Source organism: Neovison vison, chromosome 13 (genome assembly GCF_020171115.1).
Source record: "Neovison vison isolate M4711 chromosome 13, ASM_NN_V1, whole genome shotgun sequence".
Taxonomy (NCBI): Eukaryota; Metazoa; Chordata; class Mammalia; order Carnivora; family Mustelidae; genus Neogale; species Neogale vison.
Window position 1 is genome coordinate 92,908,041 of NC_058103.1, and position 1,153,433 is coordinate 94,061,473.

At 41.1% G+C, this 1,153,433-nt stretch overlaps 17 protein-coding genes, 1 non-coding gene and 4 pseudogenes across 22 annotated transcripts; 14 read left to right on the top strand and 8 right to left on the bottom strand.

Moving 5' to 3' along the window:
• The first annotated feature begins 9,195 nt into the window (after positions 1–9,195).
• On the top strand, positions 9,196–524,670 carry RYR3 (ryanodine receptor 3). The gene is given in 102 exon segments (XM_044230143.1): positions 9,196–9,222; positions 169,674–169,793; positions 203,100–203,207; positions 232,052–232,126; positions 234,427–234,505; positions 238,328–238,440; positions 239,324–239,423; positions 242,747–242,840; positions 247,350–247,424; positions 249,975–250,131; positions 261,175–261,348; positions 264,997–265,118; positions 277,210–277,378; positions 278,780–278,915; positions 281,186–281,281; positions 285,041–285,159; positions 293,068–293,201; positions 295,154–295,395; positions 304,438–304,630; positions 316,032–316,248; positions 321,160–321,264; positions 323,238–323,341; positions 323,608–323,691; positions 325,358–325,517; positions 327,080–327,227; positions 328,136–328,341; positions 328,913–329,087; positions 336,536–336,744; positions 338,361–338,536; positions 339,644–339,680; positions 341,121–341,284; positions 343,811–343,976; positions 350,245–350,331; positions 350,742–350,968; positions 352,591–353,386; positions 356,445–356,645; positions 361,795–361,897; positions 363,017–363,154; positions 381,079–381,352; positions 383,117–383,231; positions 384,841–384,970; positions 386,124–386,227; positions 390,281–390,416; positions 403,745–403,925; positions 405,109–405,214; positions 407,681–407,801; positions 413,289–413,458; positions 415,975–416,195; positions 419,060–419,150; positions 420,761–420,901; positions 422,145–422,308; positions 424,553–424,631; positions 428,303–428,392; positions 429,366–429,512; positions 429,699–429,761; positions 430,881–430,956; positions 431,084–431,207; positions 433,886–434,001; positions 434,556–434,623; positions 435,641–435,762; positions 439,269–439,318; positions 439,721–439,781; positions 441,801–442,039; positions 443,435–443,516; positions 452,183–452,313; positions 458,224–458,544; positions 460,859–461,099; positions 468,079–468,166; positions 468,269–468,361; positions 475,569–475,739; positions 476,057–476,116; positions 477,789–477,920; positions 478,359–478,510; positions 481,332–481,428; positions 483,066–483,172; positions 483,580–483,631; positions 484,516–484,572; positions 485,512–485,611; positions 485,765–485,844; positions 487,300–487,376; positions 489,907–489,980; positions 490,670–490,750; positions 491,199–491,287; positions 492,245–492,373; positions 495,805–495,909; positions 497,611–497,692; positions 498,345–499,675; positions 501,720–501,778; positions 502,630–502,801; positions 503,816–503,902; positions 505,185–505,385; positions 508,285–508,415; positions 512,957–512,999; positions 513,474–513,601; positions 514,020–514,080; positions 514,392–514,538; positions 518,248–518,382; positions 519,402–519,558; positions 519,968–520,032; positions 520,430–520,530; positions 522,742–522,793; positions 523,721–524,670. Coding segments are annotated over 100 exon segments (14,373 nt in total). The 5' UTR covers positions 9,196–9,222; positions 169,674–169,793; positions 203,100–203,171; the 3' UTR covers positions 523,817–524,670.
• LOC122894868 lies at positions 259,839–259,944 on the top strand. Its single transcript, XR_006381875.1, has one exon. It is a non-coding gene; the product is annotated as a U6 spliceosomal RNA (small nuclear RNA).
• Positions 524,671–524,808: 138 nt separating the features above from the next.
• AVEN (apoptosis and caspase activation inhibitor) lies at positions 524,809–679,769 on the bottom strand. Its single transcript, XM_044230142.1, has 7 exons — positions 679,693–679,769; positions 677,145–677,229; positions 669,034–669,211; positions 533,546–533,616; positions 528,686–528,781; positions 526,111–526,471; positions 524,809–525,319 (listed from the first exon to the last, which is right to left on the bottom strand). The coding sequence occupies exons 1-7, from the start codon at positions 679,752–679,754 to the stop codon at positions 525,204–525,206; spliced, it is 969 nt and encodes a 322-aa protein (XP_044086077.1). The 5' UTR covers positions 679,755–679,769; the 3' UTR covers positions 524,809–525,203.
• Positions 541,968–542,099, top strand: LOC122894806 (annotated as a pseudogene).
• Positions 636,686–637,816, bottom strand: LOC122893251 (annotated as a pseudogene).
• A 43,412-nt stretch (positions 679,770–723,181) lies between the features above and the next one.
• CHRM5 (cholinergic receptor muscarinic 5) lies at positions 723,182–724,780 on the top strand. The gene has a single exon (XM_044230439.1). It carries the CDS (start codon positions 723,182–723,184, stop codon positions 724,778–724,780), a length of 1,599 nt encoding a protein of 532 aa, XP_044086374.1.
• An 18,581-nt stretch (positions 724,781–743,361) lies between these two features.
• EMC7 (ER membrane protein complex subunit 7) lies at positions 743,362–756,157 on the bottom strand. Its single transcript, XM_044230590.1, has 5 exons — positions 755,869–756,157; positions 751,744–751,863; positions 747,878–748,016; positions 746,233–746,313; positions 743,362–743,833 (listed from the first exon to the last, which is right to left on the bottom strand). The coding sequence occupies exons 1-5, from the start codon at positions 756,099–756,101 to the stop codon at positions 743,681–743,683; spliced, it is 726 nt and encodes a 241-aa protein (XP_044086525.1). The 5' UTR covers positions 756,102–756,157; the 3' UTR covers positions 743,362–743,680.
• A 34,507-nt stretch (positions 756,158–790,664) lies between these two features.
• KATNBL1 (katanin regulatory subunit B1 like 1) lies at positions 790,665–828,171 on the bottom strand. Its single transcript, XM_044232270.1, has 10 exons — positions 828,040–828,171; positions 803,792–803,922; positions 802,848–802,888; positions 801,225–801,504; positions 796,605–796,723; positions 795,624–795,674; positions 795,449–795,538; positions 795,046–795,135; positions 794,140–794,233; positions 790,665–792,388 (listed from the first exon to the last, which is right to left on the bottom strand). The coding sequence occupies exons 2-10, from the start codon at positions 803,906–803,908 to the stop codon at positions 792,356–792,358; spliced, it is 915 nt and encodes a 304-aa protein (XP_044088205.1). The 5' UTR covers positions 803,909–803,922; positions 828,040–828,171; the 3' UTR covers positions 790,665–792,355.
• Positions 828,172–842,026: 13,855 nt separating this feature from the next.
• EMC4 (ER membrane protein complex subunit 4) lies at positions 842,027–847,573 on the top strand. 2 transcript variants are annotated; one of them, XM_044230187.1, is made up of 5 exons: positions 842,027–842,229; positions 842,538–842,652; positions 846,301–846,454; positions 846,768–846,928; positions 847,168–847,292. In XM_044230187.1, the coding sequence occupies exons 1-5, from the start codon at positions 842,144–842,146 to the stop codon at positions 847,201–847,203; spliced, it is 552 nt and encodes a 183-aa protein (XP_044086122.1). In that variant the 5' UTR covers positions 842,027–842,143; the 3' UTR covers positions 847,204–847,292. The 2 variants fall into 2 exon arrangements, with proteins under 2 accessions (XP_044086122.1, XP_044086123.1); XM_044230188.1 differs by lacking the exon at positions 846,768–846,928 and having other exon boundaries at positions 847,168–847,573.
• Positions 847,414–938,293, bottom strand: SLC12A6 (solute carrier family 12 member 6). 4 transcript variants are annotated; one of them, XM_044230183.1, is made up of 25 exons: positions 936,822–938,292; positions 894,194–894,238; positions 879,076–879,170; positions 877,564–877,695; positions 876,139–876,285; positions 874,116–874,170; positions 872,781–872,911; positions 871,679–871,920; positions 869,475–869,689; positions 868,357–868,515; positions 868,082–868,180; positions 867,777–867,834; positions 864,436–864,610; positions 864,013–864,131; positions 862,731–862,829; positions 858,458–858,577; positions 857,350–857,454; positions 856,774–856,942; positions 855,257–855,452; positions 854,447–854,616; positions 853,062–853,193; positions 852,363–852,470; positions 851,977–852,161; positions 851,461–851,594; positions 847,414–850,496 (listed from the first exon to the last, which is right to left on the bottom strand). In XM_044230183.1, the coding sequence occupies exons 1-25, from the start codon at positions 937,090–937,092 to the stop codon at positions 850,405–850,407; spliced, it is 3,453 nt and encodes a 1,150-aa protein (XP_044086118.1). In that variant the 5' UTR covers positions 937,093–938,292; the 3' UTR covers positions 847,414–850,404. The 4 variants fall into 4 exon arrangements, with proteins under 4 accessions (XP_044086118.1, XP_044086120.1, XP_044086119.1 ...); XM_044230185.1 differs by lacking the exon at positions 936,822–938,292 and adding an exon at positions 918,756–919,015; XM_044230184.1 differs by lacking the exon at positions 894,194–894,238.
• Positions 938,294–940,531: 2,238 nt separating this feature from the next.
• LOC122894135 lies at positions 940,532–941,024 on the bottom strand (annotated as a pseudogene).
• Positions 941,025–943,137: 2,113 nt separating this feature from the next.
• On the bottom strand, positions 943,138–943,953 carry NOP10 (NOP10 ribonucleoprotein). Its single transcript, XM_044230140.1, has 2 exons — positions 943,825–943,953; positions 943,138–943,523 (listed from the first exon to the last, which is right to left on the bottom strand). Exons 1-2 carry the CDS (start codon positions 943,876–943,878, stop codon positions 943,383–943,385), a joined length of 195 nt encoding a protein of 64 aa, XP_044086075.1. The 5' UTR covers positions 943,879–943,953; the 3' UTR covers positions 943,138–943,382.
• Positions 943,954–945,916: 1,963 nt separating this feature from the next.
• Positions 945,917–955,410, top strand: NUTM1 (NUT midline carcinoma family member 1). The gene is made up of 7 exons (XM_044230316.1): positions 945,917–946,001; positions 947,692–948,391; positions 950,517–950,645; positions 951,743–951,882; positions 952,383–952,672; positions 952,915–953,031; positions 953,389–955,410. Exons 1-7 carry the CDS (start codon positions 945,986–945,988, stop codon positions 955,408–955,410), a joined length of 3,414 nt encoding a protein of 1,137 aa, XP_044086251.1. The 5' UTR covers positions 945,917–945,985.
• Positions 955,411–956,604: 1,194 nt separating this feature from the next.
• LPCAT4 (lysophosphatidylcholine acyltransferase 4) lies at positions 956,605–963,523 on the bottom strand. Its single transcript, XM_044231114.1, has 14 exons — positions 963,380–963,523; positions 961,973–962,115; positions 961,427–961,647; positions 960,939–961,051; positions 960,761–960,821; positions 960,415–960,473; positions 960,191–960,225; positions 959,608–959,662; positions 959,354–959,436; positions 958,977–959,102; positions 958,498–958,630; positions 957,602–957,700; positions 957,109–957,265; positions 956,605–956,889 (listed from the first exon to the last, which is right to left on the bottom strand). The coding sequence occupies exons 1-14, from the start codon at positions 963,491–963,493 to the stop codon at positions 956,735–956,737; spliced, it is 1,554 nt and encodes a 517-aa protein (XP_044087049.1). The 5' UTR covers positions 963,494–963,523; the 3' UTR covers positions 956,605–956,734.
• Positions 963,524–1,002,827: 39,304 nt separating this feature from the next.
• Positions 1,002,828–1,003,766, top strand: LOC122893195 (olfactory receptor 4F3/4F16/4F29-like). Its single transcript, XM_044230063.1, has one exon. It carries the CDS (start codon positions 1,002,828–1,002,830, stop codon positions 1,003,764–1,003,766), a length of 939 nt encoding a protein of 312 aa, XP_044085998.1.
• Positions 1,003,767–1,024,382: 20,616 nt separating this feature from the next.
• Positions 1,024,383–1,025,354, top strand: LOC122893132 (olfactory receptor 4F3/4F16/4F29-like). Its single transcript, XM_044229970.1, has one exon. The coding sequence runs from the start codon at positions 1,024,383–1,024,385 to the stop codon at positions 1,025,352–1,025,354; it is 972 nt and encodes a 323-aa protein (XP_044085905.1).
• Positions 1,025,355–1,041,325: 15,971 nt separating this feature from the next.
• LOC122893233 (olfactory receptor 4F3/4F16/4F29-like) lies at positions 1,041,326–1,042,261 on the top strand. The gene has a single exon (XM_044230115.1). The coding sequence runs from the start codon at positions 1,041,326–1,041,328 to the stop codon at positions 1,042,259–1,042,261; it is 936 nt and encodes a 311-aa protein (XP_044086050.1).
• A 12,037-nt stretch (positions 1,042,262–1,054,298) lies between these two features.
• On the top strand, positions 1,054,299–1,055,403 carry LOC122893214 (olfactory receptor 4F6-like). The gene is made up of 2 exons (XM_044230085.1): positions 1,054,299–1,054,332; positions 1,054,475–1,055,403. Exons 1-2 carry the CDS (start codon positions 1,054,299–1,054,301, stop codon positions 1,055,401–1,055,403), a joined length of 963 nt encoding a protein of 320 aa, XP_044086020.1.
• Positions 1,055,404–1,064,654: 9,251 nt separating this feature from the next.
• Positions 1,064,655–1,065,593, top strand: LOC122893288 (olfactory receptor 4F15). The gene has a single exon (XM_044230199.1). The coding sequence runs from the start codon at positions 1,064,655–1,064,657 to the stop codon at positions 1,065,591–1,065,593; it is 939 nt and encodes a 312-aa protein (XP_044086134.1).
• Positions 1,065,594–1,084,424: 18,831 nt separating this feature from the next.
• Positions 1,084,425–1,085,363, top strand: LOC122893203 (olfactory receptor 4F3/4F16/4F29-like). The gene has a single exon (XM_044230071.1). The coding sequence runs from the start codon at positions 1,084,425–1,084,427 to the stop codon at positions 1,085,361–1,085,363; it is 939 nt and encodes a 312-aa protein (XP_044086006.1).
• Positions 1,085,364–1,107,742: 22,379 nt separating this feature from the next.
• Positions 1,107,743–1,108,681, top strand: LOC122893217 (olfactory receptor 4F3/4F16/4F29-like). The gene has a single exon (XM_044230089.1). The coding sequence runs from the start codon at positions 1,107,743–1,107,745 to the stop codon at positions 1,108,679–1,108,681; it is 939 nt and encodes a 312-aa protein (XP_044086024.1).
• Positions 1,108,682–1,128,259: 19,578 nt separating this feature from the next.
• On the top strand, positions 1,128,260–1,129,226 carry LOC122894593 (annotated as a pseudogene).
• The last annotated feature ends 24,207 nt before the right edge of the window (positions 1,129,227–1,153,433 follow it).

The following is a 1,153,433-nucleotide window of genomic DNA, read 5'->3' on the forward strand; positions in this document are numbered from 1 at the left end:
GCAGCAGCTTTCAACCACTGACTGACTAGAGATAGCATGTAAATACCCCAGTTTCCTTATCCTTTTGGGAGGGGGTGACTCTGAAGCGGGTGTTCTTCACTGACCCCCCAGAGTTCCCTAATGAGATTAGTCTCTACTTTCTCACAGTGGTGACTGGCGTGATACCTCACCCCTTGCTGACTTCCCTCCCTTCCCTGTCTCACTTCCCCGTTACAAGTATTTCCTGGGATCATCTCCCAAAGCCTTGACTCGGGGTCTGCTTCTGGGGAAACCAGAGAGTAACTCAGCATCTGTTCATTACCAATCATTATTCTAAAAGTTTTGCAGCTATCGACTATTTCAATTCTTCCACCACCCAATTACCTGTTTTTCATTTTATTTTCATTTTGCATAAAAGGGAATGGAGGCAAGGAAAGGTTAATAGTATTACTTGAGGTCACAAAGTTAATATGTGTTGGTGGCAGGACTCAAAGCATGGGTTTCTCTGCTGAAGAGACTGAAATTTATTGATCCACGTAGACACGCTGCCCATTTTATAAGAATCACAGCTGCCTTCCTTGGCAAAGCTCATTTTCTTTCATTAACTCCTGAATCCTGTCTTTGCTTTTTAGAGGTGACTCTTTATTGGAGATATTACTTGTTTCTTATATCTCAAATCAGTCTGGAGGCCAGAGCAGAGGTGGCGTGACTGGGAGAAGCAGTGGTCCTCCTATTTTTACGGAGTGGTGCTCAGCATTTCTGCTGGTTCCCTTGCCCATGTCCCTGGTTCCAGGCATTTTTCCTCCATGGATGGCCATACTGATAACAGAGAGAGACAGAGAGACATCAGGAAGAAGCAGCAGCCAGTTGGTATGGAAAATGGGGTTAGTAGAGAAGGCTCTCTCTTAGGTAATGACTTCTGTTCTAGTCATGTTGTATTTGAGGAAATGGTGACACACAGTTGGAAATATTCGGCCTAAAGTTAGGAAAGTGACTCTGGGACTTGGAAGAGCTGATAATAAAGATGAGGGCTTAGAAGTGGTGGTGGTTTGAGGTAGTGATCATAGGAGAGGAGAAAATTTGAGTTTATAGGGAGTGAAGGTTTAAGGATGGAATTTGGGGAATGTCTATTGTCTGATGTCAGAATGAGGAAGAGAAGTCACCAAAGGAAGAGAAGTAGAGAAGTAGAAGGAGAGCCAGTTGGTGCTCCCCAAGAGTGGATCCCAAAGTTGGGGAGTGGTTCCAAGGGATAGTAACTCATAAACAGGGCCTAATACCCCAGGGTCAACTTGGAGAAGGAAGACCAAAATTAAAATGTAGTGCTTAGGATGTGTCTCTTAACCTTTGAGGCCAGAGACAAGAATGTGGATGTAGACACTAAAAAGAAGAACGGTATGGAAAATGGGAAGTGTGGTGTGTAAATCATATAACTTAGTGACTCAGACTTTTGCTTTTGTGAAGGGGATTCTAGAACCACCACAAACTGTGGACTCCATCAGCCCCCAAAGCTCCTCAACAACACACTGTTTAAATGTACCATAAATGTTTAATGACGAATCTTTATGAATGACCTCAATTTTAACTTTCTGGGTTTGTTTGTCGTCATTGGTTTTAAAGACTAGTAGATAAACAAGTCCTTGAGCTAGTCACTAAAGAATCTTCTTACACGTATTGTGGTTTTTTAAAAGGTGAGAACACAGCACTTCACATCACCACTTTATAGAAGATAGCATCATTGCATTTGGTGATTAAGAAGACATTCCAGGATCTTGCTATACCTCTGGGCCATTACCCTGAATTCCATTACAAAGAAGGCAGAGCAAATAAATACTAGACAAGGAGCCAGGAGATCTGGGCTCTAGTCCCAGCTTTCATTAATTCAGTTCACCTCAGAGAGCCTCGGTTTCCTCATCTTAAAATGAGGAGGTTCACTTATTGGTGATTCCCAAAGCAATGCTGATCTCTGATGATGTTTTCAATCCCTTTGCAGCAAAGGAAGGAAGCAAAGGGAAGGAGGAGGGGGATTATGTAGTGAGTTATTAAAAAAGTCAAATTTGTTTATTTTAAATTCTAAGACTTGTGCTTTTTAGGGGCCTCTGGGTGGTTCAGTCAGTTAAACATCCAACTCTTGATTTCAGCTCTGGTCATCATCTCAGGGGTATGAGATTGAGCTCCTTATCTTTGGGCTCTATGTTCTCTCGGGTGTCTGGTGGAAATTCTCCCTCTCCCTCTATATCTCCTCTCCTAAAAAAACAAAAAACAAAAAAAAAACAACAAAAAAAAACAACTTGTCTTTTCTACTGTTAGAAATAGACATTATATAGATATTATTATATAGAATTAGAATTTTATAAAATTCTTTTATAAAACAATGGTGATAGGCACCAGCAGTTGGATTTTTAACATCCTTAAAACGGCAAGTAAAAAACTGGCAAATTCCTGGTACTGCTGAAACTTTTCTCTAAGTTTCTGCTGGTCCATGGCCTCACTGGACTCGAAGGCTTATTTCCTCTTCAATTCTAGATTGAACATGGCGGGTAGAGTTTAAAATGTCTGACTTTTATTTGGATCTCAGATGAGAGTGACAGGTCACCCCGCAGCATCATTCTTGCTAGAGTTGGGGGGTAACCTGTCGTACTTGTCAGCCGCAGCGACATCATGCATAAAGATTTCAAAACCGGAGCTCACATCCCAGGACACTGGGGCTCTGAATGCCAACAGCAAATTGTGCATCCTTGCAGTGTAATGAGAAAGACGCTGTGCTTTTTTAAATCCCTTGACTCATTTGAAAGGACGTTTCACCAGCTCAGAGATACTGGAAATGAAATCTGCTCAGAAGAGCCTGGAGAGAAACTGAACCCAGGGTTGGTCGTAGAAACATACTCTAGCACCAGAAGAAACATCATTTATCTAGATTTTACCTACTGCAAGGGGGGCCTCACCCTGGCACCTGAAATAAATGACAGCGATCTCCCTTCATTTCCTTTCCCACTATACCCCCACCTATTTTACAGGAACTATGAAAACGGTAGCGGGTCAGAGAAAATTGTGGCTGGCAGAGACTTCAATAAATCTGTGCTACTGAACTGCAGGACAAATTAAAATGCAGAAATTAGAAATCAAAGGCACTGAGTTTAGCGTGAGACTTATCTGATTAAGTGTAGTTTCATAAACCACTAGATCTCAATCTCATAATGCCTTGGGGAAAACCTGAGGCAGGTGGGCACTGACAATTCCACCTTCCAGAGGAAGGCATGAATTTCAATATGCCATAGCAACAGAATATATTTCTCATTAAAGATGCAGACATAATAAAGCCCAGAATAAAATTCCCTAGGAGACAAACACCAAAAGGTGGTATTGGTGTTCACCATTAACTTGCAGCTTGCAAGGCATGAGATATTCCTAGAATGTTTTGCTTATTGGGGCAGGGGATTGTTTCCTGAAATCAAAGGCATTGTGTCTTTTTGGGGGGGGGGTGTTAGTAAAGGCCTCAGGAAGAGTCAAATGAAAATGGAGCTTTAAGAGGGCAGAAACACAAGCAGACCCAAAGGGCAGTCATTGGAAACCAGTATGAAGGAGGAGGAAGGGGACAGAACTTCAAGAGCTATCTGGGGATTTTATGCTGAGCACTTTTACAAGCCACTCTGCTAAGCATTTCCTAATCATGAAGTCACTTAATTCTTAAAATAACCTGGTGAGGGCACCTGGGTGGCTCAGTGGGTTAAAACCTTTGCCTTCAGCTCGGGTCATGATCTCAGAGTCCTGGGATCGAGCCCCGCATCGGGCTCTCTGTTCAGCGGGGAACCTGCTTCCCTCTCTCTCTTTGCTTGCCTCTCTGCCTACTTTGCCTACTTGTGATCTTGCTCTCTCTCTCTCTCTCTTTCTCTCTGTCAAATAAATAAATAAAAACAAAACAAAACAAAAACCTGATGAAGTAGGTATTTTCACCACCACTCTTCCCCCCCACCCCACCCCACTCCATTTTCCAGAAGATGAAATAGGCTCTGAGAGTTGAAATCACTCACTCAGGTGCATGCAATCCTTAAATTGCAGAGTCTTAATCCAGGACTCAAATCCTCAGCTATCTTCTGTCCAGGTTTGTGTGATACAGTGGCCAGAGTACCAGTGAGAGGTTAAACAGAGGTTGGCCTGGAGGTAAATGCAAATGAGCGATCATACCACTGCCTATTGTTTTCACAAACTGTTCCAAATGGAGATGCCCTGAAGATGAATCAGCTGGCTGATGGGTCCGGGAGAGGATCTCCCTCCCAGGCTCCTGCAGGTGTGCCCCCTGGCCTCTACCTCTGCTAAGACTCAGAGGCTGCCCCCTCTTCCCCAGTTCGAGTGGTTTTGTTTCAGGAGCCTTCCACCAGCATGGTGAACTTTGACCTCGTTACCTAATCTTCAGATCTTCAGGTGTCAGGGAATAAAAAGGGACGATTCCATGTGTTGGCCTGCAGGAAGTGCCCTTAACTGTGGATCCTTGCCTGTTGTGAAGTCTGTGGCTTTTCGGAAAGCGAAAACAGCTAACATCAGGAAAAGAAAAATGTTTTTCTGCACCGGTCCCCTCCCTAATGAAGAAAGGAATTCAAGTCAAGGCTTTTTTAGTATGGTTTCCATTTCTTTGGGCCAAAAAAAATACATCAGTTTAGTAGTTTATTGCAAAGATCTTGGGAACTAATGATAACTATTTCTTTTTTCTTTAAATAAAGATTTTATTTATTTATTTGACACACAGAAAGACATAGAGAGAGGAAATACAAGCTGCGGGAGTGGGAGAGGGAGAAGCAAGCTTCCCGCTGAGCAGGGAGCCTGATGCAGGGCTCCCTCCCAGGACCCTGGGATCATGACCTGAGTTGAATGCAGTTGCTTAACGACTGAGCCCCCCAGGTGCCCCTAATGATAATCATTTCTTAACGTTAAAAGAAAAGACTTCTCTAAGTGTGTATGCCATCCTTCCTCTTAGCACCAAATCAAAAAGCAGGTGTCCTTTTAGGAATTATTTCTGTTCATGAGCTTAACTGTTAACAGTACCTTGTTGCCTTATTACCAATAACAGAGCTTTACAATCGAAACACTTGAAGGAAAGGCTCAGAAAGGTGGGGTTCTTTTTCTTGGCTTATGGAAAAATAAATAAATCTTTAGTCAATATATGGATATGGTAATGTGTCGAAAAAGACGGCAGCTAGCGGAGGTGCGCTCCCTCGACGGAACACTTCTTTCCCCGTTGCCTTTTATACTACCCCTAAGTGGGACCTACGTCAATGCAGACCAAAGCCGTGAGTGCAACTAGCTGAAGAAATGTATTTTCAGCAAACAGACAACTGTTGTCATTAGGAGGTAAGGCCGAAATGGACATTGAAGACAGATTCAGTGTTGTGTAGATTTAACATAACTCTGACAATATGGGTGAAGGTTCTTTTTTCAGCTGTGGACTCTTAGCCTGTGTGTCTCCAAGCATGGTAGATCTCAATGAGTCCCCAGGCTGGGGCCCGCATTCCCTGCGGAGCAAAGGTTTGAGGCTCTTGGCCAGAGTGAAGGGGCCAGGATTTTTGGTCTGCAAACGGAGTGATGCTAACTGGCTCTCCTGCAATTGAATCCACGGTCCTGGCCTCATTAACAGCCGTTGGACGATGGGCCACCGCGAGAAAGCACAGAAAATGACATATTGAATTATGTGACTATGACCACGTTAGTATTTTAAAGCTCTCTCCCTCCTGCTGGTAAAGGACACATTGGAAGCCCTGTTAGGTGAGAAAATCCATGGGACCAAATACTTCCTTTGAGAACCTGTCAGAGAAGAAAATAAATATGAGAATTTCATTTCAATAATCAGGCTTCAGATTTTGTCAGGCCTTTAAAAATTATATGTGTAAAAGGTATGGAAGGGCTGAAAAGACAAAAATGAAAAATTTCTCCTTTGGCCCCGCAGGCAGGGGTGGTTATGATGTGCTTTCCAGCCGCTATGGATATTGGCTGCACAGCACCCCAGCATTCAAATGCTGCTGGTTGGCAGGGCTGGCTTGGAACGACTCAAGCATCCCCAAAATATCTTATGGCTCTGTGGGCACCTCACTGAAGGTGAGGGCTGATGGCTACCATGGCTGATGGCTTCCTCTATCAGATAAAGCGTTTAAAATCTGGGCGGCCAGTTTTTCCAAGTGGACTATAGTAGCTGCTGTATCCTCTAAGACCTACGTCCCAGTCCTTGGTTGCCTACAAAGAATACCTGGTTGAGGGGATACTCAATTTAAAATACAGGTCACGGAGGAGCAAGCCCAATATGTGGGGGGGCATGGGTAGGGGGTTGGGGAGGGGTGTATGAATGTGACCTGCTGTCCTAGAAGCAAGGTGGTATACTGTAAAATGTACTGAAAAGGATTAGTCTTGGAGTTAGGCAATCCAGGCCCAGATGCCAGCTCTGCCACATACCAGATGTTTAAATTTAAGCAAGTAACCTAATCTTAGTTGATTCTGTCCTGGATTTGATGGGACACCTAATAACAAAACAAACATCAAAGCCTAGGGTCTGTAATCTACCTATCTACTTACCTACCTACCTATCTTACCTGTCCTACTTTCCTTTCTTCCCACTCTTTCAGCTATCCCCTGAGGTCAAGGACGTTGGCTGTCATAGTCAATGTTACCTCTGCAGGCCTGGATGAATTGAGCTTTAATATGGTGATGTAATTTCATCACCTGAGGACAGCATCATTGCTGCTGAATTTGGGGAAAATCTTAGAGAATGAAAGAGGATTTCTCATAGAATGTCTCCCCCCACTTTAAGATGGAACCACACGGTGAGGAACTACAGGCTGAGCCCCAGAATAAATCCTAGAGTGAGTAATTCAACAGCTCGTGTTTGAGCACACCAAAGAAATGCAAGGATCATCAGGAATACAAGTAGATGTATAATGGTGTTATATGCTCCTTTTCCACTTCCTTTTTTGTGGTGGAGTTATTGGATAAAGCAAATAGTATCCCACCGCATGGATCTTGATTTTGATAAAGTATGTGAAGAAAGCTTGTGTAATCTCCTCATGAACGAGAAGAAATTTGGACTACAAAATAATATATTGAGGAAGCTTCTTTACCTATTAAGTAATCATAAACGAAAGTATAAAATTAACCCGAGAAGGGGTCCAGTGGTATGCCAAAGGTATGCCATTTATTAGTTTAATGATAATTTACACTTTGGATGGCACAATATAGATCCAAAAATATCTTAAAGGACCACATGTAGACAGAAACTAATAAAATGAATTATTATAAGAAGAACTATTTTTTAAAGTTGGTGTATGTACTTGGACATGGCCAAAATGGCAAAGACTTCACTTTGGCTTATGGAGGGAGAAAAGAAAAAAACAAGCCTAGAGATTCTAGTTAAATGTAAAACTCATAGGTACCACTGGTGCTGCTTTAACGCCAATCCCCTATTAGGCAGCAAGCACAGACTGTCCAAAACCAGGGAGGAGAACACTGCAATTTAGGAGGAGGAAAACAAACTGGAATGCTAATAACAAGGCCATTAAAGGTGATGTAGGCTCTGAAAACCATGTAGCCTGTAATGGTGAGAGGAAGAGGACCTATAGCCAGAAGAAAGGAAGAGTGGACTGTGGGTCACAGAAGCGAGCATGACAGGTGCCCTCCAATATGTGAAGGGCCACAATGTGCAGATGATTTGACATATTCTAGGCAGGCTTCTAGGAGGAGGCACTAGGGCCAAGATCCAGCTCTAGAAGGAAGCAGTTTGAGTACAACATAAGAAACACATGATTTTTCTTAGCATTTTTATTTTCCTTAACATTTCTGATGTCCAGTAGAAAATGTGAGACTAGAGTTCAGCAAAGGTCTTTAAGGCAGAACCAAGAGAGAGCTCCTCCACAAAGCAGCTATGGAATCAATTGGGTTTCCCCTGTCCTCTGTTACCATCAGCCCCAAATTTTTACCCATACATCTTCTGGATTACTCTTCATCCCAATTTTACATCCTTCCTAGTGTCCCCTCCCTTGAATACCTCTCTTGCCCTGGAGCTTCCTGGCCAGCCAACAGATGGTGGCACCCTGTACCCTCACCTTCAGCAAGGAACAATCCTACAGTCCCCAGCCCTGGAAAACGGCCCAAGGCTGGATGGGATGTCAGCAGCCCAAGGACCCAGAAGGGGGTCTCACTGTATATACTCCTCTATCCCTTTTAGAGTCCACAGGGCTGCACCCTAAAGTTTAGACGGGGGAGGGGCTCTGCAAAAGAGAAGCGTTCTGATGCCACCTGGCCTCTGAATTTCGAATGGAATGGGGAGCCCCCTTCCTGAGGTACAGGGCGCTGTTATTCTGTCCGGCAATAATAGAGTCGAAAGGGGTTAGTAAAACGTATGGACTAGATTTGAAGAGGGGAAGGGGCTCTTTTAAGGTGAGAAAAGGGCTATCCAGGGAGTTGCAAACTTTGTTAGGAAAGGACAGTCCCCCTCCATCCTCACTGCACGGGTTCTCCCAGCCGCTCTTTAAAACACAGGCACACCCCTCTCTTCCTCGGTTGTGGGTCCGAACAAGGCAACTGACGTCGGACGGAGCAAGGTATTCCGGTCCCAAACACAAACATACACCATACACACACACACACGGGCACGCACACACGCTCGCGTACACACACACACACACACACACACACACACGACAGCAAAGTGGGCACAGCGAGAGGGCTCTGAAGCCCAATCTCAGCATGCTGAAGCTAAGCCACTGGCCTTTGTTTGTGAATCGGAGCAGGGTAGGGGGCACCCTCTCGTCGCTGCGGAGCGAGCGCCTCGGCTGGGTGTGCGGCGCGGTGCGGTGGTGTGCGGGGGAGGCCCCACTGCACCCCACCCCCGGGTCCCGGCGCCGCCCCCGCCCGCTCGGCGCGCCGGGCGCTGCGCTCTCTGCCCGGCCCGCGGTCGCCGCGCACTTGGCTGGGGCGAGAGGCGAGAGGGGTAGGCGGGCTGCTTGGTTGGCGTTGGCGCTCTGCAGTGCAGTGGAGTGTTAGCCCAGCTCCCTATATGGTCGGGGATTAGCTCGGCGCTGCTGAGGCTGAGCCAGGAGCCGGAGGAGGAGAAAGAAGAGGAGGAGAAAGAGCGCAGCAGCAGCCAGCGCACGCCGAGCGGCTGCCGGGGGAAGCAGAGGCGCCCGAGGCTTGGGCACCGCCGACGCCTCGGGAGTCATGGCCGAAGGTGGAGAAGGAGGCGAGGACGAGATCCAGTTCCTGCGGACTGTGAGTCTCCGCGGCGGGGGCGAGGCGGCGGGCAGGTGGGGAGGAGCGCGGAGCCGGGCGAGGAGGGGCTGCGCTGCGCCGGGTGCCCGCTGCCGGGTGCCGGTGCCCGGCGCGTTCTCCGCACCCGCCGGCTGCAGAGGCGGACCAGCCACCCACCCGCGGGGCCGCCAGGGGCTGCGTGGGAAGGGACACCTTCTCTAGCCTGTCCCTTCTTCCCCTAACGCCGCCCCCACCCCAGACCCCCACCTCCACCTCCACCTCCACCTCCACGGCTCTCCGGGCAACTTGCTACTTGATCTGAAACCTTTGACGCCCAAACTTCCAGCCAGGGTTTGCTCGCTGTTGCCCTGACCTGGAGGATCCGAAGTGGAAGAGCTCGCCCCAGAGTCGGTCCGCGCTTTCACCCCTCAGCACTCCACCACAGGGAGGTGCCCCCTGTGCGCTGGGGAACCGCCTGAAAGAACCAGCGGGACAGGGGCGAGCGTGGGGAGCCGAGTGCTAGAAGCGGGCGCTGGCGTTCGGTCCCGGTCCTGGGATCGCTCGGAAGGGACTTCACCCAGCGCTGCCCCTCGCACGTTAAGCCCCAAGCCGGCAACTGCTGCTGGAGCGTTACTTGACTGCCCCGAGTGTAAGAGCCGCGGCTTCTGCCGCTTGCTCCCCCGAGCCCCGCAGGACGGGGGAAACCCCGGTCTGTGGCTCCGCGTCACTCAGGTCCCCTTCCTGGCACCGGAGGGCGCTGCTCCGCCCCAGATTTTAGGGCAAGTGGCTGGGGGGCAGGGATCTGTTGTAGTCACATCAACCTTGCCCCTTAGGTGTTAATGGAAAATCTTTCAAGGTGGAAGACAACCGGGAAGCGTGGGAGGGCATTGGGGGTGCGTTCCAGCTTCGATTTCAGCCAGGTGACCTTGAGCAAGTCGCATAATCCAACCTTCCTAGCCTCAGTTTCCTCTTGTGTAAAATGGAGAAAATATAACCAGCGTTTCAGGGTGATAAGGATTAAATGAGATAGTGAATGTCATAATGTTTTGTAAACTGTAAATTGCTCTCTAAGTGTTAGATCATTTTATATGCGCTGTTTAGCTCTCAGGAATTAGGATGAAATTCCTTCTCTCCCTGTCTCCTTCTCTTTAAGTGCCCCCTTTTGACCTGGTCTCTAGAGATCACAGTTTAGGTCTTGTGGTTCTTTTACACCATGTCCTCCCCTTCTCCAAAACCCTTGACTTTCTCTTCTAAACATGGTTCCTCTGTCAGGGCTGGGACTTGGGTCTCATTTGGGAGATACAGAGGGACGTGCCCCCCTTCTGATATGACCTTCTGATATGACAGAATTATCTATTTCTTCATCCTGCACCGAGACCCCCCTCCTTCTCTCTCACTCTGCACTCAAGAGCTCAGAATGGCTTCACCCTCGCCACTCCTTATAGCCTTTTTTGTTGTAAAGCTGCCTGTTCTAACCAAAGCCCTGTGGAATCCCTAAGCTTTCCTTCCAACAGGTGTCCTTGATATTGGATGGGTGACACCAGGCACTTCCTACCTTTTGCCCTCCTTGATCAGTTGTTTCTTCTGCTTATTAGTAACAGTCTTCTAGGCATTACTGACTAATGAAGTCCCCTTCTGACGGATTGGGTCAGTGTGGAATTGATGACTCAGGGTTGACGTGAAAGCCTGGTGGTTTTGTTTGTGTTTCTCTTGGCTTCTGTGGTCGCCATTCCTGACTTCTTCTCTCTATCAGGCAGTGTAAGTGTTTTTTGGTACCCCTGTAACAAAAGCTTAGGGTAGAGCAGTGGTTCTTAAATTCTGTATGTTATGGGTGTCCTGTCCCAGAGATTAGAGTAACTGGACTCTTTTTTAAAGCCCACCCATGGCCCATGTAGGGTTCAAGGACCCAGGTTAAGAACCTCTGTTGCAGAGATACTGCATATCAGTTATGGCTTCCAGGGAGCGCTGGAAGTGACCATGGGGGCAAGTGGCTCCCCATGTGGCATTATTATTGCTTCTGGTCATCACCTGAGTGTTTTCTAGGTGTGTTCTTCAGTAACCCTGCGGGCATCTTCATCTCTGGTTTCTTGGGGTGACGGATAGGTGATGAAACTGAGGCATAGGAAATCAAGTGACTTGGTTGTGGTCGCCCAATAAGTTGCTGATGATTGTCATTACATAATGACTAATTTAGATGCCCACCACCGGCTGGCGTGAAGCGCTACTCCAGAGGCTCTGGTCTTCCTGATCTATTGCCATGAGAGCTGCTGCTTTCTGACCTGTGACACTCTCTCCATATCCATGAATTAGACACAACTATTTCTGCAAACCCAGTCACCATAAATTTTGATTTGCACAGAATTTTGACTTTATCCTGCTGTTTTTAGGGGAGTCAGCAATCACAGGGCTGTGCTTGAAGTGGGGTTTTCTCACCTTCGAATATGCCTGGATTGGAGAAGCTATTGCAGTTTGAACTCCCCCACCCACCTTTGCCTTAGGGTCTCTTGCTTTTCCCCTGAGAATATCTTTTAAAGCATTTTGGCCATGTGTCGGTCATGGAATGCCTCCTTGTCCTAACATTTAAGGTGTTTGGTATTTGATGATGGAAAAGAACCTTATCTTTGCAACCGAGAACTTTAGAGGATTGCCATTCTGGACAGCAGAGGCTTTTAAACCTAGTTTTACAAAATAGACCAAAGAATAGCACTGTGTTGAGGATCCTTGTCAAGCTGTCGGTGGTTCTAGTATCCTGTTTATTATGAGAGCGACAAAAATAAAAGCAGCTGGGACGATCGGTAACATGAAATGGGCCAAGCTTACTGCAGTGATCACCGTAGGTGTGTGTACCGGGGCTGGAGACACTTGCTAGGAGGTGGTGTTCATGTTGGTTGTGTCCTCTGATACATGTCAAGCCCATCCTCTCCTAAGTAGGGGCAGTGCCCACTCAAGGGGCTTGGAAGTGACACGTCGTGTCACCTAAATGCTTTCGTACCCCAGACCTTAAAATGGCAGCGTAAAACTACATATCCCCTCTGGCCTTCTCGAATCACCGGCAGTTATTTCAGTCAATGAGAGAGAGAGTCAGCCAGACAGATAGCCTCAGAATTTTCTTTAAGGCAAAAATTTTCCCTCCCACTGCTGCTGGCAGTGGCATCATCCTGCCTTCCGATTGCTCTTGCTGACGTCGTCAGTGTCACTGACGTGATTCGAAGCTGCTCAGAAGCAGATAAACCTGCCAGCCACTCATCTGAAAGCAAGAAGTTACAGCGAGAGGAGTGACAATTACCCCGTCTCCAGACGGTTGGAGCGGCTGGCACCGCACCCCGCTCTGAGAGTGCCAGGGAGTAGCTGTTTCTCCGCCCCCGATTTCTTTCCTTGTGGCTACAGCATCCATTGAAAAGGAAAGAAAGGAAGAAAGAGCTCCAAACCTCAGCTTACTGTTTTTAAAAATACCACAGCCTTCTCCTTGCCAACCCCCTCTCCACCACAAAGTTAATTGAAACAGAACTCAAAGTGAGGTAGATGTTCATTTCTATTAGTTTCAATTAAAGACAGGTCAGAGATGCCCACCCCAACCCTTCTTGTGGAAGGTTTCCCCCTGTCTAAATTTGCAGCTCTTGAGGGACGAGAGAAGGCACTTGGGCTAAGAATCAAGACTGCCAGCCTGGTCTGGGGTCCTCCCTGGAGTCTGACCAGGACAAATTCCTGAATATGTGCTGTGGCACTAAGGTGAGCCCAAGTCCCCAAGTCCCTCCAGGGCACGTTGTCCCAGGTTGGGAGGTCAGTGAACGTGCACTTGGTGGTTCCTTCCTTGTCTCTGCCCTCAGCAGAGTCCATTTACGTGACATCGGCATGATGCCCCAGCTTGCTTTTGGTTGTTTTTTCTCAAGGAGGGAGGCAGACACGAGTGACTTCTTTCTTCAAACACAGTGTTTCAGGATGATCACAAGTAGTAATGGAAGGAGTGCTAGAATGCAGACTCCGATACCCAGGCATATGTTGGTGATACCTGGGCCGTCCTGCCGAATTAGGTTTGATGTTTAAAGTGACAAAACTCAGACTGTCCCAATGCTCTGGGCTTCCCAGTGTCACTTCCCATCTTCTCAGTCTCTTTTCCTTTGGATCCAGAGAGCTGATCTCAGTAGGAGCTGTCTCAGAATAGCTGGATGCCCCATATCCCCTCCTTTCCAGGGCAGTGCCCCGGGGGGTGGCTAGATCCTTCTCCCGAAGACATGAACTTGCGTCTGAGAGACTGTGTCGGTACTAGGGGGTGGCTCCCACCTCTGAGACACTGATGACACACGAGCAGGTTTGTCCTGAGGGCTCTGAAGACTGCTGAGCTCCAGGGTCACAAGGTGATGGTGACTGTGAACTTGGACATACTGGAATGTGTTGTAGCCCAGTGTAAGAGAAGTGAGACCAAGAACAGGTGAAGAATGTGTGACTGATTGAAGGTGAAGGTATGTTTGATGTCTCTTGATATTTTTTCTTAGGCTGATTTGATTTTTAAGCAGGATGAGGACACTTCAGTGAAATAGGGTTTTTAAGCAATTCTTCATTCCTTTTCCAATATTGATTTAGGAGAAAAATAAATCTATTTCTCAGATTCCTTAGGACAGAGGTGAGGGGGAAAATGTTGAAGAAAGGGTATGAGGAGTTTATCTGGAGAGCAAAATACTCTGATAGTTATTTAGAAAGTGTTTGTATCAAAATAGATCGTATTATGTCTCTCTGTGTTTATTTGCTTCTTCTGCTTGTTTTGTGATAATTTGTTTCGCTCCTTCCTGGGAAGGATTTTTTATTTCATAATTTGGGTTTTCCTTTACCTCACTGTTTGAAGAGTTTTGAGTCTAAGAAGCCACTGGCTCCATCTTTTTCTAATTGACTTGGAATCCTTTGGAATGCTTCTTTCCAATATCATGTATAGGCTGCGAAGGTCTCATGTCTTCAGAAACCAATATTTTAGCTCATTTTCCACAATCCCCCATCCATATAAACTCTTCTATATGAGCTTTAGCTTATATAGAAGAGGTCTTTAAGCTACCCTTGATACAAGGTTTATCCAGTAGGAGTGAAATGTAATAAAAGATAAAAAATTAAACTCAGAAGCAGGAATTCTTAATTCTAGCCCTAGCTCACTGTAACCTTGAATGAGTCATTTAAGAAAATAGAGGTTTCCTCTCCCCCACTTCAGGGAGATAGAATCTGCTTTAATGGCTTCGCAGAAGTGTAATGAAAGACAACAGTAATTCCAGCAATACCCCAAATGAGAGACGAGCTGTGTTTTGCAGGGTATTATCATTGTGTTTCTCTTGCACAGGATGTCAGTCCTGCTTGTGATGGGATCTCGTTGTTGAAAAAAAAAACACCACATTTTCCTTTTCTCTAATGTGTCCCCTGCCACAGGCCTGAACCTTCACCCCAGGCTTATGACCCTGCCTCCGTGTTGGTTCAGCCCCAGTGCTGAGAAGTTACTTCACTAAAGCCAACACCAGCTCATCTCACGTTGTTTGACTGAAAGGCTTGATTGAGAAGGATAGTCATGTGGTGTCAGAGCCTTCAAAAGGCCAGGCAGGCCCCCAGGATTGCAGCCACCAAAGATAATAGAGTTATTTTTTGTCTTCTCAGAAAATTACCAAAGCTTAACTATTTCCCATAGGACCCCTTTCCTTATTAGATCCCGTTTCTCTTCCTTTCAAAGCTACCCTCCTGTTTCTTCCCTCCCACCTCTTTTATGAGCCCATTCTTCCTCCCCCCACCTCCCCACCCCAGAGCACTGGGACCAGCTTTTCTATAAAGCCAGCCCTGCTTTTTCCTCCCAGGGATTTTGCTGCCTCAGTCACATCTGTCTGGGGACTCAGGGCTTTTGCAGAGCCCCTTCTGGTCGCACCTGGAAGAAGCAGATGCTTCTGTGGTGGGATCTTCACAATGCTGAGGCTGCAGGCCCTCCTGTCTCCCCAGGGAACCTCGTCAGGTCTTCCTGGCTTCAGACTTCTGGCTGGTGTCCTCGCAGCCATCTTCTTGCTCCGAAACTGGTGGGGTATTTTAGGGACAAAGACATTTCCAGCCACTGCAGTTTCCCTGTGCTTCGGTGAGTTTTGCCATCATAGCACCTCTTCAGATCAGGGAGAGGGAGGAAAAAGTGCTGGCACCTTGCTCCCGATCCGGCTACCGGGAGGAGCCTTGTGAGGCGCCAAGATTATTTTTCCCCCTTCTTCTGTCATTTCTGATTTCTGATTGTTAGAAAACAAAGTTCAGATCAGATCCGAGATTGATGATGCAATATTCAGAAATAAAAGCTGGGCCTTCTCTCCTCACACGGACTTCTTCCATCGTCTAGCCCAGGGCACATTGCTGACTCCACAGGAGCTCACTGGGCTGTTGTCCTCTCCGGTGGGACACAGCCCTGGAGGGGGAAGCACTGAGACAAAAAGCCTGCCCGGGCTTCCTTTCCCCTTTTACCTCATTGAGCAAAGGATTCCTAATTGATTTCAGGCCCCCCAACGCCCACACCAGCTTGTCCACTTGGGAAGGTTGAGGCCTCCTTTATCGGACTCAGTGCCCAAGAAGAAGGAAAGCAAACATTCCCTCTTCAAATCAGACTGCAGAGAGATTCGGAAATGTCTCTCCCCCTGAGCCACCACCCCCTCTGGGGTGACAGCTGCTGGCTGCGGCTTACTTTAAGAGCGCAAAGGAGGCAGGAGAGAGCTCTAGAGACAGAACTGCTGTGCAGAATCTCACAGGCCATCAACAGTTTTTCCGCTGAGTTCATTGTCTCTGTGGTTTTGATGCCACAGGAGCCAACAAGGGTGATGAGTACGGCTTGAAAGAAAGTGTCAGGGTGACAATCTGGGTTGGTGTTAGTGTCGACAGGACCCATGCACAGAAGGCCATCTTTCTTAGTCGTCTTTTGCAATAAGGCATTGACTCAAGGAATTCCTCTGTCAAAATACAGATCTGTGAAATGGTTAGCTCAGTGGGTACCATTCATGATTAGCATCATTAACGGCTGAATAGAGCCCGTTCCTGAAAGAACAGGAGTCGGACTGGTGAAGGATGAGGGCGTTTGGGAATATTATTGAGAGGGGCAGGCCTCAGTGAGCATTGCCGGGACCTTGGGGAGCCCTGAGCAGACAGAGGAAGCATCAGGGCACAGAAGTCGGGCTCTGCAGCTGGTGACACAGAAACTCTCATCTCTATCTACTTATGACCTTTGATCAGAGAGGAAGCCTTGAACTACATGGGAGAAGGGGGCCAGCCTCTTTTCAGGCACTGGAGAGAGCACCACTTGCAGTCACGACTGATGCTAATACGTACTGTGTTTTACAGAGTTCAGAATCGGAGACAATGGTTAGAATAAGAAAGTCTCAGATTTTTACACTTGATCTTAGCCAAAACAAGGTAACTCTTTGTCAAAGTGAGAGCTAAGGGTTGCCTTCCTGAAGTAGAAAAGTGTTCAAGCAACAAAAGTCTATTATCGGTTATCATGTTTGTTGATAGGTTACTCACTGTTATCCCAAGGAGATGGCCCAGAGTTCCTAAAGCTAACTTAGACCCATTCCTACCGAAAAAGGGGAGAATGCCCAGGAGAGCTGCCTGGCTCCCAGTAGAGCAAATAAGAAAGGCTCTTACTGGAAGGTACGTGCTTCTTAACAGACCAGTGTCAGGGCCCGGCATTCACTTTCTGATAATTTCACAGTTGAGTTCTCTAATGGGCCTGAGCCGAGAGAGCTCGTCAGTGGGACTATGGGAAGAAATGGAAAATTCTCCATCAGTGGCACATAAATGTCCACACTGTAAGGAGTATTTATTGGACAGTGGCATTCTATGCTATGGGCCAGATCCAGACTGTAAATAGTACCAGAGCAGCACAAGGGATCCAGCGGGCCACACCGTGCATTGATCCGAAAGCTGAATCCAGAAGGTCAAGTCAGAGTAGGGCAGCCACACCTGGAGGAGTGTGAGCCCCTCATGAAAGGTCATCTGTCTGTGATCTTCATCACCGATCATTCAGGACACATGGCTGTTGTTCTGACCCATAGCAGTGATCCACCCCTAAGCTGACCTCTCTTCTGTCTAGGCTGGCCAGAAAAGGGGAGTCCAAGAATAAACTCTAGGAATATCTTGAACAAACCTCCTTTCTTTCTAAGAGGGATTTTAAGATGAGAAACATAACAGAGAACATACTAGGCAAGTAGGTAAATTGCGAGCTAAAGCATTTTCTCTCTTCTGTAGCATTTCTGTCAGATGTCTTTAGGCATTGTCTAGGCGGATTGTCTGCCCTTTCCTTGGTTTTAGTTCATCCATTTGTAAAGACAGAGTAGTAATGATTCTATCTCAGGGATGCCTTGAAAATAGGAGTGAAGGGACTCCACGTCTCCTCGTGGAGATTAGGAGAATTAGGTATGCGTATATGGAAGGACTAGCTTGGGAAAAAAAGTTGTTTCATTGCCCAATCACCTAAAAAGGTTCCTATCAAACTAAAGCATGAGACATAGATGATAAACTCCAGGACTATGATAGCTTTCGATTCAATCTACTCTGAATCCCCAGCTACCTGTATATTGCAGGGCTCACAAACTTAAACACTTTTGGGGCCAGACAGGTAACTCAATGTGTGAATCAGGCTTTATTTGCAAAGAAAGGTGGGCCCGATGGACACCTTCAAACAAAAAAGTCTTAAACTCTTCCAGCCGAGCCAAACACCTCTGCAGCAGTGCTGTGAGCTGCCTTCCCATTTGCAGCCATGGGTGAACCCTCACATTTCAAGTGCATAAGCTGCCTAGAAGGCATGAATATTTTTATGAGTAGGATCAGGCTCACAATACACATCAAAGTCCTTGGATGAAAATGTCAACAAAGAAGACAGTGTATCATTTATCACAGTGTAGAAAAGACAGATTGGCATGCTGACAAATTAATAGGCTTCATAAATGATAGACTTGATCATCAAAATGAATCCAGATTGCGCTAGCCTTTTAAAAACCCTTTCAAATTGTCACATAGATACAGCTATTGTGAAAGTTAAAGAAAACAGGGTGTCCATTCAACATTTACTGACCAAGTACTCTGTCGCTGGCCCTGGCCAAGTTGCTGGCAGTGACATAAATGAGTAAGGACATTTTAACATCCAGTGCCCCCCTAGTGGCTGAGGGTCAAGAGGGGGCTCAGTCTTATTTTGAGATAGCAGAGATATCGGTCACTTCAGTGAACCTATAACACTTAATTTAACTTTTCCGTACTTCCATGGTACAAAGGTACTTTTATTTATTTATTTATTTGGGCGGGGGCTTGAGTTGGGAGGGTGGGGAGCAGCAGTGGGAGAGGGAGAAGCAGGCTCCCCACTGAGCAGGGAGCCCGATGCAGGACTCCATCCCAGGAACTCAGGATCATGAACCAAGCCAAAGGTAGATGCCTAACCGACTGAGTCAGCCAGGAACTCCAATAAGCAATTCTTTTTTTTTTTTTTTTTAAGATTTTATTTATTTGAGTGAGCAAGAGAGAACACAGAGGGAGAGGGTGAGGGAGAAGCTGACTCCCCTCTGAGTAGGGAGCCTGATGCAGGGCTCAATCCCAGGACACTGAGATCATGATCTGGGCCGAAGGCAGATGCTTAATCGAATGAACCACCCAGGCACCTTGCAAAAATTAATTCTTATTAAAATATGTGCCCTTGGGGCAGTTTCTTCACTTCTGTGCCTGTTTCTTCATGTGTTAAATGTGAGTGATAATAGTGTCTGCCTCAGATGGTTGTAGCAAAGATGCAATGAGTTAATCTGTGTTAGGTGCTTGGAAGAGTGCCCAACATATAGTAAATCCCCAATAAATATTAGCTACAGATACCCTCTCAACAAATAGCATAAACATTGACGTTAGGCACACTAGCTATTCCAAATGTCATTGCGCATTTATTTTATCTTTGAAAAGTACAAAAGGACAATGCCCTGTGATTATTCCTTAGTTTTGATTCCTGGTATTCTGCTTAGCTATAATGTGACCAGGCCTTGTGACTGGAAATGAATCTGGAATGGACATGGCCTCAGGAGCTCAGATTGATGGGTCATTTCATAAGTGTCTACTTTGCAAAGCCTTTTGATATAAATACTCATTGACTTTTCCTCCAGCAATTTTTGATTACTCCTGTCAACGGATGGGCCACACTATTTGGAGAATCCTAAACATAGACAATTTGTCCTTCATTTGGGGAGATTTCTTTCTCAACCTATGTTTTAAATATGGAAATTTGACTTTCTGGGAATTCATTGTATTTTTAGCAACACAAGGTCATCCTGCGGTAAGGATCTTGTTATGCACTTTCTTGAATCATTCTCTTGACTAAGGATGCAAAGCATGTTCCTAAAGTAAGGCTTGTTTCTTGTTACACGCTTTAGTGCCCTTTCCTCTGGGGGTCCTGTATGGGCCTCTGATTCTTACCCCATCTCTCAGTCCAGTGATATGCCCATCTTTTCCCTTTCTGCTCTCCATGGAATTAAACTGGATAATGTTAGCCACGTAATCCCAATTAACAATTTTCCTGTCCCTGGCTGAGAGTAAATATTTAGTTAAAATATTGTGCTCCTTGCCAAGTGACAGGTGTATAGGAAGTCTAGGCACATGGGTTAGGTAACGGTGCCTTCGTTTTGAATAGGTTTTATTACCCTACTTGGCTCTTTATTTCACTCAAAAAGCAGGTCCCAACAACTGAAATCTTAACTGGGCTAAGCAGTTGGGGAATTTAATTAAAAGAATTAAACCAGCATTTTCCCAAATAATAGAGAATGGTTGGGCTTGTGATTTCCTTGAAGTAAGGAGGCGATTTCTCTTGGTGTTTAATCTCAGTATTTCAGTAGCAATACATTTCACTTTTTAAATTGTGAATAAAAACTAAACTATAGGGGCACCTGGGTGGCTCAGTGGGTTAAGCCGCTGCCTTCAGCTCAGGTCATGATCTCAGGGTCCTGGGATCGAGTCCCGCATCGGGCTCTCTGCTCAGCAGGGAGCCTGCTTCCTCCTCTCTCTCTCTGCCTGCCTCTCTGCCTACTTGTAATCTCTCTCTGTCAAATAAATAAATAAAATCTTTAAAAAAAAAACAAAAAAACACTAAACTATATGAATGATATATTTCATATATTCCAGCCTCAGTTTTTTAATCTGTGGAATGGTAAAAACCATAACTAATTCTCAGGGAGGGGTCAGGATGAAATGACCAGATTCCAACATTCTCCAGAGCAAGACCATATTCTATTAGTATTAGCTGCCTCCTTTCCTCTAACATCTGATACTATCTGGTACTTGGAGATGTCCTCAGAAAGCATATTTTTAAAGTATAAAATGCTGTAAGGTGTCACACGTGCATATTAGAACCTGGGCAACAGTGAAGTCTGTTTATATATGCATAGAGCTCACTATTATAATCAAATAAATTTAAGATCAAAGTTAATCTGACTTATTTATTCTTGTACATAAATATTATACTGGCTCCTAATTAGGCATAATTGTACAAATCATGGAAATGACTGTAATTAGTATAAATTTTCCCTAGCCAAACCAATCTTTTTTTAAAAAAAAGATTTAAATTTTTTAAAAAAAACCCTGAATATCTTAGTTCTCTCTTCTTATTGACCTTGAATGTGATGGATTCTCTGGTACCACATGCCATGTCCAGACCACCCTTATCACTGTTGCCATCACTGCCAACCCCGTAACCACATGCAGCGTCTCCTACGAGAGTGGTTAAGGCTCAGGGAAAGACGGCAGTGTGAATTCTAGATCTGTTATGTATAAGCTATGAGACACTGACGGTGTCTTCCTATTTAAAATAGGGATATTAATAAATTTTAAAAAATAAATAAAATAGGGATATTAATAGCATCTGATGTGACTGTTGAGACAAATATGGTGGTGTTTGTAGAACCGTAGTCAGCACAGTACCTACCTCATACTGTGGTATGACATAATACGTATTTGGATGGGAGGTCTTATCGCCCGGGGCTCCCTTCGCAGTCCTCCCAGCAGACGCCCAGCCTGGGCTTCTGTGAGCCACCTGGGATCCTGCAGCACCTGCTCTTTCATGATATGGGAACTGTTCAGGGGGTGGGGGGCGGGGAGGGTAGGAAACGTGTTTAAAACTCTTTATTTACTACAATTTCCAACTCAATTAATTGGGGGAAAATCTAAGTAGCTCTTCCACCTGCTTCTCAGAAGCCTCAGCCAAATGAAAACCGGTGGGTGTGCATGTGTTTCTGCTTGATTTTCTGAACACGTGAAGGCTGCAGTCCCAGCTCGAGCGTCCGACCAGCAACGGGAACCTGTGCCGGACCCCCAGCTCTCTGCTAGATGATGATGAATATGTTGACTGATTCCCCAGGCTTTGCTCTGGTCTCTGGCTGTGCTAAGTGCATGTCCTCATGTTCATGATGAGGCCCTTAGAACACACATAGAGAGGCAAATATCTCTCGAAGCCAGAGAGGCTCCCGGATCTGGTCTAAACTCTTGAAATCAATTGACAATTAAAAAGCAGGTTTATTGGGGATTTAGAGTAAAACAGACTTAGGGTTAACCTCTCTCTAGCCCGTAGGTTAAGTATCATATGTCATTAGGGAGAATATGATCCCTTTGCTCCAGACATCTCTCTCACGTATGACAAGGTACATGGAATTCCTGACATTCAAGATGCTCATTTAGATTAAGTAAGGCATTATCTCCAAGACGGATTTGTTTAAAGTTTGCTAAAAGTTGAGTGAGGAATATGACTGCCAAGTAATTGATAATTATTGTTGTCTGGACTAATTAAGCTGGCACTTGATCATAGTACAAACTTTGTTTTATGGTACATAAATCTCTGTTTCCCCTGCAAGACTGAATAACTCTCTGGGGCAAGGGCTTCCGTATTTAGTTAGATTTCTTAGGATCCCAATCAGTGCTCATTCACGTACACAGTGGCTCAGTGATTTCTTGAGTGATTTTTTGATTCGGTGTTTCTGCAAGTCCTCATTACTTAGACTAGGTATTCAGCACACCCAAATGGACTGTTCTTACCTAGTTACTTATAACAAGGGACTTCAGATTCACAAATTGTAGGTTCCGTTCTGAATTAGTCAGTGAGAACTTCTTTTTTTATATATTTTATTTATTTATTTATTTGACAGAGAGAGATCACAAGTAGGTAGAGAGGCAGGCAGTGGCGGGGTGGGGGGGGAGAAGCAGGCTCCCCACCGAGCACAGAGCCCGATGCGGGGCTTGATCCCAGGACCCTGAGATCATGACCCGAGTTGAGGGCAGAGGCCCAACCCACGGAGCCACCCAGGCGCCCCAGTAAGTGAGAACTTCTAATGGGACTGACTCTTTTTCCATAAAGTATAAAAGGGGTGTGTGTGTGTGTGTGTGTGTGTGGTTAACTCAGAGGCTTTGGGGTTTTGTTGTTGTTTCTGGTGTATGCCCAATGGGCTGCCTACCAGAGCCTATGACATGTGCTGAATAAACATTTATAGATCAGCCTAATAAAGCAACATGGAGAAAACAGGAGGAAACATGCATTTATTTGAAATCTGATCCCTCGTGTTTTAACAAAACTCTGCCTCTGGTGTCCACCTATGTAGTGTCATCGGATTCCCCTGTGTGGAGTGTTGTCATGGCTCTGCCCGTGAACGCCCTTATCTTTCTAGAGCGCTCCATCTGTCTATTCTCAGACTTACCGTTGTTCGCTTGCACATCTGTTTAATGCAGAGGGCCATGCATCAGAACATCTTTCCTCCACCCAGTCCTCCGTTATCTGCTCTTGGACTCCTCCCTTCAGGTCTCAGGTCCTGTGCCTCCCTTTCGGATGAGGCTTCTCTCTCCTTCATGTACACGGTGTCATTAAAGTGAATGCCCCAGGTAATCCTCTCTTTGTTTTCATCAGGAGTTTCATTACAGGTTTGGGGACATTGCACGAACGTGGTTCTGAGTACATATATTTCCCATGGGTTTTAGTTAAGATGGATCTGCAGCTTTCTTCTCCAGATGTTACAGAGGTGTCATTGTCGTCTTGGACTTCGCTTCATGGATCTAACGTTGCCATTCCAACGCCTGAATCGCTTTACAGCTTTTTGATAAACCAAGATCTGGCATCCATTCAAATGTATCTAAACCTGTAAGCCTGCTTTTTTCCCTCCTCCTTCTCATGCTTACTTATTCTGTCTTCCTTCATCCCTTGCTCACTAATCTTACATTTTTTTTCCCCTCACTCACTCGTTTTCACCTTCTCCCTCTCCTCATTTCTAGCTTTCCTTTTCTGGTCTTTCTCTGGAAATATAAATAAGTACAGGTAAAGGTTAGTCCTGGAATAAGCATGTAGGCCAGCAGGGTTCAGTGAAAGGAAACACAAGGTCAGGACAATAGAAGTTGTTCCATTAATTGGCTTTTGTAGTTGCCCACCAAATCTCGTTTACCAGCTCAGGGACTGTCTCCTGCCTCTTCTTTCTCCCCATGCCCATTCCCTCTCCCTGACTTAGAGACTTCTGGAGGAGTGTCGAGCTCCTGAACTGGTGAATATTCTTCTCTATGGGTAAGAGCTGTTATTGCAGTTCTAGGCTAGATTTCCATGAGTGGATCAGCATCAACTATTTAAGTTCATTCCCTAAGAAGCTACAATTTTCATGTTCCCAGGGAGGTACTGAGGGACATGAGTGATGCTAATAAATATTCCAAGAGATTTATATAAAAACTAGAAAATGAGGGGCGCCTGGGTGGCTCACTGGATTAAAGCCTCTGCCTTCGGCTTAGGTCATGGTCCCAGGGTCCTGGGATCGAGCCCCACATCGGACTCTCTGCTCAGCCGGGAAGCTGTTTCCCCTCTCTCTGCCTGCCTCTCTGCCTACTTGTGATCTCTCTCTCTGTCAAATAAATAAATAAAATCTTAAAAAAAAAACAAAACTAGGAAATGAGGTTTCAAAACTACCAGGAAAATACACTTGGCTCAAACTATTATATAGGGTTTTAAAATTCATGAAGGTGTTCAATAAGTGAAGAATTAATGGTGACAAAAGGAAATTGATGTTTCTGAAAGGACACTTGCATCAGACTCTCTCATTTTAGTGGATGGAGAAGTATTCCTCTTTGGTACATTTTGATCAGAAGTGGAACATGTATTGTGTATAAGAAGCTGGAGCCACACTAGCAAATGCTACTCTGGTTCTTAATATTCTCAATATTCCTTAACATCAAAATCTTTTGCCATCACAGCATGATCTCTTCTTACAATTTGACACATGATAGTCTATTTTTTTATTCTGATCTTCTGTCCATTTTTAAATCAGGTTGGTTCTTTTTATTTTTTAAGTTGTATGGGTTCTTTATATATTTTAGGTATTAGCCTCTTATCAGATATGTGACTTACAAATATTTTCTTTCATTCTGTAGTTTGCCTTTTCATTTTGTTGTTGATTTCCTTTGCCGCACGAGAGCTTTTTAGTTTGATGTAGTCCTGCTTGTTTATTTTTGCTCTTATTTCTTTTACTTTTGTGTCAGTTTCAGAAAAACATTGCCAAGACCTACATTAAGGAGCTTACTGTGTATGTTTTCTTCTAGGAGTTTTATGACTTTAGGCATTATGTTCAAGTTTTTAAGCCCTTTTGAGTTAACTTTTTGTGTATGGTGTAAGAAAGTGGTCGAATTTCATTCTTTTGCATGTGGTTGTCCAGTTTCCCCAAAACCATTTGTTGAAGAGAGTGTCTTTCCCCGTTATTCTTGGCTCCTTTGTCATAAATTGGCAGTATATTTTTGGGTTTAGTTCTGGGCTCTCAATTCTGTTCCATTGATCTGTGTGTCTGTTTTTATGCCAATATCATACTGTTTTAATGACTGTAGTTTTGTAAGATAGTTTGAAATCAGAAAGCATGATGCCTCCAGTTTTGTTCCTCTTTCTCAAGATGAAAATTGGCTCTTCAGTGTCTTTTATGGCATCACTTTGCTTTAATATGTCTGTTTGGATTTGGGCTTTATTTTAGGTAGAGGAGGTTACCTTTGAGGCTTTAAAGCATTCCTATTCACCAGTCCTCTGTAAATGCAAGCACCTCACCTCCTTTCCAGGTAGCTGCTCTCCCAGAAGCAGAGCATTTAAGTGACTGAGACCTTTGAAGTTTTATGAGAAGAGTTGAGAAAGCCTATTTTAAAGGTTGGCGTTCAAGGTTTTCAGTCTCTTCATCCTACTGCATTTTTTAAATATGTTAGAGTTAACAGCTTTTTTCTAGATACATATACTTTGGAACCTTTGGAAGGTTCCAAAGATTTGGAAGAATAATCTTTTAAAATTGATTCACTCTTTCAAATATTGACTTTAAAATGTTCTTGAAACTAAATTATGTGTCAGCTGTACTCAAATAAAATAAAATAATGAAATATTTACTGAAAACACATACACACATGCAAATATTCTCGATACCTAGGATCTTAGGGTACATTCACATAGTTAAAGCAAAATAACCTGTCCTTAAATTCATCCCACCTGTTATCTTATAGCTGTTTTAATTTGCTGATGTTCTTATAAAGTAGATCACTTGCTAATTCCACATTTAGGAAGATGTACTGAAGCATAATCTGATTTAATTAAGTAATTTTTGGTAGCAAATTAGAAATAGACTCTTAACTAGAAAATAAAATAGACTCTTAATAGTTTAACTCTTTGGTAGCAAATTAGAAAACAGACTCTTAGTTTCCTTGATTCACCTAGTGATGATAATGCTTCTAGTGATTTTGCTGTGACAAAAAATATACAACAATATATATATTTATATACCAAATATAATAATTATGTAATTTTCAAAAAGATTTTTATTTATTTATTTGACAGAGAGACAGAGATCACAAGTAGGCAGAGAGGCAACAGAGAGAGGGGAGGAAGTAGGCCGATCGAGCCCAATGTGGGGCTCGATCCCAGGACCCTGAGACCATGACCTAAGTCAAAGGCAGAGGCTCAACCCACTGAGCCACCCAGGTGCCCCATTATGTAATTTTTAAATACATGTATACTAAAATAATTCTGTTGTGATAAAAACATCCATATAGTATATATTTATGTATTAAGTGCTAAAAATAAGATATCCAGTAAAATGATCTTTTAGGATTGAAGACTAAATAGAAACCTTTACAGACAAAACAAATCTAAGGAAGTTTGCCACCAATAGGACTTAACTAAGGGTTCATACATGAGGAATAAAAATGATCCCAGAAGGAGGGTCTGAGGAAAAGGAAGAAATGGTAAGAAAAACAAAATGAAAGAAAAAAAAAACAAAATGAAAATGAAATTAAAACAAATAAAAATGGTAAACAGGTCTCCATGAAACAATAATATTAAGTTTTGTGGTTAAAAATTGATGTATATCCAAAATTTTGAGCTATAATAGCATATAAATTCATTTTTTATTATAGGAGGGTAAAGATTAATTTTAGACTTTCAGTTAAATATGTAAGTTAAAATTTCTAAATTAGCTAGTAGATAAAGGAAAGAAAATCTCTATAGAAGAAGAAGAAAATGTAGTGGGGGAAATGTCAATCAATCTAAAAGAAGAAAAAATTAGAAATACAAAACTAGAGGCTCAAAATAATCCAGATATAACAATAATTACAATAGACTAAATGGACTTACCATCCAGCTAAAGTCAGGATTCTCAGAGTGGATACATAAACAAAAACTCAATGACATACAGTTTATAAGAGATACACTTTAGACATAGAAAAAGTTTAAACAAAAATATTATCAGAAGTGAATTGGGACACTGCTCATCTTCCTATGAGAAATTAGTTCATCTGGAAGTTATTAAAGGTTTAATTGATATATATCTGAAAAGATAAAGCAAAAATGACCAGTCTATAGGAGAAATTGATAAATCTACACTTTAGTGGAAGACTTTACCACAATTCTCAATAATTCATTGATAAAACAATTAATAAGGATCTGAAAGGTTAGAAAGGTGCAAGTAATGAGATACTACATCTAACAACTACAGAATACATATTATTTTCAAACACACATTTAAAAATTTAAAAGGTGATCCTGTACTAGGCTAGGAATAAAAATTTCTAAAAATTTTAGAAAGTATCATACTACTCTGTCTACTACAATCTACTTTCTGTCATCACAGAAAAATTTAGATTAGAAATCAAGTACCAAAACATGGCCTTGGGAAAAACTCATGGTTGGAAGTTTAAGGCCCATGCATTCTAAATAATCTGTGGATCAAAGAAATCATACCAGATATGAGAAAACACTAAGTTCAGAAGAGTTATGAACATACCAATAGAAATGTTCATGTGATATAACTCAAGCAATACTTGGAGAAAAAATCTCTATTCTTAACGTGTAGGTTAGCAAACTTTTTCTATAAAGGAACAGATAGTAAAATACCACTATTTACCATCACAACATTGGTGCAACAACTCAACTTTACTCTCATGGCACAAAAGCAGCCATGGACAATATGAAAATGAATGAGTATTACTGTGCTCTAATAAAACTTTATTTACAAAAACAGTCAGTGGGCCAGTTTTGGCCCACCAGTCTTGGTTTGTTGACCTCTGCCTTACTGACCCATGTTGGAGACAGGATGGTTGGAATAAATGGCTAATCATCTAACTTAAGAACTTACAAAACCAGAAGGCAGAATAAACCTAGCAAAAGGAAGAGGAAGGACATGATAAAGATAAGAGCAGAAATAAATTAAAAGAAAGATTCTATAAAACAAAGACAAAATCTGTTTTTTTCAAAGACTGCTTTAGTCCTGGTACTCCAGAAAGCAGAATGTTAGGTCGAAACTAAGGTTTTTCTCTAATACTTTTTGATTTGGGAGGTACAAGCCCCAGACCAAGAGAGTGAGATAAAAAGAGTAGCAAAAGCTCAGTGAAGTGTCAGAGAGCACAGCGTGTTTCCTGTCAGCAGGCTCACTCAGCAGTCTTCTGGGTTTGACAGTGGAAGGAGGCTGCGTAGGTGGGCTTTGTCCAAGAGCCAGAGAGAACCTGCTCAAGGGAATTTAAGAATGCACATAAAGTTTGTGTTACAGTACAAAAACTCACAAGGCTTCTCAAAATCTGGAAAGGCTGTCGTACAAAAGAACAGAAGGCACGAGTAAACAGTATGAGGAATATCATTTTTGAATCTGATCCCGCAGAGATTTAAGAGATTATGAACCACTTTGGGCCAATAATTTTGAAAACTTAGGTACCACGTCAAATTCTTCACAGTATAAATTAGCAACACTGATTCAAGAAGAAGAAAAAGGAAAATGGGTCACTTCTGAAAACTATTAAATGAAATGAGTCAGTATATTAAAAAAAAAAAGTTTCAGGGCATCTGGGTGGCTCAGTCAGTTAAGTGTCGTTGACTCTTGGTTTCGGCTCAGATCATGATCTCATGGGTCTTGGGATCAAGCTCAAGTTGGGCTCCACACTTAGTGGGGGGTGTACTTGAACATTTTCTCCTTCTGCCCCTCCCCACACTCACACTCGCTCTCTCCTTCTAAAATAAATAAATCAATCTTAAAAAAAAAAAAAGTGAGTTCCAAAAACCCAGGGTTTAGGTAAATTTTGTAGGCGAAATCTACAACAACTATAAAGAATCAAGTAACTGAATATTCTAATCTTGCAAAGTCTTTTAAAAGAGTAACAAGAGAAGAAACACTCTCAAGTTAATGTGAGGCCAATACAAATCAATCACAGATTATTTAAGAGAGGAAAATTACCAAGTTTTCCTTGGTAATTGGTAACAGTAATTATAATAGACTAAATGGACTTACCATCCAGCTAAAGTCAGGATTCTCAGAGTGGATACATAAACAAAAACTCATGACATACAGTTTATAAGAATTATAATTTTTGAATAAAGGTGCTGCATCTTAAAAATATCTGAATTTATCAACAGGAAAATGTTAATACATCATGACTGACCATTGGTACAGCCACTTTTGAAAACAACCCGGCATTGCCGGTTGACATGGTACAGTTAAATTTCCAGACACCCTGGGGAGCAGCAGTTCCTCTCGATATAACCTCAAAATTCGTGCATGAAACTCACGTGTTCAAGCATGTTCATAATACTGAGCAGCCTGAAATAGCCCATCCACAATAGAACAGAAAAAGTGTGTTTGCCCTGTATCTTCATGTACCTTTATAGGTAACAGTGAAATGAATTAGCTACAGTTACCTGCAACAATGTGGGTAAATGTTGTGAAGAGAATGGTGAAGAAAGCAAGTCCTTGAAAACTACAAACATTTGGTTTCTCGCAAAAACAAGCAAAACTAAACAATATATTATTTATGGGTAGTACATACGCAGGTAGTACAACTCTGAAGGAAAACAAGAGACTGAAAATCCGGCAGAGCAAGGATGGCTGCTACCTCTGCCGATTGGAGGAGGAGGGGAGGGAGGAGATGGCTTCCTTCCTAAGAGTAATAATATTCTGTTTTGGGGCACCTAGGTGGCTCAGTTGGTAAGCGGGTGACTCTTGATTTCAGCTCAGATCGTAATCTCAGGGTCCCGGGATGGAGCTCTGAGTCATCCAGCTCTACGCTCAGCAGGGAGTCTGGTTCACCGTTCTCTCTCCCTCTCCCTGCCCCTCTGCCCAGCTCTCTCTCTCTCTCTCTCTCTTTCTCTCTCAAATAAGTAAATGTTTTTAAAAAATAACATTCTGTTTCTATATTCGTAGGGGGAATATGAGGGTTGTCATTATCATCCATGACATTTCACACACACACACACACACACACACACAAACGGCATTTTCCAGAAGGTGTTAGGATTTCTGCACACCGGGAACCAAAGGGCTGAAGGAGCAGGCTGGATCCAGGACTAGAGAGGCATGCTGCTTGTCAGCCTGGAGAGGTGCTGGGGTATGTCCAAGGGCCAGACTGGAAGGGCAGATGAGCCCAGAAGAGCCTTGTCTGAGATTGGTGTTTTGAAGGGAAGATTTATGACCATGTTTTGGAGAGGGCATTCCAAGAGTTAAGCCAGTGGCCAGAGGTCCAGATACAAGCCTTCAGGTTTAGTCCAGCTAAGAGATGATACAGGTGTCATTGAAAGTAGTGGCAGCCAGGTAGAAAAGAGACAGAAGATGAAAGTTACCTCAGAGGCAGAATGGACAGGACTGGGCTCTCCCTGATGGATATAGAAGATGAGGGAATAAAAGAAAGTCACAGGGGAACTTAGGGGTTCTAGGCAGCATAATCAGAGGGATAAAGGTGTCATTACCTGAGCCATGGGGCTCCTCAGGAGGAGGAAGGATTTGTGGCCAGATGGAGAAGAGAAAGGAAGAGGACAGGCTGAGCTTAAGGTGTATGTGAGGCCCTTTTCACTGGATTTGGCTTGTCAAAGGACATTTGGTCACTCTCCTTCCTAGAGACCCATCCCAATATTACCGCCTGGTTCTTCTGGAAAGACAAACAGCACTTACCCTGTGTTACTAGTCTTCCTTAGCTTCTCCTGACTTAGCAGCCCTTTTGAACCTTATTATGAAGGGCCACAGCTCCCCCATCACCACAGCAAGACCACTACATGGAGAACTTACCTTCTGGGCTGCATCTGACTGTGCACATACATAGCCTGGGGCTTGAGCTGACAGAACGGCCATCCTAGAGATTCCATTCTCTCTTTAAGTGTTGGAGGCTTGTTTCAGAATTCCAAAATCACTTAATTAAATTAAAATATTCCCGTCTGGAGAAACAGAAGATGTGATGTATTGGGTGGCTTAAATAGCAACCATTTATTTCTCATAGTTCTGGAAGCCAGAAGTCCAAGATCAGGGTGTTGACAGGTTTGGTTCCTGTGAGGCCTCTCTCCCTGGCTTGCAGATGGCCCTCTTCTTGCTGTGTCCTCACGTGACCTTCCCTTCATGTGCACACATTCCTGGTACCTCTTCCTCTTCTTATAAGGATGGTAGTCCTGTTGGATTAGGGTCTTACCCTTATGGCTTTAAACTTAATTATCTCTTTAAGGCCCTGTCTCCAAATACAGTCACACTGGGGGTTTGGGCCTCAGCATATGAATTTGAAGGGAGGAAATACTTCAGTCTGTGACACGTGAGTTCTAATCAAGGCACTGGGGGTATGAGCTTAGGTAAGAGACATTTCTGTGCTCCTGTAGTCCTCTACTGAAAATGAAGGTATAAGGACTAGAACAGTGGTTTGAAAATCCTAGGATGTGTTAGTATCACCTGAGTGGGTTTTGAACCAGATGCTGAGCCCCATCCTCAGACTTTCTGATTCAGGGGACCAGGTGGAGTGAGACTTGGCATTCAAACAGGTTTCTAGATGCTGCTGCTGGTCTGGGGACCACACCTTGAGAACCACGGAAAAGCACGATTTATTCAGCCCTTTTAGTGTTATCATTCTCTAATAGTTCTGAGGTGATACCTTACAGCCTCTCTCAACTGGGGTTCCTCATCTAAACCGCACAACCCGGAAAGTGATCTGAGTGGCTGTTTGCTCAATTCTAAGGGTTGTATGTAACCAGTACCATCTAGATGCATAGGAGGGAATTCATTTATCACAGGGAGGGGATGTCATAGGTCATTAAAGCTCACTTCTTTTGTGGAACCCCCATTGGAAAGGCTGATATTAGAAGCCCAAGCATGCAGAAAGGACTGCAGTCATGAAATTTACTTCCTCAGTGAGGTACCCAGAGTTTGTAGGAGGGCAGAAACTCTTACTAGTCACTGCTTTCTATCCAAAAAGGATTTTAAAAAATAAAAAGACATTAGAGCCCTCTTTAAAAAAAAAAAAAAAAGATTTATTTATTTATTTGAGAGAGAAAGTGAGAGCAAGAGTGCTGGGAGACGGGGTGGGGGGGCAGTGAGGAAGGGCAGAGGGAGAGAGGGAGAGACCGTTCTAAGCAGACTCTGTGCTGTGCCCGGAGCCCAACAAGGGGCTTGATCTCAAGACCCTGGGATCACAACCTGAGTTGAAACCAAGAGTCAGGTGCTTAACCAGTTGAACCACCCAGGCACCCCTAGAGCTCTTAACTATAGAGAACAAACTAATGGTTACCGGAGAAGAGGTGGATGGAGGGATGAGTGAAGTAGATGATGGGGATGAAGGAGGACACTTGTGATGAGCACTGGGTGATGTACGGAAGTGTTGGATCACTATATTATACACCTGAAACTAATATTACACTGTATGTTAACTAACTAGAATTTAAATATAATCTTCAAAAAAAAAAAAAAAGGATCTCGAGCATGAAGAGATTGTAAGTCATTTCTAGACCCAAGTCATACTTCTTTAGAGGAGGAAACTGAGGTCCCAGGATGACCTACCCAGAGCCACACAGCAAATTAGTGGCAGGGCTGGAAGCAGAATTTAGGTCTAATGAATCACCTGGCTAGTCCAGGTGCATCGTCCCTCCTTAGCATGATAAATAAATGATTCAGCAGGGGAAGTCAGAGAATCAGCTTGGGAAGGGATGGGCAGGATCCTTGCTTTCCAGTGGAGCAGGAGGTCCTGCCCCCAGAGCTGCCGGGAGTGGATTACTTCAGCATTTAGGAAGGGCGGCATATGCTACCTCTGGTCCTGCAAGGGAGCTTTTGCTGATTCCTGGCCCCTCTGGCTGCAAGTTTCTCTAGTTTGAGGTTTAGAAAGCTAACAATTTGTTGCATGGTCTCAAAACTCAGTTTTTCTGAATTGGGAGTAAAATACAAGGTAATGAATGTTGCACTCATAAAGGAAATTCTTCTGCCTATTTTAGAGTTGCGGCATGTTTGTTCTTCTCAGCTTAATTGGGATTTAGTGTTCATATCTTAATACTGAGATCTCAGCCCTCCATGGCTGAGCCCTCCATGCCTTTACGTATCTGTTTGAGGAGGTGATAGCCACTGTCTAAAGATTGAAAACGTATTCACAGGTGGAAATTCCATAATGTGCAATAGTTTAACAAATCATTTTCAAGGGAAGCAGGTCTCTAGTTTCATGCACACCGTATCACCAGCGATCTTGTTGACTGTAGTTAAAGCCAATTTGTATCAGTTTCCTCTTTCAGAACCTTCCTTTGCCAGAATTCAAAGTCAGAAACAAAGATGTCTTTCTTCAGAACTGCATGATTTTTATTTATTTATTTTTTTAACATTTGCTCCAGGTACCTGAGTTTATGCCTCAGATTTCTGGTTCACCTTGCAATAGCAACTGTAAATTTCATGGCCATATTCTGAGACTTAACCTCAAAATCTAAAGGAAATGGGCATTTCTTGTTGATATTAACTCATGGCTCAGAAGGTGTTCAAACTCTGTCCCCTAGGTCCCTCCTCATAGGTAATATTATAGGAGGACAAAATGCCATCTGGGACAATTTACCTAGCTACAGTCCCTCATCTCATGGGATCCTAAAGGGGGAGAAGTAAATATAAGGCTTTGAACAGAGTGGGTTGTTTTTAATTGCTCCAGTAAACTGAGACAGAAATGAACATCCATAGCAAAGCTCTTTTTGATAATTGAAATGGGAAATTGAAATGAGGGAGCATGATTTTTTTTTTTTTTTATCTTCTCACCACCAAAAAGCAGCCACCAGCTAATATATTGAGCTGTTTTTGATAAGAGTACAATATTTTGCAGCATCGTCATGGTGTAAGTAAAGAGAATCTGTTCCCACAGGCCCTCTGAAAGTTATGAGTTCCTTAAAATCATGGGGGTGGCTCTTTGCTCCCCCCGTCCAAGGTCCCAGTTTCCCTAACCTGCCCTTTGCTGTAAATGCAAAATAAAAACCTTTATCTCTTATTCATTTTCTCTTTTACAGTCTAACAAACCCTGCCCCCCTTGTGTTTCTCTTTGTACTGTCTCCTTTGTGGAACCTCCTGCTGAATCATACAAGAGCATTTATTTTGGGTGTTTTGTCACTATTTTGTGCTTCCCTCAACCCCTCATTTGACTTTCCAGATGCTCTCACTTCACCATGTTTTGAATCTTTTGAATTTCTAGCCCTTTCCATCTTCAGAGTGATTTGTGATCAGGCTTGCCTATTTTTCACTGTCTCAGAGAAAGAGATTGTTCCTATCCATGGAAAAACATTTCTTTTCCTTTAGTATTATTTCCTATCTACACATCCTGATATTTTCAAAATAATTTGCCATGCATTATTATACTCAGTCCCCACTGTTTTGATTCCATTTTTCAGATGAAGTAAGGTAAGAATAAACTGGGAAGTGATCCATTCCAGGAAGGGAAGTAGGCTTTTGCTTTGGTCTCTGATTATCTAGCCCAGTTCCAGAGAGCTTGATTACTTAGTGATCCAGGAAGATGTCTTGGGTATTTGCATTTTTCCTCTGTAGTAGTAATTCTTTTTTTTTTTTTTAAAGATTTATTTATTTTTTCTTGAAGAAGAAGGAAAGTTTCTTTTTTTTATTTTAAAGATTTTATTTATTTATTTGACAGAAAGAGAGGGAGACACAGCAAGAGTGGGAACACAAGCAAAGGGAGTGGGAGAGGGAGAAGGAGGCTCCCCACGGAGCAGGGAGCCCAGCCCGGGGTCGGTCCCAGGACTCTGGGATCATAATCTGAGCCGAAGGCAGATCCTTAACAACTGAGCTCCCACAAGGCACCCAAAGATTTATTTATTTATTAGAGAGAGACAGAGAGAGAGAGCAAGCACAAAGAGAGGGGTGGAGGGAGAGAAGCAGACTCCCCTAAGCATGGAACTTGACGCAGGGCTCGATCCTATATCCCGAGATCACGATCTGAGCTGAAATTAAGAGTCGGATGCTCAACCGACTGAGCTACCCAGGCACCTGTGTAGTGGGAATTCTTGATCTCTCTGGCTTTGGAGAAATTATTAGTAGAATGGAGAAAGGTTAGGGTCTCCAAATAGGGCAGCTTCTGGCAATCTTATTTATTTTTTCTTTTTAAAACATTTTTATTTATTTATTTGACAGAGAGATCACAAGTAGGCAGAGAGGCAGGCAGAGAGAAAGGGGGAAGCAGGCTCCCTGCTGAGCAGAGAGCCCAATGCGGGGCTCCATCCCAAGACCCAGGGTTAATGATCTGAGCCGAAGGCAGAGACTTAACCCCCTGAGCCACCCAGGCGCTCCTGGCAATCTTATTTTTAAAAATTCAGAAAATTCTCTGCCAGAGGAGAAACCCTGAACTGCTGTTGCAAGCTTAAATTCGAAACTCTGCATTCACTTGCTGCAATTTTTGTTTTTGCTGTTTGCAAAGCAGTATTACCGCAGAGTAATAAGAAGTTACGTGTCTGTGAGCCAGAGAATGAAACTCTTTGCTCTCCCTGAAGGTGAGGCTCCAGTCCATCATGTGACCCCACATTGAAAAAGAAAACTCCTCTGTTGGCTTCACAAAACAGCTTGTACCTGGGACCATAATCCACCCAAAGGTTGAACAAATGTGTTTTGGTAATATTGACTTGAGTAACGAAAAGTCATTTCTTCCCAGAAAACATTCATATATATATATATATATTTTTTAATTTCTTTTCAGCGTAACAGTATTCATTGTTTTTGCACCACACCCAGTGCTCCATGCAATACATGCCCTCCCTAATACCCACTACCTGGTTCTCCCAACCTCCCACCCCCCCGCCCCTTCAAAACCCTCAGGTTGTTTTTCAGAGTCCATAGTCTCTCATGGTTCACCTCCCCTTCCAATTTCCCTCAACTCCTTTCTCCTCTCCATCTCCCCATGTCCTCCATGGTATTTGTTATGCTCCAGAAATAAGTGAAACCATATGATTATTGACTCTCTCTGCTTGACTTATTTCACTCAGCATAATCTATTCCAGTACTGTCCATGTTGCTACAAAAGTTGGGTATTCATCCTTTCTGATGGAGGCATTATACTCCATAGTGTATATGGACCACATCTTCCTTATCCGTTTGTCCATTGAAGGGCATCTTGGTTCTTTTCACAGTTTGGTGACTGTGGCCATTGCTGCTATGAACATTGGGGTACAGATGGCCCTTCTTTTCACTACATCTGTATCTTTGGGGTAAATACCCAGGAGTGCAATTGCAGGGTCATAGGGAAGCTCTATTTTTAATTTCTTGAGGAATCTCCACACTGTTCTCCAAAGTGGTTGCACCAACTTGCATTCTCACCAACAGTGGAAGAGGGTTCCCCTTTCTCCACATCCTCTCCAACACATGTTGTTTCCTGTCTTGCTAATTTTGGCCATTCTAACTGGTGTAAGGTGGTATCTCAATGTGGTTTTAATTTGAATCTCCCTGATGACTAGTGATGATGAACATTTTTTCATGTGTCTGATAGCCATTTGTATGTCTTCATTGGAGAAGTGTCTGTTCATGTCTTCTGCCCATTTTTTGACATGATTATCTGTTTTGTATGTGTTGAGTTTGAGACGTTCTTTATAGATCCTAGATATCAACCTTTTGTTTGTACTGTCATTTGCAAATATCTTCTCCCATTCTGTGGGTTGCCTCTTTGTTTTGTTGACTGTTTGCTTTGCTGTGCAGAAGCTTTTGATCTTGATGAAGTCCCCTGTATTAACCACTTGACAGTTTAAGGATAAAATTAGGAAAATTAGGAAAATAGACCCCCCATAGCTGTATCCACACAGGCCAGTGTTTCCCAGTAAAGCTTTTAGCTCATTTGCATGTGTTATATATTAGTTCTTAGCAGACAAAATACTTTTTTTTTCCCCCAAAAGTAGTTCTGGAATCAGCCAGTTCATATAGGGGAAAAAAAAAAGTGTTTATTTTCTCAGGTAGAGTGTTTTTTCTGGGTGGTTCTTAAGCCTACTGCCTTCAAAACGTTTCTTAAATATTTCTATTCCTCTCTAACTTTAAAGAGTGGTTCTAAGTGAAAAAACACTTTTTAAAAAAGATTTATTTATTTGAGAGAGAGCGAGAGCGTGCAGGGTGAGGGGGTGGGGGGGGGAGTCTCCAGCGGGCTCCCTACTGAGTACAGAGCAGTACTGGTACAATCCCAGGACCCTGAGATCAGTTTCTGAGCCAAAATCAAGAGTCACATGCTTAACTGGCTGAGCCACCAGGCACCTCTGGGTGAAGAAAACTCTTCATGAATATAACAATATAAACATTTTAAAGATTGCTTCTGTTGGACAAAAAATATCTACTTGCAGTTCATTCTGCTTTCAATTGCTTTATTAAATCTCCAGCCACTAGAAAGCTGAAGTGGTGGGGAGGAAGGAAGTGTGGCTTAATATATAAAATAGGAGACCAGAACACAGGAGTCCTATATAATAAGTTAAATAGGAAAGCCCTGGGCTTAGGCACGAATACTCAAGGGATGGCAGAAATCTTGCTGCTCTTGCTTATTTTCAGATTTTTACTGGTGCAATCTACCATCCTATTTCCCCCCACATTTTGCTGGTAGGAAAAAGGAGTTCAAAGTTGTGAAATGATTTTCCAAATTTGCACTGCTAATAAACAGCACAACCAGAAACAGGATTCATGTTTCTCAGTTTTGAGTTCATTGCTTTTTTATGAGTTCGGTATAAAGTAACTGTGTGATGTCATGGCTATTCTATAATTTCAAGCAGCATTTAGAATTTCTTTTGGATATATCCAAAAACTCTGAGGAATATAATGGTTGTCGTGAGGTAGTGTGTTCTCTGTGTCTAACCAGGCCCTACATAACTGCTAGGGAGGATTTAGTCTAGCATTTCTATGACGAGACGGTTGAGTGAGGTGCCTTGAAGGTTCTTCACAGCTTCAAAGTCCTATGGTTCTTGGAAAAGTGTGTTTTCATGACACAGTGTTAGGTACGGATTGAGCACAGGAGAAGGTAACGTGTAATCTAAGTTCACCCGTGGGGCTACAGAGACAGTCTCAGATTCATTCTCTGTCGTGCATGGGCCCAGCCTGGTTCCTGGCAGCCCTCTAAGGGAGAGGGGACACAGCTCAGCCCTGAACTGCCAGCACCTCATTGCATCCGGCCACATGATAATCAAGAGGAGATACACAAACATTTTTTAATATCAAAAAATGTTCAAATTATGAAATTAACCTGCTGTTTATAAAAATTTAAACATTACAGAAATTCATACATGAGAGTAAAAAATCCTTTATCACACCACACCTCTCTAGAGCAATTTAGAGTGCATTTCTCCATAGTTTACTCTGAAAATGTTAACATATGACATTTTTTTTTTTTTAAGATTTTATTTATTTATTTGACAGAGATCACAAGTAGGAAGAGAGACAGGGGGAGGGGGTGGTGCTCCCGCCAAGCATGGAGCCTGATGCGGGGCTCGATCCTAGGATCCTGGGATCATGACCCGAGCTGAAGGCAGAGGCTTAACCCACTGAGCCACCCAGGCGCCCCATGTATGACATTTCTTAATAAAAATCAAATTATGAAAAAAAAATCAAATTATGTGATATTTTGCAATTTTTTAAAACTTAGATATTTTTCCATGTTAGTGTATTTGTTTTAAAAAGGCTATATAGCATTCCATTGAATGGGTGTTTCATGATAGTAAACCATTACTATTTTCTACTTCTAAAATAATATTATACCAACTTCTGAATGATGTTGACCTTTCTGTTTAAGATAAAGGTGACAGGTAATTCTTGGAATATGAGAGAGATAAAAAACTGTGCGTGTACGTGTGTGTTTGTGCATGTTGGGGTGAGAGAAACATTGCTGATGGGGAATTAGTCATAAAAATGTACTGCAAAAAGGGAGATTAGGGGCATCTATGTGGCTCAGTTAGTTGAATGTCAACTCTAGATTTTGGCTCAGATCATGATCTTGGGGTCTTGGTATCAAGCCCCATGTTGGGCTCCATGCTCCAGATTCTCTCTCTCCCTCCCCTCTGTCCCTAACCCCCTCCAAATAAATAAGTAAAATCTTTTTTAGAAAGGGAGATTACAATTTCTCTACAGACAACATTATGATATTCTGTTGTTCATGTATATTGACTTCGGTGGTTTCAAAGCAGTGCTATTGAAACAAAGCGGCAATATGGTCTTCTATTTACTTGAATCTCCATGTAAAATTGGCACCAAAAGTATGGCAGTAACCCATGGACGATAGGACCAAGGACCCCAGACCATTTGCAGGGGAATATGGTGGTTTGTACTTGGCTTTACCTGGTAATTTAAACAGCTGTAACGAGGGAAATGTTTCAAATATCTATATCCACATATAAGAATCAATTTACAGGGGCTCCTGGGTAGCTCAGTGAGTTAAGCTTCTGCCTTCAGCTCAGGTCATGATCTCAGGGTCCTGGGGTTGAGCCTCGCATCGGGCTCTCTGCTCAGCAGGGAGTCTGCTCCCCACCCCCTCTGCCTACTTGTGATCTCTCTCTCTGTCAAATAAATAAATAAAATCTTAAAAAAAAAAAGGAATCAACTTATAATCTCTACCTGCTTTAACAGTCCAAAATTCTTCATAATGCCCTGTTCGGGGTGGTACCTTGCTGTAATTAGAAATCCTGTTGACATCAGAAAAACTGGTGAGCAAGGTTCTCCCGTGACCTTCTCTTTATAGGACACCAGAAGGAGCTTGAGGCAGCCAACAAAATCTTGTTGCTTTATTTGTAAAGGTGCTAAAAAATAATGCATTAGAACACAAATTAGTGTTGTTGATTTTTTTTTTTTATCAGTAAGCTTTATTTTTTAGAAGAGTTTTAGAATTACAAAACCAATTGAGCAGAGTACAGGCTTCCCTTACGACTTCCCTCCCCATCACAGCTTTCCCTCTTATTCCCATTTTAGGTAGTCTGGTCCATGTGTTACAATTAATGAACTGTACTGACACATTATTATTAACTAATTTCCATAGTGTATTCAAATTATCTTGGGTTTAAACTAATGTCCTCTCTCTGTGCCAGGGTTCCGTCTAGAATACCATGTTAAATTGGGTTGTCATGTCTCCTTTGCCTCCTCTAGGTTGTGACAGTTTCTCAGACTTACTTTGTGTTTGATGACCTTGACAATTTTGAGGAGTACTTGTCAGGTATGCTGTAGAATGCTCTATTAGAATTCGGTTGAAGTTTTTCTCATGATGAGGCTGGGGTTCTGGGTTTTGGGGAGGGAAATCCCAGAGACGAAGTACCATTTTCATCACATTATATCAAGGGTACATACTACCAATGTGATTTATGACTCTTGGTGCTGACCTTGATTACCTGGCTGATGGAGTGTTTATTAGTTTCTTTCCACAGTAAGCGTGTTTTCTACCCCGCTTTCCACACCATTCTCTTTGAAGGGAAGCTAGTACACACAGCCTACACTGTATGTGGGGGGTTACATCCTACCTCCTTGAGCATAGAATAGCTATATAAATTATTTGGCAGTCTTCTGCATGAGAGATTTGTCTTTTCTCCCCAGTTACTAATTTATTCATTTATTTAATATGGTATGGACTCCTGGATATTCATTTTATGCTTTGAATTACAATCTAATATCACTTTATTGTCTTGCTCATATAATTCCAGCTTTGGCCACTGGGAGCTCTTTCGGTTGGCTCCTGTATCCATTTGACATGGTTCTATCATTTCTTTTCCTTGTACCCCCATATTTCCTGGCACTAGCAGGTGCTCCAAACTCATCTCGTATATTCCCTGCCCTAGTCCTAGAATCCGCCATTTATTGGTATAAGAAACCCAATTTCTAGGTGTTGGTTTGCTTGTTGCTACTGGCATTTTGCTCATTTCAGGTCCTTTATACAGACAGACAGAGCAAAAAAAAAAAAAAAAATATATATATATATATATATATGTGTGTGTGTGTGTTTACTAACCTTCAAATGTACATATGCCCATATTCTGTATATAATAATCTATGTTTATGTTAATATTTAAATCTAATAATATAATCTATATTATATTATATATTATATCCATATAATAAATCTAATAATATAAATCTAATAATTTAAGTTAGTTGTTAAGTTAAACATAAGTGCTTCTTGGTGTCTACAAATGCATTACCACTTGGACCTTCCTAGGCTCTCCCCTTGCTTATCTGTACATGTCACCCCCACTGTGCAAAACCCGCCTCCATCATCACCATCCATGGACTTAATGGCTCTGGGCTACGTCTTCAGTCCTCAGTCCAGTCGTATATGGCAGAATGAGAATTGTTGACCCATACCTGAAGCGAATGAATCAGCTTAGTATGGAGAAACCACTTAATGATCTGGAGCACAGGTGCTATGTGTAGTTCATTCTGCTTTTAGTCTGACAGACTTCATTCATTTCCATGTTATGTCGTTTAACATCTTTTCCTCACTCTCTTCAGTGAGGTCGTTTCATATGGTTGTAACACAATCAGATTCTCTTGTCATTGTTGTCAATCTCTGATCTCCTAAATGATTTTTTTAACATGTGCATACTAAAGTTCTCTTTTGGTGGTGTGAATTTCATCGGGTTTGGACAGACTCATAGGGTCCTATAGCCAGCATTATTGTACCATACAGAATAGGTTCACCACCCTAAACATGCCCTGTGCTTCATCCCTCATCTCCTCCCTCCAAATCCCCTGACAGTAGGTGATCTTCTCACTGTGTCTATAGTTTTGCCTTTTCCAGCAGGTGATATAGTTAGAAGCGCACAGTAGATCGTGTTTTCATACTGGCTTCTCTCGAATGGCAGTATGCGCTCACGATTCCTCCGTATCTTTTTGTGACTTGGTAGCTTGTTTCTCTTTTCAGTGAATAATACTCCATTGAGTGGATGTGTCACAGTCCATTCTCCTACTAAAGGACATCTTGGTTGCTTCCAGTTGGGCAATGATGACTAACATAGCTCTAAGTAATACTCATGTGCATGTGTTTGTGGAGACAAAGTTTCAACTCAATTGGGTAAATACCAAAAAGTGTGAATACTGGATTGTATAGAAAGACCATGTTTACTTTGTAAGAAGCTGCCAAACTGTCTTCCAAAGTGGCCGTACCAGTTTGCATTCCCAGCAGTGATGAAGGAGAGTTCCTGTGGCTTGGCATCCTTGCCAGCATTTGGTGTGTCCGCTTTCTGGACTTAGCTATCCTAACAAGTGTGTGGTGATGTCTTATTATTGTTTATTTTGCAACTTTTGGTGACAAATGATGTCGAGCATCTTTTTATATGCTTTTTGCCACCTATATACCTTCCGAGATGACTCTTCAGATCTTTCATCCATTTTAAACAGCATTGTTTTTTTTTTTATTTTTATTTTTGTTCCCAATTTATTTATTTTCAGAAAAACAGTATTCATTATTTTTTCACCACACCCAGTGCTCCATGCAAGCTGTGCCCTCTATAATACCCACCACCTGGTACCCCAACCCTCCCCCCCCCCCCCCCCCCCCCCCACTTCAAATCCCTCAGATTGTTTTTCAGAGTCCATAGTCTCTAAATAGCATTGTTTTTTTATTGTTGAGTTTTAAGATTTCTTTTCATATTTTGGACACAAGGTTTTTTTGTTGTTGTTGTTGTTGTTTGTTTTTTTGTGTTTTTTTTTTTTTTTTTTTTTTTTTTTTTACCAGATATGTGTTTTACAAATGTTCTGTCCCAACCTGTGGCTTGTTTTTTCCTCCTAACAGTGTCTTTCATGTGTTGTTAATTTTATCACGATTTCCTTTACTCTCATTGAGTCACTTTAGGGTTGAAGCCTTCTGGTGGTATCCAGGATCAGTTGTTCAGATATAATCAGTGCTTTCTTCTTCCCCTTCCTACTTTTATAAATGTTGCTCTAGATTCTCATGGGCGGGTACCACACTTTGGATCCTCCCCTTGTTGGCTTAATTAGACTGAAGCAGAGGGAAGTCAGGGCATAAAAACCTTGGAGCTTTGGGGGTTAGGTCTGGCTCTACTTCTTACCTGTGTGTGTGTGTGTCTTTAAAAAGGTAAGGGTACTGTGTTTTTCTGTGTCTGTGTGTGTGTGTGTGTGTGTGTGTCTTTAAAAAGGTAAGGGTACTGTGTTTTTCTGTGTGTGTGTGTGTCTTTAAAAAGGTAAGGGTACTGTGTTTTTCTGTGCCCAGTTACTTTGGATCTAATATTCTTTAAGCTAATAGTGCGTGGGATATTATTCACAAGCAAAATCTTTAGTGTCAAAGTATTTGATTACTCTCACTGAGTTCAAAGTTGGCTGCTACAATTAGCTTTTGAAGCAGAAGCCTATTCCCACTTCTGGTGGTGATTTAGAGAGTCACTGTGAAAGCTGTAACTGGACCATTTCTAGAAAATAAGTATAAGCAATTACAGAAGTCTCACTTAATGTATAATGAATTTATGGACCTGTTTGCTTTTCTTTTAGGATATTATATTTGCTATAAGCTTTGAAATCTTACCTAGACCTAACAAGAGCTCTTATTTTGAAAGTGCCTCCCCAAAATGGAGAACCTACCATACAACATCCTCTTCCGAAATTTGTTATATCAAGTAAAAAGATTTAGAGCAGCAAATCCGTTGTTGTTTCATCTTTTTTACTCCCCTAAGGTATGTGAATGTATTTTTTTATTTCGTTTGGTTTTTTTAGTGAGAACAGTCTAAGTTGGCTGTGGGGAAATAGCAATGAGGACCCAAGTCTGGTTTTTGCCTTGGTAAAATATATCTATGTTATTCCATTTGCCAGAGGAAGCCACTGAAATATTTTAAGGATGATATCAGTGTGATTTGATTTCTTTATTGAAGAGATTATTCTTTTTTAAAAAATTTTATTTAATTGACAGAGAGATCACAAGTAGGCAGAGAGGCAGGCAGAGAGAGAGGGGAAGCAGGGCTTCCCCTTCCGATGTGGGGCTCAATCCCAGGATCCTGAGATCATGACCCGAGCTGAAGGCAGAGGCTTAACCTACTGAGCCAACCTAGGCACCCCTGAAGAGATTATTCTTGATGGTGTGTACAGAAGAGATTTTAGGGGGACAGGTATGAAAGCAGAGAAACATTATTAGGGAGGTGGTTTTTTTGTTTGTTTGTTTTTTATTTGACAGACAGAGATCACAAGCAGGCAGACAGGCAGGCAGAGAGAGGGAGAGGAGGAAGCAGGCTCCCTGCTGAGCAGAGAGTCTGATGCGGGACTTGATCCCAGGACCCTGAGATCATGACCTGAGCCGAAGGACGTGGCTTAACCCACTGACCCACCCAGGCGCCCTAGGGAGTTCTTGATAGGCCAAAGCTAGAAAATAGCTTGAACCACGTGGCAGCAGTTTGGCTGGAGAGAAGACATCAATTCGAAGCGCATTTACGAGGTTAAGCTAAGCAGACATGCTGATAGATTGAAACTGATTGGGGGTAAGACAATGAACCGCACTGGTTTGCCCAAGACTGTCCCAGTGTTAGGATGGGTCAGGCTGAGAGGATTACCCACTCTTTAAACAAATCAGGGATTGGAGCCACATAACATGAAGGTTCTTCTTAGCTCTAAAGTTCTGTGTTGCTGTGATTCTGTGCAAAACTCTCACAGAGCAATTTCGCCCCACTTAATGGAAGGACCAGTAGCGATCTCGGGTGTTTTTTCTGGCAGGACCAGAGCAGGCACCTCAGAAGAAGGCATCCTCTATAAGAATAACACAGCCCATTCTTATGTCTATGTGGAGGAGATTGCTTTCCCAGTAGGGGAGATTTAGCTTCTATAAAATAAATAATTTTCTAGCTCTAGCCTTGGGAAATGGAAAACTGTAACTACCCCCCCCTTAAAGGTCATTGAGAAGGAGATTGGCTGTCCATTCATCTGAAGGCTTTTCAGAGTCAAAGGAATGGTTGATATGACCTTGTGGGGGTCACTTTGATGACTCTAGTAAGTGGTTTGATTTCTATAACAAAAGGAATCTGTTAATGTAAAATTTAATGAGTGCTTATTGTCATTACCTAAGATAAATATTTAACATCAGGTTTTCTCAGATACAGGTGTCATTAAGGAGAGTGCCTTAGAGATGCATTTGACCTTGCAGCTATTAAATTCAGCCTCTGCAGCACCTGCCCAGTGAGCCCGTGCAAAGGATGCCCATTTGTTAGCATTCCTATCAGCTCAGTTCTAATTCTTTCTTTGGAATCAGGTCTGCCCTCCGCACTTCTGCTGTAGCATTGCCTCCTATTTGCTTTTCTTTCTGCAAACTGCACACAGTAAGTGCAAACATTTTGACGAATGCCACATATAAAGTCCTGAACCTACCCGTGGGGAAATATCAAGAGTCTTTTCAAATCCTATAAATGAGAGCATCTTTACAAAAAAGAAAAACCTGCTAAGTGTCAAGTATCACTTCATAATGCAGCCCTTGACTTCTTATTATTCAAGAATGCCAGACCTTTCATCTACTTTGCAAACTGCTCTGGAATTGATACAATCAGCTTTCTGTGCATGGTGGGGAAATTGTGGTACAGGAGTAAGGGTAGGGAGTAGATTCGCCTCGAACTCTCACACATATTCTATAAAATAAGGAGATCTTTCTTCTGGGGAATTGTTTATGGAGGCTTATCCCGAAGCATACCCTTTCCCAGATCCCCAAGTTCCTTGGCAACTTACAAGTCAGGTTGTTGGACTTCTTGGCCTGTCTGTGCCAGAACCATCTCTCAGCAGCACTCCCCATACACGCTGTCAGCCATCATCATGTCATTAGCTGCTTTGGGCAGGCTTGTCATCCTTAGATCTTCCAAATGAAACATGGCATTAGGGAAGATTGCATTGCCAATATTCAATTATGAAGGTTTCTAACTTGCAACCATTTCATGGCAAGAAGACTAAAGCTCATGATTATAATAATAGCTAATATTTATTTAGCATCCTACAGGGCCTCACTTAGCAGCATTCTACCAGGTCTCTGAGGAATATTTTATTATGCCCATTGAATAGATGAGGAAACAGGTTCAGGAAATTTAAGGTGTTTCGTCCAGAACTTTCACGCGAGCGGGGTCCCATTGCTGGTAAACATTCCTACTGCTGTGGGTACCACAGGACAATGAAAGCAATGTGTTTATGTTCAGGCTTCTCTTCCAGCATATGTTCTCATGGAATCTTAAGAACTAAGCTTTACTCCAGTTTTGGAGCCTCCAGAGTGTCTAGGCCTCTCAGGATGGTGCTGCTCCCCGTCCCTGCAGCTGGCCCCATGTGGGCCCTTTATCACGCGAGCTGCCTGGAGGACATGGCTGACTCCCACCCCTGTTCCCCTGGTCGGCACATCACGGACACCCACAATACTCATCTGGGAGCAGAGGAAGAGAGCTCGCTATCTCCCCGTACCTGTGCTTGCCTGGTTCCCGCGACATCGCTCCACTCCGTTATTGTACCTTTTCTCCTTTTTACTTTAAAATCTTCTTTTATTCAAAACTTGTTACTCCGTGTCAACTTCGTGCAGGAGCCTGTTGTAGACATTGTGAAGAAAACAATAGAAGAAGACCTTCAGCTAGGACATTCAGAGGAAGATGCCCTACGCAGGGAGAGCTGCTTTGTAGTTGAATCTGGGAAATAGATAAGGGCTACGAGTGTAGATTTCTGAGTCATGCATTTAATGAGCTTCGATGAAGCCAAGTGAAGCAGCATAATTTATCAGGAAGAGCCTGGAATTTGAAGAGAGAAGGCCTGTGTTCGAGTCTCGTTTCTGCCTCCTACGAGATGCCTGACCTCTGGCAATCTCCATTACCTTAGCTAAACCCAAAACCTATATCTCTTAGAGCAAAATAACTGTCCCTCCTTCACGGTATTATCACAAGGAGAGCCGTGAAGTGTTCTGACATGCTTCTTCATGTGCTATCAAAATATCAGTTACTATTGTGACTGCTATAAACAAGACAGAAAAAAACAAAAGTAGGGGGCGGTAGAATCGTGGGGACTTGACAACCGTGGTTACCGGCCGCCACTTGGGAGATAGGCTTAGAAATCTGAACGGGACTTTGTGGACCTCACCTTGTGGACAAATGCAGTGGCACAGATGCAAGGGACAAATGATAGTTAAGAACATCTCAAGATTGGGGCACCTCAGTCAGTTAAATGTCCGAGTCTCAATTTAGGTCCAGGTCATAATCTCAAGGTTGTGGGATTGAGGCCTGCATGGGGCTCAGTGCTTGTCAGGGAGTCTTCTGGAGATTCCCCTCTCTCTCCCTCTGCATGTCCTCCCCCGCCATCTCTCTCTCAAATAATTTTTTTTAAAGGAACATATCACAATAAGTAAGACTATATATAAAGAAAGGTTAAGATGCTTATTCTGAATGTTGGTTTTTTCCTCAGTAAAATGGAAATGATCATATACATATCATATTTTTATCCTGAGGATTAAATGAGATTTAAAAAAAAAGACACGAAGTTCCTCACCATAGTTTGTAGCGCAGAATAACCATACAAGAAGTTGACCCAGCGACTACTGAGAAGCAGCCTAATTTTTTCTTTTGAAGATTTTATTTATTTATTTGACAGAGAGAGAGAGTGTGTGTGCACACAAGTTGGCAGAGCAGCAGGCAGGGGAAAGAGGGGGTGTAGGCTCCCACTGAGCAGGGAGCCTGATGCAGAACTCGATTCCAGGATCCTCGGGATCATGACCTGAGTCTAAGACAGATGCCCAACTGACTGAGCCACCCAGGTGCCCGGAAGAGCAGCCTAATATTATGGCTACTCAAGTTTTCTACCCTCTTCCCTCCTGCCCCATAGGTAGATGGTTTATTCTGACAGTGGCTGGCACAGTTAACATCCAATACATGGTAGGCATTATTAGCAGTGAGTTTGTGTAATGAGTTAGTTGTGGAGTTGAGACCATGGAAGCCAAATATTTAGATCCATGAGACCAAATAAGAATATTCTATCTTCTTCTTTTTCCCGTTAGCCAGTGGTTGTCTAGACTGGTGGGATGTTAGGGCCTCCTTCTAAGCATTCTGACACTCAGCAGATCTGAGGATGAAGGACCCAGAAAAGGCACAAGGATCTGGAATTGCCATAGCTGAACTATTTATAGGCAGTGGTGAGAAGCAGAAGGAAACATCAGGTGAAATTACTGCCCAGCCCGTGTAGGGAAAAGAAGAGATCAGTTCATTTCACTCACTTGAAAGAATAACAGGCTTACTTTAGAAATATGGGTCCTGTTTCAGTCCACCACTGTAAAGCAAATATTGCCATAAGGTGAATATTATAATAAAATGAGTCAAATGATTTTCTTTGGTTTTCCAGTGCATATAAAAGTTATATTTATACTATATTCTATTTATACTATTTATAATATATAAATATATATAAGTATGTATATAGATATATATATATATACTCTATAGTCTGTTAAGTATTCACTAGCATTATGTCTAAAATAACTATGTATGTAACTTAATTAAAAATACTTTTTGCTTACATTTCTAACCATCCTCTGAACCTTCAGCAAGTCATAATCTTTTTGCTGGTAGCTGGTCTCGCTTCGATGTCGATGGCTACAGATGGATCGGGAGGTGGTTACTGAAGGTTGGGGTGGCTGTGGCAATTTCTTAAAGTTAGACAATAAAATTTGCCTTTCATGAAGGATTTTCTTTCATGAAGGATTGATTGACTCTTCCTTTCATGAAGGATTTCTCTGTAGCATGCAGATATTTGATATTGAAATGCTATTTGATAGCATTTTACCCGTAGTAGAATTTCTTTCAAAACTGCATTCAGGGGTGCCTGGGTGGTTCAGTGGGTTAAAACCTCTGCCTTCAGCTCGAGTCATGATCCCGGGGTCCTGGGATCAAGCTCTGCGTCGGGCTCTCTGCTCAATGGAGAGCCTGCTTCCCCTGCTCTCTCTGCCTGCCTCTCTGCCTACTTATGATCTACTTGTGATCTCTGCCTACTCTGATCTACTTGTGATCTCTCTCTCTCTCTGTCAAATAATAAATACAATATTTAAAAACAAAACAAAATAAAATAAAACAACTGCATTCAATCCTCCCAAACCCACTGCTGCTCCCCCACCCCACGGCTGCTTTACCATCTGAGTTTATAGAATATTCTAAATCTTTCATTGTCATTTCAGTGATTTCACAGCATCTTCACCAGGGGTAGATTCCATCTCAAGAAATCACCTTCTTTGCTCATCCATGGGAAGCAACTCTTTATCCACCCAAGATTTATCATGAGATTACAGCAATTCACTCCCACCTTCAGGCTCCACTTCTCATTCTAGGTGTCTTGCTCTTTCCACCTCATCTCCAGTTACTTTCCTCCATTGAAGTCTTGAACCCTCTAAGTCACTCACGAGGGTTGGAATCAACTACTTCCAAACTGCTGTTAATGTTGGTATTTTGATCTCTTCCCACGGATCACGCATGTTCCTAATGGGATATAGAATGGTGAATCTTTTCCAGAAGGTTTTCAACTCACTTTGCCCAGATCCATCAGAGCAGTCACTATCTATGGCAGCTATACCCTTATGAAATGTATTTGTTAAATAACAAGACTTGAAATTTAAAATTACATCTTAATCCCAGGGTACAGACAGGATGCTGTGTCAGCACGCATGAAAACGACATTCATCTCATTGTTAGAGCTCTTGGGGGAACGGGTGCATTGTCAACAAGCAGGAACGTTTTGAACGGAGTTTTTGTTTCTGAGCAGTACATCTCAACTCTGGGTTTCAAGTATTCAGTAAACCATGCTATAAACAGATGTGTTATCATCCAGGCTTTGTTGTTCCATGTACAGAGCACATGGATTTTGCATAATTTTTAAGTGTCCCGGGATTTTTCAGAGTGGTAAATGAACATTGGCATTAACTCCAGGTCAACAGCTGCATTAGCCACTAGTAAGAAAATCTGCCTGTCCTTTGAAACTTCGAAGCAAGGACTGTCTAACTATGAGAGTCCTACATGACACCTTCTTCCAGTAGAAGACTGTTTTTTTGTGGGTTCGGGTAGTCATCCTCATTATTGTAGGGAGCTCTTCTGGGTAACTTGCCTTGGCTTCTACATCAGCACTTGCTGTCTCGCCTTGCACGTTGGTGTTACGGAGATGGTTTCTTTCCCTAAACCTCATGAACCAGCCTCTGCCAGCTTCTAGCTTTTCTTCTGTGGTCCTCACCTCCCTTAGCCTTCACAGAATCAAGAGAGTTAAGGGATTAGGTTTTGGCTGAAGGGAATGGCTTGGTCTTCTATCCAGACGAAAACTCTCCTTACATCAGCAGTGATTTGCTTTCTTATCATTTGTGAGTTCACTGGAGGAGCACTTTTAATTTCCTTCAAGGACTTTTCTTGGCGTTCACAACTTGGCTAACTGGCAAAAGAGGCCTAACTTTCAGCCTGTCTTGGCTTTCGACATGCCTTCCTCACTCAGCTTAATCTAGTTTTGGATATAAAGTGAAGGAGGTGTGTGACTTTCCCTTCACTTAGAGGTCTTTGTAGAGTTACCAGTTGTCCTAATTTCAATATTGTTGTGTTGCAGAGAATAGGGAGGCCCAAAGAGAGGGAGAGAGGTAGAGGAAGGGCCAATCAGCAGAACAGTTAGAACACACACATTAAGTTTGCCATCTTATATGGTTGTGGTTTGTGGTTGCCAAACAATTACAGTAGTAACATCAAGAGCACTGATCACAGATTGTGTTAATAAATATAATAATAATGACAAACTTTGAAATACTGTGAGGGTTCCCAAAATGTGACCGAGACACAAAGTGAGCCGATGCTGTTGGGAAAGTGGTATTGATCGACTTGTTTGACACAGAATTGACACAGACCTTCAATTTGTAAAAATCTGCAACGCACAGTAAAGTGAAGCACAGAAAGCAAGCTATGCCTGCCTAACCAGATATATGATATTAAATTTATGGGCTTATGGATTCATTAACATTGGTAAGCATCTTGCTTAGGTTGTCAAAGAACCGAAGCTGTTAATTCCAAAACAATAATTGGAATCACAGATTGTTCTAAGTCACAGTTCAGCAAAAATAATTTATGAAAGCTATTGTTTTAAGTTTATGTAAAGAGTCTTTTGTTGTATTCATTATATAAGAAGCACTAGGGCCTTTTGTGGGAGCTTACTATTAACAAATCTGAGAACTTTTTTTGTTAAAATATGGTAATTGGTGATCTTTGAAATTTAAATATGCGGTCGGATCTGGACTTAAGTGAATAAATGATTAAAAATACCAATAATCTGTAAACCTCATCTGTTTCTGTTTCTGTTTGTTTTTTTTTAAGATTTTTAAAATTTATTGGACAGCAAGAGGGAGGGGCAGAGAGGGAAGCAGGCTCCCTGCTGAGCAGAGAGCCCAATGTGGGGTGTGATCTCAGGACCCTAAGATCATGACCTGAGCCAAAGGCAGACGCTTAACCAACTGAGCCACCCAGGTGCCTTGTTTTTGTTTTGTTTTGTTTTGTTTTGAGAGGAAGAGGGGATGGGAAGACTCTAGTTCTCCCTAACCCATCCAGATTTCTGAACGTGCTGCATTCTTGTCGTTTGGGTTATTTTATAATAGCTCTTTAAAATGAGCAATAATCTTATAAATATGCTAGAAAATGCAGAATTCACTTATATATTTTCACTAACTTTTAATTACCATTTTAAAACAAACATGCAGTATTCTCCCCACCCCCACTCCCACCATGGAACCAAGTCCTGTTTTCCGTCTTTCAGAGAAGTGCTTCACATGAATGGCAAACTTGTGTTGGACCAGATGGGAAGCTTCGCTAGAAAGAGGGCTGTGTCCAAGATCTTTTTATGCCAGTGCAGCCAGTAAGCCCTATTTGAAACTGTCAGAGGCAAAAGACAGCCTTACTGCCATTTACCTTAGCAACAGCATCAGGGGACTCTTAGCCTCTGATTACTTCCTTTTATGCCGGCAGATGAAAGTAACGGAAAGAGGGTGGAGTCAGATTGGGTCCAGATCCTGGCTGAGGGACCACTGGCAAATTAGACATCGGCTCTGAGCTCTGCTTTCTTCCTTGGTACAATGCAGATAATAATGTCGACTTCGTGGACTTGTCCAGACTCACCACAATGGCCTCACTACCAGGCCCCCAGAAGGTGCTGGTGGGAGAGAGCATTACACAGCCATTGCCCTGGTGCTGGCCACACCAGTGGTTGGGGTACCACTCCCTCCTGTGAGCTCCGTCTAGGGAAACATGCCAAGGTTTCGCCTCTGGCATATTCTCTCTGCCTCTATTTGGCTCCCTTAAAATTTTACAGCACCTCTAGCTGACCCATAAAGAGAGGGCTTTAGACAAGGTTGAAATGCGTCAAATTCAGTCCTGTCTCCACAAATAAAACTCTTTGTTGTGCTCCTGTGAAAAAAGCCTACAGGAACATGGTGACTTGGCTTGATTCATTCCAGGATCCAGACAGAGCTGAAGTCCTTCATTCCTGCCCCAGAGAAACATTCATGAGAATCTTTACTTAGTCTCCTTGCTGTGACTGTTGAAATAAGGGCAATGGCATTGTTGGGGGAAAAGGACTTGTTTTAACACTTTGGTAAATTTTGTTTCTGTTACAGCCCCCCAGCCCCTTAGCAGTCATTAAACTTGTGGAGATGAGTCCCACTCACAGCTCTTTGGCCAAACAGAATGGAACACTTCCTTCTCCCAGGGAAGGACGACTGTTCTCTTACCACACAGGAATGATAGCCCTAGCTCACAGGGCTGACTACTTCCTTACGAGCCCGGTGCTTTTCTAAGCACTTCTCAGGGCCTTAGAATATTCTAAGCACAGTTCTATTTTCCTTAGAATATTTTTTAAAAAGATTTTATTTATTTATTTGAGAGAGAGAAAGAGAGACAGCGAGAGGGGGGACTTAATCAGGGGGAGTAGGAGAGGGAGAAGCAGGCTTCCTGCTGAGCAGGGAGCCCAGTGCAGGACTTGATCCCAGGACCCTGGTATCATGACCTGAGCCCCGAGGCAGATGCTTAACGACTGAGCCACCCAGGCGTCCTCCTGAGAATATTCTAAGACTATTTATTCTAAGCATTATTTCGGGTGCTTAGAATATTCAGGGTGTTTTTTTTTCAGGTATTTAGAACCTGCAAGGTAATTTTCCATTTTTCTGCAGAGCCTAGGAAATCTTTACTCCCCAAATTTACCCTGACCACCTTCTTCTGCCTCCACCGCCACATCCTTGTCCAGGTCCCTGTCCCCTCTTGCTTGGTGCTGCAGGGCCTCCTAACTTCCACTTGCGTCTTTACCCACTCCTGTCTCTTCCACACAGAGCAACCAGCTCAATGCTTTTGTTTGTTTATTTAATTTTATTTTTAAAAATATTTCTTTATTTCAGAGAGAGAGAGAGAGAGAGAGAGGCAGACAGAGAGTGTGGTCAGGTGGGAAGAGGCAGAGAGAGAGAGAGAGAGAGAGAGAGAGAAACCCAGGCAGATCCCCATGGAGCATGGAGCCAGATGCGGAGCTCTATCCCAAGACCCTGAGATCATGACTTGAGCCAAAACTACGAGTCGGACACCCAACCGACTGCACTACACAGTTCCCCCCAGCTTGATGCTTTTAAGACATAAATCAGATCGTATCAAATCATTTTCCTTCTCACTAAAAGAAGACAAAATAACAACAGCAAACAAAAACCTCCACTCACTCTCCAAGATACTTTATTATGAATTCCTGGCACAGTCTTCCAAGCCCCTACAGGATCAGGTCTTCAGTCTTCCCCTCTCAACCTTGCTCACTTGGCTTACCATCCCAACACCACTCTGCCTCAGGACCTTTGCACTTCCTGTTCAGGTACTTGGGATACTCTTCCCCAGACGTCCTCCCCACCCTCTTCTTCTTTTCCTCCTTCTTCTCCTTCTCTCTCTTTGTTTCACTTCATTAAAGTCTCTGTTCAGATGTCTCTTCAGAGAGATCTTCTCTGACCCTGTATCAAAAACAGCATCTCTATCTCTCTCTATCCTTTTACCCTGCTTTATTTTGTTTATGGGGTTCATCACAATGAAGTGCATCTATTTTTACACATGGATTAATTGTTGTTTCACTTTAGAAAGTAAGCTCATTGATGGCAGGGACTTTGTTTTGTCAGCCCCTAGAACAGTACCTGGCACAGGGCAGTGCCAAATGTAAATAAACTTCACTGAGATGTTATTTAAATGCAATAAAACACACCTATGTAAATGGACAGTTTGGTGTATTTGACAGATGTAGAGCTGTGAGTGATATAGAACATAGATCCCCCTGTCTTATTGTGTGTACCCGTAGTTTGTTCCTTCTTAGTACTGAGTAGCAGAGCATCGTGTGGAGGTACCAGAGGTTATCAGACTCCCCTGTTGATGGATGTGTGGGCCATTTAGAGTCATTGACTGTGATGAATAAAGCTGTTATGAGCGTTGATGTACAAGTCCTCTTTGAGGATATCTATTTTCATTTCTCTCTTGTTAACATTTAGGAGTGGCTTCACATATATTTGAATGAATGTCACAAATGGGAATTAGAGCCTTAGAAAAGACACATGACCTTCACGGTTTGCCCATGGGGCGTTCATTTCCAGAGTGCCTGGGTTTTGAGTCTTTCCTTGGAGGTTTCTATAGCCTATGGCAGCTAAGGAGCCTCATACATGCCCCAGAGTGGTCAGCTCTCTGCTCTTAGGGCCAGAACAGTAGACTGGTGTTGATCCAGGGTTGGACACCCACTATCCTCCTTGATTCCTTTCTCTTTCTACTCCCCTTCCTGCTTCCTTCCCCAGCTTCCCCTTTGAGCATAGAGCAGCAGTGGCTATATTGGGAGAAAAGCTACAGAGCACGTGTTTTTTTTTATTTTTTTAAGATTTTATTTATTTATTTGACAGACAGAGATCACAAGTAGGCAGAGAGGCAGGCAGGTGGGGGGGTGCGGAGCAGGCTCCCTGCTGAGCAGAGAGCCCGATGTGGGGCTTGATCCCAGGACCCTGGGATCATGACCTGAGCTGAAAGCAGAGGCTTTAACCCACTGAGCCACCCAGACGCTCCAGAGCATGTGTTCTAATTGGAGGACGTGGCACGTTCCCCGCTAGCAGGAGGCCTCTTAGCCTGTACACACGTGGGGTCCACCTTGCTCCTGGACTTGGTTGCAAATTGTCGGCTGGGCTGCCGTAGCTTTGCCTTCCATGTATGTGGTGAGAAAAAGACACTAGATCTGCGTTTTCCTGTTTGGTAAGAAGCCTTTCTCTTCCTCGCCTGGGACTCTCCACCCAGTGCTTGGAAAACGGGTAACATGGAAGTAGTACAGGGGATAGAATCCCTCAGCAAGCTACAGCCTAGTTGGAAGGGGGACAAGCAGATACACACCAATGCAGCTTTTGTGGAAACATGACAGGAATAAAACTACCTGTCCATGTGTGGCTCTCCCCATTCTAGTAGTGTGGGAATTACTTGGGTTATCGATAGGCCAGACCTAAGAGAAGAAGGTGAAGAAGAATGAATAGCAGGCATGTTTGGCATTGCACCTTTCGAAGAGTGGAGCCGGAATGTAGAAAGGTAAAAGAAACTGTGAGGAAGCAGGGGCCCAGGCCTCAGGCAGCACCGTAAATGTGAAATACAGGTTCACCACGGAGTGCAAAGGACTTGCTTCCCTGTGTAGTTAACAGCTGTCCAGACTTGAGGAACCCCTTTGTTTTGTGCTTCTCCCTTCTGAGGTAGGAGTGGCCTGGCCAGTGTATGAGCCAGGGGTACCCAGTTCCTAGTAAGTGAGGGATAACCCTATGGTATATTAAAAACACAGATTTCTAAAACCTATCCCCAGTGATCTGGAGCTGATCAGTCTGGGAAGGAGCCCAGGAATCTGCATTTTAGCCTTTCCCAGAGGATGCAAATGCTGAGAAGGAATAATGTTAAACCAGCCTCTTCCTTGTGAAGAGTGTTCCATGGGAGCCAGGAAGGGAGGTGACTGACTGGAGGGAGGCTGAGGCATGCTGGGTCTAGGGAGGAGCACCCCAGCCACCTGCTGTTTCTTCATACCACGCCTCACCATCTTGGGATCATCTTCATGGTACTCCAAGGGAGGTGAACCCAACAGGTGCATGCTGTGTTACTTATAACCGATCTCTCCCGCCTCTTGCTGGGTGTCACCTTTTATTTTTTGTACCTACTGAATGCTCTAGAACTCTTATAAATGTGTAAGAATTCCCTTTGGCTTGTGTTATTGGATTTATTGTTTGGTACTGCTGTTGTCTGTTCTCTTTTGTCTCACCATGTTCCAAAATGAAGAGCTTGGTGTTTCCCTTCTCCTCTATATCATGGGGTTGTTGGAGGGATTAAATGAGATATTGTTCGTGAAGCGTCGCCGACAGGGCCTGGCACACATAATTGCTCAATAAATGTTTGTTGTTGCCCTCATTGTCATTATCATCACCATTTCATCAGTATAAGCCTGTACATTTGCATAAATGCATACATATGTCTACAGCCTGTGTTCAGATGCCTTTATGGCTCCCAGTGTTCTTCATGGAGCCTAACTCCCAGCCTGGCAGCCAGGGCCAATCTCAGCCTTCTTGTTGAATCTTAGTTCTCTCTTTCAGCCATACGGTGTTTTATTGACTTGAGATTCTCAGTGTTCCCTCCCATGTTTTTCCACGTGTCTTCTTACACTGGACTTCATGTCCTCTCTGAAAATATCATTCACTATGACCATCCTTCAATGTCCAGGACCAGACACTAAAATCATCCCCTCCCCCAACATTCCCTCAGCCTTTCTGGTCAATATTCATATTTTCTTCCTGTGAAATATCAGGGTGTTTCCTGTATTATTGATCTCACTTCCCTTATGCTGCCTCTGCTTTCTCTCTTGTGATGGAATCAGAGAAGAAAGGCAGTGGCTTTAGGACAAGGTGTGAACTGAGTACTTCTTTGTGTCCTCCCCCTGTCCCGAGGGCCCTTTCCCAACATGGTGATCCACATGTGGTGTGGTGGCATCTCCATACGCACTGGTTGAATGGATAAATAAAAATATAACGAGCATTGCAAGGGTGCAGGGTTTATCAGTCTGCCCGAGGCAGCAGAGAGAAAGTGAGCAGCTAATGGGGTTACTGCTGTGCTCGTTCATGGCTTCGTCTGTTACAGACGAGCTTGGTTAGCCTGTGTGGCCTCTGCTCCCAGATTTCTCTCTTATTCTCCCTCTTGCATTCCAATGAAAATGCCTTGGTTCTGTGTTAGATTGTTGGCTGGCTAACTGAATAACTAATTGTTGTGAACATGCTAAAGGTTGATAAAAGCTGGAGTTTTCTCTTGCATTTGAACCAGTACAGATTGTTAATGCCCACTTTCGGGGTGCAGGGGAGCCTTTGGCCAGTGGATTCTAGCTGGTGGCATGAGGTCTCCTGGGGTGTGGCTAGAGTGAGTTAGTACAGAGGGTTTTAAGATCCACATGTGTACTAAGGATTATGTGCTTCTTTTATAAAAGCAAGTACACTCTCTTGAGGTACTTGTGTTGTTTTTTCTCCCCAAAATATGCAGGCATTACTGTGATGGGTAAAATGAAATTGTTTAAAAGAATTGCTGAATCCATCACTTTTTGTCAAATTTATGTTTTCTAAATCATGAGATGTTGGCTTAAAAATTACTATCACTTGTTGAGTCTAAAGAAACTCTTGCTAAAAGAGGCATTATCACACTTAGAATCTCTATACTGTGCTGTCCAGTTTGAGACCCACTTGTAACTAGTATGCACTTGAAATATGGCTGGTGCAATCAAGGAATGAAATTTTACAGTTTCGTTAACTTTAACTAATTTAAATTTGAAACCTAGAACTGGATCCGGCCATTAGAAAAATTCAAAAGTATGTTTGGAACAACTTGGATCTAACAATCTTTTTTCAACTCTAAGTTTTATGAAATCTAAATACAAGTCACATATTTCTGATGAAAATGTAGCATCTGAATTGAAGTGTGTGGGAACAGTACACCAGATTTCAAAGAATTATTATAAAAATGTATAATATCACACAGTAATTTCTCATACCAATTACATGCTGAAATGATAGTATTTTGATCTATTGAGTTAAGTAAAATGTCATTGAAATTAATTTCACCTGTCTTTTTCTACCTTCGTTATTATGGCTACTGGAAAATTTACATGTGTGGTTCCTGTTACGTTTTGATTGGACAGTACAAGACTAAACCATACCTCTCAGTGGCTAACTGATTCTTTTCAACATAAACCTGTTCCCTCTCCTTAGTCTCAGTATTTCATATAGAGCAAAGGGGATCTATGACTATGTGAAAACAGGTGATTAAGCAAAATTACTAACTTCCATGCATAACTCATGAGCACATCTTTGCAGGATCCCTGTGTTTCCCATCTGTACCTTTCCTCTAAATCCTCATTTTAACCAGATCATGGTTTTTATTAGCGCCTGGTGATACCATGGACATGGACTGGGAGAAATGCGAGACAGAGTAACACTGGGTGACTTCAAATATTTGGGCCTGTGTGGACAGACTCATTCATCTGAAAAACAGATGCCAGACACTACACTGACATGCTTTGCTGTAAAAGTCATATCTAATGGGGCGCCTGGGTGGCTCAGGGGGTTAAAACCTCTGCCTTCGACTCAGGTCATGATCCCAGGGTCCTGGGATCGAGTCCTGCATCAGGCTCTCTGTTCAGCAGGGAGCCTGCTTCCACCTCTCTTTCTGCCTGCCTCTCTGCCTACTTGTGATCTCTGTTAAATAAATAAAATCTTTAAAAAAATCATATCTAAGATATAGAAGAAGTGATGAGGTGGATAGAATTCTGTCCAATAAGGAAGACCCAGATTGATGAGCTAGACGATAATGCATTCTAGAAGAAAGTGATTCTATTCTTAGAGTTCATCAGAACAAAATTGAAGAAGCCTAGGCAGAGGGTCCCTAGACTTGAGCAAGGCAGGCTACAGAGAGGTCAGGAAAAGCAGTAGTTACTATACCATAGCATCCAATTTTAGCATGAAGAAGGGCTCAGAGATGTTAGGGAGGTCTCAAAAAGTAACTCAAAAGAACAAAGCTTGAGGTATCCTGCTTTCTGCTTTCGAATTATAATGCTATACTATAAAAGTGCCCTGTACTACAAGCTGTAATAATCAAAACAACATGGTATTTTCATAAAAACAGACAGATCAGTGGAACAGAACAGAGAGCCCAGAATTAAACTCACATATAAATGGTCAATTAATTTATGACAAAGAAAGCCAGAATATACAATAGGAAATGGACAGTTTCTTCAATAAATGGTGTTAGGAAGACTGGACAGCCGCATGCAAAAGAATGAAACTTGACTACTATCTTATACAATACACAAAAAAATTAACTCAAAATGAATTAAAGACTTGAATCACAGCCCTGAAACAATAAAAATCCTAGAAGAACACATGGGTGGTAAGCTTCTTGACATTTGTCTTAGTGATGTTTTTTGATCTGACTCCAAAGGCAAGGAAAACAAAAGCAACTACATGAAACTAAAAAGTTTCTGCACAATAAAGGAAACCATCAATAAGATGAAAAAAACAACCAACTGGATGGGAGAAAATATTTGCAAATTATATATCCAATAAAAGATTAATATGCAAAATACATAAAAAGCTCATGCAATTCAGCAACAAAAACCAGTCTGATTAAAAAAATGGGCAGAGACTCTGAATAAACATTTTTCCAAAGAAGATACAGAAATGGCCAATAGGCACATGAAAAGATATTAATTATCAGTAATCGTCAAGGAAATGCAAATCAAAATCAGAATGAGATCACCTCACACTAGTCAGAATGATTATTATCAAAAGACAAGAAATAACCAGTGCTGGCAAGGATATGAAGAAAAGGGAACACTTGTACACTCTTGATGGGAATGTCAGTTGGTACAACCGTTATGGAAAACAGTATGGAGTTTCCTCAAAAAGTTAAAACTAGAACTACCATATGATCCAGGAATCCTACTTCCGTGTATTTTTCTGAAGAAAATGAAAACATTAATTTGAAAAGATATAGGGGTGCCTGGGTGATGTAGTCAGTTGAGTGTCCCTTTTGGTTTCAGCTCAGGTCATGGTCTCAGGGTCATGAGATTGAGCTCCACATCAGGCTCTGTGTTGAGCATGGAGCCTACAGGAGACTCTTTCCCTTTAGCCTACCCCCCCCAAATAAACAAATATATTTTTTAAAAAAATACATTTACACCCCCATGTTCATTGAGATATTATTTGTAGTAGTCCAGATATAGAAACAACCTGTGTCCATTGATATATGAATAGATCAAGAAGTTGTGGTATACATATGCAATGGAATACTCTTCAGCCATAAAAAAAGAGTGAAATCTTGCCATTTACAAAAGTATGGATGGACTTTTAAGATGCCGTGCTAAGTAAAATAAGTCAGAGAAAGACAAATACTGCGTGATTTCACTTACAAGCAGAATCTAAGAAACAAAACAAACACACAAAACAAAACCCAGACTCATAGATAGAAAGAACAGAGTAGTGCTGGCCAGAGGGGAGGAGCTTGGGAGAGGGTGAAATGGGTGAAAAGGGGTCAAAAGGTACAAACATACAGTTATAAAATAAATAAGTCATGGGAATGTAAAGCACAGCTTGGGGAAATAGAAATATTGTATTAACTCTATACTGTGATAGGTGGTAAGAAGACTCACTGTGGCGATTAGTTTACAATGTACACAGATGTTGAATTGCAATGTTGCACACATGGAACTAATACAATATTGTTTGTCAGTTATACCTCAATTTAAAAAAAAAGTATTTCAATTACTTGCAAATGAACTCAACAAGGAAGAAAAGATATTTTTAAGAATATTTAGAATTGTCTCTTCTTTCTTTCATTATTGAGATCATTTGCAATTGAGCTGTGAATGCTCTGGGAGCTTCCTCAAGAACTCAGAGACAAAGAGAACATGACCTGAGCTGAAGGCAGCCACTGTGGACCAAAGGACGTGGAAGCAATGAGAGTATGACAAAGTAGCAGCCATGTGTGGGAACCGCACCCAGAAGGCTGAGGGTTCAGATCAGCTGATCCTGGTGAAAACTAGTGGCATCACTAAAAGCCAATTTAGTTAGGCTGGGAAAGAAAGAATAATAAAGAGGGATGGTCTCAATAGACCACCTCCTTGGGGCCACAGTGCTTATCTTTGTCTTAAGATTGGGAGAATGAACTTTAGTTAATAACAGGGAATTGAGAATTCATGGATTCTAACCTGGATGGGTTCATCTTGTGGGCTCCAGAACCAGGCAGTGCAATCACTGATTTTCTATAGAATTTTTAAAAGACAGAAGGGCAAGAGAGGTGCCTAGGACTGAGGAAAGAAATATACAGAGTTCCAGGTGTAAAAAGGAAGGAAGTAGATTGTAAAGATTCCATGGTACCGAGTTCTGTATCTGTTGCCTACCTTACTTTAGCATAGATGAAAAGGCTGGTTTGTGAAAATAAAAAAAAAAAGTTAGTGATAAATCGGAGCCAGTTTATATTTACTCAAAATAAGTCATCTCAGAGAAGTTGATTTTCCTTAATTTTTAAATATTTAAATATTTTTAAACATTTGGATAGTACTTTCCATATGTATCTACAGTTCTTGAGGCATTTACTAAGGTCTCGTAGGAAAGTGTCAGCAAGCGGACTGGGAGATGTAAGATGAGTGAAACCAGAATTGTGCTTGTAACTAATGCCCATAAATAAAGGACATGGATCCAGAACAGTCTGATCAGTGAAGTAGGTAAAGTCTTTGAAAGTGCACTTTTCAATTTGTAGGTGTCATGAAACTTTTAGGAGTAGCTAATATACTGGATGGCAAAACAAACAAAAAAACAAAAACAAAAACAAGACCTTGACATTTGGGAGTAATGGACCTCATCTAAGAAGATAAATTTCAATAGGCACTATTGGGGGTTCCTGCCTTTAGTCTTAAAAGACTTAAGAGAACCAGCAGCAGTAGTAGGGTTTTAAACTGACAATAAACTCAATACAAGTCAACATCGTGGTGTGCCTGATGAAGAGCAAATGTGAACTTGGACTCCTTTGACATAGGCATAAACCGGGGGAGGGTTCTCCTAGGAAAATGACTGGATGTTGAACAGCTTGAACATTGTGAGCTACAAGAAACCATTGGATCCAGGGGAGCCTGGAACCTGGAGACACAGTAGATGCCATTAACAACTAAAAATATGGGAGAATCTTCTGATATGACAGACTTGCCACGCATGGTCCAAATGGGGAACAACAGGAACATTTGGCAGAAAATGAAGGAGATGGATTTGAGTCCCAAGAAAGGAAGCATTTTTTCTATTAGCTGAGATGGAATAGAGTATCATCAGAGGAAATAAGCCACCCATCTCTAGAGGGATGCAAGAATGTCTGGATGACACCAGAGAGGTCTTTCGAGCACTGGGAGTGTAACATTTTATTCTTTCATTCATTTAAATGCTACTGACGACATTGCAGATGACTGAGGAACTGTGAGAAATAAGTAACAAACATGATTGTTATTTTTGTAAGTAAATTATTTTCAGCAACCAGAGACTATAATACCTCCCAGTGGTGATCATCATCAAGTCGGAAAACGTGCAGTTTATGAGCAGATGTTAAATTCTGTCACATTGCATTTCTGAAAAAAGTTCAGAAAGTATAAAGAAAATAGATAACCATGAAAGAACTATGGAAACCTTGTCTTTATCCCCTTTGAATTCTCCCTTTTCCCATTGTCTTCCTTTTTTCCATTGTACCTCCCTGCCCCTGCCTTTTTTCCCTAGGATAATCGTCTTCTGACTGTGTTGTCACCTTCAGACCTTTTAGATAGAGCTGATTTAATTTGTTCTTAAAAATTTATTTATTTTGACCTAAAAGATTTAAAAAAAAATTTTAAGTTTAAGTTGTACAACACGATTTTGATATATGTGTATATTGCAAAATGATCACCACAGTAGGGTTAATAAACACCTCCGTTTCCTCACATACTTACCATTTCTTTGTATGTATGGTGATAACATTTCAGATGTACTCTGTTGACAGCTTTCAGGTATATAATACAGTGTTGTTAACCGTAGTTATGTGCTGCACACTAGACCCCAGAACCTAGTCATCTTACTGCTAAAGCTTTATACCTTTTGACAAGTATCTCCCCGTTATCCCCACCTCCTAGCCCCTGGTAATCACTATTTTACTATCTATTTGTGTAAGTTCAGCTTTTTTACATTCCACATATAAGTGAATTTCATTTGTATACACACACACACACACACCACATTTTGTTTTATCCACTGGTCCATTGATTGACATTTAGGTTGTTACCATATCTTGGCTATAGTAATGCTGCGGTGAACATGGGGGTGCAGATACCTCTTTGAGATAGGATTTCATATTTGGATATATACTCAGAAGTGGGATTGCTGGATCAGAAGGTAGTTCTAGTTTTAATTTTATGAGGAATCTCATACTTTTTTCTGTAGTGACTTAGTTTACATCCTGAAAAACAATCCACAAGTGTTCCCTATTTTCCATATCCTTGCAACATATGTTATCTTGTCCTTTGTTCATTCCAGTATAGTTATATTAGTTTCAGGTGTGCAATATAATGATTCAACCCTTCCATACATCACCTGGTGCTCATCATGACAAGGGCACTCCTTAATCCCCGTCACCTATTTCCCCCATCCCCGCACCCACCTCCCGTCTAGTAACCATCAGCTTGTTCTCTATTGTTAAGAATCCATTTCTTGGTTTCTTGGTTTCTTTTTTTCCCCTTTGTTCGTTTGTTTTATTTCTTGAGTTCCCCATATGAGTGAGATCTTATAGTATCTGTCATTCTCTGATTTATTTTGCTTATTAGCATTATACTCTCTAACTCCATCCATGTCATTGCAAATGGAAAATTTCATTCTTTTCTATGGCTGAATAGTATTCCATCATGTGTATGTGTATGTGTACATATATATATACACATACACATAACCACTTCTTTACCCATTTTCTATCAATGGACAACTTGGGCTGCTTCCATAGTTTGGCTGTTGTAAATAATGCTGCAATCAACATAGGGCTGCGTGTATCCCTTTGGATTAGTGTTTTTTTTTGTTGGGTGTAAGTACCCCATAGTGTGATTACTGGATTGTAGGGTAGTTCTATCTTTGACTTTTTTTATTTAAGATTTATTTATTTATTTATTTATTTGAGAGAGAGAGAGAGCCTGATTGGGGTTGGGGGGCAGAGGGAGAGGGAGAGAGAGAGAATCTCAAGCAGATTCCTTGCTGAGCGTGGAGTCTGATGCAGGACTTGGCCTCACCACCCTAAGACCATGACCTGAGCCAAAACCAAGAGTCAGACACTGAACTGACAGAGCCACACAGGCGCCCCAGGTGTTCCTTTTTGGGGAACCTCCATACTGTTTTCCACAGTGGCTCCACCAGTTTGTGTTCCTGTCGGCAGTGCAAGAGGGTCCCTTTTTCTCCAGAACCTCGCCAACACCTGTTCTTTCTTGTCTTTCATAATAGCCAAAACCTGACGGGTGTGAGGTGATTCCTCATTGTGGTTTTGATTTGCATTTCCCTGATGATTAATGATACCTGGTACCTTTTCATGTTCCTGTTGGTCATGTGTTTGTCTTTGGAAGAATGTCTATTCAGATCCTCCACCCACTTCTAATCATGTTGTTGTTATTATTATTATTATTATTATTATTATTACTTTGCTATTGAATTGCTTTTGTATTTTGGATATTAACTTCTATCAGATAGATGCTTTGTGAATATTTTCCCCAGTTCATAGGTTTCCCTTTTGTCAATTGTTTCTTTTGCTGTATTTTTACATTTTTACAAGCTTTTTATTTGGTACAGTTCCACGTGTAGAGTTTTGCTTTTGTTGCTTGCAATTTGGTGTCATAACCAAAAATCATTGCCAAGGCCAACATCAAGGAAACTTTTCCCTATGTTTTCCTCTAGTAGTTTTACAGGTTAGAGCCTTATATTTAAATATTTAATTCATTTCAAGTTAATTATTATTAGTGGTGTAAGTAAGATAGGGGCCCAATTTCATTCTTTTGCATGTGGATATGCAGTGTTCCCAGCACCAGTTTATTAGAGAGACTGTCCTTTCTCCCACGGACTGTTACCCTGGAGTTTGGGTCTGTGGGGCTGGCCTCGTGCTACAGTAGATGGGGAGACTGTGTCCGTGGGATCCGGTTGTAGTCTAGTTCTGTGGGGACTAATTTGGCAGGGGCCTTGGGCCACGGTGGTCAGTCTGGTGCTGGGCTTATCTGGGTGCCTGCACTCATGGATGCCTACTTGGAACCCGGGTTCGCAAGAGCTGATCGAGGACCTGGAGCCACAGGAGTCGCCCATGACATCAGGCCAGTGCTGGGATGCGTGGGGGCCTGTGTTCAAAGGGACACACTGGGAGCCACTTGGGGTCTCTGGAGTCAGCCTGTCAGTGGGATGGGCCAGTGCTGGGGTCTGCAGTGAACACAGGCACTAACTTCACTCTCCTTTTACAAAGAGGGTATCCCTCTCAGAGCTGGGCTTCCCAGGCTTGGAGGAGGGGTGTTGGGTATAACGTAAGTCTGTGTTTTCTACCTTCTTCAGTGTGCTCTTTCTTCTTTCTGTGCTTCATCAAAGTGCCATAATTCCTCACCTGGAATCCTTAAATCTTGTGAAAGTATTTTTGTGCACGGATAATTATTCAGATTAGTGTTACAGGGATGGGAAAGGCTTTCGAAGTGCCTATGCCACCATTTTGTTGGTATTACCTCAGTTGATTTAATTTAAATGGTGGGGAATTCTGTTTGAATTACTAAAAAAAATCTGAACAACAGGGCATTCTGTGACAAACACAGCTCTCCCAGTCCCAAGAACATGAACGCAAGATAACCCTGTGGCGAGAAGAAAGAGAGAGTGAGGCCCTAGAATCCTACCCAAGCTTTGGCTGCATGGGAACCATCTCTAATGAGCACAATTACCGGCTTGGTACTAAGGTCGTTGGTAAAGGGATTTGCTCTTAAGTCAACCAATGTCTTCCTATACGGTGATTTTCAAACAAAACAAAACAAAGCCCTTTTCTTAGATGCAAGTGCAATATTACTAATTTCTGACTGCTTTGGTATCCCTGAAATTACACTGAGTGATGCTGTTGGTGGATCTGAGGACAACACGTTCTCCTAGTTCCTAGACTCTGTGTGTTGCAAAGGCACCTGGGGATCTCCCAGTTCAGCCTCACCATTTTGCAGATGGGAAAATCGAGGCTGTCAGAGATGACTGGCTCCTACACAGTTGTGTGTCTTCTCTGAAGTGAATGATCCTCTACCTCAGAAGCTTTCCTTCACTTTGTTTATAGGACATGTTTTCCACAATAAATGTATCCGGGCAATGTTGCCAGTGTAGACGGGAAGCGGAAAGATGCATTGCTCCGTGCCAGAAATTACTTTACACGCGTGAATTGTATGAAGTCATTTAATCCTTAAACTGAACTCTAGTCATATTCATATTTTGTTATTCTGCCAGTAAGTTGAAAAAACCCCTTAACATTGCTCACGCTGCCTCATCATTCCGCTTTGGAGATCCGGCCTCGCCCCCAATTCACAAAGGTAAATCACAAAAAGATGTGAGGATTCAGCCTGAGGAACAAACTCCCACTGCGTCGGAATTACCTCAGCTCATCCAAATATATAAGTTGGTTTAGATTCTGGGTCACAGTCTGGTTTTGCAGCTCGAGAATGGGAGTCTGGTCTCTCTGTGGCAACCTCTTCCTGTCTCTCTTTTTCCCACGCTGCTCCTTCCATTGTAGCCAAACCCACCTCCTTCTAGCGTCCCCAGGCCCTGTGGCTCAGAGGGAGCAGGCTTTTGCTCCGGGTGGTCCCCATGCTGGTCGGTGCAGCCCACGGCTGCCGTCGGGGCCTTTCTGAGGCCATCTAGCTATGACTGCGAAAGTGGTGAGACGGATAGATGTGCTTCCTGGTCCCCTGTTAGTGGTGGTCTGGTCAGAGATCACGTGTGTTCTAACATGGCTGCCCCATCCCAGGGACGCATGTCACTCCGTGGAGAAATGCAATGCGTTTCTGGTGCCAGTGCACAGAATGTATGACATTCCTCCCATGGCAGTGGCTCGGCTCCTTCCACACTGAGAGCAGCTGCAGGAAGGCTGTGTCCGGTGGTGGGTCTAGTGCCTGGAGATCCGGAACATAGGCATCAAGGTCCCAACTGGCAGCAAGGTTGAGAACAGAAGGTTTAATGTCCTGAAAGTCTTTTTTTTTTTTTTTTTAAAGATTTTATGTATTTATTTGACAGAGAGATCACAAGTAGGCAGAAAGGCAGGCAGAGAGAGGGGAGGAAGCAGGCTCTCCACTGAGCAGAGAGCCTGATGCAGGGCTCGATCCCAGGACCTGGAGCGGAAGGCAGAGACTTAACCCACTGAGCACCCAGGCGCCCTGGCCCTGAAAGTCTTAACCTTCCTCCATCCACCTCCAAATAATAGGGTCTTTTAGTCATACCAGGGACATTTCCCCAAGGTTTTTTTTTTTTGTTTGTTTGTTTGTTTGTTTTTTTGCCAGGGGGCCTGAGTGAACGTTTGCTTTCCGCCAGCACTGTGAACTGGGCCCTCCCCAGAGCAGCCCCTTTCTGCTGAGTCTTCACACGCCTTGCTCGGTGCCGCTACTACTTTACACATTGAAATTGTAAAATCATTTAATCCTTAAAATAACTCTCGAATCCCCAGTTTGCACAGAAGGAAACAGAATCAATGAAAAAGTTAAGTCATTTGCCAAAGGCTGGGTCCAAACCAGGCAGGCTGGGTGCAGAACCAGGTCCTAATCACTGTGCTCGGCTGTCCCAGCTTTGACCTTGATGGCTTCCTCCTTCTAGCATGCTCCTTGTGCTGTAGCTGAACCCAGCCGCTCTGCCCCTCCGGAAGTCCTACTGGCACCTTCTACCCTTGGGCCGGTGCTCAGTTTCCTATCCTTGAATGTCCTTGATTCTCTCCCCATTTGTTAACATCAACCCGTCATCCATGGCTGAGCTCCCATGCTACCTCCCCCACGAAGCCTACCCTTCTCCTTCCAGCTAGAATGCCTTTCCTACCTGTTGCTCAAGAAGCACTTTTATCAAAGAATCCTATCTGTTACCTTCATGACAAACACTGCTTTGTAATCCTCAGTCTGTCTACTTATTTTTCTATCTATCATCCATTCATCCATCTATCCATTGGTCATCTTTTGATTATCTGTTGATCTTTCATCATCATCGTTTATCTCTAATCTATCATCTGTTGCTCAGGTCTCTCTCTGCCGTAGTCTGTAAAGGAAGGCATCCTGTTTCTTCTTCTTATCACTGGATGCCCTACACCTATGAGAGAGCTTGGACTCAAGTATTTTTTGAATAAATGAGTGAATAAATGTATAGATGTTTGTACCTTTCCTTCCATAACTCTCTTGTGAAGTGTTTCTATGCCAAACTTGATTATAAACCCATTGGGCCGTAAGGCTTAGAGCACGGACAGCATTGTCTTCCTGCCAGCATCCCTCCTGCACCCAGCGTCCGGTGCAGCCCGTAGACAGGCCCATCCGTCTGTGCTTGTTCCCTTGAGTGGAGGGGGCCTCATGGCTCTTTCAGCCATCCCACTGCCATTTATTTGAATATTTCAAACAGTGCTTGAAAAATGTATCTTTTTTCCCCCATGTAGGAGCCTTGGTACCATGGCAACCAAATTGGTTTGACTTGGAAGTGTGTCTTAGGAGCTAAAGCCTTTTCCTTCTACCTGCTGCTATAAAAACCATGCACTGAGACACTTTCCAAAAATGGCTATTGTTTCCATCTGAGCAGATTTGAGTAGGTAGAACCCTTCACCCCGCACCCTCTGACGCGGCTTCCCACTGGTCCCTCCACCTCCACCTCTCACCCTGTTCCTGACGAGCTATTCTGAGGCCTGCAATCAGGATGTCAGAAAACCAACAGCGATCATTCCCTTGGTGCTGTCCTTGGCCCCGAACTCTGAAGTCCAGACCCGTGGTGCCAGATGTGCTGAGAAGGGCAGCAGACAGGGCACAGCTGGCCATCAAGAGTTCTCTCCGTTCTTGGCCAGGGCACTCCTCTTTCACATAGGTAATCACTTTGATGGCCTGTGTGCAAAATAAACTTTTCGGAGTCGTTCTCTGTGCCTAGTTTTCCATTTTCCAGCTGGGCATTTTATGGGAGTTGTCGTGCCAAGATGTTGGCAGCTTTGGTGCAAGACAAGCAAGGCTGGGAGCCAGGATAGAGAGAGAATCAAATAAAGCTTCCAGAGGGACGAGGAGGAAATCTGGAACCCAGGCGAAGTCCAGGTTTAAGGCAACTTTGGAAAGGCAGGGGAGCAGACATCTGACCCTGGAAATGGAGATAACTGCTAACAAGAGTAGTCGCTAGGGACAGGGTGCTTTGCCACATGCTGTCTCTACCATCCACATCCTCGGGAGATAGAGGCCCAAGAATACAGGTGCTGCGGGGCAGGGATTCTGTTCTGTTTTGTGTCCTCTTCCATCCTTGGCTCCAAAGATAGTTCCTGATGCATGGAAGGGTGAATGTTTGATCAATAAATATTTATTTTTTGATATTTAATCAATAAATACACGGATCTGGGATGGACAATTATCTTTTATTTAATATTATTTTGTAACTCATTTTAGCCCAAACAATCACACATCTCACCTCGTGTGTGATCCTGTAGCAGCTCTTCTCGGGGCCGGGGGTGGTGGGTAAGGGTATACTAAGCAGTTTGATGAATGGGGGCACAGGCAGGGAGTTCAAAGGGCCAAGGCCGGGAGCTTGCTCCGCTGGAAATGGCCCTGCAGGGCCTCAGCCTACAGTCCAGAGCTCCTTCTGCTCCTCGGGGTCGGCTGCCTCTCGGCAGACAAGACACCAGGGACATGGAGAGCTGGGTGCTGATACCTAGCAGAAGGATGCCTGTCTTTGTTCTGGGAAGCAGTCACTGATTCTCCCACTGGGGCAGCCCAGAGCCGGACTCACGGCAACTCCTGACGCCTCCGGCTGTGACTAGCAGTTCCCCGGGGTTCTAGATGGTTGCCAGCAAGCCTGTGGCCCGCAGTGACGGGGGGAACTCGTAGAGGGCTCGTGAGCTGAGCCAGCGTGATGGCTGGTTCTCTGCAGCCCTACCGCGCAGCAGTTTGTTGATTGGGCATTTCTGCCAAGAAGCAGACGCCCAGAAGGCTGCAGTCGAAGCAAACTCACCCTAGAGGGCTGGGCGTTGGCCTTCCCGAACCTGCTCTGCCCAGGACAGCTGACACTTGCTGACGCACACCAGGTGCCAGATGCTGTGTTCACGGCTCCACGTGAGTCGGTCCGTTCTGTTCTCATGACGGTGCAGGGAAGTGGTCCTATTGCTCTTCCTTTACAGCACGTTAACAGCTTAAAGGGCCTCCCCTACCTTTCAGTGTGTCTGCTGCTTCTCCCCCGACACTGACAGACCCAGGCTGTACCCCAGACGCACCCTTTCTCTCTCTTCTCTTCATCACGTGGCCTGCGCTCACCTCCCACCAGCAAGGCCCTCTGCTTTTTGTCTCTACTCAAGACTTAGAGCTCTGCTCAAGTTTCACCTCCTCGTTGGCCCTCCTGAATCTTCCAGTCTTCTCCAAACCCTAAGAATTTTAGCTTAGCACCTTAGCCACCCGTGCCTTAGTCACCGTCTCTGGGTTTATGTTGGCACCTCGCCTGCAGGAGGGACACTGCCTTGGTCTGCTTGGGCTGTCATAACAAAGTGTCATGAACTTGATGACTTTAAAAATGGACATATTTTTTTTTTTCCTCTTCCAGTTCTGGAGTGTAGAAGTTTGAGATCAGGATGCCAGCGTGGTTGGTTCCTAGTGAGAGCCCTCTTCCTGGCTTGCAGACAGCCATCTTCTGGCTGTGTCCTCTCATGACAGGCAGGGGACGGGGCGACAAGGGAGAAAGAGAGAGAGTCCTTGATTCTCTGCTCTGGGGGCACAGATCCCATCATGAGAGCCCTATCCTCACAACCCCACCAATGACCTGCAACCTAAGACCATCGCACAGGGGTCAGGGCTTCAACATGGGATTGGGGGAACAGAACTGTCAATAGCAGACCTTACCTCATACTTCTCAGGTGTCTGTGTGCCATTCTCCTACCATCGAATTGGCTGAATGCCCCACGCACGTGCAGTTTCCCAGGGATGGTGGATTTACGCGGATCACGTGGGTCCTCTCCTTCCTCTCGTCTTTTGAATTCACCAGTCGGCATCTGCAGGTGGCTGGTTGACAGAGTCCTGTTCCTCCACTTCTGCCATAGGAACACATTGCCATGTGGTGTTCTTAGATCCCTGCTTGTTTCACTTTCTACAGTCTCGGTGGAAATGCCAAAGAAGGTCCAGACCATGGGATGTGTTTATTCCCGGCTCACCTAGCATATGACAGACTTTCAGCAAGTGATTTAATCTCTTTGAAACTTATTTCTGTGTCTGTAAAATGGACTTAATATGTATTTCGTAAGGTTGCTGTGAAAGCCAGCTGAAATAAAGCAAAGGGTCTGGTGTACAAAATGACCTTTTTTAAAAAAAAAAAAAAATAAGGAAAAATAACAGTCAGTGATACACCGTGGAGCGGAGTCTCCATATGTGTTTCTGGGCATTTGTCAGATACAGATGCAACAGCTGCTCTGTGTTGTATTTTGTTTTGTCCAGAATAAATTTCCAGGAGCCGACTTGCTTTTTATATTCTTACATGTTTTATGTTACACAGAATCTTAGTAAAAGGTATCATGATGCTTAGTTCTGCCGCAGACCCACTACAATTAAATTTCATGCCCTTGAGTAGGTCCAAAATGATGAAATGGAGGGCTGTCAGAAGCAGTGAACGAATGTGGGTGAGAAAAAGGCAGGGCCCTGTCTCATTTGTCTCTTGGCTTCGTGAAGGTGTGGTTGGCTTCGGGATTGGCACAGAGACCGAGAGAGGGGGCTGTGTTCTCTAGGACAGTGCGGCCCAGCCCTGTGAGCTGTGGGGGCACTACCTTCTGCTGCGGGCCCTCACTCCCGGAGCAGAGGACGTCCTGAGGTGCCCTAATGGCTTCATTCATAAGCAGATTAAATGGTTTGTGGGGCTGAAAACAACATATCCTTTAAAAATAGCCACAAGTTCTGACATTACAACCTTTAAAATACAATCTGCATCTCAGGGGGATTGAGCAAACAGCAAGGGATTGGGTCCTACATGGTGTCTGTTTCTGACTCCCAGTACCAAGGGATTAAGACTTAACACAGGCCTTTTTGCCAACAGCTGCCAATATTTATGGTATTTTGTAAAAGTACGCGGCAGATAGAAAAGTTAATACCTTTTTTAAAATATGTCGAGGTAGGAAAAGACAGAGACCAGACACTATAAAGGTTAATTAAAATTTACATATAATTAAAGAAAAAAATCTCATTTTAAATTGACGGTTCACACAACCCTCCTCACAATGCCTTGAATCAGAGATTCTGTCAGAGAACAAAATTGGCTGGTTTAATTCGTTATCTTTGTATTTTCTCTGTTAAATCTCCAGTGAAGCTGCTGATCAGTAGTGAAATGTTGAAAAGATAGGTAGCAAGAGCGGAAAAGATAAGTAACAACAACAACAAAAAGAAATTAAAAGTGGAGAATTGAATAATTCTGAATAATTGAGTATCAGCTGTGGCCACTTGACCAGCAGAAATGTATCTAGATCTAAGCTCATCCCTCACTTAGCCACTCGATTCCATAGCATCTCCCTCTCCCCATATTTATATATATCATATATATCCTATATATGTTATATCACACACACAGAGCTATATCCCATCCTTTGTGAGTCATGGTCAATGCCATCTGTCTTCGTTGCTTAGAGCAGCCCCTAATAAAGAGAAGTGGAAAGCATCCATATGTAATGGCATCAAGGAAGATTTCTCAACACACCAGATCAAACATGCCTCTTTGAGATGGTTTAAAGTTGTATCTGGTGGCCTGAATTGAATCTCATTGGGATTTTAAAAAAATCAACAGCAAATCCGTGCTCTGAATGGTAATGAAATTATAATGTTGTAATTGAGAGCAAGTGAAGTATATTGCACTAAAGAGTCAATGAAGAGAAATGTGATTGTGATAGCATGTGTTTGGGGGCATTTTGGAAGTCTCCCAGAGCCCTCCAGAACATTCAGCAGCTGCAGTCTGCTGTTCCATGGCCAAGACCTGAGGTGGGCTTTACCCAGCCTAAATCAAAGCTTGCAACTTGGTGTTAACTTATTTCTAAACCAAAAAAAAAAAAAATTGCTGCTGTTTATTTTTAAAAAGTATCTCAAATATTTATTATAATTATCACATTATTGAAAGTACAGCTATCTTTTTGTTCAAGGAAGAAATATTTGATTAAATATGTGTTAAAAGCAAATAGTGCCTCTTGGAGAGGATCCAGCCTTTGGAATCAGAGTCGGGTTTGATTTAGGTTTTTCACTTATTGGCTCTACGAATATGGATGAGTCACAAAATTTCTGTCTGTTTCCTCATCTGTAAAATGTGGATAATACCTACTTTTAAGGGGTCGTTCTTTTTTTTTTTTTTTTTTTTTTTTTAGTAGGAACTCACTAGTCTTTTATTTATTTTTTTTTTTCCCAATTTATTTATTTTCAGAAAAACAGTATTCATTATTTTTTCACCACACCCAGTGCTCCATGCAAGCTGTGCCCTCTATAATACCCACCACCTGGTACCCCAACCTCCCACCCCCCCGCCACTTCAAACCCCTCAGACTGTTTTTCAGAGTCCATAGTCTCTCATGGTTCACCTCCCCTTCCAATTTACCCAAATTCCCTACTACTCTCTAACGCCCCTTGTCCTCCATGCTATTGGTTATGCTCCACAAATGAGTGAAACCATATGATAATTGACTCTCTCTGCTTGACTGATTTCACTCAGCATAATCTCTTCCAGTCCCGTCCATGTTGCTACAAAAGTTGGATATTCGTTAAGGGGTCGTTCTGCTTTTAAATGAGATGATGTACATGCTATAGACTGAATATAAATGTTTGCTCTAATTCAGATGTTCGTACTTTCAATGTTGATTAGGAGGCGGAGCCTTTGGGAGGTGATTAGGTCGGAAGGGTGGGGGTGATCACCAATGGGATTGGTGCTCTTATAAAAGAGATCCCAACGTACTTCTGCTCTCCTCCCACCCTGTGAAGTTCGAGGGAGAAGGCTGTCTGTGAATCAGGCAGTGGGCTCTCACCAGACACCAAATCTCTCAGCACCTTGACCTTGGACTTCCCAGCCTCGAGAACTGTAAGAAATAGATTTCTCCTGTATATTAGCCACCTAGTTGATGGTATTCAGTTGTAGCATCCCAAAGAAAGACAGCAAACAAAGCATTTAGAACCCTGCTAGACCTCCAAAGCACCCAAGAAAAGGGCAATTGTTATTGCAGTCATTCAGGCTACGAAGTCCTCCATGGTCTGCGGATGGAAGAGAGGTTGATCTCTTGGCTGGCAAAATAGTGAGATGGAGAGCCTAGGAGGAAGGAAGCTCTCAACCTTAAAACTCCAAAATGGAGGAAAATTCAGCCAGATAACATGTAGGAAAGAAAGAAGGGAGCGGGGCCGAGGTTCGGGGAAGCCAGATAGAGGAATTTCAGGGCTGGAGATTTGAACATGCGAGTTGTATGAAGAACCACTCTTTAAATCCGCTGCATCGAGATTGACCGTGATAGAGAGCCTTGCATGTGTGTTGGGGTGAGAGAACAAGCTGATGCCAGACAAACATGATTTTTCACTGAGATACAATCTTCATAACATGAGAAGTACAGAGCTTTGGTGTATAGTTTGATGAATTTTGATAATTGATGGAACAACCATTCCAATTAGGATCTAAAACATCAATGTCAACCCAGAAATTCATTTTTTGTTACTTTTTGGGAAGCTTCTGCCTCCCCACCCCAGAGAAAACAACTTTCTAATTTCTAGCACCAGAGTTTTACCAGATCCTGTATTTTATACAAATGAAATCCTACCATATGTCCTTTCACGTGTCTGGTTCCTTTGGCGCAATCTAATGGTTTTAAGATCACCTGTGGCATGGGATAGGTCAGTAGTTTGTTGCTTTTAATTGCTGAGTGCTAATCTTTGTGTGATTATCTCCCAATTTGTTCATTCTCCTCTGATGGACCTTTGGGTTTCCGTTTTGGGGCTGTCAAGAATATGTCCACTACAGACATTTGTGAATAAGCCTTTTTGTGCACATGTATTTCATTTCTCATGGGATAGCCCTTCACAGGTGTCCCAAATGGTGGCAAAGGCGCAGGTCCTCATATCCCTAGTCATTGGATAACGGTTGCCTCTAGGGACAGAATGTAACTGTGAGGCAGATCTTTTTCACTGAGGGAGACATTTGGGGAGAGCCTCAGCTGTGGGGCTGAGGGGAATGAAGGTCTTGGTCTGACGCAGGGAACCTGGGCGGTAAACCACAGCATTCGCTAGCCCTAGTTAATAAATTCTCTCCTACTCCAATGTCCTGTTGTCTCCTAGCAGTTTTGTGGTTCTTTTATATTTATGTCTATGATTCACCTCAGATTTATTTTTGTATATAGAGTGAGTTAGGACTTGAAGTTCTTTTTTTTTTTTTTTTTTTTTTACCATATAAGCAGTTCTAGCAGCATTTGTTGAAAAGACTTTCCTTCCCCTATTGAATGTCTTGGTGCCTTTGTTGAAAATCAATTGACCACGTATGTGTGGGTCTATTTTTGGACTCTCTATTCTGTTTCATTGATCTATTTATCCTTACATGAGGCAGTGTTTTGAAAGAAATCTGGCAGAAACAGCATTACCCTTTCGGATCAAGAAGGTAATTTGGTAGCCTGGGGAGGCAAGGAAGGGAGCATTTGAACGTGCAGGTTCATTTAGGCAGATGTAGATAATAAGGGCCCCAGTGATTAAAACCTGAAGTAAATTGCAAGGTATGTGCTCAGAATTGGCTAGGCTACACCACAGTTCAAAACCAACGAAGTTTATTTCTTCCTCGTGTCACCACCTGGTGTGAGGTGAGTGGAGCTTCTGCGAAGCTTCTCTCTAAACAGTGATGGGGACACCTGAGCTCCTTCTGTCTTAACTACTATGCTGTCTGGAACTTATACCTTCCAAGGCTCCATGGATGGGGAAGAGGAACCTGGAAGGACTACACAAGACACTTAAGTATGTAGCCTGGATGCACTCACATCAGGGCCACACCTTGTCATGTGACCCAACCTAACAGCAAGGAATGCTGGGAAATGTAGTGTTTGGTCAACATAGACCTTGTTTCTGCCACAGGTGAGCCTGGGTGGTGATGTGGGACCAGGGTCAAGGTAGAATCTGATAACTCTCGCTGTGGGAGGCTTTATAGCAGAGTTAAATGCATGCTGTCTAGCTAAATTCCCCTAGGTTCAAGCCCATCCCTGACCCTGACCACATGAATGACCTTGAGCAGGTCCCATACATTCATTACCTGACACCTCGGGTTTTTTATCTGTGAAATACGAAGGACAGAATACTCAAGGGGTTGCCATGAGAATTTGAAGAATAAGTATATAGGTAACAGAGTGTATAGTGTGGATATAGCTTATTGTAGTGCTTGTCATAGAATACACATTTAGTAAATTGTGGCTGTTCTCATGGACATTCATAGGGGCCTGTAGGTAGTCCTTGGAAGGATTTAGATTTGGGGCACCCAGTCTAGCTCAGCTTCTTCCTGCTGTATTCAGTACTCTGTTCCACAGATCCTGGGAACTCTTGGAAGGGCCAGAACATCGGCACTGAAACAGCTCTGTGCACCCTCAGCCCATCTCCAACACACTGCTTTATATTATAAGTGTTGTTTCCTGGGAGAAATGTCAAGTAGTCAGAGGCCATACACAGAATTTTTTTTTTTTTTTAAGATTTTATTTATTTATTTGAGAGAGAGAGACAGTGAGAGAGAGCACGAGCGAGGAGAAGGTCAGAGAGCAAAGCAGACTCCCCATGGAGCTGGGAGCCTGATGCGGGACTCGATCCCGGGACTCCAGGATCACGCCCTGAGCCGAAGGCAGTCGTCCAACCAACTGAGCCACCCAGGCGTCCCCATACACAGAATTTTTAAAGGATTTCTAGCCTCAAACATCTTGGATTGTAGGTATTTACAGCCTTTCTCTTCCTCTTTGACAGAGGCTAATGTGGTTGGTGATCACTGGGTTGTGGGGACAGCTGAGGAAACCCACTGTGTAAATGAGAAGCAAATGAAAGATGACCTAGTGTTTCCTAATAGAATAAACTAGAAAGGTGTGTAACCAAGTGTTTGGCCTGTCAGAGGTTAGTACTAGAAAAGAAAGTAGATTGAAAATATTTTCTTATTACATTTAGTCCAAGTGAAAGTCTTGTCCTGGTGACTATAAAGGTTCCCTTTTTCTTCTAACTGACTGAATAAAAGTACCCCCCCGAGTGTCCATCTCTCCACACCCATATAAGATTGAGATAGTCAAAGACAGCACATTCTGGTAGTCTTCTGGTCAGGAAAAGAATGAGAACAAGCATTTCTACTGCTCCTTGGTAATCACATCAAGCTGAAATTCCTGCCCATGTCCTTCTAAAACACTGTGGTTTCCAAGAATTTGAAAGATTGCTTATATAATATTCTGAAACAAAAATGGAGGTGACACTTGACTGTTGATGCCCATTCATGTGTCTGTTCCTTACTACAGTCTAGAAGGAATAGCACTGAAGGGCCATGATGTGGTATTGGTCTGAATGGATGCTGAAATTGGGTTTCGTTTTGTTTTGTTTTTTAAAGAACAGACTTTTGTCTTTATTTGTTTAGCGAAGTCCACTTGACTTTGACTTGAACTTTCCCACTATCCTAGCCTTCATCACTCTTCAGTTTGTTATTCACCTAATGGAATTTATAAGTCAAGAAGACTGAGACTAAGATGGGAGTCATTGAATTCTGTTCCAATTTCCACATTGGTGACTTTTGCCCCCAAAGACCTTATATAAGGTGCTCCCAGCACCCCAGGCTTGGCGGGAGGACTGGCCTGAGAGTATGCTCTTGGAGGCAAAAGGTAGAACTTGAGCTGGGGTTACTTAAATGAGTATCTATCACTTGTTCCAGGGGAATCCTCACACCGTTCTATTTTTTAAGGCATCTTCTGGCAAAGAACATTTATCTTTGAGTGACTTCTAGAGTTATTTTAGCCATGGGAAGGCTGAACTGGAGAAGGCTGAGTAATTAACTATGAGGGTGATAAGCACTCTAGCATTTTCGAGGGAGAGGTCTAAAAATAGAAAATTCCACATGTTGTGTGTACTATCAGAATGCTGGGGAGAAAACTCATGTTACCTGTGCTTCATTCATCTTGGACAGTGGGCCAACCACACTTGTATGCATTGTCAAGCCATACCCCACATAGTGGTTCACAGCTGGTATGGTTGAATGGTATTCTGGCAAACACAACATTCCTTTGGACAAAGTACATGTACACTTAAGCCCAGAAGCCCAGTCTTACAGAGATCCCAAATCACCTTGAGCCTAAATCTCTCTCCAGTTCTGCTGATCTTTGCACCATGCCAATAAGAATTTTATAGCCAGCTACTTACTAGAGACGATATTTTAGGAAGAAGTGGCTTATTTGTGGTTTATCAAATCTGTGCTATTCCCTATGATTTGGAATCTTAGGGTTTATGTTTGAGCCTCATCACTTTGCAAGGATCAGTTATCTCCTAAACCGTTTCCAGCCTCAAGCTTTCTTCAGCCTTCAGTTGATCAGACCAATCTTCCTACACCTCGTCAACCTTGAAAGTGTTCCCTGTAGACAGATCAACAAAGGTTCCCTACTGTCCAGATGGAGGCCACCTTCCTCAGCTCACTATCCTGTGGCTCCAACATTTCCAAGCTTTTCCTATGAATCATAAAATATTGGAGAGCAAAGTAATCCAAGAAATACCCAAAGTCCCAGTGTTATGGATATAGGAGGCAGGTGTGCAGGAGGGAAGTGATTTCCTCAGTGTTACATAGGCACTTAGCACCCTTAGTGCCCCTGGAATAGAAGCTCCACAAAGTCAGATTTTTGTTTTGTTTACTGCTCTGTCACCAGTGCCTAGAACAGCCAGAGATTCAATAAATATCGATTGGGTTAATTTATGAAGGAGCCAGGCCTAGACCACCTGTCGCCAAAATCTCAGCCCAGCGCTCTTTCCCCCATCTGTCCATTCCTCGCCAAACCTCAGCTACCCCAGCCTAATAGTCCTCCAGATGTTAGCTGAGCATATTTTTTACTCTGACGCCCTTTCAGTGTCCTTCCTCCTTCAAGGCTCAATGCGATCCTCCTAGTCCTCGAAATCATTCTTGACAGCCTCTTGTTCCTTGGCCTCCTGGCATGTCTGCAGTGTTCATGGCTCACTTGACCTGGGCTGCTGTGTATTGATGTTTGTCTCCCGTGAGCACACTCTACTGTTCGCCCACTTTAGCACTTTCTGTCCTGCAGGAGCTCTGTTGGTTGGTGGCGAGCATGACCGTGCCATGGCCTGTCCTCCTTGATTTTCACTCAAGCCCTTAGAGTCCTTCTCTTTTTTTCACATCTCTATTAATTTCCCTTTGTTATAGGTCTGGCTTCATCCATCTCCTGTCTGGAGTGCTGGGGCTGTGGTAGGTGTAACGATTATTTCCAGAATGCTTGGAGCACAACATAGCACAGGAATCAACATGAGTTCAGAAGGGGAAGGAGGGGCAGCATAATTAGAATAAAGTTTGAGTACCTTTGAAGGATTGGTGGAAGTTGGCCAGGCAAAGAAGAGCAGGGGGGATGTTGCAGGCAGATTAACCTAGCAGGATAGTGTTTCTTTGGAAACTGCAAGTAGCTTGGTATGGCCAGAAGGAAGAGGAAGTATGGGGAAGTGGAGGAGATGAAGCAAAGTATGGCGGCAGCAGCTGGTTCCTAAGGGACTTGTCTGCTCAAGTGTTTGAACTTGCTTTTGCACTCATTGCCGTTTTGAGAGTAGAAGACTAAAATACGACATAAATCTTATGGAAAGGTACTAATTAAATAAATTATGGTTTAAATTTTCAACTGAATACCATGCGAAAGAATAGAGAAGGTCTATATATGTTTACAGGATCTAACCTTCAACATAAGTTAAAAAATGTAAAATTATACATCTCGGTGTGTATATATATATGCACCCATGGAAAAATCTTATGATACATAGACTATTAATAGTAGGAAGTCTCAGGGTCTAGGTTGAGTAAAATTCTGACACTTCATTGTATATCTTTTGGTAATGTTTAAAAATTTCGACTTGCATCTGTATTACCTCGACTTAAAAAATCTTAATGAGAACATGAACAGATCTTTATTTTTTTTACTGTTTTAAAAAGATTGTATTTATTTGGCAGAGAGTGCACAAGCAGGGGGTATGGTAAGTAGAGGGAGAAGCAGGTTCCCCAATAAGCAAGGATCCCAGTATGGGGCTCACTCCCAGGACCCTGGGATCATGACCTGAGCTGAAGGCAGTCGCTTAACTGACTGAGACATGCAGATGCCCCATGAGCAGATCTTTAAGCCTAGAAGCACTTGCACCCCCAACCCCAAGGTTTTCAGTAAGGAGGTGTATCACATAGCAAAAAATATCATAGGACCAGGACCATAGTGGGAAAAGGACATGGAAGAAAGACCTGATGGAGGAAGGGAGATCAAGTGTGGTTTGTTAAATATTGCAGGAATCCCAGGGAGAAGTGACAGAGATGCAGGAATGGGGTCAGATCAAGTGAGGGGGAAAAGTGAAATGAGCATGTCAGAGACTCTAGGACATGGATATGAAGAGCAGGGAGGAGGAGGCAGGCTGCCAGATGTGTACTATAGGAATGGTTATCTGGTGTTAACTGCCACTAAAGGGGAGATTTAGCAAGAGGATCCCTCGCCCCCCAATGGATGCATTTCAAGATTGGTCACAATTGGGATAGATCCCATTCTAGGTACCTCTGTTAGGCAGCTAGTGTCCTTTGACCAGGAGGACTGCTGGTCCTTGCTGGTGTCTTCTAAAGATTTCCCACTGGAATTCACACCCAATCACTTGGGTTAACAGGCAGCATTTTCCTGGAGTCTACCGTGTCTAAGTCTTGCCTTTCAAAATATATGTATCTACGTAAGCCTCTAGATACGTAACTGCATGAGCAGAAAACCAAAGCCACTTTTGCACTGTGACCCTGTTTGATGGAGAAGTTCCATGTCCTAGGTCTTAAGTCTGGGTCTCCCTTGACAATCTTGACTTTGTAAGAGTGTGAGGTACAATTTTTAGATCCAAACTAAAGAATGATGGCTTGGCTGCTCATATTCCTTTTTTAAACCTTCAGAGAGCCCACCAACCCAGATCACTTGCCTTCCTAGACACTTGAAAGGATAAAGTGAGGGAAAGGGCCATCATTATACTAAATAATGCAGGCCATGGGTATCAGGATGGGTTTGGCCTTAAATATGTGAATAATTTCTTTGATCATCTGATTGTAAATTCAGTTTTCTGGACACAAATTAAGAACTTTGCATTTGTCATTTTCACTAATGATTTTCTGGGGGTTGGCTGGGGGTAGTGTGTGTTTAAATTTCCAGTAAGCATTTAAAGGATAAGGGGAACTACAGAAGGAATAGTAAAATGTGACTGCAATACATTAGCCTTGATGGTTTTTCTTCTCCATCCTTAGATGGTCTCCACAGGGATAGAAAGGAGAAAGCAACACTGTTTCCTGGGAAATCTGTATAAAACTAGTTGCTCAGCTATTCCCTTATTTTCCTTCCTTTTCCTCTGTATTAAAGGTTGTTTATTTTCTGGATCTGTATAACACTTGCCATTTTACTCACAGAAGTGGGATACTACATGATTAGTTAATAAGCATTTATTGATTACTTCTGGGCCTCTTGGCAGACTTGACTTCGAGCCAGGTGTCGCTATTCCTTTGTGTTCAATGGTAGTATTTTTTGTTGTTGTTGTTACCTTGTAGAAGATGAAGGATTATGTTCCCTTTGCTAATAGTAGTGACAATGGAAACATTCTTTTTTAATCCCTGTAAATGCCACCATACGTAAGCTTGGCTGATTATTTTTAGGTGAATATTGAATATTAGGATCCAAGTCATTTTGTAGCTGCCCTACTACTACTTTTGTGTGTTCAGTAAGGAGATCTTGAAGGTAAAAAAATGCCGACCTTTCTTCCTACATTCAAAAACAAAAGGAATAACTTGCCTTTAGATCAAGAATTGTCAAGAAATGTGATGATGGGGCACCTGAGTGGCTCAGTTGGTTAAGCAACCAGCTCTTGGTTTTGGCTCAGGTCATGATCTCAGGGGTTGTGAGATTGAGCCCCGCATTGGGCTCCATGCTGGGCCTGGAGCCTGCTTATGATTCTCTCCCTCTCCCACACCCCTCCCCACCTCTAATTAAAAAAAAAAAAAGTGACACCAAATAACTCCATGTTTTCTCATCTCTATGATTATCTACTTTTGTAAAACAAAACCTTTTCTCCAGGAAAAGAGAATTTATGGATTTAAGACTAAAATCCTTAGAAGATTCTTTTTACCTTCTATGTTAATTTTTCTAAATTGATAGCATTTCATTTTATTCATACAGACTGAAACTTGCTATACCAGCACCTCCCCCCCCCCCGTTTTGGTGCTCTGTATCTTTATAGAAGAAGGTATGAATGAAGAATCTGAACACTTACGTTTTGAGCAGTTACTGTAACTTCTTGGACTTTCATTCCTTGATGGCTCCCTTATCTCATAATTAGAACCATTTCCAACTACAGAACACCTTGTAAAGTGTCAGGAATCCCATTCTCTTGGAGAGAAAGGTTTCTATGAATGCACGATACTAATATGTCATATGCCAAATGGATAATATTGTCATGCCATGGTCCAACTAGGGTCCTACCAGCATGGGCTGAGATGCTAATTACTGGAAAGGCGAGGGGCTAGGTGGGATCCCTGTGCTTCTGCTGCAGTTCCCCTGTGTTTGTTTTTCAAATGCTCATAACCATTTTAAAAAGTATATTTCAATATAATTAGGCATATTCCCGGAGTTGTGCAACCATATCCAGAAAGTTTCCATCAGGCACAACTGAAACCCTCTGCCCATTAAACAACAATCCTCCTTTCCTCCTCCCTTCAGCCTCTGGGAGCCAACATTCAACTTTGTTTCTATGAATTTGACTTTTCTACTTACCTTATATAGTGGAATCCTACAGTGTATGTTTTTGGGACTGGCTTATTTCACTTGTGTATTGCATCAAGATTCATTAATGTTGTAGCATGTGTCAATTTTCCTTGAAGACTGAATAATCTATTGTCTATACATATATATACATATATCCTATATATACATATAATATATACAATAAATATAATACACATATACAATATATGCAATACACACACCACATTTTGTTTATCCATTCATCCAGTGATGGACACTTAGGTTTCTTCTACCTTTTGTCTATTGTGCTGTGAACATGCAAGTACAGACAACTCTTCCAGACCCTCCTTGTGGTTCTTTGGGGTACATATTCAGAAGTGGAATAGTCAGACCATAAGATAAGTCTTGTTTTTGAGGACTCATAAGCCATTTTTCATGGCAGCTGCACCTTTTTACATTCCCACCAATAATTCACAAACATTTCAGTGTCTCCATATTTTTGCCAATATTTGTCATTTTCTATTTGTCTGTTGGTAGTAACCATCCTGAAAGATACGCAGTGACTGAGCTTTTTATTGCTTAATTCTTACATGGGTAAGCAAGAATAGCCAGATACTTGAAGAAAGTCTGGGGGAAGAAAATGAAGAGACAGGGGGAAATGTCCATACAAAAAAAAAAAAAAGAGAGAGAGAGAGAGAGAGAGAGAGAATAAGTCAAAGAACAAGAGAGCAGGTGTGTTTTTTGTTTGTTTCTAATTATTCTCAGAACCATGTCAATGGATACCATATCCATAAAAAAAGATGCTCCAGAAACAAAACCACAAAACATTTAAAATAACTTGAATTAAGGAAAAAATACTGAAAGCATTAAAGATCATGTTAAGGTGATTTCTTATGAAGCTGAATAAACCAATACAGTGATGGAAAATAGGAGAGAAAGATAAGTCCTTAAGGATAAGTCCGGGAGAATTAGAACAGAGAAAAGAGGAGAAAATGATCAAATATTTTAAGAAAATTTCCTAAAATTGGGGGCCTGAATAAAAGGAGTCACCAGATGTCCAGCACAAATGAATAAAACATGATCTGTGGAGAAAATCCATGGTTTCTGAGAATTTTGAATACCTGAAACAGAGGGAAGTTTTTATGGGCCTCTTAAGAAAGAAAACAACAAACAGAGCTGGCCGCCCACAACGGAACAGGGATCCTAGCAACAAGGGATGTAGTGCTTTGAGTAAAATCTCAAGGTTTTGAGTACAAATTACTTTCAATTTAGATTTCTCTGCTCAGAAAAACTATCAGGCAAGTATAAATGTAGAATGCAGATCTTTTCAGATATGTTCTAAGAGGAAGGAAAATGTAGAGTCTTGGAAATAATTTCAACCCAAGAGTGTACTACAGAAGACTTTCAGGACTACCGCTAGGCTGTACTGACTGGTAGCAATTAGTCATTAGTGGAGCAGGAGAAAATACTGCTTTCGGAAGGAGGTATCCGAGTAGGGACGGTTCAGGGAAAGAAATTCCACAGACACATCACTCCTTTAGATTCTTTAGACAATAAGAGAATGTGACCTAGGAAAACACTGCAAGAGAGAAAACAAAGGCAACTAGAAAAATAGCCATACAGAACAGAAATGTAATCACACTGTATCATTTGGCTGTAAGAGTGAGCAATATTTATGGAGGCATCATTACCTACATTTATTGGTTTTAACTTTTAGAATTAAATGATAGAGAAAGCATAGAGGACAGTCCTGGGTACAGAACCTCATGTAAAAGGTCTGAGCAGAAGTTCAGAATCAGAAGTTGGGGAGAAGTGAAGGGGAGGATAAAGGGACTATTCCTCCTCTCAGAGTAGGAAATTAAGCAAGTATTATCTCTAGTAGATGGACAAGAAATGGAGAGACAAGTAAGGTATCTATTTAGAGAAAAGAATCAAGGCTTTAAAATACTTGGGGCGCCTGGGTGGCTCAGTTGGGAAGATCTGCCTTCAGCTCAGGTCATGATCCCAGGGTTCTGGGATCAAGTCCCACATTGGGCTCCCTGCTCTTCTTGTCCCTCTCTCGCTATCCCTCCCTCTGCCGGTCAACACCCCTCCCCCCGACTTTTGCTCGCTCTCAAATAGGTGAATAAAATATTTGTTTTCAATCTAAATAGGCAATATCCAAAATAAAATGAGAACAATATGTGTTATTTAGTGAAATGGAGATAATTAGTGGAAAAATTTAAAACAGGAACATTTAAATAAAAGTGGGTGGTACTGGGGAATAAAAATAGCTGCGATATGGTAGGATGGGGGCTGTAACATTTCGTTGTAATTGCTTGACTATTTGATTTTAAACAATGTGCATAGACCATGTTTAAAATTAATAATTCTTAGGGGTGCCTGGGTGGCTCAGTTTAAGCATCTGCCTTCGGCTTAGGTAATGATCTCAGGGTCCTGGGATGGAACCCCACATTGGGCTTTCTTTTTTTTTTTTTCCCAATTTATTTATTTTCAGAAAAACATTATTCATTATTTTTTCACCACACCCAGTGCTCCATGCAAGCCGTGCCCTCTATAACCAACCTCCCACCCCCCCCCACTTCAAACCCCTCAGATTGTTTTTCAGAGTCCATAGTCTCTCATGGTTCACCTCCCCTTCCAATTTACCCAAATTCCCTTCTCCTCTCTATTGGGCTTTCTGCTCAGTAGGGAGTCACTACTTCCTCTGTCCCTCCTCCTGCTTATGCTCCCTTGTTCATTCTGTCTCTCAAATAAGGAAATAAAATCTTTAAAAAATAAAAATTTTAATAATTTTTAGAAGAAATATTAAAGCTATCCTAGAATAGCAAATAATTGAATGAAATAATGACATCTATAAAGAAACATGGAAAATACTTGTCATTTTTTGGAAACCCATTAAAATAGATATGCAATATGATTATAATTTCATAAAATATACAGTCTAGAAGGTGATATGCAGGTAAAATAGGTGTTTTGTGTGAAACTGAATGATTCTCTGTAAAATTTTATTTAGTGTATTTACATTGCTTTTTCAAGGATATGGTTTGGTATTTATAGGTTATCATTTTATGCAGCTATTTTACCTTTCAGGAATATTTATGAAAATGTAATGTGACAGTGAATTACAAGAGAAAACAGCATCCTATAAATATGCTGCCGTGGCACTGAGAAAGGTCACTTTGGCTATAAAAGAGTTACAATGAAGCGGGCCCTTTATTTAGGGTTTGCTGATCAGTTTCCAATTTCTCTCATTTCAGATATGTAAATTGCTGAAAACACAGTTTGTTTGTGGTAAATGGATTTTATGTCACTGGATGAATTGGCTTTTTTGCTGGAAATCTGTACTTTTATTCCAAGCAGAAGCTCACTGTTAGGAGACCAAAGATGTAATCTCGGTTTCTAATGTGCTTTTCCAAAGAAAACCATCATTAAATATAGCCTCTTTGTATTGTCTGTTGGACTCTCAGAAAAGAAGTTTTTTGGTGGACTTGTTTTCTGGCTGGGCCAGGACTGGCTTCAGTACCTGCATAATTGGGGGGTGCCCTAGGTTTATCTGAGCTGCTCAACACTGAGTTCTCGAACCATTCAAGGGACCAAGGTTCTGCAGAAGAGAATTCCCGTAAAACTCCCTACTAAGTTGCTTATCTTTATCTGTTGATCTTATGATAGTGAAAATAAAATTTAGTCTGTTCATCTTCACAACTTCTCATTTCCAGTGGGGGTGGTAGGTATTGAGAAAAGAATGAAATAACAGACCTTCAGACTTCTTTAGAAGAATTGCAAGCCTGGCCCATGGATGGCATTTGGAATTTGGACTTATTCCATTCTCTGAGAGATAAGGGTGGTCCTAAGTTGTTTGCCTAGACAGTATGATTGTACCGAGCACATGCTTGCTTCTGGGAATGTAGAATAGTGGTAGACACTAGAAGAGGGTGCCCGTGTGACCTACTCCTGTAAAACCCTTGGGTCCTGAATCCCTATTGGGGTCCCTGGGAAGCAAAGTTACTCGTTACATTGTTCGTTGTTGGAGAAAGGAGCATGCTTGTGTGTATCCCCTCAGAAGAGGGAGAGGGTGAAGAAGCCTGGCATTGATTTTTCTGCCTGCATCTTTTTCCTTTATGATCCAATTGTGTATTTTTACTATGTGGCTAGATTAAATCCTGGACCAGAGTACAACTGTATGTTTTACTCAGAGTCCCACACATCCTTCTAGTGAGTCTCCCAGTATTAGTGGCGAGGGGTTGGGGAGGGTTTGGGACCCACGAAACAGTAGGAAATAGATTAATCATGCCCCTTTTCTCTCAACCCTCCTTAACCACCTGTGTCTCTTCCCCACCACAAGATGAAAAATTTCTGAGCCGTTCTCACACCGAGCTCCTCTAAGAAAGTTCTAGACGTGAACTCTTCTGAACCAATTACACCTCCACCAAGAGTTCACTTCTTGTGTAGCCAACTACTTTGACTTATGAACAGTGTGGAGATTTCCTAGTTATAGGTGCAGTTTAAAAGTAACCAAATTTTGGGGATGCCTGTGTAGCTCAGTTAGGTGAACATCTACCTTCGGCTCAGGTCATGATCCCAGGGTCCTGGGATCGAATCCTGCCTCCAGTCCTTGCCCAGGGGAGAGCCTGTTTTTCTCTCTGCCGGCTTGCATGTGTGTGCACACACCCTTTCTGACAAAATCTTAGAAGAAAAAAAAGTAACCAAATTTCTGAGGGCTGCACCAAGCAGGTAGAATTTGTCATTTGTTAGAGGAGTTAAGTAATAGTGTGTGGAGTTAAAAGAAAAACTTTAACTCCCAAGTGAAATTAAATGGTCCTTTCCATTCCTTGGGGTCCTTGGTCCATTCGGTGGAGTTACAAGGGGTTGGAAGAGGGTATGAGGCCTCTGGATTTTGCTGCAGCCACATCTGTTTTCTCTCCGCAGAGCTATTTCTTTAAACCTCAAGGCTTTTTATAAGTGTCCTGGCCTCTGCCTGGGACACTGTTCCACCCACTCTTTACCTTGCTTTGCTCCTACCCACACTCTAGCCTTTGGCTAAAAGCTGCTTCCTAAGGGAGCTCTTCTTGCAGACATAGATAGGTCTCATTCTACGCTCTGGCTGTGTTCTGTACTTTGTCCTCATAGCTTCCCTCAATTAAAATCTAGCTTGTTTGGTGTCTGTCTCCTCTGTTAGACAGTAAATTTAATGAGAAAAGGATAGTGTCTTCCCTGTTAATTGTTGAAGCTCTAGAACCTAGCTTGGGGCCAGGCTCAAACAAACCAAAAGCAAAGCCAAAACCACCTTCCTATTGAATAAAGGAATGAAGACACTCCATCCGGTTGCTATAGGGAACATTTTTGGTCTCCCTGCATGTGTCATTGTCTTAGGGTGGACTGACCCATGAGCCTATCTTGAGATAAGGTTGGAGTGCAAGTCCTTTCTTTGGAAGGTGATCCCCAAAAGTGTCGGTAGCAGGGAGGGGAAACCAGAGATGTCAAGGAAGTTAATCCAGGAAGGGCGAATAGTAGGTTGCCCCTGTGGGCGCCTGGGACTCCATCCTTCTTAGGGCCTTGGGTAGGACTCAGGAGTTGTTCTGAGAGGTGAGGAATTGGATATTTATTCACTAAATTCCCTTGTCTTGTTTGAAGGCTACTCCCTGACTCTTCCAGTTTTTTCTACTTAAGGTCCTAGCGGGGTCCTCTGGCTAGAGGTGCTTCTTAGGCAAAGAGTAGAAAATGTTTGCTGTAGCAAGACCTCAGCTTCTACTGGAATGTTGTTGCGAGGCTATGAGTGGGCCACCAGCAGCGTCTGCTATTGTCAGAAACCCCACTGGATGAAAGGGAAGCAATGAGAATTTATACTCAAGTCATATGTTGCAAATAAGAGGAAAAAAATAAATGCACATTTATGCAGCTCTTCTTACTCAAGCATGTTTTAGTACTGTGCAAGAGCCGTGAATTGCATGGTACATAGATGTGGTAGTAGGAAAACTCCTGATGCCTGGAGCTGTAAACTGGAAACAGGTTTCTGGAAGGGCTGTGTGAGTGGCTGGTACCACCTCTCACCTCTGTCACCGGGAGTCAGCTCCTTCGAGAGGGGGATGTTGACGCAATTGGTCTTGGAGGGTGTGGTTTTGTCATTGCTTAGGTGTTTTCAAGAAGTGATTCTGCTAGCTGGATAGTAACAGGTGGACTCTAATAGCCAACTTGACTTAAACCAGAAACTGAAACACTCTAGAAATGAAAGAAAACTGGAATATTGTGTCATCATTACTTGTTTTCAGCAGCGTAACATGGCAAGAACTTTTTCCATACCCACTGACCTGGTGTGGGTAGTTTCATTTTCTGTGGCAACATTGCTCTAAAGACCATGGGAACCAGGATGAAAGCCTGCGTAACACACGTCCAAATGGCAGCATTCTTAAACCCATCTTTGGGAAGAAGGAAGCACATATTAAAACACAGAATCACTAGGAGAGGTTTGTTGCTTATAGGGAGGGAAGCGGTTACATATGCTGGGAACATAATAAGGCGCCTATTCAAACCCACTGAGGGACAGGATGAGATATTGAACAACAGAGTGACTGGTCGGTAGGACTCAGAATTAGGAATTCCCCATTACGTCATTTAGGAATCCTACATTTTCAGTTTGGTCCTTCTCAGGACCTCTGTTGGACACTGGTGCAGGATGATAAGCTTGAATTCCAAACCAGGCAAAGTCCCACTCTTGGATCCTTGGACCTCACACCACATGGCTTTTCCTGTTGTGTTTCCTGGTCTGTCCCAGGCGGGAGAACAAGCAGCTACCGGGCCAGGACTGTGGGCTGGACATAACGCTGGGTGTTCACTGTAGTATCTCCCAGATGACCGTGGTGGCAGTGTCCTTTTCAGAAGGGGAAACTGAGACCCAAAGAAACAAAGCAGTTTCCCCAAGATCAGCCAGCTCCTAAATGGCAGGGGCAGACTCTAATCTGGTTCCGTAAGCTGTGCCTTTGTGCTCCTTCCTAGGGCACAGGGTACCCCTCCACTTGCCTGTGACTTGGGAAACTAAGTGAAGTGTTTTTATCCTCATTTTCCACATTGGGGACTATGAAAGGCCACACGTTTAATACCGCGCATCAGCATCTCCTTCCCAGAGCAGAGTCGGCATTAGTGTGAGCATGGCGGCCACCTACCGACGGGCCAAGATGGTGGGCAAGGATGAAGGAATTACAGGATGCACAGATGTTTCGCTGTGGTCAACATTGCTTACGATTTTTCCACAGAGCCCAGAAAAGACATGGGGGCATCAGCATGTCAGACCCTGTGGATATCTGGGTCCGGTGGTGAGAGAAAGAAGAAAACCTTTTATTTTACCTTCCAAATTGTCACGCAGTTTAGGAGGCCCAGATTACAGATCTTTTGTTTTTAGGCCTGGGGGCCTGGTGGGGAATGGGAGATATTTTGGTTTTTTTTCCATCGTGTTGAGTCACATGTTGTCACTTTGGCTGCTGAGCTGATTTTCTCCGTAGTGTCTCTTTGGGGTGTTATCCTGTGAAGTGAATGTGATTTCAGTGGAAGAATTCTTTTCTTCATTGCATGAGATCCTTGGCAGATGCCACAAACTAATTTGATTCTGAAATGATGCTGTATAGAAAAGCTCATCTTTGAATCTCTGGGGCTTCCACCAACCAAAGATGTGCCGATGCTGGGATGTTGTTGTTGTTGTTGTTGTTTTGTTTTGTTTTGCAAGTCAAGCTAATTTCCAAATAATGTAGCCCCCAGTTAGGGCAAAAACAAGAGGGCGGGAAATTGGTTTTGAAAGCCAATTCTGAAAGATTAATGGAAACAAATTTTGAATTTGAAAGGGAGGGAGACTCAGACTGGTGTATAGTAAGCCACTAGTCATGCAGAATTTTTAAAAATTCTGTTGTCTGGGTCTCAGAAGGTCTGGTAAAAATTGTCTGGTACAGGGTGCACTTTGGCATTGAGATTTTGCAAGCTCCCCAGAGTTTGAGAACCACTGGACTAGAAAATGTGTGTACTCCAAGGATTGTGGTATCAAGGTACTTTTTAGAGGAAAGAAACAAGAAATTTTTCTCAAATGCATAAGGCAGCTGGCTTGTAAATTCTGATTATGAGAAACTAGCTTTTACCTTCATAGTGGTGCCCACATCAAGGTGTGATCTTTCCTACCCCTGAGGCACGAGGATCAGGCTGGAGTGGATATCTCAAGCAGTGGAGGGATTACGGGAAGGAAGTTCTGCAGAGATATTTTTACTTCTTTCTCAGGTGTAGGTTTGTGATAGTTTCTTTAAAAGAGAATCTTAAAAGCGCCATGGATGACTTCCATTTTTATCTCCAGCAACACTGTATAATGCAATGCACCGGGGTAGTTCGACTGTGGCCATTTCTGAATGTCGGGCCAGGCTCTTGGTGACTGACAGGCAAACCCAGAGAGATGGGCAGGACATTTGAGCTGGCACTAGAATCCAGGCCAGGCTCAGTGGCTGACGGGCTGCCAGTGACATAGGCAAGAGCTCTGCTAAATCCTTCCTCTGAGCTGGAGCCTGTGTTGGTCAGAGATCCTAGAAATCCAATCTGGCAACTCTGGGCAGTGCCCAGCGTGGATGTGGTTCACTCCAAGGGTCCTGCCTGCTGCATCTCCTCTGGTTAGCTGGGTGGTTTATCTTGGAGGCCCGCTGGCCTTTGAAATTGAGTTCTTAACTGTCCCACTGGGCCTGTCCCCTGTGGATGTCTGGCCTGAGGGAATGAAACGGATCTCTGTCCCCTTGTGTTGTCCTGCAGGGACGCAAACACTGAGAATGTGTGACTTTCCACGGACCTGGAGGGGATGCCGGGGTGGTCTAAAGTGCTCTCCAAGTCCTTTGTGACCTAATTTTCAGAATTACCTGAGTAATTCTGAAAACTGGACTTACTCTGGCCTAGAGCAGCACACATACCTCAGAGTGCCCTGCACGGGCCCTTTTTGGGATTGCCCTCAGTCAGATTAAAAGTCAGAAAAGAGTCAGCCAGATGGCTGGGGAGTAGAGCACTGTCCAGCTCCTTCTGTTTCTGTGGCTGGCACCTTGAGTGGCATGTTCGATTCCTGCTCCATGGGGGACAGGTGTGCTTTTCACCTCTGGGACCTTCCTCCGCCTTCTGTAAACCTGAGAGCCATTTCACCTGCCCTTCAGTATAGTGGTGGGACTTGATCACAAGCTCTGCAACTCAACCCCTCAACTCTTCTTCCTCGAGGTCAGAGGTCATGCAGCCAGGATGACACAGGAGGGACAAAGTCCAGTGTAAGAGATACTGGGTGTGCTGGGAACCATAGTAAACTGGAGGACAGGTGCCCCACTTGTGGGGAACCCCTGCTACTCTGCTCCAAACCGTTGTTGCTGAAAGGCACTCAAGACCAAAGCATTTCAAGAGAGACTGTAAATACAGAATATTATATGAAATCTTGTGATTTGATATTTGTTGACCACAAACTCAGATTTTTAAAACGCTGAGACAGATGTAAATTTTGGCGTGTCGCATAGGGTCTGGGCTGCCATTTCTGATCTGTCAGAAGTCACTTCTCTCAATACCTTTGGCTATTTCTAGTCCCCAACCCCCACCTCTGCCCATCCCTGCCCCCCAGTTCCATACATGAGCATGTATGTGGGATCTAGCCCCAATATGGTGTCTCAGTGTTATCAGTGAGATCACAGATGACCTGATCTAGAGTCCTAGGGAGGTTTTTGCCTTTCAACAATAGATAACTCATTTCACAGGAAATAACAGTTAAAGAGGCATCTTCCTCCTTTAGTCCCCTTTTATAGACTCTGAAACCCAGAAGAGTAATGCTTATGTGGCCAAAAACACAAACCAACCTCTTTATTTCCTTGGTCAAGAAACTAAGCCTGATATATTTTATTAATACTACTATAATAGGGTGAGGAATAATAGGGCAAGAGAAATTGGAGCTTCTCTGTCCAGGGAAGGGAACATAATATATTTGACTTTAGTGATATATAAAGAGCCTGCCTGGCATATCAAATATGGTATCTATATAATTATTCCAGTTCATTCTCTAGTGTCCCTTCAAGATAAAATATTCAACTTAAGGCTTTTAAAAGAATGAGCCTCTAAAAGATAAGACTGAATGAAGTAACTTTAAGTAGCAAAGAAATTGAATCAGTAATCAAAAAATTTCAACAAGTAAATTTCAAGACCAGATGGCTTCACAGGTAAAGTCTACCAAACCTTTAAAGAAGAGTTAATACCTTTTCTCAAACCATCCCCCCTCCCAAAAAAAGAGGAAGGAAAGCTTCCAAATTCATTCTACGAAGCCCACATTTCCCTGATACCAAGACCAGATAAAGATACAAGAGAAACAGAACTGCAGGTCAGTATCTCTGATGAACATAAATGTAAAAAATCCTCAAAATTATTAGCAGACTGAATCCAATAATACATTGTAATCATTCACCATGATCCGGTGCATTTATTCCACAGAGGCAAGGGTGGTTCAGTACTGGCAAATCAGTCAACGTGTTACATCACATCAATAAGAGAAAGGAAAAGAACCATATGATCATTTCAATAGAAGCAGAGAAAACAATTGACAAAGTATAATATCCATTCATCAAAAAAAAAACTTTCAACAAAGTAGGTTTAGAAGAACATACCTCAAAAAATAGCTTTAAATTTGAGACAAATAAAGTGTGCACAGAAACTATTGAGGAAGTACCTTTTTAAGTCTTTAGAGATGTATAGATCATCTAATAGTGGCCAAAGCAAAGTTGATAGGTTTTTTTCTATTAGAAACTGTTATTCATGCATAGTGTGGATATCAAGTATACTACTGTACTTTGGTGTAATGGCAGAGAGAGGAGCTTGTAATTCTGTTACAGCTTTACTCTCAAGAACTTAAGTTGTGTGGGCACCTCGGTGGCTCATTTAGGCATCTGCCTTTGGCTCAGGTCATGATCCCAGGGTTCTGGGATGGAGACCCACGTCAGACTCCGTAGGGAGTCTGCTTCTTCCTCTCCTAGGAGCCCTGGGAAGCTGCAGGAACCACAGAGCATTGTGGGGCAGGGACCACAGGCTGAAAGTGTGGGGGATGGTACAGGCTTGACTTGCATGCCTCAGTCCAAGGACAGTGAGACCCAGCCTTGAGAGGGGGGTTCATTCACACATGATGGTATGGGTATCTCTGGTGACCTGTGTCCATGAGGACTGTCACCTGCCCACAGCATGCTAAGAATAGACCTCTCAGATGGAGCTGACTTCACTTAGTTCTCTAGGTAGAAGGTTGAGGTTCCCCAACCGCAGCATTAGGTATAAATCCAGAATCATGAGACCTCATGGTATAGAGCCCCGACTTAAAACCAACCTGTTACACCTGGAGCCCCTTTCTTTACCTGAGAAAGAGTCACACTGTGGCGAGACTTACGTGACCCCATTCATATTTGCTTGTTAGTCAGTCTAAGGACAGTGTGTACAGCGCTGTTAAGAATTTCATCATTACAATTTAAAAAATGAGTTGATCCAGAATGAAGCTCTCTTTCCCTGTGTTCAAAAGGTAGGTACCCTGAATTGCTTGTGGGCCACAGTTTGCTTTATCTGTCTCTTCCCAACCCCATAGGCAAGGAGAGAAGTGACCTAGCAGCAGATCCTAAAGAAAACCTGAGAGAAATCTGCATCTGTGGTTACCGTTGGTTACAGCTGTCGCTATAGAGATATGTATAAGGATGTGTCTGCATACATAATCCAATCATGAGGCTTCCTTTTTATATAAACTTCTAGAATTGAAGTATGACAGAGACATGCTCATATAGTAACAGTATAGCTCAGTGAAATCCTGAAGTCCAAATACCACCCAGGTCGAGAAACTGAATATTAGAATGCCCAAAGTCTCCCTGATTTCCCTCCTCTTCCCTTCCCTTCTTAGGCCATCCCCTAAGGAAAACTCTAACCTACACTGTGGATAAGTTTTGCATGTTTCTGAATTTTATTCAAATGGAACTGGGTCCATATTCTTTTGTGTCTGAATTCTTCCACTCAAGAGTTGTATCTGTGAAATGCCAAGACATTAATGCAGATCCCAACACTTAAGATAACCATATGTAAACTGGGACCCATCTGATTTGTGTTACTGTCTTGTAATTATTCATAGTTCATCTCTTCACTCTTGAAAATGATCTCATATGGGGCTCAGCATGGCTCAGTGGGTTAAGCATCTGCCTTTGGCAGTTCAGGTCATGATCTTGAGGTCCTGGGATCGAGCCCTGCCTTGGGCTCCCTGCTCAGCAGAGTCTGCTTTTGCCCCTTCTTGTGTGTACATGCATGGTTTCTCTCTCTCTCAAATAAATTATTTTAAAAAAAGAAGAAAGAAAAAGTGTCCTGATTTGTGTAGTATATTGCATGAGCAACCCTACCTCCCACCGAGGCAAAGAGGTAGAATCCTTCCTTCCACACACCCTATGGCTTGCCCTTTTGCATCTTTTCCTCTGAAACTCATCCCCAGGGATAAAGGTAATTGATTGGACCTGACACCCTTGTGTTCAGGTGCTGGGAAAAGCAGGCAAGCCTCTGAGTGAATTCTGGGGGTCTGTGACAGCTGTGGAGGGCTGAGTTCTATCCCCAGTCTGAGCTTCCTTCATGGAGATTGCCTTCCTTCCTGGGGAGCTGGACACAACAAGGTAAGGGATTGGGACAATTTTGTAAGGTGCTCCGGTAAGGATGCTTGATTTTCTTAATCTTAAAGGGAAATGGCTTTCATAGTAAGCTGCCTGAATTAGCCTCCACCAAGGAGTTGTACTGTTAAGTTACCACACTTTCCCTTCTTCCCCTCAGCTCCTAATTCAGCCTATTAAAGCTTTGACCCTAAGGAGAAAATACTCTATGAACCTTACTTGCTGAATTTTTACTACCCTTTCCTTCCTTCTGATCTCTGAGCTGCTGTTGGGTCAATCATAGTCTCCTAGAACGCAGGCAGACTGGGCAGGGACATTTTACATAAATGATTTGCAAGGCCAGCAGCATGCCTTCAAAACTCACCATCATCGGGTCACCCTGAAAAAACTGTTGGTTCTTTAAGAGAGATTTTCTGGCTACCAGGACACGTTAGACGTATTAACAACGCTGGGCCAGATATGAATTAATGCTCTTATCTGCACTGTGTGAGATGTGTGTCCCTAGACAATCTCAGTTAGCAAGTCTGTTGCTGAGCTATTACGAGGTTTTAAATCTAGTTCTACCTTGTTGGGGCAGCTGTTCACCCCTGACCCATCCATATCTCTAGCAAATACCAATCTATTCTCTATTTTTTTGTTTGTTTGCTCAGATAAGAGAGATTATACTGGATTTGTTTTGTTTTTCTGTTTTCTTAGCTCAGTGCCCTCAAAGATCCATCATGTTGCAAATGACAAGTTTTCATTCTTTTTTGTGGTTAAATATTTTTGTGCGTGTATAACACTCACATATATATATGTGTGTATATATGTTTATATATGTTATATACATATATATAACTTCATTTATCTATTGATGGACACTTTGGAAAGTACACTCTAAAGAGGACTTTAAACTTCTAAAGTTCATTCAGAGAATTATCTTTGCAATGATATTCTTGGTTAGGATGAGTGTAACTTTCTGGTTGTCTCAGGTGTCTGACTTTACAAGTACACTAAATATATTGCATGAATTTAAGCCATCTGATAAAGATCCTGCAACAGTCCTTTCAAAGATTATATTCTGCTCTGTCCATCAACCAGCTGAATGTTGTATAGCCACTAAAATGATGCTGTAGAAATCCTGGAAATTCTAGAATTTTGGACATGTAGCATAATTTTTTTACATGAAAAATTGTTCACAATATTCAACTCAGAAAATTAAGGACAATAAAATTACAATAAATATTATAACTAAATTACAGAAGAGTTAGTATGATGCCACTGGTAAATAAGATTGTCCTATTTCTTTTCTTTCTTTTTTTTTTTAAGGTTTTATTTATTTGACAGAGATTACAAGCAGGCAGAGAGGGAGAGAGGAGGAAGCAGGCTCACTGCCGAGAAGAGAGCCCGATGCGGGGCTCGATCCCAGGACCCTGAGATCATGAGCTGAGCCGAAGACAGAGGCTTTAACACACTGAGCCACCCAGGCATCCAATGTCCTATTTCTTTTAAGACAAATTCTTTTCCATTGTTAACATTTTTTTTTCCAATTTATTTATTTTCAGAAAAACAGTATTCATTATTTTTTCACCACACCCAGTGCTCCATGCAAGCTGTGCCCTCTATAATACCCACCACCTGGTACCCCAACCTCCCACCCCCCCACCACTTCAAACCCCTCAGATTGTTTTTCAGAGTCCATAGTCTCTCATGGTTCATCTCCCCTTCCAATTTACCCCAAAGCACATACCCTCCCCAATGTCCATAACCCTACCCCCCTTCTCCCAACCCCCCTCCCCCCAGCAACCCACAGTTTGTTTCATGAGATTAAGAGTCACTTATGGTTTGTCTCCCTCCCTATCCCATCTTGTTTCATGGATTCTTCTCCTACCCACTTAGGCCCCCATGTTGCATCACCACTCCCTCATATCAGGGAGATCATATGATAGTTGTCTTTCTCCGCTTGACTTATTTCGCTAAGCATGATACGCTCTAGTTCCATCCATGTTGTCGCAAATGGCAAGATTTCGTTTCTTTTGATGGCTGCATAGTATTCCATTGTGTATATATACCACATCTTCTTGATCCATTCATCTGTTGATGGACATCTAGGTTCTTTCCATAGTTTGGCTATTGTGGACATTGCTGCAATAAACATTCGGGTGCACGTGCCCCTTTGGATCACTACGTTTGTATCTTTAGGGTAAATTCCCAGTAGTGCAATTGCTGGGTCATAGGGCAGTTCTATTTTCAACATTTTGAGGAACCTCCATGCTGTTTTCCAGAGGGGTTGCACCAGCTTGCATTCCCACCAACAGTGTAGGAGGGTTCCCCTTTCTCCGCATCCTCGCCAGCATCTGTCATTTCCTGACTTGTTGATTTTAGCCATTCTGACTGGTGTGAGGTGATATCTCATTGTGGTTTTGATTTGTATTTCCCTGATGCCGAGTGATATGGAGCACTTTTTCATGTGTCTGTTGGCCATCTGGATGTCTTCTTTGCAGAAACGTCTGTTCATGTCCTCTGCCCATTTCTTGATTGGATTATTTGTTCTTTGGGTGTTGAGTTTGTTAAGTTCTTTATAGATTTTGGACACTAGTCCTTTATCTGATATGTCGTTTGCAAATATCTTCTCCCATTCTGTCAGCTGTCTTTTGGTTTTGTTAACTGTTTCCTTTGCTGTGCAAAAGCTTTTGATTTTGATGAAATCCCAAAAGTTCATTTTTGCCCTTGCTTCCCTTGCCTTTGGCGATGTTCCTAGGAAGATGTTGCTGCGGCTGAGGTCGAAGAGGTTGCTGCCTGTGTTCTCCTCAAGGATTTTGATGGATTCCTTTCTCACACTGAGGTCCTTAATCCATTTTGAATCTATTTTTGTGTGTGGTGTAAGGAAATGGTCCAATTTCATTTTTCTGCACGTGGCTGTCCAATTTTCCCAACACCATTTATTGAAGAGGCTGTCTTTTTTCCATTGGACATTCTTTCCTACTTTGTCGAAGATTAGTTGACCATAGAGTTGAGGGTCTATTTCTGGGCTCTCTATTCTGTTCCATTGGTCTATGTGTCTGTTTTTGTGCCAGTACCATGCTGTCTTGATGACAGCTTTGTAATAAAGCTTGAAGTCTGGAATTGTGATGCCACCAACTTTGGCTTTCTTTTTCAATATCCCTTTGGCTATTCGAGGTCTTTTCTGGTTCCATATAAATTTTAAAATTATTTGTTCCATTTCTTTGAAAAAGATGGATGGTACTTTGATAGGAATTGCATTAAATGTGTAGATTGCTTTAGGTAGCATAGACATTTTCACAATATTTATTCTTCCAATCCAGGAGCATGGAACATTTTTCCATTTCTTTGTGTCTTCCTCAATTTCTTTCATGAGTACTTTATAGTTTTCTGAGTATAGATTCTTAGCCTCTTTGGTTAGGTTTATTCCTAGGTATCTTATGGTTTGGGGTGCAATTGTAAATGGGATTGACTCCTTAATTTCTCTTTCTTCTGTCTTGTTGTTGGTGTAGAGAAATGCAACTGATTTCTGTGCATTGATCTTATATCCTGACACTTTACTGAATTCCTGTATAAGTTTTAGCAGTTTTGGAGTGGAGTCTTTTGGGTTTTCCACATAGAGTATCATATCATCTGCGAAGAATGATAATTTGACTTCTTCTTTGCCGATTTGGATGCCTTTAATTTCCTTTTGTTGTCTGATTGCTGAGGCTAGGACTTCTAGTACTATGTTGAATAGCAGTGGTGATAATGGACATCCCTGCCGTGTTCCTGACATTAGTGGAAAAGCTTTCAGTTTTTCTCCATTGAGAATGATATTTGCAGTTGGTTTTTCATAGATGGCTTTGATGATATTGAGGTATGTGCCCTCTATCCCTACACTTTGAAAGGTTTTGATCAGGAAGGGATGCTGTACTTTGTCAAATGCTTTTTCAGCATCTATTGAGAGTATCATATGGTTCTTGTTCTTTCTTTTATTGATGTGTTGTATCACATTGACTGATTTGCGGATGTTGAACCAACCTTGCAGCCCTGGGATAAATCCCACTTGGTCGTGGTGAATAATCCTTTTAATGTACTGTTGAATCCTATTGGCTAGTACTTTGGTGAGAATTTTCGCATCTGTGTTCATCAAGGATATTGGTCTATAGCTCTCTTTTTTGATGGGATCCTTGTCTGGTTTTGGGATCAAGGTGATGCTGGCCTCATAAAATGAGTTTGGGAGTTTTCCTTCCATTTCTATTTTTTGGAACAGTTTCAGGAGAATAGGAATTAGTTCTTCTTTAAATGTTTGGTAGAATTCCCCCGGGAAGCCATCTGGCCCTGGGCTTTTGTTTGTTTGGAGATTTTTAATGACTGTTTCAATCTCCTTACTGGTTATGGGTCTGTTCAGGCTTTCTATTTCTTCCTGGTTCAATTTTGGTAGTTTATATGTTTCTAGGAATGCATCCATTTCTTCCAGATTGTCAAATTTGTTGGCGTAGAGTTGCTCATAGTATGTTCTTATAATAGTTTGTATTTCTTTGGTGTTAGTTGTGGTCTCTCCTCTTTCATTCATGATTTTATTTATTTGGGTCCTTTCTCTTTTCTTTTTGATAAGTCTGGCCAAGGGTTTATCAATTTTATTAATTCTTTCAAAGAACCAGCTCCTAGTTTGGTTGATTTGTTCTATTGTTTTTTTGGTTTCTATTTCATTGATTTCTGCTCTGATCTTTATGATTTCTCTTCTCCTGCTGGGCTTGGGGTTTCTTTCTTGTTCTTTCTCCAGCTCCTTTAGGTGTAGGGTTAGGTTGTGTACCTGAGACCTTTCTTGTTTCTTGAGAAAAGCTTGTACCGCTATATATTTTCCTCTCAGGACTGCCTTTGTTGTGTCCCACAGATTTTGAACTGTTGTATTTTCATTATCATTTGTTTCCATGATTTTTTTCAATTCTTCTTTAATTTCCCGGTTGACCCATTCATTCTTTAGAAGGATGCTGTTTAATCTCCATGTATTTGTGTTCTTTCCAGACTTCCTCTTGTGGTTGAGTTCTAGCTTCAGAGCATTGTGGTCTGAAAATATGCAGGGAATGATCCCAATCTTTTGATACTGGTTGAGTCCTGATTTAGGACCGAGGATGTGATCTATTCTGGAGAATGTTCCATGTGCACTAGAGAAGAATGTGTATTCTGTTGCTTTGGGATGAAATGTTCTGAATATATCTGTGATGTCCATCTCATCCAGTGTATCATTTAAGGCCTTTATTTCCCTGTTGATCTTTTGCTTGGATGATCTGTCCATTTCAGTGAGGGGAGTGTTAAAGTCCCCTACTATTATTGTATTATTGTTGATGTGTTTCTTTGATTTTGTTATTAATTGGTTTATATAGTTGGCTGCTCCCACATTGGGGGCATAGATATTTAAAATTGTTAGATCTTCTTGTTGGACAGACCCTTTGAGTATGATATAGTGTCCTTCCTCATCTCTTATTATAGTCTTTGGCTTAAAATCTAAGTGATCTGATATAAGGATTGCCACTCCTGCTTTTTTCTGATGTCCATTAGCATGGTAAATTCTTTTCCACCCCCTCACTTTAAGTCTGGAGGTGTCTTCGGGTTTAAAATGGGTTTCTTGGAGGCAACATATAGATGGGTTTTGTTTTTTTATCCATTCTGATACCCTGTGTCTTTTGATTGGGGCATTTAGCCCATTAACATTCAGGGTAACTATTGAGAGATATGATTTTAGTGCCATTGTATTGCCTGTAAGGTGACTGTTACTGTATATTGTCTCTGTTCCTTTCTGATCTACCACTTGTAGGCTCTCTCTTTGCTTAGAGGACCCCTTTCAGTATTTCCTGTAGAGCTGGTTTGGTGTTTGCAAATTCTTTCAGTTTTTGTTTGTCCTGGAAGCTTTTAATCTCTCCTTCTATTTTCAATGATAGCCTAGCTGGATATAGTATTCTTGGCTGCATGTTTTTCTCATTTAGTGCTCTGAAAATGTCATGCCAGCTCTTTCTGGCCTGCCAGGTCTCTGTGGATAAGTCAGCTGCCAATCTAATACTTTTACCATTGTATGTTACAGACTTCTTTTCCCGGGCTGCTTTCAGGATTTTCTCCTCGTCACTAAGGCTTGTAAATTTTACTATTAGGTGACGGGGTGTGGGCCTATTCTTATTGATTTTGAGGGGCGTTCTCTGAACCTCCTGAATTTTGATGCTCGTTCCCTTTGCCATATTGGGGAAACTCTCCCCAATAATTCTCTCCAGTATACCTTCTGCTCCCCTCTCTCTTTCTTCTTCTTCTGGAATCCCAATTATTCTAATGTTGTTTCGTCTGATGGTGTCACTTATCTCTCGAATTCTCTCCTCATGGTCCAGTAGCTGTTTGTCCCTCTTTTGCTCAGCTTCTTTATTCTCTGTCATTTGGTCTTCTATATCGCTAATTCTTTCTTCTGCCTCATTTATCCTAGCAGTGAGAGCCTCCATTTTTGATTGAACTTCATTAATAGCTTTTTTGATTTCAACTTGGTTGGATTTTAGTTCTTTTATTTCTCCAGAAAGGGCTTTTTATATCTCTGGAGAGGGTTTCTCTAATATCTTCCATGCCTTTTTCAAGCCCGGCTATAACCTTGAGAACTGTCATTTTGAACTCTAGATCTGACATATTACCAATGTCTGTATTGATTAGGTCCCTAGCCTTTGGTACTGCCTTTTGTTCTTTTTTTTGTTGTGAATTTTTCCGCCTTGTCATTTTGTCCAGCTAAGAGTATATGAAGGAGCAAGTAAAATACTAAAAGGGTGGCAACAATCCCAGGAAAATATGCTTTAACCAAATCAGAAGAGATCCCAAATCGTGAGGGGGGATTTCTCCTCCCTCACAATTGGGTGAGGGATCTCCTCTGATTGGGATCTCCTTTGATTGGGATCTCCCAATCTCTTCTGATTGGGATCTCTTCTGATTTGGGGATAAAAAGAGGTTCAAAAAGAAAGAAAGAAAAAAAATAAAAAAAGAATTAAAAAAAAGAGATTGAATTAAAAATTCAATCAAGAATTTAAAAAAGAATTAAGAAAAAAAAAGATTGAAGAGATTAGGATCTCTTCTGATTTGGGGATAAAAAGAGGTTCAAAAAGAAAGAAAGAAAAAAAAGAATTAAAAAAAAGAAAATGAATAAAGAAAAGTATAAAAAAGAAAAAAAATATATATATTAGATAATCTAGTTAAAAAACGTTAAAAAAGAAAAGGGTAAAAGTTATAAAAATATTTAGCAGAAGAAGTGAAAAAAAAATGAAAAAGAAAAAAATTAAATTAACTGTAAGACTAAAAAATCACAGGCAGAAAGCCATGAGTTCTGTGGTTTGTTTTCTCCTCCTCTGGAATTCTGCTGCTCTCTCCTTGCTATTGAAACTGCACTCCTTGGTAGTTGAACTTGGTCTTGCCTGGATTTCTTGTTGATCTTCTGGGGGAGGGGCCTGTTGTAGTGATTCTCAAGTGTCTTTGCCCCAGGCGGAATTACACCGCCCTTACCAGGGGCCGGGCTGAGTGATCTGCTTGGCTTTGCTTTCAGGAGCTTTTGTTCCCTGAGCGCTTTCCGTAGAGTTCCGGAGGACGGGAACACAAATGGCGGCCTCCTGGTCTCCGGCCCGGAGGAGCCGAGAGCCCGGGGCCCCGCTCCCCTGCGCGCCCTCAGCGAACAGCTCCCAGTAATTCGCGTCTGCCCAACATCCGGCCGCGCTGGGAGCTCACCGAGCCTGCGACCGGTTCAAGGCAACTCCGAGCTGCGAGCTTACCGTCGGCTCCGTCTCTGCAGCCGGCCCTCCCGTTCCAACATCCGTAAGCTCCGCGACACTCAGACACCCCCCGATCCCTCCGTGACCCCACGGGACCTGAGGTCACGCCGACCCCGTGTGGGCTTCCCCCCGGTTCAGCCTCGGGAGCGATGTCCCTCAGCAGAGCAGACTTTTAAAAGTCCTGATTTTGTGCTCCGCTGCTCCGCCGCTTGCCGGGAGCCGGCCCCTCCCCCCGCGGTCTATCTTCCCGTCGCTTTGGATTCACTTCTCCGCCAGTCCTACCTTTCAGAAAGTGGTTGTTTTTCTGTTTCTAGAATTGCTGTTCTTCTTCTCTTCGATCTGCCGATGGATTTGCAGGTGTTTGCAATCTTTAGATAAGCTCTCTAGCTGATCTCCTGCTAGCTGAGGTAGTCTCAGCCTGCTACTTCTCCGCCATCTTGACTCCTCCCCATTGTTAACATTTTTGACATGAGGGTACATTTTACAATTTGTGTCTCATGCTGACAATTTATATGGATAGTAGATCTTATATTTGATAGTATCTTATAGTTAATTATTGTGATCTCTCTTCCTCTTTCTCAAATCTGTCTAAATAATTTAAAGGATATATACCAGAATGATAATAATGATTATCTCGGGGTGGGGGAATATGGTGATTTTTTTTCTATCCTTTGTTTCCCAAATTTTCTAAATGAATATTAATTTTAACAATGTCCTTTTAAAATGGAACTCAAGGCCCAAGTATATCCTGATAAAGATCAAAATCTTCCCCATGATTATTATAAAGTAGTGGATGGAGAAGCAAAATGTCTACAAAAGTATTCTACAGAAATGGCTGAGATATTTAGGGAGACGCTAATTTCAGGGAAAGGGAATAGAAATGAATTTTAGGACATCTGGGTGGTTCAGTCATTAAGTGTCTGCCTTTGATGCCAGTCATGATTCCAGGATCCTGGGATCAAGCCCCACATCGGACTCCCTGCTCAATGGGAAGCCTGCTTACCCTCTCCTGCTTCCCCTGCTTGTGTTCCCTTTCTTGCTGTCTGTCAAATAAATCTTTAGAAAAAAAAATTAGTTTTAATGTTTTTCAAGAAAATTTTCCTGGTTGCAGATACTTGTATACAGAATATCAGGAAAGAAATTAGAAGATACTAATAAATTCATACTTTGTGGTTGATTGGTTCACAAGTGTCATCCTAATGGAACACAGACTTTACGTTTGCATTTTATAGATGAGTAAGGGCAATGAATAGCCCCATGGAAATGGTATGATTAGTAAATGAAAATGGAATTTAGTTCCTAATTTGATTTTCATTTCCAAAATATTGAAGGTACATGGGCGGCGTTCATAAGCCGGTTGCATCAACTCTCTGGAAAGTGTTAACCCGCCCGGTGGTGTTTGTCATACTTGTCACGTAGCTTTATAGCCTGCCTTAGGTAAATATCCTTTATTCATTGGCTTAATCCAGATCTCTACTTTAGTGCCTGATTTATGTTGGAAATACAGACAGGCTGCTGTTTTTGTTAATACTAGGCTGAACTTCACATGTTAAACAGCTTTGCTAGATTTGAAGCTTTGAAGACGATCTATTTGGTATAAACCCTGTGCACGGGCGGAGCGGCCAGTCGGGACTGTCCTTAGGAAAGGGGCCCCCTAGGGACTACTCACTACTCAAGGACTCCGGAGACTCGCTGCTCATCTATCAAGTTTGTGTTTTGTCATGTCCTGGTAAGACTCGGTGCGGTTGTTGCTATGAAATCCTATGCCCCATAGGGCTGAGACTAATTAGGCTGACCATGTGTCAGCTGCACAGATGCGCATGGATCTGGGTGGGCAGTGCTGGCCGCCGCCGCCGCCCCCACACCACGAGTGACCAAGTCCACCAGCAATGACAAGAGGCAGAACTACTTAATGGCCTTTTACCCCAGTGTTTGATTTTAGATTTGTGTCCGTCTTGAGTTGTATAGAAATAAGAGGCAAGCCAGGACGGCTCTTTGGGACATGAGGAATCTTAAAGACTCCGTTTCTTCACCGGGACTCTATAAAGAGGTTTGAAACCCATAACCGATGCAAGAGCTTTTTAGCATGTCTTAACTAGTGATGTTGTTATTTATTTCATAACCGCGTAGGTAGCCAATTGAATGGATATGCGGTAATGCTTTCCTGTTTTTTTAAACTTGGAGCTAGTATCTTAATAAAATATTTGGGTTTGTGAAAATAAGCAAATCTAGATTCTAGGATATATGATTATAGCCATGAAGCTAACTCTGAAGACTACACTGGGAAATGCTGACTTTGTTTTGTTGGGTTTTTTTCTTTTTCTTTTTTTTTTTAAACTATTGGTGAGTGTCAGATGGTTTGAACAATCAGAGATGAATTAATGCTTTGTAAGTGTCAACAGTACGTTTTATCCAGTAAATGTATATGTCTGATACATGTTAAATATAAACATCATTAGTATATGCATATATGTGTATATACATATTCATAAAAAGTCAAGATCTGAGTCTTTCAGTGTTGACAGGCTTGAAGAAATCTCTGAAGATTCTTCTAGGTCACATTATAAGTTTCACTGTAGAATAATAATTCTGTAACAACAGAACTCTGAACAATGAACACTGTATGATGCGTTGATCTAAAGTAGTGTGCTTTTAGAAACTATAAAATAAATCTTTTTCTTGGGGAAGTAAAGTTACAATTTTGTGTCCCATCAGCTTCCTAGTTGATCATTAGATTCAAATATTTCTGTGCATCCATGACATAACGCTGAACTTGTAGTTAAGTGGACACTATCTGTGCGTAATCAAGTGTGTTGTTTTCTCTAATTTCTTCAAAATATCTTAAACTTTTGTTGGATTTGATTAACTTTTTTCTTTAAATAAATCTTGGATGGTTTCCAAACTTAAAGCCAGAAGAAAGACTCTTAGCCATAATTTTAGAGGAGTTGTAAAAAATAAAAGCAATTGCCAAAAAGCATATGGGATATCTTGTCAACTCAGAGATAAACAGTTGTTTTGTATGGCTATTTCTCCCTTATAATAGCAGACCACATGTTCCTGTTTTTTTTCATGAGTGTTTTTGCCTTTCCTTTTTAGGGGTGATGTGGTTGTAAAATAACGGTTAGCGTGCATCTGGAGTGCCGCCTTTTATTAGTAAAAATGATGACAAGATGTAAAATCAGAATATTGCTTGCGCTGTTCTTTGTGTACTCTGTTGACTATAAATGATGAAACCTATTGGTGATCTTTAAAGGGAAGGAACTTGCTTACTAAACATTTCCATGTTCATGTGCTCATTTAATCTTCACAACAGTTCTAAATGATAAATATTATTCCTTTCTTAACCAATTAAAGAAATGGGCCTTAGAGCTGCTAAGAAACTTGACCAAGGTCACACAGATGGGGGCGGCTGTGATCTGAAGCTATGAGTGTATCTGATCTCAAAGCTCAGGTTCCTTGGGCTACATCATTCCCTTTAGCCAGCTGGTTGTTCATAGCACAACTACTGTCATGGAAATCGTCTGTTAGCACAATCAGCATAACAAGAAAATGGAAACCTGTTTATGATTTTAAAGAAGAATGACAACTTCCTACAGCTTGTTACTTTTAACTGCCAAAATTAGAAACTACTAGGCTTGAATCACTGTTAAAAGTGTACAAGTCAAATTATCAGAAAAACAAAAAGCATTAGGTACTATATCAAAAATCTTAACACAAATGGAAAATAATTAAAAGTTTATTATAAATTCATAGTAAATGTATAAACAGGACTGAGACTAGAGTGATTTTTGAAAGCCATAGACTAATTTTTGCTCTTCACAGATGGAGTGTATACATTTCATCTGTACTATAGAATCTTTGTTTTAAATCTAGTTTCCTGTGGGGTTGATTTTGTTTTGGTTTGGTTTGGTTTTGGGGTTTCTTGATAATAGACATTAAGTAACCTAGGAGCTCTATCCTGGGAAGACTTGGAAGCAGAATGAAAAGAGCATGAATCTTTAAGTCAAGTGACCTGAGTTTAAGTCCTGGGTTTGCCACTACAGCTCTTTGATTTTGGGCAAGTGGCAACCTTTCCACAGGCCTCAGTTGTCTCATCTGGAAGATAAGAACATTAATACTTCCAGGTTGCTTTAAAAGCCCCAGTGAGACCATGTTTATGGATATATTGTAAATACATAACATAATGTTCTCTGAATCAAAGGTAGTTTTTCTTTTGCATGTTTTACCAAAAAAACAAAAACAAAAAACAAAAAAACAACAACTCTGCTTGTCTTGGGGGTGGGTATTTTTAGGCTCAGAGGTAGCTTAGCAAGCTGAGTAAGCAGCCAATGCTGGTTTTCATTCTTTTTATTTATTTATTTATTTGACAGAGATCACAAGTAGGCAGAGAGAGAGGAGGAAGCAGGCCCCATACTGAGCAGAGAGCCTGACTCGGAGACTTGATCCCAAGAGTCTGGGATCATGACTTGAGCCAAAGACAGAGGATTTAACCCACTGAGCCACCCATGCACCCCTGGTTTTCATTCTTTAAGACCACAATCCTGGCATCGGAGGCAGAGGCTCTAAACCGCTCTGACACACTAAGTATGTGCCTCCGTTTAACTGGGTAAGATGTAACCTTATAAACTGTCTTGTGTCTACTCTCTAGGGATGTCCCTAGGCCTTTTTGCTGAGTTATTTGGCTAAGTTTGTAAACCAAAGAGAAGATTCTGGGACCATGGGAGGTTTATCTTGGTTTTCATTGTAGAAATCAATAGGGTGGAACCAATCTGGAGAAACATGAAATCAGTCTGTCGTGCAGGTATATTTTAGCCTGTATATATCAAATATCAAATAGATAAGTGCTCTGGTAGAAAGCATAGTGGTCAGCTCCTTTAACAGACTGACACTTCTCTGGTACTGACAAGTGCATAAGGCCTGGAGGTCGTAATGATGGATATTAACAATGTTCCCTCAGTTGCAAGTGCCAGAATCCCAGCTCAAAGAAACTTGCAAAGAGGGATACTTATTTGGTAGTGGAACCAAGTAGTCCAGTTGATGGAATTGGCTTCGGTTCCAGCTGATCTGAGGGTTTAGCTGATGTTATCAGGGCTCTGCCTCCTGTGGTTGGCTCTGCTGTCCTCTGCTGCATAGCTAGGCAGGTTCTTTCCTGCGCAGCAAAGAGGCCCACAATCGACTCTAGGCCCATAACCTTCTTACCCCTATATATCCTAGGGAAAAGAAGGTCTCTCTCACTTCTCTAGTATTTACATTCTGAATACCAATTCCTATTGGCCTTGCTTAGGCCAAGTGCCCATCCACCCTTGAGCTAGGAGGATGTGTTACTCTGGCAATCAAGCCTGATTTGCCTGCTCACCTCTGTGACTGGAAAGGCGGTCCAATGATGGTAGGATGTTGGAATGGAAAGAATGTCAGTGACTCAGAGCATGTTCTGTGCTTTGTAATAGATACCTGGAAATAGTAATCCCATTGGATGCCAAAGAAATGCTTTCTTATTCCTACCTTTTCTGATTGGGTAGGTAGTAGGGGAGGAATGAACTTCAAAGAGTGGATCCATTGGTGACAGACAAGTTAGCTCCCCTTGGCCAGACAGTGGGAACTTTGGATGTTCCAGCTCCCTCTCAGGAATCCTCCAACTGTTTTCCTTACCTCTGGCCTCCCCTAACTTCCATAAAATCTCTATGTGAACTATTCATATCAGCCTGACAGTGAAAGTGTTGAGCAAATGAGATTTAATTGCCCCCCCAAGAATATGGACACTGGAGATTTTTTTTCCCCAAAGATAAGGTTTTAAGAGTTAATTAAGAGGAATTAAAAAAATCACCATGAAATAGTGGACAATGGTTCTCTATGTGGGGGTCAAGCAGCCCTGACCCTCACATCCTCAAATAATGTAGGGGAGGTAGCCACCTTCTCTGCTTTAGGCTACAGTCTCTGGCTCTGAGTTCTGAAGAATGAGTTTGGACGTAGCTGAAAGCTCGCTGTCGGGTGAGAGCACTCCAGTTGGAGAACAACCATTGATGCCTTCAAGAGGTTGACTGACTTGCAAATAAATGCCCGGTTTGAGTCTAGGTTCTGAGATTATATCCATGAAAAAAAGCAAAGTTCTTGCCCTGTTGTATATTTATTTTAGGACAGGAGGGGGAGTGATAATAAATAATTAAGCCAGTAAATATATAGATGTCAAAAGAGAATTGGAACAGAGTAATGAGAATAGGTGACGTATGTGGTAAAGAAGGCAGCTCACTGGAAGAAAAAAGGGAGTGAGCCTTAGAAATGCCTGCAAGAGAATTCGAGGCAGAAGAACAGAAAGTGTGTGCGGGGTGTGACAGAGGAACCGCAGATATGGTCGTGGGCCTCAGAGGCCACCGTGGGGACCTTGGCTTGTACCCTGAAGGAGCTGGGAAGACACCAAAGAGCTGACATACATTTCATCTGGTGCCAAGATCTGTGTTGAGTAACCTTGATGTCGGGTCATTTGATGGAGTCAGGTAGGACTCCCATAACTTCATTTTGGCTAAAGAAACCTTTGTCCGCGGCAGCGGGAGACTGTGAGTACAATAGAGATGGTGGAGTCCAGTGAGAAGAGGAGCTTAACTTCTAGAGAAAGACCTTCGCTCCTCAGGAACTTCTAAGTATATCCCAGATGCTCAACACCATCCTGTATTTTAGCTGGCAAGCCCTCTGGGTAGAACATGAACTTCAGTATCTCAGGTATGAGCCTCAGTTCCTGCTTCTGTAGACTGGAAAATGGATCCTTAATGTGTATGTATAATCATCTACTCAGAGTTATCTATGCCTGGACTTCTCCTCACCAATGTGACAAAAATTCACTCCCCACATGTATATTCAGATGGGAGTTAAAGGAAAAAAAAAAAAAAAAAAAAAGCCCTAAGCATCACCTTTAAACAGTTTGTTGTTGTTTTTTTTTTTTTTTAGAGATTTTATTTATTTGAGAGAGAGTGCGTGCTCGCACCAAACACAGGTTGGGAAGGGAGGAGCAGAGAAAGGGGAAGAAGCAGGCTCCCCACTGATTAGGGAGCCCGGTAGGGGGCTTGATCCCAGGACCCCAGGATTCTGACCTGAGCCGAAGGCAGACACTTAAACAATTGAGCCACTCAGCTTTCCCAAAATCATTTTTATAATGCACTTGTGACTCACTTCTTGATTACTAACCAATGGCCTTTCTGTCTCCTAACACTGATTAGGAGAGAATTGCTAGTGACTCAGGTAACTGCATTCTGCTTAGAAACATGGGACAGGCCTTCCTGGTCAGAACACTGGGCAGCATCCCCTCCTCGTGCATCCCTCTCCTCCCTGGCACTCTGTCCTGTGAACACTGCTGCCTTGGTTTCCCCAGATTCCCAGCTCTGTCTCCTGTACTCAGGCTTCCCTGGTTTCCTGCCCCATGCTGTAGGCAGAAAGCCAGGCCGGCTGTGTGACTCAGCTTCCTTCATTAACTGATATCCTATGTCTTGAAAACCTTTGATCCATACACAATAGTTTGTACTATTTTTTTTTAAAGATTTTATTTATTTGATAGAGATCACAAGTAGGCAGTAAAGCAGGCAGAGAGAGAGGAGGAAGCAGGCCCCCCGTGAAGCAGAGAACCCAATGCGGGGCTTGATCCCAGGACCCTGAGATCATGACCTGAGCAGAAGGCAGAGGCTTTAACCCACTGAGCCACCCAGGCGCCCCTGTACTATTTTTTTTTTTTTTCTGTTTCTGTTTCATGTGAAAGGGTGAATCTCATCCTTTTATGTCATCTGGACCAGAGGTGAGTGGACAAATGAGAGTACCGTAGGAGTTTCTCCCTCCTGGAATTTTAGCTATGACTGAAGAAGCGCTAAATTAAGACCCACATCTGGGAGGGAGTTAAGAATTTATCTTATTGATTGAAAAAGCTTGGATTGGAGGGTTACAACCTGAGAGATTGCTGAAAGAAGCAGGTGCCAGTGATCCTGGGATTCTGATCATTTCCCTGCTAGTTGAGACAGTCCAAAGTAGGTATAAACCCCCAAAATGGTGAGGTCAAGTTAAGAGATTCTCTTTCCTTGTGGTTTTTTAATTTCCATCATTTGACTTTGAACATGGGAGAATTCTATATCCCCCTGCGTAAACACGATCTGGGGCTCCATGTACAGTGATAAATGATACAAGAGGGACAGGCTCATATAACGCAGTCACCTGGGGAATGCTCATCGTGTCACTGATGACGCAGATATTTGGGCCTGACCTGCTCGCTTCTCAGACTCAGTGGCATCATGACTCCTCGTGGGCCTTTACCTGGACATGATGCTTTGCTTCTTCAGAACATGTGACTTGAGAGGCTCAATGCTCCCTGGCTTTGTGCTCACTTTGGCAGCATATACAGTAAAATCGATGCTCCCAGGTTTGGAATCCTCTGAGATGAATTGAAATGAACAGGCAGGTGCCCTGCAGAGTGGAAATTCATTATTCCCTACATTGTCAGAATGTTGGAAATGATCTGTTACAAGTTGAGGCAAACTTCTTGTCACTAAAGTTCATCCTCATTATTCAGGCTCCAGACCAGCCATCCCTCAGGTTCGAAGGGAAATGCGTGTCAGGTGAAGAAAGCCAGCCACTCAAAAAGCAATGAGTGGTCTGCGTTCGGCTGCCTTTTTTCATCTAAGGGTCAGAGATGGTTGGAATTGAGATGCAGATATCTCTCAGAAGTTCTCCTCTGTGAATCCTTTAGCCTGGGAGGGAGAGGAGGGGTGTGGGTGCCGCACAGCATGGCAGTGGGTAGAGGGCCTGGCGGGATGACATGGCCACTGTCTGTCCCTGGCTTACCGGCTGGCTTCCTGCGGGTGTCTCACTTCTCAGTACCCCACCCCACCCCCTGCCAGACCTTGTTTTTCCTGCTCAGGCTGTTAGAAAGTCTGCTTCTCAGGGGCTGGAGTTGTCCAGCTGAGCCCCTGAGCAAAGTTAGGAGAGAAGCAAACTAAGCTTAATGTATTGTTGTGTCTACACAATGCTTAGCCATCACCATGGCATCTTTGAGGTATAAGTGATGGAGGCAAATGTGCTTCCTGCCTTTAAGAATTATGAAAGCAGATGTCTGTCATTGTAAGGATCCAAGCAAACAAATGTGTATATTCCATTGAAATGTACATAGAGAAGCTGATGTGACCACATGGGAACATGAGAAGAAATAAGGTAAAAAAGAAAAGACGGGTTTGGAAAGGATGATACAAGCAGGGGGATTCCCTGGGCTGCTCTGTCTTTAAAGTGATTCTTTTCTAGTTATGTACTGATTGGGCACAGCTGTCAAAATCCGAATCCCATCGACTTTACCTTGAGTTTGTTTCCCTTACTGCCCACATACATGAAGTCATGAGGGCATCCGTGGGATTGCGTTCTCTGAGCAGCTGTGTCTTCATTAGAAGATCTTGTTCTGTGCAGGTCTCATCCCTTCGGTGGTTTGGCGAGGGTTTTTCCATTGCCTTGGCAATAAGCATTGAGAATTAGGGAGAAAACTATCAGAGGTTTTGCAGATGTCTGGTCTGGCCTATCTTTTGCCTGTTTTCTGTAGTAATCAGCTCCACAAAGACCTCTGAGGGCCAAATGAACCCCCAAGAAAGAATTTGTCACAGTTGTCTGTCAAGAAATCTCCTATTACTGTGACTGTAATATCAAATTTATGCTTCCTGTGTGTCAGCTACACCTGCTGTTGCCATTCACTGGGCTCCGTGGTGATTAGTTTCTGAGTTACTTAGAATAGTCAGTTAGGCAAATGGATTTAAATATGATCATTGACATGAAACAAATGCCCTTCCCTTTCAGACAGTTATGGGCTGATCGAGTTGGTAGTTTCTGGGGACGGAATGTAGCTTTTCCATCTCACAGCCTTTTTGGCTGAGGTTGGGAAGGCCACGAGGCTGTTCTGGGCACTGACTTGCTGGTGACCTCTTCCAAGTGCCAGAGGTATGTTCCCAAGTTGGGTTGGATCTGGTCTTTGATGCCACTCTTCCAAAGGAACAAAGCTGACTGTGGAACCCCTGGATCTCTTTAAGGCTTTGGGAGAGGCAGCAGGTGGTGGTATGTGAGTTGTCATCAGATTACTTGGTCATCACCAGTGGAATCACTTTGCAGCCACCCCAACCACGTGCCCATGTTCGTTGGCAGAGGTCACCCTTTGGGGAAAGGAGAGGAAAGCCTTCAGGGCCTAGCGTTTGTCACCAGGGCTCAAGGGGATGGGGCTCGAGGTTTTTCCTGCACTACTGGGGATGCATGGCTTTGGTAGTATCTCTGAAGCTGAGCAGTGTGGCTAAATCAAGCTCCCACTCCACAGATGCATTTCCAGAACTGTCCTCCGCCTTGCCTGTTTCACACCCTCCCACTTTGGCAGCTTCCTGTTTGCAAACAGATTTGCTTGTTAAATGGAGAAAACCAAGTTTGTATGCGTTTGTGTCAGGGAAAAGAGGAGGAAAGCCAGTCTTCCTGGAGGAAGGCAGCTGGGGTTGTCTTGATCAGGAGAATCGGGTTCTGTTCAAGAAAAGAAGATTCTATAGGTGGGTTGCTCCATCTTTTTTAATCACTGTTTTCCTTTGAGGATAGGAATGGTTTGCCCATCTCTGGGCCTGAAAGACGAGTGTATCATCTTGATGATATTTCAATACCAGTGCTGGTATTTTTTTTGGTATATAGGATGACTCTTCCAAATAAAAAAAAAAATGAGGCATTCTTTCAACATCTTGAATTCTGGCATTTGTGCTTCTAGGAGGGGTCTTGGGATGCCCTTTAAGAAAAATGAGGTAGCTTGCATTTCCCAGGAAACTTGGTTAAAACACATTTATATTACCCAAAACCTCTACTTGCCGATGTAGAGGATTCTCAAAAGATGGATGTCTTGGGCAAGAGTTCATCATATTTTAGTCACCTTCTCCAAGGATGAGCATTAGAAAGAGATGTTATAGCAAGTGTGATTTCCAAAAGGACATGAAAGAACTTTGAAACTGGAGTAGAGAACTGTTAATTCCTAGTGGAGGAGCCATGCTATTTGATAGATGAGATAGTCTCCTATTAAAAAAAATCCTCACAGTGCAGTATGTTCAGTGCTGTAATAGAGGAGAGTACAGATGCTGTAGGAGTACAGAAGATGCAAGAGCGGGAATGAGCCCCTCAAGCCAGAGGGTGGGGAAGACTTCTGAACTAGACCTTGAAGGAAAAGTAAAAATAGAGCTTGTGGAGAAAATGGGAAGAGCATATTCCAGGTACCGAGAAAAGCATAAAGGAAGGCAGCAAGACATGAAAGAGCTGGACAGAGTGGGTTCCAGCGATAGTTGAGTGTGGCCAGAGGTGGGAGCAAGTACAAAAAGACAGTCCTGGAAAGGTAGTTGGGGAAACTGAACTTTATCCTACAGGATATGGCCCATGGAAGCCAGCCTAGACGGATACTTCATGGAAGGTTTTTGAACCAAAAGGTGATGTCAGATTTGTGTTTTAAAACAACTAGCTCTGGAAGCATTATAATTTGCCAGGAAACAGACCAAAGCCTCCAGGAAAATCAGGCCTAAGGCCATCGTCAAAGACACAAGGGCCTTAACTTCAAACACTGCGGGTAGGGATAAGATAAGGTGCCACATTCACCAAGTGTCTGAACAGTATAGAAAACAGACTTCGGAACTTGAGTTGCTTGGCGGAATCAGGGCAATCTGTTTGCACAGTGAAGACAGAAGCCAGAAAGCTCTGAATTCGGAGGTAAAGAAGCAGCAGCTACAAGGATAGATGACAGTTTATTTCCAGTGGCTTGCAAGCCCAGGAAAAGACAGAAAGCTGAGTAGCCTTTCTGGTGGGAGGACATGGGGATGGGGCATAGCCATTCTGCTGTGTGTGGTTCGCTGTGAGGGAAGCTCAAGCTGACGGTAGGCAGGAGGGTAGGACCAAATAGAGAACAAGAAGAGAGATAGGAGCAAGGGGATGATTAGTGGGAGCAGGTTCCTGAGGAGACATGGGGCGGACCCCACAATAGGGTAAAGGAAAGAAGTCAAATTTGAAAAAGCCATTGTGGAAAAACTGAGGTCGCCCATATTTTCTTTTCTAATCTTTTTTTGTAACAGAGGCCCAGCAGACTTTAAATTCTTCATCTTGCAACAGGGATCTCAGATGTGTCAATCCTGTGCCTGCTGGCCAGCAAATTTCTTAGCCTGGGTGGGGAAGCCATGTCAAGCAGGAAAGTTGGTATTGTCCACTGGAGGTAGGCTCTGTGCCACGAAGCAATCAGCTGGATGTTGGAATCCACTACCTGTCATTATAAACATTGAGGTCCTGTACTCCCCATTTTTAAAAATAGATGTGCTTTCCTTCGGACTTTGGTTTGAAAATATGTAAGGAAATTAAACTATCTTGATGGTGAAGGACTCTATCAAACTTAATGGAAATAGTACCTTTCCCTGACAACATGATCACGTGAAAATAAACTGGCAGGCTTGATTTTCTCGATCTCTAAAACTTAGGCATGAGAATGGGTAATTGCTAAGCCTCCTTTTAATTTTAGAATTCTGGGGTGGTATGGATCTAAGTTGAGTTGGTGCCCATTCAGTCAACAAGATGTGAAACAAGGAATAAGCGATTCAGTGTGTGCCCATCGGTGAAGAAGCTGGTGTCGGCGGACTACAGATGTAGTAAGTCCCCATGTCATTATGAGGCATCTGCAACACAAGGACATTTTGCCTGCATAAGCAGCGATGTTTTCGCTCAGAATATATGCCAAGCACACTTGAGAACCTTCGTATTTCGCAGCTGAAGTACAACACAGCTGGCCTCCTAAATGATTGAAAGTCTTCCTCTCCACCAGCAAAATTAAAACTAAAAGACTGTTATGGTGCCTCTAAGAGAATGGAGAAGCAACCTATAATTAGGAATTTATCAGACAATAGGTGACTTTCCGCAGCAATCCTTAATGTATTACCCTAATCACACTTTCTCCTTTGGGGATTCCTGCCCTGTTTTCAAGAATTTGAGTAGCATGGAGGATGGAAGAGGAGAAATGGATGTGTTGTTCATCTGTCAAGGCTGGAATAAGAAAATGTAATGGGTTTCCTCCTTGCCTGCATCTGAGAAACCAAGAGATAGAAGAACCAGAGTTAAGGGGATGGGTGTTCAGCAGGTGATCTGGGTGTCTCGAGCTCAGGGCCCTGTGTATATGTCCCTGCAGAGCTTAATTCATTCTGCTTGTACTTGTATTGGTGTTTACTTTGGGATGATATTTTTCTATTGACATAGAAGAGCAAGGCAGATTTCTTGTAGGTCGTTCTTTTTAGAGTCATGGTACCTTCACATCTCTTATTTGTTCTTGCAACATAGGATAAGGTAGGCTTTGTCATCCTCACTTTGCTCGTAAGGAAGTTAAAACACAAAGACATTTCAACAAAGGAGGTCAGGGACGGGTGGCGTGCTGGGATCAGGACTCTAAATGTGTACAGCGTGTTCCCGTCCTTCTGTTCAGAAAGAAAAAGATTAAATTTAAAAATTAAACTGATGTCTGCCTAGTATTTGCCTACCTTATAAGAAGGGAATCTCTTTGCTTCTGGTCAGGCCCCATGATGAGGTGTGTCCAGACAGAAGAAATTAAAAAACAAAAATATTCTGGGTCAGTGTCCACTATTGGTAAAACAGAATCCCACCATGCCAATGGCCTGTATGTTGCAAATGGCAAGCTGTCATTCTAGAGTATTTCGAAGCACCCTTATTGTGCCAGGAGGTGTGCTGGAGATTGAGGGTATCAGTTGAATGTCATGGACAATACCTCTCACCCTATCATGGTGAATGACAGAATAGCACCTGCCATCAGAGCTCACAGTCCAGTGAGAGACAGAAGAAAGTAAACAGAAGATTCGAGTTACATGAAAAGTGCTGTGATCACAGCAGTATGAGATGTTATGGGAACAAAAAAAGAAGAGCCGCTAACCTTCTCTCAGGCGTAGGGCTTGGTTAGGGAGAATTGCCTTGAAAAGATGACCAGGTGACTCACCCTGATGGGTTAGTAGAGGGCAAAAAGGGCAAATGATTTGGGGAGGTGGAGAAGAGGCACTCAGGGGTTGTTTATTCTGTGCAGAACAAAGGCCTGGTTGTAAGCAAGATCCTAGCGAACTGGAGGAGACACACGTGAAAGCTGATGTCTGAGCGAGCACGGTTCCTGGAGAGACTGGGGTGCGGCAAGAATCTGGGTAGGGCCAGGCTGTGTCAGGCTCCCCGAAGGGCCCACACCCGGGAGTGTGACTGAGCAGAGCTCTTCTCAGCCAGTCTCTGTGGGTCTAACACCAGGTTGAAAGGAGCCAGGACTAAGGGCAGGGAGACCAACTTGGAGCTAGTTCATGCTCCAGGTTAACACTCAAGGCCTGGACGAGGAGAATGGCACTGAGGGTAGAAGTAAACCGGAATGGTTTGGGCAAACATTAGCAGGGTTTGGCCATTATTGGATGTGGAGAAAAAGGCAAAGGAGGGAGGCTCCTAGGATGAGGTCTGTGTTTCTGGTCCTGAGAGCTGGGGACGTGTGAGAACAACTCTGGAGGAGGCGGCTTTGAGGGATGACAGGAGATGACACTTTTAGCTTTAAATTCTCTATAGGAAATTCAGAGAGATGCCAGGGAGCCTATAGATGTGAAGTCCAAAAGTCCAGTGCAGAGATCTAGGCTGGAGATCAAGGTCTGAGGATTCCAAGCCTTTGGACTGAGGGGATGAGGTTCCCCAGGCACCCAGCGGAGAGCGGACCGAATGGAGGACCTAGGGGAGATCCCTAAGGTGTGCACAAGACAAGGGAAGGAGAGAGGGAGAAGCAGCATCAGAACCAGACACAAAAGGACAAATACTGTAGGATTCCACTTCTATGAAATGGCCAGAATGGGCACATGCCCAGAGATGGGACATAGGTTAGTGGGTGCCAGGGGCTGGGGAGAAGTGGCTGCTAATAGGTATGACATTTCTTTCCTTTGAGCTGATGAAATGGTTTTAAAAGTAGACGGTAGTCAAAGTTGCAGTTTTTGTGAACATACTGAAAACTGCTAAACTGTCCACTTTGAAAGGGTGACTTGTACGGCATGTGAATTAAATCTCAATAAAGCTGTCCTATTTTTAAAAAAAAAAGCGTCAATAAATCTGACACTTTAATTACAGGAGGGCTAGGGCTCTGGGGGTGGGTGGTGGTATAAATTGGTGTCGACTTTCTCCTGCTTGTTTCTGAGGCCTCCGTGATCAGGCTGAACCTCTCTGCTTCACAGAATTGCTGTTTCCTAGAAGATTATGCTTACAATTCAGTAAATTAAGAATAACAGACTAACATGAGGAGGACCTCTCATTTTGAAACGAGGAGATTGTGAAAAGTGTTTTCCTTGGTAGGAGAAGCCCAAAGCAGCCACAATGCAAAAGGACTTAGAGGCATATGCGCGAGGCTTTGACTTATCATTATTTGTGTCAATCCTGAGAGAATCGTGTTACCTTTCCTATTTTTTAATTTAACCACAGAATAAACAGAACCTATTCTGGCAAGAATGACAATTTAAAATCTTTTAAGTCAAGGCGGTCATTCCCCCTCCCACCCCCCATCACTGCTTTTGGGGGCCTGACCTTGGCTTTCAGTCCCTCTGGGACCCTGCTGAGAGGAACACTCCTGGTTGTTTCTGGTTTTGTTTTGTTTTGTTTTTCCAGTTCTCCAGAGCTCCGCAGAGATCTAACGGGGTTAAGTTAACATGGAAAGGACGCAGGGAGAATCCAGTCCACCCAGTAGGAAGAGCAAGGGTATGGGAGGGCCAGGCCTGTGAGTCAGTCTTAGTAACTAGTAAAAATGAATTTCTGGCCCTGATGTTTGTAAGAATTGCTTCTTAGTAGTACTGTTACATTTTGGTTTTTGTGTTTTTTTGGCGAACTTTTTAAAACACAAAGGATTTATATGCAGGTATGAAAACTGGGGACCCAGGCTCAGAGGAATGAACAGCGATCCCACTTTGGTATGTGGGAGTAAGTCAGGGAGCCAGAGTTGAAACCTCTGGCTTGAGTCCTGCTGGAGACCTCACCGTCTTGCCTTTTTGAAGGGTCCAGCCTTCGGGTGTGAAAGATGTGGAGCATCTGAGGAATTACAAATGGGACTTGCTGAAGGGCAGATGTGAGCCTTAGGACCAGCCAAGCCACGTCCTTCTGAAAGGAGCACATGAAAAGCCTCTTTGAGGTTCTGATGCAATGTGAAATGACCTTTAGGTCAACTTCCCAGCTGGGCCACTGGGGACTCAGTCATGGCCGAGTCCAGCTTGTTCCTTTCTGGAATGCTCCAAAGACCAGCAAGGGAGCTGCTGAGGCGTTCGGTGGTGCCTCCAGGAGAGAAGACCAAGAAGGCCAGTCATGTCCAAGCATGGTCAGAGGCTGAGGCTGCCTTAATAAAGCAATGGCTTAGGCTCCATCGTAGCTTATTGGTAATAAGACAGAAGGGCAAGATTTTGATATTCGTGTCGAATTCTCTGTCGGGTGGTGGACCCAGCATGCTGGGAAGAGTAGAGTCTTGTTAAGAGGACCAGAGTAGCACAGGGTGAGAGGAGGCAGGGGCAGAAAGTCAGCAAATACATCCTCCGTGGGGATTCCTGATTGATCAGATCACGGGTTCTAAGTAAGCTCTGATTTACAAGTGGTCAGAAGTTCACTTTAAAGCTAGCTGTTAGGGAAGTGGAATGAGTTTTCCCAAAGAAATAGTGATAGAAATGGGGATTGTAGGTAATAAAAATTGGATAGGCCTGGAATGAGCTAAATGATGAAAGGGGAAATCTAGGGAGTACAACAACCAGACCGTTCCTTGGATGGGGTAGAAGGAAGGAGGTGCCTGGGAAGAGGTCTGTCTTCATATAACCCCCATTCTAGCCACAAGGAGGTAAGTCTGGACCGTACTATTCCTTCTTTTTTTTTTTTTTTTTTTTGACAGCGATCACAAATAGGCAGAGAGCCTGATATAGGGCTCAATCCCAGGACCCTGGGATCATGACCTGAGCCGAAGAGAGAGGCTTAACCCACTGAGCCACCCAGGAGCCCCAGGACAGTACTATTCCTAATGTTGGAATGCTGAGGACATACTCATGCTGATTAAACTCAGGGGAGTTTAATAGTATTAGTTTGCAAACATTTTTTTTTTTCTTTAGAAACCAATCTTTCTAGTGACTGGAAGACCCTACATTTATATCATATCCACTGGTTAGGTAGAGTACTATAGAGAACCCAATTATCATATGTATTCAGAAGTAGAACAAATAATTTGGTGGGTTTTATTTATTTGTTCATTTTTTAAAGATTTGACTTAATTATTTGACAGAGAGCACAAGTAGGCAGAGCAGGAGGAAGAGGGGGAAGCAGGCCCTCTGCTGAGCAGGGAGCCCGATGTGGGGCTCCATCCCAGGACCCTGAGATCATGACCTGAGCGAAGGTAAGCGCTTAACACTGAGCCACAGAGGAGCCCCAATTTGGTGGATTTTAAAGGAGTTATTTAGTCAAATAAAATGTGGGAGGTCCTCTCCTAAATGTTTTGCGACAAAAGTAATCAAATTACCCACTTGAGGTTAGTGGTGTTAGATAATTACTAACATTTTTCTTTACCTTTAGATTTTGTTTCTCTTTGTTGTAATACAACTTGAGTGCATCTTTATAATAGACAAATTTCACATGAAGCACATTTTCAATAAATTGATTTTCAGTTAACTTCTCAGAAAATTTCCTCAGGTTCCAAATGGTGTGGATTTCTGTCCCACGGGTGTGGGTAGTCCTTTTCAGCTTTTCTGGCTCTGTTCTGTTTTACATAATACATGGTATTCATACTGAAACTTGGAGTCCGTTGAAGGACATTGGAGAAGTACCATTGGTCGACTGCTCCTTAAAGTTTGGGAGATCAAGTCTACTCCCCAGCTAAGTGCTGGGCTCACTGTCTTGCCCATTTATTAAAACACCATTGATGGGGGAAAAAAAAAAAACCACACCATTTATGGTGTTAAGCTTCCTGTAGAGAGCAATGAAATGACCTATTTCTGTGTTCAACAGAATAATAGTCTAGAATATAGACATGCAAATAAGCAATTGGAATATTGTAACTGCCATTGCAGAGGGATCAATAGTTAATGGACCATAGGTAAAGGAGCCTCAGAAGTCTGAGAGAGGCTTCATGGAACAGAACTTTGTTGAGACTGATGAGACCTTTGCTAGATGATGAAAGGTGGGTTGGGGGAGTGAGCCCTTGTAGGCACATGGAGCAGCATGGGAAAACAAAGGAAGAGAGAGCTTGGAATGCCATGGAGCTGCAGAATAAAAGTGGTAGAAAGCAACGAGAGGTAGGCTATGAGCTTAGACTTGGATAGGTAGTAGGAACCAGATTGGGAAAGACCTTGCATCCTCTGTGAAATAATTCAAATACTAGCCTGTAGGTGGTAGGAAGCCCCTGAATTATTTTGAATAGCACAGTTTGAAGGCCTCTGGTTCTAGATTCATTTGTATATATTGTCATTCTGACCAGGATGGGAGTTCAGTTTGACCTACATCTATAATAAGGAAGTTTGCATTTATTCCCTCTGGCAATAGTTAAGATAACTCTGCACATCGCCGCCCTCCCCCCGCCCCCAGCCTTTTGGGGGTAAATTGTTTGTGGTTTTATATGTGTAACATGTATGTATAATATAAATAAATATATAAATATATATACACACACATAAATATATATAATATACATACATTCATATTTATAATATGTATTATAAAATATATATATATTTATTACCTATATATATATATCATAGAATTTACCATTTTAACTATCCTTAAGTGCAATTCCATGGCATTAAATGCCTTTACAATGTCGCATAACCATTCCCACTATTTTCAGAAAACTTTTCATTATCCCAAAGAGTGATTCTATTCTCTATCTATGAGCCCATTAAGCAAAAACTTTACCCTCTTCCCCATCCTCTGGTAAATTATTTCCTGTGTCTATGATTTTGCCCCTTCTAACTATTTCACATAAGTGGAATCTAACAGTTTTTTCCTTTTGTGTATAGCTAATTTCTTTTTAAAAAAAATTTTATTTGAGAGCACGGAAAAGAGCACAAGCAACGGGGAGGGGCGGGGATGGGGAGCAGCAGCAGAGGGAGAGGGGGAAGCAGACTCCCCGCTGAGCAGGGAGCCCAACGTAGGGTTCGATTCCAGGACCCCAGGATCATGACCTCAGCTGTGAAGGCAGATGCTTAATGGACTGAGCCACCCAGGCACCCTTGCCTCTGGCTGGTTTCACTCAGCAGAATTCTTCCAAGGTTCATTTGTGTTGCAGCATGTTTCTGAACTTGATCCCTTCTCATAACTGAGCAGTATTCCATGGTATGCATGTACTACCTTATGTTCATCCATTCATCTGTTGACAGATACTTGGGTTGTTACTACCTTTTTGGCTATCGTGAATAATGCCGAAGTGAACATTGGCCTACAAGCATTTGTTTGAATCTCTGCTCTCAGTTCTTCTGAGTATATACCCAGAAGTGGAATTGCTGGGTCACATGATAATAATCCATTTTTAACATTTTGAGGAACGACCAAATGTTTCACGTAGTGGCTGTATATTCTCATGAGTATATAGGCATTCTAATTTCTTCCCATTCTTGCCAGCCCTTATTTTCCTTTTGTTGTTCTTGTTTTATTATTATAGCCATCCTAGTGGGTATGTAGTAGAATTATGTTGTGGTTTTATGCATGCTACTTTTGGGAAATGCAAAGGTGTTCTTCTAGTGCATAATACCAAACTTAGAAGACCATTTGTTCAGGAGGCTTCTTGAAGGAAGAATTTCTGTGTTTGCCATAGAAAATGACGTTTGATTGTAGACTTGCATTTCTAAGTTAAGGCTTATAGTTGGAGCATTCTTTCCAGTTTTTTAAAGTAAGAGAATCCTTGTCACTGTAATACCATTGAATGCATTCAAGATCCATTTACTGACAAACTGCAGTTCCTGGCTGTCTCATTGTGGCTCACTCAACAAGTCCCACTTTCCTTGCCCTTGTCTCTGGGCTGGACTGGGACAGTGACTGTGATCTCCTTTCCTTCTAGTTTTAAGAGCACACACATCAGAATCAGGCCCTGTTCTGAGTCTCCGCTTGCCCCTACCAGCCAGGACATCTCTGACAAGTCATTTCATCTCACTAAATCATGTTTCCATAGCCATAAAACAGTGCCTCCTTGACCGGCCTGTTGTAACACAATGCATGGTGAACCCTTGGTACCTTGCCTGGTACATAGGGCATGCCCAGGCATTATGAATGTGGACTCCTGTAACTCAGCCTGCAGACTTATTATTTTTTTTTTTTAAACTGCATTATGGAACTCCTTTGCTTGAACTACTTTGGATTTTTACTTAATCAAAACAAAGTTCAGCTATCTGGCAGTCTATGCAAAGGCCTTTACAGTCTAGGTTACTAGCTTTATCTGCTGTCTCACCCCTTTTCCTCAGCCTGTCTAAGCCAACAAGCCCATATAGACCAGACATGTTCATGTGAACAGCTTCATGCCTGCTCTTTCCCTCTGTGATTGAGCCTCATATAAAGAACTTGTCCTTGACTTACAAGCCTGTAGAAGGATCCTTTTCCTGTGAAACCCTGCCTTGCATGCCAGGCTGGGTCATGGTCTCTCATCTCTGTTGGAGAGATGAGACACACAAGGGGGGGACAATCTGTTGTCACAAGGATGTTTTTGCATTCACTTCCTCTTATTTATCTCATTACCATATCCTGTTGATATCTTGCCTAGTGTAGGTCTCAATTAAGATGTGAATAGGGAATTACTTAATCTATACAAGTCATTTACAGAAACCAACCCTTTTGCCTGTTCTCTGGCTTGACGTGGTTGGTGGGTAGAATTTCTGCATCTTAAAGCTTCCCTCTCTTTTCATATGGTCGTGGAGTCATCAGAAGAGACTCCTGAAATGTGAAGCATGGGTGAATCTTATTTGCTGCTGTTGATCTTGATAGTATTTTATTTATTCAACAACTCTATTGAATTCCCAGTTTCTGTAAGTCACTTAAAAGTCTCTGTAAGGAAGATCAAGAATTGCCTAAGCTGTTTCTGTTAATGAGGCTTCTCAAGATAAATGTTCTTGCTTATCCTGTGGCTTTGAGGAATGTAAAAATCTGGTAGGAGGAATTGTGGTCTCTATCCATTTTCTGGAAAGGCCTTGGGAAATTCTGGTTCTTCACAGCATCATTTTATGTCCAAAATAACTCATCCTTCTCGGTTGGCAGATGGGGCCACTTGTAGTCCTGAGTCAGCTGCTGAATTTCTGGTGAAATCTGAAACTAGAGAGACAAGAAAAGTTCTGCTTGCAAAGAAGTCAAGAGGGGGATCACAGTAGGATGCAATTCAGAAGTAAATGCTCAACAAAGTAACCCGTTGTTGTCTGCAGTCTGCAAAGGGCTTTCTGACTGTTTGGTCTGAAGTTCTACTACCTTGAGATACAATGTTATTTTTTATGTTTAAAGAAAGTGCGTTGATATATTCCTTCATTGTTTATAACCTGCCTCCCCATCTCTCTGATCCTATAATGAAAGCTGCAAATCCAGTAGCATTCTTATGAAAGAGGGAGGAAGAGTGAGTCAGGGGAAAAGTTAAAAAGCTTTGGCTAAGCATTCTTTTTTAAAATCAGGCATAAAACTTTGTTCTGAGCTTCTTGACAGTTAAAGCAAAAGAGGATAATAAAGGAATAGGAGCTGAATTATCACTTGGGAATACTATGATTTCAGACCTTTGAAATTACTTAGTTGGAATTTTGTTTTGTTTTGTTTTTAGTTTTTTTGTTTTTGTTTTGAAAATGTGGCATTGTAGACATCTTGTGAGGATGTGGACCCTAATGTGCTTCAGCCTTGCTTCAAGATTTGAGAAGATGTTGGATCTAACCTTAGAAGTGAGGATGGGCTTTTGTTCCTGAGTTCAAAAGATAGCAGGCTACAGGCAGGCTGTTCCATGGTTTTAGTCATTAAAAATGTTGCTCCTGGAGGTGGCACCTTGCCCCCTCTTAGGGGTGCCCCCTGTTAGTTGGAAGGGAGCAATTTTTGTACTAAAGGCAGCTAAAGGTACAAAAACTATGCAAGAATTGCACAGTTAATTAAATGCTTTTACATGTACCTAATTCCATTTAGTCCTCCCAATAACCCTCTATTGTTTGCTTATCATCAACAATTAACAAGGATAAAAATGAGACTCCTAGAAGCTGAGTAAATTAGCAGCTGATGGGTGGCAGAACCAGGATTAGAAACAAAGTCCTGGGATTCTCAAGCATCATATTTTTTGTTTTTAATTCAATCATGTTCAACAGTTATTTGCTGTGTTCCACAGTTACTGGCTAGATAGTGCCTCTGATGGATACAAGGGTGCAGAGGAGAATATGCCGTGAATTTCTGAACTGTGTTAAGTATATGGTTATATGAGTCAGTAGGTATTCATTATAAAACTACAGTAGTATCAAAATTTAATATTCTACTCCTTCTCAAATTTAGCCCCAATCCCCTTTTACAGAGCTGATGTCAAAAAATATTTCTGATAAAGGCTTTAAAAAGATTCAACTGTGATGATTAGTAGTTAGCTTTGGAGAACTCTGCACATAACTACAATTTTGTGTGTTTGAGTGTTTTCTTCAGTGTATATTTATGACTTGTATCCTTTCTTTTTTAAAATTATTTTGGGATAATGACTTAAAAATATTTGATTTTATTTTCTGAAACTGGATACAGCATGGCAATGGGTCGCTGAAAGTTTATTCATGGCTCTCTGGAATGAACACTTAGCCATCTGTGCAAAGCTCCTTTCACAGCTCCAAATAGGATGGGTCAGCACTCACTGACATCACAATGAAAGGCAGAGGTGGAAGGCGAAGGGTCTAGATTCACTAATCTACAACATGAAACTGGAGTCTGACATTAAGAACCATGGCTATGGGGCGCCTGGGTGGCTCAGTGGGTTAAGCCGCTGCCTTCGGCTCAGGTCATGATCTCAGGGTCCTGGGATCGAGTCCCGCATCGGGCTCTCTGCTCAGCAGGGAGCCTGCTTCCTCCTCTCTCTCTGCCTGCCTCTCTGCCTACTTGTGATCTCTCTCTGTCAAATAAATAAATAAAATCTTTAAAAAAAAAAAAAAAAGAACCATGGCTATATGTCCCTTCCCCTTCTCCTGCTAGAGAGTCATTCTGGCTTGATCCAAAGGAAGTAGCAAAGGACATGTCTCCAATAGATGAGAAACACTCATGTAGGAAATGCTGTCTTGGGGAAACCTTTCTGAAATTCCCTCTTTCAAGCCAAAGAGATCTCTTCCTCACCTCCTCCCCTTTGTCTGCCTCAGCCATCAGGTTGAACTGTATAATAAGCCCCACATATTGCCCATTAGCTTTGTATGGTTAGCTCCCTGAGGGAAATGTTCATGTCTTTGACTTACAGTAGGAGAAGGCCTTCCTGTTACTTCTGAATAATCTGGAATTTCTAGGTAAGCCTATTGTTCATCATACAGAACCATGAAGTATTTCCTTCTTTCCCTACATTTATCTCCCATCTCTTGTGTTGCTTTAGAGTGAATAAGCCGATTGTATATCAAATGACACTTAGCCTGTGAATACTAGGTAATTAACAATGTGGGGAACTATCTCAGGTTTAAAAAAGCTCTGCTCCAAGAAAGATCTTACTTTCTCTCCCTTAATTTCCTTTATGAAAATTGTCTTTGTGGGTTTAGATATTAAGATGTATACTTTGAAGATTTTTGTAATCCTTACCCAAATATCTTGGATAAACAAATCTTCTATGTTGCTGAATAAGCAACAAAAACAAAACATCTCCAATCTATGTTATCTAGTTTCCTATATCCATTTTTTAACCTTTTTTTTTTTTTAAAGATTTTTATTTATTTGACAGCAAGCACAAGCAGGGGGAGTAGTAGGCAGAGGGAGGGAGAGAAGCAGACTCTCCACTGAGTAAGGAGTCTGATGGTGGGAGTTGATCCCAGGACTCTGGGATGGTGACCTGAGCCAAAGACGGACACTTAACGGACTGAGCCTCCCAGGTGTCCCTATTTTAGGGCAAAATAAAATGGCCACATGGAACCAAAACTTTATTTAAATTTATTCAGGGATTTTTCTCTCTGCTCTTTGAGAGGAGGATGAGCAGGAAAACTTCTCAGATCCATTCAATTCTAAGATTATTTGATTTCTTATTCTTTTCTAGCATTCACACAATCAGACCAAATTAAGTCAGTTTTTCCTGTGACTTGATTTTTTAAACATGAATAATAAGGACTTGTAGTTTAGAGAAAATATTTTAATAAAAATGTCAAGAGTTTAATGTGATTCTGTAGAATATTGTGTTAGGTTTCTCACTGAGTTTTTTAAAATTGAGATATAATCAACGTATATTACTTTCAGGTGTACCATGAGTCACTATGTATACATGTGAAATGATCAGCACAGGAGATCTAGGTAATATCCATTGCCACATGTAGTTACACATTTTTTCCCTTGTGATCGCTTTTAAGAATTACTTTTAGCAATTTTCAATTACACAATATAGTATCATTAACTATAGTCACCATGATGTACATTACATCTCCATGACTTTTTTTTAAGCTGTAAATTTGTGCTTTTTGACCACCTTTACTCATTTTGCCCACGCTTTTTGTAACATCACTCTGTTCTTTGTACCTATGAGTAGTTTTTTTTTTTTAAGATGCCACATTTAAGTGAGATCATACAGTATTTTACTGACTTATTTCAATTAGCGTAATGCCCTAAAGGTCCATCTGTTTTGTTGCACCTGGCAAGATTTTCTTCTTTTTTTTAAAGGCTGAGTAGTAGTCCATTGTATACACATCATTTTCTTTATTCCATGCTTAGGTTGCTTCCATGTCTTGTTTATTATAGATAATACCGTGGTGAACATGGGAGTACAGATATCTTTTCAAATTAGCATATTTGTTGCCTTTGGGTACGTATCTGGAAGTAGAATAGCTGGATCATATGGTAGTTCTAGTGTAAGTTTTTGAGGAACCTCCAAATTGCTTTCTGCAGTGGCTGCACCAGTTTACATTCTCACCAACAGTGCATCCTCTACAACCTCACAAACACATGTTATCTCTTGCCTTTTTGATAATAGCTGTTCTAACAGGTGTGAAGTACTATCTCCTTGTGGTTTTGATTTGCATTTCCTGGATGATTAGTGATGTTGGGCACCTTATCATGAACCTGTTGACTATCTGTATGTCATCTTTGGAAAATTGTCTACCCAGGTCCTCTGCCCATGTCATTAATTGGGTTATTTGGGGAGGGGGGGTTGGTTTTGAGTTGTCTGAGATTTTTATATATATTGGATATTGAATTCCATCTCAGATACATGATTTGCAAATATTTTCTCCCATTCAGTAGGTTGTCTTTTCATTTTGTTCATGGTTTCTTTGCTGTGCAGAAGTGTTTTAGTTTGCTGTAGTTCCTCTTATTTTTTTTAATTCTATCTTTTTGCTTTTGGTTTGAGAAAATCATTACCAAGACAGAGGACAGGAAGCTTAGTACCTGGGCACCTGGGTGGCTCAGATGGTTAGGCATCTACCTTTTCAGCTTGGCTCAGGTTGTAATCTGAGTTGAGACATCGAGCCCGCGTCAGGCTCCACGCTTATCATGGAGTCTGCTTGTCCCTCTTCCCCTGCTCCCCCTCTAGCTCCTGCACACACACACACTCTCTCTCTCTCTCACTCTCTCTCTCATAAATAAATAACAAATAAATATATATCTTTAAAATAAAGATGCTTACCACCTAAGTTTTCTTCTAGAAGTTTGATTTTATGTCTTACATGCAAGTCTTCAGTTTATTTTGAGTTGGTTTTTGTGTATGGTAGAAGATAGAGGTCGAATTTCAACCATTTGCATGCGGCTGTCCGCTTTTCCCAGCACCATTTATTGAAGACACTATCCTTTCCCCATTGTATATTCTTGGTTTTTAGTCATAAATTAATTGGTCACATATGTATGAGTTTATTTCTGCAATTTCTGTTCTGATTACTATAGCTTTATAATGTAGTTTGAAGTCAGGGAGCATGGTACTTCCACTTTTGTTCTAATTTCTCAGGATTGCTTTAGCTATTCAAGGTCTTTTGTGCTTCTGTATAAATTTTAGGATTATTTTATTTCTGTGAAAGATGCTACTGGAATATTGATAGGGATTGCATTGGATCTATAGATCGCTTTGGTAGTATGGACATTTTATCAATATTCTTCTAATCCATCGAGTAACATGTAACTTTTATTTTGTTGTCTTCAGTTCCTTTCATCAATGTCTTAATAGTTTTCAGTGTTAAGGTCTTTTACTTCCTCGGTGAAATTTATTCATTTTCTTTTTTTTTTTTAATATTTTATTTATTTGACTCAGAGAGGTAGAGTATAAGCAGAGGGAGAAGCAGGCTCCCCACTGAGCAGAGAGCCCGAAGTGGGACTCAATCCCAGGACCCTGAGATCATGATTAGCCGAAGGCAGACAATTAACTAACTGAGCCACCTAGGGACCCTCTTCATATTCTTTTTGATGCAATTATAAATGTATTTTAATTTCTGATAGTTCATTATCAGTGTATAGAAATTTAACTGATTTTATGTTTTAATTTTGTATCCTGCAATTCTATTGAATCTGTTTATTCTGATAGTTTTTTGGTGAAATTTTGCGGGTTTTCTATGTAGAATATCATGTCATCTGCAAGTAGTAATAATTCCACTTCTTCCTTTCTGATCTGGATGCCTTTTATTTCTTTTTCTTGCCTAATTCTCCTGGTTAGGACTTTCAGTACTGTGTTGAATAAAAGTAGCAAGAGTGTGCATCCTTGTCTTGCTCTTGATCTTAACGGAGAAGTTTTCAGCTTTTGACTCTTCAGTATGATGTTGGTTATGGGTTTGTCATATATGGCCTTTATTTTGTTGAGGTACCTTTCCTTACTACCCACTTTTTTTAGTTTTTAATCATAAGTCAATGTTGAATCTTATCAAATGCTTTTTCTGCATCCATTGAGATGATTATTAGCCTTAATTTTGATGCTGTGTTATCCCATTGATTAATTTGCAGATATTAAACCATCCTTGCATTTCTAGAACAAATCATGACCTTTTTAACATATTGTGCTATATAATATATATGCTATATATAATATATATATATATATATATATATATATATATTAACATTATATCATCAGGAATATTGGCTTGTAATTTTCTTGTATTGTCCTTGTCTGCTTTTGGTAGTAGGGTAATGCTGGCCTTATAAAATTAGCTTGGAAATGTCTTTTCTCTTTTTTGAACAAGATTTTTTGAGGATTGGCATTAATTCCTCTTTAAATGAAAGAATTCACTAGTGAAGCCTTCTGGGCTAAAGTTAAAAGTAAATAAATAAAAACCAAAAACTGAGATTATGGGGTCTTATACTTGAGTATGATCTGAACATCTGGTGATTTCTCATCATTTAAGCTAGAATTAAGCTTAAAATTCTTTACTGTTGAAGCCTGAGAATTTCAGGAGAAGCACCTCTACAAGAATCTTGTCTTTCACTTATCAAACTGATCAGGGGCTTCAACATCTTAAGACAGAAATGATACTTTGTTAAGGATGGGACACTGAAAGAATGTCTCCTTTTCTCCCATTCCAATCCTTCTTGTTTTCTAACATTCCCTTGAGATAATTACTGAAACAGGTGATGTAGGAAGCCTAGGAGGGTAATTTTTCAGTGTATCTAACTGTTTCTAATTTTATTTATGCCCAGTTATCATAGGTTGGTGTGGAAATTTACAAGGAAGCAAGAAAACATTTTTTTCTAGTCCAGTGAGTATACCACCTTACTGAAGTGTAGGAGGCACCAAGGGTTGTCATGTAGCTCAAAGAGATTTAATATTTTTTGTATAAACTACTTTCCTTACAGTAAAAAATCCAGCCTTTTCAGGGAAAGGTGTAAAAATTGGAGGTACTAAATCACAAGATGTAGTACTACCTGACACCTCTTTCTTCCTCTTATGGGAGGCCAACCCTGATGATCAGATTTGAGTTTTTAATGCTGATTTCTAATTTACTGGTTAAAATGTACCATTGATGTGGCTAATGTTATCACGGTGCTTTAATGAAGCTCTTGGAAGAGAAGAAACACTCCTCAGAACTCTAAATGCTTTCCCAACACTCTTCTGCATCCCCTCTCAAAACACTATTTTTTTTTTTTTAATTTGACAGAGATCACAAGTAGGCAGAGAGGCAGGCAGAAAGAGAAGGTTGGGGGGAAGCAGGCTCCCTGCTGAGCAGAGAGCCCGTTGTGGGGCTCGATCCCAGGACCCTGGAATCATGACCTGAGCCGAAGGCAGAGGCTTTAACCCACTGAGCCACCCAGGTGCCCCTCAAAACACTATTTTAAGGGACTTATTCCTTTGTGTGTTTTGGTTAACTTGATTTAGTTGAGAACTTTTTGAGGATGCATTGGAAAATCACAAAAATCCAATGAATAATTTAGAAAGCTATTATTGACCGGGCTGCTCTGACGGATTTTGGAAGGGCAGAACTGTATTAAATATTGTATGACATACATAAGATTTCTTTGCAAAAGGTGGTTCATTAGTAGGGTTTTATTCAGGAAATAGAAATAACGGCAATGAGATGAAAACATTTCTATGGCTTTCTACAATACCTTCAGCCAGAAGTTCTCTGATGCACACAGGGCTTTCCGGCTGGAGACACCTAGAATTGGTATCAGGTGAGAGGGGTGTGTGGGCAAATGAATGAGTGAGATTTCCTGCCAGCACCAGGAAAAACAAGGAAAGAGGAGGCGTAGATTTGTTTTGAGAGCTGCGCCTGCTAGAAAGCTCATCAATGGTTGGCAGCCAAAGAAGACCGTATAAATTACTTTCTTACCTCTTTATTTTCTTAGACCCACCTTCCCGACTGCTGCCTAGAAAAATGGTTAAACTCAGAAGCCAGAAAAAAAGAGTAGGTCAAAGTGAACTATCTTAGAATGTCGACAGTGCCACAAGTAGGTGGGGATGTGGGTTAACTGGGCCTCTCTCACATGCCCATTAGGACTATTTGCTACACCCCTTTGGAAAGTGAGTTGGAAATTTCTACCCCACCAAGCATTTCCACTTCAGTATACCTCACAGTAGGCATAAGAAGAGTGTTGATTACCATATAACAGAGGTTACTTTCGTACCGTGGGTGGCTAACTATGAAGCAGTGAAAGGGCATGAGCCAGATCTGTTCCAGTTCAACACAGAAGAATCTCCAAGGTGCCCTGAGTCTTTGTGTGTGAGTTGGTGGGGGGAGGGGAGGGAGTCGACATATTTATGCCTTTTATGAGATACCACGTAATTTCTGTTGCTGCATTTACCTACAATCACACGTAGATCTGAGTGTATGTATGTGTTAGGTACATCCGAAAGGAAGCAGGCCTTTTTTTTTTTTTTTTTTTTTAGTTGTGGGAAGGGAGAGGAGACAGGAATGGAGAATGACTTAACCTTTTCTGAAATGCCAAAAAGGCTCAGTATGTGTTCATGTTTCACTGACTTAATTTGAAGCTTAAAACAAAAAACACCGCCCCCTTTGTGGTGGGACCAGGAAGTTTATGGAACCAGGGGAAGTTTCCTCATCAGTGGCCTGTGAGCGTGTTTTAGATAACAAACAACTCAACTTACTGGACATAGGAATTCTCGGTATGGCCAACTCACCGAGTTCTCCTCACTCCGTCCGCTTGCCCTTGCCTTCAGATCTGGCTCCTTGTAAAACACGAATGTCACAGCTGACTCTGGTTCAACTCCTAGATGCCTCACCAATATTAATTATGCAGTTTCAGACGAGAATAAGTTCATGTTCTCTTCATGGCTGAATGAGTTTTTCGAGAAAGCCGAGATGAGTGTCACAAGTAGGCCCTGTGAGGATCATAAAATTCATGGGTGCTGATGTAAAAGGATGACTGGAACAGCAGGAAGAAAGCCAAGTGTCTGCTTTTAGTTCAAGGAAGAACAGCTTGATATCTTGGGAGCACAAGGTATTACTGAACTACATAAATGTAGTTTTCAAAACAATACACCTACATTTGACCTGCCAGCCCTCTTCCTGTAGCTGCATCATCTGTTGGAGGAAAATTGCTGTTCTAAGATTTTTTTCTTCCCTCTGGGCTGTGAAAGCTCCCTGTCACTTAAGGTTCCAACTCCTGAGCTTTGCAACAATCCTTCAGGGTTAAGCCAGGTTTTCACGCGACTGTGGAACTAGTTTTGGCATAGAGTCAACCATCTCACCTGGCAAATCGTCACCATACAAACCACTTAGATACTACTAGATGTGAAGCTTTATGTAGTCCTGATAATTTAACTTTGAATTGGTTTTTCAATGTCTAGCTTATATCAGATGAGGGTAGAAAACTCAATAGAATCCCAATTCTTTGGCCTAAATTAATCTTGCCTTATAACTCTGGAAATAATGTCCATCATGTGTTTGCTGCATCTAATTCATTGATTGATCCAACCTTTTCATTTGGTTTGTCCATTGCCCCAAACCCATATTGGCCTTTTTCTTCATCAATCTTGGACCTATGCAAACATCGTAGAGGAAAAAGAAAGGGGAACTTTTTTTTTTTTTTGAAGATTTTATTTATTTATTTGACAGAGATCACAAGTAGGCAGAGAGGCAGGCGGAGACAAGAGGAAGCAGGCTTCCCGCGGAGCAGCGAGCCCAATGCAGGGCTCCATCCCAGGACTCTGGGATCATGACCTGAGCCGAAGGCAGAGAATTTAACCCACTGAGCCACCCAGGTGCCCCAAAGGGGAACTTCTAAGACATTGCTATCTGCTGTATAGATAAGTGTTTTATGTTGTATATACTCAGGTATGCATTATCTGCTAGTGTGGTCAGAGCATAAAAATGCCACTGGGATTGGACACAGGAGCCCCCACCCCAGCCCCAGACAATGCCCATCTTGTTGTCTTCCACAGAACATCCATAGTTATGGAAGAAAACCTGTGTGTGAATTTTTTTTAAGGATATAAGTATCAAGGGTCAAAAATATCCTCCCAGGGGCGCCTGGGTGGTTCAGTGGGTTAAGCCTCTGCCTTTGGCTCAGGTCATGATCCCAGAGTCCTGCATTGGGCTCTCTGCTCAGCAGGGAGCCTGCTTCCCTTCCTCTCTCTCTGCCTGCCTCTCTGCCTACTTGTGATCTCTGTCTATCAAATAAATAAATAAAATCTTTAAAAAAAAATCCTCCCAAACCCTTTATTCTATTATTAGACCACAAGTGCACATTTGGAGTTATCTAAAGCTATTTTTATAATTTATCATTTCACTTAATCTATATTAAGTGCCCAAGACTTGTCAGGTACTTTGGACATAAAAGATGAAGTAATTGTACTCATTAAGAGTTTAAAGGACAGTATAAGCAAAGGTAAGAAAAGGTAAAAAGTTATTTTCATGTATTTATTCGGTAGCATCTTTTGGAGTTTTGAGTTTCACACGATTGCTCTCTACAAAAATTCTTCTTTCAAAAAATAAAATGCAGGGGCACCTGGGTGGCTCATTGGGTTAAACCTTTGCCTTCAGCTCAGTTCATGATCTTAGGGTCCTGGAATTGAGCCCTGCATTGGGCTCTCTGCTCAGCAGGGAGTCTGCTTCCCCACCCCCCTCTCTCTCTCTCTGCCTTTCTGCCTACTTGTGATCTCTGTCTGTCAAATAGATAAATAAATTGAGGGTTTTGGAGGGGAGGAGGGTGGGGATTGGGTGAGCCTGGTGGTGGGTATTATGGAGGGCACATATTGCATGGAGCACTGGGTGTGGTGCATAAATAATTCTGGAACACTGAAAAGAAATTTAAAAAAACACACAAGAAAAAATCTTTAAAAAAATAAAAATAAATAAAATACACAATAAAACTCGTATGTATGGAAAAAGCACCACACTTAGTCACTGAGTAAGGCTTTTGATGTAGGTTGGTTTCCCCTTTCTTATCGCAAGCTTTGAGATGTCTCATTCAAACCTCTGGAAAAGTTAATATATTTCTGTTATATTCCTTTGGAAATCTCATCCTCCAGATGGGCAAACTCCTATTTTATTGTGGACAGAACCTCTTGTTGACTCTTTTCCAGATGCGCTATCTTTTTCTTCAAGCGCAACAATTTGAACGGCACACGGTGTACCAAATGCAGATGCAGACGCACCCTCTTCTCCAAGGTCATTGGATGATAATTTGTGCCTTTTCTGATGATAGTTGACATTTTACTGGCCATTTTCTTAAGCAATAGTACACTGGCTTAGTGTCTTTAAACATAGTTTGTATTGTAATCAAGTCCTCTTTCCTTTTTTTTTTTTTTTAAGATTTTATTTACTTATTTGAGAAAGAGAGTGTGAGCAAGAGAGAGCAGGAATGCAGGGGGAGGGACAAAGAGAGGGAGCCTGCCTGCTCCTCACTGAGCAGGGAGCCTGATGCAAGGCTCCATCCCAGGACTCAAGACCCCAGGATTATGACCTAAGCCCAAGGCAGACACTTCACCGACTGAGTCACCCAGGTACCCCATCAGGTCCTTTTTTCTAGGTTGTGCCCGAGAGGAAGCTCATCAGACAGCTGGTAGAATATGGATTTTTTTTTTCCAGTAAAAATACCATCTTTTGCTTGCCCGTGGTGAAATTCACACTTGTTTATTGTTCAGCAGTCACAGCTTCAGGATTTGTTCGGCACATCGTCTCCTGTGTGTTAGTAGTTGGTGGTACTTAAAGCTCATTTCAGCTGCGGGAGCTTTGTGTCATCTGCACAGTTAAAGATGTCAAAGTAATCTTTCCGAAGGTGTTAGGACTTGGGTGAATTCATTTATGCTTCCCATATTTCTGTGTTTCTAAAACTACCTCCTCTAATAATAAGAGCACTGACCAATTTCATGGCAAGATTTTTGAAATTAGAACTTGATGTGGAACCTTGGGAATTTTATGAAACATTTTACTCGTATAAAAATATATAGCACCACTGGGCGTTATACTTAACTGATGAATCATTGAACATTATATCAAAAACTAATCATGTACTATACCTGACTAATTGAATATATATATATATATATGTGTGTGTGTGTGTGTGTGTGTGTGTATAGCCTATCTGTAAGGTACAAAACAAAGATAATAGATAAAATGAACACACATGGGGCACCTGGGTGGCTCAGTGGGTTAAGCCTCTGCCTTCAGCTCAGGTCATGATCTCAGAGTCCTGGGATCAGAGCTCCACATCAGGCTCTCTGCTCAGCAGGGAGCCTGCTTCCCCCCACCCCACCTCTCTGCCTGCCTCTCTGCCTGCCTCTCTGCCTACTTGTGATCTGTCTCTCTCTGTCAAATAAATAAATAAAATATTTAAGGAAAAAAAGTGAACACACATATTTACTATTCAGCCAAAGTAACAAGACCTTTTCTCTCTCTTCTACCCGGTGATAACCTCTGACCAAAATACTCTTGTCATTCTCTTACTTCTCTTTAGGGTTTGTTACATATATATTTCTCTAAATACTAAAAATTATTTTTTTCTTTTCAAAAATTTATATATAGGGGCACCTGGGTGGCTCAGTGGGTTAAAGTCTCTGTCTTCAGCTCAGGTCATGATCCCAGGATCCTGGGATCGAGCCCTGCATTAGGCTCTTTGCTCAGCAGGGAACCTGCTTCCCCCTTTTCTCTCTGCCTGTCTCTCTGCCTACTTGTGATCTCTGTCACATAAATAAATAAAATCTTTAAAAAATTATATGTAAATGGCATCATACTCTATACTTTTGGGTTTATTTTTTGTTAACATTGAGAGTTTATGTGTGTGTGTGTGTGTATTATCAATTTTCAACTGTTCTTTGGTATTCTTTTGCGTACTTTTATCACAATGCATTCTGTCAGTGGAGAGTGGGATTTTCATTTGTGGATAGGTGTGCTATTTAAAATTGAACTACTATGAACATGAACATTCTGGTACTTGGGTGAGAATTTCTACACAGTCTATACTTAGAAGTAAGATTGATAGGTTAGACGGCTGTGTGCATCTTTATCCATATCCTATAATGCCAATTTGTATTATAGAGTGGTGCTTATACCAATTTACATTTGACCCATCAGTGTCTAAGTGCTCTTGTTCTATGCCCTTGCTATACTGGTTTTTCTTAGGTATTTTTGCAAATCTGATACAGTAAAATGGTGTTGCCTTGTTTCCTTAATGTTTATTACCACTGAGGTTAGGGATCTTTTTCCTATATATAAAAAATATATATCATCTATAGCATATATAAGCACATATATGTATATCAGACATCTCTGTTCCCTTTTTCTTTGAAATGCCTGCTCATGGATTTTTCCTATTTTTATACTGGGTTACTTTGTTTTTAAATAATTTGTAAGAGTTCTTACAGAGTCTATTAATAGTCATTAAGCTATTGGTTATATGTGACAAAGATGTCCCAAATTTTGGCATATGGTTTTTTTATTTTATCTTTTAATGAAACAGTATTTTTAATTTTAATGCAATCTGATGTATTAGCCTTTCAAGATGTGTGATTTTTGTTTTTTATGTAAGTGATCCTTATCTACATTGTGGTATCTACATTATGGGCTTCCAGGTACAGCATGAATAAGTCTCAGGAATAGAAGGCAAGGCACAAAGAACACTGTCAATGATATTGTAATAGCATTATATGATGACAGATGGAAGCTACGCTTGGGGTGAGGACAGCATAACGTATAAACTTATTGAATCACTATGTTGTACACCTAAAACTAACAGAACATTGTGTGTCAGCTATACTCACATTTTTTTTAAACTTTAGGAAAATATTTAATCCACTGGAATGCTATTGTTGAGTTGTGAAGTGGGGAATCTAGTTTTATTGTTCATGTGGCTAACCAGCTGGCTTAGTATCACTGATGCTCTGTCAATATCAAGATTGTATGCATGTGCGAGTTTTACTTCTGTCTAAGGAATAGAATATTTTACTACAGTGGCTTATTGAACAAATGGGATTTATTTATGTCCTCTAGTGAGTAGAGGTGGGAAAAGTAGTTCAGGCTGACACAGCAGTTCAAAAGTATAACCAAGGGCCTGGACTGTTTTCACATTGCAACTCTGCCATCCTTAATATTTTCCTCATGTCCACAAGGAGGCTGCTGCACCTCCAGGCATCGTATCTGTGTTCAAATCAGGAAGACGAGGGGGAACTGTAAAGGGCAAAGACCCGATCTTTGGAGTTCATTCCCTTTTAATTTTTCAGGAAGAGAAATTTCCCCCAATGATTTATGCCTTAATCTTAATATGTGAAACTGTTAACATGTGCCACCCTGAGCTAGAAGGAGGTAAGGGCTTGGAGTGTTGAATTGAGTAGCCTCCACCACAGATAAAATCAAGAGGCAATGGGATTGAAGTTTGTGGCAGGTACTGTAAACTGGCTTAGTTTACAGTGCCTGCCACAATGGTCTACTCCTGAACTATACTTTTCCATTGATCCAGATACTTACCTTGGCCCCAGAACCACATTATTTTACTAGTACTTTAAGAGTGTTTTTATGTGGTAGGGCACATCTTTCTCCCTTACTCCCTATCATTCTTCTTCCATGTATATCAGCTCTTCTTTTATCTTCCATACACGTAATTTTTTAAATTAACTTATCAAGTTAAATACACACATCTGCTTATTTTTATTGTGCTGGATTTATAGATTAATTTGAGGACATTGACATTTTTTACAGTCTTTTTTATCTTTGATCATGGTCCATTTATTCAGGTCATCTTTAATGACTATAAAGTCTATGATTTTCTCCTGAAATTGATAGATTTAAAAACACAACTAAAAGAAAGAATGGAATCCATAGCACATTACACTTTATGTCAAGTAAGTATAAACCCATGCACATAAAACTGTAGTCTACACTTTACAAGGACTCCTACAAACAAAAGGATACAAATCAAGCACATTAGGTGGTCTTTCTGTGGGTGCTGTGGAATTGAAGTAGGAATGCAAGTGAACAGGCCAAGTATTGATACATATAAGTCAAGAGGTAAAGCTCAAAGTTTAAAATTTAAAAAAACAAAGGTCCTTTAATCTTTAGTTAATCTTTAATCTTTGTTTTCCCTCCACCACTTGTTATGCTATTTTCTCTTATTTATTTAAATCTTATTTTTTTAAACTTTGTTTTGTAATCCTTTTCAGCCGGGTTATAGAAATGCTCTTACTTTTTTTGGATGTTGATCTTAGAAACTAGCCACCTCATAAAATGCTTAATATTTCTCTTGGTCTTTGGATTCGTGTATTTTCTATACAAGAAATTAAACAGACTGCAAGTGATGACAATTTTTTAGAAGTTTGCATTTGAATTCCAGTTGACATAAGGTATAATAATTAGTTTCAGGTGTACAATAGTGGTTCACCACTTCCATACATCACCCACGGCTCATCACATGTGCCCTCCTTAATCCCCATCTGTTTCACCCCTCTCCCACCTCTCCTCTGGTGACCATCAGTTTGTTCTCCTAGAGTTAAGAGTCTGTTTCTTGGTTTGCCTCTCCTGTCCCTCCACTCCCCCAATCCCCCCCCCCGACTCCTCCCACTCCCCCACCCTGACCAGTAGCAACCAGACTTTCACCTGTGTTCTTTGTTTTCTTGTGGTGATAACAATGATTTTTCAAGTCACTTGCCCTTGTGTGGCTGTGGTTACACGCACAGCACAGCTGAATGATTTCTGTCATTACCTATCGCTCTTTGCTCAGCCAGCCACATCTTCAGGGTCCCTTCAGTGATGAGACTCTGCCATCATTCCAGGCAGGCTGTGAGAGAAGCTGCATGCTATGGATTCAATTTCTCACGCTCGTCACCAAATTTATTTATTGCAGCCCTGTTACAGTTGGGGTTAAGAATACCTAGAGGAAATTGTACACCATTTTATTCTCTTGGCCAAATTGTTCATTCTGGCTTTCTGGCCATCTATTTCAGCAATAGCATTAATGAATGTCACTTTGACCAAAAACCCATTTGTAGAGATTATCTTTCTATAAAAGGTGTTTTAGCCAATCCTTTGGTAGCACTTAAAAATTTCTAGGAATTGGCCTGAATATTTTAAATATATCAGCTGATTTAATTTGCATAATGATCTGATGAGTAGGTGCTATAACTACCCACATTTTTTCGGTGAGTAAACTAAGGCAAAGGAAGATAAGCAATTATCCCATGGTCACATAAGCCAGTACAAATGGAAACTCGGACCCCCATGTTTGGCTTCCTGAGCCCATGCTGTCAGCCACCTGCCCAAACCAACTCTCATATATTCTTGAAACTCTGTAATCATAGAATTAAATGTTCATTAATATGCTCTTGCAATGGAATTTCATTGTTTAGGGGCACCTGGGTGGCTCAGTGGGTTAAAGCCTTTGCCTTCAGCTCAGGTCATGATCTTAGGGTCCTGGGATCGAGTCCTGCATTGGACTCTTTGCTTGGCAGGGAGCCTGCTTCCCTTCCTCTATCTCTGCCTGCCTCTCTGCCTACTTGTGATCTCTGTCAAATAAATAAAACTAAAAAAATCTTAAAATTTTCATTGTTTAAAGACTTCTGCTTTTAACTGAATGCTCTGCTTTAGACATGTGGATTTTTAATTCTACTATATTTCTGAAGGTGTCCTAAGGACCTTATTAGTCTTGGTCATGAAATAGTTATTCTAGATCCTTACATGGTCACCACACGGGATTACACACAGCCTCTTGCTAGAGACCAATTACTATTTCCTTGAGAGTTGGAGAGAACAGAAGAAAAGAGAAATTAATTATACTGGAAGGAAGTAGTTTTCAGACGTATCACTGGAATATCATTCAGCAAATTAATTCTTAGTTACCACTCCTTGGATTATACATAGGAATTCCCAAGTTTCATTTTTTTCTCCTACAGTGTCACAGGAGGGAGGATGGAACAAGAAAGAGGTCAAAGCCAGAACCAGGGTTAGTGGCAGTGAGTTCCTCTAATTGTGTCCCAACCAAATAGAAAATTTTAAAATTTCAACTTGGCATTTCATGTCCCTTATGTTTTTATTTGAAAGTGGAACATAAAGTAAGCAATATAATAAGTCACCTTGGTTTTTGTGTTTTGTTTTGTTTTGTTTTTTTTAACTGAAGAGCAGAAAATGTAGCTAAAAGATGTTTGTGAAAGTAATATTAGCCAAGCAGTGGGCGTTTTCTACCATGAATTAATTACATTGTTTCACATCATTTCATTTTTATATTCTCCCAGAACCAAGTTAGCAGTGTTCATGCAACTTACCTTTGAACCTTTGTGTTTAATTTTGGGAATTTATTTTGCTCAAGATATTTAAATGGATTTGATGCTTTCTTTGCTTCTAAAACTTTTAAGTTTCAAAAAAGGATTAGATTTGAGGATTTCAGTATGAAATGGTTTCCTGTGATGCTTCTAGCCGAAGTAAAGAGGGGGGTTAGTTTGCAAAGAAGTGACATTCAGTAACAGCGATGCTGATAAGAAAGACAGCACCATACGTTACACCCACCTGGTTCTATCAGCAGATTGGACATGGCATGGAAATGTCATATTTTGTTTATTTCCTCTCCTCAAGCCCAATAGGTTTTAGATGGAAGTTTCAACCATAGCGGCACTTCATTTATGTGGAGGTCATGTATCCTGTGTCTGTGGACATCTAAAATGCAACAGTTGGTAATCTAATAATAAGCAAAGGTCTTTACACAGCCAAAATAGAGGGTACAAAGCCAAAAACACCAAGTTCATGTATTTATTCACTGAAAAGGCCATAATCCAAGTGTATTTGTTCTTAAGTCAAAATTGTTCTGATTGTTTTGGTAATTAGGCTTTCCAGACTGCAGCACATGATTAGAAGGTGGGAGAGAGGCAGGAATTACAAACTGGGTAAATAAAAGCAAAATATTTCTAATTGACAGCTAGAAAATGAACCAAACCCTGGAAGTCAGAAAAATTGAAAGAGTGGTGCCCTTGAGCTGTTTTAAAACAGGTCACCAGACACATTAAGGGCACAAGAAAAAAATTTAACTTGATTACGATGAGCCTACGTTATTAACAGTGGGCTAAATTATGTTCAGTATAGGCTGTTTAATAAGGCAAAAGTTGATAATTCATTTAAAAAGATATTAACCCATTTTTTTTTCCCTGAGAAATTAGAGACCAGCTCCTGATAATGTGATAATATCGCATCGGAAGTGCTGCTTACCTAAGGTGAGAAGGGAGGTTTTGATGTTGTTGAGAGTCCTTGCCTCTCTGTCAAGTCCTTTATTGTTTTATAAGACGTGGGGACCCCAGAGTCTGGAATTGATGGAGCAGACACAAAATGAATGTGCCCACCTCGCTCGTTCATTCAGGAATTTACTGGACATTCCTTATCCGTCTGCACGCAGCAGTGGGATTCTCTTTATTACATTTTCCTGAGGATTCCTCCTTTTTTTCTGCCTTCATTTAGTTCTGCCATCATCTTGGGTGATTTCAGCCTCTGTTGACAGTTCACCCAGGGTTCCATGTCAGACAGCTTGAAAACCTGTTCCGTTCTAACGCGCTGCAGATACTGGGAGAGGCAGCCCTTGCACGAAACTGAGTTATCTTCTACCTGCAGGTTCTCTTGGCGCGATCATTGCAAGGTGCCCGGTGTGTCTGAAATGAATTTGAGGGCTTTGTGGTTATCAGTTTTGGGAATTACATTTTCAGTTTGGAGAACCAAGCTGGGACTCACCATAATAATAAAATTCTGGTGGGATTTTTGCTGTTTCCTGGGCTATTATGGGGTTTGCGCTTAAAGCCGAGAGCAGGAGGCTATCACAGACCTAGTATAGATAGGTAAATAACACTAATTATTTGGCCTTGGGCGCAGGAAGCTTATTAGAACAGGAAATTTTCTTAGCAGCAGCCCCTCAAATTAAGCTGATCTGCATTTTAATTTGCTTTGTGAAAATCAGAAATTTTAGTTTTGCTAATTGCAATGTCGGAGCAATTGGAAAACGCCTCATTAGGCATTCAGTGTGAAAGAGCCACGGTCCCCACTCCGGGGTCATGTTTGTTCAGTGGCTGTTTACCGAGCACTGGCCATGTGCAGAACACCGTGGTGGGAGGTGGAGGGATGAAAAAGAGAGAACCTTTGCCTGCCCTCACGGGGCTCACAGGGCAATGGGGAAGAGCCCAAGAAAAGTGCACATGAATTAATACAGACTGTGGCAGGTGCTCTGATATTTACGAATGGTGGCAACAGAGAGAGAAAAAGGGCGAAGGACTCTCTGCACTTGCATTCCAGCCTTAGACCTGAGTGGTGAGGGAGCAGCCAATGCAGGAGCTAGCAAAAGAGCCTGTCAGGCAGAGAGAACCGTCTGTTCGGCAGCTCTGAGACAGGAGGGGTTGTCACTTTCAGGGAACTGATGAAAGGCCAGTGTGAGTGCCAGGGAATGACAGCAGTTGAGGTGGACATGAAGTGGACGGTTCATGTTGGGCCTTGTAGGATACAACAAGGTGTTTGGTTTATCCTGAGAAAAACTGGACACTCGTGAAAGGCATTTAGCAGAGGAGAGGGATGATCTGTTATGTCTGGAAAAGATTTTGTCTGACTGCTGAGCTGTTAGCCAGGGTGGAGAGCAGAAGGGAGCAGGGGGCTGAGTTGAAGCGGCAGCCAGCTGCCACCTGAGCAGTGGTGGGAGAGCTTGGGGGGGACTCAGCAGGGAGGGCGCAGGGTGTGTTTGTAGGGAGCAGTGATGGGAGCTGCTGTGGGAGTGATGGTGTAGGGGTGAGGGAAGGTGGACTCAAGAATGGATCTTAGAGGGCCACCGGGGTGGCTTGGTCAGCATTTGGCTCAGGTCATGATCCCAGGGTCCTGGGATGGAGTCCCGCATCAGGCTTTCTGCTTAGTAGGAAGCCTGCTTCTCCCTCTCTCTCTCTCTGCCTGCTGCTCCCACTGCTTATGCACTCTGTCAAGTAAATAAATCTTTAAAAAAATGAATCTTAGATGAAGGAATCTAGAGTATACTTATGATGAGTGCTGAGTAATGTTAGAGAGCTGTGGGATCCTTATACTGTATATCTGAAACTAGTGTGATGCTGTATGTTAATTACGCTCCAATAAAAAAAAAATGAATCTTAAGTTTGAGGTTTAAGCACCTGGGCAAATGATGATATGTACAGTATTGAGGAAGACAGGAAGAAATGAAAAGATGAGTTTTTGGCCTATTCTTCACACTGAAATGCCCATAGCCATCTAAGAAGAGGAAAACATCTACTTTTCCTGATTGACATCCCCTTTAGGGAAGGTGGCAGACATGGTAGGTTTAGGGTTTAGAAAACACTATTAAATTTCAGAGAACGTGCCTCTTAGTCTTTCAGTCTCAGATAATGATGTCAATTCTTGTCTTTCCTTATCTCATTTTGCCACAAGAATAAATACACTTAAACACACACACACACACACACACATACATATGAGTGCCCTTTGAGACTCAAGAGAAGAAATTCAAGGGAAGAATTCCATGAGTTTTGTTTTGTTTTAATGACAGTTAAGTCAACTTAATTGATCTTATTTTGTGCTGGGATACTGGATCTGTACACTTTATAGCCAAAGTAGAATGTCGGTATAATTTTTTGTGCTGTCATAAATAACAGTAAAAAGTGTTTTAAGTTATGTAATGAGGATGAGCCTTGAGGTTCTGAAAGTTCTGGAACTCGGAGGCACCTTACTTAGGAGGTGTTGTAGACTTGCTTCTCTTAAGCTGGTACGCGTACTCTGTAGTAGCTTCAGTAGTTGTCTGGAGTGGAGTCTGCAGGATAGGGAAGCCAATTTCCCAATATTCCCACCCCTAATTATTTCCTCCATGAGAGCCTTTTCAGAACAGGAACTAAGAATAACCTGGAGGAAACAAATGCCTTTAATTTCTACTGGCCTCACTAACTTCTACTTTCTTGACTCTCTTGTTCAAATTAGTGTTCTCATGAGGACCAGGCAAAAGAGATTAGGGTAGAAGATTTTCTTTTTAAATTGTAGACATGAGAAAACTTGAGCATTTCTCTCCCAGTTATGGAAGCTTTACAATAACCACCACCATCAACTTATATGGGTGAAAATTGGTGTAAAAGTAGACCTAATATGTTTGTATTCACATGCTAGGGCTGGTTATAACAAAGGACTACAGACCAAGTGGCTTAAAGTTAGTTTCTCGTGGTTTGGAGGCTGAGATCAAAATGTCAGTGAGCATGATTTCTTCTAAGGTCTCTCTTCCCTTGGCTTTTATATGACTATCTTCATCCAGTGACTTCACATGGCCTTTGCTCTGTGCTTGTCTGTGCCCTAATCTCCTCTTATAAGGAGACCCATCATCTTAGATTGGGGGTCAACCCAATGACCTTTTTTAATCTTGATCACCACTTTATGGTTCTCAAAATACAGTCACATTTAGAGGTACTGGGGGCCAGGACTTCAGCATACAAGTTTTGGGGGATACAAGCTCATACAGTATATCAATCTTACTAAAAATCCTTTGTCATAAAACTCTCTAATGTAGAAGCTTCCAGACTTTCTTTTAGTACCTTAATGTCGTTAACCATTGCTGATTCCTCTCCACCACCCTCTCCTCTCCTCTGCCCCCCTACAACACACTGGTGCAGATGTCTCCTGGCGCATCCCCATGTCTTCCCCTCCTTCTCATCATCTCCCATACAAGAGTGGAGAGCTCAGACACCCAAATCTCAATGTCCCTTTCCTACTTGACGTCCTTCAGTGGTTTCCCATTTTCTAGGAGATAAAATCTGAACTCCCTGGAATGGTCTTTTATGTTCTAACTCCCACTTACTTTTCCATATTCCTCCCAGATTTAGCTCCTAAGTGCCAATCATGAATCATTGATCCTTCTCAAAGGTGTCAGGCTCTGCCCATGTTTCTTCATCAGGAGCACCCCTCTTCCCACACACACTTTAAGAAGACAAATTGTGCTGTGTCTTCATGACTCTGCTTAGCTGCTTTTCTTTGTCTCTGACCAATTCAGTCCATTACGAACTCTTTAATGCACCTATTGTACTTCCCACCCTGTACCACAATTCTTTACTTGCATCTCTACCTTTGACTAGAATGAGGGAAATGAAGTCAAGAAGTAGGTTTAACTTGGTGCTGTAGTGTTTACCTAGCATACAGTAAGTGCTTAATAAAGCAAAGTATATAGAGGTGTTAATATTGGCTTGGAGACAGCTTGCATTTCACATAGCATCAAAAAAGGTAACCTGTTCATTGCTTGGAACTTGATATTCATTATTTTAAATTCCCATACTTTCATTAGCTTCACACAGAGCATCCCCTGACTTCATCTAACCAGTAGCTATTAGGGTGACTGGAGATGAGTCCATGATGACTGGGTACAAATAACCGGTATTCTTCAGAACAACTGGAACTGAATAGCCTGTCAATCAGAGGTCAGACACACTCTTTTCCTGAAAGACTTCCCTCTCTATCCCATGCCCATTTATAAAGGGCTTTCCTCTGAGCAATTTGGGGCTCTTGGGCTCCTTAAGAGGCCAGAGTTCTACTTTGTAGGGTTCTCTGGTCAGTGTGGACAATGTACATGTGCTCCTTCATGGATAAGACATTCTTGTGACGCTGCATTGTCTGGTATGGCAGCTACTGGCCACATGTAACTGATTGAAATTAACTAAAATAAAAAATTCAGTTCCTCAGGCTAACCTCACATTTCAAATACTCAGTAGCCAAATGGCTAATGGTTGTCATATTACACAGCACAGATTATAGAACACTACTATCATTAGGGAAAGTTCTGTTGTTCAGTGTGGCTCTAAAGCTTGGATCACAACTTCCTCTTCGTTATTTACTTCAGTAGATAATAATCATAATAGGCCACATTTAGTATGCTCTCACCGTGAGTTATACTCCCTATAAAATCTCACTCTGGATATGTGGAAGCAGAGGCTCTGGGAATGAAGTTATGTGCCCAAGATCCCCAAATTAGAAAGTATCAAAAGAAGGGATAAAAATGAAAAAATATGTATTTTTAGAAATTTCACTGATAGAAGATGGTCTGCTCTGTAGTTTCAACTTGGTTGTCTTGGACAGAACTAAATAAGGTAAAACTAGTCCTATGAGGAGGTGTTCCTCCTCCTCAACTGGTTTCAGGTTCCTGCTGCCTGTCTTCTCTTGGTTCCCAGTGCTTGGAGACGGCTGAGCCCTGACTTAGGGCAGCTCCTCTCAGGGAAGCAGAAGTCTGCCCAGCTGCTAACCAAAGGAGAATGTAGAGACCATTTTCTATCCTAACATCTCCTTTAGAGGGAAAGGCTTGAATTTCAAAGGCTTGAATTGCTTGTTGTTCCCCCCTCCTCTTCCAGACCTAACTCATGTTATTTGGGACTGAGAATAGGTAAGACTCCATAGCAGACCCTTCCCTCTGAGGCGACCCGATCTGCCATTGAAAAGAACCTTGGAAGACATCAGGAGTCCATTTTTAAATTCCTATTTCTATGTGAGTTATAAAACCTCCTGACAAGGGGAGACTATTGTTGACTTCCTAGAGAAAGAGATGAATTTTTTGAAGAAGGGAACAAAGAAAAAACATAGCAAGTGAGATTCAAAGGTGGCTGAACATGAGTGAAATAAGGAATTTACATTAAATTCTAATCCTGGATATGTGTTTCCATAGACAACTGCAAAGTAGTGAAGGATCTTTTCCTGTTAGAGCAAAGGGGAAGTTATCTAGAAATCAATTTTTTTAATTTGTCTTCTTACTGCCTCAGTGTAGTTAGATTCCTAAAGAAAAGCAGAGCGTGGGAAGAACCAAGGTCTTGGGCAGCTGATTCTTGGCCTCATTAGTTGACTGAGGTGACAGTACTTTTCTCACAGAACCAGAGCCTGAGGAAACATGGCTGTATCTTGGTTGTCCATCTCAGCTGACTGCAGGTGGCTGCCTCCAGTGTGAGGGGAGAGGGTAGTGACAGGGGAGCCCCACCTTCCACAGGTCAACAAGGTAAATGGTGGTATAGAGGTGACTCTAGGTCCTGTGAGGAACATCCCAAAGAGAGTTTTAGGGCTCAGAACTTCTGATTCAGAGTAATTAGTTATCTGTTGATGTATAATCGAGTAGCCCAAACATAGTGGTTTCAAACAACATGTATGATCTCCCAGTTCCTATGGGTCAAGGATCTGGATGCAGCCTTACTAATTCCTCTGGTTTGGGGTCTCTCACAGCCTGAATCATGATGTCATGAGGAGCAGTAGTCATTTCAGGTTTGGACTGAGGGAAGATCCACTTCCAAGCTGACTCACCAGGTTACTAGCAGCCTCTTGTCTTGCTGGCTATTGGCCACAGATCGCTGCTCCTGACCACAAGGATCTCCGTGTGGGGCAGCTGGAATCCACCAGAAAGAGCAACACAGGATGCATAACATGGAATGCCCAGGTTCTTTGTAACCTAATCTTGGAAGTGACATCATAACTGTTTTTTGCTGTATTTTTTGTTAAAGATTTATTTATTTACTTGAGATATAATAGAGCACACGTGTGTGGGCACAAGCAGGAAGAGGGGCAGAAAGAGAGGGAGAGAAATCCCCAAGCAGACTCCCCACTGAGCAGGGAGCCTGACGTGGGGCTTAATCCCAGGACCCTGAGATCACGACATGAGCTGGAAACAAGAGTCAGGCACATACCCAACTGAGCCATCGAGACGCCCCTGTTTCATGCTGTATTCTTTTCATCAGAAAAGAATCACTCGGTCTATCCAAATTCAAGGGGCAGGGAGGGATGATACAAGGGTATGAATCACTGGAGGCCATTGAAGCGGTTGTCTGTAGCATATCGTAGTGTGAGCGGGGGAAGGTTATAGAACACGTTGCAGAAATACATTTGCTTTCTTGGTAACGTATTTGAAAATGCAGCAGTGTCGTGTGTAGTCCCTATGTATAAAAATAACTCCAGTGCCATAATGAAACCTGGAAGCGTCCTGACAGTTCCTGAAATGTAATCAGATTGCTTTTTGTGATAACACCGAGAGCCTGAAAGATTTGACCATGTGTGCAGGTCTAGGTCAGTAACTTAGGAGCATACATCTCTGCTCCTAAGAGGGGTGCCCATGCTGGAATGAAGGGAAGGTGTTTGGCCAGAGGGAAGCATGAAGACAATGAAATTCTGGGAGGAGAGAGACAAAAGGCTGTTGAGGAAATGGAACAGGTTCTAAATGAGGTGGGAGAAGATCCAAAAGGAAGTTGAAACCTATTTTGAATTGTTGCTTTGGGCAGATCTACTAGAGAGCAGATTACCCATAAGTTGGTTATTTCCCTCCCTTCCATCCATTTCCACTACCCTTATGATGACTGAAGCTTTGAGACCTGGAGAGAAGATGAGGCTGCAGTAATGAGCTAGTTCTGTGGACCCTTAGCAGGAATGTTCTTCAAATGGAAGAATGTCAGGGGCATCCCTTGCCCTGCTCCCCACCCAAGCAGAGGTTAGTGAGTTCAGGCATCAGATCAAGAATCTGACATTCTGAGCTGTCCTTCTGCACAGAGAACACATCTTACTAAATAATTAGTTCTTGAGTCTATTGGTTGTACTTTATTTGGGAAAACAAGAGCCTGATCATGAGTTTATAATGCATAATTGGTTCCTAAGGCTAGGTGAGAGACAGAAACAGACGGGATTGGATGCCACCAAGCCACTCATGGTGGCTGGGCAGGCAACAAAAGCACTGGTCTCCTGCCCTCCTTTCAAGCTGCCCCAAGTCCAGTGTTGCTGCCAAGAAGTTGAGAGCCCGGAGGACTGGGATGCAACTGTTGGGAGCAGAGTGCCATTTTCTATTATGGGACAGAGCTCTCATGCTCCCTGGTCTTTGCTTGAATACAACGTCCATTTGCGGACTATATATGTAGACTTTATTCAGACTGCTGATCCTGCTGGCCTTATCTCTGCAGCAGCACGCAGTCCTGGCTCCCTGATTTTCCCAGCGAGCAGACTGTGGTCATGCCCAGTTCACATGTGTGTGCACATGCCAAGAAGGAGACGGATTTCAGAACACATGCTCTGAGCCACTGGATACAGCAGTGCTCCGTGTCTCCTCCAGTTGCTTCTTACCGCTCTGGGGTAGGAGGCCTATTTAGTGACTTTCCAGCTTACAAGTGCCTCTTCCCACTCCCTCTGAACTTTATAAGTGATCTCCAAAAGCAGCAGAAATAAGGTGCCCCGTGGTCCTTCCAGGAGACATCTTGAGGCGGATGAAACAACCCAGTGTTGGCAGAGGCAAAGTAAAGATGCGATGACATTTCACTTCGTCCATTCTGGAAGACCTGAATTTTCATTTCATCTCTACCTCTGCGTGGCTCAGGGTAAATTACATGTGCTCTGGGCCTCATGAGTTTCTCAGTTGTAATGTGCGTATGAGTTTATTGTCAAGATTGAATGAAGGACTGTATTTGTTTTTAAGATGTTATTTACTTGACAGAGCATAAGCAGGGGGGAATGGCAGGCAGAGGGAGAAGGAGATGTGGGCTCCCATGCAGAGTAGGGAGCCCTAGGTGGGTCTCTATCCCAGGACCCAGGGATCATGAACCGAGCTGAAGGCTTAACTGAATGAATGACCCAGGCACCCATGAAGGACTATTTATAAGATGCCTAGCATAGAACCCATACATCATAGGCACTTGGTAAGTGGCACTTGGTAAGTTTTTCTTTTCCCCAGCAGATAGCAATGGCTGCCAGTCAGTCCTACACACTATTCTCCTCTCCCTTCCTTCCCACCCCCTTATACCTTTAAGGATAGTAGTTCCTGTTTGCCTAGTAGAGGCTCAGAAATATAAACTGAATGGAAGGAAGAGAGCACCCACTCGTTTAGAGCTCTATCAGAAGTTGTCAGGATTGGTGCTCCTATATGGCTCAGTTGGCTAGGCACCTCACTGTTGACTTCCGCTCAAATCTTGGGGCCATGGGATCGAGCCCTACATCAGGCTCTATGCTTAGTGCCAAGTCTGCTTGAGATTTTCTTTCTCTCTCCCCTCTACTTGCCTGCTTGCTCTCTCACATGTGCGCTCGCTCTCTAAATTAATTAAAAACCTTAAAAGCTGTCAGAATCGTCAGGGGAAAGGAGCCCAAATTAAAAAACCAAAAACACTAGAGAAAAATGCACTGTGTATCAGATGACTTGAGCTGGACAAGTAGGTTACATTGACTGTGGGATTATTAATACACCTGTGGCACCTGCAGTGGCCTGCCGGGTTTTGACCAGATGGACAATAGTCCAGAAGGTATAGAAGCCAGAGGTACAGTCTGGAGAGGAGCTTGGGGGGCGACACAGCAAGGATGATGGAGTCCCATGCACATAGGGAGGCTAAAAAATAAAGGCTGAGATTTCGGGTCACTGGTATTTGTTGTGATTGTACTGTCTCCCAGTTATAGAATGCGTCTGCTTGCACGATTCTGTCACTTTTCACAGTCCTTTCTGACTAGGATGTTATTAACTTCATTTTATAAATAAGGCTCATAAAAGTAAGGATTTACCCAAAGCCATGCTGCCAGTGAGGAATCTAATCAGCTCTCAAATTGGGGACTTTGGAATCTTATTTTGGCACTGCTCCTGTGAAATTACCATCACAGATTTAATCAAACTGTCTAGGGCCTTGGAAGTCTGGTTGAAGGACAGGAAAGGGCCTCCTTATCACAGCAACTAACTAGAACTTGAGAGAGAGGCAGAACCCTGTGGGCCAGTGCACATTTGCCCATTTCCCAGTATTAGAACTGGTTTCAAAGAATAGAAAAGATCCAACCTTTATGTGGAGGGAAAAGGCAAGCTCACTTGTGGGGATGGCTTGGGGCAGAAGGTTAAGTGGAACAAGTTGTTTCTTGTTGTTTGGGTCAGTCTTTGTGATCACTGAAAGTGTCGAGTGATTTTTTTTTTTTTTTAAGATTTTATTTACTTATTTGAGAGAGAGCAAGAGAGTCAGGGAGAGCAGAGTGGGAGAAGCAGGCTCCCAATGGAGCAGGGAGCCCAACATGAGGCTGGATCCCGGGACCCTGAAATCATGACCTTGGCCAAAGGCATTTGCTTAATCCACTGAGGCATCCAGGTATCTGAGTGTTGACCATTCTCGGAAGGACAGAAACAAGGATATCTTTCCTTTAATCTACACCTTCCAAAAGTAGGACTGATAGTATGGGTTTAGATTACTAATCTGTTGGGACTTTTTATTATTTAGGTTTAAAGTAACATCTCATTTGTCCAAAAAAAAAAAAAAAGCAACTAACACCTCCCCATCCACCCCCCACTAAATCAGCTCAGTTTCTTTCTAAATCATGCTCTAACTTTGGAGACATCAATGATAGATCTGAGAAGATCAAACTATTCTATTGAGATAAGGAGACCTAGGCAATTGAATGTTGGTAATTCTTAAGGGGTTTCTTAAGATAATGGTATTTTGTTAATTACAGTTGTCTAGTAAATGTTACTACAGTACTGTTTCAGGGGTTTTATATTTACTGATTCAATTAACCTCAAACAATGCAAAAAGAAGTCATTACTGTTCTCATTTCACAAGCAAAAAAAAAAAAAAAAAAGTTGAGGCAAGAAGGTAATAAAATTTGTCAAATACCACATAGCTAGATTCAGAGACAAGATTCCAACCCAGCCCATCTGATTTCAGGGCCTGGGACTCTAGCCCCTCTCTGCTGCGATGGATTTATATGAAAATCAATCAAAGCACAAGACAGGCTTAAAAAAAATCTTAATGCTTTAACCGTAATTACAGAAAAACCTACAGCAATAAATTAGTTGCCAGTAGAGGTTTTCTCTCTCCAGATGTGTAACTTGTCAGATAAAATCTCCATTATAACAAAACCAATAGCACTCTGGCTCTCTGCTTCCCCTATTAAAAAAAAAAAAAAAGACTCCAGTGAGGTTCACTGCTATTCAAATTTTCTTCTTAGGGATGATGACTTGAATTGTGGGTTATAGCTTCAAAGAAAATATAGTGAAGCAACAAGTTCTTTTTCTAAGCTTTAAATAAACTAAGACCTTTATTAAAACTTCCATTTGTCCACTTAAATTGGAGAAATCTGAGAAGGTTAAGTGTCCTCTTAAAGCAAGATTTACAGAAAAACAAACCTTAACTACTACTTAGATGGCTTTTAGGCATTCTTTATCCATTTATCTCTGATCCTTGCCCAGATACAGCCAATTCCAAAAGCTTTTTCCCTCTCTGCTGGTGGTTACCTTAGATACCTGGGGGCTTTTATACATTACTCCTCTAGAGCACTCTCACCATGAGAAGTCTGGCATTGCATGTGGGAGAAAGAGACAACATCTGCCTCCATAGTGGCCTGTAGGTTTTATGCAAAAAGGACCACCTGGTATAGCATAACAAGTGACAATTTAGCTTTCCTAAAAATGGGGATCTGTATACAGATGTTGACTATGCCATCATGCCCCAAACCCTATTGTACTTGGGAAATGAGTCGGTGTCATTGCTTTGTCTTTGTGTTTCTGCAAGAGTCAACACACAGGTTTTAGTTTATGATCTTTTTAATCAGAAGACAAAGAAATGAAGATGTTTTTTCTAAAGGAAGTATGAGCCTCAGAGGGCCAAACATATGGTGAACTTATGAACAAAGGAGCCCAGATTGCACAGCAAATGGTCAACAATTTGACTCAGTCGAAGAAAAACAGTGAGTCGCACACAGCCTTCCTTTTTTACCAGGTCCTTTCTGAGACTCCACAGGTAAACAGTGGACTCATTTTAAATTAGGAGTTGCTGGGTTCTTTTCAGGCTGTGAGTTGGGTTGAATTTCTCCTGAAAATTGGCAAGGGTACAAAATCTGAGCAGACAGAGTAGGATTCTGACTTAAGGCTGGAGGACATCCACCCTGGTCTTTTCCTTCTGTCTGAGCTTGGGTCGGGTGGTACCCTTGACCCAGTCCTGTGGAGATATGAGAGCACTGAGAAAATGGCTCTGGTATCAAGGAGCTTCCAGTAAAGACAAGACTTGAATGCTAAGAAACAAGGAGTTAAACTGTTGCTGAGAACTCTCAAATCAAATTATCCAGACAAGGCAGTTGAGGCACTTGCTCATAAGACTTTGTTTAAGCCAGCCTGTGACTTCATTACTTGTAAAGTTGGCCTCTTCTTTTCTCTGCTTTCCCACCCGTTGGCCTGGCCTAACAAATAAAAGCTAGGAAACTGACTAGTGTAACACCGGGTTTAATTTAAGACTCTGGGCTAGCTAAGCTCAACCACCCACTCGTGAGACATTTACTGGGTGTGGCCACTGTGCAAGGCTTTGTTCTAGACACACGGATGAATTGGATGTAGGCCTCACCTTCAGGAATCTTTCAGCTAGCACAGGGAGGCAGACAAACTACAGTTAGGGTACAAGCTAATCAACGCAGTGCCAGAGGGAGAAAGGGAGTATGGAAGCACAGTGGAGGGCAGGGGGGAGCTTTGCAGACAATGGGACATGTATGATAAAACTTAGAAAATGAGGATCATGATAGAAATGGACACTCTAGGCCAAGTAGAGGCCCAGGGGTGAGCATAAAGCATGGTCTCTCTGCAGGTAGTTCCAGGGTTTTGTTTTTTGTTTTTTGTTTTTTTTAAAGATTTTATTTATTTGACAGATGGAGATCACAGAGAAGCAGGCTCCCTGCTGAGCAGAGAGCCCAATGCGGGACTCGATCCCAGGACCCTGGGATCACGACCTGAGCCGAAGGCAGAGGCTTTAACCCACTGAGCCACCCAGGCGCCCAGTTCCAGGGTTTTGAAGTTCTGTGTTTGGGAAGGGTTTGTGGAGAAGGGTAGGAACAGAGGCTGTAGAGAAGCCAGGAGCCAGATTAGGAGGTTGACCTTGAACTCCATGAATCTGAAGGTGCTGGGGAAACCATCAGAGAACTTTAAACAATGGAGTGAACACCTCAGAAGTCTTCTGGGAATGTCACTCTGTCAGGAACATGGAGGGTTGATGGGAAAGAATGAAACAGAAAGCCAAGTGCAGTAAGGAGGCTACTGCAGTAATCCTAGGGGTGTATACTAGGCAGAGCAGTGGAAATAGAGAAGAGGGAAGAAGAAAAGAAAATTCCGAGTGGGTATAGAAGGGAGAGGAGTTATGGGTGGCCTCCAGGCTTCTGCCATGGGTGTGTGGGTAAATGATGACCCCTATCTCCCATGCAGGGAGTGCAGAAGGAACAAGTCTAAGAAAGGAGGGATAGTAAGAGGAGTTTTGGATGGATTGCAGTGGGACAAGAACCTCCAAATGGGGATGACCAGCAGCCTTCATTTTAACATGGGGACTGGGCTCAGGAGAGACTGAGGAGTCACCAGTGAAAGAGGTGCGAATTGAAACCAGTGACTTGGATGCCGTCCCTTGGTGAACACCTCAGCAGAGGCCCGAGGACAGAGTGTGAGCTCCCAAGGCAGAGGGTGACTGAATGGCATGTGAGTCGACGGGACTTAAGCTGGAGGCACAGTGCCTTAGAAGCCGGAAGAGAGGATCGTTTCCAGAAAACATGAGGGGATTCGCAGTAGCCATTGCCACACAGGGAGGTCAGGAAAGATGGGCTCAGAAAATGTTCCCCAGATATGACAAATAGGAAGTAGCTGGTGACCTAAAGTGAGAGCACTTAGCTGCAGAAGCAGAGATAATATCACACATCATCGATCAAACGGACGAGCCCGTGTCACATCATCATAGGGACAGACCCCAAGAATCCTGGATATTGGTTCTAGAGAAAAGTAAGAGGCAAAGCTATTTGCCTTGTTAGGGAGCAGCAGAAATCCTTTACTGCCTGTTTATTTGCACGTAATGCCATGCTAAACAGAGTAGAGGGAAAATTAAACACCGTTTATGCATTCATGGAGCTCAGGCTCTTTATTGGGCAACTATTGAGACTCAAACATTGGGTAAATTGACCAAAAATAATCTTTTTTTTAAAATGGCTATTTCCATAGAGTGTGTTCTTACAGAATTCTAATCACAAGATAACTTTCAACAACCCAGAGAGGGGAGTTCTGTATTCTGTGTGAAGAAGCTGTAATCTGATCTTGATAATTCATGGTGGTGGTTAACCCTTGCTTCTCGTAAGTTCTTTCTCATAGCCCATTTCAGTCTCTTCTGTTATATTTTTGGGGCTAGCCTGTCTTGTTCTGACCTCAGTGGGTAACAGATGGTTGCCATCTTCCATATATCAGTCCTTCTCGTATTTGCAGATGAATAATAAATTTCCTTTCTGCTTGGAACTCCCCGGGCTACAGAAGTCTGATAAGGTCTAGAGAACTGATCTTACAGAATATGAGGATTTCCTCCTTAATGAACAGACTGTTGGTAGGCAGAGCAGCCAAGCACATGAGAGGAAATTTTTAATCAGAAAGAGAATCACACCTTCTAGTTGGTTTTCAAGGTATTTTTTCATGTATTTCATGGTTTTCATTTATTTCTTGGTGCTTTGCATGTGAATTTCTACCCTGATAAGGAGAGAGGTTGGAATTTCGGTCTTGATGTTTGTGTGGACGAATTCCCAGCTTTGGATTCAATAATTCCTGAATCCTTTTTCTCTAAATTTTCTGTGATCCCATGTACACCATTTTTCCTTGTTTTATCTTGGTTTAGAGGTATCTGTGCACAGAAGAACCTGATCATGGCAATGCAGGAAGATTGAGATCATGAACTCTTGGTTAAGGTTTTGCTGGTAGAGATGTATACTGCTTTGGGCTGTGCTAGTATGGTCTGCTGTGTATGGGGGTTTTGGGGGGTTTTGGGGGAAGCGTGCTTGAGTGGGGTGGAGGGCTGCAGAGCAGGGGAGAGAATCCTAAGCAGGCTCCACACCCAGTGCGGGGCCCATGGGACCCAATCTCATGACCCTGAAATCATGACCTGAGCCAAAATCAAGAGTCAGATACTTAACCAACTGAGCCACCAGGCCACCTCAGCTCTGTACTGTTTTAGTCAAGGCTGACTCAAATCATCAGAGCCACCATTAGTTGCACCTGCAGGATAAAATAGAGGCCTTTCTTTATCCTTGATCTGCTTTATACGTAAGAAACAGATACTGACGCTTGATTCTAAGTTGACTCAGGGTTTACAATCTGAAGTGATAAAATCCCTGAAACCATAAGTGTTGCATAGTGACTCAGATTTTGCTTGTGTGTGTTCAACACATGGAGAGCTACCTACTGATGAAATATGACTTCAATTTTTTTTTTTGGAATACACTTGCTTGTAAGTCACATGAATTATTGAACGTTGTAGGATACCAACCATACATATTCCCCCATGTTTTGGAAGGAAGACTAAAATTGCTTTCCCTGTTTCCAGGGAGAAAATACATGTCAAAGGTAAAGACAGACAGATACATATTAGCTTTGGGACATTGTTTAGGTATTCTGACTCCTGCCACTGAGATGGAAGTGTGCTATTATAGAGATAGAGAGACCTGATTCTACTACCAAGTTCTGCCACTCCACAACTACGAACCAATCCCTCATACATTTGAGACCTCTTATTCTTGGCTGTAAAGCACTTCAGTTTCTTTAGGGAAAATGAAAAGTGTCACTCATTCAAAATAGTTGTATGTGCCTTCCTCTGAATTTACCAGAAAGTCATTTACCCTGGTCATGAGAAGGGTTTGAGAGTGGGCTGGGGAAGGGAAGGAAGGACCCACAAGTACCTATGACATAGAGAGTGCCAGGTAGATTGAAATATTCAATAATTACTTGCTAGTTGGTTGGCTGGTTTTCCATTTTTTTAAAGATTTTATTTATTTATTTGATAGACAGAGATCACAAGTAGGCAGAGAGGCAGGCTGAGAGAGAGAGGAAGGTAAGCAGGCTCCCCGCTGAGCAGAGAGCCTGATGCGGGCTCGATCCCAGGACCCTGGGATCATGACCTGAGCTGAAGGCTGTGGCTTTAACCCACGGAGCCACCCAGGTGCCCTGGTTTTCCATTTTAAACTTCTCAGATGCCCTAGTTTTGGAGAAGTGAGATATTTTTTCCTGGTGATTCTCTTATAGCTGGAAGATTGTCTTAGTCCCTACACTCAGATGAAGAACTCCCATGAGGCAGTATTACAAATGCCTAGAGAAAAAAGGCATCCCACCGTGTTCTAGAGAAATACACCTAATGGAGGGCCCACAGATGGTCGCCTTTGGTGACTGGAGGGTCTTGAATCGACAGTGACCTAGCCTTTGGATTGTTGATTAAAAGAAAATGAGAACCCCAATACTGATCTTTCCCCTTTCCTTCCGTCCTATCCCAAACTCACTTATTTTCTCTTGTGATTCCGTCCCTGTGTCAGAGTATCTGCCAGCCTCCTCTGACTGCCCCCTGCAATCCACTCTGCCCGAGTCTGTGGAGCTGTTCTCCACCCTCGGTGTTCATCCGTCACACAGAGAGACCTTCAATGCCCACGCCCAGCACCCTTCCCTAGAGCTTCCCTGCATTTGGAATGGGTCGGGACTCCAGCACCAGGGTATTTTAAAAGTATCCCAGGTGATTCTTATGTTCCATGTGGTTGAGCCCCACTGCTTCATAGCAGAGTCAGATTTTTTTTCCTACAGATGACTCAAAATGACAGCGATCCAGGAAAAAAATATCACATAAAAATGAATTAGTTATTTCCTCCTCTTCTTTCTCACCAAGTCAAGCAAAACTTTGGGTCTTGGAAATCAGGGCTTCCTTTTGCCCTGAAGTGGTCTGAGACTTATTTCCCAAATTCTCGTGGAGGTGAGAATCTGGGTGATCCTACTAGGGGATGGGCCCTAAGATTTGGACAGGGTGAGGCTGAGAGACAAAATCTAGGATAGTCTTGGGTGCCTGGGTGACTCAGTCGGTTGAGCGTCTGCATTCGGCTCAAGTTATTAACCCTGGGATCCTGGGATCTAGTCCTCCATCGGGCTCCTTACTCAGCGGAAAACCTGCTTCTTCCTCTCCCACTCCCCCAACTTGTGCTCTCTCTCTCTGTGTCAGATAAATAAATAAAATCTTAAAAACAAACAAACAAACCTAGGATCATCTTACTTTGGAGGCTGCAGGGAAGGGGATGGGAAAGGGCTTCATGGGTAAATGGGCAAGGCTATAGGTCTCTCTGAGAGTTGGTAGAGTAATGAGGTCAAGATACTAGACCCGAAGTGCTAAGACTTTGGGGACCACAGTGTCCATGGTTAAGAAGGGTAAAAAGTAGCAGATAGGGGCGCCTGGGTGGCTCAGTGGGTTAAGTGGGTTAACCTGAGCCTTCGGCTCAGGTCATGATCCCAGGGTCCTGGGATCGAGTCCCGCATCGGGCTCTCTGCTTAGCAGGGAGCCTGCTTCCTCCTCTCTCTCTCTGCCTGCCTCTGCCTACTTGTGATCTCTCTCTGTCAAATAAATAAATAAATAAATTCTTTAAAAAAAAAAAAAGTAGCAGATAACTGCCATCAAACAGATCACACAGGCTTAGAGAGTGAGCATGTTGGCAGGTGTCTTGATGGACTGAAAACCAGTTGCTTTACTCCAAATTGTTTGGACTATATAAATCTCCTTGGATTATTATACAGAACTGTGAAGGGGAAAACTTCTTTAAAAAGGAGCAAGATTGAAATGATTGCAAGTAAGGATTCAGAGCCGGACATTACTATATTCCGGGGGGGGGGCAATATGGATTTTTGTTTTTTTCATCTGAGGGATATGGAATAAACTCGAGTCTCTGTAACAGAAGGAATTAAGCAGTCATTCTCAAATAAATTGAATAACCCATCTTGCATGCTTTTAATTTTATTGGGTTTTCATTAGATTTTGGTTTGGCTGAGAACTCTGAGGACTTTGCTGCAGGACAACAGTGCATTTTCTAAGCCTGTTGATAGGGTGTAGTAGAATTTTTACGGCAGGGTGTAGGGGCAGCACTGTGGTGGTACTGTTTGGGGCATGGACAGGAGAATTAGGGCATGGTGGACGGAGAGTGGCCTTGGAGCTTGAAATGGTGTTTTCATTTGATAGAAGATCCAGAAACAGTTGGTTATTTGTATCTTATCTAAGAAAGAGAAAACTACCCCTTCAATTAAAGCCTTCCAGCTACAATACTCACCCCCCACAAGACCCTACAAGGTGAGACATTGAAAAAGCAGCAGCAGTTAAATGGGAACGGTGTCAACTATTAAAGCTACTGAAATGCTCTCCACAAAGTGATGCAGTGAGAAGAACTTGGGCTTTGGAGACCTACAAAACTGGATTTAAATTCCCGCTTGCTAGCTTGGATGTATTTTTGTATTCCTGGGACCTAGCAGTGCATGGCGTGTATAATAGGCCATAACAACAAATACGTCATAAATGAGTGAATAATGGATGAACAAAAGGAATAGCCACCGATTCTGAGCAGTCACTTAACACATCTGAGCCTGAGCCTCACTGTGTTTGATTGTAGAACAGATAGACTGATAACTAAAGATATATTTTTTAAAGATTTTATTTATTTGGCAGAGAGACACAGCAAGAGAGGGAACACAAGCAGGAGGAGAGGGGGAAGGAGAAGCAGGCTTCCCGTTGAACAGGGAGCCCGATGCGGGTCCGATCCCAGGACACTGGGATCATGACCTGAGCTGAAGGCAGACGCTTAACGACTGAGCCATCCAGGCACCCCTGATGAGTAGAGACTTTTGAGGCTTATATGAGCTGTGAAGTGCTGAAACCAGTGCCTGGTGGAGCTTCCTTATATTTGAGCTGCCTTCTTGCACAACACGCCTTCCCTGGGTGCTGTGTCTTCACAGATCTGGGTAGGAAGATCGTTGCCGAACTGAAATCCTCAGGGGTGGGAAACTTTTGCACACAATAACCAACTTTTAACCCCAGATTTGACTCTGAGAGCTGAATTCTGAGTCCTACCACCAGAACATGTGTCAAGGAGAATTCTTGTTAAGAGAAACCAGTTTTGCTTGATTTCCATGAGTCCTCTGGGTGTTCATGAGGTGTGTCTTAGGATTTCTAATGGCATCTGTTTGTTTGTTTGTTTGTTTAATTGTGGTGTAACTAACATACAGTGTAATATTAGTTTCAGGTATACAACATGATTCAACACTTCTATACATTATTCAGTGCTTATCGATATTACTGTATTACTGACTATATTCTCTCTGCTGTAATTTCCATCCTTATGACTTATAACTTAGAGTTCATACCTCTTAATCCCCTTTATTTCACCCAGCCAGCCCCTTGCCCTGCACCTACCTTCTGACACCACCTGTTTGCTCTCTATACTAAAAATGTCATTTTTTATTGATTTCTTTGTTTATTTGTGGCTTTTTAGATTTTGCATATAAGTATAATCATATAGTATTTGTCTTTGTCTGACTTATTTCACTTAGCATAGTATGTCACAAATAACAAGGTATCATTTTTTTGGCTGAATAATATTCCATTGTGTAGATATATTCTTTGTGTATATATCTTCTTTATTCCTCTACCGATGGACACTTGGGCTGCTTGCATATCTTGGCTATTATAAAAGGTGCTGCAATACACATAAGCATACATGTATTTTTCAAAGTTAATGATTTTATTTTCTTTAGGTAAATACCCAGTAGTGAGATTACCCGATCATATGGTATTCTATTTTTAGTTTTTTGAGGAGCCTCCATTCTGTTTTCCACAGTGGTTGTACCATCTGTGGAATTCCCATCAACAGTGCATGAGGGTTCCTTTGTCCTCCACATCCTCACCAACACTTGTTTATTTCTTGTCTTTTTCATTCTTGCCATTCTGACAGGTATAAGGTGATTTCTCATTGTAGTTTGGATATGAATTTCCCCAGTGATGAGTGCCGTTGAGCATCTTTTCATGTGTCTGTTGGCCATCTGGATGTCTTTGGAGAAATGTCTGTTCAGGTTATCTGCCTATTTTTTAATTTGATTATTTGTTTTTTGGTGTTGAGTTGTAGAATTTCTTTACATACTTAAGATACTAACCTTTTAATGGCTCTATCATCTGCAAATATCTTTTCCCACTCAGTAGGTTGCCTTTTTATTTTGTTGATGACTTTCTTTGCTGTGCAAAACTTGATATTTTGATGGAGTCCCAATAGTTTATTTTTGCCTTTGTTTCCCTTGCCTGAGGAGACCTATCTAGAAAAATGTTGCTAAGGCTGATGTCAAAAAATTACTGCCTATGTTTTCTTTTTCTTTTCTTTTAAGATTTTTACTTATCCACCTGACGGAGAGTAGCAGGCAGAAGGAGAGGGAGAGGCAGGCTCCCCATTGAGCAAGGAGCCTGCTGCAGGGCTCTATCCCACGACCCTATGACCATGACCCCAGCTGAAGGCAGATGCTTAAACAACCAAGTCACCCAGGCACACCTGCTCTCTATGTTTTCTACCAGTTTTATGGTTTCAGAACTCACATTTAGGTCTTTAATCCACTTTGAGTTATTTTTGTATATGATGTAAGAAAATGGTCCAGTTTTCATTCTTTTGCATGTAGCTGTCCAGTTTTCCCAGCATCATTTATGGAAAAGACTGTCTTTTCCCCATTGTATATTCTTGCCTTTTTGACACAGATCAATTGACCATGTAAGTGTGGATATATTTCTGATGATATCTAGTTCTTTCCCTCTAAGCAGAAAAAATTCTGGTAAGAGGGATTTAGATAAGAAATCCAAGAGTTACAATGCAGAGAAGTGAGGTTTATGATAGAAACATACACAGAAGCTAATCCTGGGGCAGAGAAAGTCTCAGAAAAGAAAGAGAAGTCACTCAAACATCCCTGGGTTCTTGTCTCTGTCCCACTCAGATTCTTCTGGTCCTAGATTATATCCTATCTAAACCACTGTCCCCCAAAACCCATTTGTGACCATGTGTACTATAGGAGAGTCATCAGCTTACAATGGGACATCCAGGAGGGTAGATGTGTGGCCTGACTTGTTCACCTTTGCACCCCAGGCCATGAAACACAGTCCAGCACACCAGTAGACACACAGATGTTTCTTAAACAAATGTATGACTTAATTCTGCATGGAACTTGGAGAAATGGATGGGTTTATTCATTCTTTCTTCCTCTTTTGTCCATCTGTCCTTCCTTTCTGTTCTTTTTCTCTTTCTTTCTTTTCCTCTTCCTTCCTTAACTAGTCCTGGATAGTTCATTGGGCTTTATGTAAAATTAAATTATGAAAACACTTCTTTTGCTTTTAAGTGACCTATTTTCAAAGACTTATTTAAATTTCAGCCCATAAATTTCATTACAATCTACTAACTTCATCAGGCATCCTTTCTGAAAAAGGCACAGTGTTCCCGCACTATTAGATTTTGTATGGAAATTGCTAAATACTTTGTCGTTGCTCTTGGATTTTACAACATCTGTCATAAATTGGATTGATTATGCATAGAGGCAGAGTATTTGGTTGTGTCCTTCATGTTGGACATTTTAGTTTGTCTACTTTCTCTACAAATCTTAAAGATAAATATTCTAGAAAGTACCCTGTCTGAGGTACTCTGTTACACTAGTAGAAGGAATCTCAATACTTAGTTTGTTCTCAAGAAACAAAAGCAGGTACTGTGGCCCTCTCCCCTCACTGGAGGTCCTATTAGAACATCTTCCTACAAGTGGGTGGGCTGTCATGGGCAAACTGCAAGACCCAGGGAAGGTGTCATACCTCACTTCAGAAGCCAAAGATCCCAGAATCAAAGATAAAGGAAATAGACTTAAAAATAAAGAATGGATATAATAACATAAAAATGTGACTATCATTGCACAATTCGTCACGGTCTTGAATAAACCATATCAACAATAAACCATATCAACTTTGTTGCTTGGGATCCCGAAAATTCCATTTTACTGCATTTTTGCAACTATCAGTGAGTAGTAAGGAAGGAGAGATGGGAACCATCCCTCATTTTTGAGAGATTTAAAAAAAAATGAGAGTTCCAAAGGTGTAATCATACATCAAAAACAGACAACTGCAAGTGAGAAACTGTTGAAAGGTTGTCCCTAGGGACGCAGTATAATGTCATCTTCTATTAGTTGGACATTGAACTAACTGGTCTCCTCCCTCAGGCGATAACCTTTAGCTTCAAAACTTTTTAAATGGGATAAAAAAGTATTTGTCCCATGGGGCCATTATGGAAGCAGGGTATCCCAGTTCCTTCTACATAATCTCCACTATTCCCATGTTGGTATTCCAGACCCTACAAGTAAGAAAATGAAGATATTTATATGCAAAATTTATGCATAAGCATTTTTGTTAATAGTTGTTTTCAAAGTATATAACTTGTTCAATAAACTCACAAACATTTCGACTTTGCTGCTCTGTGCCAGGGACTATGCACAGCACTGAGGCTTTGCAGGGAAACGAGAGGCTCTTGCCTCCAAGGAGCTTAGAGTCTAAGCAAGCAAATGTCCAAATGATTGATAATTAGAATGCAGAGATTATGCTGAGTGAAATAAGTCAAGCAAAGACAGTCAATTATCATATGGTTTCACTTATTTGTGGAGCATAACAAATAGCATGGAGGACATGGGGAGATGGAGAGAAGGGAGTTGAGGGAAATTGGAAGGGGAGGTGAATCATGAGAAACTATGGACTCTGAAAAACAATCTGTGGGGTTTGAAGTGGCGGGGGGTGGTGGGAAGTTGGGGTACCAGGTGGTGGGTATTTTAGAGGGCACGGATTGCATGGAGCACTGGGTGTGGTGAAAAAATAATAGTGTTATGCTGAAAATAAATTAATTAAAAAAAAGAATGCAGAGTAGGCTACTACCATTAATCCTTGTGAAATAATTGAGGGATAGGCTCATTGTCTCAAGAGTCCACTTATTTTTCACTTAAGAGATGCTTTGGGGTAAAGCCTGACAATGAGCGCTCTCACCCATGTCTGCATATATTAAGCTCAGAGCTCTAACTGTTTCAGTTTCCTAACATAGTGTCTGATGTTCAAGATGAGTGGCTGGGACACATCTTCCTTTTTAAAGCAATAAATGGTTATGGATTTTCCTCTGCAGTAATGCCTGCACTTAGATGTGGATGGTGAAATCTGCTGGCCTGCACTCTGTCCCACGCGCTCCCTGCTCATGAGCTTCTTGGTACCAGTGATGTGCAGATCTAACTATAGGGCTGTCATCAGCTGCCTAATGATCTCCCTTAAATAGGACCATCAGCCATTTTGTTTCATCCCAAAGGGTTCTTTGCAAATGACCCAGGGAGAAGAGGGGGAGCCAAGGTGCCCCCAGCCATCGAAAGAGCTCCAAACATAGTTGTTGTCACTCTTGGGCTGGGAGCCAGGGTGTGAGAGAGAAGCAGTAGGGATAGAATAGGCAAGCTCCATTGGTTTTCAAGTTCAAGGTCCTTCAGCTGGAGGTGAATAGAAAGAACTTTACTTTGTCAGAGATGACCTGTTATAATATGAAATCTAAGCCAAGAGAGACAAAGCTGTGTATCCCTGTTCAGGGACAATCACTCAACACCACTGCAAGCTGAATCTTTGACAGGCATAGCTGGCACTTATGAACCACATGGCTTGGAGGGATGCAGGCAGATGACAGACCTTGAATATGATCCTTCCTCCCTCTCTCTTACAAGTTTGGGGGCAATGTACACCCCTTCCTGTGCTAGAGTCATTGGGCACAGAAAAGTTTCTTTATTATAATATATTATTTTTGCTATTTATTTTATTGTTTATTTATATATAAATATATCTTATACATTTAAATATTAAATGATATATTTAAAATATTGTTTATTACTTTATCATTATAGTTTATTATTATTCAGCTCTCCAGTTCTCTCTGGCATTGTGCTCTGTGATTGGGTTACTTTTCAATGTTGTACAGCCATGTGAGGGGGCTGGGAGTTATCTGTTTTTATCGACACTACCCTGGGTCTTGAAGTCAGGGAGATGTGAATTCAGACCTTTTACTAAGGTCAGTCTCTTGGGAGACTTTTGGGCATCATGGTGAAAAGGTCAGGCTCCTGATTGGGAAAGTCCCAAGGTTCAAGGTTAGAATCTATTTTTGACATGCTGTGTGGGGCTGGGCAAAATAATTAGCCTCTCTGTGCATCAATCTTTTTATCTACGAATAGAAAGGATATTAGTATCTACAGGGTGGTTATAAGCACAAAACTGAGATGCTGTGATATGGTGGCTCATAATGACTGTTCATTAAATACTCCCTGACTAACATTGCCTGATTCCTAGGACCCTTGGTATCCTCATTCTTAAAGCGATTGTGTTGTTGTTAATGTTAAATAACCTGGGGGGAAATCTCAGCAGTGTGGTGTGGAATGAATAGTTGATAATGTTATCAATAATAATAACTGAGTAACAGAAGTGAAAAAAACTCCTGAAATGGACTTCAAAGTCTCATTATTATTGCTTATTCTCTACTTTTTTATGTCAGCATCTGTTCTCATGAGATTATTCAGTTCTGACTCATTAGTGAAAAGTAACCCTTTCTGCAGTAATTATTGTTACATGGGTGAGATTAGACAAATCCCTTTTTAAAATTCTGATTCTGGGGCGCCTGAGTGGCTCAGTCAGTAGGCATCTGCCTTCAGCTCAGGTCATGATCCTGGAGTCCTGCGATCGAGCCCCACCTCAGGCTCTCTGCTCAGTGGGAAACCTGCTTCTCCCTCTCCCACTCCCCCTGCTTGTGTTCACGCTCTCCCTGTCTCTCTCTGTTAAATAAATAAATGAAATATTTCTTAAAAAATAAGATAACAAAAATCTCAGTCAACATGCTTTTACCAAACACATTATGTTCCCAGCTTAGATGGAGAAGCAGTTTTCTTCACTGGATTTGTAATTAACTAGGGTTACAAAGCCAGAAGCATACACATTCAATAAATTATAATCATGTGTATGTTGTGTGTAAGGCATTAAGCCAATGAATATCCTGACAGGTATAAAAATGAACCCAGTGTGGGTCCTGCCTTCAAGGGGTGGCAAGCCAGCTGGGAGGGCTGAAAGAAAGAGCATGGATGCAGACTCCCCGGATCAGGTTCAAGCCTCTACTCCTCTCCACCGTGAGACTGGAGGCAGGTTACTGAACATCTGTGCAGGAGCTCCTCCTTTGTCAAGTGCAGGTGACAATAGTACCAACACCATAGCGTTGGGGTGAAGCTCACCTGGATTATTATACATAGAGCATAGTGCCTGCTGTATAGTCTGAGAACAGTAAACATTAGCTGTTTCAAAACACATAGCTGGGGATAAGGCATGCATGTAAACGAACATAATGCAGGAGTATGGTGATGTTGCTATGGAAATTTGGATAAAAGAGAGATGATGTAGGTTTCGTAAAGGATTGTGGTATTCGAGCTAAGCTTGGAAGGATAGGTAATATATCCACATGAAAAAATATGAGGTCATGGAAAGAAGTGTCCTCAACTCAAGCTGAGGAGAAAATTCTACTTTCACCCGTTCCTGAAAAATCTGGTCTGTGACACACTCCTGTGATTTTTAAATGCCTGGGTTTGGTGGTGGTGGTGGTAGTGGTGGTGGTGGTTGTTTTCGCCGGTGAGTTGTGTGTAGGTGGGAGATACTTAAATATTCCTCAGTAGGGGGTCCTCTTGACATTTTGGACAGAAAAATTATGTGTTTGAAGGACTGTCATTGCTGTACAGACAACATAACTCCTATGACCCATTTGGCAGTGCACAGAGCGCCCCAGTCATTTTGACACCTGAGAGGACTCCCTTGTTGCCTGTGCCCCTTGGGAGGATGTGATTACCTCCGGTCACCACAGGAGCTGGGGGAGGCTCCACCTGAGGGAAAACTTCATTCTCTCCAGAGAATTCCCTGAATCCACATTCTGAGAGCATAGTGCTATTCTGGAGTTTTGTTCCATCTCAACTCAAATGAAGACCATGAATGCTGACTTCCCTATCAGCAGAGGTTTTGAATTTATTACTGACTGAATTTAATGATAAACAGTGATGTTTCTGTGCCAGTGAAAGGGTGGAGTTCTCCCCGCGCCCCCCAATCTTTTCATATGTCTGTGATTTGTGGCTTCTCCCATTTTTCCTATAGCCCCTGACCAGTCTCTTGGTACCAGCAGACATCTTCTCTGGGGATCTCTTACTATTGAATCTCTTATATTCCCATCAGGTGGAAGGATTTTACTTTTCCATGTGACTCCATTTCTGTTTGGTCTGCCTGTCTGGTACTCCGGGATGTACACTAACAGCAGGGGGGGTCGGGGTGAGATGGGGGAACAGGAAAGCCTTTGCTAGGGAGGAAGCCCCCACCTGGACCCCTCTCATTGCTTTAACTCAACCACACCTGCAAATGTTTTTGGTGTTTGAAACCCAAAGGTAAAGTTAAGTGATGGGGAGAGTGGGGGCATAGACTGACAGATTAGAGGGATGGTAAGGAAAATGCTTTCCTCGGTCTCAGGCAGGGCTGTGCAGGAGGTAAGCACGTAAGTGTAAATAGAGGTTGGCCTCATTTCTGGACCATCAGTGAGAGGATTGCTCTTCAAACAAGGTCTCTGAAGACGCAGGGGGGTTGCTTTTGAGAGGGATGCATGGAAGAGAGGTCCCCCTTCTTTGGAATTCCGAGTGGTTCCCCTCCTTGACCTTCAGCCCCTCCCCATGTGAACCCTCCAGGCTTCTCTCAGCCATCCTTTCCCAATGTCTAGGACTCATTCTCCTATCACCATCCCCAGTGTCCTGCATCCCTGACAAATATGTTACCCACAACATGCACCCCCATCCCCGCCCCCCCACAACATGGCTCTTGCCTCGTCTGAGCCTGATGCCAAGTGGACCTTCCCTGCACGGATCCCATCTCTGCCTCATCTCTGCTGTTGTCTCTCTTCCCCTCGGTCACATCTCACTGCCCCGTTTCTGTCGTTTATCTGGAGATGGCTTCAGCTTACTCTCATGCACCCACGTGTGGAAATTGTCCGCTCACCTGGACTGCGTGCCTTTCCCATGTTCCAGCAGTGAGGGTCACACTGCAGTGAGGGTCCCGCATACATGGACCTGCTCCCGCGGGCCCCACCCTGGAGCTAAGAGTTCTGACTCGGGGGAGGCGCTCAGCAGGGCCATGTGAAGAGCAGACTCCCCTTTCCGGTATCCCACGCAGAAGCCTGCACCTCCCGGTGTACCTGATAACGATAGAGCGAGGTGACTTGGGGACCTGGTTCCCTGTGGGGAGGTGACTACCGCTGGCTCACACGTGTGTCTCTGTTCTGCTGGCAGGAAGATGAGGTGGTTCTCCAGTGCATCGCGAACATTCACAAGGAGCAAAGGAAGTTCTGCCTGGCAGCCGAGGGCCTCGGGAACCGCCTGTGCTTCTTGGAGCCCACTTCCGAAGCCAAGGTAAGATCGATCGCCAACCCTGCCCCTTCTCCCCTCGGCCTCCCGGCAGTCGTTCCGGGGAAGGAGCTGCAGGGAGAGAGGAGGAGGAGGAGGGTGATGGGGAGGAAGTGAGAAAGAACACCTTTGTTTTTAAAAGGGGAAGTAGATGGGGTTTAAACCATACATCTGCCCAATCCTGCTGCAACCTCACTGCAGTAGGAACCCACAGCAGCGAAGAAAGAGTGGTACCTCATCTGCCGGACACCAGGAATGTCTTGCGGCCAGCCCTCACAGAAGAGGGTCTCCTCATCCTCCCAGAACACCGTTTTGTATGAATTCCTAGAAGCCCAGGCGCATGTTCTTTACTCTCAGGTGGCATTTATGGCTCCAAGGACTCTCCAGGGCTTGGGCCTGTGTTTTGCAGCAGGCACACTGCTCTCCATCTTCACTGTGCTGAGGGCACCACCCCCGGCCTGTCCACTCTCACTTGGGGCCAGAGAGGAACGTCTGCTCGGGTCCCTGCCTGCGTCAAGTGGCATGTGACGTCCCCTGTCTCTTCAGCCACACTTCCAGGCTGTCCCGGCTTTTCGTCATCTGTATGTCAGGTGGACCTGTGCTCTCAGCATGATCACAGTACTTCGCAGTCCTGGACAGACCCTTGGACCACTCAGGGTTTCCAGCTGTTTCCAGAGAAACAGCTCTCTCTGTCTCTTGAGGGGCCGATGGTGGGTGGATTGAAGATATTGTCTCTTGCAGTTATCAGGGCTGGCAAGTCTGAAGTCTGTACTTCAGATCAGCAGGTTAGAAACTCAGGTAGAAGTTCATGCTGTCTCGAGGCAGAATACTTTTTCTCCGGGAAACCCCAGGTTATTTTTTGAAGACCTTCAAAGGATGAGCTGAGGCCCACCCACAGTCTCAAGGGTGACTTTTACTTGAAGTCAACAGATTATAGATGTTAATCACATCTCTCAAATACCTTCCCATCAAAACCTGGATTGCTGTTTGATTAAATAATGGAGTACTATAGTCTAGCCATGTTGATGTACAAGTGACCATCCTACCCTCCAAGGTCAGTTTTCTCACAGAACCACGTATTTTTTGTTTATTTTTTTTTAGTTTTTTAAAAGCAGAACATGGTTAGTGTATTTTTCAGTAGACCCACATGATGGGCATGTCATTTCTCCACAGGACTCTACACAATCCACAGACACACATGTGTAGTTCACCCGATAGAACACCAGACACAGACACATACCCGTAGTTCATCCTAGAACACTAGATATTCTCCATGTTGGCCATATCTCCCAAATGCCCCTGTCCTCTCCATCATGTTTTTGCCCTCCCATGGGGGTCACCAATTCCCGAGTACAAATGTCTATCTGTGACAATGGCCAGGGTGAGGACAGGGTCCCATTAAAGTAAATGATAAAGAGAGGGTCACTGGGTGGTTCAGTTGGTTAAGCCTCTGACTCTTGATTTCAGCTCAGGTCTTGATCTCGGAGTCCTGGGATCAAGCCCCATGTCAGGCTCTGAGCTCAGTGGGGACTCTGCTTGGGATTTTCTCTCTCCCTCTGTCCCCACCCCCATAATAAATAACTCTTTTTAAAAAGGCAAAAGAAAAGGAAGATCTTTTTTTTTTTCCTTTTAAAGGTTTTAGACTTGATTTCCCTGAGGTCTTCTTCATTCACTTTTGTCCTAAGCTAGATATTTTTCTTTTCATTCCCAGCAGTCTGGGATAATAGGAAGATCACTGGAGTAAAAAATCAGGGATCACTGGAGTGGAAATCAAGAATTTAGTTCTCAACCCCTAGCTAGTCATGTAGCTATGGGTGAGCCACTCAAAACTTGTCTTCAGTTTTCTCATCTGCCAGATGAGGTATGGTCCAGTGCACTAGGAAGAACATTGGCCTGAGGTGAAAACCAGTGGTCCATTTTCTGGCCATCCCCTGCATAGGGCTTGGGGCAGTGGTTTAGGGCATGGACTCTGGAGCCAAACTGCCAGAACTGGAGTCCTACCTCTTACCACTCACCAACTAAGTCAGGATCTTGGAGGTACTCGAGTTTTCTGAGCTTAGTTTCCTCATCTGCTTCATGGGAATTTAATAGTAACTACCTAAAAAGGTTGTTGTGAGAATTAAGTGAGTTAATACACTCGAAGTGCCTAGCACATTGTAGAGTCTGTGTAACCATGGGCTACTATGATTTAATCATACCTAAACCAGATGAAAAACAACTGTATATCCAAACCCAAGAATATTTTGTGTCCCCTAGGAATAAAAATAACCCATAGCACACATAAATGCATTTGAGGATGAGAAAATATCCTTCCTAACACCCACCTGAATAAGTGTTCTTATTTTATTTTTTTGAGAGAGAGAGAAAACTGCGTACATGTGCACAGGGTGGGGGGGCAGTGGAAGAGGGAGAGAGAACCCAAGCAGATGCCCTGAGCACTGAGCCTGATGCAGGGCTTGATCTCATGACCCTGAGATGACACCTGAGCCAAAAATCAGGAGGCAGACAGTTAACTGAGCCCCCCAGGCTTCCCTAAGTGTTGTTATCATTTTAATTTTTCATTTAAAATTTAGAACAAGGGAATTAGCGTAAAAAAGAGATGTAACATCATAATTTTATCATCTTGTCACAACTGTTTTCATTTGTTTTTCATTCGGTCTTTGTCCACATGTACCTGCATGTTTTCAGTATTGTACTTGGAGTGGATATATAGGCATTCTGCTTTCTTTTCTTTGACCCTTTAGCCCATTCCATAATGCTCTGTAGCCTTCATGGGTCTTAAGAAACATGTATATGGCTTTGCTAGTTTACTTTTGCTTCTTAGGGAGAAGAATGACCGGTGTTAGGAGCATGAACAGTATTGGGCTGCTTTTCCCCAAAGGATACAGCAGTTGTCACAGCTGACATGCCCACTATTGTTACATGAGCGGTTGTCCCTTCCGTATCTAGTATGAGGAAAGGCACCAGGAGTGCTTCTCAAAAAAACAAAAAGGGTGAAATTCATGGAAAGGATAAGTTCTCACAACTTCTTGTCACCATTCCAGGGAACCGCCTGCTAGCCACCATTTTCTGAGGCTTCAGTCTTTTCTGCAGTCCGCTACAACTATGGCGCCTGTCCTCACCCTGCCCATGAACTATTTCCCATAGTTCCCTGCCGCGAAATTTCTCAACCACCTGTGCCATTCTTAGGTTCTCGGAAGCTAACGTAAGGCGTGCGGTGAAATAGGAAAGTGTATTCCCAAGCCTGGCACTGAGGGTGAGGCACGTACCTCAAACGCCACTTTTAGCACCAGCTAAGAGCTGCCCCTGACCTTGGCATTCCCAGTCAAGGGTATTTCAGGCTAGTTGAGACCCAGAGAGATAAAATTGAGATAAATTCTAGGGAGAAGACAGACCTCTGAGAAAGAAGAGATGAGATAAGGTTCTCAAAAGATATTCTTAGTATACAAGCCCTAAGAGGAGGCGGTCACCCTGAGGCGAGGAGTGAGAAGGTAGTAGAACGAGAAGCAAAAGTATGCCAACATTTGCTGTAGACATAGAGACTATTTCACACTTTGGAGAGCTCTTGTGACTTTCTGTTTGCCATGGCCCACTCTTCTCTGAAGGTCTTCTGAAACTGCAAATGTCAGCAGATGGGAGCACTGTTATTCAGCTTCCGTTTCAAAGATGCACAGCTCCAGGAATGAAAAGGGGTCTTGTTTTATAAGAACGACTTCAGAATTACAACCAGAGACCAGGAAACATGGAAAGAAATGTTGCTTCTTTTTAAAATCAATAACAGCAGATACTATCTTACTGTTATTTAAAAAACAAATTCTTTTAAGATTTTATTTGACAGACCGAGTGTGCAGCAGAGGGAGAGGGAGAAGCAGACTCCCTACTGTGCAGGGAGCCCGAGGCAGGGATCCATCCCAGGACGCTGGGGTCATGATCTGAGCCAAACGTAGATGCTTAACCGGTGGAGCAACACAGGCACCTTTTAAGGTCACTTTTAAGTGGAAAACTTGTTCACAGGAATTTACTATTTTTCCTCTGGCCCATATTATCTCATCTGTTTTGAACTAATAGTACCAGCTGGGGAAAGGGGTGGTGGATCTTACTTGGTTTAACTTAACGTCCAAACTCCTGAGACTCTCCTCGACTGCTTGGCACTAGTCTGTGCAGTGGGACCGGAACCATTTACCCACTGGGACGTGTCAGGCACACCTTGGGGGAATCCTTGCTTCTGAATCCCCACCCCAGGTGACAGCTCAAATACAAAGAAACAAGGTCCACTTCAGGCAGGTACCATGACATACAAGCCTCATGTACTATGGGATCCAGGGTTTCTTCTAACAACTCTGTAGGCCTAACTTTTGGGGACCCCACAAAGGACATCTGCCCCCAGCTGGGAGAGTCTTATGCTTGGGGAATTGTAAAGATAAGGCTTCTTCTGTGGGGTATTGGTGTCTTCTCGGTACCGACTCAGGCTGCCTGTCAGGGATCTTTTTCACTGTAAGCAGTGTTCCCGAGTAACATAATTCACATATCGCCAGCTTGTCCTGAGAACAAAACTGGGCAGTTAACTGAAGGTCCTGTTCTCATGCAGAGGGAGAAAAGAATTTTGTAAGCCTTATTCCCCCAGCAGTCTTCATTGAGGATGATTATTTAACTGCTCGGGCCTTGTCTGATGTGGCTGGAACCCCAGCACCTTTCCAAATCCTCACTTCCGCCTTCCCTAATTTCACATCATCAAAAAGTAAGAAGCATTTGGGAACTTTCTGTTGAAGATCAGTTTCAACAGACCAAGGTTTGTTGTTTCACTGACTTTAATGAGGATGAAATGGAAATTGTGAAGTGAAAAACTTAACCCTTGTGCCTTTTAAAAAAGTTTTTTTGAAGATTTTATTTATTTATTTGTCAGAGAGCACAAGCTGAGGGAGAAGCAGGCTCTCCACTGAGCAAGGAGCCCAATTCGGGACTCAATCCCAGGACCCTGGGGTTATCATGTATCATGACTTGAGCCAAAGGCGGATACTCAACCGACTGAGCCACCCCAGCACCCACCCTCATGCCCTGTAAAAGCCAGTGGCATGTCTGGAATCTTCAGGCTCCTGGTGTCTCGGAATGAAGTTCTGCCTCTCGGTCAGGGAACACGTCCTGGTCATGGTAGATTCAAAATGAACAATCCAATTTCAAATCCAGTTTTCAAACTGAAGTCCTGTTCCCCTCTACCTCCTCTTTTGAAAAATAAAAATAACAGTCTGCTGTGGTTTCTGAGAGGTTGAATAGGTTCTGAGGACCCAGGATTAAACATCTGCGATCGTGCAGACATCATTACGTAGATGGCATAAATCAGGAGAGAATTCCAGGCTAAAAATAACTTAGTTTCTATTATTTTTATTATCTTCAGCAAACAGAATTTTCTATTATTTTTATTATCTTCATAAATTAGGAGAGAATTCCAGGCTAAAAATAACTTATTTTCTATTATTTTTATTATCTTCAGCTCAGAATAGATTTACTGTTGTCTTCTACAAACCTAAGCCTGTGCACATTGGCAGAGAAGGCTCAGCCTGAGAGTGTATGCTTTTCTTTGAACTTCTGAGCAGTAGTCTCTCAGACTTACAATCTTATGAAAAGCCAAACTATTATAGAACTTAGGTTTTTTTAAAAAAAACAAAACAAATCAGAACTGCCTTGTCACATGAGAGAGTGATAGGTGGAAAATGTGACCCGTTTTGATCGTTTGGTTTCCATTTATCAGACGTCACGTGCTGATTGCTGCATACTGTGCGGGAGCCTTCATACTCTCATTTAATTTTTATCATCCTATGGAGCAAATACTGATCTCATTTACAGAGAAGGATACAAGAATTCAGATAAAGTTAAGTAAATTCCTGAAGATGATTCATTCCAAACTTGTATGACTAATTCTATAGTACTCAGCAATTAAGAGTATCATGGATCCAACTTACTTAAAGACAGAGAAACCATATTTTTTCATGTGGTTAACTTTTAAGATCACCTGGGCAGATCTCCAGACCCTCTCCCACAAATTTCCTGCATCTGTCCTCCGAATGCCTGACATTCCAAAGTTAGAAATAGGTATTTTGCTTAAATCAAGTAGAAACTATTAAAATGCAAATGTTTCAAGAGAGCACATGAAGCAATGTTAAATTTTCATAGTAATTTTTTTAGTATAAATGACATTAGGTATTTTCTTAAAAATAAGTTTATACAGAGGAATAAGGCAGATTAAGTGCCTCTGTCTTAAGATACAAGGCACAGGAATCACTGGGAATGTGGGATCAAACGTCTACTGCACTGAATTTGGATAGTTTACTTGTCTTGATGCCTCCGCTCCACGAGTCTTGAGCACTGGTGTGAAGACCATGGTTAAGACACATGACTGTGGACCATGGAGCAAGACTATTTGAGCTGGTAATTCAGGCTCCACTACTTAATGCCTCTCTGACCATGGCTTCCATGACTTCACCTTTCACTGCCTCAGTTTCCTTGACTTGAAAACTGTATCCACCTTATAGATTATTATGAAGATTCAGTTACATAAGTTCCTAATTATAAAACACTTATAACAGTGCTTTACACACAACAAAGTGTTTTTTATGCAGTAGCCCTTATTTTTTTTTTTAAACAGAATTTTTTTTTAAAGATTTTATTTATTTATTTGACGGAGAGAGATGACAAGCAGGCAGAGAGGCAGGCAGAGAGAAAGGGGGAAGCAGGCTCCCTACTGAGCAGAGAGCCTGATGCAGGACTCGATCCCAGGACCCTGACACCATGACTTGAGCCAAAGGCACAGACTTAACCACTGAGCCACCCAGGCACCCCTATAGTGTAGGAGTTTGGTTTTTTTTTTAAGATTTTTATTTATTTATTTGACAGACAGATCACAAGTAGGGAGAGAGGCAGGCAGAGAGAGAGGAGGAAGCAGGCTCCCGGCTGAGCAGAGAGCCTGATGTGGGGCTCGATCCCAGGACCCCGAGATCATGACCCGAGCCGAAGGCAGTGACTTAACCCACTGAGCATCCAGGCACCCCTGCAGTAGCTCTTATTATCCCAGGTATGGAGTCAGACACTCGTTAGGTCATCAGGAACCATTGCTTGATGAGTGACCCACATAGTGAATTAGTTAAATGAGTTAAATATTTACTTTTTAATCCCAGTATAGTTAACATACAGTGTTGTACTAGTTTCAGGTATACAGTATAGAGATTCAACAACTCGTTGCTCATCATCATAGTGCACTCTGAAACGCCTTCACCTGTTTCACCCCTCCCCCACCACCTCCCCTCTGGTGACCATTGGTTGTTCTCTAGAGTTCAGAGTCTGCTTTTTTGTTTGTTTCTTTTGTTTTGTTTCTCAAATTCCACATATGAGGAAGTCATAAGGTATTTGTCTTTCTCTGACTAATTTTACTCAGCAGAATAGCCTCTAGTTCCATCCACATGGTCACATAGGGCAAGATTTCATTCTCTTTGATGGCTGAATAATGTTCCATTGTGTAGGCACACCACATCTTTATCCTTCTATCAAAGGGCACTTGGGCTGCTTGCATGTCTCAACTGTTGTAAATGGTGCTGCAATACACATAAGCGTACATGTATTTTTCAAAGCTAGTGTTCTTATTTTCTTTACGTAAATATCCAGTAGTGGGATTACTGGATCATATGGTATTCTATTTTTACTTTTTTGAGGAGGCTCCATTCTGTTTTCCACAGTGACTGTACCAGTTTACGTTCCCATCAATAATGCACGAGGGTTCCTTTTTCTCCACATCCTCACCAACACTTGTTATTGTCTTTTTCATTCTTGCCATTCTGACAGGTATAAGGTGATCTTTCATTGTGGTTTTGATTTGCATTTCCCTGGTGATGACTCCTGTTGAGCATCTTTTCATGTGTCCTTTGGCCATCTGGATGTCTTTGGAGAAATGTCTGTTCATGTCTTCTTCCCATCTTTTTTTAAGTAGGCTCCATATCTAGTGTGGAGCCCAAGGCAGGGCTTGAACTCATGATCCTCAGATCAAGACCTGAGTCAGATGCTTAATCAACTGAGCCACCCGGGTGCCCCTCTTCTGCCCATTTTTTAATTGGATTATTTGGGTTTTTTGGTGTTCAGTTGTAGAAGTTCTTTATTTTTAGATACTAACCCTTAATCAGATATGTCATTTGCAAATATCTTCTCCCATTCAGTAGTTGTCTTTTGGTACTGCTGATTGTTTCCTTCGCTGTGCAGAAGCTTTTTATTTTGATATAGTTCTCATAGTATTTTGCTTTTGTTTCTCTAGCCACGGGAGGCATAACTAGAAAAATGCTGCTGCAGCCAGTGTCAGAGAAGTTACTGCCTGTGTTCTCTTCTAGGATTTTTATGGTTTCAGGTCTTGAATAAGGTCTCTAATCCATTTTGCGTTTATTTTTGTGTATAGTGTAAGAATAAGTATTTTATTTGGACTTGTTGGATTTGACCATCAGCAGGACATTTACGACATTTAAAGTAAAATATGAATGAGAGTCAGAGTAAGTTAAATGAAAAGGATTAAGCAATGAGTGAATAGTTTTAAAAAATAAAGTGAATCAGTGGGATGTATGTTTTTATTATTATTGATTTCTAATTTAATTCTGATATGACCAAAACCATGCCTGTAGATTTAAATTCTTGGCAATTTATTAGGACTGTTTTATGGCCTAGCATGTGGTCTATCTTGCTTAAAATTCCGTGTGTTCTACTTTTTAAAAAGATTTTATTTATTTGACACAGAGAGATCACAAGTAGGCAGAGCAGCAGGCAGAGAGAGGGGGAAGTAGGCTCCCTGCAGAGAGCAGAGAGCCTGATTCCAGGTTTAATCTCAGGACCCTGAGATCATGACCTGAGCTGAAGGGAGAGGCTTAACCCACTGAGCCACGCGCCCCCCGTGTGTTCTACTTTTAGAAGTGGATCTTTTTTGGTTTTTAGCTAGTGTTTTATGAATATTAAGATGGTTCAAATCGTGGTGTTCAAATCTTCTCTTCTTACTGTGTTGTATTTATATGCTCTATCAATCACTGAGATGGAGGTATTAAAAACTATGAAGATTTTTGTATGTCTCCCTTGAGTTCTGTCAGTTTTGTTTCAAGTATTTTAAAGCTCTCTTCTTAGGGGTGTGTGTGTGTGTGTGTGTATGATTTTTATTTTCCTTTTGAATTAATCATTGTGTCATTATCAACTGCTCCTGTTTACCCTTGATCTTATTGTATACTTTGATATTAACATAGCTGTAAGCTCTCTTATGCTTACTATTTTGTGGTATATCTTCTTTTTCTATTTTGTTTCCAACTTGTTTTTATATCTTTGTATTTAAGGCATGTCCCTCATAAACAACATGGAGTTACATGTTACTCCTCACCCTTTTTTACAATCTCTGCTGTGTTATTGTTCAGTCCCTTAAATTTATTGTAACTTTTGATACCATTGAGTTTTAGTCTACCATGTTGCTATTTGTTTTCTTTTGTTTCCTCTGGTTTTTATTCTTGTTTCTCTCTCTCTCTTTTTAAACTTCCTTAGGATAAATCAAATATATTTTAGTATTCTATTTTGTCTCCTGAGTTGACCTTTTAGCTCTATGTCTGTGCATTATTTTTTAGTCATTACTTTAGGGATTGCAGGATAAATCCTTAACTTCTCAGAGTCTGTCTGGAGTAGCATTATACCACTTTCCTTTAATCCTTTGTGCTAGTGTTGTCACATGTTTTATTTTTATGTTACATAATATGCAGTACTTTCTTTTTTTTTTAATTATTTTTTAAATTTATTTTTTACTTATTTTCAGCGTAACAGTATTCATTGTTTTTTGTACCACACCCAGTGCTCCATGCAGTACTTTTTTATTTTTGTTTCAAAGTTAGTTGTCTTCAGGAAATTAAGAAAAGGAAAAAAATCATCCTTTTTTTTCATACACATTGAAAGTATTATTTATTTGGAAGAAGAGTATCTCTCTTTTTTTAATTTTTTTTATTTTCAGCATAACCGTATTCATTATTTTTGCACCACACCAAGTGCTCCATGCAATCCGTGCCCTCTATAATACCCACCACCTGGTTCCCCCAACCTCCCACCCCCCCACCCCTTCAAAACCCTCAGGTTGTTTTTCAGAGTCCATAGTCTCTCATGGTTCACCTCCCCTTCCAATTTCCCTCAACTCCCTTCTCCTCTCTAACTCCCCATGTCCTCCATGCTATTTGTTATGCTCCACAAATAAGTGAAACCATATGATAATTGACTTTCTCTGCTTAACTTACTTCACTCAGCATAATCTCTTCCAGTCCCGTCCATGTTGCTACAAAAGTTGGGTATTCGTCCTTTCTGATGGAGGCATAATACTCCATAGTGTATACCCAGCTTTTATTTCACTGACAATGTCTTTATTTTGTCTCCATTTTTGAAGGATATTTTCTCTGTAAATTTCTTGATTTTTTTTCTTTTATCTCTTTAAAAATGGTGTTTTACCATCTTTCAGTCTCCTTTCTTTTTTTTTTTTTTTTTTTTAATGAAAAGTGAGCTATCATTCTTATGATTCCTCTTTATGTAGTAAGTCTTTTTTTGCTGGCAAGTTTTAAGAATTTTCTTTATCTTTGATTTTAAACATGTTGAATTCAAAAGTACTGTAAGACATCCAAGAAGACATTTTGATAGGCATCTGAATATATAAAACAGAAGTTCAGAAGAGAAGTTGGGATAATCTTTTCCAAGATTCAGAACATCTTCTTGCTTTTTAGTTTGAGTGATTACATTTGAGGGTAGTTTTCTTTGCATTTATCCTGCCTGGGCTTGGCTGAGCTTCATGGATCTTTTGGTTATTGTGGTTTAATTTGTGTTTAATGAAGTTTGGAAACTTGGGGGCCATTACTTCTTAAAATATTTTTTTCTGCCACATTTGTTCTTTCTGAAATTCCAATTACTTATATATTAAACTGTTTGATAGTGTTCTATAGGTTTGTAAAATGGTTTATTTTTTTCAACTATTTTTCTCTCTGTGCTTCAGTTTGAATATTTCCTTCTGGCTTGTCTTTATGTTAATTGATACTTTTACTTAATACAAATGTACCATTTGGGGCACCTGGATGGCTCAGTGGGTTGAAGCCTCTGCCTTTGGCTCAGGTCATGATCTCAGGGTCCTGGGATCCAGCCCTGTGTTGGGCTTTCTGCTCAGCAGGGAGCCTGCTTCCTCTTCTCTCTGCCTGCCTCTCTCCTTACTTGTGATCTCTGTCTATCAAATAAATAAATAAATAAATATTTAAAAAAATAAATAAATGTGCCATTAACTCCCAACAATGAATTTTTTTCTAGGTATGTATTTTTAAATTCTGAAATTTCCATCATTTCACTTCTAAGGTTTTACATAGTAACCCCAAATTCTCTTTTGCCATTATTCCCATTTTTTCCTATAGATTTATTAACATATTTATAATACTTATTTTAAATACTTGACTATTAATACCAGTATCCAGATTGTCTGTAGGTCTGCTCTTACTAACTGAGCTTTCTCTTGATTATGAGTCACATTTTCCTATTTCTTTTGATATCTAGTGATGGTGTACAGAACATTGTAGGTGGCATTTTGTAGTTCTCATTTTTTATCTTCCCTGAAGAGTATTGTATAATTGTATATTGTGTAATCTAGCAGGTGGTTAAATTATTGGTGGACCTCCTTGATCTTATGGAGGTTTAGTCTATTTTGGTTTGAGTTTTAGTCCTAGAATATAGTCCTTGTTCTTGGGATTCAAGCCCTTCTGAGTTTTTTTTTGTTGTTGTTGTTGTTTTGTTTTGTTTTATAATTTTTAATTTTTTAATAAACATATAATGTATTATTAGCCCCAGGCGTACAGGTCCGTGAATTGCCAGGTTTACACACTTCACAGCACTCACCACAGCACATACCCTCCCCAATGTCCATAACCCCACCACCCTCTCCCTACCCCCACGCCCCCTGGCAACCCCCAGTTTGTTTTGTGAAATTAAGAGTCTCTTATGGTTTGTCTCCCTCCCAATCCCATCTTGTTTCATTTATTTTTTTTTCTAAACCCAAACCCCTTCCTTTGGATCCTTGAAATATTGCCCTGCATTTGAGTTGGCCAAACAATTTGAAGGACATTCGTGTGCTGATCTTTAAGTTTTCATCTGTGATGGTTCTGATTTTTCCAGCATTCTCCTTTTTAGTTTCCTGACATTCTGACAGCCCAGAGTCAGGCCTCTGGCTCCATAGCAGCTTTTTCCTGAGGCTTATCCCCATGAAGCCCATGAACAGAGGACGCACCCTCCAGGGAAAATTTAGTCAAATGTAGATATCGCTTATTGGGCTTCCCATCTTTCAAGAGTCCTATTCCTTCCAGCTTTAGGTTACTCTCCAGTGCCTTCAAAGAGTTTTTTGAAATTTTTGTTCAGAATTTGTAACAGTTGTCAAGAGAGTTATTCTGCTATAAGCTTCTCTGTTGTTACCTGAATCAGAACTTCATTATTGAGTGTTCACCACTCTTTGAAGCAGTTTAATGTTAAAAGGAAGAATAGGGGTGCCTGGGTGGTTCAGTCAGTTGAGACTTCTACTCTTGACTTTGGCTCAGGTCATGATCCCAGTGTCATGAGATCAAGCCCCACGTCAGGCTCTGTGCTGGGTGTGCACCCTGCTTAAGGTTCTCTCCCTCCCTCTCCTTCTGCCCCAACCACCCAAAAAAGGAAGAAGCAAAAATAGTGTTGAAGCAGAATCCAGGTTATAGAGGGGTTTCCACAGTGACAAACACAAACACGTTTCCAGGCAGAGAAAAAGGCTCTAGAGGAGGAGAGATTGAGGTTGCAAAAGAAAGAACTAAGAGATGGCACTATTAGTGAGGGGATTAAACTGAGTGCAGCTTTGGCATATGCAAAAGGAAAGAGAGGAGGTGAGGGGATTTTGAAGTAGCAAGGATAAGAGCTGAATGTGAACAGGAATGTGTTGTCATAGGAGAACATGAACTTATGAAAGCTGTATGGATTCTTCATACAAAAAAGGGAAGTGAATAGACAGGGTTTTTTTTTTTTCTTTAGTGTTTTATTTTTTTGTTTTATTTTTCTTTTATAACTTTTTATTATTCTTTTTCCTGTATAATTTTTTTATAATTTCTTTTCAGTGTAACAGTATTCATTGTTTTTGCACCACACCCATGCTCCATGCTATACGTGCCATTCAGATATGACTAACAGAATGCATAGGATGGCTAAAGAATGAAGATGGGAATAGTCAAGTGTGACCCCAGAGGTAATACTTCAGCTGCCTATAGAGGGCATTTTATTTAGTGAAAGAAATTTATTTGGAAAGGCATAAATCAGGCCAGAGGGTGGTGGTAGAGCTTATGAATTAAGGTTTGGACATGTTGAGTTCAAAAGGCCAGTAAGAGACACAGGGAAAAATTTTGATAGACATCTGGACATATGGATCAGGACTTCAGAAGAGAGGTTAGGACAGAGGTAATATTTAGGAGATAATGGCTAAAAGCTGGTAAATCAAGCTGTGAGAGTGAGTGGCAAATAATGGATTAAAAAACAAGACGGCCTGGAAAATGTCAATATTTAAAAATGAGTGGAGGAAGAGGAACATCAGAATGAGAAGGAGCACCCTGAGAGCTCAGGGAAGAAGAGTCATGGGTGGTGTTCTAGAAGCCACAGGAAGCAAAGGCAAGAGTACAAAGGAAGGGGTATTGTCAGTAGGGTAGAACGCCACTTGGAAGTCAAGTAATTTAAGGTTGGAATGTGTCCATTAGAGGTAGTGACATGGAGACCAGCAGCAGTCTTGGTGAGTCATCAGTGGGGTGGTGAAGGCACAGGCCGGTTTATAGTTTCAGAAGCTGATTTAGAGGAAGCGAAGATTGAGAAATAAAAAAGAAAGGCAACCTATGCAGATGATCTCTCAAAGAGAGAGCTCAGTGGCTGGAGAGTGTTGGAGAATGGAGGGATTTTTGTAATTGGAAAGACTTCAGCACGTGTAAGTGGTCATGGGAAGGTGCACGTGGAGGAGGAGGAGGAGAGAAGATGCAGGAGAGGAAAGAGATGGCTGAGTGTGAAAATGGCTGGCGTAATGGAAGGGACTGGGGTTAGGAACAGAGGAGGAACTAACTTTAAAGTAAAGGAGGAAATTCTGTGCCATTGAATGAGAAAACAAAGGTATGGATAAGAGTAGTTGGGTGGGTTCTGTCCATTTGGAGAGAGAAGAGTGTGGGATTGCTGAGCAGTGTGTGGTCCCAGCATCGAGCGCCACTTGACGTTAATGAGCATTAATTTTAGTGCTGTCAGTTTTCTGTGTTCTCCTCAGCAGTGCCTAGTTGTCCCAGCACATGAAGACAGTGGATAGTTGATTCAGCTAGGGTCAAGGTGTTGCAGGTGACTTTGATCAATGATAAAGGGGCAAGAGAGTCTGGGACTCTGATCAGTGAGTTCTTGGAATTTAAGCTGAGTGCAGGCAAGAAGGAATAAGGATAAAAACAGAAATGAGAAATGAGAGCAATTGAGTGTATAAGCAAGCAGGAAGATGGGTGGACGGTGAGACAGTAGGCTCACTGGAGGTTTCAGGGTGGAGTGGTTTCATTGAAAACATGGTTCCAGAGTGTGAGCATGAGACAGGGTGGCTGAGCTGGAGAATAGAAGATCATTGGTAAAGAAAAAGCAAAGTCACTGAGAGGCCATAGTATGTGATGGATTATTCATATAATACATTAGTTTCCTATGGCTGTGTAGCAAATTATCACCCATTAAGTGGCTTTAAAAATAACAGAACTTGGGGCACCTGGGGTGGCTCAGTGGGTTAAAGCCTCTGCCTTTGGCTCAGGTCATGATCTCAGGGTCCTGGGATCGAGCCCCGCATTGGGCTCTCTGCTCAGCAGGGAGCCTGCTTCCTTCCTTCTCTCTCTCTGCCTGCCGCTCTGCCTACTTGTGATCTCTGTCTGTCAAATAAATAAATAAAATCTTTAAAAATAACAGAACTTATTCCCTTGTAGTTCAAGAGGCTAGAATCTGAAATCAAGGTTTTGGCAAAGACATGCTCCCAACCTAAATCTCTGTGGGAGGATCCCTCCTTGCCCATTCCAATTTTAGGTAGCCCCATGTGTTCTGTGGTTTATAACTGCATAACCCCAATATCTGCCTTCATCTTCACATGGCCCTCTTCTATGTGTGTTGTCTTCACATGGGGTCTCCCTCTTATTATAAGGACATCAGTCACATTGGATTGGGTCTCACCCCACTGACCTCACCTTGACTGGATAATCTTCAAAGACCTTATTTCCAAATATGGTCTTATTCACATATTCACCTGACCCTGTGGGGTCAGGTCTTCACATGTTTTGAGAGGACATAATTCAACAATTTTAGTGTTTAGTGTTTAGTGTTACAGGTATTCAACAATACATGTAATAGTGTGAATGTTCAAATGACCAGGAGTAGGAATGAAAAGGAATCTGAGATTTCAGTGAAGGGCAGGTCCAGGAAATACACAAAGAGCAGTGAGGGAGGGAATGGAGAATGAGGTTACCAAGAGTAGGAAGGTTAAAGAAGAGGAGTTAACTTGTGGAAGAGTAATGATCTGGAGATAGCCTTGATGGGAGAAGGAGATGCAGAATCCACCTCCTAACCTTCAGTCACACAAGGTGTAAGAGAATGAGCATCCTGTCATTGAGAGGTCCCCAAGGGAAGTGGGGTCCTCTGGGAGGAGTTGGGTTTCATCTGTTCAGCTGGTGTTCAGGCAGAATGTAGAGAGCAGATGAGGGGACATGTTGATCATAGAGTAGGTGTTCTGGAAGGGAGAAGGGGCTAAGTGAGGAGATTGGATGGGGAGAGCATTAAGGAAATGACCACACAGAAGAGGAAAAATAATGGGACAGAGAATTTACACAGTGGAAGTTTTCCAAGAGAAAAAAAGGTAATAGCCTTTATGGGCTTAGCCTACAGTCTTCTGGGGGATGGCGGCCATGCTGTGGCATGAGGAAATGGAGACTGGATGGTCATTCTGTTAGACAAGATGTTCTTTTTCTCTTAGCTGCCGGAGTTCCTGTTTGCATGTCCAAGGTTTGCCGTCCAACGTGTACAAGTGAACAGAAATGGCTAGGAGTGTTCTGTACAGTCGTGCCAGCCTGGTAAGCTGGCCCTCTGGTGCAGTCCTGGGGAACCGGGTAGGCTCTCTGCACTGAGCAGCTACCCTGCCTCAAGTTACTGTGCATAGTGGACCAGACACTAGTATTGCTTTGCACAGGGAGGGAAAAAAAAGGTTCATTTCCCGTTGGTCAGTATGTGAATTCACTAAGTCAGGGGGCTGGAGTTTAGTTCTAGCTGCCCAGATTCTGAAAGACACGGCTTTGGTTCTTCTCAATTAGCAGCTCGACTGTTTTCTTTCAGGAAGTTTTATTCTTATTTCTGCATCCACACAGAGCCTCATGCTTTGCTATTTCTGACTGTCAAGAGATGAGAAGGGAAACAGCTATCCAAAGAAATAACATAAAATTAAGTTTAACACATGTCAGGGTTTTTTAAAAAGATTTTATTTATTTATTTGAGAGAGAAAGAGAACAGGAGTGGGGAGCAGAGGAGCAGAGGGAGAGGAAGAAGCAGCCTCCCAGGAGCCTGAGGGACAGGTGTCGGGGGATGGGGCCTCGATCCCAGGACCCAGAGATCACACCCCGAGCTGAAGGCAGATGCTTATCCAACTGAGCCAGCCAGGTGCCCCTCGTGTGTCAGGTTTTTCAATGCATTTTTCATTTGCTGTGTCTGAAGACCTAGTTTTTTTTTTAAAAGAAAAATTGTATCTTTTAACTCTGAGATCTTCCCTCTTCTGTATTGTTCACCTTCCTACTTGAGTTATTAATACTCTTGTGATAACTTATCTGCTTAAGGCAACACCAGTCTCCTCTTTTTATTTAAAGACAGTCTGTACCTTAGTGGTGGGAATCTTTACAAAGAATTTATTCAGTGTGTAAGGTGGCACCATAGCTCTGCTGTTCATTTGTCATTTACTTGTTCGCAGCAGGCAAATGGCCCCAGGTGAATTATGAGTAGGTATGATTCATACCCGGGCTCCTCCGCAGTCCTGAGCACTTTTGCTCTTCAGACCTAATGGCTGCTATTTTGATCTCGATTAGCAGGATTTTTTCTTCCTCCATCAACTCCCGAACTTCCTAATTATATCACAAAGACTTGCCTTCTTTTCCCCCGTGATTACCTCTTTTTCATTTGTTGCTTTTACGTGGAAGAAACATGGTGTACTGCATTGGTGTTAGAACTTGAATCTTAAGAACGCAATTCCTGTCATGTGTACCATTTGTATTCCTCATGGGTATTTTAAAACCTGGGAGTAAACTTAAGTCATGATTATGAACTTCTGTGTAATCTGTTGAAGTTACGTGCATATTCATAATTCACAGATCAAGCTGTTTCTAAAGAACACTGGACAGTGATGTGGGAAAGTTCTCTCTCCAGCTTGCTGTAAAATGTTACACAGGATAACCTCTCAGGTCTGATTGTGACTGTCCTGTGAGGAGAGTTTTGTAAAGGAAATGTTTAATCTTGATTTTGAAGTTAAGATTTCCAGACATTTAAGTTAATACCTTCTCCTTTTCAGTAGTTCATTCAATAGTTTTATTCTTTAAAATTTCCTACTTTTTAAAAAGATTTATATATTTATGAGAGAGAGAAAATATGATGGGAGGGACAGATTCTTCAAGCAGACTCCCCAGTGAGCCCAGAGCCCAACTCAGGACTTGATCTCATGACCCATGAGATCATGACCTGAGCTGAAACCAAGAGTCAGAGACTTAAGTGACTGAGCCACCCACGTGCACCTAAAGCTTCATTCTTTTTAAGAGTGACCTGAACAAACTACATGAACTGAAAAATTCCTTGAATCCTTTGCAAACAATATTTTGTTTGTTCTTCATTTGCTGACATGCAGCAAATAGGTGATTTAAAATAATTCCAGCACATTGGAGAATTAATTTGTTTTTGCTCATGCACATTATATTTCAGGGAATGCTTACAAAGTGTTCTTAATGCAGTCATTCCAGAATTGAGCTGATTTCTCTATTAGGACATTTTCATATAATTTTCCTCTCAGTTCACTTAAACTCAACTGAGCCTTATCCAAAGCCTTTAGAAGATGCAAACAGCTGGTTGCAAGAGAGCTATCTGTAAGCCTCTCTCAGACAGTTGTTTGTGAACTGTAGAGTGGTTGGCAAAATTTAAAACCCTTTGACCTAATGATCCATTTCTTCTTGGAGCACTTTCATCAAGGATTTTTGCCTCAAGCCCCGCTTGAGCACTTCTCTATACACCCCAGGATATTTCTACTTCCAAACAGAACAGACTGCTCTCTCTTTGGGGAGATTCACATACACTGCCGCATAGAAGTGGAGGGAGGGTGGGATCACTGATCTCCAAGCTGCCTCTTTCATCCCAGAAGCAGTCCCTTGAGACTTGAGTTTTGAATTGTTACCCCGATTAGCTGTGGAATTGGGGTTCAGACAGCTTCACTTCTTTCACCCAAAGATGAGGTGTGTTTTTAGTAATTAATGCAAGCTCTGAGACCGTGTCAACAAAGAAGCCATAGTGTTCTCATTGGCAGAGCCTCTAGTAAACAGCCAGAGAGTAGTTTGGGTGCAAAATACAGCTAAGAAAGAGGAGAACTTTTGTATGTTCATGAGAAAGTTTCTGCAGTCTTCTCTGATTTCCGTTCAAGCTGAAAAATAAGTTGTGTTTGCTCACTACTTGGTTTTCCAAGTAAGTCATGTCAGAATGTTTTATCTTTAAAGATGATAAGCCTGAGCACCTGGGTGGCTCAGTCAGTTAAGTGTCTGCTTGCACTCAGGTCATGATCTTAGGGTCCTAGGACCAAGCCTGCATTGGGTTCCCTGCTCAACGGGGAGCCTGCTTCTCCCTCTCCTTCTGCCGCTGCTCTCCACCCCCCAACTGGTGCGCACACATGCACTTGCTCTTCCTCTCTCTCTGTATCTTTCTTTCTCAAATAAATAAAATCTTTAAAAAACAAAATAAGCCTGGCCAGCATCTAGGGGCTTTGGCCCAGAGCTCACCCGGAAGGACAGTGCTCCTCAGAGTGTATTCTCTTATGTCTTGTCTTGGGTGGGGCCAGAAATCTGCTTTTTCTTTCTTTCTTTTTTTTTATGATTTTATTTACTTATTTGTCAGAGATCACAAGCATGGGGAACAGAAGGCAGAGCAGGCAGAGGGAGAACCAGGCTCCCCACTGAGCAAGAAACCCAATGTGGGACTTGATCCCAGGTCTCTGGGATCATGACCTGGGCTGAAAGCAGATGCTTAACCAACTAAGCCACCTAGGTATCTCTCTTTAAGAACCAAAACAAAACAAAACAAAACAAAGCAAAAATGAATGTATGATTCTTATACAGGTACTCCTCAAGCCACAATTTAGAAATTGTCGCATGGTTGAATTTGCAGTCATCAGCCTTTGACACCTGTTTCCTTGTTTGACTAAGGAATGTTAAAGTAGCTAGCCAGCTTAGGGGTATAGATGTCCTCACAAAATGAAGCAAAGCTACGCCCTTGACTTGATTAGCATCATGTTCAAGCTTCCATATAGCCTGTCATGGAAAGTTCCCAATTGCTATAGTAGTGAATGAAGTTGCTTCTTTCCCAAAATGTAGAAGTTTAATAAGACATGAAACATGCCTTTCACCTCTGTCTTACTCACTGAGGACATAAGGACAGATGTCCCTGGAGAGCAGCTGGGTAAATTGAAGCATTTATCTCTACAGGGTCTTGACATGCTTAGGTCACCATGAAGAAGGACTTTGCTTTTTCAGGTGTGTCATTGCTCCGTCAGTTTCCATCAATGTGTTCATTCTCTCTCATGGAGCCAAGTTAACTCAACCCTTCTTTGGTAGAGGGGGGCGCCTGGGTGGCTCAAGTGGCTTAAGTGTTCAACTCTTGATTTCAACTCAGGTCATGATCTCAGGGTGTGAGACTGAGTCCTGTGTCCAGCTCCACACTGGGCTCAGAGCCTTCTTCAGATTCTCTCTCTCCCTTTACCTCTGCCCCTCCTCCCTCTAAATCATTATTTACTGGAGGTAACTCCTCATTGTCCAGGAGAGGAGGGGAAAGAAAACTCCGTAATCTGTCTTCGAACGTCTATTCTCTGGCCTCATTATTTTTTTAATGATTTGTTTATTTATTTATTTATTTGACAGACAGAGATCACAAGTAGGCAGAGAGGCAGGCAGAGAGAGAGGGGGTAGCAGGCTCCCTGCTAAGCAGAAAGCCCCATGTGGGGCCCGATCCCAGGACCCTGGGATCATGACCTGAGCCGAAGGCAGAGGCTTTAACCCACTGAGCCATCCAGGCGCCCCTCTGGCCTCATTTTTTGATGGTGAACTTCAGTAACCTGGGTTAGTTACTTAGTGGAGCTGAGAGGAAGGGAGCTCAGGTGATGGTCCAGTATATGAACTGGGGTAGTTGGGCAGAGGAAGTATTTGACATGTATTTCCTGGCCGGCTTCACTAGATGCTGAAGTGATGCGTTGGGTTCAAGTAGGAAGAGACTAACTCTCCTTATGGTTTCCTTGCATTGCTCAAAGCCGGTTTATGCCCTGAGTGAAAAGGGATTGGTGACTTCAATGAAGAAAGCTGTGGAGAGAATGGGATCCAACTGGTCTTTACAGATAATTGTCCAACTCCATACTTAAAATGTTTCCTGGTAAGAAAGACATTATTGAAGAGGAGCTAATTGAAGTAGGTCATAGGTCTCTCTACTACCACTCCAATGAAGCTTTCTTTATTAGTAGCCCTGTGACTTACTCCATGACTAGACAGCTCTATGCCCCACTCCCCTTTTTGCCTATCCCTTCTCCTCCCATCCCACAACCGTCGGTTCATTCTCAGTACTTCTGGGTCTGTTTAGTTGTCTGTTCTTTTGTTTTTAGATAATGAAATCATAAATTTTTGTCTTTTTATGCCTTATTTCACTTAGTGTAATAACCCCCAGGTCCATCCATTTGTTGGCAAAGGCAAGGTGTCGTTCTTTTTTGTTTTTTTAAAGCTTTTATGTATTTATTTGACAGAGAGCACAAGCAGGCAGAGAGGGGGAAGCAGGCTCCCCACTGAGCAGAGAGCCCAATGTGGGGCTCGATCCCAGGACCCTGAGATCATGACCTGAGCCAAAGGCAGAGGCTTTAACCCACTGAGCCTCCCAGGTGCCCTGGTCTCATTCTTTCTTATGGCTGAGTAATAGGGTGTGTTTGTGTATCGCATCTTCTTTAGCCATCCATCTATGGGTGGACGCTTAGGTTGCTTCCATATCTGAACTATTGTAAATCAGCTGCAGCAAACACAGGGGCACATATATCTTTTCAAATTAGTGGTTTTTGTTTTCTTTGGGTAAATACCCAGCACTGAAATTGCTGAGTCATATGGTAGTTCTGTGTTTTTTAATCTTTTGAGGAAACTCCATGCTATTTTCCACAGTGACTTTACCAATTTACATCCCCACCAACAGGGCACGAGGGTTCCTTATTCTCCACATCCTCACCAACACTTGTTACTTGTCTTTTTGGTTCTAGTAGTCTGACAGGCGTAAGGTGGTATCTCATTGTGGTTTTGGATTTGGATTTCCCTAATGATGAGTGCTGTTGAACATCGTTGCACGTGTCTTCTGGTGATCTGCGTGTTGTCTTCAGAAGAATCTCTATTCATGTTTTCTGCCTATCTTTTAGTCATATTAATTGGGTTTTTTTGATGTTGGGTTGTAGAATCCTTTTAGATATTTTGGATATTAACCCCTCATTGGATATATAATTTGCAAATATATTCTCCCTTCCAGTAGGTTGCCTTTTTGTTTTGTTCCATCTTTGCTGTGTAAGAGCTTTTTATTTTGGTATAGTTCCAGGAGTTTATTTTTCATTTTGTTTTTCAAGCAGTTCTTCTTCTAAGTGAATGTCTCTAACTCCTGCAGCTACTGATGGACAGTGCTGGCTCCCTGCTGTCTGTACATGTTTTAAAATCTGTGTGATGAGTATTATACACCCCCTTGTAAATGGGGTTGCTTAGTATTAACCCTTGCATGCAGTGCTAATCTTTGTAAATGTAAGCATCTGGTGGTAATAGTTTGGCTCAGAGTCTATGAGGCAGTTAGAATGGATGAGGTCTAGTTCTCCATATGGGTGTAAAAGTACTTTTTCCATATTGGCGAAGAGTATTTATGACTGTTACTTATCATCACAAAGGCTTTTTCATAACTGCAAATTTTATGAACATCTGTCCATACACTCCTGCCAAAATATTTTTTGATCCAGAACTTAGTTTATAGTGATACGCTTATTTCTGTCAAAGCAAAAACTTCATGGGGTGGGCAGAAATAAAAATGCATTTCCACATTGGAATCTGGATGCCATTTGAGAGTGGGAAGGGGTCACTGGGGGGAAAAAAATCAGACCATTTGGAAGCCAAGCTGTTGTCCTTGCCCTTCATTGCCACGAGCTCTGTGTTGACCTGAGATCCCGAGTCCACAAGATTTGTGGGGCTGGTGCTACAGTCAAGGCAGGACCCCCATACATTGGAGCTTTCCCCCTAAAGAGATGAGTGATGCTAATGACAAGTGCACCATACAGAACAGCACTGCCTTTGAGCACCCAGCATCTCTGTTCTCTCTGGCAGCCTTCAGCTCTAGCTCGGCGTTTTCTCCGCTCTCCGTGGTTCCCCATAATGCTTTCCTCAATCATCAACTTCCTGGTGTGTAATGAAATGGCCAAGAGACAAATTCTGTCCTGCAGCCGCTGAGTACCTCTGCTTTGGTGATAGTGAGCAACCTTACCATGGTTTCCAAGTTCTTTGACAACCATATCATCACTTAAAAGGGAGAAGAGAACACTTGGACAGTGCAATGCTGGTCCATGTTCTTAAACCAACGCTCAAGTCAGTCAAGCTGGAGACTAACACATAAATGTTAGGTTGAGCTAGACTTTACCAGCCCACCCCTCTCAGTTTTCACCTCATCCCTTGGTATATCTGCCCACCACACCTCCTTCTAACTTCATCGTCTTGGACCCTGTGCTTTTCTAGCCGGCGTTCATGCTCCTAACACCATCAGGGAATCTGGGACAGGTATGCAGGGTCCATCTCCCTGCTGACATGTTGCTTAGCCTCTTTCCTGAGCTCTACTCTTTTTCAGATACACAAACTCTGCAAAATAACAGTTGGTGTTGGGATCTTATTATATATCCACAGAGCTTGGTGTATTACCTGTGCCCCTCATTAAGCTAAGCTTTTATATGTAGCCATCTTTTTAAAGGACCATATAAAGAGTTGTTTTAGATATCTCTCTCCATAAATAGTAGGTACATTTTTCTGCTTTGCCACTCAGCTTGTTTTTTCGAGATGCAAGTGTTCCAAGTTTAAGCCTTTTGGCACCTTCCTTACTTAACATGGTGGCCATGCTGGGCAGGGCGGGGGGTAGGGGAGGGTCGATGGGGGGATCTTGGCTCAGTCCAGAACCAAACCAGCCATCTAGCCTGTCACTTCCGCTTTCTCCCAGCAGGCAGTTTTAGCCACCAGCTGCCCAGCGTTTTGTCTCTGCTTCTTTGGCTGCCCTTTCTTCTTATTTTAAAGAACACCAGCTTCGTAGCACTAATTTTTGCCAAGCCCTTGGTAACATTCTTCCTAACTGTGCCAGAAACACTGATGCTTGGCAGAAAACTAGGTGTCCCGGACACCTAGATGTTACTTTTGGATGGGATCATTTTAGGCAAGATTATTAAAAACAATGGTCATGTGGATTTCACATTGGGGGATTATTCATTTGAAAGAAAATTTTATATTTTAATGAACTCTTTAAGGAAGGATCTAGAGTGAGAATCCACTACTTTCCAGGATCCTGAATTCATTTGTCTGGTCCAGTTGCTCTGCAGTGTCTCTCAAATTGGGTTCAGAGACTGCCTGCTTCAGAATCATCTGGGATAGTCTTTGAAAGTAGCTGCCTTGATTAGGGCCCCAGGAATCTGAAATATTAGCAGTCTTACCCAGGAGATTCTCGGCCCCGCCATATTTCTCCATTCATTCTTCCAGAGCAAGCTTATTTGTAGTAGCTCTTGTGAGAAATCCCTGAGGATCATCAAAAGGGTAACTGATGTTGCAGGTATTGCTCTCACTTGAATTAACAATCTTCCCCCCACCCCCAGGAGAAGTCAGTGTCCATTAAATAACTGGTGTCTGGGCATTTCACAGGTGAAGCATAGGAACTATGACTGTGGGTGTTTTTAGTTCTTCCTCACTTTTGGTTGGCATTTCTCAACAAGACTTTTGTCAAAGGATATTTGTCCTGAAGTTTGGACTTCCTGCTTCTTAGGTGGCCATGGAACCTCCCTTGCATAGAAAATGTTTCACTGGGGCATCTGGGTGCTTCAGCTGGCTGAGCCTTTGACTCTTGGTTTGGGCTTAGGTCCTGACCTTATCCACATGACTGATGGGGCTCTGCTTATCTCCCTTGCTCTCCACCCCTCCCCTGCTCATGCAGGCTCACTCTCTCTCTAAAATGAGTAAACCTTTTTTTAAAAACTTTCAGCAAGCGTTGAGTAATTATTTAATAATTATTTAGATTCCTGGTAGTAGAAGTAGTTTTTATTTTTTTCTAGAATCAACACCTTTTAATAACTTAATAGCCATCTCCCTTTTCCTTGCATGGGATCAGCTTATTCCATGCCTTTCCTTGCTCTTGTCTTGTAGTAAACCTCAGGCCAGCATGGCATCAGACACTGCCCTCCCTTGCCCATGGTGGTGGGTGCTTCTTCTTAGTAAGTCTCTTTGTGCTGTGGCAGTGATTTTCAACAGCTGTCAGTTTTTCCCGAACAACTCCCTCATCCTGCAATGGACATGCACCTAGGGGTGCCTGAGTGGCTCAGTCGGTTAAGCATCCAACTCTTGATTTTAGCTCAGGTCATGATCTCCGGGTCTTGAGATTGAGCTCCACACTGGGCATGGAGCCTGCTTGAGATTCTCCCTCCCACTCCCCCCTCACTTGCACACACCTATAGACTGCTGGATGCTGAGGGTGTGTGTTCTTGTAACTGACTCCTCAGGCATCGATCAGAAGGGACCTTCGTCACTTCCTTCTTTCAAAGATAATGACCTCTTCCTCCTCTTCTTCCCCAAAAGAATGTTTTCCAGCTGTGTGTTTAAATTTTGTGACGGGTGCCTGGCAGGCTCAGTTGGAAGAGCGTGTAACTCTTGATCACAGCTCAGGTTGGGAGTTTAAGCCCCGTGTTGGGTGTAGAGATTACTTCAATAAATAAATCTTTAAAATACATGTATACCACACCACTTATATATAATGGCTTTTGTTGGCAACAGTGTAAGCAAAAATTGGAACTCAACTGTTGTGAATAGTGACTGTCTATACTTTCAGAAAGACCCTCTATCCTTTATCATAGCAGAGCATTAAAACATAAAAAATTAAGCAAGTTTTTATACATCTTCAAACTTGTTTCATGATAACTGCTCTTAATACAGATAAGCAAAGTCTCTTCCCTCAAAATGTTTACCATCTGGATAGGTACATGTTTCAAATCTACACATGTCTATCTTTGGTGGAAACCTGTCCCATCTTGCCCAGAGTTAAATTGTCTCTTGGAAGAGAGCACTTATGTGGGAAGTCCATCTCAGATGTGACAGCCTGTGTGATCTTGCTCGCCAGAAACCTCAATTTTGTGAAGTTCTTCATCTCTGATTGTCTCACTTACTGCTGTTGTAGCCGTTATATTCCCAGTGGCTCTTCCAAAATAGAGAACTCTAAGAGAGTCAGGAATCTCATATGAAACCCTTAACTTGTCATTAAAATATAAAACTTGAGAGGAGGCAGCCTAGTAGTTAGAATTCTTCGAGCTTGGGGTAGGGATGAGACCTTCAGGAGTACTGACACAGGGTCAATCAGAAAGAGCTGAGCTTGAAATTCAGGATTTAGGTGTCATTTCCAGATGTGATTGTGAGGCAGCTTTTTCAGCGCTTGAGTCTGTTTGCTCATCTGTAAAATCGGCTTAGTATCTCTTCCCTAAGGGTCAAGATTAGTGTTAAATGGGAGAATATTTATAAAGAATTCAGCACAATACCTAGTAAAATTATATAGGTCAGTAAATGGATGCATTTAAAATGTACATATGGGTTCTACTCTTGTTTCTCCACTTGCCCATCTAAGTTTTACCCAATTCCTTTGTACCTCAGTTGAGTTGTCTCTCAAACAGTTGTAGAACCATCCTATATCTTTACAGAAATCCAAAAGCTAGGCAACATCTTCATATTTAAACATTCAGTGTATAACTTTATTATAAATTTATCAAAAACTTAGAGATGACAAAGGTAGGTTTAAAAAATACTTAACTGCATAAATATTTACATAAAACCTGGTTGGGACAAGATGTGGGTATTAGTTTGGTTAATGGCTGGTTCTGCCTTTTCAGCATAAGCACGATACAAATAATTATGTATTATCAATAGGAGAGGAAGTCCACAAAATGAGCTCATGTCTGCTGTATGGAGGTGAATGAGATAATGTCTGTCAAATGCTTAAAGCTCCTGAAATTCAAGTCACACATGCCATCTCCAGCCATCCTAATGCTATCCTACATGGAAAATTGGTCTTACCCAATAGCACTGTGTACCCAACTGGAATATCTTCTGGAGGAGAGATTAGGTTTCTGTGCCGGGAAGCTTGGGAAGCCTTCTTGTCCATGGTCTTTTAGTTAGGACTACATCAAGCCATCACAGGGTGATGGTTATGTCTTTTCTTTGAGGTGGTATAGTGAAATAGAACAAACACGATGCATCTAGAAGCCAGGATTCAGAAGACTGAATCCATCTTTGCCTGTTACTAGCACATGCAGTGCTTCTCCCCAGATGCCGGGCATTAGAAATGACCTCACCTTGCAGGTTAGACTGAGTCCTGAGTCCATGCAAACGCATCAGCACATAAATATAATACCGTGTCAGTCACATACATGCACCTACTTGCTCAGACCTGGGGCTGGCGTGGAAGGTATAGGTAGAAAAATTAGTAAGCAGAAATTGTTCTCTACCTTCTCCTTTCTTTGCCTACTCCCTTTACTGACTCGTGACACTCACAAGTGCTTGAACCTTTTTCTTGGGGGAGCTGGATGAAAAGGCAAAGGAAAGTAAGGACAAAGGTTCGGTGAAGCTCGTAACTTAAAAATGCTGCTTCAGGGTACCTGGGTGGCTCAGTGGGTTAAGCCTCTGCCTTCAGCTCAGGTCATGATCTCAGGGTCCTGGGATGGAGTCCCCCATGGGGCTCTCTGCTCAGCAGGGAGCCTGCCTCCCCCCCCACCCCCGCCTGCCTCTCTGCCTACTTGTGATCTCTCTGTCAAATAAATAAATAAAAATCTTTAAAAATGCTGCTTCAACTAATGGAATTTTAAACAGAAGGGAAGAAGACACAAGAAAATGGAATGAATAACTCCCCCGTCTTGTTCATTCATTAAACAAAAATTTGAGTTCTTTTATGTGCCAGGAACTTCTTGTTCACATAAACCTTCTTGAGGCCAGCTGCCAGCCTGGGCTATGCTTTCCTGATCACAACATTGCTGAGAGGGCTCTGTGTCCTGCAGGACGTAGAACTCCGACCTCTCCACTGAGGACCGAATATTCTCTTTTGCGTTGTTCTATAATGTCTTTAGTACAGTAGGTTTAAAATTTCTTAAAGGACAGGGGCGCCTGGGTGGCTCAGTGGGTTAAGCCTCTGCCTTCAGCTCAGGTCATGATCTCGGGGTCCTGGGATCGAGCCCCACATCGGCTCTCTGCTCGGCGGGGAGCCTGCTTCCCCCACTCTTTCTGCCTGCCTCTCTGCCTACTTGTGATCTCTCTCTATCTCTCTGTCAAATAAATAAATCTTAAAAAAAATTTTTTCTTAAAGGACAGAAGCCAGGCCTTTTCTTTTGTTCCCCACAGCAGCTAGGGCAGTACTGAATGTGCATTGTGGTACTCAGATACCTGGTTGGTACTCAGAAACCTGGTTGGGACAAGCCAGAACAGAGTGTGGTTCACAGGGGAATAGAGGGAGGACAGACTCTCCCCCACTTGGAACTGACCTGCTTAATGGACGTGGAAAAGGAAAGTAAGGTTAATTGGGCTGACTAGAGGCTGCATCTCCAGGAACTCTCTTATTATGGAGAATATGCGTCATCTTCTCAGATTCCCACTCTTTTCTCAGACGAGCCTACCTCTGCTGACATCTGAGGGGATACCCATACATAGTCACAGAGACCTCCACTCTCTTGTCATCAATCTGTTGGCCCAAATGTGAGGTTCCGGTGGATAATTTGCCAAGTACAATTATCATCTCTGTGGTCCTTTTGATATATGGTATGGCTTATTCTTACTGAACCCCAGCTTTTTTGCACTCTTTTCCATCCTGGTCATCTTCTTCATTTCCTATATTCCATTAATTGCCAGGTCTCACCTCTCCTACTTTCTCAAGATATTTCAAATTAATTCTCGTATCTCCACATTCAACTCCATTACTTTAATTCATGCTATTGTCACCTAATAACAAGCGCATGGCAACAAACCCCTAATTTGTTTCTCTGCCTTGGTCTAGCCTCCTTCAGAATGGACCTACAATGATCTTTCAAAAATACAAATTGATTAGACTAATTCCTGAATAACTTCCTTTAATGATGTTCTCTTGCTCTGAAGATAAAGTCCAAACTCCTTGACAGGGGACTCAAGACCCTCTCAGTCTAATGCCTATTTCTTCTTCAACCTTGCTTCTCTCCTCCCTTTACTTGCTTCCCTCTCTTTTCCCTCTCTTGCTCCAATCTTCCCCATCCTCCTACCCCAGCCACGTTCAATTCTGTATGCTTCCTCATTTCTTACTCACTCTGAGCCTTTGGAAGCATACTTTGGAAATTGTCCATTTGCTTCCCTGACATTGCACTTGACCACACAACCTTAAAGGCTGGGGAATTTGCTTTATCCTTACACATAATAAGAACCTCAAAAATACTAGATCTGTAAATGAACATATAAGTGACTTATTGATGTTCTGATTTCAGTGCTCTGTGATGGATAATATCTGATTGGTTTCTAGGTACCAGACCCTATTTTTAAGTTCTTACACATAAGAACTGTCTCTGCTGAGAAGTAGACACTATTGTATCTCTATTTTATAAATAAGGAAACTGAGACAGAGACTAAGTTACCTGCTTATCCTCGTTCATCTAATAAGCAGTTGAGCAGATATCGGACCTCATGGAGCCCAATGTTAAAAGAGTATTCACACTTAACTAACATACCCAATATTGCTTTTAATTCAAAGCTATTGATACACTTAAGTGGTGTATCATTAAGGCTTGACTGTGTGAGATCCAGATAGATTAATGGAGAAGTGGAAGGAGACCCACGACGGGGCCCTTTGAATCGTAAACAAGTTGGCGAAAGGGCCCAGCCAGCCAGGCAAGTGCTCGCTCCAGTTTGCCTACAGCCACAGCCACCACCAGCCACATGCTCTCAGAGAGTCTTCTAGAACACAGAGTCCATTCAAGAACACTGGAGCTGAGCACTTGCTGTTCTTTGTACTGGGGATACCCAAAGTAGAATGACACAGATTTTTCAGGATACCCACACTCCGAAACAGACTGCACCGCTTGAGAATTAGCAAAAGCCAGAACAGAGTGTGGTTCACAGGGGAATAGAGGGAGGACAGACTCTCCCCCACTTGGAACTGACTCCCTCTTCCTCTCCCCCAAAGCCTGGCTAGTACAAGCCAGCACAGTGCTGAGAGCGTCTTGTGAGGTGCTAGGCAGAAGGATGCTACGTGAATTTGACACCAAGAGCATCAGATGCCCACCATCTTGCTTTTAGTAAGCCTGAAAAAAAGCACTTTTGGTGCAGTGAGGAAGAAGTTACGTGGATTTATGGACCATGGGGAGTCCACAGGCCCTCCCTTCTACTTCCCACATCATGGAGCTAAATGAATACCTAGCTCCTGGCTTTTGCAGGGCCCTGGAATCTCAAGGTTTTCTGGAGGGCATTCGGGAATGTAGCACTTCTCTAGGTGGCGGACGGGGCTGGGGAGAGAGATGAAGAGCTGTGTCAGAACAGATGTCAACAGAGCCCTTCTCTCCATGCTAAGAATTGGTAAACATGGGCCGCATGCCTGCCAGGCAGAGTGACTGAGGCCCAGGCTCCAGAGCCCAGAGCGGATGAGCCGCCCTCCTGGGGGACTCTCGTGCTGCAAACAAATTAGCTTTGATGGACGAGTGGCCTTTGCTCATTCTTGAAGAACGGAGAGGAGGGAGCTCAGGCCTGTGTGGACTTTAATTAAGACTGGCAGCAGGTGTAGCAGGTCAGCTGGCTCTGGGCTCTGCTCTTTGTTTATGTCACAAGGTACTACTTGCATTTTGTCCTTCTCCGGATACTCCTGTTGCCCTGTCTTTTCCCTCGCCACCGTCCCTATGTTGTTCTGTGTGCTCTTTGGCTGGTGTCACCTTATCCCCAAGTACTGGCTCCAGGTGAGGACCATACTCCAGAGGTAGAAAAATTAAACTGTAAGGAAACTGTGTAAACCAAGAAGAGGTACAGGGCTTTCATTTGAGGGGTTTTCTCCCACAGCCGTTGTCTCCCATTTATGTGTGCTGTTTGTACCAGTAATGATGTCATGACTGCCTTGGGACTTACCTATCTGGAAGAAAAAGACAAATATGGTTGGAGCATGTCTTGTGTCTCTATTACTGGTGGTCCTCCATCAGGATGGATGATGGTGGTGCTGGGGAAATGTTCCTTTCTTCTGTCCAAGTAAACCAGACCCAGGAAAGAGAGAAAAGTGGCTTTGAATCACACAGTCTCATGCCATGGCAGGATATCTAGCCCTGGGGCCCGTCTACAAGACTTATGTCTACAGAAGAATGGACTCCATAGGATTTTTGTAAAAGTGAGCACGAAGGCTGAAATCATTCAGTTGGTTAGCCAAAAAGTACCCTTAGGGGCTCCTGGGTGGCTCAGTAGGTTAAAGACTCTGCCTTCGGCTCAGGTCATGATCCCAGGGCCCTGGGATAGAGCCCCGCATCAGGCTCTCTGCTCAGCAGGGAGCCTGCTTCCTTTCTTCTCTCTCTCTGCCTGCCTCTCTGCCTACTTGTGATCTCTGTCAAATAAATAAATCTAAAAAAACAAAAAAACAAAAAAAACTTCCCTTTAAAGTACCAACCATCACTGCAGACATTCCTGAATAAAAAATCTCCAAAACACCTGCTTTCCTGAAGTGGAAGAAGAAGAAACACACAAATTCTGTCTCTTTGGCTTCCTCTTCTGGTGACATGAGATCCAGATAGACTAAGAAGTGGTGGGAAGGAATCTCTGACATTTTCTGTGAAGGCATTGCATTTGGGAAAATGGAGTTAGATGATATGTTTATGGTGTAAGACCTTTAGGGAAGTGTTCTGTCATAGTGTATGCTACTTAGAACGATGCTGTATATGATCTAGAAACATTTCCTGGATGTGACGATCAGCCTGGCATTAACAGCTGTTGGCTCCCTCAAGTCCCATACAGATGAGTTAATTACCTACAGCAAGAGCAGACTTTGAAGACAAAGCAAGAAATATACAAAATAAAAGCTGTTGTCTCTTGATTATAGTTTCTCCTATAGTCTTTTTCATAAAAAGAACCAGGAAATCGTATGTTATACCAGAATTCTAGGAAGATTGGGTTTTTAGGATTTTGGACTGTGTTGACCCTGAGTGGAAACATGCTTTGTAGAAAAGTCCTCAAAATTTAAGTGGCCCAGAGGTCCTTAACCCCTGGGATAGGATTACCCATCCTTGACTTGGCAGTCTAAAAACTTTAATAAAGGGAATTAGTAGGTCCAGCAAGTAAAACATCATTTTATTTGGTGGTGTTGAGGTTGGCAGGGGGATAAATAATGTATGAAACACTTCAAAATTAAAGGACACTTAGAGATTACCCATTTCATTATTTTACAAATGAAAATGTTGACATCAGAGGTTATCTGTGCCTGAGCAGTGGGCTTGCTTTGGCTTTTAAATTGGAGATCCATGGAAACCACTTCACCTGTCTCAGAGTGTTAGATATAGCTGTTGGTGACTTCTGGCCCTCATTCCTCAATCTTGTTTTCTCCTAGTGACCATGTTCTCCAGTGCCCCATAGGAAACAAAGTCTTGGTATGTAAGTTGGTTATAAGCTATATTCCCAAGGAAATTGGCATATCATGAAACTAGAGTCTAAGCTCCTATGAAACAGTGATGTGTGTCTTCATATCTTTCTCACGACCAAGCACTGTATTTTCTATAAATGTAATATTTAAATATTTGCTGACTGAAAATATTCTAGTTGTGAAAAATAGCTTTAATATTTCCATCAGTGGTCGGAACAGTGTAGATAGAATTAAGTAGATAGACTTTGGCTTTGAATCTGACTCAGCCAAATAGAAGCCATGACCTCAGGCAGCAGACCTAACTTCTCTCTGTCTTCTCTATGCCTGTTTCCTTGGCTATAAACTGGAATGTTAATAATTCCTGTCTTACAGGATGGCTATGAGGATTAAGGGAGTTAATATATTCAAAGCACTTAGAACAGTGCTTGGCGCAGAGAAAGTACTCAGTGAGCATTAGCTATTACTAGTCAGTGTGCGCCAAAGGCTCTCTTTAACTATTATTGACAAATATTCTAGAACAAGCATGATAATTATTATGTTACCTGAGCACATAATAAATTAGAGTGATTGTTGTAGGGGTCTTCAGTTCTTATAATTCTGGACACTTCTTTGTTCAGAACTATATTTGTACAGCTCTTAATTCCCTCTATTGCCTCCAAGTTTTCTTATTAAGTAAATAGCTTCCCCATCATGGTCACTATTGCCCAGAGCCACACTGTGGTCTGTCCATTGCCCTCTTACAAATTATCATGGATGAGGTCTCAGTGGCTTTGTTCCTTTGGTCCTACCCAGGCATCAGTGTTGATTAATGTATATTTCTTTTCCCTTATTCAGCAATGCTGTGTGTGTGTCCTCTCCTGTATGTACCACCAGCTGCACTCAAGTTGGTCCTAAAAGCTTGGTCACTGTTTCCTTGAGACTTAGGGATTTTCTTCTTCTCATCCTTTAGAATCCTTCCTGAAACCCACCTTAATTTGAATAAGAGAAATCTACCTTTTATGTTCCTAGTCATCCATCCATCCACCTTTCACTGGTTGATAAGCTCTTTGCCCTTGAGATTGTTATTGTGTGATCTATCCCCAACTGATATGAGAAGGTATCCTCATTCTTGTTTTATTTCCACAGTATGTTCCTCCAGATCTCTGCGTCTGCAATTTTGTGCTGGAACAGTCCCTCTCTGTGAGAGCCCTGCAGGAAATGCTTGCCAACACAGGTGAAAATGGTGGTGAAGGGGTGAGTACCTGATTTATGTTGTAGGTGGGGATTGGGACACACCACAGCCCAGAAGTACATACTTCATTTCATTCCTCCAGTTTCAAACCATGAAACCTTAAGATCCTTGACTGATCCATATAGAGATACTAAAACTTTCTGTCTGTGTTTGATTCTTATAACTGAGCAACCTTAATCCTGCTTCCTTTGGATTAATCAACTTCCATCATAAAATGGAAGAGATCACCCTTGATGCTGAATGAGCAGAATATAGGTCATTGAATCTACTCCCCTTCCCTAACCCATAATCCACCAGAATGTGAGGAGGGCATTGAGATGGAGGGTGCCTATTAGATGTTCTTTTTTCTTGGAAAATTCTCATCAGAAATTTATGACTGTCCCAATGAAGTACAACTAGGTTATAGCATTTTCGTGAGGATTTTTAGTAGAGTTCATTCTTTGACTCCCAGAACTCCACAATTTCACTCATGATGAGAAAATGTAGAGCAGTCTTGAGTTTCTATTGTTACTAGAATGGTCCTAAGTATTAAACTGAGGACTTATGCTCCTAGCTCCCAAGTCTTTAACCAGAGACTTTTAGAATAATTTTGACTTTCTTTCCCAAATGACATACATCTATTTATATCCATTTATCATCAGGCATTTTGACTCTATGGCCTGAATATCTCAAATCCAAGCATCTCTCCCTATCCCCCTTAGATACCATACTAGACAACTATCCTGTCTTCTGGGTTACAGCAACAGCTTACTAACTGCTTTGATTCCTTCTATACTTACCCACCTCTGCCGCCATTTTTTTTTCTTTCAGCTATTATAATGTTCTTTCCAAAATGCAGATCTAATCTTTATACTTCCCTGTTTTAAAAACCCTTTGTCTTCCCACTACCTTGAGAAAAGTTCCAGATTCTTAACTAGATATAAAGCCCTTCAGGATTTGTGAGTCCTGCTCAGCTTTCCTGTCCTATCTCTCACCACATCACCCCAGGCACTCGGTGTTCAGCCATATTGAATTCCTTTCACTTCCTCAAACATGACAGTGCTCTTTTGCCTGTGACCATGTGTGTCAGCTATTCCCTCCATTTAGAACAGCTTCCTCCTCCTCTCTATCATCCTCTGTGTAATTTCTACTTCTCCCTCAAGGAACCAGTTTAAATACCAGATCTACTGAGAAGACTTTGTTGACCCCGCAGGTTTGGGGTAGGTGTCCTTGCTTGAGCAACAGTCAGTAAATAGTTTTCCTCATTCTGTACTAGAATTGCAAGTCTAATTTTCTGCATCCTATATGGGGGAGTAAATCGCATAAGGGTAAGAACAATTTGTAGGACCTAGCACAATTTATTCTCACTTGACTCAAATGAACTCATACATAAGAAAGAAATGTCTCATTTGTGGTGGAAGAGCTGATGACCATGGACTCAGGAGAACCAGTATTTACATGTAGGTCATCTTCCAGCTCGTAGTGTGATCTTACATGAGGCTTATTATCTCTTGGGGTGTTCTCACCTATAAAATTAGAATGTTTAATTAGTTTTCTAGAGTCTTTAACACCAGTGTTTGTGATTCTTCGCTCTTCTGGTTTAAAATAATATGCTTTTTCAGCCACCTGAGAATAGATTTTTTTTTTGTACTGCACAGCATTAGCACAGGTGAGTTTTTTTCCTTTGGATGTTCATTGCAGTCTGTGTCTGCTTCCGCCTTGCATTGACCTCAGTACCAGGGCTTTCCTCCATAGGCATCTACCCATCAGCTCTGTGGAACAAGTCTATTTTTAACTCTTCATTCTTTTTCCAAAACCAACAACTCATTATTGATAGACTCTTTGGTGAGGGGGAGCTGGTTGATTTGGAATATTAGCACTTTCAGTTTCAACCAAGACCAGCTAGATTCTGCCTACTTATGGCCCAAGGATAGAAATTGGGAAGATAGAAGCTATGTTAACTGGAGGACTATCTCTTGGGCATTCTCTTACCCTGTTTTGCTCAAAAAGTATATTTGAAATGACTTCATTTTCATTTAGCTTGAGTGGTTCAGGAAGTTCTGTACACAACAAAGTAGATGCAGAAGCTCTGGTTATAATCCTTGCTCTTCTTAATTGCCATGCACTTAAATAATAGTCTTAACTTGGTTTGTCTTAAGAATAAATAGCCATCACCCTGTTACCCCAGTTGAGTACTGGGTGTTATACACAGCTAATGAATCATTGAACACTATGTCAAAAACTAATAATGTACTATATGTTGGCTAATTGAACATTAAAAAAAGCACAAGAATAAAAAAAATAATAAATAGCAAGTCATTTTCCAAAGAGAATGTGAAGACCAACTTGTAAGAGTGAGTACTTAGTTTGGAACATACAAATAAGACCTACCTTAAATATCAGCCATGTTGGAGGAGAAGGTTACTCAATATAATTATATATTTCAGGGGCCATCTTGAATTTGCTATATTTAAAAATCAGTACATTAAATCTTATTAGGCAATTCATTCTCTTTGAAAATTGAGTCCAAAATAAATGACCTGTGACATGTTTATTAAGTATTTATTGGATAACAGTAATCATTACATGGGTCGTGTTGCCTTTTTGTGCTATTTTACCAAAGGTAAGAGTTCTCATCTTGACACATATCATCATCATCATCATTATCATTGATGAGTGATCTTAGAACTAGGAGGAAGGGACTAGGAAGGAGAGCTGGAATCTTCTGAAATTATTAAGATGTTCCTTTTTGGTGGTTCTATTAACTAGACACCTGGCTAAGAGCTTCAGCTACTGTAACCCTCTTGCAATGCTCTCACAATTCCATCTGGGCTCCCGATCTTTACTGTGAGAAATAATATTTTTATATAACCTCTTGAGTCTGACTGTTTTGCTTTCCTGAAGTGATTCCTGTGCACATTTACCATTAGTATTTAATTTGATTTTAGACGATAATATTCAGCAGGGAAGGAAAAGGGGAGGGGGAGGAAGTGAGTTAACATGACAGACCATAATGATTCCCTGGGAAGCCTGAGGATGTTTGAGTGGGATGACGCTTCTTTTGTATGCCAGTCTATTCTGTTTGGAAATAGGCATTTACTGCTTTTAAATAGATATTACTTTCACTAATGATCATGACTGCCACCAAATGGGATGCTTTGAAGAGTGTAATTTTTCCTTCTAGCCATCAATTGGTCCTCATGTAGTGTGTCTGTTCACTGCTGTGCCGCAACTGAACATGTTTAAAAAATGACTTCAGTGGTTTGTTTATTCACGTGATCAGGGTACAGAAGTCTCTTTGCAAGGCTTTACAGTTCTGCAGCAATTCCCCTTGCTAACGGAAAACAAAGGTGTCCAGCTTTGTTTAACAACAGAGTTTGTTCTTGAACTGTCCTTAGCTATTGCAAATAGCTTGTGGGACCCAGCTTTATGTTGAAAAGGAGAGAAAAATGAGTCCAAGAACGTGGGGTGCTCCCCAGAGTCTGCCCTAGCTGAGTTCATCTCAGGGTCAATTTGACTCTGATTAAATGCTATCTGATTTTATTCTGGAGAAAATTACCAAGAGATAGATGTTTGGCACTGTAGCCAGTTAGACTGAAGTTGGAAGTAAAATCCCTGCATACAAACATTAAAATATTTTCACATTTTTGATTGATTGGACCTACCATATGTGAAATACTCAGATGCTTTCAGCAGGATGTGGTGTGAAAAGAGATGTTGGCCTGTCCCTCCGAGCCCTCACTCCCACCATCCCTTAGAAATGACTTTGAAGAGAGAGCAGGCAGCATCTGGCGTGAGAAAAGCTCTGCCTTTAGAGCTGGGCAGATGTGTTTTCAGTCCAGGCTATATGCAGCAGGTGACCTCTGGGGCTTATTTTTCCTTTCTGTACCTTACTTTCCAAATCTTCAAAATGCAACCTACCTCATGGTGTTGGGTAGAAGAAATTAAATGATAGAAATCTCTACCAGTCCTGAAAAGATATATTGGTTCCTCTTCATCTCCTCTCCACTCCCTCCTTTCATAGTCAAATGCCTCACAGGAAGGAGAAGTCCACGCTGTATGACCAGGTGCACAGAACTCCAAGCGGGTTTTGATGTGAATGGGCATAATGCTTCTAAAACTGAAAGGCCTTGATTAACACAATTACCAGCTGTACTTCTTCTGATAAGGGCTCCAGTTTTCTCTAAAACTTGACTGAATCATGGTTAGATTTCTACCACTTAAAAAAAAAGCTACACATATAAAATGGATTCATGTTATGATTGCCCTGTTAATGTTATACTTTATATAAGACAAAAGAACAGATAACATCATGAGCACCTAAGATCGTGCTTCACTTTTGTTGCTAGAATGTCCAGAATGCTAATACACAATCAGCCTTTTAACCTTAGTTGGGAGATGTGACCTGGAAAGCTATTACATCTGCAAGAGCTCTTCTCATGGCTAACCTCACGGAGAGGTAGTTCTTTAATTTAACCTATTACTTTTGCGATCGTCCTACTAACCCACAAAGGAGCATCAGACGCCTTTCATTTTTCCCTATCTTTAGAGGGGGAGTACAATATGCAATAAAGCTGCAGGAAAAATGCACCTGTGTGGTCTACAACACAGTTGCCTGAGGAGGAAGAGCTGTGCCCCCTTAGAATCTAGGGATTGTTCCCTGGCACTATGTGGCCTTCGAACTGGCATTGAGACTTAATCTCACATTATGCTGTATTTGTATAAAGGTCATTAAAGTACATGTCATGAGATCCTTACCTTGTAGTCAAGGTCAGGTCACTCACCCATTTTATAAAGCCACAGAAAGGTGGCAACAACATTTAAAAAGAATGCTCAGAAGATACATCTACCCTGAGCTTGATAGGTAATGAAGAAATCAAAACAGGTGATGAGGAGGAGGGTTAGAAGCCGCTTAGCTAAAGTTTGAATTCAAGCTGTACCCAGATGTAGAGATCTTGTATGAACTCATCCAGAACAAAGAAGGCTGGTAGCATCCTTACCTCTTTACTCCTTATCCCCGAGTTCCCATTTCTATACTGTAGAAGAGATGGGATACCCCCTCATCCAGAGTTAGCCTCTCAGTCTGAGTTTTTTTTATCTTCCTTTCTCAGTTGTCAGCAAAGAGCCAGAGTGAGAATTGATTTTGGTATGTGTGTGGAAAGGGAACATGACTGATGGAGGAACTATGTACCCAGTTCTAAATAAACCTCATCCCCATTGACATTTTTTTAAGACTATATTTTTTTAAAAGAGAAATCATTTAATGAATCAAATCTAACAGTAGGTATTAACTACACCTTTAGAATAGTACATAAGATTTCCTTTGGAGAAAAACTAAAAAGCCACTTCTGCATGAATTATGCTATAAGTCCTAGGACCTGCCCACATATGCCCTAAAGCCAGGACACACCAAAATAGCCCCATATAGGGGTTCAAGTTCAAAATTTCCTTGCCCTTGTTGGTAAAAGCCACTACCTCAGGCTCTCCAAGTACCTAACCTCAGTGCCCACACTCAGGAGCCCCTCCCCCCCAACATGGTACAGGTGCCTGTCTGGTGGTTCTACCTGAGGATAGTACCCCTGCTTCATGCCTAATTAGAGCAGGATGCCACGGCATCCTTGACTTGACTTGGCCCTGCTTTTTCTTTTGAAGAGGAGAAAAATAATATTCCGATTTTGGACGCTGCCCTTTCTGTTTTATCTTATAGCTGGTTATCCATACCTGCTAAGAAAATAGTATTGTTGTATTTAAAAATAATTAAACCTATTGGTGAAATAGTTCTTACACGTAAAAGCTTAGGCGAGGTTATGTGTCAAAAGCCACTTTTTACACTCCTTCCTGTGTTAGAGTTCACTCAGGTTGGCTCATGGGAGGCAGCCTGTTTGAGGGATGAACCTGGGAGGCCAGAGGTTAGGGTTAGTCCTGACGCTGCCCACTGGGGGTCTGATTGTGCCAAATCGCCTACTCCTCTGGGATTTGGTTTCACAATCTCTAAATACAGACACCACGTAGATGGAAAAGAACTTTCTCCTATGTGTGAAGGTTCCCATGCACCCAGTTAAAAAAGGAAAAACGTCACTACTCTATTGTTCTTGTGTGTAGCCCGTCACTGATTAGGTGTGGAAATGGTAGCCTGTTTGTGTTAGCCACAGGTCTCGAGATCCTGGCTCCCATAATTTTAGGTACAGTTGAATCAGTGTATTTATTCTCTTTCTACCTTGTTGTGGACAAGGAATTCCCCAAACTCAATCTAAGATGGAGTGATGACTATATAATTTAAAAAAATTTTTTGAGACCTGAATCCTCTATAAAGTTTTTTGTAGGAGAATATGGGATGTATTGGATATGTTCTGTAGCTTTGACAGAACTTTCTTCAAGGAGCCAGATATCATTTTTAGAAATTAACTAATCATGAGGGGCCTCCACATTAAGGTTTTCAGTGTTTTTTCACAGACCAAATTCTCATTAAACATCTATCCCCTTTTGTCCTCCTTTCTTTCCCCCTTCTTAGAGTTCTCTCACATGTTATGCTATGATTTTAGGCATTTATGCTGATAATAATGGATTTTAATGTTTCTGATAAGCTGACATTTATGAAAATATATGCAGGTAACTCATAATTCATTTTTGAGCGGGCCTTTTGATAACATATCCAATTAAAATATGCCATCTGGAAGACCTTAGTTCATGGTAAAAAGCTACCTCTTCAGTTTAAAAAAAAAATCGAAATGATTGTTTGCAGTATTTCTAAGAAAAAAAAATTCCAAGTTTGCCTGATGTAGTTATGGACCATTTTCTTCGGGTGGATTTTCTTATATAAAGGTAATTATGAAAAGTGCACACAAATTTAGGCGGTAGCGTGCAGCTTTCTTGTTTCTTGATTACATCAGCACTGTACTGGGGGGAGAAAGTAGAAACAAACTTTTACATCTAATGCCACTGCTCACGTCTCACTAAAATAACCACATGCTCACCAGGTGGGAAATCTACCCTCTTCATTCTCCTTGGGATTTTCCTCCCTACAGTAAGCATCAGTAGATAATTCAAATTACTTGAAAGCTTTCAGCAAGACCTGCATCCAATAAATATCCACTTACTGTCTTGTTTTTGATTTTGCTAGCTCAGTGACCTATCGGAATGGGTATGTTATTCACTCCTTTAATATACATGTACTTTGCATGGACAACTGACTTCAGCTTACATGTACTGAGCCGGGCTTCTCATGTGTGAATGTCCGGGCAAATTTCCATTCTTCGTGCCTCTGCAATGAAAACAAACAAACCAACAAAGAGCCCTGCACCACACTTCAACCTCATGGAATTAGACGGGGCTGCACACTTAAAAATTGGTTGCCAGGCAGCTTGTTAAAACTGCTACTCTGCAATTAGAAGAATGGCCCGCCTGGGGAGTCCTTTCTTCCCCCCACCGTGAAGACATTGAAAGTTTTTCGAGTCTCTTTTTAAATTCTGCATGTGGTCTGGATGGCTGGTGGCCTTAGAGATGACCTTGGTAAAATGACAGAAGTGTGCAGCCTCGCCTTCGCCCCAGCTTCTCAGTGCTCCCACCCTCTCCTAGTGCCATTGTGGGATCCCAGCGCTGCTCTTCTGTGGGGCTGGAATTCATCATCAAAATGGAAAAAGCTAGTTAGTCTCCCCTTCTCATCCAACATCCCTAAAATGAACTAGCAGAAGAAGGAAATGTTACATGCAATCATTAAGAATAACTATGAAGGTTAACTAGCTTTTTACATTTCTTCATATCCCACGTAGAAACATTTTCAAGTGAAAGAACCCATAGAGTGAATTTTTAAAGCTCCTGATGATCCAGTCCGCTCACCTCCTCCCTGAATATAGTGTTCCAGCTTTAGTGAAATTGCCTTTTCTTTGAGGAAATGTTTTCATTCTGAGTCGGGTGCCTCTTATTTAAAATCGATATGGCTTTGTGATTCTGGTGGTGTTTTGCAAATGTGGTAACATTTAGCCTTGCTAATGTTACACAAACCCTGGAGTTCTTTCCTTTCTTGCTGTTGACCTTCAGTGCTCTGTTAGTCTCGTCTTGCCCTAACAACCTCAGCATCCTAGAAAGCTTGAGCTTCTTTCCTGTGGCTGGACTAAAGGCAGTTCCTTGTGCTGTTTTGGTTTTGACATTTTAATTGCAAAAAAATGTAAATATTTTTATTAAGGTTTCTTAGAGGAGTGAGGAGGGATTGGGGCCTCTAAGCTTTATCGGGGGTGAGGGGCATATTGATGAGAGATCTTTCTGAATTTAAAAAAATTAACTGTTTAATTTTGGGGGGGCACAGGGGCAGAGATGGGTTATAAAACTGGATTCCAGCAGCAGCATTTTTAAAAATGTGTTTTAATTCTAAATTATAAGCTATTTGAATTTAGGTGAAATCTTTTGTGTTAAAACCCTTGCTTACCTTTTAAAAATGAAGTACATTTGGAATTCAAGAAATCCTGGGAGAATAGAAACCTTTCAGTTTATTAGACTTTGCCTTTGATCGTGTAATTTACTTTTTAACAGCTACTAGCGTTTAAATTATGTATTTGTAGGGAGAATTGAATGAACTAGAAAAAAACTCCCAACTTATTTCCATTTCATGAAAATTTAATGAAAGCACCTATGTGGATATTCTGGTGAACAAAAATTAACTTGGTGTCAAAGAAATCCTGGTCTCAACTGACGTTTCAATCCTCAGTGGAATAAAAAGCCTGTGGCTAGCACCCCATGATTACTACTATCTGGTTTAAGAATGGAAGACCCTGGGGGTGCCTGGGTGGCTCAGTGGGTTAAAGCCTCTGCCTTCTGCTCAGGTCATGATCTCAGGTCCTGGGATTGAGTCCCACATTGGGCTCTCTGCTCAGCGGGGAGCCTGCTTCCTCCTCTCTTTCTGCCTCCTCTCTGCCTACTTGTGATCTCCATCAAATAAGTAAAAATTTTAAAAAAAGAGAAAGAGAGAGAGAGAGACTCTTAATCTCAGGAAACAAACTGAGGGTCACTGGAGGGGAAGGGGGTGGGAGGGATGGGGTGGCTGGGTGATGGACATCAGGGAGGGTATGTGCTACGGTGAGTGCTGTGATCTGTGTAAGACTGATGAATCACAGACCTGTACCCCTGAAACAGATAATACATTATGGGTTAATTAAACAATTAAAAATTAAAAAATAAAAGAATGCATGAAGGGCTGTTCCCATGTCTGTGGGGTCAGCAGCGCATGAGTTTTAGCTGAAGAACAGCCTTTGGGAATTGGCTTGAGAAGGTGTTTCCTCTTCCCCTGAGTCCTGCCAACTGGGCCAGGTGGGACCAGTGATGGAAACTCATGGCAAAGACTGTTCCTGAAAGACCTCTTCTCCTGTCTTGGGTGAGATATTAGAAAGGTAAGTCGAATGCAGTACTTTAAAAAAACAACAGTTAGAAAACAAATAACTATTTAGATATATACACATTAAATTTACATGACTTGGTCTTAGGGATTTCCAGAATTATTGCTGGGGTACTCAAGGCTTCAGGTTCTGTCTTTTCAGTGGGTGAGGGTAACTGGATTGGGATTGCTGAGGCGCCTTGGGTCAGTCCAGTGGAGTTGTGATACTGACTCTGAAACTGAAGGTAGCACTTCGTGTTTGTGTTCGGGCCCAGTTACAGGTGCCAAAGAAGATGGCATGCTGCCCCAGTAGTCCACAGAACTGTCTCCCTATGATAGGACTCTGCCAACTTTATGTCCTGCCCCCAGGTTTTCATGTGCCAGCTTGGGAAAGGGATTTGGGGATATTGTCCTAAGGTCTTATCATTAGGATTCATATGAATTTTGGAAATAATGACCGGACACGGAGAAATATCTCCAATGCCTATTCCTTCTCTCAGCCTTGAATGGATCCAATAGCTTGTTTCTGGGGATTTCCAACAATAGGAGAAAGGGAGGGTAAATATTTAACAAGATGCATTTTAGAATCTCTTGCTCTACTCAGAGTTGTGCATTTTGTGGCAGAATGGATTGCCTTTTCGCCTCCCACCCCCGCCTCCCACCCCCACCCCAGCAGGCCCTCCCACTATCTCCCTGCAGCACCCCAGGCCCCAGGGGGGTGCAGAGGGCCCTGGGGGGCAAATCTAAATGTCGGGAATACAATTCTCTGATCTCAGGCAGTGGAACTGGGTCACCTGGAGGATGAGCAACGGTGGTTACCCTGTTCCGTGTTCCTTGTTGGCAGCCACTTGGATGTGTGAAGGGTGAAGCACCAGGGATAGACAGATCCCTGGTTTATGAGCTGCACTGATTTCTGTCAAAGTAAGTGAGGGAGGCACGAGGACGGCCATACTCCTGCGGCCTCTAGAGAATGTGGTCTCCAGCTGGCCTGTTTATATGGAACTCCGCTTCTGGTCTTCTTACCTACAGCACACATCCCTCAGAAACTCCTTGCCGTCTCTCTCCCCAGGTGGAGTTACCTAGGCTGTGGTTGCTTCACCTCTAACATTATTTACTTCGTTTGCAACTTTTTATTCGATTTTGTTAGCTTGAACTGTTCCCATGGCAACCAGGAGCGGCAAATTCACTCTGCTGAATTCTGGTCCTGACGGGTCCAGTTCCACCTGCCTTCCTCTCACCTAGTGTTTTATGCTCACAGGAATTAGAAAATCCTCCTCAGATCCGCAGGCCTCTTTCCCTTCTACATCTGTCTGTCCCTAAACACTCATTGACTTGTGTCCTTTCCAAATGTATTTTAACTTCATTTTAATTTTGTTAATGGACCTTAGTGTTTTTCTTTCTTGTGGAGAGCAGACATCACTCCGCATTTTCCACACTTGCACTTGTCTTTCCAAATGCATCCCCTGCAAAAGAGGAATCTATCTGTCCTTTATTTTCCTCTGTAGTGGTCTACTATTAAAATATTCCAACAGAAGCAAAACAGTTTATTGTAATTTCTTGTATTAAACTGTGTTAAGAAGCTCCAAGTTCTTCTGAACAGTGATGTCACAATTGTTGTATTTTGAGAAGTGAAAATAATCAAGACATTTCCATATTTGACATTTATCTATGTCTCATCCCATAAGAGCTACTTCCATTTGTCTTCAGATCCTGGCATAAAGCGTAGGTATATCCAGCCCCAAATGATCCTGTTTTAACAAACATGAATGTGTCTAACCCTCCAAACCACAAGACTTTTGCATCTATAAGATCTACTCTAAACACACTCACTTCATCTGGGAAAGGAAGGTTGGGCTGAGTCCACCTTTTCCCCACACATCCTATTGGGTTCCAGAGCAGAGGCAGGTGAGACAACAACCTACCCCTTATGTCCCCAGCCTCCTTGAAGTCAGGGTCACCTGGCTCCAGAGAGCCCAGTTTGTAGCCTATGAGATCCTGCCCTGCATTCTGTCCCAGATAGAGTTCCTACAATTTTTCAGACTGGATTTTTTTTTTTTTTTTTTTACAGTCATCCTCATGACAGTTCACTAGTAAGGGACAACGGGGTCACCATGATAACAAATCAGTGACAAGAGCTGAACACATTATCCAGAGTTCTTCTACCTGCTAAATAGCCTCTCTAATGTACATCCTTGTTTTATAATCTAGGGATTGAAAAATAACATCAATATAAGACAATCATAATTTGAACTGAGAAGACTTGAAGACTACTGGGAACTGGACTTTGCATTACAGTGACCTTGCCCACACTGTGTCACCCCATTCCTTGCTCTAGTATTACTTAGACTCTCCTCTCTTTCCGAATACCCTGCACATTACAAAATACAGTCATCGTTTTCTCTGTGATGCCCAGATCCCTTGTGCTTGGTCAGAGGGAGTGCATGGGAGCCTCCTGAAAGTCACTGCTGAGGTCTTTGAGAGCATCCTTGCTCCAGTGTGGCAACAAGACAGCCCGGACTGATCGTAATTCTTCTGTCACAAACATGAACTTGAACAACTCTGGTTCCATTTCATGGAGAATAAGTCAGAGGCAAACCTCTGGTGTTAGAAATGCATATGCCATAGCCTCTGCTATGGCTAATGGAGGAGAGATGAGCAGGATACAGAGGAGAGGTTATGTCATGCACTTTAGGGATTCTATATTTTTATGAAGAACGTAAAGATCCCAATGATATCTCTGGTATAATTTCAGTATCATTCAATTTTTCCTGTCTTTATATGAGCCCTTATTAAGCTTTTCTTTTCTCTTTGAGATAACAGATTTTTTGTGGTCTTTAGCTATATTGTATTATGCTGTGCCTTCTCCATTTACTTAAAAAGCACTTTTGGAGAACCTCCTGTATGCTGTTTCCATCTTCTGGCTTCATGGCACCGTTTTCTAGCATGTTAAGGAAGATCTTCCTTGATTCTTCAAGCTGCTTAAACAGTGATGGTTCAATATTGATTAGTAGGCATTAATAGGTTACCAGGAATTTTTATAGTGGCCTTGGCTTAAGTCAGTCCATCCCTCCGGCTCTCCCTCTCACTTTGGACTGACTCTGTTAGATAACCCGTTACCTTCTTCCGGTTCCTGGGGATCATTAGCAGCAGTGTCTTGCAGAGTAATAAGCAGAGATCAGCTATAGTGTTTTCTTTTTTTAAGCTCTGTTGAGATAAAACTGACATATAATACTTGTGTAAGTTTAAGGTATGCAGCGTAATGACTTGACATTCATATACTGTAACATTATTACCACAGCAAGTTTAATTAATAACTACTATCTCATGTAGGTACAAAAATTTTTTCCTTATGATGAGAACTTTTAGGATATACTTCTAGCAACTTTCAAATATACCATAGATCAGTGTTATTTCTCATCCTCAATCATGTTATACATGACATCCTCAATACTGATTCATAACTACAAGTTTGTCCCTTTCGACCACATTTACTTAATTACTACTTCTGGTAGCCACAGATATGATCTCTTTTCCTATGACTTTGCCTCTTTTTAGATTCCATACATAAGTGAGATTATACAGTTTTGTCTTTCTCTGTCTTATTTCCCTTAGCATAACACCCTCGAGGTTGTGACTGAATAGTATTCCATCGTGTGTGTGTGTGTGTGTGTGTATACACAGACCTATCATACTCTTCTGTCACAAACATGAACTTGAACAACTCTGGTTCCATTTCTTGGAGAACAAGTCACAGGCAACTTCTTCATATGTGTATACACACACACACACACACACACACACCACAAACTTCTTTATCCATTCATCTGTTGATGGACACTTAGATTGTTTTCATGTCTGGACTATTATAAATAATGTTGCATGAACATGGGGGTGCAGATCTCTCTTCCATACTAATTTCTTTTATTTTGGACAGATACCCAGAGATGGCATTGTTAGATCATATGGTGGTTCTATTTTGAATTTTTTGAGGAACATACATATTGTTTTCCGCAGTGGCTATATCAATTTACATTGATAACAATAGTGCATGAAGTTTCCTTTTTCTCTATATCTCGCCAGCTTTGTTATCCCTTGGAGGTTTTTTGTTTTGTTTTTTTGCGGGGTGTCAGGGGAATGATCGCCATTCTGACACATGTGAGATGACATCTTATTGTGGTTTTAATTTGCATTACCTGATGATCAGTGATGTGGAACAACTTTTTGTGTATCGCTTGGCCATTTTCATGTCTTTTTTAAGAAAGATGTCTATTTGGGTCTTTTGCTTATTTTTTAATTGGATTATTTAAGGTTTTTTGCTATTGAGTTGTCTGAGTTCTTTATACATCGGATATTAATTCCTTATCAGATAAATGATTTGTTAATATTTTCTTCCATTCTGTAGGTTACCTTTTTACTTTGTTGTCATTTCTTTTACCGTGCAAATTTTTGGTTTGACACAGGCCCACTGGTTTATATTTCATTTTGTAGTTTGTGCTTTAGATGTCATCTTCAAAATAATCCATTGATAAGACCTATGTCAAGGAATTTTCCCTGTTCTCTTTCCCCTGTTCTCTTCTAGGAGTTTTATGGTTTCAGGTCTTACATTCAGGTCCTTAGTCCATTTCAAGTTATTTTTTGAGAGTGGTGTAAGCCAGGAGTCAGTTTTGTTCTTTTACATTTAAATATCCACTTTCTCCAGCATTGTTAATTGAACAGACTGTGTTTTCTCCATCAAGTATTCTTGGCTCCCTTGGCAAATATTAGTTGACTATGTATGCGTAGGTTTATTTCTGAGCTCTTGATTCTCTTCCATGGGTCTATGTACATCTGTTTTTATGCCAGTACTATACTGTTTTGATCCCTTTATCTCCATAATAAAGCTTGAAGTGTGGTGCCTGCTGCTTCGTTCTTCTCTCCCTCTCCCAGTATTGCTTTAGCTTTGTGGGTCTTTGTGGTCCTATATACATTTTAGGTGGTTTTTCTACTTATGTGAAAAATGTCATTGGACTCTCAACAGGGATTGCATTGAATCTATAGATGACTTAGTATAGACATTTTGACAATATTCTTCCAATCCATGTACTTCTCAGTATAAAGAACTTTCATCTTGGTTAAATTTATTCCTAAGTATTTTATTGTTTTTGGTGCTATTGTAGACGAGATCCTTTTCTTTATTTTTTAGCTAACTCATTGTTTGCAATGTTATTTTCAGTACCAAGTCACTATGTTACATTTTTTTTCAATTTATTTATTTTCAGAAAAACAGTATTCATTATTCTTTCACCACACCCAGTGCTCCATGCAAGCCGTGCCCTCTACAATACCCACCACCTGGTACCCCAACCTCCCACCCCCCCGCCACTTCAAACCCCTCAGACTGTTTTTCAGAGTCCATAGTCTCTCATGGTTCACCTCCCCTTCCAATTTACCCAAATTCCCTACTCCTCTCTAACGCCCCTTGTCCTCCATGCTATTGGTTATGCTCCACAAATAAGTGAAACCATATGATAATTGACTCTCTCTGCTTGACTTATTTCACTCAGCATAATCTCTTCCAGTCCCGTCCATATTGCTACAAAAGTTGGGTATTCATCTTTTCTGATGGAGGCATAATACTCCATAGTGTATATGGACCACATCTTCCTTATCCATTCATCCGTTGAAGGGCATCTTGGTTCTTTCTATAGTTTGGCGACTGTGGCCATTGCTGCTATAAACATTGGGGTACAGATGGCCCTTCTTTTCACAACATCTGTGTCTTTGGGGTAAATACCCAGGAGTGCAATTGCAGGGTCATAGGGAAGCTCTATTTTTAATTTCTTGAGGAATCTCCACACTGTTCTCCAAAGAGGCTGCACCAACTTGCATTCCCACCAACAGTGTAAGAGGGTTCCCCTTTCTCCACATCCTCTCCAACACATGTTGTTTCCTGTTTTGTTAATTTTGGCCATTCTAACTGGTGTAAGGTGATATCTCAATGTGGTTTTAATTTGAATCTCCCTGAGGGCTAATGATGATGAGCATTTTTTCATGTGTCTGATAGCCATTTGTATGTCTTGATTGGAGAAGTGTCTGTTCATATCTTCTGCCCATTTTTTGATGTGTTTGTCTGTTTCGTGTGGGTTGAGTTTGAGGAGTTCATTATAGATCCTGGATATCAACCTTTTGTCTGTACTGTCATTTGCAAATATCTTCTCCCATTCCGTGGGTTGCCTCTTTGTTTTTTTGACTGTTTCCTTTGCTGTGCAGAAGCTTTTGATTTTGATGAAGTCCCAAAAGTTCATTTTAGCTTTTGTTTCCTTTGCCTTTGGAGACGTATCTTGAAAGAAGTTGCTGTGGCTGATATCAAAGAGATTTCTGCCTATGTTCTCCTCTAGGATTCTGATGGATTCCTGTCTCACGTTGAGGTCTTTTATCCATTTTGAGTTGATCTTTGTGTACGGTGTAAGAGAATGGTCGAGTTTCATTCTTCTACATATAGCTGTCCAGTTTTCCCAGCACCATTTATTGAAGAGACTGTCTTTTTTCCACTGTATATTTTTTCCTGTTTTGTCAAAGATTAATTGACCATAGAGTTGAGGGTCCATATCTGGGCTCTCTACTCTGTTCCACTGGTCTATGTGTCTGTTTTTATGCCAGTACCATGCTGTCTTGGTGATCACAGCTTTGTAATAAAGCTTGAAATCAGGTAAGGTGATGCCGCCAGCTTTATTTTTGTTTTTCAACATTTCCTTAGTGATTCGGGGTCTCTTCTGATTCCATACAAATTTTAGGATTATTTGCATTACTATGTTACATTAATGATAACTACCAACCCCACTGGGAAATGATGGATTGACTAATTTTTCTCCAGCCATTGAAGGAGGCAAATATCAGCACAACTGAAGTTTAGTTTTATTTTGGGGTTCGGATTGTGAACTGTACTCCATGTTTCTGAGCTTCTTCCCTCCTCCTCTCACAGATCAGTGTTGCTAATTTTAGTATTTCCCTCACTCAACAAAGCTTTCCTTGCACCTCAAGGGAAGTTGGGTTTTCCTGTCAGTCTTAGTAGGTTATCCTTCCAGTGTCAGGGTGATGAATTTACTCTCTGCACAGTGGGGAGAAAAACAGATCCAATGGTGCTTTGCCCTACCCATTCCCTGGCTTCCATTCACAGATCAGCAGAAAAGACTTCTTTTTTTAAAACAAAGAAACAAAACACTGTTATTTTTCTCTTTGACAGAGAGCTGGGTGGGAGCTGGAACACTGAGACCTAAGTGAGGCCTCTGAAGGGTGGGTCTTTGAAAGCAGCCATGTGAAGTGCCCTGATTAAACATTAGAGGATTCAGAACACCTCTAAGAGACCTAAGCCTTGCAGACAACAGAAAAGTAGAAAAAATTGTTCGTTTTAAATTGTAAAAATTGCAAATCATTAAATTGTAAATTGTAAAAGTTGTCAATAAAAATGCAGAGTGCTGAAGTGTAGCCTTCAGGGCAGGGGTCCTAAGAAAGCACAGAACCAGAGTGAAAACGGCAGGGATGACTGAGTAGGGAGAGGAGTGACCCAGTAGTAACGGAGAAAAGTAAAAGACCTTCCCCCTAACCTGCTCTGTTCTTTGCCATAAACTCTATCTTTTCCCAGGCCCAGTGGAGTCTAGGTTGGTGGGGAAGGAGGTCCAGAATATGGACAAGGCAGCTCAGGAAGAGTCTAGCTTCCCTTCAACATGGTGAAGAGGAGTGGGTCTGGGGGTCGTCGTGGTGGGACTCACTACATATATGTGACAGTAGGGATTTTGTCTTTCCATCTGTCACAAAGATGCCAGTAGAGCTCAGGGACAGAGAAGCAGAGAAAGTCAATTTTTAGTTTGACAGCTGCCAAGTACAAGGGGAAGCAACCATATTTGTTCTTTGCATCATGGGGGTTCTAGAGAAATGCTAAAAGGTAACATCAGTCACTGGTCCAGAAGGACAGATCTGAGAACAGAGAAGTACTTGCTAGCTCTAAGTATCCTACGGATGACCTGGATGAGGTCTCCAGTGGGGTTGAGGAGTCCCAGAGGGGTGATTCTCCAGACTGGCTGTATATTGGAACCACCTGAGAAACCAGGCCCCATCACAGACCTATAAATGAGCAGCTTAGGGAATTGGCCCAGGCTTTACTGCTATAGAGGATTTGTTTTGCTTGTTTTGTTTTTATTTTTAAGGCTCTACCAGTGATTCTGATAGATCGCCGAAGCCTGCTTGTCTACAGTCAGTCCATGAAATGTTCAGAATGATTGTGCTATTGTATTGTAATGATTATAGCTATTGTATTGAGCAGAATAGATAAAAGTATTAGGGGCACCTAGCTTCCTTACACGGGCCCATAGGTATACAGAATCAGCTTCTCCACCCAAGGCCACTTCTTGTACTTCAAGGAAAGATCAGGCTGTGTATTTGTTTTGCTCAGATATATGGCCCCAGGCTTATTGTATGGATATAGAAAGAACAGGATGAATTTATGTCTGTCCAGCAAGATCATAATTGGGACTGGTATGAGGAATGAAAGAACATCCAGGAGAGAGAAAAAATAGGTTAAGGAGTGCAGGAGAAAGGAAGGCGGGTCAAAGATCAAAATAGAATCAATATCATTTTCTGCCTCATAGCCCACATGGGTAAATGTGCTTGCACACAGTAGGACTCAATGGCAGTTTTATGATAAAAACTTACTCCTATTTTTATTATCTGTAGAATGAACAGGGATTTTTTTTTCCTCCTAGAGAAATAGTAGATTACAGACAGTGTTTGATTTTTTTCATGTCAAGGTAATCTGACCTTTCAGATGTTAAACTCTTTGTAGAAAATATTCAGTGTATGTTAGCTTGGATGAAAGGCCAGGATTGGGCAGAGTGCTTAGTCTTGACCCTATGAGGCTGCTGGTCCACCGTTTCATCAAAGGCCTGACAAATGATGAGTATGGGTGGTTCAAATCATAACCAAAGCAGTAATTGGAAAACAAATCCGGCTGCTTGGGTTCTTCTATGTGATGAATGAAATGGGCAATGTCCGATTCTTAGAAGTCTGTTAGCTAGCTATGGGACAAAGGGGCAAACATTACTGCGGAGAAAATAATTGCTTCACCTCTTTCTGAAGTATACTTGCCATCAATCTAATTGTCATTACTACCCTGACAAATATCTCCTGTCGTTTTGTTCTCTTCAAAGATGCCATAAAAAGAAACATGCGTTAGAACTCCCATTCTGGCTGTCTGGTTTCTCTGGGACATCTATGTTCAAAGGAAAGCACAGATGTTTCTAGAATGACCTTGTGCTGAGTTTGGAGGCATCCCAAGAGCCAGCTCTTTCCCCACCATGGAGAATGCCTATCTTCCTGTTTCAGAATCAGTGTTTGTGAGGGGCCTCTGTTGGCTCAGTTAGCCCCATATCCAGAGGGGTAGAGGGAGGGAGAGTGTCTCTGCTCAGCAGGGTGTTCGCTTCTCTCCCCCCCTTTCCCTCTGTGCTCTTGGTCTCAAATAAATAAATAAAATATTTGAAAAGAAAAAATCAGTGTTTGTGAAATCCTGGCCCTGGTGGGAACCTCCAGAGTAACTTGATTTGTTCCCCAAACTCTATGGATTAGGAAAGGGGGGAAGGCAGATGCTTGCACCTGTCTACATAGATTCTCATGGATCAAAAACTTATTTTTAGAGACTTGAAAAGAGATGCCTCAGTTGCCTTTAGCTATGCATTCAGGATTTAAGTCTACACTGTGCAAGGACTCTTCTTTCTCATGGATTTAAGCGTTTCCAAGAAAGAATGAATTCCGGCTCACCCCCAAAGCTTTTCAATCCCAGCTCGTCTGAGCCATCTCAGATTTTACTTCCTAAAATCTCTGTAAGATCTGGGCCAAATCAGTGTAGGAGGGGCTTCCTCCTGGAACAGAACACCTCCCTGCTGTGCAACTTTTGGTTATAGACGGTGCTCATGACCCAGAATTTAGTTTCTCAAATCAGGCTGTGGCCTTTCATCCTTTTGTCCTAAAATACTTGCATGTGGCTGAGGAAGTTATGACCTGAACAAAAATGAGATGGCCAGAGTCTTCTCACCCAGGGCAAATAATTGGAGGTGCTTCCAAGAGGGTGGGTTGCCTGAATCGAATGAATTATTAGCTGTGGGAGTGGTAAATCTGGCATTGGTGGTAGGTGGTTGGGGATGGATTGTTGGCTTTGTTTGTGTCCTCTGTACTTTAAAAATGAAAGAACAGAGAATAGCCTGTTGTTAAGCATAGCTTTTGGGCCATTCCATTCTTCAGTCCTGTGGTAGGAGGTGATGGGAGGGGAAGCACTGAGGGTATGGGAGGTGGAGTTCCCTGGGGTTCCATCCCCCTGCTTAACTTGCTGCAAGAACATGTAGCAGAAGGAACAGCGACTGCCATAGGCCTTCAGCCAACCCGAGTCAGCCTTTTCTCTCGGGGGTCCTATTGTGCCTCACAGCCTCTGTCATGTGGGCCTGTGGTATTGGAAAGGCAACTGGGGAGACTGCCATGATCACTGAACTTGGGGAAGTGGGGCTGTTAGGTGGCACACCTTCCTCCTCTTTTCTAAACTTTAAAATTCTATTTTGTTATTTCCATTTTTAATGATATCCCAAGAGGCCCATCAACGGTGTCAAGAATGTGGCCTCCTTTCAGGTACATTTAGCTTAAAGTCCTGCACTGTCCTCGTTGAGGTGCCCCAGATTCTCTTGAAGGATTTCTTACAGGAGAAACACCTTCAGGGGATCCTGTCCTGAAGGTGTGGCTCTCTGTAGACATTGGTTCAGTTACTTTAGGAGTTTTAGGTCCATAGTAATCATCCTATTACAAATAGAAAATCAAGGTGTCAAATTAGAAGAATGGCCCCTTGTGCTTCTATAGTGTTTTATATCCCAAGAGGGGGAGCCCAGGAAAAGTTGAATTTGGCAGTTACCTCGTTGAAGAGTAGAGTACCTGATTCAGAAAAAGTGGTGAAGAAAAGTGTGTAGTGGTCTGCATTAGGCCCTTGGGGATGTCCCACAAAGTCAGGGAATTCACATGACTAGAATGTGCTTATTTTTGTCCTGTTCCCTGATTCTGACTTCCGAGCACAAGTCAAACTAATCTGGGCGTGTGCGCTCCCACCCCTGGTCTACACTTTTTAAATTTCTGTGGCCTATGTAATTCATCGTTAAAGAAGAAAAATCATCCCTGCTAGCAGGAGTTTATCATCCAGACCTCCTTGGAAAATGCCCTGTCAGTTCCTTTGTTGCCCTTTGAGCTGGGGAAGTATAGTCTCATCTTCCCACCCCTCTGAAAAAGTGTGGACGTGGGTGTTTGACCACAGCGGGCTATGGGGCTGGCCTGTAGCAATAGGGGAGGTGGACCTCTGGAGTCTAGCAGCTTGGGGAGGCAGCCTTGAAAGCATCGAATAGTGGAGAAACCAAGTCTCCAGGAACAAGGATGGGACCCATGGTGAAGGGTCCTCAAAAGACAAAAGAACAGTGTGTTTGGGATGCCAGCAGGAGCGAGTTTCTGTGGTAAGAGATTGTTTTCTTCTGGAGTGTGGAGCAGGGTCTGAGGAAACTTAGGAGGGGGTCAGAGCCATCCTGGATAACGACTGGCTCCCTGGGGTTTCCACTTATCACCAGGAAAGAGCCATACTCTGGATCAATGCCAAAACGAAGGCATACTGCTATGCCTTGCCATCAACGCTTCAGGCAGGGAAAGTCACTCACTGAGGATTCTGGCAAGCATATGACATCCTTGAGCAAATGCAGTGTCAACCAATAGACAAAACACTTTTAGGGCACTCCACTTCTTTAAACACATTCAACAGTTGTCCCCAACACGCTTGCTTTTTTTTTTTTTTTTTAATTGAAATGACGTGATGGTAGTGTTGAAAATTTGGAAAACTCTCCCTTGGTTTTGCAGTCAACCAAATGTCTATTGCCTTTTTATAGGTTGCTTTATCATTCTTGCATATATATAACAGTTGAAAGCATTTTGCATTCTGCCTTTTCACAGTGACAAGTTGCAACACATTCCTCTGTTTCTTGTAGCCTCTGTAATTGACTTCTTTAATGGCTGCAGGATAGAACATCCCAAAGAAGCCCATGATTCCTAGACAGCATTTTTCTTTTGAACATTTAGACTCCTTCCAGGTGTTTCGTTTGCCTCCATTATAATTCTCTCATCACAACAGTGTGCATACTTTTTTGCTTTTCTCGAATTACTTCCAGAAGTGGAATTACTAAAGCAAAGGTCATGGACATCTTTGCGGATCTTTAATATATTACCACATTGCCATGCCAAAGAGTTGCACTCAGTGTCACTGTGTGGGGGATCACACCAGCTAAATTGCAGCTCTGACAGCATTTTTCCCCCTATTCTTTTGCAGATTTAGTTGATGTAAAATGATGTATAAAAATTGCTTTAGTTGTCATTCCTTTCATTATGAGAAGAGATAAAAATCCCCTCCATATGTTTTAATTTCATTCCTGCTAGGAATCCTTTATTCATATCCTTTGCCTATTTCTTTACTTGAGGCTTAGTTTGTTTCTTACATTTCAACAAGATGGAAACCCCTGTGTCATAGTGATGCAAAGTATTCTGTAATTTATTAAATGTTGTTTCCAGTGTTCTGAAGTTCAGTGATCTTGCTACAATCTGATCTGGTTATTGTTTCCTTGGAGTGCATCTATTACTTCAAAGCATGGATAAATATTAAGTCTGTAAAGAATGTGGGACCATTCTATTACATGCTAGTTGTTCAAGAATTTAATTTTAAAATGAAATAGTTGATTCTGTTATCCATACAAAATCTTTTATATTTCCTGCGGATCTTCCTGAATGCTTTTTGATTTGCTGTCCACCTATCCTAGTGACATTTGCTTAATAATACTGCCTTCTCCCCACCATCGTACTAAAAATCTGCTTTATCACATGCTATATTTATATTTGTTTATGAGCTGCCTATATCGTGCTACATTCTTCTTTTTGAACCAGTACCAGAATGAAAAAATTAATTTTATTTATTTATTTATTTATTTATTTATTTATTTATTTATTTATTTGAGAGAGAGAGACAGTGAGAGAGAGCATGAGCGAGGAGAAGGTCAGAGAGCGAAGCAGACTCCCCATGGAGCTGGGAGCCTGATGTGGGACTCGATCCCGGGACTCCAGGATCACGCCCTGAGCCGGAGGCAGTCGTCCAACCAACTGCGCCACCCAGGCGTCCCTGAAAAAATTAATTTTACTTCATAATATTCACAAAACTTAGTTCCCTTTCTGAATAAAAATGTCCTAATGTTCATATTTCCAGGTGAATTTTATAGCAATTTTGCTGAATTCCAAAATACTCTATTGGAATTTTCATTAAATCTATAAGTTAAATTTGGCAGAAAAAGCATTTACAAATATTGGTATTCTTATTCTATATCAAAGTACACCTCTCTATTTCACAAATCAAATTGTATTTTATAGAATAAAGGTTTGCGGTTTCATTCTGAAGGTTTAACTCATCTAAGTTGCTAAAAACTGAATATTTTTCAGTTGCGGATAGAATCTTTGATTCTGTTTTCTAAGTGAAAATAGTGAGTTACCGGCCTTTGTTTATATCATTAGGTGTTACTGGGGTGTTTTGTTTTGCTCTATTTTGTTTTGGTTTTGGTTTTTACTTATGGCCTCCTTATCAGTTGTCACTTGTATCAGAAAAAATGCAGTCCTCCTGAGCAACGTAAAAGGGCCTCTAGCATGTTGAGGAAATAATGCTTTGCGACCTTCTAGAAAGGTTTCTTTCTTTCTTTGATAGACTAAAAGAACAGAACAGAAGTACGGTAGGGAAGGAAAGGAAAAATGAAAGCATGTGCTTATAAGCCACATCCAGCCAATGATTTCATGCCCTCCAGGCTCTCCCAGGAAGGTGGCCTCTGAGGCATTTAATGGGGTGTGTTACATTCACCAAGGAGCCTTCTCAGAGCCTGGGACCCCTGGAGAGGAATTGGGGTTCCAGATTATAAAAGAAGGTAGCTTAGAGGTCCAACAGTCTTGAAATACTTATGTATGGCTGGAGAGAAACACTGTTACCCTTTGTCTGTTGCCACATCATGTTTCCCTTACAGGGAGGCACTGTCTTCTGATAACCACCAAAAGAAATATCAGTGATGGAATTAATTTTAAAATTACAGTCAACATGATGGAATTAATGATCTGATGGAACATGTTTCCGCTGAACCTGGCAGCAGGTGCTTTTACCAGCTTTGCCCTACCCCACTCACATCCTTGGAGGTGCTACCTAAGAATCTCCTGCCAGTGGTGCCTGTGGAGGTCACTTGTGGAGGTACAGGACTGCCATCCCCATGAAGCCTCACAATCTTGAGGTCTGGATTTCCTGTGAACAGGCCTATGCAGTCATCTGTATAGCATATCACATCTTTCCCGGAATGTTCTTCCAGAATTAGAGTCAAACTGTGGGAAGAGTTAGTAGAATTTGTAGTACAGGTTCAGATCCAGGCTCACTGCTTACAAGCTGAGTATGGGACAGTTTTTCTTTTTCCCATCTGTAAAAAGGAGACAAAAGGATCACTTTGTATAATTATTATTTATTCATCCAGGAAATATGAATGTGAGTGCCTCCTCTTTGCCAGGCACTGATAAAAGTGATGTTGATATGGCAGAAAACACAACAGGCACACGGACCTTATATCTTTGGGAGTGGCAGAAGATATATATCAAAAATAACATGAATTCATGTCAGTTGATACTAAATGCCTCAAGAAATAATATAGCAGCAAATTATGACAGAGTAAGGGTGATTTTTCTTTCAGAAGGAGTGATCAGAGAAGGTTTCTGTAATGAGATATATAAGCACAGAACTGAATGGAGCCGGCCCTAAGCCATGAAGATATTGGAGGGAAGAGCATTCCAGGTGGAAAGGAACACATGCACTGGGGTCCTGTTCTAGGAGGGAACAGCCTAGTCTGAATAACAGAGGGAGCCCAAGTGGCAGGAGCAGAGGTGGTGATGGGGCTCACACTCATGGTAAGTGATGACGTCAGAGTTGGAACTAGATCAGGGACAACAAAGATCAGCAACCAACACCTGGGGCCATATCCAGGCTGTGGCTTATTTAAGGACAGCTCTCTAGATAAGAATGGTTTTTAAGTTTTGAAAAAGTTAGTTGAAATAAAAAAGACTATATGACAGAGACCACGTGTGCCCTGTAAAGTCTAAAATCTTTACTGTCTGGTCTTTTACAGAGAACATTTGCCAAGTTCTGATGGAGGGTCTTGGAGGCCATGGCGAGGACATTGCACGTCTAAGTGCAAAAGGGAGCCATGGTGGGTGGCAGGGGAGTAGGGGGAGAGCTGAACAAGAAGGTAACACGATGTAACTAACAGCTGTAAAATGTTGGCTATGGCTGCCATGTTGGCTCTGACTACAAGAGGGAGTGGGAAGTAGGGGTGCAGCAGGTAGCAGAGTTAGGAGGCCATTACTGCCATCCAGGTAAAATAGGCAGTAGGCTGAACCAGCCTGGCAGCAGCAGGGTACTGAATACTTGGTGTAGAATGCATTTCGAAGGTGGCACCCGTATAGAGCCTGAGCGGGAGGAAGGAGTCAAGGATGACACCAAGGGTTTGGTCCACACTCTCCTGTTGTCATAGAAACAAAATGAAAGAATGAGGGTTTGACGCCTCCAGTTCTTCCACCATTGTGCTGTCAGGGTTACCTCCAAAGGTGCATTTTGGATTGCGACACTCTCCTTCTAAAAACCTACACTACTAAGAAAAACAAACACATAAAACCCTACACCAGTGTCCTGGTAGCTGTGGAACGGTCAGTCATCGTCCTCCATAATCTGACTGCCCCATGTCTGTGCCCTAACTTTTTTCCAGATGTTGCCTCTCCTTGTAGCTGACCCCAGTGCTAGTCAGTGAATTATTGACTAGTCCCCACGTGGGCTTTGTACTCTCCACCTCCAGGCCTTTGCTCACGTGGGTTCCTCCTCCTAACTCTCACTGACGATCAACACTTGGACCCGTCATGGTCTACCTTATCAATAAAGCTAGATGTCCATCAACAGATGAATGGATAAAGAAGATGTGGTATATATACACAATGGAATACTATGCCATCAAAATACTATACACAATGGAATACTATGCCATTTGCGATGACATGGATGGAACTAGAGGGTATCATGCTTAGCAAAATAAGTCAATCAGAGAAAGACGACTATCATAGGATCTCCCTGATATGAGGAAGTGGAGATGCAACATGGGGGGTTAAGGGGGTAGGAGGAGAATAAATGAAACAAGATGGGATTGGGAGGGAGACAAACCATAAGTGACTCTTAATCTCACAAAACAAACTGAGGGTTGCTGGGGGGAGGGGGGTTGGGAGAAGGGGGGTGGGGTTATGGACATTGGGGAGGGTATGTGCTTTGGTGAGTGCTGTGAAGTGTGTAAACCTGATGATTCACAGACCTGTACCCCTGGGGATAAAAAAATATGTTTATAAAAAATAATTTTAAAATAAAATTTAAAAAATTAAATTAAAAAAAGCTATTTCTCAATGCCCTTTTTACCCTCCTGGTCTATTCCAGTGCTCCTTGTTTTCATCTGTGTTAATAGGCAGATTGTTTCCTATTTGTAACATTTTTTTTTTAATACAAAAGTCTTTGTAGATTTTCTCATAGACCAGACTACTGAGAAGGAGACAACGTAGCAAATGGTTAAATCCCAACTCTGCCCTTAGAACCTGTATGACTTTGAGCAAGTTATGTAACCTCTTGAAACCTCAGTTTGCATTGCCATAAAATGGAGATAATTACTCTAATTATATCACCGCATTAATGGCAAATATAAAGTGAGATCATGCACATAGCACACTTGGCATGGTTCTGTGTCTGCTGGATGCCTAGTGTTCACTAAATCCCAGCCATAAGAGTTCACCTTCATTTAGGAGCTGAGGAAATATGTCCATCTCCTGCTTCCCTGGTTACTTTGTATAGTGGTTTTGTACATAGTCGGCAAATAAAGATATTACAGAAACCAGAGCGAAACGAGTTCTGCAATGAACTGTGAGTTCACTCCCCACCCCCCACCACATCCAGCCCTATGATAGATGGCAAGATACTTACCCTTTTTGAACTTCAAACTCCTCACCTTATAAATGGGAGAAATTATTCCTACTTAGGAAACTTAGGAGGATGAGCTACGATGTTACGTAAAGCGCCTACGTATAGCCTGTGCCCAGAGTAGCTCTCCCAGAATGATGAATATCAAAGCTTCTGCAGGAAAAGCTCCTCTCCTCTTCCAAGCACTGAAGCTTGATCGTTCCTTAAGCAGTGGTTCTCAGGACCAGGAACTTCATCATCACAGGACCAGGAACTTCAGTGTCATGTCCCTGGGAACTTGTTAGAAATGCTAATTCCCAGGCTCCACCCCAGGCCCTAGCGAAGCAAGTACTGCGGATCAGCGTCCAGAGGCTTAGGTTGTAACAGGCAGACATCCACCCGCAGAGAGATTGTAGCCCTAGCAGAGGGAGGAATCGGGCTGGAAAACCTCCTGGGTGCAGCACAGTGCTGTCGCATTCAGTCCCAGTGGGGCACCTGGACTTCGTCTCTCTGCTTTTCTCTTGGCACTATAATAAAGGACACGAGGGCCAGGAGAGGTTTCCAGCAGTGCCAGAGAAGAGGAGGAGCACGGACCTCTCCCGTGCCACTTTCTGTGGTCAGCGATGCTGGACTCTTTTTAAGATTACTCGCTGGGTTGATGGGAACAAAGACGGGGGTGTGACCCATGGTTAACACCAGGACATATTACTTAGTCAGTAGTTTAGCTGGAGACATGGCACCGTTTTGGAAGCACACACCCACGCCTAAGTCATCATGCGCTATCAATTAGCTTCTAATATTGCAGGTGTGCCGGGAAAATATCAGACTGACAGGATGTACAAATTATTTGGTGTGACTAATTTTAACATAGCTGTTGACACATTTGTTAATACAGCAACTGAAGTTAGTTCGAATGATTTCAAGAAATTCGGAAATAGCACAAAGAACATTTAATTCCTCCATCGTATTGAAGCCTGAGAAGCCCTTAAATCTCTCCAAGCTCTGAGGAGAGTACAGCCCCATTTATATATGGTTATCTGCTTTTCAAAAAACATGATACCACGTCTATCATTTTTCTTTTCTTCAGCCTCCTAGTATGACAAGAAAAGATTATCTCTTTGACAGAGTGATTCTTTTAATCCAAATAGAGTTGAAATAAAATGACTCTAGACCTTATTATTCAGACCTGCACCTTCTCTCCATACCCCCAGCTTTCCCCTTTGTTGCTCATTGCTCTGAGGGAGGGTAGGCACAGGAGAGGAGCAGAACCTCAGACCACCTCTGGGGCTGCTGGTATGTGGGTCTAAATAAAATAAGGGCCATAAGAGGTGCCCTTGGCATAGAGAAGACAAGTGTTAGAATATCTCTTTAGGATTCATTTTCATCTCAGCATTTGGATGCTTTTTTGTGTGCTAAGGATGGGGTCCTCTGCTCAAATGTTTTTATGCATTAGGGATGGGGTCCTGTGCCCAAATATTTTTTTCCTAAAAGGCATGTGTGATCAAAACTATTTGACTGCCTCTGAGGGGGTAGGAATAGGAATAGGATAGGAAAGATAGGATAAGAAGAGATTTCGGTAAAAGGTTGAAAAGGTTGATGCCCCAAAATTGTAGGATTTCTTCTAGATTTCAGTTTTTTCTATAGTAACAGTTTCATCTCTGATCATGTGCTATTCAGTTCAGATAGTGATGTGTGACTCAGACTCAGGGGAAGAGCAGTATTCACAGTGGCTTTCTGGTGGGCTGCCTCTCCTCTTGAGCATCTCTTGCTGGTTGGCTCCCAGTGAGTGAACAGCCCAAGTAGGGTTGCCCAGGGAGGCAGAGAAGGAACCAGGTGGTACCTCAACCAATGGACCTATTTCTGCATTACTGGTTGCCCTTTGAAAGTCCTAGGTTTCAGAGCCAGCTGGAATGGTGAGATCTGGTGAATAAGACCCATTTAACTGATTGGGTAGAAGGCCAAGTGCCTTGAAGGGGAAAGACCGCAGGGTACAGAATGTGACCATATGCTTATCCCGCAAGCTGCTTTTCTGTCGCTAGGCTAGAGTGACATCACATTTGTTTCTCTCTCTCGCTCTGAACGCTTCTGAGAAGTTTCAAAGGAAGGTAAGCAGTACATATCTCATTTATATGCTTCTCTGGTGGAACAGCTTGGGGTTTCTGCTGATCCCAGGCAGGGGACATTTCCAAAAGGAGGTTTGGCCTCACACATCCTCTCCCAGGGATGTTGCATGGCTGTGGTCACGCGTCTCCCCCATGCCTGTAGGCTGGCCACTTACTTCTAGAATGAATTCTTTGGGAGCTTTGCCATGGCTCTTTTCTTTGTAGTCTGTCTTCCAGAATTCTTGTCATGCTTTGCTCTCAGAGGAGCCACCAGCAGCCGGTGCTGACATTTTTCCTTGTCCTTTCCCACAGGCAGCACAAGGGGGTGGCCACAGGACCCTGCTATATGGCCACGCGATTCTCCTGCGGCACTCCTTCAGCGGAATGGTAAGCACATCGGATGTCTGCTTTCACCATTCAAGGAGGAGGAAAAGGAAGGGATAAGGTAGAGGAAACCAACAAGCCTGTAGATTATTAACAGCAGAAATTATTTGGAATGTAAATAATTAGAACACTGACTTTGCGTTTCCTTCATATAACTTATCTCATTTTGCAGTTACGTATTTGCTTAATATCTGACTACCCTCCTCCTCACTCCACAAGGCAGAAGACCCTGTCTTTTTTTTTTTTTTCACTAAACCTAACTCCACTAAGGACTGTGCCTTGACATACTAGGTGCTCAATAAGTATTTGTTGACTTGATGAAGAAATAAATTGTGAAATGATAGAGTTCTTGAGCATATAAGGATAGCCAGGATAGAAGAAAAATCAATCAGATGAGATTTTTGTGAAGTTTCAACTTTTTGACTAGCTGCAGGGAATGGGATTGTATGCATTGCCTTCAGTCCTGGAGTCATTTGAAGGTATTACACGAATCCAGAGGCAGTAGGAAGACATGAAGCAGAACAGTCCCAGAAAGCTCATTGGGCTATAACCAGTTAGGGCTCTAGAACCAGAATCAACCAAAATGGGGAGAACTCAATGTAAGCTGAGAAAAAAATTGTTCAAGTTTTAAGTCAATGCAATTTGTAAAGCAGATAGAGGGCAGGGCATCTTAAGGAGGATAATTGTGATCCCAATCGAATATGATACGTGTCAGCTCTCATCGTGTTTGCTCCTGTCCCTGCATCTGTCATCGTCATTTGCTCTCAGTGTGAGGAAGGCTTGTTGTCTTTGTCTGGCCCTAGTGGAAAATGTTACATCAATTCCAGACTTCATTTCCACACGTGTACACCTGCAGTATGCTACAAAGTTCATCTCGAAGCTTGAACTGTCACACTGGCAGTGGCGGCAGCAGCTGCCTCTTAAATAATTTATTTATTGCAGCATTTTTTTTCCCTGAGCACTGGTAAGAAGTTGACCTTTTCAGCCTCAACATTTGTCTATGTAGTCTTTCGTAGCAAAGGACAGAGAACAAAAGTGACCAAATGGAAGGTTATTGGAGCGGGAGATGGGGACATTTAGGGAGTGGGAAACTGTATCTGATGATGTCTAGAATCGAGAAGGGAGCATGTATCCTTTGGGACCTGGTGCTTATCCATAGGGTAAATCAAACCTTCATATTTGTTTTTTTTCCGACATAAATAGACCCAAACCTCAAACAACATGTTTCTTTTGTCTTTGAAAACTCAGGCCAACAGCATGGTAGAGAGCTGAAGGATTATGTTATTTATTATTAGATTTACTGTCCTGACCCTCCCCCCCAAAAAAATTCAACTTATGGTTAAGATAAACTCTATACTAGCTAGTTCTTTTTAAGAGCAGCTCTGATAATGAAGCTGGTGACATAGGACTGTGGACAGTGGGGTGATTCTCCATTTTCCTGTTGCAGAGAAGTAGAAGAATAACTCAGAAAATAACTTTCTAAGCGCGTATCTGCCAACTGGTCTAAATCCAAGATCAGCCGCTGTGCCTGTCAGTAAAGGAGGCGAGGAATGGGCCAGGGTTTTTTTTCCCCCATTATTAAGTCATTTTAAATATCATTGTTAAGTTTTACATGCACATGTATTTTACAGTTAAAAAAAAAAAAACATAGATACTTAGAAGTTCCACAGCTCATAGAAAGTTTGAAAAACAAACTTGGTAGAAGTGGGGGAATCATCATGGTATCTCTCACTGTCCAAAGAGAACTTCAGTTATCAGTTTGGTGTAATTCCTTTTAGCATAGTTGCCAGGTATTTAAATTTTGCATACCTGTTACCTGTGCAAGTGTACTGTGCTGTATATGTTCCATGCTATTACACACTCATGATAAAAACTCTTAATGATAACATATTTCATAAAATGAAGTACCAAAGTTTATCAGCCTTTCCATTATTGTTAGTTGTATATGTTCCACTTATATTGTCTCCAGTGTAAGAGTTCCTCAGTATTTTTGAACTCATAAAGCATATTTTGAATTCATAAAGCATATTATTGAATATGTTCAAAATAATAATTTCAGACTTATTTCTGTAGCGTATGGTCCCAGAAGTTAAATCACTGGGTCATCACATAAGAACATCTTTGAGATTTTAAATATACTACAGAAGTATATTTTGGAAGTGTTATATATCACTGACTACAATAAACAAGCCCTTTCTACAGTAATTCAATGTCAAAATTGAAAAGTGGAAGCCAGCTAGTGGAGAGATGCCAAGACCCAGTAGAAGAGCATGACTTCACTAGCATCTGCTCTTGTTCCACAGTATCTAACATGTTTGACCACATCAAGATCCCAGACAGATAAACTTGCCTTTGATGTAGGTCTACGGGAAAATGCCACAGGTAAGTCAATATTCCCAGATCTCCTGCTCACTGGGGTCTTGTGCTAAGGGCTTAAGGGTACTGAAAGGGTTCTTCATTTTGGCTTCCACACCATCCAGCTGGTGGGGTCAAGAAATAGGTTTGATAGAATTTAGGTGAATAAGAAGGAAACAATGTGTGATAGGGACATAGGAACTAAGAAAGGAGGAGAGCATAATGCCTTCACCACAGTCCTATACCTGGGAGACACTGGCTTTTTTGTGTGTTTTGAGTTCAGTCAAAAATATTGACAGGAGGTGGATCCTGAGAGAGGTGGTGACCAGGATGATGCAGTTTCTCCCTGGAAACCAGAAATGAAGAACAGAGGATCAGTATAACTATACATACTCAGTTATAGTATCAAAGAAGGGTCTGGCTTGCTGTGGGTTATTCCATAAACCAAGGGAGCTGTAGTTAGAAGTTGAAAGGAGGCATACTTCATCTCAATGAAGAAAACCATGTTGCAATAGCTGCAATTATCCTAACAGCTGGCCTTGGGGTGTAAGGTGCTCTCTGTGGCTGGAAACATTCATAGATAATCTGACCATCCATCGAGGACAAGTGTATGGAATTTCTGCTCCATTTACAGGTTGGCCTATAAGTCAGGATTCTTGGTTGCAAATGGCAGAAACTAATTCAGGTTCACTCAAGCAGTATGAGAGTTTACAGGGTGAAGGATGGGTAGAACCTGCTCTAAAGTGGAAAACCCAGACTTGGAAAATGGACAGGAAAAAAGAGAGGTCAGAGAAAACATCCTAGGTCATACTATAGGATGATTCTAATTTGAACACAATCTTTACTATCATGACATTTTCCCCAAATAAGAAGGGAAATTCCATTGTTGGGTAGTCAAAGGACAAAAGTCCATGTTGTTCCAAAACTGTGTCAGTTCTTAAGGGGATGATTCAAATTGTCTGATTTTACAGAGGATCTAGAGGATAAAAAAACCAAAACCAAAGACAAAAACAAAACACAAGAGATTAAACCCTGGGCACCTGCCATCTCTGCATTATGCACAGGGATATCTGAGAATTCCTGAGGAGAACCCTCTGCCTCTCCTCTTCTCATTTTTGTTAAAAGCAGGAGAGTGGGTTTGCCTCCACCCATTAAGTTTTTTCCCTTAAAATAAGATTATATTTGCATTGGCTTTGAGGTTGATGTGCTTTCAGCTTAAGTGTTATTCTTAAAATACAATTTCCTCTAAGGTGTTGACAACCTTAGCTGACAATTTACAAAATGTGTGAAGTGTCACACTCACCATTGTGAGTTGGCCTCGAGATATAAACCAGGGGTCTGTCTTAGAGCACATAACCGGGAAAATCCCATATGTTCATTCTTTTTACATCGGTAAAATGACTTTAGACTTTTTAAGAGTTGGAAAAAAAAAAATTGTTCACTGGATTTTCTGTGATCCAGTCATTCATTTCAAACTGCCCTGTAGAACTGAAACTTTCCTGTGATCAGATTCATTCATATCACCTGTTCTGTTAGAATCTTCTTCTTGAAACATCACCATCATCCAGAAAATTTCCTTTGTCTCTCTTCTAGATTCCATGTTTCCCAGATCTCATGTTTGTTTGTTTTTTACCCCCCTCATTGGTTTACCACATCACTTTGGTGGAACCCCATTATCTAATAGCTTTTACAGAAAAGATCAAAGAGAGGTAAACTGTCATCTAAAAGTTCCTTAATTCCAGCTTCACAAGTAATTCATGGTATTCTACATTGGAAATATATTTTGTCCGCTGCATCATGAAGGTTTTCTTCGTTTTCTTCTAGCTTATGGCTGGCTATTGAGACATCTACATTCAGATTCCCGATCTTTTATGTAAGGCATACTTATATTTTCTCAGAACTACTTAGGTCTTCTCTTTTGCCCTTCTGTCTGAAATTCCACAGTGATAAATCTGGGCATGGATCCTATTTGTTCCAAGGCTCATGAGAATGGACCCTGGTGTGGGTCTCTCTCCACTGTGCTAGGGAAGCTGTGGGCCTTTTCAATCTGAATTCTTGTCTTCTAGCTTTGGCAAATATTTAATACTATCTCTTTGTTAATTCCTAACTTTGTTTTCTCTGCTTATGCTTTCTGGAAATCCTCTAGATCGGTTTTCCATTTTTCTCTTCACTCGTATTTCTAATCTGTTTCTCTTCGTTCTTTGGGGAGATTTTTTTCAACTTTATCCTATAACCCTTTTGTTTCTTTCTTTCTCTTTCAGGATTGAAGACTTTTTCTCCAAAGTGATCATTCATGGGTATTTTCATTGCTGCTTTATGAATGTAACTTTTTCTTATCTCTCTGCAATTATAAATTATATGAATTTTTAAAAGTTTTCTTCAGCTCTTCATAATCTTTGCTTTTTCAAGTCTCTTTCCCCACTGTTTTGTTCTTGCCGTTTGTGTTAGTGCTGTGGCTTGGATATCAGGTCATCCTTGGTCTTCCTTCATTTTTAAATCAAGTCAGTAAAAGTTGACCAGAAACCCTGAGTGTGTGGCCGTGGCTTGCCATCTCTTAAGCCTCACTTTTGGCTAACCTGGCAAGGACTAGGCATTTCACTGGAGATACCTGGACAGAAGTATATTTTATCTTGGGTAGTTTGGCTCCCCTAAATAGGAATCCTTAAATGTGAGGGAGGAGGAGATTTAACATCCCAGCTAGTATATGAGGCATAGAGGCAGAGGGAAAGGAGCTGGGGTTTTACTTACAAGGACATAAAATTTTAATGATTCTCTATTTTTTGCAGTACTTTTCACTTCCTTGTTTGACAGTCGTTGGTATTACAAAACCAGAACTTTTATGGTTGGTCATTCCACGGATGTAACTCCTAATCTTTTGTAGGGTAGAGGAGAAGGAGTCATCTAGCCATGCAGGGTACAGGAAAGGATGCCAGGAGATAAAATTCCCTTAATAGCTTTTAGTCAATTCTATTTTCAACCTCATCTTCTGCTGCTACCTTTATAAGTAACTTACCTCCAATTCCAGAGACTTCCTGTGAAACATGCAACAGGGATCGCCTTATTTCTTGAGAACTTCTCCTCCATTTTCTTACTTTCATAAAGACTTGGGTTTTAGCTTTCTCTTCACTGAAAGCATCTATCTGCTTTCCTTTTTCCAAATTGTCCATTTCTCTTCTCTGCTATCAACTTTCCACCTGCTGTCCTAGTCTTTGTAGATTTAGGCCTTTTGAAAATCTGATTTTTTTTTTAGTAGAATTACTTATGGTTTTTAAAAATATTTTATTTATTTATTTGACAGACAGAGATCAAAACTAGGCAGAGAGGCAGGCAGAGAGAGAGGAAGGGAAGCAGGCTCTCCGCCAAGCAGAGAGCCCGATGCGGGGCTCGATCCCAGGACCCTGGGATCATGACCCGAGCCAAAGGCAAAGGCTTTAACCCAACTGAGCCACCCAGTTGCCCCAGAATTAGTTAAGTTTTAATAGAATTTCTTGGAGAGTGTGGCAAAAATAAAAGTGTGTAAGTTGTCAGTAGACCAGCGAAGTCAATTAAAGATTTGTAAATGCCTTTGAAGAATGAATTTTTCTCTATGTCTTAAAAATATTCAAAGGCTTCTATAGTTTCTGACCTCCAGTACTCTCTCCCAAACACTGTCTTTCTGTTGCCAGAGAGGACAAAAGTGATGGACATAGTCAAGTGGATATGGGGCTAAATAGAGACCGAGGTCTGGAGTGTGGGTATGCGTGCGCCTGCGCACTGGAGGGATTGTTACCAGGAGAGGGAGAATGAGGGACAGAATTAGGGACACTGATTTCCATGAAGCAATGACTAACTCAAGGAGCATTTGTGTAGGAGAAGCCTGTTGGTGGACCATACATCCGGCTTCCAAACAGAGATCTGAGGGAGAGAAAGTTCGAATTGGTGATGACCTCATTCTCGTCAGCGTGTCCTCTGAAAGATACCTTGTAAGTACCTCCTAGGAGGCATCTTTTCACTTTCAGATTTTTCCTTTAGGACCTCATGGTTGAGGCAAACTGTGCCACAGTAGGTTGGGTAGGATAAGAATCCTTTGCACAGTATAGGGGAGAGGTAGGTTGTTCAGTTCTCTCCCCTTCTCCATTATCATGGGGCCTGGAATTTAACTGTTAGTTGTCCTTTCAGATGAAGGTACTGTGCCCAGCAACTCTGCTAAAATGCTCCAGGCCCTTCCTGAGAAAACCACTTCTACATTAGCTTCCACTACTGTGAATTTCCCACACGGTTTAGCTCTTGTTCGGCAAAGAACAAGGCAAAAAGAATAGGATACAGGGAAATAAACTGATATGGGAGAAATGGAGAATTTAAAATGTTTCGGCCAATGGCATGTCACAGTGCTTGAGAGATGCAGGTAAGATCTTTGCATCTTGGGATGGGGCACTGGGCTTCACTGACAGCAAGCCCTAAGGTGTCCGAATATCAGAGAAGTGTCAAAAGTTTTTAAGCTTCTCAGCACCAATCCTGCAGGCAATTTATTTTGCCTAGACCAAATGCCAAAGTCATTTTTGCCATTTGTGAATTCCCTTCTAACAGGATGAAACATTTTATGACTTTCTGTTGAATCAGGGATCCAGCTGAGGGGAAGGAGTCAACAGTCGTCTGTCACCTCTGTGGCTGGAAACTTCTTCCCTGAATAGTGTCCCACTTTGAAGCTGCTTCTAGAATGGGCGGAGCAGTCTCCCACGGGCTGTGTAGAAAGAGCTTGATGACAGGGAGACTGTTTTATTCAATCCTTGAGATTCTAGGCTGAGCTCCTTCTGTCAGGACTGGCCTGGTGATTTAAAGAATGTCTCATTTCTGTTTCTGCTGCAGCATCTCTCAGTGTCAAACGGGAACGTACAAGTGGACGCCTCTTTTATGCAGACACTCTGGAATGTACATCCTACATGCTCAGGAAGTAGCATTGAAGAAGGTGGGCTTTTTCGTATGCATTCAGCCCTCAGCCGTCCAGTCTGTCTTGAGCTGTATATATTGACATTTGCTGCTGCTTCCCAGCTCCCGCTTCATGTCTTGCTATGCAGCCAGCATGATTTTAGTTCCCCTGAATCTCATTCCCTGACGTGGGTATGGATTATTTTCTGTCTTGCTTTCTGATGACAGGGGTGTTCCTGACAATACCTTTTAATCCTTCAGAGCCCACTTTTAGGGTACTGTAGGCATGCAGGATTTGGATATGCATTCTCCCTCCCCCACTGACTTTTCCTTTATATTTATGATTACTAGTTAGAAGTGTATAAGCCTCGGCAACTTCGGTCTTAGAAGAGATTATTTTCTGAGAAGGTGATGCTGGTACTCTTTCTCCCCAAAGCATCTCTCCATACAGGTGGAAGAAAGACTTTATATAAAATTGTGTCTGGCCATTTGTTTTTACTTGTATTTATGGAGGGCCATTGAACAGTAATCAGTTTTCTCAGTAGTCTATTTTTCCCGTGAAAGTAAGAGCATCAAAGTTGGTTCAACATACCCTAATTCTTGGAGCCAGGCAAAGTCAATGCACCTTTCAAGTTAGAAAATAAAGATACGGGACTTACCGTACTCATGGGTAATGTTGCAGCTGAAAAGAGTAATCGAATGCCAGTTACTGCTCTAGGTTATCATCTTACATTCTAGCACTTTACAGCAAGGTCAGCATGTTTAAAAAGTTACTCCTACCACAGCTTTAACCAGATTTTTGATCTTGAGCCCAGTAGTTTCAAACTGGAAATGCCCTTCTGTGATAAGATGTTTGAAAATAGAGGGGAAAATGAGGGCATCAAGGTGTTGCCTTAGTTTCAGAAGACATCAGAACAAAGCTGAATTGTCAGAAAATGACAGACTTTTTAACTCTGTCAGCAACGTGTGGAAGGCTTTAAAAAGGCAGGTGGTGTTTCGCCCTCTTCTGTTACACCAGAACTAACCCACCACCTTGAGTCTGTTATCATTCTCTTTCTGTCAGGAATCAAGAAGCTCTGGGTTTTAGTCTTCCCCGGGGGGGGTTTGGACTGGATCTTCCCCATGTTAAATTTTTCATTTTCACAGTAGGAATAAAATGATCCCCCAGTCCCAACAGACGACTTGTGGAAATAATTAAGAAGTGTTTGCAAATCACGTCAAAAAGGTTCTTATCGATGTGTTGAGTGTCCTTGTAATTCAGCCTGAATAGCTCATCTCTTGAGTCGTCCACCCAGGCAGAAAATGCCCTCTCAGCATCCCCTCATGAGAGCCCACTTCAGCCCTGAGAGCATAAGTGAGCCTCATAACGACCCTTTTTCCCCGAACATTGCCCAGCTAGAGTTCAGTTAGGAAGGGCTGTGATACGCCAGCACTTGGCAGTTTTCTCTCCATGATTAGAATATTGATTGGAAGAGCCTGAGGACCGCAAACGATGGATCCAAGTGGGGCATGACCTTGCCATCATGAGATGACAGAGTTGAATCAAGAGCAGGATTGGGGAAGGTTTTAGTTTTTCTAAATAAATTGGCTGTTAAGAATTCCCCTACAGTATATCATGAATGATTTTAATGCAAAGAAAGGTATACAACTGGAACTGTCAGTACAGTAAAGTAGAGGAAAATTGGGAAATGATTTCTGACTATTTGAGAGAAGTTTAAGAAGAATCTGCCTCACCTGGTTACAAAAAGAAAATTAAAAATGGGAGTATCACACTGCCCCTATACAAGATGTAATGATAAACATCCTTTTCTCCTCTGGCATGATTTCATTTCATCATTCTTACTGTTAATTCAATACCCAAGATAGTTTGGTAGCCCCTAAAGTGATTTAATTATGTGACTTTTTTTAAAAAGTCCTGATGCAGACATGAATGTATTAAGTCCATATGTCTCCTGAGAATAGACTAGTCTAGAGAATTCTTTTTTATTCAAAGCAATATAAATCCCATTTCTTCGTACAAGGTAAACTTCAGCCTGGAATCCCTCTCCCAGTATGTTCTTTGAATTAAGGCTCAGAATTTATTTGAAGACTAATGGGTCATCATGTCCTTGAAGCTCATTTTTTCCCATACATCTCGCAACTCCATGGCTATTGAGATTGCTTATGGTGAAAGTTAAGTGCTTATTGATAGTGGCTCATAGGCTTTGGGATCCTGGAATGATATTTTGCCTCCCCTTGGTGCTGGAGGCTGAGCATCCAGGTTTGATCTGTGTTTGTTAAATGCATTCAAAAGTAGCTTCCCCTAAGACAGCTCTTAGTAACACTTTACTGACCTCCTTCCCAGCATCCTCGTTCTTCACCACGACTGCGGTTTGCTTGGGGTTTTGCCACAAAATATACACATAGAGAATGTAAGCACTCACCCAGGAATTTCATGCTGGATATATTTTCATCCGAGGCAACTGGAAAATCCTTATCTTCCTCACAGTAGCAGTGTCATTTTCCTTTTAATGATAGAGCTGACACTATTTTCTTTTTTTTTTTCTTTTTTTTTTTCCAATTTATTTATTTTCAGAAAAACAGTATTCATTATTTTTTCACCACACCCAGTGCTCCATGCAAGCTGTGCCCTCTATAATACCCACCGCCTGGTACCCCAACCTCCCACCCCCCTGCCACTTCAAACCCCTCAGATTGTTTTTCAGAGTCCATAGTCTCTCATGGTTCATCTCCCCTTCCAATTTACCCAAAAGCACATACCCTCCCCAATGTCCATAACCCTACCCCCCTTCTCCCAACCCCCCTCCCCCCAGCAACCCACAGTTTGTTTCGTGAGATTAAGAGTCATTTATGGTTTGTCTCCCTCCCTATCCCATCTTGTTTCATGGATTCTTCTCCTACCCACTTAAGCCCCCATGTTGCATCACCACTCCCTCATATCAGGGAGATCATATGATAGTTGTCTTTCTCCGCTTGACTTATTTCGCTAAGCATGATACGCTCTAGTTCCATCCATGTTGTCGCAAATGGCAAGATTTCGTTTCTTTTGATGGCTGCATAGTATTCCATTGTGTATATATACCACATCTTCTTGAAGAGCTGACACTATTTTCACCCGACATTTTGATGACGAACTTGTTCATCTCTGAAATCCTATCTAACTTTCAATGTTAGAATTGTTTTGACTATGTTGTCTGTTCTTCCTCAGTCCAGAATTCATGGAATCTGACATTTTTCCAAATGCTTCTTCCTTGGTGTTTTCCATAACTGACTCAGACTTGCACAAATTTACCCTTTTTAAACTCAGTGTTGTCATCATTAAATTTCCCATAAGTTCACAGTAGAATATAATTCTCTCACTAGGATACCTACTTGGTGGGCACGTAGTACGTCTCTTCCATGGTCATGATGAGTGTTTGACGATACCATCTACAGACCAGAACGATGCCCAGCACAGGTAAGCCCATAATGTCGTCGTCCTCCCCGCCGTCTCCAGTCTCAGGTGCCTCGGCTAAAGAATTTGCATTCGGGCATGGCCACAGATGAATTCTGTGAACATTGGTCAGTGGACAGCCATGGGATCTAGTTTGTGAGACAGGAATGGCAGTGCACTGGAACTCGCTCACAGGGGTACCTGGATGCACATGCTGTTCTTAGGCAAGTTGTTCCATAATGCTTCCCAGTACCTTCCTTTTCTTTGATTTCTGCTCTGCATAAGGAGTTTCTGGTAGCATTTATTGTAGCTAGAAGCACCCATTCGGTGACAGAAATCAAGTGAGTCATTCTGGAGAGTTTGTGTACCTAAGATATTCACCATCAAAGGCAGAAGGGCAGATCTCTCTCCACCTCCCATGTGTGAAGTCATTTAGGTGGCGTTGGGTGATTTCATTTTGCTTATTACCAACTAGGATTGGAGAAACGGGAGCTGGATGTTGCCAAGGGCAACATTCTGAAGATACTTCCAAGGGTAGTGCTTTCTGTGGTCCTCTGCTTGGCTACTCAATGGGTGCTTTTCAAAAATTCAAAACCAAGAGATGGAAGATACTAATCCAGACCTTAAACTCACACTGAAGGGTCCCTCAGTAGTCTGTCTCACATCAAAGGAATGGAGTATAAAGAGCTTGGCCCCTGTAATTATAGAAATCTGATAAATATTTTTTAAAAATGAAACTGGATCGGCATTAAGCTGAACTTGTAACAGCAATGGGCATGATCTCCCAGAGGTAATATATTCTTTGTTTTTCTGTAATGCCTATGGGAACCTTGCTAGCTACATTTCTTCTACTTCATTAGATACATGGAATCACGTCCTCACAGCTAAGAGAGCTTCTAGGTCAGGCTCCTGCCAAAGGTCATATACTGGCTACTTTCAGATGGCAGCCTAGAAACCACGTGGCTAACTCTCCAGCCATGGCTTGTTCCTTAAATGATGAACTAAAAGGACCTTAAGGAGCCGAGCAGTGCACTTGAATGTGTTAATGTGTGTCTTAGAAACCATGCATTGGCAGTCTGTATTCCTGTTGTTCTGAGTCTCTTCCTACTTGTTCTGTCCTCTGAATCTCTCTCCATGGGAACCAGATGTGACCTAGTACACATAAAGCACAGACCCATGGCAAGTGCCTAATTATTTCACTCCCTGACTCCGTGACACTGGTCCAGTAAACTGACAGTTTTCTCTGAGGAAGGGCATTAGGCTGATCTTAGAATTAAGGATTCCACACCCTAAATAATGTCATGTGATCCTAGTCTATTGTGATTTTTCCTTTCCTTTTTCTTTGAAACAGTAAAATTATGCAAGAGCTCATGTACTGTCTCTTTAATATCATATTATGCACTAAAGGGAAGAGTTGCAGGTAGATAAAGACCTAAAGTTTTATGAATTTTGCAGTTAGCTACATCTAAGATGGAACACATTAAACACGCTAGTTCTTTCTTCCCATTCCAGTTCTTCTTTGAAGGGCACGAATTTGGAAAAAATGAAATGATAATCCCGTGTATGACCCTTGACCTGCCCTTCCCCATCCTACACACACACATACCTGTCATTAAATTTAGAACCAAAATAGAAACATCCTGGGCAGAAACTCTGCCTGGAGAAACTTGTCATTCAGTTGCATTCCTGTCAAGTACTTGAACAAGAACCTGAATAAAAGGAAAGACTGTGCAAGTATTTGAAAGGAGGTGCTAGGGAGAGTGAAACAGATGGACAGGAATTCCCCAAATGGGCACTGTAAAGCAGGTATTGCATGCCATCATTGAAATATGGAAAAAGTGACCTTCCCTTGGTGGAGGGTTCCACAAGATCTAATTTGTCTCTGGGGGGAAATAAATTCACATATGAAAAGCCTTATTCCTTTCATTTATAAGGAAGCATGAAGGGGTTTAGACTTTGTAAGGCAGCATGAAGGGGTGAGTAAGCAGCTGTTCATTATACTGGACCCTGCATTTCTGTATCAGCTGGTCTCTCAATCCCAGGAGGGTGCCATGGCATTGGCCGTCTAGGTGAGGCGAGTGATAAGCCCCCTCATTGTCTTGTGTCTTCAGATAGATCCTCCGAACTGGCCAGGATGGCCAGGAATACTGAAATCTGGGAGAACTCAAAAGAATAGGAAATCAGGAATGCACTAAAAGAGGCCAGCAGCCCTTCAGGCATGCAAGTGATACCACAGGGAGGGAGCTGACTTTCCAGAGGAAATCATTTCTATTTCTTCTAAAGCCTGAAAGCAAGCCAGGTGGAAAAGGCCAACTGTCCCAGGGTGTAAACCTGAAAGAAGCAATCTAACAGCCTGAGCTCTGGTCCTTGGCTCTGTCTCTGGCTTGTCAAGCCCCCTGGGGTAAGACTCTGAACCTCTTGCAGCCGAGGGTGAGCTGTCAGCCCAGCTCAGCTCACCACCCACTCTACTCCTCTCCTTGGGTAATTGTTTTAGAGAACGAGAACAGGTTGTTTCAACCTCTGTAACCTTACAAGATTAAAGGGAGCTAGCTGCCCGCATTTCCCCGGGTGGGAGGGACAAACCTTCGAGAATTCCTCAGATGTCAGAGGGAGAGAGTTCTCTACTCCTGTGACCTAGGGTGAGCTGTTCCACCCTCTTTACCTGAGAGGCCTTTCCTGTTCTCACTGAGTGGGGAGAAGCAGGGGTGAAAACCTCAGCAAGTCTGCATGACCTGTGAGTTATCATTACTGTTCTAGACCCAGCACAGGGACACTGCGCAGTTAGAGCTCCCGAGCTACACAGGATTTCTTTCTCAACATTTACTGCGTGTTTGCTGATCACATGTATGTTTGAAAAAGATTTAGAATGTGTTCTATCATCCCACCACCAGGAGGTAGCCACTATGAAGGCAATGTTTCATTGTGTTTCTGTGTCATGTGTTTTTCTATGCATGATAGAAACATCTGTATTTAAACAAAGTTTGGATAAATTCGGACCACACAGTGTTTTGTACATCTGTGAACATCTTTGTGCACGTCAAAAAAAAAAAACAAAAAATGCATTAACTTCTCACAACCATTCTGGGACTTATGTAACTGAATTAGGCTCATTTTACAGATGACAGAACCACGTACACAGCTGTGAAGGGACCTGACAAGATCACACAGCTCACAGACTCACACTCGAGTCTGCCTGACTGCCAAGCTGGTATTTTCAACCAACTCCTAATTATGGAACTTCTTCAGATAAAAAATAAGAACTTCACATTTTCTCCTCACCTCTATTGATTACCTGTCTCAAAATCTAGATCAAGATTCTTCTGGGGCTTGAGTGATTCAGTTGTGATATATAAAAATCTTCTGTGGTGGGATTTTAAGTTCGTGAAATTGGTCAAATTAAATGCAGTTAAGTGATCTGTCTTGATCTAAGGTCACAAAATTCTCCAAAAGGATCTGGATTCCATATACTAGGTAATCTGGGACCACTCTTCATGAGATATACTCTTCAACAAGATTCATTCGCTTACATAGGTAGGTCTATCCCTATTGTGTGGAATGAAAAACAGAGTTTGCTAATCATCAGGTAAACATCAGGACAACCCAAATCAAGGGCCATTTTACAGAATATCTGACCACAACTCCTCAAAATTGTCAAAGCCAAGGAAAACGAAGGAAGTCTAAGAACAGACCAGAGGAGACAAGGGAGACAGGAGAGTTAAATGCATTGTGGTATTCCGGGATTAGATCCTGGAATGGGAAGAAAAATGCTAATGGAAAGTTGCTGAAATCCAAGTAAAGCCTTGAGTTTAGCTAGTCATGACCTAACAATGTTGATTTCTTCATTTTGACAAGTGTGGCATGTACATCTTACCTATAATGCAAGATCCCATGAGGGGACACCGAGTGAAAGTATGCGATTCTTTGTACTGTCTTTGCAACTTCTTTGTAAACCTAAAATTATTCCAAGATAAATATTTTATTTAAAAGTATATTTAAAAATTAAAAGATTTTCCTTATGCAAGAACAGTACAGTGATAAAGAAAGTTATGAACACTACAACAGCTGAACATAAAGCTTTGCTTCAGACTTCCTAGAATAATGGAAATGAATTCATACTTTTTTGCCTACATGTTTTAAAAGGACAGATACGTTTTTGAAAAGTACAGTTATATTTTTGAGAGATGTAATACTACAAGGCGCTTAACCTAAAAGAATCGAGCTTTTAGTATCTGCTCTGATAGTATTTGATGAGGCTGTTTTGATTCCTGATGTGGAAATGGGGACAATCCTTTCTGTTCTACACCTGATGGTCCACGAGTGTCCTTGATCCGTATGTGGTGAGCACTTCCCTCCCCTCTAGAACCTTTTTTCCCTCTTAAGAGATTGAACCTGGAAATTCCTGCTTCTCTTTGACTCATGCTCTCAGTTTTGCTGACTTCGGGAGGATTTGAATAGCCCCTGCAGGGAGCTGTTCCCTCCCCAGTGCTGATCAGTGTCCTGCTCAGTGGAGCTCATCTCCAACTCTGCTCGCAGGAGGATATTCTATGAAGCCGGGGGAGCTGGGACACGAGCCCGATCTCTGTGGAGAGTGGAACCCCTTCGGATAAGGTAATGGAGGGTCAGGGTGCTGGTCTTCTCAAGATTACTTTATTTTCCTATACTGCCCATTCTCTTAATAATTTCATTTATTCCACATCACCTGGCAAACTCAGAAGTTTCTTGGCCCAGAATGAAATTTTGAAATTTTCCTGGCTTTGATTTTAAACAATAGCAACACACAAACATACACAGAGAGAGAGAATATGAGAGAATTAAAATTTCCAAGACTTATGTTTTGATTCTGAAGCCAGAGGGCTTTGTGGCCCTGCGCTCAGCCCCTGGCTCCTGCCCCCCCTTCCTCTGGTGGCAGCCAGGCTATAAAAGGCAAGCTTGGATATGTCTGCTGAAAGCCATCAAAGTACTTCTCCCATTTGTTTTCTTAAACAGATTCTCTGCAACCCAGCTAGTGTTTCTTTTCTCATAATTGTGTCGGCTCCAGTGGAATGTTAGCTTTAAATGAAACTAGCGGTTGTGGCAGAGATTAAACCACCATGAGAGAGGTAGCCATGTGGGAAACCGTATCTACCGGACTTGTCAGAAACCATACTGTACCTGGTTGAAAGGAACAGGAGGCTGAGACTTGAGCTGTGTGCTTGAGTAAAAACATGTCTCCAAATGTCACGCTACGAAGGGGGATCCAGAAGCTCTGAGCCATTATTTTGCCGAGAGGGATTGCAAGTCAGGCGAGCTAAACTAAATGCTTGGGATAACAGAGGAGGGACAGTTGTTTACTTTTCCTTCTCTGCTCTTCCTGCCAGCTCTCTCAGCCTCCCTCTGAATGTATGTTCACAGTTTATGTCTCTCTCATGAGGGTGTATGCCCCCAAGGTGGGCTCCATTATAGATCAGAGGAAAATACTAGAACTTACATATATACACCTGTAGGTACATATACGTTTTTTACTGAGAAACTCTTTGGAGGTTACTGGTTTACAGAATACTGCTTTTAAGGAATAACCACTTGGTAGCTGGCTTGGAACATTTATAGTCTCTTTCTAGCCCTGTTAAAATGCTTGCTCTGACATGCTCCTGTTCTCAGGATATTAAACCTTGCTTAGTGGACTTTTTTAAAAAGTCAAAATGCGTATGTATGTATAGTTCCAGTTATGGTTGTTCATTTCCCCAGAGGCCTAACCATGAGATTTTATTCTAACTTAAAGATTTTATTCTAACTCAAAAGAGAATGAGTTTCAAGTTATTCGGTGGATAATTTCTCCTCTAGATAATGTCTGTTGAATGCCAACAGTTTGATGTAGCACCACTGAAAGGTTGCCACTCAATGGGAAGTCTCCCTTATCTAGATCACCTTATCTTGCTTCACTTTTTTTCCACAGAATGGATCACCCTCTCATACATATACATACGCATGCACACATGTGTGCACACGCACACTTCTTTATTATCTGCGTCTCCCTGGCGAGTGTAAGTTGCATGAATATTTTTACCATTGCTCTTGAAGATAGCATTCTTTGTAGTAGCAAAATGTTTGAGTTGAGATAGTATGTTAGGGATGGCTTTGCTTTTCCAGAAACAAGTTTCCCTTATAAGGCATTCTTTTTTTGTGTTTGTTTATTTGTTTTATATCAGGAAACTAAAGTGGAGTGAAGGGAAAATTGGATGGTTGGGACTTGCCATTACATTAAATCTTTGACTTGTCCCAGGATCATCCTCCTTGTTGGTGTTCCTTTTTTTCCCCTTTTAATTTTTATTGAAGTATAATTAATACACAGTGTTATATTAGTTTCAGGTGTACAATATGATTCAAGACTTCTATACCTTTACTCAGTGTTCCTTTAGATAAGTGTAACATAATCCCCTTCATTTTACCCTTCCTCCCATCCAACTAGCTCTACCAGCCACCAGTTTGTTCTCTGTATTTGAGTCTATTTTTCGTCTTTTTTGTTGTTGTTGTTCAGTTGTTTTCTTAAATTTCACATGTGGGGAAAATCATAAGGTATTTATCTTTCTCTGAGTGACTTATTTCACTTAACATTATATTCTCTGGATCCATCCATGACAAGATCTCATTCTTTTCTGATAGCTAAATACTAGTCTGTTGTGTACATGTATGTGCCTGTGCACACACACACACACCATAGCTTTTTAATCCATTCATCTATGGTTGGAGACTCAGGTTGCTTGCATATCTCGGCTCTTATAACATAATGCTGCAGTAAACATAGGGGTGCATTTATCTCTTTGAATTAGTGTTGTCATATTCTTTGGGTAAATACCCAGAAGTGGAATTGCTGGATCAAGTGGTAATTCTTTTTAATCTTCTGAAGAACCTCCACACTATTTTCCACAGTGGCTACACCAGTTTGCATTTCCACCCACAGCGCACGAAGTTGCCTCCTTGTTGGTGTTGAGAGGCCCCAAGAGAAGTAAGTACCACACTGAGTTGTCAGGACACCTGAAATCTTAGAGCAAGCCAGGAGACTATGCCTTTGGCCCTTAAGAGGATAAACCACAGAGGGGTTAGAATTCTGCTAGCATGTGGAAGAAAGCCCAGGACAGACATTGAAATAGACTGAGTTTCCCCGCTGTTTTCTCTGCACAGTTGGAGTGGCAGTAACATCCGATGGGGACAGGCTTTCCGGCTCCGGCATATCACCACAGGCCACTACCTGGCCCTGACGGAGGACCAAGGCCTTCTACTGCAGGACCGGGCGAAGTCAGACACCAAGTCCACGGCCTTCTCTTTCCGGGCTTCCAAGGTAAGGTGTGAGGAAGTAAAATTTGACCTCATTTCAGAAGTGAAATCTCTGAACCCTCCAGGCAGAACTGTGATGCGTGGACTGGAACAAGATGGGATTGGAAACTAGATTTATGATAAACACTTTATTCTTCTATCTTTTCAATCGAGTTTATAGGGAAATGTGGACCTTGGAGGAGAGCTTAAATCTTAAGAGAGACTTCAAAGAAGAGTGGAAGGCCCCAGAAAGTACAAGGATCACAGAAATGGGTTGTGTAGAGATTAATGAAAGATGATGCTGTTGCTTAATATATTCTGCATAGCTTTTAATACCTTAAAGCCTATGCTTCAGTCCTATAAAACAATAACGTAGAGGCATGAGTTTCAGTGCTACATGGGTTTAAATCAAGCAAGCAATTTCTTTCAGAAAGATGCAGGGAAGACATCATTCTGAACATGTCATCCTCTAGTGATTTGTATTATACAGAATCACCAATACCTTCCTCTCCACTCCCTACTGGTCTCTTCCTTCCATTTCCCTTAGCTCTCACCCATCCATCTCCAGCCGTCATTCAAAGCAGACCGTGGGCTAGTTAGGTTAATCATAAACCAGTAGCTTTACCTTTTGATGTGTATAGAGACAGCAGTTTCTTAAAGTCTCCTACCTTTAACATGCAGTCAGGCTTTAACTCCGCATCACTCGGAGCCGGATATAGTTGAATGGTCCGCATTGCATGCTGAGCTGACTTCTGACAGGGTCGGGTGCTCTGTCACTTTATGATGGTTCTGGAAAGATCACCCAAGCGTAGGAAAGTCTGTGCGCAGATGCAGGCCTAGTTATCGGGGAGTCTCTGCCTCCTAACAGGACAGTTCGACATCTCCTTTGGGGGTTTCATCTCTAGTTTCATTCTTCTTTGCTCTTTTCCAGAAATAGATCTTTCTTTGGGTTCTCAACATGATTTCAGGCAAGGGTTATTGATGATTCCATTCGTGTGGGCCTCGGTGTGGAGCTGACGGCTGAATTTTCTGTGGGGCGGACAGTCTTCCAGTATTGCCCTTTTTTGAAGCAGGGGGCTCAGACTCCTTTCTTTTCCTTTTTATGGTCCCAGAGTTTTTCCTGGCAGAGAATCTCTGGCATATCAGTCCTCCCCCACCCCCCCGGATGACTACATATCAGAGTTGAGCTATTTCCACACCTATATTTCAGACATTAAAATATATGAACTTCCTACCCTAAATTCTTTTCAAACACCGCCTCTCATCTGCTTTTCTTTAAAAGGTATACTGACTCCTTGACTTCATTCTGGTTTTTTGAGCACATCTCCTTTATGTTCCCTTCACTTTCGTTTTTTAAGATTCCCAGAAAAAAGAAACATTTTAAAATACAAACAAGTATCTGTGGAGTAAAACATTTTGGCCTCCATGAAGTGGTTTACTGCAGTGTTACGTGGGAAAAAAATCAGTGAAACAAAGTAACAAAAAAGTCCAAAGAACAGAGACAAGCGAGATCACATTCTTCCCTAAAAGACAACCTGGACATAGGGTGCTGGGGGTGACAGCAAGTGTGGAAGGGTAAAAAGAGATGAGAAAAAGAAAAGAAAAGAAAAGAAATGATTCCTTATGGCTAATGACCAAGTAAATGCCTTTCTAAGAATGCCGGCTTGGCTTTTTCTTTCTTTGAGTGCTCCCTGCAGCCCACTCTGGATCTGCTGCCCTGGGATGGATCTGTGACCTTGCGGTCTTTCCTAGTTCACAAAGGGGCTTCTCTGATTACAACAGGGACTCAGGTGGCCTACCAGGCAGCTGGCAGGATCCTGTTCCAAAGGGAATCTTGCATTCCATTCTTTTCTTGGCTCAGCCTTGTGGAGGATGGCTTAATGCTTATGGTCTCTGGGGAAAGCCAGAAAAACTCAGAGCACCATGGAGAGTACTTCCACTTGGCACCGCTTCTGGCCTGTGAGCACACTTACCCTCCAAAGGCCCATTGCTTATCTCCCCAAGTTCCTTCCTCTCCGTGCACATGGAGGCAAGCAGCCGATCACTGAAAGTCATCGAGGTACCATGGGACAGCCAACATAGCAGAGCTGGATGTAAAAGTCACCCATGAGGCACATTGTCCTCTGCACTTGGCAGTGATGTTACATTTCACTAGAATCACTACGTCAGAGGTTTGACATAACTCCCAGGGCCGCAGTATTTGGCCCAGCTGTGTTCATTTCAGTGTGGAAGGAACTGATATTAAAATGACCTAGGCTCCATGGCAGGCCAAGAGATGGCTGTGTTTCCCGCAGGAAACTGGGGCTTCCCTAGGACATTGTGTGGGCAGAGCATCTGGCATCTTAGAACGTGAAGCTACACTGAAAGCAAGAATGTATGGAGAACGCATTGCTCTGCCACACACAGCCCAAAGAGCTCTTGGGAGAATCACGATAGAAATTCCTTGAGAGTTCTGGGACTCCAGATTCCTCCCTAGTAAATGTATGTTTACCTTGCTAGAGGCAGGCTCTTCTCCATAAATGCACACTCCAGTGTGCCTGCCCTCACCGGGGAGTAGTGAGGTTCCCCAGCAGAAGGAGATTCTTGGCTCTGCTTTTCCACAGCAGGAGAGTGTCGAGTCACCTGGCCAGCTCTCGTCTGTTATAGGTGTTATGGGATGGAGCAGATGGCAGAGAGCAGTCAGTGGTACCATTTCAGAATCCAGGTGGCAGTGCAGGGGTTGGGGGAACTCAGTGGGGAGGCTGAGAGGTGGAGATAGTGTGTCTTTTGTGCCTTTGTGATTGGCGCTGGTGGGGGGATGGTATTCATCTTATTCTCTCTATATGATGGAGAACACTCTTAGGGCTCATATATTCAGGACAGCACTGGGTTAGCTGGGATGTGGGTCATCTGGCACTAATGGGCTTCCCACTCCGTGTTCCTATCTGGCTGCATCAGTCTGTGACAGGCTGCCCTTACGAGGAAGCAGCAGGTACCCTGTGTGAATCTTGTACACATGGATTGGACCGGGATGTGACTAAGCCTTCATGAAAGGGGGTCAGAACTCACCCCTGTGGCAGTTGTGGGCCTGGGATGACTCAGATGAAATCAAACCAAGGTCTTTGAGCAAGTACAGAAGCATGTGGAATAATGAGCAGGGAGTGATCTGGGTCAGTTTTTATTCCTTTCCTTCAGCAGGGTCATCCAAATCAAACTGGAGGTCTGGGATGCCTTGTTGCCTCTGAACTATAGCATCACACCTTATTCTTTTAATCTGAAAGTGGTATTCGATAGAGCGCCGTGGCTTCCCGGTCACCTAGATCTGGCCTTGACTCCCATCTGCTCTCTGTGAGACCTTGAACACAGCTCTTAATCTGGTCGCCCCTCATTTGAAATCTGTCATAAAAGGTTAAATCCGACCTCAGCCTGCCCTTCCATCCTCTCTGTGTCACTTGCTCATGGTTGCCTTGAGCTCCGGCTTACTAAATATTTATCAGCCCTTGAACATATTCTTTTTTCTCATTGCTAAACCTGTGCCTAGAATGCCTTTTACCCCTCCTACACACCTCCACTCATGAACTCCGGCTCATCCTTCCCGACTAGTGTCTGGTGCCCTTTACAGGAGGAGGGCTTTTACATGGGCCTCCAGCAGGGTCCTGTCCATGCTTCTGTAACAGCCATCACTCACTGGACCTGGAGACCCTACATGACAAGGACCACACATGCCCCCCTTTTGGTACCCCGGCACCTGGTATAATGTGTGGAGGGCAGTAAGTGTGGGAGTTGCTTAAGGGATGTAGGAATGTGATCATACATTAAAATAGCCTCAAATCCATTTAATTTTAACCCCCATCATCTTCAAAGAAGTATCCTATCATCCTGTGTAATCATTTTGGATCCTAATACTTAGCTGCCTATCAGCATTCAAGGAGACAGATTTATTATTTTGAACATCAAAGTTAGATTTCTATGAACTTGATTTCGAATCATTTTCCCATTGTCTTGACATTGCAAGGCCATTCCCCAAGGATTGTCAGATAATGTGATTTAGTATTGCTATGCCAGAGTAAATATTATCTATTTAGAAGTCATGTCTCCCTATCAGCTCCCGGTGTTGAATTCCTTTCAGGGAAGAGTGAATTAGTGATGTTAAATCAAGGCTTATCTCATGTAGCCATTTATTTTATAGCTATTTCTCATGACTATACCATAAGTCTTGAATGGTCGAGATAGAATCTCAAGGTTTGCTTATTTTATTGCAGTAGGACGTAGAGCTATCATTGTTCGCAATGAGAGAAAATTTTTCCTCAGTGTGTAAAAACGTTACGTTCAGTTGAGTCAACAATTATCATATCTAATATGTGCTAAGCACTTGGTCAAACCCTAATTCCCTGCCTTTTAAAAGCTGTGCACTGCTCTCTCTGCTGTGCATGGAAAGCATCTCCTTAGACTGGCCTCACGTGCCCTTTAACCTTAGCAGCTCCTGGCAGCCAGAATCAAGATGGCAGCTGGGCTCATGGGCCATCCCTTAGGAAAACATGGGCTCTGTTTGTGCCAGCCCCCTGGCCTGCTCCACTTCCTCACAGAGTTCTCAGTCATAGAAAGGTACAGAGGAAAGAGGGGGAAAGGAGAGGACAAAATATCTACCATGAGATTCAAGCATTTAGAGACAACAGTTTTATTTCATTTCTAATAAACTTTATATAATATTCTTTATTGTTTCATCTTCCAAATTTTTATTTAAATTCTAGTTAGTTAACATACAGTGTAATATTGGGTTCAGGAGTAGACTTTAGTAATTCGTCACTTACAAATAACACCTTGTGCTCATCACAAGTGTCTCCCTCACATCCACCAGCCATCTAGCCCATTCCCCACACACCTCCCTCCATCAGCCCTCAGTTTGTTCTCTACTGTTAAGAGCCTTTAAGGTTTGTCTGCCCCTCCCTTTCTTTTTTTTTTTTCCTGCCCTTCCCACACATTCATCTTTTTTGTTTCCTAAATGCCACATGTGAGTGAAATCATACAGTATTTGTCTTTTTCTGACTGACTTATTTCACTCAGCATGATGCCCTCTGGCTCCATCCATATCACTGCAAATGGAAAGATTTCATTCTTTTTGGTGGCCAAATAATATCCCATAATATGTCCATTTGTTGATGGACACTTGGGCTCTATCTATAGTTTGGCGACTGTAGACATTGCTGCTATAAACATCGGGGTGCATGTGCCCCTTCAAATCTGTATGTTTGTATCCTTTGGGTAAATACCTACTAGTGCAATTGCCAAGTCATAGGGTAGCTCTATTTTTAACTTCCTGAGGAACCTCCATACTATTCTCCACGGTGGTTGTACCAGCTTACATACCTCCAACAGTGCAAGAGGATTCTGCTTTCTCTGCATCTTCACCAACACCTGTTGTTTCCTGTGTTGTTAATTTTAGCCATTCTGACAGTCTACACAGTATTTTTAAAATTTAAATCAATGATTCTCAAGTCTTATTGTTCAAAGTGGATCAATAGAGAAGAAGTCAAGGAAAACCAAGAGCTTTGAAGTAGAGGAAACCTGAGTGAGAATCCTGGCTCCCCATTTGCTGGTCAGCCTTAATGTCTCTCTCTCTCTCTCTCTCTTTTTTTTTTTTTTTTTTTGTTCCAAAAAATGGGGATGAAGAAGTATGTCTGGAAGAGGTGGTTATGACTCTTCCTATTATGAGACAGGAAGATGACCTGGGAGTGTGTCTCCTTATCCATGAAATGGCAGTAGCGCTGTCTACCTCACGCTGATGGTGTAGGAAACAAAGGAGAAAGATGGAGAGAAGAGCCCACTGGAGAAGTGCACCTTCCTTCATGTAGATGAGTCTGGTCCGCCAACACACAGTAAACAGCAAGGGGTTTTCCTTGGCCTCCCATCCAGCCAGGATTCTAGCAATGTCTTGCAGTGCATGACTTCTTTAAGGCCATTCTAAGACCTCCTATTCTAGATTAGAAATTCGGGAAAGGACTATATTTGTGGGGAAGTGAACCTAAAGGCTGTTTCTCAAGGTTTCTCCAGAGACAGGAAGGTTTCTCTAGGAAGGGACGGGCTAACCAGGCCTTTCTTGATGGCCTACCCCAGTATCCATGAATGGTTCTCATCTTCCCGTGAACATTTACCCCTGAAACATTTTTGGGTGCTTACAGTCTGTTGGAAAGGTACTTTGCTGTCCTCTGTGGACACAGGCAGTTTCAATGTGTCAAGTAACAAATTTCACTCTAATTAATAAACATGAATTAGGAGCTTCTCCATTCCAGATACACGAGGTACTGGTATCATAGCTTAAAAATCACCTGTCTCTGGCCTTGTTTCTTTTCAATCTGTAATTCACACTGCTGCTGGAACAATTATTCTAAGACACAGTCCTGTGTTAGCCCTCTACTTAAAATTCTCTATGGCTTTCCATTGCCAACACTAGCTTTTCCCAAGAGGTATTCCAAACAATAATTTTATAAATTTTTTAAAGCAATTTGGCTGCACTTGCTGCATTATGCAGAGTTCAGCAGGTTTTATTTTCTTCTGTTGTTTTGTTTTTTATTATAGGACTCCTAACAATCCATATTCTTTAAGCCCTAATGTTCCCTTTGACTCCTGGAAGAAGATAAAGAACTCGTCCAAAGTCCCCTTTTCCCAAAGTCTGTTAACATTTTGAGTTGGAGAAACTTGTACAAAGTTTAGAGTCCTTGTCGTTCAAATCCCTTCCTGGACATCAACCACTCTCCTTGCCACACAACACCTGTCTTATCAAAACCAAGTCACCTTCCTTCTTTCCCTTCTCACTTCTCACTCCTAGCCAAGCTCATATCAGGTGTCTGTCTTGTAAAAATCATCCCCAACTTTCAAACACAATAAGGTCTTCTCTCTCCCGAACTCCAGTTGCCCCTTGAAGATAGATCATGTCACCCTGCTGTCATTATTGGTTTGTATGTATGACCCTGATGTTCTATGAGCCCAGAGCCATTATTTCATAAAATAACTGCATATATTTTCAAACTTTTGGCCTTTTCTTCTTTGTAATAGCCTTAAAACAACTGAAACACTAATATAATTAATCCTCAACTGTGCTAATGAAAAACATTCAGAAAACCATGTTCAAATGACAAATGGGATTTGGAATTCTACTTTATTTTGGATTCTTTTTCATTATTTAGCTACAGGACTTTGAGAAAATTACTCAAATTCTGCAAACCTCAGTTTTGTTATCTATAGAGTAAGAGAACTGAAGACAGAAGGATCATTAAAAGGTTGAGAGAAAATATTCTTTTTTTTTTTTAAAGATTTTATTTATTTATTTGACAGAGAGAAATCACAAGTAGATGGAGAGGCAGGCAAAGAGAGAGAGGGAAGCAGGCTTCCTGCTGAGCAGAGAGCCCGATGCGGGCCTCGATCCCAGGACCCTGAGATCATGACCTGAGCCGAAGGCAGCGGCTTAACCCACTGAGCCACCCAGGCGCCCTTGAGAGAAAATATTCTTAAAGTATCATGCATAATATATAGTACTTCGTAGGTCTCTGGTAAATTCACTGATGGTACTGCCGTTGTAGAGTATTAAGCAAAATACTTTGCTCTGAGTAGGCACTAGACAGACCCTAGTTGCAGTTCCCTTCCTTGTCCTCCTAGAAATCTTAAATCACTCTGTAGAGCAGCAACTTAATCGTCTAACCAGATATTTATTTGATGCTTGTGATATGGTCATGGCCATTTCATAAATTCTCTGTGGAGACAGGAGATGATGATTACACTTCAACACCAAGAATCCTATTCCCCCTTAGAATCCGCTAATCATCTAACATAGGGAAGGTCGATGGAGGTTAAAAAAAAAAAAAGATACCCACAGAACAAAAAAACAAAAGCAGATTATTTACAACCTATTTTAAGCAAAGACAAGCAAATCCAATTTTTGTCCTTGGAGAGTTTTCAATCTGGTAGGGGACAGGAACAATGCCAGCAAGGGATTCCTATCCCAGAAGATGGTAAAGAGCTTGAGAGAGAAGGAAAGTGCCACAGGATCAGGGGAAATGCAAAGGTGGATCTGGGAAAGGCTTGCTGGATGACATATAAAGATGCAAAGATGAAATAGGGGATTTCCATGCAGAAAGTGTAGTGTGGGTAAAGGCCCAGAGGAAGGGAGCCTTAATATATCAAAGAAATATAGTCCAATTTGGTTAAAGCATATTTTATATATGAACCTCAGAAATGAAAATTGTATCTTCTAGGAATTGGGGAGTTAATGGAAGGGAGTAATTGGATTAGCCCTACCATTTAGAAACAGTCCATTTCTAGCAATAGAGTAAGTGCTTATGGGGTCATATTTGAGTGAACACAGAGGGGACCATTAGTGCTCAGAAGTCAAGGTCACCAACCTGCCATCAGCCGAATCTGGCTTCTCTATCATGGACCACTCTCATTTGCTTAGTGTATCCGTGGTGGTGTTTAGGTTCGGGTTGAGTAGGCTTTAGTATTGGTTTGTCTCCATGTCTTAGTTTCTTTTGCTGTTGCTCCTATTCTTTGAAATTGGAAGTGGCCACTGCAGTAACCATCAGAGAGTTTTGGGAGTGCATACTGTTTTGTAAAAGCAAAGACACTGAGAGATACCCCATTCTATAAACAGTCATGATCCATTGATTTCAGGCTCAAGAAAAATACATCCTAGCATTTCTCTTCTTCTGGCCAAGTCATATTTAAATAAACAAAATTGGGAAAATAAATGGAGTGTAGTCATTGATAGTTTGTGTGCATGCACTATTTTAACTGTGAGCACTTGGCAATCAGTGTAATTATTCATATTTAACAGTTGCAGTATGTATCTTTTGCTGCATTGTCTGTGGTTTAAAGAACAGGCTGGAGAGAAGAACTTTGGCACATTTTAAGTCCTATTACTGGCCTAAGTATCTTCAGGACGGGTATTTTGGAATGAAAATCAAGTATCCATCGTCCTGTGAAATCAATGCAGTCTTGACCACCCACCTACAAAGAAGATCTAGTAGATCAAATTCTGTTTTCCATTGGCTTTTGTAATAAAACCAAAGATAAGTTCTTTTAGAAATATTCATTTTGAGAAATGTCATATTTAAAAATCCAGCCTATGTTTCAACATACATTTAAAATAAGAATTTTCTTGTGAAGTATTAACATTGCCCAAGAGGATCCTATAAATGCACACAAAACAATTAATTTTGCTGTTTTGAAGGTTTGAAGGAAATCAGAAATGAAATGAAAAAAAGTATTCAAAAGAAAAAAAATAACTTAGCCAAATATATATGTTTATTAAGTAATTGAAAGGCACCTGATTCTCTGTATCAGGAATCCAAAATTAATTGAAGTCTGGCCCATGCCCTTGATTATCTTTTTTAGTCTGGCACAGGGAAAGAGTCCTATAAACAAGCCCATTTACGCTATGATGTGCTAAGTGCTCAATGAAGGAATGAGAGTGTGCTGGGGAAGTCCAGCGGGAGAGACTACTCAGCCCTTACAGGGAAGGCAGCATTTGAACAGGGTGTTGAAGGGTGAGTAGGAGTTCAGAGCAGGGGAAAGAACAGTCTCTGGACTTCCTGGTTGAAGTCTTAGCTCTTTGATGACTTCTTGAAGGGACCTCGGGCAAATTGCTCATCCCTCTGTGTCTTCATTTTCTTTTCTGAAAAACTGGGGTCGTATTTGCTGTTGCACCCAAAGCTGTTGTGAAGAGTCAACCCATGTAAGAAACTTAGAACACTGCCTCGTGTGCTCGCTTTGGCAGCACATATACTAAAATTGAAACAATACAAGAAGATTAGCATGGCCCCTGTGCAAGGATGACACGCAAATTTGTGAAGCGTTCCATATTTTTGTGGGAAAGGAAAAAATGAAAGAAGATGGGATTGGGAGGGAGATAAACCATAAAAGACTCAATCTCAAAAAGCAGACTGAGGGTTGCTGGGGGGAGGGGGGATGGGAGAGGGTGGTGGGGATATGGACATTGGGGAGGGTGTGTGCTATGATGAGTGCTGTGAAGTGTGTAAACCTGGCGATTCACAGACATGTACCCTGGGGATAAAAATACATTATATGTTTATTAAAAAAATAAATTAATTAAAAAAAAAAAAGAACACTGCCTTGCACACAGTAAGAGTTCAGGAGGTGTGCTGCTGCTGTTGCATCATCGGGAGGGAGAGTCACATGGTCACAAGCAGAGGGAACAGCATGCTGCATTTTTTTATGCTGTAAAAAATTGAAAATGCTGTCCAGCTAATGGTTTTTACAAGTGAGAAATTTAATGCAAGATGTAGAGAAGGAATGGAAGTAGAGTCAAACCTTTCAGAGGCCCTGATTGATGAGAAAAGGACAGAGTTACCGTGCGCCCCAGGTCGGCCTTCCAGCTCACTCCATCCCAGGAACATCAGCGTGTCCCCAGACACCCCAGATGCGCAGCCTCTCCTTTTTCCATCCTGGAGAAAAGCTGTAGTGAAACAGTAGCAACTGAAGAATGAAAGCCATTGACTGCAACACACAGGCGAGGAGGCCGTGAGAGACATAGACTCCGATGATTGCGTTTCGCTTCCCGCACTGTGGCCCCTACCTGATCCACGGGTCTGCTCTCTCTGATGATTTCTATGAAAGAAATTTATGTATTGTTAACAGATACACTTAATGCCTCCAGTCAGGGAGTTTCTATCAGATAACCGTTAAAATTACAGAAGATACCACTTGCTGAAAATAAGTTAATTGGCCACTAAAGTGTTGATGATTATTAAGGGGGCTGAGTCAGGATGAGAAAACTAGAAAAGGTAACAGAGAACTATATATGATCAGAACCAAAAAGAGACCCTACCAACTGCCTCCTTCCCCCATAGATGTAAGTAATTGCTAAAGTGGCTGAAACTTGGAATCCATTGATTTTTACAGTTAATGGCAGATAAGGGAAGCAAGTCTTTCTGAAATCCTGGCTTGGACAGGCACATCATGAAGATTTGGGTAATGGGTTCTGGGGCTTACAAATTCTGCACAGGTGATTTGTTCTCTATATTGCATTTCTATTTAATCAGATGTGCCCATGTTTGTTTCATTTTCTGTAACATAGGAAATCAAGGAGAAATTGGATTCCAGTCACAAGCGAGATATAGAAGGCATGGGCGTTCCAGAAATCAAGTATGGAGATTCTGTCTGCTTTGTGCAGCACATAGCCAGCGGTCTGTGGGTGACCTACAAAGCACAAGATGCCAAGACCTCCCGCCTTGGACCTCTGAAAAGAAAGGTGGGGTCAGAGAGGCTGTCTGAAATTGTTTTACCCCGAAGTAGGAGCAGCTAGGCAAGAAAAGTGATTATGAGAATAAGGCAAACATGATGTATGTTTACTTCTTACTATTTTTGCTATTCTGAAGAGTTCTCTTGTGACAGGTTTTACTCTTTCATTTGGTTATTTTGACCCCAATTTCAGTGCAAAAGAAAAGAAAAAAAAAGTTAAATACATGGCAAATCTGAGGAGGGGATAGAATTTGTTCAGTGCACTCGAAAACCTGAAATAATAACTCTTAGTGGTATGCTGTTTGGGGATTATTCACACCATTGCTCTCTTCCTTTAAGTGGATAATTGAGTTACTGTGTGGTTTTCATAATATAGAGACTAAATAGAATTGCTACAGAGAAAATGCAGATTGCATGATAACAAGCCCACAGGAACCAAAGTACAGAAAGATGAGATATTGTGTGTTGATGCTACATCCACGGAATGGACATGATTTGAGTGGACCATCCCAGCCAGCTGCAGTGGAAAACTGGCTTGGAGACACACCACATCTTTTTGCCAGAAAAGTAGTAGTGTTTCTTTTGATAAGAACCAGAAAATAGATGCTAGGGGCATGATTTCCTTTGGAAAAACCCTTACAAAACACCGTTTTGGGTAGTCAAGGAACCCTAGGAGAGGGTTCTGGGAGCCATTGTACCCTGTAGCTTGGGTTTAGCAGCCTAATATGGAGGTGATGGAAAGTTCAGAATGCAGATTGTTGTAAGAAAGGAGCATGGGAGCAAACCATAAGGTGATAGCTTGCTTTTGTGTAAGTAAAACATACCCAGGAAAGTATCCAGAAATGGGAAACTGAAATCATGAGAAGGAGAGGGAAAATAAAATAAATAACAACTACACTGACTAAACTATAGCCCATTCTCTTCCTCTATAAAGAGTTATCAAGACTGGATAAAATACAAAAACAAAAAGAAAGAAATAAAAACCAAAACCACTGGATGGCTTCAACAACCAGGGTATGCCTCTAGGACAGAAGTACTAAAGACCCCAGACAGAAGGCCAGTGCACTGACTAAGTGAGCCACACCTTGGTCTCTACCTGCCGCTCAGCATATTGGCAGAGTTACAGCACCAAGGAATGGGGTCTTGTGTTAGCTTCACTGGGCTAGAGAGACAGGTGAGAGATAAGGTTGGCCAGGGTTTCTGGGACTTATGGGGCCACGGTTCTAGAATGGAGGGAACTGTAGAAACATGAACCTGAAATTCTATATACAATTTCCCCTTAAGCTGACCGGGGGTGGGCTTTGAAGCCAGGATAGCAAACAGAAAGCACACAGTGCTTCTCTAATGGAGAAGAGCAAAGTGGAGATGTCAATAGCATGACAATCCTAGGGATAATAAGATTGGAGTTCGAACAGCCCTTGAAAATATAGTAGGCTTTCAGTTAAATCCCAAAAGGGCTCTACCCTAGGAGTATGAACTACCCCTGGAAATAAGGACAACTTGAAGATAGGCTGGTAGGATGGATGGATTTTTGGCATCCATCAGAAGAAAATTAAATCCTCTGTAGAGTACAATGGTACCATCTAGAGTCTCCACAATATTCCATACCTCCTAAGATAATGATGGCATTTAAAGAGGTGGAATTGTGGATCTCGGCTCTCCTCTTGGGAGGAGACACACTAAAATGACCCTGTTGACAAGGAGAAGTCCCACCTTGTGTTGCTGACTTCTGCCTGTCCCTGCCTTTCTCGTCCAGGACTATAGTCTACATATTCCTTTAACTGCAGCCATGTGCATGTGAATCTGGAAGGTCCTTTCAGAAACTCTCTAAATGATGTCATGATGTTCAGCCTCTGACAGGGCTGCCCTGCTCTATTTTGTGAGAAGCAGGTTAAGTTTCTTTCTAAAAATACAAAGGATGTTCAAATCTGTTTTAAGCATTTTATAAAACAAAACAGGGACCTAGAAAAACCAATGGAAAATAGACACTGTGAAAAACCTAATGGTAACTCCCTTTAAAGGAAGCACTCTCTTTGCCACTCCTGTCCCAGGCTTCTGCTGTCTTCTCTTGAATTATGGGAATCCTCCTAGAGAAAAAGTGGGCTGCGGTGATCAGTAAGGCCCATAATAACAGGGTCCTAACAGCTGCATTCCCCCTACTTCTCATTACTTTCCTGTTTGGCTGGCTGGTTTGAATGTGTTATCTGAACAAGCAAAAATGTCAGGATTTTGGTCTTTAGGGGCCCAAATACTGGGACTGGGGCCAGAACGAACCTAATAGCATTGCATTGCCAAATCTCAATGCACCCTTGTTAAACAGTTGCTGGGCAGTTCTCACTGCCCACAATGGTTCTGAAACAGTTGGTGAATCCAGTACTAGGGGTATCCTGGGCTAACCCTTATGCTACAGTATGCAGATGGGGTGCAAGGTCATTGTCAAAACTGAATATAAACTTTGGCAAGCCAGTGTTCTACTTCGTGTGTGAACTCATTATGTTAGGACACAATTTCAGAAGAATAAATAACCAGAGATTTTTACACGGAAAAGAAAGGAAGTTTCTTTGAGCTAAGAACAAGAGAGACTGGAACCCCTTTTCCTAAAGATATTTGCTGAAACCTGGTTTTATGTAATTGACCCCACCCCAGACCCTGGCACCTACAAATGGTCTCTCTTCCCTTAACTCACTTCAAGAGGAACCTTGTCAGGAACTTGAACGAGGGTTTAAGTCTGACTAACCAGCCTCAAACCACCCTAGATGGTATATGCATACATTTGACCCTTTCAAGGGAAGAAACCCACTGACCTCCATATTCAAAGCTGGTAACCGTGCTCAAAACTTATACCTTGATGTCACTGGTGATAAATACATATATTTAGCTTTTAGATACTATGATTTGAGATCAGTAATATACAGCCCCTTATAAGAAATATTCACTGAGTACTTCCTAGATTCTGGGAAACATGGTTAGTGATTGATATGAAGATCATTTAATCCTCAAAATGACTCTAGATGTCCATTTGGTGGTGAATTGGAAGCAAAGAGAAGTTAAGTAACTTGCTTGACGTCACACAGCTAGAAAGTAAGAAAGTAGGACTAGAATCCACGTCAGCTACTACCAGAGCCTGTGCCTTCAAACGCCCTTCTCAGCCTCCATGAGAAGAGTTGCTTCCCCAGTTGTACGTTCAGCAGGAGCTGTCCTTCAGGAGAGAAACCCAAGCCCAGTCCCAGTAGAGCATTTTTCTTTAACTTGCTTTTCTTGCTCAATTTATCTCTGGAGGAAAGGCTCTGAACAAAGTGACTTTCTTCCATTTCCAGGGGTAAAGTTTTGTTCATTTCAAGAGAAAAATCTATTACAAAATATGTTTGCCCCTTTTCAAATGGGCCGTCTAAGCCTAAGGAATTTACTGTAACTCATACCACAGTGGCACATAAAATTTCACTTTCATCAAAACACTGTGTCTCAGGAATGATTCATAGGTCAGTAATGGGGAGTGCAGGCAGAATAACTCCGTTAATGGCCCATTTTCAAGGGGGCATGGGGGAACTTGGTTGGGGAGAAGGAATACAAGGGATGGGGGGAATCTGGCAAGAAATGGTGCCTGTCCAGCTATGAAGTAGCGTGTAACCGGATGCGGTGTCCTTGGCTCTGTGGATAGGTCATACTCCACCAGGAAGGCCACATGGACGACGGGTTAACACTGCAGAGATGCCAGCGCGAGGAGTCACAGGCTGCTCGCATCATCCGGAACACAACCGCCTTATTCAGCCAGTTTGTGAGGTACAGAAGCTCCTTCCTTCCTTCTGTTAGTTTCTACTTTGGGGCCATCCAATCCCACCTCCCCATCCCCTTTTGATACTACAAGTTTTCAGGTAATTATTAAACATCAGCAAAGAGTTTTATCACAGAGAGCTTGGGACTAAATAGTCTTTCTCAGGAGATGACCTCCTAGCTGTACCCTTGGCCCCACACATGCTTATGCCCCCCACTGGTGACTCGGGTTGGCGTCAGGAATACCCAGGCTCTCCTCCCGAAAACTAAGTGATGAGTGCCTGGAGCACTGCAGGTCCCTTTTGGATTCGTATGTGAAGAGGGAGGAAATGGATCCACACCCTTTGTGCTGTTTTGCCCTGTTTAGAAAAGCTTTCTCCATCATTCAGAATCGTTGCTATGGTTTTGATCCAAGTGGATTTGCATTGAAAGCCTTGGGTTACCCACCTGTGGCTGGGACTTAAATGGGAACAGTAACTGAGGTGCCTGCGTGGGTCATAATCCCCTCAATGCCTAAACAGTGCTGCCAGAGCAGAACACTGTGGACTGTGTTCACCAATTACCGGGAGAAATGGATTCTGTTGTAAACAGTGCAGTGTTCCAAGTCATTCTTCTTTTGTAGGAAAAGAGCTCTAATGCTGAGGGGCCTTAAACTGCGTGCGTGAATTTGCATGAAATGAGAACAATTTTGTTTACCTTGACTTTTCCAGTTGGAATACCACGATCCAAGTAATGTGTGTTAGTTAGGATATAGGCTAAGCTGTCGTTACAGTTCAAGATACATTTATTTCTCATCTAACTAAGAATATAAGGTAGCCCAGGTTGGGCTACTGAGGCTCAGGGTCCTTTTATCTTGCTGGTTTCTTAAAGAGTACCTGGACCAGCACAGTAGCATCACCTGAGAATGTGTTAAAAAATACACATTCTCTGGTGTTGCCGAATTAGACACCTGGAAGGTGATATTCCAGGAAATCGTGTTTTGATAGGCCCTCCAGCTGATGCTGAAGCATGCTGAAGTTGACAAACCATTGCCCCGGAGGAGGGGGTCTTACCTTTGGCCACATGTGAGATTCATCTGGAGAGTTGGGTTTTTTTGACGTTGTTTTTAAGATTTTATTTATTTGACAGAGATCACAGGTAGGCAGAGAGAGAGAGAGGAAGGGAAGCAGGCTCCCTGCTGAGCAGAAAGCCCGATGCAGGACTCAATCCCTGGACTCTGGGATCATGACCTGAGCCGAAGGCAGAGGCTTTAATGTGCTGAGCCACCCAGGCGCCCCATGGAGAGTTTTTAATACCCTGATGCCTAAGTGGCATCTCATACCGATTGCATTAGAATTTCTGTGGTGGGCCAGCTGGGTGGCTCAGTTGGTTAAGCATCCAACTCTTGATTTCAGCTCAGGTCATGACCTCAGAGTCGTGAGATTTGAGCTCAGCCTGGAGTCTGCTTGAGATTCTTTCCCTCTGTCCCTCCCCCCAGCTTGCTTGCTCTCTCTTTCTCTGAAATAAGTAAATGAATCTTTTAAAAAATACAAATAGTAAAAAAACAGATCTCTAGAATTTCTGTGATGGGATTCAAACACCACCTTTTGATTCAAGCTCCCCAGGAGATTCTAATATTCAACACCACTGAGACCAACTATCCTGGTATATTTTCCTCATGTACATGATCAAAAATAACATGCTAGCATCATTTCTCAGATCTGTACTTCGAGAAAAAAAAAAGGGGGGGGTAGTGGGGTGGGGTGAGGAAATTGGGAGTGGTGGAGGATAAGTGATTTCTTTTGTTTAAAAATATGACCTAGAAGTAGATCGCTTTTCTTGTACTCAACTAATTAAAATCAGTCAGATGACCACATCTAACTGCAGGGAGATTGAGAAATATATTGTCTGGTTGGTAGGCTGTGTTCCCAGTACCACTCAGGCATCCCATTACCAAAATAGAGAAGGGAAAGTAGACAATAAGGTATTCCTACTACAGAATGGAACTGGGGCCTACACATCAGCCATTCCACTATCACTGGTTTCCTGTGATCCCCAAACAAAGTGCTTCCTCCTTTCTGTTCCCCAAAATGTCCAGACCTGCTCCCCTTCTTCAGAGAAAGGATATTAGAATGAATAGCTTGGTACAGGAATTAAAAGATGGCTGTGTACAAAAATGAGCTTTTCATGTAGTCTTGACTATCTCCAGAACCATCATCCTAGAGGTGGAATGGCTTTATTTTTTTATTTGGTTCTCAGTTCTCTGAAACACTGCCCTTGTGCCTGTCTTACAAGTCAGAGGCCCCTGCCTCATAACTATATAAAAATGAATTCAAAATGGATCAAAGACCTAATTATAAGACCTAAAACTATAAAAACTAGGGAAGAAAACATAGGCTTGAATTTTTATGACCTTGAATTAGGCAGTGGCTTATTCAATATGACACCAGAAACAGAAGCAATAAAAGAATATATATAAACTGGACTTGATCAAATTAAAAAGGTTTTTGCTGCAAGGGGAACCATCAAGAAAGTGAAAAAACAACCTAGGTGATGGGAAAGAATATTTCAAATCATGTATCTGACAAGAGACTTGTATCTGGAATAAAGCACTCTTACAGCTCAACCTTAAAAAGACAAATGGACCAATTGACAAAATGGGCAAAGATCTAAATAGACATTTCTCCAAAGAAAATACACAAATGGCCAATAAGCATATGAAAAGACAGTCAATGCCATTAGCCATGAGGAAAAATGCAAATCAAAACCAGAGTGAGAGAACTTTACTCCCACAGGGATGGCTATAATTAAAGAGACTTAATAAGAAGCGTGAGACAGGATGTGGAGAAGTTGGAACCTTCATATATTGTTGGTGGGAATGTAAAATGTTGGCAGCCATATTGGAATACCATCTGGAAATTCCTCAAAAAATTAAACATATGACCGAATTATTTCACTCCTAGGTTATATACCTAAGAGATATGAAATATGTCTACTCAAAAACTGGTACAAAGATGTTCCAAACAGCATTATTCATGTTAGCCACAAAGTGATAACAACCCAAAAGACCAATGATGGTTGGATAAACAAAATGTGCCGTTTTCATACAATGGAGTATTACTTATCCATAAAAAGGAATGAAGTATTGATAGAGGCTGTTCATGATAGGATTCTACTTACATGAGATATCCAGAATAGGCATTTCCATAGAGACAGAAAGTAGATCAGTGGTTGCCCAGAGGGGACAGGGGCAGTGACTGCTAATGGGTATGGGATTTGGACGGAAGCTGATGAAAAAGTTCAAAAATTGATTGAGGCAATGGTTGCCAAACTATAAATATACTAAAAACCATTAAACCACTGAATTGCACCCTTTAAATAGATGATTGTGTAATATGTGAATTATATTTTAATAAAGCTATTACTTTAAAAAGTCAGTGGGAGTTACATACCTGACAGTGGGAAAATTATTTTTAAACAGCTTTATTGGGTTATAATTTACATATCATAAAATCCATTCTTTTGAGTGTGCAACTCAGTGAATTTTAATAACTTTACTGAGCAAAGCAACTATCTCCATAATTTGCTTTTCAAGCATTTCTATCACCCCAAAAAGATCCCTTATGCCTATTGTAGTATATATTATTTCCCGCCCCCAGCATTAGACAACCAATCATATAGTCTTGGTCTCTCTTGATTTAATACCTTTATAAGTTGATTCTTACATTATATTGTCTTTTGATCCTGGCCTTTTCCCTTAGTATTACATTTCTTGAGGTTCATCCCTATTGTACTACAAGTATATATACTGTGTATATAAATATATTATACACACACACACACACACATATATATGATTATGTGTGTGTTTGTGTGTGTGTATACCCATGGTGTATATAGAAAGATCTAGAGAGAGAGAGAGACGGACAGGTATAGATATACCTCGCATTCTGTTTGTCAGTTGAGAATCAGTGGGTTTTTTTCTGTTTTTGTTTATTATCAGTATTGGTTCCATGGATATTTGTGTAAAAGTCTTTGGGTATGTATTTTCATTTTTCTCGGGTAAATACCAGGAAGTAGAATTGCAAAGTCATATGTAATTTGTTTAACACTTATATGTATTTTTTTTAAAGGATTTTATTTGAGAGAGAGTAAGCGAGAGAAAAAGCATAAATTGGGGGAGGGTAGAGGCAAAGGGAGAAGTAGACTCTGCTGAGTGGGGAGCACAATGTGGGGCTCAGCCCTAGGACCCCAGGATCCTGACCTGAGCCAAATGCAGACATTTAACCAACTGAGCCACCCAGGTGCCCCAACATGTTTATATTTTTATGATAAAATATACAGAGCATAGCATTTACCATTTCAACCAGTTTTAAGTGTACCATTTGTGATATTAACCAAATTCAGATTTTTGTACAATCATCACCACTGTCCATCCCCAGAACTTCTACAACATTGGAAACAGAAATCTATACCCATTAAACAATAACTCTGCCTTCTTCCCCACTCTCCACCAGGCCCTGGTAAACATTATTCAACCTTTCTGTGAATTTAATTAATTTAACCAGAATCATACAAAATTTGTCTTTTTGTGCCTTGCTTATTTCACTTAACAAAGTCCATTGGATATTTGGGTATGCCTAATTTTTTAGGAAACTGGAAGCCCTCTTTCCAAAGCAGATATGCCATTTTATGTTCCACTCAGATATACAAAGTTCCAATTTCTCCACACCCGTATTGTCTGTTTTTGATTGTAGATATTCTAGTGGCTTATGAAGCAGTATGCTGTTATGATTTTAATTTGCATTTCCAAAATGACTAATGATTTTGCATGTCTTTTCATGTACTTATTAGCTATTCATATATCTTCCTTAGGAAAATGTAATCAAGGCTTTGCCTGTTTTGGGTTGGGTGGTTTGTCTTCACGCTGACATTTGACAATTCTTTGTATCTTCTGGTTGCAAGTTTTCTATTGCTTCATAATTTGAAGATATTTTCTCTTAGTCTGTGGCTTTTTTCCCCTCCTTTTCTTAATGATATCTTTGAAGCACAAACATTTTAATATTGATGAAGTCCAATTTAACATAACTTTTGTTTCTGGATTGTGCTTTTGAGTGTCCTAAGAGCTCTTGCCCAACCCAGAGTCACCAGGACTTTCTCCTGTGTTTCTTCTGAAAGTTTTGTAATTTAAGGTCTTACATTAGCTCTGTGATCCATGTTGAATCTGTTTTTGGATATGGCCTGATGTAAGAATTGAAATTCCTTTTTTTTTCTTTTAAAGTGGATCATTTTGATACCTCATTGTCCTTGCCTAATTCTTTGAAAGGCTCTTTCCTCCATCACGTTCCCTTGGCACCTTTGTCAAAAGCCAAGTGACCATAAATTTAAGGGTATGTTTCTAGACCCTCAATTTTATTCCACTGGCTTACATATATCTCAAAACAACACTGTCCTCATGAACATAGCTTTATAGTAAGCATTGAAATCCGATAGAATCCTCTAGTTTTGTACTTTTTTTTCAAAATTATTTTGGCTTTTCTGGACCCTTTGAATTCCCATATAAATTTTAGGGTGAATTTGTCAACTTTTGCTTGCCAGGATATTGATAGGAAATGCATTGAAACTTTAGATCAATTTGGTGGAAGAACTTTTATCTTAATTGTACTGAATCTTCTAATTCACGTAGAATATCTCTCCCTTTATCTTTTCTTCTTGAAATCCTTTCTGCAAGATATTATAGTTTTCAGTGTTTGTCTTAGGTGTCTTCTTTTTTTTTTTTTTTCTCAGCATAACAGTATTCAATTATTTTTTCACCACACCCAGTGCTTCATGCAATCCATTCCCTCTATAATCCCCACCACCTTGGTACCCCAACTTCCCACCCCCTTGCCACTTCAAACCCCTCAGATTGTTTTTCAGAGTCCATAGTCTCTCCTGGTTCACCTCCCCTTCCAATTTCCCCCAACTTCCTTCTCCTCTCTAACTCCCCATGTCCTCCATGCTATTTGTTATGCTCCACAAATAAGTGAAACCATATGATAATTGACTCTCTCTGCTTGACTTATTTCACTCAGCATAATCTCTTCCATTCCCATCCATGTTGCTACAAAAGTTGGGTATTCATCCTTTCTGATGGAGGCATAATACTCCATAGTGTATATGGACCACATCTTCCTTATCCATTCGTCCGTTGAAGGGCATCTTTGTTCTTTCCACAGTTTGGCGATCGTGGTCATTGCTGCTATAAACATTGGGGTACAGATGGCCCTTCTTTTCACAACATCTGTATCTTTGGGGTAAATACCCAGGAGTGCAATGGCAGAGTCATAGGGAAGTTCTATTTTTAATTTCTTGAGGAATCTCCACACTGTTCTCCAAAGTGGCTGCACCAACTTGCATTCCCACCAACAGTGGAAGAGGGTTCCCCTTTCTCCACATCCCCTCCAACACATGTTGTTTCCTGTCTTGTTAATTTTGGCCATTCTAACTGGTGTAAGGTGATATCTCAATGTGGTTTTAATTTGAATCTCCCTGATGGCTAGTGATGATGAACATTTTTTCATGTGTCTGATAGCCATTTGTATGTCTTGATTGGAGAAGTGTCTGTTCATATCTTCTGCCCATTTTTTGATGTGTTTGTCTGTTTTGTGTGTGTTGAGTTTGAGGAGTTCATTATAGATCCTGGATATCAACCTTTTGTCTGTACTGTCATTTGCAAATATCTTCTCCCATTCCGTGGGTTGCCTCTTTGTTTTCTTGATTATTTCCTTTGCTGTGCAGAAGCTTTGGATTTTGATGAAGTCCCAAAAGTTCATTTTCGCTTTTGTTTCCTTTGTCTTTGGAGACATATCTTGAAAGAAGTTGCTGTGGCTGATATCGAAGAGATTACTGCCTATGTTCTCCTCTAGGATTCTAATGGATTCCTGTCTCACGTTGAAACTCGACCATTCTCTTACACTGTACACAAAGATAAACTCAAAATGGATAATAGACCTTAGGTGTCTTCTATAAAATTTATCCCTAAGTATTTTTGATGCTACTACAGATGGAATTGTTCTCTTAATTTCTTTTCAAATTGTTCACTGCATACATAATACGGAAGGAACAGAAATTGAGTTTTTTAAATATCAATCATGCGTCCTGTGACTTATTTGAAAAGTTTATTCTAGTGGATTTTTTTTTTTTTTGGTGTGCATTCTTTATCTACAAACAGGATCATGTCATTTGTTAATAAATTTCTGGTTTTTTTCCTTTACAAAATGGATACCCTTTCTTTCCTGTTCCTTGCCCCCCCTTGATTGCAGTGGCTAGAACATCCATTACAATGTGAAATAAAAGTGGAAAAAACATATATCCTTTTCTTGTTCCTATCTTAACAGGAAAACACTCAGTCTTTGTTTATTGAATATGATGTTAATTGTAGGGCTTTTGTAGGTGACTTTAAGGGGTTGAGGAAGTTCTCTTGAGTTCCTGTATTTGTTAAGAGGTTTTTTTTATCTTGAATGTGTTAGATTTTGGCAAATTGTTTTTCTTTGTCTATTTGGATGATCATGTGGTTTTGCCTTTTATAAACTAGTTACATTAGAAGATGTTATGTTAACTGAGAATAGGGTGTTTAATCTCTCACTATTAGGCTGAATTGTCTGTTTCTCCCTTGGTTTTCCCAACTTCAACTTTCATGTATTTTGGTGTCTGTTTTTGGGTGGTTATATGTTCATAACAGATATATCTCCCTGATAAATTGACTTTTTTATAATTAGAAAACATTTCCCTTTTTTTCTCTATGAACATTTTTTATCTTTAAGTCTAATTTGTAGAGCCACTCCAGAGGTCTCACATACAGATCGTGGTTACTGTTGGCAAGGAATAAGTTCTTCACGCCTTTTACTTGCAACCTGTGTCTTTGAATCTATAAAGTGTATCTTGTACAGAGGATACATTGAATCTTGTTTTCTCAATGTACTCTGACAGTCTTCTCCGTTTATTGGTGTGTGTAATCCATTTATAGATAATGTAATTATTTAAACTGTTGAATTTATGTCTACCATGTTGCTATCTGATTTTTATATATCTCATGTTCTTTTTGTTTCTGTCTTCCTCCTTTATTGCCTTCTTTTGTTTTAGATATTTTCTAGTCTACCATTTTAATTGCTTTGCTGAGGGATTTGGGGTTTTTTTTGTGTGTGTGTTTTGTTTTTGTTTTTTTTTTTTACTGCTGTCTTGAGTTATATTCTTAGTGGTTGTTCTAGGCAACTTGGTAGGTGTTTAATTTGTGACACTCTACCTCGAATTAAAACTAACTTAACATGTAAAACCAAACAACTTTGCTCCAGCATTTCATTCTCGCTTTCCTCCTTGAAATAATACTGCTATATATATTACATCCTCCTTTGGTATAAGCCCAGCAGTACAATTTTTTTTACAATTTTTTTTTACAATTATTTTCTTATCCATTCATTTTTAATTTTTTAATTATATTTTTAAAGATTTTATTTATTTGACAGAGAAAGACACAGCAAGAGAGGCAATACAAGCAGGGAGAGTGGGAGAGGGAGAGGCAGGGAGCCTGATGCGGGGCTCAATCCCAGGATAATGGGATCATGACATTAGATGAGAGCCGGCACTTAACGAGTGAGTCACCCAGGTGCCCCATCTGTTTGTTTTTTAAAAATATAAAAACAAAAGAGAAATGAACATATTTATACCATATTTTATATTACCTACATAATTACTTTTACTAGTGCTCTTTATTCCTACATATAGATTCTAGTTACTATCTGGTGTCATTTTCTTTCAACCTGAAGAACTTCCCTCAGTATTTCTTACAAGCTCAGCCTGGTCGCCTTATATTTCTTACAGGTATTTGGTGATGGGCCTGCTTGTGGGTTAGATAACACATTCAGAGTTCACACAGTTTTAGGTCTGTCCTGGATTTCGCTTTCTGCTTGCCCACAACCTCAGATAAAGCCAGAGATAAGTAGATGGCTACATCCCTCTCCAGCTCTTCCTGAGTACATGTGTGACCTTGCTCAGGGTCTGCCCCACCTTGTTAGAACTCCTTTGATCTAAAGCTAGAGGTGGGCCTGAGGACAGCCTCAGGCTGAAATACCATAGGGTTCTACATCTCTTAGCAAGGCTCATTCTTTTTTTTTTTTTAATTTTTAAAAATATTTTATTCATTTATTTGAGAAAGAGAGAGCATAAGCAGGGGGAGCAGCAGGCAGAGAGAGAAGGAGAAGCAGGTTCCCCACTGAACCGGAAGCCTAATGTGAGGCTCTATACCAGGACCCAGGGGTCATGACTGGAGCTGACGGCAGGCGCTTAACCAACTGAGCCACCCAGGTGGACTCACCAAGCCTCATTATTTAAAACAAAGAAACAAAACAAAACAAAAAAAACTCAATTTGTTGTATGCCTTTGGTCAATTTCCAGAGTCCTTAAAAAAATTGTTTAGGATGATTTTGCCCCATTTTATCATCATTTTTGTGAGGGAGAGGATTTCCTGAGTTCCTCAGTCAGATGATCTGGATGTTCCCCTGTCGGTTGGGGAAATTCTTAGCTGTCTGAGCCACAGGATGTTTTAGAAGAAAGTAGGACTGCTGAAAAATAAGCCTGTGCAGCAGGGATGGGGGCTGCAAAAGCCATAGTACTTGGATTTTGCAAGAGCTGGGAAGTGAAAGACTTTAAAAAAAAAAAAAAATGGTAAGGAGATTCTCCCCTCCTATCTTTTTTGAGAAAATGACAGAACATTCTGTGTACAATGGAAACCAGAAGGAGGGGGGTGGCCTTCTGAGAAAGCAAATTAAAGTTAAATGAATAGGGAAGAAAGAAGAAAGAACAATGCGGAAGAAAGGTTAAAGTTGGCTTGTGCTGTCTCATCATCCTGCTCATCATCCCAGCAGCTGCTGGGAGCTGTCCAGTAAGACACATGAAAGATGTGAAAGGTGAGGGAGTCTCAGAAATCCTGCTGACGAGTAGATACTATCCAGCTGTCCTGAGTTTAACCTTAGGATGGAAATATTACATAAATAATTGTGTTATGGTAATAGTATGGTAAATATTCAGAATCCCCTGAGATCTTACTTGAATTAAACAAAAGAAGTCCTTGCAAAGATCTGGGAACATAGTGGGGCAGTGGCTCAATCAGAGAGCAGAAAAAAAGTAAAAAGCTGGGATGACTAAGGTACCACTGTAGTTCGTTCTGAATTGAGACACCATCTTGTCCCTATCCTGGGTGCATCTGGGTCTCCCCCAAGGTTCTGGAGTAGAAGGTGATCACCATGAAGCCATTCAGAGGTCATGTCTGTTTCCCCACTGTCCCTAGTGCCAGGCCTGTGGGTGGGATGTGTTCTGCTTTGAGGGAAAGAGGGATCTGCCTTTAGTCCAGTGGAATACTATCATATTGATGGGTTTCGAAGGGACAAGATGAAGCAATCTAGCAATGAGAACCCACAGAACAAAATTAGACCCAGAAGGACCCTGGCAATAATAAAGGTTGTACCGTTCCTATTTTCTAGGTGGAAAACCAAGCACAGGAGGTTTAGAGACACTCCAAATATCATAGGTTCATGGCAATGACTATAAATTGGGTTTTCTGGCCCCCTGTATAGTTCTCTCTTCAAACTACAAAAATGCTAAAAATGTCTTTTATCTTTTCATCATATATATATTATATATCTCCAAAGCAACACTATTTACTTAACACATGTCATTGTTTCTAGTAAACTCAAATTTTTTCAAAAAGGGGGGCAGGGGTTGGGAGAATCTGCATCTGGGCCAAACCAACTGGAGATACTGTATTCATTTTTTCCTTGAATCTAGAATTAGGAAGTCATTCCTGACTGGGTTTTGTCTTCCCAAACCTTCACTTCATGTCCTCACAGCATTCTCTTTCCCACGCTCTATATCCTGGAGTATCTCGGATAGTCATAAAGTGAGCATTTCCGTAGCTCTTCCCGTAGGCCAGCGCCCACCCTGGTGAGAAGGCCCTCCGTGTCTGTAGTCCACTGGGGTTCTGTCCACATCTCATTCACTTGGCCTTTTTTGTATACAAAATTGGAATTGTCACTTCATAATCTGAGTGTTCTTTGGGCTTGTTAAGCCTTTGCTTTAGGCCTGGTAAGTCTTTTCTTAGCATGTGTCCAGACTATTAGGTAACCAAATATCCTGTCAATGCTGAGGAGAACTCCTTAGAAATTGACCCAAGGAAAAGTTCTGAGGTGATTTATACACTCTGCCAGTTCCCAGTTCCCTGGGGCAGTGAGGCAGTTTCACAGGGGATGGGTCTGTTTTCCCCTTCCTCCTTATAGCCTTTGTTCTCCAGAAGGCTCACCAATGTACCCATCAAGGGGATGGGAAATGGCTTCTTTTTCCCATCTGTGGAGATTTGTGGTGTCTCTGTATTGATGGGATTTAATCACAAGACTTTTTGAAAAACTCTGACCAAGTTGGACAGAAACAGACATTCAGGATAGGAGGGCCACAGCAGAGAGAACAAGAGAGGTGGTGGGGGAGGGAACACTGAGGAAGGGTCATGAAGACAGAGAGGAAGAATGCGGAGAGAGGGGGTCGATTGCTGAGAAAGAGTGCGGAGGCCACACAGAGGAAGTCAGGAGGAGACCTCCACAAAGGGGGAAGAGGAGCTCATGTGTACATGCACACACACAAAACCTTGATGAAATAAAACCCATGCAGAGACATGAAAACCGTGAAGAGAGAAAGAGACAGAAAGGGAGAGAGGAGGCAAAAGCACAGATGGAGTTGATAGAAACCCTTCCAACCTAATGTTTTAACCTGTTCCAAGAGGAATCTGGGATCATTCGAAAGAACTGTGATTTAGTAAGTTATTTTTAAGTGTTCTTATGCAGAAAATGAGAAAGCATGGCAGAAGGCACGGATCCTTTCCCTTTGTTGACGTAAGGTCTTTAAAATCGAGTCAGATGTTTTCTTCTGTGGCTCTTTTGGTTAGCAGACGTGAATGTGTGGTAATCACTCGGCGACTGCTGCGGGAAGCCGGGCCTGGTGCCCATCGTGGGGCGGGTAAGAACCAGGACCCGGCGGACGCTCGTCAGGGTCCCCACCCAAGGCCCAGACCTGAGCCGCATCCATCTTGTGTCTTTAGCGGGAACAACCGCGCAGCAGCCCCTGTCACCCTGCCGATCCAAGAGGTCCTGCAGACCTTGCAGGACTTGATTGCCTACTTTCAGCCCCCAGAGGAGGAGATGCAGCACGAGGACAAACAGAACAAACTCCGCTCGCTCAAGAACAGACAGAATCTCTTCAAGGAGGAGGTAAGTCGAAAAAATTAAAAGTTGAGATTCTCTTTGCGAGAGAATAAATGCAGAGATTCCCAGAGCTAGCATATCCTTAGGATGGCAGTTCAGCTTTGTCTCCGCACATGCGGGTAGCTATGGAAGAACAAGAGAGAGAGGGATGCCGGAAAGGAAAGGATGCATTGGCAGCTGACCTTCCCTGTCTGCCACCCGTGGTTACACTCCCAGTACACATTGTAACCATGGATCTAGGCACACTCCCACTGAAGTTGGAAGACTCCAAGTCTTCAAAACTTCAGTGCCGCAGCGCACGTGTATATGCCAGTCTGTGCTCAGTCTCAGCTATTAAAGCATGGCATTGGCTGTGGTTCCCAAATTTTAGAAGCAGTCAGAATTACCTAGGAAACCTGTTTGAAAAAATACAAACGCCCAGGTTCTACCATGTCTGCAATGACTGGGGACCTGAACTTGAAAGATAACAAGTAAAGCCAGGTCTTACCAAGAACCCGAGTGTCTGGGTCATAAGGGAGGAGACCTGAATGCAAGGAAAAACTAACTTGGGACCCAGGAGGCCCTGGATCAAGTTCTGGCTCCATCCTAGGCTTCATCCCTGGTGAGGTGTGATCTTGGAAAAGTCACAGGCCTTCTTTGAACTTGGACGTGATGATTTGGCAGTAACAGGCCATGGTCCCACTCCTGCAGCGCCTCTGTTCCTGGGGACAGGGCTTGTTCCTTGGCTGTTTCCAAAGTTAGGGGCCTATAGACCCGTCCCTGCTCAGTCTCCTGATCCAAGCAGACTGGCTCTGGGGACATGATGCCCGAAAGGCTACTGAGACTCTCTCTCTCTTTAAAAACAACGAGGCATGGATGCTTTCACTGCGCAGCATCATATTGTCATTTAGAAGAGAAGCAGTTAAAATCCACTTTTGGTTTTATTGTCTCTAAATCCTACCCTTTTGACAGAGGAGAGGGAGGAAGCAAGCATGGTTGTCTTATGCATCTGAATGGAATTTCTTGAGATTTAATAGGAAAATAGAAACTGTATCGAGGGCTGTTGCTGGGAAAGTCAGCGTCATTTCACGCCAGGCCCAAAGCAAGCTTTTGGGGGCCTCATTCATGCTTCCACTTTTGATATGTCCTTAGATGGAGTTAAACACACGGGGGCAAACCTGTCATGAGGAAACTGCTAATTCCCACCTCTCCCCAACCCCCGGCCATATGGATGCTATTTCATGTCTCTGAGGCACAAGAATGTATGTTTTGTTTTTAGGAAGAAAACAAAATCCAAACTGGCATGTGATGGTCTGTGTGCACATTAGCGTCATCAGCTATAAAATGTGAATGACCCGAGAGGGAAAAGAACAGAATCCTGCTTTCTTAATTGGGAGCTTTCATCTTTTCCCCACCTGTCCTTCACAGGGAATGTTGGCCCTTGTGTTAAACTGCATTGACCGCTTAAATATCTACAACAGTGTTGCACACTTTGCGGGGATCGCAAGGGAGGAGAGTGGCATGGCTTGGAAGGAAATCCTGAACCTCCTCTACAAACTGCTCGGTAAGCACACACAGCCTCTCCCTGGGAAGATTTCTGAGGGGGCGTCTCTACATGGCTGATGGTCATCTAGCCCCATTCTTGGAAGTTTTTTCTTTTTTTTAAGATTTTGTTTATTTATTTGAGAGAGAGCATGATCAGGGTGAGGGGCAGAGGGAGAAGCAGACTCCCTCCTGAGCAAGGAGTCCCACGCAGGGCTCCATCCCAGGACCCAGGGATCACAACCTGAGCCAAAGACAGACGCTTAACCAGCTGAGCCACACAGGCTCCACTTGGAAGCCTTTTCTAACCATTTGATTCTGTTAGCCAGCCATACATTCTGTTAGCCAGCAGCTTATTGTATTTTCCACACTTAGAGCAAGAAGTCAGCAGAGAGTGAAAGCAGGTGGGGATCAGTCTTGCCAAAACCACCCATAACACCGTTGACAGTCACTTCGTCTCTCTGGACCTCAGTCCCTCCTCTTTAAAATGAGGGAACAAGACTCGAACGTGTTTGCAGCGCCCTCCACGTTTAGACTTGGACACCTGCACATTAAAGATGGTTCCTCTTTTCAGCTCTCTGACCTCTCATTGGCCACTTGTCAGGCAGTCCTGATTCCTGGTGCTTTGGCCTCTTCGTTATCTCCTTTTGTTCAGGGAATAAAGGTGGAGAGTGAAGAAGTTCCAGCACCCAGCCTTTCTTCTCACAGTATGGAGAGGGGGTGATGTCCCGGGGCCTGCGGTAACTAGCACCCCCACATGGGCCCAAACCACCACACTGGGGGAGGGAGGTGGTGGAAGACAGTATGAGCCTGTGTGAGAAGGTGGCCACTGGGAGTTACCCAGATGAGACGATGAAGCAGCATTTTGGGCTTTTGCTCTGAAGTGTATCTCCCATTAGAGGAAGTTCACAGAAAGGTGAGTGGGCCAGGGGGGGAGCTGAAGACATCCGGTTGGGCGCATTCTCGATGTCAAGGGTCAGGCTGATTGGACTACCACTGTAGTAAAATCCCTTCCAACTATAATACTTTGTAATGGTAAGGCTCTAACTCAGCAGTAATTTTTACAACAGGAGTAGTTAATAGTTACTGAGCTTTTTGTGCCAAGCAGTGGAATATCTCTTTTTGATCTGAGGAACAACACTTTGAGGTGTAGGTACTGTTACCCGTTTAGTCGTGAATCAAAAGAAACTGATGCTCAGAAATGTCATAACTTCCCTAAGGCCATACATGTCATAAATTCTAGAACTGTGGTGTGAGGCCAGCTGACCGCCCCCCAGCACCCTGTGCTTAACCCCTTTGTTGCAGCTGACCTGGAAATCCAACTGAATTCTGCCGTCCTCTAACTGTGGAGATACAAAGCAGAGGTCTGGAGGAAGTCCTTTCCTTATCCAAATATCTTTCAAGCATCTGTAAAACCTATCTTTGAAAACCAAAAGCATAAAGAACAAGTGCATGGGCCCAGTTTACATGGGTCTGTGGCAGAGGCCAGGTCTATGGAGGGCTGTTAGGTGGGTCTAGCTTGGTGAAAATCTACTGATAGCAAATTCTCTCCCTCCCTTAGCAATATCATCTACCAGTGGTTCTCAAACATGAGCAGGCATTAGAATCAAGTGGAGAGTTGGTTAAGACACTGATGCTGGGTCCCCTCCCAGAGGTTCAGATTCAGATTCAGATCTGGGATAAGGACAGAGAATTTGCATTTCCAACAATTTCTCAGGTGACACATTCCAGTCCTGGGACCACACTTCGGGAATCATTGTCACATGCTGATATGACTTAGATATTTTAGAGTTTCATGTTTCCTTATTATTCGCCTATTAGTTTAACCAAATTTCCCGGCTGTTTTCACTGGGATGCCTCCCTTAGCATGGAAAATTGCAAATCTCTAGCTAGGGTTAAGAAAACACTGCAAAGAATGGAGTTCTTAAACCAGTAACCAAGCAGATATTTTTCTTGCTTGTTGCTATCTGAAGTAATTTTATGAATTTGTGTGTTCGTTGTCTCTTTCACCTTCTTCATAAAGGCAGGGGATTTGCTGTTGTGTTCATACTGCTCTGTTCCCAGCAAGTAGACAGGTGTTCAGTGCATAAATTCTCTGGAATATTTGAGTGAATGGTAGATTTTTACTCTTCCAAATATAGGAACAATTGTATCCAAGAGCTTGGAAGGGGAAGATTGTTACACTCAGTTCCTTTTAGTTGCCTAGCAGTTAAGTATTTGACAGCTTCCCAAATTCTTATGCTCATCTCCGTGTCCTTTAACCTACATGCTCAAACATTTCCTTCTTTGCAGCTGCTCTCATTCGTGGAAACAGAAACAACTGCGCTCAATTCTCTAACAACCTCGACTGGCTAATCAGCAAACTGGACAGACTAGAATCTTCCTCAGGTAAGAAGTGGCAGGAAACAACTGCAGAAGGTGGGGTTTTCACCCTTTGTGTAAAAAAGAAAGAAAGAAAGAGAGAGAGAGAGAGAGAAAGAAAGAAAGAAAGAAAGAAAGAGTAAAAAAGTTGAATCCTTGAATAATTCTTTCTTCCACTGAATCAACAACAATCTGCAAATAATTACTCCCAACAAAAAGAAAGTCCTAAATCCTCCTGGCTTCGCTCTGGCTTTATTTAACAACAGTAAGCTAGACTTCAGTGATTTCCTTTTCTGTTTCATTTTTTACTTTGTGTGTTCATCTCCACCCCGTGGATCTTTTGATCGCCACCATCCCTCCCCACCCCCCCCCATTCCCCCCCCATCCCCCACTCAGTTTCCTGGTCTCTTCCCTTGCTGCCTGCACTCTTGTTCTCTGGGTTTCTAAATCCTCTCTGGACATCCTTCTCCTGACTGTTTGGTCAGAAGCAGACTGAACAATGACCATGGGAGAGGAGGAAATGATTGTCCCTCTCTCCCCCCTGCTGCCAACCTCGATCACCCTTGACGCCCTATCTACAACCCTTTTTTTTTTTTTAGATTTTTTTCCAATTTATTTATTTTCAGAAAAACAGGATTCATTATTTTTTCACCACACCCAGTGCTCCATGCAATTCGTGCCCTCTATAATACCCACCACCTGGTACCCCAACCTCCCACCCCCCCACCACTTCAAACCCCTCAGATTGTTTTTCAGAGTCCATAGTCTCTCCTGGTTCACCTCCCCTTCCAATTTACCCAAATTCCCTTCTCCTCTCTAATACCCCTTGTCCTCCATGCTATTTGTTATGCTCCACAAATAAGTGAAACCATATGATAATTGACTCTCTCTGCTTGACTTATTTCACTCAGCATAATCTCTTCCAGTCCCGTCCTTGTTGCTACAAAAGTTGGGTATTCATCCTTTCTGATGGAGGCATAATACTCCATAGTGTATATGGACCACATCTTCCTTATCCATTCGTACGTTGAAGGGCATCTTTGTTCTTTCCATAGTTTGGTGACCCTGGCCATTTCTGCTATAAACACTGGGGTACAGATGGCCCTTCTTTTCACGACATCTGTATCCTTGGGGTAAATACCCAGGAGTGCAATTGCAGGGTTATAGGGAAGCTCTATTTTTAATTTCTTGAGGAATCTCCACACTGTTCTCCAAAGAGGCTGCACCAACTTGCATTCCCACCACCAGTGGAAGAGGGTTCCCCTTTCTTCACATCCTCTCCAACACATGTTGTTTCTTGTTTTGTTAATTTTGGCCATTCTAACTGGTGTAAGGTGATATCTCAATGTGGTTTTAATTTGAATCTCCCTGAGGGCTAATGATGATGAACATTTTTTCATGTGTCTGATAGCCATTTGTATGTCTTCATTGGAGAAGTGTCTTTTCATATCTTCTGCCCATTTTTTGATATGTTTGCCTGTTTCGTGTGTGTTGAGTTTGAGGAGTTCATTATAGATCCTGGATATCAACCTTTTGTCTGTACTGTCATTTGCAAATATCTTCTCCCATTCCGTGGGTTGCCTCTTTGTTTTCTTGACTATTTCCTTGGCTGTGCAGAAGCTTTTGATTTTGATGAAGTCCCAAAAGTTTATTTTCGCTTTTGTTTCCTTTGCCTTTGGAGACATATCTTGAAAGAAGTTGCTGTGGCTGATATCGAAGAGATTACTGCCTATGTTCTCCTCTAAGATTCTGATAGATTCCTGTCTCACGTTGAGGTCTTTTATCCATTTTGAGTTTATCTTTGTGTACGGTGTAAGAGAATGGTCGAGTTTCATTCTTCTACATATAGCTGTCCAGTTCTCCCAGCACCATTTATTGAAGAGACTGTCTTTTTTCACTGTATATTTTGCAGAAATCAGTGGCTTTCTTATACACTAACAATGAAAATACAGAAAGGGAAATTAGAGAATCGATTCCATTTACTATAGCACCAAGAACCGTAAGATACCTGGGAATAAACCTAACCAAAGAGGTAAAGGATCTGTACTCGAGGAACTACAGAACACTCATGAAAGAAATTGAAGACGACACAAATAGATGGAAGACCATTCCTTGCTCTTGGATCGGAAGAATAAACATTGTTAAAATGTCTATACTGCCTAGAGCAATCTATACTTTTAATGCCATTCCGATCAAAATTCCACCAACATTCTTCAAAGAGATGGAGCAAATAATCCTAAAATTTGTATGGAATCAGAAGAGACCCCGAATCGCTAAGGAAATGTTGAAAAACAAAAATAAAGCTGGGAGCATCACGTTACCTGATTTCAAGCTTTATTACAAAGCTGTGATCACCAAGACAGCATGGTACTGGCATAAAAACAGACACATAGACCAGTGGAACAGAGTAGAGAGCCCAGATATGGGCCCTCAACTCTATGGTCAATTAATCTTCGACAAAACAGGAAAAAATATACAGTGGAAAAAAGACAGTCTCTACAACCCTTCTTGATGACTCACAGAGAATCTGAGCCAGGGAGAGTTTATCATGGTTAAGTGGCTGCGGTAAGGCTCAGCAGCTGTCTTCCTCAGAGATGAGTGGACATGACAAATGTGGGCCCCTTTCTGGGATACTGAGAGGTTTGATGCTTTTTTCATTGTCTAGAGATGGCTGGAGCTTGAACAGACAGACCAAAGGAAAGCTCTCTTAAGGACTATCCATCCACCTTCACCTGTGTCTTCCCAAGCCTCCATCTTCTTCAGTGCCTCCTCCATGGGCCAGATTATATTTCATAGTAATTTATTAAAGCCTCGAGAAATACAGACCAAGGGGAATTTTCTCAGTAAAACCAATAAGGACATAGGCCAACCACTTCCCTTATATTTCCATCATGGTGCTTTGCCCTTGTGTTTGCCAGGCTCTGGGGATACCAGCTAGCTTTTCTTCAATTTTCGCTTAATACGAAAAACCACATAGCATTCCGAGAAAAGGGGCAAAACAAGTAGTCTCTGTTTGGTGCGTTTATAGTTTGCTTGATACAGCAGTGCATTATGAAATGAAAATAATTTCTGGGGTGGTTCTCAGAAGAATTCTCATTCAAGGAAAACTCCAGATACTTTCTAAATTACTTGAAGGATCTTGAGAATTTGTTTTCAACTGGGCATTTGCTTTTTTAGATATATTTAAACTTAGGTGTTGCTTGGCTTGACCAAATTAAGAATTCAATTTTTACAGCCACTTCTCTATAATTTTTTCCTTTTTTAAATTGAAGTATGGCTGACATAGGGTCATATCAGTTTCAGGTGTAGGACGTAGTCAGCAATTCCATGCTGTACTCTGGGCTCCTCAGGATGCAGTCTTCACCTCTTCCCCACCCACCTTCCCTTTGGTAACCACTAGTTCTTCATAGTCAAGTCTCTTTTTTCCTTTGTTTTAGTTCTTAAATTCCACGTAGGAGTGAAGTCATCTGGTATTTGTTTTTCTCTGACTTATTTCACCTGCTGCTTGTCTGTATTTTGACATAGAAGGATGCATATCTTTGTCGAGGAGGAAGGGAGGTACAGTCAGTGCTAAACAAAACTCTCCTCTAAATTACAGACAAGGTAGGCTGCCGAGGCTCTTGAAGTCTGCCAGACACGGCAACAGTCTTTCTTCTGGCTGGAGATATTTAATACAGTCAAGGAACGGATAATATCCTGTCCCCTCAAGATGGTCTTTTCTCATAATTTAGGTTTCTAAATGATGGCCATTTCATGTCTGTCTGATTTTTTGTGACATTCATGCAGGTATCTTGGAAGTTTTGCACTGCATCTTGATTGAAAGCCCAGAAGCCTTAAATCTGATAGCCGAGGGCCACATCAAGTCCATCATCTCCCTGTTGGATAAGCATGGGCGGAATCACAAGGTAGGTATCAGAAAGAACCCAAACAATGATGGACTTGACCTGACATTTCCCTCCCCAATGCTTCATAAGCAGTATGTATTACTGAGAGCATGTGGACGAATCTCTTTCTTGGCTTTGATTTGGGGGTGGGGGTGGGGGAGAAGAGTTGACCTTGGGAAACTGAGGCTCCGAAAGAGCCTTCCTTACCTAGGCGCACACTCCAAGCCAGACAGTTACACTGCATCTTGCATGTTCTCTCTGTGTCTCCGCTTTCCAAGCCCGGGTCACTGTCTTCAGCCCTGAGCACACAGCCAACGAGGGGGAGGCACTGAGCTAGGAGGATCTGGGCAAGGCCAGCTGCAGTACTGGCTCCCACCCTCGGCCCAGGAACTCAGTACTGGAATAGCTAATACCAAGCTGTATAAAGAAGATACACAAAAATCAGATAAGACTAGTATAGGACGTCTTGGCAACTGGCTTGTTCATAAATGAAATCAGATTTATCCTGAGTCAAACTGTGTGATGTAAATGAATCTACATGAGCAGGCAAGAGGACTGAAGCTGCCAGCCCTTCCCTTTGATACAAAACAGCTGTGTGCTTTGGGGCCTCAGTGATACCCTCTGCGCAATGGAGAGAATGCCACTTCATTTTCTAAGGTGGAAAGCTCTATGGATATTTTGAGATGCCTTAAAATTCTGCCTAATTTTATGGAATTCTATGTCTTAGACAGAACGGTCTGCACAGAAGGTCTATTAAAATGTGTTTTTTCTTGGGCTTTCAATATCTGCCCTGTAGCCGGGTGGGGGTGGGGGGTACTGCTCTGATGAATGAGTGAGCTGGGGGGTCCTCAGGCTGAGGGAGAGTATTTCAAGAGCCAGTGACATAAGGGGCAGCAGCTGTGCACCTACACAGTGGAGAAAACTCAGCTTGGTTGCTGGGCCTCCTCATCTGGGGGCACTACTCTTTTGAGACACGCTCAGGGGGGTCTGGGAGAGTGAGCCTCCGCAGCTTCGCCGAGGTGTGTCTCCCTTAGGAAACAAGAAAGCCATGGTCCTTAGTATCGGTGGAATTGCTTGACAAAGAAGAGAAAGAAGAATGTGACTCCTGTAATTGCTTTCCTGAATGTGGTAAATCAAAGGCAGGCAGGAGGCTCCAGCATCAGACCCGCATCTGTTCCCTCCTGTCTGCAAAGCATAATAAGAGTAATTGATAAGCACCCAAGTAACACGCGGTCCGAGCCATGAGGTACATACAGATGTCAGGGGGAGCCCACTGATGGGAGAAAAGCTGCTCTCTCGTTTCATTGCTCCTGGGTCTTCTTTGTGATCATACCACATAACGTGCTTAATGAATAACCAGCTTTGTTATGGCTTCTGTGAGCCAGAAGCCACAAAGCGTGTAATGGATGGTACTTGGTGGCAAGTGGATGACTATTCGGCCCATTCCAAAGTGGAGAAATGGGAGTCCAAGTTGAGCCAAAGGACTTTTGCTACAAATCAATAACTGGGCTGATATGTGATCCCTGCGGATTACCAGAGCAACGTTTCATCTCCTAGAGCCAAGGTGCTGTTTGAGAAATTCCGGTGGTGTTGGGAAACTTCAGGCAGTATGTTCTAGGTACATAAAAGGCTCCTCAGGGATAGATCCCTTTTTTGTCTTTTGGTGGATTTTTGGATGAAGGTTGGCTTGCCATGAATTCAGACCTTCCCTTAGAAATGATGGGAGTGGATAAAATTTGTTTTCCCAGAGAAATCTGTCTCAGATCATCACCAGGGCTCCTTGCGTAGCTTTGTAAACAACGGAAAGGCCAGACTTCCGCTGGGATGTTTTCTCTTTGCTTGGAAAATACCAGTGTGTAGTGTTTTGCTCTTCAGGCCACTCCTTTTTCTCAAGTCCTGGGTTTTCACATGTGTCTGATCTCTTCACTTAGTTTTCCTTGAAGACAGGGACTGAGAATATAAAGCATTTTCAAACCACCAGGCACCTCCCAGCTCTTCCAATAACGGCAACAAATAATGATGACGATGACGATCGCGATCGTTGATTTTGCCTTTGACAAATGCCAGGTACTGCCCTCCGAGTTCACAGGTGTTTTCCTTTGTCCTCAGGATGACCCCAGGAAGTAGTGTTCTCATTTCCACTTGACAGCGGCCGAAGCAGGGCTGGCACGTGGGCCCTGAGATGTGAAGCCACCTGCCAGGGGGCCACCCAGCTAATTCATGACAGTCTAGAACCAGACTTTGGGTCTCCCACTCACAGTTTCACATTCTTCCCAGTGTTTCTCAAACTGCCTTCTCTGAGCTTGTTCTTTGGGGTCCGCATGTTCTGCGGGAATATTTTTAATTTTGTGTTCTTATTTTTACAGCTCTCTAAATACAAAACCATGCAGGGAAGAATTTGTAAGTAGAAGGCATTTTTATACAAGCTAGCATTTCTGAGACTGGAATTTGAATGTCCCTTTGGGTCTATCCACGGTCTTCAGGGTCGTGACATTTTTCTTTTTTTATTAAAAAAAAAAAAAAAAGGGTTGGACATCTCATGGTTTGATGAGCCCCTTTTTGTGCCACTCCAACTCTAATTGCCAGTTGAGAATGGAGAGTGTTTACAGTAGTGGCATTAGTATGCTTCCTTGCCTCTGAGATTTTTCACTTGTTAGCTCTTCTCCCTGCCATGGAAGACATTTCCACTCATCTAAATCATGATCAAGCAAAGACCAGGAAGTTTGAAGAAAAGAACCCAGTCTTTGGAGTGAAAAGGATAGGGAAGTGTACACTGGGAACATGCCTTTCTCTCAGGGTCCTCTGTCCCTCGACCTCTCCATGACTTGGCTCTTGCAGATTGCTCCCTATCTCCTCACTTCTTAGTTTTCCAGGACCCATCGCAGTTCTGTCTGCCTTTCAATATTTTACTCAAACGCCACTGCCTCCATGAAGCTTTTTCTGGTTCCAGTTGAACATGGTCTCCCCATTTCAAATCTTATGCAGCTAGCACTCCATTACTTGGTGGCTCCACTCTGCCCTTCCTACACATAGATGTCTCTCACAGACTCGAAGATCCTTCAAGGCAGCAACCAACTTTGCATTCCTCCCAGTGACGGGCTCTTATGTTATACATGGCAGGCACTTGATCCATGTTTGTTAAAGGTGTAATACATGAATAAAAGGAATGAATGAGTCAAGCCAGAGTCCATTCCCATCTTACTCTCTGTTAGTAGCACTGATTTTATTTTTTGGTAAAAAGAACAATTATCAAACCCTGTAAGTCATCTTCTGACTTTCCCATGGACTGAGCATTTGATAATAAAAATACAATATGACCTTTTTATTTGCCCCCAAACCTACCTTACTCCAGATCTCCTCAACATTGGCACAGGTAAAATTTTTTTTCAAGATTTTATTTATTTGGCAGAAAGATGGAGAACACAAGTAAGCAGAGAGGAAGAGGGAGAAGCAGGCTCTCTGCTGAGTAGGGAACCCCATGCAGGGCTCCATCCCAGGACCCTGGGATCATGACCTGAGCTGAAAGCAGCTGCCTAACTGACTGAGCCACCCAGGCACCCCAGATAAAAGTTGGTTTTTGGCTTTTTGTTGTTGTTGTTTTTCTATAAGGATTTGGAGCCACTTATGAAAAAAATATGTGTATGGTAAAATAGGATCATCATGGGTCCTGAGAAAGTATAGAACAGAATTGAAGGTTTGGCCTAGGTTGGGGGAAAGATAGAACACAGGTAAGCAAACCATCAACTCCCACAAAGTTGCTGAATCATCTCTGAGCTCCCAGGCAGCCAAGGCAATAAATATTTCCAGCCACCCGGTTCATATCCACAACAAGAAAAAAGTATGTTCCTCAGAGGCTTCAAAATCCTCATTTTCCAATCTAGGACTTGATTTTTTTAAAAATCACAGAATAAGTACAATTAGCATCTTTATAGCATTTACACAGAATAAATACATTTTAGCATGGAGCTGTTTATAGACAGAAGCTAAAGGACAGAATGCAACAGCCAAATGAGGTTTCCATGGATATACAGTAGGTATTTTTTTTCTTTTTATTTTTTTTAATTTATTTTTTTTTCAGTGATCCAAAATTCATTGTTTATGCAGCACACCCAGTAGGTATTTATTTTTAAAGAATTCCCACATAAGCCTGTGTTTGGGAGTAGAGACTAGTGGAGCTAAAAAAACAAACGGGGAGGATGTTGAATTAACTGAGGTGTCAGTAACAAAAAAGGATGACAAGCAGAAGCTGATGACCTCCACAGAATGAGCCAGGGAAATTCTCACATTGGGCCAGGGTATAGATAGAAGCCTAACTCCTAAAATGAACAACCCCAAATTCTCATAAGGAAGATTGCTTTTTCCACATTGCAGCCCTAGGCCACTCAGTGGGAGGGCTCCAGTCCCTTCATCCCTTAGAACAGGGCTTCTCAGAAGGCACTGTGCTTACCCATCATGTTAAAATGAAGGTTCTCAGCTGGTAAGTCTGGCAGGGGTGGGAAGGTGCTCCTAAACCCCTGCATTTCTGGCAAACTCCAAGGTAATGCTAGTACTGCTGGGTCACAGTTGGAGTACAACTTTGTTATCTTTCCTAATCTCTACATCCAGCTAGAAAGAGAGTGTGAGTGCAAGGGGGACTATGTAGACGTTTTAGGTGATGTCCACTCACTTTCCAGTGCCCACAACTCAGTCACATGATGCCACATCCCTGCAAGGGTAGCTGGGAATTGTAGCCCCTGCAGGCTCAGGACTAGAAGGAAATGGAATGTGGTGACTGCTGAGCAGTACCTACCACAGCTGGCCACACGTCCCAGAGGTCACTAAGATGCTCCCTCTCCATCAGAAGTATATATGACCCCTAGGTTCAATGCTTGTGCATTCCCCTGTGGTGGTTCATGTTGTCTACACTCCCTTCACCTTTAAAAGAACCCATTTAAGCTTTTTAAGAAAAAAAAGTTTGGCCCCATTCCTCTATTTTACCCTGAGAAATGCCTTCTAAAATAGAGCGTAGGAGTGTCTGGGGGGCTCGGTCAGTTAAGTGTCTGCCTTCTGCTCAGGTCATGATCCCAGGGCTCTGGGACTGAGCCCCACATGGGGCTCCCTGCTCAGCAGGGAGTCTGCTTCTCCCTCTCCCTCTGCAGCTCCCCCTGCTTGTGTTCTCTCTCTCTTTCTCTCTCAAGTAAATAAAATCTTTTAAAAATTTAAATTTAAAAATAAAGTTAAAACAGGGGTGCCTGGGTGGCTCAGTGGGTAAAAGCCTCTGCCTTCGGCTCGGGTCATGATCTCAGCGTCTTGGGATCGAGCCCCGCATCAGGCTCTCTGCTTAGCAGGGAGCCTGCTTCCCCCTCTCTGCCTACTTGTGATCTCTCTGTCAAATAAATAAAATTTAAAAAATAAATTAAAAAAAAAAGTTAAAATGAAACAAAGCCTAAACCATGTCAACCCCATTGCTTTATGGCATCATTTATTTAGAGGTGAGACACTCTGTTCATCTAGTGCTTCTCACAGAGCCTTTTTCCTCCTGGTTTTTCCTATTGTGTGTGGATTAAGCACGGCTCTCCCTCTGGCTCTGACAGCAAAGCTCCCGGAACCTTCACTCTGAGGCAGGACGGATGACAATGTGTGATAGGCTGGATCATAAGTATTTAATTTCCTGACCATCTATGGCTCTTTTCTTAGAATGAGAAATTATCCTCTGGATTTCCAGTTCCACGGTCAATATGTTTCACAGGGCACCAGTGGTGAGGGTTCTCCATTAGAGTACCGTTGGGATTCTTTTCTACTTGTCCCATAAATGTGCTTTGTATTACTCTGGAGCGGAATTGACATTCAGGGAGTCAGGTAGAAAATTGGTTTGTGAGAATTATGGATACTAATGCCAACAACCTGGAGCCATCCAACCCCACTAAGCACTGAGTCTTAGCGGCCACTTTGAAAGACTGAGATGCCACTGGCGTTCGTGCTGGTTATTTATGGACTGCTGTTTGCACATTCCTCCTGGTAGGAGAGAGAGGGAGGAGCCGGGCCTGGCCCAGCACAGTTTGCTCTGTCAATACAGGAACACAAAATTGGAATGTCAGAGGATACAGCCCAAGGAGACAGTGGGTGGGAGGCAGGGGGGCTCTTTCCATTTCTAGCTTAGCTGGAAAACAAAGAGAAGTGGCTTGGTGACTGGTCTCATAGCTTCAAGGGCCATTTGGGCTCTTGAAAGTTTTGTTCTCCTTCTAGGGGTAGAACGTTTTTGAATACCGATTTGTGGGAGTAGATGGGTATCTTAATGAATTTTGACATTATCACAGCCAGAGACCCAAGAACTGGAATCTGCCCTATTATCTGCTCTGCTGACTTACCGGAGGTTCCCAGGCCTACTACATGACCTTGGCCAAAAGGGAGTCTAGTGCTATTAAATAACAAAAGTTCAACCAAGGAAATTTTAAAGATTGAATTGGCTTTATTAACTGATTCATGAATTGGGCAGCATCCCTTCTAGCAGTAGAGGGGAGCTCCAAAGGACTACAGAGAAGGAAAGTTCTTTCTTTAAGGTAGAGGGCAGCGGCGGGGGGGGTGGTGGTGGTGGTGGTGGTTATTAGCAAAGAATCCATTTGTTTTACGCAGTGTCGCCCTCCTTAGGGGAACAGATGGGGTGTATCAGGAAACTTCCTAGAGCTGACCAGGAAATTTCCATGTTGACTGGTTAAAGGTTACATTCCTAAGGGCTTGAAATTGCTGTTTGGTTACGTAGTGAGTTTTGGTTTACTGACATGGGACCCTAACCTAAGCGATGCCATTTTGGGTCTGTGGTTTTCTATTCAACGGTGCTTTTCATAAAAGAGCTGTATGCATGCCTGCTGATGCCGAGGCCGGGTGGGAGCACAAACTTGGGCTTAACGCCAGTGAAGGCCCTTCTAGGGCTTGCCCCTGCTCATGCACGACTCCAGGAGAGAGTCAAGCCTGGACTTTGCACTCTCGATGCCTCATCTCAGCCTAGTCCTGCCGTGGCTAGGATAGTAACCTAGACAGTCTGTCTTCAGAGCTCAGACTCCCGCCTGTTTGAGCAGAATAGTGATCACAAGGAACACACCTAGTTTGGGGAGTGCGGGGTGGCTAAGATGAGGGCTGAGAGGTTAGAAGAAAGCCAGCTTCATTTCCTAAGAGGCAGCAGGTTCCAACATGGCTCACTGATGCCTGTTGAGGGAGGTGGAGTGCCCTTGACTTGGAATAGGTCCTCCGGCTTGTCACTGATGGGGTTTTGGAATAGAGGTGAGGTACGGTGGGGTGGAGTTGGGAGCCGATGACCAAGAAAGAATTCTTGAGAGAATGATCTTTATTATAGCACAGGAGACAGGATCTGTGGGTAGAAAGCACTGCTGCACTTCAGTTGTGATGTTGTGCACTGATTATATCCTATGGGGTTGGGGGAGGTAAGGAAAAAGGGAGTTTTCCAAAAGAACTTTCACATACTAAAGACTCATGGGATACCAGAAGCCTTACCATTGTCAAATTAAGGTTGTTGACCTCTCTAGTAAGGCATTAACATTTAGATAGTGGGGAACTTCCTGGAGAAATATTCTACTCTCTGCCCGCTTCAAGTATTTGAATGGGCTGCAGGGTATAAAGACATTTAATTGTATCTGCATTCCCTTTTGGATGCTATCGCTAAGGCTTTTGTAAGTAAACTGAGGGAGACTCAGGATCTTGATTCCTACAGGTTAACTAATTGTTCTTCCTTTAGGGCAGCGGAGAGTACCTGAGGAGTGTCACATTTATCCCAGGGCTGGGGAGGGCATGCAGGGTGTCAGCTTCTGCTTTGCCCTCTACTTTGCCTCATCATCACACAGGAGGCCTGCTTCCTTCCTGCGTCTTGGCAGTCAAGTCCTGCCCCCAGTGCCCTCCTGGTGGTTCTGAGGTTTGGGGGGATGTATCCCGTTGCAGGTTCTGGACGTGCTGTGTTCCCTCTGTCTCTGCAATGGGGTTGCTGTCAGAGCCAACCAGAATCTGATTTGTGACAACTTGCTGCCCCGGAGGAACTTGCTCCTGCAGACACGGCTAATTAATGATGTGACCAGGTAAGGCCCCCACTGTCATCCCAAAGTGTCCATCTTGTTTCCAGACAGGAAAGGAAGAGGGCTAGCGCTGTCTACCCATCATATTCCTGGTGAAGTCGGCGTGGGAGAGGAGATAGGGACAGATGTGTCCTGTTTTAGGGCCTCGTACTCCAACCCCTTTCACAGAGTTTCAAACTTCAGTGGAGTGTATGTTCCACCTGAAGGCTGAGGAATTTGACCGGAAGTGGTCTGCCATGTTGCATGTTCTACTTTAACATAGGTCTTGTACATTCTTTGTAATGTATTCAATTTTATTTTAATAAACCACATTTTTTTTCTTAAAATCTTTTAATAGAATGGATGTCCCATGTTGATCCTGTGGTTTCTTGTTCATCCTATGGCCCATGGTCATTGACCCAAGGGTTATCTGCCAAGGCCAGGATGAACATCCTGAGCTCACACAGAATCCTAGCCTGCTGGTCTGTAATGCAGCTCATGGAAGTCATGTGAACTCACTGGCCTTGTGTCAGGCAGGCCTAAGGTTCTTGAGCAATTTTCTGCCTAGGCTCACTCCGTAATCTACATGGTGAGGAAAGAACTTCTCTGAAGTGCAGAGCAGACCTGAACCATCCACATAGACTTTGTTTTGGTACTTGTCTGGTTTTCTGTTGCCTACCCAGAATGGGGCACAGCCCCCAGCGCAGAAGAGTGGACATCTAAGAATAGCATTCCAATTGGAGAGAAGCTCCAAATGCTTTGTCCTCAGCTTCTAACCATTTTGCTGGATATATGAAATCCTCCAGCCCGTAACAAGTTGGCCAAAAGTGACTTCTGTTCCCCTCTCCCCTTTTTTGCCTTTTTAGGTTGAATTTTATTTTTTTTTCAGCTTCATTTATTGAGGCATAATTAACGAACAAAATTGTAAGTTATTTAGAGTGTAGAATGTGATGATTTAGTATACATATACATGAAAGGGTTTGCCCCATAGGTTCATTAATAAATCCTTGACCTCACGTATTTACCTCTTCTGTGTGTGTGAAAACTAAGTTCTACTCTCTTGGCAAAGTTCAGTTGTACAATACAGTGTTAGTTGATCAACTACGTTACCATGTTATAATTTGATCCTCGGACTTATAACTTCTTATAACTGGAAGTCTGTTTGCTTTTACTAACTTCTCTTAATCCCACCCTCCTCCTCAACCCCTGGCAACCACTTGTCTACTCTCTGTTTCTAGGAGTTTGATTTTTTTTTTTTTTGGTTTCACATATAAGAAGTTGCATGCAGTATTTGTCTTTCTCTGCTTGGCATCTGTCTGTCTTTCCCCCTCTTTCCTTCCCTTTCTTTCTCTCTCTCTCTCACTCTCTTTCTTTCCTTCTTTCTTTCTTGTCTTGCTTTCTTCTAATAGTGATTTCTTCATGCTTTCAAGAGGCCATTCTTATAAGTAATGCTTCGTTGAAAAGCTGCTGCTGTGAGAATAGGGATGCTTGGACCAATTCCTCAGGACATGGGACTTGAGTGAACTATTTCTTCCACTTAAAGAAAGAAACAAGGGGCTGTAGTTACACAGCTCTGCAACATTTTTGCATGTTTTACCCAAGGTCGACACTCAGCAAATGTTGGTTGCCTTCAATGGAATAAGGAGACATTCTTTATATTTTTAAATAGAATTAATGTCCTGACACCTCCCACTAAGAACTTGATCAAGTGTTAGAGGCTCTACGCACATTGGGGAGGGTCTGTGCTATGGTGAGTGCTGTGAAATGTGTAAGACTGATGATTCACAGACCTGTACCCCTGGGGCAAATAATAGATGTTAATGAAAAATTAATTAATTAAAAGAATAATAATACAAAAACACAAATTGCTCTTGACTTCAGTTCACAGTGTGCCCTGGGATCTTACTCAACTTGCTCTCTGTTTTTCTCGGTGCCTAAGAGTCTGTAGACGCCACTTGTTCCATGTTTCATTTCAGCATTCGGCCCAACATCTTCCTTGGAGTTGCCGAGGGCTCGGCGCAGTACAAGAAGTGGTACTTCGAGCTGATTATCGACCAGGTGGACCCCTTCCTAACAGCTGAGCCCACACACTTGCGGGTGGGCTGGGCCTCCTCCTCTGGCTATGCTCCATACCCTGGCGGGGGAGAAGGATGGGGAGGCAATGGTGTCGGCGATGACCTCTACTCCTATGGCTTTGATGGACTTCACCTTTGGTCAGGTGAGCACCTTGCCAGAGCCTCTGCCCCTTGTCTCTTCCTGAGGATGAGTGAAGCTTGAATTGTTCAGGCTGCAATGATCGTTACCTGTTGAAATGATACAGAAGCAGGAATCTCAATGAATTAGGTGGTGGGAAGAGCATCAGACCTGACATGAGACTGTCCTGCTTTGAAACCATGATTCTAGTACTTCCAGCTGGGTGACCCAGTGTGGATCCCACAACCGCTCTCAAGCTCAGTGTCTGTATCATGCAGACATTATTGCATAGGGTTTTCAGGACAATATAGCCAAGCAGGGAAAGAGACTCAACCTTTCTTTACTGGGCAGTAAGCTGCACACCTTTCATACATTGTTTTTCCTCACTTTATTTTGACAATGATCCCTTGATGGAGGTAGTATTGACCTCATCTTGCATATGTGGAAAACAACACAAAGAAACGTCAGAAATGCGTCGCAGTCACACAGCGAAGGATCCAGATCTGATCAAGTCCGTTGTTATGTCAATGCAGCATGTTGCTTCATGATACACTTCATAAAATGTCTGGATCGGTGCCTGACATATCGTAAATGCCAGTCATTTTTAAAAAAATGCAAAGCTTCCTTTTTCAAAAGACACAGATGCTTTCCCTAAACATGTCCATGGCCTATGCCTGGGGGAATGGATGAGATGATGTCTGGATGAAAATAGAGATCTGAGTTTGAGGCTTTCACCCAGACCCAGAGTTCTAGCTGCTCCGTCTGTCATCCACAGCATGTTGTATCTATCGGTATCTTTCGCACACCTGAGATTGGAGTCATTGTGTCCCTTCTAGAAATCCCTTATGTAAGTGTGCCTCTTATGTAAGAAACCATGACACATATTCTTCCCCTAATCCAGTACGAGGGCAAAGTTTGTCTCTACAACACAAACCTATGTATTTTAGATGGGGAACTCCATAACCCCTCACATTTTCCTTCCTCCTTCAGCCTTCAGGCTAAAACCATCAGCTTGGCTTCTGATGACATTTCTTATGGTTGGTCTGTATTTTCAGTTAGTCCATATGGGTTTGTTTTTTTTTTTTAAGTTTTTTGTGTGTTGTACCTTCAGTAGAAACATTTAACATTTTTTAGAATTGCTTTCAACTTACTTGTTTATTTATTTATCCTGGATCATTGGCAGGAAGAAAAAAATGCCTGTCCACATTTTGTGTGTCCCAGGGGACAGCATGGTGCAGACAAAAGCAGCTGCAAAATGGCAGGACGAGTGAAGCGAAAGCCTTGTCTTGTTGTTCTCTTATCCTCCCAACTTACCCTTTCCCGCTTCTATTTCATGGGGAGTCAGGGTGGATCTTCCCTTCTTGGATCATGGAGCCCGTGTCTGGCTGTACAGGAGTAGCCTTTAGTGTAGGTTATCAGTGGACATCATAACATTCTCAGAAAGCTGTGTCAGAGGAAGTGATCTGAAAAGAAAGAGTTCTTATCCTGGTTCGCATCTACATCTGAATTTGGTAGGGTTGAATCTCTGAGAGAATGAGTGGAATTAACTTGAGAAAATCATCCCCCCCCACCCCCCACTGGGTGCTGCTCATCTCCTGCCATCTTGTCATCATAACGCAAGCTGCCATCCCAGGCTACACCTGAAGAGAATGCTGGGGATTGGTTAAGGAAATGTGGAGGACACCTAGACCATTAGGTGAGGCAGATTGGACCTTGTTTCAAAGAGAAACCATTCTCAAAGGAAAAGTTTTCCTCAGTCCTTCCCAAATTTTGTAGCACTGCATGGTGCATTTGGTATGTCCCTTCACAAAATATGTAGAATGAATACATCAACAGATCAGGAGACAGAGAACCCAGTGCACTCAGAAGAGACTACTATTGGCATTTCAGACTCTGAACATCCATCTAGTTGTGTATCATTCCAGGATTATGCAGCACTTCTGTCACTCCTCTTGTCCTATCTCCTCAGAAGACTGGAAACTGGATGTGCCGAGCCCACGCCAGTCATCACTAGCAGTGGCCCTTCCGATTAGTGATAGAGGAAAGGGACTTGGGACTAGGCACTTCAAATGCTGATTGCGTCTCTCTGGACATTACCCACACTTAGTAATACAATGCCATATAGGTCGGCACCAGAGCGACTCAGTCGGTTAAGCATCTGCCTTCAGCTCAGGTCATGATCCCAGGGTTCTGGGATCAAGTCCCGCATCGGGCTCCCTGCCCAGTGGGGAGCTGTATTCAAACAGCTTCGTCTCAGTCCTGAGCATCTCATGAGATGTGGAGAAAACAATGTCCACAAGACTTATGTCTTTCGTGCTCATTAAAACACAAAGCCTCCTTGGGTCTGGCATCATTCTGAATTCTCTACCCAGCACACAGGGAACATATATCTGGCAGAAGGCATGGCAGGTAAATATGCCAACGTGTGCCCCAGCAGAAGAAATAAGGTCTCTGTTAATGACTCCCACCAGGACAGCAGTGAATTTCAGACTATCTGATGAAAAAATAATTGTTGGATGAAGAAATGAAATGGAAATGATATTCTAGCTTACTACAGGGAGGAGTGGAGGATGGCAAAGGAGAGATGCTGGAAACTCACCGTGACAAGTTTTCTCCTTTCCTTGAGATGTAAATACACAGATCCAGTAACTTTAAACTTATCTGTATGCGTAAATTAAACTACTGCCTTGAACTGATCTTTAATGTATTTATTAAAGACAATAGATATTGTCGTTATTGGAAGGAACTATCGTGCCCCAACACTTTGTCACCAGAAAGAGTCAAGAAGAAACAGCATGGCTTTGGATTTGTGCCTGGGTTTGAATGCCAGCTCTTCTGCTTACTGATTTTTTTTGACACAGAGTAAATTACTTAACCTCCAGAGTCTTGGTTTCCTCAGATAAAATGAAAATGATATAGGTTCTTAAGAAATTTAAATGAGGTGAGGCACCTGGATGGTTTGGTCGATTAAGTATCCATACTCTCGATTTTGGCTCAGTAATGATCTGTGAGGTTGAGCCCCACATCGGGGTCTGCCTTGCAGAGTGTGCTAAAACTCTCTCACTCCCTTGCCCTCTGCCCCTCCCCCCCCCTCACATTCTCTCTCATTCTCTATTTCTAAAATAAGTAAATTTAAAAAAATACTTTTTAAAAATGAGTAAGTAAATACATAAGCATAAGGAACATGAAGTTCTCGACACATGTTTCTTTTCCCTTATTGTCTGTGGAGTCCACTGTAATCATAAAGACAATATCCAGAGAATATCCGGTACCTCACTTGAGACCATGAGAGCAGCCCCTTCCTAAGAGGATATCTGAGTCCCATGCTGAATGGGAAAGGAAGTTTTGAGTGACGTCGTAATTATGAATGAGCTTTTCCTCTATGTAAGGAGAAAGTCCTTTTCCTTTTCCTTTTTTTTTTTTTTTAGATTTTATTTATTTATTTGACAGAGACAACGAGAGAGTGAAACACAAGCAGAGGGAGTGGGAGAGGGAAAAGCAGGCTTCCAACTGAACAGGGAATCAGATGTGGGGCTCAATCCCAGGACCTGGGATCATGACCTGAGCCAAAGGCAGACACTTAACGACTGAGCCACCCAGACACCTGGGAAAAAGCAGTCTTTATAGATCTTTTTAGCCACTGAAGCCTGTGAAGTCATTTCCAAGCATCAGCTGTAGAAATACCTCCCATCTCAATCCTGCTAACCTGCCCTACAGGCTCCTAACTCAGCTGGGCCACTGGGAATTTCCTTTCAGAGGACTGACTCTATTCTGGTCATGGTGTTACTTTCCCTCTCCTGAGGAAGCCTTCATGTAGCCTCTCAGGACTGCCATTGGGATGAGTTCAGCTCAAAACAGCCTGTAGTTGTTCCTGGCTGGGGCGGGGGATGGGGAGGGCAGTTTCATAGGAGGAAATTAACACCTACCTTTGCCTTTAATAACTTTTTCCTTGCAAAATTGGAATAAGCAGAGGAACTTACCATCCCGAGTGGTAAGTGATACAGGAAATGAATGGAGCAAAATTCCATTTCCTGATTTATTATGACTTCTGACTTTCTAAACTTAAAGATCCTTTAGCTCTACAGTCGATTTTATGTAAGAGGGTCCTGACCTGTCTCCCTGCTGTGACTCAGACCTTTTCAGAAGCCCTGTGCTGTATGGCGAGGAGCCCAAGAGTGGCTGTGCAGAGCACCAGCATTTTCACAAGTTTGGATCTGCTCTCCGTCCAAATGCCTAAGTGTTCCTGTTTTCCATTTAAGTGCCAAACTCTGCAGTGCCTGGGGCCATGGAAATGCTGAGCATCAGTGTTTCCAGTTGCCTACATTACTCATCAGAAGAGGCTAAATCGTGCAGTAATCTGTCCTTGGATTAATTTGAAGATGTGCAGCATATGATAAAGTGGATTGGTCTTTTATCTTCAAATGCCGGTTTGGAATGGCCTTTCTGAGCTCTTTGCAACCTTCAGGTTGGCCCAAGCCTCTGAGTGAGGGGCAGTTTCTTCAGGCAAGGAGAGGCCACATGACTCCCCAGCCTGTTTCAGTGGATGGTCGCTAGGATTATGGAGTTCGTAAATCTGGAAAAGCAGTTAAGACAGCTTCAGCTCTGTAACTACTGTGCTTCCCTTCCTCTGAATTCCCTTCTTTTGGTTGTTCTGAAGGGTCAGGTACATTAAACCTACTTGAAAGTGATTGTTTTTTTAAGCACTGTCTTCAATAGAGGGACTTACTGATTTTGATAACGCAATTCAATGACTTTTCAAATCACTTTCTAGACTCAGCCCTCAAAGCTCTGATTCTCCATATTGCTAATTTTTCCTGATGTTACAAAAGACAGTACTACAATGTTTTGGCATTTTTATCTACTGTTACCCTAGTAACAGTAGGTTTAATTACCCCTAGTAATTAAATTTTCTAAAGTTATAGAAACAAAACTGTGGGTTACAATGTATCAAGCACTCTCGTAATTGCTCTGCAGAGAATAATTCATTCACAACCCAAAACAACCTCATGACATGATTTTCACTTGACAGATGAGGAAACTTGAGTCCACAAAAGTAAGTGACTTGCCTAGGGTCACACAGTGAGTTACAAAGCCAGACTCAAATCCAGGGAGTCTGGTTCTAGAGATGTCCATTTATCACTACACGTGATACCTCTTGAGTGGTATATAGGACATCAGTCATTTTTTGTTTCATTAAAATCATAGGAATCATCATGATTATAAACAACTTTTGACAGCATCAATGTGGGCATTACTGTCCCCATTTCACAGATATGTGGAAACTGATTTTCTAGTAAAATCACCCGTAAAGACTTGGTATTTGAACTCAGCCCTCCGTGACTTCACTTCTGCTCCCCACCCAAAGACCACCTCACTATGGAGCAATTTGAAGGACAAGTATCTTGTTTAAATATGGGGTACAGGACCCTTCTCAATCATTTGGAGCTTCAGATGCCCTCATAGAGTCAGAGATGTCTTCCTTTAGATGAGAACAGATTTATGAAACAGTGTGCAGAAGCTACTGCACAAATTCCTTATTTTCTAGTTGGAAAATCTTCACACTACTCACATTTTAAAACTAAATATACCTTATCAGATGATCTTTTACAACATGAATATTATATGAAAGGGACTTTTTTCTTCAAATACACTTTCCAGACATTGCTCTAAGTACTAAGCATATGCTTCCTATCCAGTAATTATCAACAGTTTCCCTTTAGTTTCTAGATAATGTGGGCCCGAACTCTGTATTCTGCATAGGTTTTAAACATAGTCTCGAGCCCTGATTTCATTTTGCCTGTTGATGATCTTTGTGTTCCAGCAGCAGCTTCTAGTGGTGCCCATTCTCTTAGAAAAAAAGGAATTTTGTAAAAGGCAGTGGCATTTACCACAGGGATATAATTGCTCATCCTGGTGGTGGTTTTCTACCAAGGGAGGAAGCCATACAGGAGAAATTCTCCCAGCTGCCATTCCTCAGGAAGATGTTTGGCAACTATGGCACATTAAGGCTAAATAAAGCTTGGGATTCAGCTTCTGATGGCATCAAAGCATGAAGACTGTCCCTCATGAAAGCATTCTGGATCTTTACTGGCAGAGGCAACGGCTAGCACAGAAGCCAACAGCATGCTCTGGGCCAGTGGCAAGAGTGGGCATTGGCATCACCATGCAACACTGTCAGTGTGTCCTATTTTAAAGGAGTCTCAAAACAGTAAAGGACCTTCTAATTTTTTTTCTAATTTGTATTTTTCTCCAGCAAGAATTGGAATACCTTTAAAATTAATTGACCCACTGAGCATTTATTTAAGTTAACTTCTTCATGTTCCCAAGTTCACAGACGTCTCTTGGAATTTTTTCAGATGACTACTGTGATACTGTCCAGAAGTTAAATAAAAGGAAAAAGAAACATTCCAAGCAGGAAAGATGGGGTTTTGATGGGAACATAGGAAAGACAGGATGAGACCATTGTAGCAGGATTTGCTGAGTTTTACTATCATTGATTCCTTTCATAGCAGACTTGATTATGACAAGGAGGAAAAGATTTGGGCACCTGGAATAGTTAAACTTCAAAAAAGGAACCAAGAGTACTCAGACTCCTCAAATAGGAGCTGGAAATGTGTCGAACCTATGTGCTCTTCAAGATGGGCTTAGATTCCTTTGTTTTAAATGAGCTTGTTCCTCATTCTCTGTAATGAAGCAAGGTATAAAGTTACAACAGCCAATTCCAAGGCCTTCCCAGGCTAATGGGTGTGTCACTGCACATTGTGGTGCAAATAGTCCAAGTTTTATGTTAGGTCAAACTTTGTTCCCCTACCACATCTCCTCCTCAAGCTTCCATCAGTCCTTCCCTTCCTGCCTTACCAATGCCTCACTGTTCGGGAGGTGTGTCCTACATTCCTTTTGCCTGAGTTATTACTTCCATCTGGAATACTCTTATTTATCTAGTGGATCTTTGATCCTTTGAATTTTGTCCCATGCTCCTAGGCCGACTTGGCACCTTCTTCTATCTTAGAAGACATTACCTTGTGTATATCTTTTTCCAGTAATTACACTGAATTGTAATTATTTAAATGTTTATTTCCCACCAGAGTACGGTTTCTTAGGGGCAGGAACTGGATTTTCTGTCCTGGACCCCCCAGCCCCATACCCGGTATTGGTCATGAGCCTCATGAATGTTTGCAGAAGGGTGGGAGGAAACACAATGTGGTTTTGTCAGTTGCCATTATAACCAGAAGGAAGTACCTATTACTTTTTATTGAGGAGTCACTGTTTTATTATTTTTTTAAGATTTTATTTATGTATTTGACAGATGGTAAGAGAGGGAATTTGAGCAGGGAGAGTGGGAGAAAAGAGGCTTCCCACTGAGCAGGGAGCACCATGCAGGGCTCAGTCCCAGGACCCTGGGATCATGACCTGAGCTGAAGGCAGCTGCTTAACAACTAGACTTTCTATATATTACTCCCAGCAGCTTTGCTATTTTAAAATCTACCACTTTGTTTAGAACCTACTACTAGAATAGCAGTAACCACTGGAAACATTACAAAGTTCTAAGCTGAGATAAGAAATGTTACATAGCATAGATACATGTACAAAATTTGTCAACAACTCATGTACCCATCATAAGAGGGTTTTTTTATTATGGCATATTATGAAGCCATTAAAATGCAGTTCCTAATGAATATTCCATTATACAGTCAAACATTTGTGATAAGTAGAAAAAACAAGTCACAAAACCTACAATATCCTAGTTTTGGTAAAGAGTTTGTATGTGTGTGTTTGAAAGTAAAAGCATTTTTTTATTGAGTTACATTGTTTCCTTATTTAAATTCTTCTATATGTATTATGAGCATTTGTTTTTTTTTTTCCTGTTTCAAATTGTTTGCAGTTTATTTATTTATTTATTTATTTTTATTTTTTTTTTTGTATTATGAACATTTGTAATGAACATTTATTACTTCTAAAGTAAAAAATATATATACATATATATATGTATATATATATATTTTATACTTTTTTTTTTTGCCTGAAACTCCATTCTAATCCCTAACGTGTGCTTCTTCACTGCTCTCTTGCTAATAGAATTGTAAACTTGGTGGGGTATGGGCAAATTAGTTATGATAATTTACTTTGAGAATTTCTAGAATGAGATGGTGTGACACAGAAATCCTGAGTGGTGATTTTCTCATAACTTTCGGTAAGGTCAGGAAATTACAGATCGTCTTATGAAAGAGATTATGTGGTAATAGGAACAAAAATCACCCATACAGTATATAATGAGCAATGTGTTTCCCTGCTGGTACAAACTAATATTTTTTCTTTTCTCTCTCTCTTTTTTTTAATCGTACTCAGTTTTAATTGTGATGCTGTTTTTAATACAACTGTTAACACTTTTTCATCTAAGTATCAGGAATTTTGTTTTTTATATTCTTTTTAAATTTTTATTTATTTTTTTAAATTTCTCGTCAGTGTTCCAGAATTCATTGTTTATGCACCACACCCAGTGCTCCATGCAATATGTGCCCTCCACAATACCCACCCCTGAACTAATAGAATTCTTTAAAAGAAACAAGCAAACTGTGCCACACAGTTTAAAGGCTGGATGACCTTGCCTTTTTTCACCTTGATGGCTCCTACATCCGGGGCTAAAGTGGTCATACCTTATAGAGGAACTGGAAGAGGGCAAGGTCTTGGGGCATCTGGGAATAAACATGCACGCATGCATGCACACACGCACGTACACACGCACGCACGCACGTACACCCACCATAGGACCCACACCCAGCAAAGCAATTTGCTCTTTACTTCAGACACCCAGCCAGAATCTGAGCACACGTTCTGGGGGGTTGAATTCATGTTCATTCTCATCGCTGGCCGTTTGAGAGTTTCCTCTGAGACTCCTCTTGTCTCCGGCTGCCCTCTTACAAGCTCAGGAAATCCTTTCTCATTGCTCACCTCAAGTCAGGAGAGCCAAGTTGTGTTTTAAATGCGGAGATGCCGCCCCACCTCCCATGGGTGGCCTGTGAGTGCCTTCTCCAGAGTCCCACACACCTTCTTGTTCTTTGCTCACCAGGCCGCATACCCAGAGCCGTAGCCTCCATCAACCAGCACCTCCTGAGATCAGACGACGTGGTGAGCTGTTGCCTCGACCTGGGAGTGCCCAGCATCTCCTTCCGCATCAATGGGCAGCCCGTGCAGGGGATGTTTGAGAACTTCAACACAGATGGGCTCTTCTTCCCTGTGGTGAGCTTCTCAGCAGGTGTCAAGTAAGTGAAGGCTGGGATTTCATGAAGAGTAGCTGTTAGCCCACCTCTCCACCACTCCTATGAGCTGGGGAGTGTGGTAATTCCTCTTTGGACTTCCATGCCATGGGTGACTTCCCTGCATGCCTGCCCCCCAACCCCCTGCACAATGATAATGAAAGCAGGAGGATAATCCAGAATCACTGACTCAGGAGATACTTGTTGAATACATACCTACCGCCAAGAGTTTTATAATGTTCAAATATAGTAAGATAACTAAGATCCATGTAGAACCTTGCTTTAATAATTATTTTGAAAATTACATGCTCATTGTTAAAAATTTGAAAGATACTGTTATAAGTAAGACAGTATCATCCATGATCTCGCTGTGTAATGTCTGCTAACATTTTGGTGTATTTTCAAGTCTTTTAGTTTATGCATACATGAGGATTTTTTAATTGACATCACACTGTATATGAGGTTTTATGTCTTGATTATTTTTCATTCAACAACACGCTAATGAGCCTTTTCCTGAGTCATTAAGTATCCTCCTAAAACAATTTTTATAGCCACATAATATCTTTTTATTGGCTGTCCCATAATATAGCTGTTACTTTGTTTTTAGACTTTCATGCCAACTTCTATTTTTATCTTTATAAGGAAAATTATTAGGGACATCCTTGAGCATACCTCTGCCTGCATTTCTGTTAAGATCCTCTATTTTTTTTTAAAGATTTTATTTATTTATTTGACAGAGAGAGATCACAAGTAGGCAGAGAGGCAGGCAGAGAGAGAGGGGGAAGCAGGCTCCCTGTGAACAGAGAGCCTGATAATGGGGCTCGATCCCAGGACCCTGGGATCATGACCTGAGCCAAAGGCAGAGGCTTTAACACACTGAGCCACCCAGGCGCCCCCGTTAAGATCCTCTTAAAAGGATGTCAAAAGGTATGAACTTTTTTGAAGTCTAAATTTATAATCACATAGCCAAGTAGATTTTCAGGAAGATTGTATAGAACTCTTCAGAAATCATGATCAACAGTTTTGAAATCTCAAAATCTCTAAAACCCGTAAGTTTTTTTATAAAAAAAAAAAAAACTCATTTTACTGCAGCCTCATTTTACTGCAGACTTTGACCTGAACTCATTTTGTGGTAAAATTGTTGTCAACAGAAATGAGGCTGCTTTTAGTCTTTCTTTTATTTTACTTCTTTTGAATATTTGCATGTTTAACTGCAGAAATACTAATGTGTTTGATTATGGGGCTCAGCCCCTCACCTGGCTGCTTGTTCTATTTAATACATACTATGTAGACTTTCTTTTTTAAAATCTAAAGAATTCTGAAGTCTGAAACACAACTCCAAAATTTTCAGATAAAGGCTAGTATAGTATCATTTAAAGCAACATATGGGAATATCCAACCGATTGGATCTTCATTAACTTTTACTGTTATTGGTTATTTTTTATCTTTGCTAATTTGAGAATAACTTAAAGTTTTCATTTTCTATTTATTTGATTACCAATGTATCAATGTGGTTAAGCATTTTGTATACTCACTGTTCTTACATATTATCTCAGCCCAATGTTTTTATTTTGTGTTCTCTGCCTTTCTGATATTAATTCTAGGAGCAATTTTTTCTATATTAAGACTAATACTGTGTATTAGTATTAGTAACACTGTGTTACTGGTTTCAAATATTTTCCCAGTTTATGATTTACATTTTCACACTTAGTTTTATTTTTCTGTTGTTTTTTGTTTTTCCCTTTTATAAAAACAAGTCAAGAAATACCAAGAACCCAAATCATACCAGCCAGAGATAATCGTATTACCTTTTTATTTATCTATCTCAGTATTTTGACATTAAATTGGATTTATACTACACAAGCTGTTTTTCTACATACTGTTATGAACTATTGTGTTCATGGCTCTGCCTCTTCCCTTGTACCAGTTAGAAGTTGTGTTCTTTTTATTTTTTAAAGATTTTGTTTGTTTATTTGACAGAAAGAGACAGCAAGAGAGGGAACACAAGCAGGGGGAATGGGAGAGGGAGAAGCAGTCTCCCCACTAAGGAGGGAGCCTGATGCTGGACTATGATCCCAGGACCCTAGGATCATGACCTGAGCTAAAGGCAGATACTTAATGACTGAGCCACCCAGACACCCCAGATGCTGTATTTTTTTAGTCTGACTATATGTTTTAATGTCTGTAACACAAAACCCCATTACGAGTTTTCTTCCCCCAAAATTTCTTGATCCCTGTTTGTTAAAGAGACCACAGTCAACTGAGTGGGAAACTAGAGTCAATACAGTTAGAATCACACTGGTTTCCATGGAAGCCATTGGAAAGGGTCATGAAAGAAGGGGTGTGGAGAACAGATGGTTGAAGTTCGGACCACAGAGAAACCATTTCAGAGCTTGTGGGTGGATTTCCAAAGTGACAGCACCATGATAGGCCTCAGCACCTCAGGTAGACTGATAAACTAAGACATGTTCATATTATCTTCCAACAGAGGACGAAATTTTAGTTCTATTTCAGTTAAATAATTTAGAAATAAAGATTTATCCTTTGGAAATGATATTCAGCCTTGGCATTTGACACAGGCAAATACACATGGTATAAGTGAATGTATGTTTGCAAACATACAGAGTAACACAGAATACATATAGATACACACACATATTTGTAAACCTATTCATGTAGACAGATACAATATATTTAAATTAAATATCATTGAGATTCTATTAACAAATGGAGACGCACTATGGTAAAACCTCCCTAGGGCTGCAAATCTACTCATCAGTGTTTCAAGCCAGAGAATCTTCTATCAGCCCCAGTGACTGTATTGTAGAGTTGCAAGTTTTTTTACTGTGTTTCCCTCTGCTGAGGCTATTGCCATTAATAAAAAATAAAATAATTAATTTTAAAAGAAGAATTTATTCCAGTTCTCCCATTTTAAATATGATGTAACCTATCATTCCTCACTGATATCCATAAGAGGCATGTAGAAAACAAGGAGCATTATTGAAGGAGACACTGTAAGCACAAAGAGAACTGATTGGAACAGAGACCCTCTGGCAGTCAGGAGTAGGGTAGTGAACAGCATTGTATGTCCTCCTAACTTAATTCCCCAGGAAGTAAGAGGATGAGTAGAAGTCTAGATCCGATGTAACCGCATTTGGGTCATCCACCTGTTGGCTCAATACCTTCTTTGGAGAGACAAGGTCTCTCTGAGCAGTCTGTTCCCAGTCTGTTCCCAGGACCATGATTGCCTAGGTACTAATGGCCTTGTTCACCCAGCATCACCACCTTTCCCTTCTTTATTTTGTCCATATCCCACTCTGGATTTTACTTGTTTTCAGAGCAAGTACATCTGCTTCTCAAGCATCTCATTTGAGAGAAGTGCTTAGCCAGAAGTCAGATCTCTGGAGAAAAGGACCTTTTTTGGTTTGCTGGCTAATGGACTTTCTCAAGGCCATACAACAGTCTTGTATAATGATTTTTAATCATTAACTCATCCATCCAATATCCCTCAGAGCAATGATAAAGGATTTTTAAGTGTGTGAATTTATTTACTTATTTATTTATTGGCGAGGACTTATTGAAATCTCTTGGCAAAGAACCGCATCTAGACGTGAAGAAATAGGTGATTCAAATGCATCCACATATAGAAGATTCTTCTAGCATTTCTCATCCAGGTTAGCAGAGCATGCAGCCCTCTCAGTACAGGAAAAGGAACAGCAAAGTTGCAAGGTTAGACAACTCCTTTTTCTCATCCATTTATAAGGCACAACTGGTGAGAGTATTTAAGAAACTGTCCAGATATATTGACTTGAAAAGTTTGTACTTCAGCTATGAAAGCTTCTTGCTTACAGCCCCTGAACAGGTGGAAAGCTAGAACATGGTGCCAGGGGGCTTGATGTCTCTCAAGCCTCCTTTCTGTCAGGAAAATAGGAAAAGATCACCTCTCACATATCCCGGTCTTTGGTTCTCAGAACATGATATGATCTGAGGAGAGATGGAATTGAGTGCACATTTGGAAAATACATTTTGATGAAGCACATCCAAGTCCCTCACATGATATCCTTGGTCATTCTCGGTGCTACTCCTGTGTTGGAGAGTAGCCAAAGAATTTATTTTTACTTGTGAGCAAACAGGATCAATATTCCAATACTTACTCTCCTATCAACTGGTAAACTATGACTTGGTGCTGAAACCCAGAAGTTTATCTCCATGCTACTTTAGTTCAGTCATACCGAAAGCTAGAAAGAGAAACCAGGATATTAATTTCAAGCCAATGAAAATATCTTATTGAAAATAAATGATGGTTAATAATGTGGTTGATCTAGGTGACTGAGTCCTCTGTGCCAAGTTCCACTGTGAGTAATCAAGATGAGGAAGGCAAACAGAAACCCTGAGGCCTGGGGCGCCTGGGTCGCTCAGTTGGCCAAGCATCCACCTCTTGATTTTGGCTGAGGTCAGGATCTCAGGGTTGTGAGATCTAGCCTTGCACAGGGCTCTATGTTGCATGGAGCCTGCTTAAGATTCTCTTCCTCCCTCCTTTCCTCCCCCGCAACTCATTCTCATGTGCACACACACATTCATGCGCACACACACACACACACTCTCTCTCTCAGAAAAAAATGTGGAATCCCCCTTAAAGCAGTACTACATGTCAAGGATGACACTGCCCCCAAAAATGCAAATTTTAAAGCTGAAAGAATAAGATTTTATTTTTCATATACAAAATAATAATACAATTGAAAAGAAATTTTTGTTTTCACCCATTATAGTAGAATACATGCCTGTTTTTATAGTTTCTTTCCCAGCAAGGTACAAGGTCATGCCTATCTAGGAAGAGAGCCTTCTCTTATCATAGAAGCATTCAGGATTGTTTCTCATATATATCTTCAACTTCTGTGTGGCTTCTAAACTAGATTTCTCTTGTGTACCCCCATTTCCTCCTATTTAATGGTCTTTGCTGAGGTCACAGACTTGAATTTGTGACCTCATAGTTATTTTTATAACTACAAACTATGTTGTTAATAATACCTGATTAAGATGTCCCTGCCAGCAGTCATCGAAAAGCAAAAATCTTTTGCAATTAGATTTATCCACAGTGAAGTCAAAGGCAGCATGAGTAATTACTAACAAAATTCACAAATCAATATGTACTTTCTTTTCTAACTATCGTGAATGTGCCTCCTTAGTTCTCTTCTCCGTGTGGTTTGTTTGTGGATACTCTTTATGCAGTAGGCCCTCAGTGTAACAACCCTGATTGATTATAGGACAGAATTTGGGATGAGGCATGTGTACTTTGGAAACCATCCAAAAAGTTGAGTTACTTAAACGCCAGCAAACCCCTTATGAAAATATAGCCTCACCCTGCAAGATGGCATCTTGGCATGAACCACACCAAGAACATGACACAGAAGCCACAGCATACAGTGAACTTGGGGTGATACTTTTTGATTTGCAGAAAATGGATGAGTTAATGGCTGTAGTAGAATGTATTTTATAGCCGTAGTTAAACCCCTGATAGATCTATTTAATTGTCTCACATAACTCTTTTACCAGTCCTTTCTGATTTATAAAAACAATATCCAAGGGTGGTTGGTATTTGTGGTTGCTGTTTGTTTTCTGTTGGTATCTACCAGACTTGGCCAAAGTTCAGGTAACCAACAGCTTCGCTATTTCCAGCGTGCTGTGGTTAATGCTGTGGAAATTATTGCTGAGATAAATATACCTCTGTGGAGAACATGATGAGCACTGGCTGGATTGCCCTGGGCTTTCATCAAACCCTGGCCAGAAAGAAGTATGAATGTGGGAACGCATCACTTAGATTGTTCTCCCATCTTTGCAATAGGACCTGAAGATGCAATTATGAATCATGCCTTCTGAGTTGAATTCAGGTCAGCCAAAGCTTGTTAATTCTTCCTCCTCTTAACCACAGCCTGTATCCTTTTCTTCTTTGGAATACCTTCCCCACTGTCTGGGAGAGATTCAGTAGCAGATGAGAGCAGTGAGATGTCCAGTAAGACAGACTCAAGTGACGTCACATGTTTGCAAGTAAGCTGTGGATAAAGAACCCGAGTCATCCTTCTGGAGCATAACAAGCCTTGTGTTGATTTTTACTGTGGTTTTTTTTTTTTTTTTTCAATTTATTTATTTTCAGAAAAACATTATTCATTATTTTTTCACCACACCCAGTGCTCCATGCAAGCCGTGCCCTCTATAATACCCACCACCTGGTACCCCAACCTCCCACCCCCCCGCCACATGTGTTTTTTATTCATGGGTCAGTCTTCCAAATCCGAGAACTTGCACTAGGCAGTCATCTCCTGCAGATTGGCAAGCCGCAATGCTTAAGTCTCAAAAGATTAGGTTGCAAATGCTAGCAGGAGTTTTTCTTTTTTTTTTTTTTTTTAAAGATTTTATTTCTTTATTTGACAAAAAGAGATCACAAGCAGACAGAGAGGCAGGCAGAGAGAGAGGAAGGGAAGCAGGCTCCCTGCTGAGCAGAGATCCAGATGCGGGACACGATCCCAGTACCCCGAGATCATGACCTGAGCCCAAGGCAGTGGCTTAACCCACTGAGCCACCCAGGCGCCCTAGCAGGAGTTTTTCAATACAATTTGCTCTGTTTTCAAAATCAGTCAAGGAAATAAAAAATTCTTCCACATATCCCGAAAATTCCCCACTCCTAGGAGATGATTACTGAAGCTATTGCTCATCTCTGAGGTGGCGGGATCTAAGGACACAGTCACTTACAGTAATCACTTCAGGAAGAAAAAAAAAAATAAAGAAACCTTCTTTCAGAGCTGATAGAATGTCTTGACTTATAGGAAGGACTCCAGAAGATGATAACATGTACTTTAGTGCAGGAGATTAAATTGATTAATGAAATTGATTTTAAAATCCATTAATGTAGAGAAATATCCAAGGATCAAGAAGAGCTAATTTTAATGAACTCAATTCTTTAATTATCTTTTTATTTTAAATTTAACATTTTCTGTGAAGCCAGGAGATTCTGAAAGTCCCAAGGAGCAGCAGAGAATGCACCTGGAGAAGAGAGATTTACATTTTCATTGGAAATTTCTCATTTATGAGTGGGGCAAAGGATTCAGATGGTAAACCTTAAGGGCCAGATACTGGATTTATTGAAAGAAGTAGACTATGTGTCTGTAACTTGGTTGTTTTTCTTGCTGTCCCTTCAAATCCGTGCTCTGGGCAAATTCTCGGGCAGACTCTGTAACCTTTATTACTCCTTGTAAGAATGAGAACAGCCTTGTTGGTAACATAAAAATGCCATTTATTTGGCTATAAAAACTCAGATTTGTATGCAGCTCATGTGAGAGGTCTTCCTCGTTGGCCTTGCAGTCAGAGGCCAGGAGACCGGGCTCCTCCAGCGCCAGCCAGCTCTGCCTCAGACCCTCTGTTGAGCCCAGGGGGAGATTTGGGGGTGGGGAGGTGGGGAGGTGGGGAGGTGCCTCCGACAGCCCACCTTTATGTAATGACTTGGAGTGTTTACACAATTGCTGCTGCTTTCTCTTCTAGGACCCTTTTGTAGTTTCCTCCGGAGCCTTAAGCGATGAGCATCTCCCTGCTGTTCTTTCTACACAGGCTTTACCACCTATGCTGGCTGCTCCCTTCTGGCCAACCTGAAGCCCAGGCTTCCCACCTACCCCAGTTCCTGGGTTTCTGATCTCTGTGCAGTCCTTTGCCTTTCTGGGCATAATTCCTTTCAAGATAGCTGACAGTTGGCTCCCTCGTAGAGTCTATCTGACCTTCTAGGAACATTGTCCTTGGTCGCCCCCTGAACAGAAGGGCAGCTCGTTCCCTTGCAGTCTTCTCTGTCCCTCTGTTTCCTTCTCTCTTTCTGTTCTGTCACCAGGCAAACATGTCCCTCACTAAATTCCAGGGGACACTTGCGAGTTTCTCAGTGTTCTTAAACACTCAGCATTTGACTTCAGGTAGGAGTGCATTCCCTTCCCTTTCTCCCTGACAGTTCTCTCCAAATGACTTCTTTCCCTTTCTTATGGTGGGGGAGGGGGGAGGTATGTGACAGGCTAAAGCTGCATTGGCTCATCATTTTTGGACAGACCCTCATAGTGGATCCAACAACTCAATCCAGAGTATGCAAACATTGGCATCCTCTGAACTATCTGTCTGTGGGACCTCTGCTAAAACTCTAAGAGGGGGAATCCCTTTCTAATATCTTCAAATAATTAAAGTGAGTTTCAAGGATTTCTTTTGATTATTCCCTTGAAGCCTATCTTTTATCGCTAGTTATTTCCTTTGACTTGGTCAGTCTGGACCTCCCAGAGAGTTATGAGGAGGACCACCAATATTAGTGGTGGTTTGTTGGAGCCTTTCCAAGAGACTCTGGGCAGTGAGGGAAGGAGCCACAGACATAGGGGTGCCTGGCACCTGCTCTGTCCAATCCCATCTACTGAGCGGGCAGGGCTTCTGTCTGGCAGGTCTCTGGGAGCAACCCAGGACCGTTTCTTCCACCCACTGAAGCATAGTGTAATGACATTTGGAGACAAATGCTTCAGTGAGCAGTAAACACTGATTTCTGGCTATGTAAACTTTTTATTTTACAGTTTTGTGGCCATTAGAGGAGAGAAGACATATAACCAAATTATCATTCTCTTTTTAATAACTGAATATAAAAATAGAAATCGTGATTTCTGCATGGCACTCCACCTTTTCTGATTCACTCTCTATCCCGAAGATGACAGCAGATGTTAAAACGTAAGAGAAATTTTAAAACAAAACAGAACTGGCAAGACAGTTCATGAATAATTAAGTCCAGCTAGAAGACCTCTTAGGAGATGATTTACTTGTTCTTGGAATATGTACACTAGTGAGTAACAAAGAATATACTTGCTGTATGAGCTCTCAGGCATTCAGCTTCTCACAGAAAAGATACTCAAGTAGATGATGAGACCAAAAAAAAAAAAAAAAAAAAAAAATCCCACAATCTTCTTTTGCTCAAAAAGATCTAGTTCTATCCCACGATTTCACCATGTCAGTAACACAGTCTGCTATGTTGCTGTTGAACTGGGAAGTTCTCAACCAATAATTTCAAGGCTTAGTCATTATTTCCTGAAGGTTCACTAAATTAGTGACATTGAAGGCTAATGACTCAATTTTGTTTTAATGTCATTGTTCATATTCTTAAAACATGTATACCATGCCCCATTATGTAACATTTAATGTAGGAACATTCACAAGGGACTATTGTGGTTCTAATTCTATATTACTGTTTAGTACTTCAGAATGGGAAAGTGGGGGGTTTCGTATGATTTCTATAATTAACTTTAAAACAGCATTTTGTAAAATGCTGTTTGGATAAAGAATTTGTATTGGGAAGGGGAAAAAAAAACCCCTTAATGTCTCCCACTTGGAGAGAGAATTTTATTTTCCGGTTTCATAATTAGGCCACTTCCACAATCACAGTTACTCAGCCAACACTGAGACTCTCTTGTAAGGCTGCCCGACCAGAACATTCAAGTGAAAGGAAGTGAGGTCTGGTGGAGAGTCTTGCTGTGAGATCTTTACTGGGTCATAATGCTTCCTCCACATACCTCATGTCCCCGCACACATGTACCCACTCCACCCTCACAATCCTTATTCCAAAACAAAAGTGGGACCCGGCTGCTGCTTTCCATCTTGTCCATCATCACATTGGTTCAGCTTATCTTCATCTCCCACTGTGACTAGTTTGGTGTCAGGTGCCTCCGAAACACCTGCTGATCTCTTACCATAGCACAGCAAGAAGCAGCTTGTATTTCTTCCCCTTAAAGATGTCCCGAAGCTCCCCACCTAGAATACATTCTCCTCTTCTTGCCATGGCTCACAGACTCTACCTGATCTCACACTGCACCCTCCCACCTCTCTCCTGCCCCTTGGGCTCTTTCCTGCCTCAGGGCCTTGGCATTTACTGTTCCTCTGCCTGGAATTCTCAGTCTTCCAGATTTTAGACTCCCTAGCTCCTCTTTATCCCACAGGGTTAGCTCATGTCTCCTCCTCAGAGACGCCTTCCTGCATTCCAATCTAGGAGCCATCCTCTTTCAGGAATTATTCCACATTGTCCTCCTTATTCCCTCCTCAATACCTCCCCATCAGTAATTATGACTATTTTTCTAGTTGGATGCCTGTTCTGTGACGCCAGGACACTGTAGTCTTTGTTCATTGCCATGTCTTCCGTGCAGAGAACAGCACTTCGTATGGGTTCAGTAACGCGTCATTCTACAGAGGGAGGAGGAGGGCGAGAGGGTTGAGAGCAGAAGCTCTGTATGTATTGTTTTTTCCTGTGGGACATGAGTGTTGACCATGCAGGGCTACATATCTTTTTGTGCTTTAAATTACTTAAAACCGTGGTCATATTCCCTCAGATTAATATGGTTGCTGTTGATTTGCAAAAGCTCTATTTCTTGTTACAAAGCTGGGAGAATATGAAGTGTCATTTTGAAATGCTTCATTGTCGTCCTCTCTTCCTTGCAAGGGGAGCTTTGGGATGTAACTATAACCCTAACCTAACCTAGATGTGAGGCTGAAATTCAGCCAGAATGCTGAATTAACATATTGAAAGACTTCAGTACCCTGCAAATCAGTGCCTGCTATTCTTGTGAGCCCCCGGGTGTCTTTCCCCCTTCCTGGGAGGTCTCTGCAGGCACTGCTGGAGTGGACCAAGTGTCAGGCTTGGATGCCAGCAGGGTCATGGTGCCCCTGAGAGAGGCACTGGTACCCCAGTGAGCAAACGCTTGATGCCTGGTTGGCTTCCTATGGCTGTGGCCCCATGCGGATGCCTCTTCAGAGTCGCCCTCCTATGGCTGCTTTGGGGAACTGCAGCGTCTGCCAGGTATCCCTTCAAATAATAGCACCTGGTATATTTAACATTTGTGTTTCATAGTCTGGTATTACTTCATCTTTGGCCTGCATCCGAAGTTTAGAATTTTCTATTTCCCCCAGATAGTTATGCCATGTGTTATTTCCTTTAATTGATATGTGAGTAATGTCCCTCGGGTAAAAAGACTTGAAGTCCTCATGCTGTATTTTTAGTATGACCTCTTTGGAGGCTAGTATGATCACCATTACTCTTTTCAGTACTCTAGCAATAATATCTGCAATAATGACTTGTCTACTAGAGTGGGGGAAAAACATGATTTTTAAAGTCTAGTGATACTTCTGTATAAATTAACTTTGAAGAACTTAGCTGACATGGGTCAGCTGAGGATCACACACTGACCCTTCTCTCCACTGCCTGATTGCGTACTTTCTGCTGTTCACTACACTAAACCCCAATTCAGGCGCTTCCCAACAAATAATTTGGGGGTGGGGTGGCTGATGTTGAATTTTTACTTACTTGGGCTGGGATTTCTTTTTTTAACCTCTCTCTTCCTGGTCTCTCCAAATGCCACAGAGTGCGTTTCCTGATGGGTGGACGTCATGGAGAATTTAAGTTCCTGCCTCCCTCTGGCTATGCCCCTTGCTATGAAGCCTTACTTCCAAAAGAAAAGATGAGATTGGAGCCTGTGAAAGAATATAAACGTGACGCGGAAGGCATTAGAGATCTGCTGGGTACCACCCAGTCCCTCTCCCAAGCCTCCTTCATCCCATGCCCCATCGACACCAGTCAGGTAGGTTCCAGCTGCCGTCGTGAGGTAACCCACAGAAATGAAGGCATAGGGCTAAATCCTTATCTCTGTGTTTCTTTGAGCCATTCCTGTCGTCCATTCCATATCATTGTCATGTCATATGAACAGCTGTTCTTTGTGTTTCCACCATTTGTATAGATTGAGCTCTTTAAGGATTTCTCAGAGAACAAGTTGATCATGTGCTACAGGCAGGTCTCTGTGAGGTATAGGCACAGACATGCAGTACTCTCTGGGAATTCGCAACCAAGTTGAAGAGGTAAAAAGCAAATGTATTGTTCTAATTCTGAATGTAATAAACACAAAATGAACTGTAGCACAAATACGTGCTAGGGACACCTGTTAGGTTGGAATATTTCTAGAAGTCCAGTTAGAGAGGACAGAATTAAACCAGGGCCTTTAACAAATTTAAATAGGGAGAGGCATCCAAGGGTGAGTTATAGAAATAGCTCCAGTGTCCATCAACTGATGAGTAAAGAAGAGGTGGTGTGTGTGTTTGTGAGTGTGTGTGTGATGCAATATTACTCAGCCATAAAGAAGGGCGAAATCTTGCCCTTTCCAACAATGTGGAGGGAGCTAGAGGGTATTACACTAAGCAAAACAAGTCTGAGGACAACAAATACCATATGATCTCACTCATATGTAGAATTTAAGAAGCAAAACAAACAAGCAAAGGGGGGGAAGAGAGGCAAACTGAGAAATAGACTCTCAACTATGCAGAACACAGTGGTGGTGCCCAGAGGGAGGTGAAGGGGGTGGTGCAGGTGAAGAGCACACTTAACACGATGAGCCCCAGGTGACCTGCGGAGTCACTGAACCGCTGTATTGTACAACAGAAACTAATAGAACATTGTATGCTAACTAGCTGGAATTTAAATAAAAACTTTAAAAAGAAAAAAAAGTAGGGACAGGTAGAAATAAATATTCTCCTGTGGCTGGATGCTTGGAGGAAGTAGAATGCGTAGGAGAAGAGTTGGAAATAAAACTCAAAGAAATGAGATAGTACATATGAGGGGAAAGTGTTCCTAAATGGACATTTTTTTCCCTTCCCAGGGTCTCTGTTTTGAGAGAGACACACTCACATGCTCAAGATAAGGGGCATAAACAACAGCTTTGGGTATTTCCTCCACACCAGTGCTATTCAAGTCACTATTCTAAAATCAATGGCAAGGGGCCTTGTCTCTGAGGCACACTGGGCTGATAGTTTGTAGGAATATAGCTCTCTTGACCTGTAGAAGGTCTCCGGAATGTTACTTCCCCATAATATTCATGTGACCCTATTACATTTCTGCCATATGTTCATGTTCCTGAATTGGCTTCATACCTTCCGTAGCTCGTTATTGTGAATTAGCTTAGAGTGGAAAGAGCAACATTTCCCAGCCTACCTCACAGAATCTGGTGTAACACCTTGAAAGTAGTTGGCGTAAAGAAGGTTGATAGGAAACTGGGGAGGAGTTGGTGGGCCAGAGATGATCCTGGGAATTGGACCCTCTTGTTCCCGTGTTTCCTACATATGAAGCTTGAGGGCCAAAGTACTAAACTGGCTTTCGCATGAACACAAGGCTACCAGACCCCAAGTGAGAGGAGAGCATGAGCACGATACTTACTTCTCTGCACCACCCCTCATTGAATCATCAGGAACAAGTGTGAGGAAAAGTCTCCTGGAAGGTGGGGGCCTCAAAAAAATTAGGGGAAGTTTTGATGAGGGAGGAAAGGAAGACTTGACCAAAGAGTGGGAGAAGCGTCCACACATGCAGAACTGAAGATCTGAAAAATCGAAGATCTCAGATAAATCAGCAAGCCAGAAGAAACTTTGAGGTCCAGACCCGTAGTTGAATCTGCATGAACCCTGAAACTAGGGAGATGTTCCCAGGGAATCAAATAACAGGCAAGGTCTTGTAGGAAAGGTGCAATTTATTATGTTGAATGAGGCCTTGTAATTTTTTAGGACCTAGCATTCTGGGAAATTATTGTCAAAGGAGAAGTTAAATATGTACGGAGTTGACTCCAACCTCCCTTGGGCACAGTAACCAGTTTGTGGGCGAAATATTGCTGACTGGAATCTGTGTCTAAGGTACTACCTGCACCCAGGGCTTGAAGCCCGCAGCCTCTGGCTGAGCCCTGGGAAGAGGGAGCCCAGCTCCAGGTAGCCCAGCCAGTTAGCAAGCCAATGTTACTCTGTGCAAGGTAATCACCAATTGAGGTCACTAAAATGATGATTTGGGGTTCCCTTGGTGGCCTCTTTCCACATTTTCTCTTTTTATCGAAGGATGTGTTTCCTCCCTCGTGCAAATCCTTTTTAAGTCTGTGATCACCTAAGGAGCACTAAGTTTAAAAATTATCTTGGTTGACCAGTAAAACCCAGATACACTTAAAATTTCTCGCTAATATTTCCCCTGTTTTGCTCTTTATTGAAACATCATTCCAGTTACTAACTTTGACTCTTTGATGATTAAGTTGATTTTTTAAATCTTTCATTGAAAGGCAGATAGTGATTATAATGCATAAGTTAAATATGTTATTGCTGTTTTTCTCCATGATCTCTTTATATATGATATTTGATACACTTTTTTTACTAAAAAAAATAATTTTCTCCCAGAGCTGTCCCCCTCAAAAAAAAAAAAAAATCAGGATTTTTATAATAGTGGAAACACTAATAACCTTACTGATAGAATGAGGATTGCAAGGCCCTGGCAGGTGATGCAGAAATGAAGTAGGTCAGGGACACCCGGGTGGCTCAGTGGGTTAAAGTCTCTGCCTTCAGCTCAGGTCATGATCCCAGGGTCCTGGGATGGAGCCCCGCATCAGGCTCTCTGCTCAGCAGGGAGCCTGTTTCCCGTCCTCTCTCTCTGCCTGCCTCTCTGCCTACTTGTGATCTCTGTCTGTCAAATAAATAAATAAAATCTTAAAAAAAAAAAAAAAGATAAGAAAAGAAATGAAGTAGGCCAAATGCACAGGCCCTCCAGCTGATAACTGTCAGGCAAAAGTGTGAGCCCAATGTTAGTGATCTTTCAAGGGATCAAAAGAAACTAGAAATCAGGACTTTTTTTACATGAAATCTCCTGTTTCTTAAAAGTTGCCAATGAATAAACATGAGAATAATTATTATCATTATTGCTGTCATAATATTAGTAAAATTTTTAAAACAGAAGGAAGGAAAGGAGAACAACTTGGGCCCCAGGGTGTGACCTCTATGGAGAGATATGAGCAAAGTGCCAGGAACACACAGAGAAACTCTCCCTGAAGGTAATTGGGGAAGACTTCCCAAAGGGAAGTTGAGCTAACTTTAGAAGCATGGCTGTTGAGGATGTTTGGATTAAAATCAGAGCGGGACAACGGTTAATGCAGTAAAAACAGATCTTACTTGGGAGCTAAATAAAAAGGAGAAAGGAACTTTAGTGTAGAGCCGGGCTCGGTTCTGAGTACAGTAAGAACAAGTGGGATTTACAGCCAAGGAGAGCAAGTTGGGGAAGTGGGGCAAGTCAGTGGAAGGGAAATTACTAAGAGAAACCTTGGGGGTTGGGATAGATTCTTGCTAAATTGATCTCACAGAATTCTGTTTGAAGGTAGGACAGATAGAAGGCAATCTGATATCCCCTGGGGGGGTGATGGGACAGGAGGAAGTTTGATCAGACACAGGGACGGGGGGGGGGGGGGGGGGGGGGTGTGATCAGATATCTAGGATGGTGGATTCTCACCAAACTGATTTCGCGGGATCCTTTCTACAACTGGAGTCTGGAGAACAAGGCCCAGGGATAGAGCCTAGCTGAAGAGGGGCTCAGAGATTCCCATCTAGAGGCTGGTCTAGGAGAGTGTCCAGTTATCTGTTATGTGGTGTAGAGAGGTGTGTGTGTGTGTATACATATTATGTGTGTTGTGGGGGGATTCATAAGGGTATGTGTTGCAAGTACAAGGACACAGAACTGTGAAATACTGTGATCTTCTGTGATAATTTCAAGAAGGTTGGGAGGGGATGTGTTTGGGAGGACCATGGTGGTGAGGGAGGGCACTATATACTTGGTTAACACATCTAGTTTGTGTCTTAGGAGCTCAAGGAACACTTGGGAGACACCCAGGAGGAGAGTGCTTTGATGTGGTTTTATTGTTGTAGACTCATCACTCTGGCCACACTGTGGAGGGTAGATTGGTGGGCAGTTGAGGAGACGACCTGTGAAGCTCTTGCAATGGTCCAAGGAGAAAATAATGAGGTTGAGTGATTAGAGGAGGGGAGCCCTTGAGAAAGAGCCTTCAAAAATGAACACAATCAATTGTGTGACTGATTTGATGGTGTTGTGGGAGAGGACAGGTCATGTCGAGAGGGAAGACACTAGGATGACTTCCAGGCTTGAAGCAATGGCAGGTTATTCAACAAAAAGAGGAGAGAAACAGGAACGAGGTTTTGAGGGAGAGACATGAATTTGGTTTCAGTAGCATGTTGGGTTTACTTTGGTGGGAAAATCCTGCAGGCAATTGGAACTGTAGGTGTGAACTTCGGGAGAGACCATGGCTGGAGACGTACAGACTTGAGAGTGACCGTCTACGGCTGGGAGAGATCTCCCAAGGAAAGAGCATGGACAGAGGGGAGGGGAGGCCCAGGGAAGCATTCACATGGGAAGAACACAGAACACAAGGAGCTACAAGGAGGACTGAGAAGGCATAGCATAGACAAAGGGGAATCCCAGAGAGGAAGGAATCTCTGGAAGCATCTGGGTCAGACAGGGTGGGTTGTGACAGTATGGTCCTTCCTGGGAAAAAGGAACCTCTGGGAACAGCCCCTCCTGGGGGGACATGTAGTGACCTCAACTGTGGTACCTTATCTACATGCATTTTTATGATAGATTTCAATACGACTAGTTCTGGTACTGCTGACTTCACACTTGTTCCTTTTCCTTTTAGGTTGTTTTGCCCCCTCACCTAGAAAAGATCCGAGATAGACTGGCTGAAAACATCCACGAGCTTTGGGGAATGAATAAAATAGAGCTTGGCTGGACTTTTGGCAAGGTCTGTGTTCCTGTGGCCAGGAACTCCATCTCTGAGATGGAGAGTTGGATGGCCTTGTTACCGCGGAGGGCTCTTGAAAGACTCGAGTGAGGGAGGAAAACATATGAGCCAAAACTCAATGCTTCTTACTACCCGCTGTGTAGCCTGTGCTCCAAGTCTTGCTCAGTTGTCTAAGTGCGGTCAAGGGCACTGGGGAGGCCAAGCTCTGCACAGACAGAAGCGGGGGTTTGCCTCCCTTCTTACTTGGGAATGGTTTCCTTTTTTTAGGGGAATGTTGAGCACAGTTGTTCCCCAACACCTCCTTCAGAACTCTCATTATTCCTTTCCCCTTCAGAAAAAACTGTCTGCTCTGCATGAAAAGCTCCCCCCCCGCCAAAAAAAAAAAAAGGTGGCTGATTCATTATTTTGGATCAGAATTTGTTTGATACAGTTTTCAGATGATCACGAAGATTAATAGGCACTCAGAGGAGGTTACAGAATCTCTTGCACTAGAAAGCATTTTTCAAAGAGGATATAAATTGACTTTGTTTTGTGGTTTGTGTAAGGTCACTTCTGAAGGCACAAAGATAAGTGAGGTGTGGCATTTCCTATGACCCTGACACCTTCAAATTATGCACATTCCATTCTATCTTCGTTACTGAAAGGGCCCCTGTGCTTTAACACTTGGGTACTGACGGAGCTACCATAAAGGATTCCCCTTCTATGTGACTACCTCCCTGCTATATGCTTTTATAACACCACAGACCTCTGCTTGGGAGAACAACTCACAATTGCAATATTACATTTATTATTATGACTATTTTATTACTGCTCTCTACTCCATTACACTGTATTCTTTATGGGCCTGGGGCTATCCCGGCTCACCACTGAACTCCTGCTGTCTAACTCAGTACCTACCACGTAGGAGACACTTAACAAATGTTTGTTGAGTGAATGCATTAATTAGTTAATTTCTGGATCTATAACCATCCGATACAAAAGTCATGAGCCACAAGGGACTATGGAGCCCTTGAAATGTGACTAGTCTGACTTGAAATGTGCTGTAATTCTCAAATGCACTGGATTTGGAAGACTTGCTATGAAAAGCTAATATAGAATGACTCAAAAATGATTTCTCAGACTTGAAATGATTTCTTGGACTTGTTAAATAATAATATTTTTAGATAGCTAGTTAAATGAAGTATATTACTAAGATGAACTTCATCTGTCTATTTTTGCTCTTCTCATGTGACTAGTAGAAAATTTGAAATTATAAATGTGGTTCACATTGGTGGCTGACTTTGTATTTCTGTTGGACAGCTTCTGTCCTTTATTTTCTGATGAAGGCTACCAAATGGGAGCATTTTGGTTCCATGAATTTGGGACAGGCAGAAATATGGCTGCCATGTACAAAATTTTTTCTCTACAAGAGTACATTTTGAATGCAGACACTTGAATAGAAACAAATCCACAGAATCATATGGTTTCACTCATGTGTGGAATATGAGAAGCAGCACCAAAGATCGTAGGAGAAGGGAGGGAAAACAGAATGGGGAGTCCTCAGGGAGTCAAACCATAGAGAGACTCTTGACTCTGGGAAACAAACTGAGGGCTGCAGAAAGGGTGGGGGTGGGAGGATGGGGTACCTGGGTGAGGGGTGTTAGGGAGGGCGCATGATGTATTGGGCACTGGTATCATAACCAACTGTTGAATCATTGAACACTACACCTGAAAATAATGATGTACTATATGTTGGCTAATTGAATTTAAAAAATTTAGAAAAATAAATCCACAGAGCACAAACCACTAGCAACTCGGACTGTGTATCATCAGCTAGAGAGGACATTATCTATTTGCCTATCTGCAAATAAATGTCTTTGTCTTGCCTGATATGGATTGCCTGGGCGATGTTTGCAAGCGTTTCCTTTTCTGTTTTCCAGGGCAGTGCCCATTGTCAAAACTCAAATTACATTTTTCCTTATGTTATCATCTAGATACGGGATGACAATAAAAGACAACACCCCTGTCTTGTGGAGTTTTCAAAGCTGCCTGAAACCGAGAAGAATTATAACCTACAGATGTCAACTGAAACCTTAAAGTGAGTGTTTAATTGAATTGAATGTGGACTGAACAGTGAGCGGGTGATTTAATGCCTTATAACAATACTGTGAAGGTATGTCTCTTGCCTTGAAAACATGATACATTCTGATAAATGAGTGGCAGTGGTGATTATTCCTGCCACAGGAGGAGTTAGCATAGTAAGGAACACATCCACCATTGTCACTGATCAACCCAGATGCAGGTGAGGGTTCTTGCTGTCCAGCATTAAGTGGACCCTTGTCCTCTCCCTCTGTTACATTATAGGACCCTCCTGGCCCTAGGATGCCATATTGCTCATGTGAATCCAGCTGCTGAGGAAGATCTCAAGAAGGTCAAATTGCCCAAAAAGTAAGTGATTTTTTTCAGTGATTGAAGACTTGCATGCTTCAGTCTGAGTTTTGTAACGGGGAGGATGGGAGGTCCGTGCACAAAGGCAGGTGATGGCCCCAGATGCTTGATAGTGCCCGTTGAGGATGGCTTTTTTGTAAATTCCAGGCAGAAGTTGTTGCAGTTCAGGTGTTTCCAGGCTTTCCCTCTTTCACTCCTTCAATGAGAACCTGCACGGCTATTGTTAGTTCTAAGCCTGGAGATGTGGCTCTTGGTGGGTTGGGGGTGGGGGGTGTAGAGAGCCTTTGGCCTGCAAGAACACTAACTGGCATGGAACTTGAAAATGGTTGGTAGCCACAGTGAAGATTCACTCCTCTGGCGTTTGGCCAGCCAGATAAATCCTTTGTGGAAGTGGTTGTCTCTGCCAAGATGGACTTGGGCCCCTAAATCTGCCTGTGCCCTATTCTCCCTCTCACCTGGACAATCACAGAGAGATGCACGTTCTCACGTGCTCAGGTATGCGTTCCCTGGCACGTCCCCTGGCTCACTCGCTCGCCCTCCATGCACCAGCCTTGGGGACGCATGTATTCACATGCAGGTGTCATGATTACCTCTGAGCCAAGGCAGTGTCCGCTTTAATCAAATGCTTATCTTCCCCTTCTTCCCTGTGAAACTCCTAAGCTGCCAAGCACCACTCATAGAGGCAACTCCAGATGCTGGGAGCAGCACATCTGTGAGGCAGAAGCTGGAGGAGTGACCTGCTGGTCAGGCTGCTGGGGTCAGCGCTCAGCAGTCAGCCCATGCTGACTCTGCCCAGGATCGGGCATCCCACAAAGGTGGATAATGGGCAGTAGTTAAGGCCTATAGCAGACCCTGCGTGTTAGGCTGCTCGGTTCCTATGTAGACAGAGCCCTGGTCTGCAAGTCAGCACATTCAGGTTCTGGCTGGGAGGTGGGCATGTGGTGGCTCTGGGGCCGTGAGTTCCTCCAGACTCCTGTTCTCACATAACTACAATCAGCTCCTTTCCTGTGAGTCACTCCACAGCATGCCCTGGCCCTCTCCATGCATGCAGTGTATCTCCCCGGGCTCATACTCAGCCGTTTCCTGTCTTCACGTGAGCTATCAAATTATCTACCAAATTACAGACATTTAAGGCTGTGGCTTCTGGACTGAACAGCAAACCGTGAAGGTCACTTCCAGCTCACAAATTCTTGGAGGTCGTGATTTTCCTTCTTATTTCCCAAAGTAAGGGTTTAACTTTCTGAGGCTGAATGACCATTCTCCACTGATTTATAAGAAACCTTTTGGCTCAAGGTCTTGCCCTTGCCAATCTGGTTGTGACCTTTGCTGTTGTGGAAGTGGGTTGAAGGGGCTATGCATAGCAGCACAGCACACTGAACATGCCCCTCACTGGTCAGGCTCACAAGTAGTCTTCTTAGAATTGAGGCCAGATTGCATTAACCAGGCACTTTCTCTAACACTCTGGAATCTGTGACATGCATTGGCAAAAATGATTGTTGGTAGGGACTTCATCTAAGGACTTGAAAGAGAGCTGAGTTCTCCATTCTGCCAAAGGGTAGAACCTGAGATTGAAGCCTTATTTTCCTGGTATTCTTACCATGTGCTCAGATCTGTAATGGGGGAGTCCTAGAGATCTGTCCAAAAATATATCTTTTTTTCCTTGTAGCTATATGATGTCCAATGGCTATAAGCCAGCCCCTTTGGATCTGTCTGATGTGAAGCTATTACCTCCTCAAGAAGTTTTAGTGGATAAGCTTGCAGAAAATGCACACAACGTTTGGGCCAAAGACAGAATAAAACAAGGATGGACCTATGGCATCCAACAGGTAAGAAGTCCCGGGTCAAGCCTGCTGCAAATGCTAGGAGATGGGGTCATCCATCAAAATGCCATTTTACGTTGGTGGATATTAGATTGGAAGATAGAAGCTGCCCTTGCACTCTATCCCTCATGCCTCAGTGCACTCGTTATTTATAGAATCGGGACTGGATGGAATTTGTAATGGTCACATTGACATTAACTCTAGGCAGAATTCCAATTTTTGCAGAAATGGATAGGCTTACCTTTCCTTTGTTAGTCTGGTTCACTTATGATTGTGTTCCCTTATATGTGCCCATTGGCTGCCTCTTCCCTCATTCCTTGTCTTGCTGTTTGCATCATGGAGAGCTGAGCTTTCATGCCACTCTCCAAGGCCAGAGGAAGCCTTCCGCAAATCAACACAGTAGGTCAGCAGTGTTTCTTCAGTTTCCTGCTGAAGGTGAACAGGAGGGGAAGGAGAGGGGCAAAACCAGTCTGCCAAGAAGCCTGTGCCCCTTACTTTAGCCCATCAGGCCAGGATTCCTGGGCACAGTTCTTGGCTTACACAGGAGACAGCCTAAGAACCAGGGCCCAGCAAAGAATTAGATGGAGTTAAGAGCCATACCATCTTTCCTTAAAGTAATCCCTCATCTCCTTAGGTACCTAGATTGCTATCACGGAAGTTCAAGGGTAATGGTGTATACACGTGTATATTCATGTCTTAGCCTCCAACTCTGCACATGTCTGGAAACCCAAGAAGACCACAGCTATGGAAATCATGGCAGAAAGGGGGAAGGGGACCCAAAACAGTGGCATATTTGTTTATGATGACTTAGGACCGCAATCATTGCCATTGTCATCTTAGTTCTCCCTAAGGAACTGAGGAGGACTCTAATACAAATGTGTGCCTGCTGTAAGGAAATGAACCCCCTGTGGTTCTGCCACCTTTTCTGATGTTTCTGGGAGCACAGGTGTTTCTCTGCATTGTTTCTCTGTGAAGAGACTGTTGTGAGGAGACTCGGACAGTTTAAATCACAATGGAATAGTTACATAAATCCCCATCTGCCTTGCCTTGGGAATAGATTTCTAACCAGTTTCATGACACTTCACTTTATTCATAGGCTGGCATTATTAAAATGTGTTTTTTTTGTTTTTTTTTTTTTTTAAAGATTTTATTTATTTATTTGAGAGAGAGAGAGACAATGAGAGAGAGCATGAGCGAGGAGAAGGTCAGAGAGCGAAGCAGACTCCCCATGGAGCTGGGAGCCCGATGTGGGACTCGATCCCGGGACTCCAGGATCACGCCCTGAGCCGAAGGCAGTCGTCCAACCAACTGCGCCACCCAGGCGTCCCTAAAATGTGTTTTTTAATGCTAGCGTTAAACATTAGCAAAGCCTTTCCATATATATTCATTTAATCCTGAGGAGAAGTAGTAAATGAGTATATTGCTAAATATCAAGGCACTGGGGAAAGAAGAGCTGGTCAGCGGACAGCAGGGAGCCAGGACTGTGTCCGGCAGTATGTAAGTGGGACAAGTCCTTGGTAAAGACAAACTGTATTTCCTCAGAGCCTCTTTTCTCCGGCTTCACACAGGATTTAAAGAATAAAAGAAATCCCCGGCTGGTGCCATATGCTTTACTGGATGAGCGTACGAAGAAGTCCAATAGGGACAGCCTTCGTGAAGCTGTTCGCACATTTGTTGGTTATGGCTATAACATTGAGCCTTCGGACCAAGAACTGGGTGAGTTGAGCTTGTTCATTCTGGTCCTGGTTGACTCAACCGGTCCTCTTCTACAGAACTGCTGACTTTGAATAAGTCTAAAATGTACTATTAGAAATGATACTTGTACCAAAGAGCACTGAAGTAAATGGTCTATTTTAACAAGTGATGGGGGGGAGGAAGGAGAACCATGTTCAAACTCTGTGGTGAGCACTGAAGTAAATGGTCTATTTTAACAAGTGATGGGGGGGAGGAAGGAGAACCATGTTCAAACTCTGTGGTGAGCACTTCTGTGGCCCAATCCCACAAGGAATAAGTGATCCTACAGTTTATCTGAAATTTGGGGGATATTTGGTCACAAAACCAAGTTACCTTTATTTCTCATATCTACCAGACACGTGAATGTCAGCTTACTTTGGGGCCAGGTTGTCTCATTTCACAATTGAAACTGATTAAAATCACCAGCCCAGAACTGATGGACATGTCATATCATCCCATGCCCAAGGAGTGCTATAGGCAAATTAGGGTAGCATTACAAGTGATTAAGAGTATACATTTGGCTGAAGACAGATCTGGGTTCAAATCTGCTCAGCTTATTGACTCTGAGACCTTGAACAAGTAAACCTTTCTGAGCCTCAATTTTTTCATCTGTAAAGTGAAGACGGTGTTACCGACCTTATAGGATTGTTGCTATGTATAGTTTGTAAGGGATCTACACAAAGTAATCACTCTGTGTGTTAGCTTATATTCTGATTATGATATGATGATAATGGCGATTATTCTGTTAGGAACAAAATGTCATGTTGGGTAGTGGGAGGCCTGTCATCTTTGTTGTTGTGAAATTCTTTTGAGGAATGCTACCTAATTATTAAAGGCCTGTGTTCTCTCTTTACCTCCTGTATCCTCTGCTGCTCTCCTTCTCACAATAGCTGACCCAGCTGTGGAGAAAGTCAGCATCGACAAGATTCGATTTTTCCGGGTAGAGCGGTCTTATGCAGTGAGATCTGGAAAATGGTATTTTGAGTTTGAGGTGGTAACTGGAGGAGACATGCGCGTTGGCTGGGCCAGGCCAGGTTGTCGGCCTGACATTGAGCTGGGGGCCGATGACCAAGCCTTTGTGTTTGAAGGCAGCAGGGTAAGTTCAGATGGTGTCCGCATATCCCCAGTCTAAGTTTCTCTGCTCCAAACATTTCCCTGGAAATTGGAAGTACTGAGTGTCTGGATCTCTGGCTTCAAAGTGAGTCATCAGCACCACTGGCTAATTTAGGTCATTGAGTGACCAAGAGCTAGCTATGGTCACTTTGGTCTTCGCTTTGATAAAAGAGAGGACTGTATGCTCACATCCTTTCTGTAAATTCTGTATCTGCCCTTGGACTTGAGCCCATTGCCTCTGTTCCAGAGGAGGGTCACAAAACACAGTGCAGCTAGTACCACTGTGTCCCAGAGTGAGTTCTGCTTGCTGTCATGGCCAGCTAGGTGTTGGGGGACTCTGGCTACCTTTTCTGATGAGCCTGTGGAACTCGGTTTCATTTATTTGTAAGATAGATCATTCTTCCATGTGAGTTGTCTCTGGTAGAGGACTGAGTACCTTGTAAAAACCGGGTACAACTACCAGTTAGGAGAAATTGCTCATGGAGTCATTCCTTCAGCTGGACTGGGGGTTTTTGAGACCTCCAGTCCTCTAACCCTGCGGTCTTATTTCCTAGGGCCAGCGGTGGCATCAAGGCAGTGGGTATTTTGGACGTACGTGGCAGCCAGGAGATGTGGTTGGATGTATGATTAACTTGGATGATGCTTCGATGATCTTCACACTGAATGGCGAGCTACTGATCACCAACAAAGGCTCTGAACTCGCCTTCGCTGATTACGAAATTGAGAATGGTAAATTTCCCACCTTCCCCCCACTACATTCCAGCTCTGAGTTGAGGGAAGATCCAGGGAGAGCTGGGTGAGCTCATCTACCTCCTTACTCAAGATGAACCATCCTTTGCATATTTGAAACTCTGGTGGTATACTATCATTTTTGAAGAGTCCAGACAAATCATGGTGATATTTGGTACGGACAGCATAAATGCAACTTGTGAACTTCCAGATAGCTTTAGAAGCTCTCCTCGGATTCCCAGCCCTGCACATTGGCGTGTTAAGGTTTCCCAGCGTTACAGAGGAAATGCTAATTGCATATGGACTTAGGCCCTGGGAGAATAGAAAAGTCAATGAATTAAAGAATTATCCTTTTATTCTGATTTGAAATGTCATTCTGCTTGTTTGTGTAATTGAACTTGATGCTTTGGTGAGAACCACTCAGACACAAAAGTTCGACTTAGCTGTTCCTTGAATGAAATATAATTTATTTTGAATTCAGACACGCTGGGAAAGCCAAGCACAGTTGCACTCATTAATGGCCCTGAATAGATGGCAGTCGGGCCATTGCCTCTGGCTACACTGAGGGGACATTGGTACTTCTCATTTCCCTGTCCACATAACTACAACATGTACCTACATGGTTGGCCGCACATAGGAGTTAAGGAGCACTGCACTATGAGTCAGCTGACTCATACCTGACAAGCTCTGTGACTCCTAGAGACTCTTGGCTTGACCTCTCTGGGTTTCACTATTTTCATCTATACCAGAAAATTAGAGGATGGACCATACAAGTTCCAACATCCTTCTCTGTTAGAAAGTTCTAGGGCAATACCCATTGTACGTACGCCTCTTTGCTTGGTGCTGGTCCACTCTCTTTTCCTTATAGATGAGGATGAGGTGGAGAGTTGAGAAGGCAAGAGGGTGCTCCGGGTCGGGTGACCTGAGCTGTCCCCCTGCGTCTACCCCCCTCCACCTGTGACATCTTGGGTTGATTTTGCTTAACCTCATCTCTCCCTCTGTGAATGATCAGGGCTCCTGTTAGCTCTAAATTTTTGAAACTCCACAAAAAGAAACAGTTTTCATTTAGAAAGCTAAAAAAGGTAAAAACTACTTAAGAGCAGCAGAAATAAGTGTAACTGTACGTAGAATAATGTAAATATTCTTTATTTACAGAGTTTTAAACTTGATAAATCGCTTTCATGTCTTTTATGGGCACCTGTTATCCATACCTCACTGTACTCTAAGAAAACTTTAAAGCCACATATTTGGGAAAGAGGTTGCAAGTCAGTGTCTTTTCCTAGAAAGACAAGATGACTGAAGCCAGATGGGGTCATATTTTCGTGCCTTCTGCAAAGGTTTAAAAGCAAGGTTTTAAAGAAAGAATCCTGGTCTCGGAGACCTGTGAAAAAGACGTTGCCAGCAGAGAGAATGACCTCTGTGTCACTCAGAGGCACAGCAGAGGAAATGTGTAGGACAGAAGGGCAGTATAGAAGGCCTCCTCTGACACTGAGCTTAGGAAACCTCTGTCTTCCAAGTACCCACCACACGCAGCGCTCTCATCTTGAGGCCAGGAAAAGAAGGAAGAACTAGAAGATTGAGGCTCATCCCTAAGAAAAGTAGCTCCCTAAGGGAAAAGCAGTCCAAGGACCAGTGACCTTCTCCTGTAGGAACAAGGGGAGGTTACTTCCCTAGGAGTCTTTGGTCTCACAGAAGGCAGGGATAAGAATCTTGTATGTGGTGCAGAATTATAAGAACTTTGTAAAGTCCAAAGCCTTGCTGCTCAAAATGTGGCCCACATGTAAGAAATGCAGGATCTCAGGCCCCCATGCCACACTGCTGAACTCCAGTGGTTTGCACATTAAAGCATGAGAAACAGTGGTCCAAAGTATATATAAACGCAAGCAGTAACAGTGTGAGGGGGCTCGTTTTCTCATTGTAAAATTAAATGACTCACAAATATGAAAAGAGAACTAACACAAAGTAGTAGATTAGAAATGGCAAATGAGGAAGACAGAAAGGAAATTCTAGAAATACAGGCTTGAAACTGAATGTGAAATAAAGACTCCGAGAAGTCCACCTCTAAGAAGCAGGGTATCCCGTCTGAGCATATAACTACAGTAAGAATAATAGTGTCTGAGTAGTATGAGTAATAGTGTAGAATCAGAAAATGGCAGGAAAGGGTGTGAGAATCTGGGAGATTTGTCTATGGAATTTATGGAAGACAAGGCTGTGAAGATAGGGAAGGTGCAGTTGACAGCCTTGGATACCAAGATTCAGTCTTTTCATTTAAGAAATTTGTGTTGTCAGATTTGGGCCATGCACCCTTGGCCTTGACTCTGGGGCATGGGAGCTATTGTAGGGTTTGAGCAGAATGCTATAAAGAAGAGGGATGTTTTACGGTAACTTTGCTTTTCAAGATCATCTGTGTTGTAATGAAAGAACTGCCTGCTAGACCTTTTGTGTATGGGGACACGATCTGACCTTCAGAATAACAAAGTCTATTATTAGTGAGCTGTTTTATAATAGAATTGTACCGTATGGTGTTAACATATTATGCTGTAATATTGTATTGCACTTTAATAATACAGAGGCAAGGTAACTGGAAGGCTCTTTCCATTCTGTGATGGCTCAGGAGTCTGCAGAAGGATAGTTGAAAGGAAGTCAGTAAGCCATTCTTTGGTAACAATAGCCTGGAGGCCTAGAATAGCCCTCTAGCTCTGGCTCTCTGCATAAGGTAGAAAGAGACAACAATTCTTGCCTTGAGCTGTTATGAAAAGCAGCTGTTGAAATAAAGCATTTTGTACACAGTAGCCCCCACAAAGCAGAATCCCCCTTGGGCTTGTGTTCTGGTGGCCAGCATCTCAGCCTGGATTCAGGCCATTCCCTCAATGGGAATGGTGCTGGTGGGAAGTTTTTAGTCCTTGGGGGAAGGAGTAGGGACAGGCATTCCAACACGGGGCTGTTTGCCTCTGGGTTATTTATAAATGGTTGTCTCTATCCTCTTCTGTATCATAGCTGACACCCCTTATCTGCATCATTAGGATTGTCCTAATCATTGTTCCCTACTCATATCTCTGGCCTGGACCATCACAGTTCTCTGTGTTGTCATCTCATAGCTTCTGGAAGCTCAGAAGCTTCGCTGATGAAACCTTTGCTATTAGTCTTCTCTTTATTCCACTTAAAGGAAAGGGAGATACAATCCTGAATGCCCTGTTAGACCTCAGAACATGATGTGGGAGCACGGCTTTCTCCCGTGTGGCTTTTCTGCCAAGCACTCCCCCGGGAGACAAACTGCTCTGGCGTAGCTTTGGTGTCTGCAGGGACAGCCTCCCCCCTGCTTCTTCTGGGGGCTCAGCAGGATTTCACAGATTCCCCCAGCTCTGCTGGCAGCACCCCCATAGGTGGCAGAGGAAACACACCTGCAGGAGCTGTCACTGCCCTCTGCAAGCAAACCACACAGGTGCCGGGGGTCCCCCGCCATTCTCGAAAGCGGCTGGAGCAGAGGCACACCACCCCTGGTTTCTAGTATTGGCTACGAGGCTTGTGACAACCTACATGCTGCCTCTGAAAGCCATCTTTCTGAGGCTTACTGAGAGAAGGAAATGCATGGGGACAGCACATGCTACTGGAGTGAGACTCTCAGAAACGCCCAGGGAGAGTCCCAGGCACTCCTCTAATCACTGGTCTCCAAGATCACATTTGTTCCTTTACCGGTTTGAGCTGCTCTTGTGTCTTTTCGCAGCTTGAAATGGGTTAACAAAAGGTCCCTGATTTAGATCTTCTAGGGAACCAGTTTTTGTTTCTTTTCCCCCTGAGCTCCTGAGTTAGAAAAAGATGGCCCTCCTGGCTCTCCCTAATCACAGAACTAGTCAAGGGGCCTTGTGAGACAAGATTGAGCAGAATCTGGAGTCCTCTGTGGGATTTAAATGCCTGTGCTCTTGCCGTCCTCTCTTGGAACAAGAACTCTCCTTGCATCTTAGTTCAAGATAATGCTATTTGCGAATTTCCTCCAGAAACCTCTTCAGAAATGTCAGCATACTAGGCCTTCTGGGTGGTGCAGTCAGTGGAGCATCTGACTCTTGGTTTGGGTCGGGTTGTGATCTCAGGATCACGGGATCAAGCCCGCATCAGGCTCCGCGCTCAGCATGAAGTCTGCTTGGGATTCTCTCCTTTACCCTTTGCCCCTCCTGCTCATTTTCTCTCTCTCTCTTTCTCTCTCAGGTAAATAAATGAATCTTTAAAAATAATGTCAGCTTATTGTACCTCATAGGCTGCATATAGGGAAGGGCATTTCCTTTCCCCTTTATTTTTCTGTCCTCTTACTTTTCCAGTTTCATTTGAAGCCAGGGTTAACTGAGTTGTGTGCGAAGTGCAAACCCTTGTTTATGAGAGTCATTGCTCACTCTAATGCCGTGTGACCTTACCAAATGGATCTTTTTATCCAGATTTATTCCAGGAAGCTATATGGCCACTTGAGAAGTAGTCCTTTTCATCTAAGGGGCCTTTGTGTTTGTGCGCCTCCCACTGCTTTATCTGGAGGCAAACTGGTCAAGGACATAACACTTAGGGAAAGTGAAGAAAAACTCACAAAGCAAGTCATTGTAGGTAAGAATTAGATAGCAAGCCTCCTGACCTTGGTCCCCATTGCTTGCTCTGGCATGCTTCTCTGACAGCCTTCTTCACATGCTGGCTCTGCATGTTTACCAGGGGACAGACCTTGAGCAAATTCAGCTTGCTAAGCCTCAGTTTCCTGTTCTGTAACATGGGCATAACAATGAGCCAGATCTGCAGAGCACTAAGCCCAGTGCCCAACACCTAGAATGTACTTGATAAATGTTAGCGGATGTGGTTTATCATTATTGTCCCCCCCAACCCCACCCTTATCTATCCGTTAGAAAGTTACATGAAATTTTAATGCCTCAAAGAAAGGACTTTAAGAGAGGGAAAGATCATGAGCTACAGTCTCTCAGCTAGCTGGAGGGAGCTGCTGATTCAATGTATCTGGTATCAAGTGGTCTTCCCTGGGAGAAAGTGCAGGTATCTTAGGAGGATTTATCTTTGCTCTTGGTCCTTTCTTGGTTTTCTCTTTCCTGAACCAGGCTTTGGATCTAGCTTCTTTTCAGCTGTTTTACTGAGCTGTCCCATCCGTGCCCACTCAGTCCCAGGTGGTGTCAGACAGTCTTTTCTCCATGGCTCTCCCATCTGTGACTGGTGCACCTGTGCCTTCTCTCAGGCTCTGCTCCACTCTCCCCTGCAGCGAGGGCTGCTTCCTGTAGGGATAGTACTTGACTCTGATGAGTGCAGTCCTCTGCCCGGGACGTGACTGCTATTTAAAGCTGGGGCATTCATCCCCGGAACATTCACCCCTTCTCTTGCACACTGACTGGCAGGGGGTCTGTGAGTCAGAGGACGTGGGATCTTGTCCCATTTTGTTACTTGCCCTTCTCATGACCTTGGTCAGGTCCATTAGCTCCTCAAGTCTTCAGTTCTGTCCTAAGTGAAGTGCTGTTCACTTTGGTGGTAGCTTAGGAATGAAGAGGAGCCCAAGTCCCTTAGAAAAAAGACATCCCACACACATTACCTGGTTTTTTTTTCGCATGTGTCTTACACTGCCTGGTGGTCTGTGACTAGGAAGTTATTGATGTGACCTGAGTTACTCACAAGTCGGGCTTTTGTGTCTCCTGCTCATGCATTCCACCACCCAAGTCAATAGAGAAGAAGACAGGAGAAGACCAGTATTCCTAAGATGTCCTTTCTCTGCTCACATCAGGGTGACCCTGCTTTGTGATCTTGGCTCCAAGTTACAGCTACTATGGTAGCAGTTTTCTGTGTTGTGTTAACCCCTTTAGCAGAGGCCAAAATGTGGTCCTGGGAGTAGCGATGACTTCCAGCAGAACATTCATTCCTCACTATTCTGTTTTTGTCCCTTTTTGTAGAAGTTCCTTGGGATCAGGATAATTTTCTTCCTTGACATCTTTTCCTAGTGCATATCCCTCTGTCCCAATGGGAACCCAAGAAATATTGCTAAGAGGCAATGCTCATTCCACGCTGGAATCTGATTTCCAAGGGTCCCTTACTTACAAAAAATCGACATCTGCAGAAAGGAGATGGTTTCCCCTATCACGGTCCCTGGCACAAAACTGCCAGACGCATAGTGCCACTCTGGAGGTTGCATGATGGGGTGCTTATCTGAGCGGTCCATCCACCTGCCCGAGGGCTGGGCCACCCCCTACTCTCAGCCCTCAGCACCCCTGAGTGGAGGCTGCTGCATGATCATCACCTTCATTGTGCTAGCATTGCATTAAAGCTCTACTACTTGAAATGATACCAAATGGTCTCAGATAGTGTCCTAAATGAGTGGACAGTTTCCGAAAGCAACCAACTTAGCTTGTGAGTGATTTGCTTTTAACTTCTGTGATTCATCTACATTGAAACTTTGTGCCTCAGGCCATGGCATGTCAGCACTGCCTCTAGGAGGAGTGGATTTTGTCCTTGGTTTCTACCTACAAAAGCTCGTACTGTTGAATGTAAATTCTCCTGAAGTTGGCCTTTACATTTCCGCTTAAATAAACACTCCCGTCTTAGGAGTGACACCAGTTTAGTTTGTGCAGGCTCCAGCCCCTGCTTTAGCCACTGGCCTCTGAGCCCTCCTCCCCTTCCAAGTACTCTCCCTATGCCTGCCTCCCGCACCGCCACCCCATAATTAGTGCTTTCCCAGCTCTGTCAACTTGTCAGTCCACAATTATGATTTATAAATATCCCACAGACAAGAACGGCAAGCAGTATGAAGTTCTGCTCTGGAATATTCTGTATGGCAGATTGTTAATATGGTGAGAATTGGGAGTAAGCTTGAAAAGAGACCGTAAGTGTAGGAGGGTAGGAGGAACTGCCCACAGCTTCTGCTGGGAAATCTCACCTCCTGCTTGGGTGGGGCCCACAACAGCAGGCTAGGGGCCTGGCAGTTTGTAAACAGTATTTTGTAAACCAGCAGAGTGCACGTTCAGAATCAGACTCAAGACAGGAAGAAACTTAGATCACCCATTTCACCAGGGAAGATGCCGAGACATTGGGCTGTTTGTACCAAGTCCTCTTTTAGGCTCCTTGTGTTGTTCTTGGCAGTGTTTTGAAATTTCCCAGGGCCTAATGTCAATTTTAATGAAACATAGATAAAGAATTTTACTTATCCTCTTACTTTTCCAGCTGATATGTATTTATACCCTAAGAATAATCTCAGTTAGATGATTATTTCTCCCCCAAATCATGTTGAACCAAAGTCAGCTCTCTTCCCCAGACACCAATGGCAGCCTTAGATTCCGTGTGACCTCCTGCAGCATCTGTGTGCCAAAGGACTGTGTCCCCTCTTTCCTCCTGGACCCAGAGCTGTGAAGAAAGCCAAGGTCTGACTTGCTCAGAGCTTCCTGGAATGGTCCTGGGGGCTGAAGCAGGCTCTCTTCACCCTTGTGCAGGCTTTGTGCCCATCTGCTCTCTGGGACTGTCTCAGATCGGCCGCATGAATCTCGGGATGGATGCCAGTACCTTCAAGTTTTATACCATGTGTGGCCTCCAAGAGGGCTTTGAGCCTTTTGCTGTCAACATGAACCGGGACGTTGCGATGTGGTTCAGCAAGCGCCTCCCGACGTTTGTCAACGTGCCAAAGGATCATCCCCATATAGAGGTAATGTTACACGTCGTGGATGGCCTAGGCAGGGCAGGTGGGCCAAGGCGCTAAGCTCCTGCTAATGCTCCTGTCAACAGGCAGCTGTATACCAAAGTCGATGCCCGGGCTGCCTCCCAACCACCGCCTTACTGGCCCTCCGAGCTGTCACTGTGGGCACGTTTACTGTGGCAGCTCAGGGGCATCTTGCAGACGGCACCCACCATGCCAAGACATCCTTGCAGATCGGTCTTTGGGCCTTTGCGCCACCGTATTTCCTCCAGATGTTTCTGTTCTGCTGTGGCCATATGAGTACGGTGTCCAAAGACCTTACGTGTTGTTTTCCTGAAAAATGTCAGTACCTGTACTCAAGATGATATGTCCCAGACCTAATTCTTTGCTCATTACACGATGTCTTTTAGGTCCTATATATTTCTGCGGGACCATGTCCAACGTTTTAAGCTGACATGTAGCAGTTGATTATGATACCCTCATCTTGTAGGAGGGAGCTAGAGGAAATTGTAAGGAGCCTGGTATAGGTGCTGGTTCTACATCTGCTTACCACTGTTTTCCAGTGCCCACCATGGTTTTGTTCATGGAGGGTGGGGGGGTGCTGCTAATGGAAAGTCAGGCAGATCTGCTCCCTTAAAGCATGAGACCCAGTGGTTTGCTTCCACATGACCATAAGTTCCCTTAACTCACCTTCCAGTGCAAACCCAACAAACACCAGCTCTTACTCCTCTCCTTTTTCCCACAGTCTTAAGTAGTAGAGACTTCTTTGTATGATTCTTACCTGGTCAGCACTTGAGAAAGCTGGCTCATAAACTTTTGAGGTCAGGAACCCCTTTGACAAACTGATGGAATCTGGAGACCCTGTTAGAAAAATATAAACATCACAAAAAAATAGGTAAGGACACTCAGAGACCTCAGGATAAGAACTGTTCTCTAGAACATAGGGAGATACTTAGACCATAAGAAAATTAGTATAAGTCTTACTTCACTTTCCCTTCCCCTCCCCACCATACACACAGACATTTTTAAAAAACCAGCTTTGCTCTTTCCTTCTCCAGCCCCAGCCCTTGCAATGCTGTGCCCTGGCATTGGGAATTTCCCCAGTATTTAGAGATCCCTCAACCCTCAGGCTGTGACTGGGGTGGGGCTGGGAAATGTGCCAGGTGGGAGATTACCTCTCTGAGGGTACCGTAATGTCTTTCCTAGAGCTTTGGGCATTCTGTAATCTTTTTCCTTAAATAGTCTTTGCCCGCTGACAATGGAAGTCTGTGGAAACACTTTCTCCTTTAGCCACTCGCTCCCTGACCTGAAAGGTCCTTGTGGGCATATGACAGACGGTGTCATCCAAATACCACCCCTTCTGTTACACCTGTTCTCCACCCTTGATCTTGCAGAAAACCCAGTGGGCAGGTTCTGAAATCCCTCATTTCTTCGGCCAGAGGCAGATCTGTTATTTTCTGTGGAGCAGGATCCAAGTAATAGTGAGAGGAACGGTTTGGCTATCATTGGTGACAACTTTTAGAGTTCACAGAAAGCCGTGACACATGGAATAGCAATGAGGGAAGGAGGGACAAGGTCAAGGCAGGCGCCCAGATGTATCAAGTAAGGACCCATGATGTTTCCAGGTCGTGAGGATCGATGGCACCATGGACAGTCCTCCATGCCTCAAGGTGACCCACAAGACATTTGGCACACAGAATAGCAATGCCAGCATGATCTACTGCCGCCTGAGCATGCCCGTCGAGTGCCATTCCTCCTTCAGCCACAGCCCCTGCCTGGACAGTGAAGCTTTCCAGAAAAGGTGAGGGCAAGCCCCGCCCCCATCCCCCGCACCACTCTCGCAGGTGCTCCTCCTGTGTTCTGTAAAGTTGGCTTTCCCTCTCTGTTTCTTGCTTTGCCGGAGCACGAGTGGGTCAGGTTCTCTCTGCTTTTGGTCAGGTAAAGAAACAGGAACGTATGTTGTGTGCATGTGTGCGTACACAGGCACGGGGTAGGTGTTGGTGCAATTCATAGTTAGCAGACAGGTCAAGCCAAACAGGGTCATGTCTAGTGGAAAACTTTCTGCTCTTCTTGAGCCCTCTGGGTCCTCAGCCTTCCTGCAGCCTATAAATCCTATGTTTCTGGAGGAAAAGGAATATAAGTGCATAAGAGGGTACAATTGTCATTGCTTTTGTGTGAAATCAAAGCCTCTAGAGGCAAATACTGCCTTCTTTGTATAACTGTGGCCAGTGTCCAACCCGGACTTCTTCCTTTCCTGATAAGGAATATGTTCCTTGCTGTCTTTCTTCAATGTCTATTTTTTTTAAAGATTTTATTTATTTATATGACAGAGAGAGACAGTGAGAGAGGGAACACAAGCAGAGGGAGTGGGAGAGGGAGAAGCAGGCTTCCCGCTGAGCGGGGATCCCGATGTAGGGCTCGATCCTTGGACCCTAGAATTATGACCTGAGCCAAAGGCAGATGCTTAACAACCACACTACCCGGGCTCCTTTTCCTTTAATGTCTATTTCTAATCATTGATGTATGTCTACCCCTCTGGAGCTGTCTTATCCAGGTTTCCTCTAGATTTTCCCTTTGTACATGGTTTTAAGCAAGTACAGCTGCTTGAAAGAACAGGACGGGGTATTCCGAGGTATCCCTGCCCACATGATTTCGATCTTCCCTCCTTCCCCCCAGCTCTGACTTACCAGCTGGGCTGAGAGACAGGAATGGGAAGTCAGAACTTTGGCTTGTGGTAACAGATTACAAATGCCCAAGACCAGTTGGGATCGCTCATGTATAGGAAATCATTTTCTAAACTTGCCTTTGTCATTAAAGGTAAATCAACTGCCTGTCAGAGTTGTGGAATTCTCTATACAGCTGAATAACTAAAACATTCGTTATCTTCCCCCCCCAACCCCTGCCCCAGGAAACAGATGCAAGAAATACTCTCTCATACGACAACGGTAAGTAAATGTGCTCAATTACGGTTTTAATTATTTGATTCTTTGTTGTGCCTGGTAATATGCCCGTTACAGCAAAGATCTGTCTAGAGATCCTGTTTAATTGCCAATTACTGTGTCTTTTAATATCCATCTTGATGCTTCCAGAACACATCTCCGACATTTCTCAAATGGGGAAAAGGAAGACAGTCATTCAGTACAAAGCAGAAGTTCCACCTGGAGCTCCTAATTGGGCACCATTGTGTACTTGTGCCCATTGGGCAACAGGGACGGCTCTGCCTTTCTGATTGAAATGAACAGGGAGTGGGGGGGGGAGGCTCTTTCATAGAGTCCTTTTGTTTGTTCTTTTATGTAAACTTCTATGAATCAACTCTCCCATCTCTCTGAGCAGTGCCAGGAATAATGTTGAAAGCAATCAAGTGAGAAGCGGGCGCAGGGAAGAGTCCAGATGATGGAAGCTGATTTTTGTCCCTTTTCTCTAGCTAGACAATAGGCAGAAAGCAACACTTGCTAATTTCCTTCTTTCTCTCATTCTTCTTTAATACCCCCCCCCAAAAAAAGGCTTTGGAAGAAATGCACGTCACCCCTTCTATAAAGTTATCCTGTAATCCCAAGGTGGTGGGTTAACCATGATCAGGAATAACATTGTTGCTACAAGATGGACAATATGATGCCCTCTGAAACACAGGACAAATGACCTGCCCAAGATCATACAATTAATAGCTGCCAGTGGCAAGATTCAAGCCCCAATTTGTCTGGCTGACTCTTATCTCCTAATCAACAAAATACAACAGACTACCCATAAAAGTAACTTCATTGAGAATAGATGTGCTCGATTTCATAAAGAAAACGGTGAAGTGGTGCCTTAGGTCAAGTGCTTTAGCTATTAGCATGGCATAGTGGGACACTGCACAGATCATAACAATGCCCGCCAAGAACTCCTGTAGTTCTCAACACAGACTGTCCCCAAGCCACATACAATGTGGGCTTTTTCTTTTGCAGCGTCTTTTTCATGACTTTCAAAAAACAACAACATAAACACTTTGTACTTCACTATAGAAGTGGAAAGTATAGCAGGAGTCCCCCTGTCCTGTCTCTGAGGACAAGGGCCGTTTGTGCCTAGGAGAGGGTGAGGGTTCTGTCCTGACCATTCTGAACGGCAGCTCCCCTGATTTCATCAGTAGCATCTCTGGGTGCAAATGGTGATAGATTAAGTGCTCAATTGTCTCAGTGTTAATGTACCATAGAAAAGGGAAGAATAAGGAAGCTGGATTCTCTCGTCAGCCCATCCTAAGTCTGGGGTGCAGCACCGTTCGGCTCTAGAGCTATGTGTACTTGTTGAGAAAAGAGAGCCAAGTGGGCTTCTTTATTGTTTCTGTCAATTTTGCGCCCCCCCCCCCCGCAGCTGGGGACCATTCACTTCCTTCTGTGGTCTCTCCCCAGCAGTGCTACTATGCAATCCGCATCTTTGCTGGACAGGACCCCTCCTGCGTCTGGGTCGGATGGGTGACACCAGACTATCACTTATATAGTGAAAAGTTCGACCTGAATAAAAACTGCACAGTTACTGTCACTCTAGGGGATGAAAGAGGCCGGGTCCATGAAAGGTAAGGGGGTCTCCCAGTGGGCGGGGTCAGCCACCAGGCTCCTCACTTCCCCCCACCCCCCAGCTGTCTTATTTCTCCTTCCGCCCAATACCCCAAAAGAAGGAAACATCCCCATGTCTATGAAAAAGGAAAAGTGAGGCACAGGTTTAAAAATCCTTTACCAAACAGGGAGTACTGTGGCAGAAATGTTATTAGTGAAAATCTAGGCTTATTTCATCACGTGTGTAAAACATGACCCAGGGGTGGGAGAGGCTAATGGACAATTGGGACACTGTGCTCCCTCTCAAACACATCTCTCTCAGTTCTGGGTAAGCCCCAGTTTTGACAACACCAAAATGAGACAGAGAAATATCCCTGGGTGCCTGAAAGAAGTTAATTCAGAAGAAATGAAAAGATGAACTACATCACATAGCCACTCATTGACCCCAGACTCCTCATCCTAAGGATATAAGGTGTCTAAAGGCATAAAGAAACATAAAAGAGAGACAGCAGACTCATGAATAATAACCACTGATAGAAATTAGGGATCTTGTGGGAAAGCGTATTTTATTTATTTATTTATTTATTTTAAAGATTTTATTTATTTATTTGACAGAGAGAGATTACAAGTAGGCAGATAGGCAGGTAGAGAGAGAAGGAGGAGGAAGCAGGCTCCCTGCTGAGCAGAGAGCCCGATGCGGGACTCTATCCCAGGACCCCGAGATCATGACCTGAGCCGAAGGCAGCAGCTTAACCCACTGAGCCACCCAGGCGCCCGGAAAGCATATTTTCAGTATACCCATGGCTTCCCAATGGTCCACTGAGTTGGGAAGAGGGGGGAGGGGATTGCCACCAGAGAAAGAATCTCTGGCCAGCCATGCCCCAAAGAGACCCAGGAGACCAGGCTTTGTGTCCATCCAAGTGAGACTTAAGAGAGTGTTTCCCAAACAGACATGTTTTCTAGTGTAATAAGTTGTCTCCCAAGCTGGTCTTTATCCCTACAAATTCAGGAACATTTTGCAGCCGATATCCTTTCAATGTTCCTGGCTTATCAAAGACTGGTGGCCAGAGAGGTCCCCAAGCATCGCTGTGTCATGCGGGACCACTGTGGGCAGGTGGTGAAGAGCAGACTCTAGAAGCAAACTGCCTGGGTTTTAAACTGGGTTCCAGAACTTAAAAAAGGTGGGACTTTGGACCACTTAACCTTACTGGGCCTTAGTTTACTCATCTATAAAATGAGGATGATAGATCTAGTCTCCTAAAGTGATATTAGGATTAAATGAGATAATGCATAGAAAAACGCCTGAAATAGTGCCTTGACCCAGGCACTGAATAAGCATTACTCTTATTACCACTCCTGAAAGTCTTATTGCAAGACCCAGAATAGATGCTATAAACAACATGCCGTGTCTTGTTGGGTTAGAAAGGAAGCAGGCAAAAGCAGTCAAAAGACTTTGCTCTTTAGCCAGAAGAACCAAAGGTTGCTGTGTCTATCCCAACTGGGTTTATTGCTCGAGTTTGCTGGCTCCGCCACACCAGTCAGATTACTTGATTTATCGGAGCATTTATTGAGTCACATTTATTTTGAAAATCGACAGGTTAGCATCTGGAACAAGACCCAGGAGGTAGGAGGTACTCAGCAATTCTTAGTTCTTTGTCTCGCAAATAAGAAATAAATACAGGATCGATTTTCAGATATTTGGAGGCATTTCAAATTTGGATCTTTAAAACATGACTAAAGCATGGCACTTTCCATTCCCATACTTCGATTTTAGGAATTGAATTCGACAGTAGGCATCCATGGACTTAGTACTCTCATCACTGAAAGGCAGGAATAGTATGGCTACAGTTTAACCTTTATGGCAATCTAGCAGTGGCTGACACTCTTTGGCTTTTAAATATGAATACCTATAATGGAGTTTACGCTGTGGGGAGAGGGAGACAGCCAGCTGAGAAATGCACCCTAGCTGTTACTAGTTACTAGTTACTGAAGAGTGCAGGAAGCAGAAATCCCAGGGGAGGGCCAGGTTGTGTGGGTCAAGGAGGTAGTTGGGCCTTGGAGACCACTTGTGACCTACTTTGCAAGTGTGCCCGAGCCTGCCATCCTCAGGATGGGGGCCTGAGTTTTCAAGGATATTACAGCCTTTTTCCCTGATGCAGATTTTTGCTCCTGCCTTTTATGCCGAATCCCTGTATAAAACAGCCTATGGTGGCTGCCCTCTCTGTACCTCCATCTCCTGTCTCTGAGGTGGGAATACAACCATGCCCACTATCTCTTTCCAAAAGGGGAACTGACACAGAGCCAGGAAACAGGTACCTGAACAGTATGTTCTTTGGATGAAAGTATCTTGCTAGATTGCCACATCCCTGAATTGAGTGGTCATGTCTGAGAAAATTGCGTTGAAGCTGGATGAATTTATTTAAGAAAAAAATTGTTGGGGGCTGACTGGAAAACTTCATCGGAAGGTTTCCAGGGCATTTCCTTGGGCCTTGACCTTATACCATCCCAGTCCAGATTCTGTGCCTCTTCCTCTCTTTGGCTTCTAGTGTGAAACGCAGCAACTGCTACATGGTCTGGGGCGGGGATATTGTAGCCACTTCCCAAAGATCAAGTCGAAGCAACGTGGACCTGGAAATTGGCTGCCTCGTGGATCTGGCGATGGGCATGTTGTCTTTTTCCGCCAATGGGAGAGAACTCGGCACCTGCTACCAGGTAAGGGTGGCTCTGGGTTCGAGCCAGCAGTGCCCCCAGCCTGTGTGTTTACAGCTGTGCTCCTCATTTTCCAGGTTCAACATTCCCACCACAGCCTGGGGGGGTTGATGAGCCCATGTGGTGTGTAAGCCATCGAGGAAAAGAAACAAGAACAAAAATGACTTCGTTTTTACAAGGAGAAAATGGGGGAATTGTCATTATTTATTGGTTGATCAGATAAGAAGTCTTCTCTTTTTGTGATGGTCTCTGAAAAGTGATTGATTTATTCTGCGAACATTTCTTAGGCAGCTTTTATGTTACCTGTAGCATACAGGATGCAAAATCTAAAATGTAAGCAGAGATACTCCTTGCTTTAAGAAACTTCTGTGCTAAAATAGAGACTCATAAAAAATGACTAATGTGCCAGGGTGTATTCCTTTGGCAAAAAGGTGATGCTCATTCTTTATGAATTCCTTACAGGATCTTTTAAAAATGCATTTATATAAATGATATGTTTCTCTGTTTCATTGACTGTGAGCTGATAGAACTACTTGGGAAAACCATCAGCTGCACACATGTAGGTTCACTCTTCATTAACCACAAGAATGTTTACTCTTTGAGGCAGGATTTTCAGGCTTGATGGCCAGGTAAACTTGGGAAATGCCACATATTATATCCTCTTTCTGATGCTGGCAATGAACATTAGCACAGGAGAACTTTAAAAAATACTTTAGAAAGAAACCAAGCATTTCTCTTAATACTTAACCAAGAATAGTATTTTTTTTAACTTTAACAGTAGTAGTTTTCTGTTAAGTCTTGAGTTCTACAAAGCACATCTGGAAAAGGCTAAATTAAAGAATTAAATTTCTATGTTAAACTTTCTTGACACTCCCACGGTAGAATGGAGATATATGGAGAGTGTCATCCAAGTTCAGAGAGGAAGGAGCTCAGCTCCATTGAGAGTGGTGAGGGAAATGTTCTTTACAGAGAAACCTTGATTTTGAAGCAAAAAAGGAATTCTTCCATGAGAGCAAGGGGAAGTATACTAAGGTTGAAAGAATGGCACAGGAGGTATCTTCACGGAAATAAAGAAGCATAGGGTATATTTGAGGAACAATGGCCAGCCTAGTAGGAGGCCTCTCTGGTTAGTGGTGAGAAATTCATCTGGAAAGATAAGGAGGTATTGATGGGAATTGAGGAGCGCTTGGAGGTTTCTGACCAGAACAGTAACTCATAGCGTTTAAGGCAGCTTAGCTAACTCCAGCAGATAAAAGGCATCCCACTACTGTATAAATGGATAAAACCCCAGGTTCTACAGTTAGCCCCATGTCCAGCCTCCAGCCAAAAGCCTCTTGGCAGCCCTTTGTCTGGCCTGTGTTGGAGAGATGGCATCTAGAGGGGAGAGGTAAAGTAGCTGCCCCAAATTTGAATTGTTTGGTGACCAAAAACAGATGGACCAAACCCTTTCTGGTGTCCGGGGACAGCGTGTTGGCATGGGGGCAGATGCCGCCTCTCCAGCCCCTCCCCAACCCCCCAGGAAAGAGTGGCACCATCCACACCGCTCAGCAGGCTGGTCCAGCCACAGGGGGCCCAACTGGCCGCACCCAGCAGGAGACCTTTGTGGAAACCAGGCTTCACGGCCGAAAGTAAACTATTGGTCTTTAGTACTTTCTCATGATTCTGCCCCCGAGCCCCTGAGAATATGCTTATATACATTACTGCCATCCTTCAGAATCCATTTAGCTTTTTCCCATTAACTTTTGAAATGAGTTTGACTGAAGGGTTCTCCCCGAGCTGCAGAGAGCTCTGAAGCATCTAATAACTCGGAAGGCCAGCCAGGCTTCAGAGGGCCCTTACTAAAGCCAGGGCCTTGGCACCTGCAGAGACTCACTTGCCTCCAGGAAGAGCCCGTGCTGTTGAGGAAATGTCACAGCAGGGAGCAGGACACTGTGGCTGTTCCCATCCGGCTTTCAGGGCAACTCCAGGGTGATGCGGGGGCTGGTCCACTGTAGTCTCTGAGCAGCACGCTGGCACTGACAGACCCAAGATGCCTCCCCCCACTGTGTGCATGTAAATCCTGCCGTCTCTGCTCAGGAGCACCATTGAAGGGGTTTGGAGGGTGCCAGGGCTCAGCACGGGAACCCCCAGGAGGAGGCTCACACCCGGCCAGCCCCCTTGCCATTCCAGGCGAGACCCTCCCCTATCCAGCTGTGCAGCTGGTCCCCCGGCCGTGGGGTGATTGTTATTCTGCAGCTGTGGCCATTTTCATTTTTCAATTATCTCAAGAGGAGCAGGGCAGCAATATTTATATGCTGGCTTTCTATTCGGGAAGACCAGTAACCAAAATAATGAGTGGAGGATTCTCTCAGATGGCGTTGCTAGAACAGCCATGCAATTTGAAAGCTCTTTTTGTCGCACTTAATGTAATCATGGGAGAAATGAGAAATAAAATGTGTGTTGAAGAGCTCTTCCTCGGTTCTTGCCCACCCTGGCCACGGAGAGCCCGCTATAAGGCTCCGATTGACGAGAGGGGTTAGCTTTCAATTCAGGCCAGTTCCTGTGCCCTGACCTTCACACGTGATCAGAAATAGAATGTCTATTATTGCCAAGACAAAAGAGATCAGCCAGTGAGAAAAAGGTACCTTAAATACAAAAGGGGAAAACCCCATGGCACTTCCCGGCAGACTCAGATCTAGGCCCCTGCTCACATGACAGCGGAAGTTCTCCATCCAGAGGCCAGCACTCTGGTCAGTAGCCATCCCTGTACCTGAACTGGAACCTGGCACCCAGGACGCACATGTGAAGTATTTGTTGCCAGACTAGCCAGCCTGGCTGGGAGGCCACCATTTCCGTGTCTTACTTGCTGCTTACAGTTTACCACAAAAATTAGCAGCTTAAAACCAATACATTTGTTATTTCACAGCCCTGGAAGTTTGGGTTCTTCACTCAGGTTCTCACCAGGCCAAAATCAAGACATCCACGGGGCCAAACTGCCTCTCTCTGGAGGCTCTGGGAGGAATGTATTCCAAGCCCATTTGGGTTGTTGTCAGGATCCAGTGTGGTTGTAGGCTGTGGCTTAAGGTCTGTTTTTCCTTGCCTGCCTTTTTTTCTTGCCTTATCTCTCTGCTCCCAGAGGTGCCCACATGCCTTCTCAAGTGGCCCCTTCGATCTTCAAAGCCGACGAGAGCAGGTGCTCTTCTCATTCTTTAATCAATCTGACTTCACCTTCTGCCCCAATAAGAGAGAACACCTGCTTTGTAAGGGTGCCTGTGATTAGATTAGGCCCACAAGGATAATCTCTCCATTTTAAGGTCAGCTGGTTAGGAGCCTTACTTCTATCTACAGAATTTCTTTTGCCACATATCATAGACAATCCTAGGAATAACCCCGGAGGTCAAGAAGGCCACCGAGGATTCTGTTTTTACACCCCAGCTGCCCTTTTTATCCTCCTCTACACCTATGGTAAGCCCACACTTGTGTGTTCTTCTTTTTTAAGTAGTTGAAGATAAAATTCCATTGTTCATCATGGTGGGAATATACTGGGCATGGTAGAAATAAACTCACCCCCGGGCATCTAATGCTTTCAAAGCCCCTCCTCTTTGCCAGGGAGTTTGCGGAAGGCCCTAGCATTTGGCTGAGTAGTTTATGAAGTTTGTAGGGACCAGTCCTGAGGGAACTGAAAACACACTACCCTCTTTAGCCTGTAGGTCCCAGTACTAGTGTGACTTCATTCAGCATAGAAAACCTTTGGGCTTTAATGCATTTTTTTGTCCCCATGAGATCAGATTTGTGGACTTCTTGCTCGTCCATATGAAATATCCCAGCCACCAGAGCTCTGCTTCCTGAAGCTTACAGTGACTTGAGCATCGCTAATTCTTCTGAATGTCACGTATCAGATTTCTGAGAAATTGGGGCCAACGTAGGATGTATTGAATCAAAATTTCCTATTGCTGTCTCCCCCTGCTGCAAACTCAAGGTCTGGCACAAAGGGGATTGATAATAGGTACTAAATAACTATTCATTAAATGTCCTTTACAAAGCTTATTTCAGACATTGCCAGGCAGTTCTAAAAGCACCATCACCACATTTTGGTTTCATGGGCATTTATGCCTTCATATGGTCCATGGATACCTAAAGCATTAGGCATAAACCGAGTGTTTATACTTAGCACACGAGCCCCTGTGTATCAGGAGAGTTCACTGTGTGCTGAACACAAGTCTGCTTTAACCAGTCTGACAACCTCTTTCATCATGAGCGAGTTATAGCACTAGACCATGTAGTCTTGTAAGTCACTTACAGCCATGAAAATGTGTGTTTTTATAAACCTTAGGTCTAAACGCATTGAAGAAATGCATTTTTAAAAGGAGGCTTGTAACCAAAAACTCTGACCAAAAGAAACCTCTTTATTCATTTTCTATTACTACGTAAGGAATGACCAAGGTAGTGACTTAAAACAGCACACCCTGATGATCTACAGTTTCCATGGGTCTGGAGTGGAGACACAGCCCAGCTGGAACCTTGACTCCATTTCATAAGGCTATAAGCAAGATGTCAGCCAGGCTGCATTCTTTTCCAAAGCTCAAGGTCCTTTTCTGAGCTCATGTGGTTGTTAGCAGAATTCAGTTGCTTGCGTTTGTAGGTTTCAGCCTCCATTTTTTGATGGCTGCAGCCAGGGGCATCCTCAATCCCATGATACCCTCTGAAATTTCCCCTCACATGGCCTTTCACAGGCCCTGTTACAACAGGGTATCTTCCTTCTCCAAAGCCAGGTGGAGAACCCTCTCTATAGTCTGCTGACATACAGTCTTTTATACTGTAGCCAAACCAAGGGAGTAACAATTTCTATACCTTTGCTATATCCTATTTGCTAGAAACAAGACACAGGTTCTAGGGGAGGGGGCTATACAAGAGAGTGGCTCCCTGGGGACCACCTTAGGGTATGTCCATGCTATCCACCATCCCCTAATTGCAAGAGACTTTCAAGAATTTCTTAATGTCTGAATTGACTTGAAGGCAAAGGACTTTGGTTGGTAGAATTAAAATCCCTTAGCTTCTTCCATGGTCTTCCTAGTCTGAGCCCCTACATCCCAGTGGGCAAGTGATAAATGGAGTCCCCGCTATCATAAATAAATCCACACCCTTCATGTTAGTGACAGCTACAAGACAGTCAGTGAATCCCACACTATTTAATGTAGGAGCTAGAATCCAGAGTGGGAATGAGGGTGGAGAGAAGTCCAGAGAATCCAAGTAAAATGAAGAGGTTTTAAGAAAAGGAGACAGGCTTGGGCACCTGGGTGGCTCAGCTGGTTAAGCCACTGCCTTTGGCTCAGGTCATGATCTAATCCCACATCAGTCTTCCAGCTCCTCGGGAGTCTGCTTCTCCCTCTGACCTTCTCCTCTCTCACTATCTCTCTTTCTCTCAAATAAATAAAATCTTAAAAAAAAAAAAAAAAAGAAAAGAAAAGAAAAGTAGACAGGCTCTGGAAGCAGAGCTGCCTTATGTTATTCCAGGGAAACACCTGCCTGTAAACCAGCAGTTCTCAACCAGGGGTGATTTTCCCTCTACGGGACATCTGGCAATCTTCAGAGACTTTGTTTTAGCTGTCTTGATGGTGGGGGTGGAAAGTACTACTGACATCTTCTGGGTGTGGGCCAGGGATGGCACAGAATATCCTGCAATGCCCATGACACCCCTTACAACAGGGAGTTATGCAGCCAAAAATGTCAACAGTGCTGAGGTTGAGAAGCCTGGTCATAAGACATCCCTTGGGCTTGCTTGATCAATGTCTGTTTGCCTTCCGAAATAACACCGAAGTCCTTGCACGACCCTCCATGATCACTTTCTGTGGGTAGGAGTGGTGAATAATGGCACGCAGGAAATGCCTGGCACTCAGGGTTTCCTGCGTGCCAGGCGTCTCCATGCTCTGGGAAGAGCCAGGACATCACATGGTTCCCTGACTATTAACAGCCATTGCCTTTGGGGGCACATTGGTAGCTCCCCACATGTGACCTTCCCCCACCAAGCCCTGGAAAAAGCTGTTGACTGCAGTTAACAGAGAAAATGAAAGAATGGATGATTCAGTTCCAAGTGAGAGAGTGACTAAGGTGGGGTGCAGTGACAGTCACTACTGGTACGCACCGGGTCTCAGAATTTCTGAGCAGCGGAGAAGGACCTACTGGCCAGCTGTCCTCTTTCAGCTAAGATTAGAAAGGGGGTGTTGATTAAAACCCTCAGTGACTTAGCCACCTGGGGTGACTTAGCCACCTCTCAATCTGTTTTGGTTTCCAGGTGGAGCCCAATACCAAAGTGTTTCCAGCTGTTTTCCTACAGCCCACGAGCACTGCCTTGTTTCAGTTTGAACTTGGGAAGCTGAAGGTATTATCTTCCCCTTTATCCAATGGCTATGATAACATAAGGCAGTATTGACCATTAGGGGAAAAATCCTAGGCTTCATGAAACAGGGGAATGCCTTCTCATACACTACCTCCCACCCCACCCCACTGACCAGGCCCTTGTACTTGCCTATGAAATTCTTGACAGAGGGTAGATTCCCATTTTCCTTTCTCATACTTCTACTGGGTGCCCAAAGAATTAATTGATGCTAAAATAGCCTATTGTGCAAGGCCTGAATTGGACTGGTAAACCCTTAAAGGTCTCAGGGTTCATCTCTCTGTAGATTATACTAACCATACTGGGGATCACGGGCCAGGTTGCATTGTCCAGGAACTGAGCACCTCTGTAGTGCACAGGCGTTTCCCCCTCAACGCCTTTCTGCCTTGCCCCAGAACGCGATGCCCCTGTCAGCGGCCATCTTTAAGAGCGAAGAGAAGAACCCAGTTCCACAGTGTCCGCCTCGGCTAGATGTCCAGACCATCCAGCCCGTGCTCTGGAGCCGCATGCCCAGCAGCTTCCTGAAGGTGGAGACGGAGCGCGTGAGCGAGCGCCACGGCTGGGCGGTGCAGTGCCTGGAGCCCCTGCAGATGATGGCGCTCCACATCCCCGAGGAGAACAGGTAGCAGAGGAGCCCCAAAGGAGGCGGTAGGCCTGGCAGGCAGCGAGAGAAGGGAAGGAGCACCGTCCTCATGGGCCACAGGCCGTGCTCAGTTCATGGACTTCCCAGAAACTTCAGCTTCTCTCTCCCTTCCTCACTTGGATTCTTCACTTAGAAACAACAGGATATTCTCTACGATATGCCTGCTTCAGGTCTTCACCATGGCTCCAAGGGCCTGCAGTCAGGAACGTTTACATTCCTTTAATTAAAAACTCCAATGTGACCCTGAGATCTATGTTATTACCAACAAGAATGGGGGAAATGAGGCATGCCAGGAATGGGCTCCTGGGATTCTCCTGCTAAGGGGTACTCTTGATTATGGTCTACGTTACACCCCAACACTCTCACTTTCTGGCCTTGTAGCCTTGGGTAAATTACTCACAGAACTTACCTCCGGTTCCTCATGATACGCTAAAAGTGAATGACCACCCAAAGGACTGCTGGGAGAAACAAATGAAATTGTGTAGCATTGCTGTATGTAGTAAGAATTAAATGAACTTTATTGTTAATGTATTATCATCCCTTGATCTGTTGGATGAAAAACAAAGTAATGGGAAGTGGAAGGATTTGACACCTGCACACATCTCATTTAAGTATTCTACTGGGTCATGAACTGGCGAGACAGACTAGTGGAGGGCAGAAGTGGGAAAAGACAGGGGTGTGGCCAAGTAAGCCAATTGCAGGGGATCCTCAGACCCATGACGAGGAGAAAGACAAAACAGAAAACTTGAGCAGGGAGCAGAGATGATGGTCTCCACAATGAGGGAGCAACCCAAGGACTTCTAAACAGCCTTCTAAGGTCAGGAAGGAGAAAGTGAATTGATGCCACCTAAACTCAGGTGGGAGACTGTTTTCTGTCTGAACGAGAGTGCAGGTGTGTTTGTTTCCAGGGTAGGGAAAGCCCTGTGGATGAGGGTAGATTGGGACGAGACAGATGGGGTAGGAGGCAGATGGGCAGAGGGCTTTAGCTCCGTCTTCTGAGGAGCTCTTCTGTCAGAAAACAGAAGTCCCCCTTATACCTACACATAAGAAGACGGGATGCCTGGGTGGCTCAGTGGGTGAAAGCCTCTGTTTTTGGCTCAGGTCATGATCCCAGGGTCCTGGAATCGAGCCCTGCATCAGGCTATCTGCTCAGCAGGGAGCCTGCTTCCTCCTCTCTCTCTCTCTCTGCCTGCCTCTCTGCCTATTTGTGATCTCTGTCAAATAAATAAATAAAACCTTTAAAAAAAAAAAAAAGAGGACTGGGGCACCTCTATTACATACCTGAATATTTCTCAGTCTTTCAGTGGGGAGATTTTCCTTAAGAAAGAGGACTTTCCTATTTGGAAAACCAGGTCTTTAAGTCTTTCAGACTTTTGATATCCTTGTAGTTAGAGAAGGAGGACTATCAAGAACTGGGATATGGACCAGAACTGAGAAATGATAACCTGCAGGGGAAAGTGGGGTAGATACTCCTCCATCCTGGTATTCCCACTGGCCCTGTTGAGTCGGCTGTGATCCCTGGGGATTCAAAGAGAAGCACTCCCCTGAAACCCTGCATATTATTCTCCCCGATGAGTGGTTGACTGCTTGTCCCCATGTAGGTGTGTGGACATCCTGGAGCTGTGTGAGCAGGAGGACCTGATGCAGTTCCATTACCACACGCTCCGACTCTACAGCGCCGTGTGCGCCCTGGGAAACAGCCGGGTGGCCTATGCCCTATGCGGACATGTGGACCTCTCCCAGCTTTTCTACGCCATTGATAACAAGTACCTCCCTGGCCTCCTTCGCTCCGGGTTCTACGACCTCCTCATCAGCATCCACCTGGCCAACGCTAAGGAGAGAAAGCTAATGATGAAGAACGAGTACATCATTCCCATCACCAGTGCCACCAGGAAAATCCGCCTGTACCCAGACGAATCCAAGAGGCACGGGCTGCCGGGGGTGGGCCTGAGAACGTGCCTTAAGCCCGGGTTCAGGTTCTCCACCCCTTGCTTTGTTGTGACCGGCGAGGAGCACCAAAAGCAGAGCCCTGAGATCCCCTTGGAGATTCTCAAGACGAAGGCGCTGAGCATGCTGACGGAGGCGGTGCAGCACAGCGGGGCTCACATCCGCGACCCTGTGGGCGGGTCTGTGGAGTTCCAGTTCGTGCCTGTGCTGAAACTCATCGGGACCCTGCTGGTCATGGGGGTGTTCGATGACGATGACATCCGGCAGATCCTCCTCCTGATTGATCCCTCTGTGTTCGGGGAGCACAGTGTGGAGACGGAGGACGGAGCCGAGAAGGAGGAAGTGACTCAGGTGGAGGAGAAGGCAGTGGAGGCTGGGGAAAAGGCTGGCAAGGAGGCTCCCGTCAAAGGCTTGCTGCAGACCCGACTGCCTGAATCCGTCAAGCTGCAGGTAACTCAGGGCAGCCAAGTTCTCACCCTTGAAAAGAGCTGGGGAGGGTGACAGTGCAATTGGGAGGTCAGGCTGGGACTCAGGGCATCGGCCTAAACCTGGGGTATAGCACAGATGCCGAAAGAAAGCGTTCTCTGGTCATGCTTATTTCTGACTTTAGTATATGCGCTGCGGAAGCGAGCACTCATGCTTATTTCTATTTTTTTATTTTATTTTTATTTATTTGTTTGTTTATTTATTTATTTATTTACTCGTGCTTATTTCTAACGAAATGTCCTCCCTAGGTCAAAAGAAAAATACTAACCCTTACCCATAAGATAAGATAAAGATAAGATAGATAAAGATAAGATAAAATAAGATGCTTTATTTTTAAGATTTATTTATTTATTTGGGAGGGAGAGTGCAAGGGAGCTTAGGGGATGGAGAGCAGAGGGAGAGAGAGAGAGAAAAACCCAAGCAGACTCCACACTAAGCATGGAGACTAATGTGGGGCTCTATCCCAGAACCCTGAGATCAGGACCTGAGCCAAAACCAAGACTCAGACACCCAACCAACTGTGCCACCCAGGCGTCCCAAGGCAAGTGCTTTAGAATTGTTTTTATGGAACTAGTGATGGATTGGCCCTGATCTTACCTCTCACCTTTAGGACTAAATGGCTCCTTGGTGAGATCTGTCTAGAGAGGAGGCAGAGTCTTTGGCTATGGAACAGGCCAGAGGAACTGGCTCATAGGGTGGCCACACTCCCCACCTCTCATGTGTTGCCACGTTCTGATCACTAAGCCTGTGGGGACCCGTTGCACTGGTATTCAGGTCAACTGCCCTCTGAGCTAAGGAGAAGAATCATGCCCACCTAGAGCTGTGCCCTTGTCATCACTCAGGAAACCTCAACACTTCCTAAGCATAGTCTTACCAAATAAAAGCTAGCGTCGGTGATGCATTGAAGATGATTAGTTTTGTCTTCTGGGCCCTGAGAAAAGAGAAATGAAAGTGAACAGAGCAGAACAGTCTCTTCCACAAAGTCAGTCTGGCTCACGCATCCATTGGCCACTTACTGGCTCTATATGCTTGCCAAGTCCATAGTCTACCAAAGCCTTAGCTTTCCAATTTGTAAAATTTGGATGATAATATAATAAAACATAATATTCAGATTTGTCATTGTAAAATACAATAGGAAATGTATCTTATCATAAAACATATAATGATCTCCAAATGACTCTCCCTTACCCAGTGTTATGAGATTGGGAGATGGTTATTTGATGAAAACATTGCATCTAGAGGAGAAGCATAACAAATTTTACATATATACCTTCAACAATTTTATTAAAACAGGGCGCCTGGGTGGCTCAGTGGGTTAAGCCGCTGCCTTCGGCTCAGGTCATGATCTCAGGGTCCTGGGATCGAGTCCCACATCGGGCTCTCTGCTCAGCGGGGAGCCTGCTTCCTCCTCTCTCTCTGCCTGCCTCTCTGCCTGCTTGTGATCTCTCTCTGTCAAATAAATAAATAAAATCTTAAAAAAAAAAAAACAATTTTATTAAAACATACAAATGTGCTCTTCTGATGTGGATCCAAGCCCTCTTCTTTAATGCGAGTCCCTGACTGGTATGGAGAGTCCTCCCTTTTGCATCAGTGACACCTGTCACACTCAGTTTGATGTGCCTGATGGCCAGCTGAGGCATCTTTAGGATAGACTGTGGATTTAGAGGTAACTGGAAAGCAACCCAAGCACAGAATACTTCTAAATTCTAATGCTTCCCCCCAGTTTTTTTTTTTTTTTCGTAGTTGTCTAATTCATATCCACCATTTAGTCTTTTTTAAAAATTACAACTTGCCTTAGGGTGCCTGATTGATACAGTCAGTTAAGCATCTAACCCTTGGTTTTAGCTTCGGTGGTGATCTCAGGGTTGTGAGATTGAGCCCTGCATCAGGCTGTGCACTCAGCACAGTGTCTGCTTGAGCTTCTCTTTCTCCCTCTTCCCCTTCTCGCCACCCCGCTTCAAATAAATAAAAAAATCTTTTTTTTTATCTTTTATTTATTTATTTGACAGAGAGAAATCACGAGTAGGCCAAGATGTAGAGAGGGGAAAGCAGGCTCCCTACTGAGCAAAGAGCCCAATGTGGGGCTCGATCCCAGGACCCTGAGATCATGACCTAAGCTGAAGGCAGAGGCTCTAACCCACTGAGTCACCCAGGCACCTCTAAATAAATCTTAAAAAAAAAAAAAAAATCTTGCCTTTTACAGATGTTCCTTAGTCATTCAACTTGGTTGAAACTTTGTATTTCATTGGCACACATTCCTTCTAATTAAATGCTGTCACTGTAATCACAAGTGTGATGGGCATGGGCTCTGGCCTTGTTCACCTGGCTGAGGCAGAGCTGGGCAGATATGCCGTAGATTGTTCTGCTGCACAAGAACACAGGGGCTTTGCTGTCTGTGCCCAGACGGACTGGAGAGTGTCTGTTAGTCATGCAAAAGGTGAAGTGGAGAAAGGTTAATAAATATTACATATTTACTAATTAAATAATAAATATTGAGATATTTATTAACTCAATAAGTTATGGCTGTTGCTTAGTAGTAAAAGTTCAAATAATGATAAGATTAGTAATAGTAACTCTCTGAAAAAACTATTGACAGAAAAACAGTGCCAACAGAAAAAAAGAAAGGCAGAGAGGGGAACAGAAATCTTTAGTTCCCATCATTCAGAGCCAGAAGATGTCAGGAAGGATCCAGAACTCACCTGGGCAGTTCAGTGGCGGTTTCTACATGAAGAGGAGAGCCATGGAAGGACTCTCTTAGGAATGCTGTTCTCCCTCGCCACAGGCAGATTTATTCTGTCTTTGGTGGTTCATTTTCCTCTTATTCAGCTAAAGAGAGAGCTGTTGTCTGGATTCAGGCTGACTTGGATTCAAGTGATGTCTCTGTGGTTACTGTGTGACCCTGGGCAAGCCACTTAAAGTGCCCGAGACTCAGTGTTACCCTCTGTAAAATGGGGATGCCATCTGCTTCCCCAGTGTATACAAAATATTGTTAAATTAGGATAAATATATGCTTGTGTTGCAGATGTGTGAGCTCCTCAGCTATCTCTGTGACTGTGAGCTGCAGCATCGAGTGGAGGCCATTGTGGCATTTGGCGACATTTATGTCTCCAAACTCCAGGCAAATCAGAAATCCCGCTACAATGAGCTCATGCAGGCCTTGAACATGTCCGCAGCCCTGACTGCCCGGAAGACCAGGGAGTTCCGCTCCCCCCCGCAGGAGCAGGTGAGAAACTCTTCCTGAGCTTCCATGCCCTTCTTAGGAAAGAACTTGAACCTAACAGAGTAGGGCACATGAAACCTTTATAAGTCTGGGGCAGCCATGAGAATTGTGGGTGATTAAATGACCCAGCACAATGCCAGGGGACAGGTCTGGTCTTTTCCTAATGGCAATGAGGAACATCTGCCACTTATCCTAGATGGGGAAGAAAACCCATCCCAAACTGCACATGGGCATGGCTTCCTCCCCTCCCTGGCTCACTTGTACCCATTCCCCATCATGGAGTCGAAGACCACATCATTGTCAGGATCCAGCTTTCACAGCAGCAAGGATCTGCCATTAGAAGAATGTCTGTCCAGTCCTTGCAGAAGTCACTACTTTGTCAGAGATCAACAGAGCGTGGTCAACACTTCCCGACTGATGAGAGTGGACGGACAGTCTTCCTTGTCACCTTGCCCCATGACCAAGACCCTCACAAAGCCTCCCAGCCCCCGGAAGCTGGGAGAACAGGACTGGGCATATGAGGTCCCTTCTGTGAGGTACTGACTTCATTTTTTGCAGTACCCTGTGGCCAGCCTTGCCGGGAAGGCTCCTTTGAAAGGATGGAGAGTCCTGTGAGCACCTTGCGGAGGAGGGCAGGACGGCTGGTGGAATAGTAGTTTGCATTTGTCCGACTGCTCAGCTGTCGACATACATCTTGCAGGCTGCTTGGCCCCAGCTCCCTCAGTGTTCCAAGCAGAAGATCTTTCAGTGAAGACATTTGTTTTCAGTCTCTCAAACCAAATCTTTGGATCTTATCTATATTTAATAAGCAGCTTATCCATAAATTGTTGTCAGTATAATTACCACCATTTGATATTAGTGGAACAACTTGGTCTAATTACTTTCCTAATCTATTTTGTAGAACATAGATATTTATATTGGCTTTAAAATGAACCACAGCTCTTGGCTTTTAAAAGATTCACTTGAATGATAGTGGCCTTGAGAAGAGTAGGCGAAGCTTATCATCTCTTTGCTGGAGGCAAAATGAGAAAGCCCTTTCAATTGATGGGAGGAGGTAATTTGCACCCTGCTGAGGGAAGTGCGGGGAGTCTGAATTACTTTTGAAGGTTTTACAAATGTTGTCAGGCTGCCTTTAGACTGGCAACAGGTGCGTGTGAACATTTCCCATTTCGTTGGGCAGATGCTGACTCATTTTTCGTGAATAATGGGACTGGAGAAGGATGTGGTGCCTGGCTCCCCCTTCGCTCACTGTGTGGCCTTGGGCAATAGCCTTTCTATGTCTCAGTGGTTTTAGCTGCAAAATGAGGATGTTTGTTATCTCCCTCCCTCCCTTCTTGTGAGGATCCCATGAGATAACACGTTTAGGTGATAGAGGAGGTTATGTGACAAACAGTAAACATTCTATAATTGCTGTCATTAGCTTTGTGTTGGAGGTGTTGCATTTGCCTCATGCCATGCTCTATGACCTTCTGCCAGTGAATAGAATTTATGTCTCTTTTCTGAGGCATCTGTTTAACTCAGCTGGGATGCGTTGTCCATCTAACACTGTCCTCATTGACCCAGATTATGATCCTGGCTTCTGGGACGGCCACGCTAGCTCCTACCTCTCCTTTACCCTTGCCGCCTCCTTACCTTCTCTTCCACTGTCCCTGGGACCTGCCAGTACATCTTCCTTTTGCCTTCCCAGTAACCCAGTGGACGATCGTTTTGGATTTGTTTTAGATATTTATAACTTGAGAAATTCTTCCCTAAGTGTGTTAAACCATTGAATCCTGAGCAGACCTCGGAAACACAAAAGGGCTTAATAAAAACAGATTGCTGATCCCCCCCCCCCAAGTTTCTAATTCATTACCTCTAGTGTGAGGCCCTGGAATTTATACTTTTAGCAAGTTTCCAGATGATACTGATGCTGCTGGTCTAGGAATGAAATGAAAGAAGGGACGCTAATTGCTATCAAATTCAGCTGTCCAATCTACCGCCCATCTCAGTATTCATTTCTAGAAGGAACCTACCAACAGAGCTCTCTAAATAATTCAGACTTGAATATCAACAAAGGAGAATTTAGATCAATTTCAGGGGATAGCAATGCAAAATCACTTGGAAGATTGGCTGCATAAGAATTAGAATTTTAAAACAGTGATATAATTCTCTCATTGTTCTATAAACTTTGAGGAGAAAATAAAGGTTTTCAGCTTTGTATCCATGTAGTAGAGAGAGATTGAAAAAAAATCCTGCTTGGGGGATGTTACTAAGTGCAAAAGTAGGCAAAACTAAGATCAGTCCAACAGTTGTTGGCAAATTAGCCAGGCATAGTCAACAAACCGCTGACTTTAAAAAGGGCATCATTAAAGGGTATGCCCTGCAGAGGAGAAAATTCAGCTGAGTCCCCATTTGGTTTTCTGCCCTGCAGGCTTAGGAGCCCGTGCTTCCCCAGTGTCCTACCTAAGGAATGATCTTTCAGCAAAGAAATTAATTTTTTACTCCCAAGATCAATCTTCAAATTTTGTTTTTATTTAATAAACAACCTATCAATATATGTTGATATAATTACCATGTTTTAACATTGTAGCACAACCACAAAAATTACTTTCCTAACATGTTTTATGGATATTATTTTATTACAAGCAGTACTTCTGCCTACTTCCAAAAAGTTGTTTGCAGTAGTAGCTTTAAATAAGAAATAAGGATCTTCTGGGGCACCTGGGTGGCTCAATGGGTTAAGCCTCTGCCTTCAGCTCAGGTCATGATCCCAGGGTCCTGGGATCGGGCTCTCTGCTCAATGGCGAGACTCCTTCCCCCTCTCTCTGCCTGCCTCTGCCTACTTGTGATCTCTCTGTCAAATAAATATAAATAAATAAATAGAAATAAGGATCCTCCTAAAAACATTAAATATGGTTTTTTATGCTTTAATAAAAGGGATTGTAAAGTTTTTTTAACATAGAAATCCTAAACAGAAGGAGAAAATACTTAATATTTTAAGTAATCTGTTTTTATTAAGCCCTGGGATGTGGGTTACCCTGCCCAAGGCAGCCAAATGGACATCATCACCTCTAACTTCGCTTCTATCCCTCTAGATACTCACTGACTTCGGGTCGTGGGTCTTTAGAAAGAATTGAGACATTCCTGAATCTGAGAAGGAAATGAATGACTTCATTTTCACCAACTTGTCATTAATCTCTGATAGCATTTCTTTAATTATTCATGTAGACCACAAAGCAGATATGTGACTTTTCCGACAACAGAAATTGCCTGTTGTTTTTTTTTTCATGTTGTATTACAGTGGTTGTCATCCCTTGACATATTATTTATATTCATCACAGCTTCAAGATCACAGTGGATATGAGACTTGCTACTAGATTTTTTTTGTCTAATGAGTTAATAAACAAGTACATATGTTCCTATACCACAGGTTTCTTTTCTATGGTCTTGATAACTAGATCGCAGTATAAATTGTTTATGTAATTTTCTGTATTTGATGGTACATATTCAGAATATTAATCTGAAAAGTAATCAGGGGGTTTCAACAAACTGTCAGAATGGTCCATGGCATAAAAATAGTTAAGAATGCCTGAGACAAAACTGTAAGGGAAAAGATGATACTTTAACTACATGTTAAAACCTACATGTCAATAAAAAAAAATCCTATGGAGTTAAAAGCTCACTAAAATCCAGGCTATAAAGAGTCAGTAGTCTAGGGATGTGCAAAATACAGGTTAATTTTTAAAAAGAAAATTACTGAACAAAAAATGGAGGAAGAACATGAACAGGAAATTTGTAAATATGAAATAGGGGCATCTGGGTGGCTTGATTGGTTAACCATCTGACTCTTGGTCTCAGCCCATGTCATGATCTCTGGGTCATGAGTTCAAGCCCTGTGTTGGGCTCCACACTGGGTATGGAGCCTGCTTACAAAAGAAAAGAAATAAAAATGGCCCTTAAATGTGGAAAAACAAAATTCAACCTCACCAATTAAATGCAAATTAAAGCAACAGGAATATGACATTTTTCACCTACTAAATTGGAAAATATTTGAAAATGTGTTAACTCATTACCACAATGGAGATACAAAGTAATACACACTCTTGTATAAAGTTGGTAATAATGCAGATTATTGTGAGCTTTCTGAAGGGCAATTTGGCAATTCATATCAAAAGCCATTAAAATACACAAATCTTTTGATCCAGTCATTTCACTTTTAGGAGTTTGTCCTTAAAAAAATGATCAGAGATGTGAATAAAAATTATGTAAAAGGAAATTAAAACAAACTTTATAAGGATAAAGAAATGGAAACAATTTAAGCATATCTTAACAAATCATTAATTTTATGTACATTTCACATTGCTCTTCATCCATATGATGAAATATAATGTATGTATTAAAGATCAGTAAAATCAAATGCTCAAGATAAATTGTTAAGTGGAAAATTGGACTTTGAAAATGTTTGGATTATGATCTCTATCTGCACACATAAAGATTTGGAGATACGAGCTAAATATGGTTTTCTTTGGGCAGTGGGATCGCAGTAAACTTTCTTTAGGTATTTCCAAATTTTTTGCAATTAGTAAGTTACCATATAATCAGGAAAAAATGAAAGCTACTTTTAAATGTTAGCCATTCTTTTTTTAAAGATTTTATTTATTTGAGGGACGCCTGGGTGGCTCAGTTGGTTAAGCAGCTGCCTTCGGCTCAGGTCATGATCCCAGTGTTCTGGGATCGAGTCCCACATCGGGCTCCTTGCTCAGCAGGGAGCCTGCTTCTACCTCTGCCTCTGCCTGCCATTCTGTCTGCCTGTGCTAGCTCTCTTCCCCTCTCTCTCTCTGATAAATGAATAAAAATCTTTAAAAAAAAAAAAAAGATTTTATTTATTTGAGAGAGGGAGAGAGTGCACACACACACAAGTGGGGGTGGGGGGACAGAGGGACAAGCAGACTCCCCGCTGACTAGGGAGCACAATGCGGGATTTGATCCCAGGACCCTAAGATCGTGACCTGAGCCAAAGACAGACGTTTAACTGACTGAGCCACCCAAATGACCCTGCTGGCCATCCTCATAAAAGAATTTGAGTTGGACAAAATTGGCAAAGGCTGTTAGGTGTTTAAGACAGGATCTGAGTCCTTTTGACCAACTACCCATTCTTCTTTGTCCCTCAAAGATCAACATGCTTCTTAACTTCCAACTGGGAGAAAATTGCCCCTGCCCAGAGGAGATCCGGGAGGAGCTATATGACTTCCATGAGGACCTTCTCATTCACTGTGGTGAGTTTCTGAGATGAAAGCTGTATCAAAGACAAGTCTGTTTCTGATTCCTCCATTACAAGCTAGTGGGATTTGAGACGAAAATTTTCTATTTAAAGATGCAGGGAACACTTGAACAACACGGTTTGAGCTACGTGGGTCCACCTACTCTGTTTCCTTAAGTAGAGTACAGTACTATACATGTATTTTTTCTTCCTTATGATTTCCTTAATAACATGTTCTTTTCTCTAGCTTACTTTATTATAAGAATATAGTACATAAAACATATAACATTTTAAAAAATATGTTAGTTGACTATTATTGTCAGGAAGGCTTCCCATCAAGAGTATGCTATTTATAGTTCATTTTGGGAGAGTCAGAGTTATATGTGGATTTTCCACCGTGCAGATGAGTGACCCCTGCATTTTTCAGAGGCTAACAGTATGATACTAATTGCTCAAGAAATGATTCTTCCCAAATGACTTGGGTCAGAGAAGCTATAGGAAATAATTCTGGCATAACATAGGATGGAAATGTCTACTGAGAAGAAATTTTGTGAGATAGAAGAGCGTGAACAAGGTCTCTGAAGAAGAAAATAACCGAAACTTACATAAACCTCCCCCACTTTCCTTAGATAGTTGGACTCTGCTCCCAGCTAAACCAAGATTCCAATCCCCTTTGCTTCTTAGCTTTTGCAGTGACATAAGTATGATAACTTCTGCCCCGAAGAATCCTAAGCCTGCAGAGCCTACTTTGATACATAACTGATGATTTTAAATGGTTCTCAGCATTTGTGCCGCTTCTGCAGGGGTGGATTCACTAATAAATAACAGGTGGTCTTTTCATTTGAAATAACTCAATATTAACTTTTTCTTTCTAGAGATTCTAGAGCCCTTTTGGGGTAGAGGTTAGAAAAAGTTAAGTGTGGGTTTTGAAATTATTTGATGTTCTTGTACATAAGAAATAATCTTTTTAAAAACTTGTCAGAAGACATCATAGAGTTAAATACTTATGGGGAGCAGCCTATGATATCTTTGGAAGGTTCCAGAAGGGTGGGAAGCAGAGACTTTGTGTTCTTTCAATCATATGGTGGTTTCATGTACTGTTTGAGGTTTTTCACTCTGTTCTGTGCCTTTCTAGGCGTTCCACTGGAGGAGGAGGAAGAGGAAGAGGAGGACACCTCCTGGGCTGGAAAACTCCGTGCCTTGGTGTATAAAATCAAAGGCCCTCCCAAGCCTGAGAAGGAACAGCCAACAGAAGAGGAAGAGAGATGCCCTAGTAAGTGATCATGCCTTTCAGTCACAGTCCTTCCAACACAGTGCTCTTCTATGATGTAATGCAGGGAACTGGCTTCTGACAGATACTATGAGATGGACTGCTATGTTTCAAAGGACGTATCTGGGTATTTTTTATAATTGATGGTGGTTATTGTGTATTTGGGGCTATGCTTCTTTTCCAATTTAAGGAACTTACTTTCAGAGTCTTCTGAAACCTGAAGGATCTGTTACTCTGGGTCTGCTCTTGTCTATCTGGTTAAAAACACCTGTAAACAGGTTTTTGTTCTTTGAGGTTTCCATTGTCTTCCCCCTTTAGTCATTGTTTCTGTCACCTCTGCATTGCAAGTTGCCTCAGTGAAAAAATAATGATGCAAGGGGAGTGAAGGAAATAGGATGTGGGCTTTGATGGGGGTCTTTTTTGGGTTTGGGCTATAATTTCCATAGCACAGCATCCTAGAGGATTTTGACTTTCAATTTTGCAACAACACCAGACCTTGTCCAAGTTCATTTCTCTAAGCCTTATGGTAGACATGACCCTAACCATTATTCCTCATGTTGAAACAAGATCATAATTTGCTCTATAGGGCAGTTTACTGTGCATAAACCATTAATATTTCAAGAGGAAAATTGTCTATGTATTATATATAATCAGGATGCTCTTTAGTACCAAATTCTGCAAATATTTCGTTTGTCTAAAGAAGGAACTTCCAAGGTTAACATAGTTGCCTTTTATCTTGTTCCTCATCCTATCCGTTTTAGAACATGCTTTCAAATCATAGGCCAGAGCAGTAGACTGCCAAGCTGTGATTGATTTGTCTGAACACACTACTTTGGGGTTCGTATATCTTACTGCCCTTTATATTGACCTTCCGTCTTTGTCAGTATCTCTGAGTGGAAGGAAGCCTCACCATTTCTCAGCACAAGTGTTGAAGCCTCTGGACAAGTGTGTGGGGTACTTGGTACTAGCACCCACCATGGGAGGGGTAGTCTTTGATGAGGATATGCCAGCAAGATTCTAAGGGCTCAAAGGTGAGTTTAGATTCCCTTTGTGGTTCCTGTCAAAGCAGAACTAAAAATAGACTGAGCTGACCCATATTACCTGCTGAGAGTCTATTTTCAAAGTAGATCCTTCTTTCTAACATATAGTATGTCACAACACTGGGTCCCACAAGGGGACCATTTCATGGTAGGTAAATGGAGTCAGATGAAATCACTTGGCTGTGTGAACTCTCCCTAACTCTAAGAACAGTGTCCAGGCTCCAGACATGTCAGCCTTCAGCACTGCTACCCTGGGCCTTGGGCTGAAAGACCATGTTCTGTCCCTTCTGGTAGAACACGCAGACAAGGTCACTCCAGTGTTAAGACTCCATGTCTTCACCTCATCCTGCTTCCCTTCCAGGACAGTTGTGAGAGATTCAAGCTTTGTGTTCTAAGCCTCCTACCCTGGATTTCCAGAAATAGGAAGGTAGTCAAGCATGTCTGGTTGTTAGTAGATGGGTTCCCTGGCCAAATGTTCCAGAAACCGAAAGCTCCTCACTCAGGACTAACATATGAAGAGAAAATCTTGGGAATGGCTTAACTGTCACATCTCCAAAGTTGTTTTTAACCCATGGATGGAGACAGTGTTTCTGGATACATAGCCAGTTGTGATAAAAGGGCCAAAATGCTTTCAATTATTAGTAACTTTGTCCATGTTATTACTTACCTGATTTTTCTTCCCTTACATTTGATAAAATATTAAACGTGCAGATAATAATATGGGTTAGTGAATGGACAATTCACCAAATACTTCCCATGATCAGGTTACTCCTGGTGGGATTTTTTCACTCCTCTGTTGTATAGCTGATGAAAATAGGACTCTGAAGAATTAAGGGATATTTGTTCATTTACTCTCTCCACCGCTACCTGCTTCCAGAAAAATTTCCAGGTGATGAATGTCACCAGCCCAAGGTAACCAAGATGACTAAAGCTGTGACTTGCTTCACATTTTCTGGCTCTGGTTCCACCCTCTTTCCATTGTCTTATAAAACTCCCCAAATACAGCTATTACATAGAGAGTGGCTTTTTAAAACCATCGTCTGTTTATCTGGCTTACTACACCTGTGAGGTGACTCACAACTGTGACTCAGTATTACACATGGGGAATCTAAACCCGACAGAAGTCAGAATTCTAACAGGCCAAAGGTTACCAAGCCAAAGAGCCGCCCTCAAAGTTTTCCGGGTAGGGGGTGCAGTCTCACCTCTATGAGTGGTTGGTATTGACCAGATGACCTGCAGGCAAATTTCAGCTTTTCTAGGCAAGAGGACTCAACAGTGTCCTGAACCTCGTGAGAATCCCACTAGCTGACTCAGAGTTACGGGGATCTGCCTAAACTAACTCTATGCCATATTGTCGATGAAAGCTGTTATAATCTTATCAAAACATCATATGATAATGAAGAGGTAAAAAAGATCCAACAATAGCAGCCCGCCATACTAAGTCACATTTCTTTGGCTTATCCCCATCCAGCAAACTCCCGAGAAAATCTTTTGCCTGTTAGTTCTAAGCCAGGGCTTCTCACACACTGCATTTGAAGCAGGATTTCCTTGCATATAAATCTGTTTCCACTGAGTTATTCCTCCAGAAGAGACCAACAGGCTCTTCTCGCTAGATTCTGAAATTAACCAAACAAAGATCACCTGTCACTTTATAGCTCAAAGTTGGTGCCTTCCTGATCTCTGTCATTTCCTGAATGCTCTCCCCATGGAGGCTTTTCCTGCCACTTGTGTCCCTTTTGCCCCACCACTGAGTGGCCTAAGAGCCCTAACCAAATTTCTCTCCTGCCTAAATGCTGCAGCCTGTTGAGTACCGAGGAGGGGAAAAAGTCTACTCTTTGCTACAAAAATAGGTCTAGAGCCCAGCACAAATACTTACCACAAATGAGACAACTCAGTGGTAGGTCTGTCTAGGCCACTCAGGCAGTATTCGTAAGCCTGCTTAGATTCTCTCCAAACAGCCTCTCCCCACGATGCACATGTGCTGACACCTCTGGGAACTCTTTCTTTCCACCTCGTCCTCTGTCCTTCTGCCCCCACCATTTTATGGCATTTCTAAAAGGACCCATATGACTTTCCACCTTACGTGCAGTATCTGTGTCCCTGTCTGTTTTCTTTACTGGATGTTTGTGCTCAGACCGTATCGTCCCCTTTTTCCATATTTAACTCAGTGAGACAACTCTGTCCAACCTCCAGTGTAGGTTAGTCACAGGAGGCTCGCGAAGATGAAGAAAAAAGGACTTTGTGAACAATGGAGGAAATGGGTGTGGACAGGAAACTGAACATAATCACGAGTTTAGATATGCTATAATAAAAGTGCAGGTGAAATACAGTAGGTCGCCAGAGGAGGAGCTGGGCAGATTCCATAAAGAGTGTAGATAAGTAGATAAAACAAGAAGGGAAAGACATTTTTGATGAGGAGAGCTGCTTTGACAAAGCCCCCTGAGCAGAAAAGTTCGGGTCCTATGCCAGGAGTGGCAACCAGTGAGATTTGTTGAATTCTAAGAAGAATTGAATGGACTAGAGTGGAGTACGGGTTGGATGGTGTTAGGACAGAGTAGCTTGGAAATCCAATCATTAAACTATATTCGGCCCTAGAATGTGACCTATTCGTCATCGCCATGTATTTTGTACTAGTGGCCTTACAGGTGCGGGGAGGGAGGCGTTAACATTTACCTGGTAACCGCTGAGTCCTGAGCACCACATGAAGCCCTTCTGTATTATCTCATGTAATTCTCGCAATATGCGGTAGATGAAGTTGGTGATTTTATTCCCATTTGATAATTGAAGAAACTGAAGTAAAAACAGATTAAGCAACTGTGCCGGCTCGCACAGTGGTGGCATGGACCTTCAAACCTTTGTCGACCTGAGTCTAGTTGCCATTGCCCTCCCCCTGCCCGGCACTGAGTATGAAAGGTCCTAGAAGACCAAACTATTCTTTTACTCAATAATAATGAGGTAGTTATGGGCATAGGGCTCTAGACTTAGGCTACCTGGTGTTAAATTCTTGCTCTGCTACCTATATCTGTGAGACTGAGCATGTGACAACTTCTCTGTGCCTCAGTTTCCTCATCTGTAAAACGGGCATAGCCCTAATACCTTCTTTGGTTGACATGAAGAATAAACTCAAAGTGCAAAGTGCTTATAAGTGTGCCTGGCCCAGAGTATGCACTTAATTTTAACTATTTTGGGCTATTAAAATGTTTGTTAATCACTCACCGTATCTTAGGCCCTGCAAGACACCAGTCAACTCTGCTTTAGCAATATGGCAATCCAGAGGATTGCTGTGCAGGATCATTGGAGGTATGGAGCCCACTGGGATGTCACAGCAGTGCTCTAGATGAGAGCTTCTGAGAACTCGAAGAAGTCTTGTGTAGTAGGCAGGATAATGGTCCCAAGGACATCCATATCCTAGTCCCTGGAAGCTTTAAATAGGTTAAATGGTAAAATGAAATTTAAGGTACAGATGCAATTAAGATTGTTCATCAGCTGGCCTTTGAATGGGGAAATCTAGATTACTGGGCTAGGCCCGAAATGATCACCAGGCACTGTGCTAGGCACTTGCCATCACCTCATCTGATTAACTCCTCACGGCAAACAACTAGGTGCAGTGGCAGCCATGTTCCCATTTTGCAGAGCAGGCAATGAAGAGAGAAGCAAAATAATTTGGACAAGTTTACTGCAGGGAGTTAGAAAGAGGCCCAGACTTGGGTCCTGTTCATAGGCAGGGTTCACGTTCTTTCAGGCACCGTGCAAGGGTGCCCCAGCTCAGTAGTGGGGCTGCAGAGACAGGAGTGGGGAGCAGGGACTGAAAGGAGGTACAGCCTGTAGCCCTCCTCATCCTCAGCTTCTTCTTCAGACTGAACACACACAGGAACTCAAAAGCAATTCGATCACTTTCACAGCAGAGTACAGACCGAGGCCTCAGGTTTCAAGCCCATCCCTGTCCCTTCTCCACCCCATATTTATGTCAGGAATTCCCCTCTGGACCACAAGAGCAGCTCCCCTCTGTGCTCTTTTCCCATCATCGTATCATTGTTGTCGTCAGCGGTCATTTAATCATGGAAATATTTTGGAGAAAGTGATTATGAGGCTGCTTGACTGATTTCAAAAACACCAGGCTAATTATCCCCCCGGGGACAGAAGCGAGCCCAGTGGGCTGCAGAGCTGGACTGGCAGAACCCGGCCATGCTGCCGCAGCACGGTGAATGGGTGCCAGGCAAGGCGGCCTCAGGGATGCAGGGGGCATCCCACTGGCTGGGGAAGCATCCTGGGGTGAAGCAGTTTGCCTCCCCACTTGTCTCCACCCTCACAGATGGGGAGGCTCCAGCCGAGGCAGAAAAGCACTGAGAAGGGACCTTTAGTAATGGATTTAGCAGAAAGCTACATCAGCCACGTGACTGTCCACACACAGCCTTCCCTGAGACCCACGTTGCAAGGCTGGCTGGCAGGGATCAATGGGTCCACACCAGTATAGGGGCTCCGTCTCCAGTGCTCCTCCACTCGCTGCCAAGGCCACCTTAGAGACCATCTGTTTACAGGAGTCTTGGCTTGTTTCTTAAATTGGAGTGGTTTTTTGTTTTTCATTTTTTTCTTTTGCCTAAATAAGAGAGAAAAGTGAGGATTGGGCTGATGCAGCCATGACCATGGGGGAAACTCGGTCCCTGCCATACCTGCCTTTCCTTACACAGTGCTCGTGTGGATTAAACGATAATTCAGGTACAGCATTATACCCAGGGTCTAACCCACAGGAAGCTCTTAGTGACCATTGGCTACTCTCATTGTAATGAGAAGTAGAATATTTGAACAAGCAGCTTGACCTTTGACCCTATTCCCCTGCCAGGGAACCCAATAAAGGAGACACGTGCACAGATCCAAAAATTAAATGCAGAACTGGGATGAAGGTCAGTGGCTTGCAGCAGACCTGAAATGGGCCCTGTAGCATCGCACACTGCTGGGTCTCCAGGAAGCAGTGCCATTCCTGGGCCCTGAGGACACAGAGTGCCCTGAGCAGCTCCAGGAACATTGCTCCAGGCTGTCTTTACAGGCTGGTCCTTTCAGGTACTCAGAGAGCCTTGTAACCTTGTTCTCGTGAAATTAAGTGGCACCTGCTGCTCCTCCTGAGCCAGAGAGGCATCAGGAAAGCACATGGAAATGAGCCTGACTGATTTTCTAGGGTTCCTCAGAGGTGATGGGTTTAACTTTCTCCCTGACCTTCTCTGCTAATATATAGTAGGTATTCGGCCACTTTGTGAAACAGACCAGACTTGGGGCCCAGGGGAAGCTCGGGGACAAAGAGCATAGAGGGCATGAGACGTTCCCATTAAATCTTATCTACTAAATCAAGAGGGTGTTATGGTGCAATCTGACCCCCGACAGGGGAAGCATCCTTTATCTGTCAACAGTCAAGACCATCATCAAAACATCATGGAGCTACCACTGCTCATCTCCCCCATGTGGGTGATTAGTGGTGTGGGGTGGTGTCTTCAAAGGGCCACTCATTGTGGTCAGTGTTCACTAGATTTTGAGATTTTGCTTTATTTCTTTGGTCTCCAGTTGTACTATTAGTAAAAACAAGCTGGGTAGACTCATGATGGTGGGCATTAAAAGGTAGGGGTAAAATTTCGTGGTGCTCATTACTTTAACCCAGTGAAGCCATACATATTCATTTGCTATTTGAATAAATTAGTACAACACTTTCAGGAGCTCCACAGATCAAGTAGACATGGAATTCTGGAGTACTCAGCTGTGACTTGGTAGAAATGGATAGAGACACAGAGAGGTAAAGTGACCTGAGCAGGATCACACAGCTGGAACAAAGTAGCCCTCACTCTTGTTACTGCATCATCCTTCATTCATCTCTTTCAACATGAATTTTATTTTGCTAACTTAATTTTATTGATGAAGAAATCTAGACTCCAGGAATCTAGATAATCCTCCTAACTCAGAATCCTCTAGAAAACAAGCCAAAACTTTCTGATTTTCAGGATTTTTTAATAAATCCACTTCTTTATTTAAGAGAGCATCTAAATAGTATAATAGAGGGGTGCCTGGGTGGCTCAGTGGGTTAAGCCGCTGCCTTCGGCTCAGGTCATGATCTCAGGGTCCTGGGATCGAGTCCCGTATAATAGAAATTTAAAGCCTTAATAAGGACAACTATGTTTCTGGATTTTGTGAAGCTATAGAAAGTAAGCAGCTCTTAGGGGCACCTGGGTGGCTCAGTCAGTTGAGTGTCTGCCTTTAGCTCAGGTCATGACCTCAGAGTCCTAGGATCGAGCCCTACATCAGGCTCCCTGCTCAGAGGGGAGTCTGCTTCTCCCTCTCCCTCTGCCTGCCTCTCAGCCTACTTGTGATCTCTCTCTCTCTGTCAAATGAAAAAATAAAATCTTTAAAAAAAAAAAAAAAAAGCAGCTCTTAGCTGGAGAAGTAGATGAGTATAGATTCCAGAAGCCAAGGTTCAGGACCCAACTCTGTCATTTACTAATTATCATGTTAGGCCAGTTTCTTATCCTCCATTCATTTCAGTTTCCTTGTCTATAAAATGAGAATAATGCTCTTCCTACCCATGGGGGCAGGGAGTTAGGAGTCAATAAAATAGTGCTCAGTCTGATGTTCTAGTACTTAGAGGTTGGTATACCTCCCAGCTTCTGAAGCAAATATACAAAGAGTAGGTGATAAGAACTTTATCTCCACATTTACCATTTCAATGCTTTCAGAAAAAAAAAAAAAAAAGAACAGAAAATCCAACTCAGGTAGAATAGCTGGTAAAAGACTTCATTGACTGGGCCACCTGGAAGTTAAAGATGGAACTGGACACTGGGTTGAGTTAATCCCATGGCTCCGCTCATTGTCCCTACAGTCGTTCCACACCCTGACTTGGCCTTCAGGCTGGCAGAGGATGGCAGCTACAAGTCTAGGCCTCATGTCTGTGTGCTGCAGTGTCCAAGGGAAGAGCAAGAAAAGTTCTCCTGCCTGGGACTCAAAGCCAGGCTCCTGAGATCACCCTTGAATAACTTGATCACAGGCCAACTCCATGAACCATTGAGCATGACCTTGAAAATAAAATGTGCTGGTTGACTTCTGTCAGCAGAGCCTACCTGTGGAGTGGCATTGGGTCAGTTTTCATGGACCATTAGATAGAGAGGCAGCTATCTGTACAAAATCAGTTCTGTTGAAAAGGAAGAAGACACAAGTGGCTTCTTGACGTGTGGTTAGAAATAGTCATCTTGTCCTGATGGCTATCATCTTTATGTTTCATTACACAGTGATTACTGTTGAAATGCAGGCAGTTCTAGCTTTTGATGTCAGAGGGAAGATACAGGCCAAAAGTGTCAAAAGTGCCAAAAAGCTGTGTCACAGGACCTGGGAAACATGCTCTCTGCACCCTGTGTATGTTATCTAATGAGCCAGAGAAGTTGTACAATGGATGCTTTTTGCATTTAATGTTGTTCTGGTTTGACGCAAGCTTGGGGCCAGGGCCAGGCAGACCTCCGGGTGTCAGCAGCCCTGTCACTCCAGTTCCTTCTGCAAAATCTTGGAATTGGACTCTCTAGGACTCAGCTTCTAGGAGCTACTCCCTAACAGTTTCCTCCCTGGGGCTCTCCAGTCTGATCTGTAGTCTCAAGTGTACTCAACCAGGGCTTTCTACCAGTGGGAGCATATTAGTAGTTTTCTTTTGCTGCTGCAACAAATTACCATAAACTTAGTGGCTTCAAACAATACGAATTCATTATCACCCAGTTCTAGAGGTCACAATCAAAAATAGTAGACTTGCTTTTCTTCTGGAGGCATTAGGGGAGAGTCCATATCTTGTGTTTGCCAGATTCCGAAGGCCCCCTGCATTCTTTGATTACTGGCCCCTTCCAGTCATGGTACCTATACAGCCTCTGCTCCTGTTATTATCTCCTTCTTGGACTCTGACCCTCCTACTTCCCTTTTAGGAGAACCCTCATGATTATCTTGAGCCCACCTGGATAATTCAGGATAATCTTCTTATCTCAAGATCCTTAATTTAATCACAAAGGCAAAGTGTCTTTTGCCTTATAAGGCAACATACTGACAAATTCTGAGAATTAAGAGGTGAATATTTGGGGGGGGGGTCATTATTCAGCCCACCACAGAGAGGAAGAAAGCAGAGGCCAAAATAATTGGTTCTTGATACTTGGAAAGGATCTACCACCTGTTAAAGCCCCCAGAGCACACGGACAGCATACTACCAGCTAACTTGTTAATCACCTAGAATTTAAAAATAAGCATACATAATTTAGATGCACATAATTGTTTTTCTTTTCCCATTGTAAGCATGAGCATTATAAATTGCTTTCTAAGTTTAAATTAGGGACAGTGCAGTTTTTTTCACTCCCTCTTGTCAACGTCATTGGAAGACTTTTTTCTTCCCAACTGCCCCAGATTTAGGAGCACACTCACAGAACTCTAACACCAGCCTAGGATGGGGATTTGTAAGCTTCAGGGATTTGCTTTGTCAGTAGCCAGCATCTGCTCTTTGATAATAAGCTTGTATTTCAGCGTATGATGGCCACTTGGACTGTGATCTAAATTTGGAGATGGAAAGATTCTCTCCAGACCCCGGCAGATTTAAAATTGTAAATGTGCATGATGAGAAGAGATGTTTTTTTTCTTATTGCAGTCACTATTGCAAAGCTGGTAATTTGACCATTTAGAAGAGGGTTTTACCCAGTATAGTGGGTAACTGGAGAACTTTCAAGGAAGAGTTACAGAATGTAGGCTTGGTGTCTGAGGATTGATAGTAGGTTACAAAATGACAAATGGAGGGAAGTAAACAACTTAGCAATAAACAATACCTGAGCCGCCCCCCCCCACCCAAGACTGATGTTCCAAGGCTAACTCTAAGTTAAGGACACTTCTAATCCTCTTTTCTTGTCTCTAATGTTTGGCTAGTCCATAAATCAAGTAGTGAAGTAGCTATTCTTCTTTCAAAGTAAATTTCAGGAATCAAGTTTTCCTAAACAGTACCGTATCTTAGAAATATTTCATTTCTGGGTGCCTCAGTGGGTTAAGCCTCTGCCTTTGGCTAAGGTCATGATCTCAGGGTCCTGGAATCAAGCCCCGCATCAGGCTCTCTGCTCAGCAGGGAGCCTGCTCCCCGCCCCCCCCCCCCGCTTGCCTCTCTGCCCACTTATGATCTCTCTCTGTCAAATAAATAAATAAGATATTTTTTAAAAAGAAAGAAATATTTCATTTCTGAGGTATCCTAAACATTTATTCATTCATTTATTTATTTATTTTCAGCATAACAGAATTCATTGTTTATGCACCACACCCAGTGCTCCATGCAATACGTACCCTCCATAATACCCACCACCTGGCTCTCCCAACCTCCCCCCTGCACCCTCCCCCGCCCCTTCAAAACCCTCAGGTTGTTTTTCAGAGTCCATAGTCTCTATGGTTCACCTCCCCTTCCAATTTCCATCAACTCCCTTCTCCTCTCCATCTCCCCGTGTCCTCCATGTTATTTGTTATGCTCCACAAATAAGTGAAACCATATGATAATTGACCCTCTCTGTTTGACTTATTTCACTCAGCATAATCTCTTCCAGTCCTGTCCATGTTGCTACAAAAGTTGGGTACTCATCCTTTCTGATGGAGGCATAATACTCTGTAGTGTATACGGACCACATCTTCTTTATCCATTCATCTGTTGAAGGGCATCTTGGTTCTTTCCACAGTTTGGTGACTGTGGCCATTGCTGCTATGAACTTTGGGGTACAGATGGCCCTTTTTTCACTACATCTGTATCTTTGGGGTCAATACCCAGTAGTGCAATTGTAGGGTCATAGGGAAGCTCTATTTTTAATTTCTTGAGGAATCGCCACACTGTTTTCCAAAGTGGCTGTACCAACTTGCATTCCCACCAACAGTGTAAGAGGGTTCCCCTTTCTCCACATGCTCTCCAACACACGTTGTTTCCTGTCTTGCTAATTTTGGCCATTCTAACTGGCGTAAAGGTGGTATCTCAATGTGGTTTTAATTTGAATCTCCCTGATGGCTAGTGATGATGAACATTTTTTCATGTGTCTGATAGCCATTTGAATGTCTTCATTTGAGAAGTGTCTGTTTATGTCTTCTGCCCATTTTTTGACATGATTATCTGTTTTGTGTGTGTTGAGTTTGAGAAGTTCTTTATAGATCCTAGATATCAACCTTTTGTCTATACTGTCATTTGCAAATATCTTCTCCCATTCCGTGGGTTGCCTCTTTGTTTTGTTGACTGTTTCCTTTGCTGTGCAGAATCTTTTGATCTTGATGAAATCCCAAAAGTTCATTTTCGCTTTTGTTTCCTTTGCCTTTGGAGACATATCTTGAAAGAAGTTGCTGTGGCTGATATCGAAGAGATTACTGCCTATGTTCTCCTCTAGGATTCTGATGGATTCCTGTCTCACGTTGAGGTCTTTTATCTATTTCGATAAACAATTATTTAAAATGCAGTTTCTAGATCGTAGATTTGATATAATTGCCTAAATCTGACTATCCCTGATTACCCTAATTGTGAAAGTGGAATAAGTTAGAATGTTAATAATAATTTCTTAAATGAAGCCATTTGTAATTATCAAGGGAACCACATATACATGACTCGTTTCACTAAGACTGTTTGTTTTCTACAATACCTTTCTCATCAGAAAACAAATGATGGGTTACACATCTCTTTGCTTTTAAAAAAAGCTTTAAAAAATAACCTCATGGGCTAAACCATCTAGTGCACTTGACAAGGCCTTCTTGAAACAGGTAAGTCAGCAGTTGAAAATCCTAGAGCTGTGGCAAAGAGTATGGAAGCAACTTTATCATGTGTGGTGGAGGATCTGAGTGGGGTTATGGGACATGTGTGAGTAAAATGAGGCCATACATTACAGCAAATAATAGAATTAACCTCCCCATCCCACCCCTTACCTTTATCCTGGAGTCTTTCTCCCTCAGGAGTCCTGTTTCTTATGCATAGTAAAGTGTCTTTTTAGTCATTAAAGGGTAGCATTTCCAAAGAGGATCTTAGAAAAGCAGCAGAAATGAAATCAGTATGTAGTGGTAACTGCTCTTAATATATCTGTGGTTATGAAAGAGGTTCAAATATATCTCAAGAATTGACTCCCTTCGATGTTTGAAAATCCTACCAAATTTGTCAGCATTACACCATTGATACCAGAAAAACGTAGAAGTATTTACTACAGGGACTGCTTGTGTGAATCAGCTCTTGAAAGAAAATGGCATTTCAAAAGTAGCCATAGCAAAGGGAAGTGTTTTTCCCATCAGGTGGTTTCATCCATCCCTGGCAGGGCTTTCTTAACTTCCCAGTAGAGCTTTTTCTTCCCTACTTCTCTAGTCTCCATGCAGTGTGGACCTCTCTGAGAAATACAAAGAGCTTTAGAGCAAGGACACATTGGGAAGAAAGTAAGAGAGGAAGATCTGATCATTTCTCCAATTTCTTGGGAATTTTTGTATGACTAGAGAAGTTGTACCTTCTTATGAATTGTCTTATTTCCTCAATGTATGTGGACAACAGAGTTTTACTCATTATCTTATACTTCTTCATTAAATGCCTTGCATGTGTGTATCTAGGATCTAGTAAGCCACTGCGAGTAATCATTGTGTCTTGAAATAGTTTCATACAGATGAGTTACCTCAGAGTTATGACTTGACTGGTTGGCTCATTTAGGAGTTGACAGAACTGGAGGTGACAGCTATTCCGATGAGGATGGCAGACACTTGTGCGTTAGATTTGTCCTGAGGCCTGGATACCCAGTGGGTCCAGAACAAAGCCTTCCGTAGGCGACGGCCCTGTTTTCTAATATTAATGAGAATAACCTCACTGTCAAGGGTCAGCTAATGTGGGGCAAAGGGTTGAGTGCCTTCCTCTTTGTTCTGTAGCCCACTTCTCTGCGTGCCTGATTGCACTGGCTACAAGCAGGCTAAACAAGGCCATGCAGCCTCCGTGTGAAGAGCTCCCACCCCCTCCTTGCTCTGAAGATGACTGAGCTTGTTCCCAATTTGATGTAAAGAGGGAACCTTCAGGCTGGCAGGGAGCCCCCCTTGGAGATGCAGGAACAATGGCCAGGGTCCTTCCTGACTGCCAGGATTCAACTTTCAAAACAATGCTGCTTTAATCCTCATTTGATTTCTCAGGGTGAGATGTCTTACTCATCTTATACTCACATTTAACCTACCTCCCATCCAGAAGCATACATAGAAAGCTTCCTAAGCTATAACTTTCCAAGTTCACATGTCAGCTACCGGATGGCAATCACACAGCCTAACGGAACAGGGCTCTAGCTTAGCTGGAGGGAAGGCTTCGCTTCCCCATCACTGCTATCATCTCAGCATGGATGCTTTTGTATAAATCAGGGCTTCTTGAACTTTCTAGTCTTAGGAGCCCTTTTACGCTCTTAAGACTTATCAAGGACCTCATAAAACTTTAGCTTCTGTGGAATATATCTATCAATATTGCTGAATTAGAATTTAAAACAAAATTTTAAAGCATTTACTTCATTTAAAAAAAACAAAAACCCTATTATGTATCATGTAAATAATATATTTCTGTGAGAAATGGCAGTTTTTCAAAACAAAGCAAAGATAACGAGATGAGCCACATTGTTTTGCATTTTTATAAATCTGGAACGTTTGAATGAATAGAAGATAGCTGGGTTCTTATCCCTAGTTAAAGAATAGGAGTAACACTGGTCTCAAAGACCATAGATAGAAAGGGGCAGGGTATTTTAATAGTCTTTTTCAGATAATTGGGTTTATTCCTCTTTGATATTACATCAAAGTTCAACAAGTAGTAGATTCTCAAAAACCCATTGCCATGTAGAACCTGAAACCACATTAAGAAAATTTTTGTACTTGGTTATATAAAAACTCACTGGTCTATCTTTCATTTGACTAGGTCTTTTCCCCATGAATGTTTTTGTAACACAAGGCCATTGGTCATTTGGAAACTACTGGTTCACCAAGTCATGAAGAACTTCCAAATGTTGACATATTTCATTATAAGATGTTTTAGAAATCACATTTGTTAACATCAACAATTTAATCAGAAGGTCTTTAAGTACTGAGAAGCTGTCAAACTCACTGTGGCACATAAACATTTTCTAAAATTCTAGTTTTCACTTGAGAGCCCAAATTATATTCTTGGCAACAGAAACTCCCCATTGTTTTCTTTGAAGTGACGAGCTTGCTTCTTTTATTTATAAGAATATGTCTGTCATTCACCCAACTCTAATGAACCAGCCTGGCTCGTCTGCATTCTTTTGATTAAAAGAGTATTCCACGAGCCGGGCAGCCAGTTGGCTCCACAGCTCCAACAAGCACACCAGCACTTCTCCTCACAAAGGCCTCTGACCTCCCATTTGCAGCAGGGGTGTTGTAGGCCTACTTCCCTTTTTATCCCACAGGAGATTGAGAAAATGCATACTCAAGTGTTTATTAGTAATAAAATTAATAATTTTGTCTTTCATGTGGGACATTCTTATGTGAAACTGGGCATCTTTCTGGGGCTGTGTAGGTGAAGTTCGGTGTTTGGTGCTATTGCCTTGATTCCCTCTAAGGCACCCCCAGTTGCACCCACATTGCTTCTGCACCGTCAGGCTAGCTGTCCACACAGTAAAAATGCAAGTAACATTAGGATGATTATGAAAACACGTTTGGCCTCGCAAACCACCTAAAGGGCCTAGGCTCCCTAAGGCTCTATGGACCATGCTTTTACAACTACTGGAATAGATAGTAGACTTAGTTAACCTTTATTAACCTCATAATGTGTGCCATACATGATTAGAGGCATTGATTGTTTTAATCCTCAGTTGTTCAGATATATGAAGAGCCTACCGCATTCTAGAAAACATTTCTTTTTAACCTCTGAACCCTGGTACATTTATGCCGCTCTGCTGCTGGCGTGTGGGAGCTAATTAAAATCTGAGGAATCTTCAATAGCATTGCTTCCAGGGGTATGAAAACTCCATCTACTTAGTCCCAGAGGTGTTCAGAGCTTTAGAAATTCATTGACTCAGCCTGGGTTTGCTTGGTGGGTTCTTGGTCTCTAGTGTATGTCAGGCCACAAAATATGCCATCCGTTCAAAGCTGTTGGGAATATTTGCTCCCTTGCCATCCCTCCCCCATCTTCTTTCTTCTCGTAGTTATTCTTTCTCTCAATTTCTGGACTTCCATCTCACAATTTAAAACCCTCCCCTACAAGAATGGCCTTAAATGTCATGCATTCACTGAATTACATCTGTCTATCAATAACACAACTGTAAGTCTTGCTTTTTCTGTCAGAGTCTTGATGCCATGTTTTCATTTTAACTGAGCTTCCACTGAGTTACACGCACATAATCATTTATCCCATTCTCTCACATTTGCTGGAAGGCTGGCCTGGACTGAGAACCCATGGGGTGCTTCCTGCTCTGCTCTTTCAGATAAAGGGCTGTCTCCTTTCTCATTTGCCCTCTCAAGAGGTGTTTTACTGTAAATGCTCCATTCTCTATAAGTGTTGATTTGGAGTATTATATCACTGTGGAGCTAAGAGCTCACCCAAATCCTGAACTAATCTGAAAGCCAGGTTAAGGGAAAACTAATTTACTTGGTATCCTTAGGACTCTGTAAAATTCCCTGTCGACAAGAGGATCGTCCTTGAGCTGACTAACAGTTCTGGTTGTTGCTTTTTCTTGCTTGACAGGGACTGTGATGTGTATGATCTCAGCAGAGAATTTGGTTGTTAGTGGAGAAAACCATAATACTTTCAGGTCAGGAGGTAGGCCGAAGGGGTAATTGTACTTACAGGACTAAAAAAACTTCTATTGGGTCCAAGAGTGTGTATTGTATGGTTTTGTCATGCTTTCATTCCTTACCGTGACTATTAACTGGGAGAAACAAGAACTCTTACATTTATTTGGCAAGTGAGGAAACGGGTTCTTGACAGAAGCCCAGCCTGTCCCATAAAATAACTGATTTCCTCCCAGAGGATAGAGACATTACCTAACCTAACAGATATTAGTCAGCAATCCCTGCCTAGTGAGGTCTCTTAGGAACATCTTTTAACTTTGCTTTTCTCTGCTCTGGGGATCCTTTTTTAAGTTTTGCAGCCTGTCTCCCGTCTGAACCTCCAACACCCACAGGGTTGATAGACCCAGCAGTAAGTTAAATTCATCCTTTATATCTAGATCTCTCCTAAAGCTTTGGTAACAAAGTTCTATTTTTATATCCTCATGATGAGCCAAGACTGTATGTAGAGCAGACATCTGCCATATATAATGACATGGAGGTAGAAAACTAGACGATTAGAGGTGGCACAGGCTACCAAAGGCACCTATCTGAGCTTATTCCAAGTTTCTTCACTGATGGACTCAGTAACCTTTATTGTCCCCTGAGCTCTGCCTTTAACATCAGGTCTGAATTAAGGTCTTGGGGCCATCCATACCTTGTGGGAATGTGATAGGCAGAGCCAGACTTGGAGACAGTTGTGGTTAAGAGTAGCAATTGTGATTTCTCACCCCTGTGTGTATGTTTGTGTGTGTGTGTGTGTGTGTGAGAGAGAGAGAGAGAGAGAGAGACATACACACACACATGGGGAGGGGGTGTGCAGTGCCCTCCCAGCCATTCTGGCACGCCCTCTTTCACCCTGTCCTCCACCTCCACCTCAGATCTGCCTCTCTCTCCTGACCACCCTCCCATACCAGCGCCACTCAGCTTTTTTCAAGAACCTCTCAATCCACCCTCTGAAGGTTCCATGGCTGCTCTGTTCCCACTTCAGTGACCTTTCCTTGACCTGTGAAGCCAGTGGTATTTCTGTGCAACCTGTATGAGCCCTGGTAACTTCTGAATACCGAGCCATCCTGGCTTTTCTCTTGACACTTGTAAAAGTGGTGGTGAGAGGGGCGCCTGGGTGGCTCAGTGGGTTAAAGCCTCTGCTTTCGGCTCAGGTCATGGTCCCAGGGTCCTGGGATCGAGCCCCGCATTGGGTTTTCTGCTCAGCGGGGAGCCTGCTTCCTCCTCCCTCTCTCTCTGCCTGCCTCTCTGCCTACTTGTGATCTCTATCTGTCAAATAAAATAAATAAAATCTTTAAAAAAAAAAAAAAGTGGTGGTGAGGCAGGGTTCGCTGACCCCTGCCAAAGATCCAGGGCAACACAGTCTCTTCAAGGGGCTGATGGTCAGTGGTCCAGCTGCAAAGTCTTCAGACCTTATAGAATGTTCTTCTTCTACTTCTCTCCATCTCCTAACAGAGTTTTATGTATATGTCATCCAAAATACCTTCTGGAATTCTGGAGTTGATGGCACGGCTTACTCAGTTCATGGCGTGTGGTATATTTAATGTACTTGGGGAATATTATCCATGGTAGAGAAAATCCAGGGCTTAATATCACTTGTCTCCAAAAAGCCAGTGACCAGTGTCACCTTCTCACACATTTTCCACTCCCCTCCCAGCCTACCCCAAAACTAATTACTCCCCACTCTGTCCTATGGCACTTGTACATTTTGGTATTTATTACACTGTGTTATAAAATAAAGACAAATTTTTTTTTTATTAAATCAAAATGAAAATGTAAAGAACCGAACTATGAGGCCCTGAAGACAAGGACAGTATCTTACTTAGTCTTCGATTTCCAGTATCAGTTCAAATGTCATTTACTCAAAATAAAATATTTAGTACTCGAATTAAAAAATATAATCTTTTATTGTAGTATGGTTCACACACATGTCGTTCAATGATATATTTCACTTCTCTGCATGCTACAGTCCACCCTTAGGAAAAGAATGTTTTAACCTTGAGCACTGATGTTGTGTCCCTGTCGAACGGAGGGGCTGAGATACACAGCGCTCTCCCTGTGCCATGACGGGCTCCATAGCAGTCCTCCCTATTGCCCTTCTAGCCACCTTGAAGGAGCTCATCTCACAGACCATGATCCGCTGGGCCCAGGAGGACCAGATCCAGGATGCGGAGTTGGTCCGAATGATGTTCAGCCTCCTTCAGAGACAGTACGACAGCATCGGGGAGCTGCTGCAGGCCCTGCGGAAGACCTACACCATCAGCCAGGCCTCTGTGAGTGACACCATCAACCTGCTGGCTGCGCTGGGCCAGATCCGCTGCCTGCTCAGTGTCAGGATGGGCAAGGAGGAGGAGCTGCTCATGATCAACGGGCTGGGGTAGGTCGTTCTCCGTTGAGTGCGAGTCACTCAGGAGAACTTCGGGAGGGAAAGCTGGTCCACCTGGCCATATGGAATTCCAGAATTCAGTTGTAGAAAATCCCTGCATGCTACCATCCTGATTTCATGCCTCATGGGATAACATTCTCGGTGAATCAGTCACCTTTGAGAACCGAGGAGACCAGACTGCAGGCTACAGAGGTGAAGGGACATTGCCAGAAACAGTGGGGAGGAATCTTAGAGAAAAGCAGTTATTTGGTGTGTGTCTGAAGAAAATAGCCCCAGGGAGGCAAGGAAAACAATTCCGAGGAAGGAACAGTGTGTTCAGCTCAACAAGAGAGACGTGTTTTGAGCAGTTGAGCTTTTGACTGGAATTCTTCTGAGACTTCCCTCTGAGAAACTGCCGGTTGATCCCTCCCTTTGCCCAGGACTAACCCAGAGAGTCATATCTGTTAGTTCTGCAAGGCACTTTTCCCCATAACAATAGCTCACGGCTCTTCCTTGGAAGCCATGCTGTCCAAAAGACAGCATTTTGGACATCAAAAAAGATTTCCTTTAATTAGGTGGTGACGTTCCATTGTGTGGATGAGAAAACCAAAGCCCGAAAAAGTTAACTGCCCAGCCCACAATGTTACTTGATGAAAATCAAGAACTAGGACCACGACCTTCCTGCTGCTCCATGTTCCATCTCGCTGTCCTGGAGCAGCACACTGAAGGAACCCCCGCCCCAAGCCCCAGAAGAGGGACTTCAAGGATCCCTGGGTTGGGCCGGGGAAATGCAATCATGCCTCAAATTCATTTGCACGGAAGAATCATGCATGTACTAGAAATGAAGAGACTCTTATGGGAAAAGTAACCTGCAGAATTAGCTTGTCCCCTGGCCCTGGCAGTAGACATAGCAGCAGTTAAAACTGGTGCTATTTCTTCTTAACAGCAGCCTGCCCTCAGGGGACAGGGGACAGGCTGAGAGTAACCACCCAGAGAGGGATTACACAGCCCCCTCCCAGGCTGCTGCTGCATTTTGATTTGCCTTTATTGTGTGTGAATTCATACTGAATGATAGAAAAATACATTTTTAAATATTTCATTGTTAATTTCACTGGTTTTTTGAGGACTGATGCCCCAGAATGTCATGGGTACCTAATACACAATTGCCTTTAAGAAAGGGGTACAGCCCTATCATTAAGAAAACTGAAGTACACAGAGACTTCGATATAAGGATGAGAGAAGGAAAAAAAGATGTAAAAGACCCTGTGTACATGGAGGAAGAGAAATCCAGTAATTTGGGTTGTCTCAAAACTATTCCAAGCAAAAAGACAAAGGGTCGGGGGGCATGCCTGGGTAGTTCTCTCAGTTAAGTGTCTGCCTTCAGCTCAGGTCATGATCCCAGCATCCTGGGATCAAGTCCCCCATCAGGCTTCTTGCTCAGCCGGGAGCCTGCTTCTCCCTCTGCCTGCTGCTTCCCCTGCTTGTGCTTGCTCACTCTCTCTCAAATAAAATCTTAAAAGAAAGACAAAGTGACAACTGTGTAATATGTCATTAGAAGGAAATGTCTCAAAGAAAGTACTTCATAGAAATAGGGCAAAATACTCCTATGAGCTAAAAAAAAAGGCACTCTACATATATCCGACTGACCTAGTACCTTCTCAGTACCTTCCAGCCTGTCACATTTGCATTCCTTCACCCCCATGTCTGCAAATCTGTGTCCTCACCCCTGAATGTTCACAGAAGAAAGTGCTGAAGTCTGTCCCGTCTTTCCCACAGAGACATTATGAACAACAAGGTGTTTTACCAGCATCCCAACCTCATGCGAGTCCTTGGCATGCACGAGACGGTGATGGAGGTGATGGTGAACGTGCTGGGTGCAGAGAAGTCTCAGGTAAGGCTACAAGGAGAACTCAGCCAGAACTTGACCCCTAAGCAGGGCCGTGTGTTGCCTTGTTCACAGCCATGTGGCTGGCGTCTGTTGTCTCAGTGACCCCTCCCAGAGAGCGGGAGCGATGTGCATAAAGCCAGGAAGTAGCCAAGGGCAGGGAGTGCTGCTGAATGGACTCCAGCCAGTGTAAGAACGCTGGCCCCTAAGGCTCAGAGCTTTACTCGCTCGTTCCACGAGGCTGGTCACCTGCTAAATTTACTTCCCGTACCCTTCAGCCCTGCTCCTTCCAAAACGGAATTCCTCTGGGTTCCACTTAGGAGCCTGGTATGTTTTGTTCTGGGTCAGGCGAATGCTGCTCAAAAGAACAAGGTCTTAATAATGAGCTGGGCAGCGTTCCCTCGGGAGTGAGCATTTGCTCTGTGCCCCAAGGTCCTGAGGATACCAGCTTTCCTGGCCACGCCCCCATAACAAGCCTGCTGTAAGGGGGAGCTCCCTGGGCATTCATCCTAACTGGTATGGGGTGCTCCTCAGAGTTCCGGTGTGAAGGCAGTAGAGTGGAGGATGTTTTCAGATGTTGGAAATTCCAGAGTGCCGGATAGGAATGAATGATTTGCAGAGCAGTTCCTCCAGTATTGACAGATGGGGATGTGAAGGAAGACCAGAAACCAAGCTCACATTCCTTCTCACTCGCTTCCTTCTGGTCCATCAGGAAAGTGGACCCTCTACAGAGAGCCCTGAGCAAATGTCTGCTCACCTCAGCAAGCAGGTAGCAGGGAGGGTTCAGAACCTCATTTGGAGAGCACCCACCCCCATGATTCTAAAGGGGGAAATCAAGGACTTCCTAGGATCCAGAGCAAGGTTAACACAGACAGCACTTACTGAGCATTATTGGATCAAAATAAGACGCGGCCAGGCTCTAGAGATGCTGATTACTTTGTTAAGGAGAGAAGCCAAGTGCAATCAACAGTAACATAAGATGGCATCTCAGGGCTAAATTGTATGGATCAGATTACAGGTGCTGTGGGAGCCCACTGGAGAGCAGTCATCAAGAGCAGAAGTAACCAGGGGGGGGGGGAAAAGTAATTGGGGAAGGCTCAACAGCCTGAGAGGGCAGTGCTTGTCAGGCTCCCACAACTCTAGGGGCCTGCCTTTACCCAGAGGACCCAGGTCTTATGTAATGCTGGGTATTATTCGATGATCACTCATCTCCCTTTCTGAACTTTCTTATCAAAGGTCTGTCTACTCCCTCCCCAGATGGGAACAGTAGTCTGATATGGGGGTCACACAATTTCATGTGACATCAGAAGGTGTCTAGAGTTCTTATTTGGCCTCTTTTTCCTTTGCAAGAAGGATATCTCAGGAACTGAAATTAATTCTCAATATTTTGGGACTTCTCTTCTCAGGTATCGACTCACTTGTCTTGGAATAAGTGAGTAATCCCTGGATAGCACTGGAAGTAAGAAAATTCATTTTCCAAACTGTTCATAGCTTACACCAGTATTGACATGTGGAAGTCCATTGATTACACAATCTAAAACTCTTGGAAGTCAGACTTTTCAGGAAGGACTCATGATGGACTCTTTTCCTTGACATGTCTTTCTTCTCTCTACAGATTGCTTTTCCCAAGATGGTTGCTAGCTGTTGCCGCTTCCTCTGCTATTTCTGTCGAATTAGCCGACAAAATCAGAAGGCCATGTTTGAGCATCTGAGTTACCTGCTGGAGAATAGCAGTGTTGGCCTAGGTATGTCACATTATTGCGGCCACATTTGGGCTTGGAGGTGACAGTCCCCCTGCTGACCCCTTAGAAGGGCAAGGAAAATAAGCTACATTCCTGCTAAGGTATTTTTAAATAAAAGGGACCTGCCTGATCTAAAAACAAATAAAATGACAATACGATATCTCTGCTGTCCAACCTAAGGAGAGATGTTGCTACCCACCAGCACTGGTGACAGATTCGTGTTGGCGTAGTCACAGAGTTTTGCCTTGTCTCCCTTGGGACCAGTGGCTCATGGCTTATGACATCGTGCCTGAGGTTGTAGGTAGAATCTGGAGACACCCCCAGCCCACTCTGTTGATCAGGGAGCAGTGCTAATGAGACCAAGGTCAAAGATCCAACTCCTGCTTGGCAGGCTGGCTGTCTGCTGCATACCTGCATACCCATCAGCCAACTAGCCGGTGCTCTCCTAAGCTGCAGGATGGACTGGCCAAGAGCAACTGCGGATAAACAGGGTAAATCCATCAGCACCACTAGGAAAGAAACACACTGCCTGTTACTCACTGTCCTGGATGTAAACCAAGTGAATTTGTGAAAGATGCAAAACCACATTTACATCCATGTGAAATCTGATATTTTAAGTTTCTGATTTATCAAATGCAACCTTGGACTACCAACCTTTTATTTAAAAAAAAAAAAAAAAGTTTTTCTTAATTCTAGCCTAAGAATCAAAGGAAAATCAAAGATAACATTGGTCACCTGGTGTAACTATAAGAACTAATGCTGTTTGAAACTATTTTTAAATTCTGGATAGTGGACCTAGAAATGGCCAAGTCATTTGAGCTTATTAGTTGATTAAGTGGCATCTCTCCCTTTTGAGTTATCACCGAAGTGGGGCTCTCAAGAAGTTATCATATTACAAAAGTACTTGGAAATACATGGTCCTGGATAATTCTGTGAACTGATTTTCCAAGTTACTCCATATTTGTAATCAGTAATGAGTGTAGGGACAAGGATAACAAATAGAGCTCTTAAATTGGACAGGCCGCCCCCTCTGGACAGCGATGGGACCCAGGTTTAATGTGTTTGCTGCCCTCTCCTGACCACGAATTGGCACTGCAACCTCAGCTCAGCACTGGGTGGTCCTCATCCCATTCTTTCTCCTCTCTTCCTTCCTCAGCCTCCCCTTCCATGAGGGGATCTACCCCACTGGACGTGGCAGCTTCCTCTGTGATGGACAACAATGAGTTAGCTCTGGGCTTAGAGGAACCGGACCTCGAGAAGGTAACTGGTCCCACACTGGAGGCAGTGTGCTTGCTCTATCCTGTCTATAGTGCAGCCACACCAAGGAAATATAGACCAGAGACTGGGTCTCCATCAGAAGCTCTTCAACAGGGACACCTGGGTGGTTCTCTCACTTGAGTGTTTGCCTTCAGCTCATGTCATGATAGGGTCCTGGGATCAAGCCCCAAGTTGGGCTCCCTGCTTAGCATGGAGTTTGCTTCTCCCTCTCCCTCTGCTGCTCTCTGTCAAATAAATAAAATATTTAAATTTAAAAAAATAAAAGAAGCTATTCAGCGCTCCATGAAAATATGGTAGAAAGTGAGTAATTGGCAGCAGTGTGATAATTAGGACCAGAGCATCTCTTAGGAGCAGGGAGAGCCATCTCCACAGACAAGGATATCTGGATATTTGTGTTCTCTGTATGTGGAGGCCCAGCCTCACTGGTCTGCATGGAACACCACCAGACACCTGGGGATCCTGATACAGTTCTGTGTCATCAAATTTTTAAGTCTAGACACTAAGAAAAGAAACATGACAGAAAACTGTATAATCAGTATATGGGTAAAGGAGGCCCACACGTTCTCTGCAGGAACAGATGAGGTAAAACTGAGCTGCCTTACATGGAGATTGTGAAATGCACCCCCACTGGTGCTGATGACTGGAGGCTGATTCACCTACATCTTTTCCCCTTCAATTTGGGGCTACTATCTTGACTCTCGGAATATGAAGGAGACTGATGTGGTGAGGGCAAGTGGGACAAGTGAGAGGTCATCCACCGAACAGTGGGTTTGGAAGTGCGTGGGAGAGTCACCACTCACCATGACCAGGGGATTGGGAAGGTCACTCGGCAGAGTGATGAGCTGAGGAAAGAGTAGAAACCAAGCAGACATACCATGGAGAGAAGTGTGCTGGGAATATTTGTGAGGTTTAGTGAGAAGAGTATGGTGTGCTTGAGAACTGGGCGAGTGGATGTGAGGAAACATGGGGTGTTTGGGGGGAGTGCTTGGGGAGTGAGGAGGGACAATAGGGAATTGGGCTTGATGCTACCATAACTGTTTATGGTAGATTTTCATACTCTTACATGATCACTGTGGTACTGGGCCCACTCTGATTAACTCACATGACCATGATCCTCAGAACATGCCTTTTTTGTTAGTACTCCCAGTTATAGGAGAGGAAACTGAGGCATAGAGAAGTTAGCTGATGTGCTCAGTGTTGTGGGGTTTGTTAAGTGTCAGAGTCAGGATCGGAAAGAGTCTGGCCCCAGAGGCCTTGCTTTACCTGTTCTATGCTAAGACTTCTATGTAGGACCTCTCCAAGAAACCATCAGAGGGCTTTAAGCAGGAGAGCGACACACTGTGATTTTTTTAAAAGATTTTATATATTTATTTGACAGACAGAGATCACAAGTAGGCATAGAAGCAGGCAGAGAGAAAGGTAGAAGCGGGCTCCCCACTGAGCAAGAGAGCCGGATGTGGGGCTCAATCCCAGGACCCTGGGATCATGACCTGAGCTGAAGGCAGAGGCTTTAACCCACTGAGCCACCCAGGCGCCCCTGTGATTTGTATTTTAGAAAACACAGCCTGGTTTTAGCGAGAAGAACTGATTGGATCCAAAATAAGACACACACACACACACCCATACAAACACAGACTCAGGTGATCTGCCCCCAGCAGTACATTATGTGAATGCTTTCCCACAAATGCCATGGATCTTCCTGGTCTCCTTCTAGTGAGACAGACTTCAAACTCTGCTCTGCATACACTGAAACAGCCATCAAGAACTCAGTGTTTTGGGGGTGCCTGGGTGGCTCTGTCTGTTAAGTATCTGACTCCTGATTTCAGCTGAGGTCATGATCTCAAGGTCGTGAGATTGAGCCCTGTGTCAGGGAGCATGGAGCCTGCTGAAGATTCTCTCTCTCTCTCCCTCCCCCTTTGCCCCTTCCGCCACTGCTCCTTCACACACAGGCTCGCTCGCTCGCTCTCTCAAACAAACACGGTGTTTTAGTTGGTGAGGTAACTGATGGCCGTATGAAAAAGGGCTAATGGTTCTCTTAAAACAAGCAGGGCCATGAGGTTAATAATACTCAGTACCCCTCTTAAATGACCATGCTTGACAATAACCCTAAGCCTCCCTTGAAGATGCAGGATGGGATAAGGAGAGGCCGGGAGGCTGGGAAAGGGAAAAAAGGGAGACCTAAGTAGATCAGCAAATGGACAGGATGAGGTCTGCTGCCCCATCTTCCAGTGGTCCTAGTCCCTCAGCATCTCAGCACGGGGCTACAGACTTTATTCAGACCCGTGTCAGGAAATCACCCAAGTGTGGTTCCTAGGAGAGAAGGGAGAGGAGAGGGAAATGCTGCCGTTCTCCCTTTCCCTTGATCACAGCAGAAATTAGGTCCCTTAAGATGGAATGACAGCCCCCCACCACCCCCCACATGCAGGTGCTTATTTCAGTGGCCAGTGAAGTGTATTGCGACCTGTAACCTTGAAAACACTGCCTAACTCCTGCCTTTATTGATGTTTCCCTGACATTCTAAATTTTTTTTTATTTTTTAAAATGATTTTTATTAACATATAGTGTTTTATTTGCCCCAGGGGTACAGGTCTGTGAACCATCAGGCTTACATATTTCATAGCACTCACCATAGCACATACCCTCTCCCTAACATTTTAAAGGCCAAATCAAGTCCACGCTCCAAGCAGAATAGTATCATTACTGGTTTAAGAAGAAAAACAATGTGGTGATTATTTCTTATAAGTTGTGACACAGATACATTATTCTTACAAAAGGGCTAGAGAATTTGGCATCAGCAAATATGTGATTCATTTGAACAGCACTTATTGACCATCTGCTGTGTGCCGGGCTCTGGGGAATCAAAAATGAAGGATTTTTCGAGGATTTTGCAGCCCCATGGATTTTCCCCTTTTCCTTGTACACAGAAAATGTCAAAAGATAAATCAGAATAACAACTGCATCTCAAGCAAAGGCCTGTTTGCCAGGCGCTTTTTTTTTTTTTTTTTTTTTTTTTTTTGCCTGACATCTTCTAAAAAGTACGCAAGTTCCAAACTATTCTACAAGATCACAGGGCTAAGATCCAGTGACCTGAGAGCAGAGAGAACACTACTAATCCCAGCCCTTACGTGGCCATGGCACCTTCACTCACCACCCCAACCTTAACATCTTGGCTTTGGACTTGAAACCATGATTGCTGTTAATGCAGAACTTAAGTGGGGATCCCGAATCTGTCAAGGGCCCACTCAGAGTCAACCAGTGACTGAATATTTTGGTCTTGAAATAACATGACCAAATGAACATGGCCCACCTGGACCCATTATCTCCCCAGATGCCCCGTAGTTAGGCCTGTAGGGGGCGGGCAGAGGGAGAGTGAGCTCATGTGAGTGGGGACAGGGGCAGAAGAGAGAGAGAATCTCAAGCAGACTCCCTGCTGAGCACAGAACCTGATGTGGGGGCTGATCTCATGACCCTGAGATCATGATCTGAGCCAAAATCAAGGTTCATATGCTTAATCTACTGAGCCATGCAGGCATCCCATTAGGGCTGTGTTTAAATGGCAGCTCCCTCTTGCCAAAACTGGGAAAACCAAAGAACTGAGAGCTCATGGAGTATTCCTCCCTAACAATGATAATCGGTCCTATTGGTTACTTGAAAACAATAATGAATTGGAAGTTCTGGTTTCAAACCTATGAAATTATTATTTTTTAAAAGAGTTTATTTATTTGGCAGACAGATCACAACTAGGCAGAGAGGCAGGCAGAGAGAGAGAGAGAGGGAAACAAGTTCCCCCACTGAGCAGGGAGCTCGATGCAGGGCTCAATCCCAGGTCCTGGGATCATGACCTGAGCTGAAGGCACAGGCTTAATCCACTGAGCCACCCTGGCGCCCCCAAACCCACAGAATTATTAGGTTAAAGGTTTGGGGCTCTCTCTAGCTTCTAGGAGAATGAAAGCCCTTCTGTTCCCGGAATTTTGTAGGCCTGGCTGCTATCTTGTAAAAGACTTAAGACACTTACTTTCGTACTGTTGTTGGCAGGTGGTGACCTACTTGGCAGGCTGTGGCCTGCAGAGCTGCCCCATGCTTCTAGCCAAAGGATACCCTGATGTCGGCTGGAACCCCATTGAAGGGGAACGTTACCTGTCCTTCCTGAGGTTTGCCGTCTTTGTGAACAGTGAGTCCCAGATTTCTCATGCCTTTCAGATCTAGGATAACATAAACTTGGGGACATATAAGGAAAGAGAGGTCCTCTGCATTTCTTCCTGTCTATAAGTGGCAGTTGGTAGAATAGTCTCAGGGAGAATGAGGCCAGAGAAGGATCAAGAATAGCGTCCGATGGATGGAACACTGAGCTTGAGTGCCAGATGCAGCAAGAAAATCAAGGCAGAGGCTAGAGCTCTTCACTGCTGTGTACCTCTTCTCTCAGTAAAAGTGGGGATTATTAATATCTTCATCTCACCTATTTCACAAGGCTAAATGCAGATGGATGGATACATGCATGCATAAAAATTAAGAATAAATAACTATAAAAGGTAACAAAACTCCCAGGAGAGAAGTATTTCTGTGGCAACTCTAAAACTATTCTTCTTAATACAAATTACTTCCCATGTGTAATGAATTCCATGTCTACAAAAATTATTTAGTTCCCTGACTCTAATATACTGAATATTGTGTAAAATTAAGTGGCCTGCTTTCCTGAAAATGTACCTTGTCTCCTAAGATTTTGTTCTAATACTAATTTGCTTATATTCATATGAGAATTATGATCCTTCTTCGTTCTCTTGGTTTGGAGTTCCAGGCTAACAAATCCAGCTTGTTTCATTACATGTTTGCAAAAAGGGCTGGCAGCCCATGAGCACTCAGACCATATTCTCTATGGAAAAGAATTTATCTCAGAGTATAGTGCTGTGATGTGAGCATTGTATTTGTGTGTACTTTTGTCTCCTTTCATGCCCATCCTACCTGCTTACTTTCCTATATGGTAATACACTCTACTCTTAATGTGTGAATGATTTCCATCGTCCTGGTTGCCCACACCCCTTTTCTTTCTGGGTCTCATCCAGCCAGATTCTCGATCACCTATCTTCTTTGCTCTCTGTACCCTTCAGTGTCCCTATCTGTTCATCGCCAGCATTGCTAAATTCCATTTTCTTTGAGGCCAGGGTCAGTGAATCCTCTAATAGTCCGTTGCATGATCAATCCCATTGACCACATGTGCAGAATTAATTCAGAGTTACTGTGGTGATAGGGAAAAATTTTTAAGTGGTTTTTAAGGATTCATAAATCTCACTAAATTATCTGAGTAGACTGTCTGACACAAACCAAATCAATCCAAGACTAATGTCTTCATTCATCTTGGCCACCTTCACAAATTCAAGAGCTTTATGAGTCATTTTAGTGAGACTGTCTATATAGGTTATGAAGGTAAAGGAATCCACTGGCTTTGTTCCTATGGAGATTGCCCAAATTCCAACACTTGCTTATGCTGGTTACATATGACCATATTGAACTCAACTCTAGACCAAAATGTTTAGTCTACTCCCTTTGCTTTCAGGTTGTATTACGCCTTTTTTGCATATTCTCTGTAGTGCAGTTTCGTAAAGCAACAAACTCTAGCAAATTAGCCCGTCAGTAGGAAAAGATACACAGTTTATTTTTTTTTTAAGATGTATTTATTAGCAAGAGGGCATGAGTGGGAGGGGCAGAGGGAGAGAGACTCTCAAGCAGACTCGGTGCTGAGCTCAGAGCCTCTTGCAGGAGCTCAGTCCCAAGACCCTGAGATAAAAACCTGTGCTGAAACCAAGAGTTGGATGCTCAACCAACTGCACCATCAAGGCACCCCAATATGTACATTTTAATTTAATTTATTATTGAGTCTCTATAATATAAAGTAAAAACTATATAATATAAAGTATATATTTTATATATACTTATATATATAAATATATAAAGTATAATATTAAAACATCTATAATATAGGAATGCCAGGGTGGCTCAGTGGGTTAAAGCCTCTGCCTTCGGCTCGGGTCATGATCCTAGGGTCCTGGGATCGAGCCCCACATGGGGCTCTCTGCTTGACAGGGAGCCTGCTTCCTCCTCTCTCTCTCTCTCTCTCTCTCTGCCTACTTGTGATCTCTGTCTGTCAAATAAATAAGTAAAATCTTTTTAAAAATTTTTTTAAAAAATTAAAAATCTATCGTATGAAGTATATATATTATAAAAGTATATAATATATAAAGTTTCTATAATATAATATAAAAACCACATTTGGTTTTGGCAAGAGATAAATAGCTTCTGCTTCCCAAAAATGTATAGTCTAATAAGGAGAGTAGACATGAACAAAAATGTATAGTCTAATAAGGGGAGTAGACATGAACAGAGGTTACTGTGATAAGAGTAAGGAAGGGACAGAGTGCTGTAGAGCTTCATGAAGGGAAACTCACATTCTGTTGAGAAGATCAGAGCAGGCCTCATGGAGGAGGTGTATTAGAAATAAGCTTCATACACATTTGATGCAATTCCTATCAAAGTACCATCCATTTTCTTCAAAGAAATGGAACAAATAATCCTAAAATTTATATGGAACCAGAAAAGACCTCGAATAGCCAAAGGAATTTTGAAGAAGAAAGCCAAAGTTGGTGGCATCACAATTCCGGACTTCAAGCTCTATTACAAAGCTGTCATCATCAAGACAGCATGGTACTGGCACAAAACAGACACATAGATCAATGGAACAGAATAGAGAGCCCAGCAATAGACCCTCAACTCTACGGTCAACTAGTCTTCAACAAAGCAGGAAAGAATGTCCAATGGAAAAAGGACAGCCTCTTAAATAAATGGTGTTGGGAAAATTGGACAGCCACATGCAGAAAAATGAAATTGGACCATTTCCTTACACCACACACAATGGATGAAGGACCTCAATGTGAGAAAGGAATCCATCAAAATCCTTGAGGAGAACACAGGCAGCAACCTCTTCGACCTCAGCCGCAGCAACATATTCTTAGGAACATCGCCAAAGGCCAGGGAAGCAAGGGCAAAAATGAACTATTGGGATTTTATCAAGATCGAAAGCTTTTGCACAGCAAAGGAAATAGTTAACAAAACCAAAAGACAACTGACAGAATGGGAGAAGATATTTGCAAACAACATATCAGATAAAGGGCTAGTGTCCAAAATTTATAAAGAACCTAGCAAACTCAACACCCAAAGAACAAATAATCCAGTCAAGAAATGGGCAGAAGACATGAACAGACATTTCTGCAAAGAAGACATCCAATGGCCAACAGACACATGAAAAAGTGTTCCACATCACTCGGCATCAGGGAAATACAAATCAAAACCACAGTGAGATATCACCTCACACCAGTCAGAATGGCTAAAATCAACAGGTCAGGAAATGACAGATGCTGGTGAGGATGCGGAGAAAGGGGAACCCTCCTACACTGTTGGTGGGAATGCAAGCTGGTTCAACCACTCTGGAAAACAGCATGGAGATTCCTCAAAATGTTGAAAATAGAACTACCCTATGACCCAGCAATTGCACTACTGTGTATTTACCATAAAGATACAAACGTAGTGATCCGAAGGGGCATGTGCACCCGAATGTTTATAGTGGCAATGTCTACAATAGCCAAACTATGGAAAGAAGCTAGATGTCCATCAACAGATGAATGGATCAAGAAGATGTGGTATATATACACAATGGAATACTATGCAGCCATCAAAAGAAATGAAATCTTGCCATTTGCAACGATGTGGATGGAATTAGAGGGTATCATGCTTAGCGAAATAAGTCAAGTGGAGAAAGACAACTATCATATGATTTCCCTGATATGAGGAAGTGGAGAGGCAACATGGGGGGTTAAGGGGGTAGGAGAAGAATCAATGAAACAAGATGGGATTGGGAGGGAGACAAACCATAAGTGACTCTTAATCTCACAAAACAAACTGAGGTTTGCTGGGCGGAGGGGGGTTGGGAGAAGGGGGGTGGGGTTATGGACATTGGAGAGGGTATGTGCTATGGTGAGTGCTGTGAATTGTGTAAACCTGGTGATTCACAGACCTGTACCCCTGGGAATAAAAATATATGTTTATAAAAAAAATTTTAAAAATGAAAATTTTAAAAAAAAGAAGAGAGCTTCAAAGGGGGTCAAGTTTCCCAGATGCATAGATGCAGGAAAGGTGATCCAGCTGGGGAGTGGCATGAGCAGTGGGCAGTGGCCTCAAGACTAAAGCCTGCTGTGCTCAGGAAATAGCAGGATCTGTTGATCTGTTGATCTGGAGGACAGATGGGTGGATGACAGTGGCAAGAGATGAAGTTTAAAAGGTAGGTAGGCAGCTGTGGCAGAACCTAAATGCTAAGCTGAGATTAGATTCAGTGTGCGGAGAACTGGGAAACCTTTTTAACTGGAGAGAGATTGACAGTAACCACTGGGAACTTCTGTACCCAGTTAGAATAATGAGTTTCTAAATTATAATGGTGGTGGTAGGAATGGAATGGGGGAGATACATTTGAAAGAAATTACAGAGATTGTGTTTCTCCAACTAGGTGATGATGATGATTATGGTGGTTGGGCCTGGTTGCATTGATAAAAAGAAATAGAAGTCACATTGAAGCTTAGATATTTAAGCACAGGGAGAAAAAAAATAAATATGTGAGAGGTGCCTGGGTGGCTCAGCTGATTAAGGATCCAACTCTTGATTTTTGGCTCAGGTCATGATCAGTTGTGAGATTGAGCCCCATATAGGCCACCATGCTGGGTGTGGAGTCGGCTTGAGATTCTTTCTCCCTCTACCTCTGTTCTTCCCCTCTTCCTCTTAAAAAAGAAAGGGGGGAGGGAGGGAGGAAGGGGGATGTGAAAAGGAGAAAATGGTTTATAATAGAAGATAATGAGCTTGGTTTCATTCAGACCAGTGATTCACTGATTTTGCAGTGTGTGACCCCAAATGGGGTTACCCTGATTATGGGGTTATAGGATAGAGATCAGTCAGTCAGAAGACTGGGACTGAAGAGACTTGTAGATCATCTGTAGTTGAAATAGTAGGAGTAGATGTCCCAGGAGAAACACAAAAGAGAGAGAGAGATGGAGAGTGTGAGAAAGAAACGTTAGAATCTTCCTAAACCCCTAAAGAAGAAGAAAGAGTGCTTTAAGCACAATGGAGTGTTATGGAAGACTTTGGGCTAGAGAGCGGACTGTCTGGGGTACAAATATAGCTCTGTCACTTACTAGTTTTGCAAAGTTAGGCAAGTTACTTAAACTTTCCTAGCTTCAGTTTGTGTGTGTATGTCTTCATGTTAAGTAGAGGAAAACAATAGTATGCACTTCACAGAGTTGTTATAAGGCTTAAATGGAATAATCTATGGGAAACTTAGATTAGCAAAGTGCCAGAAATGTAGTAAGCGTGCAGTCATGATAGTTGTCATTGTTGTTCATGGTCTTTACAAGGTTAGTAGGGCATTCGAAATGGGAAGACTCTAATGAGTAGATTCTTTAGCGATCTCAAAGCCGTTCATAAATTTTCATGTCTAAGAATTGATTAAGAAGGACTTTTTGTGGCTTCTTCTCAGCAGTGAAAGATAAAGGTATTGTAGGTGATCATGGTAGGTGGGGGGAGTGGTCATGATGGGTAATGATAGGTGGTGGCAGGTGGCAATGGTGGATGATGGTGGGGTGGTGATAGTGGGTTGTGATTGGTGATGATGTTGTTGGGGGTATATGATGGTTAAGTAGTGGTCATAGAAGCTCTTTGGGTTGATTGAAGTGGGTGCTGGTTAGTGACACGAGGCATGGTGATGGTTGTGGGTACCGATGAGTGACAATGGGGTGCTCATAATGGGCGATGGTGAGATGTAATGGTTGGGTGGTGGATTGACACAGTGGAGTGTGGGGGTGACTGTGGGGGGGTGGGTGAGTGATGATGGAGTTGGTGAGGATGGTGGTGGTGATGGTAGCAGCTAACCCTTATTGAGCACTTATCAAAGCACTTTGGGACATATTAACTCACATAATACAAAAATCCAATGAAATAGGTACAGTTATCTTCATATTACAGAAAAAGACCCAGTTGCTTAGAGGGGTTAAGGGCCTTGTCCAGAATCATACAGCTAGTAGGACGTAAAGCCAGGATTCGAACCAGAGCAGTTTGGCCCCAGAGGCCAAACATTACTCATACCATTGTGCAGTATTGTCTGGGTAGTACGGTCTTTCTAATGAATGAACAAAAAGAAAGAGCATTTTCTCCTCTGAGCTGTTCAAAAATCGCAGCATTGTTTAATTACTGTTGGGTACTAATGTTTTTTAAAAAAAATTTTAAAGCCAAATCAAAAACTCTTGCTATATCAAAAGAATTGGAAAATTCTTTCTAACATTATTTTCCTAGTCTCTCTTAATGTTAGTATTAAATCTTCTTAAATAAGATTTGTCTTTAAAAGAAACTTCTTAAAGCATATAATTTTCTCTACTTTTTTTATTAGCTTGCTCGGAAGCCTTGGGTTGTGTTTTACTCTGGGAGTAATGAAGCTGAGAAGCTTCTATTTACCCAGCAGTTGTAAACTTTATAACCAGTCTAGACACAGATGTGTCTGAGTGTCTGATTAACTCTTTCCAAGGAGGAAAGATTTCCTACCAATCCACGTGAAAAAGGGGAAAGTTATTCTGTGCTTCCTTTGAGTCCCTGGAGTATTTTAGTGATGTCTTCCCCTGGCTATAAACTTAGTTGTGAGGGACACAATATTCCTAGCTTTGTTGAGCCTGTTTTCCTAGGCAGATACGTCATCAGTGGCCATAATTTAGGTACCCATTAGTTGACATGTGAAGTATATATGACAGGCCGAGAGATGTGATAAGAGACATGCTCAAACAACCCTGAAGCATAAGTCGAAGCCAGAAACAGAGGAAACCTAAGTGGAATTATGAGACACATACATGGAATAATTACTAAAAACTCTGTAACCGACAACACCTATCTACATCGTGACACATATGACTGCTGGCATGCCAAAAATGACAGTGTTCATTGGAATCTGGTAGAGTGGGAATACCCGGGGCGGGGGAGGTTAAGTGTTGAATAACATCTTGAAGAAACAAAGGGGCAGAGTTTAACAGAGTAGTGTGGTCAGAGCATAACTCAGGCCCTTGATCTAGGAGACATGAATCTTTTAGGATATATCAATTTTATCTCAGTAAAGCTGGAAAAAAAAATCAGGGTCAAAAGCACAAAATAGCATGGTATCTTTGAAGGGCACAGTAGATACAGATGCTTAAAAGAATCAGCTGGGTGGTTTCCATCCATATATTTATGTTATCAGGGTCAGAAAGTTTGATCAATACTGAAGACTAGGGATGGTTAGGGTTAAAATGTGTGAGACATTGTTCTTATTCTCACATTTACAATATAGTTGGAAAGATTAAGCAAACTTTTGAAAAACTGACCAGGAGTAAAAGATTTAAATAACAGTTTAAGACAATTGTAAACAACATCACAGTGTTATACTCAGGAGACACTTCAGGCTGTTGTGGTGAGAGAAGAGAGAATATGAGGTGCAATTGAGATATGGCTAATGGGGTTAGGTACTTAATGTCTGAGTTACAACATCTCACCAATTATAAGGCTTGAAAAATCTTTTCTACACCACCTTCCTCATTCTCCCAGTGGACCTACTTGAGTCCCTATGCCTGAGAAGGAGAAGGAAATCAGTTATTAGGGTCAAGATGGGCTTATAGTGACAAGAAAATGTGACTTCATCTGTAAAAACTCCAAGTGAAATTATAAAAGCCCAGAGATAGTCAAAACAACACAAGTAATAGAAAATTGTTGAATACTACATCTAAAACTAATGACGTACTATATGCTGGCTAACTGAATATAATAAAGGAAAGAAGGAAGGAAAGGTGGGAGAGAGAAAAGGAAGGAAAGAAAGAGAGAAAGAAAGAAAAAAAGAAAATTACTCAAAATAAAGAAGCCAATGGCAAATGAATGCCCAGAGCATCAAAATGAGGAAATCTGGCTGGAGTGAAAAGCTGTGAGGCCCTGTTATTTTCATCCTAGTAAATTATTCAGCATATCTCCTCCACTGCTGCCTGTGGGATCCCAGCAGTGGTGATGGCTGAGCATTTTGGCATGAGCCCAAGTGTTCTGAATCCATATGTACACGGGCTCTTTATCAATCATTTTATTGATAACCTACATAATACTGCAGATTTTAATTGAAATAGTAAAGCAGGGCAAAAGCTTGCTTCATCAGCATTATTTTCCCAAAGTGACAGTATTATGATCCTGACATTCATCACAAATTGATTTTCATCAGCTCGGTAAGAATGCCCTTATTTAACAGGCAGGCTCTGTTTTGTTAGAGAACACCTCAACTCTGACTCCAGGTTTCAGTCTCACTAAAGTTTTATTTAACACATTTCATGAAAAGCCCTATGAATCCAAACTCTAGATACATGGGACACATTTTAGCGTGATTCTGAAGCTAAATGCTAGCCTCCAGAATTTCTGGACTACTCTACCAGTCCATCCTGTAAGACTTTCATTCAGTCTCTTAGCTTTAAATTCCACATGCTTGCGAATGATCTCCCAAATAAGCATTGCCATCCTATTTCCCTTTCATGAGCCCCAGACTTGTGTAACCTGCTGACTACTTGATATTTCTACTTGTACGTTGAATAGGCACTTCAAATTCTGTAGATGTTAGGGCTAAATTTGTATATCCACCCCAAACTTGTTCTCTAGCTTCCCCATCTCCCTAGCCAGCACTGCTAATTTTGCAGATACTCAAAAGTCTTAGGTGACATCTTCCATTCTGACTTTTCCTTATCCCCACATTCAGTCCACTTCAAATTCTATAGACTCGATGTCTAAAAGTTACCTGGAATCCATCAACTTGGACTTCTCTCCATCTCTACTGGCCACATCCTACTCCAAACCATCATTACCTTCCACCTGGACCACTGTAGCTGCATAGAAACTATTTCCCTGTTTCTACTCTCAGCCTGTATTAATTGGCCTCTGCTACATAACAAAAAAACTTTATAGTCTCAATGGTATAGAATAATAAGTATTTATTTCTTGTTCACATATCTGCAAGACATTTGGGAACTCTGCTGCATGTATATAGACCTTCTGAGGCTTTTCTATTCCACTCATCTCATTCTGGGGTCCAGGATTGCCTGTCTTCTACACTGCTTGTCCACTGGACTTAGATCAGTGACTAGTGAGTAATGTGAGCTTAATGAATAGTTGAATTAAAGACCAAATGGGCAAACAGTTCTTCGTTTGCTGTCTGTGCTGCCACAGTAGTTTATGACATATGCCCAGCTCCTTCCACTGTATAAGTTAGAAAGCCCTAAGGAGGGAATCATATGTCTCAACCACTTGGAATGACTCTGTTCATGCAAGTTGCCAACCACATTTCAAAGTTGGATTTTACCAAAAAAGATTATGGGTCCTGGCCATCACCCCTACATTGTTATAAATTAAGACATTCTATATGCCTTTTTGCTGGGCATTTGCTCCAGTATTCTTTCTTACCACACCAAGACTTGATTGGGGATTATGTTCTTTTCCTTAAGACTGATTGAAATCCGAGGATATGTACAGCCCAGGCTCTTACAAACAAAGGCTGATAGCTGATCGGGTAATGGATAGTCACCCTCAGCTCTCTATATTGTCATTTCAGATATCTGCCTTGATTCTATTCATTTATTCAATGGAGTCTATTTGTTTATTCAAAGAAGTTTTTTTGAATGCCTATGATGTGTCAGATGGTAATAAGATGCTTGAGCATACAGGGTTAGATAATGTGGACACAGGCACTGTTCTTAGTAAATAGTTTGGTGAGAAAAACAGACAGAGATACAAACCATTCAGTGATTAAAGGAAGAGTGCAAGGTGTTTGAGAAGACCTTATCCTCTAGGGCTTCCAAGGGTGAAGTGGAGCTACCTAGATCAAGGGTTTATCTGAAGGTAATGGGAAGAAAGAAAACATTCCAGGCAAGGGAATGTAGTCAGAACATTTAAAGTAAGAACATTGATGGGCTGAAAGTAAAATCATTGCATCATGACTAGTTGAGAATGACTGCTTCAGGGTAAAACAGGGAGAATCATTGCCACGTCCATCCAACTTGTCAGGAATGTTGAAAGAAGATAGTAATGTTAAGACAGTGTTGAGAGCCTTTGAAGAAAGACCCTGAGAACCCCTCACACTCTTATTAAGCTCATTATTCATTTTGGAACTCAAGCAAAACATTGTTCTAAGCCCTTGGGCAAAACTAGTTTACCTCAGATCTCTCTCTCCCTTGAAAAATGCCCTCAAGGTCAGTATTCAGCTTCCCTGTAGCAGGTTTGTTTGGCAGTCTGTCTTGCCAAGCTACAGGTAATTAGGAAAAGAATGTTCTCTCTCTCCCCTAATTATGCCGTCTTCTCTACTTCTCTACCTTGTGCAGTCTTTGGAAATTCTCTTCCTTTGCCCTCTCTCCAATTAGTGGCAATGGTTGCACTCCAGGTTCCTCCTCTTGCAGGGTGCACTCTGCATCCCCCACAGATGTCCACAATTCAGTAATCAAAGGATGGCTCCCTGGGTCAATTGTAACAGCTCACCCAATTAGCTCAGATCTGAAGATCTGAGATCTCAGGTAAAATAAGGTTAACTTAGCAAATGAATTTCAATAGCAAACTCAGTATAGAACTCAGTCTCAGTTTTTCAAATTCTTTTGTATCTTGTGGTCCATGCCCCCATCAAATTCATAATACTGATCATTGTGGGAAGAGCTAGGCTGATGGCAGCATCCTGGTGAAGACCACAGCTGACCCATAAGTGTTTCTGTCCTGAGAACCACAAAAATCATAGTATGGTATTTAAATAAGCTTGAAAAACAGGATTGGGGGCAGTTTGTCCATTTTCGACACTTAAAATTTCCAAGTTTTAGCTTCATTATTATAATGAAAAGTGACAACTGGGAGCACGGATTAAAGTTTTAGAGGCCAACAACATTTGGAAGTAGTGAACTTTGAGTTATGTCCATAAATATTTGAGAGATTATTTACTCTCAAATACATAGATTCTCCTCGTGCTTTTCTTTAACTGTCCCTCCTGTGATTACGTCAAGTATAAATGCTAGGTTTGACCAGTGGTTGACTGACATCGGAAAGCATGGCCCTAGGGCTTAGCATCATCATTTTATCTTCCTCAAATTGCAGAACACTACTTGGTTTTTCTCTTTCACTGATTCTTTCCACCGTATCATCACTGTGATTATTTTAGCCTTTTTGCATCTCCTGAGAATTTTCTTCATGTGGATTCTGGTTTCATAAAAACATTCTGTTTTATATATTGGATGAAACTTGGAGAAGAGCTTCTTCATAAAAATTTTAGCCTTTTAAAGAATTGAGTTTTAAGACAGTAAGTGCATGCCAGTGAGCTATTCAAACTCAGTTGAATGAAATATTTTCTGAATCTAGTTACACAGTGCTAAAACTTACATGGTATGTATTTATAATCTTGAATTTTACTGGAAATGCAGGCAGTTGGGTGACCAAAAAGGATGTCAGCGGGCCAAGCTCAAGGCCAGGACTATAGCTGTGATAGAGGGTGGGCTTTCCAGAGCCATGAGTCACGTCAAGTGTGTTCAAGTGTGAGTTCATGTGAGAGCTGAGTGTAAGTTGATTTCAAACACTGGGGCAGCAGGCTCAGCCCTTCTGATTCTCTGGACATAATGGAAGAAATTTCTGCATGTGGGTAGACTAATAGACTCTAAAAAATCAGAAGGTGCATGAGTACCTCAGTAAGGCAAGTGAGACCTGGGGAGGCAGTGCACCATGCTTGCCTACATAGTGATTTTCTAAAAAGCTGGAAGAGAAGCCAAGTTTTCTGGGTTCCTATTCTACTGCTCTACTTACACCACTTCTAAGTTGATTCGTAGAAGTTTTCATTAAACAGAGCTTAACTCCTGTGATGGTTTTAAAATATGTCTATAAATTCTTCAGTAGCATCTCCCTCCAAAAGATAGATTCATCTCCCTTGGAGTGTGAGCTGGACTCAGTGAGTCATTTCTAATGAATAGGGTATGGCAGAAGTGACAGAATGCAACAAGGTTGTAAAAGGCATCACAGCTTCTACCTCATTCTCTCGGATCATTTGCTCTGTGGGAAGCCAGCTGGTGTGTTGTGAGAACACTCTGGCAGCCCCATGGAGAGGTCACATGGTGAGGAACTGAAGCCTCCTGCCAACAGCTGTGTCTGTGTGTGTGTGTGTGTGCGCACGCACGCACACACGCACACGCAAAGAAGCGCAAGGAAGCCGCTACTTCATGCCGAGTCATGCCTTCCTAAGACTGTGGTACTAGCCGGCATTTTGACGGTGTCCTCATGGGAGACCCTGTGCCAGGACCACCTCACATAGTTACTCCCAAATTCCTGACCTACAGAAACGATGAGATAATACATGGTTATTGTGTTTGCCTGCTAAGATGTGAAGTCATTTTAGGCAAGAATAAATAATTACGACAACAGTGCATCAAGATGCAACCTCTGTAAGCTTAGTCCTCCAAGGATATCTGATGATCTTGTAGAAAAAAATTTTCGTCAGCCTTCATCCAATACACAACATCAAAAGTCTTTTCTCAGAGTCTTAGCCCAGGGATAAATTCTCAACACAAATTAAGATTTCATCTGAGACGGAAAATGTGTTTCATGAAGTTGTTTGAACAAGCTGTAAAACTGCTTTCGGTGACAAGTATTTTCTCTGAGAGGCACTGGCTCCCCCTCCCTGACTGTTCCCAGTTCCATTGCTTCATCACTGCTTTGGGAAATGAGCCCTGTCTTAGTTGTCCACATTCTTCCAAAGAGATATACCAGCAGAATACAATTCTCCAACCTTCAGCTTCCCAGAGATAGACTTAGGAACAACCAAGATATCTTTACCAAGTAAATTATCTGGATAAATAATGTCATAAATGCCCTGATGTCCATTCACACAGACTTGGTTGTTTTGAGGTACATGTTTAGACTCTGAGAAGGCATTTGGGGGGCTGACATGTTGTTTCCTCAGATGTTAACTGAGGCACATCAGCTCAAATTACCATTTTGCCTCTTCTCAGGGAAGGAAGAAGATATGTTTTAGCAGCCTCTCGTGGAGTTAACAAAGATGTCAAGTTCTCTGTCCTCTGAGTCACCCATGACTGAATCAGTAATCTGGGGAAGACTCGGTAGTGCATGTCTCACTTTCTGAACATCTAAACTTGTGAAATAATCACAGCACAAAACCCTGAATTTAAAAGTAAGATTCTGTTCTGTGTTGGTTAACATTAATAATTCAAAAAGCAGGTCTAGACTTAATTTATCAAATCTCACCTTTCTCTCTATCAGTATTACCTGCTAATTTAACAAATGAGTGACGACGAGCTCAAGCCAGTACTGTTCTCCCAACCTCGTCGATTAGAAATAAAGTCTGGGGTTGTCCATTCCAATAAAAAGGAAATAATGCCCCTTTTCACTTAGGTGAAAGTGTGGAGGAAAATGCTAGTGTCGTGGTCAAGCTGCTCATCAGACGCCCGGAGTGCTTCGGCCCAGCCCTGCGAGGTGAAGGAGGAAATGGTCTATTGGCAGCCATGCAGGGCGCCATTAAGATTTCGGAGAACCCAGCCCTCGACCTCCCCTCTCAGGGATACAAGAGAGAAGTGTAAGTGAATGGAATTGCCTTGTGGCACTGGTATAGCTGGTGAGATCCCAAAGAGGGTCAGTACCTGGGTTATTCAGGAAGTGTCATGTCAGTAACTTCCCCCCTGGTGGGGAGAGCACAGGTTCTTTAGCTGTAGTTAAAACATTTTAAATCACTTTGTCAAGCGTATTGCTATTTTGACTGTCCCAGTAATTCTAGTGATCAGGATCACCTTCACCCCTTTGCACTTCTCCTATTCAACTCCTACACCAACAGGCAGATCAAGGTATCTGCAAGCTCTTTCAGCCACCACCACACCTCCCTATGGCAGCACTACAGAAGGAAGCTCCAGGAGCTAAAGGCTGGACTGACCAAGGTTAGGGCCACAGTCTCACTTCAGCCCATTCCCTTCAGAATTTAAACCTCAGTGCCTCCTCTCTTACCTTGCTTTTAAAAAGAGGTAATACCCTCTACTTTCTCTTCTGAAAGTGTTTTGCTTTAATTCCTTAGGTTAAAAAGAGGGCTGCAGGATGTGAAAAACCACAGCATCAATAATCCCAGTATCTAAAGTTTCAGGATGTAGTTGGTGATTATGCCCAGCTCCCTTGGCTTTATCATAGCCTCTGGATTAGACCCCAGAATCTAGAGAATGGGTATGACCCAATGAGGACAACTCTAGCCAGATGGGGTTTTTGTTTTGTTTTGGTTTTGGTTATTCATTCTGGTGGGTGATCTGGTAGAACTAGAAGGAACCCAAAACATAATCTTCCTCATGGTACACGAGAAAAAAACAAGGCTAAGGTCATATAGCTTGTTAGCAACAGAGCAAGGGCATGGACTTACCTCCTGACTTCTTGTCTCATATGCTTTCCATGTACATTTGAGAAGGGAAACAGAATGAGTGATTGGTAGGAGCTTTGGGGATTACTGTGCCAGTCCCTGGGTACGTATGGACTGCAAGCAGCTCATGGCAGTATTTAGGCCTTACGGTTCAGAGGACCCTAGGAATACCACAGACAAATATTTGGGTCCTTTGAGCTTACTGATTAAAACCACCTTGTTGGGAGAGGAGGTGTTCCGGGGAGAGGCTGTGTGGTGCTCAGGAGGAGCAGAGTGTTTCCATGTCAAGCCGCTCCTGTCTAATAACATAGCCACACCTGCCAGGCTTCCTCACATCTCTGCCATGTTGGTTCTCTACCCGCAGCATGGAGGACGGTGAAGATGAAGAGATCGTACACATGGGCAACGCCATTATGTCTTTTTATTCAGCTCTTATAGATCTCCTGGGCCGCTGTGCGCCTGAAATGCACGTGAGTTCTCAGAGGGCAACTTTGAGGGGCTTGAGTGAAGAGCACTGGAGGTTCCCTGAATGTAATTTCTTCTTCAGTCTCTGGCATTTGCTAATGCGCCTTTCTCTCAGTTCCTTCCAGCTAACATCAAAAGTTGTTTCCGTCTCTTGTAGCTGATTCCGCAACCTAAAAAAGTGTCTCCTGAGCAAGTCCCTGTGTGTGTGATTTCTCTGTGGTGCTAGTTGGACACATCCCCCACATATTCTATCTCAGAAGCTCCTAAAAATTATGTTTCCATATCCTTCAATACAGTCAGAATGTGACCAACTTGATTCTTGACTCCGGCCATTAGGACACTCCGCATGGAAAATCCTCTTTTCTCAACGCCTGTGGTGAGACACCAGAAAGGCAGTCTCTCTCCATGGTTCATGTATTATTTTCCAGAGATAAGCTTTGCAGGCATGTGGGAAAAGATGGTTCTGTTTTTAAGGCATGCTTCTCAGGCCTCCAGTTTTAACCTAAAAATTTGCATTCTTCCTCTTCCCTTTTCACCTCTGTTTGGGGCAGAAAGAGAGGGACCTTATTTCACGAAAGCCCTCAAGTCATAAGGGAGGAAATAATTGCTTTTTCTATCAAAATGGAAAATGTTTAAAAATTTTTTAATTACAAAAATCTATTTGGTAATTCTTTCAAAGTACTGTTTGATTTGCTCATTTGAGTCTCTGGCGTCTGCCTGCCTCTCGGGCCTGCTCATTGCATTTGGATTATTCCAAGGTGTCTCCCCGAAAAGTGCTTGTGTTACAGATTGGGTTGATAGAAATAGTGATATCTGATATTGATGAGATTGTGTATTTGGTCACTGACAAGCAGTAGATAGGTTGTATTTTTAAGAATATTAACCAAAGATAGGATGCATTCAAGTAGTGGCTTTCAAACTTTTTGATGAAAAAATTTTAGCTATAGTAAGAAATAATACCTTTCATTACCACCTAGTATACATATATTCCAGGAGCAAAATTTACCCTTACTGCAGACACTGTGCTCTAATATTTGCCATTCTGTACTAATCTACTTCATGCTTGTGAATGCAAGTCACAGCCCACCAATGTGATTTTACAACCACTAATTGGTTATAACTGTAGGTTAGGACACTGCACGAAAGCATTCACTCTTATCTTTCTTCCAGTATGTCATGGGTTTGCCTAAAACACAATCTAGCCCATTTGCAAATCCATGTACATGAGTTTAGGGAGACTTTTATAATATGGTAGCATCTGGGTTAAAAGTACTGTGGATAGAAGAAAGTTTAAATCTTGATAGGGGAGCCTGATGAGAATTCTTAACTGAAGGTTCTGGTTCCTACTATGTGATAAACCAACATTATCCACGAGGGCTGTCTTCATTTTCATAAAGGCATTTCTATGCCTTTGAACAAATAAAGGAAGCTTGAAAGGGACAAGGGAAATACTGGGGTGTTCTGCAGTCTGGGAGCAGGATGGGACAGGTGTCAGCTCCCCTGATCACCTGTTATTACTTCCGAAAGCAACTGGCTTATTCTCAGGAACACCCCCACCTCAGGGGACTGCTAAGCCCATCAGAGAGCCCCATCTGGGAAGGACGTCCTTCCTTCCTTACTGCCCCTCTGCTTCAACACTTTATACACATACCCCTTCTCAGCACACATCCCTTGGGCCCCTATTCTGTAAGTGGTAGTGGGACTGTAGGGCCATCATCACTGGCAGCCTCCCCTTTACCCACAGGAATGGGAGGTGGCAGTAGGCTAAGTGCAGAGGCATTGTTCTTGTGAGGCCTCCAAGAGCCTTGTCCCAGCACCCCTTCCAGCTGACGGGGCACACTGCAGCTTGAGCTCATAACCCACTGCCCCCATGCGCCCCATGTTCTCCATGTTCAGCGGGGCAGGGTTCACCTGTACATGCTCTTTGGCCCCTTCGTGGTTGAAGGCATCAGGTTCTCCATCTCTGGGTAACTCCACTGAGATGCTCACATCCTGTATGATATCCAGTCCCCTCTTGCCCAGCTGCAGGCCATGCATTAATCACACACACTTTTAGGAAACGAAATTCATCGGTCATTTCTCTGTTTCTCTGAATTCTGAAGTTGAGAATTGTGGCCACAGGGTCAACACTTCCATTGTGGCCACAGATGGCTCCCGGGATTGCAGTGGCACTGAGCGGCCCCAGCAGCCCCCCACCACTTTACTGCAGAGACTTGATCCCATAACTGCCTGACCATTGTCATCACAGCACAGGAGTCAGATGACCAACTTGGTCAGAGTTACTCCCTCATAGCATATTGTGGGAAGTCCAGAGAAAGCTCCGTTTTGCCCCCTGACCATAAGCATCTGTGGCAGGGAAGTACAGAAGTGCATCCAGCCTTAAGAACAATGCTGCTGCCAGAGGTTTGGATGTGGGGTGGGGAAGGGATGTGGGAACCCCCTTAATTTCATTCTCCAATCCTGCATTGCAGCTTATCCAGACAGGAAAGGGAGAAGCCATCCGGATCAGGTCAATCCTGCGCTCCCTGGTCCCCACTGAGGACCTGGTCGGCATCATCAGCATCCCCTTGAAGCTGCCGTCCCTAAACAAAGGTAAGAGAAGCAGCTGAAGGCTGAGTCCTGCTGTCTCCCAGGGGGCCACTCACTCAGGGGCAGGACTGTCTACCGTATCCATGGTTTGTCTGTCCTTCCAGGCTCCTATTTGTGGGGCAGGCAGCACTGGGGAAGGTCTTGCTCTTTTTCTGGAAGTGAGGAGTTCTCTCCTTCTGGCTCCAACGGGCTGCTCTCTCCTCTGCTTCCCTGTGTCCGAGGCTTCTGCACCCTACATCTGGTGGACAGGGCCATTGTAGACCTCACGGTCATCTAAATGCACTAACCCTCTGGAAGGAGGCTGATGGAATGGGACAAATGAAAGCCCTCACCTCAGTCCTCCTCCTCCTTTGCCTCAGTGTCCCCAGATTGTGCAGCCAGGTAAGGCAGCAGATAGATAGGACCTAACTTAGGCTCCCTTCTGCCACGGTCCCATGGACCTCCTGGCCATGGGTAGAAAGAGTTTTTCCTCAGTGCTACTTGGATGCAATCATCAGTGTCAGCTTTCCCAAACTTACACTTTCTGAAAAGCATTCTGTTTCTCCAGTTCCCTCCATCTGCTCTCCAAGCAATTTCTTCCTGGCAGTTGGAGGAATTAAAAAGATAACATGACTCTCATGGTTATGGTGTTTCCCAAACTGGTGTTCCAAGGAACATTTTTTATAAAAAAAATACTAATTTGTGTATGTGTTAAGAAGTTTGGAGTCAAATAAGTTTGGGGAATGCTTTGGAGTGTATCCCATTTTTTCCAGCTTTATTGAGATACAATTAATACATGTAAGTTTAAGGTGTACAATGCAATGATTTTATGCATATATTTATGTATGTGTGTATATATATTTTGCAAATGTTTACCACAATAAATTTAATTAACACATCCTTGACCTTGCATAACTGTCTTTTCTGTTGTTGTTATATTGAGAACATTTAATCTCCTTCACAGAAACTTTCAAGGATATGATACGGTACTGTTTACTATGGTCACTATGTTGTACATTAGATCCCTGAATTACTCATCTTTTAATCAAAAGTTTGTGCCCTTTGACCAGCATCTGCCCATTTCTTCCACCTCCCCTCACCCTTGGTAACCATCAGTCTACTCTATGTTTCTATATAATTTCCGTGTTTTGAGATCATACATGTAATTGAGACCATACAGTATTGGTCTTTCTCTGACTAACTTCACTTAGCATAATGTTCGCAAGGTCCATCCATATTATTGCAAATGGCAAGATTTCCTTCTCTGTTATGGCTGAATAATATTCCTCTGTGTGTGTGTGTGTGTGTGTTCATTCACAATTTTTCATCCATCCACCCATCAACGGACACTCAGACTGTTGCCGTGTCCGCTACTGTGAATAGTATTGCATTGAGCATATGGTTGCGGGTATCTCTTAGAGATGGTGATTTCGTTTCCTTTGAGTATATACTCAGAAGTGGAATTGCTGGATCATGTGGCAGTTCTGTTTTTTTATTTTGTTGAGGAATCTTCGTACTGTTTTCCATAGCACCTGTGCCAATTTATGTTCCTACCAATAGAGCACATGGGTTCCCTTTTCTCCACATCCTTGCCAGCATCTGCTCTTCCTTGTCTTTTTGATAATAGCCATTCTGACAGGTGTAAGGTGGTATCTCACTGTAGTTTTGACTTGTATTTCTTGAGGCTGAGTGATGTGAGCATCTCTTCCTGTGTCTGTTGGCCATCTGGATGTCTTCTTTGGGAAAATGTCTATTTATGTCTTCTGCATATTTTTAATTGGATTATTTGGCATCTTTTGCTTTTGAGTTGTATGAGTTCCTCATATATTTTGGACATTAACTCCTTGTCATATATATGGTTAGCAAATATTTTCTCCCATTCTGTAGGTTTGGGGATAACCTATTGGGCTGATGAGCTTGGATGTCAAAGATCTCCTCAGTTTGGGGAACTTCTCAACTATACTTAAATAAGCTTTCTACTTTCCCCTCTCTTCTCGTGGGACTCCAGTGATGTGGATTGTTTCTCTTAATGCTGTCCCATAAATCGCATAGGCTTTCTTCATTCCTTTTCATTCTTTTTTTTTCTTTTTGTTCCTCTTACTGGATAATGGCAAATGATCTTTCCTTGAGCTCCCTGATTCTTCTGCTTGGTCCAGTGTGCTGCTGAAGTGCTTTGAACAATAAATTCTTCATTCAGTCATTGTATTCTTCAGTTGCAAAATTTGTATCTGTTTTTTTATGTGTTCTGCTTCATTTTCTTCTTGTATTTTCCTGATTTCATTTAATTGTTTTTCTATGTTGTAGCTCTCTGAGCATCTTGAGAATAATTATTTTGAATTCTTTGTCAAGTAGTTCATGTATCTCCATTTCTTTGGGGTCAGTGACTAGAAGGTTACTGTCTTCTCTTTGTGGTGTCCTGTTTCCTTTCTTCTATGTGATACCTACAGCCTCACATAGCCACTTGCACACTGGAAGAAGCAGTCACCTCTTCCAGACTTAAAGGACCGACTTTGGTAAGGAAAGACCTTCATCCTCGGGTGGCAAGGGTGGGTGGTGGGTGGCGCATACTAGAGCATGCTGTGAGCCCAGATACAGTGGGACAGGGCACCAAGTACAGGGCTGGGTATTGGCTTTGGGTATGGGGGCAGACGTCTGATGTTTTAGCAACTTAGGCTACTGGGGTCCACCACATTGACAATTATGTGGTCCTTGGCAAGCACTGTGGGAATCCTCAGTAGCTGCAAGGGCTGCTGGGGTCCTCAGAAGTAAGTCCACATCTCACAACTAGGAACAAGGTCAGGCAGTGGTGGTAGCTGGAGCTGGTGGTGTGTACCCACTCCACCGCAGGGACCAGCCGCCAGTACCTGTGTAGTGGCGTTGGCCAAGTGCAGGCACACGTGGAGTGACAGGAGCCAGGGCCAGCAGCAAGGATCAGGGCAAACTCTATGGGTTCACTAGCACCTGTGTACACCCTGGCTATTGGCATGCATACCTGTGGCCGCAGGGTCTTACACGAGTGCACCACAGTGGATGCCAATGACAAGACCCAGGCCAGAGGGAGGGAAGTTCATAGTCGCAGGTGCTAGTGATGAAATGAGCACAGCAGTGCGGCCCCTGACCTGAGGCAAGGCCAGGGCTAGGCCCACAAGCAGTTGTGGAACCCTGCATGTCAGCGAACATGCCCACGGCTGCCGGATCCCACCCTGAGTGTGTGCATGGCAGCAGAAGCCAGTGAGGAAGTCTTCCCAAGGGCTCATAGTGCCAGGTAGCAGCCACAAGGGTCTCGCTGACATCTTGAACTCACACAGCTGCAAAGCCCAAGACTCCTTGCCAGTGCAGATCCTGGGTTCTGGCAGTGAGGGAGATGGGAGTGGGAAGAGACCCAGGGGGCTGGACATCTGCAAACACAAAACCTGAGAATCTGCCAGGGTTTCATGGTGGCTATGCTGGCTGTTGATTTCTTCCATGGCGAGAGCTGCTGGGGTCCTCTGCAGAGCAGATCACTGAAAGCCACAGTGGCTCCCCTGCATAGCTGGAATGGATAGACATTGCCCCTCTTTCTTGTCCTGAGACATCTCCACTTCACTGGGCTCCAGGCGGGGTAAACCTGAAGGGTGTCCTTTATGTGGTGCCCTGAAAGGCTAGAGGAGGTGATTGTTCACCCCATTCTCCTTTCCCAGTGAAGAGAACTCTTCACAGGAGTTCCTGCTTGGTCGGCACTGAATGGGGATGAGGCCAGCGAAAGGCATCCTTACATTTTTTTGCAGTTTTCTTGGGGGTTTTGTTCCAATGTGTTGTTCAAGTTTCTCATGTAGACTCCTGGCCTCTCCCAGGGCTGTTTTTGTTCCTGGATAGCTGTCTAATTATCGATCTTTGTGGGAGACAAAGGCTGAGATCTCCTACTCCTCAATCTTGGTGATGTCATTCTCAAAAATAACACGTTTATCATGATGAACATTGAGACTATAGAACCTTTGAAAAAAATCGTATGATAAAGCAAATGTTGAACTTAGTATTTCCCAAACTTCTGAGCATAAAACATTTTACAGAAAGAGTGTTTCTCAGGAGCATCTGGGTGGCTGAGTCAGTTGAGTGTCCCAACTCTTGATTCGTATCTCAAGTCTTAATTTTAGACTTGTGAGTCCGAGCCCCGCATTGGGACCTACTGAAAATAAATGGATGAACAAACAAATGAATGAAAAAAAAATAAATTAAACCAAAGTAATGTTCCCTAGAACACAAGGTGGGTGTGAGATGAATTCAGCTGTTGCTGTTCAGATCTGGCTCCCCCTGGTGTCCAGGAGAGAAGAGGCAAGCAGCTTCCTTTCAGGAGGATCCCTTCCTTTCTTGCTTCCTTCTTTTTTTTTTTTTTTTGCATTTTTTTTCCCAATTTATTTATTTTCAGAAAAACAGTATTCATTATTTTTTCACCACACCCAGTGCTCCATGCAAGCTGTGCCCTCTATGATACCCACCACCTGGTACCCCAACCTCCCACCCCCCCGCCATGAGAGACTATGGACTCTGAAAAACAGTCTTGCTTCCTTCTTAGGCCAGAGCCCTCCCCTGCCTGATCCTGGGCTGAATGGGGCTCTGGGCTGGAGAGCACTGAACCTTTATGGCTCTCAGGGTGACTTCTGAAGTATAGTATGTAAATATGCTCTTTCTTAGCTTGATCGCTTAGGGGCTCTTTTCCCTCATTTTTGATGTTAACATAACATTAGGAGGTAGACTGTTTTTCTTTTGTGTCCTCTTTCAAACTCCTGTCTTTATTCTCCAAGTCAAGCAGTTTTTGTTTTCTTCATGGTATTCCTCACTTCATCTTTGAACTTTTTTTATCAAAATAAGATTAGAATTACTGGATGAGCTGTTCTCAGTTTCACCTATATCAGGTAATAGTTTCCAAATACGAAGAGGGTAGTTCCTCAGTTTTGCACTATTTATGATGTGATGGCTACAGACAAGACACACTCTTAAATTTCATCTACCTTACTTTCTCCCTTCCTTTCTTGTGTCTTCAGTCAACAAAGCAAAAACCCAAGCTCTGTTTCCCAGCATTTGCCCATTTCTGTGGCGTAAGTCCTCTCACCGTGGTCCATTGTACGCTATCAGTATGTGTCCCTGAGCCATGGAGTTGGAAAGAGAATGCACATGGCACACTATTGTATTATATTTCCAACATGCAAATAAAACAGATGGAAATGACCTCAAGAGTATAGTTTATAGTAAGACCTTTAGGAGGTGAAAAGTTTTGATTATTTGTCACCTTCCTAAATATAATTGACTTAATTGGAAATTTTAGTTTTTAATAGTGAGTATGTCTGCAAGCTGGCTCAAAAAAATTCCAGAAATGTAAACAGCCAGCTTTCCCAAGGAAGTATCTGCCGGTTCCAGCACAATATCGTATTCCTATTGCTTGTTAGGATAACAAGGCATAGACAGACACGCTCTGTGTTGCCTTTGAGACTGTGGAGATAGAAGAGGGGATGTGACATTCTCTGTGTCTTTCAGATGGGTCCATCAGCGAGCCAGATATGGCAGCTAACTTCTGCCCTGACCACAAGGCACCCATGGTCCTTTTCTTGGATCGTGTTTATGGCATCAAGGATCAAACATTTCTGCTCCACTTGCTAGAGGTTGGATTTTTACCCGACTTAAGAGCCTCTGCCTCTCTAGATACAGTAAGTGGCTAAAATGAGAAAACGGTATTTTTCCCATTATTGCACATTGGTGACACTGGATTTCAAAATGAATGTTTTCTGTCTACTCATTGATTACATGTTAGCAGGCTGTTTTAAAGGGTGAGAAAAGAGAGGAACGAAGAAATGGAAGATCTTAATTTGTTGTGCCAGAGACTTAAATGTAGGTAAACTTGACCTCAAATGTTCAATCCAGGTTCCTCTGTTACAAGTTTCTCAGCCTTGGCACTATCGGTTGTGGGGGCACATCCTGGGCATTGTAAGATAGTTAGCACCATCCCTGGCCTCTGCCCACTAGGTATCAGTAGCACCACCTATAAAACCAATTCTAGATCTCATCAAATGTCCCCTGAGGACAGTATCTTCCTCAGTTGAGAACCAGGGCTTATTGCTTATGAAAAAGGCTGATTGGCAAAATTAGAGGCTGGAAATACTTCTCCTACTCTCCTTCCTCAAGTGTTATGCACTGATCACCTGGAAAGATAGTCTCCCAGTCAAGCAGTTTTGGAGTGTTGGGCACGACAAGGTCAAGACCAGAGGTTAAGGGCAAACTCAAGTTTGAAAATCAAGGGTGAAAAATCCAGCATCCACAGACATCAAGACAGGAGGCCCCAAGTGTTATAAACGAAAGATGCATGATGCCCCAAGTCAGGAACAGGGCACCAGGAGGGCTGGCTCAGTCATCATGAGTCTAAAAACATATTGCCAGTGTAAGGTTGCTTTTATTTTATTTTATTTTTTAAAGATTTTATTTATTTGACAGACAGAGATCACAAGCAGACAGAGAGGCAGGCACAGAGAAAGGGGGAGGCAGGCTCCCCACCGAGCAGAGAGTCAGATGCGGGGCTCAATCCCAGGACCCTGGGATCATGACCTGAGCCAAAGGCAGAGGCTTTAACCCACTGAGCCACCCAGGCACCCCATAAGGTTGCTTTTAGAGAGCCAGAAGAAGCAGGTCTTCTTAATCAGTAGTAAAGTCTCTCAAAAGCTCCCCCTAGCGTCTAACGGAGATAGCAGTCAGCTCTGTGGTGGGTGATCAGCTAGAAGGTACCTTAACTGGGATGGATTCCACCTGAATGGGTTACTCACAAATGTATGGGGTCACCCAGCAGTGAGAAAGCTATACAAGCCCCAATCTGAATGGGAGCACCATTCCTATCTGTGGCACGGGGATAAGAAACGACATATCCATGAAAGTGTCAGGGGCATATGGTCCTTTTGGATAATTAAAACAATGCTTCCACAGCTATTTTTGTTTTGAGTTTTTCTATAAATTCCTTGATTTAAAAAACAGTAATTGTTTTAACTTGTGAGACATTCTCAAGGTTCCTGATCTGATCATTCAGTTTTTTTAATAGAGCAAATAAATGGCAAATGCTGTGCTACCATTTGGTGTTCCAATCACAAGCTTGTCTAAGCACCATCTGCAGCTCAAGAAGTTAAACATGCAGTTCCTTGGTACATGCATTCTCTTTGGAAAACTTTTAAGCCGCTGGAATCAAAGCTCTGTCCTCCCCATTGTGACAACTCTGTCAAAATGATAAATGTGAAAGATGTGTTATTTCTTTCAGTCTGATTACTGAATCTTCCCAAAGACAGACTTTTGATTATTAATAGGAATACCCAGAAATGTGTACAGCTCAAAACAGTTTATCACTTTATGGGTTATATAAAATGTGTTATAGATCTAATGGCTGTGCTCATCATAGGACATGATAGGAAAAGATTTCATCTTTGTGGATCTCAAGGTTTCTTTTGAAGTTCTTCAGTTTTCCAAGATGGTGGCTGAGAATGCTTTGTCTAAGTGTCACTAAGTGAGCATTCCTTGTATCTAGCCTGTCTAAATGAATGAGAAAGGTAGAGGGGGTCCCAAGTTTCTATTCCGTGTACCCTTTTCCCAGGTAAAGTTAGGTTCCCTTTAGTGACCTCTACCTCATGCCATTCATCACCTTGTGAATGGCTCACAAAGCTTATAATTTAAGTGATGGGGGTCAGATCTCCACTTTCTGTCACTAAAACTGTCACAAAACCAGTGGTTTGATGGCTTGCTTGGACAGTAACCACTTACTAATCTCAAAATCACAAGAGGACAACTATTGAGTCTCCATAGGTGAGAAAAGAGAGCTCAAACAGAGTAATAATACAGTAGCTTGCAGCTGGCCTTTGCAAATGTGGTAGGTTAGACTGGTTATCAGTTGATGTTAATAGGTTTTAAGATCCATCTTCAAGGGAAACAGATGGTTGTGGAATGAGTTAGGGCCAGCCAGCCTTTGCATTCCTTCTGTTTGTTTTTATTTTTAACCTGACTTTGTATTTTCTCATTGAGAATGCCAAAGAGAAGTGGGTCTGCTGACAAGGTAGGAAGTTGTTCACCCTGTGGCTTTGAGACGCTATTGTGAGTAAGCCGTCCCACCTGCTAGATGGGAGCTCCGAACTCCGGGTAAGCTTTGCTCAGTCTTTCCCAGGAGATTAACCAGTGTCCCAATCCCCTTTCCCAGGTCTCCCTGAGCACCACAGAGGCTGCGCTTGCCCTAAATAGATACTTATGTTCTGCCGTGCTCCCACTCCTCACAAGATGCGCCCCACTCTTTGCCGGAACGGAGCACTACACATCTCTCATCGATTCTACGCTGCAGACCATATACCGGCTTTCCAAGGGACGTTCCCTCACCAAAGCTCAGAGGGACACCATAGAAGAATGTTTGCTCGCCATTTGCAAGTAAGTATACCCCCACCCAAGTTTTTCACCTGCCTGGATGCTTCCCTGTCCGCTGCATTTAATTTTGTAATTGAAAAACTGGCGAATCCAGTCTGAGGAAGCTTCCAGGCCTTAGCCATACTCCCACCACTTTCTCAGTGGTCTCCTCGAAGGATATGCTCTGTCCCTCCCCACCCCGTTGCCACCGGCTTTCTGATCCCCTCTCCCTTGAGTTCATCTCTCACTGTGGAGAAATGGGGGATGCAGCTCAGGCTCTTGCCCTGAGGCTCCATGGACCAGAAAATGAGACTGTCTTTTAGGCAAGTATTCAGTGTTCAGATGAAGAGCTCTTGTTTTGGTTCTTAAGATAGAGCCAGAAGCAAGTTTTTCCTCCACAGCTTCTTCCTTACCCATCTGTGAATGGAATTTAGGCAGTCTTGAGCTGAACATACTTCTAAATTATATGTGTGTGTACAGGCACTTTTCTGGGCAGAGAACTTGGAGGTGCTACTGGGTTTTTAAAAGGTTTGGCAGTCTACAACTAAAAGCTAAATCAATGTTGCTTATCTCACCTTTCTCTTAGAGTTTACTTGCATCAACTACCAAGGCCGTGAGCTCTTTGATAATTTGAGAAATTGTTCTCTAATTAGCTACTGCGTTTGCCTGTTTAAGTTTTTTCTGTAGACAGAGCCTTAACCTAAAGACTGATTCCACTAGTGAGGATTTCAGGATAAGTAGCTCAGAAGGCCTCAATTCCCTTCTGATCACACCAGTAGGTGGCCTCAGATTCCACCTACGTACTGGTCAGGTCCAGCTTCATCCTTTGCAAAGTTGAAGGGAAAGCTGGCCCTTAGAGATGGCTATAAAATCCACTGCTCCTTCTTTCTTTTATATTCTTTGTACATAATGATTACATTTTGAGTGTGCACAGGCCCTACAACCTCTCATCACCCAGTGATGAGACTTTACCTTAGGTATCTCAATTTATTAACCACACGTTTCCTCTTTCTATGTTTTAACTATACAGTTTACCCTTGAATAACACAGGTTTGAATGGTGTGGGTCCACTGGTATGTGGATTTTTTTTTTCAATAAATACAGTACTCTAACTGTATTTTCTCTTCCTTATTATTTTTGTTAATATTTTTCTCTAGCTTCCTTTATTATAAGAACACTGTGTATGATACATGTAATAGAAAATGGGTGTTATATGGAGTATTATGCCTCCATCAGAAAGGATGAATACCCAACTTTTGTAGCAACATGGACGGGACTGGAAGAGATTATGCTGAGTGAAATAAGTCAAGCAGAGAGAGTCAATTATCATATGGTTTCACTTATTTGTGGAACATAACAAATAGCATGGAGGACATGAAGAGACAGAGAGGAGAAGGGAGTTGGGGGAAATTGGAAGGGGAGGTGAACCATGAGAGACTATGGACTCTGAAAAACAATCTGAGGGGTTTGAAGGGGCAGGGGGTGGAGGGTCGGGGTACCAGGTGGTGGGTATTATAGAGGGCACGGATTGCCTGGAGCACTGGGTGTGGTGCAAAAATAATGAATACTGTTATGCTGAAAATAAATAAAAAATAAAATAAAAAAATTTTAAAAAGAAAAGAAAAGAAAATGGGTGTTAATTGTTTACATTATTGGTGAGGCTTCCAGTCACCAGTGGACTATTTTTTTTTCCAATTTATTTATTTTCAGAAAATCATTATTCATTATTTTTTCACCACACCCAGTGCTCCATGCAAGCCGTGCCCTCTATAATACCCACCACCTGGTACCCCAACCTCCCACCCCCCCCCCGCCTCTTCAAACCCCTCAGATTGTTTTTCAGAGTCCATAGTCTCTCATGGTTCACCTCCTCTTCCAATTTACCCAAATTCCCTTCTCCTCTCTAATGCCCCTTATCCTCCAGGCTATTTGTTATGCTCCACAAATAAGTGAAACCATATGATAATTGACTCTCTCTGCTTGACTTATTTCACTCAGCATAATCTCTTCCAGTCCCGTCCATGTTGCTACAAAAGTTTCACCAGTGGACTATGAGTAAAGTTTTGGAGAGAGTCAAAAGTTATACATGGATTTTTTTTTAAAGATTTATTTATTTGAGAGGGAGAGTTGTGGGGGGGAGCACTAAGGTATAGAGAGAATCTCAAGCAGACTCCCACTGAGCACAGAGTCCGACAGGGAGCTCAATCTCATGACCCTGAGATCATGACCTGATCCAAAATTGAGTTGGACACTTAACCAATGGTGCCACCCAGGCACCCTGAAAAGTTATACATGGATTTTTGGCTGAGTGGGGGAGGGGTCAGTACTCCTAACTGCCATGTTGTTCAAGGGTCAACTGTACTCACTTTTTTTTTTTAATAATTTTTTTTATTTTTTATAAATATATATTTTTATCCCCAGGGATACAGGTCTGTGAATCGCCAGGTTTACACACTTCACAGCACTCACCAAAGCACATACCCTCCCCAATGTCCATAACCCCACCGCCTTCTTTATTTTTAAGATTTTATTTATTTATTCGACAGAGATCACAAGTAGGCAGAGAGGCAGGCAGAGAGGTGGGGGGAAGCAGGCTCCCTGCTGAGTAGAGAGCCCGGTGTAAGGCTCGATCCCAGGACACTGAGATCATGACCTGAGCTGAAGGCAGTGGCTTTAACCCACTGAGCCACCCAGGTGCCCCCTGTACTCCCTTTTTAAAGTGTGTTATCACTGCTGTGATTTACCCAAGATCTTACTTTAGGAGCTAAGTATTCAGTGGCTTAGCTCTGATGTATGGTTATGGATGAGTGTTTCTTTTTTCATTCTTCCTTCCTTCCTTTATTATCATTTTTTTAACTTGATCTCTCTGTTTTTATTTCACACTGCAGTCACTTGAGGCCTTCCATGTTACAGCAGCTCCTGCGACGTCTGGTTTTTGATGTGCCACAGCTCAACGAGTACTGCAAAATGCCCCTTAAGGTGAACCTCCTCACTTTAACAGAAACACCATCCATGGCATGGAGACTTGCCTTGCAAAATGTGAAGTCTTCACAACTGGGGGAGCAAAAGACACATTAAATGGATGTGACTTTCTTAAGCTGAGGGCTAGCAAGATACAACCCACCCTATCAAACCCCTTCTTGTCTGGGTTGCAGAGAGTAAATCATTAACGCTCCAATTTTCTTTAATTGCTTTCCACTGACTAAATGTTAGTCAGTTAGTTAACAGAAATTAATGGGGGGGGACTTGGATTTTTGCACTTTGTACCTTAATTAGGTTTTCAAAATATCTTCAATGTCAGAGCTTTGAAGACTTGGTGATTATTCATTCAAGTATAGATCCTAAGAACTTATAGAACTAATCCATACTGTCTAGTGCCTTCTTTATTCCTCTATAACAGTCCCTCTTTTTTGTTTTTTACTCTTATCCCTGTTTTCCTTTACTAATGGAAAGTACAGTCACAGAGCTATCTGTCGTCTCCTTGATGATTTTCTCATAAATTACAAGAGTTTTATCACCAGCACAGGGAGCATCTGGGTCTGAGTGGGAGTGCACCACAATCAGCTGCCCACCCAAGAGAACCATGTTTTTTAGATTTTACCTAAGAGGCACCTGCTGTATTTGCATGTTCATTGTGTCAGCCGTGGCCAGCCACATCTGAAAATTCTGCCACCTGGTGACTTAACAGAACTTTTCCTTCTTCTCAGAAATAGTCTAAGCAAGGATTTCAAGATGCACTTTACTGGGATAAACAGAATGCCCAGAATCCTTTAGTTCCATACTCTGTCTCCGTGCCCAGCAGAAAACAGCTTGTATATTGTCAGAGATTCCACTGCCCTCCAAGGGCTTGTTCTCTCGAATCTTAATCCCAATAAGTGTTTTAGCTGAAAACCATGGTTTTCACAGTTCAACTTGGCATTGCTTCCTCAGCAGGCCTGTACAGTCAGCTGGATTCTGGCTCCTGAGGAAGCGGCATCAATAGCATTCAGTGAGCTCACCTTTATGTCTTAGACCAACAGGACTTTTCTTAGAAGATGTGGATCCCACCTGCTGGGATGGGACCATTGGCGCTGTACTTCTGCCCTCTGCTGGCCACATGTGGAACTCTGGTAACAGGGTCGAGCCGTCAGAAGCCTCAAGAGAAAAGCAAGGAAAGCCATGGGCAGAACTCAATGTAGAGAAAATATTGAGACCCACCACATGCTCCCATCATTCCCATAGCAGCATCACTGATAATCTTCTAGATTTATAAACAAATGTCTCAGAAGGCGTTCTTCCCACCTTCAAGTGCCTGGAAGGTTTTTTCTCGTTGGAAGTAGAAACAGTTTCTCTCCATTTTCCAACTGGGAGGGGCGTATTAGGAGGCACAAGAATTACAGGCGGATTCAGCTCAGGCTAGAGCTCATCAGGCAGGAAAGCGGCCCATTCCCAGTAGTGTCCAGGGGCCTCTCTGTAGCTCACGCAGCTGGTTCAGCAGTTGGTTTCACTCTCATGTTGGCTGTTTGCTATTCTGTTCTTCCCTGCATGGTGCGGACGCCTGTGGAACTTCTCTGCCCCACTCACTGGTACAATCCTGTTCAACCTCCCAGCTTCTGACAAATCACTATGAACAGTGCTGGAAGTATTACTGTCTGCCTTCAGGATGGGGGAGCTACGGGCTAGCTGTGGAAGAAGAATTGCACCTGACGGAGAAGCTCTTCTGGGGGATTTTCGACTCCCTTTCCCATAAGGTAATGGCAGTACTTCCCAAACAAAGAGGGGGGGCCTTGATAACCAGGGAATAATCAATGCCTATGCATAACGATAGCTAATATTATCAGCCTTTGCCACCTGCTAGGGACAGTGCCAATTACTCCATAAGCATATTACACCATCCTTAACTCCCAATGTTCTGGAATAGGAACTCTGCTAATCGTCATTTCACAGGTGAGGAAAAGTCTCAGAACAGTTGATGTTGCCAGACTCACAAGGCTGATACATGGGAGAAGGACTCGCAGAGTAAATTAGAAAAATATGTCCTAGGTTCAGTCTTGACTTACATGCCGCCCCACTCCTCTCCTTCTGACATTGTGTGGCCCCTGTTAGCCAGCCTCTACCAAGTTCAGGTATAGAGGAGAAACCCTAACAACTTATGCGAGGTTGAGACATGGGATTTTCCAGAAGACCGCATGCCATTCTGGGGAAGGTTCTTCACAGCTACTCGTTTGAGGGGGAAGTTGAGTGAAAATGGCAGGCCTCTGAATCCCAAGCCTCTGCAGAGTCTGAGCGAAGTAAGTTCAGACTCTCACACTTGCCTCCACTCCCCTTAACCCAGGTTGTTTAGATTTCTGAGGTCATCGACTTTAAAGGTGGAAAGGAGTTGGTCTGGTCTTCTCACCCAAGTCTGGAGCACGTGTATAGCTGCAGTCGCTGTTCGCCTGCACTTAAACTTTCTTCATTCCAGTGTTCCTTTGGTCTAGTATGAGTAGATCAGAAGCTGCTCCTCACCCCATGTTATCTGAAATTTCTTCTGGGCCCCATTCAAGAGAGAGTGGATGCGATACTGAGCTTCTGCTGGTGATACCAACGTAAGACCCATATCAGCTCGTGAGGGGACTTGCAGAGGTGCTTCTGCCCAATCCAGTCATAGGTTGGGTCAGTTTCTATAACCATCTATAGCAGATAAGTTTATAGACCACTCCAACCCTTAGATACACTTGCAATTAACTATTTGGGAGATAACAATTTAAACCTCAATTTAAGGTTTTTCAACTTAAAGCAATGATGACTTGAGGGCTTTGCAGGTCGTCGTTTCATCCTGCAAGGATCACTCAGTTTCCCCCAGAAAGTATCCAAGGATTTACATATTCCTCATTTTGGTTAACTGGGCAAGTGCAAGCGTGTTAATTTTTTTCAGCTGATTGTTGAATGGTTCTGCGTGGGTAGCTCTGGTTCTCATCTCTATACTAACATGGCCTTTGTCTTTCTTCACAGAAGTATGACCCAGACCTTTTCCGAATGGCCCTTCCTTGTCTCAGTGCTATAGCGGGGGCCCTGCCACCAGATTATTTAGACACCAGAATCTCAGCCACGTTGGAGAAGCAGATCTCAGTGGATGCGGATGGCAACTTTGACCCCAAACCCATCAACACCATGAAGTGAGTCCAGAATCCTCTCTTAGCTGGTCCTTTATCTTGTGCAGTGGCCAGTGTTTCTCTTTCAGAAGGTGGCAAGAAATGTAAACTTTCCTTCCTTCCCTCCAGCCACCACTGCTGATCATTTCCCTTAACACCACAAGTCACATCACGCACTGGATTTTGTCCTCAACTCCTGAAGGTCTCATCCATCCATATCTGATTATATACTGTATTATTATGTTCTGGGCTTTCTTTTGGGGGGTGGTTTATTTATTATAAGAGATGAATGTTCTCCACAAGTAAATGTTGCCTGAGGCATTGCAAGACTCGCCCTGACAAATGATGCAATTAATTTATTAATGAGTTTTTTGACAAAATCTTCATTCTTTGTGAATTAGACCTCTATTGTTCTAATAGCATCGTACATCAAAACAACTCTATAAATAACACTCAGCTGAATTCCAGTAAGACCTCGGGGTATGAGTACAGAACAACATGGGGTCCTTATTTGAAAGACTGGACCCACTCATTGCCATGCTGGAATTTTGTTGGAATTTTGGAATAACCTTATAATAATGTCTTTTCCTCCATCCTTCTGGTTCTCCAGCATTCCTCCCTGGTAATGGCTAGGCCACAGATAAAATATTGGGCAACATAGACTCAATTTTGTCTTGTTACAGCTTTTTCCTAGTTACGACGATGTATTACAGGTCATGCAGTCTTCATCTCTATTTTATTTTTTTTTAAGATTTTATTTATTTGAGAGAGAGAGAATGAGAGAGAGATCACAAGAGCAGGGAAAGTCAGAAGGAGAAGGAGACTTCCCACTGAGCAGGGAGCCCAATGTGGGACTCGATTCCGGGACTCCAGGATCATGGTCCTGAGCCGAAGGCAGTCACTTAACCAACTGAGCCACGCAGGCGCCCTCTAGGTGCATTTTAAATGAAGAACTCTAAAAATGCTTTAGGTAGAGCTGGGAAAGCAAGACCTCCTGTATGAGCCCCTAGGACTTGTGTTTTGTGGCAACAGTTCTCATATGACAGGCATTATAGGAGCCATTCCTAGGGACTATCACCTTTGATAATGTATAAAATTCATCTTTGGGAAAATTAAGTCCACATTCCATCAGCTGGAACCTTGAGCTGAGGGGATGGAGGGAAACAGAATGGAACCTACCATAAAGAAGAGGTAAGGGGCCTGGCAAATCACAAGGCTAGGGCCCAAGAGAAGGCAGACGTTGACTTTGGAGAACTTCACCTTGTGCAAATGTAAATGTGCTGGAGGATGACAGATGGTATTAGTAACCTGGATGCCTTCATAAACACTAGAGTAGCTGTTTGCTAATGATGTTCATGGTTCCACGTTATTTTGAGAGTTCCGATTTCTTCACATATACCTCTGGCACCAGTATGGTTCTTTGAGTAATATGAGTGACCAGAGCTATAAGTTAAGCAGAGAATCACCTTATTGCAAGGATTCAGTGACTTAGTATCAAAACTAGCGAAAAGCTGACTAACCAGGCCTCAGGAAGGACAGGAAACAAGGCAGAGTGAAATGAAGAACCTTCCAGTAGGATCTCCATTGGATGAATCAGCTGGAAGAGTTTGCTGCCTTAGTCTCAAACATCTCAAAATTCAGATTCCGATGCCAGGGACAGTGAGTCTGATTGGCCTAGTCGTATGCCCGTTCTTGGTGACTATTCATGTAAGACTCTGTGCAATGTAAGACTTGTTTCTCAAAGGAACAGATGTCTGCCCTCCGAACCACATTCTAATATTTAAACATGAGTCATTGCATCCAAAAATGTTGACGACCGCCACTATTTTGTAATATCTGCTCTTCTACCTATGCCTTTCTGGCATTCCCAGATTGGAGTGATGGGGTGAAAGGCAGGGTCTTTGGATAAAGGGATTCTCCCTGTCTCACCTGAACTGGTGTGGCCCAGGAGCCAGGGTGGGTCTCTGGAAGCCAAGGGCACGTGGAGCAGCTGGAAGGAGGTAACCTGTGCAGCTGAGCTCCTGCAGGGACGTCCTCTGATGAGATAGGGTGTGTATGTGTGTGGCCCAGTGTGTACATGCCATCCTTCCACACAGAAGTTCACTGTTGGGAATCCAACTTTGGCTTTGGGGCAGCAATCCAGCCTCTGACCGGGGATTGCTGGTGCTGGCTGTCTTCACCATACATCCAGCTCAATTGCTTGGGGAGGTCGTAATGTGGTGGGTTTTTTTGTTTTTGTTTTGTTTTGTTTTTTTCCTCATTTCACAGTTTCTCCTTGCCTGAAAAATGGGAATACATCGTCACCAAGTATGCGGAGCATTCACATGATAAATGGGCCTGTGACAAGGTAGGGATTATCATCCAACTGACAATTGTCGGGGGGGTGGGGTGGGAACAGCCCAACAACATTAAAGGGTCCAATTCTGGAAATCTGCCTGATTTGTCTCAGTGATGGACTGGCTGTGCCAAGAGCATTCATTATTACTGAGCAGCAATTTCCCAGGGTGGTGGAGGTTAGAGAAATAGGCAGCAGCAAGGGCTAGTATTGCTTTTTGTACTTCTTAAGAAAATGATTGATTCCGGGAGCGTTAACTCCTTTCTAAACATTGCATTTTCTGGGGTTTGCTCCAAGCACATGCTTGCGTGGTTTTGACGTCAACGCGTAATGCAGGGCAGGAAGCTTTCATTATTTTTTTTCTTGGAATGTACCCTTGGAAAAGCGGAAATAAAACTGAAGCCTTGCCCTCGCATTTTGCCAGCAGACTGAATTTTATTCTAGGGATGACACACTATCTTCCCATGGCGGCATCGGTAGAATTTCTAGACACTCCCTTATTAATCAGCCTGTCCATCTGGTGTTTAAAATTCCTCACCACATGAGGTCAGGCTGCTTAATGAGTTTAATTGCTCTGTCAGCCCTTTAATGCTGGCAGGCGAAGTGGGAGGCCTGTGCCAAAGCCATCCAGGATTCCTGTGGGCAGCCAGGGAAGAATTGGGGCCATTGCTCAGCTGCGGCTTCCGGTGCAGAACTAGGAAGCCAGGTCCTCTACGAAGCCACAGAAAACCACCTCAGAGCCGTGTGCCCTGGAGCGGAGACACCTTGATCCGCTGGCTCAGCCTCTGTATTGATCTGGGGTCTGCCTTTATTCTTTGATCAGTTTCTGTTTGGGACTGATGATAACAACAAGCCTTGTTAACTGTAGAGTGAGCTCGTGCCTCATGATTCTAGAACAGGGCTTGGCACACTTCTTCTGTAAAGGGCCAGATAGTAAACATTTTAGGCTTTGTGGGCTGGGCGGTCTCTGATACAACCACCCATCTCTGCTGTTGCCACACAGCAGTAGTGGGAGGGGACACACAAGAGTGTGCTTGTGTCCCCAAAAAAACCAATTCTACAACAGTGCTTGGCTGAAAGGCAAGCCAGTTTGCTCTAGTTTGCTGACCCCTGCTCTCGAAGGATCAGTACGCCCATTTGGCCAGCCTAGGGATTAGGGGAAAGGGATACCTCCATGAACTGATAGCAACAGCCAGTCTCTCACTAAGCCATGTGGATTTTACCTCCTTAGTCCCTCTCACATTTGTGTAGGTCTCTATCTCTGCCATGGCTCTAGTCCAAGCTACAGTCATCCTTGGCCCAGATGCTGGTGATAACATCCTAACCAGTCTGCCCACGTGCATTTTGTCTGTTCTGTTCTTTATGCTGTTGGCAAGTACTAGTTTCAGTATGCAGATTGAGTCCTATTCTACCACTGTTTCCCAGCCCAGTCCTTCTCCTTGTTAAAATCCTTCAATAGCTTCAGACCATTTTTAATACAAAGGCCAAAATCTTAAACGTGGCTTGACAGCAGACACTATCTCATCTGGCCTCTGCTGCCATCTCCAGCCCCATCCCTCCCTCTGCCCTCTGCCCTACAGCCACATCCCCTTCTTTTAGTATCTCTGTCTGTTCCTCTCTGTCTCTGTCTCACACACACACACACTCCCACACACTCCCCATGAGCCCCTTCTCACCCTGAACCAGATCCCCATCTGCATCCGCACATGCCAACGCCGGTCACCAGTTCATCCTTCAACTACCCATCTCAGTGTGAATTCCTAATGTACCCCATTCCCAGATTTCTCAGATGTAGGCCTTCTTAGCCTCCTACCCATTTCCTTCATAGTGTTTTTATAGCACTTTAATATATTTATAAGAATTACACAGTGATGCCAGTTATCAACTGTGCCTCTCCTGATGTGGTATGTGGTCAGTCTCTCTCCCTCTCCCACTAGACCGTAAGCTCCACATTTATAAGGGAACATGTTTGCTCACCATTGTCTAGTGGGCATTGACTATCTAGCAAAGGAAAGAGTATTCTCCCCTGCCTACAAGAGCCTCACGGTCTGGTGGAGTGAACAGATGAAGCCAGTCATCATACAGGTGGTTTAGCTTGCAGTGGTCAGGAGCACCGGGTTAGAGCACATAACCTGTAAGAGGAGTCCCTAAGTCAATAGTAAGGGTCCAGGAATGCTTCTGTGAGTTGGTGACATCTGTACTGTATGAGGAGGGATGGGTCATTATCCAGGCCCAGGGAAACAAATGTACTGCAGTCCGTGGGAGCAGCAGATGCAAGCAGAGATGAGAGAGAGAGAGAGAGAGAGGGAGAGAGAGAGAGAGAGTGTGTGTGCCTGGTGGCCTTGGAGAACCATAGTTCAACATGGTGGGATCACAGAGTAGAGCAGAGGAAGAAGGGTGAAAAATGAGTCTAGAAAGTCAGCAAGATCTCATGATAGCTTTAGAAGCTGTGGAGTTTGGGTTTTACCATTATGACAGCTGGGAGTCAGAAAATCTTAACGCAGCAGAGTGCCCTGATCCGGGTGATTTTATAAATCTCACCTGAGGGTCACATAGAAAATGGAGTCCACGGAGAGATGGCAAGACTGGAGGCAGGGAGACCGTGTGGAGGCTGTTACGGTAATCCAGGTGAGAGCTGATGGTGGCCAGAGCTAAAACACTGGCCCAGAAACTAGGGAGAGGCAGGCAAATGAACAGGTCTGGGAAGTTGAACACATGTGAGAGGGTGCAGAGAAGGGGGCATCAAGGAAGATTGCCACATGTCTGGCTTGGAAAGTGAGCGTACGCTGGTGCCATTTGCCGAAATGCAGGGAGACTAAGACGGGGCCCCCCCAAGAAGAGTGAAATGCCAGGTTCTGCTTCAGGCATGTGAGGAGGTAACTGTGGCATCCAAGCCGAGCTTAAATAAGTTTGGAAATTAGGGAAGACATCTGGGCTGGAATACTGATTTGAAATTAGTCCACTTGTGGACCATGGGCCTGGATTTCGTCTACCAGGGAGAATGTGCTCTGGAGAAGGAACAGAAGCTTGAGAAAGAGACACGCTAATAAGTCTGTAGAAGTGGAGATTGAGAAAAACCAGCCAGGAGACTTTGGGCTGTGAGGTTATGGCCACTGGGGGCTCTAACTTACCTCTCTATCCACAGTGCCCGGGACAGAGTCCGCCACCTACTATAGCAGGCATTCCACTGATGTTTGTTGAATGAATTTTGAAACTCTTAAACTTCCATGACTCCAAGGGACATGCATTGCTACAGTTCTGCTCTAGGATGGGCGGGCACACAGTGCTAATCAAGTCGGCCCCCTCCAGGCAGTGGGCAACAGGACCAGTCCCCTTTGGCCTTTGGCCTTGACTTCCATCCTTGCCTGTAATCATGACATGCTGCTGACCTGAGAAGCATTGTTCTCAGGTCTTTTGAAACCTCCTTCTGTCTGAAACACAAGCGAGTAAGCAGTGAGGACAGCCGCTGAAACAAGAAGAAATAAAGGAGCAGAGTTCACAATTTAGGGGGCAGAGAGCTTTATAGCCTGAAAGGATCAATTAGATACTTTGGGGGGGGAATTTCCAAGCTCTTGTCACATCCCATTATTCCGTTTGTTCAGTGAAAATAGAAGCTGGGATTTGGGTCACACAGCAGGGCTCTTTGGATGCCAAGGATATTTGAACTGAGAACATTTCTACAGAGTCAGAATGGATGGAAATACGGAATTTCCCTGGACGAAAATGTGAAGACCCATCCACTGATCAGGCCTTTCAAGACATTAACGGAAAAGGTAAGAAACTGGATTCTGGTAACACTGAGTGGCCATGCGGATTTTCCTTCCTTGGGAATTCCTTCAGATGGCCAGAGGAGTTCTGGGCAAATTCACTCTCCAGTTGAAGTAAACTGCTCAGGAGCTCACCAAGTGGGCAATAGCCCACGACCAGTTTCCAAGAGCCCCACCTTATGTTCCGTTCTTTGGCTCTGAGCACCCATCAGATGGAGAAGCACTGTTTGGCACTTAGAGGCTGAGCCAAAGCACATTCATAGTTCATTTGCAACAGGACTAGGAAGGGCTTTTGTTTGACTGTCGATGTGAGGGACTTAGGGCTAGGAGAGCACTGAATTGCTGAAGGAAGTCCAGATAGAAATGACTCCTGGTCACGACAGACAAAGGGAGTAGAGAGAAGGGGCTATAGGGAAATATGGAGAAGTCTTTTGGGTTTTTTGTTATTATTATTGAGAAATTTGGTTCAACACAACTCCAAATTCCAATCTAGGGATCAGTAAGAGTTCTTTGTAAGCCGTCAGCTTTGTGCCGTGTGTAAAGCATGACTTATGTATCATTGTATGGATACTGGCCATCTGCAAAATTGTGTATAGCTCAAGAGAATTCTAAATCTAAAATATTCTACTTTCAAAGCTCAGAGGAGAGCCTTGTGCTGATCACTTCCACAAGTCCCATCTTAAACAGCTACTAGAACCTGAGGGGTCACTCTCCTATTCTTGTTCCTCTTTCTCCACAAACTAGGGTCTGGTACATTCCCTCTAAAGGCAGGAAGTATAGGATCTCATACTTGGAAATGTCAGAAAGACTGATGATGATGTGTTTCAGGGGAGATTCTGCGGAGGGCGTCTTGACCTAGGGACAGGAGGCTGGAGCCCACTGCACCCCCTTCTACCACAGGGGCCAACTTTGCAGGGAGTCAGGCCAGTCAGAGTATAGGGATGTGCCTCAAATCTCTTCCGCTCGGATTTTCTTCCAGGAGAAGGAAATTTACCGCTGGCCCGCCCGGGAGTCCCTGAAAACCATGCTGGCTGTGGGCTGGTCTGTGGAGAGGACCAAAGAGGGAGAGGCCCTGGTTCAACAGCGGGAAAATGAGAAACTTCGGAGCGTGTCCCAGGCCAGCCAGGTATGACCGCATGCCCGGGGCCAACATTGGGCCAGTCTTAGAACCCCCAGAGAACTGGTCCCAAGGACCACCAACGATGAACCCTGAGGGTCTTCTGGGAATACATCTTCAGCAGCTGAAGTCAGGATACTGGTAAGAATGAGGAAAACCATGGCCAACCCAGCGATTCTGTCTTTGCTTCTCTAGGGCAACAGCTACAGCCCTGCTCCCCTGGACCTCTCCAACGTGGTGCTCTCCAGGGAGCTCCAGGTCAGTGTTGGTTCCTGCAGGGAAGCATATCTTGCTTTCCCAAATCCCCGGAGTGCAGGGGCATATTATCCTTCGAAGAGTTTTTTTCAAGAAGCGGGTGAGCGGGGGAAGAATGCCTTGAACATAGCACCACTAAAGTATCAGCCTGGAAGGCAGCCACACTGGGCCAGAGCCATGGGGCAAGTCTCAGCAGAGTAAGGCAGTTCTCTAAGAAGGCCAGGCTTTGCCCTTCTTCTAGGGACATCATAATAGGTAACGCCTCAGTAAAAGGAGGACACAGCAAATTACTGTATCAACACACAGAGCTAACAACTAGGAGAAAAACTAGGGCTGGGAGAAAAGCAGTGGAAAAGCCTGTAGGTGGGAGCACTTTCCTTGTCCCAGCAGGTGCCACCAGCCATAGGGACACTTGTGTGTCCCATGGTGGATTCACTCAGGGGCCCCTGGTGGTGCAGGATTTAGGGGCAGATAACCTAGAGGATGAAATTCAAAGTCCTAAGGTGCCTCGTCCCCCTCCCCTCCCCTCCCAGGCACATTGGTTGCCAAAACAGGCTACAGCCTAGGCCAGTTACTCCTCAGCCCATCAGACCAAGCCTTTGGACCTTAGAGAAAGTTTTCTTTCCAACATACTCCCTTCATCCCAGGTCGCTGTAAAGATGAGTTCTCTTTGAGAAATCTTTGCAGCCATTTTTCTCCAAGATGTGATTGTTTTTAGTCCGCTCAGCTCAAGGCTTTTGGGGATTCTAGACTGTAGCTTGACTCCTGCTAGTATCTCGCTGTCTCAGGTCAGGAATAAAGTCCTGAACTCCTGTGGCAAAGGAAGCGCCGCCAGAATGCAGTTTTAGATGGAAATGTGTGTTTCTCAGAAGTACATCAAACTGCCGGACCAATAACTTACCAGGGAAGGACAGAATTAGGAACTGTTTTCTGTGTGTATGGAAAAATATGAAACCAATGAGAGGTATAAGCAGACTAATTAATGATGGGAGACACTCAACAGTGTGCTGTGAGCATTTGGTGGTGCTCCGTTCCCAAGGCTGCTTGAAACAGGCTGGCCGATAGGAACACACTTTTCTTCCTTGCTGTCTCTCTGACCGTCATCTCCTTGGTGGGGCACAGGGAATGGTGGAGGTCGTGGCTGAAAACTATCACAACATCTGGGCCAAGAAGAAGAAGCTGGAACTGGAGAGCAAAGGTGAGTCAAGTTCTCAAGTTCCCGGTGCCCCCTGCAGGAGGTGAGCTGGGGGCAGGTTTGTTTTCTGGGGAGGGGAATGCAAAGGAAGAGCCAAATATGTTGTCCCCTCTCACTTTCCGGAGCCCAGGTGGTGGCAGTCACCCTCTGTTGGTACCATATGATACCCTGACAGCCAAGGAGAAGTTCAGGGACCGAGAGAAGGCACAGGACCTGTTTAAATTCCTCCAAGTGAATGGCATCGTGGTTTCTAGGTAAGTCCTCTCCTGGGTGATGTGAGCGAAGTGGGGGGTGGGCTTGTGGGCGTGGTCTCTCCCTCTCTAGGTATTTACTCACCTGACGCAAAGCCCGCGAGAGGAAGGGTAGCGATTAGTATTTTGAAATGAGAAAACTTTGATTTGGGAGCATGAAGCTGTCTTTTCTGGCCTAAGCAGGACCAGTCAGTATCCATTTTAAAAAACTTGTTATAGCAAAGAAATCATGACAAATGATACATATACACCTTAAACATTTAATTTTAAATTGAAACCTAAAAATACACATTCATTCACAAATCTTGTGCTATAGGCCCTGAGACCTTCTCTTTGCTGTTTGATCGACTGCTGTTATAAGCCATATCCATAGCGCATCCTCAAAGCTCTGGGACTTGGGCTTTACAGAGCAGTGAGAATTACAGCACATACACAATGATAGAAGTATAGTATTCTTCTAGGGTTTTTCTTTTCTTTTTCATTTTTTTTTCAACTTCCTCCCCCATCTTTTACAGTTATCTCCTCAGAGCTAATTCAGAAACCGTGTATTTGGAAGCAGTTTCCGGCCTTTGTAAAATATGCAAATTAGCTCTCACAGAACCAGTGGTCCTCTTCACACTCTTGTTGTTTTATACACTATTTAATTACATAATAACAACAGTATACCTAACTGACATAAGCAGTGTTTGAATGAAGAGAACTGATTCTTTGGAAGGAGCAACTCCAGTCCATCAAGATTCCTGAGACCTTTTATCTCAGACTTAGGTCTGTCAGAATTATCTAGAGGAGGGTTGTCAGTGAGTGTGGCCTTAGCTGCTTAAGTCTTAAAGGTAGAACCTGTTTCCATGCTGGTCTGATGACGGTAGTGGGCTGTGCTCCATGGGGCATGCTTGCTGAGTCCCTTGAAGGGTGAAACACAAGCCAGTGTTCCTATTCTGATAGAGCCATTCCCCCTAAAAGAAATATTTGCTGAGCCAGCTGCTGTTTCTTCTTTCAGTGTCCTACAGAATTTTGTCACTGAATGGCAAAAAATAAATTAATTAAAAAATAAATAAAAATCTATTTTTCTTTTATAGCCCATATGAAAAAATAACAAAACTTATTTGCCATATTGTCAAGCAGGAAAGGTCAGACAGCAGGAGACTGCCTCTGGGGAAGCATTTGAGAAATATTCCCTTGGTCATCTTAATCCTGGTCTTAACACCCAGGGGAATGTGTACTGTGATTTGCTGATAAATAACTTGCTCACAGAAATTAAAAATTCCTCTTTCCCACAACTGAAAAAGAACTCAAGGAGATAAGAGGGAAAGGGAAAAGATCATTGAATTCAGCAAACATATCCTAGTAGCTATAATTACCGTGTGCCAGACCCCACGGAGGGCGCTTGGGTGTGCAGACGAGGAAGCGAGAGCCCATCAGGGAGGAGAACTCATTTCCCACCACCCACCTCTTGAACTGCTCCATCCTCAGCTTCCTCATCTCTCCATGGCAGCCCATTCTTCCTGGTGCTCAAGCCAAAACCTTTGCTCTTTTCCCCTGACCCATATCCAATCCTTCAGGAAATCCTGATGGTTCTGCCTTTATTATTTTTTTTTAATTTTTTTTTAAGATTTTATTTATTTATTTGACAGAAATCACAAGTAGGCAGAGAGGCAGGCAGAGAGAGAGGAGGAAGCAGGCCCCCTGCTGGGCAGAGAGCCCGATGCCATGCGGGGCCTCCATCCCAGGATCCTGAGATCATGACCTGAGCTGAAGGCAGAGGCTTTAACCCATTGAGCCACCCAGGCACCCCGTTCTGCCTTTAAAAGATATCCAGAATCTAACCCTTTTTCACCCGTTCCATGCCGTCACCATCTTTCCTGAAAGAGCCTCTACCCCGGGCCCCTTATCCCCCACAGTCAGTTTTAAACCTAGCAACTAAAGTAATTCTTTTATAATGTAAGTTGTTCCCTTGGTCAGAACTTTCCATAGCTTCCCATCTCAGAGCCAAATCCAAATTCTGAGGATGGCCCATAGGCCCCTAATGATATACTACCACCTCATGCTTCTCACTTCCCCTCCATCCACACTAGCATATCCCTTCAACTCAGCATGCATGCTTCTGCCTCAGGATCTTTGCACCACCGCTCCATATGCCTGGAAAGTTCTTTCCCCAGCTGTCCAGATGGCTCACTTCTTCACCTTCTCCAAACCTTTACTGCAGTGTCCTCTCTCCATGAAACCAGCACTGACTGCCTCCCCCGTTCATCCTCTCTTGGGCCTTTTCATACTGCTTGATTTTTCTTTTTTTCATAAGGCTAATTAGCTTCTCGCATCCCACACAATTTATACTTCAGTTTATGTAGTATGTGTGTCTATTTACAACAGGCGTATAGGTTCCACAGAGGCAGGGACTTTGTTTTCTTCTCTGATTGATCCCCTGCTCGATATTTGTTGAATGAATGAGAAAGATATTTTGAAAAATCTTTTCAGATCTTATTTTAGCGCAGGTATGTTGAATGCTCCCAGAGGCAGGTTCCAAGTGCAAGGGGTTATCAGTGAGACGACTAATCAGGTCACTGAATAAACCAGAATAGCCATTAACGTTTGGAAAGTAAAGAAAACACAGATAGGATTGCTGATGCTCCTAAGTCACATAGTCATCTCTGTTACTTCCTGGGGTTTACCCATTTCCAACCTAGAGGTGTGAAGGATATGGAGCTGGATGCCTCCTCCATGGAAAAGAGGTTTGCCTATAAATTTTTGAAGAAGATCCTGAAATATGTTGATTCCGCCCAAGAGTTTATTGCCCATTTGGGTAAGTATCATTGTGACATACCCCCCCAAATGTGTGCTTCCCTTAATATTTTGTACTCTCAAAAACAATATGGTATTCCTTTACCAAGGGATGATGCTTTCCTACTCTAGCTGTTTGTGATTCATTTAGACGTCGTATGGTTTTGAGGGGGGAAATGATGGCTGAGATTTTGTCCCCCTCTTTAAAAAAAAAATCTGATTCATCCTTGGTTTCAGGGTTTGATTGAGCCATTTGTCATTTTTCATATAACTCATCCTATTGTAACTCTTCCATTGTTTTGCTTTGTGACTGTGGGCATATGACTCAACCTCTCTGAAGCTGCTTTCTCATCACTAAAGTGGAGGAAAGGGTAGGGAAACAGCTGAGAGAATTGACATGAGAAACAACTCACCAGCACTGTTGGAAAGTCCTTTGTAAAACAGAAGATACTCTGTGAAATCAAATGGCCCTTCCATGGCCCTCAGAAAAGCCGCTCTGTTTCTAAAATGCTATGACTATTTTGGGTTTTGTTTCCTTTAACTGTGGCCAACTTTGTGTTACCTTTGTCTTTGTAGAAGCCATTGTCAGCAGTGGAAAAACAGAAAAGTCTCCCCACGACCAGGAGATCAAATTCTTTGCCAAAGTAAGTGATTCCTTACATTTAACCAAACTACTTTCTTCTTAGAATCTGTACAATTAAAAAATAATGAATACTGTTTTTCTGAAAATAAATAAATTGGAAAAAAAAAAGAATCTGTACAATTTAGGGCTCAAGTTAAGTTCATCTCACAAAGATACCTGAAATTCCAGTGACTTCGATGAGATGGGCTTGTGTTTCTCCGTTGTGGAACAGTCCACAGGCAGGTGGGTGGTCTGAGGAGGCAGGCAGCCCATTCTGCTCCACACCATCATCCCAGGGACCCAGAAACTTCCTCTTCCAGTGCTCCACCATCTCCTAAGCTGGCTGTCTGTCAGTGTGGTCCAGATGGGCTCACCTGTACCACATCTGTGGGAAAGAGGAAAAGGAGAGAGGAAGACAAGCTGCTTCTCGCTTGAAGTTCTTTCCCAGTGGCTAAAACTCTGTCATTTTTAGATCTACCTAGCTGCCAGGGAGTCTGGGTAATGCATTCTCTGGCTGGGTGACCCCATGCCCAGGTAAAACATGGGGGTTTCTGTTGCTAAGAGAAAAGGGAAGAATGATTTTGGATACCAGTGAGCAGTCTTTGCTATAGAACCCTACTCAGAGGACTAAATGCGTGTGAGGCCTTGGGGTAACTGCCTGAGAAGCAAAGACAGAAGGCTCAAGGTTGGTAGTACGAGGCCAGGCCCCAAGTGATCCTATTGGAAGCTGTGCCCAAGAAGGCATGACTAAACACAGATGTACCCCGGATTCTCCTGAAAATGCTGACTTAGCCATATGCATATTTCTTGCGACCCTTCATCAGTAGCCATCTCCATTCCCATATTCCTAAGGCCTCTGGTTTGAGGTATGTATGAGAGGAAAATGTGTTGGAAACTGCCATGCACCAGGTAGAGTTTCCTAGAAATTCCAGGACCTATGTTCAGAGGCTCTTTGCTCACAAGAAATGAACTTTTCAAAGGAACCAAAGGAGGGGCTTTGGTTAGCTTCCTAGAAATTAATTTATCGTGGATTTTCCAGGTTCTCCTCCCACTGGTTGACCAGTACTTCACCAATCACCACCTCTACTTCCTGTCATCCCCTCTGAAGCCCCTTAGCAGCAGCGGCTATGCCTCTCACAAGGAGAAAGAAATGGTGGCCAGGTGAGTCTACAAAAGAGAAAGTCATGGTGGCAATGTGCATTGTATAAAACCCCAGATTCCTGGAGACTGAATGGTGACTCTTTCAGAGAAATGAACTGTGGCCCAATGATTGGTAGCCCAGAGGTTTTGGTTATGTTGGTTTTGAAAGTAATTATATTCATATTTATCTGTGAATTATTTTGGCAACCAAGAGAAGTGTGCTGTTTGGAGGTATCAGTAGGGCTTGGGAAAAATTTATATACTCAGATCAACTTTTATCCTGAAATAACATTTAGAAAAAATGCAAAGTCAATCCTGAAGCTTGAACAAGCAAACACCCAACATTGAGAAGAAACAGATTAATGCTGTTTTCAATCCCATTCTTATCAGGCTTTTTCAGTTTAAATTTGTTTTAAAGAATTCAATCTTAAAAGTCCTGTTGTGGATGATCCGATATTTGAAATCCAGAGCAACACAATTCAATTTAAATTCCTAATAGCAAAAGAAAAATGTTCCTCAGGAACACCAGCCTCTGTTCTCATTGCAGTAGACATAACATGTCGATACTTCAAGACAGAGGAGAGCAAAGAGGTTGCTTTCTGATCAGACTAAAAGATGGGTTCTACCATGCCTCTGGTCTTCTCCGGATTGGATTGAGAATGACAGGGAATGATGTAGATGTCTAAATGGCAAAGAGTAAAGAATTACGATGGAAGCAGTTAAGTCTTTCCCTAGTAGCCATTGATGGTGGACAGTATACAAGATAATTTATGAAGGCCCACCCATTAAATACCACCATCCTTGTGATGATAGTCTCAGGATTTAGCTAACATTTATTAAGCGCAAAGCTAACAGTGAGCTGTTTTCATCCCTACACTAGTGGGCAGTAACTCTTGCATATCATTGTGAAACATCACCATGCTCTAAGAAACACCTGTATATTCTCTCCATTTTGCAGATGAGGACACCGAGGTTTGGTCAGGTGCATGTTGGTCCCAAAGTGACCCAGGTAGTAGTAAGTTAGGGCAAGAATGAAAGTCCTCTCTATCCATGTGGAATTCCATTTTTTCTGCAGTCATTACCTCTTCTCATTTATCAAGAAAGAAGAAGCCCATGCTATCAAAATGAGATACACTTAACATCCGTTGCTGACCAAAGATTGCCTAAATATTTTCAGGACGCACTGGTGTATTTTGTAAGAAGTTCAGGAAATGAGAGGCAAAGTGAGATATTCAGATAATCCAACAGAGGGCAGGTGTGTCTGTCTTCTTCATCTATTTTTGTGAGATTGTTAATTCATGGAAATGTAACATTTGTTCAGCCAGTCACCATTTGTCACGGCTGGAAGGCAACCTGCATCTGATCAGCCTTGCAAATAGCTTCCAGATCCATCGGTGTGCTTGCTGCCCTCCCACAGAAGCAGTAGCATCTGCACCAAATGTGTTCACACCTCCAGACCCCTCTTGTCCACGCCCTTCTCCACCACTGCACCTCTTCTGATCTGCTGCCATTCACCAGGGCTACCATACTGTCTGCCCTGTGGTCCTTTTGATTTGTCACTTGCAAATTCTGAGATGGGGAGGCACTGGGGAACTCTGTAACACTGGGCTAAGAACAGTGCATTTATTTGCTCCTTGGGGGGCCAGGAAGGGGCCTTTGAAAACCTCAGGTCCTGGCTTTGGCATGCCTGGGCAAGCCCTGCTGACAGCAAGCAGAACCCTGTTAATATTAGGATCAAACAACTCTACCATCTGCTTTGGTTAGAAAAATGTTACTTTGTATTTATACAGAGCATGTGTCTGCTTTGAAGCATTTCACCAGAAATAACAGCATTGATCAGCCCCTAATTCTAAAAACTAAGAGGATCTTGTGATTACTCTCTACTCAGAGATGAGAAAACCAAGGCCCAGAGTGGTTATGCAGCTTCACCAGGACAGCCCAGCTAGTCACGGCAGAGCTGTGGGTCTCCTGTTCCTCCAGGCTCTCCCTCCTCCCACAAGTCCATGCTTTTACTTTTTTTAAATCAAACACATCGCTCTTTAAAAAGGGGACACAAAGGGAAGAGCAAAAAAGCAGTCCCTATTTAATTTCACACTAGCAGGCTGTCAAGTTTCTGTTAACTCTGAGTTCTCTGAAGCTCTAGGCCAGGGTTTCCAGCTTATCTCACCGCAGAAATAAATGACTGCCCACAGGGGACTTCAGCTGTGATTGTCTAGTAGACAGCTCAGTAAAATCAGGCATTCACTAAAAAGCATTTAAAGGTGAACAAGTTTGGGGTTTTAGGTTTTTTTTTTTTTTAAGTTTTTATTTAAATTCTAGCCCTTTAACAAAGTGTAGTGTATTATTAGCTTCAGGTGTACAGTAGAGTGATTCAACACTTCAGTGCATGCAGGTGAGCGAGTTTTGCTCTCTGCCAACACGCAAGATGTATTTCTTCTCCGTCTGAGCTGTTCCTGAAAAGACTTCTGACCGGTGTGGGTCAGGAAGTCCACAAGTTACAAATGAGAAGCTGGGAAGGACTTCAGCTTAGTCTCAGCTTGGGAAGCCCTTGGCCTGTAGCTGGTGTTTTTAGTCTCCCTTCCCCTCTGTGTTCCACCAGGAATGACTGCTTGCTGAAGGCATCGCAAAGTTCTTGCCTAACTGGGCCAGTGTCAGATAGGGTCAGACTTCTGAGCGTTCTCCTCTCCAGAGCCATTGGCAGTACAGGTCACATCATGGCTGTACAGGTCACATCATGGCTGTAGTGGGTAAGGGCCCATCAGTGGCGTGTTCAGAGGCATTTACAGAGCTCTTTCCTAACAGCACAAGACTCTCTACCAGACACCACGGAAAGCAGATGCTAAGGCACAGCTGGACCTCCAAAGGGTTCCATGATAGAAAAGATGGCTGAAAGCAGGGGTAGGGTCGAAAAGCACTAAATACATAGCAGATGGGTTTCCCAGCTTCCAAGGAGGGGCACAGCTAGGACAGCCCTTCAGTCGGACCCTTAGACTAATAGGAAACAACAGAGAAAACCAATTTCCTAAAATGGTTTTGTCCAACACAGTGTCTCCCATCCCTGAACCATTAATCTTTTGTTCCCACCAACTTGCCCACCTCCCAACTAAATCCTCCCACCCCCAGTGAAGGCTGAAAAATGGTTTGCAGTCTGTTGCAATGGTGGAAAAAGCACAATCCCTGTCGGAATCCTCATTTATTCCCAAATGTCAGGCAGACAAATATATCAGCACATAAGACTGTATGTGAGGATTGTTTGCGATAACCTGGTCACTGCTGAATCCTGCAGTTGTCGCGGAAGGATTATTTCCTGCAAGATCGGGGCTGCCTTCATGATTCTCAAACAAGACGGCGGGGAGCACACATTTTCCTAGTGTGGTCTAGGGGAGCCTTGTAGGGGAACACAGTGCATGTGCCTAGAGATCCATTCTGTGCTCCTTGTTATAAAGCGTGGGGGCCTGGGGGCGGGTGGGTACAAACCAGTCCTTGAATTTCTGTGCTTTTCCCACTCGCCTTCTTTTCTGCTTCAGCCTCTTCTGCAAACTCGCTGCTCTTGTTCGACACAGGATTTCCCTCTTTGGTAAGTGAAGAGAAGTATTGCTGAAAGCCTCGCTCCTCCCTATAATTATCCGTAACTTGGCATTTTTGCCTTCATGACGGGTGCCTCTGGACAACCTGAGCCTTAGGACAAAGGTGTCACCTAAATTTGCCATAGAAAATTGGTCTGAAGTATGATAAATGACCTCTCTACCCCTTAACAGCTCAAATTTTCCACACCAGTGAATGTTTTAAGCTCTGCCTCTAACATCCATCAAACAGCAGACGTGTCAGGCCAGAGATAAATGCATTGTTCCCGCACATAGGTCTGGCACTCTGTGTGTTGGTGGTTAATTACATTGGTCTGCAGTTTGTGCATCTTAAGATCTCATTTAAAAGACAGGCTGAGGGTTTGGGGAGTCACCGGTGATATTTTTGGTTCCAGGGAGCGATTCTACTACAATGGTGAGCTGTCTTCACATCTTAGCTCAGACACTTGACACAAGGTAAGTCTGCTCGGTGTTTTCCAGTAGTTTCTTAAGACTCCCTCTCTGACCCTCTCTTTGCTGAGAAGACGCGTTGCTGCTCTGCAGGAGCTGTGAGGGGAGGGTAGACAAGAGGGAGATGAATCTTCCCCTGACATTAGCACTCTTCATCTCTCTGCTCACGTGATGGAGAGCCACTGTCATGACATGTACTGCACACTAAAAGCTGAGCATTTGATCAATTCTTGTCTTCCCTTCCTGAGAAATTCATCTTTCAGAAGATAAAATATGTAATAGCGTAAAGTGCCACTTTGTCCCTTATTCTCCACACAAAAAAGAAAGAGCGAGCTGCCTGATGGGTGGCGGGGCTGTAAGTATCCTGGGGCGGGGGGGACCATAGTGCTCTGAATCCCAAGCAGCCGAGGAGGGAGGGTAGCGATGTGTGATTAAAAGATCAGAGACAAAGATGGGTTTGAACCCATGGCCTGAGGATCTTGCAGAAAAGATGGCTGAAAGGGAAAGAAGTCTTAATACATGTATGTGTAAGTTGTGGTAATATAAACGTAACTGATCTGATGAGAGGAGGAAGGGAAGGAGTAACAAGGACAGACAGGGAGCTTTCTTGAACACACTCATCAAGCAGAGCCCCTTGTCACAGTTGGGAGGAGGACACACTTCCCAAAACTGTATACAGAAGAGAGAAACCAGCTGAAGGACTGGCCACAAGATGAAAATCTACTACAAACTACGAATGGTTACCAAAAACATGTTAAGGATAATTAAAGGGATTTGAGGGGCCTAAGCCCATAAAACAAGAAACCAACATGGTGATATTAGGACAGCACAAATCCATACCATCAGGCCAAGGCACCCCAAGGGATTCAGATCCCTTGCAGCTGGGAAGAGGAACCTTTACTCCCAGGAGCATGTGGACGGTCTTGGGAGAGAATCCCCTGCCTTTTTTTCTTTTAAAAACACAGGTCAGCATGTTTGATAATCATTCCTGACAAAACCCAAGTCTAGAAAGTTACAATGATAGCTCATGATTCCTTACAGATTAGGAGCAAGCCTCACTGACTTCATTTCTTTGTTTTTATTTTTCTGGTTGGTTGATTATCTTGAAAATGCTGTAGATACAAAGCATCTGTCCTTGAAGCAAGCCTGTCATAATCTTGTGAATAAGATGTCGAAATATGGAAAATAATAGTTGAGTTGTAAGTTTTGTTCCAATTCCAAGTTTTATAAAATAGTTTTAAGGGGAGGCTAATCTCTATTCCCACAGGGCACATTTCTATAGTTTTTGTTTTTGTTTTCCAGCAATCCTATGAAGCTGTCTGGTTTTCCTGTTTTGTTTGTTTTGAAATTTTTATATTCTTTTTTTAATTAACATATAACGTATTATTTTAGGGGTACAGATCTGTGAATCATCAGTGTTACACAATTCATAGCACTCACCATAGCACATACCCTCCGCCCAAAAGCTCTCTGATTTAAAGGGCGCTTTCTGTCCCCCTTACCTCCCCTTCTCCAAGCTAAGACATCCCTGCAAGCTAATGGATATCTAAATTTCAGTTGACTTCTTTCTTCTCTGTAAGAGGTCCTGCGTCATGGGAGAGCTAATATTTCCAGCTACTCCTTATAAAAGTAGCTTATCCCCTAATTAACTCTAAGAAAACCTCACCTCTCTTTCCTTTTAGTTAGATATTTATGGAAGAATATAGCCAGCTGAGACACTATATTGATAAGGGATGACTAAAATCATTCATTCTAAACCCCCCCCTGTATTTCCCAAAGAGTGGGGTGCTAATGCCATCCAACAGAGAACACCATCCTGTTGTCCGCCCCCCTTGGGATTGTGTGATCCAGGTGATTCCCTAGATGTTATCTGTTCTCTCCGCTTCTGACTCAGTGTTTTTAGTTGACTGGAGTGCTGAATGCCTGCCTGGATTAAACTGCAAGTCACCAGCTGCAAGAAGGGGGTTTAGGCCAAAGGTTTAGATTATGATTATGCTTCTGGTCTTGAACATCATTTGCTTACAGGACTGTCATGAAGTCAGGCTCAGAGCTGGTCAAGGCCGGGTTACGAGCATTCTTTGAAAATGCTGCAGAAGACTTAGAGAAGACTTCGGAAAACCTGAAGCTGGGGAAGTTTACCCATTCCAGAACACAGATTAAAGGCGTGTCTCAGAATATTAACTATACCACGGTGGCTCTGCTCCCCATCCTGACGTCCATCTTTGAGCACGTTGCTCAGCATCAGTTCGGGGTGGATTTACTCTGTGAGTCCTATTACTGTCTACCATGGACTTCTGTGCACAGAGGGCCCCAGATCAGAAGCGTGTGACTCATTCACTTGAGTTGACCTTGAAAATAGAACAGAGAGATAATTATTCCATACTTCTTAGGTTTAAAAATGAAGTAATAAATACTTAGAGGAGCAGAAATCCTCCAATTTGAGTATATAATATTTCATCTTTCCCCCACTATTATTCAGGACCAGAATTTTCCACCCACTGGCTTAGCTGTCAGCCATTGTGTTCCCACTTAATTTGAAAAGGTTATCTGAGTAATCCAGCAGGGGATATAGGTTCGTTCCCAGGGTTTTTCAGATACCACTTTCCCTGTTAAGAAGCCTAATTTATTCATTGGATACCAGGAGCAAATGAAAGCCACAAACCTTTCATTATCTGAGCCTTCAGAAGAAGACCGTAGTTAGTTGGTTTTATTTCACTTTCCATTTAGTACCACATACAGCCACTTAGTGCAACTATTTTGCCACCGAGCTCAATTTCACACTTTAAATGTTGGCACGTCATTTAATTCAGTTTAACCAACTGTTGATAGTTGATGCTGTGACTTCTATATCCCTGAACAACTGAAAATCAGTTATTTCCTTGGAGGTGGGCAAAAGGATGGGAGAACATCCGAACTCATTATTTCCCATCATAGAAAGAATGCCCTTCCTTGTTGAAAACCTAAAAATTAAATTAGTTCTTTTTATGTTCAATTAGTCCCTGCCTTATTCTGAGTTCCAGACATGGAAGCGGCATGTAGCCGATGGATTCAACTCTGTAGATCCCCAAGTGGAACATCCCCTTCCCTCAGGAAACCTGACACAATCATGATATAATTTGTTTCTTGAAAAATGTCCATCATAGAACTTGGGACAGGTGGACATGAGAAATTTTGGTCTGTCTCTAAAGAGGTAGGGACATTCTACATATCTTCCTAGGAAATTAACAAAAGACTCAGTCAAACCTCAGATTTCTTGCATTCTTCCTTTCAGAGAAAGGAAGTACTACTATGCATAAAACTTAACCTTCATGGCTCCCTCTGTTGGGGGAAAAAAAAAAAATCCCATATGGATCTCATTGGTCAAATGATGTCTTTTCCTGAAAAACGATAAGATTCACATCAAAAGCCGGCAAAGCAGCAGAGATGTCTCAGTGGAGGGTGTTCTCCTGTCAATGGGTTGTCCCCCAGTTCAGTAAGCAGCATCTGGGGAGAAGGGGACTGTATCACGAGGGGCCAATGCGGGGTGCATGCGCACACACTCTGTGTAGCTCCTGGGTGATGCCAGCGCTTGTTTTCTGTTGGCGGACCCGCTCCTTGTGCCTGAGGTGAAGCATTGGGGTTGAAACATGATAATGACTGCTCTTCTCTGTTCTTTCCAGTAGGCGATGTGCAGATTTCATGCTACCACATACTGTGCAGCCTCTACTCCCTTGGGACTGGAAAGAATATCTACGTTGAAAGGTAGTTAGTGAACAAAAGAGGCTTACACGTGCAAGGCTTAGAAAAATGTTGCTTACCATCTTTCAGCACTTAACAACATCTTTTCAGTACAGCAAAGTCAAAAGGCTCACTGAAATGAGGTGGTGATTTTGAACCTAAGCTATTAAATGTTTATGGCAATATTAAAATGTAATGAAGCTAGTGCAATTTATGACTTCTGTGGAACTATGTTGAAAAGAAAACCACAGGCCCTAACTGGCGTTAGTTGGGCCAGGCCAAGTCACCAAAAGCAGGGCTTAATACCTAATCTCATGGCAGTTTCATTTAGTTTCGTTTTTCATGATTTTATTTATATATTTGAGAGAGCACATGGGAGAACAAGAGAGAGCATGAGCAAGTGGGAGGGGCAGAGACAGAGAGAGAAGCAGACTCTCTGCTCAGCAGGGAGCCCCATATGGGGCTCAAACCCAGGACCATGATCCCAGGATTATGAGCTGAGCCAAAGGCAGACACTTAACCCAGGTGCCCCCCAATTGCAGTTTTAACCTCCTGCAGAAATCTAAATCTTAACTGGTAAGTCAGGAGTTTTCTAATAGGTGCCAATGATGTAATCTGTCACAAGGGCCCTCTCTGTCCCCTAAAGGAAGATGAGGTCATCTGTAGGATAAGACCTCCAACTTTTCCCCTTAAGGGAAAGCTACCTAGCCTGGAAAAACCTTTTTTTTTCCCCCTTGGCTTATAACTTTGTTGCCCCACTCTTCTTCCTATAAAAACTTTCCATTTTGTACCATCTCCTCCAAGCACCCCGGTACTTGCTAAATGGGATGTTGCCAGATTCATGAATCACCTAAAGACCATGAGATCTTCAGACTCACTCAGTTGAATTTTATTTTTTAACAGAGAGCCAGTAAATGTATGTGATTGGAGAAGGAATATTGTATAGCCAAGCTGAATCATGTGCTAATAACAAAAAACAAAAAAAAACACTGACAAAATGTCTGTTTCTTCAAAATCACAGCTTCCAGATAGCTTCCAGAGTCTCTGTGGTTAAAGCTTGCCTAAAAGCTCAAGGGACATGAGGCTGTTACTTTGGTGTTTAATGAGTTTCTATGTGATACAGTACTGGACCTTTGCCATTCTCAGTTGTCAGATTAGCTTTAGTTGTTTTTTTTTTTCCTAAACTTAGTTTATTTTTTCAGTGTTCCAAGACTCATTGTTTATGCACCACACCAGTGCTCCATGCAATATATGCCCTCCATAATACCCACCACCAGGCTCACCTAACCCCCACCCTCTCCCCTCCAAAACCCTCAATATGTTTCTCAGAGTCCACAATCTCTCATGGTTCGTCTCCCCCTCAGATTTCCCCCAACTCACTTCTCCCCTCCTTCTCCCAATATCTTCCGTGTTATTCCTTATGCTCCACAAGTAAGTGAAACCATATGATAATTGATTCTCTCTGCTTGACTTATTCCACTCAGCATAATCTCCTCCAGTCCCATCCATGTTGATACAAAAGTTGGGTATTCATCCTTTCTAATGGAGGTGTAATACTCCATTGTATCTGTGGACCATATCTTCTGATCCATTCGTCTGTTGAAGTGCATCTTGGCTCTTTCCAGTTTGGCGACTGTAACCATTGCTGCTATGAACATTGGGTTACAGACGGCCCCTCTTTTCACTACATCTGTATCTTTGGGGTAAATACCCAGTAGTGCAATTGCAGGGTCATAGGGAAGCTCTATTTTTAATTTTTTAAGGAATCTCCACACTGTTCTCCAAAGAGGCTGCACCAACTTGCATTCCCACCAACAGTATAAGAGGGTTCCCCTTTCTCCACATCCTCTCCAACTGTCAGATTAGCTATAGTTTTAAACAAGTGCACATTTTGGTAGCAGAAATGCAATTCAGAAATCTTGAATCTGAATAAGCTGATCCAATTCCCAAAGGAAACCACTATTAACAATTTTGTATATGTCATTCCAGATATTTTCTACACATGTACATTTGTATACATGTAGGATCATAATATCCATATTGCTTTGCAAATTTGTCCTGTTGGATGAAGTTAAAAACTGAATTCCTTTTTCATTCTACTCCAGCTTTTAGATTTGTTATTTAGATAAAATAATCATTACCTTTCTACTTTAATAAGAAAAGCAAGTTTAGTACACTTTTATTCCTTTCTACATCTCCTTTTTTGTTATATAGTTTCTTAAAATGGGGACACCTGAGTGGCTCAGTTGGTTGAGCATCCAACTACTGATTTTGCCTCAGGTCAAGATCTCAGAGTTGGGATTGAGCCCTGCATTGGGCTTTGCACTGGGTGTGGAGCCTGCTTAAGGTTCTCTCCCTCTTTCTCTGCCCTTCCCCCCCAGTTCTCCCCATTCACACACATACACGCATGTGCATGTGTTTGCTCTCTCTTTCTCTCTCTCTCTCTCTCTCTCTCTAAAATAATAATTTCTGGGGCGCCTGGGTGGCTCAGTGGATTAAAGCCTCTGCCTTCAGCTCAGGTCATGATCTCAGGGTCCTGGGATCGAGCCTTGAGTCGGGCTCTCTGCTCAGCGGGGAGCCTGCTTCCCTCTCTCTCTCTCTGCCTGCCTCTCTGCCTACTTGTGATATCTGTCAAATAAATAAATAAAATCTTTATATAATAACATTTACATTCTATTCTAGGACCAAAATTTTCTGAGTTGTTTACCTTAGTTTGTATTGTAAGGATTCACCAAATAGCCAATCTTTTTAAACCATGATTTTCCCATTCCAAATTTTTTATTTTGATTTGTGTCTTGGTTGGTCAGACTCATCATTAAGTACTTGTTTCTGTAAGAGTTCTTAGATACTCTTGAATCCTTGCATATTTTGGAATATTCCCCCTTGACTTTTGAACAATTTCTGTGGTATAAAATCCTCGGGTCATAATTTTTCCCCCCGCAGAAGCATATATAGACTTTGCTTCTTTGTGTTCTGACAGTGCCCCAGGCCAGGTGATTTACTGACTTATACATGACTTTGCAGTGGGAGGGGAGAAGCTGGCTGTTCATTGGATTCCTTCTTCAGTCTTGAAGCTCATTAAGTTCTATAATATGTTCCAGGATGCACTTATTCTGTATCAGCCCCCTCTGCTTCTCCTCAGAACTTAATATGCCCCCTCAGTGTTCAGAATTGGGTCTTCCTTTTTTTACAGATCTTTCACTTTATTATGTTATTGTGGAGTTTTTTTTCCCCTACTGTTATTTAGGGAGAGGTTGTATTTGTTGGCTTTTTTTTTTTTTTTTTTTTAAAGATTTTATTTATTTATTTGAGAGAGAGAGTGTGAGAGAGAGCATGAGCGAGGAGAAGGTCAGAGAGCGAAGCAGACTCCCCATGGAGCTGGGAGCCTGATGTGGGACTCGATCCCGGGACTCCAGGATCACGCCCTGAGCCGAAGGCAGTCGTCCAACCAACTGCGCCACCCAGGCGTCCCGGCTTTTTCTTAACCTTCCACATTTCTCCCTTTCTCCCAAGTAACTTTTAGCTACCTGATCTTTCCTATTTGAGGTTTAGAAGGTATTTCTCAAACTTTCTCCATGTTCCTGACTCTCTTTAGTTTCTTTATTTTCTGTGAATGTATTGAAACAAATCTTTATGTATTTTTCCCTGGATAATTCTCCCTCAGAACCATGTTTCTCAACTATTTCTTGTTCATTAGCTACATTGCTAGTGCTCAAGAATGGAAAGGAGCATTGTGCACACGTGTGTGTGTGTGTGTGTGTGTGTGTGTGTTTTGAAGGAGTTTATGGGGAAGAAACATCATCCAGCTTCATATCTAACAAGCTGCCTCAGGACTCCCTCACTCTACCCACAGTGCCTTTAGTTCTAGGGCGCATCCACCTCTAGCCTTTGGTTCTCCCCCAACAAAAGTAAGCAAGTGGCCCAGGTAAGAGGTCACAGGTAAAATTTTTAGCACACCCCAAAGACATAGGGCTTTTATATAGTGAATTAAAGTAGGTTTATGCCAGGTACCTGGGTGGTGGCTCAGTCAGTTAAGCATCTACCTACAGTTCAGGACATGATCTCAGGGTCCTGGAATCCAGTCCCACATTGGGCTCCCTGTTTGGCAGGGAGTCTGCATCTCCCTCTCTCTCTCTCTCTCTCTCCCTCCCTGCTGCTCCTCCTGCTTGTGTGCTCACTCTCTGTCAAATGAATAAATTAATAAAATATTAAATAATAAAATTTTAAAAAATAATAAGTAAAGTAGGTTTATTCCATCCAGTAGAAGACTTGGGTCAGCAGCTATAGGACAGGTCACTTCTCACTCTTCTACTCTACCTCCCCTCCAGTGGCTTCTCCAGGCTCAGAGTCCAGGGCACTTGAATGGAGGGGGCATGTACACTTCTTCCCTACTCTGTCCTGCCTGCCTCTCCGCAATATGAACCTGATCCTGCATTCCCAGCTGGTCTCCCAGCCCCACCGCCACCCTTCATTGTTTCAAGCACAAGATCATATTCTGGGCTCCTCAGAATCCCCTCATTTACTTCCAGAGATGACTACACTCTGCTGTGAACCCAGAAAGTGTGTTTCAGTTTCAGTGTCCCCACTTGGTTAGGTCCATATTTTGTGGCTTGATGTTATCACACATTTTCTTATTTCAGTAAAGATCCCAATATCTTCCCAATTTTTCCCCCATTTCTTGTGCATGTTAGGGAGGAAACTTCAAATGCACCATTTCTCTGCCACCTTTTGCTAAAGTTTCCTTGGCTAATGAATGTCTGCAGGATTATAAGGGAACTGCTAAATATTTGGTTTCTAACTACATCTCATGTGTGTACCATGGGTGGGAGAGATTCCAAACACCCCAGGGATAGGGTTGACAGTAAAGAGAAGGAAGTCACTGAAACAAAACAGAGACTTTTCTTTTGGAATATTCCAGTTGAGACAACACTGAGGTCACTGACAGTTTTCAACAAATTTTCAGCAAAGGGTAAAGGCTCTTATGCATTTAACCACTGAGGATACTTACCTTCTTTGATGTAGAGATACTTTAATCATAGCATTTGAGGTTGGTCGAGAAGTGAAACTTGGAAAATGATTTAAGCTTCAACGCTTCATTTTATTTCAAATGAAAACTGTTTCTCCCCTTCACATCGTGGAGATACTTATTCCTTCCTACCCTGCCAACTTTGACCGATCATTTCTGACAAAACATTGTACACCTTCCCTAAACCTCTGAGGTGACTTGTACTGCTGGTCTAGAGCTGTGGCCTGCCTCCCCTTTCTGCCCCTCTGCTACATAGTACTTCTTCTCCTAGGCATCCTTCAGAACATATATGAAGGAACTCTCAAAATTGCAAAGCACCAGATACGTACAAGACATACATCTTACTACTGTGATGCCTTCCTCTGTCTGGATCCCTAACAATAGACATTTGAGAAGCTAGATCTGGATCAATGAAATAAAATTGAGAGATGGGCAAGGAGAGCCTGCCACTTATCAAATTAGAAAGTAACAAAAATTGAAGTACAAATCGCACCCTCTTTAATCTGTCACTGTTGACCAAGTTTTACCATGTGAAAGATTCTGTATATGCTAGGCAGTAAGAACTGAAGGGGGAAAAGAGAGTTCCATATCCAGGGAACAACTCTTCAAGCAGACCGTTTGGTTGCTCCACCTGTTTCAGGGGCCCTTGTTCTGCTCAGTGCATACCCACACTACCCCCTGGGGCGCTAATGACCAGAGAAGCATCCTAACTGCAGGCCTTTGCTCAGTGCCTCTAGGAGGCTGGGGGCCAAGGTCATTGGCAGACTTCTGGGTTTTACTTTTACAGAACTTTTCTCAGCGAAACCAGGAGAACTGTTGCTTATCCCTGTTGGCCAAATGGCTAATTAGCATCACTGTGCGCCTGGACTAGAAAACGCCCTACTGTGAGCTGGTTGAGACTCAGATTTGTCAGTAATTAATATCAGAGAACACGGGGAGTGCATGCCCCCAGGGCAGCACAACACTGCAAAACTGGCTTTTGCCCCCACAGGTTTCCTTTGTGTCAGACTAACTTTCTAGAAATCCACCTCTGTGAGATCAGGACTTTAATTTGATGAGAGAAAGCGAAAAGAGAAGAAGAATGGGTCAAGTTATCACCAAGGCCACTCAGGCCCAGTTGTTTCCAAGGTTCGTCTTGCTGGGCCAAGTTGAGTTTGCCTCAGATTTGACCTTACCCCTTGTCATCCTGATTTTCACCCAGATTTTCTTTCATCTGTGCTCTCCCAATGGCATTTCCTTCACCCTCACAGCTTAGCTCCTTCTTTCCTCCTCCCAGAAAGGCAAGACTGAGGCAATAAAATCTCTCCTCAATGGCCACTGTGGTTGGTTGAAACAGACTTGCTCAGAAGGGAGGCCGTGGTGCCAGAGGTCCCCACAGAGAAGCCCACGCCTCACTCCCTCGTAGTCCAGCAGCGGTACATCCTGCAGCTGGACACACAGGACACAGAGGACTGTTCTGTCTGAGGGCTGCTGCTCACCCCAGAGCAGACCCGGATGGGGATTCTCAGTCCTACCTCCAGTGCAAGGATTAGGCTGTGCCATCACCTAAGAAGTGATTGCTTGATTGCTGGAGGCTGATTTTAGAGTTCTCTGCTCAAGCACTTCACAGCTAAGCAAACTGTCAGCTAGTCCCTTAAAAAGTTGAGCCTAAGAAGATAGAAGATGAGGATTAAAACCACATATATTAATTGTCCTTTAAATAAATCAAAAGGTGACTTTTTTCATAGGTTTGGTGGCAAAAGATGGGGGCAGGGGGATGGATTCCAAGACAGTTTTCCACTCGCTCATTCATCCACCTGCCTCCCTCCGGTCCAGCAAACTTCTCTTGTCTCTCAGCAGTTCTTAGACCCTTGGAGCTTCTGATTCTTCCCCAGATAGTCATACCAAGTTATTTTCTCAGGACCAATTAAGATCACATTTTTAAGCCAATTCAAGTGTCTCTTTCTCTGCTATAATGAAGTTGCTCATTGATCCTAATTCTTGTAATTAGACCATAAATATGTTATCTTATCGCATTGCTTCAGTGTTCTGAGAAAGCTTTTTACTTTCTGGAAGACAAAGACTAATGGTCAGAGTCTGGCTTATTTCTCAAGAGGCAGTGGGTCCCCTAGCCACCCCTCTCCCCACTCCGTAGTAAATACTTGTTATACACATCCAGAGACCCTACACTTTTGACATGCTGCCTTCTTGATGCTGTTGGAATTGTTGGCTGTTATCACAGTGAAGGGCAATTAACACAGCTTTCAGTTCAGGTTTTGGTTGGGAGATCTAAGGGAACCCTGAGGGCTGAACACCTTTTTGTTTCCATAGAACAGCGGTAGGCATGTAAACATTTGCTTCTGGCTCCAAATGTGCCCTCTCTAGCTGGCAGTTTTCCCCATGGTGGTTCCATAACATCCCCCAAGATGCAGCCTGACACCCTCAACTCCCAAGGACTGTGTAGTGGGCTTCATGCACACAACATCAGCACTCATTCTGATTGGTCAGACACAAAGGAAGGTGAACAAAATGTTTGAACACTGTAAGCCCCATCCACTTCTTAATTATAGACCTATCGTCAGCATTTTCCACTATCTTTGTATCATGGTCTCACAAAGGACTCATGGTATTAGTTTAAAGACATTTTCCTCCTTATTTGGGAACTGACAGCACCTGTGTAACTCACCTAACAGGTGTATAGTCTGACAGTGATCAAATGCCAGTAATTGACAGAACAAAGATATGATGACGGAAAAACAGATGGCTCTGGTCTCTCATTCATCAGAAAGCAATAGATGTCAGCACCCATACAGGGCCCTTCCAGCCCACACTGTCACTGTGTGACTCACCAGCAGGAAGGATCTGCTGAAATAGCCAGTACAACTCCAAGGCTAAACCCAGGTCCAGGAGGGGGAGGCGCTGTCTCAGTACCAGCTCTGCTTTGACCAACCCGTGGCTGGTTCCATTCCTTATGTTTGCTGACTTGGCTAGCAGGCAAGCAAGCAGAAGTTCTTCCAGTTGGAGAACTAGAAATCTGAACAGGAAATCTTAAGCATATTTTTCTTGTTTGGTTGCTCATTTCCCAGAAAGACTGAGACCCAGAGCTTTATGCATGATGGACACTCAAATATTTGTGTAGAATATTTGTGAGAAGTAACAGGTACTAGAGGTCTTTCCTCTAAATCAAGCAATGTGCTTCAGGATGTGTTGTTTCTCTTGCAAGGCAGGTCTTTTAATTTGTGCCTTCTTGGTGCTTTGGGCCTATTATCTCCTGCTCCCACTGGCTGACACCAGCTCCATCCAAAGCAGGGAATAGACACAGATTACACAGATTTCAAAACAATTTGAGGACAGAGAAGGGGTCAAATTCAATTTGGATGACAGAAAAACTTCTCAGAAATGCTTCAAGAGAAGAACAGAGCTATGAAGTGTATTATTATATTGCCTTAACCAGGTTTAAGAACCAGGGTCCCTGTGGAAAGACCATTGTACACCACTGGTCAGTGTTCAGGGAAAGATGGGGAAGGGAGAAGTGCTTGTAATCTTGCTGAGCCCAGGATCCCAGGATGTCCAGTAGAGTAATCCATGGGGAGATGGCCTGAAGCGTTTTAGGAAAGAGGCCTCGTCCACCATGCACGGGGCCAGCATGGTGACACCACTTCTAAATGGACTTCTTTGTTTCTAGGCAACGTCCTGCCCTTGGAGAATGTCTGGCCTCACTGGCAGCTGCCATCCCAGTGGCGTTCCTGGAGCCCACGCTTAATCGCTACAATCCACTCTCGGTCTTCAACACCAAAACCCCCAGGGAGAGGTCTAGTAAGTATCTTCCCTCAGAGGTCACCAACCCATGTGTTGAGAGGAGAGCAGCGAGGAAGGAAGGTCACCCAGGCAGGGAAGAGCAGCCTTGCAGCGCTTTTGGTTTATATACTCTGAGAGGGGGCCAGCAGGTCAAATCTAGGGTCCATGTTGTATGTCTCCATATTACTGGAAAAATGGACACAGGCAAGTTATTTGTTATCACTAGACGTTGGGACTTTGGGACTCTTCTGTACAATGAGACAGTGTGGTTGATTTCTATCCTAAAGACTTAGGCTCTCTAGTCTGCCCTGGGCCTTAAGTCCCCTTCTGCACGTGGGGACATGACTTCTTTATTAGTTCCCTCTGAGTGTCATCATAAGGGGCACATGTGCACTAGTAACCTAACTGTACTTTCTAAGTCCAGGGAGTGACTGTGTTTCCAAGTATGATAACCATATGTGGTCTATCATTTTAAAAAAGAAAACAGAAAAACACCAACCTCTTATACTGTTGGTGGGAATGCAAGTTGGTGCAGCTACTCTGGAAAACAGTATGGAGATTCCTCAAGACATTAAAAATAGAGCTACCCTATGACCCAGCAATTGCACTACTAAGTATTTACCCCAAAGACACAGGTGTAGTAAAAAGAAGGCCATATGCACCCCAATGTTCATAGCAACAGTGTCCACAATAGCCAAACTGTGGAAGGTCCCAGATGCCCTTAAACAGACGAATAGATTAAGAATGTGTGGTTCATATATACAATGGAATATTACTCACCCATCAGAAAGGGTGAATACCTACCATTTACATCAACGTAGGCGGAACTGGAGGTTATTGGGCTAAGTGAACTAAGTCAGTCAGAGAAAGACAATTGTCATGTGATTTCACTCATATTTGGAGTACAAGAAATAGTGCAGAGGATCATAGGGGAAGAGGGAAAACTGTATGGGAAGAAATCAGAGAGAGAGACAAACCATGAAAGATTCTGGACTCTGGGGAACAAATTGAGGTTTACAGAAGGGAGTGGGGTGGGGGATGTGGTAACCAGGGGTGATGGACATTAAGGAGGGCATGTGATGCAATGAGCACTGGGTGTTATATACAACTAATGAATCATTGAACAATATATCAGAAATTAATGATGTACTATATGTTGGCTAATTGAATTTAAATTTTAAAAGGTGGGAAAAAAACACCACCAGAAAGGATTGAAATTGTATAAGAAAGAGAAGTTAACAGGAGTATTAACATACTAAATTCTAGAACATCAGTAGGCATACTATGGCTATGGGCCTAATCTGGGCTGCTGCCTATTTTTGTAAATAGTGTTTTATTGGAATATGGTCTCACTTACTCATTTACATGTTGTCTGTGACTGCTTCAGCATTACATAGGAGAGGAAAAGTAATTTTCTCTCTACTCTTCATTGTTGTTGGCTGAGACCCCCCCCACCCAACAAAACAGATTAATAGGAGAAAAAAATATATATACACTTGAGTACTTATAGAAGCTCACAAAGATATGAAACTCAAGGGTGAGTCCCTCCTATGTGGATAAATTGTGATCCTACTGGAAGTCAATGGAATAGAAGAGAGGAGCTTCAAACAAGGGAGCTTGAATCATGCTTGGACTCCAACTAGAAAGAACTATAATGATTTGATGTAACATGAAGCAGAAATTACCATACCATGGGACTAATCAATATTAAGGAAGAAAAAAGTACACTAAATCATTTCAAACCAGAACCTGTTCTATTCAGAACCAATATTCTCTGAAAATATTGATAGACACTAATAGTAGATGTTACTGTCTATCAATATTTTCAGAGAATATTGGTTCTTAGTATTGATTAGTCCCATGGTGTGGTAATTTCTGGCACACTCCTCTGTCACCTTCTTTTTTCCATGTAAGAATGTAGAGCACTAAGCCACAATGGCTTTATTCCTACCTGCTTCTCATTATTTCAGATAAAGAAGCACATTGCCCCCAGAAATGCTGACCAGGACAATTTAGACAAGGCCACTTAATGAAGTTCTGGTCCCAATCGCGAATAAATACAGTGGAGACTAGTGTTCTCAAAGTTAGTCAGGAAAGAGATATTGCCCAGTTTCTGCAGCTTGCCAGAGTCTCCTGTGACTTCTCTAAGTTAAATTCCCACCCCCTCTCAGCTGCCCCTCACCCTTTCTCCCCTAGCAGAAATCTATCTCTAACCTTGTTTTTCTCTGCCCTTTCCTGATACTGTATGAGTCACATCTTGCAGCTCGCACGGGAGCTGAGCAACTGAGCAGACTCTGGTTGAGAAAGAGCTGTGACATCCGTAGACATAGGCCAGCCCAAGTGTTGCTCCACAGCTCCAAAGGGACATGGGCCCAATGAAGACAGTGCTAGATATTTATCCATTTATTCTGCTCCGGCTGTGATTGAGGAGATCTTGTGTCTCTGTCTGACCAGTGTGTAGAGCTGTGCCTTGGGAAATGGACCTCCTCTGCTCTTGAGCTCATAGATGTACAATAGCAGGCAGAATGAGGACTTGAGAAAGATGGGGGAAGCCCTAGATGAGCTTTGGGAAAGAAGGGCACAACACTGTCCCATTGTTCTTCTCAAGGGCTATTAGAAATATGTTCCTTCTTACTTCATGTACTTTACCTTTATTTAACAAGACATATCCATAAATGAAAAATAAGTATCAATCACTGCATACTCCACAGGGAAGAAAAGAGAGAAGAATGTGATTAGAGACGACATAGTTTTTCATCCATCAGTGACACACTGTGGGGTGTGCCTAAGTCCCCTGAGCCCATGGTTTCCATCATTCAGTTAATCAACAGAGGGAGCACTGACCATGTATGTGGCTCTTGAAAAGTAGAGTGTACATGAATATGTATTCTGGCATAATCGGGTTTTCCTGGAGCCAGAGGATGACTGATGGCTTAATGGACTCTAAGAAGGTAGACTTCATTCATTAAACAAAGTGAGTGGCCTGAGGGACCAAGATGAAGGAGGGGTGTGTAGGGTGACAAATGATGTGAGCCTTTAGTTTAGAAATATAATATGAGCTGACTTATCAAGGGTTCAGTCCATCGGACATTTTTATTAATTGACAGTTGGTGTTTTGCCAGCAGTTACTCATATTAGTAACTGTGCTATAAGACCCTGGAGCATTTTCTGATTCATCCAGAAATTATGAAGATAATCCTAGAAAAGGCTTAATACTGGGTATCTTCTAGGTATTCAAAATTAGTTAACCCTCTGGTTACACATGGCAGTGGTCTGTTAATTAGATATTAAATAAGATAACCTAGTCTCCAGCCAGTTTATTTCCAGACCCTTATTGAATAGCCCTCCAGAAAGAGCAGGAGGTCCAGTTCCCATGTCAGCTGGCTGCCTACACAAAGAGGTGGTACCCTCTGATGCCTCCTTTTTGGGGAAGGGCTGCTTGGTAAAGAAAATTGAACTTGAGAACCTTACGCAGTGGTTCTCAAACTCTAGCATACATCAGAATCATGCAGAAGGCTTATTAAGACAAAGATTGCTGAGTCCCTACCCCTAGAGTTTCTAACTTAGCAAAGCTGGATTCCGGTCCTAATGAGTTTCCCAGGTGATACTGCTGCTACTGGTGGGAGGACCGCAGTTTGGGAACCACTGATGTAGGTGAGAGGACAGTGTGTTCAAATGATAACCCCAACAGTCTTGTGTTGGATTCCAACAGGACTCAGCTGAGGCTGTGTTTCAGGTACATAACTCAGCAGCCTTCATCCTATGGGTTTATTATGTGGCGTTTGAAGCATAAAACACCATCTGAATCACAAATGTTTCTTTCACTCAAGGACCAATTACCTATAAATAACTTTTAAAGGTCATTACAATGATTCCAGGGCAGCACCCTGAAGCAACTCTTTTCTTAGGTAGGAGAGAAAAGTGTTCATGGTGATGTATTGTCTGTGTGACATGTAAAACACAGACACACACACACATACACACACACAATTGATTATCTGAGAGCAAACAGCTGTGAGCTTCAGCTGCATCCATGGCCGTTGGCACTGGTCTGTGTGCTGGGTTTCAAGACAGAAGTCTTGACTTCTCTGTCTACAACTCCTGGTATGCATAAATTGGTTTTGTTTGGGAGGCTCCTGCAGACCCCCATTTCAATGCCCCCCACCGATGGTGGTTCTGCTACAAGGTACAGGCTAGATGGTCTTTGCCTGGGATACACATTGGGAGTAGACCACATCTGACCCACAGAATTCCCTTCCCCTGTAAATCAAAGGAGCATCCCATTCTTTGGCTTTCATGCTATGAATCCTTTGAATTGTCTGGATTTTAAAGGACATTGGTTCCCTCATGCCTTCCACTTTAGTGACAGCAGCAGGAGGTCACGGCTAGCCAAAGAACATGGGGCCTGCCCCATAGTAGGGAGGCTCCTGTGTGTCCTTTGCTTGCAACTATACGTGCCATCCAACACACCTGCTGGTTTCAGCCACAGACCCGTCGTCTCCAAGCCAGCCAGCCAGCCTTGCTCCACATTTCCGCTCCAGGAAATACAATCAAGGGAGAAACCAAAACCAGTGTTCCTAAAGGCCACAGAATTTGCTGTGACCTCTCTTATTTATTAACCCTTCAATGGCCACATACCTAAAATCTTGAGGAGGGAGACTTCTAGCCCACAACGACCCCAGTGGCACAAGGCCTACAGGTATAACCCAGTTCACAAAAGATAACATTTTATCTGAGGTCTTCTGCTTTGTCCTTAGAAATCCATGAGAACTTTGTATTTTTCTCCAAATATCAGAAATATTTTCCTCAAGTCATCTAGTGAAACTGATGTTCCAGAAAAGTGTTCCACATTTGCTTATGGCTTCTCAGATTCCCTGGCCCCCTGCTTTGGCCACATGTGAGAAGTTTGGCCTGCAGGTAGAGTTTGCCTATGATCCCTGTCCAGGTCCGGGTTGACCCAACCCAGGCAGATGGGGGCAGGGGACAGGGGTTAGAGGAGACAGAGCTCTGGGCCTGTGCTTCTTTCAGAGTCCTTGTAATCTTCTTCTCCATCAGGAACCTTGGGATGCTGCTGGTGTCTCCTCCTATCTTGTCCTGTCCTTTCACTTAAGTGGAACAGGACACGTAGCCCCTGGCTGCTGTTTGCGATTCTTGTATCCAACAACCTTCCTTGGTTTCATGTTGAACTTCATCTGTCACTGCGTTGACCTGTCTGTCCATGGCCTGTGAAGTGACCACAGTCTTCAGTGAGAGGAAAAGATGGGGTTTACTCACTCTTCCTTGCACAGAAGCCTTCACAAACAAAAAGGTTCAGGTGCCTGACAGGTGGCCTTAGCACCTGTCACCTCATGAGTAACTTCTGTGGTAAATGCAGACATTAACACAAGTGTAATTGTTTTCTCCCCCAAAATCTCAATCAGATGGAAAGTAATGTTGTCTCTGGTCCAGCTGAAGGAATATTTGATGAGAGTGGTTTCTTTTCTTTTTCCAAACAGTACAGAGATCCAGGTGACTGAACTATAAGGTTTTACCTAAACACAGAGTAGGTGCTTTTCTCCATCTAGTATCACCTTTTCTGCCATGCGTGTGGTAAGACAGAAAGGGAAAATCCAAGAGATAGGCTGCATTTCAGGGAAGTCTTAGGAGGTGTCTCTCACCTGTATCTGTTATGCTCCTTTGGCCTTAAGTTGAAGCGTTTTAATCAAGTATGGCTTCCAGGAAGCCAACCCAGCCTCTGGAAGCTGTCATCTTTACACAGACACCTGGAGGACAGAAGCTCCCCCACATCCAGTGCTCACTCAATTGAGGCTTGAGGGTGACTGCTTAATGTCTAAAAGACCAGAGGAAGGGTAGGACGGATAGAATGGGTTGCATTATTTGTGCTTTTGAATTCCTGTGCCTGTGTTCTCCCTGTACCCCCTTGGTCAGTTCTGGGCATGCCGGACACAGTGGAAGAGATGTGTCCTGACATCCCGCAGCTGGAAGGCCTGATGAAGGAGATCAGCGACCTGGCTGAGTCAGGAGCCCGGTACACAGAGATGCCCCACGTCATCGAGGTGATCTTGCCCATGCTCTGCAACTACCTGTCCTACTGGTGGGAGCGGGGGCCTGAGCACCTGCCCCCCAGCACAGGGCCCTGGTGCACCAAGGTCACATCTGAACACCTCAGTGTCATCCTGGGAAACATTCTGAAAATCATCAACAACAACCTGGGCATCGATGAGGCTTCCTGGATGAAACGTATCGCAGGTACCACAAATGCCTCTTCTCCCCACCCCACCTGTTCCCCCAGGCCTGCATTCTCTTTTCATCTCTCAGTCCATCTCTAAACTAGTCTCCCTCCCCCTCTTAGTTAGTTCCCAGGAAAAAGTTACCCCCCTAGAGAGCCTCCTGGAGCAAATGCTCCCATCTCCTCCCAGCTCAGCCAGGTCCCTCACATCTCCAGGAAGCCCTACTCCATACACTCTGCTTGGCTCAGATGTTCATTGCTTTATTCGCTTTTGGTACTTAAGTGTCTTGTTTGTTCTTTGAGTAATAACTGTCCATAGTTTCCCCATAAGTGCTCCTGTGTGTTCCATACACGTATTAGACTCACTCCATTCTGGGCTGTACTGCAAGTCGCCACCATTTGTATTTCATGTTATACTTTCTAAGACACTCCCTAAGTTAGGTTCCCAACAGCATCATTTTGGGTTTTTTGGGTTTTCATTTCAGTATTCCTCTAGATCTCCTTGCATGCAGTAGTCTCTTAATGAATTTTGTTACCTGATTTTCTATTCGTGAAGCAACCCTAAAAGAAAGAAAAAGAAAAAGGAAAGACCTCAAAAAGGAATGACCACACTTCCCACAGTCAGGAAATCATGAATATTTAGTGTCTTCTGTGTCAAAGCAGAGTCCAAGGGGACAAAAGCCAAGGCAAGGTCATTTTTTTGATGGACCCACAGCATGTAGACAACTCTGTGGTAGCCATTCACCCACGCCACCCCCTGGACCAGGAAACACTGGGGCTGCACCAAAGGGAGCTATTAGCCCAACCCTAGATATTTACCTTCCTGGATAAATGAGGAGGTATTCCTCTGCAAGACCAGGGAAGAAAAGTTTCCACCCCCTTCCTGTCTCTGCAATGAACTGAGCTCAGAATGATAAATATTCTAGGTGCTCATAGCTACTAGATAGCGCAGGCCTCTGTGAACATATGAGTAAATAAAATTGACGTTCCTTTCTTACCTATTAGCCCAAGAATATTGCCAAGAAAATAGCCCAAGAAAAACCCCAAGACACTTTGTTAAGAAGCTCTACTTTGTAGTTCATAAGGGATTCAGGGAAGGAAGGAGCAGGAAGGACGGGCTCCCTCAGCTCCCTAGAGGGGCAGAGAAGGGCGATGGCCTAGCTCAAAAGGCACAGGGGGCAAGTGGACTCACCCTGTTATTCCACAGGGTATCCCGGTCTCAGGGGCCACCTAATTGCTGGTACTGAAACAAAGTCGATTTTAAGTTGTAAGCCCAACTCACCCACATCTGGAATAGCCTTTCTGATTCTGGGGCGTGAGCAGAAGCATGCCTCAGGGCCAGGTGGGTGTTTGGCTTCTTGGATAGTGCCCCTCTGCAGGTAGCTGCCTCCACCTCCTCCTTCTACAGTGATCGTTGCTGAAGGGAAAAAATAAGGCAGTGAGATTTAAACAAAACAAAACAAAACAGTGCCAGATGTAGGCTATTTCCAACTGAAATACCCCCCAGCTAAAGAAACTGTGAAAGGCACAAAACATAGAGCATGTTGGCAGTAGTTCGTGGCTCTTATCAATTTTATTTCACTTAATTTTTTAATAATTACTCTGATTCTGATCTTTATGATCAAGTAGACCAAGGGGATACTCCGTTTAAGAAACAGGGTGAGGTGTATAGGTAGGTATTCTCTTGAAGAGGGCCAGAATCCCAGTCCCAAACCCCGCTGATTGTTGTGTCTGCCCTTTGACTGCCGGTGGCCAACCCAGCCTCTCTCTCGGTCGTTATACCGATGATTGTTTGTCCTCTTCAGGGCCCAGAGGAGCCTCCAGGCAGTGAGGTAGCAGTTCTCAAGCATTGGGGGACTGAGAACTGTGGTTGGATTAGTGTATTTTTAACAGCAGATTTTTCTGTACAGTAACCAGAAACCATAGTACTAAGTGCCAACTCTTGGCTCAGCCCAGTGCTGCTTATTGGGAGGGAAAAAGGCTCCATTCAAGGAATTTATAATCTAGCTAGTGAGCCCAAACTAGACAAACATCCTGAAACTAGGTGATGAGGAGCTAGGAGGTGTGGCCAACACCATGCATGCATGAGGAGTGCTGGGGCGGCCGGGCTCCCTGCGGCCCAGACAAGCAGAACAGGAGTAGGGAACCTGCCCCTGACTTGTGGCTTTGTGAGAGGGAAATAAGTGCCTAGGGGACAATTAAGGAAGGGAACAGGACAGGGCTGTCCTGAGTCCACGGAATGTCACAGCCTTGCCTTTCAGTCTCCCTAATTTCCTTTTTATCCATTGCCCTAATGTGTGAAATGAGGGGAAGGCCTTTTGTTTGCCGACGCAGTGTATGCCCAGCCGATCATCAGCAAAGCCCGGCCAGACCTGCTGAAAAGCCACTTCATCCCAACTCTGGAGAAGCTGAAGAAAAAGGCGGTAAAGACCGTGCAGGAGGAGGAGCAGCTGAAAGCCGACACCAAGGGAGACACTCAGGAGGCGGAGCTCCTCATCCTGGACGAGTTTGCGGTCCTCTGCAGAGACCTCTACGCCTTCTACCCCATGCTGATCCGTTATGTGGACAACAACAGGTACTTGGGAGAGCTGGGGCCGCCTGTCCACAGGATGGAAACGTGGTGTTGGGTTGGGTTATAGGCGAAGTGGGGAGGTCACAGCGGCCACCATCAGTCACCCCTCCCCCTCCAACAAAGTCGCTGGTGAAGGACTTCTGGACAGTGCTTTGCTTGGCCAGTTATTCTGTATGGTCAGTGCTGAGGCCACACCTTCATCTTCACATGCTACCGTAGGTCAGAGGGAGTTGGTCAAACAGGGCCTGCAGTGACCCGCTTCTTCCCCTCTCAGCAGAGCTCTGTCATGTGTTCATTCAACAGAGGTTACCGTGTGTCAGGCACTGTTCTTAGGCATTGGGGGAGGGAGGCATGAACACAGCAAACATGTTTAGCCTAAGGGCTTTTATCATGGCAGGGAAGTGGGGCACACAGACAAAAAACAAAATAAGAACTTGAATACTTACTGATACACTTTCCTCACGTAAGTAAATTATGCAAAGCAAGGTAAGGAGAATTAGGAGTGCCAGAGTGGGGTGGAGTCACAGGCTTAAATAGAACATTAACTGAGAAACAGTATTTGAGCAAAGACCTGAAAGACAGGAAGTAGGGAACCATGCAGGATTATATTCCCAGGAAGAGGAGACATGTGGGGTCAGCCCTGTGGAAGGAAATTGTTAGGGTGTTCAGAGGATCGTCAGAGGCCAGGGTAGCTGGAGGAGAGTGAGGAGTAGGGAGAGTGGTAGGAGATGTCAGAAAAACAACATGGACCAGGACCTCGGAGGCCACTGGGAAGATTCTGGCTTTTATTCTGAATGGGATGAGAAGTTGTCACAAGTTTTGAGCCACTCTGTAATATGATCTGATTCACTTCTTTTGTTGAGATTTTATTTATTTATTTGAGAGAGAGAACACTAGTAGGGGGAGGGGCAAAGGGAGAAGGAGAGGCAGACTCCCCACTGAGCAGGGAGCTGAGCCCCACCCCTCACTGCAGGCTCAGTCCCAGGACCCTGGGGTCATGATCTGAGTTACCAAGGAACCCTGATCTGATTCACTTTTTGAGTACGTGGCAAGATACGGGGGCAAATAAGGGGGTGAGGAGACTAGTTGGGTGGTTCATGGTGATCCCATCATAGAACTAATGGGGATTCTTAGAGACGGTGCCAGCTGGAGATTCCCAGGACCTGGGAGGAAGTGGGGTTACTAGGAAGCAACTGCTTAATGGAACAGGAGTTTCTTTTGGAGCTCTGAAAGTGTTTCAGAAACTAGACAGTGACAGTGGCTGCCCAAGTTTGTGAATGTACTAAGGGTCCCTAAGGGCAAATTTTATATGTATTTTTCCACAATAAAAAAGAAAAAAAGGTTTGATGGCTGAGTCCAGGGTGGTTGCAATGAAGGTTGACACAAGATGTCAGATTCCAGGTCTGTTTTAAAGGTAGAGCCCTTTGGACTTCCAGATTGGGAATGAGAGAAGCAAGAGAGTCAAAGATGATTCTGCACAAATGGAAAGATGGAGTTTCCAGCCATTGAGTTGAGGAAGATTGTGGGTACAGACATTTTTTAGGGGAAGATCTGGAAATCGCTTTTGAACATGTTAAACCTGGGTTGCCTATTCAATATAAAAATGAAAATGTTGAGTGGGCAATTGAATATATGAGTCCAGAGTTCAGGAGAGGGTTCTGATATAGACATGGGAATTTGGGAGTCAATAACATATTGGAGAACCATGAGACTGGATGAGAGAAGGGATTGAGGGGAAGAGACAGGAGTTCCAAGGACCTAGCCCTTTTGCTCTCCAACATCAAGGGATCAGGCAGGAGAGGAGGAACCAGTGGCTGAGGCTGAGAAGGGACAAGCAGTGAGATGGGAGGAAACTGACAGAATGTTGTGTCCTGGGTGCCAACTTCACAAAGTATTGCCAAGAGGAAAGAATGATAAGTAAATGTTATCGGTAATCTTGACAGGAGCAGTTTCGATGGAGCAATGAGAGGGGGGCCTCTTTGCAGTGAGCTGGAAGAGAATGAGAGAGAAGGACTTGGAGACAGCAGTATAGTCCATTTGTGCAAGGAATTTTACCACAAAGGGAACAGAAGTAAGATGCTGGCTAGAGGCAGAAGCAAGCTCAGGAGAAGAGTTTTGAGGATGTGGGAGACTTGTTAGCTTGTTTCTTTGTTATTGAGAATGATCTAGTTAGAGAAGGGGAAATTTATCACGTAAGAATGAGAGCGATCATTTCTAAAGCAATGTTCTCTGAGCAGGCAAAGGGTCAGCATTAGAGAGTTTATCCACAAAAAGAAGCAGGAGGGCAGGGAGTTTGGGTGCTGATGCTGGTACATACACACACACACACACACACACACACACACACACTTTCTCTCTCTCTCTCTCTTTCTCTCTCTCTCTTTATATATATATATATATGGGGGTCTCCAGGAGTCCTTTGCTGATTGCTTTGATTTTCTTAGTGCTGTAGGAAGCAAGATCATCAGCTGAGAATGAGGATGGGGAGATGGTGTGAAGCGGTAGCCAGGGAGAGGGGGAGAGTGGCTGGACCAGGACAGTGTCGTGTGATGACTGGGCATCAGTAAGGGCCCCACTTGAGATCTGTGGTCATGAATTGAAGGTGAAACCCATCACCAGCTTGTCTTTTTCTCCAGCCAGTTCGCCACCAGGTCCAGGCCCAAAATAGGGAAAGAGTTGGATTTAACCAAAGTTGGGGTTTTTGCAAAGTGAGTATAACAAAGGAAAATGGGCGAGGGAGTTGATGGTGTGTGTCAGAGGGTAATTGTAAAGACTGACCACAGAACTGAAGCTGGGTGTTGAGGAAAGTGAGGGCATGGGGGTGGGGAGGCTAATGTCTATGAACAGGCAGAAGAATAGGATTGTTGGTCCCAGTGGGGAGCAAGGACCAAATAGGTATTTTTACTATACCATACCCTCTTAAGATTTAAAAGCCTAACATAAATTTGAAAAGGCTCAATTTTAAAATACATCTTGAAAGGACTTAGGAATATTTGGGAGAGACTTGCTAACTTTTGAGTATGCCATTCTGTCGTGGGCAGGAAATGGGTCTGAAGAAGCCCATTTTAGCATTTATCTTATAAGGTAAATTGTGTTTCCTATACAATTGTCTTAAACAATTGATTACTTATATTATTTAGCATTTGAAAATAAATACCTTACACATACTATATAATATAATCTCTTACCTGTCTGTGGGAGACTTCATTCTCTCAAAAGAAACCCTGCTTTAAGGAGCATGGTTGGCATCATTTCCGATAACATAATGACATTCGTGGTTAGAGAGGGAATTTTTCAGAGTTTTAGGTAAAAACAAGAATGAAAACAGAGTAAGGTTGCTCCTAGAATAGCTCTTTAATTGCATTTGTCACTATTGATGATCAAGACTCAAGATAGAGTGTGTTCTACTTCCACAGTGTTTGACAGTTGCTAAAAATGGCAATGTCAGAGAGTCTTTGAGATCATCATTAATTCATTCATCCCCACGTTTCAACCCACTCTTCCCTGAACACCAGAGAATGATATGGCCACCCGAGTGCAGCTTAGAAATACTTCTTCTTATGTGTCTGCCTTTACCATTTTGGGGTACTTTCTTCACCAAAAGAATCACTGGCTTGGAAGTATGGGACTGTGGAGTTGTTAGGAAATATAGGAGTCACCTCATCTTACTTGTAACTGGATGAGTAAATACCCCCTTCCTTTTTCCTGGCAGCGCATTTCTTACCTCTGATTATCTACTGCACTTCTAGATAACAGAGACTTGCAGGAGTGGCCTCTGCTCTAGTTTTCAGACAGTTCAAACGGTTCTGTCAGGAGTCAGCTCTGTGACTCCCGCCCATCAGCTCTGACTTTGCTCTTCAGAGCCTCACAAAGCTGTTCCAGTCTCTCCTGTAGCAGCTCTTTAAATATGGAAGAGAGCCATCTTGTCGTGTCCTCCCCGCTGTTCTTCCTCATCCTCCCCGCTGTTCTTCCTCATCCTGGTAAACCTTTCTACATCCTTCAGCCCAGTCATGGCACCATTTCAAGTTTCTTCGCCCTCTGGAACACTGATCTGAACAGAAGCTCCTGTTGTTCAGTGATCAGCCTGAAGCTGATCCCGAATGAGAAGAACTCTGGGTATAGTGTGTTCAGAACTGGGCAAATCCACTATCTCCTCGTGCAGGAGCTGTGTGAGCGCAGGTTAAACAGATGTCTCTGCATGAGGCAATGGCTTCTCAGCTTCCTTTCTGGTAGTCAGGAACACTCAGAACACAGAAATGAATGACTAAACAGTGTGATTGGGGGTGAAAACCCATCTCTTAGGCTGCTGAAGGGAATCAGAGTGAATCCTCTGCAGTGACCACTTTCGGCTGTGTCCTCGGCAGGAGACTTAGGAACGAGGTTGAGATAAGCTCTTAGCTCTAACTCAGACAACCTGACCATGAAGTCATAGGAATACAGCTTTCCTTTCTTTCAAAGCCTCATCACTGGCTTTCCTTTCTTTGAAAACCTGCTAACTTGCCATTTTGAAAATGAAATCTAACTCTCTTTACTCTTGTGATCATCCAAGGTTTTATTCTTGCATTTCTTGTTTTCTGTTAATATGCTCAGTGATTTCATTCACTCGTGTTGCTTCAAGCATCACCCTCTGCAGATCACTGCCTCTAAACCCAACCTTCTTCTCCACCTATAGCCTTGCATTTACCAACTGCCTTTTGGAAGCATGCAGGGCAGATGACAAAGCAGACCCAGATATCCATGTGGTACCTCCAAAAGGATCAAGTGGCTGGATATGGAGAGAGATCTGGATTCTGGGAGACCGGGAGCAGGCAGGGGATGAGCCTGGTTGTATCATGGGAACAGACAGGAAAAGATATGGGCAAATAAAAGAGGTGAGGTCAGGATCTTCTTTTCACCTGCAAATACCAGAGAGGTGCAGAGTTTGTGTGCCTGGGGAAACCTATAATGAGATATTCTTCATTCACATACACTCGGAACCTGAAGAAAGAACCTCACTAGAAATAAAGGATAAAAATATACCTCCTAGAAGAAGAAGGTATGAAAAAAAAATTCATTCATTGGAAACTGCCTTCCTATGGAAGGCAAAGGGATCAGAATCCTCATCGGTCTTCTGTGAGGGAACATTAACCTCACCTGTTGTTTTCAGGGCTCCTGCTGCTCATGCACCTTGTGGCTGTACTTTGCCTTGGCTGGAGAGGATGGGACCCCTCATCCCTTCCTGCTTACTTACAAAGCTCATTGAAACCAGAACACTAAGGAATGAACATCTGGCTCTTCTGACAAAACTTGACACTTGATCCTGAAAAATCAATATGAACGAAATAAAAAAGCATTACCAATCTCAAGCCTCAAGTTTGGATTGCATCTGGCTTCTAATAATGGATACTTGATTATAGTGGCTGAGAGAATTTGGAAGTTAAACCTCACAAAGAAGTCCAAAGATACCCATTCCAGGGCCAGTACTTCATTAGAGAGACTTCATTAGAGAGACTCATTCCTCTGTCTTCCCATCCTAAACACTGGCTGCCATCTTTGAAGTTACTTTATGGTGCAGTGTATAGTGCAATTAGAGTTTGAGCCATCGTATTTTCATTCCAGGCAGGAAGCATGAAAGCAACAGGGGGAAGACAAAGGGCATCTTCAGCTATCTGATCTCTTTTTAGAGAGCTTTTCCAGAAGGTCCATCTAACAACGTCAGTTTCAATCTCATTGATCAGAACTTAGTTACATAGCTATCCCAAGGTTGGGTAATGTGCTCTTCAGCAGGCATAATGCCACCCTGAATAAAATGGGCTTTTGTTCCTAAGGAAGAAGAGGAGAATAAGTATGGGGTAGACAGCCCGTTGTGTCTGCCATGCAAAGGCGAGGCTAGTTGAGGTAGAACTCAAGAAATATTAGATAAGAATGTCTGTAAGCCTGGAACTTGGGGCAATAAGAAAGTGAGGAGATGAGCGAAGGGTCCAAAGATGGTCTTGGCCTCATGAGTGTTCCCCTTTCCTCCTTAATCTTGTGCTCTCCATGAATGGGCAGAAGGTATAGGCTACTCAGGGAAGTTCAGTCTGGTGTCCCAAGGCTTAGGGACCTGGCTGTTGATAGGGACATTAGGTTTTTCAGAGCATTCATGAGAACCAGAGTCTTCTTTAACCTAAGAATGATGGTAGATGATTTAACCTCTGCTGTGTTACTCTACACAGATACTTGAAAATGGCAACTCACCCAGCCCTTCCAAAATATAATTTGATTCCAATATGTAAGATACTTAGAAGCAAGACAACTTTCAGGAGATGACTGAATTCTACCGCAATTTAGCCTTCTTGCTGCCATTGTTGAATTCTTAACCTGGTCTAGTTTTTAATTAAAAAAAAAAAAAAGAAAAAAGAAATGAGTAATGCTATTTATAGGGAATTTCTAAACCATTAAAACACTAAAAACAACAGTGAGAAACATATTGTCTTCCAAATTTCATTCACAAAATTGGCTTTGAGAGGAAAAGGTATGTGGCCTGAAGTGGTTTTTAGGGCGCTCCATATTTCAGAGGCTTGACAATGACAGCGTCAGTGACAAGATTACAAGTCATACTGAGCGAGACTCTTCTAGTCTTGCAAGCCTCCTGGACTAAAGGAGGCCTATCCCAAAGCAGAGTGTAACCTTAATCACCTCATCTGTTTAAAAAAGAAGGAAAAAAAGAAAAAAAACCTTTGACAAATTTGAAATGTTTTCCGACATCTGTCTGCAAGGATAATTCTTGAATCCTTTGGTAAAATGGGAACAATTATTGTAAGTCCTTCAAAAATATTTACAAACACATGCCTACACACATGTAAGGCGTGCCCTGATATTTAGTCTCCCTGAAGACTGCCTTCCTGTGGGAGTGTAGTTTTATCTGGATAAGTGTGTGTAGCCAATATTGGTATAATTTTTAGTGTAACTGTTTTCCTCATTACTGAATTTCATATGCATATTCATTTGCTTTTCACCTCAGATCTAACTGGCTTAAAAGTCCCAGTGCTGACTCTGACCAGCTCTTCCGCATGGTGGCAGAGGTCTTCATCCTGTGGTGTAAATCTCACGTAAGGAACCTGTGGGCCCCAAACTTAGAGATGGCTGTGAAAGGTACAGACCTCCAAAAACGTTCTTATAATGTTGACTTTTTTATCCCCCCCCCAACTTAGAACTTCAAGAGGGAAGAGCAGAATTTTGTGATTCAGAATGAAATTAATAATTTGGCATTTTTAACTGGAGACAGCAAAAGCAAGATGTCGAAAGTAAGTCCATTGAAATCAATTCCAAAGACTTTGATCTTGACCTAAGTTATGTATCTTGGATGTGTGAAGGGATTAGCTCCATCCTGCATTTAGGTCAAACCACGAGAACCAGCAGTCTCTACTGTTATTTATTTTGAGAATGAGCCAGAAGAAACTGCTCTCAAATAAGCATGGTCATCACATTTTCTGAATAAATAGCTGTTTGTATGTCAAAAAGTTTCAAGACTTGTCTAAGGCATTCGAGAGGTCTCCCAAACCAAAGCAGCTGTTCATTGTTTTTAAATAGAACTTCTTCTGGCGTAGTGAGCTGCCAAGCTACACACGCCTGGAGCCACCTTTCGATTAGCTATGAGGAAACGCCCTTGCTTTGACGACTTCGTTAGCACATGTTCTTACAGTAAGCTTGTTTTCCTCCTATCTGGAACATCCAATAGCTGTTTTATTTCAGTTGTACTGACCTCTTAATGCCTTCTGTTTATTTTCCATGTGGGTTGCTTTCAGAAACCCAAACGTCTGTCCATTCCCTGCAGGAATGTTTAAAAGAGAACATACAGGATATCTGTCTGAGAAAGAGAGTAGCTAACAGGGAGGAGTGTAGCAGGAATACAGGAGGGGGCCTGCCCGCCCCCACCCCCCGCCAGCTCCTCTTCAGTCGGCTCTGCACAGGGAGGCTTTGCTATTTGGATTGTAAAGAATTCTCAGACACACTCTCTCAGGTGCACATAACATACATACAAGACTTACTTAAATGTAATGTTTTGTTACCAGCTGTTATGGCTTACTCTCAACTCTGTTCACTTGAGAAGCGTGCCTCAATGAGGGTAGGCTGTATATATCAAGTGTAAGTGACATGTAACACCTGAGATGTGCGTCTCTCTTGTTGCTGGTACAAGTGCTGCCTTTGAGGAACATGAAGGTGGAGTGTGCATGGGGACCCTTCAGAAGTGAAAAACAGTTTTGGAAAGATGACAGTCAATGACAGCAAAGCCTTTGAGCATCTTTCCAAATAACCATTTGGGATGAAGACCTGTGTATAGAAAACCGCAAACAAGGGGCTGGTATAACAACCAAAAATGCAAACTTCAGCACCCCAAAATTCATCACGTGTGCCTAGCTCTGGTCAGCTGCCATCACTCTGAACTTTCCAGCTCTTCCTTTAGCTGTGTTGACACTAACACTTCTTCCAGCATCCCAAAACTGACTCTTAGAGTTTAGAATCTGCTATACACTGCCTAATAAGGTTTGACATATAAAATTGTGCACATACAAAGAGAGATCAGAAGTATATATTCATATTCAAAGTAGTCTTTGCTGCAAAGCAATTTACCTTAAGGTGGACGCTTTTGTGCTTTGGATAATTTTTATTTGATTTTCCAAAATTCATTTTGCATTCAACTTCTGGCAAACACATCTGCTCCCATGTGGGATATATGAAGATAGGATCTTTTAGATTCCTGATCCTTGGACATTTCTCTTAAATTCCCTCTGAAGGGTCTTCTTGCAGTCATCGTTGGCTCTCTTCTCACGCCATCCACCTACGGAAAGTCAGTCAATTCCAGATAGATTTTATGCTACCTTCACCTTGCAGTAGAGCTGCCGCATCCATTGTTACTGTCAGCGGATGGCAGCAAAGCAGTGGAAATGACTCTGATAAGAATTTGGATCCCAGATGAGCAGAAATGGCAAAGACATCTCAATGTCTCAATGCACAGTGATGAATGGTTACTTAGGGTCCTTAGGTTTACACTTGGAAAGAGATAAGGTGACAGAAGATGACATTTCAAAACTAACCTACTAACAAACTAACTGGAAATTCTGCTCATGCACATTGCTGAATGAGGAAAAGGGTATGTTTGCCTTGTCAGAGGAAGGTCATATTCAGAATGTGGGCATCTTCGCTGTTGGTAAGGTATGTCTATATGGGCAAACACTTTCATTTCCTTCCCATTGACTTTGTATGCCAGTTTTCCTACATGGAAAAGGGTCATTACAGTATAGTAAATGGGAGATGTTAAATAACATCTACCATGGTTAAATAACATTACCATTTAACATGTTACCCCCCTCAGGGTAACAGACACTCCTTTTGTTCCTGTTGCCTCAGTTGAAACACAAAACGTGATAGTAAATAGGACTAGAGATGGAAAGGAAGCTAAGTCCCACCCTTGGCCCAGCCATTGACTAAAGGTCTGGCGTTGCATTAACTCCGCCAGACCGCAATTTACCAATCTGTAGAATGGGCTTGAGCTTACTACCTGACCCCTCCCAGCTCTAGTGGGATGTTATGTTTAAAAGTCAGTTTCAAATTGCATCACTAAGATAGAGATAAATGCAGAACATTCTTTCAGATGGAGGCCCCTTTACCCTGCCTCCAGTAAACCACAACTCATAGCCATTTCTGGTATTCTTTGGAGACAGAACTACCTATGAGAGAATGGGGAGGAGGTATTCTTACTCTCACTTGAATCCCCATCGCCTTTTCCTCCCTGAAATTAGATGCTTTCTTTACTCCCTAATCTGAATGGTCAGCTGTGCTTGCTTTTATCTCCGCTCTGAACTGAATTCTGGTGTTGTATAAATGAAGTTGGCCTCTGTGCGTATGGCAGCTGTTGCAAAGACCTGTGTTCTGGAATGCTGCATGCTTACACATGCTGCACATGCCGTTGCAGGTGGAAAGGAGGCAGAAACAAAATATACGGTGGGCCGCAGTATTTATACTTGATTAACTGAAGATCAGTGCAGTGATGCATTATTTTCCAGGCAATGAAAGCAGGGTTTTTTGGAGAGCTCATTGTATATTTTCTTTATAGAACACTGTTTTGCAAATATATGTTAAGCAAAATGTAACCAAGCTGAGCAAGTGCTTGTTTTGTTTTGTTTTGAAACTTGTTTTGTTTTCTGGAAAAATGTCAGCAGCTTCCTCGGAGGGGAATGGTAAGTTAGAACGTGTTTAGCCCAAAAAATGCCAGTCTTTTGACCAAGATTATGAGTTAAACAGAATTATAAGGCAGGAAGTATTAGAGTGCCTCATTGAAAGCCTCTCTCTCCCAAGTGTGATTTCAGTGTATTGAAAAAGGATAGGGAAGAGTTTAGAGGCTAACTTTGAGATTTTCCGGGGTATTCATACTTACATGTGGGCGTTTGCTGCTTACACCCATCTCCCCTGGTGTTCACTCCTCTCTGTCTCATCCCCTCCACCACTCATCATCTTCACTTTGTGTTCCTTGTGCACTTGTGCAGCTCCCCTCCTTTCCTCTCCTCTCCTCCCTACCTTTCCCCTTCTCCATCTCTGTCTCCCTCTCAGCCCCCTCCCCGCCCCCCTTACTCCTCTCTATCCTTCCCTCCCCCATCCTTTGCTTCCTCTTTCTCTGTTACTTTCTCATTCTCAGACTGGCTTCTGGAAGTTCAACTTTCCCCTAATATCTAATGTTGGGTTGACTTGTCTTTACTTCACTTACCCTGTTAGTGGGGATAAGAACGTCACATGATGTAAGCTTGCCTGTTTTCAGAAGCCTCTCCCTGTGCTGTCTCAGTGCAACACACCACCCGACCATGTGTCCGCCTCAAATTTCCTTTCCCTGAAGAGTCCATACATTGTCCTTACATTCACACATAAAATCCTTTGTTTGATCATAAACAACTGGTGATAATGTGTAGGGAAATGGGAGGATTTTGAAGATCTAGGAATCTGTAAATTTCTCTTTGGAAAGTAAAAAAATTTCAGGGGGAAAAAAAGCACTTCCAGCATTATCAGCATTAGGGAAATGCATTGAGTTAGCCAATCTTAGTGGTAAAGAAAAGAACAAAATGGAACCTCTAGTATGAAAGAGGCTGTGACTAAAGATATATTTGAAGGTCACAGCACAGGAAGGGAGATGTTCCATCCTTTGGGCTGTCGGGGCAATCCTGAATTACCCTGGATATTCCTAAAGCACTTCTGTTTAGCAAGCCTCTTTTTTGTGGAAGCACACTCATTGCCCCTTTGCTCAATTCTTCTTTCTCTTCTCACAACCACAGATCTTCTGGCAGTGATAATGTGGTAGATGGAAAGAAGAAAGCAAATAGGGGTCTACGGTTATATGACAGAATATTTACAGCCCACCCAAGTGAGAAATGGGAGGTGGGAGGGGAAAGGCTTTAGATCTAAAGGGCTCGTGTATCAGGAAAGCTAGTCTTAGAGATGACCTTGCCTTGTGGGGTATATTGCTTGGCTTGGGTGTAAGTCCTTTTGACCAAAATAACTTCCATCCTAACCTCCCACTCACTCTTCATGCCATGCTCAACCGGCTTCTAGAAGTGTTGAGTTTCTGTTGTATTGGCTGAGAAATGGGGGCTAAGAAGCTACGACTAACATGTGCTACCTTACGCCTTGGACCCCTGCTTTTACTGACTGACTCTTCTCCTTGTTTCTTTTCTTTTGTCTTCCCACACAGGCCATGCAAGTAAAGGTACAGGTCAAATGCATGACGTGTCTTTTCTGTCCTAGTATTAGAGGTGCCAGGCTCTGGTCACCCTCTGCACTGTGATCACCATGGGGGTGGTACAGAATGGATCTTCCCACCTGGAGGTCCCCCAGGCCTGCTCCAGGGAAGACACCGCCCGTCAAAGAGTGAATGTAGGCCTACCCACCCTTGGAATGGGGAAGCCAGGGAAGCCAGCCAAGCCTCACCCTAACTGAGGTCTCCTTGCTATCTCTGTTCCCTTCCCCAGCTGCCCACTCTGCAGCCAGCACACTGACAGAGATAGGGATGCCGACAGGGTGTGAGAGCCCGCGAGGCTCACTCCTCTGCTGTGCCATGCAGGGTCTGAATCCCATGTGCCATCAGTGGGCCCACTCCTTTCACACCATACATCTCCGCCTCTTGTGCGAGGCTCCTGCAATTCAAAGTTTTTCAAGGACTAACCTTCAAGACTGGAAATCAGATAACCACATGTTTTTACACAAAATGTGCATATGGTGGGAAAAAACCCTAGGACAGTTCTCCAGTGGCCCATACAGATTATAACTTGGAAATATATCTCTCTATTCACTGATGTGTGTCTGCTGCCACTGTCACGCTCCCTGCCCTAAGCTCTGTGGCAGAGAACGGGAGATGAGCAGGAAACAGGCCATTTGCAGTTCTTAGAAAGGGAAATGAAGCCATGCCCAGGTAGGCTTGGGTCTGGGTTTTGACTCAGATGCTTACATGCTGCGTGGCCTTGGAAAATCATTTACCTTCCCTGAGCATCATGTTCTCACTTATGCAACTGCCTTATTTGTGGGATCATCATTATTGGGAGGATTAAAAATGTTTTGTTTTAGTAGGAGGCACGTTGGAGTCACAGTACACATGCAGCATTCATAATAAGAACAACTTGAGATTGGCCCAACAGAATAGAATGAGTGAGAAATTATTTGAATTGTGTATCAAATATACATAGTTACATTTTGCATATTTACTTGATTGTGTAGGGCATGTTACTATTCACCTTTTACATTTATATAGAGAGGACACCTCATAGTTTATATACACAAAATCGGGTTCTATCCTTTATGGATGATTTTCAGGGTAACGGAGACTGCAAATGAGTTTCGCCTTAGGCGCAACCTTTAGAACTCTATGCCTGATGGTAGAACACGTAAAGAACCCAGCTTGCATTCAGTAAATGAGAGAACTCTTTGCGGCATTTGTGTGAACCAGCTTTCACTTTCTGCTGTGTTCTAGAACACAAGCTGCCTTCTGTTAGCTTCATTTCTTACCACTCCCCACCCCCCCTCCCCCACCTGCCATACTTCTCCCCACCCCTTCTCCCTGCTGTCCCTGGCCTGACCTGCTGTTTTAGAGCACCGGGCACAAGGGGTCCCACAACCAGGAGAATTGTCTGGCGCATCTGGCCAGCCTGGGTTTTGCTGGCCAGGAGCTTCGCTGTGGTTGCTGTGATGTAACCTCCTGAAGTCACCGCAAGCTGGGTGAAAGAAATCGCATCCATTTTAAGAGTGTCCATCAATAATTACGAACCTGTTTCACACTTTAAAGTAACTTAAAGCCATCAGTCCCAAGGCAGTGTTAATTCTTACCCTCCTCTTCTCTTAGAAACCAGTGCCTCCTAAGACGAATGCTGCTCTAGCTCAGGGTCCCGGATCTTACGTGTGGGTTCAAGGAGAGGCGTCTGGCCTCCCTGCTGCTCCCAGAGCCCTGGGTCTCTGTATTGGCTGAAGCAGCAGCACTGCCCACTCCTCCCACAGACATTCCAGGGACACCTTGTAGAGGAAAGCCTCAGTGAGCACCATTTCTCTTTCTGTCACAGCCCCCGACTTCATCCTCTGCTGCTAGCTATCCAGCACACCCACACTTCCAGCAAGTGTCCCCAAGGGAGGCACAGCCCTGCAAGTGAAGTACCTAGTGGGCAGGGTGCTCTTTCAGAGGCCGACCTCACAAAAACCCGTTCATAGCAGGGCTGTCTCCTGCAGCCTGCCTGCATGGCCGGCTGTGGTGAGGGGGTTGGGGGAAACGACACTGAGGCCTCGCAGATGGGTGGCTCAGCCCCATGCCTCAAACTCTCTCAGAAACCTTCTGCTCCACGGGGTGGGCCTGGTTGTGTAGTCTCTCCCTGTGAGGGGTGAGGTGGTATAAACTGAAGAAGGGTGAACTCTCGCAGACTCTCTGCTTTCCTCAGGGTTCCTCCCAACTCTCCCCAGCCACATCCCAAAGCAGCCCTACTCTGGCACTTGCCCTTCCCTGTGAAAATTTTCACTGCCTCAAGATGGAGGTTGAGTGGGACGCGGTGCTCCAAAACACTAGCTTCAGCCCTGACCGCAGAGCAGTTCTATGGGAGATGCTCTCCCATGTATTTCCTGACACCCCAGCATCAGGCTTCTCCGTTCTTTTCTGGGGCCATATTATCAGTTATCGAACCATTCCTTTTGAAAAACACCAGTTTATCTGTTCATTCAGCCAGGGGACAAGTGAGGCAAGAGTATAGGCGTCCGCGGTGTGTGTCTGCCCACGCGGTTCTGTGAGCATACACGCAAGGAGAGGACTCAGGAGCCGGGCGGGACTCTCGACGGCCCCTGGGATGGCTTCAGCACACTCCTTTCCTTGCTCTCTGAAGCGTAGGAAGGCCCACCTGTACAGATAGGGCCACAAGGAGGCAGGCTGCCTCTAAGGTGAGGCCGTTCATTTCAGAATCACTGAGCCCCTCTGTTTATTCCAACCTCGTTTCCTAGTCTGGAGGACAGGACCAGGAACGGAAGAAGACAAAGCGGAGAGGAGACTTGTATTCCATCCAGACCTCTCTCATCGTGGCCGCACTCAAGAAAATGCTGCCCATTGGTTTGAATATGTGCACACCAGGCGATCAGGAGCTCATCTCCCTGGCCAAATCTCGATACAGCTATGTAAGTCATGCATCCACTCTGGCTGAGCAGTAACACAAGGGGTGGGGGTGGTTGCTTGGGGTCTGAAGGGTTCATCCTTCCCTGGGATCGGGGGTAGCGAGGGCTGATGAGTAGAAACCTAGGGGCCCACCGACAAAACAGCCCCATCTGTAAAGCTGGTTGGAGAGCTCTTTAGACAAGTCTGTCATTTTTCTTCTTTTGTTCTTGTAATAAAGATCCCAGCAGAACCATTCCACTTGCTGTCCATCCCTCCCTGCGCCCTACTTTACATCTCCCTAGTGACCTCGAGGAATAAAATTTAACATCTCTTTCCACAGAGGGACACAGATGAAGAGGTGAAGGAACATCTGCGGAATAACTTGCACCTGCAGGAGAAGGTGATGTATCGGGAAGAGAGAATGCATGCAGGCTTCCCTGTGGCTGTGGGGTGCCATCCCTCCTTTTAATTCACTAATGCTCTCTTTAGTGTGTTCTAAAAACAGTCTCTGAGCACTGGTGTTTAATTGGTAGGACTAGCTCTCTGCCTTCAATTTTCACTTTTGTTTGGGTGTGTGGGGAAGAGTTTTTGCCCTTAATTTTTGTTCTTTCCTTTGCTGTTACAAAGAGGATGCAAAGTAGCATTTAATGAAGCATGCCTTCCCACCTACCAGTGTGAACATCCAGCCAGAGGAGGGGGTTAGATTAGGTCTCAAATTTACTGACTGTGAGCCTTGTTAAACAGTGAAATGGACACTGTGGGGGCTGGGGGTGGGGGGAACTTCAGCACATCCTGATCTAGAGATTTGGAAACAAAGTAACTCTGTTAGAGTTGGTATAAACCAAAACAAACAAACAAACAAACTTTGATTTTAAAGGCTATTTGAGATTTTTTTCCAGGCCTGTGAATCTGAACGACTCTTTTCTCAGATATGTTATGCCTTAAGATAGAAGATTAAGCTGACACAAACAGCCACTTCTTTCCATCCCAGACATATGGGGATAATGGGGAAAATATACCACCAAAAAAAAAAAAAAAAAAAAGGCAGTCAAAAGAAATCCCAGTGCCAGAATAAAGAAGACACTTTAAATCACAGGAATGAAGAGAAGTTGATGCAGCTAGGAAAACTCACAGAGCTTTCTGAGCCAGATATGTATGTCAGAGGCTGGGGTTTTTAATAACCTTAAAGGAAGAAAAGTGTAGGACCTAATTACCCATGCTGTGCACAGATGCGGAGCCAGAAACTTACATAAAATTAGCCTTAAACCAGTTAAACCTATAAATCTCCTGCAAAGACAACCATAAAACCACTTGGAGACTCTCCACCTCTTAGAATATGGTCTGACATGCCAATAAATAAAACTCCTCCTGAAGCCAAAGTCATGCTTAAGAGGAAAAAAAGGCATGAAAGAAAATCCACCACCATTAGAGAGGCAGAAAATGCAACAAAGGGAAGAACGTGAGCCTAAGGAACTGCAGAAAGCAATTTAAACATAAGTGTGGTTGAAATACTTAAAGAGCTACACATAGCAGTAATATCCACAAAGCAAGACTTGGACATTTTTTTAAAGATTTTATTTTTTTAAAATAATCTCTATACCCAGCGTGGGGCTCAAACTCACAACCCCAAGATCGAGAGTTGCATGTTCCATCAACTGAGCCAGCCAGGTGCGCCTGAATTTTTTTTTTTTTTTTTTAAGGAGAATGGATATGGGATTGAAAAAGCCACATAGTGATTACAAAAATTGAAAATACTCACCAAAATTAAAAATCCAATTTACAGGTTAAAAAAACAGGCTAGGCACAGCTGAAAAGAGAATTTATGAATTGGAAGATTGCTTTCAGGAAATTAGAAGTTAGTAAAGAGAGAAAGGTTTGGAAATATGGCATGAGTTAAGGGATACAGACTAGAATGGGAGGTTCCTATATAGATGTACAATGTGTCAGTGAAGATAATAGAGAAAACGAGAAAGAAGCAATAATACAAGAGTCTCAATTCCTCTGGAACCTTGGAAGGAGTAAAGGCTTTTTCAATACAAGATTGCTGACCTGGTGTGTGCTTTAATTTTCAGTCTGATGACCCAGCAGTAAAGTGGCAACTGAACCTCTACAAAGATGTTCTAAAGAGTGAAGAACCTTTCAATGCAGAAAAGACCATAGAGCGTGTACAGAGAATTTCAGCAGCAGTGTTCCACTTGGAGCAGGTAAGAAGCACCTACCCTGAGGACTGAGGAAGCAAAATCACCCTGGTTTTTTGAATATTAAAGCTCCTTTCCACACTCTACTTTTAGGTAGATTGTTCTTGTAAGACCCAAAACTAGGAATAAGAAACATCCCAGCTCACTCCCAAATGTCATCTTGTGCCCCATGATAGCAGACTCCTCAATTCTTTCCCTTCCAAGAGTTTTTACAAATTTTTGCCATTAGATCAAATGACTCATTCAAATCCTCTACCCAGTTGTAAAGCTGCTCTTAGGCAGTAAACCTCCAAAAGCAGATATTTGGGAGAAGGAAGAAAATGTCAGATCTCTACAAACCCAGTAATTCAGTGCTATGTACCTTTTGCTGACTATGGTTGAGAAATAAGAATTCTTCCAGGATTGAGAAATCTGGGTTGCAGGCGACGACCTTCTGCCACACAGATAGCCTAGTGCACACCTATCCCCGTGTTTTCTTCTCAGGTGGAACAGCCTTTGAGGTCCAAGAAGGCGGTCTGGCACAAACTGTTGTCAAAGCAGCGGAAACGGGCAGTGGTGGCCTGTTTCAGGATGGCCCCTCTCTACAACCTGCCCAGGCAAGTATTCTGTCCTTTTCTTCTGGCATGGGAGCCAGCAATGGGTATTAAGGTATCCTCCCACAGCTGTACTGTCTTCTGGCACTGGTATTCATGATCCAAGGGGTGGAAATTGGAGCCCTCCATCCATGATGCCATTACAGTCTACATATAGTCTAACAGCCTACTAAGGAAATCCAGGTAAGCAGAAGAGCTGAAAACAGATGTGATTCCCTAGTGTCCTGTGCCTGTCTTAGCTCCCCATTTTACGCCTTAACATCAGCCAGGTGAGCATACGGAAGCTCTTAGTTTTCTTGAGGTGGGGTACTTTGTGAGGCTATAAAGGAACTGTAGAAAAAGAACTCTTTCCAAAATGCTTTACCCCAAATTCCATCAACAGATCAAACCATATTTCTGTGCTGAGGTACTTGGATGGTCCCGCAGTTACTTTGTTTCCTCAGCAGGTACAGAGATGTAACTTGAGAATCCTTGAGCACAGTGTGTTTACCTTCAAGATGAAGAAAGGGCACTGGCTAAAGATGTCCCAAGAGGTCAATCCTGGACATGTTGCCTTATCTGCATGGTTAATCTATACTCTGAAGTCAGAAATATGCAAAGGCTTTTCTGAAATGTGCTGTATCAATGAATTGCAGAGTATCCATGCAGACTGGGCAAACACTGACCACTGACACTTGACTCATTATCACTGGTGATGTGGCAACACTCCCGTCCTCAGACTGATGGCAGAGTCCACAAGGTCCAGCCTGGGATCAGTAAGCAAAGCTGCAAATTGAGTATCCATCTCTGCTTCTTCAAACTTGCAAATCAGTATGAACCATCCTTACCCAGTTAGGAAAAATAAACTGACTCAGAAAGGTATTTTCTGAATCCCATGTAAATAAAAGTTTCCTTGGAATATGCAATAAAAGTCTCTTCCTGTGCTGGACACTTGTTTTCATCAGGTCATACTTCCTGGGCATCAGTTGTCCAGAGTGCCCTGTCATCCTGTCCTGAGCCAGATGACCAACTAAGCTTTCCTGTTAGGGTTTTTGAAGATAGTGAAGAACCATAACCTCTGAGACACACAGCTGCTCCTACAGGTCTCCTGACAATACAGATTGGTATCTTTGGAGGAGGATGAGGGGCCACAAAATCAAATGGAACTCATGAATAAAAAGCAGGAAAAAAAATCAGACAAATAGTAATGGCTATGAAGACCACTGATATCCTGGCAACAAGGAGAAATTCAAATAGCTCAATAGAGAAAGCAAAAATCAACGGGACTTTTGTCTCTTTCCTAAAAGGGGTGAAGCATCAAAAGGCATTCACTTTCCTTCCTGGCAGAGGTTCAAGCCCCAGGTGGTAATGGGACCTCAGGAAGGGCTTAGCCCTAAGCACATCTCCAGGGCCAGCAAGGCAAAATGACATCTCACAAAACAAGCATTGTTTTCTAAATCCACTGAATATGTTAGTACCATTCTCTCATACATCAGTTGCTCCTCCAGCAGTTCTGCCTTTGTATGGGCAAGAATACATCGAGGGATTTACTAGGTCTTTGACGAAATGTGGCCAGCCCCACCACTAACCCATGCCTGGATTTCTCCCAAGCATGGAGGAGCTTGGGCAGATTTTTCTAACAACCATAGTAAAAACTAAGACTGATGATGAAGATCACTCCCTTCTCCATCTTGTCATGATCTAAACTGCATGGAGTCCTCCATATTAAAGGGCTAAAGGGATTTATTTTATTATGTGCAAACTGTTTCTCTGATGTTAGTTTTTAAAAGACAACCTGTGTGCTTTTCTCCAGACACAAAATTAACAATTTCTTCCTGAGCACCTTTCAACGGGTTTGGCTGGAAAAGGTTAATGAAAAAACTCAGTATGACAGGCTTATACCCATTTTAATGGTAATGTAACCTGTGGAGAGACCTGCTCATTTTCTGCACACTCCTCCTTTCTTGACCATGATTTAACACTATCATAAAAACCCAAATTTGTACAATTTTTTAAAAAGAGCTCTGATTGGTCAGAATTTGAAGAAAGATGGCGAGGTTGTGTTCTGCCAGAAAACATGGCCAGGGCTTGGACGACTTTGGTGTTGACCTGCATCTTACTTTTCTCTCCTTCCCTCCTCCCCAGTGTCCTCACATTTGGTAATCAGCTAACTGATTCAGTGCAACATTCTCAGGAGTTAGTCCTGGTTTATAGAGGGTGAGTGGCTCTTGCTGGTTCTTCAGTGTTCCCAGGTACGGGGGCCACACCCTGGAATCCATGAGGCACACCAAAGTTAGGATGTCAGTGCAGCACACCTAAGTCTTGCCTTCCTAAGTAAAAGCTGGAGAGCCTTGGAGGTGTAATTCCTTAGAGACCCTATAAAGGACTCAAGCTTTGTTGCTTTCAGTAGATCTGAGACCAAACCACTCACCATCAGCATGACTTAGATGTGATTACCTGGGCAGGTTATCGGCCAAAAGCGATAACCACCTTGCCATATTAAGCAAATCCTTCAGGACCATTTCTTGGCCCAATGAATTCTTTCTCTTTAGAGGACAAATGTGATAAAGACCCATTGTGGCCAGGGTAGGATTATGGTTACCACCTGGTCTCCCACTAACCATTGTTAATCCATTCAGAAGGTGTTCTAGACATTCGTGAACTGCCATGTTAGAGGGTTCTGGTTTCTTCAAAACAAATGCTTCTGGTGTACCGCTGGCTACCCTGACCAATCAGAGGAAAGAATTGTACAAAAGTCTGTCCTGCTTACTAACTGTTAACACCCAGACTAAAACAAGGTGTCCCACGGATCCCTCTTGACCTCACTCTCAACCCTTCCGCTCAGGCACCGCTCCATTAACCTCTTCCTCCATGGCTATCAGAGATTTTGGATAGAAACAGAGGAGTATTCCTTTGAAGAGAAACTAGTACAGGATTTGGCTGTAAGTACTGACCCAGCTGGAAGCAGATATGGGTGTGAATGGATCTGACCTCTGTATTTGCGTGTGTGTTCTAACAGTTAAACATTCACAAAGAATCGGGCGCATCAATTTGAAAAGAACTAACTGTATAAACTCTCAGAGAAGGCCCTGCTAATGGCCATAAGAGCCAGAGGATGAATTTTGCTTGGAGGTGCTAGTACTGTTACCATCCTCATCATCATTATTAACAACTAATATTTCTTGGGATGCACAGCCATGCGATGGGAAGTTCATGCTAAGTTAAGTTTTGAGCACCATCAGTTGCAGGAGGCCACCCCGCCCTAGCCCAGGCTCTGCATTTCCCATCAGCGGCTCTGCTTTAGGGAAGGCACATCTGAAGCCCCTTCCTGCACCTTATGTTTCTCTATCCGGGCCCTACAGAAAATGTGTCGTGCCCTGTCGCTAACAGACTTCATGCCCCCAAAACGACTTAAAGCAACATGCAAGGGGACAAAACTTATTGCAGAAGCACCACAAAACCTCATCATGGTACAGACAGAAAATAAACTTTTCTCTCCTTTGGCCAACCCATGGTTCTTTTTTTTTTTTTTTTTTTAAATCCTCCTTATTTCTCCCATTTATTTTTTCTCTTATCCCTTACTCTTTCTGTTACTCTCACTCTGTGTGTCTCATACTCGGTCTTTCTTCTGTTTCTTTCTCCTTCCCTAACACCCTCTCTTTCTTTTCCTTCTCCCTCTTTTTTTTTGCATTTAATCCTTTCTCTCCCATTTTTCTCCCATTTGTCTTCGTGCCCTTTGTCCTTTTCCTATAGTCCCATCAGTGAGAATGATAGTTCCTCGGTTTTCCCAGTTCCTTGATGAGTGTGAGGTTGACAACGAGCATCACTTTGGCCCTCCACTTCTCAGTCATTCATGCAGCCTGTGTAGTTCTCACCAGTTTACTGAATGTGGTACACCCTGCAGGCTGTGCTGTTGCTAGAAACTCACTTTTACCCCTGCGTCAGACACGATTTCCTTTTCTGTAAAAGGAGGTTGAGAAAAGACTTAATGAAGGGAGAAACTGCGAGGCTTGCAGCTCCAGGCTGGGATATCTCTGAAGCAATAAGATTTTTAGAATCAGCAGTGAAGTTAGGAAAGAAATGGTGAACTGGCTTGAGTCTAGGATAGTATCAGACCCCAAATGGCCTCAGTGCTTAATAACCCTTGTCCCACCCTATTTCCAGCCCAGCTCTCCAAGAGAAATTTCAGATGTTGACTGAGAGGTCCAGCCTCTCAGGGGACTCTCCAGAGCTTTCCTCCTGAATTCGGGTGCCCAGGGCTTGCATGAGGGTTCTGCTGACAGAGGGCTCCTCCCCTGTGGTCAGGCTTTTGCTTTTCCTTTCATCTCGTTTGAACCTAAAATTGCTGTTTCTTTGATTGGCTGAAATATATATTATACATATATATACATATTTATGTCCCAAACCTTGCATCCTTGGGGCTTCTTGTCCTGAAATAAACATATGACATAGTGGTTTCTCTTCGTGCTTTTATCGGACGCACTCTGTGCTTTGCGCTTTGCCGTCTCTTTGTTCGCATGCATTTATGTGGCGCATGCTGAGATCCATGCCTAAAACCTGTCTGCATTGGTTTATGTAGAAATCCCCCAAGGTGGAAGAGGAGGAGGAGGAGGAGATGGAAAAGCAACCAGACCCACTTCATCAGATCATTCTCCATTTTAGCCGCAATGCTCTCACGGAGAGGAGGTCAGCACCACCAGAACTCCCTGCTTCTCCCAGGCACAGTGCTGCCAGCCCCACACCTTCGTCTCACAGAGGGCAGTGCCCAGAAAGGGGATAACAGATTTGAGCAGCCCTCCTTGCTGCCCTATTGGCCATCAAGAAACATCTAGGCAAATTCTTATGAGCCACAGCCCTCTCTTCGTAATGCCAGATGTGGAGGCTGAAGATTAGCGTGAAACGGTAGCCTTCCAACCTGAATTCCATCAGCCAGTGCTTTTTCACATTTTCAGAGTAGTTTCTAAGAATCTGGGTGAGAGGAGGGTTTTTCTGATTAATTCACTGGTGCCCATAACGTAAGATCTCTGTGGCTCTTAGTCTTTTCTGCTGGGTCCAAAATGTAGCCTGCTAAATATTTCCTCCATTCTTTCCAGCAAACTGGAAGATGACCCTTTGTACACGTCCTATTCCAGCATGATGGCCAAGGTACACCTGCGTTTCTGCCCCTTGTCTCAGCCTTTCTGTCTTCCCTTTTACCTCTGTGGACACAGGGAAACTGTCATTTTGAACAGCAGGGTGTAGGACTCGGTCATGACCTGGGTTCCAGGCACTGCACGGTTCATGTACTACAGGGTGACATTAGCAAACTGTTCCACTGTCCTCATAAGGAAACTCTGAAGCTTTGCAGAAATGGTGGATGCCATCATGTCGTACACATGGCAGCTCCAGGCTCGCTATGGGGAGTTCAGGCATACAGACTATTCTTACATTTCCAGTCAACGTTGAGCACACACCCAAAAGTTCCAACATACCTGTAGGTGAAGGAAGTTCAGTACATTTGGAAATGGTCTTTAAAACCTGGAATGAGATCCTAGTGCTCTGGCAAAGGCGAGTGACATTATTCCTATGTCATGGAGGGGGACAGCGGCCACCGGGATGCTGAGTAGTAAGAGAACTGCTCCTTCTCAAACAGGAACCCCCCCCCCATCTGACAGAAAGAGGGATTTGTGGACTTGACTTCTTGCCAAGCCCCTGGCTTTTGTGTAGAAAGGGCATTCCTGGCTTCATGTACACCAGAACTTCACTAAGTGGAAGAGTTCAGGTCTTTGGTTAAACTGGATGGGTCGCCATTGACTGTATGAGCTCAGGGTTCCCACTTCTCCTTTTGGAACCCCTTGGTAACTACAAAGAAGACATTTTGAGTAGAATGTTGCCCTACAGTGGTCAAAATGTTCTTGGTTTTCACAAGTTCTGAGATCCTGAGGTGCCTATGAATTACATCCCATCCCATGCCCTTGCTCTGTAGAACAGTCTCATCTGTTATACTCACTTTCATTTGTCTCCTCCTTTCCCTGCTCCGTGGAATCCAGAGTTGTCAGAGTGGGGAGGACGAAGAAGAGGAGGAAGACAAGGAGAAAACATTCGAAGTAAGTTTTTATGAAGATTGAAGACGGGGCCATCCGCCAAAGCCAAAGCCAACTGGCAGGCCCTCAGAGACGGGTGCTGACATGAACCATGTGCCTTACCCACCACATGTATCTGGTGGCAAAAACAAGAGTCTCTGTGCACGAGGCACACCCATTAGCCACAGTTCTCTTGTCAGTATTCTGGACTAATGAAAGGTCACAGGCAGCCAGTCTGTCAGCAAACCCCCCTCACAGGTTGGGTCTTCTGGGAAATTTTGCACTCCTCCCCAAATATGGTAGTAACAGGGGACAGAGAAGGACAAATTCAAAGATCCAAAAAATGTAAACTCAAAGCAACGGAAACACTGAGATGGTTTTGCATCCTTATTCTGTAAATGTCATTAGTCACAATTTTGATTTTGAGGCAGTGTGGGACATGGAATTTCCCAAGATAAAACCATATTAATTTACTGATAACTCTCTTCATAGACAAAGTGTGTAACAGTAAGATTGGGCTTCCTTCTGGAAGGCCTTGGCATTGTAGTGTTCCATATCCAGAAGAGTCTCTGTTAACGGCGATCTGAGTATTCTAGATAAATGGGTGTTTTCTACATTCGGGCAGATAGGCTTCAGTTGAGCCCTCAGCAGCCTTCCCTGTGTGAGGAAGCATGAAAAACAAACCCATTTTAATCTGGGGTCACTTCCTAGAATGAGAGTATTACAGGAGAATGGGCTATGTTTCCTACCAGTGCGAAAAGTAGAAAAGTCATCATCAAACTATGAGTGGTTTGTGGATGGACAGTTTTGGAAAGCTGACGTAGTGTCTGGAAATCAAATTCACAAGATTTCCTTATCCAAAATTATTTGTGCAAGTACAGATTCTCTTGGTTTACGTTAGCATGGCAAATGGCCTAAGGATAAACAAATTTTTCCCTGCTTTGTTTATTTTTTTTTTTCCAGGAGAAAGAGATGGAAAAGCAGAAAACCCTCTACCAGCAAGCACGGCTGCATGAGCGGGGAGCTGCAGAGATGGTCCTTCAGATGATAAGTGCCAGCAAAGGTGATTCCGTGACTTTGTGGCTAGGCCCCCGTCGCTCCCACAGAGACAGCATGCTGTGACATGAAATCATTATTAAAGAGTCCTGATAAAGCCCTGTAGATGCGATTTACCCTCCATTTTTTTGGTGATTCAATCGAATCTTCACCATGGCAGGTGAGATGAGCCCCATGGTGGTTGAGACTCTGAAGCTGGGCATCGCCATTCTGAATGGGGGCAACGCCGGCGTGCAGCAGGTACGGGGGGCTCCCACTGGGTAGTTTAGACTTCTTGGGGTATACCCGCTGGACAACTGTCATGCTCTGGGGAAGAGTGCTGGCTCTGCTGAGCAGGGAGACCCCCCAGAAGCACCCCTGCTGGTGTTTGTCCTTAGTGGCCAGTTACATCAGAGTTGCCGGGAACACAGAAAAAGCCAGACCTGGGAGTTTATAGACAAATGTGTACTCAACAGAGAGGGTTTAGCTGGGGTTCTAAGCAAAAAACATTCAGGTTTTTTTCATCATTGGATGATTTTTTGCATAGAGAGCCTCTAGAGGACATTTACTAAGTCTTAGGTTTGTACTTTAACCGATTGACATGTTAGCTGTCATACCGTGAGCAAGGAGCCCAACCAGTTAAGTGGAGTTCATAGCCCCAGACACCTGTTTTCTGCTCATTGGTTCATTTGTTCATTCATTCCTTCACCGCATTGGATTGCTGACTCTGCACTGAGGGCAGGCTCTGTTCTGGGATGGAGGGCGCAGTACTTAATAATGCAGCAAAACGGCCCTGCCTGCAGGCATTCACTGAGGCAACACGGGGAAGCCTAGTATGGAGCTCCAGGCACAGGGAATCCAGCAGTGTCTGAGTTAAAGCTGGCTGCAGGAGCCAGGAATATTCTGGTGTCCCCAGGGCACTGCAGGCTCCGGCTGAAAGCCTCTGTGTGCACAGGAAACTGACATTTGAAAGACTAGTGGTATTTGTGAGGGTTATAGCACAGGGCCCGTGAGAACCTCCAAATTCATAGCTACCACTATTACATATAATCTGCCTCAGCCTTTAATGCACCCCAAACAAATTTGTCATGAAAGAACTACCATTTTCTGAAACACCCTTCACCTTCTGTTCTCTTCCATCACCATCCCATCAGTTGATTTTCTTGCAGGACATTTTTTTAAAAATATTTTTATGATGTCAGACATCATAAGTTCCTGCATTCCCAGTAACAGAGAACAGAGAAAACAAAGTCTGATTGTAAGATACTGAGCTCTCAACTAGGCTTTTTCCTGGCTAAGCTTCTTTGCTCCAATGCACCAAACTCAGCTCATGAGTTTTTCAGATGATACTCCAGGAACGTTTTACTAGATCACGGTCTTGGTGCTTATTCCCAAATGGGAGAGGCTTCAAAGAGCAAATCTATGAATGTCAATGATCTACTGTACTCCCCTGAGCAGAAGTACCAGTGGACCTTTACAAAATAAAATGTCGACCTGAAGAGATTCTGGTTCCATAGGAAGAGGGTGGGTGGGGCTCAGGCACATGGAAGGTTGAAAGCCACTGGTGGTTCTAATGCTTACCCAACTTTACAAACCACCACCCTGGACATGACGTCATGTGACTGGGACTTGACATTTCTCCATTCCAGTTGGGAGGGTCAGTACTCGTGGTGTAATTTACATCACTTTTCCTTTTGAAATATGTCTCCCTTGTAGAAAATGCTAGATTACCTAAAGGAGAAAAAGGATGCTGGATTCTTTCAAAGCCTTTCTGGTCTTATGCAGTCTTGCAGGTAAATATGGGAAAACCACCTATAGCATTTTTTTCTGTTCAGAAGGAAGAGGAATGGGGTAGGAGTGGGACCACAAAATAAACTAGCTTATCATGGAATTGTTGAGGAAGGACTTACCTGCTTTAGAAAGCTAAGAAGGTCGGTATTGTTCCTCCAGCTTTAGGCTTATATTCAAATAGCATACAGAAGGGGAAATGTAATCTCCATTAGATACACAAACACACACCTAGTTTGGTTTTTTGATCAATCACCTTTACCTCCTTTTCTTTGGTATGTCATTTTCCTCAGACCTGAGTGTTTCTCCTAACACATATGCTCATAAAAGCCAAACCAGGAAAGAATGGAAAAGCAGAGGAATGCCTCAGTATTACTCAAGGCTATGTTTTCATTAGGCCCATTAGGCCCTCTGTTAATCTTCATCCTTAACAGTTCTTTGAGCCTGATTAAGTATTTGGTGGGTACATATTTTGACACAGGCATTTCAGCAGAGGTCCATCCTAACATGGGAATATTTTGCCATAGCCTAAAATACAAAGCATTGAACTTCTACTTTTATTACCACGTATGTAACCTCCTCTCATGGCTGACCCCCTGATGGATGAACAATGCAGAGCCAAAAGTTGTTTAAGGTTATCAAGCCTACTCATTTTGGAAACAAGCCAGCAGTCTTTCTAAGCATCAGCTTACTCGCTAAGATTCATATGTATTTTGAATAGTCTGTAACTCGTTCTAAAAGAAATCAGAGTTATAATTATCTAGCTAATTTGCCTCTAATTAATATTCTTAAAAATAGAGTTATTATGTTTTCCACTTAAAAATTTGCAAGATGGACATACTTCCCTTTGGTGGACTTCATAATTTTGCTAACCTTGTTTGATGGAATAAATATTTTATGTACCCTGGAGTGAGAGGGAACATATTTGAGCTGCAGTACAATCCCTTTTTCTGAGCTCCATTTTTTTTCCCGCGCCAACAACCAACTTGTTTATTACCTCTCTCAAGAAAAGAAAATGTAATATTGCCAGGCCCGACTTCACTGAAGGTAAGATAGTACATGTGGACTCAGAATGACAAAACTCAAGGCAATTCAGTTCCATGTTGCCCACAAAATTCTCAATTAAATTTCTAAGTGTTCTCTTAGTAGTATCTAATACTTCATATTATTAAACTCATTCGTAATTATGGCTTAGAGGGACAGGTGACATGCCCTTAGAGGCCAAGTGAGTACTAACAGAAGTTTTAAGATATTTCATGATTTTTGTTAATTATAAAAAGAATACATATTGGTAAAATACCAAAACATTAGAGAAATTAAAACATTTGAAATGGGTGTTTTGGAATGGAGTAAGGATCAGAAATATCTATTCCCCCAGATACTCTCCTGAATTAGAACTGCTCCTCTTTGTCCAAAGGTCCTACTTCCCTGCTCTCTTCCCTTAACAACAAAGCTAAAATGGAAAGATGGTTTTGTGTTATTGAGAAGAACTTTTCTACACCAGAATCTGGGAAAGACCAACAATATGGCAATAGGAATTTTCACTGTTTTCTCTTTAAAATTCATCTAACTTGCAGAAGATATGTGGCTCCCTAAAAGGGGTAAAGAAATGCTGTGGTTTTTTTCCCTGACATCTTTCCAATCCAGTGGTCATTTCCTTTGCCTGGTGGTTACAGGGAAGGCAAAGTTTTACAGAATCTTAATGGATTCAGCCATAAGCTGCCTTAGCAGCTATATTTTTGTGAGACATAACTCCTGTTATGGTCTATTAAAGCCTTTCAGATTGGGGAAGGAGAATCTGTTAGAGAAACAGAATGAGCCCCAGTTGGAAATAATATGGTTATACATTGTCCTCCTTATCAAACTCTGTGGTTGTACTAGGTAGGATTTGGGGGTGGCTGTGATTGGGAAGTTCACAGAAAGTGGAGACCAAAAAAAAAAAAAAAAAAAAAAAAAAAAGGCTAGCTTGTTACAGGTTCAGGGACACCACTACCTCCAGAAAGCTTAACCTCTGCTACTGTTGGCTTTTGAATGACACAAGAATTCTAAAAGGGTGTGGCCCTTTGAACTCTGAACTCTGCAGCACCGTCAGTGAGTATTCCTCCCAAGCCCTAAAACCACAGTTCTTATGATTCAAGGAGAAAATAGGTAAATGTGGGAGGGAAGCATTAATTTGTGCAGTTTAAAGTAGACTTTCTTTAGGGAAATCACAGAAACAGATTATTCCTTCTTTATTTGGGAAACCTTTCTAAATCTTCATGCATAAGAAAGAACTCAATCTGGACAAACAAGGACAGTCATTGTAAGTTCTTCTGACCCCTCTCAGTGCATGCCTGAGAGCTTATAGGCATCCTTGGGCAACACTCTTGACGCAAACCCAGGGAACTGCTAGGCTTTGAGCCACACGGCACTGTGTTAGACCATTTATGATAACCCAAGGACAAGATATTCTTAGTCAATAAATGCACTGACATTAGAAATCCATTTTCCTAGTGTGCAGAGCCCTGAACCTTGTTTTCTCTCGTCTCTTACAAGTGTCCTTGATTTGAATGCGTTTGAAAGGCAAAATAAAGCAGAAGGCCTGGGGATGGTTACTGAGGAAGGAACACGTAAGTAACTAATAAATTTGGAGGCCGTTCTCTTCCTGGTTACCATAATTAACTATTTCTGGTTAGAGCCCCTGCTCAGTGCTTCTTAATCTGCAAGGACTTGCCCAATTTCAGCAAACTCTTCCCATCGGTAGCTTTGATAAAGGCTGGATGTGATCACAGAGCCAGCCTTAACTAAACACAGTTTATCATGGTGTTTATGGTTTTTCTTACTTTGCCTTCTGTTTTTCTCTTTTCACCAGTCATTGTGCGTGAGCGTGGTAAGTCTGAGAGTCTGGCCCCAGTTGTCTACCATGCATGTGAGTCCTGAGGGACCTTATTTAATTGCTGCGGTGTAGACACATTTTTTAGGTTTGGTAGTTGCATGTGAAGCTTAACTCAGTATTCTGATGCTTAATTAAAGAAGCATTCTCCATCTGTAAAGCATGGGTTCTGGACCGTGAGCCATTACTGCCAGCAGCCTAGCTGTTTTCCTGACAAATGCATTCCAGGGCTCACTACGTTGGCTTGGTTGGTCATTGTGTTCTGTAGCCTCAGTTCCAGGTTACTGGGGTTTTCCCCCCTTCATTTAAAGTTCCCTTTCTGAACTGTTCTGATGCAGGCCCTTTGTCACTTTTGCAGTTATTTGCCTTGCAAAGTGGTCTGGGTTGAGAAGCCAAACAAATGCTCACCAGTATTCTGTTTTCAAGGTGAAAAAGTACTCCAGAATGACGAGTTTACACGTGATCTCTTTCGGTTCCTGCAGTTACTTTGTGAAGGACATAACAGTGGTAAGTAGAACAGATTGATTTGTCAAAGGAAAACAACATTCAGGTGCCAAATTATGATTCAGCTCAGGATGCCACATTTCATACAACCAGCTGCTGACTCAAGGACAACAGTTAATCCATTCCTCAATTAAAAAAAAAAAAAAAAACCCTCATTGGAAAACTGACTTGAACTTCAGGGCTGGTGTTATTTAGTGCCACCCAGACTGAGTGGCTTCCAGAATCTTCAGATGGTGACTCTAAACACCCACCCCTCTCCGTCAAGTCCCTGGCCTCACAAGGATGGGAGGGCTCAGGGCAGGACCCTGTCCTGCAGGACACACCAGGACCCAAACGGGGTGATCTTGTAAGGCTTTTTACACAGCATGTCTCTTCTGAGTTTAGCCAAGAACGCTTGCCCAGCATCCTCGGCATGACGAGAGAGGCCCTAACACAGCCCTGGTGTTCTTAGACTTTCAGAACTTCCTGCGGACTCAGATGGGCAATACCACCACCATAAACGTCATCATCAGTACTGTGGACTACCTCTTGCGTCTGCAGGTCAGTGGGTCTTGGACGGTGGCATGGCTCACGCACATTTCAGAAGCTAAAGACTATTGCATAGGATCAGGGAAGGCCCAGGGTCTGGTCCAGCCCCAATAAGAACAGTGTTATATCCTATGTCCACACACTTATGAGAAGTCAAATACCTAAAAACCTGTATTTGAAAACTGAAATAGGGGGAGTGGTTAAGTATCCAATCATCTTGGATGAAATGCCAGTTTACCTCGGTTTTGCCAGTGAAAACCTCACCACAGTGCCCGAGAGCCACAATACATGAATGGAAACAGATTTTCACTAGAAAAGAGAGGTACAGGAGATAGTGGGAATAGGATGAGTGTACAAGTTCTTAGTGCCTGAGAAGTCACTCCGTTTAACTGTTTGAATGAAATCCTAATAATGACAGGAAAATCTACACAAACATTTAAAAAAAAAGGATTCTCTCTCCTCTCTGCTAAGTCTTCCTCCTGGTTCTGCCACTTACTAGAGCAATCTCTTTAACCTCCCTGTGTTCTGACGTTCTCATCTATAGAATGGGTAGCACCTGTCTCATAGGATGGTTGCAAAGATGGAGAGATGTCCTACAGGGCCGTGGGACAGAATAACCTCTGGCACTTCCCAGTGTTAGCTCTTGTGTCCCTGTTCTTGTGCCAGTTAGTTGGATGATAAATATGATTACCTTTAATGTACATTTTTCATTGTGAGTGAGTTTTCCTGCCTCGTGGTCACCCGTGTCCTGCTGAACACCATCCTCTCTCCTATCTGGTCTTTTTTAGAGGAGTATATGCTCTTCAGAGATGCTAGGGATTAGGTATCTCTGTGCTTCTTCCTAGGTTTCTATACTAAGGAGGAGGTCATAGAAATGTGGGTTTCTCCTGTACTCTTTCTGAACCTTGGGTTTTTAGCTTCACTGACTGGAAGTTTAAGAAACACTTAACTCTCCTTGTTTGTTCTTAGGAGTCAATCAGTGATTTCTACTGGTATTATTCAGGGAAGGACATCATTGACGAATCTGGACAGCACAATTTTTCCAAAGCTCTGGCAGTCACGAAGCAGATTTTCAATTCTCTTACGGAATATATCCAGGTACGTGCTGCAGAGTGCAGGCTTGAGAACAGAGCATTTTTAATGCCCCCATATTTTGTATTCCCTAGGGAATAATAGGACGGCTTTATGGACTGTGCCTCCAGACCTGGCACTGACAATGTGGAGCCACGAATAGGAACCACGTATAGAAGAGTATTTCGAGAGGACTACTCTGTAGGAGAAGCTACAGTTCATGGTCTTTCACTGTGACCTGTTCCTAGCATTGGCACACACTCTTTGCATTTACCTAGTTACATTTTCCTTTCCCTCTTAGATTGAAAATTTTTGTGGGCGGAAAATTTCCTATTTGATCTAAAATTCTTCATTTCTAGCATGTGTGGCTCACCCTAGCTACTCATTAAGCATGAGGGGTCGAGTGCACAATTGATAGAATGAAGGAATAAAGAGATAAATGATGTTGAGTCTTGGGATGAAGAAGCTATAAGATCCTACGAATTTGTCAGAAAATAAACTCCTTGGAAAAGAGTTTAGCAGCACATAAACTATGTCCAATGGCAGTCAAATTTAAAATGAATTTCCAGTTGAATATTTAGATCTCACAGCATTCTTTCCATTTATAACAGTCTCTGGTTATTGCATGCAGTAGTCTAATGACTGTGGAAAGAATGTACTTGGGCCTAATTTCCTGTGAGGTCAGTAGCCGTATCACAGTCCTCTGGGGTGTAGTAGGAGATTTTTTTTAAAAACTATCTAATGAGTGCGCCAGCACACTCCGATCATATTTGTTTATTAAAATAAACACAAAACTAAGACTCAGCTTGGAAGATTTTAAGGGAGAGAGCAATCCTTGTTTTACTCAAGGATTATAAGAACATGGAGACAGAACTATAGAAACAGGTGACTGATCTGAAGTGTCACAGAATGTGAAATATCTGGGGAGGTCATTGAACAGATTTGACAAACATTTGATTTGCTCTCTGGAGAAGCCATCCTAATCTTCAGAATTTCCCTTGGAGCACTTAACCCAAAGTAAAAAAAGAAGCTTCTTTTTGGTGAATGTGAGTTTCTTACAACAACTTTTTTGTTCCAAAATGAATCTAGAATTTTCTAGGGATTAGACATCAAATGTACATGAACAGTGATTTTTCTTTTTAAAGATTTTATTTATTTATTTGAGAGAGAGAGCGAACACACAAGCAGGGGGTGGGGGCAGAGTAGCCTGATGTTGGGCTTGATCCCAAGACTCTGGGATCATGACCTGGGCCGAAGGCAGATGCTTAACCCACTAAGCTATCCAGGCGCCCCTCAAACAGTGATTTTTAAACAAGCTTACATGATTTAGGAAGTTAGGCACTGCCTCTCATGCTGCCCTCTTCCTTGGGAATTCTGCCAGCCCTTTTCTAGAGCTTGAGGTGGTACCTGTGTTCTTTTTGGAAATTTATTATAGAAGATCAATTTGAAGATGAAACAAAATCTAAGGAAAAGTTAAGGATGAGAAGCATAGGCAGAACATGACAGAAGAATCTAAGGGTATGAGAAATATACAAAATGATCTCACTGAGGGGGTGGGGAATAAGGTGCTAACCTAAGAAACTTTGGGAATGAATACTGACTGTAAGACCAAAGGCAAAAGGAACTGTATGTAAGCACTTTAGTTGCTAAAGCTTTTCCCCTAGGGATATGTGTTATTAATTCTCCAATCATTTTACACATATAATGGAAGTGAGCCGTTACTAAATGGCAGGAGCCAGGCTTCTCACTGTTGAATGATTACAGATAAGCAAGAAGAAGCTAGATGGCCCACTGGCCCACGTGGAAATGTGTTAGAGTTGGATACATAGGTCAGTATGCTAAATTCATGTTGGACCGTGGTATTGATACAGATACTTACCTATGGAAACATTTCTAGATACTTTGCATACACATGGGCTAGTATAACCCACACATATCTGCTGTCATGTCAGCTGAGAGGGCCTTAAAATAATGACATCACAGTAGCAGCAGGCACAACTAGCACCCAGATCAGTTTCTAATACCATTTTCCAGTGAGAGGAACCAGACTTCTTAGAGAAAGGGCTTGTCCTAGTGCTGGGGCAAGAAATATGCAAGAAGACATGGAGAATCCCATATATAGCGCAAGGAAATGTGGGGGGTGGGACAGGGAAGAGAGAGAGAAAGATGGGCTTATGTCCAAGGGACACAGGCCAGCTGAAAGAGCTACCAGGGGCCAAAACTGAAACAATTTGAGTGACAAAATTGAGTAGATTGGGTAATAACCCAGAGCATAAAATGAATATGTGGAGTCCCTATTAATTTAAGTAAATGATTAAATAGGTAAGAATGAATAGACAAATCTCCCATGTGGAAGAATTCCAGATGATTTTTTTTTAAATGTTGATTCAATGTATAAAAATAAGAAAATTTATTGGGGTGCCTGGGTGGCTCAGTGGGTTAAAGCCTCTGCCTTTGGCTCAGGTCATGATCCCCAAGTCCTGGGATCAAGCCCCTCATCAGGCTCTCTGCTCAGCAGGGAGCCTGCTTCCTCCTCTCTTTCTGCCTGCGTCTCGGCCTACTTGTGATCTCTGTCTGTCAAATAAATAAATAAAATATTTAAAAAAATAGGAAAAGTTATCAAGATAAAAAATGGAAATGGGTAATGAAGTCATTCCTCTAAGTTTAGCTTTCAGAAAAGGTAGAGATTATATTATACTTAAAATTTAGGTTAACAATAAGAAAATCCTAAAGGTGGTTGAACATTAGGAACATATTTTTTAAAGATTTTATTTATTTATTTGTAAGAGAGAGAATGAGAAAATACAAGCAGAGGGAGCAGCAGACAGAGGGAGAGGGAGAAGCAGGCTCCCCACTGAGCTGAGAGCCTGATGTGGGGCTGGATCCCAGAACCCTGGGATCATGACCTGAGCTGAAGGCAGAGGCTTAACTGACTGAGCCACGCAGGCACCCCTGAACATTAGGAATATTATTCACATTTTTTTACTTGAGTAGATAGCCATGGCACATAGCATTTTATGCATAGCTTTACCTGAAAACAGTAGGGCCTGCTTTTCAAATTGTGGAAGCCTGGAGTTCCTCAGAACCCCTTTGAGGCCGAGGTGGAGGTGAGAGTGGGCTGGAGTATCCTTCAGTCCCATTTCAACCAGAGCATTTCACTCTTAAATAATGTTCTTCTTTGTAGTATTTTATTTGAAGAACACATTCTCAAGCTAAAAGAAAATCTCTGAAAAACCACTGCACTGTGAAATTCCTCGTGGTTTTTTCCTGGACCAGGTCCCTATGCTGGGGTGCAAAAAGTAACACCCTGGGAAAACAGTGAGCCACAAAATACATGACTTTTGGAAGGAGCTATCTGCTAGTAGAAGCAGGTGTCCTGTGCACTGACTAGGGCAAGATTCAGAGCAGCACATGCTGAAGTAAGTCTCCAGGAAATAAGGATGCCCTCCTCTCTATAGGGCCCTTGCATTGGGAACCAGCAGAGCCTGGCTCACAGCAGGCTGTGGGACGCGGTGGTCGGCTTCCTCCATGTGTTTGCTAACATGCAGATGAAACTCTCTCAGGTACTGTGGCCCTTCCCCGCTGTGTCATTGGTGTGAATGCAAAATCACTCCCCACCTCTTGGTATTACCCTGTGTTCACGTGGCTGCTTGGTCAAACGGCTGGACCAGCCATGCAGATGAGGTCTCACTTTTAAACCTGAGGGCTTCACTGGGTGACAGGAACAAATGCCTCCAGGGGTGTCCCAGACAGGCTTTTGCATGGATGCAGCTTCCTTCCTTGTGTCCCACCAACCTATCCTTTACATAATTGCCTCAACATTCGCTTTTTATGATGCTCATCCTTTTTGCTTCCTTGTCACTGTTGTGTCAGTTTCTGACAATCTACCAGCCCCTTCTGGGTCTGTCAAATGTCTGCATGTCTCTGTAATTCATATATCCCTTTTCTCTCACCTTGGCTTCCCCTCCCTCCCCATTGCTGCCTTTCCTTCTCACTCCCCATCTCTCTGGCAAGATGAATCAGAATCGCTCCGAGCATTTATTATGAACAAACAAATGGAGTGTATATAGTTGTCGATCGCCTCTCTCCATGACAACACATGAGGGAGAATTTCAGGATGTGTTTCAGGCTGATTAGAGTAACATTTGCAGCATTAATTTAAGTAACGTGTATCTAAAATTTTCAAGGCTGTCACATCTGTCCCCTCTCTACTGGAATGTGCTATTTAACCCTTTCATTTTTCCCCTTTTGACTCTGGCCTTATGGGAGGAGAGAGTTCTTGGGAGCGCTGCTCATTTGGCGGTAACATGTCCACTCCTGTGTCAGCCCAGCTGGGCCGGTGAGGTGTGAAGGCTCTGGAGACAGGAGCCTGGCCCTGCTTCCTTTCTTGCTGGTGACTTTTAAGAGTCACTCCCCCTTCCTGGTTTTTGGGTCCATCATCTGTGAACTATTGGGAATTAGGATAGACGATCTGAGGTCTCTTCCAGCTCTTCATATTCTCTCCCCTGTGATATTCCATGTGTAGCTCTGACCCACGCCAAAGGGGGGCAGTCCCCCGAAAGCTAGAGACTTGACAAAATTGTGTTTGTGAGAGAGAGTGTCTGTACAAGAAGTGTGGCCCAGAATGTACTTTTAAATCTCACCCTCAGATTGCCCACCTCAGATCATCCAAGGGTTGTTTTTCCTTCTGTGACATTGAGTTTAAAACAGAGAGCTAACTTGGCAATGCCCTGTCTGTGAGGCTGAAGTGAAAACCAGACAGACTAGCAGCAGAAGCAGAGGAATAGCCTCAATTCTATAATATATTAAGGGACAGTGGCACCCAGATCACCACCAGCTAGAATCAGGAGACCCTAACCCAGAAAGAAAGGAGAACCCACTTGATGATTATAACTTTGATACCTAATTGGATTGCAGTAGTATTCCCCAAAAGCTCACCTGATCATTCTTAGTATACAAAACACAACATGAAGTAGTAGAAATACCTAATGGTTGTTTGGTGGATTGGATTGTTCACTAGCTTTGGACAACAAGTGGTATGTCTGCCATATTGTACTAATAAAAGGGAAACTAAAGAAGCTCTCTTGGATAAGACCGGCCACAGCGAGTCTCCCTGATGATACGAACAGTGGATGATACGATGTCCACAGGCACAATGGACACAACCTTCACCTAACCTTTCCAGAGCAGGCTCTTCTTGCTCACTGCCCTATACTTTGCTGAGGGATCAGATAGCTCAGGGGTATCTCCTGTTTCTGTTCTAGGATTCCAGTCAGATCGAGCTGCTGAAGGAACTCTTGGATCTCCTTCAGGACATGGTGGTGATGCTTCTGTCCCTCCTGGAAGGTTGGGCTGTTTGGTATAACTAGGCATTCACACAACTGTAATTGGTCTGAGCACTAACCGTACTAATCGTGCAGATTATCCTTCTGGCAGGTCATTGATGCCTTATGACTTTGGTTAGAAAGCCAAATTTTCAGAAGCAAAAAATGAGTAAGGGGCACATGGTCTGATGGACAAAGCCTGAAACCAACTCATTTTATGTTACTAGGAAAGCCAGAATGAACTGGGGAAAACCTCCAAGCTTTGCTCTTCCCTATCCTCTCCCTCTCCCCATTGCTTTTCAGTACATCTGGCTGCCAGTGTGTATGCCAGCCATCTAGTTGGGCACCCTCCTAGGTCTAAGGGGATAAGAGGGGCACCACTTATCCCTATGTGTCCCCAGTAATCTGGTAATGAAACCACTTCCCAGGCCCCAGTCCAGATAAAAGGCACTGGTGTGGCCATCTCCTTCTTCCCTTTGTTTCTTTCCCCCTTGGCTCCTAGTGGTGTAGTCTTTATGGCTTGCTGCTCCCTCCTACCCATTTCAAACCATCACGGTCAGAAAAGAGCCACCTGATTGGGCATACAAATTTCCTAAAAAATAGCTACCTGACCAGTTACATGATGACTTGGGTTTATTTATATATTTGTATGTCTTTTTGAACCTGCCTCACAGGGAATGTGGTAAATGGAACTATTGGCAAGCAGATGGTTGACACACTGGTAGAATCATCTACCAATGTAGAAATGATCTTGAAATTCTTTGACATGTTCTTGAAACTTAAAGACCTTACCAGCTCAGACACCTTCAAAGAATATGACCCAGATGGTAAAGGGATTATCTCTAAAAAAGAGTTCCAAAAGGCCATGGAAGGGCAGAAACAGTACACACAGTCAGAGATTGACTTTCTCCTTTCGTGTGCAGAAGCTGATGAGAATGATATGTTTAATTACGTTGATTTTGTAGACCGGTTCCATGAGCCGGCCAAGGACATAGGGTTTAATGTGGCAGTGTTACTGACCAATCTCTCCGAACATATGCCAAATGATTCTCGCCTTAAGTGTCTGTTGGACCCAGCAGGAAGTGTACTAAATTACTTTGAACCGTACCTGGGACGAATTGAGATCATGGGCGGGGCCAAGAAAATTGAGCGTGTTTACTTCGAGATCAGTGAATCCAGTCGAACTCAGTGGGAGAAGCCCCAAGTGAAGGAGTCGAAGCGACAGTTCATCTTTGATGTGGTCAATGAAGGGGGAGAGCAAGAAAAGATGGAACTGTTTGTGAACTTCTGTGAGGATACCATCTTTGAAATGCAGTTAGCCTCTCAGATCTCCGAAACTGACTCAGCTGAGAGGCCCGACGAGGAGGAGGAAGAAGATGAAGATTCATCTTATGTGTTAGAAATTGAGGGTGAAGAGGAAGATGACAAGTCTTTCGAGTCAGCCTCTGCATTTGCCATGGCCTGTGCCTCAGTGAAGAGAAACGTTGCCAACTTTCTGAAGAAGGCAACCCTGAAGAACCTCCGGAAACAGTACAGGAAAGTGAAAAAGATGACCGTGAAGGAGCTGGTAAAAGTGTTCTTCTCTTTCTTCTGGATGTTGTTTGTGGGGCTCTTCCGGTTGTTCTTCACCATATTGGGAGGAATCTTCCAGATCCTCTGGAACACAGTGTTTGGAGGCGGCCTCGTGGAAGGGGCAAAGAACATCAGAGTGACCAAGATCCTGGGTGACATGCCTGACCCCACCCAGTTTGGTATCCATGATGATGCTCTGGATGCTGAGCGGGCAGAGGTGACTGAGCCAGGGGTTCCACCCGAACTAATTCACTTCGTGAAGGGTGAGAAGGGAGATGCAGATATTATGTCAGATCTCTTTGGATTCCACCCGAAGAAAGAAGGAGGCTTAAAGCATGGGCCTGAAGGGGGTTTGGGTGACCTCTCTGAGATTATTGGCAAGGATGAACCCCCTACACTAGAGAGTACTGTCCGGAAGAAAAGGAAAGCACAGGTAAGCACAAGTCGTTTCTGTCATCTTTTCTCTATGCCCAGAAATAGACTTGCAGTCACTTCTGATGCTGGCTCCCTAGGCGCCAACACTGTATTAGTTACCAGCTCTTCTGTCCCTAATCTTGCAATTCTCTGCCATGTCTGGGAAAGAGCAACACTCAGATGGTTGTCACAGAGTCTAGCTGCTGAGCGATCTTCAGGTTACATTGTGGAGGCCAAATCTGATGGTCTTCCAAGACTTCATCAGAAGGTTAGTGAGTGAACAGAAAGCACAGAACACCAGGGAGAGGTTTCCTTCACTATCCAAATGAGAGTGTTCCTATCAAACCTTCTGTCAGCCAAAATGGCATAAAACAAAGAAGCATCTATCATTTCATAAAGGTAAAAATCCTCTCTGGATTTCTTGCAGTTAGCATGGACAGGTCCTGATGGGGGGATTTCATAAGAAAAGCGAAGTGGCATGAAGCAGACTTTCAGAGAGTGGGAGAAACCTAGAAAGCATATGCTGAGACCTTTCCTTTGAGACCATACTTCTCCAGTGTCCCAAATGGTCCAGATGATATCATTTCGCCCAGCATCACGCTTGGAACATTTCCTTCTTGAGATGTACTATCCAATTTGGGCTTTGAGTCAGTTGACTAGATTAAGGGAATAACAGTAATCCAGAACCCCTTGGTCATGGAAAGTTCTGGGTGTTCCCCTCCACGGAAGCATCTAACTCATAGCATCATTCTAGCATCAAAGAGAACATGGAGAGGATTGTAAAGATATCAGAGGCCAAAGACAAATTTTATTCATTCATTTCATTAATATTTATTGAATAGTTAATATGTGTGTCCCACTGTTTGGGGCTCTGAGAAGATAGTGGTGAGTGAGAAGTGCATTGTCCCTGTAATTTAGTGGAAGAAAAATAGACATTGCAGAAGTTCATACAAGCATGAGAATGTTAAGAAGGAAAAATGCCAGGTCAAGGAAATGCAGAGGAGAGAACACGCACCTAATTTTGGAGAGTCTGGGATGAAAGCATCAGAACCATAGGCCTTCTTGTGATATGAACTTATTTACTCTGTTTTGCTCCCTGATGTAGCTCCAGATGCCAGACAGAGTTTGATACATAATAGGGACTCATTCAAGGCCTATTACATACCTTGCTGTGTTCCTAGGATCCACGGAAATACATTGGTCAACAAGAGAGACATGCTTTTGCTTTACTAGATCTCAGCTTCTAGTGGAAGAAGTGATCAAATTAATAAGATAATAACCATTTGTGACACGTGCTGAAAGAAATGAACAAGGCCATGTGTTACAAAGTGAGTATGGGCTTTACTATGAATAGGATAGTTCAGGAGACTTCTGAAAAGGTGTCACCTGAACCAAGTCCTGAAGTATGTCAGGAAAGACCTGGGAAGTCATACTCCAGGGAGAAGAGTGGCTTGTGCAAAGATCTTGGTGCAGGGCAGGATTTGGAATATGCCAGGAAAGAAAATGAGGTCTGGCTATTTAGGTGTAGGAGGTAACAAGTCAAGTGGTATAAGACAAGGATGGAGAAAAAGGCCCTGATCACATAGGCCTTGTAGACCTCACTGAGGACCTTGAATTTTATTCTAATTACAGTGGTCATCAGTCAGAGGAATTGGCATAGTAGGTAAGAAAATTGAAGACAAGGCAGGAATTTTGTCTGGTGGAAGCAGGCTGTGGATAGGACCTGGTGTGATCTGTGACCCATCCCTCCCTGACCCCGCGGGCTGTTGGGACAGTGCCGTGGGGTCCTAGCCCAAGTTTTCTCTGGGAGTTGAATAATAACAGGGCAACTGAGTTTTAAAGTTTGCAATCTTTGCATTGGCATTTCTCTGGAGAAATGGATTGCAAACCATTTTCGTGGCTGATCCACTTACATCCGTGATCCTGAGGAAAGCAGAGCCATTCTGAAGAGAGAAAGCCAAGGGGATGTGTGACAAGGAGATGAAAATGGCCAGTGCTGAATATGAAGAGACCATGATCTCTTCAAGTTGAGGAAAATTTGACTGATTGTTATTTTTGTCCAGGCAGCTGAGATGAAAGCAGCACATGAAGCCGAAGGGAAAGTGGAGCCTGAGAAGACAGAGTAAGTTCTTGGTAGCTTTGGCTACTTCCAACCCTAAGCAGGTTGTTCTAGATGACATCTCCTGTTGTATTGCTGTGCTAACTAGAAATCTTGATCTCTGTTACTACAAAAAACAGGTACTATGCAGGCCCTGGCCATACTTCTTTTTACCCCAGCTATCCAATAAGCATACTCCATTACTCATGTTAACTTTGTCATGGCACTCTAGAAGAGCAGAACTTCCCAATCTGGCCAAACAAATGATTGAACACCCACACTTAGCAACTTCATATAATGGTGGTGGCGGTGTTTTCTAGTATAGTGAATGCATATTACACACTGCGGTCTATGCTAAGGTCTTTTTTGGTTTGTTTTTAGAGAGCACAAAACAGGGGGAAGGGCAAAGGGAGAGGGACAGAATCTCAAGCAGACTCCCCACTGAGCGTGGGGCATGACGTGCGGCCCCATCTCAGAAGCCTGAGATCGTGACCTAAGCTGAAATCAGGGGTCGGCCGCTTAACAGACTGAGCCACCTGGGTGGCTCACTTTTAAGTCTGACCACAAGCTTAGAAGAATAGGTACTATTACTAATTCCAGCAGTCTTTAAAAATCAAGGACAACTTTTCTGAAGGGGAAAAAAAATTTGTTTATCCCCCTATCAGAAGAGGACTACAAGCACATTTACAACAGACGGCCCCCGACGACCACAGCTCCTCAGAGCCGCATCACTCATTAAGGGTGGAGCTGGCGTCCAGCCACTGTGGGGTGATACCCTCCAGGAATAATGACAAGATTTCTTTTTAATTTAGTCCCCCTCTCTGGGCCAGGCCTCCCGCTGCCCTTCTGTGCTGATGGGGCTCTCGTTCCTGCAGCCTAGAAGACGGGGAGAAGGAGGATACGGCCAAAGAGGAAGAGCAGGCCGAGGCCCTGTGGGCAGATGTGACAAAGAAGAAGAAGCGACGGCGGGGCCAGAAAGTCGAGAAGCCTGAAGCCTTCATGGCTAATTTCTTCAAAGGGCTGGAAATCTATCAGACCAAGTTACTGGTAAGCGCTCAGGCCCTGCCCTGCTCCTGGCTCAGACCTCAGCCGAGGGGCCACATTCCATTTCGTTGTTCGTGTCCATAATGCTTCTTCCTCTTTCTCATTGCTCTTCCTTCCTCTTCTCCTTCATCTGTCTTTGTGTGGGGGAGGAAAAGGAGAAGAGGGTAACTTGGGCAAAGCCAAGTGCTCTAGCCCCCCCCACCTAGCCTGGAATGCCCTGTGCTATCCACAGCAGGGTGCAGATACCTCCTTCTAGAAGATTCGTCCTGTGTCATGTGCAGATGTGGAGGATCGTAGTCCAAAGTTCAGAAGTAGTTGGGTCATCTGGGATGCACAAAGAATATGGTCATATTAGGTTCTCCTATTACTCCTCAAAAGTTATTCCACATGTAGTCAGCTCTCAGCATAGCTCGTGATGTCCTTTCTCTGACACATTGCCCAGTGAGGGATAGTTGCTGATGGCCAGGACATCACCAAGGGGAGCAACCCCTCCACAGAGAGCCTGAGAGCTTTCTACCATTCCCGTCCGCAAGGGCTGGATTTTCTGGGGAAGATGGCAGTGGGAATATTGCCCCTTGAGAACACAAAGCAGAGGCTCTGTGACTTACAAACGGACAAGGACTCTAGGCCACAGACTGGCCACCTCCTGACTGGGAGCTACAGGGCTCTACAGTGGGTCTCAAATACTCGTAATTTCTGCATGGAATGCACACACACATATAGATACACACACACACACCCCTTCACAGCAGCATTTTAATTCTTTGGGGTGGCATGTTTAGACATTTGGTTCCCTGAGGGGTAACCCAGAGCAGGATTCCCTTGAGCATCATTCTCAGCAATTTTTTTTAATCAGTGTCCCTGGTTCCTCCCCAAATACATCATAAGTCCAGGGTTACCAATGAATAGGACTTGTTCTGTCTACATTTCTAACCAGACAAGGTCTTCTGTTTGAGGGAAGGAAGTTCTCTTTCCCTTCCAAAACTCTTCTACTCCTGCCTGTCCTTTCCTTTCCAGCATTACCTGGCCAGGAATTTCTACAACCTGAGGTTCCTCGCTCTGTTCGTAGCCTTCGCGATCAACTTCATCCTACTCTTTTATAAGGTGATACCACATTCAGGGATGATTTGCTAAATAGATGGTATTCTTTTTTTTAAATCCTAATAGAATGTGTGCTCTTAATTAGAAGAAAAATGCTAATATCAGGAAATTTCTAAGACACTGGCTTCTAAAGGGATATGGTTTTTAGCAGCACAGAGAATGGCGACACCACTTGCCTGGGAATCCAGTTCTGGCACTGTTTCCAGAGTTCAGGCTTATCCTAGTCATTATGTCATAAACTCTCCAAATGTGTGTTGGGTATTTCATATGTACTGGACCCTACAATGTGATGTATCTCAAAGTGAGTAATAAATATAGTTCTTTCCTTAAAGGATAAGGTAACAGAAAGCCATTATCATTGGCCTATAGGTTAGAACCATTATGAGGGAAGAATTAACCACAGATGGTTTTTGGATATGAGAAAAGAGGAACTAATCAGGATAAATAAAGATTTTGAACATTGGTAAATTGGTCTCATAGACCATAGGCACATAATAAATGTCAGTGGAATGAATTAATGAATGATAGGTCCTGGATTCTCGACATTGTCTTTAACTGGCTGTCCTAACTTTTCCTTCTCTCCCCTTCTATCTAAAACCATCAATCTAACTTTTTTAAAGCCAACTTTTACATACACCAGCCTTCCCCTAGGTTGAACAGTAATGGCGTTCTGTTGCCTGGAGAGGAGAACTAGAAGTCCACAGGGGGGTGTGGCAAAGCTTGACTTTCCCCTTACTGAGGTTGAAGGGACCGCAGACAGTGATCCAGGCACAAGAGAGCCTGTGGGAGGTGGAACCACAGGGCAAGAGTCTCACAAGGGGAGAGCCTCATAGGCATAAATCTGGGCGTCAACTGTGTCCAGATGGCCGATGAAGCCATGAATGTCAAAGGTGTCTAAAAAAGATTGGAAGATGTCGTGTGTGTGTGTGTGTGTGTGTGTGTGTGTGCGCATGTGTGTTGGTGTCTCAGCCTCCTCCCCAGGCCATGGTATTTCAGAAATTACCTCCCATGGTCTAGGGATCCTAGCATAGGTAGTACAGCATTCCTTATTTGAATTTTTTTTTTCTTTTTTTGAAAAGATCGTTTTTGTCTCTTAAAAATTTTGTTCGTAGTTAAGAGAAATACTGGAGATTCCTAGGAAGAAGTTCCATTAAAGCTCATTCTCTCAGCAGGTAATGCTGTGTCCCTAGTCAGTGCAGCAGGTGCTAGCATGCTAAACGATGGGGGAGAGCCAGTGGCAGAGGCCCTCTCTGATGTTGATAAGAGAATGTGTGTCTTGGGCCAGGTCACCGAGGAACCTGTAGAAGAAGAGACAGAAGACGTTGCAAATCTGTGGAATTCCTTTACCGATGAGGAAGAGGAAGAAGCGATGGTGTTCTTTGTCCTGCAGGAGAGCACTGGGTACATGGCACCCGCATTGCGGGCCTTGGCCATTATCCACACCGTCATCTCTTTGGTCTGTGTGGTGGGCTATTACTGCCTGAAGGTGAGTCGTAGGCCGCTCTGAATCTAGCCAGACTCCTTGGGGAAGACACATCATTTCAAACACAGCCAGGCCTTTGTTCTCTAGGACTGTGCTGGTGGGCTGGGGCTCATGGAGTGGCTGAGAACTGCAGACCCTGGCCACACCTGGAGACTTTTAGAATCTGCAACTCAGCATGCCTCCTGGGGGATCTGTGTTCACACCCATTTGAGAAGCCTTGCTCTGGGAGTCCCTTTTCAGGCACTTCCTGTTGAGTTTCGTGGGACTAGAATCACCAGGCTAAGTCACACGTGGCGCTAGTGATGAGAGCTTCTTCTGATCTGTGAACTTCAGTTAGAATTTTTACAGAAATGCTTTTCACCTTTTGGAAGTGTGTTAGGTTTCAGCTACTCAAGATAGCAGATGAAAACTTACTGATGAATTACCATTTCAGTTACCTAGTGCTCTGTAACAGATTGCCCCCCAAAACTTAGTGGCTTAAAACAACAATCATTTTCATTCTCTGGCTTGACTGGGCACATCTGAGCAGTCCCTCCACTCTGCGTGAAGGCAGCCGTGTCAGCCACCATCTGTCAGTTCAGCTGGGCTGGACTGTCCAGGACGGCACGCTCTCATGCCTGGAACGTTGGCAAGGGAACAAACAGCTGGAAGACTGGGCTCAGCCAGGGTTCTCTGTGAAGATTCGGCATCTCTGAGTCACAGGGGCAGCCCAGACTCATTGCTGCAAAGGAGGCGTGGAGGGGGTGCGGCACACAAGGGCATGAATAGTAGACTTAGTTCACTGGGGCTGTCTTCACAAACTACTACAGTTTTAGGAATCTTCATATATTCGTATGAAGCCCTCTATTCTATTTTTGGTGTTCTAAGTCCAGTTCTGCTACTAGACCACATCTTTTTCTCATTACGTTTTTTTTCTTCCCTCGATTGGAAGTCTCCTTGGCCATACACCGTGCCATCTTCTCCCTGGGAAGAGTCCACAACATGTATTCCTATCCTTGTGACCGTCACTTCCCCCGGTGAACTAGAGTATCCTGCGGGAAGTCTAGCTACCCCACTGGGGAGACCACGTGCCCTGACCCATCCTAAGGACTCCTTTGTAATGATGAAAGCACAGAGTCCAGAGCGAAGCTGCCTGGGTGGGACTCCCAGCTCTGCCACTAACTTCCCCGTTCCTCTGATTCCTCATCTGTAAAAATGAGTGTTATAATCATAACACCAACTCCTAAAAGTTGCTGGAAGTGTTAAATGAATTACTGGTGTAACGGGACTCAGAACCCTAAACATAGTAACCACGAGATCATGTTGGTGGTTTTCCTTAGTCTGGCATCCTGGACTTGTTGGCTTATTGGCTTGTTGGCTTCAGTACAGATACACCGGCTACCTAGAGAAAACAGAAGGTAAACACTACCTTGGGAATAAAGATATGGAGGTCCTCCTTACAAGAGAGTGTAAACCCTTAGAAGATTGAAGGGGAATGCTTCGAATCCCAGAGATGAATACTGTTCCAGTCCTTGGTAGTATTATTAGTATTATTATTATTCAGAATCTTCTCCGAATACAGCAGACCTTAGTCAGAGTGGCTTTACCTTTGCTTTCCCTCCTACATCATCCATTAGTGAGTAGCAATCATTGATTCCTCACAGTGTGCAAATGCCTATTATTAGCCTTTGCCATCTTCCTGTCATTAGTCTTTTATCTTCTTGGTGGTGTTTGTCATTTTAAAGAAAAAAAGGGCAAGAAGTAACTTCACAAATGACTATCTAGATTTTGTCCTTTTTTCCTTGGAAATTAAGAAATAGTGTGGGGCATATGGATTTGATGAGCTTTGAGAAAGAGTTACTGGAAGAAACTGTTTGGAGACCCAACCCTGAGGGATGTTGCTATGTACCCAGTGGATTTCCGGCCGCGTGACTGGCCCCAGCTCTGTCTGCCATTGAGCTCTCCAGGCTGGAGGAGTGCTGGCTACTCACTTCCTGGGATTTCAGTAGTCTCCTCTGACCTCACTAACTGTGTCCCTTGTTTGAAGCATGTGTGTTTGGTGATGGTTGGAGCAAGGAGATTACTTTCCCCTTCTTCTCTGTGTACCTTTTTAGTGTTAGGTCATCAGAGCCATGCCACCATTTCTAGGCTAAAATGACAGTGACAACTGGAAGAGAATGGGGGGTGATAGTCAGGAACCAGTAAATGTGCTGCTCTCAGGAAGAAGACTTCAATACCGAAAGAGCGTACAGAGCCCAGTGAATCCTCTCCTCCTAGCTAGCAAACCATGTTTCATCAACGAAACATCAGAACCATGACATGAACATGACCATAGCCATTGAAGGGGGCTGGAATATGCCATGGTATTTCTGTGGCTGACCAATCAACTCTAGAACAGTTCATTTTCTTTCTAAATCTTGGTTCAACTCCAGTCTAGGAATCCTAGGGGACCTAACTCATTTGGCCTGGGGACTGGTCTAAATATGGCCTTCTCCCCAGGGTGGGTCAAGGACTCTGGTTTGTATTACTATCAGCTGTTAAATACAAACATTGAAGGGTGGCCCAAGTGAAACAGGTTTTTGGAGAGGGAGGCATATTAGCCAAAGGAGTGAGAAGAGATTTATTTGACTTTAGATCTACAGCAAGGCACCCAAAGAATCCCACTGTGAAGAAATTACTGCCTCAGGTGCACCTGGCTGGCTCTGTCAGAGGAGCATGTGGCTCCTGATCTCAGCGTCATGAGTTCAAGCCCCAGGTTGGGCATAGAGATTACTAACTAAAAAATATAAACTTAAGAGAGAGAGGGTAAGAGAAAGAGAGATCACCGCCCTGAAGTTGGAAAGGCTAATTTGTTGGGAATTCTTAGGAGAGAGTGCTGTCATCTGAAAGCCTTCTCTAGTAACCAGTGTCTTCCCACTCTTAGGTCCCTCTGGTGGTATTCAAAAGGGAAAAAGAAATCGCCAGGAAGCTGGAGTTTGATGGCCTATATATCACTGAACAGCCATCTGAAGATGACATCAAGGGGCAGTGGGACCGCCTGGTAATCAACACACCGTAAGTTTCTTGCTCCCCTCCAACCTGAAAAGGAAAAGGATCTGTACTGTAAATAGAATGACATGTTCTTAACCAGCCTTGGAGACTGTTTAATAGAAAGCTTTTATTTGGGGGAGGGAGGTTCTAGGACTTATTTTCTCCACTGCCTTCCTAGTAAAATAGCCTGTTCCCCCTCAAACCCTTGTGTATGTCTCTATGCATTTAATGGGGGACAGAGGATGTGATCAGGGAGTGCTGAGCATAGTTAATTAAGACCAGATGGTCCAGGACAGTATGATTTAGTTTTCCGTGTTCAAGTCATACAGAATATTTCCCTGGCCTGGGGGTTCTGAGATCATCTGCTCGGCTTCTCCCAGAGCTTCCATATGGCACAGCAGTTCAAGGACAGCACCACCACTGAAGTTTTCTCAGACAAGTGGCCTGGTTGGGAATAGAACTCCTGCCATTATCACTTGGTAGGCAGTCCCTTGGGCACTTAAAATAGGGCCATCGGAGTGGGGCAGGGTGGGGAGGGTTGCTACTACCTCTGGCATGAAGCCTGCTTTGTTGTAATTAGTACTGTGGTGGGAAAGAGCACTCATCCCCCAGATAGAGGTCAGCTCTGTCACTTAGTTGTCTGTGAAAGGGGCAAGGTAATGAAGCCTACTGAGCCTTGAGTTCCTTCTCATTAATAGAGGCGTGAGACCACCACCTCCTGAAGTCTGGGAGGACCAATGAATGTATGTTACATGCCTGGTACGGTGCCTGGTACGTGGTAGGCACCCAGCTGTTTGTCATTCTCTTTGTCTACCTGTTCAAAAATTGGCCATCATCATTAGCAAAGGGAGCACTTGTGTGTTCACACCTGGGAGAGTGAGAGTTTCGAGGGAGATCAGTGTGCTGAAAGAGAAGAGATACGGGGCTAGATACGTAAACAGAGGTGACTATGTTGAAACTCTTAGCTGCGCCAATTAAACTGTGCATGTCGGCAAACAGCCACCCTGACCCCTGGAGGAAGAAAATTGCTCCTGATCCAGAGATGGTCAGGCAGGTCAGGAGGGAGGCAGCTCTATAAAGTCACAATGGGGCTCTTTAAAATAGTCTCTAGAACAGGAAGATGCGGGGTGGGGCGGTGAGCTTGCAGATCAAAAGCCTGTCCGCTGGGACGCCTGGGTGGCGCAGTTGGTTGGACGACTGCCTTCGGCTCAGGGCGTGATCCTGGAGTCCCGGGATCGAGTCCCACATCAGGCTCCCAGCTCCATGGGGAGTCTGCTTCGCTCTCTGCCCTTCTCCTCGTTCATGCTCTCTCTCACACTCTCTCTCTCTCAAATAAATAAATAAAATCTTTAAAAAAAAAAAAAAAAAAAGCCTGTCCGCCGCTGCAGGTCCTCACCAATCCCCTCAAATAAGGAAAACTGCTAAGCAGGGTTTCTGATATTTGGTCATCATATCACAGAAATTTGGGATACTACTAAATAATGTGATTCTTTGATCAGTTTTCTGCAATCATCAGTAATGCTTATATATGTGATACAGGTGATATGGCCTAGAAGTCCCAGTAAAAAGGTAGTTTAGTATCTAGAAATACAAGTATCTAAAGGGTTAATGAGATAAGTACACTAAAACGTTCCAACAAGGATATTTGCGATTTTTTTATTTGAAGTGGTTTAAATGTCTACGAATAGAGAAATGCATAAATAGGTTTTAAAACTTTTACATAGATGGATCTTTTTTCCCACAATAACGGCATCATAGCACATGTAGTCCTTCCCAGTAACCTACTTTTTATAGCTAACTACATATCAAAAAGAGCTGTCTTTTCTTTTTGTTAAAAACACATATTAAGAAAATGTAAAATATATATCTTAAAGTACAATAATGAACTACTAAGTTTTAAAAACAGAAACTTGCTAATAGCTTCCAAGTCCCAAACGTTCTCCCTGATCTCTAGCTGATCATAACCTCCCAAACCCCCACTTAACTACTCTCCTGGCTTTAGTGATATTCATTCTTTTCCTTTAGTATATCGTTTACTGCTTAGGTATGTGTCCCTCGAAGCATTCTTTCGCTTTGACTGTTTTTGAATTTTGTGTAAATGGAATTACGCTATATGCATTACTTTTGTTCAACATTGCATCTGGGAGCTCACCCATGTTGATGTGTATGGCCATAGTTTGGTCATTCTCAAAACTGTGGCATTTTTCATTATATGAGTATTTATCATATATATGTCCTGTATTTATTCATTTTCCTGACAATGGATATCTCAACTGTTTCTGCTTTCTGGCTCTTAGAAACAGTGGGACAATGAACACTTTTATACCTAAGGCTCCAGTAAAAGAGTTTCTCTAGAATAGAGACCAGGAAAGGAACTTGTTTAATAGTAGGAGATACAAATGTTTGTCTTGATTTACATTCCAGCCATCCCTCTGAGATTTCCTGCTCCTTTGCCTCTTTGCCACACTTGTTAGGATACTCAGATAATTGTTCTAATTTGGTAGGTGTGTAATAGTATCTCACTGTGCCTCTCCTTCATTTTTAAATGAAGCTTTCATTCTGAGCTTAGATATATAGAAGTATTGCTTATTGATACATTTCCATTCTGGAGGTTCTGTTGTCTACCTCACACTTTAAGGATTATTATCAAGTAAAATTATGTTTTCTATCTTCAAGGAATTTACATACCTAGTCAGGGGACAAGAATATTCAGACCAAGGTGAGATCATGCCTGTGAAGTGGTCTTGCCTGGAACCTTCAGTAAGTGGCCCTGTGGCATCACTTATGGAATTGTCCACTTAGGACAAAATGTGACCAAAGCGGAGTTGTACATTATAGACCATTTGTATAAGGGATTTAAGAAAAAGGAGACTTTAGTGAGGACAGAGGAAGCCTGGATTTTTTTTTATTATTATTTGCTTTGTTTATTTTAGGTTCTAACTGTAATACATGAAAAAAATCAAGTAGAAAAATGTACAAAGAAGAAAATCAAAACAATCCTTTCCATGCCTCCAGAGATAAAATCTATTACCATTTTACTCTGTAAACTCAGCACTTGTTTTTGCTTTGAAGTGACATTTGGATGTTTGAAACAAAGAAATTGTTTTAGCTTACCCCCTCCCCCGTCCCTGCAAGAAAATTTTTTTTAAAGATTGTCAGCGTGTTGGTGGAAAGGAAGGGAGTGACATTTGCTGACGGTTATTCTTCTGAGGGGTCCATGAGCAGAGGGAGGTTCTCACTTCCTTATCACCATCTTGGGTGGTCTTTATAGAATAGGAGACTACTGTGTTTCAGAGTCAGGAAGAATGGACTCAAATTAAGGAAAACAGAACTAAAAATGCATGCATCGATGGTCAGAGGTTCCTTGGCTACAGTCTGGACTCAAGGATCTCTCCCAGGGAAGATCAATCATTGTGGAATGGAGAAAAAAAATTTTTTTTAATTAGAAAGGAAGTTGGGGCACCTGGGTGGCTCAGTGGGTTAAAGCCTCTGCCTTTGGCTCAGGTCATGATCCCAGGGTCCTGGGATCGAGCCCCAAGTTGGGCTCTCTGCTCAGCAGGGAGCCTGCTTCCCCCCATCTCTCTCTGCCTGCCTCTCTGCCTACTTGTGATCTCTGTCGGTCAAATAAATAAATACAATCTTAAAAAAAAAAAAAAGGAAGGAAGGAAGGAAGCATGCAAGGTGGGGAGCGGCAGAGGGAGAGAGAAAATCCCAAGCAGGCTCCCCGCTGAGCATAGAGCCCTATTTGGGCCTCCATGTCATGACCCTAAGATCATGACCTGATCTGAAATCAAGAGTCAGGTGCTTACCCAACTGAGCCACCCAGGTGCCCCAGGAAAAAAATATCTTAAATGGTTTTTGCCAACATACCTGAAAGTGACAGCTCCTCCTGGACTTTAACAAATACAAACCCTTTGCAGTGAGCTGGTATAAGTTACTAGGCTGAAGAAAGACATTCCTCTGGGGAGTTAGGGATGGTATGGTAAAGGGAACTACCTCTGAAAGATAGAGGGATCTAATTCCCTGAGAAAAGCAGACCCCACAGGGGTTATGTGGAGATGGAGAATAGAGTGGAAGAGCACTGTGGTTAAGAAAAACCGCACATACATTAACTAAAGGGATTCCCATACCAGAAACATCAAGTTAGGAACCTTGTCTGCACTTACCACCACTGTATCCCTATCACCTACCCCAGGGACCAACATAAAGTTAAGTACTCCATGAATGAAGCCCGAATGCATGTGTTTCCCTATAGGGTTTTGTTTCTAGTTATACTGGGATCAAGAAACATCTCCTTGCTTCTGTCTAGTCTGCCATCACAAATCCTGGCTCTTTATCATATTTCTGAGGCAGAAAACGCAGAGTGGCTCTCCAGGTGTTTCAGAAGTCAACACAAAGAAGCAAAACCATAGATCAATTAGAACCGTGGTGACTCTGAGCTTCAATTAGTCTGAATTCTTGAACGAGCAGGACAAAACCCAAGGAGATCCCAGACACAGATCTCACAGCTCCTTGATATGTTTGCCTTGATGTTAAGAACCTTCCCTTTTCATTTTCTTTTTCAGATCTTTTCCTAATAACTACTGGGACAAGTTTGTTAAGAGAAAGGTATGCCTTGTCAGTTGGTGGGGGCTGGTTTCCATGACCACCAAAGAAATGGGAGATTTTTTTTTTTTTTTAAGTTCTACATACACAAACATGAATAAATTTGCTGTTGCTTTTAGGATGGTATCTTGAACAGAGTAAGTCACAGAAGGTTTTTTTGTATGAACATATGTAGGTTTTGGCTCCGTTCTTATACTCCCTGCCCTAAACTGCTTAACATAATCACTACTTTCTGCGTACTAGTTTTCTTCTCCCCTCCAAATAGATATCAGCTTGAAGAATGGTTTTCACTTAGTCTCTCTCATTCCTGTTTTCTCCTGGGGTTATTTTCTTCCTCCTCATTTTCCTGTTGCATTTTGAGTCCTGTCTTCATCAACCCCTGAAAGAGCCCGGAGCATGGGGAAGCTCTGAAGCTTTGGGGCTGGCGACGGCCCGGTGATGAGCAGCCCGGGCTGCCCTGTCGCCCTCTTTCTCCAGGTGATCAACAAGTACGGCGACCTCTATGGAGCAGAACGCATTGCGGAACTCCTGGGTTTGGACAAAAATGCCCTGGATTTCAGCCCAGTCGAAGCAAGCAAAGCAGAGGCGGCCTCTCTGGTGTCATGGTACAGAGCTTAGGAGTTCAAATCCCAAGTCTGGCCCAAGGAGATCCTTTGTTTTTCCAGTTCTCCTCTGAGTGCCAGAGGGAGGGACTACAGCATGCCCGTGGGTGCTCAGGCTCTTCTCTGGCTTAGGTGTTTTCTTCTAGGTTCTGACATCCTGGGAGAACGCGGCCTCAAAAACCTTAAAGACCTCCCAGCTTTTATGCCTGTTCGAGCTGAAAGAGAAAGACTAAATAAAATTTCAAGATGCATGATTCAGCCATTCTCGGTCTCCTGGGGAATACCACATACAACCTGATAAAGCTCAGAGCTGTGTTTAGATTATTAAACCCGAGAGAAAAAAACTTAATTTTTCCCCTTATTAAACACTTAACTAAAGTCTGACATTTATAAGTTTTAAAAGGCTTTTGTTCCCCTTCAGGCTGAGTTCCATCGACATGAAGTACCACATCTGGAAGCTGGGAGTTGTTTTTACCGACAACGTGAGTACGGCTCCCGGAAAAACAAGATCCTGCGCCGTGGGGTCAGGGGTGTCACGGGTTGCTGTAGGGCCACACACTAAGGTGGGTGGGTGCCAAGAAGACTCAGCGCTTGCTTGTCAAAGGTGGATGCCCTTCCCGGTGCTGGGGGAACAGTAGTGTGGAAGGCAGGTGGGCTTTCACTGGGCAGTTCTCTGGCCAGTCACAGCACCTCAGCTCCTCAGTATCTAGGAACAAAAATGGTTTCATGGGCCCATCAGGAGGCACAAATGCTTAAAAGGTTGCTCAATTGCCTCTCGGTCCTTTCTGCACAGTCCTTTCTCTACCTGGCCTGGTATACCACCATGTCAGTCCTGGGCCACTACAACAACTTCTTCTTTGCTGCTCATCTGCTGGACATCGCGATGGGCTTCAAGACGCTGAGGACTATTCTGTCATCTGTAACTCACAATGGCAAGCAGGTACTGGGGTCTATACTGGGCAGAACAGGAGAGGCCTAGATGTGGGTCGGGGGAAAGAAAGTCAACAGCAGGTGGTACACTGGTGTATGCCAGGAAGGTGTGTGTCATGGCGTGTGGTCCATGCTTCTTGACCAAACACGTGAACTAGTAGATTGTTACTGCAGAACTGCAGCCATCACTGAAGAGATGTAAGACCTTGGTGTAAAAACCCTCAGCACTTAGATCAGCCGGGAGAAAGGGGGAGGGAGGGAGGTGATGGACATATCAGAATTGCTCTGGAGACTTTTTCTGGTTTACTCTTTCTTCCACGAATCTGATACATTCCCTGGGGGTTGGTAAGCAGGCTATGCAATTTGGAAGCTCCCCGGGTGCTCTGATACATGGTTCTGATTAAGAAGCAAACACTTAGACACACACACACACAATCTGTACCTCTGTCTGTCTACGTAGACATGGCTCTGTCCAGCCTCATCAATATCCAGTCTGCTTTCTGCAGTGCTGTCAGGGGCAATCCCTTGGTTAAAATCCTCTGATGACTCATTTGGTCAACAAATTCAAACTCCTTAGCATTTCATTCCTCATTAACCGCAACTTTGTAAATAATACATGAGTTCCCTCCCATCTGTAAACCTTCTTATAGGAGAGGGGGAAAATAAAGAAGTTAATATGGGCCCAGCTTTGTACAGCCATTATGGAAAACCGTATGGAGTTTCCTCAAAAAATTAAATCTACGACTGCCACATGATCTAGCAGTCTCATTTATGTGTATATGTCCAAAGCCAATGAGATCACTATATCAAAGAGATACCTGCATTCCCATGTTCAGTGAAGCATTATTCATAGTAGTCAAGATATGGAAAAAACCTAAGTGTCCACCAATGGATGAATGGAAGAAAATGTCATATGCACATACAATGGAATATTAATTAGCCATAAAAAATGGAAATCCTGGGATTCACAGCAACATAGAGGAACCATTAATGTTAAGGGAGATAAGCTAGACAGAGAAATACAAATACTGTATGATCTCATATGTGGAATCTAGAGAAATTGAACTAGAACCAAAGAGTAAAATGATGGTTGCCAGGGGATAGGGGAATGGGGGCACGTCAGTCAGAGAATACAAACTTTTAGCTATGAGATGAATAAATTCTGGGGATCTAATGTAAAGCAGGGTACTTGTAGTTAAAAATACTGTTTTGTGTACTTGAAATTTGCTAAGACAGTAGATCTGGTGTTCTCACAGCAGCACCCCCCCCCAGTAACTGTGTGAGGTGACAGATAATGTTAATTACCTTGATTGTGGCACCATTTGACAATGTATACATATATTAAATCATTACTTTGTACACCTTAAAAAATAGGGATTCCAACTAGAAAAAAAGTCAAAATTGACCTTTAATTGTTCTACAATGAAATGTGTCAGAATCAGATCTGTAAATACAGAGAACCGATGGTTGCCAGAGGGAAGGGGGTTGATGGATTGGGCAGAATTGGGGAAGGGAGTGGGAGGCACAGGCTGCCAGTGAGGGGATGAATAAGCCATGGTAATACAAGGCTCAGTGCAGGGAAGATAGTCCTTGGTACTGTGGTAGCGTTGTGTGTGGTGACAGACAGGAACCGCGCCTTGCTGAGCACAGTGTAATGTACAGAGATGCTGAATTTACCACATTGAGCACCTGGAACTAACGTAACATTGTCCACTATACTAGAATTTCTAAAAGATAAAAGATTCTGGATCATCAGGCATTAGGGTGGTTTAGTTCCTCTAGGTTTCTGGTAGTAGCCATAGTCATTGTTTCTTGTTTGGTTGATGATAAAAAGAATGGAGAAAAGCCGGAAATACAGATTTGCTGCCACATACAAGCCGCTCAAGTCTAGGGAGGTAATAACAGAACCCGTGATCTAGATGTTTGCCTAGAGTGTTAAATGCTTCCTTACAGGTTCCTGGGAGAAAGGCCCTTGTGTATTTTTACATGTGTGTCTTGGGAACTTTGATCCTATAAAGGCAGTGTTTCCCAGAGTGTGATCTGTGGAACACCAGTTCTACAGTTCAGTCTTTTAGAATTATTTCCTTTCCCTTTACTCAGATATTGAAACTTCAGTTTTTATTGATTTGGCTTAATGGCATTACACAAAACTGTACCTTAAATGGAAAGCTTAAACAATGAATTTCTTATACGGGCTTGCTAAATAAACTCTGGCAAGATTGTGAAAAACAAAACAGTACTAGCAACTGTGCCCAGTTTTTGCCATGGGCCAGGTACTGTGACAGGCACAACTTACTTTGTAAGGTAGACGTTATGCTCACTGGACAGATAAGAGAACTGAAGCTCAGAGAGGCTAAGTGTCTCACCCAAGACCACACAGCCGCTAAGTGACAGAACTAGCCCATTTCTTCCTTGGTGCAAAGCCCAGGTTCTTGGTTTCTAAAACCAACTGCATTCTCTGAGGTCCGCTGTCTGAGGTTTGGTAAGTTATTATTCATCAAAGAAGCCTCTGAATATTTTTCTTCTGGTATTTATCTCAGTACTCATGCCTACCCCTTTTGTGTAGCAACTCAAAACTCGAGAGCAAAGCTCTTATCTCCGTAATGACTGCGATCTCCACCTCTCCAGCTCAGCCCCAATTCCTCTGATAGGCCACTGAGCAGATCCCACATCATGCTATTTAGAGTATTTCCTCCAGCCAAGAAACAAGCTTGCCCTATGACCCCTGCAAAGGTTCTAGGTAGATTTCTTGATTATGAAAAATGTCACTTCACTGAACCATCATAAATAATTCTTATGGCAGTTCAAAGCTATGACAATTATCCATTCATGGTTATTTATGAAAACATGTAATGTAGGGACACCCACCAGTCCAAAGAAACTTTCTTTAGAAGCGGCGTTAGAGTGGAAGCCATATTGTGAAGCCTCCACTGCGGCCATCTCTGCAGAAAAGCAAGGGCACTCTCCTCCTAGCTCTGTCACTGCTCAGTCCTTAAATCCCTGCTTACATTGCTGAGGCCCAGCCCAGGCCCCTGGCATGTGTCTGCTAGGGCTGCTGTCACAGAATACCAGGCTGGTGGTGTAAACAACAGACATTTATTTCCTCTCAGTTCTGGAGGCTGGGAGTCCAAGATCAGGGTGGAGGTAGACCTGGTTTCCTTCAGAGGCCTCGCTCCTTGGTTTAGACCTGGCCACCCTCTTGCTTTTTCACTTGATCTTCCCTCAGTGCCTGCAGCTCCCGGCGTCTCTTTGTGTCCTAATCTCCTCTTGGAAGAGCTCCAGGTAGACTAGAGCAGGGCCCATTCTTTTTTTTTTTTCCCAAAGATTTTATTTATTTATTTGACAGACAGAGACTACAAGTAGGCAGAGAGGCAGGCAGAGAGAGAGGAGGAAGCAGGCTCTCCGAGAAGCAGAGAGCCCGATGCGGGGCTCGATCCCAGGACCCTGAGATCATGACCTGAGCCGAAGGCAGAGGCTTTAACCCACTGAGCCACCCAGGCGCCCCGAGCAGGGCCCATTCTAAAGCCATCATTCCAATTTACCTCCTTAAAGCCCCGATATCCAAATCCAGTCACATTCTGAGATGCTAGAGCTAGATGCCTTTGCTGCCACTCCCTCCTGTGTCCCCTTTCCACCTCACCTTTCTTGTTGCCTTGGAGTCTCCTGAGAAGCTCTGGAGAAGACCCACCTCCTTTCTCCTGTCTCCCTCCTGCCCCCAGCTGGTTCTGACTGTCGGTCTCCTTGCCGTGGTGGTTTACCTCTACACCGTGGTGGCCTTCAACTTCTTCCGCAAGTTCTACAACAAAAGTGAAGACGACGATGAGCCCGATATGAAGTGTGATGACATGATGACGGTGAGAGCCAATCACCAACAGAGATTAGAGCAGAATACAGGTCTCCTCCAAAAGGGGAAGTGTCCCCGAGAGAGGGAAGGAGCCAGGTTGCAGAAGCCCAGGTGGAAAGACCACACTGCAGGGGTGGAGGGAGGGCTGTTCTCGTCTGTCTGTGCTTGTGTTAAAGATGCCAGTTACCTTTATCTGAATGCGAATGGACCTGAAGCTAAATTTCTTGGCAGTCCAACTTGGGTTCTCTGAGATCTGAGAGAGATCTATTCCCAAGAAACTGGTGCTCAGTTTATTCCAACAGGCCTGATGGGGTTCTTTCAGAAGAACTACTATCATCTGAAAAATACATCAGAGCAGCAGGCTGGCACGGAGGGGAGGTCTTGCTGTCCAGCCAGCTGCTCGCTCGTGGGCAAAAAGGGCAGAGCTCCAGGTGAGCTGGCAGAGGGAGAGGACCAGTGCGACCAGCATGCATTCCACACTACCCCTGGCTTTCTACAATCACGGCCTTTCCCTTTGCACCTCGCCCCTCCAAGTAGGATGCCCCTCTGAGTAGGACGGCGCGCTGCTCTGGGAGCTAGCTCCTGGATGCCTGCACTGGTTCTCACAGGTAGCCCCAGAGGAAAAAGTCTCCTCATGGACACGGCAGGAATCCCTGTCCTCCCGGGTGCATAGAGGATGCAGAAGTAGAGGTGGCCTTTTCCGGAGGTGACACTTTAAATGAAGGCAAACTACTGTCTGGTGAACACATGTTCCTCAGGGCCCAGAGTTGGTTTAACTTATACATGCCCTACCTATCTTTTAATGAGCAAAGAATATCTTTTAAAGACTAAATGTAATAAGTCTTGCCACCTTCCGAGACCCCGTGCTGACCAGTGGGCATCGAGGCCAGCAGCTAGCAGCGCAAGGACGGACGTCACCGGGGAGCGCCGTCATGCTGGGACCCGGCTGTGTGAAAGAGCTAACAGCCATCATGCTCAACACAAAATTCTGTGATTTTGACCTGAACTGCCATTATTTTTCTTCTCTAGTGTTACCTGTTCCACATGTATGTGGGAGTGAGAGCTGGAGGGGGCATTGGCGATGAAATTGAAGACCCTGCTGGTGACCCTTATGAGATGTACCGCATTGTCTTTGACATTACCTTCTTCTTCTTCGTCATTGTCATCTTGCTGGCCATCATTCAAGGTACGGTGGCCAGTTAGGTTAAGTACCTACCTCTATATAATGTCATAGAGAAAGAAAAAGAACTATCTTTATCTATGACATTACATAGAGAGGTTTATACATTCACTTACTGTTAACAATTTGAGCATCTACTATGCATGCATGTGGCTAGGCATAAAGCCAGAGATATACCCAGACACTGACACAAGAACCCTGAGAATTGGAATGGAGGGCCACCCCCACCTCCTTTTATCCCCCACTCTGAACTGGTTATCTCCTTCTCACTCTGCTTCCTAGTTTTTTGGGGGGTCTTTTGTTTTGTTTTGTTTTGTTTACAAGATAACGTAGCTTCTACCATTGAACCTCTGCCCCAAGCCCCTGAACAGATTACTTTAAACCCTTTATCTCTCTTTGTATTTAAAAATACCAGGTCTTATTATTGATGCTTTTGGAGAGCTAAGAGACCAGCAGGAACAAGTGCGAGAAGATATGGAGGTAATGTTTCATTTGCTCCAACGCTTATTTCTGTATCTTACGGAAAATGGGTTTAAGTAATCGGGTCTGCTATTATGTAGGGCCAGTCTTAGGCAAATGACCGACAAAGTTTGCTTGCCATGCCTGTCCTCTGTGCCTGTCTGCTAGCTCCGGGCACTGCTTCTGCCTCACCCTCCCTACCCTGCACCGCCCCGCTTCCCCGCCTGCCACCCTGCTGCCTCCACTGTGCTCTGCTAGCTAGGAGTTGATGATGGGACACTGTGGAGAGGATTAATAGCCAAAAGCATGAGAGAGAAACATATTTTTCATCTGTCCATTCAGAGATCAGTAGCCCTTTCCCTCCTGCCATTAATGTCAGGTGTACTAATGCCTTTGCTGCTTCTCTTATTCATCTTAGACTAAATGTTTCATCTGTGGGATTGGCAATGACTATTTTGACACGACTCCTCATGGCTTTGAAACACATACCTTACAGGAGCACAACTTAGCCAACTATTTGTGAGTATCCGTGGTCAACAGAAGTGACAGTGGCTGGGGGAAGGAGCTGCAGAGTAAAATACACAGTTATGTCATAGGGTTCCCCCCTGTACATGCGATTTCTGCCTGTTTCTCTGAAAAAGTAGAGGCAGTTAGGAAAAAACTTCAAGGAGTCTCGATGAGCTTGCCTCTTTGTCCATATTCCCTGCCTTTCCAGGCTTTGACAGACATGTGCTATGGGCTTTCCCTGCACCTCACAAAGGTCAGCCCATGCACCTGCGATGAGACCCCATGCCTTCCTCACGTCCTATAACTACAGCAATTTCTTTCTTTACCAGATTTATCCTGTCACCACACGTGTTATTTTTTTTTATCCTAAACAAAGAACAGTCTGCTGCCCCATTTCTACTGCCAGCTCTTGCCCTGTTTTCTTTCCCTTCCAGTAAAAAAACTTAAAGTGTCTGTGCTTACTGTCTTCAAATCTTCTCTTCCCATTCTCCTTTGAACCCAGCCCAGTCAGGCCCCTCCCCACCACGTCACACTTGCTCCTACTGAGGTGGTTCATGAGCTGCCTGTTGGTGGGTGCTGTGGTCAGTTTGCAGGCCTCACCCCGCCTGTCCTTTCCTGGGAACATATGAGCTCCAGGAGAGCGAGATAGTTGTGGGACACGGGTGTTTCATACTGCTGGATCCTAGCACATGGGGTAGAAGTCCTTGGCCCCCAGAAGGTGCTAATAAGCATTTCACTTGTTCTGAGGTCAAGCCGTCACTCAGAAACAAGTTATTCAGAGCGCATTTTGTACCCTATGAGGCTTCTATATTAAAGAGACTCTGAATGGGCAGGTAATCTATATTCTCTGTAACTGATCATTTTCAAGAAGAGGGAAAAAGCTGCTCCCCGGCCCAGGTCTTCCCTTCTGGGTCTACATTATTATTCAGGAAAAACCAATCTTTAGGATAGAACAGGCCTAGCCATTGGGAAAGTTATTATTGTCAAAAAGAAGTACCAAAGACCTATCATTTTGCTAGAATACCTTATATACTAGAAGACAAAAACACAAATTAAAAAAAAAACTTTAATATATCCTTCCTCAAATCATGAGTATTCATCACTGTTAACTCTCTTGAAGAGAGTTTCCATCTTAATGAAGGCGATGCGAATGGATGTCCTTCTAGAAAAGGTGAGCACCTGGCCCTTTATCAGGACCCATGAGTAGAAAAATGTGAAAGGGTGTTGTGATGCCGTCCCCCTTTGACATCCTCCCTTGGCACTACATATTATAATAATCTCCCTTCTGGCTCTCTGCACTGCTAGCAGCATGCTGGAGGAGAGAGAACCCATCTTGTTCATATTTGGAACTCCCCCTAAAAGTGGTGCTTTGTCAAATAAATGTGCCAAGAACTAAAGTCTTCCATCCCCGAGTCTTGAACATGATAAAGCTATTTGCCGTGCGGCCTTCTTAGTCTGCTAAAAGGACAAGGAAGGAAGGAATGAAATCTTTTTATCACTGCTAAAGCTGCAGATCTAAGGAGACCCTGAGAGAATTTGAAGTCTGAAGCTCAGGCTCTCCCCATCCCCAGTCCTGTCTTTGAGGGCACAAGACGGGATCCTTTGAAAGTGGTCTCTGAGATCCTGCAGTGTGAGCTCAAAGACCTGCCCCAGCTTCCGTGGATATTTGGGTGAACTGGATGAACAGACTCGAACCCTAGCCACGCCACCATTAGCACAAGTGACACTACACTGGCATTTCTCAGAGGTCTACAATAAAAAACTCTTTCTAGAGGAGAACAGCTTAATGAGGTTACATGCTTTCTACCTTTTCCATGACCTATCCTTGAGAAACACACAATTTTAGTTCTACGTTAAGCCACTAAAAATCACATGGTGAGAGTTTTGGTTACCTTTCATTGTTTAGGATTTTTATTTTTTTTGGAGAAAGAGCACATGTTGGTGGGGGATAGGGCAGAAGGTGGGGGATAAGGCAGATAGGCAGGGGGTGTTAAATTGACTCTGTGCCCAGAGCCGAGCCCCACATGAGGTTTGATCCCAGGTCCCTGAGATCATGACTTGAACCCAAAACAAGTCATTCAACTGACTGAGCCACCCAGGTGCCCCCAGTTAGGATTTTTTAAAAAGGCAGCCAAAATTCTTCTCACAAGTAATAGTAAAATTTCTCCTCAAAAAGATTAACCAAAGTAATATTGTCTTTTTCTCACTTAAATCTTTTTCCAGGTTCTTCCTGATGTACCTGATTAATAAAGATGAGACAGAACACACGGGTCAGGTGAGAAAATATCTTAAGACTTGTACCCCTTTTAGAAGTCTTCAGACTCAACAGAACATAGGATGTCTGAAGTAGATGACTTCATTCGTTTCCAGTGTACATTCTTCCTCTGCATAATTCTGCCATCCCTTTGTGACCTAAGAAGCCAATATCCTCAGGCACCTCTAGTCTCTTCCTAAAGACTTTGCTTATCCGTCCCAACAACGCTGACATTTTCTAAACCCTTATGGTTACTGCTTCAGTAGAATAGCTGGAGGTGGGGAGAACATTACAGACAAAAAGACAAGGAGGAGCTGAGTGGGTGGCTCTAACAAAGAGAGTAAAATGGCGTGAGAGACAGCTGGAGAAAGAGAACCACCTCATGTGTGGGTGACACAGGGACTGTGGAGGTGTGGGTAGTATGAGTGAAAGTATGTGTCAAAAGGGATTCTGTGACTAACTATGAGAAACAAATGCCAAGACAAGAGAACAAAGGGAAGAAAAGGTAGGTTATCTAATACTCAAACATTATCAGATTTGTAGGAAAACTTCACAGCTCAGACACTTGAGAGGCAACTGGTTCTAGATCTCCCTTCAGTGCTCCAGGCATCTGCCCCCACTAGCAATCACTGTCTCTTCATTGTGTGTACTTCTGCATTCTACCAATTACAAATGGCATAGAATCAGCCTCCTGCTAGATCTTTCAGCATTTTTACTCGCAATCATTGCTTTTGTTCAATGTTTTGAGTTTTGAGGGGAGGGAAATGGAGTGGGGGTGGGGAATGACTTTTTGCTCCTAAACTAGCTTGGGCTGGGAGCAGAGCAAGGAAGAAGATAGGAGGTTGGGCCCCGCCACCATTCTCCAAGGGAGACCTACTAAGTAAACACCACCTGGGTTTTAGCTTACTGTGGTTTAAAAAGAAGTACCCTTTGTTTCCTTTATTTCAGGAATCTTACGTCTGGAAGATGTACCAAGAAAGATGTTGGGATTTCTTCCCGGCTGGTGACTGCTTTCGGAAACAATATGAAGATCAGCTTGGGTAAATCAGAATGAAAGAAACTCCACAATTCTAGATGGTCTACTTCCAGTGAAATAAATCCTTTTTATAGTTTTGCAAAATATTTGAAATGTGACATATTCTAAATGCCTCCCTTACAAGAAAGTGTTACAAATATGTGATATTTATGAATTGATTTGGCTTTTTGTGCCTAATGGACGTAGTTCTAGGGGAGACCTCCTATCAAAATGTTAAAAGATGGCAAAGAATCAAGGAAACTGTAGTTGAGAATACCTTCAAGTTTTCAGCTGTAATGGAAAATGGTGTCATTGAGGAAAGAACTAGAAGTATGAAGTCTTCAACGCACAATACCTGAAATTTTACACACTTGAATGTCACATGACAGTATCCACTAGTGACTCATGGTCTGAATTACAAAAAAAAAATCATTTTAACTGCAAATTTCTCCCATGGTACTTGCTAGTGAATGTATTCAGAATCAGCTTGAAAAGCTTTAAGCAGTTAAAATAGAAAAAAAAAAAAAAAACCAACCAACCAACACTTTGTCGACACTGAACTATCGATTAAGTGCCTTAAAATCTCTTTAGATATAGCTATGCAAATTTTTTATGTTTCTGTTTCAGATGGACAGTTCCATTAATGGGTTGTGTTGATCTTCTGTCTTTATGAAACTGCACTTGAAGGTTATTCCTATTGTTTTGTTTTTTTTTTTCAGTAACAGCTTGTCAACTGCTGTTATTAGAAGTACTGTATTGAAAATTCAGAAAAATGTCATTCTTATGCCAAATTGAGTACTGCTTTATGGTTCCCTTGTAAGTAGTGGAGCTGCTGTGTTTAGGTGAATCTCCTTACGTCAAAGGAAGTGCCCACTGCAATAAAGTACCACGTACCAATCTGTGGTGTCGGCCTCTGGTGATGTACCTCTTCTGGATGATTCCACGGCCATCCTGTAATTACTGGAAAAGGGGCATGGGACAAAGAGGCTTACCCCCCGCCCCCCAAGAAAGAAAGGAATGCCATAGAGCAGCGTTCGTTTATTTTGGCCAAATGAATGCCTTGTTGCTATCTATCAGCAGCACCTGCTCTGCTGTAAACACTGAAAGGAAGGAGGCTGGAAACAAGAGCTGTAACATCCCCTGCCCTCAAGTACTCTGGAGATTGCTAAGCCAGAGAGCTGATGCAGCGAGCCTCAGAGATGGGTAGTCCCGGGTGCCGTGGAACATAGAGGTAGGTGTTCCCTGCGGCAAGCGTGATGGAACACACTGGCTCGGGCGTGCTCGGCAAGCAGCTGTTCTGAAAGGACAGCCAGGGGCCCACCCTTACTGACAAGGCAACCAAAATTTGCGTCAGGCACTTTTTTTTTTTTCATTTTCTTTTTCTTTTTTTTTTTTCTTTTTTCTTTCCCTTTTAGGTTAGGAAATCATGCTGTCCAACCAGTCTTCAAGCTCCTCCTCAGTAACAGTTTTCGATGTATTTGGTTGCTCAGACTGCACGTTCTTTTCTCCCAACACAGATAGCTTGGCAGGACCTGGGGAGATAAAAGCAGTGTTAGCGACTTCACATTAGTCCCAAAACTGAGGGTTAAGGCTTCCTTGGGGTTTGTTCCGTGATGGAATTCATGGAATTACATAACAGGAAACATCCTATTACGGCTTCAACTCTTCAAGAAGCTACAGTAATAACTAAACAAATTAATAATTGGGGGGGAGACTTGCTCCTCTGTTTATTCTGAAGTTGAATGTCCCAGTTCACTAAGTTTCCTAAAAAGACCAACAGATTAGTTTTCTTTTTACTATTGTAGCACTCCTGGAAAGTCTTCACAGGTTCTCAAATGCAGGTGTGGACGGGGCACATCCACCTTGGCCTTGGCCTCTCCATAGCAGCTGGCCCATGGTCTCACAGAGCACGCACAAAGGGCGAAGTGCTCTTCTGTACAAAAATAAGACGGAAATAGCAAGCCACAAGTCTGGAGAGCTGGTTAACGGTTCTGCTCAGACAGTCGATTAAAAGGTCTGCTGCAGCACAGCTGAGGGCAACGAGGATCTGCATGCCTCTCTCCAGCGCCAGGTCCATCTGCCACCCCGGGTTTAATATCGCAGTCGGGCAGGGAGCACCCTGCGAGCCTGCTGTATTGAGTGAGGAATGTTGTCCAAAAGGTCAGCTCAGGGGGAAGCGGCCATGTGAGCCCAGAAATAGATGTCGGCAGACAACACCAGATCGATTGACAGACGCTGCTGGAGAGGGGTAGGGACGGGATGCCAGTGGGACTGTTGGCACAAAAGGTGAGAAGATGGATAGGGAATAAAATGAAAGCCATACCTTGTTCTTCTTGGGCCACCTCCCCATCTTTCTCAGATTCTTGGGCCTGCACGGTCTGGACTGGTGCAGTGTTCTCTCCCTCTCTTACAGGTGCATCTAAACTAAGCAGCAGATCTAATTCTTCCTCCAAGTGGTCTGCTGCCGCCTGCAGAGGGGCGGTGGGTTTCTGAGATCCCCTGGAGGGAGCCGGGCTGGGGCCATCTTTACCCAGGTACATGGGGCAGCCAGCAGCGGCAGATTTCAGCTCGGAGGTGGAGCCTTTTCCTCCGGGCCCCAAGGGCCCTTTTAACTGCATCCCCAGTCCCTTGCCTTCATCATTTCTCTTTGGTTTCACCTGAGGAAGTTCTAAAGGAAGGGTGGTCTGAAAGAGAAGCATCATAATGCAGGTAAAAATCGGAGTCCTGCCCTATTTGCTTACACAGAAACAAAAATGATGGAAGCCAAACTTGGTGGAAGAGGAAATTCAGTTCAAACAGGAAGGTCACAAAGGGTCCCCCAGTTCAGGCCCTGCCCTAGAACCCTTCCTTATTGAGCTGGGGTAAATGGGGAAGACCTCACTGAAACACCACAGGGCTGTGCCTCCCCCTCTGCCCACCCCCGCCTCTCTGCACAATGGCAGAGTAGACACCACAAGGGCATGTCTTCATCTGTGAGGAGATAAATATCTATAAAAGGCACCCAGAAGTAATTAGCAAATCAGATCGTTCACTGTACTTAAATGCACTGATAATAAAGGTCATCTAGGGGCACCTGGGTGGCTCAGTGGGTTAAAGCCTCTGCCTTTGGCTCGGGTCATGGTCCCAGGGTCCTGGGATCGAGCCCCACGTCAGGCTCTCTGCTCAGCAGGGGGACTGCTTCCTCCTCTCTCTCTGCCTGTCTCTCTGCCTCCTTGTGATCTCTGTCTGTCAAATAGATAAATAAAATCTTTAAAAAAATAAATAAATAAAGGTCATCTAGAATGACCCATAGTAACATTTGAGTAAAATGAGGGGAAGGAGGTGGTTTAAAACTAGCCAGGTTTTCAAAGTTACTAAAATTAATCTGTACTTTTACTCTCAGGCCTACCATTGACAGGACATCCTCACTTTTCTCGCTGAGGCCCCATCACCTTCATTGTGCTGTAGTGGGCTAACCCAGCCCCATTCTGTGGGGAATGCACCACAGCCACACGTGTCCTGGCCACCCAGCAGGGACAGCAGCGCTCTCCCAATCACTAATAAAACCCCAAACAGCCCAAACATGCCTGGAGCTCTGTGGTGACTCAATCAGAGATGAATGCCATCCTCTCTACTTCCCTGCCCTGCCATTAACCCCAGCCCTAAATTCTGCTTGCTGCCCTAAACCAGGGGTCAGTCAGGGTCACAGAAACAAGAGCTGGGTAGGTAACCAATTCATGTGACTGCTCAAGTGTTGTGACACATTCAGTTGCAGAACGAAGCTGACCGCTTCAGTTGCTGGGATTCTCTTTACAATTAGTACGGCTCAGGGTTTCACTTTTTTAAAAATGCAGTCGGGCCACAACTACATTGTGAGGTGCCTGTCCTACGGTCTGTTGGGCCTCCCCCTCTCTGCTCATTCATCAGTTGCTATCTTAAACTGGGCTCTCCTACATTTATGCTTCTAGCCCTTCCTTCTCATCTATAGATTTCCGTATCCAACTCCTACTTGACGTTGATATCTCAGAGGCACAGACCCATGTTTCCTGATACCCCCATCGCTGAGCTGCACAAGCTGCAAGGCCGAGAACAATTCTTTACTTGTCGCTCTCCATTTCCAGGATTTCCCAAGCCCTGCTTAGTTTCCTTTTGAAGTGCATCTTGGTCAAGTCCAAGTCCAGTCCACTCTGCCATCTCCACCCCAGTCCCACCTACACCATCACCCTGGCTGCGGCAGCAGCCTCCTAGTTTGCTCGCCCTGACCCGCTCTCCACTGGCATGTACACGCCTGTGTACATTTGCCAACACACATTCCGCCAACTCCATTCTGCAGCCAGAACGGTCCTGGGTATCATCATCATGAGCAGTAGTGTTAAGGCAGAGCTGATTGGGTCACTCTTCTCTAAATTCTCATTCACGTGCTTTTATACTCTGGATCGCGGCTCATCTGACAGTCCTTCAGGAAAGCCATTCCGAATCACACCAGAATAGATCAGGTTCATTATTATAGATTCTCATAGCACAGTACACTCCTTCAAGGAACTTGCCGCAATTGGAGAACTTGATCAATATTCCTATTTCCCAACAGATTAAGCTCTGGGAGATCAAAAACAATGTCTGATTGTTTAGTGCTAACGCAGAGCCTGGCACATCAATTTTTGAGTAAAAAACCAGCCAGACTTTATTCTTTTACATTTCATTCAATCCTTCAAAATGTTTCACACGTAAAATGTAAAAAAAAAAAAGACTAAAAATTATTTCATTTCCCCCTTAAAACTCTGAAAAATGCTATGCTGATACAAAAGCCTCAGATTTGGGGAAGGAAGAGGTGTTGTGAGCCATCCTGCACAGTGACAGTTTTCACTTTTCTTCATATGCTCTAACCCACACCCACGGGCAGATGCTGTCAGGGTTTTTACCTGGACCAATTCGGCAGCAACATTGAGTCGGAGTGAGAGAGGCAGCTCTTGAAGGGCTCGAACCAGTGACTCACAGTCCACATAAAATGCTGAATTCTATTAACAAAAAATTATATGCATTGTCAGGTGACAAGTACAAAGGACCATTCAGAGATAAAACAGCAGAAGATGACGGAAGGAAATAAACCATCCACTAACATTACATTCAGTGGAGAGTAAGTCCTATCCTAGGTCCCACTTGATATGGTTGCTATTTTCTATCATTGCGTTAAGATGAGCAAAACCCAAGCCACGTTCTGGAGTGACACCTTCACACTGTGAGAACAGAACAGGGCAGTGATAACCCCCACACTGAGACTGCATGATAACCTGGAAACTACAGATGCTTCTAGAATTACTGGAAAATTGAAAAATAAGTATTTAAGGGGATCAAAGTGGACCCCTCCCTCTAATTCAGACAGCCAGCCTTCAGGAGAGGAGAGAAGGGCCGTCTAAGCAGGGAGACGGGGCTGGTCTCAGCCGAAGGAGCCTGTGGTCTAGGCTTCTGTTCTAATCAGAAAGCAGGAGGCAGACTTGCCCGCTAGCTAGTGCCACTCTATGGGAACAACACCGAAAGCTTCCCTTGACAAGTCGAGACCTATCCTGGCAATGACCTCCCAAATTGACAGTAGCTGAGGAAACATTCCCGATTATTTCATGGCTTGACAACAGTCTGATGGCTATTTTCTGGGGCCCAGGCCATCCAAGAGAACAAATAACCCAAAGAGGCAGATACTGCTAACCACCTCGTCTACCAGAGCCCTCCCAGGCCCAGCTGGAAACCCAGCTTATTGCACTGTCCCTGGCTTCAAGTTAGAAGAGAAGTCAGGGCCCACCTAGCCGGTCTGGATTCCACCGCAGCAGTGTCTGGGACATCCTGGGAAATGGGTTCACTGTGTGGGGGGACGGTGAGCTCAAGAAGAGCCTGACCCTAATCCAGACCCACTGTAACCTCTAATGCCCACAGCAGCCACTGCTGTGTCCTTGCGTGGGCTGCAAGAGATGGTGTGGCTGTTCACCTGCCCTTCAGAAACAGTCCCAAGATGGCTGGCTCTTAGCTATGCCATGTTGGCAGCACCAGATAGGCCCTGGTTCTGGAAAAAAGGAACTCCCTTCTAAAACACACAGTGTATTTAGGGAGCAGGATAGAGGCTGGTAAAGCCCTGACAAGAAAACCAGAAATTCAGTGTGCATTCCAGGCCTTTCCTTAGCCCTGTACTTATTAGCACCTTAAGGGCTGTGGCCAGACCAGTGTGGCCAAGTCTTCATTTTCAAGTTTGGAGAAACTCTCTCCAGCCAGTAGAAAGTGTGATCCCAAATGCTTAACCCGTGGGTATGTCGTCACATCACACACTGGAAATCTCACCCTCCCCAACGCCCATAGAGCTGCACACAAGCAGACCCCCTCCTTTCAGCCGATGAAAGAGCAGGAACTTCACCCCTGCCATGCGTGCCCACCATTCACCAGCTGCTCTCTTAGCACCCCAGACAGGAGGACCGTGGAGGCGTACAGGGGGTCTGGCTAAAAGTGGCCATGCTTCCTCTGCCCTCTTTAGCACCATGTGCAACATGACTACATGGTATAGCCACAACAATGAAAAGTAGGGGTGCCAGGGGGTGGGGTCCAGTTGGTTAAGTGTCTGCCTTCAGCTCAGGTTGTGATCCCGGGGTCCTGGGATCGAGGCCCCTAGCAGGCTCTCTGCTTGTCAGGGAGCCTGCTTCTCCCTCTCCCTGCCGTTCTGCCTACTTGTGCGTTCTCTCTCTCTCTCTCTCTCCCTCTCTGTCAAATAAAAAGGGACTGGCCACGCTGTGCTTCTGAGCCACGTGCCGGATGATGGACATCTAGCGGTGTCTGCTCCTGGAAGGTCTCCTTCCCCCACCTTTCTAATTCCTGCCCACCATCCAAGGCCCTGCAGACACTGCACGGCCTCCACAATGCTGTAGAGACCCTTCAAACCAGGAGGGGAGGTGCAGGAGTCCTGGAGCCTCGAACCTGCCACCAAATGCCACTTTGGAAGAGGACTCCTTTTCTCAGCACCAGTCTTTCCCACAAAGGGCTAAAGCTAAGGTCTAACATAAAAGGAGTGGAGGTGAAATCCTTGTAATAGTCAAGTGTGAATTTTAAAATGGGCTTCATTGGAATAATAACCACAAATTAGCTTTTTGCTGTGTCTTAAAATAATGGAGAGGTTATTTTGTTTTTTGCCTGGAGAGGCTCGTCCCCATATCGACCAGGCCAACTCTGACGGTCACTCACAGTTGCAGCTCACAGCCTGACCCTGATGCCTTCTGCCTGCACACTCACGCCGGCTGCAGGAAGCCAGCCTTGACTGTTAGAACAAAGTCCCACCCCATTCTCTGAGGTCAGTGTGCACAGAACTGTGGGTAGTGAAAACCTGTCCCCTCTGTCCAGGAACCTTACTACTTACTAGACTCAGTCTCAGTGTCTGTGTCAGACAAAGAACCTGCTAGAAAGTCCACTCAGCAGCTGAAGAAAGAATAGCCTTTGATCAGACCATTATACCTTCCAAAATTTTTATCACCTTTCTCTCTCTCTCAAGTAAGCAAAACCAGAACCTAGTGAGGAGTTAAGTGGGACATGAACAGGTTTTGATGGGCAAGTGATGAATTTCAGTTTTGGATGGGTCCTACCCACACATCAACTCAAAATATTCAGAGTAAACTTGCCCTCTCTGTAGCCCATCAATGGCATCACCACCTACCTAATCATCAAGCTAGAAAGCTTTGCGCCACCACACACCTTTCTTGTCCGCATGTCTCACATGCGACACAGTCTAGTTCGTCCTCTGCTGAAATCCATCTATCAATGAGCCATCCTCCACTCCCACTTCCCCATGCTCCTCATCCCTTCATTCACCCAAAATCATATCCTCCTAACTGGTTTCCCTGCCTCCTGCCTCTTCCCTCTTCAATCCCTCTTTTCCAGTACTGCTCAGGTCAAATCTAGCCATTTCCATTTTCTGGCCAAATAAAACTTTAATGAAAAAAATAAGAGTAGGAATAAGAGCTACTTCTGAGTGTTTCATATGTGTCAGGAACTGCACAAAGGAGCTTTTATTTTGTATTTAATGTAATCCTCATTATAAGCCCAAGTTATATCTTATTATTAGTTCCATTTTACAGATGAGAACACAAAAGAAGGAAAGAAGTTCACCCAAGTCACAGAACTCAGATTCACAGTCAGGCATGTCTCTCCAAGATCTATGCTCTCACCCACATGCTAAACATCCCCCTAGAAGAAGATCAGACTGCTGGTATTATCCAGCCCGACTTACCCCTGAGGCCTCCTTCTCCGGGAACACTGCAATCCAGCTATATTCTGACTCCGAGCATGCCTGTTCTTTCAGCTCTCCTCACTCAACAGGACCTCCAGCATCACACTGACCCACCAAGGCCCATTCAGACTCTCTCTCTTTCCCGTGGTACTGATCTCAATCCCTTCCAGCCCAAAGTGGCCCCCACAGTAGTATCTTAATTCATTTATGACACCACTTATTTTATGTCACACTCTTTTTCATTTATTATGTAAATATTTACTGGTCACCTACTATATGTCAGTGGCCATGCTAAGGGCAATGAATAAGCACAGTCTCTGTCTTATCCACCTTTGAATAAGTTCCAACTAATAAAATACCTAGTAAATAAGTTCTCCGTATTCTGATGCGTGAAGAACTTTAGAATTATCTGAAACTCTCAGGATAACTGAAATATCTCTAATAGTCGATGTGGTTCAAAAGAAGTTGAAATGTGAGTTGTCTGGCTTTTGCTGTATTCCTTGATGACTTCTGTTTGCTTGTAATTTGTCTTGGAATCCTAAACTGTACCTCAGGTGTATGCCCACAGAGACTGAAGCAAAGACAAGTATTTTTAATGCCCTATTTTTCCCATGTTGTAATACACACTCTACGCAAAGTGACATGTAGTCATTTCACAAGTAATTTCCCACCCCCTTGGTCTGTATGGTAAGCCAATGTCCATCCCAAACGAGTACACAGAAGACCACCCCAGAGAGAAAAGGACCCACTTAAGGTGTGTGTGTACTGAGCAGGTAGCAGAATGGGGAAGAGGATGCCCTACCTTTGGGCTTCAGGTCTGCTACTCGGTCACGTGTCTGAAACTGTGGACAGATTGTCAGATTATTGTATGAGACAGCAGGTGCTAGCCATGGAGCTGGAGAGCAGATGACAAGCCACCACTGATTCTCAGTGCTTTTTAAAAGGGTTAGAATACCTGTCATCTCCCCTATGGAAAGAATCCATCAAATCACAGTTGGAAAATAATCGAAACCCCTTGGGGAAAAAATATGGCATGAACAAAAAGCAAATGAGGTAGCTGGGCTTTATGGCGTCACTGAAAGACTTCTGTGGCGTTTGTTCTTACTTTATCACTTTATTCTCCTAACTATAGAAGAAGAGTTATTTAAAGGTATAAAATTAAGGATTTTTTTCACCTAATACCAAAAACAGTGTGGGGGGGGCATTAATTTTCAACCCTAAGGGAAACTCTTCACAGAAAGGAAAAAGGAAGGCAGGCCAAATGGCAAAGTAGTCCACTCAAAATCATGACTATACACTATGAGTAATTCACACAGGCGGCCAGTTAGACAGGTGAATTCTAGCTCCAAGGACCTGTATAATTTAAGCTCCCTGAAAATGGTCTTAACAATTGAGGTGACTGAAGCTAAACTGTACATGAATCACTATTCTTTTCTACCCCAAGACTTCATCTCAACAGTAACATAAAGGCATTTGTCTTCAGCCTTGAGAAGAGCCAATCCACAGTCAAGACAAACCATCTTACCTGTTTTGGACATGAAGCTTCACCATCCCACTCTTTCTCCTCAACAAACCGGAACTGTGAGAAGGAGTCCCCTAGGGATAGGAAAAAAAAAACAATAATTTTACACAAAAGCCAAAGAAAAACACTCAGTTCTCTAAATTTCTACTTGGGAATAAAAGTGCCATTTCTGAGAAGCAAAGCCCCAAATTCAGTGGTAGCATTTAATAGAAGTTCCTGGCTTCCACTTCTTTACACAGCAATCTGGGCCTGGTGGGCACCTGAAAATTCTGTTGGCTTCACACGATTCTCTGTAAGCCACCATCTACATGCTTCTGGAGAGATGACTCGAGGCTTGTAGACATGGCCATCTACTCATATTTAGTACATTTTCATCCCATCTGCTTAGTGTATGCAAGGAAACAGATATTTATGATGTGGGGAGTGGGCACAGCTGAAAAGGCAGAAGAACAGAAGGAAAGAAGGTCTAGGCTGACCACATTAGAACAGGCTTAAACTATCTCTTTGAAGTGAGATTATCAACCTCAAACATCACCCCCAAAGTCACCTGGTTAGAATGTCAAATGCAAAATAAAACTCAAAGAATATGCATGAAATTAGTTCATGTGAATCACGGTACTGAGCTCTTGGAATAAAGGAAAACGAACCTGTAAGATCAGCATAAACAATCATAAAAGACAACCCTGGACAGCAAGCTTCGACCCAAGGCTCATTTAGTAAATGCATACTTACTTGGTTATTTGTCTTAAGAACACCTAATTGATAAAGAATTATTTCTCTGCCTAGCTTCAGGAGTCCCCAAATATGGTCCCAACCTTAATAACCCTAGTTAATTCCTATTTCTTCTGACCTTCTGCCTGAGCCAGCCTCCTATCACATTCCAAACATACTTCCTATTCCATCCTAGACTCTCCTCTTTCTCAGTCCTTCCCGCTTGTCCGGAAGACCCACACTCGTCTACCCACTTCTTACTGTAGTTATGCTCCAAGACTCGGTTCAGGGACACTTCCTCCTTTGTGATATCTCTCAGGGGATTTAACCATAGAATCCATTCTTCTAAATTAAGAGAGGGACAGAGAAGTGAAGAATTCAAATTTCAAGAAACAAAGATAAAATTAGAATGTATACCACCCCCCCAACATTTGGCAAGATCAAATTCAAGGCAAAAGGGAACAAGAACAGTACTATCAGGAATAGGGATAAAATTAACACTCTTAGTCATTGGTGAATCAATTTGATCCCTTCAAAAATTATGACATAAAGGATCTGAATAATTAATAAGGCCTTATATGTGCACGGAATACAGAAATATATACATGCATGTATATATTGTGATTATAACTGTATTCTTTATAATATTTCTTTATAAATATCTTGCGATATTCGTTTTTCCTTTTCTTCTTTTTTCAGATTTTACTTATTTATTTGACAGAGCAAGAGAGCACAAGCAGGGAGAGCAGCAGGCGGAGGGAGTGGGAAAAGCAGGCTCCCCTCCAAGGAGCCCGATGTGGGGTTCAATCCCAGGACAGTGGGATCATGACCTGAGCCGAAGGCAGAAACTTAACAATCTGTGCCTCCTACATGCCCCACAAGAGCTATAAAAAGGCCACAGAAAAAAAACTCAATAAATCCTAAAATGTAGCAGTCATACAAACCATATTTGCTGGTGATAAACATTTATACCACTAATAAGCAAAGGGTTAATATCTCCTAACTACTAAAAGTTTCTGCAAATCAACCAGAATAAAACCACCCAATAGAAAAAGAGGATAAGGACTGAAAATAAGAAATACCATTTGCTAATATCGATATATGAAATAAGTAATAAATGAATAAATTAGAAATCAATCTGGTAGATTTTTAAAACTTGGCCAAATACCTGAACACCTTATTCAGTGTTATTTTTAGCATTCCCTGAACTTTCTTTTGGCCCCAATACAGGACTTGAACTCATGGGCCTGACAACAAGATCTGAGTTGAGATCAAGAGTTGGATGCTTACCCTATTGAGCCACACAGGCGCCCCATGGCATTCCTGAACTTCTAGATTATAAATGGTGCTATGACTGCATAGGCCACTATAATATATAATCAGCTCAAGATTAACAGTAATGCAAACAAGGGATGCTACATGTATTTATTTTTAATATTTGAAAATTCACTTTCAAATATAGGTAAGATTCCAACAATGGCTAAATAGCTTGTTGCCCACCAATCCTCTTGCTGAGGAACAATTTAGGGACCCAAGGCTGAAAAGAGTTACCAGGTGAGAACATGAGTGAGAAAGGTCCCAGAAAGAAGAGATGCTAACATTATTTAAAACTGCTTTTTCCCTCCAAGGCATTTGTTCATTCCCAAAGGCGCTATTGAGAAACTGAAAATTTGAGCACAAAGTAAGAACTGAGGAGGTTGTGAAGATACAGAAGCCTCTGCTAGTTTTACGGCACAGAGCAGACAAAAATTGCTGGTCAGAGCCCAAGAATGAGGAAGAGTCGTGGAAAATCGAGGCTTTCAGGTGGGACCCCTTTTGACTCCGTCTTTGAAGTGGGGACCAAGTAGGACAAGCCAGCCCCCACAGAGCCTGAGGCAAAGCTGTAAATCATTTTAACCTCTGATTCTGCCAGTGAGAAGCAAAAGTATACCCTTTTTGGAGGGAAAGGACATTATCAGTAGCCTAAAATGATCTCTACTATTTTTTATAACCAGTGTCCAAAATTTATTAAAAATCATCAGGAGATGAGACCAAGGTAACAGAAAACTAAGGGAAGGGGAGGAAAAAGGAACTATAAAAAGATCCACAGAGATTAAGATAGTAGAGTTATCAGACATGGCTTTTGTAATTGGGCAATATAAAAATTTCAAGAATAGGAAAATCTATAAAATCACAATGACATCCATGAAGTTCTCTTTGATTCATACAAAATATATTCATAAACAATACAAAGAAGAAAAAGATTGAGGAAAATGAGATACCAAAAACACATTTTGTTTATAGTAACCAAACTACAAAATACAGTTTTAAAATTCTAATAAATAGGGACGCCTGGGTGGCTCAGTTGGTTAAGCAGCTGCCTTCAGCTCAGGTCATGATCCCAGCATCCTGGGATCGAGTCCCACATCAGGCTCCTTGCTCCGCAGGGAGCCTGCTTCTCCCTCTGACTCTGCCTTCCATTCTGTCTGCCTGTGCTCGCTCTTGCTCTCTCTCTGACAAATAAATAAATAAAATCTTAAAAAAAATAAAATTCTAATAAATCAAATAGAGGCTAACTTGGAAAAATAAGCTTGTTAAAATTTTAGATGGCTACAGAATGCCAGTGTCTCTAATCCTGTTACTGAAGATGAAAAGCGTATTCAGACTTGTCCAAATGATGAGTCCTGGCATCAAGAGTGCTTCTGCGAAATAAGTTACCAGAATTCTTTCTGAATTATACTGAAACATGCACAAAAACAATGGTGCTCCGCCTCTATCCTGTGTGTCAGACAATTGAACATGCAGACCTCCTTTAAATACAACAGCACAGTACATTAACAGTGCATGCAATCCTGCTCCTGCTTTACTCTCTCGCTCAAGAGCTCCCAGTCTCTCACACAAACATGATGAGTCCACATGAAGAAGCACAGAGTGGAAACCAGGGAACAGTGACTGCCAAATGCGGTAGACAATGGAATAAACATGGGAAGGGTGTCTTAGAGGAGTCACACTCACCAGCTCTGTGTTCACAAGGTAATTATGGGGCAGTGTAACAAACAGAACGAGAAACCATAAAAGGAGTACTATACTTTCTTCCTTCTTCAAAGACTAATTTCATGAGTTACAAGACATTGTGGAACTGCCCCCTGTATACTCACACGATACCCTCAAACAAGATGGAGGAAGAGCTAGTTCCTGCTATACAGGCTGCTTGAACAGCAGCAGCAACAAAAATCCCAGGATAGTCTACTTTGCAGATAAGCATACCAAAAGAGCAGACCAGCTAAATCCAATGATTGCTTATTAAGAATGTAATTTATTCACTAAAATTTGCTAAATAAGGGGAGGCAAACTTAAACAAAGCTGGTAAGACTTCAAGCATTCACGTTTTTCTTACCTATAAAAAGTCTCCTATCCTATTCTGGAAACAATGCTGACGTTGGTGTGCACGAATGAAAGCGAAGACACACGTGGAACCGAAACAATTCTGTTACATCTTGAAAGTCAATGACATGGCTGCCACAGTTTTAGACCCAAAAGTAGGAGAGCATTTTTTTCAATCGACTAATTGTGTGAGGCAGCAAAAATGTTAGAAAGTTAGATATATGCATTGGCAGCAATCTTCAGCATGCTTCTGAAAATATTTAGAAAGGATGTTTCAAGCAGCACCCAATGCTTCCATTTCTGGGATTCCTTCAGTCAAACTCATGATCATCACGCAAATCTCCAAGGCCAGTGGTTAATGTGGAGAGAGATCTTTACCTATCCTTAACCTAGTCTTTACCTAGTTATTATTGGAGAGGGCAAGGTTAATTGCCAAGGGACAGCTTACTATCAGCAGTACCAGACTCTACTAGTAGAGTACAGGGAGCACAGGATCAATCTAACAGCAGGCAGGGGGGTGAAAGAAAAAGGCCTGTATGCTGTCAAAATTAAAGCTGACTACTAAAAGCTTTTGTTAAAAAATTTCAAGTTCTTTCAACTTTATGGACTTGAGCAAACTTCAAGTTTTTAATAAATGGCTTTTCTTTTTATAAAAAAAAAAATTTCAAGTTCTATTGAAATTTAAAAAAATTTTTTGTATTCCAGACATCCATTCTATGACTGATACTTCCTTTTAGTTTCAGCTAAATATGACTAAACACTTGACCATTTGGCCAAAATGTATACTTAGTATGCCTCCAATATTCAATCAGTGATGTTCTATGAGGCATTTAGAAATAAGGTAGCTTATGTAATATACAGCATGGTGACTATAATTTCTAATACTATATTGCACAATTCAAAGTTGCTAAGAGATCTTAAAAGTTCTCATCACAAGAAAAAAGATGTGTAACTATGTATGATAACAGATGTTAAGTAGACTTGTGGGGATCGTTTTGCAATATTTACAAATATTGAGTCATTATGTTGTACACCTGAAATTAATATGGTGTTATATGTCAATTATACCTTAATTTAAAAAAATAAGGTAGCTTTAGACATACTGACATGGAAAGATTATCTCAACTGTTACATGTTGGAAATATCAAGTTTTAGTGCAGTATAAATAAGATATATAGATATATGCATACACATAAATACATGTACTATATATACACATACATATATGTGTGTATCTGTCACAAGAATACTAATATACGCATAGAAATAAACCAAGACCATTATATACCTATTCTAAGAATGATTCTCTCTCAGAGGGTGGCACTGAAGGAGACTTCCTTTCTGCATAATACATTTTCTAGTTGAATTATCCTTCATAAAAAACAAGTGCATGTTACTTTTGGAGCCAAGCCAAAAAGAAGTAAGGAAATTCAGAAAAAAACCTGAAATTTCTTGAGGGCAAGGACCTTCTCAGAGTGCATTTAAGACAAAACATGCATAGATCTCATAGGCTGGAACCGGAGGTATTCTACCCCTCACCTGATAGAACATAGAGACCTTTGGGTCTAGAGATGCTCAGTGGCCTGACCAAGGCCACATGGCCAGTGAATGGCTGGACACCAAGACCTCTTGGCTCCTATCATTTATTATTATACCTGTAATTAATGAAGTTATTTCCACTAGGCTTCTTGGCTATCTGAGTTCCCTAACAAAACAAAAACAAATAACAAATATTGATGACATCTGATATACTAATGTTTGATACACTGACATGTTTGAAGACATGAAAGTCTGAACTCAAAGAATTCTTCATTTTAGGAAAGCAATTACTTCAGGGGTTCCTTTGAATAACTACTATATGGCTTCTTAAAAAACAACAACAACAACTGAGTTTTATAGAACTCTAAGTACTCTGTTAATGAAGGCGTTGGAGAAATAAAGGTGACACACCAACTTTGTCACTGTATTTATAATACCCAGGATTCTCACTCTGCCTGACTCCTCAGATCGGTCTCATGCAGGTCCTGGAAACTAACACTACACTTGTTAGGATTCTACAGTACAATATGCTTTCAAAAACTTACCATCTACTTCTAGATAACACAGCTTTGAATTTGAAGCTTACCCTTCTAGCCCACCAGCAAAAAAGAGTGAACAATACGCATCAGGTGTACATGAAGAGTGAGTGTAAGAGATAGAAAATGTGCCCAAGCCTAATAATACTCCTTCTAATAATTCAGTAATGGCAATTCCCATCAGTGACCTCTGTCCTAGGTATTTGGAGCTTTTTCTCTTAAAAACTGGCCCAGACCTCTGTGGTGTGTCCTTTCAAGAAACCAACTCTAGAAAGCAAGAGGAGTGGATCACTAGTTCTGGATGAATACTTCATTTTAAGCTCAATTTTCCTGGCTCTTCTTTATTTGTCCCACAGCACTTAGAATATGCCCTCAACCAGGGCACACGTCTCTGGGAAATCATAAATGAACTTCATAGGCTGACAAGTTCACAATCTTCACAGAAAGAGAGTATGTCGCAAAAGTCACCACAACAGCTGCTATAGAAAATGAAATGTACCTTTTTTTCTCTCTGAATTTCTCTGTTCTCATCTATGAGAGAGGACATATTTGGAAGGTCAAGATGGATCCTAGGTCCATAGGCTGACACAGATCAAACCAAAGACAACCCGTAGTTCAGCTGACATAAAGAACCTGTTACCCAATTTCTAGCTTCCATGGATGAACATTTCTAGATGTTGATATCAAGCACTTTGATATTTCCCCTAAAACAAAGCAACAGCCAACACTTTGTCTTTGGGAGGAAGGTTATACAAGCCACTACAGTGATTAATAAAAAAGTCAGGTTGAGCCAAAAGAATAAGAGATGAGAAAAATCTCTCCTCCTGCTCAACAGTGACCTATAATTAGCTTCTCACCAGATGTGGGGCCCCAAAAGCCCCTGAGCATCAAATATCCACATTGAGCACTATATAATAAGATGTGCCTATCTTTCCAATGCCCCTAAAAAGTGGCTTCCCTATCTGCATTGGTTGTGTTGAAGGAAAAGCCAAATACACTCAAGTACCATAAGAGGGTTCTATGCTTTATGAGACAAGGACGATGCTGCCATTCTAGAATTTAGAATCTAGCTGCTTTCCCCCCAGATGGGTGGTGAAAATTCTGTTAACCCTGTACCACTGTAGATTATCTAGTAAAACCGCTCAGATTAATTATTTTCTGAAACAATGCCAACATCGAAGCCCTGACACAGAATTCCATGATGAGAGTAAATGATTAGACATGGCAAAATAAACAAGAGAATAGAAAGACCAATCCTCAGGTGGCCATGGAATCGTGAGATGTTAGAACTGGCCTGTAGTAAAATAGTGTGCCCATTATGATCAGGTCTGGCTGCATGTAATGAAGACATGAGAATTTATGGCTTAAACAAGAGAAGAGATTATATCTCCACCAACCAAATGGAGTTGAGACTTGGGGGGTCAAAGGCTGGTCTGGGGGCTCTTTCCAGTTCATTGCTCTGCCATTCCTATGAAGACCTTTCTTGTCATGCTTCAGGGTGATGACCAAAGCAAAATCCCAGACAGCAAGATGGAAGAAGACTTGAAGGGCAAAAGGTGTGCCTCCTCTTTTTGCTACATTTTCTCAGAAACCACCACAGAACTTTCCCACTTATTTCTCTTTGGCCCATAACAGTATCATTTTGCTTTATCAAGCTACAAGGAATGTGGTATAATTAATTTCCTCCCAGGTGGCCATGTGCCTTGATAAGAATCAGGGGTCTGAAAGGAAAGAGAATACGGGGTGGGGAAGCAAGGACTGTCGAACCCCAAAAAACATGGTTTTGAACTGTACAGGTTCACTTATATACAGATTGTTTTTGATAAATATAATACCATAACTGTATTTTCTCTTGGGATTTGCTTAATATTTTCTTTTCTCTAGCTTACTGTACTGTTAGTATACAGTATATAATACACAGAACATACAAAATATGTATTAATCACCAGTTTATGTCATCAGTAAGGTTTCCAGTCAACAGTAACCTATTAGTAGTTTAACTTGGGGGAAAATGGAAAGTTACTGAGTGGGGATCGTCAGCTGAGTGGGGGTTGGCACTCCTAACCCTGAGTTGCTCAAAGGTCAACGGTACTCTCCCTGACAAATTACCAGAAGGTTCTGCTCAAGGGGTAGTTAGTTAATAAAGGGTTAGTTTCTAGTGTAGTGATTGTGCTCACTGAGGTGTAAGTTGTCTCCAATCGTTTCAATGCAATACGTGTAATATCCAAACATCTCTAATTGTAATTAAAACTAACTTTAGAAAATACCTGCCTTTCAGCTTTGCGCAGTGGCAGTATCGTAGCCAATGAGGTTTATCCGAGGCGCGATTATTGCTAACAGAAAATACCTGCCTTTAAATTTGTTTCTCCAATCCTGAGAGGAGGCAAGTGTGGGATAAATTTCTAGTTTCCAGCATAATGCAAGAACTTTTCAAAACAAATATTGTTAATAAATACATACATACTTACTGTCTACTACCTTTCTCAGGGAAAATGGGCGTATGTGAAGTTAAACAATAACTTCAAGAGTAACAATTCATTTATTTAGTGATTTTTTTTCATTCTTTCATACATTTTTCAGCACAACTATGTGCCAAACACTACTGAGTGCTAATACTATAAAGAGATAAGACACACTCCCTATTATCCTTGCTCTCAGATTCCGAGTTGAACAAATCAAGAGGGGACTATAAGAAACAGAAAAACATAAAATTTAAAGGAAATTTAAATTCCCTTCCCACACCTTTAGAAGGGTTTGCTCTCTCCCTTTCTTGTTTTGTGCGTATATACATCTGTGGTATGCTCATGGTGTTGACTTACTTAAAAAAGAGTCAGTTTGGGTGCCTGGGTGGCTCAGTGGGTTAAGCCTCTGCCTTCGGCTCAGGTCATGATCCCAGGGTCCTGGGATCGAGCCCCGCATCGGGCTCTCTGCTCAGCAGGGAGCCTGCTTCCCCTCCGCCCTCTGCCTGCCTCTCTGCCCACTTGTGATTTCTCTATCAAATAAATAAATTAATTTTTTTAAAAAGAGTTCACCTAACAACTTATTTGTATTTTATTTGTAGCCTGACATCCAAACGCTGGTGAAAACCGTCACACAAACCACCAAAGTTTCCAGGTCTAATACCTGAGTAGACTGTCCTCTAACGCCATCAGCAATCTCACAATGACACGTAATTCACTTCCAGAGGGAGGAGATGAGGCAGGAAAGCTAGACTAATGCCAAACTGTCACGATCTAGAAAACACCCTGACATCTGTAGAATGATGCGCAGACTGACACACACATGTGCACACACCCACACTAGTACAGTAATACAGAGAGATGCACAATCCCACTAGAACAATGATACTCTCCTTTGAAACTCAGTAATGTGGTATCATGGCAGGGCCAGACTTTGCCTCAATTTCACGGCCTGTCCTCCACTGCACATTATTTCATTTTCTTGTCTACAATGAGGGCTTTATTTTTTTGAAAGTCAATCTACCTTATTATTACAAATGTCTCTCAACCCTGGTATTTTCTACCTTAATCTGCCCAAGTTTTCTTCTTGCAATTAAAAGTTTTCCATCAAGGTTAATGTTAAGTAATTAACATCCCCAAACACTGCCATCATCCCCCAATGAAACAGAAGGCCCAACGCATCCCCTCAGAGGCTATTATGGGGTTTTCTGGAGAAAATGTCTGAACCCCTTTCTATCAAGAATAAGAGGTTGCTTTCAATTTGTTGTTTACCTGCTCAATGTATTCCAGAGTCCCATAAGGTAAGAGTTAAAAGGCCTGACCTTTGATTTGTCTGATTATTTTCCCACTGCACCTCAGTTCAGTGAGGCTGTCGGTAGTGAAGGTGTTGACTCCCATTATTTACAGCTGTTTGACAGTGTACTTGGCTTCCTCATGCCATCTCTCTGGAACGAATTCATATCTCTGTATAAAATCTAAATTCATACCTTTAACCGCTGACAGCTCTCCTTCCAGCTTCTACTCTCATTCATAAAATTCTATAGAGCCTCTTACATAAGGATTTTCCTAACAGAATTCATTTCTCATAAATGCAATATTCTCCATAAAAATCTCCAAGTAAGCAGCTCTTGCAAGCACTAGCAATACCCAAGTTCAAGAGAAGAAATCTGGAGCCAACCACTTTTACTGAGGTGAACTCGTGCAGGCAACAAAGAATCTGTGAATGTTAGTTTTCACTTCATCTTCCTCTTGGTTTTCTTTTTTAAACTTTCTTAATTCTGGTTTTGGGGAACATCTAGAATGAGTCTTGTAGGGCAACATGTCCCCAGAGAAGCAACACAAGCAGAGGCCTCAAGATGGAAGGGAGTTCGGTCATTCAAAGAGCAGAAGGCAGGCCAGTGGCTGATGTGTGGTGAGCAGTGAAGAGGCAAGATGTGACTGAAGAGAAGCTGGGTCATATTCTTCATGTGACTCAATATTTTCAACCAATTACCAAGTTCCACTGCTCAACACTGTATTCCACAATTATAACCAGGCTTAGTGGAACTCAGTCCTACTTACCTGTAAAACACATTTTACATGAGTATGCGAACACACACTGACTCTCAAGTGATGGATAGCCTTAAACTTTTTACAGACTGTGACCACACAAAAGAGTAAAAAGTATTTTTAGAAATAGTAGGGTCAAATTGTCACCTTCCAAACACAGAGGGTAGAAGGTACAAAAGTTCTCTCTGTCCACACAGGGTAATAGCTCATTCTAATTAACTCTGCCATGGCTACAGGGTATCTTTCCAAGCCATTCTTGAGAACATAGAACCCAAACATGAAGCTGAGGAATTGGGGAAGCTACCCTGACTAGTAATTAGCTCAGAGAAAAATTCTGTGGGGCCTTTACAAAATGTCTGAACACAGACGAATCCCCATACCTACAAATGTGCCACTTGTTTCTAATTAATACCCCAAATCTCCAATCTGGAGAGTGACAGAACTTCAAACAGTCAGTGACAGAAGGAGAAGAAACAGAGTGAGATAGAATGAACCTGGGGTGAAGTAATAAAAAATTATAATAAATCTAAGCAAAACAAAACAACAGCAAAAGTATACCCTTCGCCGACTAACAGTGAATCCGTTCTAGGTTTGCTCAGCCTCTTGGTTCTCTGTTCTAACTCAGTTGCCCACAGATTCTAACTCTGGTAGCTGGCACTGTCATGAACCCTGCCTCCCAGACTTTAGCTATTTCATTGGAAAGCCACAAGTTGTCTTGTATTTGGTAGATCTGTTTTAAGGCTGTTGGTAGCGAGGATGTTGATTCTCATTATTTACAGCTGTCTTACAGTGTACTTGGATTTTTTAAAGTTTTCATTCTACATTAAGACGACAGAGTGTTGAGTTTAAAAAAAAAAAAATCTGGGGGCACCTGGGTGGCTCAGTCAGTTAAGCATCTGCCTTTGGCTCAGGTCATGATCCAAGGGTCCTGGGATCAAGTCCCGCATTGGGCTCCCTGCTCAGTGGGGAGTCTACCATTCCCTCTCCATCTGTTCCCACCCACCCCCCAGACTGCCCCATGCTAATGCTCTTTCTCTGTACCCTCTCAAATAAATAAAATCTTTAAAAATAGGACATACAAAACCACAAAATCATAAGACATGGTAACTTACTAAGTTGAATAATTTATGGATTATAGCAAAGGATTCAAGAGCTCACATAAACACAGGTATTCTCCACTTCCCAAAAGTTCACACTATGCCACTGCACATTTGCCAAAGACCTAGGTTAGTATGGCAACCACTTTTTTTTTTTTTTTTTTTTTGGTAAAGGCAAAAATTCTCTTCTGACTTCTTTCAGTTAAGAAAAACAGGTACAGGGCGCCTGGGTGGCTCAGTGCGTTAAGCCACTGCCTTCGGCTCAGGTCATGATCTCAGGGTCCTGGGATCGAGGCCCTCATTGGGCTCTCTGCTCAGCAGGAAGCCTGTTTCCTCCTCTCTCTCTGCCTGCCTCTCTGCCTGCTTGTGATCTCGCTCTGTCAAATAAATAAATAAAATCTTTAAAAAAAAAAAAAAAGAAAAACAGGTACAAATGTAGGTCATTCAGAGAAGTGAAATGGCATAAAGCAAACCTCAAGAAAGCAGAGATACTCTTCACTCTAAGTCATTTTGGCTTGAGAGAGCTTTCATAGGAACAGTCCACGTTCGGATAGCGGGGGAAACCTGTACTGAGATCCCCTGACATACTTAAAATGTGACTGAATTTCTAAAAGTTTGACTTAAGGCTTTTCAGAATCTATTGTTAAACGGCAGGAACATCAGGAGGTTATCTATAATGAAACATCTGTGGCTTGGATGCTGACTCTCCAGTATTTCCAGTCTGAGGACAGTTTGTGTTGTACTGTATACTCAAACATTTTGCTTTTCATGGGTATTAGCAAAAGTAGCAACAGTTTTTCAAGGTTTCCAAGCTCAGGGTAGAATTTATACAAGTGAACAATCAGAAGAGTATCTCTAAATCATCGGTATCTCTCTCATGTTTTAGGAGGAGAATGAGGGTAATAAACATGGGGTATGTTTTTGCTTTCTTAAAGAATTATCTTCTACATTTTTTACTATAACTATATGAGAAACTTTGGCCAAGCAAGGAAGGTACCAATGGAATCTGTGTGCCAGATTCCATATTGATAAATTTTGGCAATCATTTTGACATAATTAAGCAGCTTTGTTCCGTTTCATGTTTACTATGTTTCCAGGAGATGCCACTGGGCAGAATTCAGCAAGTTAAGGGTCTCATTTATTTTAAACACTCACATATGCAAATTTAGCCCCATCTGGAGTTTTCCTGGTATTAACCAGATAACACGCCTTTTTCTTTCTTTGTATCTACCTCTAAAGTATAAGGTCTCTTGTTAATAATAATAGCATTGCCGTATGTAAAATGGCAGTAATTAAATAATAAATTAATACTATCAAATATGCAGATAATGTTTAAATATCTCCAGAAAATGGTTGGGTTTCTCTGGTGATGTGGAACGGGGGGAAGCAGCAAGATTATCTTTTATAGTTGATGTACCAGTGTATTCAAATCATAATCTAAATAAATTCCCCACAATGTCTCTTAAAGATCTTTAGCATTCATAATTTATTTGTTGAGGAAACCAGATCATTTGACCTGTCAGGTTTTGTTGTTTTTTTTTTTTTAAACTTCCTGGAGTTTACTGATTTGTACTCTCATGTTATCTAATTTGTTCTTTTATTCTTTATATTTCCTATAAATTGGTAGTTAGAACTAGAGGCTTGACCAGATTGAAATCCATTTATTTGGAAGGATGCTTTTAACATCAGAAAATTGAAATTTATTTTAATTTTTTTTTAAGATTTTAGTAATTTTAGAGTGTGTATGTGTGTGCAGAGCAGGGAAGGGGCAGATGGAGAGGGGTAAGCAGACTCCCCTTTGAGCAGGGGCCTGATGCAGGGCTTTTTAAACATCAGGAACTTAATTGAAATTTGTTTAAAATTTTTAAGTATTTTATTTATTTATTTGAGAGAGAGCAGAGCCAGGTTGGGGGGGCAGACGGAGAGGGATAAGAAGATTTCCCACTAAGCAGGGAGCCTGATGCATGGGATCAATCCCAGGACGTGCATGGGCTCAATCCCAGGACGTGCATGGGCTCAATCCCAGGACGTGCATGGGCTCAATCCCAGGACGTGCATTGGCTCAATCCCAGGACGTGCATGGGCTCAATCCCAGGATGTGCATGGGCTCAATCCCAGGACGCCGGGATCATGACTTGAGCTGAAGGCAGATGTTTAATTGATTGAGCCACTTAGGGCCCCAGAAAAATCAATTGAAATTTAAAAGGACAGAATCCAATTTTGGATAAATGTGTAATGTAGGCTCTTCTGGTTATCTGGACAGGAGGAAAGTATCCCAGACCTACTTTTTGCCTGAAATTTTTAGGAAATGAGCAGATCCTAAAATTGCTCATCAGTAACATAATTTGGTAGTGAAATTAAAATAAACAAGTTATAACAGAAGAAAGTTTTTTTTTTAATGACTGATAATGTACAACCTGTACTGTCACCAAAAATTACATCATATATGGGGCACCTGGGTGGCTCAGTGGGTTAAAGCCTCTGCCTTCAGCTCAGGTCATGATCTCGGGGTCCTGGGATCGAGCCCCGAGTCGGGCTCTCTGCTCAGCAGGGAGCCTGCTTCCTCCTCTCTCTCTGCCTGCTTCTCTGCCTACTTGTGATCTCTGTCTGTCAAATAAATAAATAAAATCTTTTAAAAAAAATTACATCATATAAAATCCAAGATGTTAACTGACAAATTTTATTCAGATGTGAACAGGTTAGATCATGATCACTGAATGAAATGATTGTATACTTGTATCCAGTTTTGTTTTGTTTTGTTATTTTTTTAATATTTTTTTTATTTTTTGAGAGGGAGAGATAGAACAAGTGGTGGGGAGGGGCAGAGGGAGAGGGAGAGGCAAGCTCCCCATTGAGCAGGGAGCCTGACCCAGGGTTCCATCGCAGGATCCTGGGATCATGACCTGAGCTAAAGGCAGATGCTTAACCAACTGAGCCACCCAGGCGTCCCTACTTATGTCCAAATTTGAACCCATTTTGTTTTCTGAGGAAAAAGAATATCAAGTAAAAGAAGTCACTTTCCATGCCACTTTCCCATCTCTGTGATTTTGAGATGGAACACAGAGAAGCAGATTTATGCCCAAGGTAAATCCAGAATTCTGTTCTAGGAAATTTCAAAAAGCAGTGCATTAATTAGAGATTTCTAAAGGTGGAATTACAATGCTCTGGGCTGGCTGCTTTGTGGGCTTATGGAATGACTCTTGTCCCTGCAGAGTTCACATGCTGAAGGAAAAGAAAGGGTTCATGCATCTACTACACGTGGGTCCCAACCCCAGTACAAACATCAGCCCAAAGTCTACAGCCTCGGTCCCTTCATTTCCTCTGATGACTATGGCAAAGTCTTTCTTCTCACTAATGCTGGGCATCCAGCACTAAGGGAAAGGAACCTAAACTCTCTTCTGCAGCCCCACAAGCCCATGTCCAATGAACTGTACTTGTGTTCTCAAGTTAGATTTTAGTGAATGATATATATTAGGCTCATTTTTTATACCTATCACTGTGAAGATGTAATATTGTTATATTACATCTTTATATATATGTTATATATATATATGTAATATTGTTAAAATGGTCTTTATGTCAGAATTGTAATTGAATTGTGAGGTGGTATTTTGTTACAAAATAAAATTTCAATTTTTATCACTCCTTTTCAGGAGAAGATGTTAAGATTTTCTCTTTTCTAGTGGTGAATGAGAAAAAAATAGCTATTTGAAATGTCAATGTTTCTAAGCCCATTATATATTTAAAGCTGTTCAAATGTAATAAATGCTGGCTTTGGTTTCTTTTGGGAGAGGTCCATCCTGCTGCCAAATGAGAAGTAGATTTTTTTTAAACAGTTATATGTGACATTTAAAAGCTGATAATCCTATTTATAGATGTAGTCTTTCAAGGTCTCTAGAGAAAGCTTGGATTATATAGTTTATATTATTTTTTGAAACTTTAAATTTTTTTTGATAACTTGTATAATACATGGTTAACTTTTCCCTCTTCTTGGTTTGGTTGCTGGGGCTCTGATCCCCTAAAGGCACAAAGACCATAAAAGATCAGCTTCACAGTGTGACACTTAAGCAACGAATAATCAGGGGCACCTGGGTGGCTCAGTGGGTTAATGTCTCTGCTCTCGGCTCAGGTCATGATCCCAGGGTCCTGGGATCAAGCCTGGGATCGAGCCCCGCATCGGGCTCTCTGCTCAACAGCGAGCTTGCCTCCTCTTCTCTTTCTGCCTGCCTCTCTGCCTACTTGTCTGTCAAATAAATAAATAAATAATCTTTTAAAAAAAAAAAAGGCAACAAATAATCATGAACTATACCAAAAGATATACTTATCACCTATGTGGAGGAAACAGATTCCAGAATAAAATGGCAGAGATCAGCATTATGCGGAGGGTCATCAGTGTAAAAGGAGAGCACTCTCATTTAGATTTTCTAAAGTTCTCAGAGCAGCCCCACTTCTCAAGGACTGTGAAACGCAACAGGTGTGTGGCACAAACAGCCACATGATCATAGTAAGACCCAAGATGATGAACCAAAGCCCAGAGCTCACTCTCAACCGCTCCTACCACCCAGTGCCCAAGCAAGACTCAGACAGTCAGCCCAGGAAAGTGCTTTCATTATCTAGCAATTAACTAGCACCAGCTAACTGGTTACATGTAGAAAACTCTATCTGGCTCAAGAATGTCAGACAATGATCATATGGTGCCCCACCCTGGTGACAAGGGTAAAGGTAACTAGACATCATGGCAATAAAAGAAAATTCATCTAGTATACATTTGAGACTTCAAGATCCATTTTTTATTTTACAGTTTTAAGGAAACAACTAAGGGTTGCCCGACAGAGTCAAGGACATGATTCTAGGTAAGTGAATAGTTAATGGCACTTTTAAAGGTGAACAAGGGGTTTTCTCAAATGTGACTGAAGGTGCCAAGGAAAAACTGAGATCAGCCTGGAGGATACACCAGGTCAGATCCTGAGAGAGAGAGAGAGAGAGAGAATGAGGAAAGAAGTACAGTGAGCCACTGGAACAAAACTGGGGGTTTTAATTTGGGAGATTTATTTTGGTAAATCTAAGTATAACACACTGTGCTTGTAGTTAAACGATCAGGCTCTGAAGTCAGACTATCTGTGTTTGAATCCTGGCCCCACTATTTAGAGGCTGTTGGTCTTTAAAAAAGTGGCTTGAACTTTCTATGCCTCCACTTCCTTTCTGTCAAATGGGGAGAATAATAGTTACTAGCTTCGCAGGGTTGTAAGGTGTCAACAAGCTGTGCACATAGGCTGTTTTAACATAGTCACTGGCAGGTAGCAAATGCTTAGTGATATTTATTGTAAATCTATTCACCAAATAGTAAATAGAAGTTATGATGCTACTCCACCCATATTCTGTGCCCCCAAAAGATATATCCTGCCAAGGCTCTCCCAAAAATGTCACTTAATTCATCTAGAACACAGGCTGAGCTCCCTGAACCAATTTTGGGAAGATAATTTGCCATAGGACCACAGGAGTTAAATGAAACTGAAAAGGTGATTGCCAAGTATTGTGACTGACTGTTTGAAAGCTCACATTTGCTTTCTACTATAATAAATTTTTACTATAATGTTGAATGAGTGAACAAAAAAATAAACGTTAGAAATTCTACCTGCTTAATTAACTGCCTCTAAAACCCAATCATCTATTGCCAATCATCAAATGCTGAGCCTAAATTACAAGGACTACAGAAAGAACTGACATTATTCTAAAGCCTTTAGAGTACTTTTCATGGGCCCTGGGTGGGTCAGTTGATGAACCGTCTGCCTTCGGCTCAGGTCATGATCCTGGGGTCCTGAAATCAAGCCCCACATCAGGCTCCTTGCTCAGCAAGCAGGGGGCTTCCCCCTCTCCCTCTGCTGCTCCCCCTGCTTATACTCTCTCTCTCTGTGTCAAATAACTAAATAAAATATTTTATTTTAAGTACTTTTCAGAGTTTGATGTTAAAACAATCACATTATAGGGGCTCCTGGGTGGCTCAGTTGGTTGGGCAACTGCCTTCTGCTTGGGTCATGATCCTGGAGTCTGGGATTGAGTCCCACATGAGGCTCTCTGATAGCCAGAGAGTCTGTTTCTCCCACTGTCCTCTCTCCTCTCATGCTCTCTCTCTCTCAAATAAATAAATAAAATCTTTTTTAAAAATCACATTATCAATTGTTCTTTTACCATAAAAACATAAATAACAAATATTAAATTTAAAATATTTCTATACCAAATATCCATATATATTTTATCATCATCACAAATAATTATTTGGAGTAAGGGGTAAAATACTAATCTCAAAATTCACCCATTAATGTATCAGGATGGCTCCAATGACCAAATCAACCTCATGTTCACCTTGTTCATCTGTATAACTCATTAATATTAATATAACCAAATCTGCCTCACAACTGTGATTTTTTTCATGGTACTTAATCATTTGGCTCTGATTTGCTGGAAGGGAAAATCCACATAGTAAAAGGTAACTAAATCTGAGCTTAGTTTACTTCTTACTTAGATAATAGTCCATTGATTTGATACATAAGAAAACTAAAATATCTTCTGAAATAACATCTAATCTTCCTTCAATAAGAAAGCATTTTTTAAAGTAGAGAATAATTCAGAATGGGAGAAGATATTTGCAAATGACATTACAGATAAAGGGCTGCTATCCAAGATCTATAAAGAACTCCTCAAACTCAACACCCCAAAAACAGATAATCCAGTCAATAAATGGGCAGAAGATACAAACAGACACTTCTCCAAAGATGACATAAAAATGGCTAACAGACATTTTTAAAAAATGTTCAACATCACTTGGCATCAGGGAAATAAAAATCAAAGCCACAATGAGATACCACCTCACACCAGTCAGAATGGGAAAAAAAAAATTTTTTTTTGACCAAGAAAAAAAAAAAATTAACAAAACAGGAAACAGTAAGTGTTGGAGAGGATGTGGAAAAAGGGGAACCCTCTTATACTATTGGTGGGAATGCAAGCTGGTGCAGTCACTCTGGAAAATAGTATGGAGGTTCCTCAAGTCATTAAAAATAGAGCTACCCTACTCAGCAATTGCATTACTACGTATTCACCCCAAAGATACAGATGTAGTGAAAAGAAGGGGCAATTGCACCCCAATGTTCATAGCAGCAATGTCCACAATAGTCAAACTATGGAAAGAGCTGAGATGCCCTTCAACAGATGAATGGAAAAAGAAGATGTGGTTCAAAAAATGATTTAATCAATCAATTAATTAATTAATTAAAAGAAGATGTGGTTCATATATACAATGGAATATCACTTAACCATCAGAAAGAATGAATACCCAACATTTACATCGACATAGATGGAATTGGAGGGGATTATGCTAAGTGAAATAAGTCAAGAAGAGAAAGACAATTATATGGTTTCACTTATATGTGGACCATAAGGAATGGTGCAGAGGACCACAGGGGAAGCGAGGGAAAACAGAATGGGAAGAAATCAGAGAGGGAGACAAACCATGAGAGACTCTGGACTCTGGGAACCAAACTGAGGGTTACAGAAGGGAGGGGGTAGCAGGGTGATGGGTATAAAGGAGGGCATGTGTAGTGATGAGCACTGGTTGTTACACACAACTAATGAATCATTGAACACTACAATAGAAGCTAATGATGTACTATATGCTGGCTAATTGAACTAAATAAATAAATAAGAGAATAATTTTTAAAAAATTTATTTCTGTTCATTTCTAGCAACCACTTTCCAAGTTATAATGTCAAGAAATTTAAATCAGGTAAGGGAATCTACCTGAAAAACTAGAGAAATTCAGTAGAAGACTGATGACAAGATAAATGAGGGGGGAAAATCAGTAACTTTCCCCACAAATGTCAATACCTACATGAAGAAAATTGTGAAACTCTAAAGAAGGATTCTTGTTTGTTCATTTAACAAAAACATACTAAGAACCAGATTGTATTAAGGGCCAGAAGTATAACAGAGGATAGTGGTGCCCTTGATGAGTTCACAGTTATTTAAATAAGCAATTACGGAACACACAATGACGGACACGATGTCTTAGGGGAACATGGTGTGTATGAGTTTGGGGGGCTAGGGGGTGTCATTAATTCAGGCTGGGCAGTGTCAGGTGAAGGATTCTAGAAAAGGTGATGCCTGACCTGAAGGATGACAAAGAGCTGGCCAGGCAAAAAGGCAGGAGAATGTCATTCAAGTTAGAGCCCAAATCAGAAAGTGAGAAAATGCCAGTATTGTGGGTACCTGCATGCAGTTTCATGTAACTAGAGCATACAGTTTGAGAACGGAGTCATGAAAGATTGGAAAAGGCATAAATGGAAAAACAGAATAGTCCTGGATGAAATCTTACATCTGTAGCGATGTCAATTCTCCCTAAGTGAATATTTGTATTCAAAGCAATTCAAATCAAAAGCCCAACTGTGGGTAGGGGGAGGATCTGTCAGCTCTTGATTCATCTGCCCAGCTCAACATGTTGCTGCACTTGTGGCTATGATTTATGACAGCAAAAAAGCACAAAGCAAAATCAGGCTAGGGAAAAGGTGCATAGAGCAAAATCCAGAGCCATTAGTTCCCAAGCGTCCTTTCCCAGTAGAGCCCCCGGATGTGCTCAATTCCTCTAGCAATGAGATACAACAATGCATGTAAAATATGATCCAGCAGGGAAGGCTCACACTAAAGACTCGATACCAGGGTTCTTACTGACCACATAAGCACGCGCCACCTAGCCCGTTCTGAAGTTCCAGATAGCCAAAAGGAAAGCAGGTGTCCAACCTAAGCGGTACTGTCCATGAAATAGTCAAGGCTCTGGAAACGGTGAGAATTCTCCTAAATTCCAAGTTCCAAGACACCAGCCAAGGGCCAGCCTTGCAAGCAGGCCTTTCTTCAGATAAGCAGTCTCAAGTCTGCTGTGTTAACTCATTTTCTTTATGACCACAAAGAGTAAAAACAAACCATATAATGGGAAGTAGATATATTTAGAGTTGGGACAACCAATCTTAGATAACCTCATTTTCTCAGCTATCAAATTCATTCATTCTCTCATACACTGGCTCAACATTTATTGGCCACCTATTCTGGAGTCCGAGATGCAGGTGACAGAGTGGTGAATAACACAAAGTCCCTGCCCTCTTGGAGCTGGCGTTCTACCCACACAAGATGTGTATGTCAGGTGTCAAGTCGTGGTCGGTGCTGTGAAGAACAAAGCAGGTGAGAACAGCTGGGGCCAGGAAGGAAGGGGCAGGACTGGTGTTTACTCTAGTGAGGTCAGGGAGGAAGCGGGGAGGAAAGGATGGAAGGAGGAAGGGGAGACGTAAGGAAAGAAGGAAAAAAGGAGAGAAGTATAGAAAGAAACTGGACCCTTATCTTATACCACTCACGAAATAAGATTGAAATGTAGGACCAGAAACCATAAAATTCCTAGAAGAAAACAAAGGGAAAACGCTCTTTGACATTGGTCTTGGCAAAGATTTTTTTTTTGATAAGACACTAAAAACACAGGCAATAAAAGCAAGTGGGCCTACATAAAAAAAAAAAAAAAAAAAAAGAGCTTCCGCACAGCAAAGGAAACAATCAACAAATTGAAAAGGCAACTTTTCAATTGTGAGAATGTATTTGTAAACTGTATACTTGATAAGGGGTTAATATCTAAAATTATTTTTAAAAACCCTATACAACTCAATAGCTAAAAAGCAAGTAATTCAATTTAAAATGGGCAAAGAACCTAAATACACATCTTCCAAAGAAGACAGACAAGTGATCATTAGGCATACAAAAGTGTTCAACATCACTAATCATCAGGGAAATGCAAATCCAAACCACAGTGAGCTATCACCTCACACCTGTCACAATGACTACCATCAAAAGATAACAAATGTTGGTGGGATGTAGAGAAAAGGGAACGCTTATCTACTGTTGGTGGGAGTATAAATTGGTTCAGCCACAATGGAAAAGAGTATCGTGCTTCCTCAGAAAATTAAAAATAGAGCTACCATTTGATCCAGCAATCCCACTGCTGGATATATAGCCAAAGGAAATGAAATCAGGATTTCAAAGACATATCTGCACACCCACATCCACTACAGCTTTATTCACAATAGTCAAGCTACAGAAACAACCCAAAAGTCCTTAAACGGATGAATGTATAAAGATGTGGTGTGTGTATGTATACACATATATATATATACGCATATATATGTGTGTGTATGTATATATATATACAAATACATATATATACATACACACACATATATATGCGTATATATATATATGTGTGTGTGTGTGTAGTGGATTATTCAGCCATAAAAAAGAAGAAAATCCTGTTATTTGCAACAATATGGATGAATGTGGAGGGCATTATACTAAGTGAAATAAGCCAGACAGAGAAACAGAAATACTTTACAATCTCACTTCTATGTGGAATCTAAAATAGGAAACTCAATAGAAGCAGAAAGTAGAATGGGTTCACGGGCTAGGGAAAGAAGAAATGGGGAGATGAAGGTGAAAAGATACAAACTTTCAATATACAAAAGAATAAATTCTGAGGATCTAATGCATAGCACAGTAGCTATAGTTAATACCACGGTACTGTATCTAGAAGTCAGCCATTCTGTGAGGTGAAGGAAAATGCCACGGTCATGTGGTCATTCACTGGACATACTGAAGTTCACCTCAGTTTCCTGACATGGGCACTTAGCTCCTCATTGCACTTAGAACAATGCTGAGAACACAGTTAATAAATGCACATTTCAATTATAACAAAACATTCTCCCACAGACTACCAATAAGATAAAACTTTGAGGCTATTATAAAAAATTGAAAGACCACTGGGAAAAGTTGAGCTTTGACTAAATATTTGAGAATAAGAAATTATTGTTACTATTTTTTAGGTGTGATAATGGCATTGTGTTTATGTTTTGTTTTCTTTTTTAAAGTCCTTGTGTTCTGACTATTGTTTCCCTTCCCCAACATCCATATATTGAAACCCTAACTTCTATGAGATGGTATTTGGAGAGAGGGCCTTTAAGGAGAAAATTAAGATTAAATGAGGTCACAAGGGTAGGGTCCTAATAAGACTGCTGTGTCTAGAAGAAGAGGGACAGAGGGGCACCTGGCTGGCTCAGTCAGGGGAGCATGGACTCTTGAGCTCACCCCACAGTGGGGGTTAGAGGGAGAGGCACCAGGAGCACAAGAAAGGAAAGGCTGTATGAGGACACCGTGAGAAGGCCAGCAGCTACCCACAAATCACAAAGGTCCCACCAGAAACCATACTTGGCAGCATCTTGACCTAGACTTTAAGCCTCCAGAACTCTGAGGAAATAAATTTTTGTTGTATACTTGAAAGTTGCTGAGAGCAGATCTTAAGCGTTTTCACAACAAACAAATCATTCCACAATGTATATGTGTATCAAACCACTGCATTCTATACTTTACATATATATATGTATATATATGTAACATATATAATAACATATATTATATATATGTTATAACATATATTATATGTTAACAAATATATATATATATTTGTTAAATATTTCCCAATAAGCTGGGGAAAAAATAATATAAAATAAAAAGGAAAAATGTCCTAAAAGATTTGCTAAAAAATGTGGCTTTAAAATACTCCTCTTGGGGCACCTGGGTGGCTCAGTGGGTAAAAGCCTCTGCCTTTGGCTCAGGTCATGATCCCAGGGTCCTGGGATTGAGCCCCACATTGGGCTCTCTGCTCAGCAGGGAGCCTGCTTCTTCCTCTCTCTCTGCCTACTTGTGATCTCTCTCTCTGTCAAATAAATAAATAAAATCTTTAAAAATATATATATAAAATAAAATAAAATACTCCTCTTGTTATGAGTGAGCAAGTTTTAGAAATCAATCCCCAGGGTAAATCTAATATATTGGAAGGCATTGCTACAAAGCAGCCTTGCCTGTATTAGAAAGCAGTATTTCCCTGAGAAATTTTCTGCTTTTAAACTATTTTTTCCAACATATGAAGACTTAATATAAGTTCTTTAGAAATTTTTGTTCTTTTTGTGCTTTATCTTTCCTGAATAGGAATTCTGGTCACTACTACTAGGAAAACAGAAATGGCCTGGGAGGTCTTGGAACAGCAGGAAAAAGCGTGTACGCCGCTACTCCTTTCTTTAAGTAGTGCCTCTGATCAGCTACTTCCAGCTCACACCAGATGTGTGTGACATCAGCGAAGCGGTGGGAAGAGAGTATGATCACAGTATCCATCAGTGATAGCAAGCTCCTTCTCAAGGTTTGTCAAACAGAAAAGGGTAGGGACGCCTGGGTGGCTCAGTTGGTTAAGCAGCTGCCTTCGGCTCAGGTCATGATCCCAGCGTCCTGGGATCGAGTCCCACATCGGGCTCCTTGCTCGGCAGGGAGCCTGCTTCTCCCTCTGCCTCTGCCTGCCTCTCTGTCTGCCTGTGCTCACTCTCTCTCCCTCTCTCTCTGACAAATAAATAAATAAAATCTTTAAAAAAAAAAAAAAACAGAAAAGGGTAGGAAAAAGGAACAACCCTGAAGCCAAGATTCTTAAATAGCTCTTCACCAGCTCCTAAAAATGGGGAGTCCAGCAGGAGCCCACTCTGGAGAAAGAGTTCACAGAACATGAAGGCCCTGACAGGCCTGGCTCAGGATCTCTTCTCTCTTTCCTGGTAAGAATTTCCACTCAGGAAAGACTGCAGGAAAGCAACTGAACTGCTTTCTTTCCACTGACAGTTAACACCAAAAAACCTAACTAAAAGCTAAATAATATGCATAGTTGGAGTGATGGGGTTTATCCCCCTTAAAAAAAGAAACTGGGGGGGGGGGTGCCTGGGTGGCTCAGTAGGTTAAGCCTCTGCCTTCGGCTCAGATCATGATCTCAGGGTTCTGGGATCAAGTCCTGCATCGGGCTCTCTGCTCAGCAGGGAGTCTGCTTCCCCTCTCTCTCTCCCTGCCTCTCTGCCTACTTGTGATCTCTATCAAATAAATAAATAAAATCTTTTTTAAAAAAAAATCTGTCAAATGCATATTCTATCCTATAGCTAACTCTTCAGCACAATGATAAGATTATGGCATTTTTGAGACTGACACACTACCTACTACACTAACGAGGCACCTAGATTATGGCATTTTTAATTCTTGACATACATTGTTGGAAACTGGAATTATGGGGCCCAAGGATAACATACACATTGATGCGATTTTTGTATGTTGCTCTACTGAACTACAGAATATAATTTTAAATCCAATTACAATGTGTTCGCCCACTTTTACACATGTGTTTATTAAGTACCTACTGTTGTGCCAGACAAGAAACTGAAGATTACAGAAGATTAAACAAACTCCCTGCTCTCTTGGGAGTTTATATTCTACTGCTGATAGGCCTACTAAAGGGCAAAATACATTAAATTCATTTATTTCCCCAAGTCCTATCAATAACTGTTACATTTATGTTCACAATCATAATAAGTATAAGATTTCTTATTAAGCATATTTATTAAGTATGTGAAGGTATAAGTTTTCTTGCTTACTGAAACAGCATAGTGGTATTTAATTTACATTTAGTTGATTATAAAGCTATCCATTTTTCCACATAATTTTTCCTACCTGATATTTCCTTAGATGCCAATTGTTATGCCAATCAATGTGATTAAAAAGTGGTATCTGGGAACTAACCTTCAGGTCACATTTTGGATACCCCAGCTCTACAGCACAGGACAGCTGAGAATGTTCCTATCTTTTTTTTTTTTTTTTAAGATTTTATTTATTTATTTGACAGACAGAGGTCACAAGTAGGCAGAGAGGCAGGCAGAAAGAGAGGGGGAAGCAGGCTCCCTACTGAGCCAGAGAGCCCAATGCGGGCCTCAATCCCAAGACCCTGCCTGAGACCGTGACCCGAACCAAAGGCAGAGGCTTACCCCACTGAGCCACCCAGGTGCCCAACAATGTTCCTATCTTGAAAGCATTTTTTCTTCTACCTTTCCCCAAGGGCTCAGTGTCACTGCTCTTTCAGATCTATACGGAGGTGTCCAGATTCAACCTCTGGTGGGCAATCCCCTTTGAATTCAGTCAGTCCTTTCCTGCCTCTGTCATGTGGCAATACCTTTTATTAATTAGACCTGGGTTTTAATAGATTTGTTGTCTTTGAACCTGAAGCTACTGGTTTTCCATTGTTATGGTTCCTCTTTGGTTCCTATTCACTACATCACAGGCATCTCTGACATGTACACATTGTTTTCAACCCCCATCAGAGATCCCCTGGAATCAGTTACCACGATCTCCTAACTGCCTTACTGCAATACCGCTGTGACAGTAGGTCTGCTGGTTTACCGAACCCCAGAATGGTTTTCTCGGGTCCCCAGCAACTCCACCAGGGAAACTGAACAATCCATTTCTATATTACATTCAAACTGATCTTTTAAAAATGAAAATCTGATCCTGGCAGCCCCCATCTAAACCTCTCTTCAACTGCCCTCCACTGATACTAGATGAAGTTTAATGTTGATATCCAGCCAAGATGGAGTAGCAGGAACCCAACTTTTCCTCTCCCGGAAACAACCAGAAAATCTGGTGGGGGTTGCGGGGGAGGAACTAGTCAGAATCCAGCAGCCTCCCTAAGATGGGACAAGGAACTAAGAATCCAGGGAAATAAGGTAAAGAGAGTCTTCAGGAGAGAATTCCAGGGAGAAGGGTGCTTACATTGGGGTCATCTGCTTTTGGCTTGGGTTGTGGTCCTAGGGTCCTGGTTTGAGCCCCACATTGGGCTCCCTGCTCAGCGGGAAGCCTGCTCCTCCCTCTCCCACTCCCACTGTTTATGTTCCCTCACTCACTGTGTCTCTCTCTGTCAAATAAATAAAATCTTTTTTAAAAAATGAAAAGATTAATGATCACTGCAAAAGTGTGAGGAACTACTGCTCAAGGCCAAGAAAAGAATGAGCCGAAAGAATCAAGGTACTAGCTGGTACTCCAACAGGGCCAAGGAATAGCGCCTTGTTCCCACCAGTCAGGCAGGAAAATTTAATAATTCAAGGTGCATCTGGCAGAGAATTCAAAGGATCTTGACTCCAACAGTAGTAATTAATTCCACACTAAGCATTGCTCTGGTCCCACGTAAAGAATCTTAAATGTATCACCAAAATGATCCAACTGCTGTCAGGTAAAACTCACCTGTATCCCAGAACAAAACTACCTAAGATTTATAGGAATACAAAATTATGAAACACCCAGCAAGGTAAAACTTGCAGTTTCTGACAGGTAATCAAGAACTATCTTGCATGCAAAGAAGCAGGAAGATAATTCTCCCTAATGAGGAGAATAATCAATCAACTGAAACCAAGTCAGAACTGACATACATATTAAAATAAGAAAATGACATCACAGCCTATTAACATGGCTTATGTGCCCAATACAATCTGGCCTCCAACTAACTCTCCAGCCTTCGAGTCTCCCCTCAACAGTCTACACTTCTGCTCCGCTGAATTTATTTCAGTTCTTCAGAAACACCTGCTCTTGCTTGCTTTCACTGTTAACTATCTCCCCTGGCTGTAAGACTGGTCCATCCAGTGCAGAGTGCAAGGAAACTGTCTAAAGAAAAACAATTCCCAATTTGATGTGTTTAGCAGTATCAGCAGTGTACATACTCCCACCATGACCAATTTCAAGCTATCAATGGTTCCACAACCAGCTTGCAAAGTTCCTGAATTTTTAACTAACAACTCTCATGAGCTGGTACAAGCGTGCATTCATCCCTTCCATCACCTGCTTGCAGCCTAATCATTCATCCTCAGCTCTCAAGTTCATCATCAGTTCCCCTAGGATGCTTCCATGATCCTTCAAATGTAAGTTAAATATTCCTCCTCTGTGTTCCCGTGATACACTGCACTTCCACCATTAAGGCACCAAACATATTCTCTCTTTTTGTACTTGTCTGATCCCTAAACGCCAAAAGGATGGCTGTGGCACCCACCTTAGTCATTACTGTATCTGCAAAGCACTGGCACAACAGCTAGCACATAAGAACACTCAATAAAAATTAGCTGAATGAGCGCTAAGAAGGAGCATACTGATACATTTAAGAGCATAGATGAATCTCAAATGCATTATGCACTGTGAAACACACCAAAGGCTGCATGCTGTAAGTTTCCATTTATGTGACTTCCTGAAAATGACCAAACCCCATAGATCCGTGGTTGCCAGGGTCTGGGAGGAGAGAGAGGGGACTGTGGTGGGACACAAAGGAACTCTCTGGGTTGGTGGCAGTGTTCTGTATCTTGATACTGTGGTCGTGGCCACAGAGTGTACACATTTGTGAAAACTGTATGAAACAATGAACCTTGGAACACGAAAAAAATAAAATTAAGTTAAAAAAGAAAAACAGTTAAAAAAAACTGTATATGACTAAAAAGGTTGAATTTTACTGTACATAAATTATATCTCAAAAACAATAATTTATTTTTTCTTAAAAACATAATGGGATGAATCTATCAGTGTTGAGGAGATAATGAAGAGCAAATTACATCCCAAACTTTTCACCAATTTACAGCCTAATGGGCTAGGGAGGTGGGGGGAGGGGCGAGAGGGGCTGCAGAGGTACAGGTTAGATAAACTCATTGGCTCAGTTTCCAAGAGCGGCCTTACTGTGCTCGCTTCCGCAGCACATATACCAAGAGCTGCCTTACAAAGTAACACACTCTGGGTGGTGAAAACAATAGCAATTTACTCTCTCACAAATCCCGAGCTGACAAGTTCAATATGATGGTGTTGCCGGGTCACACTGTCTCTGAAGGCTCCAGGAGAGGATCCTTCCTTGCCTCTTCCTAGCTTCTGGTATCCCTGACAATCCTGGGTGTTCCTTACCTGATAGCTGCATCATCGCTCCCATCTCTGCCCCTGTCACATGGACTTCTTCCTCCTCTGTCTCTTTCCTCTGGGTCTTTATGCAAATTTCCCTCTTCTTTTAAGGACATGGTTCAGTTCACGGGATTAGGGCCCACCCTAATCCAGTAGGATCTCATCTTAATTTAATTACATTTGCAAAGACCTAATTTTGAAACAAAGTCCTATTCACAAGTAGTGGCAATTAAGAACTTGAATCTTTGGAGGGGACATAATTCCATCATGCAACACACACAAACGGCTGTGAAACAAGGCAAAAATATGACAGCACAAAATGAAGTAGAAAGTGCTGTGATTCTGAAGCTCTAGGGGACTTAAGAGAGGGACTTCATGCAATTTAAAAAGTAGTATTTGAAATGGTCCTGGATTGAAGGGTATGATTTAGGTCAGGAGACATGAAGGAGAAGATTAGGGCATCCTAAACCAAGGGAAGCAATGCTACAGGGTTATAAGACAGAGGCAGGAAAGGATAATTAGGAAGGAATCCAATTTGGTGAAAGTGTTAGCTCGATGTGGATACACTGGAAATGCAGGTGGGAACCAGGGAGCAGGTGGGCAAATGCCTAAATAAGAAACTGTACTTCATTCAGGAGATGGCTTCGGGCCAGGGGAGGGGTGGAGGAGTGGCAAAAACATCCCTCTTTTGTCAGCCCTGTTCAGATAACACAGTGAAGAGGTTCACATGCTCCAGGGTAAGAAAAGGGTTAAGGTATAGGCAGGGAGAGGTAGGAGGCCCCTGACTGGGCTCTGAAACTATTCCCATCAGGTAAAAGGCTAAACCAGAGAGATCAAGAGATAAGGGAACAGATCAAACCACTTGGTCCCAGATGTTAGGGAGTATTTTTCTTTGGCGGTTGTGCTGTAATCACAGAAAATGACCAAACCTCAAAGAAGTAAGTCATTAAGTGTGTTATCAACAGTCCTCACTCAAACCAAGACAGCGCAAAAATCTCAAGGCCACAAGCTCCCTGGTCAAGTTTTCAATAGAAGACTGCTGCCAAAAGCCCTCAGTGGCAACCCATTCGGGACCCCTCTCACTCTAAAGAGCTTCTTCTTTCCTTTCTGCTCTCGCCGCCACTTAATAAATTTTCCCTTCACCCTTTCAAGTCCACAAGATTCATTCTTGGACTCCTTGAGACAAGAACCCTGCGATCCTGCAACAATATGTCAAGGGACTTTTTCTTTTCTCTTTTTTAAAAGAGAAAAAAAAAAAAAAGTCTCAAGCAGACTCCCCACTGAGCACAAAGCCCCACACAGTGCTCCATCTCATGACTCTGAGATCGTGACCTGACCTGAAATCAAGAGCTGGATGCTAAAACCCATCAATGGACTGAGCCACACAGGTGCCCCAACAGGGGGCTTTTCCAATGTGATTCTCTGGACTGTTCACATCACCTGGGTAGTGATTACTGATGACCAAACGGACTTTTCCCTACTGATCCAGAAACATATAATATCAAATCTAGAAACAGCTGGAGGGGCCCAAACATCTTGCTCCTGTGTTTAATCTATTTCATTCATGTGCTGAAACGTAGTTCCCTCTGGGAAATGCAACATTAATTCAAAGTGTTCATATTTATTTGCTTTAGTAAAAGCCTAGTCTGTTGTTAACTTGCAAGCTGGCATACAAAATTTAGTAGGATTTCTAATTTGTAGAGAAACTATTCTTTCAGGCAATTCCTCTTTCCAAAAAAAGTATGCCCAGAATGCAAACCAACTCATTTCTTTCAGGTTACAACGCCAAAGATTCTCAAACTACACTTCACATACAAGAAGAAAGTCATGTGCAAACAAGTACACAGAATAGAGAATGTAATTGACAGCAACTCCTCTGAAATTCACAGCGAGAATGCCAAGGTCACAGTTATTGCATGGATTCTAGCCTTCCGTCTGCATCTGTATTTAAGAACATTTCCCTCCACCCCCACCACCCCTCTTTCTTCTAAGCCCTTTTCTAGGACTACGCAATTTTAATTGCTCTATGGAAATGAGTCCTTGAAACCCTTTGGGATCCAGAAGGTCACCTCTCCCACAAAGCTACATTGTGTCTAAATGTTCTCAACCGTCTGAAATTACAGTAATTCTAGTGTGGAAAAGTGGATAGAATTTCTGGAAAACAATTTTTTAAAAAATTTTAAATACAAGAAAAATCTGACTGCATAGACAGATAAGTTAATTAAAATATCACTTTGGTGTCCTATTTCTTTCAATTGTAGTATAATTAATTTCCTCAAGGTCTAAAACTTGACATTCAGCTAGAGTTAACAACTTTTTTTTATTTTTTATTTTTTTAAAGACTTTTTTTTTTTTTTTTAATTTGACACAGAGAGAGATCACAAGTAGGCAGAGAGGCAGGCAGAGGGGGAGGGGGAAGCAGGCTCCCGGCTGAGCAGAGAGCCTGACTCTGGGCTGGATCCCAGGACCCTGGGATCATGACCAGAGCAGAAGGCAGAGGCTTAACCCACTGAGCCACCCAGGTGCCCCTACAGTTAACAACTTTAAATCAAACTCTAACTCCTAATTGTTTGGTTTCATAAATGGCAATACTAGCTAACTATTAACTACCAGCGACAAGCCTATCGTTTCCCCATCAGCAGGAATCATGAGACGTCCCTCCTCCCTTCCCCACACAGATTCCCAGGGTTGGGGCTAGAAGGAATCTGAGTTCTGTCCCTCAAACTGTACTTCAAAATTCAATAGAGATCATATAAGGTAAGCCATGATTTATATTTTTGATGCCCCTGCTGACCTCAATTGAGAGGCCTGGTCCCTAAATTTTCTTTTTTCTTTTTTTTAGGGTTTTTTTTTAAGTCCCTAAATTTTCTTGCTTCACTTTATTTCTTTAATGACAGTTTTACTGAGATATAATTCACGTGCTATACAATTCACTCACTTCAACTGGACATCTCAATGGTTTTAGTACACTCACACAGTTGTGCAACCCATCACCACGATCAATTCTGGAACATTTTAGCATCCCAGAAGAAAACCTGCACTCATCAGCAGTCTATTTCCTCCCTAACACTGAGCCCTACACAACCACTAATCTATTTTTTTTGTCCTTTTGGATTTACCTCGTCTGGAGATTTCTTATAAGTAAACTCAAACAATGTAGCATAATGTTTTCAAGGTTCATCCGTGTTCTAATACATATCAGTACTTCACTTTTTACTGCTAGATATTTCATTGTATAACATTTTATTTGTCCATTCATCAGTTAATATCATTTTACTAAAGATTTTTGAGAGAGAGAGAGAGCGCACGCATAAGCACACAAGCAGGGGGAGGGTCAGAGTCTTCCCACTGAGCACAGAGCCCAACCCCAGACTCAATCCCAGAGCCCTGAGATCATGACCTGAGCCAAAATCAATGAGTCCATGGCAGGCATCCCCATTTTACTTTCCTTAAACCCAAATTGTGCTTGCTTTTATACTTTAAGTAAAATAATTTCTGCCTTTGCCCTCTGTTGTTTATCTTTAGCATTCTCTCCTATGGTTTGATGATCACTTTGCCCCCTACATCCCTCCAGAATTGCTGAAGCAGCCATCACCTACTGGAGTCATTTATCATGCTCTTGGCCACCAGATCTGAATTCTCTTCTTTATGAAACAGAGTCCTCTTCCTACTACCAAAGAGAAAAATGCCAGATATTCCCTTCTCCATTCTCTTGCTCTAGGACACGGGGCCAGGGGAGGGCAGAATGCATGGGTGGCTCAGTGGGTTAAGCCTCTGCCTTTGGCTCAGGTCATGATCTCAGGGTCCTGGGATTGAGTCCCGCATTGGGATCTCTGCTCAGCAAGGAGCCTGTTTCCTCCTCTTTCTCTCTGCCTGCCTCTCTGTCTACTTGTGACCCCTGTCAAATAAATAAATAGAATCTTAAAAAAAAAAAAAAAAGCCATACTGATCATGAATACTCTTCCCTAGTGTTTGAGTCAAAAACTAGTGACAAGAATAAGGAAGCACGCAGATTCCATTGTTAGCGTTGGGTAGTAGCAACTATAGCCAACCTCTAAAAGGACAGAAGCCGTGTCCACGGTTGGTAACACTGTGTGGACAGTACAGACTGCCGTGCTCTGTGCACAGCACTAGCAGCAAGCCCTCCCTGGTTCAGCTCTGCAGCATTACTGAACCCGGTTCTCAGGCACTTCCTGAGAGGCTGTGAGCAACCCAAATGTTCCTCATACATTCCTTTTCTGCTTAAATTAGCTTAAGTCTTGGGGCACCTGGGTGGCTCAGTGGGTTAAGCCTCTGCCTTTGGCTCAGGTCATGATCTCAGGGTCCTGGGATCGAGCCCCGCATTGGGCTCTCTGCTCAGCAAGGAGCCTGCTTCCTCCTCCCCCTCTGCCTGCCTCTCTGCCTACTTGTGATCTCTCTCTCTCTCTCTTTCTCTCTCTGTCAAATACATAAATAAAATTTTTTTTTAATTAGCTTAGGTCAGTTTCTGTTGTTTATAACTAAGACCCTGATTGATATAGTATCTTGATCCACTTAACTGCACATATTTAGGGCATTGTATAATCTCACTAAATATAAATTTCCTCTGGGGCACCTGGGTGGCTCAGTTGGTTAAGTGCCTGCCTTCGCTCAGGTCATGATTGCGGGGTCATGAGGTTGAGCCCCCCCATCAGGCTTCCCGATGTGAAGCTTCTCCCCCAACTGGTGCTCTCCTTCTCCCTTACTCTCTCTCAAATACGTAAAATTCTTAAATGTAGATGGGATCCTATGTGAGACACATTTGAGAAATATATATATATAATATTAAGACTGTATATTTTCAGGGGCACTTAGATGGCTCAGTTGGTTAAGTACCTGCCTTTGGCTCAGGTCATGATCCTGGGGTGTTAGGGTCATGCCTCAAGCCCTGCATCTGGCTCCCTGCTCAGTGGGGAGTCTACTTCTCCTTCCACCTCGCCCCCCACCCATGTTCTCCGGCTCACTCTCAAATAATTTTTTTTAAAAAAATTTAAGATTTTATTTATTTGTTTGACAGAGAGAGACAGAGAACAAGCAGGGTTAGCAGGACAGAGGGAAGCAGACTCCCCACTGAGCAGGAGCCGGATGCAGGGCTTGATCCCAATGAGGCATAATTTTTTTTGAAGATTTTAATTTATTTATCTGAGAGTGTGAGCGAGCATGCGTAAGCAAGGGGAAGGAACAGAGGGAAAAGGAGAGGAGGGGAGACAATCTCAAGCAGACTCCCTGCTGAGCATGGAGCCCAACTCTGGGCTCAGTCTCATGCCACTGTAAGACCTGAGCTAAGAACTGAGCCAAAACCAGGAATCAGATGCTCAACCAACGGAGCCACCCAGGAGCCCCATGAATTCGGTTTTTGAAATAAGATTGTATTTTAAAAGATTTTATTTATTTATTTGACACAGAGAGATCACAAGTAGGCAGAGCAGCTGGCAGAGAGAGAGGGGGAAGCGGGTTCCTGCTGAGCAGAGAGCCCGATGTGGGACTCGGTCCCAGGACCCTGAGACCATAACCTGAGCTGAAGGCAGAGGCTTAACCCACTGAGCCACCCAGGCATCCCGAAATAAGATTTTTTCAAAAAGATTTTATTTATTTATTTGACACAGAGAGAGAGAGAAGCAGCAAGAGAAAGAACACAAGCAGAGGGAGTGGGAGAGGGAGAAGCAAGCTTCCCGCTGAGCAGGGAGCCTGATGAAGGCTGGATCCCAGGACCCTGGAATCATGACCTGAGCCAAAGGCAGACACTTAACAACTGAGCCACCCAGGCACCCTGAAATAAGACTTTTTTTTTTTAAGGGACTTTGTCAACCCTCTCTCTGCTCCATGTTTTTCATATTAAAAAAACAAAACAAACAAACAAAAAATTGCTAAGTCAGTTAGGAAGGAAATGTGACCTTGCATTATACCCGCATGTTGTAAAAGTCATCATAATTCAGTAAGTAGCACAGATTTCATGTCTTTCATCCCCTCACTTCTCCATTCCAACAACTGTCCACAAGTTAAAATCCAGCAGTTCATAATACTCAGAGAGCAAAGGTCGTTTTCCCAAACCTAATAATCCTTAAAAATAATAAAACCCAGTAATACCCCTGCTGAGCTGTCCTAAACCACAAAACTCCCAACACCAAAATAAACTCCATATGTAGCAGAGACTTAAACATTGAGGGAAAAAAGTGAAAATGCTTGAAGAAAACATGGGTATATCTTCTTATATTTTACAACCACGGAGGTATGGAAGAACTTCCTAAAGTTCCACCAAATGCCATATGACTCCATAAAATATAAAATATCTGTCACATCAAAAACTGTGGACTCAAAAGACAAATGACAGTGTGGGAGAAATATGTGCAGCACAGCAGATAAAAGACTCCTCCACCTACTACAGTGTACACTTTACAAATCGATTTTAAATTTTCTGTGATAAAATATACGGAAAATGTACCTTTTCAATCATTTTTAAGTGTGCAGTTCGATGGTATGAAGTATATTCACCGTGTTGTTATGCAACCATCAGTCCATCTCCAGAACTTTTACCTTCCCCCACCAAGACCCTGAACCCATTAAACAGCAGCCCCCTTTCTACTTTCTGCCTCCCGGAGTCTGACTACTCAATGGCCCTCATAATGTGGAATTATACGGTATTTGTCCTTTTTTGTGACTGGCTTACGTCATGTACCATAATGCCTTTTGAGCTTCATCCTTATTGTTGCAGGGGTCAGGATTTCCTTCCTCTTAAAGGCCGAATAATATTCCATTGTATTAGTCTATACCACATGCTGTTTAACCATTCATCCATGGATGAATGGTTTTAAGGGAGTCTCCATCTTTTGCCTATAATGTACAAATCATTTTCTTTAAAAGGACAAATAATCCAGTTAGTGGCCAAACCCAGGAGGTCCACATCTTGGTTCACCCAGGAGGCTGCCGGCGGGGAAAAGAGAAGCCGGCACAGACTGAAGCAGGCTGTGGGTCTGGGGTGACAAGGCTGGAGATCTGAAGCACCGCCAGCTTCCCTCATATAATTCTTGCTGAATTCTGCAGCTGCTTCAGAGACCAAATTGTTCTGGACATTTTTAATATCCCTTTAGCACCCTTCTGCCGCTCTGAGGAACTGCTTGGGCTGTCCCCCAGAGTATCTCCCCAAGTACTAGTTATTTCCTTGGTGCTTGAGTTTGTGAGGGATCTGGTTACAAAGCTGCATCAGTTCCACTGCATCAGTGGATGGCTACTCCCACCCCTATTTTTCCCCCTGCTATTTTAGTGTGCAGTTTTACAGAATCCCTGGTTCCTCGGGAAGGCATACAGCAGAAACATCTTTACTTCCAACACCCGAGAACAAAAGAAGGCATTTTGTGCTTACTGCCATAGAGAGATGAAGAAAGCTAGGTAATAGGCTGGCAATTCAAGGAGAAAGACAAAAGCAGAGTGTGCAGGGGAAAACAAAACCACACACAATGCTCTCCTGTGAAACTTACCCCTTTGTGATTACAAAATGATTTTATACCACTCATGCTTCTAATGTAACAGCAGTAGCGTGGATAAATACTGGTATGTTATGAGTTCAAGGTCCGCACGAGAAAGCAGGAATCTTTTCTTCTCGCTAACAATAATGCTTGCTCTAAGATGCAAAATTGTCATACACAAACGTGAGAGCTTTTTTAATTGCAGGCACTACCAGCACGCTGTTCCTTGAAATTAGCAATTTAGCTTTAGAAATAAAAGAAGTTGGGTTAGAGAGGATAAAAGTGTCAGCTATACTCCTACCCCCATCAATCCACAGAAAGATCATCTAAGTATTTCATCTTTCAACTGAAAACAATTTTAGAATGATTAAAATTACTACAATCTTATCAGGTATGCAAAATTATAAATTTAATAAATTTATAAACCACATTCATCTAGGACTTTCTTTAAAGCATTAAAGTCTGCTGTTAAAAGGGGTCTCTTTGAGGGGTCCCCTTGGTATCTGAGGAAGGCCCAGATTCCTTTCTCTAAGATCTGTCAGTAGGGAGCCAGAGTGGGTATTAAAACAGACAAGGAGGGGCGCCTGGGTGCCTCAGTGGGTTAAAGCCTCTGCCTTCAGCTCAGGTCATGATCCCAGGGTTCTGGGATCGAGCCCCACATCGGGTTCTCTGCTCAGCAGGGAGCCTGCTTCCCCCCCTCTCTCTCTCTGCCTGCCTCTCTGCTTACTTGTGATCTCTGTCTGTCAAATAAATAAATAAAATCTTTAAAAAAAAAAAAAAAGACAAGGAGGGGAGCTGTGAGGTGGCTCTGCACTTTGCTGGACCACTATTAAAGTGTCTATCTAGAAATTACCAGCAGGAAAGAACAAAAGAGAAATCAAAATAGTACAGAGCAAACACCTTCACTCCATACCCATGATCTGTGCTATAAGAACACTGGCCACAGAGGCAGAAAGGGGGCCAAAGTAACAGGGAACTGAAGATAATTCCATCACTCATGCATGTTCACTTATCCCATGGCCAGTGTGATGCTGAGCACAGCATTCCTCTCTCAGGGAGCAGAGGCAGGAACTTCTGCCCTAGGACCTTACAAAGTGACAGCAGAGAGAGAATGCACCTTCGAAAATGCCCGGCTCCCTCAAGGAGCCTTACCCACTGTGCCACACGGCGGACGCTGGAATAACAAGAACATTCTGCAGAGGGGCCAAGGCCTTACTTCCTCGGAGGATAGATCTGGAAAGATCTAGTTCTCTGATGTCTAGCCGACAGTAACAGCAGCCCTAACCAAGCGGGAGGAGAGCCACTACTTCCACTGCCCTACCTGCTGGTCATCACCTCAGCTCTCCACTGGCCCGCCTCTGGGCAGATACTGACAGCAGACATCCCCTGTTAAAGTGTTTGGAGCTTTGGGGGAAGAAAAGCAGTTTTAAACCAATGAATCATTATGACTCAACCCTGAGCTGGGGGAGAAGCTCAAACAGTGAGAACAGTTCCAAAACCTAAACTGCTCTGAATCGGATTCATGAAGATCTTCCCTCAAAGATACTCGGAGACATGAAAATAAAGGTTCCTTACTCTTCTCGGGACAAACTCCAGTCCCAGCCTCAAAACCACTCCTGTACCCCGCCGTGTTAGGGGGAGACACAACACGTGGTTAAAGCACGCACTGCGGACCAAAGCCAGAGCCGATGACTCTTGAGACACCAGGGAGGACAGCGCAGCCTGCACAACAGAACCAAGAGCATCCCTCGCTGTTTTTGTCTGTGCTTGAGACTTCCTTTTTGAGGAGATACATTTAAATGGGCAAATATTTTACATAGCCTTTCACACAGCACGTTACACCATTCATTCAGAGTGACTCAGACATCGTGCAACGCCTGGGGAAGAGATACACATTTTATTCAGTACACCAAGACCCCATGGGACAGTAACAGCTTTGTTAAAAGCATAAATTGCATATGAGATCTAAGGCACTCTCAGGCAAGAGTTTTAAAAGAAGAATTTCTGAGCCATAAATGAGACGGTTAAGGAGCTAAACACAATAGTTGATAATATAGAGCTCTGAAAATAAAGGCATGTATTATTTAAACATTGGAAAGTCATTATGTATTCATCCAATCGGCAATATGAGAAGATGGAAATCTAATCTGTCATAAATCACACAGAAGATTGGAAGAGCAATTAAGTATCATCTTAGCAAACTTCTTGTAACTTAAAGGTTGACAACTAGCTAGTGACTTACAGGATTCCTCTGCTTCTGAGTTATGTATACAGAGAGACAGACAGACAGACACAAGAGAAAGATGAGAGATGAAATGGGAGTTAGTTCACTATTCTTACGTTGGATCTTCCAATAACTGGATTTGATGAGGGGAAGGGGAAGAAACCAAGCTTCCAGAAAGATTTTTGCCACCTGTACATTCCCTGAATTACATCAGTTGTCTGTGGATCTTCAAAAGGGCACGTGCACCCCAGTGTTGATAGCAGCAATGTCCACAATAGCCAAACTATGGAAAGAGCCCAGATATCCATCAACAGATGAATGGATGAAGAAGGTGTGGGATATATATACAATGGAATACTATGCAGCTATCAAAAGAAATGAAATCTTGCCATTTTCGAAGATGTGGATGGAACTAGAGGGTATTATGCTGAGCGAAATAAGTCAAACAGGGAAAGACAATTATCCTATGATCTCTCTGATATGAGGAATTTGAGAAGCAGGGCGGGGGTCTTTGGGGATAGGGAAGGAAAAAATGAAACAAGTTGGGCTCGGGAGGGAGACAAACCATAAGACACTCTTAATCTCATGAAACAAACTGAGGGTTTCTGGGGGCAGGGGGGAGGGAGAGTGTGGTTGGGTTACAGACATTAGGGAGGGTATGTGCTATGGTGAGTGCTGTGAAGTGTGTAAGCCTGACGATTCACAGACCTGTACCCCTGGGGCAAATAATACATTATATGTTGATAAAAATAATTAATAAAAAAATTTGTCTGTGGATCTTTGGAAGAAGCATGAGGTAACAGGAATCAAAAAACGTAGGTTTCAAACTCAGCTCCACAGCCAGATGCTCTGTGACCTTAGAAAAGTTAATTAGCCCCTCTTAACTTCCTCATTTGTAAAACAAGATTTTATACTATCTATTTCACAGGCCTATTGTTAAGTTTGAGTGAAGGAACACGGGGACATCTTTTATAAGAGACAATCAATGTCAGCGCTCCCCACACACATTCCCTGTTCACCACTTAAAAGATAAGTGGCCACAGTTAGATGGTGTCCTATTTAACACAGTAATTCTTGCTTGATACTAAAAAAATATCAGTTATGGAACAGTAATTACTAAAATCAGGTTTACAAAAAGTTTTTAAAAGCTGGAGAAATGTGAAATATTCACAGAACAAGTTAAGTACGGGCATCTCAATGAGATTCTTTGCAAAATTATTACCTATAACACTAAGGGCACATCTTGGCAAAAGGGCAAAAGTACAATACGAAACATTGTCAAGCATGTAGTTCCATCAACACGGAACCTAATCTCTGTCCAAGAGGGCACCTTAGTTGAAGTTCTGCCCATTTGAAATGTGTAGCTGTTCTAATCTTAGCTCTCTCATCTCTTTCAAGGGATAAGCTTGTCTTTCACTGCTAATTGAACAAATCAATCCTCAAAACCAGACTGGTGACATATGACACTCATGAGCACTGCACTCCCACTGATGGCGAAAGGAAAAAACCGAGTCCCTGTAGGCCGGTGACTAAATTCTGTATTTGGCGAGAACTTTCTATAATATAGTAGTATAAATTTATCTAGCACCTAGTTATAAGCTGACTGGATCTATTGTTTAGACACTATCATATAAATGACATAAGAGAAAATAATAAAGAGGTTTTAACTAAGACACTGCAGCCATGCCCATTTTAAAGGTTGAAACCAAATGTTAAACTTTTAAACAGATTGGCTTTAAAAAGAGTAGAAATATACATACAGGCCCCAAATAATACTAATTCTCAAGGGGTCAACATTACAATTTTCTATTAATGAGTAAGATAATAGAGACAACCAAAACATTACTTGGGGACTTAACAGCACGTTACCGAACATAAGGGGCTTTGAGCAGATTTACATTCCTAATTATGTTTTGCTTAATCTAACATTAAAATTATCTTGCAGTATCTCAGAAGCTTTGTGGTGGGGTGACTAGCAATACACTAAGTGGCAAGCATGGTGATCCTGTGATGCGATCTAATTCAGTAACTCCCTCATATACAAATTACCTTACGTCATTAAAGTTTACACCCTTCTTGTGGGCTTGAAAATTGAAAATCAGCCCACTGAGTCATAAAAACATGACCCCAAATAACAGGAGTCTCCTTCTCTTGAGGGCTTTCCCCCTAAGATCAGAAACAAGCCAAGAATGTCCTCTCCCACCACTTCCAAAACACAAGAGCGGACTTGAATGAATAAAAAGAATAGCCCTTGCTCTTTGTAAAGGCATGTCAAAATCATCCCAGGGTAGCAGACAGAGACCCGGATCTACAGAAATCAGTAAAGAACACTGGAAATGGTGAAAATACAAGTAGCTATAATCTTTTCTTCTTTCCTGAAAAGACAACTGATATTTAAGGCAAAATTAATAACACTGGAAGGCAGGCTGCATTAGTGTAGGTAGAAGTAAACTAAACATTAACACAAAGAGTGGGAAGGAAGTGAAGAGAATTACACTGACATGTGAGGGGCCGGAAGAGTGGAGTGTCTGTCCTCCTGAAGTTAACGTATGTATTTAACGAAATCCCACCCCCCAAGATAGGATTGAGCTCTTTAATAATCATTGAGTCGTTCTTTAAAAAGTTTAAATGTAAACATAAGCACAAAAGGATAGCTGAGATCATGAAAAGAGCCACGAGAAGTACTACAACACATTTAAATGACTCTTTGACTGAAACAACTCCTAGCACATGCAGACAGAGATGCCAGGGGAATGCGGAGTCCAGAAATAGACCCCTATCTAGCATGTGAGAGCGATATACCTCAAACCACTGAGGCAAAGACAGTTTTCTTAATAAATAGGGTTGGTACAACTGGAGAGTTATTTGGAATAAGATTAGATCCATTCCGCAAACTATATCAGAAAATAAATTCCAAAGCATCAGATATCTAAATGTAAAATATAAAATGAGTACTAAGGGAAAATGTAGGTGAATTCCTCTTTAGCAAGAGTACAGAGAAAGACTTCCCAGCTATGATTTAAAATCTACATGCTAAAAAAAAAAATTGATAATTTGGCTACGTAAAAATAAAACCTTTTTTGGGAAACATTTTTCTAAGTATGTCTCCTAAGGCAAGGGAAACAATAGCAAAATTAAACTTCTGGGACTACCAAAATAAGCTTTTACACAGTGAAGGAAACCATTAGCCAAAACAAATCATTTGCCAAAACAAAAAGGCAATCTACTGAATGGGGAGAAAATATTTGCAAATGATACATCTGGTAAGAGGTTAATATCCAAAATATACAAAGAACTTACACAACTCAACACCAAAAACCTTCCCAAATAATCTAATTAAAAAATGGACAGACAACCTGAATAGACATTTTTTCCAAAGAAGACATACACATAGCCAACAGACATGAAAAGATGCTCAATATCACTCATCATCAGGGGACTGCAAATCAAAACTACTATGAGATGCCACCTCACACCAGTCAGAATGGCTAAAATAAAAAGCACAAGAAATAAAAAGTTTTCATGAGGATGTAGAGAAAAGGGAATCCTCATGCACTGATGGTGGGAATGCAAACTGGTATGGCCATTGTGGAGAAGAGTATGGAAGTTCCTCAAAAAGTTAAAAATAGAAATACTATTACAGTAATTATACTACTGGGTATTTGCCCAAAGAAAATGAAAAAACTACTTCAAAAGATACATGCATCCCAATGTTCCCTGCAGCATTACTTACAACAGCCAACATACTGAAGAAGCCCAAGTGTCCACGATAGATGAATAGACAAAGAAGATGTAGTATAGCTACACAATGGAATATTATTCAGCCATGAAAAAGGAAGGAGCTCTTGCCTTTGCAACAACATGGATGGACCTAGAGGGTATAATGCCAAGTGAAGTAAGTTAGACAGAGAAAGACAAATACCATATGATCTCACTCATATGTGGAACTTAAGAAACAAAACAAATGAGAAAGAAAAAAAAAAAAGGTACAAACAAAAACACAGTCTTAAACAGAGAATGAACTGATAGTTGCCAGAGAAGAGATGGGTGGGAAGATGGGTAGGAAGACAGGTGAAATAAACAAAGGCGATTTAGATGGATAAATAGAAAAAAATTAAAACTTCTATATATACAAAGTCAAAAAAACAGAAATAAAGGGTTATACCTCTGAATGTGCAAAGGGGTTTTTAAAATGAAGAATAAGATGGGGTGCCTGGGTGGCTCAGTGGGTTGAGCCTCTGCCTTCAGATCAGGTCATGATCTCGGGGTCCTGGCATCAAGCCCTGCATTGGGCTCTCTGCTCAGCAGGGAGCTTGCTTCCTTCCCCCCACCCCGTGTGCCTCTCTGCTACTTGTGAGCTCTGTCAAATAAATAAAATCTTTAAAAAATAAAAAATAAAATGAATAAATAAAAATGTCAGAGAAAAAGAGGCAAAAAAAAAAAAACCCCAACGCATGAAAAGACAATTCACAAAAAGATATAAAGACAGCCCTTAAAATATGGAAAGATATTCAACTTGACCTACAAGAGAAATGCAAATTTGAACCACAATGAGATACTAGCCATCACCTAGCCAATTTTCCAGCCATCATATTGGTAAAAATTGAAAAGCTTGATAATCAACTCTGTTCACAGGGTTCTGGAGAGACACATTCATTCACTGCTGGTGGGCATGCAAAAGGGAGCAGGCTCAGTGGAGAACTGGCATTATTTAGTAACCATTCCCTTTGAACCCACTTCTAGGGGTGTGCTCTGAATGTGCATGTATGGTTATTCATTGCAATACTATTTATAATTGAAAAAGACCAAAAGCCACCTAACAGTCCAAAAAGAGGATAATAGCTGAATAAACTACTTTATGAGCACACAATGGAGTACTAAGTAGCTATTAAAAAGAGCAAACAGGGACGCCTGGGTGGCTCAGTTGGTTGGACGACTGCCTTCGGCTCAGGGCGTGATCCTGGAGTCCCGGGATCGAGTCCCGCATCAGGCTCCCAGCTCCATGGGGAGTCTGCTTCGCTCTCTGACCTTCTCCTCGCTCATGCTCTCTCTCACTGTCTCTCTCTCTCAAATAAATAAATAAAATCTTTTAAAAAAAAAAGAGCAAACATTTCTTTTTTTCTTTCAGGTTTTATTTATTTGAGAGAGAGAGTAAGAATGAGAGAGAGAGCATGAAGGGGAGGAGGGTCAGAGGGAGAAGCAGACTCCCCACTGAGTTGGGAGCCCGATGTGGGACTCGATCCTCAGACTCCAGGATCATGACCCAAGCCAAAGGCAGTCGCTCAACCAACTGAGCCACCCAGGCGCCAAAGAGAGCAAACATTTCTCTAAACTGATGTGAGGTGATTTCCAAGAGATACGGTTGAGGATAAAATAAGCAAAGTGCAAAAAAGATACATATAACATGCACCTTAAAAAAAAATAACATCTTTATTGAGATATAATTCACATGCCCTACACACCATGTAAAGTTCACAATTCAATGGCTTTTAGTACCTTTAGAGTTTGCCACATTAGCACAGTTTTAGAACACTTGCATCACCCCAGAAAGAACCTCTATATCCATCAACAGCCACTGATCATTTGCCCCCAATCTCCCCACCCCAGGCAACCACATATGTACCTTCTGTCTCTACAGAAGCCTGTTTTGATATAGTCTGTGAGAAGGAAGGGAAAATAAGAAGGCATATATATGCCCACTGTGACAACATGAAATGTACAAAGGATAAGTCAGGAAGCCGTGAGGGGGTTACCTACAAGGGGTGGGAGAGGATGGGCAGGAGAGATCTAGGACAGAGTGACACTTCTCTGGGTGCCTCTTACATAGCTTTAACCTTGGGAGATGGCAATGTTGCACACACAGTTAAATCAGGAAGGGTGGGAAGGGGAGGAAGTACCTAAAACTGAAAATAAACAAATAAGGTCCTCTGTCTTTCAAGTGAACACAATCACCACAGTAAAGGTGGTGGGAGGGAGGAAGAACTAAGTCAAGAAATTTATAAACACCATATGTGACTGTATACTCTGAATTGTGGGGGAAAACAGCAAACAAATCCTCAACTCTTTCTAGGAGGTTTGTTTTTTGCAGTGGTAAATGGGAGAAGCAGTTTGGAAACTACACTAGATGAATTACACTGCTGAGCTCTAGGGCTCTTGCTGGGAAAGAAGGAACATGGAAATAAGGAAGAGGAGAAGGCAAGAAAGAAACCTGTGGGGATACAATGGAATTGGAAGGCCCGTGTGTGTCTGTGTGTGTGTGTGTGTCTGTGTGTGGTATGTAGAGATACATGCAGGCAACTGTGTGTAAGCTTATAGATGTATGTATATACATGTATTCCCTAGCTTTGACCACCTAGCAAACACAACCCAGGAGCAATGCACATGACCACCACCCAAATCTTAGTTTGTAAAACCACTCACTTTAAAAGGGACCGGGATGGGGGAGAGGGGGGCACCTGGGTGGCTCAGTGGGTTAAAGCCTCTGCCTTCAGCTCAGGTCATGATCCCAAGGTCCTGGGATCAAGCCCTGCACCGGGCTCTCTGCTCAGCAGGGAACCTGCTTCCTCCTCTCTCTCTGCCTGCCTCTCTGCCTACTTGTGATCTCTGTCAAAAAAATAAATAAAGTCTTAAAAATAAAATAGAAGATCATGAATAAAATTGGAAGATCATGAATGTTAGAAATGTTAGAATGTTAGAAAGTAAGGAAGTATCAAAAAAAAAAAAAAAAAAAAAGGTGGCATGTGTCACAGGTATCCAGGACCTAGCTAAAAGGGGCTTCCAACCAGCCAAATCCAGGATACTTTGAGATATGAGCTAAGTATAAAATACACGCCAGATTTCAAACATTTAGTACCCCTCCCAAAAATCAGAATGTAAACTATCTCAACAATTTTTATATGGATTACATGTTGAAATGATAATATTTTTGATATATTTAGTTAAATAAAATATTTATTTGCACTTGTTTCTTTTTATAACATAGCTACTAGGAAATTCGGAATTGCATATGTGGCCCACATTATTGAACAGTGCTGCTATAGATTAAAAGTTTTTAAAAACAGATCAACTTTTTTTTTTAATGAGCTAACCTATAGTGTCTAGAGCTACATTTCATGATAAAACTATTTTTTAAAACACAGGAAGTAATTACTATAAGCTCAGGACAGTGATTAACAGAGATGGTACAAAGAAGGACCTGGGGGGTATATAACATTTTATTTCTTGACCCAGGTGGTGATTTCAAGGGCATTTGTTTTCCTTGTGCTATAAATTTTGTGTGTGTGGTTTTCTGTAACTGTATTTTATTTGACAATAAAATCATGCAACAAAAAATGAAAAAGATATTTTAAGCTTCCTGACACAAAAGCAGATTCCTACACACATTTAAAAAACATAAAAGCAAATGCTATTGGCAGGACTGAAAAACATTAATCAACTTTTAAAAACTTCTTGAAGTTTATTTTAAAGGACCATAAAATTTAATTGAAGCTCATTTGGCTCCTACTCTGTACTTTTAAAATCAAAATGATTATATAAATCTAGAAACCTTTTTCCACATCTTGTTTATTAAATAATTTAGACAGCACAAGCTGAGCTTTGCTACAATTCGTGGAAAAGAAAAACAGCATTTTACAGAATTTAATGAAGCATGTTATGTCTTTGCAGTCTTTTAAATTACAGCCTCCTTTTTATAATTAAACTTTTTCTTATAAATTATATGGTTTCAAATGACTAAGAATTTCTTCAGCGTGGCAGAAATTAATCTACCTTCTTAAAGGGAGATTGATGCTGTTGACTTCTCATTTAACTAACACACGAAACAGCACATAACCTCTGCTTTTGTTTGTGCTTTTGAGAAAACGAGCCATGTCAGTATCCTGCAGACATAAATTTTCCTGGCAAAAGAGGAAAACAAATTCTAGCCTTTAGACTCTCTTCCAAACTTTAATAATATCTAGCAAAACTGGGTAATGGTACCATTATATAGCAAAGGCAAATACAGTAAGGGAATGCTAACCTCAGAAAGACAAAACTGATATTTCTCAAGTCATAGGTGTGCAACTTTGGTGTAGATCAGAAATCACCCTGGGAGCCTGCTTAAAATAGAACCCCCCCCGCCCCCCCACCAAGTCCTACCCAAAAGCAATTAATTCAGTCAGAATCTACAGGTGCTGTCAACATCTATAATATTTTCCCTAAACCTCAGTGGAATACTAAATTCCTCCAAGACAGAAAACAAGAAGGGATGGGAACGGACCATATGAATTCTGAGCCTACTTGGCAAACACCTCGGCAATCTGTGGCTCAGAGTAAGACCACAGAAGGAAAACATGGGCAAGCAAAAAGCATTTTCAATGTGTGGGATGCAACTTCCAAATATGTGAGACTCAATATACACACATTCTTCAGCTGATAGGGAATTTTACTGGGCATATTTAGGTATTTAGTCTCATTGCCTCCACTATTACAAAGTACAAATAAGAATAATTCCAACCAGCTCTGAAGAGCTTCCTTTCTAACACGAGAGTTGGAGTTACAATGAATGTAGCTAAGTATCACTCCCACAGAACACATGTAAACTTCCACTTCCTATTCTCTGATTACAATCGCCTGTCTCTTCAGCCTCTTTCCAACATACCTGCTCCTCCGGAGACCCTTCTAGCCTCTTATTTCTTCCCCATCCAGCCCCTACTCCAGAACTAATGGACCATGTGAATTACTCTTACAAGCATCCCCCGCTACCTTCTACACTAGCCAGCAAAACCCTGACCCTGGATTCATGATCTCTGCCTCTATATGCAACAGGGTTCCAGAGATATCCATGAAATGCAGATCTGTCCCACATTTTTTTAAAATTATGGTAAAATACACATAACATAAATTAATCATCTTTTTTATTGGTTTGAGGAGAGAGAGAAAGAGATGGGGGGGGCAGAGGAAAAGAGAGAATCTTAAGTAGGTTCCCTGCCCAGCTCGGAGACCCTCCAAAGGCTGGATTCCCTCAGATCATGCCCTGAACTGAAATCAGGAGTCAGACGCTTAACCAAATGAGCCACCCAGGCATCCCCATCTTAACCATTTTTAAAAGTACAGTTCAGTTGCCAAACTGTGGAAAGAACCAAGATGCCCTGCAACAGATGAATGGATAAAGAAGATGTGGTCCATATATATGATGGAGTATTATGCCTCCATCAGAAAGGATGAATACCCAACTTTTGTATCAACATAGACGGGACTGGAGGAGATTTTGCTGAGTGAAATAAGTCAAGCACAGAGAGTCAGTTATCATACGGTTGGTTGGTTTCACTTACTTGTGGAACATAAGGAATAACATGGAGGACGTTACTCTAGAGAAGGAAAGGAGAAGTGACCTGGGGGAAATTGGAGGGGGAGACTAAAGATGAGAGACTGTGGACTCTGAGAAACAAATGAGGGTTTTGGAGGGGACGGGGTGGGGAGATGGGTGAGCCTGGTGGTGCGTATTAAGAAGGGGACATATTGCATGGAGCACTGGGTGTGGTGCATAAGCAAAGAATCTTGGAACATGAAAAAAATTAAATTAAGATGTTTTAAAAAAAACAGTTCAGAAGCATTAAGTATATGCCTATTATTGTGCAACCAGAACTTTTCCATCTTACAAAACTGAAACGCTGTATGCATTAAACAGCTCCCCACCTCCCTTGGTCCCCAGCCCTGGTAAGCACCATCTTACGACTCTGTGAGTTTGGTTACTCTCGATATCTTGTATGAGTGGAATCATACAGTATTGTTCTCTGTGATCGCCTTATTTCACTTGGCCCTATTATCTTTTATCAATACTTTCTGGTATTCCTTGTTACAGCAGTCTTCTCCCTAACCCTGACTTATCTTAACCCCAGTACTTTTATCTTTCTCTTAGTGTTCTTAAAGGGACATGCTCTTTTTCTGATTATAAAAGTAATCCACATTCAAAGCACAATACTCTTAAAAACATGAAGAAGAAAAAAAAAAGGCATTGGTTCCTGAATTCCTACTACCTAAAAAGAACCACTGTTAACATTAATGATGCTAGAGTCTTCACAAGGTCTTACCGTCATTATGTTCTATGTGCCTGTATCTGATGCAGGAAAAAAAAAAAATTCCTTTTAACATGGTATTCAAACATACCACATTTTTTTTCCTACTTTTATCAGTCCTACCATAGGTCTTTGTCCTTCTCCCTGTCATGTTCCCCTCATCTTTTAGGTCAGCTCCTGCAACAGCCATTAACTGGCTGCTCGTATTGCCTTTATACAGGGATTTCTGGCTGGCTCAGTTAGTACTGCATGCAATTTCTTGCTCCCAGGGTTGTGAGTTCAAGCCCCACATTGAGGGGTAGAGTTTACTTAAAAAAATTTTTTTAATAATTAAGAAAAATTAACAATCATCTCTTCATTATCTCCTTCCAGAAAAATTTTCTTTTGCCCACTCCAGCCTCAGTTAGTGTCCCTCTTCTGATCAACATGACAGCCTGGGCACCCCTCTGCTACTGAACTTACCACATGGTCTCCTAAGGACGCACTTGCATCTCTCCTACCACTAGCCTGTCAGCTTGAGGGCATGGGCCACATCAGACTCCTCTTTGGATCTCTAGCACAGTGGCAAGTACATAAAAGACACTCAAAAAATGTTTGATGATTAATTTTCTAAATACACTTCCTTGTTTTAAAATTTTCAACAGCTAAATTCACATTTCCCTTGATCATTTTTTAATGCTTTCTACAGAGTCTGGCTTCACCCACTTATTGTGACCATAAGTCCTCCCACTGAATTTTAGTTTAAGAAAAAAAAAAAAAAGTGACACTCTCTACATTACAAATTCTTATTCTGTTTTGGTTACTGACAATGAGGGGCAAAGTAATTAGGCCCAACCTTCCTAGAGATTAATTCCAAATCAAGGAACATTTATAGAACACCTAGCTCATGCTAGACTTAGGGCTGGCATTGCCTTTGTCACATTACATCGGCATTGGGTCATTAGAAAGCCCTACCATGGGAGGCTCAAGTGACAGAAGAAAACAGCTGTTAATTTTCTAATGACCTTTTTTTCTACTTACAAAAGTAAAACAGTTTTAAAAAATTCAATTGTGTATATATAGAAACCTAAAATTATCCATTATTCAACCATATTGAAGTAACCCTCATTGTATTTTCACCCGGTCACGGTCTATGCTTATGATTTTATATGAACTATAAATACATTGTAAGTATACCATTTAAAAATCAATGTTAGGGGGCGCCTGGGTGGCTCAGTTGGTTGGGCGACTGCCTTCAGCTCAGGTCATGATCCCAGAGTCCCAGGATCAAGTCCCGCATCCGGCTCCCAGGTCCGTGGGGAGTCTGCTTTCCCTCTGACCTTCTCCCCTCTCATGCTCTCTCTCACTATTGCTCTGTTAAATAAATAAATAAAATCTTAAAAAAAAAAAAATCAATGTTAGGGGCGCCTTGGTGGCTCAGTGGGTTAAGCCTCTGACTTGGGCTCGGGTCATGATCTCAGGGTCCTGAGATCGAGCCCTGCATTAGGCTCTCTGCTCAGAGGGGAGCCTGCTTCCTCCTCAATCTCTCTCTGCCTGCCTCTCTGCCTACTCATGATCTCTGTCAAGTAAATAAAATCTTTAAATAAATAAATAAAAATCAATATTAAATCACCAGTGTGTCCAAACTTATTTGACAACCCGAATTTAACAGTTGTATAATAGTCCCTTTTATGGTCATCACACAATTTAATTATTCTAATATTGGTAGAAATTTAGATGGCTTCCCATTTTTTCATTATAAATGATGACTCAATTAATTTTCTTGTGCATAAATCTTTATCCAATCCTTTTTTTAAATTTTATTAAGTTTTTTATATTAACTCCAGTATAGTAAACATAGTGTTATATTAGTTTTAGGTCCACAATATAGTGATTCAACAATTCTGAACATTACTCAGTGTTCACTGTGGTAACTGCATTCTTTAACCCCCTTCATCTTTTTCACCCATACCCCACCCACCTCCCCTCTGGTAACCATCAGTTTGTCCTCTACAGTTAAAAGTCGATTTCTGGGTTTATCTTTCTTTCCTTTGCTTGCTTGATTTGTTTCTTACATTCGACACATGAGTGACATCATATGATATTTTTCTTCTCTGACTTATTTCACTTAGCCTTATACTCTTTAGCTCTTTGCAAATGGCAAGATTTCATTCTTTTTATGGCTCAGTAATATTCCAGTGTGTGTGTGTGTGTGTGTGTGTGTGTGTATAAGTAATCCACATTCAAAGCACAATACTCACACACACACACACACACACACACTACAGCTTCTTTATCCATTCACCAATCGATGGACACAGACTACTTCTAGAGTTTGGCTATTGTAAATAGTGCTGCAATAAATGTAGGGGTGCATACAGCCTTTCAAATTAGCGTTTTGTATTCTTTGAGTAAATATACAGTAATGTGATTACTGAATCATAGGGTGGTTCTACTTTTAGTTTTTGTTGAGGAAACTCCATGCTGTTTCCCATGGTGGCTGGATCAGATGGGATTCCCACCAACAGTGAATGAGCATTCCTTTTCTCCACACCCTTACCAACACTTGCAGTATCTCGTGTTTTTTTATCGTTCATTCTGACAAGTGTGATGATCCTCTATTTCTTTGGTAGATTTAGAATGGTAAATTTGTTAGAAGGGAGAACAATCTTTTTATATGGAAAAACATACTGCTAAATTCTTTCACTAAAGGTTCTATTAATTTACATCGCCATTACCCACTTCAGAGTGCCCCTCACACTGTACCTCCTTCAGTATTGAACATTATCTTCTCATCTCTATTTGTCGATTTAATAGGAAAATGGTATTTTACTTCTAACCATTTTAATCTGTATTCCTTTGATAAGTACATGAAAATAACACTCAGTCTCACTAGTTAATAGGGATTTCTATTCCTAACAATCGGTTTAAAAATCTGGCTCTTAAACAACTAATCAGAAAAATTCCATTGAATTAATTGACCTGGTAGCACCTATCCTTGTCTCTCATTCTCCTTACCATATTTCAGATTTAAGAAGTGATTACCATGGAGTTCTCTGAGAAGTTTACAGAAAGGTAACTACATTTTATCAGCTCTGAGACAGTCACTTCCCTTACCAAATCTCCTTACCTAAGTGAATATGGATCCACTATCTACCTGTCTCTTTCCTTCCTCTGTTTATCACTCTCTATACCAGGTCTTTTTACAGATTAAAAAAAGAGAAAAAGCCCAGAGCATCTCACTTTGTACTTATACTTCTTCTTTTGATGTTGCTCGTCATTATTTCAAGAGCTATTCTAACATCAGCAATTTCCTTCATTACCACCTCTCGGCTGATAGCTTGACAGGAGGGAAAACTTGTCCTAGTCAGGCTCTCCGTTAGAGAAAATGCGGCTGATTTGGAAATCAGTGTGCCCTAAGATTTCCCATGTTTAGGGAACACAAGTTCCTCTGACATCAGAATTCATCCGCAAATAGTCAACATCTCTTGAGGACATAGCTAACTTCCCCAAGCAACTAATGACTTCTTTCAGATCGACTTTTACTTCAGGACATTTAAAGAAAAACCATTGGCTTTTACTTTTCATGCCTCAACAATGGCAATAATAGCAAAAAGCAGCAGCAGCTCTACAATGTGCCAGACACTGTTCTACATATTTCACCACACGCAGTAAACCTGATTATTACTCCACTTTAGAGATGAGGCAACTGAGGAACAGATCACGTGACTTGCTGAAGGTTAGATACGTCTGAGCCTGGTAAACAAGAATCTCACCAACCTGAAAAATATGGCCCTGCCATCACTATTATTATTATTATTATTATTATTATTAAGTATTCGAGTACACTCTCAACACAGGGTTCGACTCCCGGCAGAGGCAGACTCAACCGACAGTACCACACCTCAGACAGTGCCCGTCCTTTAGAAGCTCACAATCTAACTGGAGAGAGAGACAAGCAAGTTCCAGATGACAGACACAAACACTAACCACTAGTAATTCAGAGAAGAGTCTAGTAGGCTTCCAGTTATGGAATAAGTAAGTCACAGGGATGAAAAGGTACAGCACAGAGAATGTAGTCAACGATCTTGTAATAGCATAGCACAGTGACAGATGGGAACCACGCTCAGGGTGAGCACAGCATAACAGAGCTGTCGAATCACTATGTTGTACATCTGAAACTAATGTAACACTGGGTGTCAATTATACACAGAAATACTTTTAAAAGAGCCTGCTATGAACAGATGGTGGCAGAATAGGTGAGATTTCATTTGGAGTTGAGAGAGGAGTTGCATTCAGGTAGGTTGGGTGAGAAGAACAAGCAAGGAGGAGGTCACTAAAAGGTAGTGGAACAACAGACCCGTTGGAGGCAGACGTGGTTCCGCCTCCACGGTTCCGTGGAACCTCCGTGGTTCCGTGGTTGGCAAGAAGGATTCTTTAGGAAAATGGCAATCAAGGGAGGTGGAAAGATAAGTTGGGACCAAATTGTGCATTGCCTTGAAATGAAGAAATGAGATATTGAAACTACATCCCATGGAATGGCAGCAGGAATACTGACAAAGCAATGACGGGCTGAGGACGGAGAGATTCACTTGGACACTCCTCTCCCTATTCTGAAATATAAGGACAAGACTCCCACTCGATTTAAGCACATCCACAAATCTCAACAAATGGCAGGGAAAAAGAACAAAAGAAAAACTCGGGGCACGCGCCAACTGACATGGTCGTATTCTCTCTCTCAGGTCTCTTGTGCCTTCCACAGCAGAAGAGTTTATATGGGGAGGTGCTCCTGGGAAAGAAAAAGGTCAATTAAACTGGTCAAGCACCTTGTAAACAACCAATATCAAATCTCTTGACAAAAAAAAAAAAATCCTGAAGGTATTTATTAGCAGGAGACTCCTTATCTATGGATTCATTTTAGCAGAATGTACCGAATCTGTTTCAAATTACTGATGGTTAGCAAATCTGGAATCTTTGACTTTATGGAGTGTAGCACCTTGGAAAATAGGTCGTATTAATTGTGTTTAGCCCTCAAGATACAAAATGGAAATAGCTTCCGGATGGAAACAGTATCCTAATATCCCGCAGGCACTGCTTAAAGACCTTGTACCTTAGCCTGGGGCAGAGCATCCTAATGCCCCTAGAGACAACCTGGGGAGCAGGACCACCGTCCTGTCCTCACCATGTTTTGTTTTTTTAAGATTTTATTTATTTGGGGCACCTGGGTGGCTCAGCGGGTTAAAGCCTCTGCCTTCAGCTCAGGTCATGATCCCAGGGTCCTGGGATCAAGTCCCACATCGGGCTTTCTGCTCAGTGGGGAGCTTGCTTCCCTTCTTCTCTCTCTGCCTCCCTCTCTGCCTACTTGTGATCTCTGTTGTCAAATAAATAAAAAGAATCTTTAAGAAAAAAAAAAGATTTTATTTTTTATTTGACAGATAGAGATCACAAGCAGGCAGAGAGAGAGGAGGGAGCAGGCTCCCTGCCGAGGAGAGAGCCCGATGCAGGACTCCATCCCAGGACCCTGGGATCCCAATTCAAGCCAAAGGCAGAGACTTTAACGCACTGAGTCACCCAGGTGCCCCCTCACCACATTTTGTGGTGTCTCAGAACCATTTGTGTCCTTGAACCTTACTGTAAAGGCTGATATGGCATAAGACTGGATTCTTGCGTGTCTGATTTAACAGTTTTATCCTCTATTATCTCAGAGACCTCTTCTGAACCGCTTATTTCATGAAATGTCTTTTCTGCTTTACTTCCAATACTTTATTTTGGTACTGTTGTTTCGTGACTAGATCCTTTAAGACACAATTCTCTATTAAAAAAAAAACAAAAAACTCAAAGTTTTGTTAGGAATGAATGAATGTTGAATTTATATCTACTTTCTAGGTATGCTAATCAGTATCATATATGCTTAATAAATATTAATTTAAATAAATCTGATGCTCTCTGAGTTAACCTAAGAACACATAAGGAGGCGAACTTTATAATATAATTAGAATGTTTCTACAAGATTAAGGCAAATACATTAAAGAGAGATAAGCTAAAAAGAAAGGAATGTAAGCTTGGTAATTACCATGCTTTGTTCCATTTCAATGAAACAACCTTATTAGGCAGAAAAAAAGAATTAGTTATGGAAAATTTAGTCAAACACTGTTTTACCAATTGAAGGAATGAGTACTTGGAAATTTATTCTAGCCCTGAAACATGTGTTTAACTTCCATAATGTTAATGATAATTATATGTAACCTTACAATAATAGTCAAGCAGATGCATTAATGAAAAGTAATCACAGTTACTTCACCTAGGCATATTAATTGATTTTTTTTTTCTGTGACTTCCAAATTCTAAGATATGCAATTGTGAGAGCCTGCAATGTTACAAACGTAGAGCAGAGATAGGCAAATCTCTTCTGGTAAAGGGCTGACCAATAAATATTTTAGGCTTTGTGGGTTATCTGGTCTCTGCTGCCACTTCTCAACTCACTATTATAGTGCAAACATACTCATAGGCAATAAGTAAATAAATGTGTGTGGCTGTGTTCCAATAAAAATTTATTTACAAAAGCAGGCAATGGGCAGGTTTGGCCCTCAAGTGGTAATCTGTCCACGTGTGAAGCAGACCATGCCCATGTCCACTAACCATTTACTGAACGCTTAAAGTGTATTTAGGGAACCAGAGACCCGTCTGGTCCCTGTTCTCCAGGAAGAAACAAAAAGCTGCTTGATAACATAAAGCAGTAAATACTTAGCATAAATATGTTGAAATGAGGAACAATTTAGCCAGGTGAAAAGAGGGTTCACAGGGCAGTGCTTCCAAGTAGGGGAAAAGAGCTGAGTGAAAATACTGAGAAGTTTTTTTTTTTTTTTTTAAAGATTTTATTTATTTATTTGACAGAGAGATCACAAGTAGGCAGAGAGGCAGGCAGAGAGAGAGAGGAGGAAGCAGGCTCCCCGCTGAGCAGAGAGCCCGATGCGGTACTCGATCCCAGGACCCTGAGATCATGACCCGAGCCGAAGGCAGCGGCCCAACCCACTGAGCCACCCAGGCGCCCCAATACTGAGAAGTTTTAAAGTGATCATGAAGATATGACACCAAGTTTGCAAGGAATGCAAGACTAGTGTGGGAATTTGGGTTGGAAAGCCAGCTCCACAATCAGGAACAGGGTAATTTTCAAACCCTAGAGACCTGCACGTGATCATTAGGTAGTCAGGAGGAGGCCGTCAGATGTGACATAACTCATAAGAGCAGCGTGTTCCTGCAGAACCTGCTGCATGCTGGAAGTGCCTCACATCTCACTCTCTAGAATTAAGTCTGCAGAGTTTAGGGAATTCCTGGAGTCTTTCAATGCCCAAACAAAGGGTATTTGTACATGCCCACTTACATTCAATTTTATCTCAAATTGTGCTTTTCATAGTTTTCATCATTGTAAATGCTTTGCTCTGTCTTGTATGCTCGTGGAATTTCTCAAAGCATTTTGAAACACTAAAGTTGTACAGTGTAAAGAACACAGTCTTGCTTCTCTTATAGAATATTCCACGGTCATGGATCCATGATTATTGGCATTATTTGAAGAACGAAGTAGGGAAAAATTTAAAAAAATTGGTTCCTACTCCAAATTAAATAGAAAAAGCATATGTCTATTTTTTAAACCAATATAATATTTGCAACATACCTTATGTAACTGATTGTAGTTAAATGTATTCTTAAAATTCCTTTTGCCTTACCTACAAACATCCTTATATGGTTAAAAACTTTGTTTTAAAAAATAATTATTCGGGGCGCCTGGGTGCTCAGTGGGTTAAAGCCTCTGCCTTCAGCTCAGGTCATGATCCCAGAGTCCTGGGATCAAGCCCCACATCGGGCTCTCTGCTCAGCAGGGAGCCTGCTTCCTGCCCCCCTCTCTGCCTGCTTCTCTGCCTACTTATGATCTCTCTCTATCAAAAAAAATAAATATTTTAAAAAAACAAAAAAATAAAAAATAAAAAATAATTATTCAAGGGGCGCCTGGGTGGTTCAGTGGGTTGAGCCACTGCCTTCAGCTCAGGTCATGATCTCAGGGTCCTGGGATCGAGCCCCGCATCCCCCCATTCCCCCCCCCAATCAGGCTGTCTGCTCAGCAGGGAGCCTGCTTCCTCCTCTCTCTCTGCCTGCTTCTCTGCCTACTTGTGATCTCTGTCAAATAAATAAATAAAATCTTTAAGAAAATAAAAAAATTTAAAAAAATAAAAAATAATTATTCAAGTCAAAATTAGAATTGAAACTCATTCTTTATTAAATTCTGTGTCAACTATGTTAACTTTTACTTATCTTCTCATTTATAAAGCAACTCAATGATGTCTTCACACATGCTTCCTAGACCTTCCTCCTGGTGTTCCCCTCAATCGATTACTAGAAAAAAATACCACTTCATCTCATCCTAGCAATATCATTTCTGCAAAGTCTTGGAAGGACAAATGATCCATCGGTACTGGCAGTGTCTGCCCCAAATGGCCCATCTGATCTCTTGCTTTCTTTAAGACAAACCCAGGGCTGCTCACCCGATCCCAACACAATGAAGTGTTTGATGCCCACATAGTAGTACACTGTCGTAGAAGAACGGGACTGTTCCACTGTCGTTAATTTGCCCAGTGGTCCAGTCATTGCAGGGTCAGTGCTGTACCAGTTCTAGGGCCATGATATCAGAAGGCAGTGCTTTGAACATAGACATGGAGGTTAACTTGGGTTAATTGCTCAAGATACTTAAAAGTACTGTCCATGCATATGCACTGGGTGAGGGCTGCATAATGGGAACTAGTAAGATTGCAGTGAAGTGAGGTATAGAACTATAGCGAAGTTCATTTATATGCTGGGTCTTTCTTAAGTGAAAGGAAGAATTCCAAACCATGGCTAGAATTCAATTCCTAACTTATTTGAAATGAAAATCTCTTAATCACATTTTATCCAGCTTCAGGGACTGAAATTCTACACCTTCTTTTGGTGCACTGTTCTAAAACAATTGTTAAGAAAGCATTCTTCAGGTCTCAAACTCCCCTATACTATCTAACCCATTTTCTCTTAATTATTCCTTTCTTTGAAAATGAAGATACTGGGCAATAGCCTTCTTGTAGTCTTACGGTGCCAGACACCATTTTCAGCTGTACCATTCATTTTTTTTTAATTTCTGTATTTAGAAAAAGAGCCCATGTGCCCAGGGGAGGGGCAGAGGGAGCCGCCTCAAGCAGGACTCCCCCACAGAGCACAGAGCCTGACTCAGGGCTCAAACCTATGACCCTTTCTGTAGACTCTCTATATTTCTGTTCAATGCTATTCTTGGGATTTTTTCCTCTTTTATAGAACCCCCCTTAATATTTCCTGCAGTGTCGGCTTGGTGGTTGCATAGTCTTTTAAGCCTTGCCGGTCTTGAAAACTCTTTATCTCTCCATCCATTTGAATGTCAGTTTTGCTGGATAAAGTATTCTTGGCTGCATGTTCTTCTCATTTAGTGCCCTGAATATATCTTGCCAGCCTCTTCTGGCTTGCCAGGTCTCTGTGGACAGGTCTGACGTTATTCTGATGGGCTTCCCTCTGTAAGTAAGGAGCCTCTTTGCCCTGGCAGCTTTCAAGAGATTATACCTACAATTATAATTCCTCAATTTGACTATCAGGTGTCGTGATGTTTTTCTGGAATATATAATCTTGGGTGGAGACCGTTCAGCCTCTAGTACATGAACGCTGGTTCCATTTGCGAGATTGGGAAAATTTTCATGAAGGACTTGTTCCACTATATCTTCTAGACTTCTTTCTTTCTCCTCCCCTTCAGGGATTCCAATAATTCTGACATTGGAACGCTTCATGGCAGCATTTATTTCCCTGATTCTGTTTTCGTGGTTTCTAAGCTGTTTGTTCCAGGCTTCCTCCTGATCCTTTCTCTCTATCTGTTTGTCTTCCAGATCACTAATTCTATCTTCTGTCTCAGTTACCCTAGCTTTGAGGGAGTTTAGATTAGATTGGAACTCATTGAGAGCATTGTGAACCTCCTCCCTGGTAGCTTTGAGCTCCGCCCTAACATTGTGAACATCCTGTCTGGTCGCTTTCTGTTTGGCCCTAATCAATTCTGTTTGGTCATCCATGGCTTTCTCCAACCTAGCTATTGCCTGGATAATAAGATGTCAAAGGTAACCCGATGTCAATAAAAACGTATCTATTAATAATCACTCTCAATGTGAATGGCCTAAATGCACCCATAAAACGGCACAGGGTTGCAGATTGGATAAAACGACAGGACCCATCCATATGCTGTCTACAAGAGACCCATTTTGAACCTAAAGATATACGCAGACTTAAAGTGAAGGGATGGAGAAGCATCTTTCATGCCAATGGGCCTCAAAAGAAGGCAGGGGTAGCGATTCTCATATCAGATAAATTAGACTTCAAACTAAAGACTGTAGTCAGAGATACAGAAGGACACTACATAATCCTTAAAGGGACTATCCACCAAGATGATCTAACAATTGTAAATATCTATGCTCCCAATATGGGAGCAGCCAATTACTTAAGAAAACTGTTAATCAAGATAAAGAGTCATATTGATATGAATACACTAATCGTAGGAGATCTTAACACGCCTCTTTCAGAATTAGACAGATCATCGAAGCAGAAAATCAATAAAGAAACAAGAGCATTGAATGACACACTGGACCAGATGGACCTCATAGATATATACAGAACATTCCACCCTAAAACAACAGAATACTCATTCTTCTCGAGTGCACACGGAACCTTTTCCAGAATAGACCACATACTGGGTCACAAATCAGGACTCAACCGATACCAAAAGACTGAGATGATTCCCTGCATATTCTCAGATCACAATGCTTTGAAACTGGAGCTCAATCACAAGGAAAAGTTCAGAAGGAACTCAAACACCTGGAAGCTAAAGACCGCCTTGCTTAAGAATGCTTGGATCAACCAGGAGATCAAAGAAGAACTGAAACAATTCATGGAAACCAATGCGAATGAAGACACTTCGGTCCAAAACCTATGGGATACAGCAAAGGCGGTCCTAAGGGGGAAATACATAGCCATCCAAGCCTCCCTCAAAAAAACTGAAAAATCTAGAACACACCAGCTGTCTCTACACATTAAAGAACTGGAGAATCAACAAAAAATCAAACCAACTCCACACATAAGAAGGGAAATCATCAAGATTAGAGCTGAGATCAATGAGGTAGAAACCAGAGATACAGTAGAACGTATCAATGAAACTAGAAGCTGCTTTTTTGAAAGAATCAATAAGATCGATAAACCATTGGCCACACTAATCCAAAAGAAAAGAGAGAAAGCCCTAATTCATAAAATTATGACTGAAAAGGGAGAGATCACAACGAACACCAAGGAAGTAGAAACAATCATCAGAAGTTATTATCAACAGTTATATGACAATAAGCTTAGCAACCTAGATGAAATGGATGCATTCCTGCAAAAATATAAACTCCCAAACTTTTAAAAGTCTGTTCCGCTGAGAGAGAGGCTAAACCGGGGCGAAGCCCACGTGGGGTCGGCGTGACCTCAGGTCCTGCGGGGTCACAGAAGGATCGGGGGTGTCTGAGTGTCGCAGAGCTTGCGGATATTGGAACGGGAAAGCTGGCTGCAGAGACAGAGCCGACAGTAAGCTCGCAGCTCGGAGTTGCCTTGAACCGGTCGCAATCTCGGTGAGCTCGGAGCGCGGCCGGAGGTTAGAAGTTCGCTGAGGGTGCACTGGGGAGCGGGGCCCCGGGCTCTCGGCTCCTCCGGGCCGGAGACCAGGAGGCCGCCATTTGTATTCCCGTCTTCCGGAACTCTACGGAAAGCGCTCAGGGAACAAAAGCTCCTGAAAGCAAAGCCGAGCAGATCACTCAGCCCGGCCCCTGGTAAGGGCGGTGTAATTCCGCCTGGGGCAAAGACACTTGAGAATCACTACAACAGGCCCCTCCCCCAAAAGATCAACAAGAAATCCAGACAAGACCAGGTTCACCTACCAAGGAGTGCAGTTTCAATACCAAGGAGAGAGCAGCAGAATTCAAGAGGAGGAGAAAACAAACCACGGAACTCATGGCTTTCTGCCTGTGATTTTTTAGTCTTGCAGTTAATTTAATTTTTTTCTTTTTCATTTTTTTTCTCTTCTTCTGCTAAAATTTTTTATAACTTTTACCCTTTTCTATTTTAATGTTTTTTAACTAGATTATCTAATATATATATTTTTTTCTTTTTTATACTTTTCTTTATTCATTTCCTTTTTTTTTAATTCTTTTTTTTCTTTATTTTTGAACCTCTTTTTATCCCCAAATCAGAAGAGATCCTAATCTCTTCAATCTTTTTTTTCTTAATTCTTTTTTAAATTCTTTTTTTTTCTTTTTTAAATTCTTGATTGAATTTTTAATTCAATCTCTTTTTTTTTAATTCTTTTTTTCTTTTTTTTCTTTCTTTATTTTTGAACCTCTTTTTATCCCCAAAATAGAAGAGATCCCAATCAAAGGAGATCCCAATCAGAGGAGATCCCTCACCCAATCGTGAGGGGGGAGAAATCCCCCCTCACGATTTGGGATCTCTTCTGATTTGGTTAAAGCATATTTTCCTGGGATTGTTGCCACCCTTTTAGTATTTTACTTGCTCCTTCATATACTCTTAGCTGGACAAAATGACAAGGCGGAAAAATTCACAACAAAAAAAAGAACAAGAGGCAGTACCGAAGGCTAGGGACCTAATCAATACAGACATTGGTAATATGTCAGATCTAGAGTTCAAAATGACAATTCTAAAGGTTATAGCCGGGCTTGAAAAAGGCATGGAAGATATTAGAGAAACCCTCTCCAGAGATATAAAAGCCCTTTCTGGAGAAATAAAAGAACTAAAATCTAACCAAGTTGAAATCAAAAAAGCTATTAATGAAGTTCAATCAAAAATGGAGGCTCTCACTGCTAGGATAAATGAGGCAGAAGAAAGAATTAGCGATATAGAAGACCAAATGACAGAGAATAAAGAAGCTGAGCAAAAGAGGGACAAACAGCTACTGGACCATGAGGGGAGAATTCGAGAGATAAGTGACACCATAAGACAAAACAACATTAGAATAATTGGGATTCCAGAAGAAGAAGAAAGAGAGAGGGGAGCAGAAGGTATACTGGAGAGAATTATTGGGGAGAATTTCCCCAATATGGCAAAGGGAACGAGCATCAAAATTCAGGAGGTTCAGAGAATGCCCCTCAAAATCAATAAGAATAGGCCCACACCCCGTCACCTAAGAGTAAAATTTACAAGCCTTAGTGACAAAGAGAAAATCCTGAAAGCAGCCCGGGAAAAGAAGTCTGTAACATACAATGGTAAAAGTATTAGATTGGCAGCTGACTTATCCACAGAGACCTGGCAGGCCAGAAAGAGCTGGCATGATATTTTCAGAGCACTAAACGAGAAAAACATGCAGCCAAGAATACTATATCCAGCTAGGCTATCATTCAAAATAGAAGGAGAGATTAAAAGCTTCCAGGACAAACAAAAACTGAAAGAATTTGCAAACACCAAACCAGCTCTACAGGAAATACTGAAAGGGGTCCTCTAAGCAAAGAGAGAGCCTACAAGTGGTAGATCAGAAAGGAACAGAGACAATACACAGGAACAGTCACCTTATAGGCAATACAATGGCACTAAAATCATATCTCTCAATAGTTACCCTGAATGTTAATGGGCTAAATGCCCCAATCAAAAGACACAGTGTATCAGAATGGATAAAAAACCAAAACCCATCTATATGTTGCCTCCAAGAAACTCATTTTAAACCCGAAGACACCTCCAGACTTAAAGTGAGGGGGTGGAAAAGAATTTACCATGCTAATGGACATCAGAAAAAAGCAGGAGTGGCAATCCTTATATCAGATCAATTAGATTTTAAGCCAAAGACTATAATAAGAGATGAGGAAGGACACTATATCATACCCAAAGGGTCTGTCCAACAAGAAGATCTAACAATTTTAAATATCTATGCCCCCAACGTGGGCGCAGCCAACTATATAAACCAATTAATAACAAAATCAAAGAAACACCTCAACAATAATACAATAATAGTAGGGGACTTTAACACTCCCCTCACTGAAATGGACAGATCATCCAAGCAAAAGATCAACAGGGAAATAAATACACTGGATGAGATGGACATCACAGATATATTCAGAACATTTCATCCCAAAGCAACAGAATACACATTCTTCTCTAGTGCACATGGAACATTCTCCAGAATAGATCACATCCTCGGTCCTAAATCAGGACTCAACCAGTATCAAAAGATTGGGATCATTCCCTGCATATTTTCAGACCACAATGCTCTGAAGCTAGAACTCAACCACAAGAGGAAGTTTGGAAAGAACACAAATACATGGAGACTAAACAGCATCCTTCTAAAGAATGAATGGGTCAACCGGGAAATTAAAGAAGCATTGAAAAAAATCATGGAAACAAATGATAATGAAAATACAATGGTTCAAAATCTGTGGGACACAACAAAGGCAGTCCTGAGAGGAAAATATATAGCGGTACAAGCTTTTCTCAAGAAACAAGAAAGGTCTCAGGTACACAACCTAACACTACACCTAAAGGAGCTGGAGAAAGAACAAGAAAGAAACCCTAAGCCCAGCAGGAGAAGAGAAATCATAAAGATCAGAGCAGAAATCAATGAAATAGAAACCAAAAAAACAATAGAACAAATCAACCAAACTAGGAGCTGGTTCTTTGAAAGAATTAATAAAATTGATAAACCCTTGGCCAGACTTATAAAAAGAAAAGAGAAAGGACCCAAATAAATAAAATCATGAATGAAAGAGGAGAGATCGCAACTAACACCAAAGAAATACAAACTATTATAAGAACATACTATGAGCAACTCTACGCCAACAAATTTGACAATCTGGAAGAAATGGATGCATTCCTAGAAACATATAAACTACCAAAATTGAACCAGGAAGAAATAGAAAGCCTGAACAGACCCATAACCAGTAAGGAGATTGAAACAGTCATTAAAAATCTCCAAACAAACAAAAGCCCAGGGCCAGATGGCTTCCCGGGGGAATTCTACCAAACATTTAAAGAAGAACTAATTCCTATTCTCCTGAAACTGTTCCAAAAAATAGAATTGGAAGGAAAACTTCCAAACTCATTTTATGAGGCCAGCATCACCTTGATCCCAAAACCAGACAAGGATCCCATCAAAAAAGAGAGCTATAGACCAATATCCTTGATGAACACAGACGCAAAAATTCTCACCAAAATACTAGCCAATAGGATTCAACAGTACATTAAAAGGATTATTCACCACGACCAAGTGGGATTTATCCCAGGGCTGCAAGGTTGGTTCAACATCCGCAAATCAGTCAATGTGATACAACACATCAATAAAAGAAAGAACAAGAACCATATGATACTCTCAATAGATGCTGAAAAAGCATTTGACAAAGTACAGCATCCCTTCCTGATCAAAACCCTTCAAAGTGTAGGGATAGAGGGCACATACCTCAATATCATCAAAGCCATCTATGAAAAACCCACTGCAAATATCATTCTCAATGGAGAAAAACTGAAAGCTTTTCCACTAAGGTCAGGAACACGACAGGGATGTCCATTATCACCACTGCTATTCAACATAGTACTAGAAGTCCTAGCCTCAGCAATCAGACAACAAAAGGAAATTAAAGGCATCCAAATCGGCAAAGAAGAAGTCAAATTATCATTCTTCGCAGATATGATACTCTATGTGGAAAACCCAAAAGACTCCACTCCAAAACTGCTAGAACTTATACAGGAATTCAGTAAAGTGTCAGGATATAAGATCAATGCACAGAAATCAGTTGCATTTCTCTACACCAACAACAAGACAGAAGAAAGAGAAATTAAGGAGTCAATCCCATTTACAATTGCACCCAAAACCATAAGATACCTAGAAATAAACCTAACCAAAGAGGCACAGAATCTATACTCAGAAAACTATAAAGTACTCACGAAAGAAATTGAGGAAGACACAAAGAAATGGAAAAATGTTCCATGCTCCTGGATTGGAAGAATAAATATTGTGAAAATGTCTATGCTACCTAAAGCAATCTACACATTTAATGCAATTCCTATCAAAGTACCATCCATCTTTTTCAAAGAAATGGAACAAATAATTTTAAAATTTATATGGAACCAGAAAAGACCTCGAATAGCCAAAGGGATATTGAAAAACAAAGCCAAAGTTGGTGGCATCACAATTCCGGACTTCAAGCTTTATTACAAAGCTGTCATCATCAAGACAGCATGGTACTGGCACAAAAACAGACACATAGGCCAATGGAACAGAATAGAGAGCCCAGAAATAGAACCTCAACTCTATGGTCAACTAATCTTCGACAAAGCAGGAAAGAATGTCCAATGGAAAAAAGACAGCCTCTTCAATAAATGGTGTTGGGAAAATTGGACAGCCACGTGCAGAAAAATGAAATTGGACCATTTCCTTACACCACACACAAAAATAGACTCAAAATGGATGAAGGACCTCAATGTGAGAAAGGAATCCATCAAAATCCTTGAGGAGAACACAGGCAACAACCTCTTCGACCTCAGCCGCAGCAACATCTTCCTAGGAACATCGCCAAAGGCAAGGGAAGCAAAGGCAAAAATGAACTATTGGGATTTCATCAAAATCAAAAGCTTTTGCACAGCAAAGGAAACAGTTAACAAAACCAAAAGACAACTGACAGAATGGGAGAAGATATTTGCAAACGACATATCAGATAAAGGACTAGTGTCCAAAATCTATAAAGAACTTAACAAACTCAACACCCAAAGAACAAATAATCCAATCAAGAAATGGGCAGAGGACATGAACAGACGTTTCTACAAAGAAGACATCCAGATGGCCAACAGACACATGAAAAAGTGCTCCATATCACTCGGCATCAGGGAAATACAAATCAAAACCACAATGAGATATCACCTCACACCAGTCAGAATGGCTAAAATCAACAAGTCAGGAAATGACAGATGCTGGCAAGGATGCGGAGAAAGGGGAACCCTCCTACACTGTTGGTGGGAATGCAAGCTGGTGCAACCACTCTGGAAAACAGCATGGAGGTTCCTCAAAATGTTGAAAATAGAACTGCCCTATGACCCAGCAATTGCACTACTGGGAATTTACCCTAAAGATACAAACGTAGTGATCCAAAGGGGCCCGTGCACCCGAATGTTTATAGCAGCAATATCCACAATAGCCAAACTATGGAAAGAACCTAGATGTCCATCAACAGATGAATGGATCAAGAAGATGTGGTATATATACACAATGGAATACTATGCAGCCATCAAAAGAAACGAAATCTTGCCATTTGCGACAACATGGATGGAACTAGAGCATATCATGCTTAGCGAAATAAGCGGAGAAAGACAAATATCATATGATCTCCCTGATATGAGGAAGTGGTGATGCAACATGGGGGCTTAAGTGCGTAGGAGAAGAATCCATGAAACAAGATGGGATAGGGAGGGAGACAAACCATAAGTGACTCTTAATCTCACGAAACAAACTGTGGGTTGCTGGGGGGAGGGGGGTTGGGAGAAGGGGGGTAGGGTTATGGACATTGGGGAGGGTATGTGCTTTTGGGTAAATTGGAAGGGGAGATGAACCATGAGAGACTATGGACTCTGAAAAACAATCTGAGGGGTTTGAAGTGGCGGGGGGGGGGGGGAGGTTGGGGTACCAGGTGATGGGTATTATAGAGGGCACAGCTTGCATGGAGCACTGGGTGTGGTGAAAAAATAATGAATACTGTTTTTCTGAAAATAAATAAATTGGAAAAAAATATATATAAACTCCCAAAATTGAACCAGGAAGAAATCGACAACCTGAATAGACCGATATCTAATAACAAGATAGAAGCAGTGATCAAAAACCTCCCAAAAAACAAGAGCCCAGGACCTGATGGATTCCCTGGGGAATTCTACCAAACCTTCAAAGAAAAGTAACACCTATTCTCCTGAAGCTGTTTCAAAAAATTGAAGCAGAAGGAAAACTTCCAGACTCTATGAAGCCCGCATTACCCTGATCCCCAAACCAGGCAAAGACCCTACCAAAAAGGAGAATTTTAGACCAATATCACTGATGAATATGGATGCTAAGATTCTCAACAAGATCCAAGCCAACAGGATCCAACAGCACATTAAAAAGATTATCCACCATGATCAGGTGGGATTCATCCCTGGGCTACAAGGATGGTTCAACATTCGCAAATCAATCAATGTGATACAACAAATTAATATGAGAAGAGAGAAGAACCACATGGTCCTCTCAATTGATGCAGAAAAAGCATTTGACAAAATCCAGCATCCGTTCCTGATTAAAACGCTTCAAAGTATAGGGATAGAGGGAACAGTCCTGAACCTCATCAAATCTATCTATGAAAGACCCACAGCAAATATCATCCTCAATGGGAAAAAGCTTGCAGCCTTCCCATTGAGATCAGGAACAAGACAAGGATGCCCACTTTCACCACTCTTGTTCAACATAGTATTAGAAGTCCTAGCAACAGCAATCAGACAACAGAGAGAAACAAAAGGTATCCAAATTGGTAATGAAGAAGTCAAACTCTCTCTCTTCGCAGATGACATGATTCTTTATATGGAAAACCCAAAAGACTCCACCCCCAAACTACTAGAACTCATACAGCAATTCAGCAACGTGGCAGGATACAAAGTCAATGTGCAGAAATCAGTGGTTTTCTTATACACTAACAATGAAAATACAGAAAGGGAAATTAGAGAATCGATTCCATTTACTATAGCACCAAGAACCATAAGATACCTGGGAATAAACCTAACCAAAGAGGTAAAGGATCTGTACTCGAGGAACTACAGAACACTCATGAAAGAAATTGAAGAAGACACAAATAGATGGAAGACCATTCCATGCTCTTGGATCGGAAGAATAAACATTGTTAAAATATCTATACTGCCTAGAGCAATCTATACTTTTAATGCCATTCCGATCAAAATCCACCGGCATTCTTCAAAGAGCTGGAGCAAATAATCCTAAAATTTGTATGGAATCAGAAGAGACCCCGAATCGCTAAGGAAATGTTGAAAAACAAAAATAAAGCTGGCGGCATCACCTTACCTGATTTCAAGCTTTATTACAAAGCTGAGATCACCAAGACAGCATGGTACTGGCATAAAAACAGACACATAGACCAGTGGAACACAGTAGAGAGCCCAGATATGGACCCTCAACTCTATGGTCAATTAATCTTTGACAAAACAGGAAAAAATATACAGTGGAAAAAAGACAGTCTCTTCAATAAATGGTGCTGGGAAAACTGGACAGCTATATGTAGAAGAATGAAACTCGACCATTCTCTTACACCGTACACAAAGATAAACTCAAAATGGATAAAAGACCTCAGCGTGAGACAGGAATCCATCAGAATCCTAGAGGAGAACATAGGCAGTAATATCTTCGATATCAGACACAGCAACTTCTTTCAAGATATGTCTCCAAAGGCAAAGGAAACAAAAGCGAAAATAAACTTTTGGGACTTCATCAAAATCAAAAGCTTCTGCACAGCAAAGGAAACAGTCAAAAAAACAAAGAGGCAACCCACGGAATGGGAGAAGATATTTGCAAATGACAGTACAGACAAAAGGTTGTTATCTAGGATCTATAATGAACTCCTCAAACTTAGCACACATGAAACAGGCAAACACATCAAAAAATGGGCAGAAGATATGAACAGACACTTCTCCAATCAAGATATACAAATGGCTATCAGACACATGAAAAAATGTTCATCATCACTAGCCCTCAGGGAGATTCACCACATTGAGGTATCACCTTACACCAGTTAGAATGGCCAAAATTAACAAAACAGGAAACAACATGTGTTGGAGAGGATGTGGAGAAAGGGGAACCCTCTTACACTGTTGGTGGGAATGCAAGTTGGTGCAGCCTCTTTGGAGAACTGTGTGGAGATTCCTCAAGAAATTAAAAATAGAGCTTCCCTATGACCCACAATTGCACTCCTAGGTATTTACCCCAAAGATACAGATGTCGTGAAAAGAAGGGCCATCTGTACCCCAATGTTTATAGCAGCAATGGCCACGGTCGCCAAACTATGGAAAGAACCAAGATGCCCTTCAACGGATGAATGGATAAGGAAGATGTGGTCCATATACACTATGGAGTATTATGCCTCCATCAGAAAGGATGAATACCCAACTTTTGTAGCAACATGGACAGGACTGGAAGAGATTATGCTGAGTGAACTAAGTCAAGCAAAGAGAGTCAATTATCATATGGTTTCACTTATTTGTGGAGCATAACAAATAGCATGGAGGACAAGGGAGATGAAGAGGAGAAGGGAGTTGGGGGAAATTGGAAGGGGAGGTGAACCATGAGAGACTATGGACTCTGAAAAACAATCTGAGGGGTTGGAAGTGGCAGGGGGGGTGGGAGGTTGGGGTACCAGGTGGTGGGTATTATAGAGGGCACGGCTTGCATGGAGCACTGAGTGTGGTGAAAAAATAACGAATACTGTTTTTCTGAAAATAAATAAATTGGGGAAAAAACAAAAAACAAAACAAAACAAAAAAAAAACCTATGACCCTGAGCCCGTGACCTGAGCTGACATCAAGTCAGACACTCGACCGACTGAGCCACACAGGGGCCTGGTATCAACAGTTTTTTAAAACAAAACCAAGAAAATAACTTTTCAGATGGGAGAAAGGGAAACACTACAACATCACTTATATGCAACTGTGAGGTACATAATGGTCAAAAATGTTTCGGATGTGAAAAGTACTTCCCGGAATCTAGAAAACCCAGTAAAATTAAGTGGTTTTCAACACCGGTTCTCTCCGTGGCCAACCAGTCTGAACTGTGTTTTCTTCGGACCCTATTTATTACCCTTTCATTTTAGCTTCTCTTCTATGAATCTTCTTCTTTTTCACAGCTTTCCTGCAACGGGAAAAACAAAAGACCTCCATACTGAGTGTACTGGAAAGGTTCCTTTCCGGCACTTCTCCTAACCATATTCAGACAGGACACAGAGATCTTTTTCTACCACGGAAGGTAAGAAATATTCCGAGACGGTTTATGAAGCAAATGAAGCTTACACTCAGGTCTCCTTTTTTTGTTTTTTTTTTTTAAGATTTATTTATTTGACAGAGAGAGATCACTAGTAGGCAGAGAGGCAGGCAGAGAGAGAGGAGGAAGCAGGCTCCCCAGCGAGCAGAAAGTCCAATGTGGGGCGCAATCCCAGGATCTGGGGATCATGACCCAACCTGAAGACAGACGCTTTAACCCACTGAGCCACCCAAGTGCCCCTCAGGTCTCCTCTCTTGCCCAAACTTCTTGCAAGGTCCTGGGAGACCTATGATATATTCACACAGCATATGGTTTCGTAGAACTTGCAAAAGATATTTTAACTGCAATCAGTTAAGCACAATCTTTCCACTTGGACTTTACACTTTCCCTTCTATGAGATAGCTCTGGTGGGCCCCAGGTTTACAATCACTTCTGCCACGCCAGCTGTTACGGTATAGGAAGAACTTTCGGGAATACTATTGGGCCAACTCGCTCAGCATCAGGACACAAACCCACAGGGCTGCGGCTCTCATCGTGTGTCCTCCCAGACCTGGTGATGACGCTCTTGGGTAGTGGAGAAGAAACAAGGTCTAAAATGTAGAAAGGCAGAAGCGAATCCATGCAAAATGCTTCCAACCATCAAACAAGTAAAACTGCAGGCTCCAGATTCTGTTCTCTCCAACACATAATCAAAATAAAAGTTCTGTTTAATAACGCCGCAGTACCACTATAAAAGAATATTCCAACTCACGATAAGCCACTACCACTACAACAAGAGCAAACTAGTTTGTATTGCTGTGAATTCAAAGATGAGCCTCTACAGAAGAAAATGTGAAAGCCCTTAAGTCTCACGGCTCCTTTTATGAAAGAAACCTGAGCGATGTTCATAAGTTTGACAACAGAAGCACAGAGGACAAGGGTCAAGGGGGAGATCAAGCTGAGGAAGGCAGGACTGTCCGGCCGGCAAGGAAGGCAGGCCTGGGAGACTCCAAGGCACAGACTACTATGGCCCAGATCTAGGCTGAAGAGTGCCTGTAGTGAACAGTCCAGGAGTTCAAGGCCGAATGATGGGGAGCCGTAAAGCAGGCAGAGTGCTCTCCAAGAAGTATCTGGCTGGGGAGGAGAGAAACCTTGCTCTCACCAGGGTTTTCGAACCTCGGAGGTGGAGAACCGGATGCCTGACTCAGAATAATCACTTATGATCAGCATATAAATGTGCCTGTTTTATCAGCTTAGCACCCTGAGTCTAACTTGTCCTTTGGTGCATTCTGCTTCCCGCACACATTTTATTCCCTCTCAGGTCTTTACGTTGACTATTAGTCACTGAGGCACAGAGACGTTAATTCTGGTCACCCAGGGAGCCTAAAGTCATACTGCCAATGTGCTGACTTTGGTATGGTGAGTGATGAGTTCAAGTGCACAGCCCAAACCTCAGAGCTACAGACACTCTGTCTACTGATAGGACTGAGGCTGACCTCTGGGTCAAAGGGAAAACAGAAACGCACCATCTAGGACTGGAGCTGGGGCCAGCCTTGGGAGCTACCAATGGAAAGGAGGCTAGTTTTCAAGACTGCTAAATTTCCAAATGCTTCAAGGATTCATCAGATTCTTAATTGTTAAACAAACCATGAAACTAAAGAAGGAATTCTCTACCACCATTACAAAATTAGAATCTGTTTCAGCAACCTAAATTTGCACACAAAATGGGGAGGGAAAGCCTCCATTACTGTGACTAATTACTCTTTACCACCCTTTTCAAAGATAGATCAAAACACCCTTTAACAAATGTCAATTTAATTTTACTGCTAAAGATTAGCAGCAGGTGATGAATGGGAAACACAGTGTCCCTAAATACAGAGCGAAGCAGATCAGTTTAATCTTCACATATCTAAGAAGGGAAATTTATTCAGAACAAATAGGAACATAAGGCATTAAACCATTAGGGAAGTGAATAAAAAGTATATGATAACAGACTGATGAATACAAATATGCTCCATTATGACTGACAGGACTGCTGCTAAAGAAACAACCATCCATCAGGTCCCTTCCCCCCAAGTGTGTGCAAATGAATCATCTGCTTGAGACCCACCAAAGGAGCCCTATATATGCACCAGCATCTTGAGGCACAGATTAGAAAATTATCTTAATAGGACAGGAAGTCCTCAAGACAATAGAAGAAAATGAACGAACACCTTCCACCATTTTACAAATACGCTTCTGCTAGCTTTCTCAATCCTTCTGTCTGTGGTTTCCTCATCTTTTCAGAGTGAGCAGACCCAAGCTCCAAAGTCGAGAAGATTTTATTAGGGGAATAAAGATCTGAGTCAGGATAGCATCTTGACACTCAGCCATTTGAGACAAGGAAGTACAGCAGGACAATAGTACTATTTTGGGTCCATCCAACAAAGAACCACTTTAGGAGTTCTTTTTTAAACATTTTTATTTATTAATTTTCAGAGAGAGAGAGAGAGAGAGCACGAGCAAGGGGAGTAGCAGGCTCTCCACTGAGTAAGGAGCTCCACGAGGGACTCAACCCCAGGATCCTGGGATGATGACCTGAGCTGAAGGCAGATGCTTAATTGATCGAGCCACCCAGGCACCGCCCCCCCCCCAACCTCTAGTAATTCTTAAAGACAGCCGATCAACTGAAAACTAATTTGAAGCCCAGTCTAATTAAGCCAAAGTAAATGTTGGGTCCTAACATAAAGAGAATTTCTACAAGAGAATGTTAGCATGAATAAAACATGCATAAATTGCAATCTATAAATCTTTACTCAAAGACTATGAGCAAAATATTCCCTCTTCCTTTCACATGAAACAGCCTATAAATATTTTCTTGCTAACTGTAATGTGCTACAGAATAATCACTTATGGACACAAAATTAAGATTATCACATTAAATATGAAATTCCTAATGAAAAGTAATCTGTTATAATTTAAGAAATACTGAGGACTGATTTCATGATAATCATGAGAGCCATGGTTTCATGATTTTTAAACATCCTCTTTTCTTCTCTGGCAAATCCTGTGGGTTAGGTGCATACATCACCTACTCCTTAGGAATAAAAAGAAGTTGCAACTTCCCATAGGCACTTTTCTTTCAGAATGACTACCAGTGACAGGTATGGTGTAAACAATGAGTACATTATCTATAGTCTGAATCATAAATCATTATCCCTCTTCACTTAAAGAGAGGCATTTTCTAAAACTTTCAAAAATTTAAATATGAATTCCATATGTAAGATCATCTGTGTGGGCTTATTTTGAAGTTATTTCAGTTAGTACATAGCCATCAAATTTTATTTATTTGCAAAAATGAACTATGCTGAGCTTTTTCACCAAATTCATTAAAATAAACAGTGTTACAGCCAAACTAAGTATTTCATTTCAAGTATGTTCAATTTCATCTTCCTTTTCTTAATAAAGTACTTGACTGGGACACCTGGGTGTCTCACCTGGTTAAGCAGCAGACCCTTGGTTTCAGCTCAGGTCCTGATCTCAGAGTCCTGAGATGGAGCCCAGCTTACGGCTCTGCAAGCAGTGGGGAGTCTGCTTCTTTCCTCTCCCTTTGCCCCTACCCCCACCCCAGGTTGTACTCTTTCTCTCTAAAATAAACAAATCTTTAAAAAGAGAGAGAGAGAGAGAGAGTGCCTGGGTGGCTCAGTGATTTAAAGCCTCTGCCTTCAGCTCGGGTCACGATCCCAGGGTCCTGGGATCGAGCCCCGCATGGGGCTCTCTGCACGACAGGGAGCCTGCTTCCTCCTTTCTCTGCCTACTTGTGCTCTTTGTAAAATAAACAAATAAATAAACAAACAAATAATCTTTTAATTAATTAATTAATTAATTAATTAAAAGAGTTTGGTCACTAGAATTCATGTAGTAAGCAAATTACAAAATCCAATAGGTTAGATGATCCCTTTCTCACAGTTAGAAGTATAGCTAATTTGCAACAGAGAAAATAGCTGATCATAGATAAAATAATCCCTCTAACCAAAGAGAGTCTTCATATTCACTTGGACAGGATTGATTCTCGGGTAGCATTGATCTCCAGTGAAATTAATCATAGTGAGAAGCATTATCCAGCCCTATAAAGTTATTTTAAATATAATCCCAGCATGTAAAAACTAGAAAATTGCCCAGTGGGTTAAGCACATCTTCCTAGGTCAAGATGCAGACCATTTAGAGTAGCATTAGAGTGCTCACTTCCATAGCACATATACTAAAATTAGAGTAGCATTAGATGTTACAAACAAGCTACATCTACTGATACTATGAGTGGAAATCGGAGGAGTAAAAACAAGTTTTGAGACCTTTTCGTCCTTTTGGTAATATACACTACTTAGTACTTAGTAAGATATACACAATTTGGCAAGCTTTTAATTGTATTTCCAAATCAACAAGATAGTTTTGGAGCCTCCATTTCTACCAGTGGGTGCACATGTTAAGAAGTCACAAAGTAATCTTGTCAGTTACATGTGTGGGCACAGAAGACAAACATAAGCTCCTGGGCCAGCCTGATACATACTGACATTACAATGTACACATTTCTAGAAGATCTCTTTTATGAGGAAGTTAAACTGTAAAAGGAATAATATACAATTATGAAGAAAAATAATAGTCTCCTTGATCCAGAATTATTTTTAAATTGCAGCTCCTGACACATTAGTGGCATGTTAAATCACTTTAATGAATATCAGTGTTTTCAAATGAAATAAATAATAAGATATATCAAAGACACTGCATATAGTGAGCACAAGGTTTTTTATTTCATGAATAATATACTTCTGGTGTGTGGGGGGAAGGGCAGCTAAATAAACTATTTTTTACTTGGATCATGTTATAAAAGTTTGAAAGCCACCACCTCAAACGTTACCTTTTCAAGACAGAACATGAGTAATCAGCGGTTGAGATGAAGGAAAATATGTACATGATTCTTAATCATGTTCCTTCTCCTAGCCTGGCAGCTCCAGAATCACAGAGGCTACTCTTAAGCAAATTCCAACCTATTATTCTGACATCCAGTTTTAACATGGGTTTTTTTCTCACAGCACCAAGCAATTTTCTGATGCCAGCTGGGAGTCCTACAATTCAACTGACCTCTGACACTATCTACCCAGAGATGGCATCAGAGTCCATAGGTTAAGGGCTCAGTCCCACAACACTGTCCTCCACTTCAGATGTCAATCACAAGTCTGCTTGTCACCTGTGTTTCTGGCTGACTGGCTATAAATTTGAGGTCCCAGGACACACTCTCACTCCTGCCACTCAGGTTAGATTAATTCACTAGAACAGCTCACAGAACCCAGTAAACCATTTTCTCTAGGTCACCAGCTTATTGCAAAGCATATAACACAGGAAGAGCAAGATAAAAGAGATGCATAGGACAAGGTATGGAAAGGGCACAGAACTTTTGTGCTCTCTGAACACACATCTTTCCCCCAATCTCCACCTGTTCACCAACCAGGAAGCCCTCCAAACCCTGTCCTTTCGAGTTTTTATGAAGGCTTCACTATATACGCATGATTGATTAAATGATTGGCCATTGGCAATCAATTCAACCTTCAGGCCTTCTCCCCTCCCCAGAGGTCAGCCCGAAACCTCTCATCTCGTAGGTTCTGCTGACAACAAGCCCCTATCCTGAAGTGTGGACCAAAAGTCATCTATCTTAACATAATGAAAGATACTTTTACAGTTCTTAGCACTTAGAAAATTTCAAGGCTTGGGGCACCTGGGTGGCTCAGTGAGTTAAGCCACTGCCTTCGGCTTGGGTCATGATCTCGGAGTCCTAGGATCGAGCCCCGAGTCGGGCTCTCTGCTCAGCAGGGAGCCTGCTTCCTCCTCTCTCTCTGCCTGCCTCTCTGCCTACTTGTGATCTCTCTCTGTCAAATAAATAAATAAAATCTTTAAAAAAAAAAAAAAGAAAAGAAAATTTCAAGGCTTTTAGGAGTTCTATACTGGAAATGGGTACAAAGATCAAATACATACATTTCTTATTATGAATCACAATATCATACAACCACTCTATGTCTTTGGGGAGTTGTGAAACATATTCCGAAGACAGCCCTTGCCTCTCTCTGTTCTACACACTGTTGGAGTATAATGGTCTTTCAGAAGCAGCAACAAGGTTGGAAAGCTCTGAAAGAACATGGTTAGACCTGAGTGATGTGTCCAGCTTTGTGTGGGGATGCAGAGAAACCTTGGGCCATCACATGACAACTCTATAGTGGCCAATGACAAAGCCTTCCATACTTGAATAATCATGACAAGGTGGAAATACAATAGAGGAAGTCAGTTATCAATAGAACAGAAAAGAACATCCTGTCCATATTCTATCAAATGGCTATAAACCTGGCAAGTCTAAAATGTAGAATTTAAAAAAAAAATCAATCTTTCTTCTCAATTGTAAGGTTATCTGTTAAAATAACTGCTCCCTCCCCCCATGCCCCACACAGATTCATCTCATTCTCCAGTTATCAACACTGATGAGATGTGGCCTCCAATCTAATCACTTTCTAGCATGACCATGTCCTGCATGGACACTGGCTGCGATGAAGGTCTCCATAAGAAACTGTCCTTTTTGAAAAGCTAAAAGAAATAAAAAAGAAGTTCACTACAACTAAATTATGTAATCAAAACACTGTATCTTTTAGAGTTAAGGCATCTAAGAAAGGGGAAATCTTTACTCTTGGGGAATCAAATAGCTCCATCTCCAAAATAACCTCAAAGATCAAAACTTGCTAAGATACTTAGATGATTTTTCTTTTCTTAAAAAAAACAAAAACAAAAACAAAAATTAGAACAAATGCAGTAAGTGTACAATCCTATGAGATGTATATTGCCAACACACTTTCATGGCCACACAGAACTTTAAATCTAACTCTTAACTTTAAATTCCCTCACAATGCCAGAAAAGAGTCTAAAAGTATTCAAAAAAGAAAGCAGTGAAATCTCACTGAAAATGCTATTTGAGTAAACAAAAAAAAAAAAAGAAAGAAAGAAAAAGCAAACACCACCAAGTCAGCTAATAAGCGATTCCCACTTTCAATAAAGACTTGGATCATAAATTATTAAGACAGATCAACCGCTTAGATCCCAGTTATGAAACATGTTTATACTTAAAAATCAGTGTTCTCAAAAAAGAGAGGACAAATCCATAATGATAAAAGATGGGTTTAAGAAAAGGAATTTTCATTACTAAAGAAATACCTCTTTTCTCATGGCTGCAGCTCAATCTATCACTGAGCAAAAACATCTAGTGACATTAATATAACACATTAAAAAGATCTCCAGGAGCTGTATTTCAAGCAATTCTTTTAGAAACCCAAAGAATGGAAAAGATCTTGCAGGGGGCATGGTGGGAGGTGGGGGGTGTCACTATTTCCAGATTCCTTTGGTTTTGTTTTTTTGGATTGATCAGTCTCAAAGTAACTTTGGGCAGCCATTCAGAGCAACACTATGTGTCAGCTGGTTCCCTTCATTGCAACCTCTTTGGTAAGTAGACTCTCCGCAGCATATTAACGTCCACACTAACGAGGAAGACCAACTGGTAAATGATGGCTATATTTAACTCTTTGCATGGTGAAATCAATACACTAGAGAAACGATCTGAATATGATGTATTTACCTAGCATCTTGGTTACACAGTTCAGAAAGGAAGTAAAGGGGGTATAGCTCAGTGGTAGAGCATTTGACTGCAGAAAGGAAGTAACTCTGTGAAAAGGACATGGGCTGTGGTATCAGAAAGATGAAGTTCCAGACTCGAGTTCTACCACTTTCTGATTATGGAACTCTGGACATTACCCACCTAAACCCTAAACCTCAGTTTCCTTAGCTGTAAAGGGTAAATGGGAATACCTACTTAATAGGGCTAGGTAAGAAATAAAATCACGTATGTAAAGCAGATAGCACGCGACCTGGCCCATTACTGGTCTCAAATATTGTATACTTTGGAAATAATCATGCTTATCTCAAATCCCAGGAGTTCTGATTTTCAACTTGTTCACTGGAAGAGAGGGAACTGAAGCAGAGGTCACTAAGGCCACTTTCAGAAGCAATGTGACCCACTGAAGTGCTAGGATTCCATAGTAATGATGTACAGACCTGATTATTATATTCTGATGACTACATTTTCTATTTTGAGCCACAAATTTACAAACTGAAAGTTCTGAAACACTTAACATGAAAAAAGCACTTGTCAGAAGTTGCCATAAAATACTTTCCGAGAGGGGTGCCTAGATGGCTCAGTTGGTTTAGCATTCAACCCTTGATTTCGGCTCAGGTCATGATCCCAGGGTCGCGAGACTAAGCCCCACATAGAGCTCCACGCCCAGGGATGCTGAGTGTCCTTAAGATTTTTCCCCTCCTGTTGCCCCTCCCCGCACTCCTCTCCTGCTCTTTCTCTAAATAATAATAATCATTAAAATAATTTTCAAGACAAGGAAAGCAGTCCTTTCCTAGGAATTTATCACACAAAAAATGCTCACACAAGTAGGTGAGCATGTATGCACACATGTTCACAGTTGATACTGTGATAGTCAAAAACTAGAAAGAACCTCCGTCATAGGGGAATGCTTGAATTATGGTATCATTCATAAAAGGGCATTCTAAGCAGTCCTACCATATGATCTAGGAAGATTTTCATTAAATATTGCTGCATTAGCAAAGCTACATTTTTTGAAGGTTGTATATGTGCCTATATACATGATTGGTCTACTTTCTGTCTGCTGAGAAAAAAATGACAGGAACGATATATTCAAATCAGTTCGGTAGTTACCAAGCAGGAAGCACAGATAGAGGAATGCCTGCTTACTTCATAAAATATGAACAAGAGAAAAGTTTTTAAATAGAATATGCTAATGGCTAATTTTTATTTCCTTTAATGTATTTGAGTATTTCCCAAATTTTCTATAATGTAGCATAACTGTTTAAGACTATGAATCCTTTATTATTTCATTACTCCACTGTATCATTTTAAAAAATATTTATTTATTTGACAGAGAGAGAGAGAGAGAGAGAGACAGCAAGAGAGGGAACACGAGCAGGGAGAGTCGGAGAGGGAGAAGCGGCTTCCCACGGAACAGGGAGCCCGATGTGGGGCTCGATCCCAGCACCCTAAGACCATGACCTGAGCCAAAGGCAGTTAATGACTGAGCCAGGCGCCCCCATTATTTCACTTTTTTTTTTAAAGCTATTAAAAAAAAAAGCTATTCTCACTGAATCACATGTTCACACATTTAATTTTGTAATACTATGAGATAGAAATGTGTTAAAGAGTAACTAGAAATGTGGTGAAGAGTAAAAAGTAAAGTTAAAAGATCATTTAATTCCCTGAAAATAGAATCATGAAATGAAGCACCTGCACAGTTTAAAAAAATTAGAACTTTCTTAAATGAGCATGTTCTCAAAAATCTACAGGAAACATTATACATAATGGAGAAACTTTAGAATCATTCCCACTAATGTAAAAAACAAACAAGGATGCCCTCCAGCCCTACTCTATTCAATATCGTGCAAAAGCCAGTGTGGTAAGAAAAAGAAGCCAATGGTTCAAGAAGTAGATAGCAAGAAGTAAGATTGGCCTTGTATACAGACAGCATGGCTGACTACATGGAAAATGCAAAAGTATCTGTGAACTGTAAGAATTAATGAGAGTTCGCTGAGGTTCCTGAATCCAACGTGTTCCACTGATAACCAGAAAATATAATTAACAAACAATCCTATGCACCATATCAACAGAACTATAAATCAGTTAAGATTAAGATATGTCAAAGCCTCTTGTGGGAAAACAAACAAACAAACAAACTTGAGACATCTTATTCAGGAATACAAAAAAGCTGAATAAATGGAGTGATGTACCATCATCATGGACAGAAAAACTTAGTATCATATAGAAGTCAGTTCTCCCCAATTCATTTGTAAATTTAATTCAAATCCAAATGAAATCCTTAAGTTTAGAGTTATTTTTTAGTGTGTGTATTATTTAACAAGCTCTTCCTAAAATTCACATGATGGAAAAACAGCCAGCATTAGCCAAGACAGTTAGCCAAGACAGCCTCCAGAACTGGGAGAAACAAAGTGCTGTTGCTCCAAGCTGCCCACCTGCTTTGCTACAGCAGCCGGACTAGACTACGGCCGATGAGGACAGACTTCTTTTTCCTTTTATCATTTTTTTTTTGAGTCCTATCCATGAAACAATTCAGGATCTCAAAGGTTTTCTCTGGTTTTACCCAGAAGCGTTACAGCTGTAGCTCTTACTTTCAAGTCTATGATCCATTTTTGCTTGATTTTATTACATCGCACAAGGTTTAAAAAAATGTCTTTTAAATAGGTCATTTTAAGGGAGAAGATATTTTCACACATGTAACCAACAAAAAATTAACACCTAGTTCTGAGGGTGCCTGGCTGGTCAGGGGGCATACAACTCAGTCAGGGGGCATACAACTCGATCTCAAGGCTGTGAATTTAAGCCCCACATTGGACCTAAAGCATATATTAAAAAAAAAAAAAAAAAGTAACATCTGGTTCTAGAATTCTACAAATAACTCTTACAAAATTACTTGAAAGATATTTATACTGAACCTCTATGCAACAGTTTACAAATCAACATGCCATACTGTTCAGTCTTATACAGTTGAGAATGTGTGGATTACATCATCAGAATAAGCAATAAAGTTGTAACTTAAAACAAGCTCTGATGTCTACCCACAAACATCACGTTTCCCGTCAAACCCACAGCACCACGTATAGCTTCTTGCAACCACACCGTCACTGGTCAGCCGCTGACCCTCAAACATCCCAGCAGTCTTCCACTCTTCCTTCTCCACTGAAGTATCACTGGATTTACAATGTGGTCACCAGAATTTGGTCAAATTTTAATAATTATTATTCATGTACTGTCAGAGTTTAAAACGCCATCATTTTAGGGGGCGTGATCACAGGCTAGAATCAAAATCAGTGTCCTCTATGGAGTAACATGTACAGCTGAATAAACTATGCTAAAGACAAAATCCCCTAGAGAGGTAAACTCTAAAGCCACAATATAGAGAGAAACAGATCACGGCCGCATGGGAAAGGTACACGCTGCATTGGAAAGAATTTTTAAATAGCAATCAGGGAACCTGAATTCCAATGTAAACCCTGCCATTAACTAGCTGTTCATTGAATAACATAATACCCCAATCTTTAGCTTTCTCATCCTTAAAAATAGGATGAAATGATTGTTCAAAGTTCTGGAAGCTCTAGGGGCACCTGGGTGGCTCAGCTGGTTAAGCGTCTGCTAGGCGGAGAGCCTGCTTCTCCCTCTGCTTCTGCCTGCCACTCTCCCTGCTTGTGCTCTCTCTCACTCTGTCAAATAAATAAATAAAATCTTACTAAAAAAAACTTATTAAAAAAAAGTTCTGGAAGCTTTAAAATTCAATGTATAAACCCTTTTCTACAGATGGGGAAAATGTGGTACATTGAACTGGAAATAATTTGGACTAAACAGGTAATACAAACCAGCACCTTGGTTTCCTTTTAACAAGCTAAAAAAGAAAAAAAAAAATTAAGGCACTCATGACCTCTTCAAAAATCAAGTAATACTGAGTATTTCAACAAAACAACTTCGTCTCGTTTTTCCTCTTATCAATCAGCCTTTCAGTTCCTCCCTATGTTCTGACCTGCAAATATAATGCTATAAGTCAGGGATTAATAGAACAGCTCATCCCCAGTGCTCAGTGTCCCCAGGGTAAACTTCAGTCTGGGAGGGATGCACACGGAGCAGTGAGGGAGGAAGGGGACACCCAGCCAGCCAGCCAGCCAGATCAGCCAATCAACCCTGGCGATCAGTGGGGTGACAGATGTCACAGCCAGATGGCCCTTACAGTCTTTCTACAATTTGTTCTATGGAATATTAGCCATAGAAGGTGCTCTCTAAGAAAAAAGAATACCACAAATGTTCCAGAAATGCTGCCTGTTGTACTTCATTCCTCAGCAATTCACAATGAACATGCAAATAATTTTTTCTGTGATTTTAGGAAGTGTCTATTTTTTTTATTATGTTCAGTTAGCCAACATGTAGTACATCATTGGTTTTTGATGTAGTGTTCAACGATTCATTAGTTGTGTCTATAAATATTAAAGGCTTTGAGAAGCCCTACAGAAATCTGATTTATATTGTTTATTCTAGGGTTTCTCATCCCAAGTAGCTACAAAACTCACTCTTCACAAAATACGTACTAACACTCTGTAAAACTCACGCTCCAAGGAAGCCACTCTGGAATGTGCTTGCTTAAACATAATATTTAATTCACATACTACTGAATTGAAACCAAGTTTTGTTGTTTGCTTTGTTTTTTGCCTCTGACGTTCTTGATTGCTCAGAGAATCATTTACTAAGTTCTAAATACTAAACTAATTTTCCAACATCCAGTTGTTCAAAATTAAACAAACAGTAAGGCTATCCCTCTGATACAGGCAACTGAAACCTAGCAATCAAATAATATGGTCCAGTGAGACAGAAACCATCATTAGCTCTCTGCTCCAAGTACATAAATCACTATTACCCTGTCAGAATGTAGCTTACATCCATTCCTGTCTGTTGTTTTAGTTTTAGTTTTGGTCACTGCACAGTTTAGGTTAAAAAAAAAATCTTTCAAGCAAAAGGTAATTAAAGTACTGGCAAAGTGAGAATAATTTAAACCACCAGAAGGTAGATTTAAAAACTGAAAATGGACAAGCCTTAAGATACTCCATACAAGTAAGAAAATCCAAACCCATTAAAAACAACAACATAAGACTTTCCTGGGCATTCTTATTGAAAATATAAGTCATCCTTTGAATTAGGATTGACTTAGATTCACACAAAATGGGGCAATATTTGCAAAAAGTAAACAATTTTGTTAACCATCTATACTCTTCAGTTTTTCAACATTTGCTTTCTGGACATTAAGTGTTCTTGCTTCTAGCTGTGTCATAAGAGAACAAACAGCCTACCCTAAATCAGCACCATCGAAAACACTTGGTCCTAGAGGACGGCTAAAAAAAAAAAACAAAACAGTATTTTTTAAAGATTTTTTATTTATTTATTCATTTATTTATCTGACAGACAGAGATCACAAGTAGGTAGAGAGACAGGCAAAGAGAGAGGAAGCAGGCTCCCTGCTAAGCAGAAAGCCCAATGTGGGGCTCGATCCCAGGACCCTGGGATCATGACCTGAGCCGAAGGCAGAGGCTTTAACCCACTGAGCCACCAGGTGCCCCCAAAATGGTATTTTTTCAAGGAATCTTTCAAACCCATTCTAGCAATTCTGAGACACAAATGATACCGGCATTTGAAGACTTACTGACAGATCATGAGAAAAATCACAATAATAATACTGAACCTGCCCTCATGAAATAAACTCAGTTACTACATCCACTTACAGCAATCACTAGATACTGGGGAGTGCAGGGGTGCACTCTTTATTAGCTCCCAAAATCAAGTTCCATGATTAATTATGAGATCACATTTTTCTTCACATTAATGTATATTCTTCTTGTTGTCAAATTCACATTTACCATTCTCCTTCAAGCTCCCGTTCAAAATGTATCACTTTTTTAAAGATTTTATTTATTTATTTATTTGACAGAGAGAGAGATCACAAGTAGGCAGAGAGGCGGGCAGAGAGAGAGGGGGAAGCAGGCTTCCCACTGAGCAGAGAGCCCAATGTGGGGCTTGATCCCAGGACCCTGGGATCATGACCTGAGCTGAAGGCAGAATATTTAACCCACTGAGCCACAAGGTGCCCCCAAAACGTATCACTTCCAAGAAGTCTTCACTCCCCTACTAAATGCCTGTGGTATTAAGTGTCTCAAGATCAAATTGTAGGAAGGCCTGGGTGGCTTAGTCCATTAAGCATCCGCCTTCAGCTCAGGTCACAGCCCCAGGACCCTGGGATGAAGCCACCTCCCTCCCACCCCAATCAGGCTCCCTGCTCAGCAGGAAGCCTGCTTCTCCTTCCTCCCCTGTAGCCACTCCCACTTGTGCTCGCTCTCACACACACTCTCACTCTCAAATAAACAAAGTTGTACACTTTGTAACATGCTGCTTTGGGAAGATGGTCTTCATCTTCCTGTATATGCATGAGTTCTTCTCAACTACATCATCCTGAGGACTCCTTTTATAATTCAGGGCTTCGCAAACGCTTCCACCCAAGTACTCCCTTTGTCGGAGGATCTACCACAAAATCAAAATTTACTTGAAGTCTTCTGTTTGCCCTTTAAAATTCACTCAAGATGTAAGATTAAACATGGTAGTGCATTTGTTTTTAACATAAAAACATTTAGTGTTGGCGAGGATGTGGAAAAATTGGAACCCCTGTGCTCTGTTGGTGGGATTGTAAAATATTTTGACTGCTATGGAAAACGGTATAGAGGTTCCTCAAAAAATTAAAAATAGAACCACCATCTGATCCAGCAATCCTACTTCTGGGTGTATATCCAAAAGAATTGAAAGCAGAATCTTGAAGAAGTATCTGCATGCCCATGCTCATGAGAGATGAATGGATAAGTAAAATGTGAGGAATACACATAATGGAATATTAGTTTTTCTTAAGAAGGAAGGAGATCTGTCACATGCTGTGTGGATGAACTGTGAGGAAGGGAAATAAGCCAGCCCCCAAAAGACAAATACTGTATGATCCTTTTTTTTTAAAAAAGATTTTATTTATTTATTTATTTGACAGGCAGAGATCACAAGTACGCTGAGAGGCAGGCAGAGAGAGAGGAGGAAGCAGGCTCCCCGCTGAGCAGAGAGCCCGATGCGGGGCTCAATCCCAGAACCCTGGGATCATGATCCGAGCCGAAGGCAGAGGCCTCAACCCACTGAGCCACCCAGGCACCCCTACTGTATGATCCTTTTTATACGAGGTATCAAAGTAGTCAAGTTCATAGAAACAGAAGGAAGAGGGGCGCCTGGGTGGCTCAGTAGATTACGCCTCTGCCTTCAGCTCTGGTCATGATCTCAAGGTCCTGGGATCAAGCCCCGCATCGGGCTCTCTGCTCAGTGGGGAGCCTACTTCCCCTTATCTCTCTGCCTGCCTCTCTGCCTACTTGTGATCTCTCTCTCTCTCTGTCAAATAAATTAAAATCTTAAGGAAAAAAGAAAAAAAAAAACAGAAGGTAGAATTGTGGTTACCAGGGGCTGGAAAAAGGGGGAAAGAAGAGTGTTTTTAACAAGTATGAAGTTTCAGATGGGCAAGATGAAAAAGTTCTAGAGATCTGTTTTATCACAATATAAATACTTAACGCTACTCAACTATACACTTAAAAATGATTAAAATAGTAACTTTTTAAAAAACGTATTTATTCATTTGAGAGAGGGAGAGACAGAGAGAGAGAGCACAAGCAGGGGAAGAGGCAGAGAAGCAGGCTCCCCACTGAGGTGTGAGTTCAATGGGGAGCTCCATCCCTGGACCCTGAGATCATGACCTGAGCCGAAAGCAGACGTCCAAATTATCTGAGCCACCCAGGCGCCGCTCAGATGGTAACTTCTATGTTATGTGTTTTCAGCACACTTAAAAAAATATATTTGTAATCACTTGATTTGTCTCAAATCTGCAAGTAAATAATTGGTGTTACCGTATTTACTCACAGACACAGGCACAATGAAGTTGCCTCAAAGTCCCATGCAGCTCTGAATGCGGCTCCCAGAACAAAAGCTACTTCGCACACGTCCCCTGCTCAGTTCAACAGTTACTGAGCAACTACACCGTGGTAACTGCAAGGGAATACCAGGATTAATCAAGCCATGATCCCTGCCCCTGAAAAGATCAGAGAAACTGCTGCACTTAGCTCAGTGCTGGGAATCCATTACCCATGCAGTGAACTGACCCTTTGTGCAGTTCTCCTCAATTACCTGATAAGGTGTAGGAAGAAAGTGGGGATTTCTCTAGACTGCACTTTCTCTGAAGAGTTCCCACAAGATTAAGCACAGAGAACAATACCCACCTGAGGGACAGAAGTCCATGTAAATTTAAAAACATTCAACTAGCCAAAGGTCCTTTCGTTAAAAGAGAAAAAAACTTAAAGTAAAAATGGTAGAAATATGCTTCCCCTAAAGCAAATATATAGATAATCTTTAAGGTGCTTATTAACATAGCAGGAATAGACTCTCCATGGCAACAGGAGCGAGCCAAAGCTGTCCAGTGAAATAAAAAATGTGCAACCCAATAAGATGGGAAATTTATGGCTGAGGTAACTAAAAAGAAATTTATTAGTACAAATTCTAATACTTAATCCACCAGACCGGTTGTGTTCTGTTCTGCGCAATGTCTCAGAATGAGAGCACACAGAGTCGCCCCCTCAACAATAATAATTCGTGTTACTTTATGGTAGGTCTTTTTGTATACTGCAGCGTCAATTTTGCATAAATCCTAGTATTTCGCCTCTGGGTACAACCACAAGAGACACTTAGTCTACAAGAACAAGCTTACTTTCCTTAATAATGGCATATTGGTGGTTACGTTACCACAGAAACAGCTTTAAGTCCAGGGGAAACTGATAAAGTGGGAATTATGGGAAAAGCTGCTTTCTCCATCCTCAGTGTGTCTTCCTAGGCCTTCATCATTTCTGGATTATCACAAAGCCTCTGGCCCGCTCTCCCTTCCTCCAGTCTTGCCCGCCTCACACCCTTCCATCCTAGTTGGCACTCACTCAGAATTAATCTTTCTAAATTTCAAAACTTACCACAACACTCCCCTGCACAAAACCTTCTGTGGCTCCCAAAGAAGGGATCTCTGATAAGGCATTGGAGGCTCTTTACAATTTAGTCCCTGGAGGACATACTTTCCAAAAATCTTTATTTTCAAATAATTTCAAACTTTTAGAAATGTTACAAGAACAGTAAAAAGAACTCCTTACCCTTTTCATCCACATTCTCCACTTCCTAACCCTAGGACACAACCTCATTTAGAGCAGGAACTGGATACTTTATTCATCTATGCCGGGCACAGAGATGATACTCAATAAACTTGTGAAAGAAATTAACCTGTAAGTGAATTTGTAGGAATTAATGAAGGGCCCACTTCCTGGTTAAACAGAGTGGGTTGAATGCAAATGTTGCCTCTGCTCCCTCCTAAGCGCTCACTAAAATAACTGTTGAAGACATTTTTATTTTTTATTTTTTATTTTTTTTAAGATTTTATTTATTTATTCGACAGAGAGAGATCACAAGTAGGCAGAGAGGCAGGCAGAGAGAGAGAGAGAGGAGGAAGCAGGCTCCCTGCTGAGCACAGAGCCCGATGCAGGACTCAATCCCAGGACCCTGAGATCATGACCTGAGCCAAAGGCAGCGGCTTAACCCACTGAGCCACCCAGGCGCCCTGTTGAAGACATTTTTAAAGCATAAATCCATACGGACAAAGAGAAGAGATAACAGCAGCCAAACTGACGGGGGGTGATGGTGACTGACCCAGCAGCCCCAGGATTATGAGCCTTAGAGGGACAGCCAAGAAAGGCACAGGAATGAGGAACAGTAATCTCTTAGGAGGGGGTACAGAGACAGCTGCAAAAAGGAAGGATGTTAAACAAATTTCAAACCCTCCAGATCTATGGCCCAACGCGATACTCTCACATAATGGACCCTCCCTCCAACACCAGCAAAAAGACTTTGCCAAAGAAATTAATTCAACTCCATGCCAGGCTCAGTCCCTAGAGTCCCAAAAATCTGGGGGAAAAAAGCTAAAGCCTGCCCCCATGGAACCATCATTCTAATGGAGGAGGGGAGACAGAATAAGCAAGAGATTAGTGACAGATCAGATGTGGTTACTGGCATGTAGCAAGGGCAGAGGACGGGAATGCAGTGTGGTTCTTGCTACAGAGCAGAAATCTGAGAGGGAGGGAGGAACAGAGGGAGGGAAGAGAAGGAAGAAGGAAGGAAGGAAGGAAGGAAGCCACACAGACATCCAGGGCAAGAACATTCCAGACTGACAGAGGTGGGTGCACAGATCTTAGGGTGGAAGCAAACTCCAAGCATGAACAGCACAGTAGCTGAGGTAGTGAGGCAGGGGAAGGGGGTGGGGGAGTCCAAGATGCAGCAAGGAACCAGATTAATAGAAGGAACCATCAACACAACAATTCCCCTACCTACTGACCACGCACTGCAATTACCTGGAGAGCTTTTAAAAAACCAACCAACCAACCAAACTCCTAGGAGTCCCCCCTGAGTTTCTGATCTGAATTTTCCCTGGGATGGGGTGTGGTTGGCTGTGAACAGTTCTGAAATCTCCGAAGATGGTCCTCATGTGCAGGTAAGGTTACAACCTATGGAACTGGAAGAACTCTGGAGCCAGGGGTGCTAGGCATAGCCGGGGAACGAAGTGGAGGGGCTCCACTGAAAACAGGAAGAGTAAGTAAAAGGTGACAAACTCAAGATCCAGACACCCAAACCATCCGTATCTCTTTCCATCAAACACCAAGAAACCACAGACCAAAAATACTGGCAGTCAGATGCACGTGCATCCGCTGGAGACTGGAATGGGCAAAAAGCAAACACTAAATGCCCCCAGTGTGAGGCGGGGAAAGCCTAGAAGCTGGGGTGCTCCAAGAGCTTTACTTTCTTGAAAACTGAGAGGTATACCCCAACTAAGCGACAGGAGAAGTAAAAAACCATTATGAAAGGTTGAGAGAAAAAGACAAGGAAAACAGAAATATTTGGAATATGTAGATCCATTTGGGGACTGTGAAATTAAGTAAGTAATTTAACCATTAAGTATAATCACTTAGACTCCCTTGGAAATAATCATTCGGAACAAAAATGAGAGCTATGTTAGGTCTGTGATAGATGGTAAATATTGCAATTAGTTTCTACTAGGTAGAAAATCCATGAACAACTCCATCCATTTTTAAATGTTTTTCATTTTCAAAAATGACAAAAAAAATCTTTTGCAACCTTATGTGTAAATATGCTCACGTATATACACAATTGGATATTACCACAAGAGACCACATGGTAATTCTGAACATATCCAGTATGCTTATGAGAATATCAAATAATGTCTTCTAATTGCATCTATCAGCTGTCTTAGTGGTTGTGCAAACTTATATAAAGAATCAAGCCCTGGGGGTGCCTGGGTGGCTCAGTGGATTAAGCCTTTGCCTTCCACTCAGGTCATGATCTCAGAGTCCTGGGATCAAACCCGCACCAGGCTCTCTGCTCATCAGGCAGCCTGCTTTCCCCTCTCTCTCTGTCTGCCTCTCTGCCTACTTGTGATCTCTCTGTCAAATAAATCAATAAAATATTTAAAAGAAAAGAATCCACACTAATATTTTATAAATTATTATAAAGAAAGAAACAACACTTTCAAGTAACACTTTCCCAACTCTTAATAAATATCTAAAGATATTAAAAATGCAAGGGAAAAAAGGCCATCACTGTACTCATGGACACAATGGTAGGAGTCTGAGACCCCAAGAACACATCTAAAACGAAGGTACAGTTTTTGGGAGACTGTTTAAATATGACAATTCAACTCAATTCATTTCAACAAACATTTTTGATGTCCTACTATGTGCCACGTCTCCTGCGAGGTGCTGGACCTCAAACAGGAAAGGCTCTGCTTCTGCCCTCAAGGAACTCCAAAGTTGTGAGGGAGACAGACACCCAAACCAGCCATGACAACCATTGTGAGAACACAGGCCCAAGGTAGAGAGACTGCACAAAGGAAGGACCAACCGCACTGGGGCCTCTGGGAAAGTTTCAGAAAAGGATTAGTGAGTTTTGAAGGCAAAGGGAAAGTTGATGAGGGGAATAATAAGATAAAACAACTGGCGAAAGGGTAGCGAACATGGTATGTTCCAAAAAGTTTAAGTAGTTTGCTATCATTAAAAGCAGGGGAAAGGGTGCCTGGGTGGCTCAGTCAGTTAAGCGTTTGCCTTTGGCTCAGGTCATGATCCCAGAATCCTGGGATGGAGCTCAGCATCGGGCTCCCTGCTCAGTGGAGAGCCTGCTTCCCCCTCTCCCTCTGCCTGCCTCTCTGCCTACTTGTGCTCTTTCTCTCTCTCAAATAATAAAATAAACAAATCTTTAATAAATAAGTGAGTTTTAAAAAAGTGGGTGAACTTGGGTCAGAGAAGGCAGGAGACTTTAGCCAACGCCAGATCTGGACAAGTCCTGTGTGGCATTCCTGTCTTCAGCCCCTAAAACTTTCTGAAGGCCTCCAGGCTGGAGGGAGACAAATACGATTTAGCCTCCCGGGTTCCCCTTGTTCCACAGCACACCAAAAACAATTTAACAAATTAATACTTTGACCATGTCAATTTAATACTTCGCAGCCATTATTCTCTGAACCAAAAATTAAATAAAGTCTAAGCAAGCCTTCATATCCCTTCATCAGTTCCCCTTTCCCCCTCAAAGGGTCTCTCATCTCACTATTCAGGAGCCTGTCCTCTTCCATTCTAGCACACCTGTCTCCTTGAAGGCAGTAGCCATTTTGCCCAAATGGCTCCACATCTCGGAACAAATTTCCTTCCCAATCTACTGGAATAAACACAGTCTCCAGTCTGTGGTGAGCACAACATTGTTCTCTAGGGTTCCACAAAAACGAAGAGTGGAGATACAAACAAAACACAACGACCTACAGCATTTTTTATATTCTATACCCTCTACGACTTCTACTCAGACTCAGACCTACAGACTATTACAACCCTTTTCTTCTTTCATTTCAATCTTGTGTTTTATAATTCCTTCTCAACCCACCAAGCTCGTCTCCTCCACTTTAATAAATAGAATCTTTTTAAAAAATAAAACTTATTTATTTGAGGGAGAGAGAGAGAGAGAGAGAACACATGAGGGGAGGTAGAGGGAGAGGGAGAAGCAGACTCCCGGTGAGCGGAGAGCCCAATGCCGAGCTCAGTCCCATGTCATGGGATCATGAACTGAACTGAAGGCAGACGCTTAACTGCCTGAGCCACCCAGGCGCTCCTTAAGGAGTTTTAAACATCTTAACATCCCACAATCCATGCATGCCCTTTTCATGGACTTGCCCCTCCCTCAAACTCTGCCTCTTCTCCAACAAACTTTTTTTTTTTAAGATTTTATTTATTTGAGAGAAAGAGAAAGAGCAGGGCGGGAGCAGAAGGAGAGGGTGTGCTGAGCACAGAGCCCAACCCAGGACTCAATCCCACAACCCCAAGGTCACTGCCTGAGTTGAAACCAAGAGTCAGATGCTCAACCAACAGAGCCCCACCATGGTACCCCTCTCTAACAAACTTCTTAAAACAAGCTGCCTTACACTCCCTCCATTTTCTCCTTGCTCATTCTTCAAACCCCTGCCCTCAGATTCTGCACTCTTGGCTCCACTGGAACCGCCCTCACCACGGGTGGCTCCTGTGCCAAAGCCACTGGTACTTCACAATCATCCTTCTACTCGCTGATCACTTCCTCCTGTAAACCTTGCCTCTTCCCCTTCCACTGCAAACTGTTTTCATGTCTCCACTCCTCCCACCCCCCAACAACCTCTCTGCACATCCCTTAAATTCTGACTCCTAGGAGTACCTCTTTGGACAGGTTTCCCCGAGCAGAATGCTCACTACTTCTTTTGGTCTCCCCTGCTTTCTAGATACCTCTGTCAGGTGTTGGTCACGTATGTGCATATCCATCCACTCCACTTAGCCCAAAAGCTCCTCAAAGGCAGGAACTAATTCTTATTCCTCTTTGTACCCCCACCAACCACCCCTCGTTCTTAGCACAGCACCCCAACACCCAGGGTTGTCCAACAGATGTTTCTAGAATGATCAGTAACCAAAAGTTACTATAAATTATCTGTATTACAAATATATACACATGTGGTATTAATTCTGTGTATATTTCCTACAAATGAAATTTAGTTTACATATTTGACCAAATACTAAAAATTAGTTTCCTTAGTTTATCACAGTTACCCTTACAGCATCCAGTTCAACTAGTCTCTAAAACTGTAAAAAAAAATCACAAGGTGCTCCTTTAGCTAAAGGAGCCAGGGTGACCTTAAAATCTAAATCCACTTCATGCTGTATGACAAGCATCTCTAACCTCCATAATGGGAATAAAGAAAATTTTATTATTTGGCTGCTCTCAGATGAGAGGGGAAAAGTACCTCTCTACTTACCTACCCCGTTAGGGTCACCCCAGGAAAAAAACAAGCAAGCAAATAAGGTAGAAAGAAATGAAGATGAGGGTTACTTCCTGAGTCTTAGGACCATGTCTGTTAGTAAAGGATCACATATTCAATGAATATAAGATCATTATGAGAATAAATTATTTAGGAAAGATCATGATGGCACAAGAGGATAGTTTGATAGACTCCAAAGTGTTAAAAAAAAAAGATGCATTTTTAAATTTTTTAAATTTTTTTTCAATTTTTATTAACATATAATGTATTATTAGCCCCAGGGGTACAGGTCTGTGAATGCCAAGAAGATGCATCTTAAAAAAAAAAAAATACATCTTCACTGAAGGATGCTTCTATCCTTCAGCAAAATCTCTCTCAACTCAGTCTATAGAGCTGGATAAAATCAATGCCAAATGGTAATTTCCTGAATACCTGCCACACATAATTCATTATCCTTCATTCAAGTAAGCACAGCTCTGGAGCTCAAAAACCCATTCAATTTCAACTGCAAGATCCATAGATTACCCAGGGTTTATGTGTCCATAGTAACAAAAGATGTATGTTAGAACCAAATTCTCTCCATCTCACACAGCTTTTGAAGTAAGAGTCTGTATCAAGGTGGTTACAGAGATGACAGTGGCTCATGAATGGGGGCGGGGGGGGGGGGGCAGAAAGATCAATATTATCTTCATTGAGAAAAGTAAGTCAGTTGTTTTCCACATCAAAAAATTGAAAAATTTCGGGCACCTGGGTGGCTCAGTAGGTTAAGCCTCTGACTCTTAATTTTGGCTCAGGTCATGATCTCTGGGTCTGAGATGGAGCTTGGCTTCGGGCTGCCCTGACAAAGAGTGAGCTTGGGATTGTCCCCCTCCCCTCATTCATGCTTGTGCTGGCTTGCTGGATTGCTGGCTTACTTGCTCTCTCGCTCTCTCTCTCTCAAATAAGTAAATAAATAAAATATTTTTTAAAAGTTTGCTCCAGGTTTCAGGGAATACAGGGAGTTGGAAAAAAGCAAAGCATGAAGAAGACACAATATATCTTGCGACCTATTAGAGGAAGACTCCTAAATGTATCCTATGTCTCCTCTCTATAGATGCTTACCTATAATTGGCAGCCCCTGCAGTACTTGCTGGTTAGAGAGAAATTTGAAATTAAGTCCCATTCACCGCAATATCAGTGTTCCCTGAGTCATCGACACATTCAATGGCAAAAAATTATAATGAATCTCTGAAGAGATATGAAATTGCATAAATGATGAAACTGTATTAACTCTTCTCAAAAAAAAAAAAAAGGCTCCAAAACAGCATAAATGGAAAAATTGAGTTTAAACATGCATTAGGTTTTGGTAGAACAATTGAACCTTATCTAATTTTCTGAGATGGTTGAACTAAATGTGGAAATGACACTGTCCCACCAAGGAAAACAGCACAGACAAAAATCTGTCAATCACCCAATAACTACATCTGAGTGCCTAACATGGCACTTTAGGAAGAAAGCTGCACAAAAAAGAACACCAAGTTTGACATGCCCCTTGTCCACATGGAGCTAAAAAAGGAAACAAAGCACTTCAAGGACACACATCGATTCCAACTTATTAGTAAGCAAGAATTCTCCATGTACTTTTAGCCTCACCCACTCAATTCTGGAGACGAAGGACACCTGAATTATCAGCGACAACATTTCTCAGTCATTGGCTTTTCTACTGGACAGTGACTACCTGTCCAAGAATCTAATATAAAATGATATCTTTAATTTTCAGATACCAGAGAAGATACTTATTTCAGTATTTTTTAAAAGATTTTACTTATTTATTTGAGAGAGAAAGAGCAAGAGAGAGGCAGAAGGAGAAGCAGATCCCCCGCTGAGAGCCTGATGCAGGACTTGATCCCAGGACTCGAAGACTCTTCTTTTTGAGAAAAGTTAATCCTGTTTCTAAGACCGAACGAAAGGCAGACACTCAACCATGCTCAGCCGACCGAGCAACCCAGGTGCCCCTTAAGGTAATTTTATTCCTAAACAGCACCTTCAGTCTCGCCTGTCAGAAAAATCCTCTAGGATCTATGCTGATCAGCATTAGAACTACTCTGTTAGTTTACCTTTTTGCTTTGTTAGTGTGCCTTAGTGACTGAAAGGGACTATTGAAGTAGAATTGGGCATAAGATTAGTTTTTTTTTTAATTCTAGATAGCAATCAAATTGTGAAAAGGAAAATGTAAATGAAGGTAACTTTTTGGTTTGAGCATATAATGACATTCTTTACTAGGAATGTAAGCAGACAAGAATCTCATTAAATATTTGGTGCCCTATTTGCCCCTAATACTTATCAAATCCGAAGGCATAATCCACAATGTACGATGCTTAAAACCGTGGAGTGCTGCAGAGAATGATAACACCCCAGACCAGAAGGTATCTCCAATAGCTATCTGAGCTAACCTTCTGCCTCCAATACTAAAATTATCATGAGAAGTGATAGCAAAATCATTTTAAAGAGCATCATGAATTCTAGTTTTCTGAGAGTCAAGTGAGCAAGAGTGATAAAAGAAGGATAAGAAATATGAAGGGAGGGAAGAGAATGGAAATTAAAAATAAAAGCACCATTCTATTCAATAACACACATTACCTGCTTTTTCAAAGTCAAGCACTAGTAGTTCATCTATCTCCCAAACAGGGACTATGTTAGTCACTCCTTGGCATCCAAAGAAAGACAGGGGCGTCACCCGCCACTACCGTCCTAAACATTCAAGGAAGGATGTAATGTTCAAGGGCGTAACGGAACTCATAAGAGAATCAAAGAATGGCAACCAAAATAGTAAGAGATGTACTTCATTTACTCAGCATCTTCAAATACAAAGTATTCTCTAAAAATTAAATTTGAGGGGTGCCAGGGCGGCTCAGTTGGTTAAGCTTCTGCCTTCTGCTCTGATGATATTGGGGTGGTGGGCTCAATCCCCCTGTCGGGCTCCCCACTCAGCAGGGGATCTGCTTCTCCCTCTCCCTCTCCTTCTGTCCGTCCCCCCCACTCATGCTGGCGCTCTAATAAAATCTTTAAAAAATTAAAATTAACCAATTTGAGATAACTGAAGAATAACCTATCTTGAAATTATCATTTATTGAGTATGCTACATTTAATTTAAAATGTAATTTTTGGGGCACCTGGATGGCTCAGTGGGTTAAGCCTCTGCCTTCGGCTCGGGTCATGATCCCAGGGTCCTGGGATCGTGCCCCACATCGGGCTCTCTGCTCACGAGGGAGCCTGCTTCCCCCTCTCTCTCTTTGCCTGCCTCTCTGCCTACTTGTGATCTCTGTCAAATTTAAAAAATATATATATATTTTAAAAAAAAAAAAAATTTAAAAAATAAAATGCTATTTTCATGTTGGGCACAATGCAACTTTTTCTGAGGACCCTGGTCAATTGTTATAAAGTGGCATTCTAGAGGACAGATACCTGGGGGGGCTGCTTGCCTCCACAGTAATGCGCACTTCCAGTTATTGCATAATGTGTCTAGTTCCCTGACACTGGTTTGCTGCCATCGCCCCTCAATATCCTCTAGACTTGCTGGCCCCTGCTTTTTCCCTGCCCTCTTCAAACTCGCCAACCTTTTCAGGCTCCCTTTCCAGCTCCCAGTATCCCCTTGACTCAAACACCCTTCTCCAATGCCACCCAGTCTCCCCTTTGCCAACACGGTTATCCCACAAAACTTTCTGATCTGTCAGGCTGATAGCTGAAAATAACGCCTTTCGGTTTCATTTGCATTTTCTTATCATGAGTGGGTTGAGCATCTTCTCACAAGCTTAGGAGCCATTTGCATTTCGTTTTCTGTGAACAGTCTGCTCCTAGCCTTGGCCCATTTTCAATAAGGTTGTTAAAACTCATTATACATACTGGCAATTAGTTCTCTATAATAGGAGTTCTAGTCCTCTCCACCAACCCCCACTCCATGTGCACAGTCATTTGTCTTTTGTCTTTGGTTACAGTGTCTGCCAGGTAAAAATTCTTAATTTTTATGTAATCAAGTTTAACAGTCTTTTCTTTTATGGTTCCTGGGTTTTGTGAAATATTTAGAAAGATCTTCCCCTTTCTGATGTTAGAAAACAATCTGGAGTGATTTGTCCTAATACTTTTATGGGTTTTTAAATTTTACACTAAAATTTGACTCATTTAGACGCTATTCTGTTATGCAGTGTTAGGTTTGAATCCCACTTTTTTCCCAGATAGTGACTCCACTTGTGCTAACATCACTGATGAGCAAATCCATCTTTCTCCCAGTGATCTGAAATGCTTTAGAGCTTTCTGCTTATGTCATGATGCTTAGGATTTGTATTATGACAACATTCAGATAAACTAGAGTTGGAGTGGTTGAGACTTAAGGCATTGCTTTACATCTTCTGAAATGACCAAAATTTTCTTTCTCTGTAAGCTCCTCAGGGCCAGTATTGGACGTATGTGACTAGCCAACAGTAAGTGCTTAAGAATGTTCTTTGAATGAATACTAACCCACATTGTTAAAAATCAAGCATAGATTAAAGTTCACTTAGAACTACAAAAAGAGTTGCATCACTGTCGATTACCTCTGTGTATGTCCCAAGACTTCCCTGTTCACCCAAGCCCTTTCTTCAACACAAGTCCTTCAGTCAAGTCAGTGGCGAGCAACCTCACTAGAGTCCATGAACATTTAATCACAATTCACCCACTTACATTACAACCAGTATGGAAAAGAACTTGGCAGTTTCTCAGACAACTGAATATATATCTACCCTATGACCCAGCATTTCCATTCCTAGGTATTTACCCAAGAGAAATGAAAACACATGGCCACAAAAAGACTTGTACTTAAGTGTCCATAGAAGTTTTATTCATAATAGCCCCAAATAAGAACTGAACTAGTATCTCTAGACCAGAGAGCTGAGGAACAAATTGTGCTATATTCGTATGATAAAAAAACAAAACACAAAACAAACAAACAAAAAACAAACAAAACAAACTCGTCAGCAGTAAAAAGGAATAAGCTACCTGCAACAACATGGGTAAATCTCAAAACCATGACATTGTGTGGGGAAAGTCAGACATAAGAGAATACATACCACATAATCCCACTTGTAGGCCTTTCAAGAACAGGCAAACTAATCATGATGACAGAAGTCAAACCATGGTTCCCTGGGGAAGAGGGGAAAGACGAGAAAAGGCCTTTCTGGAGCCATGGGAATGTTTTGCAGCCACTCTCTTCCAGGTGTTGCCCTGAACCAGCAGCATCTGGGCACTGTTACAAACGTCAATTCTCAAGTTCCAGCCCCAGACCCACTGAACCCGAAATTCTGGGGGCAGGTACAATTTCCTATGCGTCCCGAGCCAGCCTGCTGTTCCTGACCCGTGCTCCACTGTTCTGTTTGTTTGTGGCGGGGCTACAAAGGTACATACACCTGTCAAAGCTCATCAATATGTTGGCTCAGGAGCTAAGCATTTTGGAAGTCAACTATACCTCCATTTTTTTCAATTCAAATATAATCCAATATTATCTTTAACTACCCCCCAAATAAAATAGATTAATAACAAATATTACCCTTAACCCTAAGGAGTCTCCTCCTCCTGTTTTCCCAACCTTGATAAATGACAAAATAATCCAGTGAGGAGCTTGAATGGGAAACTCCCTCTTCCAATCCTTCCCCTCTTTTGCTCCATGCAGTTCAATCCCCTCCTTGTCCAACTCTATTTCTATCAGCTCCATGTCTTCTTGCTGCCTCTTTTTTTAAAGATTTATTTGACACAGACAGAGGACAGCGAGAGAGGGATATAAGCAGGGAAGTGGGAGAGGGAGAAGAAGGCCTCCTGCTGAGCAGGGAGCCCAATGCAGGGCTCTATCCTAGGACCCTGGGATCATGACCAGAGTCAAAGGCAGACACACAACAGCTGGGCCACCCAGGTGCCCCTTCCTGCTGCTTTTTAAAAGACCACAGCTCCCTTCTATCTGTCTCAGGCATATAGTCTACACTCCCTAGCAGGGCATCAAAAACCTCTGGCAACCTCCTCTCAGCCCAACACGTCCAATCTGGTCTCAAGCCCCTTGGACCTTACACTGACTGCCCCAACATTGGCAGTGGCAGTCAGGATACCGCAAACACACCAAATGTGTTCTTGCCCCTAGGCCTTTGTTCAAGCTGCTTCTTACCTCTCAGATGCCAGTTCTCCCACTTCCCCTCCGAGCATAATCCTAGCCACCCCCCAAAACCCAGCTGCAATATCAACTCTTTTGTGGAAGTTCTCTGTCATCACACCCAGGCAGAAATAATTGCTCCCTTCTCCGTGCTTACATTTTTCCTACTTCGAAGAATGTATATCTACATATGCCTCTCTTTTTTTTTTCCACGTGAAATTCGTAAGTCTCTACATTTTTAGGTAATCTCTTCATATCATATACTCCCCACTTACCACCTTTTAATAGGTCCTTATTACCTACCAGATGAAGTTTAAATTCCTTAGCAGGAAGTTCAGTACATGCGTATGTTCAGCACCCTGGATAGCTCTGACCTCTCTCCCGCTTCTCTCTGAATTTAAGTCAAAGCCGACAATCCTCAATGCACCAGGCTCTCCTGAGTTCCCAGAGTCTCCCAGTGTTTCTCCCTCTGCCTAAACCATCCTCCCCTCTACTCCCTGTCACCACTTCCCCTTTCCTCATCACCTCCTCCTAGGCTTTCCCATGAAATTGAGTGCTAGAGTCAGAGTACAATAGTCAGTAACCAGTCATTAGGTGGAAGAAATAGGAGTAGACAACAAAGAGCTCAGAAGCCAGGTAAAGAGGCATCAGAGCAAGAAGAAGTGGGGCTGGTCCTTCTCAGCAAATGCTGGAGCAGTCACAAGGAGTCCAGGGCAGTGGCTGAGCCTCTCAGTTTAGTGGAGCCTGGACAGACATACAAACCAGTTTCTACAACTCAGCATGTGACAAAGGGTGTACTAGACGAGACAGGACACACATCGAATCCACAGAGACACAGATTAGCAGGAGTTGTGAAATTTAACCAAAGCTCAAGGAGATCACTCACAACAAGATGTTGCTGAACTCCAGCTCCATCAGAGTTACAGAGTACCAACTGCTAAATTCCTGCTGAATTAGGTGTCCTTAGGGAAGTCTTTTAACCCTTCAGAGCCTCAATTTCCTAATTATAGGATGAGAGAACTTGGTCAGATAAGGAGGTTTCCTTTAGCAGGAAAATATTCCCAGACAAAAGCAGAATCCCAGGCATGGAACAAATACATGGACTTTTTCAACATGACCAGCTAGGAGAGTGACTTATTCAATGACAAGGGTAAGCAAAATCAATCAGTAGATGGAATTTTATATGTCACAATAGTGAATAAGATGTTGAGTTTTCAAGTCCAGAAAACAGCAGCTCATAATGGAACCGTTGATACAACCTCCACCGTAGCAAATGCACAACCATAATCAGGTTGTTATGGCAACTAGAATACTTGGGTTAAAAAGAGGAAGAGAGAGGCTGTGTGTGCATGGCAGATTTTCTTACCACTCCCTTTAGAAATATTTTTAATGTTTTACATATTATCTCAAACTATGTTCTTCACTTAGCACGCAACAAGCTTCTGGTTAATGTTTCGGGATAAACAAGAAAAATAAAAGAAGCTTCGTAAGATTGGCTCAGGGGGAGGGAGGAGGTCAAAGAGCATCTAGCCAATGTCTACCCCCAGCTCAGCTTAACATACCTCCTCTAAGAAAACCATCCTGCTCTTTCCCAGTGAAATTAGCGACTTCCTCCCACATGAAAGCCCCATTTTACCTCTTCTTCTATAACAGCTTTAATACCTATCACACTAAGGGCAACACTGTTCATTTATATGCTTGTCTCCCTCACTCCATGTCAGCTGCTTGGGAACAGAATTTATCTTTAGTTACGTTTATACATCCAGTGCCTAGAACAATGCAGACATTTTAGGTGTTAAATTGTTCAGCTGAAGACCAAAGAGTCAACCCTATCAAATTATAGATAGGAAATCTCTCTGCAGGAACGATACAATTATTTTTAACTTTAGCAAATGTATTTCTTGTAAAACACATTTCATTTTTCTTGTTATTTGTAAGAATTTCTCCTAGGAGAGAAACGGAGAATTCAATGGCATGTGTCATGGAAAGAACCAGAGGCTGGGATTCAGATTCCAGGGGCTCTACTGTTCCACATGCCTCCTGCTAACCAGTCACAAGATCTGCATCCCTGAGTAAATACCATCGTCTTCAATGCTCAGCATTCTCACCTAGGGGATGGGAGCCAGACCTCCCAAGAGCCCCTCCTGCCTCTGAACCAGCATAACCAATACATTTTTTTAAAGCTTTAAAGAAATTTGAACACGTCAAAACCCATTCATGGAAGATTTTAAGGAAATGATGCTTAACCAGGTTTGGGGAAGAGGTGGAGGAGTACACGATATTCATTCCTAGAGAGGTTTTTTCAACCACACCACACACAGGGAGATCAATGTATCAGTTTCTCTCCTACCTCCCTAGAATATCTGCAAGGAGGGAATTTATTTATTTTTAAGATTTTATTTATTTATTTGTCAGAAAGAGAGAGAAAGCATAAGCAGGGAAGCAGGGGGCAGAGGGAGAGGGAGAAACAGGCTTCCCACTAACCAAGGAGCCCAATGTGGGACTCGATCCCACGACCCTGGGATCATGACCCGAGACAAAGGCAGGCACCCAACCGACTGAGCCACCCAAGAGTCCCAAGACTTTATGATGAATATGTGTTGCACGTAAGTAGCAGAGACTAAATAAATAAACAACAAAGTGAGGTTAAAAACCATCATGTGAAACACAGAAAAAGATCTCTTAACAAAGATAACACTTAAAAGCATATTGAGTCTCACATATAAAGACTATACGCTCATATGCCTCAAGTTTTTGAGAGGGTAAGAATTACCAGATTACCTTCTTCAACACCCTCTCTCTCAAACTTCCCCTTCCCAAAGCTGCTCCTTAACCAGCTTCCCCAATTTCAGCAAATGGCATCTCCGTCCACTTACTCAATCAGACTAGTCAATCTCCTACCCAAACCAGACTTTTGAGAGTCATTTCAACCCTTCACTTCCCATCATACCCAGATACCCAGATACCCAGCTCATCGGAAGCTCTACCTTTTATACCTCCAAAATACTCCTCCCCTCCATCCACTACTCTCCTTCTCTACTGTTAGTACCTTAGTCTAAGGTTAGGGACTGAACGTGTGCCGCCAAAATTCTTACTTTGAATCTCTAACCCCCAGTGTGATGACATTAGAAGGTAAGGCCTGGTGGTAATTAGGCTCAGATGAGGTCACAGCAGTGGAGCCCCCAGAAGACATGTGAGCATCCTCTCTTTGCTATGTGAGGACATGAAAACAAGGCAGCTGTTTGCAAGCCAGGAAGAGAGTCCTCACTAGACTCTGGTCATGCTGGCACCCCAATCTCAGACTTTCCAGCCTCCAGGACTAGGAGGAACAAAGGCCATTGATTAAGCCATACAGTCTATGGTATTACAGGCTAAGATAGGAACCATCACATTTTGCCCATTACAATAATCTCCTTACTGCTCTACGAATTTCTTCATTTCTTACCAGGTGATACAGGCCTCAAGACAGATCTTCTAAAAACACAGCAAATCATGGCATGCTCCTGATTTTTAAAACCTTTAAGATTTTCCTTATCTTTCTGCATGTCATCACATAGTTCTGATTGAGATTACTGACACTTATTCATGTCCCCACAAGAACGCATCTACCATTTCTTACTCATAGTGCTCTACCCTAGAATTTATCCCAAGAAGCTTCATATATTACTACCCAATCTTGGGCCCTTCTTTTACACCTCTGTCTTTCAAATAATTTACAAAAACATTAAATGAAATTGGTCTCAACTCCTGGAGTATGCCCAAGGTTCTCCATTCTAAGAACTGCCATCTATTCCCATCATTTTCTTTCTGGCTCAAACAAAAGACCTACTCACATAAATGTCCCCAAGATGATTTACATAATTGGATATTTATTAAGGCTTTTAAACTAGAATTTCAGGTACAAACCTTGTCAAAATATATTTTAAAATCTAAAATACAACCTCCAGGGACGCCTGGGTGGCTCAGTGGGTTGGGCCTCTGCCTTCAGCTCAGGTCATGATCTCGGGGTCTTGGGATCAAGCCCCACATCGAGCCCCACATCAGGCTCTCTGCTCAGCAGGGAACCTGCTTGCCTCTCTCTCTCTCTCTCTCACTCTGCCTGCCTCTATGCCTACTTGGGATCTGTCAAATAAATAAATAAAATCTTTTTAAAAATAAAATAAAATAAAATGCACCCTCCACTTGTTTCTAGTCACCTGTATAGTTATTTATTTCTAAAACCATGCTACCTTTTCTTCAGAAGTTGTTCACCTAAGTATCCAAGTATCCCACACTTTTAGAAAATAGATCTGCCATCCAGACCTGCCATCACTAATCTCAAATGTTCAGAACTCCCTCTGGAACTTTCCTTACAGATAAAGGCTAACAAATTGCCAGGCTTTTATTTTGTTTAGTGCATCTCCAATTTCACCCTTAACTTTTTTAAAAAGTCACAATTGCTATTTAGTCCAAACCACCCACATAAAAATTCTTATGAAATAGTTTAACCAAGAAACTGATAATGACTGAATCAAAATTTGAGTCTCCCTAATAGGAAACAAAGAGCACTAAAGAGAGAACCACCCCATTTCTTGATTGCATTATTTGTTCTTTGGGTGTTGAGTTTGCTAAGTTCTTTGTAGATTTTAGATACTAGCCCTTTATCTGATATGTCATTTGCGAATATCTTCTCCCATTCTGTGAGTTGTCTTTTGGTTTTGTTGACTGTTTCCTTTGCAACAGTTGACTCTTTCCTTTGGTTTTACTAACTGTATCCTTTCCTTTTTCCTGTGCAAAAGATTTTGATCTTGATGAAATCCCAATGACAAACCAAAAGAGACTCTTAATCTCAAGAAACAAACTGAGGGTTGCTGGGGGGGGTGGGGAGATAGGGTGGCCGGGTTATGGACACTGGGGAGGGTGTGTGCTATGGTGAGTGCTGTGAAATGTGTAAGCCTGATGATTCACAAACCCGTACCCCTGGGGCAAATAAGACATTATATGTTAGTTTTAAAAGAGAGAGAGAAAGAGGGGACTACCCCAAACAGTTATACAGTTTTTGTTTTTGTTTTGAAAAGTTAAAAATTCCTTAATTTTTTATTCCTGGTACCACTACCACAATTTACAGGGCAATATACCTGATGTAATGAAAAGAGAAAGACAAAGCTACAACAGATAAAAGACCTCAGGAATATACATCTAATTGACACTACATTGCATTAATCAGCAGCTGCACTTTTTGCAAACTGTGGCTATGATAGTCCTGAACAAGAGGGTTTCCTGTTTAAGCTGCAGTAACTTTTCTGACTATGGATGATTGTTCCTCCTGTGGCAGATTTTTACAGTTCCTCTAATGCATTTGGGACGATGGTCTCAAAGTAACCCGCAGCTTTCCTAACAACTCCTCACACTCTCTCCTGCTAAGAACTGTAGCACTTTCTTCTGAAAATTTTTTTAGAATCTGCTGCTACCATATCCACCACTTCCACCACCAGATCCATAACCACCACCATAGGGACTGCCCGAGCTCCTTCCATCTAAACTGCCTCCCTTCATGGGTCCATAATTTGATTGCTGTTGTCCTCTATAATTTCCAAAATCATTATAGCTCCCACCACCACCATAGTTACTTCCAAAATTTCCTCTTCATTGTGACCATCATATCCTCCTCCACCACCTCCATATCCACCTCCTTGGTTTCCATATCCTGGTCCACCACCACCATAGCCTCCTCTACTACTGTAACCAGGACCACCACCATAGTTGCCACCATCACCTCCAAATCCATTATATCCACCATCACCTCCCCCATAACTACCTCTGCTGCCGCCACCTCCACCACCATGGCCTCCTCTTCCACCAAAGTTTCCACCATGGCCAAAGTTCCCACCACCTCCAAAGTTCCCTCCACGACCCATGAAGTTGCCAGACCCACCTCCACGACCTCTTTGTGATCCAGCAGACTGAATTTCTTATTTAGAAAGAGCCTTTTTCACTTCACAATTATGCCCATTAATAGTGTGGTATTTCTGAATAACAACCTTATCAACTGTATCATGGTCATCAAAAGTTAAAAAGGCAAATCCTCTCTTTTTTCCACTCTGCCTGTCTTCCATAACTTCTATGGTTTCAATCTTGCCGTACTTTTCAAAGTAGTCTCTCAAATTCTATTCTTCTGTATCTTCTTTAATACCACCAACAAAAACTTTCTTCAGTGTTAGATGGGCACCAGGCTTTACAGAAACCTCTCTAGGAATGGCTCTTTGGTTCCACGACATGCCGATCAGCCTTGTGTGGTCGGGCACACATTGCTGCATCCACCTCTTCAACACAAGAGTAAGTCACAAAACCAAAACCCCTGGAATATTTTGTTTGGGGGTCCCTCATCACCACACAATCTGTAAGGATACCCTATTTTTCAAAATGTTCTCTTAAACTATCATCTGTGTCTTCAAAGCTCAAACCTCCAGTAAACAGTTATCTCAACTGCTCTGATTCCTTTGGATCGTGGCCCTCCCTCCCCCCACAGCAGCGGCGATGGCCGGAGTCGGGCTGGGGGTGACCAGGAAGCAGTTTTACCTCCATTCTGAGACCGGACTCACCTCTTCCAACTCGAGTTCAATTTGGGCAGTTTTGCATGAAAAAGAAAAATAGCAGTAAAACTTGTGTAAAATGGGTGATTGGACTACATTATCTCTGAAGTCCCTTCCAGCACTAAAATTAAGTTCCATAACAATAATGACAACTGCTGACATTTGTTGAGCCCTGGCCCTCAGTGTCCCAGGCACTGTGCTAGGGGATTTCCACAGATCGTGAACAGTAGGACTAGAAGCATGTTACCATGAGACACTTCTCTATTTTAACTCCCCTGATATACAAGGGACATAAATGGGACACAGACCCTTTCTAGAAAATGTCTCTGGTATAAAGGAGAACAGATATGGAAGGCCCTAAGTTATGGGGCTTGCTTTATTCCCTGAAATTGGGAGAAGTTGACTCCTGAACAAAGTTGTTCCCTAAAGACCGGATGCCTAGAGCTGCTAAGACAGGCAACAAAACAAAAACTAGAGGGGCGCCTGGGTGGCTCAGTTGGTTGAGCGGCTGCCTTCAGCTCGGGTCATGATCCCAGGGTCCTGGGATTGAGTCCCACATCGGGCTCCCTGCTCAGTGGAGAGCCTGCTTCTCCCTCTACCTCTGCCTGCCGCTCTGCTTGCCTGTGTTATCTCTCTGTCAAATAAATAAATAAAATCTTAAAAAACAAAAAACAAAAGCTAGAGCCCACACAACTAGTCCTGCTGGCCCAGGGAATGGCTCCTTGCGAGACTGATGAAGACACAGCATCAGACCCCATCAAGAAACCAGGCATGATCTCTGCAGAAATGAACAGCGACAGAAAGTTCAAGAGCATTAGCAGCACTCTGATAGACCTGGAAATCTGAAGGGCCCTCGTAAGAGGGATCTAAAAGTACAGAATGTGGCCAAGCCTAATGTGTAGTCTTGCGGCCACGCGGTCAAACTTCAGTGTCCCTACTAGACTGCAGGGTTCTCAGGGACTTTAACGTCTTTTTAAATCTACCCTCAGGGCATAGCATAGTCTAGGACCTGAGGCACAAGGAGCACTTGATAAATATTTAAGGGGAACTATCAGTAACTCATCTTCCCGGAACATACTTATACCACTTACTGGGGTGTGTCTGTGAAGTCAGAGCTTTCTAAAGTGAGGACTGGAGACCTCTAGTGGTTGTCTACTGTTCACCAGAAGTCAAACGGGAGGGCAGAGTGAAAAGGGCCAAACTCCAAGACACAGGGTAAGTCCTGAGCTCAGTGAGACAAGGGTGTGCAGCCTGTGATAGAGTAAAAAGCTAAAGAAATTTTAAAAGGAGACATTTTTAAAAGTCCAAATAAGATAAAAATGCCATCTGTTTGTCTGGAGGAGACACATCTGAAGAAAGCAATGGTTTCCTAATCATCCATTTTACCCTAGACTACCAGTAAACCTGGTTTGTATCTCCTCAGCATCCCACGAAGTTTTCAGTTTTAGCTAAATATAAACGACTAGTATTCTAAAGCATATTTGCTGTTTGACAGACTATGAGAGAATAAATTGGAACAATTTTGGAGAGGAAAAAAAATCACCCCTTTATAAACTCTTTGCATGGAAGAGAAGAAGGAAGCATTCATTCTATTTTATATGCAGTATCTTTTCCTCAAAGACCAGCAACTCAGAGGGTCGAACCCGTCATCTGCTATCTCTGAAACTGCAGACCTCATTTCGGCAGAATGTTGGTGATGCCAGAGAGGTACCACTCGCTCAAACTTCTCCTGGGAGTCTCACACTGGAAGGGAAAATCTGTATCTTTTTTCTCAGTAAGAACTCTCTCTGGATTCTGGGCTCTGGAACCACATTGCCTGGATTCCTATCACAGGTCAATACTTTACTAATTAAGTAAGCCTAAGTTACTTAAGCTCTCCACATCTGTCCCCTCCTTTATAAAACAGAACAGTCTCATCAAAGCTGTGAAAGTAGATGAACTGTACATTCCAAGAACCTAGTAATGCCACATACCTAGTAAGGAATCAGGATGTATTTGTTAGATATACCAATTAAAAGGCTAAAAAATGATCTAGAATGACCCAAGTAAAGCCAAAAAAGATTCGAGGTCGTTAACAAAGGCAACAAGAAAATAGATTTTAGAAAGAGCTTGCGTGATTCTACAATATTTTCTTCAAGTGCAACTTTTTTTCTTGTCTTATTAACTGAAAATCATCACACTCAGTTGAGGTTGTGAATATTTAATCTGCCCTAGAGATAGGTAGTTGCTACAGAAGAAATCTTTAACCACAAACCCTACTCACTTAAGACCTAGAGAACACAAAGAGAGGACTGTGCCTAGATTCTAATTCAAAAAAACCTAGGTCAACAGCTTTACAAAAGCTGTTATAATTTTTGCAAACCCTCAAAAACAACTGTGAGCATACTTCTAGGTGTGGACCAAACATTCGTGCAAGGATGAACTTTGGGGGGGTAATCATTCATCTTATTATACATAAATTCCTTTAAAAATCTATGAGGCCTAGGAAACTTCTAAGTTGTATAGTCAACTTTATAATGGACATGGGAGTTCAGATCAAATGTAAAAATAAAGGCAGTTGCAAAAACGGGAGATGAGAGTTGAGACATCTCAACAAAGGCAAACTGCTTTATTATATGCATCAGAGAAAAAAAAAGTCCATTTCCCTGAGACACTCACTCCTTTCCCTCATATGGCGGAGGCCGGGGGGTGGAGGGGCAAGCCATCTGCCCATCCAGCTATTTGATCAATTAATATTATTCACAGGGACGACTCCACACTTTGGGAGAAAAATAATTCACACAATGGCCGAAGTGCACCTATCTTTCTGGTTTGGCACTCTACAGGGTCACTGCTTGAGTCAATGTTTTTCTGTTAATTCAGTTTATAGTTAGTGCTGGGAGATAATGATTGGAAATAAAACTAGGGCTTATACCCAAAATACACTTATAACCTATTAGTCTAGTTTCTTCTATAGTCACTCTGTCACCAACTATATGATGTTCTATAATAGAAACAGCACATTTGCAAAATGCCCACCCAATGTTGATGTTGCATTATAAAATATCAAGGGGAAAAATCACAGAGATAACTAACAAAGGAAAAAAGAAGCCTTTTTCCATTCAGTGTACCTGTATGTAATGGTCATAGTCAGGAACTCTTTACCAAACTTTGAGTAAAGCACATCTGTAGGTAATAAAACCCATTTAACTTTGTTCAGCAAGATTTAAGAAAGGACAGGCGTTTAAAGGGATGACTGAGGGACGCCTGGGTGGCTCTGTCAGTTAAGCATCTGCCTTAGGCTCAGGTCATTATCCCAGAGTCCCAGGATCCAGCCCAGCATCTCTCCAGCTTGGTGGAAAGCCTGCTTCTCCCTCTGCCCCTCCCCCTGCTCATTGCCCTCTCTCGCTCACTTGCTCTAATAAATAAAACCTTTACAAAAGTAAAAATAAAGGGATAATTTGAGAACATAAGAAAGTGCTACACAAAGCTACCAAACAATCATGTGATAACATGACATACAGCAGGAGACAGAGCCAAGGGTGTACCTTCTACAAACACTTTGGCAAGCAGTATTCTAAAGCCCTCCATAGAACTGGGATTATGGTTCTCAGCAGTACCTTTGAACCTAGGTATAATGTCCATCTATGCCTTTCCAGTGGTTCCCCATATTCCACCTTCCTCATTGGTATTCATCTAGCCAACTTAAAAGATGGAGAGGGAAAAAGGAGTAGGATCAGAGAGAAACAAGAATCTGAATGACAATCAGTTTCAGTGGGGGACAGCGCAGCACACAGTTATTCCAGGCCCTTCTATTACTACATTCTGGAAAAGTCAAGGAGCCAAATGCTCTGCTTTTTCAGGAAGGAAATGAGAGTTCCGGTCTTATAGGAAAATAAAAATTCACAGGAAAAGGAAAACCTGGTATTAATGGAAAAATTATAAAATAATTTCTATAATTGCATGTAATTATATAATATTGCAGTCCCTGGCCCCATTTGATTTTTACTTCTCTATCCTTCGATCTTCACAGAACTCTAAGTCACATTCACATGTCGAAGCATGGCTTAGTCATCAATGCTTTGAAACTTGGGAGTATTTATTTTAATAATGCTCTATTGCTTTTGAGAAGATAAATAAGCAAGAGGGTCTTTTTCAGCAATAAAGTAGAATGGACCCTGGAATGTATTTGAATGTGCCCAGCCCAAAATGTAGCCTCAATAGCCGGGGGACAGAATTTTGAACTACAAAGTCCAGGACAAGTCATGAAAAACCTGCACAGGACAATGAACCTAACCAATCGTAACCACATAAACTTACGTTCTTTTTCAGTTATTATCATGCATAATGTTAAGTGGGGGAAAGCTCAAGAAAATATTCTAGAGATATGTTCTCTTATGTAGATATTCATATAATAAGTGTGTATAGATGACTACTCTAAACTGAATTTTACTTCATCACCTGTGATCCTCTAAGTTAGTGCTTGAAATTTCAATGCCTAATAACTAAATGTAATATACGGACTTTGCCTAGATTCTAATTCAAAAAAACATAGGTCAAGAGACTATTTCTGAAGGATGAGAAGCCTGAAACAGGCTGGATAACATAGGACCCCAAAGAATGATTAACAACCCCCAAATTAACTACTGTTCATTATAATTATCATTAGGTGTGATCATGGCACCGTGGTCATGGGAGAAGGCATCCACACATGTTAACATATGCAGGGGTAGAATAAGAATTGCTCTAAATATCTCAGCTAAGAAAAAAAAAGTTGAATGAAGCAAATGTGGCAAGAGTCTTAACAGGTTTATGGAAGTTCATGCATTAGTTTTTCACAGTTTTGTATAAGTTTGAATCTTTTCATAATTTTTAAGAACATTTAAAAAGCATTTATTGTCCAGAAATACCTCTAAAAGGATTCTGTGAAAAGACAAGAAAAAAAAAATCTTGCATTACTTAAAAAATTAAGTACAAAAATTATAAAATTGACATTTCTAGATCTATTTTATATAGCTACACAAAATTCCATCTAATATTTTTAATAAAGACTCTGCTCAAATTTTATACTAAATGATGACTCATACTGTTCTCTTCCAAAGCAACAAAATGTTATGGGCCCAAAAGACATGTAAAAACAGGTGTGCCTTTCACAAAAGGCAGTCTTTTCCCTGCTACAAATTTTTAATAAAAACTCACAATATATTTTTCTATCTCAAAGGCTTTTTAAATTTTTTCCCTTCTTCAGAGAAAGCTATGAGAAACCAGCTCAGCAGAATTTCTGCAAATAATGCAAAGGTAAAATACAGAGTGCTTTCTCCCAGCCAAAAGGAAGAACGCGGGGCAGAAAAATGAACATTTTCAAGAGCGTTTTGGAAGCTTATTCCAGCTTCCTCTTTGCTCAGCTCTCTTTTTCTCCCCACCCCCCCAAAATCGTCACTTGACTGTCAAAACAACTCTTGCCCATTCTACCTGATCACATTCCAAAGCGGCAGCTTTTCCTGGATTCTCTTCCCAATCACAAGCTGCTCAGAGAGCACCTATCGGGCTGAATGGGATCATCTGCTCCTTCCTTTTTTCCTTTCAGGGCATACTGCTGTCCATCAGGAGAAGTAATTAATGGGCTGATTATGTATGAAAGCGTCACCCCATCAGTTGGCTGTCTGGTTTGAATAGCTCATATCAGCTCTTCATTCATACCAAGGATGCTGCTCCCTGTCCGCAGAGACGCTAAAGTCCTACCTCCTTCGGGCTTTTCTCTCACTAATCACAACCCGGTGTACCAGGTCTATGTGTTGCAGACACACGGGGAAGACAGAAGAAACCCCCTCGTCCTCAACAAAAAGGCATCCAAAGGACTGAAAAGTTGGTAAAGGGGAGCACCAGGAAAGCAAGAGTGTGCAAGAGAAGGGCCGGACTCCTGGTCGGAATAATTCTTTAAAGCAACTTGATTCGGGGGCATGTGTCATTCTGAAATATGGACAGCAGAACTTTTCCGGAAGGTAAAACCATCTATGCACAGGGTGCGGATTCCTCATTACTGAAACATTCAATGAATTTTTAATAAGTTCTGAACACTCAAGTTGTCTGTGGTCAGATCAACTGCTGTGATCGGATAAAGACAGGCAAAATTCATCCTCTGTCTCCAGAATTCTATCCAAAGGGAATCTTCGTCTATGGTGTGCTGTCTTAACTAATGCTACAGGATTACCAGGAATACAGATAGAGAGACGCTGCAAGAAATCCAGCACAGTGGTGAACGAACACACGCGAGCGAAGTAGAGAAGGCATTTCAGGTACCGGAGCTTACTATTTCCAGCCAGAATTAGATTACTGAGCTTCAAACACTCCACTGCCAGGTAAGATTTAATTTTATAACATTACTTTATACCCTGACTACCGAAACTAAACCTGGTGCTGCTGTGAACGAGCCAGCAGATTTGAATTTCACTCGAGCCTCCCTTAAGCTCTATGCAGATTTCAGTCTTCTGAGGTAAACACTTATTTTTACTTATGCTGCGTAAACCACTCATTCATAACTAGATAAAAACAGCCCCAGAGTCTCACTCATTTTTCACTGGGTATGTCCCATCTTTGTCTTCATTCTTAAGATCCCAAATTTTTTTTTTTTTTAATTGAATAGCTTGGGTAAAAAAAAATAAATGCGTGAAGAGAGCCCTGAGCGGGGCACAAGAGCCATTCACAGATGTTATATACCAAACATTCAGATGCGATTTGTTTCCCGGGGCACTTGGTAAAACAAAGAAATATTAATGCATTTTTAATATTTCTATCAATGCAAGAGAATAGAGCTCAGTAACTGATTTTTATCATTACCAAACAAGAAAAGTGGTGATGTCACTCTCATTCACACTAAAGAAAAACAATCTCTGGCAAACTAAGGTCTGGTATAACAGTAGAATGGGGTTAATTTACCCTAATGGTACTGGGCACATTGTTGTACTGGATTAAATAAGGACATTTTTCTGATTTAACAACAGAACAAAAAGATGTCTGGTATCTTAATACCTCAAAAGCTTTAACTCAGATCAATGGTCCAAAGAGCAAAACGTAAAGAACTACTGGGGCCATCAAAGAATTTTAAAGAGTACAAGTGCCTTTTAGAAATTCCCTAGAAATCACCCCATAATGAGACTTCTAGAGAGACTGTCTTACATATTAAAAAGAAAAAGCAGAAAAGATTGAATTTTCATTCCCTACATAGATTTTTATCTAAAATTCAACTATATTAGTTTGCATATAAATCCAATAGGAAAAGTTCAAAGCTTAATCTGTTCACAAAGAAGCCCTAAAATAAATAATACATTTCTAATATCTTAGAAGACAAGAGATAAAGGAAACAATAAAAGAAAATCACACTTAACAATAGAGATCATCAGATAATACAAGGAAAGTTATCAGAAGTAATTACTCATTACCTATCTAAAAAAAAGCAGTTTAAAATTCTTCCCTTCCATTTCACTAAATTCTTTCCTTTTTTCAAAGCCTAATTAATAAAGTGAATTACATGATCCTTTGACTTTTCAAAACAGTCCATAAAGAACCTTAAGTATCATCTTCTGCATCTGAATTCATTACAGACGTTTACTTATCATTTTCCTGTACCAAAGCAGCAACTTACATGCAAGCAGTGATGGTATAACGTACCCATTTGCTTCAGAGAAAAATCTTTAACTCAAAATTTCAAACTACTTTCTTTGTATACCAGCCCTAAGTTATAAGTATGGTTTTTTTACCTACATCCGGACTTACCTGAAACCTTAAGGATTCTTTTCATCTTTTTTTTATTATGATATCATATTTGATAAACAGACATGCTTTGAAAGTAGGCTTATATTTATAAGTGAAAATGTCACTGTTTCAACTCAATAATGAAGGAGAATTTTTTTTTTAATTAACTTGGGCAAAAAATGAGATTCACAATAGTATGCTCAAACAATTTGCTCCCATAAGTAGAACTGAAGGGGGCATAAAATTATACTCATGAAGTCCTCCAGATTTTATGTACTCACTGGAAGGTACACCAGTTTGAGGACTCTGCTTCTATGACTTCTGAGGACAATGACGGACAGACACTACACCTCCTCCCCTGAGGCCTGGGTCAGCATCAGTCCCAGTTCTTCTTTTCTATTAAATCGAGATATTTTCTCTATAATATTGCATTTGGAAAAATAATTACTGAGGTTTAAATAACAGCTTTCTAAAAAAATAAAACACACACACATCCTATCAATCTGGAATAACCTACATTTTCCTCTTCATTTTAATGAAAAAAAAAACATTAACTACTTTTTAACAAATCATTTGTTAATGATGTGCTGAAATGCTGAAAATTATTTCAAAATCAGCATCTCATGAGTACACATGGATAAGGAATTTTATGCTTACACCTGAAGATTTGGTTTATTTATAGGAGTTCTTTCCTTGTGTTGATAGACTGAACAATTAAAGAGATTTTGAACATTCTTGGGAATTATTCAGTGATTGCCTAATTGCTTCTGTAATTCAGAATGTATTTCATGTCTACATATTTTATGAAAGTATACTTTAAAGTAACATAATTGTGTAATATTGGATTCTTGTCATAGAGATGGAGCAAATATCATTGCTATAATTGTCTTAATGGTATCTGTGACTCTATCCATAGATTCTGCTCACTTCAAATCATCCAAAAGTTATAAACTTTTGGCTTAAGCCATGAGAAAATAAAAGTAGTTATAAAGGTCAAAATAAAGTATATTCATTTAGTGTCTTTGTTGACCTTTTTCAGACCTGCATGTCATCTTTGTCTGAAATAACAAGCAACATAATTTTGCATATGAAGTTAGAAATAGACCTAAAATTCTTTTTTTCAGTGTTAACATTTAATTTAAAGAGACTGGCATGACATAATATTTTTAACTCAATTTTTTTAAAAAGTACTGATACTTGCATTATTATAACTCTCAAATTTTGACTTAGAATTTTTGAAAGAATTTCTCTTGTTCCAGTATAATGGTAAAGTTTTTCAAGCTAAGTCAAAAGGGTATTTCAACTAGCCAGTACATTTGTTCCTCATCATGGTTAATTTTCTTTATGAAATGATCAAATTTGAATACGGATGATGGTTCATCATGGAGATTCATCTCCTCTCCAGCTTCTTCCTGCTGAGAGAGAATAATCTTTGGTTTGTGACATCACAGTCTGTAGCTGGGGAAGTGGCTGTGATATCAAACAGATGATTATATCCTTTCAGTGTGAACCAGCTACAAAAGAGACACGAGCACTGTCATTTCAAGTCAAGTCACAGAGACACTAAAGAGATGCACGACAGGAGCCGAATTAGAGAAGGATGCTCTCATTGCATTTGTCACTTTCACAGCATCAACTATTAAAGATAAAAGTGCCATTTCACAGCTTACTGCATTAATAATTTAAAAGAGAGAGTAAACATCGTGTTAATAAAACTCACAGATGATAAAATGGAAGGAAGGAAAGTACCAGTAAGCAACCAGACAATAATGGAAAAGGAACGTAAGAGAACAGAGAAATCTATGCAAAATTTCACCCTGGCCTCCAGAGAAATACTGCTACTACTCTTAAAGTGGAAATGAAGTGCTCCAAATGAGAAGGGACTCCTAAGTTATACAGTGACCCCATGACATAAATTAATTAGTGTATAGCATATAAACTAGTATGATAACATGGGGGCAGGGAGGGGTTGGTGAGCATCCTTTTAAGAAAAACAACTCATAAAATAAAAGAAGTATCTCTTTAATAAGCAGAATCACTGTGTTCTATCAAACTCTTCAAAAATTTGCAAAAATAAAAAGAAATTGGGACTTAGAGCTCAACAAAGAAGACAGCATGAGAGCTCCTCTTACCACTGCATATACATAGACCATCTCTCCTCTACCTCTTAGGCCACTCTGGCTGCAAAGGACAAAGCAAAACCACCAGTCCTTCTGCACTGAACACTTGTCGTTTATTCCTTGATGAGGTGCAATAGCCCTGATACAAAACAGCAGTCATTTGTCTTAGTCTCCCAGACTCAGAGCCCATGTAAAGATATTTTTTACATAACTCCACGAATAATTACAAGCCAAATGGACATTTGTTGTCTACAGTTGCAGTCTGCTTCAAAAATGGTGTATTCAAGAATTACTAAAGCATTTCCCCAGTCCTGTGTACTGGTTAATGACTCCCAGTTGATTGTCAACAGTTGTTTGGAGATCCTGCCATCCCTCATGTTTCACATGGCATTGGAGGCATTCGTGAAATGATGCAAGAATCCAGATCAGTCAGAAAACATTACCACTTTTATAGCCTAAGGCTTGAGGTTACACTGCTGTCATCAGAATATATACGCCTTCCGATTTACTGCTTATCAGTATATTGATGTTGCATTGAATCGTGACTTTGAGTAGCAAAATCTATTCCCAGTTCAATTATCCCAATAAAAATGTTTAGCTGTTTCTAGAGCTTTCTTGGTACAATAGCTTAAATCTGCTGGTTGGTGCATAACCTAAATCTATCAGGCTTAGTACATGATGTGGTTCCACTCTAATTCTTCACCAACTGCATGCCTTCCTATGTGTTGCAGGGACGCACTCCTCTGCATGCAGTAATTGGGGGTAACCTGTGGTGATACGTATAGAAGAGCTGTCTAGGAACTTTCACAGCACTTCTGGTCCCACTTTTGTTTTAAGGGGGGAGGGGCAGAAAGAAAGGGAGAAACTTGAGCAGTCTCCATGCCCAGCACGGAGCCAACCTCATGACCCTGAGATCATGACCTGATCTTAAATCAAAAGTCGGATGCTTAACCGACTGAGCCACCTAGGTGCCCCTAATAATACCTCTTTTTTTTTTTTTAACATTCTGCTCAATTGTATTGAAAACCCATTTATGTACCTATCTTGCCTATTAAAGTCTTTATCCATTTGGGTGAGAGCCTCAAAAATGAGGACCGCATCTCGCTCATGCTTTATTTCCAAGCACGGGACTAGTTAATCCATAGCTGTGTTAAAATGAATGTGAAAATGTCTCTTAAGACATTCTCAGGTACAAGCTCATCAAAAAGGTGGAAGAATGGGGATTCTAGAATATACCCCAGCTTCATTGGTAATGAGAAAATGGGACAAATATGGGAAAGTCTCAAGGAGGGGAACTTTTTGGAGGAGTAATGCTGAACTAACAGCTATAAATAGACCAGCCCAGTCAAGTATACCATAGGATATCATGAGGTTACAGATATGGGATAGGAAATTTGCTCCCTTAGACTTTTGATGCATTTGATACATGGAAGTCACATTTGCCAAACTATCTTGTGATGCAGAACTTCAATTGTCCAAAAGGATCTAAATAGGCCTTGCTTTTGAAAAGTGATTACAGAAGGATGTGGACAAGCATTTTGCAAGAGAAATTGAAAGGATACTAACTACAGCCAGCTTTCTGATTCATTCAAAGATAAGAGTGGGGGAAGTGCCATACTTAAATATTTTGCATTTATTCTGTGTTCTCTCTATGTGAGGAATAAATCTATGCAAGTATCTAAGTCAAATTTCCTTTGAGTTTGAAAGCCATGGTATCATCAGACTTATCTGTTAAATCTGTGTCAACAATGGTGATCTCTTTCAAAGCAGGAATAAAAGCTAAAGCCTATGCTGCACATTTTCCTTTATGATAGAATTCATGGTAAGAAGGTATTCAAGCAGGCCAGCATTGCTCTAGAATTCATCAACATGTGGATTGGGGGGAGAATCAGCTACACTCCCTAGAAATGCTCAGGACACATGGACGAACGCCTTTATTGAGGCTGTTTTGATGTACACAGCTCAAGATTTTTTGAGCTTCGACATCCTTTTTTTTTTTTTTTTAGCAGTATTACATTGTTTCAGACAAGATCTTAGATAAAATGTCAAAACATAAAATACATAAAAGCAAGACAAAGAGCACATAAAACCTGGTTGGGTCCAAATAGAAAGCACAGAACCCCACTAGCTAGAAGACACCTTTTCATGCCTTCTCTCCTGTACTCTCCCCTCTCTATACGTCTTGCAACAGCTCCTAAAGCTTATTTGTTGTAATTGTTCTGCCACCTAGAGGATCTACAAAGGTATTCTCTATTTTAACACATGTATTTGATTCTACACAGACATTGCCAAGTAGTCTAAAACCGGTTTGAGTTATGTCAAGCAATAGCCTTTTCTGGCCCAAGTGGGCACAGACTGCCAAACACGGCTGCTCAGACATGCAGAATGCTACTCCATTATTCTGTTGTCTCAACAATTACCAAGGAACCAAGACCTAGAATTCAAATAAATTACAAGTACATAAAAAAGGATTAAACATCTGTAACCTGGGGCGCCTGGCTGGCTCAGTCAGTAGAGCATGTGACTCTTGAACTCTGGGTTGTGAGTTTGAACCCCCCAACTGCACATAGAGTTTACATAAAAAAAATAAATAAAATGAATAAAATAAATTCATTCTCCTATTCCTTAAAATAATAAAAAATAAACATGTATAGTTTGAGTTAGACTATTAAAGAAACAGTTAAATCATATCACAACTCAGTGTGAGAAATCAACAGAATTTTACTGCTGGAAATACCAAGAGGGTCCCCCCCTCTTCATAATATTCTTTCACCTATAATATTATGCCAAACATTTTAGTTGCTTTTAGTTGATTATAGGTTTGTGGACTCTCCCCACCCCCAAGATTTTATTTATTTATTTATTTATTTATTTATTTATTTGACAGAGAGATCACAAGTAGGCAGAGGGGCAGGCAGAGAGAGAGGGAGAAGCAGGCTCCCCACCGAGCAGAGAGTCCGATGTGGGACTCGATCCCAGGACCCTGGGATCATGACCTGAGCCAAAGGCAGAGGCTTTAACCCACTGAGCCACCCAGGTGCCCCAGATTTGTGGACTCTTATAATTTACTTGACTTTGAGAGTGAGACAGAGCTCAAGTATTAGGAACTATACACCACTAAATGTTATATCTAACAGGATATATTGGATAAAGCAACTTTTTTCTTTGTTAAGAGGAAATATTTTCTATCCCAACACATGCAGTTATGGTGACCTAGTGATTATATAATTTGTTTCTACTCATTGAGCATCTCCAGCACTATTCCTTATTTACTTAGGAATTTTTTACTAGGAATTTTTCAAACAAATGACCAACACCCATGTACTCACCACCTAGTTTCAACAAGGAGCAATTTTTGCCACTTTTTCATCTTTTTTTTTTTCTATGACCCCTCCATAAACAGGTCTGGGAAGAAAAACAACTTTACAACTTTATTCCTTGAGATTACTAAGTCAGGAGCCAATTATAATGTACATATCTTTACTAAGATTTGTAAGTCAGGAGAGGGAAATTTTGTAGTTATAATTATACAACTATCTTCATTACAAATATTTTATGTTAGCATAAATACCAAGACAAAGACATTTTTAAAAATATGTACTGTTCCTATCTCAGACACCCAGCCAAACTTTTGAAACAAATGTCCTAGACAACAGAATGACAGGCTAATTTCTTTTCCCACATCATCTCTACTCCCTCTCTGTGCCAACTTCCTGTGGCGAACTGACATCCTACATGGAAGTAAAATAATCAATATTACAAGGTCCCTTGAGAAGAAAACCAATTCTCACCAGTGATTTCTCATGTAGCAAAGACATACCTAAACTCATGGTTACAAAGGTACAAACATTACAGCAAGGTTAACATCTTGTAAAATAAATAAATAAATATGTATTTGGGGTTCAAGTTGGTACCCAAGAGCTAGGAAAGTTAAAAATGTGCATGACCTCACTGTGAGGGCAGCCAGAAAAAACCACCCACTCTCCTTTTTAGAAACAAAATCAACAAAAACCACAACAGTAACTATATATAAAGGGCACCCAGAGGCTGGACTCTTTACAGTGAGATAGGAAAGTGTGCCTTCAGAGCAACAGTGGAGAATGAACTCCAATACGGTCACCTTAAAAGATAGGGTTTCTCAGACACTCCATCGCAGAAAGGTCATCTGATGGGCAGCCAACAAATGCTGAAGAGAGATTCCAATAAACCTCCCCTCATCTTCATTCATAAGCACATAAACCACTGCATATCATGGTAGTTTCCAATTTTAGAGGTTCACATTCTTTCAGAAGGAGGCTATGACCGCATACCGAGAGTCTGGCTGATAGAGCCCAACCTAGTGGCCTGAAGGAGCACAATTCCCATGTTCGCTCTCCCTCAAGGACCGTATGAAGGAGAAGGAAATTGTTCCACAGGCAGAGACCTAGCACAAATCGGCATTCCAGACAGATTGGACTGGTAGTATTTCCTGAGCACCCCTGAACGTGTTATGGTACCAGACTATTTAAAAATTGGAAGCAAATATTGAAATAAAAATTAAATTATACAGATTGGTTTCTAAAGAGTCTGAGAAAAACAGACATCAGCCTGTCTACTCCTTTCCCATGGTTCCTATACCCAAGGAACATTAGAAGGCTAGAACTCACAAACATGAAGACCAGTGGAGTAATACTTTCACCCTGAAGCCCCCATTCTAACAAAAGCAAATGTGAAAAAAAGATAGAAGAAAGAGGTAAGTGTCCATGTCAGGCCAGAGTAGGGAGTAGGAGTAGCAGAACAAGGTGGACCAAAGAGCACATGATAGGGCAGACCTTTTGGCTTACACAGCCCTCCAGGTTGCTTTTTCATCCTACATGAGCCTGTTTAGGAAGGTCTATATACTTGAGAATATCCACATTTTTTTTTAACTCTGAAAAAGTCATCTCTACTTCCTCTCTGCATAACAATCTGACTATAGTTTACTCCAAAGGACACAACACTAAGGGAATTGACTCTCAAATTCTCCTCCAAAATAAAAATTGAACTCATTGGGGGCGTCTACTGCTATGACCCAAACACCACACTGTCCATGAACATATAGAAAAGAGACTTATCTGAGCCACTCACTTCCAAGGAGCTGCAGCTTTGTTAAAACCCAACCTATAGGAGTTTTACTGTTCCCATCTGAAAAGTGAAAAGACTTGGACCAAATGCTATGTAAGATTGTTTTCAGAGAGTGCATTCTATGCTGCCTTTTGAGGACTGAGGGGAAAAAGACACCCAAGATTCAGAACTCACCAACTTCACTCAACTAACAGCCGTTAATCTGGCATGCTAAGGAATCTTAAAAGGCACACACAGAGGACAACAGGGACCTTAGTGATCAGGAAAAAAAGCAATTTGCATGTGGCTGTATATTTTCCTTATGAAAACTGCTGGTCAGTAGAGCAGGACAATCCAAGAAATTGTAAACTGGAATTAGAAGAAACCATTCAGATGAACACTAACTTGCTCTAGCTAGGAATTCATTATGTGATGATAGGGTTTTTTGTAGGTTTTGTTTTTAATTCTCTGGCTTTCAAAACAAGAAACAACTCACTTTTTCACTATGATTTTGGGTATTGGGGGGAAAAAAGCTTAACGATAACAGGGAAGAAAATACAAGATATTCTAGCTGAATTAGTGCTTTTTTTTAAACAACACTGTAGTAAACTAGCATGGCTCACAGCAACCAGGCACAGGGGAGACGAGGTACCAGGATATCAAACACGTAGAGCTAAAGATACAGGATTTTATAGTTACATCAGGAGTAGCAAATTCTTATTTGGAAATTATACTGTATGGCTAACAGACATGCACACTCCTACATGGAGTGGATTTAATAAGATCTTTCTGTTAGCAGCATACCCTTCAAGTACCCGTGCACTGGGAATGCTGTAAATTGACAAGATCTTACCAAGTAGCCTGTTCTAAAAATGATTTCACTTTGCCTGTCGCTTTACTTCTATAAGGGTGCCCTGGTATACAGTCCTAAACACGAACACCCCAACAGACTCCCTCCCAAACAACATTCCTGCCAAGCTCTCCCGCTGTGGCCTCGTGGACATACACAACATGAGCACAAGGTACGAATACTAAATGTACAAGAATAGTTTTCCTGGGAGCAGTACCAGGAGAGCAGGCAAAGCAGAAATGAGTACATAAAAGCCTCGGGCATTACAGTACTTAGTCAAGTGCCTAAATGGGAAAGAAAAGAGAATAAAGAAGCAGAGGTCTAAAGATAAAACTTGCTCCACAACCTGGCCCATTTCTCATCACCTCTGTACAGAGAGCCCCAAAATACTTCCTGCTCTAAGTCAAGGTGTGGGTAATTTCCTTAGCTTGTTCCCAAATCGCATTTATACCAAACGCCAACTAAATCTTCGAGGATAGTATAAAAACTACTAACTTGCAATATCATTGATACATTTATCTCCTACAGTTAAATCTAGCCAACCCTAAAAAATTAGTTATCACTAGAGCCTCCAATCAAAACTCATAAAATAAAAAGACTAACCTGGGATTCAGAAACACTTTGCAAGTTAAGTACTCTCTACATTACTATCAGAATCATCAAATAGCAAAAATGCTCAGTGGGCTACTGAGGTTCAACTGGGTTTATGTATGCCTATACATCACAACTTCTATAGCATCTCCAAGTCCTGGCATCAATCCCTCTTGGTTTTTTTTTTTTTCCTCAGAATTATGGGGAGAAGATATCTAAATAAGAAATCCAATAAGGACCCCTATGTGGCTCAGTTGGTTAAGCAGCTGCCTTTGGCTCAGGTCATGATCCCGGCGTCCTGGGATCGAGTCCCGCATCAGGCTCCTTGCTCGGCAGGGAGCCTGCTTCTCCCTCTGCCTCTGCCTGCCTCTCTGTCTGCCTGTGCTCGCTCTCTCTCCCTCCCTCTCTCTCTGACAAGTAAATAAATAAAATCTTTAAAAAAAAAAAAAAAAGAAAGAAAGAAATCCAATAGGTAATGTGAAAAATATTAACACTAGTGATGCCTTGTCATGTTTCCGCATATAAAGCAGATGAATTTCATTTACACATACACAGCATATAGAGTTTAACACAAAGTATCTTTTTTGCTTGAGCTAATAATTACCAGCAGTCAAGGAAAACTCACTTCTATATTAGAGCTCCTGAGTACCTCTGTCATAATACAAGTCAGAGAGATGAAATGAATCCATATTTTGTTTCCAGATTTTTCAGTTTAAATGACACACGCAGCTATTGACAAGGATAACGTTTCCATTGTCATAACCAGACCAAAAAATGTCAAACTGTCCAACAAAGATAATTTTTTAAAAGTAGCCAAAGGGGTGTGTCTATGTGTTGTGTGTTTTGTTCTTTGTTTTACTACAAAGTGAGGGCAGGGGGAAATAATTATTCCCAAACTATGAAATAACTCATTTTCTACACAATCTACCGGTAGAGCACAGCCAACTGTGGGCAGGAAGCAAGAGTTCAGTATAAAGAGTAATAATGGGTTTTGGAATCAGACTGATAGAAATTCATAGTACAGTTCCATCATATATTAATTATGTGACATCAGGCAAGCTATCTAACTTCCTTGAGTTTAATTTGCCTCTTCTATAAAATTGTCTAATACTGGGGCGCCTGGGCGGCTCAGTGGGTTAAAGCCTCTGCCTTAGGCTTGGGTCATGATCCCAGGGTCCTGGGATTGAGCCCCGCATCGGGCTCTCCGCTCGGCGGAGAGCCTGCTTCCCTTCCTTCTCTCTCTGCCTGCCTCTCCACGTGCTTGTGATCTCTGTCTGTCAAATAAATAAATAAAAATAGTTCTTTAAAAAAATTGTCTAATACTGACCTTGCAAGGTTACTTTGAAATTAAATGTTATACTTAAAGTAGCAAATACCCAGTCTGGGCTCTATAAATAAGAACAACTATAACACATTTGTTTGTGCCTATACCTCATCAACCTCTACTACCCAAATTAAGATAGTTACTGTTATTCAGCCTAATCCAAAAGTTGGCCCTGATTTATTTCCCAACAATGTTACCTTCTCCACTGCAAACTACTACAATATCACTCCCTCTCCATTTGGGCCCCACCCAACCAACCCCCTCCACTCTGATGACCCCAAGAATTAGAAATCCTGTCCCTGGGGGTGGGAGGCAGGAGAAAAAGGAGGAAATTAAAGTATTTCTGAGAACAGCTCATTATTAAATCTGTTCTGGAGCAACACAATAATATAGTTAAAAAGCCAAATCTCAGTTCCAAAGGTGAAATGCAATTTGACTATTAAATCACTGCCATAGAAGTCACTTGGAATGTAGCTAATCACACACACACACACACACACACACACACACACACACAGGCACCTTCTTACTCAGTAGCCAACAAACACTATACGATAGAATAAGCATTTTGTAACTGATTAATGAGGAAGAAATTAAAGTCAATAACTGATGTTTTACCTTGTTTCACAAATGTAACTTAATTAACCCTATTTGTTTAATATAAATAAATTTACTCTTCAAAAAAATGAACAGAAGAGTCAATGACACAGAAATAACATCATTTATCATTTGCACTTATATACGCATTTATAGCTCTGCAAGAAACCATAAATGAAAAAGGTCAAGTAAGTATATGGTCATTACAGCTTGACCTCTTGTCTCAGGCAATTCTTGGCCTTATTCTTAGAGAGCTGGCTCCCCCAAACCTTTAGAGAGAAACAAGGTATTTGCATAGACTCAAAATATTTCCCCCAAAATATTTATTATTTACTGTCATTGCCTTAATTTATACCCAAAATTCCTTGACATTCCTCCCTCTAGTAGGTGAAGCTTAATCCCCACCCCCTTGCGTATGAGTAGGAGCAAGTCAAGAGAATGGCAACTAACTACACTGGAGAAACTTGGCAGATATCATCTTAATCAAATGATCGAAGTTAATATTCTTAGTGAGAAGTCATGTTTATATCACGTGTCCACTGATGTGACCCAACAAAAAAGGCCCATCATCATCAGCCCCCAAAATCTGTAACTTCCGCCACCAAACCATGAGACAATATCAGAAGGACCCAAATTGAGGGACATCCTACTAAATACCTAAGCACTATTCCTCAAAGTGTCAAGTCCAGGTAAGACTGAGAAACTTACAGATTAGCAGAAACTAATCAGTTAAATAAATGCAGTGTGGTATCCAAAGTTGGAACAGAAAAAGAACACCAGTTGGGGAGGGGGTAACTGAAAAAAGTCAAAGTCCATAATATAACAATGTTAATTTCTTATTTTTGATAGATGTACTATGGTTAATAACATAATAGCATTAAGAGAAGCTAGATGAAGAGTATATGGAACACTGCACTATCTTTGCAATTCTTCTCTAAAATCTAAGAAGTATTAGAAAATAAAATCTTCAGGGCACCTGGGTGGCTCAGTCGGTTAAGCAACTGCCTTCGGCTCAGGTCATGATCCCAGGCTCCTGGGATCGAGCCCCACATTGGGCTCCTTGCTCAGTGGGGAGCCTGCTTCTCCCCTTCCCTCTGCTGCTCTGCCTGCTTGTGTCTCTCACTCTCTCTCTGTCAAATAAATAAATAAATAAATAAATAAGAAAAGAAAATGCTCAAAAAATAAATAATTGGTCCTTAATGTCACTTAGTAGTAAATGAATCCATTTACAAGATATTCTGCAACTTGACCACCTTTCTCACTTGTTGAAACAGATTCAGGTCAGGCTACAAAACGAGGTGCTTTCACTCAGGACCATCTTCTTAAGACTTCAGGTCTTAAAAAGGAGACAACTCTAAGAGCAGATGCACCACATCACACCAAAAACTGCACACAACAGCTTACTCATCCATTCTGCAAGCTTTATATCTGTGAACTGTGTGCTGTGCCATATGCTAAGGATAAAAAGATCTACCCTCAACAGACATACCATTCTCCAAACAGCAGAACGCCCAAAAGCCCAGGGGCCTAATTGTCTGACAGATGTGACTCACGTTTCTGCCACCGTGGAGGCAGAAATTCATGATAACAAACTTAGCATTCTATTAATTTTGGTTATTCACAGTCATTCATGATAACCTCAAATAGCACTAAAATTTTTTATAAAGATTAAACTCTTTATAAATAGAAAGCAATGGGGCACCTGGGTGGCTCAGGAAATTAAGCATCTGGATTCGGCTTAGGTCATAGGGTCCTGGGATTGAGACCTACTGGGTTACCCAGTGAGCAGGGAGTCTGCTTGCCCCTCTGTCCCTCCACTCACTGATGCTCTCTCACTCTAACAAATCTTTAAAAGAAAACAAAAACACACAAACAAACAAAAAAAAAAACCAGAAGGCAGAAAACTTTCTATAACCACAGAATTTGAAAGGTAGATACTAAAACCACATAAACTATCTACCTAGCTAGCGAGTAGTAGATGAAGAGATGAAGAAAACAATTAAGCTTTCTAAAACTTCATGATTTTAAAAGACCAGAGGCAACATTCAAGGGACAGTAGTGACGCAGAGGCTCCCTATCAAGTTTTTTTCGCAAGTGCCAAGTAAACCTCTGAGAGGCAGGTTTAATCTCCAGAAGAACGCTCACCGCAGAGCAGTCTGTGGACACCCTCACTGTTCCATCGGAAACATACGGCACACTCAGTCACGACGTCAGCAGTACATGCTAATATTTCATTTACATCAATTCTACTCTTAGACAGCTAAGAATTCGGAGACCAATAGAGTATCTTCATAACAAGTCCTGCGAAGGCATCCTTTCCATTCCATTTCAGGTACGACAACACACTGGGAACACAGGATGGAGTATCCTACAGGTGTTTAATCTTTTGAGGATACTACCTTTTGCTCAGAAAAGGTACATTTAAAGTTTTTTTTTTTCATCTAAAATATCCAATTCGTTTATGACATTGGCTTTTCTCCTGCTTCAACAATGTTGGATGGAATAGACCCTAGGATGATTAGCTTTTCTCTCCCGCCACACTTACATAGCATATTCTACCCCCAACAGTTTGCCTTTCTTCACCCGTAAAATAATGGACTTTGGTATAGCACTTTACAGTTCTTCAAATAATTCTCCATGACCCTCAGAACCACCCTGTACTAAAGCAAGGCTGGTATTATTTCTAATTCACAACTTTTAAATGAAAAAATTTTTAAAAGGTTTCAAGAGTTTCACTCCTTTAAGAACGTGTACCTAGTAAGTGACAGCCAGAACCAAGAACCACATCAGCTGACAGCCATCAGTCAAGTGCTCTTCTCTACTACCAGAATACATTTCCTACACTGCAGTTACACTACACTGACTTTACTTTCACAATCTTTTTTTTTTTTAAGACTTTATTTACTTATTTGTCACAGAGAGAGAGAGTGCGAAAGAGAGAGAACAAGCAGGGGGAGTGGAAGAGGAAGAAGCAGGCATCCCACTGAGCAGGGAGCCCGATGCAGGGCTTGATCCCAGCACCTTGGGATCATGACCTGAGCTGAAGAAAGACACTTAAGGACTGAGCCACCCAGGCAACCCTTTACTTTCACAATCTTAAGGATTATTAATCTTAATCCCAATTCAGAGCCTCTGAATTCATCTGTTTCACACTTTTTATATTGTAAGAGGCTCTATACTGACCTCATTAAGGGCTTTGCCAAAATAACTTTTATTATTATTAAAGATGTATTTATGTTAGAGAGAGAGAGAAAAAGAGAGAGAGAGAGAGAGAACATGCAAGCAGGGGTAGGGGCAGAGGGACAGAATCTCAAGCAGACACCCACTTCGTGCAGAACCTGATGCAGGGCTCAATCCCAGGACCCATAAGATCACCACCTGACCTGAAACCAAGAGTCAGACACTCAACCAACTGAACCACTCAGATACCCCTCTTTTTTTATTACTATTATTACAGTAGCCTTTATTATATAACTTGGGGACTTTCCCCAGTCTACTTTTAAGTACTTTACACAAAGTATTCCATTAACAATCAGGCTTACTCTTCTTGACATGATGAACCCTTACATGCCAGTTTTAGATCAAATTTCACCATCAAGTAATCTCAGTGTAATATTACTGTAATATCAATTATAGTCAGGAGAATGAGAAAGGTGTTCGCTCTCTTTAGACCCTTATCAACTTCCATCTAAACAGGACGTTGATCATGAGCCTTTATCGGCTCTGCTTCCTCAAACCCCCCTTTAAAGGATGGTGTTGCTTTTTTACAAGGAAGCCTGGGTCTGTTAGGATAAACAGGGGGAGACAGCAGCGGTGGAGAGGAACGTGCTAGATGCTGTTAGACGTGGGGGCACATCGCTTTGAGGATGCAGCTAGTTAGATAATTCACACCCAAAACAGTATCAGGAACACAAGTCCAACCCAAAAATATTCACTAGTATCCTCTCTATATTTCTAGTAAGAATAACCTAAATTACCTAATAACCTAAACATTCAGTTCTTAAAAATGAGCAGGAGACCCTGAAGTCACTGCTAGTGATCCTGTGGCCCAGCTCGGCAGCAGGAGGACCAGAAAGGTGGCCGCAACCGCCGAAAGTGGGGACTGTGACAAAATGGCTTCTCTGGGACCAAAATCTGTCATTAAATCAATTATTATTTCAGTGACTTCAATTTGCCCCGAGACAAGTTTTTAAAGGGGACCGGTCACACTGGGTAAAAGGCGGGTTCCCCTGGAGATACTAAAATCCAACAGGAGAACTCCCTGACAACAGATTTTCATATAATGGAAGCACTGAGCAAATGAAAGACAAAACCTGTGGAAATAAAAACAGAGCTAACACCAGCAGCTCTCTACACAAACGGCTCTCTAATGAGTATGAAACGTCTCTCCAGTGACTGATGAGTATTCAAAATGATGTAAAAACAGATCCTTGTGTATGAAAGGTTTGCCAGCTGATGCAATCCGTGGTGACATAAAGGATTAGAAGATAAAGGTCAAGCACAAAATATTCAAATGAAAACAACATTACACAAAGCATGAAGGGATCAATATTTGCAGGGTCTGATAGTACTGAATTTGCTAAAAAGTTTATAGAGACACCAGCCAAAAGCAAAAAGACTTTCTAAGACTTTTCAAGGAGGAAACTGTGCAAAAAAGAAAGAAAGAAAGAGAATGGAGAAAGAAAATACGGTGTGAGTTAAATTAAGAAACTAAACAAGAAGAAAGACAGAAGTGCTACAGACACTAAAATGAAATCTCTGGAAAACGGAATGCTGAAACTTTGGGAGGACTTAGATGATCAGACCTAGAAAAGACCCACACTTCCGTTTCTCAAATCGTGGAGATGTAAAATGGAGAGGAGTAATTCTATTTAAAGAAAAAGCTAAGAAGCACTAGACTGGCCAAGTAAGCCAAGACTGGTAACTTGCACTTATGGAACAAAGAAGTGAGGTGGGGAGGTACGGGGGTGGGGTGGGGTGGGGAAAACAGCGCCAAAAGAAGTCATGGAGGATCAACAAGAATCCCTAAACAAATGGAACTGGAAAGGTCACAGATCTGAAGGAAGAGGGAGAGGAATTAAAGCCATCAGGGAAGGTACAGTTTCATGGCAAGAAAGTGAATGTGCATGGGGGAGAGGCACAGGATGAAAAGGACGCCAACTGGGCCAGTAAGAGCAGACAAAGGAGAACCTGCAAGGAAACCACAAGAAACACGCAGTGGCACAGAGACCAGGAATCTGGCAAACCCATTTCCAGGTATTCAGTTGCTTTTTATCTTTGGAGGTTTAAAAAAAGAAAATCAAATTAAACCCACTTCGATGTCTGCCTATAAGAAAGGAAAGATTTTTTTTGTGGTTTTACATTTCTTGTTGTTCCCAAATGAAGATTTTTTTTTTTAAGTGCATACATAGTTCTGTTTCTGTTATTTCAAATTATTCAAATACCAAAGGGAAGGTTCGTCTACCAAACGGTCTTTGTGATGAGAATATATTAGTAAAAACTGATAAAATGCATACCATAGAAACAGAAAAAAAAAAAAAATGAACTGAGTCCACCGGGACAAATTCAGCCATTCTGCTGCTTCATGGGCCGCTAGAGCGAGAGGTTTTCTTTTCCTGTTCAGTCCAAAGGGGCAGGGTAGGGGGGGATCAAATACCATTATAATTAAAATCTACCCCCACCAAAATTAACTTTTCATAAAATTACACTGTAGAAAAGATATAATAACTTGAAATGAAAATATGCATGGACAACTATGCTGACCAAACTGCAAGCTAATCATTTTGTTTGTATTTGTTAGACTGAAAATAAACAGAGCTTACAGACTTGCACATAAACGTTTTTTTCACATGTTTATCTTCAATATTGCTCCAGTGCATTCTGCTCACACTGTCAACATTTTTTCTAACTCTGGTTGTCTGTGACTTCTTGAAAGGAATACATAGAGCATATGGCATGAATTCAATGACTCACCACTGGGGGGGTGGGGGGAAATGGGTGCGGAGGGGCAGAAAACTTGCTTAAAGAGCTAACATCTTATGCCTGAACCTAAGTGAGAGAACAGTACCATTCTCAAAGCTGGTGAAACAGAAGTTAGAACTACAACAACACTGTTCAGAAAGAAAAGCTGTGGGTGCAACTACTTCAGAGCCTTACAGAAAGAGTCCTAAAAAGATCTCGTCTGAGGACTCCCAATCCTACCAGCAAAAGTATGACTTCAAACAAACTAGTCCCCTCTTCCTTTATCCTCCACTTGGAAAAATAAGATGCCACTACCCACGACCAGAGACCAAAACAACACAGCAGCGCCTACGTGATGAAGGCCTCAGGGTGTCGAAAAGGACTGCCTCTTCCAAAGTGTTCCCCGTGGTCTATGAAGGTAACTGAAATCCTATCATGAGAAATCCATTCTCAGGCTTTCCTTGTCTAGGGAGACACATAAAAGAATAGGTAAGATAAAATTTAAGTTAATTTTTTTATTTTATTTTACTTATTTGTCAAAGGTGGGGGAGCAAAAGCAGGGGGAGACTCAGGCAGAGGGAGAAGCAGGCTCCCTGCCAAGCAAGGAGCCTGATGTGGGACTCAGTCCCATGACCCCGAGATCATGACCCAAGCCAAAGGCAGATGCCCAACCAACAGAGCCACCTAGACGTCCAAAGAATATTCAACAAACATAAATAAACATCATCCAGGTCAAGAAACAGATAGCTGTCAATATCACAGAAGTCCCCCAACCCTGACACCTGCTATACACCCCTCCCTAATCATTAGCCCTCACCTCTCCCCTAGAGGGGACAACAGTCCTGAATTTTACCATAATCATTTCCTTGGTTTCTATTTTACCATTACAAATATGGCTGCCTAAATAACTCAGCTTACTGTTTTCTTTTCTTTTTTTTTTTTTTTAAGATTTTATTTATTTTTTTTATTTGAGAGAGAGAGAGACAGTGAGAAAGAGCATGAGCGAGGTGAAGGTCAGAGGGAGAAGCAGACTCCCCATGGAGCTGGGAGCCCGATGCGGGACTCCATCCCGGGACTCCGGGATCATGACCTGAGCCGAAGGCAGTCGTCCAACCAACCGAGCCACCCAGGCGTCCCAGCTTACTGTTTTCTTGTGTGTGAACTTCAAGTAGAATAATACAGAGGTATTTTGTGGCTATGTAATGCTCCTTTTACTTTACAGTATGTTTGAGAGACTCAACCTCGTTTTAATGTACTCATTCCACTATGAATGGACATCTCAGTGGCTTTCACATGTGGTTCTTCTGACCAGCATCACTACACACACTCACACTCGTCTCCTGGCACAAGTGTCCTAGAGCTTTCTAGAGTGTCTCCCAAGGGTCCAAGAGATGAACCTTCGAATTTACTAAAAAATGACAGTACGATCTTCCTAAGCGAATACATACACATATGTACATATATGCCAACATACATACACACCAGCTGTGTGTGCAGTAGAAACTCCCTCTTTGAATTAATTACAACGTAAATCCTACAAGGAAAGTAACAAAACATTAAGCTAGATGTATTCTTACCAAAAGGTCCGTCCTCAAAATGGCATTTGAGAATTGGACCGGAGGTATACACACCACACAGCTGATCCTAGAATATAAAATAATGCTTAAAGTCCAATCACCCTCTTGTCTTCTGTCTCCCTTCAGTACATTTGTTTAGCTAAGCTGTAACTGTGATTAAATCCTACTCTCTACCCCTCTTTACTTGCACACAAAACAGCAGAGCGGAAGAGGGAACACCACCCTTCTCACCTCATGTTCATAAACACCAACTCTAGCGGGCCTCCAATACCACCCAGCAATCCAGCCAGCTTCCTATTTCGTTCACTCTCCCACATGTAGACAACCATTCTTACCTTCTACTCTCTCTCACTTCTAGTACCCCCCTGTGACCCTCACTCACAGCATTCTTCTTTCACTAAGATAACAGAAGCAATTAGAAGGCCCTGTCTCATCAACCCCCCTACCTGTATCCATGCCTCTATGTTCTGGCCTTTCCTCTGATTACAGTTCAACAACTGTCTGAGCCCCGAGCAATGGGCACTCCCACCATCTGTCCAATAGAGTTTCCATCACCACATGTGGACCAAAGAACATAAATCAAGTCATTCTCCCCCCTTCCTACATTATTGTTTGCCCTCTCTTCCAGACTGTTCTATCAACAAATAAACATGCAGTTATTTCTCCCATCTCTAAAAAACAAGTCTTAAAAAACAGGTCTTGAAAAAAATTAATTAATTAAAATTAAAATTTAAAACAGGTCTTGACCCACTTCCCCCACCAGTCCATCGCTCTCCTTCTGATAATAACAAGACTCCTTAAAATTAGGAGGTATTTATACTTGCTGTCTCCAATGTCTCTCCTCCCCTATTCTTTTTGAATTCAAGAATGAATTTATCCCACCAAACAAAACTGCTCTTACTGGGGCACCTGAGTGGCTCAGTGGGTTAAAGCCTTGCCTTCAGCTCAGGTCATGATCCCAGGGTCCTGGGATGGAGCCCCATGTCGGGTTCTCTGCTCAGCAGGGAGCCTGCTTCCCTTCCTCTCTCTGCCCCTGCTTCTCTGCCTACTTGTGATCTCTGTCTGTCAAATAAATAAATAAAATCTTTAAAAAAAAAATAAAACTACTCTTGCCAAGATCACTAGTAACCCCATGATGTTAAAGTCAAGTGTCAATTTCTAGATGTCATCAAGTGCATTTGACACAGATCCCTCCTTCCAGGAAACATCTAAAGATAACAGTTTCCTGGTATCTTTTTCCTGCTCACACTCAGTCTCCTTGTGCTGGTTCCTTCTCATCTCCATAAGCTCTAGACACTGTGCTGCCCAGTGCTCAGAACTTTTCTACTAATAACTCCCTGGTCATCTCACACAGTCTCGTGACTCTGAGTGTCACCTACAGGCTGCCAGCCCCCAGATGTGTATCTCGGGGCCAGACCCGGATCCCGCACCCCAGAGGTCTTTATCCAGCAACCTGCGAGGTATTTCCTATTGGATGCTACGCTGGGGCTCTTATATTGGCACCTCCAGATTCACTCTCCTCCTTCCTCCTCCCTGTTCTGCCCGAAGAGGCTGATCTATATGGATGACAGCAACAGGCTCTGTTTGCCTTCTGGCTGCTAGTAGGTTAGGATTCTGGGAAGCCCTAGCAGGAGAATAAAGGTGGGGGGACAGTAGAAGACCAGAGTATTTATTCACCTTCTCCCTCCCTGGAGAGTCACCTTCACTGGCTAGATCTCTGGAGCAAAGGTGATTGATTCATCCTCTCAAGGTCAACTACCCTATAAGAATCTCTCCCCCAGAGTTTCAGTGACGAGGGATAGTAACATCTCTGCTATTACCATTCCTCCCAATGCTCTACAATCTATGTGCTCTCCCCACATCCCGCCCATACTTGTGTAAATGATGCCTTTGTTAAAAGTTCCTTCTGGGCGCCTGGGTGGCTCAGTGGGTTGAGCCTCTGCCTTTGGCTCAGGTCATGATCCCAGGGACCTGGGATCGAGCCCTGCATCGGCTCTCTGCTCGGCGGGGAGCCTGCTTCTCTCTCTCTCTGCCTGCCTCTCTGTCTACTTGGGATCTCTGTCTGTCAAATAAATAAATAAAACCTTTAAAAAAAAAAAAAAGTTCCTTCTAATTATATTGAGGGTGCCATCTAGGTCCTCCAGGAACTCTGACTAACAAAGATGTCCAACTGGCAGCTCAGTGATAATACATGCAAAACTGAGCACCTCCCATGGTCTTACCTATCTCAATCAATGGCAGCTTCCTTCCTGTAGTTCTCAGGTCAAGAACCTGGCATCATCCTCATACATCTTTTACCTCATACCCCATATCCTCAAGCCCTGTATGCTCTTCCCTCAAAATAGACCCAGAACCCAGTCACATCTCACCAGCTCCATGGCCACCACCCTGGCCATGACCACCATCCCTACTTGTTTGGGTTGTTGCAATAGCCTCCCAGATGGTTTACCAACGCAGCAGCCAGAGAGGTTCTGGTAAGTTAAGCCATATCACTCTTCTCTTCAAAACCCTCTCACAGCTGCTCATCTCAGAGTAAAAGCCAACATCTTTCATAATAATCTACAAGTGCCCCCGTGATCTGGCCCCATATGCCTCTCTGACCTTATCACCTACTTGCTCACTTTGCTCCAGTCATGCTGGCCTCACTTGCTATTCTCTATACTCCTGTCACCAAGCCTTTGAACTTGCTATGCCCTTGGCCTACAACACTCCTCCCATAGATATCTTCAATGCTTCCTCACTCACCTTCCTCAGGCCTTTATGCAAATGTCATCATCTCAATAAGACTTTCTCTGGCCACTCTTTCTAAAATTATAATAGCCTCTCCGCACTTCATCTCCATCTCAAGCAATTATCACCACTTAGCATCTTACATACTTGATTTTCTTTAATGTTCTCCACGATTTAGAAGGTCCACTCCAGGAGGCGTGTGTTTTGGTCTGCTCTGTTCTTTGCCATATGCTCAATCTCTAAAATGGTACCTGGAAGTAGCGGATACTCAAATAATTGTTTAATGAACCACAACCAGACACCATTCAGTCAGACGGCAATAGTTAAAAAGTCTAACAGTACTACATATGGCCAAAGATAGCAAACACTAGGAATCCTAGTTCATCTCCACTTTGAAGAGCAATTCGGCTAGATCTAGAAAAGTTGATGATGTGCACATCTAACAAACTAGCAATCTACTTTTCTGGGCTATGTATTTATTTATACAGATGAATATGGTATACTAGAAGTCCATGACTCCAAGGAGTATAGTCAGACTAGCTGGAGAATATTAATATTTTAGGATCAGAGAAGGAAGTCCATCCCTCAAAAGAAAACTAATACAGTCCTGCTCCTACAATGAAGAGAACATGGTGGCTCTTCTCAGGCATAGGACATGGTGAAAAGAAAATGATCAATCACCAGCAGAATGGGGGGAAAAAATCAAAGCACCTATCAGAAGATGATCACAATTGTGACAATTGTGATCACCCAAAAAACCAATCACAGATAAGTCACCTGGGAAGAAATCAGCAAGCAAAGACAGACTACAGGAAAGACATGTAAGACCCAAATCATGTTTGGTTTTAAATTGTAAATAAAATGCTAACATAAGTAACCAAAATAGTACACCACTGGGCATAAATGCTAGGTCAGACTTGAATTTTGCATTGCCTTCAAACATTCATGCAGGATCTCTCACAGGCCAGACACAGTCCTAGTAATGGACTATACATTTGGTTCAACTAAAACCAGGTAGTTCATGTGTTAGCCTTATTGCGCCTACTTCAAGTTTTCCCTACGTCCTTTCACAGAACCGCCAAGAGAAAGAGAAAATAAGCAGCCTACCTTTTACCTTTCTCCCACCTTGAAGAAAAGTGCTAATAAGCCTGTAATTGGCCAAAATTCGGGTCACCAGAGGGTAGTACTCATCTGACCGGCAAGAAGATGAGTCACCAGTCCCTGAACAGTCTGTGAGTTTGAGGCCCTCAGCATACACCTCTCCTAAGAGGGTTACTGTGTGGTGGGGTGGGGGGCATAGAATGTAATGACACCAGGCTGAACCTCGCTCTTCTGACTCACACTCACATACTCTCTCCACTTACAATTCTCTTTCTCCTCAAAGGGTTTAATTAAGTCAGAAGAGAATTCATCACTTTAGGATGCTTAGTCTGGTACAGGCATTCAAAAATACAGGCAGAGGAGAAAAAAGACAAGTTGAACTCAACAGCAACATAAAAGTCAGGAGGAAAAGGGAATTTAAAGCAAACTGTCTGAAAATCTTCATTTTATTTCTCTGCTTCTTACCGCCTCATCCTTTAAATTTTTTTTGACCTGGTAATATTTTGTTGTTGAGGTCATCATGGACTCTCATAATACTTGTAGTAACAACACAGAGAGATCTCCCGCACTTGACCCAGTTTCCCTAATGATAACACTGTGCAAAACTACAGCATAATATCACAACCAGAATATTGACATATTGATATTGATATAACCCACCAATATTGTTCAGATTTTTCCAGTCTTATTTTTACTCACTTGTGTGTGTGTCTTAAGTTCTAGACAATTTTATCACTTGGGTAGGTTTGTGTATCTACCACCACAATCGAGAAAATGATCGGTATCAGCACTAGAAGGACACCTCATGTTACCTTCTTATAACCACATCCACCAACCCATCCCTAACCCCTGAAAACCACTAATCCATCTGCCATTCATTCTTTCAACCCTCATGCCACACCCTAGTAGACAGTAGCCGTCTGTACAACCAGCCCTGTTCCATCCTCCTCTCACTATACTCCTACTCTCCAGCCTCACACAGCTGCACACTCAGGGTGGATTCTGTCTTCAAAAAGAGCTGGCCAGAGAAGGAAAGGGTGTTGCACCTTACTGCTAGAGAAAACCATCCAAAAGCAAAACAGAAGGGTTTTCACATTCAGGTACACAGGTCTCTTCTATGTGCACATCCACTAATATGCATAGTCCTGGCCATAAAAGAGGAAAGAACACATATTCTAGAAGCTTCGTAAAGCTTTGTATAAACATAAGTATTGATTCCTATGAAATCAAGGGAAGGACTTCTATTTTCAGACTACCCAAGTCAGAGGGGCATAGTGCAGCATTTTTCACTTCCATAAAGACTTTCATCCATTTCAACCAGGACTTAAGTCCTTCTACGTTGGTACGTGGAATCCCTAGCTTCCACTTAAAGAAACATCTTTCTTCCTTACAAGCCATTAGATACGCTGTCCTTTCCTCAAATTTAAAATCCACAGGACAAAATGAACTGCTAGTTATTACAACCCAGTTTTAAAAGGAACATAAATAAAAGGTCTGCGGGACTCTCGGGGCACTAAAGCATATGCATGCGAATGGGATTCATACCTGCCGAGCTGAGAAGAACGCTGAAGTCCGTCCCCCTCTGTGATTCTCCGCTTTCATTATTGACTTCTTTTTCAATATCTTGATATCGATCCCAGTTAGAGACTATCTTTCTTTTAGAATAATTTCCCTGTTCCTCATTCTCTTCTCCATAGGTCTCTGCATCACTGTCATCTTCAACCTGCAATCATTAGAGACAAATCAATACACAAGCAGTGGAAATTTCGACCTCAGCAGCCTTAGCAGTAAAGTAAAACCAAAAAAAAAAAAAATAGTACACCGGTATCACGATGAAGAACACATTGGTAGACCAAGCTCTCTGAGGATACTAAATAGTATTTCAAAAGGACCCCATTATATCAGAATGTACTTTCAGGGCAAGCTTTTCCTTTAGCTTTGCTGAGGAAATTTAGCAATTTCCTGCCAAAAAATCTGTGTAACTGATAGGGCTAACATCTACCCCAGTGTACGCTTTTTCAATAGCTATTTCAGCTCATTGAAACAATCAAGGCTATATGAATCTTAAACTTAGAGGACTTTAGGATAGAAATCAACCATTTTCAGGGGCACTTGGGTGGCCCAGTCAGTTGAGCATCTGTCTTCAGCTCAGGTCATGATCTCAGGGTCCTGGGATGGAGCCCCACATCCAACTCCCTGCTCAGCGGGGAGTTTGCTTCTCCCTCTCCCTCTGTCCCTCCCCACCATTCATGCTCTCTCTCTCACTCTCTAATAAAATCTTGAAAAAAAGAAAAAAAAAAATCAACCATTTCAAAGCCTACCTACTCCCAGAAATCGGCACCACATAAATACCTCAGAAACTACCTGCACTATCTGACCTATATAAGTTTACATGTAAAATCACCAAGGTTGCTTGGAATTGGTAATGATTAAGGGTTTTGCCAGCTGGTGCAATGGGATCTTTTAGTTATGGAAAAGAAGTTAATCCTTTTTTTAAAAAAAAGATTTTATTTATTTATTTGACAGACAGAAATCACAAGTAGGCAGAGAGGCAGGCAGAGAGAGAGAGGAAGAAGCGGCTCCCTGCTGACAGCCTGATATGACTCAATCCCAGGACCCTAAGATCATGACCTGAGCTAAAGGCAGAGGCTTTAACCCACTGAGCCACCCAGGCACCCCTGAAGTTAATCCTTTTTATGCCTAAGAATGTGGCTTGAGAAAACTGAACTGCTACATAAGAAACTGAGGCATAAGTATATTATTTAAAGTAATTAAAGATAAATAAGCAAATAAAAATACATAAAATATTATAAGGAGGAAGAGGTGGGAGAGAAGAGAGAACAGTTACGGAAGTTAAATCCTCATCTTTCATTTCTGGAAGACAATTGGCTAAATATTGATTTGATACATTCAAAAAAATAAAGTCACTGGAAATAAATCATTTCTAGATGTTGCACAAAAATTTGTTATACAGCTAATTTTTTTCAATTTTAAGGATTAGTTTTTTTTTTTTCTTTGCAATTTATTTTACTAAAATCAAAACCAGAGAAAATTACAAGAGAAAACTTTAGGCCAATATTAAGGATTAGTTTTTTAAAGTAAGTATTTTGAAAGTTTAAAAAAAGAAATCAACCATTTCAATTTACAGATTTTATAAACACGGTAAGTTTTTTAAGTTTTAAATAGAACTCTGCTCAGATGCATTCAAGAGCACAGCTTCCAGTCTTGGGTATTAAAAGAGAGCATGCAGAAAAATGCAAAAGGTGAAAAATTATAAAAGATAAAGGGTCTAGTTTCCTCAATAAATAATTTGCAAGAGGAAAAACCGCTGGGGGAGAAGAGAGAAACCTATAGATTGAAAGACCTTACTGGTCACATAACCATTTGTAATGTCAGGAACTTGCCTGAAATCGAATTCAGACAATATAACTACAGATAAAAATCACTTATGAGACAATCAGAGAAAGGAGAATGACTGGATATTTGATTATATTGAAGAAATACTATTATTTCACATGTTTATTGTTTGGTATGATACTATATCATGTTTTTTTAAAATCTTATTTTTTTGGAATAAATACCAAACCACTTATGAATGAAAAGATAGAACATGTGGGATTTCCTTCAAAATAGTGGGTGGAGAGGAAATAAACCAAGCATAATTGATAATCATATTATTCTATTTACTTTTCTATGTATTTGAAAATTTCCATAATAAAAAATTAAATCTCAAAAAGGAAGATGCATGTAGAATCTAAAGAAATGGTTCAAAGAAGTATCTTAAAGATTATAAAATCTTTATCAAGAGAAAAACTTGATGCACTTGGGTGGCTCAGTGGGTTAAGCTGCTGCCTTCAGCTCAGGTCATGATCTCAGGGTCTGGGATCGAGCCCCGCATCAGGCTCTCTGCTCGGCAGGACCCTCCTTCTCCCTCTCTCTCTATCTGCCTCTCTGCCTACTTGTGATCTCTCTCTCTGTGCCAAATAAATAAACAAAATCTTTAAAAAATTTTAAAATTAAAATTAAAAAATAAAAAGAGAAAAACTTGTGAAATATACTACAACAACCCATCTATAAAAGGACATGTTAGTCTAGACTTTACCAAAAAAAAAAGTTTCGATTACCACAAAAATGGGACATGTGCATTTGAGAATGAGAGGACAAGACAGTAAAGAAATAAACAAAAACCCCATATTCCCATCACTTGAGAGTAGGAGCACCACTATTAAGGTCTTAGAAAGAGATCTGCTAGTATATGCACTATCTCTATATTTACATAGACTTTTTTTGTAACAAGAATTTTTTCATCAAAATTCTGCATCTCTCCATCTCAGTTAATGGCATTTCGTATAACTATCTGGACTATTTCCAAATTTGCCTGGCCCCAAAAATTTCCTTTAGAGCTGGTTTTATCCAAGCCAGTATTCTATTCAAGGCCATGCCCTGTAGTTCACGGTTTGTCCCTAAGTCCCTTTGAACCTAGCACAGTCTCTATTTTTAGGACATTGATTTACTGAAGAGATCAGTACAGGTAGAGTGCAGAAGGATCCATCTTCTGTCTGGCTGCTTCCTGGTGGTGCTTATTCATAGGAAATAGTGGATTAAAAAATATATATATATAAAAATCTGAATGCCCAATGGAGTCAAGTTAAATATTTTTGGCTAAAAAATATTGGTTGAGAAGGTGAAAAATTATAAAAGATAATTTTTTTTTAATCTTTGTGACTTCATACATGATCTGTTGTTTAAATAATAAATACCCACAACATTCTGAAGAAAATAGCTTCCTAACTGATGTGGAACTGGGGGGACAGAAGTAGAGCTGAAAATCCTAGCACTGTTCAATCTGAGAAAATCCAATATTCCTTTGTTGGCCCACTGGGTAAACACAGTTCAGAGACTTCTCCAGTTAGCACAAAATTTCTTAACATTGTTGTAACACCTGGTAAAAATGTGGCCTGGGCAGAGTGATTAGCTTGATGTGGAAAAGGACACTGTATGTAAAGAGTTCGTAAGAAAGAGCCAGAGTGCCTAGGCAAGTATCAGACAAAATGACCTTCAAAGCAAAAATCATTATGAAACAAAGAAGGACATTACACACAGTGATAAAAGGGTCGGTTTAGCATGAAGATGTGACGACTATAACGTACGGTCCCAATAATCAAGTCCCACAATATATGCAGCAAACACTGACAGAACTGAAGGAGGAGATTGTTCAACAGTAGTAGATGGTGTGTCAGCACCACGCCTTCAGTGATGGAGACCACCTGGACAACAGCTACCACAGGCACCACAGAACCAATAAAAAGATTTGCTCACCACAGCCGTACTGCTATTTAATCTACAACAGTAATTTACATGAAATTACAAACCGCTTAATTTAACTGGCCAGTCTATGAACAGTATATTTGGGCAACAGTGTTTTTTAAACCTCCTCTTACCTTTTCTTTCAAAAGAGCAACCATCTGCCAAGAGAGTATTTAAAGATTATCTTTATCCTGAAGAGCCCTCAGATAAGCCAATAAAACTTGGGAAGTTACTAGTAGCACCTAACAACTAAATAAGAGCCTATGTAAAGCCTTTAATACTCAAAAACCTAACTTTTCAAGGTCCTTGTTTACTTTCTGCTGGAGTAGAGGGGCGTGGACATGGGTTTTCTAGCTTTGAACCTAACTAATAAGGAGGTCGGAAAACAGTCAATCTCACATTTTTCAACAACCTCCTGTGTTCCTCACAAAATGTAGTTGCACCATAAATGGGGAGAGGTGGGATAGAAAGATAGGCAAGAGGACGCATTTAAGGAAACCTTCCAACAGAAAGTCACTGGGAACTAATTTCAGTAATTAGGTAATAATGTCAAATATTATCCAACCCAAAGTGTTACAATGTGTGAAATTGGAAAATTATATTAATTCACCTTAACCTTAATATTTTTTAAATTTTTTAATTTATTTTTATTTGTTAACAAGCTTTAAGATAGATCCTTACTTAACAGTCTAATTGCCAACTTTTATATTTGTAACCCTAATCAGGATTTTTATCAGTAGCAGCTGACAATGCACTACTTTAAAAAATTTTTTAATTATAGAAAAAATTCTAAACCATCATAATTAAAGAGTTCAATGATTTTAAAAAAATAAGTATGCTAGCAAAAATAATTTTTATGCAGCATTTCAAGAAGCTAAATTTCTATTAAAAATTGAATGAAGGGGTACCTGGGTGGCTCAGGTTAAAGAGGCTTTAACCCAAGCCTCTGCCTTCGGCTCAGGTCATGATCCCAGGGTCCTGGGATCAAGCCCCACATTGGGCTCTCTGCTCAGTGGGGAGCCTGCTCTCTCCTCTCTCTCTGCCTGCCTCTCTGCCTGCTTGTGATCTCTGTCAAATAAATTTAAAAAAGAATTGAATGAAAATATTTACATATACACTATATACCTAATATACAGATCAACTAATAAGGTTTCCATTTGCCATTTGTGTATTAAGTAAAATATACATTAGAACATGAGCATCTTTGAAATGCAATACATGGCATATATAGCTACATTATCTACTGAGCCCAGAACAATGTACACTGTATTTGAGCTGCAAAATACTCTAGCCAGCAGGAATGAGAAGAAAGTGGTCCAAATTATCCTCAAATTCAGATGTTTCTCTAGAAGAGAATTATCTACATCTTTTCTTGTCCCTCCTTGTGATCGGTATATGGGAGAGAGGGGACAGAGAAAATGGTACCCCAGTCCTCAAAGTAGCTGCTCAATGACACTTCTGCCAGACCTCTTCACTCATCCCCAGTCCTCATCTTTCTTTTTTTTTTTTTTTAGTTTATTTAATACTCTACATCAAACATGAGGCTTGAACTCAGGACCCAAGATCAAGAATCACATGCTCTACCAACTGAACCAGCCAGGAGCTCCTCCAGTCCTTATCTTTCTTTCTCCAAGTCCTTTTATCTTTCTCATCTGTGTTATTTTGTTACTGAGAGTTGGCTAAAAAGAAAAGGCACTGAAAAGTAATTACCATTGGCTAGCAGTCTATACAGCAACAAGCGTATGAGATAGCTTATTGTAAAGACCTTAAGAATTATTACATCTTAAGAGTTTATGCTTCCATAATTAAGGGTAGTTTGGAAATCAGACTTTAGTAATTTTCATAGGACTAAATGATGATTTCACACTACACTTTGTGGAACTCCTTTTAGGAGGTCCTTGTGCAAAAGAGGGGTAAGTGGCAATAGAATCAGTCTCATATTATCTGCTATACAACGTGACCTTCATGTAAGAATTCAGGCTAAAAAAGGTTGTGTGTGTGTGTGTGTGTGTGTGTGTGTGTGTGTGTGTAAGAGTTATTTATTTATATGAGGCGTGGAGGGGGAGAAGGAGACAGAGAAAAATCCCAGCAGACTCCCCACTGAGCCCAACACAGGGTTGATCAGACAACCCTGAGATCATGACCTAAGCTGAAACCAAGAGTCCAAGAGCCACCCAGGCACCCCCAGACTAAAAATTTAGTAGGGCCTACTAAATTAGGCCCTCCTGGGTGGCTCAGTCAGTTAAGCCTCTGCTTTCAGATCAGGTCATGATCTCGGGGTCCTGGGATCGGATCAAGCCCAGCACTGGGCTCCCTGCTCAGCAGGGAGCCTGCTTCTCCCTCTCCTGCTGCTCCCTCTGCCTGTACACTTGCTCTCTCTCCCTCCCTACCTCCCTCTCTCTGTCAAATAAATAAATAAAATATTTTTTTTAAAACTACCAAATTAATCAAATTTGCAAGTCCCAACCTCCAGGGAAAATTCTATGAATTAGGTTAACGTCAACAACTTTTCGAGTAAAGGCACTAAGTGGAACTATAAAGACCATCTGCTTCTTGGTGTGGTTCTGATGAAGAAAAAAGTCAGCATTTTGCTTTGTGAATCCACTGACACACACAATAGAGACACACACAATAAGGACTGCAAGCAAAAACTTTTCTTAGCCCATCATTTAATTAAAGATTTTATATATTCAAAAATATCAACCTTGATAAGAGGGCTACATGTAGATACTGAGCATATTCCTGGGCAAGCTCAGTATACACCCCTCACTCACCTTAACCACAGCTGCCGACAGGTCACTTTCTCCTAAGGGGGCAGGTGATAGGTCATGTGCTTGTGCCTTTACTTCCTCTTCCCCAGGGTTGCCATGCATGGCCTTAGCGGCCAGATTTCCTTTCACGGCCACAGTTAAATTTCCACTCCTTTTATCCACCAGCACAGGACTGGTTTCCTTGGTTACTGAGGTTTTAATATCATCACCTTCCACTTTCCAGAAAACTCACAGACCATGAAATAGCTGGAGTTATTTTGTTTTTTTTTTTTTAATCTAGCCAACTTTAAGACACTCCCCAAACTCTCAAGTCAACAGCAGGAGAGAAGTTAATTAACAGGGAAACAATTACTGAACTAGAAGGAACACTCTGCCCTCACGTGAGGTCATGTGGAAATAGAGGGGGCCAGTTGACCCTATGCCTGAACCCAGGATGAGGTCTCCTACCCAAATTAACCATATCGCATCCTTCCTAAGAACAGACTTCCAATTCCTTAAACATTACTCTCTGTTCTACATTTCATAAAAGCCTCACAACCTCTTTGAGTTGTTATAATCAAAATGAACTCACGAGGAGTGACAAAGCCATTGCCGCTGCCTCTGCACCACAAATTCTGAAAATAAAATTAAGATTAAAAAGCACCTGTATTTTTAGTTCCTTCTCCGGACACATTCCTTTCTTTAAATATAACTTCAAATGGCACTTATCTTCCATCTGTCTGTCCTACAGTATATCTGAAGAGGGCTGCTTTTGTTCCTTGCAAACATTCCAACACTACTGCCAACATTCCTCCAACAACTAATTTTTTTAAAGATTTTTTTCATTTATGTATTGACAGAGAGAGAAAGAAAGAGGGAGAGTGTAAACAGGGGGGGTGCAGGCAGAAGGAAAAGCAGACTCCCCGCTGAGCAGGGAGCCTAACTTGGGACTCCATCCCAGAACCCTGAGATCATGACCTGAACTAAAGCAGATGTTTAAACAGCTGAGCCACCCAGGCATCCCTCAACAACTATTTAAGTAGTTAAGGGGTGACAGTCACCAGTTCAGGCACTGAGAGTAGAAAAATCAGATAAGGTCTTGCGCCTTAAGAACCCAGAGTCCTATGAAGAAATCAGAGAAGCAAACATATACTTAAAGAAGCGCCATATGTGTGCATGTGCATTCCTAAGACGTTATAGGAGCACCGAAATAGCACCAGCAATGGAGGAAACAGAGATGGAAGAGAGCTTCAGGACTAGCCTCGTGAGCCAGAGAAAATAAGGAGGAAGGCATTTCAGGTTGAGGGAACCATATAATTCAGCTCCAGCTGAATTTAGCTGTGGGCATGTGGCCTGAGAGGAATCCAATGAAATCAGCACCTGCTATCTCCCGCTGGAAAGCAGTTCCCAGGTTCCAAGAGATTTAGCAAAGAAGATGCTTGTAACCAAGGGATAACAGCTGTTCAAAACAAAACCCAGGGAGGTCAATGGGAAGATGTAACAGTAGCGGCATGGTTTTTTAGCCAAATGCCCCACAGAAACCACACAGAGCCAGTAGGATAGCATGATCAAAACTCCATGGAACACTTCCATACGAACCTGGTAGTAAGCGCTCTCCGCAAAGCCCCAAGCATGGGCAGGAAGGAGCAAGTCAACAGCCACAAGTCCTGCATGGTACCTATGCCTGAGAGAGGAAGCAGGGGGAGTCACGGGGAGTCAGGGTGACGTCTGACAGACCTGAGCACCCCCAAACAAACAACAGGCACTCATGAGGAAGTGTGCAGGCCCACTGACAACAGCAGCCGGCAATGTCGGGTCTTAGGCACACTGATAGCTATGGGGTACAAGGAGTTCACAGAAAAGCCTGAAGAGGCCAAGTCAGTCTGGGCCCCATGAGCTCTCGGCAACAACTGGCAAAGCTTCTCGCAGGACCCAGCTCCACTCTGAAGAGAAATCACCGCAGGTAGAATCCAAAGCGGAACAGAATCTAGTATCGTTTTTCAGTAACGACCCACAGGGCTCCTCGCTCCATCCTTTTCCTTCTCCGGGTTCCTATCTTGTCCTCATCGATGTGGTTTTGTTTCAGAGAGTTTGATAAAAACAAGAGGCGTGAGAAAGTCATTCCCATTGGTTAGCAGGATCACGAACCCGGGCCAGAAGCACTCTTCTGTCCATTCCCAGCTCCTCAGATGCCTCCACGCTCAGCACGGAGTTTGCTTGGAAGATGCCCTCTCTCTGCCCCTCCCCCCACTCAACAACTTGCTTTCTCTCTCTTTCTCTCTCTCTCAAATAAATAAATACCCCCCTCCCAAAAAAAAGTCCCTTCTCACCAGCTATTTTGGGACATTTTTCGCTTAAGATTTTTTCCTGCAAAGTTCCTATTGCCATGTAGTTACCAATTTTAATAAGATGTCATCATCAAGATAAGTGATCAGTAAGCCTTATTCAGAAATTCTAAAAGGACTGTTCTTCGGACTGAACCAGCTAGTGTCCTTAGGGTCAATAGAGTCTTGATTTTTTTTTTTTTTAATGAAATCATCTAGTCTTCTCCAAGCCTCAAAATAAGTTTTGCCAGTAGACAATATGCTCTTCTACCTTTAGAATAGAACTTCTTACTGACACCTTTGCAAGCTTGCTCTACGATACCAACCTGTGGAGGCAAATTGAAAATTTGGTTAAAACAATCATTTGGGGGGTGCCTGAGTGGCTCAGTGGGTTGGGGCCTCTGCCTTCGGCTCGGGTCATGATCCCAGGTCCTGGGATCTCTGCTCAGCCGGAGGCCTGATTCCTCCTCTCTCTCTGCCTGCCTGTCTGCCTATTTGTGATCTCTGTCAGATAAACAAATAAAATCTAAAAAAAAAAAACAAAACAAACAAACAAAAAAAAAACATTTGGTTTAAGCCCCAAAGCTTTAGAGATGAGATGAGGTTCAGAAAAGGACTTGTCCAAGGTCTCACTTCACAGCAGAAGCAGAATGAAACCTGCCTAGAATGCAACCCGGTGCTTTTGCCAACATGTCTCTTGACGGAGCAAAATCTTAGTAAAACAAGTCATTCTCTCTAACGTGTTAAGGCTCTTCATTTCTAAAGTCTTTATGAAGGTTCTATTCAAAACTCCTGACCACCAGCAGAAAATAATGACACATTTTAAATGGTAAAAGAAGTATAGCAAGCCAGACTGAGGATTCCAAAATCATCCTTTGATGTGTGAAGCCACTTTCCTTACATCAATGACACTATCTTGATCTTTCAAAATTCATTCTTGTTCAAAGACCTTATTTAATTTCAAGGAAGTCCTGGAAGATAGGTTAGGATCTTACACATAATTATATATACAAAGATGAAATACTGTTGAAATAGGTCACATACCCACTCCAAACACTTAGCATCCACACAAGAGAGCAAATCTGACACAAAAGCCTATTCAACTTCAAACCATTTGGTCATTTAAAACAGCAAGGTTCACAGTGTGAAGAAATGGCTCGATAGTAAGAAGTCACTTATGTTAAAAGCAATAAATATGACCAGAGATGGGGAGGAGAGGGCCACACATAATCAGTAACAATAGAGAAAAGATACACAATTTGAAAAGACTTAAGCTTTTCCAAAAAGTACAGAAAGTACTTCAGAGCAAGACGAAAACAGAAGATGAAGTCAACGGGTAACAAACTGGTAAAATGTAAAAGAAAAAAAAAAGGAACTGTACAAAACAGGTGTGATCTAAATCTATGCTTAATTAAAAGATCAAGACCATCATCTGGCAGAAAACCCTTCTCCAACCACCTCACAATTCAGTCAAATGGACTGCCAACCTCACTGCGCCTTCATTCCTGATGGATCGAAGCTACAGACATGCAGCTCGAAATCTGCGGGCCTTCAGGAAACCTCCACATGTGCATTATTCAGGTCCCTCGGCTGAATGTCGGTCTTCTCTCTCCTTGTGAGGAGAAGCTTTTCCTCACAAGCAAGATTAACTAACCAGGTCAAATTTCAGGAGATGCAAGACCCACTCTCCACACAACTTTTTCGTTGTCCTGTCTTTAGTCAGGGGCCAAACTCAAGGCCCGACGAGTACAAGCTGTTTGATTTGCCAGTTCACACTAGAGAACAATGGACCTACCAGAACTTTCTCCCTTCTAAGCACCTACCTCATGAGGGACAGCCCACGGACACAGACCGTGACAAGGAAGGACCCCGCTAGACCAACCATCTGTCGAGTCTTTCTCTGTGCACGTGGTTTACCAGACACCCCTGAAACAGGGCCTGTGCTTCCCCCTTCCCTAGCCTTCTACCAGTCGACATGCCTCTCTGGAACGTCTCCTCCTCTTCAGTTGTATGCAATGCCTAACATTCCTCTTCTGCGGGCTGGCTGGGTTTTTCTGGGTGTTGAAATCTTTGCTTTATCTTCAAGAGCACCTGCACAGGACAACATGAACACGAAGAGAAAAGGACAGACGCGCTTGCAGTGCTCCTGCCACCGACCCCCTTCAACTGAAGCCAATAGCGATCCATGACGCGCCTGCACAAACTGTATTTAGAGACTCCATGAGCAAATATATTGTAGAAGGAATAAGGTGGCACTGTTTACGATGAAAAGGAGTGCACGTATGACACTTAAAACCTACTTCTGCTGGGGCGCCTGGGTGGCTCAGTGGGTTAAAGCCGCTGCCTTCGGCTCAGGTCATGGTCCCAGCGTCCTGGGATCAAGCTCCCTATCAGGCTCTCTGCTTGGCGGGGAGCCTGCTTCCCTTCCTCTCTCTCTGCCTGCCTCTCTGCTTACTTGTGATCTCTGTCAAATAAATAAATAAAAATCTTAAAAAAAAAAAAAAAAAAACCTACTTCTGCCACACCACACCTGACATGTGAAAGGCGCTTGGCTGGCGTGCACTTCTTTCCTGGCTAAACTGTGTTCTCTCATTCCTCAGGCATCGGCTGAATGACATTCTTAGCTACGTGCTAGCAAAAACTCCTTCCCTCTGATCCCCACTACTTTAGCCAATAAGGAGAAACAAGAAAAAGAAAATGCACTTTTCAGAGGCAGACAGATTCGACAGACAATTTCCCCTATGAAAGGACAGAATACTATAATCTGCATTTCCCTTCTGCAGCTCTTTTCAAGTGTGACCTTTAGGAAGCTCTTCCAACATTGGGGAGGCCAAAATTTTAATTAAAAGAAAGGGCAGCAAAGACGCCCAAGCAAGAGAGAAAGCTTTTTACCTTGCATTAGAGAAAGGTGGATTTTCTCAAAGCTCCCATTTGAGAGGACAAAATGCAAATCCCAGGATTGATGGATTATATCGAACACACAAGCTAAGGGCCTTGAAGCTGGACCACAATGCAGTGTACCTAAATAACCACAGGTTGGGAGAATTCCCCTGGGGTTGGCAATACTAACATCACCCGTGCCTTATCTTTTGTCCAAGCGTTTTGTTACCGCTCTTCATAGAAACTTAAAGCAACACTTCATTCCACCTTCTCAAGATCCCCAACAACAATGTCTAAGTACTCTTTTATGAAGAGACACAAATTAAACTCAGGTATTGCTTTCTTTCAACAAGGAGGCCTGCGGATTGGAAATCATAATCAAAACCCTCAACAGGAATAAACGTGAAAAAACTAAAGCCTATTAGGACACAAGCTCTAGCTGTGGCAGAATAAAAAATGCTGTATATTTCTGTGACACACTTAGCACATCTGCCTCCAAAGAGCACCCCCAGTGGGATTTCTGCGGAGGCAACATTGACTAGAGTGAAGTAATTTGAAATTCAGAGCCCTTCCCTGAGAGTAAGACACTGTCATTACCACAATTTTGACAAGGAGAGAAGAAAAGAAACTGTCTGGAGCGTGAGAGATCATTAAGATAGTTCTGAAGGGGCAAGGTCTCAGAGACAATCCCAAAGAATAAAAGGGACAGGAAGAGGGCCTTGGGAAACAGAGGGTCTGTCCTGAAGAAAACGTCAGTCACCAGCCAGATAAACCTTGCTTCCTTCTACACAACCCCAAGACCAGACTTCAGGCTTTAGCCCAGCAATTCGGTATATTACGGGGTAAAAAAAAAAAAAAAAAAAAAAAGAGAGAGAGAGAGAGAGGAAGGGAAACTCCTTTTATTCTTCTATCTAATGGTCCCAAAGCCACTCACGAAGCAAGAGCAAGATTCTACAAGAACAGAGTCCTGAGCCACAGAGGTAGATTCTGTGAGCTCAGGGCACATCTTTCTTGAAAAAAAGCAATCACAGATTTACAACTGCCTAACAGACAAGTTCTTTTCTTTCACCACCAAGGAGGGCTGAGAACCTAACTTCCTCACTGACAGTATTTCCGGTAATAAATGATAGTCCTCTCGGTCTGGAAAACGTGCCCTTTCAGGATCCGATGAAAATTATAATTAGATGGCTCTCCAATAATTATTCCCTTTTTTTCCCCCATTTACACAGGGTAAAATACAAAGTTCTAGGAGTTTAGACAAATGTAATCACATAAGCACCACCACTGTCGAGATACAGAACAGTCCCATCAGCCACAAATTTTCCATCATGCTACCTCTCCAAGGCTTCTTTCACTTAAAGTACATTCATTGCAAATCCATCATTGTTGTTGTGAACAACAGTGGTGCGTGCCTTTTTGTTGCTATGTTGTGGTGCCTTGCATGGACGTACCACAGGAGTATCCCATAAGAGTATCCATTCACCATTCACCAATTACAGAACTGGGGCTGTTGCTTTTATCAAGGATTAAAAAAAACTCAGTGGGTTAAGCCGCTGCCTTCGGCTCAGGTCATGATCCCAGAGTCCTGGGATCGAGTCCCGCGTCGGGCTCTCTGCTCGGCAGGGAGCCTGCTTCCTCCTCTCTCTGCCTGCCTCTCTGCCTACTTGTGATCTCTCTCTGTCAAATGGATAAATTAAATCTTTAAAAAAAAAAAAACCCACAGTAAGCACTGACAAATGTAAGTTTTCATTTCGTTTGAGTAAATAATACCCAAGAGTGGAATTGCCACATCACATGATAAGGGTATGTTTAACTTGACAAGAAGCTGTTGGGATTTGCTACTGTCATTTTTGTACACCATTCTACTAGTCAGACAGCAATTTTTCTTGCGGTCTTAGTTTGCATTTCCCTAAGAACCAACGTTGCTGAGCATGTTGTTGCATTGGCCATCAGTTTATCTTCTAGGTGAATTGTCTGTTTAAATCTTTTCCCCATTTTTTTAATGGATTGTTTCTTACTGGATTTCGAGAGTGTTACATATTTTCTGGAGACAAGTCCTTTGTTGGATATGTGACTTGAAAATATTTCTCCCAGTCTGTGATTTTTATTTAGTAGAATTTACTCCTTAGAGTAGTTTGAGGTTCACAGAAAAACTGAGCAGAAAGTCCAGAGATCACCTATACATACCCTCTGTGGCTTACCGTTTCATGGAAAAAAAAAATTGATATGTTGGACTTTTCTTTTTCAGATCATGCTTTTGGTGTTATATCTAAGAGACTTTTGCCTAACCCAAGATCACAAATACTTTCTCCCATGTTGTCTTCTAAAAGAACAGCTATCCTTCCATTCATTTCAAGACAGTTTAGCTGATAGAGCAGTTATCATAACTGCTTTAAAGTCTGATAATCTCACTGTCTAGATCATCCTAGAGTTGGCATTTGTTGACTGTGCTGTCTCAAGAACTGGTCACATTTTCTTATAATATTGTGAAATGTTAAATGCAGAATAACATTCTAAATAATGAAGCTGTGTCGACTCTGGATGCTGTTACAAATCCTCTTGAGAGCATTAGGATTTTGTTTGTTCCTTTTTATCAGGCAATCGATCTGGTAAGGTTCAGACAGCCCTCTTCTGTGGGCCATGGTTCCATGAGCACTCCAGTTCTCAAGACTTTTGCTACACTGCTTTGGGTCCATCTCCCTCCACGTGCAGCTCAGGGTGAGTCCTAGCCTCAGGCCAGTGCATATACACAGGACCCCATTCCAGCTCTTTCCTCTCTAGGAGTCCCCCAATCTACTGGCCCGAAGGTGGAATTTCTCTTGGAGTTCCAGCGGTCATGTGACTAGCTGGCATGTGCTCCTCATGGGGCAAAGCAGAGAGAGAAGAAACAGAAGTTAAAACAGGCATCCTCTCACACTTTTTGGCCTGCAAGGGCCCCTTTGCCTGTACCCCTACCCAGAAAAACAGGATTTCGAAGGGCATTTGAGCTGCCAGCACCACCGGCCACTCTAGCTCTCCAAGGGGTCTGACTCCGTGACTCAAAAGGAGGGAAACCCCCAACACACTTTCCAGCCTGCGTCTTCCCATTCTTCTGGCCAGAAAGACAGGATTTTTCTTGGATTTTAGCTCCCTCTGCACCAGAGCTGCGGCTCTGAGAGCCTGCATTGGCTCACAGCCAGAAAAAAAAAAAAAAGAAAGAAAAACAAGGAGGAATACACCCCATGGGTCCGCGACACAGGTGGCTTCTCCAGACTTGCACTCGCTTCCCAATTGCCATCTTGACTTTTCTGAGTCCTTGGGTCATCCATCTGCCCAGTCTGTCATTGCAATTCACGGGAGAAACGGACTCTGGGGGGCTGACTTCATCTTGGTCACGTCCTCTGGTGATTTTCCTGTTACGTGGTGAGGCAGCACCCCTCCTCCCACTTCACCTTCCAGCAGCTTCCACGGCTGAGCTGAGGTGCTAGCCCACCTCTCTCACCTTCCACTTGAGGGTATTGCCAACTCGGAGAAAACCCATCCTGGCTTCTCCTAACGCCGGGATATTGAGTGCACATTTTAAGCTCATCTTAGCTGTCACTATTGATGGCACACCCTTAAGAAAGACCGAGGGAAAGAAAAAAAAAAAAAAAAATGACCTAACCTCTGACACACTGTCCTGTTCTAGTCCCCACGCTCCAAAAGCCCCAGTCTCTCGCCTTCCCTCCCTGTCGCAACAGGCGACTCAGTCCCTGAGGCCGGGTAGGTGGTTAACTGTTCACTGCAAGCAGCTGCTCGTTAGGCATGTTGCACGTGACTAAGAAAAACGAACCTACACGTGTTCAGGCTGCTAAGGGCATCAAAGGAAGCAAGTGTGTGTTAGAGGCTTCTTTCTCTTTTTTTAAAGATTTTATTTATTTATTTGATATAGAGAGAGTGATCATAAGTAGGCAGAGAGGCAGGCAGAGAGAGGGGGAAGCAGGCTCCCCGCTGAGCAGAGAGCCCAATGCAGGGCTCGATCCCAGGACCCTGAGATCACGACCCGAGCTGAAGGCAGAGGCCCAACCCACTGAGCCACCCAGGTGCCCCTAGAGGCTTCTTTCTTTAGCAGACATTTAAACCCATTCTGGCTCTTCTCATTGATGACTGCATCCAGACAGGAGCCCAGAGTGTGGATTTAGTTTCAGATGTATGGCAAAACCTGCCCTCCCTTCACTGCCTCAAGTTGTAGTAGGAAAAGCATAAACCTGCTAACAGAAAAGGAATGTGAAGATTTCCAGAAAATTGGAAATGAGGTCATCTTAAACACAAAATCCACTATTTGGTCACACAACAAAGAGCCTCTACTCTGCTGGGCACTGTTTCATGCTCGTGGAATACAGGATTAGGCAAGACAGAATCCTGCCCTCATGGAGTTGTCAAACAACAATCAAATGAACGAATATATGATGTTATACAGATACATAAAAACACAGTTTTTTCAGGTTGTGACTAATACTATAAAGGTAAACTAGGATAGGAGCTGGAGGACGGTGAGGGCATGATTTGGTATAGAATAGTCAGGAAAATCTCTTCAGAGAGAACATTTAAGCAGAGAAACTGATAGGATAAGGGAATAAACCATGCAAAGACTTGAGGATAGAAAGGCAGAATATTCCAGGCCTCTGGTGCATAGGCCCTCAGGAGAGAACAATCCTGCCACATTCAAGGGTCAGAAACAGTGGCCAGCACCATTATACTGGCTACACTGGATGGAACTTGGAAGAGAGAGAATAAGGAGGCCGAAGAAGCAATAGGCATCAGACCATGAAGGGCTATACATGGCATGATAAGAAATGTGGGTCTTCTCCTAGATGGAATGGGAAAGCAGACCTGTAGAGACATGAAAAACGCAAGGTTTGGTCTAACCATCTTTCTCACTCTCCATCTCAACTACAAAAATTACTTTCAGATTCAGAGCTAAACATAAATATTCCAATCCACTTCGTACTCAGTCTTAACAGCTCATGAAGTCAATACAAAGTCAAATAACGACTTTGAAGATGAATGAGGGGGTGCAATGATTGGTTGCAGTTGCTCAACCAATGTGGCTCTGTTGGTTGAGCAACTGCTTTTGACTCAGGTCATAACCCCAGGGTCCTGGGATGGAGCCCACGTCAGGCTTCTTGCTTGGCAGGGAGCCTGCTTCTCCCTCTCCCTCTACCTGCTATTCTGCCTGCTTGTGCTCTCTCTCAGTGTTAAATTTTTTTTAAAAAAATTAAAATTAAAATGAATTAAGCATTCATTAATCATTCATTCATTCCTTAATCCACCCCCAAAACAATACTTACACATATCATAAATACCCTCAAATGCCAAATTATCCCTTTCTACTAGAGGAAAAAAAAAATTGCAGATTACATTTAGCTTTTGAACTTATATTTTTAATATAAAAATCTTCCAACACAGTACAATGAATCCCCAGGTATCCATAGCCCAGCTTCCACAATTATGAATAATTTTCCAGTCTTGTTTTTATCTATCACCCTCTGCTTCCTCAAACACTCAAACACACACACACACACACTTTTTTTTTTAAAGATTTTATTTATTTATTTGACAGAGAGAAATCACAAGTAGGCAGAGAGGCAGGCAGAGAGAGAGGGAGGGAAGCAGGCTCCCTGCTGAGCAGAGAGCCCGATGCGGGACTCGATCCCAGAACTCTGAGATCATGACCTGAGCTGAAGGCAGCGGCTTAACCCACTGAGCCACCCAGGCACCCCACACACACACTTTTTAGTGTATTTTTTTCCTGAATATTTTTAAACAGCTCTCTCACATCTATCATTTCACCCATAATATTTCATTAGGTTTCTCATATTAACCTTAAATATAAACACAACGCCTTTGCCATACCTAACAAAAGAAACAATAATCCCTTAATGTGTCCTGGTCCATGCTCAAATTTCCTCCTAACAGCTCAAATCTTTCCTTTTGTATTCGGTTTGTAAGAACAAGGATCCAAACAAGGCCAACATACTACACACGGCTAGTATGCCTCTGTAAGTCTCCTTTAACCTAGATTTGTCCTACAGAATCTCCCACATTTTGAACTTGACAGTTGCTTTTGTATGTTGTACTTTAACTTGTTCTTCTATCCCACTTATTTCTACAAACTAGCAATTCTATTTAGTGACCTGGTTACAGGCCATTTAACACCCATTAGTGGTTACTGTTTAGATTAGTTCACTAAGTGCGGAAAGGTGGCAACTTTCTAATTCTATCATTTCCTTAGCATTAGGTGCAATATGTGTTTAAAAAAAAAAAAAAAAAAACTTTCATCAACTATTTGGTTATCCTAAAGTATATAGTTCATTCAGGAAAGGATAATTGCTAAATCTTTTTCCTTCCTTTATCAATGTTCAGAATTGTGCACTGTTACCTAGCAGCCTCCAAAGATAACCAATGGGGAGGATGGTTAATGTCATTAAAAAGTCCTGTTTGCTGTCTTTCAATCTACTGCATTTCTTATTCGTATTGATCCTCAAACAGTCCCATTCAGTGGAAAATCCAGGAACCTTTAATAGCATTCTTGCTTTCTGCCCCACACCTGGAATCAGCCTTTTCTCAAATATGCCTGGTCTTTTTAAAGTGGGAAATGCTATTTAGAAACTATAATCTGAGTGCTAAGAGTGTTCACTGTAACTGGGTTGTCTTTGTTTCCATGTTTTTTCAGTAGAAAACACATACTTAAAAAGATAAAGTCTAAGTTCATAAGATACTTCAAGTTTAAGAGCACAGATTTTTTTACTTAATTGCTGCAATTTTTAGATGAGTTTCTCTTCTAAAGTTTTAGCAACTAAGTTGCTAAAACTTTAGTTTTAGCTTACTAACAACATTAATAGGGCGCCTGGGTGGCTCAGTGGGTTAAGCCGCTGCCTGCGGCTCAGGTCATGATCTCAGGGTCCTGGGATCGAGTCCCGCATCGGGCTCTCTGCTCAGCAGGGAGCCTGCTTCCTCCTCTCTCTCTCTCTGCCTGCCTCTCTGCCTACTTGTGATCTCTCTGTCAAATAAATAAATTTTTTTAAAAAATCTTTAAAAAAAATTTAAAAAAAAAACATTAATATAACTACCTATTTCCTTTACCTGCAATATATATTTAATATTTTCAACATAAGGATACCAATATCACTACTAAGAATACTGAATGCAGTTTAAAAGTTCTCTTAAGTATATTTGTTCTTTGGATTTATCCAACTAGGGATACACAGACAATATACCACTTTAGAGTCACTGAAATAATTCTTCTCTGTTTGAGTGAGCCATACCTGATACAGAGATTCATGTGAGGGCTTTTGTTATTTTGTTTTTATTTACTATTCAGCTTTTAAATGAGGATTTGCACACATGCTCACATATCACTACATATAAGCATCAAGTCAGTGCTACTTCCCACGTTTGCAGTGGTAGACACAATCAACTGGTCAAACTATTTATGGGACAGATCATCAAGACACAGGATCCAATAAATAATCTAGTTCTGTATCCTTAGAAAAATGACAGATTCGGGACGCCTGGGTGGCTCAGTTGGTTGGATGACTGCCTTCAGCTCGGGTCATGATCCCGGAGTCCCGGGATCGAGTCCCACATCAGGCTCCCAGCTCCATGGGGAGTCTGCTTCGCTCTCTGACCTTCTCCTCGCTCATGCTCTCTCTCACTGTCTCTCTCTCAAATAAATAAATAAAATCTTTAAAAAAAAAAAATGACAGATTCAAGGACTGGGCAGAAAATATACACAATGAACCTAGAGCTTCTAGTATCTAGTAGCACCAGAAGGTAGAGGTGCCAGACACACACGGACACACAGACACCCTTGATGAAGGCAGGTCACAGGAGCACTGGAGCCAACTGAAAGACCTCCTAATGGTCCAAGCTGAGCAGTTGGAACAATAAAATAAAGTAGTATTGGATTATAGCCCACAGTATTAAAAATATCCACTGAGTCCACACTAGCATAAATAAGTACATAAATAAATGGGAAGACCCATCTCCCAAGCCGAAGAATTTACATAGCTTCTCCACCTTCAAAGACTGCACAGAGTGACTTCCCTCCAGAAAATACAGTATAGAAGATGGATGGGAATAAGTTTACAGTAAAGAAACCTGACAGCTTCCACCTCAGCTAGATGATCAAGGTCAGCATCAACAATAATGATAGTAGGTACACTTGATATGTGAGGATAGTGGTACCTGATCTGCCAAAACCCATAACCTCAGTCTCACCATGAAAGAAACATCAGACAAATTCCAATAGAGGAGCACCCTTCTATTGGAATTGCAAGATAGTTAACTTCATTCATTGTAATGCATGTACCTAATAATGTAAGATGTTAATCATAGGGGAAACTAAGTATGGGATATATGGAAACTCTCTATACTTTTCTTTCAATTTCTCTGTAAATCTAAAACTGTCCTAAAAAGTCCATGAAGTCTTTTTTTAAAACCACATGTATACATACACATACACACACAAACACACACACACATCTCCGTATGTATATCTCCGCAGGATATGTGCTCTGAGACCACATGGCAGCAAAAGCAATCACCTAAAGGTTGTTTCAGCTGATAGAATGAGACTGAAAAGTAACTTCTAATCAACTGAGCCACTGAGATTGTAGGTTTTTTACTTTCTCTGAATAAGTGCTATCTGCACTCTACCTGCTATTTAAGTATATAGACACATTCAGAAAGTATTTGTTAGGCCTCTTTAGTTTACAATAGCAATATCAAATAATTACTATTATGCAGGAAATGGAGCTGGTGATAAGAATAAAGCAAACAAGACACAGATTTTAAGTCTGAATAAAAGTGTGAACACTGTATCTCACAGCCTAAAATAATCCAGAAGTCAGAAACAATGGCCCAGATGTAGGCTAAGTACAGGTGTGATAAACCATATTTAGATCTCAGGATGGGGTGGCTGCAGGGATGACAGTTTGGTTACGGGAATCTTAGGGGGGAAAAAAACTAATGTTTATTATTGACCATAGGATATACAAGATTTTGGTTTTTCAAAAGAGGGCATGGGTTTAAAGAGTGGAGAAACACAGAGCAGGATTCCTCCAGAAAAAGATGAAGGATAAGAACTCCGAAAACCTTTAAAACAAAGTTTCCTTATATCGTCCTAAGTAGATCATACTGCCTGCCTCTGATAGGCAAAATAATGGCTTCCTCCAACCCTGTCCTTGTCCTGATCCTCTGAAACCAAAAAAGGGGAATTAAGGTTGCAAACCACCTGACCTTAAAATATGGAGATTACCATGGATATCCAGGTGGGCCCAATGTAATCACAGGTGTCCTTAAAAGTGGAAGAGGGAGGCAGAAAAAGAGAAAAGGGAAAGAGGTGTGACTACACAAGTCAGAGACAGGCAAGGTTGCTGGCTTTAAATTTAAAGGAGCTCGCTGGTAAGGAATATGGGCAGTTTCTAGAAGCCGGAAAGGAAAGGAAAAGGAAACACATTCCCCCTTGAGCCTCCAGGAAAAAACCACAGTCCTACCAACATCTTGAGGTTAGCCCAGTGAAACAGACCCAGACAGGGACCCCAGAACTAGAAGATATTAAGTTTGTATTGCTTTAAGCCACTAAGTATGCAACAATACACTACGGCAACAGTAAAAACAAACACACTGCCTGCAGAAAGAACTCTCCTGCTTTGAGCAGGACTGCGCTTTTAACCCAGCATCAGGTGGCGGTTCTACCACATGCTAATTAAAGGAAAAGGGAAAAAAATCTTATTTATATGTGTGAAGTAAATAATCACAAATAAGAAGAGAATCAAAAGATCAGGAATCAGGGCGCCTGGGTGGCTCAGTGGGTTGAGCCGCTGCCTTCGGCTCGGGTCGTGATCTCGGGGTCCTGGGATGGAGTCCCGCATCGGGCTCTCTGCTCGGCGGGGAGCCTGCTTCCTCCTCTCTCTCTCTGCCTGCCTCTCTGCCTACTTGTGATCTCTGTCTGTCAAATAAACAAAATCTTAAAAAAAAAAAAACTTTAAAAAAAAAAAAAAAAGATCAGGAATCAAAGAACTGATACATGTAAGCTACAGCAAAAACCAGGCCAGGCTATTCATTTCAGTAATAGGTGGCCTTTACATTACAATTCGTCAGTTTCTTATTTTACTTCATCTGAAATCCTCACATTCACCACTGTAAAAAAAAAAAAAACAAACAAAAAACTACTTATTTGTGGTTACAGAGTTAGCTCTCTGTATTAGTCAACTCAAGCTGCCTCGACAAAATACCACAGATGGGGAGCTTAAGAAACAGAAATTTATTGCTTACAATTCTGGAGGCTGGAAACTCCAAGACCAAGGTGCAGGCAGATTCGGTGTGTAGTGAGGACTGCTTCTGGCCTGTACACAGCCACCTTCCCACTGTACCCTTCACATGACTGAGGAGAAAGAGAGCACCGGTCTCTCCTCCTCTTATAAGGGCACCAACTCCATTAGCAAAAGGCCCCACCCTCATAACTTCATTTAACCTTTATCACCTCCCAAATACCAGCACCTGAGAGGTTAGGGCTTCAACATATGAATTTGGGGAGGACACAAACATGCAGTCCATGACACCATGAGTGATCATTATTTAGGTTAAAAAACAAAAGAAGGAAAGCCATCTTGCCCAGAGAATATTCATTAAAGAAAACTATCGAGTCATATAAATTACCATAAGCAAGAAGGAAAAGCTGGGAATATAAAGTACTTCCAAATAGCATATCTATATACAACTTATATGTTCATTAATATATTAGTATACATGTAGATATAGAGAGGGACGTGGGCCAACTGTCTGTGTTTATACAATGTATTCAGTCAGCTCCTGCACTAAAAAAAGATGCCTTTTCAATTTGTTCTCTTAAAATAAATGTGCATTTAAAAACATACCAGCTTCAGAAGAGGGGAGATACAGATGGCTATGGTACCAACACGTCTCTCTATACATAAATTGCAACTATAAACTCAGATTCTACAATCCAAAAAATTAAGAAAACAGTGTAAACAAAAGTCAATATACAAAAGAGGCTAATAACCCGAAAGAGAAAAGAACTCCCAAGTTTGTTATTTATTCCACAAAATTTATTCCATAGATACAGTTTTCCCTTGACTCTAAGCCATTAAAAATGGCTCAGTAAAAAATGAAACTATATTGAAATTTCACAAATATGGTCATACATAACCAGATCTGGAGTTTATACAAGTCAGTTTCCGTCACCAGTTTCATCTAGAAATACCTGTATCAGGGATAAAATATTGAAGAGCATATTAAACTCACGGGTTTGCTAATTATCCCTGCCTGAATTACACGTGCCCATGACAGACACAGTGATGGTCAGTCAGGGATAATGACCACACCTTTAAATGGTAAGAAACTTCATCACTAAAAAGTGTCCTTCTGTAACTCATTTCTCTGATTCCCACTCCTTTTCCCTCTGTAGGTAAGCCTGTACTTTTCCAACAGAACAAGGGGAAGAGGGGCACAAGAGAGAATGAGGAGTGTGTCTCAGAGTTTCCAGGCTGGTTTGAAGTAAATGAACAATCTAGAAGGCCGTCAAAATTGAGGAGTAAAGAATTATCATCAGTACCAAGATTTTGCTGCTGTTGCTGTGGATTTTTTTTTTTAAGATTTTATTTATTTATTTGACAGAGAGCCAGCAAGAGAGGGAACACAAGTAGGGGGAGGGGGAGAGGGAGAAGCAGGCTCCCCACGGAGCAGGGAGCCCGAAGCAGGGCTCCATTCCAGAACCCTAGGATCATGACCCAAGCTGAAGGCAGGCGCTTAAGGACTGGGCCACCCAGGTGCCCCTGTTGCTGTGGTTTTGATCAGCTTAGCAAAGGCTTAGCAGACGTGATCATTTGAGCAACGACTAAAGCAGAGAATAAGTGTTACTCCAGCTGGAAAAATGTTGGACTGCTTACCCCACCTGCTGTTCACTGGTAAAACTGTGATTTGCTTGCTGGTTTCATTTCAGCAGCAAGCAAACACAGGCTCTGTGCTGCACCTGAGGCCTCAGAGTGGCCAGAAATTTTCTTTTCATTGTTTGGAACCTGGACAAGGGCACTGGAGTTAATACATCTAGTTCAACCTTCATCTGACAGATGGGCTTGATTGTCCTTTATTGGATTAGGCCAAAAAGCATTTACATGTTTTCTATTATTCACTTCTTATGGTTAAAAATCCTTTAATCACAACTTTTTGCAAAAAGGAATGAGGCATCAGCATTTCGGTCACTTCTAAGCAATCTGCCCTTCCAGAAGGGGTCCTTACAGAGCACTGGGAAGCTAATGCTTATTTTTGTTTCCTCTACAGGGTGATTTAATTGATTACAAACTAGAATGATGGAACTCCAAAATCGAACGTTCTCTTAAAGACTTTTCATTAAATGGTTTATAACTGAGACAGGGGGAATGAGAATGAATTAATACTTGTTTGCTATAGACGTCCCGAATTTAGAAAAAAGAAAAAGAAACCAAAAACTGAGATGGCAAATGGGTGCAAAACTTTCCCAGTCTTTTTAATATCACATATCACAGCAGCCCACTAGGAACGTCCTAGGTTTAAGGAACTAAAATTTGGGAATGGGAGTATGAATATAACAGCTTGGGGAGTATAGTGTGTTGAAGTCACATGCCTAGACTTTGGGGTACTGGGCAAAAACCTCAATTTCTTTTTTTTTTTTTAAGATTTTATTCATTTATTTGACAGAGAGAGAGCAAAAGCAGGGAGAGCAGCAGGGAGAGGCAGAGGAAGAAGCAGGCTCCCTACTAAGCAGAGAGCCAGGGCGGAGCTCAATCCCAGGACCCTGAGATCATGATCTGAGCCGAAGGCAGATGCCTAACCGACTGAGCCACCCAGGCGCCCTAGTTTCTTTTTTTTTTTTTAATTGAGGTATAGTTGACATCCAGCATTACAGTAATTTCAGGTGTACGACATAGTAATTCAATAAATCTGTATGTTAGGCTGTGTTCCTCCCAAGTGTAGCTACCATATATCACCATATAACATTATTACAGTATCATTGGCCATACTCCCTATTCAGCACCTTTCATCCCCATGACTTACTCATTTCATAACTGGAAGCCTGCAACTCCCTCTCCCCTTCCCCATTTTGCCCATTCCCCATGCCCTTCTCCTCAGCCAGCTACCAATCTGTTCTCTGTGAAAATCTCAATTTCTAAGTCACTTGGTGGAAAACCTTGAATTTCCATCTCCATATTTTACTATTCCACCTTTTGGTATCTCAAAGAGTAATGAGATCTATATTAAACAAACTAGAAAGGCTTAAGTCAGTAGATCAAAAGGATGAACTACAATTCAATATAGCCTAACTGTTTGCTATATTAAAAAGAAAAGACATGTATGTTTAATGGGAAAACATGAAAAGTACTTAATTGTTCTAGGAGGAAAAAATTAACAACTCATTGTTTTGATCACTCATAACAAACTATTAAATCTCCTCCTAGAAGTCAGAAGCCTCAAGTTCAAATATTAATCTCACCATGAACTCCTTGGCTGTATCCTTAAAAAGGCCTAACTCTACCCAATTACTGTTTCTTCACCTGTAAAACTACATTTAATACTACCTACCTCTTTCACAGGGAGATGCTGACAATTAATTATTTATTTATTTTTTTATTTTTTTAAAGATTTTATTTATTTATTTGACAGAGAGATCACAAGTAGGCAGAGAGGCAGGCAGAGAGAGAGAGAGGAGGAAGCAGGCTTCCCGCTGAGCAGAGAGCCCGATGTGGGACTCGATCCCAGGACCCTGAGATCATGACCTGAGCCGAAGGCAGCGGTTTAACCCCACTGAGCCACCCAGGCACCCGAGATTCTGACAATTATTTAAATCTAAAGATTTCTTTTAGGGCCTATTCTGAAGAAGCAGTTTTGGTTCGTTTAAATTTTATTATTTTTTTTTATTTCCTTATTCCTATTAGTAATGCTCATGGTAACAAAACAAAAATTAAAATAGTTCAGAAAGATATAAAGAAAAAAAGGAAAATTTTCCTCATCCTCTTTATCTCCTAGTCTCATTCCCTACAGGTAACCACTACAGATTTCCCATACAGCCTTCCAGAAATACTCTCTGCATACGGATGAATATCTTCCTTTTCCACAAATGAAAAGACACTCCACTGACTTTCCTTAAGTAACTGTTTCCCTCAGTAGAGGGCATTTTACGTATCCACCCCAGTCTTTAGCAGCCACATGGCATTCCTCCACAAACATGCCATCATTTATTTAACCAGTCCTTCTTCATCGAGATTTGGAAGTTGTTTCCAGCTTTTCCTTAATTTAAACAATTTGCAGTGAATAATCACCCACTTATATTTGCTAACTTGTTCAGACATACCTGCAAAATAAATTGCTAAATACAAAACTTTGGGGCCACAGGCTAAGTTTTGATGTCAAACTGGCTCATCTATAGGTTGTATCAATTTCCATCAAATGAAGAGTATCAGTCAATACTGAATACGGTCAACACTTTTTTTAAAAAAAAGATGTATTCATTTATTTATTAGACAGAGATCACAAGTAGGCAGAGAGAGAGGGGGAAGCAGGCTCCCCACTGACAGAGAGCCCAATGTGGGGCTCGATCCCAGGACCCTGAGATCATGACCTGAGCCGAAGGCAGAGGCTTTAACCCACTGAGCCACCCAGGCGCCCCAGTCAACACTTTTTAAAAAAAAAAAAAAAACAGTTTTAGGAGTGCTTGGGTAGTGCCTTCAGTTAAGTGTCCAACTCTTGGTTTCAGTTCGGACTCAGTGAGGAGTCTGCTTGAGATTCTCTCTCCTTCTTCCTTTCCCACCCCCCTTGCTCACATACTCTCTCTCTCTCTCAAATAAATGAATCTTAAAAAACAAGAACAAAAAACAACCCACATAGTTTTAAAGGCCCATTCTATAATGTAGTTTCAATAGGAAGTTTATCTACAAGGAAATTAACATGGATTTTTAAATATTTGTAAGCAATCTAACTTATGTGTCTACCATTTCTTTGAAGCAAATAAAAAACCCACAATTTCCATTTAACAAAATAAACAAAATTAATAATAATTTTAAAATTCAGGCACAAATTTTCTAGAAAAGAGAGTACTGGTTGCCACAATACAGTCAGCCATTCTCAAAATGAAGGGCCATTGTATCATTACAGTTATCACCCTAAAATTGTACCATTACGCTAAAAATGTAAATGTCTCTAAATACTGGATACTGGGCTATGTTCCTCCAGGGTTTTAAAAGTGTTGCTATAATGCTAGTATCTTTTACCTAGAATGATGTGTGTAACAATTTAAAAATTATGCACAAGAAAACAAAAATTGAGCCACAAGAACCCCAGGCCTGGGTTAGGTCTTGACCTAACTTTACAGCATAAAGAAACATTAACAAAATGCTGGTGTGCTTTCATTCTTCCCTGCTAGGTTAAAAAAAAAAAGATTTCTCTAATCCCATTCTTTTCTTTTCTTTTTTTTTATTTAAAGATTTTTATTTATTTATTTGATAGAGAGAGATCACAAGTAGGCAGAAGGCAGGCAGAGAGAGAGAGGGAAGCAGGCTCCCCGCCGAGCAGAGAGCCCAATACGGGGCTCGATCCCAGGACCCCGAGACCATGACCTGAGCCGAAGGCAGAGGCTTAAACCACTGTGCTACCCAGGCGCCCCTAATCCCATTCTTTTCTACATAAAATAAACACAGCACACTTTTGCAAACAAATTCTAGTTTAAATTTAACAAATATGTTCTCTTTCCAAGTCAATGCTAGCAGTTTAATAAATAGTTAAGGGAAATAACATAAACACTAAAATTTCTTATGGAATCTAACATTTCAAATATCATAATAAAAAATACAGAATTATATAATCAGCTTTTAAAAATCCTTTTTATTTAATAATTGACCCCCCCCCAAAATGGCAAAGATAGAAGTGGCAAGGAATCCAAAGTATAGATAAGAATAAAGCTTGACTAACATATATTAAGTTTAACCAGATAAAAAGAGAACAAAATAGTGAGAAGGGATTTTCTAGATAAAAGATCTCTCAAAGTGCCTGGCTGGCTCTTGAACTCCTTGAGTTCAAGCCATGAGTTCAAGCCCCACAATGGGTGTAGAGATTACATTTAAAAAAAAGAAAAAAAAAAAAAAAAAAAACTCTGGATGCTATAATTCCTGTTTTAGTCTCACAGTTTAAAATACCTGTTGTTTGCATTGAATTATCAAGTTTAATAGACTTAGAACTAGAAGATTATAAAATCCAATGTGAATTAGTGTTCGTGTATAAATCTGGCCCTTGGGAGAGCAATCTCTTTTTAGCCACCGAGCTTTCAACCACGGAAAGAAGAGCACTTCAATTAGTGTGACAAATGCAAATGAAACATAAAGGGTTCTCCTGACTTGAACTCCCAAAATGACACTATCTAAAAACACACTCTCTCTAGCTTGCACCATTTACCTTCTAAATTATCTTCTAGAGCTATTAATCATTCAACAAATATTTATGGAACTCTTTCTGAAAATCACAGTGCTGTGTCATGTACAGACCCTCAGGTGGCTTTTAATTACTGAAACAGACATATAAGAAGTAAATAATTAATAGTAATAAAATGAGGGATGAAAGTAAGCACTACATTTCTGAAGTACAACAATACTAACTGAGGAAAACCAGAAGCTTCACAGAGAAAGGTGGCGTTTGAACTGAGCATTCAATAGAGGAGGAATATGATTTTGAAAAATATAACAGTAGAATGTGGGTTACACACTATAGAATTCTGGCTAATTTAGGCTGAAAAAGAATTTACTAAAAGAATTTCCTAATTCTAAAGTAGCTCCTAAAATTGATGAGAAATCTAGAGGCTGAAGGAAGTCAAAGTCAGGAAATAGGCTGTTGAGAACTCAAATACAGTAACATAACAAATAGACCAGATAGGATGCCACGGTAACTGCCAAAGTAAATAATCTCCAGTTGCCCCACATCTATATGTTATTGCCTCAAGACTCAAAGCCTGGGGGTGGGCGGGGGAATCAAAGCCTGATAAAGGACATTAATAAGTGAACTGACAAAATCTCAGTAAGGTTAGATAATAGTATTCTCTCAATGTTAATTTCCTGACTGCAACCATTGTGCTCTATGACATTTCCTCGCTTTTAGGAAATATGCACTGGAATGTTTAGGGGTAAAAGGGCATTGTGTCTACCATTTACTCTTAAAGACTAAAAAAGTCTTTAAGGGGCCCTAGGTGGCCCAGTAGGTTAAGAACCTGACACCCCTTTTCAAAGTAGAAAATATTTATGTTTCTGATCATACACACATTTAAAAATTTGAATTTAAAAAAGGCAAAGTTCCACATAGTCCCTATATTTTCCCCATTCCAAACACAGTTAATAGTTTGGCATATATTTTTATTCTTTTAGGATTCTAATGCAAGCATGTATCTTATAATTTTTACATAAGCACAATATTATCTATTTTTTTTACCTTAAAAGTCTTATCATGATATCTTTCCAGGTTTTTTTGTTTGTTTGTTTGTTTTTGTTTTGTTTTGTTTTTTATTTCTTTTCAGTGTAACAGTATTCATTGTTTTTGCACCACACCCAGTGCTCCATGCAATCCGTGCCTTCTCTAATACTCACCACCTGGTTCCTCCAACCTCCCACCCCCACCCCCACCCCGCCCCTTCAAAACCCTCAGATTGTTTTTCAGAGTCCATAGTCTCTCATGGTTCACCTCCCCTTCCAATCTTTCCAGTTTTGTATAGAAAAAAATGTACTTGAAAATGGGAACAGTGATTATTTCTGGGTGGTAATTTTATAAGTAATTTTATTTTCTTGGTATTTTTCTGTCATTTAATACTAGAATAGGTAAAATTTACAGATTTAGGAGATATTTGTACTGCATACAAAAGAGAAGGAAAGGAAACAGATTAATTCTTTTTGGTGGGGTGGGGAGGTGAAGGGAGAGAGAGAGAATCCCAAACAGGCTTCACCCCAGTGTGTGAGCCTAATGCAGGGCTCAATCCGAGTGCCTGAGACCATGACCTGAGCCAGAATCAAGAGTCAGACACCCCAACAGATTAATTTTTACAAAAAAGGAAGGTATTTTGAGAGAGGCCATACTTGAGATGAGTTTGGAATTGAAGAAATTACATAATGCTCATCTAATTGAATCTTTACAACACCTCTACAGGTGAGGAAACTGAGATTTTCAGAAGCTTGAGCAAATTCTCAGATACTTTATAACAAGTAACTGGTGAGTTGGAAGGTAGGATTCTAACCAGTTTCTGTTAGACTCCAAAGCACCCATGACTGATCACCATGGGATTTCTCCCCCTGAAAGAAAGCTTAAAAAACAACAGCTCTAGGGGCACCTGGGTGGTTCAGTGGGTTAAGCCTCTGCCTTTGGCTCAGGTCATGATCCTGGGATCGAGCCCCACGTTGGGCTCTCTGCTCAGCAGGGAGCCTGCTTCCCTTCCTCTCTCTCTCTGCCTGCCTCTCTACCTACTTGTGATCTCTCTCTGTCAAATGAATAAATAAAAATCTTTAAAAAAAAAAAAAACAGCTCTAGTAGGGGGTAAAGATAAGAAACGAAAAAAAGGAAAAGAGAGGCAAAAAAATAGAATTCTTAGCAGTCTTTGAGGAGGTATACCCTACTTATCCATTTGTCTGTAAACTGGAAAAAATAATTACTATCTGTCTGTAATTCTTCAACTCTAATACTTCAGCTTTCCGAGGTCCCGTTCTGCATGAAATAACTGGGGTGCCATCTACCAGAGACACTAAGCCTCAAGCTTTAGCAGCACTTTCCTCTCCCCTCCCTGCCTGTCAGGAAGTCACCCGGAGAACAGATGAGGCACAAACGTGAGCCCCCCTGCCCGCCAACTGTGTATAAAAACCATCTCTTTTTAAGTCCACTTGCATCTTGTAAAATGAAAAATCAACTTATCTAATTTCTCCTTCCAGTGAATGTAAAATACGTGCTCTTAATAGAAGATTCTCTAGTCACCTCTTAATTCAATGATTCTCTTAGCTGTAAAGAGGAGAAACATATTTTTTTAATTAACAGGAATTGTTTCTACAAATTCATACCAGCATATTAAAGAAGCAGCAAACCAAAACACAACTTGGAAGTGATGTGAAGATTAGTAAGGGAAAATAGGAAGCCAAGCTTGGTCCTTTGAGAAATATTTGTCATCAAGCTTTGCTTCCAGAAAACTCATAGCTTCCTTGGAAGGACTTATATATCTATAAGGGATTAAGCCTTTTTCACTAAGACTAGGCTTTAATTAGCCCAAATATCAAACAAAGACATGTTATTTTATTATCAGTCTTGTAGTAAAAGGAAAAAAATGAAAGTATCTCAGTCCTCAATATCATGAAGCCAGCTCCTGAGACACGACCTTTCGATTAGAACCACAGATTAGAAGTCCACTATTAAATGAAACCCACGCTGCATTAGACTTTGACAATGAATACTCACTAAATACTAAATTTTCTCAGAATGTAGCTGTTAATGATCTTTTCAAGCCAGAGATTATAGAAACCTAAACAGGGTGACTAATTATTTCACAGAATACGCATGCATTAACAAAATCTTCCCACAGCTAAATACAGATAGGGAGGAATCACAGTACTGATAACCCAAGAATATGCATGAATTTTTTTTTTAAAGATTTTATTTATTTATTTGACAGAGAGAAATCACAAGTAGATGGAGAGGCAGGCAGAGAGAAAGAGAGAGAGGGAAGCAGGCTCCCTGCTGAGCAGAGAGCCCGATGCGGGACTCGAGCCCAGGACCCTGAGATCATGACCTGAGCCGAAGGCAGCGGCTTAACCCACTGAGCCACCCAGGCGCCCCATATGCATGAATTTTTGATAACAGTCCTGCCATTTCAATTATGCTTTGCTCAGGTTAATAATAAAATGTGTTTGCTATCTCTCAACTAAAAAAATATTGAGGGACACCTGGGTGACTCAGTTGGTTAAACCATCTGACTTCAGCTCAGGTCCTATCCCAGGATCCTGGGATAGCGCCCTGCATGCCTGTCCTCCCTGCTCAGGAGGGTCTCTGTTCCTCCTCCCCTCCACCTGCTCATGCTCTCTCTCTCTCTCCCTCTCTCTCTCTCTCACTCAAATAAATAAATAAAATCTTAAGAAACAAAAAAGAAGCATTAATCAGACATATTTGTATCAGTCCTTAATAGTAAGAGGACACAAAGGGAGGATTAAGTATATACAACAGGGAATTCATTCTATTACTCTCCTACATATTTTTTTAATTTCCCTGCTATTTGCACATATCAAAGACATGACATGGACTGTAGGGAACAGTATCCCTGAGAGGGCTGTTTTTACAGAAATTGTCTTTTAATAATTTAAGGCTGATGGACAAATTGGTTGGTCAAATTCTAAAACAACATCCTAGCAACATCAAGATAAAATTAAGCACATCGATTTTGTATCTTGTCAACGACATTTGGTATCCATTCAAAAGTGAAATATTATCTTTTCTTTTAACTTTCTATTTAAATTCAATTAGCCAACATATAGTACATCATTAGTTTCAGATGTAATGTTCAATTATTTATCACTTGCATATAACACCTAGTGCTCATCAGATCATGTACCTTCCTTACTGCCCATTACCCAGTTACCCCATCCCTCCCACCTCCCCTCCAGCAACCCTCACTTTGTTTCAAAAGTGAAATATTATCTATATCAATCACCCATGCACAGCTCCATGACACCTTTATAGAAAAGTTTCAAACCAACAAAATTGTTGAGATTTCCATCCAAAAGAAAAAAAAATATTAACAGTATTAAACCATTTGCTCTTGGTACTGCAACACACCCACACATGCGCACACACACACGTGCACAACACATACACAAATGGCTTCTAATGAAAGAAAATGAAATTTCAAAAAGAATGAATCCAATATCCCAATAAGCTCATCAGTAGTATCCATAAAAAAGAAATGATTATGTGTCAGTACGGTCTTTATTTCTCCCTTCGATATTTCAAAGTGCATCAGGAGATAGTGATATCTGAAAAGAAAACACATTTTCAGGCGCCTGGGTGGCTCAGTGGGTTAAGCCGCTGCCTTCGGCTCAGGTCATGATCTCAGGGTCCTGGGATCGAGTCCCGCATGGGGCTCTCTGCTCAGCGGGGAGCCTGCTTCCTCCTCTCTCTCTCTGCCTGCTTGTGATCTCTCTCTCTGTCGAATGAATAAATAAAATCTTTAAAAAAAAAAAAAAGGAAACACATTTTCAACCACTTAATTTCTTTTCTATTAAAGTCTAGAGGGGAGTGCCCAGGTGGCTCAGTCGATTTAAGTGTCCACCTCTTGATCTCGGCTCAGGTCTTGATCTCAGTCATGAGTTTGAGCCCCGAACTGGGCTCTACACTGGGCATGGCACTTACTTTTTTAAAAAGTCTAAAGGGGTGCCTGGCTGGCTCAGCTGGCAGAGCGCTCAACTCTTGATTTTGGGGTTGTGAGTTCAAGCCACATGTTGTAGGCAGACTTTACTTTAAAAAAAAAAAAAAAAAGTAAAACAAAACAAAAACATCTAGAAAGTCATGCAGTGTTGTGGGTAGGACCAAATGATCTATATAGTCTCTCTAAAGTTCACTTGCCCAGTACTGTGGAAAACAATCACTACTGTTCCTACAGAAAACAGAAGCCCAATGGCATAGTAACTAATTCCCCCAGAAAACAGACCTGGTGGTCTCGAATTATGAGCTTACCATTTCTCATTTTAGCATCAGTTAAAACAACAATGGTGACACTGTTAAGAACAATTGGAAACCATATTCTGCAAGGCCCCCACACCAAAAATTAATAAATAAATAAAACAAAGCCAATTCTCTGGGTAAATACATGTAATAAACTATCTTCCTTTAAAAAAAGAAAAAAAAAATGAAAGTAATGTGATCTTAGTCAATAGCCCCAAAAATGGAGTATACATGTACCTGGGGATTCATGAACATTTCTCAAAAATATATGAAAAGGATTTTTAAGTTTCAGATACTCAATCAGTGTCCAAACTCTTTCCCAAAAGCTGTCCTAGAAAGTACTTGAGGACCGTCAACCCCTTCTCAGCCGTTCTCACTCTGACTGTGGTGAATTCCCTGAGCAAGAAAAGGGATAATTTTAAATATAGGTGTGGATTTTGAGAAGGTATAACTCAAAGACCAAGTACCAAGTTCTTTTGCAAGTCATGAAGTTTCCAAATCTTAACTTTCAACAGAATTTAAGGAAGACCTAATCCAGTTGCCTGCTGATAGATCATTAAAAAAAAATTTGTAAAAATGATTTTGGTATATGATTGGAAAGGTATTACAAGAGTTGAGTGACACATATGATTAAAGTGCAGCCATTACCATCTACTAATGTTTCTCAGTCCTTACACTTATAAAAATAAAAATTAGGAAGAGAATTTATTCTGAATCCTATCTCATTCAGGAATAAGCAATATTCATCCATGGATACCTGCATAAATTCATTAGGGAAAATGAGATCCATTTACAATAAAATTTTACCTTTATGTATAACAATTGCTAATCAAAATAAATTGTATATTAATCAATATAATCTTAATTTTATTACGAAAAAAATTTTACATCCAGGCCCTAAGGTTACAAGATTTTTTAAAAAAATCAAAATTTGGGGCATCTGGGTGGCTCAGTGGGTTAAAGCCTCTGCCTTCAGCTCAGGTCATGATCCAAGTGTCCTGCAACTGAGCCCCACATCGAGCTCCTGGTTTAGTAGGGAGTCTGCTTCTCCCTCTCCTCCTTACTCATACTCTCTTTCTCTCTTAAATAAATAAATAACATCTTTTTTTTTAAAGTCACATATATACTAATTAATTAATTAAAATGTCAAGTATACAATATGCTGGAAATTTTATGTTCTGAAACCATCTGAACCATTGATCAAAAAAGTTAGCTGTAGGGGCTCCTGGGTGGCTCAGTGGGTTAAGCCGCTGCCTTCGGCTCAGGTCATGATCTCAGGGTCCTGGGATCGAGTCCCACATCCGGCTCTCTGCTCAGCAGGGAGCCTGCTTCCTCCTCTCTCTCTGCCTGCCTCTCTGCCAACTTGTGATCTCTCTCTGTCAAATAAATAAATAAAATCTTTAAAAAAAAAAAGTTAGCTGTAATATTAAAGTTTAAGTACATAATTTATTTTAAAAATTTTAAGCAGAATACTAGCAAAAAGCATCAATAATGAAAATATGTAAATGATATAATGGTCAGTGAGAAAAGCAGATCTCAAAACAGTAAACATTAGCAAGGATAAAGATGCCAAAATAATGTTTGAGGAGTGGTCTGCAGCAGCAGGGAAAAGGGCCAATTCCAATATCAAGAACTAATCCTTTTTTTTTTTTTCTTTTAAAGACTTTATTTTTAAGTACTCTCTACACCCAACGTGGGACTCGGGACTCATATTTACAACCCCGAGATCAAGAGCTGCACGCTCTGTTGACTGAGCCCGCCAGGCGCCCCCTTACCAAGAGTCAATCTTAAAGCAATTTTCTTTTAGGACACTTAAGCACGTTCTGTTTCTAACCAAATTTACTTCAGGCTTTCTGAAAAGGGGGAAATATAGGCTGTCAAGTGTGAACTTTAATAGGCCCTCAATCTCTGTCTGGCTGACACAATGAGGATGACCCCTTTCAGTGACCAGGAGGGAGCAAGTGCTTTAGAAATCTGCCAGCAACTTAGATTTGACATATTTTTTTCTTCCAGGTCCATGGTAAACTTAACCATCAAAGTCAGAGAGTTCCCTTTTACTGAAATAGTAGCAATGGAAATGCCAAGGGCATCTAGGATTAATTACTATTCAAGCAATGGACTTACACTATTGTTTGCAAAGCAAAAGTTTGGTCGGGGAAAAAAAAAATCACCTCCAAGTTCTTACTCTCCTTAATGCGGCTATAAACGGCTGCCTTATCTTTTCCTAGACATAAATAATTCAGAAATGATTAAAAGCGCTGCCATATGAATGTGGAGCAAGAAAGCAAAGATCTGCTGTCACCCACAATAAGTGAATACAATATCAGTATTATCTTCATTACCATTTTGCGACATGAGGAAAACAAAAGTGTATGAAAGGATCATAAAACAGTCCACCATACGTCCCTTTCCAAATCTCAAGTCACTCCAGGGCAGTTTAGGGAAGCAGCTGAAAAAACAGTTCGGGATTCAAAATGCTTGGGTTGAATCCCGGCTCTGCGATTTTCTGATTGTGTGATAATGTATGTTACTTAAGCTCTCCTAAATGTGAGTTTTCTGACTGTGCCCCAGTTTTCTCACCTCACACTAAGTGCTCAATAAATGTGAGGTACTAGGATTACTACAAGGAGGAAAAAAGGAAAGGAAATTCCAAGGACTGCCAATAGGCCTTGAACTCCCTCTCTGCTAGTAACTCATCAAAAAGAAACGTCTAATACTAACAAATCCAGTATTTTTTTTAAGTTAATGACTATATCCAGGGCAATACCAGGCTTCTAGTGGATAGTCAATGAAGATAATTAGCCTTATGATATGCTTTCCCAAACTCCACAAACTTAGGGAGTGATATGATATGCTTACCCAAACTCCACAAACTTCCATGCCACCTACAGAGGGAATAATTTAAGGGCAAGAGACTAGCAGACACAATGTGCTCAGCAAAGTTCCCTCGGTGTAAGACTTGTCTCGAAAGTTGTTCAGTTTTATTTTGTCTCGATTTGCATTTACCAGTCATATGTGTGTAGTGGTCCAAAGTAGAAAGCAAAAGGCGTAAATAGTATTAAATTCTGAAGTTACGTAACTAGCTGGTCCTTACCTGGCTAAACCTCTGTTACGAATTTTTTTCTTTCTGATCATTCAATTACTTTCCGTTTGGGGCACAAATGCAACATAGAACATGAGAACAAGGAGGCCTCAGGCAGGGCCATCAATCATGTCCCACTTAATCGTTAGGCACCAAGAACAGTACTCTTAGCAAGCTTAACGATGACTGATACTTCAGAATCTAAGAAGTGGAAGGAACTAAGAGGTCACAAACCAAACCAAAATGAAGGAGTAATCCCTTTCAACGTCTCTTAGTACAGCTTTGACAAGATGAGGGTGGGGGTAACAGAGGTGGAAGCAGTGGTGGCCAAGGCTCTCAGTGATGACCCAAGGGCCGGGCCACACGTTCACACCCACTGACACACGGAACCACGAAACTAAGCAGTGAAAAAATCCCAGAAGAAAATATAAGATAGGGTTCTTTTTAAGGCTATCCCAAAAAGAGATAAAAGCCTAAAAGGTTAACAGAATTGGTTACAATATTAGCATAAATCAAAAAACATATTATTTCCTCTCTACACGATATACCACCATTTGACTCAATTTAGTTCCACAGAGATGAGTAAGATAGAAGCACCTTCATTCACTCAATTCAAGAAGTTAATGACACTTGCTATTAAAGGCCTATGTGCCAGACATTTCAGTCAGTACCAAAGATACTGTTACTACAGTTTCTGTGAAGATGTGACCCCAGCAGCCAGAGTGTCTACCTTGTTCTCAGTAAAGTGGTGACTGGTTCATAAAAATGCAAGAGATAGGAAAGAGTTGAGTCAAAAGTATCTTGGTATATAACCCCCAGCTCTGATACCAGCTATAAAAGCTGAGGCAAGTCAATTAACTGAGATAAACCAGGAGAGACCCTGGACTCCAGGAACCAAACAGAGTTACAGAAGGGAGGGGTTGGGAGAATGGAGTAACCAGGTGATGAGTATTAAGGAGGGCATGTGTTGTGATGAGAACTGGGTGTTATATGCAACTACTGAATCCTTGAACACTACGTCAAAAACTAATGATGTACTGTATGTTGGCTAATTAAACAATTTTTTAAAAATGAATATTTTATATATAAAATAGATATAAAATGACATAATTATAAAGTTTAAACAACCTTACGTAGTTTAAGAAGTAAATTTGTAATCAAGTTATATATACATATATATGCAATACAATTGAGCCTTGCATACCTCCCGGGATAGGGGTGCCATGGAAAAATCTATATATAACTTTGATTCCCTAAAAACTTAACTACTAATAACCTACTGCTGACCAGAAACCTTACCAATAACATAAACAGTCGATTAAGACATATTCTGTATGTTGTATGTATTACAGACTGTATTTACAATAAAGTAAGCTTATAGAAAACATTAAGAAAATCATGAAGAGAAAATACATTAACAGGATCCCAAAAAAATCCCCATATAAGTGGACCTGCAAACCCATCTTGCTCAAGAATCAACTGTATAAAGTTGTTATAAGGACAAAATGTGTTATATAGTGAGCACTACATTGATCTGAGTTTCCATCATTCCTGCTAACCTGAACCTAAGAATTTATCAAATCTTACTTATTATTTACCTTAATCCTAACCAGGTTTAATATGTTACAATTTTAACTTTTCTAATTTTTTTCAAGCTCTATATTTCTGTATACAAGTAATTTTTAGAGACATCTTACCTACTGGGAGCATAAGACACTCCACACATTTCAGTAGCAGGAAATTTTTCCTTAACGAAAAATTTTTTTTAATCTATGCACATGAGAATTCAAATATACGACACTTTGGTAGTAGACATGTTAAAATAACAGAACAGCTCATAAAGAGATTGTACTGAAACCCCTTTGGCCAATATCAGTGGAGTAGAGTTTGCCTATCATTCCCTACCCAAGCTATACAAAGTGTCTATGAATGTGTGAATAAGGTCGATCACACTGCTATTAAAATTCAGACCTGGCTGCTGAAACATCTATTTTCAGGTTGAAAATTGTTTAAAAACACGAAGGCCAGTGACCCCTTGTTCCTACACGTATGTAGTAAAAAAAAAGAACTATGCCATTAGAAGAGAGAACTATGCATCTGATCCCGCCCCAAAATACTATGGAGTCCAGTCCGCCGGGAGCATTCTTTCATTGAGTAAACCTTTATTATCCTACCATGCGCTAGGCCTTGCACAGTGAACAAAACAACCCCCCCCCAAAAAAAAAACAACCTTCCCTCCTAATAACAGGAATGTCTGCCGGTACTGTAAGGCTGCCCAAATAGCTCCTACAGACCAAGACCTGGACGCGCACCCCCACCCCATGAGGGTCAATCACACAGAAACCCCACCGGAATCCAACGGGCGCGCTAGCCTTGCAGCCCTGACACACCCTGGGTTCTTAGCTATTCTGGGTCTGGACCCCTCCCGCATCTGGGGACGCCCCGAGAGCCGCCTCTCTCGCCCCAAAGCCGGGTGGAGGTAGCCGGGGTGCTAGCCCCTAGAGGCGCCACGTGCACACCCGGAGCGCGCTCCCGCCGCCCTCCGCCCGTCCCGCGCAGGCGCAAGCGCAGGCGCCGCGGCCGCCCGACTGGCGCGCGCCCCGCAACCGGGTAGCCGCTCCTGCCTCGCGGCCAGCCCCTATGAGCCCAGATCCCACCATCCGAAGCCTCTTACCGGCGGTCTGGCCCCGGCGCCCCGGCCTCCTGGCTCCCGGCGGCCTCCTCGCGGGGCGCCTCCTCCTCGGCCCCCGCGGCCGCCTCGGAAGCCACGGCCGCGACCCCGGCGGCCGCCACTGTCCCCGCCGCCGCCGCCTCTTGCCACTGTGGCTGCAGCCCCCGCCCGGTCGCGATCCCCGCCTGGCCGGTCACGGCCGGGCCGGCGGCCGCGGCCGCCCCGAGCTCCTCGCTCCGCCTGCATCTGGCCGCCACCGGCGGTGCTGAGCGCGCGGGAGCCGGGCCGCCGCGGTGACGCCCTGGCCCCACCGGAAACGGGTTGCTCGAAAGAGCCGGGAGCGACGGGCACCCGGTGGCGGCGAGCGCGGGGTGCGGGGCCGGGGATGGAAACCGGCCGCGGCGGGGGCGGGGCGGCCCGAGGCCTGGCAGGTGGGGCCGGAACCGGGGCCCGGGGAAGGCTGGGGATTCAGAGGAAAAGGCCCGACGTGGGACCGGGAAGTGGGGAGACGGTCGGGCTGGAGGAGCGCCCGTGGCTTAAGGATGGGTTATAAATGGATGGGTTAAAGCTTTGTATAATAGGAACTCGTTTTTGTTAAAAGGAAGGAGAATACGAATATGAATGTATTTGCTTTTTTTTAAATCTGAAACGTATAGTACCAAAATGTACTCAGAGGTTAACCTAACCGTATGGTGAGGCTCCCAGTGAGTTAATTTTTCCTTTTTTCCCCGTTTAATCTCCAGATTTTCAAGAATGAATGTGTGTAATTATTAAAATAATTCTGAATTCAGGGATGAGAGGAGGTGTGGAGGAAAAGGTGGGTGGGTCTCAAGTGAGCGGTGTGGTCTACAGCAAGCAACTGGGATATGGTCTACAGCAAGCAACTGGGATAGCACCGTGCAAAACTGGTAATGGATGGAAGGGCTCCCAAGTCTTTGGGAGAACTTGTAGAAATGTCTACGTTAGCTCACATTACTGAGCACATGAGTGTTTAATCCTGTGATCCTTACTTTGCAAATGAGAAGCAGCCGTAGAAGTTAAAACAACTTGCCTTAAGTGGTGGACCTGGCATTTTAACTCAAGCGGGCTCACTCCAGTCTATTCTTGCGTGTGTGTCACTTATTTAGTAGAAAATTTTGAGATTCATCCATGATTTAATAATTATATTCTTTTTTTGTTACTACGTAGTAATCCTTTCTTTTTTTCTTTTTTTCTTTTTTTTTTTTTTGTCCAGTCTGTTCTTTTAACCAGGGGGAAGAAGGGCAATTGGTTATATGGATACATGGGAACCATTTTTAAGTTTGCATTACAGAAACCACCTAAAATAAAAAGGGCTAAAACTCCCATCATCCAATCAGCATAGCAAAACAAGTGGCTTTTTTACCCCCTTCCCAGTCTTTTCTGATATCCATATATACTCAATACTATTCATTGCTTCTAATTGTCTACTCTAGGCCAGGCACACTGCTTGGTCCTGGAGATTTAAAAAAAGAAGGAGAAGAAAGAAAGTGAAAAAGTAGCTGCTGTCCCTGCCTTTATGTAGCTCACTTTCCACTTTCCCTAAGGAGGTTAATCTTGAAAACAGATGACTGCACTAGTGTGCTGAGTGCAGAGAAAAGTTCAAGGTGAAGGCCCAAAGGAAGAAAAAAAAAATGCCTAAATGAGTAGCTTAAGGACTCATGAGAAATAGACCCTTGAGCCAAGGCCTAATGGCTAAGCAGGAATTTGCCTGGTTGATAACTGGTATATGGGAGATTTCTAGGTGGAGGGAACCGATGAAGGATTATGAACTGGAGAGAAACAACTTTAAACATAGTGACACAGTGTGGTTCTGAGTGCCTCCTATATAACACTTCATTTAAACTTCTCAGCAGCCTATGAGGTTATACTAGTGTCAGTCCTGTTTTACAGATGACAGATCTAATAAAGAAACTTCCATGATCACACAGCTTAGTTTGGAACTTTGGGCAGTCTGGCTTCAGAGTCTATGCTGTTAACCACCAAGAAAATCATTCTGTAGAGGAAAATTAGAATCCTAGCAGAGTCATTAGGAAACTACTGGAATAGTTCCTGCCACAAATGATTAGGGCCTAAATGAAGTTGAAAGCCAAGGAGGCAAACAATGGGAGAATGGATAGGACCTCATCACCAGTTAGTTGTAAATGGGGTGGGAAAGAGGTGAGAAGTTAGAGGTCACGCCCAGGTTTCTTGCTTGGTGGTAGTTAATGATGCCACTAGTCAACAGAGAGAATACAGTGATGGAGATGTGTCAGGGAAAGTTGTCAGATGAACAGTATTTTTTCTTTTTAAGATTTTATTTATTTGACAGAGACACAGCGAGAGAAGCGAGAGAGGGAACACAAGCAGGGGGAGTGGGAGAGGGAGAAGCAGGCTTCCTGCTGAGCAGGGAGCCTGACATGTGGCTCCATCCCAGAACCCTGGGATCATGACCTGAACCAGAGGCAGATGCTTAACGACTGAGCCACCCAGGTGCCCCTTCACAGTATTTTTTAACATTGTATATTGTTCTGTGTTATCTCATTGTCTTAATAATGAACATATTTGTCAATGGACACTATTAATTCTCACACAGTACATCAAATTTTTCTTTTCCATCTCCACTGATCCCCAGCCTTTCCCTTTGTTTTATTCCTACACACTCTATTTTCCTCATTTTTTTTTCCATATCTCTACTTGTCAAGTTAAGACTGGCAGTGGCACCCAGGATTAAGTTATTCATCCCCATGCTTAACTCTCAAAGTCAACAATCCTACCTCTAGATAAACACTAAACAGGAAGACAAAAATAGTACCAACAAAGGTATCCTTTTCCCTGTGCACCATAAAGGAGCTAAGAGGAGATATAGACAGATAGGAAAGGCATATACATATTTTTTTTCTTTTTTTTTTTTTAAGGAAAGGCATTTTTAAGAATGCACTGAACAGGCAAGCCGGGGTGACTCAGTCGATTAAGCTGCTACCTTCTGCTCAGGTCATGATCCCAGGGTCTTGGGATAGAGTCCCTTATCGGACTCCTTGCTCAGTGGGAAGACTGCTTCTCTCTTTGCCTCTGCCTGCCACTCATTTTTAGTATATGTGCTGCCGAAGCGAGCACTCTGCCTGCCACTCAGCCTGCTTATGCTCTCTCTGACAAATAAATAAAGCCTTAAAAAAAAAAATGCACTGGACAGGTGCAGGGCTCAGTCAGTTAAGCCTCTGCCTTTAGCTCAGGGCACAATCCCAGGTCCTAGGATGGAGTCCTGAGCTCCCTACTCATTGGGGAATCTGCTTCTCCCTCTACCTCTCCCCCCTGCTTGTGCACATTGCCCCTCCCCATCTCGCACTGTCTCAAATAAAATCTTAAAAAAAAAAAAAAAAAAAGACTGCATTGGACAAGCTGGACCCCCAACCCCTGTGTGGCCAGAAACTATAATGTTTTGGTACATTATCTCTTCCTAATTCTACATTCAGTGATATAAAGTTGGTACTTGAAATGGGTTACAGTAAGAATTTTTACCCCACAGAAATTGTCAGATATTTGCAAATAGGGGCTTTGTTGGAGGTGGGGGTGGAACCAGCTGTTAAATATTACCAGCACAGGGACGCCTGGATGGCTCAGTTGTTAAGTGTCTGCCTTCGGCTCACATCAAGATCCCAGGGTCCTGCGATCAAGCCCCGCATCAGACTCCCTGCTCAGTGGGGAGCCTGCTTCTCCCACTCCCCCTGCTTGTGTTCCTGCTCTTGCTGTCTCTCTCTCTGTCAAATAAATCTTAAAAAAAAAAAAAAAATTTACCAACACACCACCAGTTTGGGCTCTCACCATGATGACGAATCCACATATTAATCTCAAACCAGACAGCATAAATCAAGGTTTCAACCTTGGCCCATTTAGGGCTGGACGATCTTTGTGGTGGTGGCTTTTCTTGTGTATTATAGAATGTTTAACCACATCTCTGGCCTCTACCCACTAGTTGCTACCCTCCAGCAACAACTCTTCCCCCCAGTTGTACAACCGAAGTTGTCTCCAGTTTTTGCCAAATGTCTCCTGATGGGCAAAATCATCCTAGGTGAGAACCACCAGCAAAAATTGATGTAACTATATAGCTATCCCACAAAAAGGCTCCAAAATTACGATCGAAAAGGTGGACTTTTTTGTGGACAAGAAGAGCTAACATTTATTTAACACTTACTTTGTGCCTCTCACCGTTCCAAGCACTTTAAATGTACTAACTTTGAATCTTTAGAATATTCCAGTCAGGTAAACACTATTATTATTCCTATTCTACAGATAAGAAAACTGAGTCACAAAGGGGTTAAATAATTTGCTCCAACTAATAAGTGACAGAGTGGGATTCATACCCACTCAGTCTGGTTTCAGAGTCTGTGTGTGTGTTTTTAAGATTTTATTTATTTGACAGAGATCACAAGTAGGCTGAGAGGCAGGCAGAGAGAGAGAGAGAGGGAAGCAGGCTCCCTGCTGAGCAGAGAGCCTGATGCGGGGCTTGATCCCAGGACCCCTGGCCCTAACCCAGGACCCCGGGATCATGACCTGAGCTTCAGTCAGAGGCTTTAACCCACTGAGCCACCCAGGCACCCTTCAGAGTCTATGTTCTTTTTTTTTTTTTTAAGATTTTATTTATTTATTTGACAGATAGATCACAAGTAGGCAGAGAGTCAGGCAGAGAGAGGAAGGGAAGCAGGCTCCCCGCTGGGCAGAGAGCCCGATACAGGGTTCAATCCCAGGACCCTGGGACCATGACCCGAGCAGAAGGCAGAGGCTTTAACCCACTGAGCCACCCAGGCACCCCCAGAGTCTGTGTTCTTAAGTCTATGCAGCAGATGCTACCAGATGTCCGAAAACTATATTCCTCTTCCCTTCACCGTCTGTCCATCTAAGATTTTTTTCAATTCAGTCAGCAGAGTTTAGATATGGTGAATTTTGAGATCCCCCCGCTAATCTTCTTAACTAGAGGAACACCTCTAGCTGAAGTTCTTTTAATCAAGATGTTGAGTATGCTTTCCTCTCTGGTTCTGATTCACATGGAAAGTGATCTATCATCAAGGATAAAAATGGCATTCTTGCACTGCAAGGAACCAGAGGCCTTTTGATTTTATAAATAACAAAGGGAAGAAAGATTTTTCTGCTATTGCTTTGACTTGATGGACCTGATTTTAAACATATGCCGCTGCATGAATAAAAAATTCAGTTTCCTTTAGGTAGTATTCATGAGATATCAAAAAGAAAGTGCTCAATTACATAGGGGGCTCCTTTCAAAAATAAACTGGACTTTTTGCATATTTTTAAAGATATGTGACTTGATATATTTAAAAAAGAAAAACAAGAGGCAGCTAATTCCTTAAGGAGATAGTTCTCAAAATGTGGACCAGCAGCATAGCATCACCTGGGAACTTGTTAACAATGCACATTCTCAGGCCTCACCCCAAATCAGAAACTGGGGAAGAGACCCAGCAATCACTGCCCCCATTATGTGGTTCAGATGCACGCTCAAATTTGAGAACCGCTGAATCAAGGTGATATTTGAGCCTTCAAACATCATAATTGCAGGAAACCACATAATTCCTAGCCTGACACCATAGTGCTCAGAAGCTCTTATTGTTTCATGAAGGTGGATGAGGACCATTTTTTGTCCTCTCATAACATCCATATCATCTTTAATTAAATTAAAGATTTAATTAAAATGCATCTTCCCTTTGCAAATAAATTTTCATGGAACAAATGCATCTTCCCGATTCTTCTTTTCATCTTCTACGGGCAGATCTTCTACAGTTTTGTTGAATTTCTGATGCTTAGTAATAAACTGTGCAAATTGGAAAACATTGATAAGGTCTCTCAAAAGAGGTCTTTGTATTTCATAGGTGTTTTTGAACAGCTGCAGCCACTGTGGAGGGGTGCTCAGGGTTGCAGGGGGAGGGCCTTTGGAAGGAGCTCTCCTTTCAGGCCAGAATCTCTGGCCTCTAACTGGTGAGGAGGACAGGGCAGTGAACTGCCTGCCAGGTCGCACACAATAGGGCCCTGGGCCCTAGAACCAGAGTCAGAAAACCACCGAAAATGAATGCGTCAAACTCCAGACATGGAGAACTCATGGCTTGGCCGCTCCGTCTCTCTCCCTCCATCCTCACTCTCAGCTGCTGACCTTGCTTTCTATTTCACAGAAAAAGGGAAGCAATTGGAATAGAATCTCCACCACGGCCATTACTCACAGACTCTCTATGTCAGTGCCCCTTTGCGCTGCTGTGCCCTCTCCTGCTATTATACAGCTCTCTTTTATACACCCCATGAAGTCTAGCACAGTAGTGAACACAGAATATGTTTTTAAAAACTTGTGTTATCAGGGCACCTGGGTGGCTCAGTGGGTTAAAGCCTCTGCCTTTGGCTCCAGTCATGATCCCAGGGTCCTGGGATCGAGCCCCGCATCAGACTCTCTGCTTAGCAGGGAGCCTGCTTCCTCCTCTCTCTCCCTGCCTGCCTCTTTGCCTACTTGTGATCTCTGTCAAATAAATAAATAAAATATTTTTTAAATAAATAAATAAAAACTTGTGTTATCAATAATATTGTAATAGCTTTATATGGTGATAGATGGGAATTAAACTTATCATGGTGAGCATTTCAGAAAGTATAGAACTGTCAGATCACTATGTTGTGTACTCGAAACCAGTATAATATTGTATGTCCCCTATACATCAGTAAAAAATAATAAATATATGTTAGAAATTTTAAAACAGCACACATTACCTTAAAATTCTGATCCAGATATTATTGCTTCAGTGACATTAAGAAGTCATTTCTCAATAACCATGTATCTTTGGACAGCATTCTAACAATCAAAAGAAGTTATATCTACTTTAAAATACAAACAAAAAGGCAAATTTCAAACTTCTTTTACTCACACATTCTGTCACCGGAAGTTCTTCCTGATATCTAACCCAATGCCACTATGTGTGTTTAAGTTTACTTTCTCTTGATTTATCCTTGAAAAGGAAGGGAGAGGAGGAAGAGCAGCTTATGAATACTCTATTCACAACTGTGAATAACTCGTGTTATTCATAACAACAGCTGGTTATGATGATGTCCTGGTATCACTGGACTGTAGACACTATTAAAGTTTCCATTATGGTTGCTATAGAAACAGTGAAGTCTGGTTCAAGCATAAAGCCTCTCAGAGAAAAGGTATTTCAGAAATTCAAGATCAAAGCTCATCTCCTGCAAAACCTCAGAAGTCATCAAGGCCACTCCACAGGAAAAGAATTAATTTGATACACAATGTTACCTTTTTTTTTGTTTGTTTTTGCATTGGTTTCTTTCCTTTTTTAATTTATTGACAGCAAAGAAATAAGAAGCAATCTGCCAGAGTTGGGAACAAGGACAATTTTACTGTTCTGGGATTCTTTGTCTTCTGTTTGGTGGTGGAAAATAAACCAGGGGTAATTATTTCCTCTCTGCTGATGTTTGTACCCTAGAAATAAACATACTCTCTGCAAAGTGTGGAAAATGGAAACTTTGGTTTTAAAGATTTTACTTATAAATTTGAGAGAGAAAGAGAGAGCATGCACAAGTGGGGAGGGGAAGAGGGAGACAAAATCTCAAGAAAACTCTTCACCAAGTGGGGAGCCCAGTGCAGGGTTCCCTCTCACGACTAGGAGATCATGACCTGAGTTGAAATCAAGAGTCAGACACTCAACTCACTGAGCCACCAAGGTGTTTCAAGGAGTAACACTTACTGGTGTTTTGGGGGAAATGAAGTATAAATGGTTGCCCGGGGAGTGAGAATTCATGAGTTCTTGTTTGTTTACTCAAACTTTAAAAGTTCCCATTTTCCAGGGGCACCTGTGTGGCTCGGTTGGTAAATTGTCTGCCTTCAGCTCAGTTCATGATCGCAGGGTCCTGGATTGAGCCCTGTATGGGGCTCCCTGCTCAGTGTGGAGCCTGCTTCTACCTCTCCCTCCTCCCCTCCCCACTGTTCATGCTCTCTCTCCTCTCTCTCTCTCTCAAGTAAATAAATAAAATATTTTTAAAAATAGAATAAAATCAATTAAAAAAAAGTCACTCCTCCATAAATATAATCTGTTACTCAAAAAACTTTTAGTGGTTCAAAAGTTTATTTTGGAAGACTATTGCACCTGAAACTCAGTTTTCACACTCAACTATCATCCACACACAAAAAAATCAAAACTTCAGTCATGGAACCTACCTCATGTCCCATATGCCATTTTGACTGTGACAAGATTGGTCCATTCCCACCAGTTTAAGAATCAGGAAAAATCACCCTCTCAAACATGAGGCAGGGGAAAAAATGGAACAAATAGAGAGAAGCAAACCTAGAAAGGAAGTATGTATTAAGTTTGAACAGGAGAAATAAAAATAACTCAAAAGTCCTTGGAGCAGAGAGGAATCCAAACGTTACCGCACATTTCAGTCAGAGATTTCCAATTTTAACAGCACCATTTATAAGCTACTGTTCCCCTTTCCTGGGAATTCAGAATATCCTCAGTCTTGCTTTTTCTTGTCTTTTTATTTCTTAATTTTAATTTAAAAATTTTAAAAGATTTTTTTTATTTATTTGGCACAGAGAGAGAGATCACAAGTAGGCAGAGAGGCAGGTAGAGAGAGAGGGAGAAGGAGGCTCGCTGCCGAGCAAAGAGCCTGATGTGGGGCTCGATCCCAGGACCCTGAGATCATGACCTGAGCTGAAGACAGAGGCTTAACACACTGAGCCACCCAGGCGCCTAACCTTTCATTTTATGATAATTAAAACTCCAAACTGACACCAGAATAGGACTTGGTAGTTTCCCTACATTACCTCACCTGGAAGTCCTCGAAACGTATCTGTAAGGTGGGGAGAGCAGATATTGTTATATTTGCTTAACAGCTGATAAAATCAAGGGTTCAAAATTGGCTGATAGCTACTTCCATTACATGAACTGCCTGAGCAAGCCAACTCATGGCTATTTCTCTGGTTGAGGAGAGAGAGAAGTTGTGGTCTGAAATTCAGACAATGTCCAGTATTTGCCACTGCAAGTCTATAGGTAGAGCTCGAAAGCGTTTTGTAGGGTAAATCATTGGTTGCTGAAGGGTCCGTGGACAAAAGGACGAGACCGATACAAAGCAAAGCTTTATTTCGTGCCAAGCATTGAGAACCAAACCAACCGGCCGGGGCCACCTCTTACAGAGAAGGCGACCCTCCCTGCCTCACAGACTAACTTTTATAAAGCAAAGGCCATGTGGTTGAGCCTGGCCACACACAGGTGGCCAATGAGATTGTAACACACAGAGAAAGTTGCACAGTCATGCTAGGTCACACACGGGTGGCCACCTGAATTACAATTCCCCTATAAGTAGCTATTTGAACTAGCCTATCACCTTGGTCAGAATTGGCACCCAAAAGGCGGGGCCCACATTCTTTGGTAGTCAGGGAGATAGTGTGTGCGCTTTACTGATTGGATGTCTCCACCTGGCCTGACTCATCCTTGCATTCTGGGCTCTGTTATCTCTCCCTGACCTGACACGTCCTGGTATATGGGCTCTTTTATCAGGGGCTCCTCCGCCATATTTTACCGGTTTCCCAGACCCATTTCTAAGTGAGTTCCTCTGGAGGGCTGGGTCAATCTAACTTCACTGCATAAACAACAAAATGGCTGTCCTACCAAGGTGGGGCTGCTCTGGCTAAGTAGGCCCTTACAGTTGCAATCTCTTAATTTTGTATGTGGGAAAATTGAGACCCAGATCTGTGTCAAATCACAAGATTTTAGCTGAAATGTGAACTCAGATCTCCATACTCCTGGTTCAGTATGTTTCCCATGGAACTGCATTTCCCGAGCATGACCGACAGATGCCACAGGATACCAGCAGACATTCCCCTGAAAAAGCTTATGTGCTAAGCCTCCGCTGTGCTAAACCAAATTAAATAGTGTCCTTGACCTTGGGGCCTCTCAGCCTTTCCTGGGCTCATGTGCCTTCAGGATCTCTGAGAGCTTTAAATAATAGATGGTATCTTCTCAACTTCTTTGACTGTGGGGCCATGTTATTTTTTAATCAAGTATCTTGAGATAGTCCTATTCTAATGAGCAGACTTTGGGGAAGACTGTTAACCTTGGCTCTCATCACAGTTATTCTGCTTTAGTGGTTGGAAACAATTTGTTATGCCCCTGAAGGTGAGCATAAACTACCAGAACTAAAGGGGAAAGTATCACTAAAACTGCCAGTTCAAGGTTGTGAGAGTATTGCCTCATCATTGTATTCCTCCTTGCCCCTTTATAGACCACACCTCGGACCCATCCCGCCATAGGAAAAGTCATTTTCACGTCCTTCAGCCTGATGGCTACTTTGTAACGAACGTTCCTCTGTGACAGACGCTGTGTGAAACACTGAATGAGGATGACCTCGTTTAATCCTGAAAGCAACCAAATGAGGTAGACTTTCCATGTCCCTACTTTTAAGCTTAAACATCCGAGGCTTAAAAGAGGTCAGGTGACATGTCCAAAGTCAGACAGTAAACAACATAACTAAGGGGTTTTTTGGCTTTTGGTTTTCTAAAGATTTTTTTTTTTTTAAGTAATCTCTAGACTCAACGTGGGGCTCAAACTCACAACCCTGAGATCAGGAGTTGCACAGGGCACCAACTGAGCCAGCCAGGTACCCTGGGGCTAGGTTTTCAAACTGACAGCTGCCCAATGCCAGATTCGGTTGTACGATTCAGAGACCCTGCTGTCACTATAGATGACATTTTCCATTTATCAAAGTATTTAATCCTTTTATCAAAGAGAAAGAGCTTTTTTTTTTTTTAATTTTTAGGAATTGTGGGGTTTGGCAAATCTGAAATGTGCGGGGTAGGCTAGAAGACTGGAAATTCCAGCAGAAATCAGTGTTGTAGCCTTATAGCCACAGGTAGTCTGGAGACAGAAGGAATTCTGCCTTTTCCTCTAAAGCCTTTAGCCGATTAGCTCACCCCCACCTACATAATGGAGGATAATCGTCTTTACTCAATGCCTACTGACTGAGGTATTAGTCACATCTAAAAAAATACCTTCACAGCCATATCTAGACTAGGAAGTTTGACCAAACACCTGGCAACCATAGAGGACACATAAAATCAACCATCAGCACACTGTGTGATATACAAAATCATTAAAATGTATGTATCTGCATCCTATAGTCCAATTTCCTGATTTCTACAAACGAGGAAACAACTCAGAGAGGGTAAGCCCCTGGCTATACACATGTGCTCACAGGCCAGAACCCTTCAGGAGTTGCTCGCTACCTTCTAATAAAATTAAGTGGAAAACTTAAATCCTTCTGTAACACCATTTATTTCTAGATTGAAGACCTGATTAGAAAAAATCAGCAGTCAGTTCATTTTATTACTTCTCTCCCGACTCTTGCCCCCAACGCCCTCAGTGTCAGGACGACCTTCAGAGCAGAGGCAGAGTCTAGAAATAGCTGACACAGTCCTCCCAGAAGGTGGACTTCTTTTATCTCAAGTCCACTCCTGTCCTGCCTACCCCACCCCCTCAACCTCTCTAGTGTCACCTCTCCTCCGTGACTCAGTATCTCCAACCCGATGCCTCTTTTTAAAAAAATTTTATTTAAATTCCAGTTAGTTAACACACAGGGTCATATTAGTTTCAAGTGTGCCATATAGGCTTTGACACTTCCAAACATCACCCGGTGCTCACAAAATCACAGAAAGTGCCCTCCTTAAGCCCCATCACCTATTTATAACCCCGCACCCACCTCCCCTCTGGTAACCATCAGCTGGTTCTCTATAGTTAAGAGTCTGTTTCTTGGTTTGCTTCTCTCTCTTCTTCCTCTTTGCTCATTTGTTTTGTTTCTTAAATTCCACACATAAGTGAAATCATATGATATTTGTTTTTCTCCAACTGACTTATTTCACCTAGAATCACACTCTTTAGCTCTATCCATGCCATTGCAAATGGAAAGATTTCATTCTCTTTTATGGCTGATTAATTCCATTGTATATATGTATGCATATTACATCTTCTTTATCCACTCATCAATCAAGGGGCCCTTGGACTGCTTCCATAATTTGGCTATTGTAGATAATGCTGCTGTAAACATCAGGGTAAGTGTATCCCTTTGAATTAGGATTTTTGTATTGGTTGGGCAAATACTTGGTAGTGCAATTGCTGGATTGTAAGGTAGCTCTATTTTTAACTTTCTGAGGAATCTCCATACTGTTTTCCAGAGCCGCTATACCAGTTTGCATTCCTACCAACAGGGCAAGAGGATTTCCCTTTCTCTACATCCTTACCAACACCTGTTGTTTCTTGTGTTGTTGATTTTAGTCATTCAGACAGGTGTGAGTTGATTTCTCCTTCTAGTTCTGGTTTGCATTTTCCTGATGATCAGTGATGTTGACCCGATGCCTCCTTTTGCATCTTGGCTTGCAAATAAGTTCTTCCCCTCTGAGGCTGCAACACTCTTTTCCCCAGCCTACCCATACCTAGATAAAGCCCATGCATGTTTCAAGCCTCAGCTTAGATAACCTTTTCCTCAAGAAGTTCTTCCCCTTTCCATGGGTCTGGCTTACACGTCCTTCTATGTGCCCTAGGACTTGCAGTGCCAGACCGGACCCCTGCCATTTATTACCTGCTTCTTTATCTATATCCCCACCAATGTTTTGTTTCCTGGTCTCCCTGCCATTAGAGTCCGTCACATAAAAAACATCCAATATATTGATTGGGAGATGAAAGAAAGAAGGAATGAAGGAAAAAGGAAGGAATTTCTGTGAGATCTTTCTTGCACTATGAGACTTAGACCTGTCACATAGAGACAGTCTGGGATGGAAAACGCCCAGAGAATTGTAGGGTGCAGAGCAACTCTGGCTTTCCAGGTGCTTAGGAGTCGTGCTTTGCTGTCTTTGGAATGTTGATAACACCAAGGGGTAATCAGTATAAGGCAGCATAAGGCTAAACAGGGTGATAGATGCAGGAAAGGAAAGGGACCAATAAGAGGGATATTTCATGGGTAAATTGTACTGTCTTAGTTGGGATCAGAAGGAAGAGAGTGCAAGATCAGAAAGTCAGAAGAATCTGTTTCCTAGTATAAGACAATATCATCAATTCAATTCCATATTGAATTTGAGGCATTAGAAAAACATCTAACACTGGAGTTGGAAATACAGAACAAGGAAAGAAAATCCATAACCCTTCACAAATTTGTCATCTTTATATCAATACTATTATCAGAGGCATGTCAGGACCCATCAGTAGGCAGAGCAGTAATTGCTCACATGGCAAGCTTTGAGGGTCATTAAGAAGATTCTCCCTTCCCTACCTATCATCATATCATGGGGCCTGGAATTTTATAATTAAAATAGTATTTTTCAGGGGTGCGTGGCTGACTCAGTCGGTGGAGCATGCAACTCTTAATCTCAGAGTCATGAGTTCAAGCCTCATGTTAGGCATAGAAATTACTAAATAAAAAATTTTTAATAGATCACCAAATAAATATTGCATGCATATATTATATCTCTGAAAGGAAAAATAAGAAATGGTGGTAATGGTGGTTACCTGCAGAAAAGGGAGATTGAGCTTGCAGGTCAGAGGTGGGAGGGAGACCTCTCTTTATACCATTTACACTTTTATAGCCACTGAAGCTTTTTATCGTGTACACAGATGTTTAATCTAGAAAAGGAAATTTTATTTTTAAAAGTTGGAATTTGTCAGTGGTATTAATTAAATTATATTATACCCATTAAGTGGGATAATGTACAGTCATTAAAATGAAAAAGGAGCTCTGATCCAAAAGACATGCTGATACAAAATGTGCCCATTGGGGCGCAGTGGATGGCTGGCTCAGTGGATGGAGCATGCAACTCTTGATCTTGGGATCCCAAGTTTGAACCCCACGTTGTGTGTAGACATTACTTAAAAAAATTTTTTTTAAAGAAAGAAAAAGAATGTCTATGATAATTTGTTAAATGAAAAACAAAATTCAGTCTGCAAACATTAAAAAGTCACCCATTTAAAAATAATTGTATTTTTTAAAAAATTGTATTTATGTATTTGTTAGTATGTGCATAGGGGAAAGCACTGATTACCTCTGCAAGAATGAATCAGAGGAAGCTTGTTTTAAGATATACATTTTGACATTGCTTGAACTTTTACAAGGAAATATTACCTTATAATGACAGAAAATAAAATAATCTAAAAATAAAAATAAAAATCTAAAAATAATCTAAAACATTTCTATTACCTCACACATGGCTCAAAAATGGGGGGAGGTTATCGTCTTCAGCAGCTGGGGAAAATTCCAACCCCTCCGTGCACATGGGGAGTTCGCACATAAGCCAGGGAGAAGTGTCGTAAGACAGTTTTGCCTCAAAACAGTGCCTCAAAAATGCTTTATAACTGAATCTATAATTAAACTCAGTAATGATTAGAAATGGGATTATAGAATAGATACAACTCGTCTCTTTCCCTAGTGCATGATAGACTAGGTAGTTATCACTGGGAACTTAAAAAACAGAATTTCTGCCCCTAAGGCCGTTTCAATCAAAAGTAACTTCACATCATGGGTTTTCTTCTCTTTATTGCTCCCCAGTTATACAATAGCCTTTTCCTTCCCCTTCGTCTTCACAGTTCTCTTTAATTGCCTATTGGAACCACAAGATGGCAGCAACCTCAAGGACAAGAAAGGCTCTCAGGCACTGGGACTTCCAAAAAGCGAGGGGATGAGGCTGCTAAAAAATGTCATCAAAACTTTTAGAGATTTCAGCATCTCACTCTGAATATGTGTGTGACCACATTTACTATTCTATTGTAAATGATATACAATGATGGAAAAAACATCCATGCTGGTGAGTGGAGCTAATGTGTTTCCATCTCTTCCAGATGCTGACCAAGAAGAGGTGAGATAGAAAAGAGATGGTTTAGAACCCAAGACTTAATTCTAGTTAAGGATGGAAGGGGAATCTTACCACAATACAACCACTGTCAATGGCACCCCGGTAAGTCACCAGCCTTTGGAACGCCATAGGTTGTGGGAAGTCATCACCATTGCAGCTGTGACTGCTGTGGTAAGCCTGATTACCATTGTGGGCAACGTCTTAGTCATGATCTCCTTCAAAGTCAATAGTCAGCTGAAGACTGTGAACAACTATTACCTGCTCAGCTTAGCCTGTGCAGATCTCATCATTGGGATCTTCTCCATGAACCTCTACACCACCTACATCCTCATGGGACGCTGGGCGCTTGGCAGTCTGGCTTGTGACCTCTGGCTCGCCCTGGACTACGTGGCTAGCAATGCTTCCGTCATGAACCTTCTGGTGATCAGTTTTGACCGCTACTTTTCTATCACCAGACCTCTGACATATCGGGCCAAACGTACCCCAAAAAGGGCTGGCATCATGATTGGCTTGGCCTGGCTGATCTCCTTCATCCTTTGGGCCCCAGCGATCATCTGCTGGCAGTACCTGGTTGGAGAGCGGACGGTACCACCAGATGAGTGCCAGATCCAGTTTCTGTCCGAGCCCACCATCACCTTCGGCACTGCAATTGCTGCCTTCTACATCCCCGTTTCTGTCATGACGATCCTCTACTGCCGAATCTACCGGGAGACAGAGAAGCGGACCAAGGACCTGGCTGACCTCCAGGGCTCTGACTCCATGGCGGAAGCGGAGCCAAGAAAGCCGGCTCATAAGTCTCTGCTGACATCCTGCTTTAGCTGCCCTCGACCCACCCTGGCCCAGAGGGAAAGGAACCAAGCCTCCTGGTCATCCTCCCGCAGGAGCACCTCCACCCCTGGGAAGCCGTCCCAAGCCACGGGCCCAAGCACCGAGTGGGCCCAAGCCGAGCAGCTCACTACCTGTAGCAGCTACCCTTCCTCGGAGGATGAGGACAAGCCTGCCACGGACCCTGTCTTCCAAGTAGTCTACAAGAGTCAGGCCAAGGAAAGCCCGAGGGAAGAATTCAGTGCCGAAGAGACCAAGGAGACGTTTGTGAAAGCTCAAGCTGAAAAAAATGACTATGACAACCAAAAATACTTCTTGTCCCCCGGTGCTGCTCATAGACCCAAGAGTCAGAAATGTGTGGCCTATAAGTTCCGGCTGGTGGTGAAAGCTGATGGGTCCCAGGAGACTAACAACGGCTGTCACAAAGTGAAAATCATGCCCTGCTCCTTCCCAGTGTCCAAGGACCCTTCGACAAAAGGCCTGGATCCCAGCCTCAGCCATCAAATGACCAAACGAAAGAGAATGGTCCTCGTCAAGGAGAGGAAAGCAGCCCAGACCTTGAGTGCCATTCTCCTGGCCTTCATCATCACCTGGACCCCTTACAACATCATGGTCCTGGTTTCCACCTTCTGTGACAAGTGTGTCCCGGTCACCCTGTGGCACTTGGGCTACTGGTTGTGCTATGTCAACAGTACCGTCAACCCCATTTGCTATGCCCTCTGCAACAGAACCTTCAGGAAGACCTTTAAGATGCTGCTCCTCTGTCGGTGGAAAAAGAAAAAAGCAGAGGAGAAGTTGTACTGGCAAGGGAATAGCAAGTTCCCCTGAAGAGTTAATGATTCCCCTCAAAAGAGTAACCACAGCCAATTTCTTCTGAGGATGGGTGAGCTCATTCAGGTGTATTTATTTTCAAAAAAAGACATCTGTCATTTTGGGCACCCAAGGATTTCGTAAAGGCTTGAGATCTGTCACCAAAAGGAAGGAGTCAGAGCTGCCACAAGTGCGGCCATATTGAATGATTCTTGCCTATGACCAAGGTCACCTGATGCCACTGGAGTTTGCTGCTGAAGTGAAGAGACAGACGTGTGTCCCTTCACAGGAGGAGGAATGCCAGGTCACAGTGAACAGTGATGTAGGGAATTTTGCTCCCTGTCCTTTGGGAAGCAGCAGGGACTGGGTAGAAATCTTCCCTGTGGTAAAGTGTATTGAAGTTTTGTGCAATATATATGTGTCTATGAAGTTGTCTCCTATCAGTGAGAACTGGGAGACTGTCACCTGTTACCAAGAGTGATGTTCAGTCGGCTTCTAAGACTCTTATTTGTTTATAAACTGATCAGTATTATGCAGCTATTAGGTGTTCTGTACTGTGGTATGTTTTTCTGTCCCTACATCTGAGTGAGGCTCTGCTCTTTCCTTTCACAACCAATGCCAATTCCAGGTACCCACTGAAACCATGCTGGTCCCTATGTTACCATCCTTCCTCTCAGAATTCTGGGTCTGGAAGGATACTGAAACCTGATCCCACCTGGTCCTATAGAGGGGCCTCTACTCTGCTCATTAAGATGGTCGAGTGGGAATTTTACCAGTGGGAATTTTTTTCATTTTATCTAAACAAATACTGTGTATTCTATTTTATGCCCATGTGGGTCTAATTATTTATTCTCTGTTCTAAGGAAGACTACTTCACTGCATAAAGGTCTTCTCTGGGCTATTTAATCACAATTTCTTTGTTTTCAGAGGGCTTACTTTCTAATCTCTACCCAAGGCCAACCTGAGTCAAAATGCAGAAAACAAATTTGGTTTTACTCCATTCTTCGAAATTCTTTCGGAACTCTTTTGCCTGCCTCCTATTTCCCTCATCCAGACATAGGTCACAACCAGGCACAATCAGGTCACTATGCTGTCTCTAGCCAGAAATGCTGTTTGGAGGGACAGCAGGGGAAAGGCTTTCTTTTTTATCTTTTGTTTTTCTTCTTCTTCTTCTTTTTTTAAATAGGTCCTTCAAATCATGGCTCAGAAATGACTTAGTCATTCCTCTCCAAATTCACTGGCAAAGATGAGAAGCTCGGAAAAGTACAGCTAAGGGCCAGTAAAGCTGGCTATAGTCATTAAAAACGAAGGCCTCATCTTGGAAAACAAAACATAGATCACAGTAATATATCAAAATAAAATATATCAATATAAAATGCATTAGAGTATCAAAATGATAAAAAACTATATTTAAGTGAAATTTCTGTGTATATAAACAAACTGAATGCAAGGTGGGTTTGTTTTTTGTTTTTTTTATATTCTGAGAATACACCCATATTCAAGAAATAAACTGTAAAAGCACACACAAAGAATAAAAGACCCACAAAGAAAGCAAGCAGTATAGTACACATGAGGGTTTTAAAGACAAGGCCCTCCTGTCAGACAGAACCTTGGCTGATTACATCTGCGATTGCATTTTATCATCTCCGGACTTCAGTTCACTTAATGTAGGCCAGTTGTCTGCAGCCTCGTTTGTGGTGGGGATATGACAGAGTCACTTGAGTGGTCCTGGGAATGACACATGTCCTTGAGCTTCCATCGACCACTGAAGAGGGAGTCAGCCTATTGCATCAAGTCCCAAGAAGGCTTGAAGGCAGGATAGAAGAGGTGTACCCCAGTCTCTCCCCAAGCCTTGTGGGGACTTGATGATGTGGAGCTGGAACATTCTAGAAGCAGTGTAGCTACTGAGCCTTTGTGAAGGGCAGGCTGACACCCGCCAAGAATTTCGTAGAGTGTATTACTTAATTGGCTCAGTTGACTGGGAGAGATGCTCTAAGGCCTGGGTGATGCCAACAGGGTGTGACTTCATAGGCAAACCTGCTCTACCAGCTCTAGATAAACAGTTGCTTCTTTTTAGGTTAAGACTTTGATTCCTGACAGAAATGAAAATCCCTCCAAGAGCACTCTGAGCCTACATTGGGCATTCACTGGTCACAGTAGAGAGAGACACAAGCTAATTCAGACAAAAGAATGCAGAATTGGTGGGGAGGGAGGGGGGGCTGCGGGGGCACATTTTTCATACCCCACAATTGCCTAGGACTTAGCCCTCTCTGTTTATCTTTTGTGAAATTAACTGAGAGGCCTATACTTCCTTTTTTATCACTGGCTTTAGGAGGCAGCCTATTTTATGTGTTACCTATGCCCCTTGGTATAGATTAAAAAAAAAAAAATCTAGGAGAAACTGACTTCTTTAGAATAGGGCCTGTTGTGGGGTCCTCAGTATGAACAGATCCAACTGTAAACTACAGGGACCTGGCGGGTGGGTGGGTGGATGGGTTGGTGTGGCATGGGCTGACTTCCGATCTTAGGCCTTCTATGCCCCCAGTCTCCCAGGCTCCATGTATGGTAACCTACATACAGCTATGACTCATTGCCTACTGGATGCTGCTATGTTGCTAATGTTGTGGTTTGTTTCTCCTTGACTGTGAATTTGATGGCTTGTTGAGGAATCAGTTTTCTGTACAATTTTTGTTAAATATTCCCGGGCTCTGCTGTGCTCCTTTAGGAGAATGTCCTTTAAGAGCAATGCTGATATGTTCGCCTCTTTGTAATTGTGAAATCTGTACCTAATCTCTGGATTGGAATATCCAGCTGTCTACTGTAAATACTGGAATTACAACAAAGGATGTGGGACGAGGCTGCTTTTCTGTATCGTAATAGTATTATTCTGGCTATTAAAGAAATTTAACCATACAGTAGTCCAATCCAAAGCATTTAAGTAAGAAAATGCGTGGTGCCTGTCTGGCTCAGTCAGAAGAGCATGCAGCTCTTGATCTTGGAGTCATGGGTTCAAGCCCCACCTTGGGTGTAGAGATTATAAAAAAATTTAAAAATACACACACACATATACTCAGACATGCACACACATTCATAAGAAATGGTCGTGGTCCCTGGCTGGCTCAGTTGGAAGAGCATGCAACCCTTGATCTTAGGGTCTTCAGTTGGATGCCCATGTTGGGTGTAGAGATTTCTAAAATAAATAGATTAAAAAGAAAAGTTTTTTTTTTTTTTTTTAAGAAAATGTCTCTTGTTCACTTGATAGAGCCACCTATATGAGAGATCCTACACACAGTTTTGCATATTCTGGTCTTTTAAGAAAGGAGGTATTGATACACAGTGTGGATACAGGAGCCTCTCACTACCTGTGTGATTTCTCCTTTTCAGTTACCAATAACCAGATTAAGATGAAATAATGATGAAAAGATTCTTCGACTAAAAGGCTTCCCTCTCCCTCCAGGACTGCTCTGAGCTGGAGCCGCAGTCATTGTTTCCCATTGTAAATGGTACTAATCTCCACCTCACCGACACCATTTCACAGGGAAGTCTGAGATTATGTGCCCTCCTGCCCAATAAGGAATCCAGATTAAGAGTGGGAGTGGGAGTGGGAAATAAGTTTAAGTATCAGAAAAGGAGCCAGAAGGAAAACATACACACACAGAACTTTTTTTAAAAATAATTTTAAACATCAAGAAAAGCTTTAAGAATAGTATAAAAAAATTCCTTATCCTTCATCCACATTTCCCAGTTGTTAACATGTTGCCACATTTGTGCTGTGTGTGTGCGTACACATATATTTTTTCCCTCAGTCCATCCTGTCCACTGACCTCTAAATATTTCAGGGGGTATTTCTTAAGAACAAGAAGCTTATTTTATGTAACCACAATATAAATATTTGAAAAATCAGGAAATGTATCATTGCTACAATATTATTATGTAGTACTTAATTACATAACTGTGATACATTCCATACTCAAATTTTGCCTGTTGTCCAAAATAATGTCCTTTATAAGAATTTCTTTTCCAGTTCAAGATCACACATTACAGTTAGTTCTCATGTCTCTTTAAAATGGTCCTCAGCTTTCTGTTGTCTTTCATGACATGGTCATTTTTAAAAGTATATTCCATCCAATTTCTAAAAAATAATTTCCATCTGTTTGGGGTTGTCTGGTGTTTCCTTATTAGATTCAGTTTCATTTATTTGCTTGCTTTGGTTTGGGCAAGAACGTTACAAATGTGCTCTCGTCTCCTCAGAGCATTACAGCAGGAGGACGTGATGTTTTATCCCATTAGTGGCAACTTTAACATTGATTATTTGATTACAGTGTTCCCCCACATAGCTATGCCCAGTTTTCTCCACTATAAATTTCCTATTTCCCCCCTGTAATTAATAATTTTAAGGAAGAGACTTCGATTCTTTTTTTTTTAAGATTTTATTTATTTATTTGACAGAGCGAGATCACAAGTAGGCAGAGAGGCAGTCAGAGTGAGAGGAGGAAGCAGGCCTCCCACCAAGCAGAGAGCCTGATGCGGGACTCGATCCCAGGACCCCGAGGACCATGACCCGAGCCGAAGGCAGCGGCCCAACCCACTGAGCCACCCAGGTGCCCGAGACTTTGATTCTATGTACATTTTCTGTGGGTCATCAAGTTTTCACCCAGTAATTGCAGCATCTATTTATTTATCCTTACTCAAAGAAGTTATTACTATAATAATAGCCAAATGGTTGCATTCTACTGTCAGGAAAAATCTTTCTTTCTCCCTTCCTCCCTTCCTCCCTTCCTTCCTTCCTCTCTATTTCCTTCTTTTCTTCCTTCCTTCCTTCCTTTCTTCCTTATTATCATTACAGACTCCAGAACTCTTCTTCTTCTTTTTATTTTTTTAAAAGATTTATTTATTTACCTGAGAGAGAGAGGCAGAGGCAGAGCAAGAGAGAATCTCAAGTCACTCTCCCTGCTGAGTAAGTGCAGAGCCTGACCCAGGGCAGGGCTCAAGCTCAGGACCCTGAGATCATGACCTGAGCTGAAATGAAGAGGTGGATGCTTAACTGACTGAGCCTCCCAGGTGCCCCAGACTCCTGAGCTCTTATATTAGTAATTGGTTAAAATCCATTACTACCATTATTTTGATGCTCAAATTGTCACAAAGTTAAGCAGTAAGAGCCCCTTCAAGTGAACCCTGTGACCCCTTTGGCGTATCCTGAATATTTCTGACAACTCCTTTACTTTTTGGTACAGCAAGATGTTCCAGGCTCATCTTTTCAATCCCTACTCCAGACCAGGAATCAGCCATTTCCCAAGGAGTGCTTGTTTTAGGGGGACCTGGCTGGCTCAGTTGGTAGAGCACGTAACTCTTGATCTCAGGGTCATGAGTTCAAGCCCCACACTGGGTATGGAGCCTACTTAAATTTAAAAAAAGAAAAAAAGGAGTGCTGTTTTATTAAGTAGACAATAGTACCTGACTCAGGTCTGGACTTCAGATATATTCGTTGCTATTGAGCTCTTTCAGAACTTAGAAAAATGTACACTTACTAAAAATGAGTTCATATGGACATCTGCAATTCCAATCAGATAGCACAGTATTCCTCCCACTCCATATTTGTATCTCCTGTCTCCAACAGCTGATGAAGTTCTAGAATCTAGGTGAGGTTTGGTGGGGTGAGGTCCAGAGCCAGTGACCAACAAAGAATTCTTGAGACATCTTTGGTGTAAAGTGGTGGTTTATTAAAGCACGGGGACAGGACCCGTAGGCAGGAAGAGCTGCTGCCCTGATATCCTGCGGAGTGGCTGATTATGTACACCGGAGTTGGGTAGGTGAGGACAAAGGGGTTGTTCAGAAGGGCTGTCACGGTAAAGAAGACTGTCAAGATACTGAAGGCCTGGTTATTGTCAAGCCAAGGCTGTTTTTCCCTCTAATGTGGCAATAACATGAAGACCGTTGGGAGTTTCCTGGTGCAAAGTCACATTCCTCCTATCCCACATCCTTGTCAATGATCTTTAGGTTTAGAAGAAATTTAGCTTTATTTACATTTCCTTCCGCCTCAGCCTCTTTCAGTTTTATGGAGGGGAGGGCGATGTTAGGGCTTTAGGAACTGAGTTGCTTATCTCTGGAAGTTGGGCTATCAATAAGATAGCTTCTTTGTTGTAAATCACTAGGACATTTGTAAACCAAGGGAGAGTCCTGTCTTGCAGGATTGTGATCTCTGCAAGTTAACTATTCGTTTTTCTTTTTAGAGCAGTAGAAGTGCCTGAGGGATGTCACACATGTCACAGAGGTGGGGGGAGAGGGGGTGTAAGGTGCCAGCTTTGTCCTCAGCCAGGCTTCTGTTCCCTCATCACAGTGAGAATCATCATTTACTCATTTGCTCAATTTGCTCCATCCTTCAATAGCTTCAGAATTGTAGCACCCATATCACTGTGAAAAACCAATCTTTTAGCAAAATTCCAAGATTTGTTTACAGTTCTTCCACCTAAAGGTGGAAGGTAGATAGTAAAGTTACTGTGGTTCGATAATTGCTTGTGTTAATCTTTTTTTTTTTTTTCATTTGAAATCAGTTGGATTTGATTCTGTTTGTATTCAGCTTAAGAGTTTTACATTCTTATTTATTTTTTTGGACAAGTAAAATGTTAACATGGTTGTAAAAATCAATACTATACAAAAAGATGTACTCAGAGAAATGTCACTCCATTCCCTACTCTTTTCATCCCATTCCCACCCCCTCCCATATGTAACAAGTTCTCTGAATTACTGCTTCACTTTTTAAAAAACAAACTCTTTTAGCCATTTCTTCAAGTATTTGCATCCATATTTTAAAATATCATACATATACTTTCATTTTTATATTTTTTGTTTAAGAAAATACCTACTGACTTACTTGCAAATGTTTTATCAGATAAAGGGCTAGTATCCAAAATGTATAAAGAACTTATCAAACTCAACTCCCATAAAAGAAAAAATCCAGTCAAGAAATGCTCAGAAGATATACAAATGGGGAACAGGCACATAAAAAAATGCTCAACATCACTTAGCATCAGGGAAATACAAATAAAATACAAATACAAATATAAATCAAAACCACAATGAGATACCACCTCACACCAGTGAGAATGGCTAAAATTAACAAGTCAGGAAATGACAGATGCTGGTGAGGATGTGGAGAAAGGGGAACCCTTCCACACTGTTGGTGGGAATGCAAGCTGGTGCAGCCACTCTGGAAAACAGTATGGAGGTTCCTCAAAAAGTTGAAAATAGAGCTACCCTATGACCCAGCAATTGCACTACTTGGTATTTTTCCAAAGGAAACAAACATAGTGATTCAAAGGGGCACCTGTACCCCAACATTTATTGCAGCAATGTCCACAATAGCTAAACATGGAAAGAGCCCTGATGTCCATAGACAGATGAATGGATAAAGAAGATGTTGTGTACACACACACACACACACACACACACACACAGAAATATTACTCAGCCATCAAAAATAATGAAATCTTGCCATTTACAACAATCTGGATGGAACTACAGGATATTATGCTAAAAGAAATAGGTCAGTCAAAAAAAAAGACAAATACCAGATGATTTCACTTATATGTAGAATATAAGAAACAAAACAGATAAACTTAAGGGAAGGGAAAAAAAATAAAATAAGATGAAAATTGAGAGAAAGGCAAACCATAAAAGATGCTGAATTCTAGGAAGCAAACTGAGGGTTGCTGGAGGGTAAGTAGGTGAGGGGATAGAGTAACTGGGTGATAGGCACTAAGGGCACATGATGTAATGGGCACTAGGTATTATATAAGATTGATGTATCACTAAATTCTACCACTGAAACTAAAAAAAAAAGAAAAGAAAAAAGAAGAAGAAATAGTGTACCACACTATACATATGATTATATAAATAAATTTCCCCAGGTTTTTATAATGAAAGAAAAAAAGAGAATATCTGCTGACTTTCTACCTTGAAAAATTAAGATTGGACTCTTCATCCTATTGGCTAATTCCCAAACATCAATCTCTCCAGCATTCTCTTTACAAAGCTGTGCACATACGGGTACAGGGAGGAAGTGATCGTTTTTTGAGTAGTTGGTAATAGCAAGGACATAGATCCTAGAGAAGAATACACATTGTTTGAGTATCTGCAGGCAAAGAGCTGAGGAGACCAAGTAGAACAAGTTCAACAACTCTGGAGACGTTAAGCAATCACAGGCAAGGACACCTAAATAGTCATACTAAAACCAAAGAGGGTAAATTATCCTCCCAATGAGCTGTATTGTCCCCATCCCCTTTGATGATTTAATGGGGGAGGGGAACAGGAAGGGGTTACAACCTTAAGTTTATTGTGATTAGGCAAAGCAAACCAAGGCCTACATCTGCTCACTGGGCTTGACCATCACCCAGAATTGTCTACATTAGTGTGCTTTACGGCAATCTATTTCTCCCAAAAGTCCTAATCTTATTTTACATGGCTTTTGAACAAGCCTCTACCACCAGATGCCCCTAGGATGTCCTTCTGCTCCTATTAAGAGCAGTTCTCCGAAGTTTTATTCCCAGTCCTTGGCAATGATTTTTCTAGAGGGAGTTATCTTGCATAAACACATCTGCAGTGGTTTCCTAGTAAAGGAATGGGCACACTTACCTTCAACAAAGGGAAACTCATACTCAACCCACTTAATCCCCATATCAGTAGCTGGAAGTTGGTGCTTAATTTTAGCAGTCCGACATATACCCAAAGATAGGTTTGTAGTCCAGCCACTTTCAATCAAAATCCATGAAGCTACTGATCATAATATGCTAACTACAGCCAAGTCCTCCTAGTGTAGGCTACAATAGACTGCAGTGGAAAACAAACCTAAGAAACATCTTTGGACAGGTCCTTTATACCCAAAAGTAGGGCCTAGGCAGGAGAATCTGAAACAAAAAATGATACAAAGTTTTGTTTTATAGTCACTATATTTAATAATATAGTGATGAATAAAGTAACACATATTTGCTTGGGAAATAAATAGGCAAATCACAAAAAAATACCAGGAATTCTAAAACCTCTGCTAAATTTTTCAGCATTTATCTGGTAGTCTTCTTTTCTACGTACAGACATACAGGTTTTGAAACTCACGAACTTCCAGAGAGGTTATGCTAGGAGAGCAGAGGCAAACATATATTTAAAAAATACTAGGTGTTGGGGTGGCTCAGTCGATTAAGCATCTGACTCTCGGTTTCCATTCAGGTCAGGATCTCAAGTTTGTTTTTCTGTTTCTAGAATTGCTGTTCTTCTTCTCTTCGATCTGCCGATGGATTTGCAGGTGTTTGCAATCTTTAGATAAGCTCTCTAGCTGATCTCCTGCTAGCTGAAGGAGTCTCAGCCTGCTACTTCTCCGCCATCTTGACTCCTCCCCTCAGGATCTCAAGTTTGTGAGATCAGAGCCCCTCATCAGGCTCTGCACTCAGTGAGGAGTCTACCTCTCCCTCTCCCCTTGCCCCTACTCTCTCTCAAATAAAATAAGTCTTTATATATAATAATATATACATAAATATATGTTTGCCTCTGCTTTCCTGGCCTGAAAAGTACATGAAACTAAAGAAATGAAACTGGATTTTTAAAGCTCCTTTTCTGTGTGCAAGGACCCCCTCGGAGGCTTTAAGCCCTCACATCTTGAGCCTAGTTAAGGATATACTCTTTGAAACTCCAACTTAAAAATTATTCAAAGGAAAGCTTCCTTTCACTTCCTAGCATAACCTCTCTGGAAGACCAGAGGATTTAAGTCTCAGAATAGGACAAAATAAAGACCTTGGGCTACTTATTGCCTATAATCAGGATGAATGCCACTAAGTCAATCCTCACCAATTTCTTTCAAGTGTCCCTGAAAGCACTTGGGGTTTTATCTCTAGACTGAATAAGTTCTACTCAAAATCTGAAACCCTTGTTTCATTTTTACTCATAAAAACTTTTTTTTTTTTTGGTTACTCTACTTTTCACTGTAGGCACCTTCTCCAAATGCCCCAAACCTTTGTACCCTCTTTCCTTCACCATCTTCTTAGATCCAAGAACCAGGATGTAGGCAATTTGATTTCTCCTTTGTTTGATTAACCATCTGTTCAGCAAATAATTACTAACCTACATGGGAACCTTGGGACACAGATGAGAATAAGATACTGTCCCTGCTCCCCAAGAACACAGATTAACAGAATGAGGGACAGAACAACTCTAATACAGAGAATCGGTCCAGAGATGGCTGAGGGCTCTTCTTCCCATGCATGAAAGTTTCCCTTCCCCAGGCTTCTTTGTTCTTATTCTGTGGTGCAAACGGCGAAACTAGCATCTGAACTGCACAGGGTAGCCCTTTAGATGACTTAAAGGAGAAGGTAAGTGAAGAATGACAAGATGAATGTGGATTACATCCCACATTCCACTTAGCTCACAGGAGGATGGTCCTTCTCGTCTTTTTTTCCAATTTGATTCCCAGTTCCTGGAGTACATGCCAAGATTATATTCCTTCTAGGAAGGAGTCTTTACTGGCCTGGATAGAGCCTAATCCCCCTATTCCATAATCCAACCCCTACTGAAGGGTAGAGGTCAGGTAGGAATGAATTAGAGTTGTCAGCAGGATCCTACAAGGACAATTTCAAAATCAAGTATGTATAATCACATACATATCTACAAACATACAACTTGTAGTGAGGACAAAAAGTGCCTCAATTTCAAGGTGGGGGCAGTTAATTCAGAATGAGAGGGCTGAGAACCTACAGGGGGAGCTAAGAGCCTTCTGGGAGACCTTGAAAAGAGCAGGAACCTCCTTCCTTACCTATCCCTTATCAGCTCTGAAAAGATGAAGGGCAAGAGAAGCCATCTTTAACAGACCTCAGCTGGATCGCATCACTTAAAGATTTGTGATAGGGCCAAAGAGGGGTGGGGAGTAAGGCAGAAGAGAAGGCGAGGCTTGTTTTTTTTCCAATTAACATTAGCTCAATATTCTGGGGACTCCAACACTTTTACTAAAGATTCTGGGCTTTGAGGCAATGATTTTCATAGACCACAGTTTGCTCAAAGACTGATTGTCAGTGTAATAAGTCACAGCCAGGCCCCCATGGAACTCCGCACACAGGACTCTCCCTTATGATTTGTCCTGAGAGGTGCAAATGTGTCTGTGGGAAAATAAGGCAAATTCGGGCCTGCAACACCTCCAGGCAGCCTTTGTCTATCTCTCCAGGGTCTCAGACCTTTTCTGGAAGTGCTTTACTACACTGTTCTTTCAGTGCCTTCATAAGCTGACCTCCCTCCCATGTCAGCTCAGGCTGGGAAGCTCCTCACTCATACCCCACTTCTCAGCCTCAGCCTCGTTAATTCTCATATAGTCTTTCATCTTACCTCACTTTCTCAAGGAAGTGGCCAGATCTTTGCCCTCTACTCTCCCATCTAGGTGCCCATGATATAAGCCTTTATAGCACCTTGGATTTTCCTTTGAGTACTTATCAAGGTTTTCATTACACACCTGGGTCTTGATTGATATCTATTTCTCCCGCTAAACTCTAAGCTCTGAAACCAGAGTTCATGCAATTTTGCTCATGATCGTGCTCCCTAATAATCCTGATGAAATAGTATAGATGCTTCACATGCATTCTTTACCAAATAAGTATCTGCACACCCTGACATGGGAAACAGTTTCAAGGCTGTTGGGTTCCTGGGTTTTGTGGGGAGTTTCTTCTGGCATGACTAGTATCTTTGTGGTTCCTGAGGAGGTGCTTCATTCACCATGGGTCTCTGATCTCTATCTTCATCTAATGATTTGCCCTGGGATCCGAACAATATTTGCTGAAGCTATATGTGGCAGCCACCCCAGAACTACTGTAGAAGATTCCTTCTACCATTCCTTGAGGATAGGACTGTTGTGTGACCAATGTCTTAGAGTCTAAGCACTTAGGATCCAGAGAGGTAATTCAGAGAAGTAAAAAGTAATCCAATAAAATGAAGTGCCTGCTTAAGCACAGGCAGGAAAAGGACAGAAGAGAGGCTCTTATCTAAGCCCTGGGGACATCTGGAAGATTTCTGTCAAAGGCAATTTCCACACTAAGTCCTGAAGAAGGTATGAGAGAGGTAGACAAAGGAAAGGGATAGAGGTGAGGCAGAGTTGGAAGAAATCATTGAAACCCAGACTAGGGGCACCTGGCTGGCTCAGTCAGTAAAGCATGCAGCTCTCTATCTCGGGTTGAGTTCAAGCCCTAGGTTGGGCCTGGAACCTACTAACAAAAAAAACAAAACAAAAACAAAAAAAAAGAACGAATGAACGAAAAAAGAAAAACAGTGAAAAAAAGAAAAGGCCCAGATAGACATGAGAGTGCATAAAAAAGCATCCAGAGAACTGCAGAAAAACTCAAGATCTATGCTGGGAAGGAATTACAAGAGGTGAGTCTGAAAGTAATGTGGCCAGGGGGTTTACCTGAAGTCATACTCTCAACCGAGCCACCCAGTGCCCCAATAATTACAAACTTTTATTGAGGACTTATGCATAGGGTTAATGTGAATATTAAATGAGATAATACATGGAAAAGTGCTACTCATGAAGTAGATATCTCCCCCCACTTTACAGTTAAAGCTTTTGATCTATTTTACACATGATAAATTAAAGTTCAGAAAGGTTAAGTAACTGTTCCAAGGTCATATAATTAGTTAATTAGATCCATTCACTCAAGATAGATGTGGAGGCAACATAGCCAATTTTGTATTGACTGTGGGAAAAGAAGGAACTTTCAGCAAGATGGAGATCATTTTGGTCACTTCTGGAAAAGTATGTAAATTAGGTACTTTTTTTTTTTTTTTTTTTTAAAGGAGAGGGAAAGTATGTGCAAGCAGGGACAGGTGATGGTGGGGGGAAGAGGGGCAGAGGGAGGGTGAGATTTTCAAGCAGGCTCCATGCCCAGTGCAGAGTCGGACTCAGGGCTCTGTCTCATGACCCTCAGATCATGACCTAAGCCAAAATCAACCGTCAGACACTTAACCAAGGAGCCACCCAGACACCTCAAAAGTGTGTAAATGAGGAAACTTGGGTTCAAAGTGACAGAACCTACTAGAATTAGCTTCAGTAGAACACAAACACTACATTTGAAGACAGAACAGTGCTCTATGGAACCCAAGGGCAAGAATGCAGGCATCTCAGCAAAGGGTTTGAACAAAGGTACAGTTCTCAAAATTCATCTTCCATTTCAGCTCTTCTCTGTGTATCTGCTCCTTCCCAGATTTTCTCTTTGGAACTTGTTTCCTCTTTTTTTTGTGGTTTGCATGATAGAATATATAGCCATGAACACCTTGCAAGTTTGTATGTTGTCATTTCTCCTCTAGTCCCTCAGTTTAAATTTCTAACTTCCAAGGAACAGCCGTCGGCCTAATCTGGGTGAGATGCCCTTCCTGGAAAAATAGCCATGCCCATAAGACCAGGGCCACCTGCCATGAACACAGTTGCTGGGAGAACACTCCTGTGGGGTATACCCACTCTGCAGGGGAGAACCAATCACAAGGAGCAAACTGGATGACAATTGAACAGTTAAGATGCACATTAAAGAAATAGCTTATTGTCAGAGTTTAGTTTTTCCTCTCCCTTCTCCACAGCCCAGTATTATTGATGTCTCATTTCCTCCTCCATAAAATATTGATCTTTTTATTTCCTTTTTTTTTTCTTTTAAAGATTTATTTGTTTGACAGAGAGAGAGAGAGTGAGCATGCACAAGCAGGGAGAGAAGAGAGGCAGAGGGAGAGAAAGAAGGAGGCTCCCCGCTGAGCAGGAAGCTGAAGGAGAGGCTCAGATCCCAGGACCTGGGATCATAAGCTGAGCTGGAGGCAGATGCTTAACTGACTGAGCCACCCCGATGCCCCCTGAAAATATTGACCTTACCATTCTTCACATTCTGGGAATAACATAATTCACTTTTTGGGATAGGAGACTAGCAGATAGGTGTAGATACAGCTATTCTCAGAGATGACTTTTTGGCCAATTTTTTAAGAACTCCAAGAAAAGTAAACCTCATAGTTACTAGCATTTCACAATTTTGTCTACTATGCCAAGAAATTCTTCGCAAATGAATTCCTTCTACTACAATTTAAGTCCATCTCCTTTTTCAGACTTCATGGAAGGGTACAAAGCTGATCAGAATTGGCTTTAAAGGGATTAACAGGCATTTGAAAACTCCTCAGCATTCTCTTTACCAAACTGCAAAAATTACAGACCCTTCAATCTTCCTTAATTAGATCTAATTAATATAAGCATGAAAATTAATATAGCAGAACCATTTGGATAGACAAACATGAGTATTACTCACTGGCAGCTTTTCTCTCAAACTTCTCTGAGTGTCCTAGGATAAAACTGGACGCAGGACTTCACCTAGTCAGGACAGATGATAAGTAAGAGGTTAGGGTGCAGACAGTGAGGGAAGGGATTCAAGAGGCCTTCACAGAATCCACTGCAAGAAGAGCAAGAGAGCCTCTATGGACCTGAAAGGTTATCTGGCAGCCACTCTATCCATCACTGTTTGGGGTCACCATGGTCTCTAACAAGAACATTTGCTATATTCTTTGGGGCTGGTCTCCTTGGGTTTGTAGATTCCACTGTTGATTCTGCTTGCCTGTGGCTCAGGTTGACATACTGCCTTCTCTGATCTGGTAGCACCCGGGCACCCCTGGATGATTCCATTTCTTACTCTGCATGCCAAATTTTCATAATTAATTCTAAATATTTTCTAACTTTCTAGAGTTATTTAGAAATATGTCTTTAAATACAGGGGCACCTAGGTGACTAGATTAAGCGGCTGACTCTTGATTACAGCTCAGGCCATCATCTCAGGGTCCTAGGATAGAGCCCTATGTTGGGCTCACTCAGCTAGAGGTTGCTTAAGGAGGTTTTCTCCCTCTTCCTCTGTCCTTCTCCACAGCTTGCACACACGCTCTATCTTGAATAATAAATCTTCTAAAAAATAAAATAAGCTACTCAAATATATGTAGTAGGAGCTCATTAAAAGTGAGTGGAATAAATTGCTTACCTTCATATATATGGAAAACTTGTTATCTAAGAAGGTATACATATGAATCTTCAATTACTAGTTTATTAAATCTTAGTGGAATTAAATGCCCTGTTAAAAGTTTTCTGTTGGAAATGCTATGCACAGCTAGTTTTTTATGGCTCTACCCATTCTTCTTCTTTACTACTTGACTCTCTTAATTTACTCTTCCTTGTTCTCGGACTTGCTTGCCTGGCTGGCTCAATCGCAGAAGACCGTAGCCATTCACTTATTTGTGGAGCATAACAAATAGCATGGAGGACAAGGGGAGATAGAGAGGAGAAGGGAGTTGAGGGAAATTGGAAGGGGAGGTGAACCATGAGAGACTATGGACTCTGAAAAACAATCTGAGGGGTTTGAAGGGGGTGGGTGGGAGGTTGGAGGAACCAGGTGGTGGGTATTAGAGAGGCCACAGATTGCATGGAGCACTGGGTGTGGTGCAAAAACAATGAATACTGTTACGCTGAAAAGGAATAAAAAATTAAAAAAAAAAAAAAAAAAAAAAGAATGCCGTCAGTTCTGAGGCATCTGGGTGACTCAGTGGGTTAAAGCCTCTGCCTTCGGCTCAGGTCATGATCCCAGGGTCCTGGGATCCCGAACCCCGCATCAGGCTCTCTGCTCAACAGGGAGCCTTCTTCCTCCTCTCTCTGCCTGCCTCTCCGCCTACTTGTGATCTCTGTGTGTCAAATGAATAAATAAAATCTTAAAAAAAAAAAATAGCGTCAGTTCCCCTACACTCCCATAATAAAGTCATATTACAAAGGGAAAAGAGGTAAGTTAATGTTTGGTGCTATTGGAGGGGGAATTTCTTTTTTTTTTTTCTAAAATAGCTCTTTTAATATTCCATCTTTGTCTCAAGAATATTAAAATTGTTAATAACTTATAGGCAACATCTGAATTTTGTGAAATCCACCTTCAAGTTCTCCGAATAATTCAAACTTTTACCAACTGAAATATTCTCACATACCTTACAAATTAAAAAATAACTGACTCTAAATGATGACAATAATCACACCTAAATGCTAAAAGAGCACAATACAACTAGCTCTTATCTCAACATATTCCTTGAACTGAGCTAAAGTTCAATTCAAAACTAGTTCAATTCAAACTAGTTCAGTAGTTTCTAATATATTTCCTGAGATTACTACTTAGCATTATTTTTGTTGGGTTTAAATTTTAAGAAGGCACATAAATAATTGTAAACATGCAAAAATAAGGCAATATGTAACCTGGAGAGGAATAAACAGATGAAAATACTTGGTTTAATTTTTTAAGATATTTAATAAAAACTTCTTTTTAATTTGAGCACTTCCTGACAGTTTAAGCAACTATTTAAATGAAAAATCTCTCCTGTATCATTATTGACATTCCTCATGGGGACCTTGAAACTTTTCTAATACTGAAAAGTGTGTTGAATAGTTGCCTCTTCCCTCCTGCCAGAGGAAACGTAAGAGGAAAAATAAGATACTTTAGTACTCTGGAGAGGCTAGGTAATATCCTGAATCTTTTCAAAATGTTAACCAGACTCAGGGTAAGTCCTGAAGTTTTTGCTCCTAAAACTTTGGAGCTATGGACCCTTCCAGGAAGCCACTCAGGACTTCCTGGCAAGAATGGGAAACAAAGATTTAGTTTGCACAAAATCACTACTCAGGTTTAAATTAGTAGATGTGAAAAATTTTAAAACACAAGGCTTATATTAAGAAGGAGATATATATATATGTATATACATATACATATATATGAATCTAAGAAAGGCCCTAAAGAGCAAAACAACACTTTGCCTCCAAATGGGGAACACCAGAAAGAATCCAAAGAAGTAGAAAAGAAAAACTTGGCAGTGATATATCCTTCCTACAGGCAGGAAATAATAGGACTGGATTAAAATTCTAGTGGAATAATTTTAGATCTGAAAAAGAATTTATGGGTCTAATCCAAATCCCTCAATTTACAGATGAGGAAACTTGAGGCCCATTTATTTATTTATTTAACAAACATTTATTGTATGCCTACATGCTCAACGCTGGAAATACAACAATGACAAGACAAGACATGGTTCAAAGAGGGAAAGTGACTAGCCCAAAGTCACAAAGCAGTTAGCAGCTAAATGGGCTCTTTGCACTAAACCCAATATTGCCTAATACAATCATTTCTGCATCTGTAAGCACACTAAGCCTTTGATGAAGGTACTATGCAAAGATAAGATTTTCATATACAACTGATAATAGTAACATTCTGTAATATAAGAGATGTCTAGATTTTATATTCAGATGGTTTTAGAATCTATATAAAATAACCACGAAGCTAAGATTTATTAGCACATGAAATGATAACTTCCTTGGAAGTGCTTTCTAGTTTTTTTGGTCCTTAGGTATTATATGTGCAAATTTTGACAATCCAAATTTTGAAATTTTTCAAGATGATTTCTAGTCATACAACTACGACTCTCACTATATTGTTTCTTTTAAATTGCAACTTTTCATTCAACTAGTATTTTAATATTTTATTTTCAATAAATGACTCTATTTTCAAAGACCTACCTAGTTCTACCATTAACCAATTTACCTGTCTTAGTCAATTATAGCTCAACCAGTTTGGTAACCTCAGCATATAATTAACAAACAGAGATATAGTTAATAAAATGTCCTGTATCAGAACTTACATCTTTAAAGAAAACTTACAAGCTTCACTTCAAAATGGACAATGGTACTTACACAAAAGAGAAAATAAGAATCTGGAATCACTTCTTTTGTTATTTCTGGCTGGTTTAATACCCTTAAGAAAGCAGTAGGGGAGTTCTTTAACAAAGAAGAGGGTAAGAGACCTTTACTAGAGAAGTAATAGTATAGTTTCAGAGTTCATTTTTAATTAAAATAAACCACAATAAAAGGTATGAAATTTTTATAACTTATTGAAATAAAAAGTTTTTTAGATGATCCGGACTGGAAAGTAATGTAATCTATATTCCAACAAGTCTGAGAATGATGGGAAAGATGAGGAGATTTAAAAGCTCCCTGTGCTATACTACCAACATTACAGCATGGAGCTCCAAGGTTGATTTTCCATCCTTAGTCTCCAGAAGGCTCTCCTATGCTGCACTTCCTTCCCCTGACCATTCATTCCCTCTTATTATTGTGCTTCCTCCCTATGTAATAAGCTCTATGAAGGACAGACCCTGGACATTATCCATCTCTGAATCCTACTTTGAAGCACAGCACATTACTGGCACTCAGTAATGAATCCCATAGATGGTAACCAAAATTTAAGAACTGGTAACAACAACTCTCATTCATATATCCATACTCTAATAAAACTAACTGTACTAACAAAAATTAAAACTACATCAGGAACATAGGCTTCCATCTCAAACACCAGGGAATGTTAAGTGCAGGGCAGGGCTGAACGCTGTGAAAAGTCTGGCTACACAAAAAACCATGGTGCATGCAGCTCTAAAATATCAACCACTTCTTTTTAAATAGGAAAGGTCAATTGCAAGCCTCATATAATGAAAGAAGAAAACTGTCTGGAATAAAAGAAACATTAAGTGAAGAAGAAATGACAAGGTCATTTTTATCTCTGGATTAAGACATTTTAATATACATAATGTATAGTACTTCATATAATTTATTAATGTCATTTTCTATAGGACACTGTAATTAATTCAGTGACATCAATATTGACCTCATACAGACAAAAGATGAAAGCTGGATTTTCTTGTGTACCAAGTACAAAACATGTGCTAAAGAGTTACCACACACGACAGGTGTAAGAGATCAACTTTAAAGATGACTCAAGTTTACAGTAGTTGCTTCACATGGTTTCCCCTCAAGACTTGGATGCCACTCAGTGATCCGTATTTGTGCAAATGCTATCTCCAACTGTCCAACTACCTCCTTTTGCCAGCCCCACTTTTGCCTGTTTTACTGCTGCCACTGCTAGACTTGCCAGAAGATTTTGAAGAGAAGAGTCTTGTCATGAACTCAGAAACATCAGGCAATTCATGGTTGGAATTCAGCATATTCATCGACTGTTCCATCTCCTGCAAGAGGACAAAGCACAGTAAAAGGAAAGGCATTAGGATCCTTCAAGTCATCTAACAACTAACACTTCCATTAAAGGAGAGAAAGAGAACAAAGAGCAGCTACTGGTCCTCAGCAATGTTCTACCCCACAGCCCTTCAGAAACCATGTTTCATACCTCCTTTATACTACTAAGCATTGTGGTCCTTAATTAATGTCCAATAAATCTTATGTTGGTGTGATTCAGCTTATGTTTTCATAAAGAGTATTTTCTATGATTATATGTGATCATATTCTTGCCACCTTATTTTGTTTTCTGGTTAAAATGCTCTTACTGTTTTAATGTTTTTTTAAACTCGTGCTTTCTTTAGATGCATATAAAAAAGAGTATCAGTCTTTAACTATATACAAGGTTATCAGAAATGTTTGGACAATAAATACATATTTCCAACACTTCATTCCTAAGGCCCTTAGTAGTAAATCTGTGAATGCTATTAAGGCCTGAGGGACCTCAATCACAGCATCTAGAGCAAGAAACAGAAATGCTACAAACAAATTACCGGCAGGACCTCATAAGGATCTGGCACTTTTATTTTGAGGTTTTCTCCTCTCTCTAATAAGCCAACAATCTATAAAGTACTGCTCCACCTTCAACAATATTTATGTAATATATGTCACACTTGAATTTTACATTAAATTCCAAAGTGAACTTAAAATTGTATTAGTTTACACATGAAAGAAAAACAGCAAAAACTGTATTACCTATCATTTAAAGTTGAACACCACTTGGATATTAGCTTGGGCTTTCTCCCCAAAGGTAGAATTTATACACAGGTTTTCAAGGAGAAAGTGCATTTACAGATATACCCAGGAAAAGAAACATTTTAAGCATAAATCAGAAATGTTAACAAGCTCTAGTCATAAAAAATTAAATGTGTATCGTAAGAGGTCTTGAGACCCTGCAAAAATGTATCACCAACTCTATTTCTGAATCTCCTCAATTCTGAAGCTCTTGAATAAAGACCTTTTTATACTGCTTACTATGTGCAAAGCACTCTGCAAGGAATGAACTTTTGATCCAATGTGACCTCCAACGTTTCCTTCTATTGATACCACAGGGTTAACTGGTTAACAAGGATGACACAGAATGTACACTTTCTGACCAACACTGAAGCAAAAATGTCAAATTTGGCAATAAGACATTCTGAAGTATCATAAAGCATTCTTTGATCATGAAACTTTTTCTGCTATTCCAGCTTGGAATAAATGCCTTGCCTTCTACAGAACTTAATCATCTACTACCTCAGCAGACATTTTAATTTATTTGATGTGTATCTTATTTTCCCATTTAAAACTCTCACACATATACCCACAATCCTCTGATGGCAAGAAGAGTGTTTATAAATCCATTCTATTTCCTACATTTAACTGGATTCTGAGTCTGTTGACAGCAGGGATGATATACAACTCATTTTTGTATCCCTAGTATCTATAACATAGATATCAATTAAAAAATGTTCATTCAGCAATGAATAATGTGTCAATACATTAATATATTACATACAATGGAAAAACCTGGAACTGAGGAAACGAGCTTATTGATGGTTTCCAGACAGAAGAAAAATAAGGGTTTAAAAAGAATTCTAGGGTGTGCCTGGGTTGTCAGTGGGTTAAAGCCTCTGCCTTCAACTCAGGTCATGATCCCAGGGTCCTGGGATCAAGCCCTGCATCAGGCTCTCTGCTCAGCGGGGAGCCTGCTTCCCTTCCTCTCTCTCTGCCTGCCTCTCTGCCTACTTGCAATCTCTGTCTGTCAATAAAATGAATAAAATCTTTAAAAAGAATTCTGAAGATTTTATGGAAGCCAGTATTTAAAAGAGACAAAGCAGTGGCACTAAATTTGAAGCATCTTACCTGGCAACTCCCCGCCCATTGCAAAACCAGTATGATTTTGTGGTGAAAAGTCTAGAAGCCACTATTCTATTTTTCTCCCTTAGTTAACTGAATTTGTGTGTGTGTTGTGTGTGTGTATCTGAATACAAAAACTAAATATATACTCTGAAGAGTTTTATAAAATAAAGGTAAATCATAAAAAGCCATCATTTTGCAAACTATATGAATTGGGGTACCATTTGAACTATTTAACAAGAGAGGCACAAAGACACAAAGTCGTACTAAGCAGAGTGTTTAAGCTATATGAGGAGACCCAGGCTTTTATCAGGCAGAACCAACTGAATTTATCTGGTCCAGTGGAAGTAAGTAATTAAATGAGAGGAACATGATACTGTGTTAACACAGCCTCTGAATGAATTTGGCTTGGGAATTAAGATAAAGCTGAAAAAACCCAAGCCATTCAGCCACAACAGCTGGTTCAGGCATCAGAATATGGTTCAAAAATCCACAGAGGGGGCATACATCTTACCCGTCTCATGTCAGGATCACTTGTATTGACCACTTTGGGCAGAAGCACAAATATCAATAATGGAAGAACCATCATCATAACCTATGGAGGAAAAAAAATCCAGAAAGTGTTTTCCCCACTTAACAGAAGAATAAAATCTACACTTAACAATCCATGATGAAATTAAAGATTCAAATGTTATATATAGAATAAAACTACCAGCACCACCTCAATTCTATTGACCCAGCCCTGTTGATATAAGGTTCTCCTCATTGTTTGACTACTGTAGAGTATTAAGAGCCTAATTCATGTAGGTTTGGACCTTACAGACACCTTACTTCGTATATGAGCCACCTATCATTTTGCAGAGTTTACAATTTTATTTAACACAAACAGTATGTTTGTGTTACTCACTTTCCTTAATCTGCAGTCTGGCATTAGGAACAATGATCCTGATGGCCAACTGGGATCTTTCCAGATGACTCTGTGCTTCTTGCAGAAAATATTATATTGACCCTCTAATTAATATACATCTTCTCAAGACTGCAACATAGTACTAGGTGACTACTACAACAGATCAGTTTTGAAAAATGCCTGCCAAGGGGCGCCTGGGTGGCTCAGTGGGTAAAGCCTCTGCCTTCGGCTCAGGTCATGATCCCAGGGTCCTGGGATCAAGCCCCGCATCGGGCTCTCTGCTCAGCAGGGAGCCTGCTTCCTCCTCTCTCTCTGCCTGCCTCTCAGCCTACTTGTAATCTCTACCTGTCAAATAAATAAATAAAATCTTAAAAAAAAAAAAATTATTAAAAAAAAAAAAAAAGAAAAATGCCTGCCAAGCTTCTAGCACTAGGTATGTTTCTGCAAAATGTCAGAAATGAGAATATGGAAGATATTTCTTAATAAGGTTTGGAGTTTTATTGCTGATTTCTCCTATGCACTCTACCCTCCTGGTTCTTTATGTCTGATAGCAGATCAGACTATTTATTTATTTATTTTACTATTTATTTCTCTCAAAAAATGTACATTCCCCAAATATTCCTGTTTGTGATTTAAATAGCTATCAGCGAGGAATATGATCACCATTTAGAATATTTCAAGATAATAATCCAACTTCCAGAAGCAGAAAAAAAAACTTAATTTGTTTCTAAAGAATGTATCCTATTAGTGTTTTATTATTACTGGACACCATAACATCAGTTTCATACCAAGTATTTAAATTATCACAGAATAATTTCTCTGTTTACTACACATGTGAAAAAGGAGGAAAATGCTTACTCAAGCCACCAATAGTGGCTGTTCAATAAATGATGGCACATTCATCAATGAACTAATAGGCAGGTAGAACGAAGGATGAGACTGCTAACTTCACATGTGGCTAACCACATACTCTTATTCTATTTGCATTTTAAAACATTTCATCATAAGCATTTATCCCATTTCTGTTGCACATTTCAGTGTCAAAGCAACCATGCAATTCTCACTACATTATTTCCATTATTATTTCCAAAGCTACTATTTTCCTGAAATTAATAAACCAATAACCTATTCACCATTAAACATTCATCTAACAATCTGACGTCTTTTCTTCCTCACCAGGATTAGACATTTTTGACTACCTAGAATCAAATTAGAGAGTAGTTAAGATACTTAATTGTAGCATGATACATACCATCGGGTTCATTAGAAAGTCTGTCCAGCCCCATGATTCCCTTTTAATAAAGTAAGAAGGTGGGCCTGAAGATTTCATTTGGAGAGGATAGGGCAGTCTGACCACTTCTGATGTTTTGATGTAATTCACATATCTTGCTCTGAAAAAGCCACATGAGAAAAGCGTCAGTAGTTTATTCAAAAACATTACTAGTTAAAAGAACTACTCATAGTTTTTAGCAATACCTTTCGCTTTTTCCAAAATGCTTTGGCATCTAAACTCTTGATCTTAAAAATCTTACCTGTACTTCTAAAGCGTTTAGCAAAATGTAGAGAAAGAACACTAAACTTGAAATCGGGAGACCTAATTTTGAGCTGTAGCTCTGTCATTACATAGGCCTATGGGATTAGACAAGTTCTCTGTTTATATCAAAAGCTCTTTTAGAAATTCTTCTAGCTCTAATGCTCTTTGATTATATTTAATAATAAATTAATTTTGCTATAAATATACAAAATTGCTGCATATCTCTTTGGTTGTCTGAGATGAATTAATAAACATACCTAATTTTCAAGTCTATTTTGCAGGAAAAATTTATGATTCAATAAAGTCCTGCAACAGTGCTATAGGTAACACTACATTTTCACCTGAGATGCACTAACTTTAATCAAAACTCTCACCCACTTTCACACATGTTCCAGCTTACTCTTTGAAAACTGCCTCCCCGCTGCTCACTCGTTTGCTTTCAGAACTTCTATTTGACCCCTGTTCAACCTTTTCATTCTCTACTAGGCATCTTGTTAACTAAATTCTTTCACAGTGTCCATTCCTTTGTGTGTACTAGATTCTGGGTAAGTTTTTTCTGATCCATCTTATAGTTCCTCAAACCTCTGTTCAATTGCTTAACACATGCATTGAGTTTTGTATTCCAAAGCCTGTATTTATTGGAGAAGTTCTATTTTCTTCTTTTTTCAAATATCTATGATCTATTTTTGTAGTATCTTACTCTTACGGCAATAAATCTTTTATTTGGTTTATCATTTTAAATATAAACTATTTCATAGTTCATATCCAGTAATTCTATTGTCTAAGGTTCTCAGAGGTCTAATTCATCTGCTGACTCAATGTACATTGTTTTCTTGGGTATTTGATAAGTTATGTGCTTTTTTTACATATGGGCCTGGACAGAGAGTATCTCCTTGCAAAGAGGTTATGCATTTGTCTCTACCACAAGACCAGGATTGTGACCAGGAATGATCTTGTTAATTGCATGTCCTGAAAGTTTCTGGATTATGTGGGAAGTAATAAATTCACACACTAAATTTCAATGAGGGTAGGACGGTGACTATTAAATTTCAGGAGAGATTTTTCCCTCCAAAAGTCCAGGCCCAGATTGGGAGCCTGGTCTTTTTGGATTTTAGTGCCAAGGGTCAAAGGGAAAATCTAGTCCTAGATCTAATTCTGGCTCAAAGAAAGCCTAAGACTTACCTCTTACCTACATACTGCTAATAAGATCTAAGTTTCTTCATTTTCTTTTCTTTTTTTTTTTTTTTTTTAAGTAGGCTCCATGAGCTGAGATCAAGACCTGAGCTAAGATTAAGAGTTGGATGTTTAGCCAACTGAGCCACCCAGATGCCCCAAATCTGAGTGTTTTGGTTAGAACATCAAACCCCCAGGAATGAATGTGGCTTACAGTTTGTCCCCCAAGGACTTCCCTTATACATTTAAAAGGAGATGTTTATCATATACCAAGCATGCTTACAAAATACTGGCCAAGAATATTAGGATCTTATTTAAATCCCTCTCTTTCTCTATTCTGTCCCATTCACAATTATTAAAATGATAAGGGCCTTGTTTTTAACCTATGCTTCAGGCATCCAATCATCAGGAATGGAACTGAGAATAGGAATCCCACTGCTGCAACCAGTCCTTAAATGCTAAAGAAGGAAGTACTCTTTACCCAAAGCAAAAACCTTTATATATAGAAAAATATTTCCACTTGCTTACTTTATTCAAAATTCAGAGCAAAAATACATAAATATAAATTATAGTTTCTAATAGACAAGCATGCTCCCCCCTTTTTTAAAAGATTTTATTTATTTATTAGAGAGAGAGAGCGTGCACACACAAGCAGGCAGAGTAGCAGGCAGAAGCAGAGAGAGAAGCAGGCTCCCGGCTGAGCAAGGAGCGGATGCAGGACTCGATCCCAGGACTCTGGGATCACGACCTGAACTGAAGGCAGCAGCTTAACTGACTGAGCCACCTAGGCATCTCCAAGCATCCCCTTTTAACAACTCTCATTTCCCCCAGTATTTAGTGTTTTTGATATTTCTTTAAAAACCTGTGAAATGTATACATAATGTACAGTGTAATCTACATACCCATCCATCTCCAAACTTACAATTTTAAAATATATAAAAAGTCATGATAAGTCCCTTGTTTTTTTTTTAATTTTTTTTTTTAAGATTTTATTTATTTGACAGAAAGAGAGACAGTGAGAGAGGGAACACAAGCAGGCGGAGTTGGAGAAGGAGAAGCAGGCTTCCCGCTGAGCAGGGAGCCCAATGCGGAACTCGATCCCAGGATTCTGGGATCATGACCTGAGCTGAAGGCAGACACTTAATGACTGAGCCATCCAGGCGTCCCATGATAGGTCCTTTAAAGTTTAAATTTAACATACTAGGATTTTACCTATATATTTCTTAAAATTTTCATGCCTCTAAAAAAAGATGTGAGAAATTTGATACCTAATGTGCTTCAACTACTTTTAAAAAATCCACTTATTCTAATCAAATATTTAAAAACATATTTACAAGAGATTACCTTCAATTCAAGCTTTACCCTTGCTCTAAATAGCCAACAGCAAGAAATATGATTAGAATTTGGAGAACTAGGGGCACCTGGGTGGCTCAGTGGGTTAAGCCTCTACCTTCAGCTCAGGTCATGATCCCAGGGTCCTAGGATCGAGCCCTGTGTTGGGCTCTCTGCTTGGCAGGGAGCCTGCTTCCCCTCTCTCTCTCTCTGCCTGCCTCTCTGCCTACTTGTGATCTCTGTCTGCTAAATAAATAAATAAAATCTTAAAAAAAAAAAAAGAACTTGGACAAACTAGACTATTCTAAGACAACAATTTTAACTTCAAATATCGGGGGGGGGTAATTTGTTTCTAAGTGGCATCATTTTTAGTGGCATCATTATATTAGTTTCATGATAATATCAAGAATGTAAGTTATAATTGTCTCTGTTCATTACACATGTTAAAAAAGGAGTAAGAATGGGCACCTTTTCTAATTTAGAAAAGTTAAATTATTTCCCACTTTAAATAATCATATTTCCTTTTTTTTTTTTTTTAAGATTTATTTATTTGTCAGAGAGAAAGAGAGAGAGAGCGCACAAGCAGGGGAGCAGCAGGCAGGGGGAGAAGCAGCCTCCCTGCTGAGCAAGGATGAGATGTGGGACTCTCAGGGTCCTGGAACCATACCTTAGTTGAAGACAGAAGCTTAACTAACTGACAATCATTATTTCAATTATAACTTTCACAGGGCTTTTGCTCTCATAGTAGGTAATGAAGAATGAAGTGCCTCTTCATTCTCCAGTAGGTAATGAATGAAGAAGTGCCTCTTCTCTATTATAATCATATTAGGAGTAAAATAAATTTAAGCCAGAGCAGGAGGAAGTTCAACTTTGCAGTACTACCAATGCTCAATTAAAACAATGTAAGGATATTGGGAGGTTGGGGTAGAGAGGAAAAAATTAAAGACAATATAAGGATATTTTTATGGAATACCTAGTTTAAATGAGAAACTTTTCAGCCCTAACTATAAATTCTAAAAGGAATATAGGAGGTACTCAGCAGCCTTGCCTTTTGTAAAAACTAAATCAGGTGCCCTTACCTCATTTTTCCTTTTGAAGTGATATCTACTCGGACAGGATCAAACCTGTAAGCTGGAGATATAACTTCCACTACATAAGATCCAGAAGGTATATCATGAACCACAAAACTCCCATCTGTCCTAGAAAAATGAAAATCATATTTAGATACTTCTGATCAACAGCTTGCTTTTTTCTTATGTTCTAAATCATCTGTTAACTCCCAAATCAACCCCCCCATCAAATGACACAGAAATTGACAACAACAAAAAAAGTCCCCAAACTGGCAAGAATTGTCCCCATGCTTCAGCTTCCATAATCACACAGTAAGGGTTCTGGAAAATACACCACAGCACTCCACAGGACCTGAGAATCCTGACATAGAAAGTACTTCTAGTTCCTTCTGGGGGATAGTTGATAACAGGGGCACAGTTTCAATTCTGAAGCCACGTCTTCATTCAAGAGAAATTATCAATATGCATCATTACTACATTAAGGTTCCAATTTTGCCTGCAACAACTCCTTAATTAAAAATAAATGCCCCCCCCTAGTTTTTGTTTGCATTTTGTTGTCTTTCTTTCTAACAAGAAGGCCATCAAGTACAATTTGTTCCACTTGTTACAAATAGTTCCCATTTACTCTGGTTACTTTTGTTTGGATATACAGAAGTTTAACAGGTTTATGTAGTTAAAACTATCTGCCTTTTCCATACTGATTTTTTTCAAAACCTTCTAGACTTAGAAAACCATCCCATCCAAGAGCTGATAATTTCAGATTCACAGATCAAAATCAATTTTTTTTAATATTGGGAAACTGACATTCTGAGGAAAACGAAGTTCTGTTTCAGGAAAAAACAAATGATCCTAAAAGGAACTGCTTTATCAGAAAAGTCCCTGGATCATAATACATTACATAATGCTTCTTAAATCACTGGGCTCTTTCAGGGCAACTGGGTGGCTCAGTCGGTTAAGTGTTTCCCTTCAGCTCAGGTCATGATCTCAGGGTCCTGCCATGGAGTCCCAGATCAGGCTCTCTGCTCAGTGCGGAGTCTGCTTGTTCCTCTCACTCTACCTCTGTGCTTGCTTGCTCACTCTCTCTCTCTCTCTCTCCCCCAAATAAATAAATTAATTTAAAAAATCTTTAAAAAAAAATCCTTAGGCTCTTTCACAGCTGAAGGACTAATTTATTCTACCACACCCACAATATTTACTAAAAGTAAAAGGAAAAGACATTCCTTGCTATTTCAAAGTACAGACTGAACTAAAACAGAACTGAAATGTAAACATCAAGTTAACTTGCTCCTGGGCTGGATATCATTGCTGGGCCTTTGCACCCACTCACCACCCTTCAACTCTTTGTAGACTGAAGGAAGGAAAGAAAATGAGCTTAGCATATTTTTCCCCAGCTCTCTCCCTGAGAGGCCACCTCTGACTTGCTGTGTCAAGGGACAGTGCTCCTCTGAAGGCAGACCTTTCTTCCCCTCTAGGGCCCAGTAAACTTTACCTCCCCGAATTCCTTCAGGCTTAGAGGTAATAGTAGCTTTGAGGCTGTAAACTCTAGAGTACTGCAAAACCTGATTGTTTCCCTATACCATGACTACAGTGTTTAATCCCTTCATTAGCTTTCCTTGAATTATTCTAATTTGGGTGTCTTCTGCTTCTTGATCGGAACCTCAATGAACAATCTTCAAAATATTTTTCTAGATCCAGAAAAAAATTAAACTAATGATTGAGAAACACAACAGTAGATCTAACTACCCAAAGGAAAAAGCAAATCTATTTTTCACCATAAGACAAATATTTGAGAAAGATAACATGTAAATTTTATAATGTAATTTTAAAACTTGGTTTTAAAAATGTATTCTGCAATATGTAAGCTTTGTTGGATCCTGACTTGAGAGAATTACATGGAGCATTTTTTAGATAAACGAACTGGGTATTAGATGAATCTGTAGCATTATTACTTATTTTATTAAGTCAATAATGGTATTGTGAGCGTTTAAGCCCTTACCTTTTAGAGACACATAATAATGCTTTTTCAAGGGAGATTATATTTAGGGTGGTATTTAAATATTCCAGAAAAAAAATAAACGTGATACAGAGGAGACATGAAACGGAACAGTAGATTGTGATGGGTACCTAAACATTCATGAAACTATCGTTTATTTTAGTGTATGTCTGCAATTTTCCATAACAAAAAGTTCCCCCAAAAAAGTATAGTGCATAAAATCTACTACATCAAAAAACTGAAAACTACCTAAATGTCCCCAAACAGAAGACTGCTTAAATAAGATATGCTTTATATACACAGTGATGGGGGCAAAAAGTGGCATGAAGCACCCTCTGTCAAAACTCCCCTCATTTCTATTAGCCAAGGCCCAAGCCACCTCCAACAAGCCTAAGTGTAAGTCAAAACTCCAAGCTAATTATGCATAACAAGTACAAGACAATTACTATCCCTCTTCCAAGAAGTTTCCCACCATAAGCACCTCATATTAATTCTTAGCCTTTCTACAAACAGAAGAACATGAAATGGTGTAAGTAACTGCTCCCAAAATATTAACTGGGGGATTAAAAAAAAAAACAACAGATGACAAAGTACTACATATTGTATTTTACTATTAAAAATTCATCGGAAAAGATACAATAAAATGTTAAGTCTCGTTATCCCTAATTTGTTTACATTTTCTTCAATAAACATATTGCTTATACATTACTTTAAAATAAAAATAATAGGGGCAGCTGGGTAGCTCAGTCCTTAAATGTCTGCCTTCAGCTCAGGTTATGATCCTAGAGTCCTAGAATCGAGACCCACATCGGGCTCCCTGAGGGGAGCCCACTTCTCCCTCACCCACTCCCTCTGCTTATGTTCCCTCTCTCGGTGTATGTCTGTTAAATAAATAAATAAATAAAATCTTCAAAAAACTAAACTAATAAATGCTTTTTAAAAGAATTTAATACTGCAGAAAAGAGAAGCCAAAACATCAATCTACACTATTTACATTACCAATTCACACTAATTAAACCAAGGTTTAATTGAGAGTTTTTTCATTAAAACATCATTACTTGGGGCAAACCCTAAAGAATGCCCTAACGCCAGATTTGTAAATACAAATAGTATTAAAAGACTAACTTCTCATCATTATTAATCTGAGATTCAAATCTCATTCAACCTGGATAATCTGAATATTTGCAAATCAGATTTAGAAGTAAACGTCCAAATTGCAAATGTCTGGGTTGCAAATACCACTTGCTGGTATACAAACCTATCAGAGAAACACTTCCTTTCTTAAATATTTTCTTTCAGTTCATAGTTTCACTTCCCAAGCAGTGACTGAAAGGCTTAAAACATCACATTTGTGCATAAACATCTGAAAAACAGGCGACTGCAAAACTGGAATGCTAATAAATTCACCACGTTCTTTAATATAGGCTGAAATCCCATTTTTGCTAATAACTAGAAAATAAAGAAGCATGTAAGCAAATGTGGAGAAACCCCAGTCTCACATAAATGCCACCAAGTGTGATGTTGCAAATCCCTCGATGAATTCAACTGTAAAAAAGAACAACAATCCCACCACCAGGCATTTAAAAAAAAAAGGTGCTTTGATTAGGGACTTCAGGGCCCATTAATTTGAGAAGCAGCAACATTAGCCTCCCAGTCTATGCCATCATAGAAGTCCTTTGGGTTTTGAGAATTCCCACTTGTTTAGCATCTTTCTACACAACATCAAACTGCCAAAAGACTGAAATGAATGCAAAAAGTGGCCAGATTCTAGGGAGACCAAATGAGATGCAAAGGAAAGAATTCAGCACAAAACAAAATAAGGGGTCCACCTATCGCGAGGGCCCAGGAGGGGTCGACCCCTAAAAGGCAAAAATGAAGTTGAAGATAACGGATCCCAATGCTCCCGGCCTGGGGCAAGCACCTGCCACCCTCATTTCTGAGATACACAGAATGGGGTGATGGGGAAAATAGGGGAAAGCGTCGGGTTGCTTCCCAAGGTCTCCCGACACAGATTGCTATTGACGCCCACCCTTTCACCCTCCGACAGCGACGTCGTCAGTTCTTGACACTTGGCTCTCCTAGAGGGAATTCCCTTCCGGCTTCCACGCCAACCGCTTTCCCGCTGCCCATAGGATGCTCACTTAAGGAATCCGACATGCTCTTCTCCGTCTACTAGCACTCGGGCGGCCGAGATCCAGTCCTGGGGCTTCACTCCTGGAACAACCGCACGTCCCTCAATCTTGAAGCGATCTCCTGTGCCGACCCCAGTCCCGCCTGATCCATCAGCAGTAGCCCCAGGAAGCTCCGAGCTCTGGGCATCCCCTGAGAGCAACAGAAGAAGGACGGAAAAGAAGCCCCAAACAGCGGCCGCCATGACAGCAGCTCTCAGCGGCCAGGCCGGCAGCCCCGGAAGCCCTCCCAGCCTCCCAGGTGTCGTCGGCGCCGCCGCCGGCCGATGTCGTCATCACAGTGCGCGGGGTCCTGGCGCGAGCGGAGGGCTCAAACCCGAAGGAAGGAGTCTTGAGCCAATCGCCTTGCGAGGCGGAAATGAGGCAAAGCACCGCGGCGAACTCCCGGCGCTCGGGATTGGAAGGCGGTCCGAGGAAAGTGTCAGCTGCCTCTGAGGGGGGCCGCCCACAAAGCGAAAGTGGGGAGGTGTGTGTTGCTGTGGCAGCCGGCCCCGCCCCAGAGTAAAAGACTGTGAGACTGAGAGCCGCGACGCTCTGAAGTTGTGTCTGCCAATGAGGCTCCGGCTTTCGGGGAAACGGGTTCAAAAGAGAGCCTTCAAAAAAGTTCTAGAGATTCCCCAAGGCGTGTGAGATGAAAATGTTCCCATTTGAGAGTTTAAAGGAGATCGTGTATCGGCATAGAAAATAGCTGGAAAAGATACTTAACGATTTACTAACGGTTGCCTCTGGCGAAAAAGGAAAGAGTTGAGGGACATTTAGTCTGGTACTACACCCTTCGTTCGATTTTGAACGCTTTACCGTAAACACAACGTTAGGGATGGGGCGACCTGCCAGTATTGATCCCGGGGATTAAGTAAAGATTTCAGAGATCATCTTCAATCTTTTCATTTTCTTCATGATAGAAAGGGGTAACGTTCCCAGGGTTTCTGTTAGCTATCAATGTTGTCCTTTCGAATACGAATCTCTGGGTACAAATCTATATTGAAGATTATCGAGGGAAACGCTTTTTTTTTTTTTTTTTTTTGGCCTTGTGAACTCCTAGACTTAGCCTCCCAAAGAAAAATAACAAAAATTGAGGAAAAGGATACGAGAACCAAGTCCTCTGAGCCGCTGGCAGGGGGTAGAGATGCAGCCCCTGGGGCCACACCATACTCTATCTTCTCCTGAGCATCAGCGACTGTGGGTTAGGGGTACTTCCCCTCTGAAGGTAGCCATTGCTTCACAGTTGGTCTTTGGAAGATGCAAAGCTACGGTAAAAAGATTATCAGGTGCTACAACCCTACACTAAACTACACTACACTAGTGTAGTACAACTACACTAAACTATGAAAGAAAATTTCACTTTTCTAAAATGTTACAAAATTTACCAATATGCTGAAATAAAAAAAAGCTTCATCCCTAAATTTTCTGATATTCTTTTACATATTCTTGGTGACCCTGCTTTGTTGGTGTCTTAGACACATGTTCAATTTAATTAGTAGGTAATCAGTGTTGATCTTAATACTGTATGTGGGAGATGGGGTGTTTGCTTTTTATAGAGGGCAGAGTGGAAGAAGACCAGCAGCAAACAGCAACTGAGCTCTGCATCCCCATTTCTGCCTTTCTCTTTGTTCCCCTACCTTACTGTCACTCTAATACAAAAAAAAAAAAAAAAAACAACTTATGATCTGAACCCCTCAAATGCCCGCTTATACCTCCGCAGGCATAGATGGAGTAGAGAAGTCCCAGTAATGTTTTCTAGCAGTGTGAAATACTATTATCTCTGGTGTTTTCTAGGAACTACATAGGTATTCAACTTTAAATTATGCAAGAATTATTCCATAATGTATCTCTTGGACTCATGCCTTATAAAAGAAACTATAATTATAATGAAATATTTTAGAAGGACTGTATACTAGACTTGGTCTGTTTGCCCAGCCAGATTCATTCTCTACCCTTCACTCTGCTTTGTGTCTTAGAAGACTGGATCTTGAAGGATTGCAAAAACTTGGTTCCTTTGACCTCTGGGTGGTTGTAATTGGGTTCAGCCATTAGGAGGTATATGCAGGACACCTCATTCAGTTTTTCTCACTTCTGCCCATAATTGCAAGGAAGTTTAATGAAGGGATAATTTACAATAACCCCCTCAAGGCTTCCAACTATTTCCTGCCAAGATTTTGACCCGTATAGATTTCAAGCAGACCTACTTACCTTAATTGTGGGAAATACTGTTAAAATGAGAGATGATCAGTTTATTATCCAAGCCCTTTAATTTTTCTCTTTCTTGAGGCCTGGCTTCATATCATGGCCACAAGGGGGTGAACAAGGATAGGGACAGAGACAACATTCAAAAACCACACAAGGCATTTTTATAAATGTTGGATTGTACCAACAGAGGTTGAGTCTGGATTTTACAGGTAGTATTTATTTAATGTTTTAAAAAGGTGTTAACGTTTCTGATTTTTTGCAATTTTTTATAATATAAATGTTTTATCAATATAAATTGCAAAAATATAAAGCTATTTAAAAAATAAAAACAGAGGCTAACATTACTAAAAATAAATAATAGAATTTACCCTGACATCTTATAATTTGAATAAGCCAAAAAACGGTTGTCATCCTTATCTGGATTTTTCCATGATCACTTAAAGTGGCACCTTTGATGATGATTTTGGTCTTTTCCTCCCTGTCAGTAATTTGCTTGTCAGCATCTTTCAGGGTTAAGGAGCTTTTCAAACAATTCTTTGTACATTGGCTGTTACAGAAGGGGTAGCAGATTTTAAGGTGTGACTACAAAATAATGAGGATTATACCCTTCTCTACTTCTCTTACATTTAAATCAGTGGGTTTGTGTTTAAAAAATAGAATGATATTAGCAGAATATTAGCAGAATAATATTAGCTTTGGAAACTTCAGCTGAGCCAATACCCAAACACCCTGGTATTTGCTTTAAATGATTTTTGCACTCTGAGTTCTCAAACCTCATTTACTTCAAGTAGATTAGCTAATCTTTTTCACTCAAATAATCTGGAGCCAATTTCCTTAATATTTAAAAATGCCCATCATCCACTAGTACTCCAAGTTTGGCTTTCTGAAGTTCCCTGTGGAGTCCTCTGAAATGGGATGCATCACCCACCGTTCTCAGAGAGGGCTGAAAAGGCATCTAATTTGACTTAATGTCCTGCAGAAATAAATTAGAGAGATTTCACTTTTCATTTTACTCTTAAATTCTAATCCCTTCCACCAGGTTATAGGAAAATCTTAAGTAAAATGAATTGGGATAGTGTGAAGATGCACTAAACAATTTAAACATGAGGAGGAAACAATTATTTTTAATATTAAGCAAAAAGGCAAAATTTTCAACATCCCGGGAAATTCTAGATAAAGTGCTTTGTAAACGTTGATATAAATATTGTTAGTTATTGTGTTGGAACACTAGTGAATAAGAAATTAAAGTGTTAAAATGAAGAGTTACGTAATACTACCGTCTGTGCAGTTGGGCTCTTTCCTCCTGAGGAACCCAGCTTCTCACAGGCCTATGGCTGCAGGATAGCAACGTTCCATGCACCACAGGACCCAGGCTAAAGGACTGGCTCCAAAACCAGTCACACAATCCGTGAAGTACAATCATTGAACCCCAGTTTCACACAAGGCATCTCTAAGCACTCTTTGCAACATCCCTGTTTTGTCTGCCTTATATGCCAGCCTTCATAATGCATTAACCCTCTGTTTACATCTGTGCATAACATGTGTAAAAACTCCTTGGCTTTTCTTCTTGGTTTGTGTCTTATCATGTTTTTTAAAAAATTGTAGTGCAATACACATAATATGAAATATACCATTAAGTGCCCACTTAAGTAGTGTTAAGTCTTGCCTATCCAATTTCCAGAACTTTTTCATCCTGCAAAACAGAGGTCTATATTCATTAAACAAACTATTTCCTCTGCCTCAGCCCCTGGGAACCACCCTTCTACTTTCAGTTTCTATGCATTTGTTTAGATAGCTCATGTAAGTGGAATTGTCCTGTAGCTGGCTTATTTTACTTAGTATAATGTCCTCAGAGTTTACCCCTGTTGTACCATTAATTTTCTTCCTTTTTAAGACTGAATAATATCCCATTGTATGTTTATACTACTTTTTAAATCCATTCACCCGTTGATGGACATGTGGGTTGCTTCTACCTTTTGGTTATTGTGACTAGTGCTGCTAATAGTGCATGGGGGTACAAATACCTGCTCAAATCTCTACTTTCACTTCTTTTGAGTATGTACCCAGAAGTGGGATTGCTGGGTCATACGGTATTTCTTTTCTTTCTTTCTTTCTTTTTTTTTAAGATTTTGTTTATTTGACAGACAGAGATCACAAGTAGGCAGAGAGGCAGGCAGTGAGAGAGGAGGAAGCAGGCTCCCTGCTGAGCAGAGAGCCAGATGCGGGGCTCCATCCCAGGACCCTGGGATCATGACCTGAGCCGAAGGCAGAGGCTTTAACCCACTGAGCCGCCCAGGCACCCCTCATATGGTATTTCTATGTTTAATTTTTTTGAGCAGTCTCCATACTGTCTTCCACAGCAGTTGCACCATTTTACATTACCTCTAGCAATGCACAAGGGTTCCAGTTTCTCTACATCCTCACATTTGTTAATTTGTTGTTGTTGTTTATAATAGCCATTCTAATAGATGAGAAGCTATATCTCATTGTGATTTTGATTTGCATTTCCCTAGTACCTAGTGCTATGGTCAAATATTTGTGTTCCCTCAAAATTCAGAGGTTAAAATCCTAACTCTTAAAGGTGGTGGTATTAAGATTGGGAAGTGGTTAGGTCATAAGGGGACAGCCTTCATGAATGAGTTTAGTGTACTTATCAGAGACACCACAGAGATCTCTAGCACCTTCTACTATGCAAGGACAGAACAAGGAGATGGCCATCTACGAATCAGGAAGCAATGAGACCATGCTGGTGCCTTCATCTTGGACTTCCTAGTCTCCAGAATTGTAAGAAACTTCTGTTGAGTATAGGCTACCCAGGCTGTGGTATTTTGTTAATAGCAGCCCAAATGGACTAAGACTATTGATGTTGAGCATCTTTCCATGTGCTTATCAGCCATTTGCATTTCTTCTTTGGAGAAATGTCTATTCAAGTCCTTTGCCCATTTTTTCAAGATAGTTGTTTTGTTGTTTTGGTGGTGGTGGCTGTTGTTGAGTTATAGGACTTTTCATACATTCTGAATATTAACTCCTTTTTTGGATATATGATTTACAAATATTTTCTCCTACTGTGTGGAGAAAACACTCTGTTTATAGTGTCCTTTGATGTATAAAAGGTTTTTTTTAATGTAGTACAGACATATATACATGGAATAGAATTGAGAGTACAGAACCAAACCCTGACATTTACATTCAAATTATTTTTGATAAGGGTACCAAGATAATTCAATGGGGGAAAGAATAGCCCTTTAAACAAATGGTCCTGGGACAACTGGATATCCACATACCAAAGAATGAAATTGGACCTCTACCATATGTCATTGGGAAAATGAACTCAAAATGGATCAAAGACTTAAAGATAGGAAATAAAACTATAAAAATCTTAGAAGAAAACATAGACATAAATCTTCAAGACTTTGGGTTAGGTGATGGCTTCTTAGATATGACACCAAAAGCACAAACAGCCAAAGAAAAAAATAGATTACATGGATATCATAAAAACTAAAAATTTTTGTGTTTCAAAGGACACCAACAAGAAAGTAGAGAGATAATCCAAATAATGGGAGAAACATTTTGAAATTACACATATGATAAGGGACTTGTAGCTATAATATATTAAAAAGTCTTACAATTAACAATAAAAAGACAAATAATCCAATTTAAAAATGGGCAAAGACTCTAAACAAACATTTCTCCAAAGAAGAAATACACATAGTCAATAAGCACATGAAAAGACGCTCAGCGTCAGTACCCATCAGGGAAATGCAAATCAAAATCTCAATGTGATATACACAAACATCAGGACAACTATAATAAAAAAGTCAGATAATATCAAGCATTGCTAAGAATGTAGAGAAGTTGAAATCTTTATCTATTGCTGATAGGAACATAGAGTGGCCACTGTGAAAATAGCCTGCCAGTTCCTTGAAATGTTAAACAGAATTGCTATATGACCCAGCAATTCTACCCTAAGTATGTACCCAAAATGTACAAGAACCTATGTCTACACAAAAACCAGGGCATGAGTATTCATAGCACCATAATTTATAATAGTCAAAAAGTGGGAATAACCCAAAGCCCATCTACTGACAAGTAGCTAAACAAATGTGGTATATCCATACAATGAAATATTATTTGGCTATAAAAAGGAATGAAGTACTGGGGCGCCTGTGTGGCTCAGTGGGTTAAAGCCTCTGCCTTCGGCTCAGGTCATGATTCCAAGGGTCCTGGGATCAAGTCCCACATGGGGCTCTCTGCTCAGCAGGGAGCCTGCTTCCTCCTCTCTCTCTGTCTCTCTCTCTGCCTCTCTGCCTACTTGTGATCTCTGTCAAATAAATAAATAAAATCTTTAAAAAAAAAAAGGAATGAAGTACTGATACATGCTCTAATAGTAAGAATGAACTTTAAAAATAATATGCTAAGAGAAGGAAGACAGTCAAAAAGACCACAGATTATATGATTTCACTTAAATAAAATGTCCACAGTAGGTAAATTCATAAAGAGAAATGCCGGGATCTGGGGGGGATCCCGGGACTAATTTATCTATTGCTGATAGGAATATAGAGTGGATGCCGGGATCTGGGGGGAAGTGAGAAAATTGATTGCTAATGCATATGAGGTTTTATTTCGAGGTAGCAAAAATGTTTTGAAATTGATTGTAGTGAGAATTGCACAGCTCTGTGAATACACTAAAAGTTTTAAATGGATGAATTATATGGAATATGACATATCTCAATAAAGCTGTTAAAAAATTTTGGAGGCGCCTGGGTGGTTCAGTGGGTTAAGCCTCTGCCTTCAGCTCAGGTCATGGTCTCAGGGTCCTGGGATCAAGCTCCACATTGGGCTCTCTGCTCAGCAAGGAGCCTGATTCCCCCTCTCTCCTGCTTCCCCCTTTCTCCCTGCCCACCTCTCTGCCTACTTGTGATCTCTGTCTGCCAAATAAATAAATAAAATCTTTTTTAAAATTCTTGATGTGGTACAATTTGTCTATTTTTACTTGTGTTGCCTCTGCTTTTGGTGTCATATTCAAGCAATTATTGTCTAATCTAATGTTATGAGGCTTTTCTCCTGCATTTTCTTCTAAGTTTTGTAGTTTCTTTATTGTCTTTTTACGACCGCCTCTTCCACATTTGTTGGAAGATTCCTCTGCTTCTTAAGATCTGAACTACTCATTTTTTGATGGGTAGAGGTGGTGTTGACCAAGGATTTCTCTCTCTCTCTTTTTTCCCCTTCAGTCATGTCAGTTTTGGAGAATTCTTCCCTATTAGAATGCAGAATAGTTCCTAGGTATAGATTCTTCTAAAACTGACAGTGCCTTTAAATTTTCTCATGCATACATATTATCTGAGGATTTTGTAAAAACCAAACCAAACCAAAACAAAACAAAACAAAAAACAAATCTGAAAACACATTCTGATTAGGAAGCTCTGGATAGGGCCTGTGGTTCTGAATTTCTGATAAACTCCTTTATGCTGCTAAAGACCATGCTATAGACCATGGACTATATTTTGAGTAGGGATGTTGTTGGGAAAGCTGTAATCAATAAAAATCGTCCTCCATTCATGAGTAGGCGATGAGTATCCTCCAGTCCAGATGCTAAAATTCAAGTTCTTCCTTATGATCACATGAAAAACAGTTCCATAGAACTTCATATAACACGAAATGATATGTTTTGTAAGTTATTAAGAGTGATTGCAATTTGGCATCCATGGGCTACATTAGCAGAGTATTAGAGTTTGCCACAGAGCCTTATGATTTGGGGAGGTTCTAGGCACTTTTGCCTTTGTTGACCTCTTCTTCCATTAAAAAAAATTAAAATTCTATTTTATGACTGCACTGGTATAAAGACAAATGTAATTCAGGCAGATTTATTATTGTTTTAATTATTTTCTTTCTATTTTAAAAGAAATTAAGATATTTTTGTGGGCTCCCTAAAAGTCTCCTGGGCCCTAGGCATTGTGTCAATGGTGCTTAATACATAAGCTGGCATTGGTTTGCCAAAGCTAAATCAGAGTTCCATGAGGAATGCTGGCAGTCATACAATACTTGGCAGGCTACTGAGCTCCCACAATTAATGAGCAGTCAGATAGTTAGAATTCCTACAATTTTCAGACAGGATGCTGTCTGAAACACTGCATCAGCAGTGTTGTGAGTTGGTCACAATTTTTAATTGCTGCTCTTCTTGCTTTTTAATTATAAATCACAGTTAATGCACCTTATCTGTTAGTTTGCGTGGAAGTTAACCGTAGAAAGTTTAGTGATAAAAATCAATGTATTTTTCCAAAAATTAGACTTGAAGATATACATGTATTATTGTAGTTCTAAATGTCAGTCATTCAGTTTTTGCTAAAGCATATATAGAATTTCCCATGGTATAATTTTCAGTTGTCAGAGCATGTCTATATGTTCATATTATTCTCTTATAAAGTAAATACAAATGACTCACAAATGGGGTTTTGTTACTATTGTTCTTTGTTTTACATCTGAAGAATGAACTTGAGGGCCGCCTGGGTGGCTAAGTCAATTAAGCATCCAACTCTTTTTTTTTTTTAAGATTATTTATTTATTTGACACAGGGAGGATGAGAGAGGGAGAAGCAGGTTTCCTGCTGAGTAGGGAGCCTGATATGGATCTCCTTCCCAGGACCCTGGGATCATGACCCGAGCTGAAGGCAGACGCTTAACGACTGAGCCACTCAGGAGCCCTAAGTGTCCAACTCTTGATTTTGGCACAGATCATGAGATGGAGCTCTGTGTTGGGCTCTGTGCTGGGTGTGGAGCCTGCTTAAGATTCTCTCTCTCGGGGCGCCTGGGTGGCTCAGTGGGTTAAGCCGCTGCCTTCGGCTCAGGTCATGATCTCAGGGTCCTGGGATCGAGTCCGGCATCGGGCTCTCTGCTCAGCAGGGAGCCTCTCCCTCCTCTCTCTCTCTCTCTGCCTGCCTCTCCTTCTACTTGTGATTTCTCTCTGTCAAATAAATAAATAAAATCTAAAAAAAAAAAAAAAGATTCTCTCTCTCTCTCTCTCTACCTACGCTTATCCTCCCTTCTCCCTCCCTAAAATAAATAAATAAAATTATTTAAAAAAATGAAGAATCAACTTGACTGTTGAAGAGGTCATCAGTGATGGTAGGTGTCCAGCTACAAAAGAGGAGATGGAAAAATATCTTGAATCAGTTGGCTAAGAGCAGCAAAGAGAGATCAGAGTAATTTCAGGAAAGAAGATCCATGATACAAGGACAACCCGCTGCAAGTATCAGAGGAGACAGAGGAGAGTGATGGCTTCTCATTCTGGCCCCAGGAAAAGGATATTGGGAAAGGGACTGTGTCATATTCTGGTTTGTAGAAAGAATAGTAAAAAGGAAATGGGTCCCTGGAAGAAGGAGTGTTAGAGTCAGAAGTTCTTGGACAGTGAAGACATAAATGTGCTTTTTCCTTTGAGCTTCGAAGGAGCAAATCAATCACAGGAAGCCAGTATGCACTATATTTCTCATTTAGAAGAGACTTGCTGACAACCGCGAGGTCTTTAGAAGGTCCTGAACATCTCACAGAGAAAGTAAATAACATCTTCAACGTTCAATCGGGTGGCAACATCTAACACAGCATGCTAATGATATTAACATAAAATAGAACACTCAGAATGCTTTGAGAAAACGTAAGATCACATTCCTTTTTCTGCCAATTGGACCTCTCTATTTAAATATCCCCAAATAAGTCTCTCTCTATAGAATTGTTAAAATGTATTTTTTTAAAAATATGAATCATGAATTTAGTCCAAGTCCTGTCATTCTAAGTGCCTCTGTCAGAAAGTAGCCTGGTGGATGCCCTGTCATGGGACAAATAGATTCCATCAAATAGTAAGGCATCCTGCAAACTTCCCAGAAAACAGCAATCAGGGAGTGACTTTCTGGAGTCGAGGTTTTGGCTGATGTGGGTAAGACATTCTGATAGAGGAGTCAGAACTAGGACCAGTGTACAAAAGCTCTAGAGAAATAGGTTTCACCTTGTTAAAGGGGGGAATTTCTAAGTCAGATGGAATAGACTGTTTCCAGGAAGTGGCCGCCATCTCACAGGAACCGGCCACTTCATCACTTCGTAGAGATGCTGTGAAAAAGAATCAAGTAACATACAGCTACACATGATGACTTTAGTCTTGGGATTTTGTGATTCTTTATTTGGAGTTGGAATAGTAGTTGTGTTAAACTGCTTGAGATTTTTATTAATAGTGGTTACAAGAAATATAACTACCATTGCTCACATGCCGAATAAGAAAGACTTGAACACACACAAAACGGAGCGCTATTATCATTAACAATCTTTTAACAGGGAAAAGGAAAAATGAGCTGACAATCAGTTCCATTAGGAGAGATCATACCACAGACGTTGCCAATTGATAATTTTTTAGACAGGATGATGGTTTGAAATTCATGAGTTATAATTTAGCCATCCCTACGCTTCCTATGAGGCCCTCAGTAAATCTACAAACCTGAGGATTATCATTCCTGAAAAGAGCCCTCCTACTATTCACAGACCTCAGTGATTCAAAACCTTCTATGTGTCAGAATCACCTGGGAAGCCTATTAAACACCAGGTGCCCTGTCTCCACCCACGGAGATCCTGACTCAGTGGGTCTGGGATGGGGCCCTGGGTATTTCCAGGTTTATAATCTCCCCAGGTGACTCTGATGCACCCCAAATTTGAAAGTTGCTGACCTAGCTCAACAGAAAACATTTGCATTAAACAAGCAGTCTAGTAAACTCTTAGAAAACAAAGTATAATATAAATGCTGACCTTTATTTTTAAACAGAATGTTTCCTGCATGGCTATTGTTAGCAAATTCCCAGAAGCAGGAATTATTATGTTCATTAGTTCATTAGTTTACTAATGAATTTCTCTTTAGCTCCAACTCAACTCTTAAAAGTGTAGGGGTTAAGTATGCATAAACCAGCTGTGGGGTTGAAGCAGCAATTGGTTGCTTCAATTACTAACAGGGAGACCTTGGCCAAGTGGCTTCACTTTGTCATGCCTCAATTTCCTCAAGTAGAAAAAACAGGAATTAGAGTACTTATTCCACACGGTTGTTATGAAAATTAAATGAGCTAATATAAGTGGGGAACCTAGCACAGCTTCAAGTATGTGGAAAGCACTCAGTAAATGGAAGTACTATCGTTATGATGACCAATCACTAGATGATTTCAGTGTGACCCTGCTGTGATTAATGCAGGATTTGAAACAGGATCGATTTAATGAGCTTCCTGTGACCATTTGTTCCAGGGGAGGGTGAAACATATGTGTGTATCTACTACACACACTTAAATCAATATTTTATCTATTTTAAAAATCATTTTATCTAGTCCTTTTCCATTCCTTTGTTTATATCACTTAGACATAAACTTTCCCATTATCACAGGGATATGATTTTACAGAAAAAATTTAATGCCCTGAACAGGATGCCTGTGTCATATTCCAGACCACACAGCAGACATAAGCTATGGAAACCTGAGATTTGGAAGTGCTTCCTCCAAGCTGGAATGTGTTTTCTAAAACAAAAAAAGAAATTAGTCTTTTAGTGGTGACAAGCATTTGTCCTGACACCAGACAGAAAAGTGATGAGTAATCAGCTAACATTAACCACTGCTCTTTTTGCTGGAGTGCTCTAACCCATTAAATTAAAATGAATATGAACAGGGATGCCTGGGTGGCTCAGTGGGTTAAGCGTGCCTCAGGTCATGATCCCAGAGCCCTGGAACCAAGCCCTGTGACAGGCTCCCTGCTAAGCAGGGAGCCTGTTTCTCCCTCTCCCGCTCCCCCAGCTTGTGCTCTCTCCCTCTGCCAAATAAATAAAATCTTGAAAAAATAAAATGAATATGAACAGTTATTAGATAAATAATCAACAACTGTATTTCCAATAAGGCAGTTCAATCCCCCTATCCCAGATTTATCCAACTCTGGTTCTCAAAGATCCCTAATCTTTTTCTATAAGAATAACTTTTCATGGGGCACCTGAGTGGCTCCGTGGGTTAAGCCTCTGCCTTCGGCTCAGGTCATGATCTCAGGGTCCTGGGATCGAGCCCTGCATCGGGCTCCCTGCTTGGTGGGGAGCCTGCTTCCACCCGTCTCTCACTGTCTGCCTCTCTGCCTACTTGTGATCTCTGTCAAATAAAAAAATAAAATCTTAAAAAAAGGACAACTTTTCATTTCCCAGATACCAGGATTTTGTATGAGGAGGGGCAAAGGAGAGGTAAGGCCAGAAAAAGGCTCACAGTGAGGTTCCTGAGCAGAGGCGGAGAGTGCTGACAACAGAGTTGCTAAGCACCCTATTCACATTCCTCTTGGGAACAGGTCAGAGGATCGACCAATGTGGTGAGCAAAAACCTTCAAGCCTGATCCTGATGAGCTGCTCCCAGTCCTCTGGGTTTTATCATAAGGATCTGCACACATCTATCAAACAATGAAACTTTAAAAGGTATTGTGTTGGGTACCTTATTGAGCAAGCACCTGACATTAAATCTGCAACAAAATAGGCAAGTCTCACAATCAATGATCCAAGTGTAAAGCAGCAAATCCCAATGGTAATAACAGAGGGTTTGCAGATGTGCTCCCAGACAGCACGGTGGGATCCTGTTACGGGAGTTCTATTACTGAGTGAATCGTCCCTTGATAGAAAAACAGGTGCTCGCTGGTGGCTACAGCCAAGAATGGATGACTGATAAGTACAGGCACCTGGGCCTTATCTGAATATTCTAGTTGAGTAAGAACACCCAGCAGCCCTTGGCTCCTCTGTTTACTCATTTATTCGACAAATTTGCACAGAACATTTCTTCTTTAGGACACACCAAGCTGGGAGGTGGGGATAAAAAGGTGAGTTAAACAGACTGATCCTGCCTGAGAAGCTGCTGACAAGAAAATAGATTAAAATGCGGTAACTCAATTATACCCTGTCCCACGAGAGGGAAGTGCAGCGTCCCCTCAGAGCACAGACACCTGGCGTACACCAAAATTAGAAGCGCAGAAGAAACTAAGACTCACAGGTTCATGGGAAAATTAAGAGAAGGTGGGGAGGATGGTTGAGGGAAGAGGCGGAGAGGGAGGGAGGCGAGTTCTTGGCAGAGGAAAGAGAAAGTTTGAAAGTTTGGAATTGGGAAATTGCAGGGCGGGTCAGACCTACTGGCTGAAGCACATGCTAGCTCCCAGCGGTGTGCGTGCATGCATGTGATGTCAAGATGAGATGAGGCTGGAGAGGAACCCGAAGGGTCCAAGGGTGGAAGAAGCCAAAGCACTTCAGCCTGAAACAACAACCAACCACTGAGGAATTTCAAATCAGGAAACGAATGGCTCCAAGTTGGAGAGATCCATCTGTTGTCCTAAAAGAGAAGAGAGAAGACTTAGTCATTTTCTCAACTCCTACCTCAAAGACAACCTGCCAAATAGGTTCATGAAGTTTTACCATCCCAAACAGGAGCCTGTGGTATTTTCTAAATTTACAAAAACCACACTACGGTTGCCAGGAAGGTCCAGCTGGGTCACCAGCAGCTGTGAGGTAAAGTGATGAACGCTAAGTAGATTCTGAGCCAAATTAAAGAGGGCTCGGCCAAACTGTGGAAGGAGCCAAGATGCCCTTCAACAGATGAATGGATAAAGAAGATGTGGTTCATATACATAATGGAATATTACTCAGCCATCAGAAAGGATGAATACCCACCATTTGCATTGACAAGGATGGAACTGGTGGGGACCATGTTAAGTGAAATAAGACAAGCAGAGAAAGACAGTTATGATATGGTTTCTCTCATATGGAATATAAGGAATAGCACAGAGGACCATAGGGGAAGGGAGGGAAAACTGAATGGGGGAAATCAGAGAGGAAGATGAACCATGACAGACTCTGGACTTTCAGGAGCCAGACTGAGGGTTACAGAAGGGGGGATGGAGGGATGGGGTAACCAGGTGATGGGCATTAAGGAGGGCTTGTGTTAGGATGGACACTGGGTGTTATATGCAACTAATGAATTGTTGAACACTACATCAAAAACTTATGATGTACTATATGCTGGCTAACTGAACATAATTAAAAAAAAATAAAGGGAATGTGGTCAGCAGCCGAATTGAATCTACCATTTAACATTGAGTCAGTGACTAGCTTATTGTAACAATAACTCATATGTGATAGACATTATGCCTGAGTAAATAATCATAGCTAGACATATTTTCAAAAATAAGATAAAGAGGGCTCGGCTTTTTTTGGTATTTGCTGTATGTGTTGGTGCTTTCTCTCCTTATCTTTCCAAAACCTATCTAATCCCAACTAACCATAAAATTGAAGAACATATTACTTTGGTTTATATCAGTAATAAAACTATTCTGATTAGAAGACAAAGGTAAAGAAATTCTATCTACCATAAGCTTATATGGTATTTGAACAAATTAGGTATTTGGTATATATTGCCTAAAATTGCTAATTTGAGGGCAGAGACCATGTTTTCCAGAAGTCCTTAGGCTAATTGATCTCCAGCCAACCACAGCCACCAAAAAGGAAAATATAAACAAAAACAATAACACAACCATACCTCTCCTTTTACATGCTTTATGCTATTTATTTCAATTTTACTCTAGCGTGTTTCCTTATAGAGCCTATAAAACCTTGTACACAGCAGGTACATATAACAGGGTCTTTTTGCAATGATGATATGTTTTTAAATCTGTGTGTTTGTTTGTATAACAATCTGTTGGTCACAACACACTTGAACGCTCTCCCAAACTTTGGTGTTGAATCGGATGGGAAAAGTAAAGTAAAAAAATAAAATAGTGGAGACTTCTACACAGATCAGCCCAAAAGATTCCCAACATGGGCAAGAGGGTTGCCAAAGGGACCTCAGCTGTGCTGATTTCATATGTCCCTCCTACTGCAAAAACTCTACATTTAAAATATTTGAAATTATTATTTTTATCCTTAAATGGTGCTCTGTGGTACTCCCGACCTTTACGTTTCTGAAGTGGTGGGTTGATACGGGCTGGCTGGGCCCAGGGACCTAGAGGGGTCCTGCAGGACCAGCCAAGAGCATTCTTGGCTTCACAAAGGATAGAAGTCAAATTCAAGTGGCAAGGAAGTGAGAGCAGAGTTTGTTGAAGACCTGGAGGGAGTGCAGATACAGCCAGGATATTTGGGAGATTTGGAAAGGAAAGGAGAGTGATTCTCCCCTTTCTTGAGGTCTGGGATTTTTATTGAGGACTGTGGTCTGGTGTATATGTCTTCTCAAGACATTCAGGAACTTGTCAGTACCAAGACAAGTGTTGAGATGTCCTCTATAAGTTAAACATGCCCTGGAACCAGGAGGTCTTGGTGTCAGTGGTCTGGAAAACCTGCATGATTACCTTGCCAGGTTGCTCCTTAGAGGGCATCTATTGGATTGGAAGACTCCACAAAGAAATCATTAACTTCTCGACCTTTACATGAAGGGCATACATTATCTGAAATACAAGGCGTGTGGAAGGTGAGGGTGTAGGTCCTAGCCAGAATTGAGGCAGCAAGAAAAGCAGTCTTTCCTGGTCTCCTTTCAGTTTCCCTTAGAGTCATATGGTGATGGTCACATGGAAAACCCATGACCCATATTCTATGGTATCTTTAACTGTTTGAACAACTATCACGCTGTGTTCCAAAGTGGCTGCAGCACTTTACATTCCCATGAGAAGTGTACAAAGGCTTCACTTTCCCTACATCTTTACCAGCTCTTGCTGTAATCTGTGTCTTCTATTGTAGCCGTCACGGTGGATATGAGGTGATATCCCATTGTGAATTTGATTTGCATTCCCCTGGTGGATAATGATTTGAGCAACTTTTCTTGTGCTGGTTTCCCATGTATATCTTCTTTGGAGAACTGTCTATTCAGATCCTTTGCCCATATTTTAATTGGGTAGTATTTTTATTATTGAGTTGTAATAGTTCTTTACATATTCTAGATACGAGTCCCCTACAGATATCTGATTTGTAAAAAAATTTCTCTCATTTGGTGGGTTGTTTTCTCACTCTTTTACTAGTGTTCCTTGAAGCACAGGTTTTGGGTTTGATAGAGCCTAATTTTTCTGATTTTAAAATTTTGTTGCTTGTGCTAATAGCTAAGAAACTGTTTACTAATCCAAGGCCAGTGATTTATGCCTATGTTTTCTTTCAAGAGTTTCATAGGTTTTGGTTTGATATTTAGGTCTTTGATCCATTTTAAGTTAATTTCTTGTGGGTGATATGAAGGGTCCAAACTTATTCCTTTGCGTGTAGTATCTGATTGTCCAAGTGACATGAATTGAAAAGACCGTTCTTTGCCCGTTTGTTTTGGCACCCTTGCGGAAAAATCAACTGACTGTGAATGTGAGGGTGTTCTTCCTATCTCCACTCCATTTCATTGATCCATATGTCTATTCTTATGCCAGCACTACCTGTCTTGGTTATTGTAGCTTTGAGCTAAGTTCTGAAATCACACAGTGTGAGTACTCTAATTTTATTCTTCCTTCTCAAGATTGTTTTGGCTCTTTTTTCTTTCTTTCTTTTTAAGATTTTGTTTAATTTATTTGACAGACAGATCATAAGTAGGCAGAGAGGCAGGAAGGGGGGGAAGCAGGCTCCCCGCTGAGCAGAGAGCCCGATGTGGGGCTCTATCCCAGGACCCTGAGATCATGACCCGAGCCGAAGGCAGAGGCTTAACCCACTGAGCCACCCAGGTGCCCCTGTTTTGGCTTTTCTAGTTTTCTTGCAATTCTTTTTTTTTTTTTCATTTTTTATTTTTTATTAACATATAATGTATTATTAGCCCCAGGGGTACAGGTCTGTGAATCATCAGGCTTACACACTTCACAGCACTCACCGTAGCAACATACCCTCCCCAATGTCCATAACCCAACCACCCTCTCCCTACCTGATACAGATGTCGTAAAAAGAAGGGCCATCTGTACCCCAATGTTATAGCAGCAATGGCCATGGTCGCCAAACTATGGAAAGAACCAAGATGCCCTTCAGCAGACGAATGGATAAGGAAGATGTGGTCCTTATACACTATGGAGTATTATGCCTCCATCAGAAAGGATGAATACCCAACTTTTGTAGCAACATGGACAGGACTGGAAGAGGTTATGCTGAGTGAAATAAGTCAAGCAGAGAAAGTCAATTATCATATGGTTTCACTTATTTGTGGAGCATAACAAATATGGAGGACAAGGGGTGTTAGAGAGGAGAAGGGAGTTGGGGGAAATTGGAAGGGGAGGTGAATCATGAGAGACTATGGACTCTGAGAAACAATCTGAGGGGTTTGAAGTGGCAGGGGAGTGGGAGGTTGGGGTACCAGGTGGTGGGTATTAAAGAGTGCACAAATTGCATGGAGCACTGGGTGTGGTGAAAAAATAATGAATACTGTTTTTCTGAAAATAAATTAATTAATAAAAAATAAATTAAAAAAAAAAAGAGTCTCTTATGGTTTGTCTCCCTCCCGATTCCATCTTGTTTCATTTTTTCCTTCCCCACCCCCTCAAACCCCCCACAGTTCCCTTGCAATCCTATATGAATTTTAGGATCCTCTTATCAGTTTCTGCAGAGTCAGCTGAGAATCTGATAGTGATTGCATTGAGTCTGTAGATCAAGTTCAGGAGTATGGCTGTCTTAACAATACGTATTCCAAACTATTAACAACTTTACATTTCTGTAGGACTTCTTTAATTTCTTTCTACAATGTTTCGTAATTTTCAGAGTATAAAATTTCTTAGGTTATACTTATTTCTAAGTATTTTATTCTTTTGTGCTATTGTAAATGGAAGAGTTTTCTTAATTTTATTTCATTTTTTAAAAAGATTTTACTTATTTTTTTATTTTGAGAGAGAGAGAGAGAGAGTGTGTGTGTGTGTGTGTGAGTAGGGGAGAGGCAGAGTGAGAGAGAGGATCTCAAGTAGACCTCCTGCTGAGCATAGAGCCTGAAGTGGGGCTCAGTGTTGCGACCTGAGATCATGACCTAAGCCGAAATTAAAAGTCATTTAACAGACTGAGCCACCTAGGTGCCTCCAGTAGGTTGCCTTTTAAAACAAACTACTTTTGATATAATAGCAGCATAATTGTTTCTTTTCTCTGCCATAACTTAAGGCACAGGCTTATTAACTATTTTGGCATCAAATTTTTCTTTCCTTTTTTTTTTTGTTCATAAACACCATACACTTATTTTACTTTAATTGTGGTAAAAAAAACACACAATGGAATACTATGCAACCATCAAAAGAAACGAAATCTTGCCATTTGCGACAACATGGATGGAACTAGAGCGTATCATGCTTAGTGAAATAAGTCAAGTGGAGAAAGACAAATATCATATGATCTCCCTGATATGAGGAAGTGGTGATGCAACATGGGGGCTTACGTGGGTAGGAGAAGAATCCATGAAACAAGATGGGATAGGGAGGGAGACAAACCATAAGTGACTCTTAATCTCACGAAACAAACTGTGGGTTGCTGGGGGGAGGGGGGTTGGGAGAAGGGGGGTAGGGTTATGGACATTGGGGAGGGTATGTGCTTTTGGGTAAATTGGAAGAGGAGATGAACCATGAGAGACTATGGACTCTGAAAAACAATCTGAGGGGTTTGAAGTGTCGGGGGGGTGGGAGGTTGGGGTACCAGGTGGTGGGTATTATAGAGGGCACGGCTTGCATGGAGCACTGGGTGTGGTGAAAAAATAATGAATACTGTTTTTCTGAAAATAAATAAATTGGGGAAAAAAAACACATAACAAAAATTTACCATCTTAACCAGTTTTTTTTTTTTTTTTTTTTTAAGGAGGCCACACACCCAGCATGGGAGCCCAACATGGGGCTTGAACTCACAACATTGAGATCAAGACCTGAACAAAGATCAAGAGTCTAATGCTTAAACAACCGAGCAACCCAGATGCTCCCCATCTTAACCACTTAAGTGTACAGTTCGGTAGTGTTAAGTGTATTCACATTATGTGCAACAAATTTCCAGAATGTTTTCATCTTGCAAAATTAAAAATTGAAGCTCTACACCTATTAACCAACTCCCTATTTCTCCCTCCCTATCCAGCTCCAGGAAACTGCCATTTTACTTTCTGTTTCTATGAATTTGACTTATCCAGAGAAGTATCTTGATAAGTAGTGGACTTATCTAGGGTAGTCTACTCATATGAGTGGAATCATACAATATGTCTTTTTGTGACTGGCTTATTTCTCTTAGCATAATGTCCTCAAGTTTCACACATGTTGTGGCATGTGTCAGAATTTTCTCCACTCCCCTTTTTTTAAGATGTTATTTATTTATTTGACAGACAGAGATCACAAGTAGGCAGAGACGCAGGCAGAGAGAGGGGCGGGGGGCGGAGGGAAGCAGGCTCCCTGCCGAGCAGAGAGCCTGATGCAGGGCTCGATCCCAGGACTCTGGGATTATGACCTGAGCTGAGGGCAGAGGCTTTCACCCACGGAGCCACCCAGGCGCCCCGGAATTTTCTTCCTTTTTACGACTGAATAATGTTTCATTATATACACGTCACATTTTGTTTTGTTTCCATCTCTTGGCTATACCGAATAATGTTGTATGAACATGGGTATGCAATTATCTCTTTGAAACAGAACTATGTTTATATCTTAGCTGCATTCTGCTTTGTTAACTTGGCTTATTTTAACCGTTAGGAAATCAATAACTCGACATACAAGACCACCCTCTTTTTGCAGTATTTGTTCACATTTTATCATACAATTGTAATCATGAGGCATACAGCCTTAGTGTAGCTGAGTGATAGGGTTGGAAGGACCTGGCCTCATACCTGGGCAGGTTTTTCTGCAACAAACCACATCCCTGCCGCAAGGGAAGCTAGAAGAGTGAGCATCAACCATTTTCAGCTTCAGGTACATAAGATGAAACTTCTCTACACAAGGTGGTAAGGAGTCATTGCTGTGCAGGGAGACAGAAGAGTAATTTAGCATCAGTTTTCTTAAATAGTTTTGCCTTTTATAGGGTATCGATGGATTATAATATAGTCACAGATTAAACCTGATCTTGCCAATTTTGATGCAAAGGAGGTTTTGATATCTAGTAAAAATATCCACAGTTAAGGAAAAATAAAAGCAGAAACACCTTGATTTCTTACTGTATTTAACAAAATACATTTTTTAAAGTTTTTATTTAAATTCCAGTTAACATACAATGTAATACTAGTTTCAGGTGTACAATATAGTAATTCAATACTTCTATACATCATCCAATGCTCATCACAATTGCCCTCCTTAATCCCTATCACCTATTTATCCCATTCCCCTCACCCCTACCTTCCATCTGGGAACCATCAATTTGTTCCCTATAGTTGAGTCTGTTTCTTGGTTATATTTAGTAAAAGAAATTTTAGACAGAAATTTTACTTTCTTGCTCTACCTTTAACTGGAAAGGCACAGCACCATGGGATTATTTTGTGTGGTGTTGTGGCAACAAAGATACATGGTTAAAAGTATGAATCTAACAGGTATGAACACACAAGATATATTCTAGACCTTATTATAGAGAAATGATTACTACTGAGAATAACTGAGACTTAGTAGAAACTAATCAAAACATCCATTAAGATTTATTATGTTCTCTATAATTGAGACTGTTTCTTGGTTTGCCTTTTCCCCCTTTGTTAACTTTTGTTTCTTAAATTCCACATGAGTGAAATCATATGGTATTTGTCTTTCTCTGACTTGTTTCACTTATTATACTCTCTAGATCCATTCATGTCATTGCAAATGGCAGGACTTCATTCTTTTTAATGGCTAATATTCCATTATATATATATAGAAAGAGTCACATATAGATACACCACATCTTCCTTATTCATTTATCAGTCGATAGACTTTGGGCTGTTTCCATAATTTGGCTTAGTTCCCTTATAGGGAGTGCTGCTATAAACATCGCGGAGCATGTACCCCTTTGAAACAGGATTTTTGTATTCTTTAGGTAAATACTTAGTAGTGCAATTGCTGGATACCAGGGTAGTTCTATTTTGAACTTCCTGAGAAACTCCCATACTGTTTTCCAAAGTGGCTATACCAGTTTGCATTCCTACCAACAGTGCAAGAGGGTTTCCCTTTCTTCACATTCTTGCCATCTTGTATTGTTTATTTTAGCCATTCTGACAGGTGTGACATAGTATGTCATTGTAGTTTTGATTTGTATTTCTCTGATGATGAATGATGTTGAGCATCTTTTCATGTGCCTGTTAGCCATCTGTATGTCTTCTTTGGAAAAATGTCTATTCATATCTTCCTTTTTAAATTGAATTATTCATTTTTGGGGTGCTGGGTTTTGTAAGTTCTTTATATATTATGGATAACTTTTTTTTAAAGATTTTATTTATTTATTTGACAGACAGATCACAAGTAGGTAGAGAGGCAGGCAGAGAGAGAGGAAGGGAAGCAGGCTCCCTACCGAGCAGAGAGCCCGATGATGCGGGGGCTGATTCTGGCCCCTGGGATCATGACCTGAGCTGAAGGCAGAGGCTTCAACCCACTGAGCCATGCAGGTGCCCCATTATGGATAACTCTTTACCAGATATGTCAGTTGTAAATATCTTCTTCCATTGCATAGTTTGCCTTTTAATTTTATTGATTATTTACTTTTCTGTGCAGAACCTAACAAGAAACAATCTTTTTGTTTTTAAAATTTTTATTTATTTGAGAGAGACAGCAAGAGAGAGGATGAGCAAAGAGAGGGACAGAGAGGGGGCAGAGGGAAGGATAGAGGGAGTGAGAGAAGCAGACTCCCTGCTGATTCGGGACACCTTGATTCCCAGGACCCTGGGATTATGACCTGAGTGGAAGGCAGACGCTTAATGCACTGAACCACCCAGGCGCCCCAAGGAACAGATTCTAAAGTATAGGGAACAAACTGATGGCTACCACAGGGGAGGTGGGTGAGGGGATGGGTGAGACAGGTGATGGCGTTTGAGGAGTGCACTTGTGATAAGCACTGGGTATTGTATGAAAGAGTTGAATCACTACATTGTACACCTGAAACTAAAATTACACTGTATATTAAGTAACTGGAATTTGAATAAAAACCTTAAAAAGAAAAAAATTTGTCATACTTTTTCATTTTTTGAAAAAATTCTGGCTGCCAGAGGTGAATTTTGCTTTTTTTTTTTCTCATTTCTCAATCACTTATCTTTATTCACCAATAAAGCCTACTAAATGCCATGGTAATTATCTTTGGAGTTTCTGCATTTAATATACAGCAGAGAAAAAGTATTCTCTATTACTCAGGTTATGTTTAGTGCTAATTTTAAATGCTTTTAAATATACAGTTGTGACATTTTTTAATCTTCAAATATACAGTTGTGACATTTTTTAATCTTCAATAAGGTAAATGTCCTATCAATCAACCCTCACTCAGTTTTTTCATTACTAACACTTGGGAAAATAATAAATTAGTATTTCACCAAAAAAAGATTTAATATGTAGCATACAAAAGAAAAAATATCAGATGCATATCCCAAGAGAGTGAAATATTCTTTGGAGAATCACAAAATTCACATATTTTTATGGAGGGTAGTAGTACCGATTTAATTTAATGCCATATTCAAAGGTCAAATTTTACTCAAACCTCCCTACCTTTACCCTTCCTTCCCACCTCAACTTTTACTGTTCTGGGAGAGGAATATAGCTTAAAGGTTAAAAGCACAGATAGAGTCAGGGTGCCTGCTTTGCCACTTAATGAACTGTGTATCCTTGGGCAAGTCGGTTAAATTCTTTGTACTTCCATTTCCTCGAAGGAACCGTGAGAGTACCTACCATGCCACTGAGAACAAAAAGAGTTAATGCATGTGTTGCACCCAGATCACTGCTTAGTGCACAATTAGTATTCAGCATTAGTTATCATCAGGATCTTTAGAAACTGTTTCTTCTGAGGATCTTCAAAGCCAGCAAGGGCTTCTAAAGAGTGAAATACTTGTGTTAACATTATCTTTGATCTTCAGTAACACGCAGATATGTTCAATGTCAACAAGAAGTCAAATGATTAGAAAAATGTTTATTAGCAAAGTCTATAACAACTCTTGAGAGAAAAATGTAGGGAGCAGGGAAGAGAAAAAAGAATCACCTGCTTTTCATAAAGCTCTCACTTGGACAAATAGTCTTGGGTAAATTGGTATGACATGTTGGAAGAACTCATGAGTGGGTATCAAGATTTGAATGTAGGAATCAAAAATGTGCTGGTGGGATATGATTACAGCTTCGCTGGTGCTTCATAGAAATGTTTAGTTCCCTAAAAATACTGCAGAAATCACGAACTGAATCAAGTGACTCAGCAAATGCTATTAGAAGGCAATGAATTTACTGAATGCTTTTCAAATAAAGGATAGTGTTTCTATGATTACAGAAACTCAAAGCTTATAACCAGCTAGTTGTTGTATGTTTATAGAGCTCTTTAATATCCTAAGTACACAAAAAAATGGGCAGGTCAGACTATGGAGAAGGAGGTAAGCTTATTAAGAATTAAGGATTTAGCTCAGCTCCTGGCCTAGCCTTCATAAATATAAAAATGTCTTAGCTGATGTAACCTATCTTTCTTTCCATGCCAAACTTGACATAGCTTTAGCATGATGCTCCTCCTCTGTGGGGTCCAATCACAGGTGAGATAGTATGCTGAGGAGTTGTTACCACGGACTGAAGTTAATCATGATTGTGGGGTATTGAGCTGAAGTCAGACTCAGTTCTCCTAATCCACATAAATAAAACCTACTTCACCCAATAACCTCCCTGAGCTTGTTTTGAGGCATTTCGGACTCCGGGTGCTCTGGTTCTAGTCCTGTGCTCTTCCCCTGTCACACTGCTTGTGACTCAGCATGTGCTCGGGGACAGCTTCCTTCTGAATTCTTGAAAGAAAAAACTCTGATGACCAGAACATAAGCCACTTTGGAATTAGACGTTCAGCAATTTCATTTGAGAAAGTTTAGGAACTATATTTATTTTAGGCCAACCACACCCTTTCAGAGGTCATGTTTTTGGCATGTGGTTTTCTCTCTGTGTTAGGAATGTAATCTGCAGTCATTGCATAACCGCCATACAATGCCAGTTCCATAGACCATGGTATTTTAGCTAAAAATGGTATCTCGGGGAGGAGGGATATTTAAAGGCTATGATTTTACATAATTTATAACTTTTTTTCTATAAAAGATAATGGCATTACAAACCCAAAGGAGATCTTCCATTTTGCTTTTGCATAGAATTTATAAACTGAGACCTTTCCCTAAAAAGCTAAAACAGCAATTTAGAATGTTGCTGTAACAATTCAAGAAAGAAAAAGTGAAAAATGGACACTTAGAATTTACCAGCCATTTATTCAGTATAGGGCAGGACACAAGTCCTGAGGGCACATGCTGTCTAGCAGACTTAAAATCTAAATTCAATACAAACAAGGATATACCTGGCACATAGTGGCACATAGAAGAAAACACAGAGGCATCATAAAGGAAGGTGAAAAACAATTTCACTATTAGTAAAAATTTAAATTGGTTTCTTTAATGGAGCATTCACCTCTGCTTCTAAAGGGATTAATGGCTAAACAAGACCAACATTAAATACAGGCATTATGTTGTACAGCAGATCTCTAGAACTCACTCATCTTGCACAAATGTAACTTGATATTCATTGAAACCCAATTTCTCTCCCCTCAAATCTCCTGACAAGCACCATTCTATTACCTACTTCTATAAACTGAGATACCTCATGTAAGTGGAATCATGTAGTATCTGTCCTGTGATTTATTTCACTTAGCATGTCTTCCTCCCTCCATGTTGGCACAAATGGTAAGATTTCTCACTGCATCCCCCACGACTAATAACACTTAAAAAAAAATCCACTTGTCTGTCAGTGGACACTTGGGTTGCTTTGTCTTGGTTATTGTGAATAATGATTATTAAACTACAATTTTGATGAGCGTAGATCTTGTAGTAAGTTCTTAACACATACACAAAAAAGGACGCAAGGAAACTTTGGAGATGATGGATCTGTTTATTTAATTGTGTGTATTATTTAATTGTGGTCATGGTGTCATGGTATCACAGATAAACATCTGTGTATATGTTGAAACCCATCAAATTGTGTGCATTAAATATGTACAGTTTTTATCATTTATACCTCAGTAAAGCTGTAAAAAAAATTTAAAGCAAGCTTAAGATGATCTAGAAATTGTGTAATCAGAATTCTTTTGGGCCAAGTTCTTGTAAGGAAAACTTCCCAGCAGTTACCTGTTATACAAGTCATAATATGCAGGGAAAAGGTGGAAAGACAAAATGTCCTTGAAAGTTGTACCTTAACCCCCTGATGCCACCATTCTAAAAAAACAGTGGTGTGGATGATAAGCTAATACAGAAGTGTGAATCTCATGTATCTAAATTAAAAATAAACAGGGTATACAAAACTCCCTACTAAACTTATTACTTAAATTTTGATTATAAAGGTTAGAGGGACTTAGCAACAGCAGGACAAATAGCTTCCCTCTTCCACAGTCAGTCATCTAGTAAATAGTAACATGGACTACGTAAAGAAAAAATTTTTAAATGTTTAGTATACTACCTTGGGCACTTGTGAAACTGCTTAAATCTCACTCTTCCTAAAAGTATAAATTAAGAACTAAAGTTTTCAAAGTCTTTGCCAATAGCATGGTTTTAGAATTTTAGTACATTTAGTAGTTTATAACAACTCTCTGACAGCAACTGTACCTAACCTTTGTGCTTAAGATCAATAAGCATATAACAAGTAATCTATTGATTATGGACAGCTTCACTACCTCAACCAGTTGACATATTATTACCTACTGGGTATCTGGTAGCTTATGCCTCTGTTTTGCAGGAAACATTGACCTGCAGTGAATAGAGAACTTTAGGCATTGCCTCAATCATACCTGTTAGCATTCATTGGGACTTAAACCACCTCCTTAATTTTCAAATAAAAGTTTTGGGAAACTTAACTTGAAAGATTTTTAGAGAGCTGCATAATTAGACTAACAGGAGAAATTTCGATTAGCCTAACTTGAAAAAGGAAAAAAAAATCCATAGATTAAACTTTTAATTTTGAGGCTGTTTTTAAAATGAAACTCATATTAATGACTTAATTGTTAAATGTTAAACCTAGTGTTTCTTTGGTATCTGTAAACACTTGGCTGTATACATATATTTCTAAACTATCAGTGTTAGAATTTACTCAGATCGCTGCTAATAAATCCTACTAGGATGTTCTTGAGGAAGCTTTTCCTTGTATATAGTCAGCTGTTACTTTTTCTCTGAAAAGGCTGATCAAGAGATAAAAGTAGCAGACATGAAACTCACACCACAATACGACAAATGGAGTGTACCAGCTGCTACAAGCTTCTCACGGAGGCAGTGTATATTTTATAAATATCTTTTAATTGAAGTATTTGATTTCAAGGATATAATGCAGTTCCTCAAATATCACACTAGTCAACAGCTGAATTAACATTTAGAAGAACTAAGTTTTGTCATTTAAACACAAAACTTGTAACTGAGTCCTTCCATGTCAACTTGTATTTTCAAAGAATTATTAGGCCCCACTACCTAATAAAGATAAGAGAAAAAGAAAGTCAAGTTGTTTTCATTTAGTTCAAATTACAAAAGTATATCAAGGAAACTTAGTCCAAGAAATCCTTAAAAAGATAAACAGTGTAATACGATCCTAAAACATCAGCTATGGTTTTGAAGACTACACCAAACACACATCAATGATCAGAATCACTATAGCTTTCATTATTTAATTCCAAACTTAGGTCAGCATTTAAATAATTATAGAAAATTACTTCAGATGAATAATTTTACCAAAGTACGAATTAATTATCATCAAAAACTTTCCAAGCAAACTTTTGCTATTTCATATTTTGAAGACTTGTAGAACAAAGTCATTATATACATTAGCTATTAAATTATATGTATATTAAATTATATAAATTATATGTATATTAAATACACACATTTAATATACATATAAATATAAATAATATACATATAATAATATACCTATAAATATAAATTATATGTATATTAAATATAATGTATATTAAATTATACATTACATTATTACACTAAGGTAACAACAACATGGCCCTGGATCAATACCATCAGACATTCTTAAAAGCCTAAAATGTTAGGTCTGTTTTGTTTCAATTGCTATATAGTTATCTTTAATTAATTTATCTTTAAAGTTTATGAGTAACAAAACAAACACAAAATATTTGAATATTTTAAAATTATTAATAGAAGGGTACTAACAATTTTCTGTTGATCTGTTTTACTGTTAATTGTCTTAGTAAGTTCAAAGGAAACAAAACTATACCTGGCTAGACCACTAATAACTTCACAAATAATATGGAGAATGAAATTTTATTGCTCTTCTTTAAAACAAACCTTTAAATAGATGTGAAAGCAAGCCAATGTAAAGTGTGACCTTAGAGTTGACAAAGACTAAGGAATTTTACCTGGTAGGTGGTATAAAAACACTAAGAAGCTATAGGAGAATTCAGTAAAAGTCATTAGTGCATCCATTTATAAGAAAATCCTCTTCCCTGGGGCTCCTGGGTGGTTCAGTCAGTTGAGTTGTTGGACTCTTGGTTTTAGTTCAGGTCATGATCTCACAGAGACTGAGCTCTGGAGTTGGGCTCCAGCAGTCAGCCGGTAGTCAGCTTGAGATTCTCGCTCTCCCTCTCTCTGCCCTCCCCCATGCTGACAAGCACACGCGTGCACGCGCGCGTACACACACACACACACACACTCTCTCTCTCTCAAATAAATAATCTTTAAAAAAAAAGAAAATCCTCTTCTCTTTATTCCATATGAAGATATAATCATCTTTATGGTTGATTACAGCATAATCCTATTCTAGGATTGAATAGGTTGATTCTAGGTATAAGAGAATATTCACATTTTTTATACACCTGAATGTGTGTGTATAGAATTACTTGTTTTACCTATCTCTGTTCCTCTTATTCACCATTAATTAATTTTTCTCCAGTTCTAGCATTACATAACTTTCCTTCAGGACAGAATGCAATGATTACTTTTTAGTTAAGAATACAGAATCTGGCGGGCGCCTGGGTGGCTCAGTGGGTTAAGCCGCTGCCTTCGGCTCAGGTCATGATCTCAGGGTCCTGGGATCGAGTCCCACATCCCGCTCTCTGCTCAGCAGGGAGCCTGCTTCCTCCTCTCTCTCTCTGCCTGCCTCTCTGCCTACTTGTAATCTCTCTCTGTCAAATAAATAAATAAAATCTTTAAAAAAAAAAAAAAAGAATACAGAATCTGGGTCACTGGGTGGCTCAGTTGGTTAGGCATCTACCTTTGGCTGGGACATGATCCTGGGATCCTGGGATAGAGCTGAGCCAGGCTCTCTGCTCCGCAGGAAGTCTGCTTGTCCCTCTCCCTCCGCTCTCCCCATCACTTGTTCTCTATCTCTTCCTCAAATAAATAAAATCTTAAAAAAAAAAAAGAATCTAAGGAAATTTATTTAGGCAGAAGAGAAAATTATTCAGTTAGAAGAACTTCATTAGATAGAGTTTCTGGTGCTCGCTTCAGCAGCACATATACTAGATAGACTTTCTGTAGAAAATATACTGACAGGTTATTAGGAATTCATTTATTCAGACAGGGCTGAACCCTAAAAATCAAATCTTAGTTTTATACTGACTTGATATTCAGAGTATTGCTTAACATTATCAGTTTCAGAAATAAAGGCCGACCTAATTAGAAAATTAGGTTTGATGACTAGAATACACCAGAACATAAGTTGAAATTTTGTTCCTAATTACTTAAGATCATTTAAACACACCTACATGTTTCTTTTTCAAAACAGAAAAACTGCTTTTCCTCATAAGCCCTCTTCCTAGCATTTTAAAAAAATTAGGTAATAAGTAGCAATTGCCAAAGAAAACAGAATCCTATAGTAAAAATGCTTCAAAAGTAATTCTCACCTTTTTTTTTTTTTGGCTACTTCCAATTTCACCAAAGAAATTAATAACTTCTCAGAATACACAGCTTTAATAGGCAAAAAGCTTTTCAGTCACCTTCAAGCTTTTCCAGTATATGGAAAGTAGGAAACAATATACCCAATATCAATATTAGAGTTTGAATCCATTTACATTAAAAATATACATATACCTGGGAGAAAATCTGGAAGGAGAGAAACACATTGGCTTTTCCAGGTAGGTAAGATAATGGATAATTTTCTTTTTATTATTCTATTTTCAAAAATAAGTATAAACTACTTTTGTAATTTAAAAAAGAAACCTATGGGGGGGGAATCCCACTGTACCTCACATGATTCTCAATTATTTTAAGATACAAGAAGAGAAACACAAGACATCAAAGAGATGCTCTAAATTTCAAGCAAATATATGTGTTTTACACATTACATGAAAATACCTTCACTTTGCACTTTATAGATGGTCCTCTCTTACATGGATCTTGTGTGAAATGTAGAAACTATACAACAGAAAAACAAACGTAACAACCTTTAAGAATCAAACAGGTTTTATCTGTTGTAGCATGAACATTTACAAACCAACTTCCTAAAACAAAAAAAATGAGATAAGAAAACTGGGTATTTTTATTCTAAAATTACACGTTTTAGCTGCTATCCCGAACAGCTTTGGATTATTCAATTACTTCCCTGATGTATGCCCAAAGATGTCACATCCTCGCATTAATTTGTAAGAATCAATGCCTACTGCCTGCCAGGCTTTGTGCTTGGTACTGGACATGTGACAGAGAACATAGTCTCTGGCCCCATGAAGTTACCAATCTAGCTGGAAAGAGAGATGAACAATTAGAAAACACATATATTGGTAGTGTTAGGAGAACAGGGTTAAGGTAAGAGTGTGCAGCAAACACCTTTAACGGTTTTAAGAGGTGTTTAAACTGTGTTTAAGCTGAGACCTGAACATTAAGAAAATGATAAATGAGAACTTGGGGAAGAATGTTCAGGCAAACAAAACCATTTGCAAAGAATGTTTTCAGCATTTGCAGTTTTCCCAGAAACTGAAACAAGTTCATTCTAGCTGAAGTATTGGAAGAAGGAAAGAAGTGTGGTCAACACACAGTATGATTGTAAATCATACTGTTGACTCTAAGACGCTTTAAGAGAAAATTTGTGCTTTATAGACCATTCTGGGGCAGCATGTGTGAAGGATAGCATATAGAGACGCAGGACCAGTGCAAGACCAGTCTGGGGGCTGCTGAAATTAATGCAGACTAAGATAATGGCAGGAAAGGTAGAGAAATACAGAAAGATGAGAGAAATTGAGGAAGTCGCACCAAGGATTTGATGATTCAAAGGATGATGATTCAAAGTTCTGCAACTTGATAATTGCTGATATTAGGGCTTCTCAGTGAGAATGGAAGCCCAGGACCTAAGCAGAATACCTCCTGTCCCTGGAGGGTTGGGGTGGGGGTAGGAGTGAGGGGTGAGTAGTGTTGATGGAGAGGAGTGGAGGTGGATAATGAAGTGAATTCTGGACCGAATTTAGTATGTCTATTAGATGTCCCGTTGGAGGTTCCCGTAGGCAATTGCATGTATAATTTATGAACTAAGAGATTTAGGGCAAGATCTCTATTTCAGAATGATAAATGTACAGTTCAGTGTTTTCACAACCTTTAAAAAAAATCCACTTCCATTTGATCTGCCAAAAAGTGGCCTCCTGTCCATCCCCAAAATGAGAACAATTAATGTAGATAATAAAGAAAGTCACAGGAATAAACATTTTTCAGGGAACTGGTAGTGAGATGAGACCTTAAAATAAAACCTTGAACACCAACATCTAAGGGACAGGCAGAGAAGCCTTCAAAAGAAGAGACTGAAGAGTTGGGTATCCCCTTTACTGATTTCCAATCTATTCGTAGTAGAGGAAATGGAAGCTGGATGGGTAAAGGGAAAGACAGGGCTCTTCTAAAGCTTTTTGAAGCTTTAAAATCTGCCTAAAAGTATCAACCTTCATTTTTCCTGTTGTTGTTGAGGCTAAACTACAGTTTTACAGAAAGGAACTGGTGAGTGGACTGCAGGGCAAGTGAGGGGTGAATTAGGCCCTCACCTATTTAACTAAATTTATACAAAGGGCAAATGAAGTTTTTTTTTTTCTCTTTCTTTTTAAATCAAAGTAGAAAAATAAACGAGGGGTGCCTGGATGGCTCAGTGGGTTAGGCCGCTGCCTTCGGCTCAGGTCATGATCTCAGGGTCCTGGGATTGAGTCCCATTTCGGGCTCTCTGCTCAGCAGGGGGCCTGCTTCCCATCCCCTCTCTCTGCCTGCCTCTCTGCCTACTGTGATCTCTCTCTGTCAAATAAATAAAATCTTAAAAAAAAAAAAAGTAAACGAATGCTAAAAACTTTCCTCCTGACTTCAGGAAGGTGACATCTAATTCTAATCCGCTCCATGTTGCAGATTTGGTTGATAAATGCAACATAGTTAATTCTAGAAGCAAGTAATTCTGGCAATTCACTGTATTCTAGGACTACCACAACTTTTTCTTACCCTAGAAAATACTTAGATCAACTCTTCTTGGCTTTGGTATAAATTCATAGTGTCACAAGTCTTGGCCAGGTCCAAGATATTGTAAAAAAAAAAAAAAAAAAAATCCTGGTTTAAATCCAAATGAAAATACAGAATACTATAAAGGATAAGAATCAATAGTAGTTCAAATACTTAGATCACCAACAAAATGGACAAATATATGAGGGTATATTTTCACAACAGAATATAGTATCATCCTGGAAGCAAATGAACTAGAGCCATGTGTATTGACAGACATGAATCTTAAAAATACAATATTAATATAATATAATATAATATAAAACAAAACCCAAGAAATTACAGAAGGATGTGTAGTGGGACCCTATTTACATGCAAATTGTAAAACACATAGGGGCATGACAAGGGATATATTTAGAAGAGCAAGTCACCTTGCAGGAAGGAAATAATGGGACAGGGGAAGGTACACATGGGGTTTCAATTGTATCTGTGGTACTTTATTTAAGGTGGGTGATATTTGTTATATTATAAACAATACTTTAAAATTTTTGACCTATGTTACACTTTTTTTGAGGTATACATTGTGTAATAATGGGCGTACATGTGAAAAAAAATCAATACTAGTTCAAGTGTATTTGGGGGCTGACTCCTCATCTAGACTCCTGACATCTCTTATTTGAAAACTTTGTAGCTCAGATAATAGTAATTCTGTTTATTAAAGCAATAACATATAACAAGCTTTGTTATGAAAAATACAGGTAGCTCTAGGGCTGTCCTTTCACAGAACTGGTACACAGTCACTGTCTTTTTGTGTTTTATTATAGTCTATAAGAGAAAATACTGTGGGGGGTGTGTGTGTGTGTCTGTATATATGTATGTATATACACATGTGTGTGTATATACATACATATATACACAATGTTTTATATGTACTTAACTTTTACTGCTGCTTGATTTTAGCAGATGCTGTTAAGTGAATGTTCTGACCTACAGAACATTACACTGACTACAATATTTTAAATGTTATTTTAAGTACAATACTGGAAAATATACTTGTTATACTAGGTATACAATATGTAGTATTCTTATTGTTATACTTGATGCTGTTACTGAATTAATCAAGCTATCTTACAAATTAGAAGCATATAGTGTTTAGGGATGAATATTTTATTCTATATTCTTGTTACAGAATAAAAAAGGAACAGGAATAGTTGGGAAAGTTTTATGACAATTTTCATAGTTAGAGTTAGAAATTAAGGGAGAATGAATAGGAGTGAATAAATACCTCCAACAATGTCCAGCAATATTATTTCCATTGGAAGTAAATCCAGAAAATAAAAGTTCATATTGAAAGATAAGTAGTGCTTCCAAATGGATCACTCCAGTTAAGTCAGTCGCCTGTGATTTTTTTTTTCCTTCTTTAAATCAACAAAGGTAACTGACATTGCCATGTTGCTCTTAAGAAGAAAGATAACTGGGAATGATTGCTAAAATACTAACTTAATTTTTGCTTTTTCAAGTTCCTTGATTAATTTAAGTAATTTAAGTAACTATCTAAATGTTATTCCTATTATCAGCATTTAATAGCTAATAACCATTTCTCAAATCATCCATTAATGTTAATTATATCCACAACTTGCCAAATACAGAAATGTTCTAAGTTGGCCTATTTCAAAGGCCACAAATGTAGCTCTGAATCTAAATGACCATTTTTAAGATTAGGACATAACATGTATCAAGAATGTTCAAGGTCATTTAGATTTAATTCCTCAATAGTCCTTAGAGTTTAGTCCTGATATTAATGATTCCCCAAAGTGGATACAGGATTTAGATCCAAATCCTCACATCTCAGGATTCAAGTAAATAATCTGTGTCAATTACTTTTGAAATTACTGCCAAAAGATTAGTTTTAAAAACCATCTGATAATGCTTGCTTCCTTTTAACCTTTATTCTGATCATGACCACTCATTACAAAATCCATTCACTTTATCTCTAGCAGAAGCAAATTACTTGATTACAACCCTCCATTACCTCAATAAACTTCTCATCCCTAGACCTGCAAAGTTAGCAAAGTCAAGTACAGAATACCTAAGACGGTAGAAGAGGTAAAAAGGCATAGAGATGTTGGGTAGTCCCTCAGTTCTGGATACTGCTTAGCACCGCAATATCAAATGAGCAATGACAGACAGCAACTATCCTAATCTAGGTCACTACAACAGCCAAAATACTTTGTAAACTCTTCCTTTGATTCTTTCTGGATATCAAATCAACACTGTTCTGATTAAACAGCATGCGAGGAGCTTAAGAGCAACTGAAGTGTTTAACAATATTTACTTATCTAACATCTTTTACCAAAAAATTGTACTAAAAATAATACTAATCATAACTCACAACTGAGAAAAGTACTAACATGAACTGGTACTAACATAAACTGCAGAAGCCAAGAACAGAAATTAGGAGTTGTGTGATACTGAATAGTATATGTGAACTGAAAACTCTGCTGCCTTGTATAGCACCAAGTATACTTTCCTTTAATAAACCCAAACTTAGGCACAAGAACTCAGTGTTAACAGGACTTCACCTTTTCTTACTATGTTTTATTTGTATTTGTACCCAATTTTTACTGAAACTTAATTTATTGAAATTTAATTTTTAAAAGATACTATTTAGAAAATGGTCTTACCCAAAGAAAATTATAGTGACACATATTTTAGATATTACATTATTATGTTTAATTTAAATATTAGATTAAAAGTCTATAGTATCACATATACCAATTATTTAAGCTGTCTTTCCATTTGAGATGAAAGGCTTATGCTAAGCTATACTCCTCACCTACCCTGTGACTAAGAGCTGAATTGCGAGATATATACCTACAAGAAGTGGCAATCTGTAGCTATGAAGAGTTCTGTTTAAGTGTGTAAAGTTAAGGGACCTATAAAAGGATTAAACTCCCATCCTTAGCCGCATTAGCACCATGCTCCAACTGAGTTAACTGGTTCAAAGTGTTAGATAAGACAGTGATAACTAAAGAAATAGGAACAAAGAAAGGTTCTATTTCACCATCTTAAGGTTTCACAGAGATGACGCAGGTTTACTATTCAAATTCCCACCTCCTGAAAAACATCTTCTTAAATAACTCTCAAATCACAGAAATGCAGTAATCTTAAATTATCCTAAAGACTTAAGAAAAGAACCAATTATTAAAATTGATGTTCGCTGTGAGGAATACATAGCTATATAAAATATAGCTACACAAAAAACAGAACTCAGTGAAATATAACATTTTTAAAGCAAAAACGTTGCTTGGGATTTACATCAGTAGTGGCTAACTGGATACATGCTAAAATAAAGATTTACATTCAAGTGCTTGTAAGATTACTGGAGACAAATTCAATTACTAAAAATCTTTACTCAGATGCCTCTCAGAGTTATAAAGATGAGATGATGCACAAACCATCAACAGTGGTATTTTGAATCTCTATCACTTTCAAGGTAAGATATGCAGCTGTTAAGACATTCCAGAAGTGGGTTCATTGACACTAAAAATGGTATTAAAAAAAAAAGACCTCAGACAGTCTGCTGGCATTTCATATCAACCATTGGAGGAGGTAGTAATGTAAAGTGTTGGAATTTAGAACACAAGGTCAGCACTAACTGTAAACAGTTCTAAAGCATTGTATGTAATTCTTTAAAACATAAGTAGTGAAAAAGAATTAGAACTGATATAAAAGCAGAATTTAAAAAAGCAAAAATAGAAATATTTAGTGAATTTACTCAAATGAAGAAAGCTTAAATGATACAGAACTGAAAATATTAGGATTCTATATACAATAAAAAGTGAATATAAATTAGCCAACTCCATGGACATTTCTAGTTAAGCATTCATAGAAATACATATTCACCTTTTTCTTTTCTATAGTGATAACACATACATACATACTGACAGAATGATTCTGGCAAAAAGAAAAATCAGAGATACTAAAAATATTCTCAAGTTTTAAAAATGGTATGGAATAGTTTTAACAACAACATTTTACATGAGTGGAAACCCCTGATTTAATTCCATGATCTTATCATGCCAGAAGCATGGTTGGTTTTAATTTTTTTAAACAGATATTGGTATCATATGCATTGGCTTATTAATAATTAAGGCATTTTGTATACACAGTATCTCAGTGTGGACAAATATTTAGTACTGATTATTTGCTATGACATTTTAAACTTGCAAAGTCTTTTCAAAATAAGAAAATAGCTGCACACATTTAAGTGTTTTCTTATAAAACACAATCTTCACAAAAGTCACGATGATTGGTTTTTGTGATTCCTAGTAATAAGTCCTGTCTTCTTTCTGACATAGTATAAATTATATTCTTATGCAGGACTGCATTAAGACCCAGTGGTTCTTAAACAATGTTACCAAATAACCATATAAATCCCAAATGCAGCAAAGGCAAACAATCTTCATAGTGCATTTTCACCTCTTCGAAGTTGAAGCTGCTCCTTTTGGATATTTTTCCACTTCAATGTGAAGTAGATTGCTAGGGTTTCATTAGTGGTTTCGTATGTGGCTTTTTAAAGTAAAAAAAACAAAAACAAAAACGTTTTGATCTCTTCCACAGTTCACAGTTCTCAGGTGAGAATTTCTTTCTTTCTTTCTTTCTTTTTTTTTTTGGAAATCTGGGGACGTTTTGAGTAATCAAATGCTCTTTAGTAGATGAAGTCTCTCAATGCAACTGTAATAAATAAGCATCTACATCCTTAGAAAACAAGACAAAAAACACTTCATTAGCTGGTACAGTAAATACATACATGCACACTCCATTTTCTTCTCCCTTTTTATCACTTAATTTGCTTTTAGCTTCCTTATGATCTTCTGAGAGTAAAAAAATGTGTCGTACTAAACTTTTTTAGCTGCGTTTAGCACGGTGTCTAGCAGATGGCACATGCTCAATAAATGTTTGTTAGGTGCTGAGTGAATGTTCTGGTTTCTGTGATCAAACAACTCTGCTTTTATAGCTAAGAAAAGTCATTAAATCATTCCCAGCAATTCCTTTAGTGCTATATACACTCTAGCCCAGCCTGAGGACAGCCTTTCTGATTTCTACCCTGGAAAAATTGCAATTGAGGGCTTAACACTGTAAAAGAGGTTTAATCACAATTTAAGAAACTTCACAGAACTTTTAAAATCACTCAATACCATCTTCAATAATTAATATGGTATCTAGAGTCATAATCAAAATAAAGTTTCTCTTTATAAAATATTATAATTGAAAGCAAATTTCTAAGGAGACAATGTATTTTCAATACTACTAACAAGAATGCATGGTACCTCCAGAACAAGGTGATATATAATACATACTCTATATTCATTTTCTATCAACTTTTACTTCATTTCCCCCTCATTATTGAAAGAACAACTAAAACGACAACAAAAAACTGGGAAATTGATATTTGTTTATAAGATTTTAATCATTAAGAATTCTACAGAGTACAAACAAACAAACAAACAAAAAAAGAATTCTACAGAGTAAAATTATATAAGTGGTCACATACTTGTTTGATACATCATTTTTGCTTCTTTTCTTGAAGGTATCCAAGGAGAATTTCACAACTAAGTCCACAATACAATACCTCTTACTTAGAATACTGTATATTTTAAACTAAAGAATGCTTGTGTATTTCTGATTAATGACCATTTATGATAGCAGTATGCCCAGTAAAAGGGTGTAAATATTTTTTAATAGTGATTTTTTCCCTCTGCAATTATATTTAAACTACCAATGTTTTCTGGAGTTTAAATTTTTTTTTTTTTTAAGACTTTATTTATTTGACAGAGAACACAAGTAGGCACAGAGGCAGGCAGAGAGAGAGAGAGAAGCAGGCTCTGCACTGAGCAGAGAGCCTGATGTGGGGCTCGATCCCAGGGTCCTGGGACCATGACCTGGGCCGAAGGCAGAGGCTTTAACCCGCTGAGCCACCCAGGCACCCCTCTGGAGTTTAAATATTAAAATCCAAACTAGCAATATATCTTTTCCTTTAAGAGCTAAGAAAATAAATAAAGAACAATGTCAAATTCATACTGTCATCTGAACATTTACTGTCCCAAAAGCATGACATTAGCAAAAGCCAAGTGAAAAATAATATCCTGAAAGCATTTGTTACATTCCTCACCCCTTGCTTTCCAAGTGTCACTCTTTTTGGATGCCTTCTTAACCTTTTCTCTAATTGGAGCTAGTTCATTAAATTCCCTCTAGCATATCACTTCCACAGTTGCATCTGAAAAACATTCAATGGCTAATTCCCGTGTTCCTTGCCAAAATCATATTCATATCCAGAGGACCTTAAACATTTGTAAATATGAAACTGATTTTAGGTTTTATTAGAATAGTACTGTATTGGACATTTGAAAAACTTCATGTATAAATGCATAATACTAATATATTATTTCTAATATTCAATTAAGCTTAAATAGATATGTTAAGCATTACTTTTTAAGTTAACTTTTTACCTTGGCTATATTACCAGTATATCCCGGAACCAAAGTAAGATGGTTTTCTTGTTCCCATAATCCACTTAATTGTTGTTTTAAAATCTGAATATTTCTATGAGAAAAGAAAAAAGAATGCAAATATAAGAACACAGACTTTGTAAATAGCACTTAATGAACATAGTTTTAAATTTTCAAGTATTTATCAGGAGAAATTGTACCATTTGAAATGAAGCAACTCTTTAAAATACTACTTGTCAATCACGGAGATTAAAGATTACATATTTGTTAAAGTAGGAAAGAAAACTAGGCATTTGGAGCAGCATTTGGACAACCTGGTCTTGGGTATGAAGTGGGAAATTTTTGAGAGCCTAGAGAGAAAATTTTTAAGACCCTGGGAGATATTTTTTTGAAGTGTCATAATCTGATTCATCTGGTAGAATACCCACATATTTTTACATCAAGGCAATATTCAAATTATGATGATTATAGTATAATTTTTAGAATTATGATCTTCCACATTGGATTCTCAGGTTAATGTTTACGTAGTCAAAAGACCTATAGGATACAGGATGCTTCCATCCCTGTGCCTCAATACTTAACCCACCAAAAGCCATCTCTTTTTTTTTTTCCCTTACACATTGTAACAGGTATGAGGGTTAAACCACTGTTGTGCTTTTTCCTCCTAAAACAAAGTATAAGATTCTGCCAGAAAAAGAGATAGAGGGGGTTACTGGACTCTGAAATTAAAATTCCATATGTAATTTTCATATGTGAACACTATTTCAATTTAATATTTCTCTGAAAATGAAGAAAATAAATTTTTATTTAATGATGATCATGGAACAGAATAACCTAGCTTAATCAAACCACTTTCCTGAAAAAAATATTTTATTAGATTGAGTTTATTTTTAAAGATATACTCACCCATCATTTATAATTTCTGTTTTGGATGACAGTTCAGACCACCACCTTTTTATGACTGCTTGAAGCCAGTTTAAACCAACTATTATATATCTGAAATGACATTTTGTTATTCAAGTGTTTTTACCCAAAAGCCTTTACAAAAAAGACACACTCTTCCCCCACCTCAAAAAGCACATATTCACACTGATTTTTCCCATTTTGGTACTTTAAAAAGCTGTAGTTTATTTAAGTTGTTTACAGATGCTTTTGTAATTACTCTTTAATCAGTTCATCTTCTTTTCTTAATTGGGCTATATGCTCCTTAGAAACAGAAACCATGCATGTCTCGTGACAGGCACTCACAAGCAACAAAATCAAGGACGTTGAAAGAGTAAAATGAATTGAGAGTCACATTAGCACTTACTCTTCGAACTTGCTTTTAAGTAGGGATTTTACTAGAGGCAACAAATCTACACAGCAGCCAAGTGAGATGTATTGTTTTTCTTCCTGTAAACTAAAATAAAAACTAAGTTGTAAAAATAAGAACAAGTCATTTGTCCTTCTTTAAACTTACTTTTTTTCCTGAAAAATATTTTTACCTATTGGTGAGCACAGGAAGGCAATCCACAACAACTCCAAGGTCTTCTATCCTGTGGGTACAAAACTGCTTAGAGTGCTGATTTCCTTATTTATAACCTTCACACTGCTTTTGATAAATTTACTCATTCAGCAAATAATCTGAGTCTCTACGATGAGCCAGGTACTGGGGATGCAGCAGTAAACAAAGCAGTAAACAAAGATGCAGACAGTACTTGTATTTCAGAGTGTATGTGGGGATCTGGTGTGGAAGAAGGCAGAGACAGATAACAAGTAAAATATACAGAGCAAGTTGATGGTAGTAAGTGGTATGGAAAAAAATAAAACAGGAGAGACAGGGAGTGAAGAAATATGTATTTTTAAACAAGGTGGTCAGGGAAGGCCTCATTAAGGTAATATTAGAAAACTGGGATGCCTGGTTGGCTCAGAAGGTTAAGCATCTGACTCAAGATTTTGGCTCAGGTCATGATTTCAGGAACATGAGATCTAGCCGTGTGTGGGGCTCTGAGCATGCTCAAAGACTCTTTCCCTCCCCCTCTGCCTGCTTGCCACCTCCACTCCCCATGCTCCCCACCTGCCCTCTCTCTCAAGAGGGAAAAAAAGAGATGATGTTTGAGAAGAGACCTGAATATACTGAGGAAAGCCATGCTTAAAATTTTGACTCAAAGGGGATTTTTAAAAGGTTATTTCTCCCAAACTGGTATCTCTTAGTTTTACATATAAGGATCCTAGAGAAGGTAATAGCTTTGTTCAATATGATGAAAGAGATGGTTTTCTGCATTTTGGCTACTCGTAGACTGGTGATAAATGTATTTTAAACTATATTGTTGCAAAACAAACAAACAAACAAACTATATTGTTGCTATTTAAGCTAAATGAAGGAAGTTTATAGAGTTTTAGCCGGTACACAAAAAAGAAGAGGCACTTCAACATAAAACATGGAAATTACTTAACTGAACAAAAGCATAAAAGGTCACACTTACCTCACCAAATAAGCTACAAGTTCACTTATACTTCTCTTTCTCCAGAATGTTAAAGCTACATTCAATCTCAAATTCCTGCTGAACAAAACCTGTGCCATTGTTTCATGGTCCTGAGAAACCTGAAAGGCAGTAATCTACTTTGTTAAAAAACACACTGAAACATGACATGAAACCATTTTTTTTAATTAAATTATTCTGATAGACATGTTTTAAAATTATGCAGAGGTGACTTCTTTTACTGACCCCAAAAAAGGAATGTTGCAGCTGAACATAGTAAACAAATGATCTGAATAAATTTTAGGACATGTTTATTTATTTATTTAAAAATATATTTTATTTCTTTATTTGACGGAGAGAAATAGCAAGAGCAGGAACACAAACAGGAGGAGTGGGAGAGGGAAAACAGGCTTCCCGATGAGCAGGGAGCCTCATGTAGGGCTCAGTCCCACAACCCTGGGATCATGACCTGAGCTGAAGGCAGACGTTTAAAGACTAAGCCACCCAGGCACCCAGGACTTGTTTGTTTGTTTGTTTAAAGATTATTTATTTATTTATCTGACAGGGAGAGAGAGACAACAAGAGCAGGAACACAAGCAGGGGGAGTGGGAGAGAGAGAAGCAGGCTTCCCGCTGAGCAGAGAGCCCAATGTGGGACTCTATCCCAAGACCTCGGGATCATGACCTGAGCAGAAGGCAGATGCTTAACCAACGAGCCACCCAGGTCCCCAGCACTTGTTTAATTTTTTATCAGTTCTTTTTATTTGTTACCATTTTCTTTTAAAATCTCAATAATTTGTACAATAAATTATTTGTGACTCACCTACAAACCTAGGATTTAATTTATTTTCTGGATTAAAGGCAAAGGTAAATATATACTGAATAACATGGGAAGGGAACCTCAAAAATTCAGTTCTTTGACCAGTATTTAAATTCATTCAGTCATTTTTTAATATAATAAGGTAATATGTTCCTATTGTAAAAAGCTCAAATAGCACAGAACTGTATCAAAGAAAAAGTGAATAATCTCTATCTGCCCAGATAAAATCTAGTAATACTTCTCAGAAGTAATCAAAGTTAACAGACTGGTATGCATCTTTCCAAATCATTCCTAGACAGACAAATTATAAATACAAAATTAAAATATTATAATAGCTGTGTTTTTTAAAACCTTATTTTTCACTTATATATTATAAAGACTTTAATGTCAAAGCATAGATCAACCTCGTAATTAAAAAAATAATTATATAGTCTCCAGTTGTTATATACTAAAATTTATTTATATTGATTCTGTTTTTTCCCTATTAAAACTATGCATCAGTGAACATCATTATGTATGTAAATATGTACACTTATACATACATTTTGGTAAGATTAATTTTAGCACCAGAACAACTAGATCCATTTTTAAAAATAACAGACTAAGGTATAATTCACATACCATAAAACTTAACCACTTAAAATGTATAATTTGGTAGTTTTTAGTGTATCTGTGGATTGTACAACCATCACCACAATCAATTTTAAAATCAACATTTTCATCACCCTTAAGAGAAGCCCTGAACTCCATTCTCCCTTCTTTCCAGCCCCTGGCAACCATTAATCTACTTTTTGTCTCTATGAATTTACCTAGTCTGGACAATTCATATCAACTGAATTATCCAATATGTGGCTTTTTTGATGTGGCTTCTTTCATACAGCATAATGTTTTCAAGGCTTATACATAGTGTAGCATATACTGGTATTGTACTCCTTTATAATGCCCAAATAATATTCCACTGTATGAATATATGACATTTTATTTATCCATATATCAGATGAAGGACATTTGGAATGTTTCCACTTTGGGCTATTATGAATGTTATGAACATCTGTTTATAAGTGTTTGTGTGGACATATGTTTTCACTTCTCTTGGGTATATATATATACATAGGCATAGAACTGTTGGGTCAAAAGATTATGAGTATTTGAATTTTGACAAGATAATGTTACCACTTTTAGATTTAGGTTTTTAGAGCAGAAACTAGTGAGTCAGTAAAAAAGGTATGAAATAACAAAAGATAAGGAGCTCCTGGGTGGCACAGTTGGTTAAGCGACCAACTCTTGGTTTTGGTTCAGGTTACGATATCGGGATTGTGAGATCAAGCCCTGTGTTGGGCTACACAGCACAGAGTCTGCTTAAGACTCTCTCTCCCTCTGTTCTTCCCACTGCATGCACATGAGCCCTCTCTCTCAAAATACACAAATCTTAAAAAAAAAAATCAATAAACTTATTAATTGCCTTGTTAGGGAAGGTTTGTGCAAGTGCAAAGTAATCAAAATGAGAGCAAGTACAAGGGGGACCTTGAAAAAAATGACTCACCATGGCACTAATTCAAAAGTACAGCTGAAGCTTTTTTTGTTTGTTTTAAAGGTATTTGCACTCAGAATGTTTATTCCCTCAATTCAATTGACAAACCAACTTAGGTCCCAATCTAGGCCAGATTTCTGGGTTATATAATCGTATGTTCTTTTTCTTCAGGGTATGTAGTTTCTTTGATTATTTGATTAGTGTTGGGCCTTGTCACTTCTCTAACTACATTAAAGTAGGAGCACTGCCTGTTTTTCATCTACCAATGTAATTCCTCAGAGCATGCAGAATGCATTACAGAGTTGGGAGCCCTCAAAAAGTATTTGTGAATGAGTTAGCATGACAGTGATTCTCTTTAACACTAAGTCTGGTTACCATCCTATTCTCTAGGGTCCATGTTAATTCACTATTAAATAGTCCCTGATTCCTTTTTTTTTTTTAATTTTATTTATTTACTTTAGAGAGAGAGAGCAAGCATACACATACACATAGGGAAGGGAAGAAGGGGGAAGGAGAGGAAACGGGAAGAGAATCCCAAGCGGACTCCACCCTGAGCCTGCAGCCCTACCCACGACTCAATCTTATGACCTTGAGATCATGACCTGAGTGGAAACAAAAAGTCAGACACTTAAGTGACTGAACCACCCAATGCCCCCTACTTCCCTTCTCACAGATTCTATATGCATTTCCTTCACTTCACCTGGAATTACTTCCTATTACTCCAGGATCTTATTTTTACAAGTAAGAACATATTCACTGGCAAATACAACTTTTTTTTGCATCATTTTATTATGGTTTTACTTAATAACATTTAAATTTCCATCTTTCTTTCATCTTACTCATAATTATTATCCTAAACGTGATGCTCATTTTCATTCACCTATGCACTATGAACATTTTAATTAAAACCAATTTGGGGGGTGGTGCCTGGGTGGCTCAGTTGTTAAGCATCTGCCTTCAGCTCAGGTCATGATCCCAGGGTCCTGGGATCAAGTTCCACAAGAGGCTCCCTGCTTGGCAGGAAGCCTGCTTCTCCTTCTCCCTCCCACTCCCTCTGCTTGAGTTCCCTCTCTCACTGTGTCTCTTTCTGGCAAATAAATAAATAAAATCTTTAAAAAAAATTTTTTCCCCCTGGGGTGCCTGGGTGGCTCAAGTTGATAAGCTTTAGACTCTTGTTTTCTGCTCAGGTCATGATCTCAGTTCGTGACATGGAGCCCTGTGTGGGGCTCGGCACTCAGCCAGGAATCCACCTGAGATTCTCTCTTCCTCTCCCTTCGTCCCTCCCTCATTTGTACATGTGCACTCTCTTAATAAATAAATCTTAAAAAAAATATTTTTCTGCTTGTATGCCATAGAAAATGTTTTTCAAGCTGTCATGCCAGATAGAAAAAATACTAGGTTCAGCAAATCATAGTAAAAGAATTAACATTATGTATCCATCAAAAAATTGTAGAAGGATTATTTAATTACATGGAAAAAATCCAAATTTATTAAACATAAAAATCAAGTAATCAAGCAACATGTACAATGTGAAGAGAAAAGATATGTCAAAATTTTAATACTCTTATTTCCAAATGCTGAGATTATGAATAATTTTTTCCTTTGGGTTCATTTTCTACAACATATATAATAAATATGTAATAATAATTATTATAAACTCATGTTTCTAAATTATTCCTTCAAATGATCATTTTTTTAAAAAAATTTTGAGGCGTTATACCATAAAACTCTCCAAATGAAAGTATGTAATACGATTTCTAATAAATTTACAGAATTATACAACCATCATTACAATCCAGTTTTAGAGTATTTCTTTCAAACCTGCCCATCCCCCAAATTCCCTTAATCCTGTTTGAAGAACTAATTTCACCTGAGCTAGAAGAGCAGCAAACCTTAGCAGGTTTGCCTGAACAAAGTTTCCAATGGCAATTCCAAGAGTCAAGAAAAACGTTTGTTCCTGGATAACTCTGGCTTTGGTGGTCTACTTTTTAGTGCAGATTTCTTATTTTCCTTTCCTTTAAATTTCTGCTGGCCAACTTGCCATTCTGAATATTTATAGCAGCTTGTCAACCATTTCATTCCATCTCAGATATCACTAACTCAGTGAAATGGAGTAACTACTGATTCAAATTTGGTTAATCTAGAAAACTGTCTCAGGGAATTAGAATCACTTAGTCTGAATTCAATAGGCAATGAATGACTCTGCTAGCAGAATATGACAAAAAAGCAAGTAGTATAACAGGATTAAAATTAAGTTCATTTAAATTACTTACCTCAGAAAAAAACCCACTATATTTTGATGATGGGCTTTCTGTCTGTGAAGAACCAGAATCACTGGAGTTAATCAAATATGTTCGACTATCATGGCGTAATTTTTCAGGCAGGTGACCTGCACAAGCCAGTTCATTTTCTTTATTTGCCATGTCACAGCCCCCACTTCTAGGGGACTGTTTTTTTCTGTAACAAGGATTTGGAAAAGGATGATACACTTTCTTTCTGCGATAGATCACCTTACGTAGTTTATCTGGGCTTTTCACAGCTTGTCCAACTGTTCTGTAAGAAGAATTGATTTGCTTAAATGAAAAAGAACTACATGAAAACCTTTACAACTTTTTAAGCAGAAAGATTTAATAGGCCACATTTTGTGATCACAACCCATTAAAATTAGAAGTAAATTAAATTTTGAAAATGTTAACTCTTAGATCATAGAGAAAAACAAAAGGAAAAAATTACAAATCATCTGGATACTTTATACTAAACTAAATCAAGAAGCATAATAACTAGATTTTTAAAAAAATGAAATATATTTGAATTGTGCAAATATGAGTATACATATATATTTTAGAGATTTTTTTGTTTTTTCATTTGAAAGAGACAAAGAGAGGGAGCAAGAGCATGAGTAGGGGGAAGGTTGGAGGGAGAGGAAGAAGCAGATTCCCCACTAAGCAGGGTGCTTGCTGCAGGGCTTGATCCCAGGACCCCGGGATCATGCCTGAGCCCAAGGCAAATGCTTGACTGAGCCACCCAGGTGTCCCAAGAATACTTATTTTGATTAAACTTAAGTATATTTAATTTGTTTACAGAAGATAAAACACAACAGAGCAAACCTCACAGTTTCATATGGTGATTCTCAAATGTTTTGGCCTCAGGATACCTTGCAACTCTTAAAAATTGAGGTTTCAAAAGAATATTTTTATGTGGGTAATATCTACTGATATTTACTGTATAACTCAAGAAACTTACTGATTCTTTTAAGAAATAATAACATTACATAATAACATAGAATATTTTGCAAAAAAAACCCGTTTTCCAAAATAAAATATAGTAAGAAGAATGGCACCGGTTTTTACATTTGTACAAAATCTCTAATATTTAATAAAGACAGCTGGATTCTCATATCTGCTTCTGCATTCAATCCACTAACAAATATCATGTAGCCCCTGGAAAACTCTATTTGTAAGAGTGAAAATGAGGAAGGTGAATTAATGTTATTTCATTAATATGTTATGAATATTGTCTTGACCTCCTAACTACCTGAAAGGGAACCCCACTGTCTCCAATCCATTTTAAGAACAAGTAGTTTAGTAGAAAGTGCTTTTAGAGTTTAAAAGATCTGGGAATGAATGCCATTTTTACCACTTTCTAGCTGTATGACCCTGAACAAATCACAAATCTTTAGTTTTTCTCATCAACTATTAGGGACAATGATACCTTTCTACTAGGATTGTTTAAGGATTAGAGAAATACTGATGTGTTTTCCACTGTGACTGGCACAATGGAGTTATTTGACAATAAGTTACTTATAATAAAAGAGAAGACTTATTTTTTCCCACTCTTTTTCATTCTTACCTAACTTTCAATACTTCTGTTTCCCACAAACTTTAAAGAAGCCTTACCTATTTATGTAAGCAGCCAACTGTTTTGGAGATTTCTTAACCTGAAAAATAAAACTAGGTAGTTAACAGCATATTTAGGTTCTTCTGTGAAGCTATGTAAATTCTGTGACTGTTATCAACAAATCTGAAATTCCATAGTTAAATTTTTCAGATTAAAGCAGCAGTTTTGGTCTGTAGCTAAACACCACTGTGCATAGGTATATCTGACAAACCAACATCTTCCTATTTTCCATGCCACTAGTCATATATTTTACTTACATGGTACTTAATAAGTGTTTTGACTTTTAATATCGTTTAAAAGAAATATCAGCATGAATGAGCCTTGCAAAGGTGAACAAAAGCACCTCTGAGAGTCCTCTTCAGAATTAAACTACAATATTCAAATGGTATCATATTAAAACAGCATACTGTCCATAAAGTTTTTAGAGTTTTTGGAATATAAAGTTTTCAATATTTCATTAATTCCACTTAATTCTGGGAGATTAAGCAAATTATCATCTTCCTACTATTTAAATAATTTAACCAAAACTATCTACAAACTTAACAGTTTAAACTATCTGTGATGTACTGAATGACCAATATCTCCTCAAAATTCACACTTAAATCCTAATGCCCAAAATGAATGATATTAGGAGGGGATTAGGTCATGAGGATGATGCCCTCATGAATGGGATTAGTGCCCTTATAAATAAGCCCCCAGGGAGCTCTTTGCCCCTTCTACCATGTGAGGACACAGCATACAAGACAGCCAACTATAAGCCGGAAAGAGGCTCTAACCAGATAACCGAACTGGTTAGGGCTTTTATCTTGTACTTCTGCCCAGCCTCCAGAACTGTGAGAAACAAATTTCCTTTGTTTGTAAGTCACCCAGTCTATCGTATTCTGCTGTAGCATGAAAAGATTAAGATACTGTCTTATCCATTACCTAGAAACCATGCACTTACCTCCTTCATGTTCTTATTAGTAAAATGAGAGATCCTTTTTCTGGGAAGATCAGTGGAATGATCCTCAATATTATTACAAAAGCCTCGTTTTTTAACATTGTGGGCTTCAGATGCCATAATCTCTTAAATACCTAAGCAGCAAAATAAAAATAAGAAATGGAAAGTACAAAATGTAAAAGAGCCTGATCATTAACAGACAAAAATACAACACTATGTAAAAGAGGTTTATGAGTAAAGCAGAGAACATAGTTCTAATTTATACACATTTTAAAACCGTAAACAGAGGAAACACAAGGCCGGGCATTGCAGAAAATTAGGCTCCTGTTCGCATTCCTTATTTGCAATCAGTTAAAAATAATATGAGGTATTTTTTGCCAATGCAACATGTCAATCTCCCCATTTTCTATGTCACTGGCCATATATTAAATTTAAATTTAGAGGTTATGAAGTCAGGTATAAATAGTATATATCAATGACACCCAAATGTATAGAAGCCTAGTTTTAGAATCAAATCACTAGTTCAAATACAACTATAACAGGGCGCCTGGGTGGCTCAGTGGGTTAAAGCCTCTGCCTTCAGCTCCAGTCAGGCTCTCTGCTTGGCAGGGGGCCTGCTTCCCCCTCTCTCTCTGCTTACTTGTGATCTCTGTCTGTCAAATAAATAAATAAAATCTTTAAAAAAAATACAACTATAAGCAGCAGGTGAACAAAAATCAAACTATATATATCTGACTAGTTTTATGCCTGATCCTTAAATTTTTCTTTCATTCTTGGGGCGCCTGGGTGGCTCAGTGGGTTAAGCCGCTGCCTTCGGCTCAGGTCATGGTCTCAGGGTCCTGGGATCGAGTCCCGCATCGGGCTCTCTGCTCAGCAGAGAGCCTGCTTCCCTCTCTCTCTCTCTGCCTGCCTCTCCGACTACTTGTGATTTCTCTCTGTCAAATAAATAAATAAAATCTTTAAAAAAAATTTTTTTTTTCTTTCATTCTTGCAGTAAGGTTTCCAGAGCTTTCCTCTACCTTTGAAAAAACAATTCACCATTTCCCATTCGTTCAATTATCTCAAAGAAGGGAAAATAGATACTATTACTTCCTTTATATAACAATAAATTAGTGATTCCCCCACTTGCATTCAAGTTTCACACAGGATATTTATTTCAGGCCATGACCTCCCTCATTCCTTTTTAAAATGTTTACTGAGCATTCACTATATGCCAAGCCCCAGAATAATGAAGATGACAGACCAGAGATGCTCTTCCAAAGAATCGCTTGGGAAGCTTTTAGAAAATATATCCTCTGGCCCCTAACTTCAGATTATACCTCAACAGGGCTCTGGAGTGAAGCCCAAAGCAATTATATTTTTAAAAAGCTCCACAGCATTTCTGATGTACACTCTTAGAAGAAAATGTGCCTTAGAGAATTTTCCAAAAATATGCACAAACATGAAAATTTGCAAATAATTTCAGGGTATTCTGAGATTTCCTGCCATTAATCCATGGGCATCCCTTCCAGCTGCACCCCCAGATTAAAAAACGTTTAGGATGAGACTTTTTAAGAAATAAATAATTGCAGTAATACAATAAACACTCCAATAGAGGGGCAGTCATGTGAATCAGCAAAGCTTCACTGAGCAGAGACTTAAAGGACAAATAGCACATTGAAAAAATAGCATGTGCAGAACTGAAAGGCATGAAGCAACATGGCTTGTTTGGCAATCTCTTAAGAAGATGCATGTGACTGGAGCTTAGGCTGGAGGTGGACTGTAGCAGAATAAAAAGTGAAGCTGGAAAGACAGAAGCTGGGATCATAAAGGATCTTTTGCACAACGTAAGCTTTTCTTTCTTAAAGAAAGGGGGACTTTTAATTAAAGATAATGGACTAAACTTAAGCAATTACTTCTACCCTTCCCTGAAACCTCATCACCATGACAGTAAAGGGTTTTTAAAGGCGCAAAACCTATAAGGACAAAGAAGAAAAGATGAGTTGATGGCAGTAACATTTCGGAAACTGCAAAGTAAAAGTGATAAATGATATTAGATCTGAGAAAAAGCAAAGTCCTAAATCAGCAATGAGGAAAGGTAAAAGCAGAATCCCCAAAGGTTCAGGACTTGGCAATATTGAAGACCTCAAGAAGTGGGGGAAAATGTGGGCTTAAGAAGGAGAATGGGGACGCCTGGGTGGTTCAGTTTGTTAAGCAGCTGCCTTCGGCTCAGGTCATGATCCCAGTGTCCTGGGATCGAGTCCCACATCGGGCTCCTTGCTCGGCAGGGAGCCTGCTTCTCCCCCTGTCTCTGCCTGCCATTCTTTCTGCCTGTGCTTGCTCCCTCTCTGACAAATAAATAAGATCTTTAAAAAAAAAAAAAAGAAGGAGAATGACTGAATATCCATTTAAGACAAAATTAGCTCCAATTTCACTTTCCCCATTCCAATAAATGTTGTATGGAAAATTTAAAACAAGAGTCCTTGAGATAGGAAACACCAGGCACAAATGAAGAAGAATATTGTCTAAAAGGGCATCAAGTGAAAGTTTACATACTACATGTTGAGATCTAAGCTTCTTTCTACCATTTGTCTCATGAAAGCTTGCAGCTAGCCTTATACACTCCAGGAAGAGAACAGAAGATCCTTTGGGAACTCTGATCAGTACCAGAGGAAAATACACATACATACACACACATCTAAAAATTCTGACATCAGTGATGGTTCAAGTCTCCCAAAGAACTGTTTTCCATCTTGATTATGGTGGTAGTTACCTGTCAAAACTAATGTAACTATGTACCAAAAAGAGTGAATTTTTATCATATGTAAATTATATCTCAATAAACCTGACTTTGAGAAATCCTTGAGACATAAGAGCAAATTGTATATGTGAAACACAAATGAAACAAAAAACAAACAAAGATTTAGAAATTAAAAACAGGATATAATAAGATAGCCAAAAAAAAAAAAAAAAATCAGTGGAAAGCTGGTAGAGAAACTTGAGGATATCTCCTGAAATATAAGGGGGGGAAAAAAAGGTAAGATTGGCTTAGAGGAACCAATATCCAAATAAATGGAATTTCAGTACAGGAAAAAATCATAAATAACTGAAAACTGTACAGGACTGAAGGACATTAATTTCCACATTGAAAGAGCACAATGAGGGGGCACCTCAGTGGCTCAGTCTGTCAAGCACCTGCGTTTGGCTCAGGTCATGATCCCAGAGTTCTGGGATCAAGCCCTACATCAGGCTCCTTGCTCATGGGAACCTGCTTCTTCCTCTCCTCCCCACTCATTTTCTCTCTCTCATTATCTCTCTCTCTCTCAAATAAATAAACAAAATCTTAAATAAAAAAAATTGAGAAGAGTACAATTAAGGTCAGCATTGTAGATGAAAAGAGACCTACAACACACGTAACTGTCAAATTTCAGAGGACCGAAGAATCTGAAAACATATGAAACAAACAATATCCCTTCCCAATGACTGATGGAACAGACAGAGAAATTCAACTAGGCTATGAGACAATACCATCAATCAATAGGATAAAATCAACATTAATAGAAAACTCCAACCGACAACAGCAGAACATGGATATACCATGAGAGTGATGAAAGTTCAAACAACAATGCCATACTATTTCACAACCACTAGAATGGCTATAATAAAAATGACATTCAGTAACAAATGCTGAGAAGGATGTGGAGAAACTGGAATCCTCACACATTACCATATAAATATAAAATGACATAATGACTCTGGAAAACATTTGGCAGTTTCTTGAAATGTTAAATACTGATTTACCACATGATTCAGCAATTTCATCCCTACATATTTATTCATAAGAAATGAAAGTTTATGTTACACAAAGACCGGTATGCAAATGTTGATAAAATAAATTATTCAGAATAGTCAAAAAGTAGAAACAACCCAAATGTGTATCAGTTGGTGAATGGAAAAACAAAAGGTGGTATGTCTGATGGGAATTCTACTCAACAACAAAAATTGAACAAAATATTAATACATGTAACAATATGTACAAACATCTTTCTTTGGTTTGAAAGAAGCCAAACACAAAAGACAAGAGATTATGTTATTTCATTTATATGAAATGTCCATAAAAGTAAACAGCATAGAGGGGCGCCTGGGTGGCTTAGTCAGTTAAGCATGACTTCAGCGTGGGTCATGATCTCGGGGTCCTGGGATGGAGCCCCAAGTCAGGCTCTCCACTCAGGGAGTCTGCTTGTCTCTCTCCCTCTGCCTCTCCCCCTGCTTGTGTTCTCTCTCTCAAGTAAATAAATAAGATCTTTTTAAAAAAGTAGAGAGCATAGAGAGAGAAAGTAGATTAATAGTTGACTATGGCTGAGATGGGAGTGAGAATAATTGCAAATGGATACAAGGCTTCTCTGGGGGTGATATGGTGATGGAATGTTCTAAAATTAGATTATGGTTGATGACTATACAATTCTGTGTATTTTTAAAATCAGTAAACTGTACATTTAGAACAGGTGAATTTTATGGTATGTAAATTACAATTCAATAAAGCTTTTAAAAAGTAAATTATCAAAATATAATTGGTAAAGTGTCATTACAAAGGATTTTACACTACAAATTCCATTTTGCTTTATATCTTATACACTTGGTAGCATTTTTCTTGGGCAATAAGATTATCCTTTCCCCTCCAGAGCATCTGACAGTGCTACTAAAATAGTTTAAAATAACTGCTGGGCTCCGAGGTGTTTCCACAGTGCTGCCTGAAAAGATACAAAAAGACTGAGTATTTGAAGACGATGACTAGAAAGGATAGAAATTAGAAAGGATAACCTTTTAATGCAAAAATTTTAAAAAAAAGCCTAAAGAGAATAAAAAACAAGGGCTGAACTGTTCTGAACATTGACTATAACACATATTTTCTTAAATAAAGATAAGACAAAAAAAAAAAAAGATAAGACAGTGATTATGGATATTTTCTTGAGAAGGCAGGAAATAACTGGCACGTAGAAGGAGTTGGAGGGTTGAATTCCCCTTATATATAGCTATCTCTTATCAGAAAGATGAAAAGGGATCTATTCATATAATCTACTACAATGGCTGCCAAGTGAAAAGATTAAACAGCTCTAAATGTTCACATACTCCCTACCTACTCACAATGATGAGAAAAACTCATCATACAGGTATGAAACATGTCCAGACTTCTTTCTCTAATAACTTGCTACAGTTTAAGATCAAATTAATTTAAGCTTTCTTTTTATACTATACTAAAGCACATCAATTATTTACATTGCATTTAACTCTGCAATTTCACTAGGCAATTTCATTCCTTTTCTTAAAAAGCAAAGCATGGTTGGGGTGCCTGGGTGGCTAGTGGGTTAAAGCCTCTGCCTTCAGCTCAGCTCATGATCGCAGGGTCCTGGATGAGTCCCACATCGGGCTCTCTGCTCAGCAGGGAGCCTGCTTGCCTTCCTCTCTCTCTCTGTCTCTGTCTCTCTGCCTGCCTCTCTGCCTACTTGTGATCTCTGTCAAATAAATAAATAAAATGTTAAAATAATAAAATAGCAAAGCATGCTTGTGTACAAAGAATTATAATAATTAATATTCCTGGTATCAATTATTCTCCAATTACTATCACAGACTTTCACAAAGGGCTTGAATGATATTCCCCAAGAGTCCTGAGGTTGAAAACTGAACATAAACATTATTATATAATAATAAAATACATAAAAATAAGAACTAAAGAGGCTTTAGAATTTAAAGCTTTAGCCTAACTTTTTTTTTTTTTTAAGCCCAGGAGATGAAGTAACTTGCCCAAAGACACTAGGCTTAGTTAGTGGCAGAGTGTGGGGCACAGAATCCATGCTATTCTACCACAACTTTGTTTTCATTAATCAAATGCAACTCATGCCTAGCCACAATACACTCAACCTTCAACCCAGAATAGTTAAATTAAGATGAGAGTACTAATTCTTCTTAGATGACAGGAGAGAGACAAATGAATATAAACTATAAAGGAGTCCTACCTCCTATCCTTCCCTTATCCTGTAAGGGTAACCTTTTCTTCTCTCTTCTAAGTCCCACTAGTGGATTTTTAAGGCTTAAAGACAAATCACAGGTTTCCCCCATAATGCAGCTGTGACACAAAAAAATGAATGGAAAGGATGAACATGGCCTTTTTTCTTCAAGAATTTCAATGAGGGGGAGAGGAACAGAAGGTAAAGATGAGATTTTTCTGGTAGAATCTTTAGAGCCTGTGGATATGGATTCCCTCCCTCTATATTCAGCTACCAGACACAGAACTGCTTCGGTATCTGCAGCACTTATTTAAACGTTTAACAGTGAAATTTGGATCAGGTTAAAAAACAAGGTGATAAAAAAGGGAACTGAGGGGGTGCCTGGGTGGCTTAGTGGGTTAAAGCCTCTGCATTTGGCTCAGGTCATAATCTCAGGGTCCTGGGATCGAGCCCCACATCGGGCTCTCTGCTCGGCAGGGAGACTGTTTCCTCCCCCTCTCTCTGTCTGCCTCTCTGCCTATTTGTGATCTCTGTCAAATAAATAAATAAAATCTTTTTTAAAAGGGGGGGGGGACTGAGAATGCTAAGCTTGATCCAAATGGGAGCGGTGCTTAAAATGAAATATTACAAACACTATTTTCAAAGAATGTTTTGTGAGTGGAAGATTCAAAAAACAGGGGCACCTGGATGGTTCAGCTGGTCTGCCTTCAGCTCAGATCATGATCTCAGCTCCTGGGATTGAATCCTGCATGGGGCACCCTGCTCAGCAGGGAGCCTGCTTCTCCCTTTGCCTGCTGCTCCCTGATTGTGCTCTCTCTCACTCTCTCCCACTCTGTCAAATAAATAAAAATATATTTTTTAAATGGCATTATAAAGAGGTTAAAAAATGGTTATTCAAAAGCTATCTAAACTATATATGTGTATGTGTGTGTGTGTATAATATATAAATGATTAATGCATTCAAAAGAGCTGTACCAAAACATCAACATAAGTTATTTATTGCTAGTGAAATTACAGGTGATTTTTCCCTTCATTTATAGGTTTCTCTATTTTCTACAATGAACATGAATTATTTTCATAATCTGAATAAATACTTTAACTTTTTTTAAAAAAATACTTTAACTTAGTGAGGCCACTGTCTTATAAAATACAGTTTAATTATACAACTCCCTTATAGTAAAAAAGTGAAAAAGGTGTAAATGCCAACACATAAAGGTAACATTTCATAGGAAGGCTCTATTTTACCTTTTCCAAAATTAGGACAGCTCTATCTAATTTTCTCGGTTGTTGCCTTCTCACCTCTTTTAGAACTTAGCTCCCCGCCCCACCCCACTTCTATATCTTCAATTTCTCCCTTTGAACTGATTCCTCCCCTTCAGCTTTCAAACATGCTCAGGTTTCCTCTATCAACTCCTATACTCTTTCTCTACTTTTCTTTCCTGCCAAACTTCTACAATGAGTGCTTTTTAGTTTCCATTTTCTCTTTAACCCTTTACAACCTTGATTTTATTTTGTCCTCTCATCTGGGAAAAAAAAATCCATCTTCAAGGTCACTTGCTGCTGTAAGGGAACCTTTTATAACACCGATGATGCTCATATCAAGGTCAGCCAAGCCAACTCTAAAGACTGCTCATTCTTTTTTTTTTTTTTTGACTTTGCTCATTCTTAATCACCATTTAGCCTTTTCACCATTTCACTGCACCCTAACTCGCATGCGCACGCAGAGTATCTATTTTTTTTCTTTTTCTTTTTTTGTTTTTTATTTTTATTTTTATTTTCAATTTATTTATTTTCAGAAAAACATTATTCATTTTTTCACCACACCCAGTGCTCCATGCAAGCCGTGCCCTCTATAATACCCACCACCTGGTACCCCAACCTCCCACCCCCCCCCCCGCCACTTCAAACCCCTCAGATTGTTTTTCAGAGTCCATAGTCTTTCATGGTTCACCTCCCCTTCCAATTTACCCAAATTCCCTACTCCTCTCTAACACCCCTTGTCCTCCATGCTATTTGTTATGCTCCACACAAACAGAGTATCTATTCATAGAACACAGCACTACGGTATCTTGAGTCTCCTTGCTCCCTTACTCCCTTTTGGTTCCTTTTCTTTCAACAACTCTTATCTCTACACCAAAATCAGAAAAACATGCTTTCAAGGCTTCAGCTATTGCTCTAGACCCAGTCTCTCCTCCAACTTCTATTTGGCCTCCTGACCTGGCATTGGTAGTCCAAGTCAACACATCTAAAACAAACTTCTTCAATCTCTTCCAATGTCAAACCATCCAACTGCCCTTCCAAGCTACCACATTTTAAATTGCTGGTATCAAACTTCTCTCAACTAAAAATCTAGGAGTTGTTTGACTTCTCTCTTCTTCCTTCCAACTGATCACTAAGTCTTCTTGAATCTTTCTTCAAAATATTTCATGGGGGGTGCCTGGGTGGCTCAGTGGGCTAAAGGCTCTGCCTTTAGCTCGGGTCATGATCTGAGGGTCCTGGGATAGAGCCCCACATCGGGTTCTCTGCTCAGTGGGGAGCCTGCTTCCCTCCTCTCTCTCTGCCTGCCTCCTTGCCTACCTGTGATCTCTGTCAAATAAATAAATTTAAAAAATATATTTCCTGGATCCATTCTGACCTTTTTTTTTCCTTCACTGAATTATGCTAGGTCAACAGGCATAAACCAGGTTTGTCCCAAGCAAACTGGGATGTATGGTCACCTCACCTTGGTTAAAAGATTTATTTTCCGAGACTGATTTTTCAATAGTTTTTCTATAAAAATTACCAACTACTCACCAATAAAAAGGAAGGAGTTACTAATACACATGACAACATAAATGTCTCAATCTTATTATGCTAAATGAGAAGTGAGATTCCTAATGCTATATACTATACAACTTCACTTTTATGACACTCTAGAAAAGGCAAAACTGTAGGGAAAGAAAAACAGCAGTGGTTGCCAGAGTCTTGAGGATGGAGGGACATGTTCTATTTCTTGATTGTGTTAGTGACTATACACATACAACTCTGTGTATGTCAAAACTCATGTCAGGGGCACCTGGGTGGTACAGTCGTTAAGCGTCTGCCTTAGGCTCAGGTCATGATCCCAGGATCCTGGGATCGAGCCCCTCATCGGGCTCTCTGCTCGGCAGGAGGCCTGCTTCTCCCTCTCCCATTCCCCCTGCTTGTATTTGCTATCTCGCTGTGTCTCTGTCAAATAAATAAATAAAATCTTTAAGAAAAAACAAAAACAAAAAACCTTATGTCCGTGATGACAACACAATAACCTGACTTTAAAAAACTGGGGTGTAAAACACATATCATTCATGGCTTTTCATTAGGCTCCTTGGACACTCAACACTCACTTGACAAAGTAAAAAATACAGTTCCACTGGGCCCACATCCATTCTTCTCCAGGAATTGGCCCAGATTTCAGTGCCGGAGGTTCCAGAAACATTCCTCAAAGCATCTGAAATATATCTATCTGCTCTGAGTTGTGATTACCAAGGCCTGCCCTTCTGGTTCTATGTTCTACTCATCTACGTAGGCTGTCTGGCCCTGAAGACAGGAGATGCCCTCAGTGCCCTCTGTGTGCAATGATGGGGGGTGAGTGCTCTCACTTGGAAGCTAGTGGGAGTTAAAAGTTTAACTGCAAAGGCTTCCAGGCTCCTCTTGCTTCTCCCAAGCTCTCTGGGAAAGCTTTTTGCTCACTATGTAGTAGGTATCAAACCTCACAACCTGGGTGAAAAATTAAAGACTCATCCAACCTTAAAGTTTAGTGTAGCTAAAAGATTAGGTCAAATTGTCCCATGTTCAAATCCCCAGCTTTCCAGCTTAACTAGCTATGTGACCTTGGAAACAGCTGAGCCTCATTTCCTCAGCTGTAAAAGTGAAAATGTCTGTGTATTTACCCTGCCTTCAAAAGTAAAAGAAAACCTGCAGACAATAAAACACATTTTTTTGGTTTTGGTTTTGTCTTTTTAATAAAGGAAAAATGGAGGACAAAGGGAATGGAGGTAAATAAGTTAATTACCTAGCTGTCAAAACTGAACAGAATACTTTAACTGATTAAAGAGATTTCAAAGCAGTAGGCAAACTTCAGGGAGGGACAGCACTAACACTGGAAGTTCACAGAAGGATCAAGAGTGTCAAAGATTTCTTTTTAAGATTTTATTTGTCAGAGAGAAAGAGAAAGATGGAGAGAGAAAGAGAGAGAGTACAAACAGAGGGAGCGGCAAGCAGAGGAAGAAGCAGGCTCTCCACTAAACAAGGAGCCCGATGTGGGGCTCAATCCAAGGACACTGGGATCACGACTAGGCCGAAAGCAGGCCCCTTAATCGACTGAGACCCCCAAGCATCCCAGAAGATGGCAAAGATTTAAGAAGTAAACCACATTAAGACTTTTAAAAAGGAAACAGAGAAAAGGGTAAAGACTCATTGTAACCATTCTTAAACAGAAAAAGCATACTTTATAACAATAAGTCTCATTTCTTTTGCTATTAATACTTCCTGCCCTTCCTGATGTTTCATATTTTTTTGGGAAACAGAATGTTTCTTCTTTTATGAAACAGAAGTGTCCCTTTCAATTCCATCACAGCCTATCAGACCATGACTGAGTTAAAATCTTCCTCTCTCAATCATTTCTTGATTCCTATCTTCAATGATCTCTTCCTTCACCACCTTTTTATGGTACATAGTAAATTAACGTCACATAGTTTAGGACTCTAACAATTAACAAATAACTGAGGGCCTACATGAAGACATGACTGAGCACTGACTGATCCAGGTGTGTCTCCTCTTGCCAATTAGACTTCAAAACTACTCATGAGCAGGAGCTGCATCTCACACCTTCAGATACACAGTCTAAAAGGTAATTAAATAATTCTTAATTTAAATATATACAAAGACACAAAATAATATCCTTATACAGTGTATATCCTCTAGTGAGCAACTGAATATCATCACGAAGTACTAGCATTTTAAAGTTCATTTTTTAAATGATTAAAGAAAGCACATGTATTTAACACTCATTTACTGAGCACCTACTGTGTATCAAGAGATGAGTAAGAAGTTCATGTCTTATTTCTCAAGAAGCTCATGGCCTGGGGTGGAGGGAGAGTGACAAGAAAGTAATAAAGTCAATAAATATAAAACAGTAAGTGCTACAGAAGACAAACAGTACAGGTTGTTAAAAAAAGCAGCAGCAGTGAATCTAATTTGAGAGGCAATCAAGTATCTAGAAATACATCTTATGTCACACCAGATCTAAGTCCTGAAGACAAACAGAAATTGTAAAAATGAAATAAAGGAAAGCTCTCTATTTAAGCAACCACAGTAAAAACTCTTACGTACTCAAAAATCATAATCTACTAGAGCTTTCTTTATTTCCATATTTTCAGTTTTTCTCCAGAAATGATTATTCGATTTGAGCATGAATACAAAGCCAAAACAGATACGGAAGCTGACAGAGAACTGTATAATAGATATATCAAGCCGATAACATCCAAACCACTCATCAACTTTAGCATCACAAACAAGGAGACAGTCAGACATTACATGTCTCCTGATGTGATACAATAGGAAATACACTTCACAACACTTAAATATTCTTGCCAAAAATATCTAGCCTGAACATAAACTTCAACTGTTTTTTACCAACTACCAGTTTAAAGGAAATAGAAGTCAGAGAGGAGCCTGTTAAACACTACCATGAAGATATAATTAGAAAAATCCAGAAAACAGAAATCTTTCGGACACAAAACTCAGTTTCCTCAACAAATATTTTGCAAGAAAAAAAATAAATAAAGAGAAGGAGGCTATGTATTAAAAGACTTTGCATCAACTGAATACAATGTGTGGACATTGCTTAAGATCCTATTTTTTAAAAGCTGTTAAAATGTATAATAATTAGGGAAATTTGAATATTAAGTGGATATGTGATATTAAGGAATTACTTGTTTATAACCCTAAAGTATAACAAATAAACTGTACATATTTAATATTTAGTGTGTGTGTATAGACACACACACACACACACATCCATTAAACCACTACCACAATCAATATATGGAACCTATCCATCCTCCTTTTTTAAGATTTTATTTATTTATCTGATAGAGAAGCACGGAGAGCAGCAAGCAGAGGGAGAGGGAGAAGCGGACTTCCCGCTGAGCAGGGAGTCCAATACAGGGCTCGATCCCAGGACCATGGGATCATTACCCGAGCCGAAGGCAGACACTTACCCACAAAGTCACTCAGGTGCCCCTTTATCCATCATCTTCAAAAATTTCCTGTGTCCCTTTATACTTCTTCCCCAAGATCTGCTTTCTGTCACTACAGATTAGTTTGCATTTTCTACTACTTTATACAGAAAGAATCACATAGTATATACTCTTCTTTGGAAGAGGGGTATGGTTTTTTTCACTCAACATAATTATTTTGGGAAATCATTCATGCTGTTATATGTATCAACAGTCCATTCCTTTTTACTGCAGAGCAGTACTCTATTGTGTGAGTATATCAAAATTTGTTTTCCATTCATCTGCTGATAGACATTTGGGTTGTTTCCAGTTTTGGCTATTACTAATAAAGCTGCTATGAAGAGTCTTGTACGAGTCTCAGCGTGAACAGATACTTTCATTTCTCTTGGGTAAATACCTAGGAGTGGGATGGTGGTAGGTTTATGTTTAACTAAGTAAACTGCCAAACTTTGAAAAGTTGTATCATTTTACATTTCCATTAGCAGTGTATGATAGTAAGGAAACACCATTAGATATTTCTAGTTGAATGGTATTATTATTATCACATCTTTTTTTTTTAAAGAGTCTTTTAGAGATATATATACATACATCATACAGAAGAAAAGAGATGATGTTTGGGATTTACAGAGTAGGGGAAAATCAATGAAACAAGAAACACTGATAATGGCTGAAGCTGGGTAATTCGGATGGATATTCATTATATCATCCTCTCCACAGGATTAAAAATCTTCATAAAAGAAACAGATCAGACAGCAAATCTTATGTGTGGGCTATATAAACATATATATATAGCAATGTTCTGCAATGATACAATTTAAATGGCGTGTCATGTCCTTGCTCTTTGGGTTAGAGGTAGTATTCCCTTTAAAGACTGCAGATGCAATCAACTTTGTCTCAGGAAGAGTCATGTGGGAGTGGGGGCGGGGGAGAGAGAGAAACAAAAATATGTGGGCAGGAAGTCTATGGTCCTGTCCCTCCCTCTGTAACTCCACATCCCTAGATTTCGAGGCAGAAGGAAGTATGCTGCATAAAAGGAAAAAAAAAAATCAGAAATAAACATGGATTAGGACGCCTGGGTACCTCAGTTGGTTAAGGGCCTGCCTTCAGTTCAGGCCATGCATAATCTCAAGGTCCTGGGATACAGTCCCTCATCAAGGCTCCTTGCTTAGTGAGAACCCTGCTTCGCCCTCTGCATGCCGCTCTTCCCTGCTTGTGCTCTGACAAAATCTTTAAAAAATAATAAAAAATAAAATAAACATGGATAACAATGACCTCTCTCACATTAGAACATCCTAACAAACACTGAATGCTTCCACAGAGGTGAACCACACAGCTGGGGAACAGTAGAGAAACTTTTTTACTTTTTGCTCCCTTTATACAAAATTTTGCCTTTCATACAAGTATTACCTGCTTTAAAAACAAGTCAAATTAAAATTTAAAAATCACTAATAATTCGACCACCAATACTATTCTGGTGCTTCTCCTCTCATGCAGTTTAGTTTTTTGTTTGCTTGGTTTTTAAGCTTTTATGAATGTATTTGACAGAGAGAGACAGGAAGTGAAAGCCCAAGCAGAGGGAGGGGGAGAAGCAGTCTTCCCACTGAGTAGGAAGCTGGATGCAGGGTTCAATCTGAGGATGCTGGGATCATGACCTGAGCCAAAGGCAGATGCTTAACCAACTGAGCCACCCAGGTGCCCCACCATGCAGTTTAGTTTTATAGCCTGCATTTTGTCATTAACATAGTTTTCCTACATATTAGAAAGTTTTTTTTGAAAATGATTTAAATGACAATACTATTTTATCATAAGAATATTTTTATTTTTGCTATATCAGAAAATACTTTTTTAAAAAAGATTTTATTTATTTGACGGAGAGAGAGGTCACAAGTAGGCAGAGAGGCAGGCAGAGAGGGGGAAGCAGGCTCCCTGCTGAGCAGGCCTGATGTGGGGCTAGATCCAGAACCCTGGAATCATGACCTGAGCCAAAGGCAGAGGCTTAACCCACTGAGTCACCCAGGTGCCCCAGTACAAAATTCTAAATGACTATGGTTTTACTTCACATAACTTTAGCTTTGAAAGCTACACCTAAGTTGATACGAAGTTTTTAAGTCACACTTCCCTTCATCTAGTGTATCTAAACCATTCCAATTAGTTTTCATAGAAACAATCCTTTTATTATTTTTTTTTAAAGATTTTATGCATTTGACAGAGACAGAGAGCAAGAGTATAAGCATGGGGAGTAGCACAGGGAGATGTAGGCTACCCAGTGAGCAGGGAGCCTGATAAATATGGGTTTTGACCCCAGAACTGTGGGACCATGACCTGAGCTGAAGGCAGACACTTAACCAACCCCAAAACAACGCTTTTAAACTTCTGTTTTAAACTGCTGCATTTACTGAACTGGGCAACTATGTAAGCCTGGCAAATGGGCAGATGGAAAGCTGCCCTCCAATCCACACTCCTGCAGACAGAGGTGGGCAATGACCACTATCGGCACCCTTGATGACAGAAGATTCTGTATTATGAATTTTTATCCCTGAGAATTTGACAGACAATAAATAAGATTATGTTTTAGTTTGCATCTGAAAGAAGTAATATGAAGTTGTATTTTTCTTAGGTGATTAAACTGAAAGGACGAAGCCATATGTTGTAACCAGGTGACACAAGTCCTCGAGTCAGATTCCCTGGGTTTGAGTCCCACTTTAACCATTTAATAGTTACGTGACTAAAGGCAAATTACTTAACCTATTTCCAGGGTAGTGTTGTGAGGATTAAATAAAATAATCCATTTGCCACAATGTCTGGCACATGGTTAATCACTGTAAATGTTGGCTATCATTAAGTTACACATAAATATCACTGATGAAGCAGAAGGTGCAGAAAAGTATGTTACAACTTATGTAAAAACAAAATGTGTATGGAAGTGACTGCCTGTATAGTCACTGAATATCTCTGAAAGGTTAAACAAGAGAGGGTAGTAAGTATGGCTCGGGGATGGGATGAGAGGGAGACTTTTCCCTTTTGCACTTCTTGAATTTTGTATCAAATGCAAATATTATCTTTTAACTAAACTAAATGTACTGATAGTGGGGTACCTGGCTAGCTCAGTTGGTAGAGTGTGATTCTTGATCCTGAGGTTGTGAGTTCAAGCCCCAAGTTGAGTGTAGACATTACTTTAAAAGAAAATCTTTCCCCCTCCCCACCCCCATAATAGACTCTTAACTACAGAGAACAAGCTAAGGGTTACTGGAGAGGAGGTGGGTGGGGGAATGGGTTAAATGAGTGATGGGTATTAAGACACTTGTGATGAGCACTAAGTGTTCTATATAAGTGATGAATCACTAAATTCTACACCTGAAACTAATATTAAATTGTATGTTAACTGGAAGTCAAATAAAAATATGATAAAATTATTTTTTAAAAAGTTATAAAATGTCTTGATAGTATAATATACCTCTCTTCTTAAATGGCTACACACCTGAATCTTTAGGAAGACTTAGGGCTTCTAAAGCCAAGTAGATGATTATCTTATCATGTTTATCTTATCATGTTTTGCTGAATATCTTATTCTCTCTGTTAAAATATTACAGTATTTTTCTGGAAACATATATTTATAGGGAGGAAAAATACTCTAATCCTTTCTTACAGTCTTCTTAAACTCAGAAATGTACATAAATATATACATATATAAGACAACATCACCTTAAGGATCCCTTCTGACCCCCTGTTCAGCTACTAAAGGTACTTCTGATGCTTTCAAGATAGATAAGACACTATGTATGAAAGGATATTCCAATAGGATATACAACTCCAAAAAAGACAAGCTAATATAAACTAATTTTAATGTGCTCTCTTCATGATTTGGACTAAGGTTATCAATCTATAATACTTGTGCCTAATTTTGAAGTTGTCGGGGAGGGGGGGACGACAACAAAGGGGAGTATACCCTAACACCTTAAAAGAAAGGGTAGACTACCCTTTGAGAATTAAATCAAAAGAAGATGATGCTAGGGTCCTTTTATAAGAATAGTTTTTAATCCTTCTTACATTCCAACACTTGCAAGGATTACCACATATCCCTATTCATTACAGTGGTTTTTTACCACCATGTCCCCTGGGCTGAAGTCAGAATATATGTTGAAATTTGAAAATGCCCTCTTCTCTTAGGGAACACCTTTTTCCAGCATATGAATCACACACTGCCTTAATGAAGTATAATGAAACCCGGTCTAAAACTTAACTATAACCAAATTAAACATATTGACCTCATTTTAAAAAAAAAAATGCACCTCTCAATGTTTCCCCTCAACTCTGAACTCTTATCACCAACTGCCTGTGAGTAGCTCCATGTGGATGTCAGTTCCACAGTCAATAATTCCTGAACTTAACATACTGAAAATAGAACCCTTAATATACACCCTCTCAAATCTGATCCTTTCAACTGTTCCTAATTCAGTAAATAGAACCACCATCCTCCCAGCTGCTGAAAGTTCCAAAGGATTCATTCTTATTTTCTCTTTTCATAAATTCCCTATCTCCAATCCACTGATTCTGCCTTTTTAATGTATTCCCAAACTATTCATTTCTCTCCATTTCTGTTACCACCATCCTAGACCAAACTACCATCATTTCTCTTTTGGACTGTATTTGTTTCCTCCTAAATCCTCTAGCCACACTGGACTTCTATCCTTCAACATGCCAAGTTCATTTCCATTTTGTGGCCAAACCATTCCTTCTGCTTAAACATTCCTCCTATATACTCCCAGGGCTTCTACCTCTCAGCTCAGATGTTACCCACCCAAGAGCATTTCCCAGACCACCCAATCAAGAATAAGCCCAACCTTACCTCCATTTTCTATACCAGTACCTTGTATTTCCCCCCCTACAATAGCAACGATCAGTATCTGAAATTAGCTTGCTTATTTGCTAATTATTCATGTCCTCCCATAGACTGTGAGCTCCACTGACAGCAGCAATCATGTTCATTGCATCTAAAAAAGTGCTTGGCACATAACAGATGCTTAATAAACAGCTGATGAATGAAGGAACCTATCTAAAGAAAGACAAAGTCAACCCTGAAAGATAATGGTCAGCTGGGAGTGAGGAGTCACAAAATAGTTAAAAATGTCAGTGGGACCGCTTGGTGGCTCAGTGGGTTAAAACCTCTGCCTTCAGCTCAGGTCATGGTCCCAGGGGTCCTGGGATCGAGCCCCCGAGTCGGGCTCTCTACTCAGCAGGGAGCCTGCTTCCCTTCTTCTCTCTCTGCCTGCCTCTGCCTACCTGTGATCTCTGTCAAATAAATAAAATATTTTTTTAAAAAGTCAATGGGAGAGTATCTAACTGTGGTAAAAATTAAAACTGTGCCATATTTCAATTCTCCTTCCACATATATGGTAAGTTTATACTTGCCCATCATCTTGAAGTTAGGTATGGTCATATGACTTGCTTTTGCCACTGAAATATACACAGAAGCCTTTCAGAGCCACTTTGTATGATTCACTACTATCACCATCCCTCTATTGTGGCAACTAGCAACAGGACAGAGATTAAGGTTCCATCTGTCCACATTCCTTAGCAAGGATAACATAGAGCAGAGCCTCCAGATAACTCACATGTAAGATGAATCAAGGAGAAATAAGCCTTTGTTATTTGAAGCCACTGAGATTTGGGGGTTGTTACTGCAAAATAACATAGGCCATCCAGATTGAGAAATCATCCAAACAATGTTGTGGGCTACATAATAATGGAGTCAGTCTCACTAAGTAGTCAACTGATGCCACTGAATATACATAAGTAATTTCCTTTTGATTATTTACTCAGTTTCCAAATAGATCTGCCAACAAGAAGAGAAAAAACTGTTTACATGGAGGTTATGAGTTATTGTCCCTTATGCTATTTTTCATTAAATATTCCCCCAAATAATGAATGCCACCCTATAAAGGCATTCCTACCAGTCTTTCCTTACCCGGAAACAGGTAAGAATAACTGTGCTTTTTGTTTATTATCTACAGCAACTATTCAATAATTAAATAGTTACTGAGTTCAGATCATTGTGGAGGAAACAAACTAGAAAAGCAGATTGGATAAAATGCAAAAGTCCCTAGATACTGGGTCAGGAACCTGAACTTTAATTTTATAGACAAAATACACTTACTGAGAAGCTTTGTATAGAAATTATACGATTAAAAACTATTCTTGGGGCATCTGGCTGGCTCAGTCGGTCAAGTAGGAGGATCTTCATCTCAGGGTTGTGAGTTTGAGCCCCACATTAGGTATAGAGATTACTTAAGTAAACTTTTTTTAATTTTAAAAAAAAACTATTCTTGAAGATTATTTTATATGGCACTTATAGAAATAGAATGACTAACAGGAATCCCAAGAGTACTAGTTTCCAACAGCTGTGCCATGAATCCTCCATAGACAAAAGGCCAAATTTTAATCAATCTCTATGATTTATTTTGGCTACAACACTAAACATACTGTTAATGATGGTACTAAGTAGTATAGGAAATAAGCAAGGCCTAAGTTGGTTTTGTTTTTTTTTTTTAAGATTTTATTTATTTGGGGGCACCTGGGTGGCTCAGTTGGGTTAAAGCTTCTGCTTTTGGTTCAGGTCATGATCCCAGGGTCCTGGGATCAAGCCCCATGTCAGGCTCTCTGCTCAGCAGGGAGCCTGCTTCCCTTCCTCTCTCTCTGCCTACCTCTTTGCCTACTTATGATCTTCATCAAATAAATAAATAAAATCTTAAAAAAAATTTTATTTATTTGAGAGAGAGAGGGTGTGTGTGTGTGTAGGGGTAGGGGCAGAGGGAGAGGCAGTAGCTGATGCCCCGCTGAACAGAGAGCTAGATGAGGCTGAAGACAGATGCTTAATGATCTGAGCCACTCAAAAGGCCCAGTAAGGCCCAGATTTTTGCAAATAAGAGTAAAAGGCACACTCAAAAGTCAAGGTAGCACTAAAGTAAGATCTGGTAATGGACAAAACTGTATTCGAAGTATGAGGGGCAATGAGGGCAGTAATTACTACAGAGTTCTGAAAGGTAACCAAGTGAGCAACGGATGCTTTACTATCTCTTGGGAGGTATTTTTATATTACAGAAATGACTGGGTTGTAATCAAGTTGGGTTGTATTCGGAGTTCTTTCAAACGACTCAGAGCATCTGTGCAGTACTCCCAACAAGCTTGTCTTTCCTCAACAACAATCCATTCCTTTCATTCAACAAATATTAAGTACATGTTACAGGCTAATTACCATTCTTGGCACTGAGAAAACATGAGTGAACAAAACAATGATCCCTGCCCTACTGCAATTTATATGCTAGTGGCAGTTAAATTCCATTCTAAAATTTCTCCCCCAATCCTATTACACAGGAGTAGTTTTTACAAATGCCATTGGAAGATATCATCTAATTAATGCATGCTAAAATGTGAAAGACTAACAGTCTCACCAGAGATAATTACCCTTGAAAAGTAAATACTTCACAGATTCACAGATTCTTAGAGCTGGGAAGGACCTTGAAGATAATCTCAATTTACAAATGAGATTAAGAGATCAGCCCAAGAACACTCAGTTACCGGTAGGAGAGCAAAACCTGGAACTGTTGAGTTACAGTGTTAGTGTCTTTTCCATGTAATACCAAACGCGTTTTAAGATTATACCAGTGAGAAGAAGAGATGCTAGAATGGGGATTCATGATTCATACATAGGTGATACGTTTCTGGATGACTGTTCAATGCAAAAAGAATTTCAGGCAGTGTGTAAACTTGAGAGGTGGTTATAGGGGAAGCAAACTGGGGGTCCATTTCAGAAGACTCTTTCCCCCATCTCTATCCTTATAATGCCCCCAGAACAAAGAGAGGAAATACAAAATTTCTCCAAAGTTAATACATACTAGAGAAGATACCTGGACATGAGCACAAAGTAGTAAACACAGCATTTGAATCTAGCAAAGTCAAACTGTTAAGTTATCCAAGCTGAAAGTGTACGTTCCCAGTAAAGGTACCATTTGTATTCAGTTTAAGGTGTTTTTTTTTTCTTTTTAAAATTACTTTCCTAAATACATTTTTCAGAAAGTACCAAATTACTGATATGGGTCATGAGTATAATGACTGATAAAACGATAAAACGAGGGTGATGTTATTGTGAGACACTAGGCAAGCATTTTTAAAGATAATTCCTCTTCCTCCCGAATGGTTACACTCACCTCTTGCTTATAAATTGTACCAATTTATACATTTGAAAACCCAAACTCTCCCTTTAATCTCTCAAAGATTCATGAACAACCAACATGAGCCTTATTCGTATTCTAATAGAAACTGTATTTTAAAAAAACTTTCAAGACAAGAGAAAAATAAGACATGCTAAGAATTGAAAAATCAGCTTTGTACGACCATCACCCACACCCCCCCCAAAAAAAGAAAACAGAAGAAAGATTATTGATTTTAAGAATTTTATGAAAAGGGGTGCCTGGGTGGCTCAGTGGGTTAAGCCTCTACCTTCAGCTCAGGTCATGATCTCAGCGTCCTGGGATCAAGCCCCACATCAGGCTCTCTGGTCAGCAGGGAGCCTGCTTCCCCTCTTCTCTCTCTGCCTGCCTCTTTGCCTAGTTGTGATCTCTATCAAATAAATAAATAAAATCTTTAAAAAAAAATTCTTCTTTTAGGAGGAATGTAAACTGACAGGAACAAGGATCCTCATTAAAATCTCATTATGGGTGTCTGTGATGGCAGTTTCCATGCCTAAGATGAAAATTATTATGAGAAACCCCCCTCAAAAAATTATTATGAGACTTCCAATTTATTTCCGTAGCTCTGCCATTCTTTTAGTTTCTGAGGCTTAAAACCTTGAAGATACCATAGACTTTTGCCCCTATTGTTTTCTATAGTTAGTCAGTCACCACATTCTGTATCTTGCTCAAAATGTCTCTTTTGAATAAAGCAAAAATTCCAATTTCAAAAGTACACACAACAAGGCCTGCGACCATTAAAAAGAGCATTTTTCAAGCAATGGGAAATAATCATGACATTCTGACTTTAAAAAAAAAGAGGGGGGGCGCCTGGGTGGCTCAGTGGGTTAAAGCCTCTGCCTTTGGCTCAGATCATGGTCCGGGGTCCTAGGATCCAGCCCCGCCTTGAGCGCTCTGCTCAGCAGGGAGCCTGCTTCCTCCTCTGTCTCTGCCTGCCTCTCTGCCTACTTGTGATCTCTGTCAGTCAAATAAATAAATAAAATCTTTAAAAAAAAAAAAAAGGCAAAACAATACAAACCCATAGGGGGAAAATGTATAATCCTAGTTTTACAGAAAGGAAAATAATTATCAGCATAAAAAATTTTTGAAAAAAACCACCACATGAAAATGTTAAAACAGTTGTTTTTTTTTGCTCGGGGTGGGGTTGGGAGGTTATAAGTGCTTTTAAATTTTTTCACACTCTACATTTCCAAAATTTCTTACAATGAACATGCATTATTTTCAAACTCAGAAAAAAATGTTATTTAAATAATTGTCTCATTTTACCATTACATGTCATTCTTACTGCCCTCATCCTGTTTCCTTAGTCTCCCCTCCTCCCAGGACTCCCAACAACAGCCACCCTCTTGAGGTTTCTGAGCCAGCGTCCTCCAGCTTTAACATTACTTGTACTCCTGCTCCTAACATTCATCATTCGTACTTAAATAAAACACATGGAAGCAGAGGTTGGCCATAGAAACAATCAACTCACAACAGGATTTCTCAACCTGTTTGAGGTAATTTGAGGTAATTATTTCTCAAGGAGGGGCTGTGATGTTTAGCAGTAGCTTTCCTGGCCTCTATCCGCTAGATGATAGAAGCACCTCCCCCAATTCTAGTCATGACACTGCCACATGTCCCTTGAGGGACAAAAAGGGTTGCCCCAGTTGAGAGCCACTGATTTAAAAGTTTTAAACATGCAAAACCATCTGTGTATATATACACATATGTCACCTAAACTTCTTTCCCATATGTGTCATATACAATTATACTTTTTCTCATTCCTACCCACATAATCTCATTTTTCTCAAAAGGAACTTTCCAAATAGATCAGATCCACTGTTCCCTAGAAAAATCATTTCATTTCACTTCCAAGTCTCTGAACACACTGTTTCCTCACTAAAATTCCTTATTCATGCTTCTGTTCAATGCCCTACATCCATCCTTTAGTTGTTCTTTGCAGAAGCATTACTGTTCAGCCCATATACCCTCTGCACTAAACAACAGTATTTTATATTGCTGTTGTTAATCTCCTATCCCAAACTAAGGTCTGTTGCCCTAGCACATTTCTCTTGCACTGTAAACTGCTGATTTCTTATGATATGATATTGCTTTGAACCTTTATTTCTTGTCATGGAGCTAGAAGTATAATTATTCCAAGTACAGAGTAACCACTCAATAGTTTGAGTGAAACAGACTTAGAACAAAAACAATATATAATGGTATATTTTAAGGAATATATAGGTTTCAAACTGTTCTCTACACTTTGAAGAAATGATACAAAGGAATTAAAACTACAACACAAACATGAACTTTATGAACTCCATTTATCTTAAAATATCTGCTCAGTGCCCAAAACTTAAGTATGGTCAACAAGAGCAAAGAACTGAATTTAATAGTGTGTGAACGTATATATACACAAACACACTTCACATATATTATATCCCCAGTTGAAGAAGTAAATAAAGAGCTCTGTAAACTAAAAAGACACACATGTAAAGAATGCAGTTAAAGAAGCATAGTTAAGGGGCGCCTGGGTGGCTCAGTGGGCTAAAGCTTCTGCCTTCGGCTCAGGTCATGATCTCAGGGTCCTGGGATGGAGCCACATCCGGCTCTCTGCTCAGCAGGGAGCCTGCTACCCTCCCTCTCTCTCTGCCTGCCTCCCTGCCTACTTGTGATCTCTCTCTCTGTCAAATAAATAAATAAATAACCTTTAAAAAAAAAAAAAAAAGGCAGCATAGTTAAAAGTATGAAGCCAGCCTGCTTGGGTCCCAAATATATTAGCTGTGTATCCTTGTACGAGTTACTCAACTTCTCTGTGTCTCAGTTTCCTCCTTGTCCAAAAGAGGATAATAGTATCCGTCCCAAAGTAAAGCTCTCAAACAGTGCTTAGCATATATAAGTCCCAAAAGAAATATTTACCATTGTTATTATTACAATGCTAGCTATTAGTCAAGTAAAAGCCTCAATGTGTAACGTTCTGATTCAAGTCTGAAGCAGGTTCAAACAAAACAGAATACACCACTGACACAAGGTTAAGCTATTAGGTCGTCTAGGTTCTCAGAACTTTTGCTAGTGCTAAACTGATTACTACACAACTAATATTTGTTACAGTTTTTTTTTTTCTTTTAATCTGTAAAGAAACTGACATAGACACCTCTGTTTTCAAGGAACTTTACAAGCCACAAGAAAACAACTGAACTCTTTGTTATCTCCATATTTAAGCCAATTTAAAAGCGTGGTAAAAGCCTAGGTACTGTTACAGAACAACTTTTCAGAAAATACAATGAGGTTTTTAAAGTTGCAGTCAGCAATTCTTATGCAGTTATGTCAAGTTTTTGTCCTGCTGAACAAAAGCTTATCTGTCAGGGAACCAACGACCCGGCAGAAAATAAGGAAATACCAAGGCCCGGCCTAGGCGGCTCGGGAAAACAGGTCCTTAAACAGATCGCCGCAGACGCGTTCCGTCCTTCCCCTCCCCGGCGTGCAGAAAGCCGGCCCCACCCGCAGATAAATTAAGTGACAGCTGGCCGCGTCCACGCCTCTCCCGTCCCGGACCCCAGGAGCCCGGATGCTCCACGCCGTAGCCGGGCAGGGGCTCCAGCTACGAGGCCGCGGCCTCGCCGCCCCGCCCCCGACCCCGCAGCCCGGCTGCCGGGCTCCGACGAGCGGAGGCCGCCGTGGGGCCTCAGGTGGGCCCAGGGCGCGTCCGGGCGCGACGAGACGCACAGCCTCCGCAGGGCAGCTGCGGGAGCCGGGCTTCCAGAAGCCCGGCCGTCACTTACCGGCGCCTCATGGTAGCGCGGCGCCTCAGCCCAGCCCCGGCACTAACCAACTGCGCTCGGTAGCCCAGATGGTCCCTCGGCTCCCGGGCCGAGACCCACTCTGAGCCATTCAAACGCAGCCGCGCGCGCAGCCCGCCGGGATAGCTTCCCGAGGGTGGGGTGGGGGGAAGGGAGGGAGGTCTGGCCGGCCCCGCCCAGCGTTGACTCCGCCCAACGCTGGCTCCGCCCTCCTCGGGTCTCGCAGGATCAAAGGGAGGGGGAACAGGACGTGTGGCCATCGTGCCCCCTGGTGGCCACGGGCCACGGGCGCGCGCGGTAGTCTTGCTATGGGGCGGCAAGTAGTGACTCTCCAGGAACTGACGGTGGGCAAGGGGCAAAGAATGACTTTGAGCTAGTAACAGTCTGGTGAGGGAAACCATGCTTTAAGTGTTGTCCCAGGAGATGAAACAATCTGCTTTAAAAGTATGGGGCGAAAAAAAAAATAAAAGTATGGGGCGGAGAGAGTTGTATTCATTCAGTCCCACTTAAATGTACTAAGGCAAAGTATTTATTTTTTTATTTTATTTATTTTTTTTAAAAGATTTTATTTATTTATTTGACAGAGAGAGATCACAAGTAGGCAGAGAGGCAGGCAGAGAGAGAGAGAGGAGGAAGCAGGCTCCCTGCTGAGCTGAGAGCCCGATGCGGGACTCGATCCCGGGGTGCTAGATCATGACCTGAGCCGAAGGCAGCGGCTTAACCCACTGAGCCACCCAGGTGCCCCAAGGCAAAGTATTTAAAGTCATGAACCCTAGAGCTATGTGACCTTGGGCAAGTCACATAAATTCCTGTGTGCTTTGGTTTGTCCATCTGTAAAATGGAGATTATAATAGTATCTGCCTCACAGGTATGAGGATTAAATGAATTCATACATATGAAATGCTTAGAGGAATGTGTCTGGTATATGGCAAGTACTATACCTTTTGTTAGCTATTATGCTTCAGTTCTTATATGCGTCAGACTCTATGTTAGACTCTGAAGAACACAAGAAATATGTATGATGCAAACCCTATCCTCAGGAAGCAAGCTCAAGCTCTTTGGTGTGGGAAACACTGGAATATGAGGTGAGGGTTGAGTCTGTCCCTCACCTACTTTGAATCACTGAGGAAAATTCTCTTCATCATAGTAGAGGCAGAGCGTACCCATCTTCAAAAGTAAACCACTGGTCAAGGTTAACCAAATTGTGACAGGAGCAAGATTGTCTCTGCTAGGCCTCTCGCCCCTTGCAGAAGCCAATCAAGTGGTTCATTTTTGATGAAACCTTTCCTTTCTGCAATTACTACATTCCTTGACTCGTTTTTTTTTTTTTAGCCTCTTTTTTTCTAAACTCTACAGAGCTTGGGTTGCTTATGTTTGGTTCAACCAGTATCTTTGAGGGCCTACCATGTGCCAGGCTGACACTGTACCAGTTGCCATAGATAGCCTGGAGGAGCTCATGGTGGCTTGGACAAACAGGAAAAGAGATCATTCCAATACACTGTGATGGGTGCGATGATATACTAAATGTTGTGTATACTAAATTAGTATATAATACTAAATTAGTATATACTAAATGTGGGAGTTCAGGGCAATGGGAGGTGTGGTAGACAAACTAATCAGAACTAAGATGTCATTAGATGATAACAAACAATAGATTTTTCTTCTCTGGTAACTTAATGCAAAAAATTAAGTAAAGGTGAAAATTTGGGTCACTACTTGAGTTGGTGGGAGAAATCTTTTAAGATATATTTTGCGTAAGCGATGCCTTTGAGAGCTAAGCACAAGCAGGCACATGCCTATGTGTGGGGCCACACCTGTAACAGGTGGGACTATTGAGAGACTCCAGCAGGGTGCATGAGGGAAGGGAGCAGGAACCCTGGGTTCTAGGGCTGTGCAATACAGAACATTCCTTGAGTTAGACTTCCACTAAGTAGGTGTGCTCTTTTAAAGAAAATAAAAATTCAACGCACATGGGTGAAGTCACTTTTTATCAAGCTATTTCTTCATCACTCTCATCATAAACAGGAATTTCCTGATGACCCACAAAAGGCATCGTGTGGGGCCCTCATCAGAAGAGGACAAAAAGAGTGTAAGACACAGTACTTTACCTCAAGGGAGGCTGGTTGATGAGAGAAGAAAATAACGGAGTCCTAGGACTCCAGGGAATCTTCTGTGTTAACATAGAAGGATCTCAGCTAAAACAAGGCCTCAGGTGGTTTGAGGCCAGAGAAGAATCCCGATATTCGCCTTTATAGAGTTTCTCAGGGCACAGTCTCTCAGGCAGTTCGCCCCTAGACTCTGGTTTTGAGGTTATACCAGCGATGAGCAGCCCTGACCCATAGATCTCATGTGGCTGCCAAGTGTCAAACATAACTTAAGGTGAAAATAAAGAAATTTGCCTTTGTATTGCTATGTTTGAAATATATACCATTTTTAGGGGCACCTGGGTGGCTCAGTGGGTTAAGCCTCTGCCTTTGGCTCAGATCAGGATCTCAGGGTCCTGGGATTGAGCCCCGAATCAGGCTCTCTGCTCAGCAGGGGACCTGCTTCTCCCTCTCCCTCTCTGCCTACTTGTGATCTCTCTCTGTCAAATAAATATATAAAATCTTAAAAAAAAGAAAAGAAATGTATACCATTTTAGTGATGAGAATGTAGGTCAGTTTCCTTCATTGACACTTTTTAGTCGATCAAAATTGAATTTTTTTCCCTTGGAGCCCAATCAATTTTTTTTTCCTCTTATAGATAAAAAATGATTTAAGAAAAAAAAAAAGAGGGACACCTGTCTGGTTCAGTTGGTAGAGCATGCAACTCTTGATCTCATGTTTGTGAGTTCAAGTCCCACATTGAGTATAGAGACTACTTAAAAAAAAAAAAAAATATATATATATATATATATATATAGTGCAGCCCATACATACTTTTATTATCCCTCCACCCATCCTTGTCCCTGCTTTCCCTCACCTTGAGCGGTCTTCAAGGGAATTTACTCCCCTGACTATTCTCTCATTCCTTCATTCTGAATACCTTCTCTTCCTTGCATCTAAATGAACTGAAGGCTCAGGCAGCCTTTCTGCCCCCACCCCATCTGCCTTTCTTAGGGGTATGAACGTCATTCAGGGTGTATAGAGTGACACTGACCATAAACACCCATATGAAAAAAGAACTCTCATGCAAAGTCTTATGCCTCCTTCCAACTCATTGGGGAGGATCATGGGGGAAGATTTAAACCAGACCTGAGAGGCTGGACAGGATTTTGACAAGCAGGGTACTCTGGACATTTTGGGGGCAGGGGAGGGAGTGCAAAGTAAGTTCTAGGACCACTGTCTCTCCCAATCTGAGTGAGGGAGGTGGCCCTGCAGAGTATGGAGAGCAATGACTGAAAAGGTATGCAGTCACTTGACAAGTTGTGAAGATCTGGAATGATCAAGCAAAGGTTTTTGGGAAAGAAAAAAAATCACTAGAAACCCTTAAAAGTCTATTACACATGCATAAGCACTATTTCCATTTGAATATGGGTTTTTTTCTGGTATTTTACTATGAAATGTAGCTGTATCTTAAGAACAGAAATGAGATTATATCCTACTTACAACTTTGTAAACTGCTTTTTTATGAGAAATATCATATTATATAAGCCAAACCATGCCAATTAATATAAATGTACATAGTAAAAATGGCAGTTAAGGGGTGCCTGGGTGGCCCAGTGGGTTAAGCCTCTGCCTCCGGCTCAGGTCATGATCTCGGGGTCCTGGGATCTGGCTTTCTGCTCAGCGGGATGCCTGCTTCCCCCTCTCTCTTTCCCTGCCTCTCTGCCTACTTGTGATCTCTCCCTCTGTCAAATAAGTAAATAAAAATCTTTTTTAAAAAATGGCAGTTAAGGGGTGCCTGGGTGGCTCAGTGGGTTAAGCCGCTGCCTTCGGCTCAGGTCATGATCTCAGGGTCCTGGGATCGAGTCCCGCATCGGGCTCTCTGCTCGGCAGGGAGCCTGCTTCCTCCTCTCTCTCTCTGCCTGCCTCTCTGCCTACTTGTGATCTCTCTCTCTCTGTCAAATAAATAAATAAATAAAATCTTTAAAAAAAATGGCAGTTAAAAAAAGGCATAGGCATTGAGGGAGAAAGTGATGAAGTTAAATCAGTACTTTAAAAGGATTGATCTGTCACCGAGTTGCAAGATGGTTAGTGGGACAGAGGGAAGACTGACAAGAATGTTAGGTATGAAATTGTTGTAGTTCGGACCAGAGGTTCAGGAAGCTACAGCTTTTACTGTGGTGTGTGTCATTCTCATCAATGCAGACTGATGCCAGGTCTGATAAAGGACAATGTTTGAAAAGACCTAAATAAAAGACAGCAATAGCTCATGTATTCCTTAAGGAACCACATCCACTGAACAGCCTCAAAGCCTTTGGAAAAATTCCAGGCCCTTGACTTTGGTAGTCAAAGTGAGGAAGTGGGAAGTCAGTCCTTTTTTTTCTGCTCCTCTCTTGCCCACCTTCCTGTGTAGACTGTAGAACGAAGGAATGGTATTAGGGAACATTTCAGGTAAGGCCGTGGCAGTGGAATTTAGCAAATCTTACTTGTAGCTTACCAGATTCAGGATTATTTCAATCACCACCACAGTACTGATGCCCTTGATGGTGCAGAAGCCCCTGGTTTTTTGTGGGGGAGGGGGAGTTGGAGGGTGGGGTGGTGGAGATGGTTGATTGGGAGGGGATCCTTCTGTTAAGACAGTTTCTGAGACAGCTCTCTGTTATACCTCTACAGATGGAAAACAGGTGACAATATTCACTATTTATAGATTTTCAAATCTGTATCCCAGGAGACCATTCCCCCCCTTGTCCCAGCAGATTTCCTGCAATCAGGGTACACTGTCATCAAGTAGAAGACGGCGGGGAGCAGCGTGTTAGAGCAGAAAGAACACTAGCTTTGGAGCCAAGCTCATCTCTATCAGAAGCCTGGATCCCTGCTTTTGGGTGGGCCCTTTCTACTTCATTTTTACCTGAGCTGCGCAGTGGGGATAATAACATTGTTCTTCTAAGGGTTGTTTGGGAAGTAGGGTAACCTTGGTAAAACATGTCAATAGACTCTAGTGCAGTGATCTCTCTACAAAACACCCCCCGTTTACCTGTTCAGTGATCTTTCTGAGAGAAAAATATATGATTGGGCACTGCCTTGGAAAGCAGAGCCCTGGAATGACACCAGCTTTAGGAGGGGGGCCAGTGGTGGGAAGACAGACTCACTGTGGTGCTGACAGCCTGGTACTCAGTACATCTGAACATCTGAACCCTATGGCCATATGCAACACAAACCCAGCCATGCTGTTGCTTAGGGGATTCACGACTACTGGGGCCTCATAACAAACAGGCCTCATGGAGAGGAGTTCAAGGGCTGGGGGCAGGCAGGAAAGCAATGAAATGGGGTGGACAGCAATTATAAGAAAAAAGATAACATCTATGGAAAGGAGACTTGGGAGAGCAGAGCAGATCCCAGCCTCGAGAGATGGGCTTGGGTTCCTACTCCAAATTAGCTATGTTCTTCACAACACTGGTTCTATAAGATGTTGACAGATTGAAAAAAAGGAGGAAAAAAGAAAAAGAAAAAAAAAAGGCTTCCTTGGCCACAAAATTTGGTAACTTTGGATTAAACAAATATTAAGTAAATATTTATTTACTGTAGTACTTCTCAGTCTTTAAAATACCAACATCATTTGTAAATCTCTAAAAGAAAGATGTATACAGTGTTGCCCAAACGTACCCAAACTCTGAATCCTTTAAAGGGGAGAAAACAAATATTGTAAAGAATGACTCCCATCTAAAAAGAGTAGGGGGACTAACATGGGCCCTGGGGAATGGGGTGTGTCTCCACCTACGGGCTGGGTGGAGAGGAGTGTGGAAGTTGGATGGGTGCCTCATGATTGGTCAGGGCTGGATGACAGCGACAGAGCCTGAACATCTGGCTAGAGCTATAAAAGACGAATTAAAAAAAAAAAACCTGAAATAAAGAATAAGCCATAGCTTTTTCTCTTTGCCTTTTCTTTTTAATTTTTTTTAAAAAAATTTATTTATTTATTTGACAGACAGAGATCACAAGTAGACGGAGAGGCAGGCAAAGAGAGAGAGGAGGAAGCAGGCTCCCTGCTGAGCAGAGAGGCCGAAGCTGGGCTCTATCCCAAGACCCTGGGAACATGACCTGAGCCGAAGGCAGAGGCTTTAACCCACTGAACCATCCAGGCGCCCCTTTTCTTTGCCTTTTTAAAAAGTGAAAACATGGCAGGACATCTGGGTGGCTCCATCAGTTAAGCGCCTGACTTTGACTTGGGTCACTTGGGGTGGTCTCTTGGTTACTTTGGCTTAGTCTCTTGGGGTTTTGGGGTGGAATCCTGTGTGGGGCTCCATGCTCAGCGGGGAATCTGCTTCAGAATCTCTCCCTCTGCCCCTCTACCCCACTTGTGCTTGCTCTTTCTCTCTCAAATAAATAAATAAAAATCTTAAAAAATATATAACAAAACTATAGCTCTTCATGAAACAGCATGTTATAAAACAGTATGCTAAGTAAGCCTAAATATAAATCGAGAAAGTCTGGAAGAGTCTAAATCAAAATGTCCATGGGGAAAAATTTTTTATTTTTGCATGCTACAGTTTGTCATCTTTTTTTACTGAACTGTATTTTCCATTTTATATAATAAATGTCCTTCTTTTGTAATTAATTTGTAAAAATCACTTTACTAAATGAACCAATCATAAGCAATTTGGATTTTGAACAAAAGTTTTGTGCAAATTTTTGAAAATTTAGAGTTTAATTTGAAGCTTTGGTGATATTATTCTATTACTTGTTTTTATTGTGTGTGTGTGTTTTTTTTTTCCACTTATGCTAACCCTGGTTAGCTTGATTCATTTGGATGGACCCCTTTCAGAAAGAAACTTACATCCTTTTCCTACAGCTGTTGTAATGAAGTATCAGAATCTTGGTGGCTTAAAACAACAGAAACAGAGTCATTCTCAGTTCTGGAGGCCTGAAGACCAAAATCAAGGCATTGCAGGGACATGCTCTTTCTGCTGGCTCTAGGAAGGAGCCCTTCCTGCCCTCTTCCTAGCTTCTGATCACTCTGGAAGTCATTGGCTTATAGCTGCATCACTCCCATCTCTGTCTCCGTTACCACATGGACTTATTCCCTGTGCATCTGTGCATCTACCTCTTTTCTTATGAGGACACCAGTCATTGGATTTAGGGCCCACGATCATCCAAAATGACCTCATCTTTCTAACTACATGCAAAGACCCTATTTTCAAATAAAGTCACATTCTGGGTTTCTATCTAGATGGATGTCAATTTTGAGGGACATTATTCAATTTACTACAGAAATAATTTAGTCCACAAACCCTTCAAAGTATAAATTGCACATTTTGGAGGGCCTCTTTGAATTTATCAATGTTTTAACCTCTCTGGTAAGCAATCCTAATTACAGGACTCTCCTAGAGAACTATGGGATCCCTAGGGATGTTCACAGCAACATTTTTTGTAATAGTGACAAATGGAAACAACCTAAATGTCCATCAACTAGGGACAGGTTAGCTAAATTATCATACATCCATGCCATGTATACTATATAGCCTTTAAATGGAGGGAAAACTGAAGGGGAAGAAATCAGAGAGGGAAACAAACCATAAGAGACTCTGGACTCCAGGAACCAAACTGAGGGTTACAGAAGGGAGGGGTTGGGGGGATAGGTATTAAGGAGGGCACGTGTTGTCATGAGCCCTGGCTGTTATATGCAAATAATGAATTGTTGAACACTACATCAAAGATTAATGATGTACTATATACTGACTAATTGAACATAATAATAAAAAAAAGAAAAAAAAACAGACAGATATAGAAGGCATCCAAGATAGAGTAAAAAATAAATAAATAAATAAGTGAACAGGGTTTAGTGTGTTTCTTTCTTTTTTTTTTTTTTAAAGATTTTATTTATTTATTTGACAGACAGAAATCACAAGTAAATGGAGAGGCAGGCAGAGAGAGAGAGAGAGGGAAGCAGGCTCCCTGCTGAGCAGAGAGCCCGATGCGGGACTCGATCCCACGACCCTGAGATCATGACCTGAGCTGAAGGCAGTGGCTTAACCCACTGAGCCACCCAGGCGCCCTAGTGTGTTTCTATTTATACTATAAATTCCTACAAATTGAACAACCCTACATTTATGTTTATGTTTTAAGGGATAACTTTGTCTTTCAAATAACAAAAGGTACTTACTGTTCTTCAATTTTTCTGAATCCCACTTCCCCTCGTTATTAGTCCACTCAGACTGCCATAACAAAATACCATAGACTGGTGGCTTAAACAACAGGAATTTATTTTCTCACTGTTTTGGAGGCTTACAAAGTCTGAGATCAGGGTGCTTGCTGATTCAGTTACTCACAAGGGCTCTCTTTGGTCCATGTGGACCGCAACATGCGGACAGCCACCTTCTCGCTGCATCCTCGCGTCAGTAGAGTGAAATAGTGAGCATCCTGTGTCTCTTCTTTAAGACAGTAATCCTATTAAGCAAGCCCCACCTTCATGACCTCTAACCCTAATTATCTCCCAAGGCCCGAGCTCCAAATGTTATCACACTTGGGGTTAGGGCTTCAACGTTTATGATTTGGAGGAACACAATCAGTCCACAACTATCTTCCTTCCAAAAAAATCAGGCCATAAAGCAATGCTTATACCTGAACCAAGAGAGACTTTTAAATATTAGCACATAATAAAGGGCACCTGGGTGGCTCAGTCAGTTGGGCATCTTACTCTTGGTTTCGGCTCAGGTCATGATCTCAGTGTCCTGAGATCGAGCCCAGTGCTCAGTGTTGTCTGCCTGTCTCTCTCCCCTCTCCCTCTGCTCCTCCCCTGCCCCACTCGCTTGCTTGCTCATGCTCACTCTCTGGAATAAATAAAATCTTTTAAAAAAATTAGCACACAGGAAAAGTTACCATAAAAGACCTGAATTGGTCATTTAGACACCTGATGTGGAGATAGTTTAGCTCACTTCCAAGATAGCTGAAATTAATCATCAGAATGAATCCAGAGTAACCAAGCTTGAAGAAACATGCTAGGCCATCAGCAATGTATCATTATGACTCATGCCATGGTTGTCATTCTTATCCTTTAATAAGATCTGTGGGAATGGCAGTCCTCCCAGTTTCCTAAGCAAGTGCTGGAGGGATGTGCTATAATGGGAACTTGTTAAAATGGGAATTGCACAACAGCTCTCCTGAAATGAAAAAAAGGTAATTGCTAAGGGAAGAATGGTATTACTAACCAACGTTTTCTTCCAGCACTGTCTAGTTCATGTCACTGCTGACAGGGGCATTTCATGACACTGCAGAGCCGTAAACCAGAAATTAAAAAAAAAAAAAAAGTAATCCGCATAGAAATGATGCAGAAACCTAGCAATAACCAGGAAGGTAATATTACACACAAAAAAATACCAAACTTGTTTTTTCACTGAAGGGGTTTTAAATTTCAAACAGACAAAATGGAGGGGAAATGTTTCCTCTCATTAAGACTCCTACTGGCAAAAAAAAAAAAAAAGGCTCTTACTGACAAAAAATAACTTGCTTTTTGAATAAAGTAGCGTAAGGTGGTCCTTTGCAGAAGGCTGTAATAATACTAGAGTCAAATAACACAAATAACTGGGGATTTGCAATGGAAACCCATTTTACGGAAGCTGCCATAAATCTTAGGACCCTTTAGAGCATACTGGAGGAACTGGTTGGACCATGGAGGATAGCAGAACAGAACTATTATAGAGACATTATTAAATGGCATAGACCAAAATATAAGATACTATGTATAGAAGCTTTTTTTTTCTCCCCCCCTTTAGAGAGATCCATTCTTGCAAATCTGGCTGTTTGAATAGGAAGTTTCTTTTTTTAGGGCACCTGGCTGGCTGGCTCAGTCAGAAGAGCATATGACTTTCAATCTCTGGTTAGAGAGTTTGAGCCCTATGTTGGGCATGGAGCCTACTTAAATATTTTTAAAAATAAATAAATAAATAAAATTTCCTTTTTCAAGTTTTAATCCAAATGCAACTGCTCAGAAAATGGCATGAGGTATAGAAATAGTCAGTTTCTTAGCCCCCTAAAGTGGTGGTGGGGGGTGAGATTCAAAAACAAATACAAAAAGTGTGTAGATGGCCCAAATATAAGTCAGATGAGACAACTCACATGACCTATGGAACCCTGGTGTGCCTTCTCAGTTTCTTTAATTAAAATCATATTTGCTAAAAGACACAAAGGGGAGTTTGACATTTATTTTTACAAGTTGAGTATTTCTATTACTGTGCAATTCAAATTTAGTCCAGTGGAAGGTATGCCAGGAGGCTGCCTAAACTGATGATTATTTACTTAGATTACTTTCTGTAAGTTCAAACCTTTTAAAGCAGTAAAATGCTCTGGGTTGGTGGTTCTTAGTTCTTGCTGCACAGTAGATGCCCATGTTCTAACCTGAGCGAATGAATTAGAATTTCTGGAGTGGGACCCAGGTATCAATCAGTATTTTTAAAGAGCTTGCAAGGTGATTCTCCTGTGAATCCAGAACAGAGAACCATTATCCTTTGAAGTTTGGAAACATATCATGTTATATTACTAACATTTATACTTCTTCTAAATCCAAAAGTGGTACTTGTACAATGCAGAGAATTAGGAAATGTATGGTCAAGCACAATTTAGAAATTATCTGAAATCCCATTACTCCTGTATGTGTTTATCATTTTTTCTAGAAATCTATATGAAAGAATAATGTGCAAAATGTTTTTAAAAATATATTTTAGAAATAGAAGGTAACTTTAGAAGTCACTTAGTAGAAGTCTCTAATTTTATAGATGAAGAAATTAAGGCCAAGTTCCTAACTCACAGTGATACGGTTAGTCCATTTGGAGTCAGGATTACAATCTAGGTTTCCCTTGATTTTTCTTGCAAAACATAATTTATAAAAACAACAACAACAACAACAACAACAAAACAGACCTTGAATCCTTGAGGTTTTTTTTAAAAAAGATTTTATTTATTTATTTGACAGAGATCACAAGTAGGCAGAGAGGCAGGCAGAGAAAGGGGGAAGCAGGCTCCCTGCTGAGCAGAGAGCCCGATGTGGGGTTGATCAGGACCCTGATATCATGATCTGAGCTGAAGGCAGAGGCTTAACCCACTGAGCCACCCAGGAGCTTCTGCATCTTCGACTTTAACTTTTAAACTCAAAACTCCATTTTTATAAAGGCTCTATTATTTCTTATATTCTAATAATCTTAGAAAAAAAAAACAACAACAAGCAGAGCTTTTCAAGAAGTACCTTCATCTTGGGTGCCTGGGTGGCTCAGACAGTTAAGCGTCTGCCTACCACTCAGGTCTTGATCCCAGGGTCCTGGGAATGAGTGCCGCATCAGGCTCTCTGCTCAGCGGGGAGCCTGCTTCCTCCTCTCTCTCTGTCTGCCTACGTGTGATCTCTGTCTGTCAAATAAATAAATAAAATCTTTAAAAAAAAAAAAAAGAAGTACCTTCATCTTTCTGAAAAATTCTAGCCATGCTTAAAGGAAGTTGCCTTCATTGTATTCTACGGAACACTGACTCCATAGGAAGTTAATAGATGTGATAGGAGAAAAAAGGGTGGGGGGAGCTTCTCATTTAGGTGAATGGGAAGCAGAATTAAAGGAGATTCTTTATTGAATCATTTATCATGGTTTTAATGTTCTCTCACTGAGAATCTCTATGGTGTGTGTGCAGAATAGCATCTGTAATTTTTCTTAGATGTGTTTGACCTTGGAATCCTTCTTCAGCTCAGTTCCAATATTCACCTCAGTCTTCATGCTCTTTGGAACATGTTTTAGCAAACAACACTATGAGGGTTCCTAGGATAAAGGAATAAATGGCGCATACTGACCTGAGGCCAAAGCAACCTTGATTTGGGTTATAGTTGAAACATTTTTATAGTACATGGGGGAGTACTTTTAAAGGGAAGGAATACATGATTTGAATGACTGACAATGTTTTTAAAAGTGTTCCTTTATAATTTATTTAAGAAGCAGAACAGCTTGAATATAAAAAAAATAGCACGAAAACCATTAATTGGATGTAACATATAATATTCTAAAATGTATTCCCTTCTAGTTTTTACATTTTTTCACGTAAATGTAATTATAGTATATTGAGTTCTGTATTGTATTTACTTTCAATTAATTTACTCACATTCATTAAACATTCAATACATTATGTTCTAGGCAGTGGAATCAAATATAATTGACATATATTCTAACATCAAGGAATTTAGGACAGAGTGCAGTAAGAGGAGGTAGATACGTGCTCAGAGGATGTCAACAAACACAAACGCAGTGTGATAAGTGCTATTACGCAGATTTCACTGGGACAAAGAAGATTGGCCAGTAGGGTCAAGACCCTTGTGAAATCTGAAATCAGTCTCAAAGTTTCATCAGAGACAACAGATAAAGGCAGAAAAGTAGAATGAAACAGGAAAGCAATCCACAATTTCCATCTTCCTATGATCAGATAAATAAACATTTTAGAATGTACTGGAAGGGGAAAAGCCTTTTCCATTACTGCCTTATTCAAACAGTCTGCTATGAACACAAATCTTTTTAAAGACAGAAAAAAAAGTGGGGGTGGAAGCTTCAGCATCTCCAGTTCACCATCACTTTCAAGGGTCCAAACTCATTAACTGGCCCTTTACAACCTTACCTCCCAACCACACTCTCACAGTACTCCTCTTTCCTCACTCCTACACAATCATATCAAAGAACTTGGAGCCAAAGGAATTAGGGTTTGAAAATACAGTACCATTTTCAAACCGCCAATTTAAAAATACTATAAAGCTGGTGAAATGCAAATAGGTGCGATTTTGCTAGCAGGCATTTTAAAATTCCTTTGAATGTGCATAGTCTTTGATCCGGCAACTGCACTTCTAGTAATTTAACTTAAGGAAATAAGAAAAGACATACTGTTTATAAACACTTTATAAAAGGAGGGAAAAAACGGGAAACAAATATTCAATAACAGGTTATATTATTATATAGGTATACAACTCAATACGAAATCCAATCACCAGTGCGCCTTTAAAAAAAAAAAAAAAGATTTTAATTAATTTATTTATTTGAGAGAGAGTGAAAGAGAGTGCGTGAGCAACAGAAGATGAACAGGAGATGGGAGGGGGCAGGGCAGACAAAGAGGGAGAAGCAGACTCCCCACTGAGCAGGAAGCCCTGTAGAGGGCTCCATCCAGAACCCTGAGATCAAGACCTGAAGGGAAAGGAGAAGCTTAACCAACTGAGCCACCCAGGCGCCCCACTAGTGTGCATTTTTTAATTTAAAAAAAAAAAAAAATCATGCATAGGTGGCGGGCACTTCCTTACCTCACAAGCCTCGAAAATAGATAATCTAACTCTTGAAGAGGTTGAAGCGTTAAATATTTAACGTGTCCAAAGTCACACAATCGAGTAAAGAAGCTAGGATTCAAAAGGAGCCCATTTGATTCTCAAACACATGAGCCTTCCCATCTCCACACTGCTTCCTAGCTTTGGGCCAGAATGGGCATGGAACTATTTACCTCGCAGGGTTAATGTGACTTACATAATAAACACAAAGCTCTTGGGACATGGCAGACATTCAGTACTCGGAAGCTACTAAATTACTTGCTCAAGATTACACAAAACCCATGGTGAAACCAGGTTGAAAGATTTGAATCAGGTTCGGGGGAGCGCGAAGGCAACTCAAGCAGGTGTCCTTGGCTTCAATTCCTAACCCAGAGTGAGTATGGACTTTCCCACTGTCCCGCAAGCGGACCTCAGAGGTCGGGGAACACACAACAGAAATCCTCAGAAAAGAGGAAGGTAAGTATGGTCAAATTCTCTCTCCACGCAGCTTCTCCCCCTCCAAGTAGTTTCTAGTCCCTCCTCCACCCGCCAATTTCCGGGGTGGAAGTGACGTCTATGCTGCGCGCCGGAAGCGGGCTTGCAGAGTGAGACCAAGAAATAGCGGGTGTCAGTGAACTTGGGCCTGGGACCCGCTTTAGAGTAAGGAGCTTCAAAGTTTTGGTAGGAGGCCGTTGCCATGACGGCCCAGGGGAGCCTGGTGGCCAACCGAGGCCGGCGCTTCAAGTGGGCCATTGAGCTGAGCGGGCCTGGAGGAGGCAGCAGGTGAGGAGCCCTTTACCCCAGAACTGCCGCAGAGGAGTAAAACCCGACCCCTCAAGTACAACTCTCTGAAAATGATGGGTGGCACAAAGACGGCTCCCGAGGAGCCAGCGGCTTCTCCGTGGAGGTTTTTGTTATTCCAAAGATGCTTATTTCATTACTCCCAATAGACAAAGGTCTGACGAACCCACGAGGGCTTTCTCTAATCTGGGCAGGTGCATCTGAGGGTCTTTATGCCTATGATTAGAACAGGAATGTGGGATATGAAGTGTGGGAGCCTGCAGCTTTAGTTTCTTGGTTTGGTTCTTTAGGAGCCGAAGTGACCGGGGCGGTGGCCAGGGAGACTCGCTGTACCCTGTGGGTTACTTGGACAAGCAAGTGCCTGATACCAGCGTGCAAGAGACAGACCGGATCCTGGTGGAGAAGGTACAGAGGTATAGATATCACAATAGTTTTTAGGCCAGTCCTGACCTACGCATCCACCCTCCTCTCCCAGGCAGCATGTGGATCCTACTGTGGGACTCTTGCCCCTAATATTGGTAAACTGCTTGAGATTAATTTACAGTAGTAAAAGTGCTTAATAGTTGGAAAAATAAGAGATGTTTGAACATAGAAGGAAGTAGATTGAAGATGATCTATTGGTGCCAGTGCCTAACAGTTGAAGTCATCTTTTTTTCTTTTCTTTCTTTCTTTTTTTTTTTTTTTAATTTTGTTTATTAACCATCTGAGCCACCCAGGAATCCCTGAAGTCATCCTTTTACTCTAGTTCCCTTACCAGTGTGTCAGGATATTCTTTTGGCTTTATCTTCAAAACAGACTAACATTTTTGCTGCTTATCACTACTTCTTATCTTACCTATCCTTCTAGTCTGACACTAGTCCTCTTTTACCACTTTCCCCTTTGTTCTTCATTCCACTCTAGTCAGAATGGTCTCCTTGCTGCTCCTTGAAAATAGTAGGCAGGCTTCCATCTCATACTTTTTGTACATGTTCTTTCCCTCTTCCAGGAATACTCTTCCCCCAGATATCTGTGTGACTTGCTTTCTTATCTCCCTTAGGTCTCCCAAATATTACCTTCTTAGAGAAGCCTACTCATGGCACTCTCTATCCTGTTTTCCTACTTATCCTTTCCTACTTACTGCATTTCTCCATGTCATTCATACATATGATATAGTTATTACCTTATACTTGTAAGGTCCAAGAAAGCAGATTTTGTCTCCCAAGTGCCCAGAATAGTGCCTGGCACTTTCTTTCCTCTTAGCCTTAATATTGTTAATTAATCACTTAATACTAAGTGATCTTCATTTCATGAAATGCAGTGATTTTTACATAAAAATGACAGCTGGTATCAGTTCTTTTCTTGAACAGTTTTATCATTTTTCATCGTGGTACTTGTAATATGAACAATAACATGAAAGTATGATTAAAATGGCCTGGTGTTGAAGGTAGGTTATTATACTTACTTTAGAACAGTTTTGTTTTATGGCAGGTTTGATCTTTAAATTCCCAGATAAATGATCTTTTATATAAGTGACACACCAGGGAACTGCTTACAAATATTTTTTCTTTTAACGTGAATAAGCTGAAATGGATAGTGATATATTCTTCTAATATTGCTAGATTTACTTTGTTACTCTTCTGTTTAGTAGGATTTTTGCATTTAGATTCAGGAGTGGTATCGATCTATAAACTACACTCATAATGTCCTTGTCAGGTTTTTGGTATTTGTGGGGCCCCATGTAATGAGTTGTAGAATGTTCATTTTTTATATAAGACTGGGTTTATCTTTTCTTTAAATGTTCAGAATTTGCCAAGAGAAACCATCTGGACTTAATTACAGATTCAGTTTCTTAAACAGTTTTATGACTATTTAAATACTCAATTTACTATGCCATTAGGTATTTCTTTTAGGAATTTATCCGTTTCCCCAAATTTATAATATGATCACTCTAAGATTTTATTTATTTGAGAGAGAGAGAGAGAGAGAGATGATGATGAGCAGGGGGAGGAGCAGAGGGAGAAGCAGGCTCCCTGCTGAGCATGGAACCTAAGGTGGGACTGGATCCCAGGACCCTGGGATCATGACTTGAGCCAAAGGCAGATGCTTAACCCACTGAACCACCCAGGTGCTCATATGATCACTTTAATACACTGCAAGAACTATAGAATTTTCCCTCTTTTATTCCCAGTGTTGCACAATTCTCTTCTTTTTCCTTCATCCGGTTCACCAGTATTGATGTTATTAATCTTCAAAAGAAGACATTAGCCTTGTTGATTTAAAGAAAAATTAATTTCTTTTCTCATTTTTCCTTTTCATTTCCTTGTATTTAATTTGTTCCTTTTTCTAACTTGAAGTAGATGCTGAGAATGACATGGATGGAGCTAACGGGTATAAAGCTAAGTAAATTAAGTCAGTTAGAGAAAGACAAATACCATATGATTCCATTCATATATGAAATTTAAGAAACAAATGAGCAAAGAGGGAAGAAAAAGAGAGAGAGGGCCAAACCAAGAAACAGACTGTTAACTATAGAGAACAAACTGATGGTTACCAGAGGGGAGGTGGGTGGGGGGATGGGTGAAAGAGGTGATGATTAAGGAGGGCACTTGTGATGAGCACTAAGCATTGTATGGAAGTGTTGAGTCATTATATTGTACACATGAAACTAATATTACACTGTATGTTAACTGGAACTTTAAACTTACAAAAATTGCAAAAAGGAAGAAATAGACACTTTTAGTCTTCTAAGTATGTATTTATTATAAAATTTTCAGTACTCTGTGTCCCACAAATGTTAATATGTGGCTTTTTGTTAACAGTATTTCTGGTTTCCATTGTAATTTATTCTTTTATTTATGGATTATTTAGAATACATTTGTTAATTCCAATGTGTAGGGAATTTTCAGTTTTCTTTTTACTGATTTTAGCTTAATTGCATAAGAACATGCTTTGTATAATTTGGGTTCTTTGAGTTGACACTTTCTTCAAGGGTCAGCAAGTGATCAGCTTTTGTAAATGTCCCATGTGTGTTTGAAAAGAATGTGAATTCTCCAAATGCAATGTTCTGTATATGTCAGTTAAGTTTGTTAATAATGTCATTTAGATCTTAATATCTTGATTTGTCAGCTTTTTTTTTTTAAAGATTTTATTTATTTATTTGACAGAGAGAGATCACAAGTAGGCAGAGAGGCAGGCAGAGAGTGAGGGGGAAGCAGGCTCCCCGCTGAGTAGAGAGCCTGATGTGGGGCTCGATCCCAGGACCCTAAGATCATGACCTGAGGTAGAGGCAGAGGCTCAACCCACTGAGCCACCCAGGTGTCCCTCAGCTTGTTCTTTTATTGATTGAGGTGTGCTAATCTCCCACCCTATGGATTTAACTATTTCAGTTTTAGATGGGGAAAGGAGAGATGCAGAAGCATAAGAACAAAAGTAGGGAAGGGTTTTTGTTTGTTTGTTTGTTTGTTTAAGCTAGATCATGGGGAAAAAATGGCTTCTGAAGAACCAGTAGGAAAAAATATAACAAATGGGGAGGATGCCTTATTTTTAAACCTAAGGTTTATTTTATTTTATTTTTAAACCTTAAGCCAAGAACAGGCTTCCTGTGACAACATGGAGAAGGGCAGACAGAGGTGGTGGAACTGTGGAGTCAGCTCAGTCAAGAGCACAGAATTGGGAATTGTGTTCATTTGACTTTAACATCAGTAAATGTGGGACTGAACAATCAGAGAAAGACAGTTATCTTATGATCACTCTGATATGAGGAATTTGCGAGGCAGGGGGGGTACTGATGGGGGCCAGGGAAGGAAAAAAATGAAACAAGACAAATTGGAGGGAGACTCTTAATCTCACGAAACAAACTGAGGGTTGTTTGGGGGGTGGGGGTTAGGGATAGGGTGACTGGGTTATGGACACTGGGGAGGGTATGTGTTATGGTGAGTGCTGTGAAATGTGTAAGCCTGATGATTCACAGACCTGTACCCCTGGGGCAAATAATACATTATATGTTAATAAAAAATTTTTTTAAATGCGGGACTGAAGATAGAGATCATAGGTTAAAATTGTGTTTTGTTTTAGCGCTGCTGGGACATCGCCTTGGGTCCCCTCAAGCAGATTCCCATGAACCTCTTCATCATGTACATGGCAGGCAATACTATCTCCATCTTCCCTACTATGATGGTGTGTATGATGGCTTGGCGGCCCATTCAGGCACTTATGGCCATTTCAGCCAGTAAGTATTCTTGATACAACAACCCTTTCTTAAATTTTAAAAATTAAAGACAAATTTTAGTGAAATCCATGAAAATCTTTCATATTGCTTTTGGCTAGTTGCCAGGAGGGAGGGTTTGCAGGGTGGTGATGGTAGAGGTGGTGGCATGGTGGAGGGAAATGGAGCTTATCATGGCTTTTTGTTCACTTTTAATGGTCCTATTTGCTATCTTACTTTGGATCTCTATTAGTTTAATTTTAATCTCTATTATTTTAACATATATCCTATTAAAAAAAAGTTGTTTTGGTTTTGAAACTTTTTATTACCCCAACAGCTTTCAAGATGCTAGAAAGTTCAAGCCAGAAGTTTCTTCAGGGTTTGGTGTATCTCATTGGAAACCTCATGGGTTTGGCATTGGCTGTTTATAAGTGCCAGTCAATGGGACTGTTGCCTACACATGCATCAGACTGGTTAGCCTTCATTGAACCCCCTGAGGTAAGGCAAAGGAGAAGTTAAATTTTGGGCAGTTGTAATGTAAATAGCAGACCCATCTGATTATGGGGGGTTTGAGTTGGTACTAGAGCTTATTTCGTAAGAAATAAGATCCCTTGGGAGTTTGAAAGTTAATTTTTTAAGGATAAGGCTAAATAGACTGTGATTAAATGAAGTACTTGGTTCCATAAGTTAGTTCAACACCAATTCACCAATCACCTGTTTACCTTTTCTATTTTCAGAGGATGGAGTTCAGCGGTGGAGGACTGCTTCTGTGAAGAGGAGAAGGAAGCCCCTGGTGCCTGTGTATCGGGATCTCATTTACAATCTTCTTTTTGTGCCCAGTGGCTCCTTCTCAGCATACTAACTCTTAACGTTATCACTCATGCTGAAAGGAGCCCGAAGCTCTCTTTACTCCATGGTAAGGAGATGAATCCCAGAAAGAATGTATGTATCACTCCAAACACAAAGAAACTGTACCACAACCCTTGACTGAAAATAATGTAGAAAACTTTATTTATGTTTCCAGTACAGAGCAAAAAAAAACTCTAACTATGTAAACAAAAGAATGGTTGCTGCTAAATCAAGAACCACAGCAGCATCTCCTTTCAATAAATTAAATGGTTGAGAACAATGCTTAAAAAAAAAGTTGCACAGGTTTCCCTTAAATCTATTTTCCTTAATATTTCACTTCTATTTAACACAAGCTGGGACATAGAAATTCTCTTGGAGACACTTGTGGAAGATGTGAGAAACTAATGCTGGATTCAGATTATACATGATGAAAAGAAAAACAAACCAGACAAAAAGAGCACATAAATATGCTTACAGTGTAATTGCTACTTTAATATCCACAGTAAGGGGTTTTTAAACACATTTAGGGGGAGTGAGGATTGGTGGGCTAGTTAGGGCCACAGAATCTGAGGCAAAGGAAGATACAAGGTAATGAACTTTCCCCTGCCAAAAGGAACCGGGCACCTGTTGAGCAGATGCTGCAATTCGGACTTCAGCTTTTAACATAGCTTCAGAAAGCAGAGGGCCAGCAACTGGAGGATGGATAGCTATAACCTGCCCTGGTAAATTTTAGCTAAGACTTAAAAGCTCCATCTTATTCAAAAGGCAGGAAGAGGTCTTTCCTTTCTCTTCCTTCTTGAAACAAAAGCCCCTTCCCCTAAGGTGCATTCTCTCTTATCAAGTTTTCAGTATTGCTTTATTTGCAGTGATTAGAAGAGATAAGACACTTTGCAGACAAACAACATAAGCAACACATGGACATGAAATGCTCTAGACAGAGAGGAGTTTAAATCTGGCCTAATAACCATTTTCCTATGTAATGGTGATTTTATGTTTTAGGGGCTGAAGTAGTGGCTGTATTAATAGCCACTAACTTTAAAAGATTCTTAGAGAACTCCAACCACAAAAAGCTCTTCTAAAACTAACCTTGTTTTCTGCTCATGTTTTTTCTATCTGGAAAAAAAAAAGTACGTATCAACCACTTTGGCCAGAGGATGTGTGTAAATGTAGAGGAATTCCTGGGCAGGGCTTCAGTATCTTGGATCCTAGAGAACCTGTTCCACTACTGTGGACTCAGCTAAGCTATAGAGTATTACAGTGGAAACTGTAAACAACACTTCTACCCTCTGCAGGAAGGAGCAGGAAAAAATACTTAAGAGATTGTGTTTGCTTTGCTACCCCGACTGAGTCTTGAGGTTGAAAAAAGAGCAAAGGGAACAAAATACTCAATTTCTTAAGCCATACTGAAGAGTTTTCTCTGTCCATTAGAGTCAAATGAATAATCTGCTGGTACCTAGGTTTGCTTGCTCCATATTCTATTGGGTGATCAAAAAAGAGTGGCACTTTTTACCATTAATAAAAGTGATTCGAAAGCAGTCATGAATACAGGCAAAATAGTTTTTCTAAATACTTATCCTATAAAAGGAACATTTCACACATATTTGCAATTACCACTCAAGGTAGTTTCCCTATGCTTGAAAGCTAGGTGTTTTATGACCGGTAAATTAAAATGACCAATAAATGTTTTATGAAGAGCAAATAAAAAGCTAAGCTTGTACAAGTGCTTCCTTGACACACAGAGCTTTCTGAAAACAACTGGAAAAGAAGAGGACTGTTGGACTGGATCATCTTAGTTCAGAGCCAAGTTCCTACAGTCACAATGAAGAATGAAATCGATAAAAGAAAAACGCTCCTACTCTGGGCGCTTAGGTGAGTTGAGTGCCTCAAGTCTTTGCTATGGCTTTGGAAATGAGTCCATAGGTTTCTGAGTTAAAAGTAAGTTTCTTGAACCAGGTCAATGCCAATCGTATGCCACTTTAGTGAAGCAGGTAGGGAGTGTAGCAGCAGCTCAATCTTTGGCACTACGGAAGGAGTATGGCTCTAGAACTTTGAATTCCATTGCTGGGTTCCCCCTTTAAAAGACAGAAGTCCAAGCTTTTAGAGAAGGATTTTAGCCAGTCTTCCTAGTTTATTCCTATGATTTTGGACCTGTGTCTATTAACCTGGAGGGCATAAAAGAAAGGAGAGGAGAAACTACTGGTCAATGTGTATCATCATCTAGATTTTTTAGATAACAATTTGTATGTTTTGACCATGTCACACAGGTAACTACAGATTGTTTCAGCAGATCTTAATTTGGAGTTTCCTTAATTTAGCCATTGAAAAGAACCTGAAAGAAATTCTTTTACCTTTAAAAAAACAACTTCCAGGATAACAATGCCTGTATTACCATCTTAACCGTAGAATGGGTTTTGAGAACCAGATGACATATAAACCGACACAGTATGTATACTTAAACCTGATATTCTGGGGGAATCTTGTTTTGGAGGAAGAAGCAGAAGCTGTAGCCATAGCCATGTTTTAGTTTTTGTATAGTACCCTAATATAAAAAGAGTCCTGGAGAGCAGTGGATACATTAAAGAAAATCAGCTATAAAAAAGGTTTTCATCTTGGGCACAGGTTATCTCCACAAGGATGTTAGGTCCCCACATACTTGGCCATGAATTCTTTCATATGATGAAGCTGTGTCTCTGGCTGTTACCCCCATGGTTTCATCACTGAACCATGACTTCTGAGATTCCCCCTCCATGGTGGACATGTACTTTACTTTTTGTCTTCTTGAATTTCTAGCACCCCTTTTGCCAATTCACTTTAATGGTTTAGCTTGTTAATTCTAATTTGCCTTCAACTAGTACAGACATGGCTTTTAGGACTTGACCAGTGTTCTGATATCGAGGAAGTATCTGCTTCTTCTGTAAGGACAGCAGATCATATGACAGCGAAGAGCAAAACTATGTGTACTTCTTTGCACAAGTACTTGAGGCTCAGCTTGTCAAGAGTTCAGTGTGATGTGTACAGAACCCGGACCTCTACTTGATGGGAGCAGTAGTAAAGAGCTGGCACTTCCATTGGAGAATGGAAGCCTTTTAGGAAAGGTGAGGCCAAGCAGAGTCTTCAGGAATAGATTATGAATAAATGGTAATCACTTCACTGCCACCACCTCGGACCAGGAGGACTCGCTCTAGTCCCTCGGTGAGCACTTCCAGGAACTCCATGTCTTCCGAATCGGTCAAGGAGACAAACAGGTGGGAGATCATCACACTTTATAACCTGACATTATGATAATCAGGGTTCATCTGACTCAAAACTGCAAAATTAACATGCTTGTTTTAACAATTTTAACAACTCAAGAGTTGGAGAGGTCTGAACTCTGGTTCAATTTAACACTGTGACATAACCTAGGGATCTAACTCCTTTATGTATATAATCTAAGACCATCATTTGTTAGACTTTTTTCTAAAAGTTATTTTACAAATGAGGAAACTTTTAAGTAATGTGTTTGTACTACATTAAAATAAGCCAAAAAAGAGGAAAAAGCCACAACAGGACAGCTTATAAGGGTGCTAGAGAGAACCCAAGTAATTTCTAAGTGAAGTAGCTCAAATCAGATTTTTCTGCCAGTGCTTTTTTTTTTCTTAATCTCTTTTTCTTAAAGAGATTTACCTATTTTCTTAAAGGTAGTGATGGGAATGGGCCAGTCTATACCATTGCATTTCTGAAGGGGTCCCACTTAAAAAAATCCTGCGATCAGGGTATGAAGAAAAATCCTTATCTTTTTTTACCCCTCAGAGGAGATTTAACTGAAACTGCTTCTCTCCTAACTACATCCATAAGTAAGGGGCTTTGCAAAATGGATGGAGCCTGAAAAGAAGAAAGGACGTAGGTACTGCATCTCTAGGACTGTTTCAGAAAGGGTTCTATGCTGTAAATATCAGAAGTCATTTTGCAAGTTTACCACCTAAAAACTCTCTTTAGGGTTCAGAGAGAATATATATACCCAACTCCCCCAAAGAAGATCAATCTCACTGCTGTGTAAGAACCCTTACCAAAGACTTTTAACGGCCTTCCCTCCTTGAGAGAGAAACATGGGCACAGGCAATGACTTAAGGTTATCTAGTGGTCTCATCTAAGAAACAGGCTAAGACCTTCCCTACTGGTAGCTCCACTCTTGGAAAGGATACAGTTTTCATCACCTTCAGGGTTTCGGGGTGGCCCAGGCATATTCAACAAAACCAGCTTCGCTTCATGGGACTTGTTAACTATAACCTCATTGAGTTTCACTGCTGTGTGCATCCGTCTTACGTTGGAATGGTCCCTGGGCGGGTGAAAGGGAGAAACAGATGGTTAAGGCAAAGAGAAAGCTAGGCTATAGCCAATTTTAAAAACACTGAGATACAGAGCTTTTTTGCTTTGACTATGAATAATGTAATGAACAAATGATTTCCTTATACCCTGGGTTTTCTCATTCTACATTTGCTTGTTTTATGCCAGGAACACAGTATGCTGAGAAAGAAGGGTGGTTAGTTTATGCACAATGTTAACTCGTAGCTGATATGCACAGGCAAGTAACAGAGAGATGGCTAGATTTGGGGTGAAATGAAGAAGATACTTCATCCTCTGTATCCAGGCAAAGTCACATGTATGCCACTGACTAGGATACTGTGTTATGTGGTAAGATTGTGTGTTGGAAAACTTACGGACGCATGTTAAGCAGGTCTTGGAATCCTTCCATCGACTTAGCCTTTTGTCCTCGGGATGCCATGTACTTGTCTTTTGTCCAAGTCATGTGCACCTTCTCCTGGTAGGTCTCTGTCTCTTCATCCTCATCAGAGCCAATGCTGGTCAATCGCAGCATTGAGTTCCGGTCCTTCACCAACTGTGCCTGAGGAGAGGCCAACACAGCTATGACCTCTATACCCAGTTTCCTCTCATGCTTTAGCTTCAATTATTTTCAAACAATAATGTGGTTATAGTGGAAGAACTGATAAAGTGAGATGGAAAGAATGGGTCATTCTATGAGAATAATACAGTATCATCCCTCTCAGTGACAGACTAGGATTCAGTGAATGCAGGAAGGTCTCACCTCTCTGTCCCGCTCTGTTTTGGACAGTCGCATGTGTCGGAGCATCTGGGACCTTTGCTCCATCATCAGGGTGCGCTCATAAGTGTAAGCGGATATGTCACTGTCATGCTGCCATAGACAACGCAGAGTGGGCAACAAGCACAAAGGAGAAAGAAGAACTGAACCACTCACTTTCATTTCCATTTGCTAAATTAAGCCAGAGAAAGTACCACAATATCAACCTACGTTACACCCCTATTTTGTTAAGTTACTGAGTTATATAATATTATGAACTATCAAACATAGAAGCACTGACATTCCTTTCTGTAATCTAACCATTACATATATATTTCCTTGAAACAAAATACAAACTCTAGTCTTTTTTTTAAATACTGCCAGGTTATTTTTAAAAAGCTGTGTGTGATTTTAACATGCATAAATGAATTAAAACTTAATAAAACCATATTAAGCAGACAAGAATCTGGGAGAAATATAAAGGCTGTACAACAAACAAGAAAGCAAAAATTAAAAAAACAACACCAAATACACAAAACATACATATTCTACTTATCTAGATCAATGTATTAGGGCTCTGTCAAAACTAAGGGATTAATCCACATTTGCAGCTGAACGATTTCCCAAACCAGAAAAAGTTCTAGGAAGACAGGGTAGGAAACGGGGGAAGGGTGGTCTGTTTGATCTCAAACTCCGCTTTCTCACCATCTCCACCACTTCCACCTCTGCTTCAATGCGTAAGTGGTAGAGGAAGGTAGCCAGGTCCTTCTTCATCTGAATACTGTTGTCTTCTAGTTGGGCTACTGTGAAGATCCGTATGCTACATTTTCGCCACACCTGAGAAAGTACCATTATGGCAAGTTAGATGCAAGAAGTCCCCCTCCCCCCAAAAAAAGAGTGATTGCTAAAACACAAGACATTTTTTGCTTTGGACAACCTTCCTGTAGTATCAGGGTATTTGTTTTTAGCTTCTAACTGGATACTGTTGTATGAGAGCAAAAGCTTGACTAAGAAACACATTAAAAACAACTTTAAGAAGTTCTTAATTTTGGGGCGCCTGGGTGGCTCAGTGGGTTAAAGCCTCTGCCTTCGGCTCAGGTCATGATCCCAGGGTCCTGGGATCGAGCCCCGCATCGGGCTCTCTGCTCCGCAGGGAGCCTGCTTCCTCCCCTCTCTCTCTGCCTGCCTCTCTGCCTGCTTGTGATTTCTGTCAAATAAATAAAAAAATCTTTAAAAAAAAATTAAAAAAAAAAAAAAAAGAAGTTCTTAATTTCCTAACAAGAAAACCAGCAAAAGGGGACAAAGAATACATTAGGAGGGTGCTGTATTCGGATAGCATATTGATGGCCCCATGCAGATTCTAAAAGTGACTATTTTAACTTTTTTTTTAATTTATTTTTTATTCATTTTTAGCATAACAGTATTCATTATTTTTGCACCACACCCAGTGCTCCATGCAATCCGTGCCCTCTCTAATACCCACCATCTGGTACCCCAACCTCCCACCCCCCACCCCTTCAAAACCCTCAGATTGTTTTTCAGAGTCCATAGTGTCTCATGGTTCACCTCCCCTTCCAATTTCCCCCAACTCCCTTCTCCTCTCTATCTTCCCATGTTCTCCATGCTATTTGTTATGCTCCACAAATAAGTGAAACCATATGATAATTGACTCTCTCTGCTTGACTATTTTAACTTTTAAAGTTAAATTTTAAAGTTCAGCTTAATTAGTCTTACCAAAGGATGAGCATGCATATGTATAAGATACACAAACATCCGAACAGAGGTTTCCAGTATTTGAGAGACTTTGGTCTTTTTTTCTTTTAAATGGATGTGTTTCACTTGTCAATGTTTCTCCAAGAGCTCATATGGAACTTTATTAATTTGCTGAATTTCACTTGGAGATAGGTATCAAATAGAAAAAAGACTACTTCTCATACAGTTGGAACTAGGATCATGGGAATGCTAAGAAAAATCCCCAGCTCCTCTGATCCTAAGCCCCAACACTATAATCAGAGGGAAAGGGTCAGCCTAGTGAACCAGGACAGATATTAAGGGAGAAAGACTTTTTTTCCCAAAGGTATCTAACGTACCTTGTGCTGTTTGAGTAGGAAAGGCAGTAACATGAGCATGCCCCCATCATGCACAATCCACCACACATCAATGTTGCCCTCAGAAAACTGCTCCACATTGCTGGGAAAGAAGGAGATGTTTTTAGCCACCAGCAGGGCCAGATGGGCAGCAGTTGTCACTCGAACTGTGCCTAGGGAGAAAACAGAATCAGGACAAACAGAGAAGACTCCTCACACTTGCCTTGCTTCCTACCATGTCAGGAAAGCAAGGATAATGGTTTTTGGGTTGGTTGTGGTTTTTTTTTTTTGTTTTGTTTTGTGTTTTTTTGTTTTTTACATTTCTTTAAGCAAAGTGTTCTGTTTACATAGTGGGTTGGTTATACCTCATCGGGTAACAACAATCATTAAGAAAAATCTGAATAACTAACAGAATTAGATTCAGAACCATGATTTACATTACTAAATTCCGATCACTGCATTTCTAAGGTTGGGGGGTTATGTGAATTCTGGAGATTTTGATGAAAGACAATCCTTCCAATTCCTGTGAGAATGTCAGTGTGGCAGATCATAAATGAAAACTGGGCAATTTCAGAGAAAACTCCTAGCATGATACTTGACAGAGATAAACAATTCATGAACATAATATAAAGCTGGAGGGGGTGAGGAGAATAAGGTTATTATTGTTAGTAGTTATTTAGGTGCCCTTATAGGACTATGCTTCAGCAATGGCACAGTCTCTACTTTGGAGGCTATGGGGTGGGACTAAGGCAACAGAGGTTTGACTATATCCCCTATTTGGGCCCTTTGGATAAAATGAAAAGTGTTCTGTACCAATAAAAGTCTTCCATGCTCGGGCATCTTCACTCTGGCGCCAACCATTAGGCCATCCCATCACCACCGTGTTGTGCTTCATGCCTCCAAGGCCACATGACTGGATGAGGTGGGAAATGCCCTCCCTCAGCTTGGCGGCCACCACCAGCTGGCAGAACCCCTTCACCTTCTCTGCCTCCATTAGATGCTTTATAGTCTGAAAAAGAGAACCTCAATGCTGAATTGCTTCACCCTTTTTCATTCTCTAAGTGCTTACTACATATAGTGCTGGTTGACTACATAGAGTTTTTCCACCTTTTCCTCTGTAACATACCAAACAAATCAAGAACAGGGCTCTTCATAAAACAAATATTCAATATTCTTTCTTAACTGACCAGGCAGAGTGTGAACATGATCTGCTTCCTTCCTCAATCACCCTGATGCCATGACTCATACTATTAGAAACTCAATATGATGATTCAGTTTCACTTAAGAATTTTCTCAGGTATGTGTTTTCATTTCTCTTATTTCCATCTGTTTTGATATTTTAATGGTGATTACTGATGACCACTGTCTTTGCTTTACTATTACTTATTCAGCCTATTTGAGATAATATTTCATTTATTCTTACTCCACTCTCTTAGTGGAAAGACGAAGGGAATAATGGCATAGAAGTAAGACAGGATTTTCCTGAAGGCAGAGATTAAGTCAGTGGTGTAGCAAGGGTAATAAGCAAGGTTTATTGATTTCCAACCCTGTGCTTTTTATTTATTTTTACCATCATTCCAGACTAGTGTTTCTTCAAGTATTTCTAGTTTTTAGGGTTTCAAAGTATTCCAAAATGAAATCCAGTAAAATTTTTGAAAAGTAATTATACGTTTCTCTGAACAGCAGGGTTGGTTTTATCATTAAAGTAAGTATTCGAGTCAAAACCGCTTTCTTCTTTAGGGAGAACTTACACTTGGAAAGTTAATCAAAAGTAAAGCAACCTTGGTCATGACTACATACCAATGTAGGCTGGTAAGAAGAAAGGAAAGTTGTTCATGGCCCCTTATCATCAGAATGAGCAGAACCATCTCCACATTTCAAAGGATAGATTTATTTACATGACTTCTCTGAGGCCTGAGTCAACGTTTAGAGTCTATTTGGAAACAGTGCTTAGCCTTGACAATCTTGAAATTTTAGTAACTTTTTTTTTCAATTTATTTATTTTCAGAAAAACATTATTCATTATTTTTTCACCACACCCAGTGCTCCATGCAAGCCGTGCCCTCTATAATACCCACCACCTGGTACCCCAACCTCCCACCCCCCCGCCACTTCAAACCCCTTAACGCTTTTTAAATGGAAAACATAAATTATTATCTTCTGGTTCATCTTATTATTTGGGAGACGATGATTGTTCAAAAGTTAGCACTAAGAAGGAAACCTCCCAGAACATGCAGGAAAGCAATTAACTTAGAAATATAATGTCTGACAACTTAACATCACAAAATGATAAGCTAAATTCCACTAAGTCAATATGTCTTGACTCTTACCTGCTCAGCAGCTAAAGCTTCCCCGTAGTTCTCCAGGAAGTTCCCCACAATGACAGAGCCCACAATAGTGAGACCCTTTCCGGCTTTAAGTTGTGAGGCAAAGGTGAGGAGGCGAGGATGCTTGACATGTAAGTCTTCATCTAATTTCAGTAATACAAGTAATTGAGGCCTGTAAAGAGGTTGGTGGGAGAGTGGGAGGGAAAAAACACTTTGAGTTTGGGGAACAGAATGATAAATTCTACCCTTTAATTCAGGAGATCTAAATAAAACATGTAAATGGGAAGAAGGAAGAGATTAGAGGAAACAATAGGATGAGGCTGTAGTTTATTTGAATCCTCCCAGTATTACCACAGATTGATCATTCTGCAAGGAACAAAAAATGGCAGAAGTCTAGATCAGCTATCCCATGAAGCAAAGAGAATAAAATACGAAGGATGTGGAATCATTCAAAACAGGTCCTTCACACCAATTCTTTGAGCCACCTGAATTCCTTATCCTATAATCACTGAAGCACACAGTTGTGTGTGTTAACCATGTGCCAAACATCCTATCACTAAGCTCTATTGATCTCTTTACCTCCAGTTTTTAGTGTGTGGTGGTCCTTCTTCCAGCCGGAGCAAAGCAAACCGGGCTGCACTGAGGGACAACCCACGGATTCCATCACCCCACTCTTTCTCCGCTCTGGGAGAAAAAAGAGAAAAAAGCAGAGACAAGTATCAACTATAGCAAGTATAATTTCAAAACAAGGTTTTTTTTTCCTCTTTCTAAAACTAACATATATGCATGCAGTTGAAAATTAAAACTCATATTAATTATTAATATAATGCTCTTAACATAATAAACCCACGAAAAGCAGACCCATATTGCCCTTCAGCAGTTCACCACACTGTACAATAAACAATTCAAAACAAAGGCTGGAAGGATCACTTGCTCATTCTTCTATGTAACTGTTTCAAAAGCAATGATGTAAAATAGCAATTTGGAGAAGGAAATTACAACAGACACAAAGATTAATTTAATTTTGAAAATAATGGGGAGAAAGCAAAATTCAATGTAATCTTCTGAACCAGTGTTATTTATTCCTAATTTTTTAAGTTTTTTCTGTAATCTTGTTGTTATGAAGTTTCTCAGTATTAATTTCTTTTTCATTTCAGAGATTATACCTTAACTGAAGAGGGAAGCAAAAATACTTATATTTGTGTTAGACTTTAATATCATTATTTTGACATGTCCTTCTAGCAACTTTTTATTTTATTTTTTTTTTTTTAAAGATTTTATTTTATTTATTTGAGAGAGAGAGACAGTGAGAGAGAGAATGAGCGAGGAGAAGGTCAGAGAGCGAAGCAGACTCCCCATGGAGCTGGGAGCCTGATGTGGGACTCGATCCCGGGACTCCAGGATCACGCCCTGAGCCGGAGGCAGTCGTTCAACCAACTGCGCCACCCAGGCGTCCCAATTCTAGCAACTTTTTAAATTGATCTGTTCATACTTCCTCAATGGGTTCCCCTTATTGATTCTGTAGTTTGTGTTTGTAAGATGGCTAAAAGAATTTGGGGTTATAGAGTTTAGTTGCAGTTAAATGAAGCTGTCTGGATCCTTAATGTAATTTTCATTGAGCTGGCTCTACCTAACTAGTCCATTTTGATACCTGTAGCAGTAATTAAGGTCAAATCCACAGACTCACCCTTGGTACTCGATGTACTTGTAGATCATACCAGCTATTACCATAGCTACAATGGCGTAATACCAGGAAGAAATGAACATCAGAGCCAGACAGATACTCATTCCCATGAAAGAGAGGGCCCTAGAAAATTAAAAACCAAACACAAACAAGAAAATGTTTTTCTAAGCAGCTAAAAAGAAGCCTGTGCTAGAGGTGCTTCTCAAACTGGTGAAGGATTGTTATTATCTTTAATTCCAATATACTGCAGACTGAACTTTTATAAAATGCAATAAAAATAAATTATTAGAAAAATTACTATATGCCTGGATGCTGTGAGAATGTCAAATTGCTATAAAAGTTTCAAAATGATTTTTCTCAATTTTTATAGTTATCTTATCATGGACTGCAATAGTCAGCAAATCTGCACCGAGGCCTGAACCATCCTTTGTGCTGATGTTTCCCACTGCTGGAAAAACATATAAATGAACAGGTTGTAATGAAAGTTATCTGTAGGTGTGAGGATAATAAATACCTACTTGGCAAAGCAAGAATGGGGCACATAGAGTTATTAACATGATCTTTTTTTTTTTTAAAGATTTTATTTATTTATTTGACAGAGAGAGATCACAAGTAGGCAGAGAGGCAGGCAGAGAGAGAGGAAGGGAAGCAGGCTCCCTGCTGAGCAGAGAGCCCGATGCAGGACTCGATCCCAGGACCCTGAGATCATGACCCGAGCCGAAGGCAGCGGCTTAACACACTGAGCCACCCAGGCGCCCCTGATCTTTTTTTTTTAAGTATTTATTCATTTGTTTGACAGACAGAGATCACAAGTAGGCAGAGAGGCAGGCAGAGAGAGATGAAGGGAAGCAGAGTCCCTGCTATGCAAAGAGTAGGACCCCGGGATCATGACCTGAGGCACGAAGGCAGAGGCTTTAACCCAGTGAGCCACCCAGGCACCCCTGAACATGGTCTTTTAAAAAGAAGTATCACACGTAAATATTGCTTAAAACCTTATGAACATAGAACACTCATGAAAGAAATTGAAGAAGACACAAAAAGATGGAAGACCATTCCATGCTCTTGGATCGGAAGAATAAACATTGTTAAAATGTCTATACTGCCTAGAGCAATCTATACTTTTAATGCCATTCCGATCAAAATTCCACCGGCAATCTTCAAAGAGCTGGAGCAAATAATCCTAAAATTTGTATGGAATCAGAAGAGACCCCGAATCGCTAAGGAAATGTTGAAAAACAAAAATAAAGCTGGCGGCATCACCTTACCTGATTTCAAGCTTTATTACAAAGCTGAGATCACCAAGACAGCATGGTACTGGCATAAAAACAGACACATAGACCAGTGGAACAGAGTAGAGAGCCCTGATATGGACCCTCAACTCTATGGTCAATTAATCTTTGACAAAACAGGAAAAAATATACAGTGGAAAAAAGACAGTCTCTTCAAGAAATGGTGCTGGGAAAACTGGACAGCTATATGTAGAAGAATGAAACTCGACCATTCTCTTACACCATACACAAAGACCAACTCAAAATGGATAAAAGACCTCAACGTGAGACAGGAATCCATCAGAATCTTAGAGGAGAACACAGGCAGTAATCTCTTTGATATCAGCCACAGCAACTTCTTTCAAGATACGTCTCCAAAGGCAAAGGAAACAAAAGCGAAAATAAACTTCTGGGACTTCATCAAAATCAAAAGCTTCTGCACAGCAAAGGAAACAGTCAAAAAAACAAAGAGGCAACCCACGGAATGGGAGAAGATATTTGCAAATGACAGTACAGACAAAAGGTTGATATCCAGGATCTATAATGAACTCCTCAAACTCAACCCACACAAAACAGACAAACACATCAAGACATGGGCAGAAGATATGAACAGACACTTCTCCAATCAAGACATACAAATGGCTATCAGACACATGAAAAAATGCTCATCATCATTAGCCCTCAGGGAGATTCAAATTAAAACCACATTGAGATATCACCTTACACCAGTTAGAATGGCCAAAATTAACAAAACAGGAAACAACATGTGTTGGAGAGGATGTGGAGAAAGGGGAACCCTCTTACACTGTTGGTGGGAATGCAAGTTGGTGCAGCCTCTTTGGAGAACAGTGTGGAGATTCCTCAAGAAATTAAAAATAGAGCTTCCCTATGACCCTGCAATTGCACTCCTGGGTATTTACCCCAAAGATACAGATGTCGTGAAAAGAAGGGCCATCTGTACCCCAATGTTTATAGCAGCAATGGCCACGGTCGCCAAACTATGGAAAGAACCAAGATGCCCTTCAACGGATGAATGGATAAGGAAGATGTGGTCCATATACACTATGGAGTATTATGCCTCCATCAGAAAGGATGAATACCCAACTTTTGTAGCAACATGGACGGGACTGGAAGAGATTCTGCTGAGTGAAATAAGTCAAGCAGAGAGAGTCAATTATCATATGGTTTCACTTATTTGTGGAGCATAACAAATAGCATGGAGGACAAGGGGCGTTAGAGAGGAGTAGGGAATCTGGGTAAATTGGAAGGGGAGGTGAACCATGAGAGACTATGGACTCTGAAAAACAGTCTGAGGGGTTTGAAGTGGCGGGGGCGTGGGAGGTTGGGGTACCAGGTGGTGGGTATTATAGAGGGCACGGCTTGCATGGAGCAATGGGTGTGGTGAAAAAATAATGAATACTGTTTTTCTGAAAATAAATAAATTGGAAAAAAAAAAAAACAAAAAACCTTATGAACATTCCTTAGCATCATGCAGAACCCACTAAAGGAAATCTGCCATTAGTTTTCTTACTTTACATTAAGAGAAACTTGGCAGAGGGGTGCCCGAGTAGGTTGTGGGTTAAGTGTCCAACTCTTGATTTTGGCTCAAGTCATGCACTCAGGATCCTGGGATCGAGCTATGCATTGGGCTCAGCGCGGAGTGTGGAGTTTGCTTAAGATTCTCTTTCTCAGAGTGCCCAGGTGGCTCAATCGGTTAAGTGTCTGCCTTTAGCTCAGGTCCTGATCTCAGGGTCCTGGGACTGAGCCCCACATCAGGTTCCCTGCTCACTAGGAAGCCTGTTTCTCCCTTTCCCTCTCCCAATCACTCTGCTTGTGCTCTCTTGCTCTGTCAAATCAATAAATAAAAAGTCTCTCTTTCCCTTTGCCCCCCCCACATGTGGTGGCGCTCTCTCTCTGTCTCCCTCTAAAGAAAAGGAGAGAGGAAAAACTTGGCAGAGATTGATGAAATGCCTGTTTTGATCAAATAGATTAAGTAGATAACCATGCTTACTGAAGTTCTTCTGTGTACAGAAGGAACTTCTTAGCTCTACGATGAATGAAAGAGTGAACAGGAGAGTCGTTAATATGGAGAAAATTATCTCTAATAAAAACATAGGAGAAGGATAAAGGGAAAAGCTAACAAAGCAAAACAGTAACACAACCAAGTTCATAGTGAACATTTAATTAAGGTTAAAGCTAGAAAGAGGGTTAGAGGTGATAATACAGTGAGGATTTAAATTTTTGCCACATAAAAGTCACACTAGTGCCTACCACTGGTGAGTGAAGTCAGGAAAGGGTCAAGGAGGAAGGCAGCACAGAGGAATGTAGCAACAGGTGCACACAGGACATATTTAAGAACCTTTAGCTATGACAGGAAGGAAATGAGGAGGAGGTGGGATGGCAGCTAAAAGTGTGATGACTCCCTTAGTGGTGGAGATGTGAAGGCAGCAGCTGTAGCAACGTTTCACTGTGAGCTTTACTATGTAGCAGGATGGTAAAATTAAGTATGATATAGTTATGTGTTTTGTTAAAAGCTACAAAGCTAGGGAATAGTAGAGCTGACACTGAGCTAAGGTCATCTAACTCCACAGCTCATACTCTTACCTGCTAAATGAACCTCGTAAGGAAGAGAGTTCGACAATGAAAACTGATGAGAAAATGAGAATGAGGACAGAAAAGGGGTGAAGTCCAGCCCTTAGCTAAGAAGGAAATGGGAAAACAAATAATGCAAAGGGTAGGCTGGTTTAAGCTGAAGAATACAGCAGACTGGAAATACATATTTCATAGTTTTGGTCTTTATTCTCAAGTAGGTGTTATAAATTATAAAGTGAACTATGAAAAAACATGGTAATTTGGTAGAAATTCAGGTGATCACTGAAGCTGAAACAGGCAGTACAGGATGGCTGGCCAAGAAAAATTTTATTAACCAACCCAGAATCTCCTACTTTTCTAGTTCATGACAGGTTCTCTCCAAACGTGGGGAAGAAAAAGAAAAAGAACAGACTTACCAGTGGTAGTAGCGGAACCGGGGTCTCCAGTTAGGTGTTCGAAGTAATGTTTGTAATGCACATGCCAAATTCACAAAGAGGTAACACATAAGGAAAAACCTGGCAGAATAAAAATAGTAAAAGGCATGATTATTATTGTAAAATGATTCTCCAAGGGTTATTGTAAATAGAGACCTTTGTTGTTTAAGCCTCTGTTCTAGCTCACTATAGTCTTTGATTAAGACTAGGATGTAGAGAAATATAACTTCTCCCCACGAAATTGCTCATTTTTCTGCATTCTTTCACAGTGAAAGACACATCCACTCTATACCCAGTTGTTTTTGGGATAACCCAAGTTTCCTCTTTGTTCCAAATTAACTTATCAAGTCCTATGGATTCTACCTATTTACACATTTTAAAACCTTTCTCCTCCTTCCATCTCTACTGCTATCACCTTAGTTCAGGATCTCATTTCTTCCCTGCTGGATTAAATAAGTTTACGGGTGGCATTCCCAGCCCAATTTCAGCCTCCTTCTCACTTGTCTTTTATACCAAACTGATCATTCTAAAACATAAACATGATCTCAAAGGATCACTCACAACCTCCAGGTAAAAGTTCCAGGTCTTTTGTGACCTGGCTCTACTTGCTTCTCTGCTCAGCTACTCTCAACAGTCACACTCCTTTCTATCCAATCCAAACTACTTTGAATTCTCAGATGTGCTACGCGGTTTCATTCCCAATTCCTTTACACTCATTCCGTGTCTGGAACATCTCACTTTCTTTGCTTAGTAAATAACCAGTCCTCTTTTAAGATGCAAGTGTCTCCTTTCCTAGAAAACCTTTCTTGAATCTCAGTCCTTTTTGAGCTCTTATAGCAGTGTTCACCTTTACCATAGTTCTCATCCCACTACACAGGATTACTGGTCTCTCTCTCTCATCAGTTCCTTAAGGTTCTGTCATTCATCTTTGTATTCCTAGCATGCTGCCCAGTGCCAGGCAGGTATTAAGTCATTACTAAGTCACAGCTGAAGGATCAAAGCTAACAGCAGCAGTAAAAGCTACAACCAGCTGATAATGAATAAGAAACGAAGGCAAAGAGCTTTTGAAGTTATACAGGTAGGAAGAAACCATGATGATTTATAAAAGTTAGCCTTGAAGTTCTTAGGAATATATATTATTTAGGTGAAGTTATACCTGTACTTGGCTCACTCTTTTATCACTACTGTTACATGCCTGATGGAAATCAACATGTACTACACATCATATAAGCAAGAAAAAACAAAGAGAAGAACTGGCTCTTACATAGAAAGAATTGGGGCCACAAGATCCAGGGAGGCGATAAGAATCCCCAGCTCTGCAATGGCAGCAGTTAGAAGTAAAGCCCAGGTAGGTTCCCCGTTGGCTTTGCTGTGACCAAAAACCTGTACAGAGAAGGGAAATACCAGACACAGGTGGTGGGGTATGTCTGAGTCAATGTTCCCTGATTCCTCTATGCTACAGTTTCAGATATATGATGGATAATAGTGTTAACAACTGTGGTATCTTTTAAATAACTTTACCCTACTCACATATAAACTCATCCCCCATAGCGACTTAGAAGGTTTCGTACTAGAAATCCACGTCTTCACATTGTATGATCTAGTAATTCCTAAGCCTATGAAGACCCACACAGTTTCTCATAAAATCTGACAAAAAGGAAATAGGGTATGGGAAAGGGACACTCACCCTCAGAAAGGGTATGATGTTATCCTTGGCTATTGCCTGTAGCAGCCTTGGTGCACCTGTGAGACTCTGAAGTCCAGCCCCACACGTGGAGAAGAAGGAGCCAATAACAATCACCCATGGGGAAGGCCAAGATAAGGTACCCACCACCAGATTACCTTTCACAGCATCCCCAAACCTGTGTAAGAAATGAGGGTATGGAAAATTATACTGGAAGACTAGAGAGACATTCACCTAATTTTTTCTGTTTATAATTTTTTAGAGAATTAAAATTGAGACAGACATAAGTATTAAGAAATGTAAAGGTAGGCAGATTTGATTTATATTAAGAAAAAATAACCTGTAGGCCCAGAAAATAAAGCTAAACTTCAATTATAGCTTCCCCTGCAAAATATCAATGTATCTGTGCTCTTTGCAACAAAAATTAGGAAAATACAAAAAATATAAAAACCAGGAAGAAATCCATAATCACAACATAACTGGTAATATTTAGTACACTTTTACATTTGAATCTGTTTACTGTTTTTAAAAACACAGATGAGATCACAGTACACCTGTAATTCCATATTTTTAACTTACACTTTCCTATGTCATGAAAAACTTTTCAGGAACAAAAATTTTAGTGGTTTTAACAATATTGCATCATAATTTACATAATCCATTTCTTTAGTGTTGATTTTACACTATGGAAAATACTGTGACTAACATCTTTATGCACATATCTACATTCACACATCCCAGATTTGTTCCCTTATGGCAGATTCCTAAGAGGGAATAACTGCAGTAAAAGAGATCAGTATCTAAAATATTTCAAAATCACTACCAAAATGGTAGTGATTTCCAGAAAGGTTATAATACATTTTATTTCCACTGGAAGTATATGAAGGTTTAAGTTTTATAGTACATACCTATTTCACACCAGCCTTGAGTATTAAAATTTTAAAAGCCAGTCCTAATTTGATGGGTTCATGTGATCTCATTGTTTAATTATTAATGGTTTTAACCATCTTTTATTAAGTATGACACACAAAAAGTAATGTACAAAAAAATGTACACGTCAATGAATTTTCACAAACATCCATGCAGCTACTATCTAGTCAAGGAACAGAACACTACCAGCACCCAAATCTGCTCTTATGCCTATGGGCCAACACTAGCCCTTTTGTCCCCCCCACCACTGTCCTTTTAATACTATGTCATTTTACCTGTTTTTAAATTTTCAATAAATGAAATAAGGTATACGTCTTTTGTTTCTTTCACTTAACATTGTGAAATTCATCCTTTTTACTTTGTGTATAGCTGTGGTTCATTTATTTTTCATTGCTCTATGGTTTTCCACTCCATTTCCATTATGAATACATAATTCATTCATTCTACTACTAATGAACATTTTAACTATTTCCAGATTTTGACTATTAATGATAATAGTGCTGCAAGAATTCTTATCCATGATTCTTAATGCACGTGTGCATGCATTTCTTCTCGGTCATAAGGTATGTGTACGTTCAACATTAGAAGATAACGACCAACAGTTTTTCTTTTTTTTTTTTTAAGATTTTATTTATTTATTTATTTAACAGAGAGACACAGCGAGAAAGGGAACACAAGCAGAGGAGTGATAGAGGGAGAAACGGCTTCCTGCTAAGCAGGGAGCCCCATATGGGGCTCAATGTCATGACCCTGGGATCATGACCTGAGCTGAAGGCAGTGGCTTAACCAACCGAGCCACCCAGGCACCCCGATAATGACCAATAGTTTTTCAAAGGAATACCAGCTTACATTTTCAGTACTTTTTATATTATGGAGTAATTTACCAAAGCTCATACACCCATATATTTTCAGTGACAATAGTACAGTAATAGTAAACTGTGCTATTCTTTTTTGTCAACAAAATGCATATACATCACCTACTGGGATTTCTGTCCTAAAAGAACTCGATTGAGTCAGAAAGAGTGATATGAAAAGCTACAATGTATATGGTATGTGCAATACTGTAGTGGCTGAATAAGAAGGGGTATATGGTTATCTCTGCTGGGTGAGTGTGAGAAAGCTTCACAGGACAGAAGACACTCAGTCTAATCTTAGAGGATCAATGTGTCTACTAGGAGGGAATTAACTGTTCTAAGCAAAGGAAACTGCACAAACAAATGTGTGGCTGAGTATTTAGCATCAGGTTATGGCTGGAGCCCAGGGAGTTTACAAGGGAATGCTGGGAGAGGACACCAGAAAATGGTACACAGGGCCAGATCGAAATGATGGGTTTCAAGGGGCTTTTGGCAGGCTGTAAAGCAGGAAGGTTTGTACGATCTAATTTTGTGTTGTAGAAAAATCTAGTGGCAACAGGAAAGAAGGACTGAAGATAGTAATATTTAAAGGGAGATAATTACAATAATCTAGACAGAAGATCCCAGAGGCCTGGGAAAGGGGACAGAGGTAAAGAATAGTGGAAAGGAAGAGATCTACTGAGACGAAAGGTGGACTTCACAGGACTTAGAAACTAACTGGATGAGGGAACTGGTGGAAAAAGTCTAGGATGGCACCCATGTTTCTGTTTTAAGAAGGTGAATTGGGGGGCGCCTGGGTGGCTCAGTGGGTTAAGCCGCTGCCTTCAGCTCATGTTATGATCTCAGGGTCCTGGGATCGAGTCCCACATCAGGCTCTCTGCTCAGCAGGGAGCCTGCTTCCTCCTCTCTCTCTCTGCCTGCCTCTCTGCCTACTTGTGATCTCTCTCTGTCAAATAAATAAATAAAATCTTAAAAAAAAAAAAAAAGGTGAATTGGGAGGCTAGTTAACTCCCCCAGATAGGGAAAAGGGGGAGAGCTGTAGCAGGGTTAGGGGGATTTTTCTAGGGATCTCTTACAAAAACATAGTTTTTGCTCATAGGTGAGAGGAAAGGAAAAACACCCAGCAACCTTCATGAATGAAATGAAGAAATTTTCAAGACTGTATTTAGAATGCTAAAGAGATACATACTTATATGTCTCATAGAGGAGATGCTAGAGACACTTAGAAATTTTTGTTTTGTTTGTTTTAACTTGCTCTCCTTCACTTTTGGTTTCAGTTTTCCAACAGCTCTTCATGTGCAGGGAAGCCCTTGTGATGCAGACAAACTCACTACTTTATTGAAATGCTATATTCATTCCATCTCATATATTTATAACAATATAGCTGGTACTTATTATTCACTAACATTATGGGAACTATATACATATATTTCCTAATTGTTAGTCATGATCTATACCTCTGGCTGGGTTCCAAGTTTATGATTGTCATGGGGCAAAGTGGAATGATCAGATAAAATGGAAGACAGACACATAAATGTTACAAAGAGATCAACTACTTACTTGTCTCTAAGAACAACACCTTCAATACAGGCACCAAAAAGGACAACATTGCTTAAATCTACCATACTGAGAGTCAAGGAAGGTGACCTCCAACGCTCTGAGATAAAAAGTAAACACTCAGGATATTTCTTCTATCAGTAAAATGTACTAAATTCACTAATGTTGTCAATTCTTCCTTGAATTTTAGAGCTGAGGTGGGTAGATTATCCAGTGAGAAGCGAGCTGGTAAGATGAAAGTACTGATCAGCCTCATTCCACAGATGTGCCTATGGCTAAAACTCAGCCTAGATCCATGAAAAGGATACAGACAAAGGAGGTGGTCAGGATGGCGAGGATAGTGCCAATGGGAATAGATTTTTGAGCATCCTTCAGATCTCCAGATCTGTTTGATCCAGCCATGATACCTTTAGAGGAGGAAAAAAGGACAAGTTAACTTCTTAGTTCCTGGACACTTCGATATTCATGCTGATACCAAAGCCTGGAAGCAAATAAGAAGCTGGAGAATATAATTCTGTCTCCTGAGAAAAATCACTCCCTCGGTCTCCTAACTTCTAAAATAGAAAACAGCTCTTCTGCTTACCTGTGACAGAGGGAAAGAAGATCCCCACCAGAAGAGTAAAAGATGTGGTGATGTCAACAAGGACATATTCATGGTTTAAACTGCCTAAGACATCAGAAGATTTGGCTGAGGGCTTTTCAATTATCTCTCCCTTCGGTAGGTAATTACTCCAAAGATTCTCTGCAGTGGTAAGAAAAAGGTATATAAGCAACAGAAGTATGGAAAGAAGATAATTAGGTAATTTTCTACCTAAACAATATTCTAAATCCTCATTTATATAGTTTTTAAAGGTATGTTTGCTTCTACATGAGCACATATATATCATATAATAAAGAACACATAAATAAAAACCTACTGTTCTTTCTCATCTGATTCAAATGTTATTTGACAAAGTGCTTTGTTACATACAAATACAATTAAATACACAAATGCAAATTAGTAGAAGTTAAGTGGACTAAAGATGAATGCTCAGCAGCTTATTTTTTTTAAATTAGTATTCAATGCTATTTTTAACACCTTAGTGTAAAGCTGCTTACATGCAAAGATATTTGTGGACCAAACATTTAAGACAAAAGTAACTTAAGGCAAGAGTTTCAGAAATTGGGCTGAGTGAGGAAAACAGCACATGTGGCTGCAGTGACACTGAAAGCTCCATCTGGTTGTCACTGTGGGAAGAACACTGGCCATTTTACAGTAACAGAATTTGCTTAGCTCTGTTCTCAAGAGGAGGGAAATTTTATTTTTTAAAAATATTTTATTTATTTGAGAGAGAGAGAGAACAAGCAGAGAGAGCAGCAGAGGGAGGAGAAGCAGACTCCCTGCTGAGCAGGGGACCCAACAAGGGACTCGATCCTAGGACCCTGGGATCATGAGCTGAGCTGAAGGCCAATGCTCAACCAACTGAGCCACCCACGTTCCCCCAAAAGAGGGATATTTTAGCAGAAAGCGCCACAAGGGAGTCTGAAAAAGGGTAAGTTCACTAAAAGAAAAGCAGAAAGATGTTGAATTAAGAGTGGTGTGCTGAGCTTGAGGAGGGAAGCGATGGTGTGGCAGTGAGACATGGACAACAGAAGAGTCTATGATGGAAAAGCCTGCTTTCCTGAGCACATTAAAAACTTGTTCAAAACCTCCTGACTTACCTGTAATGACACCACTGGCCAATCCAGGAATGCCCTGGATTGAAGTGACATTATTGTGAATAAAGTATTCGTCACAGGTGGCATTGAAAAACTGACTTGAGTTACAGAAGAAGCCCCATAACTTTGACGGTACTGTCATGTTGTTAATTTCCTTGGTCTTAGAGCAAATATCAATGTGTCTTGATGAAAGGGTGCGGTTACCCAGCATACAGACCCTAGTGAAAACAAACACAGAGAAAGAGGAAGTAAGGGTAAAAAAATAAAATAAAATAAAACAAAATTAGGTAGGTTAGAAATAGGTTAGTAATGAAAAAAAAAAAAAAACCCCTCATCTCTAAGAGGATGTGAAAGGACCTAATATTTATTGACTTGCTCTGTAGATGAAGACTAATTTACACTTTTTGCAATTTAATCCTGACAGCCATCTCACAAAATATGCATTAGTATTTCTATGTTGTGAATGGAGGAACTGAAGTTTAGGGCAATAAAATAGTCTGCCTGAGTCATATCGGTACCAGTAGTGACAGAGTTCAAACAGAAGAACTGTCTGAAGACACTATGCTTACTCATCTTCCAAAATTTTCTAGGTTATTAACCAATTGTCAGGTCTAAAAGAATCCCAGAGTCCTTTTGTTCTTAAAAAAAAAAAAAGAAAGAAAGAAAGAAAGAAAAACAAATTTTAAAAAAACCCTCCCTTCTTTTTTTTTTTTTTGGCCTAGAAAAGCCTATGTTAATAATGACCCATTTGAAAATGTTACACTAAAGGTCAAACCTTCTGGCTACTGTTACAAGAAAGACAGCTTGGCTGGAATAAAAAGCACATCCCACTATGGCCTAAGAGAAAACTATTTTTGAACATAAGCCTAGACCCAGTGGGAGTGAGGGTATTTAAGGACATTACAAATAGTAACTGCTGATTTTATTTTTTCCTTTAACCCAGGGCTATAAATATGAACAAAAGATACTACACCCACAGTTAGAGTAACTCTCAAGAGGAACAAAGCGACTTTTTAAATCTGCAAAAATGATAGCATACATACATAATGAACCATATACTCATTACTCAGCTTCAACAACTCAACACTTCCCAGGCTTGTTTCATGCATTCCTCTACGGAATTTGGTCTTCTTCTGGTCAATATGTTAAAGAAAATACCCATCATGACCTTTTTGCCACCAAAAAGGAGAAGCATCAAAGGAGAACTTGAGGCAAAATGGAATTTCTCAAGTTAAGATATCCAGAATATAGCTTTCAAAACTTCTATTTGCAGTCCCTAAATGAGCAGACTAAAAATTGAAGATGGAATCGATCACTGACATCATTTAGTACAGTAGAAGAAATACTGGACCAGGAGTTAGGAAATCAAAGGATTCATGTTCTTTCTCTGCCATGAATTAACTTTGGGGCAAATCATTTAATCTCTAAAGATGTTTTTCATCTCAAAAAAAACCCCTATTTTTCTGTAATCAGGTTAAATCAACACAGGAGCAAGGAGTCTGATACCTAGATAATCTCTGTAACAAGATTACAAGCACAATTCAGTGCTAACCAATCTTTATGCCACTAGTCAAATAGAGAACAGGTGACTGGAGAGTTACCTAGCTGTACCAATCCATTACAATACTTCAAAAAATACACTTTAATGTACCTGCACTACTTATGCACTATGTATATCGTATCATATAATCTTTATATAGAGATACATATGCAAACGTGACATTTATTTCTCTTTACTTTATGACTAGAAAGTCTGCTATGGTATTCATAGCAGGCTAAAAAGTTTAATTCACTGCAAATATTAAGGTAGGAGTTTAGGTTTCTTTGATTGTTTTGATATTGATAACAGCAGTCCAACATTTAAATACTTTACAAAGCTTGCTGGTAATAACTATACTATCATAAAGCTCTTCATGAATAGTTGTCCAAATATGCACAATCATTTTAAGGAGGTTTTGAGAAAAACCTAGTATCTATATCATATCTATACCTAAATGATGTTCAGAGTTGCCAGTTCTATGCTTAGGACATCAGGAAGAGGATCAACATGAGAAGTTTGCTGGGAGGCTTCCTGCGTAGACACTAACTGAGCTCACCCAAGAGCAAAATCTCCAGGAGACTGAAATTGTACTCGAAGTGATCTCATCACCAAATATTGTCAATGACTACCCAGTAAACGATGGCTGGCCAGAGAGACAGACACGTACGGGAAGTGTGGAGGGGCAAAAGAAGACTTGATAGCTCCAGCATAGATGGCCAAGATGGACACAATGACACAGGCCAGGAAAAGTGAGGCAAATTTGTTCACATAGCGTACACCGATGAACACCACCAACACCATGAGGACCAAGAAGGCTGTGCCATAGACACGCATGTTATTGAGCATGGCTGCTGACTCCTTGAGTGCATCATCACTACGAAAGATGGCCGCTCGGGGAACAATGTATACCTGTTAAGCAAAAGAAGTAGAAAATGAGGTCATTTCAAAGTCATGAAGTAAAAGGGCTGTTGTAGTGTTTTCACACAGGAAAGCAAAGCTAAGATAGAAAATGACTGGAGACTTAATCTAATTCCTACGGAAACTGGGTATCATTTATCTTTTTCTTTTTTAAAGATTTTATTTATTTATTTGACAGACAAGAGATCACAAGTAGGTAGAGAGAGAGGGAGAAGCAGGCTCCCCACTGAGCAGAGAGCCCAATCCGGGGCTCGATCCCAGGAACCTGAGACTATGACGTGAGCCAAAGGCAGAGATTTAATCCACTGAGCCACCCAGGTGTCCCTCATTTATCTTTTTTTTAAGTCTACATGCTATTCTGAATACCTACATTTCCAAATGGAAACAGCAAAAAAAAGCTCTAGTAATATATTCAAAGGGTTATATAAAATAATTATGATTATCTTGAGTCCTACCTCACTATTCCTACTTACCTATGATTATTTTAAATAGTAAAAAAAGAATTCCAGTGAATAAAGAAATGAAAAACATTTTATTTAATAGGGATGAAGATATCAAAAAAGATAAAAACTTTTACTTTTTCCCTATTAGTGCAAATCTTGCCTCATGACTTTAACTTGATGGATGAAATGGCAGGGTGTTGGTAAATGGGTGGAAGGGAGCAGTAGGCAGGCAAAGGATACTCTCAACCTTTCTGACATGTTCACAAGAGGAAGTCAGTAACAGGTCAACAGTCAATCACTTGATTGATTCTGTAAGTGGATCTCTCCGATGTTTTGCTACCAAACAACAAAATAAATCCAAATCTCTATCTTTTCTATACTACAGACCACAATTAAGTCATTACTCACCAGAAAAATTTCAATGGCACCAAGGATATACATGGCAGCTGCAAATGTGGTACCAAGATAAAAGCAGAGGCCAACAGCCCCACCAAACTCTGGGCCCAGTGCCCGGGAAATCATAAAGTATGAGCCCCCGGCTAAAAGACAAAACAGAATGTAAGCAGGATAAAGAAAGTGTATCAGTAGGAAGAATGCAAACAGGTCCTAAATAAGAAGGATAAATGTTTCAAGTTTTTTTGTTTTTAACTCTGTAATAAAAAGCAGATTTGCTAATGGGAAGTTAAAAATAAAACCTTTATGGTAGAATATGCTGCACATCTAATGCTCCACATGAAGTAGCACCATTGTCAGTATTGCTTAGGTAAGCATCAGAGATGCTTACAACAGTCAGGAGACAGCCCAATAAAATATAACCTAACTAAGAAAAGCTAGGAAGGCTACACGAATTAAGGACTCTAGCTTAGAACAGAGATTTTTCCTTTTTCTTTTCATTCAAGTATAGTTGACATAAATGGTCTATTAGTTTCAAGTGTACAACACAGTGATCTAACGATTCTGTACGTTACGCACACCACACAATGTTATTACAATATGACTGAATGTATTCCCCATGCTATCCTTTCCATCCCTGTGACTTATTTTATGACTGGAAGTTTGTACCTCTTATTCCCTCTCACATATTTTGCCCGTTCTTCCATTCCCCTCCTCTTTGACAACCACCAGTTTGTTATTCATGAGTCTGGCTTTCATTCATTTATTTTTTTGGATTACACATATAAGTAAAATCATATGGTATTTGTCTTTCTCCGTCTTATTTCACTTGCGTAAAGTGAAATAAAGTCCACCTGTGTTTGGCAAGATTTTGTTCTTTTTTATGTTTGAATAATATTCTGGTGAGAGAGAGAGAGAGAGAGGGAGACTGTCTCCATATCTTCATCTACTGATGGGCACTTAGGTTGCTTCCATATCTAGGTTATTATAAATAACGCAGCAAAAACAAGAGGGGTGCATCTATCTTTTTGAATTACTATTTTTTTTTCTTCAAGTAAATACCCAGCAGTGAAATTACTGGACTATATGGATTTCTATCTTTAATTTTTTGAGGAACCTCCATGCTCTTTTCCAAAGCGGCTGCACCAGTTTATATTCCCCTTTACAACATAAAAGATTTTTAAAGAATGTATTCTGAAGTCAAAGTGTGAATGTCTATGACCAAGAGACTAAATAGTATTCTAGTCCTCGGAAGTTTGCACCCCTGACTTTATAGCATAAACATACAGTTTTTATAGCATAAACATACAGTCATTGATGATCCCTGAAATCCAATCTTAGCCTACTGACCTGGCACCACTCCATTAGTGGCAATGGCACTCATGGAGATAGCAGTCAACATTGTCTGTAAAAGAAGTGAAAGGAGATTTAAAAAAAATTAACATGTAATGTATTATTTGTTTCAGGGGTACAGGTCTGTGATTCATCAGTCTTACACAATTCATAGTGTTCACCATAGCACATACTCTCCCCAGTGTCCATCGCCCAGTCACACCATCCCTCTTACCCCCTACCTTCCAACGACCCTCAGTTTGTTTCCTGAGATTAAGAGTCTCTTATGGTTTAAGGAGTCCCTCTCTGGTTTTGTCTTGTTTCATTTTTCCTTCTCTTCCCCTATGGTCCACTATCTTGTTTCTTAAATTTCTAGTATCAGTGAGATGTATAATACTTGTCTTTCTCTGATTTACTTATTTCGCTTAGCATAATACCCTCTAATTCCATCCACGTCATGGCAAATGTCAAGATTTTGGGGTTTTTGATGGCTGCATGATATTCCATTGTATATATATATATACCACATCTTCTTTATCCATTAATCTGTCAATGGACACCTGGGCTCTTTCCATAGTTAGGCTATTGTGGACACTGCTGCTATAAACCTTGGATGCACGTACTCCTTTGGATCACTACATTTGTATCTTTAGGGTAAATACCCAGCAGTGTGATTGCTGGGTCCTAGGGTGAAAGGAGAAGATTGTTACTGTATTTCTCTACTATCTTCCTGCCTGTGGGCCTCAGAGCACTTTCTGAAAAATTAACTCTTACCTTTAAGAAGGGAGTTGGCTGCCATTCCTAATAGTATGGAAATGAGATGATGTGGTTCAACTCATTGCCCTTGTCACATTACTATTATCTTGAATATTTTCTTAAAATGCTTCTGTATCATAAGCAATAGGTTAGGTGCTAACAGGAGCCACTGATCTCACCCTGGTTTCCTAGTTAACTTGGAAAACAGATCAGAAACTAACTAAGGACTAGCTATAATTACAAGAACAATATTTAGTAAGGAGGGGAACCACTGAAGACTTCTGAACTAATAAAACTGTATTTTGATAACATTACCTGGTAGGAGCAGAGTATAAAATGGACTGCAGATAGGAAGCAGATGAAGGTGTAGTGACTTACTACTAGGCTATTATAGTTCAGTGAAAATGAAGGACTGTAGTGCTAGTAACAGGAATATAAAGGAAGATTTGTATATAAGAGATTCCAGAGGGAGACTTGATTGACCTAGGTAGCTGAATAGATGTGAGAGGTAATCAAGGAGCCAAACATGGCCCTGAAGTTTTAAGACTAAGAAAGAGTTAAAAAAAAAAAAAAAGATGGTACTATTGATTTTGAGTTATTAATGATACAAACTGTATCTTCTCATCCCGCTTTATATAGCACCCAACTGAGCATAATGCATGAGGATATAATAATGATGGTAATTATAGAGGCCAACAGTTGAATAAAAATAATTTTTTAATAATAACCAACTTATAATAAAATGGATAGATGTGGCTGGGATATGTGGATAAGAGGAGTTTAAATTCAAGATCAGAATGTTCTCAGTACAGTGGGGAAGAAGGCCTGGAAACCACATCTGAATTTCTGAGGAAGGGGTAACAGATGAGACTTCAAACAAAAGAAATACTCCTCACCTCAAACAACAATCAGTGTTGTTCCTTAATACTATACTGGAGTAGTACATCATTTTCTAACTTTGGTGCTATCAAACTCAAATGGTTTGTATTCTGAATTCTTTGAATCAAGGACTATTATCTTCTACCTCCTCTACAAGTCTTCCTTTGTAATTTCTAGTACATCATACTATGCATATAAGCAGCAAAGAGTAGACACTAAATAAATGAAAATCCTTCAGACTTTAATATCAAAATAATCTCTCCTGTTGAGATCATGAGTCTTTCCCTACTAGTCTTTGTGTTATTCTCAAAGAGGTCAAGTGCATATAATCTTGAGCCCCTGCAAGATCACTCTAAGTGTGATCTCTAGGATCCAGGTGATCTCTAAGAGCCAACTAGGGACTTACACAGCAGCAGCAGATAAGGACAATTGCAAAGGCCTGAAGAACTCCAGCTGTGCCCACGACCCATGTAAGGCGTAGAAACAAGATCACTCCAAAAATATTTTGTAGGCATGGGAGGTAGACACCCATGAAAGTACCCATTTGAGGGGTCTGAAAAGAAAGATGTTGACAAAAGAAAAATTATACAGTCATCTAGAAAAGATGCTTTATCCTCTTATTTGTATATACAAACTTATTCCCTACTATATTACTTACAAAAGAGATAATTAGTATAATCAATATCTCAAAAAAGAGGCACATATAAAATCTCCATCTTACAAATGATTACCAACTTTTTAATATTCCTAGAGCTATACATTTTTACTCTACACAGGTCCCCACATGCTTTTACATGGGCATTTGACCACAAACTTTTAAGTGTACCCCTCCAAATTTAAAATGTTCTGTTCTTTGAAACTATTGGTTTCTCTTTTCTTTTCTTTTTTTTAAAAAGATTTTATTTTTAAGTAATCTCTACAGCCAACGTGGGGCTCAAACTCACAACACTGAGATCAAGAGTTGCACACTCCACTAACTGAGTCAGCCAGGTGCCTTTAGCTTTCCTTTTCCATTTAAAAATTGAATAATGATTTGATGGACTTCTTTCGGATTTTGGCAAAAGTCCTTCATGGTAGCTGGTAAATGCAGTTGGTAAAATGAAGATCTGAGAGTCATTTTATCCCTGAACAACCAGAAAGCTAACTTGTAATATTGTTCCATATTTTCCTTTTGAGATATCCTGAAACTTAGTTATTGAAAAACCCAATCACTTGACAAAAGAGATGGCATCAGCAGGTGGGTGTGAACCCTTGTCTTCTGAAAGTGCTATTCCCTCTCCCTGGAATGCTCTTCTTCCAACTGGGGGGCTCAGTGCCTCACACTGGTTAGGCCTCTGCACAAACATCACCCTGTCAGAAAGGGCTTTCCCTGGCCAACCTCTCTATAACAGTAACAACTTCTGCCCTGGCTCTCTTTGCTGGCCAGTTTCAGTATCTTTACCTTGCCTTTAAAAAAACAGTTAATTCCTCAAGTTAACACAAGATGTTACATTAGTTCCAGGTGTACTACAAAGTGACTTGACAAGTCTTTGCATATGTTATGCTATGCTCATCACAAGTGTAGCTACCATCTGTCCTTGCCTTTATTTTTTTCAGACCATCGTCAACACATAATACATAGTTTAATAACTATCTCCTTGTACTAGAATTTAGATTGCATGAGAATAAGACATTATATGTTCTGTTTCTCTATGACCACCCCACTGCTCAGAACAGTGCCTGTCATGTATCAAGTATTCAATAGTTTTTGAGCATGGAGTGATGACCTGGATATTTCTTCCTTTCTTGTATGTGGACTCTTTTTATTTATCCTTTTTTTTGTAGGTCTCACCTTGGTGGGCTTCTTTTTCCCTTCAGTGATGTTCTCTGCCTCTTCATGTTCCTTTGCTCCTTGTGTCAGATTAGTATAATTGGCCATACGGTTGAGAAGAGAAGATACCTTTGGTCTGGTATCCATTTCTTCCTATAAAGCCAGAAACATGGAAGAAATGAGTAATAAAGAACACTGGAAATAAGCATCAAAGTGGACCTCTACCAAAAAGTTGCAAATTAATGAGAAAATATTTCACAGGTAAATATTTTAAGAAAATTTATAAATAAGGCTTTATTCTCCTCCCACATTAAAATATCACTTAATCAGGACTACACAAATCTTTTTTTTTTTTTAAGATTTTATTTATTTGACAGATAGAGATCACAAGTAGGCAGAGAGAGAGGAGGAAGCAGGCTCCTTGCCAAGCAGAGAGCCAGATGCAGGGCTCGATCCCAGGACTCTGAGATCATAACCTGAGCCAAAGGCAGAGGCTTTAACCCACCAAGCCATCCAGGCGCCCCAGGACTATACAAATCTTTACAAAATTCTTAAGTGAAAAGCTTTATCACTCTTTCTAATGACTTAACTTTACAGTAAAAACAAAATCACATTGGCCCCTACAGATAGCTGTAACCTTGAAAAAAACATTGATGATACTACTTTTAACTACAGTGCCCCTTTCTTTAGGCTATTAACATTTTTTTTTTTAAGTAGGCTCCACACCCAGCATGGAGTCCAATGTGGGGCTTGAAATCATGACCCTGAGATCAAGACCTGAGCTGAGGGCAAGAGTTGGATGCTTAACCAACTGAGCCACCCTGGCACTCCTTGGCTACTAACATTCCAATAACATTTATGACTATTAATTACTGCACCAAGCACAGACAGCTCAATAAAAAATTTTTGTGCCTGAACTAAATAGTCACCTCAGATCTTTTCTTGAACAAAGCTGAAAGAGGACATCATTTAAAAAACAGGTACCCCGAGAGAACTGGAAGTCATATCATTGTCCAAAGCTAGACACAAAGGCAGTGCTAGACTAAAGCAGGCTCCTCTCAACAACCCAAATGCAGAGCCCATCAGAGTCCCTATGGTCTTAAGGAAGACATATAGGCCCTCTTAATCGAGCAACCTATTTCCTACATTGATTTTTGATCAGTAGTTCTAAGGTAAATGATGGGCTTCCCAAACAGAGTTGAAAAACACTCTACTTTATACTTCATAAATAATTCCAATGCAAGTATTTAAATCCTAGCTGAATTAGACAGCAAGGTTCTCCATATGCCTGTGATGTCAAAATCCTACCTCATCTCACAGAAATCTGATTTAATGGCTACTTATTAGTTAGTGATAATTAGATTATACAGAGTAAGTCAACTATAATGACAAGTTCTAGTAAGTATTATATTTTAACAATTAGTTCTTAAAATTATCCAGCCTGTATTGTTTTAAAACTAAATGGGACAGAAAACCGTTCTCTTGAAATCTCTGCTCCTGAAATTTCTGCAGTAGTTTTCTCTCAAATATTACCTCAAAGAGGGCCAAATTTTTATCAAAATATTCATCTCCTTCTTCATAGTTGGAATTATTGAGATAAGCATTTCGAGCTTTCTTATGCCCATCATCTGGAAAAAAAAAAGAAATTAAGTTAGTTTTGCATTGGTATTAAAGAAGTATCAGCACCAAATAACCTCATATTGCCTCTGTAATGAAAGAATCCATTTTCATGTTCAAATTTTAGGGAGAACTCAATTAGCCAGGATTAGAGAATGCGGCCCCCTCTAAAACAGGAGCAAAATTAAATCTCTAAGAGGCAAACAATAGGAAGGCTTAACAGCATGAAGACCTCTGGAAACACTATTCTTTCAGGATTCTAGTCTATATAGGGAGGGCCCTACTCCCAAAGTCACTCAAATCTAGAATAAAATTTTTTAAAAAGTGCTTCTTGAGTTCACTCAGTGTATTACTATACACTTTATACACTGCTGCTATTGATAATGATAGAAAAGCCGCTCTACCTCCCGGGCTGTCCAGCGTTTTATAAGCTGACATTAGGTTAAAAAAAAAGACATTAGGTCACATAACCAAGCATTGTTTTTGTACAAACTCTTGGCACACTTTTTTTTAAAATTTATTTTTTATTTTCAGCATAACAGTATTCATTATTTTTACACCACACAGAGTGCTCCATGCAATCCGTGCCCTCTATAATACCCACCACCTGGTACCCCAACTTCCCACCTGCCCCGCTTTTTGTTGTTGTTGTTTTATGTTAAAAGAGGTGCCCCAGGGCGCCTGGGTGGCTCAGTTGTTAAGCATCTGCCTTCCGCTCGGGTCGTGATCCCAGATTCCTGGGATCCAGCCCCACATCAGGCTCCCTGCTCAGCGGGAAGCCTGCTTCTCCCTCTCCCGCTCCCCCTGCTTGGTTTCCTGTTTGTCTCTCTGTCAAATAAATAAATAAATAAAATCTCTGGGGAGGGGGGAAGAGGTACCCCAGAAGAATCTGGTGAACCAGCTACAAAGAAAAAAAAGAGAGACTGGGTTTTTGTTGTGTAAGAGTTATATATAATTATAATTGCCTTATAGAGGGAAAGAGAAAATAAAAAATTATGTAAATGTTATTAAGAACTAACACTTTAAGTATTCAGGAAATAAACACAAATATAAAAGTTAAAGAAATTAAAGTCTTGTAACCTTAAATACAAGTTTGGGAAATAGCCAACAAGCTATCAAAATAACTGGATCATGTCATGTTTTGTTTCTTAAGTTCCACACATGAGTGAATTCGTATGGTACTTGTCTTTCTCTGACTTATTTCATTTAGTACAATGCAATCTAGCTCTAGCCATATCAGAGCAAATGGCAAAGTTTCTTTTTTAATGGTTGAGTAATATTCCATTTTGTATCATCAGTGGGTAGACATCTGGGCTCTTTCCATGATTTGACCATTGTGGACAACTGCTGCTATCAACATTGGGGTGCATGTGCCCTTTCGGTTCAGTATTTTTGCATCCTTTGGGTATATACCTAGTAGTGCAACTGCTGGGTCATAGGGTAGGTATTTTTAACTTTTGAGAAACCTCCATACTGTTTTCCCGAGTGGCTGCACCAGTCTGGATTCCCACTAACTGTGTAAGGAGGTTCCCCTTTCTCTACAACCTCACTAACACCTGTTGTTTCCTATGTTGTTAAATTTAGCCATTCTGACAGGTGTAATATCTCATTGTAGTTTTTTAATTTTTCATTTGTTTATTGATTCACTTAAAAAATATTTACTGAGTAACAGAGACAGAGCAGTCAAACAGGATGCTTAAGCCAGTTTTCAAGGACCAGACCAGTCCCTTTAACTTCACCTCTACAGAAATTTCTGGCTTAACTCTATACATAGATTGTTTTTTTAAACAGCTTTATTAAAATATAATTTAGACATCATATAATTCATTGATTTAAAGTATACAATATTAGAATTTTGGGTATATTACATCATTAATTTTTAAAATTGTGGTAAAATTTAAAAACAAAACTTGCAATTTTAACCATTTTTAAATGCGCAAATCAGAGGCATTACAGTCACAATGTTGTGTAACCATCACCACTAGAAACCGATTTTTTTTTTTTTAAAGTAGGCTTCACACCCAGCATAGAGTCCAACTTGGGGCATGAACTCACGACTATGAGATCAAGAGCTGAGCTAAGACAGAGAATCGGAATCTCAACCAATTGAGCCATCCGGACATCCCCATAACCCTACATAAACTGATTTTAAAAATATTTCTTTTAAACTGACGGAAAAGTCTTACTCTTCTTAGTTCTACCACTGGACACAATGCTCCTATGTGTTTTAAGCATCCCAATGTGTTCTTCATCCTAACTTTTACTGGAACACATATCAGTCTTAACACTTGCTATCCCTAAATAAATTCCTCAGTTTCTTCAACACTCATTAACTACAACTTTTAGAACAGAGATGCACCCCAGAGAGCTATGCTTTATCTTTTAAGCTTAACTTTGCTGACTCATTATGGTTTTGGTTTGTATTTCCCTGAAGATGAGTGATGATGATCTTTTCACGTGTCTGTTAGCCATGTGCATGTCTCTTAACTATAGAGAACAAACTGACGGTTGTCAGGGGAAGGGGTTTAGGGGAATGGGTGTAAATGGTGATGGGGATTAGAGCACGCTATCATGATGAGCACTAAGTAATGTAAAGAATTGCTGAATCACTATATTCTATACTTGAAACTAATATAATACTGTATGTTAACTGGAATTTAAACACAAAAAATTTTAATGCAAATGGAATAATGTATCTAGGGAAAAAATCAATAATTTTTAACCCCTAATGAAAAAAATGGATCTAGGCAAGCATCACTAATAGTTGCTAAAACCATTAGATGAAAAGCTGAGACATCATTTTATAATGGATGGATCAGGATGATCAGGAACTCAGAGATCTCAACATCGCTAAAAGTGGACAACAATCTAGTACAATGAAAAGTACACTGCACAACCTGTGATGTATTCCTACCAAAAGAACAGAAGTTGAATCTAACCAAACCTCTAAATCTAACTACCAGTTCACAAAAAACAGAGAAGAAACATGTTAAGCATTACCATAAAGATGGTGCAATCATCAAATTCACAATGTGAGAAATTCTATATGACAAAAAATAATCTGACTCATTCAACAAATAAATGGCATAAACTAAAAAAAGGTAATGATGCATCAACCAAGTGCAAGGTGTGAAACCTGTTAGAATCCTGACTCAAATCAAATGTAGAAAGACAATTCTGAAAGAGAGAAATTTAAACTTTAAAAAAAAGGTAAATAAAATCATGTGATGGAATTTTCTTAAAGACGTCCCAGAAAAAATTACATAGGGCTTGAAAACAGATTCTCAATACTGTTAAAACTGAGTGATGGCTTCATGGAGATTCATTATGCTATTCTATCTGCTTTTCTATACCTTTGGAAATTTCCACAATAAACAGTTATTTTAAAAAAAAGGAAAATGTAATTATTTTCCTCTAATTGTTTCAGAATATTCCAGAAAGAATGGCACAGCTTAAAATTATCACCACTTCAGAGTAACTCATTTATTCAATTAATTCACCACACATTTATTATGTTCTTATGATATGCTGGGCACTCTAGGTCCTGGGGATATAGCAGTAGACAATGCATTTAAAGACGTCGCTTTCACTGTGTGTATAGTGATGTCACAAAAGACAGTTAAAACACACACCACACATACAAAACCAATTTACAGTGAGCCAATTTACATACTGTAAATGTTCACACATTTACTACTAACAACAAAATCCAGGCATATACCGTTTACAAGTGACATATAATGACACACAAAGGCTGAAAGTAAAGAGATCAGGCACATACTAACAACAACAACAAAAAAGGCTGATATGGTTTTATTAGCACCAGATAAATTTTTCTTTAAGGGGAGAACTTTATTCTGAATGAAAAGGTAACCACATAACAAAAGGTTGAATTCACCAAGAAAGCAGTTTATAATTTTCTTTTCTTTTTTTTTTTTTTTTGAGAGAGAAAAGACCAAGCAAGTGTGTGAGACAGGGAGAGGGGCAGAGGGAGAGGAAGAGGGAGAATCCAAAGTAGGGCTCCATCTAACAACCCTGAGATCACGACCTGAGCAAAAATCAAGAGTCAGATGCTTAAGCTACTGAGCCACCCAGGTCCCCTAAGAAAGTATTTTAAATATACATCCATAGTCTATAGTTATCCTTCTGTATAATAAATTACTCCCAAATTTAGTGGCTTAAACGCACACATTTTATCACCCAGTTTATGTGGGCTAGCAATATAGGCATGGCTCAGGTGAGCCCTCTGCTTCAGTTTCCTATGAAGCTCCAGTCAAAGCTCAGCCAGGACTGTGGTCTCATCTGAAGGCCTGGGGAAGACCCACCTCCAAGCTCACTGATACAGTTGTTGGCAGGACTCACTCTCTTTCAGGTTGTTGACCAAGGGCCTCTCTTGGTTCCCTGCCATATGGGCCTATCCACAGGATAGTTTACAGCATGGCAGCTGGACTCCCTCAAAGCAAGTCATCAAAGAAAGCCAGAGAGAGAGTACAAGACAGATGTCACAGTCTTTTTGTAATCTCATTTTGAAAGTGACTTTGCTTTTGCCATTTTCTATTAATTAGAAAGCATCGTGAAGTCCAGCCCTCACTCAAAGGGTAGGGACTATAATTTTGATCTTTAACAAAAGTTGTTAAAATTGTGAAAAGATAAATTTTTAAATCCTTCCAAATTTGGAAATTAGAGAAAATACATTGTAAAACAACACAAGGATCCAAGATTAAAATACTTAAAAAAATAAAATGAGACAAAGACAGCTATTGAAACTTGTAGGATCCACCAAAAGTAGCACTTCAATGAGAAGCTATTGTCCTATTTACTTCAGCAAAGTAAAAATAAAAATTATTTGAGATAAGTGCCTATTTTAGCAAGCTAGAGAGAGAGCATAATAAACTCTAAGACAATAGAAAGTATGACAATAACTATACAGCTGTCCTTTGGTTCAATGTCCTTCTCGGTCTTTCAACTGTCCATCTTTTCTGGGTTCTTATGTTTTGGGTACATCTCTTGTAAATAGCAGATAGTTGTATTTTTAAAAATCTGATGATCTTTTTAATTGTCAAGTTCAGTACATCAAACACAGCAATTTATATGTTTAGACTAAATTCTACCATTTAAAATTTTCTATTTGGTCTTTTTTCTTTAGGATTCATTCTCATTTCTTCTCTCTGGGTTTTTGGTTTGTTTTTCCCTTATTCCATTTGTTCTCTTTCCTCTTTTGGAGTTTCCACATTATATCTATTCTTTCAGTAATTACCTTTGAAATTTTTCACATATTTTATTTTAACTATAAAGGGGAACCTGGGTGGCTCAGTTGGTTAAGTGTCTGCCTTCGGCCCAGGTCATGATTCCAGGGTCTTGGGGTTGAGTCCCACATGCAGCTTCCTGCTCAGCGGGGGTAGGCTGCTTCTTCCTCCATCTCACCCCCTCCCATGATCTCTCTCTCTCTCTCTCCCCCTCTCTCAAATAAATAAAATCTTAAAAACCAAAAAATCCCAAACTGTTAAGTGAGTTTAAAAAAGTCATCCTCCCAAACAATAACAAAGACTTTCAAACACTTTGTTCTCTCCTCTGATTTACATATTACTGTTTTGTCCAATATTTTTAGCAGCTTGTTTTAATACACAAGTAAGATACTAAAAATATTTCATAGAGACAACGCTGACTTGGGTGAAGGTCCACGTTTACAGTTCTATTTGTTCAATATTTTTGTTGCATTTCAGAGCACTAGTCTTCTGGGATCATTTTGCCTTTACTTGAGGTATCTTCTTGAGAATCCCATTAGAGGAGTTTCTCAAACTCAGCACATAATTATTTGTTGTGGAGGATATCCAGTGCACTGTAGGCTGTTTAAGAGCATCCCTAGCTGTGAGAAACTAGCTGCCAGTAGCATCTCCAGTAGTGACAATCAAAAAAAGTCTTCAATATCCCCTGGGGGACAAAACTGTCCTCAGTTGTAAACCACTAGCTTAGAGCAAGTTTCATGGTGTAAAATGTTCTTGGCTTTTATTTAGCAACAGCTGTCTGTATTTTGTCGTTATTACTGAGTGTCTTGCTAATAAGCACAAATTCTAGGATAATAACAGCTGTGCAAACACTTTAAGACATTATCTGTTTTGCCATTGAGAATTCTGTCATTCTACTGTTCCTTTGATGACGTGCACTTCCTCTCTGGCTGATTTCAAGATCTTTTTTTGGTGTTCTGCAGCTTCATTAAGATATGTCTAGGTGGGGACGCCTGGGTGGCTCAGTGGGTTAAGCCGCTGCCTTCGGCTCAGGTCATGATCTCAGGGTCCTGGGATCGAGCCCCACATCAGGCTGTCTGCTCAGCAGGGAGCCTGCTTCCTCCTCTCTCTCTCTGCCTACTTGTGATCTCTCTCTGTCAAATAAATAAATAAAATCTTTAAAAAAAAAAAAGGTATGTCTAGGTGTAGTTTTTCCTTTTGTTCGGTTCACAAACCCCTTTTACCTGTTTCTAATCTGTTAACTTTACATTTTATATCAAAAACTAGCTTTTCTTTTCTACAAGTTCCATTTGTTCTCTCTAAACAGTCTTTCATTCCTGAGTAGTATGCTCATCTTCCTAACTGCACCCATTATTGATTTGAACTTTTAATAGTTTTGCATCACAGACTCTGGACCACTTCACCCCTCCTGAGGGTTATATGAGAAGTCCCAGACCCAACATACTACTCCTTGCTGGTTCAATAGCCTTACAATATTATTGGTTTTTAAAAAAAAAAAAATCTGGCTTCAGAACTATCCTGCCCCATTCTGCTGCCTGCTGGTCCAAGCCTTGTCCTGACAGCTACCCCCACAACCCCACCCCACTGCAGCCCTGCCACCTCTACATTTGCAGCCTCTGGAGTCTCAAGTTTCAAATGCAACCACCGTAACTTCCTGACACTTTAATCCTAGATGTTTCTGGCCCAACTCTGCTTGCTTGCTTAAATTGGGGGTGGGGGGTGGTGTAGAAGAATATTCCTGGAGACTTTGCCTACATTTATGAGACCAATGATGTCTCTAAGATAGTCTTATCAGGGTCTACATGTGGTAGTGTTGGGAATATGAGGGTCCCGCAGAGCTCGTGGTCAATCATGAAAGAGCAAGGCTTTCCAGGCAAGAGACAAAGTTCTCATCAGGAGTGGTTAACTGAAAGGCATGGATCCACTGTCAATCTGTTTCTTGGTGGGAGATCACACTGCTTCAAAAGTACAGCCTTAATAAAAGTGGGGGGGGAGGGATAAGCTACCTGGGTAGCTCAGTTGGTTAAGTGTTTGACTCTTGATTTTGGCTCAGATCATGATCTCAGGGTTGTGAGATCAAGACCTTGGTTGGGTTCTGTGCTGAGCATGGAGCCTGCTTAAGATTCTCCCTCTCCCTCTACCCCTCCACTCACATGCTCTTTCTCTCTAAAAAAATTAAAATAGATAAATAGACAGATAGATGGATAGATAGTAGAGCCTTTCAGAAGTCTGGGTCACTACTGTGGCCTCAGGAAATCTCAAATGGAATGGAAGTTCTACAGTTTCTGAATAGTAAGTAAGTTTTACTGTGCAAGAACTAAGAACCAAATCCATGTCCTAGGGCTGTTTTAGGGTTATCCAGAATCCTGAGAGAATTCCATTGGAAGGCACCTTCTGAGACTGCTCTCAATAATGCTATGAATTAAACAGTCCATCAGATCATCATGTTGGTTTTTCACCCTCATTTTACTACCTGGGTAATGCTAACACTACTGGGAATTTACCAGTGTTTTACTGCACAATTCAAACAAAAACTGATACAAGTGCCATTGATTCTATTACAGATTTCAAATTTCCATCCTTTATAGCACACAATTTTTTTTGTAGAGGAAAAATGGTGTATCAGACGTCTTGTTCTTTATAAAAACTTTATTGTTGTGGTGATATTATCTCCACATTTTTGTAATTTGCCACTTACACAATTTAGGGCTAAGATAAATCAATCTCAGATTCTTCCCTTAGTCTTCTGATCTTGTCAAATGGTCTTTGTGGTCTGAGCTAGGCAGAACAAGAGCAGTAAATGTACTTAATTTCCCTTGGCACAGGTCTGGGTCTGAACTATGTGACTGTATGAACATGAAAGGTTGTCTCAAATGTTATAAATTATGTTTTTGATTTTACAGTGTTTGAATAAGTAGTCCAGAGTCATACATTTTAACTGACTGCTATATCTCTTAAGTCAATAGCTTATTCTCTTTTTCTCTACAATTTATTTGAAGAAAACAGGTCAAATGTTCATCAGAGTTTCTAATTTTTTTTTAAGATTTTATTTATTGGAGAGAGAGAGAGAGAGAGAGAGAGAGAACATGAGCAGGGCAAAGGAGGTAGAGGGAGGGAGAAGCAGGGTGCCCAACAGGGGGCTTGATCTCAAGACCCTGAGATTAAGACCTGAGCCAAAGGCAGATGCTTAACTGACTTGAGCCACCCCTGCGCCCCTAGAGTTTCTGATTTTGATGATGACATCCATATAAAACTGTTTATTGTTTTACTGTTTTTTGTATTTCCTATCTATTGCTACTTAGATCTAGAGGCTTATCAACATTCAGTGTTTTTAGGGGAGAGGTAGGAAAACTTCACAGTGGAATTTTGATCTTCTGCTGAGAGACACGTCATTTGTGGATGCCTGAGTGGCTCAGTCTTTAGGCGCCTTTGGCTCAGGTCACAATTCTAGGGTCCTAGGATTGAGCCCCACATTGGGGTCCCTGCTTAGCGGGAGGCCTGCTTCACCTCCTCCCAATCCCTCTGCTTTTGTTCCCTCTCCCACTGTGTCTCTCTCTCTGTCAAATAAATAAATAAAATCTTTAAAAAAAAAGAGAGAGAGAGAGAGATACATGTCATCTAATTTTCTTTATTTTTGAGATACTAACAACTGTTGGTGATTAATGACTAAACCCATCAATTTATAAGGTTTACAAAGTGGTGATACTCTTTTTTATTATTCTTCCTTAATTTATTACCTGAAATAATTTTATAAAGAGATACTTTCTCTAATATACAATTTGGTTATCCATTGGTATTGTAAAGTAAGATATATACTTCATTCTTTCCTTTTATTAACCAATTCTCAGAATAAGGAATCAATTCACTAGAATAGTCCAACTGTGACCAATTAGTTTTTTAAAGTATCAATACAAAGTCATGAATTTAAATATTGGATAGATTTCAAATGAAATTCTTTTCCTGTGTTAGTTAAGATGATTCATTCTTTAATCTCCTTTTTTTTAAGGGGTGGGGAGAGTTTGGCAGAGGGAGAGAGAGAATCTTAAGCAGGCTCTATGTCCAGTGCAAGCCCCATACAGGACTCTATCTCATAACACTGAGATCACAACTGGAGCCAAAATCAAGAGTCAGAAGCTTAACTGACTGACTGAGGCACTCAGGTGCCCCTAATCTCCTTTGGTTACCATACTGAATTATATACATTTTTTTTTAAGATTTCATTTATTTATTTGACAGAGATCATAAGCAGGCTGAAAGACAGGCAGTGAGAGAAGAGGAGACAGGCTCCCTGCTGAGCAGAGAGCCTGATGTGGGGATGCGGGGCTCGATCCCAGGACCCTGCGATCATGACCTGAGCTGAAAGCAGAGGCTTTAACCCAATGAGCCACCCAGGCGCTCCCTATACATTGATTTTTAATGGTAAACCAAACATGTATTCCTTTTTTTTCTTTAACTTTTTAAAAAAGATTTTATTTTTATTTGACAGAGAGTGAGAGCGCATGCATGACAAGGGAGAAGGTCAGAGAGAGAAGGAGACTCCCCATGAAGCTGGAAGCCCAATGTGGGACTTGATCCCAGGAGTCCGGGATCATGACCTGAGCTGAAAGCAGTCACTTAAGCAACTGAGCCACCCACGTGCCCCAACCATGTATTTCTAGCAGAAACCCAAACTGGTCACAGGAGTAATTTAAAATATATGTATTGCTTGATTTAGATTGCAAATATTTCATTTAGGACATCTGTATCTGTATTCATAATTAAAACTGGCTTATACTTGTCTCATATTGTCATTACTAAGTTTTGGTATCAAAGTTACACAATCCTCAAACTGAGGTAGGGTCTGTTTGTTTTCCTGTTCTCTGAGAGAAACTGTGTAAGAGGAATTATTTTTCCTTGAATGTTTGGTAAAAATTGTTTTAAAATTGTTAGGGCCCACTGCTCATTTGCTTACTTGCTTACTAAAATGTTTTAAATTAAAAATTATAGAAATACACACACAGAAAATTTCATAAATTTTAAGTATACAACTTAATTCTTTACCACAATAGCAGTTTCACTCTTCCATATAGCGGCTCTGCCTGACCCTGAGTTTTATGAGAGATCTGATGAGTCAGTGGGAACAGATACATTAAAATGACTGTGCCCTTTTGACAGGAAGAACATTTAGAAGATCTGAAAAATATTATAAATTCCATTCAGCAGGCAAGGCAACTGAAGCACTTTCTAACCTACCAGGCCAAATTATGCTAAATAAGATTTTTTTCCCCAAGATTTTGTTTTTAAGTAATCTGTACATCTAAGGTGGGGCTCAAACTCGAACTCCTAGATCAAGACTCACATGCTCCACTGACTGAACCAGCCAGATGCCCCTAAGCAAGATTTTTATAGAGAGCCGGCAAGATTCTTTTTTTTTTAATATAATTTTATTTATTTGGGAGGGAGGGAATGAGCGAGAGAGAGCACAAGCTGGGGATGGGAGGGGAGAGGCAGAGTGAGAGGGTGAAGCAGGCTCCCCACTGAGCACAGAGACCAACTTGGGGCTCTATCCTAGGACCCTGACCCAGGACTCTGACCCAGGATTATGACCTGAGCCAAAGGCAGACACTTAACCAACTGAGCCATCCAGGTGCCCCAAGAGCTGGCAAGATTTTACTTCAAGCTACAATGCCCCTTCTGCATGATGGCTAGAAAATATAACTTTAAAAAATCACCCTTCTATCTTTTGAGGATTTTTTTTTTTTTTTAATAACCTGGCCTTTTAAGGCCTTTGAGGCTGAAGCTTAGGCAAAGATACTCAGAGGGGTTCCTGGCCAGCTCAGTAAGTACAGCATGCAACTCTCAGGTCCTGAATTCAAGCCCCAAGCTGGGTGTAGAGCTTACTTTAAAAAAAGAAAAAAAAAAGAAAAGAAAAGAAAGAAAGAGGGAAAGATATTCAGGCTAGGACACAGAAGATGGCAGTTATTAAGAGCACGAGAAAAAAGGAGACTATAACCTTATCTAACGAACCTAAGAGGGAGCACTCAGGATAGCAAGATGAACTTACCTGAGAATCTAGCCAGATGACTCTGGATAAATTCCCAGGATTGTTTAAAATTGAATGCAAATACAGGCTGCCAAATGAGATTAATGTCTAGAGTAATCTCTTTGCAAATATTAGAGTTTTTAGCTAATACTAAGAGAAGTCTTCATAATCATATACCATTTCTTTTGCCCACAATACACTCACTATCTTTTACTACGAGTGCTTCACTGGAAACAAAATCCAGCTTACACTGGAATGGTACCAGCTCCCCTGACTGTCCATTTCATTAGCTAAGTCCTTCCCTACCTCCATTACACACATGTTCCTGGCCAGATGATAAACCACTCTCAAATTTCTCTACTTGTCAGCATGTATCAGAGACAGAAACAATTTAATAGCTTAGGAGAGAAATGTTCTTTTCATGGTCTGCCTAAATCTTTCAATAAACTCTCAATCATTCCTGGTCCAAATATGAAATTTTTATACAGACAAGAATAATATTGAACAGTCTAAATAAGCTATCAAATATAAAACTCTAAAAAAAGAGAATAGTGACAGCCTCAATATCATAAGGCTAGGACCCTTGTCATCAGATTTCTAACCAAATGTTTATGTCAAACATTTACCTAACAAATATTTATTGAGTACTTAGGAGGTGAGTTACTGTTCCAGCACATAAACTCTCTCAAAGAAATGAGAATTTCTAAGATCAGAAATTTATGGGGCACCTGGGTGACTCAGATGGTTAAGCATCCACCCTTCCATCACGTTAGGATCTCAGGGTCCTAGGATCAAGCCCCACATCAGGCTCCCTGCTCAGCGGGGAGTCTGCTTCTCCCTCTCACTCTGCATCTCCCCCAGCTTATGCTCTCTCTTGCTCACTCCCTTTCTCTGAAATAAATAAAATATTTTTTCTTAAGATTTTATTTATTTATTTGACAGACTGAGAGAGATCACAAGTAGGCAGAGAGGCAGGCAGAGAGTGGGGGAAGCAGGCTCCCTGCCAGCAGAGAGCCCAACTCGGGGCTTGATCCCAGGACCCTGAGATCATGACCCGAGCTGAAGGCAGAGTCTTAACCCACTGAGTCACCCAGATGCCCCTGAAATAAATAAAATCTTAAGAAAAAACTCAGAAACTTAAGTCCTTAACAAAGAAAGAGCAGAAAAGGAGTATCAACTCATATTCTGAACCTGTAATAAGCAAACAAGTCAAGTAATTTCCTTACTTTGGACTTTTTGATAGCTTATATTTTCCACAACTGCTTTGCACATACTCAAATAGCAAAAAGTTCAGCAATGTACAAATAAAAAAAAAGTGTCAAATTAACCCTCATGCACCATTGGTGGAAATGTAAATTGGACCAACCACTGTGGAAAACAGTATGGAGGTTCCTCAAAAAATTAAAACTAGAATTACCATATGATCAAACGATTCTACTATTGAATATTTACCCAAAGAAAATTAATTTGAAAAGACATATGTATCTCTGTGTTTATTACAACAATATTTATTTTCAACAGCCAAACTACAGAAGCGATGCAATTGTCCATCGACAAATGAACAGAAAAATTGTGGTATTATATGCACAATGAAATATTCAGCCATAAAAAAGAATGAGGTCTTGCCACCCAACAACATTGGTGGACCTAGAGGACATTAGAATAAGTGAAGTCAGGCAAAGAAAGACAAATATCTCATGATTTCACTTACAAGTTGTATATAAAAAGAAAATAGGAGCACCTGGATGACTCAGTTGGTTAGGCAAAAAACTCTTTATTTTGGCTCAGGTCATGACCTTAGGGCTGTGAGACTGAGCCCCATGTCCCAGTGTGGGGTCTGCTTAGGATTCTCTCTCAAAAAACAGAAACAAGGGGCGCCTGGGTGGTCAGTGGGTTAAAGCCTCTGCCTTCGGCTCAGGTCATGATTCCAGGGTCCTGGGATGGAGCCCTGTATTGGGCTCTCTGCTCAGTGGGGAGCCTGCTTCCTCCTCTCTTTCCCTGCCTGTCTCTCTGCCTACTTGTGATCTCTGTCAAATAAATAAATAAAATCTTAAAAAAAAAAAACAGAAACAAAACAAACAAAAAGGATTCTTCTCTCTCCCTCCCTTTGCCCCTCCCATCAAAAAAGAAAAAACAAACAAACAAACAAACAAACAAAACAACCCTTAAATACAAAGAGCAAACTGGTGGGTTGCAGAGAGAAGGTGAGTGGGTGGGATGGGTGAGAAAAAAGGGGTTATAAATTTGTGAAGTTGAATCACTATGTTGTACACTTGAAACTAATGTAACATTGCAATATGAACTATAAATAAATTTTCTTAATTTTTAATAGAAAAAAAAGATATAAACTCCCAGTTATAAAATAAGTTAGTCATGGAGATGAAAAGTACAGCATGGGGAATATAGTCAATAATACTGTAGTAATGCTATGTGGTGATAGATGGTGACTACTTATCCTGGTAAGAGTACTGTCCAATCAATATAGTGTACAACTAATATAACACTACTGTATGTTAATTATACTCCAGTAAAAACAAAAACAAAAACACACAACAAAAAAAAAATAAGACTCAAATCAAAAGCCATACACACAAAATGGCTGTTAATATATTGAAAAGCACTTAATGGAGATGCTATCTTCACCTCTTAGAGAAAGAAAAAATTGAAGATTGGCATCTGCTTTTTATGGTAAGGATGTATCTTTCTGAAGATATGTATACCCTCTGACCAAGGAATTCTGTTAGGAATTTTTCCTTCAAATATACTGGCAATGAGAATGCAAGAATATATGTACAAGATGTTCACTGTAACATAATTTTTAAAAGTAAAACACCTTGAAATAAGTAGTCAAGAATAGGAAACTGGCTGTGTAAAGTTAGAACACAGGAATACAGGGACTATTATTCTTCAACAAACAAAGGAATAGGCAAATCTTTATGTATTGAAACGATGTGTCTAAGATAAAATGTTAAGTGAAAGAAAAGAAGCTGGAGTTTGCAGAGTATAATCCCATGGACAGAAAAAAGAAAGAAGATAGTCATATATAATAAGAAAATGTATAAATAAAAATTTCTAAAAGAATTCCCCAGTTAGTGAGGTGAAGTGGTAGGGAGAAGAGACACTTTAAAGGACTTTACTTTCCTTACATATACTTTTTGTATTGTCTGAAATCCTCACCAGAGCATGTTTTATTTCTATATTTTAAAATTTGTAAGTTCTGAGATGTTGTGCAATTCCTGTTAAATTACTGAAATTTAAAATATGTGATCCCTAGAAGAAAGAAATTTATTTCCATCACTTATTTAACAGATAAAGAACTGGAACATCTACTTCTACATCTTTCTTAAGCTCTTGCTATCCATGAAGTACTTTCAGTAATTAAAAAATAAGGGTGATTAAAAGACCAAGAAAAATAATAAAAAGGACAAAGTAGCTACAAAGCCCAAGATATGATAGAGTATTATAGTATCTTCTTGACAAAACTATCTTGGGACAAAGAAGCTCTAATTCTTACAGATTTTATTTTTAAAAACAGATTCTATAAATTACTTTTAAATGTACTACATTGAGTCTTAATAATAAATTGCAGAAGTAGTTTCCTAAAACTTACCAAGTTGGGAATGCAAACAGCAGGAAAAAAAGTTGAGGAGTGGAAAGCAGAAAAGGAGGGGATAGAAAATAGAATTAGAAGTGGGAGTAATGTCTGTTAGTATAGGCAGGAAAAGGGTGACTTTAGTGAAAGTCAATCCCCACAGTAATACTATACCTAACAGCTGGCTGTGTTCCCCTGTGATGGAGTTCTGACTCGGGTCTGAAAAACAAACAATTGAAAAGAAAAGAAAAAAATGAATGACCAAAACAAATAATTTCTTAAAAATCAGCAACAAAAGTAAATGAAGGAAATAGGCAAAAAAAAAAAAGTTTTTTAACGCTCAAAAAACATTAATAAAAGGATAATATAAATAGAATAAACTATTATAAAAAATCACACAGCTTTTTTGAAAAGCTAAGCAACAGAATTACCATGTGACCCAGCAATTCCACTTGTAGGCATATACTCAAAAGAACTGAAAACAGGGATGCAGAACACTTGTATGACAATGTACATCCAAGCATTATTTACAACAGCCAAAAGGTGGAAACAACCAAGTGTCCTTCAACAGATAAATGGAAAAACAATAATGCGATATGAACATACAATGGGATATTATTCAGTCATAAAAAGAAAATGCTACCATATGGATGAACCTTGAAAATAAGCCAGAAGCAGGACAAATTTTATATAATTGCATTTAAATGAAATTTTGAGAAAAAAATAAATTAAAAAGATAATCACACAAATTTGATCAAGCAAAACAAGTTCAATAAAGTAGAATGATTTGGGGCTTACCACATGGATTACATTTTCTCTTTAATGCCAAAGAAACATATGGCCATAGCAGCTCAAAGTCAAGACATAAGTAAAGAACTCATTACTACCAGCAGATATGTTCTGATTGGACTTCATGATAAAATTACTAACCTGGCTTTTATAAATATCTACTACTTCTAATCTATAATAAAATTAGTGGCAATAAGCCGAGTTCCTAATGCAAGAGATATTGACAATCATCATTTAACAACCAACCACATGGTTATTTTAAAGGTTTGAAAACCATTAAGGGCTAAATATGGAAAAGACTTTGAACTCCAATTTCCTCAAAGATTAAGTCACTTGAGATACTGAGGATTACATCTGGTTTCCCTGAATGTGTCTGGGCCACAAAAGTAATTTTAGACAAGGGGGTCTGTGAACAATGGGGAGAAGGTTGCAACTTTATTTTCACTAACCTGTAACTGAAGTTTAGTATTTTCTCCAAGTATGACATCAGAAACAAACTACATAAAAGTACCTGTGCTTTGTCAACAATAAGTACAATTTTTCATTTCACACTGTAATTGTTATATATATATATATATATATATCTTAATCCCATTTAAGTGCAATACTACTTTGAAATTATGGTAGTAATTAAAAGGCTGCTAGGTCTTCTTCACTGTACTGATAAAAAAAGCACTTATAGGGGTGCCTGGGTGGCTCAGTGGGTTATGATCTGCCTTCGGCTCGGGTCATGATCTCAGGGTCCTGGGATCGAGCCCCGCATCGGGATCTCTGCTCGGCAGGGAGCCTGCTTCTTCCTCTCTCTCTGCCTGCCTCTCTGCCTACTTGTGATCTCTGTCAAATAAATAAATAAAATCTTAAAAAAAAAAACACAGTTTCAGAACCAGAATAACTATGGTCATCATCTAGCTCTACTCTACTGATTCCAAAGGAAAAGCTTGAGAAATTACCAGCACCATCTATTTTCCCCCTAAAATATCATCAACAATCCTTTTTAAGATTATGATTCTCAGACACTGTCATTAATGGGAACACCTCTTATGTATGTTGGGATGGGGCAAAGCTTAGAATCTCTCAATATTTACAATTGAGGGGTGGTTGGTTAAGCATCTGCCTTCAGCTCAGGTTATGATTCCGTGGTCCTGGGATCTAGCCCCACATCAGGCTCCCTGCTCAGTGTGGAGTTTGCTTCTTTCCCACCCTCTGCGCCTCACCTTGCTAGTGCTTTTGCTTGCTCTCTCTCACAGATGAAGAAATAAAAAATCTTTAAAGAATATTTATAGTTCAGAAGATGAATGCTGTTAGTAAGTGGCCAAAGACATGGCACACTACTGTCAAAAGAGAAAGCTTAGAGAGATAATCTTAGGCTTTGGGGACCTATCTTCATGTTTCTTGGTACTCTGAATTCTAACTTTTTTGTCCTGAAATGAAAAAGAGCCTAGGGGTACCTGGGTGGCTCAGTTGGTTAAGCCTCTGCCTTCCGCTCAGGTCATGGTCTCAGGGCCTGGGATCAAGCCCGACATCAGGCTCTCTGCTCAGTGGGGAGCCTGCTTCTCCTCTCTCTCTGCCTACTTGTGATCTCTGTCAAATAAATAAAATCTTAAAAAAGAAAAGAAAAGAAAAGAAAAATAGCCTAAAACAAGTTATTTGGAATTGCCAGGGAATCTATGAGTAAAAATAGAAGACCATATCAGATAACTTGGGCAGAACAGATATGATTTTAGATGGGGAAATACAAACAATTTTTCTCTTACAAATTACCTCCTTCTATACCATATACTCTCTTGCCTTCTAAGCTGTGTGCACATGCCATACATGCATTTTCTATGCAGGCCAGGCCTCTTCCTTTGAATACCCTCCATGTTTGAGCTGAGTAGAAATTACTCTTTGTGTAGTTCCCTGCAAATTCAACTTGGATTTCTGTTTTTCATTTTTTTATTATTGAAGGAACGTAGGGCAACCTTTACCTAATACTTCTTTGGTAATTTGAAGACTAATCTCAAGTACTTCACCAGTACTTCACTGATACACATAAAACCCAAAACAAGGGCAGATCTAGGAGTAAACAGATTCAGAATCCACGAGAATGAAATTAGCCATGCCTATAAAAATCACAGTTGGTAAATGGGTTTAAGTTGAGGGGTGTTTCTGGATATGCAGTCCAAACTGTGTAATCAACATGATAATACTGCTCTGAGATATGTCTGTTATGTCCTCTGTCTATAGTCTAACGTCTGAACTCTCCCATTTAACATTTTTCCTGCTATGTCACTGGTGAGGGCACACCCAAGTTTGCCAAAGACTGGGAGTTGTCCTAAACATTACTCAAAATGACATTTATTTTAACCAAATTACTTCCTGTAATAGAAACAACTTGCCAATAATATGACTATTTTTACCTTTGATGGCCTTTATAAACTAAGCTACTCACAGGTTACAACTCAAAAGGTTATACCAGGTTATACTCAAAAGCCTTTGATACACCATCAGTCAAAAATGGTAGTTCAAATAAAAGCATGTACCTTTTCACATGTAAATACAATCAGAAAAATGACCTGAAAGTATTTCCTTGTTATAGAAATGATATAGTAGTTGGGTATTTACCCTAAAGATACAAACGTGATCCGAAGGGGCACATGCACCCAAATGTTTATAGCAGCAATGTCTACAATAGCCAAACTATGGAAAGAACCAAGATGTCCATCAACAGATGAATGAATAAAGACTGGTATATACACAATGGAATACTATGCAGCCATCAAAAGAAATGAAATCTTGCCACTTGCAACGACGTGGATGGAACTAGAGCATATCATGCTTAGCGAAATAAGTCAATCAGAGAAAGACAACTATCATATGATCTCCCTGATATGAGGAAGTGGAGATGCAACATGGGGGGTTAAGGGGGTAGGAGAAGAATAAATGAAACAAGATGGGATTGGCAGGGAGACAAACCACAAGTGACTCTTAATCTCACAAAACAAACTGAGGGCTGCTGGGGGAGGCAGGTTGGGGGAAAGGGGGTGGGGTTATGGACACTGGGGAGGGTATGTGCTATGGTGAGCGCTGTTAAGTGTGTAAACCTGGTGATTCACATACCTGTACCCCGGAGGATAAAAATATATTACATGTTTGTAAAAAATAAAAAATTAAAAAGAAAAAAAAAGAAATGATATAGTAGTTTTATAAATGGGCACTTTCTCAGTATATTTCATTTATCCTGGGTAAATGGTAAAGAATGGAGATTTTATTTAGTTTCTTGTCATGTGCCTTGGAGAATAGAGAGAAAAATCATTGTGGGTGGTACCAGCTTGCAAAATTGCCTCTGTAAATAGTTTTTCTGAAGAGCCTTATTATCTCCCTTAGTTTTGCCCATAGCAATAAACTTTTTCTGAATCTCCTTTGCTAATTACTTCATCTACCATTCTTGGTAGAAAATTTGAAGCAAATAAAGGCTAGCTTGTACCTTGCATCTGAAATTCAGCGTAGCAGGTTTTAGTCTTCATTAAAGATAGTATCAGTAATTTCATTAAGTAACACAATCAATAGTGGAAACTGTTAGGCCTAATTATCTAGAAAAAGTAGGCATGATCAAGTGCATATGCATGAGGACAAGAGGCTCATTATAGTCTATTTTATCTAGACATACCTTGAATACAAGGATACAAAATACGTGAAATCACTAGTCTTAACACATTCCTAATTCTCTGGTCTCCAACTTTTAAAAAACCAAAGTAACATTATGATAAGAAACCCTTCTGACTCAGAATTAGGCAAAGTGGATCAAAAATGGAATCAAAGATAATTACGCTAACATTCACACTTACTAGATTCTGCCTTTCTATATGGGTACCTATTATAGTGGGAAACCCAAGAAGGAAAACAAACTGAAAGAAGGTAAAATCTGAAAAAGCCTATCTTCTTTATATACATTTCAAACTTACTGCAATGAGACCAGAAAGACCTAGAAAAATTTACATGTAATTAATTGGGTTTAAATAAAGAAGTGGGTGAAAAACACAAGGCAAATGTAGGCAAAATAATTTATCTGTGAGATGGAAATGTAAAGCGATGCATACAGAAGTTAATAAATCATTAGTTTTTTATATTTCTAGCCCACCCAACAATAGAGAATCAAAAGATACTTATCTGAATTTTTATTATAGTAAGAACATATTTTTTAAAAGATACATAGAATATGCTTCTGCCAAAAAACCATAATTTCTGTTAGGATTCTATCTAGTCCAAACCATCAGTCATGCAAGTGATTTGTGTAGACAGCCAATCATGGAGAGAATAAGCTATTGCAGTTGTGAACCAAGTACTGTATTTCTTGTACCACGCATTTTCTTCAGTATGTTAATAGATATTTGGTGAGAAAATGATTTGGGGGAGGGTTGGTAAACAAACTTGGCAAATATATTTAACACTCAAGTAAATTCCTATAATGTTTAATTTCTCAGACCCTTTAATATGCTAATGGCTGCCTAACTAATCTCCTAAAGAATACAGTATTTGGCATTCTTAAATATATCAGAAGACATAAATCATTCATGACCACACATCTTATGTAATCAGTGTTCCACTGTATACACTCTGGGAAATGTCCAACAAATTCATTTCAGTATACCAGGGTTAAATAACTCTCTGAATCATCACTGCCATTTACTTATTCCTTTCACTTAGCAATTTTACTATTAAGCCAGTATTCTCCAAATTTGCCGAGTCAAAAGAATCATCTGGAGTTATTTGTTAAACTACAAATTCCTGGATCATATAACTAGCCCTAATTGACTTGATCTCATGGAAAAAGCCTGAGATTTTGCTGTTTATAAAGTGCCCAGATGATTATTCTAAATCTTCATTCACTGATTCACCTAAATGAGTGATTAAGAAGACTCAGACATTGTTCTAGGTGCTAGGGATAGAGCAACAAATACACAAGACAAATTTCCTGTTCTCATGCAGATATGGGGAGATAAATAATAAAAGAAAAATGGGGCACCTGCGTGTCTGCCTTTGGCTCAGGTCATGATTCCAGGGTCCTGGGATCAAGCCCCACATTGAGTCCCACATCGGGCTTCCTGTTCTGCAGGAAGCCTGCTTCTCCCTCTCCCACTCCCTCTGCTTGTATTCCCTCTCTTACTGTCTCTCTCTCTGCCAAATAAATAGATAAAACCTTAAAAAAATGAAAGAAAATTAATAATCAAAATTATTTTCTTTATAAAATTTATCATAAACCAAAATTAAGTGACTAGGGAAGCTATTTTGGATTGGGTGGACAGTAAAGGCCTTTCTGAGGAGGTAACCTTTATGATGAGACTTGCATGTAAAGAAGGCAGACATGTGAGGATCTTGAAGAGGACTGATCAGGGCTGAGAAGTAGCCACACAAAGACCTTAAGATGGGAATAACCTTGGCATGTTTAGGAAATATTAATGTGGCTAAAGCACAATGAGGAAGAAAGCAGTTTAAAAAAAAGTTCTCAAACTAGGTAGAAGATACCTGCTTGTAGTATTGCAGACCATGGTGAAGAGTGGAAATTTTACTATGAAAGGGAGGTGACAAAACTGGAAGGTTTTAAAAGCCCCAAGACAGGTCTGATTAACTCTTCAGTTAATGGTTGAAGGATGCACTGTGGAAGGAGGAAGAGCAGAAACAGGGGAAACAATTAGGAGTCTACTGCAGGAATCTTAGGAAGACATGGAAATGGCTGTACTGAAGATGGTGAAATCCATGGTGGAGAGAGTGATGAGATCTTCCACAATGAGAATTGTTGAGCTTGTCTTCAGAGGCCATGTCCATGTTACTCTAAATGTGTAGTTCTTTTCATTCACTTACTCAATAAAATTTTTTGAGCACCTTAAGTACTATTCTAATTACCAGAAATGCAGTAGCAAAACCCCTGCCACTAAAGAGCTCACATGATCAAAACGCAACATATATGTCAAGAGTGATGAGTTCTAAAACATATCGAGAAGCAGAATAAGAGAATGGAAGGATTAGTGGGGGCATGGTTTGCGTGCTAGTTTAGATGCTGAGTCTAAAAAATGTCTCTCAGATGTGGTACTTGACCAGAAACCCGAAGTGAGGTAGCTAGCCATAGAAATATCTGTAGGAAGAACATTCCAGGCAGAGGGAATGGTTGGTGCAATGACCCTGAAGCAGGTGCATGTCCTTGTAGGACACAGTGGGGTCTTGTGGGACATAGTGAGGACTTTGGGTTTTACTTTCAGTGAGCTCAGAAGCCACTGGAAGGTTCTGATTTAAATTTTAACATGCTCAATCTAGCTGTTGTCTGGAGAATAAACTGCAGGAGGCAAGTGAGAAAGTAGGACACAGAAGGCTTTTGTAATGGCCCAAGGAAAGGTAATGGATACGGTCTGAAGTACCAGAGCTGGTGAGTAGAGTTCACAGGCTGGGTTCACAAAGTTGGCACACTGACTGACTGGAGGTAGTGGGGGTGGGGTGCAGAGAAACAAGTTAAAGTTCTTTCCAAGAGCAATTAGACACACAGGGTTGCTGTTTCCTGAGTGTGGGAGGCTGGGAGAAGAGTGATGATGGTGATGATGAATGGAGTGGGGAGAGGGGGCACACTGTGACAGCTGTGCAGCCGTCCTGGAGCAAATGTGAGGCACAATGAAAAGAGAACACAGGATCTGGAAGCAGATGAAGCTCAGCTGAGATCCTAGCTTTATATATGCTATTTGTGTAACTCTGCAAAAATGTTTTAATATTTCTTAGCCTTATTTACTATCTATGCAACAAGAATAATACTACACCACAGAAAATTATTGTGAGGATTAGATATGGTAGATACTCAGTAAAAGGTAACTGTTAAGAAAACTGAGATGAGGGACGCCTGGGTGGCGCAGTTGGTTGGACGACTGCCTTCGGCTCAGGGCGTGATCCTGGAGTCCCGGGATCGAGTCCCACATCGGGCTCCCAGCTCCATGGGGAGTCTGCTTCGCTCTCCGACCTTCTCCTCGCTCATGCTCTCTCTCACTGTCTCTCTCTCTCAAATAAATTAAAAAAAAAAAAAAAATCTTAAAAAAAAAAAAAAAGAAAAGAAAACTGAGATGACCCATGGAATGATCCTTAAGAAAAATAATAAAAACTTAGTGTTGCAAATAATCATGATTAAATTAGAATTTAAGTAGCAAGAGATTTTTTTTTAGAACTTTAAACATTTTGAAGTACAAAAGTACTTAAGAAGTAATATGGGAGTACAGAAGTAATATGGGTGAATCTTTGGATTGGTATACACATTGATTAAAACTGTACAGTCATGTGACACTAATACTTTAAGTCACCCATCTTATTTTGAAATTTGATACATTGATAGTTTGGACTAAATATGCAATAACATATGATTTGGGACTTTCTGATAAAATAATTACAATAGTAATTGTCCAGGAGTATCTGTATTATATTCCCAACACAAGTTTATTAATGACTCCTATTCAAATAAACAAGAACTTAATTCAGTAAGTTTTAAATACACCAAAAGCTGTGTTGGATACTGCAAAAAATAAAATAATGAGAATAAGGTATTTCCTGACATTAAGAAGCTCACAAGGGGCGCCTGTGTGGCTCAGTTGGTTGAGCAGCTGCCTTCGGCTCAGGTCATGATCCTGGACTTCCAGCATCGAGTCACATCGGGCTCCCAGCTCCTTGGGGAGTCTGTTTCTCCCTCTGACCTCCTCCTTTCTCATGCTCTCTCTCACTCATTAAAAAAAAAAAAGAAGAAGCTCACAAACTAGGGGTGCATGGGTGGCTCAGATGGTTGAGCATCTGCCTTCGGCTCAGGTCATGATCTCCAGGTCCTGGGATCCAGCCCCACATCAAGCCCCATGTCGAGCTCCTGGCTCAGCAAGGAGTCTGGGAGTCTGCTTCTCCCTCTCCCTCTGCCTCTCCAACAGATTGTACTCTCTCTCTCTCTCTCAAATGAATAATAATTTTTTTTCAAATGAATAATAATTTTAAAAAGACTCACAAATTAGTTGAAGAGCCAAATTCAATTTAAGATACTAAAAATGAATGGTAGTAATAATGGCATTTTATGTTTAATAACATTTTACAGTTTTAAAAATACTTTCACATACTTCATTTGATTCCCATGATAACTCTGTGATATAGGTAGGACATTTATAAAGAAGCTAAAGCTAAGTTAGAAATGAAAATTTGGTACAGAAACTAAGTTAGGTTCAATGGCTTGGCCAGGATATACTGTCAGTAAGTTAGGTTCAATGGCTTGGCCAGGATATACTGTCAGTAAATTTCAAAGACTGGCTTGAACCTGAATTCGGATTTTCTATTACATTATGCTGGTCATAAAAAGTAGGTATAAGAATGAATATTAGTAATATAATTAACTCTCCATTATCCAGGAAAATAAATTAGGAAATTACAACAAGATATTTATAAAATAATTAAATTACAAATCAAGAAAATAATGTTTGGAACTAACAGTGATCAGTAAAAACACCACTTATGGGATGCCTGGGTGGCTTAGTCAGTTAAGTGTCAGCCCTCAGCTCTGGTCATGATACCAGGGTCCTGGGATTGAATCCTACATTGGGATCCTTGTTCAGAGAACACTACTTCTCTGTCTGCTGCTCCCCTGCTTTTGCTCTCTCTCTTTGACAAATAAATAAATAAAATCTTAAAAAAAAAGAACAAAAAAAACCCACACCACTTATCCCAGTAAGATGCACTGCCTCCCCTTGATCTTTTTTTAACAGGCTAAGAGCCTCTGCTTGGCAACAGTATCTAGCAAGATTAATACCATTTATATTACATCTATTTTTAGTTTATTCTCTATTTATGGAGTGGCAAGCACGCTGGTATTTCATTTAGTGATAAAGCTCCTTTCAGTGATTCAATTTAAGAAAAAAATATTAAACGCAAAGATGATATATAAAAATGGAAAGATCATAAAGGCAGTCTCTAAATGACTTCAATTTAGAGCACATGCCCTACTATCATCATACCAAATCTGCACAGCAAACCTGTGAGGAGGAAATTTTCCTATGTTCCAGAAGAAACTAGCTCAGAGGAAGCTGAAAGGATTTGCCGAAGGTGATAGAGCCAATAACCTGTGGTTCTGCCTTTAGTGCTGTTAAGGGTCCAAAGGAGAGGAGCAACATGGATAGAGGCATACGCGCTTTAAGTAGGAACTTTTAAAAACCTTAAAAATCATAGAGAACTCAAAATCACAGGAGCAGAATAAACATGGCACAGGTCCGGAATGGTTTGCTTAGAAGACTAGGGTCATATTAACAAAAGTCTCAGAGTCTAAAGCAGATGGAAAACAACTGAAATTCTCTACATGGAAGTCTAAAAACAAAAGCAGTGTTTCAGGCCAGGAAACAAGTGCAATATGCAAAATGAAATGAATGCCAGAGTTATTAGACACAGGCAGCCATAATCATTATTAGACTGCTGTAAAGGATCCATGTGCTAACAACCACCTCTAATATGGTCTGTAGGATTATTATTAATTCATCTGATATTCTGAATGCCTACCATGTGTCAGGTACTGTGCTAGGCACTACAGATACTGAAAGAGTTACCCTTTCTTCTCAAGAAGTTTGGAGAGGAATTATACAATTATGAAACAATAAAATTAATTGTTACAGTATAGGTACAAATATTGTGGGAATCAAAAAGGAAAGAAAATAAAATAAAGCAGTCAGGAATGGTATCAAGGAATAACTGAGTCAAATCTTGAAGGATGGCTAGTTTATCAAAAAGAAGAAAGGGTGGGTCGCCTGGGTGGCTCAGTGGGTTAAAGCCAAGGGATCCAAACAAGTAAACCAGTGTCTGCGATAGGTGTTTAATCCCTTAGCTTCTGCTACCACCAGTATCCCCATGCCCCGCCTGGGAATTCACAGTAGGAACGGAGGCAGAACCTACAAGGAAAGTCGTTTCCTTTTCTTAGAGGGACTTGAACCAGTACCCACATATGATGCCTGGATATAAGTAAGTGAGAATGATCATATCTTCACAGAGTTGTTGGGAACTCCTGGCATTGTCATTAGAAGACCTTTGAAAGTGTTTTTTTAAACAATGAAGCAACCTAATAAAGACAGAATTTAGTATTATTAATATGAAGGGAAATAAAGGATTGTTTGAAGTTGGGAGAATTGGTGACAGGGAGAATAATTGAGCTATTTCAGTGGTCCAGGCTGGAAAGGACAAGAATCTAAACGCTGGCAGTGCGGTAGGAAAGAAGAGATGGGTATAGAAGCCACAATTGACTGGATTTCATGAATGAGGGAAGGGAAAGAATCAAAAGTTGGAAACACATATGCTGACTGGTTCTTATTACGCATTTTTTTTTAATCAATGACAAATTCTTTGTTCCTATCAATTTAAGTATATGTTATATATTAGGTACAATGTAGTTGTATGTATTATACTATAGACCAATATATAATATTACATTATATATCATTATATATTGGTTGTAATATATACCAGGTATTGTATAAAGGTGTATTATTAGATGTAGTAATTCCTATTATATCTCTCAAATTTCTCCATTAGCTATGTCCTGACTGTAAATCCCTCTGTTTAGAATGTCTCCCCTTCTCCATTTCTCTTACCCTTCTTCTTTTTTTAAAAAAAATATTTTATTTATTTATTTGACAGACAGCACAAGTCAGCAGAGAGGCAGGCAAAGAGAGACAAGGAAGCAGGCTCCCTGCTGAGCAGAGAGCCCAATGCGGGGCTTGATCCCAGGACCCTGGGATCATAACCTGAGCCAAAGGCAGATCCTTAGCAACTAAGCCACCCAGGCACCCCTTAAGGAGACTGTTAAGTTGGAATTCTAGATCATGAATGAACATGTATGACCTGCTAAGCAGAATCAACTTTATTCTGCAAGGAAAGGGGAGACAATACAGTATTTTAAATGGGGGAGTAAAAGGATGAGATTTATATTTGAGAAAAATTCCTCTAGGTGCTACTATAAGGGTGGCTTTAGGAGGCTAGACAAGAAGTAACAATAAACTATCCTCAACTAATGTAGTAGCAGTGAGGATGGGGAGAAGAGGGCAGATATGAGAAATATTTTGAAGACTAAACAGTCAACAAGTGGTGCAAGAGAGGGAAAGAGAGGCAAAGAAAGGGATGTTGGAGTGTTTTACTACAGTGAAGGGAAAGAGCCAATACAGAAAACACAGGAGAGGCGGGCAAGAAAAGCTCTAGAGCACAGGTGTACAGGTGTGTTACCTAAGAAGGATGAAGGTAAAGGACAGGTGTCAATATGGGTGTTGGGAAGAGGTGTTTTGAAATTGAAGTTTACTCTGAGAAGTATAACTTCAGTCATGTGCTAAATATAAGCGAATGGGGGGGACTGGGGGCTTAACAAACATTTTAAGTTTTATGAGAAACTGAAAGGAGGCTAACTGGGATGACTCAGAAGGATTTCTGAATAGTGTTAACAGTACAGTTGAAGTTGGAAATGAATTTTTGGTGGCACCAATTTTCTTTTTTTTTTTTTTTTTTTAAAGATTTTATTTATTTATTTGACAGAGAGAAATCACAAGTAGATGGAGAGGCAGGCAGAGAGAGAGAGAGAGGGAAGCAGGCTCCCTGCTGAGCAGAGAGCCCGATACGGGACTCGATCCCAGGACCCTGCGATCATGACCTGAGCCGAAGGCAGCGGCCTAACCCACTGAGCCACCCAGGCGCCCCGGTGGCACCAATTTTCATAGCTGTGAGATAACCACCCCTGTGTCCCTACCACAGCAACACAGCTGCCAAGACTGAGAAATAAAGGAAGAAGTAAATGTAAAAAAAAATTGTTTAAAGAAAAGAGAATGAGGGGCGCCTGGGTGGCTCAGTGGTTAAAGCCTCTGCCTTTGACTCAGGTCATGGTCCTGGGGTCCTGGAATCAAGTCCCATATTAGGCTCCCTGCTCAGAAGGAAGCCTGCTTCTCCTCCTCCGTCTCCCACTCCTCCTGCTTGTTTATGCATTCTTTCTCTCTCTGAAAAATGAACAGATAACATCTTAAAAAAAAAAAAGAAAGAAAGAAAAGAGAATAAGAGGAAGCCCAGTAAGTCAACCCATGGGAGGTGGGGTGGGCAGGGTCAAGGTCCTATCTGCCATTTTAAGTGCTTTGAGGGCCAGAACTTTGTCTTAGTGTTGCTGTGACAATCATAGCTCTTTGCAACATAGCAGTAGCTTGTACATGATATAAATACTCAGTGTATGCTTGTTAATTGATGGATGATGAACTAAAGAAAAATACCCAGAGATAGAAATTCAGGACTAGTTTCAATAAAAAGTTAATAATGGAAATAAAAATTTTAAAGCCATCATCAAAACACAAAATTGAAGATAAAAGGAAAAACTTTCCTAGAAGTCAGTGTAAAGAGAGAGGAACTGAGATCAGGTCCTGGAAATAATAGTGAGTAGAACAAAGTGCAAACACAGAAAGAAACAGAAAAAAAATCATTGAAAGAACTATGACAGTACGGCTGTCATGTCAAATTTCCCCAATAAAACCAGACACTAAAAGGGTAAGAAGAGTAGTAAAGGCAGAAAGTAGTAAAAATGCAGAGTCAATGGGATCAGAGAACACTATACACAAATCCTGAAAAAAATGATGAGAATTCACTTAGCAATCTTCCTTCTGATCCATCAGATTTGTCTTGAAGAAAAGGTGACAAGACAATAGCAGCCAGCAGGCAAGTAGCTGAAGCTGGAGCAGACCAAGAACCCAGGACTAGTCATGAGTCTTATCTAGGCCACTCAATCCTGACTCTTGTAGCAGAAACCCACTGTAGTGTAGGAAGTGGGACAGCCTGATGTTGCCTGATGTGGCCAGATGACAAACTGATGGCACTGGGAGACAATGGGCTCTAGATAGAAGTGGAAGGAGACACTAGGTCATATAGGCAGATCTGTCACCAATGCTGAGTGCTCATGAAAAATATCCTTCAAATTCTGATGCATATGTCAAGTGTATGCATTAAATTAATAGAGCCCCTTGAGGAAACCAGTGCTGTCTAGCAGAGTGTGCCAAGCAAAAGAAGTGTTCTTAGAAGACCACTTTTTTTGGTTTGGAATTCAGATTTGTATAAAGAAATGACATAGGGGCACCTGGGTGGCTCAGTGGATTGAGTCTCTGCCTTTGGCTCAGGTCATGATCTCAGGGATCGAGCCCCAGTCATGGTCCCAGGGTCCTGGGACTGAGCCCTGCATCAGGCTCCCTGCTCTGCGAAAAGCCTGTTTTCCCTCTCTCACTCCCCCTGCTTGTGTTCCCTCTCTCTCTCTGCAAAAAAATAAAATCTTTTAAAAAACTTATTAAGATAGGATTTAAATACTACATAATTCACCCATTAAGTGTTCAATTCAATATTTAATATATTTGCATTGTTGTGCAACTGCCATCACGATCTAATTTTACATTTTGGTCACCATATCCATTAGCAGTCAATCTCCATCTCACTCCCCCACCTTACCCAGTCCAAAGCCACCACTAACCTACTTTCCTTTTTCTAAGTTTGCCTATTCTGGACATCTAATATAAATGGAATTGTATAATAATTTCTTTTGTGACTGGCTTCTTTCACTTCACATAATGTTTTCAAGATTCATTCATATTGTAGGATATATCAGTATTTCACCTGATTTTAGTTTTTATTTATTTTTTTAAATAAATTTTATTTATTTCAGAGAGAGAGAGAGAGAGAGATCATGAGTCAGCAGAGAGGCAGGCAGAGGGGGAGGGAGAAGCAGGCTCCCTGCAGAACAGAGATCCTGATGCAAGGCTTGATCCCAGGACCCTGAGATCATAATCTGAGCCAATGGCAGAGGCTTAACCCACTGAGCTACCCAGGCACCCCAGTATTTCACCTGGTTTTTATTGCCAAATAATATTCCATTATGTGGATTAACATATTTCATGTATATATTCATCAATTAGTGGACATTTGGGTTATTTCTCTATTTTTGGCTACATGTAAATAATGCTACTATGAACATTCCCATACAAGTTTTTGTGTGGACATATATTCTCATTTCTTTTGGGTATATATCTAGGAACAGAATCACTGTGCCATATGGTAAGTCTATTTCTAACTTTTTGAGGAGCTGGCAATCTATTTTCTCAAGTGGTCACACCATTTATGTTCCCACCATAAATATGAGTGCTTCAGTTTTTCCACATCCTTGTCCAACACTTGTAATTGTCCATCTTGTTATTAGAGCCATCCTCATGGATGTGAAGTGGTATCTCACTGTGGTTTTAATGTCCATTTCCCTGATGACTAATGATGTTGAACAACTTTATATGTGCTTACTGGAACTTTTTTTTCTCTCATCTCCATTTGAAAAGCTTTTCCCTCTTTTTCCTCCCATAATTTTGAGGTTTTCCTTTGACTCGTTTAGTACTTCTACATCACTATTACTATTGAATTGTTCCCTGAACTATGTCCCTTTGGTTAACATTTACACAACACATTCCCAGGAGAGTCTGTCATTTCCTACTATTTCTATTTCTTTCCCCGCTGTGATCTCTCTTCCACCCCATTTATTTGGTGAAAAACCTTTCTTCTTCTTATTATTATTATCTTATAAATATTCTCAGAATATTTAAGGGGTTAAGTAGTAACATATTCTCTATGTAACATGCATCTCACTTGTGGAGATATCTTCACTACAAATAAGGATTTGGTAATCTGTGGATACTCTTCCACTGTCTCCTAATTTCCAGTGCCATGGATTAGAATTATGATATCAGTCTGACACTTTGTAGATAATATCCTGTTTTATCTGGACACCTCCAAGATGAATCCTTATAGTTTAAAAAATTTACCAGAATAACCCTAAGTTTGAGTTTTTCATCACTGATCTTCCCTGGAACTTCTTTCTGCACACTGAAGTCTTTACCTCAGTAATTTTTTTCTATTCATTTAATTATTGCTTCTTTTACATTTGTTTCTTTTTCTGGAACTTGTATTAGCCACATTGGGTGCCCTGAATCTACACTCCCAGTCTCTTTTTTTCAATTTCTTTGTAATTTTGGCTCTGTGCTTTGAAATATTTCTTCCACTAGATCTGCCAGGCCAATAAATGATCACATATTCATTCCTTTATTCAATTACTATGCACTGCATGCTTATTATGTGCCAAGAAAGTGTTCTAGGCGTTGGGTGTTGACAAGAGATTAGCAGTGTATATAGAAGAAAAAGTTCCTGCCCTTACAGTGCTAACATTTTAATGGAGATAGTATATTTTTTTAAAAAAGTTTTTATAAAAAATAAAAATAAAAATAAAAAATAAAAAAGTGTTTATACATGGATTGGGAGTCAGACAGTATTAAGTATTTAGCTGGGAAATTACATTTTTTTGCTCTATAAACTTTTTTTGCACTTCACTTGAACTTCCTTAAATACTTCTGTTATTTATTATTTTCATATTCAAGTTACTGTCTCCTTCAGCATTTCTATTTAGCTACCCTACCACACTGTTTATTCTAAGTGATCTTTCTCTTTCTGGTTGCCTGGCTTCCCAACATGGGCTCTTCTCCTTTATTATCTCAGAGGGGCTTAGGTTTCATTGACAAAGTACCACAAGTGAGTGGGAGCAGTCTCCAGAGAATGAAGAGACAAAGCAGGCGTAATGCCCGTAGGTGGGCAGTCCAGTGGGCAAGCCTTATACAGGCCCACGAGGAAGCCTCCCAGTGTTCAGGTCACATTACATCTCCCAGCCTCAGAAACAGAGCTATCAGTCCCCTGGCTCTTTTCCTTTCTTCTCTCCTCCAAGAGTCCATGGATCTATACCAAGCCAAGCTCTTTCCTGGATCTGCCATTGTTATCCTCATCCAAGGCTCTTGTCCGGCCCCTGAGGAACAAGTCCTGTGCCATCTCTCACTAACAGATCACCCACAGAGCCCAGGGCTCACTTGCACCTAACTGGTCACTGGATCCAGGGGCCATCTGGCTCACATAAGGCTGGAATAAGGAATAATTATGTGGAATAAGGGTCAAATAAGGCAGGTTGGAATCAGGAACAGAGGGATGGTGGGATTTCACCTTCCCAGAACCTCCTCTGAAAAGTACATTTTGTTTACAGACTAATACTAAAAACACTCAAATCCTGGCAAATAGGTCAAAAAATTAAAAAGCCTCTGTTAAGTCCAAATATCTGTGGGTTCTATCATTTTCAACTATTGCCCTTAATGCTAAGCTCTGAGAGAGAAGGAAGATCTTAATGTTACTTGGACTTAAAGGATATTGACTAGATGGAGGAATGAATCATAAAATAACTATGTTACATAAAGGAAGTCAGACAAAGGAGAGTACATTCTCTATTATTCCATTCATATAGAATTCTAGGAAATGCAAACTCATGTATAGTGACAGAAAGCAGATCAGTGGTTGCCTGGAGACCAAGGAATTAGGTGAGTGGGTTACAAAAGGGTACAAGGAAACTTTTGGAGACAATGGAAATGTTCATTATCTTGATTATGATAACTGTTTCAGGGGTATATACAGATGTCAAATTCATCAAAATGTATACTTTAAATATGTGCAATCTATTTTATATCAGCTATACTTCCATAAAACTTTATTATAATTTTTTATTTTTTATTAACATATATTATTAGCCCCAGGGGTATAGGTCTGCGAATCGCCAGGTTTACACACTTCATAGCACATAATTTCCCCAATGTCCATAACCCCACTACCCTCTCCCTACCCCCCTACTTTAATAAAACTTTAAAAGAAATATTGGTAGGGAAAAATATTTGCAATTTAAATCACAAAGAGCTCATATCCCTAAATATAAAGAACATCTAAAGATAAAGAAAAACACCAACAGGTAAGAGGTATGAATAGAAGTCACTGAGCTTTTGTGAGTTTGAAATTTTCCATAATAAAATAAAAAGATAATTTTCAAAAAATATTAACATACTATCCCTAGCCCTCATATAATTCACAATATGGTTGAAGAAATATGAAAATAATTACAAAGCCATTCCAAGTTCAGGCCATACTACCAAGTATATGTGCTGATGGATATGGATTGATGCAATAATCAAAGTGGGGGTAGAGGATCAGGCAAGCCATCTTGGTCTTCAGATGATTTGAGTCTGTACATTTTTTTTGTGGTACACAGGAAGTAGGCAGAAGAGAAAAAGAGTTCAGATGAAAAATATATGAACAAAGGTGATGTGACGGGGGAAAGATAAAGACAGCTTTTGGAAAGGACTCTTACTACAGGTTCATCATTCTTAATAAAACCATCGAAATCTCCTGTCACCAAAGGCTCAATGTAGTGGAAGGAACCCACAGGAAAGAAAAGGAAATCTAATTTATTATGTGAAGGTATGGAATGGATCAAAATCATTTCCACTATTTATGCAGCCATAGTCAATCTTTACCATGTCTTTGCTCTATTTATATTAGCATTTTTCTTTAAACAGACTTGTCTTTTTACGTAGCTCATTCTAAGATCCATGAAAAGAAATATAATTTTTTCTAATACACTAAAATAAACTCCTCTTTGATACATTCAGTAGTATATAAGTCTTAAAAGTTATATTAAAATTATTTCACTTAATCCATATGCCCATCATTAACACATAGTCTTTAATGAAGCCTCTATTCCTATCTCACTGATAAGTATACATCTCCCCAGAAATTTCAGAAGCAGAGGGCTAGTAAAGGATTGTCAGAGTAAACTAGTTTCATTGCTTGTTCAGATTTCTCAATTTTCAGCATCATTTGAAAGAGTATTCTACATGTGGAAATATTCTACACCAAATCTGAAAAAAAAAAAAAAACACATGAAAAGGCAGAAGCAGCAATTAACCTTCAATTAATTCTGAGAAATACACAGAGACAAAAGAAACAGAACCTAAGAAGAATTAGTAACTACTGAGACAACAGAGCAATAAATAATTATGTGACTAAAGTAGAGGGACAGTGTGGTGTAGTGAAAAGAAAAAAGGCCTTCAAGTCACAGAGATCCTCGTCTGAATTCCGTGTCTATCACTTATGACAGCCTATCTGACTTCTTGGCACCTAATTTTCCTCATTGTTACATTGGGGATAATGGTTACCTGTCCTGACTGTTGTGAGGATTAAATAAGCCAGTATTTATAACATGCCTGGTACACTCCAGGTACTCAAAAATTAGTACCATAATGTTGATGACATTTTGTAATGTAAAGTCATTCCCTTTTTCAACGTGGCAAAACCAATACATGCTAAATTCTTTTAAATTTACCAGCTTACAATCTATTTTGTAACCTATGCCAAATGTCAAATTCAATCTGAAATGTGAAACTGTATTTTACAATATGCTACAACTACACTTAATATTTTTATAACCCTAAACTAAATGTTGCTTTGAGTATAGAATATAAGAATATTAAGCAGTATGCATGTATATAGATTTTGAAGAAATTTTATCTTTATACCATTAAATGAATTCCAATCTGGTATATACCCTTTGGGGCAAAAGTAATAGGTGATACACAGAGGGATGGACATGAAGCAAGGAAAACTGGGGAAAGATTCTTAAAAAAACTCTTTTAAGAGTATTGAAATTCAGGAAGTTGTTCTTTCTGACAATGATGGAATATTAGGGGCTCGGAAGGAAGGCAGAAAAACACGTCTCACTGAGTCATATTTAAGGAAAACTCCTGACCCTCATATTTTAATTTTTTTAAAGATGTTTACATTTATTTATTTGACAAACAGAGATCACAAGTAGGCAGAGAGGCAGGCAGAGAGAGAGGAGGAAGCAGGCTGCCGCTGAGCAGAGAGCCCGATGTGGGGCTCGATCCCAGGACCTGAGATCATGACCGGAGCCGAAGGCAGAGGCTTTAACCCACTGAGCCACCCAGGCGCCCCGACCCTCATATTTTAGAACAGCAAATCTGATATTTTCTTAGTTGGATTGGTAAAACCCCACTGAATAGTTAAAAGGGCGCGTGCACACACACACACACACACACACTTTTACATCTTTACCACAGAATGTATATATATATATTTTTTAATTTTTGTTTTTTAATTTTTTTATTTTAAGTAGACTCCACACCCACTATGTGGCTTGAACTCACAACCCTGAAATCAGGAGTCTTATGCTCTACCAGCTGAACCAGCGAAGTGCTCCCTGAAAAGACAAAGAAATTCTTTGTCTACTTCAACCTATTTCACTGTTAGTCAGTAAAAGAAAGAAGTCACATCACCTTCTTTAGAACATAAACTTTCATGGGTAATAAGCAGAATAGCAGTCTAACAGCTTGTGGATTCTTAACAAAATTTAAACTCTAACACAAAATCTCTCTTTCAATCCATTTGGATTACTTGACAGTTAATGTCTGGAGATGCTGTTCAATACCAACACAGGTTCCTTTCTCTACTGTTACAAATCTGATTCTGAAACTATCCTTAGAGTCCTATTTCAAAGGAAGAGGAAATCTTCCAGTCTGCTATCTGTATCAAGGTAAACCCAGCAAGGGAAATCTGCTTAATCCATGGACACTGTAAGAAGATCTAAGGAGGGCGCCTGGGTGGCTCAGTGGGTTAGGCCGCTGCCTTCAGCTCGGGTCATGATCTCAGGATCCTGGGATCGAGTCCCGCATCAGGCTCTCTGCTCAGCAGGGAGCCTGCTTCCTCCTCTCTCTCCCTCTCTGCCTGCCTCTCTGCCTATTTGTGATCTCTCTCTGTCAAATATATAATAAAATCTTAAAAAAAAAAAAAAAAAAAAAGATCTAAGGAGCTAGGGAGAAGATCTGGAATAATTATTTCAGAAAAATACTTCAACAAACTCAGTAAATACTTAAATAAGTGAAAAGAATGAAACATTTATACCTGATTAAGTAAATGTAATAAACAGTAACATTCAGTTGCACTGTTCCTATAAAAACTATCACAGATTTGGTAACACACCAAATCCTGTGGCTACATGAGCATCAAGATATAAAATAACTTACTCTTAAAAAACTATGATTGTGTGACGGGAAGCACATAAAATTTATAAGTCTGAACACGGGCTCTGCTACTACTCACCATGTAGCCAGAGGCAAGTACTAACTGAACACAGCCTTGGTTTCTTTATCTCTAAAAAGGCATTAACATTCACTATCCCATAGAGTAAGGAGAAGATGAAATTGATAATTCTTCCTTAAGTAGCTTCATCTCTTGGCTCCCTTCACACATCTAATATGCTAACTTAAACTTTTTTTAATTTCCCACCTGTGCTGTAGCTTCTTCTCATACCTTCTATTGTTTTAATAGTACTTGTAATCTTTTCTAGACTGATTCAAAAATCAGTTGTATCCCAACATCTGAGGTACCTGTCTAGAGTCCCCTCTAGGCAATATTATTATTCTCTCCATCATCTGTTACCCAAAGCTGTTTCTTGTTTTTATTAAACCACTAGTCACAATAAGTAAAAGGTAGCTCTTATTTTTAGGATGCTGTGTCACACATGTGTTAAATGCTTTATATTCATTTTTCCCATGTAATTCACAACTACCATGTAAAGTAGGTACTGTTATTCCTTTTATCAAAGAGTAAAGTAAGGTTAGAGAACTTAACTTGCTCAAAGTCACTCAAGTAATAATTAATACAAATTATCACTACTCTTAATTAGCAATAATTAGTAGGACTGGGATTCAAAGCCAGGTCCTTGGCTCCAAAGCCATTCTTCTGCCTTTGGTGGGGAACTTACACTTCTGTGCCTTGTAGCCTTCAGGAAAAAGCACAACACCTGGCATGATATTTGCACTGAACATGTGTTTAGTAAATTTAAAAGGCAGAGAAAAAGTCTATTTACTGAAATAGCCTCTTATGTGCATTTCACTGATTTTGGAGATACACAAATAATATGACAAGGTCTCTATGACCTCAAGGACTAGTCAGCTGGGGGAAGAGAGACAAGTAGAACAGATAATGCAATACAGATGTGTTTCATGGGATTTTTATGGACAGGCTGCTGGGAAAACATAGGACAGGGGCACCTAAACTGAACAGGGAAGGAGGAAAACAGTCAATCAAGAACGATGTTAGGAGGGGTGCCTGGATGGCTCAGTCGCTTATGCATCGACTTTAGCTCAGGTTATGATCCCAGGGGCTTCCTGTTCAGTGGGGAGTCTGCTTCTCCCTCTGCACTCTCCCTCTGCACTCTACCCCTGCTTGTGTGCACACTCTCTCTCAAATGAAGTTAAAAAAGAAAGATGTTAGGAAGTCTGAGTTTCCGTTTTTCCCTTCAAAACTAATTAAGCGGGGTTTTAAAAAATCGGGCGCCTGGGTGGCTCAGTGGGTTAAGCCGCTGCCTTCAGCTCAGGTCATGATCTCAGGGTCCAGGGATCGAGCCCCGCGTCGGGCTCTCTGCTCAGCAGGGAGCCTGCTTCCCTCTCTCTCTCCCTGCCTGCCTCTCCATCTACTTGTGATTTCTGTCAAATAAATAAATAAAATCTTTAAAAAAAAAAAATCGGTATTCTAGGAGCTAGCATGGCAGGGATCAATGTACTTCTTAAAATTAGATTATGTCTATATTCATATTTCTACTTTATCTCAAATTGCCTGTCTAGTTCAAATAAATCTCACCTTTGAAAAAACATATTTTAAGGGCGCCTGGGTGGCTCAGTTGGTTGAGTCTGCCTTCAGCTCAGGTCATGATCCCAGGGTTCTGGGATCGAGTCCCACATTGGGCTCCCTGCTCAGAGGGGAGCCTGCTTCTCCCTCTCCCACTCCCCCTGCTTGTGTTCCCTCTCCTGCTGTATCTCTCTGTCAAATAAATAAAATCTTTAAAAAACATTTTAAAGAAGGATTTTGCTTTCTAAATATGTTGCATTTATATGACAGTATGTATTTTTCTCTCTTCACAGATACAGACAGAAAAAGAAGGAAAAGAGTAACTGGTTACAAAACTGGCTAGTGTTAGAAGTGCTTGTCATAAAACGATGAACAATTTAGATTTTTAAATCAGAAGAACAGGGGGCTAAAACTTATTACATTTTAAACAACTGCTCTCAAAACACCATCTATCGTCAAAAATGTCATAATCCTAAAAAACAAACAAAAAGCCTTTTAACTAAGTTTAATTAAGTTTTCCCCATATGTTTTCCTAATTTGGCCCTACAATAAAGAAAATACAATTTAGATAATATATTCCCATCAGTTGTTTACTTACCAAACAACAGTTCATTCAAGTGGACACTTTCAGGCTGTCATGGAAAACGCCAAAATAAAAAGCCTTATTAAATTCAAGTTAGATTATATCTGTCACTTCTTCTTTGCCCAAAGCAATAACTACGGAAGAACATAAATTAAGCCTAGCATGTCACTTATTACAAAGTTGGCTACTATCAAAAATGTTTTACAACTTCTCTAGGTAGTTGCTAATGGATTAAATGACTTCAACACTAGTGTAATTTAAGTAAAGTAGATTTCACCAAACATGATGGGACCAGTAAAGATGAAATAATATAAGAGTAGAGATGGTGAAGAAAGGAACTAAAAACCAATGAGAAGTGAAATGAGATACAGACAGACTTTGCTTGTTTGCATTTTGTGAAATTAAGACAATAGCAAAGCCAAAGACTAAAGGGATTAAAATCTAAAGGCAGCAAACACAAGCAACTAAGAAATTTTAACTTAAAACACACACAATCAGGAGAAGAAAACCTGTTTTTCTTTGCACTAAAGTTGGGGAGAATCAGGTTCAAGCTCAAAGTAGGCTCAAAGTAGGCTAAACACTTCAACTTATCACCCTTGACTATACAGCAAAATGAAAATAACCTGGCGAAGATTTTCCATAAAATCCTAACTCCCAGGGGCACCTGGGTTGCCCAGTGGGTTAATCCTCTACCTTCGGCTCAGGTCATGATCTCAGGGTCCTGGGACTGAGCCCCCCATGGGTCTCTCCACTCAGTGGGGAGTTTGCTTCCTCCATTGACCCGCCCCATCTGCCTCTCTGCCTACTTGTGATCTCTGTTTGTCAAATATATACATAAAATCTTAAAAAAAAAAAAAGTCATATCTCCCCCTGGTAAATTCTCTCACTAGAAGGGAAAAAAAAGGCATTTTTAAATAGTCCTTGTCTGTTAAGTTAGAGATTCTTAAAATTCATAAAGAGACAAGACAGTAAATAGCAGTTAACAGAAAGGAATTATGTGTTACTTGCTATAAAGAAAAGTTAGATTCATGGAACTAAAAGGAATTCTGAGAGATTATTCTCTTAACCTTTACTCAGAGACAAGAGAAATTTTTTTGACAATTTTTGAAACGTATAGTTTTAAAAAATAAAAGGCTTCAAACTACACCTGTATTTAATGCAATATTAGCGCTATAACTGCATGTTTAAAAATTCAAAACCACAATTCCCCCAGCAAGTCTAACTGTTACCGCTTAGAGAAAATAATAGGGATAATCACATTCATCAAACTTACTAAACCTAATGCTAGGATAGTCAGCATAATGATCATATTGTACTTCTTTCATTAAAGAGCTCTTAGATCATTTGCTACTGAATTAATGTTTAACTGGTAAACTGAGGCAAAATACTGAATAACCTTAAAAGTCACAAGTGCAGAGTCCACTGCACAAAACCACTGAACCATATACTCTTCCCCTTTATGTACTTTTCCAGATAAAATTTAAACTGTCCGAGCTAAAGATGCAACTTAAATTCCGCATAAATTGACTTCTACTGTGGCTTTCTTTCTGCTTTAAAAGTCTTTTCTTACATTGCCACTGATTCAATTTCACCTGTAGGTAATGAACACAGAACTCATTGTGAGGAAAACCAACCAGAATGTGAAAAGAAAGAAGTTATCAGATATACAAGAGAGTAAAACAGTTGATTGAGAAAGACTTTACCAAAATACTTTCTCTCCTTAATATTTTAGTTACCATTTCTTTCACAAAGACCCCATTGGTTCCAACAGCTCCTAAACCGAGTACTCACCTAGTTCATCCGAATGCTGAATCAGGGCTTTTATTTCTGCTAGGCTGGACTCTCTCTCTTTGGAGACCGAAGCTGCTGCCCCCTCCTCTAGGTCCTCTACCTTTGTCACCGTAAAGTGCGGCATTGTTACAGTTAGGAATTCTTCACTCTCGCTGTGAACTTCCTTCCAGTCTACTTTCCCTGCCTACCTCTTACGGTGCCCCTTCCCAACTCTAATCACTGCCTACGGGAGACCGGGACTCGGAATAGGGAAGTACTTTCTCATCACGTGACCTACAGCCCCAAGGGAGTGGAACGCTGAAAGACACGCCTTCCACGGTGTTTATCATTCACTCAAAGGATTAAGCACTCCACCCCTTACTTATGGTTGTTAAGCTCAAGAATCCCAAGAACTGTTTAGGCAGCGTTCCCAGAGCTGCCAAAAGCTGAGAGTGGGCAGAATTCACCGCCCACTGTGCACTCACCCACGCATTTCCTTAACTCAAGTTATTTCCAACCCTATGTGCTCGTCAGGATATCAGCCTCTGCCCTCAAATTTCACCCGAGAAAGATTAAGGAACAGTTCATTGTACAAACTTTCCTTTTAAAGAAAAACCGGCACTACATCAATTTAGAAAATGAAACAAATTATATATAAGCTTCTGTTGTTGCTTTATTTTAAAGCATAAGAAAAATAGTAATTTCTTAGTGTTCAGATGAGAACACTAATTCCACAAGCATTCAGTGAATGTCTACATATTTTATACAAGGCATAGTTCTAGACACTGTAGTGTATACCACGATATCCAAGAAGGGACATTAATATTCCCAAAAGTCCAACTTTGTTTTTAAAAGAGCAAAACGTTTTTAAAGAGAATAGTTCAGACTTTTTCATTGTACAGGGAGAACAAACATAGTATTTAAAATAAAAGAAATTCAAGGAAATCCCTCTAATTAAGAGGTGTACAGTTCCTTCAACACATTTAACATATTTAATTCTTGGTGTGTTTTATCAGATAACTGTATCAAGTGCTCAGTTGATAACTTTAACTATAGAGTATCTCTGAACTTAGATAAGGGAGTTCAGTAAATTGAGCCCTGTGTTAACTTCCAAGTTGATGATGTAATATAAGGGCTTTGTTGCTGGTAACACCTGACTTGTAAGACTGCACTAAATTTAACAGAAAAGGAATGATAGTTTACAATCCTTATTTATTCCTACACTATTTCTAAAAGAAAAGAAAGCCAATAGTTGTTGAAGACCTACTTTGTACTCCGAACTGCACTAGAAACTTTCCATTATGATTTCATTTAATCAGCACAGAAACATTAGGCTAAGAAACTTGCTCAAAGTCACAGAGTTTATCAACAGCGAAGCCCAACCTAAAAACCTGAAGTACCCTTGTTAGTACGTGGCATAGAAGTTTCATACAAAGAAAACTCATATACACCCCCAACTTTTATTTCATGGGTTCCTGTATAGCACTGATTTGTAATCTTGGCTGCACACTGGAATCAACTAAGGAGATCTGAGAACTACTGAGGTCTGGGTCCTATCCCTGATACTCTGATTTAACTGCTCTGGAGTAAAGCCTAGGCAACAAGACTTTTAAAAGCTCCCCTACCTCTCAGATGGTTTAAAAAGCAGCCAAAGTTGCAAATTACTAGGATTTGGGAAAGAGAAAAGTTCATAACTTAAGAAATCTTTGTAAGTATTTTATCTTTGAGAGAAACCCAAGTCAGTTGTAGTGCACCCTTCGTGATTTTTCCATACATAACAACTCAGGTAGCTACTCTACTAATTTTTTCAAAGTAACTTATCTACTAAATTGTCAAAGATTTCAATATCATACTTTCAGTTCCAAATTCTTTAATATTTCACTACCACTGGATATTTCCAATGGGATCTTGCCTTTCATATTTACTTAATAGAGAGACCTGAACTATGGCTAATCATCTAGAGTTAAACACCAACAATGACTTTTATAATAAATCTGCATACAGCTTGTGCATATGAGCATATGTCAAATGTTACCCTGTTCCTTCTCCCTTTAAAAAAAAATCCTCAGGGGCGCCTGGGTGGCTCAGTGGGTTAAGCCGCTGCCTTCAGCTCGGGTCATGATCCAGGGTCCTGGGATCGAGTCCGCATCGGGCTCTCTGCTCAGCGGGGGAGCCTGCTTCCCTTTCTCTCTGCCTGCCTTTCGGTCTAGTTGTGATTTCTCTCTGTCAAATAAAATCTTAAAAAAAAAAAAAAAAAAAGAAAATCCTCAAACTGAAGAAGTAGGAAGGTAACACATTCCTGTTAATCTGTGACAGGAGTATTTATTTACCAACTTAATGCTTTGATACCACAGTGCTCAGCAATTTTAAAATAGTTCTCTTGTAGACTGTAGATAAAAGTGCAGGAGCATAAAAAATTGAGAGCAAAGTTAAAGTAATACAGAAAAAATTTGGAGGAGAACTGGTAAAGCTGAGGGGAGTGCTGTGTGTGGAGTGATTAGATAGAGATGGTAGGATGTAAGAAATAGGTATTTAGGAATGCCTGGGTGGCACAGCTGGCAAGCATCCAACTCTTGGTATCGGCTCAGGTCTGATCTCAGAATCCTGAGATCGAGTTCCCTCTTACCCCTTCAAACAACGTGCTCAGTGTGGAGTCTGCTTGGGTTTCTCTCCCTCTTCCCTTGCTTCCCCCTTCCCTTGAGTGTACACACTCTAATAAATCTTTTTTAAAAATTAGAAATAGCTATTTAAAGTACAGTAAACTATCACAATGGGGGTACCTGGCTGGCTCAGTTGGTAGAGCATGGGATTCGTGATCTTGGGGTTTTAAGCTGGAGCCCTATATTTGGTGTAGATTACTTGAAGAATAAATAAAATTGAAAAAAAAAAACCCACTACCAAAATGAGGTACCACTGCATGACGGCTAAAATCAGTAAGTCTAAAAACACCAAATCTGGTGAGAATGTGAAACCAAGGGTGCTTTTTTATACATTGTTACTGGGTGTAAATTGGTTCACTCATTTTGGTAGAAGATCTAGCACTGTCCGCTATAACCCAGCAATTGCACTCCTGGGTATTTATTTCCACAAAATGAAAACATATTCCCACAAAAGGACTTGTCCGAGAATATTCATTGCAGTATAATTAACAATAACACCAAACTGGAAACAAACAAGATATATACCCACAGAAGAATGGATAAATAAAGTATGATATATTCACGCAAAAGATTAGTATTCAGCTATAAAAATGGCTCAGTGATACATGTAACAATATGGATGAGTCTCAAAAACATTATAGTAAGTAAAAGAAGCCATAAAGAGGGGTGCCTGCGTGGCTCAGTCAGTTAAGTAGCTGCTTGCAGCTCAGGTCACAATACGAGGGTCCTGGGATGGAGCCCCCATCAGGCTTACTGTTCAGCGGAGAGCCTGCTTCTCCCTCTCCCTATGCCTGCTGTTCTGCCTACTTGTGCTATCTCTCTGTCAAATAAAATCTTAAAAAAAAAAGGGGTGGGGCGCCTGGGTGGCTCAGTGGGTTAATTAAGCCTCTGCCTTGAGCTCAGGTCATGATCTCAGGGTCCTGGGATTGAGTCCCACGTCTCAGGCTCTCTGCTCAGCAGGGAGCCTGCTTCCTTCCCCCTCTCTCTCTTCCTGTTTCTCTGCCTACTTGTGATCTCTGCCAAATAAATAAATAAATGCCTTAAAAGAGGGCACAATATATGAATCCATTATATGAGGTTTTAGAACAGGCAAAACTAATCTATGGTGCAAAAAAACTAGAACAATGGTTGCCTCTGGGTGTATGGGAGTGTGACAGAAATTCCCAATGTGAAAGTAATATTCTATATCTTGTTAGAGTTTATTCCATAGGCATATGCATCCATCAAAATTTAACTGATGTTCACTTAAAATTAGTGTAATTCATTATATGAAAACTTTGCTTAAAAAAGAAAAAAAAAAAAAAGCTGCAGGGGTACCTGAGTGGTTCAGTCGGTTGGTTAAGCATCTGCCTTTGGCTCAGATCACGATCTCAAGGTCCTAGGATTGAGGTCCCAGGATCAAGCCCCAAGTCAGGCTCCCTGCTCAGTGGAGAGCCTGCTTCTCTTCTCTCCCTCTGCCCCTAATCCTGCCTGTGTTCTCTTGCTGTCAAATAAATAAATAAAATCTCCAAAAAAAAAAAGCTACAAACAAATACTGAATTCTAATTAATAATATGCATTTTGAATTATCTGGGGGAGGTGAACTGATATCTGCAATTTACCTTGAAATGCAAATAATAAGATAGATGAACAGATACATATTAGGAAAAGTACGTAAAAATGTTAGTAATAGACTCTGACTCGTGGATGTACAGATGTTCACTACAGAAATCTTTCAACTTTCTATATAATTGAAAATTTTCATAATAAAATGTTGGAAAAAATACAGTGAACAGAAGTTCAACAAACTCTATAAAGATCTCTAGATCGAAGTATAATCACTTATGGGTCAAATTCCATTTCACATAAAATTTAGGCAGTTACATAAATGCTAGTCCTGTACTTTGATTTTATAGTGCTGAATGCTGTTTGAAATCAGAGTCATCATACAGATGTGAAATATTCACAGTTTTACATAAAAAAAAAAAACTAGGGTGGGCCACCTGGGTAGCTCAGTCATTAAACGTCTGCCTTAGGCTCAGGTCATGATCCTCAGGTCCTGGGACAGAGTCCCGCATCCAGATCCCTGCTCAGCGGGGAGCTTGCTTCTCCCTCTCCCATTCCCCTTGCTTGTGTTCTCTCTCTGGCTCTCTCTCTCTCTGTCAAGTAAGGAAATAAAATCTTTTAAAAAAATAAAAATAAAAAAAAACTATGGCATTTTTAAGTAGTAAGACATAGGGGAGGCTAGGGCAAAAAGGGCATTTATAATGGCATTACTCCCATAGTGCTTTGTACGTTAGGTCAAATATTATACATATTGTATTTATGTTTCTAATCAGTTTCAGTAAAACTTTCTGACTACATTATGCCTGTTTTTCTAAAAAAGCGTGCCTGCCCATTCTTTAGAAGAATGGATGCACTATGGGTAATACTCTAAAAGTACAGTTTACCAAGCTACACAACCCAATTGCCTCTTTTTAATCACAGCTAACAACCCATGACAACTAGCATTTTGTTTTATTCAACCCATTTATTTAAAAAACAAAGACAAATTAGATGTAGTGAAAAGACCTAAACAAGGAAAAGTCAGTGCGAAATTATTTTCAACGTAAGAATTCTCTTTCAGGTTGTACTATATTGCTATATACATCACTCAGTTTTAGAGCTAATCATATATTTATTTCCTTTCTATTCTCAGAACCTAAGAACTGTATTGTACAAAGGCATACACAAATAATCCAGAACCACATGTGTTCTGAAGTGATTTTTTTTAAAGGATTTTATTTATTTATTTGAGAGAGAGAGAGAGAGAATGAGAGAGATGGACCAAGAGGAGGGGAAAGGGTGGAGGGAGAAGCAGACTCCCCGCTGAGCAGGGAGCCCAATATGAGGTTCGACTGCAGACCCCAGGATCATGACCTGAACCGAAAGCAGATGCTTAACCGACTGAGCCACCCAGGCACCCAGCTGAAGTGATTCTTAAGAATTTAGTAATCCATGCTAAAAATGGATCCACGATGCACTTCTATAAGTGAGCAGTAAGCAAATCCCTGGAATTAAAAAGCCACATACATTTTGAACACATTAGTTTTTACCAAATGTCATTCTACTCATTCCTGAGAGCATCTTGTAGATATAATGTTAAGTATTTAGTAACACATTAAATAGTATTCTTTTATTTTTAATAAAAAATGCAACCAGATCTTGATCAATGGTATCAGCATGCTAATAAAAAGCTGGAAAAGGGGCGCCTGGGTGGCTCAGTGGGTTAATCCGCTGCCTTCGGCTCAGGTCATGATCTCAGGGTCCTGGGATCGAGTCCCGCATCGGGCTCTCTGCTCAGCAGGGAGCCTGCTTCCTCCTCTCTCTCGCTCTCTCTGCCTGCCTCTCTGCCTACTTGTGATGTCTCTCTGTCAAATAAATAAATAAAAAATCTTAAAAAAAAAAAAAAAAGAAGCTGGAAAAGTATAAAATAGACCAGACTTGCTTCCATGACATACACACAATGTAGACTTAACTCATCTCATCTGTCTACACCTTTTCATAGAATTCAGTCTCTCGGGGTGCCTGGGTGGCTCAGTGGGTTAAGCCTCTGACTTCGGCTCAGGTAATGATCTCAGGGTCTCGCAATCAAGCCCTACACCATCAGGCTCTGCTCAGCAGGGAGCCTGCTTCCTCCTCTCTCTCTACCTGCCTCTCTGCCTCCTTGGTACCTCTCTGTCAAATAAATAAATAAAATCTTAAAAAAAAAAAAAAAGAATTCTGTTTTACACACACACACACACACACACACACACAAATAAATTTGGTGGGAGCAGTGTGCAAAGAACAATGGATTCTGATTTGGAAACAGATTCAAATCTTAGGAATCTCTCCTAAACTCAGAGTTTGAAGATACTACTCAGAGTACTTTATCCACTATTAAGATCCAACCGCACTTGAGAGAACCTTTAAAATTATAGCCAAGTAGGGGCGCCTGGGTGGCTCAGTGGGCTAACACCTCTGCCTTTGGCTCCAGTCATGATCTCAGGGTGAGCCTACCTCCTCCTCTCTCTCTCTGCCTGCCTTTCCGCCTACCTACTGGTGATCTCTGTCAAATAAATAAATAAAATATTTAAAAAATAAAATAAAATTATAGCCAATTAATAGTTTTGTGCTTAAGAGTATTTGGTTTGGGGGCGCCTGGGTGGCTCAGTGGATTAAGCCGCTGTCTTTGGCTCAGGTCATGATCTCAGTGTCCTGGGATCGAGCCCCGCATCGGGCTCTTTGCTTGGCGGGAGCCTGCTTCTCTCTCTCTCTCTTTGCCTGGCTCTCCGCCTGCTTGTGATCTTTCTCTCTGTCAAATAAATAAATAAATAAAATCTTTAAAAAAAAAAGAGTATTTGGTTTGTAATGAAAGAAGATGGGATTGGGAGGGAGACAAACCATAAAAGACTCAATCTCAGAAAACAGACTGAGGGTTGCTGGGGGGATGGGGGACAGGCAAGGGTGGTGGGGATATGGACATTGGGGAGGGTGTGTGCTATGGTGAGTGCTGTGAAATGTGTAAACCTGGCGATTCACAGACCTGTACCCCTGGGGATAAAAATACATTATATGTTTATTAAAAAATTTAAAAATTTTTAAAAAAGGGAAAAAAAGAGAAGTTGGTTTGTTACAAGTGGTATTTTTACAAGAAATAGTAAAGAAAGTGTAATCTACTTCCAAGCAGTTGTTTTCTTTGTTTTTTGTTTTTTTTTTTTTCTCCAAGCAGTTGCTTCTAATGTAGCAAGTTATTACTTCAAAATATTTAGGATAGACGTTCTCATTGAATCACTGTAACTGCCAGCCAGCAACTAAATATAAGAAAACTACATTATGCTTTAGTCTTCTTGATCAAGGTAAATTTATGAGAAACTTTGAATAACAAAAGTTTTGTTTTATTCTCAGCTGTAAACCCTTCACACTTTTTTTTTTTTAAGATTTTATTTATTTATTTGACAGAGAGAGATTACAAGTAGGCAGAGAGGCAGGCAGAGAGAGAGAGAGAGAGGAGGAAGCAGGCTCCCCGCTGAGCAGAGAGCCCGATGTGGGACTCGATCCCAGGACCCTGAGATCATGACCTGAGCCGAAGGCAGCGGCTTAACCCACTGAGCCACCCAGGCGTCCCAACCCTTCACACTTTTTATTCTATAATTCTAACAATAAATCTGTAATAATTCATCTTAAGAGATCTTGTTTGACAGGAAAAAGAACTGAATTACAGTATTTCTTTAAAATGTCTGAATTATATAACTTTTTAAAAAGTACATAACTTCTAAAAATTTTTAATTTCTTATCTTCAAATATTAAGAGAGGAAAGAGATCATGTATTAGAACAGGGATTCTTAAGGAAGATTCTTAAGGACCAACCCACTCCCAGACCCCCATTCAGTTACTCAGGCTTCAAAGGGCCACTGGTAGGGAAACAATACCTCCTTTGGCATCTTTCAGAAGGTTAGGCAAACACTCCAAAGAATAGTGCTTGCAAATTATCTCTGGTAAAGGATTATTTTTCTTTACATTCACAATTCATGTGAAATACTAGAAAAAATGGAGAATATACAAAACACAAGTTCTAATTTTTATTATCAGATTTGACATAAAATTGCTCAATTAAACTGCTATGCAAGTTTTTAAAAACTTTAAATTTCTGAACTTACCTCCTCACAGACAGGTTAAGTAAACAGCTCATGGACCAGCGCCATTTACATACTATACTCCAAATGGTGGTGTTACAGAATTGTAAACATTTGTTTACAATTGTAAACATTTGAAACATTGTTGTAAACATTTTACTAGCAGAGAATAAGCAATGCATTACTTAAATTTAGAGCTATAGCTATAAAAGTATACTGACTCTCATTCTTAAGCAGAAAATGTATATATATTTGTTTTATTTAGCATATTGGCAAATCCTTTTTCTCCTTCAGACACAGGACAATAAATAGTGGTTTAAAATATCAAAATGGGGGCGCCTGGGTGGCTTAGTTGATTAAGCGACTGCCTTCGGCTCAGGTCATGATCCTGGAGTCCCGGGATCAGGTCCTGCATCGGGCTCCCTGTTTGGCAGGGAGTCTGCTTCTCCCTCTGACCTCTCTCCTCTTACGCTCTTTCTCTATCATTCCTCTCTCTCTCTCAAATAAATAAAATCTTTAAAAATAAATAAATAAATAAAATATCAAAATGATCACAAATTCTAAACTATGCCTTATTATGTGGACAATTATAGAAAGAATTTAATGAGTTAATCAGTTACATTGGTGAAGACCAACTATCATGGGTAGTAAGAATGAAAACTCCTAAATCTCAGAATTACAAAAAATTGTCTAGGAAAACAGATTTTTATAAAATAGCATTATTGATGACTATATAACATATTTTGGGGCTAACAACTGAAAGATAATAAATACATAAAAGATCTTATTGTCTGATGGAGTAAACATATTATATTGCAATGCAAGGAAGACAAAGATTTCTCCAAATCAAAACATCAGGAAAATCTCATGCTTTACTGAAGCTAAAGAAATCAGGAGTTATTCAATATATATATGAATGCCTACTATGTGCCAGGAAATAGGAATACTATGGAGAACAAGGCACTGTTCCTGCCCTCGAGGAGCTCACAATCACATTATCTACTTCACTATAAAGGAAAAGACAATCTTAAACCAGGACTGTACGTACAATATAGTGTAAGCATATGCAGAACCTTTAGAGCAGAGCATACTACTACCTTGCCTAGTTACTTCTTCAAGGACTAAGGCTGTGAGTCATCCCTAAAGGAAAGAATGTAGTAGAAGGATAGTTGATAGCTACCTAATTTGATTAGCTAGGTCACCCATTTTGGCTGCTGACCCAAATATTAAAGAAGGCATTATCAAAAGCCTCTGTGCACTCAGAGTCCTTAGCTTCCATTCTTTTCTTTTTCTACAATATTGCAACTCCCTATATAAGGCTGCTCATCTCTTTCATTAGTCTCATGTCATTACAAGCCTAACTATTGTAGGACCCAAGAATCACTGATCAAAAACAGCAGTGGCACTATGAGCACGGACTATTCAGTACCTCACTCAGAATTTCATTTCTGATGTATGATACTTCATTCTTTATTATGAAATACTTGCTTGATAGGCTTCTAATCAACACTACAAATAGTGCAAAGAAAATGGAACTGTAACACACAGTCAAAACTTGAGACATATTTCTAAAAATGTAAAGAAAGGAAAATGAAAACACAAAGCAAAATTTTCTTGTTAATCTCACCTCAGAGAACAAGTGTTTTGTTGTTGTTTAAATAAGTTATTGCGGGCTGCCTGGGTGGCTCAGGGGGTTAAGCCTCTGCCTTCAGCTCAGGTCATGATCTCAGGGTCCTGGGATCGAGTCCCGCATCGGGCTCTCTGCTAGGCAGGGAGCCTGCTCCTTCCTCTCTCTTTCTACTTGTGATCTCTCTTTGTCAAATAAATAAATCTTTTAAAAAATAAATAAATAAATAAATAAGTTATTGCTTCTTTCCTCTCTTGCAAAAAAACCTCCATTTTGAAAGAGATCTACTGCTGGGTGCCTGCCTGGCTGGCTCGGTCAGTATAACATGAAATTCTTGATTTCAGGTTTGTGAGTTTCAGCCTCACATTGGGATTAGAGATGTAGAGATTACTAAATAAACAAAGCAAAACACGCCCCCAAAACCTAAAACAAATAGATCTACTGAAACTTGGGTCAAAATATCAATATTCATTAACTTTAGGACAGAGAACTGTATTAAATCAATAGCTATATAATTCAGCATTACTAAACTGCCCTGGGTATTTGCAGTATTTATTTAAAAGACACGAAAGGGGGAGGGGGGAGAAAAAAAAATAAAAGACACTGAAAGAAGGGCACCAACCTGGATGGCTCATTTGGTGGAGCATGCAACTCTTAATTTCAGGGTTGTTGGTTCTAGCCCCACGTTGAATGTAGAGATTACTTAAAAATAAAAACTTAAAAGAAAGACACTGAAATACATATTTTTTAGAACAGATTTCCTTTCAGGAACATAAAACCTTAAAATTATTCAGGAAACAGGTCATCTCATACCTTTTTTTTGAAAAACAAAAACAATAAACTGTTTCCTTTCATGCCTCCAATGCCAGACAAAAAGCTGTAAAAATGTACACTGAACATAAAAATTTATTTCTTTTATGCTTCTTCTACTCTACCTTTGCTTCTTACTAAATGCTTCAATGTTAGTATAGTAGAAGAACTGTAATAACAGGAATTCTGATATAAAATCACACACATCTGGGTTTAAATCACTATTCTTCAGTTTATGACTTGTATGACCTTGAGTAGGTTGCTTAACCTTATCAGTTTCAATTTTCTCCTGGATGAGAAATCCCATTATCACTCCCAAGAAAAGACTTTTTTTTTTTTTTTTTTTAATGGAAAAATACCTGGACTGCCTGGGTAGCTCAGTTGGTCTGCATTCGGCTTAGGTCATGACCCCAGGGTCCTAGGACTGAGTCCCACATTGGGCTCCTAGCTCAGTGGGGAGACTGCTTCTCCCTCTGCCTGCCCTCCCCCTGCTTTTGTATGTGTGCACTCTCTCTCTCCTCTCTCTGACAAAATCTTTGAAATGAAAAAATATCAAAACATGATTTTTCAGGAATGGAAAGAATTAAACTCTCAAGGGAAGAATGTTTTTTACACCCAATAATTCTTAGAATTTTATTTGGAAATTAGCATACTGTTGAACTATAAAAAAAATCAACTAAGTAAATTTTTTACATGCATCTTAGATATAACCCAGTTGTGAAAATAAGTATTATTTCTGGATATTAAAAAAATAAGCTTTAGGGGTGCGTAGGTAGCTCTGTCAGTTAAACTTCCGCCTTTTGGCTCAGGTCATGATCCCAGGGTTCTGGGATTGAGCCAAAGGCAAACGCTTAACTGATGGAGCCACCCAGGCACCACTCATGATTTTAACATTTTCTTTCCTCTAGCTTACTTTACTTTTAGAATACAGTATATAATACACACAAAAATGTTAAGTGACTTTATATTATTGGTAAAGCTTCCAGTCAACAGTAGACTATTAGCAGTTATGGTTTGGGGGAGTAAAAAATTACATTCAAATGTTCTATTGCAGGGGAGGTGGCACTCCTAACCCCTGTGTTGTTCAAGGGCCAACTATAATATGAAAGATATTTTTAGATTTATTTATTTATTTATTTGACAGAGAGAGATCACAAGCAGGCAGAGAGGCAGACAGAGAGAGAGAGAGGAGGAAGCAGGCTCCCTGCTGAGCAGAGAGCCCGATGCGGGACTCGATCCCAGGACCCTGAGATCATGACCTGAGCCGAAGGCAGCGGCCCAAGCCACTGAGCCACTTAAAAGAAGGATCATAGTCACCTTTGACTGACAAAACTCTAGTTGATTTGTTTTGGTTTGGGGCAAAAATTAGAAGTTTTTTGGAGAAGTACAGAAAAGTACTTGGGAATCTGAAACATGTTCTTATGAAAAAAAAAACAAAAACTACATAGCTTTCAAAGTTGCTTAGTCAATTGTTATTCTGATTTAACCTTAGATGAGAGACATTTATGAGACCTACCAATAACACATAGAATCGGCAGATCAGCTAAACAGGCTAAACATACATGTACTGTAATGGCTCCAGAGGCAGATAAATATTCTATTCTATTAGATCTACTAACATTTAAGGAAAAGCCTGCTGTGCCTATCCACTCAGTGAAATCCCAGTTAGGTGGGAAAATTCTTCCCATATGTACAGCATTAATCACTCTTTCTTTTGGGCTTTGATTTTCAGCTCTGGCTTTCTCTTAGAATCAGCTGACAAGCTTTGAAAAATACTGATGCAATTAGTATGGATCAGAATCCATGGATAAGGGGCAGAGGTATTTTCTAAAAAGATCTATAGATCATGCCAATATTCAGCCAAATGTAGCATCATTGCTCTACTGGGTACATTTCATTTGCCTTTATTATTTTTTTTCATTTGCCTTTATTATAGCACATTTTTAATTTTTTTAAAGCTTTTATTTATTTTATTTATTTATTTGACAGAGAGAAATCACAAGTAGGCAGAGAGGCAGACAGGGAGAAAGAGGGAAACAGGCTCCCTGCTGAGCAGAGAGCCTGATGCAGGGCTCAATCCCAGGACCCTGAGATCATGACCTGAGCCGAAGGCAGAGGCTTAACCCATTCAGTCACCCAGGTGCCCCGCATGTTTTTAACTTTTGTTTATATTTCTATGTTTTTAACTTTTGTTTATATTTCTATCTCTTTTAGTCTAGATCTTCAACTCAATATACTGAGTGCAATTATTACATGTACAAATCATTATTGTCTGCAAATTATACGTGGCATCACATACTATATTGGGTGCTGTTGATACAAAGACAACTTTGTGTCCCTGTCCACGAGAACCTTACTGCCTAATTGAGAAAGATAACATATAAACAAAAACAACAAAATTAAGTGAAATAGGTGCTATAGTAATAGTCTGTATAAGGGATACAGGGATATAAAGAACTGAACTATTATCTGGGTGTGGGGTTGAATCAGAAAAAGTTTCAGAGAGAAGGTGACTCTGAAGGAGGGACTTATCTAAGTTGTTTTTGCATCTCTACCACCTAACACTCCCCAGTAAAAACTTGGTAACAGCCACCCTCAAAGCAGATATATTTAGAGCCCTGTGACCTAAATGGCTTCTACATTTACTCCACTTCAAAAACCCACTCCCAAGACTCCACACTAGACCATGTTAACACTGGAATTGCCCCCCTCTGAAACTGTTAATTCTAACATCCAACTGTTGGGCCATAATCTTTAAACCTCCTTCCTTAACTACCACCTTACCCCACCAAGTCCTCCAGTCTCTACGTGTCTCCATTTTTACCTCAGTTCATCATTTTCCTTTGCTGTATCTTTCCATTATATTATTCTACAATGTGCTGTATTTTTTTATATTTTGCTCTATCTTTATTGTTGCATTTATCATACAGCATTATAATTTATATCGATATTTGTTTGTTTTCTCTATTAGATCATAACTTTCTACAGAACATTCTTGGATTATTATTCTTGGCCCTGCATCCTTAACACCCAGAACAGGGCCTGGCCCTCAATAAGTATTCAGTAAATGTTTGGCAAAGGAATGGGTAAAATGTTCTTGTTATTTTCACCACCAGACTACAAGCTCTCCAAAGGCAGAGACTACCTACTCTACATATTTCCTATAACTCCTATTGGGAATATGGTGCCTCACATATATCAGAACCTCATGGAGCATGTGTTAAATTGTAAAAGGATGAAATGTATTAGATACTGTGTAAGACATACAAAAATATGATCCTTATCCTCCTACACTGTTGGTGGGAATGCAAGCTGGTGCAGTCACTCTGGAAAACAGCATGGAGGTTCCTCAAAAAGTTGAAAATAGAGCTACCCTACCACCCAGCAATTGCACTACTGGGTATTTACCCTAAAGATACAAATGTAGGGATTCGAAGGGGCATGTGCACCTGAATGTTTATAGCAGCAACGTCCACAATAGCCAAACTATGGAAAGAACCTAGATGTCCATCAACAGATGAATGGATAAAGAAGATGTGATATCTACATACAATAGAATACTATGCAGTCATCAAAAAAAAATCTTGCCATTTGCAATGACACAGATGGAACTAGAGGGCATTATGATGAGCAAAATGAGTCAATCAGAGAAAGACAATTATCATATGATCTCCCTGATATGAGGAATTTGAGAGGCAGAGTGTGGGGTTTGGGGGGTAGGGAAGGAAAAAATAAAGCAAGATGGGATTGGGAGGGAGACAAACCATAAGAGACACTTAATTTCACAAAACAAACTAAGGGTTGCTGGGGGAAGGGGGTTATGGAGAGGGCAGCTGGGTTATGGACAGTGGGGAGGGTATGTGTTATGGTGAGTGCTGTGAAGTGTGTAAGCCTGATGATTCACAGACTTGTACCCCTGGGGCTAATAATACATTATATGTTAATAAAAATAATTTAAAAATATGTTCCCAGCTCTTTTTTTGGAATTATTATTTCAACAATCATTTAAGATAACCAGATGGTTATGAGGCAAATGTAAAAAATGTTCATTATGGCAGAGACAAAACAATATAATAGAAAGCACTGGCAATAACTCGGGAGGCCTGTGCTTCAGTCTTGGCTTTGCCACTCTGATCTACAAATAACCATCTCTGTGAGCCTTAGTTTCCTCATTTTTTAAAATGGAGTTTTATCAGAATTCAATTCTTCTCCCCCCCCCAAATTCAATTCTTCATCATCTAAGGTTCCCTAACATGCTATGCCTCTTAAAATTTGTATTATAAAAGTGATATACCCTCAATATAAAAAAATATACATGCCCTTCTGAATTGTTTAGGTAAAGGGAAGTTCCCACTCTCCACTCTATTTTCATAACTCCCCAAAGGTGACCACTCTCAACAGTTCCTGGTATCTTTAAGGCATTGTTCATATATAAGCAAGTATAGACTAAGATTCTTGTTTTTATTTACCAACTGCACAGTCCCATCAATTCTAGAGGAACCTTGACAAAATGAAAGGACAATTACAAATACTTCAATAACAGGGGCACCTAGGTGGCTCAGTTAAGCCTCTGCCTTCAGCTCAGATCCAGCCCCTGCAACATCAGGCTCCTTGCTCAACAGGGAGTCTGCTTCTCTCTCTCTGCCTGCTGCTCCGCCTACTTGTGTGCCCTCTTTCTAACAAATAAATAAAATCATTTTTTAAAATAAATCTTTCAAAAAATACTTTGACAAGAGAAAGATAATTATCTACTCAAAAGGTCAATAGTAGAAAAAAATTATAACAGAAATAAGTATTTAACACTTCCTGTTTCACACCACCCACCCCCACCCTCCACTGTGCAGCGTAATGTGAGTAAAAAGCATATGACAAGAAAAGAAACTTAAGGTGGGAAGCTGAAATGTGGAAGAAATGTGGGAGGCATGGGAATGGAGAAAGTGGAAAAAGGAGAGATAATCATACCAATGTCACAACCACAGAAGAATGTATAAAAGGCCCCCAAATCACAGAATTTAAATATTAAAATTGCAAACACAATTTTGAAATACACTGTGGGCCTAAGGACAGAATCAATTACAGAAAACGCAGTGTTGTTTTCCTATACAAATGCCATCCCAGAGACAAATGTAGATCACTATGTCCTTGATTTTCTTGACAACAGCGCCCTGTAAAGATCTTTATCTAAGTCTAATAAGGGTATCCACATATTATAAAACCCAAAGATGAAATAATAGTATTTTTGACCAGTCCTTCTGATAGTGACAAAAATATATCATAAAATTATAGTTGTCATAAGAATTTTTTTTAGAAGATAGAGCAAAAAATAGGTCATTAGTAAAATAGAGAACTAGTTTCCTGTGAATATAGTGAAAATTGCAATCTAATCTAATTGCAATCTAATCTAATCTAAAATTGCTGTACTATGGATTTTTCTTTCATTTGGTACCAGAGTAAACATTATGGAACACATTAGAAAGAAAGCCAAGTTTTAAATTTTACATCCACCTAGACAACATAGATTTCACCTACACATGTCCCAGTTTTACCCCTATCATGTAAAATGACACCACTCTATACTGTAAAGAATGCTTATAAATAAGATAAGGACAGCAGCCTGGATCAGGATCCTGTTCCACAAGAATAACACATTACTGAAGTCCACTTTTTAAACAGAATAAAAGTACAATTCTATAACATATAAGTCACAAGTGTAACATTTAGCTATAAATTATCTAATGACAATTACAGCAATAAAAAAAATTTTAACACTGCTATACATTTACCTGGCATATATATTACAACCTAAATATAGTACGATGGATATAAACTAAAACTACAATTTAGAATTTGGAGGAAGAGAAACTGATAAGTCATTTTTATTCCATAAAGTAATTTTAATACCACAGTACATTGTCAAGAAGTTGTAAATAGTTAAGTCCATATCTCCATAAAATAAATTAGTCATGGATAAGTGAATTCGAGAACTACAAACTTTACCAAATCTACCTTGTTTCCAAACACTCAAAAACACAAACCGAAATAAGGAACTAAAATCATTCTGGTTTCCTACACCCTTTAGGTTAAGAGGAACAGTATTTCCTGACACCGGAAAATGTCAAGTCAGTAGCTGAAGCTATGGTTTTCAAATTCGGGTAGAATACCATTTTAAGAGTCTTTAAGATTCTTAAGAGAAACACTTATTACTTGACATATCTATGTCAGAATTTAACACAAAACTAAACATATAAAGCAGTTCAGCAATTCTCAAACTTCTCTACCCCACAGTCTGAAAAATGTTATGACCTCTTCTTATCTCCTCCCTCTCTTGCATCACCTCTTCCCACTAAATCCAGTAAAAACTTCCAAACCTGCTAACACAAATTAGTTTAGGCAGCCAAATTTCTGCAGTGGTGAAGTAAGTCAGAAGTGGCTTATGTACTACTACTTCCTGACTACAGACTCAATACACCCCATTTAAAGTGCGAAGTGAAAGAATTATGTAAAAATCAGGCCTTAGGGGCGCCTGGGTGGCTCAGTCATTAAGCGTCTGCCTTCCGCTCAGGTCCTGATCCCAGGGTCCTGGGATCGAGCCCCACATCAGGCTTCCTGCTCAGCGGGAAGCCTGTTTCTCCCTCTCCCTCTCCCACTTCCGCTGCTTGTGCTCCCTCTCTCGCTGTGTCTCTCTCTGTCAAATAAATTTTAAAAATCTTAAAAAAAAAAAAAGAAAGAAAGAAAGAAAAGAAATCAGGCCTTAAAAGCTTCTTTAAAAAATTATATGGGACTCAGACCCTAAAAGCCTCTTTAGAATTTCTCCATTTGACAGGACAGCACAATAGACCCACCAGCCTTACCCTGAGCTTAGCTTCTTGAACCCCTGTCTATAAAAAAACGCATTTTTTAAAAAAGAATTTTGTGATACAATAACTGAAGTCTTTGTAGGAAAGCCAATAACCAAGCTACAATCAATAACTATTGCTAGTAACTAGCCTTAAAAGCAGACTGTAATAGAGTCCCAGAGCTAACTCTCCACTAAATTTTCACAGTTTAGGATTCGTTGTGCAGAAAACTACTAAATTCTTCGATATTCATCTTTAACCCAAACCACCCATCTCAATTCCAACGAGGCAAAAATGAAGAAGTCAAAATATAAATCTACTTTCCTTCCCACATGCCAAAGTACTATTGCAGACAGTTATTGTGCTAACCATTATTCCAAAGGGTTCCTAGGCACCTCAAATAAAGGTTCCTCGTTCCTGATGACTACTGTATAATGGAAAAGTAATTTCCCAATAGACAATCAACTAGATATATAAGCCAGTAATCAACGTATCCTGTCATCTGTGTCTCCACTTACCCTCAGTAACATCCTGGGGGTTAGAAGTCCGGTCACTAGCTGGATCCAGCGCAACAGTTGCTAGTGAAGTGGTGGCTCCAGACATCTCACTCATAGGCTCACTACGGCTTGTTTCAGGCACACTTTCCCGTGAGCTAAATCTTACTCGGGAACTGGATCGGGAGCTGAGGTCCGGGCTGGTATCTGACAAACCTGGAATGTCATCGATCTTCGTTGGTGTCACCATGAACCGAACTGAAGCCATCTTGGTGGTGGTTTCTGGAGGATGCATTATTCTCTTCTCCTTTATAAGAACAAAGAAAAAAGGAAAACCCTGCAAAATTCTTCCTCCTACACTAGCTACTTTATTGATCGCAAAGATAAAAAAGACAACTTAAAAAAACCAAAAAACAAACCCTCAATAACCTTGATTTACCCATCAAAAAAAGTCCCAAATAAGAATCCTTCTAACTCAGAATTCGGACAGACTATCCTAGAAAGTGCACTAGCAGTAAATATTTAAGGAAAAAAAAAAAAAAGACGAAAGGATGCCAGTCCCGTGGAACTTCGTTCCTTCGAAAAGAAGAGTTATCTAGATGTCTCTCCTGGCCCAGGACTGCGGGCTCAGTGCCATGGTCTCAGAGAAGGTGAAGGCTTTCTCCCCTCGACCCCCAGGTTTCCGCCGAGGTAGTTAAGTCTTTTATCTGGTAAATGTCCCACGGTTCTAGATGAGCAAAGAGCGCGCAGGCCCACCCTTATCAGGCGAATATAGCACAGATCAGATTGCGAAACGGTGTACACCCGGCCACCTGTTGTGTATCAGGTGAATACCCCACAGGTCTGGTTGGGAAGTGTGTGTAGAGCCACCCGATGTTTTGGAGGCCAATAATCCGCTTGGGTCTGGTGGGAGGGATGCGCATGCATAACGGGAAAATACCCCACACTACCGGATAGAGGAGAATGAAAAGGGCGAGGAGAGGGTGCAGGGGCAGAGCGGATTCCCGTCTCCAAGAGATCTGCGGGGGTGGCCCACCCGCTCTTCTGGCTGAACGGTCTCTGGGATCTGGGAGGAGGCGGATAGCGAGCGGATAAAGACCCCTCGGACTGCAGTTCAGGGTCGTGGCAGGTCGTTGCTAGTCCATCGAGCCCACGGTCGGCTCGCCGGGTTTCTCCTGCGTGTGACAGGACGGGCCACCCCTTTGCCGGAGGACGCTTTCTCCCCCACCAGGGCCGCGGCGCAGGTCAGCCCCTCGCCGTTCTTCCTTCGGGTCCTAGCAAGAGAGGAGATGGCCTCGCAGGCTGGCCGGGGCTGAGCAGGAAGGGGCGGCGGGGATGAAGGGAGGAGGAGGTCGCAGGTGCGGGATCCCGGCGCCAGCTGATGCGGGTGCGCGCGCAGCTGTTGTTTACGAGCCGGTAACTGTTTCGCAGCCGCGGCGCGCGCAGGAGGGCTCCGGCTGCCGGGGAGGGCGCCCCCTCCCCGGGCCGACGCCGGAGCAGCCGTTACGTGACCTCGCCGCCCCCGGCCCCGGGCCCGGCGGGCTGTGCCAGCCCCGCCGCAGCCCCTCCCTTCCCTCCCAGCTCGTTCCTCATTCGAGGTTAACGGTCCGAAGAAAAGCCCGGGGGAGCGGTCGGAGGGCGGTACCGTCCCGGGAGCGCCGAGGAGCCCCGCCCAGGCTCTGCAGTCTGCAAGGGGACGTAAAGGGCTGCGCGCATGCGCTGCCCGTCGCGGCGGGACGAGAGGAGCAAAATGTGCGAGGCCCGGAGGAAGATGGGTATTGTAGTTAAGTGTTGGGGTCTGAGCTGCGTGCGCTCGAGAAAACAAACCATTTTCTTTCTGGGTCACGCTGTGTTGCACAAACTCACTCTGGAGGCATTCGGGGAGCACACATGCCCCTTGCCCTCCGAGTCCCCAAAAGCGTCTCGGAAAATTCCGTTCATAATTTTTTTTTAAAAGATTTTATTTATTTATTTGACAGACAGGATCACCAGTAGGCAGAGAGGCAGGCAGAGAGAGAGGAGGAAGCAGGCTCCCCGCTGAGCAGAGAGCCCAATGCGGGGCTCGATCCCAGGACCCTGTGACCACGACCGGAGCCAAAGGCAGAGGCTTCAACCCACTGAGCCACCCAGGCGCCCCCCGTTCATAATTTCTTTAAAAATCACAAACCTCCCATACCATATGCGTAGGTATGACACCAAGTGAAATTTTTTTTTTAAAGATTTATCCATTTGACAGAGATATCACAAGTAGGCAGAGAGGCAGGCGGGGGGAGAGAGAGAGAGACACGCAGGCTCCCCGCTGAGCAGAGAGCCTGATGCGGGGCTCCATCCCAGGACCCCGAGATCATGACCTAGCTGAAGGCAGAGGCTTACCCCACCGAGCCACCCAGGGGCCCCTCCCAACTGAAATTTTCAAGGTGTATTCTCAATTATATACATTTTGTGCTAAATTTCTTTTCCCTGTCCTTAAAATGTCTTTTGCTATGTATGCATATATCAGCTCATCATGTTATACACCTTAAATATATACAATTTGGTCAATTATATCTCAATGAGGCTGGAGAAAAATGGTATTTTCACCTTCTAGTTAGACTGAAGATTCAATTAAAGAAAATGTCCTTTATTTTAGACCTGGAGAAATCAGTGAAATACTTTTTTTACTCCGCTGCCACTAGAATATTTTTCTTAGCATGTTTATTTCAAGTGTTCAATAAATTCGACTCATCAATGTTTTGTTTGAAAGTTATTTCCTGGGGCGCCTGGGTGGCTCAGTGGGATAAGCCACTGCCTTCGGCTCAGGTCATGATCTCAGGGTCCTGGGATCGAGTCCCGCATCGGGCTCTCTGCTCAGCAGGGAGCCTGCTTCCCTCTCTCTCTCTGCCTGCCTCTCCATCTACTTGTGATTTCTCTCTGTCAAATAAATAAATAAAATCTTTAAAAAAAAAAAAAAGAAAGTTATTTCCTATAGCTTTGATCGAGACATTAAATTTAACAATCTGTGCCCTAGCTTTGCCTGGGTCCTTACCCCTCACAAGTGGAAATGTTTAAACGTCATCCTTAGCAATAGGTCAGAACTGTATTGAAAACCTGAGTCAGGAAATTCTCTTTTATCAAATGACACATAAAATCCAAAACGTGGTTAAAAAGATCCAGTAATAAAAACTTTTTAGGGTACCTGGGTGGCTCAGTAGGTTAAAGCCTCTGCCTTCGGCTCAGGTCAAGATCCCAGGGTCCTGGGATAGAGTCCCACATCAGGCTCTCTGCTCACCAGGGAGCCTGCTTCCCCCTCTCTGCCTACTTGTGATCTCTCTGTCTCTGCCAAATGAATAAATAAAACCTTAAAAAAGAAAAAGAAAAAGAAAGAAAGATGCAGGTAACAAAATGAGAAATTTCCAATTGAAATGGGAAACCTCGTGGTGCACCTGGATGGCTCATTTGGTTAAGCCCCTCTCTTCGGCTCAGGTCATGATCCCAGGATCCTGGGACAGAGCCATTTCAGGCACTCTGCTAAGCAGAGAGTCTGCTTCTCCCTCTCCTCCCAACTTATGGTCTCTCTCACTATCTCTGTCTGTCTCAAATAAATAAAATCTTTAAAAAAAAATAAGCTAAAATGTAAAGCCCCTTAAGTTTCTTTCTCTTTAAAGCCTCTGATTAACAATTCCAGCTTAGAGCTTTCCTGAGGCAGCAAGAAATTCACTTCCTGAGCTACTAATGTTTTTCTCAGGCAGGACTGTTGGTCATTCCAATCTCAGACTTCCCCTTTTTTTTTAATGAGATGTGTCTGTAATTTATTTTTCAGATTTCCTCCGTGGGATTAAGAAGTCTTTTCCACATTGCATTGTACTGCTCCCTGCTCTTGGTCTTCTTTTCCACGTACTCATTCTTCAAGCATTTTCTCATCTACTGACTAAGGCCACTGTAATGACTAAAAACTTTCAGAATGCCAGGACAAGTGGGTGGCTCAGTCAGTTAAAGGTTTGCCTTTAGCTCAGGTCATGATCCTAGGGTCCTAGGATTGAGCCCTTTACTCAGCAAGGGAGCCTTCTTCTCCCTTTCCTTCTACCTGCCCCTCCCTCTGCTTGTGCTCTCTCTCACTCAAATAACTAACTAAATAAAATCTTTAAAAAATTTTTTCAGAATGCTGTGGTGTTCGTGACATTCCTTAAGCAAGTTTATCAAGGCATTACATTCTTCAATGTGCAAGTGTGAAGATAAATCAGGATGCATGTTTAGGAGGTGATGGAGCATCTGACTCATGGGCATACAGGACCCAGGCCAGTTCCAGGTGGCATAGGCTCCTGTGCTTTCCATATCTGACTCTGCTGGGCTTGGCCAGGCCCCGTTGCTCTCACAGACTTTCTCATATTTATAAAGAAATGGTGGATTTCTGCAAAATCCAATTTGTTTCATACCACAGTGTATTTTCATTCATTTACATATACTACCTAATACCAATATACTATACCTCTTAAACCTCTTCTCCTGTTTCTGAGCATAGCTTAGAAGATACTAATATCCTGAGAATCTTTTAAGGGAAAAGTCCACCTTTTCTCCTCTGTTTCAATTAGGACTATTTCCAGATCAAAGTCTGGAAACTCAGTTTACACAGCATGTAGCATGAAACAATAATCCTTTTTTGAGGGAGTGAGTGCAGGTAGTGGGTTACTTATAAAGACAAAGTTACAGTCATTATTACAAAACATTACTAAAAGAGTTCATTTACAGATTTTAGTGTTTAAGAAGTTTCCATAGCAGATCCTTTTTCTAGTTATTGCAAAATTAACATTTCTTCCATCATTATCCCCTTAATAAGTAACACTTTAAAATCCCTGTTAAGTGAACAGGCTAAGAAATTAAAAATTGCTTGACAGGAAACAAATTTTCTCATTTTACCATTGCCGTAAGTTAAGTGATTCAAAAATCATCTGTCTTCTATTACCACCCAAGTTAAGAGTTGTTTTTTTTTTTTCCCAGCAGTCAGCAACTATCCTCAATATTTCTGCTGAGATACTCAGACATCAGAGTCCAACAGAAACATATCTATCCCCTTCCAGGACCTGTGCTGATAAATCAAATTTATGCTGATTTAAGTTACATCTGTTTCTAGAGTCTAGACTCTTGACAGAGGAGAAAAAGATTGTGTAATTAGAACACAATCTCCGTACAGCAATTTTTTAATCAGTGGCACTAGGCAGACATTCAAATCCAATGTCAAAAGTCACAAATGGGAAGACTGGAAACTAATGAGTTTATTAACTTAGCAAAGAAAGGACAAAGTTAGCATTTCTTGAAAGCTCATATATAGTATTTTGCCTCATCATTCCTCTACTATGAATTGTCCTAAGAAATCTCCGAGGGTTTTTGTTTTTTAATTAACCCCCACAGTAGCTTAAAACAAACAAACAAACAAACAAACAGCAAAATCCCTGCTTGAATCTCTCATACCTCATCTTCTAAATTAAGATCCATGTGGCCTTCCACAAAGCAGCTGGCTGCCAAGGAGAATATAAAGTTAAGTGTATGTGAGAAAACAATTTATTTTATTTTATTTTTTTTTTAAATTTATTTGAGAGAGAGAGACAGTGAGAGAGAGAATGAGGAGGTCAGAGAGCGAAGCGGACTCCCCATGGAGCTGGGAGCCTGATGTGGGACTCGATCCCGGATCACGCCCTGAGCCGGAGGCAGTCGTCCAACCAACTGCGCCACCCAGGCGTCCCGAGAAAACAATTTATTGATGGAGAGAACTAAATACCTGGGAATATTTTCAGAAGGGGCGTAAATGATGTATCAAGGCATTTGTATTCACAACAGTTCTATCTGCCACACAGTGTAGATAGATATTGATAGAGACCCACCACTGAACCCTATCAAATTTAAAGCTGGAAGAAGGCTTAGAAATTATGAGAAAAATGAGACTAAACTGGTTAACTTTACTTTCTCAGTTATGCAGAGGGTAAAATCCTGGTCTCCTAACTTCCAATTCACTACATTCCCTCTACAATATAGCTGCTATTATTTTTCAAGCAACTCCTCCCTTTTGAGTCAAAACATCATTTCAAGGGGGCAAGAACTTACTTAAATGAGAACAATGGTATTTTTCACTGAACTCCGACAGTGGTGGAAGAGTCTCAACCATTCTTTTAGTTCCCCAACACGCTATCGCGCACAGCACTACAGATCAGCAGTGACTTAAGTTCTTCCAAGTGTTCTTGTAACCCTGGGGAGCTCTTCCTTCTCATCTCCCTCTTTTGTTTTTAAACCCCTCCTTTTTCCCCCAACATACAAAACACACAACATACAACACACAACATACAAAATAATACATACAAACATACAAAAATAAGAGCTTTTTCAAATCATTTTAATAACCTAGCAGTGATTCAAAATAGGGAAAGAAAATTCAAACTTGTTCCCTTAAGAGGGAGGCTACCATGACTGCTCTGCACAAGCACGATCAAGGAAAACGATGAAACCGGATTCCAAACAGCAAGGGTGGTAAGAAGGCTTCAAGGCTCACAGTTTGAAGAGCTTGGTTTCAGAAAGTCTCTGAGGGGTAGCAGAAGAGACATGAAGTCTAAGGGACCCTCAAAGGACAGGGCGCGGTTGCTGGGTCATGAGCACCTTGAAGCGTTTCTTGACGGTGATTCGGTGTCGAGAGTATTTGTCATCCGGGGAGAACCGAGCAGGATGCGCCGAGCAGGTCTGTTGTCCCATAGGGTCAAGCTTCTGCTCAAGGAAGAATGAGAGACATAATTTCAGTACAGGAGTGGTGGGAAAACTCCCATCCCTGGCGTCGTAAGAGACAGAAGCTGGGATGGGGAAAGGCTGCGCGAAAAAAAGTAAGCAGGAAGACAGGAGGAGACGCGACGATTAGATCAACAAGTCATACACTCCCTCCACCACTCGTGGCTTCTGGGCTTTCTAATTCCCCCCACCCACCTACGCAATTAGGTAGCGGGTCTCAACCGCTCCTCCCACCTTCGCTTCCCGCCATGACCACTTACTACTCATTTTTCTCCCCTCTCACCTTCAGCGTATAGACCCGGTCTCCCTGCTCGTTGAGATAATACTGGAGAAACATGACAGCGCCGAAAGGAGACGTTCCAATTTCTTCTGCAGCTCTTTCTAACTGATGGTCTCACGTGTCGGCCAATTTCCTTCCGGTACAGCCGGAAGTCTATCTCACGGCCTGCCGGGAAATGTAGTCCATTTAAGCCTCTCTCCAGTGGGCCAAGAGGGGGCGAACTAGTGCAGGATTTGGCCCAGTTGCAACCCAGTTGCAACCTTGCAAGGCGTTGGCTTTAGTTGCAACTTTGCAGGCGTTGGGAGACACGTGGAGTGTGCCCACTGTGTGCAAAACACTGCTAGGAGTTAGAGGGGGGTAGGGATGGATATGAGTTGAACATTGATGAATAGAATCCTCTCTTTATCTCGAGATGCACACCCATTTCACAGGCAGTGTATTTCTAGTGCCTGAAGAAACAAAGGCTCCAGGATTCAGAGCCCCTTTACCTTACGACATAAAGAAGAAAATTTTCTTCCCTCCCCTCTTTTACATCCAGTTTCCCCGTCCTATTTCAAAGTATTGGCGGTAAAGAGTGCATGATGGGTATTCAATATAAGGTACAGCGAAGAGAGCGTGAAGTTATTTTATGAAACTGGTGAAGTATATTTTAGTGGTCGAACCAAGATTTAAACTCAGGTTTCTTTATCACAAATCCAGCGCTCTTTCTTATAGTGGTGAGTAGCTAATAATAGCATAATATGATGCACTTCCTAGGGTTATTTCGAATTTTTTAAAGAACGTAGAAATTCTCTTTATAGAACTCTGGGTTTTAAAAAATGACAATTGGAACCCAGATATTACAAAGACGATCTTTGCAGTATTATTTACGATGGCAAAAACAATGGAACATATGTTAATTTTATAACCAAGAAAAGCCTGAAAGCGTTTTTCTTTTTTTAAAGTATATAGTCTGTATTTACTTGTAGCTGCATAAAATATCTCTGCAAGGATTCACAAGAAACATACTATTGGTTTCCTCTGTGATAAAGAAATTGGTTCCAAAAAGAAAGAAAAGAGAGAAAGAGAAATCAGTTCCAGAGGAAAGGAGGGGGAAAGACCCTGGCTGAATATTCCATTTTGCGTAGTTTGACTTTTGAACCATGTTAATGTATTTGCTATTTCAAAAACTAAAATTATTTAACAAAAATTTTAAACAACAAAGTAATTTAACAAAAGGAAGCCCTTTTTGGTTTTGGAATTTGGGGCCGAGTGGCAGTTTTTGATAGAGCAGTGCTTTTCAGCCAAGGGTAAGCTGAACTTTCTGTGAACTGCAGAGCTGATGGAAGTGGACTATTTGAGATGGCAGAGCAGCTTTTTTTTTTTTTTTTTTTTAAGATTTTATTTATTTGAGAGAAAGTGAGTGAGAGAACACAAGCAGGGGGAGCACCAGGAAAAGGGAGAGAGAGAGAGAAAGAAAGAGAGAAACAGGGCCCCCTGCTGAGCTGGATCCCTGAGATCATAACCCCAGCTGAAGGCAGCCGCTTAACGGATTAAGCCACCCAGGTGCCCCCAGCAAGACAACTTTCGAAGGAAATGATATGCATACAGCCAAACATAAACCCTAATTTTCTGAGACAATCCGACTTTCAAATATTGTTTCTTTGATCCTTAAGTGCACAGATTAGGTACTTTGAATTTGGTTTGGAAAACAGAGCCAATATTGAATTAAGCCAAGGGTCTGTCACAACCTTCTATTAATAGGAAGTCAGTTACAGAGCTGAGTGGGATTGAAGGGGATAAAACTGTATATATATTGGTGAAGAAATGTATAAGTAATCGAGATATAAAACTATAATGTTGGGAATCAGAAAGAATTTACAAACTGTCCTTAAAAAGACACACAACAGTTGTGTTGCCATTCTCTGGTTTAGAGGGAATTCCTGGTTACTGCTTACTTACCAGAGCCCTCTGGCATCTCTATCTCTGCCCCTACTCTCCTCCCCTCCCCCACTGCAGAATGTCTTGAGTCCTAGATTCTAGTTCTGTTTTGATCTGATCTTTATCTTCCCTTCCTTGGATCCCTGTGTATCTGCTGGGGCCAGGTCGCTCTCTGGGTCCTGGACCAGACTGTCTCCTTCTGGAAGCTTCCCAACAGCCACAGTTAGTATCCGAATCTGAGAGGATGGCTTCAGATGGAGGTAAGTCTGCAAGTGGTGGGGAAGGTCCTGACTACCTGCTCACATCCTTAGGGATTCAGATTTGACTTTCCCTGGGGACCAGCTTTTGGGGCTGACCTAGAAAGATGTAAGAGCACTAGACTCCAGCAAAGTCATGAGACTTGGGGAGGCTGGGGAAGGAGATTATGCCATTAACACCAGGGCTAGGGGATGAAGAGGGCTTCCTGGGAAGCAGATGAAAGCCCTTCAGAGGAAAGTGCTGGGTATAGAAAAGGGATGGCAGTTAGCAACTTGTTTCTCTGGAAGAAGGATTCCCCTCAACATATGTTTGTGGGGCATGGGCAGGGGTGTGTGTGTGTGTGGTATAAGCAGCACAGAGAGGGTTCAAGGGGAAGGTCCAAATTCTGGTGTCTCGTGTAGGCAGTGGGAGCCTGCTCTAGAATTATATCCTGAGAGAGCTGAGCTGCAGTCACTCTCAACCTTATCGAGTTGGGTGGGTGGAGACCTTTGCTGGAAAACGACTCTACTGGGTTTCTGTTGCCTCGTCTGTAGAGAAATATCTTCCTAAAAGCTACCCTGAAAGGTACTGGAAGTACTTCTGCTCAGAGCCTCATGGCTCCTTTTTGCCCCAGAGATGGCTTCTTTTCCAGTTTCGAGAACAGTTTTCCTTGATTTCCCAGGAAGTTGGAGTTATCCAACTGGAATGAGAGCTGGGGTTTCCCTTAAATGCTCTCAGTTTGTCTACCTTTTGTGGAACTCAGGCCTTCAGACCCATTTCACTTTGCAGAATCCTCCTGGCCCTCTGCTTTGTGGTTGAGGTGATAAGTTTGGTCATAGTCCATGTTTCCTTCATGGTCAGGAAGTGGAAGCTGAGTGTTGTTAGTTTGCTGGGGGAATATTCTTTATTAGATGGGGAGGAGACTTGTGTGAAATTAGGCAAATGATCTACTATTATAATTGGAAATCCTGAGACACATGTCCTGATTAAGTACACATTTTATGTATTTATCCATGGATTTTTGGTCTAGAGTCCACATAACTCCTTCTCAGTAGGTACTGTGTTTCAGACTTCATTGTACCTTGTTCATAATACACCCTAAATTTCTGTTATTAGTGCTTCCAAGCAGAAGGACCAAAGACAGTCTACACGACCAAATCCACCAAATTTTAACATGTCCAGCAACTACTTAGAGCTCTGGAAACCTCCCTTCTTGGCCAAACCTCCCCTCACCCACTTCCTGGTCCTATCTCTTGGTCATTCCTGGCTGTTACATAACAAAATTTCTGGAAACCAAATATCTAATCTATACATGCTCTCCAGGGGACAGCACTTGGGACAGAGATTGGTGCATGGCTGGGACCACAGAGCAGCTGGGGGCAGGGTTCAGGTGGTTTGAACATGTTTGGAGTGGGTGGGAATAAGGGAGGTACTTATAAGAGGGTGCTGGCTGCCGTGTGTTAGGAAGTATGAGCTCATGGGCCCAACGGTCCTTGCAGCTTCTCTAGGGCAATAATTCTCACCTAGGAGTACGGGACATCAAAATCACTTGGGGAGACACTTGCAAACTATGCAGTTTCCCCCATCCTTATTCCTCCCTCACCTGTTGAGAATCCTTGCTCTGATTGTCCAGGGACTAAATGGAACTCCAATGACCTAATCTCTGACCTCCTTTTCTTCTAGTCCATTCTCTCTTTTTCTTCGTCTCAACAGCATCTCCACTGTCGGGACCGGACATGACCATGAAAGCTGGTGCGGCCCTGTCTCCTTTCACTGCACTTCCCTTTCCCCAGTCTGCTCCTGGCCCACCAGACCAGCCACCCTGGGAGCCGCCTCTGCAGTCTCCCATGCCTTCAGCATTCTCTCCAGGAAACCCTCTGGTGCTCTCCACTCTCCCCAGCCCATTGCTGGTGACAGGGGATGGGGGCCCTGGCCCCACTGGGGCTGGAGTCATTGTCAAAGTCAAGACAGAAGGGGGGCCAGCTGAGCCCTCTCAAACTCAGAACTTCATCCTTACTCAGCCAGCCCTCAATTGGATTGCCTCAGGCACTCCCTGTGGGGCCCCTGAGGGTCCTCCCCCTCGATTCATGACAGCTTCTAACATGAAGACCCTTCTGCCCACCAAGGCCGTTGGGATGAGCCAGGAGGGCCTCCCAGGCCTTCCTGCTCAGGCTCTACCACCAGCTGCCCAAATGGCCCCCATTGTGCCCCTGGAAAAGGCTTGGCCAGGGCTACATGGGGCAACCGGAGAAGGAAGTCCATTGGCTGCCCAGTCTAAGCCCGCCCTGGGCGACCTCTCCTACACCTCCAAAGGTGTTTATGAGAACTTCCGACGCTGGCAGCGCTACAAAGCCTTGGCTCGGAGACACTTGTCTCAAAGTCCTGATGCAGAGGCCCTTTCCTGCTTTCTTATGTAAGTGGGGAGATCTGAGGTTAATTATCCTAGCACTTTTTTTTTTTAAAGATTTTATTTGTTATTTATTTGATAGACAGAGGTCACAAATAGGCAGAGAGGCAGGCAGAGAGAGAGGGAGAAGCAGGCTCCCTGCCGAGCAGAGTGCCCGACACGGGGCTCGATCCCAGGACCCTGGGATCATGACCTGAGCCGAAGGCAGAGGCTTTAACCCACTGAGCCACCCAGGTGCCCCAGCCTAGCACTTTTAAACAAGGAGGACTTTGGGCTGGACAGGAAGTTAGGCTATTTAGGAATACTTGAGGGCAGGTCATCAGGGTGCTATCAAGGCTATGAGAACAAAAAAGCATAACGATGATGATGACGACGATGATGATGATAGGCTTCTTTACCTACTTCCCAGATTATAACGAGCTTTCAGGTGTCTTCTCTCAAGTGATGCTCACAACCCTGTGAGTTCAGGCAAGCATATTCAGGTAATCTTCACAGATAGACGAGAACACTGAGGCCCAGAGGTTTCCTGTGATTAAGCAGAAGGCTGTAAGTGGAGCTTAGGTCTCTGACACCAAGTACAGAGGCCTTCCATTCTATTTTATTATTATTTTATTACCATCTGGCATCACGTTGAGCCATCCAAACAGCTGAGCCCTGACCAAGTGCAGGAGCGGAGGATGGTGGGGGGCGGGGCAAAGGAAGTGCCACCCTCCCCTACCACCCCCTATTTTATTCTGAGTTCATGTTGAAATAGGAAGGTGGTAGAACTTCCTTAGTGACCAATGGCCTAGGTTCCACTGCTTGCTAGATTGGTGATTCTGGGCCCCACATTTACTACCTTGCCCTCAGTCTTCTCATCTAGAAAGGGGATGATGATGGTGACTTCAGAGGGCTGCTGAGATGAAATGAGTTATTATCTGTGAAGTGCTTAGCAGAGTGCCTGGCACAGAGAATGCCTCATTAAGTGGCAGCTGCTATTATTATTCCTATTATTAGAAAAAAGGCAATTGAGAAGAAGAAAAGAATTCACAAAAGGCCAGAATGTCTATGTGAGTGGATGCTTAGCCAAGGACCCCAGGGGTCAGGGGCTGTCTGTTATGTCTAAAGCCGAGTCTGGGGAATTTTCTCTTCTTCCCATCCAGACCCACTGCTTCCCTCAACTGCCTGCACTCTTGACATTCTGCGTAAAGAAAATGTCCACATTTTGCTAACTTAAAAAACAGGTACATTGTGTTCCCAGTCTCTGAGCTCCTAAAGGAATCTCCCTTTCCACCCTGACTCTGGAGTGAATAAATCAAAAGCCTCCCCCAGAGTCCTTGGTGTTGATCACCTTACCAGCTCCCTGCTTTCTCCAAATGGCTCTGGTTCTCTTGGAGCCTAGCAGGCTGAATTTCTAACTCTTAGTTTCTTCCTGTTCTCCATGCTCAGGGGCTCCAGGCAGGGTCTCCTCCAAAATGCAGTCCAGTCTCTCTGCAACAGTAACCCAGGAGGCTGGTAAAATAAGAAGTCCAAAGATCCTCGGGCACAGGAATCTTTAATTATAACAAGCTTCAGCAGGTGATTTCTAGACACAGTGCTTGAGGACTCTGGCAAGTCAGAGGACAAAAATGAATCATAAAGAACTTAAAGAGTATTGATATTTGTCTGTGAACGGTAGCCCCGAGGCAAAAAACAAAACAAAACTTAAAAACCAACAAATAAAAACACCTCACAACCTTTAAGAGATTCATTTGGGTTAGATAGTCCTTTTTTGAAAAGCAAGAGCCTTTGGACAGGGAGAAGCCTACTTTATAATGAATCCATTAATTTAATAATGTGAGTGCTTTCTTCCTCATGTTTAGTTGAGGATTGCACCGTGAGAATTAAGGGTGGTTGATTTCAAAAGGTGAGGAACAAAGGCAATCATCTGATTTTGTGTGAGATTTGAAAATTTCAGCAGGAAGAGAGTCCAGTATAATAGATGGGTGGAGGTTGGGGGTCTGGAAGTCTAACCAGAGGTGGGATGTGACAAGGTTTAGGGGACAAGTTGGCTCTGCTGAGGGACAAGGGGTGTGTGTTGAGGTGTTTGTCGGGACAGGGGCACGGGGGGGGGGCACATTGTAGAACATGACTGACACAATGGGGATTTTAGCCCAGTGCTTCGCTCCCTGGCCCGGCTGAAGCCCACTATGACTCTGGAGGAGGGACTGCCAAGAGCTGTGCAGGAGTGGGAGCACACCAGCAACTTTGACCGGATGATCTTTTATGAGATGGCAGAAAAGTGAGTCTGACTAACCCTCATTCCCCTGAGGGGTGCTGTGCAGGGATGGAATGGATGGGGGCATGTAAGGGGCTTGGATCTGGGTGTGGGGGTGCTTACTAAAAGGGATGCTAGGAGGAGTGGTGTAGACTAGAATGGGGTCTCCTGGATTCTCACTGCTTCTACCACCTTGACCCGAGGGGTTTTCTGTCCCGTGATCTTGAAAGCTCTCCTTCCTCCAGATCCTGAATTATATAGGTCCTTGATATTGAAGCTCTTAGAATGAGATTGGAGCACAATTGGTGTAAAAATTCCTTGTTAAAGGGACCTTGCAAAGAGGAGGTAAGCCCTACTAGGCAGATTCTTTTCTAGCTCACTGACTTGGTAGTAGGTGGCTACTGATGCCAACCTTGAGAACACTCCTCTTCTGGCAAGAGTGGCACAGAAATCATTTACCCCATTATCCCAGGGAGGGCTTGGTGCTTGCAGAGCTTGGTCAGGGGAAGGTCCTGGATGCCCAGAGTAGTCTCCTGGCTTTTATTCCTCATTTATCCACGATTGTCTTCTTGGTTAAAGGAGTAACTCTGGGGAAAATGAACCCTCTTCTCCAAAACTTAGTTTCCATTTCCTCACTTCTGAACCCATACCTCCCAGAATTACTCTTCCTGGCCACCAGTCCCAGTCTCAGGACACGGGTCTCAGCCCTGCCTCCTGGTGGGAATTGTCTGGAACTGCAACCCCAGGCCCTGCTTCAGGATTTCCCTCATCCTTGATGGTTGTAGGTAGGGGCACATGAGGCCTCGCAGGGCCCATGGAAGGATGAAGCTAGGCTTTGGCATAGGCCTGACTGGCTTCAACAAGGCTGTATTAATTGCTGATATACATCCTCCATGATGGTGGGTGAGATCAGGGATGAGACAGAAGTGAAAGTGATGGTTCTCTCCCGGAGAAGCTTAATATTCATTTCTCAACAAGTTTCCTAAGCCATAACTGCACATAAGGGATTCTGTGGTGACCTTGTGAGGTTCCCCCAGAACTGTTATTGGGCTGCCTGTGAGCAGCTTCCCCCTGGTGTCTGGACTTCTCGGCATTGTCCAGACCTTCCTCACCCTCTGCAGGTTCATGGAATTTGAGGCTGAGGAGGAGATGCAGATTCAGAACACACAGCTGACGAATGGGTCCCAAGGCCTGCTTCCTGCAGCGCCTCTGAAGCTTGACCCTCCAGGGCTCCCGGCTACTGAGGTTAGCCAGCAGCCAGGTAAGACTTCCTCATTGCAACAGGAACCTGTGGCTCAAGGCTCAAAGGGAGGTGTGCACAGAGCAGTCATGGACTAGGGAAAGCATTGCCCTTACTCTCTCACTATCCCTCCAGGGGTTGGCAATGATGTTCTAAATAGGACATACATACATAGGAGGCTGGCTTTTCAGGTTCCCTTTGTTCCAAACTGTGATCTTGGCAAAGTAAACTACTCCCTAACAGACTGTACATGAGGCACAAAATACCTCATTTGCCCAAGAAATGGGGGCTGGATCAGAGGACTTCTTGGAATTTCAGGGGTTTCCACATGTCTTATGCAGTGATTCTCTTAGACCCTCCAGCTCCACAATCTTCTCCCATGGCTGGTCCCATTTCAGGCCTCATCCAGTTTGTAATCCTTCCAGCATACCCAGATTGCTGCCCTGACAAACCCAAGGCTGGGAGGCAGAAGCCACAGTCCCTGTGCCACCCCAATTCCTCCTTTCCATCTCTTCCCTTAGTGTACATTCCCAAAAAGGCGGCCTCCAAGGCACGGGCCCCCCGCCGGCGGCAGCGCAAAACGCAGAGGCCTCCAGTTCCTGAGGCCCCCAAGGAGGTCCCACCAGAAGCTGTGAAGGAGTATGCTGACATCATGGAAGGGCTGGTGGGGAGTCAGTTGGCCATAGGGGAGGCAGATGGAAAACAGGAAGAGGAAGAAGAGCAGCAGCAGCAGGAGGAAGCAATGTATCCGGATCCAGGCCTCCTAAGCTACATCGATGAGCTTTGTTCTCAGGAGGTCTTTGTCTCCAAGGTGGGCTGGACCTGGGTGTCTGGTTTCTAGTAGATACTGGGATGGAAACTCCAGGGGACAAAAGACCTAGGGTTTGGCCCAAGGCAGTTAGGAACTATGCTGTCCTCCTACTGGAAATGGGTGTGCATGCATGCATGGGGCAGTTTTGGGGGAGGGGGCCACATGGCTCCTTCTCTAGAGCCTCTTTGTTCACAGGTTCCTTCCTGTCGAGGACTCAGATCACTGTTTATTCTGTTCCCCAGGTGGAGGCTGTCATTCATCCTCAGTTTCTGGCAGATCTGCTGTCCCCAGAACAGCAGAGGGATCCATTGGCCTTAATTGAGGAGCTGGAGCAAGAAGAAGGACTCAGTCTTGCCCAGGTAAACCTGGGAATTAGGAAATATCAGAGTAAGAAGCTTGAGTGATTTTATCTAACCCTATACTGTCTTGGCTGGTATGACTTCTGGAGACAGCTTCAGGACTGGGATTTAGGTGCAGAACAAGTAGGCAAGAGACTATGGATACACAGGAAAAGGGGAGTGAGCATAAGGGGTCAAAGCATGGAATTAAGACCCAAGAGAGCGGAAGAGAAGAGCTATGATATCTGTTTTTGATGCTGTGACTTATGCCACTTGCTTGCATTCCCTGCCCTGTCCCAGTGCCATCTCCTGACCACCCCCTCCGCCACAGCTTCTCACAGCCAGGTAGAGAACAGTGTTTGTCCATTCTCCTTCTAGCTGGTCCAGAAGAGACTCCTGGCCTTGGAGGAAGAGGATGTAGAGGCTCCTCCTAGCTGTAGCGGAGCTCAATCAGACTCCAGTCCTTCTGTTTCTGATGAGGATGAAGATGGGGGTGGGCGGCTTCGGCCCTCCCCTGGGCCTCGGGTGGCTGGGGGCACCGTTCGCCTTGGAAAGGCTGCTTCTCCAGGAAAACGGGTGAGAGAAGTGCATGGTGGGCAGGAGCGGTCGCTAGATGGCCCAAGGGGGATGCGCAGAGAGGGGAACACTGTGCCCTCCTCCCCCAGCAGCTGGGACCTACAGCTAGAACCTACAGCTCCACAGGGAACTCAAGGGTCCTTAAATACAGAGAAAAGAGGGGTCGGGAAGGTTGCAAATCAAATATGCTCACATCAGGATGACCACCTGGGAGGTGCTAGGTCTCCCGGGCACCCCCTCGTGGCTGACAGAACTTCTGAAACTCTGCCCCTTCATTGGCAGGAAGGCCCCCAGCCCGAGACATTTCCTAGCTTGGATGTGGGACTCAAAGAGCTGGCTCCTCTGCAAGGACAGGGGCTAGAAAAGCAGGACAGCCAGCAGCTAGGGCGTCTTGGAGTGCTTCCCCAGGGCACGGATCCACTAGCAGTAACCCAGAAAGGTTCTTCGGTCGCCATGTGGGGAGATGATAAAAGTCCTCCTGTGGTTCAGGGTTATGACCAGAACCTTTCCCTTAGAGCAGCTGGTGACAGGGAAGGGGATGGAGCCTCTCTCAGTCCAGGACTTTGGCTGAGCAGTGAGCTGGATGCCGTGGGCTTAGAGTTGCCTTTACAAATTGAGGAAGTCATAGAGAACTTCCACGATGGGGAATGTGTCACTGAGCATCAGGGAGGCTGCCAGGCACTGGGCTCCAGAAGCAACATTTCTCTGGGTCCTGGAAAAGCCACAGCACCTGGGGATGGGGGGGGCAGTGCCATCCCCTGTGGAGGCACAGATGGCACAGCTGCCCTGCAGAAGATAAGCTACTGCAGCCTGCCGGGACCTTTGAGGGCTGACAGCCCAACCATGAGGCATCAAGAAAATCAAGAACAGAGCCCTGAGGCTACAGGGGATCCCAGAGATCTGTGGGCTGAAGGTTGCTCCCCTTTGCTGGAAGGTAGTATCTGCGCCCCCACACCGGGGGTTCCCAAAGAAACCCTTCAGCCTGCATGTCAAGGCAATATCCTTGTACTGGGGACCCAGGGTATCTCCTCCTTCCCCGAGGCCAGCCTGGAAGTGGGGAGCAGGGGCCATTCCATCTCTCCTCTGTTGGAAACCACAGAACATGCCAACATACTAGATATTAGAGATGCCTGTGGCCTCCAGCTAGAGGTCAGTGAGGATACCCACCCACCAAATTTTAATTCTTATGACCTCCAAGGAGAAGACAGGGAGGATACTGATTTACCCAAGCCTGAAGACCTTGCTCCCTTACCAGGGAATCAAGAGTCTTATGCTCATGGGACCCCCAAATCAACATCTCCTCACCAGGGCCTTGGAAGCACTTCCTCTAAATGGGGAGCCAGGGATGCCTTAACTCTGAAAGAAAGCTCTCCTATCAGTGAAACATGCAGCTCAACACACGGGGCCAAAGGGAAGGAGGAGGAGCAGAAGGAGGAGGAAGGGGAGGATGAGGAACTCTCCAGCTTTGCCTACCTCTTAGCCTCTAAACTTAGCCTGTCACCGCCAAGGGGGCCTCCCTTCAGTCTTCACCCAGCCTCAGGCCTGCCCTCGATGGGAGGGCGGGGGGTCCAGAGAACATCCCACTCCCTCTCTGCTGAGGCAAGAGGCCTTGGCCAATCTCCACATCCTGTTGCCAAGTCTGGGAAGAGAACTCTCAGTGGAGGCCCTTCTCCTGCTGAAAAGAGGCCCTACCAGGATGCTGACCTTGGCATCTCTGGGGAGGAACCCCTGGCTCTTGGAGTGGTTCGAGCCTCACAGCCTCGTAAAAGGCGGCGTGACACTTTTGTCACTGGCCGAAGGAAGAAACGTCGGCGTAGTCAGTAGGGGACAGTGGGACCCTACCTACCCCACCTGCTGATCTCTAAAGGTGGGGCCCCCAGAGTAGATTTCACTCCAGCTGCACACCAGCAGAGACTGGTTCTCAACCCCATGGTATTTTGTTGTTTGCAAAAGTGGCGAGTGTGGGAAGGGAGGTCACACTGGCTAGTTTGGAGGTGGAGTACCCTTGGAAGTTGTATGGGGAAAAGAAAAATAAAGATTTTCTGGTTGTTGGAAAATGTTTGCCATGTGCCCTTTAGTATTCCTGTCTTTGCTGCTAGTCAAGGTGAGGTGCTGTGAAGGAGGGGGAGGGTGCTCCAGATTCATGGGATTTAGATGCCACTCCAGTCTCCCCAATGAGCTCCTGACCTGAGAAGTCCCCAAGGATCACTTTATCCCTCCCCTCATGAAAAGCCTAGACTCCATGCTGGGGAGTGCTTCTCAGGAAAGGCCATCATTATCTGTTTCCCTTTAAAAGTCTGTAAGATGGAAAGATGCCTTTTTTTTTAAAAAAAAAAAAAAAAACAAAAAAAAAAAAACCTGTCAGATCTCTGGGTTAGATATCTAATTTCCTAAATCTAATTAGTTTTCCATAACTCTATCTAGACAGCACCTTTTTAAGGGGGGCTTCCCCCGCCTTCCTTGAAGATGCTGGACAGAAGGGAGTTAAACGTCCTCCAATCATCCATCCCTGGCAAAAAAACACCACCCTCCTGACGCTGGTCTGAGCTGCAGGGCAGAGGCTGCTCTGGACACAGCTCTCTGCTCCCACCGTGGGAGGGGAATCATTCTCAGTGGGATTATTAAATATAAAATGGTCATTAGCTATTTTTTAATCTCTAATGAGGACAGAACAAGAGGGAATAGACTGAAAAGAGGTTCACGAGGAAGCCTGTTAAAAGGTACATATATAGGGTATGACAACAGAAGGGGAGGATGTGACATGGGCATGATTTCTGTGTAGGAAAGAGCCTCATCTGGTCCAGCTGAAGTGCGGTTGGGCTGTGTCCAGCAACAGCCAAGAAGGACTGAGCCTGGGAACCTTTGAGATCTTCCGATGGGTAGCCTGCAACCATTAATCCCTCTTGTTCCCAGCTGATACTATCCATGTAATAGCCTTATTTTTTTAAATAGATATAGATATATATTTATATTTATATATAAAATAGTTTTTTACAAAAAAAAAAAAAACCCAAACAAAAAATGAAAATCAACTTAAAAAGAAAAAAACAAAACATAACCAACAACAGTAACAAAAAAACTCAAGCAGGAGCAGAAATAGGCTTGAGGCACAGGGTAGGCCGGAGGCGAGCTGGGGAGGTCAAGGCTCTCAGTCGCCCTTCTGCTTGGGCGCTGGCACAGTCCCGTTGGCCAGAGCCATGCGGCCGCCTGGGGTTGAAGCCTGTAGTTTCGGGGAGGGGCGCAGGTAGGTGCTGAAGAGCTTCCCGTGGAGCGGGTCGTGGAGGGAGAAGTCTTGGAACTGACCTGGGCAGGGAAGAGGGAGAAGGGAAAAAGTCAAACCTCTTTTTCAGAATCAGTATGTCCTGTCCCTCTCACCCCTGCTTCACTTCTCAGATCTGAGGCTCTGTCCTCTTTGCCTTCCCAGCCTCACCTCTCAAGAGGATGAGCCACCAGCCCCTGTCCCCTCCCAGCCTGGTGCTGGTGGTGGCTCCAGCCCTCTTGGCAGAGAAGGCAGTGACTCACAGAGGGAGAGGCCTTGGTGGGATCCCGCCTGGCACAGCTCAGCATGCAAAGTTGCAGCAGCAGGGCGGGGGGACCCCAGCAGCAGGTGCAGGATGGTGCTGAAGCCCTCTCTGTACAGCAGGCGGCCGGGCCCCTCTACTTGCTCCTCGGCAAAGAGCTGGCACAGAAACAGACGCAAGTTAAGCCCTGTCCTCAGGCCATGGCCCCACACCGCCCTGCAGGTCTGCCTGACGGGTACCTCCTCTTCCAAGAGCACGGAGTACAGGCCCTCCCTTTCTTCCCTGCCACCCACACCCTGGCCCTATGCGCAGTATTAAAAACTCAGGGCTGCTGCCCTTGCCCTGTTCTCAGCCAGGTCTCAACACTCGGGCACTGGGGTGGGGGATACTGAGCACCTACTGTCTAGAAGCTACTGGGAGCAACACCCCGCAGAGGCCTCCAGGTAGGGGTAGGCAGAGCCACCACGCATTCCCCGCCCCCATCTCTCTGATACCTCAAAGGCCAGGCGAGTCAATTCATCCAGGCTCCTGCCTCCATCCAGAGCTGCCAGTGCCAAGGCCACATCTCGAAAGTCCACCAAACCTTGGGCATCCTGGAGGGAGACACCAGGGCAGGATGAGGACCAATGCTGTGTCCTCCCTCCTGCCCTGGATTTTGGCTCCTCCCTCTTCTCAGCAGGCCCAGAGATGACCCTTGTGCCTGCTTCCTTAGAACAGTGAGCTCTAAACTCTCCAGGATTCCTGGGATTTCTCTCAGGTCACAGGTCCGTTCAAGCTATCCCCACGTCACCTGGGGACAAAGCTCTCCTGAAAGGGATCTCCTATGAATGTTAGGGAATCCCCCAGGAATGCTGAAGTTACCATCAGGCTTCTGACATACCCCACGCTGGAAAAACTGGTTCTCTGCTGACTCAGCCTGTGCTGGAGGACTGGTCCAACAGATAAAGAGAGGGCCACTGGCATAATTTCTTACCAAAAAAACCCAGGGACGATGTCTTCCCCGGTGACACCATGCTATTCCAGTTTTGATTCTGCTCTGCTATAGGCTAAGTGGAGAAACTCCTTTCAGACACAGTCAGCCCCAATCTAAGGAATCAACCCTCTCTGTCCCTTTAGAGGAAGTTCCAGGAAATTTATAGAGTGCCAAAATTCTTGAGATAGTTCAGGAATCCTCTAGAGAAGCTAAGGGTTATTTTTAAAAAGTATTGCAAAGATCAGAGTTTCAAACTCATCACTGCCTAACCTGTCCCATGTTCTCTACCATATGTCATCTTCCTACCACTCAGAGGTGCCCCACAAGGTTGTATGGTCCCCCACCTTTGCCTGAGCCTGAGCACATCAGCCTGGAGGGCAGGGCCTGGGCTCTGGCCTCTGCTTCCAGCCCCTTTACCTGCTGGAAGTAGCTAAAGGCTCCAGCCACCGTCTGGGGGTCAGAGAGCTGTAGCTGCCTGGCAAACTCTTCCTGGCTGATCATTCGACTCCGGCCCGGCTCTGCCCCGGTGTCCACACAGCCAGGAGACAACCTACAATGGAATTGTTGAAGGCAGACAGCTTACTCAGCTTCTTCCTGGAACTTGGCCTGTAGCCCCAAGAGTCCCCCCAGCACAGGTGTATCTGGTGTTTTTCTAAGATGGACTCTAACTCAGTCCTGTGAGAACCATTCCTCCTTTTCTCACTGGGATTATTACATTATCTTTCCCTTTCTTTTTACCTCCTTCCTTTTACTCCATTATCTTTAAAAAAAAAAAAAGAAAAAGAAAAAAATCCTCTACCTTCCCACTTATTTCTTTTTTAAGACTTTCCTTCATTCTCCCCATTTCCTTCTCTATCCGTTGACACTGCCCACACCCTTACATTAAAGGTACTTACCCAGCCTTCCGAAGCACCTTTCCCAGTTCCCAGAGCCTCGGCTCCAGGGCGACCTTCAGCCGGCCCACCACGATCACAGGCAAGCTCCCTACAAACTCACACTCAGTGGCTGGAATGCCCAGGGCCCTATAGGATGAAAAGTGATGGAACAGAGTTGGGGGAACAAGGAAGAAGAGTCTTCTAAGGGTTCATTACCGAGTCTGGATAGCTGAATGTGGAAGAGACCGGGCCCCTTTAACCATCCCCAGTCTCAGCTGTGTAGAACCCAGTCCACTGCCCACTCCCCGATCTTTGCCTTGGAGCCTCAGCCCTCCACACCCCCCGTGTTTCCCATGTCCTGTATATCTACTCCAGGAAATATTTTGTGGGATACTCACTGTGCCATTACCCTCTGGACATTGTTGGCATAGAGGGTGGGGTTCCTGCTCTCCTCCAGGCTGGGGTGGTACACAGGGAGGAACTGAAACACACACAAACACACACACACACACACACACACACACACACACTTCTCATCAGGACCTCAAAGCTATGGGTGAGTGCTCCCACCCTCTTTTCCCTTCAGGGGTCCGCCGATGCCCATTCGCCTCCCCACCCACGGTGGCGTTGGGGAGGGTGGCACATGTCATACCTCCACATCCACGATGCTGCAGGGCTGAGAGGCTGTGAGCCAGAGGACTTTCAGTCTAAGAGAAGAGAGACCTCAGATGCTCACCAATCCCTAAATATGGGATGAGGAGGGGAGTGGGAAAGTTCTTCCCATTCATATAAAAATGGACCCCGAACCACATAGTGAGCTAGGTAAATAAGCAAATGGGAGACAGAGGGAAGCGCCAGAAGGCCGTAGGGAAAGAGAGAGCATGGCGGGGACAGGTGTGAGGAGGAACTGCCAGAGAAGAGGTGTGAGTAACTGTCAGAAAAGGTGAGGCAACCATGCTGGCTCTCAAGGGACAGATGGGGGAGATTGCTCAGAAACACTGGATTGTAAGTTCAAAGGAGCTACAGTCACAGAAGGAAAGATTAGGTGGGATGGCTGGAAGCACTTCCAGATTACTGGGAGATCAGAACAAAACAGGGAAACAGGCACCCTCTTCTCTAGAGTTCTCAATCGACAATGAAGAAGTTCTGTTTGCCTTGCCTGGAGATTGAGATGGGCCAGAAATTCTCTGACGGGCCCTGCTCCCCACCCTCACCCCAGGAACACCAAGACTCACACTCCAGGGCCCCTCCATGCCCAGCTGGTGGTGTCCTAGGGGAGAAGCAGAGGTGAGGGGAGAGAGGGATTACTGGTCTTTCCTGGAGCTGGCCCATCCTCCTTGGGCAGAGGCCCTGACCCCGCTCCCACCCCACGTGCACATCCCACCACAATACCAAAAGTTCTCACTGATTTAGGGTGGCTCTGGGCTCCCCCAGTCTCCTCTCCTGCACTCAGACTCACCAGACTGTTGGGGTATTGGATGAGGACAGGCTGCACAGGCACCCCGGCGATGAAGGCTCCTAAATCCCATTCCCACCCCCCACGCCCCAGGCAGAGGTTAGTTCTTGGAGGTAGCTAGAAGGCATGAAGGTCAGGGTTTGGGACAGTTCTGACATAATATCTGGCCTGGCTCTATTTCATTTGCAATTTTCTTTCTGACTCCTAGAGACTTTTCAGTGTCACCTAGTAGTTCCCTATCTCTCTTCCCTATGATCCCCGCTCCACTTCCTGGGTTATTCCAGAATCCCCCTCCAAGTCTGAGGCTCCTTTCTCCTACAGCCCTACCACCCACTATGGTTTTATTCACCTGGTTTGAATTTAAGCAAAGCCTTCTTGTTGGAACAGGTGCCCTCAGGAAAGAAGAGTACCTGGGGGAAATAAAAACCCAAGGGACTGGAATGAGGTGGGGTATCCTGAAGGGGAGAGAGGAAAGAGAAGCCTCTTTGGGAACACATAAAAGGTGAGATTTTTAGACCCTTACCCACCTGGGGCCACTTGCCTCCTGAGGTAGCCCGCCTTCGGACCTCCTCCACCACTCTGCGCCGAGAAGCCGGGTCATGCCGGGATACTAAAATGGCTTGGTTGAAGCGAAGAAGGGCTGGGGTCCAGAAAGGACAAAAGGAGTCACTTGGTTCCCACCCAGGGCCATTAATACCTGCAGCCACCACTTCCTCAAAAGTAGGAGAAGCTTTGCAGTCATCTCTTTGCCCTGGGAACCCTCCTTTTATTGTGAGTTGTCCTTTCAGGCAAGTGATCAGAGGTCCTTCCAACACCTCCAAGCACCAGCCCTCAGAATCTAAGGGGCTGGTTCACAAAGGTATCCATTTGCATCTCATTTGCCAGCAACAGCCGACTTCCCTTCTAACCTTTCCCTTCCCCCTTGAGGCCAATTCTTCTCTCCAGAGCAGCTCAGATTCCTGCCTTTTTTGCTCAGAGCTGTCATCTCTCCCCTTCACCCCTTATGCTCTCTCACCTCCAATGACAGGCACGGAAAGGTTCTCAGCTCGGGACACAACCTTGGGCAGGTCACAGGGCAGCAGAACAATGGGGTCAAAGAAAGTAGAGTGGGGAGCGGCAACAAGGACAGGGGCTTGAAGGCGAGAGGCCCGCTGGCCCCGAACGCGAATTCGAAGGAAGCCCAGCAGGAAAAAGAGCAGGCGGCTGAGGCCCAGCACCCCGTTGTGGCACACAGTCCTGCAGGACAAGGCTGGGCATCAGCAGAGGTGGTGATTCTGTCCCTTATTCACCCCCAGGCTTAGGCACCCAGAAAAGCAGCTGCCCTTCTCTTGTCCCCTCTTCCTCTGCCAAGGGGCTGAATGAAGTCCGGCTACTCTAGGACACATCAGGAAGCATCACCTAGAGCTGAGGTCCTGGGTACCTGGCTGACTCATCTCACCTATCTAGGCTGGGTAGCAGAGCTTCAGAACCCTCCCTCCATTTCTTCTCAAAGACGGAGCAGAATGAATAATAGGGAAGAGAATCCAGAAGTAGGGTCTCTGGGGGCTGATCCCCCACTTACTTCCTCCATCCTGTAATTGGCTCCTGAAGCTGCTCCTCCGTAAGACCAGCTACTTGCAGCCAGGCAAAGGGCCAGAGGAGAAAGAGGACAATAAAGGCCAGAAGCACTCGGATGGGGGCCAACAGTGCCCCCAGGAGGCAGAACTGCAGAGGGTGGGAGAAAACGTCACTTCAGGACTGGGAGTCACTCTCTCCATTGCTTTCGTTCCCCCACAAGGATAAAGCAGAGAGCCATCACCCCCTGTGGGTCAGGGGACAGGTGGTGTGGGAAAAGATGGGGCCGGAATCCAAGGTGAGATGAAGATACCAATAAAGGCGAGAGGATAAAGGATTAATAGGACCAGGGGCCTCATAATTTGGATCGGACCTGATTTTTTAATCATAAAATGCATCTATCACTTGGTAAGGCTGTTAAGAACGTTTAATGATAACCCCTGTGGAGGCGCCCAGCACAGTGCTTGATGGAGAGCAGGCTGGAGATAGTTCCTCCCCCACCTCGCATTCCATAAATAGCTCCTATGTCCACCAGAAACCAGGTGCATAGTTCTTTCTACTTTGGCCCCAGGAGGTGGTAGAGAGTTGGAACACACAGAGGTCCCCTTTTTAGGCCCAGGCCAGTCTAGTTCCACTCAACAGCACTCCCCTAGGACGGGGGTGGTGGTGGTGGTGGGCGGGGGGGAGAAGAGCTTGGCCCTACTCCGCAGGGTAGGGGTTGCCAGGAGCCAGGGTGACTCCCGGGGCTGCCCTGGGGAGAGTGCAGGTAAACAAACTGAGCCCCAGGAGCCTGCCTCAGGGGTGGTGAGGGTAGCAGATACCTTGGACACTCCCTTCCCACACCCTTCCCCAGTTCCCAGAGGCTGGTGCGGCTCTCCACTTCCTGTAGTGAGCCCCCTTCTCAGCCACCCTACCCCCCACCAAGAGGTGCTGCAGTGAGGGGAGGGGGGACTTGGAAAGGCGGGGTGTTGGATCCGTACAGGGGCGCAGATTATGGATCTAGAGACGTCTTCTCTCTAATTCAGAGCCTCGAGGAAGCACTCAGCACGCCCCTGCCCCCACCCCCGGCTTTCCGTAGCCTCCACCTCCATCCTAGTTAATCGGCCTCCGCAGGATGTAAACCGCATTCCCCAGTATCTTCCATCTCGCCTCATCTCTGGGTCTCCTGCTGTCCTCCATCCTCACCTAGTCAATTCTTCCACACCTTCGAGCTATCCATCGCCCAAGCCCGCGCCCTCTCCAAGGACTTCTCGCCGCCCCCCGCCGCCCCCACGTGCGCTCCCCCGGACACCCTCCCCGCAAGCCTCTCACCCACCTCTTTTCCGGATCCCCATCCCCATCTTGGCGTGGGCTCTAAACTGCCTCCCTTTCGTATCCCCACGAGTCCTCCCGACGCCCCCCACTCACACTTTACCTTAACCCTCTGGAGGCGGGAGAGGTGTAACTCATGCACGAAGGGGTTGGGGGGCGCTGGGGATCCGGGGGTAGGGTCGAGGGGGGCCCAGTCCCCCGGACTTCCCTGGCTCATAGCGGCGGGAGAAGGTGGGAACGAGGACGCCCCGGCCCCGACCCCGGGCCCCGCTCTGCAGAGCAGCGGCTGCTGCTGCAGCGCTCCGGCCGGGGCCCCGCCTGGTGTCGAGCGCTGAGGGGCGGGGAGCAGGCGGCGCGGCCCGGCCCGCGTTGTCAGGGAGCCGGCCGAGGGGCGGGGCTTCCAGCGCCCGGGCGCCCCTGCTCCACCGCGTCCGCCGTGCCCGCCGCAGCCCCTCCGGCCATTGTTCCGCGGCGGCCGGATGCCAGGGCGCGCTGACCCCTGGCCTGGCCCTCGGGGCGTTCTTCTCGGAACAGCGGGCCGCCGCCTCCCCGCAGGCCTCCGGCTCGGAGCGGGCTTGGGGCCGTGAGGTGGGTGCCGAGCTGAGAGCGTCCTTCGACCCCGCCCGGCGTCGAGGTCACCCTGCGAGCGCAGACCGGGTCCCTCGGGCGGCTGGGAATGGAGGAGCGGTGCGCGGTGCGCGGAGGCCGCAGCTCGGGGGCTAGTGGGGCCCCGCTCTCCCCGTGGGCTCGCGGGCCCCAGCCACCCCTCCTGGCAGGCCGACCACCCTCCCTTCTTGGTGGCGGCGACGCCATCGCGCGAGGGCTTGGGGCGCTCGTGCCCTCTGGCGGCCGTGTTGTGCCTCACGCCTCTCGGCATCCGCGTCCAGCCGGCGCTGAACAGGATTTCCAGTTCTGCCGCGCGCACCTGGCGTCCTCCGGGCCCCAGCAGCCCGGGAGATGCTGGCGCCTGTGCTTCCCGTGAGCCCGGCAAGGCCCAGTGGAAGTCGGAAAGGATGGGTGACCGCAGAGGCAGCTTTCTTTTTTCACTTCTAGTCTCTTTCTCCGTCTGCTCCTCTTCGTCTCTCTGCCCTTGACGTCCAAGCTGCAGACCATCCTAGTAAAACTCATGAAGTGGTCAGCATCGGGTTGTCAGGCGATGGCGAGATCAGAGAACTGGATGGACTTTGAGGTCCACAGCTAGTAACAATCAGAAAAAGAATACCCATGATAAAAAGGGGTGAGATCCTCCCTGCTTGTGGAGAGAAGCTGCCTTCAGTTCACCAAGTTTTCTCTCTTAAGCATTCCTGTCAGTCACCATTTCCTGAGGGCAGTGGGGACAATGACAGAGAAGTGGTCTGCTGGATCATTGCACACCATTAATCTTTCATTGCAAGGGGGACCAGGCAAAAGCTAGAAGTCATTCTGCTTCTATCAAGATCCTCTTCTCTCCCTCCTGCCCCTTCATGTACTGACTTAATTCCTACCTGTATTCTTGAGAGCATCAGCATTCTCAGAGAAACAAAAGGATATCCTGGTCGATTTATTTATTTCTTAAACGTTCTCAGATTCTGTAGCTCTTTTACCTTTTAAAAAATTTAAAAGTCGTTTCCAGTTTTCTTGAGTAATTACTGACATACATGAAAGTTGAAGGTGTCTAAGGTGATGGATGATTAGATACCTGTACCTCTTCTACCTCCTACTTAAGGGAGAACAGGTTTCTATGTATCTATCTCTCCAAGGTAGTTAAAATATTTTTATAATTCTTTTTCTTCCATTAAGGCAACCTATCAAATTTGTAGTTACACATGATTTGCTTTTTTTTTTTTTTAAAGATTTTATTTATTTATTTGACAGACAGAGATCACAAGTAGGCAGAGAGGCAGGCAGAGAGAGAGAGGAGGAAGCAGGCTCCCTGCTGAGCAGACAGCCGGATGCGGGACTTGATCCCGGGACTCCGAGATCATGACCTGAGCCAAAGGCAGCGGCTTAACCCACTGAGCCACCCAGGCGCCCACATGATTTGCTTTTTATGCCTCTATATTTTACCAGAAATCTATACCCATACCAGAAGGAGTTATTAAGCTTAGAACTCACCTACAGAGTAATAATAATTATACACAAATCATTATGTAATTAAGTATAACCACATATTATCAATGATGTACAGAGAAAGTTTTAATACTAATTTCTGATTCTGTGGAACTGATGAAAACCCTTAGGCAATGTGTCTGGTGTGGATCTCTATTCTTCCATCATTTGTCTGTTCACCTGCTGCGTCTCTTGTAATGAATGTTCTTGCTCCTTGCTACTCTCTGACATGCTGTTACTTCACGGTTTCAGATTTCTTATCACTCATTGCAGAACAATCTCAGTATCTGTGGTAGTTTTTAACATTTTAATGAAATAGTCTTTAACTTTCTGCAAAAATGTTCTGCAAATCTGCTTGCTATTAGCTGCTAATTGCCAAGGTACAGTTTCTTTGTTTTTGCCCCTCTGCTGTCTGCCTTATTCTAATTTAGATGCTCTAGTATAGTTGATTCTGCCAGTGCTGGACTGATGGGCTAGAGGTTTCATATTTTTTTGTAAACTTTTTTTTTTTAAAGATTTTATTTATTTACTTGACAGAGATCACAAGTCAGCAGAGAGGCAGGCAGAGAGAGAGAGAGGGGAAGCAGGTTTCCTGCTGAGCAGAGAGCCCAATGATGCGGGGCTTGATCCCAGGACCCTGGGATCATGACCTGAGCCGAAGGCAGAGGCTTTAACCCACTGAGCCACCCAAGCGCCCCTTTTGTAAACTTTTTGATTGGTCATTTCTCCCCTTAACAGAACCCTGATTAGTTCAAGTACCTAGCTGCCTCACACTCCCATTTGCCTCAGGAGCAGCCAAGGTGGGTGAAAACTATCTGAAGAAGTCCTTTTTTCTTGTTCAGTGAGTGATCTGGAATGGGCGTGTGACTCTGGACAGTGAGACATGAATGATCCTTTGGGAAGTTTCCTTACTCTTCCTAAAAGTGCCTTACAAATGAACACTCTCTTTTTATGCTGTGGGTGTTTCCAAATGGGACATCTATGACTATTGGAGCCATCTTGCAACTATCTGAAGATAAAGCATCATGGGATAGAGTAGTGAGATGCAAAGTATCTGGGTCTTTGATGATGGAATTGAGCCTCTGAACAAACCAAATTGAAGTCTAAAGTACTTCTGGCCTCCCTGTTACACAAGAAAATAAATTTCTTTGTCACAAGAAAATAAATTTCTTTGTCAGTAAGCTGGTTTAAGTCAGAGATTTGGCTATGTCCAAAAAACCACGTTGGTTTTCTGTTGCTGTATAACACTTGCCTTAAAATTAGCAGCTTATAACAGCCTCTATTTATTATCACAGTTTCTCCAGGGCAGAACTCCAGCTTAGCTAGGTCCTCTGCTTAGGGTCTCACAAGGCTGAAGTCAAGGAGTTGTGAGGGTCATGTTCTCTTCTGGTTGCTTGACGAGGAAAGAATCTGGTTCCAAGCCTCCTTAGTTGTTGGCGGAATTCATTTCCTTGAGAATGGAGAATTTATGGTAGCTTGATTTTACTGCTGGCACCAGAGTGGGTCTAAGCTCCAGACTCTCTTTTACAGGGCTCACCTGATTAGGTCAGGCCCACCCAGGATAATACCACTTTTGATTAACTCAAAGTCAACTAATTAGGGACCAGGCATGTGGCTACATATTTAATGTGAGTTCTGTTATTTATTCAGTATATGTGATGCTGAAGCGAGCACGTGAGTTCTGTATTTTATTCAGCTTGCAGATAATATTTTACCTTTACATTGATTTCTAGGCCCCTTGGAATTATTCCATGCACTACATACTTAGCATACTTGACCTCTAGGTGGGGACCTCATGCCAAATAGCTTGTGCTCTCTCTCTCTCTGATATGTGAGGGCACAGTGAGAAGGCTGACATCTGCAAGCTAGGAAGAAAGCCCTCACTATAAACAGAGCGTGATCTCAGACTTCCAGCCTCTGAAGTTGTGAGAAAATAAATTTGTGTTTCTCAAGCCATCCATGGTATTTTGTCAGATGACTGAGACATATCACTAGGCTATCATTGTTTATGTCAAATCCATTTAAATGTAGGAATACAGAGTACCACAGAGGCTGGACACAGGAAGGATGCCTGAAGTAGTCTGGAATGATTTTAAACTCTTGCAGACTTTCTAAATGACTGGGAATAGCAACTGAATCTGCTTGTGTCTGGGGGCAATTGTACATCTGAGAGTCCTTTGAGTTAAATTCCATGCAGATTACAATGTTTATTAAAGGGCCAGTAATAAAAATGTCCAACTTGAAGCTTAAATAAATATTATTAAAGCTCAAAAGTAACTACAGCAATTGTTTAAAACTTGGATTCATGGGGTATTTTGTTTGGAGGAGTATTTGATCACAGGCATTGCTCAGAATTGCTGATGCCGAGTGATAATAAAATACCGACTGATTTCTAGCACTTAGTTGTTGTTTTTATATTCTCTATGGACAACACACAGTATTATTGCTGTGTACCTGGGGCTGATTTCTTCACCAACCTGCCCTTGGTAGCCTACTGACTGCATAGTCTTAAGTTCTTGCTTCATGGATTGGAAACCACTGGTCTAGCTTGGGAGACTAGAAAGATTTGGGGTTGACATGATTTAGACATATTCATTGGGAAGCACCAGCCAGATGCAGGTGGCATTGTCTAGTAAGCCTTTAAAAATGTGGATCTAGGGGCGCCTGGGTGGCTCAGTGGGTTAAGCCACTGCCTTCGGCTCAGGTCATGATCTCAGGGTCCTGGGATCGAGTCCCGCATCTGGCTCTCTGCTCAGTAGGGAGCCTGCTTCCTCCTCTCTCTCTCTCTGCCTGCCTCTCTGCCTACTTGTGGTCTCTCTCTGTCAAATAAATAAATAAAATCTTTAAAAAAAATGTGGATCTAGAGTTTGGGGATGGAGATAGAGATTTTGGAGAAGTCTGAGCATGTGGTAGAAAAATCAAAATCAGGAGTGTGTTTCCCCACATGCTTTGGGGATCAAATGTATTACTATTTGGTGACTTAAAGCAGGAGGGGATTCTGACAAACCATCTTGTCTGTTTTCAATTTAATGAAAAAAATGCTTGTTTTTTTATTTGACAGAGAGAGACACAAAGAAAGAGGGAACACAAGCAAGAAGGAGCAGGAGAGGAAGAAGCGGGCTTCCCGTCAAGCAGGGAGCCCGATGTGGGCCTTGATACCAGGACCCTGGGATCATAACCTGAGCTAAAGGCAGCCACTTAACGACTGAGCCACCCAGGCACCCTAGGGAAAAAATGTTTATTGAGCAATCCCTATGTACCAGACACCATAATAAGTGCTGGGAATACACACACACACACACACACACACACACACACACACACACACACACGGTGAGCTGGACACAATCTCTCTTGTGGTTGTGGAACTTGAATTCCAGTTTTTTCATTCTGTCTCATTCTTGAGCCAGGATTGATACTGGACCATTTTTATGAAATCTCAATAAGCAAGAACCTCATTTAATATGAAGCCACATTTTTTGGGCGGAGCCAAGAGGTTGGACTTCTCCTTGGTTGGGATAGCACAGATTTTATGCCTCATTCTAGGTTTACCAAGGATGTCCTTGGGAGAATTAGAGATTAGGGAAAAAAGAAATCACAATTAAACTTCAACATATTCAAAAATACTCAATAGGTTTGAGATGAGAAGAAAGGTTTTAGAAGGGGAGTTTTCTGCTTAAGGACACATGTGATCAAGGAAGGAGGAGCAATTCCTTCTCTGTGGCCCTGAGTGTACCTTAATGCTGAATATACCTATGTTTAATAAACGTTTTCTGGTGTTTGAGAGTCTCAGATTTACAAAACAAAACACAAAAAATACCCCCCCCTCCCAAGAACACAAACAAACAAATAATAGCTAATGTAGATCTCTGACATCCCTTGTTCCTCTGTGAGCTCCTCAAGTCCAGGAGCCTGGAATGACGGCTATTAATCACTGTACCCAGTCACCACTCTGAGATCAGCATTCTCGGTGTTTTTTATAGAAGACTAGGCCACTCAAGAAAAGAATCTCTTTGGTATTTATGAAGATGCCACTACTGTCCGAGTTTTTTCTTCCAGCTTTGGTATTAGATTTGCACGACTCCTTCCTGGGAATAATGGTATGAATTTGAGTCGTCAGAGTGCAGTCAGTACAGAATAAAGTAAACAGCCTTGAAGTTGACATCACAACATAGTTCATTGTACGGTTGTTCAGTGACTCCTTTGCTTTGGGCCCACAGCTCCCCACCCCACCCATGTTCCCTGTCTAATGTGAGCTGTTGTGCGGCCTTTCCTTCCTCCCTCATATCCTGAGCTTTCCCCTTTTCTGGAGGCAACCAAAGAGTTCTGTTTCCTGCCTTTTTTCTTTCTCAGAAATACCATTTTTTAAAAGATGTTATTTATTTATTTGACAGACAGAGACCACAAGTAGGCAGAGAGGCAGGCAGAGAGAGAGGAAGGGGAGCAAGCTCCCTGCCGAGCAGAGAGCCCGATGCGGGGCCGATCCCGGGACCCAGGCATCACCACCTGAGCCGAAGGCAGAGGCTTTAGCCCACTGAGCACCACACCATTTAAGTTTTGGTGAAAGATCCAGGAACAAGCAATGAAGTGGGGAAGAGAACTAGGTCAGGGACTGTGCATGGAGGTGGTGGTGGTGGGACGTGCAAAGAGGCAAAGCAGAGCATGTTATTCAGGTATTAGTTATGTGCATGGGGTCCAGCACAGTGCCTGGTAGAAAGTAAGTGCCTTATCATTGTTTGCTAAATGCAAAGTAACATATATTACTTTCTTATGCCATATTTCACAAATTGTCTTCTTGGCTCACCATCAGAACACACAAAACAGGGCATTAACAAGATCAAAGAAGTAGAACCAGGGAAAAGATCAGTGAGAATAAACAAGATCTTATATTCATTTCCTCTTGTTAGTTTAAAAATGGACTTTATTAAAAATAAAAAATAAAAAAAGAAAAAAAATGGACTTTATTGAGGTCTCTTTTATGCTGTAATATTTTTCTTACCTTTTTATTTTGAAACGATTACCAGTTCACAGGAAGTTTCAAAAACAGCGCAGAGAAGTCTATCTATCCTTCTCCCAGCTTCCCCCAATGGTTACAACTTATACAGCTATAGTACAATATCCAAATGTGTGTGTGTATATATGTGTGTATATACTGTGTATGTAGGTCTATGCAATTATATCTCATGTGTAGATTCAGGTAGACACCACGATGATTAAGATGCAGAGCTTCTCCTTCATCTCAAAGGTCTCCCTTGTGTTACCCCTTTTGAGTTACACCTGCCCCTCCTCCTCACCATCCCTCGTTCCTGGCAACCACTAAGTTTTCCATCACTGCAATTTTGTCACATCAAGAATGTTATATAAGTGTGATCATACAGCATGTGACTTTAAAAAAAAACCTTTTCAGAGGGGTACCTGGATGGCTCAGTTGTTTAAGCGTCTGCCTTTGGCTCAGGTCATGATCCCAGAGTTCTGGGATGGAGCTCCACATGGGGCTCCCTGCTCAGTGGGGAGCCTGCTTCTCCCTCTGCTGCTCCCCCTGCTTATGCTCTCTTTCTGTCAAATAAATAAATAAATAAAATCTTTTTTTTTTTTAGAAGATTTTATTTATTTATTTGACAGAGAGATCACAAGTAGGCAGAGCAGCAAGCAGAGAGAGAGAGGAGGGAAGCAGGCCCCTTGCTGAGCAGAGAACCTGAGGTGGGACTCAATCTCAGGACCCAGAGATCACGACCTGAGCCAAAGGCAGAGGCTTAACCCGCTGAGCCATCCAGGTGCCCCAATAAATAAAATCTTAAAAAAATGGGGCACCTGGGTGGCTCAGTGGGTTAAGCCTTTGCCTTTGGCTCATGTCATGATCTTGGGGTCCTGGGATTGAGCCCCACATTGGGCTCTCTGCTCAGCAGGGAGCCTGCTTCCTGTGCCACCCCTCCACACCCCCAACCTGCCTTTCTGCCTACTTGTGACCTCTCTTTCTGTCAAATAAATAAATAAAAATCTTAAAAAAAACACAAAAAGATTGTTTAAAAATAAAAAGATTGACGTCTTTCACTTACTTATATGTCTCACGATTTATTCCTATTTATCACCGATTAGTACTCCATGTAGTAGGTGTAGCAGTCTATTGAGCCATTCACTTATTGAGGGACATTTTGGTTGTTTCCAGCCTTTGGCTATTACAAATAAAGCTGTGATGAAGATTCATGCACAGGGTTTTTTTTTTTTTCTTCACAATTTTATTTATTTATTTGACAGAGAGAGACACAGCGAGAGAGGGAACACAAGCAAGGGGAGTGTGAGAGGGAGAAGCAGGGTTTCCGCTAAGGAGAGAGCCCGATGTGGGGCTCCATACCAGGATCCTGGGATCGTGACCTGAGCCAAAGGCAGACGCTTATCAGCGGAGTCACCGAGGTTCCCTCATGCCCAGGTTTTTGCGTAGAAGTCAATTTTCACTTCTCTGGGATAGAAGTGTGATTGCTGAGTTGTATGGTAATTGCGTGTTGAATGGTATAAAAAACTGCCAAACTTTAGCTGTCCATTTTACTGTTGTACCAGTGAGATGTGAAAGGTCACTACTTTTAAAGTTTTAGCTGTTGTAATAGGTGTGTTGTTGTATCATATTTTGGTCTTAATTTGCATTCCTATAGTGGCTAGTGATGTTGAACATCTCTTCTGTCATTGGTTTTTAATCTTTCTTCAAAGACTTCTTTCCTCTTTTTTTTTTTTTGACTTCTTTCCTCTTAATCATGATACCAGCTGAGACCACACGTTAGTGTTTATGTTTGATCCTAATTAATATCCTTTCTCCCTTTAGTCTCTGTGGGAAGGTGCTGACTTTTTGTAAAAATCTCCGTGTTCTGGGGCGCCTGGGTGGCTCAGTGGGTTAAGCCGCTGCCTTCGGCTCAGGTCATGATCTCAAGGTCCTGGGATCGAGTCCCGCATTGGGCTCTCTGCTCAGCAGGGAACCTGCTTCCTCCTCTCTCTCTGCCTGCCTCTCTGCCTACTTGTGATCTCTCTCTCTCAAATAAATAAATAAAATCTTAAAAAAAAAAATCTCCGTGTTCCCCTGTGCTCTAGCATTGCCTGGGGTGAACACTAATAAAGCTGTTTATGACAAAGTTTGTTTTCACTAGAAGCCCTGGGTTTGGAGACATTGCCCACAGGTGACAAAAATGCTGCAGTTAAGTCATTTATTTGTGTTCTGAATATATTCTCTCTAGAACTTTTTTACTCTATAGTTGGATTTTTTTTATTTATGTTTTTATTTATGTATGTATTTATTTATTTTTAAGGTTTTATTATTATTTTTAAAGATTTTATTTAGTTACTTGAGAAAGAGAAAGCACAAGCAGGGGGAGCGGCAGGCAGAGGAAGAAGTGGGCTGAAGCAGGCTCCCTCCTCAGCAGGAGCCTGATGTGGGACTTGATCCCAGGACCTTGGGGTCATGATCTGAGCTGAACACAGATGCTTAACCAACTGAGCCACCCAGACACCCCTTAAGATTTTTTTTTTTTTAAGTTATCTCCACACCCAATGTTGGGCTTGGACTCACAACCCCAAGAGCAAGAACTGCATGCCTTGCCAACTGAGCCAGTCAGGCACCCCATCACTGGAGTTTAGAGTTTGTTTTATGTCTTGGGGCACAAATTCGCCTTGTTGAGAAGTTTTGTAATGTAATAATCAGGAGTTAGGGTCTAGATTCAAACCAATTTAGGTTTTAATTCTTGGTTTTGCCATTTCTGAATTTTGTAATCTTGGACAAGTTATTAAAACTATTAGTTTTCTCTTATACAAGACGAGGATCATAATGACAATTACCTTATAGGGTTTTTATGAAGACTATCTGTGTGTTTCAGTTCTCTATTGTGTTACATGTCATCTCAAAGCATGGTGGCTTCAAATGAGAATTATTTAATATTTCTCATGATTCTGTAGGTTGACTAGTGCTATAGACTGAATTTTGTGTCCCTCTGAAAATTCATATGTTAAAGCCCTAAACCCCAATGTGATGGTGTTAGGAGTGGGGTCTTTGAGAGGTGATTAGGTCATGAGGGTGGAGCACTCATGAATGGGATCAGGGCCCTTATAAAAGAGATCCTGGGGAGTTCTCTTGCTCCTTCCAGCACCTGAGGACATAGTGAGAAGATGGATGTCTATGATCCACAAAGCAGGTTCTCTGTTTTCAGACACTGAATCTGCCAATGACTTGATCTTGGACTAGCCATCCTCCATAGCTATTATATCTCTTTAGCTTTTCTTTTTAATGACACGTTTTTCCTTCCTAAAAAGCCCAGGCCAACCATCTTGTAAAATCCCCAGGCCCTTAATTTGTTTATTTCTTCATGCTGCTGTATCACTTGTTTTTCTCTCCCTTGTGTTTCCTGTAGACAGGACTGGAGGTTTAGAGACTTGATTAGATTCAAGCAAGTTTGGCGAGAACATATCATACTTAATGCTGTGTATTTGCTATTGTATTACCTAAGGAAACAACAATGTCAGGTTGTTCCACCACTAGTGAGGGCTAAGGTGGTGAATGCCAGATCACTCCACTGCATGACGCATATTTTTACCTTTAGTGATAAGTAACTAATCTCTGTGGTTTTAGATTATTTAGCATACTTAGTATCCCAAAGTATCCTGAAAAACTGAGTGGCTTAAAATAATGATTTATTTAGTTCAGGAATTCTGACAGTTGGCAATTTAAGTTGAGTTTGTTTATTTATTTACTTTATTTAATTTTTCTTAAGGATTTTACTTATTCATGAGAGAGAGAGAGCGCACACAAGCAGGGGGAAGGGCAGAAGGAGAGGGAGAAACAGACCCCCCCGGGGGAGCAGGGAGCCAGAAAGGGGGCTCCATCCCTGGGAGCATGGCGTGAGACAAAGGCAGATGCTAACCAACTGAGCCACGCGGGCTCCCCTTAAGTTGAATTTAGAGGGCAGTTCTGGTTTCAGCAGAACTTCCTCATGCATCTATGGTCAGCTGTAGATTGGCTAGGTAGCTTTGTTCCTGAATGCTGACTCATTGCCTGTAGCACCCTCGGCAGGCTAACCTGAGCTTATTCTCATGACGATGGTAGGGTTCCAAGGGAGAAAGTGGAAGTGAGTGAGATCTAGGTTAGGAACTGACACTGCCATTTCTTCCATATTCCATAGGTCAAAACACATCACAAGGCCAGTTGAGATTCATGGAGTAGAGAAGATAGGCTCCATCTCTTGACAGGGGAGCTACAAAGTCACATTGCAAGACACATGGTTAGAGAGGGGAGAAGAAGTGAGACCATTCTTCACAATTAGTCTACGACAGGCATCGTGTTGCCTACCAATCTCTCCTGATGATTCTGGCATCCATTGATGATTCCCACCTGAGTCAATTATCACATTGTAATGACATAAGGGTAATTTCTTTCTCTTTTCTCTCTCTTTTTATTGAAGTGTTATTGAGACACAATACTACAAAAAGGGTGATTTCTTAATTCATCCATTTCCCCATATTTTCTAGGTAGTATTCATCTGTAAAAAGAGCCTTCCCAATATCAGAAAAACAAAAACAAAAACCAAACAATGGGTAAAGGGCCTGAATAGACATATTTCCAAAAAAGACATACGAAGAGGTGTTCAACATCACTAACGTCAGGGAAGTGCAAATCAAAACCACGATGAAATATATCATCGTACACTTGTCAGAATGCCTAGTATCAAAAAGACAAGAAATAACAAGTGTTGGTGGGGGTGTGGCAAGAAAGGAACACTTGTGCACTGTTGGTGGGAATGTATATTGGTGCAGCCACTATGGAAAACAATATGGAGTTTCCGGAAAACAATATGGAGTTTCCTAAAAACACTAAAAATAGGAATTCCATACAATTCAGTAATTCCACTATTGGGTATTTACCCAAAGAGAAAGAAAACACTAATTGGAAAAGATATGCGTACCTCTATGTTTATTGCAGCATTATTTGCAAAAGCCAAGATACAGAAACAACCTAAGTGTCCATTGATAGATGAATGAATAAAGAAGATACTATATATATACATGTACACACACACACATACACACACACACACACCCCACACTGGAATATAATGCAGTCTTAAAAAAGGATGAGATCGAGGGGCATCTGAGTGGCTCAATGGGTTAAAGCCTTTGCCTTTGGCTTGGGTCATGATCCCAGGGTCCTGGGATCGAGCCCCACATTGGGCTCTCTGCTCTGCAGGGAGCCTGCTTTCTCCTCTCTCTCTCTGCCTGCCTCTCTGCCCACTTGTGATCTCTCTGTCTGTCAAATAAATAAATAAAATCTTAAAAATAAAAAAGGATGAGATTGTGCCATTTGTGACAACATAGATGAATCTAAAGAGCATTATGCTAAGTAAAATAATTCAGACTGAGAAAGACAATACCACATTATTTCACTTATATGTGGAATCTAAAAATAAAACAAAAGAAGTGAACAAAGGAACAAAAAAATGAACAAAACCCCCCACACTCTTAAATACAGAGAACACATTCATGGATGCTAGAGGGAAGGGGTGTGGGGGGATGGTAAAAATAGGTAAAGGAGATTGGGAGATACAGGTGTCCAGTTATGGAATGAATAGTCATGGGAATAAAAAAGCACAGTGTAAGGAGTATAGTCAATGATATTGTGCGTGTGTGGTGACAGGTGGTTTGTGGTGACCATAGCATAATGTATAAACTTGCCAAATCACTATGTTGTATACCTGAAATTAATGTAACACTGTGTCAACTATATTCAAATAAAAAGATTAAAAAGAAGAGGGGAACCTGGGTGGCTCAGTCGTTAAGTGTCTGTCTTCAGCTTGGGTCATGATTCTGGGGTCCTGGGATGGGGCCCACATCAGGCTCCCTGCTCAGTGGGAGGCCTGCTTCTCCCTCTCGCACTCCCTTGGCTTGTGTTCCCTCTCTTTTTTTTTTTTTTAAAGATTTTATTTATTTATTTGACAGACTGAGATCACAAGCAGGCAGAGAGGCAGGCAGAGAGAGAGGAGGAAGCAGGCTCCCTGCTGAGCAGAGAGCCCGATGCGGGGCTCGATCCCAGGACTCTGAGATCATGACCTGAGCCGAAGGCAGTGGCTTAACCCACTGAGCCACCCAGGCGCCCCTTGTGTTCCCTCTCTTGCTGTGTCTCTCTCTGTCAAATAAACAAAGTCTTTTAAAAAAGAAGAAAAAAGAACTACAACATACACACAATCTTCATTTATTCTTTTCTCTTTTTTATTTATTATAGGCAACATTTTAATAATTATGTAGAAACACATGCTCACAAAAATTCAAACAATACAGAATAATGCAAAATAGGAATCACAAATCTGTAATTGTACTTTCTAGAGGGACCCATTATTACAATTTTGTACCTATCATCTCATATATAAACATACATCTAATACAGATAGAAACAAAAATGAGATATTACCTCATGTAACACTCAGATTTCAGGTGTTTTTAAAACACCAAAATAAACATCTAATACTAGTGAAAACACTAATATTTAGAAAGAGAATGAAGTGGCAAAACACTTCCCCAAAACTTGGTTTTCTTCTCACAATCAGTCTCCCTTAAGCATTTGTATTATAAATCCAGCATGACCAGTCACCACTTCACATCCAAGTCCTATTTAAATCCTGCCACTGTCCTTGGATTACAGTATATCATCCTGAACTTGGCTCCTAACTGCTCCTCAATCTGTCCACTCCTGTCCTCCCCAAGTTCATCTCTTGCCACTCACTCTTTCTGCCTCGTTATGCCAGATTTCTTTCGGTTCCTTGAATTCACTCTAGTGGTCATGCCTCCTGGTTTTGAACATCTGGTTCCATGTCCTGCAACACTCCCTCCTCACCTCTTCCCCCAGCTGAGCCTATGCCTGACTACATCTTCCGCTTCAACTCACATCCTACTTCCTCAGAGAGGCCTTCTCTGACTCCCAAACTGGCTTATGTTCTCCTGTTTTGTGTCCTAGTGCTCCAAGCTAACTTAGTGTTTCTATTCATAACAGCCTCTAAGTGCCAAGAGGACAGAGTAACTGTGTCTCCATTGTCCATCACTATATCCTTGGGGCTGGCATGGCATCTGGCACATTATGGTACTCAATACATTTTTATTTAATGAAAAAAAAATAGAACAGTGTTCTTGAATACTGGAGACCTATCACAATCCTATTTCTAAACATTCCCTCTCCCCCTTCCTAGCCATTTAGTTCCTGAACACATGTAGTGGACCCTGTCCACTGGGTGCTCTGCCTACATCCTCTTGGACCCCTTAGTAAAATATTTCTTAATGCTTTTTAATGGCCAGCACTTGCAACTCTTTTAGGATGACTGTCCTTGGGTTGTTACAACTTCTTTCCCCTTCCTCCAGCTTTTTTAGGGTATAACTGACAAAACCCCTCTATATTTAGGGTGTACAATGTGATGATTTGATATATGTATACATTGTGAAATGACTACCTGATTAGCATAATCAAACTAATGCATCCATTATCTCACAAAGTTAGCTTTGAAAAAAAAAAAAGATTTAACATTTGAGTAATCTCTTCACCCAACATGGGGGTTCAACTCACAATCCCAAGATCAAGAGTCACATGCTCTACTGACTGAGCCAGCCAGGTACCCCTAACTTCAGGGTGTGTGTGTGTGTGTGTGTGTATAGTAAGAACACTTAAGATCTACTTTCTTTCTTTTTTTTTTTTTTAAAGATTTTATTTATTTATTTGACAGAGAGAGATCACAAGTAGGCAGAGAGACAGGTAGAGAGAGAGGAAGGGAAGCAGGCTCCTTGCTGAGTAGAGAGCCTGACGCGGGACTCGATCCCAGGACCCTGAGATCATGACCTGAGCCGAAGGCAGCAGCCCAACCCACTGAGCCACCCAGGTGCCCTAAGATCTACTTTCTTAAAAAATTTCAAATATAGTACTATTAACAATAGTCACCATGCTCTACATTTTATCCCCAGAACTTACTCATCTTATAAATCAAAGTTTGTACCCTTTGACCAACATTTTCACATCTCTCCCAGCCCCTAAACCCTAGCAACCTCCATTCTATTCTCTGGTTCTATGAATTCAACTTTTTCAGATTCCACTTATAAGGGAGATTATACAGCATTTGCCTTTATGTATCTGGCTTATTTCACTTAGTGTAACTTCTGGGTATACAGCCAAAGGAAATGAAATCAGTATTAGAGTTGCTTTGCTCAGACAAAGGCCAAAGGAAGTGACCAGAAGTTTACATTCCTCCTTGCCAACACTCCCAGGCCTTAGCCACTGCAGAAGCATGAAAGCTCAACCCTTTGACTCCATTTGGGATAAACTCTAAACTCTGAGTAATTATCTACATTCCAGAAGTCCCCTCCAGGATCCGGCTGGACTTCTCATGCGATTGCATCCATTCTTGTCTTTCTCCCCTCCCCATCCAGCTTCCCTAACTCCCTTACTAGTTTCTCTTGGGAGCAATTTCTTTCTTTCTTTCTTCCTTCCTTCCTTTTTTTTTTTTTTTCCCCCAGGAACTCAGGAAATACTGTTCCAGTGAGTCATTTTTAAAAAAACTTTTCAAATTGATGTATAACACTGGATTAGTTTTAGATGTACTACATAGTTATTTTTTAAATGTATTTTTAAACAGTTGAGGTATAATTGACATATAACATTATATTAGTTTCAAGTGTACAACATAATGATTTAACATTTGTATATATTGTGAAAAGATCACATTTGTCAACACACAGTTACAAGTTTTTTTCTTATGATGAGATCTACTCTTTTTTTTTTTTTTTAAAGATTTATTTATTCAAGAGAGAGCAAGTGTACATGCCAACGGAGGGGAAGCCCAGAGAAAGAAAATCCTCAAGCAGATTCCCAGAGTGTAGAGCCCAATGCAGGCCTCAATCTCATGACCCTGAGATCATGACCCTAGCTGAAACCAAGAGTGGGTTGCTCAGCCGACTGAACCACCTAGGTGGCCCCAGATCTAATTTTTTTTTTAAATTTAAGATTTTTTATTTATTTAGAGAGCAATAGAGAGAGTGTGAGCAGCGGAAGCAGAGGAAAGAAAGAATCAATCTTAAGCAGACTCCATGCTGTGTCCAAGTCCCCAGCGGGGCTTGATTCTATGACCCAGAGATCATGAGCTAAGCAGAAATCAAGAGTCCACGGCTAAACAGACTGAGCCACCCAGGTATCCCCCCATCACATTTTTTAAAGTTATCTTTTAAGATCTACTTTCTTAGCAAGATTTGAATATACAATATTGTATAGTAAACTATACTTTTAAGTCTACATTTACTTATTACTTATTTGCTTATTTATTTTTGAGTAGGCTCCACACCTAGCATGGAGCCCAACATGAGACTTGAACTCATGATCCTGAGATGAAGACCTGATCTGAGATCAAGAGTTGGATGCTTAATCGACTGAGCCACCTCTTAAGGCACCCCTTAAGTCTACTTTTAAGATCTACTCTTTTAGCAGCATTCAAATACAAGCTGAGGTAGAGTAAACTATCATTACCATGCTGTACATTATATCCCCAGGGTATATTTAGCTTATAACTAGAAGTTGTACCTTTTGATTACCCTCACCCATTTTCCCGTCCTCCCTTACCTCTAGCAAGCAATAATATGGTCTCTGTTCAATGAGTCCTACTTTTTTTTTTTTTTAGATTCCATATATAAATAAGATCATACAATATTTATTTTTCTCTTTCTGACTTATTTCACTTGGCATAATGTCCTTGAGGTCCATCCATGTTGTCATAGTGGCAAGATTTCCTTTTTGAAAATAGATGAATAATGTTCCATTTTTTGTGTGTGTGCATGTGTGTGTATCAATATATATCACATTTTCTTTGTCCATTCATCCATCAGTAGACACAGGTCATTTCTGTGTTTATGATATTGTAAATAATGCTGCAATGAACACAAGGTGTGGATATCTTTTTGAGATAGTGGTTTCTTTTCCTTCAGATAAATATCTAGAAGCGGAATTGCTGGATCATACGATAATTCTGTTTTGTTTTTTTTAAAAAAAGATTTATTTATTTATTTGAGAGAGAGAATGTGAGAGCAGAGTGGGAGGGGCAGAAGAGGAAGGAAAGAGAGTCTTTAAGCAGACTGTGTTGAGCACAGTGCCTGGTGTGAGGTTTGATCCCATGACCCTGAGATCAGGATCTGAGCCAAAACCAAGAATTGAATGTTCATCCAACTACACCACCCAGATGGCCCAAGATAATTCTATTTTTAATCTCTTGAGGAACTTCCACACTGTATTCCATAATGGTTGCATCAATTTATATTCACATCAACGGTGCACAAGTGTTCCCTTTTCTCCACATCCTCATCAAAACTTGGGGAGCATTTTTTTTAATAAGTCACCTGAATATGGATCTGTTTGTCTGCTGCCACAGCTCGTGATCTAAGGCCTACAACAAGATTGCTTCTGACTCAGGGAACTTGACTTTGCTTTGGCTTTCTTCCTTCCTTCACAAGGTCTCTATGTAAATGCCATCTCCTCAGAGAAGCCTTCCTGAACCCCAGATATAAAATAGCACCACTCCTTCATTCCTGTCCTCCTCCTATTGACTTCCATCTTGGTAACTTGTTTTATTTTTCTTTCACAGCAGTAATTACTCTTTTTTTTTTTAAATCTTATTTATATATTTGACAGAGATCACAAGTAGGCAGAGAGGCAGGCAGAGAGAGAGGAAGGGAAGCAGGATCCCGGCCAAGCAGAGAGCCCGAAGTAGGGCTCGATCCCAGGACCCTGGGATCATGACGTGAGCTGAAGGTAGAGGCTTTAACCCACTGAGCCACCCAGGCACCCTGGCAGCGATTACTCTTTAAAGTACATACTTACTTTTTGGTTTACTGTTTCCGTTTTTCCCTGGCATCTGCTCCACGAGGGCAGGGACTTTGTCTCTTTTGTTATGCTGCTCTAGAACTGGGCACCTAGGGCACCTGGGTGGCTCAGTGGGTTAAGCCGCTGCCTTCGGCTCAGGTCATGATCTCAGGGTCCTGGGATCAAGTCCCTCATTGGGCTCTCTACTCGGCAGGGAGCCTGCTTCCTCCTCTCTCTCTCTCTCTGCCTGCCTCTATGCCTACTTGTGATCTCTCTCTGTCAAATAAATAAATAAAATCTTAAAAAAAAAAAGAACTGGGCACCTAGTGGCACTTAATAAAAATAACTGGAATGAATTATTATTCTTTAATACAACAGGGAAATGTAGTAGTGGAAATTTTGGGTCAAAGGAATAAAATAAAATTCCACTATTAAAACCTACATTTTGGGGCGCCTGGATAGCTCGGTTGATAAGCGTCTGCCTTCAGCTGGGTCATGATCCCAGGGTCCTGGGGTGGAATCCCACATCGGGCTCCCTGCTCAGCGGGAAGCCTGAGTCTCCCTCTCCCACTTCCCATCTGTGTATTCCCTCTCTCTGCTGAGTAAATAAAATCTTAAAAAAACCCCTACATTTTCTTGAAAAATATGTATAATCTTTAGAACTACATATTTTTGGGTTACTTTTTTTTCATTTTGCAATTATTTGTCAGAAATGAGTATTTTAATTAGTGTTTAATTAGTGTTGCCATGCAATACTAATTGAGTCAATTGAGAACTCCAATGTAGATGGTACAAATGAAAACAGTTTGCAATGGAAAGAATATGGAAAGGAGTTGTAGTCCTTGTTTTTGCAAACTAGCTAGTTTTGCAAACTAGCTCTGCAACCTTGGCCATCATACCCTTTTTCTAAAATGACTGAGCTGGGCTGGATCAGTAATTATCAAACTTTTGTGTGCTTACAGGTAGATGAAAATTTCCTGGCTCAGTTTTCCAGGAAGATTTTAGTTTAAGAGGTCTGGGGTGGGCCTCAGAATCTGCGTTTTCCCCAAATTATGAAAGGTTACTTAAGAACAGATAGTCTGTATACCATACTTAACACTCACCTGGGCAGATACTCATTTATTATGTCAATCAGTCCACAAACTTTTATGGAGCATCTACTATGTACTCTGCTATTTGTTATAGATTCTGGAGATACAGCCATGAACAAAATAGACTAATCACTCTCCTGGAGGAGAGACAGAGATAGAGAGAAAGAGAGAGAAAGAAAACACTTGACAGGAGACACAGACGAAAAAAAAAACCATAAAACATATATACCTAGTGTTAGATGGTGATAAGTGCTAAAGAGAAAACAAGTAAGGATGGGGCATAGAGTGCTGAACAGATTGGGGTGGTGGTGACTGGAGTTGCAATCAGGCAAGACCTACCTAAGCATTGGCATTTGAGGAGAGAGGGAGTTAATGATGAAGCTACATGGAGAGCATTCCTTAAAATTAACAAGACAGGAAACAAAAAATGTTGACAAGGATGTAGAGAAAGGGGGACCCTTTTAAACTGCTGGTTGGAATGCAAGCTGATACAGCTACTCTGGAAAATAGTTTGAAGTGTCATCAAAAAGTTAAAAAATAGGGTCACCTGGTTGGCTCAGTCTGTTAGATATCTGTCTTTAGCTTGGGTCATGATCCCAGGGTCCTGGGATGGAGCCCCATGCTGGGCCCCTTGCTCATCAGGGAGAGCAGAGGAAGATGCTTCTCCCTCTTTCCCTGTCTGCCACTCTTCCTGCTTGTGCTCTCTCTCTCTCTCTGTGAAATAAATAATTAAAATCTTAAAAGAGAAAGAACTTAAAAATAGAGCTACCCTATGACCCAGCAATTGCACTAGTAGGTATTTACCCCAAAGATACAAATGTAATGATCCAAAGGGGCACCTGCACCCCAGTCTTCACAGCAGCAATGTTCACAATAGCCAAACTGTGGAAGGAACTGAGATGTCCACGGATAGATGAATGGATAAGAAGTTGTGGTTCGGGGCGCCTGGGTGGCTCAGTGGGTTAAGCCGCTGCCTTCGGCTCAGGTCATGATCTCAGGGTCCTGGGATTGAGCCCCGTATCGGGCTGTCTGCTCAGCAGGGAGCCTGCTTCCTCCTCTCTCTCTCTGCCTGCCTCTCTGACTACTTCTGATCTGTCAAGTAAAGAAAAATCTTAAAAAAAAAAAAAGAAGTTGTGGTTCATATATGCAATGGCATATTCTCAGCCATCAGAAAGGTTGAATACCCACCATTTATATCGATGTTGATGGAACTGGAGGTATTACACTGAGCAAAATAAGTCAATCGGAGAAGGACAATTATCATATGGATTCACTCATATATGGAGTCTAAGAAACAGCACAGAGGATCATAGGGAAAGGGAGGGAAAACTGAATGGGATGAAATCAGAGAGGGAGACAAACCATGAGACACTCTTCACTTGATCTTAGCCAAAAGGCCAAGAAGCGATAAACCACGAGAGACTCTTCACTCTAGGAAACAAACTGAGGGTTGCTGGAAGGGAGGTGTGTGGGGGGATGGGATAACTGGATGATGGGCATTACCCAGTGATGCAATGTGATGCAATAAGCACTGGGTGTTATATGCAACTGATAAATAATAGAATGCTATACCTGAAACTAATGATGTACTATATAATGGCTAATTGAATTTAAATTAAAAAAAAAAAAAAGAAGACCATTCCAGATGGAGGGTTGAGGAAGTGCAAAAGGCTCTGAGGAGGGAGGCACCTGCATGTTGGAGGATGGGCATGGAGTGCAATGATGGAAGGAGTAACAGGAAATGTGGTGGAGAAGACCCTAAGAGGTCAGATCACACAGGGCCTTACAGGTCATTTTATAGTTTCAAGTTTTACTCTGACCAGAATCAGAAACCAAGAGAGGGTTTTAAGCTGAGCAGAGACATTGTTTGTTCCACTCATTAAAAAATTCAGTCCACCAGGGGAGCAAGGGTGGAAATAGGCAGGCAGTAAGTGCTTTTTGTGTTAGCTAATTTAATTCTCACAACAAAGAGCTTTAACATTCTATTACCCATGGCTGTCTGACTTGGTGAAAATTTTAAAAATTAATTTTACTCAGTTCTTTGTCCTTGCTGTTATTACTGTTTATGAACTCTATTCATTTTCAACCATTCATAATTTCCTGGCCTTTTAAAAGCAGGGAGTGTGGTAGGATGGGAGGTGATAGGGTCATTATTTCTTCCCTCCTGACATTTCCTTCCTTGTGGAGGGACATACACTCACCCAACACCGTGGGGTTGGAGAATGTTGTACCATGTCTGGTGGGTGAATTTGGAGGGGGAAAGTGGATATGTCTCTCTTTCTTCTCTGCCATCAGGCAGCATTTGTTCCTCTCTGCTTCTCTAGGGGCTAAGTTCCATAAGGATAGTCTTCCATTTGGAAAGGGCTGTGCTGGTTCAGCACTGCCTGTACCTGGTGAGTCTAATTTGGGTCAGTATTGGAAGTTCATGTAGCTCTCTTATTTCTAGACAATATACTCTGCCACCAGCTTTATCACCAACAAAAGTGATGTTTGGCTTCTAAACACCTTATTTATTGTGTCTCTCCATACTGGCGATAAGGTAAAAAGGGGTATAATTCTGAGGTCATCTCAAACCCTAGCAATATTTTTTGCTTCCCTTTGTTCTTAGAACACTTCACTTTGTTCTTAGAACAGTGTTAATGCAGTTTTATTCTAAGTTTTTCTTAGGTGCAAGCACCTTGTTGGTTGGTCATTCACAAAAATTACAGTAGGTGGCAGACACACTCTATCAAAATCAACCTTGACCCACAGCAGTTCTATTAAGGAGCTAGCCAATTTTTACCCCATCCCATTAGAAATCACACTGCCTTTGTCTAAGCTTCTGTAACAGAGTACCACGGACAGGGTGGCTTTTAAATGACAGAAATTTACTTCCCACAGTTTTGGAGGCTGAAAGTCCAAGATCAGGGAGCTAGCATGGTTAAATTCCAGTGAGGACCCTCTCCTGGACTGCAGACTGCTAAGTGCTCACTGTATGGTAGATAGAGAAAGAGAGTACTCTTTGGCTTTTTCTTTTAAGGATGTTAATCATATTTATAAGGACTCTACCATCATGACCTAACCACCTCTCAAAGACCCCACCTCCAAGTAACATCGCATTGGGATTAGGGTTTCAATATATGAATTTTGAGGGAAAGGGGGTACACAAATAATCAGTCCCAGATTCACTTGGCAAAGCATCTAGGTTAGGCTATTTAAGAATAAATTCTGTTTGTTCTTATCGTGGAGCTGGCAGTCTTTTGAATATTTGCAAAACATGTTGAAGGAATTCATTGTTAGTAGATTTTATTTCTTGAAATAGAAGTTGCTCAGAGCCAAGACTTTCAAATAAGAAAAGGGGCGCCTGGGTGGCTCAGTGGGTTAAGCCGCTGCCTTCGGCTCAGGTCATGATCTCAGGGTCCTGGGATCGAGTCCCGCATCGGGCTCTCTGCTCAGCAGGGAGCCTGCTTCCCTCTCTCTCTCTGCCTGCCTCTCCATCTACTTGTGATTTCTCTCTGTCAAATAAATAAAATCTTAAAAAAAAAAAGAAAAGCCATTGAATCGAGTTTTTTGATGTGTAGAAGCATAATTTTTGGAAGTATTACTTTGTATTTTGCCATATGTTTATTTCTGCTTCTCCAATCTAAGTGTGTAGGCAGGCCCTTGAGAAATTCCTTGCTTCAGATATTTTTTTAATAGGATAGAAATACAAATTTTGACGTCAATAAGTCTTTTTTGATTTTGATAGAGTATCACCTCTACTGAATATGATTTATGTCCTGGATGGGTAAGAAAAAGAAGAGAATGGACAAACAGAGAGGGATAAAAGGTACTAGAGACTTGGAAGGAGATAAAAATCACTAGAACTCATGTTTGTTAGAAACCAGGGCCCCTGGCACAGGACCCCCAGCCCAAGAGTTCAGTGTTCCGAGTATGCACAGAAGAAGGGGGGAGGCTGTACAGGAAGGGATCACAATCCACTGGGACCATGGACTTCTTGGCAATCTGGATAGATGACAAAGAAACTCTCTTATGCTTCAGTGCCAAAAGATCCCAGGATCTTGGCACAACTTGGAATTGGGAACCCAAATAATGGATGGAAGTGCGCATCTCCAGCAGCCTGGCAGAATGGGCTCAGAGTCAGGTTTAATGTGATGAAAAGAAAATAAAAAAAACACATTATTTCTTGTGTCTTTGAATTTATGAACCTAGGGTCATACCCACTACAGATATTTTTTGTAAATATGGATATATGTCTCTAAAATAACCATATTCACAGAAATAAAATGAAATAATTAAAAGTTAAAATAATTAAAATGAGATCATTTTATTTATTAATAATGCATACAGGCTTTATTACGTCAATTATATTTCAATTTTTTAAAAAAATCTATACAGGTAAAAGAAAACTGACCTTCAAATGGCTACCTAGAAAATGTTATACTTATTCCAATGATGGTAGCCTTGTTCAGAAAATGTGGGGCACTCACAGACCTATAAAACATTACAGATGAAAAGTAAATATGGTTATTTACTTTGAAATGGAGAGTACAATGGAAGTTCCAAGAGGCATAGTTTTGTGTTAAGTCTCAAGTTCCTAATCAAGATACTTGTTCTTGGGGCACCTGGGTGGCTCAGTGGGTTAAACCTCTGCCTTCGACTCAGGTCATGGTCTCAGGGTCCTGGGATCAAGTTCCACATTGGGCTCTCTGCTCAGCGGGGCGCCTGCTTCCCTCTCTCTTTCTGCCTGCTGCTTTGCTTACTTGTGATCTCTCTCTCTCTCTGTAAAATAAATAAATAAATAAAATCTTAAAAAAAAAAAGCTAAAGAGTAAAGCAAGAAACATTTAAACAGAACTTTAACCAGCTATTCTCAATATTTATATAACACAAGTGAGACAATAAGCTTGTTACATAAATGGAAAGCTAATTATATTTTATAAAAAGATATGTTGATATTATTTAAAAAAACACTGTGAATAGCTACTTGCATTTAATGTATTAGGGACTGACTTCTCTGGAAGGGAAAGGCTGGTTATACAACCAATAGGCAACCCTTGAAAACATGAGAGATTTCAACTCTTGCTTTGTTAGTAACCATGGCTGAAATATATTTTGAGGGGACAAGAAAAAAAGATCTGTTTATTTTTTAGCTTTTAAAGGCTCCTGTGTGTTTCAGGAAATAGACTCAATCATTTACTTAAAGAAAGTATTAAGCAAAGAAATTCCCCTCCTAGTAATCTAAGAACACCCCAAAAGTCATTATGTGTGTGTGTGTGTGTGTGTATTTTTTTTTTTTTTTTTAACAAAACAATAGTTCTAGGTTGGACTGAATCAGCCAAAGAAGATTTGATTTTTCTTCTGCTTTGGTTATGCTTTGTAATCATTCTTTAGAGAATATCTCACCAAATCTTATAACAAATGTTTAAAAGCAGGATGGAAGATTCTAATGACCTAAATCATAGGACAAAATCTGATACTATTTAATGGAATACAATAAAATGCAATTATCAGCAATGTAGAAATCACAACTACATCCAAGCAAAAATTCTCAGGCATGATTTGCAACCACGTGGATGGAGCTAGAGAGTATTTGCTCAGGGAAATAAATGAGTCAGAGAAAGACAAATATTGTATGATTTCACTTATATATGGAATTTAAGAGCAAAGGGGAGAAAACAGAGAGGCAAATCAAGAAACAGACTCTTGACTATAGAGGTCAAATTGCTGGTTACCAGAGGGGAGGTGGGTAGGGGGATGGGATAAATAGGTGATAGGGATAAGGAGGGCACTTGTTATGAACACTGAGTGTTGTATGGAAGTGTTGAATTACTATATTGTACACTTGAAACTAATATTACACTGTATTAATGAACTGGAATTTAAATAAAAACTAAAAACTAATTAAAACACAAAAAGAAAAAATTATGAAGTAAGTGATTAGCATTAGGCATTCGTCATCAAGGGTTAGGGATTAGGGTTTAAATTAGGGATTAAGGTTACAGTTAGGGCTAGGATTAGTGTTTGCGATAGGGTCAACATTATGGTACACACCTGGAATTTTACAGTTCAAAGTCCTCTCCAGAGGGTTAGGGGTAGGTTAGGTGTTAGGGTTATGATTAGGGTCAGTTTTAGGGGTAGAATTCAGAGGTAGTGTTTAGGCATAGGGGTTATGGTTATGGGTTTTGATAGGGTATGTGCCTGGTGTTTTCCAGAGCAGAGGTAACCCAGGGAATAAAACCCCCCCAAAATCCTGAGGTTACTGTAAGCTCATGTGAGAGTTATGCTTAGGATTTGTTTTAGGTTGAGGGTATATGCATGGTATTTTGTTGTTCAGAAAGCTTTCCAGAGGGTTAAGGTTTGTGGTTCAGGATTAGAGTTGGTGTTAGTTTTAGGGTTTTGTTTAGGGTTGGTTTTAGGATTAGTATTGGGTCTGGGTAGTTTTTGGGTTAGTGTTAAAGTTAGATTTAGGGTTTAGGGTTTAGCAATTTGAGGTTCGGATATTTGTCTAGAAGATATAAGTGTATCTTTTTTTTTTCCTTTTAAGATTTATTTATTTATTTTAGAGAGTGAAAGAGAGGGAGAGTGGGCCCAGGAGCAGGGGGAGATGCAGAGGGAGAGGGAATTGTCAAGCGGAATTCCCCCTGAGCAATTGAGCACAGAGCTGGACTTGGGCTGGATCCCAGGTTCTTGGGATCATGACCCAAGCAGCAACCAAAAGTCAGAGGCTTAATGGACTGAGTCACCTAGGTGCCCAAAGGAAGATTCAAGGACTCTAAACATATGTATGAAAGCATGTTGGGATACCCCTATGCTTAAATCATTAAAACTACACTGTGGGGGAAAAAAAAAAACCTTGGGCACACTATGAAGCATATAAATATGAACTCCAGAAGAAAAATAAATCCATAAGAATAGATTTCAGGAATGACAGAAATGATAAAAATATTAGAAAATGATGTGAAAGCTTACCAGGGCATGTAACAATTAAATTGTTGAAAACCAGTGATGAGAAAAACTTAAAGGCAGCCAGATAAAAAAAGATTCATTGCATATAGAATGAAAGCAAATGACTTCTGTCTTTTTTTTAAAAGATAGATTTATTTATTTATTTATTTGAGAGAGAGAGAGAGAGAGAGGGAACAAGAGTGTGCACAAGCCCGGCAGTTGGGGGCAGAGGGAGAAGGAGGGAGAGTCCTAAGTAGACTCTATGTCATGGATCCTGACACAGGGATGATCTCATGATCCTGAGATCACAACCAGAGCCAAAACCAAGAGTCATACCCTGAGCAGATGGCACTCTCTAGGTGCTCCACAAATGGCTTCTCTTAAGAAACTAAGTGATCTGGGGCACCTAGGTGGCTCAGTTCGTTAAGTGGCTGCCTTCCGATCAGGTCATGATCCCAGACTCCTGGATTGAACCCTGTGTTGGGCTCCCTGTTCAGTAGGGAGTTTGCTTCTCTCTGCTCCTCACCCTGTTTTCATGCTCTCTCCTACTCTCTCTCTCAAATAAATAATTAAAATCTTAAAAAAAAGAAATTAAGTAATCTATCAATGCAACCCCTATCAAAATACCAATAACATTTCTTACAGAACTAGAACAAATATTCCTAAAATTTGCATGGAACCACAAAAGACTCTGAGTAGCTAAAGCAATCTTGAAAAAGAAGAAAACTGAAGGTATCACACAAGTCTAGATTTCAAGATATACTACAATGCTGTGGTAATCTGAATAGTATGGTACTGACACAAAAATTGACACATAGGGGCGCCTGGGTGGCTCAGTGGGTTAAAGCCTCTGCCTTCGGCTTGCGTCATGGTCCCGGGGTCCTGGGATTGAGCCCCGCATCGGGCTCTCTGCTTAGCAGGGAGCCTGCTTCCTCCTCTCCCTCTGCCTGCTTCTCTGCCTACTTGTGATCTCTGTCTGTCAAATAAATAAATAAAATCTTAAAAAAAAATTGACACATAGATCAACAGAACAGATTAGAGGCCCTATAAATAAACCCATACTTATATAATTAATCTATGACAAAGGGGGCAAGAACATGCAATGGGGAAAAGACTGTCTCATCATCAAATTATGCTGGGTGTTAGGGTCTGTAATCAAAGGAGCAGGACTGATACAAAGTGAAGGTCAAGCAAAGCTTTATTTCACACCAAGCATGGAGAATCAAACTGACTGGTCAGGCCCATCTCTTACAAAGAGGCAACCCCTCCGAGCCTCACAGATGTACTTTTTTGTTTTATTTTTTAAAGATTTTATTTATTTATTTGACAGAGAGAGAGAGATCACAAGTAGACAGAGAAGCAGGCAGAGAGAGAGAGGGAAGCAGGCTCCCTGCTGAGCAGAGAGCCCGATGTGGGACTCGATCCCAGGACCCTGAGATCATGACCTGAGCTGAAGGCAGCGGCTTAACCCACTGAGCCACCCAGGCGCCCCCACAGATGTACTTTTATAGAGGTAGTTTAGCCGGGCTATACACAGGTGGCCAATGAGATTGCAATACACAGAGAAAACTGCACAGTCATGCTAAGTCTGCAACACACAGAGAAAGCTGCTAGGTTACACAGGGGTGGCCAACTGAATTTCAATTTACCCTAGTAGATACACTCGAGCCTCACTGATACAAGGGCCTGACCTGCCCTTGTATCTAGGCTTTGCATGTAAGTTCCTCTGGGAGGGGCAGGGTCAATCTAAGTTCACTGCATAAACACAAAATGACTCCCTCTGGCTAAACAGGCCCTTACACTGGGGAAACTGGACAGTTACAGGCAAAGGAATGAAACTGGATCATTTTTTATACCATTCACAAAAATAAGCTCAAAATGGGTTAAAGACCTAAATCCATAAAGCTCCCAGAGGAAAGCATAGGCAGAAATCTCTTTCATGTTGGCTTTAGCAAAAATGTTTCCAGGCAAGAGAAACAAAAGCAAAATTAAACTATTAGGACTACACCAAAATAAAAAGTTTCTGTATAGCAAAGGAAACAAAACAAAAAGGCAATCTAATGAATGGGAGAAGATATTTGTAAATGATATATCTGATAAGGGGTTAATATCCAAAATATATAAAAAGGTTATACAACTCAACACCAAAATCACAAATAATCTGATTAAAATGGGCAGAAAGAGTGCCTGGTTGACTAAGTCAGAAGAGTTTGTGACTCTTGATCTCAAGGTCATGTTTGAGTCCCATGTTGGGTGTAGAGATTACTTAGATCAATAAATAATTTTTCAAAATAGGCAGAAGACCTGAACAGACATTTTTCCAGAGAAGACATACAGCAGACATATGAAAAAGATGCTCAACATCAGTAATCAACAGGGAAATGCAAATCAAAACCACAGTGAGATGTATCACCTTACACTTGTCAAATGGCTAGTACCAAAAAGGCAAGAAATAACAAGTGTTGGTGAGGATGTGGAAAAAGAGGAACCCTGGTGCCCTGTTGGTGGTTCTATATATTGGTTCAGCCACTGTGGAAAACAGTGTGCAGTTTCCTCAAAGAATTAAAAACAGAAATACCTTACTATTCAGTAATTCCACTACTGGGTATTTACCCAAAGAAAGTGAAAACAGTAATTCAAAAAGATATATGTACCCTTCTGTTTACTGCAGCATTATTTACAAGAGCTAAGATATGGAAACAACCTAAGTGTCCATCAATAGATGAATGGATAAAGATGTGTTATAAATACACAATGGAATAATATTCAGCCACGAGAAAGGAGGATATCCTCCCATTTGTGACAACATGGATGTATCTAAAGGGTATTATGTTAAGTGAAATAAGTCAGACAGAGAAAGACGCACACCATATAATTTTACTTACATGTGGAATCTAAAAACAAAACAAAACAAAACAAATGAAGAAATAGGAAACAAACAAAAAAACAGACTCTTAAATACTGAGAACAAATTTCTTGTTGCCAGAAGGAGGTAGGTGAGGGGGGATGGATGAAATAGATAAAGGGGATTAAGAGGCACAAACTTCCATTTATAAAATAAAGAAGTCATGGAGATGAAAAGCACAGCATAAGGAATAAAGTCAATAATATTGTAACAATATTGTTTGGTGACAGGTGGAAACTACACTTACCTTGGTGAGCACTGAGTAATATACAGAATTGTTGAATCAGTATGTCGTATACCTGAAACTAAAACCACATTGTATGTTTATTATACTTCCATTAAAAATGTATATTTTCATTTTTCTTAAAAAAAGGGGGGATCACAATCTCATTTTGTTGTGCATTGTCAAATGGCCAATCTCCCTCCTGTATTCACCTTCTGTGCTCTTTGACAGGAAGTTGATCTGTGATTTTTGGTCATTTCTTCTCTCACCAGCCCAAGGTGCACACAGTTATTTCTAAGAATCCTCAGCTTTCTTCACAAACTATGGCCTTCCATGAGCAAACTGCTGGCAAGCTTCTGTACATGCTGTGCTGTTTCAGATTTTCAGATTTTTCGTACCTTTATATGAGCTGCTCCATCTGTCACTGCTCAAAGTCACATTATCACCCAACTATTATCTTTTTGAAGAAGCCTTCTTATACTTTCCACTGCTATCTAATTATTTATCTTCTGTGTGGAGCTTTTAATACTACATTTATCCTCTATTTAAAATATTTCTTTACATTTCTCCTATTCACAGACTGTGAATTCTTTGAGGGAGAATCCATATGTCCTCTTCCTCCCCCTTCTGTATAATTATCATCTATAACAGAACTTGGTATATTAGAATCTCAATTAGTGTTTTTAGAAATGATGTGAATTCCTTGAAATTTTTACCCTCTTCTCTACCATCCTGATAAAGGGTCTTTGAACATGTAAAGAAAAATATTTTGTCATGAGAACTAATTAGATATTGCAAAAGTCACAAGTGAAACAAGGGATATAACCATATTCATAAAAATCTTATAAATATTTATTTGGCAGAGCAATGGGCATTTAGAGGTAAGAATATTGATGAGACCCTGAGATGGATGAATAGGTAGATTCAGGATAGTGTCAAAAACAAGGAGTTCATGTAAACGTATGGGAGGACAGTAAAGATTATTTTCAGTAAAAAGCAATTAAAAGAGGGTTGCCTAGGTGGCTCAGTCAGCTAAGTGTTTGACTTTTTAGCCGAGCTCCCATCTTGATCATGGGGTTCTGAATTCAAGCCCTGCATTGGGCTCCACACTGGGCATAAAGCCTACTTAAAAACAGTAATCAAAAGATATTTTCATGAATCTTAAGACTTCATCTTCACCTCAATCCCTGAGGTAAAAAATAAGAAACAAAAACCCCATAACCAAAACCACAACCTAATAAAACTTCTTTATTCACGAGGGAGCTCTTCCCCTAGGTGACTCATTAACGGTCTCCTCTTACATTGCTCTGGGAAAATCAGTCTTATTCTGAGACCATTCCCAGCACAGACTGAAATCATATTGGTGTTCCCTCTGCTATGTGGTACCATTTTTGACTACCCTCTGCATTGCTAATTAGCTATCTCTTTTCCACCCTGGGGGAATTTCACATAGGTCCATATGCCAGATGTGAGTTTTCTGCGGATGCTGCTATTTCAGGTCTGCTAGGAAACAGGTGGGTGAGAAGGATAGGCAGAACACATGCAATCATATTGTTGGTTTTGTGTTTCGACTAAGATTTTTACTTAAACTCAAATCAGAGTTTGAAATCACCACTGAAGATTTCAAACTGTGATTTAGTTGTGGTCCATGAGAAGAGGGCACCCAGAAGAGCAAGGGCTGAGATGAGTAGTTGAGTCAATGGTCAGGACTTAAAAAATATTTTGCAGGGAACTTACTTTGACTTTCAAAAGGCATAGAGAGGTATTCAGTGTCATGTCTTCAAGGGTAAGAACCATGATGTGGAAGAGTCAAGCACGATCCCGGAGGCACACAGGACTGTAAATGACATTAGGATGCACATGGAATACATAGATTTGACTCAGATTTAGTCTGGCAGTAAACATCCACTTCAGAATTGGTAATAGCGTCTGGTTTTGGTGGTGGAACACAAATTGTACACAAGCAGAATAATCCAATTTAGTTACTGTTTGCCAAAGAAGCAGGAATTGTATATTTTCTCCTCTTATACTAACCATTTAGTTAAATAAATGTTATATAAATTTATAGTTATATAAATTTATTTATTATAATAAATAACTGGCAGAAATGACTAGGGTCGGGTTGCTGGGGGGAGGGGGGTTGGGAGAAGGGGGGTAGGGTTATGGACACTGGGGAGGGTATGTGCTTTTGGGTAAATTGGAAGGGGAGATGAACCATGAGAGACTATGGACTCTGAAAAACAATCTGAGGGGTTTGAAGTGGCGGGGGGGTGGGAGGTTGGGGTACCAGGTGGTGGGTATTATAGAGGGCACAGCTTGCATGGAGCACTGGGTGTGGTGAAAAAATAATGAATACTGTTTTTCTGAAAATAAATAAATTGGAAAAAAAAAAAGAAATGACTAGGGTCAAATATTCTAATTCATTTAATTGGACCCTCGTCTTCCTGAAGGATTCAGAAAACCTTGATATCTGGCTTGTGTATCTATTGTTACAGTCAACAAAAAATACTTTCTCAGCTTCTGTTATGTTTTCCACATTAATCAGAGTTCCAGGAATACAGAGAAAAATACACAATTTCTTCCCCCGCCCTGAGCTGGATGAGTGAGAGTAGGAGATAGAAACTGAAAGTTACATTGCATCACTGCACCTGGAGCAGGAACAGCTGAGGGGTGGAGAGGGAAGGGAGGAAAACCATTTAGGGAAATGTCTCATTAGAAAAGAAGTGGAATGAATGGGGAAAGCTTTGGTTTCTGGTTAAGGATCTGCCATTCTCCATGGCAGATGAGGCTTTTTGTCAGATATTTTCCGAGAAGGAAAACTTGAGTCCTTGTCTTTGTGAGATTAGTTTCTTCCTAAGAGCCTTCTTCTGGGTTTTCAATGTGTAAGATAGTTTTTAATTCCTTTCCTGTATCTTTCCACTTGGTCATGTGAGTCTCTCGTCTCAGAACTTAAGGGAAATTTCACTGTTTCCTTTCTCTTCCACATGATTCTTTTTCTCACTCTTTCCCTATTACTTACTCCTTTGTTTAATTTTTGTTTTCTTTATCCTTAAATTGTTTTTTTCTCTCCACTCCTCACCATCATTTTTCTTCTCTATGTATGTTTTCTTAATCTTCTAAAATATCTTATTTTAAACAATTACATTAAAATTGCAAAGGAGTTAATTCAAATTAATTTAGCAAACACTAACTTCCTAGAATTGACAATCCTGCTCTCCAAAACTCTCCTAGGATGAAGACAGAGATGACTCATGCAGAGGTCCTGCCCTCTTGTGCTTGGAAACACAGAAACCAAGTCATGCACATGTAACTATACTGCAGAGCAAAAGGTGCTGTGGGAGGTCGGAAGTGCTACAGGAAAGAGAGGGAACAAGATCTTTTTTTTCCCTGCTAGGATAGTGGAGAGGTTTCATGAAATGGGTAGCACTTAAATGGGGCTGTGGAAAACGAACATTTCAAGATAGATGAGGCAGGTTTTTTTTTTTTTTTTTTTGTAGTGGAAAGTCTGAAGAAAAGGAGGAAAAGATAGTTTCAGAGATAGTGAAGGGTCTGATTTAGCTGAACATAGGGTGAATTAGTGCTGGAGCCCAAACACAGAGGCCCTAGAATACCCGGATTATTTTTTAGTCAATGGAAAATCTCCAATTTCTAGTAGTAGAGAGACACAACTAGTGTTTCTGGAATATTATTTTGCTGTAGAATAGGTGGGGGTGAGCAGAGACTGGAAACCCGGAGCACTCTGGATTTTGCAGGACCCTTGCATTTTCCATTGTTGGCTCATCAGTCCTCACTACTGTATCATCTTGAAGCTCTGGTCTACTGGTTCATCCTCTATTTCTTACTGGTTTCTCTTCCCTGCTTCTCTGGATCCCACACCATCCCAACCAGATGCTAGACAGATCATGGAAAATTTTGATTTTTTTCTTTTTCAAGAGGTAAAACTGCAGGATGTCAGATGATCTTTTCCTTGGTTTGGGGCTTCACATTTGTTTATTTATTTAAAGACCTATTTATTTGAGAGAGAGAAAGTGTGGGAGAGGGCAAACAGGAAGAGGGGCAGAGAGATAGGGAGACAAGTAAACTCCCCATTCAGTAGGGAGTCTGATGCCGAGCTTGATCCCAGGACCCTGAGATCATGACCTGAGCTGAAATCAACAGTCAGTCACTCAACTAACTGAGCCATCCATGTTCCCCTCTCTTATTTATATGATGGTAATATGATCAAATAAAAAAAGGGATGGTAATAGGCAGAAATCATTTTATATATCTGCTTGAAAATCTATAGTTCATAGACCTCATTGACAGTATAGCCACTAAAAGACAGACCTTCTGATCTAGTACAGTTCAAACTGACCTGTTACTACTTTAGTGTTCTTGCTATAATAAGAAGTCTTATTATAACATATTTCTGTCTTCACAAATATTTTTCCCTTTCCCTTCCTGACTTAGAACAATACATGGCTCTTGTATTTTGCAAGGCGAAGCCTTCTTATCTTTTTTTTTTATTTCATCCATTTCTGCTACTCCAGGCCCTTACGACCAATTACCTCTGGCTGTTCGGGACTTTCATATTCTTCCCCACTGGTTCCTATGAAACACTCATTTCTCCTTTTTATTTAATCATTAAAAAGTACTTTATTTTGGACTCTCTCCATGTATCTTTCTCCTATTTTATTTTTAACTTATATACTCTCAATAGACTTTTTTTAACAGCCTTTTACCTTAACCCTGGGCAATCTGAGTTCCTCCATTTATTATTCATTTATTCCATAAATATTTATGGAGCACATCTGATGTGTTACATTCTAGGCACTGGGAATATATTAGTGAAAAATTCCTAGAAGTGCCTTGTTTTCAAATGCCAATTTTCTTATTATTGATCCTAGAAACGCTGAAATAATTCATTCCACTGCAACACTATCTGCCCTCTGAAATAATCTCGTTTCTTGACTTCTAGAGTTCTCAACTCTCTAGTTCTATGGAAACTTGTTTCCCTGTTTTTGTTTGTCTATTTCTTTTTTTTTTTTTTAAAGATTTTATTTATTAATTTGACACAGAGGGAGATACAGCGAGGGAGGGAACACAAGCAGGGAGAGTGGGAGATAGAGAAGCCGGTTTCCCGCAGAGTGGGGAGCCTGATGGGGGCTGGATCCCAAGACCCAGGGCTCTGTCCTAGGACCTGGAGATCATGACCTGAGCCGAAGGCAGATGCTTAATAATTGAGCCACCCAGGTGCACCCCCCACCACCCGTTTTTGTTTCTTTTTCCCAGACTTTAAATCTTGGGCTTTCCTCATAGCATATTTGACTTTTCCTCTAGATATATATATTTCTTGTGGCTTCAATGCTCATACCTATGCAGATGATTTCTAAGTTACCTCTCTATGAAGTGATTTATAATTTTATTTATGACTTTATGATATTCAAAGTGATTTTTTAAAAAAGATTTTATTTATTTATTTGATAGACAGAGATCACAAGTAGGCAGAAAGGCAGGCAGAGAGAGGAGGAGGAAGCAGGCTCCCTGCTGAGCAGAGAGCCCGATGTGGGCTCGATCCCAAGACTCTCCATTCCAAGACTCTGAGATCATGACCTGAGCTGAAGGCAGAGGCTTAACCCTCTGAGCCACCCAGGTGCCCCTATTCAAAGTGATTTTAAAGAAGACTTAACTTCTTTAAAAAACAAACAAAACATTACTTTTGCAAGTATCGATTTCCTCAACTTAAATCCCCAAAATGCTTACTTCCCCATCACGGAGTATTTCATCCCCCATAGCCTGGCTTTCTAGGGCCTCTGCAGTCTGTTTTCTATTTATCTTTACCTTTTATCTCCTATGCATTGAACCCATAAAAATTGAACCCATAAAAATTGAACCTTGCATTGAACCCATAAAAATTGTTCTCTGCCCAAAACTGCTTGCTTACTCTCACCTCTGTACCTGGGCACATACTGTCCCCTGTCTGGAATATCCCCATCCATCTTCTTTTTCTGTTATTTTTTAAAAAATTGTGAAATATTCTACATACAGAAGAGTGTATAAACATAGGTATATTAAAAATAATGTGAATTCCTGTGCACTCATCACTCAGGTTAAATGATAGAGTTTTTCTAGTATCTCATAATGCTCCTGTGTTTGTTTTTGCTCCTCTCCTTCCTTTACACAGTTCACCTCCATGTGATTTTTGTGTTAACAGTCCCTTACTTTGGGATGCCTGGGTGGCTTAGTTAAGCGTCTGCCTTTGACTCAGTTCATGATCCCAGGGTCCTGGGATCAAGCCCTGCATCATGCTCCCCACTCAGCGGGAAGTCTGCATCTCCCTCTTCCTGCTGCTCCCCATCCATGTGCTCTCATCCTCTCTTTCTCTGTCAAATAAATAAATAAAATCTTCTTTTTAAGATTTTATTTATTTATTTGACAGAGAAAGATCACAAGTAGGCAGAGAGGCAGGCAGAGAGAGAGAGGGGGAAGCAGACTCCTCACTGAGCAGAGAGCCCGACGCAGGACTCGATCCCAGAACCCCAAGACTACGACCGGAGCCAAAGGCAGAGGCTTAACCCACTGAACCACCCAGGTACCCTAAATAAATAAAATCTTAAAATAAAAAAAAAAGGCCTTGCTTTTTCTTTTCCTATTATTCTGCCATTTATGTATGCAAAGTAGGCAAAAGAAAAAAAAAGTACATTGATTAAAGATGAATACTACTGGGTACTGGTACCTGGAGGTCCACCTTTCAGTTCACGTTTTACAGGTCTAGACTAGAATCCTTCATCTCCTGCCCTCTCTGTCACCTGAGCTTCCCTTCAAGGAGGGACTTGCTGGGCAGCCATGGGGAGTGCTATCAGCAGACAGCCCTGAGGCCACACCCTGACCAGGGGTGGATGACTGAGTGAAGGGAAGTATAAGTCCCCAGCTATTTTCACCCAATTTGGGGCAATATGATGGAGCAAAACTCCCTCCTGGCCTCAGTGTGGTGGGGATTTGTTGGGTCTGCATCACAGTTAGACTTTGTCTTTGGCCCAATCCTGCCTCCTCTGACTTCTCCTTAAAGGTGTTAATCTCTCATGACCATGTTGTATCCTAACCTCCACCTCAGCGCTTGCTTTTGGGAAACCCGAACTGCTACACTGTCCCACTTTTCCTCCTTTTAGTATAAGTATTTTTTTTAAATCAATTTTACATCTAAATCCATGAGTGATAGGGGCACCTGGGTGGCTCCTTTGAGTAAGTGTCTGACTCTCCATTTTGGCTCAGGTCATGATCTTGAGGTTGTGGGATCGAGCACCACTAAGGCTCCATGCTCAGTGGGGAGTCTGCTTGGGATTCTCTTTCTCTCCCTCTCCCTCTGCTCCCCACCCCCTCTCATGCATGTGCTCCCTTTTCTCAAATAAATAAATAAATCTTAAAAAAAAATAAATCCATGGTTGATATTACCCGGAAAAATTTTGTTTTTCATACTGCCCCGGTCAAATTTTAGTATCAATATTATGTTCTTCTCATAAAATAAGGTAGGGGAGAAGTTTTTCTCTCTTTCTATGCAATTTCAGAAGAGTTATAGTTATTGGTTCCTTGAATTTTTGGTAGATTTTGCCATTAAAACTAGAGTTATGTTCAGGGGAAGATTTTAAAAATTCTATTTAAATTCTTTAATCTCTTTAATGCAGTTATAGTATTATTTCGTTTTCCTATCTTATCAGTTGTGGTCCTACAGAAGACAGCACATTCAAGTAGAGTAATAGGGGAAGGTGCACCATGAGTAGACTATTTAGAAAGATGAGGATAGGATTAAGGAAAGCAGTAAGGTGTGGTGAAGCATCCCAAGGTGGTTGTTGGGTCTATAAAGGAAGTTACAGATACAGGAGAGGGCTGCCCCATTAAACAGAAATGCACACATTGCCAGCCTGAGGCCTCGAGGGGACTGTCAGGAGATAGATATTCTTATCTTTTACCTTCTCTTCCTGGTCTTCTGTTTCTTGTTAATGCCTCTTACTGACCAAAACCAGCCAACAGTGACCGCAGGGACACCCTGGAGTTTGTGCAGTTCTTAAAGGCCCTCCCCAGAGGTGTGTAGCAGGATGAAGAGGGACGGTGGATCCAGAATGTCCAACACAGTGAGTTTTGGTAAGTTATGTTTTACTAGCTATTTGCTGATATTATCAAAATTTTGGAATATGTTGGCATAAAGTTGTTTATTATAGTCTTTTATTATGCTTTCGATGTCTGTAACATCTCTGCTCACATTACTCTTCTGTTCTTGATATTAGTTCTATGTGCCACCTCTCTTTTTACTTGATTCATTTCATCAGAGGCTTATCAATTTTACTTGTCTCTTCAAAAAACAGCCTTTCTTTCTGTAGATTCTTTGTAGTTTATTTTAATTTCTCTTTCATTAATAGAAAATGTTTTTGTTTTGTGGTTGTGTTATTACTTTTAAAGATGGATACTTAGCTCATTAAGTTTTAAATAATTTTAAGCCTTTTTTTCTTTCTCTAATGAAAGCAGTTAGACTATATATTTCCCTCTAAATACTGCTTTGTTGCATCCTACAGGATTTGGTATAAAATATAACTCAGTTTAAAATGTTTTCTAATTTCCATTGTGATTTCATCCTTGACCCAAGAGTTATTTAAACTGTGTTATCTAATTTCTAAACGTATGAAGATTTTCTAGGTATGTTTTGGTTAGTGATTATACCTTAATTGCTTTGGGGCTGGAATACAATTTACATAGTAGTAATCTTTGAAATTTGTTAAGATTTGCTTCATAATACAGCATATGGTAAAGTTTTGTAATGTTCTATAAATGCTTGAGTATTCTGCATGTATTGGGGACAGGGAATCTATAGAATTTATTTTGATTAATCATGTTTTTAAACCTTCATTATGCTGACTGATATTTTGTTGGTTTTTCCTACTGTTCACTGAGGGAAATGTGTTTCACTCTTCCACTATTTCCACAAGTATACAGAATTTCTCTTTCTTTTTGTAGTTCTGTCACTTTAAAAAAAATGTTTTTAGGCATTTTGAAGTCCCTGTGGGCTATCTAGTAGAAACAACAATTTACTGCCGTATAATACTTAGAACCTTTCTTTTCCTTTCACTCCAAAACTCTATTTAAACTCTTTTCTATTTCTCTCTTTAAGTGACTTCCTGACATCAGAAGAGAATCCATGGTGAAATTTTAAACAGAGTCAGTAATAACAAGGGGAAGTTGGTGGGAGATGACACGAGATTAGAACCAATAAATTTAGAGCCTTTTTCAAGTCTACTTAAGTTCCACTGTAATCATGGTTTGACCAAATGAATAGAGGTCGTAGTTAATTTTCAAATTCGTACCTTTTAAAAAAAATCTACCTATTTACCTATTTATTTATTTATAATATTTTATTTATTTATTTGTCAGAGAGAGTGAGGGAGAGCAAGCACAAGCAGGGGAGTGTCAGGCAGAGGGAGAAGCAGGCTTTCTGCTGAGGAAGGGGCCTGACATGGGACTTGATCCCAGGACCCTGGGAGCATGACCTGAGGTGAAGGCAGATGTTTAACTGACTAAGCCACCCAGGCATCCCTCAAAATCTGTTTTTTAAAATATTTATTTTTTGAGAGAGAGAGAGAGAGAGAGAGAGCTTGTAAGCAGGGGGAGAAGAGGGAGAGGAGAACCAGACTCCTCGATGAGTGCTCAGCCAGACACAGGGTTCCAGCTCATGCCCTGGAGATCATGTCCATGATCATGATCATGAAAGCAAGAGTCCAACACTTAACTGACTGAGCCACTCAGGCGCCCCTATATTCCTTTAAATAGACAGTATGGTGACTTGGTACTGTGTCAGCTTCAATAGATTGTTACATACTCTAGAATTCCTTTTTCTTTGTGTTTCCAGCTAGAATACATTGTAAGGGAGAGTCTTTTGTGGTATGACTAGGTTAAAGTGAAACAGCAGCCATATTTGTAGCTCATGCACGTTGTCATTTCTCTGCTGGCTTATCTCATCGGTATGAGGCAGTGGCCAGGATTGCAACTGCCACACCTCCTTTGGGATCCTTCTTGAGCTTCTCTGACTTGTGGGCCAGCTGCGTGTTCAGCTCGGTGGTGGAGGGCTCTGGCTTTTGCAGTACATCTGCATTATCGAGGTTAGAGACAATGAGCACTGACACTAATTTTCATCTGTCCTTTAGCTTTCGCTTGTAGGTTCCGGCTCCTTTTTGTTTTCCTCCACTTTACATTCATCTTCTCTTCCTGGCTGCCCATCCTGTGGACATCAAGCTACAGCATCAGATGCAAAAACAACAGACTTACAGAGACTGCTGTATTAGCTTCCATGATTGTGTAAGGTCAAATCACTAATGAATCCCTTAGTATGTATTTTCCTAGTGGTTCTGCTTCGCTAATGGAACCTTGACTGATATGGTCAGTAATCCCAATTTCTCATTTTTTCCTGTTCTTTCAGGGAAATTTGGAGCCCAAAGTGACTGAAACCATGGGGGGAGGAAATAATTCGGTGGTGTCTGAGATTGTGTTGGTGGGACTCACCAATTCTTTGGAGATGCAGCTTGTCCTATTTCTAGTTTTCTCTGTGTTTTATGTAATAGGTATTTTAGGAAACCTCCTCATTGTGCTCACAGTGATCTCTGACTCCCATCTACACTCCCCCATGTACTTCCTGCTGGCCAACCTCTCCTTTATTGACATGTGGGTTTCCTCCATTGCAGCTCCCAAGATGATTTCTGATCTTTTCAAGGAGAGAAAAGTAATCTCTTTCCAAGGCTGCGTTGCTCAGATGTTCTTCATTCATGTTATTGGAGGAACTGAGATGGTTCTGCTCATTGCCATGGCCCTTGACCGTTATGTTGCTATATGCAGGCCTCTCCGTTACCTGACCATCATGAACTTCAGAACTTGTGTTTTACTTTTGGTGGTAGCTTGGACCATTGGGATCATTCACTCATTGATCCAACTTGTATTTGTTGTAAACCTGCCACTTTGTGGCCCTAATGAAGTGGACAGCTTTTACTGTGATCTTCCTCGATTTATTAGGCTTGCCTGCACAGACGCATACAAATTGGAGCTCATGGTCACTGCCAATAGTGGTTTCATCTCTCTGGGAACTTTTTTCATTTTGGTTATTTCCTATATCTTCATCTTGGTCATTGTTTGGCAACGTTCTTCAGGTGGCTTGTCCAAGGCCCTCTCTACTCTATCAGCTCACATCACAGTTGTGGTCTTGTTTTTTGGTCCATGTATTTTTGTGTACTCATGGCCATTTCCCACAGTACCAGTGGATAAGTTCCTTGCCATTTTCGATGTAATTATTACCCCATTTCTGAACCCTGCCATCTACACTTTCAGGAATAAAGAGATGAAAGTGGCAATGAGGAGGATATTCAGTCAGGTATTGAGCTCCAGGAAGATGTTTTAAGTGATTTTGATATCAAGGAAGACAAGCATCGCTAATATTTCCTGCCCCTGCTGCAGACATGAATCCAACAAAGCACAGCACCATGGATGCTCTACTTAATAGTTTAATTATTAATTCCAGGACTTTCTTAATGAGTTTTTTGCCCATAATCAAGGAAGATATGGTGTTCTTTCTTATGTAATGTTATGGAATAAGAAGTATTAATATACAATTGTTTCCACATTTTCTCACCTTTCCTTGATAAGGAGGATTTTGGACAGGCCTTGCTATTTGCTTTACTATTCTGTGTTCTGAGGAGAATCCTACCTTGTCAGATTGATTTTCAGGATTTATAATGCAGAATCTGAAGAAAAGTGCTTTGGGAATATTTAAAAAATTGCAATTATTAGGGATAGTTTTTTTTTCTTTTGAGATTCTATAGTGAGATGTGTGGGAGTAGCCATAGTATGTGAAGAATATAGATAAAAGACAAAAAGAAGATTTTAAAAAGACATTGTTGTCTGTTTCTTACCTTTCAATATATATTGCTCTTTGACAAATGAAAGCAAAGAACTAAAGTTATTTTGTATTATCTTTATGTGTGTGTGTGTGTGTGTGTTTTATCGCAACATCAGCCTGAAATTGGATCACTGGGTTATAGCTTCTAAAGCTTTTCAACTAATGCATGAATTCTTTCAAAATACAGTTCTTTCAAAAGCTGTATTCCTGTACTGTGTGGGTTTTTTTTTAAATAATAATTTTTAAAATTACATTATGTTAGTTACCACACAGTACATCATTAGGTTTTGATGTAATGTTCCATGATTCATTGTTTGCATATAACATCCAGTGCTCCATGCAATACATGCTCACGCATCCCCACACCTCCTCCCCTCTGAAACCCTCAGTTTTTTTTTTTTTTAAAGATTTTATTTATTTATTTGACAGAGAGAGATCACAGTAGACAGAGAGGCAGGCAGAGAGAGAGGGAAGCAGGCTCCCTGCTGAGCAGAGAGCCCGATGCGGGACTCGATCCCAGGACCCCGAGATCATGACCTGAGCCGAAGGCAGGGGCTTAACCCACTGAGCCACCCAGGCGCCCCTGAAACCCTCAGTTTGAGTCCTGGGAGTCCATAGTCTCTCATGGTTCATCTTCTCCTCTGATTTCCCCCCCGCTTCGTTTTCCCCTTCCTTCTCCTAATGTCAGGAGATTTAAATGGGGGCCAGGCAAAGACAATGGTCTGTTTATTAATTCTGTCCCAGGTAGTGCTACTTTTCCCCCTAACAGCAACAATACCTCAGAGTTAGGTAAACCCATTCCTTTTAGAGTGCCATGGTTACAAGGACGCACTCTTGAGCAGACTGATTGACTTCAAAACTTAGCTTTGCCTTTTACTAACACACAAATTTCTTAACCTCTTTACGCCTAAACTCTGTCATCTATAAAACAGAGGTAAGTTGAGCCATATGAAATTTCTGATATTTGTTTTTGACTTAACTGAAATGATAGTTCTTTATGCTCAGGGTACCTTCCCCATAAAATTATAAGGATTGACCCAATTAATATTTGTAAATTACTTAAACACTTCTTGATCTATAGTGTTATTTAAGTGTCTGTTCAATAAAATGAAATAAAATATTAAAACCACTTCTTAGTTTTGATGACCTTCTTCCATGCTGTCTACAAATTATTTCCTTTCTTTTCTAAGTCTATTCATCAGAACTTGAACAAGAATATGCAGTTTTCCTAACGGGTTTGAAGAATTTAATTAATTTATTTATAAGACTTTATTTATTTGAGAGAGAGAGAGAGGGAGCATGAGAGAGCAAGAATGCATTGGTAGGGGGAGAGGCAGAGGGAGAGGAAGAAGCAGGCCCTCCACTTGCTGATCAGGGAGCCTGACATGGTGCTCAATCCCAGGACTCTGAGCCAAAGGCAGATGCTTAACCACCTGAGCCCCTCCAGCATCCCAGGACAGAAGTATTTTAAGTGATATAAAATTCCTTGTACATAGAGACTTCAAAATGCCACAGTTCAATTTACTTTCTACACTTTCTTTTATATTCAAATTGCCTTCTTATGAGCTATGCAATATTTCTAAGAAGCTTGTTTTGGTTATCCATGGTGCTTTAAAAAATTTTTTTTTAAATTAACATATAATGTATCGTTTGCCCCAGGGGTACAGGTCTGTGAATCATCAGGCTTACACATTTCATAGCTCTCACCATAGCACATACCCTTCCCAAGGTCCATCACCCAGCCATCCTATTCCCCTACCCCTCCAGCAGCCCTCAGTTTGTTTCCTGAGACCAAGAGTTTCTTATGGTTTGTCTCCCTCCCCTGTCCTATTTTTTTTTTAAGATTTTATTTATTTATTTGACAGACAGAGATCACAAGCAGGCAGAGAGGCAGGCAGAGAGAGAGAGGAGGAAACAGGCTCAACGCTGAGCAGAGAGCCTGATGTGGGGCTCAATCCCAGGACCCTGGGTTCATGACTTGAGCCGAAGGCAGCGGCTTAACCCACTGAGCCACCCAGGCGCCCCCTCCCCGGTCCCATTTTGTTTCTTTTTTCCCTCCCTTCTCCCCACGAACAACTTGCCTGCCTCTCAAATTCCTCATATCAGAGAGATGATATGATAATTGGCTTTCTCTGACTGACTTATTTTGCTTAACATAATACCCTCTAGTTCCATCCACATCATCGCAAATGGCAAGTTTTTTTGATGGCTGCATAGTATTCCATTGTATATATACAAATGTTAAACTTATTCAGGATAACAAACTTGGGCAATCTAAAGTACATTTGCAGGTTACATATACATAAGCACAAGGAAGAAAAGAAAAAAAATCACCGAAAATTATTTCACTCAAATATAATTGTCACAATTCTGTTATCTTTCTTTTAGGATTTTCCTTTATGCATTTGAAAAAAATTGTACAATATAGGACCACATTATTCTACAATCCATTTAATGATATGAGGTACAAGTCATTTTATGTTGATAAATCTACTTCTACCATGTTGTTCTGGGTCACTATATAGTAATCTGTTGCATATTGCTTTAGTCAATACTTTACGGTTGACATTTAAGTTATTTCCAATTTTTAGTTTTCAACAACTCTGCTATGAAAGATATTGATGTACATTTTCATATACACATGGTTTTGATTAATCCCTTATAATAAAAATAGAAATGAAAGTGTTATGCCAAAATGTATTTGTAAGGCTTGATTAAATATGGCAAAAGTGCCTTCTAAAATGATTGGGCTGATTTCAAGTTCCATCATCAGCAGTGAATTAGAGCAGGAGTTTCTCCCATCTTTGCAAATTGTGGATATATAATTAATTTGAATCTCTGCAAACCTGAAAGATAAAAATGTTATCTACTGGGGTGCCTTGGAGGCTCAGTCGGTTAAGTGTCTGCCTTTGGCTCAGGTCATGATCCCAGGGTCCTGGAATCAAGCCCCGGATTGGGCTCCCTGCCTGGTGGGGAGCCTGCTTCTTCCTCTCCCTTTGCCTGCTGCTCCCCCTGCTTGCGTTCTGTGTGTGTGCCAAATAAATAAATTTTTAAAAATCCTTAAAAAAAAGTTATCTACTGATCTAAATGGTTTTTCTTTTTGTTTTGAAATATTACATATTTACAAAATATGTAACATATATTTGAGTTATAAACCATAGTAAAATAAATACCTGTTAGCCTATCTATCATTGCATCTACTCTTCCAACCCCTATCCCTTTACGTTTTTTTTTCCATCCAGAAACAATCACTATTCTGGATTTTTTTGTTTATACTTCTTTTGCTTTTTTCAAAAATAATTTTATTAAAGAAGTATATATCTGGGCACCTAGGTGGCTCAGTTGGTTAAGTGTCTGTCTTTGGCTCAGGTCATGATCTCAGGGTCTTAGGATCCAGTCCTGAGCAGGGAGCCTGCTTCTCCCTCTCCCTCTGCCTGCCACTCTGCCTGCTTGTGCTCTCTCTCTCTTTCTCTGTCAAAGAAATAAAGTCTTAAAAAAAAAAGATATCTGTACCATGTGGATATATCCTTACTTGATTTTCTCTCTTTCTCTTTGTTTCTCTCTCTGTGTATAATGCGTATTATTGAGGTATAATTGATATATAAAGAATTACACATATTTAATGTGTACAATTTTATGAATTTGGATATATGCAAACACCCATGATACCATCACTTATTAAAGTAATAGATAATATGAAACACCTCCCAAAGTTTCCTTGTGTCCCTTAGTTTTACTTTACTTCTCTCTCTCTCTTTATTTATTTATTTATTTTTTGGTGGTAAAACACTTAACACATCTACACTTTTAACAAATTTTGAAGTGTACAATACCATATTGTTAACTATAGGCACTATGCTGTACAGTGGATATCTAGAACTTATTCATCTATAGGAACTGAAATTTTATACCCAGTGGAAAACAACTCCATTTCTGAGCCTCTGGCAATCACTATTATATTCTTACTATTGTGTGGTATTGGCTGTATTAGATACTTCTTATAAGTGGAATCCTGTAGCATTTGTCCTGTGAATGGCTATTTTACTTAGCATAATGTCATCCAGTTTCATTCACTTTGTCACAAGTGGCAGAATTTCCTTCCTTTCGAAAGTGAGATAATGTTCCATTGAATATGAATACCAGATTTTCCTTTCCCACTCATTGTTGGTGGACACTTGGGTAATTTTCATATCTTGGTTATTGTGAATAATGCTGCAATAAATGTGGGAGTGCAGATATCTCTTTGAGATACTGATATGGTAATTCTATTCTTAATTTTTTGAACTGTTACACTGTTTCGCATAAAGAGTGCATCAATTTACATTCTCACAAATAGTGCCAAAGGGTTCCAATTTCTCTGCATCCTCATTGATACCTATCTGTTTTTCTTTTTTTGATAATGACCATCCTAATAGGTGTGAGGTGATATCTCATTATAGTTTTGATTTGCATTTCCCTGATAATTAATGATGTTGAGCATATTTTCATATCCCTGTTGACCATTTAAATGATCTTGAGAAAGAAAAAGAAAATTGGAGGCATCACACTTCCTAATTTCAAATTACTGATTTCAAATACTACAAGCCTACAATAATTAAAACAGTATGGTATTGGCATCAAGAAAGGCATAGAGACCAGTGGAAAAGACTGTAGAGCCAAGACATAAACACATGTGTGTGTATGGTCAACTGATCTTTGACAAGAGTGCCAAGAATACACATCATTTCTAACAAATGATGTTGTGAAAACTGAATGTCTACATGCAGAATGTGGAAATTAATGCAGGGAAACCTCACTAAAATGGAGTGATAAAGCCAAAAGATGGAGCTTTCCTGTCCTACTTGTTGCCAATTGCAAACAAAACAGAAAGAGAAGGACCTTGGACTGGATAGTACTTTCTTATACCAGCAGAGGGAAGGAAGGTTTCTTCCTGCCCTGTCAACAGCCCAGCCTATAACGGACTGTTGCAGTTTAGCCAATGAACTCCCAGTTTATTCCAGTGGACATTTTGTTGTTGTTTATTTATTTATTTTTTAAAGATTTTTTTTAATTTACTCGACAGGGAGGGAGACAGTGAGAGAGGGAACAGAAGCCAGGGGAGAGGGAGAAGCAGGCTTCCCGCTGAGCAGGGAGCCTGGCTCTGCTGGAGCCAAAGGCAGACACTTAACAACTGAGCCACTCAGGTACCCCAGACTTTTTGTTTATAGTAGCCCTTCCCAACTCCCCCTATATCCCTCTGAAAAAAAAGTATTTCTCTCTTTTGTTCTCCAGATTTGCCTAGGCTTTTCTGTAGAGTGCATGCCCCTGATTGTAATTCTCTGCTATTCCCGAATAAACTCATCTTTTTGCTGAGAGGCAGCAAATAAATGGCAGCTTTATTTTTAAGGTTAACAATAATAAAAATGGATCCCTAACTTACACCATACACAAAAATTAACTCACAATGGTTAAAAGCTTAAATGTCCCCCTGAAACTATAAAACTTCTAGGACAAAACATCTTGACATTGCTTTTGGCAATGGTTTCTTGGACATAACATCAACAGCACACAGGTAACAAAAACAAAAATAAACAAGGGGAACTACCTCAAACTAAAAATCTACTGTACAGCAAAGGCAACAAAAGACAGTCAAAAGACAGCCTGTGGAATAAGAGAAAACACTTGTAAACCATGTATCTCGTAAGAGGTTAATTTATAAAATATATAAAGGACTTATACAACTCAAGAGTAGAAAACGAAATACCAGATTAAAAAATGGGCAAAGACCTAAGAGAATATATTTCTAGGGAGATTTTGTAGAAGAAACCATTGTTGTAAACAGTGAGATGTAGGAAAAGTTTAATTACAAGTAGGTACTATCATAGATATTTTGAGTTTTCACTTCTTCATGAGCATAAAAAAATTAAATTGCTTAGACAATTTAAAAACTTCCAAATCTCTAAGAAAGGTTAACTCTGCCCATAGTTTTCTGTTTCACATATTTAAATTTAACTTAGACATATTATTATCAAATTTTGGCACTGTTAAATTATGCTTTTAAAACAGTATATTAAGATTTGCATACCATTTACATGACAAATAATACTTGAGTTTATAACAATTATACAAATGCCTTTTAAGTATATACTCTGTAACATTATGCATATAACATGCTACATGTGCAATTTAATAACTAATTATATTTAACGTAAAATTCTTTTACGATATTTAATAAAGAAGTAACATTTACAGACAATAAAATTATATTGGCTTCTGAAAAAAAAAATGGGCAAAGAACTTGAACAGACATTTTTCCAAAGAAGATATAGAAGTATATAATTTTCTCTTGTTTGATCAAGTTAACAAAAGTATTCTGTAATTATAAGTCTCTTGAAAAAACCAACTTCCAGCCTTTTCTTTTTTATTTTATATTTATATTCAGAATCTTTGATTTCTGCTCTTATCTATTCTAATTTCTCTGGATATATTCTGTTCATTTCTCAAATTCTCATGTTGGAAAGTTAGATATTTAATTTTTGGTTTTCTTTTTTTTCATCATATGTGCATTTCCATTGAAGTACATGTAGGCTTTCATACTACAAGTTTAATTCTAAGTATTTTAAAATTTCCACAAGCTTTTCATTGAAATGCAAATTATTTAGAAGTTGTAAAATTTGAGAATGTATGAGAATTAGGAAAAAAACTCTCTAGGGCGCCTGGGTGGCTCAGTGGGTTAAGCCTCTGCCTTCAGCTCAGGTCATGGTCTCAGGGTCCTGGGATAGAGGCCCTCATTGGACTCTCTGCTGAGCAGGGAGCCTGCTTCCCCCCCCCCGCCACCTGCCTGCCTCTCTGTCTACTTGGGATCGCTCTCTGTCAAATAAATAAATAAAATATTTTTTAAAAAAAGAATAAAAAAGAAAAAATTCTCTATAAACTTTTTAAAAAAATAGTTTTTACTTATTTATTTGAGAGAGGGAGAACACAAGCAGGGGAGTAGCAGAGACAGAGGAAGAAGCAGGCTCCCCACTGAGCAGGAAGCCCCACTGGGGGCTTGATCCCAGGACCCTGGGATCATGACCTGAGCTGAAGGCAGATGCTTAACTGACCGAACCATCCAGGTGCTCCTCTCTATAAACTTTTAACTTGATAGTATTATGATCAGAGATTCAGATCTACTTGATATTGATTCTTTGAAGTATGTTAAGAATTACTTATGTCCTCTTACTTGGTCAGGTTTTTATTTTTTTAAATTTATTTTATTTTATTTCTTTTCAGTGGTCCAAAATTGATTGTTTATGCACCACACCCACTGCTCCATGCAATATATGCCCTCCATAATAACCACCACCAGACTCACCCAACCCACCAACCCCTCCCCTCCAAAACCCTCAGTTGTTTCTCAGAGTCCACAGTCTCTCATGGTTTGTCTCCCCCTATGGTTTCCCCCATCTCACTTCTCCTCTCCATCTCCCAATATCCTCTGTGTTATTCCTTATGCTCCACAAGTACTTGGTCAGCTTTTGTAATTGTTCCACGTGTATTTTTTTAATTGTTGGGTTCAGAGTTCCATATATTTCATCTAATTCATGATTATTTATTCAATTGTTAATAGCATTTATAATTGTTCCACATCATAGCATTGCGGGACAATGTATTTATTTTAAAACTTTCTGACATAATTCTTTTTATACTCTAATAATTACCACTTTATAACTTGGATAGCACTCTGGTGAAAAATTTATGTAGTCTAAAGTCCTGGATTTTGGATTTTGTGGGACTGAAAAGCATCTAGAAAGCCCAAATTGCTAGAGTAAGAGGTAGCTTTTTGTCCTGTGGTTTTTCATTTGCAGTTATCTTCTTGTTCGCATTGATGAGTGTTTTTGCCAGGAAATTTCTAGTTACTACAGTAGAATAATACTCTTTCCCTTTCTAGCTGCTTCTCAAACTTTCTAGTGTGCTGGATTTCTTAGATATTTCTACTGATTCATTTTATTTTTTATTTTATTATTTTTTAAAAAGCTTATGTATGTATGTATTTTTTTTTTAAAGATTTTATTTATTTATTTGACAGAGAGAGATCACAGTATACAGAGAGGCAGGCAGAGAGAGAGAGGGAAGCAGGCTCCCGCTGAGCAGAGAGCCGGATGCAGGACTCGATCCCAGGACCCTGAGATCATGACCTGAGCCGAAGGCAGAGGCTTAACCCACTGAGCCACCCAGGCGCCCCTGTATGCATGTATTTATGTAAGTAATCTCTAGACCCAATGTAGGGGTGGAATTCATGACCCTGAGATTAAGAGTTGCACAGTCTTCTGACTGAGCCAGCCAGGTGCCCCTCTACTGACTAATTTTATTTAACTTTTTATTTTTTAAAGAATATTTTATTTATTTATTTGACAGACAGAGAGAGAGGGAACACAAGCAGGGGAAATGAGAGAGGGAAAAGCAGTTTCCCACCCAGCAGAGAGCCCGATGCAGGGTTCAGTCCCAGGACCCCATGATCATGACCTGAGCCGAAGGAAGACCCTCTACTGATTCATTTTAAAGCAAAAATATTTCTGTACATCCATCTAAAACACCATTAAATCCAGTAGCCAGAAGGTACTTTTCTTATTTGGTCCTTTTTGGCCTTTTTAATTCCCCAGGAGCAAAATCAGTATGGAATCCAAGGAATAATTCCAGGAAAATCTAATCAAGGAAAAACTGGCTATTCCCAAGACTCACAGCATCATTTGGTCACCAGTATTCAGGGTTGCTAATTAGAATCCTTTTTACTTGAGGAAAACAATATTAAGCTCTTTGTTTTGGAAAAGGTTACAGTCCCAATCAGAATGTGAAATTATCCTTCCCTGAACCTAGAAAAATGCTTCTATTTCAAGAATTATCATGTAAAATGTATGCAAAACAAATGTTTTACTGTTTAGCAGACTGAACATTAATCCAATCTACTCTTTGGTCTCTCTCCAATGATTGCTCAGTAATTATTTCCTCTTTTAACCTAATACACAGTTAAATTGCTAGTCCACATATTTGTGATATATGTATTCTGGGCAAGGCATGGGGAGGAGTATCAAGATGAATGGACTATGGCTCTTGCCAAGGGTACTAGGGAAGGTATTGCTAAAGGTATTTGGAGGACAATAAGCTGGATCATGAATCAAGGGTGGGATTTTGACTAGAAGAGGATGTTCCAGGAGGAGGAAACAGCATATTTCATCTTTTCTATTCCCCTATTCTGTATTTTCTTTTTTCTTTTCTCTTTCTTTCTTTCTTTCTCTTTCTTTTCTTTAAAGATTGTGTTTATTAATTTGACAGAGAGAGAGATCACAAGTAGGCAGAGAGGGGGATAAGAAGTCTCCCTGCTGAGCAGAGAACCCGATGAGCTCATGACCTGAGCTGAAGGCAGAGGCTTAACCCACTGAGCCACCCAGATGCCCCTATTCTGTATTTTCTTTTAGGTTTTTTTTTTTTTTTTTTGTGGTAGATAAATTCCCAAGTTGTATTTTCTGTTTCTGTGTTTTAGATACTCCCAATTTCTGTCATTTGGTTCTCAGTATCCATTGAACTAATTCTTATTTTTCTCTTTTAGAAATTATAGTTTTTACATAATGGAAGCTCTCTATCTTGTCACAAAATTTGGAGGGAATTGATCTACTATTTGAGAAGAATAGATTCTTCTATTCTTAACTCAGGTAAGAGAGAGTCTGGTTCCCACTGCCTTTCTCTGAAAATAGGATTAATGACATTTTCAGCATTGAGTGTGAGCCATTTCTAGGGCTCAGAAAATATTCTTCTGTGTTGTTTTTTTGATGCAACATAGATGAAACAGACAATGGAATGCAGTAAACTACAATACTCGTGTGAAAATTTCACCATAAGGATATAACATTAGGTATAGTCAACATTTTAGAAATTGAGTGCCAGGCTGTTGATGTCTCTTTCTTTTTTTTTAATTTTTTATTTTTTCAGTTTATTTATTTTCTGAAAAACAGTATTCATTATTTTTTCACCACACCCAGTGCTCCATGCAATCCGTGCCCTCTATAATACCCACCACCTGGTACCCCAACCTCCCACCCCCTGCCACTTCAAACCCCTCAGATTGTTTTTCAGAGTCCATAGTCTCTCATGATTCACTTCCCCTTCCAATTTACCCCAACTCCCTTCTCCTCTCTAACACCCCTTGTCCTCCATGATATTTGTTATGCTCCACAAATAAGTGAAACCATATGATAATTGACTCTCTCTGCTTGACTTATTTCTTGATGTCTCTTTCTGATATGCAAGGAGTGCAGATTGAGAGTGGAAGAGTTGGAATAGTGTGGAATAGTTAGGAAGGATGGTGCAATTAGGAACATATAGAACTAAAATGAAAATTTTATGAGAATTAAATTTATATAAATTCAGGTAACTATTGATTTCTTTTTAACACACTTTATGTGAATATGGCTTAGCATGTGAATGGTTTAATTGAAAAGGACCTGGAAAGGATAACACTGGGGGCTGGGAACTTAGAAGAGACTAGATCTGGATAAGAATGACATAGTGAAGGTCTTGGACAGCCAGAGACAACACGAGGGTAATAGATGACTGAGCAAATGTAGAAAGCAGTATGACAGTACATAGTAGAGGAGCAGGAGATGAGGAGATAGGCACTAAAGACCTACTTTACCTTCTATGAACTTCTATCAAGCACCTTAGTAGTAGAAGCTACTTCCCCATGTCCTTGAAGTTATTTTTGACGGTAGGTTGTCAGTGACTTACAGAGCAGTGTGATGAAGAAGTCTGGACTCTGGAATCAATTTTTTTTTTCTAAAATAAAGATTGTACTTATTTATTTGAGAGAAAGAGAGAGTGCACAAATGGGAGAAACAGCAGTGGAAGAGAGAGAAACAGACTCCCTGCCAAGCACGGAGCTGTTCTGGGGCTCAATTCCAGGACCCTGAGACCATGGCCTAAGCCGAAGGGAGATTCTTTTTTTTTTTTTTTTAAATTAATTAATTTATTTGACAGGCAGAGATTATAAGTAGGCAGAGAGGCAGACAGAGAGAGAGAGAGGAGGAAGCAGGCTCCTTGCTGAGCAGAGAGCCCGACTTGGGGCTCGATTCCAGGACCCTGGAATCATGACCTGAACCAAAGGCAGAGGCTTTAACCCACTGAGCCACCCAGACCCCCCAAAAGGAGATTCTTAATTGACCTAGCCACCCAGGCACCCTCAATTTATTTTTTAAATTAATATATTTTTTAAAAAGAGAAATAGATGTGTAAGATAGAAAATTTATAGAAGTATAAAGAAGGGAAAAAATCACTGACAGTCCCTTCATGGGAAAATAGCAACTGTTAAAATTTTAGCATTTTCTTCACATCTTTTATTCACTTGCATCTTTATAACAGTTGCAAGAATTGGGCTTGAATTTGACACTTAGTTGTGCAAAATTAGGTGATCTGTTTAATCTCTTTGAGTTCTTGTTTTCTAATCTGTAAAATGTAGATCATATTCTCTTTCCACTCTTCCCTGTGTATTGTACAATAAAAGATGTGAAAGTTTTTAGAGGCTGTAACCTTTTAGAAAAAAGCAAAATAATGTTATAAATTTTGGTATTCATATCCTGTAGGAAATGATTAATGAAATAAGGTAAAACTAGCAGTGTTCATGGTAGGGCAGAACTTGAAGAAATTGTCTTAGTTGTAATTATGTGAGAGAATAGAAACATTCTTAATTCAGAAGAATTTATAACTCGTTGGTTAGTCATGAGGACTAATGATATTCTCACATACAGTATCTTTATTTCTAGAGGATATAGTATAGCTATTATATATAATACTAATAGAATATATAACATTAGTGTTTTCTGAAGCCAATATGAGATCAGAATTAAGAGAAGTCTGACTTATTTAGGAAATAATTGTATTATATTTATGATTATACTCTTGCCAATGTTTTACAACCAAGATTCATTAGAATAATAAGGAAATGGAAATGATGTGTAGACAGTGAATAGGATCAGAGAACTACTAATATGTTAAAGGAGTTAAGGGGAAAAAAAAGACACCACTAATAACAAAAAGTATTTGTGAAACTAATGTAACACTGGTGTCAACTATACTCAAAAAAAGATTTTAAGTATTTATTCTGGATATGATAAGATTAAGAAGAGGTATAAGAGTTTAAAAAATGATATAGCTGACTCATTGATCAGCAGTTTAGCTGATAGCTCCTTTGGCATTTTCCACATGTATAAAAGATCAATATCTGGTGGATAATAAGAGTTTCCATCTATACTGAGGATCCAACAAAAGTAATTGCTCCTAAATAATCATCTTAAGAAAATTTTATCTGAGGTTTTGGAGAGGAGTAAAGAAAATCATTTAGGAAACACTCAAAAGGATGCCCAAAGTGGGTTTTAGAATTTACACATTTGCCTATATTTAAAGTTAAGTTATGCACTGTGTTTAGATACATTCTGCCCTTGGCCTCTAAGCTTTGACATTTAAGTTCTTTTATATGTTAATGACTCTAGTTAGAAGTCTCCCCCCCCCCAATTGTGCCCACAAAAGAATGCTCAGAAAGAGGAAAATTAAACAAGATGATCTACTTAGCTATCTGGAAGAGACTCTTTTAAAATAATATTATATTAGTATCATAGATTCTACTACCTATGCTCTTGGATCATTTCCTTTTCCTTTATGAATCTTTCTGTAAATTCCATGAACAGAAATGTCTCTGGCCCCACTACCAGGAATAACTTTTGATCTTTCTCATCCACTGTAAACCAGGTAGAAAAAAAAAAAATTAACCCATTTTTCCCCATGGAGTGACAATTCAAGCCTCATAATGTTCACACTGTTCTTTATCTACTGCTTTCAGTTCTTTTCTGTGTTCTTTGTCTAAATAGTCCTCTTTTTCCTTTCTTTCTTTTTTTTTTTTTAAGATTTTATTTATTTATTTGACACAGAGAGAGAGAGAGAGACATCAGGAGAGAGAACACAAACAGGGGGAGTGAAGAAGAGAAGTAGGTTTCCCACTGAGCAGGGAGTCCGATGCAGGGCTAGATACTAGGACACTGGGATCATGACTTGAGCCGAAGGCAGAGGCATAACGACTGATCCACACAGGCGCCACTTTTTTTGTCTTTTTAAAAATTGAAGTATAGGGGCGCCTGGGTGGCTCAGTGGGTTAAGCCGCTGCCTTCGGCTCAGGTCATGATCTCAGGGTCCTGAGATCAAGGCCCGCATCGGGCTCTCTGCTCAGCAGGGAGCCTGCTTCCTCCTCTTTCTGCCTGCCTCTCTGCCTGCTTGTGATCTCTCTCTGTCAAATAAATAAATAAAATCTTAAAAAAAAATTGAAGTATAATTGACATGTAACAGTATATTAGTTTCAGGTGTACAACATAATGAAAATGCACAACTAGGAAATGGTGAACAGTATGAAGTGATGCAGAGAGATCTTAAGGATGAAGATTTAGCTACTCCAAGGTATTTAGTGATCTTCATGATGATAAGGGGAACAAAAGCAAGAGAATTGTACCTAAAATGAAGTCTCCTTACAACTTGTAGCCCACTGATAAGTCCCTGAGACATACAGGGTATAACACTCCTACACCTCCTTCAAGGATTCTCTTTAATGTTTGACCAATACAGCTTTGCTTTGGTTAGTGTAATTTCAGTCTGATAACTGCAAACCTCCAGGATATGATATCAATCATCTTTCAACATGTGGCTCACTGACACATATCTAAACAGTATCATGAATAATGAAGATTAATTAAGTTATCTGAGGTCAGGGTGTAAGTGGGGCATAGGGGTGCAAGAGGACTTGACTCTGGGGGTCCTATTCAGACTATGTTTGGCCACTCACCACTGACAAAATCTAAGAAGAGTAATAACAATAAAGAATAAACTTAACTGGATAATAGCTGACCTTCCAAGGTCTTGGGGACCTTGCTTTCAGCATACACAAATTCCTTAAAGACTATGTTATTCCTAACCCTCACTACCTAAAAAGTATATAATCAGTTACTCCTCACCATCCCAGTGCAGCACTTTCTGCGCCATGGGTCCTATCCCTGCGCTATAATAAAGCCACATTTTTGTACAGAAGATGTCTCAAGAATTATTTCTTGACCATTCCCTCAGTAGCCCCACAACAATGAGACCAGTATAAAAGTCCAGGGGACAGCTGTCAGAATGCAGGGAGTTAAAGAGGAAGTCCTCTATAGGCAATCAATCACATAGTATTAAGGAGGGATAAATATTTCTTGCAAATAGAAGCATTCTAGAAAGATGGTATGGAGACAAATTATAGCAGTACCTTCTAAATTAGGATTTTGTACTTTCAGAGGCAATGAAAACCACTGAACATATTTTGATGGTGCTAGTTACATAAACAAAGTGCTTAGAAAGAGTAATCTATTGGCCATATTGAGGTTAGAAAGAGAGAGACGTATTGTCCTGTATAGTAGGGTTTTGGTAAGGATTAGTGAAAGCAAGTAGAGGATTTGAGAAGAGCTGAGTGGATAAGATGCTTGCAATGTTATACTAGATCTGAAAGAAAAGCTGCATGGGGTGGAGAGAGATGATTATTAGCTTTATGGTAGTCATGTGAAATTCCACAAGCACAAGACTGATATATAAGCATTTAGGTGACAGTGTTTAGTAGACTATGGGAAATATGACTATACTGTTTAGGATAGAATCAGGGAATGAGTGATACACCTATTTGGATTCAGCTAGCATTTGTACTCTAATGAAAGTATTAAGACCTTTCATGTATGCTGCCTTTCCCACAGTGGTCAAGCTTTTGGGGAGGGTGTAATTAGAATATAGAAGAAGCTGGTTAGGAGGAGACTAAGGCAAGATCTTAAACAATGTATCTAATGAACAGAGGACAAAAAAATGAGGGAGACAAGTGAGAATTAAGACTACCAGGAGAGGGGTGCCTGGATGGCTCAGTGGGTTAAATCCTCTGCTTTCAGCTCAGGTCATGATCCCAGAGTCCTGGGATCAAACCCCGCATCGGGGTCTCTGCTCAGTCCGGAGCCTGCTTCCTCTTCTCTCTCTACCTCTCTGCCTACTTGTGATCTCTCTCTCTGTCTCTGTGTCAAATAAAAATATAGAATCTTAAAAAAAAAAAAAAAAAAAGACTACCAGGAGAATTTAGTGAACTAAGGATGTTATAATAAATCATATAGCTAACAGTTATTGAATTCTTGCTATGTGTTCTAAGATCTTTACTAAGCTCTTTATTCATGACAATTTTTGAGACCAGACTATTATTACTTCAATTTAACAGACGAGTAAACTTAGACACAATAAGATTAAGTAAGTTATCTGAGGTCAGGGTGTAAGTGGGGCATAGGGGTGCAAGAGGACTTGACTCTGGGGGTCTTATTCAGACTGTGTTTGGCCACTCACCACTGACAAAATCCAAAGGCAGAGGGATGAGAGCTTGCTTAAACAAGAAAGAAATTTGTTCAGTAAGGCCCACACTGGGAAGGCAGCAGACTAGCATCTCAAAGCCTGTCTCAAAAGTGCTAAAAAAGCTTCTAGGTTTATGTAAGGAAAATGTGGGACAAAGGTCAGCGGGTACCCGCAGGTGGTCAGTAAAGATCCAGTGGATCATCCTCCTAAGGTCATTCATGCAAGGTCATGCTGGTATCAGGGTAGTCCCTGTTGCTTGAAGGGGGTGAATTTGGTTCCCATCAGGGGTTGCTTTGCCTGCAGGGTCTGTTGTCTGAATTCAGAGATAAGCTAGAAAGAATAATTTAATCAATTAGAAAGCACAGCTGTGTAGGGGGTGGGGGGGTGGGGATGTGGGGTGGGGGGTTGAGGGGTGAAAAAAGTACAGACTGAGGTCAACATGGAGGGAGCTGAAATCCTCTCTCAAGGGTTACTGGTAAGGCAAGTGGTGAAGGCAAGTTTAAACCCAGTAGTATGGTCTGTGATTGTTCACTTTATTTAATTTTATTATATTTTATTTTGTGATTGTTCACTTTTAACCAATATTTTAGATCTGTCTCTCCAGAACAAGAAACATAGGAAGAAAATAAATGAACCAATTTAAATAAACTACCTAGTACCTAAATCTGTATATATAGAAAGATTAACAGGATTGGATATTTATTTTAAATTCCAGTTCTTTGTTATCTTGTAGAGAAAATTTCACTTGTCTTCAAGATCAACATTCACTGTGACAGAAAATATTTGGGATGAGATTAATTCATAGTTTGGAGCCTTAAAAAAATCAAATTAAAAAAAATAAAACTCTCAAGTTGGCTTTTCTTTAATCACTTTATCATAAAGCAACACATAAGAATATTGTAACTGAGAGTTAAACAGTTTACTTCAAATGACCAATGACATGATGTTTACTTACTTCAGATTTTTAGGCACTTTCTATTGTCAAGTTATTATTCCAACAACAATTAACAAGGAGTCTAACACTATGTATTAGGTGGCATTTACAACCCTGAGAGTTTAGAAGAGTAATAACAGTGCAAGATTAGACTGGATATATTAAGTAAATCTTGAAATCAGAGAGATTGGTATAGATGATTTCTGAAATTTCATCTCAGATATTAGAATTTATATGTATAAAGCATATATTAAGTATATGTGATATTAGACTGATGTTAGACGCAAGAATGTTATAAGAAGCAGATGCTAATTTCTTTTTTTTGTTTGTTTTTAAAGATTTTATTTATTTATTTGACAGAGAGATCACAAGTAGGCAGAGAGGCAGGCGGGGTTGGGGAGGGGGAAGCAGGCTTCCTGCTCAGCAGAGAGCCCGATGTGGGGCTCGATCCCAGGACCCTGGGATCATGACCTGAGCAGAAGGCAGAGGCTTTAACCCACTGAGTCACCCAGGTGCCCCGCAGATGCTAATTTCAATAAAAAATAATATTAATGTGTAAAGGAATTCACCGGCAATAGTTTGAGACTAGATTAGGGGCAATGGATACTTTAAAGAATACACAATAAAGATAATGAGATAGAAATCATGAAGGGAAACCATACAGGGGGGATTGACTCAGGAGGCATAATATATAAAATAATTAGAAGTTCAAGAAACACAAAAAGAAACTAATTTTATTTAAATGGGAGGGAGGAGGTAAGAAGTTGGGGAGAAAGGTATTTTAAAGTTCTTATCTTAATTGGTGTTGGGGAAAGGCAGGAAGGAAATAGAACATAATGGTAGGAAAAATAGTTGGCATCATATTTTATTTATTTTTTATTTTTAAATTATTATTATTATTATTATTTTTGGTTGGGGGGGGAAAGAGGGGCAGAGGGACAGGGAGAGAGAGAGAGTGCCAAGCGGGCTTCATGTCCCCTATGGAATCTGACATGGGGCTCCATCTCACAATCCTGAGATCATTAGCCAAGCTGAAATCAAGTTGGTAGCCTAACTGTCTGAGCCACCCAGATGCCCCATTGGCATCTTATTTTAAAATAGGAATAGAAAAATGGGGCACCTGCGTGGCTCAGTCAATTGGGAGTCTGCCTTCAGCTCAGGTCTTGATCCCAGGGTCCTTGGATCATGTCTCACATTGGGCTCCTTGCTCAGTGGGAAGCCTGCTTCTCCCTCTCCCACTCCCTCTGCCTGTGTTCTCTCTGTCAACTAAATACATAAATAAGTCTTTAAGAAAAAATAAAATAAGAATAGAGAAATGTATCACTAGAAAGGGGACAATAGACATGAAAAAAAAAGGGAAGTATAGTAGGACTTTCATGTTAATAAGGGGATGATGAAATGGATACAATTTTAACCAAACCAGCAAAAATTAAGTATGAAAAAGTTGTATCTTTCTGCTGGCGACATTATGATAAATCTAGAGAACCCAAGCTATTTCAGTAAAAAACTATTCACCCAATAACAGAAGGTAGTTAGGTGACTACACATAACATATCAAAAGAAATAACTTTTTCCCGTTCTAGCAAAAAGAACCTAGAAATGGGAGTGAGAAAAGATATTTCATTTATAATGCCAAGGAAAAAAGCTATAAAATATATAAGAATAATTTTAATAAAGAGAGCATAGAACATATGTAAAGAAAATGGCAAAATCATACTGAAGGAGATGAAACAAGGTTTGAACAAATGGATGGGGATTCCTTAGTGGTTCAGTCAGTTTAGCATCTACCTTCAGCTCAGGTCATGATCCCAGAGTCCTGGGGTCAAGTTCTGTGTTGGGCTTCCTGCTCAGAGGGAGTCTGCTTCTCCTTTTCTTCTGCTCCTCCCCTCCTGCTCATGCTTTCAGGGAGTCTGCTTCTCCTTTTCTTCTGCTCCTCCCCTCCTGCTCATGCTTTCAATCTCTCTCAAATAAATAAAATCTTAAAAAAAATGAACAAATGGGTGGATGTACTATGTTCTTGAATGGAAAGACACTATCATAACCATGCTACTTCATTCAAAGTTAATATACAAACTTATTGCAACTCAAATCAGAAGTTCAATGGAATTTTGGAGACATTGGAGAAAATGAATTTAAAATTTATATGCTACAATATATGCTTATGAATAGCCAAGGAAGTATGAAAAATAAGGACAATGAAGGAGGGATGTGCCTTATCAGACATAGTGATGTAGTATTACCCTGAATTTCTTTTTTTTTCCTTTTTAAAGATTTTATTTATTTATTTGTCAGAGAAAGAGCACAGGCAGGGGGAGCAGCAGGCTGAGAGAGAAGCAGGTTCCTCGTTGAGCAAGGAGCCTGATGTGGGACTCCATCCCAGAACCCAGGGATCATGAGCTGAACCAAAGGCAAATGCTTAACCAACTGAACCACCCAGGCATCCAGTTACCCTGATATTGCTACAGAACGGGACAAAAGTATCAGTGAAATCAAAATAAAGGATTCAGAAACAGATCCCCAAATATCTGATAATTAAGTGTAATGCAAAAAATAGTAGTTAAATTGAAAGAGGGAAGAATGGGTCATTTAAAACACAGTGTCATTACTATTTTATTCACTGGAAGAAATTAAAAGTGAACTTATATTTTAAAATATGTATAAAAATAATAGAGCACTGTCCTAAATAGAAAGCAAAACAAAGCATTGAAAGAAAATCCAAGGGTTTACATGTATGATTCAGGAGCAAAGGAGATCTTAAAAGCAGTATGTTAAAAAAGTAATAGCTGTATTTAATCATTTAACAAAAACTTGGGTATAATGAAACAAAATTAATAGAGAATTGATAAAGAGAAAAGAGAAAACAAATGACAGAAAATATAAAACAAATGACAAATGTTTAATATCTGTAATATAAAAAGAGCATTTACAAATCTGTAAAAAAAAGCACAGTAGGAAATAGGAAAAGGCATAAATAGGTACTTTACAGAAGTGCAGATTCAAACTGCAATAATGTTCAAATTTATTGGTTGTGAGAGAAATGAAAACCAGAATAACAGCGAGCTATCACTTTACACCCACTATTCTGGCAACAATTAAAGAAAGTATTGACATTTATTCTTATAGAAATATGTGTTATTCCAGCTTTTTTGGAAAGCTGTTGGACAACACCACTATTAAAAAATAACTTTTGGGAATCTGTGACACAGAAAGGAAAACATTAATACACAAAGATGTATATATGGATAGTTATTTATAGCATTACCTGTAGGGGGCCAATAAATTAGAAATAAGTTAAATGCTTATTAATAGAGAAATTGGTAAATAAATTATGGTCCATCCACACTGAATATTGGGTAGCCATTTAAAAGAATAAATTAGACACCTCTCTAGAGAGTTCTATGTGCCTTTCTGCACATTTCCATTCTGTGGCATATTTCAGTGTACAAATTAGGAAGTATGTCTATCTCCTGATGTAGTTCCTTAAATTCATAGGTGAATTTGTCTACGTTTTCCCTATTTTATTATACACTAAAGACCAAACTAAATTTGAGGCATATGATTAAATGATAACAAAGATCTAGGCATGGAAAAAGTTTTGGTGCTGGCTCTCTGTGATTTTTATACTATGTAAACTCTATGTAACTGTGTACAATGGCTAAGCGATCTTTTGTTTTTGACATTTGTGTAACCCGTATTGCCAGGCTTCCCTTTTAATGTAAAAATCATGTATTTCTCCCTCTTATGCTCTGCAGGTATCTTCAGGATTGGCCTAGCACAAGAAGTTGATGGACGGAGGAAATCACTCTGTGGTGTCTGAATTTTTGTTGCTGGGACTCAGCAGTTCTTGGGAGATTCAGATTCTTCTTTTTTTGTTTTTTACTCTATTTTACATAGCAAGTATGCTAGGAAACCTTCTCATTGTGCTTACGATCATCTCAGACCATCACTTACATTCCCCCATGTACTTTTTGCTGGCTAATCTTTCCATCATCGATACAGGAGTTTCCAGCATTGCAAGTCCAAAGATGATTTATGATCTTTTCAGAAAACATAAAGTCATCTCCTTGACAGGGTGCATTACTCAGATGTTCTTTATTCACACAGTTGGGGGTACGGAGATGGTGTTGCTTATAGTAATGGCCTATGACCGATACATTGCTATCTGTAAGCCCCTCCACTACCTGACCATTATGAGCCTAAGAATGTGCATTTCTCTTTTGGCTGTTGCTTGGACCATTGGACTCATCCATTCTGTGGCCCAACTGGCTTTTGTTGTAAACTTGCCATTTTGTGGTCCCAACAAAATGGACAGTTTTTATTGTGATTTTCCTCGGTTTATCAAACTTGCATGTATAGACACATATAGACTGGAATTTCTGGTCACGGCCAACAGTGGTTTCATCTCCATGGGCACTTTCTTCATCTTGATTGTGTCTTACATTTTCATCCTGGTCACAGTTCGCAAACACTCTTCAGGTGGTTCATCTAAGGCCCTCTCCACTCTCTCTGCTCACATCACTGTGGTGGTCTTTTTCTTTGGTCCCTGTATTATTGTCTATGTGTGGCCATTCCCTACATTACCCATAGATAAATTTTTAGCCATCTTTGATGCCCTTATCACTCCTTTTATGAATCCTATTATCTATACATTCAGAAATAAGGAGATGAAAATGGCAACGAGGAGACTATTTGGTAAGGTTCTAAGTTTCAGGAAGAGTTTTTTCATGACCAATCAAAGACATTCAGATTCGTCTTGACTATTCTTGGAAATTAATCTCTTTAATTAAACTTTTCATAAATTTTTTTCATTTTATTTAGTAGTTTTAATATGCACTGCGTTTTCGCAGGACAGAGTCCAGAACAAGGACTCTGTTCTGATCTGGTCAGTTTTTCATAAGGACCCTTACCCTGTGGATCCTGGAAGTATTGAAAAAGAATGAATTCAGCCTTTAAATGAAGTGTCTTTCTTGTTTATTATAGAAGAATATGAAATCTCACATACTGGGTACATTTTCAATTAAATTATCCAACAAAATGTTGGGTACTCTTCTCTTTGGTAGTGATTCTCAAAGACATATCTCTTCCAATCTGTTTTTTTTTGTACTGATATTCATGCCCTCTGAGTTTCTCATGTTTATTATGCTTGGAGGAATACACAAATTGAAGACAGTTGCTTAGATAGCTTTCAGAATTTGAGGCTTCTAACTAGATTTGACTAGCCACACTCAGATTTAGATAATACTAAGTTTTTTTTTATTAAAAAAACTTTTTTATTTTTTTAAAGTGGGCCCCATGCCCAGCATGGAGTCCAATGTGGGGCTTGAACTCACAACCCTGAGATTAAGAACTGAGCTGAGATCAAAAGTTGGATGCTTAACCAACTGAGCCTCCCAGGTGCCCTAATACTGAGCTTTTTAGATTTAGTTGGGATTGGAAGGTGAAATTTGGGATAAATCACAGAGTGACAACTCAGGAAATTTTAATATTATTACTTAATCCAATGTTTTGAAACAGAAGATGTAAACTCCTACACCACTTAGTATGTATCATAATTATATTTTACCCCAACTATTTCTTAAATCATTTTTATATTGTAAACAAAAATATGTGAAAATTAAAAGATTACAAATGGATTGAATATTTTGGATCTAAGGATAGGGGGCACTGGTTTATAAATAAATAACTAAAATGCAAAACATTTCTATATTATATGAATCAGGTTTATAACTATATAAATAGCAAATACAAAGTATAGACATTACAAAAGAAAATTTATTACAAAGCTGTCTACAAATGAAGAGGTATATTAATGAACTGTCCATAATGAAGACATGTATTAAACTTTCCATGTGATAAAATGTATTATATATAATTACTTAAAAAATAAATATATTGTTCAGAAGTGGTATAAATAATTATCCAAAGACTATCTCACTATTTTTTCTGTGTTGCCAAGTAAATAGGAATGGGTGTTGAGTGAAGCCATTATTATTCATGTGTGTGCTAGGTGACTTGTTATGAACAAATAGTGGGAAGTGGCAGAGAGAAAGAGAGAGAAACAGACTCTCTACTGAAAAGGAATTCAGGGCTCATCCTACTGCAGTCTTTAATCCCGTTCTCCTATTTCATCCATTTCACCCCCACCACCTCTCTGATAACCATCAGTTTGTTCTGTATAGTTGAGAGTCTGTTTCCTGGTTTGTCTGTCTCTCTTTTAAACATTTTTGTCTATTTCATCTAAGCTGTTGAGTTTACTGGCATAAATTTGTCCATAATATTCCTTATTCTTCTAAAATTTGTGGGATCTGCAGTGATGTATCCCTTTTCATTCTTAATGTTAATAATTTTCTTTTTATTTTTTTTTTCCTAATCAGTTTGGTGAGAAGTTTATCAGTTCTGTTGAACTTTTTGAACACAAGCTTTTGATTTTATTGATTTTCTCCTTGTTTTTCTCTTTTCTATTTTATTAATAATACTTTTTTTCCAATTTATTTATTTTCAGAAAAACAGTATTCATTTTTTTTTCACCACACCCAGTGCTCCATGCAAGCCGTGCCCTCTATAATACCCACCACCTGGTACCCCAACTTCCCACCTGCCCCGCCACTTCAAACCCCACAGATTGTTTTTCAGAGTCCATAGTCTCTCATGATTCACCTCCCCTTCCAATTTCCCTCAACTCCCTTCTCCTCTCTAACTCCCCATGTCCTCCATGCTATTTGTTATGCTCCACAAATAAGTGAAACCATATGATAATTGACTCTCTCTGCTTGACTTATTTCACTCAGCATAATCTCTTCCAGTCCCGTCCATGTTGCTACAAAAGTTGGGTATTCGTCCTTTCTGATGGAGGCATAATACTCCATAGTGTATATGGACCACATCTTCCTTATCCATTCATCCGTTGAAGGGCATCTTGGTTTTTTCCATAGTTTGGCGACCGTGGCCATTGCTGCTATAAACATTGGGGTACAGATGGCCCTTCTTTTCACGACATCTGTGTCTTTGGGGTAAATACCCAGGAGTGCAATTGCAGGGTCATAGGAAAGCTCTATTTTTAATTTCTTGAGGAATCTCCACACTGTTCTCCAAAGAGACTGCACCAACTTGCATTCCCACCAACAGTGTAAGAGGGTTCCCCTTTCTCCACATCCTCTCCAACTCATGTTGTTTCCTGTTTTGTTAATTTTGGCCATTGTAACTGGTGTAAGGTGATATCTCAATGTGGTTTTAATTTGAATCTCCCTGAGGGCTAATGATGATGAGCATTTTTTCATGTGTCTGATAGCCATTTGTATGTCTTGATTAGAGAAGTGTCTGTTCATATCTTCTGCCCATTTTTTGATGTGTTTGCCTGTTTCATGTGTGTTGAGTTTGAGGAGTTCATTATAGATCCTGGATATCAACCTTTTGTCTGTACTGTCATTTGCAAATATCTTCTCCCATTCCGTGGGTTGCCTCTTTGTTTTTTTGACTGTTTCCTTTGCTGTGCAGAAGCTTTTGATTTTATTGATTTTCTCCTTGTTTTTCTCTTTTCTATTTTATTAATAATACTTTTCTTTATTATTTCTTTTTTTAAAGGTTTTATTTATTTGACAAAGAGACACAGCATGAGAGGGAACACAAGAAGTGGGAGAGGGAGAAGCAGGCTTCCCGCTGAGTAGGGAGCCTGATGTGGGGCTTGATTCTGGGACCCCAGGATCATGACCTGAGCTGAAGGCAGACACATAACGACTGAGCCATCTAGGCACCCCTTCTTTATTATTTTTGTTTATTGCTTACTCTGGGTTTATTATTTTTTTAAAGATTTTATTTATTTATTAGAGAGAGAGAGAGAGCATAAACAGGGGGAGGGGCAGAGGGAAAGGGAGAAACAGAATCCGCAATGAGCGGGGAGCCCAATGTGGGTCTTGATTGCAGGACCCACGATCATGACCTGAAATGAAGGCAGATGCTTAATCTACAGAGCCATCCAGGCACCCTGGTCATGGTTTTCTTATCTCACTAGTGATTGTTAAGATTGTTATGTCTTTTATCTGCTGTTCATTCTACTTATTGAAATTTTCACTTCAGGTATTTTTGTTTTTTATTTTTTCAGAATCTATATACAGAATTCTGTTGCATTTCTATACACTACTAATGAAATAGTAGCGAGGTAAAGTAAGGAAAAATCCTATTTAAAATCACATCAGAAAATAATATGCCTAGGAATAAATTTAGCCAAAGAGGTGAAAAACCTGTATTCTGGAAACTACAAGACATTGATGAAAGAAATCAAAGATGACACAAAGAAATGGAAAGATACTCCTTGCTCATGGATTTGAAGAATTAATGTTGTTGAAATGGTCATACTACCTAAAACACTCTACAAAGTTGGTGAAATCTCTATCAAAATATCAATGGTACTTTTCACAGAAATAGAACAAAACCTCAAGATTTTTATGAAATCACAAAATACCCAAATAACCAAAACAATATTGAGAAAAAGGAACAAAGCTGGAGGTGTCACAATCTCCAGATTTCAAGATATACTACAAAGCTATAGTAATCAGAACTGTATGTTCCTGGCACAAAAATAGACAACAGACTTAAGAGCCCAGAAATAAGCCCACACATATATGGTCAAATAATCTATGACAAAGGAGGTAAAAATATGCAATGGGGAAAAGGCAGTCTCTTTAATAAATGGTGCTGGAAAAACAGGAAAACTACATGCAAATTTGTGCAGCCATTGTGGAAAACAGTATGGAGGTTTCCTCATGAAGTCATTCTTCTTGCAACATTTACATTTCTTTATCTCTGAACTATTTATCATCTTTCTATTGAATTCTTGGTATTTGTCACATTTTGGACAACTTTCATATATTAGATAAATATAAACTTTGTCATTTACGTAGCAAATATTTTCCCATTGCTTATGGTGGTTTTGGCAATTCAAAGGTTCTTATTTTTATATTGTAAAATTTGGCTATCTTTTTTTTCTGCATTTTGGTTTTGAGTTATAATTAGAAATGTTTTCTCAGGTTATAGAGAAATTCACTCATGTTCCTTCTAATACCTGTATGTCTTCATTTAAAAACATTTAAACCTCTGCATCATTTGGAAGTTAACTTAGCATAGTGTAAGAAATGGGACTAACATAACCACTTCTACATGTCGTTCTCTAGTTTCCTCAAGTCTTTTGTTAAAATGTCCATATATTTTCCACTGATTTGAAAGGTCATCTTTAGTGGATACTAAATTTCCAACTGCAGTTGGGAATGTATCCATATTTTCTATTTGGTCCCATTAATCTGTCTATTCCTTTAGTTTTTATTTACAGAGGCTTTTAATATATTTTAATATATCTTAGAGAGTCTTTCCTTCTCCTCCTCCCCATAATTTTCCCTTTCAAGATTACCTAACAATTCTTGTTTATTTTTGTCTTTCAAATGAAGCTTATGATCAATTTATCTAGCTCGTGAAAAAAGCTTGATGATATCTGTATTGAGATCACATTATATTTAGGGATTTACTGAGGGAAAGTTGGCAATCTTGTGTTTTTCTTTTAATTCTTTTTTAAAATTATGCTTTTCTGTAGAAGCGTTTCCCACTTTAAAATTAAACTCTTAAATCTCACGGTCGTTTTTGTCTCCTCCTATCCCCAACTATCTATTAAACATTTAGAGGAAATGTAAAATTAAAATACTAGTGCTTCTAGCGTTGGTTGGAGGGAAAGATTTAATAAAAGAAATTTTTTGAAGTAAGTAGTCTCCCTTCTTCTTCTTCTTCTTTTTTGTATTTTATTTATTTTTTTGATGGAGAGAGAGAGCACAAGTAGAGGGAGAAGCAGACAGAGGGAGAAGCAGGCTCCCTGCTGAGCAAGGGAGCCCAGCATGGGGCTTGATCCCGGGACCCTGGGACCATAACCTGAGCCAAAGGCAGATGTTTAATATCTGAGCCACCCAGCCACCCCTTCTTATTTTTTAAATAAACATTCCCAGTGCTCATTATATCACATGCTCTCCTTAATGCCTGTCACCCGGTTACTCCATCTCCTCACCCCCTCCCCTAGCTACTCCTTTACTGATGAACATTTCCCCCAATCTTGTGTAATAACAAATATCTAAAAAAATCATTTTGTTTAATAAAACACATATTATATCTCTAATGTCATCAGATACATAGCCCATTTTTTTTTAGATTTATTCATTTATTTTAGAGTGAGAAAGAGAGAGAGTGGGGAGGAGGGACAGAGAGAGAGAGAGAGAGAGAATCTCTGCAGACTCTGCTGAGCATGGATCCCTACCTAAGGCTCAACCTCATGACCCTGCAATCATGACCTGAGCTGAAATCAAGAGTTGGATCCTTCACTGATTAAGCTACTCAGGCACCCATACATGGCTCATTTTTGAGTTTCTCAATTTTCACAAAGGCATCTTTGTATTTTTTCCCATTTTGTTTGTTATGTCATGAAGGATCAATTTTTCAGGTTTTAGTTAATTTTTTGGCACTATTATTATTATTTGAAAGACTACATGTTTTATAGCTGAATTTTATGAAATTTCCAAAATAGGCAAATCTATAAATATGGAAAATTTGTTAATGGTTATTAGGGGTTGGGGTGAAGGGAATAAGGATTGACTGATACTGGTTATAAGGTTTCTTTTGGGGATAATAAAAAATTAAAAAATTAGATTATGGTGATGGTTGCACAGCTCTATAAATATACTACAATAACATTGACTTATATACATTAAATGAGAAGAGTTTGTTGTATCTTAATTATATCTCAGTAAAGCTGAAAACAAAGAATTAAGTAAAAATAATGTTATTCTCAGAAGGATAGCTAGGATAATTTGTTACAACAGCCACTTTAAAAGGATAGTTAAAAAAGTTGTTCAAGAGGCAAAAATAAAATGAGGATATCAGAACATCAAGATAGAAGAAAGAACAATAAAATGAATAAATATAAAGATCTATTTTTCTCCTTTTGACTTTTATGCTGAACATGTAAAATCAGTTTGCAAGTGTTCCCTCCTCTTCAATTTTTTTGGGGGAGAGTTTAAGGATTGACATTGATTCTGCAAATGCTTGATAGAATTCACAAGTAAAGCCGTCAGGTCCTGGACTTTTCTTTGCAGGAGGTTTTTTTTGTTTTTGTTTTTGTTATTTTTAAGATTTTATTTATTTATTTGACAGACAGAGATTATAAGTAGGCAGGTAGGCAGAAAGACAGGCAGAGAGAGTGGGGGAAGCAGGCTCCCCGCCAAGCAGAGAGCCCAATGTGGGGCTCAATCCAAGGACTCTGGGATCATGATCCAAGCCGAAGGCAGAGGTTTCAACACACAGCCTCCCAGGCACCCCGTGGGAGGGTTTTGATGGCTAACGCAATCTCCTTACTCAAAATTAATCTGTTCAGATTTTTTTGTTTGTTTGTTTCTACATGGTTCAGTCTTGGTAAGCTATACATTTGTAGGGTTTTATCCATTTCTCCTAGGTTATCCAGTTTGTTTACATATAATTAATTATTCACAGTAGTATTAAGATCCTTCGAATTTTTGTGGAATCAGTTGTAATGTTTCCTCTTTCATTTATGATTTTATTTATCTGAATGGTCTTTCTTTCTTTCTTTTTTTTCCCTTTCTTTCTTAGCCATGAGAAAGTTTTGTTAATTTTATTTGCTCAAAAAAAAAAAAAGCAAAAAAAAAAAAAGCTCGTAATGTCCTTCATCTTTCCTACTTTTTTTCCTGGTCTTTATTTCATTTTATTTCTGCTCTTATCTTTTCTATTTCCTTCCTTCTGCATACTTTGGGCTTTGCTTGTTCCTTTTCTAGCTCCTTGAGGTGCAGAGTTAGGTTACTTTTTTGAGACTTTTTTCCCCTTAATGTAGTAGTGTAAATTTCTGTCATAGAACTGCTTTTGTTGCATCCCATAAGTTCTGGGGTGTTGTGTTTCTATTTTCAATTGTGTCAAGCTATGTTTTCATTTTCCTTTTGATTTTCTTTTTGATCCACTGGTTGTTCATGAGTCTGGCTTTATTCTTAAAATTCAAATTTTCTTAGATTGTTATTAGAGTATGAAATTTATTGAGATATAATATATCATCACATACATGGTTTCCATGGGTACTTGAAATGAAGGAATAAGTTAAGTTTTTTTTAAAGATTTTTATTTTTTGAGATAGAGAGCATGATATGTATATACATGATATATACATATCATGCTCTCTATCTCAAAAAAATAAAAATAAATATATGACTAAAAGGGAGGGGAGGGGTAGAGGGAGAAGCAGACTCCCCATGGAGCAGAGAGCGTGATGTGGAACTCAATTCAAGGACTGTGGGATTACCACCCCACCTGAAGGCAGATGCTTAACCAACTGGACTACCCAGGTTCCTGGAATAAGTTAAGTTTTAAGTTTCAGGATATGATGTTATTTAGATTTGCCTTATTATTAATATACATTAAATCTTTTATATCCTTAAACAAAGGAAACAAACAAAAGAAACCCAGAGTTATTTGGCCCACAGATATTCATTTATTCTTAATGTGTGCGTGCATGCATGTGTGTGTGTGTGTGTGTGTGTGTGTGTGTATACTTTTTAATAAGTTTACTGACACATATCTAAATGACAGAAGATGTTAGTTAAGGATGGCTGGGTGGCCCAGTTGGTTAAGCAACTGCCTTTGGCTCATGTCATGATTCTGGAATACCCTGATAGGTCCCTGTATTGGGTTCCCTGCTTGGTGGGTAGTCTGCTTCTTCCTCTGCTCCCTGCTCCTGCCTTCTGTCACAATCTGTCTCTCTCTCTCCAATAAGTAAATAAATAAATAAGTCTTAAAAAAAAAAGATGTTAGTTGAAAGAAGTTTTGTATGTAGTGTAGTTGCAATGAGTTAAGCATATGGCTCTTTAAATATGCTTCTACACATAAGTTTACCAACACATATATTTTTTAAAAATTTTTATTTGAATTTTAGTTAGTTGACATACAGTTTAATAATAGTTTCAGGAGTACAACTTAGTGATTCAACACTTCCATACAATACCCAATGCTCATCACAACAAGAGTCCTCCTTAATCTCTATCACCTATTTAACCCATCCCTGCCCACTCCTCCTTTGGTAACTGTCAGTTTATTCTCCATAATTACCAGTCTGTTTCTTCATTTGCCCCACTCTCTCTTTTTTCCCTTTTGATTATTTGCTTTGTTTCTTGACTTCCATATATAAATGAAATCAAGTTGTATATTCATTTTAAATTTTACATTATAATGATAACTGGTATAATCCAAAGTGAGTATAAAACAGGAATAGATATCTATGGACAAATAAGGTAGCTATTTCTTTTGTTTTACATTTGCATTTTCTTTTGATAAGTGAAGCTTGATGATTTTATTCTAATGTCTGATGAAATTAATATATTTGATCATTTCTACTCCTCCCTCATTTTCACATCTAACTTATGTTATTTTACTTTTTTGTATTTATTTTGCATTATTAAATATACCTAATACCCATTACTAGAATAATAATTTAAAATAATGTATTTTGATCCTCAATTCTGAAAGATAAGGGAATTATGCTAATGATAGTACTTATTTTTTTTAAAGATTTTATTTATTTATTTGACAAAGAGAGATCACAAGTAGGCAGGCAGGCAGAGAGAGAGAGGGGAGGAACAGGCTTCCTGCTGAGAAGAGAGCCCAATGTGGGACTCAATCCCAGCACCCTGAGATCATGACCTGAGCTGAAGGCAGAGGCTTAACCCACTGAGCCACCCAGGCGCCTGATAGTACTTATTCTTTCCTTTACTTTTCCACCTTTTATTTGTACCATTTCTAGATGTCAAGTTAGTAATATTCACATCCTGCTGGTAATAATAGTCCCTACTTTTAATTTTAGCTTTAGTTCTATAATGAAATAAATTCAGTGTTTATTCTGGTTCACTGAAAGTTTGCCTTCTAATATTTTTACAATAATTTTTGTTTTACATTTTTCCTATTCAAAAATACTTTCCTGTTACCTTTATAATTGAAAACCAGGGTGACTGTTTATGAAATTCTTCTTTACGTGAGGTCTTTGTAAAGATTCTTTCAGTGTTTCCTTCCTTCCCTCCCTCTTTCTTTTTCCTTCCTTCTTTCCTTCCTGCCAATCTCTCTCTCTCCCTCTCTTTTTTTCTTTCTCTCTCCCTTCCTTCCTTCCTTCTCTCCGCCCCCACCTCCTTTCACCCTTCCTCCCTCTCCCTGCCTTTCTTCCTTTCCTTCCTTCCTTCCTGATGTTTTTCTGATGTTGAATGAGGCTATGGCTGGTTTAATTAGTAAATAATTTAAATTATTTTTGGCTACATGTCCAAATAATTTTTTTCAGTGATATCTTGTGTTGAACATTTTGTGCCAGGCTTTTTGTTTATTTCCTTGTTTTTTATTTTGGATGGGATGCACTTTTAATCTGGAAAGTCAAGTCTTTTATTTCTGCAAAATTAAAAAAAAAGATGTTATTTATTTATTTATTTAAAAGAGAAAGAGAAAAGGAGAAGGAAAGGAGGGGCAGAGGGAAAGGAAGAGAGAATCTCAAGCAGACTCTCTGTTCAGCAGACCTCTGAGAGTAGGATGCTTAACTGACTGAGCCACTCAGGCAGTACTCTGCAAAGCTTTTAAAATGATAGCTTTAAAGATGTGTTCTGGTTCATTTGTATTTTCTTTGGAACCCCAATTACGTGCATATTGAATCTTTCATATCTGTATCTTCCTTGCTTTTTAATCTCTTAGTACATTTCCATATCTTTGGGTTCTTGTCCTTATCTTTATCTCTCCTTACTGTGTTTTCAGCAGTATTTGCTTTCCCTTGGTGTCTTTACAATTTTACCTATCTGTAAAAAATAATCTTTTCTACTATTTCTTTCTTGAGATAGGCCTTTTAAATTTAATGTCTTTCTGTTATTTTGTCATATCTTTTTGAGATTTTAAATTACTAATTATGTATCCTTTAAAAAAATAAAGTCAATCAATCCTGTAAGTTAAAAAATTCATGGTAAAATATTTGGTCCTAATTTTCATCTGCTCTGTGGCAATATTTTTCCGGGGTCTGTTCTCTGCCATTTGTTTTCAAGGTTATTTTCTCTTTTTTAACTGTGTAGATCTTGCACTCTTTTTATTTCTAATTTCTTTAATTTTAATTTTTTTCTTTCAAAAGTTACCTCACACTTATTTAGTATTTTATAGCTTAGAAAGCATAAAGTTTGTCTATGGTAATCTTATACTCTTTTTTATTAAAATTTTTTAATTTGCCTTGTAGGAGTTTCATGTCGGTGAGCATATGGAATGGTGTTTCATTTGGTAGGATTTTTTTTTCCTCATCAGATAATTCTTTTTTCTTCGTTTGTGGGAAGCTTTTATTCCTTTTCACCTCTATAAGCCATTGGAGTTAGTCAGGTTATTATAGGGCTGTATAACACAATAAGATTTTTTTTTCCTCTCTCTCCTTAATACTGAACAGATATACTATTTCTTATAATTTGCATTTCTACTTCTATCATAAGTAGTAAAAAATTGCAGGATTGATTTTTACTTATTTTCTGAATTTTCTCTCTCAAGTTTTTAAGTCAGATGCAAAAAAACCTTGGATCTGATACTTTTCCTTTGATACTTATCTCCTTTTTTGTACTCTCTTTCTCTTTCTCCTTAATCAATGAAAATACTACATTTGCATATGACATAAGAAGTTTTGGAACTGGAGGGGATTGTAGAAATCTTTTTCTAGAGCTTGCTCATTTTACGGTTGAGGAAATGACACTATAGAGATATGAAGTGAGTTATCTGAAGATATAGGGTGAGTTACTGGCCAGATTTGAATAGAATTAATTTCTCTTCTGATTCCTAATTCGTAACCAGTTCTAAACACAATATGTTTTTTTCTGACATAAAAGTAATATTTTTAATGTGAAGTTGTAGATCATATAGTAGAATATGTAGCTGAACATTCTCATACTATGGATTGTATGAGCAGAGTAGAGCAGAGCATTGTAGAGCAGAGCAGATTTATGAATAATTAACACACACACACACACACACGCACACTAACCTGGGAATTTCTCTGAAGGTTTCCTTTTTTATTGCCATGGCTCTTTGGCAGAGTTGAGTTTAACATAAATATAAGACAGTGTATATTCCCATGTTCCTCGGGAATCCTTCTTTAGCCTTACTTACAAAGTAAATATTTCAAATTAAGTAAAGAAAATTGTGTTTTCTTAAATTTGGGGGGGTCACTTTGTCCTTTCTTTGGTGACTCATTAATAGTTTCCTCTGTTGGTTGCCAGGATTCTGAATGAAAATTCCCCTTGAATAAATGAACTCATACTGGTGATCCCAAATCTCTGCAGTGTCATATGGTCAGTATTCTCCTGTGTGCCAATTAGCCATATCTCTTAAAATAATAACATTTTTATAGTTATCTGTGGATGAAGTAATGTTAGTTTTAACCAGGGAATGTTAAATATGTTTAACTCTTTGGAAACAGTCATATGTTAGGTTTTTAAATGAGCGGGTGGGTGACAAATATAGAAATATCCAAGGGATACTGGTGTACAATGTTTAAGTCCCCAAAGATCAGCATTGAATAGATTTTTCTGGTGACAAGATTGTTTTGTACAGAGATCAATAATATGTTATTTTGTACAATAGAAGCAGCTTCAGTTGAGCTTAATGAGCAAGAACGAATACAAATGAGAAGAAAAAGGACATGTAGTTAGAAACAGAAATTACCTTTTTTTCCTCCATTGGTATCTAAGTCTGAGAACCCACCAAAAAAAATAGATTTCAAATGGTTAGGAGGTCATATTTTAAGAGGGAATAAAATATGACTTGGTTTAATCCTGGGCTTTAATTTCTTGATATGAAGACAGGGTATCTTTGTTTTCTCTATTAATCAGACAGGTGAGATCTGGGTTTCTTCTATGGGAAGCTAAAAGGAGTCCATATGGATCAAGACAGAATGGGCCTGGAACTCAACCAGACTGCTCCGAGATGCAGGTATTATATAGATCTGCCTTCTCCCACCATGGTTATTTAAATAGAATGGAAAAATTATAGATGTGTTTGAAGTAGCTAAGAAGCCCAAATGCTTTTGAACAGTTGAGGACAACGCTTCATTTAGATCTGGCTAAGATGCTGACTGAAGAACATGGGACATCCAGAAAGGGACCAAGGTGTGTCACACATCAGAAAATCATGAGAAAAGAGAATTATTCTCTATATAATGGTTGAGAGGCAGATGAGGGAATCAATTTCAGTTCTATCACTTAATTGTTCTAATTTGTTGGTTTTATCTTGATTTAGATTTCCTTCATTGCAAAGAAAGCTGATAATACCAACTTTATGGTTTTTATAAATACCAAACAACATTATGGATTTAAAGAAGTTATTATGGTGTGTTACATACGGTAGTCTGTGTTTTTGCTTTGATTTTGACTGTTATCATTACATTCATAAATAGTTCATCAAACATTGCTCCAGTTTGGGAGGTATTTCTTGATTATATATATAATCCTGATTATATGTCCTTTTTTAAAAAAAAGTTTTATTTATTTGTTTGAGAGAGAGAGAGAGAGAAGAGGTGGAGGAGCAGAGGAAGAGGGTGACTCTCAAGCAGCCTCCCCACCAAGCATGGAACCTGATGCAGGGCTCAATCCCATGACCCTGAGATCATGACCCCGGCTGAAACCAAGAGTTGGACGCTTAACAGACTAAGCCACCTAGGTGTCTCCCTGTTTATATTTCTTAATTATATTATATATTATATAAATTCTTTAAGCCCACATATGAAGATATCTAAATAAATTATATCCATATCTTAAAGCGTGGTGTAGGTTTCGATTTTTTTTAAAAGATTTTATTTATTTATTTGATGGGCATCTGGGTGGCCCAGTTGTTAAGTGTCTGCCTTCCACTCAGATCATGATCCCTGGAGCTTGCTTCTCCCTCTCCAGCTCCCTTGATGCCTGTGTTCCCTTTCTTGCTATCTCTCTCTGTCAAATAAATAAATAAATAAATAGATAAATATTTTTTAAAAAAGAAAACTTATCACCTTTACAATACTTACTTAAAATAATGATTTTATTTATTAGAGACAGAGGGAGAGAGAGAGAGAGAAACGATGAGCAGGGGAAAGGGCAGAGGGAAAGGGAGAAGCAGACTCCTCACTGAGCCAGGAGCCAATGCCAGCTGGACCCCAGGACCCTGGGATCATGACCTGAGCTGAAATCAGATGCTTAACCGACCGAGCCACCCAGGTGCCCCTAGGACTTGATTTTTCTCTAAGAAAGCTCCGATCACTCTAATACTCTTAGTATCTTTATTGCTTCACAAATTCTATGATCATACTACTTATTTAACATTTATTATATAGTACTTTTTTATTATTTATATTTTTGTGTATGAGCTAAAATGTATGCACTCTTTTTTTTTTTTTTTTAATATTTTATTTATTTATTTGACAGACAAAGATCACAAGTAGGCAGAGACTCAGGCAGAGAGAGGAGGAAGCAGGCTCCCAGCGGAGCAGAGAGCCTGATGCAGGGCTCGATCCGAGGACCCTGGGATCATGAACTGCGCCGAAGGCAGAGACCTTAATTCACGGAGCCACCCAGGTGCCCCACACATGGCACTTTTGAAACACTTTTGGTGGCTAAGAAAGGAAAATTTCTTCAGAATTCTTTTTCTAGAACTCCATTTGAATGGACTAGAATTCTTGGAACTGCGTGAATAGGAAAATGCCCTGGGAGGGCATTTTGGTGTTGGAGGTTGCACTCTTTTTTTTTAAAAAGATTTTATTTATTTAATTTGACAGAAAGAGATCACAAGTAGGCAGAGAGGCAGGCAGAGAGAGAGAGAGAGAGGAGGAAGCAGGCTCCCTGCTGAACAGAGAGCCCGATGTATGAGCTAAAATGTAAAAGCCTTAAGGATAGTGGATATTTTATTTTATTAATTAAAACAAATTTAAATTAACATATAATGTATTATTTGTTTCAGGGTTACAGGTCTGTAATTCGTCGGTCTTACACAATTCACAGTGCTCACCATAGCACATACCCTCCCCAATGTTCATTACCCAGCCACCCTATCTTTCCCCTCCTTCACTCCAGCAACCCTCAATTTGCTTCCCGAGATTAAGAGTCTCTTATGGATTGTCTCCCTCTCTGGATTTGTCTTGTTTCATTTTTTCCTCTCCTAAAGTGTTGTGGATATTTTAACAGTTCAGTAAGTCTGCAATGTACTGTAAAAATGCATTGTGCTTAGTAGGCATCTAGCAAATGTTTGTTGATTGATTACCAGTGATTATGATAAAGGGCAAAATGAATGATATAGCAAATTTATAATAATATGCTAATTGAGTCATGTAAGTAATGCAAAAGGAATTAGAGAAGAGGGAGATACTAAGAGAGGGATTTCTCCGGGATGTGGGACTTATAACTAACTGCAGATAGGGAAAAGATAATGAATATGGTAGCAGTCCGATGCAGAAAATACCATCATTATGATGGGCTTCATTACATTCTGAAGTGGCATTCTGTTATAAAATCATTGAAATATTAGATTACTTAGCATCACTCACCTCAGCCCCTTTATTTTACAAATGATGAAACTGAGTTTAACAATGAGTCGTGGAACACTACATCCAAAACCAGGTGGTGGGTATTATAGAGGGCACAGCTTGCATGGAGCACTGGGTGTGGTGAAAAAATAATGAATACTGTTTTTCTGAAAATAAATAAATTGGAAAAAAAAATAAACAGAATGAATAAGTTAAAAAAAAACTAATGATGTACTATATTGTGAATGACGTCACATAAAATAAAAGTGAGTCAAGTTGTAGAAGGGATGGGAAAAAGAACTTAAGTTCTCATAGAGTTAAGGTTAGGATCTTATCACAGCTTTTCTAATTTCAAGTGCTGTGTTCTTTTTGCCATTCCATGAACCATGAAAAGTAAACATGGTATGGGCAAAGTTCTACAAATAAAAATCACATAATTTTTTTTTCTATATCACATTAGCTCAACATGTTTAGATTCTTCAGGGAAGATCTCTCTTCTGGCTTGTTAGAATTTCATTGTATGTTCTCATAGCTCAAGCTCTGTGATCACTTCCACTCCCTGAGCTGTGCTACAATAGCTCAATAACTTCAGAATTTCTACATTATCTTTTTTCTTGAGGAGGAAAAGGTGAATATGATTTGATAAAATGCAAAAACATGGGGCTAAACACAAGAGAACATTAATGAGACTGATAGCATTGCATGTAGAAGGCAATCAAAGGGGTAAGGAAAACAAAGATCATCATAAATTGCCTTAGTTTTCAGAACTCCATCAGTAGGAGTAACAAACTCTGAGGGAAAAATCAATGAACTCATTTCCATTTCTACTTTGTTCTCTCATGTTATTCCAGGGCATTCCTGATCTGCCTCTTACAACTCTTTTGACTTAGCAGATTTTGCTTAATCTTCTTTTATCAAAACTGAGGGAATTTTAAGGAGATTAGGGAGTTAGAAACAGCACTTTTTAGCAATGAGTTACTGCTCATTTTCTGCAATTACAGTGTAGGGATTATATTAGATGTGTTTGGACTTTGTGAAGTAAGGTAATGTTTTTTCTTTATGATCTGAAACTCATGCAATCAGTGACTCCCACGAAGTTGATTTTCTCTTTACTCTTTCTTGCAGATAAAATTTGTGTCATCTCTGCTTGCAGAGCTAATGGATGGAGCCAACGAGTCTGTGGTATCTGAGTTTGTGTTCCTGGGACTCTCCAATTCATGGGAGGTCCAGCTTCTCCTATTTCTCTTTTCCTCTGTGTTCTACATGGCAAGCCTACTGGGAAATCTCCTCATTGTGTTCTCTGTGAGCACTGACCATACCTTGCACTCTCCTATGTACTTCCTGCTGGCCAACCTCTCCTTTCTTGATGTGGGAGTTTGTTCTATTGCAGCTCCCAAAATGATTTATGACCTTTTCAGAAAACGCAAAGCCATCTCTTTTGGAGGTTGTATATCTCAGATCTTCTTTATTCATGCTATTGGGGGCACAGAAATGGTGCTGCTCATTGCCATGGCCTTTGACAGATACGTTGCCATTTGTAAGCCTCTCCACTACCTGACCATCATGAGCCCACGAATGTGCATTTTGATTCTGGCTGCAGCCTGGGTCCTTGGCCTTATCCACTCAGTGGCCCAATTGGCTTTTGTTGTAGACTTGCCCTTCTGTGGTCCTAATGTACTGGACAGCTTTTATTGTGACCTTCCTCAACTCATTAAACTTGCTTGCACGGAGACCAATAGACTGGAGTTCATGGTCACAGCCAATAGTGGACTCATCTCTGTGGGTTCCTTCTTTATATTGATTATTTCTTACATCATCATTCTGGCCACAGTTTGGAAACACTCTTCAGGTGGGTTATCCAAGGCCCTCTCTACTTTGTCAGCTCATGTCACTGTGGTGGTTTTATTCTTTGGACCATTAATCTTCTTTTACACCTGGCCCTTCCCCTCATCACACTTGGATAAATTTCTTGCTATCTTTGATGCAGTTCTCACCCCTTTTCTGAACCCGGTCATCTACACATTCAGGAACAAGGAGATGAAGGCAGCAATGAAGAAACTTTGTTATCAGCTTGTAAGTTACAGGAAGATGTAGTAAATACTTAAAAAAAATTAGCCCTACACTCAATAACAACAGAAAAAATAAAGTGATTGAAGTTTTAGGTCTCTATTAATTTCATGTATTAGGTTACATTTAGGCATTTACCATGTTACCTTGTATTTCTAGTACCCTAACAAACAATAAAGGGAGCTAATTTTGGGACTTCTGTGTTTCAGACCCTGCGGTGGATGTTTTATGTACATTATTTTATTTAATATTTATGAAAACTCAGTGTAGTGAGTATTTTTTATCTTGATTTTGGGGGGGGTAATTAAGAAATGCTTCCTGTTCATCCCTCTGTAATTACTAAGGAAAATATGTCAAACCAAAGTTATCACCACCTTAATCCACTATTTCCAATTGTCTTTCCCCTCAAAAGGTGCCAAACAGAGAACGTATTCAATAATTTCATGCTGGAAATTTAGCACATTATTCTTTTTCACTGTTATAATTTCCCTACTTTGAATTGGCTAACATCCTTTACTTAAACTATCAAACTGCCATAATGCCAATTGGTTTTACTTTTCTTTTTCCTCTGAGGTATCAGTTTGTTTCCTACTAACCCATTTCTTTGGTTACCTAGAAAACTGTTCATTACATAGTGGAATTTTGGAATTTTAGAACTGGAATTTGAGATGTTAAATGATAGATTCAAGGTGAAAATCAGATCTCCACACTTTCTCCCCCCAAATTTATTGAGGAATAATTGTCAAATATAATTATATACATTTAAAGTGTACAATGTGGTAATTTGATATATACATACACTGTGAAGTTATTACCAAGATCAAGATAATTAACACATCTAACACCTCACATAGTGAAGTCTTTTCAATTTAGATTTAAAAAAATCTAGGCTCACTTATTAATTTGGATTCTTGAGCTTTTCATTAATAAACAATTCCTCTGGCCTGATATTTTTGACCTTGATGATAGCAGAAGTAGTACAACTGACATCATGACTCTCTTCATTGGTATCAGTTTTGTATGATTATTTGTTGTTTCCAAATTCTTTATTTGCAGGCTAACAAGAAGTTTCTCATTATTTTACAACTGTGTGATTACCTCATCACTCACCCATGGTCTCATTCATGGCTTTTATTTACATCAATTGCTAAAAATTAACAATTAAACAGTATTCCCCCCTCTGTATTGCTTTTTTACTCTAATGAACACTCTAAAGGGTGTTTACCATAACTTTTCTTATTGGTACCAAGGATTGGAAGTAATCTTATGTAAGCTTCAAGAATCTCATGAGTGACTATTACTGCATTCCTTTATCTGTTTCTGTTAGGGGGTCATGGTTTCTAAGACTGAACAGCTCAGGCACTTTAGAACTTTTGGGACCCAAAGATAATATAGGCTAGAGACAAATCTTTCTGATCTTTAAATGAACTAAAGTGTTGATTTAGAAATTAATAACTATGATAAATTATATTAATGCCTACTTATTTTATTTTTATTTATTTATTTATTTTAAATTTTTTTTTTTTTTAAAGATTGTGTTTATTTATTTGACAGACAGAGATCACAGGTAGGCAGAGAGGCAGGCACAGAGAGAGGAGGAAGCATGCCCCCTGCCGAGCAGAGAGCCTGATGCGGGCTCCATCCCAGGATCCCGAGATCACGACCTGAGCCGAAGGCAGAGAGGCTTAACCCACTGAGCCACCCAGGCACCCCTAATGCCTACTTATTTTAAAGATTCTTTTAAAATACCACATATATACTCTATTTCTGTTAGTTAGCAGTTTTTGGTAGATCTTTTTGATGAATCTATCTTTGTTTTTAAAGACGTTACTTGTTTAACCAAGAAAGAGAAAGAAAGTGAGCATGAGCAGTAGGGAGGGGCAGAGAAGCAGGCTCCCCACTGAGCAGGGAGTCTGCCATGGGGCTAGATTCCAGGACCCTGGGATCATGTCCTGAGCCAATGGCAGATGCTTAATCACTGAGCCACCCAGGTGCCCCTGAATCTATCTTCTTAAACCACCGACAGGTTTCAGACTTCTTTTATTTTCAGTTTACCTATTTTTTAAAAATAGTTTTTATTTTAATTCCAGTTAGTTAACATACAGTGTTACATTAGTTTCAGACTTTATTCAGGAAGTTATTTCATTCTTCTATCCTCATTTTTTTGATGTTATTTTGGACTTATTTGTAAAATATATATTTATTAGGATAATTACATGTTAAGACCTTAGCTTAACCAAGTAAGAGATATTTCTTTTTGGCACAATTAGCCTTTGGCTGATAATTGTTATATGTATGAAATTGTTCCTTTTCCCCTCTTGATAAGTTTTGTTTATACTTCTTTTTCTCCTCATGACCTCAAAGAGTACTTAAAAATATTATGTGTTTCTTTGACATTCTATTTGATAAATGGAAACTTAGATGTGCAATCACTCCAAATAAAATTCATTACAGATTTATCATCATTTTGGTTGCTCTTAACTGTGTCATTTACAAACTTAGTTGAAATTGTCATAGCTCCTCTGTCCTCCAAAAGGATTCTTACCGGCTTTTTAAAGCCCATTCATCATTTTGTCCAACTATCACCACCTCCACTGTCACCAACATTTATTGAGCATTTATGTGGCAGGTACTCTTTTAAGTTCTAAACATACATTAATTCATTTAATGCTCACAGCAACGAGGTAGGTAATATTATCATTCTTTTTTTTTTCCAATTTATTTATTTTCAGAAAAACAGTATTCATTTTTTTTTCACCACACCCAGTGCTCCATGCAAGCTGTGCCCTCTATAATACCCACCACCTGGTACCCCAACCTCCCACCCCCCGCCACTTCAAACCCCTCAGATTGTTTTTCAGAGTCCATAGTCTCTCATGGTTCATCTCCCCTTCCAATTTACCCAAAAGCACATATCCTCCCCAATGTCCATAACCCTACCCCCCTTCTCCCAACCCCCCTCCCCCCAGCAACCCACAGTTTGTTTCGTGAGATTAAGAGTCACTTATGGTTTGTCTCCCTCCCTATCCCATCTTGTTTCATGGATTCTTCTCCTACCCACTTAAGCCCCCATGTTGCATCACCACTTCCTTTGATAGATGATTTAACTGAGGCACAGAAAGATGTACTAACTTGCCCAGGGACAAAGGGGTGGTAAGCGGAAGAGTTTGGTTGCAAAACCATACAACTTCTACTCCAGTATCCCTGCTCTTAATCACCACCCAACCAAGTTGGCGGGCGTCTCTTACCTGTCCTTCTCAAATCTGAACACATTTTTCTCTCTCTACTTAATAACACAAAATAAATATAAAACATGCATTGATTCAATAAAATATGTTATTGTTTCCTGTCTTTTAAATCTGTCATTCAAAAACATCGATCTATTTACTATTCAAAGGGACTGAGATTCAGAGGTAATTTATATAATAAAATAACTTTATAAGTCCCTTTTACTCATACAAAATTATGCATGAGGGGAGGGCACTGCACCCTCTACTCCTTGGAGATAGTCCACAACAGAGTCATATTATCTGAGGAAAAAACTGAAGCCTGAGTGCACACCTCCTGGGGTTACTTCATTCTTCTAGAACCAGGCATTTTGCAGTAGTCCAGGCAGAGGATGAGGCAATTTTAATAAGACTGTTCTATTAAAGGCTGGAAATGACTTAACAAATGATAAACTGCTTACTAATTCAATACCATTGGGCTCCTCCAAAGTACTTGAACAAGAACATAAAGAAAAAAAAATGACCACTAAACTTCAAGCACAGCTCTTTCTGGTATACACAAAGCTTCTTTTCTTAGTTAACTAGTATGAGGTTATTTTGAGGTGGTTTCTGCATCACATTAGTAAGTATCAAATAAAACGTGTCTATATTTTAACAGTTAGTGGACAGGGATTTATTTTGATTTATTTTTTCCCATCTTTATTAAGGTATGATGACAAATAAAAATCGTACACATTAAGTTGTACAATGTGATGGTTTGATCTATGTATACATTGTGAAATGATTACCTCCCAATCAGTAATTAACATATCCATCACCTCACATAGTTAATGCCTCCTCCACTCCTTTTTATGTGAGAACATCTGAAATCTACTCTTAGGAAATTTCAAATATACATTATTATTAATAATAATAGTTACCATGGTGTACATTATGTCTAAGGAACTTATTCATTTAACAACTGAAAGCTTATACTCTAACCAATATCTCCCTTTCACCACACCTCCCAGTCCTTAGTAACAACCATTCTATTCTCTGGTGCTCTTACTTATTTTTGTAAGATTCTTACTTAGATTCTGTATATAAGGGAGATCATGGAATACTTGTCTTTCTGTGTTATAGTGGACATGGGATTGTGGATATCTTTTTGAGATAGTGATTTTTATTTCATTTGAATATATATCCAGGAGTGGGATTTGCTAGATCATATGGTAGTTCTATTTTTAATTTTTTGAGTGATCTCCATATTATTTTCCTGGGGATTATACTGTATATCTTCCTACCAACAGTGTCCAAGGGCTCCCTCTCTTTCCACATTCTTGCCAATACTTGTTATCTTTTGACTTTTTGGTAATAGTTGTCCTAGTGTACGATAATATCTTGTTGGGTTTTAATTTGCATTTCCAGGATGGTTAGTGATTTTGAGCATCTTTTCATATACCTGTTGGCCATTTTAATGTTTTTGGAGAAATATCTGTTAAGGCCCTTTGCTCATTTAAATCAGATTATTATTATTTTGTCATGCAGTTGTATGAGTTATTTGCATGTTCTGGATATTAACCCTTTATCAGATATATCATTTATAAATATTTCTGTCATTCTGTAGGGTACCTTTTTACTATATTGATTGTTTCCCTTGCTGTGGAGAGTTTCTGAGTTTGATTCAGTCCTACTTTTTTACTTTTGATTTTGTGGCTGTGCTTTTGGTGTCAAATAAAAAAAATCATCTCTCAGAACAATATCAAGGAGTTTTTCCCTATGTTTTTTCCAGGAGTTTAACAATTTCAGGTCTTATGTTTAAATGTTTAAAGTCCTTAATTCACTTTGAGTTGATTTTGTAAATGGTGTAAGCTAAGGGTCCAATTTCATTTTCTTGCGCATGGTTATCCACTTTTCCCAACACCATTTATTGTAGAGACTATCTCTAGGTGAAGGGAAAGAGATTCATTAATTTCATAAACCTACGCTTGAATATCTTTCGCTTGGTAAAAAGACAATGTTTGGTTTAAGTAAAATATTTATCTAGGCATCCACCATTGTATGTCTACACATGCTCTTCAATAAGCAGGCACACAATCAAGTTAAAAAAGTAAAAATGAGATAGTTGAAACACCAGGTGCAGGCCCTGCTGAGTATGAATGTGTCATATTTACCACAACATTCCAAGTCTCATTTCTTTGACCTGCTTCTGAAGCAGAAATTAAAGCTTTTCCTGGGTTCTCCCCGCTAAGTGTTCACTCAAGAGTACTTGGTGGGAAGATTCTCCTACAAGCACAGACTGCATTCTGTTGGCCAGGCCGTAACCATTCTCTGCTTCAGGGACAGAGGCCAATGTGGCATACAGTTCTCTGCTTCCATCATTGCCCACCTCTCCCAAAAGGCTGATGGCCAGTTGCCCACAAGCTGTTGTCTGAACCTCTGGAGGACTGCCCTGGACTGTTGGTCTTGCCTTACTTTATGCTGTTCCTCAGAGCCTCTTCTGTGAAGGAATTCCCACAGAAGAGATCTGGGCTCTAGTATCACAGGTCTTTTCTTTGTTTCACAGCCCTATCATACCCAGAGAGCACAGGGACATGGTGGAGAGGCTGTGCTGGAAGGCTGGTCATGTATACGCTAGCTCTGTGCCTGGGATTACTGCCTGCTCTAACAACAGGACTTGCTTGCTTAGTCTTGCCTACTTTACCAGATATTTTTTGCTTTCATAATGACTTTCTCTCAGATGCATTCCATTGCCCTCTTTAGGACAATTCAAACTCATCATCCAGTTCTTACATGTTGATGGCGAGAAATTTCTATCCCACAGGCACTCTAGGCTCCTTTCCAATCAAGTAAAATGGCTGTGTCTCTGCCTCAGTGTTCTTGAATATTCTTCGACCATTAGGAGGCTGGTCTGTCCTGTACACAGGAAACTCTAGAAAGTCATGTGGCTTAACCTAGTCTCATATATAGTATCAGGATATAAACTCATTAAGACATTGTAATTAATTATTCTAAACCAGGTAAATTGAAAACAAATACAGGAATGGGAGAGAGCTGCTGAGTTAATTACTTTGAGTTAGTATTATTTGAAACAAAAGCACCATGAAACTCTATAGGACACATACCAGTTCCTTATATATATATATTTTTAAAGATTTTATTTATTTATTTGACAGACAGAGATCACAAGTAGGCAGAGAGAGGCAGGCAGAGAGAGAGAGAGAGGAGGAAGCAGGCTCCCTGCCGAGCAGAGAGCCCGACACGGGACTCGATCCCGGGACCCCGAGATCATGACCTGAGCCGAAGGCAGCGGCTTAACCCACTGAGCCACCCAGGCGCCCCACCAGTTCCTTATATTAAGATTAACTGAGACTCAGCCAATCAACACAACTCACAATGAGTAGATAGGGAGCCTCTAGTTAATTGAAGAACATGGTTACAATATTTTACACCTTCTCTTGTCAAGCGGTAGAGTCTATTTCCCAACCTGAAATCTAGCCTGGTCTCCTGCCTTGCTTTGACCAGTGGGATGTGGCAAAGACAATATTGCATGAATTCTGGAACTGAGGCATAGTTTGCTTTGCACCTTTTACCTTTGTTGTCCTGCAATGTTCCTACCACCCTGAAAGGAAATTGTGCAAGACTACTGAATAATAAAAGACCCCTTGAAGAGAGAGGCCCAGCGCACAGGTACCATAGCCCTTGACAAGTGAATGAGGCCACCTTAAACCCCCAATCCCAAGCTGCCAGATAACTGATACCTCATGAGAAAAGCCAGGTGAGATCAGCGTGAGACCTGACCAGCTGAGCTCAGCGGTAACTGCAGAGTCAGGAGCAGGTGAATGTCCTTGCCTTAAGCTACTTTGTCGTACAGAAATAGTAAGTGACAGAGTGCTCTATGTAATTATAGTTTATCAGTGGCCACATCACTGACCCTCTGCATACTTTTGATGTAAAGACAGACAATATAACTGGAGGAGATTTTCTGTTTTGTTGATGTTTCTTTTTAAGAAGCTGACCTATGAGAGATTAAACCGCTAGTGATTTGCCTCACCCCAACTCCATTATCATTTGGGTTCATCCCCTTGTGTTGCTGTGAGAGCACCCTCTTCATCTCTCCATATCACACACCTAATAAAGGACTAGCTAACTTTTTATGGAACATCTGCATATCTTATTACCTCTATGTTAGTTATTTTTTCTAATGGGACATAGGTGATGGCCAGTGCCACATCGGAGCCCTGCATTACCTCCTCTTTCTCTCTCTCTTCCTGCCTATGGAGGTGATTAACATTATTTTCACTTGTTTGAAGGTGTATATTTTTCATTTAGGCTCCTTTCCTTCTCCTCTCAAGTGACCTATTACAAACTTTTCCCTTTGGTTGCTGTGGCCAAATTTCTGTGGTTCTAGGACACAACTCCCTTGGCTAAATGTACCACAGTGGCAATCCCAGGTCTCTACAGTAATGCTCAAGTAACGTTCCAGTGTTGCTAATTAGCTGTGTTTTCTGCTTGGAGGCATTACACAGGGCTTTTTATGCCAGCTGATAATAACGTTCCAAAAGCAAGAGCTCTGCATTCTGGGGTTCATCTGAGTCCATGGTCATTTTGACATGGGTCCAGGTGAGTTAGAGAGGTGGATGCAGTCTTTGATGCAAATGAGAACTTCAAGTGGAAATACACAGAACAGTGAGAAGGGAGATCTAAACAACTAGAAGAAACGAATCAATTCTGTTACTCAACAGGGAGATTATAGCAGATAAACTCACAACCAAAATAGAGAAGACAGCAAGATGAGTGGAGTCAAACCACCACTTCATGATCTGTATTGGAGGAGTTATTCTAGTGACATTTGCAGAAGTGTCTTGAGTGTTGGACTCCAGAATATAGTAGGAGCAGAATATTTGAGTCCAATGGGAATAAAGCCAGAAGAATGTTGGACAATGCTGAAGAAAGTAGCTTTGCTCTATTATGATTTCCTGGGCCACACACTGGAGGTCCAGGTTGGACCATTCCAGAAAAAGAGGTGTGGTGTAGTGGAGATCCCCTGGATTGTCTAGAAACCAAGAGTCAACCATATTGATTCTGGGTCGACTACCGGCTTTTTCCTTCGCTTCAGTAATGCTATTTATCCTCCCTACACCTGGGTTTTCCTACTCTAAAATAAACAGATTTTACAATCACTAGCAGTTTCATTCTGGTCCCTGCAATGACAGTCTTCTGCAGGGCTTGCTGCATTGATAGCAGTAGAAACAATCACTCTGACAGCTTGCAGCCCAGTGCGCATTTCTGTACATTTTATGCTATCCTGTCCTGAGCACTCTTTTATTTATTTATTTATTTATTTGACCGACAGAGATCACAAGTAGGCAGAGAGGCAGGCAGAGAGAGAGAGAGGGAAGCAGGCTCCCCACTGAGCAGAGAGCCCGATGTGGGGCTCGATCCCAGGACCCCGAGATCATGACTTGAGCCGAAGGCAGGGGCCCAACCCACTGAGCCACCCAGGCGCCCCTGTCCCGAGCACTCTTTACACATCTCCGGAGGAGCAAACTAGTGGAGAAACCCATAGGATGATGAGATTGAGAGGTTTCTCCGTGAATTTTATTCTTTTCCAGTAACTCTGATTTAAACTTAGCCTGGTGAGTAATTTGAGACTCAGGTTCAGAAGGAGAGGACTACCAGTCTTTGAGTGACCTCAACATTGATCTACTTTCAAAATACTCCAGAATCATCATCCTTGCTTGAGTTGGAGGTGAGCCGACGTCACTTCTAATGTTTTTCCTGTCTGTGCCTGGCCAGCACAAGAATGAGTAGACCTGAGGAGAGAAGAGAGTCAACTGGTCCCTAGATGATCTCTGAGGAATCTCTAATTTCTTACGTTGTAGGCTTGTGGTGGGGGTGTGGGCAGTGGTCAATGCTGTGTGTTGAACAGTTGTGACACTCAGGACACTACAAAGGTGCCCTGGAATTTAGTTGCTGATCACCACTGATACTGTGTTTTCCTTTTGCAGAAGGAGTTAAGGGGCCAGTTTCACTTGCTTGCATGGAAAAATCAGATTTAAACTACTATTCTGCCTTTGTTTAAAAGTAGAGATTGATAGGAGGTATGGCCCCTAGAGACCTCAAGTTTTCAGTTAGGCAGGAAGTGAAAGACTGGCTAGGAAGCTGGGCCACCAATGAGTGTACCATCCTGTTTTCCAGCTTTTTGCCTATATTAGGAATTATCTTGTGTGTGTGTGTGTGTGTATACATTTCATATATAACATATATAATATATATCATATGTAATATGATATTATATTTTATCTTCCCAAAATGGGGAAGATAAAATAAGGTCTTGTGTAAAACTAACAAGGGTTTGGGATGGAGTGAAATTTGGAAGCGTTGATGGAATAACTGTCAGCTTCCGGGAGGGTAATTTAGGATCAATCATTTTCTTGGATGAATTGCATCAGGGAGGAGATTCCTGGTGATGATCCCTGTAAAAGGAATCTTTTTCTGAGCTGAACTGCTTTTTATCAATGTGAATATCATTAACACCAGCATCAAGAAAAAGTCTAAAAAGGGTATTTTTTAAACATAGATTTAGAAACCTTTATGTATAGAATTGGAGAATTAGATAGTGGTCTTTGTTAGAGCAGTAACAGAATGCTATAATTGTTAATGTGTCTGGTTTTGTCACGAGACTGTAAGAAAAATTTGTCTTTTCCCCATGTATGTAAAGTAAGAGGATCAAAGAGGACTTCTTAGAGGAAGGGTTTTTGCAGAGTGGGCAGTTGAAGAACGGGGTGAACTGGAGAGATGTAATGAAGGCCTGGGCACTGCAGACTGAGGGAAAAACGCGGGGGGAAGCCATGGGCTGGAATATTTGAGTGTCTGTGAGGGAGAGGTAAATACCATCTGAGTGTCTGCCCAGGGAAGAGGAGGCTGTTCAGCTAAGAGTGGGAGGGATAGGAAGGAGTATAGTAACAAAGTTAACAAATATCTTAGGTGTAGCTTTGATCTTTGCTGGAAGATACATCATGAAGTAATCTTTGGAAGATTCAAATCCAGAAGATACAAATTGTATAATTTTCCAGATCCACACACTGACTTTTTTGTAAAGGTGAAATTGACATGTTTACTACAAGAATGTAAGCAGGTAAGAGCTTATAAGTGAAAAGCAAAAGATCCCTTTTCTTGGATAATTTTGTACTTCTTAGAGGTAATTATTACTACTTTTTCTTTTTGCATATAAACTGAGGCATTGTTAATCTGTTTTGTAATTTATGTAATTTTATGTATATAATTTTTTTTGGTATAAATATTAGAAAACCAGATAACATGAATGTAAGAAACTGCCCACTTTCCTCCTGTCTATCCTGTTTATGTACATTTAGGTCAACTTAGCAAAATAAATGGCTACACAGTATTCCATAGATGGGATCTAATAGAAATTATTTAATTAGTTCCTTATTTCTACACATTGAAGTTATTCTTAGGCTTTTGCTTTTATAAGCAGCAATTCTTCAATAAACATCTTTGTATCTTTTTAAAAAGGATTTTTTCTTTTATTTTAGAGAGAGTGATGGTGCACATGGCAGGATGGGGGGCAGAGGGTGAGTGAGAGAGTGTCTTAAGCTGACTCTGTGCTGAGCCTGTGGCCCATCTGGAGCTTAATCTCAAGACCCTGTGGTCAGGACCTGAGCCAAAACCAAGAGTGGGCCCCTTAACTCTTTGTATCTTTTTAAAATTGAGGTGTAATTGATATATTATATCAATTCCAGGTGTAGAAGATAATGACTCAATATTTGTATACACAGCAAAATGATTGCCACAATAAGAACTTTCAAGATTTACTCTCTTAAGCAATTTACAAATAGCCAATACATTCCTACGGACTTTTAGCCACCATGCTGTACATTACATCCTCACGACTTACTGATTTTATAATTTTATTTCTTAACTGCCACCACCTATTTCATCCATCCTTTCAACACCCCTACCCTCTGGCAACCACCAGTCTGTATCTCTTCTTTGTTCACTTTGTTACTGTGCAACACACATATATCCAAATATCTTTTCTGAGAAGTAGAATCGCTGAGTCAAAGTATTTGAGCATTGACAATTTTGGAAGGTATTGCCATTTGGTAAATGTTTTATCAGTTTATTCTACCACCACCAATTATGACACTATCTGTTTCTTCATTTTCTCTCAAACTCTGAATATTGTCAAGTGTTCAAATCCCTGCCAATGTCATAAGAAAAACTAGTGTCTTGCTGTTTTAGCAAACATTGATTTAATTCAGAATGAGGTTAAGTTTTTTAATATATGTCAAGAGAGCCATGTGCAAAGACTGATATTTTCACTTTTAGTTTTTGACTTCCACTGGCATTTATGACTTAATCTTGTCATTCTGGTCTCACATTCCTTCTTCTCTTGGCCCCTATCCAGAATCCCCTCCACAGAACCCATAACAGTGTCCCTCTCACTAGAACTTATTCTCCTATGGGATGGTGAGTGCCATGCTCTGGCATTCTCTACTCTTTCCTTCTTTTCCCTAAATAACTCATTTTGTCTTGCTAATTTACAGATATGAGAAATTTACAGATCATGTCTTCAAAGAAAACTTATAAAGATTTTCATAGACTTGCCAATGTGGTCATGGATGTGGTAACATTACAGTGCAATATGTCCAAATTATGAAATGTACCATCACTGCATTATTTCATGTAGTTAGGTAATTTCTGAAAGCCTGTTAATTCAGTCATCTATGAGATATGATTATGAAACAATGCCAGAAAAAATACAACAGAACAACCAATCTAAGTAAGCAAAGGATCCTTATTCTTTGCTTTGCATTGTGGTTATGAAACACATGAAAAAGATATCTGAATTGCTTTGTGACAATGGTCTCCAAGAGCACACATGAGCCTTGGTCTACTTTTCTGACAATGACTGAGTCGCCTAAGATTAAGTTCCGTGCCTTTTTCCTACAACAGTTTCTCTTTACTCTCCTCTTTCAGGTGGCATGAGAGGTGTCACTGCTGACAGAGACCATGGATGAAGGTAACCACTCAGTAGTGTTGGAATTTGTGTTCCTGGGACTCTCCACCTCACCGGAGATCCAGCTCCTTCTCTTCTTCTTTTCCTGTGTGTTCTATGTGGCCAGTCTGATGGGAAACCTCCTCATTGTGCTAACTGTGACCTCTGACCCTCGTTTACAGTCCCCCATGTACTTCCTGCTGGCCAACCTTTCCATCATCGACTTGATATTTTGCTCTTCCACAGCTCCCAAGATGATTTATGATCTTTTAAGAGAGTGCAAAACCATCTCTTTTAGGGGCTGTATAGTTCAAATCTTCTTTATCCATGCAGTTGGGGGCAGTGAGATGGTGCTGCTCATCGCCATGGCCTTTGACAGATATGTTGCCATATGTAAGCCTCTCCACTACCTGACCATCATGACCCCACGGAGGTGCATTTTATTTCTGGTGGCATCCTGGATCATTGGCCTTATTCATTCAGTGACTCAACTGGCTTTTGTTGTGGACTTGCCTTTCTGTGGGCCTAATGAATTAGACAGCTTTTTTTGTGACCTTCCTCGTTTTATCAAACTTGCTTGCACAGAGACAAACACATTGGGATTCATGGTTACTGCCAATAGTGGCTTTATTTCTGTGGCCTCCTTTTTAATTCTAATCATCTCTTACACCTTTATTTTGGTGACTGTTCAGAAAAAATCTTTGGGGAGTATGTCCAAGGCCCTCTCCACTCTGGCAGCTCATGTCACTGTTGTTGTTTTGTTCTTTGGGCCATTAATTTTCTTCTATGTGTGGCCATTTCCCACATCACATCTGGATAAGTTCCTTGCCATCTTTGATGCGGTTCTTACTCCCTTTCTGAATCCAGTCATCTACACTTTTAGGAATAAGGAGATGAAGGTGGCAATGAGGAGACTATGTTTTCAGTTTGTGCATTAGCGTAAAGTCTCTTAAACATGTGGAGGATTGCATTGTGATGTCGTTCTCTGGACTCTGCTTCTGTAAGAGATTTACAGGTCATGGTTTTCTTGCATTTGTTTATGAGAGCGAGCGAGTGAGCCAGAGAGAACACAAGCAGGGGGAGGGAGAGAAGGAGAGGCAGAAGCAAGGAACTTATCTGTACTGAGGCGGGAGCCAGAAGCAGGGCTGGATTCAGAACACCAAGATCATGACCTGAGCTGAAGTCACACACTTAACTGACTGAGCCACCCAGGCACTGTGGTCATGGTTTTCTTATCGCACCAGTGGTCTTACCTTGATGTGGTGCCAAACAGAATTAGTATAAACATGAAACAATCCCCTTTGAAAGGCAATATGTGGCTCACTGTTCATTTTCTATTTTCCCCATGTCAGTAGACTCTCTTACTTTAAAGATAAATATTAATTTTTCCTTCATCTGATTTGTCTTACTATACAGCTGATTTGTTTTCTATGTTTGTAGCTCATTATCTGTTAGCTTCCCTCATTGTTCCATAGCTAATTTGGCTTCTCTGGGGTCCAGTAAGGAGACAAATTAACCATACCAGTTAATTTGAAAGGAAAAATTTAGTGTAAAGAATGGTTAGTTAAGTAAAACCTTTTAACTAGTTTTTGAAAGTGAATGAATGGTGAGGTATCACAGACATAGCATTTGTAGGAAGCAGCTCTCAGTCCTTGGGATGGAAAATGAAGGGAAGAAGTTAGAATTACTAAAACTTAAAAATAAAAAGCTATTAAAATCTTGGAAGAAGGATCCGTGGAGTTGAAACTCACATATCTGAGAAAGGGCTGCTGCTTGGTTGGTGCTAGAGTCTCTGAGTTTAGAGAAGGGCAGGGACACCACCCCTGAGGCAAGGGTACTGCTGGTAACACAGATGTTCTTGAGGAGATGAGCTCTTCTAAGGTTGGGACACAGCTGTTGCCTGGGAAAGAAACCAAGGTTGTTGAGGTGAACAGTGTGGTTGGGTGATGCTCACAGGCATGGTGAGCAGAAAGGAAGCCCACAGGCAGCAAACAGGAAGGAGCAAGGAAGTCCCTCCTTCCTCTTCCACCTTGTAGTCTCCCTTTAGTGACCCTAAATGACAGAGTTGGCCAAAAAGAAATGGGTTTGTAGAGCCTTAGCTCCTGCATCCTGGCAGAGTATGAAGGATAGCTTAGATCTGAAAGATAATAGTTCATAGAGCACACACAGTTACTTAGAAAATTATTAAAATTCAATTAGGGAGGTTCTCATGGGTTTTTAAATTTAAAGTAAATCATCTCATAGAGTTTTTAAAAAGTTTCCGGTACTGGAAAATTAGTTAATTAGCTCAACTTCCTAAAGAGACTATATGGAAGATTTAAAGCTAGAGTCCAGTTGCCAGGCTCCTGGTCCTTTGCTGCCTTCTGTCACTTTAGATCTTGTTTCCTCGCTGGCTAAGTTTCATGTCTCCATTGGGCTGTTAAGCTGTCACTAATGGGTACCGCTATATTATTCACCTTGTCTTTTGGATATATGTCAAATAGCAGAGCTTCAACACATGTTCGTGAATGATTTTCACTTAATAAATCTATTTGGCCCTATTTTTACATTTCTTTTCTGATTTCTTGTTTCGTTTAAATAGAGCTTTCATTTTGGACAGTTTCAGGGCTACCAAGAAGTTGCAAAGGTGTTCCATGGAGTCCCTATAATATAAGTCCTTGCCAGCTTCAGTTTCAACTGTTTCTTCTAATGTTATCATCTTACATCTTACATTTCTGTGGTCCATATACTGAAAGATCAACACTGGTACATTCCTGTTAACTCAGTTCTAGACTGTATTCAGATTTCACCAGTGTTTCCTTTAATGTCCTTTTCTTTTCCAGAGTTCAATGTAGGAAAGCACACAGCATTTGTTATGATTCCTTAGCATAGTCTGGTTTGAGGGTGTTTCAGTCTGACCTTATTTACAATGGCTATGACAGCTTTTGGGGGTATTGGTCAGACATTTTATAAATGTCCCTTAATTTGGGTTTGTCTGAAAATGTCCCTCAGAATTAGACTGGGATTTTTGTTTTTTTGTAAAGAATATTATAAAGATGAAGTGGCTTTTTAATTTAATCGTACCAGAGGTATATAATACATACATGCCACCCCTAGTGATGTTAAACGTGCTCAATTCACTTATTAGGTGACCTTAATGAAAGAGAAGTGACTCACAACATGTTACTTCTGCAGCTATTTTTTACTTATAAATTTTTAGTTTTTTTCTTTCAGTTTCCTACTTACTACTTTCCTACTTATATACAGGGAAATTTGATATTTATCAGGCTGTTCCAAGTAATTTGTATTAATTTCTCAGAAAGTGAATATGATTAAATTATCTAAGGTTGCTTTTCTTATTCATCATAGGATTTAAAGTGGCAGAGATAATAATCAAGAGATTATTTGAAAAAATCGAAAGAGAAATAATCGACACTTTTTTTTTAAAGATTTTATTTATTTGACAGAGAGAGATCACAAGTAGGCAGAAAGGCAGGCAGAGAGAAAGAGGGGGAAGCAGGCTCCCTGCCGAGTAGAGAGCCCGATGTGGGGCTGGATCCCAGAACCATGGGATCATGACCTGAGCTGAAGGCAGAGGCTTTAACCCACTGAGCCACCCAGGTTCCCCATAATCGACACTTCTTATTTATTTATTTGTCAGAGAGAGAGAGAGAGAGAGGGAGAGAGAGAGCAAGAGCACAGGCAGACAGAGTGGCAGGCAGAGGCAGAGGGAGAAGAAGTCTCTCTGCTGAGCAAGGACCCTGATGTGGGACTCGATCCCAGGATGCTGGGATCATGACCTGGGCCAAAGGCAGCTGCTTAACCACCCAGGCGTCCCATAATTGACACTTCTTAAAGAGAAGTGTCATTCCTCCCTGCTATGACTCATTTAGAACATTTTCCTTTGTTGCTATGACCACAATGAATATATTTTTAGGAGACATTTGTCTTGATTAGTTGGTCACTCTCCCTTGGTTCAAGTAATTAGCTATATTTTCCATTTTTAGAAATATTTTATATACCTCTGTGCATTTGTGATAATAGTCTGGGAATAGCTCCAAGGGAAGGATGGAATGACGTTGACAAGAGGATGAAGGTATTGAACTAGATAAACTTCAGTGATAAGAAAAACCCCGGTAATGGTTTGTTGTTTGTCTATTTCAATTATGTTTTTGCTCAGAGTCAGAAAGAAACAGGTGGTGGTGGGGAGATGACGAGTAGGAGAATAAATACAAATGGTTGTCAACACAAAGAACTGACTTAACCTTAATTAGGTATAAGTGATAAATGAAATAAAAAAATAAAACCCCAATTTCATAGAATCATGATGGAGAAAGAATAATTAAAAACCTGCTTAGAAGAAAAATATCTAGGGAACTAAATCACTCTAATCTAAACTAATGTAGTGTAGGTTAAAATTAAGTATTGGAAGGGTGGAGAAAAAGTAGGGAACTAAATATATAATGTTTCACAACCTGTAATCAAGCCTCCTGCTTTTGTTTGCATTCTTTAAACATTTGTTAGAATTTTTCTAGGTCACTGCAGTAAGATGTTTGGTGGTGAAATGGGGGTGGTTAGGCAGAGTGCCAAGGATGAAGGGATAGAAGATGATCCTATAAAGGAAGACTAAAGGAATTGAGGTGGTTAAAACTAGAGGGCACAGATGAGTGATCTTTATTTGCTTTTACCAGGTTCAAGCATATAAAATATTTATCTGAAGGAATTGCTGACAATGTCTTTATGTTCACAGAGAAAGAATCAAGTGGCCATCAGCTTACTTGAAAGGATGAGAGATTTTCTTTTTGTAAGGATGCAACTTTGGTCTATTATGTTAATAAATAGTGGGATGCTAAGGAAGAAAATGAATTTTCAAACCATGTAAACTGTAGAGAAACTGACATATCCAGGATGGAGAAACTAAAGAAAAGAACTGTGTCAGAACACATTTTTAGATCTCTTCCAACTGAATGATATTATTAATTAAGGATAATGAGCCGCTTTCACTCTCCCCCCCCGAATATTTTAAAATGTAAAATTCCCATGAATCTATTCTTAGGGGTTCCCAAATTCTGATTCCATATAAGTCAAGATATTTATTTATTTGTTTAAGATTTTTTAAAATTTTTTATTGTTTATAAACATATATTTTTATCCCCAGGGGTACAGGTCTGTGAATCGCCAGGTTTACACACTTCACAGCATGTTTAAGATTTTAATTTACTTATTTGAGAGAGAGACAGAAATGGAGAATATGAGGGAGGGGGAAGGGCAGAAGGAGAAGAAAGAAAACAGGCTCTCTGCTGAGCAGGTATCCTGATGGATATGGGGCTCCATCCCAGGACTCTAGGATCATGACCTGAGCCAAAGCTTAACCAATTGAGCCACCCAGGTGCCCTAAATCAAGACATTTAAATGAGGATTTCATAAGGCGGGCACTTGATGGAATGAGTACTGGGTGTTAAATGCAACTGATGAATCACTAAATTCTACCTCTGAAACCAATAATACACTATATGCTAACTAACTTGAATTTAAATTTTAAGAAGTTTAAAAATAAACGATGATTCCATTAAATGCTGCAGAATCTGGATTTTCTGCATGCCATGATCACTTACATAGTCTAAATAAAGAATGGCTGTAATTGTGTCATAATTCTTGAGTGTAATAGCTAGACCAGAATTAGAGAACTCAAGAGTGGAATATCTTCTAATGGCAATGGCCTTAAAGGAGCAGCGCTGTTTTCCATGGAAGTCTGCAAGGTCTCAAGTTGATTGGGCACCCAGAACCTACTGTCTCCTTCTAGAAGCTGTTGAGACGGTATCTCAGAGGCACTGGAGAGGCACTTGAGAAATTTGAATAGTTGAAGATAGGAGCTGGGTAAGTTTCCCTTTTATTAGTTGTAGTATTTTGTGTGTTTTTTTTTTTTTTTTTGTTGTTGTTGGGTTTTTTTTGTTTTGTTTTGTTTTTTGTTTTTGTTCTTTTCGGGATGTAAATAGGTACCTTTTGTCTTTGGCCCATTTATCCTTCTGTTCTCAGATTTTGCTCTCATTCCTGGAGTCTGGCTCTCTCCTCCTCAGCTCATCTCTTCTTGCCCTATCTTCTGCAGCAAATAACTCAAGCTCATCCTTCTTGGGTAATGAGTCAGGTTTAAAATGAATCAGTTATTTCTTCATTGTATAAATAATCATTTCTTCCACACATAAGATCTCAGTGAAGGAGAGCCATCTGGTAACTTATTTGTTTGTCTATAATAGCTTAATGTGGCACCTTTCCCTTAAGCAATGTAAGTAAAACTAGGGGATGCAGAATGTTAGTTAACAAGAAAGCAAATCTAATGCTATTAGGAACAATTCTGAGATGACTTTTGAGATTGCATTATCTGAATAAGCTTCCAGTCTGCCATTTCTACTGCTCATCACAATTTTTCCCCTAACTGATCATCTTGGACTCCTGTTGCATTCAAAAACGCAATGTCCTGCTATCTTCCTTCTTGTCACCTTTTTATCAATTTCCCTTCTGATTTTAAAAATGTATTTTTCTTTTACTCCAAAATTGTCCTTTTTGCCTTCTGGCTAGACTGTTTGTATGGAAGCTTTACACAGAAATAAATAAATAAATACATAAATAAATAAATACATGGCTCAATAAATCATTTTCTGATTTTGTTAACCTTATTTCTTACAAACTTATTAACAGTTTTGTCAGTATTTCTTTTATCATCTCACTTCTTCTTTTATTTTTTTAGAGAGAAAGAGACAGAGTGTGTGCGCAAGTGAGATGGGTGAAGGAACAGAGGGAAAGGGAGAGGGAGAATCTTAAGCAGGCTCCACACACTCAGTGTGGAGTCTGACCTGCGACTCCATCTCATGATCCTGAGATCATGACCTGTGCTGAAATTAAGGGCTGGATGTTTAACTGACTGAGCCACCCAGAGGTGGCGGCTTGTTTTTTTGTTTTTTGTTTTGTTTTTGTTTTTGCTCTTCACATTTCAATTTGGAGGAAACACCACTTATATTTTTAGATCACAGTATATTCTCACTGTTATTCCTACTTCATGGAGACCTTGGAAGAGTTTTGGATAACACACTATTCCCTTTAGTGATAAGAAAGAATGCTTTTTGCCTTAATTTTCTGCCCATTCTTAGAGAAATTTTTGATTAGTCAGCTCATATTTCATGATATGGAGGTTTGGTTTTAAGTCATAAAATGGCTTACACAACTTTTACTTAAAATTGTCCTGATAACTGCTACGTAAATATTTGTTGAATGAATGAGTGAATTAGCCAAGAAATCCAGCCAGTAGCATTTCTGAGCTGGTTTCCAGAGAGAACAAACAATTATGGTTCCCAATTCTGCCCCAAGAGTCTTGTACCATATTTGGGGAGATAAAAATCCATGTTTCTTTATCAGAAAGCCATTAAAAATTACTGTGATAGAAATCATAGATGTAAAAATTCAGATATAAAAATTCAGATGTAAAAAATCAGTCAGAATACTGAGAGGAGACTCTGTGAATGTGGAAATTGAACTAGAAAGCAGCAGCAGAGTGTTTGTGACTCCTCAGTATTTGATAAATTACAGCATTTCTTCAAGTGTTCTTATCCTTTCTAGGGAGGGAAATTTGTATGTAACAGACCAGAATTGCATTTTTTGTCATGAATATGGACTTCACAAAGGCAGGAATGCTTGTCCAATGTTGTATTCTCATTGCCCAGATTGATGCTTGGCATTCTGGGCACTCAAAAATATTTACTGACTTAATGAACCAAAGTCATTTAAAAATCATTTGGAGAAGCACTCAGGACTAAATTGTATACCTAGTTGTCCAAGAACATATTGATTGGCTGATTGTCTTGGGATAATCCCAGGATTGTTCCTCACCATTAGTGGATATTAGTTGGCTAGACTTGGTCCTGGATATAATAGGAGTCAGTGTCTAAGGTGTAGTTTCTGGGAGAAGGTCCCAATGCACTACCAGTTCTTCCTCCTTCAATATCTCTTCCATCTTCGTGACAGGCTCTCTGAAATTTCCTCTGTCAGATTCATTGCTCAGTGATATGGTTTTCTTTTCCCCCTAAAACATTTGTTCACTTGTGAGAAGTTGTGGTGTTACAAAATAGTGGCCCCCAAAAATCCATGTCTTAATCCCTGAGCCTGTGAATATATTACTTTACATGGCACAAGGGACTTTGTCAATGTGATTAAGAACTTTGAGATGGCCAAATATCCTGGATTATCTGGATATTGTAGTCCTATGAATCCCACCTTACAAGTGGGAGGCAGGGTGGTTACAGTCAGAGAAGATATGTGGTGATAGTTGGCAGAATTTGGAATGATGTACTTTGAAGAGGGAGGAAGGGGTCATGAAGCAAAGAATTCAGGCAAACTTGGAAGAGGAAGATACGGGATCCTCTCCTTGGTCCTCTAGAAGGAAGGCAAGTCTCCTGACATCTCAATTCTAGCCTAGAAGACCCATTTTGGCCTTCTCCAGAACTGTGAGATCACATATTTGTGTTTTGGTAAGCCAAAAGTAATTTGTTACCGCAGAAACAGAGAATGAATACATATAGAACTAATACGAATTTCTATTTCGGGCAAAGAACATTCAGTGGGAGCCATGGGTTCTTGATACTCTGTACACCCTCCCACCAACTGACTTTGGGATAATGAGGAGGTCACCTTGTATACTTCTTTCTATATAAATTATTTCATTGGTTTAACATGGAGTCACGGAGTTGTACTAAATCAGAAACAGCCACTGAGCAGAGGACTTCTGATGATTTATTTCTGGCAAGTTTTTTTTTTTAAAATTCTTAAAAAACTGTAATTGTGTCCTAGCTACCCCTGCTGCAATTCAGCTAATGTCCCTTAGTTCTTTTTTGTGCCCATTATCCCTCTAACTAATTGTGACCCTCTCTCAATTGCAGACACAGATACTGTCTGGCTATTTTCACCAGTTTTCTTTTCCCTTTATTCTTTTATCCATTCCAAATGTATTTTGAAAAGGAAAAAATACTGTTATGTGGCAGAGTTCTTATCTTTGGGGATTCAATGACTATCTTTATCCGTCTACTAGTGGAGATTATTTGCCTCAGGTCAATTCATGTGTTATGTTAGAAATTGTGAATTTTTTGGGAAGTAAGTATAATTAAAAGATAAAACTTTTTTCCATTTGAAAAGTATTTAAAAGTCTTTCTATTGGCTATTTTAAATTAACAGCTGAGACTCCATATTTCATTTGGTGATAGAGTTCTCTTGTGAAATAATTATATTGGGTAGCTAAACAATTGCATGATGAGGCTTGGGATCCTATGATAATTCCTGACTGGTACCACAAAATACATGATTAATGTGAACTTTGGTGGATTAAGATAAACTATCTTAACTGCAGGAGTCATTCTTCAGTCCCTTTAATTTCTTCCTTCATTCAGCCAGTGTGAAGCACTCATTAAATAACTTGTTGTGTTAGTCACCACTGGTGATTGTGATGGAGGTGGGCTATACTCATATGAACTTGATGATTCCTGTAACCAAGAAACTACCCATTAATTTGAGAAATGGAAACTTATATAATCAGGAGAGGCAGAATGAAATCAACGCTAACAGTGCAGAGAGAGTAGAGAGACTGAAGCGTATCTGGAAGATTTCACAAGGGAGGGAGAATTTGAACTGGGACACTGAAAATGGGACAGTAGAGAATAGAATGAGAAATTTTGAAAGCTGAAAGAAAGAATATGTGTAGAGTCTAAGCAAGCAAGAGGATTAATGGGACAGAGACTTTGAAAGCTATGTGCCGTGTATGAATTGTTAGGTAGTTCATATAAGTGGCTGAAATCCTATCCATTCATAAGAAATCATAGTCAAAAGTATTTGAAGTTGACCTTGTATGTTATTGAAGTAGAATGCAGGGGAGGAGAAATATGAAATAGCCATGTGATAGTGAAGAAAACAGAAGGGAAACAGGTCCACGGATGAAATTCACTTAGTTGTAGCAGTTTTGAATCCATGCTGGTATTGGGAACCAGCTAGCTCCTATAAGTAGAAGTCCAATGTACATGTAATGAAGATTATTTGGCTATGAAGTTGTTAATATGACTGTTTTCATGGCTGGAGACTTCCTTTTGTGAACACTAATACTTGCCTAGGCAATTTTTTCCATTTTCTGTCTTCTTTTAGGGAAACATGACAACTGATCCTGTTGTTTGAGGCAATGGACAGAATGAACCAGTCGATAGTATCAGAGTTTGTGTTCCTTGGACTCACGAATTCATGGGAGATCCAACTTCTCCTTTTTGTTTTCTCCTTTTTATTCTACTTGGCAAGCATGATGGGAAACCTTGTCATTGTGTTCACTGTAACCTTGGATGCTCATCTGCATTCCCCTATGTATTTCCTCCTGGCTAACCTCTCTGTCATTGATATGTTGTTTTGCTCAGTCACAGCCCCTAAAATGATTTGTGATATTTTTAAGAAGCATAAAGCCATCTCTTTTTGTGGATGTATTATGCAGATCTTCTTTAGCCATGCAGTTGGGGGCACAGAGATGGTGCTGCTTATAGCCATGGCCTTTGACAGATATGTGGCCATATGTAAGCCTCTGCACTACTTGAGCATCATGAGCTCAAAGATGTGTCTATTCTTTTTAGTAACTTCTTGGGTAATTGGCCTCATTCATTCATTGGTTCAATTAGTTTTTGTGGTAGATTTGCCTTTTTGTGGCCCTAATGTATTGGATAGTTTTTATTGTGACCTTCCCCGGCTCCTCAGGCTTGCCTGCACAAACACTCAAGAATTGGAGTTCATGGTTACTGTCAATAGTGGGCTCATTTCTGTGGGGTCTTTTATCCTGCTGGTCTTTTCATATGTCTTCATTTTGTTTACTGTTTGGAAACATTCCTCTGGTGGCTCATCCAAGGCTGTCTCCACACTATCGGCTCATATCACTGTAGTGGTTTTGTTCTTTGGGCCATTGATGTTTTTCTACACATGGCCTTCTCCCACATCAAACCTGGATAAATATCTTGCTATTTTTGATGCAGTTATCACTCCTTTTCTGAATCCAGTCATCTACACATTCAGGAACAGAGAGATGAAAGTGGCAATGAGGAGACTGTGTGGTCGTCTTGTGCGTTACAGGAAGATTTCATGAACAGATGGCTATGAAGATGTGAAATCACAGATTTCCCTCATGCTGGTTGTAGAAAAGATATTATGCAATTTCAGAAAAATCCATTACACTTAGGACATCTTATATGTCTAGAAATCTACTATCTATGATATTATGGTATCTATTTCACCATTAAGTTAGAAGTCATGTTTTTCATTGATACTCTGTATGTCAAAGTGCTAAAAAGTGAATAATATGTTTTGAAACCTACATGGTTAGGAGAATGCCATAATGTAATTGAGTAAATAATAAAGTTTGATGTTTTTCCTAAACAGATTATTCTATTGATAGACAAATTATGCATTTATATTATCCTTCATCTGCTTGCTTGAGTTTATACCTTGATTTTAATTCTCTTTGTTGCTAGATTGTTTTCTCTATGTGACAGTGTAAGAAATTTTTAATCCTATGTGAGAATTATAGATTTTAAAGCTAGATTGGATTACCAACCTCATTGTCTATTTTAAAAAAAGATTTTATTTATTTATTTGACACAGAGAGAGAGAGAGCGCACAAGTATGTGGAGAGGCAGGCAGAAAGAGAGGGGGAGGCTCCCTGCTGAGCAGAGAGCCCAGTGCAGGGCTCGATCCCAGGACCCTGAGATCATGACCGGAGCTGAAGGCAGAGGGTTAACTCACTGAGCCACCCAGATGCCCCAACATCATTGCCTTTAATCCCTTCTGTTGCACTAGCTATAACCCAGGAGATGAGGGGTGATAGCATTTAGCACAATGTTAGAACAGAATTTATCAGAGAGCCAGGCACTGGAAGCCTCGACCCTGTTTGCATGTCAGTGTCCATTCACTTTCGAATCAGTTTTGCATTTTGAATTTCTGAACATAGTTTACTCTGTCAGCTTTTTCCTATAGGTCTCTCTAATGTAAGAGTTTACAGCACTTAATGTGTATTGCTTTTTTCTTATAAATTTCTCAGTGAGCACCGAGCACTTCCTTATCATTTCTAAATCTTTTTTTACTTTCTACCGTGACCATATGTTTCTTGTTCAGGTCCTACTAAAGCTGAATCTTAAACTATTGCATTAGTTATAAAAAACATGTTTAGAATTCATTAAGCAGGATTCTTTTGTCTATAGAGGTAACCAGAGACTTTTCATTAAGTTCTATTTTGTAGGCCTGAAGTCCCCCCAGATACTTACAACTAATCATGGTATTTCTTTTGTGGGAAAGAAGTCATTGATTAACTTTTACTCTGCTTAAGGAAGTGACACTAAGATCATTGTACCTCTCCCAGAAAGAGAAATTAAAATATTTCAGAAAAATGAAATATTTATAGAATATCCATGAAGGGTTTCCCCCCATACATTGAGCAGCTTGTTATTTAACAAAATTACTAGACAATGGAATGGGATGCACACACCAATTGAAGTTTCCTTCATGAGGCAATGAAATTATGATTGTCTGTCATCATTTGTGTTCTAGGGGAGGTAATAAGTGAGGTGACTCAAATGGTGATTGTTACAAACTAGGTATTGTTCTCAGGGCTTTACCTTGAATCTTATGGAGTAGATACTCTCACTATCCCCATTTTTACACAGGAGGGCTCTGAGGCATGAAGATTTTAAATATTCTTAAATATTTTAAATATTCTTAAGTTGCATTAAGTAATCAGACTGTACACAAAGCCTTGTGGTTTTGACGCAGGATCTGTAATCTTAACTCTTGCACTATAATTCATCTCTGGTAATAAAAGATAACAGAATAACTCCTTTACTTGGAAACAATTCCTTCTTGTGGGCTTCCTCTGGAGAATTCCTCACCACCAAAACCCAGTATTTATGGGGTTAGTAAATTCACAAATTTTTTTGTGTATGTAAAACCAATGGGGCATTTTGTACAAGGCACTCACTACTATCAGGAAGTTGAAATGCCAGATTTCCCTTGATATATTGTAGAGGAAGGAGCCTAAAGGCTCAAGAAGATATCTGAATGGATCTATTATGTGTAACTTACTTAGACAACCCCTAGCTGTACCCTTCTGGGAGGGGCTGGGGGGCATGGCATCACCAAGATTGATTGCTTTAACAAAAATGCCAGTAGGAAGGGCTGTGTGAAGGGCTGTGTGATATCTCAACGAGTATACATGACAATGATCCTCTCAGTACTTTCTCCAAAGGTACCCTTGACCATGTACTTGCATAATCATACACTAGGAATAAAGGAATATCGCAACAGTTGGAGGACTGTTGGGCATAGAATCTGAGTTGAAACGGATACTCAAATCCCTAAAAGGTTATTGTGGTCCTTTATTTGAAGGGTGGCAAGTGGGAATTAACTATATACAGCGTCCAAATCTAGATCTGGTGCATAGTGGGTCCACCAAATGACACCCCTCCCACCCTGTGATCATTATGCCATTTCCTGGATGTATAATTTGAATGGACACACTTGGTTGTTGGTACAACTCTTATTCTGTTTCCTTGCCCTGTGGGTTTCAGGTATTGTAGAGTAGAAGCTACTGAGCCTGTCACATCCACACACTCAGACAGTATTTAAGAAAAAAAGGGACATTATATTCTGCAGGGATGGGGTGGCAATAAGATACCCAAACAGTATAGGAATGGTGATCGCCATCCTCTATTTAATTCACCACTCTGGCCCCTACAAAAGTCAGGCAGATCTTAGAAAATGATAATGGACTACTGTAAACTCAACCCAGTAGTAGCCTCAATTGCAGTTGATATACTAAAGGTGGTATTGTTGCTAGAGCAGAATTTTTATTTTTTAAAGATTTTATTTATTTATTTGAAAGAGGGAGAGAACACAAGCAGGGGGAGTGGCAGAGGCAGAGGGAGATGCAGACTCCCCACTGAGAAGGGACCCCCCCCCCCAATAAGGGACTCCATCCCAAGATCCTGGGATCATGATCTGAGCAGAAGGCAGACATTTAAGTGACTGAGCCACCCAGGCACTGTAGAGCTGATTAATACAGCCTTGGGTGTATGATATATGGTCATTGATCTGATAAATTTTCTTTTCCATCTCTCTCAGAAAGTAGAGTTAGAAACAATTCATACGGAAAGGCCATCAGTATATATTTATTGTTCTACCCTTTGTCATAGTCTGAAGAGAAATGGACCATCTGGATGGTTTATATATATTTAAGACTGTCTACTATATTAAAGACACTATGCTGTCAAACCAGATAAGGAAGAAATAGCAAGGATATTCATGCTTAGGTTGTACATATAAGTTGTCAAGGAGTGAATAAATTGCATAAAGAATAGGGAAATTTTCATGTCATTAAAATTTTAGGAATTCAGAGATATGGATCAAAGACTTAACTGTAGGAGAAAACACCAGCAAAGACCTTGACTTTGGTCTTAGGAATGATTTTTTGGATAAGACACCCAAATACACAGGCAACAAAAGCTAAAATAAATAATTGGGAAGGTATCAATATGAAGAGATTCCATGCAAAAGAAAAGAATCAATAAATTGAAAAGGCAACTTACACAAAGGGAAAAATACTTGCAAATTCTATACCTGATAAGGGGTTATTATGCAAAATAATGACAAAGTAATAGAACTCATAGCAAAAAGCAATTAATCTAATTAAAAAAGGATAAAAGACCTGAATACACATTTTTCTTTTTTTAAATTATTTTATTTTTTTCAGTGTAACCGTATTCATTGTTTTTGCACCACATCCAGTGCTCCATGCAATCCGTGCCCTCTATAATACCCACCACCTGGTTCCCCCAACCTCCCACCTCACGCCCCTTCAAAATTCTCAGATTGTTTTTCAGAGTCCATAGTCTCTCATGGTTCACCTCCCCTTCCAATTTCCCTCAACTCCTTTCTCCTCTTTGTCTCCCCTTGTCCTCCATGCTATTTGTTTTGCTCCACAAATAAGTGAAACCATATGATAATTGACTCTCTCTGCTTGACTTATTTCACTCAGCATAATCTCTTCCAGTCCCGTCCATGTTGCTACAAAAGTTGGGTATTCATCCTTTCTGATGGAGGCATAATCATAGTGTATATGGACCACGTATTCCTTATCCATTTGTCTGTTGAAGGGCATCTTGGTTCTTTCCACAGTTTGGCGACCGTGGCCATTGCTGCTATAAACATTGGGGTACAGATGGCCCTTCTTTTCACGACATCTGTATCTTTGGGGTAAATACCCAGGAGTGCAATGGCAGGGTCATAGGGAAGCTCTATTTTTAATTTCTTGAGGAATCTCCACACTGTTCTCCAAAGTAACTGCACCAACTTGCATTCCCACCAACAGTGTAAGAGGGTTCCCCTTTCTCCACATCCTCTCCAACACATGTTGTTTCCTGTTTTGCTAATTTTGGCCATTCTAACTGTTGTGTAAAGTGATATCTCAATGTGGTTTTAATTTGAATCTCCCTGATGGCTAGCGATGATGAACATTTTTTCATGTGTCTGAAAGCCTTTTGTATGTTTTCATTGGAGAAGTGTCTGTTCATATCTTCTGCCCATTTTTTGATATGATGGTCTGTTTTGTGTGTGTTGATTTTGAGGAGTTCATTATAGATCCTGGATATCAACCTTTCATCTGTACTGTCATTTGCAAGTATTGTCTCCCATTCTGTGGGTTGCCTCTTTGTTTTCTTGACTGTTTCCTTTGCTGTGCAGAAGCTTTTGATCTTGATGAAGTCCCAAAAGTTTATTTTCGCTTTTGTTTCCTTTGCCTTTTGAGACATATCTTGAAAGAAGTTGCTGTGGCTGATATCAAAGAGGTTACTGCCTATGTTCTCCTCTAGGGTTCCGATGGATTACTGTCTCATGTTGAGGTCTTTTATCCATTTTGAGTTTATCTTTGTGTACGGTGTAAGAGAATGGTCGAGCTTCATTCTTCTACATATAGCTGTCCAGTTTTCCCAGCACCATTTATTGAAGAGACTGTCTTTTTTCCACTGTATATTTTTTCCTGTTTTGTCGAAGATTAATTGACCATAGAGTAGAGGGTCCATATCTGGGCTCTCTACTCTGTTCCACTGGTCTATGTGTCTGTTTTTATGCCAGTACCATGCTGTCTTGGTGATCACAGCTTTGTAATAAAGCTTGAAATCAGGTAACGTGATGCCGCCAGCTTTATTTTTGTTTTTCAACATTTCCTTAGCGATTCGGGGTCTCTTCTGGTTCCATACAAATTTTTGGATTATTTGCTCCAGCTCTTTGAAGAATACCGGTGGAATTTTGATCGGAATGGCATTAAAAGTATAGATTGCTCTAGGCAGTATAGACATTTTAACAATGTTTATTCTTCTGATTCAAGAGCATGGAATGGTCTTCCATCTATTTGTGTCTTCTTCAATTTCTTTCATGAGTGTTCTGTAGTTCCTCAAGTACAGATCCTTTACCTCTTTGGTTAGGTTTATTCCCAGGTATCTTATGGTTCTTGGTGCTATAGTAAATGGAATCAATTCTCTAATTTCCCTTTCTGTATTTTCATTGTTAGTGTATAAGAAAGCCACTGATTTCTGCACATTGACTTTTATCCTGCCCCGTTGCTGAATTGCTGTATGAGTTCTAGTAGTTTGGGGGTGGAGTCTTTTGGGTTTTCCATATAAAGAATCATGTCATCTGCGAATAGAGAGAGTTTGACTTCTTCATTGCCAATTTGGACACCTTTTATTTCTCTTTGTTTTCTGATTGCTGTTGCTAGGACTTCTAATACTATGTTGAACAAGAGTGGTGAGGGTGGGCATCCTTGGCGAGTTCCTGATCTCAACGGGAAGGCTGCAAGCTTTTTCCCATTGAGGATGCTATTTGCTGTGGGTCTTTCATAGATAGATTTGATGAAGTTCAGGAATGTTCCCTCTATCCCTAAACTTTGAAGCGTTTTAATCAGGAATGGATGCTGGATTTTGTCAAATGCTTTTTCTGCATCAATTGAGAGGACCATGTGGTTCTTCTGTCTTCTCTTATTAATTTGTTCTATCACATTGATTGATTTGTGAATGTTGAAGCATCCTTGTAGCCCAGGGATGAATCCCACCTGGTCATGGTGGATAATCTTTTTAATGTTCTGTTGGATCCTGTTTGCTAGGATCTTGTTGAGAATCTTCGCATCCATATTCATCAGTGATATTGGTCTGAAATTCTCCTTTTTGGTAGGATCTTTGCCTGGTTTGGGGATCAGGGTAATGTTGGCTTCATAGAAAGAGTCTGGAAGTTTTCCTTCTGCTTCAATTTTTTGAAACAGCTTCAGGAGAATAGGTGTTATTTCTTCTTTGAAGGTTTGGTAGAATTCCCCAGGGAATCTGTCAGGTCCTGGGCTCTTGTTTTTTGGGAGGTTTTTGATCACTGCTTCAATCTCATTACTAGATATCAGTCTATTCAGGTTGTTGATTTCTTCTTGGTTCAATTTTGGGAGTTTATATTTTTCCAGGAATGCATCCATTTCATCTAGGTTGCTAAGCTTATTGGCATATAACTGTTTGTAATAACTTCTGATGATTGTTTCTACTTCCTTGGTGTTCGTTATGATCTCTCCCTTTTCATTCATAATTTTATGAATTTGGGCTTTATCTCTTTTCTTTTGGATTAGTGTAGCCAGTGGCTTATCGATCTTATTGATTTTTTCTAAAAACCAGCTTCTAGTTTCATTGATACGTTCTACTGTATCTCTGGTTTCTCCCTCATTGATCTCAGCTCTAATCTTGATGATTTCCCTTCTTATGTGTGGAGTTGGTTTGATTTGTTGTTGATCCTCCAGTTCTTTAAGGTGTAGAGACAGCTGGTGTTTTCTAGATTTTTCAATTTTTTTTGAGGGAGGCTTGGATGGCTATGTATTTTCCCCTTAGGACCGCCTTTGCTGTATCCCATAGGTTTTGGACCGAAGTGTCTTCATTCTCATTGGTTTCCATGAATTGTTTCAGTTCTTCTTTGATCTCCTGGTTGATCCAAGCATTCTTAAGCAAGGTGGTCTTTAGCTTCCAGGTGTTTGAGTTCCTTCCGAACTTTTTCTTGTGATTGAGCTCCAGTTTCAAAGCATTGTGATCTGAGAATGTGCAGGGAATAATCTCAGTCTTTTGGTATCAGTTGAGTCCTGATTTGTGACCCAGTATGTGGTCTATTCTGGAGAAGGTTCCATGTGCACTTGAGACAATGAGTATTCTGTAGTTTTAGGGTGGAGTGTTCTGTAAATATCTATGAGGTCCATCTGGTCCAATGTGTCATTCAATGCTCTTGTTTCTTTATTAATTTTCTGCTTCGATGATCTGTCTATTTCTGAGAGAGGCGTGTTAAGATCTCCTACTATTAGTGTATTCCTATCAAATGACTCTTTATCTTGATTAACAGTTTTCTTATGTAATTGGCTGCTCCCATATTGGGGGCATAGATATTTACAATTGTTAGATCATCTTGGTGGATAGTCCCTTTAAGAATTATGTAGTGTCCTCTACTGGGTATTTATCCTAAAGATACAAACGTAGTGATCCAAAGGGTCACGTGCACCCGAATGTTTATAGCAGCAATGTGCACAATAGCCAAACTATGGAAAGAACCTAGATGTCCATCAACAGACGAATGGATAAAAAAGATGTGGTATATATACACAATGGAATGCTATGCAGCCATCAAAAGAAATGAAATTTTGCTATTTGCGACAACGCGGATGGAACTAGAGCATATCATGCTTAGCAAAATAAGTCAAGCAGAGAAAGACAACTATCATATGATCTCCCTGATATGAGGAAGTGGTGATGCAACATGGGGGCTTAAGGGGGTAGGAGAAGAATAAATGAAACAAGATGGGATTGGGAGGGAGACAAACCATAAGTGATTCTTAATCTCACAAAACAGAGGTTTGCTGGGGGGAGGGGAATTGGGAGAAGGGGGATGGGGTTATGGACATTGGGGAGGGTATGTGCTTTGGTGAGTGCTGTGAAGTGTGTAAACCTGGCGATTCACAGACCTGTACCCTGGGGGATAAAAATATATTATATGTTTATAAAAAATAAAATATTAAAAAGAATGATAAAGAAAAAAAATAATGCAAACATAGAAAAGAAAAAAAAAAGAATGATGTAGTGTCCTTCTGTATTTCTGACTACAGCCTAATATCTAAATTGTCTGATATGAGAATCGCTACCCTGGTCTTCTTTTGAGGCCCATTGGCATGAAAGATGCTTCTCTATCCCTTCACTTTCAGTCTGGGTTTATCTTTAGGTTCACAATGGGTCTCTTGTAGACAAAATATGGATGGGTCCTGTCGTTTTATCCAATCTGCAACCTTGTGCCGTTTTATGGCACATTTAGGCCATTCACAGTGAGAGTGATTATTGATAGATATGTTTTTATTGACATCATGTTACCTTTGAAGTCTTTCTTTCTGTAGATTTTCACTATATTTCTGTTCAATGCTATTCTTAGTATTTTTCCTCTTTTATAGAACCCCCCCTTAATATTTCCTGCAGTGTTGGCTTGGTGGTTGCATAGTCTTTTAAGCCTTGCCGGTCTTGGAAACTCTTTATCTCTCATCCATTTTGAATGTCAGTCTTGCTAGATAAAGTATTCTTGGCTGCATGTTCTTCTCATTCAACTCTCTGAATATATCTTGCCAGCCCTTTCTGGCTTGCCAGGTCTCTGTGAACAGGTCTGACGTTATTCTGATGGGCTTTCCTCTGTAAGTAAAGAGCCTCTTTGTCCTAGCGGCTTTCAAGAGATTGTATTTACAATTATGATTCCTCAATTTGACTATCAGATGCCTTGATGTTTTTCTGGAATCTATAATCTTGGGTGGAGACTGTTCAGCCTCTCGTACATGAATGCTGGTTCCATTCGCGAGATTGGGAAAATTTTCATGAAGAACTTGTTCCACTATATCTTCTAGACTTCTTTCTTTCTCCTCCCTTTCAGGAATTCCAATAATTCTGACATTGAAATGTTTCATGGCATCATTTATTTCCCTGATTCTGTTTTTGTGGCTTCTAAGCTGTTTGTTCCAGGCTTCCTTTTGATCCTTTCTATCTGTTTGTCCTCCAGATCACTAATTCTATCTTCTGCTTTAGTTACCCTAGCTTTGAGAGAATTTAGATTAGATTGGAACTCATTGAGAGCATTGTGAATCTCATCCCTGGTAGCTTTCAACTCAACCCTAACATTGTGAACATCATCTCTCATTGCTTTCAGTTCAGCCCTAATCAATTCCATTTGGTCATCCATGGCTTTCTCCAACCCAGCTATTACTTGGATAATTGTTAGCCTGAATACTCTTTCCGTCATATAGTCTATGTGATAGCCATTAGCTCTGTTGCAGAAGGTCCATCCTCTGTATTTTTCTTCTGTTGGGCATTCCTCCTCCTAGTCATTTTGGTGAGAGATGGCTGAACGGATGTAGCTGGATGTATCGACCGTGGTGCAGTCAAGGTTCACCCTGGAACGCTTCTGAGCAATCAGGATTCCCCACCCTAATGAGAGTAAAAGGAAAAGAAAAAGAAAAAAAAGAGAGAAAGAGAGATAGGAAAGAGAGGGAAGATAAAAGAGAAGGTTCAGCCCAGATGGGCCCCAAGGTAAGATTTATGAAGTATACAAACAAAAACAGACAAACAAAAAAACTGATAAAAGTATATGACAAAAGAAAAAAATATATATAAGCAAATAAAGGAAGAACCTCGTCAAAAAGAACCCCATGTGTAAGATATATACTATCAGGACAAACACAAAAACACAGAAACACTGGTGGAAGAAAAAGATGGGAGAGTGGTAATAAATTCTCAGTGTAGGGGAGGCAGGTTGTTTTGATTCTTCCTGGATGTATCTTGATATCTTTCTTAAAGGACTCAACTTTCCTAAGATAAAGGGGGATTAAAAATTGGTTTACCTATAGGGGTAGTATTGATTGGGGAAAGGGGATTACTTTGAAGTTTAACTCTATATGAATACTAGAAAATAAAAATAGAAAAGGAATAAACTAGACTGAACTAAACTAAAATAAAAAAAAAGAAATTAAAAAACAGAAATGCAAAAGAAAAACACAGGTGTATGTATCAAAAAGTTCAGGTTAGAAGGTTATTATGGAATTTGATGTACTGGACATCTCACTGTGATGGTAAATAGGTTAAAAAATTATCTATATAAAAAAATGAGCCAGAATAGTGGGAACGAATTAAAAATAAAAGTTGTCCTATGAAGTAGTGGTGGTTGTTCTCTTGTAGTCTGTTTTTTTTCCCTTTCCTTGTTGGTTATCTGGGGGAGGGGCCTGCCACGCGGGTTTTCAGTCAGTGATGTTCCCTGAGTTAAATCCTCCGGCCCTCCTCAAGGGGGTGGGCTCTGAGGAAACTGTTTTTTCAGGCTTTTGTTCTCTGGAGGTTTTTATGTTTGTTCACTTTTTTTTCCCTCCCTCTCTCGCCTTCACTGCTTTTGATGGTTTTTGTAAGTTTAGAGGAAAGCAAACTGCACCCTGACCCCCCTCTCAGAGAGAAGCCTCAGTCTGGTACCCTGTGGGTGTTGCAGAGCCCCAGTAAATTCCCCCTTGGCCACTGGCAGAGCAGGTTCTGAGTCGCAGTCCCTGGGGACACAGGATCTTCTGCTTGTACCCAAAACCATGGCAGCGGTGGCTGTCTGGGCAGCTCCAAACTGCCAGAGAGGTTCCAAGCCATGATCGCACACTGAGATTTTCCCACTGGCCCGCACTGGGAGTGTTTGGTCTTTCTGCGTCTAAGAGTGCCAGGCTTGCGTGCACCTCTCTTAGGGGAGAGTGAGGGGTGCGCACATCTCAGGGTCTGTAGTACCGCTGCTGGCTGGCGAGGCTCCCAGCCCCTCACAGGAGCCAGACCCCACAAGTTCTCGGGCACGCTGGCAGCTCAGGGACCAAGACCTGGTTTCTCCACCGCACTCTCTCTGGCTCAGTGTCAGGGGAGGCTGTCCTGGGTCCCGGGACTTAAGCCCCTGTCTGTAGCTGCCCTGATTCCCACAATTTTGCCCCCCTCCCCTCGGCGATCCTTTGCTCTTTCTGAGTGCTTTCAACCAGTCTCCAAGTTAATGCTGGTCCCCAGATGCAGGGCACTCTAGTATTAGGGGTATTACTTTCCAATCAGTCACCACTGGTAGCTCCCTCCCCCTTTTGTTTATCTTCCGGTATCAGTCCGATGTTCCTACTCCGCTTTACCTGCCCACTGGCATCTTCTGTCCCTGTAGAGAGCCAGACGTGTATAATTCTGATCTCAGGCTGATTTCGTGGGTGAACAGAGTTCTTTGGAAGGTAATCAGCTCACTTTAGGGTACAGGTTGAAAGGGCAACTCTTCCTACTTCCCCGCCATCTTGTCTCCCCCCTGAATAGACATTTTCCCAAATAAGACCTACAAATGGACAACATATCCAAGAAAAGCTGCTCACCATCACTAATCATCAGGGAAATGCAAATCAAAACCACAATGAGATTCCCCTCACACCTAAGAGTGGTTACTGAACAAAAGACAAGAAAATAAGACAAGAAATAAATGGTAGCAAGGATGTGGAGGAAAGGGAACCTTCTTGTACTCATGGTTGAAATGCAAACTGGTATAGCTGCTAATTTACAGTAAACATTATGAAGGTTTACAAAGAACAACATGGTGGTTTCGCAAAAAATCGAATACAGAACTACAATATAATCTAGCAATTCTACTTCTGGATATATGCTGAAAGGAATGAAATCAGGATTTTTTTTTTAAAAGATATTATTTATTTACTTGACAGACAGAGAACACAAGTAGGAAGAGATGCAGGCAGAGAGAGAGGAGGGGAAACAGGCTCCCTGCTGAGCAGAGCCCAATGCGGGCCTTGATCCCAGGACCCTGGGATCATGACCTAAGCCAAAGGCAGAGGCTTTAACCCACTGAGCCACCCAGGCGCACTGAAATCAGGATCTTGAAGAGGTATCTACACTCATCTTCACTGTAGCATTACTCACAGTAGCCAAGACATGAAAACAATGTAAAATTTCTTTCAGTGGATGAATGAATAAAGAAAATGTGGTATATATACAAACTGGAATATTCAGCCATGAAAGGAAAATCTTGCTATTTGTGATAACATAAGCCTGGAGACCATTATGCTAACTGTCATAAGTCAAGCAGAGAAAGACAAATAGTGTACAGTATCACTTATATGTGGAGTAATTAAAAAAAAAAGAAGCTGATTTTATAGATACAGATAATAGAATGGTGGTTTTCAGGGCTTTATGGGAGGCCGAAATGGGGAGATATAGGTCAAAGTGTGCAAATTCTCAATTGTTAAGAAGATAAGTTCAAAAGATCTAATGTATAGTGTGGTGACTATAGTTAATAATATGGTATTGCGCACTTGAAGGTTGCTAAGAGTAAATCTAAACCATTTTTATCACAGACAGACATACACAGAGACAGACAGACAGTTTCAAGAGTTTACTATATGAGGTTATTGATCCGTTAGTTTTCTTGATCTTGGCAATTATTATACAGTATAATAGGTCATCGCATTGTAAACTTTAAATAAATACAATTTTGTTTGTCATTTATCCTGAATCAAGTTTGAAAAAACCTGTTGGAGTTTAGTGGTCTGGGGAATGGCTGGACATCCTCTTAAAGTGAAGGAAAATTACTAAACCTTGTGCTTTCCACCATTAATAAGGGAGCACAATGTCTGGAAAATTTCTCCTGTTTCTAGAGGAAACATATTCTATAATAGGAATACACCCAACTCATGTACTAAAATATGTGAAAGGCTCTCAGCTTGAGCAGGATGCAGATCTGGAAAGGTTTTCTTTCTGCAAGTAATCCTTGTACTTGGACTATCCTACTTGGCATCCTTGTAGTATTAGGAAATTTGGTAGTGAAAAAAGAAAATATGTGATGTTTATAGCAAGCATCAATTGGATAATCGTAATACAACTTTTTTTTTTTTTGCAGTTTTGGACCAACCATTTCCCCCAAGGATTACAGTTCAAGTGAAATACAGACACATGATAACACAATATATCACATCATACCATGGATCTATGTTTTTTTTATTTTTTAATTTTTATCGTTTAAAAATTTCTTTCTTTATTTGATACAGAGGGACACAGCAAGATAGGGAACACAAGCAGGGGGAGTGGGAGAAGGAGAAGTAGGTTTCCTGCCAGCAGGGAGCCCCATGCGGGGCTTGATCCCATGACCCTGGGATCATGACCTGAACCCAAGTCAGACGTTTAACGACAAAGCCACCCAGGCTCCCCTGGATCCATGTTTTTATTTTTTATTTTTTAATTTTTAAAAGATTTTATTTATTTGTTTGACAGGCAGAGATCACAACTAGGCAGAGAGGCAGGCAGAGAGAAAGAGGAGAAAGCAGGCTCCCTGTTGAGCAGAGAGCCTGATGCGAGGCTCAAACCCAGGACCCTGGGATCATCACCTGAGCCGAGGGCAGAGGCTTTAACCCACTGAGCCACCCAGGAACCCCTGGATCCACATTTTTAAAGAAAAGAAGGTGTTGGCACATGAACATTGGATCTATTGGTCATATCAAATAATACCAACCAGAATCAGTATGTGAGTTGGGTGCTATTCCTGTTATAGAATATGTTTCCTCTAGAAACAGGAGAAATTTTCCAGACATTGTGTTCCCTTATTAGTGGTGGAAGTATAGCTGTTTTATTCACTTTTAAGCTCCATTCACTGGAATTAATTACTGCATAGTTAAATCTTTGTATACATCTGTAATGATTCAAAATAACGATCGCATAAAAATGAAGTTGAATGTACCTTCTTCTATCATTTAAATTATACTAAAAAATTAAGCACAGTGGCTTTTTTGGAGATGATTAAGATGATCACAATTTTTCTAAGTTAATATTTAACTATTTTTGGAGATTAATTCTAATGGGTAATTACCAATATTTATTCCCAACAAAACAGCAAAAAGATATTAAACAAAAATATTGCACTTTATTTCCTTCTTCTTCTCTAGTGTCTTATTATGAGTTTTAGATCACTGGTTTCCCTGGTCAAACCAAATAGTTCTCTAGGGAGTAAAGTCCCCTGATCCAAGAGTTCCTTCTAAACTATCATATTTTTGCCGTATCACTTGGTTATAGTATTCTTGAGCTGTAAGAAGCTTCATTTCTTCTAATGGCAGGATTTTAATAGGGCACTTTATTAGAAACATAGGAAAAATTTTAAACTTCCTGAAGATGCCCTTCCCTTTATACAGGTAAAATAGAAGGATGGAAATAAATTCAGTAATGGAAAAAGTGGCTTTAATTTTAAACATGATTTTGTTGTTGGAATTGCTGTGACTATGAGTCATATCCTCAAGTGCATGAGTGTTATCCTAAAGCAAAGACGATAGTGTTTGGGATAAGGAATTCAAAAGTATAGAAGAATAATTGTGAAAAAGCTGGTTGACATTTTGGAAAAGATTAACTGACCTTGACTTTTAGCTGGAATCACATTGAACTTTGGGAAATGTGCAAGACATTAGAAACAGTCAAATGGTTTTGTAATATTTTGTATTCAGCATAGGTTGCAATTAATCAGTCTGTGCTGGTTATATAAATGTTTCTCACCCTCTGCCACTTGATCAACAGATGAGAAAGACTGATGACACAGGAAGATAACAAGGATAATTATATTTCCCCACCATTAGCTTTTCAAAAGAGATGGGTGTAAATTGATCATCTTCTGTGAAAAGGGAAGCAAATTTATCAGAAACTTGTCAAGTTCATAAGATGGAAAGGGATTTCATAGACATTTCAATAAAAATAGAAGACATAGAGACCCCAAATCCCAAAGCTGAATAAATAATTTATAATGTAACAGCATTTTAAAATATGATGTGAAAGATTAAAAAAGCCTGATAAAGCTACTAAGAGATTAACTAATCTTTCTGGTCCCTTAATGGTTTGGAATTAGAGTGTTTTATATGAATTTTATCTTTAAGTTATAAATAGAAAGAAGAAAGGTTTAAAGAAGGCTGACAAATGAGATTTTTTGTTTTGCACAGAAGGAAGAAAAATATTCTAATGGGAAAAATAAAAAATAATGAGTTTGTTGACTCTTGCAAACAGAAAACTCAGGGTTGACTTAATTTGTTGCAATTGTGTACAGAAATGGTTATTTGAAAAGTCCTTTTCAAGATATATTTTGCCCAGAGTGATAAAAAGTGAAACTAGAGAAGGCAGATTTTATTTGAGTATAAAGAAGGTTTTGTGACAATTTGAAAGATAAAAATGCAGAAGGTGTGAGCTGAGGGAGATGTTAAACTCACAATATTTTTATACTGAGAACTTTTATATTGATGGTGATTTAGATTAGTACCTTTTTCAAACCCAACAACTGTCTTTAGATCCTTGTCACCTTGATAACTATTATTTAGAACTTCAGTTCCCAATATTTCCTTCATCTATACAGGATTGAAGTCTGGGGATCTGTTTGGAGGATTAATGAGTTCCATTCAGATCAAGATAAAGGATTAATCACAACAGAAGACAAAGAGTTAGACCTTGTCTTTTGCACCATGGATATTTAATTAGTTACAAAATTATGGGTAAAATAAATATGTTTAAGAAAAGTTATTTCAAAGCATAGTAAATATATAGGAGAAGGTGAGTTCAAAATACCATCATTCAGGAATTTTTCCCTGTATTTGATAACTTTTAGGTGAATAAACACATTTTTGTGTCTCTATCTTTGAATTTTGTTTTGGATGGAGCTTTGGATATGACCCTGTCTCATGTCACTTTAAATTTTTGAGGACCCAAACTTTTCAAGTTTATGTATTCCCTGAAATTTCAGGATGTATTTTTATCTTTTTAGTGCATCCTGTGTCATGTTCAGATCTTGTTCTGCTTTAAAATCACTTTTCCTAAAATTCTCAGCTCTTATGTGGTTGATGGAGACTAGAGAGCAAAAATGCAAATGAATCCATGGCTCTATAAGTGTAGCTGATAAAGGCTTATTGAGACACTTTCACAAGAGCCTTAGCATCTAAAAGACACTTGGAGATAAAATGCTACATTTGTGATTACAGAATTTGTGAAGAGTGGGTCCAGAAAATAATGCAAATCATAACCTCATCAACTACCTTTTACTTAAGTAAGCTGTAGCCTTCTTTTCTTCATTATTATACATATATTTTCCTAATTTCTTCATCCTTTTAAAATTTCCATTTTAGGGGCACCTAGGTGGCTCAGTGGGTTAAGCCTCTGCCTTCAGCTCAGGTCATGATCTCAGGGTCCTGGGATCGAGCCCTACATCGGGATCTCTGCTAAGCAGGGAGCCTGCTTCCCCCCTCTCTCTGCCTGCTTCTCTGCCTACTTGTGATCACTCTCTCTCTGTCAAATAAATAAATAAAACCTTTAAAAAAATAAGTAAAATTTCCATTTTAATTTTGTTTATTTATTCTTTTTTTCTGAATCATTTTCTCTTCCAGAATCCTTTGTTTTCTATCTTCTCTGTTGCTTAGGAACTATGCAGTCTCTTTACCTGTATTCCTTATATAATTGGACACATTTTTGTAATCATCCAAATATATCTTCTTCTTTCAGCAAATATTTATTTCCTGAAATATTTATTTCCTGAAATATTTACAAATTCTTATTTTTTAGCTGGTGGGGTTTTGGGATATATGGGACAATAAGACAGATGAAGTTCTTTACTCTGTGGGGGTTGTAGTAACATCAGGAAGGAGAACAAACAAACAAAAAATCAATGAATTACATTTGTGGAAAGTACTATAAAGAAATACAGTGATTTTTGAGAGCAAATATATTTAATCTACACAGGATGGTATTTATCTTGATCTCTAAAAGATTATGACTATTATATCTATTATGTGGAAGGAGATAATCATAAATAATTTATTGTTGGAATACTCTGGAAAACAAACTGAGGGTTACAGAAAGGGGGGGAGGATGGAGTAACTGGGTGATGAGTATTAAAGAGGGCATGTGATGTGATGAGCACTGGGTGTTACATGCAACTAATGAATCATTGAACACTACATCAAAAACTAATGATGTACTATATGTTGGCTAATTGAACATAACAATAATAAAAAAGTAATATCTTTTAGATATGAAATTTTGATACTATGTGCTAGCCAGTGCCATTTTATTTTCATATTCATTCATTTATCTCATGTGTTGAACACTATTAAGGACAAGCAAAATAAAAGGAAGTAAAATCAACATTTGCTAAATATTTACACATTGAATACATGATGGCAAATTTACCTTTACAAATTACTCAGAGAAATTAGTATTAACTCAATTTCTTAGATAAACTGAGGTTCAAGAATTTAATCAACTTGCCCAATATCAATGTAGTGGCTGAACCAGAGCATAACTCTTGGTTTTGTGAATCCAAAATCAATGTTCTTTCCAATATGTTATGTTGCTCCTCTAAATTAAAATTGCAAGGTAATGTGGTAAGTCCTTACAAAGAGGTTTAAAGAAAATACTTCTCATTGCACCATGATGCCTATGGTTTAGCCTTCTCAGATCATGTGTTCAGTATTCTAGGGCAGTTGTTCTCAAATGGCAAAGACATAAGTTCCTCTCCCCACCCCCATCCTTCATGTAGTGATAGTCTAGTAAATACAAAATCATAATCTGGGTTTTGTTGTGAAATTGCAAATATGATGTGAAATTGCTAAGTTTCTTAGCACTCTCAATTTATGTGCTTAGCATGATGAAAACTCCTCACAGTTTATGGACCTGCTCTTCTTCATTACTTCAGGGAATCTAAGTACAAATAAGTCATAATCTCTGCTTTCAAGGAGTTTACAGTCTTTTGGTGAGTTAGAACTGTACTTAGAATACTAAAACACAAGACATAGTAAATTAAATGCTAATGACATAAAACAAGATCTCACAGATATAGTTAAAATTTAGTAAACCTTGAAAGAGTCTGTCAGTGTAAGCCTTGTATTTTTGGAAGTGAATGAAATAGTGTAGAAATGGTAAAGAGTTTTGTGTGACTAGAAGCAGGCTCTATTAGTCTTAAATCAAAAATCAAAAGAATTTGGTGCTGAGGGTGCCTGGGTGGCTCATTTGGTTAAGCAACTGCCTTTGACTCAGGTCATGATCCTGGAGTCCCAGGATGGAGTCCCTGGATGGAGTCCGACATGGGCTCCCAGCTCAGCAGGGAGTCTGCTTCTCCCTCTGCCTGCCCCTCTCCCCTCTTGTGTGCTTTCTCATTCTCTCTCTCTCTCAAATGTATAAATAAAATCTTAAAAAGGAAAAGAATTTGGTGTTAAATTGTTATTACCCAAGTTGACTAATCTTGTATCTCATGAAAAGCATCATAATATCTACTCTGGGAGGAAGCAGAGAATTAAATGTAGAGAAAACTTGGTGGCTATGCTAGTAATAATAAAGCAAGACTTTGTACATGTTGTAAACATTCAAGTAATATTAAAGATGAATATATTCCCTGAGTGAGGGGCTGGGATGGAAGAGAAGAAAGGTCTGTCTTCCAAAAAAATGCTTATGGACTTGGAAGGGATTGCAACAGTGATTAGTTCTATGTGACTGGGGCCAGATTGTATTAGTTTTGAACCCCAAATCAAAAGGTTTGGCTCATGCTGACTATGTTATATCTCATGAATGAGGAATCATGGCATCAACCCTGAGAGGAAGCACAGGGTATCAAATGCAAAGACGACCTGGTGGTAGAGAGCAGCTCCACAAGATAGCTCCAATTCTTCTGGATAATCGCAGTTGAGAGGCCATAAACATAGCAGGTAGGTCCTAATGCTATAGTACAAACAGGCTTTCATGTTTTTGACTTCTCTCCCAATCTATTAACATAATTAGTATAATTGTCATTTTCCCCTATTGTCCTTCTTCAGGGAGCCGTGCCAACAAAGCCAATGGATAGAATGAATCACTCTGTGGTGTCAGAGTTTGTGTTTCTGGGACTCACCAACTCCTGGGAGATCCAACTTCTCCTTTTTGTGTTCTCCTCCACGTTTTATGTGGCAAGCATGATGGGAAACTCCCTCATCATGCTCACTGTGACTTGTGACCCTCACTTGCACTCCCCCATGTACTTTCTGTTGGCCAACCTCTCCTTCATTGACCTGGGAGTTTCTTCAGTCACTTCTCCCAAGATGATTTATGATCTTTTCAGAAAGCATAAGGTCATCTCCTTTGGTGGCTGCATCGCTCAAATCTTCTTTATCCACGTCATTGGTGGTGTGGAGATGGTGCTGCTCATTGCCATGGCCTTTGACAGATACGTTGCCATATGTAAGCCTCTCCACTATCTGACCATCATGAGCCCAAGAATGTGCATCTTCTTTTTAGTGGCTGCCTGGATGACTGGCCTCATCCACTCTGTGATGCAACTGGCTTTTGTGGTAAACTTGCCCTTCTGTGGTCCTAATGTATTGGACAGTTTTTATTGTGACCTGCCTCGGTTCATCAAACTTGCCTGCACAGACACCTACCAACTAGAGTTTATGGTCACAGCCAATAGTGGGTTCATTTCTGTTGGCTCCTTCTTCATACTGATCATTTCCTATATCATCATCATTCTCACTGTTCAGAAACACTCTTCAGCTGGTTCATCCAAGGCTCTGTCCACACTCTCAGCTCACATCACTGTGGTATTCTTGTTCTTTGGTCCTTTGATTTTTTTTTATACATGGCCAACTCCCACCATACACCTGGATAAGTTTCTGGCCATCTTTGATGCTGTTCTCACTCCCTTCCTGAATCCGGTCATCTATACATTCAGGAATCAAGAAATGAAGGTGGCAATGAGGAGAGTATGCAGACAGCTAGTGAATTACAGGAAGATCTCTTAAGTGATGCCAGTATTGTGAAGAGCCCTTATTGATTCCTGATGTTCATTACTGGTGGTCAAATGCAAAAAAAAGCTCTTGTTTGTTCTATCTTGATTTGACTATACATGCTGATATTGAGTCTATTTTTATGTTTCATTTAGGAGGGAAGGACTTTCACTTTTGAAAATAGAGAAGGAGTTACATATGAAGTATTTTAAATCTAAGATTATAATGATTTTGAACCTTAATTCCAAAGGAATAACATTTGTGTGAAATAATTGTTAGAAATGCAAAAGAAGGTAGACTTCTTTAAGGACTTCAGAACAGGGAGAGCTGTCTCACTCTCTTTTTAAAGGAATCCCTTACTCAATGGGGGGATTTGCTGACAGACATGAACTAAGTCTTCTTATTGTATGCTGCAGCTTGCCCATGTTCTACCCCTTGTGTGGGTCTTTTGCCAGTGCTGTGCCAGGATGACAGTATCTTTGAGAGCACATACACAGAATCTTTGAGAACACACATACTGGAGCCCAGTGGGTGAATATCTGGGTAGTAGCCATGTATTCTTAGAACAAAAGGAACTGAGAAACTGCTCTTTCTCCTTGGTTAGTATTATACTATTCAAACCCAGGAAATTCTCATTCCCTTTTCTCTTCTACTTCTTCATTTTTCCTCAGTCACTTAGGACCTCTGGGCTAGGAAGATCTCTAACCCCCTTCCCTCTCATTTTTCAGGCTTTCTTCCTTCTCCTTCTCCCTGTGCCATCATTCCTCCTTCATCATGTCAAGTTGTGCAAGACCTGAAACCTGTGGAAGAGGCAATTTATTACAGTTATAATAGAGCCATTTAAAAGAGAGCAATGGGGGGGGGTGCCTTCCCTTTTCCCACTTCCCTTCACTTGCTGCTCTGTCTCCTTCTAATTTCCCTTACTGCTGTCCTATTAATTCATTAATTTTTCTTCTTTCCTTTACTGAGTTATAAATGAAATATAATATTGTTAGTTTTGGGCATACAAAATAATGATTCAGTATTTGTATATATTGCAAAATAATAACCACAATAAATGTAGTTAACATCTGTCACCATATATTACTTTTATTTTTATTTATTTTTAAAAAGATTTTATTTATTGGCAGAGAGAGAGAGAGAGACAGCAAGAGAAGGAACACAAGCAGAGGGGTGGGAGATGGAGAGGCAGGCTTCCCTCCAAGCAGGTAGCCTAATGCAGGGCTTGATCCTAGGACCCTGGGAACAAGACTGAGCTGAAGGCAGATGCTTAAAGAGTGAGCCACCCAAGCGCCCACAGTACTTCCTTTTAAATGGCTCTATTATAACTGTGATAAATTGCCTCTTCCATAGGTTTCATGTCTTGAACGATTTGTTTTGCACAGCAGTTCAGCCATGGAGTGTGAATGAGAGGAGAATATCTAAGTGGCTAGGGTAGAGTCACTTAGAGCAGTGTCTTTCACACTTTTTGATAGTGACCCATAGTAGGGAAACAATATACATTGCAGCATATACCCTGTCCCATCCCCATAAAGAACTGAAACAAAGTTTCACATAATGACATTTAATTTTGATGAAGTTTTCTGTTATTCTTTCCTTTCCTTTTCTCTTGTCTTCTATTAAAAAGCTTGTCTAAAAAAAAAAAAAGCTTGTCTACAACCTACTTCGTGAACTACAGGAAATCTGCTTACTTAGAAAATTAGAGAGACGATACAGAATTACATGTACTGCTTCCAGTTGAGAACAGACTGAATACACCAAGACATATGTTATGCTGTTCTAATAGAAAAAAAATTTAGTCTTGGTTAATTTATTTTTATTTATTATTATAATTATTATGATTTTTGAGCCATTAAATAGTTTTCTACAACATGATTTTTAAAAAAGCTTTTTATTTATTTATTTGAGGGAGAGGTAGAGAGAGAATGCACACACATGAGCAGGAGAAGGGGCAGAGGGAGAACCAGACTCCCTTCTCAGCTGGATTCCAGGATACCTGTTTCATGACTTGAGCTGAAGGCAGACACTTAACCATCTGTGCCACCCAGGCACTCTCTAGTTTTAATGTAGTATTTGATAGCAAAACATTTCTACATTTATTTAAATAAGCTGATCATGCTGAGCTGTGCAAAATTTTCACATCTATCATTGTTTCTTTTCAGACTCATTATTTTAATGAGACACACACATATATTTTCCTTCCAAGATTTTTAAAATTCCAGGTAGTTCACAGACAGTGTAATATTATTATTTTTAAAAATATTTCATTTATTTATTTCAGAGAGAGAGAGTCAATGAGAGTGAGAAAGAATCTGAAAAAGACTGCACTGAGAAAACTGGACAGCTATATGTAGAAGAATGAAACTCAACTATTCTCTTACACCGTACACAAAGATCAACTCAAAATGGATAAAAGACCTCAACGTGAGACAGGAATCCATCAGAATCCTAGAGGAGAACATAGGCAGTCATCTCTTCGATATCAGCCACAGCAACTTCTTTCAAGATATGTCTCCAAAGGCAAAGGAAACAAAAGTGAAAATAAACTTCTGGGACTTCATCAAAATCAAAAGCTTCTGCACAGTAAAGGAAACAGTCAAAAAAACAAAGAGGCAACCCACGAAATGGGAGAAGATATTTGCAAATGACAGTACAGACAAAAGGTTGATATCCAGGATCTATAATGAACTCTTCAAACTCAACACACACGAAACAGGCAAACACATCAAACAATGGGCAGAAGATATGAACAGACACTTCTCCAATCAAGACATACAAATGGCTATCAGACACATGAAAAAATGTTCATCATTAGCCCTCAGGGAGATTCAAATTAAAACCACATTGAGATATCATCTTACACCAGTTAGAATGGCCAAAATTAACAAAACAGGAAACAACATGTGTTGAAGAGGATGTGGAGAAAGGGGAACCCTCTTACACTGTTGGTGGGAATGCAAGTTGGTGCAGTTACTTTGGAGAACAGTGTGGAGATTCCTCAAGAAATTAAAAATAGAGCTTCCCTATGACCCTGCAATTGCACTCCTGGGTATTTACCCCAAAGACACAGATGTCGTGAAAAGAAGGGCCATCTGTACCCCAATGTTTATAGCAGCAATGGCCATGGTCGCCAAACTATGGAAAGAACCAAGATGCCCTTCAACGGATGAATGGATAAAGAAGATGTGGTCCATATACACTATGGAGTATTATGCCTCCATCAGAAAGGATGAATACCCAACTTATGTAGCAACATGGACGGTACTGGAAGAGATTATGCTGAGTGAAATAAGTCAAGCAGAGAGAGTCAGTTATCATATGGTTTCACTTATTTGTGGAGCATAACAAACAGTATGGAGGACAAGGGGCGTTAGAGAGGAGTAGGGAATTTGGGTAAATTGGAAGGGGAGGTGAACCATGAGAGACTATGGACTCTGAAAAACAATCTGAGGGGTTTGAAGTGGCGGGGGGGGGTGGGAGGTTGGGGTACCAGGTGGTGGGTATTATAGAGGGCACGGCTTGCATGGAGCACTGGGTGTGGTGAAAAAATAACGAATAATGTTTTTCTGAAAATAAATAAATTGAAAAAAAAAAGAAAAGAAAAAAAAAAAGACTGCACTGAGCACAAGGCCCAATGCAAGGCTCGATCCTACAACCAAGATATGACCTGTGCTGAAACCAAGAGTCGGATGCTTAACCAACTGAGCCACCCAGGTGCACCTACAGTGTAATATTAGTTTCAGATGTATATAGTGATTTAACATTTTCATGCAATACCTAGTGCTCATCACAACAAATGCACTCTTTATTCCCCATCACTCATTTCACCCACACCCCTCCCCCGAATCTCAGTTCTGGTGACCATCAGTTTGTTCTCTATAGTTAAGAGTTTGTTTCCTGGTTTTACTCTTTGATTTATCCCTCATTTTCATTTGTTTTGTTCCTTAAATTCCACATTTGAGTGAAATCATTTGATATTTGTCTTTATCTGACTTATTTCACCCAGCATAATCCCCTTTAACTCCCTCCACGTTGTTACAAATGGCAAGATTTCATTCTTTTTTATGGCTGAGTAACTTTCCACTGTGTATATATGTTACATCTATATATTATGTCTTCTTTACCTATTCATCAGTTGATGGACATTTGGGCTCTATCCATAATTTGGCTATTGCTGATAATGCTGCTATAGACATCAGGGTATGTGTATCCCTTTCAATTAGTATTTAAATAAATTAAAAATTAAAGTTATATATATAGCCAAAGCAAATAAAATTTATTTCCTGAAAATCATCTACAGCTTTCTGTATCTATTTGTTTTTATTTTTTACTATTTCTTTACACATTCTGAAGCAACACTTTATCACAAGGAAAATATACATTTTTCCCCCTTGATAAGCCAGATTCTATTACTTGCATAGTTAGTGATACTTTTTGGTGATGTTACTTCTGTTATATTCTCAGTCACCCATATTAATTATGACTTTTAACCAACATAGCTAATATCTATTTTATTGAGAGTTTTGAAGGTAATTGAGAATTGTCTGTCATATACAATCATTTTAGTAAACTAGCAAAGCTCATGAGCACATTAAATATAATGTCCAACGCCACACACATCCTACTTATACCTTCCTATAGGCAATAAATATTATTCTTAAATGAGCACACTGATTAACTTGATCAAAATGTATAGATATTCTATAAAGACATAAGTCACACACTGACCAATTGTTCAATATTTAACCTTTTAAAAAATTATCCAAAGAATATTCATTAATAACTTTACACTAAATCAAAGTATTAAAATTGCTAAGGATATTAGACATTATGTTTAAGTGGACACACTACAGAATTGTCAGAAGTGTAACAAATTGGTCATGTGGTTTTACATTTTTTTCTCATTTTAAATGCTTGTTTTATGCTCTGTACTGCAAAGATCAGGGAGAAAATGTATAGCTGTTCTGTAAAAAAAATCAAATTAGTCTGTATTGTCCAAGAATTTATTTAGATTATATGATCTTATGATCTCATATAAAAATGCTTCTGAGTTAGTAAATTCCATGAGCATTTGTTTCTGAAGAAGCTAATTAATTTATTAACTAATTAGTTAATTAATTGAGAGAAAGAGAGTGCTCACAAGCAGAGGAGAGGGAGAGGGAGAGAGGATCTAAAGCAGACTCCATGCTCAGCACGGACCCTCATATGGAGCTCAGTCTCATGACCATGAGACCATGACCTAACCCAATCAAGAGTTGGATGCTTAGCCAACTGAGATGCCCAGGTGATCCAGAAAAAGCTAGCTTATTTAAAATGGAAATTCCGGTTTTAAAACTTCTTCGGAATATGAGGTATGTTAGATTCATGTTAGTACTTGTTAATCTCTATAAACCAATTCTTACAGAATCTCTTGTTTTAAAGGCTTTGCATAAATGTTATTAGAAAAACGTTTCACATTCATACAATGAGAGTTTAATTTTTATTTATTACAGAAACATAACCATCATAAAGCTCCTAGATTCAGTTTTACCATCTTACCTACAGATCAAAAATAGAATCAGATTTACCAAGATATCAAAAGTAGAGACACACAGAAATAAGATCTCAAAGAACTTTCTGTTTCCATTGGAAAAAGACACATTTTTACCCAAATAGATTAAAAAACACCTAACAAACCAAATTCTTCATCATTTCTCATCTGAGAGATCCTGTATTAATTTGCTAAAGTTGTGCAACAAAGCCCCACAAACTAGGTATCATAAACAACAGAAATTATTGCATCACAGTTCTGGAAACCAGAAGTTCAAAATCAAGGTGGTGGCAGGGTTATTTCCTTCTAAGAGCTGTGAGGGAAGGATCAGTTCCAAGTCTTTCTCCATGACTTGTAGATGGCTGTCTTCTCCTTGTTTTTTTTTCCACATTATTTTTCCTCTTGTCAAGTCTGCTGGTGTTCAAATTTCCCCTTTTTAAAAGGACACCAGTCAAATTGGATTAGAGCTCAACCTAATCTTAACTCATTACATTTACAGTGGCCTTATTTCCAAACTAAGTTCACATTCTGAATTACTGGGGGTTAAGACTTCAACATGAATTTTGGTGGGGGAGGGGGCACAACTCAATCCCTCATGGATCCTCACCATCCCAACAGAGATCAAAAAATTATCAAATCATGAAACCAAATTCACAATCTCTGTTGTCACCAATGAGGAATAATATATTAGTCATTGCAAACCAGCTTTGGAACAAATCTTGGCAAGAGCCAGAAACCAACCAATCAACAAAAACTACCAAAGCAGAAAGATAAAACAGAGATCAGACTGTCAGTGAAGGTAAAGTTTTCATGCTGCTTTGAATTCTCATGAAGCACATTGCTGAGGAAACACAGTTTATTGGCCCCAGAAGGTGAATTAACTTGGACATCTTGGTAGGCCTCCCAAATGGTGGAAGCATAATTTTCAAAAAGTTAAGAACATGATTTGTGTATAAAGTGATCATGTGTGAAGTATTTACTTAACTCACTAATGAGAGAACAAAATGATAGGATGGTAAGCTGGTTTCAATCAAATTTTGATGGAATCATTTTCTAAGACTGAATGAATCCCCCTTTATATAGTCTTCATGGGGCACCTGGGTGGCTCAGTGGGTTAAAGCCATTGCTTTTGGCTCAGGTCATGATCCCAGGGTCCTGGGATCGTGCCCCGCATCGGGCTCTCTGCACAGCGGGAAGCCTGCTTCCCTTCCTCTCTGTCTCTGCCTGCCTCTCTGCCTACTTGTGATCTCTGTCTGTCAAATAAATAAATAAAAATCTTTAAAAAAATAGTCTTCATAACTCTTAATTTCACTATTTCCATGATTCTGACCTGTGCTATAATTGGGCACTGTGACATGAGAATTTTAAGGAGCCAAACCCAAGAGAGAAAAACACTAGTCAGACTGATTCTCATTTATACAAGTAATATCCCGAGAGACCTAAGAGCCAAGAGATTTGTGGATTAAATGACGAATATTGGTTATATATATTTGAGACTTAAAAACACAGAAACTGTTGCATTTTAAGACATTTAAGAAGTTTAAGATAAAGAAACAGTCAGTGTGAATAATGTCCAGCTTCACTATTAATCAGGGAAATCCAAATTAAAAACCAATCTCTAGGCTGAAAAGTCCAAATACTATGGGTAGATATACTGTTTTAAAGGCTGGGCTAGAAAGTTCCTCAACTCTGTGGCATAGTGAGCGATTCCATTTTTGAAACATGGAAAGAAGGTCCAAGTGATATGGCAGGGTGTAGGCTCATGGGCTAAGATGTTGATGAGGTGTTCCTGGATTTGTAAGAGAAACAAATCCTAGAATGATACAATGCTTCTCTTATGGTAATTCCACTCCTTACAGGTCATGAATGCACTGAGCAAGAGAAAAGAAGGAATCATTAGGCTGTGTCCCTTCAGTGATGTAGAATCTTTTGATCTAATCAGTATCTAATTCAAGTAAATATTTTAATGTATTCTTTTTATTTATTTATTTTAAAGATTTTACTTATTTATTTGACAGACAGAGATCACAAGTAGGCAGAGAGGCAGGCAGAAAGAGAGGAAGGGAAACAGACTCCCTGCCAAGCAGAGAGCCGGATGTGGGTCATGATCCCAGGGTCCTGGGATTATGACCTGAGCTGAAGGCAGAGGCTTTAACCCACTGAGCCACCCGGGTGCCCCAAAATGTATTCTTTCAAATAAACAGTTGTGCTCATGAGACTTCCGTATAGGACTATTTAGCAGTATATATTAAAATTAAACTGTGCATATAATATTTAAGTGCTGCTGGTCAGTTATCTTTTTTTTTTTTTTTAAGATTTTATTTTATTTATTTGAGAGAGAGAGACAGTGAGAGAGAGCATGAGCGAGGAGAAGGTCAGAGGGAGAAGCAGACTCCCCATGGAGCTGGGAGCCTGATGTGGGACTCGATCCCGGGACTCCAGGATCACGACCTGAGCCAGAGGCAGTCGTTTAACCAACTGCGCCTCCCAGGCGTCCCGGTCAGTTATCTTTTTATGATAGATGATAATATTCTAAAAATTCTAAAAATTCTAAATATTCAGAATATCTAAATATTCTGAATTCTGTGGTCTTTTGACTCCATCATGATTTGGATAGTGATTCAGGTAGGTTAGATGGATAGAAACTCTTCATGAAAAAAGAGATGAATCTAAGGAGTCAGAAATGAATTATTTCTGTAATTCAATAGGGAAATTGGAACAGATAAATTCACAACCAAATATAAAAAATAGCAGATTGAGTGGAGTCAAATCATGATTTCATGCTACTTATTAGAGAAATTATTCACTAGAGTTGTGCAGCTGTCTCAAGTGTTGGTCTCCAGATGAAAGATAAAGTAGGAGCAGAAAATTCGAGATTCCTGGAGTAAGTGTGAAGACATGGACTATGCGGAAGAAACTAGCTTTGTTATATTATGATTTCCTGGGCCATCAACTAGATGCAATGGTTGAACCATCACAGAAAAAGAAGCATGCAGTAGTAGAAATAACCAGACTGACTGGAAACCAAGGGTCAAATGTATTATTCTGGGTTTGCCACCAACTTGTTCCTTAGCTTCAGCAATGCCATTTATCCTTTCTGTACCTTGGTTTCCTTAACTCTAAAAACAAAGAATTTTACAGTCACTAGCAAAATTTATTTAGGTCCTAGCAACAACAGCCTTCTACAGGGCATATTGCATTGATAGCACTAAAAACAACCAATCGGGAGCATGCAGCTCCCATGCCCATACCTGTATATCTTTCTGCTACTCTGAATAGTGTCCAGAGCTCTTTTTACCCATCTCAGGAAGAATAAACAAGTGGAGAAACTTGTAGGATAATCACATTGATACACTTCTTTGCAAATTTTATTATTTCCCAGTAACTCCAAGTTAAACTCATCATTTGTTAGTAACTCCAGACTATGTTAGGAAGTAGAAGATTACAAATTTCTATCTGAATGACCCTAAATATTGATCTACTGCCTTATGTCCTACCCTACAAAAAAGTGAATTATGATATCATTCTGTCAACTCCATTTATATAGGGACTAAGGTCATGGCTATGGCTACTTTACTTCATCATTTCCAAATGGTTTAGTCTTTCTATTTTTTAAAAAGACTTATTTATTTATTTTAGAGAGGGAGAGAGACTCTCAAGCAGACTCTGCTGAGTGCAGAGCCCTATCCAGGGCTTGATCCCATTCCCTGAGATCACAATGCAAGCTGAAATGGAGGGTCAGTCACTCAACTGATGGTACCGCCCACACACCCCTACTCTTTCTATTTTAAAACTACTTTATTGAGGTATGATTAACATACAAAAAACTGAATATTCTTAAAATACACAACTTGATAAATTTGGAATTAAGTATAACTCATGAAAAAATCACCATAATCTATGCTATTAAACATAACCATCACTTCCAAAAGTTTCCTCCCTTCTTCCCACCCATTATTTATTTATTATTTTGTGATAAAAAAAATAACATAAGATCTATCCTTTTAGCATATTTTAATGCATGCAGTACAGTATTATTAACTACAGGCTTTATACTGTACATTAGACCTCTAGTACTTATCATTTTGTTGAACTGAAGCTCTGTACCCTTTGACTAAAACCTTCCCATCTCTCCCTCCCACAGTTCCAGAAACCACTGTCCTGCTCCATGTTTCTGTAAATTTGACTATTTTTTATAATATAAGAATAATTATGCAGTATTTATCTGTTAAAAAAACTTTTTAGGGGTGCCTGGGTGGCTCAGGGGGTTAAAGCCTTTGCCTTTGGCTCAGGTCATGATCTCAGGGTCCTGGGATCGAGCCCCACGTTGGACTCTCTGCTCAGCGGGGCACCTGCTTCCCCTCACCTCTGCCTGTTTCTCTGCCTACTAATGATCCCTGTCTGTCACATAAAGAATAAAAAATCTACTGGAAAAAAAACTTTTTAAAGATTTTATTTATTTATTCGAGAGAGAGAGAGAATGAGCAGGAGGAGGGGTTGGGGGGCAAAGGGAAAGGGAAAAGCAGACTCCCCACTGGAAAGGGAGGCTGATGCAGGACTTAATCTCAGGACCCTCAAATCATGACATGAGCCGAAGGCAGCTTCCCAACTGACTGAGCTACCTAGGTGCCCCCCAGATTTTCTTTATCCATTCATCTGTTGATGCATTTTTAGACTGCTTCCATATCTTATCTATTGTGAATAATGCTGCAATGAGTATGGAAGTGCATATATCTCTTTGAGATTCTTGCTTAAGTACTTTTAAATATATACCATGAAGTGAGATTGCTGGATCCTATGGTAATTCTATATCATTTCCATACATTAACAGTGAGTTATCTAAAACCTAAATTAAGAAAATAGTCACATTAATAATGGCATCAAAAAGAAGAAAATAGAGATAAATTTGACCAAAGAGGTAGAAGACTCATGCTGTTTACAAATCATTGATGAAAGAAATTAAACAGATGAAAATAAATGGAAGACCATGATTACACATCAGAAGACTTACTATGGTTAAATTATCCATATTACCAAATGATATCCACAGATTCAATGAAATCCCTATCAAAATTCCAACATCATTTTTTATAGGAATAGAAAAAAAAATCCTAAAAGTTACATAAAACTAAAAATGATCTTGACAGCTAAAGCAATATTGAGAAAGAAGAACAAAGCTGGAGGCATCATATTTCCTGACTTCAGAATCTTTTGCAGTTAAAACAATATGGCACTGGCATAAAACAGACATACAGACCAATGGAACAGACTAAAGACACCAATAGTAAACTTATACATATATGACCAACTAATATTTGACAAGGGTTCCAAGAATACACAATGGGGAAAGTGTAGTCTCTTCAACAAAAGGCTTGGAAAAACTGAATATCCACAGGCAAAAGAATGAAACTGGATCCTTATGTTACAACTTATACAAAAACAACTCAGAATGGATTAAAGACTCAAATGTAAGTGATGGAACTGTAAAACTCATAGAGGATACATAGAAGAAGAGCTTTATTGGGTTTGGCAATGACCTCTCTCAAATGACACCAAAGGCACAAGCAACATAACCAAAATTAGAAAAGTTGGCCTAAATCAAACTAAAAAACAAAAACACCCCAAACCAACACAAACAAATAAATAATCATAGAGTCAAAAGATAAATTATACCCACTTAAGCCCCCATGTTGCATCACCACTTCCTCATATCAGGGTAGGAGAAGACTCCATGAAACAAGATGGGATAGGGAGGGAGACAAACCATAAGTGACTCTTAATCTCACGAAACAAACTGTGAGTTGCTGGGGGGAGGGGGGTTGGGAGAAGTGGGGTAGGGTTATGGACATTGGGGAGGGTATGTGCTTTTGGGTAAATTGGAAGGGGAGATGAACCATGAGAGACTATGGACTCTGAAAAACAATCTGAGGGGTTTGAAGTGGCGGGGGGGTGGGAGGTTGGGGTACCAGGTGGTGGGTATTATAGAGGGCACAGCTTGCATGGAGCACTGGGTGTGGTGAAAAAATAATGAATACTGTTTTTCTGAAAATAAATAAATTGGAAAAAAAAAGAAAAATTATAGTATTGAAGGAAATATTTATAAACCTTTTATCTGATAAGGAATTAACATTCAAAATACATAAGAAACTCAAACAATTCAGTGGCAAAAAAACCCCACCCAAAACAGAAACACAATCTAATTAATAAATGGGCAAAAGGGTTGAATAGGCATTTCTCCAAAGAAAACATACAAATGGGCACAGGTATATAAAAAGATCAATATCACTGATTGTCAGGGAAATGCAAATCAACACCAAAATGAAATATCACCTTTCACCCTTGTGAAGCCTGTTAGCAAAAAGAGAAAAGATTACAAGAGTTGGTGAAGATGTTGGTGGGAACACAAAATGGTGCAGCTTCTACGGACACAGTATGGCTTTTACCCTTTCTGAAAAAAGCATAGTTTATATACAGGACTACTATTCTAACACCTAAACCAGATGACATGAATGTTGTTAGCTCAGAGGGAAGCCTAGATTTGGAAAAGGTTCTTTTGCAGCAGTTTCAGGTTCTGCAAAGGGCCCAACTGCTTGGGTTATACTACCTGGAATACATAATGGAATTAAAAAAATTATTGGTAAGAAGAGGTAAGATGTGAAGGTTATAGGAAGCATCACTGGGATAATCTTAAGGCAAATTGCTATCATTTTGTGACAGCCATTTTCCTACAAATTACAGAGTATTTTACATATGGACATGACATCTCACAAATATCATATCATACCAAAGCTCTACCTTAAAAAAAGAGGTGAGGGAGTTGGCTCTACTGTCTCCATTATACTGCACCACCTGTAATCTGCTGGACCAGTGGAGTGGCTTCCTCCATTTTCATTTGAAGCACTAGCTTGTAGATGATATTTTGAGAATGTGGTGGCATTCTCTAGAATACTGCATGTATAAACAATCAGTAATTTTTATTTAGAGCTGTGTCCCAGTGAAGTAGCATATATGGATCCAGGAACCAGGGTACATTTGGGAAGTCTGAACTTCTCATTGTTGGAGCTCTAGGCAACTTGGGTTTAGAAGTCCTGGTTTCTACAACAAGAGGAAAATTTTCATCAGTGACATAACAAGAGTCCCATTAAATTTGGTTTATGGCAACTTCCTTTCTGGGCACTAGGCAGAAGCAAAAATTCAAGATTTTAGAATCTCATCCCATGTGCAGAGATCCTTGTTGTTAACTACTGTCATCCAACTTCTGCCTTTGTCACTTTCTGCTTAATTCCCTACTTTCAAATGGAATTAATGAATCCTCATAGCATTCCCTAACAAGTTTCCTGTGTTTATCTTCCTCTCAGAATCTGTTTCCCTAGGAAGTCTAAACAGTGGACATAGCAACAAGTCTCTGTGTAGACTCAACAACATGAATTTCTCTTCACCAAGGGTGATCTCTCTACCATCATGGTTGAGTGCCCAAGCTGCCAATGCGAAAGTAAAGCCTCAATACTTTCTATGGTATTATACCTCACCATACTCTCAGGAAACCCAGTGTCCACCTTTTCTGGAAGGATTAGAGACCTGTCTTCATGGCTATATAAATTTATTCTGGGGTCTGATTTTTTCCTCTACTCATGTTGCTTCTGCTAGCACTACCATTCATAGATTTAGAGAATACCTTTCCTGTCTTACTTATCATTTGCTATACAACACTGGCTCTGGAGAAATATATAAATAAAATAAAGTGTGACAATGTGTTTATACCTATATGATTCACTAGAGGTATTTGCCCTCCATGACCCAGAAATAAGAGTGATAGAATGGTGTAATGAGCTAGAGAGTGCTCAGCTTTTGTATCAACTGAGAGGTTGGTATAAATCCTTGCATGTTTAGGAAGCTATTTGATGCAGTATACATCTTAAACCATTGGCCAATGTATACATTGCTATCTTTCCTAAAGTTGGAATATATGAATTCAAAGTGGAAAAAGTCACTCAAATATTAAGAACAAAGAATTTGTTGGAGAAATTTATGCCCCCTATATTTATTCTTGTGGACTTTGGTTTTGTAGGTTTGCAGGGCCTACTGCTCCAGAGAAGAATGTTTCCAAAGTGAAAAAGTCTTTGACCACTTTGGGCTCCTTATGTTTTTGAACTAGCAGATGGAAAAGGGCTTACTCTGGTATTTCTGGGTACTGGGGCAAGAGTAAAAAGGGAAGTCTGTAAGCTATATATTGAAATATTTGTGAGTTATAAGTCAAGGTAACATCTTGAATATAGTCTATTCTAACCTACTATATTGATAAATATGTCTTTTCTTCTTCTTCTCTAGTATATAATTATGAATTTTTAGGAACTTTGGTTGCTCAGGTCAAACCAAAAGGTCCCTAGGGATAAAGTCCCTTGATCCATGAGCTTCTTCTAAACTCCTGTCTGCAGTGTCACTTGCTCACTGTTGTCTACAACTCTTAATTTGCTTTATTTCCACATATGGCAAGATTTTATGGCACTTTGTGTTAAAGAACAAATGAAAATCTAGGACTCCATGAAAATCCTCTTATTTATACAGGAAAAATGGGCAGATGGTAATAAATTTAATAATAAGGAGAGCAGCTCTAGTGTCAGACATGGTTCTTTGTTGGACTTCCCATGAACATGAGTCATATCCTCAGGTATGTAAGTGTTATTCTAAAGCACAGTAGATGGCATTTGAGATAACCAATTGACCAATAGTGGAGAATAATTGGGTACTGACATATTGGAGAATGCTAGCTGACCTTTACTTTTAACTACAATCACACAGTGATATGATAATGTGAAAGATATTAGAAAAGTCATATGGATTTATAATGTTTAGGTTCCAGCATTCTGTTACCTGTGATGATTATATAAATGATTCTCACACCCTGCAATTTGACAAAGAGGTGAGAAACATTGGTGACACACATAACTAAGAAAACAAGGATTATAAGCTTTTCAAATAAGGTGAAGTATAGACATAATTTTCTGTGAAGAGGGAAGTACATTTATTAGTTACTTGTATAATTTGTAAGATAGAAGAGTATCATAAATCCCTGAATAGAGGAGACACCCAAAGACCCAAAGCTGAATAAATTATTTCCAATGTACATGTCATCCTAAAATATGCTGTGTGGAAAATTTAAAAACAAAATGGAATCTACCAGGAGGTCAAATTAGTTCTCCTGCTCTCTTGTGCAGAATTTTACAATGTTTTGTGTAGTTTTGTAAACTGTTAGTAAAATGTGGGAGGATTTAGAGAAAATTGAGAAATTTGCTTTTTCTTTTTTTCATTTTTGGAGTAGAAAGGTAGATGAGAAAGAGATTGTAAGAGGAAGTATGAAAGGATTTGAGTTTTTTAAAATTAAATTAATTATTATTCAATTTTTATTCAAGTATAATTAATATACAGTATTCAAGTATAATTAATATACAAGCTTTAGAAGTACAATATAATGGGCCCAGGACGCTAGAAGTACAATATAATGATTCAGCCCCTCCATGTATTACTCAGTGCTTATCACGATAAATATAATCTTAATCCCCTTCACCTACTTTACCCAATCCTCCTTCCCCCTCTCCTCAGGCAACCACAAGTTTGCTCTCTGTATGTAAGAATCTGTTTTTTGTTTGTTTGTTTGTTCTTTCTTCTTTCTTTCTTTGGCTTCTTACATTTCACATGTGAGTGAAATGATATGGTATTTGTCTTTCTCTGACTGACTTACTTCAGTTAGCATTCAGAAAGCTAAGGGATGACTTGGTTGGTTGAGCTTATGTGCGTAAAAAGTTCATTGATAGGCATAAAAAGCAGGGTATAAGAAATGCAAAAAAGTTAAAGGGACACAAATTTTTCATATTGCATGCAGTTACTAAAAGTAAAAGAAATGATCTTAAGTTAGAAGCAGCAGAATTTTACTTAGGTAAAATTAGAAAGATTTGTGATAATTTGAGAAACAATGTGCAGGATATTTTAGATGAGGGAAGTTCTAACCTCAATATTTTTTTAAAAGATTTTATTTATTCATTTGACACAGAGAGAGAGATCACAAGTACACAGAGAGGCAGTCAGAGAGGCAGGCAGAGAGAGGGAGGGAAGCAGGCTCCCCGCTGAGCAGAGAGCCTGATGTGGGGCTCTATCCCAGGACCCTGAGATCATGACCTGAGCCGAAGGCAGAGGCTTTAACCCACTGAGCCACCCAGGCGCCCCAATAAAATAACCTCAATATTTTTTTAAAAAGATTTTATTTATATGTTTGACAGAGAGAAAGACAGCATGAATGGGAACAAAAGCAGGGGAAGTAGAAGAGGGAGCCAGGCTTCCTGCTGAGCAGGCCCCGCCCCCAAAGACAGCTTGATCCCAGGACCCTGCTTAAGGCAGGTGCTTAATGACTGAGCCATCCAGGTGCTCCCAAAACCTCAATATTTTTGGATTGAGAAGGAAATTTATATGAATGATGGCTTAGATTTTGAAACCTAGGAGACGTGGCTCCATTTCAGCTTGATAATTCTATTATTTGGAAGCCCAGCTACCAATATTTCTTTCATCTATAAAGTATTAGATATCTGGGAATCCATTTCTGGAAGATTGATAAATTCTATATGGGTCCAGAAAAAGGATTAATCACAATACAAAGCAAAGAGTTAGGGCTTTTCTTTTATATTATGGATATTTAGTTAGTTAAAACCAATGGTTGTGTTTGAGAAAAACCATTGAAAGACTTTTTCTTTGGAGCACAGCCAAGCTAGGATAAGGTGGTTTCAAAATATAATCAGCTAGGAGGTTGACTGTAGATATTTGATGAATTCCAAGTGAATAAACATCCTATCCTAATGTCTTGATCCAGAATCCTGTCTGTGACTCCTGCTCAGGGTGGAAAATTGGTCCGGACTATGCCTCAAGTGGATTTAAAACTTTGTTGTGTGAATTTCTATATTCCTTGGTATTTGGCTATGCATTTCTCTTCCTTTTAGTACATCTGGGGAAAATTTACTTTTGATTTCTTTCTTCCCCACTATAGGGGGGTATCCCATATTTATAGCTCCTGCTCCTTAAAATTCACCTTCCTCAATTTTGTGGTTCTTATGTAGGGTAAAGGAGATTGGAGAGCAAAAAGACAAATATATTCACAGCTAGATGTGTGTAAGGGATAAAGCTTACAGAGAAAGTGATAAATCTCAAGAAGCACTTGAAAGATAGCAGCAGACATAGTACCATAAATTGTTTAGAATTACAGAATTTCTGGAAAATGAGTCTAGAAAGTAACAAAAATCATACCTGATAATCTACCTCTTACTTAAAGTATTCCTTGTCTTCTCATTGAAATTATATACTACATCTACATAATCATATACTTTTTCCTTCTTCCTTTTAAAAATTTGACATTTTTATTCTTTACTTAATTCTTCTTCACCTTCATAACCTATCTTCTATTTTTTCTCTCTTCAGAACTCTTCCCAGTCTTTTTATCCATCTTTCCTAGTTATGTCATCATATTTTCATGGTTTATTTTTTGAAAATCATCCAATTATATCCTTTCTCTCTTTTTTATTATAAATACATGATATTTTAAATACAAAGCTGTTATCCCTATTACTATTTCAATTGCAATCTGATTTTCCCACATTGAAGGCTATCCTTATTATGTCTAGGTCATATTTCCACATTATTAGAACCATTAGTCAATTTTGATGGAGGCAATATTTTTAGTGTTTCTCTCCCTCCTTTTTTATTCTAATTATGTCATAGCAGTTGAGATTATAAAAAAGGATAATATTTCCAATTCCTCAACATCAATTCATCTACAAATAAAACTAACCATAATGTAAGGTGATATGTAATGCTCTGGGGCATGACCAAAGTGTTATGAGTAGGAATGTGGACAAGGAAGGTATAAATCTGCTTAAATTTTAAAGAGGTGGTAGGGAAAGGAGTCTAAACATTATAGCATGTGTTTACTTTGAGGCATGGATTGTATTCTTCCAGAAAGAAGAGCAGTGGGTGGAAAGAGTGGAAGGGGAATTGAAGAAGAAAAAGTATGTTTAAAGGCATGGAGGCATATGTATGATGTGCTATTTTCAGATAATAAATAGATATTGTTGGAACTTGGGTGTGAGGAAGGATGTAATAAAATGAGGTAGAAAAATGAGGCTGGAAAATTCCAGACTCCAGACAGGTTTGAATGCCTTATTATGAGGTTGTGTTCATCTGGAGGCAAAAGAGGAATCACTAAACTATTAATACTGTGGCTGGATTTGTTTTGAGAGCAGATAGATTATTGTTGGAGCAGGAGAAACACTTGAGGAGAGAATCTTGCTGAAGCTTTGCGGTAGATCTGGTGATAATTGTTGAAAGGAGGGAGTTGGAAGTAAAAGAAGCAATACACGGCAGATGTGTTATCTTAGAAAGAAACTGTGAAACATACTTCAGCCATTTTAGAGGGGAGAGGAGTGGGGCGATAGGTGAGTCTGGCGGTGGGTATTAAGGAGGGCACGTATTGCAGGGAGCACTGGGTGTTACACGCAAACAATGAATCATGGAACATTACATCAAAAACTAATGATGTACTGTATGGTGACTAACATAACACAATAAAAAAATAAAAAAAGAAAAGTACTCAAAACCATATGGTGGGCACTGTGTATTTAACGTCAAGATTTAACAATAAACATGTCATTTTATCAGACTTTCTTGAGTAGTAAGTCATTACAAAAACAATTGACATCAATCACGTTGTCAGAGTCCTCTCTTTTCCTCCACAGAGAAAAACACTATTCTGAAGTTGGTTAGATATCCTTCTTATTCAAACTTTCATATTTCTACTACCTATGTATTTATTTATATTTAATAATATGTATTTATTTGGAATTTATAAAAATTTTTTCAGTTTACATGTATGATTTTATAATTTGATTTTTTATTCAACATTTTATTTTTTGAGATTTTTTTTATGGTGACAAATATATATATCTGGTTCATTCATTTACTTCCCAAATAATTCAACCCACTGTATTAATTTACCAAGATTTATTTATATATGACCTCACTATGGACATACAGTTTATTTGCATTACCAAAAGGCATTAAAGAGAAAGAATTAACTAGATTTGGTGACATGTATTTTCTCATATTTTCAGTTATGTAAGACACTATTTTCTCCATTTTTCAGATGGGAAAAGGACCCAGAGATGAAATGTATGTTACTCAAGGTCACCAAGTTATTAGGTGACAGAATGTGAAATATGGTTTTTCAGATATTGAAGACTATACTCATTTCATTGTTCCATTGTAGCTTCTTCAAAAAATAATAGAAATTATTGTTGTAAGATGTAAGAGTTAAAACAGAGATTAAGCCAAAGAGCAATGCAATCATAAACAGAGCCTATATTTAATATTGAAGTCCCAGATAAAGTCTGGAGTCCCTGCATCCACACTGAGATTGATGATCAACCTCAGTACACTTGGATTCAAATGGGGGACTGAAGCTTTTTACTGAAGACCTGTTATATTCTCCAGCATTATTCTAGACACTGTGGAGTTTATGAAGAAATATTAGGGTAGTCTTATAATTCATTAAGAGAGTTAAAACGAAACGCTAGAAACAGAAAACTACTCAGGTTGACAGAGTCAAAGTGATTTCACTAAGAAAGCAGCACTTGAATACAGGCAACATTATGGCATAAGTGGTTAGCTCATGCTGGACCCTCTTCAGGAGTCCCAGTCCCTCAGGGAGGAAAAGATTGAGCAGAACAGATTAAACTAGCATTTTATATCGAGTTCATCCAAAAAACCATCTATTCTAAATAAGAGCATTTGCCTGAAAAATTATAACAAGAACAAATGTTTTAAAGAATACCCAACTTTTCCAGGACACCGAGGTACATTAATTTGTTGATGGGCAGTGTCAGAGATTATTAATCGTGGAGGCTAAGACATCAGCTACCAGCATTATCAATAAAGGGCAATCATCAGCTACTAGGGGCTCATCTTTCCTCCAACAATTTTCTACTATCACCCTGCTACATGCTTTTGTTCAGGCTGTATCCTCAGTAAGTCATAGATAAATGAAAGAAGGTAGGGAATTGGAAAGTCGGCTGATCTTGGACTCTGTAAACCTGAGTTCTGATACAAGCTCTAACACTAAGTGAATTTATGGTTTTGGTCAAGTTATTTAACATATTTGTGTATTTATTTTCTGATCTATAATGACTAGAGATCTTCCTAGATTTCCTAAAGCTCATCAGTAGGTCCCAAAGTTGACCTCATTAATTTCAGTCTCTTTGACTTGATTGAAGACTTCTTTTTAATTCTATTCCTACTTCTGGTTTTCCTTCAGGCAAAATTTTCACTTTCCTGAATTTCTTTCCTTACATGGCCAGTCTCTAACTCAAACAGTTATTTTTATTTACCCTTTCAGCCAATATTTATTTGTCCTTTTTATGTTTCTGGAGTGATTCTAAATTTCTTTTTTCTTTTCTTTTCTTTTCTTTTTTTTTTTGAGAGGGAGGTGGGCAGAGGGTATGGGAGAGAGAAGAATCTTAAGCAGGCTCCATGTCTAGTGTAGAGCTTGACGCTGGGCTCTATCTCATAATGCTGAGATCATGACCTGAGCCAAAATTAAGAGTCAGATGCTTAATTGACTAAGCCACCAAGGTGCCCCATGGAGTGATTCTAAATTTTTGATACATTGTGTTAAACAAGATAGATGTGGTCCATAACTGCATGGGGCTTGAAGTCAAGTTGGGAAGGATATATGAAACAAATAACAACTCACCTTTGTGGTAAGCATTATTAAGAAATAGTGTTCTTTTAGAGCAAATAAAAAAAAGAAGATAGTTTAATTTCTACCACTAAGAGAATGTGAATACTATATTAATAATTACTTATTGAAATGTATTTTATGATCCATGAGAGACTGTGGATTCTGAGAAACAAACTGAGGGTTTTGGAGGGGAGAGAGGTGGAGGGTTGAGTGAGCCTGGTAGTGGCTGTTATGGAGGGCACGTATTGCATGGAGCACTGGGTTTGGTGCATAAACAATGAATTCTGGAACACTGAAAAGAAATAAAAAAAGAAAAAATTTAAAAAAAATTTTATTTTTTATTTATTTTCAGCATAACAGTATTCATTATTTTTTCACCACACCAGTGCTCCATGCAATCTGGGCCCTCTATAATACCCACCACCTGGTACCCCAACCTCCCACCACCCCCGCCAGTTCAAACCCCTCAGATTGTTTTTCAGAGTCCATAGTCTCTCATGGTTCACCTCCCCTTCCAATTTCCCCCAACTCCCTTCTCCTCTCTAACTCCCCATGTCCTCCATGCTATTTGTTTTGCTCCACAAATAAGTCAAACTTCCATATCATAAAAATATATTTTAATGAATGATAATGAATGACTTTTGATATGAATGATAAAAAAATATTTTTATGATATGGACGTTTGATGATCCCTATTGGTTAACAGTATTTTGTTTTCTTATTCATTCTCATTAATTATGTCTTGTGTAGGTCTATTTTGGGCAAGTGAAGTAAAGAGAAGTAAACTTAACATTTGCTGAATACCTAATATAGCTGTACGACTAAGATACATCAATTACTTTCTAGTTACAATTTCATAAATAAATAAACTGAGGCTCAAGACTTTAAGTATCCTGTCCAAGATCAACCTATGGGTGGTTGAACATTTGTATAAATTTTGGAAATAAAAATCCCTAACCCATATTCTTTCTACTAAACTATGCTGTTTCTGTGATTAATTCTTTTTTAGAGATTTTCATAAAATTATTTCCACTACATTATGATACATTTCATAGTTTTAAGCTTTTCACAGCAGGTGTTAAGTATCCTAAGGCAATGTTGCTCTTTTTACCTGTGTTGACGTTTAAACTTTTTACTTTTTTTCTTTTTAAAAATATTTATTTATTTAAGTATTCTCTATACCCAATGTGGAATTCAAACTCACAACCCCAAGATCAAGAGTTGCATCTTGATCAAAAGTGCCTGACCATCCAGACACTCCTAAGACTTTTTCTTTAATAGACTAATACTTTTGTAAAATGCAAAATGAGAAACTTGGGCATCACTGAAATGTCAAATTTCTAGACAAATTTCTAATAATTTAGAAATTTATTTCTAAATAAACCTACACAAACTTTTTTCCCAATATGATATGGACAGGTAACATACAGTTCATGGACGTGTGCTACTATGCGAACCACAATTTCCACTGCTTCAGGGAGTGCAACTATGAATAAGTCATCTTTCCTTCAAAAAGCTCATGCTTGGGTTGGTGAGTTAGGACTGTACTCAGTTCATTTAAAAGAAGGGACAGTAAAAAGTGTTAGTAATAATAAAGCAAGACTTTGTACATGTTGTAAACATTTAAGTAATATTAAAGATGAATATATTCCCTGAGTGAGGGGCTGGGATGGAAGAGAAGAAAGGTCTGTCTTCCAAAAAAATGCTTATGGACTTGGAAGGGATTGCAACAGTGATTAGTTCTATGTGACTGGGGCCAGATTGTATTAGTTTTGAACCCCAAATCAAAAGGTTTGGCTCATGCTGACTATGTTATATCTCATGAATGAGGAATCATGGCATCAACCCTGAGAGGAAGCACAGGGTATCAAATGCAAAGACGACCTGGTGGTAGAGAGCAGCTCCACAAGATAGCTCCAATTCTTCTGGATAATCGCAGTTGAGAGGCCATAAACATAGCAGGTAGGTCCTAATGCTATAGTACAAACAGGCTTTCATGTTTTTGACTTCTCTCCCAGTCTATTAACATAATTAGTATAATTGTCATTTTCCCCTATTGTCCTTCTTCAGGGAGCCGTGCCAACAAAGCCAATGGATAGAATGAATCACTCTGTGGTGTCAGAGTTTGTGTTTCTGGGACTCACCAACTCCTGGGAGATCCAACTTCTCCTTTTTGTGTTCTCCTCCACGTTTTATGTGGCAAGCATGATGGGAAACTCCCTCATCATGCTCACTGTGACTTGTGACCCTCACTTGCACTCCCCCATGTACTTTCTGTTGGCCAACCTCTCCTTCATTGACCTGGGACTTTCTTCAGCCACTTCTCCCAAGATGATTTATGATCTTTTCAGAAAGCATAAGGTCATCTCCTTTGGTGGCTGCATCGCTCAAATCTTCTTTATCCACGTCATTGGTGGTGTGGAGATGGTGCTGCTCATTGCCATGGCCTTTGACAGATACGTTGCCATATGTAAGCCTCTCCACTATCTGACCATCATGAGCCCAAGAATGTGCATCTTCTTTTTAGTGGCTGCCTGGATGACTGGCCTCATCCACTCTGTGATGCAACTGGCTTTTGTGGTAAACTTGCCCTTCTGTGGTCCTAATGTATTGGACAGTTTTTATTGTGACCTGCCTCGGTTCATCAAACTTGCCTGCACAGACACCTACCAACTAGAGTTTATGGTCACAGCCAATAGTGGGTTCATTTCTGTTTGCTTCTTCTTCATACTGATCATTTCCTATATCATCATCATTCTCACTGTTCAGAAACACTCTTCAGCTGGTTCATCCAAGGCTCTGTCCACACTCTCAGCTCACATCACTGTGGTATTCTTGTTCTTTGGTCCTTTGATTTTTTTTTATACATGGCCAACTCCCACCATACACCTGGATAAGTTTCTGGCCATCTTTGATGCTGTTCTCACTCCCTTCCTGAATCCGGTCATCTATACATTCAGGAATCAAGAAATGAAGGTGGCAATGAGGAGAGTATGCAGACAGCTAGTGAATTACAGGAAGATCTCTTAAGTGATGCCAGTATTGTGAAGAGTCCTTATTGATTCCTGATGTTCATTACTGGTGTTCAAATTCAGAGAAAAGCTCTTGTTTGTCTTACATTGATTGATTTGATTTGATTTGATTATACACACTGATACTGGGTCTATTTTATCTTTCATGCAGGGGGGAGGGACATTCAGTTATGAAGAGAGCTACACAGGAAGTATTTTTAAACCAATTATTATAGTAATCTCAAGACTAAATTCCTAAGGAACAGTATTTATGTGAAACATACAAATATACTTCATATAAAGGTATAGAGGTCTAATATAGAAATATAAGAGGGTATACTTCTTTGAGGCCTTTAGAACATGAAGTATCTCCCAATTTACCTTACTGCAGTATGACTTCATCCTAACTTGACTACATCTGCAAACGCTATTTGTAATCATAGTCACATTCACAGGTATTGGGGATTAGGATTTCAACTCATATATTTGGTAGACACAAAACAACTCAGAACAGTGGTGTGGGTACTATAGGTTCTTAGAATGAGAATGGTTCTAGTATAGCTACCTATTAATCAGAGCAAAATAAGTTTAAAATAAATGGAAGGACCTCAACTCTTTCATAGGCAATAACTATATTTTAAAAATAATAGAGCATATAAAGTCAGCATAAGACACAAAGAGTTATATTTGGGAGTTAAGGAATCTGCTAACTTGGATGATTACACAGAAGGTAAAGAATAACAATTACTGCCTTTAGTCAAGTAGAATGAATATACAAAGGTAATTTCCAAGGAAGAAACCAAATTCTGGTCTTTCTTCAATATAGTATTTGGTCATAAAGCATTTCTGTTTTTAAAAATAAAGCAACTGGGATGCCTAGGTGGCTCAGTCTGTTAAGCTTCTGTCTTCAGTCCTGTCATGATACCAGGGTCCTGGGATCAAGTCCCTTACCTGGCTCCCTGCTCTGCCGGGAGCCTGCTTCTCCTTCTGCCCTTCCTCCTGCTCCTGATCATTTGCTCTCTCTCTCTCTCACTGTCTCTGACTAATAAATTAAAAATATCTTTAAAAAAATAAGGCAATTAAAGCTGGGCTTTTCAAACTGCCAAAATATTAACATATATAATAGTTTATTTTCAGTGTCATTATTTACAAAAAATATATATATACATGAAAGTAATGCAAGCAGAACTTACTTTTTGAATCTTCTACAGTTTTCTGTCTATGTTGGAGTTTGTCTTCCTCTTTAAAGATATATGATAATGATAAAGATATAATGATAATGATAAAGACATTTTATCTTAGAATAAATCTGTCCATTATCCCACTGAATAAACAAAAACATATCCTATTATCTTGCAATTACTCTCATACAGTCTTAATTATTCATTTTATGACATTAAACAAGTTACTTAACTTTTGTTTTGGAGACAGTACTCTATTAAAGAAAAAATCAAAAACAACCCAAAGCCTGACAGCAGTAGTTTAAGTGGGAAAAACTTGTCTTAATCAGGAATTACTACAATAGGGGAAAAGGGACCTCAGTATAGAACCGGGCTTCATATCCAATATAATAGAACAAGTGTGGATTTATAGCCAAAAAGCAAATGGGAGGTGGTTGCTAGATAGAAATTACTAAGGGGAGAATTCTTGCTAAACTGACCTAATAGGATTCTTTTTTTAAAAAAAATAATTTATTTATTTTTTTCAGCATAACAGTATTCATTGTTTATGCACCACACCAAGTGCTCCATGCAATCCGTGCCCTCTCTAATACCCACCACTTGGTTCCCCCAACCTCCCACTCCCCGCCCCTTCAAAACCCTCAGATTGTTTTTCAGAGTCCATAGTCTCTCATGATTCACCTCCCCTTCCAATTTCCCCCAACTCCCTTCTCCTCTTCATCTCCCTTGTCCTCCATGCTATTTGCTATGCTCCACAAATAAGTGAAACCATATGATAATTGACTCTTTCTGCTTGACTGATTTCACTCAGCATAATCTCTTCCAGTCCCATCCATGTTGCTACAAAAGTTGGGTATTCATCCTTTCAGAGGGAGGCATAATGCTCCATAGTGTATATGGACCACATCTTCCTTATCCATTTGTCCATTGAAGGGCACCTTGGTTCTTTCCATAGTTTGGCGACTGTGGCCGTTGCTGCTATAAACATTGGGGTACAGATGGCCCTTCTTTTCACGACATCTGTATCTTTGGGGTAAATACCCAGGAGTGCAATTGCAGGGTCATAGGGAAGCTCTATTTTTAATTTCTTGAGGAATCTCCACACTGTTCTCCAAAGAGGCTGCACCAACTTGCATTCCCACCAACAGTGTAAGAGGGTTCCCCTTTCTCCACATCCTCTCCAACACATGTTGTTTCCTGTTTTGTTAATTTTGGCCATTCTAACTGGTGTAAGGTGATATCTCAATGTGGTTTTAATTTGAATCTCCCTGAGGGCTAATGATGATGAGAATTTTTTCATGTGTCTGATAGCCATTGTATGTCTTGATTGGAGAAGTGTCTGTTCATATCTTCTGCCCATTTTTTGATGTGTTTGTCTGTTTCGTGTGTGTTGAGTTTGAAGAGTTCATTATAGATCCTGGATATCAACCTTTTGTCTGTACTGTCATTTGCAAATATCTTCTCCCATTCCGTGGGTTGCCTCTTTGTTTTTTGACTGTTTCTTTTGCTGTGCAGAAGCTTTTGATTTTGATGAAGTCCCAGAAGTTTATTTTCGCTTTTGTTTCCTTTGCCTTTGGAGACGTATCTTGAAAGAAGTTGCTGTGGCTGATATCAAAGAGATGACTGCCTATGTTCTCCTCTAAGATTCTGATGGATTCCTGTCTTACGTTGAGGTCTTTTATCCATTTTGAGTTTATCTTTGTGTACGGTGTAAGAGAATGGTCGAGCTTCATTCTTCTACATATAGCTGTCCAGTTTTCCCAGCACCATTTCTTGAAGAGACTGTCTTTTTTCCACTGTATATTTTTTCCTGTTTTGTCAAAGATTAATTGACCATAGAGTTGAGGGTCCATATCTGGGCTCTCTACTCTGTTCCACTGGTCTATGTGTCTGTTTTTATGCCAGTACCATGCTGTCTTGGTGATCACAGCTTTGTAATAAAGCTTGAAATCAGGTAAGGTGATGCCGCCAGCTTTATTTTTGTTTTTCAACATTTCCTTAGCGATTCGGGGTCTCTTCTGATTCCATACAAATTTTAGGATTATTTGCTCCAGCTCTTTGAAGAATGCCGGTGGAATTTTGATCGGAATGACATTAAAAGTATAGATTGCTCTAGGCAGTATAGACATTTTAACAATGTTTATTCTTCCGATCCAAGAGCATGGAATGGTCTTCCATCTATTTGTGTCTTCTTCAATTTCTTTCATGAGTGTTCTGTAGTTCCTCAAGTACAGATCCTTTACCTCCTTAGTTAGGTTTATTCCCAGGTATCTTATGGTTCTTGGTGCTATAGTAAATGGAATCGATTCTCTAATTTCCCTTTCTGTATTTTCATTGTTAGTGTATAAGAAAGCCACTGATTTCTGCACATTGACTTTGTATCCTGCCCTGTTGCTGAATTGCTGTATGAGTTCTAGTAGTTTGGGGGTGGAGTCTTTTGGGTTTTCCATATAAAGAATCATGTCATCTGTGAAGAGAGAGAGTTTGACTTCTTCATTACCAATTTGGATACCTTTTATTTCTCTCTGTTGTCTGATTGCTGTTGCTAGGACTTCTAATACTATGTTGAACAAGAGTGGTGAAAGTGGGCATCCTTGTCTTGTTCCTGATCTCAATGGGAAGGCTGCAAGCTTTTTCCCATTGAGGATGATATTTGCTGTGGGTCTTTCATAGATAGATTTGATGAGGTTCAGGAATTTTCCCTCTATCCCTATACTTTGAAGCGTTTTAATCAGGAACGGATGTTGGATTTTGTCAAATGCTTTTTCTGCATCAATTGAGAGGACCATGTGGTTCTTCTCTCTTCTCATATTAATTTGTTGTATCACATTGATTGATTTGTGAATGTTGAACCATCCTTGTAGCCCAGGGATGAATCCCACCTGATCATGGTGGATAATCTTTTTAAAGTGCTGTTGGATCCTGTTGGCTAGGATCTTGTTGAGAATCTTAGCATCCATATTCATCAGTGATATTGGTCTGAAATTCTCCTTTTTGGTAGGGTCCTTGCCTGGTTTGGGGATCAGGGTAATGCTGGCTTCATAGAAAGAGTCTGGAAGTTTTCCTTCTGCTTCAATTTTTTGAAACAGCTTCAGGAGAATAGGTGTGATTTCTTCTTGGAAGGTTTGGTAGAATTCCCCAGGGAATCCGTCAGGTCCTGGGCTCTTGTTTTTTGGGAGGTTTTTGATCACTGATTCAATCTCGTTATTAGATATCGGTCTATTCAGGTTGTCGATTTCTTCCTGGTTCAATTTTGGTAGTTTATATTTTTCCAGGAATGCATCCATTTCATCTAGGTTGCTAAGCTTATTGGCATATAACTGTTCGTAATAACTTCTGATGATTGTTTCTACTTCCTTGGTGTTAGTTGTGATCTCTCCCTTGTCATTCATAATTTTATGAATTTGGGCTTTCTCTCTTTTCTTTTGGATTAGTGTAGCCAGTGGCTTATCGATCTTATTGATTCTTTCAAAAAACCAGCTTCTAGTTTCATTGATACGTTCTGCTGTATCTCTGGTTTCTCCCTCATTGATCTCAGCTCTAATCTTGATGATTTCTCTTCTTATGTGTGGAGTTGGTTTGATTTGTTGTTGATCCTCCAGTTCTTTAAGGTGTAGAGACAGCTGGTGTGTTCTGGATTTTTCAATTTTTTTGAGCAAGGCTTGGATGGGTATATATTTTCCCCTTAGGACGACCTTTGCTGTATCCCATAGTTTTGGACTGAAGTGTCTTCATTCCTATTAGCTTCCATGAATTGTTTCAGTTCTTCTTTGATCTCCTGGTTGATTCAAGCATTCTTAAGCAAGGTGGCCTTTAGCTTCCAGGTGTTTGAGTTCCTTCTGAACTTTTCCTTGTGATTGAGCTCCAGTTTCAAAGCATTGTGATCTGAGAATATGCAGGGAATAATCTCAGTCTTTTGGTATCGGTTGAGTCCTGATTTGTGACCCAGTATGTGGTCTATTCTGGAGAAGGTTCTGTGTGCACTTGAGAAGAATGAGTATTCTATTGTTTTAGGGTGGAATGTTCTGTATATATCTATGAGGTCCATCTGGTCCAATGTGTCATTCAATGCTCTTGTTTCTTTATTGATTTTCGGCTTCGATGATCTGTCTAATTCTGAAAGAGGCGTGTTAAGATCTCCTACGATTAGTGTATTCATATCAATATGACTCTTTATGTTGATTAACAGTTTTCTTAAGTAATTGGCTGCTCCCATATTGGCAGCATAGATATTTACAATTGTTAGATCATCTTGGTGGATAGTCCCTTTAAGGATTATGTAATGTCCTTCTGTATCTCTGACTACAGTCTTTAGTTTGAAGTCTAATTTATCTGATATGAGAATCTCTACCCCAGCCTTCTTTTGAGTCCCATTGGCATGAAAGATGCTTCTCCACCCCTTCACTTTCAGTCTGCGTGTATCTTTAGGTTCAAAATGGGTCTCTTGTAGACAGCATATGGATGGGTCCTGTCGTTTTATCCAATCTGCAAGCCTGTGCCGTTTTATGAGTGCATTTAGGCCATTCACATTGAGAGTGATTATTGATAGATACGTTTTTATTGACATCGAGTTACCTTTGAAGTCGTTCTTTCTGTAGACTGTCTCTATATTTCTGTTCAATGCTATTCTTGGGATTTTCCCTCTTTTATAGAGCCCCCCTTAATATTTCTTGCAGTGTTGGCTTGGTGGTTGCATAGTCTTTTAAGCCTTGCCGGTCTGGAAATGCTTTATCTCTCCATCCATTTTGAATGTCAGTCTTGCTGGATAAAGTATTCTTGGCTGCATGTTCTTCTCATTTAGTGCCCTGAATATATCTTGCCAGCCTCTTCTGGCTTTCCAGGTCTCTGTGGACAGGTCTGACGTTATTCTGAGGGCTTCCCTCTGTAAGTAAGGAGCCTCTTTGCCCTGGCGGCTTTCAAGAGATTATACCTACAATTATAATTCCTCAATTTGACTATCAGGTGTCGTGATGTTTTTTTGGAGTGTATAATCTTGGGTGGAGACCGTTCAGCCTCTAGTACATGAACGCTGGTTTCATTCGCGAGATTCAGAAAATTTTCATGAAGGACTTGTTCCATGATATCTTCTAGACTTCTTTCTTTCTCCTCCCCTTCAGGAATTCCAATAATTCTGACATTGGAATGCTTCATGGCATCATTTATTTCCCTGATTCTGCTTTCGTGGGATCTAAGCTGTTTGTTCCAGGCTTCCTCCTGATCCTTTCTCTCTATCTGTTTCTCTTCCAGATCACTAATTCTATCTTCTGTCTCAGTTACCCTAGCTTTGAGAGAGTTTAGATTAGATTGGAACTCATTGAGAGCATTGTGGACCTCCTCCCTGGTAGCTTTAAGCTCTGCCCTAACATTGTGAACATCCTGTCTGGTCGCTTGCAGTTCGGCCCTAATCAATTCTGTTTGGTCATCCATGGCTTTCTCCAACCTAGCTATTGCCTGGATAATGGTTAGCCTGAATTCTCTTTCCGACATATTGTCTATGTTGATAGCCGTTAGCTCTGTTGCAGAAGGTCCATCCTCTGTATTTTTCTTCTGTTGGGCATTCCTCCTCCTAGTCATTTTGGTGGGAGAAGACTGAACAGATGTAGCTGGATGTATCAACTCTGGTGCAGTCAAGGTGCACCCTAGAACACTTCTGAGCAATCAGGATTCCCCACCCAAACGAAAGACAAAAGAAAAGAAAAAGAAAAAGAAAAAAAGGAAAAGAAGAAAAAGAAAAGAAAAAGAAAAAAGGGAGAGAGAGAGACAGGAAAGAAAGGGAAGATGAAATAGAAGGTTCAGCCCAGATGAGCCCCAAGGTAAGATTTATGAAGTAGACAAACAAAAAGAGATAAAAAGACTGATACAATTATATGGCAAGAGAAAGAAAATAAATATATATATGCAAATAAAGAAAGAACCTTGTCAAAAAGAACCACAAGTGTAAAATTTATATGCTATCAGGTCAAACTCAAAAAACACAGAAACACTGGTGGAAGAAGATGGGAGAGTTCTTATAAATTCTCAGTGTGTGCGAGGAAGGTTGTTTTGATTCTTCCTGGATGTATCTTGATATCTTTGTTAAAGGACTCAACTTTCCTAAGATATAGGGGATTAAAAATTGGTTTACCTATTTGGGGAAGTATTGATTGGGGAAAGAGGATTACTTTGATGGTAACTCTATATGAATATTAGAGGATAAAAATAAAAAGGAATATACTAAACTAAACTAAAATTTTAAAAAAAGGAATTCAAAAAATAAAAATGCAAAAGAAAAACATAGGTGTATGTATCAAAAAGTTCAGGTTAGAAAGGTATTATGGAATTTGATGTACTGAACGGCTCGCTGTGATGGTAAATAGGTTAAAAAAATTACCTATGTGTAAAAAAAAAATTATATATGAACCGGAATAGTGGAAACGAGTGAATAATACAAGTTTTCCTATGAAGCAGTGGTGGTTCTCTTGTAGTCCTTTTTTTTTCTTTCTTGGTTTGTTTTCTGGGGGAGGGGCCTGCCACATGGGTTATCAGTCAATGATGTTTCCTGAGTTGAGTCCCCCCGCCCCCCTCAAGGGGGTGGGCTCTGGGGAAACTGGTTTTTTTCAGGCTTTTGTTCTCTGGCAGTTTTTTTGCTTGTTCACTTTTTTCCCTCTCACCTTGACCGCCTTTGATGGTTTTTGTAGTATTAGAAGAAATCAACCCGCACCCTGATCTCCGTCTCAGAGAGAAGCCTCAGTCTGGGTGCAGAAGCTGAATAAATTCTCCCTTGGCCACTGGCAGCGCAGGTTCCAAGTTGCAGACCCTGGGGGCGCAGGATCATTTGCTCGTCCCCAAAGCCAAGGCAGTGGCGACTGTCTGGGAGCTCCCGACCGCCAGAGAGGTTCCAAGCAGCGATCGCACACTGAGATTTTGCCGCCGGCCCGGGCTGGGAGTGCCCGGCTTGCGCGCACCTCTTTTCAGAGGCAGCTGTGGGTCGGTCGCGCATCTGGGGCACTGAGAACGGGGCGCTGGTCCGTAAGCCGCAGGCTGGGCTTTTGCGCGCCTCTGTCCGGGGAAGAGTTTCGCGCGCGCGGCTTAGGCTTTGAAACAATGGCGTGGGTCAAGGAGCGCCGCCGGGCCTCAGTAACCCAGGGGAGCTCGAGGGACATGCCTGCGCATCTCAAGCTTTGTGGTAGGGCTAGCGCGCGTTCTGCAGACCAGCGCGGCTTCCATCCCCTCACAGGAGCCGGAACCCATGCATTCTCGGGCGCGCTGGTGGCTTAGGGACCAGGAGCTGGTTTCTCCGCCGCACTCTCTCTGCCTCCGCGCCGGGGAGGCCGTCTGGGATTGGGGACTTAAGCCCCTGTCCCTAGCTGCCCCGATTCCCACAATTTCCCCCCGCGATCCTTTGCTCTTTTGGAGTGCTTTCAACCAGTCTCCAAGTTAATGCTGGTCCCCAGACACAGGGCACTCTCGCTCGTATTGGGGTATTACTTTCCCACCGGTCGCCACTGGTGGCTCCCTCCCCCTTTTGTTTATCTTCCGATGTCCGCAGTTCCCATTCCGCTTTACCTGCTCACTGGCGTCTTCTGCCCCTGTAGAGATCCAGACATGTATAATTCTGATCTCAGGCTGATTTCATGGGTGATCGGAGTTCTTTGGTAGGTGATCAGCTCACTTTGGGGTACCAGCTGAAAAGACGCCTCTTCCTACTACCCCGCCGTCTTGAGTACTTTCAACCAGTCTCCAAGTTAATGCTGGTCCCCAGATGCAGGGCACTCTCGTATTAGCGGTATTACTTTCCAATGGGTCGCCTCTGGTGGCTCCTTCCCCCTTTTGTTTATCTTCCGATATCAGTCCGATGTTCACACTCTGCTTTACCTGCCCACTGGCGTCTTTTGCTCCTGTAGAGATCCAGACATATATAATTCTGATTTCAGGCTGATTTCATGGGTGATTAGAGTACTTTGGTAGGTAATCAGCTCACTTTAGGGTACAGGTTGAAAAGGCGCCTCCTCCTACTTCCCTGCCATCTTGTCTCCCCCTCCTCTTTTTGTCCTTTTGAAGAGACAGAATATGTAATTATTTTAACAGAGGAGGTCAAGTCAGATAGCTAAAAACTCCAGTGTGATTACTGATTGGTATTTGGCCTGATCGCACTTTTGGGGGGAAATGTTAATTGTTTTTAACGATTTTATTTATTTGACAGACAGAGATCACAAGCAGGAGAGAGGCAGGCAGAGAGAAAGGAAAGGGGGAAGCAGGCTCCCTGCTGAGCAGTCAGCCTTGATGTGGGGCTAGATCCCAGGACTCTGGGATCATGACCTGAGCCAAAGGCAGAGGCTTTAACCCACTGAGCCACCTAGGCACCCCCAGTGTTAATTTAATAAGTATTACATTTCGCTTCTTAAAAGTTTATTTCCTTTGTTAGGACATAGCTGTGGGACATTCTGAGGTGATATCCATTTGGTACATATTGCTTTATGCTGTTGGTGGGTCTCCTGGCTTCTCAAACTCTGGCTTATGGGTTTGACTTTATCCATTTGGAATGGTTTTGGAGTCCCAAATTCTTTGCTCCTGATGGTTTGTCTCTGACAGCAGATAAAGCCTCACATTGCCTTCAATTCTGTCCCTTTATTTCTTTTGAAGGACCTATTTCTTTTTGTTTAGTATTTTATTTTATTTTTCCATTTTATTTTATTTCTTTTCAGTGTTCCAAAATTCATTGCTTATGCACCACACCCAGTGCTCCATGCAATATGTGCCCTCCATAATACCCACCACAAGGCTCACCCATCCCCCTACCTCTCTACCCTCCAAAACCCTCAGTTTATTTCTTAGAGTCCACAGTCTCTCATGGTTTGTCTCCCCCTCCGATTTCCCCATCTCACTTCTCTCCATCTCCCCATGTCCTCTGTATTATTCCTTATGCTCCATAAGTAAGTGAAACCATATGATACTTGACTCTCTCTGCTTGACCAATTTCACTCAGCATAATCTCTTCCAGCCCTGTCCATGTTGACATAAAAGTTGGGTATTCATCCTTTCTGATGGAGGCATAATACTCCATTGTATATACGGACCATATCTTCTTTATGCGCTTGTGAAGGACCTAGTTTTCATGGTACTTGTTTTGATTTATTTCATAGTGTTCAAACCTGCATTTTTGTATATAGAGGGAAATAATTTTCTCAATTCTAATCACTAATAAGTGTTTTATTATATTGTCGTGAAGGAGTTCTTGTTTAATAAATGGACACATAAAAGTGAAAACACAAAGAAAATGGGTCTGTTAACTTAAAGGTGGGTAATTAAGAATTGCTTCTCATATACTATTATGTTAATAGACTAAGAAGGCTCAGGAATGTTCAAAATATAATCCCTTGTTGCCACAAACATCCTAATTATATCTTCTTAATAGTGTTAAACATTATTATTATTATTTTTAAAATTTTTAATTTAAGTTCAATTTAGTTAACATATAGTGTATTATTAGTTTCAGGGGTAGAATTTAGTGATTCATCAGTTGCATATAACACCCAGTGCTCATTACATCAAGTGCCCTCCTTAATGCCTGTCACCCAATTATCCCATTGCCTAACTGACCTCCCCTCCAGCGACCCTCAGTTTGTTTCCTATAGTTATGAGTCTCTTATCCTTGGAGTAGTAAAAATGAACAAATTTATTAACATGATCCAAAAATACACCCTATAAAGGTATGGGTAAAATGTTAGACACACACACACGCACACACATGCAATGTTTCAATACTCAATCTCATTTAAAAATTATCCAGTGAATATCTACTAATTACTTTATTAACATTAAGCCAAAATCTTTTCTTTTCAGCGTAACAGTATTCATTGTTTTTGCACCACACCAAGTGCTCCATGCAATCCGTGCCCTCTCTAATACCCACCACCTGGTTCCCAAACCTCCCACCCCCCCCGCCCCTTCAAAACCCTCAGATTGTTTTTCAGAGTCCATAGTCTCTCATGGTTCACCTCCCCTTCCAATTTCCCTCAACTTCCTTCTCCTCTCCATCTCCCCTTGTCCTCCATGCTATTTGTTATGCTCCACAAATAAGTGAAACCATATGATAATTGACTCTCTCTGACTAAGCCAAAATCTTAAAACAACTCAGGATCTTAGAAATTATATTTCAGTACACGCACTATAAAAATTATAATTCCAAATGACTGAACATCTAATTTTACATTTTCCATAATTTTAAATGCTTCCTTTATATTCCATTCTGATAAAATCACAAACAGACCTGTAGCTATTTTATAAGACATGTTATTAAACCAGTCTGTGCTCATTTTTATTTTGATTATTTGTATTTGAATTCTCACATAAAAACGTTCTAAGCCATTATTTTTATGAGATTTTTTACTTTCTGAAAAGCATCACATATATAAAACAGTAGAAATCTGGCTTTATTTTTTTGGAATATGGGGTATAGTAGATTTAAGTCAGCACTTATTAATCTCCACAAATCAATACTATGTTATTGAACTAAGAACTATGTTATGAGGGTTTATATTTATTAATATATCCTGAAAGTAGAAAAATATTTCACATTCATAAAATGAGAGGAAAAGATTCCTCAATTACATAAACATAAAACTACTAGATCAGTTCTAGAACTTCAGCTACCGATCAAGATTTGGGTTTACCAAAAAATTAAAAGGGTAGATTGATTGATATACAAAACCTCACACTAGATCTCTTATGAAACTTTTGTTCTGTTTCCAATGGAAACAAGACAAATTCTACATGCAATGGAAATAAGACAAACAGATTGAAAAAATGGAGACAAACAGATTTTTTAAAAAGTCACCTAACAATCAAATTTTATCTTTCATCTCTCATCTGGTAGAGAATAGGTCCTCACCATCCCAAAAAAGATTACCAAACAATCAGATCATGAAAGCAGTTTCATACTCTCTGTTGCAACCAATGAGAAACAATCTATCAGTTCTGTGCAGATCTGGATTGGAATCAAACTTGGCTGAGAACCAAAAACAAATGAAAAACTACCAAAGCCAAAAAACAAAATAAAGATCAGAGTGTCAGTGAAGGTAATGTTTTACTGCTGGATGGGATTCATTATGCGAACCAAGAAGAGACACATTGGCTTAAACATCCTATGAGGAGCATTCCTTGGGAAACAGTTTATTGTCTCCAGAAAGTGAGTCCACTTGGATATATTGGAGCAGTCAAAGAACAATTTTCAAAAAAGTTAAAAATATAACTCATTTAAAATGAACATGTGTTAATTATTTATGTAAATTACTAATGAGGGAACTAACAGGGTGGTAAACTGGTTCCAATCAGGTTTTGATAGAATCTATTTCCAAGACAGACTGGATCACACTGTAAATGATCCTTAAGATCTTGATTTCATCAATTCCATGATTCTGACTATATGCCAGTGTTTTAGAAATGAGCTGAGGCACAGTGACCACTTTAGATCTTTTAAGAGACAAACCTGAGGTGGGGGGGAACTACAGTCAGATTGCCTCTTATTTATGAAACATTTTAAAATTAGGTTTTCCTCATTTACCCCATTTTAATATGGCATTTTCTTCTGATGGGATCCTAACTGATACAAGCATTTGATATATAAGACAGAAAAACAGTTTCTATTTTAAGGTATTTAAAAAGTTTAAAACAAAGAAACAGTATGAATAATGCTGAACTTCACTATTAATTAGGAAAATTCAAATTAAATAAATTCTCTAGGCTGAAAACCCATATAGAGTGTGGGACAAATATAGAAATTTCCTCAGGTTTGTGGCATAAGGATTCCAGTCTTAAAGTCTAGAAACAAGGTCCAAATGATATGGCAGTTAGAATGTGGGGCTATTGGCTAAGATGTTGATACATTTTTTCTGGGTTTATAAAGGATTCAGGCTCATAATGACAACACTCAGGGCTCCTCTGATCTTGTAGTTCCAGTCTTTATGGGTCAGGAGTCCACCAAGCCAGCAGAAAGGAAAGCATCAATAAGCTCGGTTCACTAGTAATGTAATTATCCTTTGTCCTTATTGATTACTTTCTCATATAACTAATATCTGAATGTATTCTTTCTGTTCATTAATTAAACAGTTGTGGTCATGGGACTTCCATGTGGTCAAGGGACTATTTAACAATATATATTAAAAATGAGGGGCGCCTGGGTGGCTCAGTGGGTTAAGCCTTTGCCTTTGGCCCAGGTCATGATCTTAGGGTCCTGGGATCGAGCCCTGCATTGGGCTTTCTGCTCAGCAGGGAGCCTGCTTCTGCCTTGTTTTCTGCCTGCCTCTCTGCCTACTTGTGATCTCTCTCTCTCTGTGTCAAATAAATAAATAAAAATCTTTAAAATAAAAAAAAAATGAAACTGCATAAAATATTTCCTAGGAACTCTGCTTCTCATTACATATCCTTTGGAAGCACTCCAGACATATATACAACAACACATGTAAGAATTTCTGTTATTATCTTATAAAAGCAACCTTAGGAAAATCCAGATATTTACTTATGGGAAAGTGTTAAACTGTTCTGATGGCTATTCTCCAATTTTCTTTCCATATCTAATTTTTATTGTGTTGACTCTCCTCTGTGCCCTGTAAATGGAACTTTATGGACTAAACTAACCTTCATTGCTATGCCCTTTGACTTCTGCTTGGGTGTAGCTAAAGGAGACTGCTGTAGATATTTGGAGGAGATGAAGAGTGAAACCTGGTTATTAAGTCCCTCAGCTTCTTTCCTTCCAAACTTCGTGTTGACAAGTACAGCATTCCTCCATCAAGCCCTCAGCTCTTCTTGGTGGCCTTATTCTCTTGCTATAGGTCTTTCTCTGATTTATGACATTGTTCCCTTCCATTGTTTATCAGCTTTAGGGATAGTAATAGCACCCTGTAGTTACAAGTCTTGGATACTTCAACATTCCTTGCTGATCTTCTTTATTATTATCTACACCCTTGTTCGTCTTATTTTCCCCATTTACTCCATTGGAACAAGACTTTTTTTTCCTGGTGGATCCTTAACACAATTTATACTATTTGTATAAAAAGAGTCCCAGGAAAAGTCTGGGGAACATGCATGTGAGTGAATTCTAAGATTATTAGGCTGCAAAAGATAAAATATGAGACTAAATCAGGTAGGGTTTATTTACGCATGTACTCACGTGATATATATATATTATATATTAATGTATTGACATGAATACCTAGAGTGCTAAAAACGGCCTTCTAGATTTGGTTAATTAAATCCTTTACTCAACAAACATATTTTCATGTAAATGCCCAGTAGAGGGCATCCATTTTAGAGAAGGCTCTTAATTATGTGCATTAGATACCCATTCACTAAATTTTAATCAGCTTCTGCCCCCAGCCACTCCAATGCTTGCTCACTGGGCTCATGGGCAAAGTGGTTACGGTAACAGGGATGGAAACTATGCATGTGTTCACTACCATGGACTTTCTTCAATAAAGTGGATCTGTCCACTACCATTGCTGAGTCCCAGACTGTCAATGGCTGACACCAACTTGGCACCATTCCTTGGAGGGATTAGCTAGCTACCTAGTTGCATACTGATTACATTGGATCTCTCTTTTTTTTTTTTTTATCATGGAGGCAGTAATTTATCCTAGAAGGAATACACACACACACACACACACGTATATAAATACATACACACCTGGATAAATACACGTATACATATACATCCGTGTGTGTGTGTGTGTGTGTGTGTGTGTGTGTATGTGTATTTTTTTTCCCCCAGGGAGGGAGGGAGGGTAGGGGAAGAGAAGATGGAAAGGGAAAGAGAATCTTAAGCAGGCTCCACACCCAATTCAGAGCCAAATGTGGGGCTCAATCTCACAACCCTGAGATCATGATCTGAGATGCAATCAAAAGTTGGATGCTTAAGCAACTGAGTCACACAGGCACCCTAAGGAATAGATGTATATTTAACAATGGATTTGCTTTGCTAGTCCATTGTCATAGCTTCATACTGTCTCAGCTTAGCTGAGCCAGAACTATGTTTTCCAAATTCCCTTTCATGCACATTTCTGTTAGAGTTCACCACAAGAAAAATTTGTGTGAGATTTGGAAGATGGAAGTGAAGCTGTAGATCTTTGGTCTGAAGGACAGAATAGGGCAAGTACCACTATAGTTCATACATGCTGCTGGCTCACTTTGCTGATGTGGGAAAACAACTTGGGCCTATAGCTCCTTTAGCTCCTACTGGATGTCCATCTTCACTTCCTCCAAGTCCTGGGCTAGGTGCAAGTGCATCTTTATAATGAAGGATATCAGTTTATTCAGTAGGCCACCTGCATCATCAAAATTAGAAGCAGTGAGAGACACAGTTCAAGTTTGTCATTGGTCATCTTTACTTCCGGTCCATTTTCCTTTTCAGACTCTTGGTCTTTAGGCCCAGCATGACATTCAGTAGTTACAAAGTTACCTAGATGGCTTAATGGATCCCACATTGCATTAAGTCTAATCCCTATAAGAAATTCCTTCTTTTAAATTATTCATAGTAGTTCTACTTCTCTGATCAAATGCTTTTTTTTTTTAAGATTTTATTTATTTATTTCATAGACAAAGATCACAAGTAGGTTGAGAGGCAGGCAGAGAGAGAGAGAGGAGGAATCAGGCTCCCTGCTGAGCAGGAAAGTCCAATGCTGAGCTTGATCCCTGAGATCATGACTTGAGCCGAAGGCAGAGGCTTTAACCCACTAAGCCATCCAGGCGCCCCTCTGATCAAACTCTTGAGTGATATACCCTCAACGCATCTGCCAGCCTAGTCATTTGCAGATTTATAGAATGCCTTATTATTACTGTTGGTATCTATGTATCATTGCATTTTAACATAGGACACATTTTATAGTAAATGAAGTATACTCACACACCTATGGAACTCATTAGACTACCTACATGCTCCATCACTGATGGACTAATGAAATGACCCGCTGAGGAGCAGTTACAGTGCTAGTTGGGGCACCACTGATTGGAATGATAACATCCTATACTACAGGATGTATTATAGGCCTATGATAAGTTACAAAGCAGTTGTGTTATTTTCACAGCTCCTATGGTGTCACCTTCTTCTCCAGCTGCAGATTTTACTTGTGGTCTTAGAAACCATTCCTTCCCCATCTTTTGTAACCCCAGGAGTGATAAGCGCTCACTTCTCTTGCCAGCCTTGGGTGCCTTTACAGTCTTTTGTTGGCTCCTATAACCCTGTCTAAACTCTTGTATATGATTCCTATAGTCAACTCTCTTCAGTCACCCATTTGAATGTGACATCTCTTCCTCTCTGGACTTTGATTAATACCCTGAAAAATCTATAAAATATCTAAAAAAAGAAATTAACTAGAGCCATATGTATTTACACAGGGAAGAGATATAAATATAGAACATAAAAAGGTCTGCAAGTATATATGTCACATGACATCTACCCCTAGAGAAAAGGGCAGGGGTCCTGATTAAGGGTTATGATCAAAAGGTCTTTGGCTTTATCTGTGGTATTCTTATTTTAAAAGTGATAATTGACTCATGTGTTTTCTATATAATTAAAATTTATTTAAAAGTTAAAAATGTTAGTTGATAGTTTTTCTGCTATCAAGTCATTTTGTGAGATTTTGAGTTTTCAAATTAGCATTTGTTCATATTAAAATTAAGATTTTATTAACTAATATACACATTTTTCTAGCTAAAATGAAAGAGAATTAAAAAAAAACAAACTGTGGGTTGCTGGGTGGAGGGGGGTTGGGAGAAGGGGGGTAGGGTTATGGACATTGGGGAGGGTATGTGCTTTTGGGTAAATTGGAAGGGGAGGTGAACCATGAGAGACTATGGACTCTGAAAAACAATCTGAGGGTTTTGAAATGGCGGGGGGGGGGTGGGAAGTTGGGGTACCAGGTGGTGGGTATTATAGAGGGCACAGCTTGCATGGAGCACTGGGTGTGGTGAAAAAATAATGAATAATGTTTTTCTGAAAATAAATAAATTGGAAAAAAAAAAGAAAATCATTTAAAAAAAAAGAAAGAGAATTACATGGTTTGCAATTATTCAGTTTCAGACTACTCAAGATCTTAAGGATAATGTATTATTGAGCTGACTGATTATACATGTGTTTTATAAAGCATATGTTATCTGTCATCACTGGTGAATGAAAGGGAGTTTGTGGGTCATGGACATGAATGGCCTTTGGGGGGATACTGAGACAGATTAATATTTGGGCTTGGTCTAATTTTATCCTTTATATTTTAGTTCTGCTTAGTTCAACAAACACTTATATTTACTAATTGCCAGAAAGTATGCAAGGCACTGGAGATAAAGAGAAAAATAAGAAAGCATCCCTACCATTGAGGAGCTTCTTTTCTATGAGATACAGAGAAAGAGTTTCAACACTGTGAGGTGAGTATAGTGAAAAAGGGATGCACATAGAAGGGCGCCTGGGTGGCTCAGTGGGATAAGTGTCTGACTCTTGATTTTGGCTCAGGTCGTGATCTCAGGGTTGTGAGACTGAGCCCCACATCAGCTCTCTGCTGGGCATGGAACATGCTTGGGATTCTCTCCCTCTGTCCCTGCCCCCTTTTCTCTCTAGAAAGAAAGAAAGAAAGAAAGAAAGAAAAAGGGATGCACAAGATTCTTTTTTTTTTTTTTTTTTAAGATTCTATGGGAGTATAAAGAGAAGCACAGAATAGAGCAGTGGTTTTTCATAGTAGCTGTGCATTAAAATGACCTGATGTGCTTTCAAAAAATACTTGGACTCTTGACCCATCTCTCAAAGATTCTGATTTAATTGGTCTGGGGTGGGCACAATATTTTTAAAAGGCTCCTTGTGTCTTCGCTTACCACTCTCTACCCTGTACTTAATGTTTCATTCGTACTAAATGACTGTAGTTTCTGAAACATATCAAACATGCTATGTCACATCTGCATTCCTCCTGGAATTCTTCCTGGAATGTCTTCCATGCACCCTAAACCCTCACTTCCCATTCATTCCTCTCTCAGTCTCTACTCAAATGTTACCTTCCCTGGGTAGTCAATCTGCCCAGATCCCCCCAGGTAGATTTAGGGCTTCTTCCTTCTATGTTACTACCCATTGCATTGAATGTGCGTTACAATATAGATATTATCCAGATTGGGTTAAATTTCTTTTTTGCATGTGTGTGTCTCTTTACCGGGCTCTGAGCTCCTTGCCTAGGAACTAGCATCTGGTAATGGTCAAAAAATAGGTTGAATGAATAAACTCCATGTTTAGATCCTGGATTTCAAGAGACTTACAATCTAGGAGACTTTGGTTTTTTTGTTTTTTCCCCAAATGACTTTAGGAGATTTTGGAGATTGTACTTTGCATTCCATTTTTTGGTAGAACATCATCATTTTATTAGATATGTTCCTCCCTTTCCTTTGGAATATTTTATTTTGAAAGTATTTCAAAGATACTACAAAGATGAAGGAATCTTATGGTGAATACCTGCCTACCTACATTTAGGTTCTACTATTAACATTTTACTCACTGGAGAAGACATTCTTTTCAATAAATAGTGCTGGATACATGCAAAAGAATGAAACTAGGTCTCTATCTTAGAGCATTCACAGAAATTAACTTGAAATGGATTTAAATAAATCACTGATTTTGTTTTCATGTACATTTTTTTCCTGGGTTACTTGGATCAGCATCTGAAAACACCAAAAATATATGGACTCATCAGTATGTGCTGGAGGTCAACCCTAGGAGGACTGGAAAAGAAAATCTTTGAGCAGGTTTTGAAGGGTAAATGAGGCATGACTCTCTCCTGCCTCCAGGATTTGTCTGATTTCCTTCTGCCAGAAGCATTTTCCATGCCACTGTGTCCCCCATGCTGTCTCTGCCTCACCCATTAAGTCTTAGCTAATTTGACCATCAACATGAACAATGGTCCACCTTGTTATTCTCCCCAATATCTTTTTTTTCCTTAATGAGAAAGAGGTTCAAGTAAATTCTCCTGTCTATTCAGCAATTCCTTGTGCAATTCTTTCTGATATACCTCTTTGAAGCTCATTATATTTGGACAGTACCAGATGTTCCAAATTTATTTGGCTTTTTATACTATCAAAACTCCCATTTGCTTAGATACCTAAATTTCAGTTAGCTGCTATTCCCAAAAAGTGATCAGAAAAAATAATATACATGGGATGTGAAAGACTTGTCATCTAAATAAATTTTCCTAGGCACCATTCCTTGTGTTAGGAAGGCTACTTGGCAACACATTTACTATCATATGTAACTATAGTAATAGTGGCCAAAAAGATATTTGATTTTGTGAAATGCTCAGGTAATATCTGACTTTCAAATTTCATATACTTTTTCCATGGAGGATATTAATGTCATAGTATTAATTTGAATTCTGTCACTTTCTTTAGGTATCAGGAGCATGAACCTACCAAATAATCCAATGGATGGAGCCAATAACCCTGGGGTGTCTGAGTTTATCTTCCTAGGACTCTCCAATTCCTGGGAGATCCAGCTTCTTCTTTTTTTTCTTTCTTTTCTTGTCTCTTATATGTGTTTAGGATGATGGGAAACCTTCTAGTAGGGTAAGGGTAAACCTTCTAGTAGTAGAAGTCATTGTGACTTCTACCCTTATACCCCACCATGTATCTTCTGTTAGCCAATCTCTCCATCACTGACCTGACATTTTGCTTCACTGCAGCAGCCGAGATGCTTTGTGATCTTTTCAGGAAGCAGAAAGTCCTCTGCTTTGGGGGCTATCTAGCTCAGATCTTTTGCCATGCAGTTAGAGGCAATGAGATGTACTTCTCATTTCCATGGCCTTTGACAGATATATGGCCATATGAAACCTCACCATTACCTGACCATCATGAGCCAAGAACATGTATTTTGATTTTTGTGGTTGTCTGGACCACGGTCTCATTCACGTATTGGCCCAACCGGCTTTTGTGGTAAGCTCGCCCTTCTGTAGCTCAATGTATTAGATAGCTTTTACTGTAACATACCTTGGCTAATCTACTTTGGCTGTGCAGATACTTATAAACTGGTGTTCATTGTTCCTTCTATAGTGGGTTCATTTCCTTGGCTGCTTTCTTCTTGCTTATCCTTTCTTGTATCTTTGTCCTAGCCATGCTTCAGGAACACTCTTCAGGAAGTTCATTCAAAGCTCCTTTTTCTCTGTCAGCTCATATTATTGTGGTGATTTTAGTCTCTGGTCCACTGATTTTTTTCCATATGTGGTCCTCTCCTTCAACACACCTGGATAAGTTTATAGCCAGATCTGATGCAGTTTTAACTCCTTTTCTAAATCCAGTCATATATACATCTACACATTCAGGAACAGAGAGATGAAGATGGCAAAGAAGCGAGTGTTTGGTCAACTTTGGATTTTAGAAAAAAAAGATTACTAAATGGCTTTATTGAAACACAACATTTCCAAGTGACTATCGATTAATTTTCTCTTCCTAAAAGCCAATCCTCTATTGGCTTTGCTCAGAAAGATGGTCGGACCATCTTTCTGAGGTCTTATTTTTATCTTTTGTTTGGAACATATTCCTCTTTTCACTTCTCTTGGCTCTCTCTGTTGGTTTCTATACATTAAATAAAACATTCCTCTTCCAGTCTTGAAGGAGGGGCCTCATGCAGGAGAGAGAACTTATTGTTCATTCCCACCCCATCTCTCACTATTGTCTCTCAAACCTTTGTGATCATCCAAGCAGTCCACTATACACACACACACACACACACACAGATATAGATATAGACATATATTTAAGATTTGGCATGCAAGGTATTTTATAGGGATCACTAACTGTGGCAGAGAAAGGGAAGAGGTGGATTAAGCAGAGTGAGAAGTCAAACTATACTGCAGACATGAGAAAGCCTTGTCTAGTCTGTTAGGGCTACACTGCAGAAGGCTAAGATGGGTGCACACACCGTTCCACCCCCACAGCAATCAGTCTTTGGATGAGGACATGCTTTGAAAACAATCCTTCAGGAGCTGATGGCTGGGGCAACATGTCTTTCTTCTTTTTAAAAAAGAATTATTTATTTATTTGAGAGAGAGAGAAAGAGAGCAAGAGTAGGTTGGCTTGTGTGCATGTGATGGGGGAGGAATAAAGGGGGAGAAATAGACACTTCTCCAATCAAGACATACAAATGGTTATCAGACACATGAAAAAATGTTCATCATCATTAGCCCTCAGGGAGATTCAAATTAAAACCACATTGAGATATCACCTTACACCAGTGAGAATGGCCAAAATTAACAAAACAGGAAACAACATGTGTTGGAGAGGATGTGGAGAAAGGGGAACCCTCTTCCACTGTTGGTGGGAATGCAAGTTGGTGCAGCCTCTTTGGAGAACAGTGTGGAGATTCCTCAAGAAATTAAAAATAGAGCTTCCCTATGACCCTGCAATTGCACTCCTGGGTATTTACCCCAAAGACACAGATGTCGTGAAAAGAAGGGCCATCTGTACCCCAATGTTTATAGCAGCAACGGCCACAGTCGCCAAACTATGGAAAGAACCAAGATGCCCTTCAAAGGATGAATGGATAAAGAAGATGTGGTCCATATACACTATGGAGTATTATGCCTCCATCAGAAAGGATGAATACCCAACTTTTGTAGCAACATGGACAGGACTGGAAGAGATTATGCTGAGTGAAATAAGTCAAGCAGAGAGAGTCAATTATCATATGGTTTCACTTATTTGTGGAGCAAAACAAATAGCATGGAGGACAAGGGGAGACAAAGAGGAGAAAGGAGTTGAGGGAAATTGGAAGGGGAGGTGAACCATGAGAGACTATGGACTCTGAGAAACAATCTGAGGGGTTTGAAGTGGAGTGGGGGTGGGAGGTTGGGGTACCAGGTGGTGGGTATTATAGAGGGCACGGCTTGCATGGAGCACTGGGTGTGGTGAAAAAAATAATGAATAATGTTTTTCTGAAAATAAATAAATTGAAAAAAAAAAAAAAAAAAGAAATACTCAAGCTGCCTCCCTGACCAGCCTGGGCCCCAGCTCAGACTCTGAGATCATGACCTGAGCTGAAACCAATAGATCAGTGACTCAACTGAGCTACTCAGGTGCCACCCCCCCACCCCTTTCCTTAAGCAGGCTCCATGCCTGTTGTGGAACTCCAAGGCAAGGTTTGAAATCACAGCTCTGAGATGAAGACATGAGGTGAGATGGAGGTGGGCGCTTAACCAGTGAGCCACCGAACAAGTCCCTCTTCTAAGGGACATCTGAACAGTTCACATCTGTGTTCGCTGCATCAGCATGAAGGTGAAAGAAGTCTTATCCTCATTAACAGATGAGAAAACTGAGCCTATTATATATGTGTTTAAAGATTTTATCTATTCATCTGAGAGCGAGAGCGAGAGAGAGTGACAATGAGCAGGGAGAAGGACAGAGGGAGAAGGAGCAGCAGGGCCCCCACCGAGGGTCCATCCCAGGACCTGGGGATCAGGGCCCCAGCGGAGGGCTGCTGATTAATGGAGTGAGACACCAGACACCTTGAGCCTATTCTATTTCCATAGCTGCCAGTAGTGAGGGTGTGCCAAGCCTTTCTGGGTCTCAGAAGTGAGGATCTCAAACAGCACTTATATTCAGGCAGATTGGAAGCCAGACACCCACACAGTAGCTGTTGAAATATGCAAGTATACACCACCAAAATAAAAAATGGTAATTTTATGAGATGGTGGAAGTGTTCACTAAGCCTATTGCGATAATTATTTTGCAATGATTATATATAAGTGTATCAAATTATCACATACTACACCTTAAGCTTATACAATGTTTTATGACAGTTATATGTTATAAAGCTGGAACAAAATGAAATAAAACTAAAAAAACAAAAGAAATGCATATACATACGGTTTTATGAGACCACAAGCATAAGCGTTGTGAACCGCTAGTGCTAGACGATCTGAGTGGCAGTCACAAAAATCAGCGCTCCGGATGAATGTGTAAGCGCTTGTCTGGGAGATGCCAGTGAGCTGCAGCGAGGCAGAGGGAGAGCAAAGAGATGATGCGCACCTGCAACACTCCCTGAGAGCCGGAGAGCAAGCGATCTGGTTGATCATCAGGCCCCTACACGTGCGCCAAACCTGAAGCCCGCCTCTCAGGCAGAAGCTTCAGAACAAGCAAAGGAGACTTTTTCACAGAAACGCTGGGCTACCTCAGCCTACGCTGTGCCTTGGGGGAGGTAGCCCCTAGAACTGTCTCTCTGATCGTTACAGTCCTGTAGGACCCAGGAACACTAGCACCTCTGGTCACCAGAGCCCCCACATCAAGGGCATCCCCAGGCGGCAGCCACAAAGACAAGCACACAAGACGCAAGGAAAACCTCTCCACGAGAGAACGGCGCTCGGGCTGTGCAGAGGGAAACGCCAAGATGGCGCCCTCCCATCTCTGTCGCTGGAGAGGGGCCCCGCGAGCCTCCAGATGTGTGTTAAATCAGATGTCTGCCCCTCAGGCCAATGCTCCAAGACAATGAAACAAGAGCGCCTCTCTTTTATCTTTTTTTTTTTTTTTTAATATTTTATTTATTTATTTGACAGAGAGATGAGAGGCTGGCAGAGAGAGAGAGAGAGAGGGAGAGAGAGAGAAGGAAGCAGGCTCCCTGCTGAGCAGAGAGCCCGATGTGGGACTCGATCCCAGGACCCTGAGATCATGACCCAAGCCGAAGGCAGCGGCTTAACCCACTGAGCCACCCAGGCGCCCCCAAGAGCGCCTCTCACATGGGAAGTCTGGTTTTCCCTCCCTCGGCCGCCTCCACACTGGGCCCTGAGGCAGGTGAGTCCAAGAGCATGAGCCCCTTAAGAGCTGTTTTTCAGGTCATTCTAACCTTGTGGGTCTTGTGGGGGTCGGCCTTGTTGTTTTTCAAAGCTAGATGTTTTGGGGGCTTGGCAGGTGCCGATCTTAAAAGTGGGGGTGATGGATGTGGGGTTCAAACCCTTCACTCTTCAGGGAAGATCTCAGAGTTTTGAGTTCCTGCCCAGTTGTGGTGCTGGGGTTGGGGTTTATGGTTACCTTGTGTCCCAGCCTCTCCTACCCACTGAGATATGGGCCTTCTCCTGTTGGCATAGGAGTCAGTTTTCAGGCCTTTTTTGTTTGTTTGTTTGTTTTTCTTCTTCTTCTTCAGAAGCTGTTCCATGGGTGATGTAGATAAGTGTATTTGTGGGAGCGTTCATCACCATCTTGAACTAGAATGGGGGGGGAGACCATCTTCCTACTATCTGTCATAACTGCATGTTCACGGACCTTCCTCACTCATTCGGTGATCTCTTTTGTTCTCACTGAATAATGGGTGACAATCCACCACCAAAAAAGAGAGGAACTTTTATATTAATGGTTTTTTTATTAATGGTTTAGAAATCGAAGATCTAGGCCTTACTTTTCAGTTCCTACACAACCATGTCAGTAATATATGTCCCATAATAGGTAATGATGTAAATAAATTTGTTTCTCAGGATAACCATATTACTATTTTCAGGCTGTCCTGCCCTATAATTGATGTATTTGTTAACATCATGCTTTATTATTGTTGGGGTCTGTGATCAAAGGAACCAGACTGATACAAAGCCAAGGTCAAGCAAAGCTTTATTTTGTGCCAAGCATCAAGAATCAAACTGACCGGTCAAAGCTGTCTCTTACGAAAAGGTGATGATGACGACCTCGGCAAGGCCACTCCCAATGTGGCAACTCTGTGCACGAGGCTGCTCCCCAGACAGGGGCTGCTCTGGCGAGGCCGCTCCCTGAGGCCGCAGCTCAGGGCGGCGGCAGGGCCGCTGGCGGCTCTGATGGCTCTGACAGCTCTGACAAGAGCTTTGACGGCTCTCCTACTCCTCCGAGGGCTCTTCTATTCCTCCGAGGGCTCTTCTGCTCCTCCAATGGCTCTCCTACTCCTCCCCAGCCTCAGCCTTGCAGACTAACCTTTATGGCGGGGTGGTTGAGCCCTGCCTACACACAGGTGGCCAATGGGATTTAAGCTCACGCCCCACTGATTGGATGTCTTTACCTGGCCTGACAGCCCTTTTATCTAGGCTTTGCAAGTAAATTCCTCTGGGAGGGGCAGGGTCAATCTAAGTTCACTGCATAGGGTCAAGGTAAGTTCACTGCAACAAAATGGCTCCCCCTGGCCAACCAGGCCCTTACAATTATCTGTATCTCATATCTTATCTCTCTCTTTCACTTGTTCTGCTTTGTTATTTTAGCCTTTTGGTTTTGGTAAGAAGCAGTCATCTTTAAGATCTGTGGTTACTTACACATTCCAATTTATAGCTTTTGCTTTCATTCTGTGTTCCATATGTTAAAGAATGTTCTCTATTTTCAGTCAAATAGATCAGGTGCTGGCAAACTTTCTATAATGGGTGATGAAAGAACTCTAAAGGCCGGAGATTTCAGATTTCTCAGTCAGTGTTACTGTACATTAACTTTTTGTGGGAATTCATAATTCCTGGCTAGATAAGATTCATTAAACATATGTCTCCCTGGATGAGACTAATTGAAAAGCAGAGCAGTATCCAGAAAATGGGGCCTCCTTTGAAGTTTCTGGGCTGAAAGCAGTCAGATCCTTGTTGCAACTCAGTGCACTCAACACTCATCCAGGGTGTAAATGCTTAGGAGAAACATTTATCTTTGGTGGTCATGTACTCCATGTACTCCCTGCCTGCACACAGGTGACTCCTGAAGCTCGAGAAAGGGATAGGATGTCTGCTCATCCAGGTAGGAACTACAGGCATAGGGATGCCTGCAACAGAGTGACCATTGATCTTACTTTTTTCTTTCTTCAGGCATGCAGCATTTACTTTCAATTTCTCCTTGATTAATTTTCCTGTCTGTTATGAACTTGTTAGTTATGGGAACACCTTTAAGTAAGCAACAGTCTATAAAGAGCAACTTTTAAACACTTCTTTTAAACCAAAAGCCTAACTTAGGGCCCACCAAGACATACACTGTATACCTGCTTTGTAGATGAGTACCCTAAAGGAAAACCATTTTTTTCCTTAAAGATACTGATCAAAGCTCCTACTCCCTATTCCTTGATATTAAAAATTTGATTCCTGCCTATATGGTAATCTATAATCTTTGGAGCATTTGCAAGATTATTACAAGATATAAAAAGTATAAAACTCTGTGAAAACCGTTCAGTCTACAGACACTTTTTTTCCCGTGAAGAGCGTGTTTTCTGGGCAGCTGTCCTAACTTGGGCTTGAATAAAAGTCTCTTTCTTCCTTTTAGAGATTCTATAAGGTTTGTTCATTTTGTGTCAACAAGGAGCAGATTATAAATAGTTTCAGATTTGTGGGCTGTATGATATCTTTTGCAATCACTCAGTTATGCTATGGTAGTATTGAACTAGCCATAAAGAATACATAAATGAATAGACATTGCTGAGTTTCAGTAAAATTTTATTTTCAAAAACAAGAGGCAGGCCAGGTCTGGGGTGCCCAGTATATGGATTTGCCTAGTCACCTAAATATCACAATCTTTGTCTTAAAACAAGTTTAAAATGAAAGGCAGTATAGCATCACACAAAATTTGCAGTAGCAATTCAGAGATTTTGGTCCCAGTGGCACCAACTCACTTGCTATGTATCTTACCTAAGTCACTTAACCTATCTGAATTTCAGTTTCTTCCTACACTGTACCAGAACTCACATGGTTATGAGTAATTGAGATGATATTTGAAAAGGCTTTATCAATTTAAAAATTAGCCTGGTTCCTTTCTTGAACTATAGCCATTTGCTTGGAGTCTGTCAGCTTCAAAATAAAATTTGTTTCATCTTCTAAACTTACCTTCTAATTCTCTCTCTTTCTTCTTTCTCTTATATACACTTGTGTGTGCACACAAACACACACATACACACACATCTTGTGATGCATTGTCATTAACTTAGTCTTTTCATAGTATTGTGGTATACACTCTCATTGTGTTGTGTTAACTGTGAAATCTAAGATTTAATAGTTTACTTTCTTCTTCAGTTCAGTGGTAAAAATAATAGTGGTGAATATTTACAAAGTATATACTATGTGTCAGGCATTGCTCTTAACTATACCTGCATTAACTCATTTAATTCTCACAGCAATCCTTGAAAGAGCTATGATTGTCATTCCTATTTTACAGAATGGGTTGGGGCTAAATGACTTACCTAATGATAGTAAATGATAGATTTAATTTTAAATCCAAACGGTGTGGTTCTGAGTCTGGATTTTTAATCATTGCACTTTTTCTTCTTTTTATAAAGCTGGTTTAACATTGATCCCTTGTTTACCTTCATTTTGGCCCTATTTGTCTATTTTTTTCCTCCCTGTAATTATGTTATTTCTTTGTTGATGATTAAAAAATGAATTAAATAAGTTATGTCGTGAACACAGTGGAAATATGTGTTATATATATGTGTGTGTGTACACATATATATGTGTATATACACATAGGTGTGTGTGTGTGTGTGTGTGTGTATATGTCAGCTACACTATATTGAATATTTAATACCATGGAAAATTGTCCAGGGTAGATTGATAAGTGAAAAAGGTGGAGACAAAACAAGGTCTAAAATTCAGTCTATTGGGGTGCCTGGGTGGCTCAGTGGGTTAAAGCCACTGCCTTTGGCTCAGGACATGATCTCAAGGTCCTGGGATCGAGCCCCACATTGGGCTCTCTGCTCCGTAGGAAGCCTGCTTCCTCCTCTCTCTCTGCCTGCCTGCCTCTCTGTCTACTTGTGATCTCTGTCAAATAAATAAATAAAATCTTAAAAAAAAATTCAGTCTATTTTAAACTGAATGTATATGTATAAACCAAAATGTTAATAGTGATTATTTCTTGGGGGGCATAGATATAGATGGTTTTTTAATTATATTCTTGTATTATCTATAATTTTTATATTTTTGTAACAAGTATTGCAATAATGAAAGAAATTAAAATATTCAAACACACACAAAAATCTCTTAAGGTCTGATATTTTTCACAGATTTTTAATGTTGAACCTTGACAAAGGCATTTTTCTAGCCTATGTGTAAATCATAATCACTGGTGGTAATTTATGTGTCTTCATACTTGACCTCTAAAAGAATACTAACATCCATGATTTTAGTCTCAAAATTGCATTGCCTTTCTCCTAGTATGTCTTTGGTGAACTTACAGGTCATTATACATTTTATTATTCTTTCTGAGAGGAAATTATATCTTACTAGTCTGCAGATCCTTTATTCACTGAGTGAGTTTGAGATCTCTGAGATTGGTATCACTGGGGATACCAGGATGCTTTCACATGCAATTGCTATGCCCTTTAGAAATGGAGGGTACACTGGCAAGCCCTGATTCTCTGCAGAGTCCATGAGGAAATACTTTGGTGTTTGAATTTTAACCCTGGGTAGTCATTGTTGAAAATAAGAGTGAGACAGACTGGAGTTGTCACCAGTAATGAATGTCTTATAGGTTGACTTAGAGGCAAGCACTGAAAGCCAGTCACACACACAAAAAGTTAAAATCCTCTTAACATTTTTATAAAGTTGCCTAAAGTGCCAGTATTTATATGGGAAAACAAGGCAGACATAGTATTGATTTGGTCTGTGTGCCTCCTAATGATAACTGATTGTCTACTCTCTGTATAGTAGTCTTCTAGGAGTTACGGATAGATGGAATATAAACCAACTGCCCTTTTCCAAGGGAACTGGGCTGCTGGAGAAAGAAAGGTAGCCCATTTTCATTGCAGATTAGTGAAAGGGAGACAAAGAATGGAGTGAGGAAAAGACTTCATGTGGATTTAGCAACAGTTGGAATTAAGAGCAAAGTGGCCTTATATTCTTTGATCTATCTATATGGTACCAATTGATTAGGTTAATATGCTTCTCAAGCAGAGATAGAGCCAAGAAGAGATGCTCATTAATGAGAGTTTGCAGAATAATGTTGTGAAAAATCCCTAGATTTGGATTCCTAGGTACCTCTATTTTTATCCCTTAGTAGTCATTTAGTTAAAATGACTGTTTGCAACCTGGAAATATGAGTCTCTGATGTATAGTATTTAATAGTACTATTTTTAGGCTGGTATGTACCAACATTTTTTTGGAGCCCTGCCTCATCCATTCTGATCAAGGATTGACAAATGCCCTTCTTACTTGTCTTCACACCAGATAAAATTTAAGGGAACATGTAAATTAAGGAACATTGCAATTAGTTTGAGTAATTTTGAGAATTACATTTGTATTTCCTACTAAATCAGAAGATTGGAGATGATAGGGATAATGGAATTGTTATGTGAGAATGCCCCACCGCAGGGATTCTGTATAAAGCCTTTACAAAGTTGCTTGCTCCTGTGATACTTCCCCTAAATAGGACTTTGGAGGTCACAGAATGCCATAATTGGTTTCCAGCAGCTAAGACAGAATATTGGAAATGATTTGGATATAAGTTATATGAACATAATCTCTGGCATTGCCAGGACACTTGTCTTGTAGTTGCAGATGATTTCAGGTAGAACCCTGTTTTGACTCTACATGAACCTATCTGTCATAGCAGGGACAAAGTTTGTCATCATTCTAAACCAATTCTGCTAGGGAATTTTTAGAAAAAATCACTTATAGTACCTCTAATACATGCCTTATTTTCCAATAGTATAATTCTGGTAAAACTCTAAAAGTTAGACATATGTAGGGGACAGAAGCTCACAGCCTATTTGAATACTTCTAAATTGGCTTCCTACTATTACTCCCTACAACTGGATGTATGTTTTTTTTTTCTCTGTTTGTTTTCAGAATGTCATAGTCTTTGTTAAAGATCCATGGCTCCCTTACTGGCAAAGGTTTCCTCAGTTTCCCATTTGGGGAATCATGAGGCTCTCATTAAAGAGCTCTGCCAGGCATTCTCACTTACACAAAGACTCCACTTTCTATATGATCTCCCATCTTCTAGCCTAGTAGAAAACATTCAGAAATATTTGAGCTTCCATAGTTCATAGTCTCTCTCCTTATGGCTTAGTAGCAGACCAATCTGTGCTTTTTAGAATATCATCTGCTCTTAGACGCCATTTTGCTGCAAGCAGATATGGCCCAATACTACAAGGAACTCACGTAATACACTTGGGCTTATTATTAGCAGATACTACCATCTTTCTTCACCTCCCAAGGAAACCTTGCATGACCTAACAGCTGGAGAATTTCCTAGACGAATCACTGATTCACTTTTCCTGGTTCCATCCAAATGGAGATTTTTATGATCGTTAATTGGAAAACATGGTCAGAAAAGTGTAGTTAACCTTAGTTAAAATTGTAATTGACTCTGACAGCTTTTGAGGCTCAATAAGCAGCTAAACATTTTAGCCTGTGCGATAGCAGACAAATAAATAGCTTTAGATTTTTTATTAGGTAGCCAAGTAAGTTATGTCTGTGCTATTGCCAACACTTTTTTTTTCTTTTTTTTTTTTTCCCAATTTATTTATTTTCAGAAAAACAGTATTCATTATTTTTTCACCACACCCAGTGCTCCATGCAAGCCGTGCCCTCTATAATACCCACCACCTGGTACCCCAACCGCCCACCCCCCCCGCCACTTCAAACCCCTCAGACTGTTTTTCAGAGTCCATAGTCTCTCATGGTTCACCTCCCCTTCCAATTTCCCCAAATTCCCTACTACTCTCTAACGCCCCTTGTCCTCCATGCTATTGGTTATGCTCCACAAATGAGTGAAACCATATGATAATTGACTCTCTCTGCTTGACTGATTTCACTCAGCATAATCTCTTCCAGTCCCGTCCATGTTGCTACAAAAGTTGGATATTCGTCCTTTCTGATGGAGGCATAATATTCCATAGTGTATATGGACCACATCTTCCTTATCCATTCATCCGTTGAAGGGCATCTTGGTTCTTTCCATAGTTTGGCGACTGTGGCCATTGCTGCTATAAACATTGGGGTACAGATGGCCCTTCTTTTCACGACATCTGTATCTTTGGGGTAAATACCCAGGAGTGCAATTGCAGGGTCGTAGGGAAGCTCTATTTTTAATTTCTTGAGGAATCTCCACACTGTTCTCCAAAGAGGCTGCACCAACTTGCATTCCCACCAACAGTGTAAGAGGGTTCCCCTTTCTCCACATCCTCTCCAACACATGTTGTTTCCTGTTTTGTTAATTTTGGCCATTCTAACTGGTGTAAGGTGATATCTCAATGTGGTTTTAATTTGAATCTCCCTGAGGGCTAATGATGATGAGCATTTTTTCATGTGTCTGATAGCCATTTGTATTTCTTGATTGGAGAAGTGTCTGTTCATATCTTCTGCCCATTTTTTGATGTGTTTGTCTGTTTCGTGTGGGTTGAGTTTGAGGAGTTCATTATAGATCCTGGATATCAACCTTTTGTCTGTACTGTCATTTGCAAATATCTTCTCCCATTCCGTGGGTTGCCTCTTTGTTTTTTTGACTGTTTCCTTTGCTGTGCAGAAGCTTTTGATTTTGATGAAGTCCCAGAAGTTTATTTTCGCTTTTGTTTCCTTTGCCTTTGGAGACGTATCTTGAAAGAAGTTGCTGTGGCTGATATCGAAGAGATTACTGCCTATATTCTCCTCTAAGATTCTGATAGATTCCTGTCTCACGTTGAGGTCTTTTATCCATTTTGAGTTGATCTTTGTGTACGGTGTAAGAGAATGGTCGAGTTTCATTCTTCTACATATAGCTGTCCAGTTTTCCCAGCACCATTTATTGAAGAGACTGTCTTTTTTCCACTGTATATAATCAATTCCATTTACTATAGCACCAAGAACCATAAGATACCTGGGAATAAACCTAACTAAAGAGGTAAAGGATCTATACTTGAGGAACTATAGAACACTCATGAAAGAAATTGAAGAAGACACAAAAAGATGGAAGACCATTCCATGCTCTTGGATCGGAAGAATAAACATCGTTAAAATGTCTATACTGCCTAGAGCAATCTATACTTTTAATGCCATTCCGATCAAAATTCCACCGGCATTCTTCAAAGAGCTGGAGCAAATAATCCTAAAATTTGTATGGAATCAGAAGAGACCCCGAATCGCTAAGGAAACGTTGAAAAACAAAAATAAAGCTGGCGGCATCACCTTACCTGATTTCAAGCTTTATTACAAAGCTGTGATCACCAAGACAGCATGGCACTGGCATAAAAACAGACACATAGACCAGTGGAACAGAGTAGAGAGCCCTGATATGGACCCTCAACTCTATGGTCAATTAATCTTCGACAAAACAGGAAAAAATATACAGTGGAAAAAAGACAGTCTCTTGCCAACACTTTTTGTTGCACTTGGTTGTGAGCCAGAAGAAACAATTAATCTCTGAATTGAATAAGATGGTTTATCTGGCTGTCAAGTAGGTAAACAGATTGAGGGACACGTTTTAGCTTGAGTTTGGTAATTTTAAATTATGTCTCTAAAGCATTCTGCCGTGTTTAATCATTATTTTGCTCTTGAATTTCTGTGTATTATGATTTTAAGTGATTTCCAAAGTTTAAATGGCTGCTATATAATCACTATCATACCACATGATCCAACAACTCAGCATTCGAGAAAGGGAACATGGAGATCAGTTCCTAATTGGACTCCAAATTGTTTCTATGACATCAGTGCCATCTAGAAATCCTGACAATGATGTAGTTAAGAGCGAGGCTACTTTTTTCTGACCCTCTGGATGGGTCAGAACAAAACATGGTTATCAGTTATGCATGACTGAGAACTAGAACAACCATCTCCATCAATTGTGTAATTATAATCAGGGAGTATCTTGTGATTCACATTGCTCACTTGGTTGCTTCCTTCCTTTCCTTCCTTCCTTCCTTCCTTCTTTCCTTCCTTCCTTTTGCCTAAAACCTTGCCTGGCCATTATTTAGCTTTAATGGCCAACTCTTGCCTTAAGACATCAGCCAATTCAAGGATTTGCCCAGTTTTTGAAAGCCTGTTTTAATAACTATGAGATCAACCCATATGTCATGGAAACTATGTTCTTACTTTCCTCAATTAAGTGCTATTTTGGAATTGTGTTCTTCTTTGCTGTAGTAAGTCAGTTTAATTGTTTAGTAATATTGTAGCAGATTTTTTTATTTGAGAAGATTTCCACATAAAAATCTACATAAATTTCTAATTAATGCTTTGAAACATTTAGGAAATTCCTAAACTGAGACTATAAAAAATTATTCCATAATTCTTCTGGTCTTATAAACAAAAACACTTAGCATAAAAAGTCCCCAAATGTGGAAACCTTTAATGCTTGTAATGTGAATTTTAAAATTCATATTTACTTTAGAAAATATTGAAGGATGAGTGGCTGTTTCTTTGACTTTCTCAAATCAGAAACCATAGTAGCAGTAGCTTCAAATCAAGATTCAAAGGAGGCCAGACACTTTCTCAAACATGTGTCTGCATTTTAGTCTTTGTCTCTTATGTTTATTTGATCTCTAATCTTAAAGAATCATCTTAAGTCTGTCCTTGAGATAAAAGAGATCTTTCACTGAAATTAGTTTCCACTCAGTAAACTTTTAAGTTTTTAATAGAGCAAACGTGAACTCTTCAAATTAATGATTTTATGAATAGCTCAGATTGTAGTAAGACAATTCAATTTCTTACTTGTAAGACCTTTAAAATCTAGGGTACTCAGAATCCATGAAGTATCCTAGAATGACAAAAGGCATCCAGCCTTTTTGAGAAACCAAACAAAACTTTTCACAAATTCATGTAAACCTTCCATCTAGCTACATTGTTTTCATACAGTTATTTTTCAAAGAGAAGTGAAGGTGCAGTTCTCATCTAAAAAAAGGAAAAATATAATCAAAATAGCATTTTAAAGCTTCATCCTTGCCACTTCCCATCAGTAGCCTTGGTGTTCAACCAACTCTCTTTGCCAGAAGAATATTTTTGTTGATTTTTAAAGCTGAAATGAGAAAGATTTTATCAGTTTATGTTGTAAGTCAGTCTTTTCTGGTTAGTTTTACTGTTTTCTGTTAGTTTTACTCTTTGTCCTCCCTTATGTTAATTATTATTTTTTATATTTTCAATACATTGAAATACAGACTTGTCTTTAGTGTATGTTTTTAAAGCTTATTTCTGTGTTTTATCTGTATGGGCCCTGCATACGGGCTCATTTTTAAGTTTCTATAGGTCACTAGTTACAAATGGGAAGGAGTCATCCTCAAGTAAGATATTTCTGAGCTGTAAATTGCTAGACAATTGGGAAAGGAAAAAGGGTAGAAGACTGTGATTATGTTATTCCCATAGCTGCACCAAGCTCCAAAAACAGGGAACTCGTTATTTCTTCTAGTAAGAGAAAGAGTGAGAGAGGAAAATATAAAGATACTTTCCCCACATTTTTATAATTTTATAATTGTGTTGCAGTTTTTTTGATAATGTTCTTGTACTCTCTTGTACAGGCAGTTTCTTTATGACCTCTACTTTGATTATTTTTTCTTGATAACCTGGCAGTTTTGTGTAAGTTAATTGTTTTATGAATAATTATATACATGACTGGAACAAAATAATTCCACCTCAAAAATTTGTGACTTGACAGATTCTTTTTTTTTTAAGTAGTATTCTCTGTAGTTAAAAAAATTTTATTAACATATAATGTATTATTTGTTTTAGGGTTACAGGTCTGTGATTCATCAGTCTTAAATGATTCACAGTGCTCACCATAGCACATACCATCCCCAGTGTCCATCACCCAGCCGCCCCATCCCTCTCACACCCTCCACATCAAAAACCCTCAGTTTTTTTTTTCCTGAGATTGAGTCTTTTATGGTTTATCTCCCTTTCTGGTTTCATCTTGTTTCATTTTTCCCTCCCTCCCCCTACCATCCTCTGTCTTGTTTCTGAAATTCCTAATACCAGTGAGATCATATGATAATTGCTTTTCTCTGATTGACTTATTTCACTTAGCATAATACCCTGTAGTTCCATCCATGTCATTACAATGGCAAGATTTCATTTTTGATAGCTGTATAATATTCTATTGTGTGTGTGTGTATACATATATATGCATAAAATATATATATATATATATATGACCAGGTGGTGGGTATTAGAGAGGGCACAGATTGCATGGAGCACTGGGTGTGGTGCAAAAATAATGAATACTGTTATGCTGAAAATAAATAAAAAATATATATGCATATATGTGCACATATATCTCCTCTTTGGAGAAATGTCTGTTCATGTATTCTGCCCTTTTCTTGATTGGATATATTTTTTTGGATGTTGAGTTTGATAAGTTCTTTATAGATTTTCTATATCAGCCCTTTATCTGATATGTCATTTGCAAATGTCTTCTCCCATTGTGTAGGCTGTCTTTTGGTTTTGTTGAGTGTTTCCTTTGCTGTGAAAAAGCTTTCTATCTTGATGGAGCCCCAATAGTTCCATTTTTGCCCTTGCTTCCTTTGCCTTTGGCGATGTTTCTAGGAAGAAGTTGCTGTGGCTAAGGTTGGAGAGGTTGCTGCCTTTGTTCTCCTCAAGGATTTTGATGGATTCCTGTCTCACATTGAGGTCTTTCATCCATTTTTGAATCTATTTTTGTGTGTGGTGTAAGGAAATGGTCCATTTTCATTCTTCTGCATGTGGCTGTCGAATTTTCCCAATACCATTTGTTGAAGAGACATTTTTCTATTGGATATTCTTTCCTGCTTGACCATATTGATATGACCATATGATATTCTCATCATATGACCATATAATATTCTCTCCTAGTTGACCATAGAGTTGAGGGTCCATTTCTGGGCTCTCTATTCTGTTCCATTGAACTATGTGTCTGTTTTTGGGCCAGTACAATACTGTCTTGATAAATACAGCTTTGTAAAAGAACTGGAAATCCAGAATTGTGATGCCATTCCTCTGGCTATTCGAGGTCTTTTCTGGTTCCATACAAATTTTAGGATTATTTGTTCCATTACTTAGAAAAAAGTTGATGGTATTTTGATAGGAATCACATTAAATGGGATTGCTACCTAGATTGCTGTAGGTAGCATAGACATTTTCATGATATTTGTTCTTCCAGTCCATGGGCATGGAATATGTTTCCATTTCTTTGTGTCTTCCTCAATGTCTTTTATGAATACTCTATCGTAGTCTGAGTACAGATTCTTTGCCTCTTTGGTTAGGTTTTTTCCTAGATAACTTATGGTTTAGGTGCAATTGTAAATGGGGTTGACTCCTTAATTTCTCTTTCTTCTATCCTGTTGTTGGTTTATAGAAATGCAACTGACTTGTGTGCATTGATTTTATATCCTGACACTTTACTGAATTCTAGTGGTTTCTGGGTGGAGTCTTTTGGGTTTTCCATATAAAGTATCATAGCATCTGCAAAGAGTGAGAGTTTGACTACTTGTTTGCCAGTTTGGATGCCTTTAATTTCTTTTTATTGTCTGATTGCTGAGGCTAGGACTTCTAGTACTATATTGAAGAGCAGTGGAGGTAGTGGGCATCCTGGCTGTGTTCCTGATCTTAGGGAAAAACTCTCAGCTTTTCCCCACTGAGAATGATATTCATTGTGGGTTTTTCATAGATGGCTTTTATGATATTGAGGTATGTTCCCTCTATCTCTACACTGTGAATAGTTTTGATCAAGAAAGGATGCTGTACTATGTCAAATGCTTTTTCTGCATCTATTGAGAGTATTGTGTGGTTCTTGTTCTTTCTTTTATTAATGTATTGCATCACATTGATTGTTTTGTGGGTGTTCAACCAACCTTTCAGCCCAGGAATAAATTCCACTTGATCATGGTGCATAGACCTTTTAATTTACTATAGGGTCCTATTAGCTAGTATTTTGTGGGAATTTCTGCATCCATGTTCATCAGAGATATTGCTCAGTAATTCTCCTTTTTTGATGGGGTTCTTTGCCAGGTTTTGGGATCAGGGTAATGCTGGCCTCATGAAATGAGTTTGGAAGTTTTCCTTCCATTTCTAATTTTGGAATTATTTCTAGAGAAGAGGTATTAATTTTTCTTCAAATGTTTGGTAGAATTCCTCTGGGAAGCCATCTGGCCCTGAGCTCTTGTTTGTTGGGAGATTTTTGATGACTGCTTCAATTTCCTTTCTAGTTATGGGTCTGTTCATGTTTTCTAGTTCTTCCGGGTTCAGCTTTGGTAGTTTATATGTCTGTAGGAATGCATCCATTTCTTCCAGGTTGTCAAATTTGTTGTTGTATAGTTGCTCATAATATGTTATTACAGTTGTTTATATTTCTTTGGTGTTGGTTGTGATCTCTCCTCTTTCATCCATGAGTTTATTAATTTGGGTCCTTTCTCTTTTCTTTTTGGTAAATCTGGCCAGAGGTTTATCAGTCTTATTAATTCTTTCAAAGAAGCAGCTTCTTGTATTGTTGATCTTTTCTACTTTTCTTTTGACTTCTATTACATTGATTTCTGCTCTGATCTTTATTATTTCTCTTCTCCTGTTGGGTTTAAACTTTCTTTGTTGTTCTTTCTACAGCTCCTTTAGGTGTAGGGTTAGGTTTCCTATTTGAGACCTTTCTTGTTTCTTGAGAAAGTCTTGTAGTGTTATATATTTCTGACTTAGGACTGCCTTTGCTGCATCCCAAAGATTTTGAACAGTTGTGTTTTCATTTTCATTTGTTTCCATGAATTTTTAAAATTCTTCTTTAATTTCCTGGTTGACCCATTCCTTCTTTAGTATGAAGCACTCTAGCCTCCATTCATTTGAGTTCTTTTCAATTTCCTTTTGTGATGAGTTCCAGTTTCAAAGCAGTGTGTTCAGAAAATATGCAGGTGATGATCCCAAACTTTGACATTGATTGAGACCTGATTTTTGACCCAGGATGTGAACTATTCTGGAGAATGTTCCATGTGCACTAGAGAAGAATATGAATTCTTTTGCTTTGGATAGAATGTTCTGAATATATCTGTGAAGTCCATCTGGTTCAGTGTGTCACTCAAAGACCTTATTTCCTTGTTGATGTTTTGCTTAGATGATTTGTCCATTTCAGTGAGTGAGATGTTAAAGGCCCCTACTATTATTATATTATTGTTGATGTGTTTCTTTGATTTTGTTATTAATTGGCTTATAAAAGTGGCTGTTCCCATGTTAGGGGCATAGTTATTTAAAATTGTTGGATCTTCTTGTTGAATAGACCCTTTAATTATGACATAGTGTCCTTCTTCAACTCTTATTATAGTCTTTGTTTCAAAATAGTTTGTCTGTTATAAAGATTACCACCCCAGCTTTTTTTTTTTTGGATGTCCATCATCATGGTAAATTGTTTTCTAACCCCTCACTTTAAATCTGGAGGTGTATTTGGGTCTAAAATGAGTTTCTTTATCCAATCTGGTACCCTGTATCTTTTGATTGAGGTCATTTAGCCCATTTACATTCAGGGTAACTATTGAAAGATATGAATTTAGTGCCATTGTCTTGCCTGTAACATCACTGTCACTGTATATTGTCCTTGTTCCTTATTGGTCTATGTTACTTTTGGGCTCTCTATTTGCTTAGAGGACTCCTTTCAGTATTTCCTTTAGGGCTGGTTTGGTGTTTCCAACTTCTTTTAGTTTTTGTTTGTCCTGGAAGCTTTTTATCTCTCCCTCTATTTTCAGTGACAGTCTACCTGTTATAGTATCCTTGGCTGCATATTTTTCTTGTTTAGTGCTCTGACTATATCATGCCGGTCCTTTCTGGAGTGTCAGGTCTCTGTGGATAGTCTGCTGTCAATCTAATATTTCTGCCGTTGCAGGTTACAGACCTCTTGTCCCAAGCTGTTCTCAGTATTTTCTCTTTGTGTTTGAGGCTTGTAAGTTTTACTATTAGATGATAGGTTGTTGACCTATTTTTATTTTTATGTGTTTTATTTATTTATTTTTTTAAAGATTTTATTTATTTGAGAGAGAGAGATCACTAGTTGGCAGAGAGGCAGGCAGAGAGAGAGAGAGGGGTGGGGGAAGCAGGTTCCCTGCTGAGCAGAGAGCCCAATGTGGGGCTCCATCCCAGGATCCTGATATCATGACCCGAGCCAAAGGCAGAGGCTTAACCCATTGAGCCATCCAGGTGCCCCTTGACTTATTTTTATTGATTCTGAGGGGGGTTTTCTGTGCCTCCTGGATTTTGATGCTGTTTTCTTCCTCAAATGAGGGATGTTTTCTAGTATAATTTGCTCCAATATACTTTCTGCCTCTCGCTCTCTTTCTTCTTCTTCTGGGATCCCAATTATTCTAATATTGTTTTGACTTATGGTATAACTCATCTCTCAAATTCTCCCCTCATATCCAGTAGTTTATCTCTCTCTTTCTCAGTTTCTTGATTCTACATCATTTGGTCTTCTATATCACTAATTCTCTCTTCTGCCTCATTTAACCTAGCAGTTAGAGCTGTGATTTTTTTTAAAGGTTTTATTTATTTTTTGACAGAGAGAGACACAGAGAGAGGGAGCACAGCAGGGAGAGTAGGAGAGGGAGAAGCAGGCTTCCTGCAGAGCAGGGAGCCCAATGTGGGCCTCAGTCCCAGAACTCTGGATCATGACCTGAGCTGAAGGCATATGCTTAACGACTGAGCCACCCAGGTGCCCTAGAGCTGCCATTTTTGATTGGACCTCATTAATAGCCCTTTTGAATTTGACTTGGTTAGATTTTAGTTCTGTTATTTCTCCAGAAAGGGATTCTCTAGTATCTTCTATGCTTTTTTCAACACCAGCTAGTATGATATTGTCATTCTGAACTCTAGTTCTGACATCTTACTCATGTCTGTATTGATTAGGTCCATAGGAGTTGGTACTTCCTCTTGTTCTTTTTTTTGAGGTGAGTTTTCTGTTTTGTCATTTTGTCCAGAGGAGAATGGATGAATGAGAGGACAAAATGCTGAAAGGGTAACAACGAGCCCAGAAAAATATACACTAAACAAATCAGAAGAGACCCGATACCAGGGGGAAAGGAAAGGAAAAAAAAGAAAAAGAATACGATCAGGCTGGTGAGTAGAAGAGTCACACAGTAGATTTTAGGTGTATTTTGGTATGTTAGAAGAAACTGCCTTCCAAAATTTTAAAGAAAGAAGAACATATACACTCGTGTGTGTGTGTGTGTGTGTGTGTATAAAATAAGGTTAAATACAACGAAGGGATATGGTAGGGGAGGGAAGGGATAGGGTGACTGGGTTATGAAAATTGGGGAGGGAATGTACTATGGTGAGTGCTGTGAATTGTGTAAGACTGATAATTCACCGACCTGTACCCCTGAAGCAAATAATATGTTATATGTTAATTAAAAAAAGAAATATTAAAAATAAGAATATGACTGTAAAAGTGACAATTAAAGAAAGTTTTAAAAAATGAATTGATAAGATGTTGGCTGAAAAAGGAAAGAAGAAAAATTCAAAAAATTGAAGAAAAAAAAGGAAATTCAAAAAATCAAGTTTGAAAGACTAAAGAATCATGGGGGAAGAAGCCATGAATTCTATGTGCTGTGTTTCCCTTGTGCTGGAGTTCTGTAGTTCTCATTGACTGGTAAACTTCCTCTTGGCTGGATATTCTTATTGATCTTCTGGAGGATGGGCGTGTTGCAGTGATTCTCAAATGTCTTTGCCTGAGACAGAATTGCACTGTTCTTGACAAGAGCCAGGCTAAGAAACCTGTTTGGGTTTCCTCCTGGTAGCTTTTGTTCCTTGAAAGCTTTCTGTACAACTTTGGAGGACAAGAATGAAAGTGGCAGCCTCCCAATCTCTGGCCCTGGAGGAGCTGAGAACTTGGGGCACCACTCCTTAGTGCATCCTCAGAAAAGCAATCAGTCACTCACGTCTCCCTGGTCTCCCGCTGCACTCCGTGCTCACCAAGTTTGTGACCACAAGTTTCTGTCTCTGGCACATGGCCCTGTTTGAAGTCTCCAAACCCAGTAGATTCTTGCAGTGTGCTCCTGTGCCACTCCTCCTGGGGAAGGAAGGGGAGTCTCCTGGATCTGCTGCTTGTGGGGTCCCTGCTCTAAGAGTAGTGACCCAATTTTGCCATGGCTCATGGTTTAAGGCAACCCCAAGCTGAGAGCCACCTCAGTGGCTCTGTCTTTGCAGCTGGCTTCCCCGCTCTGATACATGGGTGCTCTGCCACACTCCAGCACCCCCAGTCTTTCTGTGACCCAGAGAGTCCAGAGACCACACAGTCCCCCCTCTGTGGAGCGATGTCCCTCAGTGGAGTAGACTTCTAAATGTTCTGATTTTGTACTCTGCTGCTCTATCACTTGCCAGGAGGCTCCCTCCCGCCATGGTCTATCTTCCCATGTATTGCCTCAGATTTACTTCTCTGCACATCCTACCTTCCAGAAAATGGTTGCTTTTGTGTTCATAGAATTGCTGCTATTCTTTTCTTTGATCTCCTTTTGAATCTGTAGGTGTTCATAGTAGGTGTTCTGTAGGTGTTGATATCTAGCTGAATTCCTGGGACCAGACGAAATTTAGGTCTCCTACTCCTCTACCTTCTTGCTCTTCCCCTCTGACAAATTCTTTATAGAGAAATCTCTTCCCCTTATTTCAGAATCAATTTCTGTGTATGCAGAAAGTGTATTTGAGGTGAAGGCACTTTAAACACATGACAACATTTCTATTTATCTCTATTATTTCAGGGTCAAACAGAGAAACTTGGTTCATACTGGGTCAGTTTCAGAACTCAACTGAGTATTTATAACTTTATTTTGTGAAGAACATCCTCAAACCAAATTACCTGGAGACAGCACTTTAAATATTCTTGTAGATTAGTTTCTATGCAGTGAGGTGGTTATATTTGGCCAATGGGTACCCACAGGAGAATTTTTGCTTTCCTTTGAATATGATTTAACTGCACTGGAGGAGAGACTTTTTTTTTTTTTTTTGACTTAAATCAATCAGGTCTTGCTCTGGGAAATAAGGAAATACTTGTTTTCCTGTTTCTCTGTTAGGAAGAAATTAAGAATGACTTAGAAATGGCAAAAATATTAGTGTTTTCCCTTTCTGCCGAATACTGGGCATTGGCTAGGGGATCTTGGGATTGTGTGTTTCTATATGAATGTAGGCCTTTGTCTTTGAATTGGCTATTTTACCATCCTATACAAATAGAAGTTAACTTGTAGAAAATTTGATAGTGATGCACATTTTTCTTTAGAATAATGGAAATGGATTCTGTCCATGGCAGTGTCCATACATGCTGTTTATGGCAATGCAAATACAGAGAATGTAAGTCTCTGTAAGTCAGATCCCCATTTGAATTGATTTTAACATTTTGTTAGTTTGTTCATTAATGAATGACTTTGAATGGGTCATGATCTTAGTGGTTTGAAAATTATCTTTTCACACCTGTGTGATAGAGAGTTTGACACCTCAATTGCAGTACACCCCCAGCAGCTAGCCCTGGGAGTCAGTGCCTACTTAACCCATCTACCTGGATACTGCCAACCAGTCAACAAAATTCACATTGCTTTCCCAATAGGGGATGGAGTCAGATCATTGAGTTTCAGCTTTAATACAGTTACTTCTTTTTTCCCCTTTCCTTTGAGCTACCAGTCTTTAAGTTTTTTTAAATTCTGTTTCTGGACTAGATTTGAAAAAATGGTTCCATTCAGAACTTTCTTCAGTCTCTTAATTTTTATTTTACCATACAGACAAGGTGGAAATTGAGACTAATTATCCTCTACACAGAGGCTAATGTGGGTACTTTACTCAAGAGGACTGTAGTAGCGACTACCTGAATAAATTTTAGTTGGCATTTTTATTGAGACATGGCTCGGCAAACGTTTGTTAACTTAAAGTGAGGTGGTGGTACAGCTTGTTTATTTTCAACATTACTGTGATTTTTTTCATGACTGGTTAGTTTATGGTTCGTGGTGGTCATTGCTTTTGATTTGGTTTAGCTCCTGAGAATTTATTGCTCCTATTTCCATTTTTCAGTTTCAGTTTCAGTTCCTAAAACTGCTTTTAGGTACAGAGAAGCTTATAAAAGTATATGAGTGGAAAAGTACAGCTTTTCACAACATCATATGACCTTGGATCCTTACCCAGTAATTTCATGAATTTCCTTTTTCTTATCTCATTAATGCTTCAGGCAAATTTATAGGAAAAAAAAAGGAACAGAGCAAAACAAACTGGTTCTATCCCAAGTTAGAAATCATCTGCAGAGACAGAGAGCTCTCACTTGAAATCACTAAAGAAAGGGATCTAGCTCTAATTTTTTGGTATACCTGTGATTTAGTGCTAATCTGGTTTGTTTTATTACTCTGTGTTGGAAGTTGCTATCTAAAATAAAAGGGATTTTTGTAGTTTGACTTGACTTACAATTTTTAGGGCTGGAAAGAGAATGGTGGACTTAGGGGCTGAAGTTTTCTGACTAGCAAGAAAGATCTATAAACCTTAATAGTGATGGATTTACTTATCACAGAAGTATTGAGTAGTTATATAGCTTTAGTTAACAAATTTTCCTCCTAATAATATACATATTGTGTTATAACTTAAGTAGACAACTGGAATTCTCTGGGGCAAATATGGTTTCCTGATTAAATGATTACATTGATAAGTCTAGTTTCTTTTTTTTCTTTAACATTTATTTATTTGAGAGAGAGAATGAGCAGGGGTAGGGGCAGGAGGAGAGGGAGAAGTAGACACCCCACTAGGTAGGGAGCCTGATAACGGGACTTGATCCCAAGACCCTGGGATCTCAAGACCCTGGGATCCCAGGACCCTGGGATCATGACCTGACCTGAAGGCAGAAGCTTAACTGACTGAGCCACCCCGGTGTCCCTATAAGTCTCATTTCTTTTTAACAACCATCATTAAAGACAGAATCTGAAAATTAAAAATATATATTTTCAGCTTTAAGAGGGTATTATTGATACATATGTATGTTTGAGGTGTACAGTGTGATAATTTAATGCCCATATACAAATCAATAAATGTGATATACCGCACTAATGGAGAGATAAAAATTATACGATCATCTCAGTAGATACAAAAAAAGAATTTAACAAACTTCAACACCCTTTCATGATTAAAAATTCTCACCATTTTGGGTGTAGAAGGGATGTACCCAAACAAAATAAAGGCCGTGTGAGACAAAATGACAGCAAACATTGTGCTCAATGGGGAAAGGTTGAAACCTTTTCCTGTAAGGTCAGGAACAAACAAGACAAAGATGCCCATTCTTGCTGCTTCTAATGACGTAATGCTAGACATCCTAGCCACAGCAAATAGATAAGAAAAAAAGTAAAAGTATTCCAATCAGAAAGGAGAAAGTAAATAGCCTATGTTTGCAGTTGATATGATTTTCTTTAATACAGAAAATCCCAAACACACCTCCAAAAAACCCTTAAAACTAAGGTGGCAGGATATAAAAACAACATACAGAAATCACTTGCATTTCTTTTACTAACAATGAACTATTTGAAAAAGAAATAAAATAATTAATTTACAGTAAATCAAAAGAATAAGATACTTAAAAATAATTTTAACCAAGAAGGTAAAAGCTTCAAAGAAATTAATGAAAGACATTGAAGAAGAAACAAATAAATGGAAAAATATTTGTGTTCATGGATTGGAAGAATGAATAAAATGTTTCATAGCTCTTTCATAGCTGTGAAGTACTTTAAAATTTCTATAATTATTAATTTTACACTTCTACAGATCCAATGCAATACATATCAAAATT

Bases quoted from the DNA above. Each gene is read 5' to 3' on its own strand.
- LOC122893203 (XM_044230071.1), top strand. From the start codon at position 1,084,425: ATGGATAGAATGAATCACTCTGTGGTGTCAGAGTTTGTGTTTCTGGGA.
- NUTM1 (XM_044230316.1), top strand. The intron at 952,673-952,914 runs GTGGGCTGGACC...TCTGTTCCCCAG, and splicing joins AGGAGGTCTTTGTCTCCAAG to GTGGAGGCTGTCATTCATCC. The intron at 953,032-953,388 runs GTAAACCTGGGA...TTCTCCTTCTAG, and splicing joins AAGGACTCAGTCTTGCCCAG to CTGGTCCAGAAGAGACTCCT.
- LOC122893195 (XM_044230063.1), top strand. From the start codon at position 1,002,828: ATGGGGGGAGGAAATAATTCGGTGGTGTCTGAGATTGTGTTGGTGGGA.
- EMC4 (XM_044230187.1), top strand. From the start codon at position 842,144: ATGACGGCCCAGGGGAGCCTGGTGGCCAACCGAGGCCGGCGCTTCAAG. The intron at 842,230-842,537 runs GTGAGGAGCCCT...TTGGTTCTTTAG, and splicing joins GGGCCTGGAGGAGGCAGCAG to GAGCCGAAGTGACCGGGGCG. The intron at 842,653-846,300 runs GTACAGAGGTAT...GTTTTGTTTTAG, and splicing joins ACCGGATCCTGGTGGAGAAG to CGCTGCTGGGACATCGCCTT.
- CHRM5 (XM_044230439.1), top strand. From the start codon at position 723,182: ATGGAAGGGGAATCTTACCACAATACAACCACTGTCAATGGCACCCCG.
- SLC12A6 (XM_044230183.1), bottom strand. From the start codon at position 937,092: ATGCATCCTCCAGAAACCACCACCAAGATGGCTTCAGTTCGGTTCATG. The intron at 877,696-879,075 runs GTAATATTTGAG...CTGGCTTTATAG, and splicing joins AAAATTTGGCCCTCTTTGAG to GAAGAAATGGATACCAGACC. The intron at 867,835-868,081 runs GTATCCTTTTCA...TCAGTATGGTAG, and splicing joins CCTGACCACCTCCTTTGTCT to ATTTAAGCAATGTTGTCCTT.
- LOC122893217 (XM_044230089.1), top strand. From the start codon at position 1,107,743: ATGGATAGAATGAATCACTCTGTGGTGTCAGAGTTTGTGTTTCTGGGA.
- NOP10 (XM_044230140.1), bottom strand. From the start codon at position 943,878: ATGTTTCTCCAGTATTATCTCAACGAGCAGGGAGACCGGGTCTATACG. The intron at 943,524-943,824 runs GTGAGAGGGGAG...TTCCTTGAGCAG, and splicing joins ACCGGGTCTATACGCTGAAG to AAGCTTGACCCTATGGGACA.
- LPCAT4 (XM_044231114.1), bottom strand. From the start codon at position 963,493: ATGAGCCAGGGAAGTCCGGGGGACTGGGCCCCCCTCGACCCTACCCCC. The intron at 959,437-959,607 runs GTATGACATGTG...TGTGTGTTTCAG, and splicing joins GCAGCATCGTGGATGTGGAG to TTCCTCCCTGTGTACCACCC. The intron at 957,701-958,497 runs GTAAAGGGGCTG...GTCTCCCTCCAG, and splicing joins CCTTTAGCTACTTCCAGCAG to GATGCCCAAGGTTTGGTGGA.
- KATNBL1 (XM_044232270.1), bottom strand. From the start codon at position 803,908: ATGGCATCTGAAGCCCACAATGTTAAAAAACGAGGCTTTTGTAATAAT. The intron at 801,505-802,847 runs GTAAGGCTTCTT...TTCTTCTTACAG, and splicing joins TTGGCTGCTTACATAAATAG to AACAGTTGGACAAGCTGTGA. The intron at 796,724-801,224 runs GTAAGTAATTTA...ACTGCCTTTCAG, and splicing joins ATAGTGGGTTTTTTTCTGAG to GTTTCTCAGGACCATGAAAC.
- EMC7 (XM_044230590.1), bottom strand. From the start codon at position 756,101: ATGGCGGCCGCTGTTTGGGGCTTCTTTTCCGTCCTTCTTCTGTTGCTC. The intron at 746,314-747,877 runs GTATGTATCATG...TTTCCTCCATAG, and splicing joins ACTTTCTAATGAACCCGATG to GTTATGATGATGGTTCTTCC. The intron at 743,834-746,232 runs GTAAGATGTATG...GTCCTCTTGCAG, and splicing joins GTGATCCTGACATGAGACGG to GAGATGGAACAGTCGATGAA.
- LOC122893233 (XM_044230115.1), top strand. From the start codon at position 1,041,326: ATGGATGGAGCCAACGAGTCTGTGGTATCTGAGTTTGTGTTCCTGGGA.
- LOC122893288 (XM_044230199.1), top strand. From the start codon at position 1,064,655: ATGGACAGAATGAACCAGTCGATAGTATCAGAGTTTGTGTTCCTTGGA.
- LOC122893214 (XM_044230085.1), top strand. From the start codon at position 1,054,299: ATGAAAAAGATATCTGAATTGCTTTGTGACAATG. The intron at 1,054,333-1,054,474 runs GTCTCCAAGAGC...CACTGCTGACAG, and splicing joins TGAATTGCTTTGTGACAATG to AGACCATGGATGAAGGTAAC.
- LOC122893132 (XM_044229970.1), top strand. From the start codon at position 1,024,383: ATGGACGGAGGAAATCACTCTGTGGTGTCTGAATTTTTGTTGCTGGGA.
- AVEN (XM_044230142.1), bottom strand. From the start codon at position 679,754: ATGGTTGGTCTAGCGGGGTCCTTCCTTGTCACGGTCTGTGTCCGTGGG. The intron at 533,617-669,033 runs GTATGAATCCCA...TCCTATCCCTAG, and splicing joins CGTTCTTCTCAGCTCGGCAG to GGGACTCCTTCTCACAGTTC. The intron at 526,472-528,685 runs GTAAAAACCCTG...CTTCTCTTTCAG, and splicing joins TTGCTGCCGAATTGGTCCAG to ACCACCCTTCCTTTAGAACT.